The following is a 943,942-nucleotide window of genomic DNA, read 5'->3' as shown; positions in this document are numbered from 1 at the left end:
GGGCATTAAGCAACACCACACTGTTGGGAGAAACGATGGGAGGAATTCCTCGAACATCCCTTAGGATATTCAAAAGAAAAACGTCCACCGTTCCATCCATCAGAATGGTGCCCTGTCCGACTGCTCAGCCCTGGGTTCGTTCCCTGTTCATTTTTCCTTCACACCCATCCCAGAAAAGGTACAGGAAATAAAAAGTCTACCTAATCATTTTTAAATACGCTATTTATTGAAATATAAAAAAAAACTTAACAAAAATCATTTTTATTGTATACTGATAACAAGTTATTTTCTAAGCCCGTGACCGAGACCCCGCTGGTAATCGGTACAAAAGTTATAAAGGTAAAAATTTACTCAGCTTTAAGTCCTTCCGTTACAGTTCCTAAAGGAGGTCCCCAATCCCTGTAGAATTTGTCGTCGCCGGTAGTTAAGGGAAGTCTAGGGCTACGTTGTTGGGCTGTCTTGTCTCTGTAGGGCTGTCTTGTTTAATTTATTCTACTGCATCAGGATACGGTTGTAAGCTAATTCGCTCTCCAAGGTAGCGGTAGAAGGTTTTCTTTTCCAGGTGCTTGATTAAAATCTTCTTCCCGAGGTAGGGGCTAGAAAAATTCAAACAAGGATCAGTTTTCTCCCAAAAGAAAAGCCCGATCAGAAATAAAGCTGAGTATTGTGAGAAACACGATCTCAGCAAAATCTCTGACCACGGCGTGGTATTATTAAAAATAAAAAGAAACGGAAAGAATTCTATCAATAAAATATTATAACTATGTACAGGAAATAAAGTAATATACTATAATATACCAGAGAAAAATAAATAATATTATACAAGTTTTTAAGCTTTATTTCAAGGAGAAAGTAGGTATCTGCTGTGCAAAAGAAATCGGTGAAAAACTTAGGCTAAAACTAGATAATCAAACTTACCCATTGTTTAACGGGCTACACACAAACACGATAATGTATGCCAATATTGTGCCTGATTTACGTGGCAATGGCAAAAGGGAGCTAGTACAAATTTTTATCGCATTAAATAGCTTCGAAGAGATGTACTAATTGACTTGACGGTAGTAGGGTCGCTTCTAGAAATATATAGTCCGAGGGACAAATACCAAGCGGAGCTTGGTGTAGCGTTCAATCGGACTACACACAGCACTACGACGCCTCGATTTTAAGGTTAGATTCACATTAAAACAGAGTGGCATTATTGACAGCAGCATTAAAACCAAACGGTTTTATTTCCAAGGCAACCTTGCTTTCATGTAGGATATATGCTCTTGGAAAGGTATAAAATAAAACCATTTGATCTTAACAATTCTCTGTCGATAGACTAAATAGTTTTATTTGGTTTTCGGCCATGTTACTCTGCAGCTTCTCCCTAGGAATTCTATTTTCACATGCAGTCTCTTGTTTGACCTAGTCTATTTTTTATATCTTCTTCAGTTGTTCATTTGTTTGATATTATGAAACCTAAATACTTATACTTTTCTGATAATTTGAGTTGTTTAACTTCATCTATTTCCAGCTGTTTTGTTTCTGTATTGTCCGTTGTTAGGTATTCAGTTTCCTTTAGGTTTATTTTCATTCCATTATTTGTGTATTCCTGTTCCAGTTTTCTCATCATAAAACTGGGTCATCTTCATCTTGTGCGATCACTATTTATTGATCGTCAGCAAAACTTAAAGTATATGACTGATGTGACATTTCTTACTGATATGACCATTCCTTCACACTTTCTTTTATATGGTTTCAGGGTTTTTTCCAGGAATATTTTGAACAGGACAGCGAATGTGGAGCAGTCCCTTTGTAGTCTTAAATGGACTGCATATTCTTTTGCCCTTTTTGATAGCTACTTTGTTATTCTTGTATAGTGCTTTTATTGATTTTATTAATATTCGTGGAACTTAGATGTCTTCCATTGCTTCCCATAGCTTGGTTCCAGTTATCAAGTCATAGGCCTTCTTAAGATCCACAAAAGCCAGATGGACGGATCTATTTTTGGCCATTTTTTTTTCTATTAGTTGTTGACAGTGTAAATGTGCTCTAAGCATGCTTTTCCTGCTGTGAACCCTGCCTGGTCTTCTCAGATTTTCTCGTTTATACAGGGTGATTGATTAGTGTGATAAAGCTCAGTAGATCTGCTATATATAGCAATAAAAGTTAATAACAAAAATTGTAGCCAGCTTTGACCTTCACATTACAAAATCAATCACCCTGTATATAATTTTCCTTCATGGTCTTTCCATGAAATGAATGAAAAGAGGTAAGGGTTAAAAAATAATTGACAATTTCCACATAGCGGTAAGCGTCATTTGACTCGAATATATTTATTCATGAAAAATATGCTAAGTGCAAATTTTTACAAATAGTTTGTAATAATGCAAAATATGATATTTTTGATTATAAAAAATAATAATACAGTATAAAACTAAAGAAAATGGAAGCAACAAAATTGTTTACCCTTAAAGTAGATAAGTTTCACTCTAACACATTTCTGATATAGTTCAGATGGAGGAGACCTACAGATTATTTTTAATTTCCAATATCCTTATAATTATTATTGGCTAGACGGTATACAATTTTGTGATTGTTTGTCCAATTATTACTACTGTCTATTTTAAAGTCTTACTGAGTCTTTTATTCGCTTTATTTTTATATAAAACTTTAATCTAGTTACATCTGATCAAGATGATCAAAATGATAATTGAACAAAATTAAAATATCAACATGCATTTAAAAAAAAATAGCAAATATCTCAATGTTTTTGGCGTTTGACTATATTGCTCAAATGTTGGTTTTCTTTTTTAAGGAGTTGTCTTTTTATATGAAGTTTTTTTGATAATATTTTATGTACCAATCCATTGAATCTTAAATCCATTATTCTCACAATAAAACACTGAAAAACGTTTGTTTTTCTATACTTCCACAAAATTTATTAAAACTATGTTATTACTACAGCTGTTTCGGCAAAGTGCCTTTCTCAAGTGATATATTTAACAATGTGTTTGCCTTTTTAAGTCTTTAACTGAAGAGGTTGAGGAGTGGGGAGCTGTTTGTCTCGAGTTGGTCATTCAGAATTATATCTGTATTTTTCAATTTATTAATTTCCATTGATTCTAAAAGTGATAGCTTAAGGCCTTTATTTTGAATATGTAGAATTTGAAACTCTTCATTGAAAGAATGATTATGATCTAGAAGGTGAAGTGCGTATGTAGAAGTGTCTGTTTTTCTATTGTTGAAAGCCCTTTTGTGTTCTGCTATCCGTTTGTCAAAAGTTCTGCCAGTTTGACCGATGTAAGTTTTCGGACAGTCACCACAAATTAGTTTGTACACACCACTCTGTAGTTGCTTTCTCTTTCGGCTTTTATTGTTTTTAATATGTTTGCTTAAGTTGTTGTTAGTTCTGAAAGCTGGTGTTATTCCTTTCTTTTTTATGTATCTGGCTATTTTTGTTGTTATTTTGCCAGTATATGTGAGAGAGCAGAAGGTACTGGGTTCTTTCTGTGGTGGTGGATATACTAATTTCAAGGCTTTCGTATGGAGTTTTTGGTTTAAAATGTTGTTAACTGTTTGTTCGTTATAGCCATTGTTTACTGCTATTTGTCTAATGATATTTAGTTCTGTCTCGAAGTTATTTTTTGTCATAGGAATTTCTGTCAGTCTATGTATCATGCTATGGTAGGCTGCTAATTTGTGTTGTGTAGGATGGGATGATGAATTGTGTATAGTTGTGTCAGTATGGGTAGGTTTATGATATACGGAGAACTCATGTTTGTTGTGTAGTCTGGTAATCGTTACATCTAGAAAGTTTATGGAATTATTCTGATCTGTTTCTATTGTGAACTCAATATTACTATGAAGTAAGTGAATTAATGTATGATAGAAATTGGTCAAGTTGTCTGTTAGTTCCTGTAAAGCAGACTAGTATGTCATCCACGTATCTCCACCAATATAAGAACTGTTTAAGTAAGGGGTGTTTAGAAATTGTTGTTTCAAGTTGGTTCATAAATATATCTTTATGAACCATGAATCATGCTATGGTAGGCTGCTAATTTGTGTTGTGTAGGATGGGATGATGAATTGTGTATAGTTGTGTCAGTATGGGTAGGTTTATGATATACGGAGAAATCATGTTTGTTGTGTAGTCTGGTAATCGTTACATCTAGAAAGTTTATGGAATTATTCTGATCTGTTTCTATTGTGAACTCAATATTACTATGAAGTGAATTAATGTATGATAGAAATTGGTCAAGTTGTCTGTTATTTCCTGTAAAGCAGACTAGTATGTCATCCACGTATCTCCACCAATATAAGAACTGTTTAAATAAGGGGTGTTTAGAAATTGTTGTTTCAAGTTGGTTCATAAATATATCTGATAGTAATGGGCTTAGAGGATTACCCATAATAAGTCCTGCACTATTGTTTGTGTAAATTTGATTATTGAATTCAAAATAGTCTTGATTTATGCAAATTTCAAGAAGGTATAAAATTTCAGATGCAATGATCGGAAACAACAATTTCTAAACACCCAATTGAAACAACAATTTTTAAACACCCCTTATTTAATCAGTTCTTATATTGGTGGAGATACGTGGATGACATACTAGTCTGCTTTACAGGAACTAACAGACAACTTGACCAATTTCTATCATACATTAATTCACTTCATAGTAATATTGAGTTCACAATAGAAACAGATCAGAATAATTCCATAAACTTTCTAGATGTAACGATTACCAGACTACACAACAAACATGAGTTCTCCGTATATCATAAACCTACCCATACTGACACAACTATACACAATTCATCATCCCATCCTACACAACACAAATTAGCAGCCTACCATAGCATGATACATAGACTGACAGAAATTCCTATGACAAAAAATAACTTCGAGACAGAACTAAATATCATTAGACAAATAGCAGTAAACAATGGCTATAACGAACAAACAGTTAACAACATTTTAAACCAAAAACTCCATAAGAAAGCCTTGAAATTAGTATATCCACCACCACAGAAAGAACCCAGTACCTTCTGCTCTCTCACATATACTGGCAAAATAACAACAAAAATAGCCAGATACATAAAAAAGAAAGGAATAACACCAGCTTTCAGAACTAACAACAACTTAAGCAAACATATTAAAAACAATAAAAGCCGAAAGAGAAAGCAACTACAGAGTGGTGTGTACAAACTAACTTGTGGTGACTGTCCGAAAACTTACATCGGTCAAACTGGCAGAACTTTTGACAAACGGATAGCACAACACAAAAGGGCTTTCAACAATAGAAAAACAGACACTTCTACATACGCACTTCACCTTCTAGATCATAATCATTCTTTCAATGAAGAGTTTCAAATTCTACATATTCAAAATAAAGGCCCTAAGCTATCACTTTTAGAATCAATGGAAATTAATAAATTGAAAAATACAGATATAATTCTGAATGACCAACTCGAGACAAACAGCTCCCCACTCCTCAACCTCTTCAGTTAAAGACTTAAAAAGGCAAACACATTGTTAAATATATCACTTGAGAAAGGCACTTTGCCGAAACAGCTGTAGTAATAACATAGTTTTAATAAATTTTGTGGAAGTATAGAAAAACAAACGTTTTTCAGTGTTTTATTGTGAGATAAAATGAACTTCCATCAAGTAACGGTCGAATCCATCAAATCCATTATTGTTTGTTCTTACTATGTTTCTATAATATCTACAGGGTGATTGATTAGTAGGGTAAAGCTCAATAGCTCCGCTATAGTAATAGATAGTAATAAAAGTTAATAACAAAAATTTTAGCCACATTTGAGCTTCACATTACAAAATTAGTTAGAATGTTACAGGGTGTTCGATAACACAGTGGCAGACCAAACTTATGTTTTTGAAGTTATTCTTCTTTAGGCGCGATTGAGAGTAAAATTTTTCATAAATCTGCGCGCATGCGCACACAGACAGTATGTAGTTCATTTCTAATCTTTCAAGATAGTATCTGTATCAGCGCAAATAAGTTATTAAAACAATATATTAGTGTTTTTAGTAAATGTATTATTTATTATAATTTTTGTGTCTCTGAATTTCTCTTCTTCTGTAGTAAGATCATAAAATATGTAAGTATCACATTTTTATCACGATACCACTTAATCTATTTATCACCGTGTTGTGTAATTATATCCGAAACTTACGTGTCAATCACAGGAGATTCGGTGGTCTAGTTGTTGAGCGTTCGGTCAGAGATCGAAAGGTCCCGGGTTCCAATCGTGGACGATTCATTTCATTTTTTTTATTTTTGGTTGTTTTAATAAAAAATTTTTGAAAGTGGTAGATAAGAAAGTTAGTTTAATATTTATATAGAATATAATTACTTCGTTAAAATTATATAATAGAAGAATAACTTCTAACGTGCGTACAAAGTACACACACATTTTTTTTGTAAATGGAACACCCTATATTTTATTTTAAATTCGAAATCCTGTTAACTTCTCCATCACAAAAATATAAAGGTTTGTTATGTTATACAGGCTATTTACAAAGTTATAACCAATTTTATATGAAAGTCGTAACAAGTTCAATTCCCCCTATAAATAAGAATAAGCAAAACAACAATGGTTTATTAATGCCATATTTTTTAACGTATTGTCAAAATTTTCAAGAATGGTCGATATTGCTAATTTTCTTTATATCAAATACAGGGTGAGTCAAAACGCAAGTACATTATTTTCTCAGTAATTTTAAATGGAACACCCTGTATTTTATATCACTATTGAAAAGTACCATTACCGTACTTTAATTTTTAGATAACATTCCCTATGTCTAAATTTATTAGTTTTCGAGATATTTTCATTTTTCAATGGACCAGTAGCGTGGCCACCCAAATCACCAAAATTTAATAAACTGGACTGATTTTTTTGGGGTTACGTTAATAATGAAGTTTATAAAATACCTCCAACAACAAGGGATGAGATGAAAAATACAATACAAAGTGTATTTCGATGTGTTAATTTACAAATGCTCCGTAGAGTAAGTAGCTCATTCAATGATCGTTTTTAGGCGTACTACATAAATGTGTTAGGAGATAATTTTGAACACCTTATGTAATTAAATATTAAAAATATTTTATTAAAAGTAGCTTCTAATTTTTTCAAACATGTTTTTTTGCAAAATGTATTACTGATAAATTATGTTTCGTTCTTTATTTGTTACATTGTTACATTTACATACAAAAGTAATGTTTAATTGTCTTCACAGAATATTGTATTTTGTGTTTGTGTTTTTTTGTAAAATTTATTACTAATTTTCTTTGTTTATTTGTTGCATTTACATAAAAAAGTAGTTTTTAATTGTTTCAAAAATTGGTTTTTGTGTTTTTTTTTTTGTAAAATGTATCACTAATAAATTATTTTTATTTCTTTATTTGCTACAGTGTTACATTGATTATCAGATTGATAATCGGTAATCTTCAATTGTCAATTCAGTCATGGCTTACTTAAAATTTAGATAAATTTAAACACCTAAAATAATTTGCTCTGAAAAATGAAAATATCGGGAAAACTAATAAATTTGGGCATAGGGAATGTTATATAAAAATTAAAGTACGTTAATTGTACTTTTCAATAATGATATAAAATATTTCCATTTAACATTACTGAGAAAATAATGTACTTGCGTTTTGACTCACCCTGTATTTGATATAAAGAAAATTAGCAATATCAATAATTCTTAAAAATTTTGACAATAAATAAAAAATATGGCATTAATAAACCATTGCTGTTGTGCTTATTTTTATTTATACAGGGAGTTGAACTTGTTACGATTTTCATACAAAATTGGTTATACCTTTGTAAATACCCTGTATAACATTACAAACCTTTATATTTTTGATCGAGAAGTTAACAGTATTTAGAATTTAAAATAAAATATAGGGTGTTCCATTTAAAAAAACATAAGTTAGGTCTGCCACTGTGTTATCGAACACCCTGTAACATTCTAACTAATTTTGTAATGTGAAGCTCAAAGGTGGCTAAAATTTTTGTTATTAACTTTTATTGCTATCTATTACTATAGCGGAGCTATTGAGCTTTACCCTACTAATCAATCACCCTGTATACAGGTTTTTAAAACTTCTATGGTGTTTTGTTTTTTAAAGTCACTCCTCTTTCTTTTTCCATACATCCTTTCTTCGAATTCTGCCAAACGCCTTCTTCAGGACTATGTAGGTATATCTTTGTTCATATTTATTATCTTCTCACTCATTTGTCTTTTTGTGAATATGAAGTCTTGATTGCTTCTGTTCTTTCTGAATACACATTGCATGTCTTTCAACCTTCTTCTTTACCTACTTGATATGGTCGTGCCTTCATAGGCGGTACAGTTTCTATTCCTTTTGTATCTTATCATTTTTGAGGCGATATTATCCTTGCCCACTTGTCATCTAGGTTTTCCCTATTCCTGTATATTAGCTTTTTAAAATATCGTCGCCATCTCTCAATAATTATTTTTTCATATTCTGTTATTATATTTCCGTCTTTGCCTTTTATATTTCTCATTCTGTGTACCTTCTTTTGTTTTAGTTGTTTTTGAGTACCATAAAAAAGTTTTTGATTTTTCCTATAAGTAGTTTATTGTCATTTTCTGCCCAAATTATTTCCATAACATCTCCTTGACTACTTTTATTGATATTTTTACATTATTTCGTGTTGTTTTGTAAGTTTTATAATCCTCGGGTCCTTTTGTTAGTAAAGTATCTCTTCCAGTTTTCTTTTTACCTCTTTAGTTTTACTTGTATCTTTTCTGTTCATCATTCTGTTCACATATTTATATTTTGTATTTTTGTCTTCCCGCATGTTTCTTCAGTTGCTTTTATTATTTTGGTTTTTCCGATTTCCCCCATTTTTTGTATTGTTTTGAATCTTAAAACTGAACTATCAATCAAATTAAAATGAAATAAAAAAATATAACGAAATTGAGAAAATAGTAAAATAAACAATTCATATATTTTCCATACAAACAGTTATAATTATTACATATATGCTCATTTGGATTGATGTCACTAAAACCGTGGCTATCTTAGATAGTTTAATCAATTTAATTAAATTATGTATAAACATGATTAACAAATATGTTAAAAATTCATTATATTTTTTTATATACACTCCTGGTCAAGAAAATCCGGACTCTTGGATTTTGTACGTTTCTTTACTTTTGTCAGTGTTTACTGGTTTTAATGGAGATGAAGTAAATATTAATAACCAAAAATGTTCATTTATAACAATAATAAAAAAATATGAAAAAAAAAAATGTTTTAAGAAACGCTTTTCTTTAGTTACGAGTGACTAAAATTAAAAATATTATAAAAAAAATTAACTAATAAGCAAAAAATAAAAAAAATCAAACTCGAAGGATTATTCCAAAAAAAAACTGTTAGACAGATTATATATACAAAAATCTCACATATTCGTTAAAAAATTGAAAAAATTCGTTAAAGAAAAACGTGGGGCGAGTCTTCATCGAATAAACGATTTGAGGACAGATACTTTTTTTTGGCGCCCCACGCTTTTCTTTAACGAATGTGTAAGATTTTTTCAATTGTTTAACGAATGTGTGAGATTTTTGTATACCTATTTAATCTGTCTAACAGTTTTTTTCGAATAATCCTTCGCGTTTGAATTTTTTTTATTTTTTGCTTTTTAGTTGATTTTTTTATAATATTTTTAATTTTAGTTACTCATAAGTCTTAACTAAAGAAAAGCGTTTCTTAAAAATTGTTTTTTCATATTTTTTTATTGTTTACTTTTTAGTCTTACACTTTTCAAACATTAAAATATCGTCATGTTTAAAAAAAAGATGTATATTATAATATACACATTTTTTGCATTTACTTCAACATTTGATACATTGTACATTTTCTGTGATTTCTTCATACATTTTTTAAATCAAAATCATTATTGACGCCTATTACAGTTTTCGCAGCCTTTCCATCTCTTCTAATGCTTTACTATTGCACGGCGTAGACCCTGTTAATTTCTCGCGAATTACGAATTCTAATGTTATTTGTAGCACGAAACGTCTCTACCGGTGGTTTTTTGCAAGACTACGTTAAAAACACGAATTTTTTGAATTCGAGTTTTCGTTGAAGTTTTGTTTCGTATCGTATTGAAATTTGACACAAATAAGCGCCGATGTTTATATAAATAAAAATATGAGCGTTCAAAATCGTCGCCGCTTAGGATGTTTATAAACATGATGTACAAACATGAAAAGTAGTCGGAATCGGCAAAAAATTTGTAACTTGTACAGTGTACAATGTGGTGTTAACACATTCACTGATATGTAAGTACCAATAATTGTAATTATTAATACTTTATATATCATATACTGACTACAACAGTTAACATCAGATTAGTACTGGTCCATTCGAACACCTTTGTGACACCTTCTGTGTTTTATTACCTATTGTTAAACTTAATACCTAAACCTTAACTTAGGGCAACTGTATTTTGACACAGCTTCATTAATTTTTTAGCTTTGTTCAGTTTCTGAAGGGCCTGATGATGGCGTACAAATTGTAAACGTCGAAACCGGTCGCCCACAAACTGTAGTAAATAAAACATTCAATAAGATTATGAGTATTAGAGTCTTTACATCCTAACATTTACACAATGTGCTCATACCAGCAACTAGTTCATCAATCCCTTTTTCATTTCTAAAAATGATACGAGCTGTTCACCGTGCCTCGGAGAGTACGTTAAGCCGTCGGTCCTCCTGGGCTAGTGTGTACGTTGTTACTAGATACCTGAAACAGTGTTAAAGATGTAAATGGCGTCGAAACCTGTCCGAAAGGATCTCCCCGGCAAAAAAGCCACACGATATTATTATTATTTGTTAGAAGTACGAGAAACTCATTAGTTTCTTGTGGGTTATGTATTTTTCCTATTATTACTTTTTTGTGTTATAAATAAAAGATTTATATTATTAGTGTTCACTCCCCCCCCCCCCCCCCATGAAACCACTTTAAACCTACAGAGTTTAAAAGAACATACAAAATTCAAGAGTCCGCATTTTTTTGACCAGGACGTTAGTTCTCACAATTGCCACAAACTTCATATTCATACCGTCTAGTACCACTATATCCAATTTTTGTATTTGAAAATCTAGAGCTCTCTCCACCCTTATAAATACAGCTGTCACACTAGTTTCTCTTACGTTGAGCAATAATTTAATGATAAGTCCTTGGTACGTCCCACAGTTCAAAATAATCAGGTGGGTTTTGCTATTTGTATCTAGCCGGCCCCAGCCAAGAACACCCAAATAATTGACAGCTAGCAAGTACGATCACAAGCATTACAATGACGCCAAAGAGAACATAGACGACGCAGAGATGAACCAGAGAGAACACGTAGAGCGTCTTGTGACACCATTTGTTCGGCTCGAAGAGAGTTGGTGCGTAGTCGGGCCAGAGGATCTTGAAGATCCAGTAGTTGCCCAAAGCGAACCAGACTAGAAGAAGAACAGTTAAAGCTACCGAAGCTATTTTGGACACTATGGAGGTGGCGTTCATGCCGTTGTTGCCAGTTCGCGAGTTGTGGAACTGGGACCAGAGCGTCAGGCTCATTTTGATACAGCCCACGCTACCTCCGACTATCATATATATTGGGATATTAGGTTCTTTTGGGCAATCTCGAAGAAACTGGATACCTAAAACAAATTATATATAATTAACATTTAAGTGACAACATTAGTTTTGTAAAATAACATCGGAAACAACGGTTTGGTAAGTATTCAGATAATTTATTATTAACCCATTAACAGCCAAGCAAAGAAATACTGCAATAATATGTAATATATTTGATTAACTAGAGTAAAATAAACTTAAACATTCGTAAAAAAATTTTTTTACACTTTGATAATGGCAGGTGTCACAACAACAAAATGGTTCGTTTTCGAACCTTTGGCGGAAATGAGATATAAAAATTGAAATACACAATTTTATTTGTTGTGAAAAGTCTCAAAACATTTAGAGTGTAAATGGACCTGGAAGTTTTCATAAACAAAAATAATATGGTTAGAACATTGCCTACACCTTCTTCAGCTTCTTTGTCAAAAATGAAGTCGAACGGCCCTCTATCCTTTTTAGAAATTATTTTAGATATTTGAAGTTTACACTTTCCAATCCTGTATCTTGCACTGTGCCAGTTGCATAAATTCGACGAATCGACATATTGTCTACTGTCTACAACACTACACATCCACCCTTATGGAGCCCCCCCCTCCTCCACCCTAGATTATAACAAAACTGAATACCAGAATACCCGTCTTTCTAAAGGTACGTATCCACTATGTTCGTAATATTGGACCACCGAGGCACTGCTGCACGGTCTTTGGCGCACTGTTGCACGGTCCGGGAGCGCCAACCATCCACTATGTTCACGAACCTCTTGCACTCCGCGCTCCCTGCAACTGCTCCAATCGATACGGTATGCGTTCCTCTACATATAAACCGACACCAATTGGAACGCCGAGACGGAGCGCGCACTGTTGCACGGTTCGGGAGTGCCTACCATTCACTATGTTTACAAACCTCTTGCGCTCCGCGCTCCCTGCAACTGCTCCCATCTACATGCATGCGCTCCTTTACATATAAACCGCCACCTATTGGACCGTTGAGGCGGAGCGCACACTGTTGCATCGTCCGAGAGCGCCAACCATCCACTATGTTCACGAACTTCTTGCGCTCCGCGCTCCCTGCATTTGCTCCAATCGATACGGTATGCGCTCCCTTACATATAAACCGCCCCAGATTGGAGCGCCGAGGCAGAGTGCGCAAAATTGCACAGCCCGGGAGCGCCAAACGTGTCCACTATGTGGAGCAGTTGCAGGAGCTCGGAGTGAAAGCATAGTGGATACGTGTTTTTACACATAATAAAGAAATATCCCAACAAATTACTGCCTGTGCATCACCTTGAACTTATTCCTGATCAGACATTATTATTATTTATATGTCGACTTCCGCCAATGGTTCGTTATCGAACCATTATTTTCAAACACGAGATTTGATGACTCAGAAATTATTTTTTTTGTATTTTTATAACAATTGGTGTACATAATATAGGTTAAAAAAATAATGTTTTAATTTATTTGACCACAAAAGTGTTATGCCGATAAAATTACTACAGTAAAAATAAAGTTGCGTCAAAGGATTGAAAATGTCGGACATTTAGAAAATATTGTTGTGATGAAAGCATGAGTTTGGAAATTAAACAAAATTAAATTTAGTTACACTTATATCTTCTGGTTGCTTAAAAAATACAAAGATTTAAAAAAAATTAACGAATTGCCAAAAAAAAAATTCTACAAAAAAATGGTGCGTTCTCGCACCTTTGGCGCTAAATGGGTTAAACTCGATCACCATCATCGTTTTTCTTGATTTTACCCCTATTGGGACCGTGCAAGTTCTGCGAAGCGACACCTATTTCTACGCTCTGCAACTTTATTCGCACTTTTAATTATATTGGCCAATTATATTAGTCCTGGTTACTGGATAGTTGTCAAGGCCATAGCCCAAAAAATAATAAGAAGAAAAAATAAGATTCAGGTTATGTTATTAAAACGTAAACAAATGTATGTAGTAAATAAAATTAGTTATTAAAATGCAGTACTGCAAGCAAAATACAATTAATTAAATTTACCTTTATATAATAATTGCATATCATATCAATATTGTGGAGCAACATATAATTTTTTTTCTCCAATGACAGTAGATATGAAATGTACGTCAATTTGACAATTTCAATTGACAATATGAATTATTTAAGAAAGTTGCAATATTTCTCCGCTATTCGCGCACGATCGTTTCACGTATCCCTTCCAAGTACTTGCACACCGCGAATAGGCTGGAAGGACCAAAATATAGACCATTAAGGCGTGTACATATGGTATATCATCATCATCATCAGTCCATAGTCGTCCACTGCTGAACATAGGCCTCCTCGAAAAACTTCCATTCAGATCTATCCTGCGCTGCTGCATTCCAGTTGGTACGAATTCAAAGGATATCCTGCAAAGGATATGGTATATATTTATACTGAATAATGTACTCTATAATATACACTATAGGTACACTACAATATTACTGGTGTATATACTGAAGGTATTCACATGAGCAGGTTCCTCTTCAAATATAGCAGGTTTTCATTATGGGTATTCATACGTGGTTGTTTTTCGTAAGAGCTCTAATTGTCTTTAGCGGATTAGCAGTACTAACACATGTATCATGGTACTGTTTATTTGGAGAAAGTCGTTATCACTAAGACAGGAGAACAGCTATCTAGATCTATCTTCTACGGGAAGCTCGATCCTCCCGTTGAAGATATAGATATATAGATCTATCTTCTACGGGAACCAAGTTGAAAGAACGAACACAGCGTCCGTTGTCTACGGGAGTCAACAGTCAAGAGAGAGATTTTATGTTTCATTTGCATTATTCAAGAATGTCTGTACTTGAGTAGGGGTAGAAATAGGTATAAGGAATTTATTATTCAGGGTTGGCTTGGGAAATTATTTAAAATTGAGGATGGTACTTTAGGATTTGATCCAGAAAAATGCATTGTTGTTTTCGCATGTGAGAAATTGAACAAACTATGCGACCTGTATAGAGTGGAGCCAGCCTCAATATCTCAACGTTGTAAGACACAGAAACTTCTGCAGCTACTTGCATAGATCTAAAAAGGCCGAATAGAACAACTGCCTGTATTCTGGGGCTTCTGACACTTTCTCACATACTCTTTTGGAGTAAGAGTTTGGTCAGATGGGTAAGAGAAGGGAATGTGCTAGAGACAGTGTTTAAATCGGCGAGATAGATGGTGACAACGACGGACGGGAGGTATGTTATATGCATGTATGCTTAGGAAGCTAGGCGTAGGAGAAAATCTGGTTAGACAGGCGGAGATGGTGGTCGCATGAGTGCGAGCGACGGAAGCTGATATGTGATGGCAAAATAAGGTAATCGAGGCGAAGTAACGGAAGGTTCCGCACCTATGCCCCATTATAAGAGGGGTGGGTTTTAGCTAGGTGCAGGGTATGGAGGTTTGACTCAGGGCCAAGCTGGTTCTTTTAGTTTAGGAACTCGGCACTACCGGAAGTGTTTACCTCCGGCTTCTGTTTGAAGATTTCTCACCCAGTGATGAAAAAAAAATTAATAATAAGACATTAAAAAGAGTCGGAACTTCTTATAGAAAAAGTTAACCGATGAAGGAGTTGGAGATAGGGTATACGGAGGGAAACCAAGGCTAAGCCTTAGTGAAAGCATGCGTAATCACGCTATTTTTATATAACTGAAGGATCAGATATATAAAAATTAGAGATTATACAGATATTATCTGATGGCCAGGAGGCATTAAGGACTCTGGGATCGAATCGTAGTAAGTGAAAGTAAAAAAAAACAAAATGCATTGTTATAGCAGCAAATCTACTAAGATGTAACTTTAAAGCTGGAGGGTCAGATAATAGAACAAGTGATGGAGTTTAAATATCTAGGCATAACAGTCTCTAGCTAAGGAAAACTGGAAACAGATGTGGAATATCAAGAGAATAGAGCAAACAGATGTAGCAGGTTGCCTAAATGAAACAACATGGTGAAATAAAAATATTGGAAAAGAAATTAAATCAATAATGGTATATGCGGCAGAAACACAACCTGACACAGAGAGTAAAAAGATTGCTAGAAACAGCAGAGATGAAGATCTGAAAAATTGATGGTAAGACACATTGGGACAAAGCTAGAAATACAGATATACGATGGGTATGAAAGGTGGAGAAAAATTAGGACTGTGTAAGAAATGGATGAGTACAAATGACAACAAATACAATGAGTACAAAATGACAACAAAAACGATGGAATGACAACTTTCTAGAGGCACATTGAAAAACAGACAGTCATATGTATTTAAAACGAAGGAATTTGGACACTTTTAAGTTTTTAAACATACCGAAAGGTCATTTAAAGGATAAAGTGGAAGTGGAATATTGTAAGGTTCAGATAGGTAATTATTAATACAACTTACCCATAATAAGCATAATGATAGGTAGTATTGACAAACACACCAAAGCAATTGTTACTACAACTGAAACAAAAGTACATATTAATCAAGTATTAAACTAGTTTAACTCGTTAAAGTCATTACGGAAAACACTTAGAGCCCGTTCACATGACAAGCGCTTAACGTGCGTTTTGATAATGCGCGATTACAACTACCTACATACATTTTACTTGAGACCTTTCAAATGACAACGCGCGTTTTAGTCATTAAAATGCACATTGACATTGGAACGGTCTCGAGTAAAATGTATGTAGTTGTAAGCGCGCGTTAAGCGCCTATCATGTGAACGGGCTCTTATTATTACATTTTACTAAGCTGGTTATTTAGATCTTCTTCTACTTAGTTTTTTTGTCCTCTCTTATAGTATTTTTTTGAGCTTGTCATTAATTTTTTTGAGCTTTAATGTCTTCTACTAGAGAATTGTGATCTGGACCTATATTGGCACTAGAATACGTCGTTATTCTGTTGACACTATTTTTAAATCTCTAATTTCCTAGAATAGAATCTATCTCATTTCTTATTATATGACGTGGATTATATCCTGGTCCCTTTAATGTATAAAATCTGCTTTTGTGTAGTTTAAAATAGGTATCTCTTATTATCATATCGTCATCTTGGGAGAGCTATAGGAGTGTATGACGACGAAGATTATCAAGGACACCATACGTATCGTACCAGAAATTACCGTTAGTGGGATTTGTACCTAGTAAAAACCACTATCCGTTCAGGAGGACAAGGTGGAAAACCTACTTCCCTTTACTTGCTTCACTCTCCACTTGTCACTGTATATATTCTTCTTTGCTTCATTATAAAATACAACGCCCTCGATGCATTTTTCTATTCGTTCTTTATCATATTTCTCTTTCATCATCGTAGCGATCATATCGATTCTAATTTTTCTCGCTACGTAACATCTGTTCAACTAGCATCTTCAGAGATTTTTTGTCGTTATAATTTTTCATCATAATATCATCAACACACAGTTTTATAAGAAAATGAATTAATTTACCTACTTACCAGTCTTATTAACTATATTTAATGCCTTGCAAACAAAGTCGCAGGTCCCATTTGCCTCTAAGTTAGCGTCTTTTAGCTGATATGCTACACTTCCATATGTAGTTAGAGAAAGAGCAAGGTTGATACTTTGTGTTTCTGTATTGTTATGGTCTACACAAAGACGGCGCTGCTCATCTCCTGATACCTGTGAAAACAAAGTAGTAATATAGTATTCAGAAAAATATTGCGCTGGGAAGGTCACGTTATAGGAATGGATAATAACATTGCTGTGTTTAGCCAAAACGCCGTATCTACATAGACATCACATTTGAGTAAAATCGATTTTTGTTCGAAGTATTCATATACATTTACACAGGATAAGGCAGAAGATGCGGTGTGTTTAATGTGTTTTGGCTTAACTTACATCATTTTTAGTAAGAAAATAAGATAGATATGCACATTTGGGTTAGAAAGAAGAAACAATTTAATTTTTTCAGATTTTTGCAGATACGGCGTTTTCGCTAAGCACGGCAGAACAGAAGACCTAGTAGACCGCTTAGTGGAACCAGAGAATAAATAACAACACAGAAGCGAATCTGACTGTCGTTTCCATTGATTTTGTAGGTACCGAAATATTTGACCTTGTGCACCAGTTACAGAATAGAACTTGATGTTCTAAGGAATAGACCATTACAAATTAGGTAATATTTTTGACAAGTAGTTATTAATTAAATATGAAATACAAAATTTAACTATAAAATATAAAATAAAACATAATATATAAATATAAAATTTAACTATAAACAACTGTCACGTCAGTCGCAACAGTGAGGTTGCACCAGTTACGTTGACACATTATCATGAAAATTGTGTTACCGTTTTCGGCAGGAGTTTCGCTTCTGTGTGGTTATTTATTCTGTGGTGGAACTATGATGGGACGTCGCCCAGTAGGAAGACGAAGGAACATATGGATGGATGAAGTGAGAACCAACGCTAAAGAGATAACTGGAGGAAAGCAACCAAGCATGCTTGGAGGCAGATGTTGCGGGAGACCAGGGCCCGACTTGGGCTGGAGTGCTTTGGAAGAAGATGCTATATTGTGACTGAATGAACTATGAACGAAAATGATACAGTGAGACTAAAAAAGTGCTTCTAGAAATGTAGAGATTAGTCACTCAAAAAATGGGTGTGTCTGAAACAAAATGTTGTAAAAATTGTCGGACAGAGCAACGTTACTTGGGTTAGAAAAAAAAACCACTATATAAGAAGACTCCAAACAAATGTGAAATGGTTTTAACTGTAAAGAGGCGCAAGTTAAAAAATCTGAACCATTTATAAGAAATTAACAGCTCTATTGTCTGCTACAGCTAATTGTAAGGTAAAGTACAAGGCAAAAGCGGTTCATAGTCATATAGAAGAAGAATTTCCTGATTCTACAATTTTATTAAGTGGTCTTCACTATCCCTCACTTAACCATTTAGAGCAGCTGCAAATAAAGTGAAAATAGCCATATTACTCGCTAACAGCAGTAGTGGATAGGCATCTTGAGGAAAGACTCTAGGAAGGGGCAAGAGGGGAAAGTGAAAATAGATATAGATAAACAAAGTGACATATCTCTAAAAATTTAGGTATTTGTTTGATTATGAAATATACTAGTTTGAGAAAATTTTTGTCTCAAAACTATTAAATATTTAGTAATTTACTGTACAAAAGCAAAAGAGTTAAGCCTTAGATCAAAAGACTACTACTAGCTTTACTAGATTACTATCTAGAAGCAAATAAAATAGTACTAATTTGCTAACTTGCTTTACTATATTTGTTCTCTATACATTGCTGGACAAAAAACTCTGAAGTTATGTAGATTGTAAGTTGTAAAGTTTAAAGGAATAGCCTGGGCTTTTCTACATTTCAACCTGAAAGATATTTTTTATATAAAAACCAATATATCTTTCCAATATAAAAATCAATATATTTTTGAGAGGCTCATATATTGTAAAGATAACAAAAATGATCTTCTAGTGAAGTTAAAAAGGGTTCAAGGCAGGTTTTGTTTATATTCGATTCAGAGTTGGATTACCATCTCCATATAGCAACTATTTCAGCATCCTTATGCATCATCAGTGAAGTTTATGCAGTCACAACTCTGAAGGGAATACAAACATTCTGCCTCTTTTAAGGCAAACCATCGCGATGCAATGAACCCACCTTTTGAGACGCAATCCAGCGACATCTCTCGTATTACGAGGAAAACAACGAAAAGCCCCAGATACAAAGTTTACTACTTTTTAAACAATTAGAATAATTGAAATAAAAATATAATAAACAATATTTTAAATCTAAGACTTTTCGCTAATAAACTGCTTTCTGGCTGTATCCCACATCTCCGCATTTTACAATATATAATCACGTAGAGACGACGAAAATATAAGAAAGCAAATAGAGGACACTTAGGCCACGCATTTACCTTCTCTTCGTCTAGGAAAAGGACCGAAAGACAGTTTCTAAATACTCAAAAACTGAGTAAAATGAAAAAGATTAAAAAGGGTTCAAGGCAGGTTTTGTTTATATTCGATTCAGAGTTGGACCACCATCTCCATATAGCAACTATTTCAGCATCCTTATGCATCATCAGTGAAGTTTATGCAGTCACAACTCTGAAGGGAATACAAACATTCTGCCTCTTTTAAGGCAAACCATCGCGATGCAATGAACCCACCTTTTGAGACGCAATCCAGCGGCATCTCTCGTATTACGAGGAACACAACGGAAAGCCCCAGATACAACGTTTACTACTTTTTAAACAATTAGAATAATTGAAATAAAAATATAATAAACAATATTTTTAATCTAAGACTTTTCGCTAATAAACTGCTTTCTGGCTGCATCCCATATCTCCGGATTTTACAATATATAATCACGTAGAGACGACGAAAATAGGAGAAAGCAAATAGAGGACACTTAGGCCACGCATTTACCTTCTCTTCTTCTAGGAAAAGGACCGAAAGACAGTTTCTAAATACTCAAAAACTGAGTAAAATGAAAAAGATTAAAAAGGGTTCAAGGCAGGTTTTGTTTATATTCGATTCAGAGTTGGACTACCATCTCCATATAGCAACTATTTCAGCATCCTTATGCATCATCAGTGAAGTTTATGCAGTCACAACTCTGAAGGGAATACAAACATTCTGCCTCTTTTAAGGCAAACCATCGCGATGCAATGAACCCACCTTTTGAGACGCAATCCAGCGACATCTCTCGTATTACGAGGAAAACAACGAAAAGCCCCATGAAAAAGATTAAAAAGGGTTCAAGGCAGGTTTTGTTTATATTCGATTCAGAGTTGGACTACCATCTCATTTGTATCTGGGGCTTTTCGTTGTTTTCCTCGTAATACGAGAGATGTCGCTGGATTGCGTCTCAAAAGGTGGGTTCATTGCATCGCGATGGTTTGCATTAAAAGAGGCAGAATGTTTGTATTCCCTTCAGAGTTGTGACTGCATAAACTTCACTGATGATGCATAAGGATGCTGGAATAGTTGCTATATGGAGATGGTAGTCCAACTCTGAATAGAATATAAACAAAACCTGCCTTGAACCCTTTTTAATCTTTTTCATTTTACTCAGTTTTTGAGTATTTAGAAACTGTCTTTCGGTCCTTTTCCTAGACGAAGAGAAGGTAAATGCGTGGCCTAAGTGTCCTCTATTTGCTTTCTCCTATTTTCGTCGTCTCTACGTGATTATATATTGTAAAATCCGGAGATATGGGATGCAGCCAGAAAGCAGTTTAGTGGCGAAAAGTCTTAGATTTAAAATATTGTTTATTATATTTTTATTTCAATTATTCTAATTGTTTAAAAAGTAGTAAACTTTGTATCTGGGGCTTTTCGTTGTTTTCCTCGTAATACGAGAGATGTCGCTGGATTGCGTCTCAAAAGGTGGGTTCATTGCATCGCGATGGTTTGCCTTAAAAGAGGCAGAATGTTTGTATTCCCTTCAGAGTTGTGACTGCATAAACTTCACTGATGATGCATAAGGATGCTGAAATAGTTGCTATATGGAGATGGTAGTCCAACTCTGAATCGAATATAAACAAAACCTGCCTTGAACCCTTTTTAATCTTTTTCATTTTACTCAGTCTTTGAGTATTTAGAAACTGTCTTTCGGTCCTTTTCCTAGACGAAGAGAAGGTAAATGCGTGGCCTAAGTGTCCTCTATTTGCTTTCTCCTATTTTCGTCGTCTGTACGTGATTATATATTGTAAAATCCGGAGATATCGGATGCTTCTAGTGAAGTATCTAAGACAAACTCGAAGTGTGACAGGTAGAAACCCATTAAAAATTTCTCAAATTAAAAAAACCTGAAAGTAGAATCTATGACAGTTATTGACGATATACGGCCAAAGACAAACCAAAAGAGTATGGGAAGAGCAACAATAAAAAGAAACAGAGGAAGTCAAAAGCAACTTTTTATTAGAGGATTAATGAAATAACTAAAATATTAAACAAAAGAGGAATGGCATGGAAGTGAGCCAAGCATAGGACTCCTCCAAAACGAATATCTCCCTTATTATCAATGCAGACAGAATTCTTGAAAACGACAACTAGGTACAAGCTCTAGTGGGATCGCATTGTGCTTACAGACCAACGAGTGGCACAAAATATATCGGATGTTAATAGATTGACTAGGCAAACAACACTAATAATAGATGTGGCGATACCTACCAGTAATAATCTACGTGTAAAATATAACGAAAAGATCGCTAAGTACAGAGATCTAGAAATATAAATAAGGACACAATGGTGAATGGAAAGTACCTATCCCTATGATACCTGATACCTGTCTACTACTGGAGTCATTCCAAAGAACTTCTTAGAGAACGTAAATCAGCTGGGTATTAATGAACATCTCTATAAGACCATGCAGAAGCAATACTACTCTCAATCTCTAGATCTGTAAGAAAATTTTTGGAAGATACTTCGACGTACCTAGGGCTCCATAACACGAAAGTGTCCCACCAGAGCTCAATTCTTTTGATACCGTAGGTATCTGAGATCAGTGAATCTGTCCCTTTGAGGGAGTGTGAGCCGTATGGCTAAATCTGGATTTTATTGATTTGTTAACTGGCATGTTTTCTCTCAATACATTTTTTAGATTTTCATATACTCTTATTAAATATGGTGATGAATCAAATAATTCACGAAGTAAGAAAACCACATGGGAGCACATAAAATCACGATACTATGCTGTGCTGATGATGCAATACTAATTGCTGATAATGAGGATGACCTACAAAGGCAGCTCCACACTTTCAATATCACAGTAAACAAACTTAATATGAGAATATCAGTAGAAAAAAACTAAATGTAAATGTAAGTAAAGAGCCGCGTAGATGCAAGTTAGAAATAGACGGCAAAATTGTAGAACAAGTAATGAAATTTAATTACCTAGGAGTAGAGGTCACCAGTGATAGGAATATAAGAACAGAGATCACAACACAAGCAACAAAAGCAGCAAGAGTAAGTGGATGCCTCCGAGGAACCATATGGAGTAAGACTCCACTTACTGTAAGAACAGTAAGACCTATCCTAACATATGCAGCGGAGACAAGGACCGATACAAGAAAGACGAAACAACAAATCAACAATATTAAGATCAATAGCGGGCATATCATTCAGAGACAGACAAAGCAACAGAAGTATACGAGAACGATGCAAAATTAAAATATTAACAGGTGGATAAAAACAAGAAAAAAAAACTGGGACGAACATGTAAACCGAATGGAACCATATAGATTAGCGAACATCTGTAAAAACAACAAGCCGTATAGCAGAAGACCCGTTGGAAGTAGAAGAAAATATACTATTAAATAAAAGCTAATTTTTGTCTAGCATTGTACTTGAATACATTTTCTAATACTAATTTTTTATCTATTTTAAAATACGTGTCAGTGCCTATTTGAATCAGTAACAGGGCGGTTATCGGTACCTGATATATAAATCCTTTATAACCAAATAAATTAGGTTCATCTCAAAATAACAAAACAAAACTATAGAATGGTTTCATTCTTAATATGCATTAACACTGACATATTAAGGATATAAAAGAAAAATAACGGCTACACCAACGATCTCAGAATCTCGAAAGTTTGAACCGTATCTGATTTGTATGATAACGTACCTTTTACGTAGAATTTCCTAGTAAGTAAATTTTGAGGTATACTGACACATACTTTATGCTACTCACTAAATTCCTACCTGACTTACAGAACTGCTGGCTCTCCTGGACCCATTCTCGCTAAATCCAGAAAATCCCGCAGCACCACTTCTGGATCCCCCCACTCTATAAGGTGAGGTACTCCTAATTCGTACACCTAAAATGCATGTGAATTATTAGTTCCATTTTTCTTAAAATCGCAGTCATGGTTAAAACCATAAAGAAATGTCATAAATTATTTAAGAATTATACACATTTTACTTATTTGCACTACCTGATGGAAGACGCACAATATTTGAAACAAAACAGATGTATTTACGTGTATCAAGGTTTCAAAATGATAGGATCCATCTGGTAAATGTGTAAGCACCGGGTAAAAGAAAACAAAGAGAGGAAGGAAAACATTCTTTTGGACTAGTTGCAGTACACGTGAAAAAACTAGAAACCAACAATACTTTTTTGGATTCACCAATACCAAGAACCGATATAAAAACCCAAACACTAGCAGAAGATTGAGTCAGGAGACACACCACTTAACAACTCCATTTACCTCACAATAAAACACTGAAAACTTTTGTTTTCTATACTTCCACAAAATTTATTATTTACAACTATGTGACTACAGCTGTTTCGGCAGAGTGCCTTTCTCAAGTGATTTAGTTTACTATGGGTTTGCCTTTTTAAGTCTCTAACTGAAGAGGCTGAGGAGTGGGGAGCTGTTTGTCTCGAATTGGTCATTCAGAATTATATCTGTATTTTTCAGTTTATTAATTTCCATAGATTCTAAAAAAGATAGCTTAAGGCCTTTATTTTGGATATGCACCGCGGACTAATCCACCGCGTGAAATGGATTAAAATAGCTCATAGTATTTGAAGAATACTCATAGTATTATCAGAAGAAGAAGAAAAGCTTCTATTGTAGTGATTGCCCATTTTTGGTCAATGCCCACATCGCGCCCGGAAGACTCCCATCACCGCATCAACCGTGCACTTTTCCATTCTGAAACCGTACTGCCTGGGTGACAGACCACCCGACTCTTCAATTAGTGTATCAATTCCCTCTCTTTGAGGTTCTCGTATAACTTAGCTATGCACGGCAGAAAGCAAGTAGGTAGATACTTGTCTTCCACCATTGGGAGTACCACGAGCCTCGAGATCTTCCAATTTGCTGAAAATCGCTGTGTTTCAAGCAGTGCATTCATGTGTTTCAATAGCCACGTCGGCTCTAAACTGCCAGTAGGTTTCACCGCTTTGGCGGTATCTTATCAAGAGCTCAAGAGTCTATCGCACTAGAATAACTAGGTTTTACATAAATGGAATTTCAATGACAAAGAGGAAAGCCATAACATAGATGATTAGATGGTATAAAACAACATACTGGATCAAGAGGGATACAAATAGTTAACGCTAGACGGCGATAGAAAGAAAACATGTCCAAAGATGTAGGTACTGGGCTAATTCCATAACATAGATTTTAAAAAATAATTTTAACAGATCAATGAAACAAAAATGTGTTTGATTTGTGATTGTACTTTTACACCATTTGCATAGAGTTGTTTTGCTCATATGAGAAACTTTTGCCTATTTTTTTGGGAAATCATCTATAATACTAATTCTTCTATTTACTTTTTTTTCTAGTGTGAATAACCCATAAAATTAAATATCAAGAAAAAAATAAAAACTGAGACAATTATGAAAATAAGCAGGAAACGTTGAGTATTTAGACGAAATACGACCAATAAGTCCTAACTAGTAGGACAATTCTGTTAGAGCGACTTTGAGTGAAGCGATGGAATTAGAGGAAACTAGGATCAATGACAGACACAGACAGAGGCTCACGACTAATCTAATCATTCAAATCGCTCTGGGCTACACAACGATTACACGATTAAACGACTAATTTATAAATAACAAGACATTTAAAAATGTCGCTATTGAGCTCTGTCAATTCTATTTAACCAATTAACGTTTTTTTCTTAATTGGCCAATAAAATTAAATCAAAATATTATTTCATCCTATACTATGTAAGGATGCATATACAGGGTGTTTGGTAATGAATTAACCATAGCTTAAGAGGCTACAGTAGCGATCAACAGGTAGCAACAAACGCGGTCCAAGATTGCGGTTGTAACTTTGAATATTTTGTCGAGATATTATTGGCACACATATTCGTAATATAATAAAGAATGGCTGTACAGAGCCCAATTTGAGAAATATATTAGTATGTGGAAATTACTCCGTAATTAAATACAATATTAAAAAAACGAACCTGTACCACCATTAAGAAGAACATAAAAATACACTTTCTTCAAATAAACTTTTTAATCCCATGCCTAGATTTTGTGTCATTTTTGACCTAAAATTTTTTATTTCTAACAAGAAATCGAACATATTATACCTAATAACTAATTAGGCAACATAGAGAAATTGTCACTGTCATTTTGACAAACCTGCGTCAGATTTTCTCTTATCTGTTCTGCTATCTTTATCGATATCTGTTCAGTGCAGTAGTGTAAGGTTTTAAGAATTCGTTATTGTTGTTTCATAATAAAGTAGTGTTTATTATAGTTTTGTATAATAGAACGAAGTTGTTGGCCTATTTGAAAAAATAGATTATTGTTAATTGTGAGTTTTAGCTATATGTAGGTAGGTAAGTATATTTTACATAAAAATATTTCGAATTCTAATGTGAGTATATAAAGTTAGAGTGCCTTTGGCGTTCTATGAACTAAATAAAATAAGAATGTTCTTGTTTCGCTTCACAACGAAATGATTATTTATTATTATTATTATTTCGTGCAAATGCCTATGTTTCTGCAAACCTTAATTGAAGGAAAGATCGAAGGAAGAAGGGGAGTGGGCAGGAAGAAAATGTCATGGCTCCGTAATGTCAAACAATGGACAGGACTAAAAAACATAGGAGACCTAATACATACTGCAAGGGATAGAGAAAAATGGTCAAACGTGATCGCGAACATCCATTAGTGGATTGCATAAGAAGAAGAAGAAGCCTATGTTAACATACAATTATCACCCATTTCGGTTGATTTTTATAAATATGTATTTACTAATAACAAAATTGTTTTCTATTATTGAAGAAGTTTAGACTTATAACTAGAAATGTAAACAATATTACTCTAATCAAGCTTATTCTTTACAATCACAAAAAAACTTACCGTTATCACTACTCGCCCTCCTTTCTGTTACCGGCGGTTCTTGAAAAGTAAGCGTCAGACTTCCCCGAGGACTCTTTTTCTCAGGATCATCAAACATGTTTCTTGCCAAGCTACCCCTTGGACTTCTTTCTCTTTCTTCGGGTCCAATACTACCTCTTGGACTTCGGTCTTCGTAATCGTCCCCATTATTATTTCGGCCGGTTCTTTTGGGTAGAGTGTCGTTATGATGATGGCCTCTACCACCTAAAACAAAATTGTGAATATAAATATGTATACTCAAATTTTGACTTAAATTGGGTTGAGTAACGTAAATAACATACTAAATTGGTCATGATACTCTGGATTTAAGTTCTTATCTGCCGGAATGATGATCTGGTAATAACTCCACTTTCCCTAGGGCATTGACTGAAGACCAACCGCTTTTGATAAAGTGATGATTTAGATAATGAGTTCTCCGTCTTCATGTGCCATCTGCTCTATGTAGGTCGGCAACTATCATGGCAATTCACACTTTCGATACCGCTATTCTAAAGAGATCAGCAGAAGTGCAGGCAAACCAAGCTCTCAAATTGTTTAAAAACCAGGACATGTCTTCTTTCACGACCCCCTCTACCCTGTATTCTTCCTTGTATTAATAATTGCAACAAGTTGTAGGTGATGAAGTAGTTTTCAATCCTAATAACATTATTAATATTTAAAAATATTAAAATATTACTAAAAGATTTTTAAATTGAAAACTTATTGGTCCATTTTCTTGGTAACCCCTCCATGGCTTCTAAAATTTGCAAGCCAGATGGATGCTGAAGCGAAGAAGACAAGAGGCAATTCAAAAAACTTACAATTCACGACCCCGTCTGTTCATCTGGTAAATTCCAACAGAAAATGGACCTAAGTTACTCAAAGAAGTAAAGACCAATATAAAAAATAAAATAAAAATAAAAATTCCATTTTTAATTCAGTTGCAATGCGAAGGCAAAACAATCTTATTTTTCACTTAAAATACGGAGAGCAGTCCAGCCCTCTGAATCGAAGATTTTCGACTCTTGTTGGAGAGAACGTAGGCCTGCTTCTCCATACTTTAAGTGATTAACACCGAGAGTTTATCCCCCACACCGCAACTGATGTGAATGGACTAGGAGACTAGCGTCATCTAGCAATTGAAAGACGAAGTAGTTTTCAATCCTAGTAACATTATTAACATTCTATATTATAGAAGCAGGCCTACGTTCTCTCCGATGAGACTCCAACAAGAGTTGAAAATCGTCGATTCAGAGGGCTGGACTGCTCTCCGTATTTTAAGTGAAGAATAAGATTGTTTTGCCTTCGCATTGCAACTGAATTAAAAATGGAATTTTTATTTTTATTTTATTTTTAAGTTATAATGCTCGACCCTCATGACATATTCCAGATATTGCAGTTTTCTAACTTTAATTGTATTTACAACCTCCCTTTCTTTCCCATTCTTCTTAACGCCTCGACATACGTGACTATCCACCCAACTTATTCTTAATATCCTTTTGTAGGGACATAACTCGAAGGCTTCTAATCTGTCCGAAACATCTTTCTTTAATGTCCAAGACTCCAAGCCACAAAATACTACGGAGAACACGTAGCATCTCAGAAGTCTTATCTTTAAAGAAATTGTAATATCCCTGCTACATAATACTTTTTTAGTTTGTTGAAAGCATTTCTTTAAGCGCTATAATAGGAGCTTAAAGAATGCAGGCTAGATTATTGGTATACAAAATTATTATACAATATATACTTACTTACAGGCAACAACCACTGTCAAATTATATACTAACAGTAATCGCATAAAAATAGAACGGGGGGTTAGACAAGGAGACCCAATGTCACCTAAACTTTTTAATACGGTCTTGGAACATGCTTTCAAGAGTTTGGATTGGATGACAACGGGAATAAAAATAGATGGAGAATACCTAAACAACTTACGTTTCGCCGATGATATATCATAGTCATAGTAGCTGAGGATCTAGGTATGGCAAGAGAGATGGTACAGGAACTCGTTGTGGCTACAGAAAATGTAGGTTTAAATATAAACATCTCGAAAACAAAAATAATGACAAATTTGATACCCAACCAGAGCATCAGTATTGGTGGGAAAGAAATAGAACTCGTAGATAGATATAAATACCTGGGACATGAAATTACGATTGGCAGGAATAACCAGACTCATGAACTAAAGAGAAGAATCGGTCTTGGTTGGGCAGCATTTGGAAAACTGTGAGAAACTTTTAAAAGTGAGTTGCCCACATGCCTAAAGAGAAAGGTATTTAATCAGTTCTCCTCCTATTTAATCCTCCCAGTCTTGACGTACGGATCAGAAACACTTACCTTAACTAAAGCCTCGGATACCAAACTAAGAGTCATGCAGTGAAGAATGGAGCGGTCAATGTTAGGAATATGTAACTCTGCGAGACAAAATCAAAAACAAAGAAATCAGGAGAAGAACAAAGGTGACTGACGTCATCGAAAGGATAGCCAAGTTGAAGTGGAGATGGGCAGAACACATAGCCAGAATGACAGATGGGAGATGGAAAAAGAGGTTATTAGAATGGATGCCAAGAAAAGACAAGAGAAGCGTCGGTCGACCGCCTGCAAGATGGACTGACGACTTAAGAAAGCTAAATAAAAACTAGATGAGAGCGGCGCAGGATAGATGGGGTGAGAAACGAGGGGAGGAGGCCTATATTCAGCAGAGGACTTTTCAGGCTGGATGATGAAAGCATTTCTGGCCTATCCTATTCTTGCTTTAATCTCTTCTATGTATCTATTAGTTATTGTACCCAGATATTTATATTTTTCCACTTTTTTAATTTGTTCTTCTTGTATTGTTACGCTTTCTTGGCGCTGTTGAACGGATAGTTCAATCCGGCTATTATAGTGTTGATTAAAGGCCAAATTGTCAGGCCGCGGCGATCAAGTATTGATTCATCGTTTTCCCGTTCCTTATCGGATCGAGTATTGATCGCTCCGTCCACCTCTAAACCAGAACAAGTACTGATTTCTCTTTCTTGTTGGCATGTGTTTGTATTCGCGATTGAAACGGAATATAGAGGGCAGGTCGAATGCAAGAAAATGACCGATATAAATGGTATAAACAAACATTCAATTGAGGAATAGAACAATACCGATTTGCTTTAAAATATTTTAATGTACTCATAATGCTGAAATTTACTAAAAATTTCTTAATAGTGACCAAATTCCATTCAAATCAATAATTTTCTGGTTTGTTTATACCACTTATAGTAGTTTAAATTTATTCCATCAGAGGTCAGCTACGTTGTTTTTCATCGCGAATACTAACACATCGTCTTTTGATGATGACGAAACATGTTTGATTGGTGTTCAGGTCTAACAAATCTACTCGTTACAAAGATAAATTTAATTTTACCGTTTACTATATTTTCAAGAGTGTATTGTTTTGTTTATAAAATATGTTTATCCCAATGCTATCTTAGCTCATAGAATTCACTTTATTTATCCTATGTATTATTCTGTCCTTCAATATTCTACATAGTCCGTATAACCTCCATTATTTTCATCTAATGCTATTAAAATATTACAATAATAATGGGATAAAAAAAGAATAAGTCGACATTTCCATTATATGTATTCTTTGAAATAATATTTTCGCATTCTAAATGTAGGTTAAAATAACTCATCTCCCTTTTATATCAAACAGACCGTCGACTCAGTCAGTATAAAAACTGGGGATAGTTCAGGTTGTGAGGCAGCTTCCGTAGGAAGAATGTTTCTGATCTGGTTTCTTTGCGGATTCTTGTTTAAAAATGTCCCCTTTAAACAAATCTGAAGGAGGCGGGCGAAATTTTTGTGCAGAAATTGTTTAAACAATTTTTTTAAACAAATTCCAAAACTCAACTTTTTCTGCCCCGGAAAACCTGCCTTTTTCAGGTTTTTTGGGTTATTGGAAAGAGAAATGCTGCATATAAAACTTAAAGATCGCAAAAGAAACGTCTGGATCAGAGGAGTACCCAAAGTAAAAGACGTTAAGGAACAGATAGCAAAACTCAAATGGGAATTTGCAGGTCACACCATCCGACAAGCAGGTGAAAGATGCAACAAGTAAATAATCTATTGGCGACCATGGGAACATATGTTATGTTTTAAAAATTCAATCGTCTATATATTATTTTTATTAATAAGATTATTCCACTCTTTCATATCGTTTCCCACATTTCTCCTATTTTCTTAAATAAATAATCGAATAGATAGCAGACCTTGAATTTGGCAAGGGTTGTCATGGATACGTTACGGTACGTCATCTTGACAGTCGTCAATTCTAAAATTGGGGTGCTACTTGGAACATAAGTTTTCAGGCAATTGATCTTGGATAGATCACCCTCATTGGGGATATCGGCCTGAATTTATGTTAATTGAACTTGGCATATTGTAGTGTTGTAGGTACATTTTGTGTAGTTGTCAAGTTCACACCGTATGAAACGGGACCTATTTTCAAAGCACCATTTTAGATACGCTGTAACGATTCCTGAAGCCATTCTGAAGGAAAAGAACATCAGGTATGTCTTAATTCGATTTCTTAAGCAGTGCAATAAGTGCATTGTTGATTTCCGAGCTTTTTATTTATTAGTTTCTCTGAGAGTTGTTATTTTCTTTTGCAGTAATTAGGCCTTAAACCACAAAATAGATAGGGGTAGATAGTACCTAGTTATTGTTGGAAATACTCTGTGGGAAGTAGAAGAGTTGTTTTGTATATGTACCCCCTGGAAAACCCTTCTTTCTGGCCAAAGGTTAGTATAAGATCTTCTATTGTTTTCTTATTTATTGATTGATATAGAATTTGAATCGTTGCTCTGACGTCATTTTGAAGAAATCTACATTAATTTACAGTTTTCATTTTTTTTCTTATTTGACATTGCTACTAAAATAGAATTATTTCTCTGACGTCATTTCAGTCAGTTTTTAGTTTTTATTTTTCTTAATATTAATTGTTATAGTAATAGACGTCATTTTGACAGTTCAAGTTAACTTAGTAATATTAAATTTAGTTTTATATAATATGATAGTGTAAATACAAATAGATATTCTAATACTATTTTTCTCTTTTAGGGTTTCCAATTATTCCCTTTAGTTCCATTTATTCCGATTATTTACGTTTACTTCCAATTAAGTACTTCCGATTTCTTCTTTCAGTATTTAGTTTTGTTGTGTTTGAAATCGTTTGTTTACGTCGATGATATGTTACTGGTTATTCTTCTAATTGGAATTGGAAACATCGTTGGATACCTCACTGCAGAATTAAGATAAGTATTTTGATTAATTTATTTTTTTTATGCGTTTATGTTCATTAGCCTTTATTAATTTTAGTTTATTTGTGAATAGTACCTAGTGTGTTTTCGGTTTGTTATACTGTTTTCATTTGTTTTACAGCGGTTGCGCCTGAGCTCACGCGACGCTTATAATTTTCGGTTAATTTTGAGGGCTAGAAGCCCTATTTGCTTCATCGCAACTAGTTGCTAGGTAGGTTATAGTTGTGGTTGTTTAATATTGTTATATTTATTCAGTTTATTGTTTTTTTTTTGTTAATTGTTGCGTATTTGTGGACTAAATTTATTTATTATTTATTGATTTATTATGAATAGATAATTTTTACGTGAGGTATCGCTTAATTTCATTTGTTCCATACACCACATGATTGGTACTGCAACAATTTGGTAGGTTTGGAGTTGCAGTCTACTTTAGGCGTGGGCCGTGGGGCAAACTTGCCTGGCGCCCAGTTAATATCTATTTCAGGTTAAAAGAGAAGTCTCAACGAACCCCCCCATCTCCACTAGAGCATAGCGGGCTACGCCTTTGTTGTCATCCGACAGCCGGTGTGGCAACGTAGGGTCCGCGCACGAGCGGCGAGGCGTTGCACATAAGAGAGGAAGAGGAAGGTCTCAGATGAGATGGAGCGATGACCTCAAAAGACATGACGGATCCAGATGGATGACACCAGCGCTGGATAGAAACCAGTGGAAAAGAGGACAGGACTATGTAAAAAGATGGATACATTAAGGCTCGGAGATAGATAGAAGATAGATAATTTTATTTATAATTGACATAATATAAAGATAATATATCCAATAGATTTTGTATCGATTACATTTAAAAATGGAAAATAACAAAACACCCTTATTATATGGTGATTGGCGTATTTAATTAACATATTAGCAATAATAATTAATTTAATAAATAATAATTAGTAACAAAACTACGTTAATAATAAACTGCAATCGTTTGTATGAATGCTTAATCTTCAATTTAGCACTTAGTAAGCTCAAAAATAAGAATTTACATGCGAGCCTCAAAAATGCGTATTTTCGCATTTTCAGACTTTAAATCGCTTCTTCTTCTTCAGGTGCCATCTCCGCTATGGAGGTTGGCAATCATCATAGCTATTTTAATTGTTGAGGCAGTAGCTCTAAATAGTTGTTTTGAGCTGCAACCAAACCATTCTCGCAGGTTCTTCAGCCATGAAATTCGTCTTCTTCCGATGCTTCTTCTGCCATCTTCTTTCCTTGCATTATGAGTCGCAGGATGCCATACTTCTCGCCCCGTATCACATGTCCGGGATACTGTAGTTTTCTTTCTTTAATTGTAAGTTCAATTTTCTTCTCTTTACCTATTCTTCTCAGTACTTCGTTGTTCGTAACTCTATCTACCCAGGAAACCCTCATAATTCTTCTATAGATCCACATTTCAAAGGCGTTAAGTCGTCTCATTGTCTCTACATTTAACGTCCATGATTCCACTCCATAGTATAGTACACTGTATACGTAAAATTTTGTTAGGCGTACTTTAAAAGCTAATGTTAAATCTTTGCTACATAGGACCTTTTTCATTTTCATAAAATTAGAACGTGCTTTTTCGATTCTGACTTTGATTTCTGCAGTGTAGTCATTATTTTCTGTTATAAGTGTTCCTAGGTCAGTGTACTTTTTTACTCTTTCGATTTGCTGGCCCTCTACTATCAAGATTTCATTATGATTATGGTTGTTTTTACTAATTTTCATAAATTTCGTCTTTTTGATATTGAGAGAGAGTCCGTACTCCCTACTACACCTTACTATTTTATCCATGAGTCTTTGCAGGTCTTGTGAACTATCGGCTATTATTACTGTATCATCTGCATATCTGATGTTGTTAACTAAGACTCCATTTACTCTAATTCCGACAATTCTCGCATTACTTCTTCAGAATAAGCGTTAAATAATAGAGGTGATAGTATGCAGCCTTGTCTGACTCTCTTTATTTCCATTTCTTCAGATGTTTCTTCTTCAATTCTTACTATTGCTCGCTGATTGTAATAAAGGTGTGTTATTAGTCTTAAATCTCTTTCATATAGGTTTTTAGTTTTCAGAATTTCCATGAGTCGATCATGTTTTACTTTATCAAACGCTTTATTGTAGTCTATAAAACAGACGTAAAGAGGACGGTTAACATCCAAACATCTCTGTGTCAGCACGTTGAAGGAGAATAATGCCTCTCTGGTACCCATACCATTACGTAACCCATATTGAGTGTCACTAATATCCAGCTCCAGTTTAGAGTGTATTCTGGCGTGGATAATTTAGGCCCTTGGTAAGCTCAAAAATAAGAATTTACACGCGAGTCTCAAAAATGCGTATTTTCGCATTTTCAGACTTTAAATCGCTTATAAGTCAAAAATTATCAACTATAGAGAAACATTGCAACAGACATTTTTTATCTAGAATGAAGCAAAAAACCTAAAAAAATGTTTTAGGTAGGAAAAAGGAAGTTTTAGAATTTGTTTATAAAAACTGTTTAAATAATTTCTGCCCAAAAATCTCGCCTGGCGTCCTTTAGATTTGTTTGAAATAGACATATTGGAACAGAAATCCGCAAAGTAACCGACACACAACCATTTTTCCTACTAGAGCGGCCTCACAACCTAGACTAGAAAGCACATTTTCCCTTGCGTTGTAATGAAAATATAGACGAATTTAGATAGATCCGTTGGAAATAAAACGATCGGAAATGCTGACAGCTTAAACCAATATATCACTACCACCTTATTGATTTTTAAAAATATTGGTGATGGTAATAGACCATAACGTTACTTCATTGATTCACTTCATTACTTCATTCATCTGAATGAATTTCTGAATGGTTTTATTTGACTTTAGGTAATAGCGAAGAAAATATCAGCTCTATAATATGTATTCCCGCTAAAACGGTGTTTTATTGGTATTTAATGATTTCTTGTACTTTTTTGTGATTCGTATTCATAGAGAGATACTATTGTGTGTGACAGTTTGTTCTCTTATAAAAAGTTGTTAGTTCCTAAATTAGGTTTATGTTTGTTTCATCGATTTCAATAATTGAATTTGACCCACTAGAGCTAAAGATTTCAGGAAATTGTAAATATAATGCTAAAATATAATAAAGGAGATAAAGAAGACCCCAGCAATTATACAGGTATAAATCTACCAAACACCGCACTTAAGCTAACCACAAAAGTCCTGACCAACAAAATCAATAAACTAACGACTTTATCAGATGAACAACAAGGATTCAGATCCGGAAGATCCTGCATAGATGTCGTATTTGTACTAAGACAAATCACAGAAAAGGTCATCAAGTACAATAAACCAGCATATCTATGTTTTATAGACTTGACAAAGGCTTTCGATCGCATCAAAGTCGAAGACGTCTTACACCTACTGTATAGAAGAAACATACCAATCAATATTATACAAATGATCGAAAACATCTACTTCCATATCCAATACAGGCAAACATAAATGGAAAACTAACACAGTTTATACCAGTACAAAGCGGAGTCAGACAAGGTGATTCGTTTAGCCCACTGGTTTTTAATATAATAATGGACGAAATAATAGAAGCAGTACGTAAAAGTCATGGTTACAGAATGGGTAACACAGAAATCCAAATATTACATTATCCAGACGACGCCGACGCCGCATTAATTGCCGAGACAGAAGACGATCTTCAAAGATTAACACACATCTTCAATACAACAGCCAAGAACTACAATATAATAATATCAGCAGAAAAAACCAAATGTATGACAACATCTAAATACCCACTACGATGTAAAATCGAAATTGGTGGGAAAATAATATAGCAGGAAGCAAGGTTTAGATATTTGGGAATAGATATAACTAGTTACGGAGATGCTGAAGAGGAAGTACGACAACAAAGCTTAAAAGCAAGTAAAGCGGCGGGATCTCTTAATGACACAATTTGGAAGAATAATCACCTAAGACAAGACACAAAAGCAAGAATCTATAAAGCAGCAATTAGACCTATATTGACGTACACGTCGGATACAAGACGTGACACATATAAAACGAGACGATCACTAGAAACACCACAAATGAAAATACTTTGACGAATATCAGGGAAAAGTCTTGTAGCGGTCTCAAATTTACGTCTTATAAATATATCAGGTCCGGTCCTGTAGTGACGAATAAATTAGATGCAAGTGTTATAACACGAAACCTTATATGATGTTTTTCATTTGCCGTCCAAATACCCAGAAAGAATACGTTGTGTGTTTCGGCTTAGTATCAAAAGAATTTAATGGCTTTTCGAGACAAAAAGTCTGGAAAATATTTATGTTTGAGCTAGAATGTTGATATAATAAATTCCATAAGTGGCGATAAGGTCTTTCAAGTGCCTGAGTTGAGATTGTCCGTTAGAACTGAGCCAGCAATTTCTTGGTGAGAACCGCAAGACCTGTTTACGGAAAGTGAGTATTTCTGATTGGTTTACAACTCTTAGTGGGATGTTCTTAGGAACATACTTTTGGCTTTCCATTGGATAAACGATCGAATGTTGGTAGAATGGGAGGTAAATTCTGTTTTTGAGAGAAGGAACCTTGTCTAAAATTGGGACAAGAACGAGGAGTCAACATCTAGCTACGAGAGTATAGAGTCACGGACCGATTGGGTCTAGTGAGTTATCAGATGGAGTGATCTCCTTTTTCAGTATGTTTTCTTGGTGAGAAAACAAATGTTGGTTACAGTGAATACCACAATAGTATGTTTTGTATCTAGTTGTCTAGTGTATTAGAAAGAATAGCTTCGTTATGTTGTTCTTAAGAAGAAATGAATACAAGTTCGCGGAACGAGTTTCTCCCACTTCATAATGAGATAAAAAACTCATTTTTTTAAACAAAAATTTTACTACGTTCAAATGAACATTGTTTATATCGTTCCAATGTGGAATGTTCAATAACAATCAATAAATAGCAGTTACCTTTTTACTAAAATGAACAAAAACTTTGGAATTCTATTCTCATATTATAAAATGTTGTGAAGTAGTACTCTAGTTCAAACAATTGTAAAGTGTTAAGTGAAAAGTGTTAAGCAACAACAGTTCCAGTTGAGCTGAACCAGATCCATGTAGCTATACTCATCAATGCAGTCCAGGTCGCCAGGTACTCGTAATAAACTATTTAATCTTTCTTTTGAACAATCGTACTCGCGAAGGACTTAGTTTTATCAAATCATTTCAATTCATTTTTACCTTCTTAATTTTTTTAATAAACAACTACTATGTTATAACTTTTACTAGTATTTTTTCTTTTGCACACTTAACCTCTTATCCTTATTGTTGGAGAGGACTACAGACAAACTTATGACCGCAATGGTAAGTATCAACCTACATCAGAGGGAACGACATTGCAAGAAACTTTTTTTAATTTTGGATAAGCACATTGAAGTATTATTATTTTGATTTATTAATGGCGCCCAATATTATCTTTTAATTATAAATGTTATTTCAAAAACCCAACCTTTTAATCTCTGAAGAATGTTGCTTACCGGTGCATCCGAAATGCACCAGTAATTTATTATTCATTTTTATTTAACGCTACTTAATGTTTTACACAAATGGTGTTATGGCAAATACTTTTTTGTTTATTTAATTTAACGTGTCTAGGCAGGCTACACAAATGCCGCCCACTGTATTTGGGGCATTACACAAATAGCGAGCACCGTTTAGGCTTTTGTTTTCATTTACTGCTACAGTCTGTTGGATAGGGATAGAAGCGAAGACATAAGAAGAGCATGTAATGTAGAAAACATAAATGGATGGTTGACAAAACGGAAATAAGAGTGGAATGAACACATTAGTAGAACGGCAGAGGATAGGATAGTACGAATAGTACGAGATAAGTCACCAAATGTACGAAGAAGTATTGGCAGACCAAGAAAAAGATGGTGCTATAATTTAAACTATTTAGGAGGCTAATATTAAAGAAGAAACAGTGTTTAAAGCCTACATACAAGAATAAAGAAGAAGAAGTAAACATAATGATAGCCAACGACTGAATACGGACATGCAACTAAAGAAGTTAAAAAGCATACTTGTCACGTAAAAAACCTTTAAATATCATCTCAAAATAAACGATTAAGAAAACAATTAGCATATTATTATTTCCTAATGGCCCCTTCGTGCTAGCTCACGTTTGTTTTTTTTTGGTTTTTTACGTTTATAGTAAACAACATACGCCACAGAAATAGTAATTCCTTGATTCCTTGTCTGGATTTTAGTAAAAACGTTTTGTTTTCGGTGTTATCTGGAGAAGTTAGCCTTGATTAACTGACTTCACAAAATATTCATGCGTCTAGCGAACCGAGTTGGAATTTACTAAAGCTCGAATTAGCCCTTGAACTTTAATCCAATTATTTCTGCAAAGTCGCTTTTATTCAGACGACAACGAGCGATAACAGCTTGCAAAATAAAACATTTTTCAAATGAATTTAAAACTAATAGTTCAGTCAGTGGTCAACTTTTCTAACTTGGAAAGATTGGTCAATTAAATTATTTTTTCTCTTTTTTTATTAGATCAATTGTTTAATGAAGTATTTAGAATTTATATAGACGACAAATAGACCTAAAAACACGTTTAATAGAACGGTAAGAGCAAGATTAGGGGAGAGTCGGCTAATGGTAAGCATCGGGTAATTATGCGCATCAATGTTTCTAATTTCATATAAATATATAGTAAAGAATGGAGAAAAAACCTGGTATTTTTTATATAGTAAAATGTTTTCACATGTTTTACATGATTTCGCGTGATATGTTATTGTTTGTGTGTTTGTCACGGACAATAACATAATTTTACCACGATTTTTTACGAATTTAACGTTATCTTCCATCCCTCTCAAACACCTTTTACTAACTGGACTATAATGGTGCTAGAAAAACATCGACATTTAATCCTGGCAGTTGATATTTTATAGCGTTTGTGAATTAACAACTTAGTCAAGCGAGATTACTTCTGGTGACGACTTTCTCGGATTTATGTTAAATGAATTTTTACAAACCTGCTAATGAAACCTTATTTTTAAAAGGAAGTTGAACTTTTCAATTATTTTAAATGGTCTTTAAACGTAGTTTTAACGATGTTTTTTTTACAAGTGTTATCTGCATTAAGCTTTTTACGTGGCAACTTATTGCAAAAGAGAATGGTTTAGTTATTTAACAGGAATAATTATTGTAATAGTTATTTTCATAACAAGTGCAGAAAGTCATACTTTTCCGCACGCGACTGTAGTTTGCCGAACGACGCAAAACGGGAGTGCGGCAAGCAGTCGAGTGCGGAAAAGAGACTTTCTGCAAGCGTTAGGAACAATACTTTTTCTACGAGTTTTTAAAAAATGACCAAATCTTAATCAATTAATTAAATTAATATGAAACTACAAACACAAATTAATTCTTTGACAAGGTTGTCAAAACCAAACTTTCAGCATAATTGGTTAGCATGACGACGATCTTGGTTTCCATGACGACGATTCAAAACCTAAGATATATTTGAAATAAATTAGTAGATAATATCTAAATATTAGTTTATTGCATGTATTATAATTACTTTAAGGCCATGTTAACACATCTAAATTAACACGCGTGTGGAAAAGTAAAACGCGTGCGGAAAAGTAAAACGCGTGCGGAAAAGTAACACGCGTGTGGAAAAGTAAAACTTTCTAAACTAAAACGCGTGCGCGAAAGTAGACATTTTTGCACGCTCGTAGAAAAAAGTATTTAAGAATATTTATTAGTGATAATTTTAAGTTGACTCGAGAAACTAAAAACAAATATCCTATCTATCTATCCTAAAAGTAAAAAATAAAAATCTGAAAGAAACCAACTATCGGGCCTTCTATCCTATACAGATGATCCTGATACAGATGATAAAGACATCAGTTGGTTTTTTGCTGAGGACACAACAATTTTCGCTCTACTCTCTAGTCACACCAAATCGTTAAACAATTTCCAAGGGTAATATTCAACACTATACCCTGATTGACACTGTCTTTGTTTTCTTTGGTTAGAGTGTGTTTCCATATCACGCAATAGGGTGCTTTTAAAATAAAACTAGAATTTTCTTTTGCATCAAAATGAAAATACATTTTTGCGCCACGTACTATTCATATCAGCTCTTTTGTAGCTGGAATATTGTATGCGCCACTCATTTTTACGGCGTTTAGAGGTTTTTTATTCTTGTATCAGGAGTTTTTCAAAGTTATTTATAAATTAAGTGTATAAATTTGAATGCAATGCTTCTCGATTACACGTTAAGCTTTACGTGTAAGCGCGTCTTTTGTGGCGCGTTTTACTTCAAATTGAGCAAATATTATGAAAAAAATCTTTTAAAATAAAACTAAAATTTTATTTTGCATCAAAATGAAAATACATTTTCGCGCCACGTAATGTTTTTATCAGCTTTTTTGTAGCTGGAATATTGTATGCGCCAATCATTTTTACGGCGTTTAGCGGTTTTTTTATTCTTGTATAACAACTGACAGCATCATATTTTACTCCGGTCAACTTACACATCCGAGGCTACAAAAATTACCATTAAGCTGAAAATTGGCAAGATTGTTCAAAATACCATCATAAATGAAATCTAAAAAGTCCTCATAAATCCGACCCGAGCTAAAATATTTACTCGGGGTCAAAGGTCACCAAATATAGCTTTTAACGATTTTCAGCGAAACGGTAGGTTTTATCATGAAATTAGTTCCAACAAAAAATGTAGACTAGATAATTATCTATGAAAAATGACTTATTACTTTTTTTCCTGAGAGCCACCGTTTTTGAGATATAACGATTCAAAAAGTGGTAATCGTCATAATATGCGCGCACGTTTCCACACCATCTTTGAGGTAGTGTACTTAGTGCGTTTTTTAACGTGGTTTCTCCAGTAGGCCTATTCCACGGATCTGTTACGATTCTGTTTAATTTAAAGCTATTGAATAATTGATATTGGTAAGGGTTAAAAATGATAAAAGTTATATAAAGCGGTATAAATAAAAAAAGGGATTTTATCAAACTGGTTAATAATTTTCTAATACTTCTGCTTCCCTTGTTCTTATTCTCCTTATTCTTCTTCCTTTTCTTCACCTTCTAGTTCTTTTTCTTCTTCTTGCTCATCCTGGGTGAAAGTAAATTGCCCCAATAATGACACATCGCATGGCTCCTCGATAGAATCAAATGAATCCTCAATTGTTGGTGATTCAACATTGGAGCACGACCGGTTTTGACAATTAGTGCATGCTACTGAACAAAACAGTCCAACTTTTTTGCAACCACATTTAGCGCTACATCCCTTTTTAGAGTTGCAAACAATTGTGTTCAGGAGTTTTTCCGGCGCAGGTGGGGGTAAAGTTTGAATTGTTTCTAATGAACTGTCGACTAATTTCCATCCCCAGTCTTTTGGATCTAGCGGATAACCAAGCCACACTTGAACTTGGTAATATACCCGAAAAAGATGTTGATGAACAGCCGCTGAGGTTGGAGGAAGACAAGATAACTGCACTTGTTTTTTATTTCGAGTACTTTTAAAGAAACATGCATATCGAAACTTATCTAAGCACGTAGTTTTCTTAGGCACTCCATACATAGAGAGAAGAAAGCTAATTCCGTTGGAAATAACTTCTTGTGGAGTTGAATTATGACCTTTTATGACCTGGAAACCAGTTTTATGTAACAGAAACCTGTCGATGAAAATTCGAAAGAAGGTGCTGAAATGTTATGTGTGATCTATCCTATTGTATGGTTGTGAGACATGGACGTTAAACACCACAATGCTAAACAAAATAGAAGCATTCGAATTGTGGTGCTATCGACGAATCCTAAAGATATCGTGGGTTTCGCACACTTCCAATGAAGATGTTCTTCAAATGCTGAATTCAGAGAGTCTGCTCATAAGCATCATAAAGAGAAGAAAAACAGAATACTTCGGCCATATAATTAGAGGACCTAAATACCATCTGCTTCGCTTTATAATACAAGGAAAAGTGGAGGGAAAGAGATGGATTGGTCGAAAGAAACTTTCATGGCTGCGTAATATTAGACAATGGTGTGGCTGCACAGTAGAAGAATTATTTCGCGCAGCAGCCGAGAGAGAGAGACTTCAAGAAAGTGTAAACATGATGACGGCCAACGTCTGAATACAGACACGGCACCTAAAGAAGAAGAGAAGGAGTTGAATTAGTTTTTTTAAAATCTTCAGCACATTCAAGTAAATCTTGTTTTTCAAACATTTTAAAAACAGTCGTTTTACCCCTCCTGAAAAATGCAGATGTCGTATCACAGCCAGTTATTTTGTGTAAAAATAGTATTTATATTATTTTGACACTTTGCAAAAGTAGATAAACTTTCCATGAATATAATTCCGATTGGTGTTGACATAAACAAACTAAACTTGCATAAAGTTTATTGTATGTATATTGAAATATTTATTAGTACTTAGCAATAATCATTTTGCCTAGAAAGTTGTCTATCATTATTATGTTCAAACCCTTCTGAGAAAAGAATAGGTAGGGTGATTAGATTAGCCAACGAACGTGTTTATTCCGACAAAACCATTTTTACAAATTGAGTTAAGGCGCATAAATAAAAATAATTATTATAAGTTAATACTTTGTCATATCAATTTACTATTTTTGTTGGGATTAAGCCGTAAAATTCAAATAATTCTTATTATTTTCGCGTTACATTCACTTTGTAAAGATTTTCAGCTTGATGGTAATTATTGTAACCTCACTCCTATTTTTGAGTCTAACTAGACCGGTCTATTTCCACAACTTGAACTAAAACAAAACTGAAACTTCCCTGTTATTTCTCCTGCCAAATTCCTTATGATACTTACTTCATTTTAAAAATAAACGGAATCCGATGATATATCGTTGTTTATTTAATAATAAATTTCCACATTTATCTGGACAAAGATTTAAAAGTAAATTGCCTGTCTCACGAAAGGAAAGTAGTTTTATTGTTTTGTCGCTACAAACTTTTGTGTTAAGATATATTGAAGCACCATAAGAATTTTATTGCGAAAATAAAAACGTTGCTTTGCTTTGGTGTCAATCACTTTGAGAAACGTTTCGTAACTTTTTTATTGTTCAGATTATTTTATTACACGGTGAGCTATAAAGACATCCCGATATATTGGCTATAAGACTTTTATACAAGACGCTTCATTTCGACAATTTTGTAACAGTATCATCAAAAATGAAAAAGTATCTAATATATAGATTTTAGAACGTTATTGCCCCTGACGAAAAATGCCCCATGTTTTTTCCAAACTTCATCATTGTAAGGGACCTCGATATAAACTCAGTTAAATAAGAAATAAAAAGATATTATGTAAAATATGGCTAAAAAGTTGTACGATGACCCGTGTTGAGCTGGCCCCCCCACTTGCAAAAATTAAAAAACAAATAGAACTGATTTATGAGCTATTTATGAGCTTTCATATTACGCAAATTAAAAATTTGGAGCTCGTTCCACTGAGCAGAAATTTAATATTTTAGCCCCCCCCCCCCACTATTTAAAAATAGGAATATTGAATCGATTTTTGCGGCAGAATTACGAGCTATTTATGAGCTCTTGAAATTATATAGTTTGAATTTTTGAGCTCATCCCCTTCACCCCCAAATAACCCTTTAGCTGATTATATATTCTAAGAATAAACTATTAAATCACGTGCATTTCGATTATTGAGCTACAACCCCTTCGCAAGAAAACCACCCTATCTTCCCGGCTTAAAAGAAAGTTACACTAAAAATGCATTAAATTAATTATTTGGGCGACGACATATCATTTCATAATTTATAAGCTCCCAAATTACGTGCATTTAGATCAGTTAATTGCAATTTATTTTGTATAGTGCAGTCACTGACGGTAAAAATCAATGATTACCTTCAATTTCAGTGAACCTTCATCGATTTTTACGAAAATTGGTCAGTGGTTAGAAGATACCTCAGGAAACAAAGGTGACATGGTACCACCTTGCGCTTTTACCCTGAGCGTGGATACCGCCCCTTCTCGGAGGTGAAAATTATTTTATAAAAAATAACTGCACAAATCAATAAAAGAACAAATTATAAGCAAAATTTGTTATACAAAGTTATTAAAATAAGTCAATACTTTTTAAGTTATTAAAGATCAAATATTTTAATTATTCGTGAAAAAAATGCATGTTTTAAAGCGGTTTTTCGTAAATCACTGAAAAACTGTAAGTTTTTACAAAAAAGTTAATAGTAGTTTAAGTCGTATAGCTTATATTCTAAGAATAAACTCTTAAATCACGCGCTTTTCCATTATTGAGCTACAACCCCTTCGCAAGAAAACCATCCCATATTCCCGGCTTAAGAAAGAGTTGTACTTAAAATAATTTAAATTAGTTATTTGGCGACTACATATCGTTTAATAACTTATGAGCTCGCAAAATATACGCATCTCAATTATTATTGAATTGCCATTTTCTTTCTACACGTAGTCTTTCTTTCTTTCTACACTGAAGGTAAAAATCAACTATGACCTTCGATTTCGGTAAATCTCCATTCATTTTCACGAAAATTGGTGAGCGGATAGAGGATACCTCAAGAAAAAAAATTAACAATAACAACTTAGCAGGGGGTATATGTCACCCCTTCTCGGGGGTGAACATTACTTTATTAAAAATAACCCCACAAATCAAGAGAGGGACAAATTCTAAGCAAAATTTGTTATATAATGTTATTAAAATAAATCAATACTTTTTGAGTTATTAAAGATCAAATATTTTAATTTTTGTCAAAAAAAATGCATGCTTTAAAGCGATTTTTCATAAATAACTCAAAAACTGGAACTTTTTACAAATAGTTTTCATCACTAAAATTGAAGCTAATAAAAAATATAATAAATTGCTTACTTGAAAAACCCTTTAATGTTAATTTAAAATAAGTTATAGGTAATTAAATGTATAGTTTTTTCTGCGACTATTCAAATCTAGATTCGGTCGCTGACCAGCGAATAGAACACACGTGTTTAGCTCGTATCTTAACTCGATTCTCGGGCAGATATAGCAATAAAACAATTGTGTTATACAAAAGTGCAGTGTAACTATAAACCAATATATGTAGGTACATAAATAAACAACCTAATTAGTTAACTAATTATACAGTGAAAAAATCGGAAAAAAGTAATTCCAACGATAAGGAATTAAATTCTTGTGTAAAGTGATAAAAACTTGTGTGATATCGAATATAAACAAAGCAGGTTTTTGCAGTAGGTGGAAACAAAACAATATTGTGAATGGTGTATTTCTACAGGAAAATAAAGCATATTAATAAACAGAATCAGCTGTAAGTAGAAAACTTTATTATAATATAATTAATTTTATTATAAACAGATAACCAGGGCCGGATTTTGATTTTGATTTTTACCTAGGAATAAAAGTGCTGGAAAATTAGTAACGGCTAGCGCGGGTGCGGGTGGGAATTTGAACTGTGAGTAGAGTTCTCCACGAAACTTCACCCGTGACGCATTGACTAATAACTCTAGCACGAAAAATAACTAGGAATTAAGAACAATGAGTTCAGATAGCGAATTAGATGATGAAATGAAAAGGAGAAGGGAAGAGGAGGAACATCCCAGCAAAAAATCAAAAATAACAGCTAGAACATCACAAAAAACAGATGAAGATAACATAAGTGGAATGGAACAAATGATGAAAATGATGAGGGAATTAGCAATGGATATAAAAGACATAAAAAAAGAACAATATAGATCTGGAGACGAAATCACACAACTAAAGAATGAAATTAAAGAACTGAAAGATCAACAAAGCGGCTACAAAGATGAAATAAAAAAGCTGCGAGAAACAAACGAAAAAGCTATAAAACAAATAGGTCAATTAGAAAAAGAAATTAGTATAGCAAATGAAAAAATAGAGAAATTGGAAAGAGAAAGAAAGAGAAAAAATGTAATAATACAAGGAATAAAAATTGATACAAATGATCAGAAAGTTTTACGAGGGGCTATGGAGAATTTTATGGAAAAAGAGCTACAAGTTTCAGTAGATGTAAATGGAGCAAGGAAAATAGGAGAAAATACTGTCATAGTGGAACTCAACAGCGTGAAAAACAAAATAGAAGTAATGAAAAATAAAAGTAAATTAAAAACCAAAAAGGACGAAAGAATCTATATTAATGATGATATGTCAAAAGAAGAAAGAATTATTCAGAAAGAAATTAGAAGCAAGGCTATGGTAGAGAGGCATAATGGAAAAAATGTAAAAATAGGATACCAGAAGCTAATCATTAATGGTGAAATATGGACATGGAATAACAACCAACAACAACTCATAAAAGAGAAAAATATACAACCAAAAAACTAGCAATACAACGAAAGCAGACTGAAATAACGGAGATGACATGGCAAAGTACAGGTACACGAAATAGACAAAATGTACAGATTATTAATGAAAAGCAGCCCATAAAAGAACATATATTAGTAGGAACATGGAATGTAAGAGGAACATACGAAGAAGGAAAACTGAAACACCTAGTAGATGAATGTAAAAAATATAAATTCGAAATAGTAGCACTACAAGAAACGAAACAACTAGGCCAAAACTCAATGGAAATAAATGACTATTTATTTTTCAATAGCGGAGGCGAAAATAGAATGTTAGGCACAGGATTTGTAGTAAACAAAAAGCTGAAAGATCTAATCGTTGACTTTAAACCAATTTCAGAGAGAATATGCATACTAAGAATAAGAGGAAAATACCAAAAAATAACATTTATAAACATACATGCACCGACTGAAGAGAAAAACATAGAGATAAAGGAAGACTTCTACAGTCAAATAGATACAGTATTCGAAAATATTCCCAAATACGATATAAAAATAGTACTAGGTGATGCTAATGCCAAAATAGGAAAAGAAGAAATATACACACCCACCATAGGAAAATATAGTCTGCATGAAACAACGAATGAAAATGGTCACCTCTTAATAGATTTTGCAAAAGAAAAAAACATGATCGTTATGAGCACGTACTTTCAACACAAAAGAATATATCAAGGAACATGGAGATCACCAGATGGAAAAACCATAAATCAAATAGATCATGTGCTCATCGAAAAAGACATGGAAAAATGTATAAAGAACATAAGAACATATAGAGGACCGGATGCAGACACAGATCACTTTATAGTCGGAATACAACTTAAACAGGTTATACCAGTTCTTAGAAATCAACAGAAAAAAAGGTACAAAGTAACTAAACCTATTAGACTACTGTCAGAAGAAGAACAAAGTAAATATGAAAGACTAGTCACTAGAGAACTGGAAAATATTGCAGAAAATGAAAACATCGAACAAAAATGGACGCAAATAAAAGTATGTATGACCAAAGCAGCGCAAGTCAGTAATAGAAATATAAAAGATGGATTCAAAGAATGGTTTGATGAAGAATGTAAAATAGAACTGGATGAAAGAAATAAGTTAAGACTCAAAATGATGCAAGTGAAAACACCAGAGATGGAGATACAATACAACGAACAAAGAAAACGAACTAAAAGAATCATAAGAGTAAAGAAAAGAAAGTACAACGAAGATAAATTGAAATGCATAGAAGAAAACTATAAAAATGGAGAAGTCAGGAACTTATATCAAGGAGTAAAAAATGAGAAAAAGGGGTTCCAAAGAAAACCTGTACACTACAAAAGCAAAAATGGAAGGAATTTAGTAAGCGACGAAGAAATACTGAGCAGATGGAGAGAATACTTCGAAGAGCTTCTAAATGAAATTCCCACAACAGAATATGCAGAAGAAGAAGAAGAAGGACCGAATGAAAATATTGATCAAGAAGAAATGCAGGAAAGACCGCCTAATGAAAAAGAAATAAAAGAAATAATAGAAAAACTAAAGAAAAACAAGAGCCCAGGTAAGGATGAAATAACAGCTGAAATGTTTAAATATGGAGGACCAGTACTAATTAAGCATTTGGAAAAGCTGATAAAAGAAATTTGGGAACAAGAACACATACCAAAAGAATGGACTGAAGCCACACTGTGTCCAATTCACAAAAAAGGCGACAAAAGTTTATGCCATAATTACAGGGGAGTAGCCCTACTAAACGTTGCATATAAAATACTTGCAGTACATATAAAAGACAAGATAACACAAAAGATAGATAATGACATAGGAGAATATCAATGTGGATTCAGAAGAGGACGCAGCACGGTGGATCAAATTTTCCTGCTGCGTGAGATACAAGCGGAAAGCTACGAATACGGAAAATCTACAATGGCCCTATTCATTGACTTTAAACAAGCTTTTGACAGAGTTAAGCGAAAAGAAATATACAAAGCACTATGTGAAATTGGAATTAGTAAAAAATTAATAAAGATGGTAAAAGTTACACTCAGAGAAACAGAGAACAGGGTTAAAATAAATGGAAAGGAAACAGATAAGTTTAGGGTCGGTGAAGGGGTACGACAAGGAGACCCACTGTCATCACTGTTGTTTAGTATCCTTCTTGAAATAGTCATCAGAGAAGCCGAAATTAACAGGACAGGACTTGTATACCAACGAAAACACCAATGCTTGGCATTCGCTGATGACATAGTAATGATAGCCAGAAGCAAACAAGAATTACAAGAAATACTAAAAAGACTAGAGGCGATAGGAAGAAAGAAAGGGATATACATAAACGAAGAAAAGACTAAATATATGGAATGGACAAAACGAGAATACACACAAGGACAATACCTGACAATAAACACAGAGGCAAAAATATATAAATTCGAGGAAGTAGAGAGATTCCAATATCTAGGAGCGACATTCACTAGGAGACCAAATATAAAAGAAGAAATCCAAGCGAGAATTATGGCTGGTAATCGTTGTATCTTTGCTCTAAACAACTTATTGAGAAATAAGAACATATCTAGAGGGGCTAAGATAAGAATATACAAGACAGTGATAAGACCTATAGTCTTGTATGCCAGTGAAACATGGACGATGAACAAATCCGAGCAAGTCATGCTTAAAGTATGGGAAAGAAAAGTCCTAAGAAAAATATTTGGCGGAAAGATATGGAATGGAATGTGGATAAGAAGACCAAATGTGGAATTGGAGAGGATGTATGGTGAACCAAACATAGTAGGGATCGTAAAATCACAAAGACTGAGATGGTTGGGACATATCCAAAGGATGCCAAACACGAGACTTCCCAAAAAAATACTAACGGGAGGAATAGGAGGAAAGAAGAAGAAAGGTAGACCGAAAACCAGATGGAAGAAAGATGTTGAAAAAGACATAGAAGAACTGAAAATCACAAATTGGAAAAATAAAGCAGCAAATAGGAGAGATTGGAAAGGAATAGTAAACCAAGCCATGGGCCTTCTAGGCCTGGAGAGCTAAACTATATATATATATATATTCAAATCTAAGGATTCAAGCTTAAATAACAGGAAAGAGATGCATTTTATAACAGTTACTAAATACTTGTCAAAGTACTTAGAAATACCTATCAAATGAGCTCCAGAAAAAGTTGATCGATAGGTAATCGTTGATTTTTAACTTCACTGACTGCACTATACAAAATAAATTCCAATTTACTGATCTAAATGCGCGTAATTTGGGAGCTCATAAATTATTAAATGATATCCAAATAATGAATTTAATGCATTTTATGTACAACTTTCTCTTAAGCTGGGAAGATGGGGTGGTTTTCTTGCGAAGGGGTTGTAGCTCAATAATCGAAATGCACGTGATTTAATAGTTTATTCTTAGAATATATAAGCTATAGGAATTATATCCGCAATACGATATGTTTTAAGTTTTCTCAGCATTTTCTCTTAAGTTAAATCAACTAAAGGGTTGTTTGGTGGTGAAGGGGATAAGCTCAAAAATCGAAACTATATAATTTCAAGAGCTCATAAATAGCTCATAATTCTGCCGCAAAAATCGATTCAATATTCCTATTTGTAAGTGATGGGGGGGGGGGGGGGGCTGAGTCAGCCCCCCCACTAAAATATTAAATTCCTGCTCAGTGGAACGAGCTCAAAATTTTTAATTTGCGGAATATGAAAGCTTATAAATAGCTCACAAATCAGGGCTATTTGTTTTTTAATTTTTGCAAGTGGGGGGGGGGGGGTGTCAGCTCAACACGGGTTGTACGATGACGTTTGATAGAACTACACAATATTTTATTCTTCAGCTAGGTACATAATTGCAATATATCTTTTTGAAGTGATTACTTCTTATCGTTCGGTATGGAATTTTGGCAGGTGTAAAATTGTATTGGGCGTCATTCAAAAATCGTGACGCGAAGAGCATCTTTCAAAAATCGTGACGCGAGATGTTATCTTGCGCTTACCCCTCGCGGTATAGGTATGTTACTTAAACTTATATAGGTACTTAAACAAATTATATAGATAAGTTATATTAAAATAATATACTTAAAATTGAATAAAGGAATTATATTGTTTACACAGATTATGTTATATTCAAATATTAATTAATATATTTGTATTTATATTTATATTAATTAATATATTATATAAAATAAACTTTAAATTAGGCATTAATAAAATATAATAGTACATTATATACCGCGGGACTGAAGTAGTACATTTAATCCTGAAGGTAAAGTTTATGGCCCGACCGCAGGGAGGGCCATAATTTACCTGAAGGATTAAATGTACTTCAGTCGCAAGGTATATACGATACTTTTCGTACTTCCGGTATGATTTTATTAATTATTTCAATAATTTCAATCAGTTTTTTCTCTCTTCAACTCATTTAATAAACTGTCTTTAAAATAAGTTACCATAGTAACATTGCGTTGTGACAGTTATAATTTAGAAACATTGTCATTACTAGTGTCATTGTAAAGAAACATTGTTATTGATAATTATTGGTATCATGAGTGAAGAAGGTGTATCTGATATTGATAAAAGAGCAGCCGAAGTAGGTGAAGAATTGTTACCACCGAAATCTAGAAAACTATACGAGCAGCAGTACGATGCTTTTAAAAAGTGGTGCCGCTTAAAAAATGTGAGACAACCTACTGAAAATGCACTGTTAGTCTACTTCGATGATAAATCAAAAGCGGTTTGTGCCTCAACTCTCTGGGCACATTACTCAATGCTGAAATCGGTTATTAACATTAGAGAAGATATTGATATAAGTAAATTTCCAAAATTATTAGCTTTTTTGAAGAGAAGAAATGAGGGATTTAAGCCAAAGAAGTCAAGAATTCTCACGTCTGAGCAGGTAGATCAGTTCTTACGGGAGGCTCCGGATGATAAATATTTAATGCTTAAGGTAAATTTGGAAATTTGTTTATATTCAGAAATTTTAAGAAATCAATTTTTTTGTAGGTTGCACTTATTTTGGGCGTTGCGGGAGCTTGTCGTGGAAAAGAGTTGGTTGATTTAGAAATCGACGATGTGAGAGATTTGGGCGATTCCTTCCTAATTGCGATTAGAAACACCAAAAATAAAATTGACCGAAATTTTGTGATCAAAAATTCAGAAAACAGTGCCATCAGTTTTGTGGCGATATTTCGGAAATATGTGGCATTGCGAAAGACAGGGACAACTCATTCAAAATTTTTTGTTCAATACATCAACAAAGAATGTACTACGCGAGTAGTAGGAAAAAACATGTTTGGTACAATTCCACGGCAAATAGCAGCTTTCTTGAAATTAGAAAATGCGACGTCTTATACGGGACATTGTTTTAGACGCACATCTGCGTCTTTGTTAGCTGATTCGGGAGCAACAATAGACGTGCTGAAGAGACATGGAGGATGGAAATCCTCCAACGTGGCCGAGGGATATATTGAATCGTCTATTAAAAATAAACAAAAAATTTCAGATAAAATATTTGGTCAAGTCGCCGATTCGTCCACTATAGTTATGCCACAGTCCTCATTCTCGCTTCCTGTTTCCGCAGGATCTTCGAAACAAACACCAGTTCAATATGAAAAGGACCTATCTGTTACTCGTCAGTTACCTGCTGCATTAACACAGGAAAGACTGGTCAATATGACGAACTGTCACAATATTAATTTGAATATTAACGTTAATTACCATTCTAATTAATTATATTTTTCAATAAAATATCCCTTAAATTCGTTTGTTTGTGATTTAATCGTTCCGGGAGTTTCGTCAATATTTAATCCCGGAGGGATTAAATGTGACACTTTAGTACCTGTCACAAGGGAGTGAAGTTGTCACTTTAGGCCCGGAAGTACGAAATAATTATTTATGAACAACTTTAAAAAGGTTTGTACACTTTTGTCTTACAGCTTCCCTTTTAACGGTTGTACCTAATAATAAATGGACTCTTCCGTCTTTTGCTGACGATAAAAATATGAAATATTTAGTATACTTTATCAGTAGTAAAATTTTTCATTTTCGCCAAATTAAAAAAACATTGGTTACTTTAATAAGAAAATAACTAAAAGCTTTATGTAACTTTAAATCTAACCAAAAATTAAATCCAATCGAATGGAACCAAATTGAATCGAACCGGATATACACGAATATATTAAAAGAAGTATTCACTTCTGTCCATTGCTAAAGCTAAATTTTTTTGTCTTCATATCTTCTGTCTAAATTTTCCATTGCTTCTCGTAATATACTTGGATTATTTGTATCTATAGGGATACCTTGTATAACTATGTTTTCCCTTCTTTTATCGCTTTCAAGTTTTTGGATTCCTTCATTCGAACTCATTACTTCTTTCCGCAAAATATTAATTTTCTTGCGTAATTTTTATTAGTATTCTTCATTACTGATATTTCTTTGTTATTTTTGCTTTGTTCCTTTGTCAGTTCTTTTATTTTGTCAGAAATTTTTGTCGCCTTCTCTTATTCTTTTTGTTGTTTTCTTATTTCTTCCGTATCCTCTTTGCAATATTTAATTTACTCATAAATTGAATTAGAATTTCTTTGTTAGAAACTCCATTTTTCTTTTTGAGATCTGGTTGTTTTTTTAGATTGTTTAATAGCATCCAAAATATTTTCGTCTTTCCTTTTTCTTCATTCATTTGTATTAGTCGTCGTAGTCAAACATTTTACTTACACTGCGATAGGAGCAATTATTCAGGTCAACCCATCAGAAATACCTTATATACCCGTTTCTCTAAGTGCAGCAATTAGTATTATTTAAATCAATTTTTTAGCGCAGGTCTTTTGGAACTGTTGAAAATATTAGTTCCTACCTTTATCATTCAAAAATTTTAACAATTTTTACCAACTTTCTCTCTTGTATTGATAATTACTTCTTATTTTATTGGACGTTACACAAATATATTCTACTTCGGATTCCAAAATTGCAATATTTTTGTTGCCAGTTACTAATAAACATACTAATTATGATCATTTATGCACTTTTTCATACATGTGTATAACCATCTCTAAATTATTATTATTTCAAATGCGCAAAAACAATCTCCTGGTTATTGAACCATTTACTAACTAATAGTTGTTTCCACTGTAATATGATTAAGTGACAAACCCAACTCACTTCATACCAAAATTTTCGAATGCCTCAATAGCTCTGGATAATTAATGGATATTTGAATAATCAATCAATTTTCAGGTTCTCCAATCCCGCAAACTGAACATTAATCTTGAAGCACTTTTTGTTTGTAAATCAAAGCCATAGTCTAATTTGGCTCTCAATGGCTGAGTATAATGTAACCGTCTATGTAATTTGTAACTAAGTGACAAGCTTTTAAAAGGTACCGATTACACTGTCAAAATACTAAAAAAAGCCAACTCAGTCTCAGTGGTGATATTGATAAATGTATATTTGTGGCTAAAAAATAGAGAGGGTCAGGAATTTTTTGTGTTTTAAAAAGCTTATCTGGTCCTTTCTGTTCGCCTAATCGCTATCGAGATCATCTGATATCAGACAAGGAAGTTGTAAATGAATTCCATTTCTTTGTTGTGCAAATCTGTAACGGTATTGTAATTCAAAAAATGTTTTAGTTAATGTAAATTTCGGTTATTTTTAACTCACATTAATCGGAAATTTTTATAGCAAAGCAAGATAGAAAGAAACAAAACATACCTGGTTAAATCGAGAATAGTCGCCGTAAAGAAACAAATATGAAGAAAAAAATACACTGAAATATACAGGGTGTCCCGAAAAGATTGGTCATAAATTATACCACACATTCTGGGGTCAAAAATAAGTTGATTGAACCTAACTTACCTTAATACAAATATGCTCATAAAAAAAAGTTACAGCCCTTTGAAGTTACAAAATGAAAATCGATTTTTTTCAATATATCGAAAACTATTAGAGATTTTTAATTGAAAATGGACATGTATCATTTTTATTACAGGACATCTTAAAACAAAATTATATTGAAGTTTGTCCACCCCATAAAAATTTTATGGGGTTTGTTCCCTTAAACACCCCAAACTTTTGTATACGTTCCAGTTGATTCATTATTGTGGTACCATTAGTTAAACACAACGTTTTTAAAACTTTTTTGCCTCTTAGTCTTTTTTTAAGAAGTCACCTTTTATCGAGATGTGGCTTCTTTTTCAAAATATACCTAAAAATGTAAATTATAATAAAGTTTCATATTATTAAGGGGTCTCTATAATAATCGTACTTAACCATATACAAATATGTGGTGGATTCACCAAATATTCAGAATATGTCGATAAACACTGGCTTGTCGAAAAAGTACTAAGAGGCAAAAAAGTTTTAAAAACATTGCTTTAAATAATGGTGCCACATTAATTGGAACGTACACAAAAGTTTGGGGAGATTTAAAGGAACAAAACCCCTATAAAATTTTTGTGGGGTGCACAAATTTCACAATTTTTTTTTAAGATGATGCTGCGATATATGAAAAAGAATCGATTTTCATTTTGTAACTTCAAAGGGCTGTAACTTTTTTTGTGTGCACTATTGTATATAGGTATCCCGAATGAAGTATGTGCCTCCTAGTGGCGGGATACGGGCAACAATACATTGGCTTATAGGGCAGTCCTTACAGTAGGGATCCTGGCCTATACAGAAAAATGCAGGCGGGTGTGGGGTAATACTGCACTTTGGTTGCATTGGTGGTGTATTGGCTAAACGTGCAGGGCAGGGTATGGTGCTGATAGAAAAGGCATTCGGGCATCAAATATCCAAAAATCTTTTCAGGCCATAATAATGAAAAGACCTTCTCCAAACGCAATAAAAACTTATACTGAAATGATGGCATCTCCTGAGGTAAAATGTTCCGGAAGTAAAATGAGCCTCCATTCGGATCTCCGGGTGAGGACTATCTCAGGGGAACACCATTGCAGGTTAGAAAAATCAGGATAGGGTCTTGGAATCTTGGTAGTCTTACAGGTAAGAGTCTGGAGTTAGTGGATGCGCTCAAACGAAGAAGAGCTCAAATTGGTTGTATTCAAGAAACTAGGTGGAAAGGACAAAGGGCGAAAGAACTAGGTGATGGATATAAATTGTGGTATGTAGGGAGTAGTAACACGAGAAAGGGAGTTGGTATAATTGCTGATAGTGAAATGAAAGATAACGTAGTAGAAGTTGTAAGAACGAGTGATAGAATGATGTCAGTGAAATTTGTAATTGATAAAGAGGTATTGAATGTTGTGTGTGTGTATGCTCCTCAAACAGGGCTGGGTGAGAATGAAAGAAGAGCTTTCTATGACCAATTAGGAGACGTACTGAGTGATATTCCAGCAGAGAAGAAAGTTATAATAGGAGGTGATTTCAATGCACATGTGGGCCAAGCCAAGACAGGATATGAAACAATACATGGGGGATTAGGCTTTGGAACTAGAAATGAAGCTGGAGATGACATGCTAGAATTAGCAACAGCATTGGATATGACAGCATTCTTTAAAAAGAGAGCAACTCAACTTATTACCTACAAAAGTGGACAACATCAATCCCAAATAGACTACTTCATGATAAGGAAAGAAGACATACGTGAATGCAAGGACTGCAAGGTAATAGTTAGTGAGACAGTAAGCCAACAATATAAGCTGCTTGTTCTGGACATCGAAGTAAAAAGCGAAACTAAACAAAAATATCGGAGAGCACCACAAAAAATCAAGTGGTGGATGCTAAAAGATGAGAAGGAAGGTCTATTCAGGGAAAGAATAGTAGAAAAAATATGTTGGAATATGAAAGGAAACCCTAACACAATTTGGAGAAAGATGGCCAATATTATTAGAGAGACGGCTATTGAAATACTTGGGAAAACTCCAGGAAAGAAGTTTGAGGATATAGAGACTTGGTGGTGGTCAAATGAAGTACAAGGAAAAATAAAAGAGAAGAGAAAATTATATAAAAGTGGCAAGAAACCAGGTCGGACATAGATCTTCAAAACTATATGGTCGCCAAAAAGGAAGCGAAAGTAGCAGTAGCAAAACCGAAAGCAGAAAAGTATTCAAACCTATACGATCAACTTGATACCAGGGAAGGCGAAGCAAAGATATATAAAATAGCCAAACAGAGAGCAAAGAAAGCAAGGGATTTTAATCAGATTTAATGTATCCGAGATGAAAATAATAAAATACTAATTCACGAAAAGGATGTCAAAAAGAGATGGAGAAAGTATTTTGACAGTTTATTAAATGAAGAATTTGGCAGACAGCGTGTGGAGTTAACGGAGACAGTAACAGCAATGGTTACCAGAATAACAAACAAGGAAGTGGCTCAAGCGCTTCAAAAAATAAAGAAAGGAAAAGCAGTCGGACCAGATGATATCCCTGGGGAAGTATGGAGAGCATTATAGTATAGTATAGTTGATCCAAAAGATGGCATAACCCAGACATCCAAAGTGAAAGTTATCCTTCAACACCAAATTGTTCTATATGATCCACACAATGTCCATAAAAAAGTCACACCATTTTGAGCGTCGGGTTTGGGGGGGGGGGGGGAGAGGGGAGAGAAATCGGTAAATTCGTAGTTTTTTTAAGTTTTTCGCCAGTATTTCTAAAACTATGCGGTTTAGCATGAACAACCTTCTATACAAAATTTTTCTACATTAAATTTGAAATAAAAAAGGCCCTATGCATAATCTTTCTAAAATGAATGGTTCCAAAGTTATGGAGGTAGTATAGTATAACTGGTCCAAAAAAAGGCCTAACCCAAACATCCAAAGTAAAAGTTTTCCTCCAACACCAAAATGTTCTATATGGTCCACATATTGTTCAGTAAAAAGTTACACCATTTTGAGCGTCCGGTTTGGGAGGGAGATGGGAGAGAAGCCGGTAAATTAGTAGTTTTTTTAGGTTTTTCGTCAATATTTCTAAAACTATGCTTTAGCGTAAACAATGTTATTATACATACAAAAATGTTCTACATACAATTTAAAACAAAAAATGTTTTATACGTAATTGTTATAAAATCAACGGTTCCAGAGTTACGGAGGGTGAAAAGTCGAGGTTTTCGATACTTTTTATATTTTTTGGGCAATATTTATGATATAACTATACCAAAAACCCAGACATCCATAATGAAAGTTATCCTCCAACACCAAATTGTTCTAAATGGTCCACATAATGTTCAGAAAAAAGTCACACCATTTTGAGCGTCGGGTTTGGGGGGGAGAGGGGGGAGAAATCGGTAAATGTAAAAAGTATCGAAAACCTCCACTTTTCACCCTCCGTAACTCTGGAACCGTTGATTTTATAACAATTATGTATACAACCTTTTTTGTTTTAAATTTTATGTAGAATATTTTATATAGAACACTCCTTACGATAAAGCATAGTTTTAAAAATATTTACGAAAAACTTAAAATAACTTCTAATTTACCGATTTCTCCCCCATCTCCCCCCCAAACCGGACGCTCCAAATGGTGTAACTTTTAACTGAACAATATGTGGACCATATAGAACAATTTGGTGTTGAAGGAAAACTTTTACTTTGGATGTCTGGGTTAGGCCTTTTTTTGGACCAATTATACTATACTACCTCCGTAACTTTGGAACCGTTCATTTTAGAAGGGTTGTGCATAGAGCCTTTTTTATTTCAAATTTAATGTAAAACAATTTTGTGTAGAAGGTTGTTCATGCTAAACCGCTTAGTTTTAGAAATATTGACGAAAAACCTAAAAAACTACGAATTTGCAGATTTCTCCCCCCTCTCCCTCCCAAACCCGACGCTCAAAATGGTGTGACTTTTTTCTGAACATTATGTGGACCATATAGAACCATTTGGTATTGGAGGATAACTTTCACTTTGGATGTCTAGGTTTGGGTCTAACTATAACATACTATTAGGAGAGACACGAATAAGTTGGCTAGCAGGTCTATTTAATAGAATTATGGAAGTTGGACAAATGCCAGACGAATGGAGAAGCAGTATATTAGTACCTGTCTACAAAAACAAGGGAGACATATAACAATGCACAAACTACAGGGCTATAAAACTACTTAGCCACACCATGAAAATATGGGAGAGAGTAATTGATAGACGGATACGTGAAGAAACCGAAATATCCGATAATCAATTTGGCTTTTTGCAACAGATGCAATTTTCATTGTAAGGCAACTGATGGAAAAATACAGGAATAAAGAGACCAACGCTCATATGGTATTCATTGATCTTGAGAAAGCATATGATAGAGTTCCTCGAGAGATTCTGTGGTGGGCATTCAATAAGAAAGGAGTCCCTGGCGAATATGTAAAGATTGTAAGAGATATGTATGAGGGAGTAACGACTAGTGTTAGAACAGGTGTGGGAGAGACTGATAAATTTCAGGTGAAAGTAGAATTGCACCAAGGCTCGGTGCTTAGTCCTTATTTATTCTCATTAGTTTTGGACCTGATAACATCGAAACTACAGGGTAGTATTCCATGGTGCCTAATGTATGCTGATGATGTAGTGTTAATAGGAAATAGTGAAAGAGACTTAGAACAAAAACTGGAACAGTGGAGACAAGCTCTGGAGGAAAAAGGTTTAAAACTTAGTAGGACAAAAACAGAGTATTTGGAATGTTCATTTAAAGATGGAGTTACTACAAATAAAATGGTATCTTTGGATGGTGAAATGATTATGAAAAGCAATAGTTTTAATTACCTAGGATCGGTGTTACAGAGTACTGGAGAAATATATGGAGATGCATGCAGTAGAATTAGGGCTGGATGGATGAAGTGGAAAGAAGCGAGTGGTGTGTTGTGTGACAGAAAAATTCCAATAAAGCTGAAGGGAAAATTCTATAAAACAGCCATAAGACCGGCTATGATGCACGGAACTGAATGTTGGGCAGTGAAAAAGAAAGAGGAACAACGAATGCATCATCATTCTCTTTGCCTTATCCCTATGCGGGGTCGGCTTCCCTAATTGCATTTCTCCACACAATTCTGTCTTGGGTCATATCAATGTTAATCCCCTTTACCAACATGTCCTGCCTTATCGCCTCCCCCCAGGTCTTCTTTGGTCTTCCTCTCCTACTCCTTCCAGGAATCTGCACTTCAGCTATTCTTCGTATTGGGTGATTAACGTCTCGACGTTGAACATGACCGAACCATCTTAACCTATGCTCTCTCATTTTGGCATCAATTGGTGGCACACCTAGACTTCCCCTAATATACTCATTTCTAATTTTATCCTTCTTTGTCACTCCACTCATCCATCTAAGCATTCTCATTTCCGCCACATGCATTCGTTGTTCCTCTTTCTTTTTCACTGCCCAACATTCAGTTCCGTACATCATAGCCGGTCTTATGGCTGTTTTATAGAATTTTCCCTTCAGCTTCATTGGAATTTTTCTGTCACACAACACACCACTCGCTTCTTTCCACTTCATCCATCCAGCCCTAATTCTACTGCATGCATCTCCATCTATTTCTCCATTACTCTGTAACACCGATCCTAGGTACTTAAAACTATTGCTTTTCACAATCATTTCACCATCCAAAGATACCATTTTATTTGTAGTAGCTCCATCTTTAAATGAACATTCCAAATACTCTGTTTTTGTCCTACTAAGTTTTAAACCTTTTTCCTCCAGAGCTTGTCTCCACTGTTCCAGTTTTTGTTCTAAGTCTCTTTCACTATTTCCTACTAACACGACATCATCAGCATACATTAAGCACCATGGAATGTTACCCTGTAGTTTCGCTGTTATCTGGTCCAAAACTAATGAGAATAAATACGGACTAAGCACAGAGCCTTGGTGCAATCCTACTTTCACATGAAATTTATCAGTCTCTCCCACACCTGTCCTAACACTAGTCGTTACTCCCTCATACATATCCCTCACAATCTTTACATATTCACCAGGGACTCCTTTCTTATTGAGTGCCCACCACAGAATCTCTCGAGGAACTCTATCATATGCTTTCTCAAGATCAATGAATACCATATGAGCGTTTGTTTCTTTACTCCTGTATTTTTCCATCAACTGCCTTATAATGAAAATTGCATCTGTTGTTGATCTACCCTGCATAAAGCCAAATTGATTCTCGGATATTTCGGTCTCTTCACGTATCCGTCTGTCAACTACTCTTTCCCATATTTTCATGGTGTGGTTAAGCAGTTTTATAGCCCTGTAGTTTGTACATTGTTGTATATCTCCCTTGTTTTTGTAAACAGGTACGAGTATACTGCTTCTCCATTCGTCTGGCATTTGTCCGACTTCCATAATTCTATTAAATAGACCTGCTAGCCACCTTGTTCCTGTCTCTCCCAATGCTCTCCATACTTCCCCAGGAATATCATCTGGTCCTACCGCTTTTCCTTTCTTTATTTTTTGAAGCGCTTGAGCCACTTCCTCGTTGGTTATTTTGGTGACCATTGCTGCTACTGTCTCCGTTGACTCTACAGGCTGTCTGTCAAATTCTTCATTTAATAAGCTGTCAAAGTACTTTCTCCATCTCTTTTTGACTTCCCTTTCGTGAACTAGTATTTTATTATTTTCATCTCGGATACATCTAATCTGATTAAAATCTTTTGCTTTCCTTGCTCTCTGTTTGGCTATTTTATATATCTTCGTTTCGCCTTCCCTGGTATCAAGTTGATCATATAGGTTTGAATACGCTTCTGCTTTGGCTTTTGCTACTGCTACTTTCGCTTCCTTTTTCGCCACCATATAGTTTTGAAGATCTGTGTCGGATCTGGTTTCTTGCCACTTTTTATATAATTTTCTCTTCTCTTTTATTTTTCCTTGTACTTCGTTTGACCACCACCAAGTCTCTTTATCCTCAAACTTTTTTCCTGACGTTTTCCCAAGTATTTCAATAGCAGTCTCTCTAATACTACTGGCCATTTTTCTCCAAATTGTATTAGGGCTTCCTTTCATGTTCCAACATATTTTTTCTACTATTCTTCTCCTGAATAGACCTTCTTTCTCATCTTTCAGCAGCCACCATTTGATTTTTTGTGGTCCTCTACGATATTTTTGTTTAGTTTCGCTTTTTACTTCGATGTCCAGAACAAGCAGCTTATGTTGTTGGCTTACTGTCTCACTCACTATTACCTTGCAGTCCTTGCATTCACGTATGTCTTCTTTTCTTATCATGAAGTAGTCTATTTGGGATTGATGTTGTCCACTTTTGTAGGTAATAAGTTGAGTTTCTCTCTTTTTAAAGAATGTGTTAACAATCGCCATATCCAATGCTGTTGCTAATTCAAGCATGTCATCTCCAGCTTCATTTCTAGTTCCAAAGCCTAAAAATGAAGCTGGAGATGACATGCTTGAATTAGCAACAGCATTGGATATGGCGATTGTTAACACATTCTTTAAAAAGAGAGAAACTCAACTTATTACCTACAAAAGTGGACAACATCAATCCCAAATAGACTACTTCATGATAAGAAAAGAAGACATACGTGAATGCAAGGACTGCAAGGTAATAGTGAGTGAGACAGTAAGCCAACAACATAGAGGAACAACGAATGCATGTGGCGGAAATGAGAATGCTTAGATGGATGAGTGGAGTGACAAAGAAGGATAAAATTAGAAATGAGTATATTAGGGGAAGTCTAGGTGTGGCATCAATTGATGCCAAAATGAGAGAGCATAGGTTAAGATGGTTTAGTCATGTTCAACGTCGAGACGTTAATCACCCAATACGAAGAATATCTGAAGTGCAGATTCCTGGAAGGAGTAGGAGAGGAAGACCAAAGAAGACTTGGGGGGAGACGATAAGGCAGGACATGTTGGTAAAGGCGATTAACATTGATATGACCCAAGATAGAATTGTGTGGAGAAATGCAATCAGGGAAGCCGACCCCGCATAGCGATAAGGCAAAGAGAATGATGAATATTGTATATAGGTAAGTGAGGTTCAATCAACTTATTTTTGACCCCAGAATCTGTGGTATAATTTATGACCAATCTTTTCGGGACACCCTGTATAACTTATCACAAAATATTAAGCAAACTGTAACTCAATAAACTCAGTAACGAAGTAAACGGGAAATTACATATACAGTCAAAAATAAGATATAAGAAGTAAATATACTGTTGTGAGGGTAAAGAACCATCTACAAGTAAATGTAAAAAAGAACAGTAAAATCCCTAAAAACAGTATACACTGTGTCCGTAAAGTATGGAACAAATTCTTTTTTAGCTAAACAGAGCATTTTAAGAAATAATCCTGAAACACGTCGATTTTTGATTTAAATTTACGGTGTTTTAAAATAATATTCTAATATACAGGGTGAATTACTTTCGAGTAATGACGTCACCGTCATTTTTTTTAAATGGAACACCCCCATTTTGTCTCAATTTTCGGATTACTCTAGCTGAGCTGATTCCAAAAATGTATCACATATTGATTCAAATTGGTACAGGGTGGACAAAAATACAATAGTTTTGTGTATGCTCATATTATTAAAGTTTAATTAATTTTTGATATTAAATTAAAATATTCAACTAAACAATATCAAATATTAATTAAAATTAAAATATAATTAAAATATCAAAAATAAAATAAGTATTTTTGAAAATATTGTTAATTTAACTAACGCGTTACTGTATGAACACACACAAATCTATTGTATTTTTGTCCACCCTGTACCAATTTGAATCAACATGTGATACATTTTTGGAATCAGCTCAGCTAGAGTAATCCGAAAATTGAGACAAAATGGGGGTGTTCCATTTAAAAAAAATGACGGTGACGTCATTACTCGAAAGTAATTCACCCTGTATATTAGAATACTGTTTTAAAATACGGTAAATTAAAATCAAAAATCGACGTGTTTCAGGATTATTTCTTAAAATGCTCTGTTTAGCTAAAAAATAATTTGTTCCATACTTTACGGACACAGTGTATTTAAAATCCCTAAAAATGGCTACATCACAATCACATAACTAGTTTTCGAGTGGTTTACCGGTCATCATCAGTGCTTACGTTTACATGCTAACCACCAAGATATAATTTACAAAAATATTAGGATCAAAGCCCTGTAAAAGTAATCCGTCAAGGAAACATCGATTGAAAATACTGACTTAAGCGTGGATGTTTGAAATATTTGCTAATATGCCCCAGGTAACATCTGAGCTGTGATTTGACTTGTTCACATGGTGGAAGTGTGGCAGCAAGTCACTAGCTAGATAGTGTGATGTCTAGGCATTAATTACATGCATTTTGTTATGTTAAATTGGTACAGCGTATGTTGTAAATCATCTTCACTTTGAGAGATTAGTATTGCATCGTCTGCATAGCAGATTGTTTTAAGTTGTTTGTCTCCCATTTGGTATCCCTTTTTAGTACTTACTTTTTTTATTATTTCTTCCATGATCAGGTTGAACAATAAAGGACTCAAGGAATCCCCCTGTCTTATCCCATTGCCGGCTTCAATTGGATCAGTAAGTTCATTTTCCACTTTTACTTTTATTGTGGTCAACGCCCTTCCGGTAGGGATCTATGGGGGAGTATCATCGAGCCGCAAGCCCTTATCCTTTGCCGTACTGCTCCCTCATAGGCCGATCAGATGCTCGCATATTCCAGTCTAAGCGCCAGATTCATATTTAGAATTTTATACTGACGCGTTAGCCTTATAACAAATGGATAACGTCCTTTAATTTGACTCTGTCAAATGCTTTCTTAAGGTCCACGAAACATAAATTTGCCGGTTTGTGGTATTCCAACGATTTCTCTTGAACTGCTTCGTCTTCATGTACTATATCCTTTCAGAACATTGGTTTCCATCATAGCTATCTTAATTGCCACTCTAAATAGCATGCTTGTATCAACACCATACCAATCTCGCAGGTTCTTCAACCATGAGGTTCTTCTTCGTCCTGGACTTCGTTTGCCTGCTGTTTTCCTTGCATGATATTTTGTAGCAACCTAAATTTGGGATATTGGGACCTCTCATTACATGTCCGAAATACTCCAGCTTTCTCTGCTTGATGCTTTTTATGATCTCAGTAGTCTTGCTGAGACGTTCTAGTATTATGGAGTTCCGAATCTTCTCCACCCAGGAAAATTTTAAAATTCTTCTGTAGCACCACATTTCGAAAGGCGATTTAGATCGATTTTATTCACAGTCCAGGACTCGACTCCATAAAGTAAGACCAAGAACACGTAGCAGCGAAGTAGGCGGATCCTCAATGCCAATTTTAGGTCTTTGTTATATAACACCGTGGACATCCTCCTAAAATCGGCTCTAGCCTGCTCTATCCTAGATCTAATTTCGCCGTGACTTTCTGCGTTACAATTTAATTGCTGTCCAAGGTAAACGATTTTATCAACTTGCTCAAGTTTGGTATTATTTACATATATAGACGGTTTTATATGCTGTTGTTTACTTATTACGAGTATTTTGGTTTTCCGTATGTTCAGATCCAGACCTGCCTCCTTACAACTCTCAACGACACTATCAAGTAGTGTTTGCAGATCTTTTTGACTAGAAGCTAGGAGTACTGTATCGTCCGCATACCGCAAATTATTGATGACTTTACCGTTCACAAGTATTCCTTCTTGTTTTTCAGAAAGTGCTTTTCTGAAAATTCTTTGGGAGTAAACGTTGAAAAGCAGGGGTGACAAGAGGCATCCCTGCCGTACTCCTCTTTTAATATTAACAGCCTGTGATTCCACACTTTCTACTAAAACTAATGTTGTTTGATTCCAATATAAATTTGCAATTATTCGAACATCTTTGCCGTCCAAGCCAGTGTCTTTTAGAGCTACGATCAATATGGAGAGCTTAACACGATCAAATGCCTTTTGGAAGTCAATAAAATAACAGTATATGTCTACAAATATATCTCGACATCTTTGAGCAAGTTCGTTCATTCCAAACAGTGGCTCTCTTGTTCCAAACCCGTTACGGAAACCAAACTGTGTGTCATCTTGAACTTACCTCATTATAAATATAGCGTCAGTGTATGACCTCCCGACCTAAAACCTTGTTGTTCTTCTGATAATGGTATAATTTTATTCAATTTGTTTGTTATCACTTTGGTTGTTAATTTTAATGTTGTGTTTAATAATTATTATTACCCTCATTCCAAACAGTGGCTCTCTTGTTCCAAACCCGTTACGGAAACCAAACTGTGTGTCATCTTGAACTTGCCTCATTATAAATATAGCGTGAGTGTATGACCTTCCCGACCTAAAACCTTGTTGTTCTTCTGCTAATGGTATAATTTTTATTCAATTTGTTTGTTGTCACTTTGGTTGTTAATTTTAATGTTGTGTTTAATAATTATTATTACCCTCTTTCATATTTTCACGGCGCGACAAAAACTACTTTGATGGCCCTGTAATTTGTGCATTGTTGAACAGCTTTATCAATACCTTTATGCATTTTTTTATTTGACACAAAAAATACGACAAGCGAAACATTAGTAAACAATAAGAAAATACTCTTTTTACTTTTTATAAAAACGTGAAAGGAACTAAATTTTCATAGAAAGGAATTATAAAAGACGGCATTCTAGAAATAGTTGAAATTTATATGCACTCTGTAGAATAGAGCAATAAAAGTACTAGGCCAGTCAATGGGAGCAAGGATAGCATATTACCTCCGAATTCTAACCTGCTGCCTGGATTTTAATGAAATTTTGGGCTTAGCCTCTACTTATCTCCTAATTCAAAGTCTACCCTATGCCGATGTGTGCTTTTATCTTGGGGTGGTTCTCACCCCTTCTTAGAGGTGGACAATTTTTTAGTTAAAATTACCACGGAATTCGCTAGAGAACCCAATTCTAAGCAAAAACTGTTCTATAATTTTTTTTTGAAAACTCAATATTTTTTGAGATATTCGTGGTTGAAAATTGGCTATTTTCATTGAAACATAATACCTTTTAAACAGATGAAATAGAGAACATCTTTTGTTTTTAAACATATTAGGTCTGGATCCCACGTATGAAAAAAAAGTTGATTAATAGCAAGCTGAAAATTTGTTAATAGCTTAAGGGTGTCTAGTCTGATAAACTTTGATATATGGGAACACTGGAACAGGGGCAGTTTTAATTGTGGAACAGGTTAAAAATTTGAAACGGTCACACCACGAAAACGGCACATTTATTTTGTCCGACAGAACAGACTTAAACTCTCCGAACAGAGATTAAACTCCCATGCAAAAATCAGACTGCTATTTATCACCTGTCATATTTCCTGTCATTTGAGATATTCTACATGTTCCACTCATTAAAACGCCCATTTGGTGATAAATAGCAGTCTGATTTTTGCATGAGAGTTTAATCTCTGTTCGAAGAGTTTAAGTCTGTTCTGTCGGACAAAATAAATGTGCCGTTTTCGTGGTGTGACCGTTCCAAATTTTCAACCTGTTCCACAACTAAAACTGCCCCTGTTCCAGTGTTCCCATATATCAAAGTTTATCCGACTAGACACCCTTAAGCTATTAACAAATTTTCAGCTTGCTATTAATCAACTTTTTTTTCATACGCGGGATCCAGACCTATATATTTTACTTACTTTAAGTAATTAGGGAATTAAAACTTGAGACTGTCATTGTCAGATTTGCCGTAGATTTACGTTCCTGCTATGTCTAGGTCTCGAATGTTGTTTTTTGATTGGAATGTGTCTAAAGATATTCAACCTCTCATCTTTACTGATGAGCCCAGAGAGGTTGAAGAGGGCGAAACACATTTCTAAGAGCTGGTGTTTGGATCTTTGATTCTATTCAAAAAATTTTTCCCAGCCCGAAATGGTGGATGTGTTTATTGTTCGTAAGGGGATTTTTCCACATTCTCTATTTCATCTGTTTGATTTCGTACGAGTGGTCGTTAAACCATTAACCTTGGATCTTTTGATCACTGAGTGTGTTTCAAAGATCTACATCTTTTGTTTTTAAATAACACCTTTTCGAACGGTTTTTTGTGAATACCTTAAAAACTATGCATCTAACTAAAAAAACTATATTATTGTAGGTTATAAAAAAACAAAGAGACACTTGCCTTCATAAATCTTCTAGTTATAATACAAAAAGAGATATGGTAGGTGAAAATAGTTTGTTTTTTGGTACATTCTCAAATTGGTTTATTAAACTTGAAATAAGAGAGAAACGGTCGATTTTAGGTGTATAATGTTATCAACACATTTTGTAGTGCTAGAAAGGACCTTTAAAATGAGCTATATTAAAGGTTCATTAAGTTAAAACTAAGCGAGAACGTTTGCAGCGAATCCTGCAAACAAAACTGATGACTAATGTATTTTAAGAAAAAATGAGAAGTAATTTTAACCCCCATCCACCAAAATGTAAATGCATCATTTTCCTTCCACAATACCTTTTATTATAGTGTTATTTCTATGTTCAAAAAGTTGGACGGGTTTAAAATGAATGGTTTTTGAAAAAAAAAAGATCAAATTATAGAGCGCATTTTTAATTTTTCTTAAAAATCTTCCTCTTTCTCCATGTAACTTGAAAATGATAAGAGATACAGTAATGAAAAATCAGGAAATTTTTAACTGAACAAGCCCCACATTTTGGTGTGGTATCTTTTTTCGTATCTCTTATCTTTGTCGAGTTACATGGAGGAAAAGGAAGATTTTTAAGAAAATTTAAAAATGCGCTCGATAATTTGATCTTATTTTTTTCAAAAACCATCCATTTTAATCCAGTCCAACTTTTTGAACATAGAAATAACATTATCATAAAAATTATTGTAGAAGGAAAACGATGTATTTGAATTCTGATGGATGAGGGGTTAAATATACTTCTCATTTCTTCGTAAAATACATTAGTCATCAACTTTTTTGCAGAATATATCGCTTAGTTTGAATGTAATCGACATTTAGTATTGCTCATTTTAAAGGTCTTTTCAAGCACTACAAAAGTTATGAGTAACATTATACACCTAAAATCGACAGTTTCTCTTTTATTTCAAGTTGAATACACCGATTTAAGCATGCAGCAAAAAAACAAACTCTTCCTACCTACCATATCCCTCTTTGTGTTTTAACTAGAAAATTTATAAAGGAACGAATCTCTTTGTTTTTTTATAATCTACAGAAATATTTTAAATAGTTTTTTTGTTAGATGCATAGTTTTTAGGGTATTCGCAAAAATCCGTCCGAAAAGGTGTCATTTTTCAACTTCCAAATCCTGAAAGTCTAAACGACTACTTCGTTAATGTGAGTAAAAATATAACATTAACAATTTTGCCTCAACAAGATCCCATTTTCTATCTTCCTAATTCAAGAAATGTCTCGAATTCATTCTTTTTACGACCAGTCGATAACTCTGAACCGATCCAAACAATCAATAGTATCAAAAGCAAATCATTCTGTAGTACTGATGAACTATCTACAAAAATTGTCTCTAATCTCACAGAAAATGTGTTGGAAATCCTCTTCTCACTAATTAATGATTCCTTCGAAAAAGGTAAATTTCTAGAGTGCCTAAAGACAGCCATTATTATTCCTCTTCATAAGGGTGGCGAAAAATCTGATGCCTGCAACTATAGACCTATTGCCTTACTACCGGTGCTCTCCAAAATTATTAAGAGACTCATTAAAACTCGACTTATGTCCTTTATCGTTGATAACAACATTTTATAACAAAATCAGTTCGGCTTTTTAACAAATAAATGTACCACAGATGCCATGTTTTCTGTACTACATGAGGTTTACCAAGCACTAAACAATAATCTTTATACTGCCACTGTTTTCTGCGACTATGCCAAAGCATTTGATTGTGTAAATCACGACATCTTGATTACAAAACTAAATCTCTATGGAATTCATGGTATTTCTTTGAATTGGTTCCAATCCTACTTGAATAATAGGAAACAACTAGTTAGAGCAAATGATACTGACTCTAGTCTCAAAAACATTGTATGTGGAGTACCACAAGGTTCAGTATTGGGTCCTCTACTGTTCCTTATCTTTATAAATGACATCACTAATTTAAAAATCAATGGGAAAATTTTTCTTTTTGCTGATGATACCAGTATCACTTGGAGCAACTCAACTATTGCATCTCTTCATGAAACTATAACTTCGGATCTACTGACGATAAAGACCTGGTCTGACTCTAATTTACTATCTTTTAACGTAAATAAAACAGTAGCATTATCCCATAAAATAGCTCTTCAACATTTGCCTCTTAATAACAGCCAGATCAGTACCGTTGATTCTGTAAAATTTTTTGGTATTTTTTAGACAGCAACCTCAAATGGTCCCTTCCTTTTTGGGGTTCTAGTACAGCTGCTCAATTTGATGTCATTTTTAGATTGCAAAAAAGGGCAATAAGATATCTGTTTGGCCTCAGAAGATCTACACATTGCAGAAGTTACTTCAGAGATCACGAAATTTTAACACTTCCATCTTTATATATTCTAGAAACGGTTTGTTTAATTCGTAAACACCTTCATGTCTTTCCATCAAGGCCCAATCATCTTTACTCCACCAGAAATTCAATCTTTGATATTTATTTACCGATTCCATCCACTCAGTTAGTAAAGAAATCTATATTATATTCCGCAAAGAAACTGTACAATCATCTTCCGTTACAACTTAAATCTGCATCATCTTCCCTAAGTTCCGTAAAATGACAAAAGCCTATTTATCCAAAAGACCATATTATTCAATAGAAGAATTTCTCAATGAATAACTAAGAAAATTGGGTTTCATACGCAGTAGCATAAATTTGTCAGTTCCTTATGTTGTACCTATTTTATTTTATTTGTTGTATGTTCAATTTGCAATTTATATAAATTTTGCAATAAATTGTTTTTGTCTTGGCTTTTATATTTTATACTGTACATTATTGACGATTTATCTAATTTTAGTAAATTGTAGTTGTTATTTGTTATTTAAATTATGTTTTTCTTTTGACTGTATGTAAGCTTTGTCCATAAAATTGTAAAAATTTTCAGTGGCAATAAAGCATATTTCTATTCTATTCTATTCTATGAAAATGGCCAATTTTCAACCACGAAGAACTCAAAAAGTATTGAGTTTTCAAAAAATAATTATAGAACAGGTTTTGCTTAAAATTAGTTTCTCTCCCAAAACATTTTTCACTCCCGAGAAGGAGTGGGAACCACCCCCAAGATAAAAGCGCACATCGGCATAGGGTAGACTTTGTTCCTTGAGCTATTCCCTACTTATTGTGAAATATCAAGTAAATCGATGTCATCATCATCATAATCATACATCTCCAAGCGGAGCAAAGGGCACCTTGCGGTGTTTCAAGTAGCATGAGGAATGATGGTGAGGTTGCTAGTCCCACGCATCATCTGTTGAGTTCCGTCCAATTTTGTTTACTAGTTTTCTCCATTCTCTTCTGTTTTTTTGCTGTCTTTTTTGCATCGTTCCATGTTAAATTATTTTCTTTGAGTTCTTTCTCTATTGTTCTTTTCCACGTATAAGATGGTCTACCCATTCTTCTTTTGCCTTGAGCATTGTAATGTAGAGCTTGTCTAGCAATATTTGTTGCTGGTTTTCGTAAGGTGTGTCCTATCCACTTCCAGTTTCGTTTTTTTTATTGTATGTTCTATCCTTTCTTCATTTGTTATTCTCCACAATTCGTCATTAGTAATTTTGTTTGGCCAAAATATTCTCAGTATAATACGTAGGCACCTGTTAATGAAGGATTGTATTTTCTGAAAGAATTGTTTATGGTGTTTCCATGTTTCTGCTCCATATAACAGGACAGACTTTATATTAGCTTCAAATAATCATAGCTTTGTTCTTCTGCTGATGTTTGTCGAGGCCCATATCTTGCGCAAAGAGTTGAAAGCGTTTTGTGCGAAGCTTATTCTTTGTGTTATGTCCTTTTCTGTGCCTTCTGTTGTGTTTAACAGACTGCCCAAATAACAGAAATCTTTTACTTCTTCTATTTGTTTCCCTTCCAAATATATATTGTTTCCGGTCGTTTCCCCATTTGATAGTATTTTCGTTTTTTTGGGATTTATTTTTAAGCCAGTTGTTTTTGCTATGTTGTTCTATCTGGTGATTTTGTTTTGCATGTGTTGTCTGTTTGATGTTATGAGGCATATGTTGTCAGCGAACTCTAGATCCTCTAGTTTTTTAAATGGTGACCATTGTATACCTGTTTTTTTATCTTCAGTTTGTTTCATTATCCAATCTATGACTATTATAAACAACGTCGGTGACAAGACACACCCCTGTCTTACTCCTTTTTTGATGCATATTTGTTGGTATAGTTCCCCTTCATGTCCAACTCTGGCAAAACATTCGTCGTAGAAAAGCCTTATTACTCTTATATATTTGTCTGGTATTCCATAGAGTTTTAATATCCTCCACATCATATTACGATTTATTGAGTCAAACGCTTTTTCGCAGTCTACAAAGTTGATATAAACTTCTTGATTCATTTCCGCTGATTGTTCCAGGATGATTCTTAGGGTATTTATATGGTCAATACATGAACTGTTCGGTCTGAATCCTATTTGGTTAATTCTTAATTTTTCATTTATGGGATCTATATTCTACAGTGAGAAGAGTGATTGGTCCCCAGTTTTCGCATAGTGTGAGATTTCCTTTCTTTGTTAGCTTTATTATAACTCCTTCACCCCAATCTTTTGGTATCTTTTCCTCGATCCAAATTTTTTTAAATAATAAGTAGTATATATCCACTGAGAAGTTTAAGTGTGATTTTATCAGTTTTGCGGGAATTCCATCAACACCAGCCGCTTTGTCGTTTTTTAAAAGGTTTATAGCATACCTTATTTCGTCCTTCCGTAAATTCGTCGTTTCTTCTTTCACCCCCGAAGATAAAAGCGCACATCGGCATATGGTAGACTTTGTTCCTTGAGCTATTCCCTACTTATTGTGAAATATCAAGTAAATCGATGTAGTAGGATGGAATTCGGAGCCAAATATCCTCACTGACTGCCCTATATGCACTCTGTAGAATAGAGCAATAAAAGTACGGAACTCGCGCTCTGACCTTCTCTAATCTATTAGGTCTTTCAACTTAAATTCCTAAATAGAGGTAGCTGTTCGTAATTTCTTAGATAAGATCGTGACCGTTTTAATAAAATAAATTATCATCTGAGTCTCCCACCGACCCTCCACCCTTCAATCAATTTATTGATTTTTCGTGCTTTTATTTATAGAAGTTAATATTCACGATTTTCAAATGCGGAAATTACAATAAAGCAATACGATTTCAGTTTTCCACGTCTTTATTTTATCGTTCATTTCATTTTGAAGGGTTTTCATAATGAAAAGGATGTTTGGAAAAGTATTTAGTATTAAAAAAAACGATACAATCCTTTTCTAATAGGTGTGTATTTAAAATCCCTAAAAAGGGCTACATCACAGAACTAGTTTTCGATTGGTTGACCAATCATCATCAGTGCTTACCTAAAATGAATATAACCTGGTAAAATAATGCAAAGATTTTGAAATTTTGACTACGATTACGAAAAGTTGTAGGTTATACTCACGTGAAATTTGCATGCTAACCACCAAGATATATTTTTACAAAAATATGTGGGTCATAGCCCTTTACAAGTGACCCGTCAAGGAAACATCGGTTAAAAATGCTAACTTCAGCATGGATGTTAGAAATATTTCGTTAATACGCCCCAGGTAACATCTGAGCTATGGTTGGAGTTGTTCACATAGTGACAGTATGGCAGCAAGTGACAATGAAATATATGAAGACTCCTGAACGATGACATAACAGAAGTGACAGTTCCACAGGAAGTTGAAAAATTAACCTGTCATATTTAAAGACTATGATGTAGAGCTAGTTAAAATAAGATATGATGTAACAACACTCACTCCATTGTGAAAAATAATCATTTAAAATATAATAAACTAGATGTTGTATGTAGTAATGAAACAAAGACTTACTCACAATCATTTAATTGTACTTTGACGACCGGTTTCGATCTCTACATTATTCAGATCATCTTCAGGTCGGCGTTACAAGTAGTTAAATGATGCCGTTACAAGGGATGCGTTGCCACTTAGTTGTTAACATGTTAATCCGTCCAACTTTTGCTAATAGGTTAGCTGGGAGAGGTATAGGGCAAACAGACATGTTACGTAGGTCAAAACACAGAAAATTTTTTGAAATTTGAATGGATCCTGAAGGAAGATGCGTGCTGTGAAACAAAGGATGTTGTGTTAGAACAACAAAGGTTAGACAACAGAAACAAAGGATGTTGTGTTTAGGAGAAAGACAATGCTCGAGTGGATGTGTTTTAAATGTAGCTAAGTTTGAAATAACTTTATTGTAGACTCTTGTACTAATGTGATGGTCTTTGCTCGTTGTTTTGCGATATGGGCAGAGGTCAAAGTCGCCGCCGCCGCCGGTCAACGTCGACCTGAAGATGATCTGAATAATGTAGAGATCGAAACCGGTCGTCAAAGTATAATTAAATGATTGTGAGTAAGTGTTTGTTTCATTACTACATTTAATATGGACTCACATATGCAACCCATTCAATATTTAGATGTTGTAGTTAAAAATGTATTCACGTATATTGTCAGTGGGGGTGGTTAGGCAAACCACATTACACAAATGTTTGTATTCGAAAACTAAAGTCAGTAAACAAATATTGTTGTTCAAAGGCCTAATATTTAAAAAAGCAATTTTGTGTTGATTTAAAGTTATCGAATTTATTTAACTTATTGGTGGCTGTTGGAATTTGTGTAAGTTTAAAAAGAGGTCACAATGGAGGTGACTGAGGTGTAAAAAGCCTTAAAAAGTCTTAAATAATCTAGGTGGATGTATCATTAAGAAAGCACAAGCTCAAACTTGACGACTAATCCCTAAAGCCCCCGCACGCTGCCCGAAACATTAAGGTTTTAAAAACCAAACCGGCATAAGGTAAAGATGACAGTAGGGGGGGGGAGGGAAGAAGGGAATGGGTATAAAATGTCTGTGAGGAGATTAATGAGAATTGAACAAGAACGGGACCCAGAAAGAAAATTAGACTTTTGATTTGGTTTTACTATAGATGAGTGTTATATGTTGGTAATGACAGATTGAATAGATAGGGTGAGAATAGTCATAATATATAGAATATGGTGGTAGGTTGTATGTAGATGAATATTTATATATTGTGGATGTATGTGGATGATGATATCAGTAATTTATATGTATACTATGGATAGATGAAAATGGTTTGATGGGTGAAGATGAAAAGAAGATTATTGTGAATTGATAAATAATAAGTGTCAATGTGAACATGTGAACGAAGCAGTAGAACGGGGTGAGAAGTAATATTGTAAATGTGTTAGGAAAAAAGTTGTCGATGGAGTGGTTTGAAGTCTCTATTGAACGAAACATGGCGGTTGACACAATTCGGACTTTTTTGTTTTTCTTTGATTATTTCTAGGTCCTCGTACAAGTCTAGTTTTAAGAAATCTTTCTGTGGGATGTTGTGAATTTTGTATTTGTTTAAGTATTTTATTTTAGCTTCGATGCTATTTCTAACATGTCAATGAACATGTGAACAAAAGGTTAGTGTTTTCTTTGTACAGAAGAAATTCGCAATGGAGAAAGCATTTCACAGGAATGGAAAAAAGCTTTCATAACCTCGATACATAAAAAAGGTAACAAATTAGACTGTAATAACTACCGAGGGCTATCAGAAAGGAGTTCGATGAGTTGGGTATATCGAATAGTAATCAGAGATATAATCCAAGAAGAATACAAAAACCAAGAAGAAGAAGAGCAGTGCGGATCTCGAGCTGGTAGATCTTGTACAGACAACGTGTTCTGCTTAAAACAAATTATAGAGAAGAAACTAGCACGGGATAGATCGATACACCTTACATTCATAGATTTAGAAAAAGCATATGATAACATACCTACGGGATCCAACTTTGGGGTACTGCATCAAACTCCAATATCGAAATCTTAGAGAGGTTCCAGTCGAAGGTTCTTCGAATAATCACAAATGCCCATGGTATGTTGCAAATAATATTATTAGACGCGATCTAGAAATTGCAACAGTAAAAGAAGAAATTACTAACTTCGCACAGAATTACGAAGACAGACTGACACAACATCCAAATATACTAGCCACAAACCTGATGAGACAATCAGTCAGACGAAGACTTAGACGAAATACACCTAGTGATTTACCATCGCGAGTTTAGTTATCATCATTCTCTTTGCCTTATCCCTATGCGGGGTCGGCTTCCCTAATTGCATTTCTCCACACAATTCTGTCTTGGGTCATATCAATGTTAATCCCCTTTACCAACATGTCCTGCCTTATCGCCTCCCCCCAGGTCTTCTTTGGTCTTCCTCTCCTACTCCTTCCAGGAATCTGCACTTCAGCTATTCTTCGTATTGGGTGATTAACGTCTCGACGTTGAACATGACCGAACCATCTTAACCTATGCTCTCTCATTTTGGCATCAATTGGTGCCACACCTAGACTTCCCCTAATATACTCATTTCTAATTTTATCCTTCTTTGTCACTCCACTCATCCATCTAAGCATTCTCATTTCCGCCACATGCATTCGTTGTTCCTCTTTCTTTTTCACTGCCCAACATTCAGTTCCGTACATCATAGCCGGTCTTATGGCTGTTTTATAGAATTTTCCCTTCAGCTTCATTGGAATTTTTCTGTCACACAACACACCACTCGCTTCTTTCCACTTCATCCATCCAGCCCTAATTCTACTGCATGCATCTCCATCTATTTCTCCATTACTCTATAATACCGATCCTAGGTACTTAAAACTATTGCTTTTCACAATCATTTCACCATCCAAAGATACCATTTTATTTGTAGTAGCTCCATCTTTAAATGAACATTCCAAATACTCTGTTTTTGTCCTACTAAGTTTTAAACCTTTTTCCTCCAGAGCTTGTCTCCACTGTTCCAGTTTTTGTTCTAAGTCTCTTTCACTATTTCCTACTAACACGACATCATCAGCATACATTAAGCACCATGGAATGTTACCCTGTAGTTTCGCTGTTATCTGGTCCAAAACTAATGAGAATAAATACGGACTAAGCACAGAGCCTTGGTGCAATCCTACTTTCACATGAAATTTATCAGTCTCTCCCACACCTGTCCTAACACTAGTCGTTACTCCCTCATACATATCCCTCACAATCTTTACATATTCACCAGGGACTCCTTTCTTATTGAGTGCCCACCACAGAATCTCTCGAGGAACTCTATCATATGCTTTCTCAAGATCAATGAATACCATATGAGCGTTTGTTTCTTTACTCCTGTATTTTTCCATCAACTGCCTTATAATGAAAATTGCATCTGTTGTTGATCTACCCTGCATAAAGCCAAATTGATTCTCGGATATTTCGGTCTCTTCACGTATCCGTCTGTCAACTACTCTTTCCCATATTTTCATGGTGTGGTTAAGCAGTTTTATAGCCCTGTAGTTTGTACATTGTTGTATATCTCCCTTGTTTTTGTAAACAGGTACGAGTATACTGCTTCTCCATTCGTCTGGCATTTGTCCGACTTCCATAATTCTATTAAATAGACCTGCTAGCCACCTTGTTCCTGTCTCTCCCAATGCTCTCCATACTTCCCCAGGAATATCATCTGGTCCTACCGCTTTTCCTTTCTTTATTTTTTGAAGCGCTTGAGCCACTTCCTCGTTGGTTATTTTGGTGACCATTGCTGCTACTGTCTCCGTTGACTCTACAGGCTGTCTGTCAAATTCTTCATTTAATAAGCTGTCAAAGTACTTTCTCCATCTCTTTTTGACTTCCCTTTCGTGAACTAGTATTTTATTATTTTCATCTCGGATACATCTAATCTGATTAAAATCTTTTGCTTTCCTTGCTCTCTGTTTGGCTATTTTATATATCTTCGTTTCGCCTTCCCTGGTATCAAGTTGATCATATAGGTTTGAATACGCTTCTGCTTTGGCTTTTGCTACTGCTACTTTCGCTTCCTTTTTCGCCACCATATAGTTTTGAAGATCTGTGTCGGATCTGGTTTCTTGCCACTTTTTATATAATTTTCTCTTCTCTTTTATTTTTCCTTGTACTTCGTTTGACCACCACCAAGTCTCTTTATCCTCAAACTTTTTTCCTGACGTTTTCCCAAGTATTTCAATAGCAGTCTCTCTAATACTACTGGCCATTTTTCTCCAAATTGTATTAGGGCTTCCTTTCATGTTCCAACATATTTTTTCTACTATTCTTCTCCTGAATAGACCTTCTTTCTCATCTTTCAGCAGCCACCATTTGATTTTTTGTGGTCCTCTACGATATTTTTGTTTAGTTTCGCTTTTTACTTCGATGTCCAGAACAAGCAGCTTATGTTGTTGGCTTACTGTCTCACTCACTATTACCTTGCAGTCCTTGCATTCACGTATGTCTTCTTTTCTTATCATGAAGTAGTCTATTTGGGATTGATGTTGTCCACTTTTGTAGGTAATAAGTTGAGTTTCTCTCTTTTTAAAGAATGTGTTAACAATCGCCATATCCAATGCTGTTGCTAATTCAAGCATGTCATCTCCAGCTTCATTTCTAGTTCCAAAGCCTAATCCCCCATGTATTGTTTCATATCCTGTCTTGGTTTGGCCCACATGTGCATTGAAATCACCTCCTATTATAACTTTCTCCTCTGCTGGAATATCACTCAGTACGTCTCCTAATTGATCATAGAAAGCTCTTCTTTCATTCTCACCCAGACCTGTTTGGGGAGCATACACACAAACAACATTCAATACCTCTTTATCAATTACAAATTTCACTGACATCATTCTATCACTCGTTCTTACAACTTCTACTACGTTACCTTTCATTTCACTATCAGCAATTATACCAACTCCATTTCTAGTGTTACTACTCCCTACATACCACAATTTGTATCCTTCACCTAGTTCTTTCGCCCTTTGTCCTTTCCACCTAGTTTCTTGAATACAAGCAATTTGAACTCTTCTTCGTTTGAGCGCATCCACTAACTCCAGACTCTTACCTGTAAGACTACCAAGATTCCAAGACCCTATCCTGATTTTTCTAACCTGCAATGGTGTTCCCCCTGAGATAGTCCTCACCCGGAGATCCGAACGGAGGCTCATTTTACTTCCGGAACATTTTACCTCAGGAGATGCCATCATTTCAGTATAAGTTTTTACTGCGTTTGGAGAAGGTCTTTTCATTATTATGGCCTGAAAAGATTTTTGGATATTTGATGCCTGAATGCCTTTTCTATCAGCACCATACCCTGCCCTGCACGTTTAGCCAATACACCACCAATGCAACCAAAGTGCAGTATTACCCCACACCCGCCTGCATTTTTCTGTATAGGCCAGGATCCCTACTGTAAGGACTGCCCTATAAGCCAATGTATTGTTGCCCGTATCCCGCCGCTAGGAGGCACGTACTTTGGTTATTTCGGGATACCATCGCGAGTTTAGTTATATGTGCCATAATTCCCAGAGACAAACAATTTTACATCTGTGTAAAATATTTGTAAAGAAAATAATTAATGAATCAGTTTCTCCAAGTCACCTACACTAGTGGTCACAACATTTACTCATTGTAACTTGTTTTAAAGACTGTAAATAAATTGGGAGGTTAAATAAAAAAAATTGAAAGAATGTAGAAGTATTAAGCTTGAAGGCTTAAAGGCCCCCCCTAACGTCGGGGCCCCGCCTTGCGGGCCCTGCGGGCCTGTCAGCTACGCCACTGTTCCTGATCCAGTTTATATCGAATTTATTGACTGCATTTTGTAGACTAATAGTTGAGTCTGTATTATCTTTACCGACTGCCAGAATGGCAGTGTCATCTCCGAAAGTGGCATAGTGTTGTCATCTAACTCTGATATGTCACTTGTCATTGGTGAATAGAGAACCGGCTCCAGGTCACTACCTTGCGGAACTCCCGTTTTAATTTAGTTGGGTTAGAATAAGCAATATTTTGTTTGACCCTGAAAGGTCTGTCAGATAGATATGATTTAATTATGTCCCAACAGTGACGTCTTGTTAGTCTGAAGACAGCTTCAGGTGGCATCCAACAATTTTAATAAAATAAATTATCATCTACGTCACCCACAGACCCTTCAATTAATTTATCGATTTTTCGCGCTTTTATTTATAGAAGTTAATATTCACGATTTTCAAATGCGGAAATTACAATAAAGCAATACGATTTCAGTTTTTCACATCTTTATTTTATCCACCATTTCATTTTGAAGAGTTTTTATGATGAACGACGATTTTATTTGTAGGGGAAAATTAAAATTTAATCTACATACATACATATAAAGTATTTGCCAAAATAAACAGCGACAAAAATGATTACTTTTTACGAAACACATGTTCAAAATGTGCACCGATGCGGCGCAAACAAGCATAGCATTAATAACGAAGTTGTAGATTTATTGAACTTATACAAACAATGATTGATATAGGTGATGAAAATATGTTATTAATATTTTGTCGTAGTTGTCCATTATTTGAAAACTACGGAAAACCCCATTCTTCCACTACACGGAGAAAACATAATCGACTACTCTATAGAAGAGATAGCCTAGGTGATGAGAAGGACCCTTGAGAGATATAGAGCGTGTAGACTAAATTATCACCAACACAAAGACGTAAATTTTATTATTAAAGAAGTCGATGAAACAGAGCTATAAACGCCCGAAGAACAAAAAAACATACTAAATCCTACATCAGCCAGAGAAATAAGTGAACTGATCAGAAAAATTCACCTCGGAAAGCACCTGATCCAAGCAAAATCACCAACAAGGCTCTCGGGTATCTTTCTTCGCAAGCAAATGTGTATTTAACAAAAATAACAAACGCTATACTATTCCCGAGGATTCAGGCTCTTCCCAAACGGATGGAAGGAAGCCGATCTAATCATGATAACGAAGTTAGGAAAGAACAACATCATATTTCTGCAAAATTACAAGCCGATTAGCTTACTTCCAGTATTCAGCAAGATAGTAGAGCAAGTCGTCTAAACCAGATCCCAATTATAGGCAAACAGGTTAGGATTAATACCAAAAGAAGAATTCAGATTCAGAGCTCAACATTGCAATGAACTACAAGTACTCAGGCTTACAGAGTAGCTGGATTCAACAAAGCCTTGGAAAGAGTGTGGAATGAAGGATTGATAAGATCAGTTCTATCTGAACTTATCGGAAAGAAGAGGGAGGTCTTATCACCCCTTGAACTTTTTGAGGATATAAACATCTGGTGGTTATACACACCATTTTTTCTCAACACATTTTCTCATTAATCTTTCGAAAACGAGATCCGAAGTGGAAACCCGAAGTCAAGTGTTTTTAGGTAAAAATGTAATTGTTATTACAACCAAATTATGGCTAATCCCGTATAAACATAACACTTAACTGAGACATGCCACAAGAGAACAGTTTCAGATAATTATTATATTTTCTTATCTAGTTGCAAAAACCTGGTTAGATACATATATGTATAAAACGGTTAGGCACTCACCGTCTTCTGGTCTCCAATTTATAGATTCAGACAAACTCCTTCTGGACACTCGGGAGGGATCTGGCACTAAACTATTCCTTGGGCTCCTATTGAACTCAGCAACGCTTAACTTGGAACTGTGAAGATTACTGTCTGGGGTTAAACTGTGGCGCGGACTTCTGTTGTAATCTGGAACCAGACTGTTCCTGGGACTCCTGTTAAAATCTACCGCGATGCTGTTTCTAGGACTAAGGACGAAATCGGAGGAGAGGTTGTTTTTTGATGGGCAACGGAAGTGGTCGTTGGGCACCAGGCTGTGACGTGGGCTCTTTTGTGAATCCGGTACGAGGCTGTAACAAAGACATTGTTGTAGAGAAACGTTAGATATGAATAATAAAAAAATTATAATACAAAGATAAAAGCCAAGAATATATAATGGATAATAGCCATATCCCACCCACTGTTCAGAGTCATCCAGTCCCGAGAATCTGAATCTGTCTAGAATATCTTCTACTAGAATCTTGGACGTACCCTATGAGGAAGTGCCGGAGTGGTTAAAAGTTATCGCCTTTGAAACTTGATGTGTGTAACCTATATCTTGGAACAATCGGGCAATTGCCTTATTATCTACTTAAATATCTTGAGAAACTTATAAGTGTGATCACTACTGAAGAGAAGTAGAAAAATATACCTGAATACAATTATGGATTATTATTTGTTCATGTTGTATTGAATAATAAAGAATAAAGAACAACTTCTGATATAAAATAGAACCGGTCAACATTAATAAAACGATTTATAACTTTTAGATTACGCACATTACGGTTTTGACAGACTTCAATTTGTTTATGCATTTATTATTTATAAATAAACTTCATATGGAAATTGCTTAATACCTACACATCGATTGAAAAGTTAATATCGTTTGAAAATAAAATCGCTTTAATATAACAAGGACGTGATAAAATGATAGTTTTGTTTGTGGGCACTCGTATTAATAATATTCAATATGTATTTAATAGGGAAAATAAGTTTATTGTTTGATTTATTTATTGCTATAAAGCCGGTTAAAATATGCAAATGAAATTTGGTGTATTTTAAGAGGTAGTTATTGCGCATTTTTTTATATACAATTGGGAATTTAATATTCACCACTGGCGCGCATACGGGTAATATGACCCTTATTTATGCCAAAGGTGAACATGAAATTCTTAATTGTATATCAAAAAATTCACAATACTACCTCTTAAAACCCACCAAATTTCATTTGCATATCTCAACCGAGTTTACAACCATAAGTAAATTGTCAGTTTCTATTTCTATTTTCTATTTTTCTACATTTCCTATTTCGGAAACGAAGAATTTGCAGACATACGTCTAAAAAGCAAAAAAATACACTATTTTTTCATGCAAAATTACCCTTTAAAGTTTGCCATACTTAAAAAACACCATGTATTGATAAAAAACAAGGCTAGTTGTTAAAGTACGTAACTTTTTTATTATCCAACATAAGCGAATGAATCAAAAAACAGAATGTTAAGAAAATATAAGGTTATAGTCGAGTTTTAATTTCAGTATTTTATAGATGCTACAATATTCCACAGGATCAGGCGAACTTTAAAAAAAATCACAATTTGATTACAATGATTATTTCATTCATAGGAGATTCTGACCAATAGAAAGCTACAGAAATAAAAATTAAACTGATAATTTTTGATAATTTCCCGTCGTCAAGTATATTACGTCAGATGTCCTTCGTTGCTATGAAAAAATACATTCAGTGATATTAATGACAATTAATTTAAAAATTATAAAGTGATGACTTTCAACCGTCAAATATTTATAACAACTGTGTGTTTAATTGTAGTAATTTGTACTTACATAAATAAATTACAATAAAATTTTGGTTTTGAACAGTTTTTTTCATGAAATAATCGCAATAAATTGACTCGATCACTAAAATTAATCTAGAATTTTTTCTCTCGTGACACTTTAACATAATTTCACTCGCCTTCGGCTCGTGAAATTAAAACTGTCAAGGTGTCACTCGGGAAAAATTTAATCATTTTAGAGCTCTTGTGCAATTACTACTGACAATTTACCTGTCTAGCAACAATATTATTACAGCGATATTTTTAAAAAATAAGGCTATACCATGTTGAAAAAATCACTTAAATCGGACAACAGGTTTATGAAATTCGAGACATTAAAAATGACCAATTTGTAAGGTGGTGCGTTTATTTCTTGAAAAAATGTATTATATTAAATAAGAAAAACAAAAAAAAATTATCGATTTAACTGATATCTATTAGGTTAAGGTTAGGTTTTTAGAAACTGTAGATTATCATGATATCTGTAGGGTTGTTCAGTATTTATTTAAGAGTGCGCATACCGAGCCAACTACCCAGATAGCACAAGTACGTTTTATGGACATCCAATGGACGTACATCTGTGTACATTGGAACGTCCAATGGACGTCCCGCTAAGGTACAATGGACATCCGATGGACGTCCAACGAACGTCCAGAGTTCACAAAATTGGACGTCCATAGAACATCCGCTACAAACGTACAGTGTACGTTGTTGAAGCTTTCAGTGTACATCTTATGTACATTCAATGTACATCTGATGTACATTCAATGTACGTCTTATGGATATTTTTGTAGGGCACTTTTCAGAAAGCAATCTAGTGTCCATAATTTTTTAAATACATACATAGCAAAAAGCCTTTAGGTATAGGAAATAGTTCCTATAATACTAAACTTATACTTTAAAATATTACACAAAATACCTTTTTTATTTCTCTTTATTATAACTTTTTTATGTATACTTTATTATAGGAACTTCATTAATGCACGACTGCACTTGCACGATAAACAGCAAACACAAAGATATCACAGGATGTATTATATTGTATGTAATAACTTAATAAAGACAAAATTCAGATAATGGCGCTCTATGAAGCATTCACATTAAAAGAGGTTTATTTATGTTCTGTTCATCTGTTCTGAGTGTTCTGTTTCCTTCCAAACATTATTTCTTAGAACTTAGAGTCAGTACGGTTGTATATTGCAAGCGGGTTTGCCATTCTGTGAATTATCATAAATAAATCCTCCTTCAGTATTCCACAACAATTAACAGCGATAATCCCCTAAAAGTACCTGCCTAATACTACCTTTTACGACCGATGGCGTGAAGAGCGACAACGTTGTCAAGAATATTCTCATTTAGTTTGGCGGGAAATTTAACAGTTACAAAATGCACATTTAAGATTTAAATTGGTAGTGTCTAATTATTGTAAGTTCTATAATTACCGATGCGCGATGTAGCTCCGTTATTCTGAAAAAGTTTACCATCGTTTTATCATCATCTAATATATAGGTTTAATTAAAATAATTTTAGTGGTTCAGTGTTTTAATTCGATGATGAAAAAATATGTGACTACATTTATTAGAAGCTTCTTGTATTCGACTAATAATATTGCTCTGATTAAAACAAGAAACTATACAGGGTGAGTCACGAGGAACTGTACATACTCCTACCTCGTATAGAGGCTCCTATGACGAATTACAAATGACCATTAAAAAGTGTCTGCTTCCATTGTTTAATAATATACAGGGCGAGTTTCGCATTTTGACAGAAATTTGTATTCGTCATAATTTTTGAACGGTTAAATCGATGTATCTCTTATTTTGGTCAATCGTTACACTATTACCACCCAATCAACTGATTTATTCAAACTAGAAAAAAATCAGGTCCGGCTTTAAAAAATTAGCTCGTTTGGGTCTTAGAAAAAATTTCACCCTGTACAAACTTTTTGAAAACTCTAATATGAATTTTACAAATTAGACAAATAGGCAATTAAAATGGCATATTTATTTTTTTCCCCACACGATTACTTAATTTTTTATAAAAGAATCTTTGACTATGAATTAAAAGTTTGGTAAAGTGAACCACAGATTTAAAAAAATTAACTTTTATTACAGAAATTAATTTTTTTAAACAAATATTTAATTTATGTTACCACCCAATCAACTGATTTATTCAAACTAGAAAAAAATCAGGTCCGGCTTTAAAGAATTAGTTCATTTGGGTCTTAGAAAAATATTTCACCCTGTATACGCTTTTTGAAAACTCTAATATGAATTTTACAAATTAGACAAGTAGGCAATTAAAATGGCATATTTATTTTTTTCCCCACACGATTACTTAATTTTTTATATAAAAAAATAAATTTGACTATGAATAATTAAAAGTTTGGTATAAAGTGAACCATAGATTTAAAAAAAAATAGTTAACTTTTATTACGAAAATTAATTTTTTTTGAACAAATATTTAATTTATGTTACCACCCAATTAACTGATTTATTCAAACTAGAAAAAAATCAGGCCCGGATTTAAAAAATTAGTTCGTTTTGGTCTTAGAAAAAATTTTACCTTGTATACGCTTTTTGAAAACTCTAATATGAATTTTACAAATTAGACAAATAGGCAATTAAAATGACATATTTATTTTTCCCCACACGATTACTTAATTTTTTATTAAAAAATCAAATTTGTCAAAATCGGAATTTTAATCTAAAAATGAAAAAAAAAAAAAATGAAATCACGGTTTAACTCGCTACAACTCTGTTTCATTTTAATATTTTTTTCTGAAATTTTTACAGCAAATATCTCTGATCATTTTGAAGACTATGAAAATTGTTGTAGACTTTCAGTCTTCTTCTCGTAAAAGTTATGAATATTTAAAAATAAAAGGTGCAGATTCGAGAATTGCAAAGTTAAATCGCAAAAATTAGGCGAAAAAATTTAAAATTTATCTATTTGATCACGTCTATGTTAAACTATAGAGTTCAAAGTGAAGTGTTATGGGGAGTTTTAGATCAAGACGTGTTATAGAAAAAAAATGGTAAAACTTTTAATTTTAAGAAAAACGTTTAATTTTGTTTTATTTTTATCGTAAAATTGCGATTTTGACAAATTTGATTTTTTAATAAAAAATTAAGTAATCGTGTGGGGAAAAAATAAATATGCCATTTTAATTGCCTATTTGTCTAATTTGTAAAATACATATTAGAGTTTTCAAAAAGCGTATACAGGGTGAAATTTTTTCTAAAACCCAAACGAACTAATTTTTTTAAAGCCGGACCTGATTTTTTTCTAGTTTGAATAAATCAGTTGTTTGGATGGTAACATAAATTAAATATTTGTTTAAAAAAAAATAATTTTTGTAATAAAAGTTAATTTTTTTAAATTTATGGTTCACTTTACCAAACTTTTAATTCATAGTCAAATTTGATTTTTTTATAAAAAAAATAAGTAATCGTGTAAGGAAAAAATAAATATGCCGTTTTAATTGCCTATTTGTCTAATTTGTAAAATTCATATTAGAGTTTTCAAAAAGCGTATACAGGGTGAAATTTTTTCTAAGACTCAAACGAACTAATTTTTTAAAGCCGCACCTGATTTTTTTCTAGTTTGAATAAATCAGTTGATAAGGTGGTAATAGTGTAACGATTGACCAAAATAAGAGACACATCGATCTGACCGTTCAAGAATTATGACGAATACAAATTTCTGTCAAAATGCGAAACTCGCCCTGTATATTATTAAACAATTGGAGCAGACACTTTTTAATGGTCATTTGTTATTCCCCATAGGTGCCTCTATACGAGGTAGGAGTATGTACAGTTCCTCATGACTCACCCTGTATATAATTACTGATAATAATAGTCGCGTTTTGTGTAAAATCTCCATGGACCACAAATATATGTCCAATGTACGTTGAAATCAAACGTGCAATGGACGTCGCGTAATGGACGTACATAGTACGTCCAGTTTTGGTCCATGGACGTTTGGACTTTAAATGTACGTTATATGGACGTCCATCGGACGTTGTGTGCTATATGGGTAAACAGTTGGGTTGGTGAAGGGGGCGCAGACTAGCAACAACTGTCGACCAACTATTCTCGAACGATTTACTAAAGTTCGTATTTGACTTTTGAAGTGAGTAGTTGCATAATGAAAAAATTGTCCAGAAATGTGATTATTCCTCTTATACAACGGAGGAGGAAAACCAAGAAAAGGTTTCGAGAGTATTGGGTGCATCCAAAGATAGGGATGATGCTATCCAACCTCCGATTAGGAGACGGCACTTAAAGAAGAAGAAGGAGCCAACTTCAGTAGACCTACCGAAATTTCGGTAGCCCTGGCAACTCTGCCCTAAACCATCTTTCTATTCTTTTCTCTACAAAAATTTAAAAATGGGAAATTTGGCGTGGAATCGTGGAAATACCAAATTATACTATCAAAGCAAAAGACGCTAATACATTTTCTAAAGAAAGGCTTTTCTCTTATCCATTGCCTGCTATTCTCTTTGTTATTTTTATTTATATTGTTAACATATGTGACTTACAACAATGGAATAGATATAAGGATATTTGCATTTTTGTTTACATTCCTGTAGTTCTCTACTTATACTGAAAGGATAACATAAGGCTACCTTCCTTCTTTGTCTTAAACATGACTCTACATTTAAAAATTCAAACACTGTGATTCAAACCGTCATTTACATTCCGAATCCGAAAATTGTTAGAGAATTCTGCAAACTGAACTGTCGGCCGACAAAACAATTATTGTCCTGTGTGTGCACGGCGTAGTTAGCCAATAGCCTAATAAAATAAAAAAAAGTCAACATGTAAATTCGTACAGGTTAAAACAAATTTTATATCAAAGTTTAGGTGGGTACAAAAGATATTTTCAAGAAAGTATCCAAATCATACAAGGGGATCATTGTTTAAATAATTAAAAAGGGGTCATTTTTGCAAAAAAAAAAATATCTTTTTAACTGCCGAGGTAATTCACTTATCAATGAAGGTCTATGGGATTTTTTTCTACAAAGCTGAAGGGTAAATCTTTCATATAAGACTTACTAAATTAAATTTGACCCCCTATTTATTTAAATAATTGTATATAAAACTTAAAAAACAAATTCGCAAATAATTATTTTTAGCGTTTTAAATAAGCACTATAAAATATCTTATTTTACAGACTAAGTTGCGCTATGTTACCAGTATTAAGCAAAAAAAAGTTGGTCAAAAAATATTTAACATTTTTTGAGATATTGAAGTTGTTTATTAAATGTTACTATATTTTCAATTGCAAAAACGCGGTTGTTGCCAAAGAAATATTCACCTGCTTAAGATCTCATTATTTTTATGTTTATGTATATTGTCGATAATTGTATGGATACATTCAAATTTCAATTAAACTCCCCCCTAAAATGGCATTTGAAAATCATACAAATTTGTTTATAATTTGTTTTTTAATAACGTCGCGGGGATTAAGTATTTTAAAATGCCGTTTCGATAATTGGGTTCCTGGAAATTTTTTACTAATTAACACAATTTTTTTGTCGTTTTTTTTTTTCTTCTTTTTTTCCTTGGAGTTATCTTACTACGGACCCTTTTAGGGTTAAATTTTATTAAGAATGTCGAGTCTATGAGATCTAGATTGTAGACCTAAAAATATTAAGATTTAACTAAAATCTCTTAAATAAAATGTGGCTACTTACTGAGTTACGGGGTGTTTTATTTAAAAATTTAAAAATTATTGTTACCAAGTACTTTAAAACTATTTAACGTATCCTTATCATACTTGGCAGGAAGTGTGGAAGTTTAAAATGAATGAATGAATGAATCAAAATAACTATGCCGTTTCATTTTTAACGTCCAATATCTCGAAAACTAATGACTTAATCGTTACCAGTAAAGAGTATATTATTTACATATAAAGTATTGGAGAATCGAAAAATTTCGCTAAAATAATAATTCCCTCAGTGGCGTAGAATTTGGAAAGGGTCAACCATTAACTATTCCCTGTCGTACGCCTCTGGTAGTAGCTAGAAACTTTTATTTGTCACAATTTAGTAGACTGTATAGTACCCACACTTTCTGACAAGTATGATAAGGATGCGTCAAATAGTTTGAAAGTACTTGGTAAAAATAATTTTTAATTTTTAAATTAAACACCCAGCACTCAGTAACCAGCCACATTTTATTTAAGTGATTTTAGACCAATCTTAATATTTTTAGGTCTAGAATCTATAACGTAGAGATTCTACATTCTTAATGAAACTTAACCCTAAAAGGGCCCGTAGTAATATAACTCCAAGAAAAAAAAAGAAGAGGAAAAAAAGACAAAAAAAATTTGTTAATTAGTGAAAAATTCCCAGAAACACAACTATCGAAACGGCATTTCAAAATATTTAATCCCCGCGACGTTATTAAAAAAACAAATTATAAACAAATTTTAATAATTTTCAAATGCCATTTTAGGGGGAAGTTTAATTGGAATTTGAATTTATCAATACATTTATCGAAAATATACATAAAAATAAAACTAATAAGATTTAGTACAGGTGAATATTTCTTTGGCAACAACCGCGTTTTTGCAATTGAAAATAGAGTAACATTTAATAAACAAATTCAATATCTCAAAAAATATTAAATATTTTTGGACTAATTTTTTTTGATTAATACTGATAACATAGTGCAACTTCTCCTGTAAAATAAGATATTTTATAGTGCTTATTTAAAATGCTAAAAATAATTTTTTGCAAATTTGTTTTTAAAGTTTCATGTATAATTATTTAAATAAATAGGGGGTCAAATTTAATTTAGTAAGTTATATGTGAAAGATTAACCCTTCAACTTTGCAGAAAATAATCCTATAGACCTTCATTAGTAATTGAATGACCTCAGCAGTTAAAAAAGTAATTTTTTTGCAAAAATGACCCCTTTTTAATTATTTAAAGAATGATCCCCTTGTGTGATTTGGATACTTTCTTGAAAATATCTTTTGTACCCACCTAAAGTTTGATATAAAATTTGTTTCAACCTGTACGAATTTACATTTTGTTTTACATGTAGTGAAATTTTATTTTACTAGACTACATTACAATGCCAATACTGATTAAACAGTCGGCCGACTTTTTAGTTTGAGTGCAATCGGGAAGCCAATCAAACTTTTTTGTCGGCCGAGACTGAATCGGTGTAATGTGCGCATCCGCATACTTCTCTGTACTGATTAAGAAGCCGACCAAACTATCGGCCGATAAAAAGTCTGCAGTTTGCGGGGGCTCTAAGAGTAAGTTTAACTTCAATGCTTTATACATATTGGTGAATGGTATTCAGTTGGTGAGGATGTGTTTCACGCTCAGGTTAACATTGCAATGGTGGCAAGATGGACGAGTTCTTGAGGACATCAAGAAACATTGGATACGTTTGGTGTCGTTAATATGGAGACTTCTAAAATTGATGCTTCTCTTCTAGTTAGGAAGCTCAAGGACCCAAGTCCAATAAAGGTTGAATTTCAGGATCAGTTGTTTTGCGCTTTTGCCTTAATTTTGCCAGGTATCCTCTACTAACTTGAAGACAAGGTTGAGATGGTTAGCTAGATGAATCATGGTTATTCCAGTACTATGGTTAGGGTTAGTAGTTTTTTGGCAAATGATTAAGTAGATCTTTTAGGTTTCCCTCAGCTTTCTTTGCTCTAGCAATTCGTTGGTTTGCAAATTTTAGAAACCACTAAGGTGCTACCAGCAAATTGGTCCCAATAGCCAGTTATATAAGCTCAAACAATAAAGTTTTGTTTTTAATATTATTTTAATTTTAATAATACCAAAACTTGCGCTGGTTTTAAGCAGATGTCGCAACGACATCTGTACCCTAATGTTATTTCGTTATGACTCGATAGTGGCAGCCCAAATTTTAGTTTTTTTTTAAGATAATCGTATATATGCACCCCCTGATGATAACCTAATAAGGTTTAAAATCGGTTAGGGTGCTTATAATTCTCTCTGAACAACTTGAAATATAAGACCTTTTTCGTTTCGTTTTTCAACGAAATTATTATTTATTTATAAACTTATTTTCATTTATAATAAAAGTTATTAAAAAAATCTCCCATTTAAAATTTTTTTACAGATCGGTTTCTGATTCTAGCTTTGAATTCTTCTTTAAATATTTATATCTATTAGTAGGTTCAGTTTTTCATGTTTTTAACTACTTTGTTTGGCGACTGCGTCATTTTTTTGGTCTTTACTCATGTACATTATTATTTTCATTATTTAACTTCAAAGTTTAACTCTCTCGAGATTTAGGTTGTGCTAGAGCTGGAATTCTCAATCTATTGAATTAGTTATCTTATTCATATTTTTCTTCCCTGATTGTTGAGTCAGTTTGTCAACGTCGCAATTATTTGGGGCCAGTTTCTTCGTGTTTCTTGTTAATCCGTTAACGTTTCTTTGAACTGATAATTTGTACATTTTTCTAATTAAATATTTATATTAAACCAAGTTAATTATTAAAGTTTCAAATTTGTTCTCTTGAAGTTGTACACAAATTAATTAAAAAGTAAAAATATAAACAGTCTATTTGAAACTTCTTTTAGCACAGAAAAAACATTTATCCAATTATTTCATTTTAGTCCAGTCGCTCGGGATAACATTTTGACCTTGCATGCCGAGCTGCCCAAAATTTTATTTTTCTAATCTTTGGGGAGGTTCAATAGGAATGTAATTTTAAAATCACGACAAATCCGCCATTGCGTTAGCTGTCATGTTGGTTTTAAAGGAGAACCGTTTTTACTCAATATCTCTGACATTTTTAACTTTTAGACAAAAAGTGTGAGAAATAATATTGTTGAAAATTCCTATTGTTACGATTTTTTTTGTTACGATATTTTCCAAGTTAAGGGGGAAATACTGACAGGTATAGCATAATTATTGAATATATTTAAGGTCTTAGATTAGTTTTTGTTTATGGTTGTCTGCTGATGACGTCAGTGTCTAGGGTTCATTTATCGCTTATGCCTTGCTACGTCTATGCATGTCATAGACGTAGGTTCTTAAACGTTTATTGTATCACAGAAAATCAAAGAAATCAAAATTGTATAATATTCTCTATTTTTTTTATGTACATTTATTAATTTTTGTCGTAAAGTTAATAGTAAATAAGATAATTAAATAATTATACTCAGTCACTATTTTTCCTTTAACTACTTAAGTCCTTACCATTTTGTCGGAGAGTTTAAAAAGGCAGAGATATTAAAAAAAAAAACAATTCATATAACTATTTTCCGCAAGATTTTAAGCTCGCACCTTTACCTCATAAGTACGACCTCAAATAATATTGATTTTAGTAAAATAATGCAATGAGATGAAAATTGTATAAAATATAATTTTCTCAACTTTTGTTCGTGTATAGTTATGTCGTAAAGTTTATAATAAACGAGATAATTTAATAATTATGCTTCCCCTCCCATTCCACTATGTTCCTTCTTAACTGGGAAAATATCGACCGCACAAAAAAAAAAATAAAAAAATTGCAGGAGATCGCATTTTCACCAATTTCAGTCTTTACCATTTTTGTCGAAAAGCTGCAAATGGTCCACCATTTTGAGGAAAAACTGCAATCATGTTTTTCTTTTGAAATCAATATGGCGGTTAACACAAAGACGAAATTCGGTCGCGCTTTTAAATTTAGACTACTATTAACCCCCCTAAAGATTAGAATAATAAAATTTTGTGCAGCTTGGCATCAAAGGTTAGGCCTGTTTTTCGTCTAACCCTACTGGACTATTTAGTTTCAACGTCGAATATAATAATGTCATTTTAAAGCGGTTGCATGTAAATTTCATCAAGCTTTCCAGAACTCTCAGCGCAATCAGGTGTGTTAACGGACATACGAGTAGTTGTCTCTCGGGAAAATAATTTCGAATAAGTTCTAACCTGTATGGAGTTGTTCCCTAATTACCTTTAGGTGAAACACTGGAGGTTTTTGTATAAAACAGACGGGGATAAACAAATGTAATTGGAAAGTTATCTCTTCTATTGGAAGTTACATCTTCTTATTCTCTTCTTCTTTTTCAGACTGTTTGTATCCACTCCTGGACAAAGACCTCCCCATAAGTTCTCAAATCTCTTCTGTTTTGTTGTGTTAGTGGGTGCCAGTTTCTTCCCATTTTTGCTTTGGTGTCGTCTAGCCATCGTTTGTGTGGTCTTCTTCTACTACGACGGTGCTTACGTGGTCTTCAATGTACAACGTTTCTTGTCAACCTTTCGATGTTTTGTCATGCCACGAGTCCTACCCAGTTCCATTTTATTTGTGCAATTCTTCCAATTACTTCTTCCAATTACATCTTCCACCTTTATCCTGCTTCGCACGTTCTCATTTCGCATAAGAGGTTCCCTCAGGGATACCCAAGTAGCACAATAAAAACATTTTAGTTTTATTTAAGGTTCATAAAGGTTTTATTGTGGTAAATAAGAAGATAATGATTTTAAAGTTACCTTGTAGATATACTGCCAGAACTTTAAAACTGTTTTGCATTTGTCATTAGTTTTAAAGTATCTAATAAGGGTATCAAATAAAACTAATTAATCTTAATAGATAATTTGTCTTATTGTAGTTTTAAAATGGTTTATTTTCAGTTCACTTTAAAACTAATCAGTTTTATGAAAAACTTCCGGACTGTTTGGTTTTATTGGATTCTAGTTTGTTACCTTTTAGTTTTATTGCAGTTTTAAAGATTCTCCTAATATGATTAATAAAACCTATTATTAAAACTACTTGATCTCAATATTATAATGCCAGTAAAACATATGCCTTAAAACTATTTTTTTTAGTTGTCTTTAAAGTTGCTTTCTTAAAAGCAATTAGTAGGCTATATTAAGACCAAATGCTCTTAACTGAATTAATTTGGTTATCGTAAAGACTAAACTATGCTACTTCTTAGAAACAATAAAACTGAACTTATCCCCTCTTCTCTCATGTCCAAAATGGTCGGCTATTTGTTTTAGAGCGAAACAGTGGTGTAGTGTGTTGAAAAATTGGAAGTACAGTTAGTATGGAACAAATAAGTAGCAAGTACTTAAAATATAAACGAACTGATTATTTTAAAAGAAAAAGACAACACACACAGCACTACGACGCCTCGATTTTAGGTTAGATTCACATTAAAACTGAGTGGTATTATTTACAGCAACATTAAAACTAAATTGTTTAAATTTCAAGGCAACCTTGCTTTTATGTAGGATATATGCTCTTGGAAAGGGATATAAAATAAAACCATTAGGTCTTAACAGTTTTCTGTCGATATACCAAATAGTTTTATTTCAATTTCGGCCATATTGCTTTCTGGGCATGCTGAAAGCCATGATAGATAAGAATATAAGGCTTTTACACAAATAATAAATAAGCACCCTAAAGACATAAATTCGATTTATTTTAACATTAAAACATTAAAATTGTAGATAAACTTATTTTATTTCAAATTAATATTTTTTTGGATATAAATTTTTTTTATTATTTTTATTTTTTAATCGCCAAAAGTCAGAAATTTTAGGGCGCGTGAGTTACTTAGACCTATTTTTGTTAACATTATCTGTAAAGTTGGGTGCGCAAGTGTTTTTCTACTTTGACAGTCCGAAATAACCAAGTACTTTTTATTATTTTATAGTTACAAATACCTATCTACCTATCATAACACATGTAAAAATTTGTTGGCCTATATGAAGTATATGGGTTTAAAGAATTGTTTAATATGGTAAATTGTCTTTAAAAGACTCCATTTAAGGAACCTTTTTAAGTTTGCTATAAAACTGCCTGCGCTTAAAGTGTCTTTTAACATGGTTTTAAAAGCTCCTTCACGGCAGCTTTAAAACCAGTTGCTTCAGAAAACAAAGTTTGTTTTATTTTTGGTTTTATTGACCTCTTTCAGAGTGGGCCCTTCTATGCTGAAAGCGGTTTTATTGCTACCTTAAGGTTTACTTAAAAACCAAATGGTTTTAATTTTAGTTTTATTCTACAGTTTTAAAGCATCCTTAAAAGAATTAATAAACCCGTTCGGTGCTACTTGGGTATTCCTAACATACCTCGTTCGATCGCCCTCTGTGTCGTTCTCAATCTATTGGATGATACCTCTGTTAGTGTCATCGTCTCCATTCCATAGGTCATAACTGGTAGAATACAACTGTTGAATACCCTTTTCTTTAGATTTGTTGCTTTATTTTTGTTTTTTAGCACATCACTGAGTTTTCCTACTGCTGCTCAAATCATTCGGATTCTTCTAGTTATTTCTACCGTTTGATTCTGTTTACCTAGTTTAATCGTATGACCTAGGGATATATAATATACTCTTCAAAACTTTCGATATCACTTCCATCCAAGTCGATTGTGATACCTTGATTTGTTATCGCTTTTTTTGTTTAAGTTCATTTTTAAACCGACTTTTTCCGATTCTTGTTTAAGCTCCTTTAGCATGTATAAGAATAAGAGCAAATTTGTATTTGGGCCAGGCTGCATGTGTTAGGGTTGGGAATCAGTGCTCTGAAGAAGTAAAAATCAAGCGTGGAGTTCGACAAGGCTGTATATTGTCACCAATGTTGTTTAATATTTACGCTGAAACAATATTAAATGAAGTGTTGGAAAACGCAAAAGAGGGCATACTTATTAATGGTATGCTTATGAACAATATCAGATACGCAGATGATACCTTGTTAGTGACAGGATCAATTGAACATCTTCAAGCGATATTGAACCGAATAGTGGCGTTCTGCGCGATATATGGACTCAAACTCAACGCAAGAAAAACAAAGTTTATGGTTATTAGTAAACAGGCAGCCGTAAATAAAAATAACTTTAACGTAACAATCGGTAATGACTAAATTGAACGAGTAAGTAATCTTGTATATCTGGGTACTTATATTAATGAAAGCTGGAACCCTAGTACAGAAATAAAAAGTAGAATTGCCAAAGCAAGAACAAGTTTTATGAAATTTAAGAAAAACCTGTGCAGTCATGATCTAAATTTGGAACGTCGCATAAGAATGGTTCGGTGATATATATTTCCAGTACTACTTTACGGGGTTGAAGCATGGACCCTGACAGAATCGCTTTTAAAAACCTAGAAGCATTTGGCTTACAAACTTACGCCAATGGTTTGGCAAAACTAGCACTGAACTATTTCGTGCGGCTGTAAATAAGACAGTGATTGTTAATATGCTGGGCAACATGAGAGCCAGCTATCGACAAGCGGTCTCGGCACCTTAAGCAGTAAGAAGCATGTACATTAGTTATTCAGTATTGTTGCTTATGAGGACTATGTCATCTGCAAATCTTAGATGAGTTAAAAATCTGCCATCGATCTTAATTCCACGTTGTTCCCAATTTAACTTCTTGAACACGTCTTCTAATGCAAGAGTAAATTATTTTGGAGAGATAGTGTCTCCTTGTCCAACTTTTCTCTCCGTTCTTATTTTGCTTGTTGTTAGATCTTTTGATAGTTGCATTTGTCTTGTATATGTATTTGAGGAGTATTCTATATCTAGAATCAATCCTTGCGTTATTCATTCCTTATGATACGGCCCAGAGTTATATGGAATCGAATGCCCTATTGTAATGCACAGATGCCAAATGGAGAGGTTCATTATATTCGTTGCACTTTTCGATAAGTGTCTTTATTGTCTGTAGGTGTTATATGGCGCTATAACCGGAATCTTTGAAATAACAGCTTTGTTGAACAGGCTGTTAACTATCGATTTTGTTTGATAGTCTGTTAGTAATTATTTTAGTAAGCAGTTTATACGGATGTGGCAACAGGCTTATTGGTCGGTAATTTTTTCGAGTTTGTGTTTGTGGTTATACATACCAGAAAATAAATACGTCTTTCTTCTGCTTTAAATGCTTTCTCCATCAAAGAAAAATATCTAGTAACCAAAAATTTCTTTGGTAGTACCAGAAAATACATACTACACCTTCCTGCGTTAAATGCAGTCTCCGCCAAAGAGACTGACAGTCATAATAGCCACTATTACTTTCTCAGCAACTGCTCTACAGAATTGTTTGAGCCGAAACCATACCATTATCTTAGGGTATTAAACCTAGACAGTGACTTGTGTCTCACTGACCCAATGAAAGGCTTTTGAAAAAAAAAATCGCGCAGCAGCAACAACGCACACTTGGATGCTTGAACAGTGACTCTTCTTCTCGATGACCACCGTCAAAAATTGGATTAACCGATTTCAAGGTAGCCGCACTTTGTTTTTTGATGAGCCAGTCCTAGCTTCCCAGAAAATGGCTACCATGGAGGGCAACATGACAAACATCTACGATTTCTTGTTGGCAGACCTCCGACTAAAGACGCGAGAGATAGTTGCGATTGTAGACTTCTCAAAAGACCTCGTGGGTAATATTCTGCATAAAATTTTGGACATGTGAAAGCTGTGGACAGGTAGGTTGGCGCGTTGGCGCATTTGCTCACTCCCTATAACAAGCTCAACCGTGAGGCCACCTCAGGGCAGTGTTTGACTGTTTAAGCACAGTTCTAAGGAGTTCTTGTGTCGTGTTTCGTAACCGCCGACAAAACATTGATCCATTGGTAGGTACACAACAGAGGCCAAGCCAAGAAAGAGTCGAAATAGTAAACTTCACCTGGCGAACGTGCTCCAAAGAAGGCGAAGACTGTCCTATCGACCAGAAAGGTGATGGCCACTGTCTTGAGAGAATCACAAGGTGTAATCAATATGGACCATATTTGCCGATTCGACGCCGAGTTTCAGAAAAAAGGCTTTATTTGACGAAGAAGGAAGTGCTCTTCCACCATGACAACGCACCAGCTCACACTTTCGCCATCACCATGGCCAAATCAGTCCAACTTGACTACGAACTGCTGCCATATCCACCGTATTCTCCAGATTTGGCCCCATCTAACTTCTGCTTATATCCAAACTTAAAAGAAGTACTCGTCGGGCGGGCATAAATTTAAGTCTAATAAGGAGGTCATCGCATACAAGCAGACGCTACGTACGGCGTAACTTTATACGCTGCGTCCTGCGTGTACTGGAGACCACCGCCTTACAATATTATCTGTAAATTAGAGAGAGAAAACACAAAGCGACCTTCAGAAAGCCGATTTTTGTTGATAAATGTTTTTACTCACGCTTTACATTGCGCGTTGATTATATTCATCGAATTCCCATTCATTTGAGCAATGTTTCTGTCTCCGTCGCGTCGTAATAAAACAGAATCGATCGTTTAGCTGTTCTCTTTAATTAATAAGTAATTACGACGTATTGTTTTACTAGAAGAAACTTTGTAAAACAATTTCGAGGTCTAACAAAGTAGCGCTTTTGTGTTCATTATACAGGCCATTGTGTCTTTATCGATTTTCTGTCGGCTATTGTACGAAAAGAGTAACAAGTTTATTGTTTTTGATTTTATTTTAATATCGTTAGTTTGGTGTGTGTCTGCTAGGGAGGTCCGAAAAATATTTAGCCTCAAAAACGGAATAACGAAAATTTTGGAAAAGTAGTGTTTTTTATTTTTCAATATGTCTCCGCTGAAGAGAGGTGCGGCAGGGGTGTATTTTGTCTCCTGTGCTGTTCAACCTCTATGTGGATAATGTTTTTGCAGAGGCACTTGAATAAGGCACAGAGACTTTGAAAAGGCATTTGATAAAGTTCAACATAAGAAGATTGTAGATATATTAAATAGCAAAAATATTGACAGTCGTGATATGAAAATTATATCTAATATGTTATATTGGAATCAAACTGCCAAGGTAACAGTTCACAACCAGGACACCCAAGATATCAAAATACAGAGAGAAGTCCGTCAGGGTTGCGTGATGTCTCCACTACTTTTCAATGTCTACAGTGAAGCGGTATTTCAAGAAGCGCTCTCAGATTCAATAGAATTCAATAGATAGATATACCTATCAATGGAGAAATTTTCAACAACTTACGTTTTGCAGACGATACAGTAATAATAACGGATAACAACAATGATTTACAGAACGTACTGCAACGCCTTAATGAACGCTGTCATGAGTACGGACTGAAGATGAATTTAAAGAAAACTAAATGCATGATCATAACTAAATGAGCTCACGCCAACATGCAATTAACTATTGAAGATACTGTAATGGAGAGTGTCGATAACTACAAATACTTAGGAACAACGTGTTTAAGCCGTCAAGATCAGACATACACATGGCTCAGTATCGCCGAAAAACTGAAAAACTAAACTTTGAAAATTTTGGTTATTCGACAATTACTCAAAATTTCAACCTACAAATTGCGCCAATAACTGAGCGTTTGTAGAAGGACTCTAGACGAAATCTGACGGTGTATACCTCATATCTGGGAAAATACGAATTTCTAAGTTATAGGCTTCATAAATATGATCAAATCTATTTCCTACGGGAAAAACAGTTTTTCAAGCTTAATAATTCCTGTAATAGCTTCAGTTATCATACTTGACCTTAGATGTATCAGATACTACTTGTCAATACGTTTCAAACTCATGTTTAGTGATCAAAATCGGTTAAACGGTTTAGAAGTTATTAAGCTACAAATGTATAATAAAATTAACGATTATTCCCGAAATGGTTTATATAGTTGTAGTGGTTACGACGCTAAATTTGATCTGGCAACGGGCAATCCGAGTTCATTAACCGGCCATCCCAATAAATCTATTTCGAATAGAAAAAATATCTAGTGTACATTCGATAGACAATACATAGATCATTTGGAAGATATAGCGACAAAGGCGAACATTTATAAAGCTTAACGTGTAATCGAGAAAAATTGCACTCAACTTCATACATTTAATTTATAAAAAAATTTGAAAAACTCCTGATACAATAAAAAAGCGCTAAACGCCGTAAAAATGAGTGGCGCATACAATATTCCAGCTACAAAAGATCTGATATGAATATTACGTGGCGCGAAACTGTATTTTCATTTTGACGCAAAATAAAATTTTAGTTTTATTTTAAACGATTTTTCCATAATATTTGCTAAATTTGAAGTAAACGCGTCACAAAAGAGTTTCAAAATTCAAACTGTATTAAAGTTACTCTAGCCCAGGGTAATAAGGTTTTTCCATGACACTTGGCCAGCTTGAATTTTGAATTAATTAGTTTTCAACTTATTCACTATATTTTGACCCCCCTCTAATCTGCTTTATTTACAGAATTAGAAAAAAATATATAATACAAAAGTTATTCGATTTTATATTAAATTCTTTATTCAGTAATATAAACATAAAGATAATAATTATTTATACAGTGTGTCAAAAATTTTTTTTTTTTTAATTAATTGACACAAAAAGAAAAATGTATGTAATTTATTTAATTCAAAATATCTTCTACTGCTGTTAGAAAACAGAAATACAATGTTATTGCACAAAAATAAACATTGCTTTTTTCTTACATTCAATGTTCAAACTGCCAAGAGGCAGATGGGCAGCTTAAACATTGAATTTAAGTGAAAAGTAATGTTTATTTCTTTAATAAACATTTATTTCTGTTTTCTGACAGCAGTAGAATGTATTTTAAATTACTTAAATTACATACATTCTTCATTTAGTGTCAATTAATTTAATTAAAAAATTTTTTTTTTGACACCTTGTTCAAATAATTATCTTAACGTTTATATTACTGAATAGTAATAACTATTAATTACTATTCTCATTTAAAAAAATAGTCGATTACGTCATCACGCCCAGATGGATGACGTCACTAGTATGATATATGTCAAAAAACATAATTTAAAAATCGAATAACTTTCGTATTTTGCATTTTTTTCTAATTCTGTAAATAAAGCAATTTACAGGGGGTCAAAATATAGTGAATAACCCTGTACATTTAGCAGCAATAGTCGTAACATAATTGTGGTAACCATAGTTTTACCGTTGTTTTACTTAGGTTTTTATTTGTCAACTTGACAGTATTTAACTAGTTATTTAAATTTAACGTTCAAGGGCGTTATTTTTCAAAATAATGCCCTAGGGCATTATATCATATATTTAACTGACTTCGAAATCATGTCATTATTTGTTAAGTATATAATATACCAGTCGGACACTAAAGAAATTAATGGCATCAGTATTAAACAAGTAATAGAACTAAAATACCTACCTTGGAATTACACTTTTCTGTTATGAAGATCTGGACAAAGAAGTGAGAGATCAAGAACAAAAAACAAATAGACTGGCAAGATGCCTTAATACCACCATAATATGGCGAATCCGACAGAACACTGGGATGAAGGCAAGAATTTATGAAGCCAGTGTAAGACCAATAATGACATATGCATCAGAAACAAGACCCGATACAGCAATAACACAAGGAATACTAGAAACAGCAGACACGAAAGTACTTAGAAGAATTATAGGTCTGGATCCCGCGTATGAAAAAAAAGTTGATTAATAGCAAGCTGAAAATTTGTTAATAGCTTAAGGGTGTCTAGTCGGATAAACTTTGATATATGGGAACACTGTAACAGGGGAAGTTTTAATTGTGGAACAGGTTAAAAATTTTGAACGCTCAGACCACGAAAACGGCACATTTATTTGTCCGACAGAACAGACTTAAACTCTCCGAACAGAGATTAAACTCTCATGCAAAAATCATACTGCTATTTATCACCTGTCATAATTCCTGTCATTTGACATATTCTACATGTTCCACTCATTAAAACGCCCATTTGGTGATAAATAGCAGTCTGATTTTTGCATGAGAGTTTAATCTCTGTTCGGAGAGTTTAAGTCTGTTCTGTCGAACAAAATACATGTGCCGTTTTCGTGGTCTGACCGTTCCAAATTTTTAACCTGTTCCACAATTAAAACTTCCCCTGTTCCAGTGTTCCCATATATCAAAGTTTGTCCGACTAGACACCCTTAAGCTCTTAACAAATTTTCAGTTTGCTATTAATCAACTTTTTTTTCATGCGCGGGATCCAGACCTATTACAGGAATTACGCTGAGAAATCGAGAGAAAAGTGAAGACATCAGTGAAGAAAATGTAACGTACAATGTACAAACAAATGGACACTAAATAAAAAAAATATAGAATAACCGCATAAGCAAAATGGGGGAGACCAATGTGGTCAACCGGCAGAAGAAGTATCGACCAATCACGCAAAAGATGGAGTGACAATTTTCCATAGCGTTACCAATCCGCCAATGAAAAAGCAGAATAGCTTATAACGCTGAAGAAGAAGAAGAAATTATTGTTTTGATAATCATCAGTTATGTTAGTTCCTCTATAATAACGGTTTATTAACTTCTTAACGTGTAACACTGTTTTCTTAAAATATAGGCAAATTGTTTAGCCATAAAAAAACAATTTCCGCACCTAATAGAGTAGCAATCGTGTTACCGTTACACGAAACATTTTATATCCATCGATTTTACGTCGGGCATTGCCTTTAAACAGTAACAAGTTTATGATTTTTGTTTTTGTTGGAAAGCGATTGTTTAGCGTGTATGCTGCTAGTACTTTCATACATAATTTAGCACTTAAACGGATTGCTGAAGCAGTTTTATGCATTTTTTACATAAGTGTTTGAATGTATACATATGTTTTGATTGTTATCTAATATATACAGCTTAATAATAAATCTCTTCGTTAATAAATCAATTTCGCTTTGGTTTTTTAACGTTTCCACAGTTTATCAATAATATTACGGACGAATAGTTGGTTGTATAGATATAGTTGGAAATCTCTAAGACTGGAACTTTGACTAGGTTTACTACTACTTTTTAATTTGGTCACTTCCAGCCTGGATAGTGTGAATAAAAAATAGAACCCATAGTTGTAACCTAGTGGCAGTTCAGAGGGCGAAGACAGCACCATTTACCATTTAGAGGAACCAAAACCCTAACTACTTGTGAGCTTGTTCCATTTATATTTGATTTAATATTTGATCAAACAGTGTATTTGAATTTAAATTACCATAAGCAGATTTTTCCATATTTTTCGAATGTATATCGCCCTATATTATCAATCAGCTAATAATAATAGTTCATCAAGTTATTTCCAGTTATTTCCAGTTATTATCAAGTATATTCAGTATATTCAACGTGTTATTTTTTAAAAGTTTGCCATAAAGCTTAAAAATGAGTAGTTTAGCTAATAATATAAGAACCAGAGGTTTTTATAAAGGTAAATTGACAATTTTAGAGAACTTTCTAAAGGGCCTAGCCGGGTAAGATGATGAAAAGTGCCCCCAACTCGATTCGAATTCCATATAGGTCACCGTTTAGCATATATAGTGAAACTAACTTTCTGAAATTTTTAGCCCCCTAGGTGGTCATGTGACCCACCTAGAGCCTAATTAGGGTTTTTAAGTTTTTATTTTTTATCTCAGCCGCAGCGAGAACTAGCGAAAAACTTTTAATAAAAAAGTTGTAAGCTTTAGAAAGTTCTGTCCGAAAAAATTTTTGTTTTAATTTTTGGCGGGAAATTTAAATTTTAGAACGATTTTAAAATTTAAAATGAGTATAAAAAAATAACTAAGACATTCGTTTTGACGAAAAAAATATGTAACGTGTATTTTTGCATAATATTTCACCATCAATTTTTTCAAATTTTTAAAATTGGTGAAACGCACCTTCAAAAATAAAAACCGCATTTTTTCGGTTTTTTTTTCGTTTTTTGATACAATTTTATATATATTTTTCAAAAAAGGTAATACCGTCACTAGAATAGGTAAAAAACTAAAAAATAATTGGGGTTTGCTTAATAAAAATTTTTTGTAATCCCATCCATTTTAAATATACAGGACGTTGAAGAAAACAAAATTTTACACATTTTTTACGATTTTGCCGAAACTACTGGCAACATTGTAATACAATTTGGCGAGTTTTAAGAGGTAGTTGTTGTGCATTTTTTACATACATTTAAGAATTTTATATTTATTATTGGCGCGTATACGGGTAATAGTCTGAACTTTTTAAAGAAAAAAGATAGTACGCCACTGACATATTTCAAACTAACAATCTTTTTTGAATTCCTCGTTTAATTTGTGACAAAAAATCTATCTTCCTATTTTTTCATACGACGCGCCATTTTTATTCAAAAAATAAAACAACTTAACCTTTACAAAGTATTCGAACTTCTATTAGTAGTTTCTACATCTACATACGTAAACTCGTACGTCCATTATAAAAACTAATTCGAAAACTTTGGAAGCGTTAAGATATTTTATTTTTTGCAGCAAAACGGCGTCTCGTATGAAAAAATGATAGGATAGTTTTTTTATCGCAAATTGAATGAGGAATTTAAAAATGATTATTAACTTGAAATATGTCAGTGGCGTACTATCTTATTTTCTTTGAAAAGTTCAGACCATTACCCCTAAGCGCGCCAATGATGAATATCAAATCCTTAATTGTATGTCAAAACATGCACAATAACTACCTCTAAAAACCCGTTAAGTTTTATTACAATGTTGCCAGTAGTTTCGGCAAAATCGTAAAAAATGTGTAATATTTTGTTTTCTTCAACGCCCTGTATCTTGAAAATGGATGGTGTTACAAAAAATTTTTATTAAGCAAACCCCAATTCTTTTTAAATTTTTTACCTGCTCCAGTGACGGTGTTACCTTTTTTGAAAAATATGTATAAAATTGTATCAAAAACGAAAAAAAAAACCGAAAAAATGCGGTTTTTTATTTTTGAAGGTGCGTTTCACCAATTTTAAAAATTTGAAAAAATTCAAGGTGAAACATTATACAAAAATACACGTTATACATTTTTTTCCTGAAAACGAATATCTTAGTTATTTTTTTATACCCATTTAAAATTTAAAATCGTTCTAAAATTTAAATTTCCCGCCAAAAATTAAAATAAAAATTTTTTTCGCACAGAACTTTTTAAATCTTACAAATTTTTTATTTAAAGTTTTCCGCTAGTTCTCGATGCGGCTGAGATAAAAAATAAAACATAAAAAGCCTAATTAGGCTCTAGGTGGGTCACATGACCACCTAGGGGGCTAAAAATTTCAGAAAGTTAGTTTCACTATATATGCTAAGCGGTGACCTATATGGAATTCGAATCGAGTTGGGGACACTTTTCATCATCTTACCCGGCTAGGCCCTTTATTAAAAATGCTACACCATCAAGCAAACCTGAAATGTCAGATGTTCAGTTGACTCTGGAAGCAATTTGTTAGTTGAATTTGAAGAGGTCCAACATAAATTGAGATTGCTGTCAATGAAGATAAATTGCAAGAAAACATGAAAGAGATGCTTTCGAAAACAGGTACTTTAAAGCAATTAGTTTTTTAAAAGATTACGTTAACACCAATACTGCAATTATTACATTGCATGCTATTTCTACACCACATGTATACTCGTTAAATCATATTTTAAAGCAAGAAATGAAAATACCAGTTGTTAAAGGTGATTTCGAACAGTGGCTGGAGTTCAAAGCAACATTTACAAGTGTAGTTCATTCAAATACCACATTTTCAGAAATTCATAAATTTAAGCTTTTAAGAAAATCTGTAGATTAATTTTCCAAACGCTTTGTAACAAAGTTGAATTCGCGGGAAATTATTATTAGACCGCTTGGAATGCACTCTGTATGCGGTATGACAATAAAAAATTATTAGTTAATAAACAGATTAAAACCATTTTTAATTTAAATTCGATCTAAAAGAATCACGTAAACATTTAAGGCAGTTATTAGATAGTGTCTCAGATAGTATGTCATATATTGAAGAAAAAGCTAAGAATTGCTCAACGTGAGATTGAAAGGTCGATGATTGGTGTGCCATTGCGGGACCATTTAAAAAACGAAGAACTACGATTGATGGACGATGGACAAAGAGGTTCCTCGAGTGGAGACCAAGAGCCGATAAAAGAAGTAAAGGAAGACCACCCCCGCGATGGACGGACGATATAAACAGAATTACCACTAATTGTATTCTCAGCGCCTAGGACAGAATACAGTGGAAGGAAATAATAGAAGAGGCCTATATCCAATAGTGGATGCAAAGGGCTGATTGATGATGATGATGATGTCTCAGATAGTATGTCATACATTGAATATACATATAGTCAATATTTTAATAGGTATAGACCCCCCCCCTGTTAACTGCTTTATTTACAGAATTAGAAAAAAATATAAAATACAAAAGTTATTCGATTTTTAAATTATGATTTTTTGAGATATATATCGTACTAGTGACGTCATCCATTTGGGCGTGATGACGTAATCGACTATTTTTTTAAATGGGAATAGGGGTCGAGTGATAGCTCATTTAAAAGGTTAATCAATTCCGTATTTAGTAATATAAACATTAATATGATTAATTATACAGGGTGTACAAAACCTTTTTTTTTAATTAAATTAATTGACACAAAAAGAAGAATGTATTTAATTTATTTAATTCAAAATACATTCTACTGCTGTCAGAAAACAGAAATAAATGTTTATTCAACAAATAAACATTACTTTTTCACTTAAATTCAATGTTCAAGCTGCCACCCATCTGCCTCTTGACAGTTTGAACATTGAATTTCAGCAAAAATCAATGTTTATTTGTGCAATAAACTTTTATTTCTGTTTTCTAACAGCAGTAAAATGTATTTAAATTAAATAAATTACATACATTCTTCTTCTTGTGTCAATTAATTTAATTAAAAAAAATTTTTTGGACACCCTGTTTAATAAATCATGTTAATGTTTATATTACCGAATAGGGAATTATATAATCTTTCAAATGAGCTAGCACTCGACCCCTATTCCCGTTTAAAAAAAATAGTCGATTACGTCATCACGCCCAAATGGATGACGTCACTAGAACGATATATGTGTCAAAAAATCATAATTTAAAAATCGAATAACTTTTGTATTTTACATTTTTTTTTAATTCTGTAAATAAAGCAGTTTACAGGGGGGTCAAAATATAGTGAAAAACCCTGTACCCTAAACTAAAAAAAATGGCCTCCACACTAGACAGATTCTAAATTCATATTTATAACACCAATACCCGAGAGTTATAACTCTAAAACTAATAAAGACGATGTCCAGACTAACTCCATTCAACACTAGATTCAGTAGGTAAACACATCTTTTAAAGGTACAAATTAATTTACTACCAGAGACGTATCCAAATTTGATCAGCAATGGTCCAGTCGTCACAGACGAAAATACCACTAAAAATCTTACTAACAAGCTGAATTTTTCAATAGAATGTCAATTTTGGAACCCGAAAAAAGATACACAAATTTGTCATTCCTACTACTAGGCTTCACCCTAAACCATCGCCTGTAGGGAGAAAAAACCCGAAAACATCGATTTTACGTCGGGCATTGCCTTTAAACAGTAACAAGTTTATGATTTTTGTTTTTGTTGGAAAGCGATTGTTTGGCGTGTATGCTGCTAGTACTTTCATACATAATTTAGCACTTAAACGGATTGCTGAAGCAGTTTTATGCATTTTTTACATAAGTGTTTGAATGCATACATGTGTTTTGATTGTTATCTAATATATACAGCTTAATATCTAAATCTCTTTATTAATAAATCAACTTCGCTTTGATTTTTTAATGTTTACCAACTTTATCAATACAATCGCTCAAGAATGTAGGGAAACCCGAACACTCGAATAATATTCAGCCTAAATTAGCAAATGGTACAAAATTAAGATTTTTTCTATATGATTCATTAATTCAACATTGCATCTACACTCCTAGCGGAGTGATTGCCGCCTTGTTTGGAATACTTTGTCGCAGGGAATCAATCGCGAATTCACGAGTAGAGGAGATGAGATTATTGTGGAATAGTCGGGAAATATGAAATACCGAGTTTACAGCTCTATTAGGTGTTGCCACCGTGTGAAAATACCATTAATTACCGAATAATACTCCCATTATGTTATGCAGCCAGAATTGACCACTTGTTATTGCTGTACAAGGCGCTACAGAAAAGAGTTTTTTTTCTAACCTTTAAAAGTTTTTGCAGATCATTTTTTAAACATTTTAATCTACTAACTACTATACATTTGATTTAAACATTGAGGTTAATCATAATGTAAAGTAAAAGAAGTGTAGTTTTGCATAGCTTGGTCGTTTGTTAACTAATAGTGTTTTGTTCATCAGTTTAAAGGTTATTTTTCCAAAATGGCGTGTCGGTTATTATGGAATAGTAGGTATTTCTAGAAGACTGACTTGCTAAAAAACCAGAAAACAAAAACTCTGAATGTATCTTCTGTAATGGAAAATTCTTCGAAGATAAGCGAGGAAGGATTTGGATTCAATGCTTAAACTGTTCTTTTTGAGCCCACCTTGACTGTAAAAGGAGAAGTGTGAGACCAAAACAAAGAAAGAAGATTATGTGTGTGATTTTTTTAAATAGAGTAGAAGTAGTAATGATTAAAATATGGTTTTATAGTTAGAAATATTTCTTTTCAGTTAATGTTTTACGAACTCTATTTTTTTTCAATGATTATAACATGTATTCCATATTACCCGACTATTTCATATTAACCTTCATTTGTAACTTTTTTTTGTAATAAATATTTTTATAAAAACAAAATAAATCTTTCATTTCTTACAAGTGATAGTTCATTGCAAAAAGTTGTAGTATGGAGTCACGATAATTTTGGGAATTTTTTTTTTAAAGAATAAGTTATTTTTAAAAATGTAAATGGTATTCCATAATACTCTCCTCTCCTCTACTTTTAAAGCAACCAGCGTTTGTTTTACGTCACTGGAACCCAGATAGAACGGTTCAAAACGATAATATTGGTGTGACGTACGGGGTAGCACAACCGGTTCGTATGCTATGGGCACAGTATAAAGAGGAACTATCAATTTTTGAGAAAAATCACAAGATACCTTTCTTGTTTAGAATGACCCAAAAAATCTAAGAAAATATTTTTCGAGTCCAAAAAGGTGATCTTTTGTGTTTGTTTAAAAATTGTTTAAACAATTTCTGCCCAAAAATTCCGCCCGGCATCCTTCAGATTTGTTTAACCTTCGGATAACCAAGCGGGGGAAATTGTGACCCCAGCGTAAGTTTTTCTTTAATAAATTGTAAATTATTTTCAATTTTTAACTCATTATTTTTTTATTTGACTTTAATATCATTCTAGATATTCTCATATTTTGAAATAAAAAAAAATCCCTATATTTTATGAATAAAAAATATATTCTGAAGTTGATGTTTAGTAAAATACCGTCTAATATGTGTAATTCCAAGTAGTTTTACGCTAATGACGTCGACTTTGCAAAGTAACAAGACACTTACTCAACATACGCACTACACATGACACCAATACTCATGTTGTTACTGGCTGAATGATATAAAGTCCATGCCATAAAAAAAATTAAAAAAAAACTTCATTTTTTTGTTAATTGTCATTTTTGACATTTTTGACCTGGGGTCATTCCCCCCCCCCCCCCCTTGGTCATCCGTGTAACAAAAAAAGGTTGGTCATCGGAAGGTTAAAGGGGACATTTTTCAATAGGAATAGACGAAAAAACCGAAGCAGAATTTTTTTCAGACGAGAGCGATCTCACCACATGGACTAACATGCCTTAATTCAACACCCATGTAAAATTTAAAATCTCTTAAAAAATTGATTATCATAAAACCACTAGTTGAAATACGAAAAGGAATCTGGGATTGCTCTATTACATTTGCTGTAATGAATTCTTTACTTTGGTGAATCTACAAACGTTGTTTGCTAGAATTTAATATCGCACTGCCATTTGGGAGTTAAAAATAAATATTTAAATTTGAAAGCAAGCACCAACAGCATCATGCAGTGCACTGGTGTCTTGTAAAAATTTGAAATTGCACATCCGCCGGGTGATACATTTTATAAAACTCTGGCATGGTATAATCAACCAAAACAAGAACAGTCCAGTGAAGTGAGATTTTTTTCAAGACTTTAAATAATCCAGAACTATTTTTTTAGTTATTGTAGATGGTGTTGTCACGCCACTGGTTGTAGAACAATTTTTACCTCCAAATGATGTTTTGACCCATACAGGGTGAGTCATGAGGAACTGTACATACTCCTACCTCGTATAGAGGCCCCTATGGGGAATAATAAATGACCATTAAAAAGTGTCTGCTCCCATTGTTTAATAATATACAGGGCGAGGTTCGCATTTTGACAGAAACTTTTATTCGTCATAATTTTTGAACGGTCAGATCGATGTGTCTCTTATTTTGGTTAATCGTTACACTATTACCACCTAATCAACTGATTTATTCAAACTAGAAAAAAATCAGGTCCGGCTTTAAAAAATTAGTTCGTTTGGGTCTTGGAAAAAATTTCACCCTGTATACGCTTTTTGAAAACGCTAATATGAATTTAACAAATTAGACAAATATGCAATTAAAATGGCATATTTATTTTCTTCCCCACACGATTACTTATTTTTTTATAAAAAAAATCAAATTTGACTATGAATTAAAAGTTTGGTAAAGTGAACCATAGATTTAAAAAAAATAACTTTTATTACAAAAATTAATTTTTTTTTAACAAATATTTAATTGATGTTACCATCCAATCAACTGATTTATTCAAACTAGAAAAAAATCAGGTCCGGCTTTAAAAAATTAGTTCGATTGGGTCTTAGAAAAAATTTCACCCTGTATACGCTTTTTGAAAACTCTAATATGAATTTTACATATTACACAAATAGGCAATTAAAATTGCTTATTTATTTTTTCCCCACACGATTACTTAATTTTTTATAAAAAAATCAAATTTGACTATGAATAATTATTAAAAGAACTTTTATTACAAAAATTAATTTTTTTTTAACAAATATTTAATTTATGTTACCACCCAATCAACTGATTTATTCAAACTAGAAAAAGAATCAGGCCCGGATTCAAAAAATTTGTTCGTTTTGGTCTTAGAAAAAATTTCACACTGTATACGCTTTTTGAAAACTCTAATATAAATTTTACAAATTAGACAAATAGGCAATTAAAATCGCTTATTTATTTTTTCACCACACGATTACTTAATTTTTTATTAAAAAATCAAATTTGTCAAAATCGGAATTTTAACCTAAAAATGAACTAAAATGAAATCACGGTAACTCGCTACAACTCTGTTCCATTTTAATATTTTTTTTTCTGAAATTTTTACAGCACATATCTCTTACCATTGTGAAGACTATGAAAATTGTTGTAGACTTTCAGTCTTCTTCTCATAAAAGTTATGAATTTTTAAAAATAAAAAGTGCAGATTCGTGAATTACAAAGTTAAATCGCAAAAATTAAGTGAAAGAATTTAAAATTTATCTATTTGATCACGTCTATGTTAAACTATAGAGTCCAAAGAGAAGTGTATGGGGAGTTTTAAATTTAGACGTGTTATAGAAAAAAAAAAAAAAATAATGAAACTTTTAATTTTAAGAAAAACTTTGTTTAATTTTTTTTTTATTTTTATGGTAAAATTGCGATTTTGACAAATTTGATTTCACGATCCCTCTTCAGGTGACAGGCGCGGCGTAACTTTGATTCTTTTTAATGGGAAAGTACGTCATGTGACAGTTTATTTAAAAGCGTTTGAAATAGTGATTCCAAAAATGTATAACACTTTAATCCTGTTTGAGAGCGCACGTGCAAAATTTCGATCGAATTCTTTTTAAACGCATTCATTTTTTTTGGAATTCTGAGAAAACTAATAAGTATTTTTGAGAAATTTAAACGCAGAATAAAATATTACATTATTACCGAGGGCGGAAAGTCCCTTAGAATAAACAAAAAGTTTCTGTTGAATGGTATGCCTATTTGAAATTAATAATCATACTAAATTTTCTCTTTTTCACCCCTGTGACTTATTAAAATAATCATTATAGAGGTTCTCAGGGACTTCAGACCCTCGATAATACTGTAATATTTTATTTTGCATTTAAATTTTCAAAAATAATAATTAGTTTTCTCAGGATTCGAAAAAATGAATACATTTAAAAATAATTCGACCGAAATTTCACGATAATAGACACACAAAAACTTCCTTCTACTACGGACTACACTTGAAAACGAAATGCAATTATTATTTGGCACTTCGGTAACACAGAGAAGCTAGGGGTATCACGATAAGGAAAAGCCGTTAACTTTCAAATGGTCAAGCAAAACATTTATTGTCTCAACAACTACGATTATTGTCACAATGAACGCATTGATTGTGGGTATTAAATGCAGTAGTAGATTGATTAATGCATTCGTTGTCACAACAATCAATTTACGTCTATTCAATAATCATATATATCTCTATATTAACAACATTTGTACATTGTTTTAATGAAATCTGTACGTTGTCACGATAAACCAAGGTAATTGCTTGTCATCTACGAAATCAAGAACGTGACTTGCTGCCAGAATTAACAGTATTTATTAAATATACGAAACTAAGTTATTGGCTGAATAAATTGAGTGTTATTGATAAATGTACTCTAGTTATTCTCACAATTATTATTCAATCATTGTGACAATAACCAAATACATTCGTCAATGTCTAAAAGTTCGTTGTCACAACAAATTAAATTGTTGTGACAACGAACTACTATTCAGTAATCAATGTTAATCAATATTACGAACTAAATTTTTTTGAGTGTACAAATACCAAGCCAAGTAGGTATATAAAAACGTTTTAAACACCTACCTGTTTCCTGTCAAGAGATCTGAGCCGTTTTTTAATTACTAAAAATTTGGTGGAAAAAACGCGATTGATTATTTTCATCCCTTATTTGACATAAAATTACAAAATTTGATTTTTTAAAACATTAAAAAAGGTTAAAAAGAAGTTTAACTTCAAAAACTTTTCAGATACCAGGATTATTCAGTCCTGAGAAAGTCTTACTTCGCTGGACTATGTATGAATAAACTCTGCATGGTATAATCAACCAAAACAAGAATATATTAAACGAGAGAGCTCGTTGCTTATGTTTACACAAAAATGTTGATGTGGTGGATGAGTGCATGGAGGTTATCTATGTTAAACAACTTTGTTTGATTTTATTTTTGCAGCTTTCTCTAAAAGGAGGAAGATTTTTTGAAATAAAATATTTTAATTTTAACCCTACACTGCTCAATTTTTTATTGTACATTTTAAAAACATATGTATGCCTACTTTATAAAGTAGTCCCTAAAAACAATAAAAAATTGTTTTGGGAATGTATCAAATATACATGTGTAGTCATACTAATTTGTGTAAAAGACTAATATAAGTTTTTATAAAAATATTATATAAAAATAAAAGAAGGCAGATTTTGTTTAGAATAAATAATATGCAAATAGAAAAATAACAAGCTGAAAATGCGAGCATTATCATAACGAAAACTTTGTTTATTTACGTATTTTAATTCATAATATTGAAAATTGCTATTATGAAAAGTAGTTTAGAATTAATAATTATGCTTTAATGTGCAATTATATCATTCTAATTTAAATGTTATAAACTATAAAGGTAGTTTATTCTTGATCGAAATTCATATTTTTTTAATACCTCGTGTAAAATTTTATAATTGATGGTTGCATCATAAATCTTAGAACATGAAGAGCTTTCTATAAAGAATAACTTTTCTTCGTCAAATTAAAAATAAAAGAGTTATAAATTAAAATGTTGTTGGTATCAATAATTTGAGAAAAATCTTCAAATATTTTTTCCATTATTATTAGAAGGATGTAATTGCACATATCAGACCATAATTTTTTATACCAAACAATATTATTTCATATAGTGTCGGTTCGCTAAACTCAGACAGGACTGGCTAGTAATTTTAGTCAATAATTTTGCCAATCTGGCAAAAAAAAGATTACTCCTTAGTTAATAATTACTAAATAGTTAGTAATTTTGCCAATTTTGGCAAAATTCGCAAAAAACAAAAAAATTACCCACTAAAATCACTAGCCAGTTGTGTCGAGTTTAGCGAATCTACTATATTTTAATTTCATAGCAAATGGAACAGTCCATTTATCATAAAGGGGGCCGTATACTCGTATAAACCCTTTTAAAGCTGTTAATAAATTATTGCTTTTAAAATATTCTCAAATAGTATTTTTGAACATCTTATTTATTTTATTTAATAATCAAATTCACTATCAAATGTCCTGGATGATTTATTAATGCTTAATTTAAAATTTAGTTTGACATTCACGAAGTGTCAAACTCAAATGTAAATAACCTATGATTTGCTTAACAAATCGAGATTAAAAAACTAGCCTACTTATTAGCAACGATTTCAGCTGGACGTGTAGTGTGTCGGCAGAAAATAAAACGATTGTGACGTTACATTTTAGACTTTAAAGGTCGATTATCTCGAAGACGGTTAGAAATATCGAAATACCGTTTTTATTGCAGGAGCGGCAACGCAATAACACACACACACACTTTTGCGAATTTATAAATGAAATGTTTTCGTTGAAAATAAAATGCGGTCTACAGTCGCGTTTCTGCTAAAGCTTGCAGTCTACCGAGGGATGATGTCTACCTGTGCGACTAAACAAGTCCACAATATTTTCTCAGAAGGGTTTGTACGCAATGCTGAACGATAGCAAACCGTTTGTAAGCAAAATGTTTATTGCTAAATAGTAATAAACATTTTCAGGAATTTACAGTAGATTTTTGTTTCTTTACTATTAGATAAATAACACCATAATATTTTCCCAGAAGTGCTCAAATAACAATCTCTCTTTCCAATGAAAATGGCCTGTTAGATTTACAAAAAATGCAAAACAATGCAAAAAATCCCATGTAAAATAATATCTAAATAAATTGTTTTCATTAGACCTCTATACGAAATCGTATTATTAAGGCCATTGGTACAGGGTTATTCACTATATTTTGACCCCCCTGTAAACTGCTTTATTTACAGAATTAGAAAAAAAATGTAAAATACAAAAGTTCCATTTTTAAATTATGATTTTTTGACATATACAGTCTTCGTTTGTCGGTAGAGTTTCTGGACACCCTGTATATCGCAATAGTGACGTCATCCATTTGGGCGTGATGACGTAATCGACTATTTTTTTAAATGGGAGCAAGGGTCGAGTGCTAGCTCATTTGAAAGATTATTCAATTCCCTATTCAGTAATATAAACATTAACATGATTAATTATACAGGGTGTCCAAAAAAGTTTTTTTTAAATTAAATTAATTGACACAAAAAGAAGAATGTGTGTAATTTATTTAATTTAAAATACATTTTACTGCTGTTAGAAAACAGAAATAAAAGATTATTGCACAAATAAACATTAATTTTTGCTTAAATTCAATGTTCAAACTGCCAAGAGGCAGATGGGTGGCACCTTGAACATTGAATTTAAGTGAAAAGTAATATTTATTTGTTAAATAAACAATTATTTCTGTTTTCTGACAGCAGTAGAATGTATTTGGAAATGAATAAATTATTATCTACATTCTTCTTTTTGTGTCAATTAATTTAATTAAATTTTTTTTTGGACCCCCTGTATAATTAACGATGTTAATATTTATATTACTGAATAGGGAATCGAATAACTTTTCAAATGAGCTAGCACTCAACCCCTATTCCTATTTAAAAAATAGTCGATTACGTCATCACGCCCAAATGGGTGACGTCACTAGTATGATATATATATCAAAAAATCATAATTTAAAAATTAAATAACTTTTGTATTTTACATTTTTTTCTAATTCTATAAATAAAGCAGTTTACAGGGGGGTCAAAATATAGTGAATAACCCTGTAGGTACCGGGTGTCCCAATAAGAATGGCTCTCGGCCATATCTCAGCAACCGTTTATAGTAGAGCTTTGAAATAAAAAAAATTATAACAAAAGTTGCCTCAGGAAAAGCCTGCAAATTATTTTCATAATTGTGGGTCCACCGCTAGACGGCGTAATTGAATATCAAAAATAAAAAATCTAAATTTTACAAAATTTTCCTAATGAAGGGGCACTGTAAATCCGATTATTGTATTCTTCATCAAATTCTACGCATATTTGATTTAACAAGTTTAACTCTACCTTTGCAAATAAGAGGTGGGGGTGAGTGGGAACCTTGTTATGAAAAAATGGCTGTAAGTCCGGTTTTGCTAAATTAAATTTTGAAAACTGGGTCTTGTTGAAGACAGATGTTTTTCTTCAATGTAAGCGTGATAATTTTGAACCATCCTAATAAGTAATAAGCCAGCTGGGAGGCGTTATTTAATTTTTTTTCAGAAATCTAATTTTCTTTGGAAAATATTAAATACAAGTATGCATTTTTAATCATACTTTATAAAATTAGATTAAATTAGCAATAGAATAGCGAAACCCGCATGTCGATACCTTTTTTCTATCTCAAGATATCTCGAGAAACGTGTAAATTTTATACATAACTGTTACTATCACCGGTAAACTAAGTTAATGAAAAGTAGTGTGCTGTAGAAAAACACAAAATAACATTTTCCAGATGTCAACGTATAAAAATATAATTAATTAAAACAACAATATAAAGAGAAACAATACTATTAAAATTAAATATAACACAGAACAAAAAGAATTACTTAGTGACGACCTAAATATTCAAATTGTTGCCCATCATACACTACTCTAGAATACATTATCCAGAGAATACTAAACGCCATTCAAAGCATATCGAGAGCAGAAATTGAGACTGCTGTTCAATCTACTCTTGAAAGAGTAAATGTTTGCAACGAAAATGATGGACAAAAGTTTGAACGTTTATGTCATTACTAAATAGTTGTTTTTATTTCTTTGTAATAGGGCTTTTCAACGCTTCTCATTTGTTTCGAGCCTCTGTCATATGCCGTATAATATGTGTATAATATTAATATACGAGATATGAACGAGGCTCGAAACAAATGAGAAGCGTTGAAAACACCTAATATACGTTGACAGCTGGAAAATGTTTCTTTGTTGTTTCCATAGCACACTACTTTTAATGAATTTCGTTTACCGGTGACAGTAACAGTTGTTTTTAAATTTACACGTTTTGTAAGATATCTCGAGATAGAAAAAAGGTATTAATATGCGGTTTTCGCTATTCTGTTGCTAATTTTGTCTAATTTTGTAATATGGTATTAAAAATGCATGTTTGTATTTAATATTTTCCAAGGAACACTAGATTTCTGAAAAAAATTAAATAACGCCTTCTAGCTGGCATATTACTCAGTAAGTTGGTTCGAAATCATAACTTTTACATTGACGAAAAAGATCTGTCTTCAACAAGACCAAGTTTGCAAAATTTGATTAAGCAGAACCGGACTCACAACCAGTTTTTCATAACAAGGTTCCCACTCACCCCCACCTCTTATTTCCAAAGGTCGACCTAAACTTGTCAAATCAAATATGCGTAGAATTTTATGAAGAATACGACGATAGGATTTCCAGTGCCCCTTCATTAGGAAAATTTTGTAAAATTTAGATTTTTTAATTTTTGATATTCAATTACGCCCTCTAGCGGTGGTCCCACAATTATGAAAATAATTTCCAGGCTTTTCCTGAAGCAACTTTTGTTATAAAATTTTTTATTTCAAAGCTCTACTATAAACGGTTCCTGAGATATGGCCGAGAGCCATTCTTATTGGGACACCCGGTACATAATTCGCAAATATTTTACGGGTATCCCTAATTTTTCTGTCTTTACACGGCAAATTATGTGTAGCAAAATTCATACTGGTATGGATATGTAAACATTACTAGAATGTCATTCTACTTGAAAATGTCATAAATAATTTAAAGAGATGGCTTGTGAATGTTCTTGGATAACTATTATTTTTATAACTGCAAATTGTTAATTCAGTTAATATATGTGATCATTTCATTCAAAGCTACAGAAATCTAAATCAAATCGATAATTTTTGATAATTTCCCGTCGTTAATTATATTACGTCAGATGCCCTTCGTTGCTCCGAAAAAATACATTCAGTGATATTAATGACAATTAATGTTTTAAAAATTATAAAAGTGATGACTTTCAACCGTCAAATTAATATTTATAACAACTGTTTGTTTAATTGTACTAATTTGTACTTAGATATACAATAAATTACAATAAAATTTTGGTTTTGAACAGTTTTATTTATGAAATAATCGCAACAAATTGCACTCGATCTCTAAAATTAATATAGAATTTTTGGCCTCGTGACACTTTGACATAATTGTGTAACTAAAACTGTCAAAGTGTCACTCGGGAAGAATTCAATAATTTTAGAGTTCTTGTGCAATTACTACTGATAAGTTTTCACTAACTATGTATTCAGCGATTGTAATAATTTATATGTACACAAAAACTAATACTCAATCGAAAACAGAGGAAAACTGTTAAAGTGATTTTTTAATAATAATATATTGTTACTATGGAACGCTTTCAATTTTGAACATCTTTAACAACAAAATACTTGGATTACAGAATATATTATCCTGATGTATTCTCTGCTTGGATCTTCCACAAATAATACACAATAAATAACTTTTTATTAAGTTCACGTCTTAAATCAATTATTTATCAAATACACTATATATCAATATTATTTAATCAACAACTCAAAATATTCCCGATGACTTGTCAAATATTTAAAATTGTCAATGTCTGACTGACAGTATGCTGACAATATTCTATTCGACTGAGTGCGTTGTATGACAAAGATAGATTTGGAAATATTACCACGGACATTGTGTTAATTTTTTTCGAATCCTGAAAAAACCAATAAATATTTTTGAAAAATTAAAACGGAGAATGAAAGACTATATTATTACCGAGGGCCGAAAGTCCCTTAGAATAAATAAAAAGTTTATTTTGAATGAGATATTTTAAATTAAATATCACACTAAATTTTATCTTAGTTTTTCACCCCTATATCTTATTAAAATAAACATTAAAGAATTTCTCAGGGACTTTCGGCCCTCGCCAATAACGTGATCTTTCATTCTGCGTTTAAATTTTTCAAAAATACTTATTCAATTATTTTATCAAAAATTATTATTTAATTAATTAATTAATTATTTAATTATTATTTTATCAAAAAATTAGTTTTCTCAGGATTCGAAAAAAAAAATGAATCCCCATTTGAATAGCATTGCAACCGAAAATACGTACCCATCCTCTTAAGATATTTTCATAAAGTTCAGTTACCGACATGTAATATTTTTGTAATACATAATATCTAATACACATAAAGCATACCCAATAACGTTTTATTGCATTAAGACAATAAAATAAAACGTCAAACGTTGAATGTGAACAATACAATAAAGAAATTGGTGGCAATAATACATCTCGTAAATATCCCAAAGGAAAACTCCGTCTTTCGCGCCATTACCTCAAAACAGAATAAAGCTTTCGCTATATTTGATCGTGCCTTAAGCAACACAATTCTAAACACAGGACCTTAATAAAATATCCAATAAATATCATCGTAAAATAGCAGAACAATAATATAGGCAAGTCAATTAGAGTAAAACTAGAGGAGCATATAAATTCCTGAAGCAACCCAGAGAGGGATATAAACCACGCATTAATATTTTAAGAAAAAAATGAATGACACATTATCAGTAACAACGCGACGCAGACATAAAAGTAGGATGGACTAGTATATTGTGCAACAAGTGCAGAAAAGTACTAATTTCTCACGATTTGGAAAAGCTGCGGTAACAGAGCAAGCGAGTGTCGCAATTCAAACGAGTGAGAAATTACCTTTCTGCACGTGTTACACACTATACTTTTTCTACAACCAGAATTTGTGTTAAAAATAAAAATCAATTTCCAAAAGAAGATTTATAATAATAATAAATTATAAATTTTAAACTGTATTTAATTAATACTAATCAATTTGAATTCCTTATACCTAAACAAATTACACAGAAATCAGTTAAAAAGTTAATGCACTGCCTTAATTTGTTTGAGTTTAAACTATTTTAAGTAAATTATTACAAAATAATGTCACATTTGAGGTTATATTTATAGTCACGGATGTTCACCAGACCTACTTCATTCGACGTATCTTGCTGAGGTTGCTAAATCCTTGTTGGTTAATTGATAATTATAAAATTCCACAAGGAGAAAGTTTTCCTGTAGTTGGCTGTATACCATGTAATACAAAAAACAGTAAAATCCTTTATAAAAGGTATATATTTAAAATACCTAAAAAGGGCTACATCACAATCACATAATTAGTTTTCGACTGGTTTACCAGTCATCATCAGTGCTTACGTGAAGTTTACATGCTAACCGCCAAGATATAATTCAACAAAAATATGAGGGTCAAAGCCCTGTACGAGTAATCCGTCAAGGAAATATCAGTTGAAAATGCTAACTTAAGCATGGATGTTTAAAATATTTTACTAATATGCCCCAGGTAACATCTGAGCTGTGGTTTGACTTGTTCACATGGTGGAAGTGTGGCAGCAAGTCCACTTAGGGATTTTAAATATATAACTTTTATAAAGGATTTTACTGTTTTTTTTTTAATTATAAAATATTTATTAAGAATAAAATTGTAAAATAAAACAGTTGTAACATTCATAATTTAATTTCTATTCGGTAATTAAGTATAATAATTGTCTTACAGGTTGTAGATTTGTCTAAATTTTAACCACAGATGTTAACAGAATATACAGGGTGTTTCAAAAAGGTATGTCATAAATTAAATCACGCATTCCGGGGACAAAAATAAATTGATTGAATCCAAACAGCCCTTTGAAGTTACAAAATGAAAATCGATTTTTTTTTCATATATCGAAATCTCTTAGAGATTTTTCATTGAAAATGGACATGTGGCATTCTTGTGGCAGCAACATCTTAAAAACAATTTAAAGTGAAATTTGTGCGCCTCATAAAAATTGTATGGGGGTTTTGCTCCCTTAAACCCCCCAAACTTTTGTATACGTTCCAATTAAATTATTATTGTGGCACCATTAGTTAAACACAATGTTTTTAAAACTTTTTTGCCTCTTAGTACTTTTTCGATAAGCCAGTGTTTATCGAGATATTTTGAATATTTGTCGAATTCACCACATATTTGTAGTTAGTACCTATGATATACCTGTTAATAATCTGAAAATTTATTTATAATTTACATTTTTATTTATATTTTGAAGAAGAAGTCACAACTCGATAAAAGGTGACTTATCAAAAAAATACTAAGAGGCAAAAAAGTTTTAAAAGCACTGTGTTTACCTAACGGTACCACAATAATAGTTTAATTGGAACGTACACGAATATTTGGGGGGTTTAAAGGAACAAAACCCCCATAGAATTTTTATGTAAACATATTAAAAAAGAAGCCGCATCTCGATAAAAATTGGCTTATCGAAAAAATACTAGAAGGCAAAAAATTTTTAAAAACGTTGTGTTTAACTAATGGTATCACAATAATTTTGTTTTATACTATATATACTATATATACTATAATTTTGTTTTAATATGTTCCTGCCATAAGAATCATACATGTCCATTTTCAATCAAAAATCTCCAATAGTTTTCGATATATTGAAAAAAATCGATTTTCATTTTGTAACTTCAAAGGGCTGTAACTTTTTTTGTGTACACTTTTGTACTAAGGTAAGTTGGATTCAATCAATTTATTTTTGTCCCCAGATTGCGTGATTTCATTTATGACATACCTTTTTGAAATACCCTGTATAACGTTACTCAGAATAAAGTAGTCATTTGTAAAATACCAAATGAAAAGTTTAAAAAATAATGTGTTAAATTAGCGAATTTTGCAGATTTCTCGGACATGAGTTAAATCGTTTGTTTTTTGAAAAGCAGTATCAAATCTAATATCTTAAATAAAACCATTTCATTTAAACATGATATAATTATTATATTTATGATTTTATTGTGGAATGTAATGGTACTGTGCAGAAATAGTTATTTTCCTAACAAGAGCAGAAGGTCATTCTTTTCCGCACGCGACTGCAGTTTGGAGTTCGGCAAGCAGTCGAGTGCGGAAAAGAGACTTACTGCAAGAGTTAGGAACAATATTTTTTCTAAGAGTCTTTAAAAAATTACCAAATCTTAATCAATTAATTTAATTAATATGAAAATACATACACAAATTAATTCTTTGACAAGGTTGTCAAAACCAAATTTTCAATATAATTAGTTAGCATGACGACGATCTTGGTTTCGATGAAGATGATTCAAAACGACTGTTATGGTCTACCGATTTGACTTTCGAATATTATGTCAAAATAATTTTATTTCATCGAATTGTCGCGTTAGTTTCATTAAAACAGGAACAAAATAAGATATATTTGAAATAAATTAGTAAATAATACCTAAATATTAGTTTATTGCATGTATTATAATTACTTTAAGGCTATATTAACATATCTAAATAACACGCGTGCGGAAAAGTAAAAACCGCGTGCGGAAAAGTAACACGCGTGCGGAAAAGTAACACGCGTGCGGAAAAGTAACACGCGTGCGGAAAAGTGAAACTTTCTGAACTAAAATGCGTGCGCGAAAGTAGACATTTTTGCAGGTTTGTAGAAATAGTATATTGTGCAACAAGTGCAGAAAGGTACTAATTTCTCACGAGTTTGAAAAGTAGCGGTACGAGCGCAAGCGAGTGCCGCAATTCAAACGAGTGAGAAATTACCTTTCTGCACGTGTTTCACACTATACTTTTTCTACAAGCACAGTTTTTCCTAAAAATAAAAATCACAATTTCGAAACGACGATTAATTATAATAGTGATAAATTTTAATCTGTATTTAATTAATACCTGCTAATCAATTTAAATTCCTTATACCTAAATAAATTGCACAGAAATCAGTTCAAAAATTAATGCACTGCCTTAATTTGTTTAAATTTAAACAATTATTACACATTATTGACATTATATTTATGCAGTCACGGATTTACACAAAAAACCTACTTCATTCGACGTCTCTTGCACAGGTTGCTAAATCCTTATTGGTTATTTGATAATTATAAAATGTTTAATAAGAATAAAATTGTAAAATAAAACAGTTGTAACATCCACAATTTAGTTTCTATGCTATAGTTAAATATAATAATTGTCTTATAGGTTATATATTTGTCTAAAGTTTAACCACGGATGTAAACAGAATATAACGTTACTCAGAATGAGGTAGTCAACTGTGCAGAAAAGAACTTTGCGGCACAGAAACGTCACTTTTCTGCACACTAATGTCAAATATCTTATACTGTGAGAAAGTATCAAGTTTGCTAACATAAAACCGTGCAGAAAAGTGCACTTTGAATAGTGGTTGTAGAAAAAAGAACTTTCCGGCACATAAACCTCACTTTCCGGCACAGAAACTTCACTTTTCTGCACACTAATGTCATAAATCTTATACTGTGAGAAAATGTCAACTTTCTTAACATAAAGCATTTGCAGAAAACTGCACTTTGAATAGTGGTTGTAGAAAAAAACTATTTAGAGGGTCTGGTAGCAGAGCAAGTACAAACAAATACAGCCCATGCAGTAGGGGAACATGGGTAGCAATGAGACACTTTTTTTTGGAGCTTAGTATTTTAAAATCTTAGCTAAATAATATTTATTTTTTGAGTGTTACACGATGGTATAAGTATATCCAAATAGTTTTGAATAGAATATAATGCAAAAAAAGGTAAATAATGTAAATACAGAAAATATGCTATCAAAATGTCTTTTGTCTCATTGTTACCCATAGTGGAGGTACAATGAGACACTATTTGAAAAGTTCAATTTTTTATGCAAAACATTAGAAAAATAATGAAACAATATATCAAATATTTAATTATTTATTATAAAACACCAGCATGACCTAAAACTAATAATAATATAAGGAAAACGTAGATAAACATTCATTTTACTAAATATTAGAACTGAACAAAACGTGATCCATTAATAATAAAATAAGAAAAACAAAAACATTAATTTTTCTGCCTTTCAGAAATAAACAAACTAAACCTTATTGTAATATAAGAAAAACAAAAACATTAATTTTTCTGCCTTTCAGAAATAAACAAACTAAACCTTATTGTAATATAAGAAAAACATAAACATTAATTTTACTGAATATTTATATTGAACTTAATTTCAAATGAATAAAAAGCCTTTTGTCGTTTTGTTATGCCATAGTTAACAGGACATGGCAAAACCATTTTTATGTCTTTTTGGCAGCGTTGTGAGCCAAACTTAATGGCTTAAAGACTCCTAAATCCAGATGTTGCAACTTATCCGTTGAATGCGGAGGAAAAGTTATAATTGTAACTCAATTCTCTTACCAATATCCAAAACTTCCAAGCTATTTTCCTTAGCTACTCTTCCTAGGAGGATTTCGCGACATTAAAAAAAGACTATAAAAATTAATTTCAAATTAAGATATAAAATAATCTACATTATGGGGTACAATGAAACATGTCTCATTGTTACTCAAGAAGCAATGTCTCATTGTTACCCAAACGACCTTTACAACAACAAAAAAATTAATTTCAACCTAACATTTAATCGATTCAATTAAAAAATATCTCTAATTGTCAAATAATAAGGCCGTGCATATTATCCATTCGCCAAAAATGAAAGAAAACAGGTTTTTCGTTAAAAATTCAAAAATACGTACCTTTAACAAAAAAAGAATTGGTCAAATATTAACACTCACTTCCGGTCGGAACGAAAATAAACACGTGGTATGCCTACAAACAGAAACCACGTGGTCCTTACATAAAAGCTAAAGCGCGCATGCCAAAATGTTGACGAAAAAATCCCATATGTAGCCAGAAATACAGGTGTCTCATTGTTCCCCGTGTCTCATTTTTACCCATGTTCCCCTACCTGGTATCGAGATAACAGAAGATAAGAACCAAAATAATGAATTAACATACCCATCCACAAGACAGGAGATAATGGATCTCATTAAAGCACTGAAGAATAATAAAACCCCAGGGATTGACAACACAACTGCTGAAATGGTATGTGGAGAACAAGGAATAAAGTTCAACTACGAGCTGTATCAATATTGCAAAGGACCCTCTATAGCAAATTATACAAAAATACAAGGATTGCGCAGGGCAGGTCACATCATAAGAATGGAAGGCCAATAGGAAGACCAAGGAAGGCCATGAGAGTAACCAGGAGGGGAGATACTTGAAGATGGATGCTGTGGGACACCAGGGCCCGACCTGGATTGGAGCGCCGTAGGAGCAAGAATATAGGCCAGTAAATGACCGTTTTGTGGTTTAATTTTCATCGTCACAACTAATTTGCTTGAAAATTTGGATTTGGGTTTCTCTTACTTCACTTCTAGACTTGAGCCCCAGGGTTATTTTATTGGGGTGTGAAAAATACGTTCAAGAGAAGTCCGGAAATGCTGTTTAATTTTTACCAACTTTTGTTCTATTGAGTTTTTCCACTAGTTATGTATTATTTATTTATTATTTTACTTATTGAGTCATTTGCGTGTGAAAATATTCATTTTTTAACAAAAAAAAACACGCTCTTAGACGGTTTTTCGCAAATAGCTCAAAAAGTAAGTATTAAACAATATTCTTACTTACAAGATAGTTAATAAAAAATGGTGTACGGGTGATTCCATTTCAAATCACTCAATTTTGGATTAAAAAAACTTTTGGAACTCCGATTTGTCTGAAAATTGGTATATAGCATCTGCGGGATGTAGAAATAAAACATTTAAGGTCGAATTGTCTTCTTCTTCTTTTTTTTCTCATAATTTTATTTTAAGTGATTTTACAGTGATTTGGTATTTATTTAAACAAATTTGCATTTTCTATCGTAAATTATCAATGGAAAACATGATATAATAGAAGGGACTCAAAAATGTCATTGTATGGCATTATAACAAGTTATTTCGATTCAAAACAAGTTTTTGATCAAATTTTCTACTGTAGAAAACGTTTTTACATTTCCTCGATTCCCAAAATACATCATAATCAATTTGGCTGAAAATTTGCCCACATATAGCCAAAACATAGGACTTTAAGTGGTTAGAAGGATTTGAATTATATTACAATACCAAAAAAGTTACATGCATTATCATAGTCAAAAATATAGGCGTCCCAAATATTATTGGGGACTTAATATGGTTAACTGATGGATCTAAAACTGCCCATGGTAATGAATCAGGAGTTTTTGGGCAAATGCGTAACTACAATAAATCTTACAGCCTAGGTCTACATACTACAGTGTTCCAGGCTGAAGTTTTTGCTTTGGTGGCCTGCATTGATGAAATTATTGATGAAGACCCTAAAGCTAAGAGAATCAAAATTTACACAGATAGCCAATCGGATATTCTAGCTGTAAAGAACCCTCTCACCAAATCAAAACTGGTGAGAAACTGCAAAGATCTCAGTAACCTGGCAAAAGACAATAAAGTGTCTTTAATATGGGTGCTGGGTCATGAAGGGGTGCATGGGAACGAACGAGCAGATATGTTAGCGAAACAAGGCTCGAGAGAAACTTTTGAAGGCCCAGAACCTTTATGTGGCATCACTAAAGATGCTACGAAAAACGAGGTTCAGAAATGGCTGATAAAGAATCATCAAAATAAATGGAGAACCACTCAAGATCAAATCCAGGCTAAATAAATAATCAAAAATATTGATAAAAAAAGAATGTGTGTGTACTTTGTACGCACGTAAGAAGTTATATTTCTATTATATGATTTCTTAAAAATAAATATACTTTAAAAAGTTTGTTTTAATTTTTTTAAACACTAAACTAATTTCGTGCTTACCGCTTTCGAAAAAATAAAAAAAAATATAGGATTGCTCCGGACTCGAACTCAAGACCTCTCGATCTCTGGCCGAATGCTATACCAAATACGCTACGAGGACTGTGTCTGTATCGGTTCGGACGTACCTAATGGCAATTCACGGTAACAAACAGACAAGGTGAAGTATACTCATAAATATACAATAAAATGTTTTAATAATACTCATCTTACTCTTGAGGAAGACAAATCCAAAGACACAAAAATTATAATAAATATATTTACTAAAAACACTAATATATTCTTTTCACACCTTTTCTTGCACTGATATATTTATACATAACTTGAAAGATTCAGCATCTAAACGCCATACTGTCTGTGTGCGCATGCGCACAGTAATATGAAATTTTACTCTCAATCGCGCCTAAAGAAGTATAACTTCAAAAACTCTCGAACAATTTGATGAACCTCAAGAAACGAGAGATCATGACGGTCACTGAAATGGTGACTGGACATTGCCGTTTAAGAAATCACCTATAAAAACTAGGTAAGGTGAACGAACCACGGTGCAGAAAGTGCGAAATGGAAGAAGAAACTGCCATACACATACTATGCCATTGCAGTGTGCTAGGTGATGTAAGGCAGGACTTCACTGGTCAAATGAGGTTTGAACCAGAAGAGATCCTAAAACTTCCAATAAGAAAACTGTTGGCCTTCGTTGAGGCAACAGGACTTATTAGAGTTTAATGAGAAGAACAGGGTTTGGTACAAAGGTCTTATGGCCATGTGCCAGAGACTAACGAGTCTCGCCTGAGTTAAGAAGAAGAGAAGAAAAGAAATCCAAAATTTCAAGCAAATCCATCGTGACGAGGTAAATTACACTCCTAAAAGGGTCACTAACTGGCCTATTAATAAAATATCTAATAAATATCACCATAAATAGTGGAGCAATAATAGCACACTCTGGAGTAGGTAAGTATGCTTGTGTGGTAAATGCTATTTAAACACCTCTGCCTTTGAGTTGTTTGTGGAGTTTAGTAAACAAATTTATTGTTAAAGTTTTAGAATAGCGTACGATAGTGTACATGATTAATTGTGTTCCGTAACTCGGAACAGTGCAGGATAGTAATACCTTGAAATTTTATGGCTTACACATTTTTGTGTTCAGTTGGTAAATAGGAATTTGTGTAAACGAGTAATAGAGGGTTGTCACAAAATAAAATAGGAATAAAGGAAGACAGATTTGATTTAGACTCATCCAGGTGACTTCCTATCCACCCTCCTCTTTTAATTACATATTTACCCCGTAACAAACTATGAACAAACGTTTGTGGGTCATCGGGGCATACTATCCGTCGATCACGTTATATGTATTTATGACATGATCGATGTGCTTCAGAAGGAATATATAATCGGTGACTTAATCACGTCGGATTACCTACCATTCCTTCTAAAAGGATATTTATTCAGTCACAACCAACACCAAAAGCCCTTCTAAAAAATAAGAGATTATAGCGACACCAACTCAAACCTTTACAAACATTTTCCATTTAATACTATTGCACAGTTAAGTACAGTCGGAAAAGTGAAAGAATACCCATGAACGAACATATAAAACACGCTGTATTTTCCTGTCACCGTGTCACAAAGAAAATTGTCCAGTGCAAGTACATGTAACAATAATTATTACATGTACTTGCGCTGGGCAATTTTTCGTGTGACGCGGTGACAGGAAAATACAGCGTGTTTTATATGTTCGTTCATGGGTATTCTTTCATTTTTCCTACTGTAATTTAGACTCCTACATTGATACAGATAGAGGAGTCACGCTTGTTCAAGAACTGATAAATCAGTTAATTGATATTTCAGTCCCCAACAAGGTTACAAAACCTGACAAACCAGTGCGTCCATACCGTATCATAAACAGAATCAAACACAAACGATGCTTTCTATATCAATACCAATAAACACGTGACCCTCATCAAAACACAACATAACCACTAGTCCAGGGCGTATCTGTTTTGAGATGGACGTTGAGAGGTGACTCAAATTTTTTTGCTTGAAAATTGCTTGAAAATAACTCAAGTAATAATATTTGAGTTATCCTCCCACTCAAAATGGTCCGGAACATTGTTTAAATAATCAAAATGTCAAAATATGAAGGAAAAATTCGATTTTTTATGGGTTTTTGGCTATAACTTTAAAACTATTCATTTCTGAGAAAAGTTGTACAAAAATAAAAGTTGCATAATTAAACTTCCCACAATATAGAATTGGTTAAAAATTTAAAAAATAGCCACTTTTGTTGCAAAATAGCCATAATTGCGAAAAAAAACAAACAAAAACAAATATTCGCATTTTACGTTTTTCAACCATTTATGCTACATTTAGGTCCTTCATATTTTACCCAAAAAAACTTTATGATATAGTTAAACAACACTGTAAATTTAATTAAGGTGGGTTTAATAAATTTTGCAAAATAAATTTTGCAATCCGGCTTTCGCAAAAAAAATTCATTTTTTTAAAATGTTGCAGGACTGAAAATAAAGCAGATAGCAAGTTGATTTTTTTTGCTTATAGAAGTGTTCTGTACCTTTCATTTGCAATTTGCAAAATTAAAATCAAATAATTACCACGGCGGCGTCAGGAAATTTTTTAAATAAACATTAATTTTTGGTGCTACGCGCAGGACAGCGGTATTCGATTCACACAAGTTGATTTCCACCAAAATTTCTTCCAATCTTTATCTAATATATTATTTTCTTACTCTATATTTTGTTGTATTTTAATATTTTAATTCCACAAAAATCAAACTAATTTTATTGTTGTTTGTGAAATATTGTTTAAATATTTGCATATCTTTAAAAATAATAAACTTTTATTCTCTAAGTTAAAATATATAAACAAAGAAAGTTTTTGCTAAAAAAAGTGCTATTTCAACGGATAGAGTATGTGTTTTAATTTTGCAATAAACAAATTTATTTATTTATATCGAAATGTAATAAAAATTAAAATGTATCAATCATTATCAAAGGTCATTGAAATGCCCAATCACAGCAAACTATCCGCTGTCCTGCGCGTAGCACCAATAATTAATGTTTATTTAAAATATTTCCTGACGCTGTGGTAGTTAATCGATTTTAGTTTTGCAATTTGCAAATGAAAGGTACAGAACACTTCTATACGCAAAAAAATTTCAACTTGCTACCTGCTTTATTTTCAGTTCTATAACATTATGAAAAAATGAATTTTTTTTGCGAAAGCTGGATTTCAAAATTTATTTTGCAAAATCTGTTAAACCGATCTTAATGAAATTTACAGTATTGTTTTACAGTATCATAAAGTTTTTCTGGATGGAATTTGAAGGTCCTAAGTGTAGCATAAATGGTTGAAAAACGTAAAATGCGAATACTTGTTTTTGTATGTTTTTTTCGCAATTTTTGCTATCTTGCAACAAGGGTGACTATTTTTTAAATTTTTAACCAATTGTATATTATAGGAAATTTAATTACGCAACTTTTATGTTAGTACGCCATTTCTCGGAAATGAATACTGTTAAAGTTATAATAAAAAAACCAAGAAAGAAATCGAATTTTTCCTTCATTTTTTGACATTTTGATTATTTAAACAATGTTTGGACCTTTTTGAGAGGGAGGATAACTCAATTATAATTATTTGAGTTATTTTCAAGCAATTTCTGCAAAAAAATTTCTGTCACGTCTCAACGTCCAAATGTACTAATATTTTTACAGATGCGCCCTGATTTACACGTCTTGGCCCAGATCAAGCTGGAGGTGAAAAGCATACGAGAAAATAAATGAGTTAGGTTCATTTATCGAGCCTGAACTACTGAGACGGGGTATCATTCTGGTCTAAATTTAAAATTCTGACAATGCGAAGATCATTCAGCCCTTCTCAGCTAGTGGTAAACAATTATATAATTATCTCCATCCATCACAAGGCCGAAACCTATAAAACAAATCTTCAAAACGTATTCACCGCCACAGACGATCCCAGATTTGATCAGGCCTCCCGGGTAGCCACTGAGTGATCTACATAACGATAACTTACACCACCTTTTTGAAAAGTTTATTCTAAAATCCTATATAAAAGATCCAATATTAAGTAAGAAAATTTCTGCACTAAACTACCTCGATTTAACAATAAAATATTGGCCTAAAAACGTCTCCCTCCTTATGTTCAGCATTTCGTAATATTTGCAATATGAGCAATATTATAAAGCCACTTCAATCGGATTTCTTTCAGGCTTTAGAAACATAAATAATTCTAATTCCCTCATATTCTGAACTTCACACACTTAGTAAAACTACCCTCAATGATTATACTGCCAAATATCCTAATTACCTACAAATATATACCGATGCTTCAAAACAAAGTGTGGGCGTGCTTTTTATATACCATCACTAGATGTCAAAGAAAAATTTAAACTGAATTGCAATACATCAATATTTTCAGCAGAAACCATAGCTATCATAAAAGCATGCCAATACGCCGAAAATAAAAATCTAAAACAAATAAGCATATTATCCGACTCATTATCAGTTTTAAAAAGTTTCTCTAGTCAACTAGACGAAAATTCTGTTAACGTAAATCCCTACATCAAAGAATTAAAGATACTATTATCTAATCTAACAACTATGCAGTGTAATATAGTATTCACGTGGATTAAAGCTCATATTGGACTCGAAAATAATGAAAAAGAAGATCAGTCAGTTGGCAAAAGACATCGTTTCGAGTGGCGAGGAAACATTGAATGATATTGGACTTCAAGAATGTATAACCATAAGTAAAATCAGATTACATGATAACTGGAAACTTCAATGGAATCAATACTGTGTAAATTGTCCGACAAGGTATACTCTTTTACATCCGATAATCCCGACAGATTATTGGCATAAAAATTTAGATTTTTCAAGACACGGTATTGTTACTATCTCTGGACTAAAATTTGGCCATGCCTGTTATCCCGCACATCTATATAAAATCAATATAATACAGTCGGATTTGTGCGAAAATTTCAATATAATATATATTTTGCATGTGACAAAAAGAAATTTGTTTTAAAAGAAATTTATCCCCATAAAATCTGATGAACTTACTAGCTTTGAACAAACCGTCAATCTTTAGGATTCTGCTAAATTATGTTAAGTCGTGTAAATTGAAACTTTAAATTATAAAATTAGTCGTGTAAATTAACAATACCCCGTATCCCTACTTAGTGTGTGGTTAGTCACCCTGAACGATCTGGGTGCGAAAAGTTTTTTTTCCCTTACCTACCCTGGATTGTTTTTGTAATGGATTCGGAGATGGATTCGTAATGGTCTTGGTGTATGGTGAGGCGTCGATTTCAAGAAGTGTTGCTGGCTAAATGGGCGCAGTTCCCAAAGGCCATAAAAGAAAAAAAAACCACCTTTTGGTCGGCATTATCTCTTGGTCCCTATGGATTAACAAACATTGGAGAATTACTGCGAGATAGCCAACTTCAATTTACCGGGACCTAACAAAATTCCCACGAACTGTGTGAAACAGCTTCAAAAGTAAACGCCTCACTTACACCCTGCTACTCTTCACCATTTAGTTTTTTCTGTTGCCACGTTTGGGTATATAATCCACCCTTATTCAAACTTGCAGTATTACACATAATTTTTTGTACAGAAGGTCATTTTTCTTCTTCAATAGGATTGGATAAATTCCAGAAATTTATATGTCTCCAACAAGTTTCTTTCCCTAGTTATGGTATCCAGTCCAGTTTGCTTATATCTAGTTGTATTAGTTTTGTTTGAGACGTAGAAAAGTGTACCCTGAAAAATTACTTTGGAGTCTATTCACCATTCTAAATGTACTCACAGAACTCCTTTTGGAGCGAAGGAATATTTATTTGATGGACTTTTGAGAGAACTTTATGGAGCTTTAACGTTTTTGCAGTCTGTTCTATCTCGTCGCAATGCCTTCTCCAGGATTTTCTTTTTGGTTTTGTGTTTTTTAACTATTGGATGTGCATGCCGCATTTGGAATAGATCTGCCCACATTAACAAGTGGACACAAGCATGCAGGATAGTAAGGGGATGTAGCAAACTGACGCTATTCTCAAATTTATATAATTTTATGGGATTTTGCAGATCCCATAAAATTATATGGATTAACACTCAGGAATGTAGCAAAGCATATGAAGATGATATAAACTGTGACTGTGGAGAAACACAAAATATGGAACATCTTCTTACATCTAGTACAAGAAGGAACCGACCTAGTCCGATACTGGGCCGAAATTATACAGAGTGCCCCGAAAAGATTGGTCATAAATTATAGCACAGATTCTGGGGTCAAAAGTAAGTTGATTGAACCTCACTCAGCTATATACAATAGTCCACACAAAAAGAATTATACCCCTTTGAAGTTACAAAATGAAAATTGATTTTTTTTCATATATCGAAATCTCTTAGAGATTTTTTATTGAAAATGGACATATGGCATTCTTATGGCAGCAACATCTTAAAAAAATAAGTGAAATTTGTGCACCCCATAAAAATTTTATGGGGATTTTGTTCCTTTAAACCCCCCAAATGTTTGTGTACGTTCCAATTAAATTATTATTGTGGCACCATTAGTTAAACACAATGTTTGAAAACTTTTTTACCTCGTAGTACTTTTTCGATAAGCCAGTGTTTATCGACATATTTTGAATATTTGTCGAATCGACCACACATTTGTATATGGTTAAGTACGATTATAGAGACCTGTTAATAATCTGAAAATTTATTTATAATTTACATTTTTAGGTATATTTTGAAAAAGAAGCCACATCTCGATAAAAGGTGACTTGTCAAAAAAAGACTGAGGTAAAAAAGTTTTAAAAATACTGTGTTTAACTAATGGTAGCACAATAATAGTTTAATTGGAACGTACACAAACATTTGGGGGGTTTAAAGGAATAAAACCCCCATAAAATTTTTATGTTAATATATTAAAAAAGAAGCCGCATCTCGATAAAAACTGGCTTATCTAAAAAATACTAGAAGACAAAAAAGTTTTAAAAGCGTTGTGTTTAACTTACGGTAGCACAATAATGAATTGATTGGAAGGTATACAAAAGTATGGGGAGTTTAAGGTAACAAAACCCCTATAAAATTTTTATGGGGTGGACAAACTTCACTATAATATTGTTTTAACCTTTAACTACACGCGCTGGCGTATTTTGTACGCCATATATAAGAATTCTACTGCAAATATATTTAAAAATTTAATTTTTGACCTTGTTTATCTCTCTAACCTATCACTGGAATGTGCTTTACAGTTTGGTTTTAGTTTCGTTATAATCGGCTTTCTGGGAAGATCGTAATTTATAGTTTATTATTCGTTGTTGCCAGTGGTGGACAATATACGCCACGATTATATTAATATAAGTAGCAATATAAGTACATATTTTAATTGTTTTTTAGTCATTATAGCACAAAATATATTTTTTCTATGGATGCTATACAATGTGCAACTTCTCTCGCTACTTACATACATTCAAAACGAACAATTTCTCAGGCTTTGAGAAAAGTCGGCTATTGCAGTGAGAAATATTTTTTCTCACGAGTTCCATACGTAGAATCGCGGTTTCCATGGTAACATGCACAATACAAACACACATATTTTTGTCAAATAAAATGTGTCAAATCAAAACTTACCAGGAATTGCCTTTCAAAACTGTTCAAATATAACTATACTATGTAACTATAATTGTAACTATAATTTTAAATAAATAAAAGTATATAAATATTAAGAATATTAAATACCCACATATGTGTATAATATGTATTTTATTTCAATTTTGGCATATAATCTACATAAAAGCACCTATATTATTTAATTTTGAAGTTTGAACTCTTGACAAAAACGCATCCATAGAAAAAGTACAGTGTACAACACGAGAGAAAACTACATATTTCTCCTTCGCTTGATTTGAGGCACTCGCATCGTACCTCGGCTCGTGCCAACAAACTTCTGCGCTCGTGAGAAATATGTCTTTTTTCTCTCTTGTTGTACAATATACTATTTCTTTATAAACAATACTTTTTCTCCTGTAAAAAATCACATTTCAAAAAAAATTTTTTAGTAATTTTATTTATCATGGAATCCAGTTATTCGATGATTCCAGTTATAAATCCCAATTGGCTTACTGAGAAGGAACTCCAAGTATTCACTGATGCCGAATAAAGTTTATAACAAACAACTAAGTGTACTTAAAAAAAAACAAATCCGCTGTTTTTAAGTGTATTTTCTTGTGGCATATAAAGTACGCCACGCGTGTAGTTATGTTACAACTTGATGCGCGTGTAGTTAAATGTTAAGATGTTACTGCCATAAGAATGTCCATTTTCAATAAAAAAATATCTAATAGTCTTCGATGTATTGAAAAAAATCGATTTTCATTTTGTAACTTCAAAGAGCTGTAACTTTTTTTATGAGCACATTTGTACTAAGGTAAAGTTAGGTTCAATCGAACTATTTTTGACGCCAGAATGTGAGGTATAATTTATAACCAATCTTTTCGGACCACCCTGTATAAATGGTATGCCCTCACAATATAAGGTAAAGGGTAAATAAAATCTTTAGTCAAAACTTTTTGACCACATCTGACAAAATATCTGGAATATTTATCTATTATAATTCATTTCCATAATCCTTTTTTGTACCACTAGACAGATTTTCTCGTCTATTTTTTCGGGCATTATTGCTTTTTTGCTGTTTCCGGTAATGTTCTTATACTATTTTCAATACATGTGTTTTTTGTAGTCCTATAATTTACTTCTACTTCAATTATATTAAAACTTAATAGTATAATATGCAACGATTGTCCAGAAAGCAATTGCGCATCCGCTAGGAAAAATATTCTGATTCGGATTTTTTGCACAATCTTACTCAAAAAGGACCCGTTTTTACAAATTTGCATGTTGCCAAATTTGTAAAAGGTCCAAAAGTGGGTCAAAATAATTGTTTAAACGTTTTTTTGTCTTTTTTTTAAATTATTTTTTTTGTGTCGAACAAAGTTTTTAGGTTTTTTGGATCCATCCAAACAGAAAATGTCTATAATGACTTTTCACTAAAGTTGATAGTTTTTGACATATAAGCGATTAAAATTTAAAAATTGCGAAATCGGCCATTTTTAACCCTCAAATACTATGATGTGAAAAACAGAAAATTTCAATCTTGCCAAGGTAGCTAGATATTCTCTAAACATCAATTGATGAAATCCCGATGAGTTTTTTGCAATACAATATCGAAAACCTGTTTGTTTTTTAATTGGTAATCAAGTGGGCGCGACACTATTTTCAACCGTTGCATGTGTTGTAATATGCGTAAATAGACGTGCTGAAAAATGTTCTGATTTAATTTTTTCCCCATCGTGCTTGAAAATGTCCCCTTTTAACATATTTGCATGTTGCCAGGATCAAAAAGGAGTCAACAATTTTTTAAACGTTAATTTTTTTGCATCGGGAAATTTTTTTAGGATTGTTTGATCTTTCCAAATAGAAAAGATCTTATCGAAATGTGATAGTTTTCGAGACATAAGCGATTGAAAATTTAAAAATGGCAAAATCGGCCATTTTTAACCCTTGAAAACGATTGATGAAATCCCGAAGAGCTTTTTGCAACATAATATCGAAAACCTCTTTGTTTTTTAATTGCTAATCAAGCGGGCGCCACACTATTTTCAACCGTTGCATGTACGTAGGGGAGCAAAGTATGCTAAATGTGCAGTCACTCGAGCGCTTTGGGGACCTATTGGGTTGTGATGAGTGGGTCCTAAAACCAAAAAAAGTTAAGTAAAGTTCCATTTTAGTGGGCGCTTGCCATTGTTTAATTTAATTTTCCATTTTCAACAATCGTTTTTTCGATTATAACGCCATCTATCCATAATTCGAAAAAATGTTTTAAATAAAAGTTATTTATTTTTACGTAAGGAATCCAAACCTTCAATAAAAAATGAGGGCTCCTATTTAAGATTTTAAAGTAACCCCCCACCTCACGTCCATGGAGGGTCGTGTTTGGTACCATTCGTTAGATTTTTAAAAAATATTGAGCACATATTTTTTAGTTTTTCGATCTGTCAATCATTTCGCGAATTATTCGCTTTTTTCTTGTGAAACGTTGGGACTCACCCATTTCCTTACGCCCGGCTCAAATCGTCAGAATTTTTAAATATACACTCTTTTGCATGTACTTAACTTACCGTATCTTAATCTGACAATTTCGAGTTTTTTTAAGGATAGATTTTTTTTCGGGCCCCCCTTAACGAACTCCCCTGTGTTAAGAGCCAATATATGGTAGAGGTACATCTGCAGAGTATCAGGTTTCTCCCCATATGCTAATCTGACGCGCTCGAGTAACTGCAAAAATCCCCGCTTGGGCTCCCCTATATGTAATCGTAATTAAGTTTATAAAAAATTATTTAAAACATTTTTTGATCCTGACAACATGCAAATATGTTAATAGGAAACATTTTCAAGCAAGATGGTGAAAAAAATTGAATCAGAATCTTCTTCCGCACATATATTTACGCATATTACATATCCAATATCCATGCAACGGTTGAAAATAGTGTAGCGGCAGTTTGATTATCAATTAAAAAACAAAGGGGTTTTCAATATTATATTGCAAAAAACTCATTCGGTATTTAAAATATATTCACCTACCTTGGCAATATTGAAATTTTCAGTTTTTCACATAGTGTTTCTTCTCTTCTTCTTCTTCTTTTTGTATAGACATTACTCTGTCTGTTTTTCCATGTACCTCCAGTAAGTTGTCATTTCATCTTTTTCGTGGTCTTCCCACTGATCGTCTTCCTATTGGGGAACCGTCTCTCGCCGTCCTTACTACTCTATTTGTTGTCATTCGGCTTATGTGGTCGTTCCATTCTACTCTTCTGCTTTTCACCCAGTTATTAATGTTGTCCACCTTGCATCTCCTTCGTATATCTGCATTTCTAGCGCTATCCCACAGAGTCTTACCATCGATTTTTCGCAATGTTTTCATCTCTGCTGTTTCTAGCATTCTTTTTGTCCTTTCTGTATCAGGTCGTGTTCTGCCGCGTATGTCATTATTGGTCTGATGACTGTTTTATAACTTCTGCCTATGACTTCTTTCCCGATGTTTTTATTTCTCCATATTGTTTCATTCAGGCAACCTGAAGCTCTGTTTGCTTTATTCACCTGATCTTCCACTTCTGTTTCGAGCTTTCCGCAGCTGCATAGTGTGATGCCTAGATATTTAAACTCCATGACTTGTTCTATTATTTATTGACCCTCCAGATCTAATTTACACCTTATTAGATCTGTTGTTATAACCATGCATTTAGTCTTTTTTGGGGAAATTAACATGTTAAATTTTCTAGCCGTTATATTAAATTCGTGCAACATCTGTTGTAAGTCATTTTCACTTTGAGAGATTAGTATAGCGTCGTCTGCATAGCAGATTATTTTAAGTTGTTTTCTCCCATTTGGTATCTTTTTTTTGTTCTTACGTTTTTTATTATTTCGTCCATGATCAGGTTAAACAACAGAGACTCAGGGAATCTCCCTGTCTTATCCCATTGCCAGCTTCAATTGGGTCAGTTAGTTCTTCATCTACTTTTACTTTTATTGTGTTGTTCTGGTAGGTATTTTCGATTGTTTTAATTATTCCTAGAGGTACCTCTCTTGCGTACAATAAATGGATAACGTCCTTTAATTTGACCCTGTCAAATACCTTCTTAAGGTCCACGAAACATAAGTATGCCGGTTTGTTGTATTCTAACGATTTTTCTTGAATCTGCCTCATTATAAATAGAGCGTCGGTGCATGATCTTCCCGACCTAAAACCTTGTTGTTCTTCTGCTAATTTTATAATTTTATTCAGTTTGTTTGTTATCAGCTAGAGACTGGAAAATATGCACTAAAAAATGTCTAAAATATGCATGCAATATGCATTTTAAAACAAGCTGAATATGCACAATTAACATGCAAATATGCATTTATATATGCACTTATTTTTATATGAATAATTTTATGGTTTACGTTAAATACATAAATAAATAAAAAATAATAAAAATAAATAAATAGGTTTGAATTTAAACCAAATTGTATTATTATTTCTTAATATATTTTTTTAACTTCAGGTTTTGTGACAAATAAAACGGCAAAATATTTTATTTTGACCACAACATAAATAAGAGTACAATAAAATAAATGTACATATTTTTATTGTTACAATATTGATTCATATTTTCTAAACTAATATTATAAAAAGAGTACAATAAAACAAATTTACATATTTTTATTGTTACAATAAATAATCATATATTGATTCATATTTTCTAAACTAATATTATGTCTTCTATCTGTTAATATTTGTTTATAGGCAGAAAAAGATCTCTCAACGTCACAAGATGTAATTGGGGCATATTTAAACTTTGCTATTAGAGACGGATCCATATTAATATTTTCATCGAAGTTTCCAAAATTGATTATATTATTTATTGAACGCAATAAAGTGAAACCCTCATTTTTGTTTAAAACGTCATCAAGTTTATCTTTAATTTTTACTCCAATTTCCCCATTCAGATTTGTTATTTTCTGTTTAACCGAATCAACAATAGACATACTATTGTGAAGACATAAATTTTGAGCCTCTAATTTTGTAATTGAACTTTCAATGATATCGAAATTCGATTTTATATACAACAATTGATTTTTAATAGACTTTTCTTTAAAAATATTTTGACAGTTATCAATAGCGGTACAAGTCGGATCAAAACTTGAAATAACGCTTTTGATGTCGTCGTAGTGTTCAGATAAAAATATAGCACTTTTAAGCCAAGTTCCCCATCTGGTTAATACTGGTTCTGGTGGTAAAGGAATATCTGGAAGCATCTCCCTATATACCTGTACACGTAGTGGTGCTTTCAGAAATACTTTTTTTTACATTATTTATTAAGGTGTTTACATTGGGAAATTCAATTCTAACTTTCTCTGCAACTCTGTTTAGGCCGTGCGCCAAACATGTACAGTGAATTAAATTAGGGAAAAAGATTTTAAGATTGGATGCAGCTTTCATCATATATGAGGCGGCATCACTAAGCATTAATAATATTTTTTCAAATGGTACTTGATCAGGTAAAAAAAAATTTGTTAGGGATTCGTTAACAAATCTAGCTATTGTAGCATAGTTTGTTTTTTCCAAACATTTTACACTAATTAAGTATGAGTTTTTAAAATCGCCAGAGTCGTTAAGAACTCCAACAATTAGATTCGCAATTTGTCGACCCTTTGTATCCGTTGTTTCGTCGACGGAAATCCAAAGATATTCGGCTTTTAACTGATTTTTAATACTCGTCATCACATCTTTGTAACATGCACTGACATATTTTTTCCGAAGAGTTGAAGAACTTGGTATTTGAGCTGGTTTATCTTTAATCTTGCAATAAGTTTTTAAAAAGTTTTGACACGATTTATGTTCTAACTTGTGCAGAGGGATATTGCAGTTCAAAAAAAAATGGCATAAATCCTTTGCAAAGGTTTCTTGCCCAACTGACGTATTCTGAATCTGCAAACTGTTCTGTAGAATCTGCTGGCGAGGTTTATTATCATTTTTTGATAGCTTAGTTTGGTGAAGTGAAGTTTTTATGTGTTGAACTACTTGGAATTTCTTTTGACATGGAATCTGGAATATAATGATAATGATGTTTTAGATGTTTTCGTAAATAGATACCTACATTAAAATGATCAAACTTTTTAAACCTCCCCCAATTTTTTTTTATTTCTCAAAGTGAAATTGAAATCGTCAAACAATAAAGTACAGTCAGTGTACCGTAGTATACAGGGTGGGCCACTCTCAACACCTCGCTCTGTATAAGCCAAACCGTTGCGAACTTTAAAAAACAGTTTTTGAAGAAATGGGACGGTTTGTCATTTTAGAATAGACAGACACATAGATGTGCAAAGAAGTTTGATAAGTTTAAAAATCTATTGAAGTGGAGAACTTACCTTTTTATCACAAATGGTGCAAAACATACTTTCACTGTCGATAACTTTTAGATGATTGTTACTTCCAATCCAACTTCTGAGAAGACTTGATTTTTCCCTTGCTACTTTAGGCATTTTCACAATAATAATAAAATGATTTTTTTACACAGTATAGTCAATAACTTGCAATCACAAAAGTTGAATAATCGGCGATTGATTTAAGACTAACCATTCATAAAATAAAATAATCTATCCTACCCTTAAAATGCTTAAAATTTCGTTTTGGTTGGTTTTCCCAGAATAATTCATAGTTGGCCGACACCAGCAGAAAGTACAGGTAATATTTGTAATGTTATTCAAAATATAATCGGTATTTACTTAGGTAATTTGTAAATTCTGAGAAGTCTATAAATCTTAAATATCCGGATAATGATACCTGCAGCTATAAATAACGCCCATTATGTTTATGGGTACAACAACAAAGGAGCTTAACAGCAAAATATTTACTTTCACATTTTATTTTAATGGATGTTGATGTTACTAATATATACCTTATTTTTAAATGGGGTAGAGTAAATTCCCATCAAAATATGCATTTATATGCTCTTAAATCTCCAAATATGCAAGGCATATGCATTTATGAAAAACATGAGAAATATGCAGCATATATATGCATATGCATTTTGCATATAATCCAGTCTTTAGTTATCACTTTGGTCGTTAATTTTAGTGTTGTGTTTAATAAATTAATTCCTCTGTAATTCTCCGGGTCCGATTTTTCTCCCTTTTTGAAGAGAGGTATTAGGATGCTTGATCTCCATTCTTGTGGTGTTCTGTTTTGTTCTATTATTTAGTTTTCGCATAGTTTTTGAGGGTTAAAAATGGCCGATTTCGAAATTTTTAAAGTTTTAATCGCTTATATGTCAAAAACTCTAGAGAAAAGTCACTAAAGATCTTTTCTGTTTGAAATGATCCAAAGAATCTAAAAAGAATTTTGTTCGATGCAAAAAAAAAAATAATTTTAGAAAAAAAAAGAAAAAAAAAAAAAAAACGGTTAAAAAGTTTTTGACCCACTTTTGGACCTGGCAACATGCAAATTTGTTAAAAGGGGTCCTTTTCGATTAAGCTTGTTCAAAAAATCCGAATCAGAATATTTTTTCTAGCGGATGCGCAGTGGCTTTCTGGACTATGAGCATTTAATGATGGTCATTATGAAGCGAGTATGAGTGATACGAAACGAGCCGTAGGCCTGTTATAAACTAACCACTAGGCGGTTCGTTTCGTATAGAGTACGAGCTTCATAATGATAATTAAATGCAAGTTGTATATACGTTTTTTTCTATGATCATTCACAACAAAAAATATATTCAAATTTATTAATTTTGTAACGCAAACAAATTAAGTAGTTTGTCAGTTTGTTTACATATTCAGAGCTGTCAAAGCGTATGTATTTGACTTGCCATTGGTCACTGCGCGTCCACCTTTATCGCGAATGTCATATCGCGATTCTATTAGTTAAAAATCTGTATCGTAACGAAACTGTATCGTAACGAAAATCTGTATCATATTGAAGTTCATTATGATACAGGTAGTGAAATCATAATTGATATATTATAGTATGAGAATAGAAAAAGTTATTTCCGTACAATTCTTAAATTAGGATCTTTAAATTTTATTCACTTTAATAATAATTGCTAGGGAGCGGATTTATATGCGATCAATTTTGATGAAATATGCGCATATATATGCAGTAAAAAATTACGAAATATGCGCAAGATATGCACAAAAATTCAAGAAATGCGCATTTCGAGAAACAAAAAGTTTTCTGTTCTATTCTACTCTAGGGGGTTCTTTTATAGGGCGGGCGGCAATCTTATTTATTATCTTTCAAATAAAATCATTATTTTTTATATATGCAATTTATTCACATTTTTTAAAAAAAACTGATGCCAATAGTTACCTATTTAAAATAAAATAAAAATATCACTATATATATCTTCGATTATAATTTACTACAATATGTTTTTCCAAATTTTTTATGAGGAAACATTTTCTTTGATCAGATAAAATATTTTTATAACTTGAAAAACTCCTTTCAACATCAACAGAAGTGAATGGGCATCTTTAAAATAACTCCTTAAAGCCGAAAATTCTGCACCAAAATCAATTTCAAAATTTCCATTGAAAATTTCGCATATGTCCTCCAAACTTTTAAAGCCGTTTAAAGACGAGATCTGATATAAAGCATGAATATTTCAATTTCCGTTAGAAAATCCTAAAAGTATGGTTAAAGGTGTAAATTCTCTTAACAATATAGGGGATTTAAAAGAATCACCAGAATTATAGGTACCTATTAAATTGGGATATAAATTGTACTAAATATAATAAGAGTAAATAAAATTCGGATTTCTTGGTAAACCATCCTTCATTATTTTAATATCCTACAATCATTTTATAACGGCGTACTATAAGCACTATAAGTACTTTGCGAGCACTATAAGAACAGCCTGTGCGGGGAAAGATTTTGTATCGAATAAAAAATTTAATTTATTTTTGGACTTAAATGTTTTTAAATAGGCACACAATATGCATGTTTCTTTAAAAATATGCAAAATTTAGTAAATCTCTCAAATATGCGAAATATGCATGCAATATGCATTTAGCATAAAATCCGCTCCCTAATAATTACCTTTAATGCATGACCAATTTTCCAAATTCAATATTGAGTTTAAATATAATTTCAACTCGAAGAGAGAAGATACTTACTCTATACCTGAAACTTTCTTATATTTGGTTTCCTGAAAATTAACTTAAAAGCAAACTTTGGCCACTTCCGGGATATTTTGGCCACGGAAACTTTACCAACTTGAAACTTCTTAATTAGGTGGATCATAAATTTTATACAACGTATTTTAAAATAGTTCCATTAGAGTATTTTAACAATAACTTGATTATACAGGGTGTCCAGAAACTCCACCGACAAACGAATATAGGAGATAATTATCTGATACTTTACTTATGTATTTTTTTAATGATCTGTACCTAAGTTTCACCGGTTTATAGTGCTTATTTTTAGAAGGGTTACACTTGAAAGGGCTTGACCGAGTCACTAATGGCTAGTGTAAGCAAATTTTGAACAGCTATCCCAGGCAACCAAGTAACGTCAATAACGTCGAGAAAACGTCAGTTTTTGGTTGAATATATATGTTACGGTTCAAGTTGATTATCCAGTTGGAGTTGACTCCAACTAGTTGGAGTCAATAACGGCTGGTTTCAGTAAAAGTTGATTATAAATATAAAATGAAGATTTATATTCAACATTTACTAGTAAAAGGAGACTCCAACTAGGAAAAGTATACTCTTCCCAATGCCATTTAGTAAAAGTTGATTCTGATTCACACAAACAGCCGAATCTAGAAATTAAATGTTACTGAATATGTTCAAATTAGTCTAGGCTCTATCGTCGCCCCCGTTAGGTAAATTACCCCGATTCGAATTTTTTGCACAAACTTACTCAAAAAGAGGTCCTTATAACAAATCTACTGGGTGCCAGGCATTACCTTGACCGATAAATTGTTTAAACAATTTTTTTGGGACAAATTCACACGAATAATTTTTTCACTTCACAAAATAATTTTCCTAACAAGTGCAGAAAGTCATACTTTTCCGCACGCGACTGCAGTTTGCCGAACGACGCGGAGTTCGGCAAGCAGTCGAGTGCAGAAAAGAGACTTTCTGCAAGCGTTAGGAACAATATTTTTTCTACGAGTCTTTAAAAAATGACCAAATCTTAATCAATTAATTTAATTAATATGAAAATACATACACAAATTAATTCTTTGACAAGGTTGTCAAAACAAAACTTTCAGCATAATTGGTTAGCATGACGACGATCTTGGTTTCCATGACGACGATTCAAAACCACTGTTATTGTCTACTGATTTGACTTTCGAATATTATGTCAAAATTATTTTATTTCATCGAATTCTCGCGTTAATTTCATTAAAACATGAACACAATAAGATACATTTGAAATAAATTAGTAAATAATATCTAAATATTAGTTTATTGTATGTATTATAATTACTTTAAGGCCATATTAACATATCTAGATTAACACGCGTGCGGAAAAGTAAAACGCGTGCGGAAAAGTAAAACGCGTGCGGAAAAGTAACACGCGTGCAGAAAAGTAAAACTTTCTAAACTAAAACGCGTTCGCGAAAGTAGACATTTTTGCACGTTCGTAGAAAAAAGGTATTTTGTGATTTTTCTCTAAAATTGATTGTTTTCGAATTATACGCGATTTAAAATTTGAAAAATGCGAAAATAACTTCAAGGCTTAATAACTCGGTTAAAATCCATTATTATGAAAGTCAGAAAGTGACCAAGCCCCTCTACAAGATCCAGCAGAAATTTTTGTCACTATTTTATTACTAAGCTTTATCTTTAATTATTAACAATGAGCGCTAAGTGCGTATTAGGCGGCCGTCAATGGTGAGTGCTAAAGAGATGCACCATTCCAGCCGTCCAATGGTGAATCTCACTCGCACTCACATTGACGGCCGCCTTAATACACAGTTAGCGCTCATTGTTGATAATTAAAAATAATATCTTATTAATGAAATAATGACAAAAATTTCTTCAGGATCTTATAGAGGTAGCTTTAATCTTTGATTTTTTTTTTTAGTTTCTGACTTTCATGATATATAATATCGTATGGCATTTTTGCCTTTCGGACAGTTCCGGCGCCAATTACACCTTTAACCCTGTTTCAAGTAACTAGTGTCGATGTACACCAGCCCAGGGGGACCTACGGCTTAACGTGCTCTCCGAGGCACGGTGAGACGGCTCGTGTCATTATTGGAAATGAAAATGTTTTGTCTTTGACAGGGCTCGAACCCACGTGCACTGGCGTATGAGGCCAGCGATTATGCCGTTACTCCACGGCCGCTCGCTCGACTTTCACAATAATTATCTTTAACCGAGTTATTAAACATTGAAAATTGTTATTTTGGCGATTTTCAAATTTTAAGTCGCTAATAACTCGACAACAGTCAATTTTAGAAAAAAAAGGCCCAAAGGATCTAAAAAAAATTTGTACGAAGTGAAAAAATTATTTTTGCGAATTTGTTTAAAATCATTGTTTATCGCCAAACGTCACTAAAATCATTCATTATTGTACTCATTTGCCCTCATTTTCGGCAGTAAAGTATCACTTTGTTGTATTGAAAGAAGAATGTTACTTTACCTGCCGCGATTATTAATCAAATTAACCGAGATTGAATGTAAGTGGTCAATGGAAGCAATCGATTATTTATTTAAGTGAAATTAAAATTTATTTACTTTAATTATTAAAAATATTGTACAAAATTTATCTTATTATTAATAAAATTTATGTCAAAAAGTAAAATTCTGTATTGTTTCGCAATTATATTCATACAAAATAAATCAAAACTTTACAGATTTAGTAATTAGGTAGGTATACAATATTGATAACTATCGATTAAACATCAAAACCTGCCATCGTGCAAAAGTCATCTGTCATTACTGTCATTACTGTCATACGAATTTTTTATTTCGTCTAAAATTAAAAAAATTTCCTCAAAGTTGTAAGTAAGTGTTAATGTTTTTTATGATTGACGATACAATTTTGTACGCACCACCTCAATACTCTTTATCGAACGCGTCTGTTGCTCGCTTCGCTTCCTCTGCTCGTAATATCAGACTCGTTCGATAAAGAGCCACTTTACTGACTTGGTACATAAATAACTATTAAACAATTTTTCGACCACGGTACCTACTGCCTAGTACCATCTGTCCGACAGCGAGTATAAGTCCTCGTTAATTATAACAGGTAGAATGACAAATGAGGTGTCAAAGGAAAGATTAATATCCAAGGATGGTACTAAAGGTGACAAATTTAACCTAGGCTGTCTATCCGTCCGTCCGCGAATATAACTCCTCCGTCATTATAACAGGTATAATGACAAATCTTCTTCTTCTTCTTTTTGTATAGACATTACTTTTTCTGTTTTTTCAATGTGCCTCTAGTAAGTTGTCGTTCCATCGTTTTCGTGGTCTTCCCAATGAACGTCCTCCTATTGGGGAACCGTCTCTCGCTGTCCTGACTACACTTTATTCTATTCTTTTGTTTCTTACACAGTTAATAATGTTATCCACCTTGCATCTCCGTCGTATATCTGCACTTCTAGCTCTGTCCCATAGAGTCTTACTATCGATTTTTCGAAGGGTTTTCATCTCGGCTGTTTCGAGCAATCTTTTTGTCCTCTCTGTGTCGGGCTGTGTTTCTGCCGCGTATGTCATTATTGGTCAGATGACTGATTTGTAAATTCTGCCTTTCATTTCTTTTCCGATATGAAAAATGATGTGTCAAATGAAAGCTTATAATCCAAGGATGGTAATATTCATTTTCTTCTTTCATCCATTAAATCCAATATTTCCTCTGTCATCCATCTTTGCTTCCGTGGTCGCTGTTTTGTGAGCATTTCAGTTGCCGTTGCAAGGGCGTGTCTGATTTCCTCCCGAAGGCGAAAGTTAAGGATGTTTAATTATATGACAGTGTGCTAAAAAACAGTGCGAAAAAGTAAAACCCATTTAAAATACATTGTTACTTCAGACACACTTTAAACCCTTCATGTACTGCTATCTATATTTACAATTTTCACACAATAAAACCTTTACGTCAGCGGCTCTCAATATTTATGAGTCATGTACAATCTAAAGTTTATTTTATTGTATTTCTATATTTTTATATTGTATAATCAAGATTTACTTTGTACTACTATTTTAAGTTTTTGTGTGTTTTGTGTACCACCGCAAATAATTATATGTACCACCAGTGGTACATGTACCACAGATTGAGAACCGCTGCTTTACATAATATGAGATAGAGTAGATAAAAATTATTTTTGTGAATTTGGTTAACAAAAGTTGGTTAAACAATTTTCCGACTGCGGTACCGCGTGACACCCTGTGTATTTGTTATAAGGATTGTTATACAGATGTACATATTCCTTTGAGTAAGTTTGTGCAAAAAATCGAATCAGAATAATTTATCTAACGGGGGCGACGTTACAGACTATACTAATAAGTAGTTGAAACGGTCAAAACAAAGAAACGCACACTCATCAAAAATGCACTTGAGATTCTCGTATAATCAACATTTACTGAATTGATCCAGTAAGAGTCAACTCCAACTAGTAAAAGTTGATTTAAATTTTTAAAATCAACTTTTACTGCTCGTTTCAGTTGAAGTTGACTCTAACTAGTTGGAGTCAACTCTAACTGAGAATCAACTTGAACTGTAACATATACACGTGTTTGAACATTACGTCGTATAAACGTCTTTTGTAGGTTTTCATTTATAGGTCTGGATCCCGCGTATAAAAAAAAGTTTATTAATAGCAAGCTGCAAATTTGTTAATAGCTTAAGGGTGTCTAGTCGGACAAAATTTGATATATGGGAACACTAGAACAGGCGAAGTTTTAATTGTGGAACAGGTTAAAAATTTGGAACGGTCAGACCACGAAAACGTCACATGTATTGTGTCCGACAGGACTTCCAATTGATTTGTTACCCTTTCATTAAACTCTCATGCAAAAATCAGGTTGCTATTTGTCACCAAATGGGCATTATAATGAGTGGAACACGTAGAAAATGTCAAGATTATCAGAAAATCAGGTAATTATTCAGATAATTTTAAGACACTTTAACCAAATTCACCTAGTCCGAAAATGCTTCCTAAGGATGCTAGACTGCTACGTGCGTTGAGCGAAGCGATCCTAACATTTTTTACCATATGGTGAGGTGAGCGAAATATTTCCTCTCCTTATATAGCTATTTTGCGTTGAGAAATAAATGCGATTCCTAAAGCTCTTGATCGTCGTTTATTATTATTATTCACATATCAAATGTTGCCACAACCAATTAGAGATTTACGAAAGTCTGATATATAGATTGTAATTATATTTTGATAACGAAAATAGCAAGTAATTAACGCTAATTATCTTTTTTTTGTATAACTGGTTTCAAAATAAATGTCTTATAAAACCGAATCCTCTCTTTGGCTGAATTTGTTACCCGAGATTATCACACGTGAGAAGAATCAAACCAAGAATCCAAAACAAGGTACCGAGGAACATTGTTGATGCACTCTGGTATTGGCGAAACAGTAATATCCATCTTCTTCTTCTTGTGCCACTCCTATCGGAGATTGGAAATCATCAAGGCTACTCTGACTTTGTTTACAGCTGACCTAAAAAGTTCATTAGTGGTGCAGCCAAACCACTCTCTCAAATTCCGCATCCACGACATTCTTCTACGGCCTGGATTCCGTTTTCCTTCTATTTTTCCTTGCATTATATTTTGAAGTAATGCGTATTTATGACCTCTCATCAGGTGACCCAAATACTCGAGTTTTCTTCGTTTTATCGTTAATAAAATTTCTGGGTCTCTTCCTATCCTTCGTATTACTTCAAGATTTGTGATTCTTTCAACCCAACTTATCTTCAGCATTCGACGGTAGCACCACATCTCGAAACTTTCAATATTTTTTATGTTGTTCTGTTTGAGAGTCCAGGCCTCTACACCGTATAATAGCGTGTTAAATACGTAGCCACTTAGCATTCTTAATCGTAGAGGGATGCTTATATCTCTGTTGCAGAAGAATTTTCTCATCTTTATGAAGGTGGCCCTGGCAATTTCGATACGTCTTTTTATTTCATTGTTTTGGTCTCCAGTTTCGTTTATTAAAGTTCCCAAGTATTTATAACTTGATACTTTTTCAATTTGAATGCCGTTTATACTAATATGTGCTGGTTGTGTCATGATTTTACTGAAGACCATATACTTGGTTTTTTTGATATTAATGTTTATGCCATAATTGTTGCAAGCAATATTTATGTTTGTAAGTAATCGTTGTAATTCTTCTACTGTTCTTGCAACTAGTACAGTGTCGTCTGCGTATCGAATATTATTTACAACCTCTCCATTGATTACGATTCCTTCATTTGCTTGCAAAAGGGCTTCCTGACAGATGCTTTCACTATATACATTAAATAGCAGTGGTGACAAAATGCATCCCTGTCTTACTCCTCTACGTATTTCTATTGCTTTTGATATCTCGTTTTCTATTTTGATGTTAGCTTTCTGATTCCAATATAAGTTGAGAATTCTTCGCAGATCTTTATTATCTATGTCTTTTCTTTCAAGAATGTCTCTTAGCCTATCGTGGTGTACTCTGTCAAACGCTTTTTCAAAATCGATAAAACATGCATGTACTTCTTGATTAACGTCTAGGCATCTTTGTGTAAGAACATTCAAACCGAAGAGAGCTTCTCGAGTACCTAGTCCTTTTCTGAACCCCATCTGTGTATTACTAATATCTGACTCCAACTTTTGATAAACTCGGTTGTGGATGATTTTTAGAAATATCTTTAGTAGATGGCTCATTAAAGATATTGTTCGATGTTCTGAACATTCTTTTGCATTGGATTTCTTTGGCAGTGTAACGAATGTAGACAGCAGCCACTCTTGAGGTATAATACCAGTATTGTATACTGTGTTAAATAAGTGCAATATTATACCTATTGATTCATCATTCAAGAGCTTTAGTAATTCAGTAGGAACCTCATCGGGCCCATTTGCCTTTCCAGTTTTGGAATTTCTAAGTGCCATTTCTACTTCACATTTTAGGATTTCAGGTCCCGTTTCACCATTTACCTTGTCAATGTTATTTCTGTTGTCCTCAAACAATTCTCTTATGTATTCACTCCATCTATTAATTTTTTCTGTTAAGTCTACAATAATATTTCCGTCTCTGTCCTTAAGCAAACTTATTTGATGTCTTCTTTGGGTTCCTGTAAGTTCTTTTACTTTTTTATGTATATTGAATGTGTCATACTTTCTTTCATAGTCTTCCATTTCTACACATTGTTCTTTAATCCATGATTCTTTGGCTTTCTTTATTATTTGCTTTATGTTCTTATCAACCTCTCTGTATTTTTCTGAATTATTCTTCAATTTGCGTCTTTCATCCATTAGTTCTAGTATGTCTGGTGTCATCCACACCTTATGTTTCTTTGGAGATTTGGTTAGGTGTTTCTTTCCCGTAGTTCTTATTATAGTGTTTATATACTTCAGTTTTTCATCTATGTTGTCTGTTCTGCGGATTTGGTTTTCTGCTACACTGAGGTCGGTGTTGATTTCTTCGCGCACTGTTTGTCGTCGGTGTTCACTTTTAAGCTGACTTAAGTCTAACGTTGGGATGATGGTTTTTCTCATTTTCTTTGGTCTAGCTTCTAACACAGATACTACTGGATTATGATCCGAACCGATATCAGTTTCAGGGTATCCATTGAGTTCTTCAAATGGACACTGCTAACCAAACCATTTATAAAATTGCTATTGGAAATAAAGACTGGCTACTTCAGCATGTTAACGTCGAGGCCATCCAGCTCCTGGACAACACCAATGTAGTGATAAGGCTCGAAAGAACAAATACCTTTGAGTTAGACAATAATTAACTGTTAGCGTAAAGCAGAGTAATGTGCGGGAAATAAGCTTCATATCAGTTTTAGTGTAGTTAAAATATCAAAGCCTTAGAGACAGTAGTGAGTATAATCGTAGATTTAAACCTTGATTACACGTAACGAGTATTATAGCGAGACAGTGTCCTCGTCCGAGTGCTCGTTTGGTATAAACATACTAACGAGTACTTGGCCGAGCACTCGACCCAGTCATATGACGAGACAGTCACTCGGATCTAATGGCTTGATTACACGTAACGAGTACAGTGGCGAGACAGCAAACTGTTACTAGGCCGAGACAGTGGTGAGGGCGAGAGATGGTTTATACGTATTTGGCAATTTTTGAATTTGGAGGCGAGTCAGTTCAGTTTCGATTCACAAAAACAAGGAGTAGTGTACTTATCGATCATAAAGCTAACATTAAAAACATATCAAACGACTTATACCACTGCTTATACAAGAATTGACGGATATAATATGAGAAGGAGATAAGCTTCTTTGGACTATAGACTATAGACAATGGATTTTAAGAAGACCAAATCTCGCTGCTCCCGATCTCTTCGATTCATTGATTTTTTATTCCTTGTCTATATATCGAATTTAAATTTTTTATTTTGACTATTTGAGTTTTAAAACCAACAATATTTATTTCTTCTACCATAGATACATATATGCTGCATCACGTTTTTGTTTATTTTTATACTCCAAAAATTTGAAATTTCAAAAGCACGGGTGTGACTTATACAACTGAACTAAAATTTATTTTCCTATCTGAGTTCCATTTGTTAACTATTTTTGAGAATCACAAATCACATTGATTAACTTAAGTCGTCTCCTCTGATGAAGTGGTAATGTGCACAGTTAAACAGCGAGTGTTGTTTACACATAACGAGTGGATTGGCGAGTATACGATTGAAGGGTGCGAGGTCGAAGATCCGGCCTAGTAAATAGAACAAGATCCGAGTGACTGTCTCGCCATATGACTGGGTCGAGTGCTTGGCCAAGTACTCGTTAGTATGTTTATAATAAACGAGCACTCGGCCGAGAACACTGTCTCGCTACAATACTCGTTACGTGTAATCAAGGTTTTATTCTATTTACTAGGCCGAGTCCCCCCCCACCATTCAATCGTATACTCGCCAATCCACTCGGTACGTGTAAACAACACTCGCTCTGTAACTGTGCACATTACCACTTTATCAGAGGAGACGACTTGTGTTAATCAATGTGATTTGTGATTCTCAAAAATACCTAAAAATGGAACTCGATAGGACAATAAAGTTTAGTTCAGTTGTATAAATCACACCCGTGCTTTTGAAATTTCAAATCTTTGGAGTACAAAAATAAACAAAAACGTGATGCAGCATATTTACTGACTGTAGAAGAAATAAATAATGTTGGTTTTAAAACTCAAGGAGTCAAATAAAAGAAAATATTTAAATTCGACATATTCGAGCAGCGAGATTTGGTTTTCTTAAAATGCATTGTCTATAGTCTATAGTTCAAAGAAGCTTATTTCCTTCTCATAATATATCCGTCAATGCTTGTATAAGCAATGGTATAAGTCGTTTGATATATTTTTAATGTTAGCTTTATGATCCATAAGTACACTACTCCTTGTTATTGTGAATCGAAACTGAACTGACTCGCCTGCAAATTCAAAAATTGCCAAATACGTATACACCATCTCTCGCCCTCGCCACTGTACTCGTTATACGTGTAATCAAGCCATAAGGAACAATTTTAATTCAATTAGGTTAGAACCAGTGCCGGATTTAGGATACTTGCGGCCCTAGGAAAAATTACCCCGAGCGGCCCCCGATAACTTCACGATAGCATAACATAAATGAAGAGCAATGCCACTTATGTTCTATTATCTGAATACGGTACATAAATAGGCTGAAAAGTTGTATTCACTAATTGAATATCCTTAGTTTACAAATTTGGCTAAAATTCCAAAACAGCTTCAACAACAATTTCTATAATTTATAAAAAATATATACCTAACTCAAAAAGTTAGCAACCAGCAGTTATTTGTAAAAATATTAATATTGCTAAAATTATTATATTATACCTAAATAGCCCAGTAAATGAACGGTAAATACGGCGATACCCGATACCCTCGAATTTTTACGGGCAACTCCGAATTGCATGAAAATTTGGATTTAGGTTCTACTTACCCTCCACTTCAAAGTTGAATTTGTGCCGTTGGTTGCTTTTACTTGGGGGGTGACAGTAACCCCTTCTCGGGGCTGAAAAATCATACGTTCAAGATAAGACCTTCTTCTTCAGGTGCCATCATCATGGCCATTTTAATTTTTGAGGCAGTAGCTAAGATATGACCGGAAATGGATAAATTGACTGATTATAAGCAACTTTCATTATACAGTCGAACCCGCTTATTGGAATAGCCTTCGTGCAATGCAAAAGTATTTCTATATTCTAATAACCGATCATTGGTGGCTAATTTCCGGGACCTCAAATTTTTATTCCTCTAAGCGGGATAATCCTATAAATGGTATTCTAATAAGCGGGTTCTAACCGTATAGAGTTTTTTATGTAAGTCAAAACTTTTCGAGTTATTTGCGATTGAAAATGTTTATTTTTCGAGAAAAGACTATGTTTTCAGACGGTTTTCCGCAATTAACTCAAAAAGTAATATTTTATCGAAAAAACTATTTTTAGCAAAAGTGTAGCTTAGAAAAAAAAAAAACAAAAAGAGTTGTGTAGTCGTGAAGTGTATAGATCCATCAAAAGCAAATTTGTAGCTCATTTGTAGCTCATTCGTACAATTCCAAATCGAATATTTTATCGTGAAATAACCAAAAAATTAAACACTTTTCTGGAAAACCCCATTTAAACTTTAAAAAGGTGTTTAAAAAAAGCTTTATTTTTACTGTTTACAAAAGTTTCTAGCGTTAAGAATAAGCGAGTTACGCTCAAAATAAAGTTGGCCCCCCCTTTTTTTGGTAAAAAAAATCATGAAAATTTCCCCGTGTTTAGCTGTTGTTTGTTGTTTTTATAATCTACAATTTGCTAAGAATATTTTTTTCGATCAAATATTTACTTTTTGAGTTATTTGCGAAAATCTGTTTGAAAACGTAGATTTTTTGTCGAAAAATAAACATTTTCAATCGCAAAGAACTCTAACAGCATTGACTTACATAAAAAAATTCTATAGAACGAAAGTTGCTTAGAATTAGTTAATTTATCCATTTTCGGGCTTATTTTAAACACGCGTTTTTCCACCCCCGAGAAGGGGTGACTGTCACCTCCCAAGTAGAAGCAACCAACGGTACAAATTCAACTTTGAAGTGGTGGGTAAGTAGAACCTAAAAATCCAAATTTTTATGCAATTTGGAGTTGCCCCTGAAAATTACACTCTAAATCGGTCATTTGCTGGGCTAAAATTAGGATTGCAGTTAATTGTTAAAGTTAAATAACATTTGTTTCATTCGATGGGGAAAAGTACAGGTGACAAAAAAAGACTGAAAAAGCCGAGTTGAAAAGACATTATAAGTAAAAAAACAAACAAAATAATATGAACTGTAACAGTAATAGGCTACGGTACTCAAAAATAAAAATATTAAGAACACAAAAATTTAAATTAAATTAAATTAAAAAAAAAAGTTTTTTTTACAAAACGCTGCGGCCCCCTTTTGCTTGCGGTTCTAGGCCGCGGCCTAGTCGGCCTAGTGGTAAATCCGGCACTGGTTAAAACAAAATCGCTCATTCACCTAATTGTTGATCAGATTGTAATAGGGTGTAAATAAAAGGACAAACTATATTTGCTTCCTTTCTTTAATTTGCAATATTTTTCATGTTGAAGTTATAAAAATAATAAGATTATCGTCAAAGAGCTCTTTTGTTAAGCATCTTTTTTTAAATTATATGCTCAATTAATCTCACCTTTAAGATCAAACGCCAAACATATCTGAAACTTAGTATTCAAAGAGTTTTTCAGATTTATCGAATTTTTATTGAAACTCGATGGAAAACAGTAAAAAATACACGACCCCGATTCGAAAAGATTGTCTACCTACGAGTACAAAATCGAAAACCAAATAAATTGAAACCGTTCATTTTGATCAATGGTGTGGTGAGAAGAATAAAACCAAGAATATTAACTAGAACGGTTTAGATTGTAGGAAAATGCCATAAATTTCGAAGAATCTGATTTTCTAATGTAATTTCCCAACAGACGGAAAGACATTGTCGGAATTTTAAAGAGTATGAAAAATTAATAATTGTAGTCGTCTAAACAGGCCTATAAAGTAGCAGCCTCAAAAACTTTAAAATAATAATAAATAAAATAAAGGACTTTTTTCAAAATTACTTTGCCTCTTGCTTGTGATTGCTATTATCCAAGTAATGAAGCTTAAAATAGGACAAAACCTCGCAATGTTTACAGAATGGATCGATTTGCTTGAAAATTTGAGGATAAGTAGTGGATAGTCTAAAGATCAAAATCTATATGATGTCGAAAGGCGCTATTACCATGGGGGTGGTTGCCACCCCATCTCGGGGGTGGAAATTTTTTATTATATTTTGACTGCAAAAGTTGGTAGAAACATTCATTCTAAGCAAAAAATGTTCCATACATTTTTTTGATAAAATAAATAGTTTTCGATTTATTCGCTATCGAAAGTGTTAGTTTTATATCGAAAAATCAATGTTTTTAATCAGTTTTCTGCTAATATCTCAACAAATTTTTGTTTTATCAAAACAGCTTTACTTAACAAAAATGTACCTTTTAAAAAAATAAACAAAATTTTTCAATTTTCTTTAAGACCAATAATTGTAATCGAGCTATACTTTATTGAAGTTATACTTCTTTAGGCGCGATTGAGAGTAAAGTTTCATAATTCTGCGCGCATGCGCACACAGACAATATGGTATAAACGTTATAAGGGATCTAATTGGGTGTTAAAATCATCTGTCAATAATTGTTCAATATGGAGATTTTGGATAAACAAATTAATGTTGTGTATATTAGTTTTTATTGTTGTGATGGCAGAGAAAAATGCAAGTATATAATATTGTAGTGACTTTTTAAATAGTTTTTAAAAGCGACAGGTACGTAATAATTTTAAATGTTTCATTTCAAATGCATTAATTTACATAATTTGATTACCATCAAAATTTCTATCAATATTCACCTAATATATTGTTTTCTTACTCTATGTTTTGTTGTATTCTAATATTTCTTTCAATTTTAAATAATTTCAATTCAAAATCAAAATAATTTGGTTAAATTCAGAACCGTCAAAAGTTTAATCCGTTTAGTTAGTTGATCTTTGCACATGATGACACATGGTCTCCGTGGGTAAAAGTTTAAGGTGAATGAATTTCAATACTAACTGCGCTGATAAGCGGGTTCGAACCCCAATGGAAACTTTTATTATTTTTTATTTTTTTAAGTTATACTTCTTTACGATCGGGGGTGAAATTTTATAATTCCCTGGCGCATGCGCAGACACACAGGGTCAGGGACAGGGACAGACGCGTTGCTAATCTTTCAAATTATGTATGTATCAGCGCAAATAAGTCATTAAAAGAATATATTAGTGTTATTAATCTTCTTCTTCTTCTTCTTTCTTTTATGTAGGCTTTAAAGCATGTTTCTTCTTCAATATTAGCCTCCTAAATTGTTTAAAAGTTATCGCCCCATCTTTTTCTTGGTCTGCCAATACTTCTTCGTCTATTTGGTGACTTATCTCGTGCTATTTGTAATATCCTATCCTCTCCCATTCTACTAATGTGTTCGTTCCATTCCTGTTTCCGTTTTGTCACCCATTTAGTTATGTCTTCTACATTGTATGATCTTCTTATGTTTTCGTTTCTCTCCCTATCCAACAGACTTTTCCCTGATATTCGTCGGAGTATTTTCATATCTGTTGTTTCTAGTGGTCGTCTCGTTTGAGATGTGTCAGGTCTTGTCTCCGACGTGTATGTCAATATAGGTCTAATTGCTGCTTTATAGATTCTTAGTAAATGTTCTTAGTATAGTTTTCTTAGTAAATGTATTATTTATTATAATTTTTGTGTCTTTAGATTTGTCTTCCTTGGGCGTAAGATAATAAAATATCTATTTTTATACTTCACTTTGATCTATTTGTCACCGTGATGTGTATTTATATCCGACACGTCAATAGCACGGGGCTTCATAGCTCGGTTGGTATAGCATTGGACCAGAGATCGAGAGATCGCGGGTTCGAATCCCGGATGATTCATATTCATATTCATTTTTTTTGGTATTGTTAAGTTTTGGTAAATTTTTGGTAATTATTGTTAATTTTTGGTATTGTAACTGTTAAGTATATTTATTTCGTTGAAATTATAAAATATAATAGAAGTATAACTTCTTACGTGCGTACAAAGTACACACACATTCTTTTTTATATGTTAGCTCTTCTTCGTCAAATGCTAAATATTGTAGTTTGAAAGTCAATAGACGGGAAAACTATGCATTTTTCGAGGATAACTTGCTGAAACTAATTTAAAGTATTTAAAAATATCTTTGTTCGGAAATAAAAAAAAAAAGACAAACAAATATTTAAATATGAAATTATAGCCCACTTAATTTCCAAGAAACTGGTTTGCAAAAATTTTTTCTAAGGCAAAAATTGAGTGAGCTATTAACAATTAAACCTTGTAATGACATGCAAAAACCACCTTTACCAACCCTTTCAATGTCACCTCTTTTTGTGACTGAGGATTTTACAAGAATTTAATATTAATAACCTTATAGATCTTGGAAAAACCTACATAATTCTTTTTTACCAAACTTTTTAAGATATAAAATAAAAAAAATTACGGTTAAAAAATCAATATATTTAAAAAAAAAGGAGATATCCAATTGGAAGCATAATAATGTAAGTTGGCAGAGTTTTTAGTCATTGGCCTTATTTATTCTTTTTTATTTATGTATTATTAATAGATTCTAGAAGTTTGACTGGCTTAAAATAATTAGTTTTAAAAAACTGGAGTTTAAAGTGATATAAATACAAACACTGATATAAATATCCTATTGCACTACTCAAAGTCAGACTTCAATTGAAAAATAGAGAAAGTTGGGTTTAAACTTGAATGTGATAGTCCTGGATTCTGCATAACAAAAAAAGTTTATTAATAGCAAGTTGAAAATTTGTGTCTATCTTGGGTCATATCAATATTAATCCCTTTTACCAACATTATTGTGATGGAAATCCACTTTACTCTTTGTATTCATTTGTGCTTAGAAGTTGGAAACAAATAAAACTTAAATTGACAATTTTGTGTTGTATTTTTACAATTTATAACGCAGCACTTGCGAAATCCCATTTTCTTCAATAACAGTAGGTATGAAATATACGTCAATTTGACAATTTCGATTGAAAATTAATTATTTAAGAAAGTTGCAAGATTTCTCCGCTATTCGCGCACGATCGTTTCTCGTATCCCCTCCAAGTACTTGCACACAGCGAATATTCGTGACTCTATCTACCAATGAGATTCTTAACACTCTTCAAAATGTACACATTTCAAACGCGTTAAGTCAATTTATTGCATTTTTATTTAATGTTCATGATTCAGCTCCATAGTAAAGCACGCTGTGTACATAACATTTAATTATCAGTCTTATTCTAAGGGCCAATTTCAAATCTATGCTGCATAAAACCTTTTTCATTTTCACGAAGTTGGCACGTGCTTGTTCAATTCTCACTCTGCAATATTTCTGAAGTATAATCGTTATTTTCTGTGATTGTCGTTCACAAGTAAGTATATTTTTTTATTCTCTCAATATGCTGGCCGCCTACCGTTAAGATGTCGTTTGTATTGTTGTTCTAATTTTTGCTAAATTTCATAAATTGGGTTTTTTTATGTTAGTATTAATTTGCTTTCCTTGCTAATCTAGAATAATTGAAAATTCGTGATAATATATTATATAGTTTATATGATTAACAACGATAATTTATATTGAATATTAAAATCGATAATGCAAATAACATTAAGGGGAAAGGCACAAAATGTGGTCTGTCAAAATTTTCAATGTATTTTAAATCATTTTTTTCTAGAATTTCTACTTTCTAAGAAAAGGAATTTTCTGAGAAAGTATTTTTGAAAAATTTAAACGCAGAATGAAAAAGTACATTATTACTGAGGACCAAAAGTCCCTAATACGCCAGTCAATGGGAGCAAGAAAAGGATATTACCTCCGAATTCTATCCTACTGCATGGATTTTAATGAAATTTTGGCAATAGCCTCTACTTTTCTTCTAATTCAAAGTCTACCCCATGCTGATGAGTGCTTTTATTTTGGGGGTAATTCTCAACCCTTCTCGGGGATGAAAAATTTTTTAATTAAAATAACCACGGAAGTCGCTAGAGAACCCAATTCTAAGCAAAAACTGTTCTATAATTTATTTTAAAACTTAATAGTTTTTGAGTTATTCGTGGTTGAAAATTGGCCATTTTCATTGAAAAATGGCACATTTTCGGACGGTTTTTTGCGAATAATTAAAAAACTATGTATCTAACGAAAAAAACTATATAAAGTATTTTTGTAGCTTATAAAAAACAAAGAGACTCGTTCCTTCATAAATCTTCTAGTTATAAAACAAAAAGAGATATGGTAGGTGAGAAGAGTTTGTTTTTTTGATGCATTCTTGGTGTATTCAACTTGAAATAACAGAGAAACAGTCGATTTAAGGTGTATAATGGTACCAATACCTTTTAGAGTGGTTGAAAAGACCTTTATAAAGAGCAATAGTAAATGTCGATTACACTCAACCTAAGCGAGATATGCCGCAAAATATTGATAGCTAATGTATTTTAAGAAAAAATGAGAAGTATATTTTTCACCCCACATCCTTTAGAATTTAAATACATCCATCGTTTTCCTCTTACAATACTTCTTACTATAGTGTTATTTCTATGTTTAAAAAGTTGGACTGGTTCAAAATGAATGGTTTTTGAAATAAAATAAAAACAAATTATAGAGCGCATTTTTAAATTTTCTTAAAAAGCTTCTTTTTCTCCCTGTAACTTAAAAACAATAAGAGATACAGTAATAAAAAGCAAAACAGAATTTTAACTAAAAAAAACCCTACGTTTATGTTTAGTATCTTTTTTCATATCTCTTATCATTTTCGAGTTACATCGAGAAAAAGGAAGATTTTTTAAGAAAATTTGAAAATGCCTTCTATAATTTTGAGCTTATTTTTTCAAAAATCATTCATTTTAAGCCCGTCCAACTTTTTAAACATAAAAATAAAACTATAATAAAAAGTATTGTAGAAGGAAAACGATGTATTTAAACTCTGAAGGATGAGGGTGAAAAATATAATTCCCATTTGTTTCTTAAAATACATTAGCCATTAATATTTTGCAGTATCTCGCTTAGGTTGAACGTAATCGATATTTAATATTACTCATTTTAAAGGTCTTTTTAAGCACTCTAAAGGGTATTAGTATTATTATACACCTAAAATCGACCGTTTCTCTATTATTTCAAGTTGAATACACCGATTTGAGCACTCACCAAAAAAAACAAACTTTTCTCACCTACCATATCTCTTTTTGTAATATAACAATAAGATTTATGAAGGAACGAGTCTCTTTGTTTTTTTATAAGCTACAAAAACATTTTATATAGTTTTTTTCGTTAGATGCATAGTTTTTAAGGTATTCGCAAAAACCGTCCGAAAAGGTGTTATTTTTCAATGAAAATGGCCAATTTCCAACTACGAATAACTCAAAAACTATTGAGTTTTCAAAAAGAAAATATAGAACAGTTCTTGCTTAGAATTAGGTTCTCTATCCACTTCCGTGGTTATTTTAACCAAAAAATTTTCCACCCCCGAGAAGGGGTGGTAACCACCCCCAGATAAAAGCACACATTGGCATGGGGTAGACTTTATTTCCTGATCTATTCCCTGCTTACTCTGAAAATATCAAGTAAATCGATGTAGTAGGAGTGAATTCGGAGCCAAATATCCTCATTGACTGTCCTATAAAAACTTCTATAATTTTTATTTTAATAAGTTACAGGGATGAAAATAAAAGAGAAAATTTAGTATGATTTTTAATTGCAAATATTTCATTCCAAATAAACTTTTTACTTATTCTAAGGGACTTTTGACCCTCGGTATTAACGTAATCTTTCATTCTGCGTTTAAATTTTTTTAAAATACTTATTAGTTTTCTCAGGTTTCGAAAAAAATAAATACATTTAAAACACATAGAAAATTTTGACAGGCGACATTTTGCGTCTTTGCCCTTATATAAATATTATGAGAAGCTAGTTCGCGATTTTGTGTTAGAAACTGCTCTATAATTAAGCCAAATGATATTTAACCGGAGCTTTCAGCTCTAAATGAAAACGTATACTGTTGACAATTAGAGCATTCAGTATAACAGATAAAAAGGTCAACAACTACTCGGAACATCAATGTGTGAAACGAAAAGACGCAATTCAAACAAAATGTCAGCATATTCATAATCAACTGTCTTTAGAGCTATTTGAGCAGGCAGAGGAGAGTTTGCACATTATACAAGTTTACAAGTAGCATACGGTTAAGAGAATACTTGATAGAGCATGCTTGCAGCTACGATGCACTGATATAAATATTCTATTGCACTACTCAAAGTCAAACTTCAACTGAAAAATCGGGAAAATTGTAGTTGTAATGCCTAAGATGGTGCGTCTGAGAAACAGATAAAAAATGTGATTTCAATAATTAAAAAAGTTAACAAGTTGTATAGAACTAAATAGTAATAAACAGTATAATGTACACGAGGTTGTATTGAAAAGTTCTTAGCAATATAAAGTACAAGCAAATACAAGTTGAAGGTATTTTATTATTCAGCATTCACCATTTTCTGTTACACCAAATGACGGAAATTACTCAGTACAAACTGAAGAAGAAATTATTTCAATTCTCACAAAACCTTATCAACTAGAACTTCCTGAAAAAAGATTCACAAAAAATGAGGTAAAAAATATTATACAACACAACATCGATCCAAAAATGGCTCCAGGATACGACCTGATTACTGGAAAGTCTCTTCAGCAACTCCCAGAGAAAGGCTTCCAATTTCTGACACAGCTATTTAACCCTGTAATGAGATTAGGCCATTTCCCATCATAATGAGAACTAGCACAAATAACAATGATACTAAAGCAAGGAAATGAACCAGAAAGTGTACAGTCCTACCATCCTATTAGTTTTCTTCCAGTGGTATCCAAAGTTTTTGAAAACCTGATACTTACTAGGAAAATGAAAAACTAGGCCTATACTAGAAAACAAAAAACTAATACCACCACACCAATTTGGGTTTATAAAACAACATTCAACAATACAACATGTACATAGAATTGTGGAGAGAATCAACGAGGACTTTGAAAATAATAGGTACTGCTCGGCGGTATTTCTGGACGTAAGTCAGGAATTTGATAAAGTCTGGCATAAAGGTCTATTATGTAATCTAAAACAAAATTTACCTACAAATTACTATATACTCTTAAAGCCCTATATCACCAACAGAAACTTCCAGGTAAAGTATGAGAATGAATTCACAAACATACAACAAATTCTCGCTGGGGTGCCCAAGGAAGTGTACTAGGACCTATAATACAGTTGTATCCCTGAATCTTTACTCGTGCGTCATTTAAAGCATACGAAATAAGTCGATGATAAGTCGGAAATTGAAATTTACTAAAGGCAACAGCAAGTCACTTACTGTCACTTGCTGTTGCGTTTAGTAAATTTCAATTTCCGACTAATCATCGACTATTTAGTATGCTTTAAATGATGACACACGGGTAAATATTCAGGGACTCAACTGTATACTTTTCATTCACTGCTGACCTACCGACAGATACACATATCACTACAGCCACATTTGCGGATGATACGGCAATACTATCATCGAACAAAAATCCCAAAATAGCCGCAGAAATCCTACAAAATAACCCAAATAAAATACAACAATGGATGACAAAATGGAGAGTCAGAATAAGTGAAAACAAATCACTACACCTAACATTTACCACGCATAGGGAAACATGTCCGGCTGTATACTTAAACGGTAAAGGAATCCCACAAGGAGATGAAGCCAAATATCTAGGTATGTATTTGGACAGAAGAATAAACTGGCGGAAGCATTTATTTACTAGGCGAAAACAACTGTGTCGTAAGTTAAGAACCATATATTGGCTATTGAGCAAACAATCAAAACTATCAACTGAAAATCAAATACTAATCTACAAGTCCATCCTAAAACCAGTGTGGACTTATGGGCTAGAATTTTGGGGAACGCCGCACATTCCAACATTGAAATCATACAAAGATTTCAGTCCAAAATACTGAGATCAATACTAGGAGTTCCATGGTTTATAACCAATGAAGCCATTGATCGGGACGCCGGACTACCACACGTCAAAGATGACATCAAAAAGTGCGCGAAGAAACATACGGAGAAACTTAAAGTGCATTCAAACGTGTTCGCAAAAAGTTTAGTGAATAAACCGCTTACTGTTTGTAGGTTAAAACGAAAAGTTCCGGTAGAGTAAATCGAATAATAGGTACTAAACTAATGTGTATAAGATAAAGATCAAGGCAGGTTTTGTTTATATTTGATTCAGAGTCGGACCACCATCTCCATATAGCTATTTCAGCATCCTTATGCCTCATCGGTGAAGCTCAGAAGTCTCAACTCTGAAGGAAATACAAAAAATTCTGCCAATTTAAGGCAAACCATCGCAATGCAATGAACCCACCTCTGAGACGCAATTCAGCGACATCTCTCGTATTACGAGGAAAACAACGAAAAGCCCCAGATGCAAAGTTTACTACCTTTTAAACAATTAGAATAATTGAAATAAAAATATAATAAACAATATTTTAAATCCAAGACTTTTCGTTCATAAACTGCTTTCTGGCTGCATCCCATATCTCCGGATTTTACAATATATAATCACAAGATACGACGAAAGTAGGAGAAAGTAAATAGAGGTCGCTTAGGCCACGCATTTACCTTCCCTTCGTCAAGGAAAAGGACCGAAAGACAGTTTCTAAATACTCAAACTGAGTAAAAATGAAAAAGATAAAAAAGATCAAGGCAGGTTTTGTTTATATTTGATTCAGAGTCGGACCACCATCTCCATATAGCTATTTCAGCATCCTTATGCCTCATCGGTGAAGCTCAGAAGTCTCAACTCTGAAGGAAATACAAACAATTCTGCCAATTTAAGGCACACCATCGCAATGCAATGAACCCACCTTTGAGACGCAATTCAGCGACATCTCTCGTATTACGAGGAAAACAACGAAAAGCCCCAGAAGCAAAGTTTACTACCTTTTAAACAATTAGAATAATTGAAATAAAAATATAATAAACAATATTTTAAATCCAAGACTTTTCGTTAATAAACTTCTTTCTGACTGCATCCCATATCTCCGGATTTTACAATATATAATCACAAGAGACGACGAAAGTGTAATGTGTATAAGTTTATGTTAGATATAGTCAGTATTGTAGACTAAGTTTTAAAAAAGGGTGCATCACTGGATGCCTCCCTACACGTCATTCCTAATTGTCAGTCGTATTACTTATTGTCTATAGATTGTATAGATAAACTGTAATAAATTGTGGGGTTAATAAAAAAAAAATCATTTTATTTGTCTTTATGCTATTTTAATTACATTTCTGCATAATATTTTTGGGTCTTAGGCTCGACTCACATTTGCGTATTTTCGAGCCACGTACACGCTGCGAGTAAGCTGCGTGTAATCGCTATATGTTCGGCAGTACATGAGTTGTAATCAGGCACTGCACACTCGAGCTAAGCGGCGGCGTGGAAGCTGCGTGGATCAAATGCACGCCTGGTTCTAATACGCTGTCACGTGCGCGTGGCTTGAAAATAAATCAGGCGGTTTGGCAGTCTGTGCTGGGCATCCGTGAGTACACGTTGACGACGTGATGGACGGCCAACGTAGATACAGAGCTGTTTATTTATGACGTGTATTGACGCCGAGAAACCGATCAAATGTATATTGACCGGAAAGTTGCACGAAACTCTGCATATATCGACTACCTACCGTACTATGCGGAGTAGGCGTGTTTTCAACACAGGTTCAACTTGACAAAATTGTCATCGTCATCATCATCGGTGACCGCTGACAGCCCATGGAGGGCCATGGTCGCCCGTTGGGGTTTCTAGGCTCTAAAGTTTTACATGGTGTGGAGGCCAGCCACACGCACAACTCCTCAAAAGTTCTAAACGATATTTATCTAAAATATTACTTTCTTTTTTTTTTTTTTTTTTTTTTTTTTTTTTGAGGAGGTCTTTTCGGCGTTATGTGTGTTTTGCTTGTTTGACTATAGCTGCCCATGCTTTTCTTTCCTTTGCTTGTTTTTCCCATTCTCGTATTCCTAGGTCTTTCAAATCCTGGTTAATACCATCAATCCATCTCTTTCTAGGCCTACCTCTCGGTCTCTTCCCATTTAATTCTTTTCTAAGTACTTTTTTTGTATTTCTCTTATCATCCATCCTTTCTACGTGTCCTAACCAACTTAGTCGTTTACTTCGTATTTCTTTTGTGATAGTCGGTCTGTTAAACACTCTATTTATTTCGTGGTTCATTCTTATACGCCATTCTCCATTCTCCTGTATAGGTCCATATATTTTCCTTAAGATTTTTCTTTCCCATCTAAGAAGTTGTTCCTCTTGTTCACTAGTCAAGGTCCATGTTTCTGATGCATACATTACTACAGGTCTCATTATTGTTGTGTATATTTTTACTTTTGAATTAATAGATAGTGATTTTGACTTTATGATATTTTGTAGGCTGTAGAAGCATTTGTTTCCAAGAGAAATTCTTGCTGTTACCTCATCACTGTTTTTATTTCCTTCTGTTATTGTTGATCCTAAATATTTGAAACGGTCCACTCTTTCAAATATTTGCCCGCTCAGAGATATGTTGCTTTTCGTTTGTACTTTTTCCCGAGTTGTTATCATGTACTTTGTCTTTGAGACATTAACTTCTAGACCCATAGTCTGTGCCGCTTCTTTAAAATATGTATAAATTTTTTCTAGGTCTTTTAATGTCCAGCTGATTATGTCTATATCATCTGCGTAGGCAACGACCTGATTGAGCTTTGTAAATATTGTACCATCCCTATCTATAGGAGTTTTCCTGATTACTTGTTCCAACGCAAGGTTAAAAAGTGTTGTTGACAGTGCATCCCCTTGTGTTAGACCTTCATTAATGTTAAACTCATCGGACAGTTGATTTTGGATCCTTACTTTTGCTTTGGTGTTGGTTAGGCATAGTTTTACTAATCTGATTAGTTTTTTTGGTACATTTAACTTTTGCATTGCGCTATATAATTCATTTCTAATTATTGAGTCATACGCTTGTTTGAAATCTACAAATAGATGATGTAGTTCGGTATTCCGCTCGTAGAATTTTTCCAGCGTTTGCCTTACTGTAAATATTTGGTCTATAGTTGACCTGCCTTTCCTGAATCCTCCTTGATAATCCCCTGTTGTTTGTTCCATTATATTATTTAGTCTTCCTTCCAATATTTTACTAAATATTTTGTATCCAACATTTAGTAGTGATATTCCCCGGTGATTATTGCAATCTAGCTTATCTCCCTTCTTATGTATAGGGCATATCACTGCAACTTTCCATTGTTCCGGCATTATTTCTGTGGTCCATATTTCTAGTATTAAGTTTGATATTTCACTCTGTATTCTATGTTCTCCATATTTTAACATTTCTACAGTTATTGTGTCGCATCCTGGGGCTTTGTTATTTTTCATTTTTTTTATTACCTCTTTTATTTCTGCTTCTGTTGGTGCATATTGGTCTATTTCAGTCTCTCCTACTAATCTTGGCTCTTCTATTTCGTAACGTTGATTTTGTTTATTCAACAGTTCATTAAAGTGTTCTCTCCACCGTTTTAGCACTCCTTTTTCGTCTGCTATTAAGACCCCATTTTTGTCTTTGCATAATTTTGTTCTTGGTTGGAAACCTTTTTTTTCAAGATTTATTTCCTTATAAAATAGTTTTATTTCACGTTTTTGTTCATGTTCTTCTAGCCTTTCAATCTTATCTTTATTGTGTTTCCTCTTTTTAAATCTTAGATGTTTTTTTAATTGTCGTCTTCTTGTAGTATATTCCTCTTTGGTTTCTTCCGTACTGTTGTTCAGCATTTTAAGCCTAGCTTGGTTTTTTTGTTCCATTAGTCTCTGGCAGTCTTTGTCATACCATATTTATTGGCTAGATTCTTTGCTTTCCCCCACTACTTCTTTTGCAGCTGCTATCACTGCTTCTTTTAAGACATTCCATTTATCTTCGATATTTCTGACCTGATTTTCATTTACTTGATCATATTGTTCAATTATGTTCTCTATTTTCGTTTCATATCTTGCTCTCTTTTCTTCATTAGAGGCCAATATATCTGAAGCGTATTTGATCTTTTTTTCACCTTTCTCTGTTTCTTTGGCGGTAATTTTTTGTTTATATTTAATTAGCACAAGGTGGTGATCGGAGCTGCTGTTTGCCCCTCTATGACTTCTCACATCTGAAATGTCTGAAGCATGTCTTGCGTCTATTAAGACGTGGTAGATCTGGTTTCTTGTTTTCATGTCGGGAGAAACCCATGTTTCTTTGTGGATATTTTTATGTGGAAATTTTGTACTGCTTATCACCATTTTTTTGTCTGTTGCAAAATCTATGATTCTTTGCCCGTTGTCATTACTTATTTCGTGCAGGCTATGTGCACCTATTGTTCCCTGATATAATTCCTCTCTTCCTATTTTTGCGTTTAAATCTCCTAAAAGTATTTTAACGCTATAATTGTTTATATTTGACACTTCTTGGTCTAATCTGGCATAAAAATTTTCTTTTTCTTCTGCTTCTTTGTCCTCTGTAGGTGCGTGCACATTAATCAAATTAATATCAAAGAACTTGCCTTTCATTTTCAGAATAGCTATCCTTTCATTTATATTAGTAAAGCTTTTTACCGCATGTTTGTATCTTTCACTTATTATGAAGCCCATCCCACCTTGTCCACCTCTTGAATTACCATGACATATTAGATATTTTCCATATTCCCAGATATCTTCGGTCTTCCATCTCATTTCCTGCAACGCTAAAATATCTATTTTGTAGGTTTTTATTTGTTCAATAAGGTTTTGTAGTTCTCCTATTTCTCCCAATGTTCTTATAATCCAAGTTCCAATTAAAACTTTTCCCTTTTCCTTATTTTTCTTTTTCCTGTTGTACTTATTCACCTTTTTGTTTGTTTTATCCTGTTTTCTAGTCTCTTCCGTACATTCAATCTCTATGTCGCCATCGTGGCCACTTTTTATTTCAGCCTTACTTGTTGAATTTTGATTTTTTGCCTTAATTTGACTAGAGCTGGGAAAATCCCCCGATGTGCCCCCAGCGGCCACCCGATGATGACGCTCCTGTCCAATACTCTTTGCTCTATTATTGCCCTGACTTTCCCTAACATTACAAGTATGAGGAGTTATATCTTGGTTTATTATTGCAGTTTGCTCGTTTTTCTGACCTACCCTTACAATTCTGTTATCTTTACCCCTATTCTTAAAATTAAAGTCTACATCACTATTAAAAACAAAATCAAAATTATCAAATGTTCTCATAAAAAAATCATCATTTTTCTTATTGTACCTATAACTATTACTATTTTCACCCTCAATGCGGACGCCGTCGCCATAATAATGATTAACCACCTTAACATTACTGTTACTACTATTAAGTACGCTGCAGGCGTCCGCACCGACAGTGAGTATTTCTTTCTCTCTTCGGTTTTCGGTAGTGTCTTCTTCCATTGCTGTTTTCGTCCTATTTTCTTTTTTCTTTGACTCCGTCCAACTTGCTTTAGTTACTTGTTTTTTGAGTACGCTGTTTTCGTTATTTTCGTTGATCTTTCTGTAGTAGAGCCCATTGATAACTCTTCCTCGGAGAGGGATCTATCACCATATTTTCTAGCTCCATTCTTCTTCTGATCTTCTATAACTATAGCTTCATTCTCTTGCGATAGGGTTTGCAATTGACTCAAAGTGAATAATTCGCCATTTAGGAGCAATTTGTTATAACGAATGCCTGCATTTTGACCTTTCTCTCTTGCTTCTTTTTGATATTTGTGAAGTTCATTTCTTTGATTTTGTATGTGTTTTGGATAGTCTTCATTTATGAATATGTCTGTACCTTTTAATTTCTTTGTTTCTTTAAGGACCTCGTTTTTTTTGCTCCAATTTTTGAATTCTATGAGGATCGGTCTTTTCTTATTAACAGTTTTGATACCAAGTCTTCGTATCTCTATAATGTCCTGATCTGTATTTAGTTCTACTTGCAATTTTCTTGATATTTCTGAAATCTTATGCTTGATTTGCGTTTCGTCTTCATTTTCGATCTCTTCTATTCCTTGGATGATCAGATTCTTTTTTCTTACTTCTCTTTCTAATACTTCTACCCTTCTTTCTTGAATTTGCAATATTGTTTGAAGTTCTTGATTCTTTTCTTTTAACTCTGTATTTTCTTCTGTTAGTTCTGCCAATTCTTTAGTGATTGTGTCGATTTTGTCTTCCATTCTCATGTTTTGTTTTTCCAGTAGGTCTAACTTTAATAGTTTTTCAAGGATCGCATCAATTTTCTGTTCCATATTTTTACTACGGTGGATTTTAGTGTATGGTCACCTTTATTATAGCAGACCGTAATTACTGTTTTAAACAAAAACGTTACTTACAATGCAAAAAGTTAATGTATTAAAATTGGTTATACTAAAAACTTTTACTTTAATTTTAAGGAATACTTTACTAATTTTGAACTTTTCCTTTTATTAGAAGAATAGAATGATACTTTTGAAATCTTTCTTCTCAAACTCTTCTTTGCATCTATTGGTATATGGTAGACAGTTCTTCAGTTTAAATAAAAAGTGTACATACCCAAATTCACAATTTTTCTGAGAGAGCACTTTCAAACCAACTTACTTGTAACAGGCGGCCACACACCAATCCAGACAAAATTGTCAAATGCTACAAATAGAAAGTTAAGCTTAACCCTGAGGAAACTCTTATTCAAATACCCTAGCTTATCCCAATACCTAAAAGATGAGAATTAAATAGTACTTCGTGAATAAAGGCCGTCAAAGACTTCAGAGTGTCGGTTTCCTATTTGGACGTAGAATCTACAAAAAACGATCAATTGACACATTGACATAACTAAAACTCTTAATAGTGTAACAAGAACCGTCAATCTCCTAGCATCCCTATGTGGTAAACTAGGGAATACCAATCAGCGTGCTATCCTACTCACCTACCAACACATCAGACTAATTGTCAAGTACAGAGCCCATTTCTATACGGTATTCAACAAATGCCAACTGACCACCCTAATGTATACCGAAAGAACAATTTGGAGCAGAATCTTGAACAAACAGTTGACTTTCTGCTATCATATATCCACAAAGTCTGATCCATTCTGTCAGCTAGAGATGCGTTGTAAGAACCAGTTAAATCTTTAGTATTCGAGCAAAGGAGGTTACTAAAACACCTAGCCATCGTCGAGGTCAAGCACTCATCAGATTTCGTAAGTAAAATAATTCCATTTCCGCCAGCTAAGCTTTTCAACTCAGCAGATAACAAACTTCCTGATAAGTACTAAAATGGCAGAAAACTAACTATAAATTAAAAAAAGAATGTGTGTGTACTTTGTACGCACGTAAAAAGTTATACTTCTATTATATGATTTCAACGAAATTAATATACATTAAACAGTTCATTTATATTTTATTTAAATAATAAATTAATTTTAATACTTACTACTTTTCCAAAATTTTTATTAAAACAGTACCAAAAATTTAAAAAATAAAATAATAAAACACAAAAACACATAGAAAAATGCCACCAATGATTTCTGAACAATAATTGTCGGATTTTTTTAACTAAATACGTATTTTCTAAAAAAAAATATAATAAATATACTTAGAATCATAAAATGTATAAAAAAAAAACAACAAAATAAAAGGTTCTATTGGGGTTCGAAACCGCTTATGTTTGCGTAGTTAGTATTGGAATTCATTCATCTTACACTTCTACCCACGGAGACTCCTGCATCATGTGGGAAGATCGAAGATCAAACTAAACGGTTTAAACTTTTGACAGTTCTGAATTTAACCAAATTATTTTGATTTTTGTAGAATATTGAAATATCGAAATACGACAAAACATAGAGTAAGAAAACAATATATTAGGTGAATATTGACAGAAATTTTGACGGTAGTCAAATTATGTAAACCAAAGCATTACATGCTATTTTGATAGGTTCATTTTAAATTTTCCAAATAGGTAGGTACCTATGTAATTTTATTATTATACTGAAACATTTACAATTATTACGTACCTGTCGCTTTTAAAAACTATTTAAAAAGTCACTACAATTATAAACTTGCTTTTTCCATGCCATCACAACAATAAAAACTAATATACACAACATTTGTTGATCCATAATCTCCAACAATTATTGACAGATGATTTTAACACCCAATACGATCCCGCATAACGTTTGAGCGACTAAATATACTGTCATATATTATGACGATAATTGACTAATATACTGTCGGTGTGCGCATGCGCCAGGGAATGTAAAAATTCACCCTCGTGCCTAAAGAAGTATAACTTCAAAAATGTGAATTTAAGAGCCGTTCGCACAGTTTATCCATGTAGTTTCATGCGAAAATTCTTGGCTGAGCGGTAAAAAATAAATGTGGCCAATCTATACCTTCCTCTTTTCTCTTATGTGGGTAGTTTTGGTGATACCTGCAGGTACCATTCTAGGTTGATGTACCAACTACTTCGGCTAGTTTGACTTCTTGACTATCAGTTACCGTGGGCTATATCCTATGATTGTTCGTAGTCGGGTGTGTCTGCGCTTACGTAGTGTCATGAACCACATATTTGTAGGCCAGGAAATGACTCTGGGTAGTACTTTTTTAGCTTCTCGAACTTCCAACTTCGAAGAATCCTGGCTCGTCGAAGACATCTGTTACACTGAAAGCATCGGGCCTGCAAAAGATCTTTATGGCGGATGTTAGATACAGCACATGTGATGACGTGCAAGTTAGGCTGCCGTCGTGCGTAACCTATCATCCGGTGCACTTCTCGCGGAATTCTTAAATTTGGTACGTGGATTCACTGTTGTAGACTTCCGTCTTGCTCGTCTTGGGTCCTTATGAGGATAGTTGGGCGCCATGTCGCCTCGTCGGCGCTCAAAAGGAATCAGAGTCTCCGTCCTTACCTCGTACTGTAACAAAAAAGAAAGCTTCTGTTGGAGTGAAAGTAAAGAGAATGATAAACTCCAACAGCAGTAAGGAAAAGAACAAAAAACTAGATGCAACTAATGGAACAAAAAATGAAGTACAAAAGTGAAGGGGCTTCTACGTTGAGAAGAAGATGGAACAAAATACTACTTTTGCAGTAGTACTTGTATGGAGAAATGATAATATGAAGAGAAACAAATGATATGAACTGATAATAGAAGTATGAATTGACAGAGGCAAACTAAATGGAGTTAGGTTAGAGATATATGCAAGAGGACGACAACTTGACACTCAAGGATGGATACAATGAATAAAAATGGAAATAATGAGAAGAATAGATGCTCAGAAAATAGACAGAATAAATAAAATAATATCTAACAATAAAAAACTGAAAACGTTTGTTTTCTATACTTCCACAAAATTTATTATATCTAAGTGACTACAGCTGTTTCGGCGGAGTGCCTTTCTCAAGTAATATAGTTTACAATGTGTTTGCCTTTTTAATCTTCAACTGAAGAGGTTGAGGAGTGGGGAGCTGTTTGTCTCGAGTTGGTCATTCAGAATTATATCTGTATTTTTCAGTTTATTAATTTCCATAGATTCTAAAAAAGATAGCTTAAGGCCTTTATTTTGAATATGTAGAATTTTAAACTCTTCATTGAAAGAATGATTATGATCTAGAAGGTGAAGTGCGTATGTAGAAGTGTCTGTTTTTCTATTGTTGAATGCCCTTTTGTGTTCTGCTATCCGTTTGTCAAAAGTTCTGCCAGTTTGACCGATGTACGTTTTCGGACAGTCACCACAAGTTAGTTTGTACACACCACTCTGTAGTTGCTTTCTCTTTCGGCTTTTATTGTTCTTAATATATTTGCTTAAGTTGTTGTTAGTTCTGAAAGCTGGTGTTATTCCTTTCTTTTTTATGTATCTGGCTATTGTTGTTGTTATCTTGCCAGTATATGTGAGAGAGCAGAAGGTACTGGGTTCTTTCTGTGGTGGTGGATACACTAATTTCAGGGCTTTCTTATGGAGTTTTTGGTTTAAAATTTTGTTAACTGTTTGTTCGTTATAGCCGTTGTTTACTGCTATTTGTTTAATGATGTTTAGTTCTATTTCGAAGTTATTTTTTGTCATGGGAATTTCTGTCAGTCTATGTATCATGCTATGGTAGGCTGCTAATTTGTGTTGTGTAGGATGGGATGATGAATTGTGTATAGTTGTGTCAGTATGGGTAGGTTTATGATATATGGAGAACTCATGTTTGTTGTGTAGTCTGGAAATCGTTACATCTAGAAAGTTTATAGAGTTATTCTGTTCTGTTTCTACTGTAAACTCAATATTATTATGAAGTGAATTAATATATGATAGAAATTGGTCAAGTTGTCTGTTAGTTCCTGTAAAGCATACTAGTATATCATCCACGTATCTCCACCAATATAAGAACTGTTTAAATACGGGATGTTTAGAAATTGTTGTTTCAAGTTGGTTCATAAATATATCTGATAGCAATGGGCTTAGAGGATTACCCATAATAAGTCCTGCACTGTTGTTTGTGTATATTTGATTATTGAATTCAAAATAGTCTTGATTTATGCAAATTTCAAGAAGGTGTAAAATTTCAGATGCAATGATCGGATTTGTACTATTATGGTCTAAAAGATTCTTAACTAAAACAAAAGTTTCTGTAGGAGGAACACTAGGAAAAAGATTTTTTACGTCAAATGAAATTAGTCTGGAGTTTTTGGGCAATTGAAAATGTTGTATTTTATTAACTAGTTCTAGTGTATTTTTTACGGTGAATTTAGGTGAAAATTTAGTGTATTCTGTAATAATATCTGACAGTTTTTTTGAAATTTTATATGACGGAGCTGTATAAAAAGAAACTACAGGTCTTATTGGGTGGTCAGGTTTGTGTAGTTTAATAAAAGAGTATAATTTAGGAGGTTGTGGGTTCATAATATTAAGGTATTTCTGTTCTGTTGGATTTAGTATTGATTTTGAATTTTCAATGGCTAGTTTAATTTGTTTTCGGTATTTTTCTGTGGGGTCTTTGTTTAGTTTTATACTGTTTTGGTTAGTTAAAAATTCTATTGTTTTGTTATTATAGTCTCGTTTGTCGATAGCAATAGTAGTGTTACCTTTGTCTGCTTTTGTAAATATTATGTCATGTTTTATTGATTTATTTTTAATTGAAACGGCTATTTGGTTTTCTTTGAAACAGGAATTATTAGTTTCACTACATACATCAGTAATAGATTTTGCAATGATGCTTTTTTCTATGTTTTTGGCAGTTTTGTTTAACGCTACTTCACACTCTACACCTAAATACTCTAAATTTTTTTGATTATTATGTTGAGGCAAGTTGTGTTTGAATGGTGGAAGTATATTGGTGGAGATACGTGGATGATATACTAGTATGCTTTACAGGAACTAACAGACAACTTGACCAATTTCTATCATATATTAATTCACTTCATAATAATATTGAGTTTACAGTAGAAACAGAACAGAATAACTCTATAAACTTTCTAGATGTAACGATTTCCAGACTACACAACAAACATGAGTTCTCCATATATCATAAACCTACCCATACTGACACAACTATACACAATTCATCATCCCATCCTACACAACACAAATTAGCAGCCTACCATAGCATGATACATAGACTGACAGAAATTCCCATGACAAAAAATAACTTCGAAATAGAACTAAACATCATTAAACAAATAGCAGTAAACAACGGCTATAACGAACAAACAGTTAACAAAATTTTAAACCAAAAACTCCATAAGAAAGCCCTGAAATTAGTGTATCCACCACCACAGAAAGAACCCAGTACCTTCTGCTCTCTCACATATACTGGCAAGATAACAACAACAATAGCCAGATACATAAAAAAGAAAGGAATAACACCAGCTTTCAGAACTAACAACAACTTAAGCAAATATATTAAGAACAATAAAAGCCGAAAGAGAAAGCAACTACAGAGTGGTGTGTACAAACTAACTTGTGGTGACTGTCCGAAAACGTACATCGGTCAAACTGGCAGAACTTTTGACAAACGGATAGCAGAACACAAAAGGGCATTCAACAATAGAAAAACAGACACTTCTACATACGCACTTCACCTTCTAGATCATAATCATTCTTTCAATGAAGAGTTTAAAATTCTACATATTCAAAATAAAGGCCTTAAGCTATCTTTTTTAGAATCTATGGAAATTAATAAACTGAAAAATACAGATATAATTCTGAATGACCAACTCGAGACAAACAGCTCCCCACTCCTCAACCTCTTCAGTTGAAGATTAAAAAGGCAAACACATTGTAAACTATATTACTTGAGAAAGGCACTCCGCCGAAACAGCTGTAGTCACTTAGATATAATAAATTTTGTGGAAGTATAGAAAACAAACGTTTTCAGTTTTTTATTGTTAGATAAAATGAACTTCCATCAAGTAACGGTCGAATCCATCAATTATAAAATAATATAGTAAAAATAGAAGAATATAGGTAATAAATAAAATAGACTAAGTTACGGGCGCCAGAAAATGGGATCAACCAATCTCCCAGGTATCTTACACTGCTACCAAAACTATATTAATCCAGCAAATACAAATATAAGGAAATAAGAATGAATGATATACAAAAGAAATAAACAATTATTAAAAATAACTACTAGATGTTTCACCATCTCTGAGTTACAAAATGAATAATATGCGACTCTAACATGACAAAAGTTATATGTTTAAGGGGAAACAGTAGCGATCAACAGGTAGCGAAAACGCGTTCCAAGATTGCGGCTGTAATTTTAAATATTTTTTCGAGATATTTGGCACACGTATTCGTAATATAATAAAGAATGACGGTACAGAGCCCAATTTGAAAAATATATTAATATGTGGAAATTACTCTGTAATTAAATAAAATATTAAAAAAACAAGCCTGTACCGCCATTAAGAAGAACAAAAAAATACACTTTCTTTAAATAAACTTTTTTATCCGATGCCTAGATTTTGTGTCATTTTGGAACTACTAATGAAATAAAAAATTTTAGTAGTTCCAAAATGACACAAAATCTAGGCATCGGATAAAAAAGTTTATTTGAAGAAAGTGTACTTTTTTGTTCTTCTTAATGGCGGTACAGGCTCGTTTTTTTAATATTGTATTTAATTACAGAGTAATTTTCACATATTAATATATTTTTCAAATTGGGCTCTGTACCGCCATTCTTTATTATATTACGAATACGTGTGCCAAATATCTCGAAAAAATATTCAAAATTACAGCCGCAATCTTGGAACGCGTTTTTGCTACCTGTTGATCGCTACTGTATCACCTTAACATGTTATATTCAAGATAACAACAATAAAGTTACCTGTTACAAAATTAAATAGGTACCTCTTACTTACATATTATTGGGTACAACTCACATGAAACTACCTTTACCAAATGATTATAGTACGCTTGCTACGTACTACTAAATTAAAACTCGAAAAATATGATGCATGAAATTGAAGCGAAGAAATATAATATACATACAAACGACTTGAATTGACCGAATAAATAGAAGATGTACACCAACATATCTGGGAAACAAGCAATTAATTTTACAAGCTAAATTTACATAATGAAATGAAATCGACCAAATTAACAACAAAATAGAATAAATACCTTTTTGGCACATACGCCGAGCTCAACCTACAATACCGCAGGATTATACGTAAGTTTGGGAACTTACTAAACTTATATGTATATTAAAAACCCTTAAATACAAGCTAAATCTGAAAAATAAGAATTACTAAACATAGTGAATACAACCAATTGTCTGTGATATTAACCTTAGTTACTCAATGTCCCAACCAACTGTTCCCAAAACAACACAAACAACTCCTAAAAAAGGTTGCTGCTGCATCCCCGAAAATGAGCACCTGGGTGATGCAAAACCATGCCTCTTGTGGGCCCAGGCGCAAAGACGAAAATGGAGCTGGAACTCTCCAAAAACTTGTTCCCCCAAGTGACTAATGACTCTTGTGGGCCCAGGTGCAAAGACGAAAATGGAGCTGGAACTCTCCAAAAACTTGTTCCTTCAAGTGACTAATGGTTGGAGATTGGCCTCTCGGTGTTGTGAGGTTTTTAAGTTTTTACGTGAGTGGTTAAAAAAACACAATTCCCGTGTACTTAAATTTCTTAAGTGTACGAAAGAATCAAAGGAAATAAAGAAGAAAACTATGAAACTGTTAGATAGTAATGTAAAAAAAATGCCATTAATTACAAACAAAAAAAATCTCTTATTAGGTACTGAATGCTACATGGCTTTGACAATGTGAATGTGCGTGACAATTTCAAATGACACGTGGATTTGGGATTTAAATACAGAATAAATATGATTTCTTTAAAACAGTTATAGGAGACTTATAATGTTGGAATTATGTTGGAATAATTCAAAAGAAATTTTGATTTTTGTATGACAAAAAAATAAGGTTAGGATTTTCTCTGAATGATTATTACTTATAGATATTGGAATGATTGATTATACTAAATTCACTGAATAAATTTACACATAAGATTTAATTGGGAAGATTAGCCTGCTATAAAAAATTAATATAAAAAAAATATCGGTAGTTACCCTGTGACACGATGATTTTATGCAGAAAACCCCAGTGGATGGATTACATATTTCTTCCCAAATACTCCTGAATGCGTTTGGTGATCCATACTTCGAAATTCCAACAACTTAACTATAAAACCTCTAAATTTGACCTAATTTTGTCACATGCCACTCGTCACTCGTTGAGCCTCCAACCAAAAGTGACCAGCAATTTCTCTCTCCCTCAAAATTAAGAGTCGGAACACGAAATCATATTCTCCACTAGGTGGCGTTTATTACAAATCACCAGTGATACCACAACATAATTAGGTGTGGCATCGTTGCAACAAATTTTAAATATAAAAGAAGATAATAATTAGAAATAGTTAATTACGCGAAAATTAAAGAAGTTAATTATGAGATCAAGAGAAAACAATTATAAAAATAATTAAAAAGTTAAAAATAATTTCGTAACGTGTGAACCGTTACAGTACGCTTATAGTGCAGTCACTGAAGGTGGATATGAGCTATTACCTCCGGTTTCGTTGAACGGTGAACCTTCATCGATTTGCATGAAAATTGGTGAGTGGTTAGAGGATATCTCAAGGAACAAAGGTGACATGGTACCAACTTGCGCTTTTACCCTTGGGGTGGATGCCACCCCTCCTCGGGGGTGAAAATTATTTTATTAAAAATAACCCCACAATTCGATAGAGGGACAAATTATAAGCAAAATTTGTTATATAAATTTATTAAAATAAATCAAAACTTTTTGAGTTATTAAAGATCAAAAATTTTAATTCTTTGTGAGAAAAATGTATGTTTTAACCGATTTTTCATAAATAACTCAAAAACTATAAGTTTTTGCAAAAAAGTTCCTATTATCAAAATTGAGGCTATTAAAAACTAAATAAACTCCTTACCAGAAAAACGTTTCAGTGTTAGCTAAAAGTGAGTTATAGGTAATTGAATGTATATTTCTTTCGTCGAGTACCCAAATCTAAGTATTCAAGCTTAAATACCGGGAAATTGGTGCATTTTATAACATAAACTTATTAAACATTTGTCAAAGTTAATAGAAATATCTATCAAATAAGCTCTCGAACAAGTTGATAGCATTAAAATTTATGCACCAAAAATGTTTCAAAATGTATCTTTCAAAATTTTTTCCAAAAAATGTTATTGTTTTTTTGTAAATTACTCCGTTAATTTTTAAGATATAAGGTTCACCTAACAAACAGTTAAAAGCTAATTCCAATAGCTATTAAAAAACGTCAAAATTAGTCTTTTAAACCTCTCACTTTTTTAAAAATAAAAGGTTAAATTGTCCCAGCTACATGGTTCTCGCAGTAAAATTGAAAGATTAATCGTTTCTATCTCGGTTATTTTTTACTCTACGGAAATAGTAAAATGGATAAAGTATTTGGAACAGAAAAAAATAAAATTTAGTTATATATAATTTTTTACGTATATTGAGTACTTTTGGAGTTGTTATCAAAAGAAAAAGAAAAGTACGATAATTTTTAAAATTCTGATTTTTTTAAATATATTTTTTTTTTCAAAAATATGCATCCTAAACCGGTCAAAATTGTTGAAATCGTTAACTGCGTTAACCTAAAGAAATTCTTGTGAGGATTACTACAAATTTTTATGTATGTTTTATTTTTCACTTTTTCCAAAAAAAAAATCGAAAGGGTTTTTTATATTCATCATAACTTGCTTAATTTTGATGCTATTAACTTCTACTGGAGCTCATTTGACAGGTATTCTGAAGTAATCTAACAAGTGCTTAACAAGTATATTATATAAAATGCATCGTTTTTCCGTTATGTGAGCTTGAATACTTAGATTTGCGTACTCGTCGAAAAAAAAATATACATTCAATTACCCATAACTCACTTTGAAATAACACTAGTTTAGTTCTTTAAGTGGGGAGTGTATACCCTATTCCACGAACATACGCCTGTTTTGGATTACTTCGACAACCAATATTTTACTGTGCAAAATAAGAAGAACGAAAGTAAATTGCAAATTACATTGTTGTTTATTGGAATAATTATTAGCGCCGCCATTTACTTTCGTACTTCTTATGTTGCACAGTAAAATATTCGTTGTCGAAGTAATCAAAAACAGGCGTATGTTCGTGGAATGGCCCATATTAAATTTTTTATTATCTTTAATTTTGGTAATAACAGCTTTTTTACAAAAGGTTACAGTTTTTGAGTAATACGTGAAAAAAAGCTTTAAAACATGCATTTTTTTAAGAAAAAAAATAAAATCTTTGATATTTAATAACTCAAAAAGTATTGATTTATGTTAATAACTTTATATAACAAATTTTGCTTAGAAGTTGCCCTTCTATCAATTTCTGGTATTATTTTTAATAAAAAAATTTCACCTACGAGAAGGGGTGGCATCCACCCCCAGGGTAAAAGCGCAAGTTGGCATCATATCACCTTTGTTCCTTGAAGTACCTTCTAATTACTCACCAATTTTCATGAAAATCGATGAAGGTACAACGAAATCGGAGGTGAAAACCTTCAGTGACTCCACTATTAAGAGCTTTAATTATATTCATAAAAGCTTTAAATATACCTATACATTCAAAACATCGTAATACTAAAAATTGAATAGTGTTTACGTAATCCTTTTATATCCATTTTCATCGATTTTGAGTTTTAATTAAATAATAATTCATAATCATAAAATCCCGAACATATTCAGTCGTAAACCGTTGTCATTATTAAGTATGTAAATATTTTAAAACAAATCCCATCATCCAGCGCTGCTGTCATAAAACTTCATAATCTTCTCCGCGTTCTGTCCTAATCCTGTTAAAGCGTCCTTTATGAGTTTTTGTTGTTTCAAGACGGCGCTAATTCGACTATAGGCGTTCAAAGCGTAATTTGGCTTGAGAAGTTGACAGGAGAATTTTTAAATAGAGCGGAAAGATGTAGAATAATTGTTTGCGTTGGCTTTAAACAAGTGTAAGTGGTAGAAACTTCGAGATTCAGAATTCTGGAAATTACTTAGGGAAATATTTGGACCGTCGCAAACCGAAAGATTGGAATTAATGTAACAGATGATGCTAAATTTCCAGATTTATTAAAATTGGTAGATTTGTATGCTGAAATGGTCCGGTATGGAAAGTTGAGGGAAAATATTCTATCGCGGTTGATGAATGTTTGAAGCGGTGTTTTCCTTGAAAGGCTGCATTACATTTGCAAACATTTTTAAATAATCTTATTTCATCAAACCCACATAGTAATTGGAATAGAGAAAAAGTTCATTATATTAGTATAAATCAGAAATTTGGAATAGGCTGTTACAAGGAAAATAAATGGATCCATAATAATTATTCCATATTTACAAATAGTTCCTTTATTTAATTTTTTAATTCATTCATAGAGACAAAATTTAATAAAAATATATTCTTTTTCTTCTTTATTCCACGAAATGAATATGTGTTACTGGACAATTCGATGTAATATAAATTTCGAATTGTTTCTAATATCCTGTGTCCTTTTCTTCTCGATCGACGGTGATAAATAAATGTTGAAGTAGTGGAGTAAAAAAATTTATTTATTGACAACAATGGACAAAAATGGTTTTATAGGAAAATTTTTATAATAGACTGCGTTAAATTTACAGCTACTGATAATTCAACTCTGTCGACGTAACTTCAAACAATAATTGACGCACTAGAGTTGTTAATGAGGTAATTATTCTAAATAAACTGCGAGCCAAAATAGTCTGGACTGCTAATTTATAATCATACCAAAATTCTACAATTCATCAATAAGTTATTTACTTTTGCGTATTAACAAAAGCTTTGAACTTTGAAAGCTTACAAATACAGGAAGTAAAATTAGAAAAAACACTATTTGGTAATTTATTTAGTTTTCAGGAAGTTAAATAAACTCTAATTAAGCTATTAATCAGTATATTTCACAATTATACACGGTGAAACTATAGAAATTTAGGAAGTTAAGATTAATATGAGGTAACACATTAATGGACTCATTTTTGATTGAACAGTTACTAATATCGGACTTAAGTTTTATTCCACTGTTTTGGTGAATGAAAGGTTTATCTTATATCGATCCAAAAAAATCCTAGGTTTTAATTTACGTATATCAATGCCTACTCTGTGTATAACATTTCAATATGCATCAAAAAAATATTCGAACTGTAGCTTGTTCAAAACTTTTTAATTGTATCCTAAACTTCGGCGAAAAACACTTAGTTTCTCTTCGAATAAAATAAACAAAATACAAATGGTTATTTTATTTAGCTCAATGACCTTGACAATTTTTGTTTCTTCACAACACTCTGGAATAAAGCGGTGGTGTGTAATAGATTAGAACACGTGGTGTGTTCTTGCCAAAAACTCTTCTCCAAAGGAAATGTTTAGTTCAAGATAGTACTATGTCGACTATAGCCGTTAAAAGCGTAATTTGGCTTAAGAAGTTGACAGCAAAATTTTTGCTTGCTTTGACTTTGAACAAGTGTAAGTGGTAGAAACTTCGAGTTTCAAACAGTTTTAAATAATTTTATTTCAACAAACTCTCACCTTAATTGGAATACTGGAATAGCTCAATATGTTATTATACATGATTTTAGAAAAAAATGAAAATTATAATAGTCTGTAACGAAGCAAACAAATGGATCCCTAAATATTCGATATTTACAAAAATTGTTCTTTTATTATTTAATTTTTTAATTCATTCATAGAAGCAAAATTAAAGTCATCTTCTCCTTCATTCCAGGGATTTAATATGTTTTACCAATATAGGACTAAATTTTTAGTACACTGTTTTGGTGATTAAAGTGTTTACGGTGTAAGGAGTCAAAAAATCCTCTTAAGTTTTAATTCACGTATTGCAATGCCCATTCTGTATGCGTCTTACAAATATTCCAACGTTATTGTATTATAAACATTCCGATTCATTGTTAAACTTCGTTGAAAAACACTTAGTGTCTCTTCGATTAAAATAAATAAAATCCAAATGTTTATTTTACTCAGCTCAATTGCCTTGGGGAAATCACTTATAGTTGTTTTTGAATTGCGTTTAAAAAGCGCTAATTAAGTTTAGCGTTCAGTAACTTAGCCCGTGGGGGAACCTCAGTTGGTCTTCGCCTCACACCATAGCACCATGTGCATTTCGGGCAGGGGTGTGTGTATCCCATTAATAATTTTTATTTCCTTTAACATCGACTAATGATACTAGTTATGGGACATCTTGGAATTAGTGCACCCTAATATATCTGTGTAGATTTTGGCATTGGATCCGACCATCACTTGTAACACCGTTGCCGTATCCTCTATTTTTTCTTATTATCACCTTACAATGTTTTGTGATATTATACACGAGCGGGACACCCTCAAAAAAGCGCTTAGTTTTCGAGATACTGACCACGAAGGAGTGAATGGCTAATTTTATTCATACTTTATATTTTCGAGGGTGCTGACAACGAAAATGAGGTTTATTTTGAATTTTATGTGGAAATCGCAATTTTAACCTAAAAATAAAAAAAACTTTTTTTGCGTTCACCTCGCTACAACTCTGTTCCATTTTAATATTTTTTTCTGAGATTTTTACACTATATAGCTCTAACATTTCTAAAGACAAAGGTACCTGCTTCAAGATTTTATTCTTATCGTGATAAAGGTTATGAATTTTTCAAAGAACAAGGTGCAGATTTGTGCATTGCAAAGTTTAATCGGAAAAGTTGTGTGACGAAGTTTGAAATTTAGCTTTTTAATCACGTTTGTTTGAAAGTAGAGAGTACAAAGAAGTTTTCTGGTAAGTTTAAATCAAAATGTTTTATAAAAAAAAATAGTGCAACTTTTAATGTCGACATTAAAAATCCCAATATAACGCTTATTTTTTGAGGGATAGACAATCTAGGTCAAATTAATCACCTTTAGTACTATCCTTCGATTATAAGCTTTCATTTGACACCTCATTTGTCATTCTACCTAGTATAATGACGGAGAAGTAAACGTTCTTATTCTCTTATTCTTGTAGGTACATTTAACATTGATTGAAATTATGAAAGAAATGGCATGGCAACACTGTGACGCACAAACATAAGATTCAGCTGTGCGTTACGTAGGGTGCACTAATATCCAAGATGTCCTTAGTTATGTTCATTAATTTTAATGGCTAAAATGTAATTTAACTGTTTTTGACCCACTTATGTGGCAAGTTTCAATTATCGATGTACTTAGACGTGCACACTGATGATGTGAATAACATCTATAATATTATCGATTCTATATTCTAATGAAAAATGTCAATCGGTTTTCACTACTTGCCGAAATATATTAACTAACAAGAATATTATCATAGTGTATAATCAATAAAACATATCATTTAATATTTTAAGGCTAAACATGACAGATGCACAGTCCCGAATTAAGAATCTTCAGGCCCCTAGGCAACCTAAGCTATGAGGCCACCTTAAGAAACCTAGGCTTTCTCCGTTTTTAATAATTTTCACCATTTTTGACCATGTCAGTTCGCCTGTTGCGAAATAACCCAACATGACTGTGTACGGTGTAGCAGAAATAGTTTTCCCTACAAGTCCTGAAGCCGAGCTATAAAACATTTTGAAGTGTTCTAGTTCATCTTCAAGTTTAGATTTAATGTCATCAGGATAGTTTTCATGCACTTTTACCCAGCACACTTATTAATTAGAGTATCACTCAATTTTGTAAAAACACAAAAGACCAAATACTGAGCTTACTGACCCGAACACTGTCAACCGAAGACTCTGCTCAGTAATTAGCTTATCGAACATTGGTGGATACGTTTCAACCTTTAACTTTTTTCCACACTGTAGAAAAACTTTTATTGAAATTAGCATCATCAAAATGTAGTTTTCTTGCTGGTTTTCGTTTACTCGCGTCGGAATATTCAGAGTATTGTATATCGCAGGTCTTCTGCTCGTAGTAAGCAAAACTATGTCTTTGGGATTAAGAATTCCAAAAGTGAATTTAGAAGTTGAACTGCAGTTTGAAGTTCAATCTCTTCTCTTCTCTCTGTAATGATTTACTGGCAGCGTAGACGCGTTCTAAAGTTGTTGCACAAAACTCATTCATTATGAATGTTCCTTTTTTACATTTCTTTCAACAAACACTAACCTCAGGACTGTTTCAGCTTTCTGATTAGTGTCTTCAGCAAAAGTATGAACAGCAGATTCAATAGCGTTGTAACCTTTAGACAAAGGTCTTTTTGCATGTGCCCTTGCAGACCATCTTGTGATGCTTGTTCTTTTAAGCACTAGATCGTGGCGAATGAGATCGCTTATAATCGCAGATATTTATAGTGGAGTTTCATTTAAGCATTTGATCATAACTTCCCATTGGTGGCTAGAGGCTGAACAAAGTTATACCTACACGGTCTGAACAAACCTAAAATACGATATTCCATTTGTGGGAGAATACTTTAGCCAATCTCTTTGAATTTTTATGCCACTGATATATTTTCGAAACACCATAGACTTTGTAAAAATCTTATAATGCCTTCAAAATTTCTTTTTGATGCTGAAAAACTTTCATCAAGATTTTTACATTCTGAAGACCTTTCCCGATACAAAATCTCCGTATTCTTCAGATATTGTATTCCGTAATCCCAGTAGTGGTTCTAGACCAAAAAAACTGAGGGGGGGGGGGGGGGAAAGTCACAATAGATTTTGAAAAAATAGTTGAAAGACTGATACGTTTGTACACACTTGAATGAATAGAGGAAATAAAAAATGTAGTATATTATTGATATACTACATTTTTTATTTCCTCTAACAATAGATTTTGAGTGACCGGTTTACAAAAGAGATTATAGTACAAAAGTCCTGTAAAGACTGTCCTGCCCCGGGCTAGAATCGCCGCTGCGCAATCCTATGTCGTTTTCCGAATTTGAGACCCAATTATTTATCTTTAACTTCAATTTCCAAGTTAGTTTCGGTTTCTGGTTCTTTAACTTCTTGAACTGGAATAGAACTGTCGTTACATGTTTTCTTATATTCTTCAGTTACGGAAGCTACTACAGGGTATAACAAAAATACAGGTCATAAATTAAATCACATATTCTGGGACCAAAAATAGTTCGAATGAACCTAACTTACCTTAGTACAAATATGCACATCAAAAAAGTTACAGCCCTTTGAAGTTACAAAATGAAAATTGATTTTTTCGAATATATCGAAAACTATTACAGATTTTTTATTGAAAATGGACATGTGTCATTCTTATGGCAGGAACATATCAAGGAAAAATTATACTGAAATTTGTGCACCCCATAAAAATTTTATGGGGTTTTGTTCCCTTAAACCCCCCAAACTTTTGTGTACGTCTCAATTAAATTATTATTGTGGTACCATTAGTTAAATTCAATATTCCTAAAACTTTTTTGCCTCTTAGTATTTTTTCGATAAGGCAGTTGTTATCGAGTTGAGGCTTATTTTTTAATATGTTTACATAAAAAATTTATGGGGGCTTTGTTCTTTTAAACCCCCAAATGTTTGTGTACGTTCCAATTAAAATATTACTGAGGTGCCATTAGTTAAACACAGTGTTTTTAAAACTTTTTTGCCTCTTTGGATTTTTTCGAGAAGGTACCTTTTATCGAGATGTGGCTTCTTTTTTAATATGGTGCAAAATATACCTAAAAATGTAAACCATACATAAGTTTTCATATTATTACCAAGTCTCCATAATTAACCATATACAAATATGTGGTGGATTTGGAAAATATTCAAAATATCTTGAATAAAACTGATTTTTCGAAAAAGTACTAAGAGCCAAAAAAGTTTTAAAAACATTGTGTTTAACTAAGGTACTACAATAATAATTTAATTGGAACGTACACAAAAGTTTGGGGGGGTTTAAAGGAACAAAACCCCCATAAACTTTTTATGGGGTGTCCAAATTTCACTATAATTTTTTCTTTAGATTCTACTGCCATAAAAATACCATATGTCCATTTTCAATAAAAAATATCTAATAGATTTCGATATATTGGAGAAAATCGATTTTCATTTTGTAACTTCAAAGTGTTGTAACTTTTTTATATGCACATTTGTACTAAGGTAAGTTAGGTTCAATCGAACTATTTGTGGTCCCAGAATAGGTGATTAAATTTATGACCTGTATTTTTGTTACACCCTGTATATGTTTCACTAAGTTATTTCTATTTCATCACGTGCATTTTTATTGGATGCAGCTTCACTAGCTAGGGATTTCCGTGTGAAACTGAATTTAAGTAAGTTTTGGTCCTGTTTTCGATCTTGCAAGGGTCTTTTTTATCTCCTGCTTTTTCTTGCGTCTTTCTGCTCCACTCTGGAATTGTCTTTCTTATTTCCATCTGTAGTACTCTTCCTATTACCAAAGAGCATTTATTAGCGATTTATTTTCACAACATGGACTTTCTATGTGAACAAAAGTATGCGTTGTAATGTAATGTAGTTTTATACGTCCACCATTACTCTTATGGTATTGCACAATATTTGAATTTTTCAAAATTTATAGTTTTTATTTAATTCTAATTATTATGTTTGCATTTTGGGCCCTGTGAGGCCCCCTTTGGGGCCGAGGCACCTAGGAAACTGCCTACTTTGCCTATTGGTTAATCCGGCACTGCGCAGATGCATGTACTGAATAGTATTTAATATGCTTGAATGAAATTTTGAATGATTTATGCGTATTTTGTAGTAAAATAAGTATAATTAGATAAGGAAAGATATTATCACCTATAATGCAATTATATCTACCATTTTGAACAATTTCACTCCTTCTTTAACCACGAGAAAAAGTTCATTTTATTAAACCTTAATTTGATAATTTGAAATGGCAGTCTGTTTGCTTTGTCGGTTACCACATCGAGTATTTTCAATAGATGAAAGTAAACATCTATTTCATCACGTCCAACTACATAAACACCTGAATCGACCATGTTTCAAAATATAATAGGTTTTCAATCGATTTATGGTAAGTAATTTCAATATGAAATTTGCGTATAAATATTTAATGGCCAAATCAATTCAATCTACCATCATCATAAAACTAATGGGTTGTAGGTTGTAACAAAATCATGTACTCCAGGGAAATAAGGTTTTTGTCGGGACACTTGAGCAGCCAGGTTGCAAATGGGTTTTTTGGGTACTATTTATATACCTAATACATTATACATACAAAAATGCCCGTCACAGTTCGGACGAAAATTTTAGTTATTAACAAATAAGGGTCAAAAATGGCAGTTTTTTCGTTTAAATCGCTACAGGTAAAAATAGGATAATTAAATATCTTATTTATAGTATTCTTCTTTTAGTAGATGAGCCAATGTTTAAAACGGCAGTTTTTTAATTTTGTTCCGATCATTTGTTGCTTCGAAAATTGCAAAATAAAACTAAAATTTCGAAAATAAAAAATTTGCTATAACTTTCGTGAAAGTGACCTTACGACTTTTATATTTCACAAAAAGTTGAGTCAAAGAGTCCATATACTGCACAAAAAATTATAAGACGATTCGTCGATTAGTTTAAATTTTATTCAATTTGTTTATCCCAAAGAGCTTTTTTTTGTAATGTTATTGTTCAGAAAATAATAATTATATAGAAATTCTGTGAAAACCACATGAAAGAACAATAGTCTTGTTTTCAAATTATTGTAGAAAATCATTAAAAAGCAATTTTTGTCACTACGAAAACATTTTACTAAAGTAGAGTTATTTTTGGCTTGAAAACAATTTGAATAGCTTTGTTAATATTGACTGTAGAGTAAATTTACCTTGGAATTTCAAAAGCTGGTATTTGTATACAAATTTTCAAAAAAAAAAATTTCGCCTATGTTAATTACGGTCAAAGTTAGCCACTTTTATTATTTAATTCACAGTTACTTCAATATACATAAAATTCTCCTGTAACAGTGTTAGTTACCATACTACTCCGAAACGGCTTGGCCAATTTTTATGAAATTTTACAAGTGTATCCTATGGGACTGAGAATAGGTTTTAATATATTTTTCATATCCATAAGTTATAAGAGGGGTTGCCCCCTGACATTTTTTTTATTTTTTTTGGACAAAATTATTTTATCTTAATTTTATATGATGTAGGATTAAAAAATACATACAACCCTTAATTTACACTTTTCCATCACCAACCCCTATTTGTTAATACCCATCTATATATTTACATCTATAAAATTCTCCTGTCACAGTGTTAGTTGTCATACTCCTCCGAGACCGCTTGACCGATTTTTATGAAATTATATATGTATATTCGGTAGGTCCTAGAATCGGTCGTAATCTATTTTTCATATCCCTGAGTGGTAAGGGGAACTCCCCCTAACATTTTGAAATGTTAGGTGGGTTTTACGTACATAACGTACTCTACAAGACTACGAGTATATACAATTTAAAAAAAATTATGATCAAAATCCATCAACAAGCTCTGGAGATATTAATCGCAGCATATGTTTGAAGAATCAATTTCATTTTTTGAGTGTACGGATTTTAATAATTGATTTCCACCGAACACAAATCGATTTCGTTAGAACGTTATTTTAAAGCTTTATTAACAACTCTGTTGAAGTTTAAAGTTTACTCAAACTATTACACATAAACTACATACCTTTAACTTCGAAATGACGCTAGTTGGGTTGCTTAATTATTATAAACAAAGTAGCTGTGAATTAAATAAAAATATTGGCTAACTTTGACTGTAATTAACTTAGGCAAAAAGTGTTTTTTTGAAAATTCGTACAAAAATATCAGCTTTTCAAATCCTAAAGCAGTTTTAATCTAAAATCAATATTAACAAAATTTAAATTGTTTATGAACTAAAAATGACCCTACTTTAGTAAAATGTTTTCGGAATGATAAAAATGACTTTTTAATGATTTTTTTTTTAAATATTTTGAAATCATGACTTTTCTTCTTTCATGTGGTTTTCACAGAATTGCTATTACATTACTATTTTCTGAACAATATTATTGCGAAAAAAAGCTCATTGGGATAAACAAATTGACTAAAATTTAAACTAATTGACGAATCGTCTTAAAAATTTTTGTGCATTATACAGACTGTTTGTCTCAACTTTTCGAGCAATATAAAAGTCTTAAGGTTATTTTCACAAAAGTTATAGCAACTTTTTTATTTTCGAAATTTTAGTTTTATTTTGCAATTTCTGAAGCAACAAATAATCGAACCGAAATTTAAAAACTGCCATTTTATACCTTGGCTTATCTACTACGTGAATATCAGTATAAATAAAATATTTAATTACCCTATTTTTACCCGTAGCGATTTAAACGAAAAAACTGCCATTTTTGACACTTATTTGTTAATAACTAAATTTCTCGTCCGAACTGTGACGGGCATTTTTGTATGTATAATGTATTAGGTATATAGTACCCAAAAAACCCATTTGCAACCTGGCTGCTCAAGTGTCCCGAACATTTTTGCCTTATTTCCCTGGAGTAATGTTGATATACAAATACTGATGGACAAAAAATGCAACACTTTGTATCCGGTTATTGGATCAAAAGTATTTCTTTGTAAGTCTTATCTAAATATGTGTAATTAATTTTTTTACCTCGCTATTTTTTTTTCACTCAAGTTTTTTTTTTACAAAAACAAAAAGATAAGAAATTTTATTTCTGTGTATTTAATTTTAGTTTATTTGTAATTTGTGATCATTTTGGATTGTTTTTGATCTACCCAAGAATTTAAAATGCCAAGTGATCGCGGTCAGTGGATAGAAGACCCGTGGCATGCCATAAAAACAATATGGATGAGTATTCCGCAATATGATATAGACCACTTAATTCGACGGAAGATTTGGAAAGAGGGGCGGACACAATTTACTCTTAATTGAATTACATTTCCTGAATTCCAGTTATTACAGTGATTTCACTAATAGTCGGTCGTCAGAGCCTCGTTTTTTATAACAAAGTACACCAACGAGAACGTGAGGTTGACATAACTTGAGTAGGAGAGGCAATTTGAGATGCATCACTACTTCTCTAGAAGCCCATTTTCCTATAATCACAATTTGTCATATTATTACAAAATTTTCATAATTATTAAACTCTTTCATAACTTTCTCAGACATAATATCTATCACAAAACTATATTTGCCCGTATGTACTATCGTCATGTATTTTGTGTATTAAATTTGGAGGGATGAAATTTGTAATATTCCAGTATTGAGCGGACGGTAGTGCGCAAAAAACCAGATTTTTCGGCTATTTTTTAGCAATTGAAGTAGGTTTCAAATTAAAATGATATAAAATTGCTACTTCTGCCTTAGTGCGTTAGTCGTACACATTTTTATACTCCATTTTTTATTAGCTACTGTCTCTCTTATCCCGTCTCCTTGCACAGTTTCCATTAAAAAAATATGGCAATAATTTTACCGCGTTCTGCGATAGAATATACTGTTCTACCCCATACTGACCCACAGTGGTTCCAAATGCTGAAAACGTGGTCATGAGGCAAAAAAGGAGTCTCTATTTAGGGATTTTCATGTTTACAGTTGTTTTCTCATACTATCGTAGAGTCCTAATATGCAGGTATGACGATTAGACTAGATGTATTCTGGTTCACAACTCAGGAACAAGTGGGTCATGTCCGGAGTTATTTTGGTCGGCAGAGAAAGTGAAAAAGAACGCTATATTGAAAACGCTGTAAAACGTTTTGTGGTTTATCAATTTTATCGTTGCAAAGCAGATTCTTCTTTTTTAAGTATGTAGTAATGTAAGATGTAACTTAAATCAACATTTATTAACAATAAATGCCTTAAATTTGTTAATGCATAAATAGTGAAAATATACTTAAAATAATTAAAATTTTGTAAAGATGCATTTAAAAAGTACAAAATTCTGCATAATTCTGCGACTAATGTTTATTAATCTTAAAGTATATAGTACGGAGATACAGAATCACTTTTGATTAACTGCCTATAACTGCCTATGCATTGCTGGGAGTTGTTTGAATACAAAAGTGGGAAATGACGCATATTGCATAATTCTCGCGATTGTTGAGTATGTATGGGTAGTTGTACATAAGTAAGAGGTTCTAAATATTGTACTTCATAAAGAAAATGTATTGGTAATCAGCAGTTTCAAAAGTCCCTTATAATATAAAATTTTAAACAAAAATGGGGCTAAAATAAAATATTCGAATTTCTTTCGTCCATACAGGATCCGCCATTTTGTTAAAAAAAAAGAAAAATTAGATTTGTAATCAGCGACCTTAACCTACCAAATTTGGCAAAAAAATTTCTTTTTGATTGATATTTTCAATTTTTTTCCGCCCTGTTGAATCCGCCATTTTGTTTTTCAGAAAAAATAATGCCAGATTCGTAATCAGCGATGCCAAAAACCCTTAAGAACGAAAGTTATTCCAAAATATATAAACAATATACGCTTTTAAAGGTTCATGACCACGTTTTCGGCGTTTGGACCCACTGTGTGATGGTACAATAACCTGCTTCTAGAAAGACAGAGAACGCAGACATGCTTGCTGCCTTCTAGAATATTCGACGGATCGAGAAGCTGGTAACTGCGTGACGTCACGAAAGTGTCGCAGTGTGTTACTTTCTAGTACAGTCAATGGAAATTTCGAGAGCAGAACATGAGTCAATATAAATAGAGAATTTTTTTGTACGAAAGCGATCTTAATTTATAAATAATTGTATCGTAAAGTGTGATAAGCACGTATTATTGTCGGGAGCTAAAATTGTCATAAAAATGTATTATATAAATTATGGTTTAGTGTAAATAGTGATAAGTGTAAATAAATTAATATAAGACTAAAAAACTAAATGAAATAAAATCAATGGGAAAATCCCAGTAGCTGGCTGTATACCATAGTTTAAAAACTCATACAGAAGTAAAAACTTCAAGAGTTGTATATTGGTATAAAATCGTTTATTAAAAATCTTCTAAAATGTCATCAAAGGGCATTGCAAAACGTTTTCATTCTAAATTAGAACATCTTCAGTGCCTAGAATGAAGTATTTCCACGTTAGATTAATGCAAAAGTTAAAATTGTGACTGTTAATAAGAAAAAACATGTAGAAAATACTTACATTCTGCTGAGTAGTTGGAACTAGCACACTATTTAAAGTGGTAACTTCAGAATATATGGTTTACATAGTAATGTTTAATAAAATATAGTGACTACAAGTCGATGTTAATGGATTAAATTATATACATGCTCAAAGGGCAACATGGTTGCCTGCTCGAAAAAAAAAATGCTAGGTTCTTGCCAGTTCAATGGCCCCAGACCAACTAATAGAGTAGGAAATAAACGTTCATTATGACAAGAGTGACATGAAAAGACAGGATAAAGCCAATTTTTGGTTAAGAACTTCAAAAAGTGTAGTTTTGATTTTTGGATTTTAATTAAACTGTAATGGTTGTTCATAAATGTCTGAAAATTTAATTTAAATTATTTAAATATTAGAATATATTATATAGTCTAAACTAGCAACTCTATATTCCAGAAAACTTATGGATTGTTAGATTTAAGGTGGGTATATTTTATGGTTAAATATGTGATGTCATCGATTGTGAAATGATAAGATCAAAGTTTAATTTATTTTAATAAAATGATATATACTACATAGTAAACAATTAATGAACTGAAGTAGAAGAATTAGAAGCTCAATAAAGCAAAAATTCCAATTTTAAAAGTTTTTTTAAAAAATGTACTGTTGGTTGCCTAACATGATGGTGAAAGTTCAATTTTAGTGTGAGGAAAACAATATATAGAAATTTATTGTTGTGTTTAATTTAGCACCATACTATTGTACTGATTGATTATATCTGTTAAAAATGGGAGAGGAATTGTGGAAAAATTAAAGTAACTGAAAGATGAAATACAGATCGGGAAGTAAATGTTAATGTTAAAGATATAATTTTAAATAAAATATAATAGAATGAATAAAAGTATGTAATGAATTTAATAACATTTTATTTCATAATTTCATTTAAATGAAACAAGTGTTACGAGATTCTAATAAATTAAAAATAACTATAAATAAATTAAAAATTAAATCATTAAAATACTATTTATAGGTATTTAAAGGAATTTAAAAAATACTCAATTCTTACTTTAAACACAAAGCATTCTGAAAGGGAAACATTTTAGTGAAAACCACGGGAAGAACGTACAATCAGGAAATCTTCAATTTGGTATTTTACAATTGTATTCAAAAGTCTCTTCAGGAAACTGTGCATTCGACTTTTATTAGTCTCTCAGAATATACTTAATGCACTGTTTCTGTAACTTTGACAAAGTTAGTTATTCCAATTATTCTTGATTGTTACTGTAAGTATTCTTTCAAGTTTTAACAAAGAGTATTTTAATTTATGAAGTTGAATAACGGTTTTGTTTTTCAATTTTAATTTTAAGTTGAAAAAATACGTAGAAGAAAACAAACAGTAATATAAGAAAGACAGGAAAATATGAAGCCTCTCTAAACAAAACAAATGACAAAAACAAAACAAGGTTCTAAAATTGCTTTATTGTGGCATGTCTATGTCTAATTATTTAAGTGTTATGTTTATATTGGATTAAGTCACAATTATTAGTGTACTTTTATTTATTTAGCCTATGGACTTTCACAGTACGATAAACACACAAATATAATATATTATTCACACACTAAAATATAATGAATAAACCTAAATATTAATGTCCAAGTTACATAGCCATTCAATTGCTTCTGGGGAGCATTCCACAAAGTCCTGTAGGTTTCCACGGTAGGCACGATTTACATAGGTAGTCTGAAACACAATGGCTTATGGTCTGTCTAGGACGTCTAGGTGATCCGCAATCGCACTGTGGACTTTCCGCACTACCCCATTTGAACAGAGAATCAGCACATTTACCATGTCCGGTACGTATGCGATTAAGCCTCGCCCAGGTGGACCGGGGCAGATTTGATCCGATGAAACCCTGAGTTGGGGTGGATATCTGAATAGAGTCTGCTGCTATTGTTGGCATCCATCTTGTGGACCATTTGCTCTGTATATCATAGGAATCACCAATTTTTCGGGCAGATCTGATTGGGATATTTCTAGATCTCAGTCGCTGGTGATCTTTTGAGATGTCTGGTATGTCTTGATGGATTGGTAAGTGTACATTAGGGTGGTTCAAGATCTTATGTGAAAAACTCCAGTTGAATGTAAAATCCAAGGGACCCCCCAATTCTTTTCTAATTGATAAAAGAAGTAAGGAGCCAAAATATGAAAGCCATAAGTCACTTGGAAGGCAATCCTCAATACTGTTTAAATAATGAAAACGGGAATATTTTTATCGATTTTTGAAAAAATTACAAGACGTGTTAGGATGCAAAAACTTAATTTATTTGTTTATTTTACATTGGAATCCATGTTTAAAATAACTACATTTTATAGTGAAGACCATAACAAAAATGAACTCTTTAAATTTTGTCTTTGGAAATGGATGGTTTCTGTAGACTTTCTAGAACGGCCTTCTTTGTTGGCTCAGTCGCGACTTGTTTTCGATTAGCCTCTACAATCTGCAGTAACAGCTGTTTTTCTTTCTCATCATTTGTTGTGAGTTTGTTAAAATCTTGAAATAGTTTTACACCTCTTTCTACGATGTCATTGACCACTTTGATTTTATTTACTTTATTTTTTGCTCTTTAAACTTTGGGTCCTGTTCCCATTCACTTGGGTGCTTGTTTAAAAAGCTTTGCGTAATGTTTAGCTTAGTAAACAACAACATTGTTCTACTATTAGCAAAATCTGTCAATTCACATTCATCAGCTTAGGAAATCAGCATTTCCTCTAATCATCCTTGGCGGTACCGGGACAGACATCTTATTCACTATGCTCACTTTGTTTTCAAGGCTCACTTTATTGGAAAAAAGTGATAACCCGCCCATTTCGTCTGATAGATACCAAAAATGTGGTTGCAAGTCTTTTTTGATAGTTTTAGCTATATCTTCATCAATGACACTGTATTTCCCAGCCTCTTTCCAAAAAATTAGGTCGTTGGAAGCTGAATTGGCGCTGATTGAAGCCTCAACACAGTTTTTCACATACAAAAGTGCACCGAAACGGATAAATCTGTCTAAGTTTTCTTTCTCCTTGTTTGTGAGATGGTAAACTCCTTGATCTAGGAAAAGGTACAAATTATATGCATAAATAAGCTTAGCCATCCACCGAGCGTGATGTATAGGCCCAGGTGTTCTCCAGTGATTTTTTTCTATTGGTTGTCTTAACACCAACAGCGTCAGTTCAATAAGTTCGAAGTAGTAATCTCGAGGCTGGTCTCTCTTACTAAGATGATGTAACAAGGACTCGATGGCACTGTTTTTTAACTCAGCTTCTCCGGGGGGGGGGGGGGGAATTCATGCTTGAAGGTTCCAAATGCAAATATTTGCTTAAAATGTTTTCCATTATGTTATGGCGACAAGGCAACCATAGAAGTTCTTTATTCAGCTTATATTCAAGGAAAGTGCATGCACCACTCTTAAGACCAGTATTGACGGCTGTTGTGTCAAAGCCCATACCAATGACTTTATCATCGAGATCCCATGTTTTAAGATTTTTAAGTACTGCATCTCCAGTGTTCAAACGTGTTCCACTAGCAAATTTTGGCACCCCCGTAGTTTCCATAGGAAACTAGCACTGGTAGTCTAATCTACCTTTTGTGAACCTAAAATGTCGGGCAGGATTTTGCTGTCCCAATGAACAACAATTGGTTCTTTGATGTCTAAGTTTGATTTAATCTCTGTTGAAAAATTCTGTCTTTCTGCTTCTCGTTCCCTTTTTACAGAACTTCTTGAAAGCGGTAATTCCGCAGGATCATGTCCAAATATCATGTTAAATACTCGAAAGTAACAAATATTTGATGTTTTATAAATCCTTTCCACTCCAGTACCCTCATGTTAAAACTGCTGAAAATGTTTAATATCAACTGTAATAAAGAGATCGCATTTTTGAGAGAAAAATTCTTAGAAAGATTTTTGGGACAGTAAATGAAAATGGGCTATGGCGTCGAAGATACAACTTTGAACTGTATCAGTTATACACCGATCCAGATATTGTGAAATTCGTTAAAGTGTAGAGACTTATATGGGTTGGACACATTGCTAGGATGTCAGACCACGAATACACTAATAGATTAACATTTTCAAAACCAGAGGGTAAAAGAAGTAGAGGACGACCACGAAGAAGATAGATTGATGATGTTGAAGAAGACTTAAAAATTCTAGGGCTCAGAAGATGGAGGGAAGATGCCAGAAATCGATAGGAGTGGCGACTTCTTTGTGAGCAGCCCAAGGTCTACAACGGATTTTCGAGCCCCATATGATGATGAATAAAGAGATCAACAACTTTGTTAACTTCTGAATCCTGAAAAACAAACAAACAAACATTTTCTAAACTTAAGTGTTTTACGGAAATTTATGAAAACTAAATGTTGTTGAGCACTGCCTTCCATATGTTCTAGAGTGTTAAGATTTGGCATAGATTATTCCTTTATTAGATATAACAAAATGGGAGGGTCCCTAGGTCTCTGTTATATATGATGTCTGTATCATTTAGACTTACATTGAGAGTATCGCCCGCAAGTTGATTCGACAGGTGAACGAGACAGGTTTAGTTACTTATTGTAGTGAGGTCCTCGCTTAGAGTTCGTTCTCCAGCTTCTTTACTATTATCTTGGAAGCCAATGGCCAGGTCGTCAGCATACGTGAATTTTCTCGATTTTGTTTTAGGTATATCTATCGTATAAAGGTTAAATAATAAAGGAGCTAGCACTGATCCTTGAGGTAAGCCGTTGTTAAGTTTTCTAACGTTACTCCGTGCATTATTTATACAGTGCTAGTCAAAAGTCCGTACCCCCCCTCTTATCTTTTGAACGGTTATACCTAAAAAAGTGAGATTTGGAGGGAGGAAATAAACGGACGTACGCTTCTTAACTAGTCATGACAGGTGACGTAATAGTGACAGATGACGTTACAGAGCCACTGTGACCGATAGTTTTAAATGGGACCTTATGGCTGAGATACCTCGTTTGAAAGGTATTTAAAATACCTATTCAGCCATACTAATTTTTTTGGGTGTAGGTGGATTTTTATTTTGGTGAATAAATTAAATAAATATAATATTGTAGTTTCTCATTTAATTAACAAAAATTCAAATGTCCGCCTATGGTTTCTTTGTCAAAAAATTTGACGTTTTTCAAATTTCTAGTAGTTTTTACGTCAACTTCAACCCTTTTGACAAGTAATCACAGGCGGAATTTTGAATTTTTATTAATTAAATGCGAACTACAATTTTATATTTATTTCATTTTTTCATCAAAATTAGCTTAAACTCAAACAAAATTAGTATAAATGAATAGGTATTTTCAATTCCTTTCAAACGAGGTATCACTTGCCATAAGGTCCCATTTAAAATTATCTGTCACAGTGGCGCTGTAAAGTCATCTGTCATAATTATGTCACCTGTCATGACTAGTTAAGAAGCTTACGTCCGTTTATTTCCTCCCTCCAAATTTCACTATTATAGGTATAACCGTTCAAAAGATACGAGGGGGGGTACGGACTTTTGACTAGCACTGTATATACCTGAAACAGCCTGTTAGTTAGCAGATTGTTTATAAGCTGACAAGTTTTGAGGCAGGTTATGATTTTCATCAACTTGTAAATAAGGCCCTCTCTCCACACTGTGTCATAGGCAGCCGAAAGGTCTATAAATGTTATAGCAGATTTTTCACGTCTTTTAAAGCCAGTTTCGATGAATGTAGTTAAGGACAGCACTTGGTCACAGCAGATGCGTCCTCTTCTAAATTCAGCTTGCTCAATTGATACAGCCAGCGTCCTCAATGGTGTTACATATACGGTTATATAAGAGTCGTTCTAGTAATTTATCACAGCAGCTGAGTAAGGCGATAGGACGGTACCTTTCAGGCAGCTTGTTGTCTTTGCCAGGCTTCTGGATTGCGATAATTTTGTTCTTTTGGATTCTGGGGGTAGCACAGCTATAGTCACAATGTCGCTAAATAATTTTTTGAGCCACTGTCGTGTTTTTGTACCAGTGTGGATTATAAAAGCGCTTCGTTTATTTCATCCAATGAGAAGGCACGTGAGTATTCTGATGTTGCGGGGGTATTTGCTTTAAGTTGTTTAAGAGCTTTTCTTATGGTCGATGTATGAGTTTTCTCAGATGGAGCTCGAGAGTTCTCAATTATTCTATTGGCTATCTTATTTGGCTCAATTGTTGATTTTTTTAAGTGTTGTGCTCTGCTTGATTCGCCCAATTTGCGGATCAGTCCCCCATGCCTTCCCACTGAAACAAGAGAAATCAATATGTTCTACGGTAGACTTCCATTTAATAAGTTTAGTTGAATCCAGTGACTTTAGTTAGTTGTCACCAATTTCGGGGTCTTGGTCCAGTTCGGGTTAAAACAAAAAATGTCATATAATTTTTGGCTTTCTTTCGCCCAGCCTGGGATGCACTCCTTTTGGAAACCTCGGGAGATATGTATTAGGGCGATAGAGATAACCATCCCCAAAAAACGCCGATAATTTTTGGCATTTGGGTCAATGAAGCGAAACCAGCTCTTTGCTGTATTCGGGTCAATTTGATTTGTTAAAATTCCAACGGTGTCTCGGCGACGTTGACGTCATAGCCATTCAAGAAACTCACGCACCATCAGAAACCGAGCTTCTTAAAAGGGGTAAAATTCCGGGATATAGCATGATTGGAGCCACTTACAGCAATGTTTACGGCACTGCAACTTACGTGCATAACAGTACACAAAATTTCAGGGTGACGGACTGCTGCTGCGAAAATAGTGTATCCATAATCTCTACAGAAATGAATGGCGTAACCATAAAAAACATATACAAACCCCCATTAACTAAATGGCCAATAAATGTAATCCAAGCTGTGGACAACCAACCTACAGTTTACATTTCGAACTTTAACAGTCACCATAACAAATGGGTATGAAAACAATGATGAAAATGGGGAGAAACTCCTGGAGTGGGCCGAAGAAAACGATATTCACCTTACCCATAGTCTAAAAGATAAAACTACTTTCTTTTCTAGAAGATGGCGCAAAGGCTACAACCCCGATCTATGCTGGGTTTCGAGTAACTCACAGTTGCAACCACTCCCAAGTTTCCGAACTGTACCCCCTAGTTTCCCCCGCAGCCACCATCGACCTGTCATAATCGAAATAGGCATACAAATTCCTATCGTTGAATCCACGCCGAGACACCGTTGGAATTTTAGCCAAGCAAATTGGCCCCAATACACCAAAGAGCTGGACACCTACATTCGCTTCATTGACCCAAAGCGTTTTTAGGAATGGTTATCTCTATCGCCCAAAAACATATCTCCCGAGGTTTCCGAAAGGAGTGCATCCCAGGCTGGACGGAAGAAAGCCAAAAATTATATGACGAATTTTTGAAATCAGAAGATCCCGAAATTGGTGACAACTTACTGAAGTCACTGGATTCAACCAAACTTAAAAAATGGAAGTCTACCGTAGAACATATTGATTTCTCCTGTTCCAGTCGGAAAGCTTGAGGACTGATCCGCAAACTGGGCGAAGCAAGCAGAGCACAACACTTAAACAAATCAACAATTGAGCCAAATAAGATAGCCAATAGAATAATTGAGAACTCTCGAGCTCCATCTGAGAAAACTCATACATCGACCATAAGAAAAGCTCTTAAATAACTTAAAGCAAACACCCCCGCAACATCAGAATATGAATTTTGGCTTAGACACATATAAATATATTTAACTTAGACATACTACAAGAAAACAGTTTTAGAACCTTTTTAAATAATTTCAAGCAGGTATTTTGAAATATAAAATGTCTTTGATATAAAATGCAGACCAAATACTTTCAAAACATGCTTTATAATCATTATGCTGGTGACAGAGTTCAATTGGTTTATGTATTTATTATTTATATGTAGATTTCATATGGAAATTGCTTAATGTGAATCGATTGAAATGTTAATAGCATTTGAAAGTATAATCATGTATATGGAATGTAATAAATGGGATTACTACTTACAATTATTGAATACAATAACTTCAGTATTAAACAGGTCAAACACAATCTTTTTTTCTTCTTTATTCCCAGTTATAAGGGTTTTTTCCTGTTACAGCATTAAACTAGCTTTTCTCATAGTTATTTTCCTCGGTATAAGGATAAGCCGATAGACGTGGCAGTTAAAAATTAAATTCAGTCATAGTATGCATTTAGATTCCATTGAGTCTGGACGCAGCATTTGTTAGTGTTAGAGTTACAACTTTCGCGCATTTGTGTTATAAGTAAGAATCTAGACTCCACCTAGTATGGACGTCGCATTTAATTTGTTAGAGTACCATCTCCCGGATAATTGTGAAAAAAGTCTTAGTGTATGTATCGCACACTTGGGACGCAATCGTGAGTTAGTAAAAAGAATTAGTTTAGACACCGCATAATGTGCAGCAAAGTTATTTTGTTTTAGAGTATCATACATACATACATACATAATCAAAAACCTCTTATACCCGTAGGTGTCGAGGTGTACAAGCTCTCTTAAATTTTTTTCTACAAATGTACACCATTTTTTTCTGTCTCTAGCTAGTTCCTTCGCCTCACTCCATATCTTCCCTCTTTCTTCGAGAATGTCGTTTATGCTACTGTTCCAAGTTTTTTTGGTCGTCCTCTACGGTTTTTCCCTATTTTTCTCGCTTCCCATATCTTCTTTACCTGTCTAGTTTCGTTCATTCTGATCATTTGTCCTCATCATTTCAGTTTCTTTTCTTCTGCTTTAGCCTTTAGTGATTTTGTTCCTAGTTCTTGTTTAATGTCTTCGTTTCTTCTTCTGTCTGTTGTTCTAACACCCAGCACTTTCCTCAATTATTTCATTTCAATTGATTGCAGTCGCTTTGTTTGTTTTTCGTCGATTGCCCAGTTTTATGCCCCGTAGGATAATAGAGGTTGGCACACTGTTTGGTATACGATCATTTTCGTTTTTGTTGTTATTCCTTTTCTGTTCAAGAAGATTTTGTATAGTCCATGATATATTCTAGTTCCGAGTTTATTCTGGCACCAATCTCGTCTTCTTGTGTCGCTTTATTATTCAAACTTATCCCTAAGTACTTCGATACTTCTATCTGTTCGATTCTATTTCCTTCAAAGTTAATGTTTATTTTTGTATTGTTTTTGTTACTACCGTCACTTTAGTTTTCTCGGTGTTTACTCTTAAGTTGTATGCTTTTAATTCTTCTGTCTACATTGTCATGTTCTTTTGAAGCTCTTTTTCTGTTTTGGCAATAAGCACTATATCATCTGCAAATACGCATGCTTTTACGTTGACTACTTGCATGTTTCTGTATCCTGCAATATATTTTCTTGTTTTTGGCCAGCAAGCTTTTATTGCTTCGTCCATCACGCTCATAAACAATAATGGACTCGATTCACCACCCTGTCTGACTCCCGGCGTTCTCTAACTGCCCCACGAACTACCTGGGCCCATTAATCCCAAGTACCTGCTGCCCCATCGCCGAGAAAGTTGGAGATTAAGTCTTAATGACCGGAAATTCCAAATTTAATTATAGTTAAAAGTAAGAATATAAATATTTTCAGTTATTCACTTCAGTTGCAAGTATTACGGTATAGTGTCCGTTTTGTTAGTTAGTGTTTAACTTTTAAGTGGCGAATCCAACGACTATGTTTAGTCAAAAGGGAGAACTTTTATTAATAATTAATGAATATAAATATTCAAAGGCTCATGTCTCCAAAGATGGAAAAGTTAGATGGCGATGCATCAAAAAAGGGCGTCAACAAAAAGTGTACACAAAGGAAGGTGATGAAAATTACGTTATTCTTGAAAAAGCATCGGTGGAGCATAATCATGCGACAGATATTCACGTTGACCGATAAATTTTTAGTAATTCTACAAAAAGGAAAGCTGTAGAAGATATATGTGAAAGACCTTTAAAGATTGTCCACAAGGAATTGAGGAAGGAAAATTTCAGTAATTTACCGCTGACGACGAAAGATATTGCGTTCGAAGAAATATCTATGCTGCAAGACGTAAATCCACACCACAATTGCCCAAGTCACAGGAAGAAGTTCTACAAGTGTTAGTAAATTTAAATTTAAAAACAAATAAAGGTGAAAACTTTTTATCATCTACGAAAAAAAAAATAATTCCGCAATTTTTAGTTGTTTCACAAATCTTTTCTTTTTGTGTAATGTAGATTCTTTGTATGTAGATGGAACTTTTCAATACTGTTCTAAATATTTTTGTCAGATGTTTACTATACATGGCTACAAAAATGGTTTTTATGTTCCTCTAGTATTTTGTTTGTTACTAAATAAATCACAGCAATCGTACAGTACTTTTGATACATTAATAACAATATGTACAGATTTGAATTTAAATTTTAAACCGAAGCGAATACCTAATTTCTGATTTTGAAATAGCTATTCAAAATGCAGCCAAGTTAGTGTAGCCCGACAGTATTATTTTTTGTTGCAAATTTCTTTTAACAAAAAATTGGTACAGAAAAATTCAAAATTTAGGTTTGTCCTCGAAATATAAAAAAAAAATAATGTGTGTGTGTGTGTGTGTACTTTGAACGCACGTAAGAAGTTACACTTCTATTATATGATTTCTTAAAAATAAATATACTTTAAACAGTTTGTTTTAATTTTTTTAAACAACAAACTAATTTTGTGTTTACCACTTTCAAAAAAATAAAAAAAAGTATAGGATTGCTCCGGACTCCTCAAGACCTCTCGATCTCTGGCCGAATGCTGTACCAAGTGCGCTGTGAGGACTGTGTCTGTATCGGTTCGGACGTACCTAATGATAATTCACGGTAACAAACAGACAAGTATAATAAATATACAATAAAATGTTTTAATCATACCTACTCATCTTACTCCCGAGGAAGAAAAATCCAAAGACACAAAATTTATAATAAATATATTTACTAAAAACACTAATATATTCTTTTCATACCTTTTCTTGCACTGATATATTTATACATAACTTGACAGATTCAGCAACTAAACGCCATATTGTCTGTGTGCGCATGCGCGCAGTATTATGAAATTTTACTCTCAATCGCGCCTAAAGAAGTATAACTTCAAAAATCAAACTGTTATTGGAAAATATTTAAAATTGTTTTTCGGCATTCCTTATTTAGATCTAAATGATGTTGGTAACTTTTTTCCTGATGAACTTTTTAATATTATGCCAGAAGATGACAGAGTTTTAAAATTTTGTGATAACATTGTTGATAATAATTATTTAACGGAAGATTCAACATTTCCACCTTACATGTGAGCTTCAAATTCATCATGTTTTATATTTACTACAAACGCATGTGAATAATTTCACTCGAAATTTAATGAATGTTTTTATAAATCACATCCTGACATATTCTGGTCATATACTGGTCAGCGCGCTGCCAAATGGCTAACATGCCAAGGGTGGGCGTTGGCTAGTAAGTAAGTAAGTAAGTACATATTTAAATTTACAGATATTTTGTTAAATTTTCAAGCAGAAGTATATGTGAAAATTAGAACTGCACATAGATTCGAACCAAAACTTGATAAAACGGCAAAAAGAAAAGTTGATTTTATTGAAAATAGGCTAAATGAATATTACGTTCATCAAAACATTACTAAATTAGACTTTTTTAAGTCAGTTTGCAATTACTATGCAGCTAAATTTTAAAATCTAAAATATAGTGTTTCAAAATGTTATGAAAACTGCAGGAAATATGAAAACTGAGTTGTAAAAAAAATAGAATTTAAAAATTATGTTTCCACAAGCTTTGCACAATATCGCTTACCTGGAAATCGGTGATGTTTAGGATATGGTAAACTTGTAGATCCAATGGGTGACTCAATTCTGGACTCCTTCCATGGAATTCGCGATGCACGTGGAACGCGGGACGGTACCGTCAAGATCACGAAAGGGAGTACCTTTTTCGTTGAAAGCTTGAAGCGAAATCACAGTAGTGGTACCTTGTCCTTAAAGTACTTAACGCATATCCAGTTTTATACATGCGTACCGAAAGCGATAAGCTTTGAGCTTGTGGATAATTTTAAAAATTGACATTAAGAAGGTTATTCCGCGTCATTTTACAGGGGGCATACCAAAATAACTAAATATAATTAAATTGTCTAAAGCTTATTCTACCCGAAAATAAATAAATAGTAGAATCATAGCAATATTAAAATAAAGAAATAAGGATTCCCGAACATTCACCCGGCCAAAACGAATGTTTTCAAAGTAAGAGAGAAAGAAAAAAAATAAAACTAAAGTTAAACTCAATTAAACTTAATTAAAAAAGGCAGTTACATTGCCTAATTGCCTGGAAGAGGACAAATCTTGACCACCGGTCGTTTCGTCGTGCCGCGAGAAGTTTTGACTTCGACAACGCGAATTACATCATCCTGTCCCGGAAATACGTTAACAATACGACCAAGTTTCCATTGCAAAGGAGCTTGCTGCTCATTCTTAATAACTACCAGATCTCCTTTAGAAACCGGAGGAGACAGTTTAGTCCGCTTGTGTCTTTGTTGAAGAGTGTTAATATACTCTAAAGACCAACGTTTCCAGAAATCGCTTTGGATACGTTGCAGTAGCTGCCAACGACTTAGTTTGTTAAGACTTAAATGCTCTAAATTGGGTTCAGGAATCGGATTATTTAACGATTCGAAAATCAGAAAATGTCCAGGCGTAAGTGGCTGCAGATCACTAGGATCTGAGCTAATGGGACACAAGGGACGAGAATTTAGAATAGCCTCGACTTGTGTTAGAACTGTATAGAATTCTTCAAAGGTTAAAATTTGATTTCCCATAACTCGGTAAAAATATGATTTAAATGACTTGACGCCAGCCTCGGCCAATCCATTCAAATGCGGAGAAGCGGGAGGATTAAAATTCCAAGAAATGTCTAATTTTTGTGCTGTAATTTGAGCAAGTTCTATTAATTGATTATTAGCACCCTTAAAATTAGTGCCCTGATCACTTACAATATGATTGCACCTACCCCTTCGGGCAATGAAACGTCTAAAAGCTGCTAAGAATGACTCTGAACTAAGATCAGATGTGGCCTCCAAATGAATGGCCTTAGTAGCGGTACAAACAAATAAACAGACATAACCCTTAAAAGTTTTTGCTCCTCTGTGTTTGCTCATCAAAAGCGAAAATGGACCAGCGAAATCAATGCAAACTGATGAGAATGCCTTTAACTGAGAAACGCGGAACGAGGGTAAATCAGCCATATACGGATTATATGACTTGGGTTTAGAACGAAAACATGTAATACATCTAGATAAACATTTATAAATTGCTGCTTTAGGGGATAAGATCCAATATTGTTGAAGCAACAAGTATTGCAAAGTCTTTAAACCAGGATGAAAATATGAGCTGTGAACTGATTCTATTATCAATTCCGTCAGTCTGTGTGTTTTGGGCAAAAGGATAGGATGTTTAATGTCATAACTAAAAGAAGATCTTTTAAGCCGACCACCAACTCTAAGTAAACCATCTGGGTCCACAAATGGGGCCAATTTACGAAAAGGTTTTGACAGTAACTGATTTTGATTAATCTTAAGAAAAATATCAGAAAAAACATCCAGCTGAACATATCGAATGATCGGTATAAGTGAAGAATTTATTTCCTGAGGAGTAAGGATTTTGTTTTCGTTGAGTCTTTGTTTAGACCTAGAATTTTTTATAAACCTTATAACATAAGCTAAAATTCTTTGAATTTTAAGCAAAGAAGACAATCGGTTAAGTAAATTAAATAGAAAATTGTCACTATTAACTGTCACCGCAAGTGCAACTTGTTTTTCCTCCTTTTGGATCTCTATTGATAAATCAGAGTAAGATTCAGTTGCAGGCTGACAGGGCCAAGTGGTTCTAGGCATAGAAAGAAAAGGAGGGCCTGACCACCACATAGAAGTATTTAGAAGTTGAAGCGGACTTTGACCACGACTTGCATAATCGGCAGGATTCTGTGAAGACGCCACATGATGCCAACTAGAATTAGGGACAGTTTCTTGTATATGACTTACTCTGTTAGCTATAAAAGTCTTCCATCGACTTGGTGAAGAAGACAACCAAGCCAAAGTTATCATAGAATCTGACCACGCATATACAGCGTCAAACATTATGAAGCCCTCATAACTTCTTTGAACAAAATTAATTAAGTTAGCCAGAAGAACTGCTGCCAAAAGCTCCAAACGAGCAATAGACTGGGTCTTTAATGGAGCAACCTTGCACTTAGCGCTAACCAAAAAGGTTTTGATATTACCAGTGGTTTCTTCAATTCGAAAGTAAACAACACTAGCATAACCTACTTGAGAGGCGTCACAAAAGCCATGTAACTCGACGCGAGATATGGCTTCAGAACCCAAATAACGAGCAATTTTAATATCAGCGAGATTTGGTAATTCCGTTTTGAATTTTGTCCAAATTTCGGTAATCTCGTCGGATAAGATTTCATCCCAAGGGACATTGAGCTCCCACAATCTTTGTAGCAGACGTTTTGCAAACAGAAGACAGGGTGAAATAAATCCGAGAGGATCAAAAATCCTACTAATTTCAGACAAAATGTGTCTCTTTGTACAAGAGCGATCAAAAGGGACATAGGAATAGGAAAATATGTCTGATGACTGATCCCATTTTAATCCCAACAGTTTGATGAATGAAGGTTCGTTCTTATCAAAACTATAAGATGAGTTCTGACAATCGGAAGCAGAAAGATGAGTAATTAGATCAGGGTGATTACTAGCCCATTTTCCAAGTTCAAAACCTCCTCTTTTCATAACTGCGATTAAGTCAAATTGAAGAGTCAAGGCTGAGGGAATATCATTAGCTCCCAGTAAACCATCGTCCATATAAAATTGAGTTCTTAAAGGTTTAGCTACATGAGGATAATTATTTTCTTCAGAAGCTGCGAGTTCATACAAGGTACGTAATGCCAAATATGGTGAAGAAGATATACCATATGTCACAGTGCGTAAATGATACTCCTGAAGAGGTTCGGATAGGGAGAAACGCCATAGAATACGTTGATAGTCCCAATAGTCGGCAATCACATTAATTTGTCTGTGCATTTGCTTAATGTCGCAAACAAATACATAGGCATACAATCGAAATCTAAGTAAAAGACTAGCAATGTCCTTCTGAAGCTTTGGACCTACAAGTAAGGTGTCATTTAGAGATACACCGTTTATGTCACGCAAACTTGCATCAAAGACTACCCTTATTTTAGATACAATCTCGAATTCGGAAATTTGTTCCTTAAATATAGCATGATGGGCGATATAATAGGCCGAAGGAGAATGGTTATGCTCTGTAGGAACGAGAGACATGTGACCCTTATTTAAATAATCTTGCATAAAATCACAATATTTTGTGCGTAAATCAGGATTTTTTCTAAAACGATTTTCAAGCATCGAAAAACGTCGATGGGCTTGAGAATAAGTATCAAGGAATTTAGGTTTTTCTTGACGAAAAGGTAACGGGACAAAAAATCGACCTGTAGAATCTCTAACAGTTAAAGACTTATATATTTCTTCACATTTTTTATCTTCAGAGGATAAAGGTAAGGATTTAGAAATCTCCTCAAGCTCCCAAATTTTTCTTAATTGCGTGTCGATATTTGTTTCAAGAGACATATGACAATTAACAAGAGTATTTATAGAAGAATCATTAGGGAGGCAATTTACTTTACCTTGAAGAACGTATCCAAAAACAGTTTCTAATGCCACTGGTTGATTTGGATTTCCAAAAATTCTACCCGATTTTAAAATAAACGGAGTGAGTTCTGCACCAACTAACATGTCTATAGGACCAGGTATGTGGAACTTAGGATCTGCCAATTTTAAAGTTTGAAGATGTGTCAACTCAGAAGGATTAATTAGGAATTTTGGCTGATTTGAACATACTTTAGGAAGAACAATGGCTTCAAATGAAAATGTTGGATCGATTTGTCCACACGGTTTCATTGTGCACTGCACTATACCACTGTTTGCAGCCAATGATATTCCATTGAGACCTTCAACAGGAATCGAAAAATTTCTTTTTGAAAGGCCAAGACGTTGAACACAAGATTCAGAAATAAAATTCGCCATAGAACCTGTATCAAGAAGAATTCGTATTGTGGTAAAGTTACCTCGAATATCCTTTACTTCCGCTTCACAGGTTGACAATAAAATAGTTGATTGAGGAAGTGATAAGGTGCTTGTAATACAGTCAGAATTGATGTAAGTATTTACAAGGGTATTGGTAATCGAAGAACTAGTAGACGGGTTGCAACCCACTGACGGACCAACAGAGGGGTTGGAAGAAGTAACCTGAACGTTTGAATTCTGCTCAGAAGCTGTATCGTTTGATTTTTTATCAAAGTGCAATGTTGTATGATGGGGGAATTTGCAAACACGACATTTATGAGATGACACACAATTCCTCATAGAGTGTGGCGAAACTAAACAATTAACGCAAAGTTTGTGTTGTTTAGCAATAGAAAACCTCTCTTGAGGGGATTTATAAAGAAATATTCTGCACTTATATAAGGCATGAGGCGAAGAACATAAGATGCACTTAGACTGCTCAACTGAATTAGGGCTGGATTCCACCAGAAAACTAGATACGTGTTTTTTATTGTTCACCTTTGGATTGTGAGATGACGAAGCAATATACTGAACAGACTCCAGTGCGATGCATTGTCTATCTAAAAACGACATTAATTGCCTATAAGTTGGCAATTCCTGGCTAAGGCTATGTTCCAGTTCAAAATTGGTTCTGGTTTTTGAATCTAATTTATTAAGAAGCATGTTAAATAGCAAAAAATCCCAATGATCTACAGGCAACTTCATTACCCTGAGAGCAGCAACATTTTCTGAAAAGACACTTAATAATTTTCTTAGTTCAAAAGAATTTGCCTTTGAAATTGAGGGAGCATTAAAAATTTCATTATAATAGTGGCTAGCTAAGATACGTGTATTTTTATATCTTTTTTCCAGCTTTTCGTATACTACAGTATAATTGCCCTCAGTAAGAGGAATGCCTTTGATTAAAGCTAGGGGTTCATTACCCAAAGAAGTAAGCAGATACTGAAACTTTTCAACATTAGATATGTCAGGATTATTGTGGATTAGACTGTTAAAGACATCAAAATAAGTAGGAAAATCTTTATAAGAACCTTCGAAACGCATCAAGGAAAGCTTTGGAAGGTTTACGACACTTCTACGGTTAGAAGAATTAGAATTATCTACAGTAGACATGTTTGCCGCTTGAGAAGATGAATCATTCAACAAAAAATCATGTTTTAGTGATAAAACTCCATAAAAGGCTTTATCAGCATTTAATCTCATCTCATCACAGGAAGAAAATTCATCATCATTGATTAATGAAATAACAGTGTTATGATTACTTTGAAATTCATTATAAGTGCCATCAATAGCATTGGCTCTAACAAGAAATTCAGGCTTTAAAGACTCATCATTCGAAACTTTAAGACCACACTCGTAAGTTTCTTGTAATCGTTTAAAAGCAGTAGTTCGCTTTAAATTGGCTTTTGTTAATTTATCAGACATGTTAGAAAGTTAATTTAACAAATTAATATTCTAATAAAATTTACTTAAATGTGATTGATTTGTATTCTAAATAGCGAATAAAAAATTTATTAATCGAAGACACAAGTGGTTTAAATAATAAACGTAATTGAAATAATAATTGTTTTGTTATAAATAAGCGAACAACAGCAAGTAACTTTATTTATCAAAATCGACATAAAAATAAACAAGAAAACCTAATTAACGTGAACCCATCAAATTAACCGATAATAATAATTAGCGACAGGTTTGGAAAAGCAAAAACTAGAAAGCGATGTACCGTTCAATTTCTCGATTCAAAAATATGTGCGAGAATTTACTTTAGGTATCGTATTGTAAAGTTTTTAAAAGTTACAAAAAAGTGACTGTTAATAAAAAGCCTATAACGTTTGTCGTTTATAGAAGCTTACAAGGTTTAAAAATGACGCAAAATAAGCTTATATTATGTAAAATAAATAGAAAAAAGGCTCAAAATATGGCTGCGAAGGACCGAAATGTTTCAAAATGTTATGAAAACTGCAGGAAATATGAAAACTGAGTTGTAAAAAAAATAGAATTTAAAAATTATGTTTCCACAAGCTTTGCACAATATCGCTTACCTGGAAATCGGTGATGTTTAGGATATGGTAAACTTGTAGATCCAATGGGTGACTCAATTCTGGACTCCTTCCATGGAATTCGCGATGCACGTGGAACGTGGGACGGTACCGTCAAGATCACGAAAGGGAGTACCTTTTTCGTTGAAAGCTTGAAGCGAAATCACAGTAGTGGTACCTTGTCCTTAAAGTACTTAACGCATGTCCAGTTTTATACATGCGTACCGAAAGCGATAAGCTTTGAGCTTGTGGATAATTTTAAAAATTGACATTAAGAAGGTTATTCCGCGTCATTTTACAGGGGGCATACCAAAATAACTAAACATAATTAAATTGTCTAAAGCTTATTCTACCCGAAAATAAATAAATAGTAGAATCATAGCAATATTAAAATAAAGAAATAAGGATTCCCGAACATATAGTGTTCATTCTTACTTATTTTAATCACTAATCATACATTAGAATTAAGCACTGTTATTGTTTAACTGTAGTTTTTGTTATTGTATATAAGTTACTGTAGATTCATAAATAAACTTTATTCGATTATATAGTTATAGTTTCATTATTTAATCATTTAAAATTTTCGCTTATGCTTTGGGAATTGGGTTCCTTTTTGAATACAATAAAGTAAAATAAAAACTATATATTAAGTTCACAAAAATATTATCTAAGTACCTAGGTAGCGTGGGGCAGTTCGTAGTCGCTTTTAATCGTACTATAAAACTGAACCCATCAAAATCTAGGTAGCGTGGGGGAGTTCGTAGTCGCCATTTTTGAAGATTTTTGAAATTTTAGAGTATAAATTTTAGTTTATTCTGTGTCTCGCTTCTAGTTTAAAAGTTACACGTTCCGCAAACGCTTATTATTAATTAAGTTGATTAGTAGGGATGGCGGTTTTTGCGAAAACACCGGTTTTCGGTTAAACCGGTTTTATTTACTTACGGTTTAACCTGCCGGTTATAACCGATAAAAAAACCGGTTATTAGAAAAACCGGTTTACGGTTATTTTAATCAATATTCAACACCCAATTGGTAACAACGTTACATTTCCATTGCACTTTAGTTTGTGATACTCCACATGTCCATTTTCAATATAAAATCGTTAACAGTTTTCGATACATCTGGAAAAATCTATTTTCATTTGACAACTTCAAAGGGCTGTAAATTTTTTTGGTTCAATCGATCTATTTTTGGTTCAAAATATATGATTTAATTTATGACCTACCTTTATAATAAAACTAACTCAATGAAAATTTCAGATCCAAATCATATAAAACAATTGCAAAATACAAAAGGTAGTGAAATTAGGTATCTATATGTATAATAATTATAAAAACAAAAATGTAACATCAAAAATAGTACTTAAAACTTATAAAAACAAATAACGAATCATTGTTAAAATTATTCTGAATTGGATGTATTATTGTCCTAAATGTTTTTGCAACGTTGTATTTCTGAAAAACAATAATTCCTTTTTACAAAACATACACAAAACTCTTCAATTTTTTTTAAGTGATTTTACAGGAATAATTGTTTTTCTTCTGGATTTATTAAGGATAAAATATAAGCTTTTTCTCGTTTGTGTCGGTACAATCTCTCTATACAATTACATATAATACAACTACATATGTAGACTGCACAGATGATTGATACTAATATCTGTTTTTGCTAGGATTCCCCAATTCAATAAACAAGAGGTGCTAATTCTCAAATTCATCAAAATAGCCAATTCCAAATAACCATATTATGTTAGTGAGTTATAACGAATATAACATTAAACAAATCAAGAGTTATTGATGAATTTAAGCAAACAATATTTCTTTTCGGATTTTTTTTTCATAGATAATTTATTCGGTTTTTCACTGGTTATTACTTTAAAAACAAAAAACCGGTTAAAACCGGGACAAAAAAAAACAACCGATAAAACCGGTTATTGCGAAGTAAAAAACGGGTTTTAGGTTAAAACCGGTAGGTTTTTCCCATCCCTATTGATAAGTGGCAAAAGAAAAACATCCTTAGTTCATGTCCTAGTTGGTGACCTTTAGCCTGTAAAAGTGCCATTGTGTTTATACTTCGCGGACTAGTGTAAATGGGTCATTGAATCAGCGGTTTAAAGATAAGAATTTTACTAAAGAACTTTGACCAGATTTTATTTTATTTAGTAATAATAACAAACTTAGTCTTTGAATTACCATATTTGTTATTGCTTTTATTCTTTTATTCCCACGTTAGTAAGTGGTCCTTCAATTTGTGATTTATTAGGTATATTGCTAATTATTACGCTCTAAAAGATACTAAGATCACCATCTTATTTTTTTTGTTCATCTTCATTCAAATTTTGTTCATCAAATTTTTATGTATCTGATCAAATTTAACAGCAATAAAATCAAAAAAGTTAACTACATTCGATAAGACTCTATCAGTCGCAATTCCGTACACCTGTGTGAACACAATCGTAATAAAATATAAATAATCGACAGATTTGTACCCGCCGTATTGAGAATATTCGCAGTAAGGTTACGTGATAAAAATAATATTCTTTATCGTCGTGATACCGGGGATGATTCGAGTTCATTACCGCGTTTCTATGCTAAAATTCAAACGACCGTAGCGTGGCGGATGAGAATTTTACATGCCGCATAAAATCAAATAAAGGTGCTTATATTATAAGGTGAGTTTCAACCAAAACGAACACGATAAAAGTAAAATTGAATTTTTTTCCTGTTATTTTCCTTAATAAATTAGTTTTTTTATATATTTGTTTAAATTGTGTTGTTTTTTCTTCTTAAAGTGCTCTCTTCTCAATAGAGGTTGGCTACAACAATTGCAAACCCTTGTCTGTCTTCTTCTTCTTCTTATCGTGCCCTATCAAGTCCCCTTGAAGATGGCGATTAACATGGCGAAACTGTCTCTGTCTCGAGCTATTCTAAATAGTTGTTCTGCTTTCTTTATTCCTGTCCACTCCCTGATATTCTTCAACCAAGAGGCCTGCTTTCTACCAATTCCTCTGCTTTCTTCGATTTTACCCATCATAATAAGTTGAAGAATATTATACCGGTCTCCCCTTACTACGCGTCCAAAATAGGCCATCTTTCTATATTTGATGTTATCAAACAGCTCCGAGCAGCATTTGCTCTCTTAAGGACTGCCTCATTTGTCAGCATAGCCGTCCATGGTATTTTCAGTGTACGTTTGTGCAGCCACATTTCAAAGACCTCCAAACGATTAATGTGGATATTTTTAATGTTTATGCTTCGACACCATACAAGAGGACTGACCAAATGTAACATTTAATCATGCGCTTTCGAAGTTGAATTTGCAAGATATCATTACAAAGAAATGACCTCATTTTTAAGAATGTCGTGCGGGCTATCTCGCTTATAAATTTTATCTCTTTATCTGGATCTACTTGTTCAGTAATATGGCAACCAAGATATTTAAACCTGGGTACTCTTTGTATTATATGACCAAAATATAACCGCGAATCTTGATGGACCAAACAGCTAAATACCATGTATTTTGTTTTTGAACAGTTTATGTTTAAAGGTGTGTTAATCCATTCACATTATCACTTAAAATAACTGTTTCGTCTGCATATCTGATTGTATTTATCAGAATTCCATTAACTTTCACATCCCATTCCAAATTATGCAGCGCTTCCTTAAATATTATATCTGAATATAAATTGAATAATAGTGGGGACAGTATACAACTCTGTCTGACACCTCTTTGTATTTTGCATATTTCTGTTGATTTTCCATTTATGTAAGCTGTCGCTGTTTGACGCCAGTATAATTTTTCTATGATTCGTACATCTTGACTATCAACTCCTTTATCCTTTAATTTCTTAATTAATTTGTGATGTTATACTCAATGAAAGGCCTTTTCATAGTCAATAAATAGAGGCAAAGACGTATTTCTTTGATTCTCGGCATTTCTGTGTTTCTTCAGATATTCTTATTAGCTGTTCAAAATTTGGCCGTGTCCATTGTTGGATGATTCATAGCCATAATAGTCTTTTCCTTCCTACTCATCTCTTTCCCTCGATCTTTCCTTTAACTACTAGAAGTTGAGCATATTGGTACTTATTTTTCTCAGTATATGTGGCCTATAAGCAAAAAATAATGCAAAAGGAGGAAGTGCAGTGATAATTAAAGAAAATTTACATTACGAAGAAGCCAACTACGTAACAGAAAAAGTGCAGTTAACTGCAGTAACACTTAGAACTCTTAGATACCCACTGATAGTGGCAGCAATCTATAGTCCTCCGAAACATGCAATAAGTAAGGAGGAATATATTGACCTCTTTACCGAGCTGGGAAAGAGATTTATAGTAGGAGGCGATTATAATGCTAAAAATACTCACTGGGGCTCAAGGTTAACCACAACAAAAGGCAGAGAACTTTTAAAAGCTGTGAATGAATACGGAGCCATAACCTTGTCAACAGGGAAGCCAACTTATTGGCCTACTGACCCCAACAAGATACCTGACCTAATTGATTTTTTCATAACCAAAAATATATCGCAAAACTACCTGAAAATAGATGAATGTCATAAGTTATGTTCTGACCATACAGCAATAACACTAACACTAAGCGAAAACATAATATATAAAGAAAATAACCCTTCGCTAACTAATAAGTACACCGACTGGATAAGCTTCAGACAAATGCTAGAAGAAACAATTAATTTAAACGTTTCTCTTAGAACCGTAAAAGACATTGAAAAAGAAGTTGACCAATTCAATAAAGACATCCAAAGAATATCTTGGGAATGTACTCCAGACATCAAAAGACGCCTAAAAGGATGCAACTACCCGGCAGAAATTAGAACGCTGGTATACGAAAAACGGAAAGCAAGACGAAAATGGTTCCAAAGTAGAACTCCTCAAGATAAAACAATTGTAAATAATCTCACCCAACAACTAAAAAGAGAGATAAAAGAATTTAAAGAAGAATCCATTAGGACATACTTAAACAACCTAAAGAATGAAAGATCCACAGAATACTCACTATGGAAGGCAACCAATGGATTAAAAAAACCAATGATGCAAATACCACCCATAAAAAAAGAAGACGGCACTTGGGCTAGAAGCAGCGAACAAAAAGCAGAATGCTTTGCTACACATCTAGAAAAAATATTTCAACCGCATCAACAACAACAAGAAGAAGAAGCATTACAGAGCAACCATTTGCAAGAAGAAGAGAACATAATGCCAGTAACTGTAGAAGAAGTAATAAAAGAAATCAAGTATAATTTAAACCCGAGAAAAGCTCCTGGCTTTGATTTAATAACAGGACAAATATTAAAACAGCTCCCAAGAAAAGCAATTGTCAAGTTGACCTATTTAATTAATGCTGCGATCAGATTAAAATCTATTCCTACATGGAAAGTGGCGATATAGTGGAAATAGTAATGATACCAAAACCAGGCAAACCACCACATATAACCTCTTCCTATAGACCAATATCACTGCTACCCACAATGTCTAAATTATTTGAAAAACTTCTCCTCAGAAGATTGCAACCAATTATAGTAAACAAAAAATTAATTCCAAATCACCAGTTTGGTTTTAGGCAAAAACACTCAACTATAGACCAACTCCACAGAGTCACCGATATTATAGAAAATGCACTAGAGGAGAGAAAAGTTTGTTCAGCTTTATTCTTAGATGTTGCCCAGGCATTTGACAGAGTTTGGCATGAAGGACTATTTCATAAATTAGAGACTATTCTTCCAAAATCATACACAGACATAATTAAATCGTACTTAACTGATAGATATTTCAGAATCAAGCAAGATGATGCTTATTCTGAACTTAAAGAAATAAAAGCCGGAGTCCCCCAGGGTAGCGTATTGGGCCCGGTCCTATATCTCCTTTATACATGTGATCTACCAGAATTCGATAACTACTGTTTAGCTACCTTTGCCGACGACACCGCCATATTAGCAGTAGGTAAAGATAACGTAGAAACAGCCAATAAACTACAAAATGCGATAAGCAAATTCCAAAAATGGACCAAGACGTGGAAGATTACATTGAATGAAAGCAAATCAGTGCATGTTGATTTCACTAATAAAAAAATTCTGTACGCACCAATAAAAATTAATGGACAAGACATTCCGTATGCTAACACAGCCAAATACCTGGGCTTAACCCTAGACACGAAGCTTCGCTGGAAAGCCCACGTAAAGAAAAAGAAGGAAGAATTAAATATTAAATATAAAAAAATTGTACTGGCTACTGGGAAGATACTCAGGGTTGTCAACGTATAAGAAGATGCTAATCTACAAACAAGTTATAAAACCAGTATGGACGTATGGTATCCAACTGTGGGGATGTACAAAAAAGACAAACTTGAAAATAATACAAACTTTTCAAAACAAAGTATTAAGGGGCATAGTTAACGCACCCTGGTACATCCGTAATGACGATATCCACAAGGATCTACGAATGGAGCCCGTCGACAAAGAAATCCGAAAACACGCAGAAAGTCATGAAAAAAGACTTCTTCTCCACGAAAATATTGAGGCCATCCAGCTCCTGGACAACTCAAACCAAAAAAGAAGACTGAAGAGGACCAAACCTCACGAGTTGGTGTAGTGTGCGACAAAGCTAATAGCGGAGCATTGCGCGACTAATGTGCAAGCAACGTGTTGGTGTAGTGCGTGATAAAGTGAAAAGCAGCGCTTTGTGTGATAGTGCGCAATCAAAAAGTGCGCCAGTAATAATAAAGACAACTAAGAAGACATCAAAGGGTGACTCTTAGATATTAAGTAGTTAGTAAGATAGGATAGATAAAAAGTTACTCATTGGTCAAAAACCAGATTGTAGCACTTAGCAAATAAAAAAAAAATGTGGCCTAGGTATGATGTTTTTCTGACTTCACTAAGATCTCGTTATTTGCCTATTCTATGCAGCAGAGGCGTGCGGACCATGGAAGCGGGGGAAGCACCGCTTCCCTATACTTCCATATAAGAAAATACATATATTATTAATTAGTATTTAATTATCAACAATGTTTCCCTAATCTAAGTAATCTATTATGTAACTAATAGGCATTGAAACATTATTAAAATTTGATCGCATACGAACGGTCTCAAATAAGCACACAATTCAACGATTCAGTCCGGTCCTGACGGAAGCGTATCCCAAAATCGCTGCTTGTCATGCATTTGTCCCGTTCAAAAATTGATCAAAGTTTAATAACCTCACTCGCTAGTCATGTTCCTTTCACGCGAATTTTGATACGCCTGGAAGCGCTCGTTCGACCGCTTCCGATTCGAAAACGAGATGCGGAGTCTGTTACTGCTGCTATAAGGGGTAGGTATTTAGGTACAAATGGCTCGATTTCAATTTTTTGCTTAATATTTTTACTAATATTTTATTTGACATTTTGAGATTTTTCCTTTTACTGATATTTTATAGTACCTACGACATTTTACAGACGCAGTCAAGTGACATTGCATTTTGTATAAGACAATTTGATGACTTATGATGATTAAAAAAATGAGCTGTTTAAAAATATTTGGGATAAAGCTGAAAATATGGGCCTCGAACCTAAAAGAAAAATAATGATGATTGATATTGTCGGCCAAAGAGAGACCTATCGACGATTATACATCGAAATTTTTGATAATATTCTACAACAAATGAATTATCACTTTGAAAATTTTAAAGAAATAAAATATGTAGAATTATGTAATTTTAATATGTCTAATTATAATTCATTAAAATCTCCCACAGAGGTATGTACCTATTTAATTCAGTACGATTAAATTATAATTTTTTTTGATAATCTAGCTTTGCATTCTCAGTTACATGTCATTTATAAAACACCTGAAATTAGTGATAAAGAAATACTTAGGAATCGATTGAATTTTTTGAATACTACTGGTTTAAATCAGTCTCTGTGTGAAGTGGGCAAGTTGTGTGAATTAAGTAGTAGGTACTAACTATCCTAGCTACAAGTGCATCAGTTGAACGAAGTTTTTCAGTATTAAAACGCATCAAAAGTTTTACAATAAATTTTATAAGTGAAGACAGACTTTCCAAGTTAGCCCTATTATTCATTGAAAAAGAGTGCATTTATTAAACAATTATCAGAAAATCCAAAATTTTACGACGATGTTATCGACAAAAAAATTGCATTGGTTGATAAGAGGATAGGACTCAAGTATATTGTGTCATTTTGTTGAAAGTTGTGTGTTGTGGAAGGTGATTCGAAATCGGAATGTAAAAACAATTTTGAATAGAACTCTTCTTTTTAAGTTTAAAGAAACCAAGCCTGGAGCAGGGACTTGACCATGAGCAAGCAGTACAGATCGATGATAAGTCTCTAGATATACGATATACTAAGTCACTAGAGTCACTAACCTGCATTGATCGGGGTAGGATTTCGTTTGTGAGTCCTTGTATCCAGGACTCCCACATAATAAGCACTTTGATGATAGAGAGCCCATATAGCGCATCAGAGTGCTATCGGAGGGGAAGTGGATAGTATGAAACATTGGGGCGGGATGGAGTGACGCCCGCTTATAAGAGTAAATCTTCCTTGCCTCAATGAATTTTTATCACCCGAATCTCATTCTCAAGGCGTGTGCATGTCTCTAAGGCTGGGTTAAACACTATACCTAATTTTTTGTAGTTCTTGTTTATAATCGATATAAGTTAACAGGTAATACATTAGGTATACACCTATTAAGTAGGTATGTGTTTTGATCTCGACCCTCGTAAGAAAATATTTGTTAAACCCTTATTGAATCGCTTCCTCTTCCGAAAATGTCACCGCACGCCACTGATGCAGCACTTCTTAGTTTTATGTATGCGATATCCAATGCGATATATATTTCTAATTTAGGTAAGAGAAATAAAAATAGAATTACAATCAGTTTAATATTACCTACAACTACCGGTTTTGCATACTTCATCTGCGGTCTTCATTAATATAAATTGTATATTTAAAATTTAGCTTGTTACAAAAATTATTATATTGATCACCATGGCCACAAATCACTATAAGAAAATGAAATGTCAAATGTAAGCTCAACTTCGCTAACACTTCTCAGTTTTGCGTCTTAAAACTTTTCATCTAGACAAAAAAATGGTCCGCTTATCTTCGTTAAAACCAGTTCTCGTTACGGACCGCAACTTGTTAAACGTAAAAAGCTTTTTGGTTTCTGCTTATTACTATTTCTATATAAAACAAAAATAAAAAAAACTAAGTTTTCAATATAATAGCCCATAAAACAACATCAAAAGATGTTACTCTACATCCTACCAGATTAAAAACAATGGGAACCTTCTCTGGTTACACCTCCAAGGCTTCTACACTTTGCAAGCCATAACGAATGCTGAGACTAATGAAGATGAGGGAATTTTACAATTTATAATTCACGTCCCATCTGCTCAGCGCGGTAAAGTTCCAACGAGAATGGCTCCCTTCGTATTCCAACCAGAGTAAACATATAAATTAAAAATGAATAACCATTTTCAATTTCGTTTCAACATGAAACTACAGCCGCATCATTATTCTAGTCCAATCAGAGAGTGCAGCAAGCACCTCTACCGGTTTCGAAACTTATTAATCTCTCATCAGGAGGTACATATGCTGCTCTCTCTGACCCAACGAAATAGCAGGGATTCCCTAGCGGCAACTGCTATCAAAAACTAAGTTTTCAATCTAATAGCACATAAAACAACATCAAAAGATGTTACTTTACAGCTTACCAGATTGAAAACAATGGGAACCTTCTTTGGTAACACCTCCGAGGCTTCTACAATTTGCAAGCCATAACGGATGCTGAGACTAAGGAAGATGAGGGAATTTTACAAATATTTCTATATACTTTGTATAATACCTAATATATGTTTAGATCAATTATACTTCTTTAATGCAACGATGTCAATAAAATGTTTTTTATTTAAATATCCATAAAGAATTTCTATGGTAATAGTAATGGGTCATTGAATCTCTAATAATGTAAAACTTCAAAAAAATATGGCAAGAAAGCAGATGTCAAGAGGCTGACACCAAAAAGGCAGGTAGATAGTGCAAGCCCAACGAAAAAAGATCAGCCGTAAAAAAACATTTAACAAAAGAAAAATGTCACAATACTACACTGAAAACTTCTGTTTTCAATACTTGCACAAAATTTTTTACTGCGCAGGACGGTGATCGTTACATGGACGGTTTCTCGTTGTGTTGGAAAAAACCTAATGTTATAATAAATGTTGTGGAAGTATTGAATAATGTAAACCTCCCAAAAAATATGGCAAGGGATCTATAAAGAGGCTGACACCAAAAAGACAAGGGTGTGATGCCCTCAGGTAGAGAGTGCAGGCCCAACTAAAACAGATCAGCCATAAAAAAACCTTTTAACAAAGAAAAATGTTACAATAAAACACGGAAAACTTTTGTTTTCAAACACAATCCACAAAACTTATTATAACTCTATGTGTTATTAGTGTTTTATTGTGAGATAAAATGAACTTCCATCGCGTAAACTTCCATGGTCGAAACCATTAATTATTAAAAAAAAGGCTTCTAATAGTATTTCTAAATGAATTAAAACATAATAATTTAAGACTTAGCAGAGAGTTCTTAGGTTTCTCTTCACTACTCAAAAATGTTAAATTAACATTAACAGACATCGTGACAATAAACTATGAAATGAAATGAAATCGTGGGTATTTGACTATGCATAGTTTCAGCTGGTAATCTGAAAGCATTATAAATATTCCAAGGGGGTACGTAACAGGCTAACGAGATGAATTATGTACGAAATAGTTCACGTCAATACCGATAAAATCTATAATGTAAAGAAAATATGATGAAATATTTAGATGAAATAAATAAATTATCAATAGCAAATCTTTACCTGTTTCTTGGACTTCTGTCAAATTCTGGTGCCAAAGTTGGTCTATTGGTCCGCTCTGGTTTCAATTTGTCTTTCAAAGTCTGTGTTTCTGATATGTCAGGTATGAGAGAATTCCTTGGACTTCTGCTAATTTCTGGAGCTAGCGAGTTTCCGAAATGGCCTGGCTCGGCCGGACTAACGGCAATACTGGCTCTTCTGCCCGGACTCGGAGTCCCGGACGTGAGTCCTCGAGTCTGAGGGGAAGATGCCGCGCTTCGGGAAGCCCTTCGTCGACGAGATGATGTACTGCGAGCCAGCATTTTCTAATGGAATTAATTACATGAAGTGTTTCTGAAAAGAAAGAGAAAGAGTTTCTTTATCATAACTTATTTTAAAATTGGTTTGTTAAATTTGAATCAATACTTAAACTTATTATAACAGAGTCCTTTAACATTGTATTTAATGATTTCAACCCTGTGAATCAACTAACATTGGAGGATTACTATTACATCGGCAACTCCAATGCATAAGGTACTGACAACATCCCCAAGAACTGCGTAAAACACCTCCCACCGAGCGCCACAAAATACCTGGTGAAAATAGTCAACGCTGCTCTCCAACTCTTCCTCATCCAGCCTCAAAAGTCCACGGCTGAACATAGGTCTCCTCCTCTCGTTTCCAACCCAATTATCCTACGCCGCTCTCATCCAGTTTTTATTTAGCTCTCTTACGTCGTCAGTCCATCTTGTAGGAAAAAGAGCATGTAATTATTGTATAACATTCCGTTAACTTCTAATCATTTTTATTGTTATGCGATTTAAATTTTAATAATGTTCTGTTATTAAATTCTACTTGAAACAATTACTAATAAATATTTCGTCTTTCACTGACGTCATCACAAACCTATAGATTAGCAGACCTGTACGTTTTGTACCTTGTGTACTCCTGGCGGTAAACCCATGAACCGTATTGTGACATGGTCGGCGTAGAACGGAAAATAAGATATCACTTTGGTCGAAGCCTTCAACCGAATAAGTACCTAGTGGCAGATAACCTATCCACGTAAAAGTGGCGAATATTTCATTCTTGTTTCAAGTCATAGTATTATTTTGAAAAGAAACTATCCAAGTTTATTACGTATGTGTTTCGTGGGCTGCAGAAACGAGGTTGGAGGTTCGCAACAGTGAGTTGTGGTTTATCTGGTAAATGATTTTTTTTAACACGCTACTATAACGCCATATTTGTTTTTTGTCTTATTTGACGTCTTCAAAAAAAATTTTACTATTAAATCTTGCAGTGAGCTTATTAATTCAGTCTGGTATCTTTTAACTATTTCATTGTATGTAATATCCACTCAGAGGGAAAGTATTTTGTCATAAATCTTATAAAATTATCTCTCTTAATTTGTGGGGTTATGTTACATCACATATTACCCAATTCCAATTTTATATATTATAATCATGAAGTTCTGAAACATAGTAAATTCCGTACATCATATCCACCGATTCTGTTCCGATATTTGGTATTTTCATAAATTCTTACACTACTTTGGCATTATTCCATATCATTTAATAACTATACTATTTTTTATGAAAAGCTATTTCCAAAATAAATATATTCAGCATTTAAATTTTAGACTTACTTGTCTACATATTATCGAGTCAAGGCCATTTTATATGCCAATCTTATGACAAGGTCACCAAACAGTCTAGTGGAAGATTGTTTTTTCCTTTCTAATGAGATAGCTTTTTCTGATTCTTCTTTATTCTAAATAAAAACTTCCTGATTTTTTTTTCTTTCTCTGACTTTTCCCTACATTATTACAAGGAAGTAAAACCAGGATTCTATTTTTTTTTAGCCACTGGGGAAAATCTTTTAACTACTCCTACCACCTGAGAAGGACCGCTTTTCGACCAAGTCACCTAGGGGACAAGTACTAGAGGAACATGTAATTTTTGTTCTTCATTATCCTGCATTTTGGAGAATTGCCGTGTTACGGTTGACTGCGTAGCCCCATTCTGTGCTTAAGACTTTACTGAGAAGTAGTAAGGAAAACTTGTGGGGACATTATCAGGTCAATCGGGTTTGTTTCGGGAACTTTTTATATTTAACAGTGCAATAGTTATCTACCTATACCAGTACACTTATACACTTATTTTTTTTTTTATAATATCCAGAACATTTAAGTAATTAACATACACATAATTCAATAGCGCTCCCACACCTGTATGTCTCTTTGTAAAAGAGGATAATTTGGGCCCAAATAACCTTTTCCCATACAGTAGTTCCTTACATTTATTTTTTATTAATATTATTAGACTTGTTTCCCATATTTTGCATATAACTATATATATATTTTAATATTATTAGCTTGTTTCTTGTAATTTAAATTCCCAATCTGTTTGCTTAACTTAAATTCATTTGTTATTAAATTAAATTCAATCCCTAATCCCTATCCCTTCAGGATAGCTATTAGTTTTACTTGGTCATTATTAAAAACCACGAGTAAGAAAAAGGATCTTTATCATCCAGGACTGCGTTGGTTCAGTTAGGTGTTGCCTATTCAACTCATTGAGTTATATATATTTAAACAAACTGGAACATGAAGTAAAAACCACTTCTATGTAAAAGGTATATTTACTAAAAATTTTTAGAATCCCAATGGATTCAATAAAATGAGTTCATCAGAACGTTTTCAAACCTATCGGTCCATCATCAGTGATTTGAATACTTGCAAAATAGCCCCAGAACCAAACAATGGTTGTGATTATAAATAAATCTACATTATGTTGAAATAAATTTAAAATGGCTAAACGCCGATGTTAAAGGATTAAACCTCTGGGAACATGGTGAAACTCTACCCGAGGACCCAATCAACCATCTTCGGTCAACGATGACTACTAAGTTACTATCACAACCATTGTTTGGTTCTGGGGCTATTTTGCAAGTATTCAAATCACTGATGATGGACCGATAGGTTTGAAAACGTTCTGATGAACTCATTTTATTGAATCCATTGGGATTCTAAAAATTTTTAGTAAATATACCTTTTACATAGAAGTGGTTTTTACTTCATGTTCCAGTTTGTTTAACTATAAGGTATACAGCCAATCCAGGGAACTACCCCTTTTTAGTTTATATATATTTGTATGGTTCATCCTAGGTAGGTATTTTAGTATTGATTTCTTGTAGTATTTAACGTTGCTGTACGTATTACAATCGTACGATTATTTGGTGAAGGTTGTTGTTTAACCTTAGTGTAAGTTGGGGGTACGCTCCATATAAGAGCTACCCCAGTACTAATGTAATTATAGTTGTATACTTATATTCAGATAAGTAGTTAAGTCAAATTGTCATTTTAGAGTTACATAGGTTGTATTTTTTCTAACTCAGAGGTTGTCAATAATCTAGGTAGTTATATTTTAATAAATATTTATTTGTTTGTATATCAATTATTTTTTTTCCCATTTTTGAATTTAATAATTTAATATATTGAATAATTTACAGCAGTGTAAGATACCTGGGAGTTCGGTCCATCCCTACTTCTGGCGCCCGCAATTTAGTCTATTTATCTCTTATATTTTTCTATTTTTATTATATTAATATTTATTCTATCTATTTTATAAGTCTCTCTTTTTATATTCATATTTCTGGTTCTAGTCATCATCCCTCTTTAGTTTAAGCTACTGTTCTTCGACAGGCATGCAAACGAGCCGTACCCATCCTTGAGTGTCAAGTCATTCTCTTGCATTTCTTGCTAGCCAATTCTATTTAGTTTGCCTCTGTCTCCCCATACTTCTATTATCAGTTCCTCACCCACTCACTCATTTCACCTTAGCATTCTAGTTCTACAAATACTACTGCAAAGTAGTATTTTTGTTACAATTGGCTAAAAAAGGAAAAATATGAAAAAGTAATACAAATAATAGGATTAGATATAAGAAATAAAAGAGAATTAAAAGAAATAATAAATAGAAAAAGACAAAATGAATGGGAAAATTCAACAAAATCTAGACGTTTATACAATTTTATACCAATATTAGAAAACATTCCAAATTATTTTAATCCAAAACAAGGTTTAGTACACTTTTTAACAGGACAAGGACCGTACCCAACATATTTGGAAAGATTTAACTTAAAAGATGATGCATATTGTGAATGTGGAGAACTAGGTACACCAGAATATATAGTGTTACATTGTGAAAATACTATAGAAAATGAAGAACATAGAGAAATGAGAAGAAGATTAGAAAGAATTGAAATAAGCGATATATTACAAAATGAAGAATATTTTGGAATATTAAACAATCTAACAGAAATAATATCTAAAAAACAACAAGAAATCTGTAATAATAGAAGAAGACAACAAATAATCCAACCCTGATGAAGTTGAGTAAGATAAACTTAAAATAAATAAAATAAAATATAAATTCAAAAATAGATACACTCGGAAAAATTAAAGAATACCCATGAACGAACATATAAAACACGCTGTATTTTCCTGTCACCGTGTCACAAAGAAAATTGCCCAGCGCAAGTACATGTAATAATAATTATTACATGTATTTGCGCTGGCCAATTGTTTGAGTGACATGGTGGTAGGAAAATACAGCGTGTTTTATATGTTCGTTCATGGGTATTCTTTCATTTTTCCTACTGTATTTACAATTATAATAATAATAACTCAATATAAAATAAATAAATAAAAATAATAAATCAATAAATATTTCATTAAATTAAAAAAAAAAGACTACCAACTCTCTTCTGAAAATAGAGTAGAAAATATAGTCTTTATAACTTAGAAGGGAGTTGATGGTACCAAAAATATTTATAAATGTATTTGTTTGTAAATGTTTGTAATGTAATTAATAGATTATGGCAAATTAGTTAATAAATTGTAAAAATAGATTTAGTAGTTTAGTAAAAAATGTAAAAATATAAAAAAATATCTGTAATCCCATCAGGAAAAAACGACCTGGATTAGTCACAAGAGGCCAGGTCATATGTAAAAACAATAAATAAATAAATAAATAGTCCATCTTGTAGGCGGTCGACCGACGCTTCTCTTGTCTTCTCTTAGCCTCCATTCTAATAACCTCTTTGTCCATCGCCCATCTGTCATCCTGGCTATGTGTCAAGCCTATCTCCACTTCAACCTGGCTATCCGTTCGATGACGTCAGTCACCTTTGTTCTTCTCCTGATTTATTCGCTTCTCATTTTGTCTCACAAAGTTATTCCTAACATTGATCGCTCCGTTCTTCTCTGCTTGACTCTTAGTTTGGTAGCCGAGGCTTTAGTTAAGGTAAGTGTTTCTGATCCGTACGTCAAGACTAGGAAGACGCACTGATCAAATACATTTCTCTTTAGGCATGTGGGCAACTCACGTTTAAAAGTTTCTCTCAGTTTTCCAAATGATGCCCACCCAAGGCCGATTCATCTCTTCTGTTTATGAGTCTGGTTATCCCTGCCAATCGTTATTTCATGTCCCAGGTATTTTTATCTATCTACGAGTTCTATTTCTTTTCCACCAATACTGATGTTCTGGTTGGGTAGCAAATTTGTCATTATCTTTGTTTTCGAGATGTTTATATTTAAACCTACATTTGGTTACCTAAATTTAAACCAACAGATAGTTACCAAGGATTCTGCACTCCGACTTATAGATAATTTTCTCTGTCTACATATAGTGCAGTCATTAAAAGTGGATATGAACTATTACATCCGATTTAGTTGAACCTTCATCGATTTGCATGACAGTTGGTGAGTGGTTAGAGGATATCTCAAGGAACAAAGGTGACATGGTGCCAACTTGCGCTTTTACCCTAGGGGTGGATGCCACCCCTTTTCGGGAGTGAAAACTACTTTATTAAACATAACCCCATAATTCGATAGACGGACAAATTCTAAGGAATATTAGTTATATAAAGTTATAGTCTGGGCAAATTATCGGAGAATAGGCCATTCTTGGAAAAAGTTATTTACCAGCAATTTTATTGCTGAAATCGAATCTTATGAGAGTATATATATTAATAATATAGGTATGCAAAGTCTGCAGATAGTGTGCTACTTTTTTATAAACAAAAGTGCGCCGGAAAATCGTGTTTTTTTCAATTTTTGCTCTATAACTCCAAAGATTTTAACTTTACACCAAAAACACCCAAATAAATATTCACCGTAATTAAATTTTGCATAGAGACGTGTTTTTCCCGATTTACTTCGATAAAAACTTTCTCCGGAAAATGCGGGTTTTTCCAACAAAATTTTTAATTTTCAACTAAAATTTTAGATAAGTAATTGCTTATCAATAACAACAATTGAATTGTTAATTAAAAATTTACGGTCGCTTTAATAACCACAATAATTATTATGATACATAAGAATCACTATGATTTTTGTATAAAAAGACACTGTCCCTATCTAATGTACTTTACAGAATTGAAATTGGAAACAAATAGAATATTTCGGGAAATATTAAATTAAATTAAATCATGAAAACGGTATTGGTGAAAAACGGCAGGATGCTTCTTTCAAAAGAAAAAAAAACGCTCATTTAAACGCTTCTTTTAATGCTCATGAGTGGTTCCTGAGATACAACCGGTCAAAGTTGACCGGCATTTACGACAAAGATATAAACAATAGGATCATAATTTTCAAATCGTTACCTTTTTATTTTTGTCCTCTTTCTCAACACCAATTTTTATATCTTTAAAATACTGATAACATATATTATTAGAATAAAAACTATCGATATTACGAGTGCAAATTGCCAAAAATAGCAAAATTCCAATCAAAAATTAGGTTGGAGAAAATGTAATCTCAAAGTTCAAAATCGGTATACGTTAAAAAAATGCATTTACTCTGATTCCCATGAAGCAATTTTCTTCATTTTTTTGTTCCCAAGTAACTCGAGTAGAGCCATCTAACTAACGCATCATTAAATGTTAAAGTTGCTTTTGTTATTATCTTTTGTTATATTATTATTTTGTTATATAAATTAATTGATTTATTATCACAAATTTTTTTAACTTTTTTTTTATATATTTTATTCTGGCCTTGGTTCAGAACCTATTTTTTTAACTTGTTTAAATAAATATGGTTTAAATAATGATACAGCTTTCAAATGAGAATATTTGTGTTTTTAAGGTCAAAAAGGTAAACTTCTAGTAAATTTATCTAAAAAAAGTCTACAACTGGAAAAAATATGTAGTTTTATTTTCTTATAAATAAACTAATTTATTATAACAAAACAAAAGCAAGTTTGACATTTTTAATAAAGCGTTAGTTATATGGCTCTATACTTGAGTTACTTGGGAACAAAAAAATAATGAAGAAAATTGCTCCATGGGAAGCCGAGAAAATGCATTTTTTTAACGGATACCGATTTTAAACTTTCAGATTACATTTTCTCCAACCTAATTTTTGATTGGAATTTTCACTTTTTTCACTATTTTTGGCAATTTTCACTCGTAATATCGATAGTGTTTATTATAATAATATATGTTATCAGTATTTTAAAGATATGAAAATTGGTGTGGAAGAAGAGGACAAAAATAAAAAGGTGACGGTTTGAAAATTATGATTCTATTGTTTATATCTTTGCCGTAAATGCTGGTCACATTTGACCGATTGTATCTCAGGAATCGCTTATCAAAATTAAACGTTGTTTCTTTTAATAGAAGCGTCCTGCCGATTTTTTACTAGTACCGTTTTCATGATTTAATTTAATTTAGTATTTCCCGAGATATTCTATTTGTTTATAAGCTAAAAAATTGTTTATAATTTTAAAATATTCATGAGGCCGCTTAAATAGTCCAATTTTAATTCTGTAAAATACATTAGATAGGGACAGTGTCTTTTTATACAAAAATCATAGTGATTCTTATGTATCAATTATTGTGGTTATTATAGCGACCGTAAATTTTTAATTAAAAATTCAATTGTTGCTAAACTGTTCATTCAGTTTCCATCGGCTTCTGGAATTATAATCTATATGGAAAGAACTTTTACAATACCAAGTTATTTAATTATTGATAAACAATTATTTATCTAAAATTTTACTGGAAAATTAAAGATTTTGTTGGAAAAACCCACATTTTCCGGGGAAAGTTTTCATCAAAGTAAATCGGGAAATCACGTCTCTATGCAAAATTTAATTACGGTGAATTTTTATTTGGGTGGTTTTGGTGTAAAGTTTAAATCTTTGGAGTTATAGAGCAAAAATTGAAAAAAACACGACTTTCCGGCGCCATTTTGTTTATAAAAAAGTAGCACACCATCTGTGGACTTTGCATACCTATATTATTAATATATACACTCATACAATGCGAATCCAGCAATAAATTTGCTGATAAATAACGTTTCCCAAAAATGGCCTATTCTCCGATAAATCTGCCCAGACTATAACTTTATACCTACCTATATTATTATATTATTAATATATACAATCATAAGATTGTATTGCAGCAATAAAATTGCTGGTAAATAACTTTTCCTTGTATTTTGATAATTAGCCCAGAGTATTATTAAAATAAATCAAAACTACTTGAGTTGTTAAAGGTAAAAAATTTTTATTTTTCGTGAGAAAAATTCATGTTGTTAACCGATTTTTCATTTACAATAAAATACAATATTTTCAATTGCCCAACAACTCAAGACTAATTTCATTTGACGTAAAAAAACTTTTTCCTAGTATTCCTCCTACAGAAACTTTTGTTTTAGTTAAAAATCTTTTTGACCATAATAGTACAAATCCGATCATTGCATCTGAAATTTTACACCTTCTTGAAATTTGCATAAATCAAGACTATTTTGAATTCAATAATCAAATATACACAAACAACAGTGTAACACTTATTATGGGTAATCCTCTTAGCCCATTGCTATCAGATATGTTTATGAAATAACTTGAAACAACAACTTCTAAACATCTCGTATTTAAAAAGTTCTTATATTGGTGGAGATACGTGGATGATATAATAGTATGCTTTACAGGAACTAACAGACAACTTGACCAATTTCTATCATACATTAATTCACTTCAGAGTAATATTGAGTTTACAATAGAAACAGAACAGAGTAATTCCATAAACTTTCTAGATGTAACGATTACCAGACTACACAACAAACATGAGTTCTCCGTATATCATAAACCTACCCATACTGACATAACTATACACAATTCATCATCCCATCCTACACAACACAAATTAGCAGCCTACCATAGCATGATACATAGACTGACAGAAATTCCCATGACAAAAAATAACTTCGAGATAGAACTACACATTATTGAACAGATAGCAGTAAACAATGGCTATAACGAACAAACAGTTAACAAAATTTTAAACCAAAAACTCCATAAGAAAGCCCTGAAATTAGTGTATCCACCACCACAGAAAGAACCCAGTACCTTCTGCTTTCTCATATATACTGGCAAGATAACAACAAAAATGGCCAGATACATAAAACAGAAAGGAATAACACCAGCTTTCAGAACTAACAACAACTTAAGCAAATGTATTAAGAACAATAAAAGCCGAAAGAGAAAGCAACTACAGAGTGGTGTGTACAAACTAACTTGTGGTGACTGTCCGAAAACTTACATCGGTCAAACTGGCAGAACCTTTGAAAAACGGATAGCAGAACGCAAAAGGGCTTTCAACAATAGAAAAACAGACACTTCTACATACGCACTTCACCTTCTAGATCATAATCACTCTTTCAATGAAGAGTTTCAAATTCTGCATATTCAAAATAAAGGCCTTAAGCTATATTTTTTAGAATCTATGGAAATTAATAAATTGAAAAATACAGATATAATTCTGAATGCCCAACTCGAGACAAACAGCTCCCCACTCCTCAACCTCTTCAGTTAAAGACTTAAAATGGCAAACACATTGTAAACTATATCACTTGAGAAAGCCACTCTGCCGAAACAGCTGTGGTCATATAGTTGTAATAAATTTTGTGGAAGTATAAAAAACCAACGTTTTCAGTGTTTTATTGTAAGATAATATTTTATTATTTTGCCTTGGTACAGCCAGAATTAACTATCTTCGAAATACACCACAGGCGGCTCTGAAGATACTGAAAAGTAGAAACCTAGGTCAGCCGATGGTGAAGCCAATGTCGATGATATTGGTTACAACAAAAGAATAATCAATACAGCATACTTTTTTGTAACTGCGAAGTAATATCTTTTGGACACCCTATACAGAACAACACTAACATAATATATTGACTAATTCAAAATCAATTTAACCATGTATTTATCGTCTTTGTAATTATTTTGTCACTTTAATGTATTTACACATGGTAATTAATATGTAACACGATTTATTTGAATTAGTGGATGGTGTCATCGCAGACAGGAATCGAACATCATTAGCGATGTCGACAGTAATGAACTTACAGCATTATTAATGTTATTACTAACACAATAGAGTAACACGCTTCTCACCAATGGACCGAACAATAGGATTTCGTGGTTTCAACCCTTGTCAAATAATTTTGTAAGGATAAATGCTCCGTAGAACTTAGCTAGAAATAGAAATCCTAGAACGGAATATAAATGCCGAGGTTGTAATTGGATAAAAATGACAGACAAAAATATTTTTTTTTATTATTAAACGCTTTTCTTTACTTCAATAGTTTTCATCAAATCTTTAGACGTTAATTTGACTGACTTTTCTTCAATGCAAATGAATGAAAATTTGCAGACATATGCATTCGCGGGAACAATACACGAATAGTCAATCAAAGTTTTTTTATGTTTATTAATTGTTTAAATAAAAAAAACTAACGATTTTTAATGGAAAATGCCTTAACTCTCTTGTTCTTACAATGTAGAAACTTGAAACTTTTACGGATTGTAGCTAATGATATGAACTATACATAATTTCACTTTTTACGTTAATTGTATACGTTTTGCTTCATAAATGAACAATAAAGTTTCAAATTTTGAACGCTCATATATTTGTTTATAAACTGCGCGTCATAGAAAACGGGCACCCTAAAAAATGGGTAATTTTTGAGTTCGCGTATCTCCTAAACCTGTTGTCCGATTTAAGTATTTTTTTTAATATGTTATAGCCTTGTTCTTTGTCAATATCCATATAATAATATTTTTGCTAAACAGTGTAAATTTTCATTGTATACCGGGTGTACAAATCAAACTGTGTTTTTTTCTCAAAGTTCGCAACACCCTGTGGAATATCCTAGCATTTATAAAATACTGAAATTAAAACCCAACTATAGCCTCAGGTTTTCTCAACATTCTGTTTTTTGATTCATTCGCTTATGTTGGATAATACAAAAGTTAGGTACTTTAATAACTAGCCATGTTCTTTTTCAATACAGAGTGTTTTTAAACAAGTGCGACAAACTTTAAGGGGTAATTCTGCATTAAAAATAGTGACAGTTTGCTTTATAATCGTATGTCCACAAATGCTTCGTTTCCGAGATACGGGATGTTGATTTTTTTCTTACAAACTGACGATTTATTTATTGCTTTAAAACCGGTTGAGATATGCAAATGAAATTTGGTGGGTGTACATTTTTTGACATACAATTAAGAATTTTATATTCACCATTGGCGTGCATACGGGTAATATGATCGATCATATTACCCGCATGCACGCCAATAGTGAATATAAAATTCTTAATTGCAAGTCAAAAGATTCGCAATAACTATCTCTTAAAACCTACCAAATTTTATTTTCATATATCAACCGGTTTTAGGGCAATAAAATAAATCGTCAGTATGTAAAAGAAGATTTAACATTCCGTATCTCTTAAACGAAGCATTTGCGGACATAAGTTTATAAAGCAAACGGTCATTATTTTTTCATGCAGAATTGCCCGTTTAAAGTTTGTCGCACTTATTTACAAACAACCTATACTGATGAAGAACATGACTAGTTGTTAAAGTACATAACTTTTGTATTATCCAACATAAGAGAATGAATCAAAAAACAGAATGTTAAGAAAACCTGAGGCTATAGTTAGGTTTTAATTTCAGTATTTTATAAATGCTAGAATATCCCACAGGGTGTTGCGTAATTTGAGAAAAAAACACAGTGTGATTCGTACACTCGGTATACAATGAAAATTTACCTGTTTAGCAAAAATATTATTACAGGGATATTAACAAAGAATAAGGCTCTAACATATTGAAAAAATCACTTAGATCGGACAACAGGTTTAGGAGATAGGCGACATCAAAAATGACCTATTTTTTAGGGTGCCCGTTTTCTATGACGCGCAGTGTATATAAATCGGCGTTTATTCGTGTCAAATTTCAATACGATACGAAACAAAACTTCAACCAAAACTCAAATTAAAAAAAATCGTGTTTTTATCGTAGTATTTAGTATTTGTGCTACAATTAACATTAGAATTCGTTTTGTCGTATTAATTAATTAAACGCTTTTCTTTAGTTCAATCGTTTGGGTCAAATCTTTGGACGTTAATTTGACTGACTTTTCTTCAATGCAAATGAATGAAAATTTGCAGACATATGCATTCGCGGGAACAATACACGAATAGTCAATAAATTTTTTTTTATTAATTGTTTAAATAAAAAACGATTTTAACGGAGAATGCTTAAATTCTCTTATTTTTTACAATGAAGAAACTTGAAAATTTTACAGATTGTAGCTTATTATATGAACTATACATAATTTCACTTTTTACGTTAATTGTTTACGTTATGCTTCATAAATAAACGATAAAGCTTCAAATTTTTTGCCGATTCCGACTACTTTTTATGTTTGTACCTTAGATTAATGAAAACACCGAGATGTAACATGGTTCATTGCGCAGCGTGCCAAATTCTTCTTTATCCCTACCTACGCTATTCCACCAATTGGAGTGGACATTAGCATCGTATCGTGACGAGAACCGCCGATAATGTTCGAAGCTCATATTTTGTTTCGTGCCGTTGAAGGTTAACGCAAGCAATTAAATTGTGAATATCAAAATAGTTTCTGTTTTTTTTTTTGTGATTTTAGTGTCAAAATGAGTCGATGTATTGTAAAACAATGTGTATATGTTACAGTTCAAGTTGATTCTCAGTTAGAGTTGACTCCAACTAGTTGGAGTCAACTCCAACTGAAACGAGCAGTAAAAGTTGATTTTAAAAATTTAAATCAACTTTTACTAGTTGGAGTTGACTCTTCCTAGATCGATTCAGTAAATGTTGATTATACGAGAATCTCAAGTGCATTTTTGATGAGTGTGCGTTTCTTTGTTTTGACCGTTTCAACTACTTATTAGTATAGTCTGTAACGTCGCCCCCGTTAGGTAAATTATTCTGATTCGATTTTTTGCACAAACTTACTCAAAGAAATACATCCGTATAACAATCCTTATAACAAATACACAGGGTGTCAAGCGGTACCGCGGTCGAAAAATTGTTTAACCAATTTCAGTAAAGTCAGTCAGTAAAGTGACTCTTTATCGAACGAGTCTGATATTACGAGCAGAGGAACAGACGCGTTCGATAAAGAGTATTGAGGTGGTGCGTACAAAATTGTATCGTTAATCATAAAAAACATTAAGAGGATCGGTACGTATTTTCGACTGCAATGCTATTCAAATGGGGATTCATTTTTTTCGAATGCTGAGAAAACTAATAAGTATTTTTGAAAAATTTAAACGCAGAATGAAAGATCACGTTATTAGCCCTGAGATCCCTGAGAACTTCTATAATGTTTATTTTAATAAGTTACAGGGGTGAAAAACTAAGAGAAAATTTAGTGTGATTTTTAATTTCAAATATATCATTCAAAATAAACTTTTTATTTATTCTAAGGGACTTTCGGCCCTCGGTAATAATTTAGTCTTTCATTCTGCGTTTAAATTTTTCAAAAATATTTATTGGTTTTTTCAGGATTCGAAAAAAATAAACACAATGCCGTGGTAATATTTTCCAAATCTATCTTTGTCTTACAACGCACTCAGCCGAATATAATATTGTCAGTCAGACACTGACAATCAGTGACAATTTTAAATATTTGACATTGCATCGGGAATATGTTGAGTTATTGATTAAATATTATTGAAATATAGTGTATTTGATAAATAATTGATTTAAGACGTGAATTTAATAAAAAGTTATTTATTGTATATTATTTGTGGAAGATCCAAGCAGAGAATACATCAGGATAATATATTCTGTGATCCAAGTATTTTGTTCTTAAAGATGTTCAAAATTGTAAGCGTTCCATAACAATATATTATTAAAAAATTACTTTAACACTTTTCTTCTTTTCTCGATTGAGTATTAGTCTGTGTTGTACAAATAAATTATTACAATCACTGAATACATAGTTAGTGAAAAAATTATCAAATTTATTAACTGAATTAATAATTTCCAATTATAAAAATAACAGTTATCCAAGAACATTCAAAACCCATCTCTTTAAATTATTGATGACATTTTCAAGTAGAATGACATTCTAGTAATGTTTACATATCCATACCAGTGTGAATTTTACTACACGTAATTTGCCGTGTAAAGACAGAAAAAGTAGGGATACACGTAAAATATTTGCGAATTATGTACCCATAGCCTTAACACTTACAACTTTGAGGAAATTTTTTTAATTTTAGACGAAATAAAAAATTCGTATGACAGTACTGACAGATGACTTTTGCATGATGGCCGGTTTTGATGTTTAATCGATAGTTATCAATATTGTATACCTACCTAATTACTAAATCTGTAAAGTTTTGATTTATTTTGTATGAATATAATTGCGAAACACTACAGAATTTTACTTTTTCACATAAATTTGATTAATAATAAGATAAATTTTGTACAATATTTTTAATAATTAAAGTAAATAAATTTTAATTTCACTCAAATAAATAATCGATTGCTGCCATTGACCACTTACATTCAATCTCGGTTAATTTGATTAATTATCGCGGCAGGTAAAGTAACATTCTTCTTTCAATACAACAAAGTGTTACTTTACTGCCGAAAATGAGGGCAAATGAGTACCATAATGAATGATTTTAGTGAAGTTTGGCGATAAACAATGATTTTAAACAAATTCGCAAAAATACATAGTTTTTGCACTTCGTACAAATTTTTTTTAGATCCGTTGGGCCTTTTTTTCTCTAAAATTGACTGTTGTCGAGTTATTAGCGACTTAGAATTTGAAAAACGCCAAAATAATCATTTTCAAGGTTTAATAACTCGGTTAAAGATAATTATTGTGAAAGTCGAGCGAGCGGCCGTGGAGTAACGGCATAATCGCTGGCCTCATACGCCAGTGCACGTGGGTTCGAGCCCTGCTAAAGACAAACCATTTTCATTTTCAATAATGACACGAGCCGTCTCACCGTGCCTCGGAGAGCACGTTAAGCAGTCGGTCCCCCTGGGCTAGTGTACATCGACACTAGTTACTTGAATCAGGGTTAAAGATGTAATTCGCGCCGGAACTGTCCGAAAGGCAAAAATGCCATACGATATTATATATTATGAAAGTCAGAAACTAAAAAAATCAAAGATTAAAGCTACCTCTATAAGATCCTGAAGAAATTTTGGTCATTATTTCATTAATAATATATTATTTTTAATTATCAACAATGAGCGCTAACCCTGTATTGAGGCGCCGTCAATGTGAGTGCGAGTGAGATTCACCATTGGATGGCTGGAATGGTGCATCTCTTTAGCACTCACCATTGACGGCCGCCTAATACGCACTTAGCGCTCATTGTTAATAATTAAAGATAAAGCTTAGTAATAAAATAATGACAAAAATTTCTGCTGGATCTTGTAGAGGGGGCTATAAACTTTGATTTGGTCACTTTCTGACTTTCATAATAATGGATTTTAACCGAGTTATTAAGCCTTGAAAATGGCTATTTTCGCATTTTTCAAATTTTAAATCGCGTATAACTCGATAACAATCAATTTTAGAGAAAAATCACAAAATACCTTTTTTTGCTCAGAATAACCCAAATGATCTAAAAAAAAATTGTTCGAAGTGAAAAAATTATTTTTGTGAATTTGTCTAAAAAAATTGTTTAAAAAATAAATTATCGATCAAGGTACTGCCTGGCACCCAGTAGATTTGTTATAAGGACCTCTTTTTTAGTAAGTTTGTGCAAAAAATTCGAATCAGAGTAATTTACCTAACGGGGTCTAGGACGTTTCATCGCCGCCGTTTCGATGCCGCCAGTTCGATGCCGATGCCGGCCGATTCATCGCCAGTCAATTAATCGCTATCTGATATATTTCCGAATTTTCAAATGTTACAATTATTAGTTATTTTTAGTATTAATTAGGAAGTCTAGGAAATTCGAGATATGACGGCGATGAAATGGACCGGCGATGAACCGGCGGCATCGAAACGGCCGGCGATGAACTGGCGGCATCGAAACGTCCCATTCCGACCTATGGGGGGCGACGATACAGTCTAGACTAATTTGAACATATTCAGTAATATTTAATTTCTAGAATCGGCTGTTTGTGTGAATCAGAATCAACTTTTACTAAATGGCATTGGGAAGAGTATACTTTTCCTAGTTGGAGTCTACTTTTACTAGTAAATGTTGAATATAAATCTTCATTTTATATTTATAATTAACTTTTACTGAAACCAGCCGTTAGAGTTGACTCCAACTAGTTGGAGTCAACTCCAACTGGATAATCAACTTGAACTGTAACATATACAACAAATCTAAAGTATGCCGACGTGATAAAAGAAGTATTCATTTGTTTACGTAAGTATTGAACAGTATTTAAATTCAAATGCCGCGCCGGTTTGTTTACATTCGACACCAGGGCCAGGGTGGTATTAGGCCCGATTGTTTGTAATTGTAAAAAGTACCGAGTTACTTATTTTAGCATTGTATTGCTTTGTTTATTTTTTTTATATATGTATATGCTCAAGATGTCGTAGTCTGTTAGTTGTTTATTATAAATATATATTAATGCAATGTAATATAACTTAAAAAAATATTACAAAAATTTAGACACCATATTTCATCAAACTTCTCACATAATCATTATAAAGGGTGATAAAGTAAATAAAGCATGTAAACATAAGTTAGTCATTATTACTGATTAATACAGTTACTTTTGATACATTACTTTAATTTGATGGTGTATAATCAAGAGTGTGTGATATTATGGATATGTAGATTATGGAGTTGACTTACAAACGGATTGTCATTCAATTGCCAAGGAAGCAATAGTATTTATGTTAGTATGTATTAATAGCTCTTGGAAACTTCCCGTAGGGTATTCCTTAATTGATTTATTAACTGGCAAACAAAAACAAAATTTAATATTACAATGCTTAAATTTGGTAAATCAATCTGGTGTAGAAGTGATATCACTGATATCAGTAACTTTTGATGGTGCATAAAATAATGTGACAATGGTAAAGGAGTTAGGGTGTAGTTTTCAATTAAATTCATTAAAATCTACATTTACTTTACAAAATTCAAATAAAGAAATTGCAGTTCTGTTCGACCCGTGTCATATGATAAAATTATTAAGAAACACACTAGGAGATAAACTAATTTTAGTTGATGATAATGGTGAAACTGTAGAGTGGAAATATATTAAGGAATTAAATAAACTCCAAGCGGAAGAGGGGGTTCATTTACGAAATAAACTTAAAAAATCTCATATTAATTATAAAAAACAAAAAATTAAAGTAAGGTTGGCAACACAATTATTTAGTAACTCTGTGGTACATGCTATTGAATATTCAACACAAGTTTTACAGTTACAACAATTCAGTCACTCTGCTGCTACGGTCAATTTTATTCGTATCTTAAATAATTTGTTTGATGTTTTTAATTCTAGAAATATGTCACAAAAAGATTACAAAAAGCCTTTAAATGCAGAGAATTATATCAAAATAATGACTTTTTAACCGAAACTGCTGAATATTTAAAATCATTAATTTTAGTTAACGGGGTAAAGCTTTGCGAAAGCAAGAGAAAAATGGGAGTTTTGGGATTTCTATTTTGTATTAATAGTCTTCAACATTTGTACAAACAATTAGTGGAAACAAATTTATTAGTGTATATTCCAACCTATAAATTAAGTCAAGATCAGAACTTTTTTTGGGTTAATTAGATCAATGGGGGGTTATAACAATAATCCAACTGCTAAACAGTTTAAGGCAGCTTATAAAAAAATGTTAAAACATTTAGAACTAAGGGATAGTTTTAAAGGAAATTGTATTCCTTTAGAACTGATTACAGTTATGGCTCCTGAAAAAATAATTAATAAGTCTTGTGGCAGAGAACGAATTGTTGAAGACGAATGTGTTGATGAAAACGATGACATATCCAATACGAATTTTATATCACTTCAATTAAGGAACTTATCATTTACACATTACAAGAGAGAAGTTATTATATACATTTCAGGATATGTCGTTTATAAAATATCGAAAATTTTGAAATGCGAAGACTGTGTAAACGCATTTATAGGAGACCGAGCAGACTTGTTGACATCATTCATCAACCAAAGAGATACATTAAATTTAACTTATCCATCCAACGATGTTGTTATTATTTGCTCTACTGCCGAAAAAGTGCTACAGTGCCACATAAACATTAATAAAAGTAATAATGTTAATATTGTTAATGTCCAAATATTAAAAGAATTAACAGAACAATTATTATTTAAGAACTTAAACAACCATTTCAAACATTATTCCTTTTTAGAGTCACATTATTCCAATTTATTAAAATTAATAATTTTCACCTACATTAACGTCCAAATTCATCATTATAATAAAACAATTATTATAGATACTAGTAAAAGTAAAAGAATTTTTCATAATAAAATGACATTATTCTCTGGACAATGAAAATATTTTTTAGTTTTTGATAATTGATTATTTTTATTGTAAAACTTTATGTTGTTTTTTGTGATTAGTCAATACGATTAGTGTAATTAGTTAAATAAGTGTATATTAATTTGTGTTATATTCGGAACTAATTCAATAAATATTATTAATTATTCTGAATCCAACTCTGTTTCATTTATGTAGAAGCTCCCCACCCCTGGAATTCTGTTTAGAAACATTCGCGCAGCTATCTAAATAGGTTCATGTTACATCTCGGGCTTCTTAAATCTATGGTTTGTACATCATATGTTTTATACATATTTTAATAAACATGACGATATATTCTAATGTTTGAAAAGTGTAAGAGTAAAAAAGCAAAAAATACAAAAATATGAAAAAATATTAAAAGATGAAGTTTTCGATCCTAATAGCATTATTAATAATATTTAAAATATATTAAAATATTACTAAAAGATTTTTAAATTGAAAATTTATTGGTCCATTTCCTTGGTAACACTTCCAAGGCTTCTAAAATTTGCAAGCCAAATGGATGCTGAAGCGAAGAAGACAAGAGGGAATTCAAAAAACTTACAATTCACGACCCCGTCTGTTCAGCTGGTAAATTTCAACAGAAAATGGACCTAGTTACTCGAAGGAGTAAAGACCGATATAAAAATAAAATGAAAATTCATCTTTTGAAAATTTTATTTTTAATTCAGTTGCAATGCGAAGGCAAAACAATCTTACTTTTCAATTAGAATGCGGAGCGTAGTCCAGTCCTCTGAATCGCGATTTTCGGCTCTTATTGGAGCCTCATCGGAGAGAACGTAGGCTTGTTCTCCATACCCCAATTGATCAGCACCGAGAGGTTTTCCCACCCATTGCAACTGAAGTTAAAATAAAAACATGTTATAATAAAATAATGCTATTAGGATCGAAAACTTCATCTTTTAATTGCCAGATGACGCTAGTCACCTAATATTTTCACTTCAGTTGCAATGGGTGCGAAAACCTCTCGGTGCTGATCAATTGGGGTATGGAGAACAAGCCTACGTTTTCTCCGATGAGGCTCCAATAAGAGCCGAAAATCACGATTCAGAGGACTGGACTGCGCTCCGTATTCTAATTGAAAAGTAAGATTGTTTTGCCTTCGCATTGCAACTGAAATAAAAATAAAATTTTTATTTTATTTTTATATTGGTCTTTACTCCTTCGAGTAACTAGGTCCATTTTCTGTTGAAATTTACCAGCTGAACAGACGGGGCCGTGAATTGTAAGATTTTTAAATTCCCTCTTGTCTTCTTCACTTCAGCATCCATTTGGCTTGCAAATTTTAGAAGCCTTGGAGGTGTTACCAAGGAAATGGACCAATAAGTTTTCAATTTAAAAATCTTTTAGTAATATTTTAATATTCTTTAAATATTATTAATAATGCTATTACGATCAAAAACTTCATCTTTTAATTGCCAGATGACGCTAGTCACCTAATATTTTCACTTCAGTTGCAATGGGTGGGAAAACCTCTCGGTGCTGATCAATTGGGGTATGGAGAACAAGCCTACGTTTTCTCCGATGAGGCTCCAATAAGAGCCGAAAATCACGATTCAGAGGACTGGACTGCGCTCCGTATACTAATTGAAAAGTAAGATTGTTTTGCCTTCGCATTGCAACTGAATTAAAAATAAAATTTTTATTTTATTTTTGAAAAAATATTTTTAAGAAACGCTTTTCATAGTTATGAGTAGACTTAGGCAAATATGCAAATTGCATATTTTGCATATTATGCATAAAAAAGGCAAACATTTCCAATTTTGCATATTTTTATATAAGTGTGCATAATAAAATGCATATAATTTGAAATTTCGGTTGTAACTATACATCTCTTTATATTCAGATAATAAATGGCTTGGAAATCTCAATATTTTATGTCGTTTTATAATATTTCTCAAAGCTCAAAAAATTCTCAGAGGTGTAAGACAGGGATGCATTCTCTCCCCACTACTGTTCAATTTATATTCAGAAAATATCTCCCAGGAAGCTCTTGAGGAATGCGAAAGCATTCTACCTAGGTCAATAATATACGATATGCGGATGACTCGGTCTTAATAGCAGACAATATAGAAAACCTCCAAAACCTCCTTAATGAAATTGGAGAACATAGCGAGAACATGGGACTTAGCATCAACATAAAAAAGACGAAGTTCCTTAGAATCAGCCGTCAATTATGTCAACATCAAAATGCAAGACTAGCATATAACAATAAAGATGTAGAGCGCGTAAGAAAATTTAAGTACCTGGGAACCTGGCTATGTAAAGACTGGGTGTCGGATATGGAAATTAAATGTCGGATATAAAGGGCCAGAAGTGTATTCATGAAATTCAGAAACGTCTTTACGAACTCTGACTTTGACCTGAACCTATGACTAAGATTCACGAAATGCTATATATGGTCGTTGCTCCTATATTGCATGGAAGCATGGACTTTAAAAATAAACACAATGAATAAACTATAGGCATTTGAGATGTGGATTTATCGACGAGTCCTTAAAGTTCACTGTCCTTAAGCTTCTGCAAACCTTAATTGAAGCAAAGATCGAAGAAAGAAGGCGAGTGGGCAGGAAGAAAATATCATGGCTCCGTAATGTCAAACAATGGACAGGGCTAAGAAACATAGGAGACCTAATACATACTGCAAGAGATAGAGAAAAATGGTCAAACGTGATCGCGAACATCCATTAGTGGATTGCGTATGAAGAAGAAGAAGAATTCAAGGCAAGATTCTAAGAAAAAAAAAGGGAAGAAGAAGAATATTCCGGCTTAAGAACTTGAGGGAATGGTTTGAATGCAGTAACGCATAACTATTTAGAACGACAGTCAACAGGGTCAGCATAGCAATAGTGATTTCCAAACTTCGGTAGAGGATGGAAGTAAGTACAATAGGTTATGTACAATTTATTATTGACAAGTTATAGTACTGGTATTAACCACTTTATCAGCAACTTTCGAGAACCCCTTTATCGGTATTTTTCTGAAATATTTCGTTATCGCACACACTCACCTGTCAACTACTTGTAGAACAGGCGTTTTGTTAGAAAACTCTGCAGTAGTCTTTGAAGTTTAGTTTTTACACGATTAGTGTTTCTTTTGTAAAGCTATATACAATAATTATTAAAGAGATATTTTTTGTTTAACCACGTCTATAGCTAAGTCAGTTATACAAAGCTATAGTCCAGAAAGCCACTGCGCATCCGCTAGGAAAAATATTCCGATACTGATTTTTTGCACAATCTTACTCAAAAAGGACCCCTTTTAACAATTTTGCATGTTGCCAGGACCAAAAGTAGGTCAAAAATTTTTTAAACGTTTTTTTTTGTTTTTTTACTAAAATTATTCTTTTTGCATGAAACAAAGTTTTTTTAGGTTTTTTGGTTAATTTCAAACAGAAAAGGTCTTTAGTGACTTTTCTCTAAAATTGATAGTTTTTGACATATAAGCGATTAAAAATTGAAAAATTGCGGAATCGGCCATTTTTAACCTTCAAAAACTATGTGAAAAACTTAAAATTTGAATGTTTCCAAGGTAGGTAGATATTCTTTAAACATCGATTGATGAAATCCCGAAGATCTTTGTGCAATACATTATTCAAAACTCCTTTGTTTTTTAATTTCTAATCACGCGTGCGCGACACTATTTTCCACCCTTGCATGTGTATTACAGAATGGTGCAAATGAAAGGAATACACTCGTAAAGCGGCGACTTTAAGGAAAAAACCCGAAACAGGTCGATTTTTATTTTTAAGTTATGATATTGTGGCATGTACAGTCGGAAAAATGAAAGAATACCCATGAACGAACATATAAAACACGCTGTATTTTCCTGTCACCGTGTCACAAAGAAAATTGCCCAGCGCAAGTACATGAAAATACAGCGTGTTTTATATGTTCGTTCATGGGTATTCTTTCATTTTTCCTACTTATGGTATACTAGTATACTAGTGACGTCATCCGTCTGAGCGTGATGACGTAATCGATGATTTTTTTAAATGAGAATAGGGGTCGTGTGGTAGCTCATTTGAAAGGTTCTTCAATTATCTATTCAGTAATGTAAATATTTACATAATTATTTATACAAGGTATCCAAAAAATGTTCATTTAACTAAATTATTTGACAAAAAAAGAAGTGGGACACCCTGTATAAATGATTATATAAATGTTTATATTACTGAATAGAGAATTAAAGAACCTTTCAAATGAGCTAGCATACGACCCCTATTCTCATTTAAAAAAATCATCGATTACGTCATCACGCCCAGATGGATAACGTCACTAGTATAGGTACCATATACTGCCACAATGTCATAACTTAAAAATAAAAATCGACCTGTTTCGGGATTTTTCCTTAAACTCACCGGTTTACGAAATAACGAATTTATTCCTTTCATTTGCACCATACTGTATGTCGGTGGAAAATAGTGTCGGGCACGCTTGATTAGCAAATAAAAAACAAAGGAGTTTTGAACATTGTATTGCAAAAAACTCTTCGGGATTTCATCAACCGATGTTTAAAGAATATCTACCTACCTTGGCAACATTCAAATTTGCAGTTTTTCACATAGTTTTTGATTGTTAAAAATGACCAATTTCGCAATTTTTCAATTTTTAATCGCTTATATGTCCAAAACTACCAACTTTAGAGAAATGTCACTAAAGACCTTTTCTGTTTGGAATAATCCAAAAAACCTAAAAAAACTTTGTTTCATGCAAAAAAATAATTTTAGGAAAAAAACAAAAAAAAAAACGTTTAAAAAATTTTTGACCCACTTTTGGTCCTGGCCACATGCAAATTTGTTAAAAGGGCTCCTTTTTCAGTAAGATTGTCCAAAAAATCCGAATCGGAATATTTTTCCTAGCGGATGCGCATTGGCTTTCTGGACTACTAGTTAAACCACGTTTGGTTCATTTAATCCCTGAATCCAGAGAAAAATGTAAAAATATATAAGTGTTATGTACAAAAGTTTTAAAATCTTCATTGACTTAGATTAGATGTTAGATTTTTCGAAGTGCACTTAATCTGAATAAAGTGATATACTACATATTATGTACTCATACCAAGTGATACTCCTATAAAACGAAATAAAAAATGAAATGTAACAAGTTCCAAACCTAATCCATTATTACTATGTTCCCCAAAGTTTACATTTATGACATAACACCAGTATCTACTTAGACATTCAATTAATAAATATAACAATAATAATATAGGTCAATAATTTAAACATATTGATTAGATGGAATTGAACCATTAAAGCCCGACGATCTATCCGCAAATTGGTCTCCTGGTCACGTTGGTGTTAACCTATCTTTAGACTGGATCTGACACTCCCTTTAATGAATAGATACGAGTAAAGGATGATGGGGTATCGCCGCAAATGATAAAATATCAAAGATGAATAATTAAATAATTGATTGAAGTGGAAAACTGAGATAGAAAGTTTTAACAGTGAAAAAATTAGGTTTTATTAAATGTATCTTCAGTAAAATAAATTAATTTAATCTGTATTTAGGGCAGTCAATGAGGGTATTTGGCTCCGAATTCCATCCTACTACATTGATTTACTTGATATTTTTACAGTAAGTAGGAAATAGCTCAAGAAACAAAGTCTACCCTATGCCGATGTGCGCTTTTATCTTGGGGGTGGTTACCACCCCTTCACGGGGGTAAAAAATGGTTAGGTTAAAATAGCCACGGAAGAGGCTAGAAAACCTAATTTTAAGCAAAAACTGTTCTATAATTGTAGTAATGAAACACAGACTTACTCACAATCATTTAATTATACTTTGACGACCGGTTTCGATCTCTACATTATACAGATCATCTTCAGGTCGGCGTTACAAGTAGTTAAATGCTACAATAAAGAAAACCAGAGTTAGAACATTATCTGGTTGCACAAGTGTTAACAGAAAGCCAAATTCGAAAAAATTTTTTGCAATAAAGGTTTTCAACTGTTGACATTTCAGAATATTGATACCTACAAATGCACACCTATGAGTTAAAATGCTCATAAGCATATATGAGCAAATGGGTGCATGTAGTTTGTGAGTATGTGTTGAAATTTAAATTATTAACAATTAAAAACAAATTAAACCATTAAGCAAACTTAAATATGCATCCAAACTCAAAATAGTAATAACAAATAGATAGTAATATTGTTCAAACCTACTTACATGCCGTTACAAGGGATGCGTTGCCACTTAGTTGTTATCATATTAATTCGTCCAACTTATGCTGATCGGTTTGCTGGTAGGGTTATACGGCAAACAGACATGTTACGCAGGTCAAAACAAAGTAAATTTTTGAATTTGGAAAGGATCCTGAAGGAAGATGCGTGCTGTGAAACTGGTGATGTCTTGTTAGAATGGAGAAAGACAATGCTCAAGTGGTTGTGTATTGAATGTAGCCAGGTATGAAAATCTTATTGTAGACACTTGTACAAATGTGATGGTCTTAGCTCGTAGATGTTTTACGATACGGGCAGAGGTCAAAGCATAGGAAATGACAAATAGGAAATTATTTTAATAATTAACTTGAATTATAATGTCTTGTTCCCGGTCAAATGACTAAGGGATGTCATAAATTTAATAAACTAGTGGGTGCCAGACACTTTGAAATCTATGAACTGCATAGAAATTATAAGAAAGAAAGCTAATTAAATGAAAAAGTAGAAAAAATTATCAAAAAGATTGGTTAAGAACTGTAAAAAGTAAATAATAAAAAGATCAGAAAAACCAGGGTTATTTTGTTTGAGCTATTGTTTAAAGGAATAAGTTCAAAGAAAAGAAAAGATATTGGTAGGGTGTTGGCACTTACTTGAGAATATTTTTTAAAAATAAATAAATAAATTAACACATAACACACAGGATTAAAAAGCACAAAGTTCTATAATTATTTTTTGAAAACTCATTACTTTTTGAGTTATTCGTGGTTGAAAATTGGCCATCTAACAAAAAAAAAAAAAAAAATAGAAAATATTTCTGTTGGTTATAAAAAATCAAAGAGATTCCTTACTTCACAAATCTTCTAGTTAAATTACAAAGAGGGATATGGTAGGTAAGAAGAGTTTGTTTTTTTGTTGCTTGCTAAAATCGGTGTATTCAACTTGAAATAACAGAGAAACTGTCGATTTTATGTGTATAATGATACTAATAACTTTTGTAGTGCTTGAAAAGACCTTTAAAATGAGCAATACTAAATGTCAATTACGTTCAAACTAAGCGAGATATTCTGCAAAAAATTTGATGACTAATGTATTTTTACGTTATTAATCCAAATCTGCAATAAAAATGGGGGCTCCTATTTAAGATTTTAAAGTAACCCCCACTCCACCTCCGTGGGGGTCGTGTTTGGTGCCATTTGATAGATTTTTCAAAAATATTGAATAAGTGTATTTTACAGTTTTTCGATCTGATATTCATTTCGCGAAATATCGCGGGATTCGTATTTAAAATATTAACAAAATCAATGGGAAAATCCCTGTAGCTGGCTGTATACCATAATTAAAAGTCATACAGAACAAGTAAAAACTTCGTTTGTACAATGGTATAAAAAGTTTATTGAAAAACGATCAGATCATCTTCAGTGCCTAGAACGAAGTATTTCCACGTTAGAATAAATGCAAAAGGTTAAAATTATGACTAGTTTTAACCCTCCGTTAGTCGCTATCGGTGTCACACACCGACGACAGAATTATTCATTCGGGATTTACAAAATAACTGTTTTTTTCTATCGCCACTTTCTGTACCTCTTCCTATCAACTAACCTCGTGTTAGTGTACGTTCTTACCTACTTGGGTACAGTTGTGCGTGTTTTATAGCTATTTTTGGTGCAAGACTCCGTAGCGACTAACGGTGTGGTTATTACTTTATTGGCATAACTTGCAGTTCACGTAAAGATTTAGCATCTTATTATAGCATTTTATCGGTAAGTTTTGGTCAAGTCTTATTTATAGATGTCCTTTGAAGCCGAACAAAAACGTTGGAATGGAATTATGGGAAATGGTTCCTAGCGACGATAAAAATTATTTTGACGATGAGGGAAGTGAAAATGAAAGCGGTTTTTCATTTTATATCTGTTGTTTTTCAATAAAACATTTTCAAAAATATTTTTCAGTCATTCCTATACACAGTATAAAATATTTGTACGAATTTTATAGCAATAACTATTTTTTTTTTTAAATTGTCGGTCTCTGACACCGTAGCGACTCTTGATGCTCCGTTTATCCTAGCGACTAACGGAGGGTTAAAGAACAAATGTGGATCATACTTATGTTCAGCTTAGTAGATGAAACTAGCAACCTTATAAAATAGGTGACATCGAGAAATATGATTTACATTTCGAAAAACTGGTGTTAGTAGCGACTCTGAGTCGATGTTAAAAGATGAATTTAAAAGTGCTCAAAGGGCAACATGATTCAATGCTCGATGATAACGTATGGTTCTTGCCAGTTCAATGGACACAGACCAATAAGAGTGTAGGAGACAGGAGATGACAATCTATTTATCAGACTGAAGTGACATGACAAGATAGATAGTCAATTTTTGGTTATGAATTTAAAAAATATTTTAGTTTATGAATTTAAATTATTAGTTAAGCTGAATGGATGTTAATAACTGTATTAAAGTGGAATTTGAATTATAATAAATTAGATTCTGTTGTAAAAGTCTAAAAGGCAACTCTGGACAAGAATCTCCAAGAAAGGTGCACACAAGGAAGGAAAGCTATCGCATTATTGAACAAAATTCTATGGGACCAAAGTATCTTCAAAGAAAATAAACGTAACATCTATAACAGCATTGTTAAGAGCATTATAACATACAGCAGCGAAGTTTGGCCACTTAAAGAAAAATCCGAAAATATGCTCAGAACAACTGAAATGGACTTCTGGAGAAGATCTGCTGGTATATCAAGAATACAAAAAATCAGAAATACAAGAATATTGGAGATAATTGATGTAAAGCATACAATAATGGACGATATAAAAACAAAGCAACTAAGATGGTTTGGCCACGTACAACGTATGGAAGAAGACAGATTACCCAAGAAAGTGCTACGATGGGCACCAAAAGGACGGCGGAAGAGAGGAAGACCTAGGAAAAGCTGGATAGAAGGAATCCATAGGGAAATCGGAGAAAGAGGCTTGAACGAAGACATGTGCTACGATCGAGAGCAATGGCGATTGGGAATCGGAAGACGTCGTAGAACGTTATGAACCGATTATGAACCGGCAACTCTCTGTTACAGAAAGAACTGTATTATTGTTATGTTAATAAAAGTGTTATTCATAATAAAGCCAATGACGTCATTGATGACAGTTTAAAAAAGAAGACGAAAGTTTAATTTAGTTTGAAATAAAAAGAGAAATGAAAAATACTTGAATGTAAACAACTTATAGACAAAAAAATATAAGAAACATAGTAATGTTGTAAAACATGAAAGGAGTAATGTTGGTTGCCTAATATTGAGGTTGTAATGGTTAACAAAGAAAGAAAATTTGTAAATTTAGCTGATTATTTGAATTAGTTAACTAATCACTTGAAATCTACAGATGGTACTGGAGTGAACAGAGTGAAATGCATGAAAAATATATTACTGTAAAAGTTTTATAACAGAGAGAGGGGTTTAGCAAAAGCAAGTTAAGACACAAGTAGTGGTGGTTGCCTGATATGGTAATATTTAAAAAATATAATTTAATTAAATTACTGAAAGGATACTAGGTATATATTTACTGTTAATAATCTAACAGATGATAAAATGTCAGATTAACTAAAATTATGATTTGAAAGAATGTAGACAAAGAGAGAATAACATAAATGTTAATATCAAAAAAGTAAATTGAAAGGTGTGTCAGACAATTGTTAAATGAGCTGTAAGTAGTCGTGGAATGGAATAGATGAAAAATTAATGAGTTATAACATACCAGGCAAACAGACAAAAAATTTATTGTGTGAATGTACATTAAGCTGACAGCTAAATAATCAAGGTTAAAAGTTGAGGGTTATTGTCAACTTGAAGCAAAAAATCTAGATAAACTCATTGTCTGAATTATCAAACTGAGAATTTGGATTTTATAGTTAGCAATGGAGTAAACAGATTGATGTGTTGTCGAGGGAAAATTTTTTTAATAAATGGGATTGAAAAAGAAGAAGAACAACCAGAGCAAGAGATGTGAGGGGACCTGAAAAAGTCAGAGACATGAGGAATGGCAAAATAACTATGTGATTTTTCCCTCTATAAGTTGTTTACATTCAAGTATTTTTCATTTCTCCTTTTATTTCAAACTAAATTAAACTTTCGTCTTCTTTTTTAAACTGTCATCAATGACGTCATTGACTTTATTATGAATAACATTTTTATTAACATAACAATAATAACAGTTTTTTCTGTAACAGAGTAATGTTGGTTGTAAATTAATTAGATTTAGAATCTAATAGATAGAATCTAATTTATTTTAATTCAAATTCCAATTTAATACATTTATTAATATCCATTCAGCTTAACTAATAATTTAAATTCACAAACTACAATATTTTTTAAATTCATAACCAAAAATTGACTACCTGTCTTGTCATGTCACTTCAGTCTGATAAATAGATTGTCATTTCCTGTCTCCTATACTCTTGTTGGTCTGTGTCCATTGAACTGGCAAGAAACACACGTTATCATCGAGCATTGAATCATGTTGCCCTTTGAGCACTTTTAAATTTATCTTTTAACATCGACTCCAGAGTCGCTACTAACACCAGTTTTTCGAAATGTAAATCATATTTCTCGATGTCACCTATTCTATAAGGTTGCTAGTTTCATCTACTAAGCAGAACGTAAGTATTATCCACATTTGTTCTTTAACTAGTCATAATTTTAACCTTTTGCATTCATTCTAACGTGGAAATACTTCATTCTAGGCACCGAAGAGGATCTAATCTAGATCTAAAAGGTTTTGCGAATCCTTTTGAATGACTTTTTAATAGTTTTTCAATAAACCTTTTATACCACTATATATACAAACGCAAACGAAGTTTTTACTTGTTCTGTATGATTTAAAATATTAAATTTACCCCCCATCCCTCTCCGTGGGATGTGGTGATTAGTATCATTCGATAGATTTTTAAAAAATATTGAGCAAATATTTTTTAGTTTTTCGATCTGTCGTTCATTTTGCGAAATATTCGTTTTTTTCTTGTGAAACTTTGGGACCCACCCATTTCCTTACGCCCGGCTCAAATCGTCAGATTTTTGAAATATACACTCTTTTGCATGTACTTAACTTACCTTATCTTAATCTGACAATTTCGAGTTTTTTTAAGGATAGATGTTTTTTTCGGGTCTCCTTAACGAACTCCCCTGTGTTAAGAGCCAATATATGGTAGAGGTACATCTGCAGGGTACCAGGTTTCTCCTCATATGATAATCTGACGCGTTCGAGTAACTGCAAAGTAACTGCGAAGGTTTAAAAGCAAACAAGCAAGCAAATCAGTGTTGTTTATTATTATAATTCACGCTTTAGTTGTCAATCAGGTCACATCCACAATATGCTCAAAATAAGCAGTAAGCCAGTACACAAACAACACGTTAGCTCTCTCTAATACCTCAAAACCAGTAATTTAGCTTTATTTTCGTTAAACTGGGAGACTCGTAAACGCAATCTCTTAAATACACATTTCACGAAAGGGGATTCTCGTGAAAGGGTACGTTTATCATAAAAAATGCCCCCATTTACGCCTAAATTCATTAATACAATAATGAAAAGGGATTTGGTGATTCGAGCCGACTTTTCAGTTTTCCAGCTTTTCCAGGTTGTTCACGTAACATGTGTGGATGGTCGATATTTGGCTTCGTGGCGAGAATCTGAATCGATGTTACTCGAGGGTTTACTTGGAGTAGATCTCGAGTTCCTTATGAATAATGCTGGACGGAAAAGTTTTTAAGTTACGGTTCGAGGGAGCTATATCCGTATAATTAGAATCACTTTTGTCCGTCTTTATGTATGAGTTCTGTACGTATTTTTCGCTAAGCTTAGCCAGACTATTCCATTTTAGCTAGACGAAAACTTTAAATTAAATCACATCGATTTAGTGCACTTTTAACTAGATTTCTATTATTATTATTATTAAACGCTTTTATTTAGTTCAATAATTTGCATCAAATTTTTAGACGTTAATTTGACTGCCTTTTCCTCAATGCAAATGAATGAAAATTTGCAGACATATGCGTTCGCGGGAACAATACACGAATAGTCAATAAAAAATAATTTTTTTTGCTTAAAATTTTATTGCAAAATGCTTAAATTCTCTTGTTATTTACAATGTAGAAACTTGAAACTTTTACGGATTGTAGCTACTGATATGAACTATACGTAATTTCACTTTTTACGTTAATTGTTTACGTTATGCTTCATAAGTAAACAAAGAAGTTTCAAATTTTGAACGCTTATATTTGTTTATATAAAAATCGGAGTTTATTCGTTTCAAATTTCAAAACGATACGAAATAAAACTTCAACCAAAACTCGAAGTCAAAAAATTCGTGTTTTTATGGTAGTCTTAGAAAAACCACCGGCAGAGACGTTTTATGCTACAATTAACATTAGAATTCATTTTGGCGTATTAATTAAACGCTTTTCTTTAGCTCAATCGTTTGGGTCAAATTTTGGACGTTAATTTGAGTGCATTTTCTTCAATGCAAATGACTAAAAATTTGCAGACGTATGAATTCGCGGAAACAATACACGAATAGTCAATAAATTTTTTTTTATGTTTATTAATTGTTTAAATAAAAAAAACAATTTTAACGGAAAATGATTAAATTCTCTTGTTTTTTACAGTCAAGAAACTTGAAACTTTGGCAAATTGTAGCTAATTATATGAACTGTACATAATTTCACTTTTAACGTTAATTGTTTACGTTATGCTTCATAAATAAACAATAAAGTTTTAAATTTTTTGCCGATTCCGACTACTTTTCATGTTTGTATATCATATGTTTTATACATATTTTAATAAACATGACGATATATATTTTAATGTTTGAAAAGTGTAAAACTAAAAAGTAAAAAATAAAAAAAATATGAAAAGAAAATTTTTTAAGAAACGCTTTTCTTTAGTTACGAGTGACTAAAATTAAAAGTATTATAAAAAAATCAACAAAAAAGCAAAAAATAAAAGAATTGAAAAAACCTAACACATTCGTTAAAGAAAAGCGTGGGAAGCGTCTTCATCTAATAAACGGTTTTCGCCCCACGCTTTTCTTTAACGAATGCGTTAGTTTTTTAAAATTTATTTTAATTTTTGCTTTTTTGTTGATTTTTTTATAATATTTTTAATTTTAGCCACTCGTTACTAAAGAAAAGCGATTCTTAAAATTTTTTTTCAATTTTTTTTATTATCTATCGTGACATGACTGTGACATGAACTTTACAAAACATTTAAATATATTATACAGTATGGTGCAAACGTCTGGAATAAATTCGACATTTCGTAAACCGGCGACTTTAAGGAAAAATCCCGAAATAGGTCGATTTTTATTTTTAAATTACGATATTTTGGCAAATATTTCATAAGAGTGACGTCATCCATATGATGAACGTGATGCCGTAATCGATGATTTTTTGAATGAGACTAGGGGTCGTGTGACAGCTCGTTTGAAATGGTATTCAATACTGTATTCAGTAATATAAATATTGACATAATTGTTTATACGGAGTTTTCAAAAAAATTGTTTTTATAGATTAGAATAGAATAGAAATATGCTTTATTGTCACTGAAAATTTTTACAATTTTATGGACAAAGCTTACATACAGTCAAAAGAAAAACATAATATAAATAACCAATAACAACTACAATTTACTAAAATTAGATAAATTGTCAATAATGTAGAGTATAAGATATAAAAGCCAAGACAAAAACAGTTTATTGCAAAATATATATAAATTGCAAATTGAACATACAACAAATAAAATAAAATAGGTACAGCATAAGGAACTGACAAGTTTATGCTACTGCGCATGGAACCCAATTTTCTTAGTTATTCATTAAGAAATTCTTCTATTGAATAATATGGTCTTTTGGATAGATAGGCTTTTGTCATTTTACGGAACTTAGGGAAAGATGTTGCAGATTTAAGTTGTAACGGAAGATGATTGTACAGTTTCTTTGCGGAATATAATATAGATTTCTTTACTAACTCAGTGGATGGAATCGGTAAATAAATATCAAAGATTGAATTTCTGGTGGAGTAAAGATGATTGGGCCTTGATGGAAAGACATGAAGGTGTTTACGAATTAAACAAACCGTTTCTAGAATATATAAAGATGGAAGTGTTAAAATTTCGTGATCTCTGAAGTAACTTCTGCAATGTGTAGATCTTCTGAGGCCAAACAAATATCTTATTGCTCTTTTTTGCAATCTAAAAATGACATCAAATTGAGCAGCTGTACTAGAACCCCAAAAAGGAAGACCATATCGAAGATATGGTCTTCTATTTTAATTAAATTAGTTGAAAAAAAAAACAAGAATGTATGTAATTTATTTAATTCACAATACATTTTACTGCTGTCAGAAAACAGAAAAAAATGATTAGTAGACAAATTGCTTTTCGCTTAAATTAAATGTTCAAACTTCCAAGAGGCAGGTGGTTTTCGGTTGGCGGGAGCTGGTTTGAACATTGAATTTAAGCGAAAAACAATGCTTACTTGTTTTTTTCACTATTTTCACCGACTCCGTACCCTCCATGTGATGTAGATTAGAAGAAATAAACTAAGAAACACTGATAAACTGAGTCCATAGGATTCTTAGATGATTATCTTTTACCATTTCGTCTTTACGTACTTATCCAACAGTCTTTTCAACGTTTTTAATAGAAAACTCTATTATTATGACTTTTGTTAGGTGTGAATGAAATAGTATGCTGGTCTGTTTTTACAGAGGAATAGTTTTTACTTCTTAAGTAATTTTTATTGTAGGATACAGCCAATTAGAGGGATTCATTCCTTTTTATCTTGAACTTTTATATTCTTAATGATCTCTCGTCACGGATAAACTTCCAAGAAGGAGATACTTAGTGAAACTTGTAGCTGAAGTTGTGTAATTTTGCAAACGTAATTGTGCAATAGAAAAGAAGCAGTTTTAAAGGTTTTAGATAGTTTGTAATATGAAAGTTTAAACTCAGCATTTTTAGGAATAATTTAAAAACTTTACTATTTTTAGGAATACATATTTAAAATGAAAATATTTGTTGCCAAACTCAATTTCAAAATTTCGTAATAGGTTTTGAAGAATAAGCTTTAATAATGGACAGTCGATAGTTAGTGGTCAATGACAATAATACATTTTATTGATGTTATGAGAATTGTAGAAAAAGGAAAAAATCATGTAAAGTTTATTGATGTTGTTTTTGAGAGAGGTTTTAGGGGAAAGTACGGGGGTAGGAATGTCATATTTTTACTTCGTTTTATGATCCCAAAATTCACATTTTCAGCTAAATTCAGGCCAAATCTCTTAAAACTGGACTATATAGCTAGCGTAATTACCGTCATTTTTCTTTCCAATTAACTCTCTCCTTTCCACAACCTTGTTTACTTCGACAGTAAAGATATTTGTCGGGTCTAACTATGCTATCCGCTTATGTAAGTTCACGTACTTGAGTTAAAGGCGTCTTGGTGGAAAACAAGTTTGTTTGTGAAGTTGCTCGGGATTACAATTCGTCAACAAAATAACAGTCATCCAAACTAACCGGAAACTACCATCAGGAAGCGATCTAAAACGATTCGTATGGAGAATCCTTAATCGTCTTTGAAAAGAGGCATGCACTGCGAGCACATATAACTCTAGTTGTCAAGAAGTAAAGTTGGTCATAAACTTGGACAAAGCTGTGCACTCTATATAATACAGTACACTATACACTATAGAGACGTAAGATATTAAAGTCACTGTTAATGATTTGTTAAGCTGTATGATACTTTAGCGCCACTTATTGGATTAGTCTCAAAAGAAATAATTATGGGTGATTCCACTTCAAATCACTAAATTTTGGATACAAATAGAATGTGTGTGTACTTTGTACGCACGTAATAAGTTATATTTTTATTGTATAATTTCAAAGAAATAAATATACTTATCAGGATATTTTTATTTTATTTAAATATTGAACTAACTGTCTTACCTACCACTTTAAAAAATTTTTATTAAAACGTTAACAAAAATTAAAATAAAAAAAGAATATAAATCGTCCGGGATTTGAACCCGGGACCTCTCGATCTCCGGTCACACGCTCTCCCACTGAGCTTTATTCCCTTCGCTTTGACAGGTTACAAGATTTCTCATACATGACAAATTTAATAGACCAAGTGAAGTATACAAAAATACTTTAAATATACTTACTATTATTATAAAATATCTTATTCCCGAGGACGACAAATCCAAAGACACAAAAATTATAATAAGTAATACATTTACTAAAAAGACTAATATATCCTTTTAATGCCTTATTTGCGCTGACAGCGCTGATACATACATATCTTGGAAGATTAGCAACGAACTACATACTGTCTGTGTGCGCATGCGCCCGGTATTATAAAAAATTTCACTCTCGATCGTAAAGAAGTATAACTTCAAAAAAAACTTTTGAATCTCCGATTTGTCTGAAAATCGGTATGTAGCATGTGCGGGATGTAGAAATAAAACATTTAAGGTCGAATTGTCTTCTTCTTCTTGTTCTTCTTTTTTTTCTCTCAAAATGTTATTTTAAGCGATTTTACAGTGATTTGGTATTTATTTGAACAAATTTGCATTTTCTATCGTAAATTATTAATGGAAAACATAATATTCATCATATTCATATTCAATGATAAATATCATAACAAGTTATTTTGATTCAAAACAAGTTTTTGATAAAATTTTATAGTGTAGAGAACGTTAAGATACCGTTTTTTACATTTTCCTCCATTCCCAAAATACGTCATAATGGATTCGGCTGAAAATTTGCCCACAGATAGTCAAGACATAGGAATTTAAGTGGCTAGAAGGATTTGAATTATATTATAATACCAAAAAAGTTACATGCAATATCATAGTCAAAAATATAGGCGTCTACTGTAAGTACAATTAACTCAGAAAATATCGACCTCACGACAAAAATTGTCAAAAAAAATTGTAATAAAATTGTAAATACGATTTATTTGGAACAATTTTAATTCCCAGTATTTTGTCCAAAAGTTAAAAAGGGCGGAGATATTGAGCAAAAACGGTTCTCCTTTAAAATCAAGATGGCGGCTAACGTAACGGAGGAATTCATTCGCGATTTTAAATTTAGGCTACTACTACCCCCTTAAAGATTAGAAAAATAAAATTTTTGGCAGCTCGGCAGGCAAGGTCAAATGCTATCCCGACTGGACTAATATACTTTTGAGCCGGATAGTATTGCATGTAACTTTTTTGGTATTATAATATAATTCAAAGCCTAACCACTTAAAGTCCTATGTTTTGGCTATCTGTGGGCAAATTTTCAGCCAAATCGATTATGATGTATTTTGGGAAGGGAGGAAAATGTAAAAAAACGGTATTTTAACGTTTTCTACACTATAAAATTTGATCGAAAACTTATTTTGAATTAAAATAACTTATTAGAATGCCATATAATAACGTTTTTAAGTCCCTTCTATTAAAATATTATTTTTTCTATTGATACCTTACGATCGAAAATACAAATTTGTTGAAATACACACCAAATCACTGTAAACTCGCATAAAATAACATTTTGAGAAAAAAAGAAGATTTTTTGACCTTCAATATCTTATTTTTACGCAGAAGCTAAACACCAAGTTTCAGAAAAGTCGGAGATCCAAAAGTTTTTGCCTGAGTGATTTGACATGAAATGTACCTTATACATCACATTGTAAGTTGGCTTTTATCTTTTTTTACAGAACAATTTTTCATTAAAAAGGCACATTTTGCCGGTATTTTTGATTATTTTACTTTCACTCCTAAGGCCGAACGAAAATGAAACAGAGACACTATCATATGAACTATGACATGTTTGTAAAACCTAGCGAAGGATCAATTTTTAATTAAGGATGACTAATTTTTACAGTATTTTCGAGTATTTTTCTTTAACGCCTAAGTACAAACTAATATAATATCATTTTAAAGCTCTTGCAATTCCTTACGCATTAGTCTTTAACCTTCGGAGTACGGAGATTATTTGACTTACTTAGATTACGATGATGGGTCAAGCGTGACCCATTCTCATTTTATTTATAAGGACGTTTTAAATAGTCAGTATTAATAAACAGTATCTTTAATTCAACAAAAAACAAACAAAATCCTAAATTATTGTATTTAAATTTTTTAAGATGGTTACCCATGGGCATATACTAGTTCGCTCCGGCGGCCAGATTTTAATACCTTACAGAAAACGGGCACAGGTAAATTTGCTTAGGCCATATATTTGAATACAGCGGAACCTCGATAAGTCGGATTAATCGAGGCTGCGGCCGATCCGAGTTAGCCGGAGAATATGGTAAAAATTAATAAAACACGGTATACTTACAGATAAACTCCATTATAATTGCAAAAACATGAAATACATAAAATATGCACAATACATCTAAATTACGTACAGTTGTATACAGTATTGTTTATTTCCTGGTAAAAAACTTGGTCAAAGTGAAAAAATGTTTGTTTTGTCTGATGAAAATCGGTTCGGGTTAGCCGCACTTCCGGGTTATCGGAGGCCGACTTATCGGGGTTCCACTGTACGTATACCCGTAAACAGAGACGGCTGCGATTTACGTGTACCTACAAACATATTGAAAATATTCTTCGAAATCCGAAGACCGGGTCAGGACTGACCCGGCATCATAGATGTTACGTAGAGGAAAAACTGTAATTTGCATGTTCACGAATTACATACGAAAAAATAGATTGAAGCAAATAAGGAGAACTTACGATCAATCGAATTTGTAAAAAAAATATTTCATTAAATATTAAGGAATAAGTGATTTTCGGGTCACGCTTGACCCAGTCTTCGTACTCCGAAGGTTAAAGTTTTACATTCGATCTAGTAGTTTATTTTATTTATTAAGAAAACACATTTTCAAATTAATATTTGTGGCTGATTACTGATTTCTTAGTTAAACAAATAAATGATAATACCCCTGGTTAATACCCCCATCCATACAATGATAAAGGTTTGTTTGATACGGTCTTCTCCATTCTGAAGCATTTGCGGAATGATTAGCAAACAATTCATTGACGTAAATGTAAGATACGGGCAGTATTCGATAAATTTTACTTTTAAGGTGTCCTCACAAAAAATCCAGGGGAGACAAATCTGTTGACCGTGGAGGCCATTCGATGCTGCTTCTCTTCCAAATCAACGGCCCTGGAAAATTTTGCTGTAAATATTGACGAGCAAGTAAACGCTAATGAAATCAAATGATCTTCATCGTATTGTTGATCATTTCAATATCAGTCAAGGCAGAATTAATAAGATCTTCAAATAACTTTAAGTATATTTTGCCAGTCAATATGTCTGTACGAAAAGCTAGTACATATGTGAGAGTATGAATATACTCTCAGGGTTGGACTGTATGAGGATTGCTAGTTTACTGGTTCAAGTGGAAGTATAAAGGTTTTATACAGACAATATTGATATGTAGATAAAGAGTCTTACCAAGCTGTGAAGCCTTGTTGAACACTAGAGCTGGTCACACACGAGTTTACTGTTCCCGTTCCACGTGCCTTGTGTCATTCCCGAATTAACTGTTCGTGCACGACTTTTGATTGTTTGTTTCGGGTAACGGTTATGACTAGCTTAGGTGGCCGCTAGGCAAAGAGATTGATGAAATGTACCGTCAAGGGATGAGCGGTACCCAAATTGAACCTTCGAAAGGTCGTAAAGAAAAAAAAAAGGAGATTGTACCCTCGTGGCGAGTGGTATTTGTTGACCGTTCGACCGGCTGATGAGAAAGAGAAGGGTTTTCTCTTTCACTTCACTGTCCACGCCGTAGTTGTCTGTATGCTTAGGAGTGAGCGTAAGAAAACGGAGGGATGAAATGGTAATATTGAACAGGGTTGGCTTTGTTACTATTTAAAATTGAGTGGTTGTAATAAGAAGTTTAATACAGTAAAAAATATAATAACATGTGAAAATTGAACAATGTCCAAATTCTACAACTTCACTAGGTTCATTAACTACAAGCTCTCCAGTTTCTCGTTTTTTCTTACCTACATTCCCAGCTTTCTGAAATTTCTTGCTAACTCCAAAACATTCTTTCTACTGTCGGGTTTATCCTGACGTCGTTTAAGAGGAAACCAGCGATCAACAGGTAGCGAAAACGCGTTCGAAGATTGCGGCTGTAATTTTGAATATTTTTTCGAGATATTTGGCACACGTATTCGTAATATAATAAAGAATGGCGGTACAGAGCCCAATTTGAAAAATATATTAATATGTGGAAATTACTCTGTAATTAAATACAATATTAAAAACGAGCCTGTACCGCCATTAAGAACAACAAAAAAATACACCTTCTTCAAATAAACTTTTTTATCCGATGCCTAGATTTTGTGTCATTTTGGAACTACTAATGAAATAAAAAATTTTAGTAGTTCCAAAATGACACAAAATCTAGGCATCGGATAAAAAAGTTTATTTGAAGAAAGTGTATTTTTTTGTTCTTCTTAACCCGGGAGTAGTCGCGCTCACTTCTGTAACGTCGATAGTCGCGTGTGAGATTCTATGTCAAAATACGAATTTAAAACAAATTTTTATTTTATACTATTTTTATCTACTTTTTATATTGAAAATATATATTTCTAACAATTTTATTAAAAAAACCTGTGATAACGGCCACCTGCCAACATCGGCCACCTGTCCTAACGGCCAATTTAAAAATTTCCCAAACCAATTATATGTAGACTACAAAAACTCACAATACCGTCCACCTTTCTATATCGGCCAATAGTTCTTTCATTTTGAGTGGCCGTTAAGTGACAAATTTTACTGTACAGTAAAACCTGTGATAACTGCCAACTGCCAACATCGGCCACCTGTCCTAACGGCCAGTTTAAAAATTTCCCAAACCAATTATATGTAGACTACAAAAACTGGCAATAGCGGCCACCTTTCTATATCGGCCAATAGTTCTTTCATTTTTAGTGGCCGTTACTGACAGGTTTTACTGTATTACAAAAAAGGATGAAATGTGAGATTCTATCTAACGGCGCGACTACTCGCGGGTTAAAGCTAATTGGCCCTCCACAAAGCCATAAATTCCACAAAAAGAAGAAGAAGAAAAAAAAAATTCCTACGCATTACTACACCCTTCCTCGAGGCACTTACGAAATTTTTTCAAAATTGCAAAATTTTTCATCAAGTTATCGCGAAAAAGGATAAAAATTGAGATTCTATCTCACCGCGCGACTACTTGCGGGTTAATGGCGGTACAGGCTCGTTTTTTGTAATATTGTTTTTAATTACAGAGTAATTTCCACACAATAATATATTTTTCAAATTGGACTCTGTACCGCCATTGTTTATTATATTACGAATACGTGTGCCAAATATCTCGAAAAAATATTCAAAATTACAGCCGCAATCTTGGAACGCGTTTTTGCTACCTGTTGATCGCTACTGTATCACCTTAATAAATTGCTGAGCTGTAATATTGGTATATTTATTGTTTATAAAATAAAACCAAACGATATCTACCCTTCCGGGAATGGAATATACCATGGTTATAAAAATGTAGACTTTTAGACTACAAATTAATGCTTACAAGTAATATACACAAATAGACAAGGCGGAAACGGCGGGTTCGTTGGGAAAAATATTCCCATGAGATATTTTTGCATAATCACATTCGTGAGACATCCCAGAATAAGGTTCAAGAAGTCGCCCACGAGAAAAGTGGGCCAATTTTTTTTTAACAATTTTTTTTTAATCAAATTGCAAAAATCAATATCTTTGGCCCGTACTAATTTGTTTAAGATTTTTTGGACCATTCTGGACAAAAAAGGTCTCTTATAATTTTTCCCTAAAGTTGATCTTTTTCGAGTTATAAGCAAGTTAAAATTTGAAAACCGCGAAAATGGCCATTTTTAAGACTAAATAACTCGGTCAAAAATTATTATTTTGAAAGTCAGAAAGTGATTAAATCAAAGTTTAAAGTCGCCGTTACATGGTCCTGAAGAAATCTGTGTCATTAATTTACTACTAAGCTGTTATTTTTAATTAATAACAATGAGTGGTTACATCGTATTAACGCTGCTGTAAATGTGAGTGCGAGTAAGATGCACAATTGGACTGCTGGAATGGCTTCTCTCTCGCACTCAGCATTTACAGCCCCGCACACGTGCATGGCGCGTATTATTATTACTTAAAAATAACAGCTTAGTAATAAAATAATGACAAAAATTTCTTAAGGATCTTGTAGGGGGGGGCTTTAAACTTTAATTTAATCATATACTGACTTTCATAATAATAGCTTTTAACCGAGTTATTAAGCCTTGAAAATCGCCATTTTTCGTTTTTTTTCAATTTTAAATTGCTTATAAGTCGAAAACGATCAATTTTAGAGAAAAATTATAAGAGACCTTTTTTGTCCAGAATGGTCCAAAAAATTAAAAAAAAATTGTTCGGACCAAAAATATTGATTCTTGCAATTTGATTAAAAAAAAATTGTTGAAAAAAAATTGGCCCACTTTTCGCGTGGACGACTTCTTGAACCTTATTCTGGGATGTCTCACGGATGTGATTATGCAAAAAAATTTCATGGGAATACTTTTCCCTTCGAACCCGCCGTTTCCGCCTTGTCTAAAAGGAATTCTCTAATGTCATGTTATTTATGTATTTATATCATATTTACTTCTGTCTGAAAAATGTGACAAAATATAGAAGTTTTCCGAAGGAATAAATTAAAATCTAAACCATTGGCGTATTAAATCGATTATTAAGCAGTTAAAATATGTTAAGCAAATAAAATTAAAATTTTAAGTCTTTTTAAATAAATAAAATAAAGTATTAGACCAACTTTAAAAAATATAAAGACTGATTTACAGGGAATTATTTGAGCTCAATTGCTAATGAAAAATGTTTGAGTGATCTTTAGATGTTTTTGGTATTAGAATCCTTAATCGTCTTTGAAAAGAGGAAGCATGCCCTGCGAGCACGCATAACTCTAGTTATCAAGAAATAAAGTTGGTCATAAACTTGGACAAAGCTGTGATAAATACACTATAGAAACGTAAGGTATTACTAAAGTTGTTCAATTTTCACATGTCAAAAATATTGCTATATTTTTACTGTGTTAAATTTCTTATTACAACCCTTAACTTTAAATAAGTACCAGGCCAACCCTGTCCTGTCCAGCACCACCTAGTTTATCCCCACCTAATTCCATCCCTTCCAATAGACAATATTTGGACAATTTGCGATTGAGAAAAATTCTCTTCTCCTACACCTGTCGAAAGGTGAAGTTCTCTCTCGTACCCATCGCCACACGTGAAGGTGCAACCTTTTTGTTCTACGACCTTTCGAAAGAGTCATCTCGGGTACCGCTCATCTCTTGACGGTACAGCCTTTCTTTTGAGCTGAAACGAACAATCAAAAGTCGTGCACGAACAGTTATTTCGCGAGTGACGTCATACACGATTTCGCAACAATCAAAACGCGAGGCACGTGGAAAGGGAACAGTCAACTCGTGTGTGACCGGCTTGAGAGTTCGGGACAAGGTCTCACAGCTTGGTAAGACTCTTTATCTACAATATCAATATTGTCTGTATAAAACCTTTATACTACCACTTAAACCAGTAAACTAGCAATCCTAATTACAGTCCACAATCATACCCTCTGAGAGTATATTCATGCTCTCACATATGTACAGCTGGTTCCTAAAATAATTGATACGACTATTAAAGCGTATTTTGTAGAAAATTGAGCAGTGTATTCTGAAGGATTATTACTTATTATTTACGAGGTAAAAATGAGTGGCGCGGTAAAATAAAAATATATTTATAATATATCTACACCAAAGTTGTCCCAATAAAATATTTTTGTGGCATTCTGAGGTTAACTTCGGTTACCGAATTCAAATTCACATGTCGAAAACGATTTTCTTCCTGAGCTTTTCTTGACAAGGGTCAAAGTAGTGAATGAATCTTTACACGCTATAAAAAAAGAATGACTGGTAACATAAAATGTTATCTAACAAAATAAAATGAGTATATTTACCACATAAAAAACATTTTGTTTTTTATTATGTAGGCCAGAACCGATAATTTATAAGACAAAAAAAATCGTAACAGGATGAAACCCATTTTTGAACGATGTTTAAAGTTTAAAGTTAATTAAACTTCCCTGCAAACTGTTAGTATTTTTAAACTAATATCTTTGTTGTATTGACACATACTTTCAAATTTTTCTATTCAAAACGCGGATATTTTTACGAGAATTAAAAAAGTTGCCGTATGATCACTTTGGCCCTTTTATCCAAAATTTTACATCATTTTATAAACATTAAGAAAAAAAAACAAATTATTTAACACGTTCGCTAACACGTCTATTCTTTAAGTACTTCTCTCAGAACCTGATATAATTTTTGTAATGTAATGTAAGTGGCATGGGGAGCATTTAGATAACTAAGCTACATCCTTAAAAACAAAAGATATCCACATCTTAAGACCAAAGTATACAATCAATGCGTACTCCCTGTTCTCACTTACGGTTTCTAAACGTGGACGTTTACGAAAGCAAACACGGACAAGATCATAAAAACGCAAAGAGCAATGGAAAGGCAAATGTTGCACATAAGACTAATGAATAAAAACAGAAACGAGTGGATAAGAGAGAAAACCAAAGTTAGGGATGTTAGATAAGAAGTTGCAAAGTTGAAATGGAGATTTGCCGGAGACACTATAAGACAAAAATAAGACCGATGGATCAAAATTATCATAAATTGGAGACCGTGGGAATATAAACGAAGCAGAGGAAGTCCACAGAGGAATACACTCTAAACTGGAACTGGATATTAGTGACACTCAATATGGGTTCCGCAATGGTATGGGTACCATTGCGGAAGATTAGAGAGGCATTATTCTCCTTCAACTTGCTGACACAGAGATGTTTGGATGTTAACCGTCCTCTTTACGTCTGTTTTATAGACTACAATAAAGCGTTTGATAAAGTAAAACATGATGGACTCATGGAAATTCTGAAAACTAAAAACCTAGACGAAAGAAATTTAACACTAATAACACACCTCTATTACAATCAGCGAGAGCGAGAAATAGTAAGAATTGAAAAAGAAACATCTGAAGAAATGGAAATAAAGATAGGTGTCAAGCAAGACTGCATACTATCATCTCTATTATATAACGCTTATTCTGAAGAGGTAATGCGGGAAACTCTGGAAGATGAAACAGTCGGCATGGAGTCTTAGTTAACAACATCAGAAATGCAGATGATACAGTAATAATAGCCGATAGTTTACAAGACCTGCAAAGCCTCATGAGTAAAATAGTAAGGTGTAGTAGGGAGTACGGACTCTCTCTCTCAATATCAAAAAGACGAACTTTATGAAAATTAGTAAAAACAACCATAATAATAACGAAATCTTGATAGTAGAGGGCCAGCAGATCGAAAGAGTAAAAAAGTGCACTTACCTAGGAACACTTATAATAGAAAATAATGACTACACTGCAGAAATCAAAGTCAGAATCGAAAAAGCACGTTCTTATGAAAATGAAAAAGGTCCTATGTAGCAAAGATTTAACATTAGCTCTTAAAGTACGCCTAACAAAATGTTACGTTTTACAGTGTACCCTACTATGGAGTGGAATCATGGACGTTAAATGTAGAGACAATGAGACGACTTAACGCCTTTGAAATGTGGACCTATAGAAGAATTATGAGGGTTTCCTGGGTAGATAGAGTTACGAACAACGAAGGACTGAGAATAATAGGTAAAGAGAAGGAAGTTGAACTTACAATCAAAGAAAGAAAACTACAGTATCTCGTACATGTGATGAGGAGCAAGAAGTATGGCATCCTGCGACTCACAACGAAAGGAAAGGTAGATGGCAGAAGAAGCATCGAAAGAAGACGAATTTCATGGCTGAAGGACCTGCGAGTACGGTTTGGATGCAGCTCAAAACAACTATTTAGAGCTACTGCCTCAACAATTCAAATAGCTATGATGATTGCCAACCTCCGTTACGGAGATGGCACCTGGAGAAGAAGAAGAAGAAGAAAAGGAAGGCCACAAATGAGATGGGCAGATGATGTCAAGAAGCACGTGGACTCTAAGTGGATAACTGTAGCGACAGACAGAGAAGAATGGAAAAGGATTGGGGAGGCCTATGTCCAAAGATGGACCGAAGAAGGCTAATTAGATAGATAGAATGTAAGTGAGCACATGTCGCTTATCGGCAACATCAGCACTGGAGAGGGAAACCGAATGTCGCCGATGAGCGAAATACGCATCTTCTTCTTTGGTCTTCATATATTGGTCGACTACCCACCATCTTTATAAGTTGACTGGCCTAGCGCAATCTTTGCATTTTTGCATAATTTGCTATAAATGGATCTTTGTGGATTATTCTACTCCAGTCACAGGAAATTACAACATTCAAAACGTGAAAAATTTTACATGGTTAGATCACTAGGTAGCACAGACAACAATATGCGCGAAGTTAATCTTCTTTTTCTTATAGTGCCTATTCGTTTCGAATATTGGCGATCATTCTGGCTATAATTATTTTATTAACTGATGCTTGAAATATATTAGTTGTGGTTGTGGAGAACCATTTCCTCAGGTTCTTTAACCATGATATCCTTCTTCTCCCAATTCCTCGCTTTCTGAATACTTTACCTTGAAGGATTACCTTTAGTAATCTGTATTTATTGCCGTTTCTCATTATGTGTCCGAGATATTCTAACTTTCTTCTTTTAATGATATACATCACCTCTCTTTGTTTGCCCACTATTCGCAATACGGTATCGTTGGTTATCTTGTCCGTCCATGATATCCTTAGGATTCGCCTGTATAGCCGCATCTGGAAGGCTTCAAGTTTTTTCTCCATTGCTTCCGTGAGTGTCCAGGATTAAACTCGGATGAAACCCACAGGTGATCGATGAAAATCCAAGCATTTACAATCAATACATCAACCAACCATGTAAATATCACCCACCACCATGTTTTCAAACGTATTGCAATCCTAATCAGTTCATGTTTACTATCAGGAATAATAATCATTCCATTATGATTTGGTGGAACCACTAAATCTATAGACGTCCAAGAAAGGTTTTTGTCTAACTCAATGCGCGGCGTTGTACATGACTCATCCTCTTTGTTGACCCCATCATCGATGCCACTATTATTTCGTTATTGTGTAATTCAACTTCAGCATTTGCAGAGAGTTGGCTTACTGGTAATCGATTTATATCGAAATCATCTTCTTCGCCTCCCGACTCTTCGTCTGTTAGAATATTAGGCTCAGGAGGTTCAATGAATATCTGATCCACATCTAAATCAGCTTCGTATGCTATGTGGAGAGCTTCCAATAAATATAGAAATAATTAAATAGTAGCGTATTAATCTAGCGTTGCCATATGGCAACACTGAGATTACAGTCGGTATAAATGCACATCAAAAAATAATTTAGTTTATTTTACAACATTATTACTAAAGTTTTATCAGTTTCCTTGATACCTATTATGAAATTACGCGAAAAATTTTTAACTTATCCAAATAATATTATCTACTCGTATTAAATGTTCACTTTGAACGGAACCACAAAAATTAGCTGTTTACAAACTTCACTTACCAACGTGTAAATTTAAAATAAACACCTAGATTAGAAAACACGTGTTCCGATAATGTTGTAGCAGAGGCAACCTCCAGCATGGTGTTACAAAAGACAAATTTTATACACTAGGAATATTGTTATAGACACCCGATTCGCGTTGCCATATATGGCAACGCTGGACTAAAATGGGTTAATAGTACTATTGCTGGCCCAAGCCCGGATAAAGGAATACGGAGTGTTCAGCATAGTTAACACCCTACTGATGAACTATAAAAGACCCGTGTTGAGCTGCCCCCCCCCCCCACTTGCAAAAACCAAAAAACAAATAGCCCTGATTTATGAGCTATTTATGAGCTCTCATATTCCGCAAACTAAAAATTTTGAGCTCGTTCCTCTGAGCAGGAATTTGATACTTTATTGGGGGGGGGGGGCTGAGTCAGCCCCCCCCACTACTTAAAAATAGGAATATTGAATCGGTTTTTGCAGCAGAATTACGAGCTATTTATGAGCTCTGGAAATTATATAGTTTCGATTTTTGAGCTCATCCCCTTCACCCCCAAACAACCCTTAGTTGATTTAACTTAAGAGAAAAATGCTGAGAAAACTTAAAATATATCGTATTGCGGATATAATTCCTATAGCGTATATACTCTAAGAATAAACTATTAAATCACGTGCATTTCGATTATTGAGCTACAACCCCTTCGCAAGAAAACCACCCTATCTTCCCGGCTTAAGAGAAAGTTGTACTTAAAATGCATTAAACTAATTATTTGGCGACTACATATTGTTACAAGTTCTTTACAATACTTTATTTAATCTCCAATACAATATTACAATACGTTAACAACTTGAACAAACTGACAACTTTAAATACTCAAAATCTCTTCTTCTTTTTTATTTTTGGTTTCGCTGCAAGGCGATTACCAGCACGATTTATAAGCGATCTTGACGTAGTCTGGCTCTAAGCCATACCAAAATCGCTGACTATGTTCTTGTAAGGAAGCTTTTGATGAGGTGTGATGATTATAATTAAATGAGATTAATTGGGTCAGGTTAAGTATGATTAAAAATTAAAACATAAATTAAATGACAAATAGCAACATAATATAACACGGATACATATAAACAGTTGAGCCTTGCAATTTGTAAGCTTATTTTGTTAATTGCTAGAAAACGCATTGCAGTTTATAAGCTTATTTGGTTAATTGCAAGAAAACGCATAATTACATTGACTGATTCTTCCGTTAAGGAACTTAGAATATTGTATATAGAGAGCGGTGTTTTGAAGTTCATGGAAATAAATTTTGTGTATATATCAAAATTAGGAATCACATTAATCGGGCATTCAAAAAAGATGTGGTTTAGATCCTCGAGACGACCACATTCACAAAAAGGATTATCTTTTATATTCATTTTATACAGATGTTGTTTTGTTAAACAATGGCCTGTGCGCATTCTAATGATGGTGGTAGTGTGTCTTCTATTTCTATATGGAAAATTTGAATACCAAGGTTTTGTAGGAAAGAAGTCTTGAATTGTTTTGTATTGCGAAGTCTTCTTCTGGACTAAAGATTTCCATTTTTCTTGGTACTCTTTTGTAATTTTTCCTCTGATGACTGATAGGGCATCCTGGGAATTCAGTTGTACTTCCATGGGTACATTCAGGTCTCTTCCTATTTTTGCCAGTATGTCAGCCTGGGTGTTACCAAATATATTAGAGTGTCCAGGTATCCAGGAAAGGAGAATTTTGGTACCATTCTCATTGGCTGAAGATATAAGTTTCTTTGTTTTTAGGGCCCTTATATCTGCTGAAGCAGATATGTTACATGTTTTAATATTGGTTATTGCATTGAGCGAATCAGAAAATATTATAGCTTTCTTTAGATGTTTTGTAGTTGCGACTTCCACCGCTTGATGTATTGCTATACTCTCTGCTTTGCTTATGCTTAGAGCTCCAGGAAGTCTTGAGGAGAAATTATATTCAATACTCGGGATGCATATCCCAAAACCTACCCTTTCTTTGTTTTTTGAGGCATCAGTATATATAAAGGTATGGTCTTTCCCATATTGTTCAGTAGTCATAAGGAATTTTTCTTTAATCATCGGGTCATATTTTTTGATATTACAATTTAGAATTGGAAGTGGATTCATTAGTGTATCATAGTCTAATTCATAGCATGGAAAATTTGGGCTTTTGTATATTTTTTTAAAATATGGAAAAAAATATTCTAATGCCCAAACCAAGTATGGTACATTATGCCTTGTATAAAAATTAGGTTTGTTTATAAGTCTTTTACGTATTTCAATTAGGAGTAATATTATGGGATGATTCTCAATAATGATGATTTTACTTAAAAATTTAGAGGCTAACAATAATCTTCTATGTTCTAGGTCCATTTGCGCAGACTCTGCCAAGATTGCCAAATTTGGTGTAGACTTCATGCACCCCAAACATATCTTAAGTCCCTCAAAAAATACTGCATTGAGTTTGTTGTTGCATTTTTGTGATATTGGGTTGAATAGGAAGGAACCATAATCGAGGTGAGATCTGATCAAGGCATTAAAAACCATTAGGAGTGTTCGTGGGTCAGCTTCCCACCAGACTCTACATATTGCACGTAGGATGTTAATATTTTTCTTTGCCTTGAGTATAATATTGTCAACATGTAAGTCCCATGATAGATGCTTATGAAAAATTATGCCTAGAAATTTCACTTCAGTTTTTAGAGGAATGGCTGTGTTGTTGATTTTGATTTCTGTTAGATTATCTCTTCGCCTACCCTTTGTGAACCATACAGCTTCACATTTGTCTTTGGATAAGGACAAGTCATGTTCTGCAAGCCAGTGTAATGTGTTTTCCAATTCTTTGTTTATTTTACTTACCATGCTTTGGATATCATATCCCTTAATATACAAAACCAAGTCGTCTGCATATCCACATATTTTAACTTCATTATTGCTAATACAAAACAATTCTGCTATATAAATATTAAACAAAATGGTACTTAAGGGAGAACCTTGAGGTAGCCCCTTAGTTGCCATGAAAGGTCCCAAAAAGTCACCATCATTAGATCTTGAATATAAAAGTCTGTTCTGTAAAATTTTGAACACAATATTATTTATTGCAGATGGAATATTTCGAAGTTTTAGTTTGCTATAAAGTTTGTATATATTGACATTATCATATGCTGCTTTGATATCAAGAAAGATGGCCAAAACCGATTGGGATGATTCAAAGGCTTCCACAATTGTGGAATGGAGGAGGGTCAAGTTGTCAGCAGTGCCTCTTCCTTTTCTAAAACCTGTCTGATGGTTGGTGAATGAACAGTTATGTTCTAAGGACCAATCTAGGCGATTCTTGATTAATATTTCTAATGTTTTAAGCACACATGAGGATAAAACTATTGGTCTGAAACTACTGGCCAAGAGTGGATTTTTGTGTGGCTTTAAGATATTTATAACATTATGGTTTTTCCAATCTTCAGGCAGGTTGTCACCATTTAGACAATTATTGTAGATATTCAACAGAAAATGTTTAGCTTGTAGTGGTAGATGTTTTATCATAAGGTAAGGAATGTCGTCCATACCTGGTGCCGAATTTTTTTTATTATTTACAGCATTGTTAAGTTCCCAGATTGTAAAAGGGGAAACTTGCTCGTTTATATCGTCAAGCTCAAAATTTGGATCAATAAAAACTGCAGACATGTTCTGTAGAATTTCTGTTTTAATGTTATCTGCGGGGTTATGAAATGTCTGGCCGTAATTTTTGTTATTTGAGAATTTTTTAACTTTATTCCAGACATAGGTAGTGTTAGATTCCTTATTTAATGATTCACAGAAGTTTATGAATTTATTTCTTTTTTTGATTCTGAGGTTTCGTTTAGTTTGGGCGATTATACGTTTAGCGTTTATATAGTTCTCTAAGGAAACAGATTGTTTAAAGTTTTGAATTGCCTGTTTGCGGCTTTTAATCCAAAGTGAACATTCTTCATCCCACCACGGATTTGAAGGTTTACCCTGTGTTCTACAGTTTTTATAGGGAATTGAGTTATCTGCTACTTGATTAACTACCTCCAAAAACTCATTGTAATTAGAGTTTACCGGTAAATCAAGCATTCCTGTTATCATCCCAGTGTGGAATGTATACCAGTCTGCTCTTTTAATATTTCTCATTTTGTATGTTTGTGTATAGATGCTATCATTTTTGTTAAACTCACAGTTGTTTATTATGACAAAGGTGGGGAAATGGTTGCTATTTCCACAATCTTGTATGACACCCCAAGTAGAACATAGAGCCATATTATTACTTGCTATGGCTAGATCTACAGCGCTAAGATTATTATTAGGAGGTTGAAACAATGTTGCTGACCCATCATTTAGGATAATTAATTCTTTATCAAAAATAAAATCATAAACATTTTTTCCTCCCTTATTGGTAGGACATTTATCCCATAGGGGATGGTGAGAGTTCAGATCACCTAGTATAATTAAGTTTTCTGTCGGTATGTTTTCTATTGTTGAGCTCAAGAAAGGAAGAGTTATGGCATTATTTGTATTGGAGTAAATGTTTATTATGTATAAGTTACCAATTTTTGTTGTTATGTATTGGATTTGGTCTGAGTTGTACTTCTGAATTGTAGAAAAAATAATAGATTTCTTGATACAAGTAGCTACTCCACCATATCCGTCATCTCTGTCCTGTCTGACAACATTATAATACTTCAAAGAAAAATTAAAATCTTGTTTAAGCCAAGTTTCATTAATAGCAATTATGTCAGGGTCTTCTTTGAAAATTAAGTTCGTTATGTTTTCCCTGTTTGATTTAATACTTCTAGTATTCCACTGAATAATTTTTAATTTCTTTTTTGAATTCATGATTATGTGATTTGATATATGTTTAATTAATTAAAATCAGAATCAGATTTATCCTCTTGGTCCATATAGGACTCTACGTTTAATCGGGAAAATAAATGGTTTTTAAGTAAATTTAAGTTTTCTGATGATGTATTACTAATAAAATTTAGGCATGAGTTTAAAAAGTCATTTGAAGAAAAGGTATCAATATTTTGAAAGTTTTGCGATGCACTGGATTGCCAGGCTTGATTGGAGTTTTGTGATAAATTAGCTGAGGTTCTTGATTTGAAAGGTTCTGAACGAGAAAATGAGCTAGTGGGGGAAGAGGTTGGCTTTTCTGGTCTTAATTGCTGTGTATATGTACTCTTTTCATTTGGTTGCTTATCTTGACGTTTTTGCACGACTCTCCGTTTGTTGTCGGAGTTCAGAACCACCTGTTGAAAGGAACGTTTTACTGTAGATGATCTAAAATTGTTTGTTCTTCGTTGCGATGGTTCTATGGTGTTAGAATTATTTGTACTGGTACTTGGAGTATTTTCTAATGGCCTGCTGTTATTTTTAAAATTTGGAAAATCTCTCGGGTTATAAATAAATTTATTATTTGAGATGTATGATTTTGGAATGGCTTCACTTGCCTCAAAAAATGTCAAATTTTCATACGCCATCAGTTCTTTAATATTCTTTTGCCTTGTATATTCTGGGCAGCTCTTGTCAATAGATTTGTGAGAGTCCTTGCAGTAAAAACATTTTGTCATGCATACGTCTTCATGTTTGTTTTCCCCGCAATTAAAACATCTTTCTTTCCCTTTACAGTTTGTTTTTGTGTGGCCAAATCTAAGACAGTTATAGCATTGTGTCACTGGGGCAATATATGTGTCAACTAGTCTTGGTATGCCATAAAAAAACACAGTTTTGGGCATAAGAACGCCTCGAAATGTAAATAGTGTCGTACCTGTGGGTTCATAAGAAGTTACTCCATCTTTAATTACTCTTCTATTTAATCTTTTTATATGTAAAATTTCAATGTCATTTCCTGTATCGCAACACCGAAGAAGTTCTTTTTCATCAATATCTGTATCAATCTGTCTGACGATACCTTTGCAGGTTACGAAGTTAAAAGGTATATATATCTTGTATCCCTGATTTAGAAGTTGAGTGTTCTTAAGTAGCATGTTAGCCGAGTGAAAATTGGCAAATTCAACTGAAACTCTATTGAGCCCTTTACTATCTATTTTTTTAACGTCATTAAGTTTGAGGTTGAATATATCTCGAGCTATTTTAATTGTATTGAATGTGCCAATTTTTATATTCGGTATATTTGTAGATTCAAGATATACTACAAAAGGTCCATGATCTTTTTCGGAGTATGTATTAACCTTTTTTTCTTCCTGAGAATTATTGTCGGAAGTCTGATTTTGATTTTTTTCGGAATTATTAGTCATTGCAATTTTAGCCGGAGAAGAAGTATCAGGATAAGGGGGGACTGAGCCCCCCTTTTCCTCACTCATTGTAAGAAAAAACCAGTCAATGAAGTATTAATAACTAGAAAGCAAAAAGAAATAAAAAGAGCAAGCAAAATAGCATAAAAGAAAGCCGCTTGAAAAAAAATATAAGCAAAAATGCTCAACTTACCTATATGCAAACACTTAAGCAACAACACCGGCGGTTGTTAGCTAGGTTAAGACCCTAAACTAGTGGCAAACTTTAACTGCTGCAAAACAGAAACTGTTCAGACCTCGAAAGCGTAATGGCTAGTTTAGAAATATTAAATTTTTGGAAAATATTTCTTAAATTTAAAATACGCGGTCTGACGTTTGGTATTTTATTTGATTGTCGTACTCAAAATCTCAAAATACAACTGAACTATCAAATGTCAAACACAATGTTTATATAGTTTTCTGACGTTCTAGACGTCACCAGACATTTCTGGGTTATTCCATGACATCCAGAACATTCTCGTACGTGACTACTTCTTCTTTCACGTCGAGGGACTCTTTCTATGTAGGAACAATCTACGGAACTGTCATAATACTGCTCCCTCCTTTATAGTTATTCGCCTCGAATAACTGGTCTATCAGGGTCTGGTTGAAGCCAACAGGGTGGATCAGTTCCATGATATGGGGCTAATCTCTCAATGTGAACTACCTTGGGTTTACTTCTCGCTGAAAACTGGATGCGGTAGACCAGATCATTTATTTTCTTTAAGACGGTGTACGGGCCTTCCCAGTTTCGTTGAAGTTTCGGACAAAGTCCTTTCTTGCGTGTGGGATTGTATAGCCATACTGGGTCACCCCTTTCGAAAATTGTCCCAGTAGCTTGCACATCGAACCTGGACTTGGCTTTATCACTTTGAAGCTTCAAACTTTTACGAGCAAATTCGTGGACTTTTTCCAGTTTTTCTCTTAAGCTTTCTAGGTACGTCAGGGATGAAGGTTCTTCTTCACAGGTAGGCAATTTTCCGAAAATAAGATCTTGAGGAAGCTTCATTTCTCTTCCGGTGATCATCATTGATGGAGAATAACCGGTTGCTTCATGTTCAGAACTTCTGTATTAGGGTATCCCAATCTTTTTGATTATCAGCAACAAACATTGAGAGGTATTGACAAATAGTTCTATTATGTCTTTCGATCATTCCGTCTGATTGTGGGTGGAGAGGCGTAGTTCGAGTTTTCTTAATACCCAAGATTTTCATTAGTTCTTGCCATAATTCGGATTCAAAATTTCGTCCCTGATCAGAATGCAACTCTAAAGGAACTCCATGTCTTGATATGACGTGTGTTATGAATGCTTCCGCTACAGTCGTCGCTTCTTGATTAGGAAGAGGTGCAATTTCAGGCCATTTTGAAAAATAATCCATTGCAACCATTAAGTACTTGTTACCTCTCTCTGTCGTTGGAAGTGGACCGAGAATATCAACTGCAAGTCGTTCAAAAGGCTCTCCGGAAAGATATTGTGCCATTTTACCACGACTTCTTGTTCTAGGGCCTTTTCTACCGTTACACAAGTCGCATTTCTTACACCATTCTTGTACATCTCGGCGACAATTGATCCAATAAAATCTGTCTCGAACCCTGGTCAGTGTTCTTTTTACCCCAAAATGTCCTCCAGACAGGCTGCTATGAAGTTCTTGCAACACACTTTTAATGTGTGATTTTGGCAGTACCACTTGTTGAACTATACGTACTCCATCGGGACTTTCCCACTTCCGATATAATAGACCATTCTAAAGATGCAAAGATTCCCCTTGAGCCCAGTACGCCTTTATAGTTCGACTGTATTTAGATATTTCCTGCCAAATAGGTCTTACTCCATTTTTAAGCCACTCTCGTATGACTCTTAAGTCATTATCTTTCTTTTGACTCTTCTTAATGTTTTCCAGGGAAGTCTGATCATTATCTTCTTCCTGTTCAACCGTGGTAATGCAGAGACTTACTTCTTCAGTTACGCTCTCTTTTTCTTCAGGTCTTTTACAGTACTGGCATTGTCGTTCTAAACAGGGTCGCCTAGAAAGAATATCGGCATTGTTATGGAGACGCCCTTTTCGATGTACTATGTCGAAGTTATACTGTTGGAGTCTCTCTATCCATCGAGCCACTTGTCCTTCTGGCTTTTTAAAATTCATTAGCCACTGCAAAGCGCTATGGTCTGTTCTAATTGTAAAATTTCTGTTATAAAGGAAGGTATGAAACTGTTCTAGGGCTTTTATCATAGCTAGGAGCTCTTTTCTGGTAACGCAATAATTCTTTTCTGCCTTTCCTATGGTTTTACTAAAATATGCAATAACTTTTTCTTCACCTTCCTGTTCTTGTGATAATACAGCGCCAATACCATGCTGAGATGCGTCACAATCCAACAGAAATTTTCCATCTTCTCGTGGATAGGCTAGGATAGGTGCTGTTGTAAGTAGTTTTTTTAAATCTACGAAGGCATTTTGACAATCCGGTGTCCAGTCAAATTCAATGTTGTTTTCGGTTAGTCGATAAAGGGGCTTAGCGATGCGGCCAAAATCTTTTATGAATTTTCGGTAATATGAACAGAGTCCAAGAAAACTTCTAATTTCTTTTTTATTTCCTGGTTTAGGCCAATCTTTAATAACTGAAATCTTCTCTGGATCAGTTTTAATTCCATCTGCTGAAACGATATGTCCTAGATAGTACGCTTCTCTTTGAAATAGTGAACATTTCTTATAATTAAGCTTTAAGTTGGCATTTCGCAATCTGTCAAATACCTCGCTTAAGTTTTTCAGATGCTCATCAAAGGTTTTGGACATAATCATTATATCATCAAGATATACTAGACATGTTCTCCAAGTAAGTCCTCTTAAAACCATTTCCATCAGGCGTTCAAACGTAGCTGGAGCATTACAAAGACCAAATGGTAGAACCTGAAACCTATAGAGACCACGGCCAGTTGAAAAAGCTGTTTTGTCTCGATCATCAGGATGTACTTCTACTTGCCAGTAGCCGCTTTTTAAATCTAGAGTCGAAAACCATTTAGCACCTGATAAAGTGTTTAGTGTATCATCTATTCGTGGCAATGGATAGCTGTCCTTTTGTGTAACGTGGTTTAATCTTCTGTAGTCTACACAAAAACGAGTAGATCCGTCTTTCTTAGTTACTAAGACTACTGGTGAACACCAGGGGCCCGAAGCTTCTTCGATGATATCGGAATTTATCATGTCTTGTATTATGTTTTCAACTTCTTTTTGTCTAGCAAACGGTAATCTGCGTGGGGCTTGACGAATTGGTCTTGCATCCCCAGTATCAATTCTATGTTGAACTAGACTAGTACGCCCTGTAGTTTTCTCGGATTCAAAAATGTCGTAGTTTTCATTAATAAATTCATTAACTTTTTCTACTTCTTCATTTCTTAAGTGATCAACATTTTTGATCAGTTCTTTCGCCAAGTTAGCGTCAACTTGGTAACTTAAAGCTGTATTCTTTTTCAGACACTTTTCGCACTTGATTATTTTTTCTATTGGTGTACAGAGTGCTATTTGTTGTTCTTTCTTCAACTTAAAAGGCTTTTTGGACAAATTAGCAACTCTTACTGGAATTATCTCATCTACATTCACAAGGCATCTGGCTATCAAGATTCCGTCATTAACAAGTTCCTCGCTTTCAACAACGCCGAAATGTAAACCTTCAGGTTTTTGACTCAGCCTCGCCAGGACTATACTTTCAGAATTTTGAGGAATTTCTGTATCTTCACTAACTATAACTCTTACTTGAGGTGTCGACTCTTCAAAATTTAGGACTATTTCTTCATTTTCAATAAACAAAATTTTATTTTGAAGATCTATGATAAATTTGTTTTGCATAATGTCCATTCCAAGAATGCATTCATCTTTAATATCGGCTACCAGAAATATGTGTTTTATCAAGGTGTTGCCAATCTTTATGGTCGCCGATACTTCTCCATGAATTGGAATGGTTTGACCTGAAGCTGTTTCAAGAACTAAGTTTGTTTTAGATGGCTGCAGTTTTCTGTTGAGAAGTTCTTTGCGAACGAAAGATCTTGTTGCACCGGTATCAATAAGAAAAGTGCATTTTTGATTGTCAACGTAGCCCTTAAGTAATAAATTCTGTTCATTTTTGTTTAACGTATAACTGCGAATTTGGGGGCTTTTATTAGATTCAGCCGACGCCCGCCCCTTAGTGTCGACTTTTATTCGTTTCCCTGGCTATTATTTGAATATCTGTGGTCAGTTGTGGGAGATCGACTTCTTACATACCTATCTCTACTAATATTTCTAGTAGGACTATATGATGGGCTTCTGGATGTCGATCTAGGCGACCTTCTGACATCATTCTTGTATTCTTCCTTTCTCGTTTGGGATCGGCTTCTACAATTGGCCTGCAAATGTCCAATTCTTCCGCAGTTAAAACATCTTCTGTTTTGATTTTGAGCTTTTTGTTGATTTTGTTGAAGGTTTTGGAGTATGTTCAACATCTGGGACAAAATAGGTTGTCGATTATCTGTGGTAGTGACTTCTTCATCTTCTCGAAATCTTATTTCTTTTAATCTTGGGCGAGATCTTGAAATACTTTTAGCCGCTTCAAACTCCTGGGCTGAAACTAGTGCTCCATTTAGCGTTTTGTGTTGTTGTAATCGGAGAGCCTGTTGCATTTCGATATCATGTAGTCCGTCTATGAATGCCTGTATACCGATTTGTTCAAGAAAATCTTTAGGTGCCTGAGAGTATGCCAAATGTAGTAATCTTTTAATATCAGCTTCAAATTCTTGTAGGCTCTCGTTATGTTTTTGATACCGAACTTTAAGCTGACTTTGAAAAACCTGCTTCAGATGTTGTTGGCCATATCTTGTTTCTAAAGCTTGAACAAGTGAGTCATAACTAGGTGAATCCTGAGGAAGAAATTGAAGGACGGTTGCTGCCTGGCCTCGAAGCGACACCACCAAGGAAGCTGCCATTTCTCTCTCAGTCCAGCCATTTGCTCCTGCTGCAGCTTCAAATTGGAAACGATACGTTTCCCATGCTGTTTGGCCATCGAAGGTGGGTGGTTTCAAAATTTTGCTATTTCTGATTGTGCCTGATTCAAGAAGATTTAGGGGATGTGAAGATGAAGGGGCTGTTTCAGATTCGACATTCGTTACTGAAACAATACGAGATAAAGAAGCTTGGGTATCAATTTTTCGTTCTAACATAACTATTTGTCTTTCTAAACTAGATTTTAAATTATCTTGTTGTTGCTTTAAATCATTTTGTTGCTGTTCTAGTTTATTATCTAAATAGTTTTGTTTTTCTTCTAATGTGTCAATTCTACTATTAATTTGACTTACCTCTAATGTAAAATTTTCTTGAATTTGTGACAAACTATTTATTATTTCTACCTCTACTTGTCTACGCCTCTCCTCCTCTTCTTGCCTACGTTTCTCTTCATTTTCTTTCTCTGCTTGCCTACGTTTCTCTTCATTTTCTTTCTCTTCTTGCCTACGTTTCTCTTCATTTTCTTTCTCTGCTTGCCTACGTTTCTCTTCATTTTCTTTCTCTTCTTGCCTACGTTTCTCTTCATTTTCTTTCTCTGCTTGCCTACGTTTCTCTTTCAACTCTTCCATTTTTAAAAACCATTCTGGTGGTCCGGATGTATCCATTTCTTTCTCGAATTTAGTAGATCTTGTATTGACCATATACAAATTACTTAATGTCTTCTTATCCCACCGCTGTCACCAATGTTACAAGTTCTTTACAATACTTTATTTAAACTCCAATACAATATTACAATACGTTAACAACTTGAACAAACTGACAACTTTAAATACTCAAAATCTCAAAATACAACTGAACTATCAAATGTCAAACACAATGTTTATATAGTTTTCTGACGTTCTAGACGTCAACAGACATTTCTGGGTTATTCCATGACATCCAGAACATTCTCGTACGTGACTACTTCTTCTTTCACGTCGAGGGACTCTTTCTATGTAGGAACAATCTACGGAACTGTCATAACAATATCATTGAATAATTTATAAGCTTCCAAATTACGCGCATTTACATCAGTAAATTACAATTTATTTTGTATAGTGCAGTCACTGAAAGTAAAAATCAACGATTACCTTCAATTTCGGTGAACCTTCATCGATTTTCACGAAAATTGGTCAGTGGTTAGAGGATACGTCAAGAAACAAAGGTGACATGGTACGACCTTGCGCCTTTACCCTGAGGGTGGATACCGCCCCTTCTCGGGGGTGAAAATTATTTTATTAAAAATAACTACACAAATCAATAAAAGAACAAATTAAAAGCAAAATTTATTATATAAAGTTAATAAAATGAGTCAATACTTTTTAAGTTATTAAAGATCAAAGATTTTAATTATTCGTGAAAAAATGCATGTTATGAAGCGGTTTTTCGTAAATCACTGAAAAACTGTAAGTTTTTACAAAAAAGTTAATAGTAGTTTAATTCATATAGCTTATATTCTAAGAACTCTTAAATCACGCGCCTTTCGATTATAGAGCTACAACCCCTTCGCAAGAAAACCATCCCATATTCCCGGCTTAAGAGAGAGTTGTACTTAAAATAATTTAAATTAATTATTTGGCGACTACATATCGTCTAATAATTTATGAGCTGGCAAAATATACGCATCTCAATTATTGAATTGCCATTTTCTTTCTATAGTGCAGTCAATGAAGGTAAAAATCAACTATGACCTTCGATTTCGTTAAATCTCCATTCATTTTCACGAAATAACAATAACAACTTGGGGTTTTAAGCTGGGGTATATCTCACCCCTTCTCGGGGGTGAAAATTACTTTATTAAATATAACCCCACAAATCGAGAGAGGGACAAAGTGTAAGCAAAATTTGTTATATAATGTGATTAAAATAAATCAATACTTTTTGAGTTATTAAAGATCAAATATTTTAATTTTTCTGAAAGAAAATGCGATTTTTCATAAATAACTCAAAAACTATAAGTTTTTACAAAAAAGTGATCATCACTAAAAGTGAAGCTAATAAAAAATATAATAAATTGCTTACTTGAAAAACCCTTTAATGTTAATTTAAAGTAAGTTATTGGTAATTAAATGTATATTTTTTCTGCGACTGTTCAAATCTATGGATTCAAGCTTAAATAACGGGAAAGAGATTCATTTTATAACACTTTGGTACTAAATACTTGTCAAAGTACTTAGAAATACCATCAAAAATTAGCTCCAGAAAAAGTTGATAGCATCAAAATCCGCTAACCAATTTTCGTGAAAATGAATAGAGATTTACCGAAATCGAAGGTCATAGTTGATTTTTACCTTCAGTGACTGCACTATAGAAACAAAAATGGCAATTCAATAATTAAGATGCGTATATTTTGCGAGCTCATAAATTATTAAACGATATCTAGTCGCCAAATAATTAATTTAAATTATTTTAAGTACAACTCTTTCTTAAGCCGGGAATATGGGATGGTTTTCTTGCGAAGGGGTTGTAGCTCAATAATCGAAAGGGGCGTGATTTAAGAGTTTATTCTTAGAATATAAGCTATACGAATTAAACTACTATTTACTTTTTTGTAAAAACTTACAATTTTTCAGTGATTTACGAAAAACCGCTTCATAACATGCATTTTTTTCACGAATAATTAAAATTTTTGATCTTTAATAACTTAAAAAGTATTGACTTATTTTATTAACTTTATATAATAAATTTTGCTTTTAATTTGTTTTTTTATTGATTTGTGTAGTTATTTTTAATAAAATAATTTTCACCCCCGAGAAGGGGCGGTATCCACCCTCAGGGTAAAGGCGCAAGGTGGTACCATGTCACCTTTGTTTCTTGACGTATCCTCTAACCACTGACCAATTTTCGTGAAAATCGATGAAGGTTCACCGAAATTGAAGGTAATCGTTGATTTTTACCTTCAGTGACTGCACTATACAAAATAAATTGTAATTTACTGATGTAAATGCGCGTAATTTGGAAGCTTATAAATTATTCAATGATATGTAGTCGTCAAATAATTAGTTTAATGCATTTTAAGTACAACTTTCTCTTAAGCCGGGAAGATAGGGTGGTTTTCTTGCGAAGGGGTTGTAGCTCAATAATCTAAATGCACGTGATTTAATAGTTTATTCCTAGAGTATATACGCTATAGGAATTATATCCGCAATACGATATATTTTAAGTTTTCTCAGCATTTTTCTCTTAAGTTAAATCAATTAAAGGGTTGTTTGGGGGTGAAGGGGATGAGCTCAAAAATCGAAACTATATAATTTCAAGAGCTCATAAATAGCTCGTAATTCTGCCGAAAAAAACGATTCAATATTCCTATTTTTAAGTAGTGGGGGGGCTGACTCAGCCCCCCCACTAAAGTATTAAATTCCTGCTCAGTGGAACGAGCTCAAAATTTTTAGTTTGGGGAATATGAAAGCTCATAAATAGCTCATAAATCAGGGCTATTTGTTTTTTAATTTTTGCAAGTGGGGGGGGGGGCAGCTCAACACGGGTCTATAAAAGTTACTGTACTCATGGAGACATTATTATGCATCGGAACAGGACGGATTTAACGATGACGAGTAATGCGATAAAAGGAGAATCAAAAATTATAGTTACGAAATTACTTTTTTAAAAAGAATGTAGAATAGAAACAGAACTTTTCTTATTTAGTCTAATTTTTTTCATTTAGTATAGAAAACTCGATTTAAGCATGTAAAACTCTCGTAAATATTGTTTTTCTGTTTTTTTACGTACACAATAAACGCTAAACTACCTTTACATAATCCATTATGCCGTGTAATATGCTACTTTTTCAAATTCGCCTGGTAGCAATATTTCAGGATTATTTTATCGATCGCGCTCGGGCATTTGCCTGTGGACAATTTATTATTTCGACAGGATATGTTTAGAAACGCCCAATGGACGTTTAAATATCGTTCAACGCAGCTGCGGGTGGTTAAATTTTGTGACATTACCAACAAGAATTATTTCACCTAGTTTCGTGTGACATTGTCCTGTGTTACCATTGGGCGAATAATTTGTGGGATTTATGTAAAAATAACAGATCTCAGTTTTGATTATTCAAATTATTGATCATTAAGCTTTTTGTTATCGGCGAGATATAAAAATAAAAACTATATTATACCTACAGGATAAATATATGACCATTTATTTATGGAATTCCTTTAATGATTTTTTATTTTCTTTTTATATTATGTCATTTTTAATCCCTACTCTCATTTATTACATTCTCTGAATTGAAAAAGGGAAACTGAATGAGTTTTCCCCATAATAATTTACATATATTTAAAAATATTGCTTTGCTCTCAATCTAGCTTATTTTATTGGTATTTTTATATACTTGAATTTACTTTCTTTCGTGATGAAATGAAATATTACTTACGAGATATTAAAAAAAATATCATTTTTGATGAAACAAACAAGAATTTTTTGTGACATCATTATTGTAGCTTAAATTTACATACCTTAAAAACAAAAAAATGAAACTCCAGAGTCATTATCACTTTTTATAAAATTTTAATAATTAGATTATTCGCTTTCGCTCATATTTCAAATTTATATTGTTTTAAACTGATTTATTTTGCTTATGGTGTTTATCAGATTTAATGAAACATGCGTATCTACACCACTCACTTCAAAATACTACTAACTAATTGAGACATTCTATAAAACCCAACTATAGCTTCAGGTTTTCTTAACATTCCGTTTTTTGATTCATTCGCTTGGATAATAAGAAAGTTAGGCACTTTAACAACTACCCCTGTTTTTCGTCAATATAGGGTGTTTTTAAATAAGTAAGGCAAACTTTAAGGGGTAATTCCGCATGATAAAGCAATTACAGTTTGCTTTATAAACGTATGCCCGCAAATGCTTTGTTTCCGAGATAGGGGGTGTTGAAATTGTTCTTACAAACTGACGATTTATTTATTGCTCTAAAACGGTTTGTGATATGCAAATGAAATTTGGTAAATTTTAAGAGATAGCTATTGCGCATATTTTGGCTTACAATTAAGAATTTTATATTCACCATTGACGTGGATACGGGATATATCTAAAATATTTATACCCGTATGCACGCCAGTGGTGAATATAAAATTCTTAATTGTGTGCCAAAAAATGCGAAATAACTACCTCTTAAAATCTACCAAATTTCATTTGCATATCTAAACCGTTTTAGAGCAATAAATAAATCGTCAGTTTGTAAGAAAAATTTCAACACCCTCTATCTCGGAAACGAAGCAATTACGGGCATACGTTTATAAAGCAAACTGTCATTATTTTATCATGCAGAATTACTCCTAAAAGTTTGCCGTACTTATTTTAAAACACCCTGTATTGATGAAAAACAGGGGTAGTTGTTAAAGTGCCTAACTTTTTTATTATCCAACGTAAGCGAATGAAACAAAAAACATAATGTTAAGAAAACCTGAGTCTATAGTTGGGTTTTAATTGCAGTATTTTATAAAAGCTAGAACATTCCACAGGGTGTTCCCAAATTTGAGAAAAAAACAGAGTTTGATTCGTACACCCTGTATACAATGACAGTGTACCTGTCTAGCAACAATATTATTACAGTGATATTGCTAAAGAATAAGGCTATAACATATTAAAATAATTACTTAAATTGGACATCATGTTTAGGAAATACAAGACATTAAAAATTACCCATTTTTTGGGATGACGGTTTTTTGTGCCGGTGAGTGTATATATTGTTATTATTTCTGTTATTTATGGTATTTATGTTATTTACGTTCTTTATGTTATAATCTCACTTCAAACTTTAGACAGATTGTACATAATAAAAATGTCATTTTTCTTACTGATAATAATTTTGTAAACGGATTTCCACTTATTGTTATACTTATTGTAATGTAAAATTGTCATGTGCGTTTTTATAATCATTTCCTCTCTATACGTTAAGTGGAAATACTTTTCAGCTGTGCATTTGATTAAAATAGTTTTCAGATTTTATAAGCTCGCAACAAGCAGCTTGCATTGAAACGAATGTAGAGAAAATAAAATGTTAATTACCATTTTGTACTATGATTAGTTATTTTAAATTTTTCAGTTTCAATAACTGGATTTAAAGGAAGTTAATAACTATGTACAAAACTGAAGATGTCTAGAAACTATAGACATACGTCATCATTTTTGTCAAACTTTTAAAATTTTCTCAGTAACAATTACATTTCTGCTGTGTTCCATACTGATTATAATATCAAAGCAATACACAATGAATTAATTCATCTTCTTACTCCAAAAGATCTTTTTTCAGTTTTCTTAGAACTTGATAGATTTCGAGTTTTAAACGATTTAAAATCTGAAAATGCGGAAATACGCATTTTCGAGGCTCCAAAACTCATGTAATTAATAGTTTTCAGGTTGCCAAGTGCCTAAATTGAAGTTTATACATTCAATTTCAAGATTCTAATGAGTAATTGGGGCTTATTTCAACATAGACCTTTGTTTTTTTTTATAAATTATTTATCTATTTATTCAATTAATTATTACCAATGTGCTAATTAAATACGCCAATCATATGGCTTAAGGGTCGAGTGAACGCGTATAATTAATAATCAAAAACGACGGTCTAAATTGAAATAAGGCCCGAATATGAATAATAATTCATCAGAATCATGAAATTGAATGTTTAAACTTCAAATTTAGGTACTTGGCAACCTCAAAAATAATAATTTACACATGAATTTTTAAGCTTCGAAAATACTCATTTTCGAATTTTTCAGATTTTAAATCGTTTAAAACTCGAAATCTATCATCATTTGAGAAAGATGACAGATTTTTTTGTTTAAGATGATCCGAAAATGCTAAAAACTATTTTTGAGGGCAAAAAAGGTAATTTGTTAAACAATTTATGCCCAAAAAATTCGCCCGGAATCCTTCTGATTTGTTTATAAGGGATATTTTTAAAAATAATCCGCAAAGAAACCGAATCAGAACAACCAAACAAAAGTAGCATTAAATCTGGACCCCGGAAGTGTCATAGTTTTTCGAAACGGACCCTCAGGGAACATAATTGGTGACCCCTGATATAGAGTAGCGACAATCGATTATCACGACCAGGCAAGAAAAGAGCTGTATAATAGCTTAAAAATGGTAAGGATATAGTCAGAGAGTATTTGGAGAAGATGGGGTTTCGACAATAAAAAACAGTCACACAGAACTGACAAGAGTGGAACGCAATAATGCACTAACAGTTTTTTTTGCATCAAACAACATTGATGATAATGATGGTACATATTTTCATTCGTTTATATTCGTCATTTAGTGAAACATAAACTTTTTCAAATTCTAAATTGTTTTTTTTTTTCACTTGTACTACTAGATATGAATGAAATATATTTATTACTATTTCTCCATTACAATTGTTTCAAAATATAACTTGTTCGTGACACTTCAACAGCCAGGATACTGAAGCGTGTTTTCGACAGGTAATACCTATAAGAACAAATGGTAACTATTAAAAATTTAACATTTTTATTTATAAACAATTTAGTGTCAAAATCCGCCTTATTTTCTTTTTTTTTTCAAATCAATGGAAAACATTACGACTTATGATTTTCTTAGTACAAACAACTTTAAGAGAATGGAAAAGCTTCAAAACGGCGTATTACAGAGTTTGATATACTCATTTATTGTTAATATAATTGCGAAAAAAGGTTGAAATTGAAAAAAAAAATATTTCGCTTTAACTATTGAAAAAATAAGTGTACTGCTTTGAAGTTTTTGTCAAATAAGGGTTCTTTAGTGCTTAATACGTAATAAAAATTTCAAAGTGATTCATTCACTTGTTTAAATTTTACTTAAATTGTTTTTCCCAGAGAGATTTTTTTGTAATAAATAAGTCAGAAAAAATGACTTTAGAACCATGCTACAGGTGTCAAAAATGAAACAGCATGAGCCAAACTTTCAAATGGGTTTAAAGAAAGTAAATAAAATTCATTTATTAGTAATAAATAATTATGCAAAAGTGTCGTCAATTTTTCCTTATGAACTTTTTAAATAATTTAAAAAAAATTATTTTTTTACCGTTGTTAAGGTGCACAACTACCAAGTAGTGTTATGTAAAAAATCTATTTTTTACCGTTTTTTAGGTGCATAGCTACCAAGTAATGTTATTTATATGATAATTGATGAAAAATTGTAATAAATATATATATATATAATTTATTATAAAAAAAATATAAAGTTTATAAGGAATAATTGAGCATACTTTTGCATAATTATTTATTACTAATAAATGCATTACTTATTCGCTTTTTTTAAACCCTTCTGAAAATTTAGCTCATGTTCTTTCATTTGACACCTGTAGAATGGTTCTAACATTATTTTTTTCTGACTTATGTTATTGCAAAAAAACTCTCTGGGATAAACAATTTAAATAAAATTTAAACAATTGAATAAATTTCTTTGAAATTTTTGTCACATATTAAGCACCAAAGAACCCTCATTTGACAAAAAATTTCAAAGCCCTACACTTATTTTTACAATAGTTATTGTGATATTATTTTTTTGCAATTTCGACCTTTTTTCCCAACTACAGTCGGAAAAATGAAAGAATACCCATGAACGAACATATAAAACACCCTGTATTTTCCTGTCACCGTGTCACAAAGAAAATTGTCCAACGCAAGTACATGTAATAATAATTCTTACATGTACTTGCGCTGGACAATTTTTTGTGTGACACGGCCACAGGAAAATACAGCGTGTTTTATATGTTCGTTCATGGGTATTCTTTCATTTTTCCTACTGTATATTATTAATAAATAAGTATATTAAACTGTGTAATACGCCATTTTAAAACTTTTTCAATTCTCTCGAAGATGTTTGTACTAAGAAAACCATAAGTCTTACTGTTTTCCATTAATTTGAAAAAAAAAAGAAAAAAGACCGTTTTTGACACTAAATTGTTTATAAATAAAAATGGCCGCCAGATCCTACGCAGGAAATAGTCACAATTTTGTTCTCATAGGTATTACCAGTCTAAAAAACGCTTCTGTACACTGGCTGTTAAAGTGTCATGGAAAACACCTTATTACCCAGGATTATCAGTTTGTCTCAAACTTTTTAGAATTCGAGATATTATTTTCACTGTAGGCCTTTCCTTATAGTGGAGTCAATGAAGGTGGATATGAGTTATTACCTCCGATTTCGTTGAACCTCCATAGATTTTCATGAAAATTGGTGAGTAGTTAGAGAATACCTCAAGGAACAAAGGTGACATGATGCCAACTTGCGCTTTTACCCTGGGGGTGGATGCCACCCCTTCTCATGGGTGAAAATTACTTTATTAAAAATGATACCACAAATCGATAGAGGGACAAATTCTAAGTAAAATTTGTTATATAAAGTTATTAAAATAGATCAAAACTTTTTGAGTTATTAAACATCAAACATTTTAATTTTTCGTGAGAGAAATCCATGTTTTTAACCGATTTTTCATAAATAACTCAAAAACTGTAAGTTTTTAGAACAAAGTTGTTATTACCAAAATTGAAGCTAATAAAAAGTGAAATAAACTCGTTACTAAAAGAACATTTTAGTGTTAATTTAAAGTGAGTTATAGGTAATTGAATGTATATTTTTTTCGGCGAGTACCCAAATCCAAATATTCAATCTTAAATAACGGAAAAATTATGCATTTTATAACCTAAAGTATTAAACATTTGTCAAAGTACTTAAAAATATCTATCAAATGAGTCCCCGAACAAGTTGATAGCCGTAAAAGTTTATGCACCAAAAATTTTTAAAAATTTATCTTTTAAAATTCTTTCCAAAAAATGTGTTGTTTTTTTAATAACTTCGTCAATTTTTACGATATCAGATTCAGCTAAAAACCATTTGAAAGCTAATTTCAAGTGAAAATACACCAAGTCAAATTTATCCTTTTAGGCCTCTTACTTTTTTAAAAATAAAAGGTTAAATAGTCCCGGTTACATGGTTGTCGCAGCAAAATTTAGGATTTAAACGTTTCTATCTCGGTTATTTTTTACCCTAGGGAAATAATAAAAACGGTAAAATATTTGGTACAGAAAAAACTAAAATTTAGTTACATGTCAGTTTTTAGGTATATTGAGTATTTTTGGAGTTATTATCAAAAGAAAATGAAAATTACAATAATTTTAAAAATTTTGATTTTCTTAAATTAGATCTTTTTTCAAAAATATGCATTCTAAACCGGTCAAAATTATTGAAATCATTACTTATACTAATATAAAGAAATTCTAGTAAGGATTACTATAAATTTTAATTTTTGTGGAAATGGCTTATGTTTTATTTTTCACTTTCTCCTAAAAAATTCGAAAGGGCTCTCTTATTTTCATCATAACTTTCTTAATTTTGACGCTATTAACTTCTCCTGGAGCTCATTTGATAGGTATTCTAAAGTACTTTGATAAGTGTTTGGCAGATATATTTTATAAAATGCATCGTTTTCCCGTTATTTAAGCTTGAATACTTAGATTTGAGTACTCGTCTAAAAAAATCTCTTTTAATTAACATTAGTTCAGTTTTTTAAGCAAGGAGTTTATTTTGTTTTTTATTATCTTCAATTTTGGTAATTAAAACTTTTTTGTAAAAACTTATAGTTTTTGAGTTATTTATGAAAAATCGGTTAAAAACATGGATTTTTCTAACGAAAAATTAAAATTTTTGATGTTTAATAACTCAAAAAGTTTTGATTTACTTTAATAACTTTATATAACAAATTTTGCTTTGAATTGGATCCTCTATCGATTTACGGTATTATTTTTAATAAAATAATTTTTACCCCCGAGAAGGGGTGGAATCGACCCCCAAGATAAAAGCGCAAGTTAGCATTATGTCACCTTTGTTCCTTGAGGTATTCTCTAACTACTCACCAATTTTCATAAAAATCAATGGAGGTTCAACGAAATCGGAGGCGAAAACCTTCAGTGACTGCACTATTAATGTTTAGTCTGTTGTCTACGTTAATCATATTTTTTTGCATTATTGATGGTTTTTTCTCATTAGTTAGTTTTTCATCTTTATGGTTTTATTGTTTTTTTCTTTTTTATTTGAGGTTCTAAATATTATTTTGGATCCTTTAGCATATCTATTTGCTTATCGCTTATTACAATTATCAGAGTAATTATCTGAGTTGGAATGCATATCTATAGATCCTGTTTAAGATCCTCTTTAATAGATAAATATATAATATACTATATCCTAGATAACTCTATACAGGGTGATTGATTAGTGGGGTAAAGCTCAATAGATCCGCTATAGTAATAGATAGCAATAAAATGTAATAACAAAAATTTTAGCCACCTTTGAGCTTCACGTTACAAAATTAGTTAGAATGTTACAGGGTGTTCGATAACACAGTGGTAGACCAAATTTATGTTTTTTTAAATGGAACAGCATATATTTTATTTTATATTCGAAATCCTGGTAACTCCTCTATCAAAAAATATAAAGGTTTGTTGTTATACAGGGTATTTACAAAGTTATAACCAATTTTGTATGAAAATCGTAACAAGTTCAAGTCCTTATATAAATAAAAATGTGCACAACAGCAGTGGTTTATTCATGCCATATTGTTTATTTATTTTCAAAATTTTCAAGATTTATTGACATTGCTAATTTTCTATACAGGGTGCCCCAGACTAATTTACCCAAGCTATATCTCTTAAACGAATAGAGATTTTCGAATGAGACAACAGGTGATATATTCTACTTGTAACACATTAATATGGCGTATAAAAAAAATCATCCCCTAAATAATCATCCCTTAGTTACAACCCCTAACTTTAATTTTTTTAATAGCACCCTGTATATTTTTTTATAGTTTTGGATGTGGTCTTCTACCGTCTATTCAATACATTTTTTGAGAATAAAATCGGTTCGTAAATAACCAAGAAAATAGCAGTTTAGTTTTGTTAATTATGTGTCCCAGACTAATTTATCAAGGCTATATTTCATAAACAAATAGAGATTTTCGAATGGGACAAAAACTGATCTATTACATTTGTTATACACGTTAATATGGTGTAGAAAAAAAAAAATATCCCCTAAATATTCATCCCTTAGTTACAACCCCTAACTTTATTTTTTTAAGTAGCACCCTGTAAATTAGGGATGAATATTTAGGGGATGAATTTTTTCTACGCCATATGAAAGTGTATTACAAATGGAATAGATCAGTTTTTGTGCCATTCGAAAATCTCTATTCGTTTAAGAAATATAGCCTGGATAATTTAGTCTGGGACACACAATTTAACAAAACTAAACTGATAGTTTCTAGGTTATTTACGAACCGATTTTATTTTCAAAAAATGTGTTGAATAGACGATAAAATACCACATCCAAAACTATAAAAAAATATACTGGGTGCTATTAAAAAAATTAAAGTTAGGGGTTGCAACTAAGGGATGATTGTTTAGGGGATGATTTTTTTGTACGCCATATTAAAGTGTATTACAAGTAGAATATATCACCTTTTGTCCTATTCGAAAATCTCTATTCGTTTAAGAGATATAGCGTGGGTAAATTAGTCTGGGACACCCTGTATATCAAATTAAAGGGTGAGTCAAAACACAAGTACATTATTTTCTCAGTAATGTTAAATGGAACATCCTGTATTTTATATAATTATTGAAAAGTAACATTACCGTACTTTAATTTTTATATAACATTCCCTATGTCCAAATTTATTAGTTTTCGAGATATTTTCATTTTCAGAGCAAATTATTTTAGGTGTCTAAATTTATCTAAATTTTAAGTAAGCTATGACTGAATTGACAATTGAAGATTACCGATTATCAATCCGGTAATCAATGTAACACTGTAGCAAATAAAGAAATAAAAATAATTTATTAGTCATACATTTTACAAAAAAAAAAACACAAACACAACATGCAATATTTTTGAAACAATTAAAAACTACTTTTTTATGTAAATGCAACAAATTAAGATAGAAAATTAGTAATAAATTTTACAAAAAAAAAACACACAAACACAAAATACAACATTTTGTGAAGACAATTAAACACTACTTTTGTATGTAAATGTAACAATGTAACAAATAAAAAACGAAAAATAATTTATCAGTAATACATTTTGCAAAAAAAACATGTTTGAAAAAATTAGAAGCTAGGTACTTTTAATAAAATATTTTTAATAGTTAACCCGCGAGTAGTCGCGCGGTGAGATAGAATCTCAATTTTTATCCGTTTTCGCGATAACTAGATGAAAAATTTTGCATTTTTGAAAAAATTTCGTAAGTGCCTCGAGGAAGGGTGCAGTAATGCGTAGGAATTTTTTTTTCTTCTTCTTCTTTTTGTGGAATTTATGGCTTTGGGGAGAGCCAATTAGCTTTAACCCGTGAGTAGTCGCGCCGTTAGATAGAATCTCACATTTCATCCTTTTTCGTAATACAGTAAAACCTGTCAGTAACGGCCACTAAAAATGAAAGAACTATTGGCCGATATAGAAAGGTGGCCGCTATTGCCAGTTTTTGTAGTCTACATATAATTGGTTTGGGAAATTTTTAAACTGGCCGTTAGGACAGGTGGCCGATGTTGGCAAGTGGCCGTTAACAAAGGTTCTACTGTACAGTAAAATTTGTCAGTAACGGTCACTAAAAATGAAAGAACTATTGGCCGATATAGAAAGGTGGACGGTATTGCCAGTTTTTATAGTCTACATATAATTGGTTTGGGAAATTTTTAAACTGGCCGTTAGGACAGGTGGCCGATGTTGGCAGGTGGCCGTTAACACAGGTTTTTTTAGTACAAAATAAAAATTTGTCTTAAATTCTTATTTTGAGATAGAATCTCACACGCGACTATCGACGTTACAGAAGTGAGCGCGACTACTCCCGGGTTAATTACATAAGGTGTTAAAAATTACCTTTTACACTTTTATGCACGCCTAAAAACGATCATGAAATGAGCTACTTACTCTTTGTAAATCAACACATCGAAATACACTTTGTATTCTATTTTTCATCTCATCCCTTGTTGTTGGAGGTATTTTATAAACTTCATTATTAACGTAACCCCAAAAAAATCAGTCCAGTTTATTAAATTCTGGTGATTTGGGTGGCCACGCTACTGGTCCATTGAAAAATGAAAATATCTCGAAAACTAATAAATTTAGACATAGAGAATGTTATCTAAAAATTAAAGTACGGAAATGGTACTTTTCAATAGTGATATAAAATACAGGGTGTTCTATTTAAAATTACTGAGAAAATAATGTACTTGCGTTTTGACTCATCCTGTATTTGATATAAAGAAAATTAGCAATATCAATCATTCTTGAAAATTTTGACAACACGTAAAAAAATATGGCATTAATAGACCATTACTGTTTTGCTTATTTTTATTTATACAGGGAGTTGAAGTTGTTACGATTTTCATATAAAATTGGTTTTAACTTTGTAAATACCCTGTATAACATAAAAAACCTTTATATTTTTGTGATGAAGAAGTTAAATGAATTTCGAATTTAAAATAAAATATAGGGTGTTTCATTTAAAAAAACAAAAGTTTGGTCTGCCACTGTGTTATCGAATACCCTGTAACATTCTAACTAATTTTGTAAGGTGAAGCTCAAAGGTGGCTAAAATTTTTGTTATTAACTTTTATTGCTATCTATTACTGTAGCGGATCTATTGAGCTTTAACCCACTAATCAATCACCCTGTATATATACCCTTGAACCGATATTTGTTAGACCAATTAGGATTTGTTGATTGGATTAACCAGATTAACGATTTAAAAAAAGGGAGCGGCAAAAAGGAGCCGAAAAATTAAATGAGATTCAATTTCTGCATACGCTATAAGTATATCAGAAACGTCAATTATTTGTGTTTCAGTAGCTGTAGTTATACTTTTTTGCCATTAACCTTGGTTTTGGTTGCACAAAAAAATCTTAAGCTCCAGCTTATCCCGGTTCAGCTTATAAATGGGGCCGCTTTAAGTCTCAAGTACGTTGTACCATAATTTTAGATTCTTATCCAGTGGCGTAGCGTGAGTTTCGGCCGCCTGGGGCGGAAGACAATTTTACCGCCCTCTTATTTAGTTATTTTAATTTATTGTATACTATAAATTACATACATTAATTATTATAGAGAGCTTTTCGGCGAGAACAGTTATCATTATTTTGCATTATACAGGTTGGATTTTAAATAAAAAAGTTTATCTAAGTTTGACAATCACGTTTATTAATACAAAAATTCTTTTACTTTAACCAAATAGATACATTGATATAACTGAGTTATTATAACAGTACATTGATATAACTTATTAGTGACATAAGATTAGGTACATCTTGACGATCGATAAAATTAAATAAAATCAATTGTTAATTAAAACTAGAACGATACTATGATGTTATATTTTTAGATATCTTTATTGAAAAGTAATTATGAGTATTTGTTGGAATTAAAAACAAAATTTCCGTCTTCAATTAAAAATTTATACGTCTACTTTTTTTAAGAGCAAAGTATTTTATTGCACCGTCAATGTCTATCGCATCATACACCTCTTGCTCAATAGACAAAATAGTCAAATTAGTTAGTCTTAGAGTACTTCATTGTCGATCTTAAATATTTGTTTAATCAATTTCAATTTTGAAAAACTCATCTCATAGCTCTGGCATTGCTTATAGCAACTGTGAAAAATATTCGGAATATTATTAAAATATTCGGAATATTATTAAAATATTGGGCAGAGCTTCCAGCTTGAATTTAACAATAAATTTAAATAATTCAAGTGAGTCTGCATTAATCAATTTCGTTGCTTGTAGCAGCAACGAAAGTCCGCAGTTGAAGTTTTTTAGCTTGAAACCCTGCTCGTCAATTTCGTCAGATGCGTAGTCTACATTTCTACATTCAGTGTTTTCTGGATCTAATAATATAGCCGACGTTAGAAAAACAAACTTATCCGTTAAATTCTGTAGCTGTTGAAAACGCTCACTAATTTGTAAAATAACTCTATCTAACGAAGAAAACAGCTTTCGTCTCAACTCATTTTCACAAGACAAGTTAACACCTCTAGTTCCGTCATCAAAAATATGCTTTCTTGTTATGCGCCTCTGAGGTTTTATGTAAATTCCCAGTTCTTTACACATATTTTAGCATAACCTACAGCGCTATTTGCACATTCCTCTCTTTTCTCTGCCAATATCATCTGCAAAGCATTTACTGTCTGAGCGCACAATCTTATGTCAAGTCCCCTTGTTTGTAAATATTTTTGTGCATCATTCACTTCATGTAGCACCGGTTGCCACATGCCCAAAAAACAAAGAAAGGAAAATGACTGCATCGAAACTAATAAAGCACCTGCATCTGTCCTAGTGTTTAAGCTTTCACATGCCTCTGTCAGTTTTTCCAAAGTGACGAGAATGTCTTTGTAATGATGCCATGTCACATTTACGGCATCGCCTCTTGCACTGCACCGGGTGTCTTGAATCCTTTGTTTGCCTCTAGCTGCTATCACAACTTCCCAACGATGTGTCGATGAGGAAAAAAAAGAATAGCAATGTTTTAAAGTGCCGAAAAAAGTTGTGCTGATTGTTAGTTATAAACGGGAATTGCCACAAGTCAGTATAGATGTTGTTGCCAGTCGCTACAGCTACAAAAAATCATTCAAAGAAAAGGAATTACCGAATTGGTCACAAAATAAGTACTTAATGAAAAATTCCGTGCTCCTTTTAATCGGTCCGAATTATTTGTAGTTGCGATAAAAATATAAAATGATTCAAATATTTACAAAATATTTTTATTATTTATTGTTAAATTTTGCCGCCCCCTAAAAAGTGCCGCCCGGGGCGGGCCGCCCCTCCCTCACCCACTACTCTACGCCACTGTTCTTATCATTCTTATTATTCTGGCAATCCATTGTGGCAAGCTGAAAATTGATCTAAGACTCAATAGTGCAACGCGTAGGTTTCATAAGCTAAGCTTAAAGAACGTCTTAATCTTAATATCTGTTGGTGCAACCAGGCATTAATTACCCCCTTCTAGTTATTTTGAACCACACCCCATAATACGGTCCATAAATTCTGAAATTATTTTAATAAATTTACACATCGTCGGTATACAGCGAAAACCAGGTAAATGACAAATTTTAAAATATTGAGTTAAGTATACCAAAATTCTCAGCTTTTTACTCTGTACATACAGGTAAAACCCAGTAAATGATACGACTTACCATTCAGCAGACAATTTGTGTGATAAATAAATAAGTTACACCTAACCAACTTTTCATTTTCAAGTAAAACAATATATCACTACTTACTTCCACAAAATTAAAGTTCTGTTGCATGTAAAACCAAGTAAGCGCACATATATTATTTTGCCAGACAGCAATATATTTCTACAGCTGTACACCATATTCAATAAAAAGGTGATAAATGTCTTTAATACATTTTACATGTATATTTTATTAAAATTTCTCGTTCATATCGACTGGTAAAATCGATAGTATCGACTATGTTTCTTTGAATGGACAAGAGATACAGGTATGTGAGAAGTTTTTTTGTAAGACACTGGGTCTGTTGAATAAAAAGAAGTATCTGCTTTTACTTCCTCGTATTTACTTAATAGTAATTAAATAAAGCATTAAAGAAATGACTTTATTCAATTACTATCAAGTAAATACTTAAATACTTGTAAGTAAAAGCAAATACTTCTTTTTGTTCAATAGACCACTTTGTACATCAGCGTCGTTAATGCAAGATGTAAGTAAAATTGATATTCTATGTTGTTCTGCAGATACGGGCAAAAGAGGCAAGCATATAATACTGCCAAATAAAACAAGCAATGAAAACCGAAAAATTGTGAATTCTGATATTAAGTCTTTTCCAACCATGGCCCCACATTATATTCGCCAAAGCTCGAAGCGTAGATATTTGGACAAAAATTTGAGTGTAAGGAAAATATATCAACTTTATATAAATGATTGTCAGCTGAAAAAACCGGAAAGCGAAATCACATACCGAAGAATATTTTCTAACGACTATAATTTAAGCTTTTTTGTCCTAAATAAGATCAATGTTTAGTTTTTAATAAATAATATTTATTAGCCTATCCTATTATGGCTAATCCAACTAAGAAACCGGATTTAAAAAAACAGTTACAGACAACATCAGAAAAAAAAATAGAAGTATGAAATCTCGAAAAACGAAATTATAAGAAAAGCTCTAATCAACAACGGAATTTTGTTTCAATCACTGTCGATCTACAGGCTATACTACAGATTCCAGATTAACTGGACAATTCATATATTCTTCCCGACAATTATGGGTCTACAATTTGTGTGTAAATAAAGCCGCATTACCAAATGTAGCTTACCGTTTTGCCTGGTCAGAAATTAATGGTAGACGAGGAAGTTCTGAAATAGAAAGCATAATACTCAACTACTTATCAAAATGTGTCCCAGAATATGTAAGCAAATGAAATAAGAAGTGTATTCTCTTATACCTGCGGAGGACAATATCGTAACATTAAATTTTTAGAGTCGGGACATTCTTGTATGGAAGTTGACTCTATACATAGCAGCATCTAAACCGCTAGAAATCAGATCTCTCTATTGTATGCCAGATTACTTGTCTGTTTTTTCAAAATGCAAGGGAAACTAAAAATGTCAAGGTCAGTCATAAAAAAGTATTAACAGAATCCATTTCAATTATGACGCATCACCAAGCTTCATTTCCTTATTGATACTGCACGGCAGTCAACAAGAAAAAAGCAAGCTGAGTTATCAACTAACATAAGCATGCTTATCTTAGTAGATAAAAGCTTAGCAACTTTATGATAGAACTTCGTTAACTAGCATAGCAAAAAACAGAGATTTGTTACTGCTATTTGATAAGGGAGTGATACCGTAGGAATATAAGTGGTGGTATCGTATTTTACGATGCCAATGGCATCGTGTCAGATCCTGCTTTCAGTGACTAATCTGACGAGTAATACGCATAGTGATCCTATTTTCTTGTGTCTATAACACGTTCAAAATAAATTTATTTTTTCTATAAAACTGCCTATCATTTATGTAAATAATATCCATATACAACTACAAACAGCACTGAAAAAAATGTTCAGGGAAAACCAGTTAAATGTTATAATTATCGACTAATCCCTTAAAAACAGTGCTATTAACTAGTTAAAGCCTCATATTCCGATCACAAAACTACAAAATATATTTGATTTATTATATTTGTTATAAATGTGTTATTTTTAGGGTAACTGATTAATTTAGGTTTACAGGTAAAACCAGGTAAGTGACTGCATCTCCATCTTAAATTTAGGCCTAATCAGCTAGGTGTCTTAACTTTTTCAAACTAATGATAGAATATCATTTCTGATATATGCATCTTTCACTAGAATACCGAATATCAAACAGAAGTTGTCCTTTTACTTCAAAATAAAACACTAAACTTTAAAAACGTTTTTTCTCGGTTTCGGTATTTCGGCATTTACCTGGTTTTCGCAGTATACCGACGACATGCCTTAATCCTACAGATGCTTTAATAAAACCTGTAGGCAAGCTGTTTGGCAAGCTACTCTTTTTATTATATTTATTTTTAAGGAATTGATATTCATTCTGAAGCTATTTTCTTGTGGCATTTTTATAATTAACTGGTTTTGATGGGAAATAAGCCACAATTTTACTAAAAAAATGATTTTATTAACGTTTCGACGTCCAAATCGGATGCCGTTATCAAAATATAAAAAATATTAATGAATTAAACAAAAATTTTGTTGCTTAGTAAAAAATTCTTCTAATACATAATTTATTTAATCTGACTCATTTATATCGGCAATTCAGACATATATTATACATTTTAATGTAGAAGACTTTAAAATGATATTGCTAATATTTATGAGTTGCATTCCTGGGACGATTTTACTGAAAGATAGTTCATTCTATTACATGAAATCACGCCCAACTCAAGAATATTCGTCACAAAAAAATCATAACCTGTGATCTGTCTTTAAGAAGACAACCACACGCAACGGTGACAGTAAAATTCTCGAGTTAGAGATTCCATAGTAAATCACGAGGGAAAAAACCCCGTGATACTATCCCAACATCGTGAGTATTAGGTCTTACTTTTGGTTACCCTCAAAACTAACACCAAATTCTGTTAATATGTACATATGTTATTTTAGATTATAAATTATAAATAATATTAATAATACATAGATATATAAATAATACTAAAATATAAAATCTGTACTAGGTCGATATGTTATTGACTTACTAATCGTGGTATTTTCTTTCTATCGACTTCCTCTTTTAGTATGGGTAACCACATCCTACTGCATTCTACCGAGGAATTTGCCACACAATTGGTTTCATTTAGGATAATTAGAGCCCCTTCTTTGATTTTTATCTTTTTACTATCTGTTTGTTTCAGGACTATACTTGAATCTCTCCACTAAACTCTATGTTTATTATCCCATGCGTGTTGACATATTTGAGATCTATCAAATTCTCTATTTTTAATATCAGACTGATGTTCACTTATTCTAAAGTTTAATGGTCCTGATGTTTCACCTAAATAAAATTGTTCGCATTTACAAGGTATTTTATAAATACAACTCTTTGTTCTTTCTTGTTCACTGTTAGGTTTAGTTTTAGATAGAATAGATCTAAACGTGTTTGTTGTTTTGAATGTTGTTGAAATGTTGAATTTATTTACTACTGTTTTAAGTTTCTCGGATAGTCTTTTTTTATATGGTATTGATATTTTCCTCGTATCATTTCTTGTAAATGCTATAGGATCCCGTTCTAAGTTGTTCTGTTCCACTAGATCCAATCTTGACAATTCCTTATTTATAAATGATAGAGGATATTCATTTTTTAATAAAACATATGTTAACAATTGTTTTTGTTCTAATAGACGGAGAGCTTGAGCCGAAATATCATCGTCATAAGTAATATGGAGTTTTTTCTGTGAAATGTGTCCATTGTGTATTGACAATTATGATCCCTTTCAGGCTGACATCTCAGTGGATACAGGAAGTAGCAATAAGGGATGAAAGGGGAAAGTTAGTGCAGTAATTAAAGGTTTTCACCTCCTATTTTGTTAAACCAAGAAATAAAACTGATTTGGTGCCAACTTGCACTTTTACCCTGGTGGTGAATAACAACCCTTCCGGCGGGTGAAAACAATTTTAATAAAAATAGCCCCACAAATCGATAGAGGGACAAATTTTAAGTAAAATTTGTTATATCATGTTATTAGAATAAATCAATACTTTTTGAGTTATTAAAGATCAAAAATTTGTTTATTTAAGAGCATATGCGTGAAGTTACGGATGATAAAAACGTATTAATTAATTGTATGTTAGTAAAATATTATTTTTATATTATTTCGATATTTAATTGAATTTTTTCTATCAATATAAACTGAATATGTCCAGAAACTGGGGGGTGTCCAATAATGGGTACATTTGACATATTAGAATACACTTTTACTAAATTTATAATATCGAAATAATACAAAAATAATATTTTAGTAACATAAAATTAATTAATATGTTCTTTTTATCATCCCACGCATGTGCTCAAAAAGTATTGATTTATTTTAATAACATTATCTAACAAATTTTACTTATAATTTGTCCCTCTATCGATTTGTGAAGTTATTTTTAATAAAATAGTTTTTACCCCCGAGAAGGGGTGGTATTCACCCCCAGGGTAAAAGTGCAAGTTGGCACCAAATCATTTTATTTCTTGGGGTATGCTCTAACTATCCACCAATTTGCATTCAAATCGATGGAGCTTTAACAAAATAGGAGGTGAAAACCTTTAAAGACTACACTAACTTTCCCCTTTATCCCTTATTGCTACTTCCTGTATCCACTGATGTGTCAGCCTGAAAGGGGTCATAATTATCAATATACAATAGACTCATTTCACATGCCAAACTCCATATTACTTATGACGATGATTTTTCGGCTCTAGCTCTTAGACTATAAGAATGAATTTTCGTTAAAACAAGTAATTTAGGCTCTATCATACAAGGATTTAATGATTCCCTTTTTAACGTTGATGTTGTGATTTGATCTGTAATTGAGATATCTGTTGGTGTGTGTTGGTTTTCTATACACTTGAGTCTCATATCCAGTATCCTTCTTTGAGACTAAAACATCGAGAAAAGGTAGGGTGTTATTATATTCCTTTTCCATTGTAAATCTTATTATCTCTTCTTGATCGTTTATAATATTTAGGAATGTATCCAACAATTCTGATCTATGAGGCCATATTGAAAACACATCATCTACATATCTCCACCATAATGTGGGTTTTAAATTTTGTTTAAAATTTTTTACTAAGCAACAACATTTTTGTTTAGTTCATTAATATTTTTGTATTTTGACAACGGCATCCGATTTGGACGTCGAAACGTTAAGAACATAATTTTTTTAGTAAAATGGTGGCATATTTCCCATCAAAACTAGTTAATGATATATATTCATTCGTGTGGTTTTCTGTTTTAATAATTCATATATTATGTATATGTTTTGAACTGTTCACATAGAAAGTCTATATTGCAACTATAAAAACTTTTAAACTAACTAAATTTTAAATATTGCACACTCCTAACCCAATTACCTAGATAAAAGGGTACATGGTAAATGCGTTCGATAATCAAAAAATTTCTACTCAATATCAAAGCCTATGAATTTCAGTCCGGGAATAAAACTGGCCCGTTTTTGCTTCGATCCAGTAACTTTTTATATTACTTCGGTAATCCACTGAACTGTATAATTTGGTAAAAAGGGCTCAAAACCGGATATAGCGTACAGAGTATTTGATCGTTACGTTACGTGTATTTGCAGGGAAAAATTTTCGATACTTTCAAGCAATTTTTATGTGTGATGCTGATATTGCAGTATGTATATATATGGTCAAATGATTTTACAGGCTTTAAGATATTATTAGAAGTATATACTTGGTATCCATTTTTTTGGAATGTTTGTTATAATCTCCAAAAATCTATAAACTAGATTCGGCTAGATATCAGCTACTGTGAGTAGAGTTCTCAACAAAAATGTAATTTGATCTCAGTCCTGTCGCCAGGGGGGGTACAACGGCCTCCTGTATTCAGATGGACTTACCCAAGATTTTTTTATGTATTTTGACCTGTAGAACACGAATTTTTTGGGTAACAGTTGATCCGGATGTCGATAAGATTGTTATAAACCAAGAAGTTGAGGAATCACATAACAGCGATTTCTCGCAAAACAAAACATTTTTTTGTATTTTTTGGGCCATTCTAACCAAAAAATGTTCCTACAAATTTTTTCGTAGGATGCATAGTTTTCGAGATAAACGCGGTTGAATTTTCAAAAAATCGAAAAATTGCAATTTTTGAACCCGAATAACTTTTGATTAAAAAATAAAATAGCAATTCTGCTTACCGCATTTGAAAGTTCAAGTCAAATTATATCGGTTTTAATTATTTGTATTGTTAAAAATTTATTATCTTATTGTTAAAAAAAGCTATAAACACCTAGTGCTTGAGTGATGTTTTTAATGATTTCTCATTTAAAATCGAACGAGTAGGTAGAAGAGGTAAAAGTGCAAGCGAGGCTATTTCTATGTAGCATGCATTAAAACGCATGTATTAGGCACGGGAAACACTATGTGTTTATAGCTTTTTTTAACAATCAAAAAATTAATTTTTAGCAATGCAAATATTCAAAACATATAATTTGATTCAAACTTTTAAAGGCGGTAAGCAGAATTGCTATTTTATTTCTTGTTCAAAGGTTATTCGGGTTCAAAAATTGCAATTTTTCGATTTTTTGAAAGTTCAACCGCGTTTATCTCGAAAACTATGCATCCTACGAAAAAACTTGTAGGAACATTTTTTGGTTAGAATGACCCAAAAAGTACAAAAAAATGTTTTGTTTTGCGAGAAATCGCTGTTATGTAATTCCTCAACTTCTTTGTTTATAGCAATCTTGTCGACATCCGGATCAACTGTTACCCAAAAAATTCGTGTTCTACGGGCCAAAATACATAAAAAAAACTTGGGTAAGTCCATCTGAATTAAGAAGGCCGTTGTACCCCCCCTGGCGACAGGACTCGTGATCTTCGGCTTTCCACGTATCCTTGTATAATGAGTCTTTCCATGTTGTCTGTGTTTGCTCTAATAACATGCCCAAAGTATTTTAATTGTTGGAGATGGACTTTACTAGAGAGTCGTTGGCTAATTTTTGGCTCTCTTAAAATTGAATTATTTATTCTATGGTCGGTCCAAGGAATTCTTAGCATTCGTCTCCAACAGAACATTTGAGTGGCGTCTATCTTTCTTCTTTCCGAATTTCTCAGGGTCGAAGGTTCACATCCGTAGGTCAGTATTGGGAATATTAAGCAGTTGATCAACCTCATCTTTATCGCTCTTAAACTTTGACAGTCCTTCCATATTGCGGTTATTTTTGGTGTGGCAACTTTTACTAGATCACATCAACTTTTTATTTCTTCCTGTAGTGACCCTGTGTTTGTGATTAATGATCGCAGATATAAGTATGAGCTCACAACCTCAAACCGATCAATTGTGGTTATGTGTGGATGATTGTTATGTAGTCTATCCACTATCATGATCTTTGTCTCTGATATGTTTAATTGTAGACCAAATATTTGACTTTCGTTTTCAACCAGTCATATAAGATCAATAAGCTCTACTTGACTATTTGCAAGAAGGGCTGTGTCATCTGCGAAACGTAGGTTGTTTATTTTATGACCAATTATTGAGATGCCCTTTTCCCATCCTTCAAGTGCTCTTCTTATAACATGCTCTCCATATATATTGACTAATTGTGGAGATAGTATACATCCCTGTCTGACACCCCGTTCTGGATGAAATTCGTTTTAATGTGTGTTATCCAGTAGTGAGTTCATATAGTTCAGATATAAGCGAAATAAGGTGTTGGGGTACGCCTACTTCTTTTAGTATTCGCCATAAGTGCCTCCACTTGACCCTGTCGAAGGCCTTACGATGATCTATAAAGCATATATACAGTGGAATATTCAATTCCCTAGATTTTTCGATTATTTGTCTTATATTCAACAGGTGTTCTCGAGTACCTCATTATTATAATCCCATCATCATCATTATATTCCCTCTCTAAATTCCACTTGAACCAGCAACCTAAAAATATACAGTCCACACAATTGAAATTATGTTAATAATATCATATAATATACGTGCCTTAATGGTACACATCTGAATAATTTACCCGTATCTGAGTTAGTGAGTTGTCTAAAAGTTATGTATTAAATAAGAACTGAATCTGCGATACATTTGTCTTTGGGCATCTAATTGATAGTGGCATATTTCTCCAAAGTTTTAATTCCCTAATTACTCCAAAAGCAATTAAAGCAGCAATAAAATAGTTACAATATCAACTTAAACCTTGAAAGTTCCCTCTAAAATTCCCTACACGGCTAACGAATAATTTAAAGAATTCCGTTAATAGTCCAAGTTCTTGCCTTTGATCCTTTCGCAAGGACAGAAATTATAAGGGTTTTGCAACTCTTTCTCCTGAGCAATTTATGTCCCACTTAATGACATCCTATTAAGTGGGTCGTGTGTTTTATGACTTAGTTAGTGGCCCATCTCTGGCCCTCAGACCTTTTCTCGTCGTATGATGAAATTTAATGACATCTAGTGATGAGTCAGCTGGTGTGTATTAGGGTCCATCCGGCTATATTTTTTAATTTACCGAAAAAATTATTACGTTTGCTATAGTACGGTGAGGAAATGGAGTAGGATATTTTATATAAGATTTGAGAAATAGTTATATTAGGTGGTATATTAGGCGGTATATGATCCTATTGTTTTTGTTTTAATCGGTTGGATACATTATAGTCTGGGAGGTAGTGTCAAATATTTACGGTGATTTTGGCACGGATTTTATGAATTTATTTTGGTCGATAGCACTTGTTTGATAACGAAAATGTCTGTCAGCTGGCGCGACTACGGGGTTTTTAGGCAAGAAAGTATAACATGAAAGTAGATGGAAAAAACCCTACAACTTATATGTGAATGATATGTGACTTATATGTCCTGAGGTTCAGCTACCTCATTTCTTGAATGGTCGATGGTAACTGTCAGTGCAACCGGAAGTACAAAATTGTACCTTTTGTTTCTTTAGCCAACAATATGAAACGTAATGAAGTTAAAACAACAATAACAAACATCAGTATCACTATGTTGTGGTTAAAAATTAAAGTTAACTTGAACCATTGAATCATTGAATGATGAATAGATTGGTACATTGAATATTAACTTTAATTTTCAACCACAACATGTTTGTTATTTTTGTTTCAACTTCATCAAGTTTCATATTGTCGGGTACTCCAATATCATGTCAAAAATTATTCAATACGGCGGCTGTGGTTAAAGAATGTGTTGTTGTCTTAAAGAATTATGGTTAAAGAATATTTTTATAATATAGTTATGGTTGTTAAGTTGTGCTTTAAAAGTTGTGAGAACAGAGACAAAAGTAAGTTTGTAGTTGTGCTGACTTTTTAAATAGTTTTTATATATTTTTTTGAGTTAATTAGTCTTAGACCTAATTGTTAACATAGAAAAAAGAGTGTGTATGTGTGTGTACTTTGTAAACACGTAAGAAATTATACTTCTATTATTATGATTTCAATAAAACAAATATATTTTAAACATTTTAATTGCATTTTTATTAAAATATTAAACTAATTTTAATACTTAAACTAATACTAAAAATGAAAAATAACGTTAATAAGTCATTTCTTATGAACTCAAGTCTCCCCGTAATTGCTTTTCTCATGAGGAATCGTAGAAAATCTAAAAAACGTCAGATTTTCTACACAAATGTTTATTTTTAAAGGTAAAGTTTTCAATCCTAATAGCAGTATTAATAATATTGAAAAATATTAAACACATTACTAAAAGATTTTTAAATTGAAAACTTATTTGTCCATTTCCCTGGTGACATTTCCAAGGCTTCTACAATATGCAAGCCACATGTATGCTGCAGTGAAGACAAAGGGAAGGAAGTCTACACTATGCAATTCACAACCCCGTCTGCAGCTTGGTAAAGTTCCAACGGAAAATGGACCTAGTTATATATAATATATATTATATATTAATACTAATATTTTTTTAAGTGCAAATTTACAATCTACTCCAATTACAACACAGAGTATTTAGCAAATAGTAGCAAAGTCTTGAATCCTGGCATGCTTTGGGCACCATCCATCGATGGTTCTCCAATACACCTAATCAGTTAGGTCCTCTGGCCATGTCCTTTTCAGTCTTCTTCCCACAAGTGGCTTCTGGTAGAGTTGTTGAATAGTTTGACTTTTATGGGCGAAATTTCTTTCTTGGGCTTTGTTTGCCTGTAGTTTAATAACATCTTCGATGAATGGTATCCCAAGGTCATTATGGATAGTTATATTGGAAACGTACCATGGTGCATTCGCTATATATGGTCTTTGATTGAAAAGTTTGCAGTATTTTAGTGTTGCTCGGTTTGCTGCAGCCCCATAACTCTATACCATAACTCCATATCGGCTTTAGTATAATTTTGTATAATAATACTTTGTTTTCTAATGATAACTGGGATCTTTTACCTAGCAGCCAATACATTTGTCTGACTTTTAAATTTAGTTTAGCTTTCTTGGTTTTGATATGGTTCTTCCATGTCAGCTTTCGGTCCAAATGGAGTCCCAGGTACTTGACATCTGATTTTAAGGGGATAGGAATGTTGTTAATATGAACCTGTGGACAGTCGATCCTTCTTGTTGTGAACTTAATTTGTGAAGACTTTTCACCGTTTACTTTAATCTTCCATTTTGTTAACCATGTTTGAAGTGAATTTCAATAGTTTTGCAGTTTGTTAGAAGCTCTATCTGGGTTATCGTCTGATGTAAGGATTCCTGTATCGTCGGCAAATGTGGCCATAGTAATGTCATCATCAGCAGGTATATCAGCAGTGTAAAGGAGATAAAGGAAGGGACCGAGGACACTACCTTGAGGTACTCCGGATTGTATTGGTAGGGGAGCAAAGTATGCTAAATGTGCAGTCACTCGAGCGCTTTGGGGACCTATTGGGTTGTGATTATTAGGTCCTAAAACCAAAAAAAGTTAAGTAAAATTTTCCATTTTAGCGGGCGCTTGCCATTTTTTAATTAAATTTTCCATTTCCATTAATCGTTTTTTCCGAATATAGCGCCATCTATCCATAATTTGAAAAAATGTTTCGAATAAAAGTTGCTTATTTTTATGCAGAGAATTCAAATCTGCAATAAAAAATGGGGGCTCCCATTTAAGATTTTAAAGTAACCCCCCACCCCACCTCCGTGGGGGGTCGCGTTTGGTACCATTCGATATATTTTTCAAAAATATTAAATAAGTGTATTTTGCAGTTTTTCGATCTGATGTTTATTTTACTAAATATCGCGGGATTTGTATTTAAAATTTAAAATTTACCCCCCACCCTCTCTGCGAGGGGTCGTGTTTGGTATCTATCGATAGATTTTTGAAAAATATTGAACGTGTAGTTTTTAGTTTTCCGATCTGACTTTTGTTTCGCGAAATATTCGCCCTTTTCTTGTGAAATTTTGTGACTCACCAATTCCCTTACGCCCCGCTCAAATCGTCAGATTTTTTAAATATACACTGTTTTGCATGTACTTAACTTACCTTATCTTAATCTGACAATTTCGAGTATTTTTAAGGATATATTTTTTTTTTCGGGCCCCCCTAAACGAACTCCCCTGTGTTAAGAGCCAATATACGGCAGAGGTACATCTGCAGGGTACCACGTTTCTCCCCATATGATAATCTGACGCGCTCGAGTAACTGCAAAAATCCCCGCTTGGGCTCCCCTACCATATAGGATGATATTTGGAAAGTGAGGTATTTACTTTGATTTGGAAAAATCGCTCGCTCAGATATGATTTTAATATCAGGTATATTTCATTAGGCATATTCTTTTTCACTTTATACAACAGGCCTTTATGCCACACCTTATCAAATGCCTTTTCCACATCAAGGAATACTGCCGCACACATTTTCTTTCCCTCTAAAGTTTCTTTTATATAATTTACAATCCTATGGCACTGCTGTATTGTTAAGTAGTTCTGTCGGAAGCCAAATTGATGGTCAGGTATTATGTTATTTATGTTTATTCTTTCGAGAATTCGGACTAAGAGAAGTCTTTTGAAAATTTTTGAAATTATTGGTAGAAGGCTTATAGGACGATAGGAGGAGGGTTCTGTAGGCGGTTTGCCCGGTTTCGCAATCATAATTATTTGTGCGTATTTCCATTGAATATGAAAGTGACACAGTCTTATCATGCTGTTATATACAATAGTTATCAGGACTATCGCTTTTCTAGGCAAATGCTTTAGTACATCACCATTGATTAAGTCATAACCTGGAGCCTTATGAGGGTTTATTTTATTTATCACCTTCCAGATCTCTGTTGGTGTACATGGTTTCAGTGGTAGTGATAATTGACAATGAGCGTCGAGAAATGTGTATACTTCTTCATCTTTAGCATTGACTTCTGCATGTAGACTCAAAACCTGGGCGAGGTGTTGTGCTAATGTGTTTGATTTTTCTTCATCAGTTTTTGCCCAGCTTAGATCTGATTTTCTAATTGGTGGAATAGATGCTATTGGTCTCTTGAATTTTTTGGTTGCTTGCCATAATGAATGGTCATTAGGTGTTAGGTTGGAGATGTAATATTTAAAAGTCTCATTACGGGCCTGGATTAAAGCTGTACGCAGTTGATGTGTTAACCGATTTAATTGTGTTTTATCCCGGGGATTCCTTGACCGCTGCCATTTGGCTCTAGCTCTTCTTTTTTCATTTAAAATTTCTTTAATTTGTAAAAGAATGTTATGATCATGGGTGGTAATTTTTTTATCATCTGAAGTTGACTTCCATGCAGCATCTTGTATTACTTCTGTTAAATGTTGCACTGCTTTTTCTAAGTAATACTAATATAAAATAAAAGTTAAAATGTATACCATTTTTGTTCAGTTGCAATGCGAAGGCAAAACAATCTTATGTTTCACTTAGAATACGAAGCGCAGTCCAGCACTCTGAATCGACGATTTTCGACTCTTATTGGAATCATCATTGGAGAGGCGTAGGCCTGCTGCTCTCTGCTCGAAGTAACCAAATCTTGAAAGTTTATCCCCACATTGCAACTGACGTGTATGGATTAGGTGACTAGCGTCATCTGGCAATTGAAAGGTAAAGTTTTCAATCCTAATAGCAACAGTACGTCAGTAATAGCACGTCAGTTGCATTGTGGGGATAAGCTTTCACGGTTGGTCACTTCGAGTATGGAGCAGCAGGCTTACGCCTCTCCGATGATGACTCCAATAAAGCTAGGTCCATTTTCGGTTGGAGCTTTACCAAGCTGCAGACGGGGGTTGTGAATTGCATAGTGTAGAATTCCTTCCCTTTGTCTTCACTGCAGCGTCCATCTGGCTTGCATATTGTAGAAGCCTTGGAGCAGGGCCGTGCCGTGCTATGATGCGGCGAGGCAGTCGCATCAGGCGGCATCACAAGGGGGGCGGCATATTCAGTAAAATAAAAAAATGTCGGATTGTGTAAAAATGTTGTCAGAAACTATAGAAAAAATGAAAAGTTACAGACAATAAGGGTAATGACCAAGGAAAAGTAATGAAATTGCAGAAAATTTTCATATAGGTAAGTTCCCAATTTCTAGCTGAAGATTATATTCGAGCCAGGAGCAAAAAGCATTTATTTGACTACGAAAAATCTGTGAACGAGCTCTTAACAGATGAAGCTAAATTTAAAATAAATTTGTTCACCTATATTTTAGAAATTGCCGTTAATTCTTTGATAAAAAAAAATTTGATGATATAATGATCTTCTAAAAGAATTGCGTAATATGTATATTTCAAACTACTCCATGAAACATTTAGAGGTTTTAAACTATTTGTGCCAAAATGACCAATTTCTTTATACCCAAATGCAGTTGTAAACTAAGAATTTTATTAACACTCCCTGTCTCGGTAACTAGGTAGTGGGGAAATAAGTTTTTCAAAATTAATAGTATATTACTTTATGAGGCGGAGAAGCATGACTTTTCTTGACGCGCCCGATATTACGCGCCGAACGAAGTGAGGCGCGTAATAGAGGGCAAGTCAAGAAAAGTCGCTTCTTTGCCGAATAAAGTATACTATTTTTTCTTCAAACGTAGCAATTTTCAACCATAAATAGTACAATTCATACGCTATTTTTACTCGAAATTAACTGTGACAACTATCAAAGTCGTCTAGATGTTAGAAATTAAAATAATTAAGTCGTCGGTGGGATAAACCCTCATGATTCGCCAACATCGGGAATCATTGCTGAAAGTTGTGCTCGACCATCTGTATCATCAACAATTACCAATGCTTATCAAGAGTCGGGAACATTTTTGCACGGTTTCAATTTTGAAAATGCCTCATTAACTAATTGTACTTTTAATATTACTATAAATAAAAATGATGTTTAATTGTTGTTAATGACATTTGTATTGTTGCTTTGTGACATGTTTCATATTGTTGCCATGACAACATTTTTGCCTCCTCCGTAAAGAAATGGGAAAAAAAAACTGCTGCCGGCGGAGACATCAAACTTTGACAGGATCAAGTTAGATAAGTAATGTCATCATTATTTGACGTTTGAAGAAAAAAACTATTTACTAAGCTCCATAAGAACAAAACTAAAAAAATTAGCACTTATTTCAATAGTTCTCACTAGAAGTCACAAGGGTAAAATTATAATTTTTCTAAATGTAACTTAAGAGCATAGGCGTAAAATTTCCTTGCAATACTTTTTAAATGCATTTACTTTTTTCAAAGCCTGAAAGAACTAATAAAATTTTTTGAAAAATTTAAACGCTGATTGAAATATTACATTATTTCCGAGGGCCGAAAGTCCCTAAGAACAAACAAAAGGTTTCTTTTGAATAAAATATTTGAAATTAAAAATTACACTCAATTTTCTCTTTTTTTTGAAGTTATACTTCTTTAGGCGCGATTGAGAGTAAAATTTCATAAGTCTGCGCGCATGCGCACACAGACAGTATGGTATAAACGTTATACGGGATCTGATTGGGTGTTAAAATCATCTGTCAATAATTGTTCAATATGTAGATTTTGGATAAACAAATTAATGTTGTGTATATTAGTTTTTATTGTTGTGATGGCTGAGAAAAATGCAAGTTTATAATATTGTAGTGACTTTTTAAATTGTTTTTAAAAGCGACAGGTACGCAATAATTGTAAATGTTTCAGTATCCTAATAAAATTTTTCATAGGTAGGACCTACCTATTTGGAAAATTTAAAAAGAACCTACTAAAATAGTATGTAATGCTTTGATTTACATAATTTGATTACCATCAAAATTTCTATCAATATTCACCTAATATATTGTTTTCTTACTCTATGTTTTGTTGTATTCTAATATTTCTTTCAATTCTAAATAATTTCAATTCAAAATCAAAATAATTTGGTTAAATTCAGAACCGTCAGAAGTTTAATCCGTTTAGTTAGTTGATCTCCGTACATGATGACACATGGTCTCCGTGGGTAAAAGTTTAAGGTGAATGAATTTCAATACTAACTGCGCTGATAAGCGGGTTCGAACCCCAATGGAAACTTTTATTTTTTATTTTTTTTATACATTTTATGATTGTAAGTTTATTATATAATTTTTTTCAGAAAATACGTATTTAGTTAAAATTTTTTCCTACATTGTTCAGAAATCATTTGTGGCATTTTTCAATGTGTTTGTTTGTGTGTGTTTTATTCTTCTATTATTTTAATTTTTGGCATTGTTTTAATAAAAAATTTTGAGAAGTAGTGAGTATTAAAATTAGTTTACTATTTAAATAAAATATAAATAACTGTTTAAAGTATATTAATTTCGTTGAAATCATATAATAGAAGTATAACTTCTTACGGGCGTACAAAGTACACACACACATTCTTTTTTTCACTGTATAACCTATTCAAATAAACATTATAGAGATTTTCATGGACTTTTGGCCCTCGGTAATAATGTAATCTTTTATCATGCATTTAAATATTTCAAAAATACTAATTAGTTTTCTCAGGATTCGAAAAAAAAATATGAATGCATTTAAAAAGAATTTCAAGCAAATTTTGCGCCTACGCACTTAATGTAGTGTTAACACAAATTTCATTTAATTTAAAGTATGTTTTGTTTTTAAAGTACATAAAACTTTTCGTTCATTTTGTGTAGTTTCTTTTAATAAAAGTTATGTTTCATTAATATTTAATGCCGGGTCCTCACCCTCACTGGTAATTTGCGACGCAAATTCTTACGACGAACCATTAGTTCAATATGCACACAAAATTTACCAGTGAGCACGCGGCTTAAAAACCGTCAACCGATGGAGCCGTTGTGTTCATCGAAAATTCTTGCGTCCGATTTATGCGTCGAACACGTCCAGATTAGCAAAATTTATCTCGAGCACGCAAATATTTGCGACAAACAGCTGGTGCGTTGAAAATTTTTACCAGTGAGGACGCGGCTTAAGGGGCATCATTTCGAAGACTTGCATCATATTGAAAATATGTACCGCACGGATCTGCCTTGGAGGTGTCACCAGGGAAATGAACCAATAAGTTTTCAATTTAAAAATCTTTTTAATATTTTTCCATATTATTAATATTGCTATTAGGATTAAAAACTTTACCTTTCAATTGCTAGATGACGCTAGTCACCTAATCCATACACGTCGATTGCAATGTGGGGATAATCTTTCATGGTTGGTCACTTCGAGTATGGAGCAGCAGGCCTACGCCTCTCCGATGATGACTCCAATAAGAGTCGAAAATCGTCGATTCACAGTGCTGGACTTCGCATTGCAACTGAATAAAAATGGTATACATTTTTATTTTTAGTTTAATTTTAATTTTTACACACACATTTTTTTATCCATATTATTTAGGGTGGCTTAGCATGTGGATATCCTGTAAGTAGAACCTAAAGTTTTTTCAACCTTAATCAACATTTTAAAATTTTTCCATTAAATTCATAGTTTATACTTTTTAGGTTCAGCACCTATGATGGTATGCATTCAGATCGAAAATTTCCGCCCTTATGATGTAGCCCTTTTTAGGGAATTTTAATAAATTATATACGGTACATTCCATGTCAAATCACTCAGGCAATAACTTTTGGATCTCCGATTTTTCTGAAACTTGGTGTCTAGCTTCTGTGGGACGTAAAAATAAGATATTGAAGGTCAAAAAATCTTCTTTTTCTTTTTTTTTTCTCAAAATGTTATTTTATGAGATTTTATAGTGATTTGGTGTGTATTTAAACACATTTGCATTTTCTATCGTAAAGTATCAATAGAAAAAATAATACTTTAATAGAAGGAACTCAAAAATGTCATGATATGGCAATATAATAAGTTATTCTAATTCAAAACAAGTTTTTGATCAAATTTTATAGTGTAGAAAACGTTAAATAACGTTTTTAACATTTTCCTCCATTCCCAAAATACATCATAATCGATTTGGCTGAAAATTTGCCCACAGATAGCCAAAACATAGGACTTTAAGTGGTTAGAAGGATTTGAATAAAGTTACAATACCAAAAAAGTAACATGCAATAATATCAGGCTTAAAAGTATATTAGTTTAGTGGGGATAGCATTTGACCTTGCATGCCAAGCTGCCCAAAATTTTATTTTTCTAATCTGTAGGGGGGTAATAGTAGCCTAACTTTAAAATCGCGAATGAATTCCTATACTACGTTAGCCGCCATCTTGATTTGAAAGGAGAACCGTTTTTTCCTCAATATCTCGTTCCTACCAAAAATGGTAGGAACTGAAATTGTTCCAAATAAATCGTGTTTACAATTATTACAATTTTTTTTGACAATTTTTGTCGTGAGGTCGATATTTTCTAAGTTAATTGTACTTACAGTAGACTCCTATATTTTTGACTATGATATTACATGTAACTTTTTTGGTATTGTAATATATGTTAAATCCTTCTAACCACTTAAAGTCCTATGTCTTGGCTATCTGTGGGCAAATTTTCAGCCAAATCGATTGTGATGTATTTTGGGAATGGAGAAATATGTAAAAATCGGTATTTTAAAGTTTTCTACACTATAAAATTTGATCAAAAATTTGTTTTAAATCAAAATAACTTGTTATAATGCCATAATATAATGACATTTTTGAGTCCCTTCTATTAAAATATTATGTTTTTGATTGATACTTTACGATAGAAAATGCAAATTTATTTAAATAAATACCAAATCACTGTAAAATCGCTTAAAATAACATTTTGAAAAAAAAAAAGAAGAACAAGAAGAAGAGGACAATTCGACCTTAAATGTTTTATTTCTACATCCCGCATATGCTACATACCAATTTTCAGACAAATCGGAGATCCAAAATTTTTTTATCCAAAATTGAGTAATTTGAAATGGAATCACCCATACCTTTTGTAAAGGATTATAATTAATTTTTTTTTTTGAAAAATATTGATGTGATCTTGATTATTGATATGAGATAATATTCTTATATGTCATTTAATTTAATCAATGCATTAATAATAATCTAATTAATTTACCAGATCACATATCAATATGTTTTCAATCTCAGGGCTTTTTATAAAATTAATTACTTACTTACGTGGCTTCTAAGTATTTCTCAATGGTTCCTAATCGGGATAGGAAAGAAAAGAGTAAAATAATACACACATATGGGTTACAATTATAATCAAAATATTGTTTATTTTATTTAAATGGCAATCACTGCTTAATATTTGCTATATCTTATTATTCTTAAAAATAACATTTACACATGGGAATCTTATTTCCTTTTGGTTTCCAATTGAAAGTTTTTATTAACATTTAACTATTATGATTTATTAGCAACAATTCTATTGAAGTTTGATGAAGCTTTTCTGATATTATTGATTATGTTCTTCAATTTTAAATGTGGTATTTAATACGAAAGACCCATACATTCATGTCCAAACAAATGAGACTGACCTTTTTCTGGTGAACTGAGAATGTCTTCACACAAGACCCGTTTCCTGCTATCCTTGGCTGCGATCAAAACCTCGTCCTGGCTTTCAGTAATGTTCTCCTTTGAAGATTAACTCGTATAGCTCTCGTTCCTGCTTCTGTCGTGATGCTGTGTTCTACCTTTTTCGAAACTGCAATCAGCTACCGGGACACTCTTGGCTCAAGGAGGTTCTTTACTCTCAACCTGGCCTACCTCTCGTTCCACGATAGATCTCCACACTCACAGAACTACACCGGCTTTCTCACTCTCCGTACACTACCGTCTACTACTGGACTTCACTTCTCGACAGCTCAAAACATTCTGATCTATATTTGTCATTCATTCCCCTACTTTCTAAATATCCCTTCCAGATTCACAAATCAATCTTCCACCACCAACTCTCATTCGCAGTCTTCCTCAAAACCAATTTTTAATCTTTCTAAATATGCTTAATGGATTTCAAAAAAGAAATAGTTAATTCCCATTCTAAAATTACTTTCTACTATTTACAAATTTTAATGACCTATTCTCTATTTCAACTGAGTCTTATTTAGCATAGGCTAATGATCGAACCTTCCGCGAACAACGATAATGACCTATTATCTTTTTCAACTGAGTCTTATTTAGCATAGGCTAATGATCGAACCTTCCGCGAACAACGATAATGGTACGCGCCATTCACTTTGTTTATTCTAAGCGCATTGTCCCGAGTTTCGTAAGCTTCGTCTAATCACTTCTTAAAATTAAACATAACAATTTGTTGTATACAGGTTGTTCTAAATTTATATGCCCGTGGTTGAGAAAATTGAAAATATTTTATATTAAATTGAATTCTGTTTATAATTATCAAAATTTAATTTTCATATCAAATAGAAATATAACAAATCCCCGCCTTGTATTCGATAAAATTTATCTGCATTTTTAAATAAATTTTCTCGAGGCAAACCAACTCCCTGTATATTTTCTTTTTAATCTACGTCTTATATCCTAACTTACTATCTACTTCATGTAATTCTGTCTTTTATTCGTGATATTTGTATACATCGTGAATATTATAAATTCCTCGGATCTTTTCCGAGTTCCTGTGCCTCAATTCATAACTATTTATCCCATTTTCATTATTCACGATGTACGGGCCTTCGAAAACAGGCATCAACTTTGCGCAAATGCCCCCAGGAAGATTTGATACTCGTAATGCCCTCACGAATACTTTTTCACCCTTTTGGAAAGTCACTGGTCTTCTTTTTCTATTGTGTTCCTGTCTTTGAATATATTTTTCGTTGCTTCTTAATAGCAACCGCAATTCTTTTTCTTTCCCTTCTCCACATATCAATTTTCTGTCTTTTTTCTCAGATTCTTCACACATGTTTATCGTGCATTCTGCATCCTCGTTTGCATATACCTCCTCTTCAAATACCACTGTTTCAATCATATTCTTTTCACTTTCATTTTTTAGCTTTATTTCTTCTTCTCCTGAGCTCGTATCTTCTTTTGAGGAATCCCAGGTTTCCTTTGTTTCTGATACTCTCAAATTTTCTTCTTCTGGGCTCAACTCTTCTTTTGAGGAGCCACAGGTTTCATTTTCTTTTATCTTTTTCTGACCTTTTCTCCTTTTTTTTCTTTGTCCTTGCTTCGCTGCCAAATTCATTTCCACTGTTTGTTCTTTACCTGATTCGTCCGTATTTTGTTTCTCATGTTCCTTGTCCTGTTCTTTTTCTTTTTCTTCTGTTAGTTTCGTCGTATTATTTTTAAAATCTATCACTACATGTTTTTCTGCCAATTCGTCAACTCCTACTATCATGTCATGTGACATGTTTGGCATTATTACACATTGTAGTGCATACATATTCTTACCCAGTCGTACCATTACTCGTATGCCTTCATTTACAGTTGCCAATGTCCGTTTGTTTGCGCCCACTAAATTTACCCTAGGTATTTTGTAAATTAAATTTGTTAAGTTAACTTCTTCTATTAGTTTTCTGTTGACCAATGTTATTTCAGATCCAGTGTCTATCATAATTTTAATTGGTTTCTCGTTGATAAATCCATCCACAAATTTTAAATTAACTCCATTTTTCTTTTCGTTGTTTCCTGCCAATTTAATAAACTCCTTGGGGTGACAAAAGATTCCTGTTTGATTGTTGGTTTTTAGTGAGCGCCGTCGTGAAAAGACGCCGGTTGCTCATCGTTGTTTATATTTTCGTCATAATGTCTCTCTCCGTCATATTCATCTGTCTGGGTATTATTTACTTCTCTTCTATTTTCTCTTGGTCTGTCGGATTTGTTTCGGTTTTCTCGATATCCCTGTTCATTTTGTCTACCATTATTTCTGTTTTCTTGATTTGAGCGTGTGGTGTTTCTATTCTGGTATTCTCGATTTCTGTCCTCATTCCATTGCCTATTTCTTTGTTCATAATTTCCTCTTCCGTTGTCTCTATTTTCGTTTTCCCTTCTGGGATTAAAATCTCGTCTTGTATAGTCCCTCCTATTTTGATTTCTATCTTTTTTCCGGTGTCCTCATCCCGTGTTAGAGCGTCGGCTATTATGTTGTCTTTTCCTTTTATATATCGGAACTCAAAATCATACTCCTGTAATAATAGAATGCCTCTATGTATTCTATTATTTACTAATCTATTCTTCATGATATGTACTAAAGCTGCATGGTCTTCCCATGGCCTTATCGGCAGTACACCCTTCATGATGTATTCTGGGGTCTCTTTTGTTACTGTGCTCGGAATTGTATTTAGATACCTTTCTATTTCCGCCATTTTCCTGTCCCAGTGGCGATGTTGACCATCTGTTGCAATGCGAAGAAATTTCGTCACTTCCTGTATGAATCGTTCCGAAGGATTACTCTGTGGATGCCTGATGCTGACAAAATTTGTCTCTATTCCTCGTTCTCGAAGTTGTCCCTTGAAACGATCATTTCGGAAATACGTTGCATTGTCCAGTAGAATCCTTTTTGGTGTTCCTACTATGGCTATAAAATTGTCGATTTTTCTTAATATTTCTTCCCCCTTTGTGGTGCGGCAACTATATAATTTTACGTATTTTGAAAACACATCCACCATTACCAGAATATGTTTGTTCCTTTTAGTGGTCATAATTAGATCGCTTAACATATCTATTGCTACAATGTCTAGTTTGTTTCGGGTTTCAATATTTTTGGCAACATTTTCGTTTTTGAAATTCCGACTCTTATATTTTTGACATACATCGCACTTCTGGGTAATTTCCTTTGCAATGCGGTAATCCTGTCGGCTGATGTAATTTTCCCTAAAAACGAGCCAAACTTTTCTGCTACCGATATGCCCATTGTCCTCATGTAATTTCTTTATTATCTTTTCGGCCAATGTCTGTGTCACTAAATATAGTTCCTTTCCGTCTATTCTCTTAAAATATATGTTATTTTCTACTTCCGCTCTTCTTTTCTCTCTTTCCTCTAGGTCTTCCTGGTTTGTCCTTATCTCATTTAACGAATATATCCCTTCTTCTTGTATTAATCTATTTAGTCCCACCTGTAGAGTAATTGTTTCCTTTTTCTGGCAATTCGTTATCTCCTTTATTTTGATTTTGATTTCTTTAATCTCTAACTCCTGTTTCTCGCTCTTTTCTGCAATCTCTTCTATTTTTTTAACCATTTCCTTCTTAATACTCTCTATATTTCTGTTGTTTTCTTCTATGGCTTGTTTTGTTTCCTGTTGATTGTCATCCATTTTTTTCTCCACTTTATCCATTTTCTTTGATGTTTCTTCCTGATTTTTATCCATTGTCCTTTTTGCTTCATCCATTGCTAGTTTTGTTTCCTCCTGATTTTTATCCATTGTCCTTTTTGCTTCATCCAGTTTTTGTGACTGGAGTTGCATCAGTTGTAATAGTTTATCTATTCCTGATAATTCTTGCTGTTCTGATGCCATGATTGTCGTGTCTAAAATATCTTCTTGGTCTGAATGTTCTTTTTGTTTTTTGTTGTCTTTGCTTTGGCTTCTTGTCACAGACATTTGTTTTCAAGAAGTACTATCCCCGCCAAATATGAAATTTTACTAGTATGTTACCAAGACGACTTTTTCTCACCCAAATATTATAAATTGTCAATAAATATATCAAATGTAAATATCGTAAAAGTAAATTATTAAATCAGTTATGTAAAATTTGTACCTAAAGAGATCTAAAATTTTATGTTATCAAATGTAAGTATCTCACTTTTTACTACAGGCATATAAATCTTCAAATACCGGCTTTACTCTTTCTAGCCTTCAAATTTGCCACTAGAAATACTTTTCAATGCCCCACGTTGGGCGCCAGTTGATGTGATCTTGATTATTGATATGAGATAATATTCTTATATGTCATTTAATTTAATCAATGCATTAATAATAATCTAATTAATTTACCAGATCACATATCAATATGTTTTCAATCTCAGGGCTTTTTATAAAATTAATTACTTACTTACGTGGCTTCTAAGTATTTCTCAATGGTTCCTAATCGGGATAGGTACGAAAAGAGTAAAATAATACACACATATGGGTTACAATTATAATCAAAATATTGTTTATTTTATTTAAATGGCAATCACTGCTTAATATTTGCTATATCTTATTATTCTTAAAAATAACATTTACACATGGGAATCTTATTTCCTTTTGGTTTCCAATTGAAAGTTTTTATTAACATTTAACTATTATGATTTATTAGCAACAATTCTATTGAAGTTTGATGAAGCTTTTCTGATATTATTGATTATGTTCTTCAATTTTAAATGTGGTATTTAATACGAAAAACCCATACATTCATGTCCAAACAAATGAGACTGACCTTTTTCTGGTGAACTGAGAATGTCTTCACACAAGACCCGTTTCCTGCTATCCTTGGCTGCGATCAAAACCTCGTCCTGGCTTTCAGTAATGTTCTCCTTTGAAGATTAACTCGTATAGCTCTCGTTCCTGCTTCTGTCGTGATGCTATGTTCTACCTTTTTCGAAACTGCAATCAGCTACCGGGACACTCTTGGCTCAAGGAGGTTCTTTACTCTCAACCTGGCCTACCTCTCGTTCCACGATAGATCTCCACACTCACAGAACTACACCGGCTTTCTCACTCTCCGTACACTACCGTCTACTACTGGACTTCACTTCCCGACAGCTCAAAACATTCTGATCTATATTTGTCATTCATTCCCCTACTTTCTAAATATCCCTTCCAGATTCACAAATCAACCTTCCACCACCAACTCTCATTCGCAGTCTTCCTCAAAACCAATTTTTAATCTTTCTAAATATGCTTAATGGATTTCAAAAAAGAAATAGTTAATTCCCATTCTAAAATTACTTTCTACTATTTACAAATTTTAATGACCTATTCTCTATTTCAACTGAGTCTTATTTAGCATAGGCTAATGATCGAACCTTCCGCGAACAACGATAATGACCTATTATCTTTTTCAACTGAGTCTTATTTAGCATAGGCTAATGATCGAACCTTCCGCGAACAACGATAATGGTACGCGCCATTCACTTTGTTTATTCTAAGCGCATTGTCCCGAGTTTCGTAAGCTTCGTCTAATCACTTCTTAAAATTAAACATAACAATTTGTTGTATACAGGTTGTTCTAAATTTATATGCCCGTGGTTGAGAAAATTGAAAATATTTTATATTAAATTGAATTCTGTTTATAATTATCAAAATTTAATTTTCATATCAAATAGAAATATAACAATATATAGTAATTTTTAGGAAACCCTGGTATAATAAAGATTCTTCTACGCAATACCTCCAGATTTGCCGAAAACGCTATGTCCCGAACATCCAATAATCACGATTTGCACATTTTCATGTCAGCTTCAGAGGGACGATAGATCTTAATACATTAAAAGGGGAGATCGATGCTCGGAATCTATCCCAACTGGATATAAAGGACAGAGGCGAAAATAGCCGTTGAATGTTGGAGAGAATAGAATTTTTTAGAAGTCTCCAGTTCCTCGACGTATTCTGTGAAAGGTCAGGACGACAGGACAATTAACTTTATCAGGGTGTTGGGAATTGGGATTGATCCAACCAAGAGAAAGATTCTGGTTGGTGATGGATAAAGCAAATTGTTTGGAGACGATATCCGTCTTAAACTGATGACGTTATTTTTAGATAAATGAAAAAGGCCTGAGCGAGTCGGTTTATTTTTTCTGCCTTATAGCGTTTTATTAAATAATTAGAACTTTAGAAGCCGCTAAAACATTACACATTTATTTATTATAATATCTGGAACAGATTTAACCCAAGGCATTAATTTAATTTAAATATAATAAAAATACTTTTTGTTACTTTAACCCATTAACGCCTAAATTAATTCTTTTTGAATTTTCGGGTAATTCTTATATATTTTAAAACCCGTGTTGAGCTGCCCCCCCCCCCACTTGCAAAAATTAAAAAACAAATAGCCCTGATTTATATGCTATTTATGAGCTTTCATATTCCGCAAACTAAAAATTTTGAGCTCGTTCCACTGAGCAGGAATTTAATACTTTAGTGGTTCCACTACTTAAAAATAGGAATATTGAATCGGTTTTTGCGGCAGAATTACGAGCTATTTATGAGCTCTTGAAATTATATAGTTTCGATTTTTGAGCTCATCCCTTTCACCCCCAAACAACCCTTTAATTGATTTAACTTAAGAGAAAAATTCTGAGAAAACTTAAAATATATCGTATTGCGGATATAATTCCTATAGCGTATATATTCTAAGAATAAACTATTAAACCACGCGCATTTCGATTATTGAGCTACAGCCCCTTCGCAAGAAAACCACCCTATCTTCCCGGCTTAAGAGAAAGTTGTACTTAAAATTCATTAAATTAATTATTTGGCGACTACATATAATTTAATAATTTACAAGCTTCCAAATTACTCGCATTTAAATCAGTAAATTGAAATTTATTTTGTATAGTGCAGTCACTGAAAGTAAAAATCAACGATTACCTTCAATTTCGGTGAACCTTCATCGATTTTCACGAAAATTGGTCAGTGGTTAGAGGATACCTCAAGAAACAAAGGTGACATGGTACCACCTTGTACCTTTACCCTGAGGGTGGATACCGCCCCTTCTCCGGGTGAAAATTATTTTATAAAAAATAATTGCACAAATCTATAAAAGAACAAATTATAAGCAAAATTTATTATATAAAGTTATTAAAATAAGTCAATACTTTTTAAGTTATTAAAGATAAAAAATTTTAATTATTCGTGAAAAAAATGCATGTTTTGAAGCGGTTTTTCGTAAATCACTGAAAAACTGTAAGTTTTTACAAAAAAGTTAATATGTAGTAGTTTTATTCGTATAGCTTATATTCTAAGAATAAACTCTTAAATCACGCGCCTTTCGATTACTAAGCTACAACACCTTCGCAAGAAAACCATTCCATATTCCCGACTTAAGAGACAGTTGTACTTAAAATAATTTAAATTAATTATTTGGCGACTAGATATCGTTTAATAATTTATGAGCTCGCAAAATATACGCATCTCAATTATTGAATTGCCATTTTCTTTCTATAGTGCAGTCACTGAAGGTAAAAATCAACTATGACTTTCGATTTCGGTAAGTCTCCATTCATTTTCACGAAAATTGGTGAGCGAATTTTGATGCTATCAACTTTTTCTGGAGCTTCTTTTTGATAGGTATTTCTAAGTACTTTGATAAGTATTTAGTACCTAAGTTATAAAATGCATCTCTTTCCCGTTATTTAAGCTTGAATCCTTAGATTTGAACAGTCGCAGAAAAAAATATACATTTAATTACCAATAACTTACTTTAAATTAACATTAAAGGGTTTTTCAAGTAAGCAATTTATTATATTTTTTATTAGCTTCAATTTTAGTGATAAACACCTTTTTTAAAAACTTACAGTTTTTGAGTTATTTATGAAAAATTGCTTTAAAGCATGCATTTTCTTTAACAAAAATTAAAATATTTGATCTTTAATAACTCAAAAAGTATTGATTTATTTTAATCACATCACATGTCCCTCTCTCGATTTGTGGGGTTCTTTTTAATAAAGTAATTTTCCCCCCCGGGAAGGGGTGACATATACCCCAGGTTAAAACCCCAAGTTGTTATTGTTAATTCGTGAAAATGAATGGAGATTTAACGAAATCGAAGGTCATAGTTGATTTTTACCTTCAGTGACTGCACTATAGAAAGAAAATGGCAATTCAATAATTGAGATGCGTATATTTTGCAAGCTCATAAATTATTAAACGATATGTAGTCGCCAAATAATCAACTTAAATTATTTTAAGTACAACTCTCTCTTAAGCCGGGAATATGGGATGGTTTTCTTGCGAAGGAGTTGTAGCTCTATAATCGAACGGCGCGTGATTTAAGAGTTTATTCTTAGAATATAAGCTATACGAATTAAACAACTATTACCTTTTTTGTAAAAACTTACAGTTTTTCAGTAATTTACGAAAAACCGCTTCATAACATGCATCTTTTTCACAAATAATTAAAATCTTTGATCTTTAATAACTTAAAAAGTATTGACTTATTTTATTAACTTTATATATAATAAATATTGCTTTTAATTTGTTCTATTATTGATTTTTGCAGTTATTTTTAATAAAATAATTTTCACCCCCGAGAAGGGGCGGTATCCACCCATAGGTTTAAGGCGCAAGGTGGTACCATGTCACCTTTGTTTCTTGACGTATCCTCTAACCACTGACCAATTTTCGTGAAAATCGATGAAGGTTCACCGAAATTGAAGGTAATCGTTAACTTTTACCTTCAGTGACTGCACTATACAAAATAAATTGCAATTTACTGATCTAAATGCGCGTAATTTGGAAGCTTATAAATTATTCAATGATATGTAGTCGCCAAATAATTAGTTTAATGCATTTTAAGTACAACTTTGAGATGTGGTGCTACCGCCGTATACTAAGAATAAGTTGGGTGGATAAAATTACAAATGAAGAAGTAATACGCAGAATAAATAACAAGCCAGAAGTTCTACTGATTATAAAAAAGAGAAAACTTGAATACTTAGGCCACCTGATGAGGCGACAAAAGTACACATTCCTACAAAACATAATGCAAGAAAAAATCCAAGGACGAAGAAATCCAGGCCGTAGAAGAATGTCCTGGATGAGAAATTTGAGAGAGTGGTTTGGCTGTACCACTAACGAATTGTTCAAAACAGCAGTAAATAAAATTAGAATTGCCCTAATGATATCCAATCTCCGATAGGAGAGGCACTCAAAGAAGAAGAAGAAGAAGTACAACTTTCTCTTAAGCCGGGAAGATAGGGTGGTTTTCTTGCGAAGGGGTTGTAGCTCAATAACCGAAATGCACGTGATTTAATAGTTTATTCTTAGAGTATATAAGCTATAGGAATTATATCCGCAATACGACATATTTTAGGTTTTCTCAGCATTTTTCTCTTAAGTAAAATCAATTCAAGGGTTGTTTGGGGTTGAGGGGGATGAGCTCAAAAATCGAAACTATATAATTTCAAGAGCTCATAAATAGCTCGTAATTCTGCCGCAAAAACCGATTCAATATTCCTATTTTTAAGTAGTGGGGGGGGGGGGGGCTGACTCAGCCCCCCCCAATAAAGTATCAAATTCCTGCTCAGTGGAACGAGCTCAAAATTTTTAGTTTGCGGAATATGAGAGCTCATAAATAGCTCATAAATCAGGGCTATTTGTTTTTTGATTTTTGCAAGTGGGGGGGGGGGGGGGGCAGCTCAACACGGGTTATTTTAAAGATGTTAGTTAAAACTGACTAAAAATAATTTTTTTTGTAAAATTTGTGTACAGGGGTTAAAAAAAAAGCTGATACCATATGGTATCAGTGGGCGTTTAGGTTGATTTTATTGCAAAAATTAAAACTAAACTTACGTGTTGGTAAATAAAAATTACAACATGTTCTATTATTCATTTTGTATGAAATGCTGCAAAACAATTAAATATAATCCAACGTTACATTTTTGGCACATTGTTCGGCCAAAAGATTTACAATCTGTAACTGCACATCGTCTTCTTCGGCAAGAAACTCTTATATGAAATCATCTATAGCAGGGGTCGGCAACCTTTTTCGGATGACGGGCCATGTTCAAAATAAAATTTTTTATGCGGGCCGCATATTCAAATGTAGCTTAAATAGTCTTCTTCTTCAGTCTGTTTGCATCCATCCCTGGACAAAGGTTTCCCCATGAGTTCTTCACTTCTCTCTGTTTTGTGCTATTTAGTGCCAGTATCTACCCATTTTTGCTTTGACGTCGCACAGTGGTTCCAAATGCCGAAAACGTGATCATGAACATTTAAAAACGTAGGGGAGAGTTGGACAAAACGGGATATCATTCTTGTTTATTTTTATTACGGAAAAAATGTTTAAGAAATTATCATATTATTATTTTTTATAGGTATAACATTTATTGAAGTACACAAAAAACATATTTTTAGCTATTTTTAATAACTGGAAAATAGTAAAAAAAATATTTATTAAAGTCCTACACATCCCGTTTTAGCATACCATGGCTGAATAAAACGGGATAGGTTCACAATATTTAATTTTTTGCATAACATTTTCTAAAAAGTATATTTAAGTAGATATAAGGCTGAAAAGCAAAATTTACCTTTGAAAAAACAATATCTTTAGTAGCCAGAATCTTAAAAATAGGCCTTTTTTATGTTTTATTGCAAAATGGGAAATAAGACCTTTTATTTAGGACTAGGTACGTATATCAGAACAAAAGTCACATAAAAATATGTTGTTCTATTCTGAAGTATGAGAACACGCTTTATTGCTATTTAAAAAAAAATATAGGCCAACAAATAATTAGGTGGATAAAACGGGACAAATAAAACTGTATCCCATTTTATCCAACTTATAAGTGTCCCGTTTTGTCCAATTCAGACATTTTTCAAAACAAAAATGGCTCCTGCCTAAACGTGAAAGTAAAATTAGATAGACTACACATGAGAATATTCGTTAATGAGTGCTTAATTAAATATAATAGTCACCGAAATTATACGTTTATATATGGAGGCAATATAATGTAGAAAACAACGCACTTAAAAGTACAAAGTAACAAAAAAATAGAGTCAAACAATTCTAAACACAACAACTTTTCATAAAATAGTGGCATCGAGGTAAAAAGAACTGAGAATGTTTAAATGACGACTGAGAACAAGTTTTCGTCGTTGTCCGATTGATAGCAGCACTAGTTGGGTCTCTAGGCTAGGTATCCCGTTTTATCCGACTATCCCGTTTTATCCAACTCTCCCCTATATTGTTTATACACTTTGGAATTAATTTCGTTCTTAAGGGTTTTTGGCATTGCTGATTACGAATCTGACATTACTTTTTCTGAAAAAGAAAATGGCCGATCCAACATGGCGGAAATAAATTGAAAATATCAATCAAAACGCAAATTTTTTTTGTCAAATTTTGTAGTTGAAGGCCGCTGATTACAAATCTAACATTACTTTTTGTGAAAACAAAATGGCGGATCCAATATGACAAAAAGGAATTCGAACATTTTATTTTAAACGCATATTTGTTTAAAATTTTATATTATAAGAGACTTTTGAAATTGCTGATTACAAATACATTTTCTTTGGGAAATACAATATTCAGAACCTATTACTTGTGTACAACTGCCCATACATACTCAACAATGGCCAGAATCATGTAATATACGTCATTTCCGACTTTTTCATTCAAACAACAGCTAGAAACGCATAGGTACTTATAGGCAGCTAAACCAAAGTGATTCTGTATTTAATATTATGTATTTTAAGATTAATAAACATTAGTCGCAGAATTATGCAGAATTTTGTACTTTTTGGATGTATCTTTACAGAATTTTGATTATTTCAAGTATATTTTTACTATTTATGTATTTAAGGCGTTTCTTGTTACTAAATCTTAAGTTAAATTACACCTTACATTACTACATACTTAAAAAAGAAGAATCTGCTTTACAGAAATAAAATTGATAAACTACAAAACGTTTTACAACGTTTTAAATATACGCGTTCTTTTTCACTTTCTCTGCCTGCCAAAATAACCTTGGACAGGGCTCACTCTCACTTGTTCCTGAGTTATGAATCAGAATACATCCAGTTCGATTCTTATACCTACGTATTACGACTCTACGATAGTATGAGAAAACAACTGTAACTATGAAAATCCCTAGATAGAGACTTTTTTTTCGCCCTATGACCACGTTTTCAGCATTTGGAACCACTGTGCGTCGTCTACATCGTTTTTTAGTCCAGAAAGCCACTGCGCATCCGCTAGGAAAAATATTCTAATTCGGATTTTTTGCACAATCTTACTCAAAAAGGACTCCTTTTAACAAATTTGCATGTTGCCAGGACCAAAAGGTGGTCAAAAATTTTTTAAACGTTTTTTTTTTGTTTTTTTCCTAAAATAATTTTTTTTTGCACGGAAAAAAGTTTTTAGGTTTTTTGAATCATTCCAAATAGAAAAGGTCTTTAGTGACTTTTCTCTAAAAATGATAGTTTTTGACATATAAGCGATTAAAATTTGAAAAATTGCGAAATCGGTCATTTTTAACCCTCAAAAACTATGTGAAAACTGAAAATTTAAATGTTGCCAAAGTAGGTAGATAGTCTTTAAACATCGATTGATGAAATCCCGAAGAGTTTTTTGCAATACAATATTCAAAACTCCTTTGTTTTTTAATTGCTAATCAAGCGTGCGCGACACTGTTTTCCACCGACAGTATGGTGCAAATGAAAGGAATAAATTCGTTATTTCGTTAACCGGCGACTTTAAGGAAAAATCCCGAAACAGGTCGATTTTTATTTTTAAGTTATGATATTGTGGCATATATGGTATACTAGCGACGTCATCCATCTGGGCGTGATGACGTAATCTAAGATTTTTTTAAATGAGAATAGGGGTCGTGTGCTAGCTCATTTGAAAGGGTCTTCGATTTTCTATTCAGTAATATAAACATTTATATAATTATTTATACAGGGTGTCCTTCTACTTCTTTTTTTGTCAAATAATTTAATTTAATAAAAATTTTTTGGACACCCTGTATAACTAATTATGTAAATGTTTACATTACTGAATAGAGAATTGAAGACCCTTTCAAATGAGCTAGCACACGACCCCTATTCTCATTTAAAAAAATCTTCGATTACGTCATCACGCCCAGACGGATGACGTCACCAGTATACCATATATGCCACAATATCATAACTTAAAAATAAAAATCGACCTGTTTCGGGTTTTTCCTTGAAGTTGCCGCTTTACGAAATAACGAATTTATTCCTTTCATTTGCACCATACTGTATACACATGCAACGGTGTCGCGCACGCGTGATTAGAAATTAAAAAACAAAGGAGTTTTGAATACTGTATTGCAAAAATCTTTTCTAGATTTTATCAATCGATGTTTAAAGAATATCTACCTACCTTGGCAACATTCAAATTTTAAGTTTTTCACATAGTTTTTGAAGGTTAAAAATGGCCGATTTCGCAATTTTTCAATTTTTTAATCGTTTATATGTCAAAAACTATCAACTTTACAGAAAAGTCTTTAAAGACCTTTTCTGTTTGGAATGATCCAAAAAACCTAAAAAAACTTTGTTCCGTGCAAAAAAATAATTTTAGGAAAAAACAAAAAAAAAACGTTTAAAAAATTTTTGACCACCTTTTGGTCCTGGCAACATGCAAATTTGTTAAAAGGAGTCCTTTTTGAGTAAGAGTGTGCAAAAAAGCCGAATTAGAATATTTTTCCTAGCGGATGCGCAGTGGCTTTCTGGACTATTTGTGGTTTTGCTTTAGTATGACCGGGCTCGTGTGGTCTCCAATGTATAATGTTTAGCGTCCACATTTCATTGCTTTGTCATGGCCAGTTCAATTTTATTTGCGCAATTTTTCCAATTGCATCTTCCACCTTCGTCTTGCGTCACACGTCCTTATTTTCGTTTATGTTCTTTCAGCTTAGTCCTAACATAGCTTGTTTGATGGACCTCTGTGTTGATCTTAATATATATTCATCTTTCATCTATTTTAAGGCATTTATATTGTCCTCGTTAGTAATTTTGGTAGTTCAGATTTTACATTTAATTTTTCCATACCGCGGTTTTCTGGTTTTTCTATGTTGAACGAGTATAATTCTGTATAAATAGTAATATTCACTAATATTTATTAAATTATTTTTGTCATTTATAGTGATTCCATTTATATCTGTTATCAGGTGTATGCGTTGTCGGTCTTTCCTATTTAGAGTTTTTAACACTTTTCATACTCTTGATTTTCCTATAATATTTTCGATTTGTTCGGTATTTTAGTCCCTGATGTCTTGTCTTATCCTTTTTTTATATTGCCTTATTAAGTTCCTTATATTTTAGTGAATTTCGGTCCATGCAACTGTTGTCCTTAAGCGTCTGTTTTCTATCTGTCTTTAATTTATTATTTTCATAAGTTCGTTGATTTTTCCTAAAATTACATTAGTGCATTGACGGGCCGCGCAAAAAGTTTCAAAGGGCCGCACGCGGCCCGTGGGCCGCATGTTGCCGACCCCTGATCTATAGCATCAAACCGTACATCTAGAAAAATATTCTTGTTAAGAGCAGTTCTTCTAGCTCTTTTTGGACCGTTACCATACTTGCTCAAATAAACTTGTATGATTTTCCGTCTTAAATCTAGATTTGATGCATTACGATTTTTTTTTTCTGTATAAATACCATGCGTTCTGTATAGCTACGTCTATAAGCCATCTATAATTCGGTAAGAAGATACTCCCTGGTCCATAAGATCAGTTCCCCCATCTTATTATAGGCTTCAATTCATTGAGGACGAGGCAGCAATATGTTTCTTTTTTCTTTCTGAGAATATCTCCAAACCTGTCGTAATGGTTCGGCACCAGCATTTGTAGAACACATTGTCACTACTGAGTTGGCCATCCAACGAACTTGTAGAATACTATTATTTTTTTCAATCACTTGTTCATAATTCCCTCGATCTTTTGTTTTAAACAAATTTTTGCTAAGTAGTCAAAGTACATGATCGGGATATACGATTTTCTCGTATCGTGCCTACCTCTCCATATCCTAGATTACGAAGGAAGGAAAACAAGTTTAGGCCGGTAAACGAGTAATTTGTATGTAAAAAATGGTAAATTCGGTTCTTTTAGTTCTTGTAACAGAATCAATGGTGTTGACGCTTTGGAAAACAATTTCTCCTAAACGCCCAGGGATACCATATGGTATCACGCTAATTTAGGGCTTCATATCAAAAGAAAATTAAAAGTTATTCAAAATATTTAGGCTCAAAACAAATATATGATCTATTTACATTAACGTTTGTATCAAACTTTTACTAAAATATGCAATACTACTGCGAAAATATACTTGCGCCCGTCGAACATCCATAGTTTCGACTGAAAATAAAAACTTTTCAGGGAAAAAACTGCACACTAATAAAACATAGAGCAATCGGCTTACAGATGACATAGAATGAAAGTCTGTCATGTCTGCTAACGTTGACACTGAAAACATTCGAATTCCCACTAAAACAATTTCAGTGGAGCCTCAATAATATTAAGAGGAATTTTGACACCATATAGCATCCGTGGGCGCTAATGGGTTAATTTGTTTACCATTTAATAATTTGTTTGAGAGTCACATCAGAGTCAGGTTTCTTTTGTTAAAAAAAATGTTTAGAAAAAGTTTTTAACCACTCAAAAAATGTAGATGAGAAGAACCCCCGAAAATATATCTGTCATTCACAACTTCCTGAGTATGTGAATTTTAGAAGCAAGAGCATTTTTTAAGTGTTATGTCCTGATGCCCAACTGAGTTAGTCCAGGAAATTTTTCTGAAAGGCCCCCATTAAAAATTTATCAGAAATCTTTCTGTTGTGAAAAGTGAAGGACACCTTTGTAAGTATACTTTAAATTTTCGTAGTTCGTTCTTTTCAGCCTCTAAAAACTTATCCACGACCCAGCACACCAACTACAATTTGAGTGCCCTCCGCATATGTACGATTAATTGCTTACTCTATCCATCTTCGTTCAAGTCCCATATCGATCTCATATTTAAATAAATATTATTTCAGTTTTTTGTCTTATTTCGACTGGCCTCGAACCCCATCTTCAGAGTAAGTAACCCTATCGTTACAAATTGGCTTAATTGACAGATCGATTTGATTTTTCTTCACACCACACCGTGGGTCGTCCTGTCTATAAGTAATAAAATTATAGTTTCACATTTTATTAATAAATATTCTGTCTGCCTTTTATAATTTGTCATAATAGTTGACGTTTTTCAATTATCTAGTTGTTTTTACCTTTACTTTACTAAATTTTTGCAAAAGTTTAAATATTTTGCCTTAAATATTTAGTTTATTCATTGATAAAATCAATCATCAATGTGTCATCAAATGACACATTTAAATGTTTACATAGGCAGAATGGTACGTACTGTAGCAGACAAAATAGAAGTTGTCTTAATAAGTGCCTAACTTAGAAACAATTTCCAGGAACATCTTTTTCAAGAGCGGTACCCACATCGACATTATTTGAAGGAGCTTCTTAGGAAGTTTGAAGAAACATGTAGTATTTAAGGTCCCAATAAATCTGGTCGATCAACAATTAGTAATGACAAAAAAATTGGTATAATTGCAGAAATGGTAGTCCAAGTTGCATAGATCTCCGAAATCAGTCAAAGAATAGTACACCGAGTGTTGGCTAAACACAATATTCATCCAAACAAATTAAACATTATGTACCAACAACACAATAAAAGTAAAAGTGGAAGATGAACTAACTGACCCAATTGAAGCCGGCAATGGGATACGACAGGAGGATTCCTTGAGTCCTTTATTATTCAACCTGATCATGGACGAAATAATAAAAAAAGTAAGAACTAAAAAAGTATACCAAATGGGAGAAAAACAACTTAAAATAATCTGCTATGCGGACGATGCAATACTAATCTCTCAAAGTGAAGATGATCTACAACGTATGCTGCACCAATTCAATATAATCGCCAGAAAATTTAACATGGTAATTTCCTCAAAAAAGACAAAATGCATGGGTATAACAGCAGATCCAATAAGATGTAAATTGGAGCTGGAAGGTCAGATAATAGAACAAGTGATGGAGTTTAAATATCTAGGCATCACACTATCTAGCTACGGATGGCTCGAAACAGAAGTGGAAGATCAAGTGAATAGAGCAAACAGAGCCGCAGGTTGCCTGAAAAAAAAAGAAAGGCAGAATTTACAAAACAGTCATCAGACCAATAATGACATACGCGGCAGAAACACGACCCGATACAGAGAGGACAAAAAGATTGCTCGAAACAGCGGAGATGAAAACCCTTCGAAAAATCGATGGTAAAACTCTATGGGACAGAGCTAGAAGTACAGATGTACGACGGAGATGCAAGGTGGATAACATTATTAACTGGGTAAGAAACAGAAGAATCGAATGGAATGACCACATAAGCCGAATGAACACAAATAGGGTAGTCAGGACAGCGAGAGACGGTTCCCCAATAGGAAGACGATCAGTGGGAAGATTACGAAAACGATGGAACGACAACTTACTAGAGGCACATTGAAAAAACAGACAGAGTCATGTCTATACAAAAAGAAGAAGAAGAAGAGAAGAGCACCAACAAAACGCAATTGATGCGCTACTTTTTAAAATTCTGGAAGATAATCCAAATGAATTCGGCAACATGGAAATAACGTTTCAACAGATGGTGCTCCTGGTTAATATTACGGTGCATTATGTCGTTACGTAGATGAGGAATATCGTGGTAGATTGGATTGGGCGACAAGGTTTTATAGAATAGGCAGCTCGATCACCGAATCTGACACCATTAGATTTTCTTCTGTGAGGGTACCTGAAATCTATGGTTACGCTACAGGACACGACAGTATTAGCATTTTGATACAACAAATTGTTAAAGAATTTTGGGCAATTTCCCCTTAATACATTAATAATGGAGATCGATGCCCGAAATCTATCCCACCTGGATATAAAGGACAGAGGCGAAAATAGGCGTTGAATGTTGGAGAGAATAGAATTTTTTAGAAGGCTCCACTTCCTCGACGTATTCTGTGAAAGATGAAGACGACAGGACAATTAACTTTATCAGGGTGTTGGGAATTTGGATTGATCCGACCAAAAGAAAGATTCTGGTTGGTGATGGATAAAGCAAATTCAATTCAATTCAATGCCAAGCGCGTATACTGTGAATATTTAGTTTAATTATTGTTTAACGAGATGTTTAACTGGTATTGGTATGTACCATAGCAAAGTAACAGCTGCCATTAGTGATTTTTTAACATTTATTGGTAAAATGTAGAAACAATTTTCATGTAGTGGAACGTTTTTTTAATGAGAGATACTCCGATCGCCGTATATTGAGAACTTAGCTGAGGGAGTTTCTTCAGAAGTTAGAAGAAACAGGTAATCAAGATGCGAAAGGATCTTGTCGACCAACAAAGTACAAACTCTTTTTTTGAAGTTATACTTCTTTAGGCGTGATTGAGAGTAAAATTTCATAGTACTGCGCGCATACGCACACAGACAGAATGGCGTTTAGTTGCTGAATCTTTCTAGTTATGTATACATATATCAGTGCAAAAATGGTATGAAAAGAATATATCGCCGGAACCCTACGAAAAGTCACTAACTGACATTTTACTGTTTTCGAGATACATTAATTTGAAGTGGTAATTTAAATTTATAAATTAACCGTTGACAAAATATTTTCCATATTTATTGTTTCTAGTGACGCTGCAATAAGTCAATAATGAGTGTTATGTATAATCCGAGAGTAGTTAGTAATACGTCTGATTTTTGGAAAAAAAGCAGTTAGTGATTTTTTCCAAATACTAAACAGATCTCATATGCTAGTAATGATTTATTAAAAGTAAAGACAATAATATTATTATATTTATTATAGCTATAACAAGTTAAAATGAGTTGTTATTCTGAGAAAGCTTCTTCATCATCGTCTTCTTTATCAACGGCTGGTTCCTGTGTTAACTCCGGTACATTCGCTGTTGGTAAGGAAGCATACCAGGCATGAAGTTCCTGAGGTATTACTTCTTTCTTGCAAAGTTGTAACAAATCCTTTTTTTTTAATGAACTGATCTGAATATGGTGCTGATATGCTTTCTTAATTTCAGTAACATAGGGTTGACGACCTTTTCCACTTACACTGAGTTTAACGTAAGGTCCAGTGTACCCATATCTAAACTTTATAACTGCATAAATTGTAAATGCATAAATTCTAAATACAAAGTTTACGACTGTAATATAATAAAGATACATTTCCTGAGGGTATCTGAAGAACAGCTTGTATATCAAATGTTGCTGACATAAATGTAGCATCTTCTTGTGACCTAATTTTGTCATTGGTTTTTGCCTCACAGGCTGCTTATTTTCATTGAATATGCTCATTAAAGCGCTGATCCAGCTCTTCTGTTATTTCTCCTGCTAATTTTGCCTCAGTAACTTTATTACACAAAGGTCACTGGTCTTTCTTTGGTACAAAATTTGTAAATTGTACGATTCACAAAAAACTTTTCGGTATACTGAATGACCCACTGGAACTTTATTATTTTCTTCACATAATGTAGTATAGAGTGAGTATATTTTGCGAATAGAGTCCAAGTAGTTGGAGTCCAAGTAGTGTCTTTATGTACTTTTCCTACAGTAGTGCGACTCCATTGAAGGAAACATATTAATATGTTCTTTGACAAAGTCAATATCAGCGACTTTGTTTTTATGGTTTTGTAGAGAACACTATTGTGGCAAAAATCACTAACTACCATTAGTGATTTTTTAACATACAATATTCCCTATAATATATCATATAACACATTGATCTTATTGGAAAAAGTCGTCAACTCAGTTAATGAATTTTACCAGTTTTATATTTTTGTTACATGTCTTATAATGATTAATACCAATTCTAAATTACTATGTTCCGTTCAGTTTTGCAGTTAGTGACTTCTACAGATGAACAAACTGCCCACAGTAGACCACTAGATGTAGTTAAGTAAATTTCACACAAAATGTCAGTTAGTGACTTTTCGCAGGGATACGACGATATTAGTGTTTTTAGTAAATATATTTATTATAATTTTTGTGTCTTTGGTTTTGCGTTCCCCAGGAGTAAGATGAGTATTATTAAAACATTTTATTGTATATTTATTATACTTCACACCTTGTCTGTTTATTACCGTGAATTGTCATTACGTACGTCCGAATCGATACACATACAGTCGTCGAAGCGTGTTTGGTATAGCATTCGGCCAGAGATCGAGATGTCTTGAGTTCGAAGTGCAATCCTATACTTTTTTTTTTTAAAGCGTTAAACACAAAATTAGTTCGGTGTTAAAAAAAATTAAAACAAACTGTTTAAAGTATATTTATTTTTAAGAAATCATATAATAGAAATATAACTTCTTACGTGCGTACAAAGTACACACACATTCTTTTTTTTTATTTATTTTATTTATTTATTTATTTTACGGATACACCATTTTTACAAAAATACGACGTCAACCTTTACAAAGCATAGGTTCAATAGGTTGCGTTAAAAAAAACCAAAATTAAAATTAAACAAAATTCAATAAAAGTAGTAGCTTAAGTTATTATTAAGTTATATAATGATCAAAATCTCTCAACTGATTTCTTAAATGTTACGATAGATATTCCAAATAACTCTAAACTATTGCTGTGCTCATTGGCAGTTCGTAAAATTCTTGTAATGGGTTCATTTTGACCATAATTTGTAGTGTGGAATGGAATGTTGAAAATCTCAGTGTTACAAGTTCTTCTAGTATTAACATTAAAACTTATTAAACTTAGTAACTCTGAATCTTGAACATATCCATTTATAATCTTAAAAAGGAAACATAAATCCGCTTGACACCTTCTATGATGTAGTGGTGAGATATTTAGTATTGATAGTATATCATGATATGTGTATTGTTCTCTAATAAAACCAATCTTGTAAGCACATACCCTGAAGAATTTATTCTGAACTCTCTCGATACTGTAGATGTCACTATTATATGAAGGAGACCAAATGAGAGAACCATACTCCAAAACTGATCGAACTAAACTAAAGTATAACATTTTTAAAGTTTGTACTGAAAACTAACTACAGTTTCTTAGAATGAATCCCAACATTTTTAAAGCTTTAGCTGAAGTTTCGTTAATGTGATATTTAAAAGTTAATTTAGAATCAAAATTTATTCCTAAACCCTTAATATTATGACGTGCCTCTAATGGTACATTATTTATACAATAATCATAATTTACAAACTCTCTTGATCTTCCAAAAGTAATTTTAAAACATTTTTTTATATTTAAGTATAGCATGTTTACCCACACCAACTAGCTAAGCTTTTAATATCATTCTGTAACAAAGAGGCGTCAACTAGGTTATTTACTATTCGAAATATTTTACGGTCATCAGCAAACATTAGAAAATTACTACTTTTAATCACTGAGGATATATCATTAACAAATATATTAAATAAGAGAGGCCCAATATGAGACCCCTGAGGAACTCCTGAGGTTACAGATACTCGTTGAGATAAACAGTTTCCATATTTAACATACTGACATCTACCAGATATATAACTACCTATCCACTCAATTATTTTACCTCCAAATCCATAGCCTTTTAATTTAGCGATAAGCAGATCATGGTTAACTCTATCGAAGGCTTTAGAGAAGTCTGTGTAGATAGCGTCAACCTGACCCTTCTGTTCAACTGAATTAGCAATGAAATTAGTATACAATATTAAGTTTGTGCATGTAGACTTACCTTTAGAAAAGCCATATTGTCTAACATCAATTATATCTTTACAATTCCATTTCAAAAAGTTATTTAAAAGGCACTCAAAAAGTTTGGGTAATACAGATTGGTTACAAACCGCTCGATAATTTTCAACATCATTTTTATTACCAGACTTAAAAATTGGTGTTAAATAACTAGTTTTCCAAAAATCAGGAAAGATGCCAGTACTCAATGAGGAATTAAATAAGTAGCAGATAGGTTTTACGAGAGTCAAAATGCAATGCTTGAGAACATAAGCTGGCAAACAATCTGGTCCAAGCGATAATTTCCAAGGCATCTTTAAAACACTATCAATTATGTCTGAGAGCCCAATACTATAATTATTCACATTTACACTCTGTTGATAGTTAAAAATTGGGATCTGATTAACTTTAGAATTAGGATATGTAGTTGAGAAAAACTTACTAAATAAATTAACTACGTCTTGAGCATTATCACCTGTACTATCACCGTAGGACATATTAGATGGCAGATTATAACTTTTACGTTTATTATTGATATACTTCCAAAAATGTCGAGGATTAGATAGAATCCCATTCTCAATGTTATTCAAATAGTTAGTGTAACATTGAGAGGAGACTTGTTTGCATTCATCTCTTAACTGAGAAAATCTTAAATAATCATCCCTTCTACCAAATAATTTATACTGCTTATGTATTTTCTTTTTTAAATATATCAACTTCCTTAATTTGCCATTAAACCAAATCGGAAACGAACTTGTTTTAAATTTTTTGATCGGAACAAATAAGTCAAAACCTGTATACATAAAATCATAAAATATTGCTAAGCTGTAATTCACATCATCTGATAAAAGTGAGTCCCAATTAATACTTGCAAAGTAATCATTTAATCCGACATAATTTGCATTTTTAAAATCATAATAAAATTCCTCGTAGTTCAGTTGATAATGCTTTTTAAAACCAGTTAATTCTACAACTATAGGCGAATGATGGATACTATTATCAAATAGCGAATCAAGTGGAATAACTACATCAAGATTGTTTAAATTTGTAAATACTAAATCTAGAAAGACATTACGACTGTTAGGTATGCCCGCTTTTTCGCGCTTCGGGATCAATTTTCCCGAATAGTTCCATTACTTTATGATTTATTGTACCTAATTACCCAGCATAGATGCGTTATTTTCTGTTCAGATTCCTCAACATATGGGTAGGTATAATAGTTACATTTATGAACATTGTCTATTTTAACGATCTCTAGGCGACTATTATGCAAATCATTATTCACCATTTTAGTGCATTTGCATTTTATACCTACTGCCAGGTGTACGGTTTGTTTTATAGCATGTGTTGCTGCTACTCTCTATACTAGGTATCGGTGTTTTGAATATCCAGTGGCAAGTCCTGCTTTTCTTAATATTCGTTAAATTGTAATGCTGAGAGTTTAATATAGAAATATAGTTGTGCTTTATTGACTATTCCAAGGTCTTAGATACCATAAAATGAGATAAAATGTGGCAAATGGGTACGCCACAACATACATATTATATTACATTTATTACAAGAATTATAATATGTAAATAACATCGCTAATGTAAGAGTTTATAATGTGGTTTCGAAAAACTTTAAATTGAAATCTGGAGTTAGACAGGGACGTACAATATATCCCATTCTATTAAAAATATATACCTAGTGAATGTCAAATGTTTGAGGAATGGCAAGGTTGAACAATACCAGAAAGAAAAATAAAACAAAATTAAATAAAAAATTTGTATACTCTAGGTCCTAGATATAGCAAACCACTCTGCTATAATCCCAATAGGCTATTGATTATATTCAAAATAAGATAGCTAAAAGGATCTACAACGTTAACGGGGTTTTATTATTTCATATCGTCAATGGACATCTATATATGGAAAAACCGCGGAGTGCTACCATTTACAGGGGTGCGTTTTTGAGAAATGGGTGAATTAGTCCCTGGGCACAGGTTACATTAGAGTGAGTTCTATGCCCTTTTGGTACGAACACATCTACATAAAAATTGTTCCTGGTTAAATTTCCTATCTAAATATCTCTTTTTAAAGTCAAAGATACCTTTTTTTACAAAAATATATTCAAAAGAAAAAGCACAAAGAAATCCAAAAGCAAGAAATTTTGTTTTTTGTCCCATAACTTCTGTCCACAGGGATATAGGTATAGACATTGCTTCACAGAAAAAAAACTTACATCTTTCCTCTTTAAAATGCTGTTTGGTAGAGGTCATTAGGATTTACAGTTTAAGAAATATGATTTTTCAAAGTTTGCAACTCACAGCAATTTTGGGTAATTTTCCTTGTTATTTCGCAAATATTGTTCTGTAACTTTTTTCTACGTAACTTTAGATATATGCAATGGTACATGTAATAGGAATAGAAATCAATTGCCTTTAAAATGGTCTACTGCAGGGGTTCTCAATCTGTGGTACATGTACGACTGGTGGTACATGTACGACTGGTGGTACATATCATTATTTGGGGTGGTACACAAAATACAAAAACACAGCCAAAATCCAGCTATTTGCAGTTAGTTAGATTACTAAGCTCCATAGGTACTTCACTTAGGTGGTACCAAGAATAATTTTAAAATAATTTGGTGTTACATGACTCAAAAACATTGAAAACCACTGGTCTACTGCATAACGTTGTACGACATTTTTAAGAGGTTATGGTTTTTCAAGGTTTTATACTTTTAACGATTTTTTTTTATTTATTACGATTATTTTTTAAATTTCTCATTATAACTTTTTTTCTTCTACATCTATGTATATATTATATTTTATAATAAAAAAGAAATCTTATTTTGTTTACTTTAAAATGGTTGTAGGATTATTTTTGAATAGGATATGCTTTTTCAAAATGTAATAAGTACCTGCAACGATTTTTGATTTTAGGATTATTTTTTAAATTTCTCATTTTAACTTTTTTTTTGTATATGAATATACTATATATTGCTCAATAAAGAGAGCTTACCTTCTGTTCTTTAAAATGGGGTCTCATCTATATTTAAATAATGGAAACCGAGTGATTCTTTGATATTTTTTTACCTGTATTATTTAAAATTATTTCTTTTACAACAATTACATAAACATTAGTCTTAGAAAACATGACTTTAGTTAAATTATTTAAACGTTGACATTTAAAACATTTTCAAAATCATAGCCCAGGTTAGCTGAACAGAGAGGACATGTATTCTGCCCCGCATTATACATCTCCTGAACTGAAACTCGCCTGGAGCTTTTTTTTAAACTAATATTCATTATGTGAATAATATTATAGAATGAATAAAGGCCTTTATTATTATTATTATTATTATTATAGTCCATCTCTTCGTTAGCATTAGCTTCAATATATTCCTCAGACACCTCAGTTACCTTAGAGTTCTCACAATTAATACCCATGCACCCTTTGCAGAATATTGAACAACTAATTCCTATTTTCCTACAACCGTAGTTTTTTGTACATTTCCATGCTATTTTTTCAATCAAAGCTTGTGGTGCAGGAGCTTTGACAGTAAATATTGGAATTACCTAATCTATATTTTGAAGTTTGCCAGCCCCAGTCAAATGGATTACCTATAAAAAATAAAATTCAATCATAACACACAATCACATAAAAAAGTTATAATAAGAAATTTAAAAAATAATCCTCAAATCAAAAATCGTTTCAAGTACTTACTACATTTTGAAAAAGCATATCTTATAAAGCGCATTTTATTCAAAAATAATCCTAGAATTTTTTATAATACACCGTTTTAAAGTAAACAAAATAAGCTTTCTTTTTTATTATATAATATATACCTAAATGTAGAAGAAAAAAAGTTATAATTGGAAATTAAAAAATAATCGTAAGAAATATGAAAAATCGTTAAAGGCATAAAATCTTGAAAAACCATAACCTCTTAAAAAAGTCGCACAACGTTATGCAGTAGACCATTTTAAAGGTAATTCATTTCTCTTCCTATTACATGTACCATTGCATTACAGAACAATATGTGCGAAATAACAAGGAAAATTGCCCAAAATTGCTGTGAGCGGCAAACTTTGAAAAATCATATTTCGAAAACTGTAAATCGCATTGACCTCTACCAAGCAGCATTTTAAAGAGAAAAGATGTAAGTTTTTTTTCTGTGAAGCAATATCTATACTTATATCCCCGGGGACAAAAGTTAAGGGACAAAAAACAAAATTTTTTTCTTTTGGGTTTCTTTGTGCTTTTTCTTTTGAATATATTTTTGTAAAAAAAGTATCTTTGACTTAAAAAAGTGATATTTAGATAGGAAATTTAACCAGGAACAATTTTTATGTAGACGTGTTTGTACCAAAAGTGCATAGAACTCAGCCTAATGTAACCTGTGCCCAGGGAATAATTCACCCATTTCTCAAAAAACGCACCCCTGTAAATGGTAGCACTCCGCGGGTTTTTCATATATAGAGATCCATTGACCATATGGAATAATAAAACCCCGTTAACGTTGTAGTTCCTTTCTACAGTACATAATCAATAGCCTACAAAGCCCCGTCAGCGGTATAAAACGGGAGACTATTATTAGAAAAATAAAAAACCAGAGATATGCTGATGATATGGTTTTATTGCCGTCTTCCTCAGAAGAACTGGTACAAGTTATGAATATGCTGGGCACAGTGAATACGGAATATGGTTTGAAAATAAATATACAAAAAACTGAAATATTTATCATCGATAGCAACAGACAAAACCAAACAGAAATAAGAAACATGGCAGGCTACAAAAAAGTCAGACTCACAAAAATTTGGAACACTGTGAAAAAATGTGACACAGACCGAATGAATTCGGTCTGTGATACTCATCTTGACAAGTACCCTTTCAGTTTTTGCGAGCAGGGAAGCCATGCTGCTTTCGAGTATTAATATTAAAATCTATTAACATCGACATTGTGTCGCACTACAATAGTACAATTTAAGAATAGTCCAGAGAAATATGGTTTTTGTCGGGACACTTGAGCAGCCAGGTTGCAAATGGGTTTTTTTGGATACTATATACCTAATACATTATAAATACAAAAATGCCCGTCACAGTTTGAACGAGAATTTTAGTTATTAACAAATAAGCGTCAAAAATGGCAGTTTTTTCGTTTAAATCGCTAATACAGTTAATTAAATATCTTATTTAGAGTATTCATCTTTTAGTATATGAGCAAAGGTTCAAAATGGCAGTTTATGAAATTTGGTCCGATCATTTTTGTTGCTAATTGCAAAATTAGACTAAAATTTCGAAAATAAAAAATTTGCTATAAATTTTGCGAAAATAATTTGGGACTTTGATATTGCATGAAAATTTGAGACAACCAGTACATATCATGCACAAAAAATTACAAGACGATTCGTCAATTAGTTTAAATTTTATTCAATTTGTTTATCCAAAAGACCTTTTTTTGCAATGTTATTGTTCAGAAAATAATCATGATACAGCAATTCTATGGAAAGCACATGAAAGAAGAACACTTATATCTTCAAATCGTTTAAAAAAATCTATGAAAATTCATTTTTATCATTCCGAAATCATTTTACTAAAATAGAGTCATTTTTGTCTTAAAAACAATTAATATTGACTGTAGAGTAAATCTGCTTTGGGATTTCAAAAGCTGGTATTTTTGCCTAAGTTAATTGCGGTCAAAGTTAGCCACTTTTATTAATTAATTCACAGTTACTTCTATATTCATAAAATTCTCCTGTAACAGTGTTAGTTACCATACTCCTCCGAAACGGCTTGACCGATTTTTATGAAATTTTACACGTATATCCTGTAGGACAGAATAGGTTCTAATCTATTTTTTTATGCCCATAAATTATAAATAGGGTTGCCCACTTGACATTTTTTTTTAAATTTTTTGGACAAAATTGTCTACCTTAATTTTATATGGTGTAGAATTAAAAAATACGTAAAACCCTAAATTTTCACTCTTCTATCACCAACCCCTATTTTTTGATAGACATCTATATATTTGCATCTATAAAATTCTCCTGTCACACTGTTAGTTGCCATACTTCTCCGAGACCGCTTGACCGATTGTTATGAAATTATATAATTTGCATATTCGCTAGGTTTTAGAATCGGTCGTAATCTATTTTTCATATCCCTGAGTGAGAAGGGGGGTTCCCCCTAACATTTTGTAATGTTAGATGGGGATATGTGTTCATAACGGACTCTAGAAGACTACGAGCACATACAATTAAAAAAAAATATGATCAAAATCCATCAACAAGCTCCGGAGATGTTAACTGCAGCATATGTTTGAAGAATCGATTTCATTTTTTGAGTGCACGGATTTTAATAATTATTCCCCTCCATCTACCACGAATCGATTTCGTTAGGATGTAATTTTTAAAGCTTTATTAACCACTTTATTGAAAATCCACTAGGAAGAATTTCCTGTAGCTGGCTGTATACCATTAATTACAAGTAAAATTTAATAAAAAATTTTTGGTCTTGGTAAAAGGTATATTATTTTAAAAAGCCCTATAGGGCTACAAACATCGAACAGAACGTTTTCGCTCTAAAAAGAGCATCATCAGTGTTGCAAGAACATGGTGAGCCAACCAAAAAATACGAAGGTCAAAGCCTTTCAAAAATGGACTAAAAGTCACATCAAAATGCTAACATAGCAAATTCCAAAGGATGGATATAATCCCTAAGGATATGGCCCTAGGATAACATATGACTCCCACACGTTGTAAGTGGGTCAAAGGTAACAAATTAGGTCATTATGTTACAAGAGCTGACAGCAACTTCAGTTGCCTGAAGTTGCTGTCAGCTGTCAGGCAACTGAAGTTGCTGTCAGCTCTTGTAACATAATGACCTAATTTGTTACCTTTGACCCACTTACAACGTGTGGGAGTCATATGTTATCCTAGGGCCATATCCTTAGGGATTATATCCATCCTTTGGAATTTGCTATGTTAGCATTTTGATGTGACTTTTAGTCCATTTTTGAAAGGCTTTGACCTTCGTATTTTTTGGTTGGCTCACCATGTTCTTGCAACACTGATGATGCTCTTTTTAGAGCGAAAACGTTCTGTTCGATGTTTGTAGCCCTATAGGGCTTTTTAAAATAATATACCTTTTACCAAGACCAAAAATTTTTTATTAAATTTTACTTTATTGAAGTTCAAAGTTTAGTCAAACTTTACATACAAACTATATACCTTGAACTTTAAAATGGCGCTAGTTAGGTTGCTTAAATGTTATAAACAAAGTAGCTGTGAATTAAATAAAAAAGTATTAAAAATTTAAAATAAGAAAATCTACGGTTTCGTTTTGATTAAAATCTGTCTTCCTCCATCCCCCGATACTAATATTTCAAGGTCTACCTGATGTCAAGGAGGCTCTAAGGAAGACAAATTTACACCAACACGATCGTAGTTTCTCGATATAAATTAAAACTATTTATATCGCAGTATGGTTAGAACGCCCTCTAACGGGGAATAAGTGAAATGAATTTCGACTCGATTCAAGTTCTCTGTTTAACCCAGGTATGACAATACCAAAAGGCACCGTTAGGAAAATATTCCAATTTACAGTTCAGAGAACCTGTATGAAACGAGTCTGTGTACTCTAATACAGAGTATGGCATTAGTAAAATAAGAAAATCTACGGTTTCGTTTCGATTTAAATCTGTCCCCTTCCATCCTCCAATAGTACTATTTCTAGGTCTAGATGGAGGGAGACAAATTTAAATCAAAACGAAACCGTAGATTTTCTTATTTTACTAATGCCATACTCTGTATTAGAGTACACAGACTCGATTCATACAGGTTCTCTGAACTGTAAATTGGAATATTTTTCTAACGGTGCCTTTTACTATTGTCATACCTGGGTTAAACAGAGAACTTGAATCGAGTCGAAATTCATTTTACTTATTCCCCGTTAGAGGGCTTTCTAAACATACTACGATATAAATAGTTTTAATTTATACCGAGAAACTACGGTCGTGTTGGTCTAAATTTGTCTTCCTCAGAGCCTCCTTGACAATAGGTAGACCTAGAAATAGTACTATCGGAGGATGGAGGGAGACAGATTTTAATCAAAACGAAACCGTAGATTTTCTTATTTTGTTAATGCCATACTCTGCATAGAGTACAAAGACTCGTTTCATATGGGCTCTCTGAACCGCAAAGTGGAATGTTTTCCTGGCGGTGCCTTTTGGTATGTTTATACCTGGGTTAAGCAGAAAGCTTGAATTGAGTCGAAATTCGTTTATAAATTATGATCACTTTATATATCAACTAGTGGATACGATACAGAATGTCACTAAAGATGATCTGACTAAATTGAAAGCGTTCTGATTTTATATATAATCATTTGGATGACTTTTTTAAAAAAATATATACCATAATACAAATCAAATTTTGACTGTGAATAATCTAGGCGAAAAGGTTTATTTTGAGAATTCGTGTAAAAATACCATCTTTTCAAATCCCAAAGTAGTTCTGGTCTAGAGTCAATATTAACATAGTTATTCAAATTGTTTATAAGCCAAAAATGACCCTACTTTAGAAAAATGTTTTCGGAACAAAAAAATAACTTTTTAATGAGTTTTTTAACTGCTTTGAAAATATAACTATTCTTCTTTCACGTGGTTTCCACAGAATTGCTATATCGTTATTATTATTTTCTGAACAATGATATTGCAAAAAAAGCTCTTTGCGATAAAAAAATTGAAGCATATTTAAACTAATTGACGAATCGTCTTAAAAATTTTGTGCATTATATGGACTGTTTGACTCAACTCTTCGTGCAATATGAAAATCTTAACGTCATTTTCGCAAAAGTTCTAGCATTTTTTTTATCTTCGACATCTTAATTTTATTTAGAAATTTCCGAAGCAACAAAGGATCGGATTAAAATTTAAAAACTGTCATTTTAAACCTTTGCTCAACTACTAAAAGAAGGATATGGGCCATTCCACGAACATACGCCTGTTTCGGATTACTTCGACAACGACTATTTTACTGTGCAACATAAGAAGTACGAAAGTAAATGGCGCTAATAATTATTCCAATAAACAACAATGTAATTTGCAATTTACTTTCGTTCCTCTTATTTTGCACAGTAAAATATTCGTTGTCGAAGTAATCCAAAACAGGCGTATGTTCGTGGAATGGCCATTACATAGGATATTCAATTACCCTATTTTTAGCTGTAGCGATTTAAACGAAGAAACTGCCATTTTTGACGCTTATTTGTTAATAACTAAAATTCTCGTCCGAACTGTGACGGGCATTTTTGTATTTCTAATGTATTAGGTATATAGTACCCAAAACGAAATAAGACAAAACGTATTTTTCCCTTACCTGGCGTAGAAATAATTATGATCACTTTATATTATATCAACTAGTGGATACGATACAGAATGTCACTGAAGATGATCTGACTAAATTGAAAACGTTCTGATTTTATATATAATCCAAAATGACTGTTTTAAAGATTTTTAATAAAAGTTATATACCATTATACAAATAATTTTTTTTTACTTCTATGTAAGTTTTTTTAACTATGGTATAAGTACAGCTAATCACTGGGATTTTCTCTGTAATTTATTTTTAATATTATTTTTCTCATGTGAAAAATTGGCACTAAATCCATACGAAGGAGAAAAGATAGTGGATGAGGAGGACGCGCGACAAAATTCCTGCATACTATGCCAGGCAATCCAATAATACATCAATAATTGCATCCAGGCAATACAATAATATTTATCACAAATCAAAACAATGTTCAACTAATACCAAACGAACAAAAAAAAATAAAGGAGAAGAAGAGTCAAAATGAACAAATCAGATAAAACTGCACCAATTTAAATTTAAATTAAAATCTGTGTTTATTCTTGCTCACTCTAATATACTTTTTACGCACTTTTCATCAAGTTTTTAATTAAAAACGCCACCGTATATTATATATCAATATATTCAGTTAGGACTTTATGAATAATGTATTTACTATAATTCATGAAGCTGCATATTAGTTTATTTTGCATATAGCGATATATTATGTATATGAATTCAAATATTAAACATGATTTATATTACACGTGAAAGGTCGACAGAATTTCAATTACTTTATACCTCGAAGAAATTAGACACTAAATTTAAACGAATGGTTGAATTCCTAGAAAATATTTACTAATTTACAAATATTTCCTAAAATTTTCTTCATATTTTAATCATGGTCGTAATCTTTAATCTTATAGCTCTAATTAAGGGGGGGGGTATGGTTTGAAGTATTTAATTTTTTTATTATTTCAAATAAAAGTGCATACTTTCAAGAATACTCTCTGAAAATTTCAAAATAGTCGGAGTAAAATTACCAGAGATACAGCGTGTTCAATATCTCTACCTTCGACTCGCTTTGCCGCGACTTCGCGCCAGCACGCTTGAGCGTAGTGAGAAACGTTAAACAACTGTTCACCTTCTCTTTTGTAGATTACTCCTCGATTCAAAAAGCATATTTCAATGTGCATCACTTTACGATTTGGCAGACAAATAAGAAGATGAAGATGCATTTGTCAAAACTTTAAACGCATTTTTCTCAAAACTGCTTTTTCAAATGCGGGGGACATTGTAACTGAAAAACTACTCGGCCGATCTACCTGATATTTTGCACATATTTCCTTTGAGACATTTCATGAGGTAACAACGTCGAGATATGTTTCTTTTTTTGCTTATTTTTTGTTAAACAATAATAAATCTGTGGATTTTCGCAAAATCTTTATAAAAAGTTTAATTTTTTTGATTTCTGAGTGTTACCAAAAATTCAAAAATCATTAAAAATAAAAAACTCGACGTTGTGACCTCGTGAAACTCAGCTAATAAAATCTTTTTGAATTTTTTGTTTCGTACAATCTAGTGACGAGTTCTGATTTCCACCGCAAAATCCATTTTTTTGTGAGCTGCCTGTCAAAATTTGTGACCAATAGCTTACTTTTCAATATCATGAACTGATCTTTTTTCTAAATATTCTTTGAATTGCACTTAATATGTTTATTTAATTTAAAAATAAAATAATTGTACCATAGCTTAACAAAAAATTTACAAAAATGTGCTTGCTATGTTGATTTCAAACCATACCTCCCTCCCTTTAAACATGTTGTTGGTCGGGATCAAGTGCCTTTAGTCATTAAATATGTTTAATAAAACTTTTTTAATCTGACTACATGAGACTGTATTTACTGATATTCAAACTACGAGTATGAACATCAAGAAATTGTAGCGACCTAGCCCCAGGTATGTCGCAATCGTTTTTATATTAATAAATAGTGACTACAACAATCTATATCGCCAGGGTTATTGTTTATATACACCTTTAAATAATAACAAGCATGACATTTCAATGTTATTCGGGGTTACTAAATTCAAGAATTTATATTACCTTGATTATTGATTTCGAGTGAGGTTTAAACATATTTTATGTAGTGTCCTAATATTACTACATCTCCCCTTTTTTAAAAAGAGATATTCCTCTCCTTCCCTGTTTACAAGAGAAAATCCTAATATCATAAAAATGTATATGTTATAGTCAAAGCGCGAATTTCAGGCACTCCTAGGGTTGACTAGGCAATCCTCAGGTCTGACTGACGGTCTTAGTCAAAGCCCGAAATAAAATTACAGTTTCGGCCTTTGACTAGTCAAACCTAGGAGAGACTAAGTTGTTTAGGCAAAGGTCGAAATTTAGTTTTATGAAATCTGGGTTTGACTAGTCAAACACCGATCAACGATTAAAATGTCGTAATATGTTAGATTGGGTTTAATAAAACGTCATTTTTTAATTTTAATGTTTATTATTTTTACATTGTTATTAAAATAAAAAAATTTGTGTTTATTCTCAAATGTTTTAGGTATTATGGCGTTTATAGTTGCAAAATACGTTAGACCTTTTACACTTACATAGTTTTGAAGAGCATTTCTTATTGCAGTAGCATTTTCCTGGTCTTCAAAATTTAGAATCTTTTGTACTAATTTCTCGTAGAGATAGCTTAACAGCTGGAACATCCTCTAAATTAGAAAAATTCTCTTTGCATTCTCCTATTTAATTTCTTGAAAAAAGTGTGGTTTTATCAGTCATCTCCTTTGACTCTATCAAATCTGGGGATATATATTGTTAGTTTTTCCTATTGAAATTGGAGGAATTTTTTTTACTTAATTGTTTCATAGCATTACCCTGGGCATGAAGACCTTCAATCGCCTTTCCTTTATTTATTTTAATCTTTTCTGTCTGTGCACAACGCATGCATCTAACTTTTCTTTGGTTTGACCAAGAATATGGTCAAAATTACGTGAAAATAATAATCAAACTCCGTTCGCTCAACTAAGACACATTTTGACAGATTTAGAGTAGGAAACGTAAAACACAAAATTTCCTACCTTACAATATTAACAGCTCAAAAATAAAGTTTCATTAAAAAAGAAGGATTATTGGAAATATTTGGAGTTTATACTAAACTCATACAATTCTGTGGAATCTATGTGCTCAAAATATTTGTATTGTGTGTAAAAAATTTAATATTTTTATATTTTTAATGTTAAATAATTTTCTCATTTGTTATGGTTTAAATAAACTCTAATTATTTAAAAAACTGTAACAATACCTATTCCCAGCTTTGATAGAGCCAAAGGAAATGCTCGAGATATTTTGAGTAACGTACAAGATAAAACAACTGACGGTTTATATACAGTTGGTACGAAATACTGAACAATAAACACATTTTTTTCAAGAAATATTAACATGAAAACGTTAAGCTGTCTCTAAGAGAAATTAGTACAAAAGATTCTAAATTTGAAGAAAAAAGCATTATAAAATGCTAGTGCAATAAGAAATGCTCTTCAAAATTATGTAAGTGTAAAAGGTCCAACGCATTGTGCAACTCTTAATGACATAATGGCTCGACATGTGAGAATACACACAATTTTTTTTATTTTAATTACGACAATATAAAAATAATAAACATTAAAATTAAAAAATGACGTTTTATTAAACCTAATCTAACAAATTACGACATTTTAATATATGATCGGGGTTTGACTAGTCAAACCCCGATTTCACAAAATTGAATTACGACCTTTGCCTGACCAACTTAGTCTCTCCTAAATTTGACTAGTCAAAGGCCGAAACTGCAATTTATTTCGGGCTTTGACTAAGACCGTCAGTCAGACCTGAGGATTGCCTAGTCAAACCTAGGAGTGCCTGAAATTCGGGATTTGACTATAACATATATACTTTTTTTTATTCTATACCGGTTAGTTCTAATACTAAAAAATTGTTTATAATTATCACTAATTTACCTAATTTTTTCACGTCTTCTCTTTTAGGCTTTGTTCACTAATTAACTGATTCCCTTCATACAAACAGTGAATAAAACCTATTGCAATTTATAAAATAGTCTTTCATACCCTACATTAATTTAGCTCATATAAGAAGCAAATAAAATGTATTCTACATAATTATAGTATACCTCGAATCTACCAAATACCTAATATTCTCCAATATACTAAACTTCTGTTTAATCTTCCTAAGCTATCTATACTGGCTATATCATTCAATAAAAAATTTAACCTGACTTTAAACTTAATTTCTATCTTTTATTATTTTATACAGAGTGCCTTAATATTACAACACTCTGTATGAATATTTATGCATTTCAAAGTACGATTGATTGTTGTTTATCTATATCTTCTAGTTTTTTGGGTACGCATTGACTGCTCCCATTCCTTCAATCATTATTCGCCCTCCTTTTCTCTGGTCCATCTATCTATTGTTTCCTTGGTCTTCCTTTTTTTCTTTTCTTTGTTCGTTTTCATTCTATTATATTTATGTATTTAGTTAAATCGTTTTGATTTTTAGTTATTAGAATTTTCTTGTACTACACATTACTGCACTACCTACCTGGAAAGCATACCTACAATACTACACTAACAAAACACCAAACAATTACCAACAATACAGAGACACAAGAAATTACATCAATTCTAAGATAAGAAATATAAAAAGGGAATATTGGACACGGTTTACTAAAGAAATGGAACACGATTTGTATGGGGTGCAAAGAGAAGTTTGGAAAATAATAAAAAATAGGAAAAAACCCATTAACGAATATAGAAGTTTAAATAAAATAGAAGCAGAACAATGTACCGCCTATATAAAAGAACTATATAAGGAAGATACTATAATACCTGAAGAAGAAGAAGAAACATGAAATGAAGACGAATCCAACATAGACATAGAACTAGAAATTACAAAAGAAGAAATAAGGAATAACATACGTAAATTAAAAAACCGAAAAGTACCAGGACCCGATGGGATACCAAATGAACTCCTGAAATATGGAGGAGAAACCTTAATCGAAAACATAGAGATACTCTTGTCATCTGAAGAGACAAATATATAAGGCTGGAAGGTAAAGTACGCATATACAAATTATGTGTAAGACCGATCATGACGTACGCGATAGAAACAAGATGTGACACTGCAGAAACCAAGAGGATACTGAGAACATTAGAAATGAGAACGTTGAGGTCAATAACTGGGACTGGGAATAATAAGGAACAGGCCAAGAGGCCTATTATAAGAAGAAGAAGAAGAAGAAGAATTTTCTTACCACAATAACGGCTTCCTCTCAGTTTTCCCAGTTTTTTCCCAAAATTTCTGCGTTTTTGCTTTTACTTTTTATCTATTTGACTTTTTTATGCTGGTGTTCTTTTAGATTCTTTTGACTGATCAGGATTTTAAACAAATCCAATTTTTCGTCTCCTCTAATTAACTCCATTTGGTTATGAAACTTGTATTTTAAAGCCATTTAAGAAAAATTAAAATGCTTCTGGCAATACAAACGGAAGGAAATTTCAATTAAAATAGTTGACCGATTCCCAGATCGAGATTTCTGCCCTGTCTGCATTTAAGAGTGCGCGCGATGTGAGAAAAGCAATTTGGGAAATGATTTAATAGCTTTTGCTCTGGTAATATCGATTTAAATAAGTTTATCAAGAGGTGGTGCTAATTATTGATCAATATTTCACAGTGGAGTGGGGTTAATAGTGCAAAAAGGGTATGTTTGGAATTTAGAACACAATAAGTAAGGAATTGTACCAAATAGGCGTTGCATAATATGTTTGGTAATGGTTGGTGCTAACTGAAAGAATGGTAAAACTATATACAAATAGTTTGAACGACATATGAGCAGAACCAGAAAAAATTAAAAAACAACCAAATTTATAAGTACCACTAATCAAAACAAATAAGAGCTCATAAAAGTTACAGAAACTGTCTAGAGTTAATATTCCTCCTACTACCAAAAACCAACATCCGCAACATTGCAGCTAGTTCCGTGTGATAAACTTTAGGAGTCGTTTAATAAAATTACTACATAATATGTAGTAATAGCAGCATCAGATACGCCGATGACACGGTGTTTATTGCGAATTCCGACCAAATCTGTTTGTAAGCAATTTGGTATAAATATTAAGAAAACCAAAATGATGTCAATCTGAAAACAAAAATCTGAAAACAAGGACAGCTGAATACAAAAGAGTTTGCAATAATGTAGTAACGAACCTTCACTGAGGAGAGAGCACTTTAAGAAAAGAGGGTTTGGGTTGGGCTAAATACAATAGATTGAAGGATATATTATTCAGTAGTTAAATCATTATTACTCTTAAGAGAAAGGTATACAATTATTGCGTTCTTCCAGTTTTCACATATTCGCCGGTCTAATAAGCAAATTGTCTAACTCCATGCAATACATAATTGATCAAAATTAATTAAACAAAATATTTACACAAACTTTTTACTTATTTTACTGTATCCATATTAATAACAATATCAAAATTTATTTGTTTACTTACATTTTCTAACGTTTTCAATCAAAACAACTTTAGAAACACTGTTACGTGCACGTGAACACGTGATCAAACAATGGACATAGGCAATATTCGTATAAATGTGAACAGAACGTTGGACTTCAGCAAAATTTGTTTAGCGAAATTGGCGCGAAATATAATAATATTGGCGGTTTTGGGAATTGTCAGGCTGTAGCTTTTACCGTCTACTAGTAGATGATTTTACGATCTACCAAAAAACAATTTTCAAAAAAAAATGGTTTTAGGCAATTTGCTTATTAGACCGACGATATGGACTCCAAATTATAACTCTTACTAAAAATAATGCTAATAAAGTGAGAATTGCACAGAGCAAAATGGAAAGAACAATATTAGAAATTAAACTTACAGACGTCTTTAAAATGAATATTTGCAGGACTGCTACATGTGTTCAACAATGACAGATGAGAAAAGAGATCGACTTGATGCACAGACGACATAATAAAAATAGAGAATAACTGGATACAACTTGCACGAAATACAATTTCCTGGAAGCGTATACAGGAGGCTTATGCCCAGAAGTTAATGTGAAAATTTAGATGGTAAAGGAATGTAAGTTGCAAAATTGCACATTTCTAGCCAAGTGTTTCGAATTTCAGCTGGGTAGAAAATTTATCATTTATTGAAAGTTAATTAATGAAAATTGTTTTCTATCCCTGTTGAATCGGTACTCACTGGAGGGAGCACAGACGTTCCGATACAATTAGCGTCTCTTTGTAAATACGATGAATTCGACTTTACTAAGTAACAAGACATTTACTTAACACACACACACACACACTACACATTACACTACCTGATTGCGAAATCCCTGTACCATGCCAATTGCCTTTAGTTGTCGAGGTATAAAGTTAAATAAAAAAAGAAAGAATGTGTGTGTACTTTGTACGCACGTAAGAATTTATACTTCTATTATTATGATTTCAACGAAATTACTATACCTAACAGGTTATTTGTATTTTATTTAAATATTAAACAAACTTTCTTTACTTTTAAAAATTCACTTTTAAATTTTTTTTATTAAAACGATACCAAAAATATAAAAAAAAGAATATGAATCGTCCGGGATTTGAACCCGGGACCTCTTGATCTCCGGTCACACGCTGTACCACTGAGCTATGTCCCTTTTGCTTTGACAGGTTACAAGATTTCTCATACATACTGACCAAGTGAAGTATACAAAAATACTTTAAATATACTTTATATATATTATCGGTTTACAACGTTCTCCGTCTTCCGATACCCGTTCGCCATTCCTCTCTGTCTGCACATTGATCTACGTGCAGACCTCTTTCATCCATGGCTTTGTTTATTCCTGCCTGCCAACTTTTACTCGGTCTACCTCTTCTTCTTCTACCTTGCGGTTTCCAGTTTTGTATTTGTTTTGGGATTCTGTCTTCGTGCATTCTTTGTGCGTGACCAAACCATCGTAGTTGTATTTCATTGATTTCGTCATTTATTGTTTGTGTGACCTTCATTATTTCTCGTATTCGTTCATTGGTGACATGTTCTCTTCTTGATCTTCCTGCAGCTCTTCTCCAGAAATCCATTTCGGTGACCTCTAACATTCGTTTTGCTTTTTCCTTCATAGGCCATACTTCGCAGCTGCATGTTATGATGCTTTTCACTACGGCGTTAATATACTTACTAATATTACGAGTATTTACACTACGAGTATTTACACACGAGTATTTACACTACGAGTAAATATACTTACTATGCTTCTTTTCATGAGCATTTTTCAGTGCGTCAAAAATGATAGAAAAAAGGTAATTCCGTGATAATACACATTTATGACATTTATTCTAACATGACATTTTAGTTAAATCTGACAGTTGTCACATTTTATTTGCAATTTGGCATAAAAACAAATCAATTGAGTTTATTGCATTTATAAAATGGTAGTTTCTTTGATTTGTATAGTCTTATAAATTGTACAGATTATATTCGTAGATATACAGGTACATTCATTAAATTTCGGAACATTGATTTTACGTGTATTTCGGCTCAATTCTGCTCCAGCCGGTTGGCCAACAAAAGATTTTTAAATAATTATATATAAAAAAATCCAATACTTTATTGGGCTGCTGGATTCTGAACTCATTCGGGAATAAGTCGAAATTAAACTCCACCCAAATAGTTGCCCTGGCCCCGCCTATTACATACAAAAATTTGCGAACACGCTGCTTCTGTTTAAATTTCAGCGGTGTTGCCAATCGTAGGGAAATTTCCCTTTTTTTTATCTATTTATGTCACGTTTGATGAGAAGATTCGCATGTCATGAAATTCGATAGGCGAATTCAATATCGGTGTATTTCGGAGAATCCCTATTCTCTTTTCTTATGAATGAATCACAGTATTACAGATTATAGTCGAAAACTAAACGAAATTGTCTTATTTGGTTTGGTAGATAGGTACCTACTTTCTTTATTCTTACCTAAGTATTCATTATTGAAGTTTAGAGCAGGGTAGTTACAATTAATAAACATGCATTAATCTTCTTCTTCTTCTTCTTCTAGTGCCTATTCGTTTCGAATATTGGCGGTCATTCTGTCTATAATTATTTTATTAACTGATGCTTTAAATGCATTGTTAACTGATGCATTAATGGATTCGTTCTAATTAACTATTTAGATAGAAAATTATAGTTCTTTTTTATTTCAGCTCGGTCATTAAGGGTGAAACATTAAACATTTTAGGTTTTTTTAAATTGCTCTTTTCGCTGTCGCTATTGTTATTTTTAGGTAAATTAAGCATTGTTATACTGAATTTCATGATATAAATTAAGCTAGTAAACAAATAACCAGCAAATATTACTGAATAAACAAATTTCATGCTTCAAACAAAAAACATCTCATGCGTTGTCGAACTATTTCTCGTGCAATATATTTTACGACCTGGCAACACGGCCATGCCTGTAGAGGACCAGCCGAGACTGTGGTCGTCAAAATCACTACCAAAACACTAGTCTAGTAAGTCTAGTCAGTAATCAGTCATTCATCGTTGGGAGAACATGTCAAAAAAATTATTATTTGAAACACGCATTTTTACGTACCTATTCCGTTTTGAAAAATTATTTGTAAAATCGATTTACAAATATTTTTTCTTAATAAAATAGGTGTGTGGTTCTTTTTTGCCGTAACGGTTTGGAAAATAAAAAGTAATTTCGTAAAAAAACAAAAAATAAACTCTTAAAGAAACTTAACAAAACTTAATTTCTAAAAAAAACTAAGATTTCTAATTTCTAAAGAATAAACTAATTTCTAAAACTAACAAGATTAAATTCTAAAAACAACTTAAAAAACCTATTTAGGCACAAAATTTAATGGAGTAAAGGTTCAAATAATCCACCTTGAACATACGAACAATGGGTGAATCTATCATACAAAGATTCTCTTGTATGTCTGAGTTGATCTGGCGTAATGTCAGCACAATATTGGACAATTTTCGCTCTTAACTCCATTAAATTTTGGGCACGTTCAAAATTGTGCCGATAAATCTTTGATTTAAGAAAGCCCCAAAAAAAGAAATCATTTGGGGAGAGGTCTGCTGATCTTGGAGGCCACTTGATTGTACCGTTTGTTGCAATTAACCGATTTGGAAATGTCCTTTGGAGATATTCGGTAACTGCCCTTGTATTATGACTGGGACATCCGTCATGCTGGTACCAAATATCTCCGAGATTCATATTCGGAAGTTGCTGAATTGCCGGAACAATTTGATTTTGTAGCAGTTCGAGGTATTTAGTGCCGTTGAGGTTGCCCTCAATAAAAAAGGGGCCTATTACATAATCACCCAAAATACCCGACCAAACATTAAGTTTTTGCCGGTATTGTGTTCGCACAGGAATGCTTAAATGTTTATTTTCTCGAGACCAATACCGAACAATCGATGAATTGTGTTTTCTGTGAAGAGAAAATGTCGACTCGTCAGTAAATAAAATGTTCTTTAAAAAATTTTGGTCAGCATTTTGCTTGTTCATCATCTCTTCACAGAATACCATTCGTCTAGTATTGTCCTCGGGAAAAAGTTCTTGGGTTTTTGAACTTTATAGCATCGATATCCATTCCTTTTTAAAATACCTCGAACAGTACTTTGGCTTAAATTTACTTGTTCAGCAATTTCCCTGCTTGAACACGGTTGACTGGCTTCAACAGCACCACAAACATTAATTTCTTTATTTATACGTTGTTCACTCTTTTGACGAATAGGTGGTTCACCAAGATTGTTACACTTGTGGCAGTTTTGAATACATCCACATCTGCGAAATTTTTGAATTATTCTTTCGACTGTGGAAATCGAAGGAGCCGTCCTATTCGCAAAACGAACAACGAATAAATTATCTGCTATATCTCGAATCGAGTGACCTCCAAAATACCAAGCTAAAATTTGAAATTTTGCCTCAAGTTCATACATTTTTAATGTATTTACGAAATTACTTTATTTTCACGCTACGGACTTTTCAGCTAGTAACACTGCGAAGGGCAAAAGCAGGACTGACTACTGAGTACTGACTAACCTGACTGACGACTTAGTTAAAACCGCCCAAAAACCGCTTCCTCTAGACTTGCACGTCTAGACAAGCTCGTTCCTTTTCTGAGCAGTAAGACGTTTGGACAGTGTTGTCAATCGCATTTCTCTAGATATTTCTCTCAAACAAGGTATAACGTTTAACCATAAAATATTTACAGTTTACAGGAAAGATAGGAAATAACTACAAACCATTAAGCATTAAGTTTATTTTTGTTATTAGTCTTTTGTAGTAGATTGGTAGTTACACTGAAAAATATAGACAAATATCCGATTTATGCGAAGACATGAAGCAGATATAACTTTCAAAAAGATCCGCAAATCGAATTATTATAGATCGCTTGGCAACATTGACTTTGGGCGGCGCTATGGGCTATAATAGCACCTCCTCAAAGGAGACAGATAGTTGAACGATATTTTACACAATGTCTTTCAACATGGTATGGATTTCTGTGTGTCGAAGTTTTATATTGGTCCACTATGTTAAATGCAGTTCAACCGTACATGTGGTCAATGCAATGTTCCGAAACTTTCTCGCTGAAACTGTATTATATAATTTGTAAATAATTTTTTTTCGATTATAGCACCATCTATTGACAACTAGAATAAATGTTATAAATGTCACCGACGAAATGTAATCACCGACGTGCGTTTTTTTCTGTCACATACAACTTAATGCGTTAGAAGGAAATCGAAAAACTGTGACGCACTGAAAGATCCTCATGAGAAAACGCATATTATTATAGAATATCTTATTCCCGAGAAAGACAAATCCAAAGACACAAAAATTATAATAAATAATACATTTACTAAGAACACTAATATATCCATTTATATGATATAATATGACTTATTTGCGCTGTCAGCGCTGATACACACATATCTTGAAAGATTAGCAACGAACTACATACTGTCTGTGTGCGCATGCGCCCGGCATGTGATAAAATTTCACTGTCGATCGTAAAGAAGTATAACTTAAAAAAAGAATGTGTGTGTACTTTGTACGCACGTAAGGAGTTATACTTCTATTATATGATTTCTTAAAAATAAATATACTTTAAACAGTTTGTTTTAATTTTTGTAAACACCAAACTAATTTTGTGCTTACCGCTTTCAAAAAAAGAAAAAAAAAGTATAGGATTGCACTGGATTCGAACTCAAGACCTCTCGATCTCTGGCCGAATGCTATACCAAATACGCTACGAGGACTGTGTTCGAACGTACCTAATGACAATTCACGGTAACAAACAGACAAGGTGATGTATAATAAATATACAATAAAATGTTTTAATAATACTCATCTTACTCATGAGGAAGACAAATCCAAAGACACAAAAATTATAATAAATATATTTACTAAAAACACTAATATATTCTTTTCACACCTTTTCTTGCACTGATATATTTATACATAACTAGAGAGCTTTAGCAACTAAACGCCATACTGTCTGCGTGCGCATGCGCGCAGTATTATAAAAATTTTACTCTCAATCGCGCCTAAAGAACTTTGAAACACCCTGCCTAATCATGCTAATTTTTTTCACATGTCAATTATTTGTCCCTTCTTAAATCTTTTTATGTTTGACTTATTAATAGAAGACTTTTTACAATAGCTGCAAGTATTTCGTATTTAAACCAAAATACCTTGAGACGTTTTTTTTCTTTTTTAAAGAATAAAAAGTTTTCCTTACATAAATTCTCGTTTTAACATTTAGCGATTCCTTGTATAAAATATGTGACATTTCCGATAAAAGTTTATCTACTTGGGCACATACGTATCCTTCAAATGTCAAATGTCGAAACAATTAAGTTTATCGCGACGTCTGAAAATGGGTTTCATCCACCGTCATCAACGAGCTGATTCTGCTCGGTGACGATAAGCCAAATTGTTTAAGGTATATAAAGAGGAGAGAGACAGTCACTGCCAAATCCTTATCAATGACGAGGTATAATTTCGCCCCGAAATTGAAAAAGGGCTCTTCGAGAGATCCAACGCTGCTGTAGGTCAGGACTGGTATGTGGTGTGTTAATCGGCTTAAGTGATTTTACAATCTGCGTAAATATATAGTTAACATATTGAGTTTGACTTTTGATTCTTGCATTCGTTTGCATAAACAATCAATAATGGTTTATATATCATACGCGTTCTGAAATTTTTTTTTGTATATTTTAAATTAAATTAAAATATATTTTGTTTAAGTTTTTGACATCTTTTTTATCATTTATTGTAATTTTTTATTGTCTATATACCTATTCCAGGAGCTCAATCTTTTTTCTGCTACGTTTACTTTTTAGGATTTCAGTTTTGGTAAAATTAAAATGTTTCTTTTCGTTTTCATGATTTGTAAGAGCTGTTGATTTTTTTTGTCAAACTTGTGAGAGCGTGTTCTTGACTGAAGTAGCTCACCGATTTGTCTAATGTATACCCCATCGCAATTGGAGCATGGCATTTCATATACATACCTACAAAATGATATTTTTTTAATTGATGGGTTGTTGTTTTTAGTTTTGTAAAACTCTTTTTCAAAAGATTGTACCCTTCATGAGCAACTGCAATGTTATGTTTATACTATCTTATGTGTATAATTTAAAATCATATTCGATTCTACAGAGTGTGTCTTTTCTTCTACAGATAGAACTTTTAGAGAAAGGATTCAAACATAACTTCCCTCAACATAATAATCAAAAAAATTTAGAATATTTAGGTGTAGAATGTGAAGTAGCGTTAAATAAAACTGCCAATAACATAGAAAAAAGCATCATTGCAAAATCTATTACCGATGTAGGTAGTGAAACTAATAATTCCTGTTACAAAGAAAACCAAATAGCCGTTTCAATTAAAAATAAATCAATAAAACATGACATAATATTTAAAAAAGCAGACAAAGGTAAAACTACTATTGCTATAGATAAAAGTGACTATAATAACAAAACAATAGAATTTTTAAATAACCAAAATAGTATAACACTAAACAAAGACCCCACAGAAAAATACCGAAAACAAATTAAACTAGCCATTGAAAATTCAAAATCAATACTAAATCCAACAGAACAGAAATACCTTAATATTATGAACCCACAACCCCCTAAATTATATTCTTTTATTAAACTACACAAACCTGACCACCCAATAAGACCTGTAGTTTCTTTTTATACAGCTCCGTCATATAAACTTTCAAAAAAACTGTCAGATATTATTACAGAATACACTAAATTTTCACCTAAATTCACCGTAAAAGATACACTAGAACTAGTTAATAAAATACAACATTTTCAATTGCCCAACAATTCCAGATTAATTTCATTTGACGTAAAAAATCTTTTTCCTAGTGTTCCTCCTACAGAAACTTTTGTTTTAGTTAAAAACCTTTTAGAACATAATAGTACAAATCCGATCATTGCATCTGAAATTTTACACCTTCTTGAAATTTGCATAAATCAAGAATATTTTGAATTCAATAATCAAATTTACACTAACAACAGTGCAGGACTTATTATGGGTAATCCTCTAAGCCCATTACTACCAGATATATTTATGAACCAACTTGAAACAACAATTTCTAAACACCCCGTATTTAAACAGTTCTTATATTGGTCGAGATACGTGGATGACATACTAGTTTGCTTTACAGGAACTAACAGACAACTTGGCCAATTTCTATCATACATTAATTCACTTCATAGTAATATTGAGTTCACAATAGAAACAGAACAGAATAATTCCATAAACTTTCTAGATGTAACGATTACCAGACTACACAACAAACATGAGTTCTCCGTATATCGTAAACCTACCCATACTGACACAACTATACACAATTCATCATCCCATCCTACACAACACAAATTAGCAGCCTACCATAGCATGATACATAGACTGACAGAAATTCCTATGACAAAAAATATCTTCGAGACAGAACTAAATATCATTAGACAAATAGCAGTAAACAATGACTAACGAACAAACAGTTAACAACATTTTAAACCAAAAACTCCATAAGAAAGCCTTGAAATTAGTGTATCCACCACCACAGAAAGAACCCAGTACCGTCTGCTCTCTCACATATACTGGCAAAATAACAACAAAAATAGCCAGATACATAAAAAAGAAAGGAATAACACCAGCTTTCAGAACTAACAACAACTTAAGCAAACATATTAAAAACAATAAAAGCCGAAAGAGAAAGCAACTACAGAGTGGTGTGTACAAACTAAATTGTGGTGACTGTCCGAAAACTTACATCGGTCAAACTGGCAGAACTTTTGACAAACGGATAGCAGAACACAAAAGGGCTTTCAACAATAGCAAAACAGACACTTCTACATACGCACTTCACCTTCTAGATCATAATCATTCTTTCAATGAAGAGTTTCAAATTCTACATATTCAAAATAAAGGCCTTAAGCTATCACTTTTAGAATCAATGGAAATTAATAAATTGAAAAATACAGATATAATTCTGAATGACCAACTCGAGACAAACAGCTCCCCACTCCTCAACCTCTTCAGTTAAAGACTTAAAAAGGCAAACACATTTTAAAATATATCACTTGAGAAAGGCACTTTGCCGAAACAGCTGTAGTAATAACATAGTTGTAATAAATTTTGTGGAAGTATAGAAAACAAATGTTTTTCAGTGTTTTATTTTGAGATAAAATGAACTTCCATCAAGTAACGGTCGAATCCATCAATTATTTAATGGAATACCCTATACAGTGCTTCCATAAAGTAACGCATAAATTCATTATTTCGTAAACCGGCGACTTCAAAGAAAAATCCCGAAACAGGTCGATTTTTATTTTTAATTTCCGATTTTTTGGCATATATATCATTCTAGTGACGTCATCCATCTGGGCGTGATGACCTAATCGATGATTTTTTAAATGAGAATAGGAGTCAGGTGATAGCTTATTTGAAAGTGTATTCAATTCTATATTCCCTAATATAAACATTAACATAATTATTTATACAAGGTGTTCAAAAAAACATTTTTTTAATTAAAATAATTGAGACAAAACGAAGAATGTATGTAATTTATTTAATTTAAAATACGTTTTAATGTTGTCAGAAAACAGGAAAAAATGTTTATTTGACAAATACATATTGTTTTTCGCTTAACTTCAATGTTAAAGCTGCCACCCACCAGCCTCTTGCCGGTTTGAACATTTCGTTTAAGCGAAAATCAATGTTTATTTGTCAAATAAAATTTTTTTCTATTTTCTGACAGTAGTAAAACGCATTTTGAATTAAATAAATTACATACATTCTTCGTTTTGTCTCAATTATTTTAATTAAAAAAATGTTTTTTTGAACACGATGTACAAATAATTATGTTAATGTTTACATTATTGAATAGAGAATTGAATACCCTTTTAATTGAGCTATCACATGACCCCTATCCTCATTTAAAAAAATCATCGATTACGTCATCACGCCCAGATGGATGACGTCACTAGTATGGTATATATGCCATAAAGTCGGAAATTAAAAATAAAAATCGACCTGTTTCGGGATTTTTCTTTAAAGTCGCCGGTTTACGAAATAATGAATTTATGCGTTACTTTATGGACGCACTGTATAGGTATTACATATTGGATAGGAGTCTGCTCGGTGACGATAAGCCAAATTGTTTAAGGTATATAAAGTGTGATGGTACACGTGAACCCTCACGAAACTTTCCTAATCCCTTTATTATAAAAATAAGGTCATAATATTATAATTGCAATTTGTATAATTTATTACGATAGTAGCAAAGTTCAAATTATTGAATCTATTGAAAGGCTGCAAAGAAAGCAAACGTCATTCTTACTACACTTATTTGTGGTACCTTACCATATTATATGTATGGTAATATACAGGGTGTAACAAAAATACAGGTCATAAATTAAATCACATATTCTGGGACCAAAAATAGTTCGAATGAACCTAACTTACCTTAGTACAAATATACACATAAAAAAGTTACAGCCCTTCGAAGTTACAAAATGAAAATCGATTTTTTTCGAATATATCGAAAACTATTGGAGATTTTTTATTGAAAATGGACATGTGGCATTCTTATGGCAGGAGCATCTTAAAGAAAAATTGTAGTGAAATTTGTGCACCCCATAAAAATTTTATGGGGATTTTGTTCCCTTAACCCGTCGTTACACGCGTCTTCTATTGTGACGTGGTTGCACGTGTATGAGCGTCGCCCTCACCTACATAAATTCGACTTATTTCGAGGAAGAATGAATGTCAACTGTAAAATGGGTTGTACCCACATATTATAGAAGGTCTCGTAAACCAATTTTTTTTAGTAATTTAACAAAACAAAAGTAAAAATAATGTAGATCAAATGCAAGTTTTCCTCATTTTCAATTTCAGGAAGTCACTGAAGTGATTGACGTTCTTTACGCGAATTCATTTTACTAAAAATACAAATTAAAATTAACAACTCTTCTGAAGCTATTTCTTTGTGGCATTTATGTGATTAACTATTAATATTTTGTATTTTGATAACGACGTCAGAGGTGGATTTCGAAACGTCAATAAAATCAATTTTTAAAGTTAAATTGTGGCTTATTTCTCAATTTGAATAGGTAAATTTAAAAATGGGTGCTTAACCGGTGGCGCCCCTAGAATTTTCCTCTGTGGTGCGGGGGGCTGGCTTGGGTACCGAAAGTTTTTTGTATTATTTTGTGAAAGACAAGTTACATTTTCCTACTCTCTTTTATATATATTTCTATATGCTCTGGGAGGGATTTTAACCCCCCAAACCCACCCCCTCGGTGCGGCACTGTTCCTAACCTAACCTAAACAATAATATTTTAATTAAACCTACCCAAATATTAAACAAAAACCTAAAAGTTTCTTTGAGATAACAGAAACGTGATTTCACCGTGATTGCACGCGCAGTGAGGAATTCTCTCACTTGAAGAGGGATGTCACTTCTTTCAAGTATCACAGAGCACACTGACCGCCTGAAATATTCTATAACTTTTTTATACCCTCTCATAAACGATGCTAAAGGCATTCCTGGGTGCTCAAGGGTATCGTATTAGTTAAGACGATTTTATTGGTTATAAACAAATATGGTGAGGTATTCCCTCATAGCGCGTATAATGGCGGGTTAAACCCCCCAAACTTTTGTGTACGTCTCAATTAAATTATTATTGGGGTAGCATTAGTTAAATTCAATATTATTAAAACTTTTTTGCCCCTTAGTATTTTTTCGATAAGGCAGTTTTTATGGAGTTGAGGCTTATTTTTCAATATGTTTACATACAAATTTTATGGGGGTTTTGTCCTTTTTAGCCCCAAAAATATTTGTGTATGTTAAAATTAAAATATTACTGCGGTACCATTAGTTAAACACAGTGTTTTAAAAACTTTTTTGCCTCTTTGTATTTTTTCGAGAAGGCACCTTTTATGGAGATGTGGCTTCTTTTTAATATGGTGCAAAATATACCTAAAAATGTAATTCATAAATAAATTTTCATATTATGACCAAGTCTCCACAATCGTACTTATAGTCCTGTCGCCAGGGGGGGTACAACGGCCTCGTTAATTCAGATGGACTTACCCAAATTTTTTTTATGTATTTTGACCCGTAGAACACGAATTTTTTGGGTAACAGTTGATCCGGATGTCGATAAGATTGTTATAGACCAAGAACTTGAGGAATCAAATAACAGCGATTTTTGGCAAAACAAAACAATATTTTGTATTTTTTGGGTCATTTTAAGCAAAAAATATTTCTACAAGTTTTTTAGTAGGATGCACAGTTTTCGAGATAAACGCGGTTGAACTTTCAAAAAATCGAAAAACTGCAATTTTTAAACCCGAATAACTTTTGATTAAAAAATAAAATAGCAATTCTGCTTAGCGCCTTTGAAAGTTCAAGTCAAATTATGTCGGTTTTGATTATTTGCATTGCTAAAAATTTATTGTGTTATTGCTAAACAAAGCTACAAACAACTAGTGCGTGAGTGATGTTTCTATGATTTCTCATTTAAAATCGAACGAGTAGGTAGAATAGGTACTAGTGCAATCAAGACTATTTCTACGTTACATGCGTTAAAACGCATGTAAAAGCACGGGAAACCCTACGTGTTTATAGCTTTGTTAAACAATAAAAAAATAAATTTTTACCAATGCAAATAATCAAAACCGATATAATTTGACTTAAACTTTCAAATGCGGTAAGCAGACTTGCTATTTTATTTTTTAATCAAAAGTTATTCGGGTTCAAAAATTGCAATTTTTCGATTTTTTTAAAGTTCAACCGCGTTTATCTCGAAAACTGTGCATCCTACGAAAAAACTTGTAGAAATATTTTTTACTTAAAATGGCCCAAAAAATACAAAATATTGTTTTGTTTTGCCAAAAATCGCTGTTATTTGATTCCTCAAGTTCTTGGTCTATAACAATCTTATCGACATCCGGATCAACTGTTACCCAAAAAATTCGTGTTCTACGGGTCAAAATACATAAAAAAAACTTGAGTAAGTCCATCTGAATTAACGAGGCCGTTGTACCCCCCCTGGCGACAGGACTATTAACCCTATACAAATATATGGTGGATTTGACAAATATTCGAAATATCACAATAAAAACTGACTTTTCGAAAAAGTACTAAGAGGCAAAAAAGTCTTAAAAACGATGTGTTTAACTAATGGTACTACAATAATAACTTAATTGGAACATACACAAAAGTTTGGGGGGGTTTAAAGGAACAAATCCCCCATAAAATTTTTATGGGGTGTACAAATTTCACTATAATTTTTTCTTAAGATGCTACTGCCATAAGAATGCCACATGTCCATTTTTAATAAAAAATCTCTAATAGTTTTCAATATATTGGAAAAAATCCATTTTTATTTTGTAACTTCAAAGGGCTGTAACTTTTTTATGTGCACATTTGTACTAAGGTAAGTTAGGTTTAATCTAATTATTTTTGGTCTCAGAATATGTGATTAAATTGATGACCTGTATTTTTGTTACACCCTGTATATTTGCACTGTTTTTAACAAACTATAACAGATATGAATAGGAATGCTGTGTACCTGATATATTGTTGTTACACTCTTACTCGCGTAGTCAAGAGATCTAGTTACCTCCGGGTCAATGGGTTTTTTCCCGACCTATCTCAAGTCGTACGTAATTTACTTGTATTGCGGACTTATACCCTTTATACAATAAGCGCTTCAATTAAACATCACCGTTTAGCAAATTTGGTTAGTTAATTTGGATGAACGATTTTAAAAAGCAATAATTGTGATTTTAGCGGCAAACTCCCAGGAGGAAGTTTTAGGACGAAAAATATCGCAGAAAGACAAAACAAACAAGGGACGTCTTTAGACTGTTCAAATTATACATTTTCTGAAATATTACATAATGAATATTTAGTTAAGCTTATGCCGTCTCCGAAATTTGGTAAGTAAAGAAGATGATGATAAATAAGGCGTTACTTTGAAATCAAACGCCTGGATTTTATTAACTTATCGAAAATGGCGTAAAGATTAAAATAATATAAATAATTAACTGAACACTGAACAACTCAAAAGAGGTAAAATTGAAATCTTGTTAAACTGATTAGTTATTTAAACATAATTAGATAGAAGAGGGGTACATACAGGGTGAGTCATGAGGAACTGTACGTACTCCTACCTCGTATAGAGGCCCCTATGGGGAACAACAAATGACCATTAAAAAGTGTCTGCTCCAATTGTTTAATAATATACAGGGCGAGTTTCGCATTTTGACAGAAACTTGTATTCGTCATAATTTTTGAACGGTCAGATCGATGAGTCTCTTATTTTGGTCAATCGTTACACTATTGCCACCTAATTAACTGATTTAGTCAAACTAGAAAAAAATCAGGTCCGGCTTTAAAAAATTAGTTCGTTTGGGTCTTAGAAAAAATTTCACCCTGTATACGCTTTTTGAAAACTCTAATATGAATTTTACAAATTAGACAAATGGGCAATTAAAATGGCAAATTTATTTTTTTCTCCACACAATTACTTAATTTTTTATAAAAAAATCAAATTTGACTATGAATTAAAAGTTTGGTAAAGTGAACCATAGATTTAAAAAAATTAACTTTTGTTACAAAAATTAATTTTTTTTAAACAAATATTTAATTTATGTTACCACTCAATCAACTGATTCAGTCAAACTAAAAAAAAAATCAGGTCCGGCTTTAAAAAATTAGTTCGTTTGGGTCTTAGAAAAAATTTCACCCTGTATACCCTTTTTGAAAACTCTATATGAATTTTACAAATTAGACAAATAGGCAATTAAAGTGGCATATTTATTTTTTTCCCCACACGATGACTTAATCTTTTATTAAAAAATAAAATTTGTCAAAATTGCAATTTTACCATAAAAATTAAAAAAAATGAAACAATGTTTTTCTTAAAATTAAAAGTTTCACCATTTTTTCTTCTCTAACACGTCTAGATCTAAAACTCCCCATACACTTATCTTTGGACTCTATAGTTTAACATAGACGTGATCAAATAGATGAGTTTTAAAATTTTTCACTTAATTTTTGCGATTTAACTTTGCAATTCACGAATCTGCACCTTTTTTTTAATTCATAACTTTTACGAAAAGAAGACTGAAAGTCTACAACAATTTTCATAGCCTTCACAATGGTAAGAGATATGTGCTGTAAAAATTTCAGAAAAAAATATTAAAATGGAACAGAGTTGTAGCCAGTTACCGTGATTTCATTTTTTTTTTCATTTTTAGTTTAAAATTCCGATTTTGACAAATTTGATTTTTTAATAAAAAATTAAGTTATCGTGTGGGGAAAAAAATAAATATGCCATTTTAATTGCCTATTTGTCTAATTTGTAAAATTCATGTTAGAGTTTTCAAAAAGCATATACAGAGTAGAATTTTTTACAAGACCAAAACGAACTAATTTTTTAAATCCGGGCCTGATTTTTTTCTAGTTTGAATAAATCAGTTGATTGGGTGGTAACATAAATTAAATATTTGTTAAAAAAAATTAATTTTTGTAATAAAAGTAAATTTTTTAAATCTATGGTTCACTTTACCAAACTTTTAATAATTATTCATAGTCAAATTTGATTTTTTTATAAAAAATTAAGTAATCGTGTGGGGAAAAATGAATATGCCATTTTAATTGCTGATTTGTGTAATTTGTAAAATTCATATTAGAGTTTTCAAAAAGCGTATACAGGATGAAATTTTTTCTAAGACCCCAACGAACTAATTTTTTAAAGCCGGACCTGATTTTTTTCTAGTTTAAATAAATCAGTTTGTGACGTTCCGCCCCTTATAGAATCGATTATTGATGGGAAGATATTATTTAACTATCCAAAATATTATTTAATTATTTTCAGAATTATTTTCTTTCAATGTTTATTCAAATAGAACTTAAACCCATCTCAGAATTTTTAAATGCTTGATGACGTCACATTTAAAACGTGGCAACATTGGTTTCCCCACTTTGACAGCCAATGCTTAGTAGAGGGGTACGAAGGATTCAGCTGTGAACGTGAGCCTTGGATTGCCATTGTTTCTCGAGTGTTCGGTCTGAATCGTAGTGTGCGGGGTCATTAGACTCAATTATTCACCTCTAATTCTCAGTTCCAAATTGATTAAATATTACAATAAAAGTATAGTGAAGTTATCCAGCAGCAGTGGATTTGAAGAATTTTAGAGCATACTATATCCAATGAGTTCTACCCCGGTAAATACACATTTTATTAAGTATTTTATTCAGCCATTTTGGAAGTCCTTGACATTTGCTAACTAAGTTTCACATAGTCTATTTTCATGGTTTTTATGTTTTATTTTCATGGATCAAACTCATCTAGAGATAATTCAATATTCGTTGTTAATTTGTGCTTCCAGTTGGAAAATAGAGCTAATTTAAACTCCATTTTTTATATTCCTTTCAAGTCTACAGAACTCCTATCTTTTGAACGATGAACAAATAAGTATCCATCGCTTAGTCTTACTATATTTCATCCTTGTATAATATATCTATATACCGGTGTATATATTATAATAAAATATTCTTTCACAGTAATTATATTTTGTATTTCAATTGGAAATTACTTGTGTTATTTGACCAAGGTCATCTGATAGCAACCTGATAAAAGGTCAAGCTGTCTAGTCATTCAAGTTTTTGGACTTAATGACCTATTTCTTCTTATTCCCATAGGAATAAAAACACCTCCTCGTACCTCTTGCTTCTTTTTTTTGACATTGGTAGATTGGTAGTAACACCACACTGTGTTTTTTTTAGCACCTACCATGAAATCTTAAAGCCACCCTACAACAACACCAAGGCCAGACCACACAGAGAGAAACAATCAATAGGCGACCAGCCTGGATTATTTCCACATTTTCTTTTTTTGAGTACCTCCAGCTGCTTTCCAACAGTTTTGAGTACTGGTTTTGAGTACTGGTAACAGACTGGTTTTGTGATATTTAGTACATTTTTTTTTATAGTTCAATTGCACACACATTTTTCCTGCTTTATATTTTTTATAGGTTTTTTTTTCTTTACAACATAATATTTAATTGATAGCGTTCCCCAACACTCTGCAATCTATAAAGGTATAAATTTCTGAGCTCAGATATTTTCCCTGATAATAGTAGTCGGTACTCTTATCTTGATTATTTTTAGGCTGTGTTCCACTTTTGTATAATTATTTAAACTCATTCCATTATTTTAGTATATGTTTAATTAAATTTTTAAAAATTAACTTCACATATTAGTCAAAATTGTAATTATTAACTTTATTTAACTTGAACTTATTAACTTTACTTAACTTTAACTTATTAACTTTATTTAACTTTAACTTTAATTTATTAAATTCATATGAACTTCTGGATTCTAATCCCTCAGATTAGTTTTTGGTTTCACTTGTTATTATTACTATTATAAACCACGAGTTAGGAAAAGGATCTGTGTATCCACTCGTAGGTTTATTTATTCAATAAGGCTTGTGCCTGTCCCACTCACAGTGAGGTATTTATATGTTATATATAGTATCAGGTAGTATTTAATTAAGGTGTACGTATTATAAACGTACAATTATTATTTGGTGAGGGTTCTACTAACCTAGTTGTAAGTTGTACTTCCTGTATTAGAGGTACCCGTAGTCAGTTTTTCTAACCTTATAAAGAGTATTCTTAGATCATAGTTGTATGATGATTTTGTAATTGACTTTCACTAGTATCACTTTTTCCTGTCATGTTAGAGTTACACACTAGTTACTTGTCCTAACTCAGAGATTGTTAAAAAGATCTAGTAGTTACATTCAATAAATATACATTTATTGTGATTTTTTTTTCTTATTACTCCTTTATTTTTAGTAGTATATTTTATAATTTAATAATCTTTAATAACTTTTCACATACTTGTACTACAAATTTAACATACTCTATAGCAGCGTAGAATACCTGGAAGAGCGTTAACCTAGTTATCCTTCTTCTGGCGCCCAAAAATTCATTCTATTTTCAGTATATTATTATATTTACTCTATCTATTTTCTGAACATTATCTTCATATCTTCTTTTCGAGCCATCATTGTCACTTCCTTTAATCTATTGTCTGGCCAAAAATAGCCGTGCAAATTGGCCGAATCCTTCCTTGAGTGTCAAGTGGCCCTTCTCATACATATTTAGCTAGCCATTCAAGTTATATCTATCTATTAATGATTTCTCATCTCTAGTCCTGTATCAATTCGATATTCTTTGTCTTGGCATCCTTCCATACAAATACTACTACAAAGTTGTATTTTAGTTACTCCAGCTTCTTCAACGGAGAAGCCACACATTTTTGTCCTTTGGCTACATTAAGTAGATCTTCTTCTTTTTACTACTTCTGTTGGAGTTTACCACTCCCTTTTCATTCACTCCAACAGAAAATCATCAGCTAGTTGTTACATAGGCGCCCAACGTGGGGCCTTTATTTTTGGTCTGAGACAGTATTCATTTAGGTCAATTCTTCTCTTTTATCTGAAATCTCTTTGTTATTTCCGTTTGGTATCCTATACACATATTGTTACTTATTTATTTTATTTTTAATTTCTGATACATATCAGGTATTCTTAAACGCTGTTTTGATTTTTGTTTATATTTTGGGACCTCATTATAGTATATGTTTGTGCAGCTTACATTCTGGGTTAGATTTTGAATTTTTATTGGGAACTTATATTTAATATTGCTATTAATAATATAATTCATATAACAATTTTATTTCTTCAGTCAATAGTGGTATAGTTGGAGGTACAACTAAGTGTTGATTATTATTATTATTATTATAGATATATATTTTTTCTAGAGTGGTGGTAAGTTACATATAAATAAAAAAAATTTACTTCCAGTATTTAGGTAGTAGGTTACTTGAGTATACAATATTTATTGGATTATTTATCCATTTATTTGATCTTATATATTTATTTGATCTTATTTATTAGATTATATACTGCATTATATATATATTTTTTTTTTGCTGGCTATTTTGATTTTGTTGGTGTGTTGCTGATATTTTCTCGGTTTATATTATATATATTTTGCGTGCAAACTTTCATATTTTCATATTTTTCATATTTCTGTTCTTTGGACTATTTGTCAATAACTTTGCTCTCATCATGTGTGCTTTTAAAGCTGAACATCTTCTGGTGGATGAATTGGATTATGAATTAAAGATTCGGGACATAATGCCAGAGGAGTCGACAACTGTCGATAAAAAACGCAATCTTTTGAGAGGTGCTTTGAAACAAGAAGCTGGCAATAGAAGTTTTCTCCAAATTTCAGCTGTATCCCTTCCTTTTGAGGAACAACAAAAAGGAATCACTGAAACATTGGACAGCTTGTCTAAAAAAATCGAAAAGTTTAGGGGAACTGTAAAGGATACAGAGTATGCGCGATTAACATCTCGTCTAGGCCATATTTCTGCCCGTGTACACTTGCTACACTGTCCTTCTGAAGAACAGGAACCGTTCAAGAGGTCTGTTTCTCTTAAAATATTAACACTAGAGGGTGAACTTGATTCTAGAGTTAACCCCATTGCTACCTCTACTCCTAATGCTTCAGTCAATGTACCTAGCTTTACGTACTCCAAACCTGTTCAAGTACACAAATGGGGTATTTCATTTTCAGGTGAAAAACAGCACACTGATGTGATGTCATTTTTAGAAAGGGTTGAATGTCTTCGAATATCTAGAGGTGTTTCTGAAGAGGATTTGTTTGCTGCTTCTGCTGAGTTGTTCACCGGGACCGCTTTTACATGGTTTATGAATAACAGGGGTAATTTTTCTTGTTGGTCTGATCTGATTAAAAAGTTGAAGTCGGATTTTCTTCCGTATTCATTCCAGGATGATTTATTAGATCAAATTAAGAATCATAAGCAGAAACCTGGGGAATCTGTTACTATGTTTATTAATACTATATTAGGTATGTGTAGTCGTTTAGACACTCCTTTGTCAGATTTAGCTAAAATTAAAATCATCCTTAAATGTCTATTGCCCTTTTATCATCAACAATTAGCTCTTATGGACATTCAGAACATTGATGACCTTACTATAAAATGCAAACGTTTGGAGGAAACGTTATCCTGGTCTTCTCAACCTCCATCCACATCTCGATCCTCTTCTAACTCTTCTTCTCAGCCAACTTCCTTTAGGCAACGTTCTTGGCTAAATAAGGGTCATGAACATAATGTTTCGGTTGTTAGTTCTCTTGTCTGCTGGAATTGTGATCAGCCTGGTCACCCATTTTACAATTGTGGGATTCCTCAAAATCGTATTTTCTGCCATGGTTGTGGCCGAGAGAACACCCTTAAAAGAAACTGTTCTAAGTGTTCGGGAAACGACACGTCGGAGGTCCGTCCCCTGAACGTTTCTCCGTCCAACATCCAATCAGGGAATCAAACCCCATCGTCAAACGAAACTGCTGGACCAAGCACATCCAGCAACCCAAACCCATCTTCACGAAAAGGGAAAGGGGTGTCGTTCAAGAAAGCAGCACACACCACAAAACAAAATTAAACCAGAAATTTATTTCTATAGATAATACGTTAGATTCGCTTGATTCAAATGATCACAGATGGTCATTTACAAACGCTTCTTTGATTGGTAGTGTTCAACGTAACAATAATAATTGTGATAGTAATGTGGTTCCATTATCTATATTAGATTCTAGTTTTGTTAATGATGATGATACGTCTGGGTTAGTTCCATATAACGGTTGTAGACAACCAAATACTTTAGATCTAGATATTAATTCGTTATTAGTTAGGAAACAAAATGATAATAGGCCATATCTTCCTATTCAAATTTTAGGACAATCGTGTTTAGCTTTGTTAGATAGTGGCTCTAATATTTCATTGATAGGGGCACATTCGTTAAATTTATTGAAAAATTCTAGTATTCCCATTATGCCCATTTCATCTTTGCAAGTATCTACTGCAGATGGTACAGTTCAGTCCATTACGGGCAAACTCCAAATTAAAATCACAGTGGCAGATTTATGTAGGGAAATTACATTTTATGTTATTCCTTCCGTGCAGAATTCTATAATTTTAGGTATGGACTTTTTCAATGCTTTCAATAGTACCTTAAGTTGTTCTGATTTTTCTTTTTCCATATCTGAATTTAATTTATCTACCCTTAGTGCTATTCACGATTTTGCTAGTTTATCAAGCTCTGAACAAAGGCAATTAGAGAGTATGATCTCTAAATTTACTACTCTTTCTTCAAAAGACAAACTAGGTCGTACGTCGTTAATCTCTCACACTATCGAAGTGGGAAATCCCACTCCTTTCAGATTATATCAGTACCCCATACCTCAAGCCTGGCAGGCAGATTTAGAAAAGGAAGTAGATTCGATGCTTGCTTTAAATATCATAGAACCTTCAACATCGTCCTACTGTTCTCCGCTCTGGTTAACGAAGAAGAAGGATGGATCCTTCAGGATCTGCTTTGACGGTCGAAAACTAAACAGTATCACAACTAACAGGGATGCTTATCCTATCCCCAGAATAGATGTGATTTTGAGCAAACTTCAGAATGCCAAATACATCTCTTCTATTGATTTGTCTAAGGCCTTCCTACAGATCCCACTGAGTGAAGAGAGCAAGAAGTATACTGCTTTTGCTGTCAGTGGTAAAGGATTATTCCAGTTTGTCACCATGCCTTTCGGTCTTGTTTCTGCTCCTCAGACAATGTGTCGTCTGATGGATTTAGTCATTGGTCCACCGTTAGAGCCCTATGTTTTCTATTATTTAGACGATATTTTGGTTGTCACTCCTGATTTTTCCCTTCATATGGAAATTTTAGATAAGTTATTTTTACGTCTTAAGGAAGCTAATCTAACGGTCAATCTGGATAAATGTCAGTTTTGTCGCCCTAGTCTTAAGTTCTTGGGTTATGTTGTGGATAACCAGGGGCTGAGGACTGATCCTGAGAAAATAGTTGCTATCAAAAATTTTCCTATACCAAAGACCACCACCCAAGTCCGTAGGATATTGGGAATGTGTGGCTATTATCGGCGATTTGTACCGTCCTACTCCACTTTGTTGTCACCTCTTACTGATCTTTTGAAGAACAGGAAAAAGGGACAGACCATTACTTGGACTCCTGAGGCTGACGAAGCTTTTAGGCGCGTTAAAGATGCTTTAACGAGCGCTCCGGTTATGATGTCACCTAATTTTGATGAGCATTTTTATCTAATGACAGATTGCTCTAATACAGCTTCTGGAGGCGTATTATTTCAGTTGAAAGATGGCTCCGAACACCCCATAGCGTACACTAGTAAGAAGTTGAACAAGGCCCAGAAAAACTATTCAACTACGGAGAAAGAACTCTTAGCTATCATCCATGGGTTAGAAGCTTTTCGTTATTATCTGGAAGGTCGTAATTTCACTATAATTACTGATCATAGTTCCTTAGTATGGCTTCATAGTATGAAAAACCCTTCACAGAGGCTTTCTCGATGGATATGCAAACTGGCTGCCTATTCATATAAGATTGTCCATAGAAAGGCAAACGGGGTAGTGGTCGCAGATGCTCTTTCACGTGTCCATGATATTAATGTCCTAGATCTGTCCTCTTTAAGTCCTGATATGTGGTATCAGAATATGATTGATAGGGTCACTCAAGACCCACAAAAATATCCTGATTTTAAGGTAGAGAATAATATTCTGTACAAACACATCTTAAGTCCGATAGAGTCCTTATCCAATATGTCGGAGTGGAAAATAGTTGTACCTACGCCAAATAGGGAAAATATTCTGCATATGTTTCATGATGAAGTTACGGCGGGTCATTTTGGTTTTTATAAGACTTATCACCGTATTGCCGAATTATATTATTGGCCTGGTATGCGGAAGTCTATAAAAAGGTACATTTCTAAATGCATGGTTTGTGCTACTTGTAAACCAAGTAACCTACCACAGGCTGGACTTATGGGTTCCTTCAGGAACATAAATTTTCCTTGGCAGATGATCTCAATGGATCTCATTGGACCTTATCCTCGGAGTTACAAGGGTAATACCTATTGCCTGGTAGTTGTGGATTATTTCACTAAATTTCCTTTAGTTTGTCCCCTTCGCCAGGCCACAACTCCAGCAATTTTAAAATATTTGGAGGAACAAGTCTTTTTGGTGTATGGTGTTCCTCAAATTGTGTCATGTGACAACGGTCCTCAGTTTGTATCGAAGGCCTTTAAAGATCTTCTAGCTAAATATAAGGTTCAAAAGACCTTTTATAATGCTGCCTACCATCCACAAGCAAATCATACTGAGAGAGTAAATCGCAGTATTGTCACAGCTCTAAGGTCCTATACTTACCCTGATCACAGAGCTTGGGATCAATATATTCATTCCATAGCTCAAGCCATAAGGACTTCTGTCCATGAAGTTACCCAGTGCTCTCCAGTATATTTGAATTTTGGTAGGAATGTGGCTTTATCAGGTGATTATTTTGGTGTAATTTCAGACAATTCCGAAAATCTTCCTCAAATATCTGAGAAACTTCATCGCTTAGATGATCTCCAGACGTTACCTCATATTTTCGCAGACATTAGGAAGAAGTTAAAAACTTCTTACCTAAGGAACCAGCAGCACTATAATTTGAGGAAACGAGATCTGCGATTCTTTGTTGGTGATCGAGTCTTAAAGCGCAATTTTGTCAAATCCAATAAGGGTGATGCCATTTCTGCAAAGTTTTGCCAGAAATATGTCCCATGTACTGTCTCAAGGGTAATATCTCCTTTGATTTATGAATTAAAGGACAATTCGACTAATAAGCGAATTGGTCAATTTCATGTAAAGGATTTACTGCCTGACAACACCATGGACGATGTGGATTCTTCAACTTCATCGGAAGAAGATTAGCTTAACAGGGTTGTTTAAGCTAATATCTTCCTGTGTTTGCCTTTAATTAGTTTTATTATGGTATAGTATTTTAGTTTAAATTGTTAATCACCAGATAATGCCTGACCATAGCAATTTTTATCCTTCGGCATGGCTTGATGATTTCTCACGTATTAGTTATTAGGTACCGAATTCTTGTGTAATACCGCTTGTATGAGTTTATTATTATTTTTTTGTATTATAGATTGCATTTGAGTCATTATCGACAAATATTCTCAAATACTAATCCAGCCAGTAGTATTACCAAGTTAATAACCTCCACTTGTACTCTTAGTTTTGTACTCAACCTCTCAGAATAAAAGGGCTGTTGATTATTATATATTAAGATATTTGGATGTGTGGGCTCATACAAGTATTCTTGCTTAATATAGATGGAGCTATGTTACACTACCATATTTTAGATTATGTGTTATATCTTGGATATTTGATTACATACCTATTATTTTTTTTTATTGTTTTTATATCATGTCATTGGATTTGCCATATTGGAAAGAAGTTGTGGTTGTTAATTTGTTATTGGGTTACTTTATTGATATTTGTCACAGGTACCTTAAATACTTTATATTAATTCGGATTCTTACTTCCTCCACAGGATGATTCTGGAATGAATTTGGAATTTTGATTTATAAATGAATTCTTGAGTCCTTCATATTTCTTCTTATGAACTAGTCTGTTAATGCTCAAAGTTGGTGAATACGTGGGTTCGAAGTTCAGCAACTGATCACTGCTATCCGATTTCGTAATCCATGTCTTTCTTGTCAGAGTAGGCAGATGTTTATCCATGATAATATTTCTGGTTGGGAAATGGTGTACAACACTTCCTAACCATTCTTGTGCAATTGTTCCAAATATTCCAGGCACATTTTCACACGATAATAGGGAAGTCTAGTTTGCTTATTTTATGTCTCTTAGTTCATAGTATATTGATGCTTGACTTTCCATAGACGTAGAGTCGTAATGTTAGTGATTAACCCACTGGGACAAATTATTGATTTTCTTTTTAGTAGATTCCCTCTTCTTTCCTTAGGCATTAATTGTTGCTTAGATTCAGGAATATCTCCTGGATAATCCTATGTATGTTCACATGAATATACAGTCTTATGAAAGATTGGGAGCTCGTTCCCGTCATATTTTGTATTTACCATGGAGTCATAGAACTTATAAGTTCATCCTTTATTTTTACTACTTAGTTTCGATAGGCTCATATTACCGGATGAGGGTAGATCTAGAGCTAATTTAGTTAGTTATTTAGTATTAGTGAGAATTGGTCCATAAATCTTCCTGATCGTTCTTCTTTGGATATGCTCCTATAAATCTGGTGTCCATTGCTAGTCCGATTTTGGATTAAGTGTCCGATTCTTCACTTATTTTGTTTATTTGGTTGTATAGGTTCGTATTACCGGATGTGGGTGTACGTAGACCTAATTTATTTATATGATTTAGTATGGATGTGAATTGGTCCATAAATCTTCCTGGTCGTTCTTCATTGGATATGCTTTTGTGAATCTGTTGTCCATTGATAGTCTGACTTTGGATTGAGTGTCTGATTCCACATTTATTTTGGTTAATGTGTTTGCATTCCTTTGGTATGTTCACTATTTATATTAGTTGGTATTGGTGAAAATTATTCTATAAATATTCCTAGTTGTTCTTCTCTGGATATGCTATTACGAATCTGGTGTCCATTGCTAGTCCAATTTAGGATTGAGTGTTTGATTCTTCACTTATTATAGTTATTGATTTCATTGGTGACTTTAGTATATGTACTTGCGTTATGGTATGAATTGGCTCTCACCTTTGCCTGGTTGTTCGTCCTTGGATATACTCCTTATAAATCTGATGTCCATGGATAGTTCAACTTTGGATTTACTGCCAATTCGACACTTATTTGTCATTATAAATTATGTCTCATCTTTAGCACTTTTACTAGGACTTCGGGTCATATTTTGCAATTTCCGTTATTTGCTGCAGTGACCATCCTACTTTCCCTTGATTATTAGTGGTGATTATTTGTAATCTTGCGAATCAACGGGGAATGATACACTAAGCACTACTACTCTAGTTTAATATTTTGAAAAAAAAAAAAAAAAAAAATTTTTTTTAAATAAAATTTTTTTTTCTGGTGGTTGAAAGGGAATGTGACGTTCCGCCCCTTATAGAATCGATTATTGATGGGAAGATATTATTTAACTATCCAAAATATTATTTAATTATTTTCAGAATTATTTTCTTTCAATGTTTATTCAAATAGAACTTAAACCCATCTCAGAATTTTTAAATGCTTGATGACGTCACATTTAAAACGTGGCAACATTGGTTTCCCCACTTTGACAGCCAATGCTTAGTAGAGGGGTACGAAGGATTCAGCTGTGAACGTGAGCCTTGGATTGCCATTGTTTCTCGAGTGTTCGGTCTGAATCGTAGTGTGCGGGGTCATTAGACTCAATTATTCACCTCTAATTCTCAGTTCCAAATTGATTAAATATTACAATAAAAGTATAGTGAAGTTATCCAGCAGCAGTGGATTTGAAGAATTTTAGAGCATACTATATCCAATGAGTTCTACCCCGGTAAATACACATTTTATTAAGTATTTTATTCAGCCATTTTGGAAGTCCTTGACATTTGCTAACTAAGTTTCACATAGTCTATTTTCATGGTTTTTATGTTTTATTTTCATGGATCAAACTCATCTAGAGATAATTCAATATTCGTTGTTAATTTGTGCTTCCAGTTGGAAAATAGAGCTAATTTAAACTCCATTTTTTATATTCCTTTCAAGTCTACAGAACTCCTATCTTTTGAACGATGAACAAATAAGTATCCATCGCTTAGTCTTACTATATTTCATCCTTGTATAATATATCTATATACCGGTGTATATATTATAATAAAATATTCTTTCACAGTAATTATATTTTGTATTTCAATTGGAAATTACTTGTGTTATTTGACCAAGGTCATCTGATAGCAACCTGATAAAAGGTCAAGCTGTCTAGTCATTCAAGTTTTTGGACTTAATGACCTATTTCTTCTTATTCCCATAGGAATAAAAACACCTCCTCGTACCTCTTGCTTCTTTTTTTTGACATTGGTAGATTGGTAGTAACACCACACTGTGTTTTTTTTAGCACCTACCATGAAATCTTAAAGCCACCCTACAACAACACCAAGGCCAGACCACACAGAGAGAAACAATCAATAGGCGACCAGCCTGGATTATTTCCACATTTTCTTTTTTTGAGTACCTCCAGCTGCTTTCCAACAGTTTTGAGTACCTTCAGCTGCTTTCTACCAGTCTTCCTCTCCTGTACCTCCAGCAGGACAGCTGCTAGCGAGAGTTAGCACCCTTGGGTGCTCATTACATCAACTTCAAGATTAGGAAAGAGTGGTTTGTTTGGGAACATTTACTGTGCTCTTATTAAAGACAGACTGGTTTTGTGATATTTAGTACATTTTTTTTTATAGTTCAATTGCACACACATTTTTCCTGCTTTATATTTTTTATAGGTTTTTTTTTCTTTACAACATAATATTTAATTGATAGCGTTCCCCAACACTCTGCAATCTATAAAGGTATAAATTTCTGAGCTCAGATATTTTCCCTGATAATAGTAGTCGGTACTCTTATCTTGATTATTTTTAGGCTGTGTTCCACTTTTGTATAATTATTTAAACTCATTCCATTATTTTAGTATATGTTTAATTAAATTTTTAAAAATTAACTTCACATATTAGTCAAAATTGTAATTATTAACTTTATTTAACTTGAACTTATTAACTTTACTTAACTTTAACTTATTAACTTTATTTAACTTTAACTTTAATTTATTAAATTCATATGAACTTCTGGATTCTAATCCCTCAGATTAGTTTTTGGTTTCACTTGTTATTATTACTATTATAAACCACGAGTTAGGAAAAGGATCTGTGTATCCACTCGTAGGTTTATTTATTCAATAAGGCTTGTGCCTGTCCCACTCACAGTGAGGTATTTATATGTTATATATAGTATCAGGTAGTATTTAATTAAGGTGTACGTATTATAAACGTACAATTATTATTTGGTGAGGGTTCTACTAACCTAGTTGTAAGTTGTACTTCCTGTATTAGAGGTACCCATAGTCAGTTTTTCTAACCTTATAAAGAGTATTCTTAGATCATAGTTGTATGATGATTTTGTAATTGACTTTCACTAGTATCACTTTTTCCTGTCATGTTAGAGTTACACACTAGTTACTTGTCCTAACTCAGAGATTGTTAAAAAGATCTAGTAGTTACATTCAATAAATATACATTTATTGTGATTTTTTTTTCTTATTACTCCTTTATTTTTAGTAGTATATTTTATAATTTAATAATCTTTAATAACTTTTCACATACTTGTACTACAAATTTAACATACTCTATAGCAGCGTAGAATACCTGGAAGAGCGTTAACCTAGTTATCCTTCTTCTGGCGCCCAAAAATTCATTCTATTTTCAGTATATTATTATATTTACTCTATCTATTTTCTGAACATTATCTTCATATCTTCTTTTCGAGCCATCATTGTCACTTCCTTTAATCTATTGTCTGGCCAAAAATAGCCGTGCAAATTGGCCGAATCCTTCCTTGAGTGTCAAGTGGCCCTTCTCATACATATTTAGCTAGCCATTCAAGTTATATCTATCTATTAATGATTTCTCATCTCTAGTCCTGTATCAATTCGATATTCTTTGTCTTGGCATCCTTCCATACAAATACTACTACAAAGTTGTATTTTAGTTACTCCAGCTTCTTCAACGGAGAAGCCACACATTTTTGTCCTTTGGCTACATTAAGTAGATCTTCTTCTTTTTACTACTTCTGTTGGAGTTTACCACTCCCTTTTCATTCACTCCAACAGAAAATCATCAGCTAGTTGTTACAAGTTGATTGGCTGGTAACATAAATTAAATATTTGTTTAAAAAAAAATTTATTTTTGTAATAAAAGTTATTTTTTTTAAATCTATGGTTCACTTTACCAAACTTTTAATTCATAGTCAAATTTGATTTTTTTATAAAAAAATAAGTAATCCTGTGGGACAAAAATAAATATGCTATTTTAATTGTCTATTTGTCTAATTTGTAAAATTCATATCAGAGTTTTCAAAAAGCGTATACAGGGTGAAATTTTTTTCTAAGACCCAAACGAACTAATTTGTTAAAGCCGGACCTGATTTTTTTCTAGTTTGACGGAATCAGTTGATTGGGTGATAATAGTGTAATGATTGACCAAAATAAGAGACACATCGATCTGACCGTTCAAAAATTATGACGAATAAAAATTTCTGTCAAAATGCGAAACTCGCCCTGTATATTATTAAACAATGGGAGCAGACACTTTTTAATGGTCATTTGTTATTCCCCATAGGAGCCTCTATACGAGGTAGGAGTATGTACAGTTCCTCATGACTCACCCTGTATACATACACTCATGGAAAAAAATATGGAATTTTTATGTTATAACACAATCCGTTGAGTATATATATATCAAGATTTAATTCAGAGTATTCCAAGCATAGATATAATAGGAATAGATAAGGTAAGGTATGGGCGCTCTGTGCATCGAGGTGTAACGATGATATCAAGGACGTCATTGGTCGATATTCACTTTGAGTGGGCTAACCATATTATTTGTCTGCCAACCGCACGATGTGCGGGATCGCTTAATAAAAAGAGACAGATAGACCACCGATCGACTACCCGCGCGTTACGCTATTTTGCTTAGTATGCCTTGTCTATCATTATCATGTCTATGATTCCAAGATGGTTATAATCAGTGGTCAAAGTTGGAGGAGGTACTACTCACTATTAATTTTATTGCCATTTTAAGTAAAACACTAAAATATGAGGTCTTAAGGAGGTAGGCGCAAAATTTCGGCTGTAATGCTTTTTACAATAAAAAATTTTTTTTTCGAATTCTGAGAAAACTAATAAGTATTTTTGAGAAATTTAACGCAGAATGAAAGATTACATTATTACCGAGGGCCGAAAGTCCGTTAGAAAGTCCGTTTTAACAAAAAGATTTTTTTGAATGAAATATTTGAAATTAAAAATCACACTGAATTTTCTTTTTTTGTTTTCACCTCTGTAACTTATTAAAATAAACATTATAGAAGTTTTCAGGGACTTTTTGCTCTCGGTAATAATGCAATTTTTCATTCTCCATTTAAATTTTTAAAAAATATTTATTAGTTTTCTCAGGATACGAAAAAAATAAATGCATTTAAATAGCATTGGGCCAAGATTTTGAGCCTACTCACTTAAGTAGTACCGTTGATTGAAATATTAATATGGGAAGTTATCCCATCCTTCAGTAAATAACGTAGCACAGAGTGCCGACTATCTCTATCCTTCTTTTAAAAACGTGAATACGATCTTTCGTCTCTTACAAACTGAAAAAGTGTGAAAAATACATGGCTCGACTGCTGCTGCCACTAGCGAACTCAAAGATTTTATTATTAACTCAACGGTTTTGAGCAAAATTGTAAGTGCAGTTTCTATTTTACACAGCGCTCTGTTGCCATATCTAAGAAATGTATACTTAGTCATAAAAATTAAGTGATTTTTGTAAAATATAGTTCTGAAATACATATAATATTTCAATGGACGGTGGTATTTACATTGCTTCAAACAACTTTTTTGTAGGTTGATATACAGGGTGTCCAGAAACTCTACCGACAAACGGAGACAGGAGATTCCTCGGATAATTTTAAGACAATTTAACTTAACCCAATTCACCCAGTTCGAAAATGCTTCCCAAGGGATCTAGAGCTATTTGAAAATGGCGTCTGTTAATTAGTTTTTCTGAAATACCTCCAAAACGCTTTTATTTAGAAAAACGAAATTTGGTACGCGTATTTAACTTTCAGAGATAAATCGATTCCGTCCATTGCGAATTTCTAGTACCGGACATAGGCGTCCGTTTTAGATAGGGCAGCGGTTATTTTATCGCATAACATTTTTGTCTTTAATTTTTAAGCATTGTTGACTCTGGATTAATAAATTGTAAGGTATTCTAATAGCAAAAGGTACCTACTCTTGCTTTAAACGGATACACCGTTTTCTCAAAAAAATCTATTTGAAAATTTTTCGTTTTTTGAATAAAAAAAAAATAAAAAAAAATAATTTAGAAAAACGAAAACTGGTATTTTTATTTATATTCCTGAGATGGATCGATTTCATCGATTTTTAAAAATGCAATATATTGTTTTCCGGGGCAATTACTGGGGTTTGGCACTTCCTTATATATGCAACGCCTTCGGAGGTCAGATTAATGTGATTTTTTTCACAAAATAGTAGAGGCTGGTATCAACGCCATGAAAATGTAATGAAGATATTTTTGACGAAATTTATTTATTTATTTATAGTACTATACAAATGACCTGGCCTCTTGTGACTAATCCAGGTCGTTTCCTGATGGGATTACAGTAGTTTATCTTTACATTATTATTATTTTAAAAATTTTCTATATTTGACTAATTAACAATAGCCCTAATCTACTACTAATTATAAAAACTACAAATTGTAAACAATTCTAATAAATAATTCTAATGAACAAATAATAACAAATAAACAAAAACTAATAAACAAAAGATAAATTATTAATTTTTTTTTGAACTTATAATTTTTATTAAAGTGCTCCCATTTCTCATTCTCAGATGAGAAATGCCAGCATTCTTCATCTAAAAATAGTCACGAATAATTTTAAGTGCAGGTCTAATCGACTTTATGATATTCTTAATGGTATTTCGGTGAGCCTCAGACCATTGAGTTTTAAAATTTCAGGTTTTTAGTTTAATTTTTTTTTGTTTGATTAATAATTTTTTAATTTTTGATTTATTTTATTTTATATTTGTTATTAATTTTTTAATTTTTTATTTTATAAATATTTATTTAATTATTCCAATATTTTATTTTATATTTTTATAGGTAATTTTAATTTTTTTTTGTATAATTTCTTATTCAAATTCAAAGAGGTTGGATATTATTTACTTGATTTCTTCTTCGTCTAATATAATATAATTCTAATTGTTTCTTTGATATTATGTCCGCTAAATTGTTTAATGTATTAAATAATTCTTCATTTTGTATTATATTTTCTATATTTATGCCAACAAGGTCTCTTCTCATTCTTTGTAGTTCTTGTGTATTTGTTTGTCTTTCGCAATTAAATACTATGTAAACTTAAAGATAAAACCCATAACTAAATTAAAATTCATGGTGACGTTTCAATTATTGAAAAAACGTCTGATGTATCTTTCTAAGAATTTCAACAAAAAACCATTTTTACTTAATTTTTACATTTCAATAACAAATTCCAACCAAACAGCAAAGTAGAAGAAATCAAAGAAAAGATCTATATCAAACTTCCATATACTGGTTACCACAGCTTACAAATCCGACGCAACATCCGTAGAACAATTAAAAAAGCATTTCCCTCCATAGAATTAAGATTTGCTTTCACGACTTTGGAAAGGATAGGATCTCGTTTCCATGTGAAAGACATGATTCCTAGTGATCTCGCATCTAACATTATATACCAATTCAAATGTATTATCTGTGCAGCTACGTACGTCGGAAAGACTCGACGTCACTTTAATGTCAGATGTTGCGAACACTTAGGTGTCACTCCTCACTTAGGAAGACGATCAAGAACAGTTCCAAATTCAGCGGTATTCCAACATATGACTGATTCTGACCACCCTATTAGTCGTAAGGACTTCTCAATCATTGGTCATGCAAGTTCTCCAACGGAACTCAGTATCAAGGAGGCATTATCCATATTTCTTTTGAAGCCACCCTTAAACACGCAACAAGACATGGCGTGTTTAAAATTATTGACTTAACCCAATGATTGTCAATGTCATTTTTTACGTTTTCATTAATTATTGTTTGTTCCTTTAAAATTATTTTAAAGCATCCGCTCAAGAAACTTATTATTCTGACGATGATTAAAGTAATAATTGAAACGTCACCATGAATTTTAATTTAGTTATGGGTTTCATCTTTAAGTTTATTAGTTTCTTTTCTTTGCCAATATCTACATGCACGTTTTTGTGCTTCCAAGTGCATGGGCATTACACCAGTCAAGACTGTTAAAGCTGATGTTGCTGTAGTACTGAAGGCTCCTGTCATTCTAACAAGGAAACCACTTTGTGCTTTATTCAGTTTTTCAATATTTGTATTATTTGTTAGTCTGTGTGCCCATACACTTGCACCGTACCCTACAATTGAGGCAAGTATCGTACTCAGGTATACGCGCATATGCTGGAACGGAATTCTATATTCCCTTTGTGCTAGGCTTGCAATGCTATGCATGACTTTCGCTGTCTTCTCACAGACGCTATTTATATGGTTTGTAAAGAGTCTTGGTTCATCGATTATGATACCAAGATATCTAGTTATTTTTGTTATTTTTATTGCCTTCCCCCTTATTTGTATACTTTAATTTCTTTCAAGTCTTCCTTTTATAAGGCTATATGTTGTTTTTGACGAAATGTGATACAGTGATACAAATGACAAATTCCAATAAAAAGCAAAGAAGAACAGGCAATGGTATGACGTACCGCATGTAAGAGTCTACGCACTGAAACATCCACTTCAGTAGTTCAGGGTTAAAAAGCAGGAATATTTAATTAGGATTTAAGTCCGTAACTTACAAATTTTCTACAATGGAATATTTATAAGGGAGGATTATTTTTGTTTCTTTGCCATCGTTTTAACCCGGGAGCAGCCGCGCTCACTTCGGTCAGGTAAGCAGTCGCGCGATGAGAAAATATCTAACAATACGAATTTAAATACGAATTTGAAACAAATATCTATTTTATAATATAAAAAGGAAAGAATCCCTTTCATTAGCTGTATACCATAATAAAAATGACTAAAGAAATAAAAATCTTCCTTTCTAGATGGTACATTGGAACCTCGATTATCCGTCTCTCCATTAACCGTCACCTCTGTTAACCGTCAGGGTACATACAGAAGTTATATTGACTACATAAGCAAAAATTTTAATGTAAAAAAAATAAAAAAAAAGTTAATTTGATTTGTGATGAGGACACAAACGGCTATCCATTGCTGACAGATAAAGACATTGTTGAAATGGCAACAAAGGCGGACCAAACAGATTCAGAAGCTGACACAGACTTGGAATTTGACTGTAGCTATGTTGATGAACCTATTGTAACTGACAAAGATTTGCGTAAATAATCTAGAGAAGCTGCATCGCATATGCAATAATCCATCGAGTGGTATTCTCAACAAGAAGAAGCCAATAAAGTAGATTGCATGATCTGATGCCGATTACGAAATTCAGCAGTCGCAAAATGTAAAGCAACAGTAAAACAAAGATTTCAGAATATTTTAAAGTGATTCGATTGTACGAACACAAATCCCTCTTATATTGTCAAACAAACCATACAAATGAAATTTGAGAGTTGTACTATGAATTTCAAATTTTTTTTAAATTCTGTTAACCGTCTTTTCGATTATTTGTCATACCCTCCGTCCGGTGCCCTGACGGATAATCGAGGTTCTACTCTATATAATTTATTTAAAATTTTTTAGAAAAGATGGGTACATCACTATGGTTTGCTTTTTAACCAAGAGGAGTGATTCTAAATTTACCTCGCTGTATTGCTTGTTTGTAATTGATCCAACCGCAGGCAAGTTTAGGCCACTGTTATAAAATTTTGACACTAGTGACATTTCATAGGTTAATTAAGTTATAACGGCGATTTTTGTGTTTTCTGTGTTATTCCTTTAATTTTTAGATTGTTGGTCTGCTTTTATATAAAAAACAGTTGTTTTTGGAACTCTTTAGCGACGTATTAATTTAACCCTGGAAAATCACACCTATTTTTTTACATAAACCGCACACATGGGTGTCAGATACCCAATGATTTTTTGTGAAGAAATAAAAAAAAGTAAATATTTTATGATTTCCAGAGACTCTCTAATCACTATTGAATACATACGAATAATTAAATCAATAATTTTATTTTCTCTCTATTAATTGTAGTAAAACAAAAGAACAAAATATTAAAAATACCTAAAAATAATTAAAAAACATTTTCTAAAAAACCGGAAACATAATTTAAAATATTTTAATTTAATTTAACAACAAAATAGTCTTTCTAACTAAGATATAACACCTTTTGATTATAGATCTCATATTCATTCTTAGCCAGGTATTTCAGTTTCACTCATTTTAGTAACTACATTCATAAGACAGTGTGGCTCTATGCTCCATGCATTATGCTTTATAGCAAGCCGAGCATACACACTTTGCTTTTCCATCTTTGCCTTTGCAGAAATAACACCTATTTTTCTTTACTAAATTTGTGGGATGTTGTGTTGTTAGGTCATTAACTTAAACGCACACTTGATCGCAAACCTCACACATGGGTGCTACATACCCTAGCATGTATTCAATAAATTCTCGTGCTTGGAAATATTGCTCAAATGAGACCGCAACTACACACCCGTCCTTGGCAGACTAGAGACTGAATTTACATAAAGCAAGCAGCATTACCATTGAAATGCAGCTGCGCAAGCTACATGCAGTTAAGTGTCGCGATGGGTATCTCACACCCAAGTGTGAGCTTCCAGGGTTAATGTAATATTTATGGATTACCGTTGAGGGCCGACTAGATCAACCAAAAAAGAAGATGTATTTGGTTATTATTCTAGTGACTTTCTTGGGTGTGAATTTGTCTTTTTAGTTTACTCCTCCTGGTTAAAAAATAAACTATAGTACACTACAAACGTTTTCGGACTAACGACTAATCAGTCCATCATTAGGTTAAAACCTAAAATAAGTAAACCACTGTATAAGAATAACAAAGTTAAATTTTGACTGTTAAAAATTTAGGAAAAATTAAAACATGTGGTTACTTACTTAAGTTTTAAAGTAGTTGAAACTAGCTGCTGTAGTAGGTCGAATGACCTTACCAGTATAAAATAACTGAAATTCCATACCACAATAGTCAAACTCCATATTTAAGTATTATTACTTTTACCTTATATTCACCTTACTTAAAAATTTTCTTTTATTTTCTTTAGTTTTTCTTTATTCTTTTCTTCCTTTTGAACAAGTGAAGTCATTACCTTGTTGGCAAAATTTTCGCTTTTAATTCTGCCGTGCTAAGCCCAAAGGCGGTAACTGATTTTTTACCGAAAATGAGATTTTTGTATTTTTAGGTAGAATAGGGTATTTAGTATATATTTATAAAGTCTTTGGAGTTGTAGAAGCATTATATTTTAAATAAAATTGCAATTTTGTTAGCGGTATCTACACTTTTCAGTTAAAATACTAAGCCATTTGGCGGTAAATGTTAAATACTATGGCGTTTTGACAGTATCTGTACAGTTGCCGTCCATATACCTTGGCATATTGCACTTACCGCTAATCTACTTTAAAGAATGCTACGCCTACATTTAGAAACCGCCAAATCGCCTTATTATTACGAAGTAAATTCGGCCTAACTTTACAAGGTTAAATTATTGTGTTAGTTAAAACAGTTGTGTTAGTAAAAGAAATAATTAGCGAGGATGATGAGAACTTTTCGAGATTATTATATCTATTGAAATGTATTTTCATTTTTGTTGATAGTGTTTCAAGGATTAACCAATTATGTTGTCCAAAACAATATGACTCTGCTCCAAGTGGATGATTTATATCTTGAATTAGGCAGTAAGAGATTTTCACATTTAAAAATATTCCTTTTTATAATTAGGTTTTAAAAACTTAATAATATATACACACGCTGTCCACAAGCATTTTTAGAAAAAGATACTTAAAATATTTTGTTTTTTTAGAAAATCAAGTTGAGTCGAGTAAGAGTTGTGAAACACGAGGTGAAACCACTGAAGACAATATTATAGAAAGAGGACAATTTATTGTAAAGTAAGTACAAGAGGTGAAAAAAAATTATGTTCAGCCTGTACAGGCGCAAGGTTTGTTTCATAATTAAAGTTTTCTGTAATTAAGCCTTTGTTGGTCGTACATGAGATTAGCAGTTCCATTGATTGCATTTTTTTTTGTTTAAATACAAGCTATTATCATTGTTTAACTAGACAATATCTAGTAGTATAGTTATACAATGCTATTATAAATAGGTAAAAGACAAATTGATCATATTTTAATCATAACATATAACTAGTTTGTACAATACAACTAATAAAATGTTAAAATTTGCCCTAATTGCATTAAGTAATGGTATTTTAATACCCAATATGATATTGTGAAATACCCAATAATATAACAATGCATAATAATATTAGGGTAGGTGTATCATAAAAATGTTAAAGCTCTATAATAACATGTCGTAAATAAATAGCGAGCCTTTGTCGCTAAGAATATAATAGCTGAAAATAGAAAGTGAAAAGTATGGTTTACAATCACATTCACAGTTCAAGAATTCTTTAAAACGCTTAACATCAGCAGATAACAATCTGAAGAGATTCTGTTTTTTCTTAGTGTAAGTACAGTCTCGCCTAAATTATTAGACGCACTATAAAATATTTTATAAAAATTGTTAATTATTATGAGGTAATACAATTGTAATACTAAATAGGTTTTTCGGTATGTACCAGACACAAGGTATGTTGTTCGGTTGTCTATTTAATTGTCTATATTGAATCACAAATGGAACATTATTATTAATGAACCAATATGTATTTATTGACTCTTGAAAGAAAACAGATATAACGACAACTAAATATTGTCAATTTGTTGTTGTCATATCGTGGCTCAACAAAATAATAACATTTAATAGTACTTTAATTCTTTCAATTTAATAAACTTTCATATCAATCACAACTGTAAACCACATACCGCTAATAGGCTTAGTATTATAGTAAGTTTTGATAAAACGTTTTAGCGGTATCTACCTCTTTCTATATAAAACTTTGTTTTAAAATATAATTAATGGTTCCCTTAATAAACTGGGGCATATATCCATGCATTAAATCTATTAGCTAGTCCATAAATCCCTAACGGGCCAAAATTGTAGCATTCAATTTTGAAATCGATTTTGCCACCATTTTTTCAAATGTTAGTTACCGCCTTTGGGCCTAGCACGGCAGAATAGTCATAGCATAGAATTATCATAAATAATTCTAGGTTATTATTAATTTAAACTGATTCATTTATATTCATTTATTTAATAATTAATTAAATTCAACAATTTAGAATTTGTTTGCATTTTTATTACACAAAATTAACTTTACATACATTAAATTCCCTACCTAGAAGGTCTTGTCAATAGTCTCCCAATGTCAAATTTCAATCAATCCGTTTCCTACTGTCTTCGACATAACCACGTAGTTTGAAGCCAAGAAGAAGACTCCATTATGGTTTAATTACACTTTATTCTTATAACATCGGCTTATTGTCACTCTCGATGTAGCCGAAATGGCTAATTTATTATACTGGTAAGGTCATTGGACCTACCAGAGTAGCTGGTTTCAACTACTTTGGATCTGAAGTAAGTAACCACATACTTTAATTTTTTCCTATATTTTTAACAGTCAAAATTTAACTTTGTCATTCTCATACAGTGGTTTACTTATTTTAGGTTTTAATCTGATGATGGACTGATTAGTCCGAAAACGTTTGTATTGTACTAGTGATGTACTCACTTTAAGTCCAACTTGGATCTTTTTTCGAAAATTTCAAATAAATTATATACCATGTACAAAGGAAGATAATATATTTATTTACTTGTTATGTTAAAAATATCTATTGTTAACAAATTTAAAGCTGATTGGTTCTCACCAAAGCCATAAATTCCACAAAAAAAAAAATAAAAAAATACTATTTATTTATACAAAAAACTATTTATAAATAAATCAATTAGGTAGAGAATCTTCACAAACATATTAGTCCAGAGAAATAAGGTTTTTGTCAAGACACTTGAGCAGCCAGGTTGCAAATGGGTTTTTTGGGTACTATATACCTAATACATTATAAATACAAAAATGCTTGTCACAGTTAGTCACAGAGAATTTTAGTTATTTATTAACAAATAAGCGTCAAAAATGGCAGTTTTTTCGTTTAAATCGCTACAGTTAAAAATAGGGTAATTAAATATTATTTTTTAGTGTCCTTCTTTTAAAAGATGAGCAAAGGTTTTGAAATGGCAGTTTTTTAATTTTAGTCCGGTCCTTTGTTGCTTCGGAAATTTCAAAATAAAATTAAAATTTCGAAAGTAAAAAAATTGCTATAACTTTTGCGAAAATGACTTTAATACTTTCATGTTGCACGAAAGGTTGAGTCAAATAGTCCAGATAATGCACAACAAATTTTAAGACGATTCGTCAATCAGTTTAAATATTATTTAATTTGTTTATCCCAAGGTTTTTTGCAATTTTATTGTTTAAAAAATAATAATGATATAGCAATTCTGTGGAAACCGCATCAAATTAGAATAGTTATGTTTTCAACGCATTTAAAAAAAATTATTCAAAAGTTATTTTTATCATTCCGAAAACATTTTCCTAAAGTAGGGTCATTTTTGGCTATTAAACAATTTGAATTACTTTGTTAATATTTACTCTAGACTAAAACTACTTTGGGATTTGAAAAGCTGCTATTTAGCCACGTTTTTTATTTAATTTACAGCTACTTTATTTATAACAATTAAGCAACCTAACTAGTGCCATTTTGAAGTTCAAGGTATGTAGTTTATGTGTAAAGTTTGACTAAACTTTGAACTTCAATAAAGTGATTAATAAAGCTTTAAAAATTACGTCCTAACGAAATCGATTCGTGGTCGGTGGAGGGGAAAAATTATTAAAATCCGTGCACTCAAAAAATGAAATTGATTCTTCAAATATATGCTGCATACTCGTAGTCTTGTAGAGTACGTTATATATACATATCCTCACATAACATTACAAAATGTTAGGGGTAATCCCCCTTCTCACTCAGGGATATGAAAAATAGATTACGACCGATTCTAAGACCTACCGAATATACATATATAATTTCATAACAATCGGTCAAGCGGTCTCGGAGAAGTATGACAACTAACAGTGTGACAGGAGAATTTTACAGATGCAAAGATATATATGGCTATTAAAAATAGGAGTTGGTGATAGAAGAGTGAAAATTAAGGGTTGTATGTATGTATTTTTTAACGCTGTACTTACTCTGCCGTCAAATGGTCTTGCACTATAATGCCGTTAACAGCTATGATCATTCGTATGATGCGTTTGACCTAACTGTTAATTATTGTGGGAATAATAAGTTTGAATTTGAAAAACTTGAATGGCTTAGGTTAGTGTCATTATTGGGCGTCCGTTCGTTTTCTAGATATTGGTACTTTTAGTCAGGTTAAGTATTGGTATGTCAATGATGTTAAAAGTTGGCGGTACATTTTCCTCATTTGATGATGCAAAAAAGCCATCTCGGAACTTGAATAAAGTACATTTACCACGTTTTGGAAACGAGATGCACGTACTATTGCAGGCAGTAAAATTAAGAGGCCGATAGAAAGCTATTTAATTTATTATTAACTTGTTTATGCATGCAATTATGGTGGAAGGAACAGAAATTTCAGCAGTCTTGGACATTCAAAGAAGATTGCTGAGTACATGTACGATTCAAGGCATCGTTAGATGGAAATGCGTTAGAAATAACGTCAATTCAAACTCAGCTCAATCATGATACCTCAAAAGTAAGCATATAATGATTATCAATAGGTACAACGTCGGCAAAGTTAACCAAATTGGAGTTTATTTGGGTTTCTGCATTTGAATAAATTTAATTATTAATTTTAACAATATTGGACAACAAATTATTAATAAATAATGAACTTTCAAATACTAAATGGTTTTATCATGACTTTTGATTATATTTCACTTTTTATTTCATTTTTTGAAATTGGTAAAAAATTTTTTTATAACATTTCTTCAAGTGAACGATGTTGTTTTGTCGACAATTAAAATGCTAGTGGCAGTAAAGAAACGGGGACGCCCAAAAGGAAAAGGCCTGACAGAAATAGGATTACCAAAAAAAAAAAAGAAAAGGAACCCCAAAACATTTCCAAATAAATCCAGGGTTCCATTCCAAAGAAAGGATTAAATGTCTATAATTAATTTTTTTTCTTAGTTTACAATGGGTTTTAGAATAAATAAAGACTAATTTAATTATGTATTTATCATTACCCATAATTAAAATACGTTTTAATACTTCACTTTGTTTTCTTTTTCGTTTATAATTAATATTAATAAATTCTTTATCATAAATTGATAGGTATGGTATGTTAAACAGTAAATGGTTAAGTTCAATTAGTTGCCACTATAAACAGCCCGGATTAACCGATAATAGTATAAAAGGCCCGGTTTAAGGTAAAATTTATTTTAGGCTTTATTATGCGAGTACCGTCTAGTCAGTGTTAATTGCAAAAGACCAATTCTGTCTACCTCGGTGGCTTATCGCTCCGGGTGGGTCTTAACAATGGGCCAGGTCAGATAAGTTTAATAATATTTACGACCGCACTAATTGAATTCAAACCATTTACTGTTGAACAAACCATACTAAGATGGCCAGCAAGCGAACGGCAGCCGAAGAAAATGCCGTCAAACGCATCATAAGGATGACGCCATAGCTGTTAACGGCATTATAGTGCACGACCGTTTGACGGCAGTTTAAGTACAGCGATTTTTTAATTATACACCATAGAAAATTAAGGTAGAAAATTTTGTCCAAAAAAATTAAAAAAAAATGGTCAAGTGGGCAACCCGCTTATGATTTATGGGCGTCAAAAATAGATTAGAATTTATTCTCAGTCCTATAGGATATACGTTTAAAATTTCATAAAAATCGGTCAAGACGTTTCGGAGGAGTATGGAAACTAACACTGTTACAGGAGAATTTTATGTATATAGTGGCTAACTTTGACCGCAATTAACCTAGGCAAAAAGTTTTTTTTGAAAATTCGTATAAAAATACCAGTTCTTCAAATACCAAAGTAGATTTACTTGACAGTCAATATTAACAAAGCTTTTCAAATTGTTTTTAAGCCAAAAATGACTCTACTTTAGTAAAATGTTTTCGGTATGATAAAAATGACTTTTTTTTAGATTTCTTAAACGCTTGGAAATATAAGTGTTCTTATTTCATCTCCTTTCCACGGAATTGAGTTACATTGTTATTTTCTGAACAATAACATTGCAAAAAAAACTCTTTTGGATAAACAAATTGAATAAAATTTAAACTAATTGACGAATCGTCTTGAAATTTTTTTGAGCATGATATGTACTAGTTTTCTCAACTTTTCATGCAATATCAAAGTGTTAAGTTAATTTTAGCAAATTTTGTAGCAAATTTTTTATTTTCGAAATTTTAGTTTTATTTTGCAATATCCGAAGCAACAAATAATCGGACCAAAATTCAAAAACGGCCATTTTGAACCTTTTCTTATCTACTAAAAGAAGAATACTCTAAATAAGATATTTAATTACCCTATTTTTACCTGTAGCGATTTAAACGGACAAACTGTCATTTTTGGCACTTATTTGTTAATAACTAAATTTTTCGTCCAAAGTGTGACGGGCATTTTTGTATTTATAATGTATTAGGTATAGTACCCAAAAAACCCATTTGCAACCTGGCTGCTCAAGTGTCCCGACAAAAACCTTATTTCTCTGGACTAATATATTTGTGAAGATTCTCTACATAATTGATTTATTTATAAATAGTTTTTTGTATATCGCTTGTATATTATATAGTTTATTTTGCTCTAATTTTATTGTACATAATTTTTCTTCCAGATCCTATTATTCTTTTGCGTTGTGCTCGTATTACTTTATTTCATTTTCGAATAGCCATAACGCAATACGTCATCCTATAAAATCCAAACCATATTATCAAAACTGACATTCGTGATTTCACTATTTACCTGCAAATAGACAAAGAGAAGATTAGTGGGGTGACACTAACTGATGGTCTCGTGTCAAAAGAGATGAATGTGAAATTTTAGCTGGAAACTCACGTTTGAATGAAAAAACCGGGAGAGAGATGGGGCGGCCCTAACAATGCATGTATGTGCAGTGAATACACTTCTGTGAATGTTCAAAACTGTATTAGAACTTAACATTTAGGTATTTTGTGTCTGAAATATAATATGTAAATGTATAGTTTGCTGTTTATTAAATTTAAGTAATTTTAATTAAAATTGGAAATAATTAAATTATTATTTATATTTAGAGGCTCGCTCCTCTGCAAACAACAAAACAAAGAAAACATGATTTTAAAACTAATAACAATCATAAAGTTACAATTAAAAATACATCAAACAAAAATTGTGAAAAAATGCATAATATATTCCCATAAATGAAACATACAACTGCCAAGCCCATTTAAAAAAAAATATCAACTCTATACCGAGAGAACAATTTCTTTTCTCCTAAAACACTGATTTCTTTGAGCCATCTTTCTTAAAATTTAACATATATCATATTAACCTTAAACATACCGGTACACGTATAAAGAAACGAGTTTTTTAAACAGAAGTCAATAATTTCTTACAGATAATTTCTTCCATACTAAGAAATGCATTAATCCTTACATTTTTATTTTCTTATCCTAAAGTTTTTTTTCTTAAATTGAAAACTATAAATATTTTTCAGTATAAGAAATATATATGTTAAGTTAGTCTATATTTATGTTTGTAAACAAGAAATTCTTGCAATCTTGCAATCAAATAAATATTTTAAACCACAAAAAATAATTCTTTAGAAATACCCTCTGTCGAAATGTTACTTGCAAAGAGATTTTCTTCTACAAAAGAATTATTGCCCAGATTAACTATTTATTATTTAATAGTCAGTGTTTGTCAAGATGGTGTGATATTAGTTCATGTTCATATATATGGATTTTGGATTTGTTGGTGTTCTTAAAAAATTAACGAATATTAAGGTACGTTCATATAGAGGTATTAATTAAAAGTAAACTGAGTAATTTAAGATGTAATAATAATATTGTTGCGTATCCGAATGGTTATAAAAGAAACATAATAGTATTTTTATTATGCTTTTTAGGTATAATGATGGACAACTCTGAAAGAAAGAAGTTTATTATTCTAAATGGGAAATAAGCCACAATTTAAAGCTGGGACAGAATAATATAATATAAAGCTTTGGAACAATATTAAGAAAGGAGCTAGTAACCAACTGCGGGGCTTTCCAGAAATAGTAGAACATTATACATATAAGTAAGTATCTTTTTAAAAATGTGTATACTTATATATCAATTATAATAGGTGTCTTGAATGTATCGCCTTCTATAAAAATATACAATACAACGCTATAAACATGGCGGGTGCAACGCTGAGGATGTTTTCTGTTCATTTATTTATGATAAAGGAATCAGTTAGCCTATAAGAAATATTTTAATGGTTAAGAAATTTTATTGCCTAAAACTGTGAATTAGTTAATATGTATTAAATGACTTAAGATGTGAACTAATGATACTTTCCCGTAATAAAAGTTCTTAATAATTAGGTGTGCTGTCCCTTTTAGAATATAAAAATAAATAAAATTACATATTATGTGTGGTTCAATGTTTTAAATTGGTTATACTTTCCCTCTTGTTTTAGCTAAACAATGTTTATTGTGTGCCTTGATATTACACAGATAAATAATTAATATTAATTTCATTAACAAAAAAAAAAATCAACATAGATGTGTAGGTTAAATAATGCCATGTTTGAACTAAATATGATTGGTTAATATTAATATGAATAGTTCTTATGTCGGGTCGTGTATTTGTTTTTTTTTTGTATTTCCTAAATTTGTCAAAATAAATATCTATATATTTAAAAAAGTTGTACTAAAATAAGTTTACTCTTTCTACACAATGATTTTATTTTAGTGAATTGCTGATATAAAAACTTCTATAAACAAAAGAAGGAAACATTGGAGTTGCCTCTCCATTCTTTTATTCTTGTGTAGAAGCCAGTGGTTTGAGAATGGAGAAAATATTTGTGTGTAATAATAATCTTTTATATCTTATTTATATTAATAAATAATGGTTTTATCTTAACACAATGATTAATTTCGCCGTATGTAATATCACTTTATTTTCGAGAAATATTAACTCAATTCTAAATATACGATTATATCTGCGAAATATATTTCTTAATGTTAAATACATTAATTATTAATAGTAAGATATTCCTTACTAAGAAATATTATGGCTCAGAAAGAACAGTTTTGTAATGTCAAGAAAATATATTCTTATGACTAATAAAATCAATTAAAATCAAGTGTAATTTCTTTCTGATAAATAGGTTTAAAACTTTGCCAGAAAGTGATAGTTCAATCATGTTTAAGATATTATATTTCTTTGGTTATAGTAAAATTTATTTGAAATATTTTAGAAAATTATATATTACATACATAGATATATTTCTTAGGCAATATGCCAAGAAATTTCTACCAAGAAGTAAAAAAATCCCGAGGAACTGCATAGAGTAAAACAAATTATTGTAGAGGTAAAGACGGTGTGCTTTTAGGAGAAACAACAGAAAAATTGAACAGATGGGCGGAGTATTTTGAAGAACTATTAAATGCAAATAAACAAGCAGAACCCCAGGAAATAAGACAACATGAACAGGATAACACAGAACAACAACGTGAAGAAGAACCTACACTACAAGAAGTAAAAGAAGCAATATTGAAGCAAAAAAATAACAAAAGCGCAGGAGAAAGCGGAATTCCGGCAAAGATTTTTAAAGCAGGAGGAGAAAAGCTGCAAGAAAAAATTTTCCGACTAATATTAACAGTCTGGCAAAAAGAGGAAATGCCGCAACAATGGAACAATGCACTCATCTGTCCAATCTACAAAAAAGGTGATGAAACAAGTTGCGAAAATTATAGAGGAATATCGCTATTAGAAGTGGCCTATAAAATACTTGCAAAAATCATCCAAAATAGATTGCAAAAGGAGGTAAATAAGATCAATGGAGAATACCAAGGAGGTTTTAGACCAGGAAGATCAACAACAGATCAAATATGTTTATTAAAACTAATACAGAACAACAGCTACGAACAAAATTTGGGACTACACATGTTGTTCATTGACTTTAAACAGGCTTACGACTCAGTAGACCGAGATATGCTATATGAAGCAATGAGATCCTTGGGTATTTCAGGAAAGCTGGTTAAATTAGTGAGAATGACGCTCAACAATACAAAAAACAGGATAACACTGGAAGGAAATTTTTCAAAACAATTCACAGTGAATAAAGGACTGAAACAGGGTGACCCTCTATCTACAGACTTATTTAACTTGGTACTAGAGCACATAGTAAGAAGGATAAAAATTAGTACAAGCGGTACCATATTTAACAACAGACAGCAGTTTATAGCTTACGCTGATGATCTAGTCATCCTAACAAGAACAAAGGAACATCTCCAAAAAAAATTCCAAAAGTTCGAAGCGGAAGCAAAAAGGTATGGATTAAGAATCAACCAAGGAAAAACACAATACATGGTAATGAAAGGAGATATAAATAAAGAGGATAACTATATAAAAATGAAAGGAGAAGGAGATGAATATAAATTTAAGGAAGTAGCAGAATTCGAATACCTGGGAGTGACTGTAACCAGTACTGGAAGGGAAGAAAAAGAAATAGATAAAAGATTATTGAAGGGAAGTCGAGTTGTGGGTGCCTTAAACACGATATTAAAAGCAAAAAATGTATCAATAAACGCAAAAATCAGAATGTATGAAACGATAATACGGCCCACAGTGTTGTATGCGAGCGAAACGTGGGTAATGAATCAACAAGAGGATAAGAAGATACAGATATGGGAAAGGAAGGTCCTGAGAAAAATTTTTGGAGGTATACAGATAGCGGAGAAAACCTGGAGGAGACGAACAAATGAAGAAGTAATGAGGATGTATGGGAGACCAAAAATAACGACAAAAATACGAGCCCAAAGAGTTAGATGGCTGGGACATATTACTCGAATGCCAGAAACTAGAAACGTCAAACGAATATTGAATGACAGAGCATTGGGAAAAAGGAGACGAGGTCGCCCAAGAAAGAGATGGTTAGAGGCTGCAGAGAGGGATTTGGAAAAAATCGGGGTGAAGGACTGGAGAAAGAGTGCAGAGGACCGAAAAGAATGGAGAAATATTATCCAGAATTTAGAAGCCGTAGGCCTATAAGGCCTGTTAGCGCTGTTATATATATAATATGCCAAGTCGATCTTCCTTAAATATAAATAAAGTTTCTTATGTCAAGAATTTTGTTCTCTCGGTGTAGTGGCCGTTATGGAGTTTTGATTCAAAGTATTCGGGATATCAAATATTCTGTTTGGCAATGGAAAGAGGTTTACTTCGAACCTGGTATATATTTTGATGTGGCTGTCAATTTTGAGGTCCCAAAATCGACAGCCACATCAAAATCCAAGCAATGGAAAACATCGAAGATCCACGAATAATAAAAAAAGCAGTAAAAGCAATCCAAAATAATAACAAAGTAGCTGTAAAGTGGGCAATAGAAAATGCAGCACATATAAAGAAACTATAGGGCTGCTCCACATCTCCTACCCTGTTCAAAATAATCCTAGAAAAAACTATGAAACCATGGAAAAGAAAGTGCGAAGGAATGGGTATAGGAGTAAGAAGCGAATACCTAAATACCCTAAGTTTTGCTGACGACGAACTAGTGATGGCCCAAGACGAAGGTCACCTCAGATTTACGATGACAAAACTGGAAGAGGAATATACAAAAATGGGATGGAAATAAACCTAAAGAAAACTGAATATCTAACAACGAAGAATACAGAAATAAAATAACTGGAAGTGCATGCAGACAAACAAATAACAGGAATATACAAGTACAGGCATTTAGGTTTCATAATCTCAAATGAAGAAACCACTGAAGAAGGTATAAAAATTGGAAAATAAATAAGACAACTAAAAACAAAATATGAGCAACAAAGAAGAAATTCCTAAGGAGAAACTTCAAAGTAAGAAGAAGTGATTGAATAAATAACAGAGATTAAGAAAAGAATGGGAATGAATTTAAATAATATTCTGTTATGATATGCTTTCTCTTACTTTAATATTAATTAGTATTTATTTAATTAATTATTCAGTTGTCGCAAATCATACATAAAATGAAGAAAAATCTCAGGGTGCCTCTTTATCATACAAAAAAATAACTGAATTATCTTAGGTTATACTTATCCTTTCTCGTGGTTTCAGTATCTCTTAGTTGATCCTTATCGGGATAAAATAGGAAAAAGGAAATAGAAATACCATAAATAAGCAAATACAAATATCTTTTATTATGAAAAGCAATACTCTGAAAATTTATCAATCAAATCCTGTGGGCATAACTGTCCCAACGAAACTTTTACCACATAAATTAACTTTAATTCAACAAATATATATCGGTTTCTTCTTGATAACATTGATAAAACAAACTAAACAAACAAATTGAGATATGCGCAAAACTACTTATATTTCCTATTAAATTTTTGAAATATTGGAATCTTAGTTCATATGCTTTTACTCAAAAAATTAACTTCTGAACATAAAGAAAAACTATCACCTAAGTTATTGACTGACCTTTTGATTCACACACAATGATGTCTCCTCTTGACCCAAACAGCTCTTCCTTGTTGATTATGTTAGGCTACCCATCAAAACCCTCTCCGTTCTCAGCATCAATCCAACAGCATACCAGCAACTAATTCTCCAAAACACGAGCCAGGCCTCTTTTGACCAGTACTCGTTAAAAAAACTCCAAAATTCTCTCCTTTTTTCTCACAATAATATTCTCTCCCTTGGACTTTACAGAATCAAAGAGGTATTTCTTCTCAATTTGATCTGTCTCGTTTCCACTTTTCAGCTACGCTCTTCACTATCTAACAACCACTGGTACTTGCTTCTGAACTGTTCACGAAAACATTGACTGCTCTTCTCGGATGCCGGTCACATAATAATCTCCTTTTCCAAAACTATCTGAACATTCAACCTTCTCTCATTCCCATTCTAAATTGCTAAGCCAATCAGAAACATTTCTCTCTCCCCGTTCCTCTCTTTTCATTCGAAAAAACCCATGCATCCTTCCAACACATACTTCTACTCATGATAATTACTTTTCGGGAATTCTACAAATTTACTTGGGGCTTAAACAAAGAGTCTTAAAATTCCAACTTTCTTTACAATAATTTTCTAAATATAATAATTACCTGTGGCTTTTGGCCTTCCCCGTAACAAAGTAACCGTTTTAAAATTATAATTTCCGAGATAAATTGTCTATTCACATCACTTTATTTACTAATGTCTTTAATTCTTCAGGGAAAAACTCATTAAGGATAAATCCACTGCTTAAAAGCTAACTCTAACAAATAGTTACAAATCAATATACAGGGTGTATCAAATTTATGTGCCCGCGTTATATAAAAAAAAATAAAATTTTTATTCTATCTTTGATTGACAAAATGATACAAAATAATACCTATACTACATAAAACAGAAGAGATTTACCTGGAACAGACATGTCAGAAGAGCAGACCAATAACGTTGAATAAACAGAATAACAGAGTGGAAGAAGAAAGAGAGGAAGCCAGCTCTTTGAGAGATGAAGTGTACGAAGCAAAATAAAGAAGAAATCTGCAGGAAGGCGACTGGCAAAATAGAAAAAAAATGGAGAAAACGGTTGAGTGAAAGAATACCTACAGTGAAAAATGTGGTAAAAAAAGTTGATTAATAGCAAGCTGAAAATTCCTTTATAGTTTAAGGGTGTCTAGTCGAAAAAACTTTGATATATGGGAACACTGGAACAGGGGAAGTTTTAATTGTGGAACAGGTTAAAAATTTGGAACGGTCAGACCACGAAAACGGCACATGTATTTTGTCCGACAGAACAGACTTAAACTCTCCGAACAGAGATTAAACTCTCATGCAAAAATCAGACTGGTATTTATCACCAAATGGGCATTTTAATGAATGGAGCATGTGTAATATGTCAAATGACAGGAATTATGACAGGTGATAAATAGCAGTCTGATTTTTGCATGAGAGTTTAATCTATGTTCGGAGAGTTTAAGTCTGTTCTGTCGGACAAAATAAATGTGCCGTTTTCGTGGTCTGACCGTTCCAAATTTTTAACCTGTTCCACAATTAAAACTGCCCCTGTTCCAGTGTTCCCATATGTCAAAGTTTATCCGACTAGACACCGTTAAGCTATTATAGTTATTTTCCTAACAAGTGCAGAAAGTCATTCTTTTCCGCACGCGACTGCAGTTTGCCGAACGACGCGAAGCGGGAGTTCGGCAAGCAGTCGAGTGCGGAAAAGAGACTTTCTGCAAGAGTTAGGAACAACATTTTTTCTAAGAGTCTTTAAAAAATAACCAAATCTTAATCAAATAATTTAATTAATATGAAAATACATACACAAATTAATTCTTTGACAAGGTTGTCAAAACCAAACTTTCAATATAATTAGTTAGCATGACGACGATCTTGGTTTCCATGACGATGATTCAAAACGACTGTTATTGTCTACCGATTTGACTTTCGAATAGTATGTCAATAGTACATTGTTTACCGGGTAGGAAAAGCTTAACATTCCTGGACGACTCTGAAGATTGCTAAGTCGAGGCGCAAGCCGAGACTTAGCAACACAGAGTCCAGGAATGTGGCTTTTCCTACGAGGTAAACATACTATTTTTCCGCAAATCGTTTAAAATTCGACAGATATTGATTGATTTAAAAATAACGCGATAATTTTATTCCCAAATAAATGGTGCTTTGAAATTCCTAATAAAATTACTTGGGTTACTATGGAAACGTATTGAGGTTGAATTGTCAAACTTGACGCTTATAAATTTAATTGCTGGTGTTCTCGAAAGTAAAATGATAAGTGATGATGAAATTTCCATTCCTGGGACTCCTCCAGAGCTGGTTGAGGCAGTGAATACTGCTTCATTAGAATTATTAGAAGGATATATCGAAGAATCGCTTAACAATAAGGTTGAGGTGGCAAATAAAATTTTCACAGTACAAAATATTCAACAAAATGACCCTTCCACCCTGCATGTTGTCCAAAATGTTTCTCATAGTTCTAAGAGTGTTCCTCCAATGTTCAATAATTGTACTAACTGTCAAATTACTGTAAATATAACAAATTGATCTTAAAAATGTATTCAGCAATGACTTGATGTTTTCAAAATATAAATTAATTCCTTATAAGCAATGTGTTTTCTATCATTTATGTAGAACACTAACAACTGTACGGAAATATCATTTCCTTACAGTAAGGAAATGACATTTCCTTACAGTAAGGAAGTCCTGACTTTTTCTTCAAGAAATTTTGACAGGAATGTCAAAATTTCCTGGCGATTTGCGGAAAAATAATTTTATTTCATCGAATTGTCGCGTTAATTTCATTAAAACAGGAACACTTTGAAATAAATTAGTAAATAATATCTAAATATTAGTTTATTGCATGTATTATAATTACTTTAAAGCCATATTAACATATCTAAATTAACACGCGTGCGGAAAAGTAAAAACCACGTGCGGAAAAGTAACACGCGTGCGGAAAAGTAACACGCGTGCGGAAAAGTGAAACTTTCTAAACTAAAGTGCGTGCGCGAAAGTAGACATTTTTGCACGCCCGTAGAAAAACAAATTTTCAGCTTGCTATTAATCAACTTTTTTTTCATACGCGGGATCCAGACCTAATAGGCAGACCTATTAGTATACAGGGTGTCCAGAAACTCTACCGACAAACGAAGACAGGAGATTCCTTAGATAATTTTAAGATAATTCAGTCCAATTCACCTAGTCCGAAAATGCTTCTTAAGGGAGCTAGAGCTCTTTGAAGATGGCGTCATGAAATTAGTTTTTCTTAAATACCTCTAGAACGCCTCGATTTAGAAAAACCAAAATTGGTGTGCATATTTACTTTTCAGAAATGAATCGATTCCATCCATTGCAAATTTCTAGTACCGGTCATAGGCGTCCATTTTGGGTAGATCAACGGGTATCTTATCGCATAACTTTTTTGTCCTTAACTTTTATGCATTTGTGACACCGGATTATTAAATTGTGAGGTATTCTAGTACTTAAAGGTACTCTTGTTTTAAGTCGGTAGGACACACCGTTTTCTAGAAAAATCGATTTGAAAGTTTTTCGTTTTTGGAATTTGAAAAAAAATTGAAAGAACTTTTCAACAAAAAACGAAGTATTTTACCAACATAAAGTAAGAGTAACTTTTAGTACTCGAATACCTCATAATTTAATAATCTAGTGTCAAAAATGCTCAAAAATTCAAGACAAGAAAGGTATGCTATAAAATAACAGTTGATCTACCCAAAACGGACGCCTATGACCAGTACTAGAAATTCGCAATTAATGAAATCGATTTATCTCTGAAATATAAAGAAATGTACCAGTTTTCGTCTTTCTAAACAGTTTTTTTTTTTGAAATTTATTTTTTAATTCATAAAGCGAAAAATTTTCAAATCGATTTTTCTAGAAAACGGTGTCTCCTACCGATTTAAAACAAGAGTACCTTTTAGTACTAGAATACTTCACAATTTAATAATCCAGTGTCAGAAATGCATAAAAGTTAAAGATAAAAAAGTTATGCGATAAAATAACCGTTGCCCTACCTAAAACGGACGCCTATGATCGGTACTAGAAATTTGCAATATAGATGGATTAGATTTATATCTTGAAGATAAATACGCGCACCAATTTTTGTTTTTTTAAATAGAAGCATTCTGGAGGTATTTAAGAAAAACTAATTACAAGACGCCATCTTTAAAGAGCTCTAGCTCCCTTAGGAAGCATTTTCGGACTAAGTGAATTGGGTTAAATTATCTTAAAATTATCTGAAGAATCTCCTGTTTCGTTTGTCGGTAGAGTTTCTGGACACCCTGTATAGTAAGAATCCAGCTTTTTCGTCTTGTTTTTAGAGATCAAATCTCTGACGACTGGACTATAACATATTGTGAATATCGTAGATCTTTAAGAACTACTGAAATAGATACTAGCTCTTTGTAGCTAATAAATTACCATCTTTAAGATCGAAAATATCTAATCAACTTATATTTCAAATGGTATCAATACCGTATACATAAGCTTCCAATATTGAAATCAATTAAGATCAAGTTCCATAAAGCTTTTTACGCTTTAAGTTAATCACAACTTGTTGCTTAAGAAACCCAATTCGGCGGGAATTAAAGGATCCGTACTTAAGGGATTATCAGTTAAGTGCCGGTGGATGGAATAGAACAATGGCTTAGAAATGCTGATTGCTGGATTAATGTTATGAGTCCCGCAAGGACTTATTACATTTAGTCCAAAACGGTTGTTGGGAATAATTAAATGTAGGTGTGAGAACACAGGAAACAGATATTTTCATTTGGGAGCACATGGAGCAGATAATTAAATTTTAATTAAAAACAAATGAACATTCCGGTCTAAATATAAATAAAGTACACGTGAAATTTATCCGATAATACACTGTACACCGAAAGTCTACCTCTTTTACAATTTATTTGCGCAAAAGGTATAGTAGTGATGTAAAATTTCCGGGAAGATTCGAACGCCGGAAAGTTTCCGGAAACTTTCCGGGAATATTGGAAACTTTCGGAAACTTATGGAAATATTGTATTTTTATTAAATTTTTATAATAAATTATACAAATCAGTAGTTAGCTTTATTTGTTTCTTTCATTTCATTTCATTTAATCTTTCATTTTCTGATGGATTTAGAGTTTTGCCTTGGTTCCAACAGATGAGTTATAGAAGGACTCTCATCACATACTGTTTTCCCATGTTTATGAGAAATTGTCTTCTCATTCCCATGTTTTTATGTTTTTTGAGATATAGTCTGCTCTATCTACACTCAGTATATTTCTCTTTTTATTATTTATGAAAGAATATGTACTAAAACTATGCCCTGTTTCAGCGGAAGAAGCTGGTAACCCCAGTATTGTAATTTCCAAATCTTTTAAAGAAGTTTTGGTGCAAATTCCTTGCCACCAGCTTATATAATTTACTGATCGTGCTGAAAGCCAAATAAAATCCATTGACCAAGGGGCTGCTTTTGCACAGGACTTTGTTAATTCTGTAAAAATGTTTTGTTTGTCAATAAACTTGGGAAGATTGGTTAATATCATGTTTTGGAGACCGGTCCTGCATCGATAACTATAATGTTGTATTCAATGTGGGCTCCGAATATTTTTAATATTAACAAAGTTTAATATAAGTTATAAATTGTGAATCTCAGTGATATATGGAAATAAACTGTAAGTGTACAAACTCGTTACATAATATCCAGTTGAATTAGCATTAAAGTCTGCAAATTGCAATTATTTGTTATTGTTGTCAATAAACAAATCCAGTTTTACCAGCAAAATAACCGCTTTTAGTAAAGACCCATATACCTGTTTTTGCAGGTGTACAGGGTCGGACTTACTTTTCACTTAACGTTTATCCAAATTTCGAAATTAATTCAAACATGGAATCACACAACAGTTCTACAATACAAGACCATCAAAGTCAAATAAACGCACCACAGTAATACTCTTTGGCAGCGTCGGGAGTGCAATTTCCTTTAAAGTCCCAAGGAATTATCTTTAGTGCCTTAGAAAACACCAAACTTCAAGACTACCTTCTCCCGCTTGGAAATATAATTCAACCGAAAAATATAATCTTCTCTTCTAGATTATCTAATAATCGCATATGTATGTATTTATCCAATAAACAAATGGTGGATGATTTTATGAATAATCATGGTCAAATAGAAATACAAGGTGAAATTGTCAGAGCGAGAAGGTTAGTTACACCAGCGGAACGACTTGTGCTCTCCGGCGTATGTCCTTCAATACCGCACGACTTGCTAATCAATGAGTTACAAAAAATCGGCATAGTTCCTGTCTCCCCCATGACATTCCTCAAAATTAGTGCTTCTATGCCTGAGTACAATCACATCCTTAGTTTTAGAAGACAAATCTATATCAGTCCTCACAGTCTAACACTACCAGAGATATTTACTCTTGTTTTTGACAACACGATATATAGAATATTCATTTCTCAAGACAGTTTAGTTTGCTTTAGATGCAAGAAGCCAGGTCACATTGCATCCCAGTGCTCCGAACCACTAGCTCAACTAAACACTAACCAAAACAATGAAGCATCGATATCCAGCGCAACAAATATATCTTCGCAAGCACCCAATGATACAAACCCTTCTCAGTGTGAACAAATGTCTATTTCTAATGTCCCGGAGATACCAAACAAAGTAGATGCATTAAATAAGGACAGTCACATAATCAATCAACCAAAACGTAACTTTGATGAAATTATTTCACCTGAAGCAGACCCATCTTCAAAAGAACGTAACATTTTTCCACCGCCTAAAGTCCAAGCAAAATCTAAAAAAGCTAAAATTAGTTCAGCAAGCACTTCTGAACGCTCATTTTCTCTCTTACTTGACCCTGCCAAAAACTTCATAGAAAATCACCCTCTACCTTTCCCTCTAAACTTTGATCAACTTGATATACTCCTAACGAATATCACGGGATCAACAGATCATATAGCCACGATTAAAGAATATACCACAGACCTAGAAGCCTTAACCGATATGCTCATTGAAATTTACCCCCATTTAACCTTCGGAGTACGAAGACTGGGTCAAGCGTGACCCGAAATTCAGTTATTTCTTAATATTTTATGAAATAATTTTTTTACAAATCCGATTGATCGTAAGTGCTCCTTATTTGTTTCAGTCTATTTTTTGGTATATAATTCGTGAACATGCAAATTACAGTTTTTCCTCTACGTAACATCTATGATGCCCGGTCAGTCCTGACCCGGTCTTCCGATTTCGAAGAATATTTTCAATATGTTTGTAGGTACACGTAAATCGCAGCCGTCTCTGTTTACGGGTATACGTACAGTGAAACCTCGACAAGTCGGCCTCCGATAACCCGGAAGTCCGGCTAACCCGAACCGATTTTCATCACACAAAACAAAAATTTTTTCATTTTAACCACGTTTTTTACCAAGAAATAAACAATACTGTATACAACTGTACGTAATTTAGATGTATTGTGCATATTTTATGTATCTCATGTTTTTGCAATTATAATGGAGTTTATCTGTAAGTATACCGTGTTTTATTAGTTTTTACCATATTCTCCGGCTAACTCGGATTTTCGATAACTCGGATCGGCCGCAGTCTCGATTAATCCGACTTATCGAGGTTCCACTGTATTCAAATATATGGCCGGAGCAAATTTACCTATGCCCGTTTTCTGTAAGGTATTAAAATCTGGCCGCAGGAGCGAACTAGTATATGCCCATCGGTAACCATCTTAAAAAATTTATATACAATAATTTAGGATTTTCTTTGGTTTTTGTTGAATTAAAGATACTGTTTAATAATACTGACTATTTAAAACATCCTTATAAATAAAATGAGAATGGGTCACGCTTGACCCATCATCGTAATCTAAGTAAGTCAAATAATCTCCGTACTCCGAAGGTTAAAGGAAAGATCTATAAAACGCAAAATCACGTCCTTAAGGAAAAAAATTCATAAATACCTTGGTAGTGAGGAGGCATCGGACTGGGAAAGTGACACATCTCAATTAAGTCAACATTAAGATTTAAGTTTCTACTTCAAAAGAATATTGATGGATTTATCCATCGCCTAGCTATGCTCCAACATCTTTCTCTAAATTCCTGCATCTATACTGCAGAGCTCTTTGGTTTGTTTAAAGCCATCAAACGTGTAAATATTAAAAACCTCCCCTGTTGTCTAGTCCTTTCCGACTCTCTTAGCATAGTCAAAGCTATGCAAAATATATACCACAAACACCCCATTGAGAAAAGAATCAAGGCCGAACTAATGGAAGCTCAAGAAAGTTTCAGAAGAATCTTCCTGTGGATACCATCTCACATAGGCATAGAAGGATATAGGAACAAGCAGAGTACTAGTGCGCGTAACGCTATCACTAATGATGTATCAGAAAGAGAGTGTCGGAGTGTCGCTAGCGATCTGAAAGTTCATTTCAAAAATAAAGTGTTAGTGCGTGGAATCCAATTATTGCTCCAAAGGTTTAATTGTTTACAAATTGTAATTAATGTTTACCAATTTTTGATTTAATATTGTTACAAATGTTACAGAAATGTCGCTAATAACCTTCGGGTGGATGCGACTTTGTCTTTCTTAAATAAAAAAAAAAAAAAATATCATGTTTATAGACTACATAGCTAATATGCTCTTCAGCAGTGAGACTTTGTCTTGTTAAAGAAGGATAAAGTAAGTGCACAGGCTTCACTGCCATTTTTTTCCTTTTTGTAATTTAAATAAGCATTCCTTTTGCTCAGACTTGCTGATTGGAAGTAATGGAATATTCTCGGTAAAAATGTTTTCTATATCCTTAAATGCCTTGACAACCTGAGATATTTTAAACATATATTACCTTCCAATAAAGTACCTAATCCATTTCAAAATTGGTGTTAGCACAACTGCTACTTTTTGCAACTTTATCCAAAATATTTCATCATCCAGACAGTTTTGTTTAATATACCGTGAAAATTTTAAATTTTTTCCCTCTATGACCATAAGCATCTCTGTAAAGCACTTTTAGACGCAATAATACTAAAATTTACCTAATTGCCTTGCCATTCTCGTAGCATTATTTGTTAACTGGGATTAGGAAAAATGCACTTATAAATTTTTTATTTTTTTTATTATTTCACTTTTGAAATATTCCCATGCATTACCTGGCTTTATAGTCCTGTCGCCAGGGGGGGTACAACGGCCTCGTTAATTCAGATGGACTTACCCAAATTTTTTTTATGTATTTTGACCCGTAGAACACGAATTTTTTGGGTAACAGTTGATCCGGATGTCGATAAGATTGTTATAGACCAAGAACTTGAGGAATCAAATAACAGCGATTTTTGGCAAAACAAAACAATATTTTGTATTTTTTGGGTCATTTTAAGCAAAAAATATTTCTACAAGTTTTTTAGTAGGATGCACAGTTTTCGAGATAAACGCGGTTGAACTTTCAAAAAATCGAAAAACTGCAATTTTTAAACCCGAATAACTTTTGATTAAAAAATAAAATAGCAATTCTGCTTAGCGCCTTTGAAAGTTCAAGTCAAATTATGTCGGTTTTGATTATTTGCATTGCTAAAAATTTATTGTGTTATTGCTAAACAAAGCTACAAACAACTAGTGCGTGAGTGATGTTTCTATGATTTCTCATTTAAAATCGAACGAGTAGGTAGAATAGGTACTAGTGCAATCAAGACTATTTCTACGTTACATGCGTTAAAACGCATGTAAAAGCACGGGAAACCCTACGTGTTTATAGCTTTGTTAAACAATAAAAAAATAAATTTTTACCAATGCAAATAATCAAAACCGATATAATTTGACTTAAACTTTCAAATGCGGTAAGCAGACTTGCTATTTTATTTTTTAATCAAAAGTTATTCGGGTTCAAAAATTGCAATTTTTCGATTTTTTTAAAGTTCAACCGCGTTTATCTCGAAAACTGTGCATCCTACGAAAAAACTTGTAGAAATATTTTTTACTTAAAATGGCCCAAAAAATACAAAATATTGTTTTGTTTTGCCAAAAATCGCTGTTATTTGATTCCTCAAGTTCTTGGTCTATAACAATCTTATCGACATCCGGATCAACTGTTACCCAAAAAATTCGTGTTCTACGGGTCAAAATACATAAAAAAAACTTGAGTAAGTCCATCTGAATTAACAAGGCCGTTGTACCCCCCCTGGCGACAGGACTATTAGGCATTTGTATTATAAAAATAATTATTATTACACTTAATATTTAATTAAATTCAATTCAGATATTCAATTTTCAATTAAATTTAAATTAAAATCAACAAATAATTCAACTACCAAGAACAAACCAAAAACAACTAAATAAAACAATAAACCGTAACCTCAATGTTCCTTCTGTACTTGGCAGTGGTATAGGTTTGGCGGTTCACGTGTGAATTAAATAGCGCTACTTAAACATAAATTGAAATTACGCTATTGACTCTTATGTCTAAAAGGCTCTTGGAAATATTCTCAAAAGATCTCGGAAATGTTATGGAAAGTTCTCGGAAACAATCTCGAATGTTCTCACGCGAGAATATTCTCGAGAATTTTCCATTAAAAGTTTCCGGGAATATTCGCGGCCAGGAGAAGTTTTCCATTTTTTATAGGCGAATATTCTCGGAAACTTTCCAACGTTCGCGAATATTCACTTGGAAATATTCTCGACTCACATCACTAGGTTATAGGACTGTATTATAATAGGCAAGGCAATGAAGCAAATAATCTATAATTTTTTTTCAGTGCAATCTCAATGAAACTTGTTGCATTTAATTCGAATGAAGCATTATGAAACTTCGTAAAATAAAGTCCCAATTGTTCGGTCTTCCATCAACCTAGGGTTAAATGGAATGTTCATTTTTCTGAGATTTGATTGGATGTTATCTCTCCATCGCATTCTGGGACGTCCGAGTGGACTTTTGCCTGTAGGAATCTCCTTCCATGCCAGTTTTACAAGTCTCTCGTTATGAAGTCTGCGCACGTGGCCTGCCCATCTTAGTTGCTGTGATTTAATTTCTTGGACAATATCGGTTAGGGGAGTGCAATTAGAACGAAAAGATACAATGTTTCGGAAAAAATCAAACAAGGTTATATTTTTCTAAAACTTTTTTTGTTAGTTTATAAATATGTTAAAGTAAAAAGTTCTACTCACAAATTTCGCCGCTAATTGTTTATTAATTGTTTAAACAATAACAATTGTTTTGTATAAATAATGTTAAGAATATGGGTGAATTCAACATTTTATTTTGATAAAAAATGTTTTAATTTTAGTTTTGATTATGCTGAACCTGAATCTGACATTAGAACTTGCAAATTCAAAATGGCGGATTCAAAATGGCGGATTTTTTCCTAAAATTCCTTAAAAAGCAGTTGTAAAATCCGAATTTTTTTTATAAAACGTGTTTGTTTACATATATGTGGATATTTTTGAGAGGTTGCTGAACCTGAATCAAATTTTGATAATTTAAATTATAAAATGGCAGATCCAAAATGGCGGATAACTTAAAAAATAGTTGTAAAATCATAATTTCTTTACAAAATGTAGTTACTTCTACATATATTTATTTTTGAGAGCTTTGATAAACCTAACTTACATGTTAACATTATAAACTATAAAATGGCGGATCCAAAATGCGGATTTTCTAAAAAGAACATAAAAAAGAACATTTTTCTAAAACATTTATTGTCTTTATTTTTAACAGGTTGTTGAATCTGAATTAAAGATTAAAAATATAAATTTCAAAATGGCGGATCCAAAATGGCGGATATTTAAATGAAAAACAAGTAGAATCCAATCAAACAAATATGGAATTTCATTCTTAAAAAAAAAGATAAACAAATAATTTTCACAAAAATATTAAAAATTAAAATGTATTAGAAAGAAAGAACCAATTATTCAAAATCTATTTCTTCAATATTCAAAAAATTGTTGCAATGGAATCATAAATAAAAAGTTATTCTTAGTAAAAAGTTCTGCATATTCTAAAACTTTAAATGCAATCAGAAAATATCAATTTTTATCAATTTTGTACAAGATATGTCAATAAATAAAAATTTCAGTTAGGAGTAAAATACCTATATTTTTCATAATACTGAAAATTGTTATTATGGAAAGTTGTTCAGAATTAAAAACGATGTGTCAATATGCAATTACACTTTTATGCAATTTTTTTACATAATACCTCGTATAATATTGATAAAATATAATATTTTATATTTGCATATTAAGTGTTAGACCATGCACAGCTATTTATGACGAATAACTTTCTTTATAAAATTAATAATAAATCAGTTATCATAAATAATAAGTGAAAATTTAATGATGTTTGGTATAATTAATTTGAAACAATATTAAAAAAAACAAATTTTCGATTAGAAGGATATAATTACATATTGGAACATAGTTTTTAATTCCAAACAACTTTTCTTTATAAAAATTTTCGATATTGTGAAATATAAAGGTACTTGTACAACTTGAGTGAAATTCACATTTTTTGACATACCTCGTACAAAATTAACAAAATTTGATATTTGATGGTTGCATCTTATGTTATATACGATGCAGAGTATTTATAAAGAATAACTTTTTTTCGTAAAACTGATATTAAAAAAGTTATCAATAGGTTCCAAGTTACGCAGACATACTGTATAAGAGCTAAAAAAATTTTTTTGTTGAACATTTATTATTTTTGAAGCTTATTATTAAATTAATTTTAGGTAAGTTTTACAGAAAAAAGTTTTGATCACTCTGTATATACATTTTTTCAGCTGGTAATTTTCGGTTTTTGTATTACATTTTTGTTATCTTTCTTATTTTTCACAAAAAGAAATTGTTTATTTCATTTTTAATCTAAAATAATTCAGTGTTTTTTTAAAGATTACATCCTAGGCTTTAAAAAAATATTAAAAAAATTTTATTATATTTATTCAAACTTGAGTAATACCGTCTTAAATTGGTGGGAATTCTGTAGAACTACGAAGTTTTCAAAAATTACATTTTTTGAGACAGCGTATTATTTGAATTAAATTTTTGAGATTTTTTTTGAATAAAACATCGTTTAGTAAGATGATTGAGAGGTAAGTTGTGCAAATTTGAGAGCTTTGTAAGTAAAATTGTATTCGTTACACATTTTTAAACAAAATTCATGTAAGTCTCACTTTCCGCCCACACCGTACTTATGTCCATACATTTTACTTCTTTTTATTGCAACCATAAGATAGGTTATTTTATCTTCTTTCATGTCCAATTTGTAAAATTTTTTTTGATCCATTAGTTAAAGAATTACATTAAAAAAACTCAACCGTGCACTTCTTCCAACGCTAATTTACATTGCGCCAATGTGTGTGAGAAGGGTGACTTTAGCGTTATAAATTAAAAATTACAGAAGCTAGAGATTTAATTTTAGAAAAATCTTTATATAAGGTTTTTTTTGTAAAATTTTCTGAATTTTTCAATGGTCAAGTCAGTTTTTTTCTAAAAATTATATTTTCGGAGTTATTTAAAAAAACATCTAACTTCGCTGTTCATTTGTTTAATAAAAAATGAAGCAGCCACTTCTCGAGTAGAACTTTTTGATATGTTGTTTATTAAACATTTCTTAATGAAATTAGAAAAAGTTTTATCTTGTTTGATTTTTTCCGAAGTGAAAATCTAAATGCACTCCCCTAGGTGTCATTTTATGGTGCTTTTAATTCGATGTTGGTTCTGATCCTATACTGGTTTGTGTTAATGTCGTGGTGAGGTCCGAAAATTTTTCTAAGTATTTTTCGTTCAAAACTTCTGAGCTTTTCTTCGTTTGATTTGGTCATGGTCCTCGTTGCGCAACCATGTTATAAGTCGGTTCGCTAAACTCAGACGCAACTGGCTACATATTTTAGTCGATATTTTTTTTTTGTTTTTTGCCAATTTTGCAAAAATTGGCAAAAACTAAATATTTAGTGATTATTAACTATTTAAAAATTATTTTTTGCCAATTTTGCTAAAATTGGCAAAATTACCGACTAAAATATCTAGAAATTTGCGTCTGAGTTTAGCGAACAGACGTACAGGTCTGACGATGGATTTATAGATTTTGATCTTGGAACTTCTTGTAAGATTTTTTGATTTTATAAGCTTATCGAGTGCAAATAGACAGCAATTTGCTGATTGGATTCTGTTTTTATTTCTTCAGTAACATCGTTGTCACCTGTGATTACGGCCCCCAGATACTTAAAACGTTGTACTCTTTTGAAAGTGAAGGTGTTGACCGTCACATTTTGTCATATACTGTCTCTTCGTGTCGTTCTATTTATACACATATATTTCTTCTCTTTATTAATCCTCAGCCCTACTTCGCTTGTTGCTTCTTCCACCTTGTTGAAAATGGCTTTTGTGGATAGGATGGAATCTCCAACGAAATCAATGTTATCTGAGTAAGCTAGTAATAACTTGCGACTTTGAACCGATAGTAGTTCTGTTTTTATTTCGGCCGACCACAAGGCTTTCTCTAATACAAGATTAAAAAGTAGTGGAGATAACGCATCACCTTGTTTGAGTTCACTGTTGATTTCAAAGCTGTCAGACAGTTTATTATTTACACGTACTTTTGATATTTCACCCTCCATACAGACTTTAGTCATCCGAATGAGTTTCTTTGGTATTGAGAACTCCGCCATAACATTCCATACTTGGCTTCCTTCGACGCTATCATATGCCTGTCGAAAGTCCATAAAGAGATTGTGTATGGATCTGTTATACTCCCATCCCTTTTCTAGTAAAATAAAGTGATATTGACAAAATGAAAATTGCATTATTGAACAAAGAAAATGAGTTTTTCAAAATAGTGCACTCATTGAAGGTTTTCACCTCCCATTTCGTTGAACATTCATAGATTTTCATAAATATTGGTGATATATATAGAGTATACCTCAAGAAACAAAAGTGACATGGTGCCAACTTGCGCTTTTACCCTGGGGCTGGAAGCCACCCCTTCTCGGGGGTGAAAATTATTTGATAAATAATAGCCCAAAAAATAGATGGAGAGACAAATTCTAAGCAAAACTGGGTAAAACAAATTATTAAAATAAATCAATATTTTCGAGTTATTAAAAATCAAAGATTTTAATTTTTAGTCACAAAAAATGCATGCTTTAAGCAGTTTTCGTAAGTAACTCAAAAACTATAAGTATTTACCAAAAAGGTTATTATCAAAATTAATCAAATAAATTATTTATTCGGAAAACCTTTTAAAATTAGTTCGAAGTGAGTTATCGGTAACTGAATATATTTTTTTTGGGCAAGTAGGTACTTTAGGTTCAGAGATGATCGATCATCCACTTACGTTCGTTTTGGTCTCTCAAGACTCCAGATCTCTCTAGTGGTGCTACATATGTAGCTAACAGAGGTGTTCATGTAGTCCCACTGAAGAGATCTGGAGAGACCGAAACGGACGTATGGGGATGGTGGATCATTTCTGAACCTAAATAAAACATTGTCTTTAATTTTTCATTTTACTCATTTTTATGTACACGGTATCAACTTTTGTTTGAATTTTTCCTGGTGTAAATGAAGGGGAAATTCGGCGGTACCATGTAATTTTCAGGGGCAACTCCGAATTGCATGAAAATTTGGATTTAGGTTTTACTTACCCTCCACTTCAAAGTTGAAATTGTACCGTTGGTTGCTTTTACTTGGGGGGTGACAGTCACCCTTTCTCGGGAGTGAAAAAACATACGTTCAAGATAAGACCGGAAATGGATAAATTGACTGATTTTAAGCAACTTTTGTTCTATAGAGTTTTTTACGTTTCAATACTTTTCGAGTTATTTGCAATTGAAAATGTTGATTTTTCGACAAAAAAACTACGTTTTCAGACGTTTTCGCAAATAACTCAAAATTTAAATACTTTATCGAAAAAAATATCCTGAGCAAAAGTGTAGCTTATAAAAAACCCAAAAAAATGGTGTATCAGTAAAGTCTATCAATCAATGAAAAACAAAGTTGTAGCTCATGAAAAATACGTTCTTATTCGTCTAATTCCAAATCGAATATTTCAAGGTAAAATCACCGAAAAATGAAGCATTTTTCGGGAAAAACCCATTTAAACTTTTTTAAAGTGTTTATAAAGAGCTTTGTTTTAATTGTTAACAAAAGTTTTAGCAATAAAAATAAGCGAGTTACGCTCAAAATAAAGTTGGCCCTCTTTTTTTTTTGTAAAAAATCATGAAAATCTTGCCGTGTTTAGCTCCCCAAATGAAATTAATCGCTACCGCTTTACAAACAGTTTACTTACCTATCTATTTTTTATATGATCTGTCAGTCTCACCGGTTTAAAGTGTTTATTTTTGAAAGGGTTATAATTGAGAAAGCTTGAATGGGTCACTAATCACGAGTGTATGCAAATTTGGAACAGCAATATCTTAACCAATGTTTGTCTTACGGAGAAACAAAATGAAACTAGCATATTTATAATAGCAAGACCTACATTTTTTTACTCTTTAAGATTTTTCTTATCGCTAGTACTTTAAGTTATTTTGAAAGAATGAAATTTTTCAAAAATTTTTAGAAATTTTTTTGTGCTATAAAACCAAATGTTTTCAAAAATAAGCACTTCACACCAATCAAACTTACAGATCATATAAACAATACACATACAGTTAAAATAGATGGTAAAGCCAAACGATTAATTTCATTAAGGGTGCTAAATAGAGGAAGGTTCTCACGAATTTTTTTACCAAAAAAAAGGGGCCAATTTTTTTTCAGTGTAACTCGTTTATTTTTGATGCTGTAAACTTTTGTATAAAACAAATAATAAGCTTTTTTTCGATACTTTAAAAATGTTAATAAGTTTTATCCGAAAAACGCTTCTTTCTTCGGTGATTTCGCGTTGAATTATTCGATTTGGAATTAGACGAATAAGAACGTATTTTTCATGAGCTACAACTTTGCTTCTACTTAATTTGTAGACTTTACTGGTACATCATTTTTTCGTTTTTTTTTATAGGCTACATTTTTGCTAAAAACATTTTTTTCGATAAAATATTTACTTTTTGAGTTATTTGGGAAAAACATCCTGAAAACGTAGTTTTTTTGTCGAAAAATCAACATTTTAAATCGCGAATAACTCGAAAAGTATTGACTTACGTAAAAAACTTTATAGAACAAAAGGTGCTAAATATAAGTAAATTTATCAATTTCCGGCCTTATTTTAAACACGCGTTTTTCACCCCCCCACCGAAAGGAGTAAATGTCACCCCCCAAGTAAATGTCACCCCCCAAGTAAATGTCACCGCCAAGTAAAAGCAACCAACGGCACAAATTCAACTTTGAAGTGAAGGGTAAGTAGAACCTAAATCCAAATTTCCATGCAATTCGGAGTTGCCCCTGGAAATTACACTTCAAAACGGTCATTTATTGGGCTATAGACGAATAGACGGAATGTGACTGCATGTTGTAGAGTCCCTGATAAATTGTAAAAAAGCATAAATTAAGGATGTTCCCAGAAAATAGTTTCACGGGAATTTTCGTATTTATTGTTTACATCTGGGAATTCTCATTTCATTGACGGAAAAACTATGCATTTTATGAAATATACTACTGTGTAACCTACCAGCATAACATTTGGATACAGTGACCCCAAAAACCCCTAAGTGGTTGGCGAATGGATTTAGTGTCCGCAGTCATATAAAACCAAATACGAGTAAACGACAACCCCTTAGTGACGAGTATTCACGGACTTTGTACCGAATTTTCATAAAACCTCTACATACATTGCCCATCCTAGACACCAGGTATCTTGGATGCCATCATCGTCATATTTATGATCAGCTACCCCAAAAACCATATACATGGTAACTGGTGTGCATGATTTTGTATCAAATTTATACAAAACTTTAGGATACGAGGCCCATTATGGGTACTAGATGCCTTGTAGTCCTGTCGCCAGAGGGGTACAACGGCCTCCTTTATTCAGATGGACTTACCCAAGTTTTTTTTATGTATTTTGACCCGTAGAACACGAATTTTTTGGGTAACAGGTGATCCGCATGTCGATAAGATTGTTATAAACAAAGAACTTAAGGAATTATATAACATCGATTTCTCGCAAAACCAAACATTTTTTTGTATTTTTTGGGTCATTCTAAGCAAACAATTTTCCTACAAGTTTTTTCGTAGGATGCATAGTTTTCGAGATTAAACTTCCAATAAATCGAAAATTTGCAATTTTTGAACCCGAATAACTTTTGATTAAAAAATAAAATAGCAATTCTGCTTACCGCATTTGAAAGTTTAAGTCAAATTATATCGGTTTTGATTGTTTGCATTTTTGCATTGCTAAAAATTTATTTTTTTATTGTTAAACAAAGCTATAAACACATAGTATTTTCCGTGCCTAATACATGCGTTTTAACGCATGCTACGTAGAAATTGCCTCGCTTGCACTTATAGCTACTCTACCTACTCGTTCGATTTTAAATGAGAAATCATTGAAAACATCACTCACGCACTAGGTGTTTATAGCTTTGTTTAACAATAAAATAATAAATTTTTAGCAATTCAAATAATCAAAACCGATATAATTTGAATTGAACTTTCAAATGCGGTAAGCAGAATTGCTATTTTATTTTTGAATCAAAAGTTATTCGGGTTAAAAAATTGCAATTTTTCGATTTTTTGAAAGTTCAACCGCGTTTATCTCGAAAACTATGCATCCTACGAAAAAACTTGTCACAACATTTTTTACTTAGAATGACACAAAAAATACAAAAAGATGTTTTGTTTTGCCAGAAATCGCTATTATGTAATTCCTCAAGTTCTTTTTCTATAAAAATCTTATCGACATCCGGATCAACTGTTACCCAAAAAATTCGTATTCTACGGGTCAAAATGTATAAAAAAAACTTTTGTAAGTCCATCTAAATAAAGGAGGCCGTTGTACCACTTCTGGCGACAGGACCATTGCCGATATTAAACTAGCGGAACATCTCCCCTGAAGTGGGGTTAAGGGGTGAAAATTAATAATGTAGTAATAGGTTTGTGAAAAATTGGTGAAACATTATGGCACAGGTTTAATAATTGGATTCCGCTCATATGGCCCTGCTAGCTTAAGATTCCTTATGATATTAGTTTTTAACGACCCGAAAAACCACCGAATAACGAGTTTGCACTGAGTTTGTAATGAATTTCGACAATACTCCAGAAGACGTGAGCCTAGAATGTGTGTTAATAGGCAAAACTTATTGCATTCGGTTCGTAAGAGCCTTAGGGCATTTTGTGAACTAAAGTAATGACGTCGAAATAAAATTAGCATTATTGAACAAGAAGAATGCATTTTCTAAAGTGCATTTCGAAGTAATAATACATAATAAAGGACTTCGCAGAAACCTTATGGAAAATGGCTCTCTGTCAAATGCTCTGAAACTTTGGGTTGTGGTAGTCCTTGATGTGTAGAACAAAAGACTCAATGCCTCTGAAGTTATATAGGTACAGTGAGGACATTTGAGTTGGAATAAATTCATTTTATCGAGAATGGGCGACTCTGGAGATAAATTACGAATCAGGTCGATTTTTATTTTTAAATTAAAATTTTTTGGCATATATATCTTGCTAGTGACGTCATCCATCTGGGCGTGATGACGTAATCGATGATTTTTTTAAATAAGAATAGGGGTCGTGTGATACCTCATTTGAAATGTTATTTAATTCCCTATTGAATAATATAAACATTAACATACTTATTTATACAGGTTGCCCAAAAACTTTTTTGAATTAAATTAACTGAGACAAAAAGAAGAATGTATATAATTTATTTAATTCGAAATACATTTTACCGTTGGTTGTCTGAAAACAGAAAAAAATGTTTATTTGATAAATATTTTATTTATTCGCTTAAATTAAATGTTCAAACTGCTACGATGCAGGTGGGTGGCAGCTTTAATATTGAATTTAAGCGAAAACAATATTTATTAACAAATAAACATTTTTTCATGTTTTCGGACAACAAAATATATTTCGAATTAAATAAATTACATATATAGGTACATTCTTCTTTTTATCTCAGTTAATTTAATTCAACATTTTTTTTGGCGCACTCTGTATAAATAAGTGTGTTAATGTTTATATTATTGAATAGAGAATTGAATAACCTTTCAAATGAGCTATCACATGACCCCTATTCTTATTTAAAAAAATCTTCGATTACGTCATCACGCCCAGATGGATGACGTCACTGGTATGGTATATATGGCAAAAAAATTATAATTTAAAAATAAAAATCGACTTGATTCATAATCAGGTCGAAGTAATAACTTCGACAGTAATAACTTCAGAGGCTTATATCTTAAAATCATGATTTTTTGGAGCTATGCTCCCATTGAGTCTTTTGTACTATACATCAAGGACTATCAGAACCCAAAGTTTAAGAGCATTTGACAGAGAGCCATTTCCCATAAGATTTCTGCGGGGTCCTTTGTAAAGTTGGTGCAAAGTCTCTTAAATTTTGAAAATACATATAACCAAAAAAAAACTAATCATAAAAATATTAGACTATCTTCATTTCATACTGAATTGGGCGTCAGTGTCCGATCTGCACCCTGATGTTTTCAGGAATATCAGATTCCAACATTTTGTCGTGGTATTATAGACAGATATATAGATTAACATCACCAAATGAGTTAGTGAGGTTTATGCAATTTTGTAAGTATATACTCTTAATTCCGTAAATACTAATATCATGACGGCGATGATATCCGAGGCCCTGGTGCCCAGGACGGACCTCTCTCGTCGTTGTAATATTTTGTGTTAACTAATGATTTTTATAGTCATATATCTTTTTCCTATCAATATTTTTTATTTTTATACAGGGTGAGGCAAATAAAGGGCCTATTAGAAATATCTCGAGAACTAAAGGCAACAGAATAATGAAAATTTGAATTAAGGGGTTTTGAAAAGTCATCTATTTAATGAAAATATTTTCATCTATTTTCTACTTTCGTTTATACCGGAACTTGCTTATAACTTCGTTTTTTTAAGAGGCCACCCTGTATATTTTTAGATTTTTGAATTCTCTTCGATGTTTTCTTTCTTAAAATATGAGGTTTTGTAATGTTATACAGGGTATTTTAAAAGATAATTACGTTTTTTATTAATTTCGTAGCAATATTCACACCCTGTAGAATTGTAGTAATTTGACATCTAAGACTCTACTTACGTTCAAATGATTTTTAATATAGTCTACTATTGTTAAGAATCATTAGTATAGCTATATTTTTAATTTCAGTATACAGGGTTGGTCGAAACTCGGAATGAGTATTTTATGAGTTTTCTTAAATGGAACACCCTGTATTTTACTATTGTAATGAAATGATATTTTATGGTACTTTTTTATTTCTTAAGCATTCCCTATACCTAACTGCTTTAATTTGTGCTTAATTGTTAATCGCACCAACAATCTTTTCTACGTAGGTATTTTGATTGCTAAACCATTATTGGTAATTTTAAGGATCAGTCTGGATTAATATGTATTTATTTCTGAAAAATTATTTGTGACTGAATTTTTTCACGGCCAACCTAATAAAATTTTACGTATTTTTTTTGCAATTAATGTTTAGTTTGAATCACCAATAACTCACAAATTAAAGCAATTAGGTATCGGGAATACTTACAAAATAAAAAAGTACCATAAAATATCATTTCATTACAATACTAAAATACAGGGTGTTCCATTTAAGAAAACTCAGAAAATATTCATTCCGAGTTTCGACCAACCCTGTATACTAAAATTTCAAAATTGGCTATACTAATGATTCTTCACAATAGTAGACTATATTAAAAATCACTTGAACGTAAGCAAAGTTTTTAATGTAAAACTATTACAATTCTACAGGGTGTGAATATTGCTACGAAATTAATAAAAAAACGTAAATATCTTTTAAAATACCCTGTATAATATCACAATACCTCATATTTTAAGAAAGAAAATATTGAGAAGAATCCAAAAATGTAAAAATATACAGGGTGTCCCATTTAAAAAAACGAAGTTATAAGCAACTTCCGGTATAACCGGAAGTTGAAAAGAGATGAAAATATTTTCATTTAATAGATCATCCTTCAAAACTGCTTCAATTCATTTTCATGATTCTGTTGCCTTTAGTTCTCGAGATATTTCTAATAGGCCAGTTATCTGCCTCACCCTATATAAATACATTACTATTGACATTATAATAATATAGTAATTATATAAAAAAAATTGTAAGACATATATTGGAAAACAATAGGCAAAGACGAAAGGAAACACTGACGAATAATTAAATAGGCCAGGTCAAAGATAAACTGGTGAAAAAATTATGACAAAACCAAATGAGATAGACCAAAAGAAATAAGAGCATTACAATCCTTACAACTTTTTACAGCATATTTGTATTTACATTTTGTAGTTAATGTGATTTTTACGTAAGAGACGTTTTCTTATTATCCTCCTTCTCCTCCTCTCTTTTCTGCTACAAGCTTTTCTCCTCCTTCTGTGTTTCACTAAATGTTCCACAAGTTCTCTAATTTTCTTGCACCTTTTTCTTATTTCATTTTCGTAATTTTTAACAAAATTTGAGGTATTTTGTGTGTCTATGTTGTACAAAGGTGTTTCCTCAGAATCAGAATTAACTATAATAACTTCGATTGGAGGTGGAGGCACGAAAATAACATCATCATCTTCCTCTGGAAGATCACCGTTGGCTTCGTCGTATTTTTTTGGAAATTGTGTATCCGTTTTGGTAATGTATTCATCATATACACCATAGTAATAACCATCGTATGAATCTGAGTCCGACATGAATTTTGTTGAAGAATGTCAGTAGCAGCTAAAAGTTATATTTTTAGATATTTTTCATATATTTTATATAGAAAATGTCAAAATTGACATTATCTACCAAGAATAACTTTATTTTTATGACGTAGTCTATTAGGGGAGTGCATATGGATTTTCACTTCGGAAAAAATCAAACAAGATAGAACTTTTTGTAATTTTTTTAAGAAATTTTTAATAAACAACATATTAAAAAGTTCTACTCGAGAAGTGGGTGCTTCATTTTTTATTAAACAATTGAATTGCGCAATTAGATGTTTTTTAAATAACTAAAAAACTCACGAAATTTTACAAAAAAACCTTATATAAAGATTTTTCTGAAACTAAATCTATAGCTTCTATAATTTTTTATTGATAACGCTAAAGTCACCCTTCTCACAAACATTGGAGCACTGTAAACTATCGTTTGGCGAAGTGCACGGTTGAGTTATTTTAAGGTAATTCTCTAACTAATGGATCAAATGAAATTTTACAGATTGGTCATGAAAGAAGAACAATTAAGCTATCTTATGGTTGTAATAAAAAGAAATAAAATTTATGGGCATAAGTATGGTGTGGGCTGAAAATGAGACTTACATGAATTTTGTTTAAAAATTATTTAAAAATGTGTAACTAATACAATTTTACTTATAAAACTCTATTTCTTAAACATCTTACTGAATGAGGTTTCATTCAAAACAAATGTTAAAATTTAATTCAAATGATACGGCGTCTCAAAAAATGTAATTTTTGAAAACTTCGTAGTTTTACAGAATTACTACCACTTTAAGACGATATTACTCAAGTTTGAACTGTGTACGTAATTACAATTTTATAGGTGTGTTTTTAAAACTTACGATGTAGTCTTTAAAATGCACTAATTTATTTTACTCTAGAAATGAAATAAACAATTTTTTTTGAGAAAATTAAGAAAGATAAAAAATGTAATAAAAAACCGAAAATTACCTGCTAAAAAAATGTTTATACAAAGTGATCAAAACTTTTTTCTGTAAAACTTACCTAAAATACATTTAATAATAAGCTTCAAGAATAATAAGTGTTCAACAAAAAAAAATGTGTGTGCTCTTATACAGTATGTCGGCGTAAATTGGATCCTATTGATAACTTTTTTATTATCAGTTTTACGAAAAAAGTTATTCTTTATAATATACTCTGCATCGTATAGAGTCTAAGATGAAACTATGAGATGTCACATTTTATTAATTTTATACGAGGTATGTCAAAAAATATGAATTTCACTCAAGAGTAAAGTACCTTTAAATATCACAATATCGAAAATTGTTATTAAAAAAAAGTTGTTTGGAATTAAAAACTAAGTTTTAATGTTCAATTATATCCTTCTAATTGAAATATTGTGCATTGGTACTAAACTGTTAAGCGAAATTCATATTTTTTTACATACCTCGTATAAAATTGAAAAAGTTTGATATCTGATGACTGTATCTTAGATTATAGACCAGGTAAAGCATTTTATGAAGAATAACTTTTTTTCGTAAAATTGATAATAAAATAGTTATCATAATTGTAACAAAATGATGATGGGTATCGCGTAATTTGAGAAAAAAATTGAAAAAAAATGTTCGATTAGAAGGATGTAATTGTACATATTATAAAACATAGTTTTTAATTCCAAATAACTTTTTTCAGAATAACAATTTTTAATATTCTGGAATATAAAAGTACTTTACTCTTTAATATTTTTGACATACCTCGTATAAAATAGATAAAATTTGATATCTGATGGTTTAGTTTTAGATTTTAGACTATGCAGAGCATTTTATGAATAAAACTTTTTTTCGTAAAATTGATAATAAAAAAGTTTCCCAAAATTGATAATAAAAAAGTTTCCCAATGTGGTTCCTAGCTACGCAGACATACTGTATAAGAGCTTCTGTATAAGAATTTTCAAACTGTAATGCCATATTCGGATTCAGCATAATTAAAAACAAAATATAAACATATTTGATCAAAGTAAAATGATGAATTCAACGATATTTTTAAAATTATTTATACAAAAGTATTGTTATTGTTTAAACAATTAATAAACAATTAGCTGCAAAATCTGTGAGTAGAATTTTTACTTTAAAATGTATATAAACTAACAAAAAAAGTTTTAAAAAAATATAAGCTTGTTTGAATTATTCCGAAATAATGCATATTTTCGTCTATCTTGACTCCCCATATACGTTACTTGATTGCATATACGTTATTGGTTATTTCAAACGAATTAAATCAAAATACGTAAGTCAAATGCAGGTGGTCGATATTTGAATATCTTCTTCTTTTTGATTTTTGGTGTTTTGGTGTCGTTTCAAGGCGTAAACCTGCACGATTTTGAGGCGATCTTGATGTAGTATGGTTTAGATCCTCGGGATCACCACATTCACAAAAAGGATTATCTTTTATATCCATTTTATATAGATGTTATTTTGTTAAACAGTGTAAGAATGAAACATTATTAGAAACAGAAAATTATTTGTGTTTCTGCATGGAAAATTTGAATACGGAGGTCTAGTGGAAAAGAAGTCTTGGATTAGGGAAATGACAGTTTTTGTTTTTATTTGATTCAGAGTTGTACCACCATCTCCAGATAGCTATTTCTGCCTCCTCAGTGTCCTCAGGCTTTATCAATGGAGCTATGTAGTCACAACTCTGAATCAAATACTAACGAACTGCCTTATTTGAGGGAAATTACCACGAACGCAATAATTCCACCTTTAAGAAGCAAATCAGCGATATCTCTCGTAAAACGAGAAAGACGAAAAGCCCCAGATACAAAGTTTAGTAGTAAAAGAAATGTTGAATAAGAAGGAACCAAAATAGAGATGAGATCTTATCAAGGCATTAATAACCATTAGGAATATTGTGCATTGCCACAAGCAAGACGCACACAATCTTGCATGTATTGGGTAAATGATTATAATATAATCGAAACCCAAAAAATAAAAAGAAGAAGTTATAGAATATAAGGTAAATCAAGATCCATAATGTCAACTTTGACATTTTATTAAATATGTTACTTTTATTTACAAAGAGGTTTAAGAATAATTTTTTAATAAGAAAATATATGGAAAAATCGTAAAAATATAATTTTTGGGAGCTACTGACATTCTTCAATACAATTCATGTCAAACTCAGATTCAGACGATGGTTATGACTACGGCGAAGATGATAAATACATGATTGAGTCAGCAAATATAAATACACAATTTCCAAAAAAATATGACGAAGCCAACGATGGTCCTCTTCCAGAAAAAGATGATGATGTTATTTTCGTTCCTCCACCACCACTTGAAGTTATTATAGTTAGTTCTGATTCCGATGAAACATTTTCGCACAAAATAGACAGACAAAATACCTCAAAATTCACCAAGAATTGTAATACTCAAAGTAGCTGCAGTAAAAATAAATACATTGAAGAAAATTCCGAAAAACACAGAAAGAGGAAAACAAGTTATGGTTTAGACAGTTTTTGGGCTCAATGTAAACGCTCTCACGTAGGTAGTGTCAATAATGATCATACTAAAGATACGCAGAGAAGAAAAAGTTCTAGTAAAACCAGTATTGGGATTCAAGCTAGTATTCAGTCTCACTTAAAACTACTGAATAATTATTTGGTTAAAATAAAAAAAGAAAGAGAAGACAAGTCATGTTAACTAGAGAAACAAATTTATTAAATATAGGTAGTCCTCAAAAAAATTTTTTGTAAAAAGTTTGTAATGCTTTTATTTCTTTGCTATAGGTCTCCATTGGTCATTTCACAATGTGTTTTGTCGAGATATTTGGCATACAAATTCGTAATATAATAAAGAATGGCGGTACAGAGCCCAATTTTAGAAATATGTTAGTACGTGGAAATTACTCTATAACTAACTAAAATATTGAAAAAAGGAGCCTGTACCGCCATTAAGAAGAAAAAAATAATAAACTTTCTTCAAATAAACTTTTTTATCTCATGCCTAGATTTTGTGTAATCTTGGAACTACTAAAATTTTTTATTTCTAACAAGAAATCGAACATATTAATTATAACTAAATAACTAATTAGGCAACATAGAGAAATTATCAGTGTCATTTTGACAAACCTGCGTCAGATTTTCTCTAATTTGTTCTGTCATCTTTATTGATATCAGTCCAGTGCAGTAGTGTGTTAATTTAAGAATTCGTTATAGTTGTTTCATAAGAAAATAGTGTTTATTGATAGTTATTTATTATATTTTTGTTGTTGTTGTATAAGTTGTTGGCCTGTTTGAAATAATAGATTGTTGTTAATTGTGTTTTAGTTCAGTTCTATGTAGGTAGGTAAGTATATTTTACGTAAAAACATTTCGAATTCTAATGCGAGTATAAAGATTTAGGAGGATATTTTATTTTTAACATATTATCAATAGTTTAACGAAATGGGAAAAGTTAATCAAACGACAAATAAAGTGAATAATTCCAAGAAAAAGTCCATTAAAAGCCGTGCCAAAATTATGAGAACATCGAAATTGGAGCCACCACAAATTTTAACAATGTAAGTACCTATGAGAAGTAATCTACTGTTGTCATACATAAAAAAAGTGTGAAAAGTTGTTTCCCATGAAAATGAAATTCGTAATAAATTTATGTTTAGGTACAGAAATCCTGACTACAGTACAAATGCCAATTTTTTTTAGGTAGATATTCATAGTCCTGTCGCCAAGGAGGTACAACGGCCTCCTTTATTCAGATGGTCTTACCCAAGATTTTTTTATGTATCTTGACCCGTAGAACACGAATTTGTTGGGTAACAATTGATCCGGATGTCGATAAGATTGTTATAAACAAAGAACTTGAGGAATTACATAACAGCGATTTCTCGCAAAACAAAACATTTTTTTTGTATTTTTTGGGTCATTCTAAGCAAAAACTGTTCTGACAAGTTTTTTCGTAGGATGCATGGTTTTCGAGATAAACGCGGTTGAACATAAAATCGAAAAATTGCAATTTTTGAACCCGAAAAAATTTAATTTTGCTAAAGGTGATACAGTAGCGATCAACAGGTAGCAAAAACGCGTTCCAAGATTGCGGCTGTAATTTTGAATATTTTTTCGAGATATTTGGCACACGTATTCGTAATAAAATAAAGAATGGCGGTACAGGGCCCAATTTGAAAAATATATTAATATGTGGAAATTACTCTGTAATTAAATACAATATTAAAAAAACGAGCCTGTACCGCCATTAAGAAGAACAAAAAAATACAATTTCTTCAAATAAACTTCTTTATCCGATACCTAGATTTTGTGTAATTTTGGAACTACTAAAATTTTTTATTTCATTAGTAGTTCCAAAATGACATAAATCTAGGCATCGGATAAAAAAATTGAAGAAAGTGTATTTTTATAAAAAGTGCAGGAGCTAACAATGCCGAGGAAGATCTATCAGGCTGCATCTCACTTCCCGCCTGTCCAGCACGGTAAAATTCCAACAAAGCTTAGTTCCGAATACTCAGATTACGAGTAGAACTAATCAAAATAATAAATAATCATTCCATGAAGTACGACTTAACCTGGTAGATTTCCCTCGGCCTTCTTAGCTCCGGCAATTCGTTGGCTTGCAAATTTTAGAAGCCACAAGCCACGATTGGTTTAACCAGAAGACTAGTTCTAAATTTTATTTTATTTTTGATATTGTTAATATTAGAAGTAAAACTTTCGTTCGTCTTTAGCAGATACCGCCACGGCATTCATGCCATCATTTCGTTGTGAACCGATAACGGTAGCCCGAATTTTAGTAGTTCAAAGAGAATGAAATATGCACCTCTGATGGGACCCTAAGAAGGGTTAAAGGGTGTTCTAGAGTGCCTTTGGCGCTCTATGAACTAAATAAAATAAGACTGCTCTCGTTTCGCTTCACAATGAAATTATTATTTATTATTATTTTTTCGTACAAATACCTATGTTAACATAAAATTTTCACCCATTTGGGTTTATTTTTATAAATATTTATTTACTAATAACAAAATTGTTTTCGGTTACTTCCATTTAGCGCGCCTATGAGTTAAATTGTCAATAATATTAATCTTACATAATGTCAAAGATTACCAATGTTGCCAAAGTTTATGATACTATCTCCCGAAGTTATATTTTATTGCTACCTGTTGATCGCTACTGTTTACTCTTAACCCATTAACGCCGAGAATTTTTTTTTGTTTTCTACAAAATTTATTAAAAATCGTTAAATGTAACAGTATTCTGTACAAAACGTAAGAAGAATTTTTTTTGTAAATTAAATAATTATTGAAAAAAAAAACTGTTCCCATATGGGTCCACTAGGCGTAAACCCGATAGATATTCGTTAAGAGTTACTTGGTAAGAAAATTGCGAAAACAGTCAATACAAAGGACCACATCATATTTGCAGCACGTTGTTCTCCCTCGGCTTAAAAATCCAATCCGTGCGCATCTCCTTCTTTTGTTTTCTGGTACAGAAAACACAAAATATTTAATCGCTCGTACCAAATATCTCCAATTCGAGAGTCACTTCTTGCAGCTGTGGACACCCTTCCTGGTGGTTTCGGTGGGATTTTATATCTTACTAGATACATTTGGATAATTGCCAGTGTTATTTCCAATTGGCTAATGTTACGACCAGATTTCCTATACAACTTCCATGCATTTTGAATATTCGCGTCCACTCGGTATGTAAAAATAGGCCAATACTATTTGTTTGGAACGGATTCCAATTCGATAGCAAGATAAATCGCTAACCATCAAATCAGTGCCACCCATTTTTGGCCTCGGAACAAAATGTTTTTTTTATCCTGTCTTGAAAAGTTTTTAACAGGTCTAGTTGGTGTAATCTAAAAAGTTCTGAAAGACTTGAAACAGCATACTTTGAGTTATCAGACTCTGGAAAATCATATACTGTAGAAAACAAATCTCTTTCTTAGCAAACATCTACATTTTGCTGCTGCGTGAACATAACTAGACCTCCAATAGTTGGCACAGATGGAATTGCTCTGCTAGTACGGGGTAGATCTAAGTGGTTTCTTCTACGATCGTGTCTTCAGCAGGGCTTTGGATTCTAGTATCATTCTAAAAATAAATTTCCGCGCCCGAAGACAGCTGATTACGATTTCTACTATCAGTAAAACATGCGTCATCTTCATCTGTCGAATCTTCGTCGTCTGTCAAAATGTATCTGGAGATTTTATGTAAACGGCAGAAACATTTCCTAGAAAGCTTTTTTCTAGAAGTAGTTTTCCTAGAAAGCTATATCAAGATCTTAAAAAGTAAAAAAAGAATAGTGAAAACAAGATATCCAGCAAACCGCCTAGCGGTTCCATATGGGAACACCTACATTTTTGGCCTAATTAGGAAAAAACCAAAAGATGAAATATGACAACCCGTACAAGGTATTTATTAAAGTTTATAGAAAATCTTTTGAAAATTAAAACGAAGATCCTCGTGAAAAAATAATAAATAAAGTACTTACAAGAAACGAATGTCCATATTTTGCCACAAACAAAAACAACCGTAAATTGAATAATTTATTACACTGGAAAATAGGTATAAAACTAAATTTGAATTGCACATTCAAGAAGAAGTAACCTTGAACTACAAATAGGCCGAATCTCTCTGCGAAATTTCACCCAAAAATATAGTAAATAGACTCTGATGCGTACGTAATTTGTTGGCTCCATATGGTACCCGTAGCCGTTAATGGGTTAATACCTGCCGAGATAAAACCAACGAACTCTCAACACTGATGGAATCGCCATTAGTCCAGAAAGCCACTGCGCATGCGCTAGGAAAAATATTTCGATTCGGATTTTTTGCACAATCTTAGTCAAAAAGGACCCCTTTTTACAAATTTGCATGTTGCCAGGACCAAAAGTGGGTAAAAAATTTTTTAAACGTTTTTTTTTTGTTTTTTTCTTAAAATTATTTTTTTTGCATGGAACAAAGTTTTTTGGGTTTTTTGGATCATTACAAACAGAAAAGGTCTTTAGCGATATTTCTCTAAAGTTGATAGTTTTTGACATATAAGCGATTAAAAATTAAAAAATTGCGAAATCGGCCATTTTTAACCCTCAAAAACTATGTGAAAAACTAAAAATTTGAATGCTGCCAAGGTAGGTAGATATTCTTTAAACATCGATTGATGAAATCCCAAAGAGTTTTTTGCATGTTGTTTTGAATACAATATTCAAAACTCCTTTGTTTTTTAATTGCTAATCAAGCGTGCGCGAAACTATTTTCCGCCAACAGTATGGTGCAAATGAAAGGAATAAATTCGCTATTTCGTAAACCTGCGACTTTAAGGAAAAATCCCGAAACAGATCGATTTTTATTTTTAAGCTATGATATTGTGGTGTGATGTTGGGGGTTGCTGGACGAAGACACTCCCGAACAAACAAACTTAAACTTTCTACATATCTTTATTCTTACAAGGTTAAAGGTACAGTTACAACTACGTCGACCGACATTATAGTTAGGATAGGTCAAGGTGACCCATATCTCGGTAACTATATCCCCTGACCACGCGCCAGCAGAGTTCAGCGAACACACTGATACAACAATGAATGTCTCAGGTACTCGACCTTCCCACTTATATCTTATTATATTAAAAACAATGCCCATATGTATTACCATATATGGTTATGCTATACGTATTTCAATAATGACGTGTGCTGTGTTTGCAGTCTTGCGAATGAGTTGAATACTTTGAACTTTGCTACTATCGTAATAAATTATACAAATTGCAACTATAATATTGACCTTATTCTTATAACAAATAAATTAGGAAAATTCCGTGAGGGTTGTCGTGTACCATCACATCTCTCTGGGCGGGGAAAAGATGAAAGGGAATTTCAGTAACAATTTCCTTTCATCTCTATTTTATATTATTTATGCTGACTGACGTCTCTCCTTTATAAGAAAATTAAACAAACATATTAAAGAAAATGAGAAAAGAAAAAAAATGAGATATATAAATATTTACACTGAACCTTAAGTACTAGTAAAAGTCTTATGGTGGACTATTATTACACTTTTACACTATAACACTTTTCAGTACTTATTCTTTTTATATATTATACAGCTTAACGTTATTCTTATGTATGACTACTTGTTTACCCTTTTTCTCAATAATTACGTTAGGCGTTTCATCTTTAATTACGGTATATGGACCCGAAAACAAACAGTTAAGTTTTGTGTTTGGCTCCTTTTTTATTAATACCTTATCTCCTGGTTTATAAGTTATTTTACTCGTTTTGGCATCATATATTTTTTTTTTTGCTGTGTTTTGTATGTGTTAGTGTTTCTCTGGCCTCCTTTGCGGCTACTTGTAGTCTGTATTTCAGTTCCATGGGATAGTCGTCAAAATTATACAGGGGTTCTATTTCGTTTTGAACATTTGTCGGCAGTCTACATATTTTTCCGAACACTAATTCGAACGGAGTATAACCCGTTGCTGAGTGTACTGAAATGTTATACGAAAAACAGAAATATTGCACCCATGTACTCCAATTTGTAGGGAATTTTGATAGTTGTATCCTAAGGTACGCATTTAAATGTTTGTGAGCATTTTCTAAAGCTCCTATTGTTTCGTGGTGATATGCTGTTGAGTTTAGTTTCTCTATTTGCAATAATGAGCATGTTTCCTTAAATGTTCTTGCCATAAACTCTGAGCCTTGGTCTGTGACTATTTTTCTGGGTACTCCATACCTCAGAATAAAATTTTCTACCAATGCCTTGGCTACTGTTTCGGCTTCTTTGTTCTTTATTACATATCCTTCTATGTATTTACTTAGCTCACATTGCAGTGTCAATATATATCTATTCCCACTGTCATCCATCTCAAATGGTCCTACTAGATCTATAAATATTGTGTCGAATGCGCAGGTGGCAGTCGATGTGATAGTTAGAGGTTGTTTGGTTATGATAGAATGCTTATGTCTTTGACAATCGTCGCATCTCTTCACAAATTCCTCGATATCTTTTCGTAAACTATTCCAAAAATAATATTTCCTTATATTTTTGTACATTCTATTTATTCCGGCATGCCCTCCTGTTGGTAACATGTGAAAATCATTAATTATAATTCTTCTTAATTTTTCATCTGCTATATTCTGTTTGTCTTGTACTATACATATTTTGATATCTCTTTCTTTAAATATTTTAGGATCCTTTCTTATCTCTTCAATAATTGGCTGATTCTTATTATTCTTTACTAGTACTAGTTCCTTTATATTCTTTTGTGCGCACATTTGAATCAAGGCTCTCAACGATGCTCGTAGCGCAGACGTTGATCGAGGTTCTTAATATGTCGAGTTTCTCAACGACGCTCGTAGTGCAGACGTTGATCGAAAATCTCGAATCAGATAAATAATATCGTCTTCTTCATTGTACAATATACTACTATTTGTATTTTCTTCAGCCGAATCTAGCTTCATTGTTTTGCAATCGTCCTTGTCTATCAGTTTTACCTCTACCGCACTTTTCGGGAATTTCAACAATTCGACTACGTCTGGTTGATCAGTCCATTCGTTCTTCGAATCGGTGATTTCCTCCTGCTTTTTCGTTTGTGCTCTCGTCATCACTAATATACTTTTCTCTGAGTCCTTATTTAGTTGCTTTAGTTCTTCTGATGTAACTTCTATTCGTGATAAGGCGTCAGCTGTTACATTTTCAGCTCCTTTCACGTATTTAATTGTAAAGTCGTATTCTTCTAACTTCAATCTAAATTTGGTTAATCTGCTGGAAGGGTTTGTCATACCAAATAGGTACACCAATGGTCGGTGGTCTGTCAAAATAATAAATTCTTTCTGTAGAAGGTAATGTCTCCATTTAGCAATGCTCCATACTATTGCCAGTAATTCTTTTTCTATCGTAGGATAATTCATTTCCGCTTTATTAAGTGTTCTACTGGCATATGCTACCGGTTTGTCATTCCCGTTTGACAAAGTTGCTCCTAGTGCGATGCCAGATGCATCTGTCCGTAGAATAAACGTGTTCTCCTCCGATAAATCTGGGAATTCCATTACGGGGGGGTTTGATAATGACGTCTTGAGGCTTTCAAAAGCTTTTTGGCATTCTGTTGTCCACTCAAATTTTACATTTTTCCTTGATAGTCTATTTAGAGGTGCGGCTATTTCTGCAAAATGATTGATATGTTTTCTGTAATAATTTGCAAAGGCTACGAATCTTTTTGCTTCTTTTGCATTTTGTGGTATTGGATATTGTTCCAATGCGGTGATCTTTTCCGGATCTGGTGCTACACCTTTATTCGAAATCTTGTGTCCTAAATATAATAGTTCTTTTTTCATAAACTCGCATTTAATTGGATTTAATTTCAGATTTACTTTCCTTAGTCTCTCTAATACCTTCACTAAATTCTGATTATGCTGTTGTAGACTGTTGCCAAAGACTATCAAATCATCAAGATATATAAACATGTTTTCATAATTTAAACCTGACATTGCCATAGTCATGGCTCGTGAGAAACATCCTGGGCTTGTCTTTAACCCCATCGGAAGTCGTGTCATTTGATATTGACCTCTATCGGTTGCGAATGCTGTGTACGGTCTGGACTTAGAATCGAGTTCTATTTGGTAATATCCTTGGTATAAATCTAAATGTGAAAAATATGTTGCTCCTGATAAAGCGTCTAGGATTTCTTCTATGCATGGTAATGGAAATCTGTCATTCTCAATTTTGTTGTTTAGTTGTCTGTAATCTATCACAACTCTCCATTTCTTGTTTCCATTTTCATCGTTTTTCTTTGGCACTATAAGTAGTGGAGATGAGAATTCTGATATTGCATTTTCAATAATCCCGTCTTTTAACATTTTGTCTACTTGTCTATTTATTTCCGTTTTTTGTCCGTGTGGTAATCTATACGGTTTTGTATAAGCAGGTGATACTCCTTTTTGCAATTTTATTTTTGCTTTGTATACGTCCGTCGTTGTGCATGGATCGTTTTCTAAGAAAAACACATCGGAATATTTTACACATATTTTTTCTATTGCTCTTTTTTCCTCTAGCGATAAATTTTTTGTGTTTATTATATTCAAAAGTCTTTCGGCACGACTCACCGATTGTTTTGATTCTCCCATGTGGAAAACGTCGAACTTGTCTAATCTTTCGACCTTCGGTCTAAAATTCTTAACAATTATTTCTCTATCATTGATATTTAATATCCTTATTGGTATTTTTCCGTCGACTGGTTTTGAGACTGTTCCTGCCGAGAAAATTCCTTCCGCTATCTCCTGTGGTATAGTTACAAAATCTCCGTAGTGTGTCCCGATCTCGAAAAAAAATAATTTTTCACATCTCCTAGGTATTATTATCGTATAAATTTCTCCCATAGATAGCATTTTAAAATCTCTTCTCATTCCTTCTACATGTAACGATAATTTTAAGGATTCGTAATCTATTGTAGCAAAATATTGGTATAAAAAATCGCTACCAATAACCCCATCGACTTTATTTGTGAAACTCTTCATAACTGCAAATTCCTGTGTCAACGTTATCTTCTCTGAGTTATCTAATATTTCAAGGTCACACAATAAGGTTCCCCTTGTATATATAGTTTTTCCGGTAACACCTCGCAAGCTAATACGTCGGGTTTTGTTTATGTCGGTGTAGTTTTTATCTAAACATTCTTCAAATAAAACGCTGACTGTTGCGCCAGTGTCAATTAATAGTTTTTTGCGTTTTCCTCTGTAATAAACATTAATATAATTTAATCCACTTGCTGTGGAATTATCTGCCTCCATTTGATGGGCCACGAAAAAAATCTACTTCTTGTATTGTGCTTGTGTGTGGTTGCTCTTGGCGGGGCTGCTCCTCTGTTGCGAAATATGCTCCTGGTGAATTTCTGTTGCTGGGGTTTCTACCTTGCGACCAATTATTATTTCTCCCTCGATGACCATGTCCTGCTCCTCTGTTTCTTTGAGACCTACCTCTGTTATGATATTGTCTTACTTCGTTTCCATTTGTATTTCTATTATTATATGTCTTGTTACCTTCTTTTCTCCTGTCAAAACTATTTTTGTATCCGTTTGTTGTATTTCTTCTTCCGCCTCTATATGTTTTATTCATGTGGTACATTCCTGCAGTTTCCGTTCGAGTTAGCGATTCTTCGTTCTTTGCGCTTGTTATCGCTTCCGCTAAAGTGCTAAAGTTCTTGGCTTTCAAAATTGTCTTTATCTTGTCATTTTTTAAACCGTTAGTAAACACGCTTATTGCAATTTTTTCGTTTACTTTGGCCAGCACTTCTTCTGCATCTCTGTTTCCCTCTGCTTGTGCTATTGTTAATTTAGCCATGAGCTCCTCTAAACTTCTTCCAAATTTTTCTATTGACCTATTCTCTTGTTTCGCTGAGTTGATCTCCGCTGACAGAACAGGGATAGATTGTTTTACTAGAAACTTTTCTTTAATATCGGTTATTAGTGCCGCGTTTGAGTTGTAAGTGGTCTTCAGTCGTAATTTTGCTGCTTGCGTTAGTTTCACCTTCAACAGGTACTTTGTTAGTTGCGGTTTTCCTTCATCATCTAAAAATTCATCGTACAGTTCAATTGCGTCTATGAATGCTCTAATTGATTCTTCGGTGTTTCCTATGTGAGGGATCAGGTTCCCTGCTGTTTTCAGTTCGAATTTCTCTCCCATCTTGTCGTTGTTATGTTCAACTTGTCTTTTCCGTAGTTCTGTTTGGACTTTTCCGATCTTTTCTCCAATTTTTGCAATAATATCTGCAATGAATTTGTCTTCTGCTGCCTTACAGCTGTCACCTTTGTATATTTTATGCACCGTCCTAAACTGTTCCGTGATAGTCCTGAGTTTTTCCACCCATTTATCTGTGATTAGCTTATTTTTCCTTCGTTCTATAGTGTCTTTTGTGAGATTCCTATTTAATATAGTTATATCTTCCAGAATACGTTGAAATCTTTCCTCGAACATAAATTCGGCTTGGCCTGACTACGTTACTCAATAGTATATGGCCTAGTGTCTCGAAGTCTCAATTACTTCGTAAAGCTTATCATTGCCGTTAAGTTTATCAAATATAACAAAATGTAACATATAAAATAATATAATAAAACATAAATGTAAGTAAAATAAAAGGATCAATAATATTGGATAACCGTCAATATTTAAAGTGTCAGTAAATAAGTAAGTGAGTAATTATATAATAAAAAAAAAATCAAAATTTCAATATGAAAATAAAAAAAATAGTCATCAAACTTACTTCATAAGCAGTTAAACTGTATTGTATTAAAAAGAAAAATTACTCACGAATATGGGTTCATGTGTCTATGCATTTGGTCCTGGATTCTGGGCGTCTAACCTCAGCATCTCCATTGATTTAGATACTTCCTGTCGGATGTGGCGTCGAAGCTGCTTCTTCCATCGTCGATACAGTAGCCATCCGACGATGATTATGGCCAGGCTGAACGATACAATTCCCAAAACTCCCGGGATTGATAGCTTCTCGTTTTCGCCGGTTTCAGCTGTCACACCTCCGCTGTTGCCTGCTTGGTTTATGAAGATCTGTTCCTCTTTTTCTTTATTCTGGTTGTTTCCCATCTTACGTGTAGAGCTGCATACCTCAATCTATATGCGAACCAGAAAACTCCATTCTTTAACTTAAGGCACGGGTCGCCATGTGATGTTGGGGGTTGCTGGACGAAGACACTCCCGAACAAACAAACTTAAACTTTCTACATATCTTTATTCTTACAAGGTTAAAGGTACAGTTACAACTACGTCGACCGACATTATAGTTAGGATAGGTCAAGGTGACCCATATCTCGGTAACTATATCCCCTGACCACGCGCCAGCAGAGTTCAGCGAACACACTGATACAACAATGAATGTCTCAGGTACTCGACCTTCCCACTTATATCTTATTATATTAAAAACAATGCCCATATGTATTACCATATATGGTTATGCTATACGTATTTCAATAATGACGTGTGCTGTGTTTGCAGTCTTGCGAATGAGTTGAATACTTTGAACTTTGCTACTATCGTAATAAATTATACAAATTGCAACTATAATATTGACCTTATTCTTATAACAAATAAATTAGGAAAATTCCGTGAGGGTTGTCGTGTACCATCACAGTGGCATATATGGTATACTAGTAGTAACGTCACCCATCTGGGCGTGATGACGTAATCGATAAGAAGATAGGACCTATGAATTATTTCCAGGACCCTCTCTTGATATGTAGTATAATTTTTGATTACTCTTCTCTACATTTGACTACTAATTTACTAAAATGCGGCAAAAATTTAAATTTGGGCGATTTGAGGGAATTTCAGTTTCTAAGTGGGGGATTTATAAAATCACATCTGGCAACTCTGGTTGAAGTTTTAGCAAATTTTCCCTGATAAATTCTCTGTCTCTCTAGGACCTCTCTCTTTTAGCTTGGCGCCAATCTCGCTTCACTGTTTGAATGGGACGGGACCATTCCATCAGTGTTGACAGTTAGTTGGATAAAACACATACTTTTTATCTAGCATCATTGTCCTCCACGCATGAAACTAAAGACAAACCATATACCGCCTGTTATTAAGTAAAGATAAATGTTATTTTTATAAACGCTCTAGCGTCAGTACATCGAAAGAGATAGGTACAAAAAATATGCTTGGGTACGTTTTAAGATTTTAAGTGCAATTTGTGACGTTTCTATTATGACGCACGGGTAAAGAATTATGGACTCAAGTGTATTTGTATAATCTCTGATAACACCTGCATATATAAAAATAATAAGAATAAAGGCAGTTTTTATTTTTATTCGATTCAGAGTTGGACCACCATCTCCATATAGCTATTTCAGCATTCCATGCATCTTCAGTGAAGCTATGCAGTCACAACTGAAGAAAACTGAAGAAAAGAATATCAGCAATCCTGCCTATTTAATGCATATATATTTCTTCTTAAAGGTTATCCCGTATTTGTCTTTTGTCTCCATGTGCATATAAGTCTTTGGCATAAGACTTGCCAACGTTTGATTTTATAAAAAAAAAATAAATGGCGTAAGAGCACAATTCGTTAAACCCTCTATACAGGGTGTCCCCGAAAATAGCGCGTTCCTTAAAGGTATAGATAGAAGTCACAATGTAAAGCAAAAAAGTTTTATAACATTTTTTTTCTAAATTCAGCCGTTTGGCCAAAAAAACGAAAATACATTTTGATATGCAAATTAAAGTCTGGCAACACCGTTGACAGATTTAAAAATAGTAGGTTTGTAGGTCATTTGTATCTGGTAGTAAAGTAAAAATGTAAATATCAACCAAATGGCTAGTGTTTACATTTTTTCACCCCTTGGTTTGTTTGATGTTATTGACATTTTCAAAGAACAAGTATTTCTTAACAATGAGGAATTTGTAAAGGATACAGAAAGGGTAAAGGTAGCAATAGTTTATGAATTACCCAGAACACTAAATGCAGAAGCCTATAAATTTTTTTCAAAATATTTTGCCGGTACTTCTTGAAGACGTGCCTTCGCAAACACGACGCGACGTCAAATGTGGTTTCTTCACGATGAAGCCCCAACACATTTTACCAAAGCTGTGAAATATCTTCTGGATACTACTTATCCTCGTCGTGGAATTGGTAGGAATGGACTCATTCTGTGGTCACCGTGAGTCCAGAATTCAATGTATTGGATTTTTATTTTTGGGGACATTTGAAGTCATTAGTGTATGATAACCAACATAAAATCCAAACAGAAGCTGAATTACAGAAACACATTTTTGGTGCTGCAGAAAGTATCCGACATAATTTAGTTAAATATGGCATTACTAACAACCGGATTCGTCGTACTGATGCATGGTAGAGCTCACTTTGAACATTTAATAAACGTCGTCTATTGTATTTAATCTCCACTGTAAACTATGTAATTCAGTTAAAACCCTTGCATTCAACCCCTTTAAAGTTTATAAATACATGATACTAGTTTAGTTAAAAGATACAGTGTTTTTTATTGTAAATGATTGACATTTTATCAATTCGTTTAAAATTATTCCATATTTCAATATATTTCAGAAAAACATTAGATACAAATCATTTTTCCACTAAGAGCATTAATTACAAATTTTAGGAATTAAACTATAATTACTTAAGTAAAAGTTATAATTGATGTAAAATTTCGAGCCTTAATCCAAAACCTTAATTCAGATATTAATAGCAAAAATGCCACATTATTAAAGCAAGAAAAAATTATTTTGCAGGTAGACCTACATCTAGGGTCATCAACCCTAAAAATCACACCTCAAACAGTAAATAAACAAGGGGTTCCATTAGATGAAATTTCTATAATCACAGGTTCTTCTACGCAATGTTGCCAGGTCATTAAAATTTATGAAAATAAAAATTCACTTGTATGGAGAACAATGTAATTTTTTTTGGGAACGGTTAACTTTAGGAAAAAATGTTATAGGACTTTTTTGTTCTAAATTGTGTATTATATCCACACCTTAAAGAAACGTACTATTTTCGGGGACACCCTGTATATGAATCGGTATCAATAGTGTCTTACATGTTTAAGTGTGCCTTATAACAGATCTAGGTAGAAAACGAATTTATAAGCAGAAAATAAACGATTGTCTCTAGAAACTTCACACTTCAAGTGAATAACTACAAAAGTACCATCTACTCTGACGACCATGAACGAAAAAACGACTCGAATCAAGTCGATTTCTATATTTTTTGCTGTACGAAATTTGTGTATGTAGAACTTCGGCTAAACCTCTTCCAATGCTTTGAATATAAACGAAATAAATGACGCAAGAGCACAATTGAGGCCATGAGAGCCAGAGTGGCCTAACTGATAAGAACAATACACAATCAATGAAAATTTTCAGAAGCTGTCAATATCCGATTATTTTAGTAATTATTGTATGTTGACCATATGATTCTTGGTCAACAAACAATTACTAAAATAATCGGACATTGTTAGCTTCTGACCATTTTCTTTGATTATGTAAAGTTATGTTCTCATAATTAACCCAATCTGACTATCATGGCCTCAATTATTGTTTACATTCTATTTAATAGTTTAAAACAAAAATTAAATAGTTTTGACCACCTTATACAAAGATTATTTAAATGTTTATATCACTCAATAGAGAGTTCAATAACCTTTCAAATGAGCTAGCACACGACGCCTATTGTGTTCTTATTTCGGAACTTATTGGTCTCCAAGGTTGTATAATAAATAAGGGTGGTATTCCTATAGGATGGGATTTCTTCAATATGTTTTATTGGTTGCCAAATATGTATATTGATTAATATGGATGATACTTAGCTGATAACAGTCTCAATGTGAAAGTTTCAGGAATCCCCAGACCTAATAAATTCCTAAATTTATTTGCGTCCCTTTAATTTATTGGGTAAACGTGTTTGTGTACTTTGACTTTCGTTTCTGTGTCAAGTTAGGTATGATATAATAAAATGTTACTGCTTACTTGGCATGAATTACTGTGTCATCAAAACACCTCGATGTGTGTGCCCTAAATGCGCTGTAAACACTTGATCATTTGTTTTTGTTATTTTAATATTCTCTAAATATAATATTGTAATTAATTATTTCGCATTTTTAAGGATTTTAGAATTATCTGAATATATTCGTAATATACTCCACAGGATAAATTTTTTTTTTTTTTAAATAAAATTTAGATAAAATTTCCACAGATTCTTTTCGAAAAACTGAATATACTTCGTAATTTTGTCACGCTCTGTATAATTAAAATTGGAACTTACAACCTATCCTGTATCTAATTAATCCCCTAATACTGTCTTTTGTTTAACAACTGATTTACAGCGTATTGTCAAATTTAGCGTCCTCTAGAGTTGTTTAAAAAGTATCTTCGTTGATTAATGAAAAAATATGAAAAAAATATTTTTTTCTACAACCGTGTTATAAATGCAATTTTTAGCACTCCATACGAGCGTTAAAAATGCTACTTCAAGGCACTGCAGTTTGTATTGACCGTATAGGCAATTTTGATGTAATGTCAAAAAATATAAAAATGGAATATCAGTCAAGTTCAAGTAAAAGTTTTTGTAGATATTGTCCTATAATTACGTTTGTAGAAAAAATATTGTATGGTATGAGTGTTAAAAAGTACATTTATAAGGCACTCATGTGAATTGCAGAACTCGCTTCTCTCATTCTGCAAACTTTCACATGCGTGCATTAAACGTTTACTTTTAACACTTATATCATAAATAAGTATTAAGAAACGCTTTTCTTTAGTTACGAGTGACTGAAATTAAAGATATTATAAAATATCAACTAAAAAGTCAAAAACAAAAAAAAAATTGAAAAAATCTAACGCATTCGTCAAAGAGAAGCGTGGCGCGTCTTCATCGAATAAACGGTTTCTGCACGACGCTTTTCTTTAAAGAATGTGTTAGATTTTTTCAATTTTTTTTTTATTTTTTGCTTTTTAGTTGATTTTTTTATAATGTGTTTAATTTTAGTCACTCGTAAGTAAAGAAAAGCATTTCTTAAAAATATTTTTTTCATATTTTTTTAATTTTTAGTTTTTAGTCTTACACTTTTCAAACATTAAACTATATCGTCTTGTTTATTAAAATATGTATAAAACATATTATGCTGTATAAACATGAAAAGTAGTCGGAATCGGCAAAAAATTTGAAATTTTATTGTTTATTTATGAAGCATAACGTAAACAATTAACGTAAAAAGTAAAATTATGTATAGTTCATATAATAAGCTACAATCTGTAAAAGTTTCAAGTTTCTTCATTTTAAAAAACAAGAGAATTTAAGCATTCTCCGTTAAAATCGTTTTTTTATGTAAATAATTAATAAACAAAAAAAATGTATTGACTATTCGTGTATTGTTCCCGCGAATGCATATGTCTGCAAATTTTTAGTCATTTGCATTGAAGAAAAGGCAGTCAAAATAACGTCCAAACAATTGATCCAAAGGATTGGATTAAAGAAAAGCGTTTAATTAATTAATACGAAAAAACGAATTCTAATGTTAATTGTAGCACAAAACCTCTCTAGCGGTAGTTTTTCTAAGACTACGATAAAAACACGAATTTTTTGAATTCTAGTTTTGGTTGAAGTTTTGTTTCGTATTATATTGAAATTTGACACGAATAAACGCCGATTTATATATAAACAAATATATGAGCGTTCAAAACTTAAAACTTTATTGTTTATTTATGAAGCATAACGTAAACAATTAACGTAAAAAGTGAAATTATGTATAGTTCATATCATTAGCTACAATTCGTAAAAGATTCAATTTTCTACATTGTAAAAAACAAGAGAATTGAAGCATTTTCCATTAAAAGGTTTTTTTTATTTAAACAATTAATAAACATAAAAATTTTTTTATTGACTATTCGTGTGTTGTTCCCGCGAATGCATATGTCTGCAAATTTTCATTCATTTGCATTGAATAAAAGTCAGTCAAATTAACGTCTAATAATTTGATGCAAACTATTGAAGTAAAGAAAAGCGTTTAAAAAGATTGTTTTCGTACTTCCGGGCCTAAAGTGACAACTTCACTCCCTTGTGACAGGTACTAAAGTGTCACATTTAATCCCTCCGGGATTAAATATTGACGAAACTCCCGGAACGATTAAATCACAAACAAACGAATTTAAGGGATATTTTATTGAAAAATATAATTAATTAGAATGGTAATTAACGTTAATATTCAAATTAATATTGTGACAGTTCGTCATATTGACCAGTCTTTCCTGGGTTAATGCAGCAGGTAACTGACGAGTAACAGATAGGTCCTTTTCATATTGAACTGGTGTTTGTTTCGAAGATCCTGCGGAAACAGGAAGCGAGAATGAGGACTGTGGCATAACTATAGTGGACGAATCGGCGACTTGACCAAATATTTTATCTGAAATTTTTTGTTTATTTTTAATAGACGATTCAATATATCCCTCGGCCACGTTGGAGGATTTCCATCCTCCATGTCTCTTCAGCACGTCTATTGTTGCTCCCGAATCAGCTAACAAAGACGCAGATGTGCGTCTAAAACAATGTCCCGTATAAGACGTCGCATTTTCTAATTTCAAGAAAGCTGCTATTTGCCGTGGAATTGTACCAAACATGTTTTTTCCTACTACTCGCGTAGTACATTCTTTGTTGATGTATTGAACAAAAAATTTTGAATGAGTTGTCCCTGTCTTTCGCAATGCCACATATTTCCGAAATATCGCCACAAAACTGATGGCACTGTTTTCTGAATTTTTGATCACAAAATTTCGGTCAATTTTATTTTTGGTGTTTCTAATCGCAATTAGGAAGGAATCGCCCAAATCTCTCACATCGTCGATTTCTAAATCAACCAACTCTTTTCCACGACAAGCTCCCGCAACGCCCAAAATAAGTGCAACCTACAAAAAAATTGATTTCTTAAAATTTCTGAATATAAACAAATTTCCAAATTTACCTTAAGCATTAAATATTTATCATCCGGAGCCTCCCGTAAGAACTGATCTACCTGCTCAGACGTGAGAATTCTTGACTTCTTTGGCTTAAATCCCTCATTTCTTCTCTTCAAAAAAGCTAATAATTTTGGAAATTTACTTATATCAATATCTTCTCTAATGTTAATAACCGATTTCAGCATTGAGTAATGTGCCCAGAGAGTTGAGGCACAAACCGCTTTTGATTTATCATCGAAGTAGACTAACAGCGCATTTTCAGTAGGTTGTCTCACATTTTTTAAGCGGCACCACTTTTTAAAAGCATCGTACTGCTGCTCGTATAGTTTTCTAGATTTCGGTGGTAACAATTCTTCACCTACTTCGGCTGCTCTTTTATCAATATCAGATACACCTTCTTCACTCATGATACCAATAATTATCAATAACAATGTTTCTTTACAATGACACTAGTAATGACAATGTTTCTAAATTATAACTGTCACAACGCAATGTTACTATGGTAACTTATTTTAAAGACAGTTTATTAAATGAGTTGAAGAGAGAAAAAACTGATTGAAATTATTGAAATAATTAATAAAATCATACCGGAAGTACGAAAAGTATCGTATATACCTTGCGACTGAAGTACATTTAATCCTTCAGGTAAATTTACCTAATCCTAAAAAAACTTTACCTTCAGGATTAAATGTACTACTTCAGTCCCGCGGTATATAATGTACTATTAATGTAATTAAGCGCACTCAACCTGTTGATCGTTTGTCTCAGGTTGGCAAGTGAAGTATATTAAATTATTGATCAATTTGGCTTGTCTTTCCTTTATTGGGCAATCGATCAAATTACTGTAAGATCTACTGTTACTGACTGGTGGAATTTTATTGGAAGCCGCGATCATTTACAGAGACAAACAACGCGGGTGTAATGTTTCCGATTGTTTTGGTTTTCAAAAGCTTTTGTAGTTCATTGTAGTTTTTTACGACTTGTTTGCTTTATGAAATGCGATATCTTAGAAGGAAGATTCAGTTGAAGTTGGCAAGTTTCTTTGAAAACAGGAAATTCGCTATTATAAGAGTTACATAGAGTAGTATAAGTTGAAATATTTTTATATATGGAATTTCTTATTGTTATTCTATCAATAACAATATCCAGTTTCAAACAAGAAGTACAGTTACGTACAAAAAGAAATAGGAAATATACGGACGCCAGCAAAAATAAAAATTTTATTTGAGATAAACATGGAAATATAGATTGGGTATGAGTATGCTCCGTCTTTTTCAATTCTTGGCTTTATTTCCAGGGAATAATCCCATTGTTCACTTAAGAGGCTATCCTAGTTTAAAAATGCGAAATTCATAAAATATACTTTTTTGGGAATTTCTAAAATAAAAAGTGCTGTACCAATTGTTTTGAATTGGTACTAGAATTGAATACTAGAATTACTATTATTAAATTAATTATTATAAAAAGTACATTTAAAACAATTTTCATCAAAAAATATTGAGAATTAAACGATTTACGCGCCATCTACTGGCACCGCGAAAATAAAAACATAGCTCCACTGCTGCAGTGATTGGGACTAATAGAGATCCTGAAACATAAAATTTTAAAGTTATTATTGAAACATAAGTTATTTTCTATACCATCAACTAGGGGTTTTTTGATCGGATAAAAAATGTCAATTTGGCTGATTTTGAAAATGAAAATGTTTTAGCTAATTTAAAAAAACAATTTTAACACTTCTTAATTTTTCAAATTTTAATATTTTTCAAATATCCTAATTAATGGTATAGGTCAGTGGTTCCCAACCTTTTATGTCTGACGACCCACTTTCTAATATTTTTTCATATTCGCGACCCATCCCTCTCCCATGATGATAGAATAAAATAAATTACACGGTCACTGTACTCTACTCAGCTACTGTAAGAGCCACGCCGCGACCCATCTGAAATCAGTCCGCGACCCACTAGTGGGTCGCGACCCACCGGTTGGGAAACTCTGGTATAGGTAATAACTTTATGTTTCAGTAATCAATTTGAAATTTTATGTTTCAGGATTAGGGTGGAGCGAAAAATTCAATTTTCGAAATTTGAAGTGGGGTAGTGTGCAAAAGTTGTCTATCGGTATACAAAATAACGTGTTAAAAGCACAAATAAATTAAAAATATTTCCGAGGTTCCCCGAACGCTTCGAATTTTACAATAATAAGATATATTACATACACGGTATTTTTATGGTTTACAACATCAATTTGATTCTCCCCCGTCAAGTATATAGGACATGTGACGCCGCAGTCTGGAACTGCATCTCATATTAAACAAGCAATCGTAAAGTTCTTAGAGACAAAGGTGGACTTTTCCCATTTAAATGCTATCGGATGTGACGGAACAGTTGTGAATACTGGAAATAAAAATGGTGCCATAAGAATGATGGAACTATGTCTTAAACGCCCCGTGCAGTGGTTGATCTGCCTTTTTCACGCAAATGAATTACCCCTAAGGCACTTACTTCAAAAGTTAGATGGACCTTCAACAGGACCTAGCGGATATTCTGGTACCATTGGAAAAGCTTTAGAAAGCTGTTAAAATTTGCCAGTTGTGTCATTTAATCCAATACAGAGTGGAAACTTTCCAGTGTATTGTTCCTGATGTTTTAAGTACCGATCAAAAATATTTGTGGGATATATGTCAAACTGTTACTTCTGGCATTTGCACGGAGAGCCTAGCCAATCGAAACCCTGGCAAATTATCCCATTCCCGTTGGCTAACAGCTGCAAATAGGATACTTAGACTTTATATATCCACAAATGAAGTCTCAAGTAATCTTCAAATTCTAAGCGAATACGTACTAAAGGTGTACGCACCTTTATGGTTCCATATTAACCTGAAGCCGTTATGTAAGGACGGTCCTCGTCATCTGTTGAATATGATTAGATGGTCCAGAAATTTTGACAAGAAACTTTTGGAAATTATTGATCCCGTCATTCAGAGAAATGGTTTCTATGCTCATCCAGAAAATCTGTTACTTGCGATGGTAACAGATGAAACCAAGTCCATAAGGGAGCTAGGTTATCGTCGTCTCTTGAAAATTCGTCAGCAAAATCAGAATAATCATTATATAAGATTTTTTACTATTCCAAAAATTAATTTTAATGCCACAGACTTTGTGGAACTCATCAATTGGCAGTCTTGCAGGCTGACGGAACCTCCATTACTAGCTAATATTTCTAACAAAGACATTTTAGCTATGATAGAAGTGCCAGATCAAATGGAAATTGTTAAATATCCATGTAATACTCAAGCAGTTGAACGATGTGTCAGACTGGTTACCGAAGCTTCTATGGCGGTCAGTGGGGAGGACAACACGGATGGATTTATCAAATCAAGATTAGACTCACGACAACAGATGCCGCATTTTAATACAAAACATTGTGTACTCACTATACACTACATAATACCATATTTACATTATGAGTTAGGGGGTGAAAAGAATTTTTGGGGGTGGAGGGCGGTGGCAGAGGGGGGTGGTGGTTGAACTCGTTTAGCAGCCACCTCCTCGTGGTGAGTTCTGGGTTGCATTTTAATGCTAAAATATAAAATACAAATGAAGAGCTGCTATTAATGTATACAACGTTATAGGCAAATTTCAAGTCCCGGGGGGAACCTCCAAATTACAACACAGGGGGTTGATTTTTTTTTCCTATAATATACTACCTAATAGACAACTTTTGGGTACTAGCCCATTTCAAAAAAAGGAAAATGAAAAATATCGGTCAACTTCGCTCCACCCTATTCAGGATCTCTATTAGTCCCAATCAGTGCAGCAGTGGAGCTATGTTTTTATTTTCACGGTGCCAGTAGATGGCGCAAAAATCGTTTAATTTTCAACATTTTTTTACCAAAAATTGTTATGCGTGTACTACTTTTCCTAGTAAATGTTCGTGAAAATTTTCAAAACAATTGATGCAGTACTTTTTATTTTAGAAATTCCCAATACAGTATATGAATTTCGTACTTTTGCACTAGGATAGCCCCTTAATATTGACCCAGATATGTATACGTTGACATTCGTTGTCTCATTGATGGTAAATACGACTTCTGCAATTTTGGTTTGCTAATTATCAAAATTTTTGTTTTTTATTTAATGTTAGGATATAAATGTCTTACTAATTTCAACTACATACTTTGTTCATTAAGACTTGTAATTCTTAAGCAGTGTCGGCAAAGAAGACGGTGTCAACTGAAATCTGAATTTTTTTAATCTTCCACCATGTATGTACGAATAGTTGCTGCATATTATAATTATCATAATTATCAACTGTTACGTATTCGACATTTATTTAATGTGCAGACCGATATTGGTATTTTTTTGTCAAAATTTCAATATAAACGTGAATTATTTATTGCGATATGCTATGATATATGCTATACATAATGAAAAGCAATGAAGTATCTTACCTTAAAATTAGTTCGATATATATTCAATTGGTTTCATCTATCTGAAAGAAAAAGTAAAGTCATTAAAAGTTTGTAAATAAAATTAATATGTCAAAGTTCAATAAATAAAAATTATTAGCCATTACTCCAAAATTATAGCATTTAGCTTTAGGGTACGTTACATGAAAGTAAAGTGTATTTCTTAAGTAAAAAGGTAAAAAATATACAAGATGATCTATATACAAGTAAGCTCATTAGATTTCCAGAAAAACGGAAGATCTGACAACAATGTAAATACCACCATAATGTATGCCGCATCACAAGGCACCAAAATCTATAAAATTATGGGAGCAATTTCCGAGCAAATTGAGGCCTTCCATACTCAAAATTCACCCTCTAGATTGAGAATAAAGAGAAAAACAAAAGTATTATTTCAACCTTTAACTACCCGCGCATCAAGTTATAACATAACTACACGCGTGGCGTACTTTGTACGCCACAAGAAAATACACTTAAAACAGCGGATTTGTTTAATTTTTTTTGAAAAAATACACTTAGTTGTTTGTTATAAACCTTATTCGGCATCAGTGAATATTTGGAGTTCCTTTTCAGTAAGCCAATTGGGATTTATAACTGGAATCATGGAATAACTGGATTCCATGATAAATAAAATTACTAATAAAAAACTTTTTTAAATGTGATTTTTTACAGGAGAAAAAGTATTGTTTACAAAGAAAAATATATTTTTTGCCATAATGACTAAAAAACAATTAAAATATGTACTTACATTACGACTTATAGTAATATAATCCTGGGGTATATTGTCCACCACCGGAAACAACAAATAATAAAATGTAAATTACGATCTTTCCAGAACGCCGATTATAATGAAACTAAAACCAAATTGTAAAGCACATTCCAGTGATAGGTTAGAAAAATAAGCAAGGTCAAAAATTAAATTTTTAAATATACTTCCAGTAGAATTCTTATATCTGGCGTACAAAGTACGCCAGCGCGTGTAGTTAAAAGTTAAAAGTAAAAAAAGTATAAAATTTTAAAATTTTTATTTTTGAAAAGCTTTGTAGGTGCGTTTGAACAGATTTTACAGTGATTTTCAGTCGCGATATTTTTACAATCCAAAATCATTCTTATTTCGCTCATTCGATTTTTGAAACTTCGCAAAAAAGACATGATTACCCTTGTTGCAGGTGGGGCCACTATTTTTTCCTTCAGATTTATGTACTAAATAACAAAAAAATAGTCCTAAGCATATGCCCTCGAATTTCAAAATCAATGTTTTTGTAGAATCAAAACCAGTGGATATTGCTGTGGAATTCGATATAATATTATGTACTCGTTTATTGAATTGAACTTTTTTTAAATTTATTTTCCTTTGTTATTAGAATGTTATAAGTGATAAAAGACTACTTATTTTTTACGCAACAACTTTTTTTGGGAAAGTTTATGCTTGGTTAAACTCTATCAATTTGTTACTACAATCAGCAATATAATACTTAAAATCTGTAAAATCTCCTTCCGCTTGTAAGATTCAAACCTCGTCAAGTATTGTAAGTTTATAAAACAGTCCTGTAGCTCTAAAACATACGTAGAAAACAACTTTAAACAACCCGAAGTTGTAAATGCGAAGCAATTTATACCAGTATTTGAATGTCTTTGTTGGAATATTGTCGATATTTTATTTGAGAAATACTCGTTGCGAGTAGCACTTATGGCTCAGAAATTAAGTCAGTATTGCTCGGTACTGCGAATGCATGGATGAAAATAACAATTTTCTTCTTTGCTCGACAATAAAGCTGAAACCGCTGTTTTCCGCTTCGCTATCTATCATATAGCGCCAATTCTGAACAACTGATCGAAATTCTTAGCTGTAGGTATCAATTGTGAACTACGCTGGACTCAGAGAAAGTTTAAACTGCAAGTGGCCCCACGTTGGGCGCCAATGTAACAAAATTCTCTACTGAGGCTTCGAACGTAAATATGATAAAAAGGGGACATCTTAACTGAAGTAAAATGTAACAAAAATGTGAAACTTAATGTAGTTTGGTTAGCAGGGTATAGCAGCGAATGACCAATCGATACTCAAAGATGGACTCGGCCAATTTTCATACTCGCAAAAGACAGTAGACTAAGCATGAATGTAAATATTAGATAGAAATAAGAAACAATGGATGGAAATAGATGTTCTGACGATAGGATCTTAACAAAAAAAATTTGGGCGCCAGAATAGTACCAACGGTTACTTTTAAAGGTATGGTATCACATGTAAGATGTCAATGGAAAAAAAGAGAAGCCTCTATGGACTTAATAATTTTGAATATTGGTATCCTATTTTTATAGATAGTTGCGACCTTTAACTAAGAACAAATTAATGTCTGGTTTGTATTTGAATCGTTGATTGTTGAAAAAAGTTAACCATCATTTTTTATTGTGTTAAAAATTATTAAAGCATGAAGTTCAAAGCTTTTGGAACATTGTGTATCTTATAAAATGTTCAAACACGTATTCTGGTTCCGTAAAATGACAAAAGCCTATCTATCTAAAGGACCGTATTATTCATTAGAATAATTTCTTAATCAATAACTAAGAAAATTGGTTTCACACGCAGTAGCTTAAACTGTCAATTCCTAATGTTATATTTTATGTGTTGTAAGTATGTTCAATTTTCAATTTATATAAATTTTGCAATTAATTGTTTTTGTCTTTGGTTTTATATCTTATATAATGTATATTGATGATTTACCTAATTTTAGTAGATTGTAGTTGTTATTTGTTATTGATATTATTTTTCTTTTGACTGTATGTAAGCTTTGTTCATAAAATTGTAAAAATTTTCACTGAAAATAAAGCATATTTCTATTCTATTCTATTCTACTTTCTGAGCGTGCCAGAGCTCTTTAGCTCATTAGCGTCATTAGAACAGAAACATAATTATCAAGAAGCATTAGGTAACCTGAAAATTATTTGTGTACAACTTCAGTTTTGGTTTAACTTAAAGTAGTTTTATGCTTGATAAAATTCTATTAATCTCTTACTGTGAACTTCAATAATGTAATATTTGAAATCTGTAAAATCTCCCTTTACTTGTAAAATGCACACCTCGTCAAGTGTTGCAAGTCTGTATAAGAGTCCTTTAGCTCCAAAATATACATAGCAAACAACTTTAAACAACCCGAAGTTGTAAATGCGAAGCAATTTATACCCGTATTAGAATGTTTTTGTTGGAATATTGTCGACGTTTTATTTGAGAAATACTCGTTGCGAGTGTCACTTGCGGCTCAGAAATTTAGTCAATATTGCTCGGTACTGCGAATGCATGGATGAAAATAACAATTTTCTTCTTTGCTCGACAATAAAGCTGAAACCGCTGTTTTCCACCTCGCTATCTATCATACAGCGCGAATCGTGAATAATTGAACCAAATTCCTCGCTCTAGGAATCAATTGTGAACTACGCTCCACATCGAGATAGTTTAGCTTGTTTCAAAGAGACGTGAACTACCCTTATGGAACAATTTATTTTGTGTCACCTGCAACAAACTTAACAAAAATGTTAAAGAGCATTTGGTAAATTACACACAACGCAATAGTCTAGGGATATTTTTATAAATAGACTTATTTTGTTTATTTGTAATCAACTTAAAAAAAGTAATACAAAATTTGTAGTTTAAATTGTTGTTGAATATGTCAAAAACCATAAATTGCAAAAAAAAAAACAGAAAATTGGAGTAAAACAAATATATTGCAAATCATCCATGTTTCACATACCACCATAAAATGTCAAAAATACGAAATATAAACTTAAAATAAAGTATGGCCACCACGTTGGTAAATCACAGCTCTACATCTACAGTAGATGTAACTGTTAATGCTCCGAATCACATTGTTAATGTCTGCTTGAAGTAGTTGTGTCCATTGTTCTCTCAGAAGCTCTTTTAATTGAAACTCATTGTAGATATTGCCCATATGTGGAGTAATTCTTCGTTGGAGCATGTCCCACACATGCTTAATGGGATTCAAGTCTGGTGATTGTGCTGGCCACGGCAATACATCAATACCCTCGTTACCCAACCACTTTGTTACAATATGCGCAACGTATGGTCGAGCGTTATCATGCATAAAATAAAAATTTTCTCCAACAGCAGCAACAAACGGGCGCACAACAGGTTCAAGAATAGTGTCCAAATATTGCTGACTTCTGAGAAAGCCACGTGGGAAAATGAGGTCAGTTCTTCCGTCAATAATGATTCCGTCCCATACCATTAATGTACCACCATATGCTTCCTAATGTACCTAATGTACCACCATGCATATGCTTCTTGATGATGTCGTAATCGTTCTCCATTTCCGGGTCGTCTCCAAACTCTTGTCCGACGAGAATCTGGATGAAATCCATATCTAGACTCGCCACTAAGCAAAACTGTGGCCCAGTCATTGTCAGTCCAATTCTGAAACTCTTGACACCAGGTTAATCTTAGTGGTCCATCTCAGTGGTCGTCGACTACGAAGATTGGCTTCATGGAGACGATTCCTTATAGTACTGCGGCTAATTGTTACATAATGTGCAAGCTGTAATTCATTAACCAGCTCGGGTGCTGTGATTGTTGGCTGCCTTCTGGCATTTAAACTCTGTCAAATTCAATATCGGTCTTGAGCGACCGTTGTAGAGCGACGACGTCCTGGATGTTGCACGGCTGGATTCCCAGTGTCTCTAAACCGACGCCACAAACGACTTACGACGCTTTGGGAGACACCCAGCTGGTCAGCAACTTTGTCGCATACCAGCTTGAAGGAGGCCCACGGCTCTATTCATCTCGTCCAACGTTAAATGTTGTCGTTGCATGGTAAAAAGACAATTACTTTAACTCACCTATTAAGCAAGAACGGTATAAAGTGACTAAGATTAAAAATAAACAAAACATAAAAATGTCGATTTTTTTGTCCCTTATAAAAAAACATTCTAAAACACGTACTGCTATCAGTTTTACAATTTTCTTTTTGATAAGAAGTGAGTGTCTGTATCAAAAATTATAGTCAAAGCAAATTTATATGGTCATGAAATTTCTGTCATTGGTATTGTTAAATTATTAAAATTTCCTTAGACTTTTGCGTTGTGTGTAAAATTCAGATATACAGAAATAATGACTTTTTCTACCAAAATCAGTTACCATACTAAAAATAATTCTTAAATTATAATAAAGTTGCACTAGAAATAAACAAACCAAGACACGTTGACTGTTGCGAGGAGCACTCCCAAATCATAATTTACAATGTGTATACAGGGTGTTTCATTGCGTAAGTAACATACGTTAACTGTAGAAAGAGTTCACTTAGGTAGCCCCAAAAATACCATACTTGTGGGTCTTACTTTATTAATAACAAAGATACTGGGTATTTTATCTATTTTACATTTTCTTTGCAACTGAAACAAATAGAGTAGGTGACTAGCGTCATCTGGCAATTGAAAGATGAAGTTTTTCAATCGTAAAAGCAACATTAATAATATTGAAAATATTAAAAATATTACTAAAAGATTTTTAAATTGAAAAACTTATTGGTATATTTACCTGGTGACACCTCCAAGGCTTCTACAATTTGCAAGCCAAATGGATCCTGCAGTGAAGACAAAGGGAAGGAATTCTACACTGTGCAATTCACATCCCCCGTCTGCAGCTTGGTAAAGTTTTAACGGAAACTGCACCATTCTTCACTTCATCTATCTTATTATTATTAATTTAGTGGATATGAGGTTTATGATACGAGTGAAAATTTATGTATTCACCAGAGATATATGGTTTCCTATACCAATAAATTTTAACTAATTACTAATCGGGTCCCTGATGATCATTGGGTCTAGGAAAGAGACTGAGTCAGATAAATAGATTTTTTATCACAAATTGAACGATAAATTCCAAAACAATTTTTAATTTGAAATATCTGTGGTATACTCTTTTTTTTCCGTAAAAAATTTGAGACTATTACCCGTATGGGTGTCAATGGTAAATATAAAATTCTTAGCTGTATATCAAAAATGCTAAATAAGTACCTCTGTAAAATTACTAAATTTCATTTCCATATCTTAACCGGTTTTAGAGAAATCGATAAATCATCAGTTTGTAAGAAAAGTTTCAACACCTCGTATCTCGGACAACGAAGCATTTGTGAAAATAAGTTTATAGAGTAATCTCTCATTATTGTTTCATGCAGAATTAGTCCTTAAAGTTTGTCGCACTTATTTACAAACACCCTGTATATTATATTACTGCTCCTTACTAAATACATATGAAAAATTAGATCCTTATGATCTCAGAATCTTTTTGAGACTTTTATGCAACTGTGCACTAGTTCCAGTAGTGCTGTATTATTGTCATTTTCTGCTCGCAATCCATCTGCGTTCCATATTATCCATTTCTGCGGTTTATCATTTGTTCACCTCGTTATAGGTCGGTCACAAGAGTCTCGAATTCTGGCGTCCCGCCCGTATCCTGTCTGGAATTCTATTCAACCATTCTGGTCTGCGTCCCGTCGTTAGCCCTCACAATGTGTCCAGCCCAGTTCAACTTTAGTGTAATTCTGGTTTTCAACGGCATCTGTTATTTCTGTTTTATGTCGCAATAGGGTATTTCATTTAACCCTCTTATCGCTCTGGAATATGGCGAAGCGCTTCCTGTGAGAATTAGTTTGGACAATCTGGATTATAGTTTATGTTTAGAGAGTGTACTTAATTGAAACTGCGACAAATAATTAAGGTTTAAAATGGACGGTTCCAGAAAGTATACGCAACCGAACATCAAGGCTATAATTTTATTTATTTTTGTTCTTTTTGCACATTTTGGTGAATGCCCACATCATTTTGATGGTTTTATTCACCATAATATTACCGTCCTCAATTAAAACGCGGTATCTGCAAAAAAAAATTGAAAACTGAGTTTTTTCTATATGTGATTTCCTTGTGACCTTATTTATGCCTCTGCAATGTCTGAAAGCCGTATCATTTTATTTACTACCAAAATAAACAAATTGGAATATGCCGTATGTGCTAAATTTCAATAGTTGCTTAATTAAAATGCGGTATCTACAGAGTACTAAACTAAAAAGGAGTATGTGCTAGCGAGTACCGTGTACTTGCCGCGTTTTAATTGAGCACAGCGCATTTACAGCGTTTTTATCGAGACTCGTGTTGCGACCTCGTATTTTGAACATTTTTATGAGATGTAGGTATCTTGCTTATATAATAAACAAATATAAGCTTTTTATTTTTCTTTTTTGGTAACTGTTCTTCCTTTTAAAAAATCCTATTTGTAAATAAAATGCAGGTACAGCACTATTTCTTATCCAGTAATATGTTCGCTGCTTAATTAAAACGCGGTAGGTATATGACTTTTTATTTACTGCTTTGTTAAAAACCTGATTTATTTAAGAATATATTTTTAAATAATGTTCAACTATCATTAGAATATGTTTTGCGTTAAAAAGTTGTCAAAATATATAGAGTCCTTTTTAGTTGGCTGCACATACCGCGTTTTATTTGACGACGGCAGAATAGTTATAAGCGATAATTGCTGAAACCGTTTCTTAAAAAATCACAAATTTCATCCCTACAAATACACTTACAAGAATAAATAAATGAAATGAAATGAATACAGAGTACAGGAAATAAATGAAGGTGATCCACATATATGGAGTGGAAACCTGGACACTAAAAGTCGACAATATAAAGAAGTTGGAAGCATTTGAGATGTGATGCTATAAAAGGATTTTGAAAATACTATGGTTCAACGAGTTACAAATGCAGAAGGGTTAAGAATGCTACAAAAGGATTACTAGGTGATAAAAAGCATCAAACGAAGAAAGCTGGAATATTTAGGCCACATTACCAGAGGTGCAAAATATAAGAGATTGGGGCTCATAATTCAATGTAAAATTAAAGGTAAAATATTCATAAGTAGAAGAAGAATTTCCTGGCTGAGAAACCTAAGAGACCTTTGCAGCTCAGTAGATCGTGGTTGCCTTGTTGCCGCCAACAAGGTACGGGTAGCTGTGATGATAGCCAACCTCCGACAGGAGAAGAAACTACAAGAAGAAGAAGAGCCACACAGGCGACTACAGTTTTGTGAGATTATGACTGAAAAACTACAAGGTTAGTTCAGTTAACACACATCTTTGTTCCAGAAAAATTTTATTGGAAAATATATCTACAAATTTAATAATTAGCACCTAAATTAATGAATATTTATATATCCCATTGTTTTACCAACCAATATCATTTATACACTCATTCTTGTGGAGGTTGCTTGAATAATTCTAGTATGGCGTTTTATACTTTTTTGTCCGACTGGAAACGATTACCTGTTTCAGTGGCCGAAAAATGTGAAAATCACAAGGAGATAAATCGGGACAAAAAGCTGGATGCTCGATTTTATTTATTTCTTTTATTTTAACCTTTCTTTTACTGTTTTGTAACAGGAAGTCGAGAATTGCCATGCAGAAGAATGACACCACGCGAGTGGACGTTTTCGTTTTATTGCTTGATGGAGCTGGTCCAACGTTTCATTTGCAAGCTTGCGTTGATATGCAGTCTATGATACGTAACTTCTGTAATTTCTACGTGCTTCTACGACGTCGGTGTCGTTAGCTCTCACAATGTGTCCAGTCCAGGTTAACTTTAGTGTAATTCTGGTTTTCAACGGCATCTGTTATTTCTATTTTATATCGCAATAGTGTATTTCATTTAACCCTCTTATCGTCCTGGAATATGGCGGAGCTCTTTCTGTGACAATTATTTTGGATTAGATTTTAGTTTATGTTTAGACTGTATCGGGTGTCCCAATAAGAATGGCCCTCGGCCATATCTCAGGAACTGTTTATAGTACAGCTTTGAGAAGAAAAGATTTATAACAAAAATGCCTACGGAAAAGCCTGGAAATTATTTTCAAAATTGTAGGTCCACCGATAGAGTGCATAATTGAATATCAAAAATTAAAAAATTAAAATTTTACAAAATTTGCATAATGAAAGGGCACTGGAAATCTCATCATCGTATTCTTCATAAAATTCTGCTCATATTTGATTTCACAAGTTTAAGTCTACCTTTGCAAATAAGAGTTGGGGGTGAGTGGGAAACTTTTTATGAAAAAATGGCTGTAAGTCCGATTTTGCTAAATCGAATTTTGCATACTTCTTCTTGTTGAAAACAGCTCTTTTTGGTCAATGTAAATGTCTTTTTTTCGAAATTTCCTATTAAGTAATATACAAGCTAGGAGGTGTTATTTAATTATTTTCAGAAATCTAGTTTTCTTTGGAAAACATTAAATACAAGTATGCATTTTTATTCCTGTATTACAAAATTAGAATTAGCAACAGACTACCAAAAACCGCATGTCGGTACCTTTTTTATATCTCGATATATCTTAAGAAATGTGTAAATATTAAACAACTGTTACTCTCACCGGTAAACGAAGTTAAGGAATAGTAGTGTGCTTTTAAAAAAACAAATATACATTTTGCAGATATAAACATATATAATTAATATAAACCACAATAAGATAAACAACACTATAAAATATGTATAACAAAGAAATAAAAGCAACTACTTACTTAGTACTTAGTGACTGCCTAAATGTTCAAATTGTTGCCCATCATTTTCGATGCAAGCATTTACTCTTTTAAGAGTAGATTAAATAGCAACATATTTAACTGTTTTAGACTTTTATTTATGGGGACGGATTAAAGACCTTGTTTTTGCCGCTAGGCCCACTACTCGAGAAAACATGATATAGAAAATACGAAACGCCATTCAAAGCATTGGAAAGCAGAAATTGAGACTGCTGTTCAATCTACTCTTGAAAGAGTAAATGCTTGCATAAATGATGGGCAACAATTTAAACATTTAGATTGTCACTAAGTAGTTGCTTTTATTTCTTTGTTATATTTTATAGTGTTGTTTGTCTTATTGTTGTTTTAATTAATTATATACGTTTAGATCTGGAAACTGTTTCTTTGTTTTTTTCCATAGCACACTATTTTTCCTTAACTTCGTTTACCGGTGACATTAACAGTTGTTTAAACTTTACACGTTTCTTAAGATATCTCGAGATATAAAAAAGATATTGACATGCGGTTTTCGGTATTCTGTTGCTAATTTGGTCTTATTTGTAATTCAAGATTAAAAATGCACACTTGTATTTAATATTTTCCAAAGAAAACTTTTCAAAAATAATTAAATACCGCCTACTAGCTGGCATATTACTTATTAGGCTATTTCGAAAATAAGACTCTTACATTGACGAAGTAGAGCTGTTTTCAACAAGACCAAGTATTCAAAATTAGATTTAGCAGAACTGGACTTACAGCCATTTTTTCATAAGAAGGTTGCCACTCACCCCCACCTCTTATTTGCAAAGGTAGACTTAAACTTGTGAAATCAAATATGCGCAGAATTTTATAAAGAATACGACGATTGGATTTCCAGTGCACTTTCATTAGGTAAATTTTGTAAAATTTAGATTTTTTAATTTTTTATATTTAATTACGCCCTCTAGCGGTGGACCTAGAATTAGAAAAATAATTTCCAGGCTTTTACCGAGGCAGCTATTGTTATAAATATTTTTTTCTCAAAGCTGTACTATAAACGGTTCCTGAGATATGGGCGAGAGCCATTCTTATTGGGATAGCCGCACAGTGGTCCAAAAACCCGAAAAGATGGAAAAATATGAAAGCTTTTTTTGATTTGCATGAAATTGGGCATCAAGGGGTTTTTGAGGTCGCTAATTACGAATCCAAAGTCTAAATTGCAAAAAACAAAATGGAGGATGTAATATGGCGGGTTTATGTATTTTAAATATATGTAATACCTTCGAAATTTGATATCCGGAGGTTTTTGAGGTTGCTGATTACGAATACGAAATCGAACTTAAAAAAAACAAAATGGCGGATGCAATGGCGGATTTTTTATTCCAACGTTAAATTCGATTATTAATCATGTGAAAGTCAAAACTAATTTTTACTTTATTATTCAACAATACTGTACCTGACTCTTTTATCTCTGATTTTACCCTATGACACTGAAATTTTTTATTTCATTAGTAGTTCCAAAATGACACAAAATCTAGGCATCGGATAAAAAAGTTTATTTGAAGAAAGTGTATTTTTTTGTTCTTCTTAACCCGGCATTGGTCGCTAGGTAAATTGTTACGCGAGTGGTCGCGCGTGAGATTTTCTCTCACATATCCAACTTTTGCCTTTCTTTAGAAAATTTTATAAGAAGATGAGATTTTATCAACGATAAAGCCATTTGCTTTAAAAAGACACGACGTTTTTCTGTCTTATTATTATTATCATTATATAAAATGTGACTATTGATGTCGCCAAAATTTAACATTGAAAAATAATATGGTAAGTGAAAATCTGCAACTAACCCGTGAAACAGAATATAGGATTTTCATATCATCGACCACATCCACGGCGCCTTTTATTACGTCACAAAAGGATATTATTTCAGGTTTTAAGGGGAAAAATAAAATTAATTTTTATACACAGTTGGTGACGCCGGTGGTCGCTTGATGAGAGAATCTCTCACATGAAACGCACTGACTCAACAATATGGTGATACTAAGTAAACTGAGTCACTATCTGAGCGGACGAGTCTATTAGATTGTCGAGGGAGGATAGTTAGGAGACTAGAAAGAACTGCAGCGCGTATATTTTCTCAGAAAAAAAGTTGTGCGCAATTTTCTGAAACCGTGAGAGAAAATCTCATATAGCGACCACTGGCGGGTTAATGGCGGTACAGGCTCGTTTTTTTAAATATTTTATTTAATTACAGAGTAATTTCCACATATTAATATATTTTTTAAAAAATATTCAAAATTACAGCTGCAATCTTGGAACGCGTTTTGGCTACCTGTTGATCGCTACTGTATCACCTTAACTGCGCTTCTGTTCCGTACGAAGGTCAACTTTGAACTGAACTGGAAATTCAGATATAGGAGATATAGCTCTAGGGTTGCCACCACTGAATAGGGAATTTAATTCTCTTTTAGAAAATGTAATAATATTCTCGAAACGTTGAATTTTTTTTTTACTTTTCGCCAGCATTTCGGGATTTTGGACCACTGTGCGCTGGTCGATCCAGATTTTCACTAACTTGTCCAGACATTTTGTTTGCTCACTGTGATAGCGCCGTAACCATTTTTTGTCCCTAAATGTAATATTATTATGTTCTCCAGAAACTCATAAACACTGACGTTTTCTAGTTGTAATTTTCTCTTTTTGTTATTTCCATTGTTGAGAATGCTATTTTATGCTTTTCAATTTGGAATTTTTTTTCCCGACATACACACTTCAATTTCACGGCTGCTTAATATTTTATGCATGGACTTTTACAAGTTGTTTTTGTATAATATAGGGTGGAATTAAGTGAGAGAGCCTAGTAGATTTAACATAATCATTAGATGTTAAACAGTATTGATTATTTAAAAGACCAATACCCGGAACAGGGTGTAAAACGGGTAAATGGCTAAATACCGTTAATCAAACAAATTTAATGAACCAGGAGCTTAAACGTTACATATATCCTTTCACAAGCCGTCAAGACAATCAACAGAAATTCCTCAAACCACCAAAAATAAAGAAAAAATCTGACAAACTAGATTCTAGATAATATCGTCCTATTAGAGGTAAAACTCACTAACTACGCTTTTCAGAAAGTGGAGAAAAATCGATTTAAAGGTACAAATTGTTTTTTAAGTTCACCTGACTTGAATATTGGAATTTTTTTAATGGAACTTTAAAGAATAAATAAAATCAGATATGTTAAGCCATATTTCTTCACAGAAACTATGATACAATCAATATTAGATCAATTATTGTATCTACTTATTGTGTTTTTCCATGAACACAATTATTGGATATTGAGAAGTTAATGAATTTGTCTCTATAAAATTTCGCTGACTTACAACAAACGAACTATCAAAAAGAACAGTCTATTATTTAAAAAATGAACAGTAAGTTTCGTTCTTCGAAAATAAATGCAATTCTTTCGTCATTTATGACAGCCACAAAAGTCGCCTGCTTAATTGCAAAATAGATTATGTTACCTTTTATGTAAACTATCACGGTTACAAGGAAATTTAATGTCATATTTCTTTAATCAATCGCCGAACAGATAATGCACACAAATATAATGTACAGTTTGTACAGTTTCAACAAAACAATGTAACACACAAGTCGCCTACTTAATCGCAAAATAGATTGTTATCTAATGTATTGTTTGAAAGATCACTAAGTACTGATTCGGCATTTCAGATTGTAAGGAAAAATTCACTAAGTGCAATAATACGTTTTAATGAGTTTTGCCCTGAAACAATTGCCCTCAGCAATTAGAAGGGTTAGAGCCCCACGTGACTTTTTCAGAGCTGGGCAGTACCGTATTGAGTTCAAATTGATGAAAATGTCGAAATCTCAAAAAAGTGCACTTAGTGAGTTGTACCTCTAATAGGACGATATGATGGAAGACAAGCGAAAGTTCAAAGATAAGGACACGACATTATACAAAAGGATAAACAAAGAAGTCAAAAAAGGAATTGGAACAGCCAAGGATATACGACTAATAGAAGAGTGCGTAGAAATACAGCTATTGCAACGTAAACACGATTTATTCAATATGCACAAAAAATTTAAAGAAGCTGCAAGCTTATGCAAGCCTAGAAGAGTTGGGTGTTTGACATATAACCAATGCAAACCACTGTTAAGTGTGGAAGAAATCCTAGACACTTGGAAGAAATACGTGAAAGGAACTTTTGCAGATGAAAGGCGGAATACCATTGAAGACACTGAATGCCAAAAATATTTACCCAGATTACCATTGAATAAGTCACGCGGTTAAAAAAATTAAAGATTGTAATGCTGTAAACCCTGACAAGTTTTATGCAGAAATCCTAAAACTTATGGATGAACAAGGAATAAAATGGATAACAACGGTATTTAACTAAATATACGGAAGTGGAAAAATACCCCACAGCTGGGTAAAGTCGACTTTTGTAACCATACCAAAAAATGAAATGCTAAAACATGCAAAACTACAGAACAATTAGCCTAATGAGCTACTTAAGTAAAACGTTTTTAAAAGTGATACACAGCAAAAAATATACGTATAAGAAATGCGAAGAAAAAGTATCATGGACACAGTTTGGATTCCGCTATGCCTTAGGCACACGATAGACTCTATTCGCTATGCAAATGCTTATGCAGAGGTGCAGGGATGTCAAATGTGACGTATGTATTTGCTTTATTGACTACAAGTAACGGCTTTTAAATACCTGAGAATTAATCTATCAGCCGACAACAAAATCGAAGAAGAGGTAAAAGAGCAAATATTTAAAGTCAGTAGAACAGCTGGATGCCTAAACGACACAATTTGGAAAAACAAAAACCTAAGAGTGTAAACACAGGCCCGAATATATAAGCCAGTTATTGGGCAAATTATGACTTACACGACCGAAATAAGACCAGATACAAGCAAAACACAAGGACGTCTGGAGATCAACGAAATGAAGATCTTAAGAAGGATTGCTGGACAAGGACTACAGGACAGGGTAAAAAGTGAGGAAATCAGACGCATACATGGGGTAGACAATATAATTACCTGGGTAAAGAACAGAAAAGTAGAATGGAATCAACACATAAGCAGGATGTCTGAATCAAGGATAATCAGAATAGCCAGGGACGAGTCACCGTTAGGCAGAAGAACTATGGGACGCCCAAGGAAAGGATGGAATAACAAATTAAGGACAGAATGAAAGGCACCGTTGAAGAAAAACAGACAGTACTGCCTATATAAAAGAAGAAGAAGAAGTAGACTACAAAAAGGCATTTGATAGAGTACAACATGATAAGCTCATAACCTTCTTGAAAGAAGCGGGATTATATATAATCGAGACTTGAGAATCATAATAATAAAGTGGACGACCATTGAGAGACGTAGTCTCCATAGATAGAGGAAGGAGACAAGGATGCATTCTGTCTCCGGTATTATTTAATATATACTCTGAACGTATCCTCAAGTAAGCGCTGGGAAAACTACAGGAAGGCGTATTAGTCAACTGGGAGCGTCTAAACAACATTTCTTCAGAGAGCCTAGATGGTTTCCAAAGAATAATATCGCGCATATCAGATATAAGTAGAGAACATGGACTTAATGTCAACACGAAAAAAACAAAGTAAATGGCAGCCAGTAAGCGCGAAATATTAAATACACGGCTTTTGGTTTACCAACAAGCAATTGACAGGGTGGACAGATACACATACCTTGGTACCAACATAAACAGCCACTGGGACCACTCTTGTGAAATAAAACAACGCATATAATCCATGTGGTGAGACCGCTCCCGTCTGAAAAAAATTTCTAGTTCGATTTCTTTGTGGATTCCTATTCAAAAATGTCCCCTTTAAACAAATCTGAAGGGCGCCGGGCGGAATTTTTGGGCAGAAATTGTTTAAACAATTTTTTTAAACAAATACAAAAGATCATGTTTTTTTGCTCTGGAACTATATTTTTAGATTTTTTGGGTCAATCTAAACAAGAAAGGTATCTTGTAATTTTTCTCAGAAATTGATAGTTTTGGAGTTATAGGCGATTTAAAATCTGAAAAATGCGAAAATACGCATTTTCGAGGCTTAAAAACTCATATTTAAATTAGTATTTTTGAGGTTGCCACATACTTAGATTGAAGACTGAACATTCAGCTTCAAGATTCTGAAGAGTGATCGCGTCTAACTTAAAGTTATACCGTTGTTTTTTAATTGTTAAATATGCGTGTTTATCCGATTTTTTTCCGGTGCGGCGCACTCCATTTCAAAAATCTCCTATTTTCCTTCGAAAAATATTTTTCCTAGATTCTTTTGGACATTCTAAATAAAATAAGTTTCGTGACATTTTTCTCAAAAGTTAATAGTTTTTAAGTTATAAGCTATTTAAAATCCGAAAAATGATAAAAAAAACGCATTTTCGGATTTTAAATCGCTTATAACTTTAAAACCACTAACTTTTGAGAAAAATATCAAGAAACTTATTTTATTTAAAATGTCCCAAAGAATCTAGGAAAAATATTTTTCGGAGGAAAATAGGAGATTTTTGAAACGGAGCGCGACGCACCGGCAAAAGAATCGGATAAACAAGCATTTTTAACAATTAAAAAACAACGGTATAAATTAAAGTTAGACGCGATCACTCTTCAGAATCTGGAAGCTCAATATATAGTCTTCAATTTAAGTATCTGGAAACCTCAAAAGTACTAATCTGAATATGAGTTTTTAAGCGTCGAAAATGCGTATTTTCGCATTTTTCAGATTTTAAATCGCCTATAACTCGAAAACTATCAATTTTTGAGAAAATTTATAAGATACCTTTCTTGTTCAGAATGACCGACAAAACTTAAAAATATATGTTCCGGAACAAAAAAACGTGATCTTCTGTATTTGTTTAAAAAAATTGTTTAAACAATTTCTGCCCAAAAATTCCGCCCGGCACCCTTCAGATTTGTTTAAAGGGGACATTTTTGAATGGGAATCCACAAACAAACCGAATCAGAAATTTTTCCAGACGGGAGCGGTCTCACCATAATATGGACTAATAGGAAAAGTGATTTTGATATTACTTGATATCGAGATTTTTATCATCAGATACTATGTATTTTCTACGTTATTATACGGAGTAGAGGCCTGAGTACTTTCCGAAGTTTCTTTAAGAAAACTCGAGGCATTTGAGATGTCTGGCAAAGCAAACAAAGACTTTATCTGAAAATTTCGTTTTATTTTTATATCTAATATTGTCAGGACATTCCTCAATGTCATACGAATCAAATCCATCGTTTTCCTTTATTTCAGAAATCATCAAAGTGAAATACTTTTCGTCATATAAAATAATAACTTTTTCATTTACCAAGTTTACTTGCCTCAGTTGACGACAGTATCTTGGTATACGAAGAAATGGCTAAAAGTATTTGGGACATTTTACGTCTCTTTCGATATTTAATACCATTCTTGCTCAATTCCAACTCTTGTACTCTTAGTATTGTACTCTTACAATATCTGTATTGACGAACCAATCTCTTAGTTGACATTTCAACCTGTTTTTTTTGCTCTTCTCACGAATATCTCTGATCTCTGTACAGTAAATACACGCCGTCTTTCCAGTTTTTGGTAGATTCGGCCATACTATTCTCTGCTCGTACTCCTCAATTGTTCCGTAGGTGGTTCTGTGTGAACTGTTTGCATTCTTATTCTTCTACGGCACTACAGCCCAAATTGATCATTGGCCTCTTTTATTTTTTTGCCTCCTCCTTTGCTTGCGTGTGGCTGCTCTTCTCCATACACGGACTCCTACAAGGGCTTGTGCGTCGCCGTTTACTGTGTCTTCCCAGCACTTTCTTGGCTTTCCCAACCGGTCTCTTTCCTTGCATTCTAGCATTCAGTGCTCTTTTTGGTAGCCTATCCTTTCCTTGTTTTCTTATCACATGTCCGGCCCATTGCAATCTTTGTATACTAATGAAGTCTGACAGGGGTGTTTCCTTATAAAGTTGATAAAGCTCGTTAGTTGTTGTATCGACTTCTGAAGATTCCATTTTTCTTCACAGGTCCTAGTATTCTTCTCAGTACTTTCCTTTCGAATGTTTCGAGTTTGTTTTTGGATGTTTCTTTCAGGACCCATGCTTCACTGCCATAGCATGCTATTGGTCGAATTAAGGTTTTATAGTTTCTCATCCTCGTGTTTCGGTGGTCATTTTTAGACCGAAATATATGGGAGAGGGCAAAATAAGCTCTGTTTGCCTGCGTTATTCTCTTATGTATTTCTCCATCTTCTGATCCGTCGGCATATAGTTCTACTCCCAGGTATGTAAACTTTTCAACCGTTTCAATGTCATCTTCATGTATAATGTTTTGAGGGCCTATATTCTTTTCGTCTGTATCATTATTTTTGTTTTTTCTGTGTTAATTTCCAGACGTAGTATTTTTGTTTGCATTTTTAACTCTGCGTATGTTTCCTGTGCACCTGTTGATGTTCTACTCATAATATTAATATCATCTGCCAGTTGAACCGTTCGGTTGGTCAATAGGTTTCGTACACATGTGTGGCTTTAATAAGTCTAATTAGCTTGTGTAGTATTGCCAATTCAGCCAATATATTGTAGAGTGTGTTCGTTTTGACTGAGTTGTATGCCTGTTTGAAGTCTACAAACACGTTGTGAACATCAATGCCGTGTTTCCATGATTTGCTCAAGATCTGTTTGACTGTAAATATTTGATCCAGTGTCGATCTTCCCCGTCTGCAGCCCGTCTGATACTCCCCAATTAACATTTTCTACTAGTGGTTGGAGCCGCTGGTTTATAATATACGTGAGGACTTTATATGATGTACATAGCAGATAAATTCCACGGTAGTTTTTGCACTGGAGTTTATCTCCTTTTTTATAGATCGGCCATACAATCGTGAACTGTTTGCATTCTGGAATATTCGATATATTTCAGCTTTTGGGCACCCGCCCAACCAGCTTGTAGACACTTCTTATTTTTAATTTATGTTATAGCAACAAATTCAAAACAAATAAATCTGAGCTGATAGTAACCAAAGTAAACAAACTTTTGTTTCCAAAGGCAACTTCACATTATTTTGTTTTTGTTAAAAGTAAAGCCAATGAATTTTGTGCCAAAACTTTTAAGACATACGTTATAATATTTTATTGCTTCGTCTGCTGGATTTAATCTTAGACCATAAAAACTGATAGACACGCCGTAATGCTAATCTCTCGTCTCGAAGAGTGAAGCCAACATAAAACGATTCACACAGCTGTGCGTGACGTCAGTTTACGGCAAAAAACGTTTGCCGTATTAGAGATTAGAAGTGCTTATAATAGGCGTTGTAAACTTTTTAAAGTGTTCCAATTTAAAAATTTTCAATACACTAATTTTTTAATTATGGTGTTATCTTGCAGAGCATTTAATTGTACGCAACGACAAAAAAAGGGGAAAACACCTAAAATCCAGTTTACAGCAGCATAATAAACAAGCGATTTTTCAAAAAACTTAAGAATTTATAAAGTATCTTAATTCACTCAAATATTCCAACAATGGTGAACCACTGCATATAAGCCAAAGAAAAACGAGTTTTATTGGTATGATCATTAATTTAAAGTCACTAATGCGAATTTGGAAAGATTACGTGAAGGAAAATATGGATGGAGGTCTGAAGTATCTATCGTCTTTCGGCGTATAAACTTTCTCAGGATCACTTAGAAGTTTTCTTTAGTTCTATTATAGGAGTCATGGAGGTTACAACAACAACCCAACGGCAAACAATTTAAAGATGCATATAAAAGACTCTTAATACACTCAAGTATTACAGGATCTACCCAGGCAAATTGTATAGAACAGGCACCTTCCACATTTTTAGAAATGAGCACAACAAATACTGTGAAAATGAAAACTGTTGATCAGTATGAAAATAATAGGGAAATAGTAACTAGTAACCATGATTATACTGTAAATAATTTAAGTTTTTCAAAAACAGTCATCTTATGTTTGTGATTTTGTTGACTATAACGCTGGGATTGTAGTTAAGAAAGTTAAGAAAACATTAGATTGTGACATAATATTATGTTTGTGTGCAATTGAATGTGATTATTTCATTCATAGGAGATTCTGACCAATAGAAAGCTACATAAATCTGAATTAAATTGATAATTTTTGATAATTGCCCGTCGTTAAGTATATTACGTCAGATGCCCTTCGTTGCTACGAAAAAATACATTCAGTGATATTAATGACAATTAATGTTTTAAAAATTATAGGTAAAAGTGATGACTTTCAATCGTCAAATATTTATAAAAACTTTGTGTTTAATTGTACTAATTTGTACTTACATAAATAAATTACAATAAAATTTTGGTTTTGAACAGTTTTATTCATGAAATAATCGCAACAAATTGCACTCAAACTCTAAAATTGATATAGAATTTTTGCCCTCGTGACACTTTGACATAATTTCACTCGCCTTCGGCTCGTGAAATTAAAACTGTCAAAGTGTCACTAAATATATAGTTGTGTCATAAGACACAAAAATTATAGCATATTATCAAAAAAATTTTTAATTCAACCTAAAGACGTCATTCATAAATTTGCAAAATTGCTGAAAGCGACATTAGAATTAGGTAGGTACAAAAAAATTGAACGATTCTAAATTAATGACAAAATTGATCTTAAACGATCATGGTTCTGTGTTTAACGAATACAAAAAACGTAATATGTTTGATCATGATTTTGAAACAAACCAAATACTGTAATAAAAGTTAGAAGTAAGTTAACAAAAGCTATTTTGTTTTGTGGTCATTAATTAATAGATTTCCTACATATTTTTTCACCTAACCTGAAACTTACACCCAAAAGAAAATTGCTCTCCTTTAAATTAATTTTTTATTATTAAACAAGAAGAGATATACCAAGGATATACTTTCAAATAAAACATTTATTTTTACAAAATAAATTACTTTAAGTCAAAAATATTTATTAATTAGTTTGCTAAATGATTTTTCTTCAATATTTTTACAAAATATTGAAGTTATACTAAAATTAATCTAAAATTGGGTAATTTTATTAGTGCTTTGCTAAGAATCCAAACGAGTTCTTGCCGTATTGTGACGTCACTTTCGCGGAAGGTCTTTGCTTCAACGGTTTGGTACAAGGCGTGTCTATCAGTTTTTATGGTCTAAGGATTTAATATCATCGTTTTGATGAATTCTATTTAAGCTTCTTTTTGAAAATATTTATGTTTTATCTACAATATAAAATCAGAACCCTCTGCTTTGTACTGGTATTTTTCTAAAAATTTTATTCACTCATGCAAAGCAGATGGTTTTTCACAAAAAGCTGTGTGGATATTTTTCTTTTAAACTCCGGAATTTGCACTCAGTTTGTCTCTATACTTTACGCAAGCTAGCCATATACCAATCCTTTTTTTGTCTTCTTTTTTATTATACAGCATAAAAATATTCAATAAAGTATATACATGAATAATTATACAGGGTGTAACAAAAATGTAGGTCATAAATTAAATCACATATTCTTTGACCAAAAATTAATTTAATAAGTTAATTTCAATCTTATTATAAACCTATAAATAATGCTACATAAACCTCTCTTAAGCTATTTCCTTCTGGCATATAACTCCAATTTACTATTTTTATTGGGAGTAAGCCACAATTTTATTTAAAATAAGTTTATTTGACGTTTCAATTTCCACTTCGACAAATAACGTTATCTATTTTGAGAACGATTTCCAAAGTGGAAATCGGAATGTCAAAATAAACTCATTATTAAGTAGATGAGTAGCTAGAGCAGCTATAAATATGGCTTGGCGACATGTCTTGGGTTAGGCGAATCTTCCACTATCATCTAAGGTGCGTATATATGAAGGGGTAGTCCGATCTATTCTGATTTATGGAGCTCAATTTTTGGGACTGGCGAAATTTAAGGAAGTTGAGGAGCTGGGAAGATTTTTTATAAAAAAAGTTGAATATTCCGAGTTACTGTCCAAACTACATGTTGGATTTAGCAACTAACATTGAGCATGTGACGATAAAGTTGCATACAAAATATGTTAAGAGAGTGTAAAAGAGTATGAGGAATTGAGGAAGTACGTCTGCCTAAATTTTTGATTCAGGAAATGATAAGAGCTAACTGTGGTTAGAGAAGAGATTGGGAAAACTTAGAAGAGAGATGGTGAGTGGAAAATTTAACACAGAGTGGGAAAATAGGAATTTTTGGGAGGATAAGTTGGAAAAAGGTGATAGGAGCCATTCGTGTTGGGATAAGGGAAAGAAATGATTTCTGCAATCATTATAGAAAGTTAATTGGACTCGGCATTGACATGGGTTATATGAGAGATGAGGTGAGTTTTAATGATATAAGATAGATATTCAAGATTAGATGTGGTGTATTGTATCTCAGTGATAGACCTGTAGGGCTGATGATAGGAAAAAGTGTGTTTTGTGTAATGAGAGGGAGGTGGAAAATATTTTGCATTTCATGGGACGATGCCCGATACTACGTGAATACAGAATGAAGTGGTTCGGAAAAAATAGATTGGATAGGGAAGAATTGTTGGAACTTATGAGAGGTTTGGGCTGGAGGGAATTAATTGGATATGCAAGGGATGCATGGAAGTATAGATACAATCTAGTGTTGGAATATAACTATTAGCGTCATGACATTATTTTCTTCTTAATATTATATTCACGCCCAGGGACTTTATGGCCTGTTGAGCAAAATAAATAAAATAATATTATATTGGGCCTCTTGACCGGTTCTTAACCGATTTTGAGCTTGTATTCATATGACATTCTAATAGGTAAAATTTAATCTAATTTTTTTTACTGCAGTGTATATTAATTTATCAATTATTAAGTGATCTTTGCTTCTTTATTAAATCTTAATTAATATTTAATTAAATTATGACTATATTATGTTTATTTTAGTACCTAATACTTTTTCTTTATGTGTTCTGGGCCTGGTGTAAGCTTAAACCAACTAGGGAATTTCACTGGAAACTATAGTTATCAGTTTTTTCATATTCATTAGTTATATTTTGTTATATATTGTTAATTTTACTGTTATTTATAGGAAAAAATGTTGATTTATATTTTGGACAAGCCCCCCTCCCCCGATGACCAATGGTCAAGGGTGAAAATGTTTGTTTTCTTAGGAGAGCTATTACTGTAAGCATTACTGTATTTTAAAGCAATAAACATTTCTCAATCTGAAATCATTTTAAAGTAAAATTGTGGCTTATTCCCAGTCAAAATAGGAAATAGACCCTTAATTTTGTCAATTATAAATATGTTTTCAGCAAAAACAAAAACGGTAACAGTGCTTTAAAACAAGTTTTCCGCTCCAAATACGCAGAGGAAGAAGGCTATTTATTTCAAGTTGGTTTTGTCAGTTTAAGGAAACACGGGACCTACACGTTGCGTGTACGAGAACGAAAATTATATTCGGGACAGACGATATTTGCATTTTCTATTTTAGGCCAGTAACTGAACACCAAATATGGCGATACCTTGTCATTTCCATGTCACCACCGGATTGCATGAAAATTTGGATTTAGGTTCCTTTTAATCTCTTCACATTTCTCCTTTAAGTTCCTCTTAACTTTACTTTTGGAGTTGTGCCGTTGGTTGTTTTACTTGGGGGATGAGACCCACCCTTCTCGGGGATGAAAACAAATACAGTTCATATAAGTCCGAACATGTATAAATTGACTTATCCGAAGCAACTTTCGTTCTATAGAGCTTTTTCAATAAGTTGAGTTTTTCCCTAACTGAAGTTGAGCTATTTGCGAGTAACAATGTTCATTTTTCAACAAAAAAAAAAACACCACATTTTTAGATAGTTTCTCGCAAATAAATCAAAAAGTAAAAATTTCATCGAAAAACTTTCATCTTTGCAAATATTATTTAACTTATAAAAAACTAAAAAAAATGTATGTATTAAGTCTAGACACCCAGTTGACTTAGACTTTTGTATGTCATTAAAAGCAGATTATTATTCGTCAAAATACAAATCGAAGTAACCAAAAAATTAAGTACTTTTCGAGGAAAAATCATAAATATTTTTTAAAATTAAAGAAAAATTTTTTGATATTTATAAAAGTTTCTAAGCAAGTTATGCTCAAAATAAAGTTGATCTTTTTTTTGTTAAAAAATAGTGAAAATCATCCCCTAATTAGCAACCTACATGAAATTAATCGTTATCTCTTTAGAATTAACTTTACCTATATATTCTTTATATTATGATATTATAAGTTTCACCAAGTTAAAGTACTTAGTTTTGAAAAGGTTGTAAGTGAAAATGCTTGAACTATTCACTAACCACGAGTGTATGCAAATTTGGAAAAGTTATATGTTAACCAATTTTTGTCCTACAAAACAAAAAAAAAAATATACAACATAATTCAGAAAAGCGAAAGCTATAGTTCTTTATTCTTTGAGATTATTCGTATCACTAAAACTTTTTAAGTTATTTAAAAAAAAAGACTTTTTTCTCAAAATTTCAGTTAACATTAAAACCATTTTTTTTTCAAAAATAAGCAATTTAACTGGTAAAATTTACGGATCATATAAAAAATACATTTTTGCACGATTGATCATTTTTGACTGTTTACCGTGACAGATTTTACGTCAGTAGGTGACATTTACTAGCAACTCAACGGTAAGTAATCCAACTCGACGGTAAGTACTCCAACTGGACGGTAAGTAATTCACTTACCGTCGAGTTAAAAAATCTCTTAATTTTAATTTATTTTTTGAAAGAATAAAGAAAACTAACGAATTATTTATTAATATTGAAACTTATGGTACAATTTGTTAAATTATTTAATGAAATCCCACTTGTTTGGGCTGTGGATTCACTTCTAACAGAAACTCCTGCAGAATCGCATACATTAGTAGTATCCAACATTTTTTCTCTTAAAATACGCGATCAAAGTTGAAAACTTGGAAATATCAATGCCATCACAAATAAAAACGGTGGATTTATTCATTGAATATTCTGCCCAAAGGCTTCTAGGAGCTTTCAACTGCATATGTCTTTGAACGAAATATGCCAATAGAATCTTTTCTTCGATTCTTAAATTCTTGCCTTCGCACTATTTTTTAAAACTTTGGTAGGTATTTTGATAACGGATTTTGGACTTTTCGGGAATAATTGCGGAACACCCTTCTTCCCAAGCCCGTTCAATTTCTTCAAATTCACTTTCGCCCATATTTTAATTTATAATAAACAAAATTGTACTTAAAATTATTGACAACTAAATAAAAACTCAATTCTCCATTGTTGTTACGCACCCTAGTTACTACCTAACAACCAAAATATCTATCTTGATAAAATGAACGAAACTAGTCAATATGACGAAAATGTTTAATTTTTTAATTTATAATGGTATCAATCGTGCAAAAAACGTTATAAGCATGCCGAACGTTAAGGGTAACCGATCTCAGACAATTGTCTTCGATCGGTATAAAATCCTTACCGTTCTCCATACTTAATATACTATAAAGTAAATAATAATTGTAAAGCAGTAATAATGGTAGACGTGCCAAAGCAGAGATTTTGCGCGTTACTGGAGCGCGTTAGAAAATCACATGAGGAGAAATCTTGTGCCTTGTATATGTACTCTTACCAGAATATGAACGATTAATCAAGAACCGTGCATTGGGGGCAGTCCATAAAAATCTATCTTTAGAAAAACTCGAAAGCGTCAGATTAAGACAAGGTATGTTGTTGTTTATTTGGGTTTATATGACTGCGGACACTAAATCCATTCGCCAATTTTACTATTTTTTATTTTATTAGTCATTTTTTCGTATCTTATCCTAAAACTAATACTAATATTAATCTCTAATAAACAATTCTACTAATAAATAATTATTTTTGTATTTTTTAATAATTTTTTATTTTATATTTTTTTTATTTATTTTTTCTAAATGATAAATTAAGACAAGGTAAGTCAAGTATAGTTCCCGTCATTTGTGAAAGCACTCATTTGCATATTATGGCGCATCTAAAAATGGTCTAAGAACTGTCTTTAAAGTTGGTGATTTGTTATTGATATTGAATTTTGCTGCTCAGTATTGAAATTATTTAATGCTAAGGTGGGGCTTTGGAAAAACTTTAAATTTTGACTTCTATACAAGTGCAATAATATGCAAAATAGTGCCTTCCTAAATGACGGGAGCTCTACATGAAAAATAGTGTTTATTTCAAAAATCTGCCGATTTGAGCGGAGCGTAAGAAAATAGGCAAATCACAAAATTTCTTATAAAAAAGCGAATATTTCAAGAAATGAACATAAAATCAAAACACTGAAAAATACGTGTTCAATATTTTTCAAAAATCTATCGAATGATACCAAACACTGGGGCGGGGATAACTTTAAAATATTTATAGGAACCCCCGCGATATTTCGCGAAATGAAAATCAGATCGAAAAACTGAAAAATAGGTGTTCAATATTTTCCAAAAATCTATCGAATGACACAAAACGCGAACCCCATTTTTGGCAGATTTGGATTCTTTACTCAAAAATAAGTAAATCATATAATATAATAATAAGTAAGTATTCGAGATATTTTTTAGAATTGTGGATAGATGACGCAATAAACGAAAAAAACGGTTTTTGGAAACAGAAAATTAAATTATAAATTGGAAAATTCCCAGTAAAATGGAAAATTTAACTTAACTTTTTTTGGTTTTAGGGCCTAATCTTCACAACCAAATAGGTCCCCATGACATTTTAGTAACTGCAAATTTAGCATCAAAGGCATAACAAAATTAAAGGGTGCGATCAAAAAAATACTAAAAGAAATTCGATCATTTATCTAACGGATTTTAAGGTTGTAAGGCGAAACATTGTGAAAATAATAAATACTATTCTGAGAAATTTTAGATTGAAAATTATTATTTTAACAATGGAAAATAGATGGAAAGCCATTCATCTAACTATCTAAATGTGAGGTAAGGTACAAGAAAAAAGAACGATAAAGAATAACTACATATTTAATACTTAAAGTAAAATATTATTAACATAACCAAAAAAATTATTTAAAAATTTCAAAAATTTTTGCTAGGCCCAATTTTAAATTTAAAGTCCGAAAAAAAAATCTGGCTGTATTCAAATTTGTATTCAAAAGATACATCTTTTTGAATTTTTGCAGATTATTTTAAGGAAAAAATACACTAAAAAAATAAAGTCTCAAAATCTTCTTTTCTCGATTTAAGAGGTTCTATGGCCCCTGGGAAGCTAAACATTTATATGAAGGCATGACTTTTTATGCTCTATCGAAAGCACAAGTCTCGTAGCTGACTGGTGCGGGGCAGTATTCACCACTTTATCTTAGTCTAGAGAAATAAGATTTTTCTCGTGACACATCCCCCTCCAGGACGAAACCAAATTTTTTTTAAGTTGTATGGACATCTCTATTAATAACCTATATGTTTCCTGCACCGATTTTGATGATTATACATAGTTAAAAACAAATGAAGCTCAAAAACCGGTAAATTTTGGCTTTTTTCGTCTATTGCTAAAGAGTAAAGCATTCTAAACAAATTTTAGAAAAAGAAATTCATAGATCATATAAAAAACTTCAATATGGCGTTCACTGAATATGTCTAGACTATTCTTATTTGTTGCTTAGAAAATTGCAAAATAAGTAATAAATTTTGAGATTTTATAAATGTTCATAACTTATGTAAAAATTAAGTTAGAACCTTCTTATTACACGGATTGCTGAGACTTCTTGTGCTTAAATTATATTTTAAATTTCAAAGCAATTGGTCAAATCGTTTAAAAGTTATTTAATTTGTTTTTCCCAAATTAATTTTCCTTGCAACATTATACATCAGAAAATTATGAGGTTACATTAATACTTCGGACAGTTTATGAAAGAAGAACATTTATACTAATAACTTAATTTAAAAAAAATGACAAAAAGTAATTTTAAACAGTGTGTAAAATTATTTTGCAAAAACATGTCGATTTTTTGCTTACTTATAAACAATTAGAATAACTTTTTAGGTAACCGTTACCCGTAGAGAAATAATTTTTTCATATTTAGAAAGACTTATTTTTTATACACATTTAGAAAGAAAAAAAATTGTCCTAAGACAATTAGGGACGAAGTTAGCCCCCCCCCCCTTTTTAATTCATATGTTTTTGAAAAATAGTTTTGCAATATTTAGAATTATCTTTTGTCATTTTTTTTAAATTAAATTAATAGCGAAAATCTTCTTCTATCTTAAACTATCCAAAGTATTACTGCAACTTCATCATTTTCTTACTAATAGTGTTGCAAAAAAATTAATTTGGGATAAACAAATTAATTAACTTTTAATATATTTGACCAATTGCTTTAAAATTTAGGGTATGATTTAAGCACCAGAAGTCTCAGTATTCCGTGTAATAAGAAGGTTCTAAGCTAATTTGTACATAAGTTATGAATATTTATAAAAACTCAAAGTTTATGATTTATTTTGCAATTTTCTAAGCAACCAATAAGGATAGACATATTAACCTTTAACTACCCGCGCATCAAGTTATAACATAACTACACGGTGGCGTACTTAATACGCCACAAGAAAATATACTTAAAAACGGCAGATTGGTTTATTTTTTTTGACAAAAAACACTTAGTTGTTTGTTATAAACCTTATTCAGCATCAGTGAATACTTGGAGTTACTTCTCAGTAAGCCAATTGGGATTTATAACTGGAATCATGGAATAACTGGATTCCATGATAAATAAAATTACTAATAAAAAATTTTTTGAAATGTGATTTTTTACAGGAGAAAAAGTATTGTTTATAAAGAAAAATATATTTTGTGCCATAATTACTAAAAAACAATTAAAATATGAACTTATATTACTAGTCATATTAATATAATCGTGGCGTATATTGTCCACCACCTGAAACAACAAATACTAAACTGTAAATTACGATCTTCCCAGAACGCCAATTATAACGAAACTAAAACTAAATTGTAAAGCACATTCCAGTGATAGGTTAGAGAGACAAACATGGTCAAAAATTAAATTTTTAAATATATTTGCGGTAGAATTCTTATATCTGGCGTACAAAATACGCCCGTGTAGTTAAAGGTTAAGAGAACGCTGTATTGAAGTTTTTAATACGATTTATGAGTTTCTTACCCTCAAATTTGTTTAAAATGCTTAACTTTTTAGTAATAGACGAAAAAAGCGAAAATTTACCGTTTTTGATCTTCATTTGTTTATAACTATGTATATCATCAGCATCGGCTACAGGAAACATATAATTTACTATTATAGATTTGATGTCCATACTACTAAAAAATTATGGCTTTAGCTTGGAGGGGGTTGTGTCACCAACAGTATATTTTTTCCTTATTTTTCTGAACTAACCCTCTGTAGCATTTTTCAACAAATCTGTAGTGACGAGGAAAATTAAACTCCAAAATTGCCATTTACTGGCCTAATTCCGGGCCGGCGATATTTGCATTTTCTATTGCTTTTGTGTGTGTGTGCTGTGTATATTCCAAGGAAATTTATGAAGTTAAACAGTGACAACTAAAAAGCATGTTAACATAAAAATTTGGTATATGAGCGAGTTTAGGAAAAAATGTACAAGCTTTATAACACTTGAAGTGTTTTAGTGGTCATTTTGGATTAAAAAAAGTTACATTAACGAGTAATAAAAACACAAAGATTTATTGATCACGTTATAATTTTTAGCCTTTATTTCTTTTATATTCATGAATCATGACGTAACTATTTATTCTCAAACTTCGTTTTGACACGTTATAACCCGGATTCATTTTTTTCGAGTTGCTTTTAATTTATTGCTAGCTGACCCGGCAGACGTCGTACTGCCTCAATAGATAAAAACAAACTTTTGTATACAATAAACTTAAAATAAACAAAAGGAATTCGTAATTAATAAACAAAAAATGCTCGCAGTGAATGAGATTTTATTATTATTTTTATTTAATTACACATGATGTTTGAAGTAGTAAATTTTAGTTAGAAGTAACAAAATAAAGTTCTGCACTGTAAAGAACTGTAGTAAAGCACTGTAGTGCAACAGTGACAATCTTAAATTTGTTTATCTTATAATGAATATAACAGCTTTATTTTATCTACATTCTAAACAACCCTGTTATAAAATATACCAATAAAATATAAATAAATTTAAAAAATAATAATAAAATTTAATAAAACGAAATAAAATAAAAAAAATGGAATTAAAAAATAAAATAAAATAAAAAAGACGAAAATAAATAAAATACTAAAATTAAATAAAATTAATGTTGTTCTGAAGCTATTTCCTTGTGGCATTTTTATGATTAACTCTTTAGATGGGAAATAAGCCACAATTAAATTGAAAAAATAATTTTATTAACGTTAATATATTATTTAATATACGTCTGAATTGCCAATCTAAATGAGTCAGATTAGATAAATTATTAGAAGAATTTTTTTACTTAGCAACAACATTTTTTTTTTAATTTAGTAATATTTTGCATTTTGAAAATGGCACCCGATTTGGGCGTCAAAACGTCATTAAAATTATTTTTTCAATTTAATTTTGGCTTATTTCTCATCTAAAGAGTTAATCATAACTAAAATTAAATAAAAATAAACAAAATTAATTAAAATTAAATAATATTTTATAATTTTCTGCTTGTTTTTTTCGTGTGCTCAGAGCTTTTTTCCTGCTCACGGTTCGTCAGAAAAGTTCCGTTTAAAGATATTTTTTGAAATTTTCGCAAAATTAAAAAATTCATATTTTGCCCAATTTGAGTCTCAAAGTTAAACTGTTCCACTTCTCTTCTATGAAAGTTGTCGCTCGTTCTTCTTCTGGCCTCAGAATATTTCTACGCCTTGAGATATTGTATTTCGAACACTGAATACGTTAGAGAAAAAATTTGAGTACGGTTCTGCTCACAATTCAGTAAGGAGTCTAAAGTTGACACCATCTATCGCGCGTCGGCAAATTCAAACAAAAATATAACTCCAGACCATCTTCTACCACCTTTAGTCCAGACAAATTAATATATGTATTTAATATATTTTTTACCATCAAAAATGAGATATTTTAATCAAATATTGTATCAAATGTAATTTGCAGAATAATTTTGAATTACGTTCCGCTAATGAACTCGCTTTTTTGTCCTTCAAAGTAGAAAAAAGTTTCAATTATATTGCTTAATAGTATAATTGTCTAACAATTTTAACTGTACTAATCCCCAAGTATAAATTTTTAAGTGCTAAACTGATTGATTTACGATGAGTAACCGGGTTGTAAAAATACCGGCATGTGCCTAGATAAAGGGACATCGGTTTACTCGAATTTCATAACATACAAATATTATCTCTTTGAATTTGCCGACGCGACGGGCGAAATATCGATGGACCCGACTTTACCTGCTTAATTTCGTATTTTTCGCGTTATTATTGTGAGAGTTACGGCATCATGGGAAACCCCCTTATGACGTACGTATATGAAATATAGATAACAAACTACTCCCAGCCCGGTCAAATATACCTGCCAAATTTCATAAAAATCGGTAAAGTCGTTTCGGAGGAGTATGGTGACAAACACTGCGACCGGAGAATTTTAATATACAGGGTGTAACGAAAATACAGGTCATAAATTAAATCACATATTCTGAGACCAAAAATAGTTCGAATGAACCTAATTTACCTTAGTACAAATATGCACATAAAAAAAGTTACAGCCCTTTGAAGTTACAAAATGAAAATCGATTTTTTTGAATATATCGAAAACTATTAGAGATTTTTTATTGAAAATGGACGTGTGGCATTCTTATAGCAGCAACATCTTAAAAAAGAATTATAGTGAAATTTGTGCACCCTATAACAATTTTATGGGGGTTTTGTTCCCCTAAACCCCCCCAAACTTATGTGTACGTTCCAATTAAAATATTATTGCCGTACCTTTAGTTAAATTGAATATTTCTAAAACTTTTTGGCCTCTTAGTATTTTTTCGATAGGGCAGTTTTTATCGAGTTGCGGCTTCTTTTTTAATATGTTGACATAAAAATTTTATGGGGGTTTTGTTCCTTTAAACCCCCCAAATGTTTGTGTATGTTCCAATTAAACTTTTACTGTAGCACCATTAGATAAACACAGTGTTTTTAAAACTTTTTTGCCTCTTTGTATTTTTTCGAGAAGGCACGTTTTATCGAGATATTACTTCTTTTTTAATATTGTTCAAAATATACCTAAAAATGTAAATCATAAATAAATTTTCATATTATTACAAAGTCTCCATAATCGTACTTAGCCGTATACAAATATGTGGTGGATTTGACAAATATTCAAAATATCTGGATAAAAACTGACTTTTCGAAAAAGTACTAAGAGGCAAAAAAGTTTTTAAAATATTGTGTTTAACTAATGGTACTACAATTATAATTAAATTGGAACGTACACAAAAGTTTGGGGGGGTTTAAAGGAACAAAACCCCCATAAAACTTTTATGGGGTGTCCAAATTTCACTATAATTTTTTCTTAAGATACTACTACCATAAGAATGCCACATGTCTATTTTCAATAAAAGATCTCTAATAGTTTTCGATATATTGGAAAAAATCGATTTTCATTTTGTAACTTCAAGGGGCTGTAACTTTTTTTATGTGCACATTTGTACTAAGGTAAGTTAGGTTCAATCGAACTATTTTTGGTCCCAGAATATGTGATTAAATTTATGACCTGTATTTTTGATACACCCTGTATAGATGTAAAATATTTAAATGGCTATTAAAAAATAACGGTCTGAGATAAAAAATTGAAAATTTAGGATTGTATGTATCTTTTGGTTCTAAATCTCATAAAATTAATAAAAAACGGTTTTTTCAAAAATTAAAAAAATATATCAGGGGGGGCAACACCCCTTATGACGTACGGGTATGAAACTCCATATTATCCTATTCCCAGTCCGCTCTTATACGTGTAAAATTTCATAAAAAACTGTTCAGTCGTTCTCGAGTTATAAATGGTGTAACTAACATAACTCGACTTTCTTTTATATTAGATAAGATGTAAAATATTTAAATGCTTATCAAAAAATAAATACGGTTAAATAGTAACGGTTTGAGATGGAAAATTGAAAATTTAGGATTGTATGTATCTTTTGATTCTACATCTCATAAAATTAGTAAAAAACGGTTTTTCCAAAAATTAAAAAAATATATCAGGGGGGCAACCCCCCTTATGGCGTACGGGTACAAAACTCCATATCATCCTATTCCGTCCGCTCGAATATACGTGTAAAATTTCATAAAAAACTGTTCAGTCGTTCTCAGGTTATAAATGGTGTAACTAACATAACTCGACTTTCTTTTGTATATATTATATAGATGTAAAATATTTAAATGGCTATTAATAAATAACGGTCTGAGATAGAAAATTGAAAATTTAGGATTGTATGTATCTTTTGGTTCTACATCTTATAAAATTAGTAAAAAACAGTGTTTCCAAAAATTTAAAAAATATATCAGGGGGCAACCGCCCTTATGGCGTACGGGTATAAAACTTCATATTATCCTATTCCCAGTCCGCTCGAATATACGTGTAAAATTTCATAAAAAAACTGTTCAGTCGTTCTCGAGTTATAAATGGTGTACCTAACTAATATAACTCGACTTTCTTTATACAAATGTTGAAAGTTAAAATATTAAAATTAAATATTCGTTAGCTAAAACATAAGAATTCAGGTAAAATCAGACGTTTCAATCAATCGATATGTCAATATTGAAAAATTCGATGGAGCGATTTACAAACACATTCTACTGCCTACTACTCTTGAGGTGATGTCTTTTGCAATTAAAAATAGTTAACAAATAATAGTCAATAGTCAAAGAGAAACAGAGAAGTCCGAATTGTGTTAATCGCCATGTGTCTTTCAATCGTGACTTTCAACCCTTACATCGTCAACTTTTTTCATAAATTACATCATAAATCTGTTTCTCATATTATCTTTGCTTCTCCTAACTATTCTCATCTACTTAATACTGTTCCTATTTCTTTCTTTTATTTCCTTCTTATCCACATTCACACTTTCACCCAATTTTCGATAATCATCTAACCCTTTCTTTAAAAAAACTTTCCCCCAAATAATTAATTTTTAACGATATCTATAACATCCCTTTGTCACAACTTTTACACAACTATATCTAGTCAATATCTCTCCCATTCTCTTCACGTTATCTTTTTCAACCTTGTCTTCGTTTAATGTCCAATCATAACCATTTCATATTCAACTCAGTCATCCAACAATACATTACAATAATTACATCAAGTTTCACACATCAAATTATTCTATTCAGCCCACCTTTTACTCTCATCATCTGGTTTGTTTGGTTGCCGGGTCTCTGGAGTTCCCAGCCTCTCAATAATTATCATTAGTTTCAATTCTGATATCAAATCTATTTTTATTCCATAACTTCATTTATCTATCCACCTTTAGACCAGTAAGGATCTGCGAAAAAACGTCTATTTTTGGATGTGAGAGGTGGCATTCGGATTTTTGTAGATAAAGTTAGGTGACACCTTCAGTAATAATAATTGACTTATGCTCCTTCTCAAATATGCCCGGAACATTAATAAAAAAATTAAAATATTTAAAAATTTCGAAAAACATCGATTTTTTTCTGCTTTCTTTGCTTATAACTTTAAAACGATTCGTTTTGGAACAAAGTCGTACAAAAATAAAATAAAGATAATTGAATTTTGTATGATATACGGCTGGTAAAAAATGTCTTAAGGTATTAACTTTTCTGCAATATAGCAATAAATACAAAATAAGGGGGCAAAATAAGTCTGTTGTTATTCAATATTTTTTAACCACTTTTGTGGCACTTAGAACCTTAGTAATTCACTTAGGAAATTCTTTGTAACATACTTAAATCGTGTACCAAATTTCATTAAAATCGACCTAATACATTTTGCATAATAAATTTGCAATCTAAATGTTTTTAAAAATGTTCAAATTTTTTAAAATCTTTCTGAACAAAAAGTAGACCATTTGGAAGTTGGCTAATTTTTTTACATATAAAGAGGTGCTCTACCTATCTAATACATCCTACGAAAAAACTTGTAAGAACATTTTTTGCTTAGAATTACTTAAGAAATACAAAAAAATGTTTTATTTTAGGAAAAATCGATTTTATGTAATTCCTCAAGTTCTTTGTTTATAACAACCTTATCAACATCCAGATCAACTGTTACCAAAAAAATTCGTGTTCTACGGGTCAAAATACATAAAAAAAACTTGGGCAAGTCCATCTAAATAAAGGAGCCCGTAGCACCCCCTCCTGGCCACAGCACTAATTTGTTTATAAGCCAAAAAATTGTTTATAAATTTAAAACATTGCTGAGGCTGCTTAGATAATCCGATTTCAATTCTGTAAAGTGCATTAGATAGGTGGAGTACTTCTTTATATGTAAAAAAATTGACAAATCTTTGTATGTTCTAGTTTTTGTTGTGCCAGATTTTAAAAAAATTTAATTTTTTAAAAAAAGTTTAGATTGCAAAATTATTATGCAAAATCTAGTAAGTCAATTTTAATGAAATTTGGTGTACGGTTTTAGCACATTACAAAAATTTTCTAAGCGAATTAGGAAAGTTCCAAGTGTAACCTAAGTGATGGACAATCATTGAATAAAGACAGGCTTGTTTTGCCCCCTTATTTTCTATTTATTGCTATTTTGAAGCAAGGGTGATAAATTAAGACATTTTTAACCAATAGTATCTGATAGAATATTTAATTATCTTTGTTTTATTCCTACAGGACTTTGTTCTAAAATTAATAGTTTTTAAGTTATAAGCAAAAAAATTAGAAAAAAAAACGAAATTTTTTGAAATTTTTAAATATTTTATTTTTTTTATTAATGTTCCGGGCATATTTGAGAAGGAGCATAAATCAATTATTATTAACGAAGTTATCACCTAACTTTATCCGCAAAAATCTGAATGCCACCTCTCACATCCACCTAAAAACAGATCCTTACAGGTCTACTTTATTTTATTCTGTTTTACCTTCTAATTTAATTAAATAAACACAGTTTTAATTTTTTCCCACATACTCAACAATTTTACTTAACACTTATCTGCATCTGACCTCACTTTGGACATAGCTAAGATAATTTTGTCCAATTGCATTAATGTTTCCTTGCCCTAGATGTTATACAACATAAAAGGACAGAATAAAGAAATTTGGACTAAGCTTTTAAAACAACCTTTTCAGTCTTTTAAATTTGTGTTGATGAATCCAACTGTAACCTATTAACTTATAAACAAGTTTTTGCATTTACAACATTTCTCAGCATTTGATATCATAACCGCTATTTATTTGTCTCATCTTTATTTCAGCCAATTTTATCAGCCATAATTTGTGTTGGGTCACAAATATTAATTATCTATTTTCAATACAAACTACAAAACATACTTTCTGTATTTTGGTTTGCCTATCTTTGCTTCATCAATTCATTTACACCTCATTAATGATTGCGGGTATTCAAATTCGCCCACTTGTTACATATTAGATAATTTATTCTCACTAACTCTTGTACTTTTATAATTCTAACACACTGATGTTAGCGCTGTTATCATTGTACCATAAACAACTGTAAATTTAGTGGCTGCGTAACCAACATTTCATAAAACTTCAAGTTTCATTGACAATTGTTGTCCTGACATCAGACAGATTCGCTTTTGAAACCTCATCTCTTAGTTTCACCTCTTGTAACATAATGACCTAATTGTTACCTATTGACCCACTTACCACGTGTGGGAGTCATATGTTGCCCTAGGGCTGTAGCCATAGGAATTATATCCATCCTTTGGATTTTGACATGTTTGCATATATATGAGACTTTTAGTCTGTTTTTGAAAGTCTTTGACCTTTGTATTTTTTGGTTGGCTCACCATATTCTTGTAAGTATAATCACACTTTGCTTTTACCTTAGCCATCATTTTAACTTTAATATTTTGCTTTAATTAATATGGTTATACTTATTTTAGGTAACACTGATGATGCTCTTGTTACAGAGCGAAAACGTTTTGTTTCTATGTTTGTAGCCCTATAGGGGCTTTTTAAACTAATATACCTTTTACCAGGACAAAAATTTTTTATTAAATTTTGCTTGTAATTAATGGTAGGTATACAGCCAGCTACAGGAAATTCTTCCTCGTAGATAGTTAAAGATAGTCTTAAATAGTATATTATGCAACGAACATTTAATGATGGGCATTATGAAGCAAGTCTGAGGGATACGAAACGAGCCGCCTAGGGGCGAGTTTCGAATAGAGTACGAGCTTTATAATGATCATTAAATGCAAGTTGTATACACGATTTCTTCTATGATCATTTACAACAAAAAATATATTCGAATTTATTAATTTTGTAACGTAACCAAATTAAAGTAGTTTGTCAGTTTGTTTACATATTGAGAACTGTCAAAGCATATGTATTTGACTCGCCATTGGTAACTGCGCGTGTGCCACCTTCATCGCGAATGCCATATCGCGATTCTATTGGTCAAAAATCTGTATCGTAATGAAAATCTGTATCATAATGAAATTCGTTGTGATACAGGCAGTGAAATCTTAATTGATATATTATAGTCTGAGAATAGAAAAAAAGCAGTTAAAACACAACAGGATTTAAAAACAAAGCGTCCTCCAATTGTCGATATTCAACAAACTCTATCAATTCAGGCATAGTCAGATTAGACGAAAAAAAGGCCTAACCTAGCATGACGAGCTGCCCGAAATTTTTTTATTATAAACTTCAGAAGGAGGCAATAGTAGTATGAATTTAAAATCTAGACTGAATCCCGCCGTTGTGTCAGTCGCCACCTTGGTTTTGAGGTAAATCAAGATGACGGTTTTTGTTCAATATCTCCATTATTTTTAACTTTTTGACAAAAATGGTAAGAACTAAAATTATTGCTAATGCGATTTCCTATATTTTCTTTTTTGCTATTGTTTCTGTACTGTCAATATTTGCCTAGTTAGGCAAGGGAGAAAATAGTGGAAGGGAGAAGCATAATTATTTAATTGTATCTGGATTATTATTAATTCTAAGACATAATTGTACATAATCAAAAATGGAGAGAATTTTACAGTGACGAGCGCGCTAATAACCGGCAAAATAACGCAAAAGATGGAAAATATAATACATTGTGAAAAGAGATGAAACTAGTAAAGGTGGAAATTATCGATATAAACCTATAAATTAACATTACGTTATATAATTTCCCACTTTTAGACGTCTGCGACGGGAGTATTTTATAAAATTCTCCTGTCACAGTGACAGTTCTTATACTCCTCCGATACGACTAAAGGTGGAAAGCTATGTAATGTAATGTTAATTTATATGACTATATCGATAATTTCAACCTCTACTAGTTTCATTCCTTTTTATCTCACAACTTAATACATTTTTCATCTTTTGCGTTATTTTACCGGTTATTAACGCGCCCATCACTGTATTTTATACAATTTAATTGACTTTCCTTTACAAGGTAAAACTATAAATAGACAATTTTATTGGGCATTATTGCTGCTAAATTACATTAATTCATTTTTCTATTCTCATACCATAATATATCAATTATGATGTCTGTCGAATCTTCTGGGCTCAGTGGAGGCTGCTCTTCAGTTGACTGAAACACCAGTAGCACTTAGATAATTTATTTATAAAACCGACACTAGGGAAGTTACCCCGGGAGAACGTTGAGTACTGATATGGCTTGTACGCGATTTAGTTGAAGACTCTATACTCTATAATACTACATGTTGAATGTATGAAGGAATAAAGTTATGAAGTTAAAGGCACCTCTGGCCTTGTTAAAGTGATTCTTGAGAATGATTCTAAAATGTATATTCTTTCTCAGCGGTGGCACCAGTATTTGTGTCAGGCCACGCGCTGAGTATGTTTACAAAATATTGAGAACAAAGAAATATATTCGATCATCAAATTAAATATGCAATTGCCCGAATTATTGTTTACAATTTACAATTCGTGAACTAAATTAGCGACCCGCACATGTAAATATACAATAAAACATTGGTTCATCTGATGTACGGGGTGATAAAAATATACTGTTCAATATCGGATATTAATTCTGAATATTTGGTATTGGACATGTCACTACTGTCTAACTGTCAAACTGACAAACTACTTAATTTGTTTGTGTTATAAAATTAATAAATTTGAATATATTTTTTGTTGTAAATTATCATAGAAAAAATAGTGTATACAACTTGCATTTAATTATGATTATGAAGCTCCTACTCTATACGAAACTCGCCGCATATCTCGTTTCGCATCCCTCATACTCGCTTCATAATGACCATCATTATATGCTCGTTGCATAATATACTATTATAAGCCAATGTCGGGAGCTGTAATTATAAAACCTGTGTTTAATTTACGGGAACTTGGTGTGGAAACAGGGACAAAAGACTCAGAAAAATAAATTGATTTATGAGTGAATCTTTTGTATTATTATTGCTTGTGCAATCACCTTTTGTACACTCATTCTCGACTAAAAATAAACATTGTGTATCGTTTGTCACCTCATATTTTAATTTTTTAGGTATTAATGATTTAGAATTAAATGTATGCATGATATTCTCTGTTTTATTTTACGTGCTTTAAAGAGTAAAATTATTATTATTTTTATACCGTAATAAAATAAACATACCTAAGCCGAAGGGTACAGACAATGTCTGTAAAAGTCCTTGGTTTCCTATTTAATTATTTTCAATAAATAAAAAATCAACAAAACCCGATAAAAATTTTATTGAATCGCTCGCAAATCGATATATAAATAACTTATTTATCGTAGTAATTATAAATGCCTAAATGAGCAAATTTATAATTGCAAATTTACTGTAAAATTGCTTCTAAATTACATTAATTCATTTATAAGCCAATGTCGGGAGCTGTAATTATAAAACCACAGTATTTAATTTACGGGAGCTTGGTGTGGGAAAAGGGCCAAAAGGTTCAGAAAAACGTATTGATTAATGGGTTGCGTCTCGAAATATTTATGCCCTTTCAATTGTTTTAACCCCGAAAGATTAATTAATATATTTGCTATAAATCATGTGGTTTTTATTTAGTAGTTATCTGCAATAATGTGAAGTACGAGCATTAATAAAGATTTCAGTATCATCATTAAAACTTTTCATTCCTGATATAATGTTTGCCACTCTTACTTATATGTTTATGATTCGCTTATTGCGGTGAATCACTCCGAATTCTTCTTGTGGACTGTCAAAGTTTTTTGGCTTTCGTTACAATTTTCATTCTCTCAATTCGATTTTTACGTAGTTCCCTCCAGTTTCTCACTTTTAGGATCTTGATCTTGATATCTCTCGTGACCTGGACTTTCCATCTCTCTCTGGGTCTTCCCCCAGTTTGGTGTGAGTTTGATGTAAAAAAGAACCAAAAGGTTCAGAAAAACGTATTGATTAATGGGTTAAGTCTCGAAATATTTATGCCCTTTCACAGCGCTCCAAACTTGACCAGTTTCTCGAATTCTCATAGGCTCGAATTCTCATTTTGTTTCTCAAAACAAAACCGTAGGATTAGATACTTTTCTATCTATATATTTATTTATTATAATTTTAACATTCCTATGCTATTATTAAGCTATTTTTGACCCTTTCTCTGCCACCTATGAGGTAGAGTCTGGAACGATTTTTGTGTGGTATCCCCAATAGGCCTAATAGACTACGAGCCGCTATAGGTGAAATTTCTTAATCATTTTAGGCACGATGGGACCCTATAACTTAAATAGTAGAACCTAAAAGAAAACGTTTGAACACTGTGCCGTCACTTTTCAGTGGCACATGCGTCGACAGTGGCGCATCAAACTTTCCACTTATGGACGGGGTAAATAAATTAAAAGTTAACAGAACTTACTAACAGAACTAAATTTTTTTTATTTTTTTAAGTTCTATGTGATTAACACAGGATTCATCGTGATTTTAACCCACCACCCCCTTCCCCCTGCCCCCACCATCAAAAACTTCATTTTTCGTTTTTATTTTTTTTGGTGGGATGCAACCAATTTTAAAATTTCAAAAAATTCACCCGCATAGTTGAGGCTTTTATAAAACATGCCTATTTTTTATAGACCCATAGGTAGAGTGTACATAACCCCAAAAAATTAAAAGAATTTTTTTTTCAAAAAAGCGTATAACTTTTTTGAGGAATAGCTGCAGGTCTCATTTTATCTTGTGTGTTTTATCAAACACTATATTTTTAATTTTTTTCAGATTTTTCCGTAAGTCTCCCCACCTTCAAAAATCCGAAAAACTGTTTTTTGGTGGGTTTTGGGGGATTTTCCCTATTTTATAGACTTCATAATATATCAAATCAATTTTGTTTTTATAGGTTATATGTAACTTGAAGTAACTGAGTTCTTTAGAATATTTAAAAATCAGAAAAACATGTTCAAACCCCCCAAAACCCCCTTAAAAAACAGTTTTTTGTGTTATTTTATTGTAAAATGAACTGAAAAAAATTAATAACCTCCAAAATGAAACATTTTTTACTTATTTTTGTTTATATCTTTTTTGTTGGTCACTTGACGATAAAAAGTAATAGAAACAAAATTGTAGAAAATTTAAATTTCTACATTTTATGTTGCATTAGATTTTCCGTAGGGTTGGTAGTTCAGGAGATATAGCGCAAAACCTCTTTGTACCCTTTTCCAAGATGGCGGCCGGGGGACAAGGCTAGCGACCCAATAAACTTGAACTTAAGCTCCTATTGGCCGTATACTAGCTTTATAAAATCCTATCTCAGTGTAAATATGTCGGTTTTTCGCCATAATATACTGTTATTAAGACATCCTGCTATAGTTCAGAGAAATAAGTAAAAAAAATATGCTGTTGGTGACACAACCCCCTCCAGGCCGAAACCAAATTTTTTGAGTAGTATGTACATCTATATTAATAACCTATGTTTCCTACAGCCGATTTTGATGATATACATAGTTATAAACAAATGAAAATAAAAAAACGGGAAATTTTCGCTTTTTCGTCTATAACCAAAAAGTTAAGTATGTATTTTAAACAAATTTGATGGTGAGACACCCATAAATCGTATAAAAAAACTTCAATATGGCGTTAGCTGAATATGTCTATCCTTATTGGTTGCTTAGATAATTGCAAAATAAATCACAAATTTTGAGTTTTTATAAATATTCATAACTTATGTAAACATTAACTTAGAACGTTCTTATTACACGCAATGCTGAGACTTCTGGTGCTTCAATCATTTAGGTAACCTAAATTTCAAAGCAATTGGTCAAAGAGTTTAAAAGGTATTTAATTTGTTTATCCCAAATTAATTTTTTTGCAACGCCATAAGTCAGAAAATGTTGAAGTTACACTAATACTTTGGATAGTTTATGAAAGAAGAAGATTTTTACTATTAATTTAACTAAAAAAAATGACAAAAAATAATTCTAAATAATGCAAAATTATTTTGCAAAAACATGTGAATTAAAAAAAGGGGGGCTAACTTCGTCCCTAATTGTCCCAGGACAATTGTTTTTCTTTTCAGACTTTTCAAATATGAAAAAATAATTTTCCTACGGGTAAAGTTTAAAAAGTTATTCTAATTGTTTATAAGTAAGAAAAAATCAACGTGTTTTTGTAAAATAATTTTACACTGTTTAAAATTACTTTTTGTCATTTTTTTTTAATTAAGTCAATAGTATAAATGTTCTTCCATAAACTGTCAGAAGTCTTACTGTAACCTTATAATTTTCTGACTTATAGTGTTGCAAAAAAAATGAATTTGGGATAAACAAATTAAATTACTTTTAAACTATTTGACCAATTGCCTTGAAATTTAAAATATAATTTAAGCACCAGAAGTCTCAGCAATTCGTTTAATAGGAAGGTTCCAAGTTAATTGTTACATAAGTTAAGAATATTTATAAAAACTCAAAATTTATGATTTATTTTGCAATTTTCTAAGCAACCAATAAGGATAGGCATATTCAGCGAACGCCATATTGAAATTTTTTAGACGACTTATGAGTTTCTTACTCTTAAATTTGTTTAAAATGCTTAACTTTTTGTGATTTTACTAGGAAATTTTGGAGTAGTTCTGATTTCTTTCAATATATATGGATTTTGGGCAGCTGAATCCGAATATGAGGTTTGCGGACAAAATTTCTTGCCGGAACATTGAAAAAATCGCGAAAAAAACGAAAAATTTCAGCTTTTTTCCGCTTTTTTGCTCAAATCTCGCAAACTATTAACTTTTAGTAATTGGTCTGTTAACAGAAATTAAAGTACTTAAAATTATCTACAAATATCACTATTTACTTTTTTTCTCAGACGAACCGTTCGGTCTAAAGTGAAAGTTGAAAATTGCCAATTTTTAACGGTCTCGGCAAAACCCACTTATTACATTCCAAAACTTTATTTTTTATTAGAATGCTGTCATTTGATAAATTTCTCCTAGTTTTCTGTACAAATAATAAATGTTAGTTCATAGGTATGGTATGTCTCTTGTGACAGCTTCCATGAGTCCATTCCTTCCTAAGAGGCCGGGAATATATCTGCTTTTCCCTGAGGGCCACAGAAGATCAGCACATATTATGGAGTCACAGTTTCAGTTGGTGTGAACATTTTCTTCGGATCTGTTATCTTGATTTCTGATAAACCTTGAGGTTTTGTCCTTTTAAAATGAATTAGTTGAACAGCTCCCTGACTTCCATAAACCTCAGGCGCGGGTTTCTTTTTTATCCGAGGAATGGATTGCTTAGGAGCTACTGTATGTTTTGGTGCAATACAAGAAATGCCACATATGACGAGAAAAGTGTGGTATTCGCCGATTGTATGTACGTTAAAATAAGCGTTATCGTACACCTGCTGTGTAAAGCACGGCAGGTCAATTTTCTGCGGATCGCCTGCGAATGCTGACACTTCCAGGCGAACAGTTTCTGTATAGGATGAACAAAACCCCAAAGAGGAAACTACATCAACCTATTTTCTTGAGCCGTACTTTTTGTAGAGGAAACGGCCAACCCTGCAAGGAATGGTGAGACCAACTATCTGGGCCTTACTGCCGCTACAAGACTTTGGGCAAGCGCGTTGCTTATCTGGAAGTGTCAGCAATTGACCAGCCGTGTTTTACACAACAGGTGTACGAAAACGCTGATTGCCAGGCCTTAATTTGCATGTTGGTCCCTCAATCCCAAAGGTTTTTCATGCTTAGAGTCCCATTGCCTTATATATACGTCGCATATAAATAAACAAACAAATGACCAAAACATGTTTTTTAATGAGTTTTTTAATCAACTTAAACGTTTTCTTTTCAAAAGTACACATCAGAGAGCAAAACCAACTTGAAAAAATGTAACTAACTTAAAAAAAATAATGTAATGTAAATTAACATTAAAAGTTTTCTTTTGTGTGGTACTCCTCAAAACATGGCACTATGCAAAGGCCGAATCCGCATTTTGCACACATGTTTCTCGATTCTCTTCTTTTTTTCTGGTCTTTTCTGTGGCTACAAACGCTTCACCTTCTAGCAGCTACCTATAAGCGTTGCCACCAGTGCTACAATATAGCATATATCTAAAATATGTGAACAAATATATACGGCAATAGGTCCGCATGACCTGTATTACGTGCCAATATTTTGAGGCTTTGGGAACAATAATCTAACATTTTCGGACATATTTCAACGGCACTGGGACACCAATGAGTTTAAAATTTTATAAGCAACGCATATTTTTGGCTTTGGTAAATTGAGACCATAACACCTTGAACGTATATATACGGCGGCTGGGAATACAGACCCACTTTTTCAAAAACGTATATATGCAGCGTTGGGACAGAAAGGGTTAACGTACATACAATCGACGGATACCACACTTTTTACGTCATGGGTGGCATTTCTTGTATTACACCAAAACATGCAATAGCTCCTAACCAATTCATTCCTCGGCTAAAAACTAAACCCTTACCTGAGGTTTATGGAAGTCAGAGAGCTGTTCAGCTAATACATTTTGAAAGGACAAAACCTCAAGGTTTATCAGAAATCAAGATCCGAAGGGAATGTTCACACCAACTGACACTGTGACTCCATATGTGCCTGATCTTCTGTGGCTCTAAGGGAATAGCAGAGACATTTTCGGTATTTTAGGATGGAATGGATACATGGAAACTGTGAGAAGAGACAATACCATATTCATATTATGAACTAACATTTATTATTTGTACAGAAAACTAGGAGAAATTTATCAAATGACAGTATTCTAATAAAAAGTAAAGTTTTGGAATGTAAAAAGTGGGTTTTGCCGAGACCGTTAAAAATTGGCAATTTTCAACTTTCACTTTAGACCGAACGGTTCGTCTGAGAAAAAAAGTAAATAGTGATATTTGTAGATAATTTTAAGTACTTTAATTTCTGTTAACAGACCATTTACTAAAAGTTAATACTTTTCGAGATTTGAGCAAAGAAACGGAAAAAAGCTGAAATTTTTCGATTTTTTCGCTATTTTTTCAATGTTCCGGCAAGAAATTTTGTCCGCAAACCTCATATTCGGATTCAGCAGCCCAAGATACATATATAATGAAAGAAATCGGAACTACCCCAAAACTTTCCCACCAGGGAGCTCGTAGAGTACAAATTCACTGAATCATTGGTTATAGACGGAAAAAGCGAAAATTTACCGTTTTTTGATCTTCATTAATTTGTTTATAACTATGTATATCTTCAAAATCGGCTGCAGGAAACATAAAGGTTATTAATATAGATGTCCATACTACTCAAAAAATTTGGATTCGGCCTGGAGGGGGATTTGTCACGAAAAAAATCTTATTTCTCTGGACTACTAGCCTATTTGCTTTTTGACCTTGATTTCTCACTTGTTTGTCCAGCTCTCCATAGCTTGACAATGTAGTTCCATAAGTATATTTAATTATTTAAAAAAGTTTACAGATTCGAGGATATCACTGTGTAATGTTCTTCTCTTTTAAGAAAATATCCATTTCATAAGGTTAATATTTAATAAAGCTGTCCAAAGCCCTCTTTTTCCCTCTAAATAATAAAGCAGAGGATAATTATTAAAACTGTTTTGTTGTTGTTCCTATTGCCCACCTTAATTGCCTCTAAAACTAATATTCTGTAAAGTTAATTAAATTCTGCGCGAGGTTTGATTATAAAGCTTAAAACTTCTAACTCCAAAATATGGAAGTTTGTAATGGTCCAGGCTAAGGGAAATCCCCAGGTACCACATTATAAGGACGGCCCTAATGTGGATTGGTCAAAGTTAAATAAAAAATGGCCATTTGTTATATTTACACATAATATATGAAATTTCTATTTGTACGGCACATTTGCGTATATACCTCTTTATTTAAGATTTTAAAATAAGTACGTGGGGTTCCATATGAGGAACTAAAAGGTTTTCAAATTCTGAGTATAATAAATTCTTGTTACACTTGTTTAATTTTGCTCCATTATTTTAATTTTATTTTCAGTGCACGGGGAAAGAATGTCATTTGAGATTAATTTTGGGTTTATATTCAATATAATATAGTCCGTCTAGAAAGTATCCGGAATTTGAAATTTTTCCTAATTTTAATAGATATTCTTTTTGTAACATTTTAAGACAAAAGTAATGCATCAAGTAGGTTGTGCCGATAGTAGGTTATGGACAAAATCGCATGACAACACCATCTGTCAAATATTGTTGTTTGTAAACAGACTTAAGATTTGTGAAATAATGTCGCAAGTAGAAAAAAGAAAAGTGGTGGAATATTTGTATAGAAAGGGTGTCCGAAACGTTAAAAAATTAGTGCAATTGACTGAACTCGGAAAAAGTGCAGTGTATGAGACAATAAAGAGGATAAAAAATGGCATAGATATAAGACATAGACCAGTTTCGAGTAGAACGCGTAAGATTCGCGGAAACAATTAAATGCTTTATGCCTGGTTGCACCAACAGATCTTAGGCTTAAGCCGAGAATATCATAAGAATTAATGTAATATTTATAATTAATAAATATTATATTACAATAAAATATAATAGGAGTATCATAATATAATAATAGATATATTTGATAACAAGGTAAGAATCCAAAATTATGGTGCAACGAAAGTGATATTTCCGGTGGTCCTATCTATAAGCAGAGTTTAGCTAAGCTGGAGCTTAAGATCTGTTGGTGCAACCAGGCATTAGTGGCTTTAGAACGACAAAATCCGCGCCTAGGGTTTCGAAAATTAGCGAACAGATTTGGAAATCAACGAAGAATAAAAGTGTGCCCAGACACTGTTCGCATGTCACTGAAGAAGCAATGCTACATATCAAGGAATCCAAAAAAAATCCATACAATGACACCTCTGCAAAGGCAACGAAGAATAGATTTTTGTCAACGTTTTCAAAAAGATAATTTTAATGTCTTTATATCTGGGCCTAGATTCCGTGCACTGTAGATATCTACATGTCGCTTTCTATCGATATTTGAATATCAAAATATTTGAATTTTTAGCTTTAATTGAATTATTTTCTAGTTTTCCTAGGTTATACTCTAATTGATAAACTAGAGCAAAACTAGAAAATAATTCAATTAAAGCTAAAAATTCATATATTTTGATATTTAAATATCGATAGAAAGCGACATGTAGATATCTACAGTGCACGGAATCTAGGCCCTGAAGTTATTTCCAGCTTGGTGCAAATCATCTAAAAGTCCTATCAAGAGAAAATGTTACCGTTCAAATTTCCAAATTTCCTACTAAAATAATGGTTTGGGAAACAGTATCTCAGCGTGGTGCTACACCTCTCTGTATAGTTAATGGTACTGTTGATAGTGCGAAGTATTGTGACATACTAAATGGTTTTCTTCTTGAAACGGCTCATGTTTTATATCCAGAGGGGTGGCGTTTTCAGCAAGATAATGCAAAATGCAATACTTCTGCTTATACTCAAGCTTGGATGCAAGAACACGAATTGGCAGCAATTCCGTGGCCAGCAGCATTTCCACATCTTAGCCCCATTGAAAACATTTTGGGACTGATGAAGATTGAAGTGGAACGAGCAGCGCCACGAGATAAAGAAGGTTTGATTCGGTCAGTTTTACAGGCCTGGAACACCATTACCGAAAATTATGGCCTTGACCTAGTTTCGGGTGTACCTTGACGTTTAGTGAAGTGCTTAGATTTAAATGGAGATTGTATAAGTGAATGAGATGAATTATTTGTTGAAATTTTATATTTCAAGTGATAGAAATAAATACCGTAAAATTATAAATCTGCTTTCTTTTTTCCGGGTACTATCTAGACGGACTATACAAGGAAAAACAACATGTTCCTTCATTTTTTAGGTTTAAGATACACTGTTATGATGAATAAGGAGTATTTTTTATCCTTATATGGGTTGGTTAGCAGGAATATACTTATGGTAGGGGAGCCCAAGCGGGGATTCTTGCAGTCACTCAAGCGCGTCGGATTATCATATAGGGAGAAACCTGGTACCTCTACCATATATTGACTCTTAACACAGGGAATTTTGTTAAGGAGGGACCGAAAAAAAAATCTATCCTTAAAAATACTCGAAATTGTCAGATTAAGATAAGGTAAGTTAAGTACATGCAAAAGAGTGTATATTTCAAAAATCTGACGATTTGAGCGTAAGGAAATGGGTGCGTCAAAAAGTTTCACAAAAATAGCGAATCTTTCGCCAAATAAACATCAGATCAAAAAACTAAAAAATACGTCTTCAATATTTTTGAAAAATCTATCGAATGGTACTAAACATGACCCCCCAGGGAGAGGGGTGAGGTGTAAATTTATATTTTAAATACAAACCCCGCGATATTTCGCAAAATGAACATTAGAACAAAAAACTGCAAGATACACTTTCAAAATATTTTTGAAAAATATATCGAATGGTACCAAACACGACCCCCCACGGAGGTAGGGTGGGGGGTTACCTTAAAATCTAAATGGACCCCCAAATTTTTATTGCAGATTTGGATTCTTTACGTAAAAATAAGCAACTTTTATTCGAGACAAAAAAACTTTGTTGGAAATGGAAAATTAAATTAAAATATGGAAAGTCCCCACTAAAATGGAAAATTTTAAACTTTGTTTAGTTTTAGGACCTAATAATCACAACCCAATAGGTCCCCATAACGCTCGAGTGACTTCAAATTTAGCTTACGTTACTCCCCTACCATTATTAAACTATCAGTACCTACTTTATTCGACGTCAAATACAATTAATAATACATTGGCACTGACGGCACTTAATATTACGCTAGGGGGCATATATAGCAAACCGCAAATCCAGCTGAATCTCCAAATCTATTAGCGACCCACTTATTTATTAGACCGATATATTTTCATACACTTTCATTTCTATGTCAAGTGTAGGTACATACCTATGATAAAATAATATGTTGACTGCGTACTTGGCAAAAGTAAACGTGTTATCAAGATGAGTGTGTCCTACACTCGCGGTAAACAAATGATCATCTGTTTGTTATTTAACATTCTATAAACAATATTGTAATTAATTATTTTGTATTTTAAAAGGATTTTGGAATTATCTGAAATAGTGTTAAGATTAACTATTCTAAATGGGAAATAAGCCACAATTTAACGAAAAAAATGATTTTATTAACGTTTCGACGTCCAAATTGGACGTCGTTGTCAAAATACAAAATATTAATAAATTAAACAAACGTGTTGTTGCTTAGTAAAAAATTATTCTAATAATTTAATCTGACTTATTTATTTCGGCAATTTAGACATAGATTATACATTTTAAAGTAGAAGACTTTAAAATGATATTGCGAATATTTATTAGTTACGTTCGTGGGACGACTTTACTAAAATAAATTTTTAACTTTATTGTTAAGACACTGTACACTGTGGTGAAATGAGGTTTCTGAAAATCACTCAAAACTGAATCAATAAATGTATGCTGCAAGCAGATGCGTAGCTACCGCCGTATCAACCTTATCAATTATACAGGGCACCCGGCATGTTAAAACAAAAATTTCTTTTAAAAAAATTGAACAAAATATGCAACAATTTCATTATTAGGTCGTTTTGAAGCAGTGTGCATTATTTCGACAGTGCTGTGTATTGTTATCGGTAATTTCAAGTAATATTTTTTATCTATATATAAAATATATTTATGTATTATGTATATCTATAAGCCACCCCGGCTATACCGCAAGAACAGAGTGTCTTTGTTTAAGCTAAGTTTCATTGTCCATTCACCACTGGCTATGTGTGAGGAACTGTATAATGCAAAATTGCAATTTGCATTTGCTTCTCGCATAAAAAGGTTACTCAATGAAAGCAGCAGATAAAGAAAGTTCCAAAAAGGATGGAGCAACAGTTAGAAGATTTGTGTTGTCTTTACCAGAATCTAAAAAAAAACGGTAAATTTTTACAGCGGTTCGTGCTCAGGACAAAATAAGAACATCTACTTAATAACAATGTTTTGTACTCTTATGCAAGAAAAAGGTTCCGTAACTGAAATTAATTATAAGTTTATGGAGCCTTGGCACACACACATGGAAGCAGATACAATTCATGCCTCAATTGGGAGGCAAAAAAGAAATCCACAATGGACATTGAGGTACCACATGACTGGTGCAATTTCATTAGGAGTGTACTTCCTAAAGTGAAAGCCTTAAGGAACTATTGCCCTATATCAGTCAATACAATAGACAATATTATGAAGAAATTAGCTATTCTGAAAGAAACTTAGATGATTTTCCAGCACACGAAGAAATGATTATTCCTATTCTGTCGGATAAAAATAATAGTGTTTTGTTTTTTATCACTACTTTTTATCCAGATTTAGCCATACGGCTCACACTCCCTCTAAGGGAAAAATTGACTCATCCCAGATACCTACGGTATCAAAAGGAATGAGCTCTGGTGGGACTCTTTCCGTGTTATCGAGCCCTAGGTGACTTGGTATGCAGGTGTATCTCCCAAAAATTTTCGTACACATTTGGCCGTTGCGAGTAGTACTGCTTTCTGCATGGTCTTATAAAGATGTTCATTAAGACCCAGCTTTTTTATGCTTTCGAGGAGGGTCTTCGGAATGACTCCAGTAGTAGACATAATAATCGGTATCGTCTGGGTACTTTGCATTCTCCATTTTCTCCTTATTTGAATTTCCAGATCTCTGTACTTGGCGATCTTTTCAGTAAATTTAGTACGTAGATTATTTTTGTTAGGAATTGCCACATCAATGAGGGTTGTTTGTCTCGTTAATTTATTGACTAATACGAGATCTGGTCTATTATGCGCCACTGTTTGGTCTGTGAGCACAGTGCGGTCCCAGTATAGCTTGTAGTTGCCATCCTCAAGCATACTCTCAGGGACGTATTGATAATATGGGAGATGGTCGGTTTGGAGAAGTCCCAGCTTGATAGCTATCTCATGATTAGGGATTTTTCCCACTGCGTCATGCCGTTCCTTGTACTCAGTTGCAGCAAATTCCTAGCAGCCCCCTGTAAGATGTTAGATGGTTTCTTGGGCTTGACATCCATATCGGCATCTGTCGTTTTGAACCTGAGGGTCTTTGACGATATATTTCAGGTAATTTTTAGTTGGTATAACCTGATCCTGAATGGCCAGTAATGAACCCTCCGTTTCAGGGAACATCTTTCCTGATGTCAACCAATAGGTCGACGCTGTATTGTCGACATAGTCTTGGCTGACCTCATTGGGATGTCGCCCATGCAGAGGTTTACCCATCCAGCTGCGCAGTTTTTCGTCCTTAGTAAGGTGGTTTATGCGCATTTCTGGTTCCCTCAGTTTGATCGGTGTTGTATCATCTACTGCGCAAATTGCGTGGTGTAGAGTAGATGTCTCAGCCTGCATCTGAAAGGAAGTTCTTAAATTAGCAATCTGTTTATCTAATTGCTCACCTATATCCATAAGTCCTCTTCCTTCTAAATACCGGGGTAATGTCGTTCGTTCTACTGCACTTTTAGGGTGGTGTTTTTGTGCCTTTGTGAGGTGTGTTCGTATTTTTCGCTGAAGATTTTCTATATCCGTTTTTGTCCACTTAACAATACCAAATGAATAGCTAAGCGCGGAACAAGCGTAGGTGTTTAGTGCCTTAAACAAATTTTTACTGTTAAGCTGTGAACGAAGCAGCTGTTTTACCCTTCTTGTAAACTCAGTAGTTATCTCAGTTTTCATTTGCTTATGGTCAATTTTCCGCGCCTGCTTTACTCCAAGATATTTGTACATATCGTTATCGCCCATGGCCTCGATGTTCTGGCCATTTTGCATATCGAATCCACCGGTCTGTACCTTTCCTCTGACTATATTCAAAACACGGCACTTGTCCAGACCGAACTGCATACTAATATCATTAGAGAATGTTCCTACAGTTTTTAGCATCTCTTCTAGGTGTTCTCGAGTGGAAGCCATTAATTTCAAATCATCCATATACAACAGATGATTGAGCTTCGCTACCACAGTATTATTGCTTTTAATGCTAAAACCTGAGTCAGTGGCGTTTGATAGCTGGGAAAGGGGGTTCAAAGCTAAACAGAACCACAATGGACTCAACGAGTCTCCTTGAAACAGGCCCCGGTTGATTGCGATATTTTCGGTTTCGATATTGTTTTCACCAGGTATTTGGAGGTGAATTTTAGTCTTCCAATCTCTCATTATATGCCTTAAAAAGGTCACTATGTTATCATCTACTTTGTATATTTTCAATATATCTATTAGCCATTCATGCGGTACTGAATCAAAGGCCTTTTTATAGTCAATAAAAGCAGTAAAAAGGTTTCTTTTTTTAATGAATGCCTGGTTAGAAATGACTGAGTCGATGATAAGCTGTTCTTTGCAACCCAGGGAACCCTTAGCGCATCCTTTCTGTTGAGGCTCTATGATATTGTTTAGAGCACAGTGTTGGTAGATACGCCGGGTTACACAGGATGTGACCAATTTATACAAAGTTGGAAGACAAGTAATTGGGCGGTACTTGGATGGATCTTGGGTGTTATTTTGATCCTTGGGTATTAAATAAGTAGTTCCCTGAGTTAGAAATGATGGTAATTCCTGCCGATTAGAAATAACATGATTAATTAATGTTGATAAGCTCTCATGAATACTCCAAAACTTTTTAAGCCAGAAGTTCTGAACTCCGTCTGGTCCAGGAGATTTCCAGTTATGAAGCTCTTTGATGACATTTGAGACTTCTTCAGTCGTGAATGGTTCGTAGTTAGCAGTGACGTAGTGGTGACAGTTGTGCGTCGTATCTTCTATCCAGCCAGCATTGTTGTTAAAAGCAGCTGGTGTGGAAAGTTGATTTCCCCAAAACTCATGAATTTCTTCTTGGCTTGGGTAAGACTTGTCGACACTTTCTACGGTGGAATTGAGTTTTCGGTAGAACGCCTTCTCAGAGTTCTCAAAAAGTGCATTGTCACATTTTCGGCTGTTACTAACTTTATACCTTCTTAATCGTCCTGAATAGACGGAGAGTTTTTGTTTTAATGTATCCAGACACTGTTGGGCTGTGTTATTTTCTGGATCGTATCTCGAGTGTCTTGCAGTGCTCCGCATTATTTCTTCAGCTCTTTTAATGACTTTTCTACTTGTAACACCTCTTATATATTCTGTGACTTGACCAATATCCCTACGCAGTAATTCAATTTTTCCGAGAAGTCTTTTTTCCCAGGGTGCAATTCTGTTACCAGTCCTTCCGTTATTAGTACCCCGTCGTGTTCTGATCTTAACGCCCATTACATTGGCAATTGCTGTAGCTGCACAGTAGATTAGCATATGCAGATACTCCAATGTGTGGGCTTCTACGACATAATTGGGTAGGACTTCAGTATTCACAATTTGTAACAGGGCACCTAGTTTCTTACAAGAGTTTATTCGTGGTAGCGGTGGTCTGCTAAGTGGATTTGTTCCATTAAACTCTTGTACGGCACGAGCCATTTCGTTCTCTAGACTATCGCGCAACTCGTTGTTTTCCTGCTGTGTATTGTCAGGTTGAGTTTCTGGTATGGGAATCTCAGGAATCTGCTCATCAAGGATTTCATTAGGGACTTGATCTAAAACTAGCTCTTGGTTATTAATCTCCCGTTCGACTTCGCTTTTGATCGTATTGCGTCTAGTCTCTGGGATAAGGTTGTTTCTTACGATTACCCGGTATTGATCTGATACTCTTTGCTCCGATACTTGAATATCTGGGTACTCCCTGCAAAATTCGGCATACAGCTGTTGTCTGTAGCCGATCGTTTCTTGACCGAGGTTTGTCACCTTATAATAGAAGCGCAAAATGCTTTCGTTAATGGACACAGTCCATTTCATGCGCTGCCTCGGTCGTCCCGCTTGAGTGAGCGCCGGCTGATGTTCCGGCGCAGCACCTTCAGCGAGTGGAGCTCTTGCTGTTGTTTGGCTCGCTTGTGGTTGTTGTTCTTGTTGTTGGGCTGTAGCTGTTTGTGTGACAGGGGCCCGCCTCCTCAACACCCTGCCACCGACGTCCCGCATGCTGTCACGTCCAGCGTCGGCTCCAGACGTGCCCTGGCGATCCCCAGGCAGCGGCCCTAAACATAAACTATTAGTCTCCATTCTCATGGGTGTGCATTTTATACCTACTGCCAGGTGTCAGTTTTTGTTCCACGGCAAGTATTCCTGCTACTCTCTGGGTATTGGCGCTACGAATACCCAGAAAGCATCCCCCATTCGCAGGGGGCCGCGCCTGATAGAAGAACTGACATAAAACTCCCACTCCATTTATTTATTATTATTATTATTATTATTATTATTAACCCATACTTTGTAAACCTAGAACTTATGATTTCATTAACCATGTTAAGTCAAGCGAGTGAGTGGCACAGACGCATAATAAAAGGGCCATAGTCTGAACCAAATTATTATTCGGTAAATTGAAAAAGGCCAACATCCACCTAAAATAACATTTCTACTAAATTTTGAAAAAAAAAATCACATCACTACTGGTCCTTGTTATACAAATACAGCTGAAATAAAATAAAACCTGTATATAAAATACCCTAAGGATGACAACGAATTTTAAGAGCGAGAAACCTAATAAGTAGGATTACTCATAAGTAAGAAATTGGACTTTGGCCCTTCTTCTTCCAAGGTACAGAAATATAAGAACAGTCCTCCTTGACGAGAAGTAAACTCACAAATTGCTTCACATTCTGCGGCGTAACTATTCTTTGCGTCAAGATATAAGAAATTTGGCCTGAGGCTGGTGGGTTGTCCCTACCGATTTAGTATCATAATAACAAACAACAAATCCTCCAGGAGCGGATTCGCTAAAGTTAAGGGGTAAGGAACAAAATGCAAGATTTTGACGCCTGTTAAAATGTTCAATGTGTTTTAAATGTAACCATTTTTTTTTCGAATCCTGAGAAAACTAATATGTAAGTATTTTTGAAAAATTTAAACGCAGAATGAAAAATTACTTTATTACCGAGGGCCGAAAGTCTCTTGGAATGAATTAAAAGTTTCTTTTGAATGAGATATTTGAAATTAAAAATCGTACTAAATTTTCTCTTAGTTTTTCACCTCTGTAACTAATTAAAATAAACATTATAGAAGTTTTCAGGGACTTTCGGCCCTCGGTGATAACGTAACGGCTTAAAGCCGAAAGTTCGTACCCATCCCCTTAACAAAAAAAATTCAAGTCTTCAAGTAGATATAATATTTTAATGGGGTTGGAATAATAAATATAAATTTAAATATCTATCATTATATTTATTACGTATTTATATCTATGTAGTTATAGGTATATTATTATGTACAATGAAATAAGAGAAATGAACAAATTAAAATTAAGGAAATTAATGATAATAACAATAAAAGATTAAAAGAGTGGTAGCAAAAATCAGAATTAAAAAGATAACATAATAAAAAATAACATAGAAAATAACATAGAAAAATAAAATTTGAAGTTTAGACGGAAAAAAATAAATACAAATTACAACTCTATGTCACTATCGCTGTCATCTTCACTAGAATCGTTATCTAATGTTATAATTATTGGTTTAATATGTGAGGTTAATGTTCTGTAATAATCTTCCGTTTTTATAATATGTGAAACACAATTTTGCCACAGTGTTAAGGAAATCTTTTTTATTTCTTCTACAATATGTGACACCGATTCGCTACTAAATTTGGGACAGCAGTTGTTTCGCCGTAAACTTTCCTTAAGTTGGCTCCAGATTAATTCAATGGGGTTGAAGACACAGTAGTAAGGAGGTAATCGCAATATATTATGACCATCACGTTTGGCTAATTCGTCTACAACAAATTTTTTCTCAAATACTTTTGTGTGAAGAACTTCCAACATTTCTTTTTTTGAATATGTTTCTTCAAAGTACAAATCATTGTCATACAAAAAATCAGATATCTGTTTTTTTGTCGAACCTACACCGGGGATTTTTCTAATTTGTTCGCTGTGATACGTTGCGTTATCCATTACAATTAGACTTTTTAGAGGCAAATTTGGCAACATCTTCTTTTCAAACCATTCCTTAAACAAGCTACTCGTCATATTTTCATGGTAGTCCAGCTTTGAATCTTTAATGTTTTTTGCCGACAGTAAAAAACTTTCCCCTCCAAGCCAGCCATTTTTGGATCCAATATTCAGAATAATTATTCGCTGACCTCTATTAATTGGATAATTGGGTGCACATATAATAGAATCGTCTGTCCAACCTTTTTGAGCAGTATCGTGGGTATCGAACCATGTTTCATCTAGATAAAATATCGGTCTTTCTTCATCTCTAAATTTAGATATAGCATCCAAGTATTCATTTCTCCATTTAATTAGACGAGGAGAATCCATTATTGATGATCGCTTATTAATTTCCTTGTATCGAAAACCAATGTGATTCAAAAATCTTGATAAAGTTGAAGGCGAATACGTAATGGAATAGTCTTTAACAAGTTGATCGTAGATCATACTAAGCGTTGGAACTAGGTTCTTTGAATAGAAATTGTAAATTGCTCTTCTAATTACCTCAGCGTCTTTTTCATTTACTGCTTTATGTGTAGAAAAGTCACTCCGCTTTTTACGAGGTTGAATTCTATTCGTAACAATTTTCCACACTGTTGTATATGGCATCCTTGTCAGTCGAGATGTTGTCTTGATGAGGAATTTACCGTCTTCTGGATTTGGATTATCTTTCACAGTTTGATAAACATTCCTTATAATTTCTTTGGCATCATCAGATAAATGTACACGTGTTTTACACTTAGCACTGCTTCACCGACTTCAGACATTTTACTTGAATACTCGCGATCTAACCTTCTATCTAAATGCAAGAAAATAACTGCCTGAATGTGCAAATGTCAAACCTAAATATGTTTGCCTCCCTTTCATAATGTTCCATAATGTATGTTTTCTGGATAAATAAATGATACTTAATTTTACCTAAATACCTATAAGCACGAGAATTATGTGTAAAGCTAAAGAATAACAATTAGAGGTATATCTTATCTTTAACTAATGCTCTTTCTAATGATTCTTTAATTTTTTTATTTAAAGATAGAAAGCTGCATTATCGGAAGTCCATTTTGTTTAAAGTGAAAACGATATAAAACACATTATAATCTAACTCCATAAAATTCACGTAATGAGTGCATTGGACATAAAAATTGTTTGTGATCGTTTGTAATTGATTCCAAGCAAGTTAATTTCAGATGACTAAACGAATTCCTCTACGGTAAACAAAATTTTTAATAAATTGTCTAGAAATTTTTATTTTAATAATTTATTTGCATTGATAGGTAACGAGTCAGTTCTGTAAATAATATAAAGTACGGCCCTAGTAGCTGTTCCAAAACTATTGCCACCCGTCGCAAAGAAAATTGAGGGATTAGTAACGTCAACTATTTATTATGATACTGGTAGGGACATCCCACCAGCGTCAGGTCAGATTTCTTATATCGTGACGAAAAGATAACTTGGGTCTATAGTCTAGTCGCAACATAGGGGGTCCCGTGGACACTTTTAGTTCGCCGCGATTTGATGGTGGTATTATAGGTTTTTTGGGTCGCTGAATCCAATGGAATTGGTATGGAAGCACAAATGTGGTGCGTTTAATTGTTATTAAGAAATTATGATAAAATTAGGTCTTTTTCAGGAATTATTAGAAGCCCTGTAAATAAATTGATAGTGTTAAGGTCTTCTCTGGTGTATCTTTGGTCGATGAATCGAATGCGACTATACCATACGAAAATATTAAATATTTAACTACTTTCGTGCCAAACAAATATAGACACTTGGTGCCTGACACCACAGAAGAATAAAACGTTTAAATCAATAAATATATGCTTCAAGTGATTATTTCATAGAAATTACAAGAGTTATCTGATATTAGGTACAAGGAATTAATTTAAAACCTTCCAAAATTCGGATTATGTAATATCACTTGAATTTCACACATTTGTTTTTGTTATATTTCTTGTTTTGCAGGTTATAAAAGTTATTAATTTAACTTTCCAATTGAATCAGATTCGTCACATGTTTCGAGAGGTTTTATATTTGAAACTTTTAATTTGATCGCGACAGCTGCTGAAAAAGTTTGTCATTTCAATTAACGCCTAAACCAAAATAATAAAAACAACTATACAACAGGCAGGAATTAGCGGATATCGGTTTCGGTTACTAAATATCAGTTTGGTTTTCAATAACTTTTGTTTTTCGACCAATTCACGTCAATATTGGCGTCGGGGAAGAATATTTTGTATATTTTAAAAGTTTATTTAAAATATTTTAAAATATTTATTTTAAAGTCTAATATTTAAAAGTTTTTTTTTATTTTAAACGATAAAAATAAAAACAAACTAATTCGTTTAATTCGTTTTTTTTTTAATTCGTTTACTCTTTTGTTTGAGTATTAAGGAATCTTTCTTGTTGGAGCTTTGCCACGCTGAGTAGATGAGTTGTGAATTATTTAAAATTCTCTCATCTTAATTTCCTCGGCACCCTGCATGATTTATAAATTTTGAAAATCTCAGGAGGTGTAACCAAAGAAAGGATTCCACCTGTTGTCAATCTGGTGGTACGGAGGCGATATTTATTGTCGTTTTCTGCGCTACTTCGATTGATAACTTAGTTTGTTGTTCGGTAGATGGCCCTAGTTCATCCGTGACATTTATTTCTTTGCAATTCGGGAAGGCCCAAAGCTATGGTAGGTGGTTAAAGCGGAGAGAAGAGGATATGGGTTTACTGATGAGGGGAAAAAGATCTCCGAAACCGGTATAGACTCTTCCTGCACTCTCCGCTTTAACCAGAGTATTAAGCAGCTGCTGCATTTTCGTTTTGCAAAGAAATTGAGAATGTTTATACACATTGATAAAAATAAACCTAATCTACAATATTAATCAGAATTTTTTCTTTAACCTAACTTTCCCAAACATCTTTGTAATCTAGATATAACCTGGTCCATTGTAGCCTTTTTTGACATGAAATGCCCCATTTTTTTTGTGGTTACACAGCAGAGCTCTGATTCTGCTTTTCACTAACTGTTCATGTCCTTGTTGCAGCCACAATGCACAACACTAACGGCCAGTTTCACAAAGTAAAGTTAACTTGTGGTTAAGAGATAACCAGAGGTTACCCAAAATATGCGTTTTAGTTTCAGGTTAACGGCGAAGTATGGTTAACTCACAGAATTTTTAACCAGAGGTTGGAGTGGGTTACCCTTATGGGTGTACCCAGAAGGGTAACAATTATGAAACTGAAACGCATATTTTGGGGTAATTTTGAGGTTATCTCTTAACCACAAGTTAACTTTACTTTGTGAAACCGGCCGTTAAGGTAGCATTCGGCAATAAGCGACTGAGACAAGAGACCGAGACAAGAGAGAGATAGACGAGACCGAAACACCAAATGAACTGTCGCTCCTAACATGAGTACGCGTTAGTGATATTGAAAAAGTAACTATTCGTTACAAAGTACTCGTTACTTACGAATACCGAAAGTAACGATTACTATACAAAGAGGTAAATCGTTACTCTGATTACTTTGATTACTCTGATTACTTCGCACCAATCGTATCAGAGTGAGTAGCGAGTACCTATTTTGATTTTGAGTATTGTATCTACTCGGTTGATATCGGAGTCGGACTGGTATTCCACGAGTGTTCGGTATCAGTACAACAGTTAACTAAAATTTTATCTGTGAAGGGCAAACGCTATGAAGAGTTTTACAGGATTACAGAGCGCTGAGAAGTAGCTGAAACAGAGGGAGGTATATATCATTTAACAAAGCGCGCACTCAGAAACAGATGTCTATACGATTTGTCGAGGTAGATAATTCACAGAATTTCACAGATGTTAGTTCTTTTGAAAATAAAAATGCAATACATTAGATTCACACACTATTCTTATCAGGCCTAGAAAAAAATAGCTTAGATTGACCGGACAATTTGTAGAAATGATAATATTTAAGATTATGATCATCAACTTTAATTTTACACGTAGGTATGGCATTCAGTGGTGTCATGGCAAAATTAGCAGTGTCGGAACGCACTGCTAATTTTTGTTTACAAAACCTAAATTCTCTATTTATTTATTTTTCTTTAGATCAGGGCATTTAACACTAAAAACACAGGAATAAAAATATATTTTTAAATATAGTAGGTACATAGAGACTTGCAACTTTTTGCATTGTATTTAGGATTAGGATGACGTCTGGAAAAAACTCTACAATAAAAAATAGGTGGAAATGCATTTAAAGTGTATCAAACGCATCGAAAAATGCACAAACATGTTAAAATCAGAATATTAAGGGCCAGATTTTCTTATTTCGGGGTATTTGGGGTCGCTGAACACGAATTTGCAATCAGAGCCGAACTTCGAAGCACCTGGGTGCCCAGGGTTACTGCTGTGCTAAGGTACGTCATCTAGAGTTTCGAGGGTTTGTTTTTGGCACTTAATTGATGCAAACAGATTACTGGAGATTACTGATATTGTGGAGCAGCAATGACAGAACAATTACATATCAGTTAATTTCTGTCCATTAAATATATCGGTGAAGGTCGTTTTATCGGATCTTATAATTATACGAAATACTGAGAAATGCGATCCTCGATATGATTACCGGTACTCAATTACAAGAGTAATCATAGTAATCAAAGTATCCTACTAATACTAATACAAAATATGTACTGAGAAATGCGATTCTCGATATGATTACCGGTATTCAAATACAAAAGTAACAAACGTAATCAAAGTAATCAAAGTAACGAATATTTTAAATGATTACTTTTTGCAAAAGTAACGATTTGTAACGAATACTCGAAAGTAATTATAATCAACATCACTAGTACGCGTCCGAGACAAGCAACAAACGTGAAACATGCTTCTATACTTCAGTACCTATCAAATGTAAAAAAGGATTTATGTTGGGTTAAAAATTATTCTTTAAAAAATTACTAGAAGCATAAGCCATACCCTCAAAGTATTTCTAAAGGTGATTCATGGAAGACTATACAGAAAGCTAGAATATGATATAGATGATACCCAATTTGGGTTCCGCAAAGGACTTGGAACAAGAGAGGTATTGTTTGCGTATAATGTTCTCTCTCAAAGATGCTTAGATATGAACCTGGATATTTATTCCTGTTTCATCGACTTCGAAAAATCGTTCAACAGGGTCCGACATGAACAACTAATAGAATTATTAAAAAACAGATATTGACAGACGAGATTTAGGAATTGTCATCAAATTGGAATCAAAAGGCCAATATAAAGATAGAAGACCAATAATCCGAGAATATTAATATATTGAGAGGAGTAAGACAGGGTTGTGTTCTGTCGCCGCTGCTGTTTAACCTCTAAGTACAGTGAAGCCATATTTCAGCAAGCGATAGCGGAGCTAAGTGATGGAATCTCTATAAACGGAAGAATAGTAAATAACATAAGATTCGCTGAAGACGCCGTTATAATGGCAAATACCCTGGAATCGCTACAAGAATTGCTAAATAAAATTACCGATTATTGCATTCGATACGGACTAAAAATAAACAAGAAAAAAACTAAATTTATGATTGTCTCAAAAACAGAACATGGAAATGAAAAGTTAATGATAGAGCAAACCCAAACAGAAAAAGTTAAGACATACAAATATCTCGCAACCTGGATTGATGACAAAAATTACCAAAGCAAAGAAATTAAAGTCCGAATTGAAAGTGCAAGGCAAGCATTTATAAAATTGAAGAAACTGCTTACAAACAAAGACCTTCAGTTGCCTCTCAGATTGAGGGCTCTAAGATGCTACATATTTTCTATATTGCTATACGGAATGGAAGCTTGGACATTGAAGACACAACACATAAGAAGAATAGAAGCGTTCGAAATGTGGTGTTACAGAAGAATATTGAAAATTCAGTGGGTTCAAGGGATTACCAATGTTGAAGTGCTACGACGCTTAAACAAAAGCAAGTTCGACACTTAATAGTGCGTTAGTTCGATGGCTCTATTCGAGTTATTTGGGAACAAAAAAATAATGAAGGAAATTACTCCACGGGAAGCCGAGAAAATGCATTTTTTTAACGTATACCGATTTTGAACTTTGAGTGTTACATTTTCTCCAACCTAATTTTTGATTGGAATTTTGCTATTTTTGGCAATTTTCACACGTATTATCGATAGTTTTTATTATAATAATATATGTTATGAGTATTTTAAGGATATGAAAATTGGTGTGGAGAAAGAGGACATAAATAAAAAGGTGATGGTTCGAAAGTTATGATCCTATTGTTTATATCTTTGTCGTAAATTCCGGTCAACTTTGACCGGTTGTATCTCAGGAACTACTCATCATAATTAAACGTTTTTTATTTTAAAAGAAGTGCCGCTGTTTAATATTTCCCGAGATATTCTATTTGTTTATAAGCCAAAAAATTCTTTATAATTTTAAAATATTCCTGAGGCCGCTCAAATAGTCCAATTTCAGTTCTGTAGAGTACATTAGATAGGTATAGTGCCTTTTTATGAAACAATCATAGTTACTCTTATGCACCATAATTATTGTCGTTATTATAGCGACCGTAAATTTTTAATTAACAATTCAATTGTTGCTAAACTGTTTATTTAATTTCCATCGGCTTCTGGAATTATAATCTATACAAAAAGGGCTTTTATATTACCAAGTTATTTAATTATTGATTAACAATTACTTATCTAAAATTTTATTTGAATATTAAAGATTTTGTTGGAAATACCCGCTTTTTCTGGGGAAAATTTTCGTCGAAGTGAATCGGGAAAAACACGTCTCTATGCAGAATTTAATTGCGGTGAATTTTTATTTGGGTGTTTTTGGTGCAAAGTTAAAATCTTTGGAGTTATAGAGCAAAAATTGAAAAAAACACGATTTTCGGGCGCCATTTTGTTTATAAAAAAAGTAGCACACTATCTGCGGACTTTGCATACCTATATTATTAATATATACCATCATAAGATTCGATTCCAGCAATAAAATTGCTGGTAAATAACTTTTCCCAAAAATTTCCTATTCTCCGGTAATCAGCCCAGACTATTGTAATTTAATTGTATCACATATTTTCCAGGTATACATTTTGTGAGTACATTATTTACTTAATATTACAATCTATTTTTATTTTTAATATGTATTTTCCATTGTTGTCGTTTATAACCCCAGTGGTTCGGACGACATTAAAGTAAAAAAATATATGTTGGCGATAAAATTTTGTATGCACCACGTCAGCAAAGACTCCTTATCGAACTCCCTATCGACTCCTTATCGTCTGTTACTCGCCTTGCTCGCTACGCTCGCTCTTCTCGTAATATCAGACTCGTTCGATAAAGAGTAACTTTACTGACTTGGTACATAAATAACTATTGTCGTATCAACGTTTCTCACTACTAGACGAAACGGCTGATACGATTAAAATTCATGTTTGTATTGTAAATAGTGTATCTAAAATTTGTTCAAACGACTGAAAAATTAAATTGGTATAGGTACAAGGAGAGCGTTTGCAAAAACAATAAATCAATTTTCGATGATAAATATTTGTTTTAACTTGTCTGTGTCTAAACTTAATTGCGAACCCGCGTTGAGATCCGTTTAACTTAACGGTTAGATCAGTGATACTCAACCTGCGGCCCGCGGGCCGCATGCGGCCCTCTAGCGTTTTTTATGCGGCCCGAAGGCTAACTAAAGGGCCCTGTGATCACATTATTTGTCAAATTTCACGTGTTTTTCAAATTATTTAATAGTATACCGATGTGTTTAGGCGTGTTTGGGCTAGGGATGGGAAAAACCTACCGGTTATAACCTAAAACCGGTTTTTTCTTTGCAATAATCGTTTTTTCCGGTTGTTTTTTTGTCCCGGTTATAACCGGTTTTTTCTTTTTAAAGTAATAACCGGCAAAAAACCGGATAAGTGGCAAAAATGCTGAATTTAGAGAAAAAATGGGAAAATTTTTCGCCCCCGTAAATAAGTGAGAAACTTTAAGCTGACTGAAACCGATTTTACAACACTGATGACTGATTTATATACTGATATGGACTGATATCGATTCGAATGTAGTATGGCAAACTAAAGCGCAATGTAAATGTAACTTATTTGGTATTGGCTATGACTCTAAAAACCTAACACCGGTTTTTGGAATAACCGGTTTTTTTGTCCGGTTATAACCGCCAGGTTAAACTGTAGGTAAAAAAAACCGGTATAACCGAAAACCAACCGCCGTTTTTGTCAACAACCGCCATCCTTTTTAAGAACTTTGAATAAAAAGTAAGGTATTATTAACCTTTAATAATAAATTATTAAAGTTAATGAACAAATACTCATTTTAAAAATAATTAATACTTATTTACTACATTGCAACGACCCATTTAGTAATCACAAGCCAAATTCAGGTCCTGATTAACAAAAAATATTTTTAATAATTGTGACCTTGAAACAACACCCTGTATATTAAAATTTTCAAAATTCGTCTGCACATTTGAAAAGAGTACAAAAACTAAGTTTAATTTGTTTTGAAAGTTCGAGTTCTTAAAAATTTCGACATAATTTCAAAATTAAAGTCATTGAATTGTCTGCGCAAAAAATGGAAGCTCCACTAAAACTCTTTTCAAATGTGCAAACGGGTTTTGAAAATTTCAATATACAGGATGTTGTTTCAAAGTCACAATGGATTTATAATGTTGTTTAATCCGGACCTGGATTTTTCTTGTGATTAGTAGTTGGGTGGTTTGGGTTCTAAATATGACATAATATATGTACCACATATCAAAAAAATATACAAGGTGGTTCTAAAGTTATGGGTCCAGAAAGAAATGGGCAAAATCGATAAAACTCGTAACTCGGTTATAAAGTCGGTGGAACAATAAATTTAGTATGTCTAGAACCGCCTCATTTATCTCTATTCACCATTCAAGTATTTCCGTTTCCCAATGAAACACGCTGTATACTACTTCATCTTGATTGCGGCCCGCAAGCTGTGGCAATAGCTACTATGTGGCCCAGGAAAGAAAAAGGTTGAGTATCGCTGGGTTAGATATACCGTGTAAGGTAGAGAAAGTAAAATCGCATGTTGGTAAATCAATTTTCCGGCGTGTACAGGATTTTCCGTTATCTGTCGTGAATGATGAAAAAATTACCCTGTTCTATAGTTATTGATTGTAGATACTTTAAATAATTAAATGCTGCAAATTATTATTACCTCCACATTTCAATTTTAGAAACAATTTGAATTGAGATTAGTAGCAAAGAAAAATATAGTAATATTTGGTAGAGTTACGAAAATGTCGAAAAGGCTCAATGAAGAGTCAAAAACAATTGGCCTTAAAATTAATACATCAAAGGCAAAATTTATGACCTACCGTGTAGTTAGCGATAAAATTCAGATTGATATTATGCAAGTTCCCTATTATGCGTGCTATATGCAGTTTTCAGATTACCACATCTGTATATAAATTTAATAATAATAAATATTTTAATAATTATTTCAGTACTGTTTATTTTGCCGCATCCTGTATTATCTTTCTAAAAATTACTAATTTTTATATTTTTCACTTTTTATGTTACAAGATATGGCCTCAAGACAAAGTGAAAGAAAACAAATTAATTGGATTAAAAAGTTTTCGACTAAATCATGCCACGTGTCGAAATAATTGATGAGTTCCTTTTTGGACGTTATAAATTAGGATTATTTATTTAAAATGTGTTAATGCTTGACTTGGAAGGGTTGTAAATTAGGTCACAATTTTTTTTATAATAATAGATTTTTTATTCAGATATCAGCTTCAACTACGCAAGTCGTTGGCCGGAAAACTGTAACCATATAATAATAGAAGATTTAAATATTTTTTTACCGTTTCGTTAGTTTCCAAAAGTTTGTTTTTAAGTTGTTTATAGTTTTTGGTGCCCAGAGTAAAACCCTTTATGTTACCTAAAGTTGGGATTTCATATAGTTTTATGTAAATTGCACATTTTGCATTAAGTCAAGCGTAGTTGCATATATTTAGTTTTTGGACATAAAACGAATATTTTTTACTTTTTTAATACAATATCACATAATATGATATAATATCATCCTTTATTACAATGAAGGTATATACGTAGAGGTTTTACTGAAAATTCCGATGTATACTGAATTATCTCAGCCGAGAATAATTTTGACACATTCGGAATAGGAAACATACAACACAAAAATTCCTACCTCACACTATTAACTACTCAAATCAAAAGAATAATTATTGGAAATAGTGGGAGTGTATACTAAACTCATAAAATTTCGTGGAATTTATTTCTACAAAATATTTTTATTTTGTACAATAAATAATTTTCTACAACATCATTGGGAAAATCCCATTGGTCTGTGTCTATTGAACTGGCAAGAACCATACGTTCTATTCAAGCAGGTAACCATGTTGCCCTTTGGTATCCCGAATAAAGTACGTGCCTCCTAGTGGCGGGATACGGGCAACAATACATTGGCTTATAGGGCAGTCCTTACAGTAGGGATCCTGGCCTATACAGAAAAATGCAGGCGGGTGTGGGGTAATACTGCACTTTGGTTGCATTGGTGGTGTATTGGCTAAACGTGCAGGACAGGGCAGGGTATGGTGCTGATAGAAAAGGCATTCAGGCATCAAATATCCAAAAATCTTTTCAGGCCATAATAATGAAAAGACCTTCTCCAAACGAAATAAAAACTTATACTGAAATGATGGCATCTCCTGAGGTAAAATGTTCCGGAAGTAAAACGAGCCTCCATTCGGATCTCCGGGTGAGGACTATCTCAGGGGGAACACCATTGCAGGTTAGAAAAATCAGGATAGGGTCTTGGAATCTTGGTAGTCTTACAGGTAAGAGTCTGGAGTTAGTGGATGCGCTCAAACGAAGAAGAGTCCAAATTGCTTGTATTCAAGAAACTAGGTGGAAAGGACAAAGGGCGAAAGAACTAGGTGATGGATATAAATTGTGGTATGTAGGGAGTAGTAACACTAGAAATGGAGTTGGTATAATTGCTGATAGTGAAATGAAAGATAACGTAGTAGATGTTGTAAGAACGAGTGATAGAATGATGTCAGTGAAATTTGTAATTGATAAAGAGGTATTGAATGTTGTGTGTGTGTATGCTCCTCAAACAGGTCTGGGTGAGAATGAAAGAAGAGCTTTCTATGATCAATTGGGAGACATACTGAGTGATATTCCAGCGGAGGAGAAAGTTATAATAGGAGGTGATTTCAATGCACATGTGGGCCAAGCCAAGACAGGATATGAAACAATACATGGGGGATTAGGCTTTGGAACTAGAAATGAAGCTGGAGATGACATGCTAGAATTAGCAACAGCATTCGATATGGCGATTGTTAACACATTCTTTAAAAAGAGAGAAACTCAACTTATTACCTACAAAAGTGGACAACATCAATCCCAAATAGACTACTTCATGATAAGGAAAGAAGACATACGTGAATGCAAGGACTGCAAGGTAATAGTTAGTGAGACAGTAAGCCAACAACATAAGCTGCTTGTTCTGGACATCGAAGTAAAAAGCGAAACTAAACAAAAATATCGGAGAGGACCACAAAAAATCAAGTGGTGGATGCTAAAAGATGAGAAGGAAGGTCTATTCAGGGAAAGAATAGTAGAAAAAATATGTTGGAACATGAAAGGAAGCCCTAACACAATTTGGAGAAAAATGGCCAATATTATTAGAGAGACGGCTATTGAAATACTTGGGAAAACGTCAGGAAAGAAGTTTGAAGATAAAGAGACTTGGTGGTGGTCAAATGAAGTACAAGGAAACATAAAAGAGAAGAGAAAATTATATAAAAAGTGGCAAGAAACCAGATCGGACATAGATCTTCAAAACTATATGGTCGCCAAAAAGGAAGCGAAAGTAGCAGTAGCAAAAGCTAAAGCAGAAGCGTACTCAAACCTATACGATCAACTTGATACCAGGGAAGGCGAAACGAAGATATATAAAATAGCCAAACAGAGAGTAAAGAAAGCAAAAGATTTTAATCAGATTAGATGTATCCGAGATGAAAATAATAAAATACTAGTTCACGAAAGGGATGTCAAAAAGAGATGGAGAAAGTACTTTGACAGCTTATTAAATGAAGAATTTGACAGACAGCCTGTAGAGTCAACGGAGACAGCAGCAATGGTCACCAAAATAACCAACAAGGAAGTGGCTCAAGCGCTTCAAAAAATAAAGAAAGGAAAAGCGGTAGGACCAGATGATATTCCTGGGGAAGTATGGAGAGCATTGGGAGAGACAGGAACAAGGTGGCTAGCAGGTCTATTTAATAGAATTATGGAAGTTGGACAAATGCCAGACGAATGGAGAAGCAGTATACTGGTACCTGTTTACAAAAACAAGGGAGATATACAACAATGTACAAACTACAGGGCTATAAAACTGCTTAGCCACACCATGAAAATATGGGAAAGAGTAATTGATAGACGGATACGTGAAGAAACCGAAATATCCGAGAATCAATTTGGCTTTATGCAGGGTAGATCAACAACAGATGCAATTTTCATTATAAGGCAGTTGATGGAAAAATACAGGAGTAAAGAAACAAACGCTCATATGGTATTCATTGATCTTGAGAAAGCATATGATAGAGTTCCTCGAGAGATTCTGTGGTGGGCACTCAATAAGAAAGGAGTCCCTGGCGAATATGTAAAGATTGTGAGAGATATGTATGAGGGAGTAACGACTAGTGTTAGGACAGGTGTGGGAGAGACTGATAAATTTCATGTGAAAGTAGGATTGCATCAAGGTTCTGTGCTTAGTCCGTATTTATTCTCATTAGTTTTGGACCAGATAACAGCGAAAATACAGGGTAACATTCCATGGTGCTTAATGTATGCTGATGATGTCGTGTTAGTAGGAAATAGTGAAAGAGACTTAGAACAAAAACTGGAACACTGGAGACAAGCTCTGGAGGAAAAAGGTTTAAAACTTAGTAGGACAAAAAGAGAGTATTTGGAATGTTCATTTAAAGATGGAGCTACTACAAATAAAATGGTATCTTTGGATGGTGAAATGATTGTGAAAAGCATTAGTTTTAAGTACCTAGGATTGGTATTACAGAGTAATGGAGAAATAGATGGAGATGCATGCAGTAGAATTAGGGCTGGATGGATGAAGTGGAAAGAAGCGAGTGGTGTGTTGTGTGACAGAAAAACTCCAATGAAGCTGAAGGGAAAATTCTATAAAACAGCCATAAGACCAGCTATGATGTACGGAACTGAATGTTGGGCAGTGAAAAAGAAAGAGGAACAGCGAATGCATGTGGCGGAAATGAGAATGCTTAGATGGATGAGTGGAGTGACAAAGAAGGATAAAATTAGAAATGAGTATATTAGGGGAAGTCTAGGTGTGGCACCAATTGATGCCAAAATGAGAGAGCATAGGTTAAGATGGTTTGGTCATGTTCAACGTCGAGACGTTAACCACCCAATAAGAAGAATAGCTGAAGTGCAGATTCCTGGAAGGAGTAGGAGAGGAAGACCAAAGAAGAGCTGGGGGGAGACGATAAGGCAGGACATGTTGGTAAAGGGGATTAACATTGATATGGCCCAAGATAGAATTGTGTGGAGAAATGCAATTAGGGAAGCCGACCCCGCATAGGGATAAGGCAAAGAGAATGATGATGAACCATGTTGCCCTTTGAGTATTATTAACATAATATATTCTTTTAACATCGACTTGGAGTCGATATATTTATCATAATATTAACATGTAAATCATATATCTCGATATTACCAATTTTAATAGTGTGCTAGTTTCATCCACTAAGCAGAACGCGCTGAAGACGATCTGATCTAGAACAAAAACACTTTGCAATCCATTTGGATGACGTTTTAATAGTTTTTTAATAAACTTTTTATACCATTATACAAACGAAGTTTTTTACTTCTGTATGATTTTTTAAATAATTTTTTCATTTTTTACCAATATATTATAATGATGTAAATAAATAATTATTTATTGGCGTAAGGTTTATGTTATTTATGTCTGTTAGCTATTAATAATACAGTCGAATCCGCTTATTGAAATAGCCTTCGTGCCAAGCAAAAGTATTCCTATAACCGGGATATTCTAATAACCGATCATTGGTGGCTAGTAGAAACTTTTCGGGACCTCAAATTTATATTCCTTATACCGGGATATTCCTTTAACAGGTATTCTAATAAGCGGGTTTGACTATATTGGCTATGAACAGGTATGTTTGGTTATGTAGTAATTTCCGGTTAGTAACCTAACTTCCCAAAAAAAATACCAACGTCACTAGACAGTTGTGTCTCAGATTAGAGAATCGACATTGAAAATTGCTATTATGAAAAGTTGTTTGGAATTAAAAACTATATTCTAGTATGCAATAACATATTTGTAATTGAATTTTTTTTTTAATTATGGATAACTAACATTATTTTCACTTATTTCAATTCAGATAACTCTTTTATTATTAATTTTACGAAAAAAAGTGATTCTTAAAAAAAGTTTTGCTTGGTCTAAAACCTAAAATACAACCAAATTATGTCAAATTTTATCAATTTTATAAGAGGTATATCAAAAAATATGAATTTTGCTCAAGAGTAAAATACGTTTATTTTTCACAATATCGAAAATTGTTATTATGAAAAGTAATTTGGAATTAAAAACTATTTCAGTATGTTATTAAATTCTTCTAATTGAAACATTCTGAACTATAAAGGTACTTTACTTTTGATCTAAATTTATCTTTTTTGACATACCTCGTATAAAATTGATAGAATTTGGTATAAGATGGTTGTATATTAGGTTTCAGACCATCCGGAACTTTTTTAAGAATCACTTTTTTTTCGTAAAATTAATAATAAAAGACTTAAAATAATGTTAGTTATCCATAATTTTTCAAAAAAAAAAAATTTTCAATTAGAAAATGTAATTGCATATTAGAATATAATTTTTAATTCTAAACAAGTTTTCATAATAGCAATTTTCAATATTGTGAAAAATAAAGCTACTTTACTCTTGAGTGAAATTCAAACTTTTTGACATACAGTATAAGTTCACACATAAACATTCATAAAATTTGATAATAATGATGGTTGAATCTTGGGTTTTGGACCATGCAGAACTTTTTTAAGGAATAACTTTTTTTCGTAAAATTAATAATAAAAAATGTTTTATATGGATACAACTTACAGGGACATAAATTGTGGGACAGAAAACATAATCTTTTGGTAGATAATCTGAAAAAACATCTCATTGTAAGCTACAATAGTATAGTCTTAATGTGTATATGTACGTTATTGTTATTCATTTCATGAGTACGTATTCAAAATGTTTATAAAAATGTTGATTGAAAACGTTTTTTTATTTCAACAACTGACTGTCATCAATTTGTGGTTTGTTTATCATTTATATAATTAATGTGTGTATAAAAACTATTGCATATCTACATAAAAATTATGAATATTTTATTTACAAAAATGTGTGCATATACAGGGTGTAACAAAAATACAGGTCATAAATTAAATCACATATTCTGGGACAAAAAATAGTTTGATTGAACCTAACTTACCTTAGTACAAATATGCACACAAAAAAAGTTACAGCCCTTTGAAGTTACAAAATGAAAATCGATTTTTTCCGATATATCGAAAACTATTAGAGATTTTTTAATGAAAATGTACATGTGGCATTATTATGGCAGGAGCATTTTAAATAAAAATTATAGTGAAATTTGTGCACCCCATAAAAATTTTATGGGAGTTTTGTTCTATTCAACCCCCCCCCCCAAACTTTTATGTACGTTTCAATTAAATTAATATTGTGATAGCATTAGTTAAACACAATGTTTTTAAAACTTTTTTGCCTCCTAGTATTTTTCCGATAAGGCACCTTTTATCGAGATGTGGTTTCTTTTCTATTATGGTTCAAAATATACCTCAAACTGTAATTTAGAAATAAATTTTCATATTATTACCAGGTTTCTTTATTCGTACGTAACAGTATGTATATAAATATATCGTGGATCTGACACATATGCAAAATATCTCGATAAAAACTAGCTTTTTGAAAAAGCACTGAGAGGCAAAAATGTTTTAAAAATATTGTGTTTAATTAACGGTTCCACAATGATAATTTAATTGGAATGTACAAAAAAGTTTGGGGGGTTTAAGGGAACAAAACCCCCATAAATTTTTTATGGGGTGCACAAATTTCACTATAATTTCTTATTAAGATGTTCCTCTCATAAGAATGCCACATGTCCGTTTTCAATAAGAAACGTCTAATAGTTTTCGATATATTGGAAAAAATCGATTTTTATTTTACTTCAAAGGGCTGTAACTTTTTTTAAGTACACATTTGTACTAAGGTAAGTTAGGTTAAATCAAACTATTTTTGGACCCAGAATATGTGATTTGATTTATGACCTGTATTTTTGTTACACCCTCTATAGGAGCATATAGGTGGCCAGGTTCTTCATATCTCTTATAATCATGTCAGTTAGTGTTGCCCAAAATCGGTCTTGGTCTTGCAGTCTTGGTCTTGTTCTTGCATTTTCGCAAGACCAAGACCAAGACCAAAACCGCTTTATTTTAGCAAGACCAAGACCAAGACTGACCGTGCAATACTTGAGCAAGAACAAGACTAAGCCTGCAAGACTCTTGCGTCTTGCAGTTAGGATTGAGTGTCGTTTTAGGGAATATACAGTGCGTCCATAAAGAAACGCATAAATTCATTATTTCGTAAACCGGCGACTTTAAGGAAAAATCCCGACAAAGGTCGATTTTTATTTTTAATTTTCGATTTCTTAGCATATATATATCATACGAGTGACGTCATCCATCTGGGCGTGATGACGTAATCGATGATTTTTTTTAATGAGAATAGGGGTCATGTGACAGCTTATTTGAAAGGGTATTAAATTCTCTATTCCATGATATAAACATTAACATAATTATTTATACAAGATGTTCAAAAAACATTTTATTAATTAAAATAATTTAGACAAAAAGAAGAATGTGTGTAATTTATCTAATTCAAAATACGTTTTAATGTTGTCAGAAAACAGGAAAAATTTTTATTTGACAAATAAATATTGTTTTTCGCTTAAATTCAATGTTACAGCTTTCACCCACCTGCCTCTTGCCAGTTTGAATATTTCGTTTAAGCGAAAATCACCGCTTATTTGTCAAATAAATTTTTTTTTCGGTTTTCTGACAGTAGTAAAACGCATTTTGAATTAAAGAAATTACACACATTGTTCTTTTTGTCTCAATCATTTTAATTTAAAAAATGTTTTTGGAACATCCTGTATAAATAATTATGTTAATGTTGACATTAGTGAGTTACCCACATGTCTAAAGAGAAAGGTATTCGATCAGTGCGTCCTCCCAGTCTTGACGTACGGATCAGAAACACTTACCTTAACTAAAGCCTCGGCTACCAAACTAAGAGTCACGCAGAGAAGAATGGAGCGGTCAATGTTAGGAATAATTCTGCGAGACAAAATCAGTAACGAAGAAATCAGGAGAAGAACAAAGGTGACTGACGTCATCGAGAGGATAGCCAGGTTGAAGTGGAGATGGGCAGGACACGTAGCCAGAATGACAGATGGGCGATGGACGAAGAGGTTATTGGAATGGAGGCCAAGAGAAGACAAGAGAAGCGTCGGTCGACCGCCTACAAGATGGACTGACGACTTAAGAAAGGTAAATAAAAACTGGATGAGGGCGGCGCAGGATAGATGGGGTTAGAAACGAGGGGAGGAGGCCTATGTTCAGCAGTGGACTTTTGAGGCTGGATAATGATGACATTAGTGAATAGAGAATTGAATACCCTTTCAAATGAGCTATCACACGACCCCTATTCTCATTTAAAAAAATCATCGATTGCGTCATCACGCCCAGACGAATGACGTCACTAGTATAATATATATTCCGAAAAATCGTAATTTAAAAATAAAAATCGACCTGTTTCGGTATTTTTCCTTAAAGTCGCCGCGCGCCGGTTTACGAAATAACGAATTTATGCCTTACTTTATGGACGCGTAGTAGTTCGGGTATAGGCTTAGAGACTATGAGACGCAAAAAAGGTAAAAAAATTTGGAAAATTGGACTTATGCGCATAATGAACAATACAATAAGCATACATAGCGAATCAAAATATACACACATTAAAAGACCACGTGACATATTTATTTGACACGTACTCAGAGGTCATAATAAATTTGTACAATGTAAAAATAAAATATTTAATAATACATTCTTTCTTATATAGCAGACGACGCCTTCGCTCTGAAATTCGTTGTAATTGTGTAGATTTTGAGAATAGGTCCTTTCATAAAATAATCTTGTGTTTTGACGCCGACAGTAATAAATATCGTTTTGAAACTTGTTATGATGTCACCAAAGCTGATATAATACGACAGCCACTTAATTGTTTTTCCTTATCAGTTTAAAGACTAAAGACTATCGTAGGTATATAAACTTTTTACAGAGTGTGCAATTATATCAATGGGTCAAACAAAATACCATTCTAGACAAATGTTCTTTTATTTAATACAGTCAAGTTTATGCCATTTATTGGATTGATTGTGTTGTAACCATGCTTTAGCACATGCAAGGTCATTAAATGCAAATGTTTATTAAGAAACAGACTGACTCCCATGGGACATCGTAGATAGCTATAGGCAGAGATAGTTTAGATCGTGGGTTCAATCAAACCCCACCCAATGTGAATTGTTTATACATTTATGAATTTGGTTGGTTTTGTAACTAAAGGCAACATAATCATGAAAATTGGAACGAAGGGGTTTTAAAGAGTGATCTATTTAATGAAAATATTTTCATCTATTTCCTACTTCCGGTTATACCGGAAGTTGTTTATAGCTTCATTTTTTTGAATGGCACACCCTGTATATTTTTACCTACATTTTTAAATTCTCCTCGATGTCTTCGTTGTTAAAATGTTTTGTAATATTATATAGGGGAGTTTAAAAGAGAATTACATTTTTTTTCTTAATTTCGCAGCAATATTCACACCCTGTAGAATTGTAGTAGTTTGACATCCAAAACTATATTTATGTTCAGATGATTTTTAATATAATCTACTATTGTTAAGAATTGTTAGTATACCCCATTCCACGAATATACGACTCTGTTGGATTATTGCGACAACGAATAGTTTACTGGAGTAATTATTGGAGTAAATATTAGAGCAAAATACTTTCTTACTTCTTATGTTGCGTACTAAAATATTCGTCGTCGCGATAATACAAAACAGTCGTATATACGGTCGTGGAATACACCATATAGCTAAATTTTTAATTTTAGAATACAGGGTTGGTCTAAATTCGGAATGCGTATTTTCTGAGTTTGCTTAATTGCAGCACCCTGTATTTTAGTATTGTAATGATATAATATGGTAATTTTTTATTTCTTAAGCATTTCCTATACCTAACTGCTTTAGTTTGTGAGTTATTGGTGATTCAAGCCAAATATTATTTGCAACAAAAAATATGTGACATTTTATTAGGTTAGCCGTGAACATAAAATGTTCGCAAATAATGCAATAGGAAATAATTTTTCGGAAATAGATACACATTAATCTAGAGTCTAGAAGTCTAGACTGATCCAAAAAATTACCAATAATTGTTGAGCTATTAAAATACCTACGTAGTTAAGATTGTTAGTGCGATTAACAATTAAGCACAAATTAAAGCAGTTAGGTATAGAGAATGCTTAAGAAATAAAAAGTACCATAAAATATCATTTCATTACAATACTAAAATACAGGGTGTTCCATTTAACAAAACTCAGAAAATATTCATTCCGAGTTTCGACCAACCCTGTATACCAAATTCAACATTTAGCTACACTAATAATTTTTAACAAGAGTAGACTATATTAAAAATGATTTGAACATAAATAAAGTTTTTGATGTCAAATAACCAATTCTACAGGGTGTGAAAACTGCTACGAAATTAATAAGAAAACGTAATTATCTTTTAAACTACCCTATATAATATTACAAAACCTCATATTTCAGAAAGAAGACATGGAAGAGAATTCAGAAATGTAATAATATACAGGTTGTTTCATTTAAAAAACGAAGTTATAAGCAACTTTCGGTATAACTGAAAGTAGGAAATAGATAAAATATTTTCATTAAATATACCACTCTTCAAATCACTCCATTCCAATTTTCATGATTCTGTTGTCTTTAGTTCTGGAGATATTTTTAATAGGAAAGTTTATCTGCCTCACCCTGTATGTTAAGTCAAGCTGAAAATGTACCTATACTGTTACGTTGTTCTAAGATCTAAAGTAACGATTAATAAATAGTAATATGCTAGTGGGCAACTGCGAGACTTGCAAGACTCTTGCTGCAAGACCAAGACCAAGACCAAGACCGGGAGTGCAATACCAAGACCAAGACCAAGACCAGGTGTATTGGTGCAAGACCAAGACCAAGACTCTTTAAGTCTCGTCTTGGTCTTGCATTTGGGCAACACTAATGTCAGTCTTTTCACCTATCTTATGGATCTGACCCATCTATGTCTTCCCCGGCCTTCCCTTTTTTCTTTTGTTTCCCATTTTGGCTTCATGTACCTTCTTTGTTAGTCTCTTTTGCTCCATTCGCTCTATGTGGAAAAACCCGTTCAATTGTTTGTTTTCGATCTTTCTCATTATCCTCTCTTGCTTTAGCTCTCTCCTTATACCTTCATTTCTAAATCTTCAAACTTCGTAACTCCAGCTACTATTATCATGTATTTCATCTCGGTCGCATTTATGCAATAACTTATTTATATTTATTTTGCTCAATCCATATTTCCGCCCCTATGTCGTTATCAGAATACTGTTGTAATATACACTGAGTTTAGCTTTGTTGTCTATTCCTGATTTTCCAAAAATTGGATTATTTAATTAATAATAACACGTTAGTAGCTTTCTTCAGTTTATTACTTATTGCCATGCCCGTTTTCCAATGATCTCTTAATATATTTTTTAAATATTCAAAAGTAGATATTTGTTCCTTTATTGACCTATTATAATAATTATTGGTATTACACGTATATTTATTATACAGAGTGTCCCAAAAGTAGTGGAACGGTCGAATATTTCGCGAACTAAACATCGGATCGAAAAACTGAAAAATACGTGTTCAATCATTTTTAAAAATCTATCCAATGACACCAAACACCAATCCCCACTACACCCCCTGGAGGTGGGGTGGAGGGTAACTTTAAAATCTCAAATGGAAACCCCTAGTTTTTCTTGCAGATTTGGATTCGTTACGTAAAAGTAAGCAACTTTTATTCAAGACATTTTTTCGAACTGTGGATAGATGGCGCTATAATTGAGAAAAACCATTTATCCTGATACCATAGGTAAATTATAGAAACGGTCTAATATATCGAGAAATACACTTTCAAATGAGAAACCAAAAAAAATGTTTTTAATACTTTTCGAAAACCTATCGAATAACACTAAACACGACCCTCCAACCCACCCCCTGGAGGTGGGGTGGGGGTAACTTTAAAATGTTAAATAGCAACCCCCACTTTTTATTACAGATTCGGATTCATCATGAAAAATTAAGCAACATTTATTCGAAACATTTTTTAGAATTGTTGATAGATGGCGCTTTAATTGGAAAAATACGATTTATTAGCGCCATCTATCAGCAATTTTAAAAAATGTTTCGAATAAATGTTGCTTAATTTTTCATGACGAATTCGAATCTGCAATTAAAAGTGGGGGTTGCTATTTAAGATTTTAAATTGACCCCCCCACCCCGTCTCCAGGGGGTGGGTTGGAGGGTCATTTTTGGTGTTTATCGATAGGTTTTCGAAAAATATTAAAAACCTGTTTTTTGGTTTCTCATTTGGAAGTGTATTTCTCGAGATATTAGACCGTTTCTCTAATTTACCTATGGTATCAGGATAAATCGTTTTTCCCAATTATTGCGCCATCTATCCACAGTTCGAAAAAATGTCTTGAATAAAAGTTGCTCACTTTTACGTAACAAATCCAAATCTGCAAGAAAAACTAGGGGTTTCTATTTGAGATTTTAAAGTTACTCCCCACCCCACCGCCAAAGGGTGTAGTGGGGGTTGGTGTTTGGTATCATTGGAAAGATTTTTGAAAATGATTGAAAACGTATTTTTCAGTTTTTCGATCCGATGTTTAGTTCGCGAAATATTCGACCGTTCCACTACTTTTGGGACACCCTATATATAATGTACTATTATATTGGCATTATATTAACACATGCATAACAGACGTTTTAGGTGATCATGTTATGCCTTTCATGACTATTACGGGTAAACATGACATTTTTATGGAAGATAATGCTAGACCTCATACTGCCAGAGTTGTCAGAGAATATGTTAATGAAGTGATTGATTAGCCACCACTCAGTGCAGACATGGATTCTATCGAACATGTCTGGGATTAGTTGGGCCGAAGTATCTGGAGGTATACTCCCGCTCCAAGAACAGCCCAGGATCTACGAGAGTTGTTATTGCAAGAATATAAATTGAAAGTATGCCTCGTCGTCTACAAGCTGTCATTAATGCAAAAGGGAGAAATACACGCTATTAATGAAGACTTTTTTTTTCCATAATCTTTAGGTTTAATTATTTCTTCTTGTCAGTTTCTTAACCCTAGAATACGGGTCATTCGTAAATTTTACGACGCTCATAATACATTGGGCATTTTTGTCCACTCTCGTTTATTTTAACGATTTCCCCAATTGGGTACCTTCCACATTAGTATTGAGCTTGATAATATAGCAGAAGGTTGTTATAATTTCCAATTCTAAGACCATTTTTCGTCACTTGGTTCCTAAATTTTACGAAAGTCCCGTGTTTATGTCATATAATAAATCATCTGGCTATTATTGTTTGTATTCTGATTTTGAGTGTTTTAGTAAAAAAAATTAAGGTAAATTGTTTTTTTTATTCTCATTATTTTCTTATTAGAATGTCAAATATAAAGTTTTTGTCCGCAAAACAACTGTAGGAGAAAGCGGCACGTATTATGAACGGGGAAGAGAGTGATCCAGATCCGTTTGAAGATAGTGATAGTGACTGGGAAGAGGACAATTTGGAAACTAAATCCTATGGCTCCGATAGCAGTCATTAGTCCAGGAATTGAAGCTTTTCACCTCGCAATTTTTACAGAATGGATCGATTTGCTTGAAAATTTGAGAATAAGTAGTGGATAATCCAAGGATCAAAATCTATACGATGCCGAAATGCGCTTTTATCATGGGAGTGGTTGCCACCCCATCTCGGGGGTCGAAATTTTTTATTATATTTTGACCGCAGAAATTGATAAAAACGTTCATTCTAAGCAAAAACTGTTCTATACATTTGTTTGATAAAATTAATAGTTTTCGATTTATTCGCTATCGAAAGTCTTAGTTTTATATCTAAGAAATCAATGTTTTTCGGTATAGGTACTCATTTACAATTCACTCAATTTGTGCCGCAGAAAATTTTTTTGCAAACCAAATTCTTGGAAAGCACATAATCTACAGTTTCATATTAAATCATTTTTTCGTATCTCTGATGGTAATCTTTCTATTCTGAAGAAAATGGCATTTTTTGCCAAACTACAAAAATTCGTTATTCGCTTTTAACTCCAGTTTTTTAAAAACTAATCATTATGAGCCAGTCAAACGTCTAGAATCTATTAGTAATACATAAATAAAGAAGAATGAATAAGGCCAGTGACTAAAAACACCGCTAACTTACATTATTATGATTCCAATTGGATTTCTCTTTTTTTTTTAAAGTATATTGATTTTGTAACCGTAACTTTTTAATTTTTATCTTAGAATGTTTGGTGATAAAGAATTTTATAGGTTTTTATAAGATCTATAAGGCTATTAATATTAAATCTTTTTAAAGTCATCAGTCTCAAAAAGAGGTGACTTTGAAAGGGTTGGTAAAGGTGGATTTTGCATGTTATTACAAGTTTTAACTGTCAATAGCTCACTAAATTTTTGCAAACCATGTTTTTGGGAATTAAATAAACTATAATTTCATATTTAAACATTTTTTCGTATCTCTGATGCTAATCTCTCTATTCCGAAAAAAGGGCATTTTTTACCAAACTACATAAATTAATTTTTCGCTTTTAACTCCATTTTATGAAAAACTAATAATTTTAAGCCGGTCAAACTTCTAGAACCTATTAATAATACATAAATAAAGAAGACTAAATAGGGTCAATGACTAATGTTAATTAGGCTGGTGATAAGGGGGTTGTTTCCGATAAATTTTTTGCTGAAAAAAAAATAGGGACTGACATTCTTTTCATTATAAGTTACTTAATTTTTGAGCTAGGGACTTTTTTTTATTTCCAGAGATAGATATTTTTAAATACTTTAAATTAGTTTCAACGAGTTATACTCAAAAAATGCATAGTTTTCCCGTCGTTTGACTTTGAATCTACAATATTTAGCATTTGACGAAGAAGAGCTAACATATAAAAAAGTATAACTCGATTACTATTGACTGTAAAAAAAAATTAAAAAAATAGAATTGTTTATTATTTCGAAAGGTACATTTTTATTAAGCAAAGGTGTTTCGATAAAACGAAAACTTTTTGAGTTATTAGCAGAAAACTGATTAAAAACATTGATTTTTTCGATATAAAACTAACACTTTCGATAGCGAATAAATGGAAAAGTATTGATTTTATCAAAAAAATGTATAGCACGTTTTTTGCTTAGAATAAATGCTTTTACCAACTTTTGCGGTCTAAATATAATAAAAAGTTTCCACCCCCGAAATGGGGTGGCAACCACCCCAATGGTAAAAGCGCCTTTCGACATCATATAGGTTTTGATCCTTGGACTATCCACTACTTATTCTCAAATTTTCAAGCAAATCGATCCATTCTGTAAAAATTGCGAGGATTTGTTCTATTGTAAGCTTCATTACTTGGACTACATAGTCATGGCGATAAACAGGATACAACCCCGCAAGTTTACGTCGAAATATTCGCCAAAACATAGCTGAAATCCTCAACATAGCCACAGGAGATGATGCGAATGTGACCCAGAAAAAGATGAGGAAGACTTGTTTCTACTGTCCAGACAAAAAAAGGCGCATGACCACCAACTATTGCAAGGAGTGCAAGAAGCCAATTTGCGGAGAACACCGAGGAGGTATTTGTACCCTATGTTCCTAAAAATAACCAAATTATGTTTGTTTCATAATTTTATGCTTTTATTTTTATTCTAAGAATCTTAATTCTTTTCTATACACTGAATAAAAAATTCAAAGTAAAAAATATAGGCTTTTCTCTATTAGTCCTGTCGTCAGGGGGGGTACAACGGCCTCCTTTATTCAGATGGACTTACCCAAGTTTTTTTTATGTATTTTGACCCGTAGAACACGAATTTTTTGGGTAACAGTTGATTCGGATGTCGATAAGATTGTTATAAACAAAGAACTTGAGGAATTACATAACAGCGATTTCTCGCAAAACAAAACATTTTTTCGTATTTTTTGGGTCATTCTAAGCAAAAAATGTTTCTACAAGTTTTTTCGTAGGATTCATAGTTTTCGAGATAACCGCTGTTAAAATTTCAAAAAATCGAAAAATTGCAATTTTTGAACCCGAATAACTTTTGATTTAAATATAAAATAGCAATTCATCTTACCGTATTTGAAAGTTCAAGTTAAATTATATCGGTTTTGATTATTTTCATTGCTAAAAATTTATTTTTTTATTGTCAAACAAAGCTATAAACACATAGTGTTTCCCGTACCTAATACATGCGTTTTAATACATCCACGTAGATATTGCCTCGCTTGCACTAGTACCTACTCTACCTACTTGTTCGATTTTAAACGAGAAATCATTGAAAACATCACTCACGCACTAGGTGTTTATTACTGTTTATAGCTTTGTTTAAGAATAAAAAAATTAATTTTTAGCAATGCAAATAATCAAAACCGATAGAATTTGACTTGAACTTTCAAATGCAGTAAGCAGAATTGCTATTTTATTTTTTAATCAAAAGTTATTCTGGTTCAACAATTGCAATTTTTCGATTTTTTGGAAGTTCAACCGCGCTTATCTCGAAAACTATGCATCCTACGAAAAAACTTGTCAGAACATTTTTTGCTTAGAATGACCTAAAAAATACAAAAAATATTTTGTTTTGCGAGAAATCGCTGTTATGTAATTCCTCAAGTTCTTTGTCTATAACAATCTTATCGACATCCGGATCAACTGTTACCCAAAAAATTCGTATTCTACGGGTCAAAATACATGAAAAAAACTTGGGTAAGTCCATCTGAATTAAGGAGGCCGTTGTACCCCCCCTGGCGACAGGACTATATGGAGTAGTAAAATTTACGATAGTCCCGTATTTACGTTTGGCAAAAGCGGTCCCGTATTCTAGGGATAATAAGTCGCAGTTTGTTTAAACTTTAAACTTATCACTTCTAATTAATTACGTTCAAAACCAAAATGTTGCTCTTAATTCAATATTGATGATTAAATTAGTCTACAAGATACAGTACCAATGGTTTACAACCGCAAACAGAAGTTTACAACCGAAAATGTCAACGAGACATCACAATTTCAATGTGACCTAAATTTTTTGTCTGCCAGTATATTTTAGTCATCCAAAATATTAGGTACAATAATTCATGTAATGCAATACATACTATGTTAGCCTATAATTATTATTTTAATGAGTAAACTGACCAATGCTGCTTCATGCTTAAACAGTCCTTGAACATCCTTTCCGGAAAATAACACGCACATAATCTCGGGCGCCACATTTTCATTAATGTCAAGTAGTGTTTTGAAAACTTTATAACATCGGTTCGTGCCGTTATGAAAAAAGTTCCCAACGGCTTCACCTCCGTATATTCCGCCAACTTGCAAACAATTTTATAAAATACAACTTAGCCTGGAAATTCTTTTCTACGCTTATTGTTCCCTCATCACAAAAAGTAAATGAAAAATGGTATTTTAAAACGGTGAAAGCACATAAATTTATGTCCCTTGTAAATGTAAATAAAATACACATTTTTTAACGTTTATTTATTTGTAAAGCATGTCAACAAAATATCCATTTGTAAACATCTGTAATAGATCGAAACAAAAAAAATAACAATAAATTAACAACAAAGAAAATATTAGAGTAGATGCCTATTAGTGTTGCCCAAAATCGGTCTTGGTCTTGCAGTCTTGGTCTTGTTCTTGCATTTTCGCAAGATCAAGACCGCCTAATTTTAGCAAGATTAAGACCAAGACTGACCCTGCAAGATTTGAGCAAGAACAAGACTAACCCTGCGAGACTCTTGCGTCTTGCAGTTAGGAACGAGTGTCATTTAGGTAGTATAATATTTCAGGAATATGCTTAGATGCATAGAGACTCTATGAAATGCAAAAACATAATATGTAACACAAATTTGTAAAATTGGACTTCTGCGCATTACGAACAATACCATAAGCATATATAGCGAATCAAAATATCCATTAAAAGAACATTTGCCACATTTGATACGTACGCAGAGATCATAAGTACAATGTAAAAATAAGGTTTTTTTAATGGTTTTCCTTCGTGCTTTACTATGGAATCTCTGACGCGAGAATTTTACTGTCAACGTTGCATGTGGTTGTCTTTTTAAAGACAGATCACATGCTATGATTTTTTTTGTGACGGATATTCTTGAATTGGGGTAGATATTATTTTAGTAGTATTTTGTATTTTGACAATGACATTCGCTGTCGCTCGTGCTCTAAATATCGCGTGCATTCGCAAAAAGCATACTTCACGAAATGTTTCATAAATAACTATTTTAACACGAATATCATACAATATTTTTTCTTTTTTTTTTTCTCTGATTCTGGTCTTGGTTTAGAACTAGAATTTTAGCCACGTAATTGTATAACTTATCAGTAACTCAGCATAAAGTGTGTGTGTTGAGTAAGTGTCTTGTTACTTTGCAAAGTCACGTCATTTTCTTTGCAAAGAGACGCTAATTGTATCCGAACGTCTGCGATCCCTCCCAATATTTTTTCTACAAACGTAATTACAGGACAATATCTACAAACACTTTTACTTGAACTTGACTGACATTCCATTTTTATATTTTTTTGACATTACATTAAAATTGCCTATACGGTCAATACGAACTGCAGTGCTATAAAATGTTTAAAGCACTAGTGTCTTAAAGTAGCATTTTTAACGCTCGTATAGAGTGCTAAAAATTGCATTTTTAACACGGTTGTAAAAAATTATTTAAAAATCTGCTACTAATACAATTTTACCAATAAAAATCTAAAACTTACATAAATTACTTTTAAAATATTGCGTTAAACCATGTTCTATTAAAAAAAATCCCAAAAATATTTTTTATTTATTTTAACTGATTTCTTCAACACAATATCTCGTATTTTTACTCATAGCTGGTAAATATCTTCTTCTGCTCTTTTTTTTCTCCATAGTTTATCTTCTATTTGCTCTCTATATACATTTTCTATGTCCAGACCTTTTAGTTTGTGAATATTTATTTATTCTTTCCTTTTCCGGTCTCTTTTCGTTTATTGGATATATAAATAATAGAAGCATTTAATAAATATGATCAAAATAATATCACTACTAATTGATATCGGTTTGACACCGAGTGGTTTTTGTTAAAACGTTTAAATAAATTTATGGTCCCAAATAACTAAAACAATCGCACAAAATACCAGCTGAACGGCGCGGCATTTTGTTTTATATTTATTCAAATGAATATTTAAGGTGATACAGTAGCGATCAACAGGTATCAAAAACGCGTTCCAAGATTGCGGCTGTAATTTTGAATATTTTTTCGAGATATTTGGCACACGTATTCGTAATATAATATAGAATGGCGGTACATAGACCAATTTGAAAAATGTATTAATATGTGGAAATTACTTTGTAATTAAATACAATATTAAAAAAACGAGTGTGTACCGCCATTAAGAAGAACAAAAAAATACACTTTCTTCAAATAAACTTTTTTATCCGATGCCTAGATTTTGTGTCATTTTGGAACTAATAAAATTTTTTATTTCATTAGTAGTTCCAAAATGACACAAAATCTAGGCATCGGATAAAAAAGTTTATTTGAAGAAAGTGTATTTTTTTGATCTTATTAATGGCGGTACAGGCTCGTTTTTTTAATATTGTATTTAATTACAGAGTAATTTCCACATATTAATATTATATGTACCGCCATTCTCTATTTTATATTACGAATACGTGTGCCAAATATCTCGAAAAAATATTCAAAATTACAGGCGCAATCTTGGAACGCGTTTTCGCTACCTGTTGATCGCTACTGTTTCCTCTTAACAAATATTTTAAAAATAACTAAAAGCTGGATTGAATTTATCTCGGCGTATATTTTGGAAGCTAATAAAAAATGCACTGGTATGGTGATTTTTCTGAGCATAAAAAACAACTAAACAAATATAATATCAGTTATATCATGCATTTAAAAAATGTTGAGCTATTTTAAATGTGCATACGAGCTTTATGCTTGTTAAATGCGTTAATTGATATATATTTTTTTATGTTTTTGCAGATAAATTGTCTTTATTTATAAACAAATCAATATTATAACAGTCGTGCAGGTTTCAGTTAGTGTAACGCTGTATAACAGCAACTGAAACAATTTATACAGGGTGTTTTACTACGAATCTACGCTATCTAAATCTCGGAAACTAATTAGATACATAGTGTGACCAACTAGCCCGAAAATCCGGGACATGGCCCGAATAAAGTCGTACCCTGGCGTCCCGGACAAGGCTTCCGGGTCATCCGAATTTTCAACGTTTTGGTAAAATTCCATATTGAAATTTTTAATACATCATTCTTCTAAGAATTCTCATCAAATTGAATTGGTGGGACGAAAAAATGTCGACAATTTCTAGACTGTTATACTAATATCACATCCAAAATGCATGCATTTTATATCGTCGTATTATAGTTCCACGAAAACTCAAACTCTGGACTTTTTCCGGTTTCTGTATTTTAATTATCGTCTTCTGAAAAGACGATTCAAAAACATGAATATAAAATAATGATAATTATATTTTAACCCAAGGTTCAATTTATATGGAAATTCAACATTAGTTGATTTTCTAATTTTTCGTTTTTTGGGAACGATTTCCAGCTTGAAAGTCGAAACGTCAAAAACAAAATGTCAAAAAACAAAAATGTAATTATCAGTAGTAATTGCACAAGAGCTCTGAAATTATTGAATTTTTCCCGAGTGACACTCTGACAGTTTTAATTTCACGAGCCGAAGGCGAGTGAAATTATGTCAAAGTGTCACGAGAGCAAAAATTCTATATTAATTTCAGAGGTCGAGTGCAATTTGTTGCGATTATTTCATGAATAAAACTGTTCAAAACCAAATTTTTATTGTAATTTATTTATGTAAGTACGATTAAACACACAGTTTTTATAAATATTTGACGATTGAAAGTCATCACTTTTATAATTTTTAAAACATTAAGTGTCATTAATGTCACTGAATGTATTTTTTCGTAGCAACGAAGGGCATCTGACGTAATATACTTAACGACGGGAGATTATCAAAAATTATCGATTTAATTCAGATTTCTGTAGCTTTCTATTGGTCAGAATCTCCTATGAATGAAATAATCATTACAACCATTTCCGTCAAAAAAATTTTTGTCAACATAAAAATGTTAAATAATCAATAAGATGATGATATTAAAGTTTTATATTTAAAAAAAATTGTCCGATTTTCATTGAAAAGTCACGGATTTTAGGTAGTTTTTTTAGTCTTGTCCCGAATTCGACTAAATTGGAGTTGGTCACACTATAGATACATCATATTTGAGACGCTCCTCTCAGAGCAACAGTGGTCTAACTCAAAACCCACAATTTTACCAAAACACTTTTATTACATTAAAGTTATCCCTTATTTATTTTCAGATGCAGAGTGACTCAAGCAACCAATGCAGCTAATGCTGCCATTCTGGATATGAAAATATTTAAATAAGGGATCACTTTAATATAAATTTTTTGATGAAATTGTAGGTTGTGAGGTAGGCCACTGATACTCTGAGCGCTTTATTTATGAAAATTGGTTTATGGGAATTACAAGATATGACGTAGATGTACATGGATTATAGAAATAAAACCTTTCAATAAGCTTTGAATTTGCTGTTCACCTATTTCGCTATCGAAGATTGGTCTCGTGACTTCTTGTTACTGCGTATAAAGGTTTCTTCTTCTTCTTAAAGTTCCCTCTCCTATCGGAGGTTGGATGATATCATAATGGCTATGGTCACTTTGTTGGCTGCTGCTCTGAACAGTTGTAATGAACTACAGTTAAACCATTCTCTAAGGTTCCTCAGCCAGGAGATGCGTCTTCTTCCTATGCTTCTTCTTCCTTGGATCCTTCCTTGCATAATAATTCTCAGCAACTTGTATTTTTCTCCTCTGGTAATGTGACACAAATATTCCAGTTTTCTAGTTTTTATACTCCTCATAATTTCTAGCTCCTTATTTAAACGTCGTAGCACTTCAACATTGGTAATCCTTTGAATCAACTGAATTTTCAATATTCTTCTGTAATACCACATTTCGAACGCTTCTATTCTTCTTATGTGTTGTCTCTTCAATGTCCAAGCTTCCATTCCGTATAACAATATAGAAAATATGTAGCATCTTAGAGCCCTCAATCTGAGAGGCAACTGAAGGTCTTTGTTTGTAAGCAGTGTCTTCATTTTTATAAATGCTTGCCTTGCAGTTTCAATTCGGACTTTAATTTCTTTGCTTTAGTCATTTTTGTCATCGACCCAGGTTCCCAGATATTTGCATGTCTTTACTTTTTCTATTTGGGTTTGCTCTATCATTAACCTGTCATTTCCATGTTCTGTTTTTGAGACGATCATAAATTTAGTTTTTTTCTTGTTTATTTTTAGTCCGTATTGAATTCAATAATCGTTAATTCTTTTTAGCAATTCTTGTAGCGATTCCAGGGTGTCTGCTATTATAACGGTATCATCAGCGAATTTTATGTTATTTATTATTTTTCCGTTTATAGAGATTCCATCACTTAGCTCCGCTATCGCTTCCTGAAATGCTTCACTGTATAGGTTAAACAGTAGCGGCGACAGAATACAACCCTGTCTTACCCCTCTCTTCATATCAATATTCTCGTATTCTTGTTGGTCTATCTTTATATTAGCCTTTTGATTCCAATACAGATTTATGATAATTCTTATATATCGTCTATCTATGTCATCTCTGTTTTTCAATAATTCTATTAGTTTTCATGTCGGACCCTGTCGAACGCTTTTTCGAAGTCGATGAAACAGGAATAAATATCCAGGTTCATTTCTAAGCATCTTTGAGAGAGGACATTAAACGCAAATATTGCCTCTCTTGTTCCAAGTCCTTTGCGGAACCCAAATTGGGTATCATCCATATCATATTCTAGCTTTCTGTATAATCTTCCATGAATCACCTTTAGAAATATTTTGAGGGTATGACTTATTAATGATATTGTGCTATAGTCCGAACAATCTTTGGCATATATTGTTTTTGGTATTGTTACAAAGGTGGACACCAACCATTCCTGAGGGATTTTTCTGGTTTTATATACTTCATTAAACAGATCCAGTAGTACAGGTAGAGTTTCATCGTCTAGACTCTAGAGTATAACATATATAAAGAAAGCCTACCAAACAGATCATGTTATACATGAAACATCTAACCATCCAATACAACATAAAATGGCAGCATTCAATAGTTTCATTTATAGACTTCTCAAATACCCACTTTCTGATGACAACTTCAATTTAGAACTTTGTACTTTTAAAATTCAGTGCTCGATATCTGCCTTTGCCTTTGTAAAAATCTATAATTTTGTTGTATTCCTTAACCAATGCGTGTTCGCGAAGTAAGTTGGGCGGTACTATTACTAAGGTAATATTACTAAGGGTTGGTAACCACATTGTGGGGGTAGGCATAAATTGTGCCTGTTATAATACGCATTCCAAGGTGTTGCTAAGTGTCCACTAGGTGGATATGCAGTATTCTGCCACCGTATATATCAGGCAAGAGCAGAGTGATGATCTTAAGGTTGTAGCTGTGAAGGACCTCTTCCGCAAAATTTCTGTATTATATTGTTACGTGTTTTTGGTTTTGATGCTGTTTCTGTCAGGAGTTTTCTGAATGTGAACGTTCTGTCTAGAGTAACCCGAAGGTATTTCATGTATTTATTGTGTTTCAAGAGTTTGTTAATAAAATACACTCATAATTCTGTTTTATCCAGAGTGTTGTTGAGGTGACAGTTAATACTTCAGTTTTTGTAACATTTGAATGTAATCTCCTATTCAATTATTCGCTAAAATTACAACAGAAATTTCTATGCATAAGCTTAAGTGGGATATGGCAAGAGAAAAATACTAAATTATTTTTACTTTAATTGGAAAATACGCCCAACTTTAGTTGGCATATATATTTCTAGTAAGATTTGCTTAGTTAAACGGCATTAGCCGAAAATATATCCCCGAACTTGTTAAATCTAAGAGTGCCTCAAATTGCCTATTACGGAAATCTCACTTAATTGCACTATGCTGGTTGTTAGCACAAAAAAGTAAGTTTAACGTTTGTTCTTGTGCTTCTCGTCTTGGAATTTTTTCTAAAAAGGTTACTTTGACCTTTGGAGCGCTTGTTTTTGTAACTAGTCTAATTAGATATTCTCGTCATTTTACTCGCGCTTTTTTAAACGCTTTTATTTAGTTCAATAGTTTGCGTCAAATCTTTAGACGTTAATTTGACTGCCTTTTCTCCACTTCAAATGAATGTAAATTTGCAGACATATGCATTCGTGGGAACAATACACGAATGGTCAATAAAAAATAAAATTTTTATGTTTATTAATTGTTTAAATAAAAAAAACCATTTTAATGGAAAATGCTTAAATTCTCTTATTTTTTACAATGTAAAAACCTGAAACCTTTACAAAATTATAGCTAATGATATAAACTATACATAATTTCACTTTTTACGTTAATTGTTTACGTTATGCTTCATAAATAAACAATAAAATTTCAAATTTTTTGGCGATTCCGACTACTTGTTATGTTAGTACCTACATCATAATATGTTTAACCTATACATATTTTAATAAACATGACGATATATTTTAGTGTTTGAAAAGTGTAAGATTAAAATGTAAAAAATAAAAAAATATGAAAAAAAATTTTTTTTAAGAAACGCTTTTCCTTTAGTTACGAGTGACTAAAATTAAAAATATAAGAATCAAGTAAAAAGCAAAAATTTAAAAAAAAAATTAAAAAATCTAACACATTCGTTAAAGAAAAGCGTGGGGCGAAAACTGTTTATTCGATGAAGACGCGCCACGCTTTTCTTTGACGAATGTGTTAGATTTTTCGACTTTTTTTATTTTTTGCTTTTTACTTGATTCTTTTATATTTTAAATTTTAGTCACTCGTAACTAAAGAAAAGCGTTTCTTAAAAAATTTTTTTTCATATTTTTTTATTTAATATGTAAACATAAACGCAAAATATGGGGTCACATAAATCTTTGTAAATTTTAATAGATAAAGTAATCATTACTTCTTATGGATTAATTTATTAACAAAATAGATAATAATGCATGCAATAATTGTATACAGGATGTTCCAACGAAAATTTGACCCCCTTCCCAGTAACTCAGAAATCAAATGTTTCTTCAGAATTAAAAATAAAACATGTCAATCTCTATCTAAAGGGGGACGAATTTTAATGCAAAATTCGACCCCCTTTCTCTGCCCCGCATCAATCACCAGTTTTTTTTAATAGCAAGTGCAGTCGAGTAGCACATCATTTTTGAAAGGTATTTTTTTTTCTATACAGGACCCTCTATTTTTTTTAATTTGCGGAATAACTTTAAAGATAATTTTGTATTTAACTAATTTATAATAAATTTGTTAGATCCAAAATTATCTTCAAACTTATTACGTAAATTAAAAACAAATAGAGCGTCGTTTAGAGAAAAAAATTACCTTTAAAATGATGTACCATTCGACCACACTTGCTATTTAAAAAAAAAGTGGGGGTTATATTTGAGGGCATGAATTTTGGAAGAAAATTCGTCCCCCTTCCATTAAAAATTAGAGATGCATCAAGTCAAACTAGTTTGATTTTACTCAACAAACTTGACTTGACTTGAAAAGCAAACTTTTTGTATAAAAAAGTTTGACTTGACTTGATTTCGATATGTGTAGGTTTGACTTGAATTCAAACATCTTCAAACAGTTTGAAAAGTTTGAATATTACGCAACGTGTTTATTTTCAATTTTAAATGAGACCGCCTACGCCTTTATTTGTTCAGTGGCGGATCAACGGGGGGGGGGAAGGGGTACGGGAAATTTTCCCCCTCCCAACAAGGTCCAAAAATTTTTTTTTTGACAAATTTCAATAAACATATAAATGTATTGGCTGATACGATATTTAAACCGCAGACAGACAAATAAAACCCAATAAACGCGCCAGTTAGGATAATTATTAACCCTTAAACGCCCAAGGGTGGGTAAAAAATGTCCACCTAATGCGTATTCCCTTGTAACATATTTATTACGTGTTTAAAAATTTTCAAAAATTATTTATTGTTAAAAATACAGCGCTTTATCGAATGTAAATTTGATTTTACTAATATTTTTGAAAATAAAAGTAATATGTTGAGTTAAATATGGCTGGGCATAAAAAGTACACCCTTGGTAAAACTTGCTACTAAAGGTTTCTTTATAATTTCTCGTTGGTAGGAACATAATCCATATAATTATCGACGTATAATTACATTATCGACATAATTATCCGCCAATGAGGGGGCTGAAAGGAAGAATGTGGAGAAAATCGACAAATCTGAATTAATGGCTTTTACTGGTATGTTAATTTTGATGTACATTGTAATTTTGTTGTAAGGTTTGTAAATTGTTTATATTAATATTTTAGAAGATGCTGTGTTTATTACGCATAAGATTCTTAAGTTTAATCCACTTCCAACAACTCTCAATAAATATATTAGCTATTTTCGAGGTGGACATTTTTTACCCACCCTTGGGCGTACATGGAACCTAAAAAAGGTTGGGTGTTTAAGGGTTAAGAAAGTTGAATGCCTATTAATACATTAATTTTTTTAAAATTTAAACCCAACATTTGTAGCCTGTATCCGAAAGAAATTTAAATTGTAGATATAAAACCATATAGACCTGGATCCCGCGTACCAAAAAAAAGTTGATAAATAGCAAGCTGAAAATTCGTTAATAGCTTAACAGTGTCTAGCCAGAAAAACTTTGATGTATGGGAACACTGGAACAGAAGAAGTTTTAATTGTGGAAAAGGTTAAAAATTTGGAACGCCAGACTACGTAAACGTTCCATGTATTTTGTCGGACAGAACTTCCAATTGATTTGTTACCAATTTCATTGAACTTTCATTTAAAAATCAGACTGGTGTTTATCACCAACTGGGCATTTTAATGAGTGGAACACGAAGAATATGTCAAATGACAGGAATCATGTTGGTTAGTAATAGCAGTCTGATTTTTGCATGAGAGTTTAATGAAAGGGTAACAATACAATTGGATGTTCTGACCGACAAAATACATGGGACGTTTTCGTAATCTGATGTTCCAAATTTTTAAACTGTTCCACAATTAAAACTTCCTCTGTTCCAGGGTTCCTGTACATCAAAGTTTGTCCGACTAGACACCGTTAAGCTATTAACAAATTTTCAGCTTGCTATTAATCAACTTTTTTTTGGTTCGCGGGATCCAGGTCTAATAACCCTATGGTTAGTTTTGAATTTTAAAGAAATAACAACGAATATACAGCAATACCAGAGAACAACGACCAGTGTTCTCTGGCAATACTAACTTTTGTATTGTGGTCATAAAAATTCCAAATAAGTTTATTTTGAGCTGTCCATTAAAAAATCAAATAGTCTTATTTTATTGTAACCCTTTAGGCCATAGGCGTAACTTGTCGCTTATCAAAATGTTCAATGTGTTTTAAATGTATTAATTTTTTTCAAATCCTGAGAACACTAATAAGAATTTAAAAAAAAATAACGCAGCATGAATGATTAGATTATTTCTGAGGGACGAACATCCCTGAAAACTTCTATAATGTTTATTTTAATAAGTCACAGGGGTGAACATAAAAAGAAAAATTTAGTGTTGTTATTAATTGCAAATATTTCATTCAAAACAAACTTTTTATTTATTCTAAGAGACTTTCGGCCCTCGGTAATAACGCAATCTTTCATTCTGCGTTTAAATTTTTCAAAAATACTTATTAGTTTTCTCAGGATTCGAAAAAAATTAATATCTACATTTAAAAGTTTTAAACTAAAACACATTGAAAATTTTGACTTTTATGTGGCACCCATTGTATTATTAATTTTCTTATCTTAATTGGCAACTAACATGTCTATCTCGACAAAAAAGTATATCTACTAAATAAATTATAATTCAAACTCTTTCAAACTAGTTTGACAAACAGTTTGAATTTTCAAACCTGTACGATTGACCAGTTTGACTTGACATGAAATATTTGTCAGAAGGATTGACTTGAGTTTGACTTGAAATTAAGTCAAACTCAAGTCAAGTTCAAACATTCAAGTCAAACTTGTGCAATATGGTGGAACGAAAAATGCGAAGTCATTGTTTTTTATAAAGCTAGTGCGAAAAAGTCGTGGTTTGATGTATAATAAATCTGTAAGAAATCTTTTTTGTATTGGACCCTATCTACAGGTTCCATATTAAATTTAAATTTTTGGGAATAGCAAAAAAAAATTAAATTTTAAAAATTAATTTTTAATCAGTTCTTTGAATCTAAATAATTGTTTTATGATACAATATACATTTTAAGATTGGTAGTCTGATTTTTTGTTAAAAAACGGCATATTTCTAGACTGCAACCTTGAACGAATAAAGCCATCCCTTGATTCTGGTCCACAAACAGCAGCTGATGCTTCAGTTAGCAACTTAACAGTTCTTTCCACGGATTTTATATGACAAGTACAGTTTAAGACCTCTATGTTGTTGTAATTCCCAGAATCAATCAAATCCCTGACATCTTCATTGGAAATATGTTTTAGAAAAGGAGGAGCCGTAACTTTAAATCCAGAAATAGAAATTAAGTCATTATAATCTGCAACATTAAAATTTAATGTTGGTATTTTGGATCTCCGGACCTTTTTTTCTTTCTGACTTTCTCTAGCTTTCGGCACTCTGCGTAGTCCTAGCTCCCGTATATGTTTTCGTTCATCTTTCATCATACCGAGTAATACATTTTCGGGATGGGAAAAATAAGCATTCCTTTGGATAACGGTATTGACAGTTTTTCTTTGGTCAACTGGTAGAAATCGTGAATAATGGATCATTCGCCATATGAACCATCAGAACAGCTAGGATACAGTTTTATATCAAACCAAACTGGTTCATACACTTTTTGGATGAAACTTACTAACATAATTAATTGGAGGCTGGGACATTCACTTCCAACATACAATCGAAGCAACCGATTATTAACTGTCAGCCACCTTGCATGTGATATTTTTCCAGGTTTTTTAAGGCTCAAATCATTAGGACATTTTCCCGCAGCAACTGCTTGACTGATTTGGTACAAGTACTTCTGATCGTTACTAAGGTCCGTTGTTTCTAATAATATTGCTTGGTTGTTTTCTACTGCGACAAAATCGACAACAGCCTTCTCTTCACAGCGTTCCAGAAGTTTCCCTATTGGCCCTGAAAAACCAAGTGGTCCACTGGTGCATCCATCTAACTGTTGAATTAAATGACGTAGAGGTAGCTCATTGCAATGAAATAAGCATACTAGCCATTGAAGTGAAGTGCCGCAGTATTTATGACGTAGATAGTTGGACTGTAACTGTTGACAAAGGAGCAATGAATTCTCCTTCATGATCATCTGCATCAGAAGAATTTGAGTCAGACAAGCTGCTACTTATGGAAGGATTAGAGGAATCAACGGTACATGCTTTAAGAACAATTTCGGCAGTACATATTATATTTTTGAGAACTTGCCTTTGCTTTCATGTTTCTTTCCATTTTCTTCCTTATTGCTGCAGATGCTGCAATATCCACTAGTCCAATTGCCATTTTTCGACAGGATCGTTGATCTTTAAGAAAAATTCGCTCATTTTGTGGTACTTTCTTGATTTTATCACAAGTACACACACATTTCCAGTCATGTTGGTTGCACTTGCAAGCCGCGATATTCAATAACTTTTTACACTCCTTCCGAAACTGGCAAATCTTTTCTATTTATGAATCAGATGCTTACTGAGTTTTGTGTACCTATAGCTTAAGATTTTGATACTCTGTATAAATATTTTTAATCATATCTTGAATGCACTTATGCGATAAGGTTGGAATAGAAGCTTTTATTCATATTTGTTCTACTTTCGTTGCAACGGCATTCAAGACGTCGGCGATAGATGGATCTTTATTATTATTTGTCAACTTAAGTTCATTACGAATAAAGAGAAAGCACTTTAGAATGTCACACTTAGTTGGTAAAACACGATCATTGAAATTTGATCAGAGCCATATTGATTTGTTCGACAAAATAATTTTTTTGTTTTTTCATTTTTCAAATCCAATATGGAACCTCAAGTTATTTTTTTATTTCAAAATGCTCTCGCACCAATTGTTTTCATCACCTGTCAAAGAAAAAAGTGATATTGTGCCCATGTGTGTTTTTGCTCTACGCTTGAGTCCATCCTTTCTCGGGGGTGAAAAAATATACCGTCAAAATACGTCCGGAAGTAAATAAACTGCCTAATTCTAAGCAACTTTTGTTCAATAGAGTTTTTTCATCAATAAATTTCGAGTTATTTGAAAGTGAATATTTTCATTTTTCAACAAAAAATAACACGTTTTTAGTCGGTTTTTCGCAAATAACTCAAAAAGTAAGTATTTAATCAAAAAAATATTCTTAGCAAATATATAGCTTCTAAAAAATTGAAAAAAATGGTATATGTGTGCAGTCTATAGACCCAGGAAAAGCAGAGTTGTAGCTAATGAAAAGTAGGTTCTTATTCGTCAAATTCCAAATCGAATATTTAAACGTGAAATATTCAAAAATGAAGCACTTTTCATGGAAAACTCATCACAACTTGTTTAAATGTTTAAAAAAGCATTATTCTCCTAAATGTTTAGGAAATACGAGACTTCAAAAATGACCAAATTTTTAGGTGGGCCGATTTCTATGCACGTAAGTTTAGTTTTAACTGTAATAATGATACAATAAAGAATGATGATGATAAATATAAAGAATAAAATAATATAATGATATAGGTAATAGAAATTTCAATAAATATTTTTTGTGATTTTAGCATAAAATAAATGAATATATTCAATACAAGGATAATTGCGCTTTTTATTTATATGCATTAAATGCATAAAAGCATATTTTAGTGCATATTTCAACTGTTTTTTGTGCATATTTGCATGCATATTTTAGCGTTTTGTAAGTGCATATTTCCCGAGCTCTAGTTATGACAGTTCTGTAGATTGATCCTACATAGAAAAAGTCACTCGACGAGAAGGAAGAAGTAGTCACGTACGAGAATGTCATGGAATAACCCAGAAATGTCTGGTGACGTCTAGAACGTCAGAAATCTATATAAACATGTGTTTGACATTTTATAGTTCAGTTGTAATTGAGTATCTGAAGTTAAAAGCTGTCAGATTGTGTTAAAGAGTTGTATTGTAATTATTTTTGTTGGAGTTGAATAAAAGTATTTTCAAGAAATATAACAATACTTTTAATGGAAACCATAAACCATTCGTATAAAAGTTTGAAACATTTTCCATCAAAATGAAACTAAACTAATAAAAAAACAAATAATGGGAAACGTATAAATTTGCAGCTTCCTAAAACTTTTATAGTCAATTGCTGAAATCTGCCGCTGCCATACCTATAACTGTTAAAAACTTTGAGGTAATTGAACAAGAAAATATTGCAGAATCATGAAGCTTCGCTATTAAACTGCGTCTGATGTGGTTATAATTCCATATTTAACGAAACTCATAAATATTCCACGAAGTAAAACACCACAACTCATTAAAAATTTACTTGGAATTCCACCAAAGCTCTTAATTTTCCCTGTAAAGGCTTGCCTGGTGTATAGACATTCTGGATAAAATTGGAATTTGGGATGCATTAAGTTTTTATCAGAATTGCGTTTAATGAAACGAAGTATATCGGTATTCATGGATCGGTCCCAGACCGAACGCATTAGCTCTTTTGTTAGAAATGATTGTATTCCTTTTATTGTGTGAAAATGATTATTTTCACTCCAGGCTGTGGGTGAAAAATAGGTCGATTTCAGGATATAATTCAGGAATTTTTGAAACCTATCAGGTGCTTTAAAGGACGATGCCAGGAATAACTTCTACTAAAATGTGACCAAAAATATTGTGAGCTTTTTTTGTTATTGCGATTTTCATTTTTTAAATTTGCAATTTTTAAAGATTTTTAATTTTGTAGCTTAGGATATTAATTCTACAGAAAAACTCTTTAACAGAAAGTTGTAGTAAATTAAAAAACCTAGAATTTGAGCTACGGTAAGTTTTATTTCGTTTATTGGTTATTGCAAAACAGCCTGCGAAAGGTCCAAATTGGCCGTTTTTTACAATTGCGTTATTTATTGTACTAATAATTTTTTTTTATTTTTTAAAACTTTAAAATGAAGACCTCTCAATTTCAAACATAAAAAAAATTGTAAGGCCGGATTAACGAACTTGTTGCTCAGATATTATAAATTGTTTATCCCAAGAGGTCAATTGTCAAAAGCTATAACTTTTTGAAAAAAAAATCGTAGAGAGTTGGTGAAACATCCAATCTCCTCCTAAAGACTTATATTTTCATATTCTGATGTAAATAAATGCGTAAAACATTTTTAAACCTCTAATTTTTGGGTTTGAAAATAAGGGGAAAAATTTCGTTATAAACATTTAGAGCTGAAGCGGCACTGTACATCCTATAAGTTTTTAACTTACAGATTATTGTTGCTGAAGACGAATCGAAGATTTATAAAAAAATTAAAAATTTCTACGACCAACTGAAGCCGAGCTAAATGTTGGGATTGAAAATAAGGGGGCAAATTTCGTTATAAACATTTAGAGCTGAAGCGGCCTTGTACATCCTATGAGTTTCTAACTTACAGATTATTGTTGCTGAAGACGAAACGAAGATTTATAAACAAATAAAAATGTTCTACAACCAACTGAAGCCGAGATAATTGTTTCTTTTTTCTTAAATCGTAGTGCCTTTATTTATAACAATTAAAAAATTATTTTACAGTCATTGACTAAAGAAATACTTATTTTATCTTAAAATAAAAGTTATTATAAAATATAGTTACATTTAATTATTAAAAACTATTTTTAAAATCGGAGCTTTTGGGAGCGGCCGAATTTTGCAAATCGCCCGGCTTGCTTCAAATCCGCGCTCGGAAAATATTTACGTAACTTGTATTAAATTTTGACCGAAAACAATTTAATAATATTACCATTATAATATACAGTCTATTTATCACTGTATTTGTTTTTCTTGATAAACTTTTTTATGTGAAATCTCATTTCTGAAGAAATAATATTACAAAAATGATACATTATATATTAAATATATAACTATATTTTTAATTTTTTCATTGTTTTATAAATATAATAATAATAATGGTACTTCTTATTATAAAATATAAAAATTTTTCTTCTTGTAGTGACTATCCGTTTTGAATGGTAGCGACCATCATGGCAATCTGTACTTGCTCACTAAATCAGTACTGCTGCTCTAAAAAGATTTGTAGTTGATGTGTTGAACGATTTACGTAAATTTTCTAGCAAGGTAATCCTTCGCCTTCCTGGTTCTCAGTTTCCAAATGGGGTTTGCCAAATTGCCATGATGGTCGAGAACATCCAAAACGGATAGTCACTACCAGAAGAAATAGTTTTATATTGTCTAATAAAAAGTAACATTATTATTATTATATTTATATAACAATGAAAAAATTAAAAATATAGTTATATATTTCATATATATGTATCATTTTTGTAATATTATTTCTTCAGAAATGAGATTTCACATATAAAAGTTTATCAAGAAAAACAAGTATAGTGGTAAATATACTGTATATTATAATGGTAATATTATTAAATTGTTTTCGGTCAAAATTTAATACAAGTTACGTAAAAATTTTCCGAGCGCGCGGATTTGAAGCGAGCCGGGCGATTTGCAAAATTCGGCCGCTCGCAAAAGCACCGATTTTAAAAATAATTTTTAATAATTATATGTAACTATATTTTATAATAATTTTTATTTTAAGATAATATAAGTCTTTCTTTAGTCAATGACTGTAAAATAATTTCTTAATTGTTTTAAATAAAGGCACTACGATTTAAGAAAAAAGAAACAATTATCTCGGCTTCAGTTAGTTGTAGAAAATTTTTATTTTTTTTTATAAATCTTCGTTTCGTCATCAGCAACAATAATCTGTAAGTTAAAAACTTATAGGATGTACAGGGCCGCTTCAGCTCTAAAGGTTTATAACGAATTTGCCCCCTTATTGTCAAACCCAAAACTTAGAGGTTTAAAATGTCAATCCGCTAGAGAAATAATTATGCCATTTAAAAAAGTCGATTACAATAGTTATTTATGAAACAGTTCGTGAAGTATGCTTTTTGCGAACGCACGCGATTTTTAGAGCACGAGCGACAATGGAGCGAGTGCTATACATCGCGTAAATTCGCAAAAAGAACTTCACGCACAGTTTCATACAATATTTTATCTACGATAAACAAATAAAAAAACTGTAACTCTTCGTCACTGGAATTCATTTCTATTCTACAATTTTTAGAACTTTGACATTTAAAAATCCTAATCACTTTCAAACCACAAAACTGTCAAAAATTTTGTTGTAAGTCATTGCTCATATTGTCATCACCATGAAAACGCGAAAGTTAAGGATATTTGATTATATGAAAGTGTGCCAAAAACCCATTGAAAGTGTGCGAAAAAGTAAATCCCATTTAAAATGCATTATTACTTCACGCACACTTTAAACCCTTCACGCACTGCTATATATAATGACAGTCTTCACAAACTAAAAACTTATACATAATATGACATAGAGTAGATAATAGTATATTATTCAACGAGCATAATGTAAAGATCATTACATGCGAGTAGAATACTATACTTTTTCTACGACCTTTTTTTATTTAAATAGTAAAAATTTAATTATCAACTACTCAAGATTTAAATTATAATAATATACAAGAATACCTAAATGCTATTTACCCCTAATACGTGGCTGAATAATTGGTTGCCTACTATTACCAAATTATTATTTATTGTAAAAATACAACTAGACATAGTCAATATAAGTTCTATTCGTTTTCGAAAAATTATAAGCTTAAATTTGTATCTACTGTCAATTAATCTAATAAATAGGAAATGGCTGTTGTCGGTGGACGTATTTCAATAGTTATAATGTATATTTACATTTAACTATATATAATATAATAATATAACTATACATAATATATTATAACATATTTAACACAATATAACTTAAAAAATTAACACAATATTAGTTATAAATTCCAATTAACATAAATAAAATGAGCTAATGTCACTGTCACTGAAATAAATGATAAACGTCAAAATTTTTAGTAAATAAGATATAAACGTAAAAAATATACTGATATTGTTACAGTTAAAATTCCGTTAAAAATTTTTTGAAGTTAATTATTGATATAAATTACAATAATTATTGTATTAAATAAACAACTTTAAGTAATTTTATTGCAGTTTATATAAGATTACTATTAAAAGTGGCCTGCGTCACTTGAATCTAACTTCAGCCCGGGAGTAATGACCCGTGAGTAACTTCAGCCCGTGAGTAATGAATTATTACTCATGGGTACAGTAATGGGTGCTATTATCTATGAAAAAATAGCGAATAATGAGCATGTTATTAAACGGTCGTAGAAAAAATTATTCTTTCTATTCTCATACTATAATATTATATCAATTATGATTTCACTACTTCACTACTCTAATATTATATCAATTATGATTTATGATACAGATTTTCATTACGATACAGATTTTTAACCAATAGAATCGCGATATGGCATTCGCGATGAAGGTGGCACACGCGCAGTGACCAATGGCGAATCAAATACATACGCTTAGACAGTTCTCAATATGTAAACAAACTGACAGACTACTTAATTTATTTGCGTTACAAAATTAATAAATTTTAATATATTTTTTGCTGTGAATGATCATAGAAAAAATCATATATACAAATTGTTTATGTTTATACTCATAGTTCGAGTACCGTTGAATAAAATATAATATATGTAGTTAAAAAGACGTTTTATTATGCATTTAATGAACTAAGGACCCTCCTCCTTACGATTCTCATTGGGCCGTTAAGATTCCCGTTAGGACCTCCTATCGAACAACCTATTGATCAAGACATGGCGATCCTGCCAGAAGGTTTAGTGCTTATTAGAACTATGCAGGATTTTATTACACGGTCGCATAAAATTTATTGCGTTCTGAATCAAATGCAATTAAAACAAAATAACAGCTTTTTCGATCGTTAAATATTTTGAGCGTTGTTTGTATCACCAATTTTTTATTTCTCAATATTTCAAAATGTTCGTATTGAATTCTCCATATTAAAATATGCTTTTTATTGTCATCGCATGTTTTATTACCAAAAATTTTCAAATAAACCCCGTAATTTACACTTTATTATCGGCATAGCTCGTTAAATCAACATGAATAAATCTCGCCAGCCAGGTTAATTCTGTCATGTCGCCGTAGCCGTGTTTGCATCGCCAAAAGAGATAGAACTGTGTTTGTAATATAACTTTTATATCACATTATGCTGTTTTGCTCCACTATGATGACATAGGGTTTGAATTTAAATTACTGTTTACTCAGCACCATAAAAGCATACAAGTTCATGCAAATGGAATGAATGTGATGGAAATTACTGAAATAATAAGGGCTGTTTTAGAATTCTATTAAATCTATGCTTATAAGTAGGTATAAGTAATTTTTTGAGCAAACATTATTTCCATTTAGTAAAGTCTAAAGGAAAGTTTAAACTTTAATAATAACGTAAATATTAAAGAGCTGAGAATCTCATTGGGTTTGTATATTTAATAGTGGAGTCACTGAAGGTTTCCACCTCCGATTTCGTTGAACCTTTATCGATTTTCATGAAAATTGGTGAGTAGTTAGAAGATACTTCAAGGAACAAAGGTGACATGATGCTAACTTGCGTTTTTACTCTGGGGGTGGATGCCACCCCTTCTTGAGGGCGAAATTTTTTTAATACAAAATACCAGAAATCGATAGCAGGGCAACTTCTTAGCAAAATTTGTTATATTAAGTTATTATACATCAATACTTTTTGAGTTACTAAATATCAAAAATTTTATTTTTTCTTAAAAAAATGCATGTTTTAAACCTGTTTTTCACGTATTACTCAAAAACTATAAGCTTTTGTAAAAAAACTGTTATTACCAAAATTTAAGATAAGAAAAAATTGAATACACTTTTCATTTAAGAACTAAACTAATGTTATTTCAAAGTGAGTTATGGGTAATTGTATGTGTATTTTTTTCGACGAGTACTCAAATCTAAGTATTCAAGCTTACATAACGGGAAAACCTTTTATAGAATATACTTGTAAAACACTTGTCAAAATAATTCGGAGTACCTGTCAAATGAGCTCCAGTAGATGTTAATAGCACCAAAATTAAGCAAGTTATGATGAAAATAAGAGAACCCTTTCGATTTTTTTAGGAAAAAGTGAAAAATAAAACATACGCCATTTCCACAAAAATTAAAATTTGTAGGAATCCTTATAAAAATTCCTTTAGGTTAACATAGTTAATGATTTCAAAAATTTTCACCGGTTTAGAAAGCATATTTTTGAAAAAAAGATACAGGTTAAAAAAAATCAGAATTTTTAAAATTATCGTACTTTTCATTTTCTTTTGATAATAACTCGAAAAATACTCAATATACGTAAAAAATGATAAATAATTTTATTTTATTTTTTTCTGTTCCAAATACTTTATCCATTTTACTATTATTTCCGTAGACTGAAAAATAACCGAGATAGAAACGTTTAAAATTTGAATTTTGCTGCGAGAACCATGTAACTGGGGCCATTTAACCTTTTATTGTTAAAAAAGTGAGAGGTCTAAAAGACTAATTTTGAAATTTTTTAATAGCTCTTGGAATCAACTTTTAAACAGTTTTTAGGTAAACCTGATACCTTAGAAATTAACGGGGTTATTTACAAAAAATACAATAACATTTTTTGGAAAAAATTTTAAAAGATACATTTTGAAACATTTTTGGTGCATAAATTTTAATGCTATCAACTTGTTCCAGGGCCTTATTTGATAGATATTACTATGAACTTTGACAAAGGTGTTTAATAAGATTATGTTATAAAACTCATAATTTTGCCGGTATTTAAGCTTGAATACTTAGATTTGGGTACTCGAACAAAGAAATATACATTCTATTACCTATAATTCACTGTTAGTTAACATAGAAAGGTCTTTCTAGTAAGGAGTTTATTTGATTTTTTATCAGCCTCAATTTTAATAATAATAACTTTTTTGTAGAAACTTATAGTTATTGAGTTTTTTATGAAAAATCGGTTAAAAACATGCATTTTTCTCACGCAAAATTAAAATGTTTGACCTTTAACAACTAAAAAATTTTGACTTATTTTAATAACTTTATATAACAAATTTTGCTTATAATTTGTCCCTCTATCGAATTTTGGGGTTATTTTTAACAAAATAATTTTCATCCACGAGGAGGGGTGGCATCCACCCCCAGGTTAAAAGCGCAAGTTGGCACCATGTCATCTTTGTTCCTTGAGATATCCTCTAACCAATTACCAATTTTCATGCAAATCGATGAAGGTTCAACGAAATCGGAGGTAATAGCTCATATACACCTTCAGTGACTGCACTATAACTGAATTATCAAATATCACAAGACCAACTGTAACCGGTATAAATGGCAGTCTGATAAGTACTTAGCGTACAAAAGAAAAATGAAAATTTTGGAAAAGTGGCAATTTATTTCTCTATATAGTCTCCTTTTAGCTCGATACACTTGACCCAGCGATGCTTGAACTTCTTTAACCTGTGTGAAAAATACCTTTTTTCGATGTCTGCAAAATAGGTTTCCGTGGCGGCAATGATCTCCTCATTTGACTTAAATGTCTGCCCAGCGAGTGTCTTTTTCAAGTTTGGAAACAAATAGTAGTCGCACTGGGCCAAATCTGGAGAATACGGTGAATGGGGCAACAGTTCGTAGCCCAATTCGATCAATTTGGCCATGGCGACAGCGGAGGTGTGAGCCGGTGCGTTATCATGGTGGAAGAGCACTTTTTTTGCCAAATGGTGTCGTTTTTTCTTCAATTCGGCGTCGAATCGGCCCAAAAATTCGGCATAATAGGGCCCTGTGATCGTTTTGCCCTTCTCCAAGTAGTCGATGTAGATCACATCTTGTGAATCTCAGAAAATTCTAACCATCACCTTTCCGGCCGATTGGACAGTGTTCGAGTGATGTCCACTCTTTCGACTCTTCCTTGGTTTCTGGTGTATACCAATGAATCCATGTTTCGTCGATGGTTATGAAACGACGTAAAAACTCCTTTGCATCACACTTAAATAGCGTCAAACAGTGCTCTGAATTGGTCTCACGGTTGCGCTTATTGTCTGAAGCGAGCAAACGCAGCACCCATCAAGCTGACAGCTTTCTCATGCCCAAAATTTTATGCAGGATATGACCTATGCGGTCTTTTGATATGTCTACTGTGTCAGCTATCCCGCACACCTTCAGCCGGCGGTCTGCGCCATGAAGTCCAAGATCTGAGCATCAAAGTGTAGCTCTTAATAATCCCCATGTTGCATGTTGTCCCATAAAAATTTGTTATGATGTAGTTGCGGGTTTTCAAATTTGATGCAGTATGCTCTAAGCGAGTCTTAAACGAGTGTTTTTGGGTTCATAATTATGCTTGAGACCTTTTTTCGCCTCGTTTAAACCCTCCAGATCACTCTGGGACCTTTTCAACTGTTTAATTTATGTTTATTTTGTTTATTTTTGTGTATTTATGTTTATTTTATTATGTAACAATATAATTGTAAATTAACGGAAAGCGAATAACATATCAAACATATTTTACGTATTATAGATATCCAGCAATTATCATTTCGAAAAATTTTCACCATTTTATAATTCAAAACAACGCCCCAGTCAATGCACATTTGTACGTAATTGTCACTGCAAATATTTTCTTAACGAACAAAGAAAACGGAAAAGCTTCCATGTTAACAATGTGCCGAATTCCTACAAGCCGGATCGGTTAAGTCTATTTTATCATCTCGTAACAACTATCAAAATCCGCTAGACAAAACATGAAAAAAACAACATAGTCTGGGCTGGTTATCGGAGAATAGGCCATTTTTGGGAAAAGTTATTTACCAGCAATTTTATTGCTGGAGTCGAATTATAAGACCGTATATATTAATAATATAGGTATGCAAAGTCCTCAGATAGTGTGCTACTTTTTTTATAAACAAAATGGCGCCCGAAAATCGTGTTTTTTCAATTATTGCTCTAGAACTACGAAGATTTTAACTTTACAACAAAAATACTCAAATAAAAATTCACCGTGATTAAATTCTGCATAGAAACGTGTTTTTCCCGATCTACTCCGACGAAAATTTTCCTCGGAAAATGCGGGTTTTCCCAAAAAAATCTTTAATATTCAAATAAAGTTTTAGATAAGTAATTATTTACCAATAATTAAATAATTTGGTGACTTAAAAGCCTTCTTGGTTTAGATTATAGTTCCAGAAGCTAGTGAAAATTAAACGAATATTTTAGCAACAATTCAATTGTTAATTAATAATTTACGGTCACAATAATAACCAAAATAACTATGATGCACTGATCAAACTTTGAAATCTTATAAAGATGAGATGCCTATTTAACATTTTGTCGACAAAATATAAATTTTTTATTTTTTTGCATAATCTTTAAATGTTTAAAAAAAAATAGTTATAAACAAATTAACGTTTCTCAGAAAGTTTTTATTATATTATAATTTTAAAAAATATCTAAAATGCGCATTTCAGATATCTTGAAAATGAATGCTTTAAAACTTTTTTGCAATCATTTGCAAAAAAGTGATGAAGCAGCAAAATAAACATACTATTACTACGGTGTTAATAATTTTTTTTAATTCTTTCAAAGCGTAGAAGTGAGTTTAAAGTACAAGCTAATTATTTATAAAACAATATCGATTATCAGCTTAATGGTTATATTTTAATTAAAGATTATAAATATATTTTTTTGTAATTTACACGCGCGAAAGTAGAATAATACAGTACCGTAGCTACCCGCCCACATACACAACTCGCGCGAGTTTAAGCGTGTCAGTCGCTTCGAGTGAACATTTTATCTCCGGCTCTGTATCAAGCCTACTTTCGCGCTAATAATTACAAAAAAAAGTATTTTTAATCTTTGATTAAAATATAACCATTGCACTAATTTTTGACATCCTTTGTGAGTAATTATATTGTACCATAGACTCACTTTTAAGCTTTGAAACAATTAAAACAAATTATAAACAATGGAGATATCGTATATTTATTTTGCTGTTTCCTAACTTTTTTGCAAATGGTTGGAAATTTTTTTTAAAGCATTCATTTTCAAGACCTATGAAATACGCATTTTAAGTATTTTTTAAAATTAGAATATAATAAACAATTTCTAAGAAATGTTAATTTGTTTATAACAATTTTTTTTAAACATTTAAAGATTATGCAAAAAAATGAAAAATTTATATTTTGTCAACAAAATATTAAATAGGCATCACACCTTTATAATCTTTCTAAGTTTGATCAATGTCTCATGATTATTTTGGTTGTTATTGCGACTGTAAATTGTTAATTAACAATTGAATTGTTGCTAAAATATTCGTTTCATTTTAACCGGCTTCTGAGTTTATAATCTATACCAAGATAGCTTTTATTTCACCAAGCTATATAATTATTAATAAATAATTACTGGCCCAAAAAATTTATTTGAAAATTCGAGATTTTGTTGGGAAAACCCACATTTTCCGAAGAAAATTTTCGTCGGAGCAAATCGGGAAAAACATGCCTCTATGTAGAATTAAATTGGGGTGAATTTTTATTTGAGTATTTTTGGTGTAAAGTTAAAATCTTCGGAGTTATAGAGTAATAATTGAAAAAAATACGATTTGTCGGCGCCATTTTGTTTATAAAAAAAGTAGCACACTATCTGTGGACTTTGCATACCTATATTAATAATATATAAGATCTTATAATTCGATTAAAGCAATAAAATTGCTGGTAAATAACCTTTCTTTGTACTTCACTAATTAGACCAACGTATTATAACTATTTTTTTTCAAAATTTAAAGATTATGCAAAAAAAAAGAAAAATTTATATTTTGTCGATAAAATATTAAACAAGCATCTCATCTTTATAATCTTTATAAGTTTGATCAATGTATCATGATTATTTTGGTTATTATTGCGATCGTAAATTGTTAATTAACAATTGAATTGTTGCTAAAATATTCGTTTAATTTTCACCGCCTTCTGGAATTACAATCTATACCAAGAAATCTTTGATGTTACTAAGTTATTTAATTATTTGATTAATAATTACAATTACTTACCTAAAACTTTATTTGAAAATTATAGTTTTTGTTAGGAAAACCCGCATTTTCCGAGGAAAATTTTCGTCTGAGCAAACCGTGAAAAACATATCTCTATGCAGAATTTAATTGTGGTGAATTTTTATTTGGGTGTTTTTGTTGTAAAGTTAAAATCTTAGGAGTTATAGAGCAATAATTGAAAAAAATACGATTTGTCGGCGCCATTTTGTTATAAAAAAAGTAGCACACTATCTACGAACTTTGCATACCTATATTATTAATATATAGGATCTTATAATTCGATTCCAGCAATAAAATTGCTGGTAAATAACTTTTCCATGAATTTTGCTAATTAGCCCAGAGTAACACTGTTTCAATTAGACCTGCACATATACGATAAATTTTTGCCCAGCACGTTACTTAAATGTCAAACTGTCGCTTTTTTAGGTGTTACTTTGAGCTATCTTTCCAGACCGTGCCATATGCAGCCAACAAGTCCATGAAATGAATACCATAAAGATTTTTAGCTTCCTTTGATATCATGCCTCTATGTAAGTAGTTATAGAGATAATTTAGGCTTTTTTGTGACCTGCAACATACTTATTTAATTGACATTTGTTAAAATAGCTCTGGACCATTTCTGCTACGATTATTTTAAGTTATAAATATTAGTCTTTTGAAGAGCTTGTCATCATTATCTTGGTGCTACAGCCCTTAGAGGGCCTCGACCTTCTCAAGCTTTCTACGCCATTCTGTTCTGTCCCTTGCTTGCATTTTCCAGTTGCCGACTCCGATCTTCTCGGCATCTTGTGTTAACCCGTCCATCCACCTCAGCTTTGGTCTACCCCGTCTTCTCATTCCCACGGGTTGCGCTGTTAGAATCTTTTTTATCATGTTCGATTCAGGGGCCCGGGCTACATGTCCTGCCCACTGCAGGCGGTTTCGCTTAACTATAGTGATAATATCTTTTCGACCAAACTTATGCTTGTAGATATTCTGCAGTTCAAAGTTATATCTGCGCCTCCATATTCCGGTCTCATAGACCGCTCCGAATATCTTACGTAGCACCTTTCGTTCAAAAATCGATAGAGCGGATTTATCTGTTTTAGTTAGCGTCCATGCCTCTGATCCATATGTGAGAACGGGGACTATCAATGTTCTATATAGCCTTATACGAGTTTTTTGAGACAGACGTTTGTTAGCTAAGTACTTTGATATACTATGATAACACCTGTTTGCAATTATTATTCGTCTTTTTATTTCCCCTGATGTGTTATTATTGGGGTGAACCGATATCCCTAGATATATGAACTCTTTCACCACTTTGAAGTTTTGGTCATTGATGATTAGATCTGCGTCAACATTTCCAGCTCTTGTGTTTGTGTTGGTCACCATGAATTTAGTTTTATTTCGATTTATATGTAACCCCATTCGTTCTGCTGCTGCTACTAGCTCGGTAAGGATTTCCGCAGTTCTCGCTCTGGTTCTTGTTATAACGTCCACGTCGTCTGCATATGCTAGAATTTGGACAGATCTATTGACTGTTGCTCCCCTGCTATCTATATTAGCGTCTCGTACGACCTTTTCTAATGCTACATTAAAAAGTTGACACGCCAGCGCATCTCCTTGCCTTAACCCCTATGTATTTCAAATTGGATTGACGAGTCGTTTTGAATTTTTACTGCTGATATCATCTTCGCCATTGTCACTTTTATCATACATATGAGTTTTTTTGGAATTCCTAACTCATTCATAGCGTTGTAAAGACTTGGTCTTAAGACACTGTCATATGCAGCTTTAAAATCAACAAAAATATGGTACATATCTATGTTAAACTCTTGCGCTTTTTCCAGGATCTGTCGTAGTGTAAGAGCTAGTAAGTAAGCTCAATTAAGTAAAGGCATGAGACAATACCTTCCTGACATCAGCTCTTTTCTTGGTTTAAAAATTGCTAAGATTTTGAGGAAAGACTGAAAAGGAACTGTAGGAATTACTTATTTATAATGGGCAGGCAGGTTTAAATGGAGGCTGAGTATTGAAGAAAAAATAAGCTAAAGCAAAATACAAACAACTGGGATAATTTGTTCCAGATCGCACCAATGCGTTGCTTAATATATGATGATAATCGGGCACTATTAGCACGAACAAAAATTGAACTTAAACGTATTTCAAGAATAATTAAAAATGAATCAAACAAGCGCACTAGATATAAATTATAAGAAAAGAGATTGATAAAAATACGAGTTGTAATAAAAAAACTAAGAAAATTTTGGGTATGAATTTATACAAAAAAATAATCAGTTTGTATGCATACAATTTTTGATAATGAGCTTAAAGGTAATTTTAAGGGAGACTTCTCTGATGTACGCTTTATATGCCATATTTCGAGAAGCACATACAAAGAAGTGATATAAAAGTTTAACAAACATTTAAGAAGAGACAAGAAACATTTAACAATAAAGAAAAGAAATATTAACCATAAGATAGCAAGACCATGCAAAAGAGGATCTTAAGGATATTCAACTAAAAAACTGGACAACCAATGACAGAGATAGGAAAAAATGGAGAAAAATTGTATAATAAATCTTGGACCAGTGGACCTATAAAAATATAAGTGTACCTAAGTGAAAATGTAAGTCTAAATTGAAGAAAAACTATGACTAATAACTTATAAAACACATTTTTAATGACACTCAGCAATTTTTATTTTTATCAAAATTGGTTAATTTGTACTCCAAAATAACATTCAATGCACCTTTGCACGTAATTGTCGCTGCAAACATTTTCTTAACGAACAAAGAAAAAGAAAAAGCTTCCATGTTAGCAATGTGCCGAATTCCCACAAGCCGGATCGGTTAAGTCTGTTTTATCATCTCGAAACAACAACCAACATCCGCTAGACAAAACATGTACAAAACAAAACCAGAACCACACTATTTCAATTAGACCTGCACGTGTTTTGATTTTGTTGTTGCTAAAACGAAGGTAATTAGTTTTCATCAGAGGATGTAGTTGGCTTTTAGCATTTAAACTAAAATAAATAGACGACGTGGCATTTTGTGATTTTGCTATGTTGTTGAGCTAAAAGTTTACTGAAAATAATAGGTATGCACGAAGAAAGCTTTAAAAATAATCTTTTTATAAGCATACTTTACCATAGTGTTTCAGAATGTTAGAGATTCAGTATGATTAAAATAATTTCTGAGCGAAAAGCCACCTTTTTAGCAAGTTGAAAAACAATTTAAATTAATTTTATTTGGTTTCCGTTTTCATCAGACTGTACCTTTTTTCTTTAAAAATTATCGACTTAATATGTAAATGTACCTGTCAATCTGAAAACGATGCGTCTATCCAAAAAATAGGTATAGTCCATTCTTTCACGGTTTTTGCTCTAAATTTTAAGGAACCGATTGGATTGACATGAAATTTGCCTTACGTATAGCTTAGATGTCAAAGAAAAAAAGTGATATTGTGCCGATGTGTGCTTTTGCCCTGGGGGTGACTTTCACCCCCTCTTGTGGGTGAAAAAATATATGTCCAAAATAAGTCCGGAAATGGGTAAACTGACTAATTTTCAGTAACTTTTGTTCTATAGAGCTTTTTCGCCAAGTCAACACTTTTCGAGTTATTTGCGAGTGAATATGTTAATTTTTCAACAAAATAACCACATTTTTAGACGGTTTTTCGCAAATAACTCAAAAAGTAAGTATTTTGTCGAAAAAAACGTTCTTAACAAAAATATAGCTTATAAAAAAGTAAAAAAAAAATGGTGTACGCGTTAGGTTTCTGGATCTCGTAGAACCAGAGTTATAGCCAATGAAAAATAGATTCATAGTCACCAAATTTCAAATAGAATATTTCGACGTGAAAAATTAAGCACTTTTTGGGGAAAACCCATTATAACTTTTTTAAAGTGTTTAAAAAAAGCTTTATTTCTGTTTTTACAAAAAGTTTCTAGCATTAAATTTAAGCAAGTTACGCTCAAAATAAAGTTGGTCCCTTTTGTTTTTACAAAAAAAAAATCGGGAAGACCACCCCCTAATTAGGAACTTAAATGAAATTAATCGTTACCGCCCACAAATTATTTTACTTATGTTGTGTTTATATCATCTGTAAGTTTCATCGATTCAAAGTGCTTATTTTTGAAAAAATTTGATTTCAAAATAAAATTTTTAAAAATTTAAATTTTGAAAAATATGTTTTTTTCAAAATAACTTAAAAATTGTTAGAGATACCAAAAATCTCGAAAAACAAAAAAAGTCAGATTTACTTTTCTGAATATCATATTTGTTTTGTTTTTCTGTTAGACAAAAATTGATTTAGATTTGGTGTTTCTAAATTTGCATACATTCGTGATCAGTGACTCGTTCAATTCCTTTTAACTACAGCCCTTTCAATAATAAGGACTTTGAACCGATGAAACTCACAGATCATATAAACAATATATACACGAGTCAAGAAACTTGTGAAGTCGTAACGATTAAGTTCATTTAAGATACTAATTAGGGGGTGATTTTCTCGATTTTTTTACCAAAACCAAAAGGGACTAACTTTATTTTGAGCGTAACTTGTTTAATTTTGATGTTAGAAATTTTTTTTATAAAACAAAAATGAAGCTTTTTTAAACACTTTAAATAAGTTGTAATGAGTTTTCCCCGAAATATGCTTCATTTTTGGTTATTTCACGTTAGAATATTCCATTTGGAATTTGACGAATATGAACCTATTTTTCATTAGCTATAACTCTGCTTCTACTAGGTATAGAAACGTGACACATACACCATCTTTTAAAAATTTTTACAGGCTATATTTTTGCTAAAAATGTTTTGTCGACAAAATACTTACTATATGAGTTATTTGCGAAGAACCGTCTAAAAGCGTGGTTACTTTGTTGAAAAAATGAACATATTCACTGCCAAATAACTCGAAAAGTATTGACTTAGTGAAAAAACTCTATAGAACAAAAGTTACTTAAAATTAGCCAGTTTATCTATTTCCTGACTTTCTTTGGACGAATATTTTTTCACCCCCAAGAGGGGGTGAAAACCACCCCCAGGGCAAAAGCACATATCGGCACAATATCACTTTTTTTCTTTGACTTGTTGGCTATGTGTATGCCAAATTTCATGTCAATCCAAGCGGTTCTTTAAAATTTAGAGATTTTGAAATATTTTACCGTTAAAGAACGGACTAGTAGTACCTACGTGTCAGTTCGCTGTAAAGTGTAGTAATAGTCTAGTTGCAACATAGGGGGTCCCGTGGGAAATTCTAGCTCGCCGTGATTTGATGGTGGTATTATAGGTTTTTTGGGTCGCTGAATCCAATGGAAGTAGTTTGGAAGCCCAAATATAATGCGTTTAATTGTTATTAACAAGTTATGGTAAAAATAGGTATTTTTCAGGAATTATTAGAAGCCCTGTAAATAAAGTGATAGTGTTAAGATGTTCTTTGCTATATTTTTGGTCGTTCAATTGAATGCGACTAGTCGCGATTGCTCAAAATATGTTTTTATTTTGTTCATAACAAAATAATTGTTTATTCGCCGAAAATCTCGAAATAATGCGCCATCTACAGCAAGTCTGTAGTCTTTTTCATAGTATTTATAAGATAAATCGATTGCCACTACTTGTGATAGCTTAAAACCACGTTCCAACTTTGTTGAAGTTATACTTCTTTAGGCGCGATAAAGAGTGAATTTTTATTATTCTGCGCGCATGCGCACAGAGACGGTATGCTGTTCGTTGCTAAATCTTTTAAGTTATATGTATCAGTCCAAAAAAGGTGTGGAAAAACTATATTAGTGTTTTTAGTAAATATATTTATTATTATTTTTGTGTCTTTGGTTTTGTCTTCCTCGGGAGTAAGGTAATACGTATTATTAAAACATTTTTATTTAATACTTTTTTTTTTGGCTTTAAGGTAAAACCCACACAGCCAGATACAAATTTTGTAAAAGAGAGGGCAAGGATGTGACACAAGGATTACACTCTTCTCGCCCAGGGGCCGATCAGGGCATTTTATAAACGATCAAAGGTAGGCCTCGGATAGATAAGGTATATATACATTAAGACAAGACATAAGGTAGCAGCAAAAGGTATTATTAAATTTGTATTTTTGTTATTCTGACGAAATATAACAGACAATCGTAAATTTCTTTTCTGTTTAAAGCAAGAAGATGCATTATGTTATATGGGCTTTCAATGTTCAATTTTAGAAGTATTTAATACTTCCCTTCGTCAATTTGTTACCGTGGTTTGTCATAATGTCCGAGAAACCGTCAAAACAATGCCTTCGTAGCCTCGTTGGTACAGCATACGACTACAGTTGAGTCCGCGAGTCTTTACCCGTGCGTCATCATTTAAAGCATACGAAATAAGTTGGAAATTTACTAAACGCAACGGCACGTGGATATTATTCCGATCACGGGTTATAGTATAAAATATGACGTTATCAAATAAATGGAATGTCAAATTTAAGTTTTGCTTTAAAATTTTGGTGCATAATTACAGCTAGATTTGAAGTAGCTTAATAAATTATTTTATTATCATTGATTAATAAATAAATAAACAATTTATAAAAAAATTCGATAACATATTTTCTTTTTGTTATTTTATTCACTTTGGCGAAACCTTAAACACAAGCATTCAACTGTGTCAACAATGAGGTTAGCTTTGTACGTTGTCAAAATTTATCGTAAAATAACATAAACTTATTACAAAATTTTTAACTCCAATATAAAATTAGTTGTGAAAACAACTGTTTGTATACTATAAAAAACTTCAAAATGCAAAGAGTCGACAAAATAACAGCAACAAATTCAACAAACTGACAGCTACAAAAGTAAACAAACCAAAACATCAGAAATTGTACTTAAAATATGCGAAGACATCCCCAATCGTCTTTCTTTGTAACTATCTCTTTTCAATGCACTGAGTCTAAATCGTTCATACAAATAACATGTGTCTTTACTTAATAACAGTGCGGCAGTGGGTTTGTCATTAATTTCATGCGTGGAAGAGAATGATGCTAAATAAAAAGTATGTGTTTTATCTCGCCAGGTATTAATGACGCACGGGTAAAGACTCGCGGACTCAACTGTACGTATCGAGAGGTCCCGGGTTCAAATGCGGACAATTGCGGTCTTTTTTTTATTTTTGGATTTTTGGAAAGTGGTAAGTAACTAATAAACTTAGTTTAATATTTAATAAAATAAAAATAAACTGTTAAAATATTTAATTTCGCTGAAATCATATAATAGAAGTACAACTTCTTACGTGCGTACAAGGTACACCATTCTTTTTTATTAATAAATTATTGCAAAAATAACGGTTAAGAGTACTTTCACTTAAGGTTTTTTCTCTAAATAAAAAAAACCACTTGGATTGACATGAAATTTGGCATACACGTAGGTAACATCACAAGTGATATTGTGCCGATGTGTGCTTTTACCCTGGGGGTGACTTTCTCCCCTTTTCGGGTGTGTAAAAAGAAACCTTTAAAATAAGTCGGGAACTGGATAAACTGATTAATTCTAAGCAACTTTTGTTCTATACAGTTTTTTCACTAAGTCAATACTTTTCGAGTTATGTGCAAGTGAATATGTTCAGTTTTCAACGTTTTTGGTGGTTTTACAAGCACTTTCGAACTGATGAAACTTACAGAACATGATGTAAATACAACATAAGTAAAGCAACTTGCGAAGTAGTAACGATTAATTTCATTTGAGATGCTAATTAGGGGGTGATTCCCCCCCCCCCAAAACGACTTTACTTTATTTTGAGCGCAACTTGCTTATTTTTGATACTAGATACTTTTTCCAAAAACAAGAATAAAGTTTTTTTTACAAAAGGCTTTACAAAAGTTGTAATGAGTTTTCCTCAAAAACTGTTTCATTTTTTGGTTATTTTATGTTGAAATATTCGATTTGAAATTGGACGAATATGAACCTGTTGTTCATTAGCTACAACTCCGCTTCTACTGGGTCTAAGGACCTCACACTTTCACCGTTTTTCACTTTTTTGTAGTTTATATTTTTGCTAAGAAATTTTTCTTTGAAAAAATACTTACTTTTTGAGTTATTTGCTAAAATCCGTCTAAAAACGTGTGTTTTTTTGTTGAAAAATTAACATATTCACCCGCGAATAACTCGAAAAGTATTGACTCGGTGAAAAAACAGTATAAAACAAAATATGCTTGGAATTAATCAGTTTATCCACTTCCGGACTTATTTTAATGGTTTCTTTTTTTACCCCCCACAAATGGGTGAAACTCACCTCCAGGGTAAAAGCACACATCGGCACAATATCACTTGTTTTGTACGACATGTTAGCTACGAATATGCCAAACTTCATGTCAATCTAAGCGGTTTTTTTAAATTTAGAACAAAAACCGTGAGTAAACGTACTATAAACCGTTATTTTTGCAATAATTTATTAATAACAAAGTCGGAACGTGGTTGAAGCTATCACGACTAGTAGCAATTGATTTAGCGTTTAAAAATACTACGAAAAAGACTACAAACTTGCTGTAGGTAGCGTATTATTTCTAACTTTTCGGCGAATAAACAATTATTTTGTTATTAATAAAATAAGAACATATTTTGAGTAATCGCGACTAGTCTCATTCGATTCAGCGGCCAAAAGTATACCAGAGAAGACATTAACGCTATCAATTTATTTACAGGGCTTCTAATAATTCCTGAAAAATATCTTATTTTACCATAAATTATTAATAACAATTAAACGCACCCTATTTTATCTTCCAGACCAATTCCATTGGATTCAGCGACCCAAAAAAACTATAATACCACCATCACATCACGGCGAGCTAGGATTTCCCACGGGACCCCCTATAGACCAGTGCAGATAGCTCTAAAATGGATCAAAAAAATAAAAAATTAATAGCAGGATGAGACCAATTCCAAATGAAAGTACATATATTAGATAACATGTGAAACATTTTTCACCAAATCTGGATGAGGGGAACATGGGTTTGGGGAGCGTTTTTAGGGGTGAAAACGGTTAATTACGATTTGCGGCAAAACGGCACATCCTATCGAAAAAAATTAAATCGCAAAGTTGTAGGCAATAAAAAGATCTACAACTTTTGTAAATAAACATTTTTCACATAACCTCAAAGTATCAGAGAAAATTGGAAAATTCGATGTTTTTGATTTTATTTTTTTTTTCTCACTGAAAAATTTTTTTTTTACCAAATATGGTGGAAACTTACCTCTTTCTGTCCCAAACACGCTGTAATTTTTCTGTATAAAAATATATTTTAAAACTCTTGTTTTTTATGTTTAAGGGAAAATGTAAGCATCTTTTCAATTGAAAAATCTCCCGAAATTTTTTTAGCTTTTTTAAAGAAGTTGGCATTTTTTTTGTTTACTGAAACCTCTATTTTCTGATGGTGTAAAAAATATATACGTTACTGTGGAAAATTTTGTCACAAAAGGCAAAAATCGGAAATTTATTTTCAACCTCTCACCATTTTCAGATTCTCAGACGTAATATAAGTTGCATAGCGAGCAGGAACCATCGAACCTCTGTTAAAAATTTACTACACTAATGCCGTTGTCTGTGATTTTTAATTTTGTGAATAAATTATAGGTAAAAAAAAATAAAAAACACGTTTTTAAAGCACTAACAATTTAAAAATAAAATATTACTAGCTTTAATTTTAAAAGTTATTTTTAAATTTTTAGTGCTTTAAAAGCGTGTTTTTTATTTTTTTTTAAACTATATTTTTTTTTAAAGTCGGCCTACTTACCTATAAGCTACATTTTTTTAAACTCTTTTCTCATGAATCAAATTAAAAGTCGCAACAACTTTTTTAACGAAAAAGTTTATTTAATACAAAAGAAAGTAATTATTATAATTTTAATGGGCAATTTTTCATCAATTAATTAAGTTTTGTTTCTTTGATGGCATTTCTTCATCACATTCGATAATGCTTACAGATTCTGCAGTTTCCTCTATGCAGCTTTCCGCTGCTATGCAACTTACATTACGTCTGAGAATCTGAAAATGGTGAGGGGTTGAAAATAAATTTCCGATTTTTGCCTTTTGTGACAAAATTTTCCACAGTAACATATATATTTTTTTACACCATCAGAAAATAGAGGTTTCAATAATAAAAAAAAAAGCCAACTTATTTAAAAAAGCTAAAAAAATTTCGGGAGATTTTTCAATTGAAAAAAATGCTTACATTTTCCCTTAAACATAAAAAACAAGAGTTTTAAAAAATATTTTTATACAAAAAAATTACAGCGTGTTTGGGACATAAAGACGTAAGTTTTCACCATATTTGGTAAAAAAAAAATTTTTCAGTGAGAAAAAAAAAATAAAATCAAAAACATCGAATTTTCCAATTTTCTCGGATATTTTGAGGTTATGTGAAAAATGCTTATTTACAAAAGTTGTAGATCTTCTTATAGCCTACAACTTTGCGATTTAACTTTCTTCGATAGGATGTGCCGTTTTGCCGCAAATCGTAATTAACCGTTTTCACCCTTAAAAGCGCTCCCTCAACCCATGTTCCCCTCATCCAGATTTGGTGAAAAATGTTCCACATGTTATCTAATATGTGTACTTTCATTTGGAATTGGTCTCATCCTGCTATTAATTTTTTATTGTTTTTTTGCTATTTGCACTGGTCTACTATGTTGCGACTAGACTATAAGTAGTGTGTTTGTGAATCCATCACGGAGAATACGGTGCGCAGTAATAGAGAATCTCTCGCTTTTAACCCAGTAAAATAGACAATTTTATTTTATGTTAGACGAATTGACTTTATTTACTATTTTTACTAACTTTTTAAATAAGAACACTTAATTTATATTCTTTTATTTACAAACACTTTAATTAATAATAAACACTTAAAATCTAATTTATTAAAAACACTACAACGTCTGATTTATACAGGGTGTCCCAATAGTAGCGGAACGGTCAAATATTTCACGAAATAAACATCGGATCGAAAAATTTAAAAATAAGTGTTCAATAATTTTCAAAATCTATCCAATGACACCAAACACGATCCCCCACTACACCCTCTGGACATGGGGTGGGGGGTAACTTTAAAATCTTAAACGGAAACCCCTAGTTTTTATTGCAGATTTGGATTCCTTACGTAAAAGTAAGCAACTTTTATTCGAGACATTTTTTGGAATTGTGGATAGATGGCACTATCATCAGAAATAATGATTCATCGTGATACCATAGGTAAATTATAGAAACGGTCTAATATCTCAAGCAATACACTTCCAAATGAAAAAACCAAAAAATAGATCTTTAATATTTTTCAAAAACCTATCGAATAACACCAAACATAACCCTCCAACCCACCCCCTGGAGGTGGGGTGGGGGTTTACTTTAAAATCTTAAATAGCAACCCCCATTTTTTATTGCAGATTTGGATTGGTCATGAAAAATTTCTTCTTGCAGTACCGTCTCCTATCGGAGGTTAGCTACCATCACAGCAATTTTAACTAAGCAAGATTTATTCAAAACATTTTTTAGAATTGCTGATAGATGGCGCTATAATTGGAAAAATACGATTTATTAGCGCCATCAGTCAACAATTTTCAAAAATGTTTCGAATAAATGTTACTTATTCTTTCATGAGGAATCCAACACTGCAATAAAAAATGGGGATTCCTATTTAAGATTTTATAGTTACCCCACCCCACTTCAAGGGTGTGGAGTGGGAGGTAGTGTTTGGTGTCATTCGATAGGTTTTTGCAAAATATTAAACACGTGTTCTTTGGTTTTTCATTTGGAAGTGTATTTCTCGAAATGTTAGACCGTTTCTCTAAGTTACCTATGGTATCAGGATAAATCATATTTTCCAAATTATAGCGCCATCTATCCACTTTTTGCTAAAAGTTGCCTACTTTTACGTAAGGAATCCAAATCAAATCTGCAATAAAAACTAGGGGTTTCCATTTAAGATTTTAAAGTTACCTCCTACTCCACCTCTAGGGGGTGGAGTGGAGGGCCGTATTCGATGTCATTCGATAAATTTTTGAAAATTATTTAATAACTATTTTTTAGTTTTTCGGTCCGATGTTTATTTCGCGAAATATTAGACCGTTCCGCTACTTTTGGGACACCCTATATATACAGCGTGTCTACTTGAGTTGGAAACATATGGGAAACTTTTTTATTATTAATTTTACGAAAAAAAGTTATTCTTTATAAAAAGTTCTGCATGCCCCAAAACCTAAAATTCAATTATCAGATATCAAATTTTCTCAATATTATACGAGGTATGTCAAAAAATATGAATTTCGGCTAAGGGTAAAGTACCTTTATTTCTCTCAATATCGAAAATTCTTATTATGAAAAGTTGTTTGGAAATAAAAACCAAGCTCAAATATATAATTACATGCTTCTAATTGGAAAAAAATATTTTCCAAATTTTTCTCAAGTTTATTGATACTAACTTCGTTTTTATTCATTACACATACGATAACTCTTTTATTATTACTTTTACGAAGAAAAGGTATTCTTTATAAAAATCTCTGTATGTCCTAAGACCGAAGATTCAACCAACAGATATGACATTTTATTAATTTTATACGAGTTATGTCAAAAAATATGAATTTCACTCAAGAGTAAAGTACCTTTATTTTTCACAATATTGAAAACGGTTATTAAAAAAGTTGTTTAGAATTAAAAACTATGTGTCAATATGCAATTACATCCTTCTAATTGAAATACTGTGAAATATAAAGGTGCTATAATATTGAGCGAATTTCATATTTTTTGACACATCTCGTATAAAATTAATAAAAGTTGATATATCATGGTTGTGTCTTAGATTTTAGACCATGCAAAGTTTTTTATGAAGAATAACTTTTTTTCGTAAAATGAATAATAAACGAGTTATGATATTTGTAATAATTAAAAACGATGTTGGGTATCCATAAATTTGAGAAAAATATTTTTTTTTTCAATAAGAAGCATGTAATTGCATATTTCATCTTAGTTTTTAATTCCAAACAACTTTTTATCATAAGAATTTTCGATATTGAGAGAAATAAAGGTACTTTACCCTTAGCCGAAATTCATATTTTTTGACATACCTCGTATAATATTGAGAAAATTTGACATCTGATAATTGAATCTTAGGTTTTGGGGCATGCAGAACTTTTTATAAAGAATAACTTTTTTTCGTAAAATTAATAATAAAAAAGTTTCCCATATGTTTCCAACTCAAGTAGACACGCTGTATATCTACATATTCAGAAAAACTAAAACATACTAATTTATCTAATTACAAATTATTACCGCACAACCGTACATTCAAAAAACGCGATGAGGATTTTAAAACACAGTGAATTCGTTCAACAAAATTGTTTTAGCCTGCTTCTAGAATTTTCTGTGCAGGGCCTGGAACAAAAAGAATTAAACCAAAGGAATTAAACTAGAGGTTCTAGCGCTTCGCGCTTAAAAAGGGATTATTCGTTTCTCGGACTCATTCTATTCGTTTCTCGAAAATTCGGACGGTTAAATTTTTGGTGGCCGCATTGGGGTCACTAAATGGCTAGGTACACAACGATAAACCATTTTCGCTTCATTCTAGCTACTTATGTATTAGTTTTAAAATATTCTCACTTATTAAATGTGCTATATCAAACGATTATTCTTTACTTTCATCTTAACTACAACGAATAAGACAAGATATATTCTGAACCCTTTAGCTTTCACAAGTCTTAGTGACAGTAACAGAAGGCTAACATTTTGGTCTTAATATTAACTCCAGTAAAATAAAAGCATTGGTAATAAGCAAACGTCCAAATCTACAATCTAACATGTAATTGATGACGTTCGAATTGAAGACTCAAGTTCGAATTCAATATGCAAAATTTATTTGAATTTCATAAAATAAAACAACTTTTACTAATACAGTGGAACCCCGATAAGTCGGCCCCCGATAACCCGGAAGTCCGGCTAACCCGGACCGATTTTCATCAGATAAACATTTTGATTTTCAATATTTTGTATTTTGACAACGACCCGATTTGGGCGTCGAAACGTTAATAAAATTATTTTTCAATTTAATTGTGGCTTATTTCCCATCAAAATAGTTAATTATCAGACAAACCTTTCAACAATAAAAATGTATGTAATATAATATTTGACAGATGTGTATGTGTGTAATTTGAACTATACGATAGTCGATAGTAAAAATGACTCATAGCACACGCCGCAGAAACAACAGGCACCTGTCTGTAGTACCTATTCCTTTTTATTTCAAACTGTCTTTGCATTGCTTAGGAAAGACTATTTAAAAAATTCTTTTATAAACAATGGTCTTTAGTTTTCACTGTTCTTAAATAACATTACATCGTTGTGACTGTATTGTGTGTCTAGTATTGTTCGCTTCCGTTTGCTTACGTTTGTGTTTGGTGTTTTTTTTTCAGTAATTTTGATGTGTAGGTACTGTGCATATTTTTAAATATATTTCATGTTATTTCAATTCTAACGGAATTTATCTGTAAGTATACCGTATTTTATTAATTTTTACCATATTCTCCGGCTATCTCGGATTTTCGATAACCAGGATCGGCCGCGGTCCCGATTAATCCGAGTTATCGAGGTTCCACTGTACTCTCTTTACTAAACTCTTTCAGTGGATCCTATATTATGTATATCGATTCGTGGTAACATCTTCTTCTCTCCGTACCACGTTGACTACTGTACGTTGGCATATCGTTGACAAATCATTTATCATAATTTTATTCACCTCAGCTGTGAAGAAGGATCACGAAGACTGATTAAACGACTCACATTCACATATAGGTGACAAAGCCACGATGTTCTTCTTCGTCTTCGATGAATAAGATCCAAGACTCTATATCAGACGTCCCAAACAATTTTTTCTCGTAGACCACTTTAAAAAATTTACTGGTTTCGGTGGACGCTCCCGGGAGGGGTAAAAATAAAACATTGAAGGTCGGACCGTCTTTTTCTTCTTCATATATAGCGATTTTACAGTGATTTGGAATTTATTTAAACAAATTTGCATTTTTATCAATATATCAATGGAAAAAATAATAAAAATAAAAAAGATCAAGGCAGGTTTTGTTTATATTTGATTCAGAGTTAGACCACCATCTCCATATAGCTATTTCAGCATCCTTATGCCTCATCAGTGAAGCTCAGAAGTCTCAACTCTGAAGGAAATACAAACAATTCTGCCAATTTAAGGCAAACCATCGCAATGCAATGAACCCATCTCTGAGACGCAATTTAGCGACATCTCTCGTATTACGAGGAAAACAACGAAAAGCCCCAGATGCAAAGTTTACTACCTTTTAAACAATTAGAATAATTGAAATAAAAATATAATAAAAAATATTTTAAATCTAAGAATTTTCGTTAATAAACTGCTTTCTGGCTGCATCACGTATCTCCGGATTTTACAATATATAATCACAAGAGACGACGAAAGTAGGAGAAAGCAAATAGAGGGCGCTTAGGCCACGCATTTACCTTCCTTTCGTCAAGGAAAAGGACCGAAAGACAGTTTCTAAATACTCAAACTGAGTAAAAATGAAAAAGATAAAAGAGATCAAGACAGGTTTTGTTTATATTTGATTCAGAGTTGGACTACCATCTCCATATAGCTATTTCAGCATCCTTATGCCTCATCAGTGAAGCTCAGAAGCCTCAACTCTGAAGGAAATACAAACAATTCTGCCAATTTAAGGCAAACCATCGCAATGCGATGGAAAAAATAATGTTTTAATAGAAGGGAATCAAAAATGTGATTACATGGCATTATAACAAGTTATTTTTATTCAAAACAACTTTTTGATTAAATTTTAGTGTAGAAAACGTTAAATACTGTTTTTACATTTTCCTCCATTCCCAAAATACATGTTCTTAATTTGGCTGAAAATTGCTCACAGATAGCCAAAACACAGGACTTTAAGTGGTTAAAAGAATTTTTGTATATTTTTACAATACAAGAAAAGTTACATGCAATAATATCAGAGTCAAAATTATATGGTCCACTCGGGTTTGCATTTGATCTTGCATGCCGAGCTACCCAAGCAAGATTCTATTTTTGCAATTTTTTAGGGGGTCAATAGTAGTGTAAATTTAAAATCGCGAATGAATTCCGCAATTGCGTTAGCGCCATCTTGATTTTAAGGCCGTTTTTGCTATATTTCCGAGCTAATTGTACTTACAGTAAACGCCTATATTTTTGACTTTGATTATTCCACATATTTTTTTTGTATTGTAAAACCTTACAAATTCTTTTAACCACTTAAAGTCCTGTGTTTTGGCTATCTGTGGGCAAATTTTCAGTCAAATCGAAGGACACGTATTTTGGGAATGGAGGAAAACGTAAAAACAGTATTTTAACGTTTTATTTGAACAAAAACTTGTTTTAAATTAAAAAACATTAATTTTTCCATTGATATTTTACAATAAAAAATGCAAATTTGCTTAAATAAATACCAAATCACTATAAACTTTTGTTAGACCCCCACTTAAAACTTGTGAACCCCCATTTTTATTTCACGCTAACGTAGAACCCGTTGAGTCACTCATGGAGCCCTGGGGGTCCACCTGGACCACTTAGGGAATCACTTAAAATGTGGAGCGATACCCAGAACGATATGATATCGTTCTGGGTATCGCCCCACATTTTCAAACTATTCTAATTTTTAAATTTTTACGATTTTAAGCGCTAGGAAGATACAGGAAGCAGAAATGCACAATCACTTTTTTTAGGACTCCGTGTATGGAGAAGAGCAGCCACAGACAAAAAAGGCTGGAGGTAAAAAGTAAAGGAGGCCAAGGCTCAATTTGGGCTCTAGTATACTTACTACAATATTATTTTTATGATACCTACATACTAGGTACATTGTGTTGCTTTTTTTGTTTTGTTTTTTAATTATTTTACTGTGTTTTTTTATTATAAATTTTAATTTGTGGTTAACACTTTTAACAAAAAAAAAATAAATAAAAAAAAAATAGAAACAAAAAAAAAGAAAAGAAAAATACCAAAAAAAGAAGTAAAAAAATATACTTGAACTAGCAAATAATCCTGCTGGATTATATTTAAGTAATTAAAATAATATTTTAATCCAAAAGAGGGAAATTGTGTTACGATTTAATGAAAATGTGAAAAAGAAAACTACGATGCATCTTCCATTATCCAACATGAAACGACGAAATATTTCTGTTTAAATTAAAAACTTGTTAAAGCTGCTCGACTTTTTAAGACCTTTTTCATTTGCCCACGGAAGCATAAATCATTTTATATTAAACTTAGACTTTTAAAATTTATTAGAAGACCTCCTGTCGACAACTCAACTTCATTATTTATTGATACTGTCGTGCACTATAGAACGTATACTTCCTGTTTAATATCAGCCAGATGGTTCAGGAAAATACTCGTTTCCTCTGTTAAGACAATCTCCTTGTTTATGATTGTTTCTTCCCGTGAGACCGAAATAGGAAATATGCCTCTTTTGTAAAGTTTCGCATTTTGCTCATTTCACGACAGTTTGCGTTTGAAAATGGGTTTGCCGAGAGGGTTACTCTATAATTACCTATGGTTTGATAAAAAGACGTATTTTCTTTTTATAACAATAATGCTAACATCCTAACATTCCGCACTAAATAAAATCTATATTATTATATTAAACAATTAATTGCTTCCGCATCACACGCATGCTGATATTATTCTTTTGTTTATTTTAGATTAAATTGACCTACATTTTGTTTAAGGGTTTGACATCTTTTTTGTCATTTATTGAATTATTTTTTAAATTTCTGTAGACTCTAGGAGCTCCCTCTTTTTCTGCTGTGTTTTAAGGATTTTCTTATCATTTTCATGTTTTGTGGGGACTGTTGGGTTTTTTGTCATATCTGTTAGAACGTATTCTTGAATTGTTACAACGTATTCTTGAGTTGTAAGTAGCTGGCTGGTTTGTTCAATATATACCCCATCGTGCCTTATACAAAAGTTCTTTCAGAATTTTAGCACTAATTAAGTCATATGCTGTAGATTTTTTTTTATTTCACAAATGTATGAATCTTGTGACATGGTTAACGGTAAAATATTGAATGGAGAGTTTTAGTTTTATGGGTGTGAAGAAATGCTTTCACTGTATCTTTAATATCGAAGTTATTATCAACAGGATATGGTTGACAGACTTTTTCTCAGTGCTCGGCAAAAGCATTGACTTTGCCCTCATTACTTTTTGCCCAGTGACCATCTGAAGTACGTATATGAGCTATTATACCTACAGAAGCTGTAAAGTACAACAGGCAAACAAATAAATTGTTGAAGGTGCAACTGTACTAATAAACTATCAGAAGAAAGAATTACAGACTAGTAAGAGCCAGAGTAACGATAAACCTGCGAAAAGATCAAGGAAGATTCAATTACAGACGCATAGTTTTGAATCCACCAAAGCACCTAGAAGCATACATAAAAAATATAGCAGCAACTTTACAGAATAATAATCCCAAAGCTCTTAGTATCGATGATAACAATAAATTAATAGCAGACTCGGTTAGCAACGCGTAACTCAAATTTTGCAAGAAAAAGATACCAAAAGTGAACAGATCAGCAAAGATACAAAAGCTCTAATGGAATTACGACAACCCCTTAGCCAGAAAGAAAAGGCAGACAAAGAAAAATATGTAAATCTAAATAAAAGCATTTTAGCAGAAATTATAAAAGTTTTATTGTGGTTAAAAGCACTTTTTATTTTTGGTTTCTTAATAAGACGTCTTGATTAATAAGATGACATGTATAAGAAATCTTCAGGATTCGCTGATAAAGCCACATTTCAAAAACTTCAATTTTCTTGCAGGTGGCGACTATGAGAGTCCACGACTCAACTCCGGACAACATTACAGGAAATATATAACATCGCAGTAATCTGATTTTTATGGGTAATGATATATTTCTGTGGAGGGAGTATATAATTTAATATCTGTCATCGAATACCACCGTGTCATTCGCGTATCTGATGTAGTTATTACATTCTACGTTAATTCGAATTTCGGCTTTAACATCGTTTACTACTTCTTGAAAGATTTCTTTGGAGTATATGTTGAACAGCAGGCGCGATAACCTGGCTATCACTGATAATTGTTTTATGATATCTTGAATTAGTCCTCTCGCCAGGGGGTACAACAATTTACTTTATTCAGATGGACTTACCCAAGTTTTTTATGTATTTTGACCCGTAGAAGACGAATTGTTTGGGTAACAGTTAATCCGAATGTCATTAAGATTGTTATAAACAAACAACTTGAGGAATTACATAACAGCGATTTTTCGCAAAACAAAACACTCTTTTGTATTTTTTGAGCCATTCTAAAAAAATGTTCTTATAGTCGGTTAGCTAAACTCGGACACAACTGGCTAGTGATTTTAGTAAGGAAATTCAAATAGATTTTTCTAGACTAAGAGCCGCTATAGGTGAAATTTCTTAACCATTTTAGGCACGATGGGACCCTATAACTTAAATAGTAGAACCTAAAAGACAACGTTTGAACACTGTGCCGTCACTTTTCAGTAGCACATGCGTCGACAGTGGCGCATCAAACTTTCCACTTATGGACGGGATAAATAAATTAAAAGTTAACAGAACTTACTAACAGAATTATTTTTTTTTATTTTTTTAAGTTCTATGTGATTAACACAGAGGATTCATTGTGATTTTAACCCACCACCACCTTCCCCCTGCCCCCACCATCAAAAACTTCATTTTTCGTTTTTATTTTTTTTGGTGGGATGCAATCAATTTTAAAATTTCAAAAAATTCACACGCATAGTTGAGGCTTTTGTAAAACATGCCTATTTTTTATAGACCCATAGGTAGAGTGTACATAACCTCAAAAAATTAAAAGAAATTTTTTTTTTCAAAAAAGCGTATAACTTTTTTTGAGGAATAGCTGCAGCTCTAATTTTTTCTTAATCTTGTGTGTTTTATCAAACACTATATTTTTAATTTTTTCAGATTTTTCCGTAAGTCTCCCCACCTTCAAAAATCCGAAAAATTGTTTTTTGGGGCTTTTGGGGGATTTTCCCTATTTTATAGACTTCATAATATATCAAATCAATTTTGATTTTATAGGTTATATGTAACTTGAAGTAACTGAGTTCTTTAGAATATTTAAAAATCAGAAAAACACGTTCAAACCCCCCAAAACCCCTTAAAAAACAGTTTTTTGGATTTTTGAAGGTGACTAACGTTACAGAAAAATCTGAAAAAAATTAGAAATATAGTGTTTGATAAAATACACAAGACTAAGAAAAAATTAGATCTGCAGCTATTCCCAAAAAAAAGTTATATACTTTTTTTCAAAAAAAAAAAAAATTTAAAATTTTTTTGAGTTTATGTACACTCAACCTACAGGTCTATAAAAAATAGACGTGTTTTATAAAAGCCTTAACTATGAGAGTAAATTTTTTGAAATTTTAAAATTTATTGCGTCCCCCAAAAAAAAAATAAAATCGAAAAATAAAGTTTTTGATGGTGGGGGTAGGGAGAAGGGGGTGGTGGGTTACAATTACGATGAATCTTATGTCTTAATCACATACAACTTAAAAAAATGAAAAAAAAAAAAAAAATAAATTCTGGTAATGAGGGAGGGTATTTTTTAATTTATGTATCCCGTCCATAAGTGGAAAGTTTGATGCGCCACTGTAGACGCATGTGCCACTGAAAAGTGACGGCACAGTGCTCAAACGTTTTCTTTTAGGTTCTACTATTTAAGTTATAGGGTCCCGTCGTGCCTAAAATGATTAAGAATTTTCACCTATAGCGGCTCTTAGTCTATTCAGCGCTGCCTCTCCGTCTATTATGTTTGAGAGGATTTTGTACGCCGTGTTTAGGAGTGAAATTCCTCTAAAATTCGCGCATTTTGTTCCTGAAAAATGTATGATTTCAATAATTATATTTATTTAGAAGAAAACACGCAAGTCGTTTAAAATACGTCCAGTATAAGAAAAAAACCGAAATCAAAGTAATTTGCATCGCTAGAAACCTTTACCCAAAAAGTGTTCGACGCAGGAATTTCTAAATATTTTAGCAAGTCTGAAACGCGAGGTCTGGGATGATTGAAAGCTGAATACATACACGATAGAATGTGTTCCTAATCAGAAACACATCCGCTTTGGGGCAAACACGGGAACACGGGAAACCCTCGTCTTGATGTGGCAACTGATATACTGATATACTTGGAATTTCCAAATCCAACAGCACGAGATAAATGTGGGCAAGGCTGAGGGTTAATGCTATTTTGTAACTTTAAAGGGATTACTTTAAATGAGTTGAAATGTACCGAAATAACAAAATCGATAAAGAAAAAAGTTCTTTAAGTTTTCATGAGAAAATAATAGTTTGAAATAAAAATACCTTTCAAAAGTCATGTAATCCAAACTTAATTTTAATATCAATTGAATATGCAGCTTACTCCTATAATCTAGAAAATGAAGCATTTTGGCTCGCAATTGTTTCGTCCAGTATGGATTTACTTGAAATTTTTACAGAAGATAGGGAATAGTCCAAGGATAATTTTCTATATCGTGCCGCTGTACGCTCAAACCTTGGATTGGTTGCCACCACATCTCGGGGGTGGGAAATTTTTATTACATTTTAACCATGTAAATCGATGTAAAAAGTAATTCTAAGAAAAAAATGTTTTTCACATTTTCTTCGTAAAAAATATTTTTCGAGTTACTCGCGCTTGAAAGTAACAGTTTTTCGTCGAAACAATCGATTTTTTTGTAAGGTTTTTTGAGAATACCTCGAAAAATATGCATTTAATAAAAACAAACTGTAGAAGACAAAATTGTATCTTTTTTGTAACACAAACTAAATTATTTTCCTATAATAGCTCTAAGACCAATAAATACAAACCGAGATACGGCATGTTACAGGTTAGCTTTTCTCGTCAAATGCATAATTTGAAATATTCAAAGCCAAATAACAGGAAAACTTTGAATTTTTCGAGGAAAACTTAAATTATTATCTTTTTTCAAGTAAACAATTATGCCTTTCAAAAAATAATAATAAAATATTTCTAACATAAAAATAGAGCGACTTATGATCAAAAAAATGTCGATACCTGCTTTTCTTTTTGAAAAAATCAATGAAAATAACACTCTAACTACCCTCCTATTTAAAAATTAGTCTTCGCCTTTTTAAAATTCCTTGTATATTGCAAACACCCCCTTATTGGAGCCCTTTAAACCTACGCTAATTAAAAACTAAGGGATTTTACGGAATTTAGTCTTATAACTCTTTAAAAGTCCTACAAAGTCATTTTTGAAAAAACTTTTTGTCGACAAAAATGAAGGAGCTATGTTTGTTAAACGAATTGTTTTTTCGATATATTCAAATAGTCCGCTTATGGAACATTTTCAATACATATAATATAATACCACAGAACTGGTTCGTAAACTGGAAGATGACTTAAAACTATTTGTATTTTTTGTACTTCTACATATTTGTAAATTCGTATTTTTGTGTAAATAAATGCTTTTATAATTCTTTAATTTTATTTTTTTCTGTCTAGATCTATTAAATTATCTACTTATAAAAATGGTAATGTTCTTAAGGGTTGTTTTAAGGTTGAAATATTATCATATTATATCCTAAAGCATAAAACAATGATTATTTTTAGCCAATCAAAACCAAATTTTACCCATATTAAAGTTTGCAATGTTTTTATATAATTTTTGACAATAAGGGGTAGTTTACACCCCTAAAAATATTTAAGGCCCTTGAGCATGTTATAGAATATGAAGTACAGGGTGAGATGATACTAATTCCAAATTTTTATGTAAATCGATGCAAGCCAAAATTATTCTTCTAGGATAAGAAATTTTTTATATATAGCTCCAACAAGGGTGGTTTTAAGGGTTGAAATATTATGATAGTATATCTTAAAGCATAAAACAATCATTATACCTAATTAAAACCAAATATTGACAATATTAAAGTTTAAAATGTTATTTTATAATTTTTTACAATTAGGGGTAGTTTTCACCCTTAAAAACCGAAAGCGTACAACGGCTCAATATAGAAAATGAATTAGAGGGTGAAATGAGGCTAATCCCAAATTTTTGAACAAATCGATGTTGGACGAAAAAATTGCGAGGTTTGCCATTTTTTCAGTTTTATTTAATCGACTACTAATGAACTAAGCCAAAACTATAGCCCTAAAAATCATTTAATGCACAAGACAGATTTAGTCCTGTCGCCAGGGGGATACAACGGCCTCCTTTATTCAGATGGAATTACCCAAGTTTTTTTATGTATTTTGGCACGTAGAACACGAATTTTTTGGGTAAAAGTTGATCCGAATGTCGATAAACAAAGAACTTAAGGAATTACATAACAGCGATTTTTCGCAAAACAAAACATTTTTTTATATTTTTTGGGGCATTCTAAGCAAAAAATGTTCTAACAGCTTTTTCGTAGGATGCATAGTTTTCGAGATAAACGCGGTTGAACTTTCAAAAAATTGAAAAATTGCAATTTTTGAACCCGAATAACTTTTGATTAGAAAATAAAATAGCAATTCTACTTAGCGTATTTGAAAGCTCAAGTCAAATTATACCGGTTTTAATTATTTGCATTGCTAAAAATTAATTTTTTTATTGTTAAACAAAGCTAAAAACAAATAGTGTTTCCCGTGCCCAATGCATGCGTTTTTAAGGCATGCTATGTACAAATTGAGTGTTTGTAGACACGCCTACTCGTTCGATTTTAAATGAGAGATGCATTGAAAACATCACTCAAGCACTATGTGTTTCTAGCTTTGTTTAACAATAAAAAAATTAATTTTAAGCAATGCAAATAATCAAAACCAATAGAATTTGACTTGAACTTTCAAATGTGGTAAGCAGAATTGCTATTTGATTTTTTAATCAAAAGTTATTCGGGTTCAAAAATTGTAATTTTTTTTTAAGTTTAACCGCGTTTATCTCAAAAAATTGGGCATCTTACGAAAAAACTTGTATAGTCGGTTCGCTAAACTCAGACACAACTGGCTAGTGATTTTAGTAGGTAATTTTTTTTTTTGCCAATTTTACAAAAATTGGCAAAATTACTGACTATTTAGTAATTATTAACTATTTAGTAATTATTTTTTTTTTGCCAATTTTACCAAAAGGCCAAGACCCACTCAGGGTTGTAGCGCTACCTGATGATGATGCCATTTTTCAGGCCAAAGTGTGCATTTTTCAGAGGACGAAATTATATATTTTTTAATGTTTTAAGAGCGTAGGTACAAATATTTTACAGCTATCCCTACTTTCTTTACGTGGCAAATTACGTGTAGTAAAATTCTCACTGTTATGTAGATGTAGACATTAGTTGACAATGCCATTGTCATCATTAACATAGAGATGGCTATTTCGTTCAGTTTTTTGAGGCAAATTCTTGGATAACCATTACTTGTATAATCGCCTAAATTATTAATTCAGTTAATTAATAGGATTATTAACTATTCTAAATTAGAAATAAGCCAAAATTTAACTAAAAAAATGATTTTATTAACGTTTTGACGTCCACATCGGATATCGTTGTCAAAATACAAAATATTAACCGCTCGTCCCAGGAGCGCAAAATGTTGCCAGTATAATTTTAAAGTTTTCTACTTTAAAATGTACAAAATATGTCTGAATTGCCGATATAAATTAGTCAGATTTTTTTAAATTATTAGAAGAATTTTTTACTAAGCAACAACATTTTTGTTTAATTTATTAATATTTTGTATTTTGACAACGACATTCCATGTGGACGTCAAAACGTTAATAAAATCATTTTTTTAGTTAAATTGTGGCTTATTTCCCATTTAGAATAGTTGATTAAAAAATGCCACAAGGAAATACCTTCAGAACAATAATAGGATTATTTTTTACTAGCTATGTATTCAGTGATTACAATAATTTTTTTACTATACGATAAAAAAGAATAATCGAAAAAAGAGAAAAAGTGCTACACATGAAAAAGTATCAGCTGTTACACTGGCATTAGTTACCACATGGCAACTATTGCCAGTGTAACAGCTGTTTTCATTACCTTGTGGTAGCTATTGTAGTCTAATCACATCAGATTTGAAATTTTTTATTATTTCAAACGGTTTTCACCCTACATTATAGGCTTAGCCCTGCATCTAATTAAAAAGAATTTAATGTTGTATTTCAACAACTACTCTTCTATGAGGCATTTATAACCTGTACGACGAAGCTGTGATGATGGCATGTGATATTGCCGAAAGTATTTAGCCGAATTTAATAAAGAATGTTACACACTATCAATTTTAAAACGTTTTTATATACTTGGCTTCGTATTTGTCACTGTCTCCGTAAATTTTGTAATCCATTTTAAACAGAGTTCTAGGCTACCTAGGCACCTGAAATTTTCAGAACAGCTCAGAACTTGCAAACAATGCAATATTTAACTGCTATTATATCGATAGATATTCTTCTTCTTCCTTTTCTTCTTCTTTGTGCGATTAGGATTACTTCTGTTTGTCTGCCTCTTATTCTGTTTCAGTTGTTGTTGACTCTACATTGTTTTTCCACCTTTTCGGCGGCCTTCCAACGGGTCTTCTGCTATACGGCTTGTTGTTTTTACAGATGTTCGCTAATCTATATGGTTCCATTCGGTTTACATGTTCGTTCCAGTTTTTCATTATGGATAAATCGATTTTTATAATTTTAAACTATTTTAAAAATGTGACTAATGCAATGACATTTAGATTCCATTTTAAAGTACGTCAACAAATCGATAATTACAAATTAATAGTGGCTCAGCATTAGAGCATTAGACTGCAGATCTAGAGGTGCCGAGTTTGAAACCCGGCTGTTGCGTATCTTTTTTTAATTTTCTAAATAAATAATTAAAAGTTAATATAGTTAAAGTTTATATTTTATAAGTAAATTATTTTTTCACCAACCGTCACTAAAGTCATTCATTATTGTACTTATTTGCCCGCATTTGCGGCAGTAAAGTAACACTTTATTGTACTGAAAGAAGAATTTTAATTTACCTGCCACGATTACTCGAGATTGGATGTATGTGGTCGATGGCAGTAATCGATTATTTATTTGAGTTAACTCACAATTTATTTACCATATTCATTAAAAATATTGTACAAAATTTACGACATTGTTAAATAAATTTATGTCAAAAAGTGAAATTATGTACCTAGTATTATGTAATTATATTCATATAAAATAAATCAAAAGTTTACCGATTTATTAACTATTCAATAATAATAACTATCGATTAAAAATCGAAAGCGACCATCATGCAAAAGTCATCTGTCATCACCGTCATGGAATTTTTATTACCCTCGTCTAAAATTAAAAAAAAAATTAAATTGTAAATTGTAAGTGTTAAAACCAATATCAAATTGTCGGCGATAAAATTTTGTATGCACCACGTCAGTAAAGACTCTTTATCGAACGAGTCTGATAATATTATGAGCAGAGCGAGCGCAGCGTACGAGGCGAATAACTGACTTGGTACATAAATAACTACATAATATATAAATCTTATATATACCATTTTAAATGTTTTCTTTGGTTTATATGAGTTTAAATCCGCTAGAGAAAATATGCCTCTAAAATAGTCTATTACAAAATTCTTTTATGGTAGAAATTGAAGCAACAACATAGTTTATAATTTTATATTGGGTCCTGTAAATAATGAAAATGTTTTATTATAAAAAGTTCTTTTTTACAAAAGTGTAATTATTTTTGAAAATATACATGTGTTGCCAGTTGACCTACAATTAGAAGTCATACTTCTTCTTCATGTTCCTCGTCCGTTGCGGACGTTGTTGGCTATCATCATAGCAATTTTAATTTTGTTTACGGCGTTGTGTCTTCTTCTTCCGGCTCCGCGTTTGCTTTCTATTTTACCCTGAATTATCAGTTGGAGTATACGATATTTATCATGTCTCATAATATGACCGACATATTCAAGTTTCCGTTTCTTAATTGTGAAAGAGATTTCTTTTTGTTTTCCCATTCGGCGTAATACCTCTACGTTGGTGGTGTGAGTCGTCCAGGATATTTCGAGGATACGTCGATAAACCCACATTTCGAATGCCTCCAGCTTCCTTATTAATGTTTCCGTTAGTGTCCATGCCTCTGCGCCATACATCAAGACTGGAAATACATAGCATTTTAGCAGCCGTACTATCCTCATCATTCTCTTTGCCTTAGCCCTATGCGGGGTTGGCTTCCCTAATTGCATTTCTCCATACAATTCTATCTTGGGTCATATCAATATTAATCCCATTTACCAACATGTCCTGCCTTATCGTCTCCCCCAGGTCTTCTTTGGTTTTTCTCTCCTACTCCTTCCAGGAATCTGCACTTCAGCAATTCTTCGTATTGGGTGATTAGCGTCTCGACGTTGTACAGGACCAAACCATCTTTACCTATGCTCTCTCATTTTGGCATTAATTGGTGCCACACCTAGACTTCCCCTAATATACTCATATCTAATTTTATCCTTCTTTGTCACTTAAGTCATCCATCTAAGCATTCTCATTTCCGCCACATGCATTCGTTATTCCTCTTTCTTTTTCACTTCCCAACATTCAGTTCCGTAAAACATAGCCGGTTTTTGGCTGTTTTATAGAATTTTCCCTTCAGCACATTGGAATTTTTCTGTCACACAACACACCACTCGCTTCTTTCCACTTCATCCATCCAGCCCTAATTCTACTGCATGCATCTCCATCTATTTCTCCATGACTCTGTAATACCGATCCTAGGTACTTAAAACTATTGCTTTTCACAATCACTTTACCATCCAAAGATACCATTTTATTTGTAGTAACTCCATATTTAATTGAACATTCCAAATACTCGGTTTCTGTCCTACTAAGTTTTAAACCTTGTTCCTCCAGAGCCAGAGTTTGTCTCCACTGTTCCAGTTTTTGCTCTAAGTCTCTTTCACTATATCCTATTAACACTGCATCATCAGCATACATTAGGCATCATGGAATGCTACCCTGTAGTTTCGCTGTTATCTGGTCCAAAACTAATTAGAATAAATAAGGACTAAGCACCGAGCCTTGGTGCAATCCTACTTTCACCTGAAATTTATCAGTCTCTCCCACACCTGTCCTAACACTAGCCATTACTCCCTCATACATATATCTCTCACAATCTTTACATATTCGCCAAGGACTCCTTTCTTATTGAGTGCCCACCAAAGAATCTCTCAAGGAACTTTATCATATGTTTCTCAAGATTAATGAATACCATATGAGCGTTGGTGTCTTTATTCCTGTATTTTTCCCTCAGTTGCCTTACAATGAAAATTGCATATGTTGTTGATCTGCCCTGTAAAATTGATTATAGGATATTTCGTTTCCTTCACTTATCCGTCTATCAATTACTCTCTCCCATATTTTCATGGTGTGTCTAAGTAGTTTTATAGCCCTGTAGTTTGTACATTGTTGTATGTCTTACTTGTTTTTGTAGACAGGTACTAGTATACTGCTTCTCCATTCGTCTGGCATTTGTCCAACTTCCATAATTCCATTAAATAAACCTGCTTGCCAACGTACTCCTGTCTCTCATAATGCTCTCCATACTTCCCCAGGAATATCATCTGTTCACACTGCTTTTCCTTTCTATATTTTTTGAAGCGCTTGAGTCACTTCCTCGTTTGCTATTCTGGTAACCATTGCTGTTACTGTCTCCGTTAATTCCACAGGCTGTCTGTCAAATTCTTCATTTAATAAACTGTCAAAATACTTTCTCCATCTATTTTTGACATCCTTTTGGTGAACTAGTATTTTATTATTTTCATCCTCGGATACATCTAATCTGATTAAAATCTCTATCTTTCTTTGCTCTCTGTTTGGCTATTTTATATATCTCTGCTTCGCCTTCCCTGGTATCAAGTTGATCGTATAGGTTTGAATACGCTTCTGCTTTAGCTTTTGGTACTGCTACTTTCGCTTCCTTTTTATATAATATGTAGTAGGTCTGGATCCCGCGTATGAAAAAAAAGTTGATTAATAGCAAGCTGAAAATTTGTTAATAGCTTAAGGGTGTCTAGTCGAATAAACTTTGATATATGGGAACACTGAAACAGGGGCAGTTTTAATTGTGGAACAGGTTAAAAATTTGGAACGGTCACAGCATGAAAACGGCACATTTATTTTGTCCAACAGAACAGACTTAAACTCTCCGAACAGAGATTAAACTCTCATGAAAAAATCAGACTGCTATTTATTACCTGTCATAATTCCTGTCATTTGACATATTCTACATGTTCCACTCATTAAAACGCCCATTTGGTGATAAATAGCAGTCTGATTTTTGCATGAGAGTTTAATCTCTGTTCGAAGAGTTTAAGTCTGTTCTGTCGGACAAAATAAATGTGCCGTTTTCGTGCTGTGACCGTTCCAAATTTTTAACCTGTTCCACAATTAAAACTGCCCCTGTTCCAGTGTTCACCCATATCAAAGTTTATTCGACTAGACACCCTTAAGCTATTAACAAATTTTCAGCTTATAGTCAAATTTTCAACTACAGACCTATAGTCTAGTATATAAATATAGAAGTCATACAGTTTTTTCAATTAAAAATAAAATGCCGTTTATCTATTCCCATTTATCTATAGAAAAGTTTTTTTCAGGGTTGTTTAAAGGCTGATTCTCATTATAACGCAAGGCAAGTTCTCGGCATGGGCAAGGCATCGGCTCGGCAAGATACATTTTACATAAAATCTTATGCACTGCACGGGATGTAATTCACACTATGCGTTCCAGGCACCGGCAAGCGACGGGCTTTGCATGCCATGTTCTTTTCGTTTCGAAACAATCTTTGCCGAGCATGTGCCTTGCCGTTGCCGGTCCGGTTCCTTGCACGTCTAATGAGAATCTAATGTAAGGCTGATCCTCACTAGCATGCAAGGCAAGTGCTCGGCATGGACAAGGCATCGGCTCGGCAAGATACATTTTACATAAAATCTTATGCACTTCACGGGATGTAATTCATACTGTGCGTGCCAGGCACCACCAAGCGACGGGCTTTGCATGCGACGTTTTTTTCTAAACAATCTTTGCCGAGCATATGCCTTGCCGTTGCCGGTCCGGTTCCTTGCACGTCTAATGAGAATCGGGCTTTATTTCTGTCTTCAATTAGCAATTTTGTAATAATTCAGCAAGATTCTCTTAAATTTTCTTAAAATATCACATACTTAAAAAAAACGCACTTTAAGGGAATTATTAATAACAGCATACGTGTTTGAAACCAAACCGAGTTCCAATCACACGGATTTAAATAGAGCCTCTATCGGGAATTTGGTAGCCGTGAAACGAACAAGGCCAGCCAAATTGGAGTACAATTCGCAATTTTGTATTCTCATAATAATTTCCACTTTATTATCGGCAAAACCGGTTAAATCAATACCAATAACTGGATTGTTATGTAAATTTGTTTTAAAAGGTAATTAGATTTTTTCAAAAAAGCTGCTGAAGTCTGATGCAATTTTGTGCAGATCCAAGTTTTTAAATACACCTGCGAGCAAAAAAATCGGGTCCCTCGAAGAATTATAAATTAGATGTTAGATGTCTTCTAGAATTTCCTAAACCTGTTGTCCGATTTGAGTGATTTTTTAGTATGTTGTAGCATAATTATTTGAGAAAATCAATGTAATATTATTGCTAGACAAGTAAATGTCATTTTATACCGGTTATAACAATTATACTGGATTTCTTTCTTAAAGTTCGGAACACCCTGTAGAATATTATTACTTACTTTACTTTATTCCTCTTGATTCCATTTGGAACATAGGGCCACTACAGTCACTCTCCATTCATCTCTGTTTATGGCCAGGGCTTTCACCTCTTTCCATGTTAACCCATTGTCTTCTAGCTCTCTGGTAATATTTCTTTTCCAGGATGTCATTGGTCTGCCTTGTTTTCTTTTTCCAGTTGGTTGGTAATCCAAGGCTTGTTTGGTTATATCATCTTCATTTTTCCTTAATGTGTGTCCAATATACTTCCATTTGCGTCTATTTATCGTTTTGGCTATCGGCTCTTGATTAGTTTTTCTCCAAAGTTCCTTGTTACTTATCCGATTTGGCCAATATATTTGCAATATTTGTTTAAGGCATATATTTACAAATGTTTGAACCTTTTGTATAATCTTTTTCTCTATTTTCCAAGTTTCTGCTGCATATAGCAAAATGCTCTTTACATTTGTATTAAATATCCTGATTTTGGTTTTGGTTGTTAATTTATTGGACTCCCATGTTTTCTTCAGCATATAGAACGCATTTTGGGCTTTAGTTATCCTTCCATTAATTTCCTCTTCTATTCCACCGCTAGCATCAATTATGCTTCCCAGATAGCAAAACTTCTGTACATTTTCTACTTCTTCTCCTTCAATGAATATACCCATTTCTCTTTCCGTATTTATCTTCATAAATTTGGTTTTTCTTGTGTTAATCTCTAATTCTATTTTTCTTGTTTCTTTGTCACCTTTTTTGTTTTTTTCTGCATATGTTGACTTTTTTCGGACACCAGATATATATCATCCGCAAAGTCTAGATTTTCAAGCTGACCGAAAGTATTCCATCTAATTCCTGTAGAATATTCTAGCATATATAAAATATTTCAATTAAAGCTCAATTGTAGTCTTAGACTTTCTTAGCATTTTGTTTTTTGATTCATTCGCTTATGTTCGATAATAAAAGTGATATATACTTTTATATTTATTACAAATGAGGTATGCTATTTGGTATTGATCAACATAATTCCAAATCTCGAGAGCTACTGTTTCTACCTCTTGTAAGGTTCTAGGAGGTGGCAAACGCTGTCGTAGTCTTCAGCGAATTATGTCCCACAAATGTTCAATCCAGTTTATGTGAGGGCCATTTCAAAGTTCGAAGATCTACTGTTGTAAATATTCAATTACAGTTCGTGAAAGTGAGGTTTTGCATTATCGTGCATTAGCAAAAAATTTTTACCAATATAAGGAGCCGATAACATGGTAGCTAAGTTCTTCACTATGTACGATCACTACTTGAACACACTTATCGCGGGTCAAATTCTTCGAGGATATATGGTTTTTGAGATAAACGCGGTTGAACTTTCAAAAAATCGAAAAATTACAATTTTTGAACCCGAATAACTTTTGATAAAAAAATAAAATAGCAATTCTGCTTACAGCATTTGAAAGTTTAAGGGCCGGTTGTTCGAACGCTAATCAAAAATGAAATCCACTGATCATTATCAAATATTTAATTACTGTCAATGTCAACTTTGATTGGGTTGCTGAAAATTTATTACAATTATGAGATTAATTGATTAATTAATCAATTATGTTAATAATTTTTATGTTCATTAGTAATTAATTAATTAATCAATTATGTTAATTATCATAGTGATAATTAATATAATTGATTACAATCAAATGATTGGCGTACGAACAACGGATTTTGTTATTTGATGGTTGTTTAGGGGACTTAATTATAATCAACTTCTTGATTAGCGTTCGAACAAACGGCCCTTAATCAAATTATACCGGTTTTGATTATTTGAATTGATAAAAATTAATTTTATATTATTAAATAAAGCTATTTGTTTATAAGCCAAAAAACTGTTTATAATTTTAAGACATTGCTCAGGCCGCTTAAAAAATCCGATTTTAATTCTGTAAAGTGTATCAGATAGGTAGAGAGCCTCTTTATAAATATGTAAAATAATTAGCCAATTTCTAAATGGGCCACTTTTTGTTCAGAAAGTTTTAAAAAAATTTAGATTGCAAATTTATTATGCAAAATCTATTAGGTCGATTTTAATGAAATTTAGTAGACGACCTAAGTAGTATGCTATAAGAATTTTCTAAGCGAATTACTAAAATTCTAAGTGCCACCGAAGTAGTTAAAAATCTTTGAATAAGAACAGGCTTATTTGCCCCTTATTTTGTATTTATTGCTACATTGAAGAAAGGGTAATACTATAAGACATTTTAAGCAGTCGTATATCATTCAAAATTCAATTAACTTTATTTTTTGTACGACTTTGTTCCAAAACGAATCGTTTTAAAGTTACAAGCAAAGAAAATAGAAAAAAAAATCGATGTTTTTTGAAATTTTTAAATATTTTAATTTTTTTATTAATGTTCAGTGCATATTTTAGGAGGAACAAAAGTCAATTATTATTATTGAAGTTGTCACCTAACTTTATCTGCAAAAATTCGAATGTCACCTCTCACATCCAAAAATAGGCCTTTTTTCACAGATCAGCCCTGGTCTAGTGTATATTAGAACACAATACTTACACTTTAGAAACCTTTTTTACTTTAACCATGATTTAATTGTTTTCAGATCCAATATTTTACTAATTCTTTTTTGCTAATGGTGTGAATTTTAGAAATTAGGGCTTAACTATGCAAACACATTAAAAGTTAATTCAACTGTTTCCATTTTAGTACTCAATTACTACACCACACCACACCAGAGAAAAACAACGTCTTTTCCCTTAGGCTTTCACATTTCTTAATTAGTGAAAGAGACGAATTGCGTAATAAAGTCGTGATTAAAGATATATTAGTTCTTGCTGTTACCTCCCGCTTGCTATTGCTAACCTCCTCTTTCATTGATTGGCCTATTTCACGTCCGTTGCGTCGCGGTTAGAATAAGTGGAGCAATAAGTAAGTAGGTAAGCCGAAGCAAAAGCACTCGAAGCTATAGTCTAGGGCAGGGCTTCCCAAACTGTGCGTCGCGACGCCCTGGGGCGTCGTCCCAGGGGCGTCGCGTGTCATCGCGGATTTTTAATACAGAAAATATACTTATTTGATTTTAACCCTCCATTAGTCGCTAGGATAAACGGAGCATCAGGAGTCGCTACGGTGTCAGAGACCGACAATTTAAAAAAAATAGTTATTGCTATAAAATTCGTACAAACATTTTATATTGTGTATAGGAATGACTTAAAAATATTTTTCAAAATGTTTTATTGAAAAACAACAGATATAAAATGAAAAACCGCTTTCATTTTAACTTCCCTCATCGTCAAAATAATTTTCATCGTCGCTAGGAACCATTTCCCATAATTCCATTCCAACGTTTTTGTTCGGCTTCATAGGACATCTATAAATAAGACTTGACCAAAACTTACCGATAAAATGCAATAATAAGATGCTAAATCTTTACCAGAACTGCAAGTTATGCCAATAAAGTGATAACCACACCGTTAGTCGCTACGGAGTCTTGCACCGAAAATAGCTATAAAACTCGCACAACTGTACCCAAGTAGGTAAGAATGTACACTAACACGAGGTTAGTTGATAGGAAGAGGTACAGAAAGTGGCGATAGAAAAAACAGTTATTTTGTAAATCCCGAATGAATAATTCTGTCGTCGGTGTGTGACACCGATAGCGACTAACGGAGGGTTAAACGAGTATAAAATATATGTATTATACATCACATAAAAAATATAACATCAAGTCGATAGAGCCTTGGATTATCCGAAATTATTAAAAATATCTATTGTTCGTCGTATTCACGACATGGCAGAAGACATTAATGAGCAAATTGTGGGGAAACTTTCAGGTTTATTTGCCATTCAACTGGACGAGGCGACTGATGCTCAATTGATATGTTATGTACGGTACATACAAGAAACAAATATATGTGATTTGTTATTTTGCAGAAAAATGTGCAAAAGTTGTAAAACTACTGATTTATTCGAGATTTTAAACTCATATATTATGGCTGAAAAGAATATTAACTGGGATAACTGTGTAGGCGTGTGTACGGATGGTGCCCGATCTATGTCTGGACAATATGGAGGCGTACAAGCTCTCATCAAAACCAAGGCTCCAAGTGTAAAATGGACACATTGTGTCATACATAGAGAGGCCTTAGCAGCAAAGAACATTACACCTGACTTAAGTGTTGTGGTAGATAGCATTATCAAAATGGTGAACTACATTAAAACACGACCCGTGAAATCAAGAATTTCCATAAACTTTGTGAAGATGTGGGGGCCGAGCACTCCTCTTTAATTTATTATTGCAAATTTCGTTGGCTGTCCAAAGGCAACGTACTCGCACGTGTATACGAATTAAGAAATGAATTTTACACGTATCTACATACAGAATCACATAATGATACCCAAAACTTTATTAATTTAGAGTTTATAATAAAATTAGCATACCTCTGTGACATATTTTTAACAAATTAAATAATCTTAAATAATTAAATAAGTTTTTGCTGGGAAACAATACTCATATCCTGCAACTGGCAGATAAAATTACCGGGTTTTAGAAGCAGTTGCTCTTATGGAAGAGAAATTAGAAATTATAAGATCAAGAAATTGACCGTTTCCCTGCTTTACAAGGTACTCTACACGAAAAATCGATACTAATCCTCGATCCCTCTTTAAAAAATATGTTTACACAACACATGTTATCATTGAGCGAACACTTTGAAAAATATTTTCCCGATGATCTGGAGTAATATAACTAGGTCAGAAACCCTTTTCAGTCGTCCACACTGAATTTTGAATTCAGAAAAACTGTTTGAATTTTGGAGCTCAGTTTCTCATGAATATCATGCCATCAGCACTGCTGCATTAAAGGTTTTATTGCTATTTGTGACTTCGTACTTGTGCGAAACGCGCTTTTCTGCAGTTGCAGTAATTAAAAACAAGTACAGGTCAAACATAAACTTAGAAAAAGAAATGTGAGTGGTAATTTCCAAACTGGAGCCCCGGTTTCATAAGCTGTGCTCAAAAAAGCAAGCACATCCCTCACATTAACCAGCCAGTTACATAAATAAATATCCCTTTTTATTTTTGTGCCTATGTTTTGATTTCGTTCTTAATTTCAAGTAAAAATTATAAATGTTCAAATTGTGTTTTTGTCATATCTATAACCTGTTACTAGGCTACTACTAAAATTGGTAAGTAATATTGGGAGTTGGGTTGAGGGGCGTTCGCAAAAAAATAGCAAAGTCCCAAAGGCGTCCCAATACGAATAAGTTTGGGAAGCCCTGGTCTAGGGGCAAGCTAGTGTGCCATTACATGAATTAGATTAATTATTTGTTAGATTTATCAGATAGTTTTAGGAATTATGTCCGGGATAAAAGAGGCTAGTTTTTCAAGCTAGGATAGCAAGCTAGATATCCCGGTATCCTAGCCTGAGTTACTGTCCTGGCTTGCCACATGCTAGAATGGTTTACATGTGGCTAGGAAATTTTTAGCCAGTAGCTATTCTGCCCTACTATGAAAGGACCCCGTATCTCCAAAATTTCAAAATTTGAGATATTTGCACCATATGAATAATTATGATTTATATAACATATTCACATAGAGGAAACCCCGTATTTTACATTGCTAAATATTTTATGAAAGGAAATAGTTTCCCCGTAAACGCCAAAAATGACTATTCGCGTTTTTCTCAAAACTAGCTATAGTGGAGATACGGGGTTTTTTCTTAGTAGGGCAGTATTGCGAGGTCAATAGAGCAACAAATCCACTAAAAATGGTAAATATTTCTAAAAAAACAATGTTCGAGTGAACAGATACTTTGGAAACTGTGTCAAATTGCATTGGATGAATTAACAGAAGATTTATCGAAAAAATGCCTTTTGACAACGCTGAATCACGAATAAACTTATCCTTGCAATACATTCGTACAAAATTTAAATTAATCTCGGCTCTTAATTTTGGCATATTAGTTTTAGAGACACGGGGTTATCTGTTTGAAAAACTAAAACAGGTTGACAATACGCACTTGCAGTTCGAAAACACTAGCTTTGCCGGCCAGACGAGGGTGGTACACAAGCCATGATAGTAAAACCAGTAGAGGGGGAAGCAAGTAGCTTAACAAAATAGAACTCCATGCTATTAAACTATCCTAGCTTAAGACAGTGGCTTACTGTCTTTCTCACTAGCTTACTAGCCTAAAAGCTAAGCTAGTTCTGTATACATGAAGCTAGTAATACTAGCTTGCTAGTTTAAAAGTGCTAGCTTGCTATCCTAGCTTGAAAAACTAGCCTCGTGTATCCCGGCCATAGGATTCAATATTTTTGGGTGTAATAATTGTTTTAAAAATATGTGTAATGTTTGCAAATATCATGTATCAGCAACCTTTCGTTCAGAGAAACAAGGAAAATAATATCCTGTTGGTAACACAACCCTCTCCAGGCCGAATCTAAATTTTTTGAGTAGTATGGACATCTATAATAATAATCTATATGTTACCTGCAGCCGATTTTGATGATATAGGCCTACACAGATATAAAGAAATGAAGATCAAAAACGGTAAATTTTCGCTTTTTTCGTCTATAACCAAAAAGTTAAGCATTTTAAACAAATTTGTGAGTAAGAAACTCATAATTCGTATAAAAAACTTCAATATGGCGTTCGCTTAATATGTTTATACTTATTGGTTGCTTAGAAAATTGCAAAATAAATCATAAATTTTGAGTTTATATAAATATTCATAACTTATGTAAAAATTAACTTAGAACCTTCTTATTATACGGAATGCTGAGACTTCTGGTGCTTAAATGATACCCTAAATTTAAAAGCAATGGGTAAGATAGTTTAAAATTATTTAATTTCTTTATTCCAAATTTTTTTGCCATAAGGCAGAACATGATAAAGTTACAGTAATACTTTGGATAGTTTATGAAAGAGGAAGATTTAAACTATTAATTTAATTTAAAAAAATGACAAAAAATGAAAAGTGGAGATATATAATGAGGCAAGCGACAAAAAATAAATTTCTCTGATTTTGCTATTATAATGATCTATACAACAAAGCCGTTAACCCGTATTATGGACAAGGTAATAGTCACATTGGAAATAGTTCTAAATAAATTCAACAAATAGCGTCCGCCGTTAAGTATAGTGTTCCGTTTCTTGATAAAAACTCATTTTTATCAATTGTACATTTTTCTCGCTTGCCCCGTTATACAGTGAGCACTTAAAGGTTGGAATAAATTCATTTTCTCGAGAATGGACGATTTAAAAAAAAAATTGAAACAGGTCAATTTTTATTTTTAAATTGCGACTTTTTGGCATATATATTATACTAGTGACGTCACCCATCTGGGCGTGATGACGTCATCGATGATTTTTTAAATGAAAATAGGGGTCGTGTGGTAGCTCATTTGAAAGGTAATTCAGTTCTCTCTTCAGTAATATAAACATTAACATAATTATTAATACAGGGTGTCCAAAATTTTTTTAATTAAATTTATTAAAATAAAAAGAAGAATGTGTGTAATTTATTTAATTCAAAATACATTTTACTGCTATCAGAAAATAGGAAAAAATGTTTATTTGGCTAATAAATATTGTTTTTTGCTTAAATTCAGTATTAAAGCAGCCACCCACCAGCCTCGTGACAGTTTGAAAATTTAATTTAAGCGAAATGCCGTGAATATTATTCAAATAAACATTTTTGTCTATTTTATGAGAGCAATTAAATGTATTTTGAATTAAATATATTATATACATTCTTCTTTTTATGTCAATAAATTTAATCGGTAAAACATTTTTTTGGACACCCTGTATAAATAGTTAGGTTAGTGTTTATATTACTGAATATAGAATTGAATTACCTTTCAAATAAGCTATCACATGACCCATATTCTAATTTAAAAAATCATCGATGACGTCATCACTCCCAGATGGGTGACGTCACTAGTATGATATATATGCCAAAAAGTCGTAATTTAAAAATAAAAATTGACCTGTTTCGGGTTTTTTTTTTCAAAAATCGTCCGTTCTCGAGAAAATGACTTTATTCCAACCTTTACGTGGTCACTGTATATCTCCACCCTTCAAATAATTCTAAATATTGCAAAATTATTTTGCAAGAACATGTGAATTATAAAAAGGGGGGGCTAATCTCGTCCCCAATTGTCCTAGGACAATTGTTATTGTTTCTAAATGTGTATAAAAATTTAGTGTTTCTAAATATGAAAAAATAATTTTTCTACGGGTAACGATTAAAAAGATATTTAATTGTTTATAAGTACATGTTTTTGCAAAATAATTTTACACAAGTTAAGACAAGTTTACAGACAATGTTAAAATTAGTGTCTCTAAGCCGCCAACAGTCGCATGTATTTATTTCTACTTCATTTGAGGATTCTGTGCCTGAGCAGTAAGACTTCAACTGTTTTTTGATGCAGCAAACTCGATTTTTAAGGTAAGTTTATAGTTATTTTTTCCTCTACCGAAGAACTAATGGCAATTTCAAAATTTAATACATGTAACCTAGTATATTACCTTTAATTTGGACAAGAATTTTGAATATTTCATAACTTAAAAATTTAAATAATATTTAATGCCTTTTTTACGAGATTGACAAAACCGGGTAGTCCGAATATCGATAAAACCGGGTACCCGATTTTATCAGACCTGTTGTTACTTTCAGTTCATTCAGTAGTTTTTAGCTTTTAGTTAACTGCAATATGTGGCATTATAAAAGAAAAACTACTCGTCAGTCATGGGATCAAGAAAGCATGCAAAATACAATAGTTGAAGTGCTAGAACATAGGATGATATACAAAAAAGTTTCTCACAGTTTCAATGTTCCGCAATCCACTTGATCGCGAATACACTAGAACATCGTGTGAAAAAAGTAAGAAATGGTAACTCTGGTGAAGAAGCTAGTAAACAAGCTAGAAGGCTGGATAAAATGTGTGTGTAGCACCAAATGGGCTCATGAAGCCTGTAGTGCCTATGATGATGTAGATGAAGTTTTTATTTGTTACTTCTGTTAACAAATTTTCGATTTATGTTTACATACTTTCAATAAATATTTTATTTTCTGCCCATTAGTCTTTTTATATGGTTAGTAAAGTTAATAAAGTTACTACCCGGTTTTATCATATCGGTTGGACAAAATCGGGTATTTTGCAATATTTTCATAAAAATAAAAAAAAAATAAAAATTTAAGAATATTTATAAACATTGACATTGGTATATCAAACTTAAGTCATTTTAGAATATTTCAATCAGCAGCAAATGTTTGCTACCTTGAGAGAGTCATAGTTACGACCGCACCAGGGGGGTTTGGGGGGGATGGTAATCCCCCCCAAAACCAAAAGAGGCTTTTGGTCCCGTAAGGACCCCCCGTAAACGTTCGAAAGTCTTTGTGGAGACAGATGCGGCCTCCTCCCGTACTCGCAACTTGCCCGCAATACCGACCACTCCTCCCCGGATGTCCCGTTACACCATTCCTCGTTGCTAAATGCCGTGGCAAGTGCTCCAAGTGGCAGGAATTGGAGTGCGGCGCTACGCCTTGGATGGCCTTTCCAGGAGGAACTATGGACTATGTACAGACGATCTTCCGGTCTGTGAGCGGCACCGTCGCACGCGTCCCTCGTTAGAAGGACGCACCTGCGCGTCAGTGTGGGATTAGAAGTCGATGGAAGCCAAGGAGACCCATCAACACCCTGCCCTACTAAGGATGTCGTGTCAACACAAATGGATAACGAGACATCCCCCCCCAGGTGGTGAAGTCTGGGGTCTCCCCGATACGGAGTCTTCAGCAAACACCCATTTGGGAGGAAAGGTGCGCGCCGAGAGTGTCTCCGCATCAGGAGAAGAAACTGTCCTATCAAGCAAGACTACTGCCCCTACGAGTCCGTCTCCAGTGAAGGGGCACGCTGGCCGAACACGTGGGGCTCCCCTTCCCCGTAGTACCTGTGTCGCTATTAGATGAAGTCCTATCCGGCAGAACAGGTCGACATCTTGGTGGAATGGTCCACCGGCATAGCACGTTTGACAGGATAACCGTTCCAGGAGCCTACTCCTGTACCACTCTCTCCACGCTTCTGGGTTTGCTGTGTCCACGCTGGCCCTTGGATCCAGCGTTTAAGAACATGTGACCTAACCTATAAGCGTCAGTGGGGTTTGCATGTCGCCTAACCTGAGAGTCGCAGGGTATGCTAAAGCGCCTTACCAGCGCCTCCAGGGTTTGCTGTTTGCCTAACCCAAAGTCACAGTAGGGTTTGTCGTTCCCGGACTGCGCCTAACCATTGGCGAGGTTATACAGAACGAAAGTAGAGTGGTCCCCCGTCAGGCTCGTCTCGGATACTAAGTACGTAGACCGTTGGTCAGTGCGACTAATGGCTCGTCTCGGATACTATCAGGCCCCTCCCGCCTGGCGACACCTCAAACGACGGCCACGTTACCCTTACTGCAAGCAGCAAGTGGATCGCGCCCTGCACTCGTTTCTACGAACTCGACACCTCAAACGACGGCCTAAGCACCTTTCGTTCAGGCCCATTTCTCGCCTCTTACGAGAGACAGGGCTGGCCCTGATGGTATTCTTTGGCATGTTCCCCTCAGTGTAGGCTGAGGGTACTACACCATATAGTTGGCCCCATCAGTGGCCGTAAATCAGCAGCAAATGTTTGCTACTCTAACATAGCACAAGATACATACGGTTTTTGGACAGGTACCCGGTTTTGTCCAGCTTTCCCCTACCTAATGTTGGGTGAGATACCAAAATTCTAGGTCAATTTAATAAGAGTTAACAAATAACAATTTTGCCCCATTTTGCAATTTACGAAGCAATAAGTTTACTTTTTAACTTTTAAAAATCGCCATTTTATTCGCTTAAAAAAATTGTCACTTAAAGTTTCTCAATGGTCTAAAAATTCAAATTTTGTAATTTTTATGTCAATTATTTACCTTCTTAATAGCGTGCAAAAACTGAAAAAATCGCGTTTGCACTAAATTGTTGATAATTAAAAAACGGCTCCGAACTTTTGGAAAGAAAAAGGTAGGTTTTCTCTCGATAGGTTTACAATAACTAGACCAGGGGTGGGCAAACTTTTTTAGTAAGGGCCACAAAATAATTTTGGTCTATTACAGAGGGCCCAAAATTTGTTACTTTAACATGTTCGAATTTTTAACTTTTTACTAATATTGTTTAGGGGGTTTGAAATCAACATTTCAAGCACCTTTTCTTGAATTTTCTTTGAAATTATGGTAGAATTATTTTATTTTTAATTCAAATAAACATATATTCAGTACAATCCAAAGATTATTCAAAAAAAATTCAAGACCAACTATTGAAAAATAAGCCAACGGTGGCAAATTTTTACAGGCAGCTCAAAAAAAATGGATTTTGCAGTAGAACTCGTCAATGCATCATATGAAACAACAAATTAAAAATATTTTATTAGCTTATGAGTTTCTCGAGGTAACGCTGTTGAGTTTTTGTTTTAACGATTTTTGAGTTTTTGATATCACTCAAAATACAAGTCAAAATAATGAAATTTTTATAAAAAAGGGTGAAAATCAACATATTTATTATTGTTAACTAAAACATATCTCAACAGAGTTATCTCACGAAATGTCTAAAGAAAAGCTGTGAAAAATTTCTGGTGGATCTGTCAAGTAGGTAGTTTTTGAGTTACAATGTCCACCACCTTTGAAAAGAGCAGTTTTGAGAAAAACGCGTTTGGTTTGAGAACTCTTATTTCAATTTGTTTTTTGTCTGTCAAATCGTAAAGTGACGCACGCCGGAATATGTTTTTGAATCACAGAGTAATTTACAATAGAGACGGGAACAGCTGTTGAACGTTTCTCACTACGCTCAAGCTACTGAAAAGCGAGTCGAAGGTAGGGATATTAAATATGCTTTACTTTCGGTAATTTTACTCCGGTCAAGCTGAAAGTTTTAGAGAGTATTCTTGAAGTTTATTTATTTATTTATGTACTTTCATTTAAAATAATAAAAAAATCAAAAATTTCAAATTTTTCAAACCGTACCCCTCCCCTCAAACAGCATTCGGACTTAATTAAGCATGGTATTTCCCTCAAATATACATATTATGTGTATCTATATATTTATTTATTTTTATTTTATCTATGAACCTATTTCTTTTTTCCCTAATATTGTTCTGAAGCTATTTCCTTGTGACATCTTATGCAATTTACTATTTTATTTGGGAATAAGCCACAATTTAAGTTTGAGATTAAATTTATTTGAGGTTTCGATTTCCACTTCGGAAAGAGTTATCAAAAAAAAAACATTAATAAATTAACCATTTATTTAATTAGTTTAATTTATTAATGTTTTTTATTTTGATAAGGATTTCCGAAGTTAAAATCGAAACGTCAAATAAATTTAATTTCAAACTTAAATTGTGGCTTATTTCCAAATAAAATAGTAAATTCTATTTTCACATTACTATTAGTTACTTAAATATTTGAAGGGAAATTCCGCGCTTAAATAGATGCAAACACGTATCAAACGTAATATGCAACACGCGTTAATCAAATCAAAATAAACAAAGATATAAAGGGCCTAGCCGGGTAAGATGGTGAAAAGTGCCCCCAACCCAATCTAAATTCCATATAGGCCACTTTTTAGCACATATAGAGGAACTCACTTTCTGAAATTTTTAGCCCCCTAGGTGGTCACGTGACCCCCCTAGAGCCTAATTAGGCTTTTTATGTTTTTATTTTTTATCTCAGCCGCATTAAGAGCTAGCCAAAAACTTTATTTAAAAAAGTTGTAAGTTTTAAAAAGATCTATATGAAAAATTTTTTTTTATTTTTTTGGCGGGAAATTCGAATTTTTAGAACAATTTTAAACTTTTAAATAAATCTGAAAAAAAAACTAAGACACTCGTTTTTACGAAAATTAATTATAGTGTGTATTTTTGCACAATCTTTCACCCTGAATTTTTTCAGATTTTTAAAATTGGTGAAACGTACCTTTAACAATAAAAAACCGCATTTTTTCGGTTTTTTTTCGTTTTTTTGATACAATTTTATACATATTTTTCAAAAAATTTAACACCGTCACTAGAATAGATAAAAAACTGAAAAATAATTGGGATTTGCTTCATAAAAATTTTTTGTAACTCCATCCATTTTCAAGATACAGGGCGTTAAAGAAAACAAAATTTTACATATTTTTTACGATTTTGCCGAAACTACTGGCAACATTGTAATAAAACTTGGCGGGTTTTAAGAGGTAGTTATTGTGCATGTTTTGACATACAACTAAGGATTTAATATTCATCATTGGCGCGCATAGGGGTAATGGTCTGAACTTTTCAAAGAAAAAAAGATAGTACGCCACTGACATATTTCAAATTAACAATCGTTTTTGAATTCCTCGTTCAATTTGCAATAAAAAATCTATCTTCTCATTTTTTCATACGACGCGCTGTTTTGCTGCAAAAAATAAAATATCTTAACGCTTCCAAAGTATTCGAATTAATTTTGATAATGGATGTATGAGTTTATTATGTATGTAGATGTAGAAACTACTAGAAGTTCGAATACTTTGTAAGGGTTAAGATCTTTTATTTTTTGAATAAAAATGGCGCGTCGTATGAAAAAATAAGAAGATACATTTTTTGTCACAAATTGAACGAGAAATTAAAAAACGATTGTTAATTTGAAATATGTCAGTGGCGTACTATCTTTATTATTTAAAAAGTTCAGACCATTACCCCTATGCGAGCCAATGATGAATATCAAATCATTAATTGTATGTCAAAATATGCACAATAACCAGCTCTTAAATCCCGCCAAGTTTTATTACAATGTTGCCAGTAGTTTCAGCAAAATCGTAAAAAATGTGTAAAATTTTGTTTTCTTCAACGCCCTGTATTTTGAAAATGGATGGCTTTACAAAAAATTTTTATTAAGCAAACCCCAATTATTTTTCAGTTTTTTACCTATTCTAGTAACAGTGTTACCTTTTTTGAAAAATATGTATAAAATTGTTTCAAAATACGAAAAAAAAACTGAAAAAATGCGGTTTTTTATTTTTAAAGGTACGTTTCACCAATTTTAAAAGTCTGAAAAAATTCAGGGTGAAAGATTGTGCAAAAATACACATTATAATTAATTTTCGTAAAAACGAGTGTCTTAGTTTTTTATTCAGAGTCATTTAAAAGTTTAAAATTGTTCTAAAAATTCGAATTTCCCGCCAAAAAATGAAAAAAATTTTTTTCTTATAGATCTTTTTGGAACTTACAACTTTTTTTAATAAAGTTTTTCGCTAGCTCTTGATGCGCCTGAGATAGAAAATAAAAACATAAAAAGGCTAATTAGGCTCTAGGGGGGTCACGTGACCACCTAGGGGGCTAAAAATTTCAGAAAGTGAGTTCCTCTATATGTGCTAAAAATTGGCCTATATGGAATTTAAATCGAGCTGGGGGCACTTTTCACCATCTTACCCGGCTAGGCCCTTTGAAAAATCTTAGATTTGAAAAACCTTAATTGTTTTTGCTTTCTTTGAAAGAATTAAATAACATAAAAATATGCACGATGATTTAATCCTATTGAACGAATAATTAACAATATTAGTTATAATTGAAATGACGTTGGCGTTGACTACTTGCAAAACATTTTGCACAATACCTGCTTATGGATTAAGCAGTAAAAAATAATAACTGATGTTCTGGAAATTGTTCATGGACGTAATCTTTAAGTTTTCTCAACATTACAATATTTGCTTCTCTTAAATTTGGCGCTCCGTCAGTTGTTACACTTACTAGGTGGTTACAGCTTTAATTTAAAATTTTCCAAACAGTTCCAAACTGCTTAAAAAATATCGTTTTCATTTGTCGAAATTTCGTGGATTTCATTCAGGGAGCCGACAAAACTCTGCCGGAAACCCAAATAATTGCCCGCGAAAGTGTTAATTAATAGCTGAATTATCTATATTTATTAATATTATATATATATATATATATACGGGGTATCATATCGGCTGACGCCGCATCCCCACACCTAACCGCCATCTATTTCTATCCTGGGCGTTTTCCTCTTCCAAATCTCGGTGTTCCATGGCCTTCCTTATCGTGTCATTCCAGGATAGTCTTGGTCTTCCCCTTTTCTTCCTACCTGGGGGTTTCCATTTCAGGAGTTTCTTTGGCCATCGTTGGTCGTCCATTCTAAGTAAGTGACCGAACCATTTTAGGCTTCTCCTCTCGAGCCTGTCTACCGCTGTATCGTGTGCCTGCATCCTTCTTCTTATTTCTTCGTTACGTATTCTGTCCAATCGGGAGATTCCAGCACTTCTACGTATGTAGTCCATTTCCACAGCATTGATCCTTCTTCTGGACTCTGCTGTTAATGTCCAGACTTCGCTTCCATACATGAGTACCGATTCCACAAATGTCTTCCCTATTCTTAATTTTGTATTTCTGGATATATTTTTATCCCACCACACGGAATTCAAGCAACCTACTACCTTCCTACTTTGTTCAACTCGCCTTTGAATTTCTTTGTTGCCTAGGCCTTCTTTGGTTATTACAGCTCCCAGATATTTGAATTCTTCAACCTGTTTAATTGATGTATTCTCTGTTATTAGGATTTCAAATTGGGCGTCAGAATTCACGACTAGATATTCTGTTTTTTCTATATTTATATTTAAGCCCCATTTTTTGTAGGTTGAATACAGGCGAGTTAACATGAATTCCATGTCATACGAATCTTGTGCCAGTACTGCTTGATCGTCAGCAAAGTGGATGTTAAACAGGCAGTCATCTCCGATCATGATCCCCATTAGTCCACAACTTCTTTTCCATTCTTTTAAAGCGACTTCCAAGTATATGTTAAATAGCAACGGTGATAAGCTACACCCTTGCTTCAGTCCTTTTTCTATTTTTATTCCTTCAGATAGTTGTGTGCCAATCTTGACATATCCCACATTATCGCTGTACAATGATTTGATAATATGTATAATAGCCGGACTAACTTTCATTTCAACAAGGGCATGCCACAACTTGTTTCTCGGGACGGAGTCATATGCCTTTTCCAAGTCTATGAAGGCAATGTGGGTTTCTTCATTTACGCTCGTCCTTTTCTCTATAAGTTGTTGGATGACGAAAAGGTTGTCCACACATGATCGTCCCGCAGTAAAACCACTTTGATCTTCACTTATTCTCCCTCTTGTCTCTACGTCTAATCTGTTCTTTATTATTCTGCTAAATAGTCTACTAATAGTACTGTTAACACTAAGGCCTCTGTAATTAGACGGATTACTATGTTTCCCCTTTTTGTAGATGCTCGAAATGTAGGATATTTTCCATTCTCGAGGAAAATAATTAGTTGCAACACATCTATTCATTAACTTAGTTAAGCGTTCTATAAGCATTTTCCCTCCATATTTAATCATCTCTGTCATGATTCCTCCTGGGCCTGGAGCCCTGCCGTTTTTCATCGAATTAAGTGCTTTAACTAGTTCTGCCTCAGTTATTATAAGGCTATCTTCTTCTCTACGTACAACCTGTGTCGCCTGCTTTATAAATTCTTGTCGATCTTCACTAAATAAGGCCTGATAGTATTCTTTCCAGTCTTGAGTTCGGATTGTGGATGGGCGTCTATCTGTTTTATTAGTTTTCATCGTTCGTAATAGTCTCCAGGCTTCTGTCGATTGGGTGCCACCTAATTTGCTTTCTACTTCAGCACACTTCCTAGACCACATTTCATTCTTGCATTTCTTTATTTCATTTCGAACTTGCCTTTGGATGGTTTTGTATTTTATTCGATTTTCTTGTGTACTATTTGATAGCCAAGTATTATAAAGCTTGTTCTTTTCTTTTATTTTATCTTCTATTTCAGGACACATCCAGAGCGGATTGTATTTCGTTTTACTTTTTTGTCCAAAGGCTTCATTGGCGGCTTGATGTAACGCTGTTAACAAACTATTATATTCTTCTTCTACGTCGTCCACCACTTCACGATTCTCCAGCTGCTGTTGAAGTCTATTTTCATATAGCTTTTTAGTAGTCTCGTCTCTAGTGAGGTGAATATTGTATTGTGGGATATTTATATCATTACTTTTTCCTTGAGCATTTATATTAGCAACAATTAAAAAAAATCGTTAAATGAAAATAATTCACTTTTTTTCCGCGGGCCGCAAAAAATGTATAAAGGGCCGCATGCGGCCCGAGGGCCGCACTTTGCCCACCCCTGAACTAGACTATAAGTAAGTAGGTAAGCCGATGGCAAAAGCACTCGAAGCAATCGAGATGTGAACACGGACGGTTCACGCAAAGGCCCTATTAAACGTTTATAGGAATCGTTATGACTAATTTATGGAGAGACTCAACATAATTGGATAAATATTCCATTGTGACTCTTTGTGCAGCAACGAAATATACTTTCTAACTTATTACTTCCGCTTCTTGGTGGTTACGAACTACCCCAATTTAAGAAATGCTCGCGGTGCATGTCGTGGAAAATTTAAATGTTCAAGAGGGTGGATTTAACTGCTAAGGAGCTATATACTTATATTTTATGACGTTTTGAGTTTGGAAAACTGTTTACCTAATGAACTAAATACTAACTAAAGATATTTGATTTACTTACAGTCTATAATTTATTCGGTTGCAGTTTAGTGGCAGCGACACCTAAAAATTATTAACCCTTCTGCGAACGGGTGAGACCTATTAGGCCTCGCCCGTATAAGAGTACAACATAAACTTAATAAAAAAATACGAGATCCTTTGTAAACTTAAAAAATTTTTTTGATAAAATTGAAACTTTACCATTATACGTACATAATTTTTCTGCCAATTTTCTCAACTTAATTTTTTTACTTCCTCCTATTTTATCGCATCTCCCTCCAATTTTTCCTGACGCCTTCCAATTTCTCTAACTTCCTTCTATTTTATCGTGTCTCCCTCTAATTTTTTCTTACTCCTTATAACTTTTTCTTACTCCCTCTAAATTTTCCTGAGTACTCTCTGATTTTTCCTGGATCCCTCTAATATCTCCTGACTTCATTTTTTTTTTCGTACCACAGCAGCAGACCCATTCACGCACATTTACGGGAGTAAACCCATTCGTACGCATTCATAGGAGTAAGCCCTTTGAGACACATTAACGAAGGTAAATCGAATCACGGCAGTAGACCCATTCTTCTTCTTGTGGTGCTTTCTTCTTTAGTGGAGGTTAGCGACTACACTGGCAAATCTGTCTCTGTCCAATGCGGCTCTAAACAAAGATGTTGAATCAAGGCCGGTCCAGTCTCTGATATTTCTAAGCCATGAAATCTGGCGCCTACCGGGACCTCGTTTTCCTTCAATCTTACCCTGGATGATCAGTTCCGTGAGGCGGTACTTTTCGTTTCTCATTATGTGTTACAGGTAGCTAACTTTTCTGACTTTAATGATTTTTAGCAGTTCCCTATCTGTACCTATTCTCCTCAGAACGTCTTCGTTGGTGGTGTGGGTTGTCCAAGGTATTTTCAAGATTCTTCTATAAAACCAGAGCTCAAAGGCTTCCAACTTGTTCATCAGTGTTGTGTTGAGTGTCCAGGCCTCCGTTCCATACAAAAGTATTGATCACACATAGCAATGCAGAAAACGACATCTAAGGCTGATACTAATGCTACTGTTACAAAATAAGCTTTTCATTTTGATAAACCCCTGTCGGGCTATCTTTATTCTCGCCCTTACTTCTTGTTTACAATCAAGTTGATTGTTGAACCAGCAACCAAGATATTTGTATAGGCTTACGTATTCAAGCTGTTGGTGTTTCACATATATTGGAAGATGTAAATTTTTGTTCCTTGATATTTTCATAACTTTGGTTTTCGTAGTATTGATCTTCATCCCCATTTTGTCACAACTCTCAGTAACCCTATCCAACAGTATCTGCAGACTATAGTCCGAATCAGTAATTAATACCGTGATCATCTGCATAGCGGATATTACCTCAGAGTAGACGTTAAACAGTATGGGTGATAGCACACAACCCTGTCTAACACCTCATTGTATTTCAGTTGGCCTTGACGTGTTACCATTGGTCTTTATGATTGCTGTGTAGACCCATTAACGGGAGTAAACCTACTCACAGGAGCAAGTTCGTGGAACTTTGGATGTAGGATGCTAGACCGATGTTCTCATGTATGGGTGTGAGACGTTGTCGCTAACAAGAGCAATGTAAAGAAAACTTAGATGTTTTAAGACAAAAATCTTCGAATGAGTAGAAATGCTAAGGTCAAAGAGATATTTAATGCTAGCGACGTCGTCCAAATTACAATGCCTAAGATAAGCTAGCCATGTCCATAGACTCCCTAACAACCGGCTTACCAAATTAATCTGGGAGGAAACCCCAACTGGGGCAATTAGGGGCAACTTAGGACATCCACAAATACGATGGGGAGATATCATATGGTCAAATTTAAGAAAAATGGAGCTATCCACTGACCCAACTACCATGGACAACCGTTCGTGATGGAAGCGAGTTGTGTAGTCAGCCTAGACCCACCCTGGGTTGTAGTGTTACAAAAAGATATGTGAAGTGAAGATCCGAATGATACTAGATCCGAACAACCTCCATCCTACATATGTGATGACCACTTACCAATCACATCAGATGAAGTGGAAAAAGCAATATCACAACTAAAAATGGCAAAAATCCTGGACCTGACAATGCATATGCTGAACTCATAAAACTATTTAATACCGACGGTACTCAACGCCTAACAAAAATATTTAATGACATATATAACAATAAAGCATCTTCCGGAATGTGGAGTGAAAATATTACATCGATTGTGTAATGAAATATGGCACACAGGCGTCTGGCCTGAGGATTGGAGAAAGACCATAATCATACCTCTTCATAAGAAAGGTTCAACAAATAATTGTAACAACTACAGGCTATTAGCTCTAATATCACACGCCAGTAAGGTGATCCTCTACATACTGCAACGGCGTCTAGAAAACTTCATAAGTTGGCAAATAGCACCTGAGCAGGCTGGATTTGTAAAGGCAGAGGTACTAGAGAACAAATCCTTAATGTAAGAAACATCATAGAAAAAGCCAGAGAATACCAGATCCCGATATTTATATGTTTCGTCGATTATACAAAGGCCTTTGATAATGTTAGATGGGACAAACTATGGAACATATTGACGACAATGGGTGTACCTAAACACTTGACTCACCTTATTAGCAAAGTGTAGCAAGATAACCTGGCATATATTCGAATGGACGGATACCTGTCTGACAAATGCACTTTGGAGAAGGGAGTACGCCAAGGATGCGTTTTATCTCCCTTATTATTTAACGTCTATTCGGAGTTCATAATGCGCATAGTCTTGGATGGTTGGGAGGGAGGAGTAAACCTAGGTGGTGTTACGATATCTAACTTGCGTTTCGCAGACGACACTACACTTCTAGCCTCTACTCCAGAAGAAATGACTGAATTATTAAAAAAACTCGAGGTAGAAAGTGCTAAATTTGGACTCATGGTTAACTACAACAAAACCAAAATCATGGTTATTGATCGCCAACAACAGTTTCCTGAAACCCAAACTATTGCGGGATGCGAGGTAGTCTCATCTATGATATATCTTGGAGCTCTAGTTAACAACACAGGCAGTTGTGAACCCGAAATTAGAAGACGCATTCAACTAGCAAGAGCAGCAATGAGTGAACTAAACGGGGTCTGGCGTGATCGTCACATTACTATGACAAACAAAAAGAGACTCGTTTCAACTCTAACCTTTTCCATATTTTACTATGCATGCGAGAAATGGACAGTCAAAGAATCAGATAGACGACGTATAGATGCCTTTGAAATGTGAACATGGAGACGCCTGCTTCGAATTCCATGGACGGCTCGCCGTACAAATATCTCGGTTCTGGATGAAATTAAACCGGATCAGCGTCTCTCCAGTACCGTTTACTCTAGAATTTTAAAGTTCTTTGGTCATATCCATCGAAGTGATCACAAAATGGAGCGGTTGGTGGTCCAAGGAAGGCCTCAGACTCAACGCCAACGCGGAAGATCTCCACAGCGATGGGCGGACATTCCTAAAAAGCTTCTCAACAAACAGTATACTAAGGCAATACATGTAACTGATGACCGCGACCAGTGGAGAAATATTATCAATCAAACTGTCCGAGCTGCTGAAGCCCAGTTATGAACCACAACACATCTACTAAGATGTTAATGACTATGATGATGATAACAATAAAACACTGAAAACCTTTGTTTTCTATACTTCCACAAAATTTATTATAACTATGTGACTACAGATGTTTCGGCACAGTGCCTTTCTCAAGTGATTTAGTTTACAATATGTTTGCCTTAAGGTCTTTAACTGAAGAGGTTGAGGAATGGGGAGCTGTTTGTCCCGAGTTGGTCATTCAGAATTATATCTGTATTTTTTAATTTATTAATTTCCATAGATTCTAATAAAGATAGCTTAAGGCCTTTATTTTGAATATGCAGAATTTGAAACTCTTCATTAAAAGAATGATTATGATCTAGAAGGTGTGCGTATGTAGAAGTGTCTGGTTTTCTATTGTTGAAAGCGCTTTTGTGTTCTGCTATCCGTTTGTCAAAGGTTCTGCCAGTTTGACCGATGTAAGTTTTCGGACAGTCACCACAAGTTAGTTTGTAGACACCACCCTGTAGTTGTTTTCTCTTTCGGCTCTTATTGTTCTTAATATATTTGCTTAAGTTGTTATTAGTTCTGAAAGCTGGTGTTATTCCTTTCTATTTTTTTTAGGAATCTGGCTATTTTTGTTGTTATCTTGCCAGTATATGTGATAGAGCAGAAGGTACTGGGTTCTTTTTGTGGTGGTGGATAGACTAATTTCAGGGCTTTCTTATGGAATTTTTAGTTTAAAATTTTATTAATCGTTTGTTCGTTATAGCCATTGTATACTGCTATTTGTTTAATGATGTTCAGTTTTATTTCGAAGTTATTTTTTGACATGAGAATTTCTGTCAGTCTATGTATCATGCTATGGTAGGCTGCTAATTTGTGTTATGTAGGATGGGATGATGAATTTTGTATAGTTGTGTCAGTATGGGTTGGTTTATGATATACGGAGGACTCATGTTTGTTGTGTAGTCTGAAAATTGTTACAATTAGAAAGTTGATGGACTTATTCTGTTCTGTTTCTAGTGTAAACTCAATATTACTATGAAGTTAATTAATGTATGATAGAAATTGGTCAAGTTGTCTGTTAGTTCCTCTAAAGCATACTAGTGTATCATCCACGTATCTCCACCAATATAAAAACTGTTTAAATACGGGATGTTTAGAAATTATTGTTTCAAGCTGGTTCATAAATATATCTGATAGCAATGGGCTTAGAGGATTACCCATAATAAGTCCTGCACTGCTGTTTGTGTATATTTGATTATTGAATTTAAAATAGTCTTGATTTATGCAAATTTCAAGAAGGTGTAAACGTAACGGTCGAATCCATCAATTAATGACATACATTTGAGCGGAGTAATACCAAGTACATGGCTGAAGTCGACGTTTATTGCTTTACCAAAGAAAACAAAATCCGTATCCTGCAGTGATTTCCGAACCATCAGATTAATGAGCCATATTTTAAAATTATTTCTAAAAATTATACATCAAAGGATATATAGACTGTGCGAAGAGAAAATCAGCCGTACACTGTTTGATTATTGGAATGCATTGGGTACGAAAGAGGCCCTCTTTAGTATACAAGTGCTATTTCAACGATGTAGAGACGTAAATTGCGATACTTATGCATGCTTCGTTGATTACCATAAAGCGTTCGATACAGTAAAGCACGACAAGCTGATGAAAATACTAATCAATATTGGAATAAACACCTGTGATTTAAGAATTATCAGCAATCTGTACTGGAATTAAACATCAACTATCCGGAAAGAGGCAGGAGAATCAGACGATATCAAAATCAAACGTGGGGTCCGTCAGGGATGTATAATATCACCACTGCTGTTTAACATCTACTCTGAGCAAATCTTTCAAGAAGCAGTGGATGATGTTGAAGCCGGAATTAGAATTAACGGAGAATGTATCAATAACATAAGATACGCAGACGACACGGTGGTATTCGCTGACAGTTCTAAAGCCCTCCAGGAGTTAATGAACAGAATCACAGAAGTCAGCCAGAGATACGGACTTTCACTTAACACTAAGGAAACAAAATGTATGGTGATCTCTAATAAGAAACAGCAATTTGGACGAATCAGTGTGAACGGTCAACAAATATAAAGAGTAAAAACATACATCTACCTTGGTACGAACGTCAATGAAAACTGGAATCATTCCATAGAAATTAAATGAAGGATAGAGAAAGCAAGATCTGCATTTCAAAAAATGGCTAAGTTATTCAAATGTCATGATTTATCATTGCTCATAAAAGTCAGGTTACTGCGATGTTATATCTTTCCTATACTGTTGTACAGAGATGAGTCGTGGACTCTCACAGACGCCACTTGCAAAAAAATGTAGGTTTTTGAGATGTGGCTTTATCGTCGAATCCTGAAGGTATTTTATACCGACCACGTTACTAATGAGGGTGTTTTGTTGAAAATGCAAAAAGATAAATAGCTGTTAACCACAGTAAAAGTAGCCAAAATCGAATAACTCAGTCACATCATGAAAAACAGCGAAAGATATGGACTACTGCAACTAATCTTGCAAGGAAAATTGGAGGGAAAACGAGGACCAGGAAGGCGAAGGATTTCCTGGCTGAAGAATCTACGCACAAGGTTCAATACAACAACAACAAGTACCTTTAGAGAAGCAGTGTGCAAAGTACAGATTGTCATGATGGTCGGCAACATCCGAAACGGATAGACACTACAAGAAGAAGAAGAAGATCATAATGCAAGAATGAAACAAGCATGGAAAATAAAAATTACTTAAAATCATTGATTTCCTTATTAGTGACAACTCATTTTAATGTTGGAGTAATTGTTTAATTAATTTTGCATACAATTTAAAAAAAAAAATTTAAAACTATATTTTCAATAAAAACTATATTGCTTCCTTGGATTCATTTTCCTTGCGACGGTGTATCCATAACTTTAACCCCTACGTTTAACTATCCTTTCAATCTTTCCAAATACATCCAGATACTTTCCAAAAATGTCTGGATCCGGTTCTGGGCGGCCATTGGGGATATTTTTTATAGGTCATGTTTTTCCTAAAAACAAATTAAAATGGATTTCTCCGAAGAAGAGAGATGGTGCGACAAAGATAAACCCAATAGAAGGAGACGTGTGTCACCAAACCAGAATCCAACAACCTGGGAATATCGACAACGGGATGAAACTGGGATTGCTAAAACGTCGACAGTTTTAATAAAACCCTTATGTATCTTTTAGTGCTCTGTTTACGAAACAGTTCGAGAAAATACTTTTATGATATTTTTGAACACTTATATCTGACAGCAAATAAACAGCTGGAAAATATAAACATGAATTTATGAAACGCTTAATGCTCTAAACCAGAGGTACCCAAACTATTTTTTGTCGTAGACCACTTTAAAAAATTTACTTGTTTCAGTGGGCCCCCTGGTTACCCCCCTCTCCGCGGGAGGGGTAAAAATAAGACATTGAAGGTCGGACCGTCTTTTTCTTCTTATTTTTTTCTCAAAATATATAATTTAAGCCATTTTACAGTGTTTTGGAATTTATTTAAACAAATTCGTATTTTTTATCAATGTATCAATGGAAAAAATTCTGTTTTAATAGAAGAATGGACTCAAAAATGTGATTATTAGGCATTATAATAAGTTTTTTAATTGAAAATAAGTTTTTGATCAAATTTTAGTGTATAGAAAACGTTAAAATACTGTTACATTTTCCTCCATTCTCAAAATACATGTTCTTCTATTTGGCTGAAAATTTGCACACAAATAGCTAAAACAGAACTTTAAGTGGTTAAAAGAATTTGTATAGTTTTACAATACAAGAAAAGTTACATGCAATAATATCAGAGTCAAAATTATATAATCCAGTTGGGTTATCATTTGATCTTGCATGCCGAGCTACCCAAACAAGATTCTATTTTTCCAATCTTTGGGGGTCAATAGCAGTGTAAATTTAATATCGCGAATGAATTCTTCCATTGCGTTAGCCGCCATCTTGATTTTAAAGGAGAACCGTTTTTGCTATATTTTCTGAGTTAATTGTACCGGGTGTCCCAATAAGAATGGCTCTCGGCCATATCTCAGGAACCGTTTATAGTAGAGCTTTGAAATAAAAATTTTTATAACAAAAGTTGCCTCAGGAAAAGCCTGGAAATTATTTTCATAATTGTGGGACCACCGCTAGAGGGCGTAATTGAATATCAAAAATTAAACAATCTAAATTTTACAAAATTTTCCTAATGAAGGGGCACTGGAAATCCGATCGTCGTATTCTTCATAAAATTCTACGCATATTTGATTTGACAAGTTTAGGTCTACCTTTGGAAATAAGAGGTGGGGGTGAGTGGGAACCTTGTTATGAAAAACTGGCTGTGAGTCCGGTTCTGCTTAATCAAATTTTGCAAACTTGGTCTTGTTGAAGACAAATCTTTTCTGTCAATGTAAAAGTTATGATTTCGAACCAACTTACTGAGTAATATGCCAGCTAGAAGGCGTTATTTAATTTTTTTCAGAAATCTAGTGTTCCTTGGAAAATATTAAATACAAACATGCATTTTTAATACCATATTACAAAATTAGACAAAATTAGCAACAGAATAGCGAAAACCGCATGTTAATACCTTTTTTATATCTCGAGATATCTTACAAAACCTGTAAATTTAAAAACATAACTGTTACTATCACCGGTAAACGAAATAATTCATTAAAAGTAGTGTGCTATGGAAACAACAAAGAAACATTTTCCAGCTGTCAACGTATATTAGGTCTTCTCAACGCTTCTCATTTGTTTCGAGCCTCGTTCATATCTCGTATATTAATATTATACACGGATTATACGGCATATGACAGAGGCTCGAAACAAATGAGAAGCGTTGAAAAGCCCTATTACAAAGAAATAAAAACAACTATTTAGTGATGACATAAACGTTCAAATTTTTGCCCATCATTTTCGTTGCAAACATTTACTCTTTCAAGAGTAGATTGAACAGCAGTCTCAATTTCTGCTCTCGATATGCTTTGAATGGCGTTTAGTATTCTCTGAATAATGTATTCTAGAGTAGTGTATGATGGGCAACAATTTGAATATTTAGGTCATCACTAAGTAGTTCTTTTTGTTCTGTGTTATATTTAATTTTAATAGTATTGTTTCTCTCTATATTGTTGTTTTAATTAATTATATTTTTATACGTTGACATCTGGAAAATGTTATTTTGTTTTTTTCCACAGCACACTACTTTTCATTAACTTAGTTTACCGGTGATAGTAACAGTTATGTATAAAATTTACACGTTTCTCGAGATATCTTGAGATAGACAAAAGTTATCGACATGCGGTTTTCGCTATTCTATTGCTAATTTAATCTAATTTTATAAAGTATGATTAAAAATGCATACTTATATTTAATATTTTCCAAAGAAAACTAGATTTCTGAAAAAAATTAAATACCGCCTCCCAGCTGGCTTATTACTTATTAGGATGGTTCAAAATTGTCACGCTTACATTGAAGAAAAAGATCTGTCTTCAACAAGACCCAGTTTTCAAAATTTGATTTAGCAGAACCGGACTTACAGCCATTTTTTCATAACAAGGTTCCCACTCACCCCCACCTCTTATTTGCAAAGGTAGAGTTAAACTTGTTAAATCAAATATGCGCAGAATTTTATGAAGAATACAATAATCGGATTTCCAGTGCTCCTTCATTAGGAAAATTTTGTAAAATTTAGATTTTTTTATTTTTGATATTCAATTACGCCCTCTAGCGGTGGACCCAAAATTATGAAAATAATTTCCAGGCTTTTCCTGAGGCAACTTTTGTTATAAAATTTTTTATTTCAAAGCTCTACTATAAACCGTTCCTGAAATATGGCCGAGAGCCATTCTTATTGGGACACCCGGTACTTACAGTAAACGCCTATATTTTTGACTTTGATTATCCCACGTATTTTTTTACTGTAAAATTATACAAATTCTTTTAACCACTTAAAGTCCTGTGTTTTGGCTATCTGTGGGCAAATTTTCAGTCAAATCGAAGGACACGTATTTTGGGAATGGAGGAAAATGTAAAAAACGGTATTTTAACTTTTTCTATAATAAAATTTTATCAAAAACTTGTTTTTAATCAAAATAACTTGTTATAATGCGTTCTAATGATATTTTTGAGTCCCTAATATTAAAACATTATTTTTTCCATTGAAATTTTACGATAAAAAATTGCAAATTTGTTTAAATAAATACCAAATCACTATAAAATTTTCGTGGACCCCCACTTAAAACTTGTGAACATCCATTTTTCTTTCACGCCAACGTAGACCCCCGTTGAGTCCCTCGTGGACCCCTGGGGGTCCACCTGGACCACTTAGGGAATCACTGCTGTAAACCAAATATGCTGAACAAATGCACACTGTAAAAATCAAATCTAAAGTCGTTATCTCTTAACTAGTCACTTAGTGTTCACGTGCAATAAATGAATCTAAAAAAAACTGAGCTTTTTGGCTTTAGGCTATTGATTATGTTCCAAATAAGAGAGCTAAAAGGAACTACAACGTTAACGGGATTTTATTGTCTCATATGATCAATGAACCTCTAAGTTTGAAAAAAACCGTGGAGTGCTACCATTTAAATGGGTGCGTTTTTGAGAAAGAGGTGAATTAGTCCCTAGGCACAGGGTGAATTAGGGTGAGTTCTATGCACTTTTGGTACAAAGACGTCTACAGGAAAATTGTTTCATGTTAAACTTACTATCGAAATATCACATTTTAAAGTCAAAATTATTGTTTTTTGCAAAAATATATCCAAAAGAAAAGCAAGAAAAAACACGATAGAAAGCAATTTTGTTTTCTGCCCCATAACTTTTTTCCACAGGGATATAGGTATATATACTATATATACACTCGGATGCAAAATTAACCGGACACCTTAAAAATGAGTAATTTTTGATGTCTCGCAATTCCTAAACCTGTTGTCCGATTTAAGTGATTTTTTATTATGTTATAGCGCTATTCTTTAGCAATACCGTTTTAATAATATTGTTGCTAAACAGATAAATTTTCATTGTATACGAGGTGTACCAATGAAACTGTGTTTTTTTTTCTTAAATTTCGCATCACCCTGTGGAATATTCTGGCATTTACAAAATACTGAAATTGAAATCTAACTATAGCCTCATGTTTTCTAAACATTTTGTTTTTTGATTCATTCGCGTACATTGGACCATAAAAAAGTTAGATAATTTAACAACTAGCCATGTTTTTCATCAATACGGGGTCTTTTCAAATAAGTATGGCAACCTTTAAAAGGTAATTCTGCATGAAAAAATAATGACAGTTTGCTTTATAAACGGTATGTCCGCAATTGCTTCGTTTCTGAGATAGGGGGTGTTGAAATTTTTCTTACAAACTGATGATTTATTTATTGCTTTAAAACCGGTTGAGATATGCAAATGAAATTTGGTGGGTTTTAAGACGTAGTTATTGCACATTTTTTGACATACAACTAAGAATTTAATATTTACCATTGGCACGCATACGGGTAATATGACAGCTCATATTACCCGTATGCGCGCCAATGGTGAATATTAAATTCTAACTTGTATGTCAAAAGTTGTATAATAACTACGTCTTAAAACCCACCAAATTGCATTTGCATATCTCAACCAGTTTTAACGCAATAAATAAATCGTCAGTTTATAAGAAAAATTTCAACACCCTCTACCTTAGAAATTATGCATTTGCGGACATAGGTTTATAAAGCACACCGTCATTATTTTTTCATGTAGAATAACTCCATAAACTTTGCCATGGTTATATAAAAACATACTGTTTTGATAAAAAAACATGGCTAACTGTTAAAGTACCTAACTTTTTAACGTTCCAACGTAAACGAATGACTCAAAAAATAGAATGTTGAGAAAACATGAGGCTATAGTTGGGTTTAAAGTTGAGTATTTTGTAAATGTTAGAATACTCCACAGGGCGATGCGAAGTTTGAGAAAAAAACACAGTTTCATTGGTACACCCGGTATACAATGAAAATTTACCTGTTTAGCAACAATATTATTAAAACGGTATTGTTAAAGAATAAGGCTATAATATATTAAAAAATCACTTAAATCGGACAACAGGTTTAGGAATTGCGAGACATCAAAAATTACCCATTTTTAAGGTGTCCGGTTAATTTTGCACCCGAGTGTATATCAATACCTATAGGCATTGCTGCAGCGAAAAATAACTTCCATCCTTTCTCTTTAAAATGACGTTTAGTGAAAGTCTCTACGATTTACATTTTCAAAACAGGATTTGTCAAAATTTGCCGCTCACAGCATTTTTGGGACATTTTTCCCAATATTTCGCAAACATTGTTCTGTAACTTTTTTCTACGTATTTATAGGTATATGCAATGGTATATGTGGTAGAAAGAGAAGTCAATTGCCTTTAAAACGGTCTATACTATAAGGTTGTACGACTATTTTTAAGCAAGTTATGCTTTTTCAAGTTTTATACTTTTAATCAATTTTTATATTTTTTATAATTATTTTTGAAATTTCTCATTATGACTTTTTTTTCTTGTACATTTAGGTATAATATACATTGTAAAATAAAAAAGCATATTTTCTTTACTTCAAAGTGGTGCACTGCAAAAAATTCTAGGACTATTTTTAAACAAGATATCCGTAAGATACCCAAGGGTAACCGTAATTTGAGAAAAGTTTTAAAAATTTTAATTTTTTTCAATTAGAAGAATATAATTGCATATTATAACATAATTTTTAATTCAACATAACTTTTCTTAATAAGACTTTTCGATATTGTGAAATATTAAGGTACTTTACTCTTGAGCGAAATTCATATTTTTTAACATACCTCGTACACTATTGATAAAATTTTATATCTGATGATTGCATCTTCGGTTTTAGACTATTTAGATCATTTTATAAAGAATACCTTTTTTTCATAAAGTTAATACTAAAAAAGTTTTCCATATGATTCCAACTTAGTGGGGCGTATTGCATGTGTATATGTCACACTTTGAAAAAGAATACAAAGAATAAAAAGAATTTTTTACAATACATCATTTTAAAATAGTAAAGAAAATAAGCTTTATACAGGGTGTCCCAAAAAGATTGGTCATAAATTATACCACAGATTCTGGGGTCAAAAATAGTGCGATTGAACTTAACTTACCTTAGTAAAAATGTGCTCATAAAAAAAGTTACAGCCCTTTGATATTACAAAATGAAAAACGATTTTTTTCAATTTATCTAAAATTATTAGAGATTTTTTATTGAAAATGGTTGGGTATGATTGTTATGGCAGGAACATCTTAAAACAAAATTATAGTGAAATTTTTCCACCCCATAAAAATTTTTGGGGGTTTTGTTCTCTTAAACCCCCCCAAACTTTTGTGTACGTTCCAATTAATTCATTATTGTGGTACCATTAGTTAATCACAACGTTTTTAAAACTTTTTTGCCTCTTAATATTTTTTCGATAAGCCCGTTTTTATCGAGATGCGGCTTATTTTTTAATATATTTACATAAAAAATTTATGGGGGTTTTGTTCCTTTAAACCCCCCAAATGTTTGTGTACGTTCCAATTGAACTATTATTTTGGTGCCATTAGTTAAACACAGTGTTTTTAAAACTTTTTTGCCTCTTAGTCTTTTTTTGATAAGTCATCTTTTATCGAGATGTGGCTTCTTTTGAAAATATACCTAAAAATGTAAATTATAAATAAATTTTCAGATTATTAACAGGTCTCTATAATCGTACTTAACCATGTACAAATATGTGGTGGATTCGACAAATATTCAAAATATCTCGATAAACAGTGGCTCATCGAAAAGTACTAGAGGCAAAAAAGTTTTAGAAACATTGTGTTTCACTAATGGTGTCACAATAATAATTTAATTGAAACGTACACAAAAGTTTGTGGGGTTTAAGGGAACAAAACCCCCATAAAATGTTTATGGGGTGTAATATTTCACTTTAATTTTTATTTAAGATGTTGCTGCCATAAGCATGCCACATGTCCATTTTCAATAAAAAATTTTTAAGAGTTTTCGATATATGGAAAAAAATCGACTTTCATTTTGTAACTTCAAAGGGCTGTAACTTTTTTGTGTGCACTATTGTATAGGTAAGTGAAGTTCAGTCAACCTATTTTTGACCCCAGAATCTGTGGTATAATTTATGATCAATCTTTTCGGGACACCCTGGTATATTAAGGTATATTAAGCTTTAAGAAAATAAAAAAAGATATAATGAGACATTTAAAAATAATCGTAAAATATATGAAAAATCATTAAAAGTATAAAATTTTGAAAAGCTATAAATCTTGCTTAAAAATAGTCATACAATCTTATGCATAATAGACCATTTGACAGGTAAGTGACTTATCTCTCTACTAAATGTACCATTGCATATACTCCAGGCTGTGGGTGAAAAATAGGTCGATTTCAGGATATAATTCAGGAATGACGGACATCCATAACGGATAATCACTACAAGAAGAAAAAGTTTTATATTGTATAATAAGAAGTAACATTATTATTATTATATTTATATAACAATGAAAAAATTAAAAATATAGTTATATATTTCATATATTATATATGTACCTATCATTTTTTAATATTATTTCTTCAGAAATGAGATTTCACATATAAAAGTTAATAACAAATACAGTGGTAAATAGACTGTATATTATAATGGTAATATTATTAAATTGTTTTCGGTCAAAATTTAATTAATACAAGTTACGTAAAAATTTTCCGAGCGCGCGGATTGCAAAAGCACCGAATTTAAAAATAATTTTTAATAATTAAATGTAACTATATTTTAAAATAATTTTTATTTTAAGATAACATAAGTCTTTTTTTAGTCAATGACTGTAAAATAATTTCTTAATTGTTATAAATAAAGGCACTACGATTAAAAAAAAAAGAAACCATTATCTCGGCTTCAGTTGGTTGTAGAAAATTTTTATTTTTTTACAAATCTTCGTTTCGTCTTCAGCAACAATAATCTGTAAGTTAGAAACTCATAGGATGTACAGGGCCGCTTCAGCTCTAAATGTTTATAACGAAATTTGCCCTCTTATTTTCAAACCCAACATTTAGCTCGGCTTCAGTTGGTTGTAGAAATTTTTTATTTTTTTATAAATCTTTCTTTTCGTCTTCAGCAACAATAATCTGTAAGTTAAAAGCTCATAGGATGTACAGGGCTGCTTCAGCTCTAAATGTTTATAAAGAAATTTGCCCCCTTATTTTAAAACCCAAATATTAGAGGTATAAAAATGTTTTATGTATTTATTTACATCAGAATATTAAAATATAACTCTCTAGAAGGAGATTGGATGTTTCACCAACTCTCTACGATTCTTTTTTTCAATAAGTGATAGCCTTCGACATTTGACCTCTTGGGATAAACAATTTATAATATCTAAGCAACAAATTCGTTAATCCGGCTTTACAATTTTTTTTATGTTTGGAATTGAAAGATCTTCATTTTAAAGCTTTAAAATATAAAAAAAAATTATTTGTACAATAAATACCGCAATTGAAATAAACGGCCATTTTGGACTTTTCGCAGGCTGTTTTGCAATAACCAATAAACGAAATTAAACTTACCGTAGCTCAAATTGTAGGTTTTTTAATTTACCACAACTTTCTATTAAAAAGTTTTTCTCTAGAATCAATATCCTAAGCTGCAAAATTAAAAATCTTTAAAAATTGCAAATTTAACAAATGAAAATCGCAATAAAAAAAAGCTCACAATATTTGTGGTCACATTTTAGTATAAGTTATTCCTGGCATCGTCCTTTACAACACCTGATATGTTTCAAAAATTCCTGAATTATATCACGTTTTTTCACCCACAGCATTTGGTAATATATGTACCTAGAGATGCGTAGAAAAAAGTTACAGAACAATGGTTGCAAAGTTATAAGGTAAATGTCCCATAATCGCTGTGAGTGGCGAAATTTGAAAAATCATATTTTGGAAACTATAAATTACAGGGACTTTCACCAAACGCCATTTAAAAAAAAAGGACGGAAGTTTTTTTTCTGTGAAGCAATGCCTATACGTATATCCCCGTGGAAAAAAGTTATGGGACAAAAAACAAAATTGCTAGCTTTCGTGTTTTTTTCTTGTTTTCTTTTGAATATATTTTTGTAAGAAAAAAGTATTTTTGACTTTAAAATGTGATATTTCGATAGTACATTTAACCTGGAACACTTTTCATGTAGACGTGTTTGCACCAAAAGTGCATACAACTCACCCTAATTCGCCCTGTGCCTAGGGACTAATTCACCCCTTTCTCAAAAACGCATCCCTTTAAATATTTAGAGGTCCATTGACTATATGAAACAATAAAATCCCGTTAACGTTTTAGTTCCTTTCTAAAATACATAATCAGTAGCCTACTTCCCAAATGCCAATGAGCTTCGACGCTGAATCTATATGTTATTTAGCATAATGCAATAAACGGGGTAAGTGATTTCTTTCTACAAAAAATAATTTATGAACTGCCAAATTGTTACTTTCATATTAATTGTCACATACTTTCCATTCGATGGTTTAAAGCACACTTATCGCATGTCCGTGCATCTACTTTTTGAGAAAATCAATTTTGAATTGTTAAGCTCTTGTAGCACAACGTTACATTCAATAGTAGGGGAGTGCAATTAGAACGAGAAGATACAATGTTTCGGAAAAAATCAAACAAAGTTATATTTTCCTAAAACTTTTTTTGTTAGTTTATAAATATGTTAAAGTAAAAAGTTCTACTCACAAATTTCGCCGCTAATTGTTTATTAATTGTTTAAACAAAAACAATTTTTTTTTTGTATAAATAATGTTAAGAATATGGGTGAATTCAACATTTTATTTTGATAAAAAATGTTTTTATTTTAGTTTTGATTATGCTGAACCCGAATCTGACATTACAATTTGCAAATTCAAAATGGCGGATTTTTTCCTAAAATTCCTTAAAAAGCAGTTGTAAAATCCGAATTTTTTTTATAAAACGTGTTTGTTTACATATGAGGGATGTAAAATCAAAGGCGGCAATCTCCACTTTTTCATGTTTTGGGTTAGGGACGCCATTTGTTGCGTTTTTTATTATCTTTTAGATATAACTATTTGTAAAAAGCAAAAGCGGTCTTAACTGTATACAAATCGTAGTGAAAAATTCATGTTAGGAGCAAAAGCGGCAATATCCATAGCTGAGTGCGTACCAAACACGGCAATCTCCGCTGCGGGCCAATAAGAACCACGTTGCGCTCGCACGTGATCAACTATGAATGTCGTGAACTCTGTCGAAACCTGTGAATATATACCCGAACTTCGGGATATTTTGGTTTACGTAATATGCATTTAAATTGCTTTTACATTATTGTTGAATATCAAAATATATTTTTCTTCACTAAGTAACCGGCACAATAATGTTTAATTAGTTTCAAAACTGGTAATATCCTTATAGATCATTTTCATATCAGTCAATCTACTAACGTTGCAAACAAAAGCGGCAATCTCCAAACAAAAATATTTAAAAAAAGGAAAATAAATAATTTCTTAAGCTTCTCCTTCTGGACATCCGATCACAAACCAAATTTTATATGATTATTATCAGTTTTATTGCGTTAATTTAATTTTGCTAGTTTCTACAGTTTTTCGCGGTTTCCCAAAATTATGGAAATGGGAGATTGCCGACTTTGATTTTACACCCCTCATATATGTGGATATTTTTGAGAGGTTGCTGAACCTGAATCAAATTTTGATCATTTAAATTATAAAATGGCAGGTCCAAAATGGCGGATAACTTAAAAAATAGTTGTAAAATCATAATTTCTTTACAAAATGTATTTATTTATACATATATTTATTTTTGACAGCTTTGATAAACCTAACTTAAATGTTAACATTATAAACTATAAAATGGCGGATCCAAAATGCGGATTTTCTAAAAAGAGCATAAAAAAGAACATTTTTCTAAAACATTTATTGTCTTTATTTTTAACAGGTTGTTGAATCTGAATTAAAGATTAAAAATTTAAATTTCAAAACGGCTGATCCAAAATGGCGGATATTTAAATGAAAAACAAGTAGAATCCAATCAAACAAATATGGAATTTCATTCTTAAAAAAAAAGATAAACAAATAATTTTCACAAAAATATTAAAAATTAAAATGTATTAGAAAGAAAGGACCAATTATTCAAAATCTATCTCTTCAATATTCAAAAAATTGTTGCAATGGAATCATAAATAAAAAGTTATTCTTAGTAAAAAGCTCTGCATATTCTAAAACTTCAAATGCAATCATAAAATATCAATTTTTATCAATTTTGTACAAGATATGTCAATAAATAAAAGTTTCAGTTAGGAGTAAAATATCTATATTTTTCATAATACTGAAAATTGTTATTATGGAAAGTTGTTCAGAATTAAAAACGATGTGTCAATATGCAATTACACTTTTATGCAATTTTTTTACATAATACCTCGTATAATATTGATAAAATATAATATTTTATATTTGCATATTAAGTGTTAGACCATGCACAGCTATTTATGATGAATAACATTCTTCATAAAATTAATAATAAATTAGTTATCATAAATAAGTGAAAATTTAATGATGTTTGGTATAATTAATTTGAAACAATATTAAAAAAATACAAATTTTCGATTAGAAGGATATAATTACATATTGGAACATAGTTTTTAATTCCAAACAACTTTTCTTTATAAAAATTTTCGATATTGTGAAATATAAAGGTACTTTACTCTTGAGTGAAATTCATATTTTTTTACATACCTCGTAGAAAATTAACAAAATTTGATATTTGATGGTTGCATCTTATGTTATATACGATGCAGAATATTTTATAAAGAATAACTTTTTTTCGTAAAACTGATATTAAAAAAGTTATCAATAGGTTCCAAGTTACGCAGACATACTGTATAAGATTAATTATTTATATGGGAAATAAGCCACAATTAAAATGAAAAAAATAATTTTATTAACGTTTCGACGCCCAAATCGGGTGCCGTTGTCAAAATACAAAATATTACTAAAATAAACTAAAGTGTTGTTGCTAAGCAAAAAAATTCTTCTAATAATTTATTTAATCTCACTCATTTATATTGGCAATTCAGACATATATTATACATTTTAAAGTAGAAGACTTTAAAATGATATTGCCAATATTTATGAGTTGCGTTCCTGGGACGACTTACTGAAAGATAGTTCATTAGATTACATGAAATTAACCCCAACTCAAGAATATCCGTCATAAAAAATTATAGCATGTGATATGTCTTTAAAAAGACAACCAAATGCAACGACAGTAAAATTCTCGCGTTAGAGACTTCATAGTAAATCACAAGGGAAAACCAGGAAAAACCCTGTGATACTATCCCGACATCGTAAGTATTTGGTCTTACATTAATTTACTCTCAAAAAATAATACCAAATTCTGACTTGTAACATGTTTAAATTATAAATAATATTAATAATACTAGATATATAAGTAATACTAAAATATAAAATATGTACTAGCTCGATATTATTGACTTACTAATCTTGGTATTTTCTTTCTATTGACTTCCTCTTTCAGTATGGGTAACATATCAGTTGCATTTGGTTGTCTTTTTAAAGACATATCACATGCTCTAATTTTTTATGACGGATATTCTTGAGTTGGGGTTAATTTCATGTAATCGAATGAACTATCTTTCAGTAAGTCGTCCCAGGAACGCAACTCATAAATATTGGCAATATCATTTTAAAGTCTTCTACTTTAAAATGTATAATATATGTCTGAATTGCCAATATAAATGAGTGAGATTAAATAAATTATTAGAAGAATTTTTTTGCTTAGCAACAACACTTTAGTTTATTTTAGTAATATTTTGTATTTTGACAACGGCACCCGATTTGGGCGTCGAAACGTTAATAAAATTATTTTTTTCATTTTAATTGTGGCTTATTTCCCATATAAATAATTAATCATAAAAATGCCACAAGGAAATAGCTTCAGAACAACATAGTGTATAAGAGCTAAAAAAAAATTTTTTGTTGAACATTTATTATTTTTGAAGCTTATTATTAAATTAATTTTAGGTAAGTTTTACAGAAAAAGTTTTGTTCACTCTGTATATACATTTTTTCAGCTGGTAATTTTCGGCTTTTGTATTACATTTTTGTTATCTTTCTTAGTTTTTTCAAAAAGAAACTGTTTATTTCATTGTAAATCTAAAATAATTCAGTGTTTTTTAAAGATTACTTCCTAGGCTTTAAAAAAATATTAAAAAAATTGTATTAGATTTATTCAAACTTGAGTAATACCGTCTTAAAATGGTGAGAATTCTGTAGAACTAGGAAGTTTTAAAAAATTACATTTTTTGAGACAGCGTATTATTTGAATTAAATTTTTGAGATTTTTTTGAATGAAACATCGTTTAGTAAGATGATTGAGAGGTAAGTTGTGCAAATTTGAGAGCTTTGTAGGTAAAATTGTATTAGTTACACATTTTTAAATCATTTTTAAACAAAATTCATGTAAGTCTCACTTTCCGCCCACACCGTACTTATGTCCATAAATTTTATTTCTTTTTATTACAACCATAAGATAGCTTATTTTATCTTCTTTCATGTCCAATTTGTAAAATTTCTGTTGATCCATTAGTTAAAGAATTACATTTAAAAAACTCAACCGTGCACTTCTTCCAACGCTAGTTTACATTGCGCCAATTGCGCCAATTGTGTGTGAGAAGGGTGACTTTAGCGTTATAAATAAAAAATTACAAAAGCTAGAGATTTAATTTTAGAAAAATCTTTATATAAGGTTTTTTTTGTAAAATTTTCTGAATTTTTCAATGGTCAAGTCAGTTTTTTTCTAAAAATTATATTTTCGGAGTTATTTAAAAAAACATCTAACTTCGCTGTTCATTTGTTTAATAAAAAATGAAGCACCCACTTCTCGAGTAGAACTTTTTGATATGTTGCTTATTAAACATTTCTTAATGAAATTACAAAAAGTTTTATCTTGTTTGATTTTTTCCGAAGTGAAAATCTAAATGCACTCCCCTATAGTAAATGTTATAATTATTTTTATGACTCATCATTAAATGGACATTGAAACTAGTAATAAAAGTAAATACCTTAACTTATAAAAAAATGAAAAAAGAAGAATTTTTTGAAAAAAAGTATGGACATACAATAGTTGGCAATAAAAATATGGACATTCAATAAACGTACATCATGATTTTAATTTAATTATTGGACTTTGTGTGTAAATAAAAATAAAGCAATAGGAGAAAGTAATAGTAATTTATGATATAAGTGTTAAAAGTACAATTTTAAGGCACGCATGTGAAGGTTTGCAGAATGAGCGAAGCGAATCTTCTCAATTTGATTTGTCTCTCGTTCCACTTTTCAGCTACTCTCCACTATCAAACAACCACTAGTACTTGCTTCTGAACAATCCCCGAAAACTTTTCGACTGCCCTTCTCGAATGCCGGTGACACAATCCTCTTTCTTTTCCAAACTGTATGAACATTCAAAACCTCTCTTTCCTCCTTCCAAATTGCCAAGACAATCAGAAACATTTCTCTTTTCCATTCGAAAAACCCAGGCATTCTTTCAAACAATACTTCTACTCAAACTAATCACTTTTCGGAAATTATACAAAAATTCTTGTGTTTAAACAAACAGACTTAAAATTCCAAATCTCTCTACCTTTATTTTTCTAAAAACTAATAATTAAAATTACCTCTGGATTTTACCTTTCCCGTAACAACAATCTTTTTAAAATTATAATCCGAAATAAATTGTCTTTCACTTCACTTATTTACAAATAATGTCTTTAATTCTTCAGGGAAAAACTCATTAAGGAGAAACCCACTGCGTAAAAGCTACCTTCTAATAACTAGTTACAAATCAATATACAGGGTGTATCAAATTTATGTGCCCGCGTTATAATTAAAAATTTAAATTTTTATTCTATCTTTGATTGATAAATTGATACAAAATAGTATATATTTTATTTTATTTTAATAAAGGAATTATAACTTTACCAATCAAACATAAGTTTCTTACATGGATAGTTTTATATTTATAACACAATTATTGGAACAATTATTTATAGAAATGTAAGGATTTGCTACTTTTCTCTGTTGTAAGTTGCTATGAACTTCCAATAATGAAAGGTGGAAAGAAAAAGAAGCATTAAAAAATAATCACTAAGCCGATCGTGCAAGGAATTTTGTATCTTTATTAAAATGATCATTAAAACAGTCTTGCATAAAATAAAGGAATTATAACTTTAGCTATCAAACATAAGTTTCCGACAACTATAATTTTATATTTATAACACAATTTTAACAATTATTTATAGAAATGTTAGGATTTGCTACTTTGCTCTATTGTAAGTTGCTATGAACTTATAATAATGAAGGGTGGAAAGAAAAAGAAGCATTAAAAAATATTCACTAAGACGATCGTGCAAGGAATTTTGTATCTTTATTAATAAACGATCATTAAAATAGTCGTGCATAAAAATTTGTATGTATTTCGGGCGTAAACAGCGTTTATGGACCTTACGTGTTAATAGCCCTCGCCTATCGGCTCAAGCTCTTACTTACACGTCGCGGCTTATTTTACGCCCTTGATATATAAATAACTATTAATACATTGAAAGGAGAGAGTTTTAAATTGCATCTTATATTACTGACCTTAGCAACCATTGTTGACTTAATTGTTTACGGAAGTTTTGAAGCATCTGTCAGACGTCTGTAAGTTTTTTAAAACGCGGTTGTGGATTTGTTTGCTTTCAAAATTTGACCTTTCACTTTTAACTGCAGTGCCTTAAAAACTTTAAAGCACCCAGTGCTTTAAAGTGACATTTTTAAGGCTCCTATGGAGTGCTAAAAATTGCATTTTTAACACGTTTGTAGAAAAATGTATTTATTCATGGTAACACAATAAAGAAAGTCAACAGTCCATTTCATTTTCAGAATCGCTTTCTATTGGAATTCTGCCTTGAAAATTGACTTTGGTCAGTAGAGAATTGATCGCGCCTTTGCAGTATTCAGATTACACAAGTAGGTATAATATATATTTTTTCTTGGACATGGATAATGGCAGGTGATTGGAGTATTGTTTGTCAATGAAACTTCTTCCCAGGTAGGAAATTTTCTTGTACCCCTTCGTGTGACTGACACATCCAAATAGTAGAAATCTTCGTCATACAAGTTATATATATTATTATGTATACCAGCTTTATTATCCTCGTTCAACTTTGTGTTCATAATCGTGAGAGTGGTCAGAGCTTTAAAAGTCAAAAATATCCTCATAGCCTAGAACATTTGTTTTGTGTGGCCCTGGTTTGATTCTCCCCACTTCAGACAGAACAAACAGAATGCAATTTCAGACGATCCTTTTCCCTCATTTGTTTCGTCCCAGACGTAATAATGTCCGTCACTATTACAATAATCAAATATTGTAAGGTTATATACGTTATATATCGAAATGTTACATGTTTGTCGTCTGTTGACCGTTTCTTATCTTCACCCTTCATTAAAGAGGGTAAGTTTCTCTCTTTTTATAAGTTTTTAGTCATTTTTGAAGGCGGACTTATCTGAAGCATTTTTATAACAATTGCAGAGTTATTGCAATTTTTAACAATGATCTTTTTTTGATTTATAGAAACTTATTGGAGGTTCGTAGCTATCAAAAAGATCTGTATATATTTATAGTACACTTGAGTATATTATTCTCCTGGCAAAATTGTTCACAGAATCTGTACAAAATGGAGACATTTAAATCTCACGATAAGCAAAGCTTCTTTGAGTCTTTTATACAATGGTGACTTTCCATACGGGGAAAGGAATCGATGTTGTGTTCCTTAGCTTTAGCAATTACATTTGCATCTGTAGGATTAGGAGCGTTACGGCCTTTTCTCTTATCTGTCCCTACATACGCTCCTGCATCGCCACGTCCAGTCAGTGCCAGATCTGTAACTTCAAAACTTATGATTAAAGTCTTAGAAAGCACCGTATTTAAAAGAAAATTTATTAAGACCAAACGCTTTAGGTCATGCAATGTCTGTGTAGGATGATAGACTGTTAGGAAGTCATCACGGTAAAGTGCATAACTCAATAACAGGAAAAAAATGGACATACAATAAGTGTGCTTTAAGCCATCACATTGTTATAGTATATTCTACTGCTCGCAATTTATTTAATTAACGAGCTCTTTTGTTCTACGATTTAAACAATTGTATATTTAAAGTAAGTTATCAATCGAAGCAGCACAGAAAACGACAATAAATATCGTACCCATACCACCAGCTTAACCACAGGTTAAGGTTACTTTCTTTGGTTACAACCTCCCGAGATTTTAAAAATTTATAAACCATACAGGACGCCGAGGAAAAAAAGAATATGGGACTACTGATGAGGAGGAAAAAACCTCCGAAATCGGTGTAGACTCTTCCTGCACTCTCCAATTTAACCAGAGTATTATGAAGCTGCAGAGTATTATGAAGTGTTGCAAAGAACTTGAAAATGTTTATACATTTTAATTCATTTACTCTTTTGTTGAGTACTAAGGAATCTTTCTTGTTGGAACTTTTACCACGCTGAGCAGATGGGTTGTGAATTATTTAAAATTATCTCATCTTAATTTTCCTCGGCATCCTCTATGATTTATAATTTTTGAAAATCTCGGGAGGTTCTAACCAAAGAAATTATTCCACCTCTTGTCAATCTGGTGGTATAAGAACGATATTTATTGTCGTTTTTTGTGCCACTTCGGTAGATAACTTACTTTGTTTTTCGGTAGATGGCTCTAGAACATTCGTGACATTTCGTTCTTTGCAATTCGGAAAGGCCCAAAGTATAATGCCTGGGGAAATCGGAAAGAAGAGGATATGGGACTACTGATGAGGAGGAAAAAACCTCGGAAACCGGTATAGACTCTTCCTGCACTGTCCGATTTAACCAGAGTATTATGCAGCTGTTGCATTTTCGTGTTGCAAAGAAATTAAAAATGTTTATACGTTTTAATTGTATATTTAATTTTGACAAAGTAGCACCCATTCTATAGGAAATAAAGAAGACTTCAACTGTAAAAAACTTTTACAAAGTTATATTAATATTAAAATTATCATACATACATAATTTATTTTGGCAAAGCGATGACGGTCGCGAATTAAATGCTTTTCCACATCTAAAAGTGCACAACGTCCCTAAAATTTTTCACTTCAAAAAGTAACCAAACTGTTTAGCCCAGTAAATGAACGGGAAATTCGGCGATACCGTGTAATTTTCAGGGGCAACTCCGAATTGCATGAAAATTTGGATTTAGGTTCTACTTACCCTCCACTTCAAAGTTGAAATTGTGCCGTTGGTTGCTTTTACTTGGGGAGTGACAGTCACCCCTTCTCGGGGGTGAAAAAACATACGTTTAAGATAAGACCGAAAATAGATAAATTGACTGATTTTAAGCAACTTTTGTTCTATAGAGTTTTTTACTTAAGTCAATACTTTCCGAGTTATTTGCCATTGAAAATGTTGATTTTTTGACAAAAAAACTACGTTTTCAGACGGTTTTTCGCAAATAACTCAAAAAGTAAATATTTTATCGAAAAAAATGTCCTTAGCAAAAGTGTAGCTTATAAAAAACCCAAAAAAAATGGTGTATCATTAAAGTCTATGAATCAAATAAAAACAAAGTTGTAGCTCATGAAAAATACGTTCCTATTCGTCTAATTTCAAATCGAATATTTCAAGGTGAAATCACCGAAAAATTAAGCACTTTTCGGGAAAAACTCATTTAAACTTTTTTAAAGTGTTTATAAAAAGCTTTGTTTTAATTATTAACAAAAGTTTTAACATTAAAAATAAGCGAGTTACGCTCAAAATAAAGTTGCCCCTCTTTTTTTTGTAAAAAATCATTAAAATCTCGCCGTGTTTAGCTCCCCAAATGAAATTAATCGCTACCGCTTTACAAACAATTTAATTACCTATCTATTTTTTATATGATCTGTCAGTCTCATCGGCTTAAAGTGTTTATTTTTGAAAGGGTTATAATTGAGAAAGCTTGAATGGGTCACTAATCACGAGTGTATGCAAATTTTGAATAGCCATATCTTAACCAATTTTTGTCTTACGGAGAAACAAAATGAAACTAGCATATTTATAATAGCAAAACCTACATTTTTTTACTCTTTAAGATTTTTCTTATCACTAACACTTTTTAAGTTATTTTAAAAAAATGAAATTTTTCAAAAATTTTTAGAAATTTTTTTTTTACTATAAAACCAAATGTTTTCAAAAATAAGCACTTCAAACCAATCAAACTTACAGATTATATAAACAATACAGATATATAGGGTGTCCCAAAAGTAGTGGAACGGTCGAATATTTCGTGAACTAAACATCGGATCGAAAAACTGAAAAATACGTGTTCAATCATTTTCAAAAATCTATCCAATGACATTAAACACCAACCCCCACTACACCCTCTGGAGGTGGGGTGGGGGGTAACTTTAAAATCTCAAATGGAAACCCCTAGTTTTTCTTGCAGATTTGGATTCGCTACGTAAAAGTAAGCAACTTTTATTCAAGACATTTTTTCGAACTGTGGATAGATGGCGCTATAATTGGAAAAAACGATTTATCCTGATACCATAGGTAAATTATAGAAACTGTCTAATATCTCGAGAAATACACTTCCAAATGAGAAACTAAAAACGAGGTTTTTAATATTTTTCGAAAACCTATCGATAAACGCCAACATGACCCTCCAACCCACCCCCTGGAGGTGGGGTGGGGGTAAATTTAAAATCTTAAATAGCAACCCCTACTTTTTATTGCAGATTCGATTTCGTCATTAAAAATTAAGCAACATTTATTCGAAACATTTTTTAAAATTGCTGATAGATGGCGCTAATAAATCGTATTTTTTCAATTATAGCGCCATCTATCAACAATTCTAAAAAATGTTTCGAATAAATGTTGCTTAAGTTTTCATGACAAATCCGAATCTGTAATAAAAAGTGTGGTTTGCTATTTAAGATTTTAAAGTTACCCCCCACCCCACCTCCGGTAGGTGGGTTGGAGGGTCATGTTTGGTGTTTGTTGATAGGTTTTCAAAAAATATTAAGAACTTCTTTTTTAGTTTCTCATTTGGAAGTGTATTTCTCGAGATATTAGACCGTTTCTATAATTTACCTATGGTATCAGGATAAATGGTTTTTCCCAATTATAGCGCCATCTATCCACAGTTTGAAAAAATGTCTTGAATAAAAGTTGCTTACTTTTACGTAACGAATCCCAATCTGCAAGAAAAACTAGGGGTTTCCATTTAAGATTTTAAAGTTACCCCCCACCCCACCTCCAGGGGGTGTAGTGGGGGTTGGTGTTTAATGTCATTGGATAGATTTTTGAAAATGATTGAACACATATTTTTCAGTTTTTCGATCCGATGTTTAGTTCGCGAAATATTCGACCGTTCCACTACTTTTGGGACACTCTGTAGTTAACATAGCTGGTAAAGCCGAACGATTAATTTCATTTAGGGTACTAAATACAGGGAGGTTTTCACGATTTTTTTTTACCAAAAAAAAGGGGTCAACTCTTTTTTTCAGTGTAACTCGTTTATTTTTGATGCTGTACACTTTCGTAAAAAACAAATAATAAGTTTTTTTTCGATACTTTAAAAACGTTAATAAGGTTTTCCCGAAAAACGCTTCTTTCTTCGGTGATTTCGCGTTGAATTATTCGATTTGGAATTAAACGAATAAGAACGTATTTTTCATGAGCTACAACTTTGCTTCTACTCAATTTGTGGACTTTACTGGTACACCATTTTTTTCGTTTTTTTGTAGGCTACACTTTTGCTTAAAATATTTTTTTCGATAAAATATTTACCTTTTGAGTTATTTGGGAAAAACGGTTTGAAAACGTAGTTTTTTTGTCGAAAAATCAACATTTTAAATCGCGAATAACTCGGAAAGTATTGACTTACGTAAAAAACTTTATAGAACAAAAGGTGCTTAAAATAGGTCAATTTATCCATTTCCGGCCTTATTTCAAACACGCGTTTTTCACCCCCCGAGAAGGGGTAAATGTCACCCCCCAAGTAAAAGCAACCAACGGCACAAATTCAACTTTGAAGTTTAGGGTAAGTAGAACCTAAATCCAAATTTTCATGCAATTTGGAGTTGCCCCTGGAAATTACACTCCAAAACGGTCATTTATTGGGCTATTAATTTAACTTAATTGAAGGTGATTTAATATTATTTTAAAACTTTAATGGCGATGAAACAAAATTATCATTTTAACAATGAAATTCAAAAAAACTAATTTATGTCACTCTCTTTAAAACGTCTCTAAATATTTTCCTAATAATAAGAAACGACACGGGTATTTTTTAAGTGCTTTAGTTGTAGTAATCTCACAAAAAGAAAAAAATCATTGGAAAGAGCTTTCAGAAATAAATATAAAACCAAATGAGCTTTATCTAGAACGTAGATGCTTTGGATCTCCAATTTACAAGATAAGAATATAAAATACTTTTTTTTTCTTTGGATTTACCGCCTCCGTGTAACTTTCCAAATATAGAACTTTGGCAAGTCTAAGCAAAATACAGTAACTAACTGTATTGTACAGTTATTTAGCAATTCTAAAGAACACATTAGGTTCTGCATTCAATGAACAGAAAAATATTATATTATAGTATGTTTGTAATTTTCAAAATTTTGATTAATAAAAAAGATAAAAAAAACGCTGCTGAAAAAGAGAAGTTATTTTTGGAACACAAATTGTTTTAATTTGTTTCTATTTCGTGTCCATATAGTGTTATTAAGGCATCCTGTTGTTCTATTTGCTTTTTGTACTTGTTGATCTCCTACCTCTTGTTCAGGTCTTTATCTCAATTACTTGTTTAATACTGTTGCCACCAATTTTGATTTTACATCTGATTTGTGCTTTGATAATTAATATTCTGCTAGTTTACAAGTTGATATTGTCACTGTCACAATAAAATCTTTTGCTCTTATGTTAATTCTGTGGTCAAGCCTTTGCAGATTATCTTTATCCTGGGCTATCAGTATTGCGTTGGATGCATAACAGAGTATTTTACTTCTTTGTATCCTCTTCCTTTGTTGACACTTTTGATGATTTCATTTATGATTAAATTGGATTTCATAGGGCTCAATTAGTCCTCTTGTCATATTCTGCTGCCTATGTCTATAGATTCTATAAATTGTCCATCTATTTTGACTTGTAATTTTTGTTCTTTTGGTAGATGCTTTCGATGTTCTTTATGATATTGCCAAACAAGTCAATTTATTTACGCTGATGATACAGCTGTGGCAGCTCAGGGAAGAACTTTCAATGAAGTCGAAGTGAAACTGACAGATGCCCTGGGAGACTTAGCTCTATACTACGATAAAAACCATCTGAAACCCAATCCCACAAAAACCCAGGTATGTGCTCTCCACCTTAGAAACAAGCATGCGCGAAGGCCGCTGGAGGTGTAATGGCGTGGTCAGATGCTGGAACACAACAAGACGCCAAAATACCTTGGCGTCCGTCTGGACAGAACTCTGTCTTACCGATACCACTCTCAAAAAGAAAGTAAGTGCCAGAAATATTATCATACGCAAACTAACTAATACAAAATGGGGAGCACAACCACACATTCTCCGCACTTCTGCCTTTGGAGCACTAGCATCGGCAAACTCTGCTCACGCAAAGAACGTCGACGTGGCTCTAAATGAAACGGTTCGTATAATATCGGGTTACCTGAAACCGACACCTATCGAAGAGGTATACCCCATAGTTGGGATTCCTCCACAACCTATCAGGAGGAAGGCCACGTCAGAGGTAGAACAAAAAAAGCAGGAGACGGACCGAAGACACCCCTTATATGACCACCAAACTCAGCCAAGCAGACTAAGATCTCGGTAAAGCTTTCTGAAAACATCAAGATCTACCCCCGAAGCGCCAGAGACCCGCCGAATATACCTACGGCAAGCGTCAGCTACCGCGACACATTTTCCTCTCTCAGAGAAAATGGCTGCTGGACACAATTTACCCTATCCGACTTGGAAAGCGCTAAACAGACTAAGAACCGGCGTTTCATGTTGTGCTATTACCCTGAAAAAAATGAGGATATCAGAAGAACGATACCTGCGACTGTGGCGCGGTTCAGAATAGCCGGCATCTACTATCATGCACAGAGATGAGAGAGACCTGCACAGAAGAAGACTTAATTATAGCAAATGATAGGGCCATCTATGTGGCGAACCATTCAAAATACAGAATTTAAAGTTGTTGGTGTTCCGGACACGGAAAGTAAGTAAGTCCACATCGGAAAATCAAACCGTGTGCGCGTTGAATTGACGTCCCACTACGAAGTAGCCAAGGTAGAGAGAGGTGGCCCGCGCCTAGGATATAGACGTGAGCGAACGAGGAACATCAGTAAGTTTTATATTCCACTGGCCTACTAGACTCCCCGGTTAACTAGCGCATTGAGCTAGTGAACCAATTGGGCTGCGACGTATTGAGTCGAAGCCTGCCACGGACCGATTGTGTATTGAAGAATTGCTTCGTTCGTAATCACTTACTCAGCGACTGCCCATCTCCAGTCTGGGGTCGAGTCGTTGTCATACAGACAAACGTCAAGGAGGCTTTCTTCACGGGTGGAATTGGGGTATTAGAATGAAGGCTGATTGCTGCTGGACCTTGAGGAGAAACCCGCTTACAAAAATAGACAAAAAAAATTACAAAACGTCGTTCCACGGAGAAATAGAATGATTTTATTCAAACGAACTAAAAATTATCTATCGCAGAATATAGTGCATTGATTTTTTTGGTAAACAACCTAATTTTGCAGTTTCTCAGTAGTTTTGGTAGTTTATATGAAAAATTTTAAACAAACTTTTCCTGAAAACCTGACGTGCTGATAAAAAACTAAGCACAGATTCATTATGATTATAGCCTATTCAGGCGCGGATACAGAGGGGCGGTCAACCAGTCCATGGACCTCCCTATTGTATTTAGTCTATAAGTATTTTTTATTATTTATTTTTTTTTTCTGTTAACTCTAATCTTTAAACATCAGTACAACACTAAATTACACGACAACCGCTTCCAAAGAATTGAAAGAAGCCATAAAATCTAATAAGACACCCTTCTCTGAAAAATACTCTGCAGGCGCATTTGTTTGGGTACCGGTGGAGCCATAAACAACGGAAATTTTTTCTCAATTCAAAAAATAACAAAGATGATATTTTAAAATGCAAATACATTACACTGGGTATAAACCTTATCTCATGAAAAGTCACGTTTCAAATTTGCGATACAATAAAGATATAAAAATTTGTATTTTACTAGATAATCCATGCGTACTTACCCATTGATGGTAGAAAGGTTAATCTTTAGGGTAAAGAAGGACCAGTGAGATTATTAGTCGTGAATTGTCTATCAATCCTTTTGAGACCGTAGGTATATACGATTATATAGAGTATTTTATCCTTAAAGTAAGTATGAGTCGTATGGCTAAATCTGGAAAATATATTATTTGAGCAGTGTTGCCATAGGTCTTGGACAAAATTTCGGGAAACTGCTCCTATTTTTCGGTAGAAATCATCCAAATTTCGGTAGATTTCATTTTTTGCTTCTTTTGCTATCACATTGCAAAAAAATGATACTTTAGATACGAGTATTTAAAAATAAACTACATTCATCATCATATTATGATCAATAATCACCATTCATCATAAAAATCATTCAAAGCTCAAAATTGCTATACCTTAAAAAAATGTATTTTCTCTGCTTTCTAGGTATTATAGAGCAATTTTCTTCATTTTTTTTTTAATTAAAAGTAACTCGAGTAGAGCCGTCTAACTAACGCAATACTAAAAAATATGAAGGATGCTTTAGTTTTGTTATAAGGAATTATTTTATTTATAATACAATAAAACTGCATATTTTTTTCCTGTTGTAGACTTTTTAAAAAAACTTACCACACGTGTACCTATTAACGCTCAAAATACAAATATTCATAGTTATAAGTTATTAACATTTATAAATTACTGCAAAGATAAGGGTTTTTTGCAATTATCTCCAATTATTGTTTATGTATTTCAAATAAGAAACTATCACGATCTAGAATATTTATTTGAAACATTTTTCTCTAAAATCTACAAGGAATGTTTTATAGGCAAAAACATGATTTTTTACACTTTATAATCGTTTAAACACAAAATAATGTCGGAAATTAAAGCAATTGAGAACGAGAAAAATTTTTAATGTTTTTTAGTTATGTCGAAATACTGTAAGTTAAAAAGGTGCAAAATAGTCCATTCTTTTACGGTTTTTGCTCTAAATTTGAAAGAACCGCTTGGATTGACATGAAATTTGGGATACGTATAGCTTACATGTCAAAGAAAAAAAGTGATATTGTGCCGATGTGTGCTTTTGCCCTCGGGGTGACTTTCACCCCGTGAAAAAATATATTTGTTCAAAATAAGTCTGGAAATGGGTAAACTCACTAATTCTAAGTAACTTTTGTTCTATAGAGCTTTTTCGCCAAGTCAACACTTTTCGAGTAATTTGCGAGTGAATATGTTCATTTTTCAACAAAATAACCACTTTTTAGACGGATTTTCGCAAATAACTCAAAAAGTAAGTATTTTGTCGAAAAAAACGTTCTTAGCAAAAATATAACCTATAAAAAAGTAAAAAAAAAATGGTGTACGCGTTAGGTCTCTGGATCTCGTAGAACCAGAGTTATAGCCAATGAAAAATAGATTCATATTCACCAAATTTCAAATAGATTATTTCGACGAGAAATATCCAAAAAACTAAGCACTTTTTGGGGAAAACCCATTATAACTTTTTTAAAGTGTTTAAAAAAAGCTTTATTTAAGTTTTTACAAAAAGTTTCTAACATTAAATTTAAGCAAGTTACGCTCAAAATAAAGTTGGTCCCTTTTGTTTTTGCAAAAGAAAATCGGGAAGACCACTCCCTAATTAGCAACTTAAATGAAATTAATCGTTACCGCTCCATAAATTATTTTACTTATGTTGTGTTTATATGATCTGTAAGTTTGATCGATTCCAAGTGCTTATTTTTGAAAAAAATTGGTTTCAAAGTAAAATTTTTAAAAATTTAAATTTTGAAAAATATGCTTTTTTTCACAATAACTTAAAAATTGTTAGAGATACCAACAATCTCGAAAAACAAAAATAGTCAGATTTGCTTTTTTAAATATCATGTATTTCTTTGTTTTTCTGTTAGACAAAAATTGATTAAGATTTGGTGTTTCTAAATTTGCATACATTCGTGATCAGTGACTCGTTCAACCCTTTTTAACTACAGTCCTTTCAATAATAAGGACTTTGAACCGATGAAACTTACAGATCATATAAACAATATATACACGAGTCAAGAAACTTGTGAAGTCGTAACGATTAAGTTCATTTAAGATACTAATTAGGGGGTGATTTTCTCGATTTTTTTACCAAAGCCAGAAAGGACTAACTTTGTTTTGAGCGTAACTTGTTTAATTTTGATGCTAGAATATTTTTTTATAAAACAAAAATGAAGCTTTTTTTAAATACTTTAAATAAGTTGTAATGAGTTTTCCCCGAAATGTGCTTCATTTTTGGTTATTTCACGTTAAAATATTCCTTTTGGAATTTGACGTATATGAACTTATTTTTCATTAGCTATAACTCTGCTTCTACTAGGTGTAGGGACGTGATATATACACCATTTTTTTAAATTTTTTACGGGCTATATATTTGCTAAGATTGTTTTTTCGACAAATTTCTTACTATTTGAGTTATTTGCGAAAAACCGTCTAGAAGCGTGGTTATTTCGCTGAAAAAATGAACATATTCACTGCCAAATAACTCAGAAAGTATTGACTTAGTGAAAAAACTCTATAGAACAAAAGTTACTAGAAATTAGCCAGTTTTGTCATTTCCTTACTTTCTTTGGACAAAAATTGTTTCACCCACCAGAGGGGGTGAAAACCACCCCCAGGGCAAAAGCACATATCGGCACAATATCACTTTTTTTCTCTGACTTGTTAGCTATGTGTATGACAAATTTCATGTCAATCCAAGCTGTTCTTTAAAATTTAGAGGTGTTGCAATATTTTACCGTTAAAGAACTGACTAAAATAAATTTCTCCTATTTTAAGATATTAATATAAATCCTTTTTTTAGTTTGGAATTATCTTCTATATCAAAATAAGCCAAAATACTTCAGTATTCACTATTCAGATTCAGGTGAAAACTCTCATTTTACTATTTACTCCCAAATCATAATATAAAAGGACAGAGGACTGGTCATAAAATTGATATCGGTAGATCCGCATCTGCTGGTTCGCACATTGTGTCACTAGCTAATAAAAGCAATTCGAGAATTCTTGAAAATTGACTAAACTCTGTTGCCAAATCCATCCGCTAAAAAAATTTTCTAATAATTTTGATTTTTCGGCAGAAAAAAAAATCGGCAGATTAATTTGAAAATTAAGAATTTTGATTTTTCGGCAGAAAAAAAGGAGAATTAGGTAGATCGGTAGATTTGACAGTTGTTCGGTTGATCTACCGAATAATCGGTAACTGTGGCATCATTCTATTTGAGGTAAGTCTGGCCACCCCCTATTATGAATTTCTAGATCCACGCCTGACCGTATAGTCTATTCTTTCACGGTTTTTACTCTAAATTTTAAAGAACCGCTTGGATTGACATGAAATTTGGCATACGTATAGCTTACATGTCAAAGAAAAAAAGTGATATTGTCCCGATGTGTGCTTTTGACCTGGGCGTGACTTTCACCCCCTCTTGGGGGTGAAAAAATATATGTCCAAAATAAGTCCGGAAATGGGTAAACTGACTAATTTTAAGTAACTTTTTTTCTATAGAGCGTTTTCGCCAAGTCAACACTTTTCGAGTTATTTGCGAGTGAATATGTTCATTTTTCAACAAAATAACCACATTTTTAGACGGTTTTTCGCAAATAATTCAAAAAGTAAGTATTTTGTCGAAAGAAACGTTCTTAACAAAAATATAGGTTATAAAAAAGTAAAAAAAATGGTGTACGCGTTAGGTATCTGGATCTCGTAGACCCAGAGTTATAGCCAATGAAAAATGGATTCATATTCAACAAGTTTTAAATAGAATATTTCGACGTGAAATATTCAAAAAATTAAGCACTTTTTGGGGAAAACCCATTATAACTTTTTAAAGTGTTTAAAAAAAAATCTTTATTTCTGTTTTTACAAAAAGTTTCTAGCATTAAATTTAAGCAAATTACGCTCGAAATAAAGTTGGTCCCTTTTGTTTTTGCAAAAAAAAAAATCGGGAAGACCACCCCCTAATTAGCAACTTAAATGAAATTAATCGTTACCGCTCCACAAATTATTTTACTTATGTTGTCTTTATATGATCTGTAAGTTTTATCGATTCAAAGGGCTTATTTTTGAAAAAATTTGGTATCAAAGTAAAATTTTTAAAAATTAAATTTTTGAAAAATATGTTTTTTTTTCAAAATAGCTTAAAAATTGTTAGAGATACCAAAAATCTCGAAAAACAAAAAAGTCATATTTGCTTTTCTGAATATCACGTATTTTTTGTTTTTCTGTTAGACAAAATTTGATTAAGATTTGGTGTTTCTAAATTTGCATACATTCGTGATCAGTGACTCGTCCAACCCCTTTTAACTACAGCCCTTTCAATAATAAGGACTTTGAACCGATGAAACTTACAGATCATATAAACAATATATACACGAGTCAAGAAACTTGTGAAGTCGTAACGATTAAGTTCATTTAAGATACTAATTAGGGGGTGATTTTCTCGATTTTTTTACCAAAACCAAAAGGGACTAACTTTATTTTGAGCGTAACTTGTTTAATTTTGATGCTAGAAATATTTTTATAAAACAAAAATGAAGCTTTTTTTAAACACTTTAAACAAGTTGTAATGAGTTTTCCCCGAAATGTGCTTCATTTTTGGTATTTTACGTTAAAGTATTCCATTTGGAATTTGACGAATATGAACCTATTTTTATTAGCTATAACTATGCTTCTACTAGGTGTAGAGATGTGATATATACACCATTTTTTAAAATTTGTTACAAGCTATATTTTTGCTAAGAATGTTTTTTCGATAAAATACTTACTATTTGAGTTATTTGCGAAAAACCGTCTAAAAGCGTGGTTATTTTGTTGAAAAAGTGAACATATTCACTGCCAAATAACTCGAAACGTATTAACTTAGTGAAAAAACTCTATAGAACAAAAGTTACTTATAATTAGCCAGTTTATCCATTTCCTGACTTTTTTTGGACGAATATTTTTTCACCACCAAGAGGGGGTGTAAACCACCCCCAGGACAAAAGCACATATCGGCACAATATCACTTTTTTTCTTTGACTTGTTAGCTATGTGTATGCCAAATTTCATGTCAATCCAAGCGGTTCTTTAGAATTTAGAGATTTTGCAATATTTTACCGTTAAAGAACGGACTAGTATTTACTATTACTCCAGGGAAATAAGGCAAAAATATACCATGTTCGGGACACTTAAACAGCCAGGTTGCAAATAGGTTTTTTGGGTACTATATACCTAATAAATTATACATACAAAAATGCCCGTCACAGTTCGGACGAGAAATTTAGTTATTAACAAATAAGTGTCAAAAATGGCAGTTTTTTCGTTTAAATCGCTACGGGTAAAAATAGGGTTATTAAATATCTTATTTATACTGTTATTCTTTTAGGAGATGAGCCAAGGTTTAAAATGGCAGTTTTTTAATTTCGGTTCGATCATTTGTTACTTCAGAAATTGCAAAATAAAACTAAAATTTCTAAAATAAAAAAATTGCTATAACTTTTGCGAAAATGACCTTAAGACTTTCATGTTGCACGAAAAGTTGAGACAAACAATCCATGTAACGCACAAAAAAATTTAAGACGATTTGTCAATTAGTTTAAATTTTATTCAATTTGTTTATCCCAATGATCTTTTTTTTCGCAATATTATTGTTCAGAAAATAGTAATATAATAGCAATTCTGTGAAAACCACATGAAAGAAGAAAAGTCATGATTTCAAAGTATTTTAAAAAAATCATTAAAAAGTCATTTTTATCATTCCGAAAACATTTTACTAAAGTAGGGTCATTTTTAGTTCATAAACAATTTGAATAACTTTGTTAATATTGACTGCAGATTAAAACTACTTTGGGATTTGAAAAGCTGGTATTTTTATACGAATTTTCAAAAAACACTTTTTGCCTAGGTTAATTACAGTCAAAGTTAGCCACTTTTTTTTATTTAATTGACAGCCACTTTGTTTATAACAATTAAGCAACCCAACTAGCGCCATTCCGAAGTTGAAGGTATATAGTTTATGTGTAAAAGTTTGAGTAAACTTTAAACTTTAACAGAGTTGTTAATAAAGCATTAAAAATAACGTTCTAACGAAATCGATTTGTGGTCGGTGGAAATGAATTATTAAAATCCGTGCACTCAAAAAATGAAACTGATTCTTCAAACGTATGCTGCGATTAATATCTCCAGAGCTTGTTGATGGATTTTGATCATAATTTTTTTAAATTGTATGTACTCGTAGTCTTGTAGAGTACGTTATGTACGTAAATCCCCACCTAACATTTCAAAATGTTAGGGGGAGTTCCCCTTATCACTCAGAAATATGAAAAATAGATTACGACCGATTCTAAGACCTACCAAATATACATATGTAATTTCATAAAAATTCGTCAAGCGGTCTCGGAGGAGTATGACAACTAACACTGTGACAGGAGAATTTTATAGATGTAAATATATAGATGGGTATTAACAAATAGGGGTTGGTGATGGAAAAGTATAAATTAAGAGTTGTATGTATTTTTTAATCCTACATCATATAAAATTAAGATAGAAAATTTTGTCCAAAAAAATAAAAAAAAATGTCAGGGGGGCAACCCCCTTGTAACTTATGGGTATGAAAAATAGATTAAAACCTATTCTCAGTCCCATAGGATACAGTTGTAAAATTTCATAAAAATCGGCCAAGCCGTTTCGGAGTAGTATGGTAACTAACACTGTTACAGGAGAATTTTATGTATATTGAAGTAACTGTGAATTAAATAATAAAAGTGGCTAACTTTGACCGTAATTAACATAGGCGAAAAGTTTTTTTTTGAAATATGTGTAAAAATACCAGCTTTTGAAATTCCAAGGTAAATTTACTCTACAGTCAATATTAACAAAGCTATTCAAATTGTTTTCAAGCCAAAAATGACTCTACTTTAGTAAAATGTTTTCGTAGTGACAAAAATTACTTTTTAATGATTTTCTTCAATAAATTGAAAACAAGACTATTGTTATTTCATATGGTTTTCACAGAATTTCAATATAATTATTATTTTCTGAACAATAACATTACAAAAAAAAGCTCTTTGGGATAAACAAATTGAATAAAATTTAAACTAATTGACGAATCGTCTTATAATTTTTTGTGCAGTATATGGACTCTTTGACTCAACTTTTTCTGAAATATAAAAGTCGTAAGGTCACTTTCGCGAAAGTTATAGCAAATTTTTTATTTTCGAAATTTTAGTTTTATTCTGCAATTTTCGAAGCAACAAATGATCGAACCAAAATTATAAAACTGCCGTTTTAAACATTGGCTCATCTACTAAAAGAATAATACTATAAATAAGATATTTATTTATCCTATTTTTACCTGTAACGATTTAAACGAAAAAACTGCCATTTTTTATCCTTATTTGTTAATAACTAAAATTCTCGTCCGAACTGTGACGGGCATTTTTGTATGTATAATGTATTAGGTATATAGTACCCAAAAAAACCCATTTGTAACCTGGCTGCTCAAGTGTCCCGACAAAAACCTTATTTCCCTGGAGTATATAGGATACCTATTAAACTTAAAGCACTTTTTAATGAGAAAAAAATATGTTCGTGTTATTTGCATCTCAACACTTCTAACACCTCGTAGATGTATGCTCGTTCATTTTACTACCAAAGTGAGGTAGTGATTTCAAAATTTGCATTTAAATTTTTAAGTTCCTAATAAATAAAATGCAAACGCTGAAGCTCTGCTCCAGCATATAAGCTACTTTGCTGAAAAATGCATCAAGCCCCGATATTGGATTTAGAGCAATGGAAGATGGAAGTTCTGTACCACAGCCGCCGGCTAACACTGATTCACTCAGTAATAAAGTAGAAGTTTCCGATAAAATTTGAAACGTCGATGATATACTTTCCGTTCAAAAATAAAATGAATTATCATTCAACAAAGTTTTGATATAGTTCAATATAGAAAGGACTCTGAGATATTGAGATGGGTTTTTAGCGGGATATAACTTAGTTAATAAACAACGTATCGGCTTTTATGATTAAAAAAGTTTTGTTTCGGTTTTTATCTAATTTACAAAACAATAATCTATTTTGAAATGATTTTCTTTTCTTTTCTTTTCACTTATAATTTTATAATTCAATGCTATTTTTTTCTACGAGCGTGCAAGAATGTCTACTTTTCCGCACGCGTTTTAGTTTAGAAAGTTTTAATTTTCCGCATTACTTTTCCGCACTGAATTTAGATATTTTAATATGGCCTTAAAATCGGTGGCGCCCAAAATCCCGACAGCCAAAATCCCGATTGCCAAAACACCGACACGCCAGAATCCCGACAGGCCAAAATCCCTACATGCAACGATTCTCACATAAGCAAAAATCCCGACCACTACATTTTGAGTATTTATTGTGTTCTTTTCAAATGCAATACCAAGTCACATTATAAAGTATTGAAATTTAAAAATTAATTACTTACTAATAAGTATGGGTAGTAATTAATATGTATTTTAAAATAAAAAATTAATAAACACTTCATTTTATAATATAAAAGCTATACTTACCGAAATGGAAGGTTGTAAGTGACATGATAATATCTATTATATGAAAGTATACTTGAATTCAGGATTTGATTATACATATATTATTGCACTATATATTGGCAAAAAAAAATAATTTAATTCATATACCCATGTTAGAAATTTTATTTAGAAAATTAGTTCATATTAAATGGTAAATGCTTTTGTTTAGTAACAAAAAATAAAAAACAGATGACCCTAAACAAAAAACCAGAAATAAATGTAATTATATGTTAAAAGAAACTTATTAAACCTGTCGGAATTCTGGCGTGTAGGGATTTTGGCGTGTCGGGATTTTGGCCTGTCGGGATTCTGGCGTGTCGGGATTTTGACCGTCGGGATTTTGGCCGTCGGGATTTTGGCTGTCGGGATTTTGGGGTAGACATAATACATGCAATAAACTAATATTTAGATATTATTTACTAATTTATTTCAAATGTATCTTATTGTGTTCATGTTTTATTGAAATTAATGCGACAATTCGATGAAATAAAATTATGTTGACATAATATTCGAAAGTCAAATGACACAATAACAGTGGTTTTGAATCGTCGTCATGAAAACCAAGATCGTCGTTATGCTAACCAATTATATTGAAAGTTTGGTTTTGATAACCTTGTCAAAGAATTAATTTGGGTATGTATTTTCAGTGGTAATTGTACAAGAGCTATGAAATTATTGAATTTTTCCCGAGTGACACTTTTAAAGTTTTAATTTCACGAGCCAAAGGCCAGTGAAATTATGTCAAAGTCTTACGAGAGCAAAAATTCTATATTAATTTCAGAGGTCGAGTGCAATTTGTTGCGATTATTTCATGAATAAAACTGTTCAAAACCAAAATTTTATTGTAATTTATTTATTAGTCCTGTCACCAGGGGGGGATACAACGGCCTCCTTTATTTAGATGAACTTACTTAAGTTTTTTTATGTATTTTGACCCGTAGAACACGAATTTTTTGGGTAACAGTTGATCCGGATGTCGATAAGATGTTATAAAAAAAGAACTTAAGCAATTACATAACAGCGATTTCTCGCAAAACAAAACATTTTTTTGTATTTTTTGGGTCATTCTAAGCAAAAAATGTTCCTACAAGTTTTTTCGTAGGATTCATAGTTTTCTAGATAACCGCTGTAAAATTTTCAAAAAATCGAAAAATTGCATATTTTGAACTTGAATAACTTTTGATTTAAAAATAAAATAGCAATTCTGCTTACCGTATTTGAAAGTTTAAGTCAAATTATATCGGTTTTGATTATTTGCACTGCTAAAAATTTATTTTTTTATTGTTAAACAAAGCTATTAACACATAGTGTTTCCCGTATCTAATACATGCGTTTTAATACATCCTACGTAGATATTGCCTCGCTTGCACTTGTACCTACTCTACCTACTGGTTCGATTTTAAATGAGAAATCATTGAAAACGTCACTCACGCACTAGGTGTTTATTACTGTTTATAGCTTTGTTTAAGAATAAAAAAATTAATTTTTAGCAATGCAAATAATCAAAACCGATATAATTTGACTTGAACTTTCAAATGCGGTAAGCAGAATTGCTATTTTATTTTTTAATCAAAAGTTATTCTGGTTCAAAAATTGCAATTTTTCGATTTTTTGGAAGTTCAACCGCGCTTATCTCGAAAACTGTGCATCCTACGAAAAAACTTGCCAAAACATTTTTTGCTTAGAATGACCCAAAAAATACAAAAAATGTTTTGTTTTGCGAGAAATCGCTGTTATGTAATTCCTCAAGTTCTTTGTCTATAACAATCTTATCGACATCCGGATCAACTGTTACCCAAAAAATTCGTATTCTACGGGTCAAAATATATGAAAAAAACTTGGGTAAGTCCATCTGAATAAAGGAGGCCGTTGTACCCCCCCTGGCGACAGGACTATATGTAAGTACCATTAAACACAATTTTTATAAATATTTGACGATTGAAAGTCATCACTTTTATAATTTTTAAAACATTAATTGTCATTAATGTCACTGAATATATTTTTTCGTAGCAACGAAGGGCATCTGACGTAATGTACTTAATGACGGGAGATTATCAAAAATTATCAGTAGTAATTGCACAAGAGCTCTGAAATTATTGAATTTTTCCCGAGTGACACTTTGACAGTTTTAATTTCACGAGCCGAAGGCGAGTGAAATTATGTCAAAGTGTCACGAGAGTAAAAATTCTATATTAATTTCAGAGGTCGAGTGCAATTTGTTGCGATTATTTCATGAATAAAACTGTTCAAAACCAAAATTTTATTGTAATTTATTTATGTAAGTACCATTAAACACACAGTTTTTATAAATATTTGACGATTGAAAGTCATCACTTTTATAATTTTTAAAACATTAATTGTCATTAATGTCACTGAATGTATTTTTTCGTAGCAACGAAGGGCATCTGACGTAATATACTTAACGACGGGAGATTATCAAAAATTATTATCGATTTAATTCAGATTTCTGTAGCTTTCTATTGGTCAGAATCTCCTATGAATGAAATAATCATATTAATTCAATCAATTGATTAAGAATTGGTCATTTTTTAAACGCCTGTAGAAAAAATATTGTTCCTAACTCTTGCGGAAAGTTTCTTTTCCGCACTCGACTGCAATCGCGTGCGGAAAAGTATGACTTGCCGCACTTGTTAAGAAAATAACTATTGCAGCATTGGTATTCACGCGAATTTAAATAAAGGAAATCTGAAACTTTTAAGCTAAAAATAAATTACCGAAAAGTTACACAAACTACAAAAAAAAAGATGACATAGGATACGTGAGCAGAAATCATATAAGGAATGCCAAAAAGAAGGAATGCCACTAGATTTACTCCCCCTCATGTCTTTAACATTTGTCAGGGCGTGGTGACACTCCAAATAATATTGTTAGTTTGCTGTCTCCATTAGCTGTGATCCTATGTCATATGGATGGCCTCATGTAGGGATTTTCCAGCCATGGTCTTGATTTGGTCTGTCTATCTTATTAAAGATCTTCCTAGTGGTCTTTGGCCTTCTACGTTTCCTTCTACTACCAATATTTCCATGATCCTCGTCCTCGGCTATGTGGCTGAAGTAATTTAGGTATGCTTGCTTTATTTTTTAAACGTCTTTATATGGTCGGTGCCACGGTCTCCGCAAATTTTGTAATCCATTTTAAAAATAGTTGTGGGCTACTTAGGTACCTGCAATTTTCAGAATAGCTCAGATCTAGCTAACAATGCAATATTTAACTGCTATTATACAGGGTGATTAATTAGTGGGGTTAAGCTCCGTATATCCGTTATAGTAATGGATAGCGATAAAAGTTAATAACAAGAATTGTAGCCAACTTTGAGCTTCACATTACAAAGTTAGTTAGGTACAGGGTAATGGATAACACAGTGGCAGATCAAACTTATGTTTTTTTTTTCAAATGGAACACCATTTTTTAAATTAAATTAATCGACAAAAAAAAATGTATGTAATTTATTTAATACAAAATACTGTTTACTGTTATCAGAAAACATAAAAAAATGTTTATTTGAAAAATAAACATTGCTTTTAGCTTAAATTCAATGTTCAAGCCCGCTCTCGCTAGACACCTGCTTTTTGGAAGTTTTAATAATTAATTTAAGCGAAAAGCAATGTTAATTTTTCGAACAAACATTTTTTACTGTTTTCTGACAGTAGTAAATGTATTTTGAATTATATAAATTACATACATTCTTCTTTTTTGGTATTTAATTTATTATAAAAAAATTGTTTTTGGACACAGTGTATAAATAACAATATTAATGTTTATATTACTGAATACAGAATTGAATAACTTTCAAATGAGCTAGCACGCGATCCCTATTCTCATTTAAAAAAATCATCGATTACGTCATCACGCCCAGATGAACGACGTCACTTGTGTGATATATATGATAAAATATCATAATTTAAAAATAAAAATCGATCTGTTTCAGGATTTTTCCGTAAAGTCGCCGGTTTACGAAATAACGAATTTATTCCTTTCATTTGTACCATACTGTATTTTGATCGATCTTTTTTTTAAATTTGTATGTAATTTTTCTGTGCATTACAAATATGCAATTTGTCTAGACATTGACAATAAACAGTCTAATTTGTTTAAACAATTAAAAAAAATCCCAAAAATCCATGATTTTAATCATGTTATCATTATTAATCATAGAAAATTTAAGGTATACTTTACTCAGTAAATAATCTTCAATAAATAATTATCTAATAAAAATTATTTATTTATTAAAGTGTACTTGAACTTTTTCTATGATTATTAATGACACTATGTTTAAAAAATTAAATTTTTGTAAAAAAAATATAATTTTTCAAAAAAATGTTTAAACAAATTAGACGGTTATTAATTAATAAATTTATAAACTAATTCATATTTGTAATGTACGTAGAAATTACATACAAATTAAAAAAAGAAACATCAAAATCTGTTGAGTTGATCCGGAGATACAGAACATTGTATTAGTTTGAAATTGCTCTTTCGGTATTTTAACTCGGTGGATTTGTTGGGTCCCCCTAATCGTTTGAACTAAATTTTTGAAAAATCGTAGAGGGTGCTGTGAAGATACAATGTTTGTGCAAATTTTTTAAGAAAAAACACAAATCGCATTCTTTAAAATAGCATAAATGAGATTCCTTAATTATTATAAACAAATTAGCTGTGAATTAAAAAAAAAATACATGGCTAACTTTGTCCCAAATGAACCCAGGCTAACTTTTTTTATTTGAAAATTCGTGTTAAAATATTAGCTTTTCGAATATATAAAAAGATTGTTTATACGGCCAACATTTTTAAAGTTATTCTAAATGTTTATAAACTACAAAATTTCAAAAATCTGTCATTAGGATTTTTGACTATATTAATTAATTTTTTTATCTTTTTGAAGTTATATTTCTTTAGGCACGAGGGCGAATTTTTACATTCCCTGACGCATGAGCACATCGACAGTATGTTAGTCGCTATATCTTTATGTAGCGCAAATAAGGTGTGCGTGAAAAGAATATATATATATATATATATATATATATATATATATATATATATATATATATATATATATATATATATATATATGGATTCCGACTTTAGGAAGCCAAAAACGCAATATCGCACCGGTCATACGAAGCCCGACACCTCCTTACGAAGCCCGGATTCGGGCTTCGTAATTCTTTAATGTTATTTCCCCAAAAAACGTACTTTACACCATCTCTCGATATTTTAACCAAGCTCAGAACATGTAAATACGCTTGGGCTTCATATATATTCGGACAAATTTTAGAAATGTACCATAGGTAGCTCTGAAATCATGATTAACAATACGAAGCCCGGGCTGCTTATGCCTGGAATTATTATCAAAACATACACTCGTAGTTCATGGTATCTACCACCAGTTTGCGCTGCGAAAAAAAGTATATACTCTGTAGAAGTTCAGCAGCGTTAGGAAGCCCACATTGAGCTACCGATTATAAGAAGCCCTGAAGTTTGGCAACGTTTTTGCCTATTCCTCAAAGTACTATTAGGTTGTAAACATTTTTATTATTACCTGTCCATGCACATTTTTCGTATTTTTGGGTCGTTCATCGTCATTAATCTTGTGTACTAAGACTCCCGAGAACAGATTATGGTAATTCTTAGCATTACCTGTACACAGTAAGATACCGACAGAAAAAAGATTTAAAAATTGATTCGCAAAAGAATTTTTTATTTTAATTGATACAATTAATACAAATTAATACTTTGTATTACTAATTTACTATTTTAGTTTGTAATAAGCCACAAAATTTGCTACCAAATAGGAAATTAATATGACAAATTAAATTATTGTTTTTTTTTTATTTAAAAAAGGTCAATGCCTCGACAACTAATGGCCATTGGCATGGTAGGTACGGTAATTTTTAACAGTTAGGTACCTAGTGTAATGTGTAGTGTGTGTGTGTTGAGTAAGTGTCTTGTTACTTTGCAAAGTTGACGTCATTGTCTTTGCAAAGAGACGCTAACTGTATCCGAACGTCTGCGGCCCCTCCGGTGAGTACCGATCCCACAAGGAGAGAAACTATTTTCATTTATTAATTTATAATAAATGAAACATTTCTGACCCTGGTGAGATTCGAACTCACAACCATTCGGATTTTTCGATCCAAAGGTAGGCGCTCTTACCACTCAGTCAAGGACGGGGTTAAAGTTATTATTATTAAATATTACTTTATAAAATTAAAAATAGTCATTCTTATGAATTATGCGTATTATTCTGATTCTGATACGATGAACACTCGTTTGATGGGTCTGAGCCACACAATTGAGGGTTAGGCCACTGTTTCATTCGTATTTTTAGTATTTGTCAAGGCAACAATACATTATGTATTTTTAGTGCCATCTTGCCAAATATAGAGCTAGATTGTGTAGACCACTGTCGACCCATATATCCAATTTTTCTGCTTTTATTGATGTATTAATCTAAAAATGCTCAATTTGTGGACTGTGCCACTGTTGCTCTGAGCGCCTCATTTAATACAAATACAAAATATTTAATACAAATGCATATAGATTTTCCTTTCGGAAAAAATCAAACAATATAGATGTTTTTTAATTTCATTAAGGGGATGGGTACGTAGTTTCTGCTGAAATGCTACTCAAATGGAATTCATTTTTTTTTTCGAATTCTGAGAAAACTAATAAGTATTTTTGAAAATTTTAAACTCAGAATAAGAGATTACGTTATTAGCGAGGGCCGAAAGTCCCTGAGAACTTCTATAATGTTTATTTTAATAAGTTACAGGGCTAAAAAACTAAAAGAAAATTTAGTGTGACTTTTAATTTCAAAATATCTCATTCAAAATAAACTTTTTATTTATTGTAAGAGACTTTCGGCCCTCGGTAATAATTTAGTCTTTCATTTTGCGTTTAAATTTTTCAAAAATATTTATTGTTTTATTTCAGGATTTGAAAAAAAATGAACACAATGTCCGTGGTAATATTTTCCAAATCTTTGTCAGTAGTAAATAGAATATTGCCAGCATATTGTCAGTCAGACAGTGACAATTTTAAATATTTGACCTGGCATTGGGAATATTTTCAGTTGTTGATTAAATAATATTGATAATGTCTTTGATAAATAATTGATTTAAGACGTGAACTTAATAAAAAGTTATTTATTGTTTATTATTTATGGAAGATCCAAAGCAGAGAATACACCAGGATATATTCAGTGATCCAAGTATTGTGTTGTTACAGATGTTCAAAATTGTAAGCGTTTCATAGTAACAATATATTATTAAAAAATCACTTTATCATTTTATCACTTTTCCTTTTTTCTCGATTGATTATTAGCTTTTGTTGTACAGTAGATAAATTATTACTGAATACATAGGTAGTGAAAAAATTATCAGTAGTAATTGCACAAGAGCTCTGAAATTATCGAATTTTTCCCGAGTGACACTTTGACAGTATTAATTTCACGACCCGAAGGGGAGTGAAATTACGTCAGTCGTGAAATTACGTCAAGTGGCACGAGGGAAACAATTCGATAATAATTTCAGAGATCGAGCTGCAATTTGCTGCGATCATTTCATGAATGAAACTGTTTAAAACCAAAATTTTATTGTAATTTATTTATGTAAGTACAAATTAGTACAATTAAACACACAGTTGGTATAAATATTTGACGATTGAAAGTCATCACTTTTATAAGTTTTAAAACAGTAATTGTCATTAATGTCACTGAATGTATTTTTTCACAGCAACGAAGGGCATCTGACGTAATATACTTGACGATGGGATATTATCAAAAATGATCAATTTAATTTGTATTTCTGTAGCTTTCCATTGTTCGGAAATATGAAATAATCATATTAATTAACTGAATTAACAATTAAGGCAATTAATTATACTAGTAAAAGTTATCCAAGAACATTCAAAAGCCATCTTTACAGTTAATGATGAAATTGTCAAGTAAAGTTTACATATCCATACCAGTGACAATTTTACTACACGTAATTTGCCGTGTAAAGACAGAAAAAGTAGGGATAGCCTTAAAATATTTGCGAATTATGTACCGATGGCCCTAAGAAATGTTTAAGGCTATGGGTACATAATTCGCAAATATTTTACGTGTATCCCTACTTTTTCTGTCTTTACACGGCAAATTACGTGTAGTAAAATTCACACTGGTGTGGATATGTAAACATTACTAGAATGTCATTCTACTTGAAAATGTCATAATTAATTTAAAAAGATGGCTTTTGAATGTTCTTGGATAACTGTTATTTTTATAATTGCAAATTATTAATTCAGTTAATAAATGTGATAATTTTTTCACTAACTATGTTTTCAGTGATTGTAATAATTTATTTGTACAACAAAAACTAATAATCAATCGAGAAAAGAGGAAAAGTGTTAAAGTGATTTTTTAATAATATGTTGTTATTTTGGAATGCTTACAATTTTGAACATCTCTAACAACAAAATACTTGGATCACAGGATATATCTGATGTATTCTCTGCTTGGATCTTTCACAAATAATACACAATAAATAACTTTTTATTAAGTTCACGTCTTAAATCAATTATTTATCAAATACACTATATATCAATAATATTTAATCAATTTCTCAAAATATTCCCGATGCAATGTCAAATATTTAAAATTGTCACTGATTGTCAGTGTCTGACTGACAATATATGCTGACAATATTATATTCGGTTGAGTGCGTTGTAAGACAAAGACAGATTTGGAAAATATTACCACGGCATTGTGTTCATTTTTTTCAAATCCTGAAAAAACCAATAAATATTTTTGAAAAATTTAAACGCAGAATGAAAGACTAAATTATTACCGAGGGCCGAAAGTCCCTTAGAATAAATAAAAAGTTTATTTTGAATGAGATATTTGAATTTAAAAATCACACTAAATTTTCTCTTAGTTTTTTCACCCCTGTAACTTATTAAAATAAACATTGTAGAAGTTCTCAGGGACTTTCGGCCCTCGCTAATAACGTAATCTTTCATTCTGCGTTTAAATTTTTCCAAAATACTTATTAGTTTTCTCAGGATTTGAAAGAAATGAATCCCCATTTGAATAGCATTGCAGCCGAAAATACGTTCCGATCCTCTTAATAAAGAACATATGAAAAAGTTCTACTCTAGAAATGGGCACTTAATTTTTTATTAAACAAATGAACTGCGAAAATAGATGTTTCTTTAAATAACCCCGAAAATATAAATTTTAGAAAAAAACTGACTTGACTATTGAAAAATTCAGACTATTGAAAAAAACCTAAATATAAGATTAAAATTTTTATAAAATTAAATCTGTAGCTTCTATAATTTTTTATTTATAACGCTAAAGTCACCCTTCTCACAAACATTGGCGCACTGTAAACTAGCGAAGTGCACTGCTGAGTTATTTCAGTGTATTTCTCTAATTAATGGATCAAATAAAATTTTACAAATTGGACAAGAAAGAAGGAAATTAAGAGAAGGAACAAGAAAGGATAGCTTAATTGGAAAGAAGAACAATTAAGCTATCTTATGGTTATAATAAAAAGAAATAAAATGTATGGGCATAAGTACGGTGTGGGCTGAATTTTGTTTAAACATTATTTAAAAATGTGTAACTAATAAAATTTTTCTTATAAAGCTCTCAAATTTGCACAACTTACCTTTCAAACATCTTACTAAACAATGTTTCATTCAAGAAAATGCCAAAAATTTAATTCAAATGATATGACGCAAAAATGCAATTTTTGAAAACTTTTACGTAAGTTTTGAAACTATGAATGAAACTATTCCTTTTTGACAAAAACTAAGAAAGATAACAAAAATGTACCTAATACAAAAACCGAAAATTACCAACTAAAAAATTGTTTATAAAAAGTGATCAAAAATGTTTTCTCTAAAACTTACCTAAAATAAATTTAATAATAAGCTTGAACAATAATACATTTTCAACAAAAAAATATTTTTAGCTCTTAAACATTATGTCTGCGTAACTTCGAACCTATTAATAACTTTTTTATTACCAGTTTTACGAAAAAAGCTATTCTTTATAAAATACTTCTACTACTAAAATATTGTGGCTTATTTCCCAATCAAAATAATTATAAAAATGCCACAAGAAAATAGCTTCAGAACAACACTAAAAACCATCTTCCAATATTCCATCCTTCTCATTGAAATATTCTGAACTATAAAGGTACTTTATTCTTGATCGAAATTTATCTTTTTTGACATACCTCGTATAAAATTAATCAAAATTGATATAAGATGGTTGTATTTAAGGTCTTTGGAGAGGCAGAACTTTTTACAAAGGATAACTTTTTTTCGTATAATTAATAATAGACCAGTAAGGATCTGTTTTTAGATGGATGTGAGAGGTGGCATTCAGATTTTTGCGGATAAAGTTAGGTGATAACTTCGTTAATAATAATTGATTAATGCTCCGTCTCAAATATGCCCGGAACATTAATAAAAAAAATAAAATATTTAAAAATCTCAAAAAATTTCGTTTTTTTTTCTACTTTTTTTGCTTATAACTTTCAAACGATTCATTTTGGAACAAAGTCGTATAGGAATACAACCAAGGTAATTAAATTTTCTATCAGATGCGATTGATTAAAAATCTCTTAATTAATCACCCTTGCTGCAAAATAGCAATAAATATAAAATAAGGGGGCAAAACAAGCCTGTTTTTATTCAATGATTTTCCATCACTTAGGTTACACTTGGAACCTTCCTAATTCGCTTAGAAAATTTTTGTAATGTGCTAAAACCATACACCAAATTTCATTAAAATTGACTTACTAGATTTTGAATAATAATTTTGCAATCTAAACTTTTTTTAAAAAATTAAAATTTTTTAAAATCTTGCACAACAAAAACTAGTATATACAAAGATTTGTCAATTTTTTTACATATAAAGAAGCACTCCACCTATCTAATGCACTTTACAGAATTAAAATCGGATTGTTTAAGCAGCCTCAGCGATGTTTTAAAGTTATATACAATTGTTTGACTAATAAACAAATTAGTTCTGTGGCCAGGAGGGGGTGCTGCGGGCTCCTTTATTTAGATGGACTTACCCAAAGATTTTTATGTATTTTTTGACCCGTGGAACACGATTTTTTTGGGTAACAGTTGATCCGGATGTCAATAAAATTGTTATAAACAAAGAACTTGAGGAATTACATAACATCGATTTTTCGCAAAATAAAACATTTTTTTATATTTCTTGGGTAAGTCTAAGCAAAAAATGTTCTTACAAGTTTTTTCGTAGGATGCATAGTTTTCGAGATAAACGCAGTGGAACTTTCAAAAAATCGAAAAAGTGCAATTTTTGAACGCAAATAACTTTTTATTAAAAAATAAAATTGCAATTCTGCTGACAGCATTTGAAAGTTTAAATCAAATTATACCGGTTTTAATTATTTGCATTGCTAAAAATTAATTATTTATTATTAAACAAGGCTATTTGTTTATAAGCCAAAAAATTATTTATAAGTTTAAAACATTGCTAAGCCCCCTTAAATAATCCGATTTTAATTCTGTAAAGTGTATTAGATAGGTAAAGCACCTCTTTATATGTAAAAAAATTAGACAACTTCTAAATGGTCTACTTTTTGTTCAGAAAGATTTTAAAAAATTTGAACTTTTTTAAAAACATTTAAATTGCAAATTTATTATGCAAAATCTATTAGGTCGATTTTAATGAAATTTGGTACACGGTTTAAGTATGTTACAAAGAATTTCCTAAGCGAATTACTAAGGTCCTAAGTACCACCGAAGTGGTTAAAAACATTGAATAACAACAGGCGTATTTTGCCCCGGGCATATATTAATGTTCCGGGCATATTTGAGAAGGAGCATAAGTAAATTATTATTAACGAAGTTATCACCTTACTTTATCTGCAAAAATTCGAATGCCACCTTTCACATCCAAAAATAGACGTTTTTTCACAGATCCTTACTGGTCTATAATAAAAGAGTTATCATAATTGAAATAACTGAAAATAATGTTGTATATCCATAATTTAAAAAAATTCAACTTTTTTTTAATTAGAAAGATGAAATGGCATATTAGAATATAGTTCTTAATTCCAAACAACTTTTCATTATAACAATTTTTAATATTTTGAATAATAAAGCTACTTTACTCTTGAGTAAAATTCATATTTTTGACATAATATCTCGTATACGGCTTAAAAAAAATGAACTGATGGTTCTATTTTTAATTTAGACCATGCACAACTTTTCACGTTGACGAAGAGAACGTCTATAGTCGTCTAATTTCCATTGATGTAATGTGACACAACGTCAATATACGTTGAATTTTTCCCTATTCTACTTTGCAAAATACATATAGTGTCACAAAACTTGCTTATACATTTGACGCAGTGTCCGTCAACGTGTTAATTGGACACACTGTACAAAACAATTATTGTTATTGTTTAAACAAATAATAAACAAATAGCGGCAAAATCTGTGAGTAGAACTTTTTACTTTAACATGTATATAAACTAACAAAAAAAGTTTTAGAAAAAGATAATCTTGTTTGAATTGCTCCGAAACAATGCATCTTTTCGTTCTATCTTGACTCTTCTAAAATGCTTCGTATAGATTGCTGAATAGAATTGGGCTTCTTATAACAGGCAATATGATGACTTATATACACATATAAGGATCTCGTAGAACAGTCGTATTATTTAAACGTAAATTAAAACATGGCAACATCGTCGGGCTTCGTATAATGCGTAATCCATATACACTGTGAACGCGTTTATACGAGTGGGCTTCGTAAGACTGTAGGAATAAGACAGTGCTACAATCCCCTTACCCCGTAAACCGCGGGCTTCCATTCATCTGCAGGTTGTAGCGGGCTTCCTATCATTTGTGAGCCATATATATATATATATATATATATATATATATATATATATATATATATATATATATATATATATATTAATGTTTTTAGTAAATATATTTATTATAATTTTTTTGTCTTTGGATTTGTCTTCCTCGGGAATGAGATAGTTTATAATCATAGTACCTAAGTATATTTAAAGTATTTTTGTATACTTCACTTGGTCTATTAAATTTGTCAGTATGTATGAGAAATCTTGTAACCTGTCAAAGCAAAGGGAGTATAGCGCAGTGGTAGAGTGCATGGCCGGAGATCGAGAGGTCCCCGGTTCGAATCCCCGTGTGTTTTTAATTTTTTTTTATTTTTCTTATTGTTTTAATAATAATTTTTGGAAAGTAGTAAGTAAAAATTAGTTTATTCTTTAAATAAAATACAAATAACCTGTTGAGAGTATATTTATTTCGTTGAAATCATATAATAGAAGTATAACTTCTTACGTGCGTACAAAGTACACACACATTCTTTTTTTTTAATACATTTTGATACTATCACTCTTCTACTTTCATTTGGCATACTCAGAATAATTGCCCTATCTTCATTATCTTCTGTCCTATGTTATTGCAAAATAAAGGTCTCTGGGATAAACAAATATAATAACTCTTAAACTAATTAACGGATCGGTCTCCAATTTTGAGAGTTTGTTAAGTACCGCAATACCCAACTTCGGGCGAAATACTAAAGTTCTAAGGTAGTTGTATTAAAAGTTATTAACAAATAACGATTTTCACTTATTTTTCAATCTGCGTACCAACAAGTTAACTTTTTAAATTTCAAAAATCGACATTTTGAAGGTTTTTCAATATTCTAAAAAATTAAATTTTGTAATTTTAGGTCAACTATTTAGCATTTGAATGGGTTGCAAAAAATCGAAAAAATCGCGATGTTTACACTAAATTGTTAATAATTCTAGAGTGATATGTACTAAGAGTATAAGTCAAAAATGAAAATTTTTTATTAGGACTTTTCAAAGACTTTTTTACCACCGATGAAATAACTAGTACAACTAAATATGAAAATGGTGACGAAATATGATTAATAAATTAGTAATTAACTATTTTACTTTCTACTTTGGTAATACCCTATTAATTATATAATTCAAAATATAGAAGAATGCCGAAAAATCTTTTTTATGACTTATACTCTTAAGAGGAAACAGTAGCAATCAACAGGTAGCCAAAACGCGTTCCAAGATTGCGGCTTTAATTTTGAATATTTTTTCGAGATATTTGGCACACGTGTTGGTAATGTAATAAATAATGGCGGTACAGAGCCCAATTTGACAAATATATTAATATGTGGAAATTACTCCGTAATTATAAACAATATTAAAAAAACGAGCCTGTACCGCCATTAAGAAGAACAAAAAAATACACTTTCTTCAAATAAACTTTTTTATCCGATGCCTAGATTTTGTGTCATTTTGGAACTACTAAAATTTTTTATTTCATTAGTAGTTCCAAAATGACACAAAATCTAGGCATCGGATAAAAAAGTTTATTGGAAGAAAGTGTATTTTTTTGTTCTTCTTAATGGCGGTACAGGCTCGTTTTTTTAATATTGTATTTAATTACAGAGTAATTTCCACATATTAACATATTTTTCAAATTGGGCTCTGTACCTCCATTCTTTATTATATTACGAATACGTGTGCCAAATATGTATCTCGAAAAAATATTCAAAATTACAGCCGCAATCTTGGAACGCGTTTTGGCTACCTGTTGACCGCTACTGTATCACCTTAATACATAGCACGTTAGAATTAACAAACGGACGCGAAATCCAGGCAGGAAACAGGTGGTTTTCTTGATACAGGTCTACAATAACTAAAAAATTAGTCAGCTACCTGGATCTTTGAGTGTTCCGAGAATATCCTTATTTCTCTGGACTACTAACAAGAGCGGACTTGTGCAGATTTCATATGGTCGTCAACATTAATGTAATTATATGCAGATTTCATTTTCACAATTTTAGCAAAATCTAGTAAAATATATTAGAAGAAAACAGAGCCGTACATAATTTTTGGATAATGCTAACAGATGCCATCAAAAGTCTAAAATTAAATCTTTTGGACTTATGCATTTTTCAAATTAGGCCAACGAATGACCACTACACTCCCTCGGGGGTGTCAGGATTGAAGAGAGAGAAGAGAAATATCTACAATGTGATTGGTTATATAGTCAAAATAGATAATAAGCGAGATTCAAGATCAGCATGTGAATGGAAACCAGATGAGAGACGGAATAAAGGAAGAATAAAAACAAGTGGAGAGCAGAAAATTATCAAAATGTCAGAAAATTATCAAAATGTCAGAAAATTACTGAGAGTGAAAAACCTACGAAAGAACTGTAATAAGATTCTTTTCGTGTCCAAGGATTTTATGTTTTTAAAAACCCATACCATGTTGTGCCAAAAAACTATGTTCCCGATTTGCTAATTTCAATATTATCGTTCTGTTAGGGCATTAAGTTAATCATAATGATTTTTATTGTCACATTTGCTTATGATAGCCAGTTTATTTGTTGTTATTTATTTGGGTTTAGATGACCGAGGACACTAAATCCATTCGCCAATTTTACTATTTTTTATTTTATTAGTAATTTTTTCGTATCTTACCTAAAACTAATACTAATATTAATCTCTAATAAACAATTCTACTAGTAAATAATTATTTTTGTATTTTTTTAATAATTTTTTATAATATATTTATTTTTTTTAAATGACGTTTTTAGAGTTCCACAGCAAAAACTGCAACATTCTTCTTTAGCCCTCTACTTAATTCGAAAGCTTTTTACTATGGACTATCCAAGTTCGTCATTCATTTTTATCTACATTTTTTTTATTGTATTTTTTTAATTATTATATTTTTTTTCTTTTATTTGTTTATATATTTTTTTTGTATATATTTTTTTGTATATATTTTTTTACATATTGTTATGATCTGCTTTCTATTACTTTTATATTAATTAGTATTTATTTGATTAATTATTTAATTAACGCAAATCATACATAAGAAATTAAGAAAAAATCTCAGGGTGCCTTTTGTCATAAAAATTTTAATTAAATTCTCTTATGTTATATGGGCCATTCTGCGAACGTACGCCTGTTTTGGATTATTTCGACAACGAATATTTTACTGTGCAACATAAGAAGTACGAAAGTAAATGGCGCTAATAATTATTCCAATAAACAACAATGTAATTTGCAATTTACTTTCGTTCTTCTTATTTTGCACAGTAAAATATTCGTTGTCGAAATAATCCAAAACAGGCGTATGTTCGTGGAATAGGGTATACTTATCCTTTCTCGTGGCTTCAGTATCTCTTAGTTGATCCTTATCGGGATAAAATAGGAAAAGAAAATAAATAGAAAAATCATAAATAAGCACATACAATTACCTTTATTATCAAAAGCAATGTTCTGTAAATTTATCAAATAAATTCTGTGGGCATAACTGTCCAAAAAAACTTTTACCATATAAATTAATCTAATTCAAACAAATATTTATCGCTTTGTTCTTGATACCATTAATAAAACCAGCTAAACAAACAACTTTGGTATTCGCAAAATTACTTATACTTCCTATTAAATTTTTGAAATGTTGGAGTCTTAAATTCATATGCTTTTACGTAAAAAAATTAACTTCTGATTATAAAAAAAATCTATCACATAGGTTATTAACTGACTTTTTTAATTCACACACAATGATGTCTCCTCTTGACCCAAACAGCTCATCCTTGTTGATTATGTTAGGCTATGTTAAATCCCTGTTGATTATGTTAAAGCCCTCTCCGTTGTCAGCAAACAATCCAGCAGGATACCAGCAACTATTTCTCCAAAAACACAAGCCAGGTCTCTTTTTTGCCAGTACTCGTTCAATAAACTCCAAAACTCTCTCCTCTCTTTCTCTCAACAATAATCTCCTCAGACCCAAATATCTTTTTTACTTGGTGTCACAAATAATTTTAATAACGATGATTCTTGTAACTTACTCTCTTGGACTTTACAGAATCAAAGAGGTATTTCTTCTCGATTTGATTTGTCTCTCGTGCCACTTTTCGGCTACTCTCACTTATCAAACACAACCACTAGTACTTGCTTCTGAACTATACACGAAAACTTTTAACTTCTCCTCTCGGCTACCGATAACACAATGAATTCCTCTTTCCAAAACTATCTTAACATTCAAACAAAACTTTCCCCATTCCAAATTTCCAAGCCAATCAGAAACATTTCTCTCTCCACCTCCCTGTTTCAATCGAAAAACCCAGTCACTCTTTCAAACAATACTTCTACTCAAAACTAATGACGTTTCGGAAATTATCTAAATATTCCTGTCATTAAACAAACATATTTAAAATTCCAATTCTCTTTACCTCTATTTTTCTAAAAACTAATAATTACATCTACCTGTGGTTTTACCTTTTCCGTAATAAACAATCGGTTTAAAATTATAATCCTAAATAACTTTCACTTCACTTTTTATTTACAAAAATGTTTTTAATTCTTCTTGGAAAAATTCATTAAGGAGAAACCATTTTGCGTTGAAAACTAACTTCTAATAAATATTTACAAATCAATATACAGGGTGTATCAAATTTATGTGCCCGCGTTATGTTAAAAATATTAAAATTTTTATTCTATCTTTGATTGATAAATTGAAACACAATAATATATTCCTTTTTTTTATTAAATTTTTTTTCTTTTTTTTTTCTTTTAATATATAACAATTTACAAGAAATACTTACTCTATATTTTACAATTACAATTTAAGTTTAATATCTAAAATATGTTTATACAATGTATAAGTATACCAACTCATTGTTTTCTAATGTTAATTAAAAGTGTAAATTAATGTAATGGTGGACATCATTTAAAGAATACAGTGAATTTAAAAACATGTTAACGTTATTAGAAATAAGAGAACAGTTTATTTCAACAGCAACTTTTCGTTCAGTCTAGTTTTGAATAAATTAATTTTTATACAACCGTGTTAAAAATGCAATTTTTAGCACTCCATACGAGCGTTAAAAATGGCACTTTAAGGCACTAGTGCTTTAATATTTTTAAGGCACTTCAGTTCGTATTGACCGTATAGGCAATTTTGATGTAATGTCAAAAAAATATAAAGATGGAATGTCAGTCAAGTTCAAGTAAAAGTTTTTGTAGATATTGTCCTGTAATTACGTTTGTAGAAAAAATATTGTATATGCGTATTAAAAAGTACATTTTTAAGGCACTCATGTGAATTGCAGAACTCGCTATCGCTCATTCTGCAAACTTTCACATGCGTGCCTTAAAGGTGTACTTTTAACACTTATATCATAAATAACTATTATAGAACTGTTAATTTTGTTTCTGTGTTCGTCAAACATATTCGAAAAATTCTTTAACGCGTGTAACGTCTTTTTTTGAGTTCTTTATTTATACGTTTGTTTGTATACGTTCCTTTATTGTTTGCTGAATATTCACTAATAATATAATAAAATATTCTATTTTGAAAGCACACCATTTGACAATTGAAAATGTTGACATCACAAGTTTTTGCTTGTTGAGTAATTTTTTTTATTTTCTTTATTTATAGTTTTACATCGATTATTTCTATTTACTTTAACATTAAGAAAACGTACTATGGGAATAATGAAAAACAAGGAACTTACCTTTTAAATTGGTTCCATTTGTATTTATCCACACAACGAAAAACCTTCATTCGCTGTAAAAAAAAGTAAGATATTAATATTTGCTTTTGAAAGAAAAACAAATCAATAAAATAATATCTATAATTAAATGACTTAAAAAAATGTCCAATATTATTTATTGTTTATGATCGATGTATATTATATTAGGTATATAGGTGGACGGAGAAATAAGTGTTACAAATTAGACAAATAGACGATTAAAATGTCATGTTTATATTGTGCCGCTCACAATTACTTCTATTTTAAATTAAAAAAAAAACAAATTTGTATCTTCCCTTAAAGTGAATACTTTAACATCGTCCTCGTGTCATCATACATTTACATTTTATTACAATTATTATTATGTCATTTAAAGTTTTTTTAAATAAAAATGTGGCTAAATAGGTCGTTACACTTTTATTCGATATAGTTTTATTTAAGCTTTAAAATAAACATCCTTTTAATTAAAGTTTCTTTTTTTTTTGGAAATAATTTTGTGACCTCTTTGCTTTTTAACGTGTCTCCCCAGGGGGTAGCATACTCTTGGAATCACGGTCTTAGTAAACATGTAATATTGGCGATTAATAAATATCGAAAGATTGACTAGATAGAACAACCTACATCTATCGGTACCCATTTTGATATATAGGAAATATATAGGAACTATAGGAACTTAAAAACGCTTATTTAGTCCAGAGAAATAAGATTTTTCTCGTGACACATCCCCCTCCAGGCCGAAACCAAATTTTTTTAGTAGTATGAACATGAATATCTATAATAATAACCTATATGTTTCCTGCAGCCGATTTTGATGATATACATACATAGTTATGTTATAACCAAATGAAGATAAAAAAACTATAAATTATCGCTTTTTTCGTCTATTACCAAAAAGATAAGCATTTTAAACAACTTTGAGCATAATAAACTCATAAATCGTAAAAAGAACTTCAATATGGCGTTCGCTGAATATGTCTATCCTTACCTAGTTGCTTAGAAAATTGCACAATAAATCATAAATTTTGAGTTCTTATAAATTCATAACTTATGTAAAAATTAACCTAGAACCCTCTTATTACACAGAATGCTGAGACTTCTGGTGCTTAAATCATGCCCTAAATTTTAAAGCAATTGGTCAAATATTTTAAAAGTTATTTAATTTGTTTATGCCAAATTCATTTTTTTTTTGCAACACTATAAGTCAGAAAATTATGAATTTACAGTAATACTTGGGACAGTTTATGAAAGAACATTCATACTATTAACTTAATTTAAAAAAAAATGACAAAAGTAATTTTAAACAGTGTAAAATTATTTTTCAAAAACATGTCGATTTTTTGCTTACTTATAAACAAAATTATTTTTTCCTATTTAGAAAGACTGAACTTTTATACACATTTAGAAAGAAAAACAATTGTCCTAGGACAATCAGTGACGAAGTTAGCACTCCTTTTTTTAATTCACATGTTCTTGCAAACTAATTTTGCAATATTTACAATTATTTTTTCTCATTTTTTTAAAATAAATTAACAGTGTAAATTTTCTTCTTTCATAAACTATCCAAAGTATTACTGAAATTTCATAATTTTCTGACTTATAATGTTGCAAAAAAAAATTAATTTGGGATAAACAAATTAAATAACTTTTAAAATGTTTGACCAATTTCTTTAAAATTTAGGGTATGATTTAAGCACCAGAAGTCTCAGTATTCTGTGTAATAAGAAGGTTCTAAGTTAATTTTTACATAAGTTATGAATATTTACAAAAATTCAAAATTTATGATTTATTTTGCAATTTTCTAAGCAACCAATAAGGATAGAGATATTCAGCGAACGCCATATTGAAATATTTTAAACGATTTATGAGTTTCTTACTCTCAAAGTTGTTTAAAATGCTTAACTTTTTGGTAAAAGACGAAAAAAGCGAAAATTTACCGTTTTTTGATCTTCATTTGTTTATAACTATGTATAGTCCGTCCGCTATAACTCCTACAGGTTTTTTATTGAAAATGAACATGAGGAATTTTTATTACAGCAACATCTTAAAAAAAAAATATAGTGAAATTTGTGCACCCCATAAAAATTTTATGGGGGTTTGGTTCCCTTAAACCCCCCTAAACTTTTATGTACGTTCCAATTAAATTATTATTGCGGTACGATTCATTTTCAATCAAATTAGGTAAAAACAGAAAGTGAAACGTACGCTAATGTGTATAAAGTATACAGTATACAAAATATATATACACATCGACGTTCGTTTCAATTTATGTTTTGACTTAATTTGATTTAAAATGAATCGTACCGCATGGGCAAAGTTATAGCGGACGGACTATATATCATCAAAATCGGTTGCAGGAAACTTATAGATTATTATTATAGATATCCATACTACTCAAAAAATTTGGTTTCGGCCTGGAGGGGGTTGTGTCACCAACAGGATATTTTTTCCTTATTTCTCTGAACTAATTATAAAATAGTTAAACTAGTTTATTGTCATGATAATGTTTTTAATTATTTTATCCACGTAAATATGATTATGATATCGCGTTTGATGAAAAGTGTGAATAAATTATACGTTATTATATAACGTTTTAATGCACGACGACGCAAGCTCACATTCTCTATTCATATTCTATCTAATTATATTTTACAATCAAAATGAAAAGCTGTAAAATTCAATTACAATTTCAGATTTTAATTGTATAGCTTAATCAACTCAAAAAGCGGATGCATATCAGTTTAGTTTAGCCCGGATATACAGGGTGTCCCGAAAAGATTGGTCATAAATTATACCACAGATTCTGGGGTCAAAAATAGGTTGATTGAACCTCACTTACCTATATACAATAGTGCACACAAAAAAAGTTACAGTCCTTTGAAGTTACAAAATGAAAATTGATTTTTCTTCATATATCGAAAACTCCTACAGGTTTTTTATTGAAAATGAACATGAGGAATTTTTATTACAGCAACATCTTAAAAAAAAAATTATAGTGAAATTTGTGCACCCCATAAAAATTTTATGGGGGTTTGGTTCCTTAAACCCCCCTAAACTTTTATGTACGTTCCAATTAAATTATTATTGTGGCACCATTAGTTAAACACAATATTTTTAAAACTTTTTTGCCTCTTAGTACTTTTTTGATAAGCCAGTGTTTATCGAGATATTTTGAATATTTGTCGAATCCACCACCTATTTGTATATGGTTCAGTATGATTATAGACACCTGTTAATAATCTGAAAATTTATTTATAACTTAAATTTTTTGGTACATTTTGAAAAAGAAGCCACATCTCGATAAAAGTTGACTTATCAAAAAAAGACTAAGAGGCAAAAAAGTTTTAAAAACACTGCGTTTAACTAATGGTACCACAATAATAGTTTAATTGGAACGTACAAAACATTTGGGGGGTTTAAAGGAACAAGACCCCCATAAATTTTTTATGTAAATATAGTAAAAAGGAAGCCGCATCTCGATAAAAACTGGCTTATCGAAAAAATACTAAGAGGCAAAAAAATTTTAAAAACGTTGTGTTCAACTAATGGTACCACAATAATGAATTAATTGGAACGTACACAAAAGTTTGGGGGGGTTTAAGGGAACAAAATCCCCATAAATTTTTATGGGGTGGACAAATTTCACTATAATTTTGTTTTAAGGTGGTCCTGCCATTAGAATGATACATGTCCGTTTTCAATAAAAAATCTCTGAGAGTTTTCGATATATTGAAAAAAATTGATTTTCATTTTGTAACTTCAAAGGGCTGTAACTTTTTTTATGAGCACATTTGTACTAAGGTAAGTTAGGTTCAACCGAACTATTTTTGACCCCAGAATGTGTGGTATAATTTATGACCATTCTTTTCGGGACACCCTGTATACCTAACTCTAATATAACATGGATGTATTATTATAAAACTGATTTAATCAAAATTGTAATCTCGTTTTTTTGGGGCGATTTTCTAGAGCTGAATAGTTGTTGGAATAAACTGAGGATAGTTGATGTCAAAGAGATGGAACTAAGACCAAGGGGATGTTGTATGCTGACGGTATTCAGTTTTTGCGGCGAGATTGATCGTGGATAGGAAGGATAAGGGTTTCAGCAGAATACAAGACTGGGAACGAAAAACTTTATAAAATAATAATACTACATACAAATTGTCTACAGTTTGGAAGGCACTTAGGGAATAAAATTATTTCTGTCCTTGAATCAAAAAACTATAAAAAACGCTGAGACCCGTCGATTTTTAAATAAAAATGTGCACTTTTTAAACATAAATTTAAATATACAGGGTGATCTTTGCAAGTGTAGCAGAGTCCATATGCTTTATTTTTAATGGAACACCCTGTATATTCTAATATTTTTAAAAGCTGTTTAACAACTTCATTTCAACTAATTATCTCATGTAGGGTGTATTATGAATAATACAGGGTGAAATTTTGAAATTAACAAGAATGGAAACCACGGATGGAATAAAATTGTTTGTGTCCTTATTTTAAAAAATTATAAAAAATACTAGGACACGTCAACTTTTAAATTCAAATGCGCGCTTTAAAAACATAAATTTAAATATACAGGGTGATTCACGCAAGTACAGCATAGTCCATGATCTTTAGTTTTAATGGATCATCCTGTACATTTTTATATTTTTAGAATATGCTAAACAACCTCATATCAAAAAAGTGTATTATGTAGGGTGCATTATGAATAATACAAGGTGAAATTTTGAAATTATTTATAAATTTTTTCAAGACACTAAATACAAAACCCAATAATAGATCTAATACTTAGTTTAAAAATTAATGCCTTTATTTAGCTAATTTAAAATATAAGCCATTATTTGAAGCATGATAAATTATTAATTTTAAAATTTTAATATCTTGCCGAAAATTACACATAATTTTAAAATTTCACCTTGTATTATTCATAATAGGCCCTACATAATAGGTGTACACTTTTTTGATATTAGGTTGTTAAGCAGATTCTAAAAATATAAAAATATATAGGGTGATCCATTAAAACTAAAGATCATGGACTATGCTGCACTTGCGTGAATCACTCTGTATATTTTAATTTATATTTGTAAAGCGCCCATTAGAATTTAAAAGTTGACATGTCCCAGTATTTTTTATAATTTTTTAAAATAAAGACACAAACAATTTTATTCCATAAGCGGTTTCCATACCCTTTTCAAAATTTCACCCTGTATTATTCATAATGCACCCTACATGATATAGTTTGTTTACATCAGGTTGTTAAGCAGCTTTTAAAAATATAAGAATATACAGGGTGTTCCAATAAAAATAAAGCTTATGGACTCTGTTAGACTTGCAAGGATCTGTACATTTAAATTTATGTTTAAAAAGTGCACATTTTTATCTAAAAATCGACGTGTTTCAGCATTTTTTATAATTTTTTGAAACAAGGACAGAAATAATTTTATTCCATAAGTGCCTTCCACCCTATATACATTAAGCCAATAATGTACGAGTATGCTACACTAATGGCATAATTATTATTTTCATTTATTTGTAAAGCTTTAGGCAGGATTGTTTCTTTTTTCTTAATAATTTCTGTAAAATAAAGATGACTAGTTAATAACGTCTTTTATTTGTACAAAAATAAACCCATTTTTCAGTATTGCAATTAAGATAAGACATACCTACATTTAAAAGACTATCTACAGACCTACACATTGATCATCATCATGATTGGCTCTACAACCCATGGTGGGTCTTGGTCTGTTCCAGAATCATCTTCTTCTATCGTCCATAAGAAATACGTAGCCCTATCTTCGCAATATTTCGTTATTATCCTTTAACTACTCGCGCATCAAGTTACAACATAACTACACTACACGCGTGACGTACTTTATACGCCACAACAAAATACACTTAAAAACAGCGGATTTGTTTTTTTTTTGAGAAAATACACTTAGTTGTTTGTTATAAACCTTATTCGGCATCAGTGAATACTTGAATTTCCTTCTAAGTAAGCCAACTGGGATTTATAACTGGAATCTCATTCCATGATAAATAAAATTACTAATAAAAAATTTGTTTGAAATGTAATTTTTTAAATTAGAAAACGTATTGTTTAAAAAGAAAAATATATTTTGTGCCATAATGACTAAAAACAATTGAAATATGTACTTATATTTCTAATTATATTACTATAATCGTGGCGTATATTGTCCACCACCGGAAACAACAAATAATAAACTGTAAATTACGATCTTCCCAGAACGCCGATTATAACGAAACTAAAACCAATTGTAAATAAACAGTGATAGGTTAGGTTAGATAGATAAAAAATGTCAAAAATTAAATTTTTAAATATATTTGCAGTAGAATTCTTATATCTGGTGTACAAAATACGCCAGCACGTGTAGTTAAAGGTTAACGTGAAACGTTGTATAGCATATAAATTTTACTCATTCTGATCATATTTGTTAATTAAATTAAGAACAGGTATCCAAAAAACCACTTCGAGCGCCTCAATAAACACTTTTTTCTACAATTTTTTTGTCAAATACTTATTTTCAAATACAAACAACCACTTTTGACCCATCCAGTACTTGTGGAATACGCGCATATACAAAAAAAGGTTCAAGAACAGTAAAATCGAATACATCGGTCCCTATATTTATGTTCTCATTGTCTGAAATTGGTTCTCGAGTGTAAAGGTCTGTCGGGCGTCGTTGGATGCGATACTCCCATCCCATTTCACTCTTCTTTACTTCTTGTGTATACGTCTACCATTATTCCATGTTGTGAGGCCACTCCCGTTTGAAAAAATATCTGATTCGGTTTATTTTCGGATTCCTGTTCAAAAATGTTCCCTTTAACCTTCGGATGACCAAGGGGGTAAATTTGGACCCCAGCGTATGTTTTTCTTTAATAATTTTAAAAGTATTTTCAATATTTTACTCATTACTTTTTTATTTGACTTTAATATCATTCTAGATATCCTTATATTTTGAAATAAAATAAATTCCCTATCATCATCATCATTCTCTTTGCCTTATCCCTATGTGGGGTCGGCTTTCCTAATTGCATTTCTCCACACAATTCTATCTTGGGTCATATCAATGTTAATCCCCTTTACCAACATGTCCTACCTTATCGTCTCCCCCAGGTCTTCTTTGGTCTTCCTCTCCTACTCCTTCCAGGAATCTGCACTTCAGCTATTCTTTATATTGGGTGATTAACGTCTCGATGTTGAACATGACCAAACCATCTTAACCTATGCTCTCTCATTTTGGTATCAATTGGTGCCACACCTAGACTTCCCCTAATATACTTATTCCTAATTTTATCCTTCTTTGTCACTCCACTCATCCATCTAAGCATTCTCACTTCCGCCACATGCATTCGTTGTTTCTCTTTCTTTTTTACTGCCCAACATTTAGTTCCGTACATCATAGCCCGTTTTATGGCTGTTTTATAAAATTTTCCCTTCATAGGTCTGGATCCCGCGTATGAAAAAAAAGTTGATTAATAGCAAGCTGAAAATTTGTTAATAGCTTAAGGGTGTCTAGTCGGACAAACTTTGATATATGGGAACACTGGAACAGGGGAAGTTTTAATTGTGGAACAGGTTAAAAATTTGGAACGGTCAGACCACGAAAACGGCACATGTATTTTGTCCGACAGAACAGACTTAAACTCTCCGAACAGAGATTAAACTCTCATGCAAAAATCAGACTGCTATTTATCACCAAATGGGCGTTTTAATGAGTGGAACATGTAGAATATGTCAAATGACAGGAATTATGACAGGTGATAAATAGCAGTCTGCTTTTTGCATGAGAGTTTAATCTCTGTTCGGAGAGTTTAAGTCTGTTCTGTCGGACAAAATAAATGTGCCGTTTTCGTGGTCTGACCGTTCCAAATTTTTAACCTGTTCCACAATTAAAACTGCCCCTGTTACAGTGTTCCCATATATCAAAGTTTATTCGACTAGACACCCTTAAGCTATTAACAAATTTTCAGCTTGCTATTAATCAACTTTTTTTTCATACGCGGGATCCAGACCTATCAGCTTCATTGTTCCCTTGAGCTTTATTATTCGAGTTGTTAATTATATTAAAATGGGATAATTTTTTCTCGTTGCAGATTTTTATATGGAGTGATTTCTTTTGTTTTTTATAATATTCTGTTAAGGACGGATCATTAGCTTTTTGTTTTAGCCAATTTAGGTCTTTTAATTGTTCAAGTTCAGAGTGTAATTGACTAGAGAAGGGTATTTTATTTCCGTGTTTGGCGTGTTGTACCATATTTTGTTTCGGAAACGCTACCTCAAAGCACCACTGAAAATGTGACATGAAATCATCAAACACACTATCAATGTCCTTCAATTGGAAGTGTTTTCCGTATAAGGTTTTAAATTCTAATAACGAGTTTTTATTAATTTTCCTTATTATTGTGTTTTTATATGACTTTTGCTTAATTGGAATTTGTAAAAGGATTTGCGCTCGGTGATCTTATGTACCTAGGCAGATTACCCTAGAGCAGTGATTCTTAACCGGTGTTCCGCGGAACACAGGTGTTCCGCGAATGTGTTGCAAGTGTTCCGCGAAAAATATACGTTAATCTCGCAGACCGACGTGAAATTGTTCGCTTCCAAGAGATCGGAAAGAATGAAAAATTCTCTTGACGATCTCGTCGGCGTATGCTATGCGTGTATTTATTGTCGCAGTTATCTGGTTACCTGTTTTCTGGTGTACCTGGCAACACTGCTGGTCTCGGTCTTCGGTAGTGGTGCGAACTCCAAGCTTAAGATTGCTCATTTGTTTTGCTTGAGTACGCCCTATTTGTCACGTGCACGCAACCGTTTCTCGCCGAAAACGACGCACTATTTTTATTGAGTTTTAAGTTCCAGTTGATAGGTAAGTAATTTAGGTTAGTTTGTTTAAGATTTAACAGCAAGTTCAAATAAAAATAAGGTTACTTAGAGTTAACAACAACGATGAATATTGTTAATTTACTTTTGTAACTAATCACCTTTTAAAATAAAATTTGTTTCGCATTGCAGCAATGGACAAATTCCTTATTAAAAGAAAACGTAGTTCTGACGATGCACAAGATATAAACTACGGAGCAGGTACCAGTACCTCTGTGGAGGGACAGCTTCCCATTTCCCAACCAACCAAAAAAGTTAATCGCCAGTATTCGGAAGAATATTTGAGTTATGGCTTTACATGGAAAGGTGATGAAGATTGTCCCATACCAAATTGTCTTGTGTGTGGTGAAAATTTATCAAATTCGGCAAGTATCCCGGCTAACCTAAAACGCCATTTTTCAACGAAACATGCCAATCTTAGTTCTAAAAGCAAAGCATATTTTCAAAGATTGTTGAACATGCAAGAAAAGCAGGTTAGAAGTTTCGAAAAAATTGTTAAAATTTCTGACAAAGCACAATAAGCTTCTTATAAAATGGCTGAATTAATAGCTATAAGGCTGAAACCGCATACTATTGCTGAATCTTTGGTATTACCAGCATGTGCAGAAATGGTAAAAATTATGTTTGGTGAGGATGCAAAATTTTTAAATACCTCAATAATATTAACACGAGAGTGTCCAAAGAAAATCTGAAAATATTTTGTCTTTTACTGACAAATTATCAGGGTTTCAAAAGAAAATATCTCTTTGAAAAATCGCATATTAGAAAAAGGTACATTGGATATGTTTCCCAGTATTAGCGCAAATATTGAAGAGATGAAATCCGTTATCATTGAACATTTGACGCTATTAGAAGAAAAAATTGATCACTACTTTCCTTCCCTAAATACAGATAATTACGATTGGATTCGAAATCTTTTTATCTCGATTAATATGTCGAAATACCAGCTATCATTACAAGAGGAAGAAGAGTTAGTAGGCTTGTCAACGGATCGCAATCTGAAACTAAAATTTTCTGAAATGTCACTTGAAGAATTTTGGATTTCTGTGCAAGCTGAACACCCACTTCTTTCTACAAGAGCAGTAAAGGTATTACTACAGTTTGCAACTTCATACTTGTGTGAATTAGGTTTTTCAACCTTCACAAACATAAAAACAAAGAAACGTGAAAGACTTGGGAATATTGATGAAGAAGTGAGAGTAGCGCTATCGCATATTAGACCGCACATTGCTAAAATTTGCAAAAGTCATCAGCATCAGGCTCAAGTGTCGCACTAAATTTGTGTAATTTTTATGTTATTATGTTAGTTATGCCCATACATCTAATTGTAAAATAAAATGTAATAAAATGTATTTACTAATCTACATATTTTTTGTTAATTTCTATTTTTAGAATATGTTTTTATTCTTATATTTTGTTTTTGCATGTATTTGCAGTTAAAGAACGTGTTTTATTTACATTTGTATTTACATTTGCACCCCTTATTTAGTGTTTCCTATAAAATAACACAATGGTGTTCCGCGACTTTTTCAAAATTTGTCAAGTGTTCCCCAGCTTTGAAAAGGTTAAGAACCACTGCCCTAGAGGTATGATTCACGATGTTACTGACAATATATGTACAGTCGAAAAAATGAAAGAATACCCATGAACGAACATATAAACCACACTGTATTTTCCTGTCACCGTGTCACAAAGAAAATTGACCAGCGCAAGTACATGTAATAATAATTATTACATGTACTTGCGCTGGCCAATTTTTTGTATGACACGGTGACAGGAAAATAAAGCGTGTTTTATATGTTCGTTCATGGGTATTCTTTCATTTTTCCTACTGTAGTCAAGACCACTTGATGTTAGTTTGTCACGGTATATTGCAGTACGTGTTGGTTCGCTATATGATAACTACAAATTAAACATTTGAAATATGTCAAATAGCTGTTTTTTATAGTAACAATTTCCTGTAAAATCAATGTTAAAATCTCCACTAAGGATAATGAATTTGTACTTAGCTGTAATGTAAGTTAAAATAACAGTTAGCTTATCAAGAAAGATACACAGATTTTTGTTAACTTCAATTGCCGAGCACTCAAAATGAAGCTCTAATGATGAGTTAACCAGATGACTTATATTGTTACATTAATCAAAAAGTTTTGATTTTACAAAGATAGCTGTGCCACCATTTATTAGACTGCTACGTGTATAACTAGAAACTAGTTTATAATTTGCAATTTTAGAAGCTTTTAATTTGTCTTCACACATCCAGTGCTCAGATATACATATAAATGTTGGTTGATTCAGGTCGCAGTATAATTCTAAAATATTGATCTTATTTACTAGACTTTGGATATTTATATGAAGCAAATGATACTTATCAGTTTCGCTTTCATTTAGGGTACCGTCCCAGTTATTGGTGAGGCTGGTTTCTGAAAATTTCCATTCAACTGATCTGAAAAGTTTCCCCTTGGTTGAGGTTGAGGATGTTCCAGGAACCGTTGACCTTGCCTGAAGTTGAACCGACTAAAATATACATTTTTCGGCCAGACATTTTTTTCGTAAACTTTTTCTTGTAGAGAGGGATCGACTCCTATCATGAAGGCTTGGTTATTGGATCAGACAAAGTATGTTGGAAGTTTCTTTACATAAGTATTTTGTTCGCCTGATTGTTTCGTAATATATGCCTTTATATTGTCTTCTGTTACAGTATCAGGGACTCGTGACAAGAAAAGCCAGATTTTCTTCTCAGTTTTATCTATACCCTGGAAATTTTAATCCCCATCTCCATTGCCTATATTATGGTTACGGATTTTCATAGTTTTCCTTTTTACTGAGGTAAAACCTTCTGCTTCCGACGGGTGATGATTAGCTTCATTTATTTTTGATGTTGAAGGTTTCATTCCTGCCAGATTGTCATTCATGAAGTTAAAACCCGTACGTTTCTACGCGACTAGCAATGCAAGAGTGGAGGTCTAGCGACTGGGAACCTAGTGCGGTCGCCATGTGTGATGAAAGATTTTACTTCCAATTTTTCGGAGAGTAGTTCGACTGTCCCTCTTTATACTGTGACGAAACTGACCAGCAAGCAATACGCTTAAATGAATCATTTTCTTGAGTTTACGACCATATTTTGACTTGGATCGCTTCACGTATTAAGTTACTATTGTAAGGGGCTCATTGTATTTTTAATTTTGTTATCTTAACCCGGCATCCGACAGGTGAACTTTTTGCCACTAACAGAGAGGTGGGGTGTGACAAATCCCAGCAATTGAAAGAGTTAAATATTCTCAAAAATTCTCTTTACGTTTAGTTGTCTGTGATGTCTGAAACGTCAATATCTTAAAGCTTTTCAGGATAGTTACTATTTACACTAACATTGCCTATTTCTGCACTTACTCCCGAATGACTCTTGTCAATACATTCGTCACTGTCTGCTTCATTCCATAAGACCCGAAGACGTGTTTATTCTCGATCGCAATTCATTTTAGCTTAGACTAATAAAAAATAGGTTAAAATCTGTAATAATTATTATTCACTTACCTATACTTATTTATTATAGGAGTAAAACAAAATAAAGAAAATTCTGCAGAAAGTACAAAATCAGAAACGTGGGGCGTGACCATTTCATCCAAATGTACTTGCTGAAACAAAACAGACGAGTAAAAGCTATTTGTCATCGCATAGATGAATATACAATAGAAAGATATCTAGCCGCTGTGGCCACTACATGCAAAATTTCCTTATGTTTTAGGCACTTCAGCATTGTTGGGGTATCCCACACCCCACCTGTCGGATGCCGGGTTAATTGACAGCTAACATTTCTACCTCGACAAAAAAGTGTATCTATAAAATACGTTATTTTCCAAATTCGTTTGACAAACAGTTTGAATTTTCAAACCTATAACCATTGACCAGTTTGACTTGACTTAAATTGTCAGAAGGATTGATTTGAGTTTGACTTGAAACTAAGTCAAATGTAATAAATAAAAATGTATACCATTCAGTTGTAATGCGAATGCAAAACAATCTTATTTTTCACTTAGAATACGGAACGCAGTCCAGCACTTTGAATCGGCGATTTTCGACTCATGTTGGAGTCATCCTCGGAGAGGCGTAGGCCTGCTGCTCCATACTCGAAGTGACCAACCATGAAAGTCTATCCCCGCATTGCAACTGACGTGTATGGATTAGGTGACTAGCGTCATCTGGCAATTGAATAGTAAAGTTTTCAATCCTAATAGCAACCTTAATAATATTAAAAAATATTAAAAATATTACTAAAAGATTTTTAAATTGAAAACTTATTGGTCCATTTCCCTGGTGAAACCTCCAAGGCTTCTACAATATGCAAGCCAGATGGATGCTGCAGTGAAGACAAAAGGGAAGGAATTGTACACACATGTATTGAATTTGTTTAAAAAATGCTTAAACAATTTCTGCCCAAAAATTTTGCCCGGTACCTTTTTAATTGTTTGAAATAGACATTGTTAAACAGGAATACGTAAACAAACCAAATCAGAAAATTTTTATCCGCGAGTGGCCTCACATCATGGAGTAATAATACTCCCATCCCATTTCACTCTTCTTTACTTCTTGTGTATATTTCTATTGATTTATTTCTTGCGTCCGCTCGCCTGAAGTTTGACACAAGCAATTTTAATATTGTAAAATATTGTATTAGGCTCCACTTCGATTCAAGTGAATTCTATCGGCAAGATTTAGGGTTGTTTCGGGAAGAAACATCCCGATTTTTCAGAAAAAAATATATACTTATTTTTTGGAATTGATAAATGTCATTTTTTAAATCCTCATAAATAAAATATATCAAACACTCATAAAAGAACTTTTGGAAGTAAACAGTCCCATAAATTCCTCATTTTATTCACAAAAAATTATCAGTACATTTTTATCACAATAATTTAGAAGACATGATTTACCATGTGTTCAGTCTGTCTCTGAACTCTATAGAAATCTAAACAACACTTATAGGGGAGTGCATATACATTTTCACTTCGGAAAAAATCCAAACAAGCTAGAACTTTTTGTAATTTCATTAAGAAATGTTTAATAAACAACATATCAAAAAGTTCTACTCGAGATGTGGGTGCTTCCTTTTTTATTATACAAATGAACTTGAAAATTAGATGTTTTTTAAATAAGTCCGAAAATATAAATTTTAGAAAAAACTGACTTACCATTGAAAAATTCAGAAAATTTTACAAAAAAAACTTATATAAAGGTTTTTCTAAAATGAAATCTATAGCTTCTATAATTTTTTATTTATAACGCTAAAGTCACCCTTCTCACAAACATTGGCGCACTGTAAACTAGCGTTCGGCGAAGTGCACGCTTGAGTTATTTTAATGCAATTCTTTAAATAATGGATCAAATTAAGTTTTACATATTGGACATGAAAGAAGAATAATATTAAGCTATTTTATGGTTATAATAAAGAGAAATAAAATGTATGGGCATAAGTACGGTGTGGGCGGAAAATGAGATACATGAATTTTGTTTAAAAATGTGTAACTTATACAATTTCACTAATAGAACTCTCAAATTTGCTCAACTTACCTTTCAAATATCCTACTAAACGATGTTTTATTAAGAAAAGTTTTAAAAATTTAATTCAAATGATACGGACGTCTCAAAGAATGTAATTTTTGAAAACTTCGTAGTGTTACAGAATTACTACCATTTTAAGACGATATTACTTAAGTGTGAACAGATTTATTACAGTTTTATAGGTGTTTTTTTTAAAGCTTAGAATGTAATCTTTAAACTGCACCAAATTATTTTACTTAGAAAAGGAAATAAACAATTTCTTTTTGAGAAAATTAAAATCCATAAAAAAACGTAATACAAAAACCAAAAATTACCTGCTAAAAAATGTTTATACAAAGTGATCAAATCTTTTTCCTGTAAAAATTACCTAAAATACATTTAATAATAAAAAAATTGGAAAAATTCTTTGTAAAAGGTATAAAATTTTATTAAAATCACTTTAAAGGGCTACATCACAACAAAACGTTTTCGATTTTATAAAAAAATCATCAACAGTGTTAGATAGATTGGATGCTAGCTGAGCCACCAAAGAAAAATGTATAATGGATACATGGCAACAGGATAATGCCCTCAGGTAATGTATTGAATTTCCCAACACGTGGGATGCAAATTGTGTTGTTTACATTCCAATAACTTAAGGGCAACTGGCCACACTTGCCATTAAGCCACAGTAATGGCTACAGTTGCCATTAAGTTATCGGAATGTAAACAACTCAATTTGCATCCCACGTGTTGGGAAATTCAATACATTACCTAAGGGCATTATCCTGTTGCCATGTATCCATCATAAGGAATTTTATTTAATTATGCACCTTTAATGCATCCATGTTATATTTAAAGGGTTTTATCCGAATATTTTTCTTTGGTGGCTCAGCTAGCATCCAATCTATCTAACACTGATGATGATTTTTTTATAAAATCGAAAACGTTTTGTTGTGATGTAGCCCTTTAAAGGGATTTTAATAAAATTTTATACCTTTTACAAAGAATTTTTCCAATTTTTGTGATTGATGGTATTTAATAATAAGCTTCGACAAATAGGGCTTTTCATTCACAGTCATTTGTTTCGAGCTTCTGTCATAATATGCCGTATAATCCGTATATATTAATATTAAACACAGATTATAAAACATATGACAGAAGCTCGAAACAAATGACAATCGATGAAAAACCCTATAATAAATGTTTAACAAAAAATTTTGTTTGCGCCCTTATACAGTATGTCGGCGTAAATTGGAACAATGAGGAACATGAATAATTATATGATTCGACAGTTAACCGAACAATACGAAAATTAAACTTGGCTATTGCCACACGACGCGATAATTTATGGCGCGTCCATTGGTTTGACTACCTCCTCTACCAATTTTAGATGAAATCATTTCATCTGAAATTGGTGGAGGAGGTAGTCAAACGAATTAGCGCCGTAAATTATCGCGCCGTAAAAAATCGCCCGTGTGGCCAAACGTTATTAATATGTTTATTTTGATGTTTCGATTTCCACTTCTGAAATCGTTCTCCAAATACAAATATTAAGAAACTAAACACATTTTATTTTCGTTACTTGATAAAGTAAATTATCTAAATTTCATTAAGGGGATGGGTACGTGTTTTCGGCTGCAATGGTATTTAAATGGGGATTCATTTTTTTCGAATCCTGAGAAAACTGATAAGTATTTTTGAAAAATTTAAACGCAGAATGATAGATTACGTTCTTACCGAGGATCGATGGTTCCTGAAAATTTCTATAATGTTTATTTTAATAAGTTATGGGGGTGAAAAACTAAGAGAAAATTTGGTGTGATTTTTAATTTCAAATATCTCATTCAAAAGAAACTTTTTATATATATTCTAAGAGACTTTCAACCCTTGATAATAATTTATTCTTTCATTCTGCGTTTAAATGTTTGAAAAATATTTATTAGTTTTTTCAGGATTCGAAAAAATTGGATATTTTCCAAATATCCGTGGTGATACTTTCCAAATCGAACATTCGCTATCTTTGTCATACAATGCACTGAGTCAAATAGAGTATGATGACAAGACAGTGACAGTTTTAAATATTTGACATGGCATCGGGAATATTTTGAGTTGTTGATTAAATAATGTTGATAGTGTATTTGATAAATAGTTGATTTAAGACGTGAACTTAACAAAAAGATATTTATTGTTTATTATTTATGGAAGATCCAAGCAGAGAATACATCAGGATATATTCTGTGATCAAAGTATTTTGTTGTTGAAGATGTTCAAAATTGTAACCTTTCCATAGTAACAATATACAGGGTGTAACAAAAATACAGGTCATAAATTAAACCACATATTCTAAGACCAAAAATAGTCCGAATGAACCTAACTTACCTTAGTACAAATATGCAGGCAAAAAAAGTTACAGCCCTTTGAAGTTACAAAATGAAAATCGATTTTCTCGAATATATCGAAAACTATTAGAGATTTTTTGTTGAAAATAGACGTGTGGCATTCTTATGGCAAGAACATCTTAATGAAAAATTATAGTGAAATTTGTACACTCCATAAAAATTTTATGGGGGTTTTGTTCCCTTAAACCCCCCCAAACTTTAGTGTCCGTTTCAAATAAATTATTATTCTGGTGCCATTAGTTAAATTAAATATTTTGAAAACTTTTTTGCCTCTTAGTATTTTTTCGATAAGGCAGTTTTTATCGAGTTGCGGCTTCTTTTTTAATATATTTACATAAAAATTTTATAAGGGTTTTGTTCCTTTAAACCCCCCAAATGTTTGTGTACGTTCCAATTAAACTATTACTGCCGTACCATTAGTTAAACACAGCGTTTTTAAAACTTTTTTGCCTCTTTATATTTTTTTGATAAAGCATCTTTTATCGAGATGTGGCTTCTTTTTTAATATGGTTCAAAATATACCTAAAAATGTAAATCATAAATAAATTTTCATATTATTACAAAGTCTCCATAATCGTACTTTACTATATACAAATATGTGGTGGATTTGACAAATATTCAAATATCTCGATAGAAACTGACTTTTGGAAAAAGTACTAAGAGACAAAAAAGTTTTTAAAAACTCATGTATAACTAATGGCGCTACAATAATAATTAAATTGAAACGTACACCAAAGTTTGGGGGGGTTTAAAAGAACCAAACCCCCATAAAATTTTTATGAGGTGTCCAAATTTCATTACAATTTTTTCTTAAAATACTACTACCATAACAATACCACATGTCCATTTTTAATAAAAAATCTCTAATAGTTTTCGATATATTGGAAAAAATCGATTTTCATTTTGTAACTTCAAAGGACTGTCACTTTTTTCCGTGCACATTTTTACTAAGGTAAGTTAAGTTCAATCGAACTATTTTTATTCCCAGAATACGCGACTAAATTTATGACCTGTATTTTTGTTACACCCTGTATTATTAAAAAATCACTTTAACACTTTTCCTCTTTTCTCGATTGAGTATTAGTTTTTGTTGTATATATAAATTATTACAATCACTGAATACATAGTTAGTGAAAAAATTATCACATTTATTAACTGAATTAATAATTTGCAATTATACAAATAACAGTTATCCAAGAACATTCAAAAGCGATCCTTTTAAAGTTAATGATGACATTGTCAAGTAGAATGACATTCAAGTAATATTTACATATCCATACCAGTGTGAATTTTACTACACGTAATTTGCCGTGTAAAGACAGAAAAAGTAGGGATAGCCGAAAAATATTTGCGAATTATGTACCGATGGCCTTAAGTTGTCACAAGGAAATAGCTTCAGAAAACAAACTAAAGTGAATTTACATAAAATATAGTAAATTGCCCGCTTAAATAGTAAATCAGTCATCTTTAACTTATGGAAAATAAATCCGCACAAAAATCCAGGAATCCAGGAGCCAGATGTTTAAAATAAGAATATTGCTTAACCGTGCTTCGAATAATTCATATAGTGGAATGCAGGAAGAGATGGTTTATCTGACAGATGTGAAATTGCAGGAGGAGAAACACGCTTTTTAGAAATATAGCAGTGCATGTATCAACTTGTCGCAAACTGTTTGCTGACTTCCATTTCAATTAGCTTTAAGGTACTATAGTCCTGTCGCCAGGGGGGGTACAACGGCCTCGTTAATTCAGATGGACTTACCCAAATTTTTTTTATGTATTTTGACCCGTAGAACACGAATTTTTTGGGTAACAGTTGATCCGGATGTCGATAAGATTGTTATAGACCAAGAACTTGAGGAATCAAATAACAGCGATTTTTGGCAAAACAAAACAATATTTTGTATTTTTTGGGTCATTTTAAGCAAAAAATATTTCTACAAGTTTTTTAGTAGGATGCACAGTTTTCGAGATAAACGCGGTTGAACTTTCAAAAAATCGAAAAACTGCAATTTTTAAACCCGAATAACTTTTGATTAAAAAATAAAATAGCAATTCTGCTTAGCGCCTTTGAAAGTTCAAGTCAAATTATGTCGGTTTTGATTATTTGCATTGCTAAAAATTTATTGTGTTATTGCTAAACAAAGCTACAAACAACTAGTGCGTGAGTGATGTTTCTATGATTTCTCATTTAAAATCGAACGAGTAGGTAGAATAGGTACTAGTGCAATCAAGACTATTTCTACGTTACATGCGTTAAAACGCATGTAAAAGCACGGGAAACCCTACGTGTTTATAGCTTTGTTAAACAATAAAAAAATAAATTTTTACCAATGCAAATAATCAAAACCGATATAATTTGACTTAAACTTTCAAATGCGGTAAGCAGACTTGCTATTTTATTTTTTAATCAAAAGTTATTCGGGTTCAAAAATTGCAATTTTTCGATTTTTTTAAAGTTCAACCGCGTTTATCTCGAAAACTGTGCATCCTACGAAAAAACTTGTAGAAATATTTTTTACTTAAAATGGCCCAAAAAATACAAAATATTGTTTTGTTTTGCCAAAAATCGCTGTTATTTGATTCCTCAAGTTCTTGGTCTATAACAATCTTATCGACATCCGGATCAACTGTTACCCAAAAAATTCGTGTTCTACGGGTCAAAATACATAAAAAAAACTTGAGTAAGTCCATCTGAATTAACGAGGCCGTTGTACCCCCCCTGGCGACAGGACTACTAGTACACTTTAAAAGACCAAAAATGATAATTTTTTTCAAGAATTTTTTTCTCAAAACCTTTATTAGAAGTGAACATAAAACTTTTTACATATTAATATCTAACTCTTAGAGAGTACAAAAAATATAATTTTTTTCATTTTTGCACGTACACGTACACTAATATTGTAGAGGGCGCAAAAGTCGAGGTCTCGAAAAATGATGGGGTGCAGTTAATCTCAAGATTGGGATATCTGAAACAAAACAATCGTACTGCATTTGAAAAAGGAAGGTTTCTTACGTGACAATTTACCACAATTTGAGCAAAAACTAAAAAATAAATATTTTTTAAACATGAAAAACAGAAGAAAAACAGGCGATTTTTTTTACAAAAATTTTTCAAATTTCAAACTGTCACGTAAGAAACCTTCCTTTTTCAAATGCCGTCGAATTTTTCTGTTTCAGAGATCCCAATCCTGAGATTAACTGTCCGCCATCGGAACTATTTTTTTTTTTCGAGGCCTCGACTTTGGCGCTCCTTACAATATTAGTGTACGTGCATAAATGAAAAAAGATATATTTTTGTATTCCCTAAAAGTTAGATATTAGTTTATGTAAAAATTTTATGTTCACTTCTAATAAAGGTTCTGAGAAAAAAATTCTTGAAAAAAAAATATGTGTGTACTTTGTACGCACGTAAGAAGTTATACTTCTATTATATATGATTTCAACGAAATCAATATACTTTAAACAGTTTATTTATATTTTATTTAAATAATAAACTAATTTTAATACTCACTACTTGCCAAAAATGTTTATTAAATCAATACCAAAAATTAAAAAAATAAAAGAATAAAACACACGAAAACACATTGAAAAATGAAACAAAGAAATTATTTCTGAAAAATAATTGTTGACAAAAATTTTAACTAAATACGCATATTCTAAAAAAATTTATAATAAATACACTTACAATCATAAAATGTATAAAAAAAAATTAAAAAATAAAAATTTGCATTGGGAATGCAAACTCACCGCACGCAGAACTTAGCTAGCGAGACATTTGAATGATGTGGGAAGGTATAGCAACTAAACGTTTTAAACTTTTTTGACGGTTGATTATTATCTTAAATTAATTAAATAAGTTTGATTCTTGCGGAATTAAAATATTAAAATACAACAAAATATAGACTAAAAAAGCAATTTATTAGATATGAAGATTGGTAGAAATTGTATTGGTAATCAAATAGCTAGGTACTAGGTAAATACTAGCTAGGTACCTACATTTTCCAAATAGATATGTAGGTCCTAATCTTTTATTACAATACTGAAACATTTAAAATTACGTACCTGTTACTTTTAAAAACTATTTAAAAAGTCACTACAATTATAAACTTTGCTTTTTGTGTCTGTCCTCAGAACAATTAAAACTAATATACTACATACAATTTGTTTACCCATAACCATTGACGTATTAATAAAATAACCAGAGGATAATATTCAGAGGTACCAAACCAATTAACTTTACAGTTGAGCGTTAGTTTAGTAAGGAAATGATGGAAATACGGCACCCAGCTTAAGCTTCTCCTTAACTTTTGACACACGCTTAGCTAAGCAAAAGCTTAAGTAGCTATTGAAATACCGGTCCTACATGTATAATAAAAAAAGTTATAATGAAAAATTTAAAAATAATCCTTCTGATGAGAGATTAATAAGTTTCGAAACCGGTAGAGGTACTTGCTGCACTCTCTGATTGAACTGGAATAATGATGCGGCTGTAGTTTCGTGTTGCAACGAAATTGAAAATGGTTATACATTTTTGATTAAAAATAATCGTAAAATATATCAAAAATCATTAAAAGTATAAAACTTTGAAAAACCACATCTTGCTTAAAAATAGCCACGCAGCCTTCTACAATAGACCATTTTAAAGGTAATTGATTTTTCTTCCTATTATGTGTGACATTGTATATTGTATATACCTAGAAATGCGTAGAAAAAAGTTACAGAACAATGTTTGCGAAGTAACAAGGGAAATGGTCCAAAATCGCTGTGAGTGGCGAACTTTGAAAAATCATATTTTGGAAACTATAAACTATAAAGACTTCTTCCAAACGTTATTTTAAATAGGAAGAATGGGGTTTTTTTCCGTGGAACAATTCATATATCTATATCCCCGTGGAAAAAAGTTATGGGACAAGAAATAAAATTTCCATCTTTCGTGTTTTTTCTTGCTTTTCTTTTGAATATATTTTTGTAAAAAAAATATTTTTGACGTTAAAATGTGATATTTCGATAGTAAATTTAATCTGGAGCAATTTTTCTGCCGACGTTTTTGCACAAAGCGTGCATAGAACTTACCCTAATTCGCCCTGTGACTAGGGACTAATTCACCCCTTTCTCAAAAACGCACCCCTTTAAATGGTAGCACTCCGCGGTTTTTTCATATCTAGAGGTTCATTGACTATATGAAACAATAAAACCCCGTAACGTTGTAGTACCTTTCTAAAATACATAATCAATACCCTAATGTTGTTCTGAAGCTATTTCTTTGTGGCATTTTTGTAATTAACTATTCTAAATGAGAAATAAGCCACAATTTAACTAAGAAAAATGTTCTCAAATTTTACAGCCATGATATTCTCCTTCTACCGGGTCCTCGCTCACCTGTGACTTTACCTTGCAATATGGACTACAACAGGGAGTAACGGTGCTGATTTCTCATAACGTGTCCCAGATACTCGTTTTATGCATTTGATGCTAAACATCAAATGAATGAATAGGATGCTTAAATGAAGTAAAAAAAATAATTTGACTTACCACAGACTCTGGGGTTTTTCACTACTCAAAACCCTATAAATTGACACCGTGAGTCATCCTGACAAATAACTCAGAATTAAATGAAATCGGGTTATTCTATTATTTATACCTTTAGCCACATTAATTAAAAACTGAGTGGTAGCATTAACACTCCTAGTTGTTATTTTTTTATTGGAAATAACCCGCATCAACCATAAAAGGTTATTAGCGGTGGTATAATGATACATATCTGTCATCTGTCATTTCTGTCAATGATACATATCTGTCATGACAAATGACAGACGGGCGATGGACGAAGAGGTTATTGGAATGGATGCCAATAGAAGACAAGAGAAGCGTCGGTCGACCGCCTACAAGATGGACTGACGACTTAAGAAACGTAAATAAAAACTGGATGAGAGCGGTGCAGGATAGATGGGGTTGGAAACGAGGGGAGGAGGCCTATGTTCGGCAGTGGACTTTTGAGGCTGGATGATGAATGATAATATTAACTTGATATAAAATATAAACTATTTTACAAAGTTTTTTTACAGAGATTTTATCAAGTTGATTTTAATTTATAATTGTTCTGAACGTAGCACTCATATTTGGTTATAATTTAGTTAGATATAAGATAGTTTCCTTTAGTTAGATATAAGATATAATTTAGTTTCCTTTATAAAAATTATGATTTTGTCACTTGGCAATTTTTATATCACTTGGTAATCCAGTAGCTTGTCTTTCCAGATGATATAATGGACAGTCTATAATAATGTGACTTACAGTTATATTGGTGTCACAGGCGTAGCACATTCTAGGAGGTTCCTTCCTTAGTGTAGGTGTTTGTGCGTCAGTCTGGTATGCCCTATTTGGATAGGATGAAGTACAACATGGTCCCTTCGCTTTAGTAAATTTGGTGTTTTCGCAGATAGATCTGGGTTTACTTGCCGCCATTTATTTTTTGGTAAGAGTTGCCATCTTCGTAACCATAGGTTTAACCATCAGGTCATAACCATCTGAGTGAGGAATTTGGTTAGTTGTATATTTGGATCTGTCCATTTTACAAGCTTCTTTGGCCATTTGATCAGCTATTTCATTTCCTGGTATCCCCACATGGGATGATATCCACATAATATGTACTTGTTTATGATTATTTTGTAGAGCCACAAGCTTTTTAATTTGTTCTAGGAACGGATGATTCGGATATATTTTCTGAATGCCCTGGATTGCACTTAAGGAATCGGTGAATATTACTGCCATGTCTTCAGATCGATTAAGAGTTTGTTACACTGCCTAGGATATTGCAAAGAGTTTGGCGGAATATATTGAATAGTCCTTAGGTAGTGGAAACTTGCGCACAGAATTATCTGTGACAATGGCATATCCCACTGTTTCCAATTCGGGTGTTTCTGATGCATCGGTGTAAACTAGTTGACAGGATGGATATTTATTTTTAATATTGTAGAAGTATTTCAGAAAAAGAGATGAAGAGGTGCTGTTCTTAGTATAAGTGGACAGATCTGCATTACAATATGGAATTTGTATAGTCCAAGGGGGAGCGTTATCAAAACTGGTATGCATAATACTTGGAAATATGAAGCTGCTAATTCTCTTGCTAAATGGTGGTCGAAGATTGGCATTTTGATTGTAATTAGAATGTTAATGTGTGGAAAAAGCATAGGGGTAGGCTGTTATAGTTGTTATTTGAACTTGAGTTTCAGAACTTTTGTAACATCTTATATATTTTATCTGAATATCCCTTGAATTACTTTTGTATCAAAGAAACTCTTAAACTAAAAAAACTTACAGGCATTATAATCTTTTATCTTATTTTTTAATTCAAACAAATAATAATTTTTCTAAACTTATCTTCTTGACATTCAACTTCGCATCTACGTAGAGATCAGAAATTGTAAAAGTTGTTGTAATTGCTTACGAGACTAGTTCCCTCCAGTTTTCCCTCTTGTACATCCCAGTTTTTATTTGTTTAGATTTTCGTTTTATTTCATATTGCTCAGAACACAAAGCTTTCCGAAGCGCCAATCTGACAGTGGTTTTGTCTAAACAATGTTAGAGCTTGCGGGAGTTGTTTCAGCCAGGACAGTACTTTCGATTTTGTGTTTGTGTTGACTGGCTCAATATTTGTGTAGGTTTAGATTTTAATTTAAATTTAACCAGTTCGGTGTTTGTAAATAGAGACTTCTAAATATGTATATTATTATATAACTGTAGTTGGATTTTGTGTTACAGAAAAGTTTAATGCAGCTCAATATTACACCAACACATTTTCTTATACAGGTAAAGAAAAAACTTTGTAAAAAATGCTTTACATACTGATCTCCAAAAAATTTGCAACCCATAGAAAGACAAATATATTTATTTATGGAAGTATCCATTATAATATTTTTTTTATTTGATAATCCCCGAGAACGGTAGTTCTCGGCTGTGGCTCACAATAAACACACATTTTTGGCTTATAAACCAATATAGGAGTATAATTTCTCGGAAAATATTAAATTAAACTAAATCATAAAAACGGCATTGGAAAAAAAGCGGCAGGACGCTTCTTTTAAAAGAAAAAACGTTTAATTGTGATGAGTGGTTCCTGAGATACAACCGGTCAAATTTGACCGGCATTTACGGCAAATATACAGGGTGTCCCGAAAAGATTGGTCATAAATTATACCACAGATTCTGGGGCCAAAAATAGGTTGATTGAACCTCACTTACCTATATACAATAGTGCACACAAAAAAATTACAGCTCTTTTAAGTTAAAAAATAAAAATCGATTTTTTTTCATATATCGAAAACTTTTAGAGATTTTTTATTGAAAATGGACATGTGGTATTCTTATGGCAGTAACATCTTAAAAAAAAATTAAAGTGAAATTTGTGCACCCCATAAAAATTTTATGGGGGTTTTGTCCCTTTAAACCCCCCCAAACTTTTGTGTACGTTTCAATTAAACTATTATTGTGGCACCATTAGTTAAACACAATGTTTTTAAAACTTTCTTGTATCTTAGTACTTTTTCGATAAAACAGTGTTTATCGAGATATTTTGAATATTTTTCGAATCCACCACATATTTGTATATGGTTGAGTTCGATTATAGAGGCCTGTTAATAATCTGAAAATTTATTTATAACTTACATTAATGGGTATATTTTGAAAAAGAAGCCATATCTCGATAAAAGGTGACTTATCAAATAAAGATTAAGAGGCAAAAAACTTTTAAAAACACTGTGTTTAACAACTAATGGTACCACAATAATAGTTTAATTGGAACGTACACAAATATTTGGGGGGTTTAAAGGAACCAAACCCCCATACAATTTTTATGTAAATATATTAAAAAAAAGCCGCATCTCGATAAAAACTGGCTTATCGAAAAAATACTAAGAGACAAAAAGTTTTAAAAATATTGTATTTAACTAATGATGCCACAATAATAGTTAAATTGGAACGTACACAAAAGTTTGGGGGGTTTAAGGGAACCAAACCTCCATAAAATTTTTATGGGGTGGGCAAATTTCACTATAATTTTGTTTTAAGATGCTTCTGCCATAAAAATGATACAGGTTCATTTTCAATAAAAAATCTCCAATAGTTTTCGATATATTAAAAAAAATCGATTTTCATTTTGTTACTTCAAAGGGCTGTAACTCTTTTTATGAGCACATTTGTACTAAGGTAAGTTAGGTTCAATCGAACTACTTTTGACCCCAGAATGTGTGGTATAATTTATGACCAATCTTTTCGGGACACCCTGTATAAACAATAGGAACATAATTTTCAAACCATCACCTTTTTATTTTTGTCCTCTTTCTCCACACCAATTTTCATATGTTTAAATTGCTCATAACATATATTATTATAATAAAAATTGTCGATATTACGAGTGAAAATTGCGCCAAAAATAACAAAATTCCAATCAAAAATTAGGTTGGAGAAAATGTAATCTCAAAGTTCAAAATCGGTATACGTTAAAAAAATGCATTTTCTCGGCTTCCCATGGAGCCATATAGTGGAGTTACTGAAGGTGGATATGAGCTACTACCTCCGATTTCGTTGAACCTCCATCGATTTTCATGAAAATTGGTGAGTGGTTAGAGGATATCTCAAGGACATGGTGACATGGTGCCAACTTGCGCTTTTACCCTGGGGTGGATGCCACCCTTCTCGGGGGTGAAAATGATTTTATTAAAAATAACCCCATAATTCGATAGAGGGACTAATTTCAAGCAAAATTTGTTATGTACAGTTATTAAAATAAATCAAAACTTTTTGAGTTATTAAAGATCAAAAATTTTAATTTTTCTTGAGAAAAATGCATGTTTTTATCCAATTTTTCATCAATAACTCAAAAAGTGTAAGTTTTTAAAAAAAGTTATTATTATCAAAAATTAAAGTTAATAAAAAATAAAATAAACCCCTTACTAGAAAAACCTATTAATGTTAACTAGAAGTGAGTTAGAGGTAATTGAATGTATATTTTTTTCGACGAGTAAAAAACTCTAAGTATTCAAGCTGAAATAACGGGAAATTGATGCATTTTATAATATAAACTTATTAAACATCTGCCAAAGTACTTAAAAATATCTATTAAACGAGCCCCGAGAACATGTTGATAGCGTTAAAATTTCTGCTACAAAATTTTTTCTTTTAAAAATTTTTTCAAAAAATATTATTGTTTTTTTTTTAATAACTCCGTTCGTGTTTACGATATCAGGTTCACCTAAAAACTGTTTGAAAGTTATTTCCAAGTGGTATTTAAGCACGTTGAAGCTAATCTTTCAAACCCCTTACTTTTTTAAAAATAAAAGGTTAAATGACCCCGGTTGCATGGTTCCCACAGCAAAATTTAAGATTTAAACGTTTCTCTCTCGGTTATTCTTTACCCTATGGAAATAATAAAACAGGTAAAATATTTGGCATAGAAAAAACTAAAATTTGGTTATATACAACTTTTTACGTATATTGAATATTTTCGGAGTTATGTATTTTCAAAAGAATATGAGAATACAATAATTTTAAAAATTATGATTTTTTAAAATTATATCTTTTTTTCAAAAATATGCATTTTAAACCGGTCAAAATTATCGAAAACATTACTTATGCTAATACAAAGAAGTTTTTGTAAGGATTACTAATAAATTTTAATTTTTGTGGAAAAGGCGTATGTTTTATTTTCCACTTTTCCTAAAAAATTCGAAACGGTTCTTTTATTTTCATTATAACTTGCTTAATTTTGACGCTATTGTCTTGTTCTAAAGCTCATTTGATAGGTATTTAGAAGTACTTTGACAAATGTTTAGCAGGGATATTTTATACATTGCATCATTTTCCCGTTATTTAAGCTTGAATACTTAGATTTGAGTACTCGTCGAAAAAAATACACATTCAATTGCCAATAACTCACTTTTAACTAACATTAATTTAGTTCTTTATATGAGTAATGTATTCAATTTTTTATTATCTTCAATTTCAGAAACAATATCTTTTTTGTAAAAGCTTATAGTTTTTGATTTATACGTGAAAAACCGATTTAAAACATGCATTTTTTTACGAAAAATAAAATTTATGGTCTTTAATAACTCAAAAAGTGTTGATTTATTTTAATAACTTTATATAACAAATTTTGTTTATAATTTGTCCCTCTATCGACTTATGGTATTATTTTTAATAAAATAATTTTCACCCCCAGGGTAAAAGCGCAAATTGTCATCACGTCACCTTTGTTCCTTGAGGTGTTCTCTAATTACTCATCAATTTTCATGAAAATCGATGGAGGGTCAACGAAATCGAAGGTGCAAACCTTCAGTGACTGCACTAATAGGAATCGGAGAAGAAAGAGGAATGAATTTTAGAAAATATGTTCTTTTTGTGTGTGTTTTTGATCTGTTTATGACAGGTACTGGCTCTTCTGATCGATACGGTCACTTATATCCGATTTTTCTCTCTTTCTGAAGTGGAAGAGAGGGGGTTGACAAATGTATGTACCTTAAAAATATGTCCCCCATAGATCAAAAATCGAACTGTTTCGTAATTTACTTAAAATCCAATCAATACTGCCAAATATCGAGGTGGACTCTTTTCTTTGACCCACTATTATATCATTTATCATTGCGCTAAATCCACTCCTGACATCCTTTTTGTGATAGCGATCCAGAAACACGGGCACACGGGCTTAAGGCTAAATTGTCGAAACCGCCAGCTTATAAAGACTGACGTTTACATTATTTTCAAAGTATTAATGGAGCAACACCTCTCACGTTTAAATACCGCTCTAATTCTCTATATTTTTAAATTGACGACAAAGCGAGCACCAGATTAAAAGAAAAGATTGAAAACGAATTCGAAATGTTTTGTTGTGGATAAGGCTGTAAATTATTTTCAATAAAGTAAGGCTTTTAATCGAATCATAGATTGATTTAAGAATACAGTGTTTTATTTCGCTTCTGTTATTGGGACTGTTTCTATTTATTCACTATTTTATGATTGTTATTAATTTGTAAATTTGTTTTCTCTTTCTCTTACTATCTTTCTCTCTTTGTCCTTACTTTGTGTTTTATTTCGCTTCTGTTATTGGGACTGTATTTATTTATTCACTATTTTATGATTGTTATTAATTTGTAAATTTGTTTTCTCTTTCTCTTACTATCTTTCTTCCTTTCTCTGCTTTTCCACTTCCCTTTTTCTCTGTTTTTCGCTTTCTTTTTCCCTGTCTCCCTATTCATCTTTTGCTGTTTATTTTTCTCTTTTTCTTTCTTTCTGTCTTTCTTTTCCCACTCCTCTTTTGCTTTCTCTCTTCCTCTCTGCCTTTCTTTCTCTCTTCCTTTTTTCTTCTCTCGTTATCATTTATCTATCTTTGTCCGTTCTTCTGTTTTTCTCTCTTTCTCTCTTTCGGAATTAATGAAGCAACACCTCTCACGTTTAAATACCGCTCTAATTCTCTGTATTTTTTAATTGACGACAAAGCGAGCACCATATTAAAAGACAAGATTGAAAACGAATTCGAAATGTTCTGTTGTGGATAAGGCTGTAAATTATTTTCAATATTACTTTTAATTGAATTGTATTGACTGCTTTGAGAATATTCTGCTTAATGTCGCTTTTGCTATTGAGTTTGCTTTTATTGATTTACCATTTTATGCTAGTTATTTGCAATATTGTTTTCTCTTTCCCTTTTTCCTATCTCCCATTCTCCTATCCCTCTTTCTCTCTGTCTTTCTTTTCAGCAACTTGTAATCGAAGGAGAGATAGAGAGTAAGAGAGGTATAGGGCGTAAAAAGATGTCATGGCTGAATCATATTCACCAATGGACAGGAATCCACAGTTATGAAATGCTTCGCAATATCGCAATGCTGCTAAAAACTGAATATTTTAATCCTGAATAATATCTAACATCTCATCCGACAAGACAATGTACGGTAGACTCCTACGCAGAAATGCACGGCACCTTAAGAAGAAAAATACATTTTCTACAGGTCATTTTTAACTATTGGTCGAAATGATAATCCTGTCTTCTGTCTTGGGTCTACCCTAAAATCCCTACAGCCAAAATCCCGGCAGCCAAAATCCCGACGGCCAAAATCTCGACACGCCAGAATCCCGACACGCCAAAATCTCGACACGCCAAAATCCCGACACGCCAAAATCTCGACACGCCAGAATGCAGACACGCCAAAATCTCGACATGCCAGAATCCCGACACGCCAAAATCCCGACAGCCAAAATCCCGACGGCCAAAATCCAAAATAGCAAAAAAGCCAAATCTAATCTTTCGTTTAATACACTTTCAAATGAGCTATCACATAACCCCTATTCTCATTTAAGAAAATCATCGATTACGTCATTAGGCCCAAATGGATGACGTCACTAGTATGATATATAATATTATATGTATATGCCAAAAAAAAGTAATTTAAAAATAAAAATCGACCTCTTTCGGGAATTTCTAATAATGTTGGTTAGTTAGCTAATAATGAATTTATACGTTATTTTATGGACGCACTGTATATCAGTTGGTACTGCATTTGAAAAGGAAACAAAAAGTAGTCAAAATGTAGTAGTCAAGACTTTTACCTATGCGATGATTGGGGCATTTCGGAATTTTGGCATGTCCAGATTTTATGTCGGGATTTTGGGTGCCACTGTCCTGTCTTATGTACTTGGGTACGCCATAAAGTTTTGGAAATCTTGTATATCTAGGGAAAAGTTGTCAAAAAAGAATTTGATAGTGGCTAACTTTCTGAACGGAGATGGTACTTAAAGAAAAAGAACAATTACTTAATTAATATATTATTATGCTCTGTATTTTCTCTCTTTTATGAGATTGATCAGCATCTCATTAATTCCATTAATTAATTAATTATTTTAATTGCTACTCATGAAAACAAAACCAAATTTAATAAAAATTTCCAATAAAAAATATACTTAGGGCTAATTGATTTTAATGTATTACCTTTAGTTTGTGGCTTCTAGTATTTCTCGTTGCTTACTTTATCCAGGACAACACAGAGAAAATAAATATACTCAAAATCATATAAATTGTATAACTATTATTTATTTATATACTATACCATAAATATAAAATTAAAAAAGTATGCTAAACTTTGTTCTGTTGTAAAACTTTCTTATCTAATAAACAAAACTTTAATTCTATTATCTCCTTTTTTTAACCAAAATTCATTCAAATTATTGGGTAGACTGTTCTTATAATTATATAAAAAAAAATTTAATTTTCACCTTTTAAGTAGATTACTCATATCTTCTATGAATTTATGTATGAATAAATGATGCTGTAAAACGGTTAAGTTGACAAAAAAACAAATATGGTATGTAACATAAAACAACTCTCCCTTTTCACAAATAATCCGACTAACCTTTTCTATCTTCTTTACTTCTTCTCATGGATTGTGTTGTCCTCGATTCTCCCACAACGTGCACCTCTTATGCTGCGACTGTCCTTCTCCTTCAAACTGTTTCAAAAACAAAAACAGCGCTCGCTCGAATTCTCTCCTCAATTAAATCTCTGACTCGATACAAACAATATCAATTTTTATAATTCCAAGATTTCTTCTCTCAGCTCGATATCTCGTGCAAGTTAATATAAACCGGCTACTCGTTCCAGACAGAAACTGGAATCTATTCGGGCCAGCCACCAAATTAACCACTTTACACAAAAATACTACTTTAGAACTGGACTGGTTACTTCCGATCTAATTACACAGTGAATTATTTTTCCCTCATCAATCCGAAAATCAACCACTCTATTCTCCCTCCATCGGTCTCCTCGCCAATCACAAGCATTCTGCACACATCATATCCCTAGTTTTTCTTAAGAGCAAATAGTGTTGTATACAAATTTTCTATCTTGTCAATTTCCAGGAGATATTACAATTAATTTTACTTATAATCTAGAAAAACCCTCTACTCTAAACTAAACAAAATTGCTTACCATCGTTTCTTTCTACGAAACCATTTAGAAGCATGATCTATTGTCCGTATTCTAGTTCATCGTTTTGAAATGTATTAATCCGTTCTTAGAAACTTTACCATAAACCTTTACTATTCCACGAAACACTGTTTACGGCTAAATTATTTTATTTACAAATTTTGATCATATACAAGGCGATGGAAATTTACAAGCTCGTGGTCTTTGACACAAAATTAATTCTCTAAATTTATCCCATAAAAATTATTTAACAATATTGAAATGATTAATTCTAATAATTTTGGGATAATTTAAGCTTTAACTATCTCATTACTTATACACTAGTTCTACGAACTCTGCAAGCGGTAAATCCGAATAAAAAATAATAAATACGTGGTGTTATACCGAACACACAACTACAATAAAAACTACCGAAATCGATATTCACGACTCTTTCAGCGATTGCTTGTATTAATTTGCCGCTTTGGAAATCTATTGTGAAAGCGACTGAATAAAGGATTATTTTTGATGAACCGGCTATGGAAAAAGCTTATAATTTACATTGTTCTCAAATAACGGTCGAAATTATGGAATAATTCTAATTACTGAAGTGTGCTTCTCATTCGTTCGATTGTTTTGTTCAGTTATTTTTAGTCGTACGGTTTTGTTTGAGTATTATTTAGATACTTTTTCTTTTAAACTGTTAAATTAATATTTTTTTGTATTTCGGAAACTTTTTTTATCTTTATAGGAAGGGGACCTGGTATCTTTAAAGACATGTAGATGTCGTGTAGTGTAGATGTCTACACGTAGCTGTCTACTGTAGTTATCTGTACTCGAAGGCGATAGTAGATTTTGTTAGCATTCTATGCACGTATAGACAACGCAACGTTTCGGGAAGTTTCGGCAATATACTAGCCAAACGAAAAACATTTATGGAAATTTGGTGACATTTAGTATTTGATGTTACAGCGTTGCCACTTTTTATGTAGAAATATATTGCATGTTTAGCTAAAATCTACTAAAACTTAAACTAAAATATATTTAAACTTTATTAACTTATTTGTATGTATTATAATTTAGGTATTTTATACAGTGAACTGGAATAAGTGGTACTCCCCCCTTATTAACTTATTTATTTTTAGCACATAATCAAAACGCTTGGACAGGTCCACTTTTAAAATAATCATAGTATATTACTGCATCAATGTTTCGAACTTTACATGATCCCTCTTCAGGTGGCAGGCATAACTTTGATTTTTTTAAATGGGAATGTACATCATGTGATACCTTATTTAAAAGCTTTTGAAATACAGAGTACAAAAATATATAATACATTTATCCTTTTTGAGAGCGTAGGCGCCAAATTTCGGTCGAAATATCTTTAAACGCATTTAGTTTTTTCGACTACTGAGAAAACTAATAAGTATTTTTGAAAAATTTACACACATAATGAAATAGTACAGTATTATCGATGGTCGAAAGTCCCTGAGAACTTCTCTGTTTATTTTAATAAGTCACAGGGATGAAAAAAGAGAAAATTTAGTCTGATTTTTAATTTCAAATATATCATTCAAAAGAAACTTTTGTTTATTCTAAGAGACTTTCTGCCCTCGATGATAATGCATTCTTTCATTCTGAGTTAAAATTTTTCAAAAATACTTATTAGTTTTCCCAGGATTCGAAAAAAAAAATAAATCGTTTAAAAATAATTCGACCTAAATTTTGCGCCTACGCTCTCAAAAAGGATTAAAATATCATACATTTTTGTAATCTGTATTTCAACAGCTTTTAATTAAGGTGACACATGATGTACTTTCCGATTTAAAAAAATCAAACTTATGCCTGTCACCTGAAGAGGGATCATGTAAAGTTCGAAACATTGATGCAGTAATATACTATGATTATTTTAAAAATCTACCTGTCCGAGCGTTTTGATTACGTGCTAAAAAATAAATGAGTTAATAAGGGGGGTTATCAGTTATAACACTTATTCCAGCGCACTGTTTAATAAAAATAACAGCTAACTTAACTAGAAATTAATATAATGTGAATGTTTGTAAAAAAAGCAAACTTTTTTTACATTTTAACTGGGAAACAAAATGACTGAAGTTGCTTGTAATTAGGTAATTGTTATCAGTTTCATATTCAATATTTTTATATAATATTTGGTCAACCATTGATTTTGACATCTGCATATCTTAATCAAATTTGGTACAATTTCCAACCTCATTCATACCTTCTTTGGCAAATAATCTTGAAAATACATTTTTATTCAAAGTTTATTGCGATCATACGTTTTAATACGGTTAAAAACGGAAAAAATTTTATCGAATTTTACATTAGAAACGGGTAAACGCAGCATTTTTTGCAAAGTTACATTGTTTAGATATTATCCTCACCGAATGCCAGAACTCTTCAATATTACCCGAAATACTACTTGCACTGCTGCTTGAAACAAACAAGTTTTGTATGTATACCCAGACTCCAGTTTCATTTCTCTGGATTCATTATCGATGTACTACGTCCTAAATCTTATTTTTGGTAATGACATTAAGAAATTGTAACAAAAGTCTGAAAATTAATTTAAAAATATGGTACCTAAATACTATTAAAAAGCTAATTTCATTTTTGTCATAAAAAATGTTGATATATACCAAAAATCTACTAAAAAATATTGCCTAACTGATTTCTTATTAATTTAAAAATATGGTAAACACTATTAAAAAGCTTATTTCATTTTAGGCATAAAAAATGTTGATATACCCCATTTCACGAATATACGGCCCTCTTGGATTATCGCGAGAACGAATATTTTACTGTGCAAAATATGAAGAACGAAAGTAAATTGCAAATTATATTGTTGTTTATGGGAGTAATTATTAGAGCAAAATACTTTCGTACTTCTTATGTTGCACACTAAAATATTCGTTGTCGCGATAATCCAAAACAGTCGTATGTATATTCGTGGAATACACCATACTATATCAAAAATCTACTAAAAAATATTGCCTACTGAATTTAAAACAAAATGTCAAAAATCTATCCAAAAAGTAGAAATCTACTGAATGTGACAACGCTGACCTGTTACTTGAAGTACTGTTACAAAGTACTCGTTACTTACGAATACTGAAAGTAACGATTACTATACAGAGAGGCAAATCGTTACTTTGATTACTCTGATTACTTCGTTACTTCATACCAATCGTATTAGAGCGAGTAACGACTATTGTATCTACTATGATTACTTTGAATACTCTGATTACTTCGATACTTTATACCAATCGTTAGGGATGGCGGTTTTTGGCAAAACACCGGTTTTCGGTTATACCGGTTTTTTTGCTTACGGTTTAACCGGGCGGTTATAACCGGCCAAAAAAACCGGTTTTTATAAAAACCGGTTTTCGGTTTTTTAATCCAATAGGTTACAATGTTACATTTACAATGCACTTTAGTTTGCGATACTCCACTCGACTCGATACTCGATATCAATATGATCAAAATTAGTACTATCGAAGGAACATCAATATCAATATAAATAAAACAGAATTTTGATAAAACCATTTTATTCTATTAATTATTATATTAATTATTATTCAGAAATGGATAATTAGAATTATATACGGGAAAAATTTAAGATATTCTAGTGAGCTGTTATATAACGAAAGTAAATTTTTAACTGTACGTAAATTATTCTGCTATAAAGCCCTTATACATATACATGAAAAAAAGATAATATTAAATTTTAACAGTCATGCCCATCAAACTAGATATATAAAACATAATGCAATTCTACCAAAATGTAATAAATCCATCCTCCAAAGATATGTTGGTTACATAGGGCCCAAATTGTACAATTTACTACCGGATAATTTAAAACAATTTAAAAATTATAAAAAACATAGGTATAAATATGAAATTAAACAATGGATTGGGAGCAAATCAACAAAATTTTGCGAAGAACTTATTAATGGACAATTCTAATAAATAAACTTAAGTATGAAATAAATATCGAAAATAAAGTTAACATCTATAGAGATTTTTATTATCAACTGCAACATTCCTTGAATTGATGGACACATTTATATCACAAATTACATATAGTAAAATTATTATATTTTTATTTTTTTCTTATTTAATGTTAGAGTTTTTAGTATTTTTATAAATTCCCATATAACTGTATACATTTATACAATTGTTAAATATTTTTTGTTTTTGTTTATATTGTAAGTTAATGTATTATATTTTTAAGTCTCACGCACAAGGGGTGCTACTTTTGTATGTATATTAATAATATATATACAAGGTAGCTCAACTTCAGTGAGTTATTTATGTTTATTGAGGTAGTAATCATTATGCTTTTTATTTTTTGTAAATCTTTATTGTTATTCCTAAATAAGTATTATCCCAGATTTAGCCATACGGCTCACACTCCCTGTAAGGGGAAAATTGACTCATCCCAGATACCTACGGTATCAAAAGGATTGAGCTCTGGTGGGACTCTTTCCGTGTTATCGAGCCCTAGGTGACTTGGTATGCTGGAGTATCTCCCAGAAATTTTCGTACACATCTGGCCGTCGCGAGTAGTACAGCTTTCTGCATGGTCTTATAAAGGTGTACATTTAGACCCAACTTTTTTATGTTTTCGAGGAGGTTCTTCGGAATGACTCCAGTAGTAGACATAATAATAGGTATCGTCTGGGTACTTTGCATTCTCCATTGTCTTCGTATTTGAATTTCCAGATCTCTGTACTTGGCGATCTTTTCAGTAAATTTACTACGTAGATTATTGTTGTTAGGTATCGCCACATCAATCAATGTTGTTTGTCTTGTTAATTTATTAACTAGTACGAGATCTGGTCTATTATGTGCCACTGTTTGGTCTGTGAGCACAGTACGGTCCCAGTATAGCTTGTAGTTGCCATCCTCAAGCATATTCTCAGGGACGTATTGATAATATGGGAGATGGTCCGTTTGGAGAAGTCCCAGCTTGATAGCTATCTCTTGATGAAGGATTTTTCCCACTGCGTCATGCCGTTCCTTGTATTCAGTTGCAGCAAATGCCTGGCAGCCCCCTGTAAGATGTTGGATGGTTTCTTGGGTTCGGCATCCATATCGGCATTTGTCGTTCTGGATCTGAGGGTCTTTGACGATGTGTTTCAGGTAATTTTTAGTTGGTATAACCTGATCCTGAATGGCTAGTATTGAACCTTCTGTTTCAGGGAACATCTTACCCGATGTCAACCAATAGTTCGACGCCGTATTGTCGACATAGTCTTGGCTGACCTCATTGGGATGTCGCCCGTGCAGAGGTTTGCCCATCCAGGTGCGCAGTTTTTCGTCCTTAGTAAGGTGGTTTATGCGCATTTCTGGTTCCCTCAGCTTGATCGGTGTTGTGTCATCTACTGCGCAAATGGCGCGGTGTAGATTAGATGTCTCAGCCTGCATCTGAAAATAAGTTCTTAAATTAGCAATCTGTTTATCTAATTGCTCACCTATATCCATAAGTCCTCTTCCTCCTAAATACCGGGGTAATGTAGTTCGTTCTACTGCACTTTTAGGGTGGTGTTTTTGTGCCTTTGTGAGGTGTGTTCGTACTTTTCGCTGAAGATGTTCTATATCCGTTTTTGTCCACTTAACAATACCAAATGAATAGCTAAGCGCGGAACAAGCGTAGGTGTTTAGTGCCTTAAACAAATTTTTACTGTTAAGCTGTGAACGAAGCAGCTGTTTTACCCTTCGTATAAACTCAGTAGTTATCTCAGTTTTCATTTGCTTATGGTCAATTTTCCGCGCCTGCTTTACACCAAGATATTTGTACATATCGTTTTCGCCCATGGCCTCGATGTTGTGGCCATTTTGCATATCGAATCCACCGGGCTGTACCTTTCCTCTGACTATATTCAAAACACGGCACTTGTCTAGTCCGAAGTGCATGCTAATATCATTAGAGAATGTTTCTACAGTTTTTAGCATCTGTTCTAGGTGTTCTCGAGTGGAAGCCATTAATTTCAAATCATCCATATACAACAGATGATTGAGCTTCGCTACTACACTATTATTGTTTCTAATGCTAAAACCTGAGTCAGTGGAGTTTAATAGCTGGGAAAGGGGGTTCAAAGCTAAGCAGAACCACAATGGACTCAACGAGTCTCCTTGAAACAGGCCACGGTTGATTGCGATATTTTCGGTTTCGATATTGTTTTCACCGGGTATTTGGAGGTGAATTTTAGTCTTCCAATCTCTCATTATATGCCTTAAAAAGGTCACTATGTTATCATCGACCTTGTATATTCTTAATATATCTATAAGCCATTCATGCGGTACTGAATCAAAGGCCTTCTTATAGTCAATAAAAGCAGTAAAAAGGTTCCTTTTTTTTGTGAATGCCTGGTTAGAAATGACTGAGTCGATGATAAGTTGTTCTTTGCAACCCATGGAACCCTTAGCGCATCCTTTCTGTTGAGGCTCTATGATATTGTTTAGAGCACAGTGTTGGTAGATACGCTGGGTTACACAGGATGTGACCAATTTATACAAAGTTGGAAGACAAGTAATTGGGCGGTACTTGGATGGATCTTGGGTGTTATTTTGATCCTTTGGTATTAAATAAGTAGTTCCCTGAGTTAGAAATGATGGTATTTCCTGCGGATTAGAGATAACATGATTAATTAATGTTGATAAACAATCATGAATACACCAAAACTTTTTAAGCCAGAAGTTCTGAACTCCGTCTGGTCCAGGGGATTTCCAGTTATGAAGCTCTTTGATGACATTTGAGACCTCTTCAGTCGTGAATGGTTCGTAGTTAGCAGTAATGTAGTGGTGACAGTTGTGCGTCGTATCTTCTATCCATCCAACATTGTTGTTAAAAGCAGCTGGTGTGGAAAGTTGATTTCCCCAAAACTCATGAATTTCTTCTTGGCTTGGGTAAGTCTTGTCGGCACTTTCTACGGTGGAATTGAGTTTTCGGTAGAACGCCTTCTCGGAATTTTCAAAAAGTGCATTGTCGCTTTTTCGGTTGTTACTAACTTTGTACCTCCTTAGTCGCCCTGAATAGACGGAGAGTTTTTGTTTTAATGTATCCAGACACTGTTGGGCTGTGTTATTGTCTGGATCGTATCTCGAGTGTCTTGCAGTGTTGCGCATTATTTCTTCAGCTCTCCTAATGACTTTTCTACTTGGTACTCCTCGTAAATATTCTGTGACTTGGCCAATATCCCTACGCAGTAATTCAATCTTCCCTTGCAGTCTTTTTTCCCAGGGTGCAATTCTGTTACCAGTTCTTCCGTTATTAGTACCCCGTCGTGTTCTGATCTTAATGCCCATTACATTAGCAATTGCTGTTGCTGCACAGTAGATGAGCATATGCAAATATTCTAATGTGTGAGCTTCTACGACGTAATTGGGTAGGACTTCAGTGTTCACAATTTGTAACAGCGCACCTAGTTTCTTACAAGAGTTAATTCTTGGTAGCGGTGGTCTGCTAAGTGGGTTTGTTCCATTAAACTCTTGTACGGCGCGAGCCATTTCGTTTACTAGGCTATCACGTAACTCGTTGTTTTCCTGCGGTGTATTATCAGGTTGAGTTTCTGGTATGGGAAGCTCAGGAATCTGCTCATCAGGTATTTCATTAGGGGCTTGATCTAAAATTAGCCCTTGATTGTTAATCTCCCGTTCGACTTCGCTTTTGATGGTATCGCGTCTAGCCTCTGGGATAAGATTATTTCTGATGATTACCCGGTATTGATCTGATACTCTTTGCTCCGATACTTGAATATCTGGGTACTCTCTGCAAAATTCGGCATACAGCTGTTGTCTGTAGCCGATCGTTTCTTGACCGAGGTTTGTCACCTTGTAGTAGAAGCGCAAAATGTTTTCATTAATGGACGCAGTCCATTTCATGCGCTGCCTCGGTCGTCCCGCTTGAGTGAGCGCCGGCTGAGGTTCCAGCGCAGCACCTTCGGCGGGTGGAGCTCTTGCTGTTGTTTGGCTCACTTGTGGTTGTTGTTGTTGTTGGGCTGTAGCTGTTTGCATGACAGGGGCCCGCCTCCTCAACACCCTGCCACCGACGTCCCGCATGCTGTCACGTCCAGCGCCGGCTCCAGACGTGCCCTGGCGATCCCCAGGCAGCGATCCTAAACATAAATCATAATTCTCCATATTAATGGGTTTGCATTTTATACCTACTGCCAGGTGTCAGTTTTTGTTCCACGGCAAGTATCCCTGCTACTCTCTGGGTACTGGCGCTACGAATACCCAGAAAGCATCCCCCATTCGCAGGGGGCCGCGCCTGATAGAAGAACTGACAAAAACCTCCCACAGGGAAATAAATATTATTATTATTATTATTATTATTTATTGTTTTATTATTATGATATATTTATTGAATATTATTAAATATAATAGAGCGTAAGATTAGTATATACATATTGCAATAATATACAATTTAACCCAACCATTTCAACTTATACAAAATTTCCCAGACTCTTTCAAATGGGATTTAAAAAAAATAATATCAACATAAATTTTACTTAAAAATAAATTGGATAATTCAATTTGTCTTTTATTTTTATTACCATCAAAAAAAATATCATATTTCTTTTAGCACGTTTGTATATTTGTATAATAGGTACAATTTAACTCATTTAATACTTCCTGTATGGGAGTATCGTTTTGAAAACGTAGGGAAATATTTGGAGATTCGTATTCGTAATCAGTAATTCGATATTCATAGTAAGAACATTATTATTGGTCATCCGAAAAAGTCAGTCACCCACTTTCAGTATCAAGAGTAAAGTGTGAAAAATAGATGATGTTTGCGTATACTTCAACCAGATCACTTGATCACTTCTTATGTAAATATTATGATTACAAATACCTTTTCAACGAAATATTATAATAAAACTTAATTGTTTCTGGCTGATATAAGTTTGCACTTTCAGTTTGTTTCTGTATTTATAAAATAAAATTTGAATGATGGTTTTGTTTGGAATAATTACTTGAGAATAATAATTATGATTGGGAACCAAAATAATACCTAACCTAATCCTAATCACAGTAAAAACCTAATAACCGGTTTTACTTTAAAAAGAAAAAAAAACGGTTATAACCGGGACAAAGGAACAACCGGTAAAACCGGTTATTGCGAAGTAAAAAAACCGGTTTTACGTTAAAACCGGTAGGTTTTTCCCATCCCTACCAATCGTATTAGAGCGAGTAACGACTACTGTATCTACTTTGATTACTTTGACTACTCTGATTATTTCGTAACTTCGTATCAATCGTATCAGGGCGAGTAACGACTCTTATATCTACTTTCATTACTTTGATTACTCTGATTACTTCGTACCAATCGTAACAGAGCGAGTAACGACTATTGTATCTACTTTGATTACTCTGATTACTTCGTACTTCGTAAAGGTCGTTATTATATCGGAATACCTATACAAAATATCTACCTACTGAGAAATACGATTCTCGATATTATTACCGGTATTCAAATGCAAAAGAAACTAAAGTAATTATAGTAATCAAATCATTTTTCTCCCTTAAACAGATTGGTAAAGGTCGTTGTTATATCGGAATACCTATACAAACCTACCTACTGAGAAATACGATTCTGCATATGATTACCGGGACTCAAATGCAAAAGTAACAAAAGTAATCATAGTAATCAAATCCATTTTTATCCCTTAAACAGATCGGTGAAGGTCGTTGTTATATCGGAATACCTACACAAAATAGCTAACTACTGATAAATACGATTCTAGATATGATTATTGGTACTCAAATACAAAAGTAATCATAGTAATTAAAGTAACGAATACTGTAAACGATTACTTTATACAAAAGTAACGATTTGAAACGATTACTCGAAAGTAACTATAGTCAACATCACCAGTGTCCGGGTGTTCGCAATATAGGCATTCATCCGTGTCAGCCTTTCCGAACCTTGACAGGTAGGCCCTAAAACAACCGTGCCCTGTAGGTACCTGCGTTAGGAAATAATCCAGTCGCCTGTGACCACAGTCAACCCAATCTCTTAAATTCGAGAGCAGCATATTTGTCCACCATGCCACACCCTCCGTTCTTCCAATCTTCTTGCAATCTTTCAATTGACCTTTCCCTTTCATGTCTTCTTCGTATCCTCAAGCGTACCCAAATCTATTATGAAAACGACTGAATAAAGGATTACTATGAACCGACTAAGGAAAAAAGCTTATAATTTACATGCTTGAATAGTGATCCAAATTATCGAATCATTCTATTATTGAAGTGTACTTCTCATTAATTTTATTCTTTTGTTTATATATTTTTATTAGTACGTCTTTGTGCGAATACTCTTTAGATACCTTCTCTTTAAAATTGTTAAATTAATATTCTTTGTATTTCGTAGACTGAAGCGTATCAGCGAATGTCTCCAAACAGGGAGTGAAAAAGGTTCGTTTTTTATTTTAAGGACAAGCGACAAAAGTGATTTTTGTATTACAAAGGAGGCTAATAAAATATTTACCTGGTATCTTTATCAAAATGTGAAGTTGTGAAGCGTTTTTCGATGTATACAGGGTGTATCATTAAGAATGTCCAATCTCTAAATTGTAGATTGTAGACCTCAAAATATTAAAATTTAACCCAAATCACTAAAATAAAATGTGACTTCTTACTGAGTTACAGAGTGTACAGAATGCAGAATTCTGCATGCTGACACCGTAGACTTCAGATGGTAAGGTTTCTTGACCTTACCATGATCAAATATTCGTTTTATGTAATGTAATGTTTCGTGTGAAAGTCCTTTGTGCTTGTAATAGATGTTTTTAACTTTTCCGACCTCAAAAACAACAGCAAAGTTAAGTATTTTTCAAAAGTCAGACAAGGTTTTTTTCCATCAATTAAAAAAACTGCATAATAAAATAGAAGTATTTTTATATCGTACATGGGATCCATCTCTCTTCATAGTGGTATCTTGAACCTTTTGACAAGAGCTCTGAAGATGGCTTTATAAGCCGAAAGCGCTCAACTAGGAATTATTTAATTTACACACTTCAAAAGTACACTTCTCCCTATTTACCTGTATTCAAAAGTGTGTACTAAATTATTTCAGTCTTTACATTCGTTTCCATTTAGGTACTCCTTAATAAATTTATCCGTTTATTGGAATACGTATTCATAAAACAATACCGCTTATTAGAATATTTCTCAGGTCAACGAATAAATTTTTACCTATAATTTCGAATTTCCTAAAATTTTAAATTATGCCTTGTATTATAATTTCTCGCCAAGGGCTTCGAAGGCCTGTAGTGCTATTTTATTTATATTATTTGGGTTTGTCAGATACGTAATAAACATTTTATAGCGTTGTTATGAGTACCAATTTAATCGTTTACCGACAAATTCAGTCGTAAAATAGTTTCCTTTGTCTAGAAAGTATACATATTGCCACCCAGTTGCCTGTTATCAAATTTTTAAGAAACCGTATATCCTAATCGCTTGTAAAGTTATAAAACGATTTCGGGATGGCCAAACCATTGTAAATTTTTCTAATTTTTATAATTCAGAGTAACAAAAGTGACTAATATTTTATGTAACAAAAAAAGAAGATACAATTACCGATTATTTTTCAAGACTAAATAAGTAATTTTCTTACATAGTATATTAGGTATTTTAATACAAAAATATTTACATAATCTAGATGTATATTGCATACATTTCATATTAATTACTGTATGCATCCCCATAATATAATGTAATTTGGTTTTTTAATAAATACGTTAGGCTATTGTATAACTGATATAAAAAGACCTAAAACCATATAGGTACATCTACATATTAATATAGTATGTACTATTATTACGTATATTCGGTACACTTATTACGGCTAGCCACCAATGATCGGATATTAGAATATCTCGGTTATAAGAATATTTTTGCTTGGCACGCAGGCTATTCCAATAAGCGGGTTCGACTGTATTGATACTCAGATAAGTTGCAGAGAATAAAACCGATAAAAGATATTAGCTTTTTCAATACGTTTTTTAATCATTTGATAAAGTTTATTGGACCAAAAAAATCCTGGAGTGGAGATCGAACGCGGATAGAGGAAACCCGGGAAGATCATCCACAAGGTGGACTGATTACATAAAGAGGATTTGTACCAACTGGATTGAAGCAGCGCAAGATAGATCTGAATGGAAGTTTTTCGAAGAGGTCTATGTTCAGCAGTGGACGACTATGGGCTGATGATGATGATGATATTAAGATTTTTAATAATAATAATTCTCTGTCAATTATTAATTCAAAGTAAAGTTCTTTGTTGATTCAACTAGTAGTAATTAAGGTTAAGTTTTAGCTTCTCATTTTATTTTATTGTCTGAGAACGTATTTTTTATTGACGACATTACATAGGTATTTACTTATCAGCAAATAGTTCATTTCGAGGGATGCTCAGTTCTCTCCCTAATAATATTTAGCTAATAAAGACCAAATACATACTATTTTCCGAAAATTGCCGTTACCAACTTCGTTCCCAAAGCAAATATATTCCCTTTGATCCTCATAATTTAGAATTTATAGTATTCGTAGGTGAGCAAATAAGGGCTTTTAACATCTATAATTTTCCTATGGGCTTTATATCCAAATAGTCCCGAAATCATGCTATTAAAACAACGACGTCTTAATTGATTTAGTTTGTTTCAAAACACATTATATTATTGATTTATTGATAAAGACATGATTCCACCGAAAGTCAACCAATAAAAACAGGATGTACAAAACAATTCTTAGTATATTGTTTGGAAATATCATATACACTGCATTTCGTTTTCAATTAGATATACGGATCTAAAATGGCAACACTGCCATGCTTTATTACCATAATTTATAGACATTAAACATACCATACAATGCCGCCTACACAAGAGTGTAGGCGGCATAGAGTCATAGAATATCAATTTCTTTTGCAAAATAGAGGTGGCTATTTCGTTTAGTTTTTAAATATATGTGGAAAATCTTTACCTATTTGTTACTTGCTTAAATTATTCAATAATTAAATTAATATAATTGTTTTTAATCAACTATATAATATTCAGTAATCCCACTCCTACAAAAAAAAAATTGCACGTCACTGGAAAGTCACTAGGAATAGCAATTATCATCTTTTAGAATTTACTGTCACAAATTTTGAAACTTACTATATATGTAACGTTATTTGGAAAAAATCATAATTAGGTATTAAATTATTAGACAATAACGATAAAAATTTCAAAAACGAAAACTTAACAAGAAACGGGAATAAATCGGATCAAACAATGTAAAATAATTATTTCCATCAGTCGGCAAAATGTCCTCTAAAAGATGCAGAAAAATACAAATCAAGGTACCTACGAGTTATAAACAAACAAATAAAAAAGTCAAAAATAATGTCAGCTCGTGCCCTATATTCATACAATATAACGAAGGAACTTACAATATTCTCAACAAGCTGAAGGCCAATACATTTTGTTTTTAGAAAAATAATATTCAAACGTAAATTGAAAAGTAAATGTTTTTCAAACTTATTTAATTATCCAAGAAGCTTTAACAAAATAGGCCTGGATCCTGCATACCAAGAAAAAGTTGATTAATAGCAAGCTGAAAATTTGTTAATAGCTTAACATTCGGACAAACTTTGATGTATGGGAACACTGGAACAGGAGAAGTTTTAATTGTGGAACAGGTTAAAAATTTGGAACGTCAAACTACGAAAACGTTCCATGTATTTTGTCGGACAGAACTTCCAATTGATTTCTTCAGCAACTTCGTGCAAAAATCCGACTGGTTTTTATCACCAACTGGGCATTTTAATGAGTGGAACACGAAGAACATGTCAAATGACAGGAATCATGTTTTTAGTAATAACAGTCTGATTTTTGCATGAGAGTTTAATGAAATGGTTACAAATCAATTGGATGTTCTGCCCGACAAAATACATGAGTCGTTTTTGTAATCTGACGTTTTAAATTTTTAAAATGTTCCACAATTAAAACTTCCCCTGTTCCAGTGTTCCCGTACTTCAAAGTTTGTCTGACCAGACACCGTTAAGCTATTTACAAATTGTCAGCTTGCTATAAATCAACTTTTTTTTTGTTACGCGGGATCCAGACCTAAAAATGAATACATCAGAAAGCAAGAAATAAATTTAACATCATGCGACGTATTTTTCTTAATAAAGAGAGCGTTTTAAACCATGTTTCTTTTTCTTTTACTTCTAAAAATGTATGTATGTTTGTACTCAAAAAATGACTCAACATTAAATAACTCAATATTAACCTTCCGATGACCAACCTTTTTTTGTTACACGGATGACCAAGTGGGGGGGGGGGGAATGACCCCAGGTCAAAAATGACAATTAACAAAAAAATGAGGTGTTTTTTTTTAATTTTTTTTATTATTTTTTTTATGGCATGGACTTTATGTCATTCAGCCAGTCACAACATGAGTATTAGTGTCATGTGTAGTGTGTATGTTGAGTAAGTGTCTTGTTACTTTGCAAAGTCGACGTCATTAGCGTAAAACTACTTGGAATTACACATAATAGACGGTATTTTACTAAACTTCAGAATATATTTTTTATTAGTAAAATATAGGGAATTTTTTTTATTTCAAAATATGAGGATATCTAGAATGATATTAAAGTCAAATAAAAAAAAAAGAGTTAAAAATTGAAAATACTTTTGGATTTATTAAAGAAAACCATACGCTGGGGTCACAATTTCCCCCGCTTGGTCATCCGAAAGTTAAAGTATTTTTTTCTACGAGCGTGCAAAAATGTCTACTTTCGCGCACGCATTTTGGTTTAGAAAGTTTCACTTTTCCGCACGCGTGTTACTTTTCCGCACGCGGTTTTTACTTTTCCGCACGCTTGTTAATTTAGATATGTTAATATTGCCTTAAAGTAATTATAATACATGCAATAAACTAATATTTAGATATTATTTACTAATTTATTTCAAATATATCTTATTGTGTTCCTGTTTTAATTTAATTTCATTACATTTCGCGACAATTCGATGAAACAAAATTATTTTGACATAATATTCGAAAGTCAAATCGGTAGACAATAACAGTCGTTTTCAATCATCGTCATGGAAACCAAGATCGTCGTCATGCTAACTAATTATATTGAAAGTTTGGTTTTGACAACTTTGTCAGAGAATTAATTTGTGTATGTATTTTCATATAAACTAAATTAATTGATTAAAATTTCGTAATTTTTTAAAGACTCTTAGAAAAAATATTGTCCTTAACTCTTGCAGAAAGTCTCTTTTCTGCACTCGACTGCTTGCCGAACTCCTGCTTCGCGTCGTTCGGCAAACTGCAGTCGCGTGCGGAAAAGAATGACTTTCTGCACTTGTTAGGAAATAGTATATTGTGCAACAAGTGCAGAAAGGTACTAATTTCTCACGAGTTTGAAAAGTTGCGGTACGAGCGCAAGCGAGTGCCGCAATTCAAACGAGTGAGAAATTACCTTTCTGCACGTGTTTCACACTATACTTTTTCTACAAGCACAGTTTTTCCTAAAAATAAAAATCACAATTTCCAAACGACGATTAATTATAATAGGTACCTATGTGATAAATTTTAAACTGTATTTAATTAATACCTACTAATCAATTTAAATTCCTTATACCTAAATCAATTGCACAGAAATCAGTTAAAAAATTAATGCACTGCCTTAATTTGTTTAAATTTAAACAATTATTACACATTATTGACATTATATTTATGCAGTCACGGATTTACACAAAACCTACTTCATTCGACGTCTCTTGCACAGGTTGCTAAATCCTTATTGGTTATTTGATAATTATAAAATGTTTAATAAGAATAAAATTGTAAAATAAAACAGTTGTAACATCCATAATTTAGTTTCTATGCTATAGTTAAATATAATAATTCTCTTATAGGTTATATATTTGTCTAAAGTTTAACCACGGATGTAAACAGAATATAACGTTACTCAGAATGCGGTAGTCCACGGATGTAAACAGAATATAACGTTACTCAGAATGAGGTAGTCAACTGTGCAGAAAAGAACTTTGCGGCACAGAAACGTCACTTTGCGGCACAGAAACGTCACTTTTCTGCACACTAATGTCAAATATCTTATACTGTGAGAAAATATCAAGTTTGCTAACATAAAACCGTGCAGAAAAGTGCACTTTGAATAGTGGTTGTAGAAAAATAACTATTTTGTTAATCTGAAAGAATGATTTTTTTTTTATTTTTCCGTTGAGCAAATAGATCTATTAGATATTTAGTGCAGTCAATGAGAGCAAGAACAGGTTTTATTACCTCCGAATTCTATCCTACTGCATGGAGTTTAATGAAATTTTAGGAATAGCCTGAAAATATCTCCTTATTCAAAGTCTACCCTATGCCGATGTGTGCTTTTGTCTTGGGGGCGGTTCCCACCCCTCCTCGGGGTTGGAAAATTTTTTGGTTAAACAACTACGGAAGTTGCTAGAGAACCTAATTCTAAGCAAAAATTGTTGTATTATTTTTTTTCAAAAACTCAATACTTTTTGAGTTATTCATGGTTGAAAATTGGCCATTTTCATTGAAATATAACATCTTTTCAAACGGTTTTTTGCGAATACCTTAAAAACAATGTATCTAACTAAAAAAATTATATAAAACATTTTTGCAGCTCATAAAAAAACAAAGAAATTCGTTTCTTCTTCAATCTTCTAGTTATAATACAAAAAGAGATATGGTAGGTAAAAAGAGTTTGTTTTTTGGTGCATGCTCAAATCAGTGTATTCAACTTGAAATAACAGAGAAACGGTCGATTTTAGGTGTATAATGCTACCAATACCTTTTATTGAACTTGAAAAGTCCATTCAAATAAGCAATATTAAATGTCGATTATATTCAAACTAAGCGAGATATGCTGCAAAAAATTGATAACTAACGAATTTTAAGAAAAAAATTGAGAAATATATTTAACGCCTCATCCACAAGAATTTAAATTCATCGTTTTCCTTCTACAATACATTTTACTACAGTGTTATTTTTATGTTCAAAAAGTTGAGCGGGTTTAAAATGAATCGTTTTTGAAAAAAATAAGATCAAATTATAGAGCGCATTTTTAAATTTTCTTAAAAATCTTCCTTTTTCTCCATGTAACTTGAAAATGATATGAGATACTGTTATAAAAAATAAAATCAAAATGTTTATCTAGAAGAAACTTATATTTTTGTATTGCATCTTTTTTTTGGCATCTCTTATCATTTTCGAGTTACATGGAGAAATAGGAAGATTTTTAAGAAAATTTAAAAATGCGCTCAATAATTTGATCTTATTTATTTAAAAAAACCATTCATTTTAAAACCACCCAACTTTTTGAACATAAAAAGAACACTATCGTAAAATGTATTGTAGAAGGAAAACGATGCATTTAAATTCTTGTGGATGAGGGGTTAAATATACTTCTCATTTTTTTCTTAAAATACGTTAGTCATCAAATTTTTTACAGTTAATCTCGCATAGTTTGAATGTAATCGACATTTAATATTGCTTATTTTAAAGGTCTGTCTAACTTTTTTAACATAGAAATAACACTATAATAAAAAGTATACTAAAAGGAAAACGATGCATTTAAATTCTGTTGGATGAGGGGTTAACTATACTTCTCATTTTTTCGTAAAATACATTAGTCATCAATATTTTTGCAGCATATGTTGCTTAGTTTGAATGTAATCGACATTTAATATTGCTCATTTCAAAGGTATTTTCAAGCACCACAAAAGGTTTTAGTAGCATTATACACCTATAATCGACCGTTTCTCTGTTATTTCAGATTGAATACACCGTTTTGAGCATTCACCAAAAAAACAAACTCGTCTCACCTAACATAATATCTCTTTTTGTATTATAACTAGAAGATGTATGAAGAAACCAATCTCTTTGTTTTTTTATTTCCTACAAAAATATTTTGTATAGTTTTTCGTTAGATGCATAGTTTTTAAGGTATTCGCAAAAAACTGCCGAAAAGTGTCATTTTTCAATGAAAATAGCCAATTTTCAACCGCGAATAACTCAAAAATATTGAGTTTTCGAAAAAACATTTTAGAGCAGTTTTTGCTTAGAACTAGGTTCTCTAGACACTTCCGTAGATATTTTAACCAACAAATTCTCCACCCACGAATAGGGGTGGGAACCACCCCCAAGATAAAAGCGCACATCGGCATAGGGTAGACTTTGTTTCTTGAGCTATTCCCTAGTTTCTGTGAAAATATCAAAATAATCGATGTAGTAGGATGGAATTCGGAGCCAAATACCTTCATTGACTGCCCTATTAACAGGCAACAAGAAAAACACCTTCAGAAAAATATTAAAAACATTTTTGGTGATTTACACTGTCGCATGTCTTATGCTTGTTTGTAATCTGTAAATGTATCATAACAAGCATGTTTTACTAACCAATTTTTTAAATAAGTTTTGTATAGGTACTGGATATAACCCAAAGTAAGTTCCTTTTTGGAAGTCCCTGATAATAGTCTACATTTTTCCAGCACACGGGTTCATTCTATTCATCTATTCATATAATCAATCTTATCAGTAAATATTATATTTTTATTATACGTAAAAACCCTCTATAAGTGGGACAATAATTTAGAACCTTTCATAAATCGGGCATACTATAAACTATAAGTTAAACAGAATAAATTTTTTTTATAAAAAGTTTTTCAATGGGGCAATCGTTGTAATAAGTTGGTTATATTATGGAACTGTGTGCCTTCACGAACCTAAACAAATATTGGATCAATGTCAAAACATGATATAAAAGAATCGAACAGCAGAAGTTGGTACATTATTCATTTTTTAGGTTCATATTTCATATATGTCATTTCACATAATTTCTTTATTTTTTGTTTAATGTTGGAAGAGGGCTTCTCAGAAAGAAATACTCAGGATCTTGGTATAAGAAATGTGAATCCAGTGAAGGCAAGCTATCATCAAAATATCAAAGAGTTCATTACCTGGAGATTCGCTCTGTATTTATTATTTGTTCAATTACTATGTATCTTTCCTATCTTGTGGATTTCTCTTCATATTTATCTGTTGATATTTGTTAAGGGTTTTATTGTTTTAATAGTTTGCTATATTCCTTCCTTTATTTTCTATATATTTAGCTCTGATCCATTTTTGAATTCATGTAATTCTTTAGCTTGATTTCTATTTTTGACGTTTCGACATATTATATAGATCCAGCATTTAAATACCTAGGGAGCATGTGTTATAATTATCTATTATTATCTTCTAAAATTATACAGTAAAAGCTTTCAGTAACGGCCGCTAAAAATGAAGGAACTATTGGCCGATATAGAAAGGTGGCCGGTATTTCAAGTTTTTGTAGTCCACAAATACATAAAAGATAATTGGAACTCTGTTCATTTTGTCAATAAAAGCAAATATAATTCTATACATAAACAGAAATTGCTAAAACTACTTTAATATCTTAATATAAACAACACTAGGTAGGTACATACTATGGAACAAACAGATTGATGTTAAGCTTTTTTAAAGAATTTTTTAACTTACCCTTATTTTTTATATCCTTTGATAATTTGAGTTTTTACAACACCACATTTTTCGGCCAACTTTTGTGAATTAAAATCATACTTATAAATAGTGTCAAACGTTTCTCCTTTACAACGCTTTTACGACATTTTATTATAGGATTTTAAGAACCTTGTGACCAACGACCCGTTGCAGGTTATTTAATTTCCTGTTTAGGTAGATACAATAGGTTCTAATAAATAGTACTGGCAATTTCCATCAACAAATAAACAAAATTATTTTAACAAAATTATTTTGGCCGACGTTCACAGGTAAATTGCTATAAAAAGGGCTTTAAAGATGTGTGATTTTTTGGCCGCGTCCGTTTTACAAAGGTGGTAAATACCAGGTCATAAATAAGGGAATATACATATAATTCCTCTTCGTCTTCTTTTTGTATAGACATGACTCCGTCTGTTTTTTCAATGTGCCTCTTGTAAGTTGTCGTTTGCCAATTTGTCACCCAATACTCTGGGTATTGAGGTTTTGAAGAGGAAGAACAGACAAAGTAGGGGGAAAACTGGAAGAGCAGAGATTTAAGATACAAATGAAGAGTGGCTTAGCTCAGACGAACAAATAAAATAGGCAAAGAGACACTATATCTCAAGTGAGTGTTCGGGCTAGCTTCAATACACTGAATATTGGCTTTGAGATATACTAATCGAGAGATGGGATAATGAAATGATGAAAACAAGAAAAAAAAATGAGACAGGTTAATACAAAAATTGAAGGCAACTAGATAAGAATGCTGGAGATCGATCGGGATAAGAGGGACGATAAAGAGTTTGAGATTTTTTTTAAGTAACGAACGACAGGGAAGAAATAACACTTGATACAATGACCTGAATACAAAAAAAAATAATGTGTGTGTACTTTGTACGCACGTAAGAAGTTATATTTCTATTATACGATTATATGGTTATAAACGAAATTAATATACTTTTTATTTATATTCTATTTAAATATTAAACTAATTTATACTTACTACTTCTCAAACATTTTTATTAAAACAGTGCCAAAAATTAAAATAATAAAAGAATAAAACACACACAAAAACATTAAAAATGCCACAAATGATTTCTAAACATTAATTTTCGGAAAATTTTTTAACTAAATACGTATTTTCTGAAAATAAAATTATGTAATAAATATACTTACAATCATAAAATGTATAAAAAAATAAAAAAATAAAAGTTTCTAATGGGATTCGAACCAACTTACCACGCGGCTGGTATTTGCGTTGTATTGGGGTTCACTCGCATTAAAAGCTTCGCCACAGAGACAGTTTGTCATTATGTGTGAAGATCGACTAACTAAACGGATTAAACTTTTGACATTTTTAACTTACGTAAATCAAATTATTTTGATTTTGAATTGAAATGATTTAGAATTGAAAAATACAACAAAACATAGAGTAAGAAAACAATATATTAGGTGAATATTGATAGAAATTTTGATGGTAATCAAATTATGTAAATAAAAGTATTACATACTACTTATGTATTTTGGTAGGTTCAAATAGGTAGGTATCGGACTAATAAATTTCGCAATCACTTGCATCGTGCAAAGTGGCTATGTTCAAATATCATAACAAAATTTGATCAACTATTTATAAAACACTTACCAGTGTAAGATTCTTTAGCTTTGAATAAGCGAGATCTGCGGCACTCATACTAGTCACAGTTTGATGGGCTTTCACATTGGCATGCAGCAATCATCTCTTCTATGTAAATAAGTCCAAAAATATAATACGAAAACTATTTAAAAAGGCAGTACAACCATTAACTAACTTTTTGTTTGTTGTTTCTCTTCCTACAAATTTTAAAACGCAACAACCATACATTATAACCAAACCACAGTCCCACAGCTGTGCCACAGCTGCCATATTGGATAATTTTTGTCATGTAATTTGAACATACAATCTGAACAAAGTTATAATGCGCATGCGTCCGGTCGCTAGGATTTACCATATAAAAATTCACCGTCATTACGCCCGTAAAGAAGTATAACTTCAAAAAAGTCAATATTTAACTTGTATTGCTATACAGGGTGTCCCGGAAAATAGGGCGTTCCTTAAAGGTATAGGTAGAAGGCACCATGTAGAACAAAAAACTCTTATAACATTTTTTTCTAAATGCAACCGTTTGACCAAAAAATTAAAATGTATTTTGGTAGGAAAATTTAAATCTGACAACTATGTGCGGTACGCAAATTTAAGCATAGACAGTCCCATGTAAATAAATAGATAGAAGATAGATAGTAAACAGATAGTTTTAAAGAATCCTGTTTAGTGTGAATGCCGAAAATGTTTTCGAATAGTGAGTGTATTACCTATTATGTTATTACCTATGAATGGTGTTTGTGAAAGGTTACTTGAAACATCTATTCGGTATAATAATTATTTTCAAGTAAGTACAACTTAGTTATTTCAGTTCACAAGTAAACAAATTACTGAGACATTATCTGGTGTATTTAAGTTCCACTGTAAACTATTAAAACTATGTAATTCAGTTAAAGCCCTCAGCAATACTCAGCATTCAACCCATTTAAATCTTACTAAATACATAATACTAGTTCAGTTAAAAGATGTGTTTTTATGTTAAAAGATGTGTAATTCGTTTAAAATTATGCAATAGGTATTTCAATACATTTCAAAAGAAAATAATTTTAGTAAACTAATAGTAAATACATAAGTATTACTATTAGGTTGGATTATTTTAAATACTGTTATCACAATCACAAACGAGTTCTTATTATGTTATTATTCGGTAGTGCGTACGATGTTGCCAGTTTATTAAAATTTCCAAACATTAAAATACAGGTATATGGAAAACAATGTTAACTTTTTTTTGGAAACGGTTAACTTTAGAAAAAAATGGTATAGGACTTTTTTGTTCCAAATTGTGTATTCTCTCCATACCTTAAAGGAACGCACTATTTTCCGGGACACCCTGTAACATATATACTGTTAAGTAGAAACTGAAATGTTTTTCAATGTTCATCTAGGAAGTTATCCTTCCATGGTTTTCGTGGTCTTCCCACTGATCATCTTCCTATTGGGGAACCATCTCTCGCTATCCTGACTACCCTATTTGTTGTCATTCGACTTATGTGGTCATTTCATTCTATTCTTCTGTTTCTTACCCAGTTATTAATGTTATCCACCTTGCATCTCCGTCGATATCTGTACTTCTAGCTCTGTCCCATAGAGTCTTACCATCGATTTTTGAAGGGTTTTCATCTCCGCTGTGTCGAGCATTATTTTTGTCCTCTCTGTGTCGGGTCGTGTTTCTGCGCGTATGTCATTATTGGTCTGATGATTGTTTTGTAAATTATGCCTTTCATTTCTGTTCCGATATTTTTATTTCTGCATATTGTGTCATTCAGGCAACCTGCGGCTCTGTTTGCTCTATTCACTTTAACTGCCACGTCTGTTTCGAGCCTTCGGTAGCTAGATAGTGTGATTCCTAGGTTTAAACTCCTACACTTGTTCTATTATCTGACCTTCCAGCTCCAATACCATAGCTGTTATAACCATGCATTTTGTTTTTTTTTTGTGAAAACAGTTACTAGTCCGTAGAGTACGTTTGCCAAAAAGCATGCCAGTGTACTCGACCTCTAAATCTACTAATGAAAACATGGCTTTAACCCATTTAGCGCCAAAGGTGCGAAAACGCACCATTTTTTTGTAGAATTTTTTTTTGACAATTCGTTAATGTTTTTTAAATCTTTGTATTTTTTAAGCAACCACAAGATATAAGTGTAACTAAATTTAATTTTGTTTAATTTCCAAACTCGTGCTTTCATCACAAAAATATTTTCTAAATGTCCGACATTTTCAATCCTTCGACACAGCTTTATTTTTACTGTAGTAATTTTATTGGCATAACACTTTTGTGGTCAAATAAATTAAAACATTATTTTTTTAACATATTTGTACACCAAATGTTATAAAAATACAAAAAAAATAATTTCTGAGTCATCAAATCTCGTGTTTGAAAATAATGGTTCGATAACGAACCATTGGCGGAAGTCGACATTATAATCCTGTCTGATCAGGAATAAGTTCAAGGTGGTGCACAGGCAGTAATTTGTTGGGATATTTCTTTATTATGTGTAAAAACACGTATCCACTATGCTTGCGCTCCGAGCTCCTGCAACTGCTCCACATAGTGGACACGTTTGGCGCTGCCGGACTGTGCAATTGTGCGCACTCTGCGTCGGCGCTCCAATCTGTGGCAGTTTATATGTAAGGGAGCGCATACCGTATCGATTGGAGCAGTTGCAGGGAACGCGGAGCGCAAGAAGTTCGTGAACATAGTGGATAGTTGGCGCTCTCGGACCATGCAACAGTTGGCGCTCCGCCTCAAGGGTCCAATAGATGGCGGTTTATATGTAGAGGAGCGCATGCATGTAGATGGAAGCAGTTGCAGGGAGCGCGGAGCGCAAAAAGTTTGTGAACATAGTGGATGGTTGGCGCTCTCAGACCGTGCAACAGTGCGCGCTCCGTCTCGGCGTTCCAATTGGTGTCGGTTTATATGTAGAGGAGCGCATACCGTATCGATTGGAGCAGTTGCAGGGAGCGCGGAGTGCAAGAGGTTTGTGAACATATTGGATGGTTGGCGCTCCCGGACCGTGCAACAGTACGCCAACGACCGTGCGGCCGTGCCTCAGTGGTCCAATATTACGAACGTAGTGGATACCTACCTTTAGAAAGACGGGTATTCTGGTATTCAGTTTTGTTAAAATCTAGGGTGGGGGAGGGGGCTACATAAGGGAGGTTACGTAGTGTTGTAGACAATATGTCGATTTGTCGAATTTATGCAACTGGCACAGTGCAAGATAAGGAATGGAAAGTGTAAACTGGACATATCTAAAATAATTTCTAAAAAAGATAGAGGGCCGTTCGACTTCGTTTTTGATAAAGAAGCTGAAGAAAGTGTAGGCAATGTTCTATCAATACTATTTTCGTTTATCAAAACTTCCAGGTCCATTTACACTCTAAATGTTTTGAGACTTTCCACAAAAATATAAAAATGTGTATTTCAATTTTTATATCTCATTTCCGCCAAAGGTTCGAAAACGAACCATTTTGTTGTTGTGACACCTGCCATTATCAAAGTGTAAAATAATTTTTTTACGAATGTTTAAGTTTATTTTACTCTAGTTAATCAAATATATTACATATTATTGCAGTATTTCTTTGCTTGGCGGTTAATGGGTTAAGGACAGGCAACCAACTTGCATTGGATAAAGCTTAATACTAAGCTCAGAAACTATTGTTTTCCGGATACGAAAAAGCAAATTGTAAATTTAAAACGTATTAATATATAAAACGTATACAATGAATAGACGATACAAGAAACAAAAACCGCTAAACGCCGTAAAAATGAGTGGCGCATACAATATTTCAGCTAAAAAAGATCTGATATGAATATTACGTGGCGCAAAAATGTATTTTCATTTTGATGCAAAATAAAATTTTAGTTTTATTTTAAAAGATTTTTCCATAATATTTGCTAAATTTGAAGTAAACCGCGCCACAAAAGAGTAACTTTGATACAGTTTGAATTTTGAAATTCTTTTGTTTACTTCAAATTTAACAAATATTATGGAAATTTTTTTTAAAATAAAACTAAAATTTTATTTTGCTCAAAATGAAAATACACTTTCGCGCCACGTAATATTCGAATCAGATTTTTTTAGCCGGAATATTGTATGCGCCACTCATTTTTACACCGTTTAGCGGTTTTTTATTCTTGTATCAGGAGTTTTTCAAAGTTTTTTTATAAATTAAATGTATGAAGTTGAATGCAATACTTCTCGATTACACGTTAAGCTTTATAAATGGTCGCCTTTGTCGCATGATCTTCCAAATGATCTAGTGTCCATCGAATGTTCACTAGATTTATTTCTATTCGAAATAGTTAAAAAAATATATTGGGATGGCCGGTTAATGAACTCGGATTGCCGTTGTCAGATCAAATTTAGCGTCGTAACCACTACAACTACATAAACCATTTCGGGAATAATCTTTAACCCGCCAGTGGTCGCTATATGAGATTTTCTCTCACGGTTTCAGATAATTGCACACAACTTTTTTTCTGGGAAAATATACGCGCTGTAGTTCCTTCTAGTCTCCTAACTATCCTCCCTCGACAAATTAATAGACTCGTCCGCTCAGATATTGACTCAGTTTACTTAGGATCACCATATTGTTGAGTCAGCGCGCTTCATGTGAGAGATTCTCTCATCAAGCGACCACCGCACCGGCGTCACCAACTGTGTATAAAAATTAATTTTATTTTTCCCTTTAAAACCTGAAATAATCTCCTTTTATGATCTAAAAAAGGCGCCGTGGATGTGGTCGATTATATGAAAATTCTATATTCTATTTCACGGGTTAGTTGTAGATGGTCACTTACCATATATTATTCAATGTTAAATATTGGCGGCATCAATAGTCACATTTTATATAAAGATAATAATAATAAAACAGAAAAACGTCGTGTCTTTTTAAAGCAAATGGCTTTATCGTTGATGAAACCTCATCTTTTTTATAAAATTATGTAAAGAAAGGCAAAAGTTGGATATGTGAGAGAATATCTCACGCGCGACCACTCGCGTAACAATGTACCTAGCGACCAATGCCGGGTTAATTTTATTATATTTTGTAGCTTAATAACTTCTAAACGGATTAACCGATTTTGATCAACAAACATAAGTTTGAAACGTATTTACAAGTAGTATCTGATGCATCTAAGGTCAAGTATGATAACTGAAGCTATTACAGGAATTATTGAGCTTGAAAAATCGTTTTTCCCGTAGGAAATAGATTTGACCATGCTTATGAAGCCTATAACTTAAAAATTCGAATTTTCCCGAATATGAGGTATACAGAATCAGATTCGTCTAAGGTCCTTCTACAAACGCTCAGTTATTGGCGCAATTCGTAGGTTGAAATTTTGATTAATTGTCGAAAATCCAAAATTTTCAAAGTTTAGTTTTTCAGTTTTTCGGCGATACTTAGCCGAGTGTATACCTGATCGTGACGGCTTACACATCATTTGAAAGCTTAACTCAAGACTATTGATTTAGTGTATTTGCGGTTCTCCTGTCTCTTCTTGAACCGAAGATATATATACCCCCAAAAATAAGCCGTTTTGTACCTACCAAGTCCTATAGCTGGCTTATGAGTGGTCAAATGTCACAAACTACACCGGTTCTGAATCGGCCCTGACCCATTCTTCAAACGCAGAAAAAAATTCAGATCGGTTTAACTTTTCCAGCCACATAAATACATATCAACAAACATTTTCCCTTTTTTAAATAGAAATTGAGTCATAATTCTGAGCTCGATAACTTTTGAATGGTATAACCGATTTTCAAAATTAGACATGCGTTGGATAGGTAATGATGAGTACTATTAGAAACCTCAAAAGTTGGACTTAAATTTTTGAAGTTTTTGGGAGTTTTGGGGACGAGAACGAAAAACAGGCCCTAAATATGAAGGGCCGTAAAATCCACACCCTTGGACCAAAATGGATGGTTGATATATGAATGGGTGAGTCTCTTCCTGAACTTTAAGATGGAAGTTGGTAAAATTTGTTTATATGTAGTGTCGTGTGTAGGGGGGTGTGGGTGTGCGCCACTGGCGAGAACTGCCGTTCTCTGTTAATTTTGCAAATAATTTTCTCCAATGCCAAAAACCTCACATCATAGAAATACCTAAACATAAACATTGTTAATAAAAAATAACACAAAATGAATTGAAAAATACCTAAATCCATTTTCGATGAAGATGTTTTTTTCATTATCAGCTTATTTAATTACGGCGGGAACATTCAATCTTGTCTCTACGCTGAAAATAAATATGCCAATAAACGAGATATAAATTCAGCATCACGCCAAGGCTTTTGCTTAATTGGTCACGGAGCGTTAGGGCTTATTGATGACGTGCATAATATCCTTTATGTAAAATAAAGAGGTGGAAATTTTTCTTCTTCGCGTTTTATTTTTCATAACAGCTCCGAAGTTTGTTAGTAAAACAGCTTTATTTAATTTGGGTTCGAAGCGAGCGCATACCGAGTAAACAGGAAATGCTTTTAAACCAAGGAAACATTTTTGCACAATGAAATGCAGGGATGTATGGTTTGAAATTTTATTATAGATCGTTTTTTATTATTTTAAATGAAAGTACATAACTTCAAGAATATTCTCCTCTGAAAATTTCACATTAATCGGTGCAAAATTACCGGAGATACAGCATATTATTGAATATCCTTACCTTCGACTCGCTTCGCAGCAGCGCCGACGTCAAGCCAGCCGGCTTGAGCGTAGTAAAAGAGTTCAGCAGCTGTTCACCTTCTCCTTTGCAGATTACTCCGCAATTCAAAAACATATTCCGGTATGCATCACTTTACAGTTTGACTGACAAAGAATAAGATGATTTGACATTTTATTTTGTTTTTATTTTTGTTTTTATTTATTTATAGTAAATACAAATGACCTGGCCTCCTGAGACTAATCCAGGTCGTTTCCTGATGGGATTACAGTAGTTGATACATATAATTTTTATTTTAACGATTTTCTAATTTGATTTAACTAATCAATAATGGCCCTAATCTATTACTTATTCTGAAAATTATAAATTATAAATTAATAGTTCTAATAAATAATTTTATGAAACAATTTTAATAAACAATTCTAAACAATTTTAATAAACAAAATATAATTTTTAATTTCATTTTTTTTTATTTTAAATTTTATTTATTTTTTTTTGTGAAAATAATTTTTATAGTGCTTCCAGTTCTCATTCTCAGATGAGAAATGCCAGCACTATTAATCTAAAAATAGTCAGAAATAATTGTAAGTGTAGATCTATTTGAGTTGTATAATATTCCCAATGGTATTTCGGTAAGCCTCAGACCCTTAGCCGAAAATATCCACTGAGTTTTCAAATTTCAAGTTTTTAGCAATTTTTTTTTAGTTTGATTTTTATTTATTTTATTTTATATTTAATATTAATTTTTAATTTTTAATTTTCTATTATATAAATATTTATTTAGTTAAGTTAAATTTATTTTAATCCATATTTTTATATAATATAATTTCAATTTTTATTTTATAATTTCTTATTTAATTTCAAATAGGTTGGATATTTACTGGACTTCTTCTTCGTCTGATATAATATAATTCTAATTGTTTCCTTGATATTATGTCCGTTAAATTATTTAATGTATTATATACTTCTTCATTTTGTATTATGTTTTCTATATTTATGCCAGCAAGGCCTCTTCTCATTCTTTGTAATTCATGTGTATTTGTTTAGCTTTCGCAATTAAATAATATGTGTTCTGGTATGCCTATTTCTCCACATTAACAGTATTCATCGTCTTTTAAATTAAATCTATGCAGGTATGTAGGGTACGGACCGTGCCCTGTAAGGAAATGTATTAATCGTTTTTTTGGGTTAAAATAATTTGGTATATTATATAAATTTGGAATAAAATGATAGAGACGTCTTGCTTTAGGGGAATCATCCCATTCGTTTTGCCATATGCCATTTTCTATATAATATTTTTTATAATTCTCTTTTTGTTCTTATTTCCATTCCCATTAACTGTATTATTTTTTCATAATTTTGTTTTCTTTGCCAATATCTACATGCACGTTTTTGTGCTTCCACGTGCATGGGCATTACACCAGTCAAGACTGTTAAAGACTAATTGACAGAAAAGAAGAAGAAATGATAGTTGAAATGAGAGCTGACGGCTGCGGTCACGTACAGTCGGAAAAATGAAAGAATACCCATGAACGAACATATAAAACCGACTGTATTTTCCTGTCACCGTGTCACACAAAGAATTGGCCAGCGCAAGTACATGTAATAATTATTGTTACATGTACTTGCACTGGACAATTTTCTTTGAGACACGGTGACAGGAAAATACAGCGTGTTTTATATGTTCGTTCATGGGTATCCTTTAATTTTTCCGACTGTAGAAGATTTGAAAGGAGAAAAAAGAGAGGACGGCCATTTTCGGAGGCTTGTGAGGTCAGTGGACGGAGCTTGACGCGTCAGTTTGGGTGTGGGAGGAGGGTGGTCATTGTGACCAATAGTCTGAAGACAGAGCATTACTTTGTGAGACCTAGAATCGATGATTCTATGTGAGTATTGAAGAAAAACATGTCAAAACGTTAAACAAGTTTTTCTCATAACTGCTCTTTTTTAAGGCGGCGGACATTGTAACTCAAAAACTACTCGACCGATCCACCTGAAATATTTCAAAGATTTTTAGACATTTCGTGAGGAATAAACATTTCCTGAAGTGGCGCGATCGAGATAGTTCTTTATTTATGTTTATTTTTTATTTAAGAATAATAAATATTGTTCTGAAGCTATTTTCTTGTGGTATTTTTGCAATTAACTAGTTTTGATGGGAAATTAGCCACAATTTTACTAAAAAATAATTTTATTAACGTTTCGACGCCCAAATCGGGTGTCAAAATACAAAAAATATTAATAACCTAAACAAAAATGTTATTGCTTAGTAAAAAAATTCTTCTAATAATTTATTTAATCTGACTCATTTATATCGGCAATTCAGACATATATTATACATTTTAAAAGTAGAAGACTTTAAAATGATATTGCTAATATTTATGAGTTGCGTTCCTGGGACGACTTTATTGAAAGATAGTTCATTCGATTACATCATGTAATGTCGAAGTCGAAGATGGTGTCGAATGTCACCATTGCATGTGGTTGTCTTTTTAAAGACAGATCACATATTATGATTTTTTTGTGACGGATATTCTTGAGTTTTGGTTGATTTCATGTAATCGAATGAACTATCTTTCAATAAAGTCGTCCCAGGAACGCAACTCATAAATATTGTCAATATCATTTTAAAGTCTCCTACTTAAAATGTATAATATATCTCTGAATTGCCGATATAAATGAGTCAGAATAAATAAATTATTAGAATAATTTTTTTAATAAGCAACAACATTTTTGTTTAATTCATTGATATTTTTTGTATTTTGACAACGACACCCGTTTTGATCGTCGAAACGTTAATAAATAGTTATTTATGATATAAGTGTTAAAAGTACACGTTTAGGGCACGCATGTGAAAGTTTGCAGAATTAGCGATAGCGAGTTCTGCAATTCACATGAGTGCCTTAAAAATGTACTTTTTAACACGCATATCATAAAATATTTTTTCTACAAACGTAATTACAGGACATTATCTACAAAAACTTTTACTTGAACTTGACTGACATTCCATTTTTATATTTTTTTGACATTACATCAAAATTTCCTATACGGTTAATACGAACTGCAGTGCCTTAAAATTTTTTTAAAGCACTAGTGCCTTAAAGTAGCATTTTTAACGCTCGTATGGAGTACTAAAAATTGCATTTTTAACATGGTTGTAGAAAAATAATTTTTTTAGTAAAATTGTGACTTACTTCCCATCAAAACTAGTTAATTGTAATAATAAATATGTTGATGTTTACCCTTTTTTACAAAAAAATCGTTTTAGTAACATCTGCCTGACCCAAAATCTCAAATATCGTTAAAAATAAAAAAACTCGACAATTTGACATCTAAAAACTCATAAGCTAATGCATTTTTTTGATTTTTTTGTTTCACCTGATCCAGTGACGGGTTCTGATGTACACCGCAAAATCCATTTTTTTAAGGTGTCTGTAAATATTTGTCACCGTTGGTTGGTTTATTTTTGAATATTTTGCCTTAAATTATTTTAATATTCTTTGAATTGTACTTATGGTAGGGGAGCACAAGCGGGGATTTTTGCAGTTACTCGAGCGCGTCAGATTATCACATGGGGAGAAACCTTGCAGCCTGTAAATGTGCCTCTGCCGTATATTGGCTTTTAATACAAGAGAGTTCGTTAACGGGGGTGCCGAAAAAAATCTATAATTAGAAAAACTCGAAATCGTTAGATTAAGATAAGGTAAGTTAAGTACAAAGGAACCCCGATAGCCCGGAAGTCCGGCTAACCCGGACCGATTTTTATCAGATAAACATTTTGATTTTCAGTATTTTGTATTTTGACAAGGACACCCGATTTTAGCGTCGAAATGTTAATAAAATTTTTTTGCAATTTAAGTGTGGCTTATTTCCCATCAAAATACATAGTTAATTATCAGATAAACATTTCAGCAATAAAAATGTATGTAATATATTATTTGAGAGATAATGTGTATTTGTGTAATTTGAACTATATGATAGTAAAAATGACTCATGGCACACGCCGCGCCGGCAGAAACAATAGCCTACCTGTCTGTAGTATTCCTTTATATATTTCAAACAGCATTGATTAAAAAGACTAAAAGGCTATTTAAAAAATTCTTTTTCAAACAATGGTCTTTAGTTTTCACTGTTCTTAAATATCATCACATCGATTGTAACTGTATTGTGTGTAGTACAGTCTTGTATATTGTTCGCTTCCGTTTGCTTACGTTTGTGTTGGCGTATTTTTAGTAATTTAGATGTGTAGGTACTGTGCATATTCATATATTATATTTCATGTTATTTCAATTCTAACGAAGTTTACCTGTAAGTTTACCGTATTTTATTAATTTTTACCATATTCTCCGGCTAACCCGGATTTTCAATAACCCGGATCGGCCGCGGTCCAGATTAATCCGAGTTATCGAGGTTTTACTATACATGCAAAACAGTGTACATTTCACAAATCTGACGATTTGAGCGGGACGTAAGGAAATGGGCAAATCACAAAGTTTCGCAAGAAAAAAGCGAATATTACGCGAAATGAACGACATATCGAAAAACTAAAAAATACGTGCTCAATTTTGGAATGATACCAAACACGACTCCCCACGGAGAAGGGTGGGGGTAAATTTAAAAATTTAAATACGAATTCCGCGATATTTCGCGAAATGAAAATCAGATCGAAAAAATGAAAAATAGACTTATTCAATATTTTTGAAAAATCTATCGAATGTCACCAAACACGACCCACCACGGAGGTGTGGTAGGGGGTTACTTTAAAATCTTAAATAGGAGCTCCCATTTCTTATTGCAAATTTGGATTCTTTACGTAAAAATAAGTAACTTTTTTTCGAGACATTTTTTCGAATTATGGATAAATTGCGCTATAATCAGAAAAAACTATTGTTGGAAATGGAAAATTAAATAAAAAAATGGAAAGTCCCCAGTAAAATACGAATACCGCGATGGATTTATATACTATGTTGTAAATCACATTAAATATAAAGATTGCTTTTTTATAAATAATATTAAATTTCATGTTCCAAAAACACATTTAAGAATTAATAACAAACGACTGTTCTCAACTAATAAGACTAATTGTTCACCCATAAATAAGATGTTAGAAGAATGCAACCATATGATAATTAACTGTGATATAGACTTTTTAAATTCTTCTGTGAAACAAACAAAAGTTGCTTCTGAAACAAATTTCTCGTCTACAAAAGTTGTTGTCGTAAAATTTTATTTAGTTGTATTTATTTGTTTAGATGTATTTGTAGTGTTTTTTTTACTTGTTTTTACTTGTTCTATTCTGTTTAGGATTAGTACTTAATATAGGAATTAGTTTTTAGCAGTAGTACGCACTCTTTTAATGTAATAACAATTATTTTGTGTATTAAAGGAGGTTAAATAAACAAAAAAAAAATGGAAAACTTAACTTAACTTTTTTTGGTTTTAGGACCTAATCTTCGCAACCCAATAATTCCTCATAACGCTCGAATGACTGCACATTTTTCATACTTTCCTCCCCCACTATTAAGGGGAACGGAGCAAAATGCAAATTTTTCAATGTGTTTTAAATGTTTTCATTTCTTTCGAGTCCTGAGAAAACTGATAAATATTTTTAAAAAATTTAAACGCAGAATGAAAGATTACATTATTACCGAGGACCTAAAGTCCCTAAAAACTTTTATATTGTTTATTTTAATAAGTTGCAGGGGTAATAATAAATGAGAAAATTTAGTGTGATTTTTAATTGCAAATATTTCATTTAAAGAAATTTTTTATTTATTCTAAGGGACTTTAGGCCCTAGGTAATAAGGTTGTCTTTCATTATGCGTTTAAATTTTCCAAAAATATTTTTAGTTTCCTCAGGATTCGAAAAAATTAATACGTTTAAAACATAATAAAAATTTGGACGTGCGTCAAAATTTTGCATTTTTCTCCGTTCCTCTTAATAAGTTTACTTAACTTAAGAATAAAAGGATTCTACCATAATTTTAAGAAAAAATTCACAAAAATATGCTTGAAATGTTGATTTGAAACCATAGCCCCCAGTCTCCTTTATGGGCTTATTGGTGACGTGCCTAATATCCTTTATGTAAAATAAAGAGGTGGAAATTTTTCTTTTTCGTGTTTTATTTTTCATAACAGCTCCGAAGTTTGTTAGTAAAAGAGCTTTATTTAATTTGCGTCTGGAACGAGCACATGTAGAGTAAACAAGAATTGCTTTAAACATGTTACGACCACGGATTGAGGTATTTCCACGAAGAGTTTTCTGCTAAACAAATGTTATTTAGTAGAGAGGAAATATGCAATTAGTATGAACTTAATTAACTTTCGAGTTTTTGAAGTAATATTAAAATTAGTTTCTTTTTTTAGCAGCAGGAAAATCAAGAAGAGATCGGATACCACATGAGAGAATACGAGAAATGATGTGAGTCACACATACAATAATTGATGACATAAATACACAGATTTTGATGTGAACACCACAAGGGAGAAGGAAAAGGGAGAAGGCCGAGAAAGAGCTGGAGAAAGGGAAATGAAAAAGAACTAGAGGAAAGAGAAATCCCTCCGGCTGTATGGCTAAACCGAGAAGAATGGCTATTAGGAGTCGGAAGGTGTCAGAGAACGAACGATAAACCGATAGTAGTGGCAGTACTAGTTTCTTTTTTATTCAATAAACATCAATGAGATGCTTCTTGAATGACAATTTAATAAAACATGACAATCTGATAAAAAATATGATCAATGAGATATATCTTTTAGCCTAAATTACTACTAAAAACTTAAGACTCAGGTATTATAAGTATAACTCACAGTATCCCTTAGGTTCTAAGGTTCTGTTTTTATTTTGATCTTGCTCCAAAAGTATTTAATCACTTGCCGAACATATACAAGATATATATTAATACTCTTAATTCATTAAGTATGGTAAAATCTATATTCAAAAAGTATGTATTGAACCTTGATCGTAATATTGTACATAAGTTATTTGATTGACTTAACAAGTGAATGAAATTAAAAAAAAATAAAAAAAAAATGATAAAAAAAAAGAATGTTTGCAATACAGTGGTTTGTTAAATTTACCCAGTTCCTTTATTTATAATATAAAAAAAAAATAACAGAAAATAAATAAATACATGTAAGATAATAGAATGTTTGTACCTTGGCATTTAGTATACACATACTATATTCAATAACTAAACATTGTCACACACTATCCCCGTGTTCGACCAATAGGTTTTAACGGGTAGTGAGTAAATGTTTCTTTATTTTTCAGGATTAACATGTAAAATTAAAAAGTAGAATGTAATAATGTAAAACGTAGAATATAAAGTTAAAATGTATGTATTTAATTCTTGTACTGTGAAATTAATAAACATTATTATTATTATTATTATTATTATTATTATTATTGCATAAATATACCTGTGCCACCACTTTCACTATGCTCTGCTTTTCACTTAACTAACTCAAAGGGTTTCTTCATTTTGAGTTTTCTAGCCATATCCGGATTGTCGAGGAGCCGGATGGTCTTAAAATTGATGTATTGAAGAAGTCGTTTTTCGTGACTTTTGGCAAAATTTTCAATGATCTTGTTAACAATATCTATTTCTAGATCCCTATGCAGGTTGGTGTTCCTATAGTACCAAGGAGCGTTGACAATGCTCTTTAACACTTTGTTTTGGAATTATTGGAACATATCTAAATAAATGAAAGAAGTGAAAGAAGTATATTAAAGTGTGTAAATGTATTTTAATTTCCTTAGCTAAGCGCTTTCGACATAAAAGTCATCTTCAGAGCTAATGCTACAATAAAAAGTTAAAACAATAAGTAAAAAGATGTTCTAAGTACAAAGTTTTTTAACTTACGTCAATATATAAAAAGTACCGGCTACTTAGGATTGTATTTTCTTGCATCGCATTAAGAAATTTGTAATTCAGGTCCACTGTACAACTCCGGCTGATGAAAGCTAGTTTTAATTTTTAGTTTTTCTATGGTAAAACAATAAAAACAACCACTGGGACGATACATACATATAAAAATTTTTTCATGGTAAAGGTTTTACCCAACCATTTTGAAATGATATGAGCTGGCGACTGACTGACAGTGGTTGATTGTACGTTGGATTTTAAATGTTTCATCTGTCCGGTGTTGACATCTGACAGCTGACATTACAAATGAATGAAATTTTTAAATAATTAGTTTTAAAAAGAATAATTGAAAAAATTGATGAACAAAAATTGTACCTTAGATGTCTGTACAATACAATAATAATAATTTAATTGTCTAAAATTATCTACCAAACTGAGGGCCTGGTGGCTCAAGACATAATATATACAATGTGTCATGACAAAGGGAAGAAGATATTTTGTTTATAATAAAAAAGAAGATATGAATAAAATTCAATTTGTTAATTCTGAATGATATTGTTTATTCAAAATTTTCTTTCTTCCCTAATATGAAAAATTTAGATCTTAATTGTTTCTTGTTAACAACTTTTGTACTTGAGCATAAAAGTTTTCGAGATGAAATTGCCCTGTTGTATGAATATTATAATAGTATAATATTTTGCATATTATGTAGAATTATGCAGGTTTTGGTAAAATTAATGACCAAGATAATTTGAATGATGAAATAAATATATTTTAGTCTATAACATACTACTCCTAAAGTTGTTTTTTGTGAGAAGGTAGATTTCGATGGAAAATAAGTTTTTTCACAAAATATACTTTTAATAAACACATTTTGTTGTTAAGTTAAATGTGGTAATAACTGTCAATGCTTCAATGTACATACAGACTAAGCCACCAGTCTCATGATTTCCTGACTTTAAGTTTAATAAATAACTTATCTATGTTGTTAAAAGTTACAAAAAGTTTTTTTTTTGTGACAGAAATTGTATGAGGCCACTACTCCACTGTTTCCCACAGATATTTCGATAAAGGTTTATAATTGCAATTCAAATTAATCTGAGTGTTAACACAAAAATCAGGATTAGATTTCATTTCTTTGGAGATCTCAAGGTCTTCTAACAGATTCATTAGTCTATAGTTTTTAGATGGGATGCTATGTAAAATTTGGCTATCTTTGGTAGGAGAGAAGGAATGATTGGTAGTTTTAACGTGATAGCCAAAATTTGACTTTTCTGGAGTTCTTACATGTTCCTTGATTCTCTGAGAAAGGGTTCTCATCGTTCTACCTACGTAGGTAGTACTACATTCACTACAGGATAGTTTGTAAATGCCACTTTTGTTTAATTTATCGATTTTATCTTTGGTTTTACTGAATAAAGATTTGATGGTATTTTTGGTCTTAAATGACATTTTGAGGTTATCAAATTGGTGTGATAATACATTTGATATTTTATCTGAAATTGGTCCTAAATAAGAAATAGATCTGTAAATGTGGTTTGTATTATTGTTTGTACTTGAGTTAAAGGCTTGGTTTTTTCTTACAAACTGGGCTAGGAGTGATAAAGGTGTACCAACAAAGCTAACAACAGGTCTAATTGGAAAATTTAATTTGTGGATTTTTGGAAGTCCATATAGGCGTGGTACTACAGGGTTGTTGAGAATAAATGACTTGGGTTTTACTTTAAGTTGTTCAAAAAGGTCTGAGTGATTTGATATAATGGTTTTTAGGTCATTATTTAGTTTGTTCATTGGACTTCTGCTAAGTGTCAAAAATGTGTTGTCTGATAGAAAGTTTTCAACTTTGTCCACATAATCTCTATTATACATTATTATAAGGCAGTTACCTTTGTCTACTTTTGTTATTGTAAATACAAATACAAATAAAATAAAAACACATGATCTTACAATAACAAAAGCAGACAAAGGTAACTGCCTTATAATAATGTATAATAGAGATTATGTGGACAAAGTTGAAAACTTTCTATCAGACAACACATTTTTGACACTTAGCAGAAGTCCAATGAACAAACTAAATAATGACCTAAAAACCAATATATCAAATCACTCAGACCTTTTTGAACAACTTAAAGTAAAACCCAAGTCATTTATTCTCAACAACCCTGTAGTACCACGCCTATATGGACTTCCAAAAATCCACAAATTAAAATTTCCAATTAGACCTGTTGTTAGCTTTGTTGGTACACCTTTATCACTCCTAGCCCAGTTTGTAAATAACTTGTTGAACAATCTTATCAACTATTCACCCAAGTACACAGTTAAAAACACCCAAGAATTGGTCTCAAAACTTTTAGCTACCCCTTTACCATCCAACTTCACAATGGTTTCATTTGATGTAACGAACCTTTTCACAAATGTCCCAAGACAAGAAACGATACCTATTATTAACGACCTATTAACATCAAACAACATAGATCCTCAAAAAATCTTCCACATCACATATTTGTTACAATTTTGCCTATCCCAAAACTTCTTCATTTTTAACAAAAAACTATACAGACAACCAGAAGGGTTAGCCATGGGAAATCCACTCTCCCCTTTGTTAGCTGATCTTTTTCTAGACCCTCTAGAAACAAAGTTTGTACACACTCGTCTCGAAATTATACTTTGGCACAGGTATGTGGATGACATTTTAGCGTTCATAGAAGGTCCTACCAACACACCCAACCACATACTATCTTTGATTAATAATCTACACCCAGCCATCAAATTCACTCTAGAGATTGAAAATAACAACGGTATCAATTTTCTAGACCTTACTATTCAAAAGACCCCGTCTAAACTTGAATTCTCAATATTTAGAAAACCCACACAAACCGACCACATCATCCCAAATTCATCCAACCATCCATATCAACACAAAATGTCAGCTTTTCATTGTTACATACATAGACCATTAAACATCCATTTGTCCAATGACAACTACAATAAAGAAGTTTCCATACTAAAACAGCTAGCAGTTAACAATGGTTATTCCCCTTCTTTAATAGACAACATATTTAAAAATAAATTACTTAAAATAAGAATAAACCAAGCCTTTAACTCAAGTACAAACAATAATACAAACCACATTTACAGATCTATTTCTTATTTAGGACCAATTTCAGATAAAATATCAAATGTATTATCACACCAAGTTGATAACCTCAAAATGTCATTTAAGACCAAAAATACCATCAAATCATTATTCAGTAAAACCAAAAATAAAATCGATAAATTAAACAAAAGTGGCATTTACAAACTATCCTGTGGTGAATGTAGTACTACCTACGTAGGTAGAACGATGAGGACCCTTTCTCAGAGAATCAAGGAACATGTAAGAACTCCAGAAAAGTCAAATTTTGGCAATCACGTTAAAACTACCAATCATTCCTTCTCTCCTACCAAAGATAGCCAAATTTTACATAACATCCCATCTAAAAACTATAGACTAATGAATCTGTTAGAAGACCTTGAGATCTCCAAAGAAATGAAATCTAATCCTGATTTTTGTGTTAACACTCAGATTAATTTGAATTGCAATTATAAGCCTTTATTTAAATATCTGTGGGAAACAGTGGAGTAGTGGCCTCATACAATTTCTGTCACAAAAAAAAACTTTTTGTAACTTTTAACAACATAGATAAGTTATTTATTAAACTTAAACTCAGGAAATCACGAGACTGGTGGCTTAGTCTGTATGTATATTGAAGCATTGACAGTTATTACCACATTTCACTTAACAACAAAATGTGTTTATTAAAAGTATATTTTGTGAAAAAACTTAATTTCCATCGAAATCTACCTTCTCATAAAAACCAACTTTAGGAGTAGTATGTTATAGACTAAAATATACTTATTTCATCATTCAAATGATCTTGGTCATTAATTTTACCAAAACCTGCATAATTCTACATAATATGCAAAATATTATACTATTATAATATTCATACAACAAGGCAATTTCATCTCGAAAACTTTTATGCTCAAGTACAAAAGTTGTTAACAAGAAACAATTAAGATCTAAATTTTTCATATTAGGGATGAAAGAAAATTTTGAATAAACAATATCATTCAGAATTAACAAATTGAATTTTATTCATATCTTCTTTTTTATTATAAACAAAATATCTTCTTCCCTTTGTCATGACACATTGTATATATTATGTCTTGAGCCACCAGGCCCTCAGTTTGGTAGATAATTTTAGACAATTAAATTATTATTATTGTATTGTACAGACATCTAAGGTACAATTTTTGTTCATAAATTTTTTCAATTATTCTTTTTAAAACTAATTATTTAAAAATTTCATTCATTTGTAATGTCAGCTGTCAGATGTCAACACCGGACAGATGAAACATTTAAAATCCAACGTACAATCAACCACTGTCAGTCAGTCGCCAGCTCATATCACTTCAAAATGGTTGGGTAAAACCTTTACCATGAAAAAATTTTTATATGTATGTATCGTCCCAGTGGTTGTTTTTATTGTTTTACCATAGAAAAACTAAAAATTAAAACTAGCTTTCATCAGCCGGAGTTGTACAGTGGACCTGAATTACAAATTTCTTAATGCGATGCAAGAAAATACAATCCTAAGTAGCCGGTACTTTTTATATATTGACGTAAGTTAAAAAACTTTGTACTTAGAACATCTTTTTACTTATTGTTTTAACTTTTTATTGTAGCATTAGCTCTGAAGATGACTTTTATGTCGAAAGCGCTTAGCTAAGGAAATTAAAATACATTTACACACTTTAATATACTTCTTTCACTTCTTTCATTCATTTCAAGTGTGTACAAAACCTATCAGTCTTTCAACCCTATATCTAAATAACTCTTACTAGCTATAAACCCACAAATTGATGCCATATGTCCATATAGGCTTCATAATATAATTTAATTCGCCAGCATTTAGTCCAGTTGTTTCAGTTTTCTTGCTGCTTCTTCATGGTCTTCACCTATGGGCAAGTTTTTCTATTGCTATTCAATGTAGCTCTTGTGTTATGATCTAATCCAAGGTATAATTAATATGTACAGGACTGATACTATCACACTACTTTGTGGTACACCTCCACTGATTTCCTTTAGTTCCAAGTAGGCCTGTTCTTCCTTAACCCTTAAAACTATATAATTATATGTATATGATTCCAATAATTATGTGTATTTACTTGGCAAAATCCTGCTTAATTTTGATTTAAGTCCTTCAAGCCATACTTTATCAAAAGCTGACGCCATAGTCGAGGAAGAGAGTGGATCAAACATTATTTTCTTCTATTAACCTCTCTATATCCGTTATTTTATGGGCTTGGTCGATAGTTGGATGACTTTCTCGAAACCCAAACTGGTGTGATGGATTTCGAGACTTAACGTCTACGAGAGATTTCAGCTTTTCAGCAATATATTTGACATTGCATGTAGTAAGGGAATCGGCCTCTACGACTGAACTGTCAAGTCAAGTCAAGTCAAATTTATTCATCACATGCGACATTGTACAAAGTACATGTATGAGACAAGTCAAAGTTTATACAAAAAGTATATAAATTGTAAATACAAAAAGTATATACAAAAGTATATAAATTAATAAATAAGACAAAACATACTTAAAAGTTATTTTTAGAATATGGCTCTAGCTCACAAATGTATTGATGTACACACATCCGAAAGTTTGGCTGATGTAAATTCATTCGTATATCTATTGGCAATTTGTTAAAGAAACTTATGGCTGCATAATGTGTGCTACCTTCCAACAAAACAGAACGATGTTGTGGAAGCATAAAGTAATGGTCTCTGAATCTTGTTGAATAAACATGGTTAAAATGAAATTTATTAAATTCATAAATTTTGCAATGTAAATACATTATACACGAAAATATATACAGACCAGGAATTGTAAGAATATTGTTTTGTCTAAAGATGCCTCTACAAGAATCTCTAAATTTCATTTTATACATTATTCTAAGAGTTCTTTTCTGAAGTACAAATATCTGCTCTAATTCAGAGGTACAACCCCAGACTTCAATGCCATATTTGGCTATTGAGTAAAAATGGGCAAAGTATACTGTTTTTAATATTGATGTATTAAAGAGACGTGAAAGAATTCTCAATGCATAACATGCGCTACTTAATCTGGATTTCAAATTAGAAATATGGTTTGACCATTTAAAATTACTGTCTAACAGGACCCCCAGCAACTTCGTGCAGTCTGTTTTATCTATTGCTGGTTGTATAGTGGCTTGATGGTTTAATAAATTATTTGACGTGAAAATCATATACTTTGATTTCTCTTCATTCAAAACTAGTTTGTTGGATAAGAAATAACTGTTGACGGTGGATAGTATCTGTGTAGTTTTATTTTGCAAATTTTGATGGGATGTTGCTGTGACTAGAATGTTGGTATCATCCGCATAACTGATGATGTTAACTCCACTCAGTGAATTACTTACCAAAGCTATATCATTAATATATACTATAAAAAGTAGAGGACCCAATACACTACCCTGAGGGACACCATAATGGATATCCAATATGTTTGATTCGTTTACAAGTCCATTAGATGTTATTTTTACTTTTTGTCTTCTATTTTATAGGTAGGAAGTAAACCATTTTAGAACTACACCACGAATACCAATCCCCTCAAGTTTTATTAGCAACAAATTATGATCCAAAGTATCAAAAGCCTTGGACAAATCGAGAAATAAACCACATGCCTTCTCTCGTCTGTCCAAAGCATCCAATACTAAGCTGACGAAATTTGCAAGAGCTGTAGTTGTAGACTTAGAAGATGTAAAACCATGTTGAAAATTATGCAAGATACTATGCTTTTTTAGGAATGCCTTTATTCTAGTATAAACCAGAGTTTCAATTATCTTTGAAAACACAGATAAGAGACTTATGGGACGGTAGTTGTTAAGGTCATCTTTATCACCACTTTTGAATAAAGGCATTACAATAGATAGTTTAAACATACTAGGAAATATTCCTTGTTGAAAAGAGGCATTACAAATATCCGTCAGTGGATCTGCGAGAGCATGAATGCATTGTTTTAATAACTTAGGGGAAATCTGATCAAAACCACAACTGTGTTTGGATCTAAAACTTCCGACTGTACTAGTTATTTCCTGTGGGTTAGTTGGATACAAAAACATAGAACAACTATTACGGTTTTTTGATGCTGATGTAAACCCACCTATTTTAGTATGATCCAAATCGGCAAGTAACTTTGGAGCCATTTCAACAAAATGGTGGTTAAATTTGTCTGCTAAGTTATTATTATTATCACTAGGTACATTTGAGTTGTTTTGTTTCCCGACTGTTAAGTTTACTAAATGCCAAATACATTTCATTTTATTTGATGATTCGTTTAACTGTCTCATGAAGTGACTACTTTTTGCTGCTTTTAATTTAATTGAATATTCTGTCTTTGCCAAATGAAGGACTGGCCTAAGATTACTATTTTGCTGACAGATCGTTTCTAAAAGTATTAGCTGATCCCTTAAATTGTACAGTTCCTGCGTAAACCAATTGGAACGTGTACATTTTTTAGGTTTACATTTAAGTAGTGGAAAATGGGACCGAAAGTAATTTTGGATAATATTTAAAAAAGCTAATGATTTATCCTCAGCAGAAATTGTATTAAATACCTCTGACCAATTTGTTGACTCAAGGGTTTGAAGAAAACGATTTATGTTCCTTTCACTATATGAACGGATGAATATATAGGCATCATTGTCTGTGTTAATGCTACATTGGAACAATTGCGCACGATGATCAGAGATAAAACCTTCCTCAACCATTGTTTTTTGTTGGTGATTTATGTTTGTAGCAATATAATCAATTTGAGTTTTACTAGTTGCATTTACTCTTGTATAATCATTCACAGTTACAGTTAAGCCATAAGAATCTAAAACATTTACTAAGTTCTGCTTACTTAGTGAATTTGATTTAAAATCTATATTAAAATCACCTGTCAATATTATAGCCTTACCTTCGGAGACTAGTACATCAAGTATTAGATCCAGTTTTGACATAAAAATATCAATAGAGCCACGTCCAGGCAGATAAATACACAACACAACACAATTAAAATGGCAATAGTCTATTTCAACAGCACTCACTTCAAAATTATATTTCGCAGATTGAGAACATATATTAGAACGTTCCTTCCAAACCACACCCTCTTTCACATAAATTGAAGACCCTCCATGTTCCCCTTGGTCACGGCAGAAAGATGAAGCCAGAGAAAATCCATTTATATGGTGTAGTTCTAGTTGTTCTTTAGATTTCCAGTGCTCAGTTAAACAGACACATACATTATGTAGACCTTCGCACTGCAGGAAAAACTCTAGTTTTTCAATACTTGTTGATACACATTGTATATTTTGATGAAGTAAGCCAAAACTTTTTTGATTGATAGTTGAAGCATTTTTACCAACTGTGTCAAAATTAGGAGAATTGAATACTTCTAACTTATCCAATTTAAAACCAGTCTTCTGACTAACACTTGGGATATTTAATAATGTAATATCTGGATCAAAAACTAAGCTTCTTCTGTCTGTTTTTTCTTGTGGTAAAAAAAACGGCTTACAACAGCTCCGTGAGGCCAAACTTCGGGATTCATGGCCTTGTTGAAGTTCCCTGAACATATATTTACTTTGAACGATGAGTAAATTGTTGGATGTTTCGATTGAACAATTTCACATGTTGCTTCAGGAAAATTCACTTTAATTAACTCGGTTAGAGAGTCAGTTGTAGTTTCTTTATTAATTCTTGTAACATGTAGAGTTGAAATTTTTGGAACACCCTTAACCTCATCGCTATTTCTATTGCTACCTACTATAATTTTTCTTCGTCCGTTAAACTGATGTCGCCTAGGCCTAACAGTTTTCCATTCTTGATCATTTTCTGCTTCATTTATAGGTATTTCATCGTTAGTAGGTTTTTCGTCCTCTACTAAATTAATGAACTGATCCATTTTTAATCTGCTTTGTTCAAAAAGCAGTCCTTTAGAAACATCTGTTTTTGTTATTGTTTGGGAATTCCCTTGTCTATTTACGTCAGGTTTTTTCTGAGTAATTACCAGTTCACTTTTTGCTGCTCTGCCCATAAAGTTTTGTTTGTGTTCTTCTTTCTTTTTTTCGGCAATATTTAAATTGGTCTTATAATGTGTTTTGGAGTTTGAAATAGTACTAGTAGATGGCGTTGTATGTATCTTTGGTGAATCTGAATTCTCTTTTAATTGTTTTAGGAGAAAAATTAGATCTTCTTGTTCTTGGCACCTTTTTTCTAGATGATATGTAAGTTTACTTACAGCGTCAAGTTCCTTTTTAATGGTAATGGTCCTGTCTGATAATGTGTCACAGTGAGAACAGGTTATGTTATCTACCAAATCATAAGATTTATTGTCGCTCTTGCTGTTTATAAATTCACCAATTTTATTTATATAGGTAATCACTTGTGGATTTGCAACATTCACTGGTACTTTTAACGTCACAATTATGTCGATTAGTTCATTTTTCTTTAATTTATTTAACTCAGTCGTTAACGTGGTTGTATCACGCGCCGCCATCTTTCTCAAACGTCTCAAACGTACTGAATTTGGTTGTTTCCAGGTTTAAAGATCAATATAACCTCCGTAACTTTTCATATCTGCGGAATATATTTGAATCTGAACGAGGAATCTATAAGATTTGACAGCTTTTCTAGGAAGTTTAAAATCAGAAAAGAACTCAGTAATTACATAAAATCCAGGTGTTTCCTTGGATTGATGTTTGATTTTTTGTTTTCCCGTTTTTACATTCGTTTGGCTAAAGTTTATCCTCAAGATATTCAGCAAATTTATTAGCCTCCTCTAAATTGCTTTTTGCTCAGTTTCCATCTGTATTTCCTAATGGAGGATTTGGCAAGATCGGTCATTTTAATTCAATTGTTATTTCTCATAGATAGTTACTAATTGGTTATTTTTTATTTTTCTCTTGCAAGCTGTTGAGTAGCATTATTTAATTTAGTTTTATCATGTGAAACTCTAGAGCACTAACAGGTCCTTCCGACTTTTCTTTTCAACACGATAAGTTTTCTAATTTTTTTAGGGTAAATATTTGCATCAGTTCAGGTGAGTTATTCCACGCAGCTTGATGAATTTTTCAAATCATTTAAGGCTATGGGTACATAATTCGCAAATATTTTACGTGTATCCCTACTTTTTCTGTCTTTACACGGCAAATTACGTGTAGTAAAATTCACACTGGTATGGATATGTAAACATTACTAGAATGTCATTCTACTTGAAAATGTCATCATTAATTTAAAGAGATGGGTTTTGAATGTTCTTGGATAACTGTTATTTTTATAATTGCAAATTATTAATTCAGTTAATAAATGTGATAATTTTTTCACTAACTATGTATTCAGTGATTGTAATAATTTATTTGTAAACAAAGACTAATACCCAATCGAGAAAATAGGAAAAGTGTTAAAGTGATTTTTAATAATATATTGTTATGGAACGCTTACAACTTTGAACATCTTTAACAACAAAATACTTGGATCACAGAATATATTATCCTGATGTATTCTCTGCTTGGATTTTCCACAAATAATACACAATAAATAACTTTTTATTAAGTTCACGTCTTAAATCAATTATTTATCAAATACACATAATACTTAATAAATAACTCAACATATTCCTGATACAATGTCAAATATTTAAAATTGTCACTGATTGTCAGTTTCTGACTGACAATATATGCTGACAATATTATATTCGGCTGAGTGCGTTGTAAGACAAAGATAGATTTGGAAAATATTACTACGGCATTGTGTTTATTTTTTTCGAATCCTGAAAAAACCAATAAATATTTTTGAAAAATTTAAACGCAGAATGCAAGACTAAATTATTACCGAGGGCCGAAAGTCCCTTAGAATAAATAAAAAGTTTATTTTGAATGATATATTTGAAATTTTTGAAATTACAAATCACACTAAATTTTCTCTTAGTTTTTCACCCCTGTAGCTTATTAAAATAAAAATTATAAAAGTTCTCAGGGACTTTCGGCCCTCGCTAATAACGTGATCTTTCATTCTGCGTTTAAATTTTTCAAAAATACTTATTAGTTTTCGCAGGATTTGAAAAAAATGAATCCCCATTTGAATAGCATTGCAGCCGAAAATACGTACCGATCCTCTTAATGGCTCCGTTTATTCATTAAGTTCGCATATTTAGTTTTTAGTGAAATTTTTAAAATTTGTTTCCTATTCTAATTGAAGCTGAAAATGTTAGCCTATTAGTTATATATCCCAAAAGATTGTCTAGTTTCAGAATTTTTTACCGTACCAAAGAAACAGGGAGCAAAAAAGTGTGGAGAATATAGCCTAATAAGTCTAATGAGCCATACATTAAAACTTTTTCTTAAAATTAAACATCGTAGAATATACAAGCTATGCGAAGAGAGAATACAAGACACACAGTTTGGATTCATGGAAGGCGTAGGTTCACGAGATGCACTGTTTAGTCTACAGGTATTATTTCAAAGATGCAGAGATATGACTTGCGATATTTACACCTGCTTTGTGAACTACCAAAAAGCATTTGATACAGTTCAACACTGAAAAATGATGGATATTCTAACAAAAGCCCAAATGGAGGATAAAGATCGGCGTATAATACAAAATTTATACTGGAACCAATCAGCCACAATAAGAACGAATCTTGGAGGTGAACCAACGGAAGCGATCCAGATTCTACGAGGCATTAGACAAGGTTGTATACTTTCACCTATATTATTTAATCTATATTCAGACGAAATATTTAGTGAAGCCTTGGAAAATTGCGAACATGGAATACTTCTAAATGAAGAACGCCTAAACAACATACCCTATGCAGACGACACCGTTATTTTTGCAGACAGTTTAAACAGTTTACAGCAACTAATAAACAATGTAAATGAAGTAAGTAAAAGATTTGGACTTCAAGTAAATATAACAAAAACTAAATTTATGATCATCAGCAAAAATAAAATTAGAGACGCCCAACTACTTATCAATAATACACCAGTGGACCGAGTAAAACAGTATACCTATCTTCAAGATAGGTATACTGTTTTACTTTAAAAAATAATTTATAAAATTTTAAACATTGTAGAAATCATAAAAAACTAAGTTTTACGGGTATTGACTTACGGTTTAGTTGTATTAAATCTTGTACGTAAAACAACGTGCTTCACACATCTTATTTAACAGTGTACACGTATTATTGCATTCATAAATAAAGAGTTGCAGTTATTATAAAGTAACAGTGTGTCGGTACTTAGTATATTTTCTTCTCTAGAAGGTAAAGGTTGGCAACACTGTTCATGGGACCGACTGTCAGCAGCCACTATACTCAGACCAAAAATTGAAGACGGTGACTCATTTTCACTCCCCCTTCGATAATCGTCAAAATAGTATACCAGGTGAAGTTTATATATTGTGGTTTACAAGACTTAGGGCCGGTAGTTTCTGTCCCGATTAAACCTTGGTTAGAAGAATTTTATCATGCAAAATTTCGCTAAACGGGGTTTAATCGAGACAGAAAGTACCGGCCCTTAAAAACCGACTTTAACCGCTTGAAAATATTTTAATTGCTCCTTTTATCAAAGGTAAAGTTATCCAACTGTAGTGTCAACTACAGAACGCGTGTTATTTTTAAGTAAATAATTTGTTGCATATGGGGTAACCCAAAAACTCAGGTAAATCCTGAAATTTCAGTAGACACCCTTTAATCAGTGGCGTATCCGCATAGTGTCTACCCTTAGAATAATTTATCATGTTGTAGATATTGTGTAACTCTTAAAAAATGAATTTGTGTGGTCAATAAAGAGTATAGTTGTCACTTTCATAGAACAACAGTCACTTATCTAATTTAGATCTACTGACTACTTATAGAGCGCGGTTGCAATTTTTAAAATACTAATTTTTATAAATATTATTTCCAAAGTCAACTGAAACACGTAACAAACTAATTACTTTAAGATAAAATGACTCCAGCTTAGAGGCAACCAAATTTGTGATTTTTTTCATTATAAAAGCCTTATAAGGGTATAGGCGCAAAATATCGCCTATCAAAATATTTAATGTGTTTTAAAAGTATTCATTTTTTGTACGAATCCTGAGAAAACTAATAAGTATTTTTGAAAAATTTAAACACATAATGAAAGATTACGTTATTACCGAGGGCAGAAAGAGTAATGAATCTAAAAGATATTGTATTACTATAAGAGTAATAAGTTTTTTTACAACACTGGTAAATGCGACTAGTTTAATTAATTTTAACAGCACATGTGTATCTCATCTATCTAGCTATAGAAAGCTCTATGGATGCTATAGAAAGCAGTATGGATGATAAAGGCAAAATTTACAAAACAGTCATCAGACCAATAATTACATACGCGGAAAAAACACGACCTGATACGGACAGGACAAAAAGAATGCTAGAAACAGCAGACATAAAAACCCTTCGAAAAATTGATGGTAAGACACTATGAGTTAGAGCTAAAAGAGCTAGAGAGGGTTAGTGCAGATATACGACGGAGATGCAAGGTGGATAACAATAACAACTGGGTAAAAATCAGGTAAAATGGAACGACCTCATAAGCCGAATCACAACAAATAGAGTAGTAAGGACGGCGAGAGACGGTTCACTAATAGGAAGATGATCAGTGTGAAGACCACGAGAATAATGGAATGATAACTTACTGGGGGCATATTGAAAAACAGACAAAGAAGAAGAAGATATGTACTTCATAATTTTGCAAATCATCTTACTCCATTGATTCTGCAGAACTGTCTGTTGAACTGTCTTAATCATTTGATCCTAATTGTATTAACACAAGCTCAATAACCTTATCCACCATGCCGTCCAACCTCCACATATCGTCTTCTACTTTAATAACATGGCTTATCGCATTCTTCCAATCAGCAGAATTAATACTGTCCAAACTGGCTTGCAAGAGGCGCTGGACATCATTAATTTTAAATGTGACATTTTCCCGAGCGGCATATCCTTTCATTTGTGCCCAAATTAATTCTATTGGGTTCAGTTCACAATGATAAGGCGGTAGTCGTAAGATGGTAATGCCATGAAGTCTAGCCATTGTATTTACAGCACTGACGATATGTACCACGATGTTGTCTAATAATACCAATAAGCTGTCCTTTAACCATATCCTCGCCGTATGGAATGGATTTTTCCCTCAGCCAATGTTGCAAAACTGCTTTTTGTCACTCATAGTAGGAATTCGTTCAACAAGTCGACTATGGTAGGATGCATTGTCTAATACTACCACTGAGTTAGGTTCGAGATGCTGAAGAACGTTTTCGAACCATCTTTCAAAGCATACGGCGCGCGGCGTCCATGTCCTCGTGACAGTCGCCAGTTTTCTTTGATATAAAAACGAGAGCACTATTTTCCAGAAAGCCTGTATCGCTACAATAAGACGTTGACCTTTGCCTGATGGTGCTCGTAAGCCTGTAGATAAGCCTTCTATAAATGCTTGACGAGGAGTTCTTATAGTTGTATCGTGCCAAATTTTGAAACCGTATGCCTGGCATTAATCCAAGTTTCATCAAGGTAGTATATTTTTCTTTTGGAAATACGACAATTCCTAATAGAGCGCAGATATCTTCGTCACCATGATACACCTAGAAATAACGAAATATCTGTATAATATCTAATAATAATAGAGTTCTATAACTACGCTTTCCAGTGGAAAATTTCCACTATTCACTAAATGTATTTAACAAAAAGTCAAACGCTCACAGTGCACTACAGTACGCGTACGCTACTGACACTTCTCAAATTTTCCACTTTAAAATCCCTCCAGATGTATTAGTCACCGTCTTCAATTTTCGGTCCGAGTTTAGGCTGCTAAAATTTTTTCGCTCTTACGCCTTTCTGGTTTGTTTTGAGGTTAGGACGCACCGACCCGACTCGACAGTTGAAAACGTAATTATTCATAGGACTACATGGTGAAGTGTTTTAGTGTTCAGTCTAATGCTTGCTGTGAACTGTGATGATAATTTATATTCATATTAAATAAATAAAATGGACGCATTTCTAAAAAAACCGAGATTGAGTACGGACGGAGGAGTAAATTCCCGAACTCAAGAAGTACCGGTAAGTTAAGTTCGATAATATAGCCTATATTTAAATATTTTACTTTGTTATTGAAATTGGGTCTAATTGTAAACATTATTTATCTATTAAGACTACGTCTGTTTTTGTTGGACCAACTATTTCCCGTAAAGTTCCTGCCCATTAGTAGGGCACATCTTCATATGTATTACCAATTCAGGAATTCAGTTCAAAAAACTTGCTAATTTTGTGCACATAATAAATGTTATGAACGGATAAAAAATTGTATTGAGTTTTGAAACCTTTCTATGAACACTACTTGTAATATTTATGGGTTTTGATCTGTTAAAATATGAGTATTTTTCAATAAGAAAGTGGTAGAGTATACAGTATGACAGAGCATCAATCAAATTATGACTCAAGGATCATTAACATACAACTTTACATCTTTCCTAAAGTTTTAATCAACAAAATAAAATGTCGTTGATTTTTCCTTTTCGAGAGGAATTGAAAACTATAATAAAGGTATTTGTAACCTAAGATTTTGATGCTTAAATGAGTCCCAAACGCCTATTTCAAGGTCTAATTTTCAAAAATTTTCCGGGGGTGGACCCGGACCCCCTTTTACCCCCCAGACCCCCGGTGCCCCCCAAAGCCAATTCCTGGCTACGCCACTGCCATCTTGGAACAATAGTAAATGAACAATGGGATCACTCACAGGAAATAAAATGTAGAATAGAGAAGGCTAGGAGTGCATTCAATAATATGGCCAAACTCTTTAAAAGCCACAACCTTAATCTGGAGATAAAAGTAAGGCTCTTACGATGTTATATCTTCTCAATATTGTATTACGGAGTTGAATCCTGGACACTAACTGAAGCAATGGAGAAAAAATTTGAAGCCCTCGAGATGTGGCTATACAGGCGAATGCTCAGGATATCATGGACGGACAAGATAACCAACGAGACCGTATTACGAAAAGTGGGCAAAGAAAGAGAGGTGATGTATACCATTAAAAGGAGAAAGGTAGAATATCTCGGACACATAATGAGAAACTGCACTAAATACAGATTACTGAAGGTAATCCTTCTAGGTAAAGTATTCGGTAAGCGAGGAATTGGGAGAAGAAAAATGTCATGGTTAAAGAACCTGAGGAAATGGTTCTCCACAACAACAACTAATCTATTTAAAGCATCAGTTAATAAAATAATTATATGCAGAATGATCGCCAATATTCGAAACGAATAGGCACTAAAAGAAGAAGATTAGTTATATCTAAGTATCTAAGTGAAGCTGAAAATGTTAGTCTATCGATGATTTGTTAGTCTATTATTTAGTTTATAGGCTATTGATTATGTTCAAAATAAGAGAGCTAAAAGGAACTACAACGTTAACGGGATTTTATTATCTCATACGGTCAACGGACATCTATATTTGAAAAAACCGCGGAGTGCTACATTAAAATGGGTGCGTTTTTGAGAAAAGGGTGAATTATTAGTCCCTAGGCACAGGGTGAATTAAGGTGAGTTCCATTCATTTTTGGTACAAACACTTCTACAAGAAAATTGTTCCAGGATAAATTTACTATCAAAATATCATATTTTAAAGTCAAAACTATTTTTTTTACAAAAATACATTCAAAAGAATAGCAAGAAAAAACTCGAAAGAAAGCAATTTTGTGTTTAGCCCCATAACTTCTTTCCGCAGGGATGTAGGTATAGGCATTGCTTCAGCGAAAAATAACTTTCATCCTTTTTATTTAAAATGACGTTTGGTAGAAGACTCTAGGATTTACAGTTTCCAAAATAGAATTTTTCAAAATTTGCCGCTCACAGAATTTTTGAGCCATTTTCCCCATTATTTCGCAAACATTGTTCTGTAACTTTTTTCTACGCATTTATAGGTATATGCAATAGTACATTAAGTAGAAAAAGAAGTTAATTACCTTTAAAACGGTCTACAGTATAAGGTCGTACGACTATTTTTAAACAAGTTATGCTTTTTTAAAGTTTTATGCTTTTAATGATTTTTAATATTTTATATGATTATTTTTTACATTTCTCAATATGACTTTTGTTCTTGTACATTTAAGTATATACATTCTGGAATAAAAAAAGCTTATTTTCTTTACTTTAAAATGGTGTATTGCAATCGCCTCTAGGACTATTTTTAAACAAGATATCCGTAGGATATCCAAGGGTATCCGTAATTTGAGAAAAAATTAAAAAATATTTATTTTTTCAATTAAAAGAATATAATTGCATATTGTAACATAATTTTTAATTCCAAATAACTTTTCTTAATAACAGTTTTCGATATTGTGAAATATAAAGGTACTTTACTCTTGAGTGAATTTCATATTTTTAACATACCTCGTACACTATTGATAAAATTTTATATCTGATGATTACATCTTAGGTTTTAGACTATGCAGAGCATTTTATAAAGAATAATTTTTTCATAAAGTTAATAATAAAAAGTTTTCCATATGGTTCCAACTTAGTGTGACCTATTGCATGTGTATATGTCAAACTTTGAAAAAGCATACCTTGTTTAAAGATAGACATAGAATTTTTTACAATACAGCATTTTAAAGCAAAGAAAATAAGCTTTCGTTTTTATTGCACAATGTGTATACCTAAATATACAATAAAAAAGTTATAATGAGAAATTTAACAATAATTCTAAAATATATCAAAAATCAATTAAAAGTGTAAAATTTTGAAAAACCATATCTTACTTAAAAATAGTCATACAGCCTTCTACGATAGACCATTTTAAAGGTAATTGACTTTTCTTTCTACTAAATGTAACATTGCTTATACCTAAAGCTGCGTAAAAAAAGTTACAGAACAATGTTTGCGAAGAACAAGGAAAATCGCCCAAAATTTTTGTGAGTGGCGAAATTTGAAAAATCATATTTTGGAAACAATAAATCATACAGACTTACACCAAACTCCATTTTAAATAGAAAGGATGGAAGTTTTTTTTCTGTAAAGCAATGCCTATACCTATATCCCCGTAGAAAAAAGTTATAGGACAAGAAACAAAAATGCTACCTTTCGTGTTTTTTTCTTGCTTTTCTTTTGAATATATTTTTGTAAAAAAAAAATATTTTTGACTTTAAAATGTGATATTTCGATAGTAAATTTAACCTGAAACAATTTTCCTGTAGACATGTCTGTACCAAAGGTGAATAGAACTCACTCTAATTCGCCCTGTGCCTAGGGACTAATTTACCCCTTTCTTAAAAACGCACCCCTCTAAATCGTAGCACTCCGCGGTTTTTTCATACATAGAGGTCCATTGACTCTATAAAACAATAAAACCCCGTTAACGTTGTAGTTCCTTTCCAAAATACATAATCAATAGCCTATTAGGAGATGGCTGACTTTGAATGACAGTATCACTCACTGTAAGAAGGATGGGAGGATTGTAGAATTTCGTGTTTCATGCTTCCCAAATATGTTAATAATTAACAGAATTATTTCAGGTAATATTAGATGAGGGAATTTTAAAATTCCCTCATCTTCTGATCGTCTTGGCACCCATATGGCTTATAATTTTTAAAAGCTTCGGAGGTTGTTACCAGAGAATTTTCCACTGTTTTCAGTCTGGTGGTATGTAGAATGATATTTGTTGTCGTTTTATGTATTATTAGATTGAGAACTTAGTTTTTTTCTTAGCAGATGTCGCTATGACACCTCAGCCATGCGTACGTTGCAATCCGGGACGGCAAGCGTCGAAGTATTATAGTTCAGTCAGAGAGAAGAGGATATGTGTCTACTAATGAAGGGCAAAAAAGCCCCGAAAACCGGTATAGACTCTTCCTGCATTCTCTGATTGAACTAGAATATAATGCTGCTGCATTTTCGAGTTGCAACGAAATTGAAAATATTTGTGAATGTTTAATGTTTATTTTATTTACTATGTACGAAATAGGGCTTCCAATCCCGCAATACCGAGATCTCGGTATTGCGGGATCCCGCGTCATTTTCCAATCCCGCGTGATGCGGGATTACAGGCGCGGGATCCGCGGGATTTGCGGGCCTGAAAAAAGTGTACATTACTGCTGTAGCTACGCTAAAAATTATCAAAAAACTGTCTTTGCATCGAGGATCCATAGAGGTTCCATCATCGGGTTTCGCTCTTAATTTTACATTGCAACAGGAGTTAGAGTTAACTATATCATCAGCATGTAATGCATTTACTTTGCCGGTCGCCATCTCGAGCTAATACACTTGAGTCCATTATTAAAATAGAAATGACTCTCTATGAATCTGGGGAGTCAATGGGAAAATATCTTACATTTACATATAAAGCCTAAAAAGGAATACCGTCGACGTATGGAAGCCGAAAGGGCATTTTCTGCTGCTGGCTATATTGTGTCTAAAATACGCAGGAGTTTGGTAGATGACAGTTTAGATTAAGATATTGGCTCGTATGAATAACAATGAGAATGCAGTTTATACTCCAAATTTTGGAGTACATACTCCACGCGGTAGTATCTACTCTTATGTACGGTGAGTAGAAACTCATCACATTAACATATTTTTATTCATATGGTATGTAGTATAAACTTATACTTTATGGTCATACTCATTAGAACGTACTCGGAGTTTATACTCCGTTTTTATTCATACTATCCAATATGTTGTGTTTCCTTTGCAAACATTTTCAATTGAAAGCTTTAGCTAAATAATAGTAACTTATAGCTAAGTAATATAGCAACTAAATTAGTAAACTATATTAATTTTCAGTTAAAAATGGGTTTTTTTGGTTGATTTTTAAAATTTTGTTGTTGTCTTTTTTAAAGAAGTTGGATTTTTTGTTTTTTCAGTATTTGTTTTTTTTTTGTGAAGAAAAAACCGCAAATACCGAGATTGAGCTCAGGCTGCGGGATTGGAAGCCCTAGTACGAAACCTTCTCGTTGGAGCTTTACCACGCTGAGCAGATGGGACGTGAATTACAAATTTTAAAATTCCCTCATCTTTTGATCGTCTTGGCACCCGCACGGCATATAATTTTTAAAAGCCTCGGAGGTTTTTACCAGAGAAAAAAATTCCACGAGGAAAAAGTTTCCTGTAGTTGGCTGCATACTATTTATTACAAAAAACCATAAAATCCTTTATAAAAGGTATATTTGTTAAAATCCCTATACAGGGCTACATCAAGAAAATACACGAGATTATTTGTAAAGGGTTTTTACCCAAATATTTTTTACTTTGGTGGTTAGCATGTTGGATTCTGAGTGAGTACAACCTATAACTTTTAAACTCGTAGTCAAAATTTTAAATACTTTGCATCATTTTATCAGGTTATACACATTTTAGGCAAACACTGATGATGATCGGTCAACCGATTGAAAACTAGTTATGTTTTATGATGTAGCCCTGTATAGGGATTTTAACAAATACACCTTTTATAAAGGTTTTTATGTTTTTTTTTACCAGAGAAGTTTACCACTATTTTCAGTCTGGTGTTATGTAGAATGATATTTAATGTCGTTTTATGTATTATTAGATTGAGAACTTAGTTTGAGAATTATTTCTATTAATTATCAAAATAATGAGGTGGAAATTTTTCTTCCTGTTTTATTTTTCATAACAGCTCAAAAGTTTGTTAGTAAAAGAGCTTTATTTAATTTGGGTCGGGAGCGAGCACGTGTAGAGCTAACAAGAAATGCTTTAAACATTTTAACGCCACGGAATGAGGTATTTCTGTGAGGAGTTTCCTGGTAAACAAATTTGGTGGATGTTATTTGGTAGAGGGAAACATACTTAATTAGTATAAGCTTGATAAACTTCAGAGTTTTTGAAGTTTTTAATAAAATTACTTTATATACTAAATATGTTTATAAATATGGTATGCAGATAAAGATTGTAGGACTCTAATGATCAATATTCGGAGTTCAAGAAAAAAAATTGAAAAAAAAATATTTTTTACATGGATTTTGTCCAATGAGATTTTGCCAAATGGAATTACACTCTAGGCACATTTAGAGTTACATTATGTGTCAGATAAAGACAAGTTAGAATAGTTATAAACGTAGACGCATGTTTTTAAGCCAGGCAGCGCCTAGGCAACTGCATCTAGTTTCTCCAGGTATGTGTTCAAACTTATTTTAATTTTGAGCATTCCAATTTGCTACCTACAATAAAAATTTTCAGTTGTTCCAGAATATCCTTGCCGTTCCACCAACCTAGAGTGACAACCTTCCATTGAGGTATCAATCCGCCAATGGACAAGCAGTACGAGGACCGTGTGGTCAAAAGCGCAAATAATAAGTCACCAATCGGCAAAAGAAGTATAGGACGACCACACAAAAGATGGAGTGACAACTTACCATAGAAGAATTAATCCATCAATGAACAAGGAAAATGGATTATAACCTAAAGAGAAAGAGAAAAAGAAAAAGAAAAAGAAAAAGAAAGAGAAAAAGAAAAAGAAAAAGAAAAGGAAAAAGAAAACGAAAAAGAAAAAGGAAAAAGAAAAAGGAAAAGAAAAAGAAAAAGAAAAAGAAAAAGAAAAAGAAAAAAAGATGAAAGAAAAGAAAAAGAAAAAGAAAAAAGAAAAGAAAAAGAAAAGAAGAAAAAGAAAAGAAGAAAAAGAAAAGAATAGTTTTTATTACCACATAGATGATATTTCTTTCGTACTTCTTATGCTATACAGTTAGACGAAGCATCGAAGCATTAACCTAGGAATTTTGTGCAGTAAGATGAATCGTCATGCAACTTTTTGCATTCGATTAGAGAGAGTGGCAGGCAATTTTGTGAACTAAATTCATCTAGGGCAAAAATTTTTATGCATAAGAAAATGCATTTTAAAAGTGCATCTCGAAGAGGTGAAAATGAAAAATTTAGAACTCGGGCAATATTGATGGAAATGAGTTGAATTTTTATAATCGGGGTTTTGGGGATCGCTGAGTATGAATTTCATATCGGCCATGGTCTCCAAGGTACCTGGTGCCCACGGTGGAACTCGTCGCCTAGAGATTTACGTTATAATCATTAAAAATCAGTCAATATCCATTACTCGGGGGGTTTTTGGGGTCGCCGGCCACGAATTTAGTGTTGGCGATGGTCTCCAAGATACCTGGTGCCCAGGGTGGAACTCGTCGCCTGCAGTTTTATGTTATAATCATTCAAAATCAGTCAATAACCATTACTCTGAGGGTTTTGGAGGTAGCTGAACAAGAGTTTCATGTGGTCGATGGTCTCCAAGATACCTGGTGCCCAGGGTGGAGCTCGTCGTCTGGAGTATTATGTTATAATTATTCCAAATCATTTAAAACCATTACGCGGGGGGTTTTGGAGAAAGAGAAAGAGAAAGAGAAAAAGAAAAAGAAAAAGAAAAAGAAAGAGAAAAAGAAAAAGAAAAAGAAAAAGAAAAAGAAAAAGAAAAAGAAAACGAAAAAGAAAAAGGAAAAAGAAAAAGGAAAAGAAAAAGAAAAAGAAAAAGAAAAAGAAAAAGAAAAAGAAAAAAAAGATAAAAGAAAAGAAAAAGAAAAAGAAAAAAGAAAAGAAAAAGAAAAGAAGAAAAAGAAAAGAAGAAAAAGAAAAGAATAGTTTTATTACCACATAGATGATATTTCTTTCGTACTTCTTATGCTATACAGTTAGACGAAGCATCGAAGCATTAACCTAGGAATTTTGTGCAGTAAGATGAATCGTCATGCAACTTTTTGCATTCGATTAGAGAGAGTGGCAGGCAATTTTGTGAACTAAATTCATCTAGGGCAAAAATTTTTATGCATAAGAAAATGCATTTTAAAAGTGCATCTCGAAGAGGTGAAAATGAAAAATTTAGAACTCGGGCAATATTGATGGAAATGAGTTGAATTTTTATAATCGGGGTTTTGGGGATCGCTGAGTATGAATTTCATATCGGCCATGGTCTCCAAGGTACCTGGTGCCCACGGTGGAACTCGTCGCCTAGAGTTTTACGTTATAATCATTAAAAATCAGTCAATATCCATTACTCGGGGGGTTTTTGGGGTCGTCGGCCACGAATTTAGTGTTGGCGATGGTCTCCAAGATACCTGGTGCCCAGGGTGGAACTCGTCGCCTGCAGTTTTATGTTATAATCATTCAAAATCAGTCAATAACCATTACTCTGAGGGTTTTGGAGGTAGCTGAACAAGAGTTTCATGTGGTCGATGGTCTCCAAGATACCTGGTGCCCAGGGTGGAGCTCGTCGTCTGGAGTATTATGTTATAATTATTCCAAATCATTTAAAACCATTACGCGGGGGGTTTTGGGGGTCGCTGAGCACAAATTTCATGACGGCGATGGTCTCCTGTGTACCTGGTGCCCAGGGTGGAACTCTTTGCCTGGAGTTTTATGTTATAATCATTCAAAATCAGTCAATAACCATTACTCTGAGGATTTTGGGGGTCGCTGAACAATAATTTTATGTGTTCGATGGTCTCCAAGGTACCTGGTGCCCAAAGTTGAACTCGTCGCCTAGAGTTTTATGTTATAATTATTACAAATCATTTAAAACCATTACTCGGGAAATTTTTGGGGTCGCTAAACATGAATTTCATGACGGTGATGGTCTCCAAGGTACCTGGTGCCCAGGGTGGAACTCGTCGCCAGTTTTATGGTATAATAATACAAAATCAGTCAATAACCATTACTATGAAGGTTTTGGGGGTCATTGGGCATCAATTTCATGTTGGCGATGGTCTTCCAACTAGGTATACAATAATCTAAAAAATACGTGTTAAATTAAATGTTAGTGCACGTATTCATAATCAATTTATTTCTATAATATAATGAAAAAATTAATAAAAAAGTAAAATAAAATAAAAAAAAATATATTTACTTACTTGAAGTTACACAAATTTCTCTCTTCCGCAATTTCGAAAACCAAAATTATAAAACAGCGCAGCTATAGAGTGTAGATAATGAAAATTCCTTTAATACCAATCTTAAATAGCTTGATATTATAATATTATTATTTATTCTGTAATTAACAAAACTAATAAGTATAAAATATATGACTTTTTCAAAACACCAACATTAAAAACTTATTTTGCTTTAAATACGGTATCACTTTTTAAATGTTTTTTTATAATTAATTAAAAATTTGTAAAAGAACAGAACTACATAAAAGTGTAGCTTGGAGGTATTCACATATATACTATGCTTTGTTTTTAAACCAGGAGCAGTAAAATAAAAAGACAGATTCACACCCAAGAAAGTCAATAGAGAAATCACCATATATATCTTCTTTTTTGGTTGATCATATCATTCTTTTAAAATAATATTTTTAAATAGGTAATTTTTTAGGATATAATATAAAAGTGTTTTAAGAGAAATTATTAATGAAAAATATATTTAGAAACCCCAAAAACACCGAAGTAATGAAGATTGACTGATTTTGAATGAATATAACATAAAACTACAGGCGACGAGTTCCACCCTAAGCACCAGGTACTTTGGAGACCATCGCCGACATGAAATTCATACTGAGACCCCAAAAACCCCCCGAGTAATGGTTATTGACTGGTTTTGAATGGTTACAACATAAAACTCCAGGCGACGAGTTTCACCCTGGGCACCAGGTAACTTAGAGACCATCGCCGACATGAAATTCGTACTAAGCGACCCCCAAAACCCCCAAATTAATGGTTTTTCACTGATTTTGAGTAACTATGACATAAAACTCCAGGCGACGAGTTGCACCCTGGGAACCAGGTACCTTGGAGACCACCGCCAACATTAACTTGTGTTTAGCGACTGCAAAGACCCCCCGAGTAATGGTTATTGACTGATTTTGAATGGTTATAACATAAAATGCTGGGCAACGAGTTCCAACCCTTGGCACCAGGTACCTTGGGCACCATCGCCAACATTAAATTCGTACTCAGGGACCCTCAAAACCACCAGGTTAATAGTTTTTGACTAATTTTGAATAATTATAACTAAAAACTCCTGGCGACTAGTTCCACTTTAGGCACCAGGTATCTTGGAGCCCACTTCCGACATTAAATTCGTGGTCAGCGACCCCAAAACCGCCGTGTAATAGATATTGACTGATTTTTAATTATTATAACATAAAACTCCAGGCGACGAGTTCCACACTGGGCACCAGGTACCTTGGAGACCATCACCGACATGAAATTCGTACTCAGCAAACGCAAAACCCCCATCGTAATAGTTTTTGGCTGATTTTGGATAATTATAACTAAAAACTCTAGGCGACGAGTTTCACCCTGGGCACCAGGTATCTTGGATGCCATCGCCAACATTAAATTCGTGGCCGCGACCCCAAAAACCCCCCGACTAATGGATATTGACTGATTTTTAATTATTATACCATAAAACTCTAGGCGATGAGTTCCACCGTGGGCACCAGGTACCTTGGAGACCATCGGCGATATGAAATTCGTGCTCAGCGATCCCCAAAACCCCCGAGTATAACAATTCAACTCATTTCCGTCAATATTTCCCAAGTTCTAAATTTTTCATTTTCACCTCTTCGAGATGCACTTTTAAAATGCATTTTCTAATGCACAAAAATTTTTGCCCTAGATGAATTTAGTTCACAAAGTTGCCTGATACTCTCTATAATCCAATGCAAAAAGTTCCATGACGATTCTTCTTACTGCAAAAAATTCCTAGGTTTTGGGCTTTTTAGTGCTTCGTTGCTTCGTCTAAGTAGAGTAGACCATTGGCTTACTATCGAGTGTTTAGCGATAATCCAAAACAGCCACAAATTCGTGAAAACTTAAAATTTCAAATACAGTCGAATCCGCTTATTGGAATAGCCTTCGTGTCGATCAGAAATATTCTTATAACCGGGATATTCTAATACCCGAGCATTGGTGGCTAGCCGAAATAAGTGTACCGAATATTTATATGTATATGATTTTAGTTATTTTTATGTCAACATTATAGTAGTGTAACTATTACTTATTTATTAAAAAACACAAATTACATTATATTATTATGTGGATGCATACAGGTAATTAATGAGAAATGTACCTATGCAATATATAGATATGTAAATATTTTCTTATTATTTTGTCTTGAAAAATAATACGGGTAAAAAGCTTGTTTTGTTTTGTTTTGTTACATAAGATACTAGTCACTTGTTATAAATTTAAAAAATTAGAAAAATTTAAATTGGATTGGCCCTCCATAAAACTTGCTATAACATTACGAACAGTTACGATGGCCGATTAACTGTTTGTAAAACTTTTATAACAAGCAAGTGGTAATAATATGGTAGGTAGGTATGGAAATTAGTAGACAAAAATATGAAATCCTTTTAGGGCATATGTAAAATACGCGGTACGCCGACCTTTGTCGGCGATCGATTGAATTGGTAAATACTCATAAACAGTAGTAATAAAGTATTATTTATTACCCGACAAACCCAAAATATACAAAACAGCACTACAGGCTTTCGAGGGCCTTGGCAAGAAAACATAAAACATAAAATACCAGACATAATTTTTAGGAAATTATAGGTAAAAATTTATTGATTGACCTGAATAATATTTGATTAAACGGTATTATTTTATTAAAACGTATTCCTATAAACGGGCCTAGCCGGGTAAGATGATGAAAACTGCCCCCAACTCAATTCGAATTCCATATAGGTCTCCGTTTAGCATATATAGTGAAACTCACTTTCTGAAATTTTTAGCCCCCTAAGTGGTCATATGACCCACCTAGAACCTAATTAGGGTTTTTATGTTTTTATTTTTTATCCCAGTCGCATGGAGAACTAGCGAAAAACTTTAAATAAAAAAGTTGTAAGCTTTAAAAAGTTCTGTCCGAAATTTTTTTTTATTTTTGGCAGGAAATTTGAATTTTAGAACGATTTTAAAATTTTAAATGAGTATAAAAACATAACTAAGACATTCGTTTTCACGAAAAAAATATATAGCGTGTATTTTTGCATACTGTTTCACCCTGAATTTTTTGAAATTTTTAAAATTGGTGAAACGCACCTTTAAAAATAAAAAACCGCATTTTTTCGGTTTTTTTTTTGTTTTTTGATACAATTTTATACATATTTTTCAAAAAAGGTAACACCGTCACTAGAGTAGGTAAAAAACTGAAAAATAATTGGGGTTGCTTAATAAAAATTTTTTGTAATGCCATCCATTTTCAAGATACAGGGTGTTGAAGAAAAGAAAATTTTACACATTTTTTACGATTTTGCCGAAACGACTGGAAACGTTGCATTAAAATTTGACGAGGTTTAAGAGGTAGTTGTTGTGCATTTTTTGACGTACAATTAAGAATTTTATATTTATCATTGGCGCGCATAGGGGTAATGGTCTGAACTAAGCCACTGACTTATTCCAAATTAACAATCGTTTTTGAATTCCTCGTTCAATTTGTGATAAAAAAACGATATTCCTATTTTTTCATACGACGCGCCATTTTTATTCAAAAAATAAAACATCTTAACCCTTACAAAGTATTCGAACTTCTAGTAGTTTCTACATCTACATAAACTCGTACATCTATTATAAAAACTAATTCGAATACTTTGTAAGCGTTAAGATATTTTTTTTTTGCAGCAAAACGGCGCGTCGTCTGAAAAAATGAGGAGATAGTTTTTTAACGTAAATTAAATGAGAAATTCAAAAATGATTGTTAATTTGAAATATGTCAGTGGCGTACTATCTATTCTTCTTTGAAAATTTCAGACCATTACCCCTATGCGCTCCAATGATGAATATAAAATTCTTAATTGTATGTCAAAACATGCATAATAACTACCTGTTAAAATCAGCCAAGTTTTATTACAAAGTTGCCAGTAGTTTCGGTAAAATCGTAAAAAATGTGTAAAATTTTGTTTTCTTCAACGCCCTCTATCTTGAAAATGGATGGTGTTCCAAAAAATTTTTATTAAGCAAACCCCAATTATTTTTCAGTTTTTTACCTATTCTAGTGACGGTGTTACCCTTTTCGAAAATCATGTATAAAATTGTATCAAAAAACGAAAAAAAAAACGAAAAAATGCGGTTTTTTATTTTTAAAGGTGCGTTTCACCAATTTTAAAAATTTGAAAAAATTCAGGGTTAAACATGATGCAAAAATACACGTTATATATTTTTTCGTGAAAACGAATGTCTTAGTTATTTTTTTATACTTATTTAAAATTTTAAAATCGATATGAAATTTAATATTCCCGGCAAAAATTAAAAAAAGAAAATCGGACAGAACTTTTTAAAGCTTATAACTTTTTTATTTAAAGTTTTTTGCTAGTTCACCATGCGGCTGAGATAAAAAATAAAAACATAAAAACCCTAATTAGGCTCTAGGTGGGTCACATGACCACATAGGGGTCTAAAAATTTCAGAAAGTGAGTTTCACTGTATATGCTAAACGGTGACCTATATGGAATTCGAATCGAGTTAGGGGCACTTTTCATCATCTTACCCGGCTAGGCCCTTTATTAAGGAGTAAATGGAAACGTTTCGGGACCTCGAATTTATATTCCATAAACCGGGATATTCTTATAACCGGTACTTTAATAAGCGCGTTCGACTGTATTTAAAATTCGTGACAATATTCTTTAACTCGCATGAGCCTATTTAATCAAGAGCATCTTCGAGAGGTCACGTTAAGCAATTACTACCAATATTTGTTCATAGGTCTAGGCGATGCTATGTAATATTCCGAGTCATTAAAATGATACCTATCGGTAGAATCGGTACTTAAAACATGATATATTAATCCAGTTTACTAGCGATCACTATCAGATACATAACCCACTATATTTTATTGATATATTACGCTAGACGTTATAACTGAACTTCCAGCCGCTTAGGCCGCATCAGGTTATCTGCAAACTGCCACTCATTTGAAGGAAAATGTTGGGGAAGCAATAACTGAAATGTCTCTACCTACACAATAATTGTGGGGATAAAGTCTATATTTATAATCTTAAGATATTTTTAGGGTTTATTATTTGTTACGTTTATTGTTTTTTTGTACGGGGAAAACAAAAAAATATTTCGATAAATAAGTGTGCTGTGTTCAACTCCAATTATTTCTTATACTTAACTACCAAAAATTGCTGGTAGATAGGTGCATTGCATTCTAATTTTTTCTCTTTGTCTTCGTCAGTGCGAGAATTAAACATTTGTTGACGTATTTAACATCAACTCTTGTTAGGCCAGGGTAATAAGACAAAAATATACCCAGTTCGTGACACTTCAGCAGTCAGGGTACTGAAGCGTTTTTTCGACAGTTAATATCTATAGGAACCAATTATAACTATTTCCTGCGTAGGATATGGGGGGTATTTTTATTTATAAACAATTAACTGTCAAAAAATGGCATTTCCCCCTTTTTTTTCAAATGAACGGAAAACAGTGAAACTGATGATTTTTTTAGTTCAAATATCTTCGAGATTTTGGAAAAAGCTTTAAAATGACGTATTACAAAGTTTGATATACTCATTTATTGTTAATATAATTGCGAAAAAAGGTCGGAATTGAAAAAAAAAATATTTTCTCAATAACTGTTGTAAAAATTAGTGTACAGCTTTGAAATTTTTGTCAAATGAGGATTCTTTGGTGCTTAATATGTGATAAAAATTTCAAAGCGATTCATTCAATTGTTTAAATTTTATGCAAATTGTTTATACCAGAGAGCATTTTTTTTGCAATAACATAAGTCAGAAAAAAATGACCCTAGAACCATTCCACAGGTGTCAAATGAAATGCATTTTTTATTCACTTTTTTTAAACCAAGTTGAAAATATAGCTCCTGCTCTTTCATTTGACACCTGTGGAATGGTTCTAACGTCATTTTCTTCTGACTTATGTTATTGTAAATATATATATGTTCCAAGTAAGTCCGGAAATGGATAAATTAACTAATTATTCTAAGCAACTTTTTTTCTATAAAGTTTTTTCACCAAGTTAATACTTTTCGAGTTATCTGCGAGTAAATATGTTAATTGTTTTTACAAAATAACCACGTTTTCAGCCGGTTTTTCGCAAATAACTCAAAAAGTAAGTACTTTGTCGAAAAGAGATTCCTATCAAAAATATAGCAGGTAAAAAAGTGAAAAACATGGCGTGTATATTAGGTCACTCTACCTAGTAGAAGCAGAGTTATAGCTAATCTATAACTATAGCTTTCTAATTTGTAAGTACTTTCTAATTTGTACTTAAGCATATTTAGAAATATTTTTATTACCTGGAATAACAATAGAAGAATGAAATGATTTTATTGGTTATGCATTTATGGTAATCAAATATAAAAAAGCAATATCCTACAAAATATTTAGTATGGTGCGATCTATCTGTATACGATACGGTGTTAAGTTGATTGCCAAAATGAGTTCAGTGAAAATTGTTCTTAGTGAAAAAGGAAAACAATTGATTGTGTTAAATGGCTTCAAATATCGTTTTCACAAATTTTTAAAGAATAACGACAAGCGTTGGATGTGTTGTGCGCAGACGAGAGAAAAATGTAAAGCATTTTTAAAAACCCAAAATGACAACGTAGTGACTGAAATTCGGGATGAACACAACCATAGCGAATTAAACGAAGATGCACTTAAGCGTCAAATGTTAAGTAACTCCTTAAAACGAAAGGCCAGAGAAGACATCGGTGAAAGATCTATGAAAATTTTGCAAAAGGAATTACGAAATGGAGATATTAGTACCTTGACTACCAAAGACGTGGCATTGGTTCGAAAAAATATGTATAACGCCCGAGGATCTCTTCTGCCTAAATTACCAAAAAGTATGGAGGAAACTCATGATATATTAAAAACATTTCCAGTGAAAACCAACAAAAACGAGGATTTTCTAATGGTGAACGACATAGAAAACCAAATTATTATGTTTTCCTGTAGCACCAATTCAGGATTTTTAGCAGATTTGGACACCATTTATATAGATAGAACTTTTGAATATTGCTCAAAGTTTTTTAAGCAAATGTTCTCCATCCATGGTCTAAAAGAAGATCATTATATACCTTTGGTTTTCTTCTTATTGCCAAATAAACAAAACATACATATACACTGGCACTTAAATACCTAACAGAACAAGTTGAGAAATGAAATAAAAAACTCGCTTTAAGAACGGTATTTTGCAGATTTTGAAGAAGCAATTCAGCAAAGTGTCACTGAAGTTTGGACTAATGTTTCATTGAAGTGCTGCCGATTCCATTTAGGACAATCCTGGTAAGTAGTCATATTTGAATCCTTTTTTGAATGATGATGATGTGTATGTGTGCTTTTTGTTCTTTGGTTTTTTTTTGTACTGATTTCCCATATACCACGCTGTTGTAATTTTCCTGGTCCTGATAAGTAGTCATATTTGGCATATTTGAATCTTTTTTTTTTTTGATGATGATGATGATGATGATGATGATGATGATGTGTATGTAAACTTTTTGTTTTTTGGTGTTTTTTACTGATTTCCCATATGCCACGTTGTTGTAATTTTCCTGGTCCTAATAAGTAGTCATATTTAACATACGAGTATTTGAATTGTAATTTTAATGATGATAATGTGTATATATGCTTTTTGTTTTCCGGTGTTTTTTACTTATTTTCCATATGTCATACTGTTGTAATTCTAATGATGTTTTTTCTTTTTTCAGGTGGCGCAAAATTCAGGCACTAGGTTTAACATCCTTATACAAAGACAAAGAGAGTGATGTAGGAAAATATTTAACATACTGCTTTGGAATGCCATTTCTCAACCCAGAAGATGTAGGAGATTGTTTTGTTGAAGCTTTATCATCAATACAGCCACAAAATCATAGAATAGTAGAATTTGCGGACTATCTGGTCGATAATTATGTCTCAAATCGGCTAAGTTTCCGCCAGAAATATGGGCGGAGATGTCAAGCAGTTTACAACGGACGACGAACGCATGTGAGAGTTTTCATTCCAGGTTTAACTCGTCATTTTATTTTGCTCATCCTCATATTTTTCAATTTTTAACAGTTTTAATAGACTTTCAAAGTGAATCGTATGTTAAAATTAGAAGTGTACAAAAAAAAGTAAAAAAAAAAATATTTTGCACAAACACATCAAAAAAATTTTTAGATGAACAAATTTTAAAATTAAATAATAGATTAATATCAAAATTTGATTACCTCAAAAGTGTAGGTGAAAATTTAGAATAGTTTAATAAATGAATTAGCATGTAATTCTAGCTTATATTGCTTTTTGTAAATACTGTAGGTATACATTTTTGTGATAAAATTATATGCTCTAAAATAAATTATTTTTTGTAATTCCTAGAAATCATTACGTACACTGACTAAGTCCCAGGTAGACACGGGACTCAATTTATCCATCTTCGGGACTCAACTCGGCTATTAGAAATACGGATTATAAATTCTGGGACTCAACTAGGTTACTCCGATTTCGGGATTTATCTTGGACATATATTTTTTTACCCTCGAGATGGGGTGAAACTCACCCCTAGGGCAAAAGCACACATCGGCACCATATCACTTTTTTTCTTTGGCATGTTAGCTATGCGTATGCCAAATTTCGTGTCAATCCAAGCGGTTCTTTAAAATTTACTGCAAAAACCGTGAAAGAATGTACTAATACAGTATGTTTATATTTTTTTGTAATTGTTTTGGGTACTCCCCAATAAATAATTTTTAATTGTCCTCAAAATAAAAATCAAACTATTTTTTGTATGGTATCACAACTTGATGGATTACTCTTTTGTAGAGCTGCCAGATTCGATTATTTGATAATAAAAGAATATCGGGAGGAAGAAAAGAGACCAAAAATGCTAAAGCTTTATAAAATCCGAGCTCTATACCCGCCACGTCTCGAAAGCAAAATATTTGAAAACTTTCGGGTGCGTATGTTCTAAATATTCCAATATTTCACGCCGTATATAATTTTTCCTTTAAAAATACACCGCGTACGTCATATGTCAATCATTTTTTATTCAGAAAAAGATTTTTTACTTTCTAGTCTACAAAACCCGGATAATAGTTTCTTTTTTATTTTTCCGTTGAGGACCGGTAATATAGTTATTTTCCTAACAAGTGCAGAAAGTCATTATTTTCCGCACGCGACTGCAGTTTGCCGAACGACGCGAAGCGGGAGTTCGGCAAGCAGTCGAGTGCGGAAAAGAGACTTTCTGCAAGAGTTAGAAACAATATTTTTTCTAAGAGTTTTAAAAAATTACCAAATTTTAATCAATTAATTTAATTAATATGAAAATACATACAAAAATTAATTCTTTGGCAAGGTTGTCAAAGCCAAACTTTCAATATAATTAGTTAGCATGACGACGATTGCGATCCTGGTTTCCATGACAATGATTCAAAACGACTGTTATTGTCTACCGATTTGACTTTCGAATAATATGTCAAAATAATTTTATTTCATCGAATTCTTCTTCTTCATGTGCCATCTCCTCTAAGAAGGTTGGCAACAATCACGGCAATTCGCACTTTCGATACCGCTGCTCTAAAGAGATCAGCAGAAGTGCAATTAAACCAAGCTCTCAAATTGTTTAACCAGGAGATGCGTCTTCTTCCGCGACTCCTTCTACCCTGTATTCTTCCTTGCATTATCAATTGTAACAAGTTATAACGCTCGCCCCTCATAACATGTCCCAGATATTGCAGTTTTCTGACTTTAATTGTATTTAAAATCTCTTTATCTTTTCCCATTCTTCTCAACACCTCGATATTCGTGACTCTATCCACCCAACTTATTCTTAATATTCTTCTGTAGGCCCATAACTCGAAGGCTTCTAATCTGTCCGAAACATCCTTCTTTAATGTCCAAGCCTCCAACCCATAGAATAATACGGAGAACACGTAGCATCTCAGAAGTCTTATCTTTAAAGAAATTGTAATGTCCCTGCTACAGAGTACTTTTTTTAGTTTGTTGAAAGCATTTCTTGCCTGTCCTATTCTTGCTTTAATCTCTTCTGTGTACTCATTAGTTTCATTAATTATTGTACCCAAATATTTATATTTTTCAACCTTTTTAATTTGTTCTCCATGTATTGTTATGCTTTCTTGGCGCTGTTTGTCACGTTATTGTCGCGTTAATTTCATTAAAACAGGAACACGATAAGATATATTTGAAATAAATTAGTAAATAATATCTAAGTATCAGTTTATTGCATGTATTATAATTACTTTAAGGCCATATTAACATATCTAAATTAACACGCGTGCGGAAAAGCAAAAACCGCGTGCGGAAAAGTAACACGCGTGCGGAAAAGTAACACGCGTGCCGAAAAGTGAAACTTTCTAAACTAAAATGCGTGAGCGAAAGTAGACTTTTTGCACGCTCGTAGAAAAAATATTTATAAATACAGAGAGATAAATAACATAAATTCCTGGACAAAATTAACGCACCACTCATTTTTTTCTCAATAATCTTTATTTATTGATAATTTACTGTACGACAAGTTGCCTATGGACCTTGTTTGACAGTTACAGTTGTTATGTAAGCTAATAATCGTCTTGTTTTAACAATAATTTGTATTAAACTTCGTATTAGACTAAAAGTGAGTTAAACTTTTCATAAAAAGTGCCGATTAAAGCAAAGTGCTTGTGAAAAACAAGCTTTTATTGTGATATTTTTCATCGCATGCATGATTGGAAGTTCATTTGCATAAAAATCCAATAAACCGCCAAAGAAATTTGTCAGTGGAGGTGGCAGTGCGAGCATCGACTCTCCTAGATGAAGGATATTCAATGCGATACGTTGCAGGTTTGTTAGGAAGACATCATTCCAGCATCAGTCGCAAGGTGAGGCGATATAATGAAACAGGGTCGTACCATCGAAAACCAGGGTAAGGGCGAAATCGTTGCACTAATCAAATTGATGATCGTTTTTTGAGACAACGTCCTCTCAGAGATAGGAGAGTAACCAGCAATTTGCTAAAAAATGAACTAGCAGATGTTCGAAATGTCGCGATATCGTCTCGAACAGTTAGAAGACGTTTACATGAAGCAGAATTAAGCAACAGGAAACCGGCCAAAAAACCCTTACTTACCAGATAACACAGGGTTCAAAGATTGAATTTTGCACGATTGCATCAAAATTGGACGATCGGTGATTGGAAACGAGTTATTTCCTCCGATGAGACTAGAGTAAGCCTAAAAGCTCCAGATGGTCCTGAGCGTGTCTCGCGAAGACGAGGAGAAAGGTTTGCCAGCTGCAATATCTCTCCTAATGTACCTTTTGGTGCTGGCTCTAAAATGTTTTCGGGGAGAATTTGTTTTAAAGCTCGTACGGAGTTGGTCCTGATACGTATGAAGTCTATGAATGCCCATTATTACTTAGACAACATTATTTTCCTCGTCCTCATGTGGCTCAACAGGTTATTGGCTACCTAAATGATGTTGATATTCCATTATTAGAGTGGCCACCTAACAGTCCGGTCATGAATCCTATAGAGCATCTATGGGACTATCTCAAAAAAAGATTCGAAGTCGTAAACCCCCTATTGCCAATCATAACCAACTCATTGAGGCCGTTATTGAAGAATGGGAGAATATTCCACAAGCTTTCGTTGAACATTTGATATCAAAATCCACAAGGAAAACTTAACTTTTTTCCACCGTTTTCATTAAATCGACCAGTCACAACTCTAAAACTATTTGATCTCTTCCACCCAATTTCACAACATATCGGCATTTGATCAGGTTTTTGTCCTAGGTCCAACTAAAATTCAGAAAAAAATAGATAAAAAAAATTTTTCATCCTAATACTTCCACTCTTTTATCTATAGGGTATGGGGTCTGTTTTCTGGGGCCCAGCCTTTCTCATCACACCTCATTACAGTAAACAATTCTGATATCAAACCATAAATTATTCATTATTCATTACCTACTATTTTTACACATAATGCTTATTTTTCCAAAACACCTTCATACATCCATCCAGGTTTAAACCTTTTCAATTCAACTCGATGATTTGGTAAAAAATCCCTAATTCATAAACATTTTTAGTCCTAGATGTCTATGTTATATAAAAGGACCTCATAATTTTGCCAAGATTATTAGTTCAATTGATATTCTGTCTTCACTTCCAATATCAACACTCAGGTAGCTATAACCAATTAATTCACATATCATTATATCATATCAGTCTCCTCCTGTGACTCATACTACGTATCTTAATTTCAACACTACTTTTATATCAGACTTCCATTTACTACAGACTCTCTAATTTACTCTGCCAATTAGTACAATTAAACCAAAAACTCCTTTTAATTCATAGTAAATTAAATTTTCATCAACACAGTTGGACTTACTTCAATTTGAATAGGAACCACAATCATCAACCTATTCATATAAATAAAACATCTTAGCGAAAGTATATCCACTTAATTATTTGGTCCAAGATGTTCTTTACTATAAATGGATCCATTATTTGCTAACTAATTCAACTACATTTGAATTATGTATAGATGGTTGCATACATTCTGGCTAATTCTCTATTTACATTATAAAAATCATTTCATACTCTACCTAACTCTTACATATTCAAGGCACTTAAATGTAATTATAGCCACAACTTTGTTGATGTTTGTTATTACTGTGTAAATTAAAAAAAATATATTTTACTACAATTAGTTGGCTGTGGTAATACAGGGTAAATTCCACGTCACGTTGTCCGTCTGTCTTTTGACACCTTTCAGAAACATCACTCATTTCGCATTCAGTTGCCATTAAGTCATTGAAATGTAATCAACTCAATTTGGATCCCACGTGTTGGGAAATCTCTATACATTACCTTAGGGCATTATCCTGGTTGCCATGTGACCATCACAGGGCTTTTTGTTGAAATTTGCACTTTTAAGGCATCTATATTATATGTAAAATATTTTTACCCGGATATTTGAATGACGCCATTTAACTTTGGAAGAGATAAATGGGGCTGTAGATCTTCTTCAACGTGGCATGCGACAAACTAATGTAGTTGAGCACAGGGGAGTTGCACAAAGTGTTAAAAGTCAATTGTGAAGGCGTTTTTGTGACACTGGAAGTCCAGTTGAACGTCAATTGGCATGTGAGCGTGTTGAAACTGCAGCTCAAGACTGATTTTTAGCGTTAACCGCTAGAAGACAAAAAACAATTACACCACCTGAATAGGGAACTTGACATTTTTGTATTTATTTAGTTATTATATTTGTCTACATATTATACAGACAGCACATACCAAATATCAAACCTTAAATCGCAATATGTAATTTACAATAAACATTTAAAGTTGTGATCGCCTACTATCCAACAAGAAAAGCGCGGCATGCTATATGACGTCACGCTGCTAGTTCCAAGATAAGAGAAAAACGAACTGACAATACTGGAAGATTGTTTGTATTTAAAGTTGACAGTTCGTTGATTTAAAAACATTCTGTTTTGTAGGTTAGATTTTGTTCACGTATAATTCCTTTTTATCTGTGCTTTAATAATATAATAAGATAATAATGGAAGCAACACAAAAACAATATTACAAATATTGTATCGTTCCTGTGTGTTTCAAAACGCACTGAATACTATTTATTCGTGTACCTCAAGATCAAAAACGTCGTTTAAAATGGTTAAAGGCATGCAAAAGAAATGAGATATTTCCTAGCAGACTTCAGCCCACGTATGTGAGGATCATTTTAATGTGAGTATATAATCAGACTCTATTTTCATCTACATATCATTATAAGTACTTATTTTATGTTCACTTTTTTGCTACACAATGCAATAATAATATAATACAATTATATAATAATATAATATATTATATTAATGCAATATACAATATAATAGGTATTTATAAAAAAACCTTATGGTTTTAATACTAATTCTTTTTAATTCTATACGATCACAACCGTCACAACCGATTCCGCCCGTTGACAGAATAATTTAAATTCTGCAGTTTTTAATTGCTTATATTTATTTCATAATAATAAAATATGATTTTTTTTTTTGTAAACTGGGGTTCTTTTAACAGCATTAATGCCTGGTTGCACCAACAGATCTAATGCTTAAGACCTGCTTTAAGTCAAGCGTCCACAGACCCGCATCGTACGCATCGTACGCAACGGATTTTAGTTTGACAATCGATAATGCGATCCGTACGATGCGGATCAGTGGACGCGGTTACATAAGTTTCTGTACAAGGCAAACTAAAATCCGTTGCGTACGATGCGTCCGATGCGGGTCTGTGGACGCTTGCCTTTAAGCTCAGCTTACGAAATATACGCGTTATACTATTGAATATTAGATCAATTTTCAGCTTGCCACAATGAATTGACACGTGAATTGCTTATATTAGATAAGAATCGAAAATTATTGTATAACATAAGTGAGACTTAAAACGGCCCTATCTATATGCTAAGCTGGAGCTTAATATTTGTTGGTGCAACCAGGCATAAATAACGTTTATCAGTAATATTTCTGGAATATAATTTTTATGCAAGTTGTCTATTGGTTAGTTACTTGTAGCGGCACACCAGATAAGGTCGTAATACTGTAAGAAATGGTCTCCATGAAGCCAATCTCCACAGTCCAAGGCCATTGATATGTCCACCTATTTCCATAGGCAATTGCGCTGCAAGATGCAAGATTAGAGTATCAAGAATATCAAAACTGGGATGCAAATGATTGGGCTACAGTTTTATTCTCCGACGAATCTAGATTTGGATTTCATCCAGATTCTCGTCGAGTAAGAGTGTGAGATGATCTGAAAATGTAGAACGCTTAAAACTTGTCACGTTTACACATAAAGAAGTGGTACAGTAATGATCTAAACAGCAGTCAGTACTGTAGACCCCTTCTTTGTCGCATCGGGAACAAAACTTTTTTATGGGTTTTTCAGTTTTTACGGAAGTGACCTTGGTCTCGATTTTTAACCCTTCGCTTCGTTATCGGACGTATTCGTTTCATATACTAAACAGATACGAAGCTAATACGTTCGATAACGAAGCGAAGGGTCAAAAATCGAGGCTCTGGCATCTTGTATTTAAAGCATGTCCTTTTGGCATCGTATTCTCTAGGGTCTTGCTCGGGTCTTTTCGTCTTCAAAAGTTTCGCATTCGTGGGCTAAATTTTGTAATTCCGATAAATTTTCGAAATCCCGGCGGCGAGTATAAAGCTTACATTCTGGCAGCATATTTTTATACAGTATGTCCCTGTAAGTTGTAGCCATATTATGGAAAACTTTTTTATTATTAGTTTTACGACAAAAAGTTATTCTTCATAAAAATCTCTCCATTGACCAAAACCTATGATTCAACCATCAGATATCAAATTTTATGAATATTATACGAGGTATGTCAAAAAGTTTGAATTTCACTCAGGAGTAAAGTAGCTTTATTTTTCACAATATTGAAAATTGCTATTATGAAAAGTTGTTTGGAATTAAAAACCATATTCTAATATGCAATTACATAGTTCTAATTGAAAAAAATTGTTTTTTGAAAAATTATGGATAACTAACCTTATTTTCAGTTATTTCAATTCTGATAACTCTTTTATTATTAATTTTACGAAAAAAAGTGATTCTTAATAAAAAGTTCTGCATGGTCTAAAACCTAAAATACAACCATCTTATATCAAATGTTTTCAATTTTATACGAGGTATGTCAAAAAATATAAATTTGGATCAAAAATAAAGTACCTTTATAGTTCAGAATAATTTAATTAGAAGAATGTAATTACATACTAAAACATAGTTTTTAATTCTAAATAACTTTTCATAATAACAATTTTCATTATTGTCAAAAATAAAGGTGTTTTAGTTTTGAGCGAAATTCATATTTTTTTACATACCTCGTATAAAATGAATAAAATTTGACATAAGATGGTTGCATTTTAGGTTTTAAACCATGCAGAACTTTTTATTAAGAATCACTTTTTTGAGTAAAATTAATAATAAAATAGTTAGGTATCAGAATTGACATAACTGAGTTATCCATAATTTTTCAAAAAATTTTTTTCTTCAATTAGAAGGATGAAGTTGCAAATTAAAATATAGTTTTTAATTCGAAACAACTTTTCATTATAGCAATTTTCAATATTGTGAAAAATAAAGCTACTTTACTCCTGAGTGAAATTCAAACTTTTTGACATACCTCGTATAATATTCATAAAATTTGATTTATGATCGTTGAATCTTACGTCTTGAACCATGCAGAACTTTTTATAAAGAATACCTTTTTTTCGTAAAATTAATAATAAAAAAGTTTTCCATGTGGATACAACTTACAGGGACATACTGTACATACAGGTACAATCCTTTTGAGTTCTTGGTTTCTTGAAAAATATCCTTCTCCTCTGATTACTGTTTGAATATCCGTGATATATCTATCCACTGGATCGTTTTTTCTTTGCTTCCTGTTTCTGATTTGCTCCTATAGTTGTACCAAATACTCTCTGGGATAGAAAGATTTTTTAAAATCTTCGCTGTAGTCTCTTCTGCATCCGAATGTTTTTTGTCGAAGTGCGTATTCGACTTCCGTACTTGATTTGGCAACTCTGATTGCCTCATTTGTTTTGGCATTGTTAAGTTCTGTAATTGGCTTCTAATGATCGAAATTTCCTCGGTCAGTATGTCGGATTCAGCTTCCTTGGAAATATTGATTTTTAGAATTGTTCCTTTCGCTTCCCCGCGATCTTTACAAAAAGGTGCTGAGTCTTGATCTTAACTCGTCGATGGTTCTTTTGGAATCTAAGTCGAAATTTTCGGCTTCGCGCTGTAATTTCTTTTTGAAAAGACGATTTATCGTCGTGGTACCTGGTACTGAGTCTGTGTATTTATCTGTCGGCATTTTATTAATTTCCGGGCTTCAAATTGTGACTTACTTCTGCTCGGGCGCCAATTTGTGACGGGTAGCTTTTTCAAGACGACAGACTCAGTAAAACACAGGTTAAAAACAGAGTAAATATATTTGAGATATTTATATAAAGTTCAAAATAAACAAAATAAAATATAACTATATATATTGCCCCGTTGCAGAGAAGTCCACCTGGATAGATTTCTGCAAAAGAAAAATAAAATTATTAACAAAATGAAATATCCTTACACTTTACTCCACTGTAAGGTACAAAGAGTCACGGATCCATATGATTTTTAGCGGAAGCACGTTCGCTTCACGGCTACCGTTTAATTGCGAGTATGCGAATCACTTCAATACGGTGCACCCCGCTACTCAGGCCGGTGTTGCGCGAACGGTGAAACTCCCACGATTCGATCTGTCGACGTGCTGCTCGCGGCGTATCTTTATAGGTGGCAGAACCCAGAATTCCTTACAGCTTCGTAGTACATACATGGGAGATGCTTCAACGAATAATTACTCTACATATGGGTAACACACATATGCCGATTCGTTTTCGAGAACGTCTGATAGAAGAATGGGCAAACTTACCTCAACTGTATATCGGCAATCTTATTTGGTCTATGAAAGACATATGTAGATCCTTAATAAACCAGGGTGGACGAGATACTTTTTATTAATTTTGTTTCTTTTTTTTTCTTACTATGACTATATTTTGTGATGACCTATTTTTGAAGTTATTGGGAAAAATGTTGAGAGTGAATTTTTATAAAAACGACAGTATGAAGTACGTGCATACCGACAGTATGAAGTTAGTAGCTGAAGATAATGAGTATTAAAATATGACAAAAAAAATTAAAAATTTGTGTAGAAAATCTGACGTTTTTTAGATTTTCTACGATTTATTCAAGGGAAAAGTAATTGAGGGAGGCTACAGTTGATTACGTATGACATTATTTTTTATTTTTGGTATTATCTTAAGTATTAAAATTAGTTTAATACTAAAAAATATAATTAAACTGTTCAAAATATATTTATTTCGTTGCAATCACAATATAATTATTATAACTTCTTACGCGCGTACAAAGTATACACACACTTTGTTTTTTATTGTACTTCTCGACATTTTTGACATTTAAACAAATTTTGTTGTATATTAAATACTACCACTACTAAACACTACAAATTAGTTATTATTTTTTTAAAATAAAAAAGAAATTACGCCTCTTTTTAAACGCTTTTCTTTACTTCAATAGTTTGCATCAAATCTTTAGGCGTTAATTCGACTGCCTTTTCTTCAATGCAAATGAATGAAAATTTGCAGACATATGCATTCGCGGGAACAATACACGAATAGTAAACAAAAAATTTTTTTTATCTTTATTAATTGTTTAAATAAAAAAAAAACGATTTTAATGGAAAATGCTTAAATTCTCTTGTTTTTTACAATGTAGAAATTTAAAACTTTTACGGATTGTAGCTAATGATATGAATTATACATAATTTCACTTTTTACGTTAATTGTTTACGTTTTTTCATAAATAAACAATAAAATTTTAAATTTTGAACGCTCATATATTTGTTTATAATATATAAATCGGCGTTTATTCGTGTCAAATTTCAATACGATAAGAAACAAAACTTCAACCAAAATTCTAATTTAAAAAATTCGTGTTTTTTTCGTAGTCTTAGAAAAACCACCGGTAGACACGTTTAGTGCTACAATTAACATTAGAATTCGTTTTGGCGTATTAATTAATTAAACGCTCTTCTTTAGTACAATCGTTTGGGTCAAATCTTTGGACGTTAATTTGACTGCCTTTTTTTCAATGTAAATGACTAAAAATTCACGGGAACAATATAAGAATAGTCAATAATTTTTTTTTTGTTTATTAATTGTTTAAATAAAAAAACGATTTTAACGGATCATGATTAAATTATCTGGTTTTTTACAATAAAGAAACTTGAAACTTTTACAGATTGTAGCTAATTATATAAACTATACATAATTTCACTTTTTACGTTAATTGTTTACGTTATGCTTCATAAATAAACAATAAAGTTTCAAATATTTTGCCGATTCCGACTACTTTTCATGTTAGTACATCATATTATGTTTTATACATATTTTAATAAACATGACGATATATTTTAATGTTTGAAAAGTGTAAAACTAAAAAGTAAAAAATAAAGAAATATGAAAAAAAAAACACTTTTAAGAAACGGTTTTTTTTAGTTACGAGTGACTAAAATTAACCATTTATAAAAACATAAAACTAAAAAGCAAAAAATTAAAAAATAATTAAAGAATCCAACACATTCGTTAAAAAAAGCGTGGTGCGAAAACCGTTTATTCGATGAAGTCGCGCCACGCTTTTCTTTAACGAATGTGTTAGATTTTTTCAGTTTTTTTATTTTTTGCTTTTTAGTTGATTTTTTTATATGTTTAATTTTAGTCACTCGTATCTAAGGAAAAGCGTTTCTTAAAAATATTTTTTTCATATTTTTTATTAAAAATATGCATATGTATATCACGTATGGTATACTCTGTAGACTTTTCGATTGACAACTCGCGTACTTAATTTATGCGCTAATATAATTTCAGAAATTGGTAATATAGTTTTGGCGCAGAGTAATTCATGGAAATCTGAAGTATCTCATAAATTTGTCATGTGAGCAGTGAATAAATCTCGGGAAACAGGTTAACGTTCTACATCTCAAGTAACACACTTCTGAATAATCCAATAAACCGCAAACTTGGTCATATATCCCAAATTCAGCTATTTTCAGTAGCCAATTATTTTGTAGTAAAGAATATCATTCTCTCATTCTATAAGTTGCTTCTTTATTGTTAAAATTTAGTTTTTATGAAATTGTATGCAGCTTATGTTAGATTATGCATATTACATACTGTAAAGCATTTAGTACAAATAAAAGAACCTTAGGTTCCTTAAAAGAACCTTAGGTTTAGTACAAGATGGTTGATTGAGGTTTTGGTAGGGTTTCACCATGTTCCCATAGGAAATAAAAGAACGTTATTTATTTTATTTTATTTATTTATTTTATGTTTGCTTTGTTGCCAGATATCGAGATTTTTAGAAAAAAATCAAAAAGAGATTTATGAAATTGTATTAACAAAACAAAACACGAGAGAAAATCCAATATTGCAGTTGGTTCTGTCTTCATACCCATACCCAAACCCATATTAAAATTAAACTCACCAGGCGTCCGGGTTGCACAGCGTCGTTGATTTCTAGGCCGAGCTTTCGACGTCCTCTCTGGCGTCATCTTCAGGGCTTCCGGTGTCTCAGTCTCCTGAGGCTCCAGACACTTCACTCACTACTCACCACTTCACTCACTGTAATACAGTATTGTATTGTAGTGATGACTCTACTACTCTGTAAACGTTAATAAGCCAAAGACGTATATCGCATAAAGAAGAAGTTGCTGCTATAGAGCGTAACATAGAATTCGCGAAAAGATCTTGGTTTGCCAGGTTACAAAATCTAACTCGTGTAAGAATTGGAGCTACATGATAACCTATTAAGCTGTAAATTCGGTGAATGGGCCCAAAAAGAGATATCCGTTGAACCAGATTTTTATAAGCGGATTTTGTTTCGCAATGAAGTTCAATTTTGGTTGAATGGCTACGTCAACAAACAAACCTGCCTCATCTGGAGTGAGAATACTCCTTGAGTGTATGTTGAGACACCATTATATCCAGGAAAACTGATTGTTTGGTGTACTTTACGGACTGGAGGAGTCATTGGTCCGTACTTCTTCAAAAACGTTGCTGGGTAGAACTTTGGAGTTAATGGTGACCACTGTAGAACTATAATTGCTGACTCCTTCATTCCTCAATTGAACAACCATGATGTTCAGGAGTTATGTTTCAAGAAGACGGTGTAATATGTCACAGAGCTCGTGCTAGCATCGATTTATTGAATGAAACTTTTGGTAACTGAGCTCGGACTCGTGAATTGGCCTACAAGATCGTGAGATTTAACGATGCTAGACTATTTTATCTGGGTATATTTGAAGCCGCTAGTCTACGACAGTAAGCTGGAAACGATTGACCACTTGTAGGAAAACAGTTGTCGCGTTACTGTCGATAGACCACAAATGTTGGAAAATGTCATCGAAAATTGGGCCTCCACATTAGACTACGTCAGAGCCAGCCGTGGCGGTCATATGCCAGAAATCATAATTATCTTTCTAATTAAAATAAATTTCAGTTTCATGTAAACATAAAAAAATCAGTTTTTTCTATGTTTCTACACTTTCTATACAATGTGTAACTTCTCTCACTACTTACATACATTCAAAACGAACAATTTCTCATGAAGTTAGAAAAGTCGGCCATTGTAGTGAGAAATATTTTTTCTCACGGGTTCTCCTTTTCCATATATATGATCGCCGTTTCCATGGTAACATGCACAATACAAACACAATTATTAATGTTTTCAAATAATATGTGTTGAAGCAAAACTTACCAGGAACTACCTTTCAAAACTGTTCGAAAATAACTGTTAAATAGAATTTTAAATAAATAACGTAAGTATATAGATTTTAAGAATATTAAATACCTACATGTATACAGAGTGAGTCTGTAATTTGGAATAAATTCAATATCTCAAATACTAATCGTTTTTTTGAAAAATGCTCAGACCCATCGATTAGTATTTCAAATTGTCCTTTTTGACATACAATAATAATGTATACAGGGTGCCCCAATTGAGAGATATGACGTCATCGTTTATTTTCTTAAACGGCAACACTGTCATTTTGATAGCTATTTTGGATAGGGTGTGTAAAGTTGTTATGTCTGTAATTTGGAATAAATTCAATAATTCAAATACTAATTGGTTTGTTGAAAAATGCTCAGACCTGTCGATTAGTATTTCAAATTGTCATTTCTGACATACAATAATACTGTATACATGTTGTCCCAATTTAGAGATATGAGGTCTTCGTTGCTTTTCTTAAATTGCAACACTGTAATTTTGATAGACATTTTGATAGGGTGTGTAAAGTTATACATAACTGCAAAATTTCAAATTTTTATTCCATACCATTTACAAGATAATAAAAAACAACAGAGTTATGAAAAACAAGTAATCAAATAATAATTGAATTTAATTATTTCAATTAAGCAAATGCTCATATTGTTGCCCATTAACTATTTGACAATATTTTAGGGCAACATTATGAGGATTTGCTTAAGGCCATCGGTACATAATTCGCAAATATTTTACGGCTATCCCTACTTTTTCTATCTTTATACGGCAAATTACGTGTAGTAAAATTCACACTGGTATGGATATGTAAACATTACTAGAATGTCATTCTACTTGAAAATGTCATCATTAACTTAAAGAGATGGCTTTTGAATGTTTTTGGTTAACTGTTATTTGTATAATTGCAAATTATTAATTCAGTTAATAAATGTGATAATTTTTTCACTAACTATGTATTCAGTGATTGTAATAATTTATATGTACAACAAAAACTAACACTCAATCGAGAAAAGAGGAAAAGTGTTAAAGTGATTTTTTAATTACATATTGTTACTACGGAACGCTTACAATTTTGAACATATTTAACAACAAACTACTTGGATCACAGAATATATTATCCTGATGTATTCTCTGCTTGGATCTTCCACAAATAATAAACAATAAATAACTTTTTACTAAGTTCACGTCTTAAATCAATTATTTATCAAATACACTATCAATATTATTTAATCAAAAACTCAAAATATTCCCGATGCCATGTCAAATATTTAAAATTGTCACTGATTGTCACTGTCTGACTGACAATATGCTGACAATATTAGGTTTGTTTCAACTCGATACAAAACCGTTCTTGAACGGTACATGAACCGCGCAGTAACGAAAAATGTGTTACTGCGCATAATTATTTGTTATTGCGCATGCGCGTAACGATTCAAGAACGGTTTTGTATCGAGTTGGAACAAACCTTATCTATTCGACTGAGTGCGTTGTAAGACAAAGATAGATTTGGAAAATATTACCACGGACATTGTGTTCATTTTTTTCGAATCCTGAAAAAACCAATAAATATTTTTGAAAAATTTAAACGCAGAATGAAAGACTAAATTATTACTGAGGGCCGAAAGTCCCTTAGAATAAATAAAAAGTATATTTTGAATAAGATATTTGAAATTAAAAATCACACTAAATTTTCCCTTAATTTTCACCCCTGTAACTTATTAAAATAAACATTATAGAAGTTCTCAGGGACTTTCTGCCCTCGTTAATAATGTAATCTTTCATTCTGCGTTTAAATTTTCCACAAATACGTTTTAGTTTTCTCAGGATTCGAAAAAAATAAATCCCCATTTGAATAGCATTGCAGCTGAAATTATGTACCCATCCCCTTAATTGAAATAATTAAATTCAATTATTATTTAATTACTTGTTTTTCATAACTTTGTTATTTTTTATTATCTTGTAAATGGTAGGGAATAAAAATTTGAAATTTTGTAGTTATGTGTAACTTTACACACCCTATCAAAATAGCTATCAAAATGACAGTGTTGCCGTTTAAGAAAATCAACGATGACGTCATATCTCTAAATTGGAACACCCTGTATACATTATTATTGTATGTCAAAAATGACAATTTGAAATACTAATCGACGGGTCTGAGGAATTTTCAAAAAAATAATAAGTGTTTGAGATATTGAACTTATTCCAAATTACAGACTCACTCTGTATATATTTTATTTTAATTTATGCATATACCGGGTGTCCACTTATATTTTCCCCCATTTTAACTGCCTATAACTTCTAAACGGCTCAAGATAAAAATATGCGGTTTTCGCTGAAATGTTTTATTTTAGTAAACGTTTTGTCTGAATGGATTGAATTTTTTATATCGCTTTCAAATACGAAAAGAAAAATGGCGGATTTTTGAAAAAAAACGTTGTTGACTTTTTTTTAATGAAACACCCAGTATATTTTTTTGTAAATTGAAAGAAAGGTCATTCACCTATCCAGCGATGTAATGTTTTTCAAAATCGATTGTCAAATCACTGAGTAATTAATTTTTAAATTGAGATGTGCAACGTGGATATCACATAAATAAATAACATAACTAAGAAAATTGATACTATGTTATGTTATTTCCACATTGCATCTCTCATTTTAAAAATTAATTGCTCAGTCATTTGACAACCGATTTTAAAAAAAATTATATCGTTGGATAGGCAAATGACCGTTTTTTCAAGTTTTTAGATAAATGACCATTTTTTATACCGGTTTTATATAAAAAATGGCGGATTTTTGAAAAAAAAACGTTGTTGACTTTTTTATGGAAACACCCAGTATATTTTTAGCTTGAAAAAATGGTAATTTACCTATCCAGAGATATAAAATTTTTTAAAATCGGTTGCCAAATGACTGAGCAAATAATTTTTAAAATGAGAGATGCAATCGACACCTGATATGAAAAACGTTGTAACTCATTTTTGCTTAGTTTACAGGAGAGCGATTTAAAGAAATTTCCAAAACATTTTATTTTTTTACTGGGTCAGCTTTTACATTTTTTGTGATGTTCTTAATCCATATTTTATAACTTTTTCTCAGCTTTTCACTTTTACATATCACATTGTTGTCAACATTACTGGTCCTGATTTAGGTCGAGTTACAATAGCAAATTTTTTCAGAATTTTAGGTGAAAATCATTGTAAGTGGTTCATACAATGATATTTCAACACAGTATGTTTCTTTGGTTCGGTGGATGTAAATTGTAACTAATCAGTAAATATCCAAATAAAGAGATTATAATTAATTTATTTTATTGGTTTTACTTGAAACGTGATTTTTTTGCGCAGACAAGTAATATTTAAGAATTTACGTCATACATACTAACAAGAAGTAGGTAAATAAAATAATATTTTTAGATTTATTTATTACAAAATGAACATTTACAAATTATAAAACAGTTTATATTCTATTAAAAAATAAACAAAATTAACCCCTTGCAAACTTTTATTCAGATTCATCATCCGAATATTCCGTGTGTTGAGAGTGGGGAAGATTTAAATAAAAACTGCAATATTTCTCTGGTATAGCTTTACCAGAGCACAAAGCAACAAGATCTTTTTATTTTGAAGTGGTTATGGGAAGTAACCCATTATATGCTAAAGGAATTTTTACTTCCCATAAATCGTGTATATTTTTATTCCTGGATTTGGTAGCCTTTTGCTCGATTTTGGTTTGCATTCTAAGTTTATAAACGATAATTGATCAGAAATAAGATCGTACTGCAAATTAATAATATGTGGTTGTTCTTTATATATCTTTACGTATTGTATTTTTGATCAGAAAACTTGGCGTTTATCTATATCTAAATCCCAATTCGGCATTTTCTCTAACATTGATTTAAAGTCCAAGATGTCATTTTGACTTAGTTCTTTCAAATCGTATGGTTTTTCTGTGACTTTAGCACACCTTATCAGTGTATACCACTGTTGTGGTACATAAACAACTTGGTTCTTTTTTCTTCGCTTAATAAGGGTGTGCATTGAATTACCCTCAGATTGAGAGTGGCCCACCTCAAAAAACGTGTGTGTAATATTAATATTCGTGATTTTAGCTGCATAAATATACATTAAAATATTATTCGATTTCGATTTTGTCCTCCACAACAATCTGGATAAACTCTAAATTCTAATGCTCCACCAGCAACTTTTCTCTTAATAAAATCAAATAGCGCACTACTTATTTCATTAGGCCACTTGTTACCTGTGGTTTCATCCCATGCATAACAATAGCCTTCCGCAGATCCAAGATCAAAGCTAGTAAAGTTCTACACTTTAAACTTCCTTTTATAATAAAACAATGATACCTCTGATTGGAGCGTAGTTAATATTTTTTGCAAATCGAAGCAGGGAGTTACAACCGTTTCTGTTTTTTTAGAAACCTCTTTATCGCGATTTTTGGCTTCATCATATTCTTTTTCTATTTGGTCTTTCTCTGCTTTAGTGTTATGTAGATTGCATCTAAGACACATATCTTTTTTCGGTGCAAAAAACCGATATTAAACTCAGTATTGAATATGTTTCTATACTGACTTTTGGTGGTTGGTTTATCGCATGGGTGATTCTCTAACATCTAACCATATAGTGAATACAATTTGGGAAAAGGTAAAGACCCATCAAAATAGATCTTACTTGTTCTTTGCCTTACGTAATGGGATTCTTTTGCTGAAACAGAGTTAATATGCGCACGAATCGAATTTTTAATACTTTCGTCTACAGCATTTGCCCTGTTCTTGTGGCGACCACGCATATCTCCAGGTATACGACCTCCGCCTTCATGACTATAAATTTTTTTTAATAGTGTAGTTAACCACATATCTGTTATGTTAAAAGTGTCCAAAAATGTTTTCATACAAACTTGAAGTCGGTGTTCTTCCAACTGCAAATTATATTCATATGCCCAGTGTCTTCTGGACTCTTTTAGCTTTGCAACTTTCCTCTCTTGTCTGAGAACATATCTACATAAATATTCGCTTTGTTGGTCATGATCAGCCATTGCCCAAAAATTATTAAATAAATTGAGTCTATCATTTTCAGATAATTTCGATTTACATTTTCTGATACATTTATCGTTACATCCAGGTCCCAGTTCTCTAATTTTCGATAATTTTCCAGTTTTGCCAGTATGTTCTTTGCCAGAGTTCCTCAGTTTCTTCAAGACGTTCATTTTCCAAACACTAGGATCCCTTTGTCTCTTCCTTCCAAGTTTTTTCTTCTTGAGGTATTGTTTTTCTTAGCAGACGTATCTAATGGTGAACTTGTATCTTCGGTGCATGTAGAATTTTCCACTGTCGATGTATCTTGAGCGTGCAATCCACTGTGACCATTATGATTATCTGAGTTTCATCAGTAGAAGTTAGTTCAGCAGTGAATGATATAGGTGTTATTATTTTTGTTTGAAATTCTAAACTAGTGTTTTTATGTGAGTTTTTACGATTTGAGGCATGCTTACTATGCTCAGCAGTTAATAATATAGAATTTACCTCCTGACTATATTGTCTTACAATGTTGTTCATCGTAATATTCCACTATCTTGCTTTCTTGTATCACAACTTACAATGCAGTTATATAAAAACTTACTCAATAAATGTTTCGAGAAAAACATTGTATCCCATGTTACAATGTTTTATTAAAAAATTTTCATCAATAATAAAAAAATGTAATATTGTAACATTGGTTACAATGTTTTTTCCACCCAGTGATCAAAAATTTGCACTTACAATGAGGTTATTTTGTTAAATAACTTTATAATTACATAAGATAGGATAAAACTTCTTAGACCAAATTGAAGGTCATCGTTTATAGATGCTATTTAAGCCATAGTTGAAAAACATTGTAAGTGGAGATACAATGTTTTTCATATCAGGTGTCGCAATGTGGAAATCACGAAACATAATATCATTTTGCTTAGTTATGTTATTTAGGTATGTGATATCCACGTTGCACCTCATTTTAAAAATTAATTACTCAGTGATTTGACAACCGATTTTGAAAAACTTTATATCGCTGGATAGGTTAATGACCTTTCTTTCAATTTACAAAAAAATATACTGGGTGTTCCATTACAAAAAAGTCAACAACGTTTTTCTCCAAAAATCCGCAATTTTTTTTTTGTATTTAAAAGTGATATAAAAATTCAATACATTCAGACAAAACTTTTACTAAAATAAAACATTTCAGCGAAAACCGCATTTTTCTATCTTAAGCCGTTTAGAAGTTATAGGCAGTTAAAATGGGGAAAAATATAAGTGGACACCCGGTATTATACCTAAAAGCACCTAAATTATTTAATTTTGAAGTTTAAACTATTGACAAAACCGCATCCATAGAAAAAGTACAGTGTACAACACGTAAGAAAATGACATAATTCTCCCTCGCTTGATTTGCGGCACTCGCCGCGTGCCTCGGCTGGTGTCAACAAACTTCTGCGCCCATGAGAAATATGTCTTTTTTCTCACCTGTTGTACAATATAATATTGTTTTATTCCAATTCAAAGTTCTGTACCCCTAAAAAAAACACCCATTATTATCCTGCGCGGTGAGTTTATATTTTTTATATCAACCCTCGCGTCAAAAAAAAAAAAAATTTTGTGAATACTACATTGACTCCTTCGGAGAATATTATTGGAACTGGGCCAAGTTCTGCGTTCGACGTGGTCAGAGAGTTGGGGCATAAATTTCAAATAAACTGCCAACAAAATCGTTTTCCGACACCTCCCTGTGGCCGATAACGTGTTGTACAAGAGACGTGTCAGATAAGCGGTAAGCTGACCGAAAGCGGAGAAATTGTGAGATGCTAAAAGAAGATTTATCATAGATTTTTTTATAGAATCATCCAAGAAGACGAATTTGAATATTGTGTTAATAGTAGATATTATAAGAGAGTACGTTTAAACAGTTTCATAATCCAACAATAAATCGAAGAATGAGATGCAAACTACAGTTTTGTTTTGTGATGTCACTCCTCTTCTTTTGCATTGAATATTGCATTTTTTAAGCTTGAATATTAAAAACGATAATATAAAAAAATTGACTCAAATTCTGCACACAAAATTTGAACATAACAATGTTCCACACTGTCAATATAATACAATATTGATGGTAAAATAATAAAAAACAAATCTCAAAAGCTTCCCTTCTGGTAATCAGTGAATAAAAATTCACGAATTGTTAAAAGTAATGTTCAAAAATCTTTAAACACTTGTCTTGTTGGGCATACTAAAAAAAAGTCTTACATAAATTTCTTAGAATTTCATTCAAATTGTTTTCGACGCTTTGTGTATATGGACAATAAATAAAGATATTTCGTTATCAAATATTATTTACTTACCAAAATAAAGAAGACAACACGCTACTTGAAAGTTGGTCTGAAACAATATACAAACATTAATAATTAATTTACGTTAATAAAATTTATTAAATTCATTAAATTTGATTCCAAAACAGTTCAACATAATAACAGTTATTTATGCACCAAGTCAATAAAGTGACTCTTTATCGAGCAAGTCTGATATTACAAGCACAGGGAGCGAAGCGAGCGAGGCGAGTAACAGACGAGTTTGATAAAGACTTTTAACTGACGTGGTGCATAAAAAATTTTATCGCCAACCATAAAAAACGTTAACAACGTAGTCATATTTTGTTTTTTCTTTTTATGGTACAAACATATCAACATGCAATAAAAATTTCGTATAACAGTCATGACAGATCACTTTTGCAATATGGCCGCTTTCGATTTTTAATCGATGGTTATCAATATTGAATAATTACTAAATCAGTAAAGTTTTGATTTATTTTATATACAAATATAATTACAAAATACCAGATAATTTCGATTTTTGACATAAATTTGATTAACAATACCCTAAATTTTGTACAATATTTTCAACGAAAACATTTCGTTTATAAATTCGTAAAAGTGTGTGTGTTATTGCGTTGCCGCTCCTGCAATACTATCAGATTTATCGATGGATTCTTATGTAGTTTTTCCTTCTAAATCCAAATCTGAAAACGGCATTTCGATATTTCTAACCGTCTTCGAGATAATCGACTTCAAAATCTAAAATGTGACGTCAAAATCATTTTATTTTCTGCCGTAACACTACACATCCAGCTGAAATCGTTCCTATTAAGTAGACTAGTTTTTAATCTCAATTTGTTAAGCAAAGCATAGGTTATTTACATTTGAGTTTGACACTTCGTGAATGTCAAACTAAATTTTAAATTAAGTATTAATAAAACATCAATGATATTTGATAGTGAATTTAATTATTATATAAAATAAATAAGATGTTCAAAAATACAATTTGAGTATATTTTAAAAGCAATAATTATTTATTAACAGTTTTAAAAAGGTTTATACGGGTATACGGCCTCCCCTTTATGATAAATGGACTGTTCCATTTGGAATGAAATTAAAATATAGTCGGCTCGCTAAACTCGACACAACTGGCTAGTAATTTTAGTAGGTAATTTTTTTGCGAATTTTGACAAAATGGACAAAATTGACAAAATTACTAATTATTTAGTAATTATTAACTAATTAGTAATTATTTTTTTGCCAAATTGGCAAAATTATTGACTAAAATCACTAACCAGTTGTGTCTGAGTTTATCGAACCGACAGTATATGAAATAATATTGTTTGGTATAAAAAATTATGGTCTGATATGTGCAATTACATCCTTCTAATGGAAAAAATATTTGAAGATTTTTCTCAAATTATGGATACCAACAACATTTTCATTTATAACCCTTTTATCTTTAATTTGACGAAGAAACCTCTTCATGTTCTAAGATTTATGATGCAACCATCATATGTAAAATTTTATTAATTTTATACGAGGTATATAAAAAATATGAATTTCGATCAAAAGTAAACTACCTTTATAGTTCATAACATTTAAATTAGAATGATGTAATTGCACATTAAAACATAATTATTAATTCTAAACTACTTTTAATAATAGCAATTTTCCATATTATGAATTAAAATACGTAAATAAACAAAGTTTTCGTTATGATAATCAAAAAGTTGATTATAATTGAGTCCCCTTAACAAGAATTCAATGACAACACCCTTCATTCGTACGTCAATCAGTTGATTGTAATCAATTATGGTAGTTATCATTATGATAACTAACACAATTGATTGACTAATTAATTATTAATTATTAATTATTAACAAAACAATTATTAACATAATTGATTAATAAATCTCATAATTGTAATCAATTATGTTTTTAGCAACCCAAACAAAGTTGACATTGACAGTTGGTGACAGTAATTAAATATTTGGTAATGATCTGTTGATTCCATTTTTGACTGGCGTTCGAACAACCAGCCCAAAGTGTATTCAAATGTAATTGGAAAACATTTTCATATCAGATAAATCGGTATATTTCCCCGGAGTTAACTATACCTACACCGATAATTATTATGGCTAGATCCGATGTAAACATTATACTTAAAAATGTTTGATACTTATTTTATTCTTCTTCTTTACATGCCATCTCCGCGACGAAGGTTGGCAATCATCATTGCTATTCTAGCTTTTGACACTACAACCCGAAATAGTTCAGTTGAGCTGCATCCAACCCATTCTCTGAGATTTCTCAGCCAGGGCATTTTTCTCCTACATATGCTGCGCCTTACTTGAATCTTTCCCTGCATATTTAATTTTAGGAGTTCATATCTGTCACCGCGTGTTATATGACCCAAGTATTGAAGTTTTCTTATTTTGATGGAATCCATTATATCCCTGCTGTTCTGTATTCTCCTTAGTACTTTTCCATTGGTTATTCTGTCTGTCCAGGAGTTTCTCAGCATTCTTCGATATGTCCACATTTCAAATGCTTCCAACCTATTGAGACATTGTTTATTAAGAGTCCATGTCTCCACACCATACAAAATAACAGAAGATACATAACATTTTAGTACTCGTTTTCTAAGACTTAGGCTGAGCTCTCTACTACACAATATTTGTTTCATATTAGTGAATGCACTTCTAGCCTTTTCTATTCTAATTTTGATTTCTTTGGTACAATCGTTTGTTTCACTAATGTTTGTCCCTAAATAGTTACAATTCTGAACTCGTTCTATATACTCTTATTATTTACGTGTAGATTAATGTTTCTAATATTTGTCTTTGATATAACCATGAATTTTCTTTTCTTTGTTTAGTGACAGACTAAATTCTTCACTCGTCGCAACACCTTATCTAAAATTCTTTGTAGATCTGTAATAGTTTCTGCTACTAGTATTGTATCATCAGCATATCTAATTTAACATATTGGTAGGCCATTTATTTTTATGCCTGCTGCTTCATCTTCTAATGTTTTTTTGGATATATCCTCTGAATATAGATTAAATAGTGATCGTGACAAGACACAGCTCTGTCTAACACCTTTTTTGGTTTTTATTGTATTAGTTTTTAAGTTATTTATTCTGATGACAGGTTCTTGGTCATAATGCAAACTATTTGGACACGCGCCCACTCGTAACTTTTAATGACAAAAATTTTCAAATCAAGATGTACACCGGCCAATTAAATACGTCACTTTTCTATTACCTGACCTGCCGACTCGAAACTTTCTTCAGGTGAATTCGAAACCATTGATTAAATCTAATACCTTAAATCTAAACCGAATGTTTGTTGATTTCCTTAAAAATATTATATTTGTATTATACAGGGTGTAACGAAAATACAGGTCATAAATTTAATCACATATTCTGGGACGAAAAATAGTTTAATTTAACCTAACTTACCTTAGTACAAATGTGCATATAAATAAAGTTACAACCCTTTGAAGTTACAAAATGAAAATAGATTTTTTCCAATATATCAAAAACTATCAAAGATTTTTTATTGAAAATGGACATATGGCATTTTTATGACAGTAGCATCTTAAGAAAAAATTATAGTGAAATTTGGACACCCTATAAAAATTTTATGGGGGTTTAGTTCCTTTAAACCCCCCCAAACTTTTGTGTACGTTCCAAATAAATTGTTATTGTAGTACCATTACTTAAACACAATATTTTTAAAACTTTTTTAGCTCTTAGTACTTTTTCGAAAATTCAGTTTTTATCGAGATATTTTAAATATTTGTCAAATCCAACACATATTTGTATATGGTTAATAAGTACGATTATGGAGACTTGGTAAAAATATGAAAATTTATGTATGATTTACATTTTTAGGTATATTTTGAACCGTATTAAAAAAGAAGACATATCTCGATAAAAGTTGCCTTCTTGAAAAAATACAAAGAGGCAAAAAAGTTTTAAAAACATTTTGTTTAACTAATGGCATCGCAGTAATAGTTTAATTGGAGCGTACACAAACATTTGGGGGGTTTAAAGGAACAAAACCCCCATAAAATTTTTATGTAAACATATTAAAAAAGAAGCCGCAACTCGATAAAAACTGCTATATCGAAAAAATACTAAGAGCCAAAAAAGTTTTAAAAATATTGAATTTAACTAACGGTACCACAATAATAATTTAATTTGAACGTACAGAAAAGTTTGGGGGGGTTTAAGGGAACAAAACCCCCATAAAATTTGTATGGGTAGCACAAATTTCACTATAATTTTTCTTTAAGATGCTCCTGCCGTAAGAATGCCACATATCTGTTTTCAATAAAAAATCTCTAATAGTTTTCGATATATTCGAAAAAATCGATTTTCATTTTGTAAATTCAAAGGGCTATAACTTTTTTTGTGTGCATATTTGTACTAAGGTATGTTAGGTTCATTCGAACTATTTTTGGTCTCAGAATATGTGATTTAATTTATGACCTGTATTTTTGTTACACCCTGTATATGTACCTATAAAAATGGCAAAAATTGAAATATCTTAATAAAATAATTGAAACAGTATTTCAGTGTTTCATTAAAACGTGTTATAAATATTATTTCCATCAAGTATAGAAGTATAGCTCTGCACGAGCTTGGTTTTTATCAAGTAATTGTAAATTCAATATTTAGATGTTTAGCAATGATAAATTATTTAAATCTGATAATTTAAAAGCAAACAGATTTTCCATATGTTTATTTCAAGTCTAAAAGATTATACCTTTATTATTCTGGGCTGATTATCGGAGAATAGGCCATTTTTGGAAAAAGTTATTTACCAGCAATTTTATTGCTGGAATCGAATCTTATGATTGTATATATTAATAATATAGATATGCAAAGTCCGCAGATAGTGTGCTACTTTTTTTATAAACAAAATGGCGCTCGAAAATCGTGTTTTTTTTCAATTTTTGCTCTATAACTCCAAAGATTTTAAATTCAGACCAAAAACACTCAAATAAAAATTCACCGCAATTAAATTCTGCATAGGGACGTGTTTTTTACGATTTACTTCGACGAAAACTTTCCCCGGAAAAAGCGGGTTTTTCCAACACAATCTTTAATTTTCAACTGAACTTTTAGATAAGTAGTTGTTAACCAATAATTAAATAACTTGGTAATGTAAAAGCCCTTTCCGTATGTATTATAATTCCAGAAGCTGATGGAAATTGAATGAACAGTTTAGCAACAATTGAAATGTTAATTAAAAATTTACGGTCGCCATAATAACGACAATAATTATGATGAATAATAATAACTATGATTTTTTCATAAAAAGACACTATACCTATCTAATGTACTTTACAGAATTGAAATTGGACTATTTAAGCGGCCTCAAGAATATTTTAAAATTATAAAGAATTTTTTGGCTTATAAACAAATAGAGTATCTCGGGAAATATTAAACTAAGTTAAATTGTGAAAACGATACTCGAAATACAGCGGCAGGACGCTTCTTCTAAAAGAAAAACCTTTAATTATGAGGAGTGGTTCCTGAGATACAACTGGTCAAAGTTGACCAAAATTTACGGCAAAGATGTAAACAATAGGATCATAATTTTTAAACCATCACCTTTTTATTTTTGTCCTCTTTCTCCACAACAATTTTCATATCTTTAACATCCTCATAACATATATTATTATAATAAAAACTATCGATAATACGTGTGAAAATTGCCAAAAATAGCAAAATTCCAATCAAAAATTAGGTTGGAGAAAATGTAACCCTCAAAGTTCAAAATCGGTATACGTTAAAAAAAATGCATTTTCTCGGCTTCCCATGGAGCAATTTCCTTCATTCTTTTTTGTTCCCAAGTAACTCGAGTAGAGTCATCGAACTAACGCATTATTAAATGTCAAACTTGCTTTTGTTTTGTTATAATAAATTAATTTATTTATTATAACACATTATTTTAATTTGTTTAAATAAAAATTGTTTAAATAATTGTACAACTTTCAAATGAGAATATTTATGTTTTTAACTTTAAAAGGTACACTTGTAAGTTTATCTAAAAAAAGCCTACAACTGGAAAAAATATGTAATTTTCTGTTCTTATAAATAAATTAATCTATTATAACAAAACAAAAGCAAGTTTGACATTTAATAATGCGTTAGTTCGGCTCTACTTGAGTTATTAGGGAACAAAAAAAGAATGAAGGAAATTGCTCCATGGGAAACCGAGAAAATGCATTTTGTTAACGTATACCGATTTTGAACTTTGAGGGTTACGTTTTCTCCAACCTAATTTTTGATTGGAATTTTGCTATTTTTGGCAATTTTCACACGTATTATCGATACTTTTTATTATAATAATATATGTTATGAGGATTTTCAAGATATGAAAATTGGTGTGGAGAAAGAGGACAAAAATAAAAAGGTGATGGTTTGAAAACTATGATCCTATTATTTATATCTTTGTCGTAAAATCCGGTCAAATTTGACAGGTTGTAGCTCAGTAACCACTCATCATAATTAAAGTTTTTTCTTTTAAAAGAAGCGTCCTGCCGCTGTCTTTCGAATATCGTTTTCACAATTCATTTAGTTTAATATTTCCCGAGATATTCTATTTGTTTATAAACCAAAAAATTGTTTATAATTTTAAAATATTCCTGAGGCCACTTAAATATTCCAATTTCAATTCTGTAAAGTGCATTAGATAGGTATAGTGTATTTTTATGAAAAATCATAGTTATTCTTATGCATCATAATTATTGTCGTTATTATAGCGACCGTAAATTTTTAATTAACATTTCAATTGTTGCTAAACTGTTCATTAAATTTCCATAGACTTCTGGAACTATAATATATACGGAAAGGGCTTTTACGTTACCAAGTTATTTAATTATTAGTTAACAACTACTTATCTAAAAGTTTAGTTGAAAATTAAAGATTTTGTTGGAAAAACCCGCTTTTTCCGTGGAAAGTTTTCGTCGAAGTAAATCGGAAAAAACAAGTCTCTATGCAGAATTTACTTGCGGTGCATTTTTATTTGGGTGTTTTTGGTCTAAAGTTAAAATCTTTGGAGTTATAGAGCAAAAATTGAAAAAAAAAACCCGATTTTCGGGCGCCATTTTGTTTATAAAAAAAAGTAGCACACTATCTGCGGACTTTGCATATCTATATTATTAATACATACAATAATAAGATTCGAGTCCAGCAAGAAAATTGCTGGTAAATAACTTTTCCTTGTATTTTGCTAATTAGCCCAGAGTATATTTAGTTACGAATTCACCGGTAGTTGATTGGTTACCGAAAAATTACCTGAAGGTCAGAGTTACCAACTGGCCTGTAATTAGGATGGGGGATTAAAATAGTTACGAATTCACCAGGACCCAACTAGTTAATACTCTTATATCCCGTGTGTCGATGTTCTTTGTAGTTCTCAGTAGTTTTATTAACGGATTATTTTTCACCGTATCAGATGCCTTGTTATAATTTAGGAAGGCTGATATATGTATATGACCTGTTTACTTATTTTATTAGAACCATTAAATTATACCATGTAGTTACGGAAAATTCGCGTTTTACTTTTAGAATTTCTACTGTGTAAAAATTTTACGCCTTGTGTGTAATCCCTCTACCAGTTACAGAAAAATATTTTTATAAAAATCACATTCAAGTTTAAAAAAAGATTCACTTCTTTTCTTGTTGGATTTACATCCCCAAAGTAAATATTTAGATTTTTTAAAGTACGATCGAAGTTTATTTTTCTCAGGGGTTACCCTGGGAAGATGTAATGCGAAAACAGGAACCGTGAAACAGGATCAAAAATTTATAAAGCTTCATTTCGAATTTGTAAAGGAGAAGGACTGTTGAGACTTAAAGTTTCTTAATGTTTGTTTCGTTAACAAAGCAAGAAATGAATACATTTTTCAGTTTCGCGAGCCTTTGTCTAAATGTTATTGACTAAAAGCCTGAAACATTGTGCCCGTTACAGGGTGACAATTTAAGATCTTTCCACCGTTCTCACCAATATTATTTATTCCCGTAAATTATACGAAAATAAAATAACTGTAAAAGTCAAAGTTTTTCATCCTAATAAGAATATTTAAATATATTCTTAAAAGATATTTAATTAAAACACCTATTGGCAGGTTAGAAAAATCAGGATAGGGTCGTGGAATCTTGGTAGTGTTACAGGTAAGAGTCTGGAGTTAGTGGATGCGCTCAAACAAAAAAGAGTTCAAATTGCTTGTATTCAAGAAACTAGGTGGAAAGGACAAAGGGCAAAAGAACTAGGTGAAGGATACAAATTGTGGTATGTAGGGAGTAGTAACACTAGAAATGGAGTTGGTATGATTGCTGATAGTGAAATGAAAGATAACGTAGTAGAAGTTGTAAGAACGTGTGATAGAATGATGTCAGTGAAATTTGTAATTTATAAAGAGGTATTGAATGTTGTGTGTGTATGCTCCCCAAACAGGTCTGGGTGAGAATGAAAGAAGAGCTTTCTATGATCAATGAGGAGACGTACTGAGTGATATTCCAGCAGAGTAGAAAGTTATAATAGGAGGTGATTTCAATGCACATGTGGGCCAAACAAAGACAGGATATGGAACAATACATGGGGGATTAGGCTTTGGAACTAGAAATGAAGCTGGAGATGACATGCTTAAATTAGCAACAGCATTGCATATGGCGATTGTTAACACATTTTTTAAAAAGAGAAAAACTCAACTTATTACCTACAAAAGTGGACAACATCAATCCCAAATAGACTACTTCATGATAAGGAAAGAAGACATACGTGAATGCAAGGACTGCAAGGTAACAGTTAGTGAGATCGCAAGCCAACAACATAAGTTGCTTGTTCTGGGCATCGAAATAAAAAGCGAAACTAAATAGAAATATCGGAGAGGACCACAAAAAATCAAGTGGTGGCTGCTGAAAGATGAGAAAGAAGGTCTATTCAGGAGAAAAATAGTAGAAAAAATATGTTGGAACATGAAGGGAAGCCCTAATACAATTTGGAGAAAAATGGCCAATAGTATTAGAGAGACTGCTATTGAAATACTTGGGGAAACGTCAGGAAAAAAGTTAGAGGAAAAAGAGACTTGGTGGTGGTCAAACGAAGTACAAGGAAAAATAAAAGAGAAGAGAAAGTTATATAAAAAGTGGCAAGAAACCAGATCCGACACAGATCTTCAAAACTATATGGTGGCGAAAAAGGAAGCGAAAGTAGCAGTAGCAAAATCCAAAGCAGAAGCGTATTCAAACCTATACGATCAACTTGATACCAGGGAAGGCGAAACGAAGATATATAAAATAGCCAAACAGGGAGCAAATAAAGCAAAAGATTTTAATCAGATTAGATGTATCCGAGATGAAAATAATAAAATACTAGTTCACGAAAGGGATGTCAAAAAGAGATGGAGAAAGTACTTTGACAGCTTATTAACCCTTAAACACCCAAGGGTGGGTAAAAAATGTCCACCTAATGCGGATTCTCTTGTAACACATTTATTACGTGCTTAAACATTTTTCAAAAATTATTTATTGTTAAAAAGACAGTCCTTTATCGAATTTTAATTTGGTTCTACCGATATATTTGAAAATAAAAGTAATATCGTGAGTTTAATGTGGGTGAGCATAAAAAGTACACCCTTGGTAAAACTTGTTACTAAAGGTTTGTATATAATTTCTCGTTGGAAGGAACATAATCCATATAATTATCGACGTATATTTATATAATCGACACAATTATCAGCCAATGAGGAGTCTGAAAAGAAGAATGTGGAGAAAATCGACAAATCTGAATTAATGGTTTTTAATGGTATGTTTATTTTGATGTATATTGTAATTTTGTTGTAAGGTTTTTAAATTGTTTAAATTAATATTTTATATGATGCTGTGTTTATTAAGCATAAGATTCTTAAGTTTAATCCATGTCCAACAACTAACAATAAATATATTAGCTATTTTCGAGGTGGACATTTTTTACCCACCCTTGGGCGTACATGGAACCTAAAAAAGGTTGGGCGTTTAAGGGTTAAATGAAGAATTTGACAGACAGCCTGTAGAGTCAACGGACACAGTAGCAGCAATAGTCACCAAAATAACCAACGAGGAAGTGGCTCAAGCGCTTCAAAAAATAAAGAAAAGAAAAGCAGTAGGACCAGATGATATTCATGGGGAAGTATGGAGAGCATTGGGAGAGACAGGAACAAGGTGGATAGCAGGTCTATTTAATAGAATTATGGAAGTTAGACAAATGCCAGACGAATGGAGAAGCAGTATACTGGTACCTGTTTACAAAAACAAGGGAGATATACAACAGTGTACAAACTACAGGGCTATAAAACTGCTTAGCCACACCATGAAAATATGGGAAAGAATAATTGATAGACGGATACGTAAAGAGACCGAAATATCCGAGAATCAATTTGGGCTTATGCAGGGTAGATCAACGACAGATGCAATTTTCATTATAAGGCAGTTGATGGAAAAATACAGGAGTAAAGAAACAAACGCTCATATGGTATTCATTGATCTTGAGAAATGATAGAGTTCCTCGAGAGACTCTGTGGTGGGCACTCAATAAGAAAGGAGTCCCTGGTGAATATGTAAAGATTGTGAGGGATATGTATGAGGAAGTAACAACTAGTGTTAGGACAGGTGTGGGAGAGACTTATAAATTTCATGTGAAAGTAGGATTGCACCAAGGCTCTGTGCTTAGTCCGTATTTATTCTCATTAGTTTTGGACCAGATAACAGCGAAACTACAGGGTAACATTCCATGGTGCTTAATGTATGCTGATGATGTCGTGTTAGTAGGAAATAGTGAAAGAGACTTGGAACAAAAACTGGAACAGTGGAGACCAGCTCTGGAGGAAAAAGGTTTAAAACTTAGTAGGACAAAAACAGAGTATTTGGAATGTTCATTTAAAGATGGAGCTACTACAAATAAAATGGTATCTTTGGATGATGAAATGATTGTGAAAAGCAATAATTTTAAGTACCTAGGATCGGTATTACAGAGTAATGGAGAAATATATGGAGATGCATGCAGTAGAATTAGGGGTGGATGGATGAAGTGGAAAGAAGCGAGTGGTGTGTTGTGTGACAAAAAAATTCCATTGAAGTTGAAGCGAAAATTCTATAAACAGCCATAAGACCGGCTGTGATGTACGGAACTGAATATTGGGCAGTGAAAAAGAAAGAGGAACAACGAATGCATGTAGCGGAAATGAGAGTGCTTAGATGGATGAGTGGAGTGACAAAGAAAGATAACATTAGAAATGAGTATAATAGGAGAAGTCTGGGTGTGGCACCAATTGATGCCAAAATGAGAGAGCATAGGTTAAGTTGGTTTGGTCATGTTCAAAGTCGAGACATTAATCACCCAATACGAAGAATAGCTGAAGTGCAGATTTCTGGAAGGAGTAGGACAGGAAGACCAAATAAGACCTGGGGGGAGACGATAAGGCAGGACATGTTGGTAAAGGGGATTAACATTGATATGACCCAAGATAGAATTGTGTGGAGAAATGCAGTTAGGGAAGCCGACCCCGCATAGGGATAAGGCAAAGAGAATGATGATGATCTTTAAGGGCGAAGTAAAATAAAAAACTTGTTTTAATTGGTAAAAGTATTTATTTCATAATTAAAAAATTATAATAAAAATCTAAATACACTATAATAGTTCAGAACGAACATTTTCAAACTTATCAGTCCATGGACTGCAATAGCCTGCCAACATATTGCAGTCAAAGACATATGTAATTTCTATTTCGATTAGGGACACATAGTGTAACCGGATAGTTATATCCATTTTCACCAAAATTATGTCGTTTAATTTAATACTTTTACCTATTTAGTCTTCAAACTCAACAACTGTTTAGTTTTGCAGCTTTTAGCGCAAGTATTTCAAAGTTCACTGAAAATGGACTGATAAGTCCGAAACGTTCGCTCGAAACAAATGTTCTAATCAGTTTGAATTTTTAATTTAATTTATAAATAAATACTTATTCCAAAATACAACAGAGGTTTTTTACATAAATAAAACTAGTACTTTTAAACTAGTAGTTTCACCTATTTTCATTTCACAACGTATTATGTTTCTTATATTTTCCGTTATTTTACCGGTTATTAGCGCGCTAATCACTGTAGAGGAACGTTGGTGTTAATAAAATTATGTGCGGGATGAAAAGTTCGTAGACTGACACATAGGTGGCACTACTGGTATTAAATTCATATTAGTTTTATTCAGCCCCAACCTTCTAAAGATGCGTGTATAAATTTGACAGCTGTTGAACTATTTGTTTATGAGATATAGCATTTTGAGTGAAGCAATTTGTGTTAGTTTTTAAAAAATGGATAAAAAGGATTTTCGTACCTTAATAGAGCATTGCTTTTTGGCAAAAAAAATACTGACGAATTTAAAGCTTAGCTTGATTAACATGCATGATTAACGTGGATAATAATTTCAGTGATTTTTTACAATGATACAGACTCTAGTCTCAAAAACATTGTATCTGGGGTACCTCAAGTTTCAGTATTGGGTCCTCTACTTTTCCTTATCTTTATTAATGACATCACTAGTTTAAAAATCGATGGAAAAATCTGTCTTTTTGCTGATGATACCAATATCACTTGGAGCAACTCAAATATTGCAACTCTTCATGCTACTATAACTTCTGATCTACTTACAATAAAAACCTGGTCTGATTCTAATTTACTCTCGTTTAACGTAGATAAAACAGTAGCATTATCTTATAAAGGAGCTCTTTAACCCTTACCTCTTAATAACAGCCAGATCAGTACCGTTGATTCTGTAAAATTTCTTGGTATTTTTTTAGACAGCAACCTTAAATGGTCCCTCCATATCGATTTGTTAAGGAAAAAACTATCTTCAGCTTGCTATGCTATAAGATCTGTTTAGAATGAACTCAATTTAGCATCTTCCAAAATAACATATTTTTCTTTGTTCGAGTCACATCTTCCTTATGGTCTTCCTTTTTGTGGTTCTGGTATAGCTGCCCAATTCGATGTTATTTTCAAATTACAAAAAAGAGCAATAAAATATCTGTTTGTCCTCAGAAGAACAACACATTGCGGAAGTTACTTCAAAGATCACGGAATTTTAACCCTCCTTCCATCTTTGTATATTTTAGAAACTGTTTGCTTAATTCGTAAACATCTACATGTTTTTCCACCAAGACCTAATCGTGACTACTTCACGAGAAATTCTACCTTTGACGTCTGTTTACCGACCCCGTCATCTGAGATCTATATTATATTCTCTATTATATTCTATAGTATCTAGATTATATTCGTAAAGAAATGTTTATTATATTCCGCAAAAAAACTTTACAACCATCTCCCTCTACTACTTAAATCGGCAGCATCTTTCCCTAAATTCTGCAAACTGACAAAAGCCTACCTATCTGAAAGACCATATTATGTAGTAGAAGGTTTTCTTAATCAATAACGAAGAAATTATAGTACCCTTTGCACAAGAAGTATTTTTATTATTATTTTTTATCTATATTTGGGTGTCATATGCAGCAGCTTAACTTTTAAACTTAATTACTTGGTAGACTCTGCAATTTGCAATTTATTTAAATTTTGCATTTGATTTTTTCTGTTTAACGTTATCCAGATTTAGCCATACCGCTCACACTCCCTCTAAGGGGAAAATTGACTCATCTCAGATACCTACGGTATCAAAAGGATTGTGCCCTGGTGGGACTCTTTCCATATTATCGAGCCCTAGGTGACTTGGTATGCAGGTGTATCTCCAAAACATTTTCGTACACTTCTGGCCGTCGCGAGTAGTACAGCTTTCTGCATGGTCTTATAAAGATTTTCATTGAGACACAGCTTTTTTATGCTTTCGATGAAGATCTTCGGAATGACTCCACTAGTAGACATAAAAATCGGTATTGTCTGGGTACTTTGCATTCTCCATTGTCTCCGTATTTGAATTTCCAGATCTATGTACTTGGCGATCTTTTCAGTAAATTTACTACGTAGATTATTGTTGTTGGATCAACTAGTGTTGTTTGTTTTCTTAATTTATTAACTAGTACGAAATCTGGTCTATTATGTGCCACTGTTTGGTCTGTGAGCACAGTGAGGTCCCAGTATAGCTTGTAGTTACCATCCTCAAGCATACTCTCAGGGACGTATTGATAATATGGGAGATGGTCCGTTTGGAGAAGTCCCAGTTTGAAAGCTATCTCTTGATGAAGGATCTTTCCAACTGAGTCATGCCGTTCCTTGTATCCAGTTGCAACAAATACCTGGAAGCCCCCGGAAATATGTTGGATGGTTTCTTGGGCTTGACATCCATATCGGCATCTGTCGTTTTGAACCTGAGGGTCTTTGACGATATGTTTCGGGTAATTTATGGTTGGTATTACCTGATCCTAAATGGCCAGTAATGAACCCTCCGTTTCAGGGAACATCTTTCCCGATGTCAACCAATAGTTCGACGCTGTATTGTCGACAGAGTCTTGACTGATCTCATTGGGATGTCGCCCGTGCAGAGGTTTACCCATCCAGGTGCGCAGTTTTTCGTCTTTGGTGAGGTGGTTTATGCGCATTTCTGGTTCCCTCAGTTTAATCGGTTTTGTGTCTATATTAACTTCCATTATTATTATTATTATTTTAATTTATACTGACGATTTATGTAATTTTAGTAAATTGAATTGTTATTGTTTTGTTTTCTTGACTTTTGTAAGTTTTGTCGATAAAATTGTACAATTTTTAATGACAATAAAACAGATTTCTCTTCTATTATATTCTATTCTATTCTATTCTATTCTATTCTATTCTATTCTATTCTATTCTATTCTATTCTATTCTATTCTATTCTAACATTATTAGGACTATGTACCAGGAAAATCAACCGTTGATAAATGGTTTTCTAAGTTTAAACGAGGCGAAATGAGCACCGAGCATGATGCACGCAATTTATGAATCTGAGAAGTGTTTGAAGCTCTTCAATCGTAATAAAACCAAATTTTTAATAAAACCGAATAAAATCAACAGTCTGCCGAGTGGACTGCATGTGATGAACCGACTCCAAAGCGTGGAAAGATGCAATAGTCGGAAGGCAAGGTTATGGCATCAGTATTTTGGGTACGCATGGTATAATATTTATCGACTATGTTGAAAAGGAAAAAACCATTGACAGAGAATATTACCTTGTATTATTGGAGCATTTGAAGGACGAAATCGCGAAAAAATGGCCCCATTTGAAGAAAAAGAAAGTGCTACGTCATCAAGATAACGCACCGTGTCACAAATTAAAGAAAACGATGGAAAATTTCATGAGTTGGGCTTCGAATTGCTTCCGCCGCTACCATATTTACCAGATATGGCTCTCAGCAACTACCACCTGTTCGCTGACCTCAGTATAATGCTCGCTTGAATAAAATTTTAGCACCAATTAAGAGGTAGTGGCTAAAACTGAGGCTTATTTTGAGGCTAAAGACAAATTAAGTGCTACGTGTTCTCGACTCTGTTTTACGGAATGGAATCTTGAACTTTGAATGCTGCATCAATGAAAAAACTGGAATCATTCGAGCCGTGGGTGTATAGAAGAATTCTGAAAATATCGTGGACAGAACACGTCACAAACAAAGAGGTTCTGAGAAAGATGAATAAAGAAATGGAAGTCTTAAATACAATAAAAACCAGAAAATTGGAATATCTCGGACATATTATACATGAACAGAGATACAACTTGCTCCAACTCATTATGCAGGGAAAGATTCAAGGAAAAAGAAGCATAGGGAGACGCAAAATATCGTGACTGCGCAACCTGAGAGAATGGTACGGATGTACATCAAACGAACTTTTCAGGGCAGCCGTCTCTAAAGTCCGAATAGCTATGATGATTGCCGACCTCCTCGCGGAGATGGCACTTAAAGAAGAAGAAAGACAAATTGTATTATAAAAATGGTATTGAAATGTTGTATGACCGCTGAAATTATACTAATTTTATACGAGTTATATCAAAAATATGAATTTCGTTCAAGAGTAAACTACCTTTATATTCCAGAATATCAAAAAATGCTATTATGAAAAGTTGGTTAGAATTAAAATCTATGTTTTAATATACAATTACATCATTCTAATCGAAAAAAAAGTAGAAGGGTAGCCACTTCAAGACACTTTGACCTTTGGACCCTCTCGATACAACAGCCCGCGTGACTCCGACTTGTCGGGGTGACGTCATTGGGGTAACTTGTCGGGACTTGTCGGGTGACGTCATTGGGCAACAGCCGGATTAATTATTTTAATTATTTTTAATAATTTTTTCAGTCCTTATAATAGTCTAAGTTCCTTTTTCTATCGGGCTCCACTCTGTTATTCGGGAAAAAAAAAGGAAGAGAGGTAGACCCCGAAGATCCTTCAGAGATGAAGTAGACGAAGCAATGGAGAGAATAAATCTATAGAAATGGGACTGGCGAGACAGAAAGAGCTGGAGAGAACGGTTGAGTGAAGGAATACAGTTAAAACTGTGGAAATCCTTAGTAAATATATATTAGTCTAAATATGTCAATAACCATTAAAATTAAATAAATTTTTTTTTTCTCAAATTACGAATACCCATCATCACTTTATTACAATTATGATAACTATTTTATTATCAATTTTACGAAAGAAAGTTATTCTTCATAAAATGCTATACCTGGTCTAAAATCTAAGATACAACCATCAGATATCAAACTTTTTTAATTTTATACGAGGTATGCAAAAAATATTAATTTTTCTTAAGAGTTAAGTGCCTTTATTATTCACAATATTTTATTTAGAGAGACGTAATTAAACACTAAAACATATTTTTTAATTCCAAACAACTTTTTTAATAAAATGTTTCGATATTGTGAAATATAAAGGTACTTTACTCTAGAGTGAAATTAATATTTTTTGACATACCTCGTATACTATTAATAAAATTTAATATTTAATGGTTGCATCTTAGATTATATACGATACAGAGTATTTTATAAAGAATAACTTTTTTTCGTAAAACTGATAGCAAAATAGTTATCAATAGGTTCCAAGTTATAAGAGCTGAAGAAAAAAATTTTTGTTGAACATTTATTATTGTTGAAGCTTATTATTAAATGTAATTTAGGTAAGTATTACAGAAAAAGTTTTGATCAGTTTGTATAAACATTTTTTTAGCTGGTAATTTTCGTTTTTGGATTATATTCTTGTTATCTTCCTCAATTTTCTCAAATAGAAATAGTTTATTTCATTTCAAAAGTAAAATAATTTAGTGTATTTTAAAGACTATATCCTAAGCTTTAAAAACGCACTTATAAAACTGTAATAGATCTGTTCAAACTTGAGCAATATCGTCTTAAATTGGTGGTAATTCTGTAAAACTACGAAGTTTTCAAAAATTACATTATTTGAGACGTGTCGTATCATTTTAATTAAATTTTCGAAATTTTTTTTTGAACAATGCATCGTTTATATAAGATATTTTAAAGTTAAGTTGTGCAAATTTGAGAGTTTTATAAGGAAAATTGTATTAGTTACACATTTTTAAATCATTTTTAAATAAAATTCATGGAAGTCTCAATTTCCGCCCACACCGTATTTATTCCCAAACATTTTATTTCTTTTTATTATAACCATAAGATAGCTTAAATATCCTTCTTTTATGTCAAGTTGTAAAATTTCATTTGATTTATTAGTTAAAGAATTACACTAAAATAACTCAACCGTGCACTTCGCCGGATTCTAGTTTACAGTGCTCCAATGTTTGTGAGAAGGGTGAGTTTAGCGTTGTAATAAAAAATTAAAAAGCCACAGATTTAATTTTGGAAAAATCTTTATATAAGGTTTTTTTTTGTAGAATTTTCTGATTTTTTCAATGGTCAATTCAGTTTTTTTCTAAAATTTATATTTTCGGAGTTATTTAAAAAAAAACATCTAATTTCGTACCTAGTTCATTTGTTTAATAAAAAATGAAGCACCCACTTCTCGAGTAGAACTTTTTGATGTGTTGTTTATTAAACATATCTTAATGAAATTACAAAAAGTCCCATCTTGTTTGATTTTTTTCCGAAGTGAAAATCTATATGAACTCCCCTAAAAAAATTCTTTCTATGTTAGCCTGCGAACTCTTCAGCCCTCAGTAGTTATAAAATAATTCGGAACTGAAAACCTCTAAATAAATAGTCTTATTTAAATTCGGACCGTTAGTATTATTTAAAAACGTTACAACATATATTTCGTTGCTTCTTGGTTTGCTCCTAATTACTATAAATAGAAATTTTAAATTCATTCTTATCTTTTCAGTCAAGCCTCAACGATTTTTCGTCAACGTGACATGGCAAAGAAATGCCTTGATTCGTTCCACCTTAGTAAAATTTATTTTGTACGTGTCTCAGATGAAGATAACTTGTTACAGAAAAGCAAACAAGGAATCGCGTAATTACATCAGGAGCTTTGCCATTTCTAGTGGAACAGATTACGTTTAACTTTAATATAAGAAATTAAGATCTGAATAAGTCTGAGAGGACTGTTTAATCTGTATAAAGGGATTAAACTCTATTTTGTAGCTTAATATCTTAACGTTTTCAGAGTTACTGCACAGAGGGTTTTCAAATTGAATCCGTAAATCGAGTACTAATCTTATCTCTTGATATTTGAGGTATTAAAAATATACAAATTATAATAATTTGTTACTTCTACATGTAGATTTAAATAGAGGAATGAATTACTTATATAAACTTGTATTTGTTCAAAGTGATATGGACTTATTATGGACCTCGATACATAAAATGTTAAGTTAGTTTTAAGAAAAGTAACACAATGTTGTTGCATAATTAATATCACGGGAAAAACCGTTTACCTGTTCTCCACGGTTTGAACAGACAAACTATAAGCGATGAACGGTCTTTGTTGTTCTCATATCGGTTTTCAAAATTTGAAAAAATTTTGTTAGTTATGGGGGTCCATTATTGTTGGATTGGTTTATCGAAAACAAAAGTGTACAATTTTTGGAATTCATTTCTTAAGAACTCATTATGCAAACAAATGACAAAAAAAGAAAGCATACAAACAAGTGTTCTTTAAATTATTATAGCAATAACACAACCTAAGTTACAGCCTACTTAAAATCGGAGTTTTTTTTCGAATTAACCTTGAATCAAACATTTTATCATTAAATAACGCAAGAAATAAAGATTTTTAGAAAAAAATTATGGAGACATCTTTTAAATATTTTACTGATACCTTTAAAAGGTGCTATGATAAAAGTGATTTGGATAAAAAATGGCTGAGTTATTACAAAAACAAAACGATTATGTCGTTGAAAAATCAAAAGAGTAATTACCTAAATTGGTGAATTTTCCACAAAAATAAAAATTAACATTATTCCATACACAATTAGGTTTATTTATAGCCTGACTACGCGTTCTGAGATTTTAACCAGTTTAAATTGCTTAGGTTTGAAAAAAAACTTCAATTTAGTATTAAATTATTTTTTGATATTTTATAAATGTTTTCCATTTTTCCAAAATTACTTAAAAACTAAAAGAAATCTGAAAAATATATATCAATACTAAAATGTAGTATTTTTTATACTAAAACTTATTCAGTTTTTTCAATGTCTCTATGGTAAACACTGAGTGAGATATTTATATTTTAAATTTGAACGTAAGTGTGAGAAGCAGTTTTCTAAGCTCTTTGAACCGCATGCTTTAAAAATCAAAGACCTCCAGAAAGTCCAGCTTCTGAATACTTTTAGCACTTACAATTCCCCATAAAATAAGCTTTGGAACAATGAAATATCTTGAAAATTACAGAAGTTATCGTTAAAAAACCATATTGAAACTTATGTCGAATACTTTTTAAGCGTTGATATAAGTATTTTATTTTCTTTTTTTCATGAAAAATGCGCATCGTGTGAAAAAAAGCGAAGATATATTTTCTGTCATAAATTAAATAAGTAACTCAAAAATGCTTTTTAATTTGAAATACCTCAGCGACGTACTATTTTTTTTTAATTCAGAATAGTACCCGTATCCACGCAAATGGGGAATATAAAATTCTTAATAGTAAGTCTATCAACAAATGCGTAATAACTACCTCTTAAAACCCACCAAATTTCATTTGCATATCTCAACCGATTTTAGAGCAATCAATAAATCTTCACTTTTTAAGAGAAATCTCAACACCCCGTATCTTGAGCTTCATTAGGTACGACTCTGGTTCTACTTTTTTTTTTTTTTTTTTTTTTTTTTTTGGGAGGTGAGAATCTTCAAAAGACCGTCTGGGAAGGTGTCCCAGGTGTGTCGGATTCGATCCGTCACGCTTCACCGTGCCGAACCGCCTACCGACTAAACTCACCTCCTCTTCCTCCAGCCGACAGGTCTGGAACCGCTCTTGGCGAGCATGTCTGACTCGTCGACCTTACTCATAACTCCCCCCGGGCACCCTCTGCGTGCACTCCGTAGATTAAGCGGCCACCCAGCCGCCCCGTCCCGCACACACCCCGCACAAAGACCGGTCGGTGAAGACGACCGTCCCGTGCAGACCATGTGCGGGTGGGGCGACCGGGGTGCCCCCAATCAAACATGAACTAGCAAAAGGATACCAGTCGACAGTTACGAGCAACTCCAAACATTCGTGCTTTCATCAATTCGCACTCACACTCATACCCATTCATTCTACAGTTAACAGGAAGCAGTCAGTGAGGTTGGGTGTAAAAATCCTCCCCCACTACCTGATACAAAACAAAAAACAGACTAAAACAAGACAAAACAGAAAGTAAACAAAACAATACAAAGGCGGTCAGCATGGGTTAGATGTAAAAGGTCCTCCCCCTGCTGACTACCGCTTACAACACGCAACACATTTGAGTAATAAAATTGATTTAAAATGATAAATATTGTATAAATAAGATTGAAGAAGTAAATAAGAAGATAAAACAAGATAAAATAAATAAATAAGTAAAACTAGTTAAAATAAGACAGACAGCGCAGGTTGGATGTAAAGGATCCTCCCCCCACTGGCTGCCATCTGCGACACAAAAATAAAAACGTTAAAAAAATAAATAAATAGACGGTTATCCCGCTTGCAGTCGCCTCTCTTTCTCCTCTTTGTGCTTCATTGTCTTCGTGACAAAAGCAATGATCAGGTCGAAGTCTCTCTTGCTATTGATAGCTTTATCAATTAGCTCGTGAGGCTCGCCTAGAGGGGATCCCAGTCCCAGCTGCAGCTCGGTACGTCCCGCCTGGTATGCAGGGCACACGAAGACGACATGCTGCGCGTCATCCACTACTCCACACTCAGGGCATAGATCGTCCATGGTTTTCCCTATACGATGAGTAAACTTCCTGAACGATCCACTCTGGTTCTACTAGGTCACCAAACTTCATACATAAACAGATTTTTTCAGTTTTTCATAATCTATATTTCTGCTCGGAATATTTTTTCGATAAAATACTTACTTTTTGAGTTATTTGCGAAAAACCGTCTAGCAACGTGGTTCTTTTGTTGAAAAATGAACATATTCACTCGCAAAAAACTCGAAAAGTATTGACTTAGTGAAAAAACTTTATAGAACAAAAGTTGCTTAGAATTAGACAGTTTATCCATTTTCGGATTTATTTTGGACCTATATTTTTTCACCCCCGAGAAGGGGTGACACTCACCCCCAGGGCAAAAGTACACATCGGTATTATATCACTTTTTTTCCTTATTAGCTATGTGAATGCCAGATTTCATGTCAACCCAAGCGATTGTTTAAAATTCACAGGTTTTGCAATATTTTACCGTGAGTGAATGATTTAATAAATCTATTTGTAGGGGTAATTTATGAGGGTTGAAAATATTAAATACTTAATAAACTAAATTGCAAACATAAAATAAAGTTTAGATCACTACAAAATACATCATTACTTAATTTAAAGTTACAAAATATTTTTTAAACAAATTCTTATTTAGAGGGTAGTTTTTAAGGGTTTAAAAATAGTTATAAACTATAAAATACATTTCAATATGAGAAACAATCAAATTCCTATATTTAACATACTATTTAACGTACCTACACATAATTTAGATTTAAATAACACTTACATCGGCTGTTTTTAATTTTTGGTAAAAAGGGTAGTTTTCACCCCTTAAAAATAAAAAGCACACATTATAGTCATATCACTTTTGAAGAGAAGGATAAGATGAGCTTATTTGCAAAATTTCTTCTAAATCAGAGCGGTTCTTTAGAATTTAGAGGTCTTGCAATATTTTACCGTTAACGAACGTACTATATGCGGATGACCTCGTTATTATGGCACCTACAGCAAAACAACTGCAAGAAAATTTGGCTATATGGAATAAAGCATTCAGAGACAGAGGACTAATAGTAAATGCCAGGAAAACACAAGTAACGCGTATACCGCATCAACAAGATTTCCAAATCACAATAGACGATGAAACAATTGAACAAGTGTCATGGTTCAAATACTTAGGAAGGTTCATTAACGAAAATGGAAATATTGAAACAGAAGTAGACAGCAGAATAAGAAACACCAAAAGACTTTTTCATGCTTTAGGTAAGGCTCTGCTCAATAAGAAGGAAATCACTAGACAGACGAAATTGAAGGTCTTTAATTCCATCTACGTGCCGACACTAACTTATAGCAGCGAATCATGGATAATAAACCAACGTAATGCTTCGAGAGTACAGGCTGTGGAGATGAAATACCTAAGGAGAGTACTTGGAGTATCCAGGGGAGATCGTATCATAAACGAGGATATCAGAAAGCGCTTTCAAACAAACGCAGTTCTGGATAGAGTTGAAGAAAATTAGCTGCGATGGTTTGGCCACCTGGATCGAATGCCAAATGAGAGACTTTCCAAAATAGTCTGGGAGTGTAATATATAATAAATAGTCTGTGAACACCATTCAGAAGGCTTTAACGAAAAGAAATATAGACTTCAGGCAAGCAAAAACTTTGACAAACAACAGAAGAGAATGGAGAACTTATACTGCAGCGCCAAGATAAAAGAGTCATAATTTATTTTTAGATTTTAATTAGGCTGTATGTATTTATTATTTATTTATTTAAGAAACAAACATGCAAAGCCTAATTACATGTTTCTATACATTATTACAACGATTATATTGAAATCAAATAACAAAAAAAAAGAAAAAGCGTAAAGAACTTAATATAAATATTATAAGGTGTAAACGTATACATATAAAAACAAAACAAAAAAAAACGTTTAATAATAAAAAAAAAAGAAAAAAAAAGTGCATTTATATCAAGAACAGAAATAACCTGCGTATACCTATTCGTGCATAGGGAGCTCACCAAGACAGCAAGTATTTACCCACATATTTGGTTGGTTTTTGATGTTTTGTTTTTGAAAGTATATATAGATGTTAACACAAACTTAAAATAAAATATTCAACATAAGCATGTGATAATATTAAGAGTGAGATACTAATGCGACAACATTTAATCATTAGTGTATATCCCTTTGATTTTACGCTTAAATTTTGGTAGATTTGTGTCAAATATATTTACAGAAAAAAAGAAGTCATTGTGTATATGACATAGTCGAGTTATTGGTCTATCATCATTTACCAAAAAAGTCTGTTGACGAGGGCGTATACTACGTGGTTTTACATAAAGGTTTATTTGAGACATAAGATAGGAGCTATCGATTAAATAATTCAATATTTTAAAAAGAAACGTAATGGCAAAAACTCTTCTTCTATACTCAAGTTTTATTATACCAAATTCTTTTCTGATAGGATCATATGAAGCATAATCGGGATTGGTTCTATGTTTTTTAAAGAACAAATATTTTAAAAATTTGTTTTGGACTACATCTATAGAACGGTTTAAATTTAGCTGTGTAGGATTCCATATTACATTAGCAAATTCAAGTTTACTACGCACTAGAGAAAAATATAAATATTGTATTTTTTCAGTGTTTGTAAATGCATATGTTATCCTCTTTAAAAAACCTAGTAACTGGTGCGATTTTTTAGCAATATTATTTATGTGCTGATTAAATTTCAAATCATTGTGAAAACAAATGCCGAGGTCACATACAGAAGTCACTCTTTCTAACTGTGAATTTTGCGTAAAATATATATAATGATAAGGGTTTTTACTTGTGTTAAATGTTAATACTTTAAAATAAAATCAATGGAAAAATCCCAATAGTTGGCTGTATACCATAGTTTAAAAAACCTATACAGAAGTAAAAACTTCAAATTGTATTTTGGTATAAAATAGTTTATTTAAAACTTCTAAAAGTCATCCACATGGATTGCAAAACGTTTTCGTTCTGAACAGAACATCTTCAGTGCATTCCGCAAAGTAGTTGTAACTAGCACACCAATGAAGGTGGTAACTTCAAAATATATGGCTTACATTATACCTTATGATAAAATATTATGACTACAAGTCGATGTTACTAGATTAAAATATGTATGTGCCTAAAGAGCAACATGCTTCCCTGCTCGAAAAAACTAGGTACTTGCCATTTGAATTAGCACAGACCAACTCTGTACCAAGTTGGTCTGTGCTAATTCAAATGGCAAGTACCTAGTTTTTTCGAGCAGGGAAGCATGTTGCTCTTTAGGCACATACATATTTTAATCTAGTAACATCGACTTGTAGTCATAATATTTTATCATAAGGTATAATGTAAGCCATATATTTTGAAGTTACCACCTTCATTGGTGTGCTAGTTACAACTACTTTGCGGAATGCACTGAAGATGTTCTGTTCAGAACGAAAACGTTTTGCAATCCATGTGGATGACTTTTAGAAGTTTTAAATAAACTATTTTATACCAAAATACAATTTGAAGTTTTTACTTCTGTATAGGTTTGTTAATACTTTACATTTTGATAAGTTAAATAACAACTTATTCCATAAGGACCACTCACAAATATTATCTATATCATTTTGAAGCTCTAAGTAATCATTTATGTTTCCAATTTTACGAAATAGTTTGAAGTCGTCTGCGTATAACAAGCAATCGGATGTTACTTGTGAAGGTAAATCGTTTATAAATATTGAAAAAAGGAGTGGTCCCAAATTAGATCCCTGAGGAACTCCTGATCCACTTAAAAATATGTGTGACAATTCACTTTTATATGATATTACCTGAGTTCGTAATACTTTAGTTTACATAACAAACTGTCGTGACTTTCTTTATCAAAAGCTTTTGCAAAGTCTGTATATATACAATCAACCTGTATTTTATTGTCTATATTCTCCCTTACTTTATTAACGAATGTCAAGATATTTGTTTCAACTGATCTCCTTTTACAGAAGCCGTGTTGTTCAGCTGAAATCAAATGTTTAAAACTGTTGTACAACTTATCATGTAAAATGAATTCAAAAATTTTCGCTATACAATTTAGGACCGCAATTGGTCTATAATTTTTGACATATTTTTTATCACCAATTTTAAATATTGGCGCAATCTTGGTTTGTTTAAATTCGTTTGGATAAACACCGGAGCTTAATGATTTATTAAATATTACAATCAATGGGTACATCAAACAATCCCTGCATCCTTTAAAAATATAACAAGGAATATTGTCAGGGCCAGAAGACCTTTTCGGTTTCAATTTATAAAACGCTTTTTCTAAATCAGTAGTGCTAATCGTCTCAAAATGAATGTTATCAAAAAAATTGTAGGGGTAATTCACGCATTTTTTCGGTAATTACATCTTTATTGTACGAGGAATCATTATCATAGACCGAAGAAAAGTAATCAGCGAACTCGCCTGTTATAATTTTAGGATCGGATACGTCCCTGTTCTCAACCTGAAAAGTACCATCGGAATTGCTGGTTTGCCTATTATTTTTTACAAAATTCCAAAAAAGTGTCGGGCTTCGTTTTATATTACCCTGTATATCTCCAAGATAAGCATTATATGCATTTTTAATTTTTAATTTAATTTCCTTTCTTTTTTCACTGTATTTTACCTGAAAATCTTCTGATTGATTCCTTCTGCGCCTATAAAAATCTTTTACTTTTAAATCACTTATAATATCACTATTAAACCAAGGCGGAAATATTTTGCAGTTTTTTGGTTTTATATTAAATTTTGGTACCGTTATATCTAGAATACTATATAATATTTGATAAAAATACGACACACAATCATTAACATTTTCAAACTGACCTAATAATTCCCAATTAAAGTCCCTTAACAATTCATAAATAAGCTTAAAATTTGCTTTATTGAAATTATATCTACTTTCTAAATTATTACATTTGTTAAAACTACTTTTCTTCATACTAAATTCTATTTCCAATGAAGGATGTCTTATATCTATTTTTATTAATGGTGATATGCTCTCTTCGACCTTGATACAAAAATTACTCATGATCAAATCTAGTGTCCTATTATCAATGTTTACGACATTATTATATGATTTTAAATTATACGACAACATTAAATTTTGAATTATATTTTCTACTTCATTTCGATCATTAAACTGGTAGTTTATACCATTTATTTGTGGTATATTATAATCACCCGCCAATAAAATATATGTACTGTTGTCAACAAACTGATCCAATCGTTCAAATAAATTAGCATACTCGTGGTACACCACTAATTTAGATGCTGGAGGAATATATGTAGAGTTTAATATAATAGTATTTCCAAACACCTTAACGTTTACAAATAAGGTTTCTAGAGGAGTGTCTACCTGAGTTTCCGAAGAATTAAATTTTCTACTTACTGCTATAAGAACCCCGCCTCCTCTTGTTTTACCTGTAATTTTTAAATTTCTGTCCTTTCTGTATACAACGTAATTTTTATTAAATAACTCTCCATCCTGTATATCATTAGCTAACCATGTCTCTGTTAATATAATAAAATCGTAAGACTCTGAATTTAAATTTTGGATAAATTCTGCTGTCTTGGTACGCAGACCCCTACAATTTTGATAATACGTAGTTATAGACATTTTAAATTAAATTAAACTAGTAACACTTAAAAAGAGGAAAAAAATAAAAATTAAGAAAGTTAAATAACGTTAAGATAGAATCTGTCTATATGTATGTATACGTTTTGTACAAAGAAATACAAAAGGTAATAGGTATCCACAAGGATCTCACAGTGCAAGCCTTTCAATTCAATAAGATATGCCTAAATAATGTAGGTTATAAAAGTATATAAAAAATAAATAAAGTCAATAAATCTTAATAATACATAATACGTAAATCTCTGTTTATTTATTAAACGAGTAATCTCAGTATTCTAATATAAAAACAAAGAACCCAAAAAGAAAAACAAAAGATAAAAAAATTTGATGGCTTTTAGCGAACCGATAAAATAAAAATCAACTAGACTATTATACCAATTAAATAAAAAAAGAAATATATTTTAATACGTATTCTTGGATAAGAAAATAACTTGATTAAACTGACAATACTTTTTTATGATTCCCATTAACTCAGAAATTAATTAATTTAGCTTGACAACAGAAACAATACATGAAATTCTAATAGATTAAAATATTTTAAAGTAATTGGAAACTAATCGTTTACAAAGCCTCATTATAAACATTTTACTGTTAACATAAAAATAACAAAATACTTTACAAGTTTTTGTGACCAAGTGCTTCCTACCACTTCAACTTAAATCAATTAAGTATTTGATCTGCACGACATTGTTGTCCAGTCTTGTATTCTTCCGTTCCTAGACCAAACTGCTTGATTGCCATATTTTTGCTTAGCAGCACGTAAAATTGATAACATTTAGGTGTTAAGTTTTCGTTAACAAATATATTAGAATTTTTGAGCGCTTTACGGCCTGAAAATAGCTCTTTCTTTTTTAGAAATGATACAAGTTCAACAATAATTGCTCTCGGTTTACCTCCTTCTTTTTTGCCTATTCTAAAAACATTATATATTTCCCACGGTGAACATTTAATATTCATGGTGTCATTAAAAACGGTCATCACTTTCGATAATAAATTTTCACCCTCTTCTTCTTTGAGACCCATAATGCTAATATACCCTATTCCACGAACATACGCCTGTTTTGGATTATTTCGACAACGAATATTTTACTGTGCAAAATAAGAAGAACGAAAGTAAATTTCAAATTTCATTGTTGTTTATTGGAATAATTATTAGCGCCATTTACTTTCGTACTTCTTAAATTACACAGTAAAATATTCGTTGTCGAAGTAATCCAAAACAGGCGTATGTTCGTGGAATGGCCCATACTACTTGCTCTGAACTTCTGCTCTATATCTTCTATTTTAGCTTTTGTAAATGTGATTTCCAATTTATTAGAATTTACGGAAGTTTCTAATGTTGACAGTTTTGTACTTACTTCATTTAATGTTTTTTCTAGTTTATCAAGTTTGTTACCAAGTTTATTTATTTGTTCCTCTACTTTGGTGGATAAAATAGGTGTCAGCTTGGTAACAATAACTTCAATACTTTGTTCATCCAGTATAGCTGTTGTAGATGAACTTCTATTTCTACTCATTCTGTTTAATTCACAGACCGATTTGGCAACAACGCACAGGTATTCGTAATGATGTTAAATTTCTAACTCCTTTTTGCAGTTACAAAAATTTTGTGCACTTTTATAAAAATAAAAATTGCTCCCTCTAACTAATAGCAATATTAACTACACTTTTCTCGGCAAATTTAAGACATTTAAATTTAATACAAGCTTCCACTGTCGAAATCGATGTTCACACCAGCATAGTCGGCCTACGACTCACAATACTTTGCTTACAACTTCGTTTTTTAAATGGGACACCCTGTATATTTTTACATTTTTGGATTCTCTTCGATGCCTTCTTTCTTAAAATATGAGGATTTGTAATGTTATACAGGGTATTTTAAAAGATAATTACGTTTTTTTATTAATTTCGTAGCAATGTTCACACCCTGTAGAATTGTAGTAGTTTGACAACTAAAACTTTAGTGACGTTCAAATGATTTTTAATATAGTCTACTATTGTTAAGAATTATTAGTATAGCTAATTTTTTAATTTTAGTATACAGGGTTGGTCGAAACTCGGAATGAGTATTTTCTGAGTTTTCTTAAATAGAATACCCTGTATTTTAGTATTGTAATGAAATGATATTTTATGGTACTTTTTTATTTCTTAAGCATTCCCTATACCTAACTGCTTTAATTTGTGCTTAATTGTTAGTCGCACCAACAATTTTAAATACGTAGGTATTTTTATAGCTAAACCATTATTGGTAATTTTAAGGATCAGTCTGGATTAATATGTATTTATTTCTGAAAAATTATTTGTAATTGAATATTTTCACGGCCAACCTAATAAAATTTTTCGTATTTTTTGTTGCAATTAATGTTTAGCTTTAATCACCAATAACTCACAAATTAAAGCAGTTAGGTATAGGGAGTACTTATAAAATAAAAAAGTACTATGAATTATCATTTCATTATAATACTAAAATACAGGGTGTTCTATTTAAGAAAACTCAGAAAATATTCATTCCGAGTTTCGACCAACCCTGTATACTAACATTTCAAAATAAGCTATACTAATGATTCTTAACAATAATAGACTATATTAGAAATCACTTGAACGTAAGCAGAGTTTTCAATGTCAAACTATTACAATTCTACAGGGTGTGAATGTTGCTACGAAATTAATAAAAAAACGTAAATATCTTTTAAAATACCCTGAAAAGTATTACAAAATCTCATATTTAAGAAAGAAGATATTGAGGAGAATCCAAAAATGTAAAATATACAGGGTGTCCCATTTAAAAAAACCAAGTTATAACCGGTATAACCGGAAGTTGCAAAGAGATGAAAATATTTTCATTTAATAGATCATCCCTCAAAACCCCTTTATTCTAATTTTCATGATTCTGTTACCTTTAGTTCTCGAGATATTTCTAATAGGCCAGTTATCTGCCTCACCCTATATAGAGAATATACAGCATGAATGAGTAGATGCATAAAAAATAGGAACAGATTCATTAACAGAACATCAGAAAAATATCAAATGACAATAGTCCATGATATTTCTAACACTGGCAATGTACATAAATAGAAAACGTAGCAAGTAGAAGATTTAGATAACCAGCTAAGTACAATAATATATGAAAACAATGGTGTAGAAATATAAAACATCTTAAAATATAATATTACACAACTATTGGAAAAACATACTAAAAAGAATCAAAGACAAACAAAACAACAATGGATGACGAACGAAATTAATGAGTTGATGGAGCGGAGAAGGCAATAGAGAAACTACAACTATTAAAATTGAAAACGGTCTGAAATTTTTAGTCCTTTTGGGTAATTTTAGATTTTATGATAAATATATACCAATACATATCGAAGGTTGTTTACTTCATTGTTTTTAAGTTTTTAAACTGTTGTGTTCAATTTTTTACATGCGAAAAATATTATGTTTTTCACAGTATCCAATTCTAAATTATCACTTATTCCAACCCTTATTGATAATCTCTATTACTGACTCTACCCCGCTCACTTTGAAATAAAAACATTTTTGAACACTGCACACGTACAAATTCTCTCTCCAGTTTTAACTATCGAAGAGGACACACAGTTCTCTCTCTCTCTCTCTCTCTCTCTCTCTCTCTCTCTCTCTCTCTCTCTCTCTCTCTCTCTCTCTAATTCGTTTTAAACCATACCTATAATACAGTCCTTAAAGTTATAACGGTGCGAAGGTAAATGACCACCCCTTAATTTTTTTGTGTTAAAACCGTAAGTACGCTCCTAGTATTATTTTTTGTTCCACCCTGATATGCATAGATCCGTTAAATTCATATTTGTTATCGAGTAATCGTAAGTTCCTAACAGATCTTTCGCATGATGTGTGTTTTGTCGATTCTACGTTCCCACATATTACGTATTTTATTTATCTGGCCGTGCTTTGAAATATGACGTGATTGTCTTTGAGTGTCTCAGTGATACTTTATGGGAGCTTCCCGACAAAGAGCTAATTGATTTTGGAGACTTAAATATGCCAGGATGTCGCTGTTATATTTATGCTACCCATAGGCGTAACCAGGATGATCCGAAGGGGGGGGGTTTACAACTACCTAAAAGGGGGGGGTTACAACTACTGGAAGGTCTCTGAGGGCTATGGTGTTAAGCGTATAGAGCTCAAAGTATATCCCAATGGAGGGGGTTACAACCCCCAAAACCCCCCCTGGTTACGCCTATGATGCTACCTCATAAGTGTTTAGAGATAACAGCTTTGAGTAAACAACAAGTGTTACCCATTGAGCACACGTGAGGAATTGCTGACTTGTCAAGACCGAGTTTGTCGTGAGAAACCAAAGACTTGCTTACGGAAAGTAAGTATCCCTTATTGGTGGAGAAATTTTGCATGGCGTCAAATTAGAGGCTTGGCAGAGTATGATTTTGGTTTTCTGATTGATTGATCTGAAAGATTGATTGATTGAGGAATTTGAATCTGTAATTGGTTGATGGGATGGATCCTGTGATAATTTTGAGAGGACGTTGATTTTGAGAGATGTTAGTTTGGGAAGATCGAGTTAGTCAGTTCTGTTGGGTCCGTCACCAAGAAGAGTTCTGTTAGGTCTTTCATCAAGTCAAGTTGAGTTAGCTTGGGAGGGTCCGTTGCTTGCAGCGGTACCTGAAAGGTTGAGTTAAAAGTCTAGTTTGGAGTTGCAGTGACGTTAAAATGTAGTGACCAGTTCTTAGGCCGGCTGAGAACTCAGCGCGGCGATACAGTGTGGTGTGATTACAATGGAATTCCGGCAATTTTCGATGCTGTCAAGCGAATTGTCGATAATTTATAAATACCATTTTTGGTATCATCTTCATCATCGATGACCGCTGACCGCCCATGGAGGGCCATGGTCGTCCGTTGGGGTTTCTAGGCTCTAAAGTTTTACATGGTGTGGAGGCCAGCCACACGCAGCCCATTTTTGGTATTCCCCTGTTTTATGCAGTCAGATCCAGGAATTATGCAGATTAAGTTTCCTTTTTGTGATCCAACACCCTAGTTAAAGCGAAGTTTGCTTTGATTTTAGTAATTTTGATCCCGTTCAATGAACTAGAAAACAAATCACTTTTAATAATTTTGTTCGAGTAGAACTAATTGGTTTTTGAGAATGCAGAATGCATACAAAGCTGAATTTTTCTATAAACTATGGATAACCTTATGTACTGTTGCTGTAGCTATTAAAATTGTGAAGTGACTTTCGCGTAGTGAAATAGCGTCTTGGACTAACAACAACCACAGGAAGAACAGGACTGATAAACAAGCTATATTTTGTAAACTTTCTATTTTATGTTTTTTGTAATCTCGATCTCTATCATTTGTAACACCGAGAGATCAGAAATTCATTTTTTGTTTGTTTTTTAATAAATAATATTTGATTTGCAAAATATAAATTTATTATTTCTTTCCTTCTCTCTTGAATCGTAAGAACAATAAAGAATTGGCTGAGTATAAAATATTGAGTATAGAATAGTGAGTATAGAGTAAATAAGGTAAGTTACATTATAATATTTTGTATATTATGTATATTTTCTGTGTGACTATGTTTTTGTTTTATTTTAATAAGCTATCTATTTTTCTTTTAATATTTGTTTTTTGTATAAAATTTGGTTCCTTAAAGTAACCAGTGGCGCCCAATATTATAGTTTATTTTAATTTTACATCCTTATTTCTATTTTTCTGTTTAATTTTTTTTTAGCTAATAAGAGTATACTATAACATCCCTTAAGAATCCACACCCCATTAGATCTCTGAGACTGGAGCGACCGTGGCCTTGAATTTTGTTGTGTAACATCCCCTTATATATGTCTGCGTAACTTGGAACCATATGGGAAACTTTTTTAATATCAATTTTACGAAAATAAGTCATTCTTTATAAAGTGCTCTGCATAGTCTAAAACCTAAGATGCAATCATCAAATATCAAATTTTGTCCACAGGATACGAGGTATGTCAAAAAATATGAATTTCGCTCAAGAGCAAACTACCTTTATATTTCAAAATATCAAAAAATTTCATTATAAAAAGTTATTTGAAATTAAAAACCATATTCAAATATGCAATAACAGCCTTCTACTTAAAAAAAAAAAAATTCTGAAATTTTCCTAAATTACCGATTCCGAACATCATTTTTATTTATTAGATATGTAATAACTCTTTTATTAATAATTTTAGGAAAAAAGTTATTCTTCATAAGAATCTGTGCATGGACTAAACCTCAAGATGCAACCATCAGTTATCCAAGTTTGTTTGTTAATTTTATACGAGGTGTGTCAATATGAATTTAGAAAGAATTCTTTCTAAATCCTTTCTAAATTCATATTATTTGACACACCTCGTATAAAATTAACAAACTTGGATAACTGATGGATGCATATTGAGGTTTAGATTATGCACAGATTTTTATGAAGAATATCTTTTGTTCCTAAAATTATTATTAAAAGAGTTATTACATGTCTAACAAATAAAAATGATGTTCGGAATCGGTAATTTAGGAAAATTTCAGAATTTTTTTTTTTAAGTAGAAGGCTGTTATTGCATATTTGAATATGGTTTTAATTACAAATAACTTTTCATAATAAAATTTTTTGATATTTTGAAATATAAAAGTAGTTTGCTCTTGAGCGAAATTCATATTTTTTGACATACCTCGTATACTATTGACAAAATTTGATATCTGATGATTGCATCTTACGTTTTAGACTATGCAGAGCACTTTATAAAGAATGACTTTTTTCGTAAATTGATAATAAAAAAGTTTCCCATATGGTTCCAAGTTACGCAGACACCCTGTATGACATATCAACATCTTGTCAAATTGCAATTCCCTTTTCATGTTACATAAATTACACCCTCTTTTTGGGGGACGTTACAAAGTCTAAAAGTATGTTAATAATTTCGCTTATGTACATGCCCTAATATTATATATTATGGTATACAGCCAAGCACTAGAGTGTTTTCTTTTATGTTTAAAAATAGCTTAGTTTAAACTTAAAGAAAATATTAAAGCAACAGAAGAATAATTGTAGCAATTAAGTTCGTTAAAGTTATGCGAACACTTCATTATGTTTTTAAAGACTAATAAAACTCGAATGCAGAATTCCCTTAAAAAGGGTTTTGAAAACGATTGTAAAAGACCAAATTGGAGTCGGCTAAAGTTTATGGCCTCTTTCCTGCTTTTACGTTCTTCTTGTGGTTTTATATTTTCTTAAAATATTCAGAACGCCGTCTGTTTAAGAGATCAATTGAGGTTGATAACGAGTCCTCAAGTTTAGTGAGGTAGTTTCGTATATTATAGTTTAGTTGCCATGAAAAATAAAACTGTTTTAGTTACAGTAAAACTATAGTAAATCTTGCTGCATGTGAAGTTTGCCTTGTTGCCGTATTTCGAATCTATCAGCGCAGGAAGAGAGTTTTATTTTTCAAATGCGAAAAATAATATTATATTTTTCACTGTATTAAATCCATAATCACCATCCTCAATTAAAAACAACAGCAACTATTTCTTAATCCAATCTTTAGTAACAAATCTTCCTCTCCTTTCTGCCCATTCCTTTAGAAGTATAGACATTCTTAGAAAATACAAAACAAAAATTCTCTCCTCAAAAATTCTCTCTTGTGTCGACCCCCACAGACACGAACAGACGTGCGAATAACTCCCACCCTCTTCCTCTTTCTACTTTCTCCTTCTAAAGACAATAGTCATGCTTATAATTAACACACGAATAGTGACGTGTACACGTGAACTAGTGTTGCCCAAATGCAAGACCAAGACGAGATTTGGACAGTCGTGGTCTTGGTCTTGCACCAGTATACCTGGTCTTGGTCTTGGTCTTGGTATTGCACTCCCAGTCTTGGTCTTGGTCTTGGTCTTGCAGCAAGAGTCTTGCAAGTCTCGCAGTTACCCAGTAGCATATTGCTATTTACTAATAAACAACTCACATTAGGTGGGTTTGTACCCACGATCTAAACTATCCCTGCCTATACTCTAACTAACTGGGCTATCTACCATGTCCCACGGGATTCAGTCTGTACATCTTCTTTTGTGGTTGACCATATCGGCCTTCGACCGTAATCCATACATATTACATTATACTAATACGTCGCTAAAGGGTCCCAAAAACAACTACTGTTTTTTAGATAAAAGTAGACTAAAAATCTAAAAATTAAAGGAATAGCACAGAAAACACAAAAATCGCCGATATAACTTAATTAACCTAGGAAATGCCAGTAGTGTCAAAATTTCGTAACAGAGGAGTAAACTTGGCGGATGTTGGACCAGTTACAATCTAGCATTACTGTGCGGTAAATTTGAATCCTCTTTTGAAAAAATTCCTTTTTTAACCACTTTTTTAAATTAATTTTCCATTTCCAATTTTTGCGTTCCAATTTATTTTTACGTAAGGAATCCAAATCTGCAATAAAAAATGGGGGATACTATTTAAAATTTAAAGTACCACCCACCCCACCTCTGCAGGGGTCGTGTTTGGTGTCATTTGTCATTCGATAGATTTTTCAAAAATATTGAATACGTGTAATTTTCAGTTTTTCGATCTAATATTCATTTCGCGAAATATCGCGAGGTTCGCATTTACAATTTAAAATTTACCCCCACCCCTCTCCGTGGGTGGTCGTGTTTAGATCATTCGATAGATTTTTGAAAAATATTGAACGGATTTTTTAATTTTTCGATCTGACATTAATTTCGCGAAATATTCGCTTTTTTGTCAAACTTTGTGATTCGCCCATTTCCTTACGCCCCGCACAAATCGTCAGATTTTTTAAATATACACTGTTTTGCATGTACATACTTAACTTACCTTATCTTAATCTGACGATTTTGAGTTTTTCTAAGGATATGTATTTTTTTCGGGCCTCCCTTAACGAATTCCCCTGTATTAAAAGCCAATATATGGTAGAGGTACATTTACAGGGTGCAAGGTTTCTCCCCATGTGATAATCTGACGCGCTCCAGTAACTGCAAAAATCCCCGCTTGGGCTCCCCTACCATTAAATACATCATTTTATTTAAATTTTTTATAAGATATATTTTTGCTTAGAATATTTTTTTCAATAGAATACTTACTTTTTGAGTCATTTGCGCAAAAACCGTCGAAAACGTGTTTTTTCTTTGTTGAAAAATGAACATATTCAGTCGCAAATAGCTCGAAAAGTATTGACTTGGTTTATTTGTAGATGAATAAAATAGAACAAAAGTTGCTTAGAATTAGTAAGTTTATTTAACCTTTGTTTTTTAACCCCCCAAGAAAGGGTGAAAATCATCCCCAGGGCAAAATCACACATCGGCCAATATCTCTTTTTATATAATGATATCTCTTTGTTTGAAATTTGAAGGTTTTGTAATATTTTACCGTGCGTGAATGGACTATACAGGGTAGCCAAGCCTTACCTTATCTAGTGCTTTTTCAGCAAAAAAATTTGTTTGACCGATTGATCGAATATCTAATTGCACACCCGGCAGACAGTTTATAAGTAGGACGTTTAGTCTTTACGATATGGATAAGGAAAAACAATTGAGTGGTTGTCCGTAACACTGGATATGCTATTCGTATTATATTTTTATCACCTTTGTTAGGCGACATATTTCTTTAAAAGTTTCAATGCGATATTATTATACTCTCGTGTCGGCGTCACACAACACAAGAAGATTATTTTATGAAAGGTTAGCTATTCTCAAAATTTAGACAATTACTCAATTGTAATTAATTTCGGAGCGAAGGCGTCGTCTGATATTAGGAAAGAATGAAATATTTTATTTTTACATTGTATAATAATTTATTATGACCTCTGAGTACGTATCCAATAAATAAAAATGTTCTTATACGAATATTTTAATTCGGTATGTATGTTTATCGTATTGTTCATAATGCGGATAAATCCAATTTTCCAAATTTTTGTTACATATTTTTTGTATCTCATAGTCTCTAAGCATATTATACCCCAAACTAATATACAGGGTGTAACAAAAATACAGGTCATAAATTAAATCACCTATTCTGGGACCAAAAAAAAACATGATGAAATACAAATACAAAATGAAAATCGATTTTTTCTAATATATCGAAAACTATTAGAGATTTTTTAATGAAAATGGACATTTGGCATTTTTATGGGAGGAATATCTTAAAGAAAAATTATAGTGAAATTTGTGCACCCCATAAAAATGTTATGGGGGTTTTGTTCCCTTAAATCCACCCAAACTTTTGTGTACGTTCCAATTAAATTATTATTGTGATACTATTAGTTAAATTCAATATTTTTAAAACTTTTTTGGTTCTTAGTATTTTTTCGACAAGGCAGTTTTTATCGAGTTGCGGCTTCTTTTCTAATATGTTTACATAGAGATTTTATGGGGGTTTTGTTCCTTTAAACCTCCCAAATGGTTGTGTACGTTCCAATTAAACTATTACTGCGATATCATTAGTTAAACACAGTGTTTTTAAAACTTTTTTACTTCTTTGTATTTTTTTGATAAAGCACTTTTATCGAGATGTGGCTTCTTTTTTAATATGGTTCAAAATATACCTAAAAATGTAAATCTTAAATAACTTTTCCTATTATTATCAAGTCTCCATAATCGTACTTAGCCATAGACAAATATGTGGTGGATTTGACAAATATGCAAAATATCTCGATAAATACTGACTTTTCGAAAAAGTACAAAGAGGCAAAGAAGTTTTTAAAGCATTGTGTTTAACTAATGGTACTACAATAATTATTAAATTGGAACGTACACAAAATTTTGAAGGGGTTTAAAGGAACAAAACCCCCATAAAATTTTTATGGGGTGTCTAAATTTCACTATAATTTTTTCTTAAGATGCTACTGCCATAAGAATGCCACATGTTCATTTTCAATAAAAAATCTCCAATAGTTTTCGATATATTGGAAAAAATCGACTTTCATTTTGTAAATTCAAAGGGCTGTAACTTTTCTTATGTGCACATTTGTACTAAGGTAAGTTAGGTTCAATGGAACTATTTTTGGTCCCAGAATATGTGATTAAATTTATGACCTGTATTTTTGTTACACCCTGTATTATTCCATAAAACAACACTCAATCCTAACTGCAAGACGCAAGAGTCTCGCAGGCTTAGTCTTGTTCTTGCTTAAGTCTTGCACGGTCAGTCTTGGTCTTGGTCTTGCTAAAATAAGGCGGTCTTGGTCTTGGTCTTGGTCTTGCTAAAACGCAAGAACAAGACCAAGACTGCAAGCCCAAGACCGATTTTGGGCAACACTAACGTGAACCCGCGAAAGACAAACAGACAAGACATCTGAGTTTTATCCGCGATCAACCATCGCTTGTTAAACCTGCATATGTGACGAATATCGATACCGGGAGTGAAATAACAGTTTTATTTATGAGTAAGCCTTTTTACGAATTCGATTGTCTGTAACATTTATTGTTTGCATAACATTTAATTACCTCTCTCAATTATTTTGAACTACACCCTATAATACAGTCCACACACTTTTCGTCGATAATTTAAGCTTTAAAATACTCAGTAAATTGTCCAAGATAGAAACTTATGTAGAAAAATTTATGATGTAACGATATAATTGATATGATAGTACCGTTAAGATACTTCGTTTAGTACAGTTATTGGGTCAAACTTTATTCTGTTTTGTTGTATCGAAATTGGCTTTCTGTGTCGGTATCACATCATCATCTCACCATACATTTACATCTTAGCAAATGGGTTGTGGTTCATCATTGAACTTGAACAACTCGGATAGTTTGATCAATATTTCTCCACTGGTCTCGGTCATTTGTTACATGTACTGCCTCAGTATTTTTGTGTACTACCTGTTTGTTGAGAAACTTTTTTGTAAAATCTGCCCATCGCTATAAAGATCTGCCGCATTGGAGTTGACTGAGGCCTGCCTTGGATCACAAACCGCTCCATTTTGTGTTCTTTTAGAGGGATATGGCCAACGAACTTTATAATTATAACAGTACATACTAGAGAGATATTTCTTTGGTTTAATTTTATCTCGAACCGAGATATTCATGCGGCGAGCCGCCCATGGAATTACAAGCAGTCGCCTCTTTGTCCACATCTCAAATGCATCTATGCTTCGTCTATCTGATTTTAGGATTGTTCATGTCTCACACGCATAGTAAAATATGAAAATGACCAGTCTTTTCTTGTTTGTCATACTAATATGACGATCATGCCATACTGCTTTTGTACTTTAACTGTCGGTGCTGGGAATACCTAAGGAGGTTCTCAATGCTAACCATTTTTTAGTTTTCTGCGTTCATCAACGAGGTCAGAAGTATTTGCAGACATCCACACTTTTTGGTATGGTTGAGTTAGCATTAGCCCATGGCCCATGGTTGATATAATATTTTCCAATCTTTCATTACATTGGATTTTAAATTACATAGCAATTTTAAAATAGACTGAGATGCATATAGGAGAGTTTGAGCGGAATACATGACATGGAAGAAGGCAAGTAGTGGTGTGTTGCAATTATAATTAAATAATTCCAGTTTTTGACTCAAAACATACACAGTATATATTTTTTTATTCAAGACAAAGCCGCATCCTCCCGAAGGATATTGACGACATAACGGTTGTAATTTAAAAAGTATACAAATATTAGTAATATAACAATGGTAACATCTATGTAGTACTTACATGATTAAATTTTGTACAACATATTAATACAAGATACATATAACCTATTAGTTTTCTGTAAACAAAGTTCTTCCCCATTAACATTTGCAAGCTATTCGAGATGCCATATAGACGTCTTTCAATAGTATATTTAGGACAAACAATTAAGAAATTATCTGTACTATCTGCTACATTACAAACGGAACATTTTGGAGCTTCGCTGTTTGTAAATAGGTGTGCGTGTGTATACCTACTATGGCCCAGTCTCAGACATGTTGAGATTATTTGGGATTTTCTGTGTATTGCTGTCGGTTGCCACGGAAAAATGTCACTTTTAATCAGTTTTAGTTTCGAAACCGAGTTTTGCCATTCCCGGTTCCACGCACTTAACAATTTATTTTTGAAAAAGGCTTTTAAATCACTTGCCACACTCCGATATTCGACCTCCGATTCGTCATTACCAATAGCATCGCGAGCACTTACATGTGAATGTTAATTTTGACTTAATTGAGAAGTGTCACTGTCAGAGCCAGAAATTTCGTTACCAATCTGAAAAAACATCTTCTTCTTAATAGACGTTAATTTGCACTTTATACTTCTATCTTTTAAGTGGGGATCTACTTTTGTGAACATATCAGTTAGACTGACGTAATCTTTTGTGTATTCTTAAATGTTACTCAAGGGATCAGCAGAACCGGTAATGTTAGTTAGAAGCATATCCAGTTGGTTGCAATCAAGAACGAAACATGGAGAATGATTTTCAATAAACGTTTTTGCGGGTTCTAGTAGCAGTGATACAGAGTTACTACTACTTTCCGACGAAACAGTTTTGGTTTTCTTGATTTTTTGCCAAGTTTTAGACTCAAGGAACAACTTACATTCTGCTGAAGAAGACTCGACTTCAGGTGAAGTTATATCATCAACGGTTCTCTTATGAGAGTTGGATTCTTGAGCAATGTTTGTTATCGTGGTTGTTGTGTTTGAATCTTGGGGTGCATCGGTTCTTCTAAAAGTTAATGTACATGTTGGGAATCTGCATTGCTGGGAACGTGGGAGATTAACATTGCTTCTGATAGTGTATGTGTTTGTTGCGAAACTGAATTATCTAGGCTGGGTAAAGATTTTTCATTATTTGAATGTTGATCTTCTAGAACTGTTGATTCGGAACACTGAGATGCTTTGTGGCTAGGCTTCTTGCAATTGTAGCAGACCAAACTATCTTGTGATATGAAAATCCTATGAAAGGTATTATCAAACTTAAGTAGAAATGATTCCGGAAGTGTTAAATTGTGGGGACTGATGTATATTTATCTTCTAAAGCTGATAATATAGTTATATTCAGTTAAGGTGGCATTAATTTTAAGGAATGTCATAGGTGAAGCCGGTACTAAACCAATATTTTGTAATTAGTTGATTAGTATTTCATGAGGTATGGAGGCGCATACGTTGGAGAGGACAATCCTCTCTGCTGGTGTTATTAATTTCCTAGCTCGAACAATTTCTTCCTGAATTTCAATGTATCCTCTGTTGGTCATGAAATCTTCTACCAGATGTTTGCTAGATAGGTACATACAGATGCGATTGTTAGACAGTCGAGAGCAGAATATAATATTTTTGGGTTGGATTATATATCCCAAGAGGATAAGGTATTCTTGGAGTTTGGTATTGTTTAGCGCATTAGAAATTATCGCGTTCTCTTTAGAAGGAAACTGAACTTTTGAAGTTGCTAAAGAATATATTTGTGAGACATTTTGTTGATATTGGATATTGTGTTGCATTGTTGTAACATTATTTTCCATTGTTAATAAATTTCATTAAACACTATTTGTCAATAAAAAGATCCGACCCTGACCACCTGCAAAAACAGGTTTATGGATCTGTATCAAGACCCGGTAACGTGAAACCACTGATAACGAGAAATTGTTTATAAGATAATTAATAAACTGTCCCAATGTATTAAATTCATAACGTTTTTACAACGAGATTAATTAAATATTGTACACTTACAATTATCGGCTCTAATTAGGCACAAATTCACAATTTATAACTTTGTTTTACCGCTTAAAAATAACAATTTTACGGAGCCGTGTTATAGTCCTGTCGCCAGGGGGGGTACAACGGCCTCCTTAATTCAGATTGACTTACCCAAGTTTTTTTTATTTATTTTGACCCGTAGAATACGAATTTTTTGGGTAACAGTTGATCCGGATGTCGATAAGATTGTTATAGACAAAGAACTTGAGGAATTACATAACAGTGATTTCTCGCAAAACAAAACATCTTTTTGTATTTTTTGGGTCATTCTAGGCAAAAAATGCTCTGACAAGTTTTTTCGTAGGATGCATAGCTTTCGAGATAACCGCGGTTGAACTTTCAAAAAATCGAAAAATTGCAATTTTTGAACCCGAATAACTTTTGATTAAAAAATAAAGTAGCAATTCTGCTTACCGAATTTGCAGGTTTAAGTCAAATTATATCGGTTTTGATTATTTTCATTGCTAAAAATTTATTATTTTATTGGTAAACAAACCTATAAACACCTAGTGCGTGAGTGATGTTTTCAATGATTTCTCATTTAAAATCTAACGAGTAGGTAGGGTAGCTACAAGTGCAAGCGAGGCAATTTCTACGTAGCATGCGTTAAAACGCATGTATTAGGCACGGGAAACACTATGTGTGTATAGCTTTGTTCAGCAGTAAAAAAATTAATTTTTAGCAATGCAAATAATCAAAACCGATATAATTTGACTTAAACTTTTAAACGCGGTAAGCAGAATTGCTACTTTATTTTTTAATCAAAAGTTATTCTGTTTCAAAAATTGCAATTTTTCGATTTTTTGAAAGTTCAACAGCGGTTATCTCGAAAACTATGCATTCTACGAAAAAACTTGTAGGAATATTTTTTGCTTAAAATGACCCAAAAAATACAAAAATATGTTTTGTTTTGCGAGAAATCGCTGTTATGTAATTCCTCAAGTTCTTTGTCTATAACAATCTTGTCGACATCCGGATCAACTGTTACCCAAAAAATTCGTATTCTACGGGTCAAAATATATAAAAAAAACTTGGGTAAGTCCATCTGAATTAAGGAGGCCGTTGTACCCCCCTGGCGACAGGACTATTAGGAACAACATTACTTATCTTCGTGCAGGGCTGAACTCCACACAGTATACAGGGTGTAACAAAAATACAGGTCATAAATTTAATCACATATTCTGGGACCAAAAATAGTTCGATTGAACCTAACTTACCTTAGTACAAATGTGCATATAAAAAAAGTTACAACCCTTTGAAGTTACAAAATGAAAATCGATTTTTTCCAATATATCGAAAACTATTAGATATTTTTTATTGAAAATGGACATGTGGCATTCTTATGGCAGTATCATTTTAAGAAAAAAATATAGTGAAATTTGGACACCCCATAAAAATTTTATGGGAGTTTTGTTCTTTAAACCCCCCCAAACTTTTGTGTACGTTCCAATTAAATTATTATTGTAGTACCATTAGTTAAACACAATGTTTTTAAAACTTTTTTGGCTCTTAGTACTTTTTCGAAAAATCAGTTTTTATCAAGATATTTTGAATATTTGTCAAATCCACCACATATTTGTATATGGTTAAGTACGATTATGGAGACTTAATATGAAAATTTATGTATGATTTACATTTTTAAGAATAAGAGGCAAAAAAGTTTTAAGAATTATGAATCTAACTAATGGTACCACAATAATAATTTAATTCAGACGTACACAAAAGTTTGGGGGGGTTTAAAGGAACAAAACCCCATAAAATTTTTATGGGGTGCACAAATTTCAGTATAATTTTTCTTTAATATGTTCCTACCATAAGAATGCCACATGTTCATTTTCAATAAAAAATCTGTAATAGTTTTCGATATATTGGAAAAAATCCATTTTCATTTTGTAACTTCAAAGGGCTGTAACTTTTTTTATGTGCATATTTGTACTAAGGTAAGTTAAGTTCATTCTATTTTTGGTCCCAGAATATGTGATTTAATTTATGACCTGTATTTTTGTTACACCCTGTATATTCTTGTCGTTATTCTACCTACTATTCAGTAGCTTTTATGCCAATTATTTGCGTGTATAACTAGTTTTTGTTATTATCCCAACTTTGGTTCATTTTATACCTATTTGACATTCAATCATAAACATTTTCTTTTATAGACCATTCAAAATTTATTATCCGTGTTAACTTCACAACGAGCGCAACTACGGGAAGTAATAATCTCTCTGTATATTCATAAATAATTTTATGTGAATAGCAAAATACCTGTACTTTTCAAAAGCGAAACTTTTTTATGGTTATTGGATTTTTAATACGGTAGTATTTTAATATAAGCATAACTTTTTTTCATACATCAATAACCGTTGCACAAATTATCTCGAATATTGATGGCCGACAAATATGTGTGAATTTTTGTTTTAATTTTGGCTATGACAAAATTGCATTTTTAATAATTTATCTGATATGTAATATGCAAACTATATAGGGTGAGGCAGATAAAGGGCCTATTAGAAATATATCGAGAACTAAAAGCAACTGAATTATGAAAATTGGAATAAGGGGGTTTTGAAGAGTGATCTATTTAATGAAAATATTTTCATCTATTTGGTACTTCCGGTTATACCGGAAGTTGCTTATAACTTCGTTTTTTTTAATGGGACACCCTGTATATTTCTACATTTTTGGATTTTCCTCGATTTCTTCTTTCTTAAAATATAGGGTTTTGTAACATTATACAGGGTAGGTTGAAAAATAATTACGTTTTTTTATTAATTTCGTAGCAATATTAACACCCTGTAGGATTGTAGTAGTTTGACATAATAAACTCTATTTATGTTCAAATGATTTTTAATATAGTTCACTATTGTTAACAATTATTAGTATAGATAAATTTTTAATTTTAGTATACAGGGTGGGTCGAAACTCGGAATGAGTATTTTCTGAGTTTTCTTAAATGAAACACCCTATATTTTAGTATTGTAATGAAATGATATTTCATGGTACGTTTTTACTTCTTAAGCATTCCCTATAACTAACTGCTTTAATTTGTGCTTAATTGTTAATCCTACCAACACTTTTAACTTCGTTGGTATTTTGAGATCTCAACCATTATTGGCAATTTTAAGTATCAGTCTAGATTAATATGTATTTATTTCCAAAAAATTATTTGTGATTGAATATTTTCACGGCCAACCTAATACAATTTCACATATTTTGTGTTGCAATTAATGTTTGACTTGAATCACCAATAACTCACAAATTAAAGCAGTTAGGTATAGGGAATGCTTAAGCAATTAAAAAGTACCATAAAATATCATTTCATTACAATACTAAAATACAGGGTGTTCCAATTAAGAAAACTCATAAAATACTCATTCCGAGTTTCGACCAACCCTGTATACTAAAATGAAAGATTTAACTATACTAATAATTCCTAACAATAGTAAACTATATTAAAAATCATTTGAACATAAATAGAGTTTATTATGTCAAACTACTGCAATCTTACAGGGTGCGAATGTTGCTACGAAATTAATAACAAAACGTTATTATCTTTTAACCTACCTTGTATGATATTACAAAACCTTAAATTTTAAAAAAGAAGAAATCGAGGAGACTCCAAAAATGTAAAAATATACGGGGTGTCCCATTTAAAAAAACGAAGTTACAATCAACTTCCGGTATAACCGGAAGTAGCAAAGAGACCAAAATATTTTCATTAAATAGTTCACACCTCAAAACTCCTCTATTCCAATTTTCATAATTTTCTTAGTTTTAGTTCTCGAGATATTTCTAATAGGCCCTTTATCTGCCTCACCCTATATAGGTTTTTTGAATGCAGAAATGTATAAGAGGTATATGTCCTTTCATTCATATCTAAGTTAAAATTGTTGATCAATCACAAAAAATTATTGAATTCATTTTAAATCAAATATATTACATAATTTTTGAGGAAGTGGATTATAGAACAAAACAAATTAATATTCAATGTAAATAGTTAAAGTTTAAGAAATATAAAACAAGAATTAAGTTATAATCTTAACTTAAATAAATAAAAAAGCAGTAAATATAATAAAAGAAATACTTACAGTAAAGACCAAAACCACATGTGAATGTCATCACCGCACCTGTCAAATAAATGGTAGCAATTTATGCCAAAATATCACCTTCGTTCGATTACAGTTACAGTGTGTTCCGAACAAATGTGCTTTATAAAAACGCTTTATAATCCATTTAAACAAATTAAATGAAAGATATTATTGTGTATTTCTTTAAGTTAACATGAATAGAAATCTTCAAATATTATTTCTACGCGTATATAATAAAATATGTCTAGTGGCTGTAATTCCAGTGTACTCAGTAAAATTATTCTAAAAAGGAACACACCTACCGCCTAAATATTTCGTGTTGGTATCATGTGACTTCACGGGCTATGACGCGGATGACGTGCAACTATGACGCGGATGACGTGCAACGGTAAGTATATTAGGCGGAGATGAAAAAATATTTATGAAACAGTTCGTTAAGTATGCTTTTTGCGAACGCACGCGATGCTTAGAGCACGAGCGACAGAGGAGCGAGTGCTATACATCACGTAAGTTCGCAAAAAGTACTTCACGCACAGTTTCATACAATATTTTATCTACGATAAACAAATAAAAAAACCGTAACTCTTCATCACTGGAATTCATGTCCATTCTACAATTTTTAGAACTTTGATGTTTAAAAATTCAAACTCCTTTCAAACCACAAAACTGTCAAAACTTTTGTTGTAATTTATTGCTTACACGTCATCACCATGACAACGCGAAAGTTAAGAATATTTGATTATATGAAAGTGTGCCAAAAAACAGTGCGAAAAAGAAAATCCCATTTAAAATACATTGTTATTTCACGCACACTTTAAATCCTTCACGCACTGCTATCTATAATGACAGTTTTCACAAACTAAAAATTTATACATATGAGATAGAGTAGATAAAATTAATTTTGTACACGCGCAGAGCCCTAAAGTCCATGACGTCAATGGCGGGAATTTTTAAATTTTAGGTAATTAGTAATTTATTCCATTAACCATCCAAAATCAAGTGGTAAAATTGACAGAAAAGTACATAGATATCGATTATGAAATAAGAATAATGCCTCCTCTACACATCGGCAGACGTGTGTCCGCGGACGGCATCTGCGTATGCATCCGCAGATGTGTAGATGGGGTAATTTGATCGTCTGTTGTTTACCTCGGACCTCTACGACGCATTAGTTTTCGCAGTAAATTCAAAGTAGATATTGCGTCACCCGAGAATTAACACAGACTGAACGATTTAAAGATGTGTACCTACAGATGTGTGGTCACCGCGTGATGATACATCGTCAGATGCATCCGCAGACACGTCTGCCGATGTGTAGAGGAGGCATAAGCAAGGATAATCAGACCTGTGAATTTCAACTACGAATAACACTTGTTTAAGCGGCGTATGATTCTCTAATGCTTCCTCTACGTATCAGCAGACGCGTCTGCAGATGCATCTGCGGATGCATCTGCCGATGTATCTGATGCCTCCTCTACATATCAGCAGACGCGTCTGCGGATGCATCTGCGGACGCATCTGCCGATGCATCTGATGCCTCCTCTACATATCAGCAGACGCGTCCGCGGATGACATCCCAGTATGCATCCGCAGATGTGTAGATGGGGTAATTTGGTCGTCTGTTGTTTATTTTTTGCATCTGCCGACGCGAAAAATAAACAACAGACCACCAACTGATGACCAAATTACCCCATCTACACATCTGCGGATGCATACGGGGATGTCATCCGCGGACGCGTCTGCTGATATGTAGAGGAGGCATCAGATACATCGGCAGATGCGTCCGCAGATGCATCCGCAGACGCGTCTGCTGACATGTAGAGAAGGCATCAGATACATCGGCAGATGTATCCGCAGACGCGTCTGCTGATATGTAGAGGAGGCATAGAGACATCTTAAGAACAACATCCCGATAGCTATGAAACAGAAGATATTTGACCAATGCGTTCTTCCTATTATGACATAACGGAGCAGAAAATCTCACACTCACAAAAACAACAGCACTAAAAATGCGAGTGGCACAAAGGCGCATGGAACGATCGATTCTCGGCGTGACAAAAAAAAACAAAATAAGGAACCAAGACCTAAGGAAAATAACAGGTATCACTGATGTCGTTAAACGTATAGCCAAGCTGAAATCGAATTGGGAAGGTCGCGTAGCGAGAGTAAAAGACTCAAGATGGACCAGAAAACTAATTGACTGACGCCCAAGAGAAGACAAACGTAGCAGAGGACGACCACCAACACGTTGGATGGACGACATTACGAATATTCAAGGAATGGCAACAAGACCCACAGAACCGTGAAGAGTGGCGAAAAATGGAAGAGACCTATGTCCAAGAGTGGACAGAAGAGGTTGCATGATAATGATTTTGTTGCAAAAGAAACTTGGTCCATAATAAACGATCTTCGTAATAAAACTCACACAGCTCAAACATTTTCCCTTCCAGACCTAGAAAATCTAAATGAATACTTTGTTAATGTGAGTAAAAATATAACATCAACTATTGTGTCACAACAAGATCCCATTTCCTATCTCCTTAATTCAGGAAAGGTCTCGAATTCATTCTTTATAAGACCGGTTGATAGATCTGAACTGATTCAGACAATCAATAATATCAAAAGCAAATCTTCCTGTAGTACCGATGGACTATCCATAAAAATTTTCTCAAATCTCCCAGACAGTGTGTTGGGAGTCCTTATCTCTCTAATTAATGATTCTTTTGAGAAAGGTAAATTTCCAGAGTGACTAAAGACGGCCATCATTATTCCTCTTCATAAGGGTGGTGAAAAATCAAATGCCTGCAATTATAGACCTATTGCATTACTACCGGTACTCTCCAAAATTATTGAGAGACTCATAAAAGCCCGACTTATGTCCTTTCTCGTTGATAACAATACTTTATCACAAAATCAGTTCGGCTTTTTAAATAATAAATGTACCACAGATGCCATGTTTTCTGTACTACATGAGGTTTATCAAGCATTAAACAATAATCTGCACACTGCCACTGTTTTTTGTGATTATGCCAAAGCTTTTGATTGTGTGAATCACGACATTTTGATAAAAAAAACTAGATTTCTACGGAATTCGAGGTATTTCTTCGAACTGGTTTCAATCTTACTTGGATAATAGGAAACAACTGGTTAGAGCAAATGATACAGACTGTAGTCTCAAAAATGTTGTATGTGGGGTACCACAAGGTTCAGTATTGGGTCGTCTACTTTTCCTTATCTTTATTAATGACATCACTAGCTTAAAAATCGATTGAAATTTTTTTCTTTTTGCTGATGATACCAGTATCACTTGGAGCAACTCAAATATCGCAACTCTTCATGCTACTGTAACTTCTGATCTACTTACAATAAAATCTTGGTCCAATTCAAATTTACTCTCTTTTAACGTAGATAAAACAGTAGCATTGTCCTATAAAGGAGCTCTTCAACCCTTACCTCTTCATAACAGCCAGATCAGTATCGTTGATTCTGTAAAGTTTCTTGGTATTTTTTTAGATAGCAATTTGAAATGGTCCCTTCATATTGATGTGTTAAGCAAGAAATTATCCTCAGCTTGCTTTGCAATAAGATCTGTTTCGAAGGAAATGAATTTAGCCTCTTCCAAAATAACATATTTTTCTTTGTTCGAGTCACATCTTCGATATGGTCTCCCTTTTTGGGGTTCTGCTACGGCTGCCCAAACTGATGTTATTTTTAAATTACAAAAAAGAGCAATAAGATATCTGTTTGGCCTCAGAAGAACAACACATTGCAGAAGCTACTTTAAAGATCACAGGATTCTAACACTACATTCTTTATATATTTTAGAAACTGTTTGCTTAATTCGTAAACATCTACATGTCTTTCCAGCAAGACCTAGACATGACTATTCCACCAGAAATTCTACCTTTGACATCTATTTACCGATCCCGTCCAGTGAGTTAGTAAAGAAATCTATATTATATTCTGCAAAAAAACTTTACAACCATCTCCCTCTACAACTTAAATCTGCAACATCTTTCCCCAAGTTCCGTAAAATGACTAAAGCCTATTTATCTGAAAGACCATATTATTCAACAGCAGAGTTTCTTAACCAATAACTAAAAAAGTACAGTATTCTTATTTATAAGTATAATCTTAATCTATATTTGAGTGTCATATGCAGCAGCTTAACTTAACTTATTAAATTTCTTAAGGTAGAATATGCAATTTGCAAATTTTTTTTTAAATTTTGCAATAGATCGTTACTGTTTTTTTTTTGTTTCTCTTCATTATTTTTATTTATATAGACGATTTATATCATTTTAGTAAATTGTATTTGTTATTTGTTATTGTTCTTATTTATGATTCTTGTAAGCTTTGTCTATAAAATTGTTAAATTTTTCATGACAATAAAGCATATTTCTATTCTATTCTATTCTATTCTATGATTATGAGTAATTTATTTATTATGGCAGAATCAAGTGCAATTTTCTTTCTTTTAAAAACTGCCAAAGGTCATTTTATGGCCCTTTATCTCTCAATATGTCACGGATTGTAGGTATAGTGATCAGTTTGCATATCTCGTCACGCCTATTTTAAAATACTGGTTTTATTTTGGTGATGTATTTATACTATCTACTAGTGCTAATTGGTGATGAGCTTACGTGTACTCCAACAGAGGTGATATTTAAAATCCAGATATTTATATCCAGATGTAGAGATGTTTATGTTTATGCCTTTTTTGTCGAACTATGGGAAATCGTGGGATACTCTTAAACTCTAGAAATTAATTTCTATTTTCAATGATAGAGGTCTCGATGGTTGAACATTTAGAGAACAGCTTTTTTGCAATAAAATCAGATAGCTGACATTACAATTAGGTCAGGCGTCTAAAGAAGTCCCTATTATGAGAGGATTTTAACAGAGATATCTGAATTTCTTTGGTTCTGTATAATTTGTATGCATAAAATATTTTGGAAAAGCTCTAAAAGACAGAACAGAGGATAGAATTGCTAACTGAGGAGTCATCAACAATGTAAGATCAGCTGATAACATATTTTGCTAGCAAGGATAAAAATATGATTTACAGATACTTCCATCAGCGGTAACTGACCATAGCAAACAAGGGGTTTGGCAGTTCATATAAAGAAAATCAAATGGATAGGCATCAGCATGGATGGGCTTCAGTCAAGTGGTAGATTCAACCGTTACTTGCTGGAAGTTAATTTTGTCTAGGTTTAGAATTGAACACGAACACTGAAAACTTTCAAAAATCAAAAATAAAAATATCGTTGTGACATTTTCATCATACCGGAGTTCAGCAGACGCTGACACCACTAATGAAAATGTCACAACAATATTTTTGATTTTGTATCCCACGTATCATAAGCAGATCAGATTCTGGAATAGGATAAACAAATTAAAGAAAAGACGACAAGAAAAAATGCTTCCATGGATCTTAAATTTCTAAGACACATTTTTCCTCTGAACTAATAAATATTTTTTTTATTTTTGATTTAATAAAAAAACAGCTTGTACTCAATTATTATTGAGAGACCAAAAATGTGGTAAAGTAATTTTTATAAAGCATTCGCTACTCCTCTATTTTTACACAAATTCACTGTCTTTCTGTTAGAAAAACACGTTTTTAATAAAGCGGGAGCAATATCGTGAAACGTTTTCCAATCTCTTTACACACATTTGAGATCTCGTTCTATCTGTAGTTCAAATATTTATTTGTGTGTATTAGATCTTCTTTGTGTGCCTGCAGTAATGGGTAAGCCATTACATTAAACTCTCTTAAAAGAACAGAAAGCAGAAAGAACTTAAGATTTTGCAAGTATTGCAACATACTACAGGGAAATAAGCAAAGAAACACCATGTTCCGGACTGTGCTAAATCCAGTTATCTGATATTTTTTAGTTATTATAGGTCTATATAAAGAATTATACAGGGTGTCCCGAAAAGATTGGTCATAAATTATACCACACATTCTGGGGTCAAAAATAGTTCGATTGAACCTAACTTACCTTAGTACAAATGTGCTCATAAAAAAAGTTACAGCCCTCTGAAGTTACAAAATGAAAATCGATTGTTTTCAATATATCCAAAACTATTATAGATTTTTTATTGAAAATTGACATGTACCATTCTTATGACAGGAACATCTTAAAACAAAATTATAGTGAAATTTGTCCAACCCATAACAATTTTGTGGTGGTTTTGTTCCCTTAACCCCCCCAAACTTTTGTGTACGTTCCAATTAATTCATTATTGTGGTACCATTAGTTAATCACAACGTTTTTAAAAGTTTTTTGCCTCCTAGTATTTTTTCGATAAGCCAGTTTTAATCGAGATGCGGCTTATTTTTTAATATATTTACATAAAAATTTTATGGGGGTTTTGTTCCTTTAAACCCCCCAAATGTTTGTGCACGTTCCAATTAAACTATTATTTTGGTACCATTAGTTAAATACAGTGTTTTTAAAACTTTTTTGCCTCTTAGTCTTTTTTTGATTAATTACCTGTTATCGAGATGTGGCTTCTTTTTCAAAATATACCTAAAAATGTAAATTATAAATAAATTTTCAGATTATTAACAGGTCTCTATAATCGTACTTTAACCGTATACAAATATGTGGTGGATTCGACAAATATTCAAAATATCTCGATAAACAGTAGCTTATCGAAAAAGTACTAGGGGGCAAAAAAGTTTTAAAAACATTGTGTTTCACTAATGGTGCCACAATAATAATTTAATTGGAACGTACACAAAAGTTTGGGGGGGCTTAAGGGAACAAAACCCCCATAAAATTTTTATGGGGTGCACAAATTTAATTTAACTTTTATTTAAGATGTTGCTGCCATAAGAATACCACATGTCCATTTTCAATAAAAAATCTTTAAGAGTTTTCGATATCTGAAAAAAAAATCGATTTTCATTTTGTAACTTCAAAGGGCTGTAACTTTTTTTGTGTGCACTATTGTATATATGTAGGTGAGGTTCAATCAACCTATTTTTGACCACAGAATCTGTGGTATAATTTATGACCCATCTTTTCGGGACACCCTGTATACAGGGTGTTTCATTAATAATTCTCCATATGGTAACTGGAGAAAGCTTATTACAAAATACGAAGATTTAACCTAAAACACTTAAATAAAATGTGGTTCCTTACTGAGTTACAGGGTGTTTTATCTAAAAATTTAAAAATTAATTTTGCTCAGCATTTTAAAACTATTCGACGTGTGCTTTTCATACTTGGCAGAAAGTGCGACTACTAGACACTCTACTAAATTATGATAAACAAAAGTTTCTAGCTACTACCAGAGGCGTACGACAGGGGATGGTGGATGGTTGACCCTTTTCAAATTCTACGTCACTGGAGGAATTACTATTTTGGTGCCATTTTTAGATTCTACAATACTTTCTACGTAAATAATATACTCTTCATTGGTAACGATAAAGTCATTAGTTTTCGAGATATTTGAAGTTAAATATGAAACGGTACAGTTATTTTGATTAATTTATGATATGATTCATTATGATTAAAATTTAAAAATTATTTGTACCCAGTACTTTAAAACTATTTAACTTATCCTTATCATACTTTCCAAAAAATTGCATGTACTGTACACCCTACTAAATTAAGATAAATAGACGTTTCTAGCTACTACCAGAGGCGTACGACAGGGGATAGTGGCTGGTTGACCCTTCCCAAATTCTACGCCACTGACGAAATTGTTATTTTAGTGTAATTTTTTGATTTTGCAATAGTTTTTATGTAAATAATATACTTTTCATTCTTAGCGATAAAATGATTAGTTTTCGAGATATTTGAAATTAAAAATGAAGCGACACAATTCACTGATCAAAATAACCGTGTCGTTTCATTTTTAACTTCAAATATCTCGAAAACTAATGACTTTATCGTTACGAATGAAGAGTATATTATTTTCATGGAAAGTACTGGAGAATCCAAAAATTGAACTAAAATAGCAATTTCGCCAGTAGCGTAGAATTTGGAAGGGGTCAACCATTATCTTTCCCCCGTCGTACGCCTCTGGTAATATCCATAAACGTTTGTTTAACATAATTTAGTACCTTCTGCAGTACCTATACTTCCTGCCAAGTATGAAAAGGATACGTTAAATAGTTTGAAAATGCTAAGCAAAAATAATTTTTAAATTTTTAGATAAAACACCCTGTAACTCAGTAAGGAACCACATTTTATTTAAGTGTTTCAGGTTAAATCTTCGTATTTTGTGCTAAGGTTTCTCCAGTTACTATATGGACAATTATTAATGAAACACCCTGTATATCTCTACGTCTCCACATATAGAATAAGCATCTTTTTCGATGATTTAAAAATATTTTAAAAAGCAGACCATAAAAGCAACTGGCGTATAAATGAAACATTGTCAAATATAATATTTAATGCTATGAGAAAGGTCTGAAAAACATCATTTTATAAACAGGGTTCAGAAAAATACTTTTGGAGCTCAATCCTTAGGATTACTAATGCAATCTTTTTTAAGAACCCCTTAGAAATGTCCATATCGCTTTTCGACTCTTAATAAGTCCGGCTAAAGCTTTTAATAAGCAAACAAAACTATTTTATTTCATTCCTCAGTTTGTTTTCAGAGTGAACACTGATGTCACTGATGACAGTTATACATTACGTTAAGTTTTTTGAGTATTGAAAAAACCCGCAATCTGTGGTAAGTTTACTTATTTTTTCATTTCAACAAGCTCTTAGCAATATATCCCTTTTTGTAATTGAAAATAAAAATTAATATTGCGACAGATGATTTAATAAACATTTCAAAAAGAAAAGCATGGCACGTATAAATGAAGCATTTTCAAATACAACATTTACAAATATAATCCAGCCATAGATTTGCATGGAATGTCGGGCCTAACACAGTACAAATAAAATTAAATTCCGAATTACTCGGATTACTGTAACAATGCGTTAAACGAACCAATTGACATTATTTTTAGAATGAGAATGGTCTGGAAAGCATCACTGTATAAAGAGTGTTTAGAAAAATACTTTTCCGCTCGTTCCTTATGGTTACTGCGGCTCGTCTGAGAAATGATCTTTGTGTGGAAGAAAAACTCTATTTTCTCAGCACCCATATTACTGACACTTTATGGTCTTTTGGTGGGCCCTTGAGGAGACCTTTGCAGTTCCTCACTAGTTTTGATTCCTTTGCATGTTTGCCCAAAGAGTCCAAAGATCCAGTACCATGGGCAGTTTTAGACTCATCAGTGATTATATTAATTCCCCATTAATATTTGGGATTTGTTGTTCTCTAGATGAAAAAATATTGTTATTCTTCTGAGTTCTGGTGGTATCATATTATCTGGGTTCATCATAAAGATAAATTCCTTAAATGTATTCCCAATAGTGTTTGTGTGGCTATTCAATACATGATTCGGCCTTCAACTATTATTTGCTTTGAGTCTCAGGAAGATCGCTATGGCTACCGCTGAAATATATAATTTTAGCGGAGGGAAACCTGTGATGGCCTCTAATGAAGCCGTTTCTGTATTATTGAATACTTCTATAATATTTAGAGGAGCTTGTCTTCGTAGGGTGATGATAGAGGTCACACAAGATTAAAAAGCCGTCTTTCTCCACCTACGCACTGGACCATTAGTAACTGTTCGTTGCGTTGTATCACTGATGTGTATAACCAACAGATTACCTTTGGTTTCAATTTTCAGGTTTCACATCTAACTCGTTTGATGTTCCAGAAGAATCGCTTAGCCGTTGGTTATACTGTGAATATGAGTATTCCAATTGAGTTTAAAATCAAGGGTAACCCCTATATAACCTCATTGGCCCTTTCCACTACCTTTCCAAATAATTTCAGCTCACTCAGTCCAGGAAACTTCCTCTTATTTGTAAAGGCTACCAAATTAGTTTTGGAAGGATTCACCGCGAATACCGCTGATCTCTCGGCTGCTTTCACTCGAAGCGAACAGACGCGAATCTGTCTCTCTCTTTAATTTTAATTCTCAAAAAGAATACACGTGCTCTGTTCTCCTCTCTCAGTGATAACGACTATCTCAATAAAAACAGTACCGCCTCCCGTAATAAACAAATGCTTTTTTGTAAATTAGTTGAAGACACAAAAGTGACGTGTAAATGTGTATTCGTAAAAAACATACAGACAAGACGTACCGGTTTTATTCGCGATATACCACCGCGGTGAAACCTGCATATGTGAGAATTTTTATCGAAGCGCAAGAACTATTTTAATAATTACACATATTATGTACATTACTCGATTGTATATCATCATTCTCTTCATTCTCTTTGCCTTATCCCTATGCGGGGCCGGCTTCCCTAATTGCATTTCTCCACACAATTTTATCTTGGGTCATATCAATTTTAATCACCTTTACCAACATGTCCTGACTTATCGTCTCCTCCCAGGTCTTCTTTGGTCTTCCTCTCCTACTCCTTCCAGGAATCTGCACTTCAGCTATTCTTCGTATTAACGTCTCGACGTTGAACATTACCAAACCATCTTAACCTATGCTCTCTCATTTTGGCATCAATTGGTGCTACACCTAGACTTCCCCTAATATACTCATTTCTAATTTTATCCTTCTTTGTCACTCCACTCATCCATCTAAGCATTCTATTTCCGCCACATACATTCGTTGTTCCTCTTTCTTTTTCACTGCCCAACATTCAGTTCCGTGTATCATAGCCGGTCTTATGGCTGTTTTATATAATTTTCCCTTCAGCTTCATTGGAATTTTTCTGTCACACAACACACCACTCGCTTCTTTCCACTTCATCTATCTAGCCCTAATTCTACTGCATGCATCTCTATCTATTTCTCCATTACTCTGTAATACCGATCCTAGGTACTTAAAACTAATGCTTTTCACAATCATTTCACCATCCAAATATACCATTTTATTTGTAGTAGCTCCGTCTTTTAAGAACATTCCAAATACTCTGTTTTTGTCCTACTAAGTTTTAAATCTTTTTCCTCCAGAGCTTGTCTCCACTGTTCCAGTCAGTTTTTGTTCTAAGTCTCTTTCACTATTTCCTATTAACACTACATTATCAGCATACATTAGGCACCATGGAATACTACCCTGTAGTTTTGCTGTTATCTGGTCCAAAACTAATGAAAATAAATAAGGACTAAGCACCGAGCCTTGGTGCAATCCTACTTTCACCTGAAATTTATCAGTCTCTCCCACACCTGTTGTAACACTAGTCGTTACTCGCTCATAAATATCTCTCACAATCTTTACATATTCGCCAGGGACTCCTTTCTTATTGAGTGCCCACCACAGAATCTCTCGAGGAACTCTATCATATGCTTTCTCAAGATCAATGAATACCATATGAGCGTTGGTCTCTTTATTCCTGTATTTTTCCATCAGTTGCCTTACAATGAAAATTGTTGTTGATCTGCCCTGCATAAAGCCAAATTGATTATCGGATATTTCGGTTTCTTCACGTATCTGTCTATAAATTACTCTCTCCCATATTTTCATGGTGTGGCTAAGTAGTTTTATAGCCCTGTAGTTTGTGCATTGTTGTATGTCTCCCTTATTTTTGTAGACAGGTAGAGAAAGGATGCAAATATGGGCTACCCGTTTTATTTTTCTTTGTAGAAAAATAATAAAAATTCTATTTTATTTCCAAAGGTATGCAAGAATACCTACATTTAGTTACTTATGACCTGCCCAAAGTGCAAATTGATTAAAAAATATACAACTGTTTTAAATGTATAAATAATGAAAAATTGTACTTTTGCGCCGTTTGAATAATGATCCTAAATATGGGCTACCCCGAAAAATGTGTCTTAAATTTGTGTGAAATGGGATAAATGCGTGACAAATATATTTTAATATCTAAAATGCAAAAAATACATTAAATAACTCATAGGCTAAAACTATTTGCAAAAGTCACACACATATTCTTCTTTTTCGGCCCCAGCGCACTCGTTATGTGCCCACAAATGGAACAGAAGCACTTGACCCATATTTCACCAAGATTATCCTCTGAAAAAAGTACTTCGCAAAACATACACGTTACGTCAGCTGCGTCTTGTGGAGGCTGTGTGGAAGGAAACTCATTGTAATCGCTGTCATCATCTGCAGGCACATATTCCTCCTCATCCTCGCTACTAGAAACCGATTTCTTTTTTTGGTTCTTTGTGACTTTGGTAAGCTGCTTACGTTTTCCTTTTTTATTTCTTTTCCTTTTCTTTTTTCTTTGCCTTTTCCTACTTCGTTTTGCCTACATTGCTACATTGTTCTAAATATGGGCCACTAGCCCATAATGAAAACAGAGGCATAGCCCATATTGTAAACACGCTTGCTTTGCACAACAAAAGAAGTTATGTCTAAAAGCAGACAATTTGAAGAAAACTCATTAGCATATATCAAAGACTAATAATAGAGCTTCAACGTGACGCAGACTTTTTTTTTGAAATTCGTGTTTATTTTTAAATACTGGAATTTATCAACTTACCCGAAAAAGTTTTGACACTCGCACCAACCGACAAACAATTATTATAAACTGGGAAATATCTACCACAGTGGTGCCATCCCTACGGTGATAGTTTAACTTCGTTAAATACCATTTGAAATAGTCAAAATGTAGAGATCTGCAACGAATAGCTGTGAAACCCACCTAGCCCATATTACAAGACCAGCCCATATTTACAGCCTTTCCTCTACTAATATACTGCTTCTCCATTCGTCTGGCATTTGTCCAACTTTCATAATTCTATTAAATAGACCTGCTAACCAAGTTATTCCTGTCTCTCCCAATGCTCTCCATACTTCCCCAGGAATATCATCTGGTCCGATTGCTTTTCCTTTCTTTATTTTTTGAAGCGCTTGAGCAACTTCCTCGTTTGATATTTTGGAAACCATTGCTGTTACTGTCTCCGTTAACTCCACAGGCTGTCTGTAAAATTCTTCATTTAATAAACTGTCAAAATACTTTCTCCAACTCTTTTTGACATTCTTTTCGTGAATTAGTATTTTATTACTTTCATCTCGGATACATATAATCTGATTAAAATCTCTTGCTTTCATTGCTCTCTGTTTGGCTATTTTATATATCTTTGATTCGCCTTCCCTGGTATCAAGTGTATTACTCGAATGTATACAGATTAGAAAAACAACGCGCTGGAACGAGTGACCTGGAAAAGGTAGTCAATGAAACAATCGGGAGTTGATAAATATAATATTGTACAATTGCAACATTTTCAAATATCTACTACACTCATAGATTTGCATGGAATGTGGAGCTTTACACAGTACAAATAAGACAAAATTCAAAATTACTCGGACTACTGTAACAATACGTTAAACGAACCAATAGACCTTCTTTTTAGAATGAGAACGGTCTGGAAAACATCATTTTATAAATAGTATTCAGGAAAACACTTTGGCGCTCGTTTCTTATAGTTACTACAAGTTCACCTCAGGAATTTTCATATTGATACTCGAATATTATATTAATTATTATCGAATATTATTAGTGAAACACCACGATTTTATTACATTTTTGTTTGAGTTCGAAATGGCCGCTGATATCAATTTATTGACATTTCTTTATTATGTCAAGTTTTTTGAGTAGTGAAAAAAACCGCAATCTGTGGTAGTATACCAATTTTTTAAAACATTTTAGCATGCTATTAGTAGTATTCTCCTTTTTTAAACAAAAAATAAATTAATATTGTTACAGATGGTTTAAAAAACATTTTAAAAAGCAGACTAGAAAAGCATGGCAAGTATAAATGAAGCATTTTCAAATATAACATTTAAACATGTAATCCAGCCATAGATTTGCATGTAAGTAGTGTAAATAAAATTAAATTCCAGATTACTCTTACTACTGTAACAATGCGTTAAACGAACCAATTGACATTATTTCTAGAATGAGAACGGTCTGGAAGACATCATTTTATAAAGAGGGTTTAGAAAAATACTTTGGAGCTATTACGATATACGGTATCTAAGTTTGATAAGTAGTGAAAAATCCCGCAATCTGTGGTAAGTTTAATTATTTTTTTAATGCATTTAAACATACTATTATAAGTATTTTCCTTTTTTAAATGCACAAGATAAATTAATATTGTGACAGATGATTTTAAAAACATTTTAAAAAGCAGACGCGCATATAATAAAACATTTTCAAGTATAACACTTAAAAATCTAATCCAGCCATAGATTTGCATGGAATGTGGGGCTTAACACAGTACAAATAAAATTAAATTCCAAATTATTCGGACTACTGTAACAATACGTTAAACGAACCAATTGACATTCTTTTTAGAATGAGAACGGTCTGGAAAATATCATTTTATAAAGAGGGTTTAGAAAAATACTTTGTCGCTCGTTTCTTATGGTTACTACTGCGATAAAATACTGCGGCTCGTCTGAGAAATGATCTTTGCGTGGAAGAAAAGGCATATTTTTACAAAATAAATGAGAGAACTCATTCTCTTTACGATTTTAAATAATGAAACTTTAGGTCACGTTTCTAGGGCTTATGGCTGTTTTTTTTTTGCAAATACATATAGAAGATAATAGCATTGTTTTTATTTTTCTCTCGTTTTTTTTTCTATAGTATACACAATATCCACAAAATTTTAATAAAAGCTAATATTTTTTTCTGACTATTTAGCGAGTGCAGCAGCATAATAGACACTGTGCTTTCATATTATGCAACAAAACAATATCAACAAAAATGGCACAAGTTGATCAACAAAAAGGCGTAAAGGAATGAAAATAGGAGAAAGATGAACAATAAATTAAGATCTTACTACCATTTAGATCGTAATGATCAATGAAATAAATCACAAATCTAAAAACCATCCACTAACGTGGGAATGAAAGAATAAAAGCACTAACAAATGTGTAATTTAATGACTAACTTTGTTACTATTACTAAATCAAGAACTGGTCAAAGTTCTTTGATAAAGTTCTTATTTTTCAACCGCCGAATTCACTGTCCAATTAAGACTAGTCTGCGAAAGACAAACACAATAGCACGTTTACATTTTAAAGGTGCACAGTTTACACTAGGACATGAACTGAGGATGTATTAATTGCATCCAAACTCGTGGATAATAAGCGATTACTTTTTTCGTAAATAAACGAGATTAGTAACTCTAAAACTAATAAGGCGGCCAGCTATCATTAATTCTAAAATGATATTATTACAACAATACCCGAGAGTTGTAACTCTAAACTAAGGAAAGAGGCTTCCAGTTACGCTGGATAGCACATTGATACTTTAACATAAATAAGTCGCGAGAGTTGTAACTCACCAAAGCGACGTCCAGAGCTCGCTGGATTCTAAATGGATACTGGCCATTTAGAATTTTTACCTCGTTTAAACGCACCTTTTACGTCAAAGTGGCATTACCAGTGACGGACCCAGAATAGGTTGATTGAAATAAAAAAAAAAACAAAATAAAATAAATTTATTTTATTTTCGTGATTTTGCCATTCAAATGCCCATAGGTTTAATAGCTTTTTATTTTATTGTTCAATATGAGCGAAATTTTTGACAAGCACTTTGGCATTTAGAAAATCCGTACGACACTGCGATTTTTAAGTATTACAATATAAAAATGAAGGTGTAAACTATACAGTGACCGCGACTGTACCTTGAAATTATAACTGCATCGTCTATCAGGGGAAAATTCATTCGAAGTTTCTATTAGGTAGATTAAATCACCTTTTGAATGCATTCTACCCTGGATTCCTTAGGAACAAGTTACTCAGTAGGTATTATTAAGATAGAAATTATTTTGCTACCAATGACGTAGCATAACTTTGTTCATTTCTTATGGTTACTTCCGCGATAAAATACTGCGGCTCGTCTGAGAAATGATCTTTGCGTGGAAGAAAAGGCATATTTTTACAAAAAAAAAATGAGAGGTCACGTTTCTAGGGCTTATAGTTTTTTTTTTTCAAATATGAATAAAAATAGCAATGTTTTTATTTTGCTTTTGTTTTTTTGTGTAATATACATGACGTCCGCAGAATCTTACTGAGAGCCAATATTTTTTATGATTATATTAGCGAGTGTAGCAGCATAACAGACAATGTGCTTTCATATGCTTCTCAACCAAGAATATTCTTTCGTTCATTTGTATTGTAAGTAGTTATACCATCACACCGTCTCTCGAAGGAATCTATCCCCAGGTGGTGGACAGGGTAATGCTCGAACCGTTTTACCAGTGAGTAAAAGTAAAATAAAATGCCTCCCATGAGGCAACAGGTAATTCATCGAATGATTGCCGCTACAAGCAATCCCCCACTTGTTGACCAATGACTTTAAGTGGAGGAGTTATGAAGTTTTAGGACACTCTTTTGTCCTGGGGTTGAGAAATGAGCCTCAAAGGTGGTAGAACCAAAATCATGGTCAACGCTATAAATATGTACAAATCAAGGGGAAACCACTGCACTAAAGCTAAAGATCCCTATGGATATCCCTAATACAATCATCATGGTGTTAGAAACTAACAACGGCGTTACCGATCATGGTCTTTGGAAGTCAAGATACGAGAGGGGAGTAGAAGGCAAAGCCTCTCAGGTCTTTTATCAGCGAATTCCTTGCCAGAAGAATGAAGACGACAGAACAAGACCCTCCCAATACAATAATTGTAACTGGGAATATTCAGAGCATATATTTCAGCCTAGTAAAGTGCACAATATTATTAAAGAGATGGATAGGTTGAGTATTGATGTACCTAATAGGTATCAGTAAAGGCACTTGATCCAACTCTTGTTGTTTGTCAACAAATAAAATCACAATTTATTATTCCGAACACGTGTCAGAGGATAGTGAGAGCGGTTTAGATGGGTAAACTGTTTGGTGCATTTGGGAATAGATTCCTAGCATCGCCCAATGGCTTGGCTAAGCCATAGTTCTACAGTTTACTTTAGTCTTTATCGATACTCACTTTATTTTTCCCCGTTAGAGGTCGCTAAACCTAAAATCATGCTTTGGTATATAATTTGAATATATTTACCGACCAGTCGGTTCGTTTTGATTCAGCTGAGTCTTCTGCGAAGCCTCTTTGATAACGGGTAAACCCAGAAACGCGTGTCAGAGGATGGTCACCGACACGAACTAAATCGAAACGAAACCGTCTATATTTATATTATTCCAGTAGCGAGGACAACTAACATAGACATGCCGTGGCAGTAATATTTAATAAAAGATTCTAATGCACTGGAATGATTTTTCCCCATCTCAAAAAGAGTAACGGATTAAAGTTAGTGACATCTCACACTAAACTGAAATTGATGACTGGATTGATTCCTACGGCGAATGTCTACGAAGAAGAAATTGAATTATTTTACCGGAATATCGAAGAGTCACTGAAAATAGCGAAAATTACACTAGATTCGCTTTCAAGATGCAGTAGAAATAAACAAACGAAGACACGTTAAATGCTACTAGGAGCAGTCCCGAATCATAATTTACAATGTATATACATTATAAATCCCAAATAATGATTTATAAAGTTCATACATTGTAAATTATGATTCGGGAGTGCTCCTAGTGGCATTTAACGTGTCTTGGTTTGTTTATTTCTACTGCATCTTGAAATCGAACCTAGTATAGATAAATCACGATAGTCCTAGGTTAACTCATTTCAAAGAGTGTAAAAAGCATAAAGCAGAGAAAGCTAGAATATTTCGGACATGTAATGAGATGTTCCAAATATAGGTGGCTACAAAATATTATGCAAGGAAAAATAGCAGGCAAACGCAGTCCAGGACGAAGAAGAACCTCATGGTTGAAGAACTTGCGAGATTGGTATGGTGTTGATACAAGCATGCTATTAGGGTGGCAGTAAATGAAATTAGCAACAGTAGCGGCGGATCCAAAGTGGACAGCTACGACCAGCGTCTGACCCAGAATGAGAGGCTGAATATTACATCCTCCAAAAGGGGGTTGTGGTGTCAGGCGTTAGCAACCGGGTACACATAAAAAACCTCAAGTGCTGAAAAAAGAAAGGGAAAAATAAAAAAACAAAGATTTTTCCCCGGGTGGTAATCCACACCTCTGAAGGAGGGAGCCCCATCGGGGGGGGGGGGGGCAGTTTTGCTTTAGGCGATAGAAGCCCAGCTTCAAAACTCAACCAAACAACAAGAAAAAAATGCCAGAGGAAACTCGCACTCGGCACATGGAACGTACAAGGATGGCGAACAAAGGATAGAGAGGTAATAGCGAAGTTCCAAAGAATGAATCTGGATATAATGATAACGACCGAGACGAAAAATAAAGGAAACGGTACCGAGAAAATAGGAGAAGTCATTCACTGTTGGAGCGGAATAGACAAGCAAGAGAAGACAACAGCAGGAGTTGAAATTATACTAAAAAACAATGGGAACATGCCATCGAAAACTGGGAACCAATAAATGAAAGAATTGCTAAACTTAACCTAAAAATATACGGAAGACAAATTATCTTACTAGCGGTATACGGTCCAACAGAAGACAGCTCAATTTCAGAAAAAGAACAGTTCATAGAACAACTGCAAGAAGAAGTCGAAAAGAGATAGAAGAATCAAAAAATTATTATTTCCGGTGAACTGAATGGAAGAACAGGAAGAAAAGAAAACGACAGAACAGTAGGTAGATTTGGAGAAGATATAATAAACGATAATGGAGAGAGAGTAATTTAACTATGCGAAATAAACCATTTAAAGATCACAATCGGATTCTATAAACATAAAGACATACACAAATACACATGAACACAAGAAACAAGAAAATTGAGGTCTATTATTGATGATGTTATAGTAAACCAAAAAAGTTCGATAAAAATAAAGGATGTGAGAGTAAAACGAGGCGCAGAATGCTGCACAGATCACAAACTAGTAGTCGCTCGGATGGAATTCCCCTTTATATGAACCCAACAGAAACCGACCTTGGGAGATACTGTCGAATCTACGACTCCGGTAATACCTGTCAATGTGTGCTCAATAAAAAAAAAAGAAATTCAACGTAAACTTATTGGAAGAAGACTCCATAAATTTGCATATAACTTTGTGTCATCAGCGAAAAGCGACATGTTACTTTTAAGGTGAATTGGCAGATCAGCAACGTACACTAGGAACAAAATCGGCCCCAACACTGAACCCTGCGGAACGCCACTGTATACATTAAACATTGAGGAATAACAGTCACCAACGCGTACGCAAAATTTATGGTTTATTAAAAATCCTTTAATCCACTCAAGTAAGTTTCCTCTAATACCGTTATGTTCAAGCTTAAATAGTAGTCTCTTGTGAGGAACTCGATCAAAAGCCTTAACAAAGTCTAAATATATAATATCAACAGGTTGATTACTGTCCAAACAAAGAGACCAGTCATTAACACATGTTAACATATTAGTAACTACCGATCTTCCAGGTACAAAACCGTGCTGGGAAATAGGAATTCTATTATTGTTTAAGAGAAAGTTCATAACCGATTCGCGAATAACTGATTCCATCAATTTAGCCGCAATGGATGTTAGACTAATTGGTCTATAATTGTCAGGATCTAACTTGTCACCTTTTTTATAAATTGGAGTAACACTAGAGATTTTCCAGCCATCAGGTAAAGTGTGTGACAAAAATGAAGTTTTCATTATAAAACTTAACGGATGGATAATCGAGTTTGCACACTTCTTAAATAAAATTGCGGCGAAACCGTCTAATCTGGGAGCGGAAAAGGATTTTAAACACAAAATTTTTTGTTTAAGAATCTCTGGATCAAAGTCTATGTCACTAATATCGTAGTTACTTCTTGTAGAAACAACACGTAAAGTATTCGGAAGAGCCTCCTCGATTGTAAACACTTCTTGAAATTTTTTGGCAGAAATAGTAGCAACTTCCATTTTCACTGAGGTTGGTTCGCCTGTTTCGGTTTTTAAAATAGGTAACGAAACTTTAGATAAAATAGAATTTCTGACAAATTTATAAAGAGGTTTTTTGTTCTTATTTGAGGACAGTTGGTTTTCAAAATTTTGTTTAGATTTAAAAATACTAGTTGATGTTAAGTTATTAGAAAAAGTTCGATGATTGAGGTAGTCAGCATTCGTTTTACTTCGTAAATACTTTTTCCATAATGACTTCTTAAATTTTATCATTTCAAATATTTCTGCACTTATCCATGGCTTATTAGGATTACATCTACGTTGCACATAATGAGAGTTCGTGCGCATGGATTCATTCAGAAAATTTTCAAAAATTTCCCACTGTTTGTTAACATCGCTACCACTCAACATATCTGCCCAATCTGCAGTAGATACATCTAAGTTTACACGATGATAGTTTATTCTTTTATATGTCATTAGCATATTATTTTGTAATATTTCCGACTTGGGGATCTGTATGGAAGTTGAAATAACTGCGTGGTCCGACTTTCCAATTGGAGATGTACGTAACCGAAATATTAGTTAAAAGATTAACATCAGAGGTTAAAGTAAGATCTGGCTGAGAAGGTTGTTGATTCAGACGAAAACGAGTCGGTTCATTGTTCTATTATTCTAATCCAGAATTATTATTCTAATATTATTTATTTATTCTAATCCAGAATTTTCTAAGAAATATTAAAAAGCTGAGATTGAGTATCATGAGGGTGATTGATCAGCGGCCAAGAAATGTTGCTTAGATTGAAATCACCAAAAACAATTAAGATTTTATGTTTGGCTATGAGCGTTTCCAATTGACTGTATAATTCCTGATCACTTTGAACGGAACTGTAACCAGGTCTATATATACAAGCTATAGCAAAATTTATTTTTAACTTTTTAGAAGAAAAATTAAGCGTCAACCCTTATATATTGTGTATTTTTACTTGTTCCATCCCATTTAATTGTTTAATAATTCTTTGTTTTTAATCTTATTTGGTTTCGATTTACTTCTAGGAATAATGAATGTAATACAGCATTATCATCTCTTATTACTCGAAAACAGGAGATAACTTTTGCAATATACAACAGAGAGTATCGATCTACTCCCCGATTAACCCACGCCTAACCCAATTATATTCGAGGAACTAAACTAAAGGTGTCAATATTGAAAATGAACGAAGTTCAAGTAATAAGAGAAGGAAACAATGTTACGGAATTAATAAAAAATTAGTGGTGACCTTTTTGTTAAAATTGCGGCGTAGGTAGAATCTTGGTAATAAAAAATACTAACTACCTACATAGAAATAAATATGTTTTTTATGTAAATTTTATTTATAAAAATAAGTTTTTTTGTTAATAGTCCAGGCCGAATTTGTCGAATAGTAGACCATAATGGACATTTTCTATAGGATAGGATTCTACTTTTTGCAAGAAACACTTCTTCAAGATGTACCTTGTATCAATAATAATAATATAATCCTGATATGCGCTAGTCACAAACCTTGTGCTTACTTTTATTACTTAATATTACTGTAGACAAAAATCAGCGGCAAAAAACTGTAAAACCGTGGAATTTTGAGAATCAACACTGATTTTAATGAAAATTTCGGTTTAAGCTCTGTTAACACTCTTCTTTAAAATATAGCCTATGCCGAACTGCGCTTTTGCCCTGGGAGTGAAAACAACCCCATCTAGGGGATGAAAATTTGTTCAATCAAAATAACTATGGAAATCGATAGAGTGACTGATTCTGAGTAAACTTTTTCTATAAAATTTTTTTGCAAAATTGACACTTTCCAAGTTATTTACGATTGAAAATATGCATTTTTCATTGAAAAACTCACGTTTTAGAAAGGTTTTTCATAAATAACTTAAAAAAATTTAAATTCATAGAAAAAATCATGAAGAACAAAGTTGTGGCTAATAAAAAAACAAAGAGATTTGCATCGGAAAGACCTAGGTAGACCCAATAGCGACTGAGTTATTGCTCTTTAAATGATAGTTTTTTTCGAAGAACATCGAAATGGAGAACCTTCGATCTCAAATAACTCGAACGTGGTGTAATTTTTTGGCAGACCTTAAAAGACATCTTCTAAAGATCATAAAAAATATTTGAAATAAGCTCTGTCAAAAGTATTTTGCGTAAGAACTAACTGACTTATGACGAAAATAAACCCTCGTCGTCACAATCCTAATAGAAATGAATAGCTTCCCACTTGAAATTAACTTTATTTTCGTATAATTGATACGATCCACGTGATTCGACTGGTTTGGAATGTTTAGTTTAGAAAAGAGAATTGATTAAATCGAAAATAACATTATTATAATTTTAAAAAAGTGCATTTTTCTTAACCTGCGAGTGGTCGCTATATGAGATTTTCTCTCACGGTTTTAGTCTCCCAACAGTGGCGTAGCGTATTGGGGGCGGCAGGGGCGGTCCGCCCCGGGCGGCACTTTTTAGGGGGCGGCAAAATTTAACAATAAATAATAAAAATATTTTGTAAATATTTGAACCACTTTCTATTTTTATCGCAACTACAAATTCGGACCGATTGAAAGGAGCACGGAATTTTTCATTACTTATTTTGTGATGAATTCGGTGAATTCCTATTTAGTCCTGTCGCCAGGGGGGGTACAACGGCCTCGTTAATTCAGATGGACTTACTCAAGTTTTTTTTATGTATTTTGACCCGTAGAACACGAATTTTTTGGGTAACAGTTGATCCGAATGTCGATAAGATTGTTATAGACCAAGAACTTGAGGAATCAAATAACAGCGATTTTTGGCAAAACAAAACAATATTTTGTATTTTTTGGGCCATTTTAAGTAAAAAATATTTCTACAAGTTTTTTCGTAGGATGCACAGTTTTCGAGATAAACGCGGTTGAACTTTAAAAAAATCGAAAAATTGCAATTTTTGAGCCCGAATAACTTTTGATTAAAAAATAAAATAGCAAGTCTGCTTACCGCATTTGAAAGTTTAAGTCAAATTATATCGGTTTTGATTATTTGCATTGGTAAAAATTTATTTTTTTATTGTTTAACAAAGCTATAAACACGTAGGGTTTCCCGTGCTTTTACATGCGTTTTAACGCATGTAACGTAGAAATAGTCTTGATTGCACTAGTACCTATTCTACCTACTCGTTCGATTTTAAATGAGAAATCATAGAAACATCACTCACGCACTAGTTGTTTGTAGCTTTGTTTAACAATAACACAATAAATTTTTAGCAATGCAAATAATCAAAACCGACATAATTTGACTTGAACTTTCAAAGGCGCTAAGCAGAATTGCTATTTTATTTTTTAATCAAAAGTTATTCGGGTTTAAAAATTGCAGTTTTTCGATTTTTTCAAAGTTCAACCGCGTTTATCTCGAAAACTGTGCATCCTACTAAAAAACTTGTAGAAATATTTTTTGCTTAAAATGACCCAAAAAATACAAAATATTGTTTTGTTTTGCCAAAAATCGCTGTTATTTGATTCCTCAAGTTCTTGGTCTATAACAATCTTATCGACATCCGGATCAACTGTTACCCAAAAAATTCGTGTTCTACGGGTCAAAATACATAAAAAAAACTTGGGTAAGTCCATCTGAATTAACGAGGCCGTTGTACCCCCCCTGGCGACAGGACTAATTCTTTGAATGATATTTTGTAGCGGCTGGCAACAACGTCTATACTGACTTGTGGGAATTCCCCGTTTATGACTAACAATCAGTACATTTTTTTTCGGGAATTTAGAACGTTGCTATTCTTTTTTTTTTCCTCATCGACACATTGTTGGGAAGTTCTGATAGCAGCTACAGGCAAAAGAAAGATTCAAGACACGCGGTGGAGTGCAAGAGGCGATGCCGTAAATGTGACATGGCATCATTACAAAGACATTCTTATCACTTTGGAAAAACTGACAGAGGCAGATGAAAGCTTAAACACTAGGCAAGATGCAGGCAAGATGCAGGTGCATTACTAGTTTCGATGCAATCATTTTCCTTTCTTTGTTGTTTGGACCTATGGCAACCGGTGCTACATGAAGTGAATGATGCACAAAAATATTTACAAACAAGGGGACTTGACATAAGATTGTGCGCTCAGAAAGTAAATGCTTTGCAGATGATATTAACAGAGAAAAGAGAGGAATGGGCAAATAGCGCTGTAGGTTATGCAAAAATATGTGTGAAGAACTTGGGATTTTCATAAAACCTCGGAGGCGCATAACAAGAAAGCATATTTTTGATGACGGAAGTAGAGGTGCTAACCTGTCTTGTGAAAATGAGTTGACACGAAAGCTGTTTCCTTCGTTAGATAGAGTTATTGTAGAAATTCTTGAGCGTTTTCAACAGCTACAGAATTTAACGGATAAGTTTGTTTATCTAACGTCGGCTATAATATTAGACCCAGACAACACTGAATGTAGAAATGTATACATACTACGCATCTGACGAAATTGACGAGCAGGGTTTCAAGCTACAAAAACTTGGACTGCGGACTTTCGTTGCTGCTACAGGCAATGAAATTTATTAATGCAGACTAACTTGAATTATTTAAATTTATTGTTAAATCCAAGATACTCTGACCAATATTTTAATAGTATTCTGAATATTTTTCACAGTTGCTATAAGCAATGCCAGCTGTGAAAGGAGTTTTTCAAAATCGAAATTCATTAAAAATTATTTAAGATCGACAATGAGTACTCTAATACTAACTAATTTGGCTATTTTGTCTATTGAGCAAGAGGTGTGTGACGCGATAGACATTAACGGTGCAATAAACGACTACTCTTAAAAAAAAGTAGACGTATAAATCTTTAATTGCAAACGGAAGTTTTGTTTTTAATTCTAATAAATACTCATATTACTTTTCAATAAAGATAAAAATATAACATTATAGTATCGTTCTAGTTCTAATTAAAAATTGATTTTATTTAGGTAATTTTGTCGATCGTCAAGGTGTACCTAATCTTAAGTGATAGCTACCTAAGTGATATCAATGTATCTAATTCTAGTAAAAGAATTTTTGTATTAATAAACGTAATTGTAAAACTTAAACGTTTTTATTTAAAATCCAACCTGTATAATGCAAAATAATGATGACTGTTTTCGCCGAAAAGCTCTCTATAAGTAATGTATGTAATGTATAGTATACAATAAATTAAAATACCTAAATAAGAGGGCGGCAAAATTGTCTTCCGCCCCGGGCGGCCGACACTCACGCTACGCCACTGTCTCCCAACTATCCTTCCTCGACAATCTAATAGACTCGTCCGCTCAGGTAGTGACTCAGTTGTTTACTTAGTATCACCATATTGTTGAGTCAGTACGCTTCATGTGAGAGATTCTCTCATCAAGCGACCAGCGGCGTCACCAACTGTGTATAAAAATTAATTTTATTTTCCCCCTTAAAACCTAAAATAATATCCTTTTATGATGTAATAAAAGGCGCCGTGGATGTGGTCGATGATATGAAAATCCTATATTCTGTTTCACGGGTTAGTTGTAGATGGTCACTTACCATAATATATTTTTCAATGTTAATAATTGGCGGCATCAATAGTGACTTTTATATAAAGATAGTAATAATAAAACAGAAAAACGTCGTGTCTTTTTAAAGCAAATGGCTTTATCGTTGATGAAACCTCATCTTTTTTGTAAAATTTTGTAAAGAAAGGCAAAAGTTGGATAAGTGAGAGAAAATGTCACGCGCGACCACTCGCGTAACCACCTATCTAGCGACCAATGCCAGGTTAAATAAACCTTAAAGTATTCCTGTTACAAAAACAAAAAAGAATCAAAGTTTTCGGTAAAAGCAATTCTACAATTAATATTTGAAACATTTTTTCATATTATGAATACTTTTAGAGTTATTTAAAAAAATGCACTTTTTCTTTTAATTTTAAAAATGTCATTTTCGGTTTAATGAACTATCTTTTCTAAACTAAGCATTCCAAACCGGTCAAGTCACATGGATCGTATCAAATATACCTAAATAAAGTTAACTTCAAGTGAGAAGCTATTCATTTCTATTAGAATTGTAACGACGAGTGTTTAAGTTTTACGTTTCAAAAAGAAAAAAGCAGAGAGCGACTTTATTTTCGTCATGAGTCAGTCAGTTATTATGCAAAAAACTTTTGTCAGAGCTTATTTAAAAGGTATTTTCATGAGCTTTAAAATATGTCTCTTAAGTTTTCCCAAAAAATTGCACCCCATTCGATTTATTTGAGATTAAAGGCTCTCCATTTCGATGTTCTTCGAAAATAAGCATCCTTTATAGAGCAACTCAGTCGTTATTGTGTTTACGTAGGTCTTAAAGGCGCAAATCTCTTTATTTTTTTATTAAATAAAATTTTGTTCTTTTGATGATTTTTTTCTATAAAATAAATTTTTTTAAGTTATTCATGAAAAACGGTTATAAAACATGCGTTATTTCAAAGAAAAATGCAACGTTAAATCGCAACCCTTAAATAGCAATAAATGCCAAACGGCTTAACGTAGGGTGACGTGTGACGTATCGTTGGAAAGGGGATGAAAAATGGGGTTGAACGTAGTATGTGGCGTGCGCATCAGAGTATGCCAAAAGGGCATTTCATCATATCTTCGTTTCTCTTGGTCCGATCGTGGCGTAAGAGGGCTCCTTGAAATGGGGAGGGGGTAACGAATAAGTTGAGACAAAAAACAAAGATGGCGGCAGTGCCAAAACGGCATTACAGCATATCTTCGTTGCTATTGGTCCGATTTTGATGTATGGGGTGCCAAATGGAAGCGGTGGCGACACAGAAGCCAACTGTCAATTCTTCTTCTGTCAACGTTCAATATTAGCTGTCAATTCTTCTTCTTTTCCGTGTAGTGCCTAACAGAACGTGACATTTGACGTATGACGTGACATTTATATGGCACAGGACGTGGCAAAGCGCTGACATTCGACGCAGAACGTGACATTTAACGTATATATGTGATATTGTTCAGTTTTCCGTCCGACATTTGACGCGCAACGTGACATTTGACGTAGGACGTGACATTCGACGCAGAACGTGACATTTGACGTAGGACGTGAATGACGTGAAATTCGACGCAGAACGTGACATTTGGCGTAGGACATGACATTTGACGCAGAACGTGGCATTTATGAGACATTTTGACACTGAACATGTTCAGTATTGATATGAATCCCACCGAGTACATACATAGGATCCTGGACACTCCATATAAAAGCATGGAAAACTTAAAGTCCACCTTGGACAGTGGAGTCCTGTAGTGGACATTTAAGTCAACCTTGGACACAAATTCAATACAAATTAAATAGTCAATTTTCTGTTAAACATGATAGAGTCTAGCGTGGACTGAGCTATTCTAATAAAGTTTTAAGGATTATCGCATTAAAAAAGTGTTTTTATGTTACAAAATAAAACACCAAGATGTTCGTATTATTTATTTGAAAAATTATAATAGTTCTAGTAATTTTAAAATTGTTTCTCTTTGCAGTTCTGCCTTTTTATTTAAACCTATATTCATTAGGTCACTAATTATTTTACGTTTCTGAAGCATTTTTTCCTTGTATGATTTTCGTATCGACATCCCACGTTCAGTTTTGTAAAATTTTCTTCTTTTTTCATTTGCTTCAACTTTTTTTCTAATAAATTCCTCTCCTCTTTCACACTTGCAGGTTGATTTAACGTGTAGTTCATGCTCTGATGTATATTTTTCTAAATTGCTAACGCCGTTGCTCGCTAGGGTAGAAATATCATTGCGTATTCTTGCACAGAATTTTCCTCTCGAATGTAACCATTTTGATTTAAATACTCTTCTCTCGTAATGGGAGTGAGGTTTACCTAAAAGTCCATATCCACCTCGACGGTGGGGTTTTTGGCCATCAGCGCGGGCAATGTATCTCAAAACACCAACACAATGATCCAAACAAATAGTTTTTCTAAATGTAGTTTTTGGATGTAATTTTTTTCCCTGCACGTTGTATTTTCTTCTTGTAAGCCAACATTGTAGATCCATTTGTAAAGTGAATTAATGAATGGAGATGTTCGTGTGCAGTACTTCCGTCGTCTGCTACTAAATGACAACGGCAAATGGAATACCATTTTACATTAGGAGCACATGCTAGAAGAGAAAAGTCACTCTCATTTAAGAGTAAATGATACCATTCTCTCGGTGACTCTTCATAGTCCCTTGCCATATTCGCTGGCGAAAGAGCTTTGATGTCGTTGATACTCAAAAGAGCCAGTTAGTCACTTTTTGACAATTTAGACATACTTTAACTGGTTACTTAATAACGAAGAACTGAATTCTCAAAGCTGTCCCACTAGACTAAAAGAGTCCTTACGAAGTCGTTAAGGTTATATGCCAGTACAGCTTCCCCCACCCTAATTGTTTATTTCACGCATGCGCCATTAACACGGTCAAAGTTCAAAATATTGTTGTCTAGACTTGCAGCTAACCAATTTATCCAAAAATTTTGGCTTGCATCAACTAAAACGCAACTCTACTTTAGGCTAGATCAGGGTAGCAGAGCGTCACACGTCATTTACGTGACATTTGACGTGAAATGTCACGTGAATGACGTGACATTCGGCGCATGACGTGACATTTGACGTGAAACGACGCAGAACGTGGCATTCGACGCATGACGTAACATTTGACGTGAAATGTCACGTTCTGCTTTGTAACTTATTCGTTAAGTATAAGTCTCAACTTATTCGTTACCCCCTCCCCGTTCCAACGAGCCCTCTTACGCCACGATCGGACCAATAGAAACGAAGATATGACGTAATGCCCTTTTGGCATATTCCGATGCGCACGCCACATACTGCTTTCAACCCCTTTTTCATCCCCTTTCCAACGATACGTCACACGTCATCCTACGTTAAGCCGTTTGGCATTTACGACCGGGGGTTGCTATTTAAGGGTTGCGATTTAGGGGATGTGCCAGAAGTAACGTTGTCTATCTACTTACGGATAATCATATCGAGAATCGCATTTCTCAGTATTTCGTATAAGTATAAGATCCGATATAACGACCTTCACCGATCTATTTAATGGATAAAAATTAAATGATATGTAATTGTTCTGTCATTGCTGCTTCACAGCATCAGTAGTCTCGATTAATTTGTTTGCATCAATTAAGTGCCAAAAAGAAACCCTGACAACTCTAAATGACGTACCTTAGCAGTAACCTTGGGCACCCAGGTGCTTCAGAGGTCGGTTCTGATTGCAAATCCATGTTCAGTGACCACAAATACCCCGAAATAAGAAAATCTAGCCCTTGATATACTGATTTTAACATGTTTATGCATTTTTCGATGCGTTTTATAAACTTTAAAATGTATTAATGCATTTCCACCCATTTTTTATTGTAAACTTTTTTCCAGACGTCTGCTAATTCTGCTAATGCTAATTCTAAATAAACTGCAAAAAGTTGCAAGTCTCTATGTACCTACTATACCGGGTGTCCACTTATATTTCTCAACTTCTAAACGGCTCAAGATAGAAATATGCGGTTTTCGCTGAAATGTTTTATTTTAGCAAAAGTTTTGTCTGAATGGATTAAATTTTTTATATCGCTTTCAAATACGAAAAAAAAAATGGCGGATTTTTGAAAAAAACTTTGTTGACTTTTTTTAATGGAATACACAGTATATTTTTCTGTAAATTGAAAGAAAGGTCATTCAACTATCCAGCGATATAAAGTTTTTCAAAATCGGTTGTCAACTCACTGAGTAATTAATTTTTAAAATGAGAGGTGCAACGTGGATATCACATACCTAAATAACATGACTAAGCAAATTGATATTATGTTATGTGATTTCCACATTGCATCTCTCATTTTAAAAATTAATTGCTCAGTCATTTCACAACCGATTTTAAAATTTTTTATATCACTGGATAGGTAAATGATCATTTTTCCAACTTACAAAAAAGGATACTGGGTGTTTTAATAAAAAAAGTCAACAACGTTTTTTTTTTAAAATCCGCCATTTTTTATTTAAAAGCGTAATAAAAAATGGTCATTTACCTAAAATCATGAAAAAACGTTTATTTACCTATCCAACTATATAAAACTTTTTAAAATTGGTTGTCAAATGACTGAGCAATTAATTTTTAAAATGAGAGATGCAATGTGGAAATCACATAAATTGATATTATGTTATGTGATATCCATGTTGCACCTCTCACTTTAAAAATTAATTACTCAGTGATTTGACAACCGATTTTAAAAATATTTATATCGCTGGATAGGCGAAGGACCTTTCTTTCAATTTACAAAAAAATATACTGGGTGTTCCATTAAAAAAAATCAACAAAGTTTTTTTCAAAAATCCGCCATTTTTGTTTTCGTATTTGAAAGCGATATAAAAAGTTCAATCCATTCAGACAAAACTGTTAGTAAAATAAAACATTTCAGCGAAAACCGCATATTTCTATCTTGAGCCGTTTAGAAGTCATAGGCAGTTAAAATGGGGGAAAATATAAGTGGACACCCGGTATTTAAAAATATATTTATTCCTGTGTTTTTAGTGTTAAATGCCCTGGTCTAATAAAAACAATGCCATACCTACATGTAAAATTAAAGTTGATGATCATGGTCTAGAAATATTATCATCATTTTTACATATTTTCCGGTTAATCTAAGCTATTTTTTTCTAAGCCTTATAAGAATAGTGTGTATTTATTATTAAAATCTAATTTGTTGCATTTTTATTTTCAAAAGAACTAACATCTGTGAAATTCTGTGAATTATCTACCTCGACAAATCGTATAGACATCTGTTTCTGGGTGCATGATTTGTTAAATGATATACCTCCCTCTGTTGCAGCTACTTCTCAGCGCCCTGTAATCCTGTAATCCAGTAAAATTCTTCATAGCCTTCGCCCTTCACAGATAAAATTTTAGTGTTAACTGTACTGATACCGAACACTCGTGGAATACCGTTGCGGCTCCGATATCAACCGAGTAGATACAACACTCAAAATCAAAATAGGTATACGCTCTGATACGATTGGTACACTTCGCGTCAAAAAAAACTGGTACAAGTCTTATAACCGAAAATCGTGTTTTTCTAGTTGTGTAAATTGGTCTTGTCACATATGTCATTCTTATTTCTAGGCAACGTTGCCAGTTCAACTAAAATATTATATCAAACCAGGTAAAAGCAGGGCTGTGCGGCAGACCGCAAGTTTTTAGTAGGTGTACTAAAAATTAAAACAACATCGAGCATTCTCGATTGGTCAGTCACATTTATTTAAACATGCATCCTAAAAAATTCTCTTATTAATTTTGTAATGTTCCATCATCACAATTAAGTACCCATAAATTAATTCGTGTTCTAAGTATTATAATTTATGACAGATAATAACTCTAGACATGACATTAAATTATTATGTTTAATTTAAAATCGAGAAATGTGAAGGGTTTCTCGTAAAGTTGTAGGATACTAATAAATAAAACACACTGAAAAAATTAAAATTTGAAATTAATACAAAATGAATAACTTTTACAGTGAATAATTGTGGAACTTAAATATTATGTATTACAATAAAATTCGAAACTGCTGAAATATTAAGCACATAGGTGGAAAATGTCGCCTGTCAAAATGTTCAATGTGTTTTATTAAATGTATTCATTTTTTTCGAATCATGAGAAATATAATAAAAATTTTTCACAGAAATACGCCAAAGTTACATAGGCCACACACATTACCATAATGTGTATCGGTTGCGTTCCGTCACAGTGAAGTTATTATAAATATTGACAATTTGAACTGTCAAAATTTTTATTTTATCATTTGTTGTTTAAAAAATAATAAAATTGATAAGATAGCCTCGGTTGAGGAGAAAGTAATAATAATAAAGGTGTTTTATCTACGACTTATACATAATATATGTATTATACTTGTGGTGTTTGCAATATAATGCCATATAATAATCTCTTAGGGATTAATAATGCGGGATTAATAGCTATTAATCCCTCTGGCACAACAATCACAAAATTCACCACGGAAACAAAATAATCAACCTCAAAAAGTGTCACTGTCAAACGAATAGTATATTTGACAGTTTGTGTTGAGATGGACGAAAATGAAGAATCTTTTAATTGTACACCACCAGAAATTGTAGAACTAGCTACAGCAACAGCATCTACCTTAATACCTGAAACATCGAAATCCATTTATAATAAAACGTACGCAACCTTCAACGAATGGCGTGTTCGAAACAACGCGAAATCATTTTCCGAAAATGTTCTGCTGGCCTATTTCGCTGAATTAAGTGCAAAATATAAACCGTCTTCATTATGGTCATTCTATTCAATGATTAAATCTATGTTGAGGATAAACCATGACGTTGATCTGGAAAAATACGGCAAACTAAGAGCGTTTCTAAAGAGAAAATCGGAAGGATTTCAAGCAAAAAAGTCTTCCACTCTAACCCCAGAGCAAATTAGGAAATTTATTGACAAAGCTCCTGATGAAATTTATCTTTTACATAAGGTAAATATACATATTTAATTTGATTTATTCAAAAACTCATATGCTTATTTGCTTCAGGTAATATTGATCATTGGAATTATGGGTGCATGCCGCTCAAACGAACTTTATCAAATGAATATACAAGACGTGAAGGATCTCCAAACAGATTTATTAATAACAATCCCCAAGTCTAAAACCAAAATTGTACGAAAATTTACCATAAACAGTACGTTTTACAATATTGTGAAGAAATACATCGATCTCCGTCCGTCACATGTGAAAATAAATTCATTCTTTCTAAATTATCAAAAATCTAAATGTACAATACAACGTATAGGAAAGAACAAATTTGCAGATATTGGTAGGCAGATTGCCAAATATTTAAACTTGCCAAATCCTCAAAGTTATACCGGCCATTGTTATCGCAGATCATCTGCCACTCTGTATATTGATGGAGGAGGCGATTTAACTGGATTAAAGCGTCATGGGGGCTGGAAGTCAACACAGGTAGCTGAAGGATACATTGATCAGTCTATGAGAAACAAGGCAACTACAGCAGATACTATCGCTAAAGAGATAAACAGTAATGTACCATCTTCTTGTTCTACAGCAATCGAGATCCCAAATATTTGTATTAAAAACTCTACTAAAGTTAATGATGATTCTCAACCAATTCAGTTTATTAATTGTACTATTACTAATTTTAATGTTTTTAACAAATAAAGTTGTTCATTAAAAATCTTAAATTAATTAATTTGTCGTAGATAAAGTAGAGTATACTACTCGCAATAATGGCTCTCATTCCCTCGGAATGTTCCTCGGGAATAATAGCCATCATTATTGACTCGTGGTATAATCTACTATTATTCAGTCAATAGTGTGCGAACAATAAGGTAAATAATAACGTGGGCCTAACTTTTACACACATGCCTACTGTGGCAAATGTAGGTATTTTTCAAAATGTTGGAATGTGTTTAAATCCTAGAACAATTTTAGCTTTTGTTTTTAATACAGATTTTAATCCCATACAAATAGCTTCTCATGATTTTTGTTGTAAAATGATTAGGGAAACAGGAATTTAACAGTTTAGAATTTTACATTGAGTTACCTATGGCCCGTTATACGATTCACAACCATGATTTTTGAACGTTATTTTTTGTATTTAGATTTAGTGCAATTCCATTATCGGTGCTGGCAACAACGCCGTGATTCACGAGCCATTGTGTCCAGTCTGAACACAGGTTTACATTGGGAAAAAAAGTGTACCAGTTTTTTTTGACGCGAAGTGTACGAAGTAACGAAGTAATCAGAGTAATCAAAGTAATCAAAGTAACGATTTACCTCTGTGTATAGTAATCGTTATTTTCGATATTCGTAAGTAACGAGTACTTGTAACGAATAGTTACTTTTTCAACATCACTATTAAACTGGACATTAAATTGGCAGTTTAAATACAAGCATTTGTTATGCTAAAACTTTGACCAGATCTTAATTTAGTAATAAAAATTTGTTAGTCCTGTATTCTTTATTTACCACGTTAGTGGGTGGTCCTTCGAATTAGAATTTATTACATTGCCTATTAGTAATTTATTTCTACCATCGTTTTTAGTACCAAGTACTTCTTCTTCATGTGCCTTGTCCGTTGCGGACGTTGGCTACCATCATAGCAATTTTAATTTTGTTTGCGGCGTTTCTGAATAACTCGATCGATGTTAGTCCAAACCATTGGCGTAAGTTTTGAAGCCATGAGTGTCTTTTTCTTCCGGGTCCGCGTTTGCTTTCTATTTTACCTTGTATTGTCAGTTGGAGTGTATGATATTTATCATATCTCATAATATGACCGAGGTATTCAAGTTTCCGTTTCTTAATTGCGAAACAGATTTCTTTTTGTTTTCCCGTTCGGCGCAGTACCTCGGCTGAATATGAAATGCCTCCCGAAAAAGAGTTTTTTACCTGTCGCTAAAATGGTCACATATGAATTGCCTCCCAAGCTTTAAATAAATTACATGCTTCTAATCTTTATGTGAAGGTGAAACGTTGCCACATCTTCGTCCCTTTGTAAATTTTTGGCAAAATTGGTATTTTGTTATTTAATTTTCAACCTTTATGTATTAAACATTATTCACACTAGGCGGTATTTATAAATTTCAACTAACTACTTATACATAATATACAATTAGTTTTATAACCATTATAATATATTTTATAATAACCATTATTTTTTGTTATTAAGGTATTAAGGTTAGTTATTAAGGTACCGAGGGTATTATAAGGATAATAACGTTTGAGGTCTTTGGTGTATAGACAGAGGGCCTTCGGCCCGAGGTATATACATTAACCGAAAGCGTTATTATTATAATACTCGTGGTGCCTTCAACGTTTAATATCCAACTAAATTATTCTCTATATGCAAAAAATTTGCATGAATGTTGAATTAATTAGTTTTCAAATAAGTACATTTACCAGAAATAGTCGTAACGTAATTGTGGTAACCATAGTTTTACTTAGAGTTTTATTTGTCAACTTGATAGTATTTAACTCGTTATTTAAATTTAATAGGCCCTAGGGCGTTATTTTTCAATAACACGCCCTTGGGCGTTATATCGTACTTAATAGACTTCGCAATAATGTCATTATTTGTCAAATAATAAACCAGTCAGACATTAATAATTTAATGTCCGACTGGTATATTATTTGACAAATAATGACATGATTTCGAAGTCAGTTAAGTATGGTATAATGCCCTAGGGCGTTATTTTTAAAAACAACGCCCTAACGCCCTATGGCATTAAATTTAAATGGCTAGTTAAATACTGTCAAGTTGACAAATAACAACCTAAGTAAAACTATGGGTACCACAATTACGTTACGACTATTGCTGCTAAATGTACTTATTTTAAAACTAATTAATTCAAAATTCACTCAAATTTTTTGCATATAAAAAATAATTTAGTCGGACATTAAACGTTGAAGGCACCGCGTGTATTATAGATAATAACTCTTTCGGTCAACGTATATCCCTCGGACCAAAGGCCCTCGGTATATACACCATTGACCTTAACCGTTATTATCCTTATAATGCCCTTGGTACCTTAATAACTATAACAGAAAATACAAAAACATAATAAGTACATATTTTATAGATTTATTAAAAATAACATCACAAAAAACTTATTTGGAAAATATTACAAAATGTGTGTAGAAATATAAAATTACAAAATATTTTTCCTAAATTTATATGATACTAGTTTGACAAATTCTAATTTATTTATTTTACATTCTTTTAAGTCTAAAATTTTTTCATTTAGAAAATTTATTTTTGCTTTACTTTCAGCAACCTTTTTTTTGGTGTCGAAACAGAATTCATTTTAATATAGGTATTTATTTGAAATTGTAAAATTATATCAATAAAATTATTAATGTTGGGATGAGGGCAGTAGAAAGAAGAATTATACTTGAAATGAACACTTTCGCATGGGTTTGTGGTTCTTTGTAAGGATGAAGAGTGCTCAGCCCAAAGATGTGGAGGAAATGTTGAATTTTCAGATATGTAATTTTTAACAAGATAATCACAAAATTGGGTGACTCTTTCATCGACTGGTTTAATTTCTGCCAAATTTATAGCCAAAAAATCGCTAAGAACTTCAGGATATAAGAATGAAAGACCAAAAATATAAATAAGAAAATGCGTAATTTCGGTTGAGTTAACACCTTTTTTCTGGTATTCTGGAGCTAATCCCAGTGCTTGAACCTTTCTATACCATGCCCGTCCCAAATGAAAACGACATCCATGAAGATCTGCTTCAGGAAATGCCATACGAATACCATTATGAATGGAAATTTCAAAGTCTGAAGTTGTTATTTAGAGGATAGAGGACAATTAATTGTAAAACATTCTTCTATGATATATTTAAAAGCGAGATAATATGAAGACGACTTTTATCTTGAAGTATACAAAAGACAAGAGTAATACAATGTCCATTTTTAAGCCATGTATACTAAATAATTGAGTGAAAGAACGAGGACAGTATTCAAAAGTTCCGTCAACATACCAATTGGAAACAGTCGAAAGAAAACGAAGATTTGAAAAGCATGTTAATATGTATAACAATATGATTATCTTTGTCCTTTTTAATTATAAAATTTTCATTTCTATTTGTAATAATAGAAGATAAATCAAGAGCTTGATGAAATTCAGATATATTTTTGGGAAGTTTAATTAAAGAATTAGTGGTTCTAGCATAATATAAATTTTGTCTCACCTTATTGATATCATTGATAGTAAATGTCTCTATATTTGTCTTCTTTACAGATGAGCTTCATTGGTTTTTTGCTGAGATCTTCCACGGCTGCTCTTTTTATTGGATTGCTTACGGCTTTTCGATTGTAAACTTCGACAGACAACTTCTCGTGGTTATGATCTAATATTGATTCAATTATCGTATTTTCACATCCCTGTGTTTTCACAAATGCTCTGCAGGTTTTTTTAGTACATTAGTACATATTTAGTACATATTTATTACAATATAAACAAACAAAAAGATTGTAAGGATTGTAGAGGTAAAAGTTATAGAATCGTTAAGAAGAGATAAGAATCGGAATTGGAATTACCCAGAAAAGCTGGCTATTAGATTGTCAGAACAAGTTTCTTTTCAAAAAAGAAATATGTCATACTGTGAAATATTTATGTTACCATATTTTATGTACATCTTAGTACCTATTTAAATTATAATTTGGCAACATTGTCTCATTATACAGAGATTAAGTAGACAAAATATCAGCCTAAATGTTTAACAAACCGGAGGCATTTCGATTGTACCTGGGAGGCATTTCATGTATGAAAATATTTACCTGAAAAAGTGGGAGGCATTTCGATAACGCCGGTACCTCTACGTTGGTGGTGCGAGTCGTCCAGGATATTTTGAGGATACTTCGATACACCCACATTTCGAATGCTTCCAGCTTTCTCATTAATGTTTTCGTCAGTGTCCATGCCTCTGCGCCATACAGCAAGACTGGAAATACATAGCACTTTAGCAGCCGTATTTTTAGAGGGAGAGATATGTCGGAGTGGGTGAATATATTTTTCATATTGTTAAATATTGCTCTGGCCTTTTCAATTCTAGATCGTATTTCGGTTGTTTGATCCCATTTCGAGTTGACGACGGTTCCAAGGTATATATACGAGTCAATGTGTTCAATTAGTTGGTTCTTAAATTTCAATTTTCTGGCAGGTTTTTGAGTTTTGCTGACCAGCATCCATTTTGTTTTATTTATGTTGAGGTTAAGTCCTCGTTCTTCACTCGCTCTTTGTACCCTGTCCATAAGATACTGAAGTTTATCAATGCTACTGGCAATTCCGACTGTATCGTCCGCATATCGGATGTTATTTGTCAATTCTCCATTGATTTTTATGACTTCGTTTGCTTTATCCATTGCTTTTTTTTTAATTTGTTCAGAGTTAATATTAAAAAGGAGAGGGGAGAGAAAACGTCCCTGTCGCACACCTTTTCTGATATCAATTCAAGTAGAGATCTATATCTGATTCCAGTAGAGACTGCTCACAATTCGGATGTTCTTATCATCAATTCCTATGCTTTGTAGAATTTCAATTAGTTGGTCATGTCTCACATTGTCAAAGGCTTTCGAGTAATCTACAAAGCACATGTAGACATCCTTGTTCATATCTCTACACCTCTGTACTAATATTTGTTGACAAAACACTGCCTCCCTTGTGCCCAAAGCATTCCTAAAACCAAATTGTGACTCATTGATTTCCGCTTCACACTTGTTGTAGATTCTGTTATATGATTTTGGTGAAGTCTTTGGTGATATGATTAATTAGGCTTATCAGTCTATGTTGGTCACACAATTTAGTGTTTGGTTTTTTAGGAATGGCCACGAAGGTTGATTGTAACCAATTTTCCGGAATTCCGCCGCTGTCGTATATAGATATTATTAAAAAGAGTGGTCAGGGTTTCTAGGAATAAGTTGTCCGTTTCGCATAGAGTTTTAGCACTTTTGTCATTTCTTTTATCTTCTTGTGCATGTTTTGGTAATCGTATTTATTTTCATATTGTTCAAATCTTTGCATTTTTCCGACAGCCATTCCTCTTTAGCTTCTCTGATTTTTGTTCTTATTTTTTTGTGTATTTCTTTGGCATTCTTGTCTTCACTTTGAGCTGAAATTGCATAGTGTTGTACGACCTATATTCATTTATTTTTTACGTTTTGGGATATAGAGTTCTAACATTATTGCTTTTTTTGATAGAGAAATAAAGTCAGTGATTACTATAATTTTATGTGATGGGTTTCATTGTCCGCCCATTTGACCTCACTAATTCTAATAATATCGATCTTCAATCTGTTTTCTTTTTATAAAAATGATGTAATTTACTGTCTGGAGAAAGACCTATCATTCCATTTTTAATTTCTCCCGGATTTCTTCAGTGGCGGCAACCTCCATTGGCGGCTCGTGGTTTTTATAATATAATAAAATATCTAGACAAATTTGTACATACTAGCAAAAAAATTATCAAAAAATGTAATTTAAGGCCCTATTTGTGTTTGACGATTTTTTATTTACATTTCATAATATCATCAGAATTCATAAGTTCATATTATAATATAATATCATTTTAAAAATAGTTAGTCTAATTGTAAAAGTGTAATACCAATATTTGTGTCGTTCATTTGTTAAAAATTCCATCTTTGTAAGTAGATATGCATGTAATTTTATTGTTATTTTGCTCATATCTTTGTTTTAATAAGATTGTAGTGCACATCAGTTGCCAAAATATTAAGAGAAGGCAACCAGTGGGCAAAATATGGAGTGACAAAAAATAGAATTGTTTTAATACAATTAAATACAACACAAATAAATATAATTTTAATAAATTTAACAATATATTTATTTATTATTAAGATGAAGAGACCCCTACATTCCGGCTATTAAAATAAATACAGATTTGAAGTTTTCCACTATCATACAGATTAAAGGTTCACATTTTTTAAGATACTCAACTAAAATTTAAATTTTAAACGCGGCCTCCACAAACAAGGTAAATTTCTGATAGTTTGCTTCGCATTATAGATAGCGAAACAAGTTATTTAAACAAGTTGTTCCAAATATTATTCTTACCCCACATACCAAATTTCATAACAAAATTCTCACTTTTAGTTTTTCATTATTTGTAGTCGGGATCCTAAAATTGGAGTGGAGGCTGCTGGCCGGTCAGCTGCCCTTGCTTTCTCAGGGCAGCGAGTGCTTAAGCGATATGCATCGTTTAGGGAGGCCGAGTCTACTAAAAACGTTGCTGCGCTGCGTAGCAAGTGAGCCTGACCGGTCGCGGCCGGTAGTATAGAAGTATGTATAACTTACATGCGTACAAAGTACACACACATTCTTTTTTTCGGTGTCAATCGAAACTCTACACTTTTAGTTTTTTTATAAACTCCAGGTATCTTGTATTAAGTTTAAAATATGTGTGTTAAATATTTTTTATAAAATATTTCTACGCGTAACAAACACTATTTAAATGTGCTTCCTTTAAGTCGATCTACAACAGTTTATTTCTATTAATTTGACCAAAGCTTTTTATAAAGTCAGTGAAAGCAATATAAATTAATTAGCATAATTTGTCTTAATGAATTGTTCTAAAGTGAAGAATCATCTGTATAAAGGAGACTTGGCGTGGAACCGCTTTGATCTTCCGGAATTAATAAAGCAATCAGCTGTTCCATTCGCTTTTGTGTAGTATATCGCCATTTATAAAATATTCTGTTTGTATTTGAAATGGTTAATGCTCTATGGTTATTCAGATTGTTGCTGTATATTGTTAAATATATGAACAAATTTGAAAACCATTACAAAAAGCATAACGAGTGACTTTTGAAGTAAGAATACGAAAAAAGAATTTATACGCCACCTTGAACAAATATGGTAAGGGAGCCCAAGCGGGGATTTTTGCAGTTACTCGAGCGCGTCAGATTAGCATATGGGGAGAAACTTGGTACCCTGCTGCAGATGTACCTCTACCATATATTGGCTCTTAACACATGGAAGTTCGTTAAGGGGGGCCCGAAAAAAAATCTATCCTTAAAAATACTCGAAATTGTCAGATTAAGATAAGGTAAGTTAACTACATGCAAAAGAGTATATATTTAAAAAATCTGACGATTTAAGCCGGACGCCAGGAAATGGGTGAGTCCCAAACTTTCACAAGAAAAAAGCGAATATTTCGCGAAATGAATGACAGTTTAAAGAAACTAAAAAATATGTGCTCAATATTTTTTAAAAATCTATGGAATGATACCAAACACGACTTTCCACGGAGAGGGGTGGGGGGTAAAATTAATATTTTAAATACGAATTCCGCGATATTGCGCGAAATGAACATCAGATGGAAAAGCTGTAAAATACACTTATTCAATACTTTTGAAAAATCTATCGAATAGCACCAAACAGGACCCCCACAGAGGTGCGGTAGGGGGTAACTTTAAAAGCTTAAATAGGAGCCCCATTATTTATTGCAGATTTGGATTCCTTACGTAAAAATAAGTAACTTTTATTCGAAACAATTTTTCGAATTATGAATAGATGGCGTTATAATCGGAAAAAACGATTATTGGAAATGGAAAATTAAATTAAAAAGTGGCAAGCGCCCACTAAAATGGAAAACTTTACTTACCTTTTTTTGGTTTTAGGACCTACCTTTCACAACCCAATAGGTCTCCATAACGCTCGAGTGACTGCACATTTAGCATACTTTGCTCCCCCACTAATACGAAAAAGATATTGCAACCACTAGGAAGTTTGGTGGATAAAACTACCCATCTCATAAAATTACAGTAATCACTGGCTTTATTTTTCTATAAAAAAAGTAATAATGTTACAACTTCTTCTTCTTCTTTTTTTTTATAAGCAATCCTGCTTGTTCATTGGCGGATTGATACCTCTATGGAAGTTTGTTACTTCTTCTTCTCCGATACTTCTTCTACCGATTGGTGATTTATCTCGTGCTATTCTGACCACACGTGTCTCCATTATTCTGGTTACACTGCACGTTACATTGAGTGGAATGCATAAAACGTAGTAACTGCTAATGCTTCAAGTATGTACTACATTTTTGAAAATTTTACTACACTTACAAAGCATCACTATACTTATAAATGCTTTGGATTTAATGCTTTGTAAGTGTAGCAAAATCTTCAAAAATGTAGTACATACTTGCAGTATTAGCAGATACTACGTTTTATGTCTTCCGCCTATTGTCTTCTAATATCTTCAATCCTCTTTCAATCTCGCAGCGTATTTCCTGTAATTCTTCTCAGTACTCTCATCTCTGCCGTTTCCAGTAGTCTTTGTGTTGTAGCTTATGTCTGATGCATATGTCATTATTGGTCTTACAGAGGCTTTATAAATTCTTGCAATTCTTGCATAGATCACATTAATACTGTGAGGGTAATAATGGAACAATCGGTTGAATGGAACACACCTCTATACATGGTTTTTGTTGATTTCGAACGTGCCTTTGACAGCCTATCTCATGCTGCTATATGGAAAATTTTAGAGCTAAGAAACATTCCACATAAAATAATTTCGATTATAAAGTCACTGTACACTGAGGCGACGTGCAGCGTGACACACAATGGGATCAACAGTGACGAATTTGACGTACTTACTGGAGTCAGACAGGGGTGTGTGCTTTCTCCGTTTCTGTTTAACATAGCTCTAGACTATGTTCTCTCCAAACTAGACTTCGACACAAAAGGGATACGATGGACGTTAACCACACGCCTAGGTGATCTGGAATACGCCGACGATATCTGCCTGTTAGGACAAAGGTTCCGGGATGTGGCCGACCAATTGGAAACACTATCCACTGAGGCCAATAAAATAGGTTTAAAAATCAATATTAGTAAAACCAAATCCATGAGAATAAACGCAAGGAACAACACGCTATTTAATATTGACAACATGCAGATTGAAAATGTGGAAAACTTCACGTATCTTGGAAGTGTCCTAACAGAAAGCGGAGGTACAGAAAACGATATTCGTATGAGGATACGAAAAGCTCAACAAGCATTCAGCATGCTTAACCCTGTTTGGAGGTCTGGGGAATATACTACAAGGACAAAGATCCGAATATTCCAGTCAAATGTTATATCTGTTCTACTCTATGGATGTGAAACCTGGAAAGTGACAAAATCCCTTACAGACAAATTGCAGGTCTTTGTTAACAAATGTCTACGAAGAATTGTGCGTATTTTCTGGCCAAACACCATCAGAAACGAAGATCTGCTACACCTGACCCAACAAAATAGGGTAGAAAATGAAATAAAGTCCAGAAAGTGGGGGTGGATAAGTCACACACTCCGAAAAGATAGTTCCAGTATAGCAAAAACTGCCCTAGAGTGGAATCCCCAAGGAAAAAGAAAAAGAGGTCGCCCAGCACAAACTTGGAGAAGATCCATCATGGACGAGATAAGAAGTCAAGGAAAGTCTTGGAATGAGGTGAAGGCCCTAGCGCAAAATAGAACCCGATGGCGCGTTTTCACTGAAGCTCTATGCTCCACTTAGGAGTTCAAGAACATTATAATAAAATAAAATATATCGGGTCTTATTTCTGATGCATATGTCATTATTGGTCTTACAGAGGCTTTATAAATTCTTGACTTCATCTCAGTGTTAATATGTCGGTTTCACCATATAGTGTTATTAAGGCATCCTGCCACTCTATTTGCGTATTTTACTAGATTTCTCATTTCTCTGTCCAGGTATCAGTAACTTGACAATGAAATTCCAAGGTATTTTACTTCCATTACTTGTTCAATACTGATACCATCAATTTCTATTTTACATATGAGTGATTCTTTACTAATTACTATTGGTTTAGTTTTCCGAGATGAAATTGTCATATTGAATTCTTTTGTTCTTATATTAAATCTGTGGACTAATCTTTGCTGACTGCTTTCATATTGGGCTATCAAGATTGCGTCGCCTGCATAGCAGAGTATTTTTACTCCTTTGTTTCCCATTCTATATTCTCTTCTTTTGTTGATGTTTTTGATGATTTAATCCATGATTAAATTGAAGAGCATACGACTCAATGAGTTTCCGTGTCTTTTTCCGCTGCCTATACCTATAGGTTTTGTAAGTTGTCCATCTATTTTGGTTTCCATTTTGTTGTTTTGGCAGGTGGTATGTCAATAGTTTTTATGATATCTAAGGGGACTCCTCTATTATACAGAAGATGGAATACATCTTTGAGTTGAGGGGTATAGTTTCAAAGTGTACAATCTCCATGTTTTCCAAATTTTCAATAATCAAGAAAAACGAATAACGTCTTTCATAGGAACATTTAAATGTAATTGAAGATTGTACGTTTTAATTTGAAGTCTAATTTTCTGCCTTCAAAATTCATTGCATAATGACTATTTTGAAAAGAGAGTTTCTATTGTTTCGATTCAGGGCTAGAAACTCGACGCAATGCGACATCTATCTCAATTTTTGTGAAATATGGATATGGAGATTGAACACTTTGAAACTATACCCCTTAGTTTTACTCTGTCAAATGCTCTCTTCAAGTCAATCAGACTTAGAAATGCTGTTCTATTATACTCTAGTGATCTTTCAATAATTTGTTTTATGACGAATATTGCATCGTTACACGATCTTCCAATATGAAAACCCTTTTGTTCACCTGCTAAACTTATCTTGTGATTCATTAGGTCTTGTAAAATTTTAGTTGTGAATTTTAGGGTAGCTTTTAACAAGTTGATACCTCTGTAGTTTTCTGGCTACAGAAAATATCAGAAAATATGTAGTTTTCTTATCTACTTTTTTGAATAGTAAAATTAGTTCGCTCGATGTCCATTCTTCTGGTATTATATTGCGTTTTATAATTTTGTTAATTATTAAAGAAGTTAATAATTGTTCTGTCATTGCTGCTCCACAATATTTCAGTAATTCGTTTGGTATTCTACCCTTAACTGCAGCTTTTCTGTTCTTCAGCTTTTCAAGCGTTTCTTGAACTTCTTGTGTACTTATATTAACATCTTCATTTATGGATAATTTGTTCTTCTTTTGCATAGACCTTTTTTAGATAGTCAGTTCATGTATCCTTTTCTATGTGTTTTCGTTCAAGCTCCTTTATCTCCGCTCTTTGTTCTCTTATAAAGTGCCATACTTCCTTTTGGAGACACTGAAAATCATGTTCCACTTTATCCATCCATCATGTTACAACATCGTACCCCAAAACTTAAAACGAGTGAATATAGTACACGTGTATGCACCTACAGCTCAAAATAAAGACAACAAGCTGAAAATGCGAGCATTATCATTACGAAAACTTTGTTTATTTACGTATTTTAATTCATAATATGGAAAATTGCTATTATAAAAGGTGTTTAGAATTAAAAACTATGTTTTAATGTGCAATTATATCATTCTTATTTAAATGTTGTGAACTATGAAGGTACTTTACTCTTGATCTAAATTGATATTTTTTATATACCTTGTATAAAATTAATAAAATTTGATATTTGATGGGTGCGTCATAAATCTTAGACTATGAAGAGCTTTTTATTAGGAATAACTTTTCTTCGTCAAATTAAAAATAAACGAGTTATAAATGAAAATGTTGTTGGTATCCATAATTTGAGAAAAATCTTCAAATATTTTTTTCCATTAGAAGGATGTAATTACACATATCAGAATATAATTTCTTATTCCAAACAACATTTCATATAATCGGTTCGCTAAACTCAGACACAATTGGCTAGTGATTTTAATCAGTAATTTTGCCAATTTGGCAGAATTGGCAAAAAAATAATTACTAAACAGTTAATAATTACTAAACAATTATTAATTTTGCCAATTTTGGAAAAATTGGCAAAAAACAAAAAAATTACCTACTAAAATCACTAGCCAGTTTTGTCTCAGTTTAGGGAACCGACAATAACAACAATTTTCTTTCATAACAAATGGAACAGTCCATTTATCATATTCATAAGGTACTCCCATACGGGAGGCCGTATACTCATATAAACCTTTTTAAAGTTGTTAATAAATTATTGCTTTCAAAATATACTCAAATTGTATTTTTGAACATATGATTGATTTTATTTAATAATTAAATTCACTATCAAATGTCACTTATATTTTATTAATGCTGAATTTAAAATTTAGTTTGACATTTACGAATGGTCAAACCAAGCTTTGATTAACAAATTCAGATTAAAAAACTAGCCTACTTACTATAGTCGGTTCTCTATACTCATACACAACTGGCTATTAATTTTAGTAGACAATTTTTTTCTTTTTCGCCAATTTTGCCAAAATTGGCAAAATTAGTAACTATTTAGTAATTATTAATTATTTAGTAATTATTTTTTTTGCCAATTTTACTAAAGAACCAGGCAACACTCCTTATGGAAAAGTGGTCCCGGTCAAATTTGATGAAAGTTTGGTCAATGATACTTCTTGATGTGTAGATGAAAAAAGTCCATGGCACCTGGGTCTGAATAACTACTATTCTCGAGTTACAGCCTTCTGAAGTTATTGGCTTCGGGTGCTCGGTTTACGTTAAGTGCACTAATTTACGGTCAAGTGAACGAAAATATTTATTATTAGAAGAAGAGAAACTCATGTTCTTCATACATACTTGCGTGTTGTATATGAATTTGTGGTCAAAAAAAGTTGGATCGTATTTTAGTCTTCAGAAAACCTCCGAAAACTCTTCAGAAAACTAAAGAAGTGCGGTATAAAATGTGCTGCTAGATCGATATAAGCATTATCATGATTTCATGAATGCTTCTCAGTTATACAATACCAGAAAAACTGCAGTTCGGCTTTATCTTTAGAAAACTACTGAACATTGGCGGATCTAGGAGGGATAGGGGTAATTCCACCGGTAACATGTTCTAGGATTAATGAAATAACTTTATTTAACGAAAATGAACGAGATGGAGCCATCAAAACACATTTATAACCAAAGAGGGGATAGTGTGACGAAAAGACGTAAGCCCAGAGCACGGGCGCCCATATAAAAATTTTTAGGGGGGTGGCAAACGTGAAGATGTTGCACATTATATTTTGTATAGATTGAATAACCAATATAATTCAAAGCACCCGAAAAGCCAGGGAGGTCACGGCCCCCCTGCCCATGGGCATGGGCGCCCATGGCCCAGAGTACGATTTAAGGACCAGAGAAGATGAGTTACGGGTGTTAACAAGTACGAAATTGGAAAACCAAGGCGGAGGATAGAATGGAATGGAAGCTGATTCTCGAACAGACCGAGGTCCACCATGGGTTCTACAGCCAATGATGATGAGCTTTTTAATACAAAATATTATGAAGAATAATTTTGTAGGGTTATTTTTATAACAACTATAATATTCATACTTAGGTATAATCATATTGAAGAAATGGTCAATGGAGAAGGCTTCATAATCATGATTTTGCTAACTTTCCTGTTTTCGACTTAGACTACCTAAAAGACCTTACGATTGGGATATATCAAATTAAACTGGCACCATCTTACATACAAGATAAAATAATAAGAGAAAATGACGAAGAGTTTCAAATTGATGAGAATATGGATAAACCGAGATTCATAAGAATTCGGATATTTTCTAGGTTTTGGCAAGCTACAAAACACCAAGTATTCATTTTCTATAGGGTTGATGAAGATAATGATGAAGATGAGCCTGTAGAAGAACCGATTAACGGGTACTACTGTACCTGTCAATCTCGTGCGAGAACTGTAGGTACTTGTGCTCATATCACCAGTGTCTTATATGGTTTTTAGGCTTTGCAAGACATCAACCCAATGTTAAGTATCCTGATAGATCGTTAGTTAACACGACGTATGATGATGCGAAATCAGCAAAATGTTAACATACGAATAGTCAAAGATGATTTAAACCCGTTTTTTCCATAGACAATTGTAATTAATATTTAGCATTTACAAACTACCATTTACTTTGTTTTTTTTGTATTGAAATCAAGTCCATGTTCTCTACCTGTCTTATATCTGATATGCGGGACAAGTTTCATGTCAACTAATGTATTTTTTATGTTTCAACAATTTTTTCTTTAATTATTCTGGAACATGTTACGAGTGGAATTTCCCCCCATCCCCCTAGATCCGCCACTGTTCAGTAGTTTTCTAAAGATAAGGCGGAACTGTAGTTTTGCTGGTATTCCATAACTGAGAAGCATTCATGAAAACATGATAATGCTTATATCGATCTAGCAGCACCTTTTATACCGCACTTCTTTAGTTTTCTGAAGACTTTTCGGAGGTTTTTTGAAGACTAAAATACGATCCAACTATTTTTGACCACGAATTCATATACAACACGCAAGTAAGTATGAAGAACATGAGTTTCTCTTCTTCTAATAATAAATATTTTCGTTCACTTGGCCGTAAATTAATGCACTTAACGTAAACCGAGCACCCGAATCCAATAACTTCAGATGGCTGTAACTCGAGAATAGTAGTTATTCAGACCCAGGTGCCATGGACTTTTTTAATCTATACATCAAGAAATATCATTGACCAAACTTTCATCAAATTTGACCGGGACCACTTTTCCATAAGGAGTCTTATTAGTCCTTTGGAAAAATTACTTACTAAAATCACTAGCCAGTTGTGTCTGAGTTTAGTGAACCGACTATAGCAACGATTTCAGCTGACGTTTAGTGTGTCGGCAGAAAATAAAAGGGTTGTGACGTCATATTTTAGAGTTTGAGGTCGATTATCTCGAAGAGGTTTAGAGATATCAAAATGTCGTTTCCAGATTTGGATTCAGAAGAAAAAACTACATATAGGTCAATCGATAAATCTGCTCTAAGTATTGCAGGAGCGGCAACGCACGAACGCATATACTTGAAAATTTATAAACGAAAAGTTTTCGTTGAAAATGTCAAAGAATATAAAGAAATCATGAAACAGAAAGAGACAGAGAAAGAAAAAACACCGGATGGCTAATGAAATACTTACGTTAATGCAGAACAGAAGGATCATTAAAACTGTAGACGAAAATAACATATTATGCCAATATACTCCATGTTAATATGGGCGGCTTTAAATTTCTACTTTTAAAAAATTATCTAAATATTTTTATCATAAATGCCTTACTTCATTTATGAGTTTATAAACAACCAATTTCGTTCCACGTGGCTCAAATCTTCCGACTTTAAAAAGATTCTTAAAGCTTTTTACCTAAGCTCTGCTCGTGATAGAGGCTTTTTATTCAAGTTTTATCAGTTATGTATATTAAGCGTTCGCTGTTCACACAACGGGGGAGATCAGCAAATGTCGAAGATTCTGTCTGCGGCATCTTTTTCGATGTAAGGAGGCGTTTTGATGTGAAAATGGGCGATCATCATTACGTTGCGGATTTTGTATTCTACTGCTTTATAGTAATGTATTATACAGATACGAATGGGACTCATTTTCCATTGGAAGTCAACGTTTATGCCACGAGTAAAGAGACTAGTACAACATTATTATCTAAATAAAATAAAAAGGAAACAAATTCCTCTCTTTGGCTGTATACCATAATAAAAAATTTACTAAGGGAGTGAGACTTCTCTCGTAGGTAGATGGTATATAAATTTATTAAAATTTTTCTAAAAAGATCCAAGTTGGATTAAAGTGGGGACACTAATAATACGATACAGGGAAAAGAGGAAATCGCCAGGAAACAAAAATACATGTATACAATAGAATCACAGTACCAACTCTTCTATATGCAAGCGAGACATGGGTTACAAATAAAAGACATGAAAGTGTCATAAATGCAGCAGTAATGTAGCAGCTGAGAAAAATAGTTGGAAAGACATAGCTGGACAGGGAAAGGAACGAAAACATCAGAGATATCTTAAGATAGGAACCAATAGAGAAAAAAATTGAAAAAAGAAAACTGAATTGATTTGGACATATAACTAGAATGAACGACAACAGGCTAGTAAAGAAGGTGACAGATGCCAAAAGACAGGGGAAGAAGAAGAAGAAGGGGCAGACCTAGAAAGGGGTGGATGGAACAAATCGAGGAAATTGGGACAAAGAGAGGGAAAACAGTGCAATAGATGAAGAAAATGGCAGGAGACCTCAAGGCGTGGAAGAAATGGGTAAAAGAGAGATAGGTGATACTAAAGTCCGACGCTCTTATTAGGCATAAGGACAACGAGAAGAAAAAGAAGAAAGATTTTAATTGTCATCTCCTAAAAAAAAACAATGGCCCGATTTTCATTGAAAAGTCCCGGATTTCAGGTATTTTTTTAGCCTTGTCCCGGATTCGACTGAATTGAAGTTGGTCTCACTATCTATGACTAATGTCGAGTTAAACGTTAAACTCTACCGAAAATTTAAAGGTGTGGTGAATGCGCCGGGAAAACTTTTAAAATTTTGGCGAACGCGCTGATATAAAAAATTTATAAAAATACTAAATTGAAGACAAAGCCTGTATAGTGTGTAAAGGGTGTTTGGTAAAGAATTGGCCATAGCTTAACATTAGATTCCTGAGGTTAAAATAGGTCAATTTAAGCTAACTTACCTTAGTACGAAAGTTGATAATAACCGAAATAGAGGGTGTCAAAGTCAAACTTTTATTTTATTTATTCTTAAAAATATTTCCTAACAGGCATGGGATAATAACACGAAATTTGGTAAGCGGGGGTTTTTTGGGACGGTAAATTAAATTCGCCACCAAAAATGATGTATTACGCAGAGGGCGCCACATACGCCTTTCAGTGGTTATTTAATAGATTCAATTTTTTTTATTACACACTCTACATACTTTTTGAATAAAAACTTTTGTTCGTTTAATATTTTTACTTAAAAAAGGTATACTATATTCATATCGCTAAACTCAATCGTTTTCAAGATAAACGTATTTAAAATCAGCGAGGCAACATAATTTTTTGCATACTATCATTGTAGTAACGCCCAAAAAATACCTTAAAACCATAAAAAATTAACAAATGTATCGCAAATTCCTGTAAATTGAATTTGCGATGAAATGACATAAATATGAGAACTGGTACAATTATTATAGTGCCAAGTTTATTTTTCGGGTCTAACTATAATGATATTTGCAAAAAATTATGTTGTATCGCAGGTATAAATGCGTTTATTTTTAAAACCGTTGAGTTTAGTGAGATGAATCTAGTATACCTTTTTAAGTAAAAATATTGAGAGAATAAAAATTTTGATTCATAAGGTAGGTAGAGTGAGGGATAAAAAAACCCCCGCTTACCAAATTTAGTGTTGTTATCCCATGCCTGTCAGGAAATATTCAAGAATAAATCAAATAAAATTTTGAATTTGACACCCTGTATTTCGGTTATTATCAACTTTCGTACTAAGGTAAGTCAGCTTAAATCGACCTATTTTAGGCTCTAGAATTTAAGGCTAAGCTATGGCCATTGTTTATAAAACACCTTGTATATCAAATAGATCAAAAGAGATCTTCGTTTCTCCAGAAACAATATGTATTTGATGAACCAATGAAAGATATTAAATTATTTAAAAATGACACTACACTAGAAAAACTTTGACATGTTCTTTATATTTTTATTATCTTGGAGACCTAATCCACAACCCACTAAATTTTACCGAGCTCTTCATTAAAAAAAACACAACTGATTCTTTCCGTTGCTCCGAAGGGACCCTGTACAATCAAAAATAATTTTAAATTATATAGTCGTCTTTGATACACATTAGTTTTGTTATAAACATTTTTTATATAAGTACTACATAGGTTAGGCGTAACAAAAGAAGACCAGAGGTTTTGGCGCACCCTGTATATAAAAATAACTTATAGTAGGGGAGCGGGAGACCTATTGGGTTGTGAAGAGTAGGTCCTAAAACCAAAAAAAGTTAAGTACAGTTTTCCATTTTAGTGGGCGCTTGCCATTTTTTAATTTTATTTTCCATTTTTAACAATCGTTTTTTCCGATTATAGCGCCATTTATCCATAATTTGAAAAAATATTTCGAATAAAATTTGCTTATTTTTACGTACAGAATCCAGATCCGGAATAAAAATTTGGGCCTCCTATTTAAGATTTTAAAGTAACCCCCCACCGTACCTTCGTGGGGGGTCGTGTTTGATACCATTTTGGGTACCAAAGTGTATTTTGCAGTTTTTCGATCTAATGTTTATTTTGCGAAATATCGCGGGATTTGTATTTAAAATTTTAAATTTACCGCCCACCCCTCTACGTGGGGGTCAAGTTTGGTATCATTCGATAGATTTTTGAAAAATATTGAACACGTATTTTTTAGTTTTTCGATCTAACGTTCATTTCGCGAATTATTCACTTTTTTTTGTGAAAATTTTTAACTCGCCATTTCCTTACACCCGGCTAAAATCGTCAGATTTTTGAAATATACACTGTTTTGCATGCCCTTAACTTACCTTATCTTAATCTGGCAATTTCGAGTATTTTTAAGGATAGATTTTTTTTTCGGGCCCTCCTTAACTAACTCCCCTGTGTTAAGAGCCAATATATGGTAGAGGTACATATGCAGGGCACCAGGTTTCTCCCAATATGATAATCTGACGCGCTCGAGTAACTGCAAAAATCCCCGCTTGGGCTCCCCTACCATTATGATCTATGATTAAATTCATGAGTGTATGACATAATTTCTCTCGAAACTACAAATCTACTGGATTCCGGACTTCGAGGTAGCCCTTAAAATTAACTTCCTCGATAAACTCAATTGTGAGGAAATTGCTCATTTGCACAGTTTCGCACTAATAACGGAAATGCGGTGAGACTTTATCCTGCATGGACCATATATATCTCTTCTAATAATAAATGGTAATATTAGCCCTATCAAAGAACAATCTGACCCCAAAAAAAATAAAGGAAGGATGAAAATTTCGGAATAAGTAGTTGAAATTGTCTATTATTATATAAGAAAAAGTTTACAATTCTACATCCCCTCCATTTTTCAAAAATAGAGGGGAATACCCCTCTCGAAGGTGAAAAATATACATTCAAAATAAGTCCGTAATTGGGTAAAATGACTAATTCTAAGCAACTTTTGTTTTATGAGTTTTTTACCTAAGTCAATACTTTTCGAGTTATTTGCAAGTGAATATTTTCACTTTTAACAGAAAAAAATATATTTTTGGACGGTTTTTCGGAGATAACTCAAAAAGTAAGTATTTCAGCGAAAAAAATAATCTTAGCAAAAATAAAGCTTATAAAAAACTGAAAAAATGGTGTATGCTTGAGGTCTGTAGACCCAGTAGAAACAGAGTTGTAGCTAATGAAAAGTAGGTTCTTTTTCATAAAATTGCAAATCGGATATTTTAATGTGAAATAACCTAAAAACGGAGCACTTTTCGGGGAAATTCATTTTAACTTTTTAAAATGTTTAAAAAAGGATTATTTTTGTTTTTTAAAAAAACTTGTAACATTAAAGTAAGTGAGTTACGCTCAAAATATTGTTGGTCCCTTTTATTTTTTGGTAAAAAATCGCGAAAATCACCCCCTAATTAGCATCACAAATAAATTTTATTATTACCACTTCACAAGTTACTTTGCTTATGTATTATTTATATGATCTGTAAGTTTCATCGGTTCAAAGTGCTTATTTTTGAAAAAGCTGTAGTTAACATGGCTTGAACGAGTAACTAATCATGAGTTTAGTCAAATTTTGAACAGCCATAGCATAATCAATTTTAGTATAACAAGAAAACAAAAAAGGAAAAATATTCAGAAAAGCAAAACGTACATTTTATTACTCTTTAAGATTTTTGGTAGTACTAATAATTTTTAAGTTAATTCCATGAACCATTTTTTTTCAAAATTAAAAAAAAAATGTTTTCTTTTAACGCAATTTTTTTCCAAACTGAGCACTTTGAACCAATGAAACTTATAGATAATAAAACAATACATAAGTAAAGTAACTTGTAAAGCGGTTACGATTAATTTTATTTAGGAAGCTAATTAGGGGGTGATTTTCGCGATTTTTGTACCAAAAAATAGAAGGGACCAACAATATTTTGAGCGTAACTCACTTATTTTTAATGTTAGAAATTTTTTTAAAAAACAATAATAAACCTTTTTTTAAACACTTTAAAAAAGTTGTAATGAATTCTCCCCGAAAAGTGCTCTGTTTTTTGGTTATTTCCCATTGAATATTCGATTTGGAATTTGACGAAGAAGAACCTACTTTTCATTAGCTACAACTCTGCTTATACTGGGTCTGCAGACCTCACGCGTACATCATTTTTTTTTCAATTTTTATAAGCTATATTTTTACTAAGAATATTTTTTTTGTTAGAGTACTTACTTTTTGAGTTATCTGCGAAAAACCGTCCATAAACATGTTTTTTTTGTTAAAAATGAACATATTCACTCGCAAATAACTCGAAAAGTATTGACTTAGTGAAAAAACTCTATAGAACAAAAGTTGCTTAGAATTAGTCATTTTATCCAATTCCGGGCCTATTTTGAACGTATATTTTTTCACTAACGAGAAAATATTTTTCACCATGTATTTCCCAATTTTTGTAAAATGGGGGGATGTAGAATTGTAAACTTTTTCTTATATAATAATAGATAATTTTAAATACAATTTCCAAATTTTCATCCTTCCTTTATTTTTTTGGAGGTTTTCGTAAAATTTTGTATTCCCTGATCGGGCTATAACTCTTGTTCGTCAATAAAGACGGAAATCTCGACAAATTTAATAATTTGTATATAGAACAAACAAATATTGTCCATGATTATTTTTTAACGATTTTAATTTCCAATCGTGCAGTACGATTTTTCATCACGTGTTTTATTCTGTCCAATCAGATTATTAGACCCGTGTTGAGCTGCCCCCCCCCCACTTGCAAAAATTAAAAAACAAATAGCCCTGATTTATGAGCTATTTATGAGCTCTCATATTCCGCAAACTAAAAATTTTGAGCTCGTTCCACTGAGCAGGAATTTAATACCCTAGTGGGGAGGCTGAGTCAGCCCCCCCACTACTTAAAAATAGGAATATTGAATCGGTTTTTGCGGCAGAAGTACGAGCTATTTATGAGTTCTTGAAATTGTATGGTTTCGATTTTTGAGCTCATCCCCTTCATCCCCAAACAACCCTTTAATTGATTTAACTTAAGAGAAAGATGCTGAGAAAACTTAAAATATATCGTATTGCGGATATAATTCCTATAGCTTATATACTCTAAGAATAAACTATTAAATCAAGGGCATTTCGATTATTGAGCTGCAACCCCTTCGCAAGAAAACCACCCTATCTTCCCGGCTTAAGAGAAAGTTGTATTTAAAATGCGTTAAACTAATTATTTGGCGACAACATATCATTTAATAATTTATAAGCTTCCAAATTACGCGCATTTAGATCAGTAAATTGCAATTTATTTTGTATAGTGCAGTCACTGAAGGTAAAAATCAACGATTACTTTCAAGTTCGGTGAACCTTCATCGACTTTCACGAAAATTGGTCAGTGGTTAGAGGATACGTCAAGAAACAAAGGTGACATGGTACCACCTTGCGCCTTTACCCTGAGGGTGGATACCGCCCCTCCTCGGGGGTGAAAATTATTTTATAAAAAATAACTGCACAAATCAATAAATGAACAAATTAAAAGCAGAATTTATTATATAAAGTTAATAAAGAAAGTCAATACTTTTTAAGTTATTAAAGATCAAAGATTTTAATTATTTGTGAAAAAAATGCATGTTTTGAAGAGGTTTTTTGTAAATCACTGAAAAACTGTAGTGGAACGAGCTCAAAATTTTTAGTTTGCGGAATATGAGAGCTCATAAATCAGGGGTATTTGTTTTTTAATTTTTGCAAGTGGGGGGGGGGCAGCTCAACACGGGTGATTATTAGGTACTATACCGGGAATATTCTACCTAGATTATTATAGCGGGAAAATTTTTAGGTAGATTGTTACTGTTTAATTACAGCGAGTTTTCTTATTTTGGAAACTGTCACATTTAAGAAAATTAATACACTTTTAAGTTCTGCATATAATGTCAAATTTTCACGAGGACAATAAAATCGGCAATTTTAAGCGCTCGAGTGTATTTCGGTAAGATTATTTCATGAATAAAGCTGTAGAAATTTATAAACTAATATTTTATTGATATCTTCGTTTGAATATTTGCTAAAATGTGATGTTCACTTTGACAAGTTAATAACTATGTGTCACATTAATTGTGATAAAAATGTCACCGAATGTTTATTTACTAATAGAATTTTGTATGTAAGTATTAAAAAATAATCTGTCGAATATCACAAGATAGTAAGAATAAATGAGAAACTAATGCTCCAATTTGTTTCTCAAATTTGTTTCCATCTGGCAATAGTCACTAGAGCTCTGCGGGCTCTCGTGTCTATTGCCAGGTAACAAGGTTTTGAAAAATTGCCGCATTATTTTCAATTTGTTCTCAGTCTCTTGTGATATTAATGTTGAGAATTTTCGCTGCATTAGAATTTTTAATTCGTAAATTCATATTTTCATATAATCTTTTTATATAAATACATATTAGGAATTATTATTATTATCCCAATTCTGTTACTTCACCAGTTAAAAATTTACTTATAGTCCAGTTATCATTTTTGTGTGGAATTTTGTTACAATTCGATTTTCTTTAAAATGTATATCTAGATATTATTTATCACCTTATTTAAAATCTATACTGTGCCGACGTGCGCTTGTACCCTAGGGATGAAAGCCACCCCTTGCAGAAGTAAAAAGTTTTCTAATCAAAATAAACATGGAAGTCGATATGTTGACCAATTTTTGTTGGATGGTTTTTTTATAAAGTAGATACTTTTCGAATTATTCACGATTTACCCTGTTTTTTATTAAAAACGTATGTTTTAACTGTTTTTCATGAATAACTCAAAAATTTTTCATTTTATATCAAACAAGCTGAAAATGCGAACATTATCATAACGACAACTTTGTTTATTTACGTATTTTAATTCATAATATGGAAAAATTTGCTATTAGGAAAAGTTGTTCAGAATAAAAATTATGTTTTAATGCGCAATTATATCATTCTAATTTAAATGTTGTGAATTATAAAGGTACTTTACTCTTGATCGAAATTCATATTTTTTATATACCTCGTATAAAATTAATAAAATTTGATATGTAATGGTTGCATCATAAATCTTTGACCATGAAGAGCTTTTTATGAAGAATACCTTTTCTTCGTCAAATTAAAAATAAAAGGGTTATAAACGAAAATGTTGTTGGTATCCATAATTTGAGAAAAATCTTCAAATATTTTTTTCCATTAGAAGGATATAATTGCACATATAAGACCATAATTTTTTATTCCAAACAACATTTCGTATATATTCGGTTCGCTAAACTCAGACACAACTGGCTAGTGATTTTAGTCAGTAATTTTGCCAATTCGACAAAAAAAAATACTTGATAGTTAATAATTACTAAATAATTAGTAATTTTGCCAATTTCGGCAAAATTGGCAATAAATAAAAAAAAATTACCTACTAAAATCACTAGCCAGTTGTGTCTGAGTTTAGCGAACCGGCTATAATATCAATTTTCATTTCATAACAAGTGGAACAGTCCATTTACCATTAGTTTTCTCAGGACTCGAAAAAAATTTATTCATTTAAAAATCATTGTAGTCGAAATTTTGCGCCTACCCCCTTAAGAAGTAATCAAGTGTAATATTATAATATACATTTTAAATAGTATAATTCTGAAAGGTAACAACCTCAAGTATACAATAGACAAGGGTTTATGAAATAATGTGTATTAACATACAGGATGGTGAATTGGAAAACGGGCCATAGGAAACTCAATGTAAAATTCTAAACTGTTGAATTCCTGCTTCCCTAATTATTTTACATCATAAGATATTAGAAATTATTTGTAGAGGATTGAAATTTTTGTATTGAAAAAAACTGTAAAAATTGTTCTACGAATTAAACATATTCCAAAATTTTTTTAAAAATGTAATATATTTTTTAGGTTTTCAGCCCAAAATTAAGCCACACACAGTGCAGTAATGTGTCACAATGAAGTTATTATTTTCACATTTTTGAACTGTGAATATTTTTATTTTATCATTTATTGTTTAAAAACAATACAGTTGATAAAATACCCTCAGTTGCGGAGAAAGTATTAGTATTAAAGATTTTTTCTACGACCGTGCTAAAAGAGCTACTTTCACGCACGCATTTCGTTTCCGAAAGTTGTACTTTCCCGCACGGCTTGCGTGAAAGTAAATACCTTGTAATATGGCATTATAATATATTATAATACATGCAATAAACTAATATTTAGATATTATTTACTAATTTATTTCAAATTTATCTTATTGTGTTCATGTTTTAATGAAATTGGCGGGATAATTCGATGAAATAAAATTATTTTGACATAATATTTAAAAGTCAGATCAGTAGACAATTACATACATACAATGGTTTTGAATCGTCGTCATGGAAACCAATATCGTCGTCGTGGTAACCCATTATATTGAAAGTTTGGTTTTGACAACCTTGTCAAAGAATTAATTTGTGTATTTTTACTTCTAAATAAAAATTGATATAACGCTATTTTTTGTGTCTTTTTCCAAACGTACGGCCCTAGAAAAAATATTGTTCCTAACTCATGCGGAAAGTGTCTTCCCCGCACTCGACTGCTTGCCCGAACTCCGCTATCGCGTCGTTCGGGTCAACGGCAGTCTCGTGCGTGAAAGTATCACATTCCGCACTAGTTAGTAAAATAACTATTTTATTCAGTCAATGGTGTGAGCATTGTCAGTTAAGTAGTAATGTGTGGCCTAACTTTTACACACATCTACTATGGCAAATGTATTATATTTTTCAAAATTTTGAAATGCGTTTAAATAGAACAATTTTAATTGTTGATTTTAATACAGATTTCAATCCTCTACAAATATTCTCTCATGACTTTTGATGTAAAATAATTAGGGGAGCAGGAATTCAACAGTTTAGAATTTTTCATTGAGTTTCCTATGGCCTGTTTTACGATTCACCACCCGGTACATCCTGTAAATAAATGTCGCAATAGTTATTTTCGTAACTAGTGCGGAAAGTGATACTTTCACGCACGAGACTACCGTTGACCCGAACGACGCAAAAGCGGAGTTCGGGCAAGCAATCGAGTGCGGGGAAGACATTTTCCGCATGAGTTAGGAACAATGTTTTTTCTAGGGTCGTATGTTTGGAAAAAAGCCACAAAAAATAGAGATATCAATTTTTGTTAGAAGTGAAAATATAAAAATTAATCCTTTGAGAAGGTTTAGTCCTGTCGCCAGGGGGGTATAACGGCCTCCTTAATTCAGATGGACTTTCCCAAGTTTTTTTTATGTATTTTGACCCGTAGAACACGAATTTTTTGGGTAACAGTCGATCCGGATGTCGATAAGATTGTTATAAACAAAGAACTTGAGGAATTACATAACAGCGATTTTTCGCAAAACAAAACATTTTTTTGTATTCTTTGGGTTATTCTAAGCAAAAAATGTTTCTACAAGTTTTTTCGTATGATGCATAGTTTTCGAGATAAACGCGGTTGAACTTTCAAAAAATCGAAAAAGTGCAATTTTTGAACCCGAATATCTTTTTATTAGAAAATAAAATAACAATTCTGCTTACTGCATTTGAAAGTTCAAGTCAAATTCTATCGATTTTGATTATTTGTATTGCTAAAAATTAAGTTTTTATTTGTTAAACAAAGCCATAAACACATAGTGTTTTCCGTGCCCAATGCATGCGTTTTAATGTACGTAATCTACGTAGAAATGGTGTGTATGCTCGCCTACTCGTTGGATTTCAAATGAGAAATGCATTGAAAACATTATTCAATCCCTATGTGTTTATAGCTTTGTTTAACAATAAACAAATTAATTTTTAGCAATGAAAGTAATCAAAACCGATAGAATTTGACTTGAACTTTCAAATGCAGTAAGCAGAATTGTTATTTTATTTTTCAATCAAAAGTTATTCGGGTTCAAAAATTGCAATTTTTCGATTTTTTGAAAGTTCAACCGCGTTTATGTCGAAAACTATGCATCCTATGAAAAAACTTGTAGAAACATTTTTTGGTTAGAATAACCCAAAGAATACAAAAAAATGTTTTGTTTTGCGAAAAATCGCTGTTATGTGATTCCTCAAGTTCTTTGTTTATAACAATCTTATCGACATCCGGATCGACTGTTACCCAAAAAATTCGTGTTCTACGGGTCAAAATACATAAAAAAAACTTGGGTAAGTCCATCTGAATTAAGGAGGCCGTTGTACCCCCACTGGCGACAGGACTAGTTGTCAAAACCAAACTTTCAATATAATGGGTTACCACGACGACGATATTGGTTTCCATGACGACAATTTAAAACCATTGTAATTGTTTACTTATCTGACTTTTAAATATTATGCCAAAATACTTTTATTTCATCGAATTATCGCGCTAATTTCATTAAAACATGAACAAAATAAGATAAATTTGAACTAAATTAGTAAATAATATCTAAATATTAGTTTATTGCATGTATTATAATATATTATAATGCCATATTACAAGGTATTTTTTCTACAATCACTATTCAAAGTGCACTTTTCTGCACGGTTTTATGTTAGCAAACTTGACATTTTCTCACAGTATAAGATATTTGACATTAGTGTGCAGAAAAGTGACGTTTCTGTGCCACAAAGTGACGTTTCTGTGCCGCAAAGTTCTTTTCTGCACAGTTGACTACCTCATTCTGAGTAACGTTATATTCTGTTTACATCCGTGGACTACCGCATTCTGAGTAAGGTTATATTCTGTTTACATCCGTGGTTAAACTTTAGACAAATATATAACCTATAAGACAATTATTATATTTAACTATAGCATAGAAACTAAATTATGGATGTTACAACTGTTTTATTTTACAATTTTATTCTTATTAAACATTTTATAATTATCAAATAACCAATAAGGATTTAGCAACCTGTGCAAGAGACGTCGAATGAACTAGGTTTTGTGTAAATCCGTGACTGCATAAATATAATGTCAATAATGTGTAATAATTGTTTAAATTTAAACAAATTAAGGCAGTGCATTAATTTTTTAACTGATTTCTGTGCAATTTATTTAGGTATAAGGAATTTAAATTGATTAGTAGGTATTAATTAAATACAGTTTAAAATTTATCACATAAGTACCTATTATAATTAATCGTCGTTTGGAAATTGTGATTTTTATTTTTAGGAAAAACTGTGCTTGTAGAAAAAGTATAGTGTGAAACACGTGCAGAAAGATAATTTCTCACTCGTTTGAATTGCGGCACTCGCTTGCGCTCGTACCGCAACTTTTCAAACTCGTGAGAAATTAGTATCTTTCTGCACTTGTTGCACAATATACTATTTCCACCTACCTCTGCCGAAAGTATACTTTTCCGGACCTGATTGTAGGGAGCAAAGTTGTACTTTTCCTCCCTAGGGAGGAAAATATTTTTCCTCCCTAGGGAGGAAAAGTAAAAGTGACGTCATGGTATTTGATTCATGAAATATAACTTATTGACGCCCTGTACAATATCTATTTTCTATTACGTAAGTATCTATTACATTTTAACGTTTATTTATAAACACCCTGTATTTTGCAGAATGGTAGAAAACAGTAAATTGTTATTTTGATTTAACAATGTTTACATTAATAATTTGACTTATATTTGACAGTTGACAGTTATATTGTACCTACTTGCTAGTTTTAGTTTTAATAAATTTTGTTGGTTAGTTACATAAATAAATTAAGTAAAAATGAAAAATGACTTGTTATTAATTTGAGGAAGGTGGAAAAACCATATGTATAACATGGGAATAAAGTGCCTTTTCCTCCCTTGAATGATTACTGCCCTCCGCTACGCGTCGGGCAGTAAACTTCATTCTCGGGAGGAAAACTGGCACTTTCTTCCCTTGTTATACAAATAGCTATTACTTCTCCGCACGCCGTGCTGGAAAATTTAATTTCACGCAAGCCGTGCGGGAAAGTGCAACTTTCGGAAACGAAATGCGTGCGTGAAAGTGGATCTTTTAGAGCCACTTTCACTCTCTTTTAAAAAGTGGCTCTTTTAGAGCGTTGAAACTTTCAACTTTGTAACATAGTGCTTATTACCTCCGGTAACAGATTATAAATTTTTTCAATATTGTGTGACATGTTAAATTAGATTTTGTTTGGTGGTTTCATATAAAAGGGCGCCTATAAAGACTCCGATGAAAACATTCTCTTATGAAAAGTGAAACTGATCGGAAGAAATTATCAACATTCTGTGAACTCACAGGTTAGTAGCCATATCGATATCCAATAAATGTAGGCCAGGCGATCATTCCAGATTGTGGTCAAAAACCCGCGTTATCCCTAAACCAACGATATGTTTCATAAACTATACATCATATCTATTTGTATCGTTTCAATTTTTTGTTAATAATCGCACGTAGCAACATGCAGAGACAACAAAAATAAATCGTAAGTTCCTACCGTCTTTATCAGCTGTGGGATCTCTTGGCCAGCAGCAAACGCACATCCAAAAACTAGATCGCAACTATCGTTAACACTACAACTATAACATGTTAACCATCTGAACTATCCTCTATTATCCAGAAACAAAATTCAAACTCACCAGAAGCAAGTCAACATTTACCTTCACATAATAATAGACCTATGGATACTCATGACCTGCAACAAACTTCTCAAAAACAACCGGAGAAATAATCTTAGATGTTACCATACTACCTACAGAAGTCAGCTTTGAAAAACGTTAGCTTCGATTATAGAAAAAAAGCCAAAACTAACGACAAAAATTTAACCCTCCGTTAAACGCGTGGTCTACAATCGTAGACCACTCTCCTTTAAGTGGTCGCAAATTGCATAAAACTGCACATACGCACCCATCCCGCTTAGTAGCTGTCACTAATACTTCCAACTTACTCTTCAGTTTTCTAAACGCGGCCGATCTGTTTGCATTATTTTTTTACCATTATTTAAAGAGTACTGGTCTACAACCGTAGACCACGCGACTAAGCGCGTTCCAGTTTTTAGTTGTATATATAAAGCTAATATGTAGCCTGCTGTGTATATAAAGCTAATAATATAAATGAAAATGTTTCAAGAAGCGACTTCATTGAAAACTTAGCATGGGAACTAATCAAACAGCAAATTGAATATGGATCAACTATGCCTTCCCTGCTAAGAGAACTTAGACGACGAGCTCGCGTACTGCTCGGAGTTCAAGAAGTCGTACCCCCTTCCCCTAATATTCCAACAAATTACGTGGGACGATGTTGTATTTGTGCATGAATTTTCAATATGTCAACAAGAAGGGCATGCCAAAGATGTGACACATTTACATTCAAGAATCTTCTTCTTGACTGGCTTTACAACTCGGGGTGAGTCTTCGCCACATCCACTATGGCAATCCATCGTCTGCGATCTTGCGCTTCGGTTTGCCATTGTTGTACCCCAATCCTAGATAGATCGGTTTCAACATCATCCCTCCATCTTTTTTTTTTTTTTTTTTTTTGGGATCAAGGATCATTTTGGGGATATTTGCACTGAATGTTTGACGGACTAAAATGGTGCCACTTTGACCATTTAATAGTTTTGTTCTTTTGTTACTTTTCAGTTCTATTCTTTATTATTTATCCCTATTGGTCATTATATAAGTTCAAAGATAAAAAATATTTGTGTTTTTTACTAGATTGAGCTTATTTTTGTGACCATTTTCATTTACTTGCAAATAAAGACCCAAAAAATCATGACCTCGCTTTTAATTTTACCACTGTTAAAATGAGAAAAGCCAAGGAACAAAACATATCTAATATCAAAGTGCGAATATAAATAAACATACTATTAACCACTAATTTATTAATTTTGTCAAAATCCGGTATTATACGACAAAAAACTATTGGTCTACAATCGTAGACCACGCGCCTAAGCTTGTCAGCAATAACGACGCGCCTAACGTAGGGTTAAGAAATGAGATTTTACATCTTCAAGCATTAGGTACTAGAACCAGTAAGAGAATATACAGAAATAACTTATTTCAGTGAATAAAATACTTTTGATTTTATCGTTGTACGTAAATTTTACTCCTGGAAAAAGAACTTTTCTAGCACTAGTCACAGGTAAGACAACTCTGTAAGATGGTGATAATGGGATGTGAGGAATACTATCACATTGAGTTACCGGTTGAGTATACTCAGTATTTGTTTCTCTTATAACATGAATCGATAGTGCAAAAATCTACCCGAATAATCGGTTTTGCTAAAGTGGTAAAGTCATAAAGTTTGTACGTATGTCTATGAAGATGCACTGTATCAGCTTACATTTGGACCATTCCCTGAAAAGTGTGGGGAGTACAGTGATAATCAAGGAAAACGCTTCCATCAGGGCATTGGAATAATGAAAGAGAGATACCAGAGCCGCTGGGATGTGAATATGTTTGCATACAATTGCTAGTGTTTTAAGAAGAACGTTACAGGTACAAGCACGCAAGAAAATCTTTGAAACGATCATGTATTAACGAATATATTATTTTGTAAAAAGGTAACTTTAAAATGTTTAGAGTGTTTTAAAATATAATTCTGTTTTCAAACAATGGCCGTAATAATAGTTCTTGTGCTCTGTCATTTATTTCTATAATTTGACTTTCCGAAAATTGAAATAGTAAATAGGCCTATCAGCATGGATAAAACATAAAAGATCACCTTTAAGGCAAGCCGCACACAAAAGAAACATGAAACGAAAAACATGAAGCCTGAAACGAAAAACATGTTTCATGAAACTAAAACACTGCTACACAAATCTCAAAGTCCGCCTACCAATGAAACGAGTGTGATTCATGCTCATGACACATTTTTATTTTCGGAGAGTTTCGTAAATGGCCGAACGTATATTTGTTAAGCACTCTTTTATTTTCATGAAACGTAATTTACGTTTCATGTTTCTTTGGCCTGGATCCCGCGTACCAAAAAAGTTTATTAACAGCAAGCTGAAAATTTTTTAATAGCTTAACGGTGTCAAATCGGAAAAACTTTGATGAATGGGGACAGTGGAACAGGGAAGTTTTAATTGTGGAACGTGTCATCCTGACAATTTTATGGTTGTGAAAACTAGCAGGTTGTTTATTTAATAGCAACATTTATACAACATATGAAAAAATGTTTGTCCGACAAGCATATTGGGATTTTAATAAGTCTGACACGTAGAACATGCCAAATGACAGGAATTATGTTGGTAGTAGATAGCAGTCTGATTTTTGTATGAGAGTTTAATAAAGGGGTAACAAATCAATTGGAAATTCTGTCCGACAATATAGATGGGTCGTTTTCGTAGTCTTATGTTCGAAACCTGTAACCTGTTCCACAATTAAAACTTCCCTGTTTCAGTTTTTCCGTACATCAAACTTTGTTCGACTAGACACCGTTAAGCCATTAACAAATTTTCAGCTTGCTATTCATAAACTTTTTTTGGTACGCGGGATCCAGGCCTATTATGTCATTGTGGTTGCAGCGAACTATAAATAAAAAATAATAATATTTTTTTTTGTTATCTTTAACAATTGAAAAACAAAAAATATATTTTTTCGTGATTTTGTGTATTTTGTGACTTGGTGAATTAGATTTTGCTATGTGATTTCATATAAAAGGACCCCTATAAAGCTTCCGATGAAAATATTTTCTTATGAAAAGTGAAACTGATCGGAAGAAATTATCAACATTCTTTGAACTTACCGGTTACTAGCCATATCGATATCCAATAAATGTAGGCCAGGCGATTCTTCCAGGTTGTGGTCAAAAACCCGCGATATCCCTAAACCAACAATATCTTTCAAAAACTATACATATCTGTGTCGTTTCAATTTTGTTATGAATTATCGCACGTAGCAGCATGCAGACACAACAAAAATAAATCGTAAGTTCCTACTGCCTTTATCCTGCTAGATAGAGCCTGTGGGATCTGTTGGCCAACAGCAAACGCACCCCTGATCGTAACTATCGTTAACATTACAACCATAACATAATATGTATTCATCGTCTGAGTTATTACCCTTGACTACCCAAAAACAAAATTCAAACGCACCTTAAACAAGTCAACCCTTGCATCAAAAAAATACACCTATGGATACTCATGAATTTCAACCAACTTCGACCAAAACAACCGGAAAAGGCACCTTAGAAAAGGTCACCACACCACCTGCAGAAGACAACTTGCAAGTAAAAGGCATTTAGTTTTATGGTTTTACATGCTTATTACAGTGAGTTACCAGTTATTTGGACTCAGTATGGGTACTTGAGTGTCTTAAAAATTGAATTGATAGTGCAAGAATCATCTTGATCAGTTTTGTTACATTTGTGGTAAAGTCGTTAACTATGTACGTAAAATGTATCTTGCATAATTTGGTTTTAAGATTAGTGACCAAGATAAAAATATTTTACCTGGAAAGCAAGACCTAAACTTGAACTTTGTTCACACAACGTTTTCTCAAAATCTGTGGTGGATCCTCAGAAAATTCTACTTCCGCCTATTCATATAAAACTTAGCCTCATGAAAAATGTGGTCAAAGCAATTCGCAATAAAGTAGAGTTATTGCATTTCTGAGAGAAAACTTCCCACGTATTAGTGAAGCCAAGCTAAAGGCGGACATTTTTGATGGTCCTCAGATTAGGGAGCTCATGCAAGACTCTAACTTCGATAAAAGTATGCAAACAAAATAAGGAAATGCTTGACTTTTACTAAAGTCATAATTAAAAAGTTTTTGGCAACTATAGGAATCAGGACTATGATTTTACTGAAGAGGAATTCCTTCAAAACTTCTATGCTGTTGTTGATGCTTATGTGTCAGATGCACTTTCTGAGCTCACATTTCGGCCATTTTCCTGAAAACTGTGGGGATTACAGTGAAGATCAAGGGGAACGCTTCCATCAGGACACTCAAGTAATGAAAGAGAGGTACCAGACCCGCTGGGATGTGAATATGCTTGCATACCATTGCTGGTGTCTTAAGAAGAACGTTATAGGTAAAAGCACGCAAGAAAGTCTGTTAAGATCATGTATTAACGAAAATATGTTGTAAGAAGGTAGCTTTAAAATATTTATAGTATTTTAAAATATTATTCAAGCAATGACGATGATAATACAGAATTATTGTGCTTATGAATATATTATATGGGCCATTCTACGAACATACGCCTGTTTTGGATTACTTCGACAACGAATATTTTACTGTGCAACATAAGAAGTACGAAAGTAAATGGCGCTAATAATTATTCCAATAAACAACAATGTAATTTGCAATTTACTTTCGTCCTTCTTATTTTGCACAGTAAAATATTCGTTGTCGAAATAATCCAAAACAGGCGTATGTTCGTGGAATAGGGTATATATATAGGTCTGGATCCCGCGTATGAAAAAAAGTTGATTAATAGCAAGCTGAAAATTTGTTAATAGCTTAAGGGTGTCTAGTCGGATAAACTTTGATATATAGGAACACTGGAACAGGGACAGTTTTATTTGTGGAACAGGTTAAAAATTTGGAACGGTCACACCACGCAAACGGCACAGATATTTTGTCCGACAGAACAGACTAAACTCTAAGAACAGATATTAAACTCTCATGCAAAAATCAGACTGCTATTTATCACCTGTCATAATTCCTGTCATTTGACATATTCTACATGTTCCACTCATTAAAACGCCCATTTGGTGACAAATATCAGTCTGATTTTTGCATGAGAGTTTGATCTCTGTACGAAGAGTTTAAGTCTGTTCTTTCGGACAAAATACATGTGCCGTTTTCTTTGTCTTACCGTTCCAAATTTTTAACCTATTCCACAATTAAAACTTCCCCTGTTCCAGTGTTCGCATATATCAAAGTTTGTCCGACTAGACACCCTTAAGCTATTAACAAATTTTCAGCTTGCTATTAATCAACTTTTTTTTCATACGCGGGATCCAGACCTCTTATTATAATTTGACTTTCACAAAATTTGAAATAGTAAATAAACCTGATCTGAATGAGAAAGATCAGTTGTATTTTTTAAGTCAGCATGGATAAAACATAAAAGATCACCCGTAAAAGTACCGACGTCAAATATATTTCCAGGTCAGATATATAATTCGCACCCTCAGTGCAAGACTGCAGTAAGTCAAAATAAGTAAGTTTCGAAATAAAGACGATTTTGTTTATTTTCGTGCTAATATCGGTGAAATAAGACACAACTTTTAAGAAAAATTACCACTTGATTATGATTTTGCATGGTTTTCAGCCTATATAACATTAACCAAAAATAGAAATTTAAATAAAATAATATTAATGCAAAAAAAATTAGGAACTTCAAAGTTACAATACTTTTGAACGGAAAAAATTGTTAATCACTACATATTTAGTATTAGAATTTCAAAGTTACAACAGTTTTGCACGGAGAAAATTGTAAAAAGTGTAGACACATTTATTTTACAGTAAAACCTGTGTTACCGGCCACCTGCCAACATCGGCCACCTGTACTAACGGCCAGTTTAAAAATTCCCCAAACCAATTATGTATATCTAGACTACAAAAACTGGCAATAACGGCCACCTTTCTATATCAGCCAATAGTTCTTTCATTTTTAGTGGCCGTTGCTGAGAGGTTTTACCGTAGTTGTTGTCCTCTTCTCGTACATCATCTTGTGCCAAAATATTTTTATAAAAACTATGGTGGGCTTCTGGTATCATACCCGAATGGCATAAGCACACCAAATCTTTCTTTTTGGCCATTTTAATTTTTGGCTGTTCTTTGGCAAGTTTTCTGAGAATAGATATTTTTGACCTCTCAGTATTGTCAATACATAAGTTTTAAGATAAATAAACTGTTTTTCCTTTCATGAGAAAAAATACTTTTTGGTCGTAAATAATTAGTCTTAATTTATGTGGTTTTAATCCAATGTAACAAATAAATGGTCACACGACATCACACACATCTTATGGAAAATAAATATAATATCACACAAAGGACATAAAATTTACATGAATAGATTGGTCTCGAAAATCTTTGTTTATTGTCTCAGCCGTTAATGGATTACGTAGACGCGCTGTACATTAAAATTAAACACCACAGATATAGATATTAAAATAACAAATATCTTACTTTTTTCATTGCTTGTTATCGAATCCGTTGCAATGTTCCGTGCAAAACTGTTGTAACTCTGTTATATTAGAGTTACAACAGTTTTGCACGGAAATTATGTTAAAAAACGCAAAATAGTAAGTTAAACTGTTGTTGTTGTAATATTTAGCCCATTAAGCATTTGAACGTTACTAAAGTTTTACAGGGGATAGATATGCATGTTTACAATCGAATTCCATGATTACTTCATTTTCATAAAATTTTGAGTTACTGCAGTCTTGCACTGAGGGTGGGATATTTTCATTATATTTTATAGGCCACGATCTCGTGTACCAAAAAAAAGTTTATAAATAGCTAGCTGAAAATTTGTTAATAACTTAACGTTATCTTGTCGGACAAACTTTGATGTAAGGGAACACTGGAACAGGGAAAGTTTTAATTGTAGAACGTGTCATCCTGACAAGTTTATGATTGTGAAAACTAGCAGGTTTTTTTAAGGTTATTCAATTGCAAACTTTATATATTGTGTGAAAAAATATTTGTCCGACAAATATGTGGTACATTTTAATAAGTCCGATACGTAGAACATGTCAAATGCCAGGAATTATGTTGGTGATATATAGTAGTCTGATGTTAGCAAGGGAGTTTAATGAAAGGGTAACAAATGGAAGTTCTGTCCAACAAAATACATGGGACGTTTTCGTAGTCTAACGTTCGAAACCTGTAATCTGTTCCACAATTAAAACTTTCCCGATTCTAGTGTTTCCGTACATCAAAGTTTGTCTGACTAGACACCGTTAAGCAGTTAACAAATTTTCACATTGCTAATAACATATTTTTTGTTACTTGGGATCCAGGCCTATTCAATAAATTAAAAAATCATATTTTTTTATTTATTACCTGTAATAGTTCAATAACAAAAAATATATTTTTTCGTTATTTTGTGACGTTTTAGATTAGATTTTGTTACGGGGTTTAATATAAAAGGGCCTCATAAAGAATCCGATGAAAATATTCTCTTATGAAAAGTGAAACTGATCGGAAGAAATTATCAACATTCTTTGAACTCACTGGTTACTAGCCATATCGATATCCAATAAATGTAGGGCAGGCGATTCTTCCAGATTGTGGTCAAAAACCCGCGATATCCCTAAACCAACGATATGTTTCATAAACTATACATCATATCTATTTGTATCGTTTCAATTTTTTGTTAATAATCGCACGTAGCAGAATGCAGAGACAACAAAAATAAATCGTAAGTTCCTACCGCCTTTATCAGCTGTGGGATCTCTTGGCCAGCAGCAAACGCACATCCAAAAACTAGATCGCAATTATCGTTAACACTACAACCATAACATTTAAACCATCTGAACCATTCTCTATTATCCAGAAACAAACTTTAAACTCACCAGAAGCAAGTCAACACTTACCTTCACATAATAATAGACCTATGGATACTCATGACCTGCAACAAACTTCTCAAAAACAACCGGAGAAATAATCTTAGATGTTACTGTACTACCTGCAGAAGTCAGGTTTTAAAAACTTAAGCTTCGATTAAAGAAAAAAAGCCAAAACTAACGACAAAAATTTAAGAAATACTCTGGGCTAATTAGCAAAATTCATGGAAAAGTTATTTACCAGCAATTTTATTGCTGGAATCGAATTATAAGATCCTTCATATTATTAATATAGGTATGCAAAGTCCGCAGATAGTGTTCTACTTTTTTTATAAACAAAATGGCGCCGACAAATCGTATTTTTCTCAATTATTGCTCTATAACTCCGAAGATTTTAACTTTACAACAAAAACACCTTAATAAAAATTCACCGCAATTAAATTCTGCATAGAGATATGTTTTTCTCGATTTTCTCCGACGAAAATTTTCCTCGAAAAATGCGGGTTTTCCTAACAAAATCTCTAATTTTCAAACAAAGTTTTAGGTAAGTAATTATTAATCAATAATTAAATAACTCAGTGACATCAAAGCTTTCTTGGTATAGATTGTAATTCCAGAAGCCGGTGAAAATTAAACGAATATTTTAGCAACAATTCAATTGTTAATTAACAAATTACGATCGCAATAATAACCAAAATAATCATGATACATTGATTAAACTTATAAAGATTATAAAGATGAGATGCTTATTTAATATTTTATCGACAAAATATAAATTTTTCTTTTTTTTGCATAATCTTTAAATTTTGAAAAAAAAATAGTTATAATACGCTGGTCTAATTAGTAAAGTACAAAGAAAAGTTATTTACCAACAATTTTATTGCTGGAATCGAATTATAAGATCCTATATATTATTAATATAGGTATGCAAAGTCCGCATATAGTGTGCTACTTTTTTTATAAACAAAATGGCGCCGACAAATCGTATTTTTTTCAATTATTGCTCTATAACTCCGAAGATTTTAACTTTACACAAAAAAACTCAAATAAAAATTCACCCCAATTTAATTCTGCATAGAGACATGTTTTTCCCGATTTGCTCCGACGAAAATTTTCCTCGGAAAATGTGGGTTTTCCCAACAAAATATCGAATTTTTAAATAAATTTTTTGGGCCAGTAATTATTTATCAATAACTACATAGCTTAGTGAAATAAAAGCTTTCTTGTTATAGATTATAAATTCAGAAGCCGGTGAAAATGAAACGAATATTTTAGCAACAATTCAATTGTAAAATAACAATTTACAGTCGCAATAACAACCAAAATAATCATGAGACATTGATCAAGCTTAGAAAGAATATAAAGGTGTGATGGCTATTTAATATTTTGTCGACAAAATATAAATTTTTCATTTTTTTGCATAATCTTTAAATGTTTAAAAAAATTGTTATAAACAAATTAACATTTCTCAGAAATTGTTTATTATATTCTAATTTAAAAAATACTTAAAATGCGTATTTCATAGGTCTTGAAAATAAATGCTTTAAAAAAATTTTCCAACAATTTGGAAAAAAAGTCATGAAACAGCAAAGTAAATATACGAATTCTCCGTTTTTTATATTTGTTTTAATTGTTTTAAAGCTTAAAAGTAAGTCTATGGTACAATCTAATTACTCACAAAGAATGTCAAAAATTAGTGCAATGGTTATATTTTAATCAAAGATTAAAAATACTTTTTTTTGTAATTTTTAGCGCGAAAGTAGGCTTGATACAGAGCCGGAGATAAAATGTTCACTCGAAGCGACTGACACGCGGGAGTTGTGTATGTGGGCGGGTAGCTACGGTACTGTATTATTCTACTTTCGCGCGTGTAAATTACAAAAAAAAATATATTTATAATCTTTAATTAAAATATAACCATTAAACTGATAATCGATATTTTTTTATAAATAATTAGCTTGTACTTTAAACTCACTTCTACGCTTTGAAATAATTAAAAAAAATTATAAATACCGTAGTAATCGTATGTTTACGTTGCTGTTTCATAACTTTTTTGCAAATGGTTGCAAAAAGTTTTAAGGCATTCATTTTCAAGATATTTGAAATGCGCATTTTAGCTATTTCTTAAAATTATAATATAATAAAAACTTTCTGAGAAACGTTAATTTGTTTATAACTATTTTTTTTAAACATTTAAAGATTATGCAAAAAAATAAAAAATTTATATTTTTTCGACAAAATGTTAAATAGGCATCTCATCTTTATAAGATTTCAAAGTTTGATCAGTGTATCATAATTATTTTGGTTATTATTGCGACTGTAAATTATTAATTAACAATTGAATTGATGCTAAAATATTCGTTTAATTTTCACCAGATTCTGGAACTATAATCTAAACCAAGAAGGCTTTTAAGTCACCAAATTATTTAATTATTGGTAAATAATTACTTATCTAAAACTTTATTTGAAAGTTAAAGATTTTGTTGGGAAAACCCGCATTTTCCGAGGAAAATTTTCGTCGGAGCAGATCGGGAAAAACACGTCTCTATGCAGAATTTAATCACGGTGAATTTTTATTTGGGTGTTTTTGTTGTAAAGTTAAAATCTTCGGAGTTATAGAGCAATAATTGAAAAAAACACAATTTTCGGGCGCCATCCTGTTTATAAAGAAAGTAGCACACTATCTGAGGACTTTGCATACCTATATTATTAATAAATAGGATCTTATAATTCGATTCCAGCAATAAAATTGCTGGTAAATAACTTTTCCCAAAAATGGCCTATTCTTCGATAATCAGCCCAGACTAAAATGAGATTTTACATCTTCAAGCATTACTAGAACCAGTAAGAGAATATACAGAAATAACTTATTTCAGTGAATAAAAGACGATTTTATCGTTGTATGTAAATTTTACTCCTGGAAAAGGAACTTTTCTACCACTAGTCACAGGTCATTAATGGGAATAATTGATAAGGAAAAATATGGCAACTCTGTAAGAGGGTGATGATGGGATGCGAGGAATACTATCACATTGAGTTACTGGTTGAGTAGACTCAGTATTTGTTTCTCTTACAACATGAATCGAAAGTGCAAAAATCTACCTGATTGTTACAATAAAATGTTGGTTTTGAACAGTTTTATTCATGAAATAATCGCAAAAAATTGCACTCGATCTCTAAAATTATTATCGAATTTTTGCGCTCGTGACACTTTGACATAATTTCACTCCCCTTCGGGTCGTGAAATTAAAACTGTCAAAGTGTCACTCGGGAAAAATTCGATAATTTTAGAATTCTTGTGAAATTACTACTGATAATTTTATGATTGTGAAAACTAGCAGGTTGTTTCTTTAATAGCAACCTTTATATAATATATGAAAAAATATTTGTCCGACAAACATATTGGGATTTTAATAAGTCTGACACGTAGGACATGCCAAATGAGAGGAATTATGTTGGTAGTAAATAGCAGTCTGATTTTTGTATGAGAGTTGAATGAAAGGGTAACAAATCAATTGGAAATTCTGTACGACAAAATAGATGGATCGTTTTCGTAGTCTGACATTCGAAATCTGTAACCTGTTCCACAATTAAAACTTTCCCCGTTCCAGTGTTTCCGTACATCAAAGTTTGCCCGACTATACACCGTTAAGCCATTAACAAATTAGCAGCTTGCTATTCATAAACTTTTTTTTGGTACGCGAGATCCAGGAATAATTAGGTCATTGTGGTTGCAGCGAACAATAAATAAAATATAATAATATTTTTTTTGTTATTCTTAATAATTGAAAAACAAAAAATATGTTTCTTCGTGATTTTGTGTATTTTGTGACTTGGTGAATTAGATTTTGCTATGTGTTTTCATAAAAACAGGACCCCTATAAAGATTCCGATGAAAATATTCTCTTATGAAAAGTGAAACTGATCGGAAGAAATTATCAACATTCTTTGAACTCACCGGTTACTAGCCATATCGATATCCAATAAATGTAGGCCAGGCGATTCTTCCAGATTGTGGTCAAAAACCCGCGATATCCCTAAACCAACGATATGTTTCATAAACTATACCTCATATTTTATCTGTATCGTTTCAATTTTTTGTTAATAATCGCACGTAGCAGCATGCAGAAACAACAAAAATAAATCGTAAGTTCCTACCGCCTTTATCAGCTGTGGGATCTCTTGGCCAGCAGCAAACGCACCCCCAAAAACTTGATCGCAACTGAGCGTCGTGAGCGTCGCCGTCACCTGGCCACCGGCGTTCCCGATGGTGATGCGCCCAGACGCCGAGACTCGCGCATTCCAAGAAGGAATAGAGCGAAGCCCAAAGGTCGTTTCGACCCATCCATCGGTCGAACCATCGCATCGGCCCATCAATTTTATTTTGAAGCACAATTACTTTACCTTAATTAATTGAAATTTTCTTTGTAATGGAGAGAGAATATTCGGCAATAGATCTTGTGAAAATCTATCGTCCTGAATGTTGTACTAACAGTTTGTGAAGTAGTAAATTTTAAGCTTGCCTCTCGAACTGATCACTACTAATTATTGGAAATGACTTCTAGATAAATTGGATGTTGGTTTCTAGATAAAATCAGCGCTTTTTGGAAGCATTCGAAAAAAATGAATATTTTAAATGTTCTCGTCTTCATTCTCTGATATTTCAAGTATATACACACTTTTTTAAACGCTTTTCTTCAATGCAAATGAATGAAAATTTGCAGACATATGCATTCGATTAAACAATACACGAATAGTCAATAAAATTGTTTTTATGTTTATTAAATTGTTTAAATAAAAAAAAACGATTTGAATGGAAAATGCTTAAATTCTCTTGTTTTTTACAATGTAGAAACTTGAAACTTTTACGGATTGTAGCTAAGGATATGAACTATACCTAATTTCACTTTTTACGTTAATTGTTTACGTTATGCTTAATAAATAAACAATAAAGTTTCAAATTTTTTGCCGATTCCGACGACTTTTCAGGTTTGTAATATGTTTTATACATATTTTAATAAACATAACGATATATTTGAAAAGTGTAAGACTAAAAAGTAAAAAAAATGTAAAAAAAATATTTTTAAGAAACGCTTTTCTTTAGTTACGAGTGACTAAAATTAAACATATTATAAAAAGTCAACTAAAAAGCAAAAAATAAAAAAAAATGAAAAAATCTAATACATTTGTTAAAGAAAAGCGTGGTGCTAAAACTGTTTATTCGATGAAGACGTGCCACGCTTTTCTTTAACGAATGTGTTAGATTTTTCCATTTTTTTTTTATTTTTTGCTTTTTAGTTGATTTTTTTTAATATGTTTAATTTTAGTCACTCGTAAATAAAGAAAAGCGTTTCTTAAAAATATTTTTTTCATATTTTTTATTCAATTACAATTCATTTACCCACATTAAATGATCAAATTTTGATCATATTTATATAAAAGAACTAAACGCACCAAATTCAGGGATTTTTGATTTCTAGGTGACGTGCTAAGTCAAATAATTAATCTGATCATTACAGTTCTGTAGTGAAAAACTACATTTTTGGTAAGTTATTTTAATTTTTCTGTCAATTTATTTAAACTTGATATTTATAAAGAAAGAGTTTTCTTTTCTTTTTTGGGGCTTTTTTTTTAATTGCACGTTTCAAACACCGGCTAATTACGAAGGTATCTGGCTTAGGGTCGATTTCTCATACCTGAGTTAATCTATAGTTTAATTGACTGAGGTTCATCCTTGAACTTCAGTTTTATTTGGAAATACAATTCTCATTGTCAGTTCACGTCCTATAGCTTTCGGGAAATTCTAATAGATGGCAAAGAGTAAAAACTATCGCCATTTTGTATGACCTTTTTTTATGCTGTTTCTGGATAAAAATAAAAATAATGTTAACTTTTATCGTTATGCTTAATATAATATAATATTTATATTATGACAGCGTCTCTTATCAAGTTGCAAGAATTCAACGCATGCGTAATCGTTGAAATCATCTGAACTGGGTTTTGAACGCCCGAATTTCAGCGTCCAAGCTGAATTTAATTTAAACTGCCATCTGTTGAACATGAATTGAAAAAGACGATTTCGACTTTAAACCGATGTTCACTAGACGTTCAGCTTAAACTGGAGTTGAAATCGATATGAGAAATTGGCCCTTAAGCTTCAGTATCCTTATTCTCCGTCAACTTTTAGGATCTTCTTCCTGTTATATCGTAACATATGGGCCAAGGGTCGATAGATTTCCGCTCACCAATAATGTTATCGTTTACCGTTATGCTTAATATGTATAATATAATATTTTTATTATGACAGCGTTTCATGTCAAGTTGGAATAATACAACGCATGTGTAATCCTTGAAATCATCTGAACTGGGTTCTGAACGCCCGAATTTCAGCGTTTGAGCTGAATTTAGTTTAAACTGCCATCGATTGAACGTGAATTGAAAAAAACGCTTTTGACTTTAAACTGGCGTTCACTTGAAGTTCAGGTAAAACTGGAGTTGAACTCGATATGAGAAATTGGCCCTTAAGCTTCAGTATCCTTATTCTCCGCCTACTTTTAGGATCTTCTTTCTGCTATATCGTAACATATGGGCCAAGGGTCGATAGATTTCCGCTCACCAATAATGTTATCGTTTACCGTTATGCTTAATATGTATAATATAATATTTTTAGTATGACAGCGTTTCATGTCAAGTTGGAATAATACAACGCATGCGTAATCCTTGAAATCATCTGAACTGGGTTCTGAACGCCCGAATTTCAGCGTTCAAGCTGAATTTAGTTTAGAATGCCATCGGTTGACCGTGAATTGAAAAAGACGGTTTTGACTTTAAACTGACGTTCACTAGAAGTTCAGGTTAAACTGGAGTTGAACTCGATATGAGAAATTGGCCCTTAAGCTTCAGTATCCCTATTCTCCGTCAACTTTTAGGATCTTCTTCCTGCTATATCATAACGTATGGGCCAAGGGTCGACGGCTTTCTGATCACCACGGGCAGATGTTAAAGTGAATCTGAACAACGTAAATGGATTATCTTTGTTTTTTGGTCGATTAAGCACACAGTAATTAAATGCATTTTTATAACGGAATTCTCAACATTTGTAATGTTAGTTGCGCTCGATGGTCTGATGGTGATGCGCCCAGACGCCGAGACTCGCGCATTCCAAGAAGGAATAGAGCGAAGCGCGAAGGTCGTTTTGGCCCATCCATCGGTCGAACCATCGCATCGGCCCATCAATTTTATTTTGAAGCACAATTACTTCACCTTAATTAAATGAAATTTTCTTTGTAATGGGGAGAGAATATTCGGCAATAGATCTCGAGAAATCTATGGTCCTGGACGTTGCCTTGTAGAAACAGTTTGTGAAGTATTAAATTTTGAGCCTGCCTCTCGAACTGACTAATTACTAGAATTAGGAGATGTTGGCTTCTAGATAAAATCGGCACTTTTGTGAAATCAGTCGAAAAAAACTATTAGTTTTAATCTTCTAGTTGTCATTTTATGATATTTTCAATATACACTTTGTTATTTCAAAATAACAATGGAATTTACTTTTTCTTTTTATAATATTCACTTTTGCAAATATTCATTTAAATATATAAAGACTGATATAGTTTTGTACCGGTGTCAGAAAGTTGGTCGAGAACACTTCTTCGACGGAAAATTAGTCGACAACATTTGGTCGACAAACGGTTGGTCGAATGCACAATTCATCGAATATAATAAAGTTGGTTTCTTTGTACCATACCAAAAAAAAAATATTTTACAGATTGCCAGTCTTAAGCCTTGGACAAAGTGTGAAGGGAAGTTTATTCTCTCCATTTCTTTTCCTTTTTATTGATATTGACTGATTATTGCAGTCGACAACATTGTACGGAAATGCTTCGATTCCCTAACAATTTATTTACCTCAGCATCTCGCAGATTTCGTCTTGTCCGCAAGTGCCCCCAAATTTGACTTGTCCGGAAATGCTACATTCGTAAGTGCTCCGACACCAAAAAGAAGAACGGTACAACATCACTAATTAAAATATCGGTTTATATTTGCTGTCTACTCTCCCACCGCAGCAATTTTTTCATTAAGTTTAAAAATAATTAGGATTTAGAAAAAAAATTAACAAAATTCCCAAGAAAAATAAAATCAAATACCTTTGTATAATACATAGATTTAAGAAGCCCGAGATGTAACACGAACCTATTTAGATTTAGATAGCTGCGCGAATGTTGCCTTGTTTCTAAACAGAATTGCAGGGGTGGGGAGCTTCTACATAAATGAAACAGAGTTGGATTCAGAATAATTAATAATATTTATTGAATTAGTTCCGAATATAACACAAATTAATATACACTTATTTAACTAATTACACTAATCGTATTGACTAATCACAAAAAACAACATAAAGTTTTACAATAAAAATAATCAATGATCAAAAACTAAAAAATATTTTCATTGTCCAGAGAATAATGTCATTTTATTATGAAAAATTCTTTTACTTTTACTAGTATCTATAATTGTTTTATTATAATGATGAATTCGGACGTTAATGTAGGTGAAAATTATTAATTTTAATAAATTGGAATAATGTGACTCTAAAAAGGAATAATGTTTGAAATGGTTGTTTAAGTTCTTAAATAATAATTGTTCTATTAATTCTTTTAATATTTGGACATTAACAATATTAACATTAATACTTTTATTAATGTTTATGTGGCACTGTAGCACTTTTTCGGCAGTAGAGCAAATAATAACAACATCGTTGGATGGATAAGTTAAATTTAATGTATCTCTTTGGCTGATGAATGATGTCAACAAGTCTGCTCGGTCTCCTATAAATGCGTTTACACAGTCTTCACATTTCAAAATTTTCGATATTTTATAAACGACATATCCCGAAATGTATATAATAACTTCTCTCTTGTAATGTGTAAATGATAAGCTCCTTAATTGAAGTGATATAAAATTCGTATTGGATATGTCATCGTTTTCATCAACACATTCGTCTTCAACAATTCGTTCTCTGCCACAAGACTTATTAATTATTTTTTCAGGAGCCATTACTGTAATCAGTTCTAAAGGAATACAATTTCCTCTAAAACTATCCCTTAGTTCTAAATGTTTTAACATTTTTTTATAAGCTGCCTTAAACTGTTTAGCAGTTGGATTATTGTTATAACCCCCATTGATCTAATTAACCCAAAAAAAAGTTCTGATCTTGACTTAATTTATAGGTTGGAATATACACTAATAAATTTGTTTCCACTAATTGTTTGTAAAAATGTTGAAGACTATTAATACAAAATAGAAATCCCAAAACTCCCATTTTTCTCTTGCTTTCGCAAAGCTTTACCCCGTTAACTAAAGTTAATGATTTTAAATATTCAGCATTGATAATATTTGATGGTTGCCGATACAGAGGTCTTATTTATCAATATTGTGTTAATCTAATCTAGTCCAGAGAAATAAGGTAAAAAAGTACTCTCTTGAAAACTTCAACCCATCCAGCCACCTGACAAGGATTTTGATTTTTATGGACCTAGATAACAAAAGCATCTATCAAAAATGAATATCCACTTTCAATTTCGTTGCAACAAGAAACTACAGCCGCATCATTATTCCAGTTCAATCAGAGAGTGCAGCAAGCACCTCTACCGGTTTCGAAACTTATTAGTCTCTCATCAGAAGGCACATATGCTGCTCTCTCTGACCCAACTAGGACGAACCCCGGCGTGCACTTACGGATTGCAACGAACGAAATGGCAGGGATGCCCTAGCGGCAACTGATATCAAAAACTAAGTTTTCAATCTAACAGCACATACAACAACATCAAAAGATGTTACTTTACATCTTACCAGATTGAAAACAATGGGAACCTTCTTTGGTAACACCTCCGAGGCTTCTACAATTTGCAAGCCATAACGGATGCTGAGACTAAGGAAGATGAGGGAATTTTACAATTTTTAATTCACGTCCCATCTGTTCAGCGCGATGGGACGTGAATTATAATTGTTTCAAACCTGCAACATCAAATAATGAAATAAAAACTTCAAACTCAAGCCCCTGATCTCCCTCTTTGATCTCTCAATTCAAACTGATTGGAGATATTATAATATCTCCAATTCTTGTTGATGGATTTTGACGTTTCTTTTTATAATGTGTACGTACTCCTTACCTAAATAACAAATAATTTTTGAAAGGCAATGTTTTACAATAATTTTAGGATGATTTTTGTTGACAAAACATAGGAATATGTCATATGCAGTTAAAGTTGCAATAGTTTATTTATCAAAAAAAAAACAAAAAATTAAGAAAATTGGAAAAAAATCCTTTGTAAAAAGTATAAAATTTTTAAAAATAAAAATGTATACCATTTTTATTCATTCAGTTGCGGTGCGAAACCAAAACTGTCTTAATTTTTACTCAGATCAGAGAGTGCAGCCAGCACTCTTATCGACGATTTCACCTCTTGTTAGAGGTTCATCAGAGACTGCATAGGCTGCTTTTCTCTGGCCTAGGTAAAAATCTTCGACATATCCATCTGACGAGATGGTAGTAGGTGCCTAGCGGCATCTGCTAAATAAAAGACTAAGTTTTTCAACCTAATAAAAATATTTGTAAATTAAATATTTTTAAAAGATTTTTAATTGAAAAACTTTATTGGCCCATTTCCTGGTGGCAACCTCCAAGGCTTCTACAATATGCAAGCCAAATGGATGCTGCAGTGAAGACTAAAGGGAAGGAATTCTACACTATGCAATTCACAACCCCCGTCTGCAGCGTGGTAAAGCTCCAACGGAAATCTTTTTTTCAATTAATCTTTCAATTAAAAATCTTTTAAGAATATTTAATTTACAAATATTTTTATTAGGTTGAAAAACTTAGTCTTTTATTTAGCAGATGCCGCTAGGCACCTACTACCATCTCGTTAGTTGCGGTGGGAGATGGATATGTCGAAGATTTTTACCTGGGCCAGAGAAAAGCAGCCTATGCAGTCTCTGATGAACCTCTAACAAGAGGTGAAATCGTCGATAAGAGTGCTGGCTGCACTCTCTGATCTGAGTAAAAATTAAGACAGTTTTGGTTTCGCACCGCAACTGAATGAATAAAAATGGTATATATTTTTATTTTTATATTAGTATTACTCCTATAGAGTAACTAGGTCCATTTTCCGTTGGAGCTTTACCACGCTGCAGACGGGGGTTGTGAATTGCATAGTGTAGAATTCCTTCCCTTTAGTCTTCACTGCAGCATCCATTTGGCTTGCATATTGTAGAAGCCTTGGAGGTTGTCACCAGGAAATGGGCCAATAAAGTTTTTCAATTAAAAATCTTTTAAAAATATTTAATTTACAAATATTTTTATTAGGTTGAAAAACTTGGTCTTTTATTTAGCAGATGCCGCTAGGCACCTACTACCATCTCGTCAGTTGCGGTGGGAGATGGATATGTCGAAAATTTTTACCTGGGCCAGAGAAAAGCAGCCTATGCAGCCTCTGATGAACCTCTAACAAGAGGTGAAATCGTCGATAAGAGTGCTGGCTGCACTCTCTGATCTGAGTAAAAATTAAGACAGTTTTGGTTTCGCACCGCAACTGAATGAATAAAAATGGTGTACATTTTTATTTTTATATTAGTATTACTCCTATAGAGTAACTAGGTCCATTTTCCGTTGGAGCTTTACCACGCTGCAGACGGGGGTTGTGAATTGCATAGTGTAGAATTCCTTCCCTTTAGTCTTCACTGCAGCATCCATTTGGCTTGCATATTGTAGAAGCCTTGGAGGTTGTCACCAGGAAATGGGCCAATAAAGTTTTTCAATTAAAAATCTTTTAAAAATATTTAATTTACAAATATTTTTATTAGGTTGAAAAACTTAGTCTTTTATAAAATTTTTATTAAAAATTTCTTTAAGGGCTACATCACCACAAAACGTTTTCGATTTTATAAAAATCATCATCAGTGTTAGACAGATTGGATGCCAGCTGAGCCACCAAAGAAATATTCGGGTAAAAACCCTTTAAATATTATATGGATGCATTAAAGGTGCATACTTAAATAAAATGCCTTAGAATGGATACATAGCAACAAGGATAATGCCCTTTTGTAAGGTATTGAATTTCCCAACAAGTGGGATGCAAATTGAATTGTTTACATTTACATTACAATGACTTCAATGATTGAAGTCATTGTAATGTAAACAACTTCCTAATTTTACCTATACAATTATTGTAATAGATATATAAATGTTAATTTGTTGCGGAGGTTATTAATTTACCTTTCGGTAAAACTAGATCATCTGCAAAATATTGTAGCAATAATTTCATAATGTATATTATAAGCACCTCGTGCCAAAGTTGTTTGCAACCGGTAACTAATGATGCATAAAACTTTTAGATAAGACAAAAAAAATGGCCAGTATAATGATATAGTTTCTTATCTTATTCGGTCCCTTTGGTCTGATTTACACCTAAAATGGATACTTTATAAACGTGATCAACTGTCGGGTTTCGTTATCGGTGTTTAAAGCGCAGATTTAAAGGTTTAAAGGGAAACCCGATCCCATCACAATCCTCTTGGTAAATAGGGGAAAGACACGTAAAGGTGTGTTTGCCTAATATCTTTGGGTATTTTATGGCGCGTTTGTGGAAAGGAAGAATCAAGTTATTCGGTATATCAGAACAGAATATTGAGTATAATCATTTGTTTAAAGTTGTATATTTTTAGTTTATATGTATGTATTGATCTGATTTGCCTAAAATGTGTGTTTATAATATTTATTTTAAACTTCTCTCCACTTGGACTTATTTTTTAACAAATAAATATGATATCTCAGGGCTCTTTTACTAATTAAAACAAAACTGGCGTCAAATTATTTTTTGCCAGTTGCCTTTGAGGAAAGGGATAGACAATGGGAAAATAAATTTACAGCAAAATTAAGAAATTACAAAGTAAATGTTTTATTTTAAAATCAAATATTAAAAGTAAAAAAGATTAAAATAAGCATATACCATATACATAATATACAATGATCAGGATAATAAAAAATTTCAATCATCCATCAAATCATACACCCAAAATTATCGATAATGATTAATTAAACTTATATCAAAATCAAAGATTTTTTAATTTTAGTGATTCAAGATAAATTTATAATTTGGCTTAATTCTCAATAAAAAACCAACAAAACGAATAACTCTAATTTAACTAGGTGGTCGTGCTTGGTAGTCTTTGTTTACTAAAATAACAAAGCTAACCTTTTGTCCCCAAAATGGCTGACTTCACTTCATTCTCCTTTGATTGTGCCTTGTCCACCTTGCTCGTACTTTTCAGTTTCTCCAAATAATCCTGCTAACTCCTCCGCTCCAAATCTTAACTACATGAACAAACTCCTTCTCTCCAGACACAAGGATACCTCAGCTAATCGACCTGGTCCAGTATAAAACTATACATCTCTTTATTACTTACAGCCTGTCAGTTATCTCTTCAATTTCTTCTGTCTGCTACCACAGTTGGAAATCTTTCCACAAACACAAACACAACTTTTCACAACATATACTTTTTACAAAACATTGATAATTAGCAACGTCGTCTCAGCAAAATTGTAGTGTTCTCGCACGGTATTCAAATCACAATTCCTTTCTTCAAGAAAAACTCCATCCAACCCTTAAACCTCCCTCTCTCTTTTTTTTTTTAAACCAATCAGAACGTATCAGCATCCAAACAAATTTTACTGTCTTCTCAAAACACCCAACTTTCTCTTATCAAAAAATCCGTAAGTCATTCTTAGTAAATGCACAATTAACGTTGTTCTAAAGCTATTTTATTGTGGCCTTTTTATAATCAACTATTTTCAATGGGAAACAAGCCACAATTTTACCAAAAAAACTATTTTATTAACTTTTCGACGCCCAAATCGGGTTGTATTGTCAATATTATTTTGTATTTTGACAACTACACCCGACTTGGGCGTCGAAATGTTTATAAAATCATTTTTTTGGTTGAATTGTGGCTTATTTACATTGAAAATAGTTGATTACACAATTAACATTTTCAATTTCTACGGAAAAAAGGATAATTACCTATCCCCGATATTCACTAAACCTACGCTTTTGTATAATTCTTTTCATTTTTTCATGGTATTCCGTACAATAGAAAATTCCACGTTAAATGTTTACAAAATGTGTTTATCTAACTAACCGGTAAAAAAAAACAATATATACTGTTTCTTCTTTTCTGGGAATGTTTGTGCTCGAATGCGATTGTTGGTCGGTGATTTGATTTATGTCTTAATATTTTCTGTTTTATTATAAAAAATAAGGAACCTTGTTAGTACCTATATCAGAGTTTATATTATTTTTTCGCATTTCTCTTATACAAAGTAAGTTTTAAGTATTGGGCTATTCCAATTTTTGATCTTTTTGGAAATTTGGCTCCAAGAACTTAACGCACCACCCGTAAATCGGTCATTTTTAATTTCTCGAATTTCTTAAACCTGTTGTCCGATTTGAGTTATTTTTTTAACATGTTATAGTCTTATTCTTTATTTAATTGATGGATTCGACCGTTACTTGATGGAAGTTCATTTTATCTAACAATAAAACACTGAAAACGTTTGTTTTCTATACTTCCACAAAATTTATTACAACTAATATTATTCTTTATTAATATCGATGTAATAATATTTTTACTAGATAAGTAATTGTCATTTTCACCGGAAGTACTAATCAAATCTGAGATTTTTTTTTCTCAAAGTTTATTTCCTGCAGAATATTCCAGCCTTTATAAAATACTGAAATTAAATAACAACTGTAGCCTCATGGTTTCTTAGCATTCTGTTTTTTATTCATTCGCTTATGTTGGATAACAAAAAAGTTAGGTACTTTAACAACTAGCCTTATTTTTCATTAATACAGTGTGTTTTTAAATAAGTATCGCAAACTTTAAGGGGTAATTCTGCATGAAAAAATATGGAATGGTTGCTTTATAAATGTATGACCGCAAATACTTCATTTCCGAGATAGGGGTGTTAAATTTGTTTACAAACCGATAACTTATTTATTGCTCTAAAACCAGTTGAGATATAAAAACGAGATTTTGTGGGTTTTCAGAGGTTCACCATTGGCGCATATTAGGGTCATATTACCCGTATGTACTCCCTATATGTATTCCCTGTATTGACGAAAAACAAGGCTAGTTGTTAAAGTGCCTAACTTTTTTATTACTCAACATAAGCAAATGAATAAAAAACATAAGGCTATAGTTGGGTTTTAATTTCAGTATTTTATAAATGTTAGAATAATACACAGGGTCACGCTAACTTTAACCCGTTGTCCTAGGTGAGCGACGGAAAACGACGCGACGCGATGCGATGCGTTGCGATGCGATTCGACCAGTAATTCACGCGACGTGTGGCTTATGCAGCGTCGCATCGCGTCGCTTTCCATCACTCAAACCAGGACAAACGTGACGATGTCAATTATTCATTCCTATTCTTAAGTGTGGGGAAGTATACGGCAGTGTTACTAGAAAATTTATATTTTAAATACTTAGCTAAAAAATTCCATAAACGAAAAAGAAAGACAACAAATGTCATATATTTAGAACGAGTAAATTAATGAAATAATCCACGTTGGTTTAAAGAGTATTGTGGCTTATTCACTTTCGATTATATCATTGCAGCTGTTAAACTCAGTATTAATAACTGAGCTATCAATAACTATCAATAAGTAATTTTCAAAAACCAAATTCTATTGAGGAGAGGCTGTTACTAACTTTAAGGTATGTTAATGAAAAAACACTGGTAGTATAATATAGTTATTATTAGTTTTTATTTATTTAATAAACTATTGCGTAGCATAATTTAAATTGAAAAAGCAATGGGGCGTCACACTATGTCGTGTCTCGTCGCGAACAAATCAAGTTCGCACTTCGTCGCGTCTTGTCGTAGACTGATTAACCCGAAAATGTAGGCCATACACAAATACAACCATTACTTGATATTTTCGCGTCGCGTCGCGTCGTGTCGCGTTGTCGCGTTTGTCGCTCATCTAGGACAACGAGTAACAAAAAATAATTTACCGGTCTAGCGATAATATTATTACAGCGATATTGTTAAAGATTAATTTAAATATATTAAACATATTAACGAAATTACTGAAATCGGACAACAGGTTTAGAAAATTCGAGGCATCAAATATGACCCATTTTTAACCTTTGGAGTACGGAGATTATTTGACTTACTTAGATTACGATGATGGGTCAAGCGTGACCCATTTTCATTTTATTTATAAGGATGTTTTAAATAGTCAGTATTATTAAACAATATTTTTAATTCAACAAAAAACAAACAAACATAACAATTATAATCCTAAATTATTGTATTTAAATTTTTTAAAATGGTTCCTCATGGGCATATACTAGTTCGCTCCGGCGGCCAGATTTTAATACCTTACAGAAAACGGGCATAGGTAAATTCGCTTCGGCCATATATTTGAATACGTATACCAGTAAACAGAGACGGCTGCGATTTACGTGTACCTACAAACATATTCAAAATATTCTTCGAAATCCGAAGACCGGGTCAGGACTGACCCGGCATCATAGATGTTACGTAGAGGAAAAACTGTAATTTGCATGTTCACGAATTATATACGCAAAAATAGATTGAAACAAATAAGGAGAACTTACGATCAATCGGATTTGTAAAAAAATTATTTCATAAAATATTAAGAAATAAGTGAATTTCGGGTCACGCTTGACCCAGTCTTCGTACTCCGAAGGTTAAGAAGGTGCTTTAATTTCTTGGAGAAGTGTATGATAAAGTTTGTTCTTTAAATTAAACGTTTTTTTTTCCTTTTTGAGATCCTTAAAAAGTACTGAATATTACAGGGTGTAACAAAAATACAGGTCATAAATTAAATCACATATTCTGGGACCAAAAATAGATCGACTGAACCTAACCTATCTTAGTCCAAATGTGCACATAAAAAAAGTTATAGCCGTTGAAGTTACAAAATGAAAATCGATTTTTTCCTATATATTGAAAACTATTAGAGGTTTTTTATTGAAAATGGACATGTAGTATTTTTATGGCAGGAACATCTTAAAAAATAATTATAGTGAAATTTGTGTACCCCATAAAAATTTTATGGGGGTTTTGTTCCCTTAAACCCCCCAAACTTGTGTGTACGTTCCAATTCAATTATTATTGTGGTACCATTAGTTACACACATTATTTTTAAAACTTTTTTGCCTCTTAGTACTTTTTCGAAAAGACAGTTTTTATCGAGATAGTTTGAATATTTGTCAAATCAAACACAGATTTGTATATGGTTAAGTACGATTATAGAGACCTGGTAATAATAGAAAAATTTGTTATAATTTAAATTTTTAGGTATCTTCTAAAAAAGAAGCCACCTCTCGATAAAATGTACCTTATTGAATAAATAGGTACTAAGAGGCAAAAAAGTTTTAAAAACAATGTCTTTAACTAATGGTGCCGCAATAATAGTATAATTGGAACGTACACAACCATTTGGGGGGTTTAAAGGAACAAAATCCAAATAAAATTGTTATGTAAACATATTAAAAAGAAGCATCTCGATAAAAACTGGCTTATCAAAAAAATACTAAGAGGAAAAAAAGTTTAAAAAATGATGTGTTTAACTAATCGTAGCACAATAGTAATTAAATTGGAATGTATACACAAGTTTGGGGGGGTTTAAGGGAACAAAACCCCCATAAACTTTTTATGGGGTACACAAATTTCACTATAATTTTTTTTAAAGATGCTGCTGCCTTAAAAATGCTACTGGTCCATTTTCAATAAAAAACCTCAAATAGTTTTCGATATATTGGAAAAAATCGATTTTTGGACTAAGGTAAGTTAGGTTCAATCAATCTATTTTTGGTTCCAAAATATGTGATTTAATTTATGACCTGTATTTTTGTTACACCCTGTATATAATATTCCCTTTATCGGCCCAAGTTAAAATAATATATTACCATGACTTTATTTCGTACAAAGGCGTCTGTATATCAGTAAATAGACATTAATGTGCATACATACAGGATGATTGATTAGTGTGATAAAGCTCTGTAGATTGTAGATCCGTTATAATATGGTATGCGGCAAAATAAACAGTACTGAAATTCGTATGCCTCAAATTTGTATGTGTCATGTGCCGAAACGTATTGAGTGGTTTCTGAACGTTGTAATAACCTTGATCTATATTATCATGTTAATGATAAATACTTCAGGATGGTTCTCAGTTTTGCAGAAAAAAAATTATAATGGAGTACTATTATCGGCCATACGGAAAAGGTCACGAAAATAGTCCAAGCTTAAAGTCAATATTGGTTTCAGCAGGACAAAATAACCTTTCACACTGCCAGAGAGTCTCTTCGAATACTGTGCGATCATTTTTTGAGCTGCCACTCACCAGAACTAACGCCACCAGATGCGTACATATGGGGAATGCTGAGGGGGTCACCGTCTGCCATTTTGTAATTGAGGACTAGAATTAAAGATTTTTCCGTGCCAGAGGCAGTGGCGGATCTATAAATTTGCCTTGGGAGGGAAAATTTGCCTTCCAATAAAAAACCAACCAAAAGACATAAAAAAGGTAAACTCAGATTACATAAAAGACAAAAATAGTACCTTATAGGCATGAAGTTACCCTAATTTTCCTAACTAGCGTATTTATTTGGTTGAATTTTTCTTTCTTTGGTTTCGGTTTCATGTGAGCTAATATATTTTTATGTTGGAACAATTTTTTTTTTAAATTTGGAACTTGTTAGGGTGGAAATTTCCTTATTTTCCCGCCTCGTAGATCCGCCACTGGCCAGAGGGCATCTTTAACATCTGTTTTATCGGGAACGTGCGTTCCCGAAACAGATGTTCATCTCCCCATATATTAAACTCCCCGTTTAATTAAAAAGAAGCACAATAGCAATGATCCATTATTGCCATATTTTTTATTTACTGTCAAAATATTATTTAAATGGTAAGGTAAAGTTTTCAATCCTAATAGCGACATTAATGATATTGAAAAATATTAAAAATATTACTAAAATATTTTTAAATTGAAAACTTGTTGGTCCATTTCCCTGGTGGCACCTCCGAGGCTTCTACAATATGCAAGCCAGATGAATACTGCAGTGAAGACAAAAGGGAAGGAATTCTACACTATGCAATTCACAACCCCCGTCTGCAGCTTGGTAAAGTTACAACGGAAAATGGACCTAGTTACTCTATAGGAGTAATACTAATATAAAAATAAAAATGTATACCATTTTTATTCAGTTGCAATGCGAAGGCAAAACAATCTTATTCCTCACTTAGAATACGGAGCGCAGTCCAGCACTCTAAAGGCAAGCCTCCACAGACCCGCATCGTACGCATCGGACGCATCGTACGCAACGGATTTTAGTTTGCCTTGTACAGAAACTTATGTAACCGCGTCCACTGATCCGCATCGTACGGATCGCATTATCGGCAATCATTGTAAGGCAAATTAAAATCCGTTGCGTACGATGCGTACGATGCGGATCTGTGGACGCTTGGCTTAAATCGACGATTTTCGACTCTTGTTGGAGTCTTATCGGAGAGAACGTAGGCCTGCTGCTCCATACTCTAAGTGACAAACAACGAGAGTTTATCCCCCACACCGCAACTGACGTGAATGGATTAGGTGACTAGCGTTATCTGGCAATTGAAAGGTAAAGTTTTCAATCCTAATAGCGACATTAATAGTATTGAAAAATATTAAAAATATTACTAAAAGGTTTTTAAATTGAAAACTTATTGGTCCATTTCCCTGGTGACACCTCCAAGGCTTCTACAATATGCAAGCCAGAGTTTTTTAAACACAACTCAATAATTTCTTACAGATAATTTCTTCAATGCTAAGAAATGCATTAATGGCTACATTTAATTTTCTTATCCTAAAGTTTTTATTTCTTAAATTGAAAACTACAAATATTTTGCAGTATAAGAAATATAATGTTAAGTTAATGCATATTTATATTTGTGAACAAGAAATTTTCTTGCAATTAAATAAATATTTTAAACCACAAGAAATAATTCTTCAGAAATACCCTCTGTAGTAACTGTGGTTATAAAATAAAAACTTTGTCATTAATGCCAAAATGTTACTTGCAAAGAGATTTTCTTCCACAAAAGAATTGCGCAGATTAACTATTTATGATTTAGTCGTCAGTGTTTGTCAAGATGGCGTGATATGTTCATGTTCATATAGATGGATGTTGGATTTATTGGTGTACTTTAAAAATTAACGGATATTTTGAAGGTACGTACATATATAGGTATTAAATAAAAGTAAATTGAGTAATTTAAGATGTAATAATAATATTGTTGCGTATCCGAATGGTTAAAAAAGAAATATAATAGTATCTTTGTATGCTTTTTAGGTATAATGATGGACGACTCTGAAATAAAGGAGCTTATTATTCTAACTGGGAAATATGCCACAATTTAAAGCTGGGACAGAATGATATAATATATAGCTTCAGAACAATATTAAGAAAGGAGTTATTAACCAACTGCGGGACCTTCCAGAACTTCATACATGTAAGTACCTTTTTAAAAATGTGTATACTTATGTATCAACTATAATAGGTTTCTTGAATGTATCGTCTTCTATAAAAATATACAATATAACGCTATATCAAACATGGCGGGTGCAACGCTGAGGATTTTTTCTGTTAATTTATTTTAGAGAAAGAAATCAGTTAGTCTAAAAGAAATATATGTTTATGGTTAAGAAATGTTATTGCCGAAAACCGTGAATTAGTTAATATATATTAGATGACTTAGATGTAAACTAATAATACTTTCCCGTAATAAAATTTCTTAATGATTAGGTATGCTGTCTCTTTTAGATTATAAAAATTAAGAAAATTACATATTATTATGTCTGCTTCAATGCTTTACATTGGTTGTATTTTCCCTCTTGTTTTAGCTAACAATGTTTATTGTGTGACTTAATATTATACAGATAAATAATTAATATTTCATTAACAAAAAGAAAAAAATAAACAAATATATGTTGGCTAAATAATGCCATATGTTTGAACTAAATATGATTGATTTTATTATTAGTATTAATAGTTCTTACGTGGGGCCGTGTATTTGTTTTTTTTTTTTTTTGTATTTCCTAAATTTGTCAAAATAAATATCTATATCTTTATAAAAAAATTTTTATTAAAGTAAGTTTACTCTTTCTACATAACGATTTTGTTTTAGTGAATTGCTGATATACAAAGTGCTATTAACAAAAGAAGGAACATTTGAGGAAGTTGGATTTGCCTCTCCATCCTTTTATTGTTGTGTAGAAGCCAGTGGTTTAAGGGTGGAGGAAATATTTGTATGTAATAATAACGTTTTATATCTTGTTTTATTAATAAATAATGATTTTACCTTAACACAATGATTTATTTTGCCGTATGTAATATCACTATATTTTCAAGAAATATTAACTTAACTCTAAATATACGTTTATCTCTGCGAAATATATTTCTTAACATTAAATAAATAAATTATTAATAGTAAAATAATAATATTCCTTACTAAGAAATATTATTGCTCAGAAAGAACAGTTTTCTAATGTGTAGAAAATATATTTTTATGACTAATAAAATTAATTAACATTAAGTGTAATTTCTTTCAGGACAAATGTGACCTACAGAATTATAGACCGATATCGTTGCTCAGTCAAGTATACAAACTATTCATGAGAATTATTAACAACCGGTTGACCTACAAAATGGACAATTACCAACCAGTGGAACAGGCTGGCTTCCGCAAAGGATATAGTACATCAGACCATCTGCTGACAATGAGAACATTGATAGAGAAGGCAAATGAATACCAACTACCCGTATTTCTTGCCTTCGTAGACTATGAAAAGGCGTTTGATAGTATCGAGATGTGGGCCATAGAACAAGCTATTAATAATTGTAGAATAGATTCGAGATATAGACAACTAATACATAATATATATGAAAATGCAACTATGATAGTACAACTAGACGAAAATACAAATCCCATCCCTATTAAGAGAGGCGTGAGACAAGGAGACGTAATATCCCCAAAGCTTTTCAACCTAGCACTAGAAGACGTCTTCAAAACGACAAATTGGTCAACCTATGGCATTAACGTTAATGGCAAGAAGCTAAATCACCTCAGATTCGCTGACGACATTGTGATTATAGCGAGCTCATTCGAGGAACTGCAAATTATGATAGAGGAACTCGCAGGCAGCTCCCAATACGTCGGCCTAAAAATGAACATAATGAAAACAAAAATAATGACAAACACAGATGACCCCAGACGCATAACTATAAATGGCAGTGAGATAGAAAAAGTCCAGGAATATATCTACCTAGGCTAAATCCTGAAACTTGACAAAGAAAACCAAAGTGCGGAAATTAATAAGAGAGCAAGACTAGCATGGGCAGGATTTGGAAAACTTGGTTGGATACTTAAGAACCGCAAAATACCTCAATATTTGAGGACCAAAGTGTTCAACCAGTGCATCCTTCTTATCATGACATATGGGTGTCAAACCTGGACCCTAACCAAGGCAAATATGAATAAACTAGCTACAACAGAAAGAGCTATGGAAAGAGCAATGTTAGGTATACGACTGTCAGATAAAAAGAGGAGCGACTGGGTAAGATCAAAAACAAAAGTCGAGGACATAACAACAAAAGTTGCCAAACTTAAATGGAGCTTTGCAGGCCACACTGTTAGACAAAAAGACCAACGTTGGAATGCCACGATACAACATTGGAGACCTTACCAAAGTAAACGACCGAGAGGAAGACCACAGATGAGATGGGTTGATGATATTAAAAGAGTAGCCGGAACGAATTGGAAATATGTTGCTCAGGATAGAGACCGATGGAAGGAGTTGGGAGAGGCCTATGTCCAAACGTGGGCGATAGAAGGCTAAGAAGAAGAAGAAGTAATTTCTTTCTGATAAATGGGTTTGAAGTTTGCCAGAAAGTGACAGTTCAATCATGTTTAAGATATATTTCTTTGGCTATAGTAGAATTTATTTGAAATATTTTAGAAAATTATATCTTACATACAAAGATATATTTCTTAGGCAATATGCCAAGTCGATCTTTCTTAAATATTAATAAAGTTTCTTTATGTCAAGAATTTTTTTCTCTCGGTGCAGTGAAGACAAAAGGGAAGGAATTCTACACTATGCAATTCACAACCCCCGTCTGCAGCTTGGTAAAGTTCCAACGGAAAATGGACCTAGTTACTCTATAGGAGTAATACTAATATAAAAAGCAGGCCTACGTCTCTCCGATGAGACTCCAATAAGGGTCGAAAATCGTCGATTCAGAGTGCTGGACTCCGCTTTTATATTCTAAGTGAAAAATAAGATTGTTTTGCCTTCGCATTGCAACTGAATAAAAATGGTTACATTTTTATTTTTATTATTTAAATTTTTAATTTTCTTTATATTTAATACAGGGTGGGTGTGAGTCAAAACGCAAGTACCTACATTATTTCCTTGGTAATTCTAAAAGCATGATCTTGTATTTTATATCATTAATATCCAAAAGTACCATTACCAGATTTCAATGTTTGTTTACTGATTTTATAAGTACACATTAATTAATTTTTGGGATATTTTCATTTTTCAGAGCAAATTATTAATTAGGTTAATTTTTACAAATTCAATCACCTATTATTATACAAATTTTAAGTCATCGGTCATAGGTCATGAATTATCCAAAACTGACAGTTCACCATTTTAAGATTATTTATCAGGTAATGAATGTAACAATGTAACAAACAAAGAAAAAAAATATTAATAAATTTTACAAAAAAAGAACATATAAAATACACACACCGGCAAAATTAGCCGAACACGTTAAAAATGGGACATGTTTGATGTCTCGTATTTCATAAACCAGTGGTCCGATTTGAGTGATTCTTTTAGTATGTTATAGCTTTATTATTTAAGAATATCGGTGTAGTAATATTGTTGCTAGACAGGTAAATGTCATTTTATACCGGGTGTAACAAGCATACTGTGTTTTTTTCTTAAAGTTCGGAACACCCTGTGGAATATTCCAGCACATATAAAATATTAAAATTAAAACTCGATTGTAGAATTATGCTTTCTTAACATTTTCTTTTTTGATTCATTTGCTTATGTTGAAAAATAAAAAAGTTATGTGCTTTAACAACTAATCATGTTTTTTATCAATAAATCCTCATAGTAGGGGAGAAAAGTATGCTAAATTTGCAATTACTCGAGCGTTCTTGGGACCTGGAGTGGATTGTGAAGAGTGGGTGCTACAACCAAAAAAAGTTAAGTTAAGTTTTCCATAAAGTGTGTGACTCTCCATTTTTCAATTTAATTTTCCATTTCCACCAATCGTTTTTTCCGATTATAGCGCCATTTATCCATAATAGGAAAAAATGTTGCGAATAAAAGTTGCTTATTTTTACGTCAAGGATCCCAATCTGCAATAAAAATTGGGGCTCCTATTTAATATTTTAATGTAACCCCCCACCCCACCTCCGTAGGGGGTCGTGTTTGGTGCCATTCGGTAGATTTTTGAAAAATATTGAATAGGTGTATTTTGCAGTTTTACGATCTGATGTTCATTTCGCAAAATATCGCAGGGTTCGTATTTATAATTTTTAATTCACCTCTCCGTGGGGTGTCACGAGCCCCCACGGAGGTGGGGTGGGGGATTTAATTTAAAATCTTAAATAGGAGCCCCCAATTTTTATTGCAGATTTGGATTCTTTACGTAAAAATAAGCAACTTTTATTCGACATATTTTTTCGAATTATGGATAGATAGCGCTATAATCGAAGAAAAATGATTTCAAATGGAAAATAAAATTAAAAAGTAAAAAGTCCCCCACTTTATGGAAAACTTAACTTAACCTTTTTCTGATTTTAGCACATACTCTTCACAATCTAATAGGTCCCCATAACGCTCGAGTAACTGCAAAGGGCCTAGCCGGGTAAGGTGGTGAAAAGTGCCCCCAACTCGATTTAAATTCCATATAGGCCACTTTTTAGCACATATAGAGGAACTCACTTTCTGAAATTTTTAGCCCCCTAGGTGGTCACGTGACCCCCCTAGAGCCTAATTAGGCTTTTTATGTTTTTATTTTTTATCTCAGCCGCATCAAGAGCTAGCCAAAAACTTTGTTTAAAAGAGCTGTAAGTTTCAAAAAGATCTATCTGAAAATTTTCTTAAAATTTTTTGGCGCGGAAATTCGAATTTTTAGAACAATTTTAAACATTTAAATAACTCTGAAAAAAAAACTAAGACACTCGTTTTTACGAAAATCAATTATAACGTGTATTTTTGCACAGTCTTTCACCCTGAATTTTTTCAGATTTTTAAAATTGGTGAAACGTACCTTTAAAAATAAAAAACCGCATTTTTTCGGTTTTTTTTTCGTTTTTTGATACAATTTTATACATATTTTTCAAAAAAGGTAACACCGTCACTAGAATAGGTAAAAAACTGAAAAATAATTGGGGTTTGCTTTATAAAAATTTTTTGTAACATGTCATCCATTTTCAAGATACAGGGCGTTGAAGAAAACAAAAGTTTACACATTTTTTACGATTTTGCTGAAACTACTGGCAACATTGTAATAAAACTTGGCAGGTTTTAAGAGGTAGTTATTGTGCATGTTTTGACATACAATTAAGGATTTGATATTCATCATTGGCGCGCATAGGGGTAATGGTCTGAACTTTTTAAAGAATAAAGATAGTACGCCACTGACATATTTCAAATTAACAATCGTTTTTGAATTCATCGTTCAATTTGTTACAAAAAATCTATCTTCTTATTTTTTCATACGACGCACCATTTTTATTCAAAAAATAAAAGATCTTAATCCTTACAAAGCATTCGAACTTCTAGTAGTTTCTACATCTACATAATACATAAAGTCGTAAGTACATCCATTATAAAAATTAATTCGAATACTTTGGAAGCGTTAAGATATTTTATTTTTTGCAACAAAACGGCGCGTCGTATGAAAAAATGGGCAGAAAGATTTTTTGTCACAAATGGAACGAGGAATTTAAAAATGATTGTTAATTTGAAATATGTCAGTGGCGTACCATCTTTTTTTCTTTAAAAATATCAGACCATTACCCGTATGCGCGCCAATGATGAATATAAAATTCTTAATTGTACGTCAAAAAATGCACAATAACTACCTCTTAAAACCTGCCAAATTTTATTGCAATGTTGCCAGTAGTTTCGGCAAAATCGTAAAAAATGTGTAAAATTTTGTTTTCTTCAACGCCCTGTATCTTGAAAATGGATGGCGTTACAAAAAAATTTTATTAAGCAAACCCCAATTATTTTTCATTTTTTTTTACCTACTCTAGTGACGGTGTTATCTTTTTTGAAAAATATGTATGAAATTGTATCAAAAAACGAAAAAAAAAACCGAAAAAATGCGGTCTTTTATTTTTAAAGGTACGTTTCACCAATTTTAAAAATTTGAAAAAATTCAGGGTAAAAGGTTGGGCAAAAATACACATTATAATTGATTTTCGTAAAAACGAGTGTCTTAGTTTTTTTTTCAGAGTTAATTAAAAGTTTAAAATTGTTCTAAAAATTCGACTTTCCCGCCAAAAAATTTAAAAAAAATTTTTCATATAGATCTTTTTGAAACTTACAACTTTTTTAAATAAAGTTTTTGGCTAGCTCTTGACGCGGCTGAGATAAAAAATAAAAACATAAGAAGCCTAATTAGGCTCTAGGGGGGTCACGTGACTACCTAGTGGGCTAAAAATTTCAGAAAGTGAATTCCTCTATATGTGATAAAAAGTGATCTATATGGAATTTAAATTGAGTTGGGGGCACTTTTCACCATCTTACCCGGCTAGGCTCTTTAGTCTTTAGTATACTTTCCTCCCCTACTATGAGGATTTATTGATGAAAAACATGGATAGTTGTTAACGCACATAACTTTTTTATTATCTCACATAGTCTACACTAAGTCTCACTAAGTCTACAATCGAGTATTAATTCTAATATTTTACATATGCTAGAATATTCCACAGGGTGTTCCAAACTTTAAGAAAAAAACACAGTATGATTGGTACACCCGGTATAAAATGGTATTTACCTGTCTAGCAACAATATTATTACAACGATATTCTTAAATAATAAGGCTATAACATACTAAAAGAATCACTCAAATCAGCCCACTGGTTTATGAAATACGAGACATCAAACATGTCCCATTTTTAACGTGTTCGGCTAATTTTGCCGGTGTGTGTACATGGTGAAATACTGAAATTAACAACCAAAGTGATAACAAATAAACTGAATGAACTTATGGAATAGCAAGGTTTTAGGCCAGGAAAATCATGCACCGAGGTTGTATTTATAATGAAGCAAATGCAAGAGAAATCTCTAGAATAAAAAAACTGACACATTTATGTCTCGTGGACATAAAAAAGCATTTGACACAATAAAATTTAAACCATGATATCCACTTATTGTAATCAGTAAGTTTTATTTCCACAGCGTGCTGTCAAATATTACTTATATTGTATTACATACATTATGGCTAATATTACAACAAATATAAGAAACAAAGCAGACTTACCAAAATAAGATGCAACTCGTTCAAAATCACGTACTTATCACTAAGCACTTCCCGAACTAATTATTTTTGATGTCTTTGATTTTCGATGGCTTTCGATTGATACATTTTCACCAATAAATGGCCCGAAAAACGAAAAAGATATTTATTATTTATTCGATAAAAAGTCCACGACATGCCTGTACACACAAAAATGTTCAAAGCCATCTTTTAGTTAATACAAGTAAAAACTTAATCACGTATCAACCGTTCTCAATCGGTAATTACAAAAGTAGTAATTACATAAAACACGTATTCTTACTATAACATTCAAAATAATATTAAACATGTTACTTTTACAGAAAAAAATTGTACCTTTACCTCAGACAGCAGAACTAGTTTTTATCAAGATTATTATTTGTTTTGGGTAACACACAAATTATTTTGTCTGTTTATGTTTACACGAATCATTAATGTTATAATTTTAAACCGTTCTTGAATTTAACAATATTTTTAAACACTTTTTACCTCATTAAGGCTGCAAAATACCAAATAATAATATAGGTACCGATATTATTACACGGCGACTAGGATGACAAAAGTGATAGATTATAATATCAAAAAGTTAACTGAGCTTCGCAAAAATTGTAACAATTGACAGTAATGAAGCGGTGTTGCCGAATTTATTTTGGCATAGTTTTGCTAGAATAAAACAATTATCGATGACGTAATAAGGTGCATTTAAAATTAATAAGTTAATTGCCAATACGATCGAAAATTAGTTATAGCTACGCCCGTTTACAGCATAAATTCAGAACACTATTAGGTATAACACAACAATAGTATGAGAAAATAAGGACTTGCGAAAATTTAAATTAGAATAATTGGGGAATTTAGATTTTAGCAATCTGGATTAGATATTAGATGAGTTGTTGGAAAGCAGTGATAATGAATCCCAAGACAACATTGATATGTAGGATACTGAAGATAATGTATTTTGTGTATTCATGTCAAAAATAATAATAGGAATAATTAATGCAGCAACAGAAGCACTTAAAGAAAGGGATAAGGAACTTCAGCAGATTTTAGTATTCCTAAAACCAAACTTGGATCAGCTGTTATCAAATGCAGCAGTTGAGATAGACATCAAGTGAGCAGAAGAATCAGTAACCTAGTAATAGGTTTTGAAACAAGAGATTATAGAATATAGACGGAGAGCTAGAGCCGAAAAATCATCGTCATAAGTAATATTGAGTTTTCCTGTGAAATGTGTCCATTGTATATTGACAATTATGACCCCTTTCAGGCTGACACCTCAGTGGATACAGGAAGTAGCAATAAGGGATGAAAGGGGAAAGTTAGTGCAGTCATTAAACGTTTTCACCTCCTACTTTGTTAAACCTCCATCGATTTTCATGAAAATTGGTGACTAGTTAGAGCATACCTACTTCAAGAAACAAAACTGATCTGCTGCCACTTGCACTTTTACCCTGGTGTTGAATACCACCCCTTCCCGCGGGTGAAAATTATTTTATTAAAAATAACCCCACAAATCGATAGAGGGTCAAATTTTAAGTAAAATTTGTTATATCATGTTATTAAAATAAATCAATACTTTTTGAGTTATTAAAGATCAAAGATTTGTCTATTTAAGAGCATATGCGTGAACAGCATCATCATTGTTGTAGCATCATCAACAAATGAACTTGAATACATCATGTACAGACTAGATACTATTAGTCGTGAATATGGACTTAAAATTAATGCACAGAAGACCAAGGTAATGATAATCGATCGAATTAGAAATAACCAGCCGGAAATACGAAACGTAGCGGGGTTTGAAGTGGTAATCCGTTTCAATTACTTAGGTTCTGTTATCACAAACAATGGTGGATGCGAAGAAAAAATACGCCGACGCATTACAATGGCCAGATCAGCAACGGTCAAACTCACTAAAATATGGAAAGATACGGCCATAACCAGGAACACGAAACTGCGCCTGGTACGGACGCTTATCTTTCCTATCGCTACCTATGCTTCAGAAACTTGGACCATTAAAAAGTCCGACTCACGACGTATAATGGCCTTTGAAATGTGGGTATATCGTAGAATGATGCGCATACCCTGGACAGCACATCGCACAAATATCTCAATATGATCAGAAGTCGACATCAACACTAGGCTTACCACCATCATCAACCAAAATATATTGAGGTACTTTGGACACATTACCAGACGAAGAGAAGGCATGGAGAGGTTGGTGGTTGAAGGCAAGGTAGAGGGTAAAAGAACTCGAGGAAGATCGCCACTCCGATGGTCAGACCAAATAAAATGCGCCACCGGTTACTCTCTGTCTGAGACAGCACACCGCGCCCAGGAGAGAGAAGAATGGATAGCAACCATTCGTCAAATACCATAACGTCACCACATCCTTAGGATGGATAAAGGACAGAGGAGGAGGAGGAGGAGGAGGCGTGAAGTTACGGATGGTAAAAAGAACATGTTAATTAATTGTATAGGGAACAGAGTATAGGGAACAAGAAGAAGAAGAACAGGCTGGTTTCCGCGCTGGAAGGACTTGCACAGATAATGTCTTCTGCATAAAACAATTAATTAAAAAAAAATCAGCAACCAATCAAGAGACCCATCTCATGTTTGTTGACCTCCGTAAAGCATACGACAGCGTTCCTGTGACTAAATTGTGGAAATCACTACAAGAAACTAACATCAGCTACACTCTAGTCAAAGCCTTAAAAAATCTATATGAAAATTCTACATCACAAGTAAAAATTGGCAACACACTATCTAAAAAGTTCATAGTTAACAAGGGTCTGCGGCAGGGCTGCTGTATTTCACCAACTTTGTTCAAGATATATGTTGCAAAAGCACTAAACCAGTGGAAACGTAAATGCCACGGTATGGGTATAGACCTCGGAGAGGTTTGTTTGTATACCTTACAATTTGCTGATGACCAAGTCATCATAGCTAATGATAAAGACGACCTACAGCAGTGGTGCTCAGACTTATACTGTGTGGGATCTACCGGGATACGACATAAGGGATGATTTTGTATTTACTAAATGGGACTACTCGATTTGACACTTTTGTGCTACATCCAATATGACGACGGGCAGGTTTTTATACGTTATATATGGAATATGTTATTAATTAGTTATTAAAATTATTAATTATTTATATAACATAACATAATTTTATAATTATATATTTTATATAGAGCAGAATATACTACCAAAGAGTTGTACCGCCATATTGCATGGAGCGTTTTTGCGAGTGAAACCGAGCCCATCTACTTCATCGTATGCCGCATCCCCTCCCTCCCACATCACTAGATCTAGCACATAAACTGCAAGCGTCCAGCGATCGACTGCTAGTAAAAAACAACAGTTTTGAAAATAAAAAACTTTGTTGCACATTTCTATTTGATAAAAAGTTGTAACTTCAGAGAGTTGTAATTGTCAAGTTGTTGTAAAAGTCAACTTTTTCATCCTAATTTTATTTTGATGTTGATGCATGGCATTGCATAATATTCACAAGATTTTCATATGATGGTACGGAATTACTGAGGGCCAGATGCAAGCATGATGAGATATGTTCGTCAGTTAGCCGATTATGATACTTTGATTTCACTACTTTCATTTGGGAAAATGCAGACTCACACAAGTACGTTGATCCAAATAATGCTATGAGCTTCAGAGCTATTTGCCTAAAAGATGGATATTTGTTATACGGTATGAAAGACCAAAATTTCTTATCGGCCGCTCTGGACTTAAGGTGTATATAATTATCCGAAATTATTTTCAGTGCCTCATTTTGGACGGAAATGATCTCCATATTGAAAGTAATTAATATTTCAGTGGCAATTTTTTCCACGCCTTCACAAGCAAATGGATTAGACATGAATGTTACAATATCTGTCAGTTTCTTAAAATCAGCCAAGCGTCTTTCAAACTCGCCATGAACTACTTGCATCTCCGTCTCATAATAAATTCATTTCAAGTTCATTTGATTAATCAATAATAACAATTTGTTGACAAAGGAATTTACTGCGCTCGAATATCGATAATTGTTATTTTTACCCTGTCGTTCCTAATTAAGGAGGTTAAAATAATTTGCTAAATATGATACGAAAGCCAGATCACTGAGCTTTTCGTTTTGAAGTAAATTTTCCCCTCGTTCTTATAGAAAAGAAATTGTTTCGGGACTAATTATTTCAACCACCTCACATAATATGTATGCAGAAGTAATAAATAAAGACCGGATTATATGTTCCTGTTTTGACTGAAATATGTGCATATATATGTCTGAAATATGAGTAAAATATGTTGAAAATATTCCCTAAAAGTTTAAAATATGTTCCAAATATGTGGAATATGTGAAAAACATTTTAAAGTAACAAGAAAATATGCATTACAAAATGTATAAAAGTTTTATTAAATAACGGTAAGTACATATATTGACAAAATTAACCTAAATATACGAATGTATACCTATCTAGTACCTATTACTATTACACGTTTCTACATTTTATTCCTTCTTATAAAAACAATTCACAATCAAATGTTTTTAAATATTTTCAATAGTAAAATTATGTCGCCTATCCGTTAGTAGTAATTTGTATGTTGAAAATCTTTGTTCAACATCAACTGATGTGATTGGTGCAAATTTTATAACGTTAACAATCTCCGCATTTAAATTGGTATTGACATCAAAATCGCCCCAAAAATTATTTTTTTTTGCTTCCTGTAATAATAATTTTAAATCACTATTTTTCTGTAAAGTTTCAATCCATTTTTTATTTATTGACTGTCCAATTTTTCCTGAAACTTCTTCAGCGTTTTCCTTAAATTTCTGAATTAAATTAAGGGACTCTTTTAGTGGAAACGATTCAGTTTCATGATTGAGGATGGTTTTATAAACAAATTCATAATTCGATTTAATAAAACAAAGCTCATTGTGCAGTGATCTGTTTTCTAAAATTGATTTGCATTTTAAAATCGCACCAATATTTGTTTCTTCAAAACATAAAATTAGTTCTTTTATATGGAGAAAATGTTCCGCATAAAAACAGGCAGCTTTTAAATATGTTCCCCAACTTGTGATTATAGGCTCCGGTGGCAAAGGAGTATTTGGTAATTTTTCTTTATATATCTGAATCCTTAAAGACGATTTTAAAAATATTTTCTTCACGTTGCTAATTAAACTATTAAATGTAGGAAATGAATTTCGAACGCCACTCTGTCTAAACCATGCGACAAAAACCCGTCACATGAATTAAATTGGGATATAAAACTTTTAGTTGTTGGCCAGATTTGACCATGTATGACGCAGCATCGGAAACCATAAGCAAGATTTTGTTAGCTGGAACAATGTCGGGAAGGAAAAAGTTCATGAATGCATTATTTATAAACCTAACCATTGTTACATGGTTAACTGTGTCAAGCTGTTTACAGCGAAAAATATGTCAAAATATGCCAAAATATGTTAAAAATATGCCAAAATATGTTAAAAATATGCCAAAATATGTCAAACGGTCGAAAATATGTTCAAACCATCAAAATATGTTAAAAAACCGAAAATATTCTAAATATGTAAAATTAAATTAGTGTCAAACGCCTTTAATTATCATAATTCGTCCACATCCTGAAGCGTTTGATTGTATCTTTGATGGTTATCGATATGCAAAAAACATATAATCCGGTCTTTAGTAATAAATTAGTGTCCACATCTTTTTAATTTGTATTTTTTCCGTGAACCGCGATCATCATCATCATCATCATTTGGCTCTACAACTCAATGTGAGTCTTGGCCGCGTTTACTATTTCCCTCCATTGTTGTCGGTCCTGAGCAGCTATTTCCCATTGCTGTACTCCCATTTTGCGTAGATCACTGGCTACTGCGTCCTTCCATCTCTTTCTTGGGCGACCAACTGACCTTTTTCCATCGGGCCTTTCCCAGAATGTGGCGTTCAGAAGTCTTTCGTCACTTGATCTTAGCACGTGACCCGCCCATCGTATTCTGTTTGCTTTAATGTAGCGTACTATGTTTTCATCTCCATATATTGTCTGGAGTTCATCATAGTGTCTTCTTCTCCATTCTCCTGTTGTCTCGTCTCTGCAAGGCCCATAGATAATCCGCAGTATCTTTCTTTCAAGTACCAGTAATTTTGTCGTTTCCCGCTGATTCAGAGTCCATGTTTCGCTTCCATATGTTATTGTGGGACGAATTAGTGTCTTATATGTTCTTATTTTTGCTGGTCTTGAGAGTATTTTTGATTTAAGTAGGGTCATTAATGAGTAATATGCCCTGTTTCCTGCAATGATCCTGGCTGCTACGTCCTTTTCATATTTATTTTCAGATGTTATAATCGCTCCCAGGTACTTAAATTCTTTGACGACTTCAAAGTTGTATTCATTAATTGTTACGTTTTGTCTAACCCTTGGTCTTGGGTTCTTCGTAACCACCATGTACTTGGTCTTGTCCTCGTTGACCTTAAGACCAACTTCCTTGGCTCCGTTCTCGAATAGGGTGAAAACTTCTTTTGCATCTCTGGTGGATTGTGCAATTGTGTCCACGTCATCCGCAAAGGCTAATAGTATTTTTGATCCTTGGGCTGCAAATCCGTTTGTCAGTTGTGGCTGAGCTTTCCTTACTGCATGTTCCAGTGCGAAGTTAAACAGCAGGGGGGCGAGAGGATCTCCTTGTCAAAGCCCGGTGTCAATGAGGAATTCCTCCGACGTGGTGCTGCCAATTCTGATTCGTGCGGAAGCGTTCTCCGTGCTAACCTGTGCTAATCGTACCAGCTTTCCAGGTACTCCCATTTCCACCATAGTCTGCCATAATGCCTCTCTGCTAACAGAATCATAAGCTTGTTTAAAGTCCACGAAGATTTGGTGTGAACCGCGATCGACTTCAAAAACTTTGGCGATCGACCGGTCGATCGCGATCGACTCTTTGAGCACCGCTGACCTACAGTATATGGCAAGAAAACTGAAGGAGGAATATGAACAGTGGGGCTTGGAAATTAATGTGGAAAAAACTAAATACCTACCCATAGGAGCTGAGTTATCCAATATCGAACTAGAGGATAATGAAAAAATCACATCCTGTAGTGAATACACGTACCTGGGAGTAATCTTCGATAGAACGGGAAAAGACGATGAAGAAATAAAGAAAAGGGTAACACAAGCTAGAAGAACAATAATTGGATGCCTAAATGGAATACTTTGGAGCTCCGAAATAGGAATTCAGTGAAAATACAACATCTATGAAACACTTATTAAAAGCAGCCTACTTTACGGAGCAGAAATTTGGAGAATAACCGAGAACAACAGGAAAAAATTAGAAGCTGTAGAAATGGATGTGTTTAAAAGATCGTTAGGTATATCCCGTAGGGAAAAAATTCGAAATGAGGAAGTAAGACGACGTATTGGAATAGATGGTTGCTTAACAACAGACATTGAGAGGAAACAGTTGATTTGGTATGGTCATGTTCAAAGAATGAAAGACACGAGATTGCCCAAAAAGATCTTGGAGTGGGTACCACCAAACCGCAAAAAACGAGGAAGACCCAAAAAGACATGGAAAGAAGGGGTAACCAAAGCAATGAGTACAAGGGATCTTCGAGATGGCCAATGGGGTGATAGAAGGACGTGGAAGTAAGGCATCGGACAACGTCGAAAGACGTTCTAAAACCGATACATATATACATTATACATACATAATTAATTGTATGTTAGTAAAATATTATTTTTATACTATTTCGAAATTTAATTGAATTTTTTTTTTTTTTTTTTCATTTTAAACTGAATATGTCCCGAAACTGGGGGTGTCCAATAATGGGTACATTTGACTTATTCGAATACACTTTTGCTAAATTTATAACATTGAAATAATATAAAAAGAATATTTTAGTAACACACAATTAATTAATATTTTCTTTTTATAATAATAATAATAATAATAATAGAGTTTATTTGTAGCAAATAATAACATTATAAATAAACCCAGTTTCTCACTGAAGTTGTTTGTCACAAGGACTACAACTTGTGCGTGAGGGTTAAATTTTGATTATATTAAACTACATTAATTTAGCTTAAAGTTTACAAAAAGGAATCAAATATTTTCGCTCATCTGTCTTCAAATTTGGGCTCCTCTTCTCACTAATTCATTTACTGTTAAATTTTGTTTATGGGACCTTCGAAACTCTCATAAAATTCAAGAAAGGATTCCGAAAAATTTCTGATGGGATTCTTCGAGCGTACTTCGTTTTCTATGATAATTATCATGACTTTTTGAAGGTGTTTTATCCATTTTTACTATAATTTTTAAAATTTAAATATTTTATTTATAAAATATTTTATAAAATTTAAATATTTATCATCCGTAACATCGCGCATGTGCTCTTAAACAGACAAATCTTTGATCTTTAATAAATCAAAAAGTATTGATCTATTTTAATAACATAATAAACAAATTTTACTTATAATTTGTCCCTCTATCGATTTGTGGTGTTATTTCTAATAAAATCGTTTTCACTCCCGAGAAGGGGTGGTATCCACCCTCAGGGTAAAAGTGCAAGTTGGCACCAAATCATTTTGATTTCCTGAGGTATGTTCTAACTAGTCACCAATTTTCATGCAAATCGATAGAGGTTTAACCAAATAGGAGGTGAAAACCTTTAAAGACTACACTAACTTTCCCCTTTCATCCCTTATTGCTACTTCCTGTATCCACTGAGGTGTCAGCCTGAAAGGGGTCATAATTATCAATATACAATAGACACATTTCACATGCCAAACTCCATATTACTTAAGACGATGATTTTTCGGCTCCAGTTCTTAGACTAATACTTTTATGTGTCAAGTGTAAATATGTGAAATTTGAAACATTCTTTAGTTTTAGCCCCATCGAGGATAAAACACATACTGCAAATAAAGAATTTTATAAAAAGCTGTCAGATCCTTTCGGACAGGTTCTGGCACCATATGCATCTTTAACCATGTTTGAAGTAGCTAGCAGGGGCGGCTTTACCTATTGTGCAGGGTGTGCGGTGCACACGGGCGCCGAGCACCAAAGAGCGGGTCCTTTACTTGGTTTCAACAAAAAATATGAAATTTTTTTAAATAGTAGGCGGAAGATTAATTAGTAACTGACGCGAAAATACATTTTAAAGTACCTAAACTATTACCTATTAGATACCGCAATTACTAAATTTGACGAACGCTTCAAACTTTTAAAGCAAAATAATGACGCTTTTTCGTTCCTTCAAAAATTAAACACTGGAAGGATAAAACACTGAAGTAAGCGGAGCCCCGCATACTGCAGACTTTTTATCGGCAGATAGTTTAGTCGGGATGAGCTGTTAGTGCGCATACTGAGCCAACTAAACAGTCGGGTTGGTGAAGAGGGTGCACACTATCAACAGCCGACCGACTACTCTCGAACGATTTAGTACTATAGTTCTTATTTGACTGTTGAAGTTAGTAGTCGCACAATGAAAAAATTATCCAGACATGTTATTATCGCTCTCATATAACGGAGGAGGAAACCCAAGAAGAGATTCCGAGAGTATTGAGTGCATCATAGTTTACAGTGAAACAAATAAGACGACGTGACGGTTAAAAGTAACAGGCGTGATCCAGAAGATTGTCATGTTAAAATGGAACTGGGCAGGATACATAATAAGAATGGAAAACAACCGTTGGACGAAGCACATTCTTAAATGGCGACCAAGGACTAGCAAAATAAGTAGAGGCAGACCTCAAACAAGATGGACTGATGACATCAAGTGAATGGCTTGTCACGAATGGATGCAAAAAACAAACTAAAATAAATGGATACACCTAATAAGGAAGGCTTTCTTCTGGCGATGGATGGAATAGCTGTTGATGATGCTGATGATGAATTCTCAGTGATAGATTATTTAGTGGCAAATTCTACACAATGTATTCTAAATTACTTGACTACCCAAAAAAGTTTTTCGCCTTTTATCGGATGATCTTAGTCACCTTCAATGAACTAGTCATGCTAATTGGGCCATCAGGTTTCTACAATTAACGATTGTGAATTAGACGATGCCATTTTTTCGCAAAATATTCAAAAAATATTCGCACTGCACAAGTATTGGATACCAAAACTAGGAGAGAATTGAACTATCGACCGATAAACAATTGTCGTGTGTGCGCAAGTTCTAGTTAGCTCACACTGATTCAACTGACGGCCGATATTTGGCCGACAAATTAGTTTGAAGGCAAACTATCTGCCGATAAAAAGTCTGCAGGGGCTCTTTTAGATAGGTTGTTCTGACGCCGTGAATACCTATTGGCTCCCGACATCATTTAATATTGGACTATTTACATCCGGATTTTTGTTTACAATATAAGTGTACCTAATACCCTATGTACTAGTATTATGAATAGGTAGGTACCTATTCGATTATTCCATTTTGACTGCGCGTCTACTAAAGGGCGCCAGAGCATCGACTGCACGCGGGCGCTACATAGGCTAGAGCCGCCTCTGGTAGCTAGTTTCGATACTCACAATAATCCAGGAAGACCGACAGCTTAACGTACCCTCCGAAGCACAGTGAACGGTTCGTATCGTAACTGAAAATGTCGTTGTTGGTGCCGAGATTCGTACTAAAAGTGCGCTCTGACTGATGAAGCCAGTACTTTACCACTGAGCTACGGCCGTTCACAGGGAGGTCCTGTAGAGTTCGATCAGGGGAAGATTTTATAGCGGATTTTTCTTTCTCCTATAAAATAGCACTAACCACGTTTTGAGAAGACAGACATCGTTTATAAAATTTGAAAGATCCTAATAAAGATGCATCACCTAATGCTTCATCCTAATGAAGATGCCTCACGTTTCCTTTTTCATCTAGTAACAAAAGAGACTGTTCATGACCAACCTACCTACCAAAATGTATGGGACGCATTACTTTAATTGAGAGAGCATGTTTTGGAGTCCAATGTTCAAAAGTTAGCCATGCCAAAGCTAGAGTGCCGCCAATTAGATTGGAGTGCTTTTGTTTTGTTTTGTTTTGTTTTTTTATTTCCACGGGACAAGCCCAATAAAGTTACAATTGTTTACAAATTTTGGAACAATTTAGTATACTAAATATAAATCATATATATATAACACATAAAATATAATAGTTGAAATAGAGTTAACATAAATAATATAAACCGAAAATTAAATGCTTTCCGAACTATGGTAGAAGAAATCTTTAAAGACACCGAAGTTCGGCTATTATTCTGTTGTAATCTTCATGGTTACTGGTGCAGAGCAAAAACCAGCTCTTGGCATTTTTATACAACTGGGAGTTGTAAAAGAGGGTCCAGTTGCCTAAACCAGCATCCAGTTTGAGTCCTGACAAGGTTCCGGGAGGAACCATCTCCTAAGCAGGGGGAAATGTTACTAAAATACCTGCCGATAATCCAATGGGACCCGACCGTACATGTGTATCGCCAGCGTAGGTAACAAATAATACCTGCCTCTTAAAAGATCGAAAGGGTTCTCGACGTTTGAGAAGGAACCTCCGAATAGACTAGAAGCATTATCAGACTGGATATTGTCTCCAACGAAAATTCCAAAACCGGTATCGACTAGTATATAAAAGAGAATTTGTATGAAACGGACTCAGTCGAGCATAAACTGTAAATACATAAATACATAATTGTATATTGTTTATTATGTAACAGTTCAAGTTGATTATCCAGTTGGAGTTGACTTTTCCTAGTTCAAGTCGACTCAAACGGCTGGTTTTAGTAAAAGTTGATTATAAATATAAAATGAAGATTTTTATTCAACATTTACTAGTAAAAGTAGACTCCAACTAGTTAAAGTATACTCTTCTCAATGCCAATTAGTAAAAGTTGATTCACGCAAACAACCGATTCTAGAAATTAAATGTTACTGTATATTATGTTCAAATCGTGATATTTATAGTCCAGGCTTTATCGTCGCCCCCGTTAGGTAAATTATTCCAGTTCGATTTTTTTGCACAAATTTACTCAAAAAGAGGTCCTTATAACGAATCCACAGGGTGTCAGGTGGTACCGTAATCGAAAAATTGTTTAAACAAATTCACAAAAAAAATTTACTTCGGACATTTTTTTATATTATTAATTTGGGTCATTCGGAGCAAAAGAGGTTTTTTGTGATTTTTCTGTAAAATTTATTGTTCTCGAGTTATACGCGATTTAAAATTTGAAAAATGCGAAAATGACCATGTTCAAGGCTTAATAACTCAGTTAAAAATTATTATTATGAAAGTCAGAAAGTGACCAAATCAAATTTTAACGACCCCCTACAAGGTACTGAAGAAATATTTGTCATTATTGTATTACTAAGCTGTTATTTTTAATTATTAACAATGAGCGCTAGGAGCGTATTGAGGCGGCTGTCAATGTGAGTGCGACTAAGATTCACCATTGGACGGTCGTAATGGAGGATCTTACTCGAACTCACATTGACGGCCGCCTCAATACGCTTTTAGCGCTCATTGTTGATAATTAAAAATAACAACTTATTATTAAAATAATGTCAAAAATTTCTTTAGGATCTTGTAGGGGGGCTTTAACTTTGATTAGGTGCCTTTCTGACTTTTATAATAATAGTTTTTAATCGAGTTATTAAGTCTTAAAATTGGCCATTTCGCATTTTTCAAATTTTAAATAGCGTATAACTCGAAAACTATCAATTTTAGAGAAAAATTACAACAGATCTTTTTGCTCCGAATGACCAAAATAATCTAAAAAAATTTGTCCGGAGTGAAATACTTAGTTATTTATAAAAACAGTTCGTGAAGTAGGTATGCTTTTTGCGCACGCACGCGATGTTTAGAGCACGAGCGGGCCAAGTGCTATACATCGTCTAAGTGAGCAAAAAGTACTTCACGAACCGTTTCATACAATATTTTATCTACCAAAAAGCAATTAAAAAAACTGCAACTCTTCGTCACTGGAATACATTCCTATTTTAGAATTTTTTAGAACTTTGACATTTAAAAACTCAAACTTCTGTCAAACCACAAAACTGTCAAAACTTTTTTTTGTAATTTATTGCTCACATGTCATCACCATGACACGGCGAAAGTTAAGGATATTTGATTATATGAAAGTGTGCTAAAAAACAGTGCGAAAAAGTAAATCCCATTTAAAATACATTATTACTTCAGGCACACTTTAAACCCTTCATGTTGAGCGGCCGTGGAGTAACGGCATATTCGCTGGCCTCATACGCCAGTGCTCGTGTGTTCGAGCCCTGCCAAATACAAACCATTTTCATTTCCAATAATGACACGAGCCGTCTCACCGTGCCTCGGAGAGCACGTAAAGCCGTCGGTCCCCCTGGGCTAGTGTACATAGGCACTAGTTACTTGAAACCGGGTTAAAGATGTAAATGGCGCCGGAACTGTCCGAAAGGATCTCCCCGGCAAAAATGCCATCCGATATTATTATTATTAACCCTTTATGTATTGCTATCTATATTTACAATTTTCACACAATAAAAACTTATACGTAAGTAATATGAGGTAGAGTAGATAAGAATTAATTTTTTGAATTTGGTTAACAAAAATTGGTTAAACAATTTTTCGACCGCGGTACCGCCTGACACTGTGTATTTGTTATAATGATGTATTTGTTTGAGTAAGTTTGTGCAAAAAAATCGGATCAGAATAATTTACCTAACGGGGGCGACGTTACAGCTGGACTAATAAGTAGTTGAAACGGTCAAAACAAAGAGACGCACACTCATCAAAAATGCACGTGAGATTATACTCGTATAAATTGTATAATTTAATTTTACTAACAAGAGTTAGGAAGAGTCAACTTCAACTAGTAAAAGTTGATTTAAATTTTCCAAATCAACTTTTACTGCTCGTTTCAGTTGAAGTTGACTCGAACTAGGAAAAGTCAACTCTAACTGAGAATCAACTTGAATTGTAACATATACAGAGAGAGTCTGTAATTTGGAATAAATTCAATATCTCAAATACTAATTGTTTTTTGAAAAATGCTCAGATACGTCGATTAGTATTTCAAATTGTCCTTTTTGACATACAATAATAATTTATACAGGGTGTCCCAATTTAAAGATATGACGTCATCGTTGATTTTATTAAATGGCAATACTGTTATTTTGATAGCTATTTTGATAGGGTGTGTAAAGTTATATACAACTGCAAAATATCAAATTTTTATTCTCTACCATTTACAAGATAATAGAAAATAACAAAACTATGTCTGTAATTTGGAATAAATTCAATAATTATAATACTAATTGTTTTTTTGAAAAATGCTTAGACCCGTCGATTAGTATTTCAAATTGTCATTTTTGACATACAATAATAATGTATACAGGGTATCATCCCAATTTAGAGATATGACGTCATCGTTGATTTTCATAAATGGCAACACTGTCATTTTGATAGCTATTTTGATAGGGTGTGTAAAGTTATACACAACTGCAAAATTTCAAATTTTTATTCCCCACCATTTACAAGATAATAAAAAAAAAAAACAAAGTTATGAAAAACAAGTAATCAAATAATAATTGAATTTAATTATTTCGAATACGCAAATGCTCATATAGTTGCCCATTAACAATTTGACAATAATTGAGGGCAACATTATGAGTATTTGCTTAATTGAAATAATTACTTGTTTTTCATAACTTGGTTATTTTTTATTATCTTGTGAATGGTAGGGAATAAAGATTTGAAATTTTGCAAATGTGTATAATTTTACACACCCTATCAAAATAGCTATCAAAATGACAGTGTTGCCATTTAACAAAATCAACGATGACATCATATCTCTAAATTGGGACACCCTG

General features: G+C 32.6%; 4 protein-coding genes across 5 annotated transcripts; 2 read left to right on the top strand and 2 right to left on the bottom strand.

Annotated features, from left to right (window-relative positions):
* Positions 1-2,287: 2,287 nt before the first annotated feature.
* On the bottom strand, positions 2,288-905,605 carry LOC114324319 (uncharacterized). Of its 2 annotated transcripts, XM_050661074.1 has the most exons (12): positions 905,412-905,605; positions 785,767-785,803; positions 665,374-665,426; positions 450,905-450,945; positions 221,710-222,039; positions 80,614-80,942; positions 26,476-26,718; positions 23,340-23,455; positions 17,107-17,290; positions 16,054-16,113; positions 5,364-11,689; positions 2,288-3,615 (listed from the first exon to the last, which is right to left on the bottom strand). In XM_050661074.1, the coding sequence occupies exons 5-11, from the start codon at positions 222,006-222,008 to the stop codon at positions 11,265-11,267; spliced, it is 1,656 nt and encodes a 551-aa protein (XP_050517031.1). In that variant the 5' UTR covers positions 222,009-222,039; positions 450,905-450,945; positions 665,374-665,426; positions 785,767-785,803; positions 905,412-905,605; the 3' UTR covers positions 2,288-3,615; positions 5,364-11,264. The 2 variants fall into 2 exon arrangements, with proteins under 2 accessions (XP_050517031.1, XP_050517030.1); XM_050661073.1 differs by lacking the exons at positions 2,288-3,615; positions 5,364-11,689; positions 16,054-16,113; ... (6 more) ...; positions 785,767-785,803; positions 905,412-905,605 and adding an exon at positions 204,451-210,823 and having other exon boundaries at positions 80,847-80,942.
* LOC126892930 (uncharacterized) lies at positions 506,508-507,656 on the bottom strand. The gene has a single exon (XM_050662845.1). The coding sequence runs from the start codon at positions 507,654-507,656 to the stop codon at positions 506,508-506,510; it is 1,149 nt and encodes a 382-aa protein (XP_050518802.1).
* On the top strand, positions 675,079-675,573 carry LOC126892929 (zinc finger BED domain-containing protein 5-like). The gene has a single exon (XM_050662844.1). The coding sequence runs from the start codon at positions 675,079-675,081 to the stop codon at positions 675,571-675,573; it is 495 nt and encodes a 164-aa protein (XP_050518801.1).
* Positions 763,415-765,080, top strand: LOC126892875 (uncharacterized). Its single transcript, XM_050662693.1, has 3 exons — positions 763,415-763,826; positions 764,181-764,268; positions 764,691-765,080. Exons 1-3 carry the CDS (start codon positions 763,415-763,417, stop codon positions 765,034-765,036), a joined length of 846 nt encoding a protein of 281 aa, XP_050518650.1. The 3' UTR covers positions 765,037-765,080.
* Positions 905,606-943,942: the final 38,337 nt, after the last annotated feature.

Source organism: Diabrotica virgifera, chromosome 9 (genome assembly GCF_917563875.1).
Source record: "Diabrotica virgifera virgifera chromosome 9, PGI_DIABVI_V3a".
Classification (NCBI taxonomy): domain Eukaryota; kingdom Metazoa; phylum Arthropoda; class Insecta; order Coleoptera; family Chrysomelidae; genus Diabrotica; species Diabrotica virgifera.
This window is presented reverse-complemented; position numbering and strand designations above follow the sequence as displayed.

Excerpts from the sequence above, each read along its gene's own strand:
- LOC114324319 (XM_050661073.1), bottom strand. The coding sequence starts at position 210,214 with ATGTCTGATAAATTAACAAAAGCCAATTTAAAGCGAACTACTGCTTTT.
- LOC126892930 (XM_050662845.1), bottom strand. The coding sequence starts at position 507,656 with ATGCCATATACAACAGTGTGGAAAATTGTTACGAATAGAATTCAACCT.
- LOC126892929 (XM_050662844.1), top strand. The coding sequence starts at position 675,079 with ATGTTTCCCAGTATTAGCGCAAATATTGAAGAGATGAAATCCGTTATC.
- LOC126892875 (XM_050662693.1), top strand. The coding sequence starts at position 763,415 with ATGAGTTCAGTGAAAATTGTTCTTAGTGAAAAAGGAAAACAATTGATT. Across the intron at positions 763,827-764,180 it reads TCTGCCTAAATTACCAAAAA|ATTTTGAAGAAGCAATTCAG; the intron begins GTATGGAGGAAA and ends GGTATTTTGCAG. Across the intron at positions 764,269-764,690 it reads TTCCATTTAGGACAATCCTG|GTGGCGCAAAATTCAGGCAC; the intron begins GTAAGTAGTCAT and ends TTCTTTTTTCAG.